The sequence below is a fragment of the Bos mutus genome, chromosome 6 (genome assembly GCF_027580195.1).
Source record: "Bos mutus isolate GX-2022 chromosome 6, NWIPB_WYAK_1.1, whole genome shotgun sequence".
Classification (NCBI taxonomy): Eukaryota; Metazoa; Chordata; class Mammalia; order Artiodactyla; family Bovidae; genus Bos; species Bos mutus.
In genome coordinates, this window is record NC_091622.1 from 12,143,824 (window position 1) to 13,126,666 (window position 982,843).

The 982,843-nt window shown below is 39.1% G+C and overlaps 4 protein-coding genes, 1 non-coding gene and 1 pseudogene across 39 annotated transcripts; 3 read left to right on the forward strand and 3 right to left on the reverse strand.

Moving 5' to 3' along the window:
- The first annotated feature begins 28,954 nt into the window (after positions 1–28,954).
- On the forward strand, positions 28,955–29,511 carry LOC138988265 (popeye domain-containing protein 3 pseudogene; annotated as a pseudogene).
- Positions 29,512–72,787: 43,276 nt separating this feature from the next.
- TRNAS-GGA (transfer RNA serine (anticodon GGA)) lies at positions 72,788–72,859 on the reverse strand. The gene has a single exon. It is a non-coding gene; the product is annotated as a tRNA-Ser (tRNA).
- A 34,090-nt stretch (positions 72,860–106,949) lies between these two features.
- ANK2 (ankyrin 2) lies at positions 106,950–807,714 on the reverse strand. Of its 26 annotated transcripts, none has more exons than XM_070371966.1 (49): positions 691,427–691,566; positions 616,827–616,887; positions 324,233–324,334; positions 297,245–297,343; positions 294,393–294,491; positions 253,666–253,764; positions 248,561–248,746; positions 245,019–245,117; positions 243,607–243,705; positions 236,682–236,780; positions 232,318–232,515; positions 230,069–230,167; positions 229,809–229,907; positions 224,355–224,453; positions 218,529–218,726; positions 214,707–214,805; positions 214,061–214,159; positions 207,817–208,014; positions 203,345–203,443; positions 202,243–202,341; positions 198,541–198,639; positions 197,517–197,615; positions 188,854–188,926; positions 187,574–187,627; positions 178,097–178,241; positions 171,394–171,496; positions 170,581–170,684; positions 166,306–166,341; positions 159,555–159,779; positions 156,573–156,727; positions 153,067–153,278; positions 152,564–152,768; positions 150,152–150,248; positions 147,204–147,432; positions 145,926–146,051; positions 143,638–143,760; positions 141,043–141,075; positions 139,119–139,140; positions 128,331–128,405; positions 125,714–125,845; positions 124,340–124,483; positions 120,654–120,936; positions 118,612–118,903; positions 116,170–116,262; positions 115,600–115,683; positions 115,324–115,488; positions 114,144–114,326; positions 112,655–112,746; positions 106,950–109,228 (listed from the first exon to the last, which is right to left on the reverse strand). In XM_070371966.1, exons 2-49 carry the CDS (start codon positions 616,845–616,847, stop codon positions 109,045–109,047), a joined length of 6,057 nt encoding a protein of 2,018 aa, XP_070228067.1. In that variant the 5' UTR covers positions 616,848–616,887; positions 691,427–691,566; the 3' UTR covers positions 106,950–109,044. The 26 variants fall into 26 exon arrangements, with proteins under 26 accessions (XP_070228067.1, XP_070228084.1, XP_070228063.1 ...); XM_070371983.1 differs by lacking the exons at positions 616,827–616,887; positions 691,427–691,566 and adding exons at positions 129,949–136,197; positions 358,448–358,811; XM_070371962.1 differs by lacking the exons at positions 616,827–616,887; positions 691,427–691,566 and adding an exon at positions 807,264–807,714.
- A 53,239-nt stretch (positions 807,715–860,953) lies between these two features.
- On the reverse strand, positions 860,954–878,470 carry LARP7 (La ribonucleoprotein 7, transcriptional regulator). Of its 4 annotated transcripts, XM_070371993.1 has the most exons (14): positions 878,321–878,454; positions 876,501–876,823; positions 872,609–872,809; positions 872,356–872,456; positions 872,199–872,282; positions 871,904–872,068; positions 871,728–871,821; positions 871,308–871,655; positions 871,086–871,230; positions 869,019–869,167; positions 868,219–868,340; positions 864,770–864,929; positions 864,428–864,519; positions 860,954–861,290 (listed from the first exon to the last, which is right to left on the reverse strand). In XM_070371993.1, the coding sequence occupies exons 3-14, from the start codon at positions 872,805–872,807 to the stop codon at positions 861,210–861,212; spliced, it is 1,740 nt and encodes a 579-aa protein (XP_070228094.1). In that variant the 5' UTR covers positions 872,808–872,809; positions 876,501–876,823; positions 878,321–878,454; the 3' UTR covers positions 860,954–861,209. The 4 variants fall into 4 exon arrangements, with proteins under 4 accessions (XP_070228094.1, XP_070228096.1, XP_070228095.1 ...); XM_070371995.1 differs by lacking the exon at positions 876,501–876,823 and having other exon boundaries at positions 871,308–871,652; positions 878,321–878,470; XM_070371994.1 differs by lacking the exon at positions 876,501–876,823 and having other exon boundaries at positions 868,219–868,337; positions 878,321–878,470.
- A 63-nt stretch (positions 878,471–878,533) lies between these two features.
- ZGRF1 (zinc finger GRF-type containing 1) lies at positions 878,534–935,562 on the forward strand. Of its 7 annotated transcripts, none has more exons than XM_070371984.1 (30): positions 878,534–878,861; positions 881,793–881,878; positions 882,709–882,789; positions 886,974–887,033; positions 888,526–888,711; positions 889,380–891,561; positions 894,878–894,951; positions 897,159–897,209; positions 899,254–899,340; positions 901,009–901,194; positions 902,959–903,061; positions 903,155–903,252; positions 905,606–905,729; positions 907,818–908,476; positions 909,370–909,508; positions 910,023–910,207; positions 910,995–911,191; positions 914,777–914,916; positions 918,325–918,468; positions 920,942–921,056; positions 922,120–922,382; positions 923,671–923,830; positions 927,321–927,398; positions 927,599–927,746; positions 929,325–929,452; positions 931,121–931,244; positions 932,546–932,722; positions 932,858–932,992; positions 933,711–933,972; positions 934,148–935,562. In XM_070371984.1, the coding sequence occupies exons 2-30, from the start codon at positions 881,810–881,812 to the stop codon at positions 934,306–934,308; spliced, it is 6,516 nt and encodes a 2,171-aa protein (XP_070228085.1). In that variant the 5' UTR covers positions 878,534–878,861; positions 881,793–881,809; the 3' UTR covers positions 934,309–935,562. The 7 variants fall into 7 exon arrangements, with proteins under 7 accessions (XP_070228085.1, XP_070228086.1, XP_070228091.1 ...); XM_070371985.1 differs by having other exon boundaries at positions 920,945–921,056; XM_070371990.1 differs by having other exon boundaries at positions 907,818–907,873.
- A 21,476-nt stretch (positions 935,563–957,038) lies between these two features.
- NEUROG2 (neurogenin 2) lies at positions 957,039–958,906 on the forward strand. Its single transcript, XM_070371996.1, has one exon. The coding sequence runs from the start codon at positions 957,093–957,095 to the stop codon at positions 957,903–957,905; it is 813 nt and encodes a 270-aa protein (XP_070228097.1). The 5' UTR covers positions 957,039–957,092; the 3' UTR covers positions 957,906–958,906.
- Positions 958,907–982,843: the final 23,937 nt, after the last annotated feature.

The window sequence follows — 982,843 nt, forward strand, 5'->3', positions numbered from 1 at the left end:
CTTTAAGTTATGTTACTGACTCTCAAATATGTTTCTCCAGCCCAGATCACTCGTACATTCCAAACATGTAGATCCAACTGCCTACCTGAAATCTACATTGGAGATCTACTAGGCAAGAATGTGCAAAGCTGAGCTTTTAATTGTGACAAAACTTGCTCCCTTTATGATCTTTCATATCTCAAGAATTGGCAATTCAGTTCTTCCTTCGATCAGGCCAGAAATCTCAGTGTCTTTATTACGCTAACCATTTGAAATCCCATTATTTTTACCAAGTTACAACCAGAATCTGACTACTTCCGACAACGACTTCTGCTGCCTCCCTTGGGCCAAATCACCATCATATTCTCTATACTATTGGAAAGTAAGAAAGTGAAGGGAAAGGGGACTATACTGTTGGAATAGTCCCCTCCCTGGACTCTCAGGCACTCCTCTTACCTCTCTTCTGTTTACTATTGGTGTGTGTGTGCTCTGTCACTCAGTCATCTGACTCTTTGTGACCCTTTGGACTGTAGCCCGCCAGGCTCCTCTGTCCATGGGGTTTTTCAGGCAAGAATACTGGAGTGGGTTGCCATTTTCTCTTCCAGGGGATCTTCCTGACCTAGGGATCAAACCAGAATCTTGCATCTCCTGCATTGCAGGCAGATTCTTCACCATTCAGCCATCAGGGATTAAGTAGCTTATTAAAACAAGTCAGAGCACGTCACTTCTCTGCACAAAACCCTCCAGTGGTTCCCTTTACCACTCAGAGTGAAACCCAAAGTCCTGCACGTAGCCTTCGAGGCTGGACCCAACACTGCTCCCTATTACCTTCGTCACCACTCTTCTGCGGACGTGCTGGGCTGCTTCCACCTCAGCGCTGCTGCCGAGACCCTTCCTCGGAGATCCAAGCAGCTGTCTCCACTTACTTGTTTGCAAAATTAAGTCACTGTCTCAGTAAAGCCTTCCCTGACAATCTTATCCATAAGACTTCAAACCATCTTATTCAAGACTTCAAACACCTAACTCCTTTACAGGACTTCATATCCTCCTTCCTTGATTTTTTTTCCTTCTTACAATTACTATTTGACATGTTTCCTCATTTTGTTTATTTTATGAGGGTGGAGATTTTTCTCCCTCTTGTTCATGATGTACTCCAAGCTTCTAGAACACAGTGTTTAGAACACAGTGACTAATAACTATAAATAATAAATATTTAAATAATAAACTAAAATATCTTTAGTTGAACAAATAACGGATTGCTCTCATCTTTGCAGTTAGAAAAGCTGAGGCTCCTGGTTCATATGAGTTGTCTGAAAGTAACCAAATTTGGAAAACTCATCAGTGGCCACAAGACTGGAAAAGGTCAGTTTTCATTCCAATCCCAAAGAAAGGCAATGCCAAAGAATGCTCAAACTATCACACAATTGCACTCATCGCACATGCTAGTAAAGTAATGCTCAAAATTCTCCAAGCCAGGCTTCAGCAATATGTGAACCATGAACTTCCAGATGTTCAAGCTGGTTTTAGAAAAGGTAGAGGAACCAGAGAACAAATTGCCAACATCCACTGGATCATCGAAAAAGCAAGAGAGTTCCAGAAAAACATCTACTTCTGCTTTAATGACTATGCCAAAGCCTTTGACTATATGGATCACAATAAACTGTGGAAAATGCTTAAAGAGATGGGAATACCAGACCACCTGATCTGTCTCTTGAGAAACCTATATGCAGGTCAGGAAGCAACAGTTAGAACTGGACATGGAACAACGGACTGGTTCCAAATAGGAAAAGGAGTATATCAAGGCTGTATACTGTCACGCTGCTTATTTAACTTATATGCAGAGTACATCATGAAAAATGCTGGGCTGGAAGAAGCACAAGCTGGAATCAGGATTGCTGGGAGAAATATCAATAACCTCAGATATGCAGATGACACCACCCTTATGGCAGAAAGTGAAGAGGAACTAAAAAGCCTCTTGATGAAAGTGAAAGAGGAGAGTGAAAAAGTTGGCTTAAAGCTCCACATTCAGAAAACTAAGATCATGGCATCTGGTCCCATCACTTCATGGGAAATAGAGGGGGAAACAGTGTCAGACTTTATTTTTGGGGGCTCCAAAATCACTGCAGATGGTGACTGCAGCCATGAAATTAAAAGACGCTTACTCCTTGGAAGGAAAGTTATGACCAACCTAGACAGCATATTCAAAAGCAGAGACATTACTTTGCCAACAAAGGTCTGTCTAGTCAAGGCTATGGTTTTTCCTGTGGTCATGTATGGATGTGAGAGTTGGACTGTGAAGAAAGCTGAGCGCCAAAGAATTGATGCTTTTGAACTGTGGTGTTGGAGAAGACTCTTGAGAGTCCCTTGGACTGCAAGGAGATCCAACCAGTCCATTCTGAAGGAGATCAGCCCTGGGATTTCTTTGGAAGGAATGAGGCTAAAGCTGAAATTCCAGTACTTTGGCCACCTGATGAGACAACTTGACTCACTGGAAAAGACTCTGATGCTGGGAGGGATTGGGGGCGGGAGGAGAAGGGGACGACAGAGGATGAGATGGCTGAATGGCATCACTGACTTGATGGACTTGAGTTTGAGTGAACTCCGGGAGTTGGTGATGGACAGGGAGCCCTGGCGTGCTGCGATTCATGAAGTCATGAAGAGTGGGACACGACTGAGCGACTGAACTGAACTGAACCCCAGGGATTGTAAACTGCCTATATCATAATTACTTAAGGGGAAATAAAGGAAATATTATTATACAGAATAAACTTTCAGCATCAATACACAAATCTGAAACTTGTTTAAGCTGCAAGAAATAGAAAACTGAAGTCCAAATACTTTAACAAGGAAAATACATTATTTCACAGAACAAGAGATGAGTTAGTTCTAGGGTTGATAAACTAGATAAACCACCTGGTAAATTCAGTGACTCAACAATATAAACAAGGATCTAGGTTCTTCCCATTTTTCAGCTTGTCCTTCCAAGAGTATAAACTTTATCATCCAGGTTAAAAGACTTCATCATCCAAAATACTACATGGCATGGTTCCTAGTGTCATAGCCAGACAGGACAGCATCCAGTGGAAGGTAAGATTGCTTCCTTTCCTCTACCCCTAACCCCTTACCCCTCTCCCCAGCAAAGAAACATTTCTTAGGTCACATGCTATATTCCTGTTCAGCTTAGAATGGTAAGGATGTACCCCAAAGCTAGAAGTGGGCTATTCCCCTTAGAACATGCCTGCCAATGCAGGAGACTTAAGAGACGCAGGTTTGATCCCTGAGTCAGGAAGATCCCCTGGAGGAGGGCATGGCAACCCACTCCAGTACTGCCTGGAGATACCCATGGACAGAGGAGCCTGGTGGGCTACAGTCCATGGTGTCGCAAAGCGTCAGCCGTGACTGAAGTGACTTAGCACGCATATGGGTATTCAGGGAAGGGAAGAGACCTGCACAGATTGTATTGGTTTTTTTCAAGAAGTTTAGGAAACAACATTGTCTGATATAATAAGTATACTGGGGAAGTAAAAAAAAAAGTTTGTTTTTATTGTCCTCCTTTATAGCTGCTATGCTATACATGTAACAGGAACGCTGAAAAAATAGTCATTATCTCCTCCAGACTCTGCATCGCACCCACAAATGTATTTTGTGTTCTCTCTCGCATTGTGTTCCTAATGTGCCAGTGAGTTCCATGCTGGGGATTTCTCCCCTCCCTCCCCCTCCCCCCACCCCACACAACAAAACTCCTTGGAACCGGAAAAGTTTAGTCATTTCATTCCACTTGAAGTTCTTCCAAAAACTCCAGTCCCACAAAGGGCCCATTAAGCCAGGATTGCATCCTCCCCTTCCAGATGCCCCTTTGCCCTGCCCTAACTACAATGAAAAGCTTAAAAAAAAAAAAGGAAGTAAAAGGCACTCTGTGCCTGAAACCACATTTAGTAATCAGTTTTCTTCAGTTCTGCTTTTCTCTTTTATTACTTTAAATAAAGTAGGAAAGTGGGGTGTGGTGCCAGGGGAGTGTAACAACTAAGTGAACGCTAGAGATCTCATCCACCATCCACCCACGAGATTCCGCTCACAAAGCGAACAAAAGGACAGACAGTTCATCTCCAGACCCTGTTCCTGCAGGGGCTGAAGCAACAACTTGCTGTTGTGTGGGAAGCAGCGCTCAGCTGACTGGTGCGTGGCCACGCGGTGTTATGTGTACAGTGCCCTGTTTTGTATCACTGTCACACATCCAGGGGACTCGGAGGCATCTTCCACTAAAGATGGGCCTGGGGAGTCACCACAGTCCTTCTTCCAAAAGCCTCAATTCCTCAGACTTGACCTTCCACTCATATTTGCTCTTTGAATATTTTCAGGACCTTTTTCACCCCTAACCAAAAGAATTCGATTCCCTATTACTCAAACTATGAGGGAGGGATTCCCTCCAGGGCACAGGGCTAAGAGGACCAATTTGAAAAGTGATAATCAACCCCATCTCCTACCTTCCTCTCGTTCAGTTTGGAAGAAAACTAGCTCATCCACCTTGAGACCACTCTGCTGAAAGAGGAAACACTGAATACACACAGGCATGAGCTTACAGACGGTCTTCCCCAGTGACTCGGTGATAAAGGACCGGCCTGCCAATGCAGGAGACATGAAGTTTGATCCCTGGGTCAGGAAGATCCCCTGGAGAAGGAAATGGTGACCCCCTCCAATATTCTTCTTGCCTGAAAAACCCCATGAACAGAGGAGCTGGGTGGGCTACAGTCTATAGGCTCCCAAAAGAGTCGGACATGACTTAGTGGCTAAACAACAAAGCTTACAGACATGAAGTGAGAGGGAAATGAAGCCTTTGGGATGGCCAGTAGGCACTGCACTGGCAATTAGACGTGATGAGTGGGAAAGACAAAAAAAGACAAAATGTCCTTACAGGCAGGAGAAAAGCACAGAAGGAAACACTCTGTCACGGCTCAGTGATAAACCTGTCCCAGAGAGGGCCCCTTGCGGGGAAATTGCCACTGTGGGCTTCTGCCTCGTTCTTTATCTGCTCCCCTGCTCTCCAGCTCATGCTAAGGCCACCAGACTCCTTAAAATTCACGCAAGTGAACACATCTTACTTTTGGGAGACGTCAGGAAAGAGGTCTTTCACCACCCAATCTGTTACTCCTCCCCTAAGAGCCATCCCCAGGGTTTCAACCTTGAGGCTGGAGAAGCATTCTCACCTTGGACAGCTGCCCCCTGAACAAGGTTTGAAGGGCATGGGTCTGCTACAACAGATACATTTTTTTAAGTAAATACTACATCACTATAGGATACCCACTGCTTGAATCCACAGATTCAGAACTACAGATATGGAAGAACCAAGTTTATGGGGAAAGCCAATTGTAAATTATACAAGGGTTTTTGACAGCACAGAAATCAGGGTCCTTTTCAGGGTCCTTGATGGCTCAGTGGGTAAAGAATCCGCCTGCAATGCGGGAGACATTGAGCCCTGGGTCGGAAAGATCCCCTGGAAAAGAGAACAGCTACCCGTTCCAGTATTCTTTCCTGGAGAATTCCATGGACAGAGGAGACTGGCGGGCTACAGTTCATGGAGTTGCAGAGAGTCAGACATGACTTAGCAACTAACACTTTAGCTTGAATTCAATGCTAACTAAAGTTCCTGTTTGTGGCCTATCAAACTTGCATTGTACATCTGTTTTAATTATTAAACAAAAAAACACTGACAAGAAACAAAGATTGTGCATGTTTAAAGATTAAATGCCTCTTTCTGGAATGCCAATGCCAGCCTTCCTTTGGGGATAATAACTCTCTTCCCAGGTGCAAGCCCAGACTGACTTGCTATGTACATGCTGGACTGTTCTTTTGAAACCTTGAGAAACCCTGATGTAACACTGACATGTTTAATGTTCTTTGTTTTGACAAGATACAAAACTGCTGAAAACTGCTTCTCAAAAAGTGCTGAGAGCATTTTCTCAGAGTAATCTGGAAAGCAGGCTTCTAGGCTAGTCCTTAGTTTGGCTCAAATAAAACACTTTATAATAAGAATAGAAGATTGTTTATTATTTTCACTGACAAAAGAAAATGCTTTGCTGGCTGCTTCATGATCACCAATGGCCGCTCTCATTCTTAACAGATTTGGTTTCTTTCCTCTTTCCCCTCCCAGCTTACTAGAAACATGATGAGCTCTATTACCCCTAAAGAATATACAGTGGAAGTTACAAACAGATTCAAGGGATGAGATCTGATAGACTGCCTGAAGAACTATGGATGGAGGTTCATGACATTGTTCAGGAGGCAGGGATCAAGATCATCCCCAAGAAAAAGAAATGCAAAAAGGCAAAATGGTTGTCTGAAGAGGCCTTACAAATAGCTGAGAAAAGAAAAGAAGCTAGAGGCAAAGGAGAAAAGGAAAGACATACTCATTTGAATGCAGAGTTCCAAAGAATAGCGAGGAGAGACAAGAAAGCCTTTCTCAGTGATCAGTGCAAAGAAAGAGAGGAAAACAATAGAATGGGAAAGACTAGAGATCTCTTCAGGAAAATTAGACATACCAAGGGAACATTTCATGCAAAGAGGGGCTCAATAAAGGACAGAAACGGTATCGACCTAAAACAGAAGCAGAAGATATTAAGAAGAGGTGGCAAGAATACACAGAAGAACTGTACAAAAAAGATCTTCATGACCCAGATAACCATGATAGTGTGATCACTCACCTAGAGCCAGACATCCTGGAATGCAAAGTCAAGTGGGCCTTAGGAAGCATCACTATGAACAAAGCTAGTGGAGGTGATGGAATTCCGGTTGAGCTATTTCAAATCCTAAAAGATGATGCTGTGAAAGTGCTGCGCTCAATACGCCAGCAAATTTGGAAAACTCAGCAGTGGCCACAGGACTGGAAAAGGTCAGTTTTCTTTCCAATCCCAAAGAAGGGTAATGCCAAAGAATGCTCAAACTACCACACAATTGCACTCATCTCACACGCTGGCAAAATAATGCTCAAAATTCTCCAAGTCAGGCATGTGAACTGTGAACTTCCAGATGTTCAAGCTGGATTTAGAAAAGACAGAAGAACCAGAGATCAAATTGCCAACATCCGCTGGATCATCGAAAAAGCAAGAGTTCCAGAAAAATATCTACTTCTGCTTCATTGACTATGCCAAAGCCTTTACTGTATGGATCACACAAACTTTGGAATATTCTGAAAGAGATGGAAATACCAGACCACCTGCCCTGCCTCCTGAGAAATCTATATGAGGTCAAACAGCAACAGTTAAAACTGGACATGGAACAACAGACTGGTTTCAAATTGGGAAAGGAGTACATCAAGGCTATATAGTCACCCTGCTTATTTAACTTATATGCAGAGTACATCATAAGAAATGCCGGGCTGGATGAAGCACAAGCTGGAATCAAGATTGCCGGGAGAAATATAAATAACCTCAGATATGCAGATGACACCACCCTTATGACAGAAAGTGAAGAAAAACTAAAGAGCCTCTTGATGAAAGTGAAAGAGGAGAGTGAAAAACTTGGCTTAAAGCTCAACATTCAGAAAATCAAGATCACGGCATCTGGTTCCATCAGTTTATGGCAAATAGATGGGGAAACAATGGAAACAGTAACAGACTTTATTTTCTGGGGCTCCAAAATCACTGCAGATGGTAACTTGCAGTCATGCAATTAAAAGATGTTTGTTCCTTGGGTGAAAAGCTAGGACCTACCTAGACAGCATATTAAAAAGCAGAGACATTACTTTCCCAACAAACGTCTGTATAGTCAAAGTTATGGTTTTTCCAGTAGTCACGTATGGATGTGAGAGTTGGACTACAAAGAAAACTGAGCACCGAAGAATTGATGCTTTTGAACTGTGGTGTAGGAGAAGACTCTCGAGAGTCCCTTGGCCTGCAAGGAGATCCATTCTAAAGGAAATCAGTCCTGAATATTCATTGGTAAGACTGATGCTGAAGCTGAAGCTCCAATACTTTGGCCACCTGATGCATAGAACTGACTCACTGGAAAAGACCCTGGTGCTGGGAAAGATTGAAGGCAGGAGAAGGGGATGACAGAGGATGAGATGGTTGGATGGCATTACTGACCGGATGGACACGATTTTGAGCAAGCTCCAGGAGTTGGTGATGGACAGGGAAGCCTGGTGTGCTGCAGTCCACGGGGTCACAAAGAGTCAGACACGACTAAGGGACTGGACTGATAGGACCAGATGCCATGATCTTAGTTTTTCGAATGTGAATTTTAAGCCAGCTTTTTTCTCAGGAGACAGGTAAAGTGGTCTGGTATTCCCATCTCTTCAAGAATTTTCCACAGTTTGTTGTGATCCACAGTCAAAGGCTTTAGCATAGTCAATGAAGGAGAAGTAAATTTTTTTTCTGGAATTCCCTTGCTTTCTTTACGATCCAACAAATGTTGGCAATTTGATCTCTGTTCCTTTGTCTTTTCTAAATCCAGCTTGTACATCTGGGAGTTCTCCGTTCACATACTGCTGAAACCTAGCTTGAAGGATTTTGAGTATTACCTTACTAGAATGTGAAATGAGTGCAACTGTGTGGTAGTTTGAACATTCTTTCACATTATCCTTCTTTAGGATTAGAATGAAAACTGACCTTTTCCAGTCCAATGGCCACTGCTGAGTTTTCCAAATGTACTGACATATTTCACTTACTAGCATACAATATATTTCATTTCAGTATGCTTCTATAAACATTACTTTTAGTGACCTCACACTATTTACCTAAATGGTATCCCACTTATTTAACCATTTCTCTATTGTTGTACGTATGCTTCTTTTCATTTTTACTCTATCAACAATAAGTAATGAACTTCTCATAGCTAACTTTTTGCACAGATCCTTGATTATTTCCTTAGAAAAATTACCAGAGAAAAAAATAGTCATCCATTTAATTTTAGTTTCACAAAGCAGTTATAATTTATATGGCAAAAATCAAATACATTAAATTATATATCCAAGCTCTCTCAGTGGCAAAATTGTATCTAAAATCCAGGTTTCTCATTTCTTGTCTAGTGTATGTTCTACTCTCGAATCATCTAAAGCTCCTTGGTCACCATAGTGGAAGGACAGGTACTGCATAGGTGGGAAATTCCAGAACATTCTTACTAGTCATAGTTTTAGTTTTGAAATACTTGTTCTTTCCACTTAATTACATTCATCTCCATATATTCCTGCATATGGACTTTGCTGTTTAGGTTCTTGTTTGGGTTTTCTGTTTGTTTTTTTTTTCTCTTCCACTTGTCCTTTAAAATTGACACATTTATTTTTCTAATATCATTTAGCTGCTTTTAAGTATTATTAGGCTGGCAAGTACACATAGACAGGCCTAGGAAGTCCTGATGGAATTAATCAGCCTAGATTATCAGTCTGGGAATGACAGATTGGTGAAAGTGACCATAAACACTCAAAAGAACCCATGATCCATTGAAACTTCTTCTTGTTAATTTTGTTCTATTAATTGGAGTTTCTAGAGAAATAGAACCAATAGGATATATGCATATATACAGTTATTACAAAAAATTAGCTTACGTAATTATGGAGACTGATTAAGGCCCACGATCTGCAAGATGGAGACCCAGAAAAGTCAATGGTTTGGTTCAACTCTGAAAGCCAAGGAGTTTGAGACCTAAGAAAAATCATGTTTCCATTCAAGTCAGAAGGCAGGAAAATACCAATTGAAGTCTCAGTGCAAATGCAGTCAGACAACAGGAGTTCTCTCTTACTAGAGGGAGGGTCTGCATTTTTATTCTATTCAGGCCTTCAGTTGATTAGACGAGACCCACCAAGAGGAGGAAGAGCAATCTGCTCTACTCAGTCTACCAAATCAAATGTTCATCTCCTCCAGAAACATCCTCACTAACACACCCAGAATAACAGTAATCAATATCTGGGTACCCCATGGCCCAGTCATGTTGACCTATAAAATTAACCTTCCTATAGTATTAGCAGTAATAGAGGGGAAAAAAAATCTATCTCCTTTCCAGGAAGACCAGATAATTGGACAATTTATACCTAGTATCCAATCTAACAGCCAATCCTTAGAGTAATAAATCCCAAGAAATATAATAGCTATTGTCAATTTTAAGTGTGGAATGAAAAGGATGAATTTATGAAACCTAGAGAATATTTCTCAAACACTTCAGTCTTTGGATACTTTATACACTTAAAAATAACTGACAACCTCACAGATTATTTTTATGTGGGTATGTTTATTGACATTTACCAAATTAGATATAAAAACAAAATGGTTTTCAAACATCATAATATACAAGCACACCATCCATTAAAACAGGACTTCCCTTGTAGCTCACTTGATAAAGAGTCTGCCTGCAATGCAGGAGGACCTGGGTTTGATCCCTGGGTCAGGAAGAACCCCTGGAGAAGGAAATGGCAACCCACTCCAGTATTCTTGCCTGGACGAAGTCCAGGACGGAGGAGCCTGCCATGGGGTCACAACAGTCAGACACGACATAGTGACTAAACCACCACCACCACACCATCCATTAGCCCTTAGAGCAATGTCACCAGATATCACACAGCCTTTAGAAAATTCTATTGCCATCAAGAGAAAATAGAACAGTTAAGACTTTAATAGTATTATGAAAATAGTTTTAACCTTATACAATCCTTGAAAATGTCTCGGCGATCCCACAGATGTTCTTGGGTCTTTAAAAATCAGAAAAAAAGTGTGTAGTAACTAATCAGAAATGAAGGCTTCACAAACAAAGCTATTTGGAATCCACTCTCGCCCAATACATTTATGGTGATGAACACAATCGGTGATTAGACCCTAAACAGAGAATTAATTAATTCTCTGGATGAGAAAAAGTACAGGTCATCATTTATCAATAAGATCAGATGAAAAATATATCTGGATAGAATCAAGGAGGGAGAAAATGCAGCCAAACACAAAACTTGACTAGAGGAATATGATATGTGGAGAATGAGAGGAAGATGGAAAAGAAGTCAAGCATCGGGCTTCCCTGGTCATACAGCGGGTGGGAATCTGCCTGCCAGTTCAGGGGACGTGGGTTTGATCCTTGGTCTGGGAAGATCCACACACCATGGAGAACAAAGCCCATGCACAACTACTGAAGCCAGGCTCTGGAGTCTGCGAGCCACAACTACTGAGCCAGTGCACCTAGAGCCCGTGGTCACAGCAGGAGAAGCCACCGCAGTGAGAGCCCCATGCGCTGCAGCCAAGAGCAGCCCCTGCCCACCACAACTAGAGAAAGCCCCGTGCACAGCAAGGAAGACCTAGCACAACCAAAACATCTACTAATTTTTAAAAAGCCAGTACTGTTCTTACTGTGCATGGGGTTCTCGAGGCAAGAATGCTGAAGTGGTTTGGCATTCCCTTCTCCAGTGGACCATGTTTTGTCAGACCTCTCCATCTTGGGTGGCCCTACACAGCATGGCTCATCATTTCACTGAGTTATGCAAGGCTGTGGTCCAAGTGATTGGTTTGGTTAGTTTGCTGTGATTGTGGTTTTCATTCTGTCTGCCCTCTGATGGATGAAGATAAGAGGCTTGTGTAAGCTTCCTGATGGGAAGGATTGGCTGTGGGGATAACTGGGTCTTGTTCTGGTGGGCAAGGCCATTCTCAGTAAGCCTTTAATTTTCTGCTGATGGGTGGGGCTGTGTTCCCTCCCTGTAGTTTGGCCTGAGGCCAAACTATGGTAGGGGTAATGACAGTAAGAGCAATCTCATTCAAAAGGACTTATGCGAGCAAGTTGGGCCTCCCAGGACTGTTGCAGTCAGGGCCCCTGCCAGGCCCCCGCCCCTGTAGGTCACTGTCCACCCACACCTCTGACAGAGACTCTCAAGCACACACAGGCAAGTCTGGCTCAGTCTCTTATGAGGTCATTGATCCTTTCTCCTGGGTCCTGGTAAACACAGGGTTTTGTTTGTGCCCTCCAAGAGTCTCTGCTTCCCCAGTCCTATGGAAGTTCTGTAGTCAAACCCTGCTGACCTTCAAAGTCAGATTTGTTCGGGATACTCAGTCCCTTTGCCAGATCCCCAGGATGAGAAGTCTATTGTGGGACCTAGAACTTTCACAGCAGTGTGAGAACTTTAGGCTGAGCACTGAACAACCAATGCCTTTGAACTGTGATGTTGGAGAAGACCCTTGAGAGTCCCCTGGACAGAAAGGAGATCAAACCAGTTAATGCTAAAGGAAATCAGCCCTGAATAGTCACTGGAAGGACTATTACTGAAACTGAAGCTTCAATACTTTGGCCACCTGATGCGAAGAACTTACTCATTGGAAAAGACCCTGATGCTGGGAAAGACTGAAGGCAGGAGGAGAAGGGGACGACAGAAGATGCGATGGATGGATGGCATCACTGACTCAATGGACATAAGTTTGAGCAAACTCCAGAAGTGCTGAAGGACAGGGAAGCCTGACATGCTGCAATCCATGGGGTCACAAAGAGTTGAACACAACCAAGTGACTGAACACCAACAAAAAGCCAATATATACTTTGATATGGTTATGCGTCTTTATATTAAAAAAAAAAAAGTCAAGCATTCAAAATTAAGTATGCCAAGATGTAGTCTGGGGACTAGATTTACCTTCTAGCTTGAAACAATTTTAAAAACAGACAAAATGGCTAAAAAACAAACCATGGTTTTCAGACATTGGGTATTAGTTGCCACAGGAAGTGATCTCTGAGAAACAGGAAGAAACAAAGTAAGTCCTATGATTACCCAAGTTCAGTGCCTAGAGAGTTTCCAACCATAATACAAAGTGGGAGTGGGGGCCCAAGACTTACTCAATAGTCTCCTTAAGTTGAGAGAAGAAAACAGGAGAACAGGGTAGCCAAGGCAAGTCCAGTTCACGGGGTCAAGTTCCAAGAAGAGACTGTAGAGTGAATGTGCTGGAAATTTGCAGAGGATACTCCTTGAGTCTTCAGCTGAGTAAGCATTAGCAAGGCTGGGAGAAAATTCCTAAAGGCTAATCATTAGGGGCCACACAGAGCTGGGAATAGTTTGTATTTCAATAGCCAGAGTGAGAAGTCCTTGTGGACTCACCTGTGAATTAGAGTACTCAGGTGTCAATAGAGTATCAAAAGTGTACTTGGCCCTGTAGTGGGAGAAAATTAGCCTAAAGGATCTTCTGATCCCACCTAACAAACAGATCATTAGAAACAAGCCTCAAAAAGAATCAAACTCTTTCCAAGTAACTTAACTGAGTCACAGAAAAAAATTTTAACTATAGGAGTACAAAATACCCAGCAATACATAAGGTAAAATTCACTGTGTCTGGCATACGATAAAAATCACCAGGCATGCAAAGAAGCAGGAAAACACAAACCATGATATGGAGAAAAATCAACAAAAATGATGAGATCGAGAAAGGGCAAAAAATGATAAAATGAGTATAGAAGAGCATTAAAACAGTTACTATATTTCATATGTTCAAGAAAAGAAAGATTTGAGCATGTTAAGTGGAAATATTTAGGAAATATATATAGGAAAAGTTCCAAAAAGAACTTTGAGATACAAAAACAACTATGTTTGGGATTGAAATACAGTGGATGGGATTGTGAGTACATTAAACACTACAAAATAAATGAATTAACAAAGACAAAGTAGTTCAAACTATGCAAAATGAAGCAGAGGAAAAAACTAAAAAACACTGAAAGTGAAAGTCGCTCAGTCATGTCTGAGTCTTTGTGACTCCATTGACTATACAGTCCATGGAATTCTTTAGGCCAGAATACAGGAGTGGGCAGCATTTCCCTTCTCCAGGGGATCTTCCCAACCCAGGAACTGAACCAGTGTCTCCTGCATTGCAGGCAGGTTCTTTACCAACTGGAAAAATCATGAGCAGTTGATTAATGTGCTGTGAGCAACTTCAGGAAGCCTAAAACATGTGTAATTGAAATCTCCATAAAAAGAGATTTATTTCCATAGAAGGAAATAAAAAAAAATTTGAAGAGATTATTTAAGAGATATACAGAAATGGTATGGACCTAACAGAAGCAGAAGATATTAAGAAGAGGTGGCAAGAATACACAGAATTATACAAAAAAGATCTTCATGACCCAGATAACCATGATGATGTGATCACTCACCTAGAACCAGACATTTTGGAATGCAAAGTCAAGTCGGCCTTAGGAAGCATCACTATGAACAAAGCTAGTGGAGGTGATGGAATTCCAGTTGAGCTATTTCAAATCCTAAAAGATGATGCTGTGAACGTGCTACACTCAATACGCCAGCAAATATGGAAAACTCAGCAGTGGCCACAGGATTGGAAAAGGTCAGTTTTGTTTCCAATCCCAAAGAAAGGCAATACCAAAGAATGTTCAAACTACCACACAATTGCACTCATCTCACACACTAGCAAAGTAATACTCAAAATTCTCCAAGCCAGACTTCAACAGTCTATGAACTGTGAACTTCCAGATGTTCAAGCTGGCTTTAGAAAAGGCAGAGGAACCAGAGATTAAATTGCCAACATCTGCTGGATCATAGGAAAAGCAAGAGAGTTCCAGAAAAACATCTACTTCTGCTTCATTGACTATGCCAAAGCCTTTGACTCTGTGGATCACAACAAACTATGGAACATTCTTCAAGAGATAGGAATACCAGACCACCTGACCTGCCTCCTGAGAAATCTGTATGCGGGTCAAGAAGCAACAGTTAGAACCATACATGGAACAACAGACTAGTTCCAAATTGGGAGAGGAGTACATCAAGGCTATATACTGTCACCTTGCTTATTTAACTTACATGCAGAGTACATTATGTGAAATGCCAGGCTGGATGAAGCACAAGCTGCCTTGTAAGAAAAGCTATGACCAACCTAGACAGCATATTAAAAAGCAGAGACATTACTCTGCCAAAAAAGGTCTGCCTAGTCAAAGCTATGGTTTTTCTAGTAGTCATGTATGGATATGAGAGTTGTACTATAAAGAAAGGTGAATGCCAAAAAATTGATGCTTTTGAACTATGGTGTTGGAAAAGACTCGAGAGTCCCTTGGACTGCAAGGAGATCCAACCAGTCAATCCCAGAGGAAATCAGTCCTGAATATTCACTGGAAGGACTGATGCTGAAGGTGAAACTGCAATACTTTGGGCCACATGATGCGAAGAACTGACTTACTGGAAAAGACCCTGATGCTGGGAAAGACTGAAGGCAGGAGGAGAAAGGGGTGACAGAGGATGAGATGGTTGGATGGCATCACCGACTCGATGGACACGAGTCTGAGCAAGCTCCGGAAGTTGGTGACGGACAGGGAAGCCTGGCGTGCTGCAGTCCATGGGGTAACAAGACTCGGACATGACTGAAAGACTGAACTGAACTGAAGAGATTGTTGCCAAAATTCCCCTAATTTGATTTTAAAAATATAACCATATCAGTCTGGATGTGATGTGTATTTCCTTTATGTTTCTTGTGCTCAGGGCTCACGAGCTTCTCAATCTGCAGGTTGTATGACACAGGAGTTCGGGGTGGAGAGAAACGGCAGGAACAAAGTCATTGAAAGGAGAGGTTTCAGTGCCCACAAGGAGGGTTGACTCAGATGGGAGCACTGACAGATCTTTTACATAACAGAACGAAAAGTGGATAACAGTAACTCACTACATACAGGAAAGTAGGTTTTAGATGAGCAGCAGGAAATTCTCTTTGCTTTGTTCCTACCGTTTCAATTTATAGAGGAAGCGAAATCCCCAGTCTAGTGTGAGGATGGAAGAAGGGATATCAGATTTTGAGAGGAACAGAAGGTAGGAAATATTGTTGGGGAAGGGAGGATAAGAAGAGGGCGCACACTACGGAGGTATGGTTGTATTGACAGGAAGTTCTGAGAGCGCACTAGAGTTTACGGTCACAAAATATGAGACGCCAGCACAGTGAAATGTTTTTCTCCTGTTATGTTCATCTGCGTGGGTGCTGGTATTGAGCAAATCAATAATTGGGTTTAGTCAGGCTTATGCAAGGCAATTATCTAAGACTTCAGTTGAGTGGATACATATGTTAAAATCTGAAATATTAATAGAAGCTTTCTAGCAGAACTGAAGAGTTTCAGGTAGATAGAACAACATATGGGGAAACAGTGAAAGACGAAAATGTCAGGATACATTCAGAAATCTATGTGAAGTTTAGAGTTGCTGAAGCAAAAATTAGAAGAGCAGGGAAAGTACCAGGGAATAATACTAGAGAGACTCATAGTTTAGCATTTTCTTCTGGCAGGTAAATCTACTAAAAGTAGCAGATGGCAAATAACATGCACCGTAATGTATGGCAAGAGTAATGGAACTTACTTATACATAATGGATAGAGAGACATTAAGGAGTTGTGATGAACCTCCCAAGAAACAAATGTCCAGGACCAGATAGTTGCACTGCTGCATTCCACCAGACATTTAAGGAAGAATTAATACCAATCCTTCTTAAATTCTTCTAAAAGACAGAAGAGGAGGAAACACTTCCAAACTCACTTTATGAGGCCAGCATCAGGCTGATGCCAAAACCAGATAAGGACATTACAAATAAAGAAAAATACAGGCCAATATCCCCAATGAATGAACACAGATGAAAAAATCCTCAACAAAATACTAGCAATCAAATTCCATAATACATTAAAAGCATCATAAATTACAATTGAGTGGGATTAATTCCAGGGATGCAAGGAAGGTTTAACATAAGAAAATCAATCAACATGACATACCACATTAAAATAATGAAGGATAGAAATTGTACAATCCTTTCAATAGATCAGAAAAAGCATTTAACAAAATTCAACATATATTTGTGATAAAAACTCTCAATACAGTGAATATAGAGGGAATGTACTTCAACATAATAAAGTTTATATATGGCAAGCCCACAGCTAACATCATATCCAATGATGTATGGGTATGGTATGTATGTATTTTTCCTAAACATCAGGAAAAATACAAGGGTGCCCATCCTCACCACTTCTATTCAACATAGTATTCAAAGTCCTATCCAGAGCAATTAGGCAAGAAAAATAAGTCATCCAAATTGAAAATGAAGTGAAACTGTCACTATTTGCAAACAACATGATATTTTACATACAGAAAACCCAAAAGATGCCAACAAAAAAACTGTTAGAATTAATCAACAAATTCAATAACATTTCAGAATACAAAATCAATATACAAAAATCTGTTGTGTTTTTATACACCAAAAATGATGAGACGAAAAATTAAAAACACAACCCCATTTACAGCTGTATTAGGAGAAAATACTCAGGAATAAATTTAACCAGGAAAGAAAAAGATCTGTATGCTGAAAACTAAGATATTGATGAAAGAAACTGAAAACATAAATAAATGGAAAGATATTCCGTACTCAAGAAGTGGAAGAATATTGCTGAAAAGTCCACACTACCCAAAGCAATCTACAGATTCAATGTAATCTCTATCAAAATTCCAATAGCATTTTCCACAAAAATCCTTAAATTGGTATGGAACTATAAAGATTCTGAATGACCAAAGCAAACTTGAGAAAGAAGCGAAGTTGGAAGCATCATGCTTCCTTATTTCAAATTATATTCAAAGCTATGGTAATCAGAACACTATGGTACTGGCATAAAAACAGATACATAAATTCACTGAACAGAAGAGAGCCCAGAAATAAACCCACACTATATGATCAATTAATTTATGACAAAAGAGCCAAAAATACATAATGGCAAAAGGACAATCTCATCAATAAATGGTGTTAGAAAACCAGACAGACACATGCCAAAGAATGAAATAGGCCACTGCTAAGCTAAGTCATTTCAGTCGTGTCTGACTCTGTGCGACCCCATAGACGGTAGCCACCAGGCTCCCCCATCCCTGGGATTCTCCAGGCAAGAACACTGGAGTGGGTTGCCATTTCCTTCTCCAATGCATGAAAGTGAAAAGTGAACGTGAAGTCACTCAGTCGTGTCTGACTCTTAGCGACCCCATGGACTGCAGCCCACCAGGCTCCTCCATCCATGGGATTTTCCAGGCAAAGTACTGGAGTGGGGTGCCATTGCCTTCTCCAGAAATAGGCCACTATCTTACACCAAACACAAAAATTAACTCAAAATGTATTAAACACTTAAGGCCTGAAATCATAAAAACTCGTAAGAAGAAAACAGGTGATAAGCTCCCTGACGTTGGCATTGGCAAGGATTTTTGGATTTGACACCAAAAGCAAAGGCAACAAAAGCAAAAGGAACAGGTGGGACTATATCAACTTCAGAGCAAAGGAAATCAAAGAAAATGAAAAGGCAACCTACCAAATGCAAGACAATAGTTGCAAATCATCTACCTGATAAGGGATTAATATCCAAAATCTATAAAGAACTCATACAACACAATAACAAAAAACAAACAATCCAGTTAAAAAAAATTAGTGGAAGTTCTAAACATATTTCTCCAAAGAAGACATACAGATGGCAAACAGATATACATGAATAGATGCTCAAGATTACTAATCAGTGGAATACACATCAAAACCAAAATGGGGTATCACTTCAGATGTGTTACAATGGCTATTATCAAAAAGACAAGAAATAATAGGCATTAAGAATGGAGAGAAAAGAGAACTCTTGTACACTGCTGGTGGGAATGTAAATTGGTGCAATCATGGAAAACAGTATGGAGATTCCTCAAAAAATTAAAAATAGAACATATGACCTAGTCATTTCACTTCGGGGCATTTACCCAGGGGAAACAGAAACACTAACTCAAAAAGATAGTTACATTCCCATTTTCATGGCAGCTCTATTCACACTAGTCAGTATAAGAAGCAACAAAACGCCCATCAAAGGATAAATGGGTAAAGAAAGCGTGGTGTATATATACAATGTTTATCAGCCATAAAAAAAGAGGAAATCTTGCCATTTGTAACAGGATGGACCTTGAGGGAATCCTGCTAATGATTATATGTAGAATCTTAGCTCATAGAAACTGAGCTCATAGATACAAATAACGGATTGGATGAAGGTGGAGGGAGGTGGTAGGAGAAATGGGTGAGAATCAAAAGGTGCAAACTCCAAGTCATAAAATAAGTCATGGATACAGTAATCAAGACAGTATGGTACCAGTACAAAAACAGACATATAGATCAATGGAGCAAGACAGAAAGCCCGGAGATAAACCCACACGTCTATGGGCACCTGATCTATGACAAACGAGGCAAGAACACACAAGGGAGGAAAGACAGCCTCTTCAGTAGGTGGTGCTGGGGAAACTGGACAGCCACATGTAAAAGAATGACATTAGAGCACTTAGCATCATGCACAAAAATAAACTCAAAATGGACTAAAGACTTCAATGTAAGTCCAGAAAGTATAAAACATTTAGAGGAAAACATGGGCAAAACACTGACATAAATCACAGCAATATCCTCTTTGACCCACCTCCTAGAGTAATGGAAATAAAACAAAAACAAACAAGTGGGACCTAATTAAACTTAAAAGGTTTGGCACAGCAAAGGAAACTATAAACAAGATGAAAAGACAACTCTCAGAATGGGAGAGAATAATAGCAAATGAAACAACTGGCAAAGGATTTTCAAAATATACAAACAGCTCATGCAGCACAATACCAGAAAAACAACCAACCCAATAAAAAGTGGGCAGAAGACCTAAACAGACATTCTTCCAAAAAAGACAGACAGATGGCCAAGAAACACATGAAAAGATGCTCAACATTGCTCATCATTAGAGAAATGCAAATCAAAGCTACAATGAGGTACTACCTCACACCAGTTAGAATGGCCATTATCAAAAAAAACCTACAAGCAATAAATGCCGGAGAGGGTGTGGAGAAAAGGGAACCCTCTTGCACTGTTGGAGGGAATGCAAATTGATACAGCCCCTATGGAGAACAGTATGGAGATTCTTTTAAAAACTGGGAATAAATATAACCCAGTAATCCCACTACTGGGCATATGCTCTGAGAAAACCATGATTGAAAAAGACACACGTACCCAGCACTATTTACAATCACTAGGACACGGACGCAACCTCGATGTCCATCGACGGGTGAATGGATACAGAAGCTGTAGTACATATATACAAGGGACTACTACTCAGTCATTTGAGTCAATTCTCGTGAGATGGATGAACCAGAGCCTGTTATACAGAGTGAAGTAAATCAGAAAGACAGAATATCATATATTAACACGTATGTATGGAATTGAGAAAAATGGTACCGATGAACCCATCTGCAGAGCAGGGGTAGAGAGACAGACACAGAGAACAGACTTTGGACACAGCGCGGGAAGAAGAGGGTGGGACAAGTTGAGAGAGGAGCATTGAAACATATATACTACCACATGTGAAATAGATGGCTAATGGGAATGCGCTGTACAGCACAGGGAGCTCAACACAGTACTCTGTGACAACGTAGAGGGGCAAGGTGGTGTGGGGGGAAGGTTCGAGAGGGAGGGGACATAATATACTCATGGCTGATTCATGTTATTGTGTGGCAGAGGCCAATACAATATTATAAAGCAATTATCCTCCAATTAGAAGTAAAATAAGCCATGGGGATGTAATATACAGCATGGTGTCCATAGTTAATAAAACAGAACTGCATATTTGAGCAGAGAAGGCAATGGCACCCCACTCCAGTACTCTTGCCTGGAAAATCCCATGGACGGAGGCGCCTGGTGGGCTGCAGTCCATGGGGTCTCGAAAAGTCGGACATAACTGAGCAACTTCACTTTCACTTTTCACTTTCATGCATTGGAGAAGGAAATGGCAACCCACTCCAGTGTTCTTGCCTGGAGAATCCCAGGGACGGGGGAGCCTGGAGGGCTGCCGTCTATGGGGTCGCACAGAGTCGGACATGACTGAAGTGACAGCAGCAGCAGCAGCATATTTGAGAGCTGCTAAAAGAATAGTCTTAAAAGTCCTCATTATGAGGAAAAAAAATTATAACTGCATATGATGATGGATGTTAAATAGATATTATGGTCATCATTTTGTAATACATACAAATATCAAATTGCCTTGCTGTTTATCTGACACTAATATAATCATTCATATCGATTATACTTCATATAAATAATTTTGAATCATGTGTATATAGGACACAATGAAGTGAACTGAGAAATTAAAAATGCTTCTGCTTCTATATCCTATATACATTTTCTCCAACTGGTGTGACCTTGTTTGACTCTTCACATTAGGTTTGCTTTGAGAAGTCATTTTCCAAAATTCACCAGTCTAGTAATAAAATGTACTACTTAAAAAAAAAAAAGAAAAAGGAATGATTTGGCTAGTTCTGTATTTTAGAGAGATCACTCTGGTACAATGTGGAGCATATACTGAAGTGGGTCAAGATGAGAGATGTGGATTCTGGGGTAGGCAAAATAATAACCATCTAAACATGCCCATGTCCTAATCCCTAGGACCTGGGAATATGTTATCTTATATGGCAAAAAAGAGACAGATGTGAATAAATTAAGGATCTTGAGATGGGGAGGTAACCCTGGATTACCTGGGTGGACCTAGGATAGTCACAAGAGTCCTTAAAAAGGGAGAAACACAGGCAGAAAAATTAACGAAGATGTGATTACAGAACCAGCTATGAGAGAGAGGGACAGACTTGAAGACCCTATACTTCTGGCTTTGAAAATGGGGGAAGGTATATGAGGCAAGGAACACAAGTGGTCTCTAAGAGCTGAGAAAGGCAAGCAAGCAGATACTGTCAGAGAGCCTCAGAAGGTACACACTGATTTCAGTCCAAGGAGAATTCTGACTCTCATAATTGTAAGAAAATAAATACGAGCTGCTTTAAGCCATACGTTTGTGGGAGTTTCTTACAGATGCAGTAGGAAACTCATACAACTAGGAATTTAAGGCAGTTCCCCCAGGTGAATGATGGAAACTCCTGAGCCCTGGTGATAACAGTACATATGGAGGAAAAAACAATGAATTAACTGGATATTTATTATTTGCAGCCATAGAAAGTTACCCCCTTCATGGATCACAGCCTTGCCATGGCAGAGGGGCTTGCATAACTCGATGAAGCTATGAGCCATGCTGTGCAGGGCCACCCAAGATGGATGGGTCATTGTAAAGAGTTCCAACAAAACGTGATCCACTAGAGGAGGGAATGGCAAACCACTCCAGTGTTCTTGCCGTGAGAACTCCATGAGCAGTATGAAAGGGCAAAAAGATACGACGCTGGAAGATGAGCCCCCTAAGGTCAGTAGGTGGCCAATATGCTACTGGGGAAGAGCAGAGAGCAATTACAAATAGTTCCAGAAAGAATGAAGCGGCTGGGTCAAAGCAGAAACAACTGTGCTGTGTATGTGTCTGGTGGCAAAAGTCAAGTCTGATGCTGTAAAGAACAGCACTGCATAGGAACCTGGAAAGTCAGGGCCATGAATCAAGGTAAATTGGACATGGTCAATCAGGAGATAACAATAATGAACACTGACATCTTAAGAACTGGTGAACTAAAATGGACGGGAAAGGGCAAATTAAATTCAGATGACTATTATATCTACTACTGTGGGCAAGAATCCCTTATAAGAAATGGAGAAGCCCTCATAGTCAACAAAAGAGTCTAAAATGCAGTACTTGGGTACAATCTGAAAAATGACAGGAAGATCTCATTTCATTTCCAAGGCAAACCATTCAACATCACAGTAATCCAACTCTATGCCCCAATCACTGATGCTGAAGTTGACCAGTTCTATGAAGACCTACAACACCTTCCAGAGTTAACACCAAAAAAGATGTCCTTTTCATCATATGTGGAGAAGGCAATGGTACCCTACTCTAGTACTCTTGCCTGGAAAATCCCATGGACAGAGGAGCCCAGTAGGCTGGAGTCCATGGGGTCGCTAAGAGTCGGACAGGACTGAGCGACTTCCCTTTCACTTTTCACTTTCACGCATTGGAGAAGGAAATGGCAACCCACTCCAGTGTTCTTGCCTGGAGAATCCCAGGGACGGGGGAGCCTGGTGGGCTGCCGTCTATGGGGTCGCACAGAGTCGGACACGACTGTAGTAACTTAGCAGTTTCATCATATGGGGTTTGGGGGGAAAAGTAGAAGTCAAGAGATACCTGGACCAACAGCAAGTTTGGCCCTGGAGTACAAAATGAAGGAGGGAAAAGGTTAACACTTTTACCGAGAGTACACCCTGGTCATAGCAAGCACCCTTTTCCAACAGGAAGAGACATCTCTACACATGGAAATGACCAAATGGTCAGTACTGAAATTATATTGATTATATTCTTTGCAACCAAAGATGAAGAAGCTCTATACGGTCAGCAAAAACGGGACCTGGAACTGATTGTGGCTCAGATCGAATTCCTTATTTAAAAATACAGGCTTAAATTGAAGAAAGTAGGGAAAACCACTAGGTCATTCAGGTACGACTTAAATCAAATCCCTTATGATTATACAGTGGAGGTAACAAATAGATTTAAGGGATAAGATCTGGTAGACAGAATGTCTGAAGAACTATGGACAGAGATTCACAACATTGTATAGGAAACAGTGACCAAACCCATCCTCAAGAAAAAGAAATGCAAGCAGGCAAAGTAGTTGCCTGAGGAAGCTTTACAAATATCTGAGAAAAGAAGAGAAGTGAAAGGCAAAAGAGAAAGAGAAAGATATACCCAACTGAAAGCAGAGTTCCAGAGAATAGCAGTAGCCACGTAGGGATGTGAGAATTGGACCATAAAGAAGGCTGAGTGCTGAAGAATTGATGCTTTCTAATTTTGGAGCTGGAGAAGGCTCTTGAGAGTCCCTTGGACAGCAAGGAGATCAAACCACTCAATCCTAAAGGAAATCAACCCTGATAAAGGATAGAAATGGTAAGGAATAATGGTAGCAGAAGAGATTAAGAAGAGGTGGCAAGAATGCACAGAAGAACTATACAAAAAAGGCCTTAATGACCCAGATAATTACGAAGGTGTGGTAACTCACCTAGAGCTTGACATCCTGGAATGTGAAGTCAAGTGGGCCTTAGGAAGCATTACTATGAACAAAGCTAATGGAGGTGGTGGAATTCCAGCTGAGCTATTTCAAATCCTAAAAGATGATGCTGTTAAAGTGCTGCAGTCAATATGCCAGAAAATTTGGAAAATTCAGCAGTGGCCACAGGACTGGAAGAGGTTAGTTTTCGTTCCAATCACAAAGGGCAAGGTCAAAGAATGTTCAAACTACCACACAGTTGCACTCATTTCACATACTAGCAAAGTAATGCTCAAAATATTCAATATAGGCTTCAGCAGTATGTGAACTGAGAACTTCTAGATATATAAGCTGGGTTTCAAAAAAGCAGAGGAACCAGATGAAATTGCTAACATTCACGGTATCACAGAAAAAGCAAGGGAATTTCAGAAAAACACCTTTTCTGCTTCACTGAATGTGCTAAAGCCTTTGACTGTGTGGACTGCAACAAACTGTAGAAAATTCTTCAATAGATTGGAAAATCAGACCACCTTTCTTGCCATCTGAGAAACCTGTATGTGGGTCATGAAGCAACAATTAAAACTGGACACGGCACAAATGAATGGTTCAAAATTGGAAAGAAGTATGGCAGGCTGTATACTGTCACCCTGCTTATTTAACGTTAATGCAGAGTATATCATGCAATATGCCGGGCTGGATGAATCACATGCTGGAATCGAGATTGCCAGGAGAAACATCAACAACCTCAGAAATGTAGATGATACTACCCTGATGGCAGAAAAGTGAAGAGGAACTAAAAATCCTTTTGATGAGGATGAAAGAGGAGAGTAAAAAAGCTGGCTTGAAACTCAACATTCAAAAAAATGAAGATAATAGCATCTTGTCCTATCAAATCATGGAAAATAGAAGGGGAAAAAATTAAAGTAGTGACATATTTTTATTTTCTTGGGCTCCAAAATCACTGCAGACTGTAACTGCAGCCATGAAATTAAAAGATGCTTGCTCCTTGGAAGGAAAGCTATGACACACCTAGACAGCATATTAAAAAGCAGAGACATCACTTTGCCAACAAAGGTCCATATAGTCAAAGCTATGGTTTGTACAGTAGTCATGTACAGATGTGAGAGCTGGAGCATTAAGAAGGCTAACCACCACAGAACTGATGCTTTTGACTACAGTTGTGGAGAAGACTCTTGAAAGTCCCTTGGATAGCAAGGAGATTAAACCAGTCAGTCCTAAAGGAAGTCAACCCTGAACATTCCTTAGATGGACTGATGCTGAAGCTACAATACTTTGGCCATCTGATGCAAAGAGCCCACTCACTGGAAAAGACCCTGATGCTGGGAAAGATTGAGGGCAGGAGGAGAAGGGGACAACAGAGGATGAGATGGTTGGAAGGCATCATCAACTCAGTGGACATGAATATGAACTAACTCCGGCTGATAGTGGAGGACTGGGGAGCCTGGAGTACTACAGTCTACAAGGTCACAAAGAGCCGGACACAACTTAGTGACTGAATAGTAACAGAAAATTAGGATTCTGGTATCCAGATCAGAAAGAAATGTGCCCTAAAAGGGAGAATATGGTAGATAACCAACTCACCACTACAAATTGTTCTCCTTCCTAAGTACAATGCCGTCACTGGAAAGCAGCTGCCTGACCCTGAGGAGGGATTACACATCTCATTCCCCACCTCTCAGGCAGGGAGTGGTCATGTGACTGCGCCTTGCCAACAGAATGTGAACAGAAACGCTGTGTGTCACTTCCAAGGCAAAGACCTGAAACTCCAGGTGTGCACTCTGCACTCGTCCCGTCCTCTGCTGAGTGAGAATCCTGAGGGTCTGGGTGGCGGGTGGGCAGCAGGCGCAGGGCCACAGTGTGTGCGCTCGGTCGCTTTGGTCCCGTTCGCCTCTTTGCAATGTTATGCACTGTAGCCCATCAAGCTCTTCCGTCCGTAAGATTCTCCAGGCAAGAATGCTGAGTGGGTGGCCATTTCCTTCTCCAGAGGATCTTCCCGACCCATTGATCAAACGCACAACTCCTGCAACTCCTGCGTTGACAGGTGGATTGCTTATCACTGAGCCACCTGGGAAGCCCCACAGTATGAATGGAGGTCCTCAATTCTCCACATGAAAGGTGACTTGTTGACACAGAACACTCACATAGGTCCGTGTGAGCAGCAGGAAACACACTTGTGTTTTTCAGATCACTTATTTTGAGACATTTATTTTCACCCTAAAAATTGGTCCTGCAACTAGAGTGCTCTTCTAACAGAATCCTGCAACAAACGCCATCATTCAGGGGATGGCAGAAATTGATGGAGGAAATTGGAAAGATGGAGAGCTATTTATGCAGTGGCAACTGATTTGGAAAGAAACTTGGCTGCCAATAACTAAGTACCTGCCAAACTTGCAGCTCTAAATTAGAATGTTGTGTTAGCTCATTACTGGCTGTTTTTAGCATGCTGTTGGAAGAAAGATGGACTCAGGCAAGAATTGACCAGTTTGCAAGCAAACATGAAAGGAAATACAGAGAATGCAGCTATCCAGGTTTTCTCACAATTGTAAAGTCTGCCTAATTCTAGAACTCAAACACTAATAGGCAACTGAAAAGGTTTTGAACAGCAGAGGTTCTTTATGTTTTCAGGTAAACAACATGAGTTAGTTCTGGAACAAAAATCAGAATAAAGGACATTTCCTTTCCATCTAAGCCTGTTAAGATAGATTTAAGATAGTCATCATTAAGTTAAGAGAAAGATGTGGGGCAAGAAAGCTAGGAAATAAAGCATACCAGAGAATGAGGTCTGGGATAAATGTTTAGACGTACGTTCTCATCTATGAAACTGCCTGGAACAGGAAGCTACTTTAAGTTATGGTGGGAGGAAGTTATACTGTCAAAGAACCCAGAATGCTGAATTAAAATGTTGTTTATGGTACAGCCACTATAGAGAACTGTATGGAGTTTCCTTAAAAAACTAAAAATAGGCCTACCATATGATCCAGCAATCCCACTCCTGGGCATATAACAAGATAAAACCAGAATCTGAAAAGACGCATGCACCCCAGTGTTCACAGGAGCACTATTCATGGTAGCCAAGACACGGAAGCGGCCTAGATGTCCTTTGATAGAGGGATGGATACAGATGCGGTACATACACAATGGACTATTACTCACACGTAAAAAAGAATGAAATAAAGCCATTTGTGGACCTAGAGATTATTCTTCTAGTGAAGTCAGACAGAGAAAAACAAGTATCATTAGATATCACTTACATGTAGAATCTAAAAAAAAAATGATACAAATGAATTTATTTACAAAACAGATTCACAGACTTAGAAAACAAACTTAAGGTTATCAAAAGGGAAAGGTACAGGGGAGGGATAAATTAGGAGGTTGGGATTAACATATACACACAACAATATATGGTTTTTCCAGTGGTCATGTATGGATGTGAGAGTTGGACTGTGAAGAAGGCTGAGCACCGAAGAATTGATGCTTTTGAACTGTGGTGTTGGAGAAGACTCCTGAGAGTCCCTTGGACTGCAAGGAGATCCAACCAGTCCATTCTGAAGGAGATCAGCCCTGGGTGTTCTTTGCAAGGACTGATGGTAAAGCTGAAACTCCAGTACTTTGGCCACCTCATGTGAAGAGTTGACTCATTGGAAAGGACTCTGATGCTGGGAAGGATTAGGGGTGGTAGGAGAAGGGGACAACAGAGGATGAGATGGCTGGATGGCATCACTGACTGGACGGACGTGAGTCTGAGTGAACTCTGGGAGATGGTGGAGGCCTGGCGTACTGCGATTCATGGGATCGCAAAGAGTTGGACACGACTGAGTGACTGAACTGAACTGAACTGATATATAAAATAGATAATTAGCAAAAACCTACTGTATAACACGGGGAACTCTACTCAAAACTCTGTAATAACCTATAGGGAAAAGAATCTTAAAAAGAATAGATACAGTAAGTTATCCATATATGAACCTTCAAGCGATAAACTTTCGAAGACATAAAAGCGCATTCACAAAGTCCAATCACTTAAGTTAGTTCACGTTTCTGGCATTATCTGTAGAAGTTTGGTACTCAGGCAAATTTTGCTGGACTTATGAACAAACTGGACTTACGAACACACTCTTGGAATGGACCTCGTTTGTCTATAGGCGACTTGCTTATGTATACACATAGCTGAATCACTATGTATACATCTGAAACTATCATTACGTAAATCAACTATTCTCCGATATAAAATAAAAATTAAAAAAAATAATAGTTCAGTGCCCATGAAAAAAAATCCTGCTGAATGTTTTAAGCATTATCCTCAAACCCCCAAATTTACACAAACAGCAAGCTGAACAGAGGCAAAGGACATTCTCCAACATTCACTCCATCATGGCTATTTCCACCAGTAGAATTGCTTCCAGAGAGCTGGTTCCATATTCAATCAAGAGACACTTCCCTCACCTCCCACCCACCCCCTGGCCAGCACAGAGGGACTTCACAATGTCACAAACTCAGCATGATTTCAACTCTGCCAGGGAGCAGGGACTGCTGTGTGACTCCCATTTTTCCTCTGAATCGTTGAATGCCCCAGTGTTTTTAGGTCTGTTAAAACAAAACTAAAATTTTCAGATCTTATTGCAGTAAAAGCGGTCATCACTGGTGCCATCCTGCCACGCCGGAATTTGGCTGTAGTCACGGAACACCTGGGCGCAGGGCGAGCACCGGGGCTGGGCGTCCAGGACCTTGCTCCGGTGCATTGCACTCTCAGCTGGGAAACTTAGGTGTGGTGTGCGTGAGGCCAGAGCTCCACATGGGGCCAGGAAAGGCCAGGCAACCACAACATATCTGTGGGCTAGATGAGAGGCCCAGATGAACTTAAGGACACTAGCATGGGACTCTTAGTTTTTCAAGATCTATACACTCCAAACCCTTATTCACCCCAGCTGTAGCGTCTGGGCTTTCCCTGGTTTGGGGAGGACTTAATTCTGATGATGGGAAAGCAAAGGACTTAATTACTTGCTTCAGTATCATTTACTATTGACTGAAAAGTGAACCAGATGGTATTACAGCCATGGAAGAAAATCCAGGTTTACGGAAGAACCTAATGGGTGAACACACCCAGTCGGCACCAGTATTTTATCTGTACTTCCTCTTCCAGCCTCTGGGGACCTCTTTGCCTGACTTCAGAACTATTGCTATGAGCTCAGAAGTGGTTACTCTGGAAAAGGAGCAGTGTTAGGCCATGCACAGGAAAACTTCCAATGACAAACTCCCTGCTTGTCTCAGGAAGTTCCTGGATTTTCCTGAATGGGACTACTGAAACCCAGAGGAAGGCACTTTTCAGGTAACCCTCACAGCAGAAACCTATGGTTGGTATGTGTCTTGGAGGAAAAAGGAATCATACTTGCTCTTGGCTCAGCATCGTTATACCTCCAGACTGTTTTTGGTTTTATTTGGCAGTGACATTGCAGATAAACTCCATTTCTTGAATGACAGGATATATACATACGAAAAAGATACCAATATGATATTTGGTTACCCAACTTCTTTCAAATGTCAAGTCCAGAAATGTCCAAGTTGTCCCAGACAGTACATTTTCAGAATTCCAGATGATACTGTGATAAATGACATCAAAGCTTCAAGCTTTATAATTATAAAAGACTCTCTTCATCATTCCCCAAATGAAATAGCAAAATACAGCAAATTGAACTCACTAATATTTGTATAAATCCAACTCAGAAGAAAGATGCCAGTGCCAGCTGTTTTATTCATCTTAACTTGTGCATTGTGAATAAATGTTACAATTTTTTTTCTGTTAAAAAAAAGATGATTACCTCAATGGAGGTTTTGAGTGTCTCAGGAGGGAGAAGTCGGAAGTGGGATATTGATAGGTTTCAAAGTTTGGGATCAACTGGTTTAGGGCAGGTCATTCAAGGTGAAGAAGTGCCTGAGACAAGGCACAGTGGTGCTAGATCAGTCAGGAGAGGTAAATGTCAGTGAAAGGGCAGATCTCGAAGCACATCCTTGATATGTAAGATGTTACAACATTTGAGCTATTTACCCAGGTGACAAGACCATTATATCTTAACAAAAAATCTGTGGGACTTTCCTAAAGCAAACCATCAAATTACTTCTTGATTTACACCCACGTCTTTCCAGGTTAGAGTCTTCCTGGAACGGACAACAAAACTGTGGCTCACAATGCTTAGTTAAGTCCCACTGACACAAGGTCTCAGTTCTCACTATCCTAGCTAACCAGTACCCTCTCTACCATGATATGGGTGCCAGGGAGTGGCTTTTAATTGAAATGTTGCCAGACCAACAGGAACAGCGTAAAACCTTGTGAAGAAGACATTCCTCATCCAGAGATCTAAGATGTGGGGGATGCCTTGATTGAAAATTCCCTGGGGAGGGAGTAGGGATATTCTGTGTTTAGAAAGAAGTTCGAATGTGGATACTGGCTGCCCAGATGGGTGGAACAAGCAGGAAACACTTAACCTGATCATCACAAATTTTGGGCTTCCCTTCCATGGCCTAGAATCATCACTGTGAAACAGCTGCCCAGCTGGAGGCCACATTTCCCATCTTCCTGCAAGGGTAGGTAAAGCCTTGGGACTGGTCCCAGGAATGTGAATGCCATGAGACTAGAAGTGAGGCAGCTTACTTTCAAAGTGGAAATCTGTGAAACAGATGTGCATTCTCCATGTTCTCCTTCTCCTCTGGTACTGAAGGAAAAGTATTTTTGAACTCTAGAGAAAGGCCAAGTCACAAGGGAAGATGCCTAAATGTCTGAGTCTACATCTGAAAAGCTGCCCACAGACCAGAGGTTCTCACTGTGGTTTGACAGGCAATGTAGATATTAACTTCTCTTGGGTTAAGCCACTGAGATGTGGTAGCATATTTATAATGGTGGTGGTGGTTTAGTCGCTAAGTTGTGTCTGACTCTTGCGACCCCATGTCCTGTAGCTTGCCAGGCTCCTCTGTCCATGGGATTCTCCAGGCAAGAATACTGGAGTGGGTTGCTGTTTCCTTCTCCAATATTTAAAATAGTAGGTAGTATTGTTCTAACTAATGCATGGGGCTAATTATAAAAGATGGAAAATATGTATCAATAGCAACATTTGATACATTCATTTCAAAAGCAGTATAAGCACGTATGTATGGAATAACCATGCCATTGTTGTAACAACCATATAAATAGAAGAAACATGGAAGAATATTGATTAAAATATTAATAAACATGTCTGAATACTGGTATTACTGATAATTCCTGTCACAGTTTATGCTTTTCTGAATTTTCCAAATGCTCTACACTAAGATATTTTTGACATAAGGAAAAAGGGGTTTTTTTAAGATTTTTTGCTATTAATAACTAGATGTGAATATCTCTAAGACATAAACCATTACTACTATGTCCTGGCAAATAGTAGGTTCTCAACAAATATCTACTTAATAATAATAATAATTACCAATGAGGCTCTCACACAGTAACTTTTAGTTTCCCAGGGGTTGGTGACAGAAGTGGAGGGTTATACAGGTGCTTTTTCAGAGTTGTGCTCGAAGATGTTCTTTTTTCAATAAAAAGCAACTTCATGAGTAAGTCATTTTTTAAAATAAGAGTGATTGGAAAGTAATACCAAAATGAACTTTACTCAGGCACAGTTTTAAAAGTGTAAGGCTGACACAGCAGCTTTCCAGACATGCCTGACCTAATACTGCTGTGACTCGCAATCGAGAGCCCTCGCCGGCCGGCGTAAGCAGTTGGTTCCTGAAACCGCCTGGGATCAGGGTGGAGCTGCTGGCAGCGGTGTTTTCTCCCCAGGGGGATGGTGCAGTGCCATCCAGGTCTGCCTGCCTATGAAAACAGGCTTCCATCACCATAGCAGCAAGACTGATCATCTCATTCTGACTAAAGAGGTCTCTGCTCTCAATTTCGGGAGGGTAAAATCAGTACTTCCAGACAAGGGATGAGTCACTGTTTTTGGCCTCATTAACACGGTATAGCCCTTATGTCTGCTAACAACCAGGTATTAAAAAAAAAAGAGAATTCAGTTCAACAAATGAGTAAAATGGGGCAGCCAGGCAGTGAGAATTACGGCAAATAACTCCAAATCTCAACTTTGCATTGGATGAAGGAAAGGTCAACTAAAAAACAAGACAAAACCCACAACTCTAGAAAGCTACATTAACCCTTTAAATACATAATCCAAGCTCTTTAAAGAAGCAGAGGCACCTGGTTGTTAGAAGAAAATGTTGATTTAAACATACACTTATCTCTGAAGGACAAACAAGGTTGTTATCATGAAGGGTTCCCAATTGAATATGCCTCTTCGAAAGGGATTTGGAGTTAGAAGAGAGACTGTGTCTTGCTGCTGCTGAAATGGAGGGTTGAGTGGACAGGAAATGGGAAGCCCAGTAACAGTTTTGTGAGGACAGGAGTCAGTTAGGAACATTCAGAAGCAACTTTGTGGCTTTTGGAACAGTAGGTATGTTGTTAAATAAAAGAAGATACATGAAAGAGACGGAGCTAGACCATAAGACTGTGAAGAAGGCTGAGCACCGAAGAATTGATGCTTTTGAACTGTGGTGTTGGAGAAGACTCGTGAGAGTCCCTTGGACTGCAAGGAGATCCAACCAGTCCATTCTGAAGGAGATCAGTCCTGGGTGTTCTTTGGAAGGACTGATGCTGAAGCTGAAACTCCAATACTTTGGCCACCTCATGCGAAGAGTTGACTCACTGGAAAAGACTCTGATGCTGGGAGGTAGTTGGGGCAGGAGGAGAAGGGGACGACAGAGGATGAGATGGCTGGATGGCATCACTGACTCGATGGACATGAGTCTGAGTGAATTCCGGGAGTTGGTGATGGACAGGGAGGCCTGGCATGCTGCGATTTATGGGGTCGCAAAGAGTCGGACATGACTGAGCGACTGAACTGAACTGAGACCATAAGAAAATGCAACTGTTCAGCTCAAATTTGACTAAATAAGGATATTTGACTAAATATCAAATATTAGTCCAATATCCTTATTTAGTGATCAGACTTTCCCAGGGTTAAATACAGACACACAGCATAGAAAATACAAAGTTCAAACTAGCAATTTTTTCCACTACCCACCCCCTACAAAAATGTATAGGCAACCTTCAGCACAAGCAGTTAATTGAAGCCTCATTTTTTTTTTCTTGCAAAGATGACACTCTAAAATTTTATAATCTCTAATACAGCAACTGTGCCAGTATTATTGTATGGAAGCCTTTCCTAATGATTCTGGTTCCAAAGACACCGTCTTGTGGACTGAGATGGCAGCAGCAAGACTCTTCATTAGGATGAAAGGAGAGGCTAATAACTTGTCAACAGAAGTTATGAAGAGCTAGGAGCATCTTTAAAGAGCTCATGTGAACATGATCTCATTCTCAAAAACATTACAACATAGAACTATTTGGTAAAAGGACAGAAAAGCTAAGCAAAAGGGAGTCTATCCAGGATGGCGCTGAGAGCTGCCATATACACGTGCGAGTGGAGAGCATCTTAGAGGGTCCTCTAAGGTCGAAGACACACTGAATGGGCAACAGTGAGTTAGTTCCCAGCTGCTTGGACAAAAGTTATCTCTGTGTCTCAAAACAAAGCACTGGAAGAAATCCAATAAACAAAATAGACTCAGGCTCCAGAGACCTCTAACAAAATGTGGTTACTGAGGAGATAAAACCCAAATGTGAATTGTAAACTAAACAAGTGCAGGAATAAAGAGCCAGTTTTGACTATATTTAGTCTGAAATGTACTAGTCAATTGGATTTCACATTTCCTAAAGCAGTCTGACTTTGCTTGAGTTGAATAGATATACAATTTCTCACAGAAAAGAGCACAGCAGTTAAAAATAAGACTGCATTTTAACAAGATGGGATTGATGGCAAAATGCTTGTAAAGATGATAAAATCTGTGGTATCTCAGATCTACTAACAGCCCATTGTCCATGTTAAGGGCTATTGGCAACCCCTTACTTCATTTCCTGGGATATCTACCCTGTCTAGGAAATTCAGATAGCTAATTGCTTATCTGAATTATTTAGAGACTCGCATTTAACTTGCCCAATATGCTACTGGTGATGAGATGGTTGGATGGCATCACCGACTCAATGGACATGGGTTTGGGTGGACTCGGGGAGTTGGTGATGGACAGGGAGGCCTGGCGTACTGCAGTTCATGCGGTCGCAAAGAGTCGGACACAACTGAGCAACTGAACTGAACTGAACTGATGTTTATTTACCTTAGATGCAGAGTACATCATGAGAAATGCTGGGCTGGATGAAGCACAAGCTGGAATCAAGACTGCCAGGCGAAATATCAATAACCTCAGATACACAGATGACACCATTCTTATGGCGGAAAATGAAGAACTGAAGAGCCTCTTGACGAAATTGAAAGAGGAGAGTGAAAAAGCTGGCTTGAAACTCAACATTCAAAAAATGAAGATCATGGCATCTGGTCCCATCACTTCATGGCAAATAGATGGGGAAACAATGGAAACAGTGACAGACTATTTTCTTGGGCTCCAAAATCACTGCAGATGGTGACTGCAGCCATGAAATTAAAAGATGCTTTCTCCTTAGAAGAAAGACCAACCTAGACAGCATATTAAAAAGCAGAGACACTACTTTGTCATAAGCAGATGTGAAAGTTGGACTATAAAGAAAGTTGAGCACCGAAGAATTGATGCTTTTGAACTGTGGTGTTGGAGAACTCTTGAGAATCCCCTGGACTGCAAGGAGATCAAACCAGTCAATCCTGAAGAAAATCAGTCCTGAATATTCATTGGGAGACTGATGCTGAAGCTGAAACTCCAGTACTTTGGCCACCTGATGTGAAGAACTGACTCACTTGAAAAGACTGTGATGCTGGGAAAGATTGAAGGCAGGAGGAGAAGGGCACAACAGAGGATGAGATAGTTGGATGGCATCACCAACTCGATGGACATGAGTTTGAGCAAGCTCTGGGAGCTGGTGATGGACAGGGAAACCTGGCATGCTACAGCCCACAGGGTCACAAAGAGTCGGACATGACTGAGCAACTGAACTGAATTGCTTATCAGTGTTTCTCTCTCCCTCACCCACCTTACATAAGATCTTCAGAGGAGAATAGATGTTCCAACTAAATCAAGGATATGGCGTTTGTTTCATAGATAAAGCATGTTCACAAATGCAGGAAGAAATCCCTTTTCATACATGAGATATATTCAATAGCAGGTAAACAGTTAGTTGTCTAAAATCTTCATTTTGTTTCTTAACAAACTGAACTGGAAGCCCTATGTGAAGCAGTACAAGACTCTAAGACAAGTTCAGATAATCTTTACATTTTTATCTCCTGGTAAATATCTAATTAGCATCATCTGGATCAATAGAACTAAGGTTAGGAAGTTTGAGGAGTCAAGCAGTATTGAATTTGTGAAGGACTGTTTCATAGGATCTGCAAATGTTTAACCAAGTCAGTCCATTCTCAGATTTATCCTTTGAATTTTCCAGGGTCTATTTTTGCTTTGTAGTTTTGATGTTCATTTTTATTTACATTGCCATTAGATATGTAAGGATCTCTTTATCTGAAATCTCTCAATTCTACTTTTAACCAAGGATTATAAAATGGCACCATTCAGAATATCTCAGTTTTATGATTTGAAAGCGATCCTGGAATCAATGGACCGGAGATAGGAAGGACTCATGATCTTCATCATCAAGTGATCACTGTCATTATTTCTCAATAACATCCCCATCCAGAATCTGCCAGGTTGGACTGCCAAGAAAATGACAATGAGATGGAGCTGGAGCACAAGATATTTATTTATTAGGAACCAACAGCTATGAAGGAAAGGAGAGGACATAGATCTGGGGATAGGAAGAAGTGAAACTACAATGGACTTGCCAGCAGACCGTGGCCAAGCAGACCAGAAACTCTTGAGCAAACGTGGCCTGTCAAGATGTCACACATTGAACTGAAATGCCTGGTTTTTGTATTCCTTCTCTGGTCAGTTGTTCTATGTGGGCTGCCCTGGGAAGGGCATGGACTTAAGTGAGGGGTTTCTTTGCCAACGAGGCAGACTTTGAAGGAGCTGACAGATTATCAGGTTGTCTGGTAATCACACTTTCCACAAACTGAGTGGCAAATTTTTCTTCAAAAGGCATCTGGACAGTGCTTCTTCACATTTATCAAAGGAAAATTTTGAATTTCCTCTTAACAATGGTCATGACTCATATGTCCACACAAATATTCATAATAGTACCAAAGAGGAAACAACCCAAATGCCCATCAACTGATAAGTGGATAAATACAACATGGTGTATCCATCCAAAGGAATATCACTTGGCAATGAAAAGGAGTTCAGTGCTGATGGATGCTACAACATGGAACCTTGAAAACATAAGCCTAAGTCAAAGAAGCCAGTCACAAAAGACCACAGCAGAGCGGTAAGAACAAGATGGCAGAGTAGAAGGGCGTGTGCTCATGTTCTCCTGCGAGAACACCAAAATCACAGCTAGCTGCTGAACAACGATCAACAGGAGAATGTTGAAATCCACCAAAGAAAGATACCCCATGTCCAAGAGCAAAGGAGAAGCCACAACAAGATGGTAGGAGGGGCAGAATCACATTTAAAATCAAACTTCATACCCACCAGAGGACGAGATGGTTGACTGGCATCACTGATTCAAAGGAGAGTTTGAGAAAACTCTAAGAAATAGTGAAAGACAGTGAAGCCTGGCATGCTGCAGTTCATGGGGTCTCAAACAGTTGCACACAACTGAGCAATTAAACAACAAAATACTCACCAGAGACGCTTGTAGGGCACAAACAAAATCTTGTGCACACAAGGACCCAGGGAAAGGAGAAACTCCCCACCCAAAAAGATGGAGCCAGACCCGCCTGTGAGTATCTGAGGGTCTCCTGTGGAGGCACAGGTCAGCAGGGGGCTGCCACAGTAACAGGGACTCTGGGAGAGGCAGCGGGAGGCATACGTCCTCTTAAAGAAGGTCACCATTAGCCCCACCATAGGGCTGCCAGGTGGGCGATCCACAGACTGAAGAACAATTATACAAAAGGAGTTCTCACACTGTTGTGAAAATTCTAGGCCCCTCAACAGACTTCCCAACCTGGGGATTCAGCAAGGGATGGAGAAACCCAGGGAATCTGACTTTGAAGGTCAGTGGGATTTGATTACAGAACTTCCATGGGCTCGGGGAAACAGAGACTCTTGGAGGGCAGAGACAAAACCTTGTGCGCGCCAGAACCCAGGACAGAGGAGGGGTGACCCCCTGAGAGACTGAGCCAGGCTTGCCTGTGAGCTTTGGGAGTCTCCAGTGGCGGTGTGAGCCAACAGGGGCTGGCCGAAGGGTCAGGGCACAGGCAACAGGAGTCCTGGGAGGTGCAGCATGCTGACAGAAGTCTTTCGCAAGAGGTGGCCTCAGGCCAAAGTACAGGAAGGCAACATAGCCCCACCCACCAGCAGAAAACTGGACTAAAGATTTACTGAGCATGAACTTGCCCACCAGAGCAAGACCCAGTTTTCCCCACAACCAATCCCTCCCATTAGAAAGCCTGCACAAGCCTCTTATCCTCATCCATCAGAGGGCAGACAGAACGAAAACCACAATCACAGCAAACTAACCAGTGATCACATGGATCACAGCTTTGTATACTTAATGAAACTATGAGCCATGTGATATAGGGCCACCCAAGACGGACAGGTCATGATGGAGAGTTCTGACAAAATGTGGTCCACTGGAGAAGGGAATGGCAAACCACTTCAGCATTCTTGCCTTGAGAACCCCATGAAAAGTGTGAAAATTATGACACTGAAAGATGAACTCCCCAGATCGGTAGGTGTCCAACATGCTACTGGAAAAAAGAAGAGAAACAGCTCCAGAAGAAATAAAGAGAGTGAGCCAAAGCAGAAACAAGAGTTGTGGATGTGACTGGTGGTGAAAGTCCAGAATATTAGAATAACATTTAGAATATTTAAATTCTAAATAGAATAGTTTAGAATAATATTACATAGGAACTTGGAATATTAGGTCCATGAATCAAGGTAAATCAGGCATGGTCAAATGGAAGTTGGGAAGAACAAACATCTACCTCTTAGGAAACAGTGAACTCAAATGGATGGGAATGGGCAAATTCAATTCAGATGACCATTATATCTACTACTACGGGCAAGAATCCCTTAGAAGAAATGAAGTAGCCCTCATAGTCAACAAAGCAGTCTGAAATGCAGTGCTTGGGTGCAATCTCAAAAACAACAGAACAATCTCAGTTCATTTCCAAGGCAAACCATTCAACATTGCAGTAATCCAACTCTATGACCCAAACACTAACGCCAAAGAAACTGAAGTTGAACATTTCTGTGAAGACCTACAACACCTTCTAGAACACTGAAGTGGGGAGAAAAAAATTGTCCTTTTCATCAAAGGGACTGGAATGCAAAAGTAGGAAGTCAAGAGATACCTGGAGTATCAAGCAAGTTTGGCCCTGGAGTACAAAATGCTGCTGGGCAAAGGCTAACAGAGTTTTGCCAAGAGAACGCACTAGTCATAGCAAACACCCTCTCCAACAACACAAGAGATGACTCCACATAGATATCACCAGATGACCAACACCAAAATCAGATGATCAATACCAAAATAAGACTGATTATATTCTTTGCAGCCGAAGATGGAGAAGCTCTATACAGTCAGCAAAAATAAGACTGGGAGCAGGTTGTGCTCAGGTCATAAACACCGTATTGCAAAATTCAGACTTAAATTGAAGAAAGTAGGGAAAACACTAGGCCATTCAGGTATGACCTAAATCATATCCCATATCACAGTGGAAGTGACAAATAGATTCAAGGGATTAGATCTGATTGACAGAGTGCCTGAAAATCTATGGACAGAGGTTTGTAATACTGTACAGGAGGTGGTGACCAAAACCATTCCCAAGAAAAAGAAAGCAAACGGTTGTCTGAAGAAGCTTTACAAATAGCTGAGAAAAGAAGAGACGTGAAGGGGAAAGGAGAAGGAGAAAGATATGCCCATCTGAATGCAGAGTTCAAGAGAAAAGGAAGGAGATATAAGGTCTTCTTAAGTTAACAATGTAAAAAAATAGAGGAAAACAATAGAATGAGAAAGACGAGAGATTTCTTCAAGAAAACTGGAGAAACCAAGGGAACACTTTATGCAAAGACAAGCACAATGAAGGAAAGAAATGGCAAGGACCTAACGGAAGCAGAAGAGATTAAGAAGAGATGGGAAGAATACACAGAAGAACTGTACAAAAAAGATCTTAATGACCTATATAATCATGATGCTGTGCTCACTGACCTAGAGCCAGACATTCTGGAGTGCAAAGTCAAGTGGGCCTTAGGAAGCATCACTACAAACAAAGCTAGTGGAGGTGATGGAATTCCAGTTAAGCTATTTCAATTCTTAAAAGATGATCCTGTGAAAGTGCTGCACTCAATATGTCAGCAAATTTGGAAAACTCAGCAGTGGCCACAGGACTGCAAAAGGTTTGCACTCATCTCACACGCTAGCAAAGTAATGCTCAAAATTCTCCAAGCTAGCCTTAAACAGTATGTGAACCAATAATTTCCAGATGTGCAAACTGCATTTATAAGAGGCAGAGGAACCAGAGACTACATTGCCAACATCTGGTGGATCATAGAAAAAGCAAGGGAATTCCAGAAAAACATCTACTTCTGCTTTATTGACTATACAAAAGCCTTGGACTGTGTGTATCACAACAAACTGTGGAAAATTCTGAAGAGATGGGAATAGCAGAGTCCCTGACCGGCCTCCTGAGAAACCTGTGTGCAGGTCAAGAAGCAACATGGAACAATGGACTGGTTCCACACTGGGAAAGGAGGATGTCAAGGCTATATATTGTCACCCTGACTATTTAACATATGCAGAGTACATCATGTGAAATGCCAGGCTGGATGAATCACAAGATGGAATCAAGATTGCCGGGAGGAATATCAATAACCTCAGATATGCAGATGATACCACCCTTATGGCAGAAAGTGAAGAGGAACTAATGAGCCTCTTGATGCAGGTGAAAGAAGAGAGTGAAAAAGCTGACTTACAACTCAACAGTCAAAAAACTAAGATCATGGTATATGGTCCCATCATGGCAAATAGATGGGGAAAAAACAGAAACAGTGACAGACTTTATCTTGGGGGGCTCCAAAATCACTATGGATGGTGACTGCAGCCAAGAAATTAAAAGATGCTTACTCCTTGGTAGAAAAGCTATGAGAAACCTAGATGGCATATTAAAAAGCAGAGACATCACTTTGCTGACAAAGGTCCATCTGGTAAAGCTATGGTTTTTCCAGTAGTCATGTATGGATGTGAGAGCTGGACCATAAATGCTGAGAGCCTAAGCACTGGTGCTTTCAAACCGTGGTGCTAGAGAAGACTTTTGAGAGTCCCTTGGACAACAAGGAGATCAAACCAGTCAATCCAAAGGAAATCACTCCTTAATATTCATTGGAATACAGATGCTGAAGTTCCAATACTTTGGCCACCTGATGTGAAGAGCCAACTCAACGGAAAAGACCCTGATGCCAGGAAAGACTGAAGGCAGGAGGAGAAGGGGGCAACAGAGCATGAGATGGTTGGTCACTGGATCTGAGTTTGAGCAAACTACGCTGGGAGATAGTGAAGGACAGGAAAGTCTGGCATGCTGCAGTCCACAGGTTGCAAAGAGTCTGACACAACTGAGCAAATGAACAGTAACAACAAAAGATCACAAAGGGTATGATTTCTTTTATATAAATATCTGGAATAGGCAAATCTATATAGACGGAAAGCAGATCGGTGGTTGCTTAGGACTTTGGTTGGGAGTGGGGCGAGGAAAATGACTGCTAATATAAATGAAGTTTCTTTTGGGGATGATAAAATATTCTAAACTTCAATGGTTGTGATGCACAACTCTGTAAACACACTAAAACCATCCAATTTAATGTTTAAACCAATGAGTTTTATAGTCTGCTATGTAGATTTCAATGTTTTAACAAGGGTCACCACTAAAGTGTGGTAGGCAAATGTACTTGTTTTTTGTCTGAACATAGTCAATTAATCATCATTACGATCAGCAACGTCATCATCATCATCATGAATATTTATAGGCACTCATCTAAAATGCACTGCATCCATTATCTCATTTCTATATCAACCAACACTTATTTGCTTCCCCACTTTTGAGGAATTGAGGGAAGAGATACTAACAGTTAGGGAGCATGGGATTGACATATACATACTACTGTATTTAAAATAGATAACCAAGGTCCTACCATATATATAGCGCAAGGAACTCTGCACAGTGTTATGTAGCAGTCTGGATGGAACGGGAGTTTGGGGGAGACCTAACACATGCATATGGATGGTATGGCTGAGCTCCTTTGCTGTCCACCTCAATCTATTACAACATTGTTAATCAGCTATGCTCCAATATAAAGGAAAAAGTTAAAAAAAAACAGACTTTAGTGATATATTAGTTATAGACTAGTATATATTAGTTATAGACAAAGAGGGAGCTGTCATGACTTTAGTATTTCTGAAACTCTGTATGAGCTTCCACGTTAAGGCAGGGATACTTCTCAGTTAAATTTTTTTTTGGATTGCTGTTTACGTTGGGTTTGTTGTTGTTGCTGCTGCCATTATTGATTTTGCTCCATCTATTCCATCTTCTTGGTTTATAGACCAGATCTCTTTTGTCTTTCAGTCTGTTATCTCTTTTACCTTATAATAAAAATGTCCTTATGCATTAAAACCAATTACTCACTTTACCACTTTATGTATGATAAAATTTAGGTTTAGACAGAACTGAGTAATTTGTCTAGGACTACGGAGTTAGTGATATCAAAACTATGATTCAATCTCTTTCTGATTCCAGACTTGCTTCATGAGTACATTACCTGTGTTGTAGAAACAGAACAAAACACATGTGTTAATATAGTGGCACCGTTCTAAAATTAACTGTGTATGACGATATGATGATTTCACATTTTACATGCCCCATCCTCCAGGAGGTTTAAGAGAATTTAAATCATATTTTCTAACTATTCATTTTGATTTTATTTGGATAATCAAGTTTTAATCTAGTTCTTTACTTTGGGAAGCAGATTACCACCCAACTAGCATAATAACATAATTATTCACTGAAATCCAAAAATCTGAGGAGAATTAAGGCAGTGGTTCAATGTTTCCAGTTGAAGATATTAAATTTTCTTTGCATGTAGGTATAATAAACTTTACAAGTAGACAAACAGACTTACAAAGGGAAGATATATGTACCAACAGATTGTTGGATTTGTACAAACTTTTAGACTATTTTTTTCTTTAGACAATTTCAAACATTTTGAGGCATGCATGGGAAGATATTTTACACTAAGATTTAATATGCCAGAAAGTAGGACTGAAAATGACTTAATGAATATAGTCTAAAAAAACATGCCCTGACACTCTATTAAAAGCGTTAGGGTTATTTGTGATGTTTCTTCAGTTAAGTGGGATTTTAATTTGCTGTAGATTAGAAAGTGTGAGTCTAGAATCCATCTCTGGTGGATGCTCCTTACCCTGGAACAAAATGGTATCTGAAGAACTGTGCATCTTATCAAGAGGTAGCCATTCCAATATAAACCATAAGGAAGCTTATTTTTAAAATAAAAGAAATTTTGACAAGGTGAATAATGATTTCCTGGATAGAAATAAATTTTAAAACTCAGAGATTCTTAGAGCTATTGTTGCTGCTGCTAAGTCGCTTCAGTTGTGTCCAACTCTGTGCAACCCCATGGACTGCAGCCTACCAAGCTTCTCCGTCCATGGGATTCTCCAGGCAAGAACACTGGAGTGGGTTGCCATTTCCTTCTCCAATGCATGAAAGTGGAAAGTGAAAGTGAAGTTGCTCAGTCGTGTCTGACTCTTAGTGACCCCATGGACTGCAGCCTACCAGGCTCCTCCATCCATGGGATTTTCCGGGCAACAGTACTGGAGTGGGGTGCCATTGCCTTTACGAAGGGAAAAAAAAACAAGACACCAATTACTAATATCATAAATGAAAAAGGAGTCATTACTACCAATCTCATGGATGTCAAAAGAATGATAAAGGGAAACTATAAACATCTCTCTGTGCACAAATTTGATAACAAAGATTAAAATGACTTTTCCCTTTAAAGACACAAACTGCTAAAACTCACAGAAAGAAACAGATCATTTATATAGAGCTGTATGTATTAAAGGAACTGAATCCATAATTCAAAAAGTCACACAAAAAAGTGCCAGACCCATTTCACTGGTGAATTCTACCAAACACTTAAGAAAAATACAAATTCTCCATAGTTTCTTCCAGAAAACAGAAGCAGAGTGCACACATTCTAACACATTCTATGAGGTTAGCATTATCGTAATATCAAAGCCAGAACACTATGAGAACGGAAAACTAGAGACCAATATCCCTCATGAATATAAATATAAACATCCTCAATACAATATTAGCAATGTGAACCCAATGACTCAGTAAAAATTATTTACTATAATCAAATGGTTTATTTCAAATATGCAAGGTTGGTTCAACATTTGAAAATTAATGTGACCCATCATATCAATGTTTTAAAACATAATTAGTTGCATAAAAAGCATTTGACAAAAATCAACTCGCATTTATGACAATAAGTCTCAGCAAAGTAGGAAGAGAAGTGGCTTTCTTGAGAGATGTCAGCAAGATGATGGAGAAGGACATATAAGCCTTTGCTCCCCCTTCAAACCCAACAATGAGACAGCTATTTATGAATGAAAATAACCCTGGGAGGACTCGAGAGTACAATAAGGACCTGCAGTAACACAGTGCGGAAAGAAAAAGAGTAACTGCAAACCAAGATCTCTGGAGAGATCAGCATAACTAAGATTTGTGGAATTCTCAGTTCCTGGAATTTGATTTTAGGAGCAAAACAGAGATGTGGAGACTGTCAGTATCGGCCATGCATCAGGTGCCACCCTGGTTTCCAGTGGCCCTGGTGACAACTGACAGCTGCAGACACCCTCTAGTTTTCACAGCTTAGGGCTCCACGGAGCTCATCAGTGTCAAGCCCAGTGGCCTGCTCCAGCAGCTTTTGCCACTGACTCGACGACAGCCATCACTGCGGTGGATCCCTGGAGAGGGGGACATTGCTGCATGCTCACCCACTCCCAAGAAGAAGCCATTGTTACACCACCTCAGGACCAGGCCTTCTCCAGCCCACAATCCTGCACATGCCCCAGGTCTGAGGCTGCAGCCACTGCGCATGTCGACACTCCAGAGCTCAGCTCTGTGGCTGCTCTGCCCATGCCATAAATCCTGACTCAGCAGCCAGCCAGTCCACGAATGCCTGTGCCTAGGACACCAGAGCATGAGCTCTGCAGCAAGAGCACACACCCCAGCCCTGGAGCTTTGCTGACAGACGGGCATGGAGACTACGCTGCCACACCCTCCCCAGTGTTAGACACGCCACACCCTTCCCTCACACCCCCTGGTAGATAAAGATCGTTCCCTATTAAAGCCAATTCATAAAGTTTGGAAGAGATGACTGTTCCAGCAAATGTGTGAACAAAAGGGCAAGTCTACATGAAACATGAAAAAAATCAAGGGAAATGGTAACACCAAAGGAACAAAATAACTTATAGTAACTGTCTACAAAGAAATGGAGATTGAAGATCTGCTGAACAAAGAATTAAAAATAATCATCTTAAGGAAGCTTAGGAAGCTACAAGAGAGAGGAGAAAAAAAATGAAATAAAATCAGGAAAACAAAACACAAACAAGTTCAACAAAGAGATCAAAATTCCCCCCAAAAATGAATGAGTAAATAAAACATAAGGACTTTGCTGGGGATTATCCAGTGAAACACATTATGCTGCTGCTGCTGCTACTAAGTCACTTCAGTCATGTCCAACTCTGTGCGACCCCATAAACAGCAGCCTACCAGGCTACCCTATCCCTGGGATTCTTCAAGCAAGAACACTGGAGTGGGTTGCCATTTCCTTCTCCAATGCATGAAAGTGAAAAGTGAAAGTGAAGTCGCTCAGTTGTGCCCAACTCTTAGCGACCCCACAGACTGCAGCCCACCAGGATGGGAGTCCATAAAGTAAAAGCAAGAAAGGAACAAAGCTTATTTAAAGAAAGAATAGCTGAAAGTATCTGAAATCTGAGGATATATATTGACATCTATGCACATGATGCTCATAGGTCTTCAAGTTCAATCCAAAGAGGATTTCATTAAGATACATTGTAATAAAACTGTCAAAAATCAAAGAAAAAGAATTTTGAAAGCATCAAGAGAAAGGAAACTTCACATATAAGGAAATCCCATAAAGCTATCACTACATTTTATTAGTGTATTTTTCAGCAGAAACATTGTAGACCGGTATAGAATACGATGATACATTCAAAAATCTAAAAGGAAAACCTGCCAACCAAGAATACTTACCATTATACAGTGGAAGTGATAGAGTCAAAGGATAGATTTGATAGAGAACTATGGACAGGGATTAGGTTTGTAACATTGCACAAGAGGCAGTGATCAAGATCATCCCCCCCAGAAATAAATGCAAAAAGGCAAAATGGTTGTCTGAGGAGGCCTTACAAATAGCTGAGAAAAGAAGAGAAGCTAGAGGCAAAGGAGAAAAGGAAAGATATACCCCATTTAAATGCAGAGCTCCAAAGAATAGCAAGGAGAGATAAGAAAGCTTCTTCAGTGATCAATGCAAAGAAATAGAGGAAAACAATAGAATGAGGAAGACTAGAGATCTCTTCAAGAAAATTAGAGATATCAAGGGAACATTTCATGCAAAGATGGGCACAATAAAGGACAGAAATGGTTAACAGAAGCAGAAGAGATTAAAAAGAGGTGGCAAGAATACACAGAAGAACTATACAAAAAAGATCTTCATGACCCAGATAAACACGATGATGTGATCACTCACCTAGAGCCAGACATCCTGGAATGCAAAGTCAAGCAGGCCTTAGGAAGCATCACTATGAACAAAGCTAATGGAGGTGACGGAATTCCAGTTGAGCTATTTCAAATCCTAAAAGATGATGCTGTGAATGTGCTGCACACAATATGACAGCAAATATGGAAAATTCAGCAGTGGCCAATTCCAGCAGGACTGGAAAAGGTCAGTTTTTATTCCAATCCCAAAGAAGAATAATGCCAAAGAAAGTTCAAACTACTGCACGATTGCACTCGTGTCACTTGCTAGCAAAGTAAAGCTCAAAATCCTCCAAGCTAGCCTTCAATAGTATGTGAACCAATAATTTCCAGATGTACAATCTGGATTTAGAAAAGGCAGAGGAACCAGAGGTCACATTGCCAACATCCGATGAATCATAGCAAAAGCAAGGGAATTCCAGAAAAACACCTACTTCTGCTTCATTGACTACACGAAAGCCTTTGACTACGTGGATCACAACAAACTGTAGAAAACTCTTCAAAAGATGGGAATACCAGACCACCTTACCTGCCTCCTGAGAAACCTGTATGCAGGTCAAAAAGCAACAGCTAGAACTGGACATGGGACAAGAGACTGATTCCAAAATGGGAAAGGAGTATGCAGAGAACACCATGCGAAATGCCAGGCTGGATGAAGCACAAGCTGGAATCAAGATTGCCAGGAGAAAGATCAGTAACTTCACATATGCAGATGACTCCACCCTTATGGCAGAAAGCAAAGAGGAATCAAAGAGCCTCTTGATGACAGTGAAAGAGGAGAGTGACAAAGTTGGCTTAAAACTCAAATTCAAAAAACTAAGATCATGGCATCTGGTCCCATCACTTCATGGCAAATAGATGGGGAAACCATGGAAACAGTGACAGACTTTATATTCTTGGGCTCCAAAATCAAGCCATGAAATTTAAAAAAACTTGTGCCTTGGAAGAAAAGCTATGACCAACCTAGACAGCATATTAAAAAGTAGAGACATTACTTTGCCAACAAAGGTCCGTCTAGTCAAAGCTATGATTTTTCCAGTAGTCATGTATGGATGTGAGAGTTGGACAATAAAGAAGGCTGAGCACCAAAGAATTGAACTGTGGTGTTGGAGAAGTCTCTTCTGAGTTCCTTGGACTGCAAGGAGATCCAATCAGTCAATCCTTAAGGAAATCAGTCCTGAATATTCATTGGAAGAAGCTCCAATACTTTGGCCACCTGATGCAAAAAACTGACAAATTGGAAAAGACCCCGATTCTGGAAAAGATTGAGGGCAGAAGGAGAAGGGGACAATAGAGGATGAGATGGTGGGATGGCATCATCAACTCTATGGCCATGAGTTTTAGCAAACTCCAGGAGTTGGCGATGGACAGGGAGGCCTGGTGTACTGCAGTCCATGGGGTTGCAGAGTCAGATACGACTAAGCAACCGAAGTGACTGTAGAATACTTTACCTTCAAAGGTGTCCTTCCAAAATGAAGGAGACACCTATGGTCAATTAATCTATAACAAAGGAGGCAAGAGTATACAGTGGAGAAAATACAGTCTCTTCGATAAGTGGTGCTGGGAAAACTGGACAGCTACATCTAAACCAATGAAATTAAAATATTCCCTAACACCACACAGATAAATAAACTCAAAATGGATTAAAGACCTTAATGTAAGGCCAGATACTATAAAAGTCTTACAGGAAAACAGAGGCAGAACACTCTTTGACATAAATTGCAAGAATATTTTAACCCACCTCCTGGTATAATGGAAATAAAAATAAACAAATGGGATCTAATTAAACTTAAAAGCTGTTGCACATCAAAAGAAACTGCAAACAAAAAGACAGTCCCCAGAATGAGAGAAAATGTTTGCAAACAAAGCAACTGATAAGGGATTAATCTCCAAAATATGCAAGCCATCATGCAGCTCTCGGAGAACGCAATGGCAAAGCACTCCAGTACTCTTGCCTCGCAAATCCCATGGATGAAGGAGCCTGGTGGGCTGCAGTCCATGGGTCGCTAGGAGTAGGACACTACTGAGCGACTTCACTTTCACTTTTCACTTTCCTGCATTGGAGAAGGAAATGGCAACCCGCTCCTTTGTTCTTGCCTGGAGAATCCCAGGGATGGGGAAGCCTGGTGGGCTGCTGTCTATGGGGTCGCACAGAGTTGGACATGACTGAAGTGACTTAGCAGCAGTAGCATGCAGCTCTAGGTCAAAACAAACAAACAAAGAAACCAATGACTCAAATGAAAAATGGGTGGAGGATCTAAATAGATATTTCTCCAAAGACGACATACAGAGGATTTAAAAGCATCTGAAAAGATGCTCAAAATCTCTATCAGAGAAATGCAAATCAAAACTACAGTGAGGTATCACCTCACAACTGTCAGAATGGCCATCATAAAAAATCTACAAATAAAAGCTGGATAAAGGGAACCCTCCTACACTGTTGGTGGGAATGTAAATGGTACAGCCCATAGGAAGAACTGTATTGAGATTTCTTAAAATACGAAAAATAGAGCTACCATATGACCCAGCAACCCTACTCCTGGGCATATATCCAGAGAAACCCATAAGTCAAAAAGATACATTCAGCCCAATGTTCATAACAGCACTCTTTACAGCAGGCAAGAGAGGGAAGCAACGTAAATACCCATCGACAGAGGAACGGATAAAGAAGATGCAGTACACGTATGCAATGCAATGTTACTCAGCCATACAATTAATTAAATAACGTCATTTGCAGCAACATGAATGGACCTAGATCGTATCGTACTGAGTGAAGTAAGTCAAACAAAGACAAATACATGGTATCACTCACATGGGTAATCTAATTTTAAAAAGGATGCAAATAAACTTATTTACAAACTAAAAACAAACACAGATTTGGGGGGAAAACTATGGTTATCAAAGGGAAAAGATGGGGGGAAGAAAAAACATAAACACAGTATTATATATAAAATAGGTAACCAACAAGGATCTGTGGTGTAGCACAGGGAAGTACTCAATATTCTGTAATAACCTGAGTGGGTAAAGAATCTGAAAAAGAATGAATACATGTATATGTATAACTGAACCATTTTGCTATACAACTGAATCTAACATAGCATTGTAAATCAACTATATCCCTATAAAAATTTTTAAATATTTTAAAAATTATATTTAAAAATGATGGCGATAGAGCTTTCTTTTAGGGAAACAGAATCTGAGGGATTTCATCACCACAAGACGTGCCTTAGAAGAAATGCTAACAGGTGGAGCTTTTCACACTGAAATGAAAAGAGAATAACTAACATGAAACATATGAAAGTATAAAACAATGGTAAAGGTAAATATATAGTCTAATTTAGAATACTGTAATACTGTAATAATGTGTAAATCTCTATTAACTGTAGTATACAGTATTAAAAACAAGAATAAAAGTAAGCGTTCAAAAATAACAGCTACAATAATTAGTTATGAATATACAATATAAAAAGAAATTATGACATAAAAACAGAGAAGGCGATGGCACCCCACTCCAGTACTCTTGCCGGGAAAATCCCATGGACGGAGGAGCCTGGTAGGCTGCAGTCCATGGGGTCGCTGAGGGTCGGACACAACTGAGCAACTTCACTTTCACTTTTCACTTTCCTGCATTGGAGAAGGAAATGACAACCCACTCCAGTGTTCTTGCCTGGAGAATCCCAGGGATGGGGGAGCCTGGACGGCTGCCGTCTATGGGGTCGCACAGAGTTGGACACAACTGAAGCAACTTAGTAGTAGTAGTAGTAGTATGACATAAAAAACATAAAATGTGGGTAGAGGACTAAAAGGGTAGAGTTTTTGTATGCAATAAAGCTATTATTAGCTTAAAATAGTGTTAGAGGGGAATTCCCTGGCAGTTCATAACTCTGGACTTGCACTGTAGGTGGCCCAGTTTGATCCTTGGTTATGGAACTTAGATCTGACAAGCTGCATGGCAGGTCAGACAAAGAAACAAACAAAAAACACTGTTGCAGCTCTAAGGTGTTTTATTCAAGCCTGATGGAAACCACAAAGCAAAAACTTATAATAGATACACAAAAGATAAATCAAAGCATACCACTACAGAAAATCAAACAATAAAGACAGACAGCAAGAGAGGAAGGAACAAGGAAAGCACTCAAAAAACAGCAATCAGTGACACTCCTATATATTAACAAATTAACTGAAAAATAACTTAAACTATCCTATTTACAAGAGTATCAAAAATGTGGAATAAATTTAACCAAGTAGGTGAAAGATCTGTACACTGAAAACTGCAACATATTGATGAAAGAAATTAAAGATACCAATAAATGAAAGAATATCCTGTGTTCATCTGCTGCAAGAATATTATTAAAATGTCCATACTACCCAAAGCAATCCACAGATTTAATGCAGTCCCCATTAAAATTCCAATGGCATTCTTCACAGAAAATCCTAAAATTTTTATGGAATCACAAAAGATCCCTAAAAGGTAAAGTACTCTTGAGCGAGAAAAACAAAGCTGGAGGCATCATATTTTCTGATTTCAAATTCTATTGTAAAGCCAGGGCAATCAAAACAGTATTGTTCTGGCAAAAAGACAGACACAGAGACTAGTAGAATAGAATAGTTCAGAAATAAACCCATGCATATATGATCAACTGGGCTTCCTCATGGTTCATCAGGTAAAGACACTGCTTGCAATACAGGAGATGCAGGTTCGATCCCTGGGTCAGGAAAATCACTCCAGTATTTCTTGACTGAAAAATCCCATAGACAAAGGACCCTGGTAAGTTACAGTCCAAGGGGTCGCAAGGAGTCAGGCACATCATCACAAGCCATCCATCTACCCCTGCTGCTGCTGCTGCTGAGTCGCTTCAGTCATGTCCGACTCTGTGCGACCCCATAGACGGCAGCCGTCCAGGCTCCCCCATCCCTGGGATTCTCCAGGCAAGAACACTGGAGTGGGTTGCCATTTCCTTCTCCAATGCAGGAAAGTGAAAAGTGAAAGTGAAGTCGCTCAGTCATGTCTGACTCTTAGCGACCCCATGGACTGCAGCCCACCAAGCTCCTCCGTCCATGGGATTTTCCCGGCAAGAGTACTGGAGTGGGGTGCCATTGCCTTCTCCGCCATCTATCCATATAGTTAACTAAACTTCTACAAAGGCACCAAAAGTATGCAATGGAGAAAGGATAGCCTTTCCAACAAATGATGTTGAGAAAACAGGTTATCCACATGGTAAAGAGTGAAAGTGGACCCCTATCTCACACCATACACAAAAAACCAATTCAAAATTATTTGAAGATTTGAATATAAGACCTGAAACTGTAAAATCTTCGGAAGAAAACATAGAGCAAATCTCCTTGACACTGGCGGAGGCATTTTTTGACTTTAACATCAAAAGCACAGGTAGCAAAAAATGAAAACAAGTAGGGCTACATCAAAATAAAAAACTTCTACACAGCAAAGGAAACAATTTAAAAAATAGCAAAACCAAAATAAAAGCTAATTTAAAAATACACAAATGAATAGGATAGACATTTTTCCAGAGAAGACATACAAACAATCAACAGTTATATGAAACAGCCATGAAATTTAAAGATGCTTGCTCCTTGGGGGAAAAAAAGCTATGACCAACCTAGACAGCATATTAAAAAGCAGAGACATGCATGTATGGCAAAACCAATACAATATTGTAAAGTGAAAAAAATAATAATAATAAAAAAATAAAATAAAAAGAATCATAAAAAGCTAAAAAATAAAAAGCAGAGACATTACTTTGCTAACAAAGGTCCATCTAGTCAAAGCTATGGTTTTTCCAGTGGTCATGTATGGATGTGAGAGTTGGACTATAAAGAAGGCCGAGTGCTGAAGAATTGATGGTTTTGAACTGTGGTGTTGGAGAAGACTCTTGAGAGTCTCTTGGACTGCAAGGAGATCCAACCAGTCAATGCTAAAGGAAATCAATCCTGAATATTCATTGGAAGAAGCTCCAGTACTCTGGCCACCTGATGCGAAGAACTGACTCATTGCAAAAGACCCTGATGCTGGGAAAGATTGAAGGCAGGAGGAGAAGGGGACAACAGAGGATGCGATGGTTAGATGACATCACCAACTCGATGGACATGAGTTTGACCAAGCTCCGGGAGTTGGTGATGGACAGGGAAGCCTGGTGTGCTGCAGTCCACGGGGTCTCAAGGAGTCGGACATGACTGAGTGACTGAACTGAACTGATATGAAAAGATGCTCAACATCAATAATTATAAGGAAAATTAAATAAAACCCACAATGAGTTACCACCTTATCCTTGTCAGGGCAGCTATTACCAAAATGTCAAAAGATAAGTGTTGGTGAGGATGTAGAAAATAGGACCCCTGTATACTGTTGGTATTTTTATAGCCATTATGGAAAACAGAGTGGATTTTCCTCAAAAAATTAAAAATAAAACCATCATATGATTAAGTAATCCCATTTCTGGATATATATATGCAAAGGCAGTAAAATCATCATCTCAAAGAGATAACTGCACACCCAGTTGATTGAGGCACTCGTCACAGTCACCAAGATATGGAAACAATCTAAGAATACAGCTATGGGTGAATAGATAAAGACTATACACACTCACACAACAGAACATTGTAAAGACCGAAAAAGAAAGAAATATCGCCATGTATGACACAAGAGACAAATACTCCTGATCTCACTTACATGTAGCATCTAAGAAAAAAACCAAATTCGCAGCAGCAGGGTAGAATGGTGGTTACCAGGGTCTGGGGACTAGCAGGAAAGGGGAGATGTGAGTCAGGGGGACAAACTCTCAGTTATAAGTTCTAGAGACCTAATGGACTTAATGATGACTATTCTAATAATAATGCATTGCATACTTTGCCAACAAAGGTTCATATACTCAAAGCTATGGTTTCTCCAATAGTCATGTACAGATATGAAAGCTGGACCATAAAGAAGGCCGAGTGCTGAAGAACTGATGCCTATGAATTGTGGTGCAGGAGAAGACAGAGAGTCCCTTGGACTGCAAGGTCAAACCTTGCAATCCTAAGGGAAATCAACCCTGAATGTTCAGAAAGTTCTAATTCAGGAAGGACTGATGCTGAAGCTCCAATAATTTGGCCAGCTGATGGAAAATTTCACTCACTGGAAAAGACTCTGATGCTGGGAAAGACTGAAGGCAAAAGGAGGAGGCGGTGGCAGAGAATGAGATACTTAGATAGCATCACTGACTCAGTGGACATGAATTTGAGCAAACTTCAGGAGATAGTGGAGGACAGAAGAGCCTGGTGTGCTACAATCAATGGGGTCCCAAAGAGTAAGACATGACTTAATAACTGAACAACAACACTATACATTTGAAATTTGTCAAGAGAGTAAAGACAAAATGTTCTCACCACAAAAAGGGTGCAAGTAACTCTTGGTGAATATGTTAATTACCTTGATGGCGGTAGTCATCTCACAATGTATATGAATATCAAAACGTATAGTACAACCTAACTATACAACTTTTATATATCATAAAAAATTGGGAAAAAGAAAAAGCAATTATCTTTCTCAACTTGGTAAAGAAATCTACAGAATACCAACAGCTAACATCATACTTAGTGGTGAAAAACTGAACACACATCCCCTATGATTAGGAACAAGGCAAAGATGCGCTTCCTCACAACTCCTAGTTGTCATAAAAACTCATACATAAGGAACTCATACAATAACAAAAAGTATACAGATTGGAAAAAGAAAGAAAAAAAATTTTTTTAACAAATGGCAAGACTGCTGATGTCAAAAACCCCAAATAACTGACAAGAAAACTCCTGGAATAAATAAGTGAATACTGGAAGGTTGCAGAATACAATGTTGCTGCTGCTGCTGCTGCTAAGTCGCTTCAGTCGTGTCCGACTCTGTGCGACCCCATAGACAGCAGCCCACCAGGCTCCCCCGTCCCTGGGATTCTCCAGGCAAGAACACTGGAGTGGGTTGCCATTGCCTTCTCCTATACAAGTAATTCATTTGCTTGCCTACCTAGCAGCAATAGACAATGTGAGATGCGAAGTTTAAAAGAATACTATTCATAGTAACGAAAGACTAATAAAATATATGCAAGATCTGTATACAGGAAACTACAAACTCTGATGAAAGAAATCAAGAAAGATATAAATTAACCGAGAGATACTCCATGTTTGTAATAGCTCAGTCGGTAAAGAATCTGCCTGCAGTGCAGGAGACCCAGGTTCCATCCCTGGGTTGGGAAGATCCCCTGGAGAAGGAAATGGAAAAACACTCAAGTACCCTTGCCTAGAAAATCCTAAGGACAGAGGGGCCTGGTGGACTCAAAGAGGGTCACAAAGAGTCGGACATGACTGAGCAACTGACACTTTGACACTTTCATGGATGGGAAGCCTTAATACTGTTACAATGTCATTTCTTCTCGACTTGTTCTATAGCTTCAATGCAACCCAGTCAAAACCCCAGGAGGATAGCTTGTAGATATATACCAAAATGATTCTACATTTTATATGAAAAGGCAAAAAACGCAGAATAGCCAACATAATACTGAAGAAGAACATAGGTGGATGACTTACACTATCCAATTTCAATTCTTATAAAGCTCCAGTAATCAAGTTATCCCTGGAGTAGGAAATGGCAACCCACTCCAGTATTCTTGCCTGGAAAACTCTACAGACAGAGGAGCCTGGCTGACCACGGTCTATGGGCTCACAAAGAGTCGGACATGACTGAGCACGTGTGCATGCACACGCACGCACGCACACACACACACACACACACACAATCAAGTAATCAATAACAGCATGGTATTGGTGAAAGAATAACACACTGATCACTGGACCAGACTAAAGAGCCAAAAAACAGACCCAAACAAATAGAGTCAATGAATCTTTGACAAAGGAGAAAAGACAATCCAATGGAGAATGGATTTTTTTTTTCAACAAAGGATGCTAAATTTGAAGCAAATTGAATGTCGATATGCAAAAACATGAACTTAACATAGACCTTATACTTTTCATAAAAATTAACTCAAAATGCATCATAACCCCCTCCCCCAAACAATGGAAAGCTATAGCACTTCTTCTGTAGTGTCCGAGTTTCCTCTAAAAATACAAAAATTCTAGGAGAAAAAGATATATGTGATTTTGTGTTGGTGACTTTTTTTGTTTTAGATAAAACATGAAAAGACTGTCCATAAAAACTGTCAGCTGAACTTTTGCTTTGTGAAAAACACTGTTAAGAAAATGAGAACACAAGTCAGACTGGAGGAAAAACCTTGCAAAACACATATCTAACAAAGGACTTGGACCCCAAACACACATAAACTCTTAAAAGTCAACAACAGAAAAACACAACCATAATTCAAAAAGACACAGAGACCTCAAAGTTCACTGCAGGAACCTAAACGTCCATCAACAGAGGAACGTTCATTATTGTGATATTATTCAGCAATTAAAAGGAATTAAATTTACAATACTGTAAAGCACTATACTCCAATTTTAATAATATTGCAAGAAATTACAGTTGCTGTGCTAAACAGTCACTTTAAATTAGAGGATAATTTTGTATCCGCTATCATAAAATAAACTGTAAGTGCAAAAAAATAGGCAAGAAACTGTTGGACACCTCAAAGTATGTATACAGATGGCAAATGAGCATATGACTCATTATATATCATTAGGAAATCACAAATTAAAACAGCAAAGTGACAGCACTGCACACTCAATTTGGTTAAAATTTTTTAAAAACTGATACCAATTGGTGATGGGAATGTGAAACAATAGGAATTCTCATTCTTTGCTGGTGGTAATATAAAACCGTAAAACAAATTACAAGACAGTGTGTTCATTTCTCTCAAAGCTAAACGTAGTCTTACCACAGAGTCCAGCAATCACACTCCTATATATTTACCCAGATGGATGAAAATGTATGTCCACTCAAAAATCTATATTAGAAAGTTTATAGCAATATTCATACCCCAAACTACAAGCAACCAAGACATCCTCAAAAGGTAAATGACTGAACAAACTGCTACAGTGTTACAATAGAATGTGTTTTTAGTGGAGGGATTAAAAACAAGGTACTAAATCACAAAAAATTATGTATAATTCTTAGTTCTATATTGCTAAGTGAAAGCTAGTCTGAAAAGGTACATATGTGATTCCAATTATAAGATATTCTGGAAAAGATAAATGTCTAGCAATGGTGCAAAAAATCAATGGTTGGCAAAGGTTTAAGGATGAACTGAACAGGTGAAACATAAGACATTTTTTAAGGTTATGAAGCAATTCTGTATTGATACTGCGCCAGTGAATAAATGACACTGAATCTGTCAAAACTTATGGAATTTTACAGTACAGAATGAATCATAAAGCAAATTTTAAAAATTTATCACATAGGATATCAGGGGATCCACAGATGGACTGCAGAATGTGACTATATAATCTAACCATATTTCAAATGTATCAGTTCAGTTCAGTCGCTCAGTCATGTTCAACTCTTTGCAACCACATGAACCACATCACGCCAGGCCTCCCTGTCCATCACCAACTCCCAGAGTCCACCCAAAGCCACGTCCATTTGGTTGGTGATGCCATCCAACCATCTCATCCTCGGTCATCCCTTTCTCCTCCTGCCTTCAATCTTTCCCAGCATCAGGGTCTTTTCAAATGAGTCAGCTCTTCGCATCAGGTGGCCAAAGTATTAGAGTTTCAGCTTCAACATCAGTCCTTCCAATGAACACCCAGGACTGATCTTTAGGATGGACTGGCTGGATCTCCTTGCAGTCCAAGGGACTATCAAGAGTCTTCTGCAACACCACAGTTCAAAAGCATCAATTCTTCGGTGCTCAGCTTTCTTTATAGTCCAACAACACATCCATACATGACTACTAGAAAAACCATAGCTTTGACTAGACGGACCTTTGTTGGCAAAGTAATGTCTCTGCTTTTTAATATGCTGTCTATGTTGGTCATAACTTTTCTTCCAAGGAGCAAGCTAATTAATTAATATGTATATAAGCTAATTAACTAATATTACTGTATCAATATTGTATCATTAATTCTAACAGATGTACCATACTAATGTAAGATGCTAATGACAACAGAGAAAATTAGATGTGAAGTATACAGAAACTCTTTGTATACTTTTTTTTCCTATAAATCTTAAATAAGGGGTTTTTGTTTGTTTGTTTAGTTACTGTTACAGAGGGGTTATGAAAGTTTACTCTGACAGAAAAAAGTTGACCAAATTACAGAATCCCTGCCCTAATTCTACACACATGTGTATAGAATACCATTACCAGTGGGATAGTCAACCTAAAAAGTATATTTCTTTGAGGCTCAGCTCCTAAAAATTAGAACCAAGTGATTAGTTTAGGAAACATCTGATAAATATGAGACTTTCTCAGCAAAGCACTCACCAGCATACCAGTACAGTTTGTGAATACTAGCATTTGTTCAGAAAAGAAGCCACCGCTTCATCAAATTATGATTTTGGCATTCTACATCAATGTCCAACAAGTACTTCCAAACACGGAGACCGGATAAATGGGGCTCACATTCAATTGTAGCATTTGAGACTTCCTTTTTTTGTTGTGTAAAACAGCCATCCTATCTGAGATTTTAGAGATTCTTACACTATGTCCATGAATCTTGGTTGATTCTGAAACAGTTTCTGCTTATTATCTAATGATAAGAAGCGGGGAGGAAGGTAAGGAGGGAGACGTCACCTGATTATCTTCATGCCTCATTCCAAGCAAACGTGACAAAAGAGGCAATAATTACTCTCCTCTGTCCCTTAAAACCTTGATTTCTTTGCTCCTTTGAGTAAATATGGCATATAGCTAATGACTGACCGAAAGTCTCCCAGCAGAAACCTAATGCCCTTGCCTCCTAAGCCTGGGCTGGATTCAGGAATCACATGCGCACACGAGGACGCCTGGCTGGGTTAACCACCTTGTGTAACAAAGTATATGGAATCGGCTCTGCTGTGTCAAGTGTCTGTTCATATATCCAGCGTGACAGCTTTGTAAGCTAAGAGTTATTTTTTTGGCCAAGTAATTTAACTTCCCCGGGCCTCCATTTCCTCATGTGTGAAGGGGTTGTTTGTGCCAGATTCTAATAGCCATCTCAGTTCTGTCAATCCACATCCAGCCCAAGATTTACTTGAGACTCAGAGCTTTTGTGCTGTTATTTCAGCACATGGTAATTCTATCTTCATTGCTTTTCAGAAAATTTGACTTCAGCTTGAGTTACAAACTTGTCTATCAAGCTTATTGCCCACTCTCCATTTCTAACAGTCCATTTACCAAACCAAAAAATTTAGAAAATTTTTATGTCCCACAGAGCAAAGGTCTACAATTTGATGACATTTTAATTTATTCTTTTTCATTCTAAATATTTTCAAGAAGTATACTCATTTCCCGGGGCTGCCATGATAAACTACCATGATCTGGCTGGCTTAATCAACAAAAATGTATTGTCTCATAGTTTGGAGGCTGGAAGTCACAAATTAAAGTGTTGGAAGTGCTGGTTCTCTCTTTGGTCTGGAAGGAAGACACTGTTCCCTGTCTCTCCTAGTTTCTGGTAGCCTCAGGCATTCTCCAGCGTCTTTAAATTGCTTTCTATCACGTTCTATTTCTGTGCCCAAATTTCCTTTTTATAGACACCAGTCATATTGAATAGAGCTAACCCTAGCGACCTCATCTTAATCTGATCTGCAAAGACCCTATTTTCAAATAAATTCACGTTCACACGTACTGAGGATTAGGACTTCCACATCTTCATTGTTGAAACACACAATTCAAATCATGAAATGAAAGGGAAAAACTGTTAGTCCTAATAACAGGTAAAAATATTTCCTCTTCCAAGTTTGACCTTTATAAAATGATAATGTCATCTGATGTCTAGTTGGCATAATCTTGCTTTCATTTCATATTTATATAACTTTCTTTTTCTTCTCCTTTTCCCCTTCCTCCACTCTTTCTTCCTTTATATATGAAAATCCAAGAACTTGATGTAGACTTTTAAGCTTTCTGTTTTTCCTTTTAATTATCTCATTCATCAAGTTAGCTTCAGCCAATGTGGATCAGATGGCTAGAAAAATGTAGTGCTTAACCCCTGAAAGAGGGAGAGTTAAGTGCAAGTGAGAGAGGAATCAGCATGAAATGAATAGTGGGCAAGGAAAGCGGAGATTATATACTTGCAAGTCCATTAACCTAGGCTTGGCTAGTTTAAAAAATTGCTTGTAAAGCTGCTGATAAAATTTGTACAATTTGGACTTCCCTGGTGGTTTGGTGGTAGAGGATCCACCTGCCAATGCAGGGAACATGGGTTGGATACCTGGTCCGGGAAGATTCCACATGCCAAGAAGCAACGAAGCCCACACACCACAACTACTGAACCCACACTCCAGAGCTTACGCTCCGCAACTACTGAGCCCACATGCTGCAGATATTGAGTCTAGAACCTGCACCCCACAACAAGAGAAGCCCCTGCAATGAGGAGTCCAGGCACTGCAACCAGAGAGGAGCCCCTGCTCGCCCCAACGAGAAAAAGCCTGCACCCAGGAAGGAAGACCCAGCACAGCCATAAAAATATAAATAAAAATGTTTTTTAAAATTTGCACAATTCTTCTTGGTTATAATGGGACACCCCCCTCACCCCCAGCCTATTGTCATGGAATAAATTGGCTCTGGTTTGAAATCTGTACTTATAATAAAGCGCTGTGAAATACACCTTGAACTTACCACTAGCAAGAGAAACATAGTACAAAAGCCAATTAAGCTCACCAGAAAAATCTACTTGAAGTTCCTGGATCTGAGACTGGTAAGCAATTAGCATCTCTGTGCTTAGCACTTATTAGTAAAGAGGATTCTAATGCTGAAAGGCATGTAGTGTATTCAAAATTGTTTGCTCCTCCTCTGAAAGGCATGACAGATACACGGAAGAAGAGTTTGTCTCTGTTCTCACCCATGGTAAACCTTCCTCCCACCACGTATGTATGCAATATGTCTAGAAGTTTCATGCCAAATGCATGGAACTATTTTATGATTCAGAAAATTCAGTAAAGAATGATTTTCAGACTCTTTTCAAGTCCAGCTGAAAGATATTTTTAATAATCTTAAGTCCAAGAAAAACTCTGAAGCATCATTTTGTTTCCTTCATGCATTTTTGCTCAATATAAATTGCTTCAGTGGTTTCTGGAACTGCAGTATAGGAAGTATTATTCTTTTTATCCACATTTATTATCATGGGTTAAATATATTCCCTATATTTCTCTCTCTGTTATCACCTTCTTTGTGTATCTATGCCAAGTTGTACTCTAAGATTGTAAACTGCCGTACCGGTACTCCCTAAGCTGTGGTGTGCATAAAATCACCGAATTTTATTTTTAAAATGCATGTTTGGGCCATTATCCAAATGGATTCTTAGTAAGCAAATGCAAGAGAGACCCAAGAACCTGTACTTGTAACAAGCATCGTCTATGGAGCCGATGCAGCTGGTCCTTGGACCTAACATTAGGAAAAAAACATGAAGGATAGGGACTAATTCCATTTAAGATGATTTATACCATGCCAAGGGCTTCTCTGGGGTTCAGACGATAAAGAATCCACCCGCAATGTGGGAGACCTGGGTTCAGTCCCTGGGCTAGGAAGAATCACCTGGAGGAGGGCATGGCAATCCACTCCAGTATTCTTGCCTGGAGAATCCCACGGACAGAGGAGCCTGGTGGGCTACAGTCTATGGGGCCCCAAAGAGTTTGACGCAACTGAGCGACTGAGCACATACTATGTCAAGAGATGTTTGCTTCTAGGTGCTGACTACTGCTAATTGCCTAAGTATTCCTTATAGCCAACTTGCGTGTACAAAAATGGAGTCTTACACGGTGCACTAGCTACTGAGAAACAGACGAAAGGGCTGATGGATTTTTCCCCTCCCTGGGTAGAAGAGATGGCCACTAATTCCTAGACAAGTTACTCAAACCCCTTCTTTTCTTTGGTCCATACAACCCCTTGGCTACAGTTCTTAAGGATGTCTATTCTCTCTCTGACTGACAACGTATGAATGAAAAAGTGTTTAGAGTTAAAAAGATTGCTCACTTCTCTTTGTTGTTTCTCCATATGTCACCTATCTTTACATTTGTCTGATGTCGGTCGTGCGTGTTTGTGCAGCTCAGTCGTGTCCGACTCTCTGCGACCCCATGGACTGTAGCCTGTTTGGCTCCTCTGTGCATGGATTTTCCAGGCAAGAGTACTGGAGTGGGTTGCCATTTCTTCCTCCAGGGGATCTTCCTAACCCAGGGATTGAATCTGCATCTCCTGAGTCTCCTGCATTGGCAGGCAGATTCTTTGCCACTGAGCCACCTGGATGCATTTATTTTATCAGTTGCAAAAATAATGCACATGAAGGAAAGTACCCGGTAGACAGCGCCATGACACCAGGGGTGAGGTTTCTGTATGAAGACCTCTTAACTCAGTGCCCCACAGCTGCTTCCCCTGACCCTGTACGGTGCAGTGTAGCATCCTCTGCCCCCTCGCTCCTTTCTAGCCCCCTCGATACTGTGTCATTGACAATCTACTTGTCTGAATCCCACTGTCATTTCTCACTGAGGGTAGGAATTACGTCAAGACCATCTGTGTATCCACAACTCTCGGCAAAACGACTGACTTAAAGGAGACGATGAAAAAAACCAATCGTCTAATGAATGAATCAATAAACCAACCTCCTGAAAAAGGAGAGCCAGTTTCTCCCGCAAGCTTCTAGGAAAATTTCTAGTTTTCCCAGCTGTATTAGATCTGTACAGAAACCCATGCTGCTGCCCAACTGGTCCATCACATCTCAGCCCTGCATTGCATCTGCTTCACTAGATTTGTTTTGGAAGGATGGGTTAAGGAAAGATTTAGAAAGACATCTAACTTCAACTCTCAAACATGAGATGTTCAAAGTAAAGGGCAAGCTTAGACCCATGAAGGGGGAATGTGTATGCGTGTGTGCGTGGTAGGTGGGAAGTTAAAGGCATTCTCACAGCTTATAAAATTTCTGAAACTAACCTTTCGCAACTGAATTTACATTTATAAATCTATATACTAGGGATGTGTTCAAGACCTTAATTTTTAAAAACCCTTTCCTCAGAAGAAGTTACAATGAATATCACAGAAAAACAAAGGATCACAAGAGACTACAAGCAACTATATACCAATAAAATGGACAACTAGAAGAAATGGACAAATTGTTAGACAGGTACAATCTTCCAAGAATAAACCAGGAAGAAAGAGAAAATATGAACAGATCAATCATGAGTACTGAAATTGATTAAAAATCTTTTAACAAAAGTTCAGGACCAAATGTCTTCACAGGCAAATTCTATTAAACATTTAGAGAAGAGTTAACACACACCTTTTGAAACTCTTCCCAAAAATTGCAGAGGTAGGAACACTCCAAAGCTGATTCTATGAGGCCACCATTACCCTGATACCAAAACCAGAAAAAAAAATATCACAAAAAAAGAAAATTACAGGCCAATATCACTGGTGAACACAGACACAGAAATCCTCAGCAAAATACTAGCAAAGCAAATCCAACAGCACATTAAAAGGATCATACACCATGATCAAGTGATTTATCCCAGGAATAGAATGATCTTTCAATATCCACAAATCAATCACTGTGATCCGTCTCACCAACAAACTGAAGACTAAAAGCCATATGATCATCTCAATAGATGCAGAAAAAGCTTTTGACAAAATGCAATACATTTATGATTAAAAAGAATCTCCAAAAAGTGGGCACAGAGGGAACCGACATCAACATATAAAGGTCATATAAGACAAACCCACAGCAAATATCATTCTCAATGGTGAAAAATTGAGAGCACGCCCTCTAAGATCAGGAACAAAACAAGAATGTTCACTCTTGACAACATCATTCAACACAATTTTGGAAGTCCTAACCATGGAAATCAGAGAAGAAAAAGAAATCAAAAGAATCCAACTTGGAAAAGAAGAACTAAAATTATCACTGTTTGCAGATGATGGGACACCATACGAGAAAACCCTAAAGATGTTATCAGAAGACTTCTAGAGCTCAGTGAACTTGGTAGAGTGACAGGATATAAAATTAATACACAGGGGCTTCTGGGGTGGTCCAGTGGTTACGACTTTGCCTTCCAGTGCAGGAGTTGCAGTTTTGATTCCTGGTGAGAGAGTTAAATTCTACATGCCTCAAGATGAAAAAAATCAAATCATAAAACAGAAACCATGTTGTAACAAATTCAATAAAGACTTTAAACATGATCCACATGAAAAATCTTTAAAAATTAATACACTGAATTCTCTTGTATTCCTATATACTAACAATGAAAGATCAGAAAATAGAAACCAAGGAACCAATCCCATTTCATCAAAAAGAATAAATACCTAGGAATAAACCTATCTTGGAGAAGGCAGTGGCAACCCACTCCAGTACTCTTATCTAGAAAATCCCATGGATGGAGGACACGACTGAGCAACTTCACTTTCACTTTTCACTTTCATGCATTGGAGAAGGAAATGGCAACCCACTCCAGTGTTCTTGCCTGGAGAATCCCAGCGACAGGGGAGCCTGGTGGGCTGCCATCTATGGGGTCGCACAGAATCAGACACGACTGAAGCCACTTAGCAGCAGCAGCAAACCTACCTTAGGAGGCAAAAGACCTAGCTTAGGAGGCAAAAGTTTCTACTCAAAAAACTGTAAAATATTGATGAAAAAAATCAGAGATGACAGATGGAAAGATATACCATGTTTTTGCCTCAAAGAATCTATATTGTGAAAATGATCATACTATCCAAAGCAACATACTGGTTCAGTGCAATCCGTATCAAATCACCAATGGTATTTTTCATAGAATTAGAACAAAAAATTTCACAATTTTTATAGAAACACAAAACACTACGAATAGTCAAAGCAATCTTAACAAAAACAGAGCTGGAGTAATCAGATTCCCTGACCTCACACTGTACTGAAAAGCTACAGTCATTGAAAAAGTATGGTTCTGGCACAACAACAGAAATACAGATCAATGGGACAGAATAGAAAGCCCAGAGATAAACCCACACACCTACAGTTGCCTAATACAGGGGGCAGGAATATACAATGAAGAAAAGGCAGCCTCTTCATGTAAAAGAATGAAATTAGAATACGCCCTAACACCAATCACAAAAATAAACTCAAAATGCATTTAGGACCTAAATATAAGGCTGGATACTGTAAAATTCTTAGAGGGAAACATAGGCAGAACACTGTGACATAAAATCGAAGCAAGATCTTTTTTGACCCACCTCCTAGAGTAATGAAAATAAAACCAAAAATAAGCAAATGGGACCTAATTAAACTTAAAAGCTTTTTCACATCAAAAGAAATCAAACAAGTCAAAAAGAAAATCCTCAGAATGGGAGAAAATATTTGCAAATGAAGCAAGTGACAAAGGATTAATCTCAAAAATACACAAGTAGATCAAGAAACTCAAAATCAAAAAAAGTCTCAATGAAAAAATGGATGGAAGACCTAAATAGACATTTCTCCAAAGAAGATATGCAGATGGCCAACAAACAATGAAAAGATGCTCAACATTACTAATTATTAGAGAAATGCAAATCAAAGCTACAGTGAGGCATCATCTCACACCTGTCACAATAGCCATCAAAAAAAAAAATCTACAAACAATAAATCCTGGAGAGGGTACAGAGAAACTTACACTGTTGATGGGAATGTAAACTGAATCAGCCACTATCGAGGCTACTACGGAGGTTCCTTAAAAAAGGAAAAACAGAATTACCATATGACCTAGCAATTCTACTACTGGGCATAAACCTGGAGTAAACCATAATTTAAAAAATACATGCACTCCTGTGTTCATTTCAGCACTATGTACAATAGCCAAGACATGGAAGCAACCTAAATGTCCATCAATACAAGAATAAAGATATGATACATATATACAATGGAATATTATTCAGCCATAAAAGGGACAAATTTGTGCAAATTACAGAGATGTAGATGGACCCAGAGACTGTCATACAAAGTGAAGTAAATCAGAAAGAGAAAAACAAATCTAATAATATCCCTTATATGTGGAACCTAGAAAAATAAGACAGATGAATTTACTTACAAAGCAGAAACAGAGACAGAGGCATAGAGAATGGATATATGGATACCAAGTGGGGAAGTGGGGGATGAATTTGGGAAACTGGGATTGACATATGAACACTATTGTGTGTAAAACAGATAACTAACCTATGGTAAGAACCTACTGCATAGCACAGGGACTCTACTCAATACTCTGTAATGGTCTGTATGGGAAAAGAATACTGGAGTGGGTAGCTGTTCCATTTTCCAGGAGATCTTCCCAACCCAGGGATCCAACCTAGGTCTCCGGCACTGCAGGTGGATTCTTTACCAGCTAAGCCACAAGGGAAACTTGAGAATACTGGAGTGGGTAGCCTTCTCCATCAGATCTTCCCAACCCAGGAATTGAACTGGGGTCTCCTGCTTGGCAGGCAAATTGTTTACCAACTGAGCCATCATGGAAGCCCTCTGTAATTGCCTGTATGGGAAAAGAATCTTAAAAAGAATGGTTGTATACACATGTGTAACTGATTCTGTCTGCCGTATACCTGAAAATAACACAATATATTAAATCAACTATACTCCAATAAAAACTAAATTTAAAGTTTAAAAAAATTTGAAGGCTTTTCTTTCCTCCATTTTCAGACAACATTGTGTCCCTTTGTATAATACATTTGTATTTTTTTTACAATATGAATTGGATATAAGTTGGAAAAGGAAATATGGCGATTTGGGAGAGTTTATCATCCACCATCTCCTAAAATGCTCTTCATGCCCCAGGACCCTGGAATGAAATGAAGACAATCCCATTAGTGTCTCAGAGTGGAAAGAATCTACCCACAATGCAGGAGACCTGGGTTTGATCCTTGGGTTGGAAAGATCTCCTGGAGAAGGAAATGGCTACCCACTCCAGTATTCTTGTCTGGAGAATTCCATGGACAGAGGAGCCTGGAGGGCTACAGTCCCTGGGGTCACAAACAGCCAGACACAACTGAGCGACTAACACTTTTACCAAGAAGAGGAAAGGAAAACTTGTCTCCCTAGCATTCTCTTGCCCCATTCCCATCCAACCATAACTCTTGAAGCTGAGCTATGTTATCTACTTTTGATACATCCTAAATAGAAAAATAAATGCTGGCATTTGTAATTGATCCTTTAACTGTAATACTGTTGAGTCAGTAAGACATGTCTGACTCCCATGGACTGTAGCCCACGAAGCTCCTCTGTCCATGGGATTTCCCAGGTAAGAATACCAGAGTGGGTTGCCATTTCCTTCTCCAGGGGATCTTCCCGACCCAGGGATCGAACTCTGGTCTTCTGAATTAGCAGGCAGATTCTTTACCACTGCACCACCTAGCTGTAATAAAGAAATCTGTGGGGTGCAACAGGAAATAGAATGATTTCTTTAAAATCTGCAAGACTGACACCTGGTGGTTTTAATGCTCTGATGCAGAAAAGAAAGAAGAGTAGCCTGAAAAAGAGAAACCCCATAGAATTTCCTCTGGGGATAGATTCCTTCTTGATAACACACAAAGCAAAGCCCCCCACAAAACTCCCCAGCACCCAGGCTTTCTCCTGCTTTCTGGTCACGAGACAAAAACGGCGTAACGATTCAGGGCAGAAACGTCAGCATCAGACACGGCTTAAATGCTGTCTGGCCTCGTGAGATATTTTAGCTACGGGAACCTCAACTCCCTCATCTCTGACAGTGAAAAACACAGTGATAAGCCATGATGGAAAAGAATATTAAAAAGAATACATATGATACATACGTGTGGAACTGAGTCTCTTTGCTGTACAGCAGAAATTAACACAGCATTATAATGTGCTGTGCTTAGCTGCTCAGTCATGTCCAGCTCTTTGCTACCCCATGGACTGTAGCCCACCAGGCTCCTCTGTCCATGGGGATTCTCCAGGCAAGAATATTGGAGTGGATTGCCATGTCCACCTCCAGGGAATCTTCCCAACCCAGGGATCGAACTCAGGTCTCCTGCATTCTAGGCGGATTCTTTACTGTCTGAATCACCAGAGAAGCCCAATTTTTCAAGTAAGAATACTGGAGAGGGTTGCCATTTCCTTCTCCAGGGGATCTCCCCGACCCAGGGATCAAACCCAGGTCGCCTACATTGTAGGCAGACTCTTTACCATCTGAGCCACCAGGGAAGCCCACATATAGATAAAATAAAAATATCTCAGATTGACTGTCCTAAAACCTTACAGATTACTGATAGACTGTATCTCTAAACAGCATGTGTAGATCACATAGAGGTTAATTAGCACAGTAACTAGCTCACTGTAAATGTTCCACAAAATCTGAGAGCGTTGAACTTTGAACTAATGCAGAAGAGCAGACATTTGGAGACTCAGCCCCTGGTCACCCAATTGCTCAATACGTATTATTTTTATAGTTCCCATCTCTCCCACTTCTCCGGGTCTTTGAATGCATCAAGCATTGTCCTTAAAAAAAAAAAAAAAAACAACTATCATTTTAGGTCTTCTATAAAATCGGGCCTATAAAACTGCTGCTTTTCTACCATTTTTGATCTGCAAAAAATAGTTACCTCACCAGTTAAGAGTCATTTTCCATCATTAGAGACTTTCTCAAGTGAATAAACAGTCTGGAAAAATTACTGTCTACAGGCTGAAATCATATTATTATAGTTAGTTCATCCACTGAGCTTAAAGGGGCTCTAAGATACAGGATTTAGCTTACTGAAGCTCTCTCCACTACAAGCTTTGTATTAAAGCCCCTGTGATTATTTCCATTAAAAGGCTCTTCTTTTTTTCACAGTAAGAAATTTACAGGAAATCATATGCTGTGTAGCTGAAGATTTTAGACAATTTTTCTATGTAGAATCCAAAACTGTTTTCTACCATCCATAAAATCAAGAAACAACAAAAACTGTGGTTACTGAAAATAAAAGCCTCCTAGGCAACCATCTCATACAATACAAAAATAATCTAATGCTGGCAGAAATGGTCCCTTGGAAATAATGGCTCATTTGTTTAGAGTTCTACTGTTATTAACTTCTGGTGATTGGGGAGTGAGGAATGGAAAGGATGCCACAGAGGATCGTTAAGAACAACACACCAGATAGAGAGAACCATTTAGATGACAAGCCACATAACGCACTTTGGATTAAAAGCAAACACACACAGAAAAACAAAAATTTAAAACCACTGCTGGAGAGCATGAAGTCCCTGAAAATCCGGGCAGATTCTTAACTTCCTACCAAAGGAAGAGGCCATTACAATTTTATTGTCCCCAAACAGTAAGAAATACCGACTGTGTTTAAAAGGAGCTAGAAAAATAAAAAATAAACATTCTTATCTGGAAGTTGGCACTGTTTAAATGAGAGATTTTAAATGCCTGGTGGCTCATGACCTTTTGTGACCTTGCATGCTCAGATGCTTCAGGGGGCAGAGCCTACAAGGTCAGGCCTGACCACACCGCACAGCCCTATCTGGAACCTTCTTTGCCCTGCCAGAGCGCCTGGATCCCAGTCTTTAGGTTTTTTCTTTTTGTCCTGCACTCTTTGGACCATCACTCAAAATGACAGAACCAGCCTTTGAACTCGAAGACAAAATTAATCATTGTGTCCACACTGAAAAGTTTCCTGAACACATGCTGAGGGCAGAAACTGTACTGACCTTCCAAGAAGGTGAGGGGGTGATGGACCCTCACAAGCCCAGGACAGTGTGGATCCTTCTGCAACACAGGGCAGATATGAAGGGTGCTTACCTTCTCTTCCTGGGACTTTGACAATGTCACCATCGAGCAAAACCAGCTGAAGGCTTAGAGTGCCCTTGCTTTCTTACCATTTCCTTCCCTATAGTTTTTCATATTGGAAAACTGGATAATAAATGCACAGGCAATGAAGGACTCCTGTTGTGGTTATTCAGATATGGGGAGGATGACTAGAATGCTTGCCTCCACACATAAGACAGTTTAGGGATATTCACAGCATTAACAGAAGATTCAGAGATATAGATCATATCAGGCTTGCAAAATGAAATACTCTCAAATTATTAGATTTATTTGACTCATAAATAGAAGGTGGAAAATGAAGTCAGGTTAATTTGCCCTTGAAGAAAGACTTTCACCTGAATTCATTTTCTAACATTTTATTTTACTGTGGTAAAAATCACCGAAGAGCTGACTCATTTGAAAAGACCCTGATGCTGGGAAAGATTGAGGGCAGGAGGAGAAGGGGATGACAGAGGATAAGATGGTTGGATGGCATCACCGACTCAATGGACATGAGTTTGAGTGAACTCCAGGAGTTGGTGATGGACAGGGAGGCCTGGCGTGCTGCGGTTCATGGGGTCGCAAAGAGTTGGACACGACTGAGCGACTGGACTGAAAAATCACCAAAAACAAGACCAGGAGCTGACTGTGGCTCAGATGATGAACTTATTACAAAATTCAGACTTAAATTGAAGAAAGTAGGGAAAACCACTAGGCCATTCAAGTATGACCTAAATTAAATCACTTCTGATTATACAGTAGAAGTGACAAATAGATTCAAGGGATTAGATCTGATTCAAGGGATTAGACCTGAAGAACAATGGACAGAGGTTCGTGACATTGTACAGGAGGCAGTGACCAAAACCATCCCCAAGAAAAAGAAATGCAAGAAGGCAAAATGGTTGTCTGAGGAGGCCTTACAAATAGCTGAGAAAAGAGGAGAAGAGGAAGGCCAAGAAGAAAAGGAAAGATATACCCATCTGAATGTGGAGTTCGAAAGAATAGCAAGGAGAGATAAGAAAGCCTTCTTAAGTGAACAATGCAAAGAAATAGAGGAAAACAATAGAATGGAAAGACTAGAGATCTCTTCAAGAAAATTAGTGATACCAAGGGAACATATCATGCAAAGATAGATACAATAAAGGACAGAGCAGTATAGACCTAACAGAAGCAGAAGATATTAAGAAGAGGTGGCAAGAACACACAGAAGAACTGTACAAAAAAGGTTTTAATGACCCAGACAACCACAGTGGTGTGATCACTCACCTAGCACCAAACATCCTGGAGTGCAAAGTCAAGTGGGCCTTAGGAAGCATCACTACAAACAAAGCTAGTGGAGGTGATGGAATTCCAGTTGAGCTCTTTCAAATCCTGAAAGATGATGCTGTGAAAGTGCTGCACTCAATATGTCAGCAAATTTGGAAAATTCAGCAGTGGCCACAGGACTGGAAAAGGTCAGTTTTCATTCCAATCCCAAAGAAGGGCAATGCCAAAGGATATTCAACGTGCCTGCTAAGTTGCTTCAGTCATGTCCAACTCTTTGTGACCCTATGGACTGTAGCCTGCCAGGTTCCTCTGTCCATGAGGATTCTCCAGGCAAGAACACTGGAGTAGGTTGCCATGCCCTCTTCCAGGGAATCTTCCTGAACCAGGGATCAAACCGGTGTCTCCTGTGCCGTTGCACTGCAGGCGTATTCTTTACCACGAGCCACCAGGGAAGCCTAAGAATGTTCAAATCACAACAGAATTTCGCTAATTTCACGTGCTAGTGAGGTAATCAGAGAAGGCAATGGCACCCCACTCCAGTACTCTTGCCTGGAAAATCCCATGGATGGAGGAGCCTGGAAAGCTGCAGTCTATGGGGTCGCTGAGGGTCAGACACAACTGAGCAACTTCACTTTCACTTTTCCCTTTCATGCATTGGAGAAGGAAATGGCAACCCACTCCAGTGTTCTTGCCTGGAGAATCCCAGGGACAGGGGAGCCTGGTGGGCTGCCATCTATGGGGTCGCACAGAGTTGGACATGACTGAAGTGACTTAGCAGCAGCAGCAGCAGCAAGGTAATGCTCAAAATCCTTCAAGACAGGATTCAACAATACATGAACCAAGAACTTTCAGACATACAAGCTGAATTTAGAAGAGACAGGAACCAGAGTGCCAATTTCTGTTGGCTCATAGAAAAAGCAAGGGGAAAAAAAAAAGAAAAAGCAAGGGAATTCCAGAAAAACATACTCCTGCTTCATTGACTATGCTAAAGCCTTTGACTGTGTGGATCACAACAAACTGGAAAATTCTTAAAGAGACAGGAATATCAGACCACCTTACCTGCCTCCTGAGAAACCTGTATGCAGGTCAAGAAGCAACAGTTAGAACCGGACGTGTAACGATAGACTGGTTCAAAATTGGGAAAGGAGCACATCAATGCTGTATATTGTCACCGTGCTTATTTAACTTATATGCAGAGTACATCATAAGAAATTCTGGACTGAATGAAGCACAAGCTGGAATCAAGATTGCCAGGAGAAATATCAATAACTTCAGATAGTAGATGACACCATGCTTATGGCAGAAAGCAAAGAAGAACTAAAGAACCTCTTGATGAAGGTGAAACAGGAAGTGAAAAAGCTGGCTTAAAATTCAATATACAAAAAACTAAGATCTTGGCATCCAGTCCCATCACTTTATGGCAAATAGGTAAAAATGGAAACAGAGACTTTATTTTTGGGCTAAAAATCACTGCAGATGGTAACTGCAGCCATGAAATTAAAAGATGCTTGCTCCTTGTAAGAAAAGCTATGATGAACTTTGCTGCTGCTGCTGCTGCTGCTGCTGCTGCTAAGTCGCTTCAGTCGTGTCCGATTCTGTGCGACCCCATAGATGGCATATTAAAAAGCAGAGACATCACTTTGCAGACAAAGGTCCATATAGTCAAAGTTATGGTTTTTCCAGTAGTCATGTACAGATGTGAGCTGGATCATAAAGAAGGCTAAGTATCAAAGAATTGATGCTTTTGAGCTGTGGTACTAGAGAAGATTCTTGAGAGTCCCTTGGAGACTCAAGGAGATCAAACCAGTCACTCCTAAAGGAAATCAACCCTAAATATTCATTGGAAGGACTGATGCTGAAGCTCCAATACTTTGGCCACCTGATGGGAAGAGCTGACTCATTTGAAAAGACCCAGATGCTGGGAAAGATTGAAGGCAGGAAGAGAAGAGAATGACAGATGATGAGATGGTTGGATGGCATCACCAAATCGATGGACATGAGTTTGAGCAAACTCCAAGAGACAGTGAACAGGGAAGCCTGGCATGCTGCAGTGCGTGGGGTCACAAAGAGCTGGACATGACTGACTGACTGAAGTGAAGCATACTCAACATGAGATTTACTCTATTATTTTACCTGAATTTATTGATCACTGTCTCATACCTATACTTTTTCTCTTTACAGAGCAGCTTTTCTGTTATTTGTCATAAAAATAATTGCTTCAAAAGGAAATACAGTTGAATCAGTTATTTGATAAAACAGTGGTTTTTTCTGAATTTAACAAAGCCTTGAAATAAAACAGTCAAGTTTGTTTATATAGCCATTTTAGACCAACACTTCTGAAATTTCTTCACAGTATGTTACCTTTCCAAACCAATTAGTTAATTATATAGGTATCTCAGTCTTTTGGGGGCTACTATAACAAATTACCATAAACTAGGTAGCTTATAAACAACAGAAATTCATTTCTCACAGTTCTTGAGGCTGCAGACCTCAAGATCAGGGTGACAGCATGGTGCAGTTCCAGAGAAACCTTCCTCCAGGTTACAATCTGCCAACTTCTATTGTATCCGGAGAGGCAAGTAAAGAGCAAGAGAGCTCTCTAGCCTCTTCTTGTAAGGGGACAAATCCCATTCACGAGGGCTCCACCCTCATCACCTAATTACCTCTTGAAGTGAAGTGAAGTCACTCAGTCGTGTCCGACTCTTTGCGACCCCATGGACTGTACCCCACCAGCCTCCTCCCTCCGTGGGATTCTCCAGGCAACAGTACTGGAGTGGATTGCCATTTCCTTCTCCAGGGGATCTTCCCGACCCAGGGATCGAACCTAGGTCTCCTGCATTCCAGGCAGACGCTTTAACCTCTGAGCCACCAGGGAAGCCCTTAATTACCTCTTAGAGAACCCATTACATTGGGATGTTTCAATGTATGAGTTTGGGGGCTGGGAGGGGGGCACAAACTCACAGTCCACTGCAGTAGGTTTCAGTCATAAACACAGCCAATCCTTATGTAACTACTGTCTCCCTTCGCAACACAAGGACCAAAGGGAATCAACCCGTGTATGTAAACAACCACACTGACTCTTCTCTCTGGCCAGCCCATCTTCCCCTCAAGCTGTAAACCACACTCTTGCATCTTTCAAATCTGTATCTATTTAGGCTGAGCAAGGTCTTCAATGCTGCACAGGCTCTCTCTGTTTTGTCAAGAGGGGGCTACTCTCCATTGCAATGCTCGGGATTCTCCCCGTGGTGGCTTCTCTCTCTCGTTGCTGACTGCAGGCTCTTGAGTGTGTGGCTCCAGAGCACAGGCTCAGCAGCTGTGGTGCAAGGCTTAGCTGTCCCGTGGCATGTAGGATCTCCCTGACCCAGGGACTGAACTGGAGTCCCCTGCATTGTCAGACAGACTCTTTACTACTGGGCCACCAGGGAAATCCTCATATCTTTACTTAAGTGTCACCTTAGTGAAACCTTCCCTGCCCAGTCAATCCAAAATACGGCTATATTCCCAGGATCTAGAAGAATATAGACATATAATATGCAGGAAATAAAGACTGACTGTGTGACGGAAGGAGAGACTTGTTTACTGGAAAATGTGCTTTGCAATCATCCTTGAAGTCGCTTTACTATGAATGGAATCTATAATGGTCCTTAACTTAGAATGATTCCATTTAAGGACTCTTAGACTCTGTGGTGGTATGAAAGCTGTATGTGTTCAGTAGAAATCGTATGTTAAGTTCTGAATCTGGATCTTTCCCAGGCTAGCAATATGTGTTACCACACTGTCTCATGATTCTGGGTGGCAGCTGCAGTTTTCCAGTCAACCACGTGACCACGAGGGTAAACTACCAACATACTGAGTCATTCTGGACGCATGCAAGCATTTTGTGTCTATCAGCACAGTATTCAACAAATAACACAAGATAGTCAACAGTTTATCATAAAATAGGCTTTGTCTTAGAAGATTTTGCCCAACTGCAGGCTAATCTAAGTGTTCTGAGCATGGGTAAACCCAGCTATGATGTATAGGTAGCTTAGGTGTATTCAATGTATTTTTCACTTAGGATACTTTGAACTTACAATGAAGAAGGAATTCATAGGGCCTGGACTCCATCTTAGGCCTGTTCATGCTGATCATGCTCGGCTACCTTTCCAATGGACTCTGAACTCTGGGTTTAGTGCCTATGAAAACAACAACAGAAGGATAAGACCCCCTCCAGACAGGGGAGCCTTGAAGATCATATCTAGGTTACTCATCGCTTAAGAGAAAACATACACTAATCACCCCTTCCTCCAGACAGGCCGTAAATTTTTCTGTATCAATTGGAGTGTAACCTCAGGTTTATTGATTATTGGCTAACTGTTTGATTTTTTGAGCACATGAGTACATAGCACGTGAATGATGGGGTTATTGGGATTGTATTTTCCTTGGTTTATGTTAAGTCTCAAGGAATTTGGAGTGGTGGGTTCAGATACGTCCACGTGGGGTATAAAAGATTTTCACAAATGCTGGTCGGGGTCCTTGGCTAAGAGGAGACTCTGCCTTGGGCCCGCAGGTGTAATAAATTGCACTCCACTATCTGCATTGTCCCTTTTTTTTTTTAATTGAAAAAAATTTTCACAAGAAGAATTTATTGGTCACTGAATAAGAGATGACAGTATATTTTATTTTTTTTTTTTTTTTTTAATATAAATTTATTTATTTTAATTGGAGGTTAATTACTTTCCTGGAACGCGTGGCTACAACAAGAGGTTTATAAGGACATAACCCCATCGTAAGGTGAAGAATATCTGTATATATTCAGGAAAAATATATCATAAAAAATTATTTGCAGGACAAGTCAAACAAACTAAAACAAATAGTGATAATAAATGTGATAATGTAATTTTTAATGTTATAGGAAAGAAGAAAGGGCAAGCTCTGTGGGGGAGAAAAACATACAAATTCTATATTTGAATCTAGAGGCTAATTCTCAAAAGGGCTTTACAGTGCTCAGAACTCTACAACAGTGTGCATGGTCATTATTATACGAATAAACAGATGAGTTCACTGCAGTTTACTGTGGGTATTCAGTTCCTTCATGGGTGACTGAAGAGGCTGCTAAACCTCATGAACTGAAACCAAAGGAAAGATTTCCCTGAGCTGCTGACAGGCTCTACCTGCCAAGAGTCTGATGTTTCTGAGCTGGAGGTGCAGTTGAACAGCAAATGAGACTTCCTGTAGCTAATGAGCCTTTTTGCAGGTGCCCTACACTGAGGAGGCCTCACAAAAGTCCCTCACAGTGTTAGGGATTGCTCAAGGGAACTTTCTGGAGCCTGACTGGGCTTTCCAATGTTGTCATTAGGCACAGCTATTGGCGTGCCCCAGGTGACCCCGGCTGCCTGCTCTGGCCTCACTGTGCCTTCCTTCAGTGCCTGCTAGAGAAATGGTTACAATCTGTTGAGTTGCAGGAGTGAAAGAGCAGAAAAGGATTTAGTGTGAGGCTCGATGGCAGCCCGCAGCGGCCACCTCACCTCTCAGGAGAGCTCCTTCATAAGCTGGATAGACCAGTGAACAGAACTGGCAACAGTTTTGTCTTTTGTTGGGGCGACAAAGGCACATACACGGCGCCGCCCTCCCTCTGCCCACCACTGTCGCTTGCTGTGAACTTTCTTCTCCCCCCTATAGTAGGCCGGGCTGTCTAAAGTCCGTGACACGGGCACACCTTGGAGAGACTGTGGTTTGATTCAGACCACTAAAATAAAGAGAATCCCAATAAAGCAAGTCACACAAAATTTTTTATTTTCCAGTGTATATAAAAGCTATATTTACATCACATCTAAAGAAAACAGGGTATACACTTTCATTAAAAAAATACTTTATTACTAATAAATGCTAACCATCATCTGAACCGTCAGTGAGTCAGATAGTAACAAAGATCACTGATCACCATAACAAACAGAGTAATAAAAAAAAGTGTAAAGCATTACCAAAATGTGAAAGAGACAGGAAGTGAGCAAATGCTATTGGAGAAATGGCTCTGAAAGACTTGTTCAACATAGGATTGCTGCAAAGCTTCGATTTATAAACATGGTATCTGCAAAGCACCATGAATTGAACTGCAGGAAAACTCAGGACGCCTGTACTCTACTGTCACTCTTCTGATGAAGCCTGTCTAGGGAGTGTGGCTTTAATGACTGCGTTATCAACACAGAATAGGAAATTTCAGCTGTTGAAATATTTCATTCCACTCTCACTTTGTGAAGAAAAGATTAATTTCACAGATTAATTCACTTTTTCAAAAAAAAAAACATAGTCACCATACTTTTTTTTTTTCCTAAAATTGAGCATGCCATGGTTTCCTATTAGAGTATGGTGGTTTAGTGGCTAAGTCGTGTCCAACTCTTGCAACCTCATGGACTGTAGCCCGCCCAACTCCCCTGTCCACAGGATTTTCCAGGCAAGAATACTGGAGTGAGTTGCCATTTCTTTCTCCAGGGGATCTTTCTAATTCAGGGATCGAACCAGTGTCTCCTGCGTTGTGGGTAGACTTTTTACCACTAAACCACCAGAGAAGGCCTATTAGAGTATGGAGGGTAAATAATACAAAGGTTCAGCTCTTGGGCTCTGAATCAGGTAGCACTACCCCTTATTAGGTGTGTATGATTTGGCAAAAAAGGATCTACCACTTAAGGTTGTAGTGAGAATTAAATGAAACCATGTACATAAAATAGTTAAGACCATGCTGGACACAGAATTTCTCCATAAACATTTTTCTCCATAAACATTTACTGTTAACTGAAATGGAGCAGGACCCTATGGTCCTTGACCCCCAGGTCCTCAGCCTGCCTTTTGCCTGTGAAAAAAATTTAGCCAAAGAATAAATTTTATTGGAGAAGTGAGAAAATGCAGAAACAAAACAGTCAAAGGAGACCAAATAATAATAATTTAGTCACTAAGTGAGGTCAAGGAGCTTTAGTTCCTTCTCAAGGGCTACAGTCTTCCCTGGTTGGCTTGGGGATTAAAAAAAAAAAATTGCCTGCAATGCAGGAGATGTGGGTTCGATCCCAGGATTAGGAAGACCCTCTAGAGGAGGAAATGGCAACCAAATCCAGTATTTCCTGCCTGGGAAATCCTATGGACAGAGGAGCTGGGTGGGCTACAACCCATGAGGTCACAAAGAATTGTTCACTACTAAAAGAAAACAATAGAATGGGAAAGACGAGAGATCTCTTCAAGAAAATTAGAGATACCATGGGAACATTTCATGCAAAGATGGGCTTGATAAAGGACAGAAATGGTATGGACCTAATAGAAGCAGAAGATATTAAGAAGAGGTGGCAAGAATACACAGAAGAACTGTACAAAAAAGAGCTTCATGACCCAGATAATCACGATGGTGTGATCACTCACCTAGAGCCGACATCCTGGAATGTGAAGTCAAGTGGGCCTTAGGAAGCATCACTACAAACAAAGCTAGTGGAGGTGATGGAATTCCATTTGAGCTATTTCAAATCCTGAAAGATGATGCTGTGAAAGTTCTGCACTCAATATGCCAGCAAATTTGGAAAACTCAGCAGTGGCCACAGGACTGGAAAAGGTCAGTTTTCTTTCCAATCCCAAAGAAAGGCAATGCCAAAGAATGCTCAAACTACCACACAATTGCACTCATCTCACACACTAGTAAAGTAATGCTCAAAATTCTCCAAGCCAGGCTTCAGCAATACATGAACCATGAACTTCCAGATGTTCAAGCTGGTTTTAGAAAAGGAAAACCAGAGATCAAATTGCCAACATCCACTGGATCATGGAAAAAGGAAGAGAGTTCCAGAAAAACATCTATTTCTGGTTTATTGACTATGCCAAAGCCTTTAACTGTGTGGATCACAACAAACTGTGGAAAATTCTGAAAAAGATGGGAATACCAGAACACCTGATCTGCCTCTTGAGAAACCTGTATGCAGGTGAGGAAGCAACAGTTAGAACTGGGCATGGAACAACAGACTGGTTCCAAATAGGAAAAGGAGTACATTGAGGCTGTATATTGTCACTCTGCTTATTTAACTTATATGCAGAGTACATCATGAAAAATGATGGGCTGGAAGAAGCACAAGCTAGAATCTAGATTGCCAGGAGAAATATCAATAACCTCAGGTATGCAGATGACACCACTCTTATGGCAGAAAGTGAAGAGGAACTAAAAAGCCTCTTGATGAAAGTGAAAGAGGAGAGTGAAAAAGTTGGCTTAAAGCTCAACATTCAGAAAACAAAGATCATGGCATCCGGTCCCATTACTTCATGGAAAATAGATGGGGAAACAGTGGAAATAGTGTCAGACTTTATTTTGGGGGGCTCCAAAATCACTACAGATGGTGACTGCAGCCATGAAATTAAAAGACGCTTACTCCTTGGAAGGAAAGTTATGACCAACCTAGATAGCATGTTCAAAAGCAGAGACATTAGTTTGCCAACAAAGGTCCATCTAGTCAAGGCTATGGTTTTTCCAGTGGTCATGTATGAATGTGAGAGTTGGACTGTGAAGAAAGCTGAGCGCCAAAGAATTGATGCTTTTGAACTGTGGTGTTGGAGAAGACTCTTGAGAGTCCCTTGGACTGCAAGGAGATCCAACCAATCAATCCTAAAGGAGATCAGTCCTGAGGGTTCATTGGAAGGACTGATGCTGAAGCTGAAATTCCAATACTTTGGCCACCTCATGCGAAGAGTTGACTCATTGGAAAAGACCCTGATGCTTGGAGGGATTGGGGACAGGAGAAGGGGACCACAGAGGATGAGATGGCTGGATGGCATCACCGACTCGATAGACCTGAGTCTGAGTGAACTCCATGAGTTGGTGATGGACAGGGAGGTCTGGCGTGCTGCAATTCATGGGGTCGCAAAGAGTCAGACATGACTGAATGACTGAACTGAAGTGACTGAGCATACACGCAGCTCAAAGTCTACAAATAAAATTGAGCCACATCCTTTGAGCAGTCTTACAGATACTGAAACCCCCAGCAGGTGGAAGAAGTTAACGACATGATGACCAAACTGTAACCATGACATACGCTGCCATGATTCTGAGACTTGGCCTGAAAGAAATGGGGACAAACTGACTCTGGAATTGAAAATGAATAATACTTAATCAACATGATGCTGGTCAGACCACAGGTGACCAATTTCAAGATGACGCTCAGAGCTGTCTGTGCTCTTTCTGCACGCAGCCCCCCTCTCCCCAACTCTGTCCATAAAAGCTCTTACCCACTGATTGTTAATGGGAAGGAGTTGGCCTCTGGATGGGCCCAACAAGCCCACCACAGGTTGCCAGAATCCAAAATAAAGCACACTTCCCTTTCCACCAGCTTGGCCTCTTTATTGACTTTTGCACAGGGAGTAGCCACACCCCACTTATGATTTTGTTACAATGATTTCTTGCTATAACTTTAAGAAAAACCTAGAGTTCTTTCCTACAGCCTTTTCTTCCTATGCCTCTTTCTCTTGTGTTTTTCTTTCCTGTGTATCTCCTTTACTACTCAACAACAAAAAAACACACTTCACTTCTGACACTTCTAATCACCAAATATCTTGAGGTTTTCCCCACACCACCCATTTCTCCAGCACAGCTGGGTGTCCTACAGTTTAATTCAACTCTGACACTATCTACTCAAGTACAGCATCAGATTCCACAGAGTCGGGGCTCAGTCCCACCAGACTGCTGCCCCTCACTGGGATGCTATTTGCAAACCCAGATGTCACCTGTGCTTCTGACCTACTAACAACAGAGCTTCCAAAGACTCCATCCTTGAATTTAGCTTGCCAAAGCAGCACACAGAATTTACAGAAAGACCTACTTACCTTTACTGGGCCTTCTTACAGGATGTGATCAAGGATACAGGTGAACATCCACATAGAAGACTCATAAGGTAAGGTTCCACAACCTCTCCAGGTACCTTGCACCATGCAGGAAGTTCACCCAGCCCTTTTGGGGGTTTTATGGCGGTGATAGTACGTAGGCATGATTGACGGGTCCATTGGCCAATGATGATTGACGCAACCTCCTGCCTTTCTTTCCTCCCCGGAAGGTAGTGGGTGGGACTGAAAGTTCTAACCTAATTACTTCATTGGCTCCACCTGGCAACCCCCTCAACACTTAAGTGCTTTGCGAAGGTCAGCTCATTAACATAATAAAATACCTTGTATTCTTACCCTTTAGGAAATTCTAATGGTTTTAGGAGCTCTGAGCAAAAAAGGGGACAAAGATATAAAATAGACTTATTTTAAATCACAGTATCACAATGTGAGAAAAAATGCATTAAACTCTTCTTCCCATGAATATGTGATACATTTAGAGCGTTAAATAATATCACTGACGCCTCTTAAGTATATGCATTTAGGAGACCGCGAGGTGTTAAAGGATGATTCATCCACAGTTCTAACTGCATTTCAACTGCAACTGGTCAATTGTTTTCACCAGATTTAAGAAGTAATTATTTTTTTTAATTTTATTTTATTTTTAAACTTTACATAATTGTATTAGTTTTGCCAAATTAAGGAGTAATTAACAGGCTTGTTTACTTCACCATCTCCAGCGCCTCGTCAGCATTTGGTTCAGGTGCTTATTAGCAGTAAAGTAGTTGAGAAGAAATAGTTGAAAAGAGAAGAAACAGACAAAGGAGGAGAAATCTGGTGTCAGGCTGGTCCTGAACAAGCAAAGGCCCTGAGTTGGGGGGCAGGAGCCCCATGCAGTCAAGGGGCTCATGGGATTTACTCTTTGAATTCAGGATCTGCTGGGAGCAGTGGAGGAAATGTGAGCAGCTCTGGGCCCCGTGGGCACTGACACACAGGTCCATGCTGTAACTTTCTACTATTACAAACCTAAGGACAACTACAAAGGTTTAAATGACATTAAGTGAATCTGCCCAGAAAATCCTGGGAATTTTAGCACAGCACCAGCAAGAGGCTCCAGTTTAGGTGATGACTGGTTACAGGACATGGTTTCCTGACTGGTAAAAGATCAGCCTCCCTCATGTCTGCACTCGCTAGAGCAACAGAGCTCCCCGCTCTGGGATTTTGGCTGAGACTGTTGGTCGTCTGCCCAAACCCATCCTCCCTTTTCTTCCAAGGTGACAAGACTCTAATGGGCCAGACTTTTCAGAGCAGCAGGGCACCCACCCTCTTTCCCTTCCACTGCTGTCCGAGTGTACCAGTAAGGCCCAACGTGTGGGTCTCTGAATCACCATATGAAGGAAAGCTATCCAGTCGCATACACACTGAACTGCTGTGTGAACCGGCTGTGAAAAATTCTGTTGTATTTGATCATGTACATTGGGGTTTAGCTGGTCCCAATTCATACACTACCTTCAGTTCCACTGCTGGAAACAGAGTTTGGATTACAGTTTATTCCATTGTCCAACCCCAATAAAAGACAAGTATACTCGGGATATATAAAATAAATGCTTTCTTAGTTATTTTCTCCTTAGTGAGATGAGTGAATCAGAAATTTCCTGAAAAGTGATTATGACATGGATCACAGACAAGGGGACATAAAAAGGCAGGAACACATGTAGGAAGGGAGGAGAGATCAGGACGCCAAGAGAGTAAGTGAGCATGACCTTTAAGTCTTTCCCAACTTTTCGTGGACTCCCTCTAACGATGTGATGGATTGATTAAGACCAAATCCTATCCTCTCTGTGTTTATTGGAGAAATGGCTTTTCTCCCAGCCTTGCGCAGAAAACCCGCTATCTGCTGTTCTCTGGGGCATGTTTAAAGGAGTTCTTCTCTATCGACTGAGCACCCACCATGTGTCAGTTAATGTACATGTAAAGTCCCAAAGAGCTGCTTTCCCCCTGCTGGGATTAACAGACCTCGGATTCTTATGGCTGGGATTTCTACAGGGCAAAGTGGGGCTCACACCTCCTATTCAAGGTCACCGTGGCTGAGGATCCTCTTGGACAATGTGAGACTGATATCTTTCATAAAGGTGCCTGCTTCCAAAGGAAGCTTTGATCTACTGAACTCATTTTGGCTCTGCTGCTAACCAAATACGTATTTCTCATTATAAATCATAGTAACACAGTGTTACACAGAGAAAAAAAAATTAAACTCTTAATATGAATATGTGATAAAGTCAGAGCATTACTTAATATCACAGACATCTCTCAAATATCTGTGCTTATGAGACCAGGAGGAGACAAAGAATGATTATCAACAGTTTTAAGTGCATTTTAGCTGCAACTCATCAACTCTGCTTTCAGCAGTCCTAAGGAGTAATGACCAGGCTTGTGTTTATTTTACCATCTCAATCTCCTTTTTTACCATCTATCATATATATATATATATATATATATACACACACACATATATATATATCATATTATACATCTATATATATCAGATTTTATATATACATACACACATATATATATATAACTGTATAATTGTTCATGTGCTAGTCAGCAGTGAATCAGACAAGGGTCCTCCTGACTCGAACAGCCATTTCCAAACTACTTCAATTTAGTAGAAAAGCATTTATCGAATACATACTGTGTGCTAGGGATTCAGTGTTTGTTGGAAAAGGTCAGTTTTCATTCCAATCTCAAAGAAAGGCAATACCAAAGAATGCTCAAACTACCACACAATTGCACTCATCTCACACTAGTAATGCTCAAAATCCTCCAAGCCAGTCTTCAACAATATGTGAACCATGAACTTCCAGATGTTCAAGCTGGTTTTAGAAAAGGCAAACCAGAGATCAAATTGCCAACATCTGCTGGATCATCGAAAAAGCAAGAAAGTTCCAGAAAAACATATACTTCTGCTTTATTCACTATGCCAAAGCCTTGACTGTGTGGATCACAACAAACTGTAAAGAGATGGGAATACCAGACCACCTGACCTGCCTCCTGAGAAATCTGTATGCATGTCACCAAGCAACAGTTAGAACTGGACATGAACAACAGACTGGTTCCAAATAGGAAAAGGAGTACGTCAAGGCTGTATACTGTCACCCTGCTTATTTAACTTATATGCAGAGTACATCATGAAAAATGCTGGGCTGGAAGAAGCACAAGCTGGAATCGAGATTGCCGGGAGAAATATCAATAACCTCAGATATGCAGATGACACCACCCTTATGGTGGAAAGTGAAGAGGAACTAAAGAGCCTCTTGATGAAAGTGAAAGAGGATAGTGAAAAAGTTGGCTTAAAGTTCAACCTTCAGGAAACGAAGATCATGGCATCTCGTCCCATCACTTCATGGCAAATAGATGGGGAAACAGTGGCAACAATGTCAGACTTTATTTTTTGGGGCTCCAATATCACTGCAGATGGTGACTGCAGCCATGAAGTTAAAAGCCACTTGTGCCTTGGAAGAAAAGTTATGACCAACCTAGACAGCATATTCAAAAGCAGAGACATTACTTTGCCAACAAAGGTCCGTCTAGTGAAGGCTATGGTTTTTCCAGTGGTCATGTATGGATGTGAGAGTTGGACTGTGAAGAAAGCTGAGCGCAGAAGAATTGATGCTTTTGAACTGTGGTGTTGGAGAAGACTCTTGGAAGTCCCTTGGACTGCAAGGAGATCCAACCAATCAATCCTAAAGGAGATCAGTCCTGAGTGTTCATTGGAAGGACTGATGTTGAAGCAGAAACTCCAATACTTTGGCCACCTGATGCAAAGAGCTGACTCATTGGAAAAGCCCCTGATGCTAGGAAAGATTGAAGGCGGGAGGAGAAGGGGACGACAGAGGATGAGATGGTTAGATGGCATCACCGACTCAATGGACATGAATTTGGGTAAACTCCGGGAGTTGGTGATGGACAGGGAGGCCTGGCGTGCTGCGGTTCATGGTGTTGCAGAGTTAGACACAACTGAGCGACTGAACGGAACTGAGAGTGTTGACATTCCTCTTTTTCCTTGCAGATGAAGAACTTTACCCGTATGGAACATCTGTCTGTGTTCTGCGAGACAAGGTCGGCCTCCACTAGTGCAGGAGCTGAGGGCCAGGGAGGATCCGGGCCATTGTGGACACAGAGGCTGCACAGAGAGCCTTCTTCCTTGTCTCCACTCCCAGCCTTCCTCCCTAATCAAGGCATCTGACCTTTCCTCAGCTCTTGGCTCTTGATTCAGATTGGCTCCTAACACAAAACCCTGGATCCACACCAAACCTCAGTTCTCTGCCTAAAATCTTGGACTGTTATTGAGGAATCAAGGCCAGAAACAAATAAAACCTCTATTCATCAGCTTCCATTTGTTGCAAGATTCATAGGCTGTTTCAGGAAGAGTTCAGTTACCAGATCTCTCCCTGATAGGGGAGGACATGAGGCCATAATGATCTGTTTACTCCATTCATTCTTAAGCCAAACAGGAAGCCCGATAAACATTGCTGTTAGCTCTTCCTGAAACTGAACTCTTATTTTAAAACCCTTCATGATTTACCCTCTTCACTTTAATGATCATTAAATCCATTTATTTAATCCAAAGGAAGGAAATATATAAAATCCTAAGTAAGTGCAATTGAAACAAACACCATGGACATTGCATGAGGCAATCCACTGATAAAACCCATTTCATATACAGAGTCCTATGTCTTTAGGAACAGGAAGAAAGAACTCAGACATGTTCAGTTGTAAGCATGATATTTATTACCACATTCCTCCTATTGTTAATGAGGCAAGCTCTATTCCCTGTGAATGAACAGCTTTTGAAGAAAATGATTGTTTTTCCTCTCACCCTGGTTTGGCAGGTCCTGAAAGGTTGCAGGACACATATCCTCCTGCAGGACACATACTGTAACCAAGCAGGACCCTACTGGGCCTTCCCAGGTCAGACCTCACTGCACCCACGTTCTCTCCCTGCTTCTTGTCTGTAGTAAAACTCTACCCTCCTAGGCCTTCCCTGCTTCAGGGCCCCCTGGTGACTCAAGATGGCATTTGCCTACAATGCAGGAGACCTGAGTTTGATCCCTGGGCCAGAAAGGTCCCCTGGAGAAGGAAATAGCACCCCACTCCAGTATTCTTGCCTGCAGAATTCCATGAACAGAGGAGCCTGGTGGGCTACAGTCCATGGGGGTCTCAAAAAGTCAGACATGACTGAGTGACTAACACTTTCATTTTCAGGCCTTTCCTGAGTTCCAAAGAATAAATTTAATCAGAGAAGTGAGAAAATCCAGAAACAAAGGAAAATAGTCAAGAAGACAAAATACTAATAGGTTAGTCACTAAACAAAGTCGAGGACCTTTAGTTCCTCCTCAAGGGCTATAGATAATATTCTGAGTCATATCTTTGAGATCTTTTGCAGATTCTGAAACCCTCACCAGGTAGGAGAAGTTAACTGTATGCTGACCACAAATGCACAGACAGACCCCAGACCAGCTGGAACCAGAAGACTGAAAATGTTGACCCCTGGTCACCTCACCACCAGCCAATCCGAAGAAAGTCCATGACCTCATCACACACCCCACCACCATCTCCCTCACCCTGTCTTAAAAACCCCCCTGAGAGCCTTAGGGGAGTTCAGGCCTTTTAAACATGAGTTGCCTTGACTCCTTGTATGGCTCCCTACAATAAACACCACACTCTCCTTCACCACAGCCCAATGCCAGTAGATTGGCTTTCCTGGGAGGGGTGAGGGGACCCAGGTTTGGATCAGGAATGCTGCCACCACATGAAAAGTAAGTCTCTCCACCCACTCTTTCACACTGGGTGGAAAAATCAATAAGGAAAAGTGGAACAGAGTAAGGAAGCCCAATTTTGGCCCAAACCCCTGCCTGCTCCTACCTTATCTGGCTGCCTAAGTGAAGCTGATCTTCACTCCGCAGCTTTTCCCACCTGGTTGAGAACTCAGAGGAGAGGAGATGTGACTCGCTGCGAGCAGGGGGGTGGATGATCAAGGAAGAATATTCACTTCCTTATACATAAACTCAGATATTTGGTTTATGAAAACTGTTTTCAAAAATTCATTTTGAAAGTGGAAATTCCAATATCCCTTGTGAATGGTTTGTTGAGTTTGTTGTTGGCCAAATCCAAGATCACCTGTGAGTTTCACTGGTGATGACTTGGTGGCTGCCTGTGACACGTGCGGCCAGAATGAGGGGACATTCAGAACCCGCAGTCTGTGTGGAGATGAGCAGGGGTGGGGGTGAAGGTCTGCTGACGTCATGTGTGTGATTCTAGGCTCCTGTTGTGACTGTTCGAAGGAAAAGAGCAATCATGGTTTAATCAGATTTTGTAAATAAATATTTATGAACCATACTCATTTCTAATGCATTATAAAGCCCCAAATTGAATTTTCAACCAAAGGTGAAATCAGCACAATTGTAAAGTCTTTTTAAAGGTGTAATAACTTAACATATATAAATATTTCACAGCTTTGTACACTACTTTGTATTACAAAAGTAAGATTTCTTCAACATAAAGAATGAAACTATAAAGTTTCACAAATAGAAATGAGTCTAATGGCTCATTAAACATATACAAGAGGAAATATTCTTTCCCGGAGGAGTTTTGCCAAATTTGAGTGAATTATATAGAATTAATTTTGCCTTTATTTTCTTACATTTTACAATATTTAATATTTTGTTACTTGTGAAATATATTTTCAAGGCAGAAAAGTTAAAAAGCACAGAAAAGCAGAAAGAAAAAGAATAAGAATTAATTTTTGTACTCACAGATGACTACTGTCCATCTTGCCATTCCTCATGAGTATGTGAGGTATGTGTGTAAGTATAAAAGCCTGTAAGTGTGAGCAGGAGTGTGTACCCATGTGTGTGTGAGTGTGTGTGTCTCAGATGCTAAAGGGTCGTTTTCTGCTGACTCAGAGCCTGGAGCCTTTGTGAGCCCAGAAGGCAGGAACTACAGGCACCTGGCCATCTCTCCATCCCAGGACAGTCTGGGCTTGAGAAACCAGTTTGGCAACCCTAACTCTTGCTTTCTGTAATCTAATTTTTTAAAAAAAAGACCTTTTCAGATTTACTTCTCATCGTTCCCCAAAACTAGCTTCCTCTGTCGTGAAAACTATTCGTTTTCCCCGCAGAGGCCTCACCTGCACCCACCTCCCTGGGGGTGCTTTTACATTCCTCAGGGGCTCCTCTCCACCCACCCAGGATTAGCAGGTAAACATTTTGGCCTTAAGTGTGGGGAGGAAGAGATATGGAATGTATTTGGGGGAAATAGCAGATTGTAGTCAAGTTTAAGTTGGGCTAAGAAAAGCCATAAAGGGACATTGCCAGTGCTGTGGAGAGGAGGGTGGGGAGAGATTGGTTCCAAGACCAACAGCCATGGCAATGGACAGATTACAGTGCTCTTCTGGTAACAAAACAGTGCTCAAATAGCAAGGAATGGGATGCAGTTGCATGGTAATGTGCCTTAGGAAAGCTCCCAAGAAAGTCATTTTCTATAAAGACAAAACTATGAATTGCCAGCCAGATGCAATCAATAACATTTTATTAGACATTTGGGTTTGCCTTTCATTGCACAGGTTTCCTGTGTGATGGAGCAGTTATGATAAATACAGCCTCTGGCATCAGAACACTCACATTCCAGCCCTACCCCACCTGGCTGAGAGACTTTGAGCAAGTTATCTCACTTCTTTATACCCAAACTTTCTCTTTTGCAAAATGGGAGCACTTGGGTAGCAGTAAATGGAAGATTGTGTACCAGCAAAGGGCTTAGAACAGTACCTGGCTCATAAAATGCTATCAGTAACTGTTAGCATTTTTCCCCCCAAAGGAATAGAATCATATCTACATAGACTTTGGCTTAAATCGGGTTTGTTTATTTAATGGGTAAAGTTTAACAAGGTTAAATTCTAATAGTTGCTACAGTCACTAAGTGAATCTAACTGCGAGTTACAATAACGTCCTGTTAGACCTAGCAGAGATTTTATTTCACAGCCCCTCCCCATTTTACTGGTAAAACTGAGACTGGAAAAGTTCCCGAACTTTTCCAGTCGCACAGCTCCTGAGCTGGGAGATTTCCACTCTATTGTGGCAGCCGCCACCTGGCGCAGTCGGGCAAATGACTGATCCTCTGTTGCCCTCTTGTGGCACGTTAGGGAATTTTTCTTAGTTACCATGTGCTTTTGCTTAGTCGCTCAGTCGTGTCCGACTCTTTGCGACCCCATGGACTGTAGCCTGCCAGGCCCCTCTGTCCATGGGGATTCTCCAGGCAAGAACACAGGAGTGGGTTGCCATGCCCTCCTCCAGGGGATCTTCCCAACCTAGGGATCAAACCCAGGTCTCCCTCTTTGCAGGAGGATTCTTTACTGTCTGAGCCACCAAGAAGTCCAAGAATACTGGAGCGGGTAGCCTATCCCTTCTCGAGGGGATCTTCCTAAGCCAGGAATCTAACCGGGGTCTCATGCACTGCAGGCAGATTCTGTACCAGCTGAGCTACCACAGACGCCCTTATGGACACTAATAGATAAGAATCTTGTACTAAGGATAGTGGTGCTAAGTCGCTTCAGTCATGGCCGACTCTTAGTAACCCCGTGGACTGCAGGCCGCCGGGTTCCTCTGTCCATAGAATTTTCCAGGCAAGAATACTACAGTGGGTTGCCATTTTCTGACCCAGGGATCGAACCCGCATCTCTTATGCCTCCTGCCTTGGCAGTCAGGTTCTTTCCCACTAGCGCCACCTGGGAAGCCCAACGATATTACAGTTGACCTTTGAACATGAGAGAGCAGTTGTTAGGGGTGCCAACTTTAGAAGCAGTTGAAAACTCAGGGATATATTGTAGCTGGTCTTCAGTATCTGCAGTTCCAAATCCAAAGTTCTCCACCAAGAATCATGTAGCACTGCAGTGTTCACTAATGAGAAAAATCTGTAGCTAAGTGAACCCGCGTAGTTCAAACCTATGTTGTTCAAGGTTGACCCTATAGCAAGAACTTTTTTGTAGAAAGCTCCACAGGCATGGACCAAAGTCTCTATACATGGTCTCTATAATAAAATGAGAGTTAAAATTACTAGATGTTTTATTATGTTTATAAGTAGTTAAAATTCTTCCACGCACGTAAAAGATTATTCCTCTTTTGTATACAGACTGCCCTCAGCTTACAATGGGGTTAACTTGCTGACAAACCCATCGTTAGTTGAAAATATTGTAAGTCAAAAATGTGTTTAATACACATAAGTAAGTAAATGAAAGTTGCTCAGTCATGTCTGACTCTTTGCAACCCCATGGACTATACAGTCCATGGAATTCTCCAGGCCAGAATACTGGAGTGGGTAGCCTTTCCTTTCTCCAGGGGATCTTCCCAACCCAGGGATCAAACCCTGGTCGCCCACATTGCAGGCAGATTCTTTACCAGCTGAGCCACTAGGGAAGCCTATCTATTTCTACGTGGGCTTAATTCCCTGTACAATGACTGGATCCTCTCTCTAAAACAGCAGGTGGTTTTTAGAAAAAGAAGAAAGAAGTTAAACACAGCCAGAAGCTAGGTTAGTCTCCTGTGCATACAACCTGGGAAAATATTGCCAACAGATTCACCCACTCACACCAACACATATAAATTAAGTTGTACACAGATGTGGGCATACAATTAACATTCCCCTTCCTCTGGACTTTACTTCATGAAAGACATACTTGAAGATAACAGCTACATACTCTTCCAATATGTATCCTATTATGGATATAAAATTTGTCTCCTGTTTTTGTTTTTTTTTTTTAAGTATAGTATTTTCCTTTCCCATGGAGACCATCAATAAATCCCTTAAGGTAACACTGTTGAGTCAAAGGATTTGTACACATTTAATCCTGAAAGGCGTTGCTTTGTAAATTATTTTTCATTTCCACTGGCATATAAGAGCCCCATGTTTCTGCATTTGGAATACTAGGTCTAATTTTAGGCCTTAAGACCTAGGCTAATACTAGGTCTTAATGAAAATTCTGTGCTGTGGTTATTCACTCAGTCATGTCTGACTCTTTGTGACCCCGTGGACCCCACCAGGCCCTCTGTCCATGGGGATTCTCCAGGCAAGAATACTGGAGTAGGTTGCCATGCCCTCCTCCAGGGGATCTTCCCTACCCAGGGATCAAACCTAGGTCTCCTGAATTGCAGGCAGATTCTTTACTATCTGAGCCACCAGGGAAGCCCAATGAACATTCTAAGTGTATCCAACTTGGTTTAAAAATAGCACCTTATTGTTTTAATTTATGATGTCTAATTGTAGGCCAGATGGGGCTTTTTTCTCAGGTAAACAAGTTATTTGAATTTTTTCCTGTGCCTGTGTGAAGTCTCTCCACATTCTTTTCTGTTTTCATGTTAGGTTGTTGATATGTGCAGTGTCTTTATACAATGAGTGAATTCATACTTTCCCATCTATCTTTTAATTTTGCTTATAATGTTTTTCCTGCATAGAAAGTTTAGATATTTATACAGTCAAATGTATGGGTTTTGTTTCACCTAAGCTTCTGAGTTTTTTTCTTGTCTACAAAGATCTTTTTTATTTAAGGTGATTTTTTTCTTTTTTTGCTATCACTTTCTTTTATTATTTTTATGGTTTCTTTTAAAAATTTTTTGGCATTTAAATAATTGAGCTATCTCTAATTTGTTTTTGTGAAGCAAACAAATAGGAATTTAGCTTTTTTCCCTCCCCTAAATAATGAGTCATTTGACCTAACACTATATAGAATAATCTGCTCTTTTCCGGCTGATTTGAAAGGCGACATTGATCATATACAAAATTTCAATTTTGAGGGGGATCAATTTCTCTTTCTGGATTCCCCATGCTATTTCATTGCTCTTGCTGTCACTTGCTACACAAATAATACACTATTTTAGAAGTCGTAGACTATCACCACTTCTAAAAAGAAATATTATTTTAGAATGTATTAAAATACATTTAGCATCTAGTAGGTCTACCTTGCTATAGATATTTCTTTTTTTTAACCCCTAGAATCTTGGTTAATTTCACATGCTTGATTTTTGTCGTACAAACTCAAATTAAAATAAAATTCTACAAGAAATTTTATTGTAATAATATTAGGAAACAAATTAATGGAAAACTGACACTTTACAATATTTTATAATTACATACAAGACAGTTTATATGTATCCAATTATGTAAGTAAAGCCTTTAAAACATTTTTAGTAGGCTCTGTAGATTTCTTGTTAAATTTATAATTAGACATTTTAATCATTTTTGTTGCTATTATAAATTAAATTTACTATTTCTTTCACTTTTATTTTTAATCTGGAGATTTTCTATGTTAAAGAAAGTAATGGACTTTTTTATGTTAATTTTGAAAAAAGTGAGAAAATTGTTGACTAATTTTTCTTTCAGTTTCTCTATGTTTTTCTGGTTTCACAAATATATTATCTGCATAAGTTGGTAATTTTTTTTCTTCTTTTCCAACTTTTATGCTTTTCTTTGTTTTTCATTTGAATTTACATTACTACTACCCAGAATTGATCAAGAAGTAATGGAAATAATGGACTTTTTTGTCTTGTTCACAGTTTTAAAATAGGAATATTCCCAGTGTTCAACATTAAACAAGATGAATTATGGTGTGTCCCCTTTGTGCTCTTAACATATATTTGTTTTTTTAAATCAAAAAAAAAAAAAATCAGCTTGTGCAATGAAATAAAAGTTATTTTCTATGAGGCACAAATTTTGCTTAAAATTGCAGCATCATTTGTAAAGAACATAAGTGAGTTCTTTCTATTTGCATTACATACATAACAAAATTTGCTGCACATTTTTTCTTACGCTTTAAATAACTTAATGAATGTATTAATATTGAAACTTTTACATGTGAGGATTCATAAATATTCCATACATGACATCATCTTACAGAGAGACAAGCTTGGATACAAATGAAAAATGTATGTTTTCAATGAAATTTTGTCATTGGCAGCAACATGGATACACTTGGAGGGTATTATGCTGAGTGAAATAATTCTGACCGAGAAAGACAAAGACTGTATGATATCCCTTGTATGTGGAATCTAAAAAAATACACAGTAGTGAATAAAACAAAATAGAAGCAGATCATAGACATAGAGAACAAACTGTTACGGTGGGGAGAGGGAAGGGAGGAGGGACAAGATGGGATTAAGAGGTACAACTATTAGGTATAAGTCTATAGGTCTTAAGGTCTTAATTAAGCTATAGGTCTTCCCTAGTGGCTCAGAGGTAACGAATCTGCCTGTCAATGCAGGAGACATGGGTTCAATCCCTGATCTGGGAAGATCCCACATGCCACAGAGCAGCCAGGTCTGTGCACCACAACCATTGAGCTTGCACTCTAGAGCCCACGTGCCACAACTACTGAGCCCAGGTGCCACAAGTACTGAGCCAAGTACCCTAGAGCTCATGCTCTGCAACAAGAGAAGCCACTGCAGTGAGAATCCTGCACAGGGCAGCTGGAGAGTAGCCCCCACCTGCCACAACCTGAGAAAAGCCCCACAGCATTGAAGACTGAACACAGCCCAAAATAAATTTAAAAAATATTAAGTTACAAGGATATATTGTACAGATGGAGACTAATGCAATTATTTTATAATAACTAAAATGTAATATAACCTTTAAAATTGTGAATCACTATATTATACACCTGAAATTTATATAGCATTGTACACCAGTTCAGTTCAGTCGCTCAGTCGTGTCTGACTCTTTGCGACCCCATGAATCACAGCACTCCAGGCCTCCCTGTCCATCACCAACTCCCGGAGTTCACTGAGACTCACGTCCATCAAGTCAGTGATGCCATCCAGCCATCTCATCCTCTGTCGTCCCCTTCTCCTCCTGCCCCCTATCCCTCCCGGCATCAGAGTCTTTTCCAATGAGTCAACTCGTCGCATGAGGTGGCCAAAGTACTGGAGTTTCAGCTTTAGCCTCATTCCTTCCAAAGAAATCCCAGGGCTGATCTCCTTCAGAATGGACTGGTTGGATCTCCTTGCAGTCCAAGGGACTCTCAAGAGTCTTCTCCAACACCACAGTTCAAAAGCATCAATTCTTCGGCGCTCAGCCTTCTTCACAGTCCAACTCTCACATCCATACATGACCACTGGAAAAACCATAGCCTTGACTAGACAGACCTTTGTTGGCAAAGTAATGTCTCTGCTTTTGAATATGCTATCTAGGTTGTATGACAGGTCAATTTTTTAAAAATCTCATTAAAAAAAGCCTTGGGGGTTGAGGGGAAGAAAAGAGAAAAAAATGCTTTCACTGGTGATAAAGGAAATTTTTACACTGGGACCCACAGAGTGGAGGCTGCCCCAGTGGTCTGAGCCATGTCGCAAATCTCAGTCAGTCCACACTTCCAGGAAACACCTTACTGTCAAGAAAAGCTAATATACCAATCACAACCCTCAAAGTTAGCTTTGGTTTGCTTGCAAGGGGCTCCTCAGGTGGCTTCATGGTGAAGAATCTGCCTGCTGATGCAGGAGATGTGGGTTCAATCCCTGGGTTGGGAAGATGCCCCTGGAGAAGGGAATGGCTACCAATCACAACCTTTCAACTTGGCTTCAGGTGGCTCACCTGGCTCATTGGAGAATGAAATGGCAACCCACTCCAGTGTTCTTGCCTGGAGAATCCCAGGGACGGGGGAGTCTGGTGGGCTGCCGTCTATGGGGTCGCAGAGAGTCAGACACGACTGAAGCGACTTAGCAGCAGCAGCAGCCTTATCAGGAAATCCTTGACCTCCTTGCCAGTCATGCCCTTTTCCTGATTTGACTCCTGCAATGCTCTGTAAAACTTGCTCTTGACCTCAGAACCCTCAGGAAGAGCACTTCACCACTTGGGGAGCACTGTTGTTATTGTTGCTCAGTTTCTAGGTCATATCTGACTCAGACTGCAGCACGCCAGGCTTCCCTGTCCTTCAGTATCTCCCAGAGTTTGCTCAAACTCAGGTCCATTGAGTCAGCAATGCTATCCAACCATCTCATCCTCTTCTACCCCACTCTCCTTTTGCCTTCAGTCTTTCCCAGCATCAGGGTCTTTCCCAATAAGTCAGTTTTTCCCAGGGGTGGCCCTAGTGGTAAAGAATCTGCCTGCCAATGCAGGAGAGATGAGTTCAATCCCTGGGTCGGGAAGATCCCCTGGAGTAGGAAACTGCAATCCACTCCAGTATTCTTGCCAGGGAATTCATTAACGGAGGAGCCTGGTGAGCTGCAGCCCATGGGACCGCAGAGAGTTGGACATGACTGAGCACATAGAATATGAGCAGTATATTAAGAGCTATTAGTAATGAGCCACTTTTGTCTTGGAATGAAGCCACTTGGTCACAGTTTATTATTTTTAAAAGTATGTGCCAAATTATGTTTGTTATTTTGTGATTTTTTGCATAGTTGCTGCTGCTAAGTTGCTAAGTCACTTCAGTCGTGTCCGACTCTGTGCGACCCCATAGATGAAAGCCCACCAGGCTCTGCTGTCTCTGGGATTCTCCAGGCAAGAACACTGGAGTGGGTTGCCATTTCAGTTACGCCTTAGTAAAACTGGTCTATGAGGTTTATTTGTTGTTGTTATTTTGGATTTTTTTTTGGTTGCATTTTGTCCAAAGATATACATGCTTTGTTTAAAAAAAAATAGTAATGGGAAATTTTCTTTTCTCCCAGGGCCCTGTGGCAGTTAAAACAGTATTGGAATTATCTGTTTACTGAAAACATAGTATAATCCATTGGGGACACCACGATGATCTAAAGCTTTCTTGTGGGGTCAAATCTTTGGCTATTTTCTTGATTTCTTTCATGATTGTTGGGTGTGTTAATCAGTGTTCTCCTGAGAAACAGAACCAATTGGATATATATATAAATAAAAATCAGACAGGAGAGAAGGAGGCAGGGGACAACCTTTAAAAAAATGACACAGCCATGGCAGATACGACATAAACTGGTTAGAACCACCTGGATTCAAGATGGTGAAAAATTCAGCTTCCAGTGGATCTTGAGCCTCACTGTATGCTCATTGTAGCACATTAGTTAGCCTGTAAATGCCACACCCACGGGTGCCATGACAGCTCCCAGGCTGACCATAAAAACCATGAAGTAGGTGGTGGCCCAATCCTTGGAAATCCTCTCTGCTTCCCCAGAATAACTGGAATAATCCTCCCATTTTCTAGCCTATGAAATTACCCAGCCCATTACAACTACCTGCCCCTTTATCCCACGCCGCTCTCGCCTTCTGACTTGGACCTCATTCTATCTATGAATGTCTATTTCTCTGCACAGACCTGCTTTCACTTCACTTGCTCTTGAATTCAGTCTTGCAAAAGCCCCTCACTGGGCGGCCCTCCTGGGGACCCACCTGAGACCTGGTGCTTGACCATCCTCTTGCGTCCGATAGCTCTGCGACAGAACGAGATTTACTGTGAGGAATTGACTTACCCGGTTATGGAGCCTGAGGTCTGCTGTCTGCAAGCTGGAAGCCATTGGAAGCCAGCGGTGGGGCTCCAGTCCAAACCCAAAGGCCCAAGAACCAGAGGGTCCATTGTGTAAGGTATGGCCCAAGCCCCAAAGCCCCAGAGCCAGGAGTACTGACGTCTCAGAGCAGAAGATAAACGCCCCGCTAAAGCAAACTCACCCTTTCTCTGCCTTTCGTTCTGTTCAAGCCTTAATGGAATGGATGATCCTCACCCGTGTGGGTGAGGAAGGGTCTCCTTATCAAATGCCACTTAGTCTACCCATCAAATGCTCTACTACCAACAGCTGCACAGACACCCAGACATCATGTTGTAGCAGCTCTCTGAGCACCCATTAGCACAGGCAAACTGACAGATAAAATGAACCATCCCTTTGGGGTTTACCGTTACTATCTCTTCTGCAATCAATTTTTAAACAAAATCATCTCTTTTATTCAGGTTTCTACATTTACTTTCATAAAATTAGGTACTTTTTTTTTTATCATTATTTCCTCCCTGGGAAATATTTCTTCCTAAAGGGATTGTGTTCCCAGTTGGTGTGTGTGTGTGTGTGTGTGTGTGTGTGTGTGTGTTGGAGGGACTCCCCACACTTAGGGTGCAATCCGCCAACACCAGCTGGATGGGGTCAATTCTGACACTATTCCTACCCAGAGACCCTATCAGACCCCACAGGTTGAGATCCCTGTCTATGAGACTGTTCTCTCCCATACACCCACCCTCTCTGCCCTCACGGCAGACACCAGTCAAAAGCTCAAGTTGTTCCCTCTGCTTCTGACCAACCAGCTATAGAGGCTCCAACAAGCCCCTTGTTCTGTTCGATTAAGTTGCCAGAGTGCCTTACAGAACTCAGATAAACATTTTCCTTTCTAGGCCACTGGTTTATTATAAAAGGACACAACTCGGACACTGCCAACGGATAGAGCAGCATGGGGCGAGGTGTGGGAAGGGACACAGCGCCTCCATGCCCTCTCTTCCTGGTGCCCAGTCTCCCCACATCTGCCAGGGTTCATTCACCCACCAAGAAACTCTCCAAACCCCTTCCTTTGGCTTTTTATGGAGGCTTCACTACACAGCATGAGTGACTAAATCACTGGCTGTTGGTAACTCATTTAACCTCCAGCCGCTCGCTTCTCCCTGGAAATCTTAGGGTGGGACTGACTATTCCACCTCTCTACTCAACCCATGGACAGAGCAGCCTGGTGGGCTACAGTCCATGGGGTTGCAAAAGAGTCAGACATGACTTAGCTCCTAAGCAACAATATTCACGGTTGGTTCCCCTGACAATCAGCCCCCATCCCTAGGTACTTTGCAAAAGTCACCTCATTAATCTAAACTCAGGTGTGGTGGAAAGGGCTTGTTGAGAATAACAAGACATCCATTTCATGTTTATGGCTCTGAAGCCATTTAAAGAACTGCGACCAAATATTATAACAAAAGATGCTCCCATTGCTCTTGTCCTTCAGGAAATTCCCAAGGTTTGGGGAGCTCTGTGCCAGAAACAGATGAAGATCGAACATATTTCTTACTATATATCACAATATCACATTCATCCATTCTCTTTCTTAACACTGCGCATTTCTGCTTTTTCTTTGACTTCTTATTTATGTTAGTGGCAATTCTGTATTATTGTTTCAAAAGACAGCTCGGATATATCTTGTATTTTTACTTTTTTCTATTGTAATATCTCAATATATATAACATGTGGCAAACTCTAGTTTTGCCACAGGCCTAACTAGCTCTTTTCTTCGCCCAGACAATCCACACGTTGTTTTCCTATCTGGCAGTTCAGGGCGGAAGAATTATGTCCCCTGGTTTGAGGCTTTCGGTTTTCCTGTGACCTCTGCTTAGACACATAGTTTCTAATCCATTAAGTTTGTAGATTTTTTTTTGAAGCCAGACTTGAGCATAGTGAAAGAGGAAACGAGGGAACATATGTGGGGAAAGGCAGAAAGAGAATTGGTTGCCGAGGTTGGAGGATGACTTTCAGAAACTGGGAAAGAGCTGCGTGTGTGTCTCTGTTGGACACAGCCAGCGGAGAGCATGGGTGCGGAGGTCCGTGAGGGCTCAAGAGCAAGTGAGCACGAGTAATTTGGGAGGTAGGAATGGGAAAAGCGTTTGTGATGGTTAACTTTTTGTCAACTCGACCGGGTCCTGGGTGGTAGATACCTGGTCAAGCATTGTCCTGAGTGTCTGTGAGAGTCCTTTCGGATGCGATTAACTTTTGAATTGGTCATCAATTTGGGTAAAGCAAACTGCCCTCTCCAGTGTGGGTGGGCCTCACCCACGCAGTTGGAGGCCAGCCCAGAACACAAAGGCTGACTCTGCCTTAAGTAGGAGACACTGTCTGCTGCCTGACTGCCTTGAGGTGGGACATTGGTCTTTTCCTGCCTTCAGACTTGGACTGAGACACCGCCTCTTCGATTTGGAGCCTGTTGGCTCTTGGACTAGAAATACACCATCCTGGATCTCAGCTTGTTGACTGCAGACTGTGAGACTTCTCAGCTTCTAAAGTCATACGTGCCAATTCATTATAATTAGTTTCTATTTGTGCATACATCTTATAGTTTCTGTTTCTCTGTAGAACCCTATTACAGAATTGAAGTAATGAATGCCCATTAACATCTACTCTCTTATCCACCAGAGTCAAGGTCATCAGCTGAGTGTGAAGTAGATGAGAAAGAGAAAGTAGACTTTAAGAGAAAGAGAGAGACTTTGCAGAAGAGCCGAAATGAGGATGGTACTGAACAGGGCTGATTTCCTTATAAATAAGGAACAAGATATTTCTCTAGAAGAAAATTAATTTTTAATTATTTGTCAAATTAGTGGTTCCATATCTACTGCAAGATTATAAACTCAAGGGGTAGAGACTGTGTCCTTTGAAGATGGAGCATGGTTACTGTTGGAGTCATTGCTTGGATTTTTATCCCAACTTTGCTGTTTTTTAACTGCCTGGTCTTGAGTGAATTACCCAGCCTCTCTGCCCCTCAGTTTCCTCAGCCGTATCTACTTCATAGGTTTTGCTAGAGATTAAAGAAGTTTCAAAGCCACTTTCAATGGTGACTGTCAATGGAAAAGCTCATGATTGTCTTGGCCTGCATCTACCGTGAGGACTTAGCACAATGCCTGGAACAGAATAGGGCTTGAATGTAGGAATGAGTGGATGGAGGAAGACGATTATTCTGTGGCTCAGCCCCTCTGCTTGTTGCTAACTCAGCATCATTTCCACTCTACAGTCTTCCTTTCAGGCTGGGGGAAGATCCTCAGAACTCTATTTCCTGGCACCCCCTTTCTAGTCGTGTTGTGTGATAGATTCTGCCAATGATACGTGTTCATCTGATGTCTGAAAGGGAAAGAGAAGGAAAAGTTTATTTGTCAAGGAGCAGCTGGGCTTTGGCAGAAGACAGAGGAAGGGTTTTCTGCACTCACGTCCAGGCCTTCTCTTAAGCAGCCCACACTTGTTGCTGCAAAGAGCTGAACCTGTCAGTGGCTGAAGTTCTGATTTCTGCACCTACGAATTTCTTTAAAGTAGCATCAACTTCACTGCCTTCCAACATTTGTATAAGTAACTAATTCCCTGCATTAAACCCTTTCCTACTAAAAATACCCAATGGACTTTCAGTTCAGTTCAGTCACTCAGTCATGTCCAACTCTTTGCAACCCCATGGACTGCAGCACGCCAGGCCTCCCTGTCTATCACCAACTCCTGGAGCTTGCTCAAACTCATGTCCATTGAGTCAGTGATGCCATCCAACCATCTCATCCTCTGTCGTCCCCTTCTCCTCCCGCCTTCAATCTTTCCCAGCATCAGGGTCTTTTCCAATGAGTCAGCTCTTTGCATCAGGTGGCCAAAATATTGGAGTTTCAGCTTCAGCATCAAGCCTTCCAGTGAATATTCAGGACTGACTTCTTTAAGATGGACCGGTTGGATCTCCTTGCAGTCCAAGGGACTCTCAAGAGTCTTCTCCAACACCACAGTTCAAAAACATCAATTCTTCGGTGCTCAGCTTTCTTCATGGTCCTACTCTCACATCCGTACATGACTACTGGGAAAACCATAGCCTTGACTAGACGGACCTCTGTTGGCAAAGTAATGTTTCTGTTTTTTAATATGCTGTCTAGGTTCGTCATAGCTTTTCTTCCAAGGCACAAGTGTCTTTTAATTTCATGGCTGCAGTCACCATGTGCAGTGATTTTGGAGCCCAAGAATATAAAGTCTGTCACTTTTCCATTGTTTCCCCATCTATTTGCCATGAAGTGATGGGATCGGATGCCATGATCTTAGTTTTCTGAATATTGAGTTTTAAGCCAGCTTTTTCACTCTCCTCTTTCACTTTCATCAAGAGGCTCTTTCATTCTTCTTCAGTTTCTGCCATAAGGGTAGTATCATCTGCATATCTGAGGTTATTGATATTTCTCCCGGCAATCTTGATTCCAGCTTGTGCTTCATCCAGCCAGCTTTTCACATGATGTACTTTGCATATAAGTTAAATAAGCAGGGTAACAATATACAGCCTTGATGTATTCCCAATTTGGAACCAGTCTGTTGTTCCAGGTCCAGTTCTGACTGTTTCTTCTTGACCTGCATATAGATTTCTCAGGAGGCAGGTAAGTGGTCTGGTATTCCCATCTCTTTAAGAATTTTGCATAGTTGGTTGTGATCCACGCAGTCAAAGGCTTTAGGGTAGTCAATAAAGCAGAAGTAGATGTTTGTACTTCTAAAGTAGACTAAACCCAATTGTTGTGATTGGAATTGTATGCCCCCAAAATTCACACTGGATTATAATTAAGCGTTAAGCTCCAGTACTTCAAAATGTAACTGTAATTGGAAACAGGGCCTTTAAAGAGGGGACTTGTTTAGAATGAGGCCACTATAGTTGGCCCAGCTGAAGCTGACTGGTGTGCTGTAAGATGGCATTTGGACACACAGAGAGATGCCAGGCTACCTCCACACAGAAGAAAGAAACTGTGAGGACGCAGTGAGAAGGAAGCAAACAGAGAGAGAAGAGAAGCTAGTCTGCCAACATCTGGACCTGATTCCTGCCCTCCAGAGCTGCCAGAAAACACGTCTGCTTTTCAAGCCCTCTAATATGTCATGTTCTTTTATCACAGTCCTAGGAAACGAACACACCAGTCTAAACAGTAACTGCATCTTTGGAACAACAGATGCTCCAAATTGTCCCTCTGGCGCTTTGAGTGACACAGTATGGTTGGGGAGGTGGTTCTTTAAGGTATCAAACAGTTAGGAGTCACTCAGAAAATGCACACAAGGCCAACTCATGCAGAAGTTGCTGCTACAATGGTGTCATGCCAACCCTGCCTACATCATGGCTTAAAGGAGGTCTGAGCTCAACGCCCGGAAAAAACTGGCAGGATGAGGATTTCATGCTGACGTTATAACTCAGTTGTTTCTGCACAACCACGAAGACAGCTGTTGTGTTCAGACCCGCCTCCGGTCCAGCTCAGGCCCCTGCCAGCACTTCTCTCTACAGCAGCTAAGTTGGACCTAGGAGTTTGAGGGGTTTTATCCAATTCTGCAGTTTTGAAAGTGAAAAAAAAAAAAAAAGGAAAGAAAGAAAACCACCAATAGAGTATGTGTGGGAAGTTTGAAAAAGGATTGGAAACTATAACTGTGCTCTAAGGACCTGATGAGAAACAAAAAGATCCTGAAGAATCCTTCCTCAGAAGGGAAGTAAATCAAAGGCTTAATTGACAAGCATGTCCAGTGAGTCTCTGGGAGGAAGTGGCTAAACTTTATTTTCTAAGCTAGAGGGCTCCCACCTTCAGTTCCAACTCAGAGGCTCACTCCTTCCCACAGAGGTGGAAGGTCACACACATGGGTCCCTGCCTAATGGCCTCCCAGGACACACACGGCATGGTGGCGTTTCTGGATTAAAGGTGACGAGTGGGGCAGGACTTGCTGTCCTTCCCTGCATCTGGTAAGGCCAGAGGATTCTGAGGCAAGTACAGTCAGCCCTCCTTATGTGGGTTCTCCATTTTCGGATTCAACCAACTGTGGATCAGTTTGTAGCCCACTGAGTCCCTGGATGCAGAACCCATGGGTTTGGAGGGCTGGCTCTATCAGGCAATTTTATACAAAAGACTTGAGCATCTGTGGGTTTTGGAGTCCATGGGGAGCTTCTGGAACCATCCCTGGAGGATAATGAGGGATAACTGATTATTATCTCTTATTTTACTCATAAGGGAATTGTATTCAAGTGGATAAACCTATTTATTCACAAAGTCACATGAATATTGACATAGCTAGGCTGATTCCAATCCAGGCTTATTCACGGTCATCTATTTAACCTTTGCTCCACGGAGACATATCAAGGATTTATCAATTGAACATTTCCAATGATTGAAGAGACCTTAATACCACTGTCAAGTCTCATACATAACAGCTGAGCCCAAAGTATATTGATGTGTATTGACATATAAAGTATATTGATCAATATATTGATGTATATTGATCCCATGGAGTAATTCAAAACAAGGGAGTACTTTTTTTCCCAGGAAGTCTGAATATAATAATAAAAAAAGAATAGTTTAAATTGTGTGTAGGAATTGGATGGGAATGCAGGTTTTTCTTAAGGTCTTTAAAATATTTTCTTAAATATTGAGTGAGAAAAAGTTGTATTACATATTTACATAGGTGATTCATTCTAAGATTGTAATTCTAGTTTTAATTAGATCGGAAATAAAAATCATACCTTAACTGAAGGGAGGACAGTGTAGTTTTTCAACAGGGCGTGATGACTGAAGACAGACTTCCCAACCGCCTTTTTTATAGCATAATAAAAACAAGCAGGCCATCTTTACTCTGTGAACCAAGAAATCTTGTAATGATTTTGGTTCTCATTAAATATTTGTTTAGCTCTCTTTACCTGTTTTACTGTGTGCTTATTATCTACTTGCCCACACCCAGAACTTCCATGGTGACATAAATGACAAGGGCAAGTCAAGTTTAAATTCAAGTCTGTTTCAATGTGCATATAGGTGATCTGCATCTATCCATGGTGAATTCAAGTCATTTGTGAGATGTGCATAATCTTCCCTCCATCCAGGGGGTTCCCCTCAACTTCACATTTTAAATATTTTTCTGTAAAATGTGATATGAATCACTGCTCATTTTTTATTTGGGGTTGCACATCACATAATTAAACATGGGAAGACGTTGAACATTCTCTGATGCTTTAATCTCCTAATCAGACTCAAGGAAGTGGAAGCTCAGAGTTCCTGCCCATAGAAAGCACAGCACATGAAATACATGGGATGGTCACACAGCCACTCCCACTCTGGAAAAAATTCTTTTAACGTTGATTCTTTTTTCTTCAAGTATAACTGGTACTTCAATTTTGGAAGATCTTGCAAATCAACCAGGCAGATAAGCCAGATCCAGTGAGCTTTCTATCTCATACCAGGTGAGATTTAAATAGACCTTAGGCTTCTACCTTGCTCCTTCATCTGTAACACGTTTTTTTTGTCATCTCATTCGTGCATGTGTGTGTTCCTGTCTTACTGGATATCTGGCCTGAGGCCTCCAGCACTGGACTCTGCAGGCAGTTGGGCAGAGCTGTGCTTGGTGCCAAAATGAGGACCCTCAGAAGACTTCACCCCAGTTACTGTTCTCTGGGGTCTGAGGCTCTCTGTCAGTCCAGCAGTTTGTACTCAGTGCTCCCCACCACAGGAGCTCAGGGGTCATGAACCAAGATTTCCACAAGCCGCACAGTGTGGCAAACAAAAGGGAGCAGAACGATAAGAAAGAATAAAAACTAAAATTATAAAGCTAACAGATATATTAGGAAAAATAGAAATGAAAAAATAACTGGAATGTAAAACAGAACCACAATAGCAAAAAAAAAAAAAAAAAGGGAGGACCAGAAAAGGCCTTGGGGTGTAGGGAGGGGGCGGGTCTAGGCTCAGGGCCTGGGGTGTGGGGGTGGGACTTAGGACCCTAGCAGGCTCCCCAGGGCCTGAGTGGGTGGGGGAAACACTAGCAGCATTTCCCAGATTTTTCGAATCCTGGAAGGTCTCTCCCCATCCCCATTGATCCCCTCGCAATGAGGGGCCTCTCCAGGTGTGGGGACACCTCTCCTCCCCAAGCCACCCCTCAGGGGTGCAGTCCTATCCCCCACCCCTCCCCACCCCAACATTCTATCTGGCCACTTGGGGGTCCCTCTTGTCCCCTTGTGTGTCAAGGTCCCCCACCAGCATCTGGTAGGTGCCCTAAGTTATGAGGAAATGTGAACTCCATGTCCTCCTACTCCTCCATAATAAAAGCCATATACAACAAACCCAAAGCAAACATCATTTTCAATGGTGAAAAACTGAAAGCATTTCCTCTAATACCAGGAACAAGACAAGGATGTCCAGTCTCACTACTCTTCTCAACACAGTTTTGGAAGTCCTAGCCATGGCAATCACAGAAAAAAGGAAACCAAAGGAATCCAAATCGGAAAAGAAGAAGTAAAACTGTCTCTATTTGCAGATGACATGATACTATAGTAAATAGAAAATCCTAAAGATGCCACCAGAAAATTATTAATACTAAAGCTAATCAGTGAATTTGGTAAAGTTGCAGGATACAAAATTAATGCACAGAAATCTCTTGCATTCCTATATACTAACAATAAAAGATCAGGATGCAAAAGATCTGTACTCAGATAACTGTAAAACAGTGATGAAAGGAATCTAAGATAACAAACATATGGAGAAATGTACCATGTTCTTGGATTGGAAGAATCAATATTGTGAAATGATTATATCACCCAAGGCAATCTAGAAATTCAATGCAATCTCTGTCAAACCACCAATCACATTCTTTACAGAATTAGAACAGAAAATTTTACAATTTGTATGGAAATACAAAAGACCCTGAATAGGCAAAGCAACCTTGAGAGAGTAAAACAGAGGAATCAGGCTCCCTGACTTCAAACTATACTGTAAAACTACAGCAATCAAGACAGTATGGTACCAGCACAAAAGAAGAAATATAGATCAATCGTACAGGATAGAAAGTCTAGACATAAACCCACACATCTATGGCCACCTAATCAATGACACAGGAGGCAAGGATATACAATGGAGAAAAGACAGCCTCTTCAATAAATGGTGCTGGGAAAACTGGACAGCTATGTGTAAAAGAATGAATTGGAATACTACATAACACCACACACACAAATAAACTCAAAATGGATTAAAGATCTAAATGTAAGACCAGACACTATAAAACTCTTAGAGGAAAACATAGGAAAAACACTCTGACATAAACAACAGCAAGATCTTTTTTTAACCTCCTAGGGTAATGAAAATACACACAAAAATAAGCAAGTGGGACCTAATTAAACGTAAAAGCTTTTGTACAGCAAAGGAAACCATAACAAGATGAAAAAAACCCTCAGAATGGGAGAAAATATTTGCAAATGAAGCAATTAACAAACGGTTAATTTCCAAAATATACAAACAGCTCATGCAGCTCAGTATCAAAAAAACAAACAGCCCAATCAAAAAATGGGCAGATCTAAACAGACATCTCTCTGAAGAAGACATACAGATGGCTAAGAGGCACATGAAAATGCTCAATACCACTAATTATTAGAGAAATGCAAATCAAAAGTACAGATACTACCTCAGACCGGTCAGAATGGCCATTATCAAAATATCTACAAATAATAAATTACTGGAGAGGATGTGGAAAAAAGGGAGCCCTCTTGCACTATGTGAAGCTCAAAATTCTCCAAGCTAGGCTTCAACAGTACAAGAACAGAGACCTTCCAGATGTTTAAGCTGGATTTAGAAAAGGCAGAGATGACTCATTAGAAATGACCCTGATGCTGGGAAAGACTGAAGGCAGGAGCAGGGGATGGCAGAGAGTGAGATGGTTGGATGACATCATTGACTTGATAGACATGACTCCGGGAGTTGGTGATGGACAGGGAAGCCTGGCATGCTGTAGTCCATGGGATCACAAAGAGTCAGACTCAGTGACTGAACTGAACTGAATTTGCACTATTAGTGGGAATGTATATTGATAAAGCCACTATGGAAAACAGTATGGAAGTTCCTTTAAAATCTAAAAATAAAACTACCGTAAGACCCAGCAATCCCCGTACTGGGCATATATACTGAGCATATATACTTTTGGGGCATAATCCAAAAAGACACATGTAACCCTAATGTCACTGCAACACTATTCACAATGGCCAGGACATGGAAGCAATCGCAACATCTAACGACAGGTGAGTGGATAAGGAAGACATAGTACATATATACAATGAAATGTTACTCAACCAGAAAAAGGGATGAAAAGGGGTCATTTGTAGAGAAGTGCATGGACCTAGAGTGAAGTTAGTGAGAAAGAGAAAAAGAAACATTGTATATTTATGCATGCATGTGGAAACTATAAAAATGGTACTGCTGTTTGCTGCTGCTAAGTCGCTTCAGTCGTGTCCGACTCTGTGCGACCCAATGGACGGCAGCCCACCAGGCTCCCCCGTCCCTGGGATTCTCCAAGTAAGAACACTGGAGTGGGTTGCCATTTCCCTCTCCAATGCATGAAAGTGAAAAGTGAAAGTGAAGTCGCCCAGTCATATCCGAATCTTCTCGACCCCATGGACTGCAGCCTACCAGGCTCCTCTGTCCATGGGATTTTCCAGGCAAGAGTACTGGAGTGGGGTGCCATTGCCTTCTCCGATAACCCATTTCCAGGGTAGGAATAGAGCCACTGATGCAGAGAATGAACATGTGGACAGGGGGTTAGGGGAAGGGGAGGGTGGGACAAATTGGGAGGCTAGGATTGACATATATACACTACCACGTGTGAGCTAGATAGCTGGCGGGAACCTGCTGTAACACTTAGGAAGCTCGGCTCGGTGCTCTGTGATGACCTAGATGGGTAGGACTAGGGGTGGGGGATGGTGGGAAGCAGGTGCAAGAAGGAAAGGATACATGTATACACAGAGCTGATTCACTTCACCATACAGCAGAAAGTAACAGAACATTGTAAAGCAATTATATGTCAATAAAAAAGCATAAAATAATAAATAAAACTTGACTCAATTCTTAAGCTGTGTCTTTCTGTTGTTTTTGCAGTAAAAATACTATAGCAGCACTAAAGGGTTTCTTCCAAAAACAAAACCAAAGATACTCTCCAAACACAACTGATTTCAGTTTTGCACATCCCTGCCCTGTTCTTTATTTGCATCAATGGATCCATTTCATTTCTAACTCTAAGTCGACGAGAGACGAGTAAAGCCCCAGAGCTAAATGCTGCTCCCAAAGGCAGAAGGCGTTCTCTGAGCACCATGACCGAATAGAAAAGAGGTGAATCATGGCCCCTCTTCTCATCTCTTCCAGGCCCCCAAATTCCCATTTCTCATTTACTTGTGATCCTAAAACTAAAAATAAATCATTGTTTTTCTCCTTTTGCATAACAATAAAAATTCTTTCAGGACAGAATACAGTCTGTTTCTCCCAGTGCTTAACAGCATTGGGCATGAAGCATATTCAGTTCCCAAACAAGAACAAAAGCAAGTGTGTCTTCCTTCAGGCTTCACATCTATTTCATCTCTTTAATATTCATCTGTCATCTCCTGGAATCAAAGGTGAGTGATAAAGAAGAACAAATCACCGTTGCCACATTTAACACTTGTACATTTTATTTAATTAAATCAGCCATTGTACACATTGCAGCTATGTATTGTTAGTGTTGTATTTTTTCCGTTAACTAATACATGCCCTCATAGATATATTCAATTAGTGTTATCACCATGGGAACAAGATGCTGATTCATCAACTGAAAATTCACTTCTTCTCACAGTATTCAAGTTTTTTGATTACACAGCAAAAATCAAAACCAAAAAAGAAAAAAAAAAAGGTGAATAACCATTATGTTGTTACAGACATCATCTGCACTGCAAATAACACAACAGAAGTGCTTTTCTTGAGCTCCAGTGAAGGTTTGGACAACAAGGCCATGGTGCGCTCGAAAAGTTTCACCACTGGCCTCACTCATTTTGGCTGCCAAAGAATGCTTTATTTCCTATCCAATTGCCAAAAAGTGCTATCATTTGAGGCTTAGGAGATTCGGCTTGTGGGAAACCTCCCTCCCAGGAAATTTTCTCTCTTGGCAACGTTACTTGAAATGAAGAAGTACCATTGTTTGTCATCTTTGTTTTTGACATTCGGAACAATGAGTCATTTTTGCACAACAGGAAAAGACCAGATAGAATTGGAAAATGTTCAATCCCTGGAGGATAGACTCTGGTTTTTAAAATTTTTAAATTTCATCTTCATTGAATATACTTTTCTTTAACAAATAACTGATTCAAAATGTATACTGTTTATATGAATATATTTGTGAATATATATATGTTAAAATGCTACACAGCTTCAACCACTAGAGGAATGAGGAATAGGACATGGAAATCACTCAGCTGATCAAAGTCCCTTCTTTGAAACAGACAGACAGGGAAGTGCACAAATGCACTTCAGAGTTTCCAAGGGAGTTCGGATTTCAAATAAATAAACTAAAAATTTTAAACCCAAACCAAATTTTTCAGGATTTCTCAATCTCGTCTGCAAGCTAAAAACAGACCTAGCAGAAAAGTGAAAAGTGCTTGCTGAGGGTAAAAAGAATGAAAACCATCGATGTGATTAGAAGAGGGGTTTGTGATTTGATTCTTAAATGCTACATGCAGGTATTAGAGAAGATATAAACCTGGAGAAAAAAAAAAGAAGAAACCACTTCAACATGGTGAAGGAGTTCAACCATTTGTGTTGGGCAAATCTTGTTTCCGATGAATTATCTACAGTGCAGTGGCCAGGAGAAAGTACCACCAATAAGACAGCGTGGTTTGCTAAAGCAGCAATGAAAACTGGAAAACTACAGTAGTTATAGCTTTTTAAAATACCCTGCCAACATGTCCCAAATCTAAAGGACCTGAAGATGCTAGACAGCTGTGGGATGCTGCTACTGGCAACTCAACACCTCACTGCTTCATCTCGTTGCCTCGGCTCCCCGCCTCCCCGCCCTCGATGACGGCTGGAGAGTCATAAATCATGGCTGGCCAGCACCAGCGCTAAGTGCTTAGTTAGGACAGTTCTTCAAGGTTATGAACCCATCTTTAACTAGGAGCCAGGGCTACTCTGGAAATTCTAAGGACATGGTAGGTCTGAAGTGCTTCTTTTGTGGTAGAACTGTATTATCATTCGATTGTGTTAGCAATATCTTAACGAACTGTGGTTCAGCAATTCCTCTAGAGGCCTTTCACTCCGTGATGCCCAGTGTAGTCATGATAGGCAGTGGTTTTAATTTTAATATAGTGTTCGTCTGAGCGTTAGCTATATACATCGTACACGGGTATCTCTTGGAAGGATTCCTATGTGTCATCATTTGAAGAGGTCCGCAGGTGAAGTTCTCCCGTTGAATGGATTTTCATGGAGCTTGTGCAGAAGCCAAGAAGAACAACGGAGGTGGCCAGGTCCCAGGTCAGCACAGACACAACAGAGCAGTGGATACAGCATCCAGAGTGAGGGATGCTATCTTTGGTCACAAATTAGCTTACAGTTAAAGAGGATGGGGGAAAACTCAAACCAAATGCCGCATGTTTGCTGAAAGTGAAATGTCAGGGTGTCCCATTAATCAGGCCAGTGAGGTCACTCCTCTAATGAAACGGGACGTTGCATATTGAGTGAAGGTGTGGTTTCTGGTGTGAGAATTGGGCAGCCCCTCACTGGGCCTCTTGCTTCGAGTCCTCCTTGCAGAAATGCCGAAGGAGTTGCTGGAGGTCGTGCTGGAGGTCGTCCTGGTCTAGCGCGTCTGGGACATCCTCCAGGTGCTCCAAGTAAATGCGTTTTCCCTGCTGGTCCTTCACCACAGCCCTCTTCTGGGTTCTAGCTTTACTCATTGTTGTCCTGGAGGAAAGCAGACAAGAGAATGTTACGTTCTTTCTTTCCTGCTAAAGGCAGCCACTACCTTTGGTATGAGAGGACCTAAGACATGAAAGTGATACTTACTGTTGACGCCTCTGTCCTGGGCTATTACCAACTACAGCCATCTCTGCGCTTCTTTCTTTTAAACACAGCTCTCCTATTTAAATGACTCATGAAATTTCTAAAACGTATTCTGGAACAAGGAGTATTTTTTTTTTTAATTTTAAGAAATATTTCAAATAAATGAAATGATGTTTTCATATGATTCTCTTAAGAACTAACCATACACTCATGCCTGTTTTGATTAGGGCACTGCTTCATCTCCATGTACTGTTATATTGGTATGATTATTTTCCTGCATCTTTACTGCAAAGTGATCATACTGTGATTTGCTCCCTCTCTGCTTGTAAATACAATTCTTCATTCCACAAATATGTGGTAAACATGTCTTATGGACCAGGTACTATTATTATATAGCAAGTAAGGAAACTGGATCTCAGAGAATTTAAGCAGTGCTCCAAATAAAAAAAAAATAACTCAGTTATTATACAACAGGGCCAAAAATCAAAGGTTTCAGGATTTGAATCTATAACCATGAGGCCATAGGGACCAACTTTATACCAGCATTGGATGTATCAGTTTTTGAAGCTTTACCCAGTATTTTCCTTACCGATTCCTAGTGTCAAGAAGCTGAGGGTTCTGCCCACGGGCTGCCCTAAGCTAATGCTTCTTAATTCCCTAAGCTTAATTCCCTAAGCTTAATTCTTCCTTCTGACATCTCTACACATCTGTTAAGATCACCGTGGTTTTTAAAATGGCTGACTTCAATCAAAACACTTCCGGCTTACCTTTGGACATCTTGTCTCCTTCCTTCTCTTGTGTTCTCTTATCTCCCCTTTCCTTTGAGTCTACCTGAATTATTTTGTATCTGCAAGCAAACTTTCATTTGTTCCTTTTGAGTAAAACATCAAATTTGGCGCCAGTGGTTGAAGTCAGATTGTTTTATAACTATTCAGCATCCATATATATTTTTTTCATCCAAAATGCAAATTTCTGCTATTGCCACCAAGATCTAGTATAAACCTTTAGGGCACTGGCATTGGGGGTTAAGCTTCTATCAGAGGACACTTCTTGGTGCTGTGTGTCCACATATGTCAATGAATGTGTTTATGAATACACTTACATATACAACTCAAACAGTGGAATGAATTATATGCCTATCAGGGAGCAGTGGGTATGATCAAATGTCTTCAGCAACATGTAAGATGAAGTGTTGTGGATCACAAATAGACTTCCATAAACTAAGTAGCTGTGGGACTGGACTGAGATGTCTATATTCCTGGCTTCAAATTCACCAGCTGTCACTGAGAGTTTTGGATGAACTGGTCTCAATCTAACTCCATCTTAAGATCTCATGATGCTAGGGTGTACGTGGTTTATGTGGTCCCATATGCATAACTGAGTAAAAGATGTAAGAGTTCAGAGTATAAAAAGCACTTTATCCTTAATTTATATAGCATTCTTAAAGTTCTGTGAGCAATTACTCTCTCTTAAATTCCTAGCTGGGGCTGTTTTTCACATGTGGTTGGAGGGTGGAATTGTGACAGAACCTTTAATTTCACTGTTCTAATTATTATGTTCTACAGGCTAAAAATAGCCTTGTAGAGTACTATAAATGACAATCTTTCTTTTCTTCTCACTGAAATGAAAAGCACAGCAGTAACTTCAATTTCCATTGTGTCTTCAATGAGAAGCTGAGAACATTTTGTTAATACACACGGCACTGCTAGAAGCCCAGAAAGAAGTGAGGTAATGGTGCCCAAGTTTACACATCGAACAAGCAATGGGGATGAGGGTAGACCAGAAAGCCTCAGAGCTAATCCTTGTTCATATGCACAGATATGAGCTGCTTACTGCTTTTATAATATTTTCTGAATTTATTAAAGTCCCTGGTTTCAGCCTCACTAGGTACATTCAGCTTCATGGGTATCAAATTCATGCTCATGTTATTTACCACTCACATGCAGAATCATGAAACAGCTTGTTAAAGACAAAAACCCATCAAAGGAAAGATTTACCAAGATTGAGCTGAAAGTGAAAGTGAAAGTGAAGTCGCTCAGTCGTGTCCGACTCTTAGTGACCCCATGGGCTGCAGCCTACCAGGCTCCTCTACCCATGGGATTTTCCAGGCAAGAGTACTGGAGTGGGGTGCCATTGCCTTCAGCTAGATTAATTTGTGAGCAATTTAATTTGATTCCTACTCCTTGGAAGGAAAGTTATGACCAACCTAGATAGCATATTCAAAAGCAGAGACATTACTTTGCCAACAAAGGTCTGTCTAGTCAAGGCTATGGTTTTTCCAGTGGTCATGTATGGATGTGAGAGTTGGACTGTGAAGAAAGCTGAGCACCGAAACATTGATGCTTTTGAACTGTGGTGTTGGAGAAGACTCTTGAGAGTCCCTTGGACTGCAAGGAGATCCAACCAGTCCATTCTAAAGGAGATCAGTCCTGGGTGTTCTTTGGAAGGAGTGATGCTAAAGCTGAAACTCCAATACCTTGGCCACCTCATGCAAAGAGTTGACTCATTAGAAAAGACTCTGATTCTGGGAGGGATTGGGGGCAGGAGGAGAAGGGGTCCACAGAAGATGAGATGGCTGGATGGCATCACCGACTCAATGGACATGAGTTTGGGTGAACTCTGGGAGTTGGTGATGGACAGGGAGACCTGGCGTGCTGCAGTTCATGGGGTTGCAAAGAGTCAGACATGACTGAGTGACTGAACTGAACTGAACTCTATTCTACAATGGAATATCCGAGATGGTTGGCCCAATGAAATTGGTGACTTGCTGAAATCTAGGAAGTGACTGTCTAAAAGTCATCTGACTATTATCATGTCTTGCTGCTGCTGCTGCTAAGTCGCTTCAGTCGTGTCTGACTCTTAGTGACCCCATGGACTGCAGCCTACCAGGCTCCTTGTCCATGGGTTTTTCCAGGCAAGAGTACTGGAGTGGGGTGCCATTGCCTTCTCCCATTATCATGTCTTAGTATTTAAAATTTTTTTCTTTGTTTATTTATTTATGGCTGTGCTGGCTCTTCATTTCCGTGGTATGTGGGATCTTCCTGGACCAGGGATTGAACCCAAGTCTCCTGCATTGGCAAGTGGATTCTTCACCACTGAGCCACCAGGGAAGCACCTTAGTATTACTTTTAAAGCATCAGGAGAACACTTCAGGAATGATACAGTGACAGATGTTATCACTTGATGGAAGTCTTAAAATGCAGGGTGAGTCTGTAGCTTCCAAGGGGGTTTTAGGGTAGATGTGTGGATTCTATTTATCTTTTCTTAATATTAGAAAACCTTTAAAAAGTGTTAGTTGGCAAAGCATCACCCCATGCTAACCCAAACCTTCTAATTATTGATCCATCCTCCTTCAGGACTTCATTCTCTACTAAACTGGGGGAGTAGACTTTCATGTGGCTACCTGTGTAACTCAAAGCCTGAAATAAGGAAAAAACAGAACAAGACAAAGTCTATCATAAACCATAGACTTTAACTTAATCTATCACTCTGCTTAATGGATAGTCAATATAAAAATACATGCTTGAAAGGATAAAGAAAAGCAGTTCTTAGGAGCAGACCTAAGGATCAAGTTTTATTTAACAGGTCTGTAAAATTTCTTGCATTCATGAAGGAGACTGGTTCAACTACTCCACAGTTGTCCCTACCTATACTGGTTGAGTTCTAATTTCCTCCTCACCTCACCCTGCTCCTCTCCACAATGCAGACTTTAATGACAAATACAATCAATAACGACCAGAGGCAAAAACAAGGAACAAACAAACAAAGCCCGAAGTGTATAACTCAGGTGATTCTTCTTTTGATAGTTCAAGTTCACCAGGTGTCAAATCTGAAGAACTAAAAGTAGTATGAATAAAGTATGCTCTTAATATCCTAATGCATTCATATATAATCTCAATGCATACTGTGGGTATAAAAGCAGGCATGCACATAAGATTTAACTTCAAAATGTTTCAATAGCAAAGAATGTTTCATAGATGTATTTTGCACACGCCCACCAGCCCTTAGCTGAATCTTTGAGACCAGATGTGTTTCAAATTTCAGGGTTTTTTTCTTTTTGGATTTTAGAAAGGTAATATGAGGTATACACTATATATTCTAATATCTCATTTGGGGTAGGGACAGCATCCTGAAATCACACCCATTAATATATCAATAGTAAAACATGAACATTCATTCTTTTGGAATAAAAAAGACTCCAAGTCATTACAATTCCTTGTCAGTTCACACTAAGTTTTTCTGCCAAACTAGCTTGCTACTAACTTTAAAAATTTGTTTTGGTTTTCAAAATTTGGGGAATTTTTGTATTGTAGTAAGTGTTTATGGATATCAGTGTGCTGTGGACCCATTTCATAATTATTGAAAATCAGAACTTAATTATAAATGCTTGATTTATTTATGGTTATGAACGATATCTGAATCTTCTTTAATGCTTATTATTGGAAATATCTGAGAATATCCATTAGCAAAAATAAGGGGCAATATCTAATTCTTTCCCTTACTAATTGGAAGTACAAGTCAGTTCTGAGACTTTTAGGCAAGAGGTACCATCATGCCCCAACTTTGGAGATTCTGATCCAGAATGAGCTGAAGGGAATCCTGGTCATATGGATTTTTAAAAACTCTTCAGGTGGCTCAAATGAACACAAGTTGAGGAAAACTATTTCACTGTACACATTATTCAAATAGGAACTCTACGCTCTTGAATTATTCTGCATCCTTCCATGAGTACAGGTATGGAATGACACAATGATAAATCATTTTCTTCTCAAACACAAAGCACACACATAAAGACAAAGTGATGATGCTTCTATACCTCTTCAAAGTCATCTTTGGCTGAAGGAAGATCAGTGGCTAAACTAGAATCCCCCAGATGTTTCTCCATCCTCTCACCATGGACCACAGTTGTCTTAACAACTTTGCTGACTCTACGGCCTTCCACTGGTTCAGCCTGAAATTGTGAGGTACTGGACAGAATGCTGGGCTCAGACAAAGTTACCTGATGAATGAAGGACACACAGTATACAGTTTCGATGACCAAGATGTAACAGTGATGAACTTTTCTATGCCAAAACCCACATGCTACAATGGTGTATCTTAAAGACAGCATTTTGTCAACAAGAAGCAGCAAAAGACTACGATCAATTGGTAACATCTATGTAATGACTATACAGACACAGCACCAAATCAGCCACTTAATTCGTTGCTTGGACAGAGGTTGGTCAGGAAGTTTCATGGCTGAGGAACTGGCTGCTCAGTGCAATGCACCCAGTGCCCTGCAGATGAACTCTCTTTTCCCAAGTGTAAATGGGTTGTTCTGACATTATGAAGACAAAATTAACCATCAAAGAAGGAACTTACAGAGACATGAGAAACTGAAAATGTAGATGTTTAGAGAACCTCGTGTGTGTAATAATAAAATTTTGAGGATGTGAATGGATGCAAGATAGTGAGAATGTCCCAAATTACATGTCAAAGAGAGTAAATATGCTTCTGAAAGAGGGAAGTAAAACAGGGAGAAATAAAGCTACAAATCACGGGAGTTTCTGGATCCTGGTTTCAGTGACTCTGAAATGCAAAAGTTTAGAAATCCAGTATTTATCAAAGGTGCCCTAGAGAAGGCTGCGGTGACTGACTGGGCACGGCACCACAGTGCCTTGGCACAAGATTTTTTTCAGAATCTACCACTTGCCAGCTAATAGGATTGCTGTCTTTTAAATTTTGACTTTTGGATGTCTGCTGCTGTCAATTGAATTAATGAGAAAGTGGAAATGAAAAGGACCAAAGACAATGAGTACAGTGGTTACAAATCTCCCTCGTGGTTATTTAAAAATTTTCCAAATCACGAAGACAAAAAAATCAATGTGTAACTAAACACAGACTGCCTTATAAAGGGGAGAAGTGAGGCCAGCAGGAATGAACTATCTCGTCCATCTCTTGTGAGCTCTATTTCACACCTCTCCATAAAGTCAGTTCTGGAGACGTTGTGGGCTCACCTCTGACTGCTCGGTGTCACTCTTCAATACAATGCGCTTTATGACTTTGGAATAACCATCCCCTTCATCAACGCTGATAGAATCCTGTGGTGCTCCCTGCATCGTAATCTCCTCTTTCTCTGTGCCGTCAGACGAGATGAACCGCCTAATGATTTTCCTAGTAACCTAGAAGATATTTTACTCATGTAACTTGTTTTTAAGGGACGGTGCCAGGGTACTGATACACGTTTAGACAGGAAACTTGAATCAATCATGCTAAGATACTTAAGATAATACCTTCTTTACCACGGTGTGTCCATGCTCATCGATGTATTCTTCTTCTGTGACTGTTTCTGGGGGTATGTCAGGCATATCATCTCCCTACACAGTTGAGAGAAAAGGGTCACTTCCGTGTTTGACATCAGTGCTGAAGAACTACTCCCAAGTGCTTATAATGCAAGGAAGGTTAGAAAATTAAAGGAGCTTTGAGAAGCATTGCTGAGATGCCAAATCCTGTCACGTAGTAAGTTTAAAAAAAAAAAAAAAGAGGTAATAACATGCTAGAAAATCTGACCAAAGTTAGCTCAAACTTAAACAAACAAACAAAAATAGATCAGCCAGAGGTGAGGTGGGTGGAGCTGGAGATGCTAAATCTTGCTCTTGCTGTTCGTTCTCTCAGAGGGAGGCTGTGGATGTCATTACTGCTGCATTTCTTTACAAACAGAACTTAGGAGGGTTAAGGATCTGCTTTCTGAAGGCCATGCACTACCTAAGGAGCATGCCAAGCCCTCCACTCCAGATTGGTCACTCTCAAAGGGTTATGGGGACAGAAGTGTCCTGGACGTGCAGTAACGGAACAACTGGTACCTGAATAATCAATCGTCGGCGGACAACCCTGGTTGTTACCATCGCCTCCTCATCTGAGCTGGCCTCCAGCTCACCTAATTCCTCTGTTAGCTCCTGGTGGAAGCATGGAAGCAGGGTTTTTGTTTATCATGCTAAGGAATGTCTCTTCACTACAGGTTTCCGTTTTAGCCCACAGTGGTTTCTGCAAGTTCTATTCGTGGAGGCTTTGGTGGAAAAGCCAGGAGGGATGAAAACAGCACATGCTGGGCTCAGACTTCACCGAGAATATAGCTTTTTGTTTACTGAATTAAAAAAAAAATCTGAAATTCTGAGAGTGGCCTGAGCACCCATCCGTCAAAATACATCAGAAGAAAGAAGCAACTTGCCCATTCTTCTTGGACTTCAACTCCTGATGTAGACACAGATCACGGGCAGAACAAGAAACTCTAGTGAGCTGTTGATTCTTGGGCTCAGGCTTGGAATGACCCACCAAAGGCACAGAAATACTATGCTTGTAGCAGAACTTTCTGCAGGAAGTCAAAATTTCCTGTAGCTATTATCTGGCCAGTAGTGAGTTTCCCTGCCATCAAGGAAGACAGGCTATGAATAGTATTAGACTCCCTGTGCACAGGAGCTGAGGTGCAGAGGCCAATCCAATTTTATGGGTCTGGCCCAAAGCCAAAGCTGGAGCTAAGATCATAACTTTAGATGATAACATATCTCATGGGAGCACATATATGGAATCATTCTTTCCTAATGGAATGCTATTTTTAAAAATTCTATTGAAACATAGAAAAGATTACTCAACTAAATTTTGTCAACATACTTTAAAATATCACTTATATTTCCATATTCTTTCCTGCTGCAGGAAAACATGTAAATTCCAAGCCAAATTATACTTTAAGTACACTTAGGAATCTGCTGCCTAGAAATATGGTCAGGAAGAAAAGTGACTGAAATTGGACCCTTAAGTCAGGGTCATGAGATGAAAAGGGTCAAAATAGGAAGCTTAAGAGAAAGAATTAGAAATTCATCAAGAATAAGTAGAACAGGCCCATATAAATAATGTGGAATATAGGGAAATTTATCAAAATGTATTCATATGCATAGGACAGATTAAATATATGAATTATCCAGATAATTGTTTCAAGTGTACACTTCAGTTAGCCTACAGATTCTTAGACTAAAATTGGCAACTTTTAAGTTCAGACAGCATCTATGAAACATTTTTACTAGAATTCATTTAAGCCAAGAACTTGAGAGATGAATAAAGGCTGTACAAATGCAAACTTGGAATAAACATCCATTCATGGGATGAATTCATTATTTAAAATAGCTGCCAAAATTTGGAGCAGTTCTTATCTGCCTGGATCTCCCCTAATTTTAAACTACGGTTTTAGAAATCTTGCCAGCAGATATCACACTCAGAGTGAACAAAAACAAATGTAGATGTTAAGCCCAAAGACATTTTCCCTCCAGAGTCTTAATTCTTTTATAAAACATTCTTTCTAAAAGATGTATATGCATGCTTTAAAAATAGTCTGACATATAAAATGTTTTTAAATCCAAAAAAGGAAAAATATATCTAATTTAATTTACATTAAGTTTAATTCAGAAAGATGTTCACACTTGTGTGTGTGTGTGTGTGTGTGTGTGTGACTCCTTCAGGGAGCTATTGAAAATGCCGGTTCTTGTCCTTTCCCCTCCCTGGGTTCATTCTGATCCAGGAGTTCAGAGGAGGGAGCGATACGAACCATTCAGACCGTGTTCTGAGAATAAATGGTTCAACTCAGTTTCTTAAGATGGTCTCCACCTGTCTTCACAATATCAAAACCTCACTTAAAAACAAAGAAGAGACAGTGATGCATACTCATGCCGCTATGGGTTTTCTGACTTTTGGAACCAGCCGTCAGTGTAGGTGTAATGTCCTTTTCCTGAGTCATTCTTAAAATAAATAGGAGCTCTCACTTGGAAATAATACTTCCCCTAATTAGAAACATTTGTTTTGGGAGGTAAACCCCACTCAATACCCACAGGTGGTGTGCTTATCACCTGACCGCACAGACGGACTTGCCACGAGGGCAGATTCCAGCACTCTCCCACGGCTGGCCAGCTTACCTGATGCTCGGTAAATTCCCCTCACTAGTCGTCTTTATTTATAAGATAATTCTGAAAGGTAATATCAGGTATATTCTTTCACCCCAATGCTCATTTTTCTTAGCAAAAGGGTTTCCAACTATAAAACTGGGGCTGATGGTCAAAGAGCTAGAATTAGAACCATGTACTACTCTCTAGATTCACGGGTTCTCAGGTTTTTAAAAGGGATTGGCGGGCTTCCCTGGCCCAAGTTAATTAATTTGGCAAGCTGTTCTGTGAAAAAAACAGGTCACTGGAGAAATGGACATGGGAGAGGGTGTGGAGCTTTGTTCCACGTGGGAAAAGAAACAGAGGAGGAGATTTTACCTTTTGAAAAGCAGCCTCTTCATCAAGCCTCTCGAAGGCCTGAGGCTGGTCCTCGGCCGACTCCACGATCACGAGGCTGGTTTTCCGAGGTGAACTCTCCTCCCTGCGTTCGGGGGGCTCCTCAGGTTCCTGCACAACTGGAGAGCCTCCCCGCTCACTCGATGTCGGGGTTTGGAGATACAGCCTCTCCTCCTCGGAAGGGGTGACAATTTCCTCAGGTGTCTTGGTGGGGGAGCCCGATGTTCCCGTGGCCTTGTGAGTCTCTGACATTTCTGTCCCTGGGGTTGTCACGCTGAAACGGAAAAGCCCCAGTATACCATGAGAACACAGGCATTTGTGACCCCGTTGAAGGAAGGGAAGATGAAATCTGTCTTCATGGTCCATGGAAGTCAACATATGTTTCTAAACTTGGCCAAGAAATGAAATGTGAACAAAAATTGTATGTAAAATATAGTTACAGCACATAGATGTAGCATTGACTGGGAAAGATGCGCTTTAAAAAGATAAAAATTATTCTCAAATGTATTACCATTTCCTAATCTCTACAAAGTAGGGTAATAAATGAGATATTAATAAATAAATAATTTCATCTTTCTTTGACAACTCAAGGTAATATTGATGATCTGAGGAGGTTTATATAAGAAAAATCCGTGGACAATAAGGCTTCTGAAGCAAGACCAAAATTTGGCAAAAATTTTAAAAAGCAATATATAAACCCCATGTTAAATATAGTTACCATAATCATAAATAGAGGGAGATTCTTGTTATATCTCTGGAAAATCATTATTACTTGATAAGATCTTTTGGTATTGAAACTTTTTCTATTGATATAGTTTAAGTAACACAATCTTTATAATTGCAATTTCTTTTTTAAAAAATTATTTATTTGGTTACAGCAGGTCTTAGTTGAGGTACGTGGGATCTAGTTTCCTGACCAGAGATTGAACCCAGGTCCTCTACATTGGGAACATGGAGTCTTAGCCACTAGACTACCAGGGAAGTTCCTATCATCCCAATTTCTAAAATAAAAAAAAATGTTCCCCTACTTTATTATAATTTTCTGTCACTCTATAGATGCTAAATGCCCCGAGTGCTTTTCTGATAGTCCCTCTTTGCTTCCCATCTTTTCCTTCTTCCTTCTCGCTTTTCCTGGCCTCTCCTTTATGTTCTCCCCTACAATCTAAAGGCGGGTGGGTGAGAAGGCGGTGCTCTGCGGAAGGCAAGGTCATCTCAATGCCCATTTTCTCCAAATCCAGTGATTTCAGCATAGAGCTCACTCAACAACAAAGAGCCTCCTGACACACTATTCTCACATTTCAGGGCGGGGACACGCTTGCCTTTCTCATGATCTGGTTGGTTTTCTAGACAAGTGTCATTTAAGAAACTTTCTTTTGCTTTTGCTTCCAGGAAGCCCAGAGCTTGAGTTCTAAGCTCACTGCACTCTGCAGCTTCCTTTAGCCAGAAGCTCTCCCGACGACTTCTCTTCATTCCCATTCCAACCTCTAATGGTCTTTCAATCTGTGTGTGTAATTTGTGTGGCATTTCTATATTTATTGTCAGCCACCTCATAGCTTTGTGGTGGTTTCTCCTGCACTGGCCCTGTTCACACTCTGCACCAGTCAGAACACAACCTGCACGCACACAGAGAAGTGAGGTACAGCAGATACACAAGTCATGACCGCACAGTCTACAGTGTCAACAATGCCTTCAGAGACACACCTTTGACCTTTGACCCTGTAAGGTGAATAAAGTGGATATTACTATCATAATCTATAGATATGGAAACGGAATCTCAAAGGGCTTAGGCATTCACCCAAGGTGACCAAATTGGAAATTGGTTCAAGCAGACTTGTGCCATGCAATGCTGTCACATGATGTCTATTAAATATCTTGCTTCTTTTCCTCTAGTTCTGGTATTTGTTATTCGTGGGGTCATTTGAGAACTATCTGAAAACGCTTTACGCTTGGATATGGCTGGCACCCTAGCCACGTTGGCTGGCATCTCTGGACTGATCCAGCACAGCCTTTCTTTTGGAACTCACAAGTATTCTTGCTGTTCAAGAGACGACTCCTCAGGCAGGTCTTGCATTTTCCCTGAGAAATCCTGTTGAACTTGCTCCTTTTGAGTCTGGGGAAGGAGCTCTGTTGCAGAGCCATCACCCTCAGTTTTGGGGATGCCATCCTGAAGAGTGGAGTAACCAACAGAAATGTCTTCCTCTGAGACGATGGGAGGGTGGTCAGAGGCCTCGTCCTCTTTAGAAGCAGCATGCTCCTCTTTCTGCTTGTGCTGGGCAGTGCAAAGCTCCTCTTGGAGTACTGAGAACCCTGGAGGGGAGAATGATTCCAAGTAAGTGTTTAATTGAAGCTAAACTTATTAAGTAGGTATTTATTAAGTAACTACTACATGCTACGCCTGTGATAGGTTCATGGTTACAAAGTTGATAGAGGCACTGTGTCTGCTTTCCATCTAATACTGACCATCTAGGGAAGCATAGGCAAGTAAGAAATATTAAAATGCACATGACTGGGTCACCAGTGCTAGCTGATGAATGCCAAGGACCCAACAGGGTCAAAGAATCAGGAAAGGAAATGCAGAGGGTGAGACAGCTTTAGGAGACCTAAAGATAAGCAGGAATCAACTGCAACAGTCAAGGCATAAATCTACATAGCAAGAAGAGGGTTAATACGAATGGTAATGAAAACACTACTACTCCTACTAATAGCCAACACGTTCTGAATCTTTATACTATACATCAGGTACCATTATGGGTTTCCCAGGTGGTGCTAGTGGTAAAGAACCTGTCTGCCAAAGCAGGAGACATAAGAGACATGGGTTTGAACCCTGCATCTGGAAGACCCCCTGGAGGAGGGCGTGGCATCCCACTCCAGTATTCTTGCTTGGCGAGTCCCATGGACAAAGGAGCCTGCTGGGCTACATACAGTCCATAGGGTCGCAAAGAACCAGACACAACTGAAGCAACTTAGCACAGCACGGGCATATTATAGGTGCTTTGCAAGTATGAACATGTATTAAACAAACACTCTGAGGTTAGTACTCTTTTTATGAAAGGTCTCTTAGGCCGGGCCATGGAATTTCATTATATCAAGGGCAATAAGGAGTCACTGAAAATTTTTTTGGCAGAGATGTGACTGACATTCATCTATCTCTCTATTCACTCAATAGATATAATATGTTGAGTTTTATATCTAATAGGTGTTTAGATGCTGGATACATAGTAGTAAACAGGACAGTAAAAGTTTCTGGCCTCACTGAACTTGCATTTCTGCGGATATAGATTTATAATAACTTTTAGGGGGCACGGAAGCCAGGGGAAAAGTACAGAGTAAAACGGGGCCAGTATTTCAGATAAACTTGTCAGAAAAGGCTCCTTTTAGGAGCTGATACTTGAGCAGAGGCCTGAATAAACAGAGAAAAAGGCACGTGATGATCTGAGGGAAGAACACCTCAGAATGGAGGGGACAAAAAGCACCAGAGCCTAGAAGCCTGAGAAGACGGAGGCGCCCAGGGAGCAAAAGTCAGGTGTCTTGGACTTGGAAAGACGGGGAGAGATAGGAGACAGGACAAGCTATGAGGCTCCTGCTGACAATAATACACGCCACTGTGTGAATTTACAGAATGTAAACTGCACAAAGACACTGAAGGAGACTACCCTGTGACATAGGAGAAAAAAAGAAGAGAGGGTATCATTTTAAGAAGAAGAAGAAGGGATTAGTTTTCTGTCTCAAATGTTACAAGCAGGTAAAGGAAGATGAAGACTGAGTTGCTCAGTGCATTTGGTGATGAGGAGAAACTGGTAATTTTGCAAGATTCTTTGCTGTTGAGTGATGATGACCACACATGGCCTGTATGGATTCTAGAGACAGTTCTATAGAGAACGGGAAGAGAAAAAGTAGAGATGGGAAAGTTAGACTCTCCTTTGGAAGAGACTTCCCATGAAATGGCTGGAGAAACAGAACTTCATACAGGGGGACATGTTGGGTGAAAGAAGATACTTGCTTTGCTTTGCTTTTTAAAGCTGGGATCTATGAAGTACATTGTAATGCTCTAAAGCATGGTCTAGTTGTAGGAAGACAGAGTGGGTCACTGCAGGAGAGAAGCCCACAGCTGGTAAAGGGGATGAAATCCAGTACGAAAGGCGAGATGATGGTTTTAGCAAAGCAAGGCCATTTCATATAGCAGGGAAGGTCGAGTATAAGCACTGAGATGCACTTACGTTGGGAGATTTTGTGGTGAATGGATATGGACATTTGCTTATAGTTATTTTTTTTCTAAGGAATGTCAATTATGATCAGGTTGGAAAAAATGAAAAGAAGAGAAATATTGGAGGCTTGAAAGAAGAAGAGAAAATGCAAAAATACTGATGAGACAGATGAAGGAGAAAGAGTCAGTGAGAATGGAAATGAATGAGGGTAAATTAGGGAAATTTTAATATAAAAAATGAGGTAGGAACAAGGGCTGGAGGTCCAGTGGGTTTGAAGGATGACTGTGTAGAAGCAAAGGAGGATGCAAGTGTAATCCCTCAAGTCAGGACTTGGAAGTAGTACAGTCACTGATGACTCAGTTTGGGTTGCAGGCATAGAAACGGGTTACTAAGGTAGAGTAAAAGACACAAGCATCAGCAGTGCCACCAAGGAGCTGAAGAAAGGGCACTGGGTATCACCCATGCTGACGGTTGCTATGCACTATTTGTGTGCATGCTGAGTCACTTCACTCATGTCCAACTGTGTGACCTCATGAACTGAAGTCCACCCGACTCTCTGGTCATGGGATTCTCCAGGCAAGAATACTAGCGTCAGTTGCCATGCCCTTCTCCAGGGGATCTTCCTGACCTGGGAATCAAACTCGCATCTGCCTGTGTCTTCTGCATTGCAGGCAGATTCTTTACCCACTGAGCCACCTGGGAATGCTGCTGCTGCTGCCGCTGCTAAGTCGCTTCAGTCGTGTCCAACTCTGTGCGACCTCAGAGATGGCAGCCCACCAGGCTCCCCCGTCCCTGGGATTCTCCAGGCAAGAACACTGGAGTGGGTTGCCATTTCCTTCTCCAATGCATGAAAGTGAAAAGTGAAAGTGAAGTCGCTCAGTCATGTCTGACTCCTAGCGACCCCATGGACTGCAGCCTACCAGGCTCCTCTGTCCAGGTCCCCTTCATATTCATATGCTGAAACCCTAGTCCCATTGTGATGATATTTGGACAATGTATCCCTAGGAGGGAATTAGGTCATGAGGGGAGAGCCCTCATGAATATGATTAGTGAGTGCCCTTATAAGAAGAGGTTAGAGAGCTGGCTGTCCTTGATGTGAGGACAGAGCAAGAAGACAGCCACGAACCACCCTGAAGAGGGCCCTCACCAGACCCTGATTATGCTATCACCCAGACCTTGAACTTCCTGAAAACTTCCCTGGTTTTCAGAACCAAGAGAAATAAATTTCTGTTGTTTAAGCTACTCTGGTTTTCTGTTGGAGATCATGGTTTTCTGTTGGAGCAGCCCACAACGACTGAGACAGTGATGAAATATCAAACTATGAGCAGTATTCAGGTACCTAAAACGGGCAAGGAAGTCTCAGGGTAGTGAGGAGAAGAATGTATGACCAAAGAACATAGGCAACCCTCTGAAAAAGGAAGATGGTGGGTCTCACTGCCTGAATTAACCATACACAACAGGCACTCATACACAACAGGCACTCATACACACACAAGCTATCTGACCTTCACTATGATCCAGTGTAATGGTCTGCTCAATCTCTGCATAGCTATGACCGATGCGCTCCTGGAGAGCTTCTGTGCTGGTCTCCATGAGATGCACGATATCCATTCGGTTGATCTTGGTGAGACATTCAACGAGACTGGTATCTGGGATATTAAAGAAAAAACATTGATTGCATCAGAGGGCTAGTCTTTTAAACCCTTTCCTTTGGTTGTCTTAGTGAATTTTTTTGTTGATACATTTTAAGTATAGGAAAAAATTTACTAAAATTTTGTTATCTGTACCAAAAACAGCCAAAGCCCAACTAAGGATCTTTGTAAGCAAACAAACAAGACAAACACACAAAACGGGTGACACGGCATGGTAATAAGCCCTAAAAGCAGAGCTACCAGACGGCGTGGAGAAGGTCCTGTCACATGTGATCCTTTGATAAAAAGCGATTTTCTAGTAAAAGTATATCCCACATATTGTGTGGGATATATTCATACTAGAAAAAGTATTTGTTGACTGCTGCTGCTGCTGCTGCTGCTGAGTTGCTTCAGTCGTGTCCAACTCTGCGTGACCCCATAGACGGCAGCCCACCAGGCTCCCCCGTCCCTGGGATTCTCCAGGCAAGAACACTGGAGTGGGTTGCCATTTCCTTCTCTAGTACATGAAAGTGAAAAGTGAAAGTGAAGTCGCTCAGTTGTGTCCGACTCAGCGACACCATGGACTGCAGCCTACCAGGCTCCTCCGTCCATGGGATTTTCTAGGCAGGAGTAGTGGAATGGGTCACCATTGCCTTCTCCGACTACCTGAAATTTAAATTTAACTGGGTACTCTCTATTTTTATTTTTATTTTCTGGCAATCCTGTCGAGAAAAATGGTAAGAGAAGGAAAGATAAATGTGGGCTGGAAGTCTCTAGGTAAGGTCTTCAAAGAGATATTAAAGGAAATAGCAAATTTAGACTAGCTGAAGGATAAGAAGCAGTTATGGCTACTTCCCATTTTATTTGATGTGGTCAGAATATCCACTTGACATTTTCCCCCTGTTTTAGTTATTTAGGAGTAAAGGAAGCAGGAACTGAATGTAATATACCATCAATAAAACAATGATTAGTAAAGCAAGTGTCTGCTGTCAATATTTAGAAAATTTAAGGATCTTAATAACATTCCTGTTAGCAACCAGGGCTAGGATCACTTTTCACTACTTAATGCTGTTCACAGAAACACAGTACAAGAAGTTTCATGCAACGTGGTTATTTGAGAAATGTTATCACTTCTTCTCATTTGCTTATAGCCGCACTTCAGATTGGTGGCACCTGACATAAAAGGCACTGAATAAGGCTTATTTCCACCTCCACCCTACTGCCTTTTAGTTAGAGCTCCCCACCTACCTGTAGCATGTCTCCCATCCCTTTCTAGCCAGTACTTCAACAGCGCATGACTCTGATCCTGCAGGGAGTTAGGGTTCTCAATTCGAATTTGATGAATTTGCTCTTCAGTGAAGTCCAGTTCTCTTGCTAACTCTAGAAGAGAAAATACTTTGTAAACACATTAACTTCAAAGTTTGAGTCTCAACACCTCGTCTTGTGATTTTGCAAATGATGAGTTCTTTGTACTGCTGTAACAGAGTTCCTTTATGTTTTCCTATTAGAAAAGACTCTCATATGCCTTTGTTCTTCTAGCACTAACCCCAGATATTTTCCTTACAACTGGGTTTGGAGTTGATCACTGTCATAGTGGAAAAAGTAAGTTTGAAACAATGATTATAAAACATGTAAATTCAGGCCCACTCATTTAATTCCAAAATTAGAAGAGACCATTAATACTGGCTTATATTCTTAATCAAGATAATGGAAAATAAATGAGTGAAAACAGTAGAAGAGACCATGTCTCACTTTTAATCATAATTAGGTAATTTTCAAATACTATAAATCCTGTTTCTGAGTACTTGGATAAATGTTGGTTACAGCTGTATTACGGTGGTTGGATAAACTCTTTTCTACAACATTATGTCATATGAATAAAAGGTCTGGGAAGCATTAACTGACCTAGGGAAGAAGCCACAAAGTTCTTATTTAAAGTCTATACCACTAACATTCTACATGGATGCTAATGTATTGAGGGGTGTGTGTGTATAAATGAGGTGTCCTCTTTAGAGGGTAATTTGCTAATATCTTTCTAAATTAAAAATATACATATCCTTTACCCAGCAATTTTCCTTTTAGGGGTATGCCCTACAGTGCGTGCGTGCTCAGTTGTGTCTGACTCTATGCGACTCCATGGACTGTAGCCCGCCAGGCTCCTCTGTCCATGGAATTCTCCAGGTAGAATACTGGAGTGGGTTGCCACTTCTTTTCCAGAGGATCTTCCCGAGCCAGGGATCAAACCCACACTTCTTGCATCTCCTGCATTAGCAGGTGGATTCTTTACCTCTGAGCCACCAGAGAAGCCCATGCCCTACAGACACAGCCACAAATCTACCAGTGCACAAAGATATTTACTGCCACTAACAAGAAACAGCCTAGGCATCCATCAACAAAGGCCACTGATGGAATGGCCTCCTATACAGTGGAATTAAATATTTATTTAAAAGAATTACATAGATATTTCTATGCTGATGGATTATTTATGAGAAATACTGTTAATTACTCAGCTTATTTTTTAAATAATAGGCATAGATGTGAGCACTGCAGATTTTGTCTGAATACATGAGAAAGTGTTAGCAGTTACCCTTGAGGAATGGAGCTCGAAGATAAGATGTAGGTAGTGTGAGGGACTTATTTACATTTTATACCATTCCATATGATTTTAAGGTTTGAATTTTCACCAACTATAACAGATACTGCATTTAACATACATATACATACATACTTAAAAAGCAAAGTAAATAATTCGGAATGCTAGCTATTTAATAAGTCAACTAGGGATATTTTGAGATCCTCCCTTCCTCTAAATTCCTCAATTAAATAAATATGATCAGTATTATTAAATTACTTTAAACTATTTCAGTCATTTATTCTACATTATCAATTATCTTTGTTAAGAGTATTATGACTTCATACCCAATCTTTAAGAAACTTAAAGGAGCTTAATATTAACTTTATAATGTTTCAATTACGTAGTCTTCCAGGTTCCTCTGCCCATGGAATTCTCCAGGCCAGAATACTGGAGTGGGTAGCCATTCCCTTCTGCAGGGTATCTTCCCAACCTAGGGATCGAATCCAGGTCTCCCACAATGCAGGCGGATTCTTTACTGTCTGAGCCACCAGGGAAGCCCTTATACTGTTTCAGTTAAGTAGTCACAAATGACATAAAAGTCAGACCAAAAAAAAAACCAGGAAAAAGCAAAAAATCTTGACAATCTTGCTTTAGTATGTTATATCATAGGAAAGATAAAAGGGTATACCTTTTAAATGCTTATTTGTAAATAAACCACATTGATTTTAGAATTCACTTCACATCAGAAAAATTATTTAACATATAATTTCTAAACTGAAACATGCCTATTTCTCAGAAAATTAGTGAACATCTCATTCATATGTATTTTAACTTTCATTTGAAGTTACGTTTAATACTGTTTACAATGAAAATATCTGAAACAAGGTATCTAAAACAAGAAATTCAAATTGAATTTCAAATTAAATTCTGGTTGAATTTCAAATTAAATTCTATGACAACTGCATCTAACAATGGTTTTGAAACACAGTAATCTCTCCAAAATTTAGATATCCAAAGGAGGGTGGTGGGAGTTGTTTTGTTCTCAACCTAAAGTTCTATTATTCAAAATTCCAGAGACAATAAAAGGCTTGCCCTGGTTCACAAAGTGAGTTAATGCAGACCCCAGATTTTTGAGTTCACAGTTTATCATTCTTTTCACTATTCCATGTGGTCTTCCTCAAGGGGAAAAAAAAAAAGACCTTTTACTTTGTCAATGACACTTGGCTGATGCAAACTATGTCATTCAAACCAAGCAGGTTTTGTTGAAGAAATGGGTCATATGCATTTTACCTGTCCAGCTGAAGCCAAGGTGATCAGCAATATATGCCAGCCTTTCCTCAATCCGTTCCTGCTCATCCTGTTGATCTATAGAAGGTCAAAAACAGAATGGCCAAAAGTTGTCCATGACAGGAGAGGGACCACAGTACTGATCATCCAAAGAAAGACAGTCAATTGTCCAAATATTTGATTACAGCACAAGTTAACTATAACATTTTAAATCATATTAAATTGTGTGTTTGCCTGATTTCTGGAATGGAATGGGGGGGATACATTTAATAAAAATCATGGAAACCATCTGCTTCCATATCTCTTTAATCAAGACTAGCCATTGGACATAATTGCATAAGTTACTGATTTCTAGTAATCTTACGACTTTCCTCTTAAATTGTCTGAGAGGATACTGCCCACCCTAAGATAATCATCTTGCTCATCAAACAGCAGAAAAATCTTAAATGGGATGGAGAAGTGGAGTAATTGGTTAGGACCTCCTATTATTGCCTGTGGCAGTATAAGATCACTTCTGAGTCACATAGCAAAAAATCACATCCAAGATTCAAGAGACCTAGATCACCGGTTGATCGGACCATCCCGGTTTTTTCCGTATGGCCAGAAACAACGTTTGTCTTGGTCCTGGTGACCTTGGAAGAAGGAAGAATAAAATGTACATAGTTGTATGTGTATGTTATATTAGTATGTATATATGCCTTTTGGGCAAAGTTTCTGTCTGCTTACCACTAAGTAAACTCAGATAATGCTCCCACAGACTACAATTTTGCCTTTTATTTTTAACTTCCATTAATCGATGGGCAGCATTTTAGGTCATGGTATCATGACATTTTTTATAATCCAAATTTAAGAATAATAGTCTTTATTGTAGAGATATTGGAAGACCAGAGGCTTCTTCTCAAAGCCATCTATGGTTTCCTTTTTTCATAATTCAAAGGGTCATCATCCCCTCACAGTCAACTTAAATCATGCAAAGTTTGAGTTTTCGTTGTCTGCTGCATCTATTCAGAGTCCATTCTCTATTCATCTGTCGCATAAATGAAAAGCATGCTTTTACCTTATGATTGCTTAAAGTATTTACCATTGGTATCTGAAATCCAACCTTTCTAAATAAAAACAAATCCACAACAATTAGAATTTCATGATATGTGAAATCTTCTTGTGCAAACGGCTTTCTAATGATCACAAAATTGCGAAGTACTAATTATTTCAAAGTACACAAAAGAAGAGAAAGCAATGAATCCTCATAATACAAAATGAAACCAAATAAATCCATGTGCTTAATTTGAGGCTAAAGCCTGGAAAGTCAGAACAACAAAACTCAAAGCTTGCATGGCCTCACGTGCAGCGGCTAGAGGAAAGGCAAGATCCTGGTTGCCTGCCGATCATGTTTATGTTTTCCATAAGCATTCTCATTACTCAATCTTGAGATTGTTTCCACGGACAAGAGTATACAGAGAAAGCCACAAAACACAAAGGGCTTACACAAACATAGTAACCACTACAGAAAGCTTAAAGGAAATGAGACACAAATCACCAACTAAAACAGACATACAAAAAATAAAACTATATCAAATTTATGACATGCGTAGCACAGGGAATCCCAGTGGCTGGCAAATACCTTCAGCATGGTCATGGCCATTTTCATCAGGGATGCGTTCGATCAGAGTCTCAATGGACTCATCCCAAATGGGCCTTGTGTCAAACAGGTCCTCAGGAATTGAGTTCTCGGTCTCAACAGGTGGCAGATTTTCAATTACTGAAACTTCCAGGGCACTACTACTTTCATCATCTGAAACTAAATCTTGCTCCCTTTCTGACTGTGTAAGTCTATCCACTAACTTGGAAGCTTCATCACTAATCTCCTCAAAGAATTCTATGGAGTTCCTGTAAAGATCAAAGAAATGCTCCTTATTGTCTTTTGTGGGGCTTGTGGGCCCCCTGCAGGAAGATGCGGTGCTTTTGCTCTTTACTGGCAATCGGGATGCAAATATCTTTGGTCTTGTGGCCCCTTCCTCTGATTCTAACTCAAGCTCCTCTTCCTCACCTGTGCTTTCTATTTCTGCCTCAGTGTAACTTCTAGTTTCTACTGGACATTTGGTCTTCACGTCCAAACTGGCATCAGATTCAGATTTGCTTCTATCATCTGGTGCGCTGCTTGTCAAGTCCTGTCCCTGGGGACCACCTGTCTTCTTTAGAGGTGAGTCTAGATGTGAAGGCTGCTGCTCCACTCTTTGGGCAGGTGCTTTCACGGGGATTTTAGACTTTGGTTTTGCTTCATCTTCTTTACTTTCCTCATCCAGGCTGGGCAGAAAATCTTCAGAAAGGGAACTCTCATATTCCACCGATGGAGGTATTGAGGTTGAAGTGGGGATAGTCCTTACAGGAATTTTGGATTTGCTCTCAGTAGAAGGCACATTCTCCATGGGTGCAGTAGGGATTTCAATGACTGATTTCTGTTCCTCTGGGGAGGAATCGGGAGAATCATCACCCCGATCTGAATATACAGACCTAGTGACTGTGGAAAAATCTAACTGAACTTGTACAACTTGTTCAGGGAAGTCAGAGCAAGTGGTCTGCTTCGCGCTGGATGGAGGAAGAGAATCACCCATTTGCCTGGTGGGTAGGTCCTCAAGCCCTGTAGAAGTAGCCTCTTTCATGGATGTTTCTGTGGAGGCTGAAATGTCTATTTGGGAGCTAAGTGGGGTATCTGAAGTGTGTATTTCTTCTACCTCCTCACTCAGGTCATCTGGGAGTAACTCTGCTTCATCATCCACTGTTTCTTTTGATTCTGAGAGTGTTAATGACTCAGCTGATGTCTCCACCTGTGGGGCCTCAGCACCTGTACCTCCTTCTTTCATGTCTTGTGAGACAGTCTCTTCCCTGGATTCTTGCCCAATTTGGAAAAAGTGAAAGCTTTCATCGGCATAGGACCTTTTGGTCATATCAATGGCACCACTTCGGGTCATCTCAAACAATTTTCCTTCCTGAAAGAGAAATGGATTTTGCTCACTGGTTGGGGTCCCCTCTTCAGTTGGGGTCCTAGCAGGAGTGGTGTCAGGGGTGGTACCCTGTGACTGTCTGTCTACCATCAAACCAAATATCTTCTGTTCTTCCTCTTTCACTCGAGCCTCAAAGGCTTCGTCATCCTCACGGATTTCACTCCAGGAATCAGAATCCACATCAGTTTTTGTGATGATGACTTTGCTTATTTGTTCACTGACAACTGTTGATGTTTTTGGTACAGGTGGCTCCAAAGATGAGGAGGCTCCATCTGACTGTATTTCCTGCAAGGTACTCTCTTGTTTGGATTCTACTTCCAAGACCTGCTCCTCAAAATTAGCTTCTTTACTTGAAACAGTTTTATCAGAGGAGCTTGTCTCTACTACATCTTCAACAGAGGATGTGATGGTAACAGAATACTCTTCAGAAGAATGAAAACTTGTGTGCCTTGTATCTGTTTGGGTTTTGCTTTCTTCACCAGAGAAAAAAGATTGAGAAGGAACATTTTCATAAGGGCTTATGATTTGAGGATCATAGATTTCCTCAGTCTCTGTTGGGTCTGACACTGGAACATCCAAGGATGATCTATCAGTTTGAGTAGTAATGAGTGAATCTTGAATGGAACAGTCCTCTGGTAAGCTCTCAAAAGCTTGGTCAGGTTTTGTGACCTCCATTTCTGTAGCAGAAGCTGTAGAGACCATGTCTTCATCTAATTCTTTTGCTTCAGATGCTGGACAAAGAGGTAAAGAGGAGAAAGATGGAGAGCCTTCACTGGGGGGATCTGCTTGTGAAGATTCGACTTCGGGAACATCAAGCTCTTCTTCTAGGTCGTTCTCACCAGTGTCTTGGCGGGCTAGTGATTCCTTATGGATAACTAGCTGCTCACTGACATCGTCACCAGGGGAACTGCGGAGACCTGAAGAAACAGGAGCAGCTGAGTCGCTAGGACTCCCAATCTCATACTCAAGGCCATCACAAAGTTTTGATTGATAAGTATCTCCATTCAGATCATCATAAGACACCTCTGGTCCATCAGTGGGAAGAGCATGACTGTCTTCGGGTAAGCGAGATTTATAATCTTTTTCTTCTTCTGATTTATCTGAATCTTCCTGAGCATCTTCATTCATCTTAAAAGTGTACTGCTTGGAAACGATAGGCTGGAATTGTATTTCTTCAGGACTGGAATTTGAGTCTATGCTGGATGGAAGTGGGGAAGGAGGCTGCACTCGAATAACTGGCTCTGCCAAGAGACCTGAGTCAGCACCTTTCTTCAGCTGTGTCAACTCAGGTTCACTTTCTGAGGAGGAAGAAGCCTCCTTGCCCTCTGTTGTTACTACCACAGGAGCGTCACTTTCATCCTCGACACTCTCTGTGTGTTTTGGTTCATCCGTGTCTGCTGAACAGTCGACATCTGCATCAGAGGATGAAGAAGATTCTTCCTGCTTGGGTTCTCTTTTGTAGTCCCTTTTCTGCTTTGCTTCTTGTTCAAGTTCATCAAACGTTTTGACTTTGGTTACCATTTTAAACATTTCCTCTTCCGGTGTGAACCTCTTTTTCTCCCCATTTTCTGAGTCGTCCTCCTCCGCACATTCAGGAATCACAGCTGGTTTTGGTGTGTCTGTGGTTTTGGGCGTGACCTCGTAGCTAACTTCTTCGGAGCTGGGGGTGTCTGGGGAAAGGGGACTCTTCCCCGAGCTCTCCATGAGTGACGTCTGCTCGAGGCTGTCATCCTCGGCACTGCCGTCGGGGTCTCGGAGCAGCCGGGACCGCACAGAGGCCACTTCCGTGAAGAGCTCGGTCTTGGCAACAGCTGAGGGAAGAGGAAAGTGACTTGGGAGGATTCCAGCCTTCATCTTTGGTTCAACGGGGCTGCTTTCAAGAGAGTCACGGCAAGGGGATTCCTTCAGAGGACTTGGTTCCAGAGAATCGGGAGTTTTGTGCGAAGAGTTATCTTCCAGCACAGGGCTGGCCTCCAGGGAGTCTTTGTGGCTCACAGCGAAGGATTCATCAGCCCCAGGGCTGAAAACCTCACTCTCGCGGCTAGGGAGTGCGAGTTCTAACCCTTGAGGACTTCTAATGGCTGCCTGGGGCTTTGATTCAGTCCCTGAGCCTGCCTTTACAGCAGCCTCGGACAACGGTGAGACCTCTGCCTCCCCTGAGGGCTTGGTGGCTGTGGATTCCTGAGCTTCGGTATCAGTTTGTGTTTCGTGGGATGGACTAATGTGTGCACGTGGACCTTCGTCACAGGTCACTTCCTCAGTCAGTCCTTCGGATGTTTCTTTTGCTAATGATACACTTTGACCACCAAGGCTGTCACCTTCCTGTGGGGGGCATATGTCTTTGGAAGGGTCTGGGGTGGCCTCTGTCAGCTGATGCTCAGCAGAGGACTCTACTGCCTCGGTGACTGCAGCGCCTTGCCCTTCAGAACCATCAGCAACATCTTTGGTTGAGGGATGTCCTTTTTCGGAATGACTTTCTGGTGCTGTTTCTAACTTGGTAGTTTCGTGTGTTTCCCCAATCTGCTCCTCACTTTTCTTTGGCGAGAAGGAAAGGCTCTCTGGGCTTGTCTCGGGGGTCTCGGCTAGGCCCTCATGTTTATAGCTTTCCTCTGAACTAATCTGAGGGGTCCCTTCCATCAGGCTGCCACACGGAGAATCTGCCACCCCTTCGGGCTTCAGGCTCTCAGAACTGCCATGTAAAGCGCCACTCTGCAAAGACAGGGCTGGGAGGAACTCATCTTTCATGTAATCTAGTGGAAATGTCGTGTTGAAAGGACTAGTGAGCACTTGGTCTAAGTGAAGCTGTGCCTTCTCAGGCTCCTCAGTCATACGGAACTGCTGGTATTTGTCATTGTCTTCCAGTTCTTGCTTAATGACGTCAGAAAAGTCAGTGGAGGTTTTCCGGTCTGGGCTGATCTGGAGATCCATGTCTCCCTGGTCGTCAGCCAGCTTTTCTTTGGGGACTTCGCTATCTTTATGGCTTTCTTCTTCAGGCACTGGCTGAACAGGTTCGGGTGTTTTGTGGTTGAGAGATTTCTCCTTTTCTCCAGCCCCATCTTCTCTCTTAAACCCTGTGGAGGAAGCACGGACTGCTCTTCTGGGTTCTGAGAATCCCGTGACCAGAAACCTCTGGCCTCGTTTGATTGTCTGACTCTCCGTTTTCTGCGCTTCTCTTGGGGTTACTATCGGCCCCTTTTCTTTTTCTAGCCGACCTCTACCCTTTTCTTGTGGCTGTTTTTGTTTTGCAGATTTGTGCTCAAAAAGTCCGGTCTTGTGTTTCGATGGGTCCTGACCTGACTGGAAAGCTTTCATCAGCTCCCGAACAGACATGGTCTCCTCGATTCTTTCTGTTTTTGAGGTGGGGGAGACAGGTGGTTGTTTGTCTGTTTTCCCAGAAGGTGACACGGGCAGGTGCTTCTCAGTTTTCCCGGAGCTTGAGACAGGAGAATGCTTTTCCATCCTTCCAGCGGGTGACACCGGCAAGCGTTTCTCTGTTCTGCCAGGAGATACCGGCGGATGTTTCTCGGATCTCCCAGAGGGAGATCCAGGGGGGCGTTTATCTGTCTTACCTGAAGGCGAAACAGGAGGGTGTCTTTCTGTTTTTGTAGAAGAGGACATGGGGGAGTGTCTTTCCGTTTTGGTCGAGGGTGAAACGGGTGAGTGTTTCTCAGTTTTGCTTGAGGATGACACAGGGGACTGCTTTTCAGCTTTCGCGGAGGGTGACACGGGCAAGTGTTTCTCGTTCTTACTCGATGGTGATACCGGAGGGTGCCTTTCTGTTTTGGCAGAGGAGGAAAGAGAAGTGTGTCTTTCTGTTCTAGAGGAGGCGGACGCTGGCGCATGCCTCTCTGACTTCAGAGAGGGCGATGCAGTCAAATGTGTCCTTTGTGTTACCTTTTTTGGCACATCCTCTTTGCCTTTGACTCTGACAGGCAACTTGCTTCGACCCTTCTGTTCATCTTCCACTCGTTTCTGAAGGGCCTTCACCTTGTCCTTTATGGAACCAATGGGCGTTTCCTCTATCAAAGGTGACGTAGCTTTTACAGCAGGAAGAGGCTCGGGGGCTGAACCTGTGTCTTCATCTAATGACTCTTCTGAACTCCCTTTTTTAAGTTCTGTTTTTTCTGCACTAGCTTGTGGACTGTCCTCCTTCTGCTTTTGTTTCTCCTTTAATTTCCTTCTCACCGGCTTCTTGATCCCCAGGCTTGGTTTGGGCTGTTTCTGTGTACTCTGTGTCTCCTCTGAGGGTGCATCTTTGCCTTCACTTTCTGAGCGCCTGCTGGGACCCTGAGCCTCAGGCTTCTCCCCTACCATACCTTGCTCCTTCTGGGGCTGCTCTTCGTGAGGAGGCACATAGGAATTCAGATCCTCAGTAAGGTAGTTCACTAGCCCCGTTGAGTCTTTCTCTACTTCTACTTTGGTCTCTCTATCTAGTCTAACTTCTACACATGGGTATTCGGCAATCTCTAAAGATGCTTTTTGCTTAGCCTCCTCTATCTCCTCCTCACTGACAATGACCCATTCCTCCTCCACTAACTCTCTCTCTGGCTGAGACCTCGGCACACTGCCTTCATCTCCTGTGCAGGTTCCGCTTCTCAGGATTTCGTTCACCTTCTCTAAGTCCTCTTTAACTCTTTCAACAATTTCAAAAGGCTCCCCTGGCTCTTCCTCTGCAGCCTTCACCAGCTCCTTCACTTTGATGGAACCTGCCCTATCAGATCCATCTGTGGTCAAGATGGCGGTCATTTTGATCAAATCTTGTTTCATCTCAGAAACTTCAGAGAGCAAGTCCGGACTTGCCAGGACAGGAACTTCATTAACCAGGTGACTTTTCAGGACAGATGTTTCTGTAGATTCTGTCTCATCATCTTTGATGTGAATGGAAAAACATCGAAAGTAAAATGGAAATCAAAAAAGATATTGGCAAATGTAATCAGGACTGAAACGACACAGTGTCTTTTCCTGTCGTGGCGGGAGGGACAACAAAATGGGCTGGGAATGGTGGATCCACAAGGTCTCAGGATACAAAAGCAAAGCAAGGCTAACGGAAAAAAAACTGAAAAGGAAAAATGAGCAGGAAATAACTTGCTTAATTTTCTCACTTGTAGCACATCCACACATATAACAAAGCTTTAACAAATAATCAAGACACACACACACAAAATCACAAAACAAAGAACGAACGCAGTGAAATTACACAGAGATATCTCAAGATTGTTCAGATGTTACAGATCAATGTCGAAAAAAAATGAATATGGGAAAAAAAGGAAAAAAGCATTAGAAATCGCAGATAGTTGATTTCCTCTAGGAGAAAGCCAGTAGTAGCAAACTCAGAATACTTCCTAATGAGGTATATATGTTATTTAATCATAGAAAAATCTGGAACGCAGCATGTTTAGTTCTGCCAATATACAATGACTATATAAAATATATCTGAATCAGCTGCAAACCGGCATTTCATCTAAGGGAAATTCACACCTAACAGTGAAACAAACAGTCTTGTGCTGAGAGGCATGGTCCTTTCCTTGGAGCAACCTCCTTGCTTAGACACGTAATGGACAGACCAAGGAGGGAAAGAAAGGAAAGGAAAGAAAAACAACAAAAACGATTGTGATTAAACTTATATGTGAGTCCAAAGTTAAAATGTGATGCGTGGCAACCCAAATCAGAGACAGTCACACGGGACACACGCACAGTTTATGTAAGCCAAGTTATTTCCATGCAAAGCAAAGGTGGACTAAAACTGGTGGAGAGGCAGCCTTGCCGAGATGCACGGGCGGGAAGATGGTGAGAAATTAGAACACATGTGGAAAACGACTGTGGTGAAGCATAGTTATTTCCCTAAAAGCCCATACACAAGATGCTCAACGCAGTATGCGTGAGGCGTGGGTAGTGGGTGCCTGCATCCATTAAAGCAAGGAGGACAACTCAAACTCGTTTAGAATTTACTCATGAAAAGACCGTAGTTCAAAAAGCCCTTTCAACAGAGCTCTTCTTTGGAGATTACTTCATACCTGGATGAAGATTATTTTATGATTGTTTTTACACTAAAAGAAAGCCAAACATGGGACTTCCCTGGCAGTTCAGTGGTTAAGAGCTTCCACTACAGGGGATAAGCATTTGATCCCTGGTTGGGGAACTAAGATCCCACATGCTGTACAATGTAGCCCCCCACAAAGGGAAGCCAAATGTAAGCCTATATTTGAAAATTTTTAAACAGTCACGATACCTTGATTCATTCAGGAGGATTAATGGCACGATATCAATATAGTAACCTTTTTTTTTTTAAATGATTGAGCCAGATGGATGAATTTTTAATTCCTATAAGCTTATATCCAAGGAATAAAGGGTCATTTAAATAAACATATTAGTACCAAAGAAAAAAGTGGAATAATAAAATCTCTTTATAAAAAGGAATTAATGAAAGCAATAATAATGTAAAAGTTTTTATAAACATAAGCGCCTTCTCTTGAGAGAATCAATATTTGTTGAGATATACTCTGTGAAATGCATATATAAAGATATATTTAACTTATATTAATACAGATTTGTTCAGATATAAAACAATGAAAATATCCAGAATTTTAAATATGCTAGTCCTAAACAAAGATTTATAGTGGTTAGTAATGGTGGTTAATAATGGCAACTAGCTTGTATCTTACATCATGATCTTAACCCTCATATTTAAAAGGGTAAGGAGACTCTTAATTAAAAGTATTTCAAAAACTTAGCAGTAAATTACATTGTGCTAGGACTTCAAGAAAGGGGGGGAAAGTCCAAAGATTACTGCATTGGGCCTAAAGACCATATTAAACATACTTCTAAGTTTTCTCCTTTTGGGAATAGCACTCTGAAATACAGTGAATCAAAATAAATCTTAAGATGAATAAACATTAAAAATCAGATTTTTTTCTAAAGCATTTGGGACATAAGAGTAGGAAAGAATCCTGAAAAACTCAATTTCTTCCACACAAGAACCTAGTCACCAGAAACAAGCCAACAAACTGAAAATTTAACTGAATGTTACAAACCTAAAATGAGCTCTAAGATAGCTCTCTCAATGTCTATAAAAATCAGTTCTTTCTGTACTATATTATGCTTAGGCTTTGCATCATTATTTAAAATTAGCCCTATTATGACATTACGACATACTGTTATGATTAGTAATTTCATCCAGGAGGTTTTCATTTTTGCTTTTCCTGGTTCTTAATTTTTTCAGAACACTTTTACAAAAGTCCATCAGACCTCAGCCCTAGAGAAGTCAGTTACACTTCACCACAGTAAGAGGTGCAAGGGGTGGGGGGGTGGTGTGAGGGGAGCGTTAGCTTTAGCTGAGAACTATTAAGACAGTATCACTTTTGCAGGTGTGGCCTACATAAGTAATGAGCTCTCTACTGATGTCAGGGTCGCTTGATGTAAAAAGTGATACTGTCACATCAGAGCTTAAAAAAAATGAGATGACAATGTTATGCTAACAAATGGACAAAAACGGTAGGGTGAGTTTCTAAACAAGCATAACAGCAAAAGCAGGGTTAACAGGGATCCAAAAGAAAGTGAATGCTTAGATGAATAATCATTGCATTTTACTGATAATTTGCTCACAAATTAGATATATTCATAATTTAACTGGCCAAGCTGCTTCTCTAAAAATATATTAATGATTAATAAGGATAATATAAAAATATAAATATTATAATGGTTAGTAATGGCAACTAGCTTGCATCTTAATTCATGCTTTTCTTTATTGTAGCCAGCTTTCACACAAACTCAGTTTTATTTGAAATCTTACTTTTTTCTGATGTCATATCGATCTGAAAGAAAAGATACATAAATTGAATGGTTACAAATAGTGTTGTGTCCCATATCCCCGATGTACACAATAAACTCTATCATAATTATAAACATGGGAGACACCATAAGTTATAGGAAGGTCAGAGTAATTTGCTACGGTTCTTCCCCAAGAGTGTCTTTGATTCTTATCCTAACTTTGGAAAAAACAAATCTGTTTTCTAGACACTATAGGTAGAAAGTCCTTTCCAACATGTTTCTTTGGGAAGATATGACCTAGAGGTGTTTGATATTAGAAATAGATATTAGGGAAAAGGGCCAGGAAAAAAAAAGTGAAGTAGGTATAAAACAGCGTCAATTTAGTTGAGAAAAAGCAAAGAACATGCCCGAGTGATATGTTCTAAAGAAACTGTTCCATTATTAGTTACAAGACAGAATTCCAAATCCCCAAAATAACACAAACTAGATCTCTTGCACTGAATAGTTCCTGAAAATATTCAATAGAAAATCGTAAGCCTAACAGAAAAATTCATTTGGATATAATAGCAAAGCTGGTTTCATAACTGTGTTGCTCTTTCAACAAAGTATGTAGGTATCATTTGACCAGCCTGGGGATCAAGTCGTCAGCTACAGAAGGGAAACTGAATACGTGAGGCAAAGAGTGACTGCACACTTGGGGGCAGGCATGGCTTCAGTCTTGTAAGTTTATTGTCATCTGGTCATACACGGTAGCACAACGAGGCTATAATCACCCCTCTCATCCTGCTCCTCGGCTGGTATGAATAGAGAAGGGAACTGACGGGTAGTCTCTGAACTGATAAAGGCCTTACATTTTAAGCTGGTGAGCACAAGGGTATTTATTATCTTTTTCTTCATGGTTTTGTATTTCAAATCCATCATAACAACATTAAAAAATAAAATGGTGTATTTGAAAACATTTATGTGAAACAAATAACAATTCCATTTGTCTGTCTTAGAGATATGAAGCAATATGTTAATTAAGTATAAGAACTTTTTCAATAATTTCTTTCATTTCTGTAATGCTTAGGCATTTTCAGATCTTTATTAGGAAAAAAACATACTTTCTTTGACTATCAAAGCAAGTATAATTCAAATGGCTATTTATTCAAGGTAATCTCTCTAAGACTCATTTTTTTCATCTGTCATATAGCACCTATGGTATGACAACATACATCTTTTAGCATGACTGTGAGATCACTGTTGATGGGGTATGTGGAATACTTAATAAAGTGTCTACCTTATAAGAAGTGCTCATTATTAGTAGAGTTCTGCATTATAATATTAATATAGTAAGATGGATGAACTGTATGCTCCTTTTGATTTCAGTGGTTCTCAAACTTTTGTTCTTAAGACGCCCTTTATACTCCTAAAAAAACACTGGGGAGTGTGAAGAACTTTTGCTTATGTTTAACATATATAAATATGTGTCTGTATTACAAATGATAGCTGAGAAAACACAAGAACCCAAGTGTAAACAAGCCCATGTTCCATAGTGTCAGGGTGATAATGTCATCATATGCAATGCAGCCTCTGGAATACTTCTGTGTAGCTTGTGAGGATATGGGGGCTAAAAGGCAAATGATGACTCAGGACTAAGGAAACAGTTTTATCCTCCCGGCATCTCCTGACCAACCTTTGAGAACCACTGAGATTGTGGTTTGATTTTCAGTAATTGGTAGAGAAATCTGTATTATTGCACAGACAGGTAATAATTTATAGGGAAGTTTTAGTGTCCTATGAAATCAGTCCATAACATGAGAAAACAGGCTCAGAGAGGTTAAGTAAAATTGTGACCCTTCAATTACTAAAAACAACTGTATAACCCTTCTCTGTTAATCACGTGCTCTTATCAGTGGTTACAGCAATGACACAGCCATTAACAAGTGACAACACCATATAATTACCTCTTCCTCCTGTTCTTGATCTGACTCTGATTCCTGGCCACCCCAAGACGCCATGCAAGATGGAGAAAGAGAGCAGGAAGAGTAGAGAGCATTTAGAAGAGAAGACAAAACTAAATACCCTGACAGCAAACATCAGCAGGCAAGCATACAGTTAGCATTTGCATATTTTTTCTTACTAACAGTTTACAGAAGACAAGCACAAAAATTAAAGAAGATTGATTTAAATGCAAACATCTGTAGATTCAAAAGACAAAAGAACCAAAATTATAAATATACTAATCTATCAGACAAAAGAACTAATATTATAAATGTACTCATTTCAGATATAGGTTACCAGCAGCCACAGTGTGACATTTCATGGATTGGATGGCATATGTCTACAGAAATGGTGATGATAATATCTCAGCATAATATCTTGATGCTTTTGAACTGTGGTATTGGAGAAGACTCTTGAGACTCCCTTGGACAGCAAGAAGATTCAACCAGTCCATCCTAAAGGAAATCAGTTCTGAATATTCATTGGAAGGACTGATGCTGAAGCTGAAACTCCAATACTTTGGCCACCTGATGCAAAGAACTGGCTCACTGGAAAAGACCCTCACTCTGGGAAAGATTGAAGGCGGGAGAAGGGGATGACAGAGGATGAGATGGTTGGATGGCATCACCGACTCAATGGACATGAGTTTGAGCAAACTCCGGGAGCTGGTGAAGAACAGGGAAGCCTGCTGTGCTGCAGTCCATGGAGTTGCTGAGTCGGACACAACTAAGCAACTGAACTGACTGAACTGAATATCTCAGCCATTACAGGTATTGATTAAACATGTTAAAAGCCACAAATGAACATGCAGTGAAGATATTTTCAATACACAGGCAATACTTAGGAGTTCTCTTGTAATAAAGAGCTACCCTGTTCTAAAATATATCTAAACTCTACCATGTTTGTCAATGTTTTCTTTTTGTTTTAGTTACTAAATGGAGAGCTGTCCTGGACCATCATAGAATTAATAACTGTGCCGGATATATCTTGACTTAGATACAAAAAGGAATAATGAACTAAATGCTTTCTTTTATAGCATACTGAAAGCTCATTTGAATCAGAGACAAAGCTCATTCATCTTTACACATCACTCAGATGGATTGCCCCAGCATTTACGTATTTCTCTGTGGTTCTTATTTGGCATTCTGCTTCAGTGATTCAAAAGTGCTCAGCACTACAACCCCCAAAGTACATTCTTTACCACTGGAATGCTGTTAGATAACAGTTACTTGGATGCATATGTCTACTGCTGTATTCTAATTCTTGTAATTAACATGTAAATTTACACATGCAGATTCTGGTATTTCATTTCATTTTGACCATTAAATAAGAATTTAGTGTTAAATATGATACTACATGGTTTTCTCTATGTGACCGATTTCTAATTTGTAAGAATAATTAATCGTGAAAAATGGTGAATGAAAATAAACATAGAAAATGTTCTGTTTCATGGAGTTAAGATTTAGGATTTTAAATATGTTTCTACCTCTCCTCCTGGGTTTCCCTTGTGATAAAGAATCAGCCTGCAATGAGGGAGACCTGGGTTCGATCCCTGGGTTGGGAAGATCCCCTGGAGGAGGGAAAGGCTACCCACTTCAGTATTCTGGCCTGGAGAATTCCATGGACTGTAGAGTCCATGGGGTTGCAAAGAGTCGGACATGACTGAGCAATGTTCACTTTCACTTTTCACCTCCCCTCCAAGTCTCACCTGCCAGTATCCCACTTCTCAACCTCTAAAATACACTCTGACAACTTGCTATAACCTTCTATAAATTGCCATATGGGAACTTTCCATTAAAAAGGAATACTGGTCAAAGTTTTTCAAAAAACAAAAAAAGCTTTTCCCAACATTTAATCTATTCCCTAGTCTTCTTTGATTTGATCAGAGTAATCAAGGAATTCTGTAGACAGGAGAGGTTTGAATAGAAAGAAAAACTTCTAGTAGATTTGGGTCAAGTATTAATTTTCCTTTCAACAATGTTTCAAATCTATTCCTATAACATGTGAGTATTTTGTATACTAATCATGTTAAAATAGTTGGAAAAAATGAATCTGATACTCCCCAGATAGTACAGGCTACAAAATGAACATATAATTATTTTAGCAACAAGGTAAAATACCCTGAAGTTGCTTTGAATTTCATAATACATAATCCACCTGTGAACTGGCAGTAAACAGAAGCTAACAGACTCATAATGTTTTGGCAGGGCCAAAAGCACTACTAGCATGGTGCCAGGAGGGCGCACAAAAACCATAAGGAAGGCAAAGTGAATAATTTCATGTTCAAAATCAGTCCAAAAGGTTACATCTTACATTGAAATTTTCTCTCTTCCATATCCAATACATATTTATAGAAACTTTTCCATCAAAGTGAATTTAATGCAAAATAAAGTAGAGCTACTTTTTTCCTTACTTAAATGGAACATCACAAATTGGACAGGGTATCAAAAATGACTATTATACATGGTTGCATTCAGTGTCTTTGCCTGTATCTATTCTAAAGGATTTGGAAATCAAATCCTCTACAGCCTGAATTGCACTATAGCAGATTATAATACCTTCGTATAAATTGGCAGGGTGATGTTTAAGTTGCAAATAGCTTGGTGCACCAGGCCTCTTGTAGATTTTGGCTCTTTCATAAATGATAGTCGTCCGCAAGGTTCCTGAGTCGTATCACGTACCTTGAACAAGAAAGACATACATGCTTCGCTCACGTGTGACACATACTGTTTACTTTAGTGAGATGACACTCAAAAGAACCAGAGAAAAGTAAAATTCACTTGCTTTGGAAGTGTTCCTTTTGCCCTTTCCTATTATCATTTAGAACGATTAAAAAAATCATTCAACTTTTTAAAAATTGTGGTAAAGTATACATAACATAAAACTGACCATTTTCACTTATATTCTTGGCATTGTTATGCATACAACTCAGTGGCATGAAGCTCATCATTCGCAAAGTTACGTGATTATCACTACTGTGCAAAATTTCCCATCATCCCAAACAGAAACATTACACCATTAAGCAATAACTCCCCATTCTCCTCTCCCTCCAGCACCTAATAGCCTCTACTTAACTTTCTGTCCCTATAAATTTGCTTGTTCTAGGTACCTTATATAGACAGAGTTATACAATCTTTGTTCATTTGTATCTTTTATTTCAGGTTGCATAATATTATCAAGATTCAGTCACATTGCAATATATACCAGAATTTCATTTTTTTAAAAATTGTGTTAAATTGTACATAAAACATCATTTCAACCATTTTTACATGTATAGTTTACTAGCATTAAGTACATACACATTGTTGTACAATCATCACCACCATGCATCTTCAGAATGTTTTCACCTTCACAGACTGAAACTGTTTCCATAAAAAAATAATTTTCCATTCCTTCCTTCCCCCATATCCTGGTAACCACTATTCTATTTTCTGACTAGTTGATGACTCTAGGTATCTCATACAAGAGGGAACATACAATATTTGTCTTTTGGTGTCTGACTAATTTTACTCATTTTAAGGCTGAATAATACTACAATGTATGCATATATCACATTTTGTATATCCATTCATCTGTCGATGGATATTTGGAATATTTCCACTTTTTGACTATTGGGAATAATGCTGCTATGAACATTGCAAGTAACTGGTTGAGTCTCTGCTTTCAATTTTTGGGGAATTGCTGGATGATATACTATTTCTATGTTTTAAGTTTTTGAGGAACTGTCATACTCTTTTCCACAGTATGGAATGGCTACACCATTTTACACTCCTTCCAGCAAGGCATCAGGGTCCCCATTTCTCCATATCCTCACCAATATTTGCTATTTTGTTTTGTTTTTGATAATAGCCATCCTAATGAGTTACTGAGTAGTATCTCGTAGTGGTATGAATTTGAATTTCTCTGCTGTTAAACATTATTTCATGTGTTTATTGGCCATTTGTACATCTACTTTATAGAAATGTTTAAGTCATTTTCCTATTTTTGTATTTGGTGTTTATAGGATAATTTTTGACCACTAACAATATCAAATATTAGCATAATTACATAGCTGTTTACGGTAAATGGATCCCTTAGAAGAACCTATCTTTAATCAGGAAAACCATTGAACCAGAAATGGCACAATGAAGGCCTTCAGTAGAGATCTTGAGAAAACAGACATTAAAACTTAAATAGAATTATTATTTCCTTTTATTTCATGAATCTCTCCCTCATACTCATTTTTGTTCTCTTCAGAACTGGTATCTAAAATGCAACTTGCATATGTTAAATTATGATAAATTGCATATGTTAAATATGATAAATTCCTAACCTAGATTAACATTCCTAAACAGGGACAACAAATTCATGGTACATTAAAGTGTCTCAACAAATGTTTGTTGAATGAATTTATAAACGTGTATCCAGTCTATTGCTCTATCTGGGATAACTTCTTGATAGATTAACTGGGTCTTTTAAGAGCTTTTACTATAAAAATTTGTCACTAACAACTCTTTTTGGTCTCCACATTTGTGAAGTTCATATATTAAAAAAATTTAAGCACAAATATTTAAAAGAAATAATAGTTAAAAAAAAATAAAGAGAGGCTTCTCTTAACATTTGGAAAAGAATGACCAGTTTTCCTAATTAATCAGTTGGCCATTTGTCCCTCATTCTTAGCCTATAACTAAAAAGGTTGAATTTGAAATTTTAAAAAATAGTTTTTAGGAGTTTAAAATTTTATAGAAATACTGTAAAAAAAATCATTAGAAATGACTGAAAAGCAAATATTCTCTTCTACCAAAAGAAGTCAAAGCCTTACTTGATGCTGAATAAAACACATTCCCAAATTCCATGTATATATTACCTTGACAAAGAGAGGAAGTCTGTTTTCTTTGAAGGCAAAAAAACTGAATATATGATGTTGGCCACTCTTGGTTAATGGCACCAGGTTGCCAAAACAATCAACATAGATGGGTTTTCCTTCTAAGACCTGATGAAAATAGAGAAAAACAAAAAGAATACCATAGCTGAAATTATTACATTACTGGAACATTAAAATTCTTAAAATGTGCATACAATAATCTTTAAAATCCTGACTGACATTTTGTCTTATCTGTGACAAGCTTGGACCAGCACTCCCTCTCACTAGTAATAGGAATCTTCAAATGCATGGGGGCCTTTAATCTTACTGTACTCATTTCTAACACTGTATGATATTATTTTCCCAAATCAATATGTCTTTAAATCATAAATTTATATTTTTGACATCACAATGAATTCGGTTACTTGAATTCAATATCAAAGATCCACACTGATGGAAAATTAAGAAATAAGAAAAAGTAGTATAGCAAGCCCTGGATATTGTATTTTTACGTTTACACAAAGGATACACCTACTGGGCTGTTTCCTTTACTAGTTTTTAAGTTTCCTTAAAATTTGCTTATTTTTAACTGGAGGGTAATTGCTTTATAATGTTGTGTTGGTTTCTGCCGAACATCAGCATGAGTCAGCCACGGGAGTCACATGCCCCTTCCTTCCTGAACCTCCATCCCACCCATCCCACCCCTCCAGGCTGTTTTCTTTATGATTAAAGAATAATAGGGGAAAAAATCCAATAAATAGTCCCTTAAAAAAAAAAAAAAGAACAAGGAAACATAACATGTGAATTGCTATATCCATTTATATACTTATAATTTATTAATAATGCATAATTTTTCCCTTAATAATCTTTAAAAGAGTCCTTTTATCCCTTTTGAATGGGTCCAAATTGGCTAAAAATGGCGCATTTTAGACACTGGCCTTCTAACTGATCAAGATGTTGACTGGTCTGCTTTTGATGGCATTATTTAATTAGATGGGCTTCCCTGGTGGCTCAGCATTAAGAACCCATCTGCCAATGCAGGAAATGCAGATTCAGTCCCTGGGTTGGGAAGATCCCTTAGAAGAGGAAATGCCAACCCACTCCAGTATTCTTGCCTGGGAAATCCCAGGGACAGAGGAGCCTGCTAGGCTACAGTTCATGGGATCGCAAAGAGTTGGACATGACTTAGCGACTGAATAACATTTATTAAATACTATTTTAAATATATTAAAAGAGGTATAAACAACATACTAACATAAATTGGTTTTTAAAACACAGTACCTCCACATCCCTGCTTCTGGCCACCTCAGCAAAGTTTTCTTGTTGTTCCAAGGTTTTATCCACTTTATCATCAGTCATGCAGAAACACCTCAACCTGGCTTCAATGGGGTCATGTGATTTGGCAAACACTACAAATTTGGCCATATATGGTACACAGATAATTTCTCTATACACTTGTGATGCAAAGGTAACAGATTCCTGAATTTGTCGACAATCGATCAGCCAGAACCTATAAAATAAAACAAAGTCAGTTATCTGAAATTTAATTACAGTCATCCCTCAGTATCTACGGCGGATTGGTTCTTAGAACTCCACAGATATCGCGATCCACAGATGCTCAGGTTCATTTTACAAAAAGGCAGAATACAGTCGGCCCTCTGTATCCATGGACTCCACAACTGTGAAAAAGGATAGTCAGTTACATGAAAAACAAATCAGTTCCTTCAGTATCATCAGAGTAATCATTGCATGCCTCTTGGAAAAAGTGAGAAGCAGGAGAGGGAGATAATGAGAGAAAGCAAAAGCAAAGGGAAAGAAAAGACGGGGGAGGGGAAATGGAGGAGGATGGATGAGAAGGAGGGCAAGACAAGGATGTGCCCGGTGTTTCAGGTCAAATGTTAAACACTGTAACTTTTTTCCTTGGAAAGTCTTCAGAGTATTCAGGCTTCTGAAATACATCTTCAGTGTCTAGAATCCTTTTGTGGTGCACCCTGGTATTATACCAATATCTTGCTGGATGAGTTTCTATTTTCTTTGACAGCCCCTGCTGTTCCTCATTTCATTTCCTAAAACTTTTTTCAACAAAATCTACCTAACGTTTCTTCATCTCATCATTCTTTTCCAAAGGACTCACAGTCACCAAGGTTGGATCAACCAAACTACTTTTTAAAAAAAAATCTGCTTTTGCTTCAGAACTCCTAAATACTGCTTAATATAATCCATAGAAGAAATTATTGGCCTTGTGAATAATTTATGATTTCTAGCCTCAGTCAAATCTGTGACATATTTTGGTAATTTTTTTTCCTCAGATATCATTTTATACACTATAGTAATGTTGCTAACCCTTTATGACACCCTTCAGGCCTTCAGAAAGGTTAACTTCACAGAAAAAGCAGTAACCATCAGATGCACATTTTCTCAATTTGCTCTTTATACACGTCAAAGATTTATTCCAGATCCTCTCACTTTGAAACCTTCCTCCATCACTGATCCCTCCTTCCTGACTCATTGCTCATAATCTTTAAACACTTGAAAATTTCCTTATCTTCTTAGCTTTTTCTTCCTTCAAGTTCCTGATCCATCTCTCTTCTTCTACTTTTTAATTGTGATAAAATATAATTTAATTGGCAGCCTCAAATCCAAGAAGTGGGCTGTGTGCACTAATGATAATATAAAATTTGTCATTTTAACCATTCTTGAGTGCGCAATTCACTGGCAGTAGTACATTTAAAATACCATACAACCACAGCCACTCTCCATTTCCAGAAATTTTTCGTCATCCCAAACAGAGACACTATACCCATTAGACAGTAACTTTGAACTTTCCCATTCACCTCAGTCCCTGGTAAACTCTATTAAACTCTGTCTCTATGAACTTGCCTATCCTAGGTACCTCGTTTATGTGGAGACATGCAATATTTGTTCTTTTGGGTCTGGCCTATTTCATTTACTGTAATGCTTTGAAGGCAGCCTAGTTCCTGGTTCTTGGTAGGCCCTCAGTATTACCTCCTTCCTCTTTATACTGATTCAACTATCTTTGATTCACTGCTTCTTCGACTGTCTGAAAGAATTACATTATTCCTATAATAATATAATAACTCCTAATTTCTTTGTCTCTCCTATAAGGCCTGTTGTAAATAATGTTAACCAACATTCCGGCGTTATTTCTGAATTATAGACTCCATTGTCGCCAGCCTGCAATGCCCTTCTGCATCTTGGCTCATGTTACCTTCTTTTCCACTTTTATCTGCCTGTTAGTTAGGTTTCTATCTCATGGACTACCTTCTCTCTGACCACTCTAATGTGAACACCCTTTTTTGAATTCTCTCAGTAACTCTTTTGTACCTTTCCATCCAGAACTTGTCATTTTCTGGCATTAGAGTGGAGATGAGTGAATGGCAGGGCACACAGACAGACACACAGAACCAGAGACTCACAACTGAGCCCTTTGGGTGGCTCCGACTACAAACGGATCACTACACCCAGCTATGGCTGTGCACTGTTATTCATGCATCTATCGTTTTACCCCCCGAATAAGAATGTAAGCTTTAACTACTCTCAACGTCAGCTCTCTCATCTTTAAAATGGACATATTGCCTCTCGCTCTTCTTAAGTCACAAGAGTTTACAGTAACCAAATTAAACAAATAGGAAAACACTTGGCAATCCATTAAAGATCAAGCAAATGAGAACTAGTGAGTTGAGTTGGTTTACACACATGCAATAAAGCTAGACAGCGTAAGCTTTTTAAAGATATGGGACACAAAAAGGATAATGTGTAAACATGCTATGGTGCATAAAAGTCACTGAAAACTCTAAACTGTGTAAGCAAACCATGATATGCTCTGTGGTTTGGTTATCATTCTGTTTGAAAAAAAAAAACAATTCAGGCTATTTTGTTGTCAGCAGGAAATCCATCATTCCTAAGTCCTTCAGGACTGGAAAAATCAGCTGTGGCTGCTAAAGCCAGAGTCTGGGTCATACAGTAATAGCTGGCAATAATTTACTTTCTTTAGATTTTAATCTGAATGGCTGTACTTCATACTTCATTAATGCATTATCACTATTACATTTACTGGGGAGTCTGGTTTAAGACATGAAAGTAAATGCAGACCATTTTTAAAACCAAACCAAAATTAAAATTACTTTTAAAGAATGCATGAAACAAAGTAAAACAAGAGACATTTGGGCACACAATTTCAGTGGTTTTTCTGTGCAGTATAACCATACCTGGCAGACACATTGGTTGTAAAGGAAACACATTCATTGACAAATGTTAATGGCGTAGTTCCTGTAATATCTTCCCACTGAGCAGGGGTGGTTCCACCTGAAATAACATGATTGTTGAAAAAAAAAATTAGGCAGAACTCCAAACTCGGTGTCATAAAATAAAGGCTTCGTGGTTCTGGCTTCTGGCTACGTTCATTCACTCTTCAGGATGACACCCTGGAAACAAAGTGACTGAAAACTACGTGCTAAAAAAATGATACACGGAAAACAGACATTAATACCACATTTCACAGAACTAAACTTAAGGGAGGCCATTTGAATAACTGCTTCAAATTACTAGGTGCTCTTTTCTCTCCCTGCCATCCTAAAGTTTTTTTATTGTAATTGCTAGTTTCTGAAGATAATTTTGAATTGTATTCAGTTGATGATTTTAAAAGATCCTTCGACTAACCAAGGAGCTGAATGCTTTGTTAAAACAAAAATCCAAATATTCCTTCACCTTGATATTTTAGGCACTTATTTTCAAGAAACAAAATTTCCTTTCAATTTGCAATTGAAGGTTGGCAAAAATCTTTGGAAAATATTAAAAGCTCAGGAAATATTGCAAAGCGAAAGAACAAATGACTGAATGCCTCTGAACACTGACACATCACTCTGGAGGGTGATGCTGACTTTCATTTCTACTGAGACATTAAGTTGGCATAAATAAGGACAAAACTGTCTTCAGGCATTGCAGGAGAAATATATGTTTGAGATGAAAACAAATTTTGACTCTAAGGATTGTTAAAGAAGGGAATGAGTTATCAAAGTTCTTTATTCTAGGAGGCCCATAAGATACACATTCTAAACAGATTTATATAATAGAGCGAAACACAAAAATCCAAAAATCTATTACTGTATTTGTAAAAATTAACAAGTAAATTTAAAAAAATAAAAATAAAAACGATAAAGCTTTCCCTAAAAAAAAAAAAAAGAAAGAAAGAAAGAAATTGTTTAGAACAAATCCATCCCAAGACAGAGGCCCAGAATAACTAGACCAGATGGGGTCAAGGCCCAGGTGGTATCTTCATTTGATCATCTAGAAGGGCAGGATGTGCCACGGACATTTTTCAATCTGACTTGTTTTGCATCCAGGCTGCTACATAGCATATTATAGGATGATTAATCATACACATGAATCAAAAAGCATGGGAATGCTATGTAATAAGCAGAAACAAATAACTGGGAGAGGCCCCAAGTGAAGCATGACATTTCTCACTACTCTCATTTTAGGGCATGTATTTTCTTTTATTATTTTTGCTTTGTTTTGGTTTTGAGTGTCTTTTTTGTTTTGTTTTGTTTTGTGGTCATGCCATGTGGCATATAGGACCTTGGTTCCCCCAACCATGGATCAAACCTGAACCCTCTACATTGGAAGCACAGTCTTAACCACTAGACCACCAGGGAAACCCCCATGTATTTTAAAATTATGTCATATTATTAAACTTATGGGGTAAAGTCTCTATGGTTTGCTATCAAGAGTACAGAAAAAAACACTGATAAGAAGGAAGAATGAGAGAGAGGATAAAAGAAGGGTGAACATTCCTGCTAATGAGGAAAAATGAAAAAAAAATAATAATACTGAAGCAGATATGGTTATTATTTCTACTAAAAACAGTATGAATATTTACTGAATGCTAGTACCATTCAGTTTTTGTTAAATAGGGAAATTCTCAATTATGTAGTTTCAGTTACTTGTGTGGATAGTTTTTTAATCTCTCACCATCTGTGGTAGTATTATTGGTCAGAGACAACCAGTGTCCTGGGAATATCTTCCTGGAGTTTGATGGTTAACTGAAAGTTATTACAACTTCCAATTGAGAAGACTAAATATCCTCCTTTTTTCCAAAGTTAGTCAACAGATTAATGATAAAGTCATAACCAATTCCTGGACAGAAAAGTTTGAAATGGTTGATATAATTATTCAAGATATCATTTAGCTTGCCACAGGTATAAGGTGATATCTTCAATGAAGGCCTAAAGCTCGGGTTTAGAGGTACATGGACTTGGGTTTGAATCCCAACTCTGTCAGATATTTACAGTATAATTAATCTCAGGCAAATTATAAAAAAAAACTTCTCTCAGTCTTGGTTTCCTTTCTAGTAAAGGGAGTTAAAGTTTCCTCAGAGGGCTACTTTGGAGATAAAAATGACCATGTGTATGAAGTGCCTAAAAGTCTGGCATCAGGCTTTATTTAGAAAATATTAGCTCACTTCCTATCCCCTTTCACTTCCCTAGTCAGTGTGCTTTTCCTGAATTAATGCATATTAATAAGATGCAGGCATCTTAGGACAAAGGTAATTTAGTATTTACAATCTAAGTTTCTTCTTCCAGAACTTTCTATTATTAACACAATAGTCCTATGTGACTCACCTGTGATGCTGCATAGTAATCTTAAGGTTGGTGCATCTCCTCCAAAACCATTCAACATGACATCACTTGAAGCTTTGGGGACAGGAATGGTCATGGTAATTGGCTTGTGAAATTTTCTTCTTCTAGGTTCCAAAGTGACTATAGGGCTGAAGGTAGCTTTGTTGCCCAGAATCTTCTTAACCAACTCACTGTGCATAGGTTGAGCCTTTAAAAAAATAGCAAAAATATAAAAATAAACAATACATCATTATATTCCATGTCAAATTTCTTAATACATTTTTATTTCATAAATCAGTTTTGTATCTTCAAATATGGCAACTGCAATTTCCTACTGTTACCAAACACTCATATAAAACTTCATGACACTGATGATTTCTAAGGGCAGCTTTTGCTCACCCAGGAATAATTTGATTCTTTAGCCATTTCATTCTCTTTTGAAAAGCTGATTTTGAATCCCGGGAATAAAATCCGTCAGGTTAACCTGCATCTTGACGTGGGCGTACCTGTAGGCCAACACGGATCCGCTTGGTTAGCGCCCCCTCGGGGAACACGGCCTGCACCTGCGGCACCACGGTGCTGCTCAGCACGCCTCCCTCCGGGCCAATCAGGTTGCTGTCCTGCTTGATGCGCGACACCACCGCAAAGTACTGTGGGAAGTCACGGGTGATGATGCGGCAGATCCGCTTCTTTTCGAGGTCTTCCGGGCTATCCAGCACTGAGACAAGAAATGACCCATCTTCAAAGAGCAAGGATTCGCTTTTGAAAGCATTCTAGCAAACTCAGTGGCATAGGTTAACCCTGAACAGATGTGGCAGCAAAAACCTTCTTTTTTAAATAATAGGAAAATTTAAAAAGCAAGGCTATCCTAGCAATACCAGAATCTCTCAAGACCTGTCAGCATTTGGCTGGCACATTTTCTCTCTTTGTGAAAACTAGGACTTTCCAGGGCACTGTGAAACAAAAGCATCCAGTTCTAGACGTGGTATTGCAAGGCTGTCTTTGTAAATAAGGGGGTTTGAGGGCAATGAAACGAACCTGTCCTGTTTTTGGCTCAACGTGACAAAGAGGAAATTGACTATGGGCTCGTTTCTTTGCAAATTTCAAAGTTAGTTCAAAACCAGTTATTTGTGGTTTTAAGAAGTAATATGGTCCTTTTGGTTCTCAGGGGAGTAGTGCGGGAATAAAATCTGTCTTCGAAGGGTAAGACGTGTATTAGTGTGTTATTCCAGTGGCATGGTTGTCTCGGAGATAATCACTGTGGATATTTTAAAAAGATCAGTGATTGCAAATTTAGGGTTTCGATATTCCCCTGAAATCATGAACTTACCAAGCAGATCATCTAACATCAGGAGAATGGGATAATGGACTCTTGATAAATTGCATTAGTGTAGATATGCAGGGCAACACAGTAAATCCAACTAGTTTAAAATTTGAAAATTTGAACTAAGTAGATCACTGAATTTTAAGAGATTATGGAAAGCGATTCATTTTTAGAAAGCATTTTACAATTCTTACAGACGCATGAACAGCAACTGTGTTTTTCTTGACTCTTGAATATAACTAGATAGCAAAAGTCTGAAGTCCCAGGATCTGATCCTTCATGACTGAAGACTGATACATTGGCAATTACTAGCATATACTTATGAAAGAAGAGGTTTTCACAGAACAAACATAACAAACATAAAAATATACAAATTCGATTCTATTTCAAAATGAGCTTTTTACTTATGTAGAAAGTTATAAGAGTGGGTCCCCATCTAAGGACAACATGGCAGTGTTAATGACAGGTAAATATATCAGAGAGAAATATCCTAAACTCGATGCAAAAGAAATGGTTCCCAGGAGCAGAAGCAGCTAAATACAGCACAGAACAAGCTTTATCGGTAAGAACCCGGATCTTTTCATCTTAATTGGAAAATACTGACCCACACGTCCAGAAGGCATAATTTCCTCTTCTGTGGCCTCTCTTCTTACTAACCCTCAGCAGAACAGGAAGAAACATTAAAGCAGCTGCTGTCAGGCTACACCTTACCATCCATGAGCCACACATGAAGCTACAGTTAGTGGTCCTGGAAGACTGATAAAATCTGGCAAACAGCCGCACAATTGTGTGCCCAGGTCGGTGCAAATTTTGGTATGTTCTTGGCACTTGGGGAAAAAAAAAAGTGCCTATTTGTGTGGTCACGAAAAGTGGAACATATCTCTGGTTATCTATCAGGACTGACACCTCATCTCTGTGCGGCCTCAGGAGGCCTAAGAAAGAGCACCTCCCTCTCGTCAAACTAAGGTATTTCAACCTGAGGTTAAATGGCCTAAACTGGGATTTGAGATTTACAGAGATTAAAGCCCTAAGGAAAAATACGTTCCTTAACTATATGTGTAAGTGTGCATATGAAATTCAACCGTAGCTAACTCTCTGTTTAAGTGTAAACTGTGAGTGAATTTAATTTTCCTAACTCCTTAATAGAAAGTTCAAAGTATTATTCTAGTGAGAAGTTGCTATATAGCACAGAGAGCCCAGCCTGGTGCTCTGTGATGCTCTAGGGGGATGGGATGGGGCAGGGGAGGGAGGCATGAGAGAGAGGTAAAGGACTTCTCAGGCGGCACTAGCGGCAAAGAACCTGCCTGCCAATGCAGGAGATGTAAGAGGTGTGGGTTCAATTCCTGGGTCAGGAAGATTTCCTGGAGAATGAAATGGCAACCCACTCCAGTATTCTTGCCTGGAGAATCCCATGGAGAGAATGAGTTTGGTGGGTTACAGTCCACAGAGTTGCAAAGAGTTGACTAAAGCAACTTAGCACACATAGCATGTGCATAATTATGGCTGATCTGCATTGTTGCATGGCAGAAAACAATGCAACACTGTAAAGCTACTTTCCTCCAACTGAAAAATAAGTTGATGAAAGAAAAAATTATATTGTCCTATAACGTAGTAGTTATGGGTATATGTAAGTTTTCCTGGAGAAAAGTTTAGCACTTTTTATCAGTGTCTTAAATATCTAAATGTTCAGATTAGGCATTTTTGAAAATCATGGATATATTATCCAATATCTATTCATTTTGTTATGAAACAGTATCTGCTGCTGCTAAGTCGCTTCAGTCGTGTCCAACTCTGCGACCCCATAGACAGCAGCCCACCAGGTTCTCCCGTCCCTGGGATTCTCCAGGCAAGAACACTGGAGTGGGTTGCCATTTCCTTCTCCTATGCATGAAAGTGAAAAGTGAAAGTGAAGTCACTCAGTTGTATCTGACTCTTAGTGACTCCATGGACTTCAGCCCACCAGGCTCCTCCATCCATGGGATTTTCCAGGCAAGAGTACTGGAGTGGGGTGCCATTGCCTTCTCTGGAAACAGCATCTATTCTATTTCATATTTTAGAAAAGTTTGCATGAAAGATAGAGATGGGCCGTATTTCTTTATTAATCTAAGATATTTACTATTAAAGAATTTCATTTTCCTGAATGCAACAAAAATAAGACTAGGCAAATATACTGTGCACTTCAATGCATCACCATGGTAATATACCAGAACACTCTGTTGTCATTGTTTAGTCACTAAATCATGTCCAACTCTTTTGTAACCCCATGGACTGTAGCCTGCCTGGCTCCTCTGTCCATGGAATTTCCCAGGCAAGAATACTGGAGTGGGTCATTTCCCTCCCCAGGGGACCTTCCCAACCCAGGGATCAAACCCACGTCTCCTGCATTGGCAGATGGATTCTTTACCACTGAGTCACTGGTGCTAAACAAGGGGTCTGGGCAGCTAATGCTCAAAAACCCAGACTTCTTGCTTTGCACCTGCAATAACCTGGTATTATTTCCTTCACCACAACCTCATGTTGTGGTGTAGGCAGGCTTACTGTGTAGCCTGTAGGCAGGCTTTACTGTGCAAGCGCCAGGAGAGAAAATTGGATTAGGTAACACACACACATACCCCCTAGGATATAAACAAATGCATCACTATCATGCCTCCACTTCAGAGTCCTTTTAAAACCTTCAATATGGAGTACCTTCATCCATGCCGTTCAGGATTTCATTCAGCTCCTCCTCCGTGTATTCACAGTAATGCTCTTTCCAGCTGTCCCCGTTCTCACTGCGCAGGACCACCAGTTCCCTCTCTTTTCCTCGCAGGGCAGCGAAATGAGGGATCTCCACGATCACAGGCCTGACACAGCAAGGCAGAACATTCAGTGTGGACAGGAGCTAACCACCAGCAAGACAAGCACCTCAACTCTGTCTGTTGCAAAGTGACCTGGAATTCTTCTCTTTCTGGGGACAGGGACAGAGCGGGGCCATCCTCCGGAGCCCTGCAGCTAGCAGACGGTCCCACAGTAGCTAGCACTCCACCTCGGGGGCGCCAATCCTCGGGGCCATGCTGCTACCTTAAGCCAATGATGTCTCCCTGTGAGTGCATGTGGCATTCTGGAACTTCTCCTTTGATCAACGTAAGGATAACACATTTAACCAAAAGAAATGTACATGCACATCTATGAGGTATGCCAATCTCTTAAAACGTTTTCTACAAGGTGCAGAATGACAAAATGGTTTAAGAGGGAAAATGGCTCATACGCTGTGTAATTTCATGTGCCATAAATGAGATGTCAGAAGAGTCAACTGCTTCGGAACTCGAGAGGCATGCACTCAGGACTCTTTCCGTCTATTTCCTCCATTCAAGGAGACACAGGCATGTGCACACAGCGTGGCCCTATGGGAGCGCCTCAGCAGGCGGCCAGGTGTGTCCAATGCCTATTACATTTCAGGATCCAGAACATGCACTACCCTACTGTGTTTCGGTCACATTCACTCTCAAAATCCAGAGAGGCTTTTGATTTTTTTTTTTTTCAGTCCAGGTTGCTTTGATACAGACTCCGAATTTATCATAACGACATCGTTAACTAGCACATAGTACAACTAGGCAGATCTCATGCTTTAAACGAAAATGAAGGTCACAGCACTTAAGGGAAAAGATATAAAAACATCACTCAAAAATAAAAGTCACATACCACAAGGGTCAGAAATGGTCCACTAAAGATAGGTTGTACAGAATTTAAATCATAGAGAGGGACATGTCATGGGCACAATGACAAAAAGAGAAATCATATTGCAGAAGAAGGAGAAGAATGGGGGCCCGCAGCCATCAATTTGTTTTAAGTCACTCCTACCCAAGGAATTTGGTTCCAGGAGGCCCCAGCTGAAGGATGCGGCTGACCAAACTTTCTCCCTCATTAAGTGGGGGAGGAGCCGTTGGCAGGTGAAGTTTACTGAGTACATCCAAAGCAGCAGTGAAAGAAAGAACATAGGTAAGCTTCAGGTGTTGTGTTCCACAGAACCCCAGCGTCACCAGCTGATGAACAGAGTGAAGTTTGGTTTCACACTGCGTTTGGTTCTGCCCCCTCCATTGGTCACAAAGAGCAAGAACAAGAGACCCAGAGTGTACAATGGAGGCGCGTGGAAGGAGGGCGCTTGGGGTCGGATCTATTCCTGCTTAGGTTCACCGCCAGGGCATGAGCCAAAAAAATAAAATAAAATATGCTCCACAGGAAAGACAAAGCTGTTGGCAATACAATAAAAACTCTGGCTCTGTAATGAGGCCAGAAGTTTTCATGGGTATTTCTCAACAGATCTGACAATTATTAAAAAGCCTACAACTATCTGTGCATGAGGAAGGGGAAAGGAGCTGGCACAGAATATGAAAGGAATCACTGGGGAATTATTCCAACCATAATGGAGTTTTCTGATGCAACCCAGAACTTCACAGGCTCCTTCTAAATCTCTGGTCTGTCTGATAGGAGGACATGGGAGGTAGTTTCCATAACTGGGAAATACATACACACACCTTTTCAGGTGTGAACATAATTTGGAACAACCTGTTAATAGTTTGCTCCAAATTACGAGGCTTTAGAACGTTTCCTGAGTTCTAAAGTAAGAAATCCTCTCCCCAGTATGACACTGGCAAAGCAAAAGAGTTCCTAATTAATAGGATCTTCTCCCAGTTTTTTTAGCACAAAGACTTTATATAATAAGACTTAAATACAACCGATTTGTTTCAAAATATTTTGAAACTTGTCCCCCTCCAAAACTTGGTTTTGTCAGTTTTCAGCAGGTACTACTCATTTCTTGGCATATTGAGATACCAGGTAATATAACAGCAGCAGTACAAATAGAAGAAAAGCTTATTTCTGCTCAAAATTGCTAAAATGAGCATGGTAAAAGTCATTCTGGATTTTTGTCCTCTTAATGAAATCTATGCCAAATAAAAAACTGCCAGGATGATTTTTAAGTCATGGTAGCAATTTTGATAACAGAAAAGACAAATCACATAGATTAAATTTTTGTATGTTCTATAAAGAACACTGCTCTCCAAAGCGAAGATGATGATTCTGTTTGTTGTAACTATACAAGACGTCAAGTTTATGTTCAGAACAGACTAGTGCAGTTGACCCTTGAACAACTAGGCAGGTCCATTTGATTTTTTTCAATGGCAAATAGTTCAGAACCACGTGGTCCATCAGCGGTTGTTGGATCCACAGACGCAGCACCTGGGATGTGGAGGAGCCTCTTACAGGCAGAGCCAATCCTCAGGTGTTTGCAAAGTTTTGACTGTGTGGGGGGCAGTCAGAACCTCTAACCCCTGCGTCCTTCAAGGACCAACTGTATTTTTTCTCTACAACTTTCCCACTTAAATCCAGATTAAAAAATACCTACCATCAACCAAAGTATGATTATTCATAGTGGAAGCCTGGCAGCTACTATCACATCCAAAGAGAAAGAGTAATAGTCAACCTGAATGCTTAACCCATTAATGCCTTAAAATAAGAGGCATTTAAGTGCGGTCAAACATTGAGGCATTAGTTTCAATTCTTAAAAAATTTCACAGGGGCCAATCTTCTTTCAAAAGCTTGACGTACCTGTTTCCACTCCATCCTAGTGATTTCATGTAGAGGACACAAGCTCACCAGTGACTAACTGGGAGGTTTATCAGAAACCCTTACCCAAGGAACTGAGCACCAGAAGGTCCGACTTCAATCAGGCGACTGGCCAGGCCCTCTCCTTCCACCATTGGAGGCATTGTCGCCAGTCTATGGCGTTTGACCAGTCGGCAGGTGACTCGTGTTGGGGCGGTACATTTCCGGGGCGGAATAATGATGCGGAGCCCGTTGTGTCTGCATCCTCGCATAGCACCACCTCGGGCATCCACCATAAAACTAACCAGGAAACTAAAAGTTAAAATGGAAGGTTAGATGGTGTTTTGAAATACCGAAGGCAGATAAACAAGCTTTGTCAAGTTAGCTTTTTTTTCCATAACGCTCTGTTCTTAAAACATTTCTTATTTATATGCATAGTGGCCAAAAACATGCCCTTAAAAAGTAATTTTACTTTATACCAGTGCCTTTATTTCAGTTTGGTTGCTGTTTTAATTTTTGTATTTTTTGATCTGTTACTAAAGAACAGTTCTGCTCCTAATTTGACAATGGTGATATTAAACATGAACTTGTAAATTAAACATACATCCAATTGACTTAGAAAGTGGAATGAAATTACATAAAGAATATGAGTCTCCTTTTGTTATAAATGCAGAGGCATTTGCTTCCTGCTATATGCGTCCTGAAAAATCCATAGTTTGAAATAATATAAAGATAGAGCAGAGAGGAAAGACTAAATTGTAGCTTTTCTAAGTTAACTCAACTTGACTTTTAAAAATTACATCATGTCCAGATCATTTCAGCATAATTCTACAACTTAAAAAAAATTCAAAGGCTTTCTCTCAAGACCAAACCCATGTACATGCATCCTGCTCCAACACTGTCATACCCAGGATGCAGGTTTTTAACTGATTACATTCTAAAAAAGAGGAAAACCAAAATAATCAAATGCTTTTTTTTTTTTTAAATCAAATGCTTTGGAAAGAGCCCATTTACCGATTCAAAGGTGCTTTTTCACTTCTTAAGTAGAAATATCTCTTCTATACCATTTTAATTGATAGGAGAGAAAGAAAACAAGATTATCAATCCCCTCTGCTCTGGGTTTTGAGGGGGAAATCCTGGGCTCATGCTAATGGAAGACATCTGGGCATCGTGATTTTCCCCAAATTATAATAAATTAAACATGGAAAATCACAGCTAGTAATTCAGAAATGTAAAGGCATCTCTTCTTTTGCTTCTTTTTTGCCAACCTAATTGTTCATGAATAAGGGAGTAATGATCCAAGGTGATTTGGCTTGTTTACTTTTTTAACTGTACCAAGAGAAAGGGTTTGTCTCAACTCTGAAGTTGGTTCCTTCAGGATGTTTCTGCAGCTTAGTGTGAGTTTGTCTCACTAGGTTAGTGTAAAACTCAAAGTCTGGGAGGCACTTACTTTGTCAAGGAGGAAAAATTAAACCAGGCAATCTGATGGTCGTGTACATATACACAAAGACACACACAAAAAATGTGCACACCCTACTGTCTTTCCCAATTCTCCTTGCATTTGCAAGAATTTTATACCAAAACAGAAAGAGGAAAGCAACACACAGGTGTCGTAAGATCTGCTGATAGCTTAACCAGCACAGAACTATACCAGATTCATCACACTCAGATATTACATCCATGACAAACATGTAAAACATTTGAAAGGTATTTCATTAAAGTAAGTTATGGGATAGAAACACAATATATTTGTGTTATTTTTAAATAAGTGAAGGAAAAATACCTTAGCATCCTCTTCATAGCAGAACACAGACCTCATTAAGCATGCTATTGAACAGAACCCTGCTGCTAGTAATACAGACGTCTGTGAAGGAGCCCAGAGTGCCTATCTGAAGCAGGTCACGCAGAATGAGACCAGGAGAGGAGGTCTCACACTTCTTTCCCCATGCAGGAGCCAGTCTAGATCTACCGGTTTAAACCCCATCCTCTCAGCTTTTAGTACGGGGCACAAACTGGGGAGTATAAGCAGCAGGTCAGTTCTGAAGTGTGGATGTTTCTGGTCTTTATCAAAATACAGCGAGAAAATGTTGGCTGCTTTTCGTATTACTAGTGTTTAAGCAGGAATTCTTAAATTATTTTCTATTTGCTTTTTAAAATGCACTATCGCTCAAAAAGAATGAAAGAACTGGTAAAACATCTAGATGACTATAAAGGTTTCTTTCCCATTTTATTAATTTCATTTGACTATGATATCCCAGGGACCGGGGAGCCTGGTGGGCTGCCGTCTCTAGGGTCACAAAGAGTGGGACACGACTGAAGCGACTTAGCCGCAACAGCAGCATGATATTTATGTTGATTTTTATAAAAACTAGAAAAAAATGACTGAAGTTTCAACAGGTGCTATTTCAAACTCAATGCTGTATTTCTGACTTTCTCTACTTTCTTTGATTTCTTTTTCATCTTCTGATTACTAGCACCATTGCTGAAGAATAGGGACTCAAAAAAGTAAGGAATTATTATAATACATCTGATTAATATCATCAGTATCCAATACTATCTATTTTTTGAAAGCATCCAGGGTGTTTCCCCATTCATGGTACATGCTATTATACTTTCACTATATTTATTCCAGTAATGGTTTACAGCCTATATATTCCATTTAGAATATCTTGTAGCAGTGCATTCTGTAAGGAGTGAATTGAAGTAGCTATACACTTGGCTGTAACAATGTCTAAGCACCTACATGTTTGATTACTTTCTCTGATTTCTATGTTACTGACTTTCTTTTAAAATCCTCTTTTGTTCTCCTTTACCCCGTAATTTCCATGCTGCTAGGAACTTGGCAAGGATACAGAAAGTAAAGACATAGCCCAGGTGTCTTCCATTGCTGCCGAGGATGCTCACAGTCTAAGCCCCAAATGTCACATGACGATTTCACTTCCTCGGAATCGCTTACTCTCCTGGTCAAGGAGGAAGGAACTAGACCGCACTCAGGTCCATATCAGTGTCACAATGGCAGTGACCTTGTGCTCCGTATTTCTTCCTGTGTCCCAAGTGCCTAGTGCTATGTGAATGGGGCACACAGTAGGCAGTTAATAAGTAACTGCTTAATAGTGAATGAATAGAAGAGTGAAAAGGGTAAGTTGTGAGAAGCTGTATATATTTGTTTCTAATTGAGAAGAAGGCTAAAGTAGAAGGTTATTTATTCTTTGATTCCTGGACAACCAATCCAGTCAGACCTCACTCAAATTACTACACTCAGACATCTCAGTTCATAAAATAGCTTTAGTTGAGAAGGACTGCCTTCAATATTAAATATTCCTCTACAGGCATTTCCCTGCTTGAAAATGAGAGAGTGAATATATTCAATTACCTTGATAGAGGATGAGTAGAAAATGAAAGTAAGCAAAAAACCAAGAGTTTGGATACACCAAAGTAATGATTTTGTTAGAAGTGAAAACTGTATGAAGAAAGACCAAAGACTGGGAAGTAAAAGGACTTAAAGACTGGAGCTGCAGTAGATAAATTTAACTATATATGTCTTGGTGTCATCATAGATCTAGAAAATTATATTTAAGTATCGCACCAGAACAGCAAGCAAATTTGAAAAATTAAAGTGGCAATGTGTCTAATTCAGAGAAAACTTCCAACAAAAACAAGCTTTTGTGTCTTTATGAAATAACTAAAGGAAGTGCACTAGCCTAACAAACAACAACAAGCTCTACTGAGGGAATTATTAGACGAGAGAGGGAGAGAGAGATGAAGGAAGAGAGGGGCAGGCAGGCAGAGAAGAAAGTAAATCAGAAGGATATCAAGAAAGAAACAAAAGGATGGGAAGTCATGAAAGAGCTAAATATTGATAGTCAAAATGAATAAAAATGTTTACAAATTTAGTTAGAAAATACTCTAAGCAAATCAGACTCAAATAGATGCTGCTTAACAGTGAATGATGCGAAGAGTGAAAAGGGTAAGTTGTGAGAAGCTGTATGTATTTATTTCTAATTGAAAAGAAGGACAACCAGGGACCAAACACCAGTCAGACTTCATTAAAGTAAACAACTAATTAAAAAGCTGACTATGCAGAATTATATATAAAAGTCTTTTCTTCAACTAAAAGAGAGTAAAAGAAATAATTATGCAACTTTTTTTTCTAGGTACTGATGAGAAGTCTTTTGATAAAAGTCAACATGCTAATCAGTTAATCCCAATAGTTTATAATATAAAATTGGCTTAGTATTTGAATATTTTCATTAAAAATATCAGGATATCCAAAGGTGTTACTACCTGGATGTGTGTGTGAGTCATTCAGTTATGTCCAACTCTGTGTGCCACGCTCCTTTCTGTCCATGGGATTTCCCACTGGAGTGGGTTGCCGTTTCCTTCTCCAGGGGACCTTCCCAACCCAGGGATCGAACCCACATCACCTGTATTGGCAGGCGGGTTGTTAACCACTGAGCCACCAGCGAAGCTTAGGTAATAGATTAGTGGATAGTTATTTTGTGATGTATAACAATTTCAAAAAGCAGATTGTAAGAGATCATTATTTTTTTTTTTGTATCACAGGAAAAAGTGAAAGGTTAGGGTGAATCATGAGAGAAATTAGTTCACATACCAGATTTGATTAAGTAAATTTGATTTTCTCATATTTTCAGGAGATTAAAAATGGGACAAGATAACCCTAACCCTCACATTGGGAGATGAAAAGAACTAAAGTAAAATGTATTGATAAATGGATTGAAGTTCAGTTTCACTGTTTGTGAGCTGTGACTGAAGCCTCATTTGTCAATGAGGGATAATCCTATCACCACTTAAGGGTAGAGCAAGAATTAAATCATTGTGGGTCAAGCAGATAGAATTCAATAAATGCATATAATTTTATATATTTTGAATGTCTTAAAATTAGCATATTAAAAATTAAACAGAGTAACTAACATTTATTAAATATCTACAATGAACCTAGAACTTTGCTAAAGTAGTTTAATACGGAGTTTTGATTAGTTTATGAACTGTACTAAAGAAGAGGTAAAAAACACTATTATTACAGAGCACAAGATAATTCAACAAGTTTTACATTCTTTCCTGGCTCCAGCTTGGATCTATCACGAGATCTAACCCTGTGTTGAATTACTGCTCTAACCTCGGGCAAGGCATTTAACATCTTTAGGTTTCAGTTTTCTCATCCCCAAAATGAGAGACTTTGATTAAACTCAAACTCTAATGTGGCATTCTGGTATTAAAATTCTAACTAGGTTAGGCGACCTACTGGAATGTTCCATTTCAGAAGTTCTGGAAGCATTTCTATTTGAAAAACAAACTGCTATTCCTCCACGAAATATATACTATTTTTGCTGTATGGCTAAAACAATCAGGAGTAGTTTTGCAGAAAATGTATACACATACTCCACTGAACATTGACTTCAGACTGTACAGACAAAAAAACATCACATAACATACTTGGTTTTAATTGTTTATCTTACTCTTCAAAGGAAATTCAGCAGTCATGCAAAGTAGAAATCCTTATTGAAGTTTTCTAAATTGTGAGATACAGTGTTATCACAATTTAAAAGGAATAAAAGCAAAAGCAATCCACCATTATTATGCAGATGACTTGCCTAGGAATTTGTAGTTGATTAGCTAGACAGATACATGCTTCAGAGGAGGCAGCAGAAAACAGTGATTCTGGTCTTTTGAGGACTATATCCTCCACCCCAAAAGTTATGAATCCTTAGGTTTACGTTTAATTCATCCAGGATCATGGGGGTAAGGATCGGGGGGAGATTACAGCATTCAGAGTTAGTTACTGAGTGAAAATAGGAAAAAAAAATCGGTCATCAGGGTGCTTCAGTGATCTACACATACATAGCAAGAGGGCCTTGAATTAAATCTGATTTCTGGGTTACTGTGAGAAAACCGTATCGTGAGCTCCCTGTCCTCTATAATTTTCTTAATTTCTTCCCAATCTTCCAAATTCCATCAACTGAAAAACTGATGAAAAACAGCTTTGAAATAAAATGCCTCAAACCTGTTAACATCACCAAAAATGTATTTATCACTATGTTCATGTATAGACACAAAATATTTAGTGGGTATTGCAGAAAAAGTAAAAAAATTGATATAAATGTGTAAAAATTGAAAATTGCCTGATTGTAGACAATCTTCAGTATCCTGATCTTGATGGATGACTATATAATAAAAATACTATAACCAGTAGTCTGATAAGAACTTTTAAAAATAACTTTATCAAAATAACATATAATCAAAATAACATAGAATCATAGATATTTTTAGAACACTGGAATCATTCTATAGTATAATTTCCAAAATATCAAAAGTTGCACTTAAAGCACTACTAGCAAGCAAGTGCACTATTAATAAACTTTCAGCCTTTGGTTCCCCTAGACTATAGCTTTAAAAAACTCTGCTAAGTGACACTTAAAATCATAACCTTTACTATAACTTGAAAATAGCTTAACCAATTTGCATAATTGCTGGGAATAACATCTTTCAGCTCTATGTAGCCCTTTTTCTCTCAAAAGAAGCAGAGACACGGAGACTTATGATGAAGACAGCCATGAGGTCTACATTCATTTTAGCATACCCCCACTTATTTCCAACAAAAGAACAAATACCCGCTTTCCCTGTACCATAATGGGGAGTTCAGTAATGGTCATGACGTGGAGGCAATAAATCATTCTCCCTCATGTGCTCCCTCTCTTGCTCTCTCTGGCTAGGTATGGTCACACTAAAGCATCCCGAGGCAAGGTACAGGGAGAAGGACGTGGAGAAAGGGGAAGAGGGGAGGCAACATGTTCAGAGAAGGAATTATGCGGAAGTTCACCTGCTGTTGTCACGATCAAGACATGGAGAGGTGCGGCTGCAACAGAATAGATACTTTAGCACAGAGAAGGAATGGATAAAGTGAAATATAAAGAAGGAAATCAGAAGTGACTTTCAAATGAAATATTTATATACCAATACCGTATTCACTGAAAAAAAAAAAAAAGGATGGAAATACAAATGAGATACAGCTCTCTGAAAAGGCTGAGAGAAGACCCAGATATGGGGGCTATGGAGTAACTCCCAGGTTAGGGAACTGGGATATAAAACCAATGGAGAGGTATTTGTGGCCTTATTCAACACTGGCGTATGTGGGTACTCAAAGTCTAAATATCCGAGAAGCTACACAACATCAAGGGGCAGTTTAATGAAAGATAAAAAGTCTTTCATTTGATAGACATAGTTTTGCCTCCATAGCTTTTCACTCACACTTTTAGTATTTTCAAAATAATGGTAATGCCCTTTGGGCTGCTACATAAGAAATGCAAACAGAAAAGGCGCAATTTAAAAATTGGCTCCAATGACAAACAGCAGCATAAACTATGAGGCAGAGTAGGTAACACTAATTACCTACTATAGGTAACAAAAACTATGTGAACGAAGTCTTGGCGCTTTTCCAAGACTTCCATTCCCTGTCTTCCTCACTGGTCACACTGTTTGACCTCGCTCTAAGTCCTGCCGTTCATTCCTCTTCTACTTGAGGCTGCTCTTCCTCAAAACACTCCGTACCTTTTCAGAGAGTCCACTTGGGTTTTCGGCACCTGATGATTTACAGATAAGTGTATACTCTGGACCAGAAACCTAACTTGACAAAACAGTTGTTTCACTACTTACGAAACAATTTTCTTCACCCCAAAGAATTTACCTTCATGCACCATTAAAAAAAAAAGTGTTTGAAATACATGAACAACTAAATTAACTGCCACAGGTACTTAGATAAATATTGGTGTCGTCAAATGAAAAACATCTTTAATTTCTATGAATTTCAAATATCAACTTCCACTATTTGGGCTAACATCTTTACATTTTTTTTAAAATAGAATATATTTTTTAGAGTAGTTTTAGGTTCACAGCAAAACCATCTTCAACATGTTTTCATGAAAAAGAAGTCCTATAAAAGATTACTTTCCTATTGACTTCTAGTTACTATGTCTTATATACGACGTCATGAACTGACATTTATTTGTTGGCACTTGGCTGACATTAAAAAACTATAACATTAAAGACTTTTGAAATAATACTTAAAATGAGTCACAAAACTAGCTATTGATAGGAATTTGTGGCTTACATCTGTTGATTCATTATGCACTTATGAAATGGGGAAGAAATGTAAAATTTAAGCTCTTGTCAAAGCTTGCACTGGATGTGATCACGGTTAGGATACTGGAAATAATAATCACACTGTGAATCAGTAAGGCAACTTCTTTAAGAACAACAACAAAAATATTACAGTCGGCCTTTCTTTTGCTAGATACTGGCTGTATTTATTGGTCAGAACAGATTTTTTAATCACCGTGACCTATTCTCCTATTGTGATGAACACTAGTCATTGGAAACAGTAGAAATAAAAGAAAATAATGGTGCTTATTGGTAGAAGTTGTGTCTTCCATTAATCTAAAATCTCATCTAATCTAATAGATCATTATCCACAAAACTAGTGACATACGCATATAAAAGCTAACTTTATTATCTCCTCTATCAAAAATTATTTTTTTTCTTACAATTTGGGCAGGCTTTGAAGTGGCTTAGAATTCACCTAATTAATTTAAGATAAACTCAGCTCCTGGTAAATTACATAAAAACTATTACTCAGGAACCTGATGTATAATGAATAAAATTATAAGAAGTCATTTGTATGTGATATATTATGAATACTATGTATATTAATACCACAGTAGCTTTCAAATACCATCACGTTCAGAAATACTGAATTTTTAGTGGTAAGTATCCATTCCACTGGAGTCATCTTTTGCAGTGTTCATTCAAATACTATGGTAGAAACACAACTTTACGATAGATTACCTGATAAAAAATAAGTCAAACACTGCCATTATGAATTATACCACATTGGTTATTCCCATTTAGAGAATTCGGAATACTTTTGTTTCACTAACTGGAAATTTGCTAAAGATGTGTGTGTGGATTGTATAAATACTAATGGCTAAAATCTATTGAGTACTTATTCTTTCTAGGCAAAATGCTAACTACTTAAGAAGCACCTAATCCTTAAGTCCCCCCTACGGAGCCTATAACATAACATTCATCTTATAGATAAATAAACGGAAGCACTTTACACAACTTGCCCAGTGTCACATATTGAATGTCAGGGCCAGGATCTGAATTCTGTTTGGTATGATTCCAAAGCACACTCTTAACCATCATGTTATTGCTCTTTCGTAGACTGTCTTCCAAATTCAAATAACAGCCCTCAGCAAGCTTCTTAAAGGTACTGGCTATGGCTTACTCATCTGTTTTCCTTAGTGCCTGGCACAAACTTTGGTGCGCTGCAGAATTCAACAGTGTGTGAAGACAGAATACTGAAGTAAATGGAAAGGATAAAAAGATATTTGAGGTAACTAGTCATATGTTAATTACCTAAGTCAAACTTATAGTCAAAGCCTTATTAGGCAATGGTGTTCCTTACTAATCGCCTACATAAAACAAATATATTTGACAACTGGTGCCTGTAGAAAATACCAATGGCAAGGCCCCAGCAACAGAGACTGTGATAGAACTGATTTCAGTTGGGGCCTGGGCATCAATATTTTTAAAGCTCCCAAGTGATTCCCATGTACAGCCAGAGTTGAGGATCAGAGTCAGTGACCATGTTTCATAGTAAAAAAAAATAAGGATCTTTAAAATCTTGGTCTGCAATAAGACAATTTTTCTCTGTCACATTTTGCTTAAAGTAATCTTGTCACTTTGTAGGCTGGACATGGACTTCAAATACTAGATTATGGTTTCTAAATTCTGACCTATTATCCATCAACACTCTAGGCCCAAGGTTTTTTTCTTCTTATTATTGTTGAAAAATTTAGTATGTGATGTTATGCTTTTTGAACCACATATAGCTGTCAGATTTTAATTATCTCATTTTATACTTAAAATAAGTAAATTTGAATGAGGTTTAATTGGTTTTTATTCCCCTGAATAACACTTACACTAAGAACTAGCTTTTACTTATTTAACATAGAAGAGTATTATGATTATTCTCAATATCTATGTAACTAATTTTATATCTATGTAACTAGTTTTAAGAGCCTTTAACAGAAGATCAGATTAAGAAGTCCCAAATTTTAAACTACAGTATCTTAGAATGCTTTCCTGAAAGGAGAATATTTTAGAATAATAAAAACAATAAAGGATCCATCACTCAAAATCATTCTGTGGATAATGGATAAGGAGTTTGGGATAATAATTTAAATCAAAATATTACATTTAGTTAGATAAAATACAAGCAGGGTTTAAAAAGTAATTAAAGAAAAACATTTTTAAAGTTTATTCATAATTATGGAATTACTATACAACTTGAAACCATTAAAATGTAAGGAAAAGACCAATTGTAAAGAGTATTACAATTTAAAACCCCTTAAGGAATTTATATTACAAATAATTGAATTCTTCTAACTTAAGAACATCTTTAAGGATATTTAAAATCATTAACTCAAAGTCCTACTTTTTAATAAGCTAATATAAATAGGCAGAATTTCTTAAGTAGTGGCATATATATTACCTGAATGACTTTAAAACGATAATTGAGAACCTAACTGGTTGCACTCAAATCTCCCTTTTTAATATATTCTTACTTCAAGCACCATGTGAACTCCTCTGTCTATCTGTATGACTCAGACTCCTGTAAACATTATTTTAGATGCATTAATATGCAAGGAAAGGCATTTATTAAACTAGTCAATCTTAGTAAGCAGAACTTTCAAAAGCAAATGATCTTGCCCCTCTTTTCAAGGTATCTTAAAGACAAAAATATGAACAATAAGGAGGCCACAGGTATACTCTGGTTAGTTAACAAGCTATTTGACGCAGTTCTATGCGTTATTTTAAAACAATGGTCAGTTCTTCTATGCGGAATTCAACCCTTTTTGCTGGTCTGTTTGTGTAGAGAGACTCCATGGCGGATAAAGCGGATAAAGCATGACCTTTTTAAAAAAGGTCACTTCCCCTGTAAGCTAGCCATCAGCTAAAGCTACTGGACAAAGCTGTTATTTTCACTCATCTCTTTTTACCTCTTGATCTGGATACACAATATTGATTTACTCACCCTGAATGAATAGGGCTGGAAGAAAGAGCCACGTTGTCCAAGTTCTCAGTGCCCCAGCTTAGACGATAAGAATTCCTTTCTGCCTCCTTGGCTAGAGTTGTCACCTAAACACAAAGAACACTGGATTTAATATGAAAGACTTTCTTTCAATTAAATTAAAATATAATGAACTTCAATAATTTGAATCACAGGAAAGTGGTATTACATGGAAAAACATTCATTTAAAAATATGATATGAGACTAAGGCATTTAAAAATATATCTTTATAATGCATTCCAATTTAAATTACATTACTGATGTAGGGTTACACTTGAGTAGTTGTCTATGAAAAACACAGGTTTCATTTACTTCCTTATATATAGTCAAACTGATAAAACCATATCTAAAATTAAGTTCATAACAAATTCTACACCTTTTCTCATAGAAAACAATTTTAAATATTAAGAGATATATTTTAACCTGTACCTTTTATCTTATACTTTAAAATGCATCCAACCTTACATTTTCCTTTAACAGAGATTTCACAAAGAAATTGAGTTTTATATATAATCTTCACAGAAGAATCCAGTATAGCTTAAGACACAAGTAGTATATTATTTTAGAAAAACTCTGCTCATTGAGAAATGCAGCAAACTTTCTTTATGCTTTTGAAAAACTTGTAAATCTCTTATGCTAGGCTTATTGACTGAATTAAGACAGTTTTTTGTTTTTTGTTTTTTTAGATTAAAAAATCTTCTTCCAGACCTAGCCAACATCAGATAACGTTAAAAAGACCTCCAGAAAACAGAAACGCAAAGGCAAAAAGTCACATACCTGGTGACTGGGGATCACAACTGCGTCGTCGATCATGGTACTGTCCCTCAGGTACGAGGCATGGCTCAGGGTGTGAGACCTGTCGGAACTGAAGGATCGAAGGCTGGTAGGTTGGCAGGAGGTCATGGTGATATACCAACAGCAGTAGTAGGGTTGGGAGGATGGAATGATGAGCCGAGCAGGAGAGTGAAAAAAGCGTGCTATTAGCTAACAGTGCAACTTCCAGGGGGACATAAATCGCAACCGTGGAAGAAGGAAACCCAGGTCTCTGTGTTGCCACACCTCTCTGTCCAGCAACTAAACTAACACATCTTTTGACTGGTTCCTACCACTCAATGGCCAGGGCACAAGGGAATCCAGAAGATAAAATTTGATACTCCTAACCTGATTCATTTTCTTCCCAGAAATGTTTTAAACCAGCAACTGTAGCTTACTGCTAGTATAAGAAATTCACACAGAAAGTAATCCCAGGATAGACTGCTTAAATCTGTGTTAAATGTAAATCTCCCTGCAGCTAGAAAAAATATTAGTAGAAGACAGCCCTCGGAGAGAATGAAACGAAAGCACAGGTTTCATTTTCACTCATTTTCCTCTCTCTCCACACCTCTTTCTCCTCCTCTCCAGCTGTGAATGACTGAGTGTCGGTGCACACCCCTGGAAGCAACAGAGCGAGATGAATGGGGGCCAGATGCATGCTTCCTGTGGAAGTGCTGTTTCTCCTGTTTGTCTCTGGTGTTTCCAATAAAGGGATTTCAAAGGACAGCACCATTCCCTGTGCATGTCCTGTGTGTGGTGAGTGAGGCACCAAAGAACGCTGGTCGCTGTGGCAATGAGATGCAAGAGCACAAAAAACCGTTTCTAAGACCAACCCACAACACACGCGCACACACACATCTGCCAGCGTGAAAATGAATTGCCAGCGGACACTGACCAAAACTGAGGCTTGGCTTCACAATGGGATTTAGGCTTTGATAAGCAATGCTTTACATTTTTGGCAAATCTGAATTTCAAAGTTCTGAATTACATACTCATATGTAATGGGTGAGACTCGATATTTGCATAGATGCAATTCGGAGAAGGCAATGGCACCGCACTCCAGTACTCTTGCCTAGAAAATCCCATGGATGGAGGAGCCTGGTGGGCTGCAGTCCATGGGGTTGCTAAGAGTCGGACACGACTGAGTGACTTCACTTTCACTTCTCACTTTCATGCATTGGAGAAGGAAATGGCAACCCACTCCAGTGTTCTTGCCTGGAGAATCCCAGGGATGGGGGAGCCTGGTGGGCTACCATCTATGGGGTTGCACAGAGTCGGACACGACTGAAGCGACTTAGCAGCAATTTCCTTACTTCCTAGTCAATTTGTACAATCAAATGACAAACACATTGGTATCTTAAATAAACTATATTTTATACATGTTAGCCCAAGAATTAAAGATCTGTATTCAGAATACTCTCGCCCAAAGCCCACAAGGGAAAATAAAGAGATAGGCAAACTTTCAGCTTATTTATGGAAGCAAGATTTCATTTACTTTCAGCTAGTAGGTATTCGGCCAGTGAAGCGCTATAGAATTATGGACTAAACATCAATTTAGCAGATCTATTAGTAGAAACTATTTTCTTTTGCAAATATACCTAAGTTTGTAAGCCATATATTGTCATCTTTGAGAGGTGTCAACATCTCCAACTATCTTTGAGGAAATCATCACTTGGTAGATAATTTATAGTAATTTGGGGCCTTCTCCTATTTTGCTGTAGGATCTATGCCCCAAAGTAAATGCTGAATATTAGACGGTAAGTGTAATTGATGTATTAAAATTCATGTATTAAAAAAGTTAAATTATCTGATCCTATGTTTTTACACCTATATAAGTCTGTGTGTTTATAATACAATTAAATCTAAATAGAATTTGTCAATACACTATTTTATGCTCTACAGGCTTTTGGGGAAGATAGAGGCTCCTGACACGGCCATGGCAGGAGGAGCCTGGATGCCAAGCAAACAATTCACAGGGGTTTTAGTTCTGGCACCTGGAAGCAGCTTATACTATAGTTATTTTTACAGCTGTGCAGCTAGATTTTGATGGTGCACTTCATAAATAGGCTACTGTGACAAACCCTGGCCTGACTTTGAAATTGAGGATAGGAAGGGGATTAAACTATTGGGAACAGGGGTCTTTAATCTCAGCAAAAGCTTGTCTCAACTGGTGGACTGAGTATTTTTTTTTCCCCTGCTTTAAACTACAAAGATAGCTAAAGATTCACTTGTATGTGTTTTGTACCAGGCAGCACTAGGTTAACAGCTCTTCAATTCTATTCTCCTTTATTTTCTTTTGAATTGAACCAAGAAGGGAAAAACAGTAGAGAGGTCAACCTCTTGAAATGATATGTTGTCTATGGGCTCATCATCTTCCCCCATCAAGATCTACTGGGTTTAGATGTATTGATTACATAGTCTCTATGCTCAGCTTTGAAATTCATAGATCCAGACGGTGACTTGATACATTTAAAAGTGCTAGATTTATATTAATGAACAGCACAAAAGGACCAACAGGCACTGGAGTACAAGAACAAAAATGCCTGCTAATAACGGCAAGTAGAGACTCCATCACTATGTAACTTTACCCTTAAATGCAGCCATGGAATGGTAGAAACACAGGTCTCAAAGGCAAAATAGATATTTAGCTTGGATGGGAAAAAACTGAATGGATAAAAAAAAAGGCGCCTCAGTTAAGACCCAGTGACGTGGCTGCCACCACTGTCGAAGTGTAAACTTGTAAAAGGGCAGCCAGGTCTCAACTGCCACTCTCAGGGAGGCCCCATATCTGAGTGGGGGTGTGTCTGCTTTAGGAACGAGGTATTTAAGGGCTCCTTTGGGTGTGAATGGAAAGAGGTATTAATGAGGTTTTTAAGAGTTCCTTGGAGCGCGAATTTAAAGCCACATCCTGCAATCACTGTATCAGTAATAACGGTGGATTACTGATATCCATCGACCTAATACCTGGGTCTACTTTTCAACTGGTTTTGAACCAAGAGGAGAAAAGGGATGTTGGTGTTATTTTTTGTCTTTCCTAGAGTCCAAACACCAAAGAAACACAGAGGGAGAAGATAGGAAAGAAAGAGACAATATGATTACAAAAAGGAGATTAGGGTAGGGAGAAAAAGATATTAGGATCTACAGAGAGTGAGGGAAGTTAGAGAGACAGAGTGAAGAGAATGAGTAAGTTAAAACCATATGTCTGAATATCTCTACCCTCTGATTTTATTTTAGCTCTCTCTGTTTACTGCCTTCTAAAATGCTAATTGGTATTTAATCAATGTTTATAGTTCTAATTGCTCTTTTTTCTATGATATCAAAGAATCTACTTAAATGAAATAAAGTGAGAGTATTCCAAGAGTAAGGAAATTCTTCTCTAGTTCAAGTCTCTGGATCAGAAAGTGTTTTTAAAACACTGCAAGTAAATTCAAATATTTTGCAACAGAATTGCCACTTTTAAAAAATTAGGTCAGAGGTGGTGCTGTTCAGTTAAATTTGCAATAAAATATCTATAGAAGTGTAAATTTTTACATGCTGTTCAGCTAAGGGATGAGCCAAAAGTTTTTTTTTATAATCTTAAATTTATACTTTTTCACCATGATACAGCTGCTTTATGGACACATATTAGGTGGTATCAAAGTTTGCAATTTCACTGAAAAGTGCAATAATTACTATCTTAGTAAGCTGCAATATTTATTAGAAATTCAATTAATGGTGCTTTCAAACCTATCATAACAAGTGAATATCCCAAAATTCAATGTGTTTGCTTTAATACATGGGGAAGCTTCTGTGGTTCACTGTTATTTAGCTCTGCACTGACTCTGAATAGCACTTTTTAATTTGTAAGCAATAATAAAATAAAATGGAAACAAAATCCAACTAATCACATCTTGGTTGTGTTCCTATTCAATGTAATCAAAGTTTAGCTGTTTTTATTCCTCTGCATCCATATACATTTCGGGCATCAGAGTAATTTTTTCTATCATGTCCAACTATAAATAGGCTAATTACATTTCTTCTGGAGAAGGAAATGGCAACCCACTCCAGTGTTCTTGCCTCGAGAATCCCATGGACAGAAGAGCCTGGTGGGCAGCAGTGCATGGGGTCACAAAGAGTCGGACATGACTGAGTGACTTCACACAAACACCTTTCTTTTGGGGAAACTGTGCTAATGTTTGATCAACCACAAGGTGGAGCTGTGACAGTTAAAATAAAGTCGGGTGGGGGCGTGTCACAGACTTTCATCCTAGTAAAATATTCCTCCTTCTAGCTCAAATATTAATAGATACTCAATTTAATACATAAAAATCCTAATTTGAGAATAAATCCATAATTCTAGAATATAAGCAATCCTTGCCAAAACACACAAGTGTGCACGCATGCACGCACACACACATACACACAATACACATATATTGAGCAGAGAGCAGGGAAATGTGGATGTATCCAGGAAGGTCATGTTTTCATGATATGCAATTAATACCTACCTGGGTATGGTACTATTGAAAGCACACCAAATAAAGAAATGAGAAGGAAAAAATGATTACCGAAAAAGATAACATATTCAATTGGCTAAGCAAAACTAAAAAAAAAAAAAAAAAAGCAACCATGAAAATGAAATGCAGACTATAATGCCAACTCGGAAAGGATGAATGCATCTGGTGTCTTACAAATGCAAGTGTGGCCCCGGACAACCGATCATGTCTTTTTTGTTTCATATCCCCTGTCTTTACAAGCTGAGAAGTATTCAGTTTAGGTAGAATCCTCAAACCACTGATACTCGTCTTATAGAAAGCACTGTTCTAAATCTTTCTCCATACTAAGTATTTCAATGTCGGCAAAAGGATCAAGTTAAGCACTTATTTGTAACAAGAGAAATCAAGCTGAAAAAAAAAGGATTTTTGGATAACACTAATATGATTATTCACAGACTACTGTGAATTTTTGCAAGGCCATAAATATTTCATTGCAATTTAAAGTCTTTCAAGAATCTCAGATTGTAAGGCTCAAATCAATCAGTGTATCAAAATTCAGAATCTAGAACACTGACCCCTCACAAGCTCCCCTACCCTCACTCTCTGAGCAGCTCCCCCTATATCCTGATCCCAAGGACCCTCTCCATCTAAGTCACTGAAGCCAACGAGCCAGTTGGGTCTTCTTCCTCTTCCTCACGCAGCCCATAAAATCTGTCACCATATCTGGCCAGTTTTGCCTCACTGATATATTCTCAAATTTTTCATTTCTAAAATTCTCTCCAGGATTGCTACCACCCAGGTTAAGAGTTCAAGTCTTGTCCTAGCTCCTCCAGCAACCATTGCAGCAGTATTTTCTCAGATGGTTACTACTGCCAGAGGTGGGTAGCCCTTTGACAAAGCCGCTGAATTCACCCTCTGTCTCACTGTCAGAGAGATCCATCCAAAATGCAGATGAGGCCGCCCCTCCTTCACACTTGCACTCCAGCCGCGCTACACTGTTACACTACTCTGTTTCTCTCATACACCACAAGCCTTTGCTCACCTCACCAAAGCTTCAAATGCCCTCCCCGCCTCTCCTCACCACTATTACTCATCATCCCTTCTCGATCTAGGCTCATCGGCTCCAGGAAGCCTGAGCCTCAGGGATCCAGGTGCACTGTGGTACCACTGGCCTCATCTTTCATGCCATTAGTTATGAATTCAGCAATTATATCTTAATCATCTTTGTACCTCCAGCACCTACCACAAAGCCAGTCCAGAAAGGCACTTATATGCACATTGAATTAAAAAAAAAAAAAAAAAAGATAGGAGGGAGGCATTAGTACTCAAGGAAAAAACCCAAGGTAGGCTTGTTTTTCCTAATTATCCCTTTAAAATGGACTAGGCTTTCAGGTATTTATTTCTTACACTCCACATATGCTGGATATAGCCAAAAATAGAGCCAATATTAAAATTATAAACCTGAGATTACTGACTGGCAAAAGATATTACATTATATAAACAATTACACACAATCTAAATTGGCAGTGATAGATGAGGCACCATGGAATGTTCTTAGTCAGTTTGTCGCAAAAACTAATAAACACCTGAGGTGCTAGTTAGTAATTAACCCCAAAATTGATTGTATGTTTCAGAATAAAATGTAAACCTCCCTGGATCTGGTGATAAAATCTGCTCTCCGTCAAGATTTTGCTCAGATTGCTCTTGGTATCCAGCCTCTTGGGGGATTCTATTCCAATTTTTTTCATAAAACAGTCAGTTCCAGGCAATGTTTCCTTCTCAATTTGTTATTTTTAAATCCTTCTTCACAGTATAGTTTGGTTCACAGAAATGATTCCACTAACAAAAAACCCCAAGGGGATTTGGGAGTACCTGTAACTGCCACTGAGTAAAGACTGCCCATAAGGCAAAACTGTCCTTTTAATTTGCCTAGAGAAAAAGTTGTAGATGATTGAAAGTATCATACTTTAACAGTTTAGAGCTCTTTATTTGTCACGACTCTGCTTCTTACAAAGTTAAACTTTCACTAAATGACTTAATCTCTCTAGGCCTCGGTTGCCTTTAAAACAGACACAAAGTTGTTAGAGAATACCATAAGATAATACACTAACTGCCCAGAGGACAGGATACCTATGAAGTGTCAATGATCCTGTCTACACTATCATCACAAAGGGAGCGCTTTCGGTGAATACCTGTCGGAGCGGCCCCCCTCCAAGCTGTAGCGCAGGTAATTCATCCCGTCCAGGAACTGACTGCTGGGGAGGGAGTCATCACCCAGCTCCTTTAGGTCCTCAGGTCTAAGGTACTCTCCCCCATCACCCGTCATTGTGTCATCACCTTGAAACAGTCAGAGAGAGATGGAGACTTACTTGTTGAATGTAGTATCAACTACAAAATACAATTATAATTGTGAAAAAAATCAGCATAATAGCATTGTCATCACTGAAATACTGCATACTGGAAAAAAAACAGAACACATGCAATTAAAAAGTGCTGAAACTCGGGGGAACAATATTTGACCCATTTTCCTATTACTTAACAAGAAGAAATAATTACCTGAATTGGAAGTCTTTTAATTTTTAGTCAACCTTCTTTACTCATTTTTTATCATAATAGCTGATTTATAGCTTTATATTTAACTTAATAATTAGTACAATATGTACAACTTAGCTTCTGAATGTGGTTTCAATAATTTTATACACAGTAGCCAGCATTAACAGTCTTCATGTAATCAACAACATGCTAAGAAATATCTATGGCTCTAAAACAAAGAAGAAGTGTACTAAATGGAGTTAATACGGCTTATATACAGATATTAGCAAAATACGCACATTAGGAAAAGAACACTAGAACGAAGTGGGCAGATTGTGACATTTTAATAAACAATCAGGGATTTAATTTTAAAAACATTACAGAGCTTAGAAAGGATGCTTTGGGATGGCTTCCCAAAGGTGAAGTACCAGGGAAAAAGTGAGCTAAGTAACGAAGCAGTGGCAGAAAGCGATGACTAAGTGTCGTAGTTGTCATTTGGAAGCACAGATGGCGAGAGCACATTCCCTGCCCATGCACTGGAATAGAATGCTTTCAAAAATACAGATTTCAGGAAATTCAATAAATGATACCTCATTCACACAAATGCTCTCTATACCATTAATGTGCTAGAATGGGGGAATAATTTAGCTAAGAGAAACTATTTTTGAAGATCCTTGAAGGGTACTAATCACACAAAGCCTGAAAACCTATGTAAGGGAAAACTTGAAGGAATGTACTTCATTCTTATAAGTTAAACATTATTTTAATTTCTTCTGTTTAAAATAACTATTTCAAGTCAGCACTAAGTTATTTATAAAGACACAGCATCAAAGAACCATAAAAGCATGTCTTCAGCATTTCATCACTTCCCTGTATACATGATCAGAAGAGCCCATAATCAAAAGATTATTAGCTTTCTAAATTACTTAAAGCCAAAGACAGCTTGAACAAAAGATCTTCCAGTGAATAGAAATGCAATTTATTCACCACTGGAGGTTTTTCTCAGAATCATTATACTTAATATTTGGCAGTTACAAGTCTCATCATTAAAATTACTTTTTATTTTTCCTCAGTGAAATAATTATATTTTTATTTAGTTTTAGTTGAGTGAGGCTACCCAGAATAGTAATTAAAAGTTGAGTCTTTAAAATCAGATAGATCTGGTTTAAAATTCTAATTCTGCTACTTACTGGCCAGTTAATCTTCCCATGAGAGTGATACTAATAATCTATCTCACATGCCGGGGATCTGAATTAAATAATACATAAGGACATATTATAGAGTTCTAGGATATAATATTACTAGGTATTATTTTTGTTAATACAAAATGGTCAAAGTGTTGACACTCTGAAATATAAGCTAAACTTTATTTACGCAAAATAATTTTTGAAAATATATAAAGAAAAATGTAATTGCACTGCTTAAACAGTTCATAAATCTGGTAACTCTAATGAAAACATGAGCAAATTTTTAAAATTAATTTTGTTAAACTGGTTCCCCCTCAAATCTTGTATATAATCTCTTCTTCAAAGTGTTCTCTCACAAAATCAGATGCAGCAACAGCAGCAACCCACAGATAAATAACAATAAGACCAAAGGAGGGAGATCTCTTGTAGTGCAGTGGGCTGAGCAGTGTCCCCCCAAAATTTCATTTTGTCAACTTGGAGCCCCAGGATGTGGTCTTATGTGGAGTCAAGGTCCTTCTAGATGTAAAAGAAGGATTTAGATGAGATCATACACGATAATTTCAAAAGAAGTGTTTTCACAAGAGAGAGAGAAGGACACAAATAGACTCAGAGGAGAGTGCCATGTGAATGCAGATGTTAAAGAGATGTGTCTATAAGCCAAGGAACACCAAGGGCTGCTGACAGGCACCGAGGCTGGAAGAAGTGATCAAGAGTTCTTCCCTACAGCTCTCGGAGGTGAGCATGGTCCTACCATGGACTTCCAGCCTCCAGACCTGTGAGGGAATAAATCTGTGGTGATTTGCTGCAGTAGTCCTAGGAAATTCCAGGGAAGCTGCAAAAGGAATCGCTGAAGAAGGAATGGGAGCTGGTCAACTGCTTGGGGGCAATTGTGATAGGCAGCAGCTGCTGCTTCAAAATTGCTTCAGTCGTGTCTGACTCTGTGCGACCCTACAGACGGCAGCCCACCAGGCCCCGCCGTCCCTGGGATTCTCCAGGCAAGAACACTGGAGTGGGTTGCCATTTCCTTCTCCAATGCATGAAAGTGAAAAGTGAAAGTGAAATCACTCAGTCGTGTCAGACTCTAGCGACCCCATGGACTGCAGCCCACCAGGCTCCTCCGCCCGTGGGATTTTCCAGGCAAGAGTACTGGAGTGGGTTGTGTGATTGGCTGAGATGAGTGTATTTTAAGTGAGAGACTGGTGTGTGAGGGGTCATGGAGGGCAGCAAAAACAGTATGAATATAAGAGTAACACGCATTACTTACTGAGAGAATACTAAGTAGAATGACTTAGCATTAGTCAGTGTTCATGTTGGTGAGCAATGGGAAGAATCTACGAAGAAAGTCGGTCTCTGAACACAGCAATGAGATCAGGAAGCTTGGACATTTTATTACAGGACTTGTGGGACTTTCCACTATTTCTCCCTCTTGTATAACTGGTAAGTCTTTACATAGGAGTATTTTTATGAGTCAAATAAGTTGGGATTCCCCCTTGGTTTATTTCTGGGAGACAAAAAGTTCTAAGACAATTCTAAGACTTGGCTTATTAAAACACAAGTATTGATTGGATATAAGCCTAAATTATTTCAGAAAGAAAATGCAAGTTTTGTTAACCTTTGAGAAAACTAAGTCTTATTTATGAAAAAGTAGAGGGAATGGCTGAATTCACGGTTACATATAAAACAAGCTATACTTCATGGATCCCTTGAGCAAAAGGCCTACAGAACTATTTAAAACCCAAAAGTGCTTGAATGTACTCTCTCATTCTTGCTCTATCCCCCACTCTACTACCCCAACCCTCCTCTAAGCTCCAGCAATCAAATAGTTGAGCTTTGCCTTCTAGCGTCAAATTCCTAATTTCACCCAGACTGAGGCATCCTACCCATCCCCAGAGTCAACAAGCTTTTGCATTTCATCTTGCTTCTCATAATCTGTCAGCTCTCACCAGTCTCTTAGCAACCAAGATGGTTACAGAGAACAAAGACAAGTCACAATGAGCTTCAATTTCTTCTTGAAATTACTCACAAGTGAAAGCATTAGCCGCTCAGTCAGGTCCAACTCCTTGCGACCCCATGGACTGTAGCCCACCAGGTTCCTCTGTCCATGGAATTATCCAGGCAATAATACTGGAGTGGGTTGCCATTCCCTTCTCCAGGGGATCTTCCTGACCCAGGGATCAAACCTGGGTCTCCTTGCATTGCAGGCAAATTCCTTATCACCTGAACCACCAAGGAAGCCCCCAAATTACTCACAATTCCTTAATAAAAAGTAGGGCTGACACTTCAGGTTCTCTGTCTTATTCCTCCCCTTTTTCTTCCCCTCTTGTCATCCCTAAGTGGACAGAAGGTTTACGTGGTGAAGGAAAGAGAAGAGAATGTCACTCAGCCGGACTCACTCCCAGTCTGGAGAAGCAAGGCCTAGTGTCAGCAGTTTTACCTTGTAGAAAATGCAAATGAACTTAGCCTTCCCCTCCTGTGCATGTAGTCATATTAAAAGACAGAAAGAAAGCAACTGGAAGAGGACAGTTTTATCAAATATATCAAACTGAGTGACTGTGGTGATAAGTCAATGCACAAGTGAAAAAGCCCTTATTTCACTGAGTTCATGAGAGAGTGGATGTCCTTTACATTCTCCCACATTTCTGCATTTTGATGATTTTATTACAATGCTATCTGCCTAAGACAGCTGCTACATTAAAAAAATTGCCTCCTAGGCTTTGTATTACCAAATGTGAAGTTCAAGGGTTCAGAGACCCCTATGGTGGCCTTGTGTCTATCCTGATGCTCGATTATGTTTCAGAGTCGCTCAGTCGCGTCCAACTCAACTCTTTGCGACCCCATGTTCTGTAGCCCACCTGGCTCCTCTAGCCACGGAATTCTCCAGGCAAGAATACTGGAGTGGAGGTCCTACAATATAGCACATAGAACTCTGCTCAACATTAGGTGGCAGTCTGGATGGGAGGGGAGTTTGGGAAAGAATGTATATGTATGTGTGTGGCTGGTGGGCTTCCCTGATAGCTCAGTTGGTAAAGGATCTGCCTGCAATGCTGGAGACCTGGGTTCAATCCCTGGGTTGAGAAGATCCCCTGGAGAAGAGAAAGGCTACCCACTCCAGTATTCTGGCCTGGAGAATTCCATGGACTGTTTAGAATTCCATGGTGTTGCAAAGAGTCAGACATGACTGAGCAACTTTGACTTTCACTCTCATGTATGGCTGAGTCCCTTTGCTGCCCACCTGAAATTATTACAACATTGCTAACTGGCTATACTCCAATATGAAATAAAAATTTTAAATAAAATAATAAAAAAGAGAATACTCGAGTGGGTTATGATTCCCTTCTTCAGGGAATCTTCCTGACCCAGGGATCAAACCCAGGTCTCCTGCATTGCAGATAGACTCTTGACCATTTGAGCCACCAGGGAACACTTACGTCTCAGAGAGAAATGGTCCAAGATGCAGAATCCCAACATGCTAGTGTCACTGGCCAGAGGCTAACCCGATGTTGGAATTACCTAGAAAGGTATGTACTTAGGTACTATTCTCGCCATGAAACTCCTCTCTCCCAGGACATGTGTGCATAAACCATGCTATTTGATAGTGTCTGCAGTGTGGGATGGGAAGCAGAAATGTCTATAGAAATTAATGAAAAATAAGTCTGGGGAAAACATGATAGAGCTAATGCTTTAAATGTTATTACAGTGTCCAAAAAAATAAGACAATCATATTCTTGCCTTTCAACATGGTAAGTAAGATGACTTCTACAGTCCAAGGCGAGCCTATCCCGGCCTTTAAACCCTCATCTTCTTTCATCTTCCTAAACTCCTTGTCTGCTAGATCCTTTATCTTCGACCTCTGCTTCTCTGCCAGCCCCTTCTTTCCTCAGAAACATCCATGTTTCTGCCCTCTTTGAAATACAGTAACCTCTTCCTCCAACTCTTAGGCCTTCTTTATTTCATACTCTGAGTCCTTTTCCTTTCACAAACAGAGGCTTTCTGTTTTTACAAATTAATCAGTGGCCAAGAGGTGACTTCTTTGCAAAACTACCCTTCTTAATTTCTCAGATGTAAACCCTCCCTGGTCTTCCCCCTTACATCAGAGTCTTTCTTTCCAGTCTCCACTCTCCTTAAATGTTGATACTTCCCTTCCAAACTTTCTTCCTATTTGATACATAATCATGTATTTTTAAAACGTCAAAGATCACCTATATTTTGCTCACACACTTTCTGCATCCATTCCAAACCTCTCTCACAAACTCAACACGCAGATTCAAATGTTTCCAGGGCTGCCCCACCTCAACTTGCTATAAGCGTCTCAGGTTCAGCACGGTGACCCCCGACTCATCTTTTTCCCCACCTTCCTCTCTATCCATCTGCTTCTCTCTGCAAATTCCCTACGTGAACACACAGTACAACTACTTCCCTACCTGAGCCAAGGCGGGGAAAAGGGATACAGGACTACTTTCAAATAAGATTCTGAATTTAAATACTTAACCCTTATTTGTTAGTTCTACTGGCTTGGAAAGAGTTTATGACAGAGTGGTTATACCCCAGCATTCTCTGTTTTATCAACTTCCTTATTTGTTGTAAAACAAATAAACAAAAAGCAAACCCTTTTTATTTTTTGCATCATAACAAACCTAAAGTGAACTTCCTTTCTGTTTCTTATATTTGAACAACCCCTTCCCTGACATTACATATGTACTTACTTAACAGAATTCTACTTACTTAACAGAATTCTCGGAGAAGGCAATGGCACCCCACTCCAGTAGTCTTGCCTGGAAAATCCCATGGATGGAGGAGCCTGGTAGGCTGCAGTCCATGGGGTTGCTGAGGGTCGGACACGACTGAGCAACTTCACTTTCACTTTTCACTTTCATGCATTGGAGAAGAAAATGGCAACCCACTCCAGTGTTCTTGCCTGGAGAATCCCAGGGACGGGGGAGCCTGGTGGGCTGCCGTCTATGGGGTTGCACAGAGTCGGACACGACTGAAGCGACTTAGCAGCAGCAGCAGCAGCAACAGAATTCTAACTTTCAGATTTTAGGAGTTAATTTGTTTGTCATTGTATTCTTCAATTATTCCAAACATCTTCATGAAAACCCTTTCTACTAATTGTATAGCATTAATGTATTGCTTGCTTTCAAAGTTTCCTGTTTTAATATCCAGAAACTAAAGAGTCCTCAGAGCTAGAACCACAGCCAGTCTGTACAGGGTGCAGATCACAAGAGAATGGGAACAGATACATACGTACAGTGGGAAGGGCCCAGGATTCTTCCTCCTGACAGCTCTTCACACTGCCAGGAAGAAGGAGGTTCTCTGAAATGTTCCTGAGGTCTCTCCCTCTCAAGACCACTTAGCACTTCTGCAGTTAAGTGTGTAAAGAGCTGAAATCTGGGGGCGGTGCCATCCTAGGGTCAAGTGTCCACAGTGGAAGTAGGTCAAAAGGCAAAGAGAGATGCGCCTCTGTATTTCATCCCAACATTCAGCCACTCTGGATTTCTCTTGATTATCAGGACACATCATCCCAGAGAACTAGTGGAGAAGTTTGTACAAACCTCCCGCTCACAAATCCCTGAGTATAAGTGATACGTGGGTCACATTTCCACAAGTAATTTAGTTACACAGGTGTTATAATCCCAGAGCCCCATCATATAATTTACGGCTGGGGAGCTGAGTCAGAAAAGGTAGGAAGCAGCTCACAATCCTATGAAGATGTAAAGGATTACACTGACAGCTTGGTTTTAGTCTGCACAGTAGAATATTCTTAGACTGAGTTCCCATTTCTCTTCTTCTCCCATTTCTCTGCCATCCGACTTATTTTACATCCTGACTGAGCTATTACAGCAGCTTTCCAAGTGGGTTTAGATTCCACATCTACCACTTAGTAGCTCTGTGTCACTGAACAAACTACTGAGTATGTTTAAGCCTTAGCTTCCTCACCCTTAGGTGAGTCTTTCTCACCTGAAAAAAAAAAATGAGGGGAAATCCACAGTTGATCTCATACGGATGCTTTGGGGATGCGATAACGCACCTGGCACTGAGATGCTTACTGCTTTCTCCTCCCTCAGATGTCTGCTTTCCACAGCGAGATCCGTATGTCTTAACGCATCAGCCACACTGGCTAGATTATTTGCCTCTCTGTGTCCCCCTCTTGTACCTTCCTGTCTCAGGACCTTCCATCCTGTTCCTTTTCCACGCCCTAAAACCTGCGCCACCCTCCTACTCAGCTCTCAGCTCTGAGCAAGTCCATGCGACTGTGCTGGGTCCTGCTCGTGATGTTCCCAGGCAGATATGAAAAGCGGATGACATAGTGCCTTCAGTTATGCTTCGTGAGTTTATACATTGCATCTCCATATATGTTCATCTTTGATTCTGCCACGGTACCGGTCATAGAGCTTACACACAATAACATGACTTTCACCATCTGTAGATTGGATTCTTGAATGGAAAATTCTGATTTCTTCACTATTGCAAGTTAGCCTGTTAGGACATCTATACTTGGCTTGAATACTCCTGAGTATTGATACACAGACTATTATTAAAATGGTAGAGTTGTAAAGAAAACAGGGATTAGCTAATACTGTCCAAATACATGCCGCTGTACTTCACCCATATAAATGATGGTAGGTTCCAAGAAAACATTTTAAACTCACAAAAAGTTAAAGGATTGGCAAATGTCAACTAGTCAAACTCTTTTATACTAATTGTACTAAAATGTTACTTCACAATACTTAGCTACATTCTACACAAGAAAATTATTCAACTTGAATTTCTTAGTAGGGAAAAATGCTCTCTGGTGGCACTAATGGTGAAGAATCTGCCTGTGATGCAAGAGATGCAGGAGACTCAGGTTTGATTCCTGGGTCGGGAAGATCCCCTGGAGAAGGGAATGGCAACGCACTCCAGCATTCGTGCCTGGAGAATCTCATGGACGGAGGAGCCTGGTGGGATGCAGTCCATGGGGTCACAAAGAGTCAGACACGACTGAAGCGACTTAGCACGCAGGAAGCCACAGAAAGCTTCCTCTCTCACCATGAAAGATATTCTTGATCATTCACCAATATTCCTTTAAGAGTTCTTATCACTAACAACTTTTAACATGTAACACTTTTAACAAAAGTATATAAGATGCTATAACTAGATCTTATGTTATGCAATGTGTAGGTTCAAGAGGTTGTTTCATACAAATGAAATTTCTAAAACCTCAGTAAATACTTTGGAAGCATTAGCTATTGGAATTCTTTATCAAATATTTTAGAAATAAATAAGTATTTTTAAATTAAATAATCACTACCTAATTTATCTCATTTATAAATTTAGATTTTCATGTAATAGGTTTCCTTAAAGTGGTACCACATGTATTTTGGAGTCTTCTTGATAGAGAAGATATTTTATATTATTCATTTTCCCCTATATGCCAAAGTCTCCCTAAATTTTTAAAGATTACTTTATTCCTAGGTAATTAAAAAAATTAGATTATAATTACTAACCTATTTTTAACTACATCTAAAACGTAGCTTTATCCAAGAATGGTATGACTACATATTCAAGCAGTCTAATGAAGTTAATATGTTCATGCTAATTCAATGTCAACTTATCAAAAATTAATTTTTCTCTAAATTTGTATTCTAAGAAGAAATATTAATTTCTACAAATATTTCTATAGTGTCATTAGATAATGTAATTAGTTAATAGGTCTCAATAATAGTTTCAAATCATTAATATTATAGTATAAGCAATTCATGGCATTAAATTTCCAAGTTAATACAATCCACACACTCAAATACACATGTAAACAATTCCACTCATATTACACGTGCTATATAAAACAAAATCAAAAACAGATGAGTATTAGGCACCCAGATGTAAATATGAAGCAAGTTGCTTCTAGCCAGTTAAGAAAAATTAAAAGCAAAGACAGGCTTTCACTCCAACAATTTCCTCAAAAGGTACCTGAATCACTAAGAACTTCCCCATCAATAAAGTGGTCACCAAACTGTTTAAAAGCTGTTAACATGTAAGTGAAGATAAGAAAGATGATCACACAAAGCAAAATATAGTGTGCAAATACAAATTCAGAAAATTGGCAAGTATTAGGATGGAACACAAAATTATCATAATAAATACCTGGAACCATTATTTTTGGCAACATCTTTTAATTTGACCCAACATTTGTTTGTTCTTATCATAAGTTCTTACAAAAGTTGAGACAACTCAATGTCTGTCACTGATAAGTGAATTAATGAATTGGTTTCAAATGAGGGGCTCTCAATGGAAAGTCTGACCTTATGATTTTATTGTGAAGAACCTAAAGAAATATCTTTAACATTTCTCCATAAAAGCAATTAGCATGGGGCCTACTACTAGGGCCAGTATGGCAATAGTTTTTCAAACACATACACTTGTTATGTGCATACATATGTACACATATTTTTCAAACATGTATGCCTGGCCAATAGCTGTACCACTGAAACTTGGTTATTCACTTTATTCATTCATGAATTTTTTAGATTTTTCTTTTTGTTCAAGAAAAGTCAGCTACTCTAGTGAAGTACAGTAGTGGAAACCTGCTGGCTGGACCTCAAGCATAATGCCTCGTACCCACCCCAGAGTCCCTAGTGCTCCTCATAGAGCTTCTCAGAATTTTGAAATCCACTGGCTTAGATAATTTTTATCAACTTTAAAACTATAGCAGGCACATTTTCCGACTTAAAGAATCAAATCTCAGATTTAATTTGTATGACTTACTGCTGTGCTATTTTTAACCTTCTCTAAGGCTCTTTTCCTCTGGATTTAAAGTCGATTCTGTGTGACTGAACCAATTAGAAAGCAGATATTCTCAACATACCCTCAATAAAACATGCTTTAAGTTCTTTTGCTTTCAGGCATTTTAATAAAAAACATATTTTAGCATAGTTAAAATATACTAACAACAATTGTATTATCAGGTAGATATTTTAACAGATGGTCAATTTCCAGTTTCTTTCCCTTTTCCCAGTCCTGTTATTTACTAAGTCATTAAAGATAATATCAGTTGAAAATACATTAACAGAATCTTCCCTCCCCCTCAAATTGAAAAAGTAAATGTACTGAAGCAAAGGTGAAAAAGTGACTTTAAGTGCTAAGATGTTGTCATCTAAACCCACTGTACCAGCTTAGTCCCTGAAAAAAAAGATGATTTCCTTCATGTAAGATCATGACAGATGTCATAGAAGATTGAATAAAAGTCTTACCCTCTTCATCAGAAACATCAAGAACCTCAGTCATGGTCTCAGGAACATTTAGCTTGTGTTTTTCAGTGATAGTCTGGAAAAAGAAAAATCATTACTGTTCAACTTAAAACAAAGGATTAAAAGAATCACAGAGGAGAACACAGTCAGTAGCATCAGCAAGTGATCAGGCCCTGAGCACGCCATCTTCTCCATGTGGACATTCTGGAAGCTTAGTCTCTTATTCTCCTTTACGGAAGTTCCTTTGTTCTTTCTGAAGATAAATGACCATTTACTCCAGTGAAGTTGTTAAGAGAAAGTTCATCATTTTGAGTTCCCATTTGCAAAACACATTCTTCAGCAATGGCATTAGAAGCCATGTGGAGAAAGCAGATTCGTGTTTTCAGGGCTTCCCTAAAATGGACTAAGTTATGTGTCTAGACAATCTTTAAAAAGCAGCAGTGAACACAGGCAATCTATTACAAACAAAACCATTGGTTAGAAGTTGTAAGCAATGTGACAGACTTGGGCAGAAAATGTGATGCATCTGTTCTGGACCAGAAGATCAACAGTGGACAGTCAATCATCCTTGTAGTCTTTCACTGGGCTACAACTCTGGCTTGCTGCTTAGTGGCTGCCCTCCATAATAGCACCCCAGAGCGGCCAAATTCTCTGCCTTCCAGCCCTGATGGACCAGGTAAGGTTATGAGACCACTCTCTGGAGTCTGGCTGCCTAAGTTCAGATTCTAACTTCATCACTTATCAGCTATGAGGCCTTAGTAAGTCCTCTATTTTTCCATGCCTTAATCCCCTTGTTTATAAAATGGGAACAATAACACTACATCCTAAAACTGTTATGAAGATTGATGAAATAATATATAGAAGAGCTCCAAAATCACTACAGATGGTGACTGCAGCCATGAAATTAAAAGACGCTTACTCCTTGGAAGGAAAGTTATGACCAACCTAGATAGCATATTCAAAAGCAGACACATAACGTTGCCAACAAAGGTTCGTCTAGTCAAGGCTATGGTTTTTCCTGTGGTCATGTATGGATGTGAGAGTTGGACTGTGAAGAAAGCTGAACGCCGAAGAATTGATGCTTTTGAACTGTGGTGTTGGAGAAGACTCTTGAGAGTCCCTTGGACTGCAAGGAGATCCAACCAGTCCATTCTGAAGGAGATCAGCCCTGGGATTTCTTTGGAAGGAATGATGCTAAAGCTGAAACTCCAGTACTTTGGCCACCTCATGCGAAGAGTTGACTCATTGGAAAAGACTCTGATGCTGGGAGGGATTGGCGGCAAGAGGAGAAGGGGACGACAGAGGATGAGATGGCTGGATGGCATCACTGACTTGATGGACGTGAGTCTGGGTGAACTCCGGGAGTTGGTGATGGACAGGGAGGCCTGGCGTGCTGCGATTCATGGGGTCGCAAAGAGTCAGACACGACTGAGCGACTGATCTGATCTGATCTGATCTGAGAACAGTGTTTAGAATATAATAGTGTTCAAGAAATATTAGCTAGCATAACTTATCATAATAATTCGATATTAAATTAGTCTTAAAAACAAAGGTTCTCTGAACTTTTTAGTCATTCAGGCACTCAAGAAACATTTTGAGTGCCTATTCCATGATAGGCACTGTTGAGACACCAGGGATACCAAGGTGATTAAAAATTAAAGATAAAAAGTCAAATCCCACAACTTTAAATATCACTTAGAGATGGCTGAGGCTCTTTTTTTCTGTGTCCCTGTCTCTTGTTTCTGTATTGAAAGTGTATTAAGTACATCAATTGGTAAAGCCATGAGAACATTCAAATACTAATCTCTCAGAATAAAGAGTATAATCTTCAACTAAAGACACTAAAATACAGTCAATAGGTTGTCAAGGTTTTTAAACTTTGCTGCATAGATATTCCAGACTTGTTTGTCTCTAGTATCCCATTACCAGCTTGTTTCTTTCCAAAAGCAGTAAAGAACTTCAAATATATTTATAGGGAAATTCAGTTGATTAATTTGAAAATATATCTATATGTGTGCTGTGCTTAATCTCTTAGTCATGTCTGACTCTTTGCGACCCTAAGGACTGTAGCCCACCAGACTCCTCTGTCCATGGAATTCTCCAGGCAAGAACACTGGTGTGGGTTGCTATGCCCTCCTCTAGGGGATCTTCCCAATCCAGGGACTGAACCCAGGTCTCCCACATTGCAGGTAGATTCTTTACCGTCTGAGCCACCAGGGAAGGCCAATATACAGGTATAATGTCTTTGTATTAAGAGGGAGTGATTAAATCATAACATGATACTGAACAACCTTTCAGTGGTTTCCCATTTTCTTCAGAAAAAACTTAATACATTTGATCCCTAAATAATTCAGATTTGAACTGCCTGGGTCCACTTACATAAGACTATTTGCCAAAAGTAAATACTACATTACTACATGATCCGAGGTTGGCTAAATCCATGGATGTGGGAGGGGGCATGGCTGACTATAAGTTACACTCAGATGAACTGCCTAGGTTGTCAGGGGGTCAGATGAACTGGCTCTGATAATGCCTGGTGATGTAGCCAGAGGCAGGGAGACCACATCGCTCCCCCAACCCTGCATCCGTGTTGGCAGCCACTTTCTCTTACACCTCCGTTTTCCTCCCTTATCCTTTTCTTTACAAGAAATGTTCTTTTTCTCTTTTCTTGGCTCATGTAAGATGTAACTTCCTTGGAGAAACACTCCTTGACCCTCCCCAATGAATGTATTTGTTTAGCCGTGTTTATCTGCTACTACTCCCTCCTACAACATCATGTGAACCACATCACACACACCTGTATATGCCTCATCCGCCTCCTACCTGAGTGTGAGTCATTAAAGACATGGTTTCCACAGAACCAAAAACATAGTAGGGGCTTCTCAAATACATAGAGGAATAAATCAATGACATAAAATTATGCAAAGTACATTTAAAATTCACATAATGACTGCGTAGATTTCCTCTGGGGAAGAAAAGTAAAGGAAGAAATGGAGAAAGCCTTATGTTATCCAGATGAAGGCACACTGAAGACTAGAGTAGTAAGTTCAGCTTTCCAGAATGTTGCTTCTGTTGTTCAAATAGTTCCATAATGTCTTATTCACTGAAAACAAATTAAGCACTATAGGAATGACAAAAGCACCTATCCAAAATTATGGAGACTAACAGGTGGTAAATAAGTATTTGACAAATGAACAAATTTTAAAAATATACCATTTAATTATAATATTAATTTATGAATTTAACACAAAAAGATGATAATCTAAGTTCTATATCAATGATTCTCAACTCTAGCTGCGTATTATAATTATTAGAGAAGTTTAAAACATATTATTGCTTGGGTCTCAACACAGTCAATTAAATCTGTATTGTTTGAGAGCAGAACCAATTACAGGTGTTTAAAAATAGTTCCTCAGGTGGGTCTATTGTGCAACTCAATTTGCAACCTGTTACACTTTCCTGTATTAAGAAAGTGCATAGGTTGCAGAAAAACGACATTTTTTTTGCATTTAGCATATAAGATAGAAGACAATGAGATCCTATTAAATTATGACTGCTGGGGAAACTTTAAAAATAAGTCTTAAGTGTAAATTAAATGATTTAAAAAGTTAAGGGATATCTACTGTATTAAACTATACCAGAAAGTCAGTTTTTGCAGATACGTTCTAGAGTAATTGTCCTTCACTGGAAACAGTTTCACAAGAGGATGTGTCTCAATTTAAAAACTGATGGAAATATACTTTAAATAGGTAACTTATATTGCCCAACATTCTCAGTTTCTATTTCAGATGCTGATAATGTGACTGTATTTTCTTTGAACTCGTGACAGTGGAACTAGCTTTGCATTAGTTTGGTTACTGCATGCTATTAAAATTACTATCTGCAAATATATGTGGCAACAGAAAAAGTAACACACTGATCATATTAGTCATGGATATTTTTTGGCATAGATGTTAAAAATGCCTTCTATTTACAAAGTAGTAAATATAGGATGCATTTTTACATGACATAGTGCCTGACCTTTAAAAAATCATCAGTAAATATTTGTTAAATGGATAATAAGTCTTGTACTCATGACTCACGATAAAAGAAATGAAAAAAAAAAAAACAAAACAAAACCATCCCTTTAAATGAACTGTCCTTTGAAAACTTGATTAGCCAAACATAAATATAGTTTTGTGCAACTCCATCTGAATAGTCCACAGAAAACAAGGATATAATTAAATGATCATAGGCATCTTCTGCTATAGAATCTCAGATTCTATGGTCAAGACTAGAAACAACTTTAAAATTAAAATGAGTAGTGCACAAAGCATAAGCTTAATAGGATGTAGTTAAATCATATATTGTGGCAAAACAACTATGTGATACCTGGCAGACTCAACTTACATCATAATGTAGAAAACAAAACATGAGTCCTTAACATGGTATTTTTATAAATGGGGGCTAATACCTGGTTTGTTTCATGGGAAAGAAGAAGTGTGCTTTACTGCCCTTCATATGGTCCCTCCCCTGGCCAACCATTCCCTTAGTATCACAGACTCTGCAAGTCGCAGCATGCGGAGCGACCCTAGCTAGTGTACCACCTTCCAAGGCCCACACGCAGTCCCCCATCAGTACAAGCTAAACCTTTATACCAATTGTACATGTTAACATAATTCTTGCATATAATTAAGTACTATGTAAGTAATATTTTTCTATTAAAGGTTGGAAAGTCTCAATGAAGGTGAATTACCAAAAGTAACTGCTACTCACATGTGGTTGAGACAATTATAGCACATTGGGAAAAAATATGCTAAAAGTTTAAAAAGGTTCTGCATTCAGACTAGTCTTCTGGGTTAAAAGTTTTAAAAAGTTCTGTACACAGACTATCTCTTTAAGATAACACATCAGATAAATGTATACAGATATTGTAGGATACCACACATGCACCCACAATACACTATGTATTATTGATGTTCTTTGTGCAAGAATAACAACTTTTAGCTTTCTAGTCAGGGACCTGTATTCAAAGAAGAGTTCTTGACTCCACCTTAAAAGGTGTCAAATGATTACATGTATTTATTGCATTGCCATTTCTATGATTCCCACTTTATCTGACTCATGGTATCATATAAGATTTAGAACCAATGTTTAAATGCTAATATAAATATAATGTCATTTTTATTTTAGTAGGTTATTCAGTATGTATGCCCTACATATCAGTGATCATATGCAATATAAAACACAACACTTTAAAACTATGCAAATAACTGATGATTGCTGATCAATCATCTGAGCCACTGCTCCCTAGTGGCTCAGAAGGCAAAGAATCTGCCTGCAATGCAGGAGACCCAGGTTTGATTCCTGGGTCGGGAAGATCCCCTGGAGAAGGGCATGGCAACCCCCTCTAGTATTTTTGCCTGAAGAATCCCATGGACAGAGGAGCCCGGCGAGTTACAGTCCATAGAGTCGCACAGAGTTGGACACAACTGAAGTGACTTAGCACGCACAAGCAATAACAAAAGGATGAGTCATATCTCACAGTTCTTCCAAACTGCATTAGGAGATTGAGCTTGTTGGCTTCTGTGGCCAGAAATGTGTCCCTCCCACTTTGATGTCCATTCCGGCAAACAGACAATGATTGTAATCCCTGGAGAGTGCTCAACGGTCTCATATTCCCTGCTGCGTCTTATGAAGTTAGCAAAGCAAAGGTTAAGGAAACAAACTGCAATCCCAAAATGTCTCACATATTTCTGAAGTAATGACTTTTCCTTTACAAACTGCTACCTTACTCTCCTCTCCACACAATGACTTTATTCATACTTTGGGGTGAAGAACTCTGGAAGGAGGAATAGCTAAGGAGACTTTCCCTGATGACAAAGAACTCACATGGCTGCTCACCTGGCACATGGTACTAAGTGAATGATGTGAGGTTTGTATGTTAGGTGTGTGGCTGTAGCTCAGCTAATACATTCAAATGGTAATAATTATTAAATTTAATTTGGTTTATTTTACATATTATTAAATTGCTTCATGCTATTTGCCTACCATCAGTGAGTAGTCCAAATAATTTTTAGTGAATCTATAGACTTTAGAAAATGATACTGAATATGATCCTCCCATGAAAATCAATAAAGGGCATTATTTATGTAGGTTTTTAAAAGTTGAAAATTCCTATTAAACTACTTTTAGCAAAGCCAAGGTCAATTATATCAGAAAGATTAAGAATATGGATTTTGTAATCTGACAACTTAAATTTGAATCCTACATCTACCCTCAATGTTTGGCATATTTGCAACTTACTAAATAATAATCATAGCTTTAAATATCATCATTATGTGGAAAAAGAAAGACCGAAAATCTCTTCTGAAAAAGAGTATAAAGTCAGAAGACCTACATCACAGGAGGAATGTTTGTATTTTCAATCCTTAGACCCAAATTCCATCTCATAAAACAATAAAACTCATAATTCTAAGAATCCAATTCTAAGAGAAGCAGAAAGTAAAGATAGGACAGTAGCAAAACATGTAACTGGTAAAACCACCCATTTAGAGAAAGGGGGTACTCGTGTGGTTAATGTGGGCGACGATTTCTTATTTGAGTACTGAAAGCAGTTAAAATCTAAAACATTTTATCATGTTTTATATTTATTTGCTGGCTTTTCACATAGAAATTCGATTGCTAAGTATGGTGGTTTTTATTGGAGCAATGCTTTAGCGAGACAGCATAAAGAATAATAGATACAAGAAAAAAAGCTCACGGAGGAGCTTTGAGGAGTTTTCACATCCCCCTAGAGCTACATATGGAGATATGACCTATGTCTGATTTGTGACAAGGTATCTGAGAACTTGTGTGGCAATAGTATTTAAAAGCAATGGCTCCTCTTTCAAAATATAGCTCTGAATGGTTAAAGTATCACTCTAAGTAATATCTATGAGCCTGAGATCGCTTTGAAACATGTAAAATTTACAGTTTTGATATTAAAGAAGATTTTCTTTCAAAACTTAAAACCTCATTTTCCACTCCCCCTATACTGTAAGTTATTGGTCAGGAGGAATAATGTTTTTACCATTGATGACTCTTCAGCACCCAGTATGGAATCCAACACACCTTTTATATCCAATAAACACTAAATGAAAGAAAAGCAGGTCACGATAGCAAAAAGATGCCATCTAGTGGCCATTTGATAAAAAATGTATATACATGATTCCTAGAACATGGAAGAGGTAATAAAGTTGAGAGATGACTAGAACAAATGTGTAGCCAGTCTTGCCACCTAAAGTTTCATTTATCTGTGATGTGCACACTGTTTCAAAGGTTCCAAATAAAGACATATGTAAAGGTCCCTAATATGAAGATTCTCCTGGTATAAGAAACCATACAGTAAGAAAAAGGCATCACGATTCTTCCATATACAGTGACTCAGGACGGTGCTAGATGGTGACAAGACTTGTTTTTCTCCTATATAATTTATGAATGCTATGCTTTAAATCTTTAAAAATATTGTGGTACACTGGCCAAAGATTTTGCTTGGGGAAACAAGCAGTGCCATTTTCTTATCTAGATACTGTCTGCATCTTGCAGTTCATTAATACATCATCCTTCCACACTATTTAAAACTTCACGTCAAACTACTTCAAGGTCTGTCAGCAGGGACTTGCTATCAGCCTGAAGAACAAAATTCTCTTCTCCTCCTTCACATCTATCAAAAGAATCAAGAGTTGTTAAACTATATGCATCACTCCCAGCTTGGAGCATGTATTAGAACCTCATTCAGAATTTTTTACTTGTTGATTCATGATCTCATTGGATCTCATCTCATCTCTAAGGAACAGCTAGTGATCTGCTGTCGCTCTTCTTTTCTACTTTACGATGAGAAATTACAGAGCTGTTGTTCTCGCTCAAAGAGGAACGTTAATAAATAAAAGCAAAGAGAAGAGCACTTTTAGTTGTAAGTCTCCCTCTCAGGAGGCCTCCTTTAAGCTCTGCTCCAACTGAATAGCACAAGAGCATTAGCAACGATTCCATCACGGTCTTCACTATTCCAGAGTTTCTGGCAAAGGCCAGTGATGATCACTGGCCTAAAGAATCAGCACTTATATTCCATATAGTGAAAAAAAAATTAAATATATACTCTGTCATGATGCAGACACGGTTTCTCTCCTAAGCACACTCACTTTTCTTTTTGAATAAAAAAATACTCAGAAATAGGAAGAAAATCAGGATGAACTGTTCTCACTGCGAATGCATCTGAACTAGTCCTGAGCTAAGAAGGGGTCAAGGTCTTCCCAGCGTCAGGAGTGACCTTCAGGCTGAGATAAAAAGTGGAGTGTCCTACCACTTTGCCAGCAGTAGGTGTCACACCCAACTCCAGCAACAGGGCAGACGAGCCAGAGAAAAAGAAGTCAGTCACAGAAAAAGGGCTAAGTGTTATAACATTACATTCACACATTTTATACGGATTTACGTTGACAAAAGGAAGCTGAAATCCCTGTATGAGCTGTGTAAATACGTTTACATCTGCATACTTCAAGGTACACAGGCTCTACAATATGTTCGCCCAAAGTCTCTACAACCTGTTCACACAAAGAAGTTCAAACGCTCAAAACATCTTGTAAATGAAAATGCATGTGGCTTAAAAACCACAACAACGGAGCCCAAGTCGATGGGTTCCCTTTACTTACCGTGGTGGTGGTGGTGACCTCCTCCGTTACAACCTTCAGGGTGTCCACCACCGAGATGTAGCCCAGACGCTTAGCAATCGCCAAGGCAGTGTTGCCATTCTGAAGAGCGAGCGAAAGAGAGAGAAAGGCAAGTGAGAGCGGGGTGGGGGGATGGCGGGGTGAGCCAATGAGCTCACTCGCGGCTCCACATGAGCCAGCATTTTCTTCCAAAACAAGGCACAGCTTAGGAAAATCACTAGTTTTTACCATTACATCTGAATCTTCTTTGTAACTTCTTCAAACTATAGCCCAGGTCACCATGGTAACACAACAAGCTGCATCTGCCTGCTCTAATAAGAAGCACTCGATTGCTTTAACCCTGAGGTTGTCGAGCTAGCGCTCCGAATTCTGTACTGTGCTTAGGAGAGTCACCTTTGAATCCAGAAGGAGGCCTCCGAAGAAAACTATTCAAGAATCAAGTACACTCAGTCCTCATCAGAAGTCAGGCCATCTGCTGCAGGTAAGATGTTACCACAGGGAACGCGGCAACATATTTAGCTACAGCTGTGCAAAAGTTCCCCGTGCAGCAAAAGAACACAAACAAGCAACTGTGGCCCCAGGCCAGGCCACTGGGGATCTCGGTTGGTTTAATTGCACCGCTTAGTTTACATTTCAATGGCTCAACATCCCAAAGAGCTCCGTTGGAGCCAGCGGCCTCGGAAAGCGTACTCCCTTAAGAAGATCGGGCGGGAGGGGTGGACTCCGCTCCCAGCCGAGAGCCAGCTGGAAGCCAAGCCAGTTTCCGCAGCCCGAGCCCGGGGCCCCCTCCCGGGAGGGAAGACTGAGTCAGGACGCTGCGCTCCCTCCCGGGACCAGCGCTCTCAGAAATCACATGCTGATTTCTGGAAATCCTGGGCTTTCCCCCCGAGTGCGGAGGTTTAAGAAGGATGTGGGGGGTTGGGGGACTCAGCTCCGCCAAGCGGCTCCCGGGAAGGGGGATTCTAAGTCAATCAAAGAGAAAGAGGGGCAGCCGGCGCCCCCTTACCGCGGTGGTAGCGTTGGGCTTGGCCCCGTGCTGCAGCAAAACGTTGATGATGTGCGTGTGGCCCTGTTGGGCGGCTTGGTGCAAAGGCGTGTAGCCATTCTGTAGACGACGGCAGCGGCGGCGGACCCAGCAGGGGTGTGCGGGAGAAGGAAGAAAACTAGTTAGCCTTCATTTTGAATTTCTTGGTCTTATTTACACCCAAGTCGGCGCGGAGGCCTGTTTCTCTGGAGCAAGATATCACCAGCAACCCATTTTCTCAGCAGCACAACTCCCTCACACCTTATGGTCCGCTAAACAAAGAGGCTGGCTTCTAAAATTAGCAAGATCAACAAACTCCAAATGGTAACTATTATTATGTTTTCACCAATTAGCATTCACAATGAATATGCTGAGCAAGGAGATATTATAATGAGGAAGAGTATTATCACAGTGACTCCTTCCCTAGGAAAAATGGGAGCATCAACTGTTGAACTCAAACTTAGGAGGATCATACAAACCAGTTTGTTCATTGTGACTTCCTGCGTCACTAACCTCTGGGCTAGCTTTAGGAATTCTAAACTAGTGACAGTAAATTGCAGTCTTCTATCCCCTTCAGAAAATCTTCAGTCAAAGATGTACACACTTAACAAAAGACTTCATTGGGAGCTGAGTGGCCCACTTTCAAATAAAAACTCCTTTAAAAGTAGGTTCTTTTAAACATTCTGGTCTAAACTTTCACTTGGATGAAAGTTCTGCAACTGTGATTCGTGAAAAATTGAGGTTAGTGAGAAGCCAATCTTGCTCAGAACTCTAGTGAGTTCTAGGTGTGGTAAAGATTGGTTGCATGCGGACATCAATTCAAGCAAACTGCACTGGAATCCTTGGAGGCACAGTGAAACGGTAATAGCTGTCGTGTCCTAAGCACCCATTTTATGCCAGATATTGGACCTTATATTTATTCTCTTAATCTTTACTACCATTCTGAAAATGAGGGTGCTTGGTACACAGCAGGTGTCTTATAAATGAGTTCATGAACAAATGAGTGAATGCATGAATACTTGTCTCCCTATTTCAGAGATGATGAAACTGAAAATAACGGGGCTAAGTAATTTGTTCACAGTCATTCTAGGTTCAGATCCGAGGTAGAAGATCATGAAGACAATGACCATCAGATTACTTTTTTATTGTCTCCCTGCCTCACCCCTGATAAAAATGTATCTGTATATGTCACACCCCAGGGTCCTGGGCTCTAAGTTCTGAGTAGCCCATTCATACCTTAAACGTGTAAGAGTATACATCCCCTATTTCCAGTGTCACTACCTCTTCATGACCAACATTTGCTTCTCCCGTCTACATGAAGTGACTATCCCTATGCTGTTAAAAAGAAAACTACGGGCCCAAAATAGAGTCACTTATGCCAGGCAACCCCACCACATTGGGGCTTAATACCTAACCTAACAGAAGCTTCAACCTCCCCAGAAATGTCGTCTTAATCGATCAGTCAGGAATTTTCTGGTCAGCACCAAGGGGATAATCTGCCACGTGGGGCCCCTGCATACAAGGAAGATGAGGTAGTCTGCCACTGAGACCCCTTTTGTCTGCCATACATAGGTTACCTTTTTTTTTTTTTTTTTTTACGACTTCCTTGTTCAGCATTTAAAAACCCTTCCCTTTCTGTCTTCCTTGGGAACTCCTCCCTACTTGCTAGATGGATGCCACCCTTCATGAATCATTCAGTAAGGCCAAGTAGAGCTTTAAAATTTACTTGACTTAAAAGACTTTTAAAAAAGCACCGCACAGGGTGCCACTTGATCCCGTCTGTGCTCTCACTTGGGCCTTTCCATCCATGGGGATGTACCGTATGTGTGAGAGTCTGTCTGAGGATCTCTCAGACTGGAATGTCATCAGCTCAGCCTTGTCTGCTATATATCCCTGTAATGGGATGACTCCAGGAAACCTGGAACTATAAATCAACTTCAGGGACTCTGAAAACATAGCTGTTACAGGCACTCTGCTCTCAAATCAGGCAATCCATGGATATTTCAGGAGCATAAAATAAGTAATATTTCCTTTCTTAAAATTTTTTTTTCCTTTCCATTGTGTTTATAAATACTACACTGAAGTTTTACAAACTTTTCCAAATTTTTATACCAAGTGATGAATGTTTGAAGAGTAAAGGAAATACACATATTTTCATAGCAACAAAACAATTTGTAGTAACTATGGTTACATATGAGATGTGAGGAAGAAAACTAAATTTCTTCTCCAAAAGTGTCATTCTATGTGAAAACATTCTGAAGTGTTTATTAAAAGACTGTCCTTGGAGGTATGGATCAATCCACTCCTCTGAAGATATATGAAAAGATACTTCCAATTGCAAGTAAAATCTACATAGTTCACTTTTTAAAAACCTTGAAAGTTAAACTGAGATTTTTCTCCAGATGTCCATTTGAATGCAGATCAAACCCGAGGGAGACAAATGATGCTATCCAGACCACATGTTTGGCTTCTCAATATTATAACTATTTCAACAAACACCTAAGATAAAAATATAGTAAATATTTTCAAGTTCTGCCAAAATCTCATTGCATTGCTGCATTAGGCCTTACAAGAGAATACCTGGATTCCAAAAGTCTTTCGTGTAGTACTTGTATGTGAACTGACTCAGCCAAAATGGTATTACACATTAATGCCTGAGGGAGACCTCATGTTGGAGCTTTCAAATATGTCTCCAAGTACAGTTTCATGAGAACTCAAGAATTGCTCAGAAACTAGGCAGTCACCATTCTTGCTCAAGTCAGATTAGAAGTTTTGTATCTCAAATGTTAATAGTACAATTTTAAAAATAACTTTAATTCACTTACAAATATACTTATGTATAGACATGCTTTTGTTTATGCTTCAAAGAGGATATGAAAAAGCTAACTTCTGAAATTTGTTGTTTCTAATTAGTATCATCTTGAATGATGACTGAAAAATCCTGAATGTGCTCACAGTAATTTACTTGCGCCTACTCACGTAGCTGAAAATTAGGGATCTGTGATACATAAACGATGCAATTACATACATTTTTGGACTAAAAACATTGGAGCTCCTAGGTTACACTATGCATAGTACCAATATTTTACCCATTTCTCTTCCCTTGAAATAATCTGAATGTACTGAAGTGTGGTGTTATGTTCCCATCATGCTTTGCAGGATAGAACCCTTCAGATTACAGTGTGAAACATACTCAGCTCTACATTATCCTTGAAAACTCCCAGCCCAGGCTTACATATTACTGCCTCACTGAGCACGACCACGTGGTATCCCAAATGTGACAGAGTTCATTAAAATGAAAGGCAGGCAGTCCAGGCGGCCTAATTGTATTTTCTCACTACGGAATGAAGGCTGGGGGAAGGGGGTCAAGGCTCTGAAACAAGGTAAAGGAAATTGGCCTGAACATCAAGATGTTCTTGCTGGCATCTATTGCATCCTGCAGCGAATTGTTAAATCGCTGTCAGCTACTTGAACTTCCTAACAGAAGTAGTTCTGAAGCTGACCTACATGGCTGTCAAAGGTTATTAAAAAGAAAAGTCTCAAACAATTGCACAAAGCTTCATGGCTTATTCAAAATCACTAGAAGCACTAAAAGGAAAATATGTAACTATGGTGAGCTAGTGAAGTGTCCCTATGGCTGAACCAATGGCTTACAGAAAACAGAAATGAGTACAAGTATTTTACCTTGGTTTTTGCATTGACATTTGCTCCCTGCTTCAGAAGGAAGTTGACCATTTTCACGTTTCCATAGTGACAGGCCACAATTAAAGGAGTGTAACCAAGCTATAAAGAATAATAAATAAATTACTACTCCAGTGGTTAAAACTGAAGGGGAGAGGGATTAGGGAGAACTTCAGTTCTGGCAGGATTGGTAGAAATTCTATTTGCTTGTACAGATATTACTTAGCAGATGATATATACATCCTATGGATATAGAGATGGACAGGAGCAGACCCCTGAGCACAGGAACTTAATGCAGCACAGGAGATCCATCACTGGGCAACTTAATCTGACAAAGAGCTAAGAGAAAGACACAAATAATAGGCTCTGAAAACACGGAAGAGAGACTGAGTCTAATAGGATCCAGAGGAGATACACAGAAAACACAGAATTTTTTGTTTTTGCTCACCTATGAGAATAATATGAGTTCGTAGAATTTAATGACATAGAGAGAGAAAAGCTGTTTATAAATCAAGGACATGGAGGCAAGCAGGCACAGGAGAAAGGAAGTCATTTTGCCTAACAGATGTGATGAGGCTGCTGCTGCTGCTGCTGCTAAGTCGCTTCAGTTGTGTCCGACTCTGCGACCCCATAGACGGCAGCCCACCAGGCTCCCCCGTCCCTGGGATTCTCCAGGCAAGAACACTGGAGTGGGTTGCCATTTCCTTCTCCGTTGCATGAAAGTGAAAAGTGAAAGTGAAGTCACTCAGCCATGTCCGACTCTTCTCGACCCCATGGACTGAAGCCCACCAGGCTCCTCCATCCATGGGATTTTCCAGGCAACAATACTGGAGTGGGGTGCCATTGCCTTCTCTGATGTGATGAGGGGGAGAGGGTAAACTTAAGCCTGCAAAGTTGGAATCCTTTGGTATCTTTTGCTATCCATTTTGACTTGATTCCAGTAAAAATGGAGAACCATTAAATATTTGTGAGCAGAGAGAGCCACAGTTGAATCAGAATGGCCATCTGAAGAGGCAGGGACTTGGACTTCGGGTGACATGAATGCAGGCTACTGGGAATCATCCAGGTTAGAACCTGTCCCGATATCAACAGTGATTGGCTTTACCTTTGTGTGCGCATCCTGGTCAGCCCCATGCTTGGTGAGAATATCAGCGACATTCACTTTATCTTCCTGGGCTGCAAGGTGTAAAGATGTGAGTCCACTCTATGGAGAGAATGAAAGCAAAGGGGTACATTTGAAGAAGAAAATACACAGTAGCATCTATAATAGCATGTAGTGAAAAAAATCCTGGAAAATTCAGAACTGCTCCCTAGAAACTGCATCTTTTGATATCTAAAACAAACCCTCCAAGTGAATATAACTTTCCATCAAAGACATGCTCTCTAAGCTAATCAACACTGCCCTCAAATTACATTTTCTGTATTGGATACTTATATTATGATGCAAGACTTTAAAATAACCCAGCTAATAAGCTTCCAAACAATATTCATTTCAAACCCATTCTGATTCTCCTGCTGAATCTATTTATTCACTTGAATAATTGATCAACCAATTACTGCTGCTGCTGCTAAGTCACTTCAGTCGTATCCGACTCTGTGCGACCCCACAGACTGCAGCCCACCAGGCTCTCCGTCCCTGGGATTCTCCAGGCAAGAACACTGGAGTGGGTTGCCATTTCCTTCTCCAATGCATGAAAGTGAAAAGTGAAAGTGAAGTCGCTCAGTCGTGTCTGACTCCTCTCGACGCCATGGACTGCAGCCTACCAGGCCCCTCCGTCCATGGGATCTTCCAGGCAAGAGTACTGGAGTGGGTTGCCATTGCCTTCTCCGCAACCAATTACTACTTCTACTTTATAACTGCAGCAATAATGTATATTTTCATCAATAAAACATCACATCAATGTAAAAAACATCCAGAGTTACAGGAAATGAGTTCAGAATAAATTTCTCCAGCACCCAAAGACAGAATACTATTTTAGGGATTTACCTAAGTGCTAAATAGTGACCCGATCACTCATATATCACACCATATATTTGGCCAGTTATATGTAAATTTCCTGGCATATGTACATCAAGTAATTATTTTAAGTAATTAGGCATGCAAATAAAGTACAGTTAAGAATTAATGAAAGAATAGAGAAAGGAGGGAAAAGTGATTTATTCAGTCAGTGCCACAATCTGACAGCCTCACTACATATGCAAGTATCTCCCATCAAGCAAAACTGAAATTTAAAGGGTATCTTTAAAACCTAAATCACTTGTACGTTTAAAATGTGTTTTTTGAGTACCTCTCATATGCCAGGAAGTGTCCTAGACACTTGAATACATCAGTGAACAAAAGCCTCTGCCCTTTTAGAACTTACATTCCAGCTAACAGGATATTCATACCACATGTTCATCTCCTGCTGTTATTGTTCAAACACCTAGTGTATTTCTCCTCTCCCGGTGCATCTTGCATCTGCATGCTGCGGTATCCTACTTGTCCTCTGAGTTGGCACGCCCACTCCCCGAGTTCATAGCCAATCAAAGCGTCTCAACCATGGCCTGCAGGCCGGCTCTCCTACAGTCTGCTTGGGTTGAGAAATCTAAACCATGTTCTTCATGCTCTCTAGCCATGGTGTTACTTCTATAAACTGACAAGTTCTCTGACCTTTAAAAAATCGAAGTAGTATTTATAGAGAAAAAAAAAAGAAAAAGATTCTCCAACTAGAGAAAGGGCTTTATGTTTAAGAGTCTGAGGCTTTTTAATTCTTAAGAGTTCTGGCTGAGCTCAGCTTTGAGTTTCATAAACCATAAGAATGAGATGGAAGATACACCCTTCTGCATTAAAATGTTATCATTCCTAAACAAATAGTATATAGTCCTAAAGTATAAACATTATGAATACTAGGACAAAGCAGATTTTTCTTCACACTGTTATTCTCTATATTAAAATAGAAAACAAAATTATTTCTCCTTAGAAATAATCAGTCTTTTAAAAATGTTACTGAAGTGATCATTAAATGAAGTAATCATCAGATGTCTCAAAGGCATCTTTAATGGCATTTCAAATGTACATGCTGATTTCTACATTATTTGCAGAATGGATTTTTTACAATATAAGATGGCAAACTAACGACCAGTGTTAAAATCCTCTACAGTTTATTATGGTAAATTTTCATGCCTAAATTATGTAAACCTTCCTAATAAATTAAGGAAACAGAAAATGTTGACAGAGTTCTTTTCAAAAAAAAAATAATCTATTTAAAAAAAAAGTAATCTATTTCCTAAGATGTACTGGCAGACTCTACAATTGGTTGCTTTATTAGATGGGTGATTGGATAAGGAATGAAATATCTATTTCTGTATTATAGTTCTTATTAAGGAATAGTCACTTAGAGCATATTAGTTGATTTTAGTTGACCTTTCTTTTTGGCCACACTGAGTGGCATGAGAGATCTTAGTTCTCAAACCAGGGATTGAACCCATGCGCCCTTCAGTGGAAGCATGGATTCTTAACCACCAGACCACCAGGAAGTCCCTGACTTTAGTTGGTCTTAAATAGATAAAGAATATATGTAGTTTCAAAAAGCAATGGGAAATTTATTATCAGCTTTGCTTATTATCTAAGAAACCTTCACAGTTGCATTTTCCTATATTTATTTCATATAAATTTATTATTATAATTTATAATATAAATAACACCAACCAAAAGGCAAGATTATATTTTTTGATATCATATTGTTATTCAGATATATCTTAACATATTTACTGAAGTTTTACTCCAGTAACAAATACATCATCATTGATCTTTAGGAAATCACCCAATATTGAAATCATGTTATACAGTTAACATAAATACTTTGTGGTTCAAATGGAATATTTTTCTCCATTGCTGAGTGGAGAAAATATTCAAAAATACTCACTATGTATTTGTTGACTGCTAAAATTGTCTCAAAAGAAGTAATATGTTTAAAAGAATACCATCAGGGAGGACATAGCAAACTGATTCTACATATATGTGTGTGCCATTTTTATGAATTAAAAATTACCCCATCAGAAGCACAGTGTGATCAGTTTCATGAAATGTCAATTCTACTCAAATTTTTGCATGATTCGTTAATGGATTTCTTGTGTTTATTTTCAAGTGAAGATTTGTTTTTAATGGACAATAAACATATGACTCATTTGTGTACTGATGTAAAATGAAATATTCTACCACTGGTTTCATGATGAGACTGTCCCCAGGGAGCTCACAGACCACCTGAGTCCCATGATTTTAACAATCACAAGGAAATCCATGCCCCAGACTTTAAGGATTGTCTGGCTGACACATTGAATTTCACCGTAAATCGTCATCATGTTCATTCTTGTTAAAAATGCAAATATCTTTTGGAGGGTTAAGCCTATAATTAGTCTCACCATACTTTAAAAAAGGATCTCTGAGGCCTTTTGATAGAGAAGAGAGAAATGCACGAGGGCAAGGAATGTACTGGAACACTTCTGAGTGATTAAGGCACAGAACAGGACTCTGGAGGTAGTCAAGACAACCTGTCTTTTTCACAGCTCTTTCTAAAGGACATAAGCTACATAACCTATTTACAAATATTACGACCAACTTATAATTGAGTCTCCAAAAGTAATAATTAACTCAACAGTGAGATGTGGAAAGTATCTTATTTGTTTATTTGTGGGAAATTCTAAGAAACTTAACTTTCACTAAACCCACACCATGTGTTAAAAAAAAGCATCAGAAGATGTAAACAATGAGCTAACTTATAAACAGGCTCCAATATTTTTGTTTCTCAGCAGCTGGTTCCAATGGAGTACAAAGAAGTGTTAAAAAAAAAAAGATAAGATACATAAATAGACAGGGTTATAGATATATATGGAGAAAGACTGGCATGTACTTGCAAAAATTTTAATATATTTTTCTGACATGTCCCTGACTTGTTCTATTATAGTTAATACACTTGTCCACAAAGGCTATTCTCTGGAGAGATGCTTTATTAAAAACACTGATTCTCTGACCACCACCATAACCACCCAAGCTAAGCAGAAATCATCATTTTACTGAGTTCCCCGCTACTGATCAACAGGTGCCTCTGATGCTCAGCCCTGCTGAGAATGACTTGGGTGGCAGGCACAGAACAACAGCTTAGAAGCAAGTGTTTGGACTGGGCCCCAGATGAAACAGCCAACTCTCCTCTCTCTCTGGAATCTGGAAGTAGGGCCAGCAGGTTCTATAGCAATCTGGACAGCTGCTTGAGCTGCGGTGATACTAACTCTTGGGAGCAACAGGATAGCCTCTCTGGTCACAGACAGAGAAGCAAAGGGAGCAGGCGCACAGAGAGAGAAAAATGACACCAACTTGCCAGAAAAGTCAAGACACAACCAGACAGCCCTCCAGGCAGAGTCTGTGAGCCTCGCCCCTCACTTCCTTCTGATTTTCCAGCCCCTCGTAAGGCTTGACTCCTTTGCTACCCTTGAATTCTATAAGACATCCCTGTTTCTCTCCAATACATGCCCCCTTTTTGTTTCAAATTGTCTTAGATTGGTTTCTATTTACGTTGAAAGCAAGAGGCCAAACCGGAATACCTTGGTTGACATGTGGATATTGGCTCCCTTATCCAGAAGCAAGGTGACCATATCCGTGTGTCCCTCCTGCGAGGCCAGATGGAGTGGAGTGACTCCTTGCTTTGTCACGATGTTCGTCTCTGCTCCATAGCTCAGGAGTGTGGAAGCTATCTGCATTTGATTCTTCTTGGCAGCAATATGTAAAGGAGTGTAGCCATTCTAAAAAAATAAAAACAAAAAAACACACCTATGTTGTAAGCTTAGCAATCGCCCTGATGTATGCCTAATGGAAATAAGATTCTTTAATCAATAGAAAAGTTAAAAAGTAAGGTTATAAGAAATCCAAATTCTTGCTCATCATAAGTTTCAGTCCAATAACTCCCAAATCTTTGCAAACCATTCTACTATATTCATAAGACAGATATAGACACAAATGCCCCAAAGCTTAGAATCTCCCCATCATAATGCTGCTCCTGAAGAACAAGCCAGATTCCTCGTCTACATCACCGTCCTTTAAATACCTGGAGATGGTTTTCATATCTCCCTTTAGTCTTCTCTTTTTCAGGTTAAATTTCCCATTCCTTCAACTATTCCTGACAGAAGCCCCATTTCTAGAGTTCTCCACTGAGGAGGACCTGCTCTGGACTGACTCTAGTTTGTTAATATACTTTAGATATGATTTTAATAACAGAATAAAACAACATTATTCCCATGATCTTGTTATAACACCCCTACTAATGTGCTTCTAGTTGGAGTGTACTTTTTAATCATTTAACAACTATTTAGTATGTGCCTACCATAGCCAGGCAGTGTGTGTGGTGTGGTGAAAAAGATTTCTGTTGTTATTGTTCACTCGCTAAGTCACATCCAACTCTTTGCAACCCCATGGACTGTAGCACACCAGGCCTCCGTGTCCTTCACCATCTCCAGGAGTTTGCTCAAATTCATGTCCATTGAGTCAGTGATGCTATCTAACCATCTCATCCTCTGCCACCCTCTTCTCCTTTTGCCTTCAATCTTTCCCAGCCTCAGGGTCTTTTCCAGTGAGTTGGCTCTTGGCCTCAAATGGACAAAGTATTGCTGCTTCAGCTTCAGCATCAGTCCTTCCAATGAATATTCAGGGTTGATTTTCTTTAGGATTGACTGGTTTGATATCCTTGCTGTCCAAGAGACTCAGGAGTCTAAGAGTCTTCCACAGTTCCACAATTCAAAAGCATCAATTCTTTAGTGCTCAGCCTTCTTTATGGTCCAACTCTCACATCTGGACATGATTACCGGAAAAACCATAACTTTGACTATATGGACTTTTGTCAGCAAAGTGATGTCTCTGCTTTGTAATACTCTGTCTAGGTTTGTCCAAGTCTTCCTTCTAAGAAGCAAGAGTCTTTTAACTTTAGCTGCAGGCACTGTGAGAAGTGGTTTTGGAGCCCAAGAAAACAAAGTCTGTCTCTGTTTTCACTTTCTTTCTTTTCTCTCCTGGCCATGAAGTGATGGCACCAGATGCCATGATCTTTTAAATGTTGAGTTTCAAGCCAGCTTTTCCACTCTCCTCTTTCACCTTTTCATTAAGAGGCTCTTTAGCTCCTCTTCACTTTCTACCATTAGAGTAGTATCATCTGCATTTCTGAGATTGTTGATATTTCTCCCAGAAATCTTGATTCCAGCTTGTGATTTATGCAGTCTGGCATTTCACATGATGTACTCTGCATATAAGTTAAGCATAGTGATAATATACAGCCTTGTCATACTCCTTTCATAATTTTGAACCAGTCTGTTGTTCCATGTCCAGTTCTAACTGTTGCTTCTTGACCCAAATACAGATTTCTCAGGAGACAGGTAAAGTGACCTGATATTCCCATCTCTTTAAGAACGTCCAGTTTGTCGTGGTCCACACAGTCAAAAGCTTTCACATAGTCAATGAAGCAGAAGTAGATGTTTTTTCTGGAATTCCCATGCTTTCTCCATGATCCAATGGATGTTGGCAATTTGATCTCCGGTTCTTCTGCTTTTCTAAATCCAACTTGTATATCTGGAAGCTCTAAGTTCACATACTCAAAGCCTAGCTTAAGGGATTTTGAGCATTATCTTGCTAGTATGTGAAATGAGGACAACTGTATGGCAGTTTGAACATTTTTTGGCATTGCCCTTCTTTGGGATTGGAATAAAAACTGACCTTTTCCAGTCCTGTGGCCGTGCTGAGTTTTCCAAATTTGCTAACATATTGAGTGCAGCACTTTCACAGCATCATCTTTTAGGATTTGAAATAGCTCAGCTGGAATTCCATCATTTGATGGAATTCCATCAAAGCTGGAACACATTCTAGCTTTGTTCATAGTGATACTTCCTAAGGCCCACTAGACTTCACACTCCAAGATGTCTAGCTCTAGGTGAGTGATCATACCATTGTGGTTATCTGGGTCATTGAGACCTATCTTATATATAGTTCTTCTGTGTATTCTTGCCACCTCTTCTTAATCTCTTCTGCTTCCTTTAGGTCCTTACCGCTTCTGTCCTTTATCATGACCATTCATGCATGGAATGTTTCCATGATATCTCCAGTTTTCTTAAAGAGAAGTCTCATCTTCCTCATTCTATTGTTTTCCTCTATTTCATTGCATTGTTCATTTAAGAAGGCCTTCTTATCTCTCCTTGCTCTTCTCAGAAACTCTCCATTCAGTTAGATATATTTCTCCCATTTTCCTTGCTTTTCACTTCTCTTCTTTCCTCAGCAATTTGTAAAGCCCTCTCAGACAACTATTTTGCCTTCTTGCATTTCCTTTTCTATGGAATGGTTATGGTCATGGCCTCCTGTACAATATTATGGGCCTCAGTCCATAGTTCCTCAGGCACTCTGTCTACTAGATCGAATCTCTTGAATTTACTCATCATCTCTGCTATATATTAATAAGGGGTTTGATTTAGGTTAGATCTGAACGGCCTAGTGGCTTTCCCTACTTTCTTTAATTTAAACAATAAAATCAGCTTATATTAATCTTGTGGTCAATTAAAATCCTCAACCTCCTTTTTGTCTCTAAAAGCTACTCAAAGGTAGAAACATGAGGCTACTACCAGAAACCAGAGGAAGTCAGACTTTGCTTATAACAGCCTAAGTTTAAACCTCACACTTGGTTAAAAGGACAAACAGATTAACAAAACTCTGGGACAAGTGTCAGTCTGGAACCTACACTGTTTCCTTTCCTTTTCTTTGTCAATCCTGGTAGAATTTTTCATGAAAAACATGTGGTGGAAACTAAAAGCGGTGACTTGCCATTAATTGGGAGACACTGAAGGGAAGCACAGCATACTGACGAAGTGCTTCTTATGAGATTCCTGAAGTCTAACTGCAAAGTGTCCCGAAAAATGAAAAGGGGCTTTGAGAATTTAAAAGGCCTTCTGTGTGGTCATGAAATCTGGATCCTCACACAGCCCTACGTTATCCCACTGTCTCCTTCTCTCCAAGTCAAGAGAAGCATTTTTCAGATCCAATGAACATTTCCCTCTGAGCTGCTCGGGAAATTCAGCAGCTCTTCCTGGAAGCCTTCTCACAGGTCCCTTACATTCCACATGATCTAGAACACTGCACTCGAACCATGGGCTCTACTGGATAAAAGGGCACAGAGATTATTGTGGACCCTATCAGTTTACACATTTCTTTCTTTTTTTTGCAGTGGGCTTTCTTTCTTCAGCCCCAACTCTCCCCAGTCCTGTAGCACAGACTACCAAAGCTAAGCAAAGTATCAGTAAACCTACCAAGGTTAGGTAAAATCCGGGACTCATGTAGAGAAGGACAGAGAGGTTTTAAAAAATTTAAAAAAAAACAACATAAGAGATCAAAGAGAATGCTAAGTTGTAGCAATATAAGAGGTCTGACCGTCCAGCAGATACTTAACCTGGTAGTCTGAAGAGCCCTCCTAACTCCATATAGAGTCAAATTTGGGGGAACCAAATAAAAACAACAAACCCAATGAAGACTAAGAAAGGATTCTGGAGTTTGCTAGAAAGAAGCAAAGAGGTTCCAGGATCCCAGGGACTGTGTATGTGTGTGACAGGCGGGGTGGGTGGGGGATGGATGGGGTGGGGTGGGGGGTGGATGGGGTTTGGGGGCGGTTAGGGCGCTGTAGTGAGCAGTGTCGAGAGTGGCAGCAGGGCTGGGGTCCGCCCACTGGCAGGCTCTTGGAGCAGCCTCAGAGGTATATGTGTGTGTGTGTGTGTGTGGCAGGCGGGGTGGGGTGGGGTGGGGGATGGATGGGGTGGGGTGGGGTGAGGTGGGGTGGGGGGATGGATGGGGTTTGGGGGCAGTTAGGGCGCTGTAGTGAGCAGAGTGTCGAGAGTGGAAGCAGGGCTGGGGTCCACCCACTGGCAGGCTCTTGGAGCAGCCTCAGAGCTACAGGAGTCATGCTCCCTGACAAGCTGGGGCAGGCGAGCAGAAGACACTAGAGGAGCCTCTGAAATCCGCCCACTGCAAACCCTGGAGCAGACGCTGCTCTCCCTAGTCTTAGGGACTCTGTATGTTTGCTCCTGAGTAAGGACCACACTTTGTCCGGTGAGAGATCAAGGCTATATTTGTCTCTTTAGAAAAACCATACACAGTATAAGTTAGGTCTTCTCTCCCTGGTAGATTGAGAGTCTCTTGTAGGGGGAGAACATCCATTTTAGTTTTACAACAACCCTTTCTTTATACATATTAAGAGTTCAGATAAAGAGTTGTGTTGGGTATTGACAAAGTCTTTCATATCTTTGTTTAAAATGTTCAGCCTAGAAAGTTAATGGAAAAAACACTGGGATGTTAAATGAGCAGGTATTTTTTATTCCATTGGGATAGTTGCTCAGTCTTCATTCTTTCATTAAAATTTATTGAGAACCTACATAATCGTGTATGAGACACCTCAGAGACATACAAATATGAATACAACATGATTACTGTCCTCAAATAGTTTATAGTCTAGTAAGAAGAAAGACATTTTATGACAATTGCAGAATTGATGACATTATAGAGAAAAGGAGTTATAAATAAGAATAGTATGTGCAATAATAATATACGTCCTGCTCTTTTGATAAACATCACAAGCTATATATTTGTAACAATAAAATATGTATATACATATTTACACATACACATATAGGCACATATGTAGGTATGGGTACAAAGTTTAAGTATGTGTAATAGTTTATCATATATAACATTTTTATATACAAATTATACAAAATAAACTTCTAAATAGAGTATTCCATTTTATTACACATGTAGAATGTATATAGACATGTAAGTATATATGTACATGTTGCTACACCAGAAGAGGGATACGTCTCTCTCTAATGCTTTGGGATACAATAGACCTAGTAGTTAAGAGCTGGCTCTAAAGTCCGACTGTCTGAGATCAAATCCTAGCTCTGTCAATTCTTAGTCATATAACTTTGGACTTGCAAACTAACCTATTTAAATCTCACTTCCTCATCTGTAAAATCGAATTACCCTCCTCTCACAGGATCATTATGAAAGTAAACGAGATATTGCATGTAAAGTCTTTGGCATATAGGTAGTAACAGCTGTGGCTCTACTATGTCATCTAATATAGCATGAATATTTTTCTACCACAATAAATAGTTTCTTTTTAAATAAACTCTGACATGTTTTCAATATATGTCTGCTGAATGAATAAATGCAGCAGACAATAATGACGTTAGGTGTTATGTGACATTCATGTGTACTTTCAGTGTAATAAAGAGGCAGCTCAAATGATAGAAACATCATCCCAAGGTTCAAATCTTAGTTGGAGCTCTTTTATGAGTTGCTGCTACACATACTTCCAAAATGCATTCCTAGACTAGAAATTTAAAAGGATGTATGCTATAGTTAACAAGAATGCAACATTTAAAAACCAAACAGCATTTCATAGAGCACAATGAAAATTCTGAGTCAGAAAAAATGAGCAAATAAAAGGGTGGGTGTACCACATTTGGTTTATACAAGAAAAGAAAAAACCTGAACTTATGTCAAAACTCATACTTCTGAGTCTAAAACACGGAGTCCTGGCAGTAAGAGTCATCTTTCCTGGCTCCTGGGCACATCTCCTTAATATTTGCTGACTTGTAAAAAATTTTTAAAGGTTTTGTGGAATCAAATGGAAGAGGAAAAATGTTAATACCAAAAGCTACTATCAGTACTAGTTGCAGTTATAACAATACCGTATGTTTAAAAACCAGTTCCCATGTGCTGTCAGATCAGTTACATCCTACACCTGTAAGCCCTTTCTGTGGTCCTCACCTTGGCCATGGCGTGAGGGGAAGCACCCTTCTCCAGTAACAGCAGCGCCACCTTCTGGTTGTCATAGTGAGCAGCAACATGGAGCGGGGTAAGGCCATTCTGTAAAGGGTGTGTTTAAGTTTCAGTATTAATAAATTAGCATTAGCTGCTGTAAAGCTGCCAGGATGCATGGAAAATGATACCGATTAAGTTCATGTTAATGCATTAATATAGTCAATAGGAAAAAATCAAAGTAAATATCTCATGATTTTAATGTTAGAAACGTAACTAAAACTGAAAATGAGCAGTTGAGCTTACAATTAACACAGAGCATCTGGATTCCACCATAAAAAAAGTCTAAAATGCCATGTAAGAATTATTACATTAACATTGCAAGGATTCTTTCTAATATAGAGACGTTCTGGACCCTGTTGTTAAATCAACACACGTTTGAGACACAGCCTTTTTAAACACCTTCAGAATCGGTATGTATGTGGATAGGTCACAGATAGACACCTGCATCATGTCTATTTGGCATAGATTCAACAATTACATTGATATTTCTTTCAGAAGACTGAGAAAAATATCTTGAAACAGCGATCCCCCAAGTTTTGAAATTAACCGAGTTAAAGGCTAAGAACGAACATGCATTACTGAAAGCTTTTACCTTCCCCGCAGAATCTGCGGCAGCACGGCGTTGCAAGAGAAGTTTTGCCACATCCAGGCTCCCATACTTGGCAGCTACGTGCAAGGGGGTAAAACCCTTCTGAAAATGGGAAGAACAAAAGTAAAATGTAGCATTTGTCTTTGTGACTGCTAACAAAATCCTTTTAACAAAACCTATTAAGCAAACTATGTTGATTCTCCACTTGGGAAAAATACTGGAAACATTAAATCTGTTAGTCATAAATGAGGACTAGAATAAGGAATGAAATTTAACAAGCAAGAGTTTGGCTTGACAGACTTGACAAAAGAAATCTTATTTTGAGGGCTTCGAGACTGAAATTGGACCTTATAGGCTTGGAATGTGCAAGGGTCAGTAAAATGGCTCTGATCTGTGAGTGGAAAAAAAAAAAAATCCTGTCTTTTTCTTACCTCTAAAATTAACAGGATTAAAACAATAGTGCCTTCTGTCCAGACTCTTTTTTCCTATTCTTTTTATAATACCTGAATTCCAAATTTCTTCATTTAAGGTTTAGGGTATTTTAGCAGTCATGATAAAAAAACAAGTGATTTGTGATTCAGTTGATTGCATTTTCTGCAGAAATAGCAAGATAAATGGTGGACAGAACAAAAAGTGTTCACCTTAAAAACCACCTCTCCTCCTGAATGTTATCCCTTTTCTCAGAAGACCCACACTTTATCTAATACCTTTTGGAAAATACGCTTTACTTCTGGCATTCTATTGAGCTGATTAACACCAGACTAACTGTTGTTTTCCTACACGTTTGTATGTACAGATTCAATGTCTTGTGTGCCTAATCCACGTCACTCTAATTAGCAGTGTGTTACAAATACAGCCAGTTCCTGGACTCAGATCTCTAGGATGGCACAGCTCCTACATCATGATCTCAAATCCATCCTATTGGCCAGACAGTCTAACCACATGCTCTTCTGGCACTGGGGTGGGCGTGGGAGGACTCTAAAGCTGACCAGGGCTTGCAAAACACACACAACAAACATGCCTGGGTTAAGTGGTCTAAGATATGCTCTATCCTCCAGAGCACTTAGGCCCTCAGAATACAGAATACAGAACATCCCTCAAGAAACAACACTGCTTTCTCATGGTATCACTATACAAATTATTTTTAAGATGTCTTTTTTTCTTTTTGCTTTTTTTGAACCTTAGGTACTAGTCAGTCTTTGGAGGAAAGTAAATCTGCTTTTTGCAAGTGTGGGAAGAATATAAGAAATCCATTTAAGCCAACATATGTTATTAATACTCTCCTCCCTACACACAATGACCGGGGTGACCCCCAGGGTGAAGTATAAACCACGTGGTAAAGAAGAAAAAAAATAAACTTTTATCCTTAAAGTCTTGCTGGAATAGTGATCCAGCCCCTTTATAAATTTGGAAACTATTATTAGACAAGACTACATAGAATCTTTACTGTAGAATCACAAAATAGAGGGTGGAAAATCTCTCTTGAGTCACACATTTTCCTTCTTCCCCTATGTTAATCGCATCAGGATTTCACTTGCCCTCTGATATTTATAAACACTCACATAGCTTTAATAACGGAGAAGGCAATGGCACCCCACTCCAGTGCTCTTGCCTGGGAAATCCCATGGATGGAGGAGCCTGGTAGGCTGCAGTCCATGGGGTCGCTAAGAGTCAGATACAACTGAGCGACTTCACTTTCACTTTTCACTTTCATGCATTGGAGAATGAAATGGCAACCCACTCCAGTGTTCTTTCCTGGAGAATCGCAGGGACGGGGGAGCCTGGTGGGCTGCCGTCTACGGGGTCGCACAGAGTCGGACACGACTGAAGTGACTTTAATTCTAAAAATCTTTGAAAGACAAGGGACTATATTTTGTTCCCTATTTCTGTATTTTGCATATCTGAATTTCTTTTTTTTTTTTTTTTATTTCTTTAATTTCAGGTATACACGTGCTCCCCATCCTGAACCCTCCTCCCTCACCTTCGTCTGAGGAGACAATCACCCAACCTTTCTTGGGTTGCTATTGCTGCTATTCTTACTATTATTATGGAGCTGACCCTTGAATAAAATGGGTTTGCACTGTGGGAGTTCACTTATATGCAGATTTTTTTCAATGGCAAATACTATGGTACTGCACAGTCTGCATCTGGCTGAATCAGTGGCACCCCACTCCAGTACTCTTGCCTGGAAAATCCATGGACGGAGGAGCCTAGTGGGCTGCAGTCCATGGGGTCGCTAGGAGTCGGACACGACTGAGCGACTTCACTTTCCCTTTTTACTTTCATGCATTGGAGAAGGACATGGCAACCCACTCCAGTGTTCTTGCCTGGAGAATCCCAGGGACAGAGGAGCCTAATGGGCTGCCGTCTATGGGGTTGCACAGAGTCGGACACCACTGAGCGACTTAGCAAGGCTGCACAATGGATATGGAAGAAACCAGGATACAGAGGAAGTGCGGATGTGAAGACAGACTACAAGTTACATGAATATTTTCAACTGCATGAAGCGTGGGTGCCCTGAACCTCCTCAGTGTTCAAGAATCAAACATGCTTTTTCTTGTTTATGATTTTAAAAAAATTAAAAATACTTTCAACCCTTTAGATTTCAGCATTTGAATAACTAACAGTTTCTTACATCAAAACATGTTTTGCAGTCACAGGCAACCATGTAGGTCACAATGGATAGTGGACTGCTTCTACCGCTAAGAGGACAGAAGCCACCGCAATACTTCAGTTTATACTTGAAAACTTCCTTCTCTCTCAGAGGTTGTATTTATGTCTACTTATTATGAGCAAATTGAAGGTGTCTCTTTATAATCTGAATCACTGTTGGACTTGTCGGAATTATTTTGCCCTGCAAACAATTCAGTTGTTGTAGGCTGTAACACGGCTCATTCTCCTCTTCTGGACTAATTCATTTCTTTTGCTCCAGTAAATTGTGTTCATGTTTCATTCTAAGTCACATTCAAATAGTATATCTCAAACACAATGTGTCAAGTGGAAAAAAATTTGTCTGCCCTAGCATTAAACTTGGAACACAAGTAAAATTCTGTGATACGGATTTTCTTTAGAAAATCTACTTTTCTACTTAAATTAGAATTAGATTAAAATTGTCTAATTTTCTATTAGACAATAGTGACTAATAAAGTGTGATTCTGCAGCCCACTTCTGTTTAACCACTGTGAGCTGGTTAAGCAGAAACCAGAAAAGGCGTGATCACTGACACCAAGGTTGGGAAAATGCAAGATTAAGTAAAGTGAACTTCTAGGTGATACTCTTGACAAACTCTTAACTCGTAACAAATACAGTACTGCTAGTCTAATGAAGTGTTCTTTTCCTCACTAGGAATACTAGCTCAATGTTATTTGGGAATAGTATTTTTTTTTCCTCGTGGCAATATATTACAGATTTTACCATGGAAAGTGAAGAGAATGTAGCCCCTGCTTTATGGAAATCATCTTAATTAAAGTTCTAGGGGGAATTCCCTGGCAATCCAGTGGTTAGGACGCCACATTCCCACCACAGGGAGCCCAGGTTTGATTCCTGGTCAGGGAACTAAGATCCCACAAGCCAGACAGCCTGGCCAAAATAATAATAATAAAGTTCTAGAAATAACACCAGCATTAAATTAGGAGAAGAAAATCCAGCCCTCTTTATTGAAGATACTATACGTAATCTCAAAATCCCCCTTGGTCATCTAGAAAATGAATCTCAAACATTCAAAGAGAAAGAAGTAAGTGGGAGGCTGACAGGAGCTCCGCCCTCCCTGCCTCTGTGACTCAGGGCTGCTCCCGGTCCACGTCGGCATGAAGCCACCCCTCTTACCTTGGTAGCCAAGGAGTGGGCTGCCCCCGCTTCCAGGAGGACCGAGGCCACGTCCACCTGTCCTTCCCTGGCAGAGATATGCAACGGCGTGTACCCATTTGTAGTGGCCGCATCTGGATGAGCCATATGTTGCAGAAGCAGCTGAACAATTTCTGTCTTACCCAGGCGGGAGGCAATATGCAAAGGCGTCTGTTCCTCCTACAACTCAAGTCAAGTAAAAAGTTAGTGCCAGGATACACCGAACTTTACCAATAGTGCATTTTACCCAGATGTTTCATGATGTCTCCTCGGAATCTCTAGGAACCTCTACCCCAAAGGAAATTATTTCAACTCTGACCACAGTTTATATCTTGTTACAGAATGACCTGTTTGGTCACAAACTCTTCCTTAGATTTTTTAAAAGTAGATATTTCCATGAACTTGGTCATCGTTTTCTGTACATGCCAAAATGCTTCTCAATTCATTAAGGCTTCAGCCCTCACTGATGTTTAAATATAAACCAGCTTATGGTTCTGAATAAGAAAGAAATGTAGTCCAGAAGTCCTAAGACCTAGATTCTCATCCAAAAGCTTTCACCAAGAGACAGTATTCTGGGAACCGAATCAAGAGAAAAAGAACAAAGGATGCTGGGAAAACGTTGTTATTATTCCACTTAGCAAGCCAAGGATACACATGCTGGTTATTTTCTTCAAGGAGAGACTGTGGATAAAGATGATATTGTAATCTGATTTAAAAAGATGTCATTCCAGGAAATGTGGCAGATGGGTCTGGGACTTGCATCCACGGCTTCAAAGATCAAATGGAAGTCTGGCGAGAAGATAATGGGGTTAAGAATTTGCCAAGTGCTTTTCATTTAAAAAAGGGAGAGGATATAGCTGGTATAAGAGACAGGAAGGACACATTCAAGGAGGCTCAAGAAAACACCTGACTCTAATGTGTGGTCAGGAAAACGTTTTCAGTGTTCAGAAAACCAGGCCAAACTATTCTCTTATAAAAAGAAAATTGTGGGTAACCTTAGTGAGGAACAGAGGTATATCTCTAATCTGCCCAAGGGCATGTCCTAACAAAGGTGAAGGAGGAGAAGCTGGGCCAGCTTCCAGGGCTAAGAATGAATAGAGAAGATAGAGCGGGGAAGAATTGTTCAAAAAACGCAGTATCTGAAAGTTATAAGAAAAGAAGTATTAAGAGGGAGTGACAAGAAGAGATGGATCCAGGATGGTAAGAACAAAAGAATAAATAGGAATTATGCAGAACTGCGATTTTAGAAAAATTTGCACTTTCTAAACTTTTTTCACGTACTCAACAAGTCCTATGCTTATAACAGACCTCAAAGGAAGGTGTAGGATGTATTAGTCGGTCTTTTCCAGAGGAATTAAATGAGTTCTCCAGGACTGTCCGAGGTCACTCAGTTATTAAAACAGAACGTGAATTCAGGCAATGGATTCTAAAGACATTTCTTTGTCTGTTCATTCTACAGAGACAACATGATGGCCACTAAGAAAACTAATGGGCTTCCCAGCTGGCACCAGTGGTAAAGAACCTGCCTGCCAATACTGCAGACGTAAGAGACGTGGGTTCGATCCCTGGGCGGGGAAGATCTCCTGGAGGAGGGCATGGCAACCCACTCCAGTATTCTTGCCTGGAAAATCCCACAGAGAGAGGATCCTGCTGGGTTACAGTCCAAAGGGTCACAAAGGGTCGGACAAGACTGAGCGACTTAGCACACACGTAAGAAAACCAAGAGGGCAATGGGGGATTCTCAAGAGGAAAGGAAACTGACAACACTTTAAAAGATACAACTTTCTCTGAAATACAGAGGAGATAAGAGAGGAGTGAAGAGAATGGACAACTACCAAAATAAATGGAAAGCAAAAACAGCAGCAACAATCAAAAGACCAAAGAACTTGAGGATAGCAATCATGAACATCTGTTGTTTCTGGGTGTCCTTTCTTGGACTTCCGCCCAGCAGATTTTGACAGAGGTGGGTGTTGCAAGTGACACACTCTAACATGTGTTTTCAGTGAGCAAGGGAGAGAGTTGGGGCAATGATAACCCCTCAATGCATAGCTGGGAATCGACAAACCTTGACTAGTGGTGACTGAGTAACTGGCTAAATTATCAGTGTCTCGGTTCTTAGACCATAGAGCACTAAGGTAGTCGTTTTTTGTTTGTTAAAGTTAAGAAATAAGCTTTCTTGCCTAATTTCTTTAATTTTTGGTACAATCCTATTTGAAAATTGAAAAGGAAAGAACATACAGATTCAATAAGAAATTTTTTCCACCTGAAATCAGAGATTCTAAGACTTCTGAATGTTCAGGTTGTTGTTTTCCTGTTGAATAACAAAAGTTTAATTTGCCACCCCCAGTTAAAGCTAATTCAATCCAAAGCAAAGAACTGGCAAAGCACAGAAGATAATATTAAAGAAAAACTGTATGTATCTTGACCTTTTTGGTCTCCTTCAACTGTCAGTTCAGTCGCTCAGTCGTGTCCAACTCTTTGCGACCCCATGGACTGCAGCACGTCAGAACTCCCAGAGCTTGCTCAAACTCATGTCCATCAAGTTGGTGATGCCATCTAACCATCTCATCCTCTGTTGTCCCCTTCTCTTCCTGCCTTCAATCCTTCCCAGCATCAGGGTCTTTTCCAATGAGTCAGCTCTTCGCATCAGATGGCCAAAGTATTGGAGTTTCAGCTTCAACATCAGTCCTTCCAATGAATATTCAGGTCTGGTCTCCTTTAGAAGGGGCTGGTTGGATCTCCTTGCAGTCCAAGGGACTCTCAAGAGTCTTTTCCAACACCACAGTTCAAAAACAGCAATTCTTCGGCACTCAGCTTTCTTTATAGTCCAAATCTCACATCTATACATGACTACTGGAAAAACCATAGCCTTGACTACACAGACCTTTGTTGGCAAAGTAATGTCTCTGCTTTTTAATATGCTGTCTAGGTTGGTCAAAGCTTTTCTTCCAAGGAGCAAGCCTCTTTTAATTTCATGGCTGCGGTCACCATCGACCATATGAGGGGCAATAATTCTCTCATTATAAAGCATCACTGACTGTAATACAGCCTGATCCAGGCAGACATGAGCTCAGCCTTACCATCACTACTAGCCTGAAAAATCAGGGAGACTTTCTGAGCCCCAACCCCTTTAACCAAAATGACAAAAAAGCAATGGCTGGGACAGGGTTTAAATGTTTGATAAAATTTCCGCTACTAGTTTCTAGCTAACAAGATCCCCAGGAACCATATCTGCTGGCAGGTAACTAAAGTCTCAGTTAAGTTTGAAGTGAGGTTAAATCAGGAGCCCTATGATTGCTCAATCCCTAGAGAAAATGCCAGAGCCCCATATTGTGCCAACAGAACGTGGGCGCTTAAAAGCAAGAGAGCTCTCAGAAGTGCAGGTTGTCACAGCGCCCCCAGTTACGTCCGTGGGGGACACTGGGTGAGAAAGGATCTGGATCTGGGGGTGGGGCAAGCACAGAGTGTGAGCAGGAACCTGGCCACGGTGGCCCCTGCTCTCCAGTCTGTCGAGCAAAATGTGACACATGCTCTTGACTAGTGAATTGAGTATTCTTGCACTTCTTAAGTAAAAGATATTATTGTGATGACATGACATTTCTTTCATTATATATCACTCATAAATATGACTTAGCCCCATGATTATATAACCATGAGGTAATATTTCTAAAACCCGATAGAGAAGAATACATACAACCCAGAGATCTTGACCTTAGAGATCTGTGTGGTAACTGGGTAAAATTTTTACTGTCTCCCCTTTGTAAGAAAGTGAATTTTAGCACAATGGTATTAGGTTAAGAGAGGGAGTTTTCAGAAGTGCCTGCATGTGGGAATTTTACTCAAACTATTAGGTAGTTTCATATTAAAAGAGAGGGCTTCCCTGATAGCTCAGTTGGTAAAGAATCTACCTGCAATGCAGGAGACCCCGGTTCGATTCCTGGGTCAGGAAGATCCACTGGAGAAGGGATAGGCTACCCACTCCAGTATTCTGGCCTGGAGAATTCCATGGACTGTACTGTGCATGGGGTCGCAAAGAGTCGGACACAACTGAGTGACTTTCACTTTCACTTCATTTCATATTAAGAGAGATAAATGTGAAGGCCTTTTATGATTGAGCATGGATTGTAACTTATTTACCAGAACACTACCATAATTTCTGGTAAACTTAGTGAAGTTCATAGTACTCAGAGGGCATTGACTGACCATAATTTTTTTCTAATAGCTGAATTGCCAAGCAAACTTGAAAGGAAGTGAGAATAGACAGAGCACAGAGGATTTTTAGGGCAGTGAAACTACTCTGATTGATGCCTTAAGGATGGATACATGTCATTATACATTTGTCCAAACCCAGAGAATGTACAACACCTAGGGTGAACCCTTGTGTAAACTATGGGCTTGGGGGTATCATGATGTATCAATGTAGCTTCATCATTCATAATCAATGTACCACTCCGGCGGGGAATGCTAATAATCGGGAGATTATGGGGTCAGGTGCCTTTTGGAAATCTATGAACCTTCCTCTCAATTTTGCTGTGAAACTAACACTGCTTTTAAAAAATAGTCTTTAAGGGTGGGCGAGGGGGAGAGGGAGAGGGAACCAAGAAAAATGCCAAGGCAGGGAAGAATAGAGATTGAATAACAAAACACTTAACACATAAGAGCATAAAACAACAATAATGATTACCAAAGAACATAAGTTACACTACTTGTACAGTGGATAGAAAGGTGGATAAAATCTAAAGGCACAACAGTAATGTCAAGGCTGCCCATGTATCACTGCATTCTGCATGAAGGTCTGCAGGAAAAAATGCTGCAACATGCACAGAGTCAGAGAATGTTAAGGAAGTCACAGGAGTTTCAAGGTTTCTAAGGCCAAGCTTACATTTTAATCATAAAGACCCAGAAGTGAAATGACTTGCCTAAAATGACAATTTGTATGACTCCGGTAGAATGCTTTCATTCCAGTACACTAATGTTTCTGAAATGGACTCACAAGGGTGGGATTCATGCTGAAGTGAGCTCTAGCTTAGATATTGAACAAGGAGAGAAAAAGTATTTAAATATTCTATGAGAATCCCAAAGAAGCTAGCGCAAAAGTTAACAGCACAGCGTGGAAAAGGAAACAGAAGATATTGATAAAATATTCAGTGTAAAGGAAGAAGGTGAAAAAAGAAACAGGGAAGTAAAACTTTTTTTTAAAAGAAGAGGGAAAAAATTCAAGTTGTGGGGGAATTAGAAATGGAAGAATCCAATCACACAATCTCCCATATTTTGGAAGAGCAGAAGGACAGAACGTCTAAATATGGAGAATCAGAAAAGAAGAAAAGTAGAACTCATTACAAAAAGGAGGAAAATAAAGCATATGAAGGGGAAACATGAAAACTTTGAACATGATTTGTTTCTCAGTAACTAGTAAGAAATGTCTATGGAAATTTGATCAGCTTTAGTGGTAAGAAATAAATATTATGTAAGTATCTTTATAATATAGATAAAAATATTAAAGCTCATGAAAATGAAGATATTTGTGGAAGTGCTTTCATAGGTTAAAAAAAATCATTAAAATGTTACTCAATGCCCAATTTCTTATATACTGTATATTTTTTCAAACGTTAATGTTTCTAAAATTGGAGTGTATTTTCCATTGTGTATATTCACTGTACCACTTCATTTCTGCCTGAAAAACTGTTACTGAATTGATGCGTTCACCTACAGTCCTTGGCATTTCCACATCAGGAGATGGACAGCAGCATCCCTTGGAGATGGAAGTCATGCGCGTAACAGCAGCAAACCCCAAGCACCAGCACCTACCCTGGCTCTGGCATCGACGAGGGCACCGTTCCTCAGGAGGCATCGGACCACTTCCACCTGCCCTGCACGGGCCGCCATGTGCAGGGCCGTCTCCCCACGCTGCCAGGAAACAGAGATTGCTGAATCTTAAGCAAACCCAGTGCTCTGGATAGCACACAATAAAAATGTGCCTTTTTGTGAAAGATAGCATTATATCCAAAGGTGTAAGAAATCTTGGTAAAGGCACAATTACTTCCTAATTCTTCAGTCTGGAAAAACACAGTTTGGTATCTTCTCCATCTTCATAAGGATAGAACAAATGTATATATAAACATCTGGCTCAGATGGTAAAGTGTCTGCCTACAACGCGGGAGACCCGGGTTCGATCCCTGGGTCAGGAAGATCCCCTGGAGAAGGCAATGGCACCCCACTCCAGTACTCTTGCCTGGAAAATCCCATGGACGGAGGAGCCCGGTAGGCTACAGTCCATGGGGTCGCAAAGAGTCGGACACGACTGAGCGACTTCACTTCACTTCACTTCACTTCACTCCATAAAAAAACTAGTGAACTTACCCAAACATCCAGGATACCCTGAGGTTTGACTTTGTAACCAACATAAACTAATTGTCTTTGGTGACATAAAGTCATCTTTTATCCGGCAAACCTAAAATCTGTCACACTTGCCTATGTGATTACGACTTCATTCTGTTATTACTAATGAGAAACTCTAGATGCTAAAGATCAAGTCAACACAAAAAATTGCAGCACCTGCACCATACGGAAGCCATTCCTTTCCAGAATTCAACATTTACTTCTGAAATAAGCTATTATTTCACATTTGTCTTGGTGTTCTGAGACTAAAGACAGTTCATATGAGAAATCTGATTTGCCCAGGAGGTCCCTGCTTATCATTGATCAGCATGTTTAATTACAGTTATTTGATAGAACCACTCAGAAGTGAGTACAGCAAAGTTAACAATGCCATAGGTTGAGGTGGGCAGCACTGAGCTTCGGGTCTCTCCTTAAGCATCTCCGTGCTGCCTCAAGGCAGACGCACCTATCAGGAAAAGGCAGCTTACCCTGCAGCATGAAGATGATGGTTAGACATAAGAGAACTTTCTCATTAGGAAGCCTGTTAATTACTGCCTCTAAAAGAGAGATTTTTTTTTTTTCCAATCAGCATACTAAATCCACAGTAGTTCTAAAGAAAGCAGGGGTTCATTCTGTTAAACAATTTTACAACTACAAAAGAATAAGATTCTAGAATAAAAGTTATTTTTGTCACCACAACTATACTAGAAAAGAAGGTTGACTTCAACCTGGTAAACCATTCCAAATAGACTAAATTGATTTCAAAGTTGGTTGAGGTAATTGGATACACCTGACAAATCCCGGTGAATAATTTCTTCTGATTCCTTGCACAACAAACAGACTAAGAAGATTTAAGACAAACTTTTTACCAAAGTACAAAGTTTTTACCAAACTTTCGTTTGGTACTTAGCTCACAGTTCATTTTTTGCTAGTGTTCAGTGTTCCACTCCTTATGAAATTATAAGAAATTCATTTCCAATGATCTGAATTTAAAAGCACTGAATTGGATGTCTAACTCTAATGTTCTTTTTGTTGGTGATTCATTTATCCTCTAATGGCCTTATTTTCTGATGCTATCTTTTGACTTTTGTAAATGTATCGGAGTATGTTATCACATCAAATAACATTATCAGAATAGCTGTATTTGTTTTCACCCTTTGGATGTATGGGAAGATTTTTCCTTTTCAGACAACCACAATTTCTAACTTTTCTGTATCACTTAAAACCTGTCCCTAAATAGATGAAGCTAGATCTTCTGATTTAGAGAAAAAAAAAACTCAAATTTTTTATTCAGAGTCCTATAATAATATGGCAATTTTACTAATTTTGGAAGAAATGAAGACAAAAATAAATTTTCTTATAAGAAGTTAAATCAAAGAGGTCTCAGGAGTACCTACTCAATGATGAATTTTATGTTTCCTTTACAAGCCAAACTTTATCAATAAGGAGTTTTCAAAATGTAGTATTTCCAGTATTAGTCTTAGTATTTTCAATATCCTTATTTGTACATAAAATAAATTATTTTTTATAGTGTTTACACATTTGAAATTGATAAGTAAGATATAAACCCTAAAATATTAAACATTATATTCAAAGAAAAGTTACACATATATACACGCAAATCGTCTGTCCACTTTAAAACAATGGCCGTGTTCAATTCTTATTTAATGACTTTTGGATAACTTACTTTTATGGTAAACTATCCTTATTCTTTTAGCTTTATGTTATCCTTGTTTATATATAAGTATAAATAAGAAAATGAAAGATGTTATATATTATATTAATCAGTAACTTCCATTTCTTAGTTAATGGGTACCTCATCTTATTCAATGATCTTGTTTTCCTTATCTTAAGCTAATTAACTTTAAGGATTAGGGGACATTCTTAAATATAATATGCAGTGTGAACTTAAGCCATGAATCCATTGATTAACTATAAGAAGAGAAAAGCTCTGTGTCCCCCACGTTGCAGTCTGGAGAGCCCTGAAAGTGCTGGGGTTTTTACTCCCATGCTTGTCAATGCATACTTTGGATTATGGATGTATCACAACTGTCAGCTCAGCTTTCTAGGTTTTAAAGTACATTTGTGAACTTTCTGGAAAGGGAACTTTGCAGTAATAATATTTGCACATGATTGAGTTGTTGGTACACTTCAAGCTTGGAGTGAATTTTGAGACATATAAACAAGACTGGCAGGAGAATGAGTATGCTCATGTCCAAAGCAGGTACTAAATTTCATGCCCCTCCTCCCAGTCATTAAGACCGACTCTGCTGACAGCTATGTTGACTTCCACTTTGGCTGCATCAGTTGGAAAGCATCAAAGCATAACAGACAGCATTGCATTCAAAAATGCAACATGATTTCAGGCAACACACAAAGGCTCCACGGGCGGGGTACTTTGGGGTCAGGAAATGCCCAACTCTGACACAGCAAGCAGGCAGCCAGTGTTCACATGGTTTCTTAATCAACCGCAAAGAGTTTTGGATCCAGGAACTACAGCCTCACGTTCTGAGAAGACATCAGTTCACAGGCATCCCACTGCTAGAGAAAGTTAGATTCCTCTAAATGTTGGGTTGCCAAAATTACCAAATCAAAATACAGGATGGCCAGTTAAATTTGAATTCCAGACAAAGAATATTAATTTAGCATGTCTTGACTATTGCCTGGGGAATGCATATACTAAAAACTATTACGTGTTGTTTATCTGAAATTCAAATTTAACTGGGAGTACTGTATTTTTTCTGGCAGTCCTATCTCTATGGTATCTGTTCCCTGAAGGACACATCATACAAAACTTAAAATGAACAAACAAAAAGCAACTAGGAAACACGTTCAAGGAGAGGATTATGTTGGCAGATGCCCCTCAAATATTTACTTTGAAGGATCTGAAGGAAAAGAGTATGGATGGACAAATGAGAAAATGAAGAATGAAGAACTTCATAATGACCAACAGGTGGAAGTTAAAGTTTAATACAGCAATTGCCAAATTTGGGAGTATTTAAGAACCTAAAGACGTCAACATTTTTCTTGCTTTAATTGCTATTTTTACTTGAAAATCTATATGTAGCCTACACAGGTTTTTGTGGTTTGTTTTTTTGTGTGTGGAATGGAGCATATCAATATGGAGTAAATCCATAAGCATCAAATAATTTGGAATTGGTCAGTGAAAAAGCAAATTAAGAGTGCCACAGAACCATACAACCATTTCTTGTGGCTTTTCTTGGATTAAGAAAATATTTAGCAAAAATCTCCCCTCAAAAAGATTTTCCAAAAAGTCTCCCCTCAGAAACATTAACACAGGGAGTTTCAATCAAGCATTGCATAGACTATACTTATCTATATTATTATAGCATTACAGCATGATAATGGAATTCACATGGTGTCAACATTGCTCCTGAGATACCGTAGGCATTTCAATGCAGAGAAGGAAAGCACAGTACAGTGAGAAAGGACTCAGAGAACTTCTTTTAAAGGTACTGGATTGTACAGGTCTCAATTTAAAAAAAGAGAGGCAGCCATTTCTGAACACAAAAAAAGATGCTGTTGATTTCTTTTAAAGTCCTAAGAAGTGACCATAAATTAAACTCAAGTTGGCATGTTGTGAAATTTATCTTTAATGGAGAAATTAAAATTTGCATACAGCATTACTTTAGGATCAATAAGGTATAAGTAGGGGAATTATAAATATAGACTATATTTCAATTCTTTAGTGGTTTTATACTCCAATTGTGAATACTATGGAGAGGTATTAAATCATAATTAAAATCTAATGAATTTATTTCATATGGATTTGTCCACACATCAGAATCTTCAGCATGGAAACAGTGTGCAAAACACAAGGAAATGAGAAAGTGAGAGGGAATACGAATAAAAAGTGAAATTGAACATTCTGTTTTACAACCTAAAAGGAATGGGACACCCAAAATTAATAGCCATAGTAAACCAACTGCTTTTGAAAGCATGATTCACTTTAATAATAAACACTAACATGTATTGGGGGAGTTATTTCTGTTGAATACTTTTTAAAGCCTCTCAGTGGTTCAGTGGGTCCTGGTGAGCTTCAAATACTTGACATCACCTTGTACAGAGCAAGTTCTCTTGTGCAAAGGAAAATCTGCATTCAATGATCAAAGTTTAACTGGGCAGACTCCAAGAAAATGAGAGAAATAAGAAATGGGAAATAAGAATCCTAACTGAGATTATGTAGAAAAATTCTGAAATATCCAGCATTTATGGGCAGAACAAAAGTTGTCCGGAGACCAACATGGACTTTAGGATACGTGAAAAAGTTGCAAAGTATAACTACTTTAGCAAACAAAATCAAATCAAAAGGAAAAAATCAGACAGAGTAAGGTTAGAAAATGGAAAATCCATGTGATTTAAAGGGGGGGAATTTGATATTAAGAAAAAAAAATTAAACAAAAAACTCTTGGTCTACCTCTGGTTAATCATTTGATATAACCAATTATGGTACTCAATATTTTAACCAAAATTACCTGGAATATGATTCACTTGAGCCATAAAGTTTTTATTCCAACCAATAATTCATTCACATTCAGAGGACCTCTTAAAATGCATTTTAATAACTGTATTTAAGATGTGTGGCCAATTCATCTGCACCAGGAAGCTGACACAGTCTTGCTCCACAGCTTCCAATGTACTGTGTAAAATATTTCTTACCCTATGGAGGTTGTCCTCACCAACATTCTAGCAATTACTTCAATAAAGTTATCACAGGGGTGCTTCCCAAAGCTCGGCCAGCCACTGAGCTTTGATCACACACACACACACACACACATCTCTACACACACACATCTCTACACACACCCACACACATCCTCTCACTCTCTCTCCTGTGGTTATTCTGACCCAAGCCATACTCACAATGTTAGTGACATCTGGAGAGGCTCCGTTCTGCAGCAGAAGGAGGACAATGTTCAAGTGGCCCATGAAGGCAGCCACATGTATTGGTGTGAGGCCAGACTGCGAAACAAAGCGACAGCAGTTTTACTCCTCTGCACCGGTGGGGGCCTTGGGGCTTCTTCAGATAAATAAAACTCGGAGAGGACAGAAGATGGGTGGAAGGAAGGGGAAGAAGGAGTAAGACAAGGAATGTTTCGTGACAAGCTGAAACATTTTTCTACCTCTGTTATAGCTTGGATTGAAGCCCCATATTTCACCAGCAGTTCCATGACTTTGATGCGGTTTTTCTTGCAGGCAATGTGCAGTGGAGTAAAACCATTCTGTGCAAAAGACAATCAAGTTAGTTGAAAACATGCAGAAACGAGTCTCACACAACTCCATGCTGGCACATTGCAGGCAGTAATGCTACATCGTCACATAATGTTACCATTTCTTCAAATGCTGTAGCTGTTGGAGTTAGACAGCGATGGTGTATTCCTGGAGGCTTGTGTCATGTGTGGGGGGCAGGTATGGCATTGTTGTGTGGTTACAGAGAAAACAAAAGGGACGTGGGCCTATTCTTCTATGGTGGAAAAAACACACATAATTATAGTTTAGTTCTAAAATGGTTTAAAGTATACTAATAGGACAGATTATGAAATGGCTTAAAGATGCTTCAAAGATAAGAATACATTTTTTTTGATGATGGGCTATTTCTTAGAGTGAAAAATCATTACCTGTTTTATTTTGAAAATCTAAGATTTATGACTACCTTTATAATAAATGTTTCAGGTTAGCTACTATTTTTTTTAGGGAATAGGTGTTACAAATTAACAGAAATTATTTGTGTTGATCATTTTTTATAGCCAGAAGGTATACTGTTTATATTAAAAATGTTTTATGAGGAATTGTTGTATATTAGCAGAAATCATTATTTATGTTGATAATATCTTTATAGCCATGTTATATTTCTTATATCTTTAATATAACATTTTTATAACATGCCAATCAAGATACATTTTGTTTTAGAAAGAAAGTAATAAGTGCTGAAATATTTTCAAAAATAGTATGAAGAATTTTTTAAATAACTGTAAGAAGATATCTCTTAAAAGCAAAGAAATGTGGAGAAGTCTTTAAGGTACTTTTTAACTTTTCATACTAGGATAATGTGCAGGAATTGGGGGAAATTACATAAAAATTTGTTAACCCCATGCTTAATCCTTATGTGTTAAGTATTATATTTTTATTTGAACAATGATGACTCTATATAGAATAGCTGTATCCATTCTGCTAGTTAACAATTTTGCATGTCCCAATAGGGACTTTTTATCAGGAAATATTTTTCTACATTAACAGTTCTCGGGAAAGTATATAATTTTCTTTAACTTATGACATTATTATTCACAACATTTTAAAACTAATTTCCCATCTATTAGCTATGTAATAAGCCAGATATAAATAACAACATGTATATGTAGCACTTAAAAGATCTTCAATGATTAGAGTATGATATCTTATAAGCTTATTGGCCACTATCCAATTAAAAATGAGTACTTTTTTCTTTGTAAGAAAACAAACATCCTCATGTAATTGCACATAACCCAAAAAGTATAGTTGTTTCCCAGGCAATAATAAATAAGTTGATTCCAAGGAAAATTTCTCATAAAAGTAAGATCCAATATTTTCTAATTCTAATACATTCTCTTAAATATTGATTGCCTGAAGACTAATTTAACTGACATAAACAAATAGAAAAAAGGATTTGCCTTTAGTTAGAGAATTAGGAAACAAGAGGCATAAATTAATACATGCCTAATACTTCCAATGATTATGGTTAAAATATAAGTGAAGCAAGGAGACTTATTCAATATTAGACTGTGAGGGACACAGAAGGTGCTCTAGGGACAACCATTTGCAGATTTCTCTTGAGCAACTGCTGAAATAGTTCATATAAAATGCTTCCTGAAGTAAAAAGATGACCAGCATCACTTTTCTATTAGTCTATGGTTGAGGAATCAGGTCAATAAGGAACATCTCCAAGTGAATTCTTTACAGCTTACATTTTACATTACCTTACGCAGTCAAATCTGTTCACTTTAAACATTTTTCCCCCAAAGATTATAAAGTTTAGCTTTTTTACAATTTTATTCTGACTCTATATAGAGGTGTATAGAACTTATTTTTATAACTGCCTATTTTGCAACTCCGATTTTCCATTTAAAAATGCTGATCACTCCAGAGGTTTCATATTATCTATGACTTGCTAATTACGGCAATGTTACCTTGGTGTTCTCTTAAATCTATCCCTGCCGTTATTTAATAGCAAACTGTGACAGTATGAAGTAGGCAGGCAACTTGCGGGAGGTGACAAATTTAGAATTAACTGTGTATCTGTAACCGTGCACTGCTGGTGTCTGCAACCACTGATCAATCAGTGTGGGTTCGCTGGTGTCAACCTGTATTCATTTAACGTGGACTGGGCCAGGTTTACCAGGGCTCTGGCGTTCGGGTTGGCTCTCTTGTCCAGAAGAAGTTTGGTTACTCGGTAGTGGCCGCAGTGTGCGGCAACGTGGAGGGCCGTCAAGTAGTCCAAAGTGACGTCATCAACAGGCGCCTTGTGCTGGAGCAGGTGCTTCACACATTCCACGTGGTCCCCCTGTGCAGCCATGTGAAGTGGAGACAGCCCGTTCTGCACATCAAAACCAAACCAGGCCCACATTTTAGTCATACTGAGTAATGTAAGAGAGAGAAAGACATATCATATGGTATCACTTATATGTGGAATCTAGAAAAAGGGCACAGATGAACTTATAAAACAGAAGCAGAATCACAGATGCAGACAACAAACTTAAGGTTATGGCGGGATAAGGGTGGAAGAGGGATAAATTGGGGGATTGAGGTTGATATATACACACTACTAAAAATAAATAGATAATTAATAAGGACCTATTGTGTAGCATAGGCACTCAATACTCTGCAGTGGCCTATATGGGAAAAGAATCTAAAAAACAGTGGATGTATGTATAACTGACTCACTTTGCTGAAATTAACACTCACACCTGAAATTAACATAACATTGTGAATCAACTATACTCCAATAAAATTTTTTTAAAAAAGAAGTTTGAAGGAAAAAGAAAATGTATAGAATAATCCGATGGCAGGGAGTGAGAGTAAACAGACAGGGAAATACAGTGTGTAGTCAGGCAGCATCAGGTCGACTTAGGGATCACAGGGATCATTAGGGATTACAAAGTTAAAGAGAGCCGCATCACTGCAGTTGGATGCTTTCTGCAGCCCCATTCAGCCTCAAAAATGGGAGCTGGATTTATATCAGGGTGAAATGTAGCAGGTGTGTATGAGTATGTCAGGGAGTGGTACAAGTAACCAGGGAATTTCTGGTGCATAGAGGTGAGGGAATAAGGTGAATGAGAGACAGTTCAACACCTGGCTAATGGCACCAGAACAATAAACATTTTTCTGGAGTTGGGCTTCTGGAGAGTATTCACTGAAACAGAGGAGGTGGTTGGACAAAGGGGAGGTTAAACACAGAAATTACAGAGGCTTTACAGTGAGCAAACTGTAGAGGCCAAGTGAAACGATCATCTACTGCCCTCACCAAGATTGTTAAAATCACCAATTAGAACAGGGCTTTTGGGGACTTCCCTGGTGGTCCAGTGGCTAAGACCTGACACTCCCAATGCAAGGGGTCCAGGTTTGATCCCTGGTCAGGGACTAGATCTTGTATCACAACTAAGATCCAGTGCATCCAAATAAATGATGGATACATCTTCTTTTTTTTTTAAAGGCTAAGTTGTGGAGAAGAGTCACAGTTTACTGAGCATTTGAATTTTCAAAGAAAGAGGGAGAGTGACAGCTAGATAGATGAATATTTGCTTGAAGGAGGAATAAAAGATGATACAAAGCTGGGAGATATGGAGAGGGAGGGAAGCTAGTCTGGTATTAGTTGCCTTGGCCCTTTCCAGGCCAGTGGTGTCACCTCACTCCAAGATGGTTAATTCACTTTCTTCTGTTCCTTACCACAAACATAGCTCTACTTTTTGTACTAACTCCTTGTCTATCTTACCCATGTAAATTCCGAGCTTCTTGAAACTACAGATAGCATATTATTTTTCTTGATAGTCCCTTGGTGTCCAGAACACTGCTTGGCACATTGTAGCTACTCACTATGATAGACTGATGATGCATGCATGCATGCTCAGTCATTTCAGTCATGTTTGACTCTTTGCAACACTAAGGACTGTAGCCCACCAGGATTCTCTCTCCATGGGATTCTCCAGGCAAGAATACTGGAGTGGCTTGCTATGCCCTTCTCCAGGGGATCTTCCCGACACAGGTATCAAACCTGCATCTCCTGCATCTCGTGTATTGCAAGTAGATATTTTACCCACTGAGTCTCCTGGGAAGACCAGTTTGATGATACATGAATGATATCTGATTTTTACAAGTAGGCCATTAAAAAATTCCATCAAGGTAATTCCATCATGAAGACATAGTTTTCATTAGTGATTACAATTACAGGCAAATTATGCAAATGAGATTATTTTATTGTTTGTGGAATGGCCTATCTGCCTACCCTTAATTTGATACAGGTCTTTTATTAGTTATAGCATGACCAGTGTGAAATTTTGTTCCTTCCATTTAAATTTCAATCTATTTCCTCAACAAAATTTTCCTTAATTATGCATGCATTGCTAAGTCACTTCAGTGGTGTCGGACTCTGTGTGACCCCATAGACGGCAGCCCACCAGGCTCCCCCATCCCTGGGATTCTCCAGGCAAGAACACTGGAGTGGGTTGCCATTTCCTTCTCCAATGCATGAAAGTGAAAAGAGAAAGTGAAGTCGCTCAGTCGTGTCCGACTCTTAGCGACCCCATGGACTGCAGCCTACCAGGCTCCTCCGTCCATGGGATTTTCTAGGCAAGAGTACTGGAGTGGGGTGCCATTGCCTTCTCCGTATGCATGCATTACCCAGCCCAAAATGTTGCATTTTAAAGACAGATCTCTACAACATTCATAGTATAGATATGAGAATGAAAATGATGCAGATGATTTATTCTTTGTCTTCATATACTTCTGATTTGAAGCCACCCTTTCAGGACCTATGAGGCACATCTCTAAAGACTAAGTTCATTCTATACAAATTTTGAACCTGTGGGCTGGTTTTTGCTCCAATAATTTCAATTAAATATTTAATTATAACATAAATTGAAAAATATGTACTTGTGTTGGCTGCCTTATTTTTCTCAGCTTACCCTAGTTACAGCATTGGTTGATATGAATCATGTTCAGGGGATGGGAGAAATGCAATAGGGAGAAAATAAAAGAAATGTCCCCTGTCTAAATTTCTGCTGTATTTAAGGATCCAAGTGTTGTTACATTTCCCATTAAATAACTCTGTGTGATTATTTTCAAACTGTGTCTCACGCTATCTTCTGGTAACTCAAAGAAAATATCCAATAAATCAGCTCATCACTCTGTTTCTATTTGTATGGATAAGAGTTTTCCTCATGGCTGTGAACATTGATGAAATGAGACCAGAATATACAAGATGTACTATGCCATAGAGAACAATATGCTTGTTTAATGGTTCTCTGTAGCTAGGCTATCCTAACTTTTGCTTTTCACATCACCTATTAATTGCAATTATAATCAACCAACACGAAATTCTTTTTAATAGTACTGTCTAAGAAATAAAGATTGGACAGCTTATCCCATACAATCTTATCTTGTATTGCTACTTGTACTTCTTTAAAACATAATTTTATATGCATTTTACAGCCATCTCAGAGTATCATAAAAATGTAGACTAACAATGTTTAGAGACGTTATCACATATATAATATCCACATTTACATATAATACAGTAATATTCACATTTCTATCTACAGAGAGAACAGCAGGTAAAAATATAGAAATAATTGGAAGTTATACATTTAAAATAAAGTTGACTTAAAACTCAACACTAAGAAAACTAAGATCACAGCATCCAGTCCCATCACTTTATGGCAAATAGATGGGGAAACAGAGGACACAGTGACAGACTTTATTTTGGGGGGGGATTCCAAAATCATTGCAGATGGTGACTGCAGCCATGAAATTAAAAGATGCTTATTCCTTGGAAGAAAAGTTATGACCAACATAGACAGCATACTAAAAAGCAGAGACATTACTTTGCCAACAAAAGTCCGTCTAGTCAAGGCTATGGTTTATCCAGCAGTCGTGTATGGATGTGAGAGTTTGACTATAAAGAAAGCTGAGTGCCAAAGAATTGATGCTTTTGAGCTGTGGTGTTGGAGAAGACTCTTGAGAGTCTCTTGGACTGAAGGACATATAACCAGTCCATCCTAAAGGGAATCAGTCCTGAATATTCATTGGAAGAACTGATGTTGAATGAAACTCCAATACTTTGGTCACCTGATGCGAAGAAGTGACTCATTGGAAAAGACCCTGATGCTGGGAAAGATTGAAGGCAGGAGAGAAGGGGAGGACAGAGGATGAGATGGTTGGATGGCATCACCAACTCAATGGATATGAGTCTGAGTAAACTCCCAGAGTTGGTGATAGACAGGGAGGCCTGGCATGCTGCAGTCCATGGCGTCGCAAAGAGTTGGACATGATTGAGCGAATGAACTGAACTGAACTGACACATTTAATACACCTCAATGCATGTATTTTTAAAATAATTTTTAAAGTTTGATACCTACGACTCATTCCTCAAACACAACAATTGTGGAACCAGAATATGCTCAGCTGATGCTTTGATTTTAAGAATAGATACTATCAAAAAATGTCTTAAAGAGTTTGCTGGACACCATCTTCCTCATAACAACTCACCTTCGTCCTTGCCAGCAAGGGAGCGCCCCGCTCCAGCAGAAGCTCCACCACTTGGTCATGACCGCTTCTTGCAGCACAATGAAGGGGTGTCAACCCATCCTGCCAAAAGAATGAAAGATAGGCCTGAGTTCATTTTAAACAAACAAACCAAGATTGTATCTGTTACCATCTTGAAGAGAGGGTTTCCTAAATTCAGTCCCAGTGACTCAGATCAGTGATAGAATTGCTATCAGTTAAGTGATAGAGAAGAAAACTTAAGAGAGAAAACAACATAGAGAAATCTTGATAGAGAGAAAAAGAAAGGCAAAGACAAAACAGAAAGAGGGAGAGAATAAGAGAAATCCCATGTGTAGAGGTTCAATGTAAAAAAAAAACTGTGGCTGGTCATGAATTTGCATATTGAGGAAGATGGAGAAGCAAAGTGTGCAGCATTTGTTGAACTTCAAAGTCCTACTTGCCTGGAGCCACCCCCAGAGATGATATTTGATGACTCTATTTTCATTCTGGTTATCCTAACACAGCTTCTAAAAATTCTTCTTAATCTAACTTGTCCATCTATCTTCTCTCTTGAATTGTCACTTTTGATAAATTCTTCTGAAATGTTCCATGAGGCTTATAAAAAAAGAAGGTCATTTTTTTTCACCTTCTTCTAAAGGTTTCTGCTTGTATTTTCATCATTTTACAAAATACATTATTATTTTTCAAAGATTAAATTTATTATCAGTAAATAGCGTTAAAATAATGTCAAAATTATGGCACAACTGCATGTTATGCTATTTATAAAGCTTTCTGACCTTGATAATGTCACGGGTAGTTTTTAACTCTAGGGCAATCGTCAATACTTTGGCCACCTGATGCGAAGAACTGACTCACTGGAAAAAGACCCTGATGCTGGGAAAGATTGAAGGCAGGAGGAGAAGGGAATGACAGAGAATGAGATGGTTGGATGTCCATGATGGACATGAGTTTGAGCAAGCTTCAGGAGTTGGTGATGGACAGGGAAGCCTGATGTGCTGCAGTCCATGGGGTTGCAAAGAGTCGGACACAACTAAGCAACTGAATCTCCAAGTACCCTCTGTCTTTTGGGTTTTATTTCTCTTCAGGGTAACATGGCCCAAGAGCAGAATAGATGGAAAATATGATATAAGATATATAACATATATAAAACAAGATATAAGAACAATGGGTAAGAAGCATAACAGAAAATAAAACCCTGAGTACATAAATTTACTAGTGATTTCAGATTTAAAGGGGAAAAAAAAAGGATTGTCTCAGGAAAAGAGGTTGAGAAGGTATGTAGTAGTTGAGAAAATGAGGGATGACAAGCAGTTAAGAGGACTTTAGAAGCTTCTGATTTATCCAGAATTTTAATGGCCTATCTTATTTGTTTCTGCTTCAGTGACCGCTATCTCTGGGTTATGTTTTCCTCCTGATCAATATCACTCATCTGGATTGCAACAGTCTTCCTGATCCAACATTCTGTGATGTCTAAGCTAGCTATCTTCCATTTGCCCTTCCAGATCTGTGCTCTACCCTTCTCCATTGTGGGCTACCCTGCCCCCTGGCTTCTGGCTGGGGTTGGCCAATGGGATACACAGCAAGACATGGAAGCAACTTCCTGAAGGATCTCCTGGGTCTGGCAGTGACTCTTTAACCAAGTGTGCACTCCTACCAAAGCAGCCTTCTGTGTACAGCTCTCTCCTTTGAAGGGCAGGTGACCTCTTCTCACCTTTCAGACCTAGGGTTGGTAATGAGCCCTGCTGGCAACTAGCCCCAGGGATATGTCACCTTCCCTGTTGCCTCCCCTTCAGTCCAGCTACAATGGTGTAAATAAGCCCTTGAATAATCTCTATTCAAATTATCAAATTTGAGTCATTTGATTTTGGCTAGGACCTTAATGATAACTGATCCTTGCTTTGTTAAATCTATTTGGCCAGTCATCTGATTTTGGCTAGGACCTTAATGATAACTATTCCTTGCTTTGTTAAATCTATTTAGCCAGTATTGAGATACTAAGAACCAAAACAGACCCTGCAGTTTTGGGGTATCTGAGAATTAGCATGAAAAGACTGTCTTCTCAGCAAAAATATATATATATATATAAACTACTGCAGTTGGGATGCCAATTTATTTTAAAGTTTGCCAAAAGGAACTTAAAAGAAAAACTGTGTGGGCAAGGTGATTACCATGCTGACGCATTTGTATGGTACCAGTGACTGGTGGTGGACATACTGAGCACTGATTGCTGTATTATAAGTGAAACAGCAATTAGATGCAACTTTATATCTCAAACGTATTCTTGGTGGGGGCTTCATGGAGATCTAGAGTTTGTGAAATCCAACACAGTGAATGAAGATATGACGTGCACAGTCCAGCACGTGGTCTCTGGAACCACTGAGCTCTGGGTGTGAGTGTGTCTTGGATCAACCCACCATGGGTGAATCTGCCTGAGGCTCCGCTTCACGATATGTTGAATGAGGATGGTTTTTCTTACCCAGGTTAACTTACAGCCTTGTTTGAAAGATGAAGGGATGCTATTTTAAATCACTTTTAGAAAAGGCAGAGTATTGCTTTCTAAAGATTATATGAAATATTCATGGCATAATCATTTTGAAACCTCCAAAATGCTCTCAGAATAATAGGAAAATATGGAGAACACTTAAAAAACCCACTAGAATATCAAGGAACACTAAGGGTTAAATAATTGGTTCTACAAATAAATATTACAATTTAGTGATGTAATTTATCTGCCTGTATAAATGATATGTAAATTGTATCAAATTCAAGTTGCCCAACATTATCAATCTGGGAAGATTTTGGATATATTCTAAAAAGTACAGTGTCTCATCCCCTGCCCCAAATCTTTATTGAGATGTTTTGTATTCAAGAATGTTTTAAACTCTTTTTACTCTTAGGAGCTATTACCTATTCATTACCTTTTTTTTTTTATCTTACATTCTTAAGACTGTATTTGAAGATTGCCTTTTCCCCCGCTTCCCTGTGTTCTCTTCCCCCCACCACATTGGAATCATTTCAAATCACACTGCAATGTCTGTAATCCTTAAAGGAACACCATTTATCTGGCTAGTAACCCACAGCATTAGCTTCTTACAACCATTTCTCTTATCTTTTCCTCTCCTCCCTGTCAGCTTAGATTATTCTTCCAGTAACGTATCTTGAAGTCTGTGTGTTAATATAAGCTCTGCTAACTACTAAGCTGTGTGTCCTTGGTTAAGTTATTTAACTCCTCTGAAACTCATTTTTCACACTGGTAGTCTTATTTCTCAATTGAAACCACCATATTTTCTCAACAAGTAAACAATAATACTTGGTAAGTTGTTAGGAAGATGAATTAAGCTGATATTAGCATAGTACTGAACAGGGTGCCTAGAACAGCATGTGCATATGACAACTTATAGCCCCTACTACTACTTTAATTATTACTTCTAATAATGAGTAGCAAGGGTGATCTCTTTCTCTGATGCATTGTTTTTCATTAATCATCCTCACATGTTTTTTGTATACTTTTATTGCTTGCATTGAAATACATATTTCAATATTTTAACCATAATCCTTATAGGAAGTATTTCCACATTAGATAAAAATAAGTTTAAAAATAAAAAAGAATAATGCCTTTAATAAAAGTTAATAATATCATGCTTAACTAGCTATAACATTTTGTTTTAACATGAAAATGAGGTTTTTCAGACACCAGAAAACCAAGGCTCTGGTGAAAATGTCTTAAAGTTTCACATGAGATTCTAGTCAATGATGAGAATGCCTCTGAGATGCAAAATGTCTCAGTGATTGATATAATGCTGGTGAAAGTGGTGAGAGATTGTGGGCATGATTTTTTAAATTGCCCCAAAGCCTTTACATATAATATTACAGAATAATATTTATATTATTAAAAATTCCATCAATAGACACATTATTATAGTACCTAAAAAGATAGTCAAAAACAAATACAACATTTTTTAATTTTAAAATATGTTTTTAAAGGACAAAAGAAAAAAAAAACCATGAATTGGCCTCCTGATTCCAGACATAGTCCTGGATTTTCAGCAGATACCTCTACGTGATTTTACTTTTGGTAAGAAGGATATGGGTCTAATGATTATAGCCAAAACCTAAAGAACATAACAGCTTTTAAAATTCTACTTTAGAAATGAGGAAATATTTTCACTTACAGGAAAAGCTCAGTGCCACCTTCAGTATTGTGACTGATCCCAGGGTACACTGGAATCAGCTCGTGCCAATCGGTGAGAGTCAATTTTCTGCCTAGCTTTTCTCAATTCTGCGTCAGGGATATGACATTGGTAGCTCTCGTTGGCCATGATAGAAGTTTGGAAGTATTTAACCATGCGAATCACCAGAGGAAAGTCTACAAATCAGAGTCTATAGTTTATTTTTTAAAAGAGCTTAATATTAAGCTTTTTTACCAGTACGCTGCTAACCTGCTCCCTTGGGTATTGTTGATATGCATCTCTGAGTACAGGGATCTAGTCTGTCTTTGTTAACAGCTGTATCACTAGGGTTCATAACACCAAGTAGGAAATCAATAATTATTTAAGGAAGGAATGAACAGAAGATCTGCACAATGTGTACAATTAGAAAATCTATTTTCACTTTATAAATACCTGAGTGAAATTCTATTTATTTGCTATATCTAAAAGCTACATTGGATGAAATACAGTCCAAATATTCCCTTTAAGAAGAAAGCAATGCTTACACTGACAGAACTAGCCTAAAAATCCATTTCTCAGTACCCTTTTTATGAAAAAGCAACACTCATTTGCAGTTACACTTTTAAATCATATACGCAAATGTATGAAGGGCAAGCAAATTAGAGCATATTGTAAAGGACAAAGCAAATATTGTGATGATCAATAAAAACAAAATCAATTGCCTCAATAATGAATGAATACACCAGAAAAGCATTAATAAAAGGAACATGTATCCTTAAAACACTGATGAAGATAATTTTTTTTTTTTTGCATTTACAAAGTGCTATCTTTACATTGGTCCTCTCAATTACTAGAGAGTCTCAATAGAGACAGACAGGTGAGTGTAAAGGGACTCATTATGTAAGTAATGGACTTAAAGAAGGAGGTACAGAAACTCTTTCTTTCAAATACAGAGAACAAGTAAGCAAATCATGTGACATTATATGTAATTATTCCAAATTCTGCATACCTACAGCATAGCAAGAGAAAAGGCATGCCCTCAAAGCAAAGGGTAGAAACCACATAAAACCCTGGTGAAAGACACTAGACACCCCAGCAAAGATCTTGACAGAAAAAGCAAACCATTTCAGAGTTCCCACATGATAATACGACCCAGGTGCTCTGGACCAAATGTCGTAGAGAAATGAGATTTAAAAAGCAACATAGTCTAAAGTCATTAAAAACCAAAATGTATAGTCTGGGACTCGTGTAGTTTCTAAAAGCTCAAAGATGATAAGATTTATTAAAATATTTTTTAGTCTTAAGATTTGCAGGGGAATTAGGTTAGATCTTTATTCCTTCGACTATGAGCATGCAAAGTCCCAGGATTAAACAAAGTGACAATAAAATATCACAAGGGACATATTCTATCTACTAACTTATATAGACTTCTTCTACCATACATTTCAGAATTTGACATAATAGGGATGTTTAAAGTTTTGCTTAAGTCTATGATTAATCAAATGTACTCGAGAATTAACACTAAGGTACTAGTTTAATGTTTAAGCAAGTAATTGTACATCATTTCCATAACATGATAAACATTATGAGTAGCTAAGTAATTTATTGGTAGTTCAGCTGGTAAAGAATCCGCAATGCAGGAGACCCTGGTTTGATTTCTGGGCCGGGAAGATCCTCTGGAGAAGGAATAGGCTACCCACTCCAGTATTCTTGGGCTTCCCTGGTGGCTCAGATGGTAAAGAATCCACCTGCAATGTAGGAGACCTGGGTTCGATCCTTGGACTGGGAAGATCCCCTAGAGGAGGGCATGGTAACCCACTCCAGTATTCTTGCTTGCAGAATCCTCATGGACAGAGGAGCCTGGTGGGCTACAGTCCATGGGCTGCAGAGTCAGACACAACTGAGCGACTAACCACAAAGCACTTAAAAAAATACCTAAGAGTTGATTCTCACACAACCCTATGAGGTAGGTAGTATTATTAGCCTAACTAAGTTTAGAGAAGACAAGTAAAAAGTTAATACCACTCAGCTAGTAAGCAGAAGTAGCATTTGAAATCAGGTAGTCTGCATTCAGAGTCTGCACTTTAAACAGTTATGTTCTCCTGATATCTTATTATCTAGTTTTGGGGAGTGCATAAAAACTCAGAGCTATATTTTACTCAAAAAATTTGAAATCAATGAAGGGCACTGCCTCTTGGCATGTTGACATGAGTAAACATGCAGCATAGTAATAACTGTATGCCTTTTTTTCCATAAGCATAACCAGAGATCTCCTGCTCAGATCCCTATAGCATAGCTAGTTAAGAAAAACGACTTAGGAATTGAAAAGTTCAAACCAAAAGATTTTCAACATGTTTCAAAATATTTTTATGTAAAAACCACACTCTCATAGCTTAATGTGTCCTAATGAGTTTGGGCTCTTGATGTTTATGACTAGCCAAATCTCAGATGAGCAAGTTCAACCTTTGATCTTTGTGCCCAGAAAATCAGTAAGCAAGAACTTGAAAAACTGTCTCCTTGAGGAGCTAGCATTCTGCTTCTCTGGGTACTTATGAGCAAATATTAATGTCACTTGACCATGTAAAACCTTTATATAATGTATGAAGTTTAAATCAAATCCAAGAAGGTAATTTCCTTGAAAATGCATTGCTTGTGTTTAGGGACTGTTATTTTAAAGAGCCTGCTAAAAGAATACAAAAAATAATATGGTAGGAAATGGAAAGAACAGAGACACTCACCCTAGTTTTGGCATCAATCTGACCGCCACGATCCAGTAAGAGCTTCACCATGTTTGTGTTTCCCCTTTTGGAGGCCACATGCAGAGGAGTGATTCCATTCTACATCGTGGAGAGACCAAACAAGAGCATGGTGGGTGTGACAGGGCATGGTGGTGATGGCTTTGTGCTGAAGAGCACAAAGGAGATTGTGACCTATTTTGCAACTTTATCCAAGGTTTCTATGCCTTCAGTGCTTTTGATTTTTAAGGAACAAAAAAAGCACACAAACCATATAGCACTATAGAGAATGGAAAACATTATAAAACTGCATAACTAAGTTAATCAATAACTATGACATATGTACTAAATCTACACATCACAGTCAAGAGACAAAGGAAGCAATTTTGCATAATAGAAGCAAAATTTCAGGTCCTACCTAGGATAGAGCCCTAGTCCAAAGTCTTAAAACATTCATGCACTTAGAGATTCTGGGATCCTAAAGTTTGCTATGCTTAAAAATGGAATACACATATGCCAATAAATACCCAATGGAAAAATGATTCTTAAAAACATCTTCTTCAGAATAATTCAGTATGAAAAACTTGAAAATAACGCAATATAGTTTCAGGGCAGAAGACTTCTAAGGACAAAAGCACTGTAAGCATGAATCATATGTATTTCTTTTCTTGGCTATTCTATAATCATCATGATGTCAAGGATATGTACCTGATTTTTGGTATACTATGATTTTGCAAAATCAAGTATTGCATTTACAGTATATTAAGTATACTGAATTTGATATCTGTCATGTAAGTGAATTCTTTCCAAGGAAAGTATACCATTAAACGTATAACACATCGTAATATCTTTAGCTAATAAGACTCCTCATATGACCAAATTCTCAATTTATTTTAAAAAATCTGTGTCAAATTATGTGCCCTATAATCACTGTTAGGATATAGTATAAATGTACTTATATATTTTATACTGAACATTTTAACAGTTTTTTGTTGACTTGAAGTTTTTCATCCATGATTCACGGTGTGACCTTTAAATGTAACTGCTCATATTGATGTCAGAATCAGCATCTTCCTTATAAAAAATGATCTGCATGCATGTGAATTTACACACTATTTTTCACTTGCTGGGTCATAATGACTTCCTACGATTTGAAGAGGAAAAAAAAATGGAAAATCTAATTTCTCCAGCACAGATGGATCCATTAAGAAAAAAATAAATAAAATCTTTATCACTGTTTATTTTTACTTTAGTAAAATGCCAAATTCCCTGGCAGTCCAGTGGTTAGGACTCTATGCTCTCACTGCTGAGGGCTCAGTTTAATCCCTGCTCAGGGAACCAAGATGCTGCAAGCCACACAATGTGGCCAATCAATCAATAAATCAAATTAAAAGAGAAACTATTTTAATCCATACCCTGGCTGTGAAGTCCACAGCAGCTCCCCGGTTTAGAAGGAGAGTTGCCACATTGACGTTTCCATAGTGGGCAGCGATGTGCAAAGGGGTGAATCCACTCTATGGAAAGCAAAGAAAACAGCAGTCAGTAAAGCATTTTACCTCCATGCGTGGTAGTCCCTGGATTAGTGAAGAAAATCACATGGGAACTGTCTACCTAACAAGTGAGCAAAGTAAATCAGGTCATAAATGCTTTAATAAGATTTTCAAGTTTGAGTGGTATTATTTAAATTTAGTGGTAAACAAGTCAACATGAAAAGGTAAACAAATATCCTATATTTCTTGGCAACATTATTTCTAATTACTATAACAATTTATTTATTTATGAGATTGGTTGTCTATATAAAACCATGTTTTCCTGAGTTGATTTAGCTTTAAAGCAAAACAAAATATGATTAAACAACAGTATTTTTTCAGCCATAGAATATAACTATGAATAAAGAATGTTTTCTCCAGAGAAAATTTCACATCTTCTATTTTTAAAATTTGTGTTTTGGTTTGGGTGTTTTTCAAAATGAAAAATAGCATTGGTTGATATTGTATCTTTGGAACTATGAATATATTGTGAGAAATTCAATATATTGTGAGAAATTCTTACAGAAGATATACAATTTCATCCCACATCATTTATACTATCCTGATATTTCTATCCTCTTTAACAACTGAATTTTGTCAGTTATATTGTTCTGAAAAAAAGTTTAAAAAGCAATAGTTAAACAATACAGTAGAATAAATATGAATATAAAACAAAGAAAAATTAAGTGGAATCCCAATTTGAACGTTAATTAAACTAAATTTTATCAGTAAGACTAATATAAAAATAAATAAATCATATGAGCATTAGAGAATGGTTTATTCTTAGAGTGTTTTAAAAATGAGTCTGAAAATCTTAAATAGAGAAAAGCATATTTCCTTTCATTTTTGCTAATGAAAGCATAATTAGAAATTTCTGCCATTTTCACAGCAGAAGCATACTGATTCTTTTCTTATTTACCATATTAAAAAAAAGCATTGTTCCTGCTCTCCATAATTTCCATTGCTTAATAAAAGATAATAGGAACAATAAAGACTGTTCCTGTAAAACTGGGTATCAAATCCTGCAGTTTTGAGGCCATTTTGCATTGCCTTCTTTTGTTTGAAATGAATTTTGATATACACAATATTGTTTTTAAGAAATGTTACTCACATCACAACCATTATTTTCCTATTCACTTGGTGACTTTGCTTTTAAAATAGCCTAAATAAGTATTCAGATACCTTAGGTAACAGAAATTCCTCTGTGCTAGTAGCCAAATTAGCTGCAAATAATTTCCCGACTCTAGTGAAGCAAGATACAAAATAAGAATAGCAACTATCAATCCAAAGCCTACGCTTATAGTCATGATATTTTTATTTTGTGTCTACATGATGCCAAATATTCATGTCAAGATACAAGAAAAAAACCCAGCCTACAACCTGGGGGCTATTTTACAAAATGTCAAACTTTAATATTTTAGGAAATAATTGACTAGATGTTTTTTATTTTTATCTTGATATTTCCTGTCACCCAGTCATATCCTGAACATGTATCTATTATTTGAGTTACAATTTAATTTCAGAAAAACACAGAGATCGCTGATGAATCATTTTCAAATTATTCAAGTATAATAATATTATTTTTCCCATTTTCAGAAATAAACTAATTTATTGCTTGACACAGCCTCATTGAAAATCCACAGTGATGCCTCAGGCTGTGACTCTTGGATTAGCATGAGGTTGGTGTAAGCCCCTCAGGAATCCTTCCCTGATTAACAGGGAGATGCAAGGCTCAGGTCACGATTCTACAGGACTGTGGTTTGATAGGTTTCTCTTTGTTATTCTACTGTCCTTGAAGAAATACTTCTAACTCAGTATGTATCTACTCAAATTGCTGCATAATGATTAGAACCAACACTGCTTTCAAAAATGTAAACAATTACCAAAAATCACTTAAAAGTAAAAAATATTAAAATCAGTAATTAAGATATATCAATTTGTATTATTCCAGTCTTGAGCAATTTCACCAAGCAGTTGGGCATTTTTTAAAAAGTCTCTGACCTAACATTTGGAACAGAAGAAATGATATGAATAATTTAAGTCTATTCACATCTCAATGAATAAACTAGTTAATAAACAGGTATTAGTTTTAGAAATACACTACTAATATTAAGCGCAAATGCCAGGTCCACAACCCAGTGATCATATGAAATGTTAATCTAGACAATTTCCTCAGCAAAGTGAAAATCAGTCTACAGAAACAGTCACTTGCCTTTGAAGGTTAAATTTTATAATACAGGTTAATTTTTATAATACACTTTCAATGGTTTTTGTATTAGTGCCTCTTGATAGCAACAGAGAGAGACCACTACACACACACACACTCACACATACTCTCTCTCTCTCTCCCACACACACACACACACACACTCTAAACCAAATGCTCTTCTTGATTTTGTTTGTGGATGGGACTTATTTAGGTATGTGGAAAATAGATGATTTCATGACAACTATTATCAGATAGCAAGATGATGAAAATATTTTGCTTATGATATGCTCAACATCATTACTGATTATATACAACATGGCAAAAAATTACAAAAAAGGGCAATTGCAAAGAGATAAGAGGATGAAACACTGGCAGAGCAACCTCCTTAAATTACACTTCACTCGATTCTAAATGGAGAATTCTCATTAAGAGAAGGAGGTCACATCTCTTATTGGCAAAAAGTTAATAATAAAGCTCACTTAGTAAAACACATATTATGGAACAGTATTGTTTCATGCTCTACTCTAATGAGCTTTTTAAATAGCTATACTGATTAATAGTGTTTCATAAATATGTTATATTAAAATTTTTGAATTACCTATTTGCCCTAATTATGGGCAAAGTTTCCAAATTAATTTCCTAATAATGAAAGTTCTAATCATTAGTATGAATTAGTGAGCATTTATTCTAATTGGACAAAAAAGACAATAAAAGTTTTAAAAAGATATATTTCGGTATAACCGCAATACTGTACCTCGGTGGTCCTATTCACCATCATCTGAAGCAGTGTTGTGTGGGGAAAAGAGGGAAGATATTACACAGTGCAAAATTAAGGAAACCATCAACCTGCTCTCTGCAATTGGCTACACCATTCCAGCATGCCAAAATGCATTCTATTTAGCAAAGGCAACCATAACACTATACAATACAACTGTATCTTTCTATTTCTGTTCCTGTTATTTTTTATCATAAATAGAATAAATAAGAAGGTTTCTAAAAAGCTTCACCTTTTGGAGAAAATTATCTCATAGGGTTCTTTTTTGTTTTCTTACTGTACCCAGTAGACAGTCCCCTTTATTCTGAAATACCTCTGAAAGTAACATCTCTTTTGATGACCAGAAGTAATTTTGCATTATCACCATGGCCTACTTCTTTATCATCCCCCAGGAGGAAGCCGGCAGCGGAAGAGTTCCTGTCCACAAATACGTGCAGCTTTTACCTTGGACTGTACGTCAGCGTTGTGATCGTTCTGAAGCAGGAGGGCGGCAGATTTGGTGTCATCTTTCCTGGCTGCAATATGCAGGGCTGGCAGCCGCACCTTCCCTTTGGTGTCGTTCTCCAGGAGGATGGCCACCGCCTGGTTGTGTCCCTGCTGGAGTGCCACCGCCAGGGGCGTAAAGCCATCCTGGGGAGACAGAAGGAAAAAATTTCCATAAACTTTGGGAAGCCTGGGATTCAACTCCAAGAGACAGTGCATCTCATTTTCAAATTAAAGATTAAGATTGACAAAAACATTGGAAGGAATAAATATTACTGTGAAGACTGAAGCAAATTATAGTCATTTATTATACTACATACTGGCTTCATCAGATATTTTAAAATATCTATTCTATACATACTTTTAAAAACATCTGCCTTTCCTAATGAAGCATACTGCACACAGGATATGCTCATTATGTCTTGAATCTGAAAATATAAATTAGAAGCCACCCGAAGTGATGCCTGCTTATACAAAGAAAACTGTGGGAAGGGGAGAAATAATGAAAACCAAGTCTGACTGATATGGTAGCCAACACGGGGAAATAAATGACATGATTAACTTTGCAAGCTGCTAAATATCTCTGTACTGATTAGGGAAAACAACAACAGTTAATGGAATGCTCTATTACCAATTAATTTGGGAAAACTGGGGCATAATATGATCTAAAATTCTTTGGCAAATAAGGCTAATTCATTAATTTTGCACTTAGTTGAATTATATATTGTCTTTTGAATATAAAATTGTGCTAAATAATGTAGAAAATCAGCCTTTCACTTTGAAACTTCAAAACCGATTAAAGAAATACCACAGATCATCAAAGCTAGAGGAGTCTTAGCCGTAGATGGATAACCATGCTAGAAAACTGGGAAGCTATATTTTCTCTCTAGAAACATGTATTCAAAAATGGAAAGGTGACAAGTAGGAAAAAAATATACTCTAGGCTCTGTTAATGTGAAAACCTCCCTTAATTCACAAAAGCTAGAAAACAAGTCTCAGAGTTAAAAGTTTCCATTCATAGAGGAGACAAGAGGAATTGGATGGCACATCTAACAAATGCATACCAGAGACAATGGCTGTTTAACCACATCTAACTGCTCCATTTGTTTCCAAATATGATTTTTAAAAAGGTAACTGTAGGACTCCTCTGGTGGCTCAATGTAAAGAATCCTACCTGCCACTGCAGGAGACACGGGTTTGATCCCTGGTCCAGGAAGATCCCACGTGCTGTCAGCAACCAAGCCCGTGCACCAAAACTATTGAGCCTGTGCTCCAGAGCCCAAGAACTGCAGTTATTGAGCCCAGAGGCCACAACTACCGAAGCCCATGTGCCCTAGAGCCCGGGTTCCACAACGAGAGAAGCCGCCACAGTGAGAAACTTGCGCAGCGCAATGAAGGCAGCCCCCGCTTGCCACAGCTAGAGAAAAAGCTTGCGCAGCGCAATGAAGGCAGCCTCCGCTTGCCACAGCTAGAGAAAAAGCTTGCGCCGCAACAAAGGCCCAGCAACCAAAAATACGTTAATTAATCAGCTAATTTTTAAAAAAGGTAACTGTAGACTTTGGAGGGAAAATTATTTTCCTCAAATGTCCATATCATATATGCACTACCACAATAAGGACTGAACTTTTAAAATTAGAATTGAATTTCAAATAAACACACTACTTAATGAAACGGAAGAGTAAAGCATGTAGTGCTGTAAGATGAAAGAGAGTAGCCTAAATTTGGAACTTTGGCACAAATTAAGTCCTCTGTGAAGGAGGAAAGAACAGGCTCATTATCATTTACATATTTAATTTGATTTCCCCCGCAACAGTGGGATAGTTTATATTAAAAGAGTGTGAAGTTTATTTTTTTCTTAGAGACGAGTCATTTGCTGACAGTATAGGGCCTGATTTAAAAATTCCTAGCTTTCAATTTTGGTAACATTCAGGAAGAAGGAAGAAAGCAGAAAATTCTAAAAATGATACTGGATGGACAGATAACTCCCTGCAGAGAATTTAACTTTGAATCTCCACCACATGATTTCATTCTAATCTACACTTCATGGAAGAAGAGTAAATATTTGAAATTATTTTTTTTTCAAGTATCTCCACTAACTCTATGAAAAGGAAACCAATATTAAAATTCAATACACTTCATTTTTCACCATCTATTTACCAATGCCAAGTGCTATAATTATGGGAAATTTCCAAACCTTAAATATTTCTTTTCAAATATGAGTTTCACTGCCATACTGAATGATCTCAAACTATCTGATAAACTGGTCGTAATGTCTTGCTTAGTAATTTTTGCAAATCAGGGCTATTAATGGGTTCAGGGTGTCTTCTTTAGGTATTTTCATACATGCACACATGATCGTTGAAGGTATTTAGCAATACAGCCTAAAATATCACAGAGTAATCAACTATAAAGCCCTGTGAAGATGTCATTTATTCACAGAATGATAACTAAAGCATGCACTCATGCATGTTCAGTTGGGTCTGACTCTTTGCGACCCCATGGACTATAGTCTGCCAGGCTCCTCTGTCCACGGAATGCTCCAGGCAAGAATACCGGAGTGGGGTGCCATCTTTTCCTCCAGGGGATTCCCGAGCTAGGGATCAAACTCCCATCTCCTGCATTGGCAGGTGGACTTTTTACCACTGTGTCACCTGGGAAGCCCAAGAGACTAAAGCGAAACATGCAAAGAGTTCTCCATTAGTGCATTTTCTGATAACCATTAAGGCCAGTGGTGTGGAATAACCAATTAAGTTTCTATATGTCCACTCAGAAAAAATTACAGTTATTTAAATGATTAAGGGGCTTCCCCGGTCGTTCAGCAGTAAAGAATCCACCTGTAATGCAGGAGACTCAAGAGATATGGGATGGATCCCCGGGTCGGGAAGATCCCCTGAAGGACGAAATGGCAACACACTCCAATATTCTCTCCTGGAAAATTCCATGGGCAGAGCAGCCTGGACAGCTATAGTCCATGACATTGCAAAAGTCGGACACAACTGAGGATTCCTAACGCAAATGATTAAAAAATGAAACAACAGGCGTAAATGAGTCTAAACCAGGATTCAAAACCCCATGCGATTGACTTGCAAGAGCCACACTTCTGTGCGGAAATCAAAGACCATTTTCATTTTCTGAGAACCACAGTGTGACATGGACTCAACCAACGCAACATACATAAAAAGGTGTTAGTATTTCTGGAAACAGACTGAGATGGCACAGAGGTCTAGTCTGGAGGAGCCATGAGACAGCTGAGAGTGCTGGCAGGCTGCGTTTCCCTAAACCATACGCTAGAAATAGTAAGTCTGTATGATCGGCAGAATTCTGTAGTGTAAAGATTTCTCTAGGTAAATGATTCTGTTTTCAAGGAAATAAAACACATGCAGATAAGCATCTTTAGCTACAATTCTCAGAGGATGTGATGTAGAGATATAGTCTCCTATTGTTACCCAAGCTGTGCCTGAGGACGTTCACATGCCACGCACTGACAGAACTAGTGTCTCAGAAAGTCATAAAATCAATCATAAAATCATAATTATAAAAATCACACTGTACTCATGTGGTAAGAGGGTAAAATCTGTGTGTGCTGAGTAGAGAACATGGAATCGTTTCACACTGGGTAGTTATATTTTCCATGGCACCCCACTCCAGTACTCCTGCCTGGAAAATCCCATGGATGGAGGAGTGTGGAAGGCTGCAGTCCATGGGGTCGCCGAGGGTCGGACACGACTGATCGACTTCACTTTCACTTTTCACTTTTCTGCATTGGAGAAGGAAATGGCAACCCACTCCAGTGTTCTTGCCTGGAGAATCCCAGGGACGGGGGAGCCTGGTGGGCTGCCGTCTATGGGGTCGCACAGAGTTGGACACGACTTAAGTGACTTAGCAGCAGCAGCAGTTGTATTTTCCAGTCATAAGCAGGAAACATGGTCTCATTAATAGTGATGTCTCGGGATTGTTTTTAGCTAATGAGAATAAGCTGTCAGAAAGTTACTATGAGGCTCCACAAAAAGCTTTCTATCAGAGGGCCTGGACATGAATTCAATGGATTATAATGACCTCTCCGCACAATGCAGGGCAGAATGCAGGTTGTGTTTATTTCATCTGGAGATTTAATTGCCCATAAAGGAGGTCATTTAGACATTAAAAATTAACGAGGCAGTTTCTATTAGTCATCTTTCACTCCAGGCCGGGAGTTTTAAAGTTTTGTCAGTGGAGCCACAGAACAAGAACCAGGGACGTTAAAGCTGATTGAAATTGGTGAGGAGAGGCATGTCCCGATGGAGGTCTCCTCCCTTCCTCTCCTGTGTCACCTGCTCCCAACCTTCCAGGGGCCCCTGAGCATTTTCCCCAAGCTTGAAAACATCCTGACCATCAGGTACAAATCACTATTCCAAACAGTCACTAAATTCACTCCTTAATCTGCCTACGGCAAAAGTCAGAAGGAAAATACAAAGCAGGTTCTGCTTATCGGAGGACACACACAGGGAAAGGAAAGTGATACACTACGTCGGCTCATTCCAAAACCATTTTTATGTCTGCATGCCCTGAATATTTGGAGACTGGATTGATTTTGAACATTCTACTCAGTGGCTGCCATAACCACATTCATACAACCACGTCATAATTTGAACTTCAGAAATACGAACAGCTTTCTGATGTCCTATTCCTCATGAAACTGTACAAATACAAAGAACTATGAATCAGTGCTTATCACTAAGAAAAAGCGCCTTTAAGGAATTGTATTAGATCCTAACAAAGATAAAATATTGATGAAAAGAGATGGGTAGAATTTACTATAATTTGATTTTAGAATGGTATAAAGCTCCAAAAAAGCTACAGAATGGCAAAATTGATGGAAGCGCGATTTCACATAAGAATACATTGATATGAATCCCAAATTATAAACTCATTGAACTGTGCACTGGATTGCTCGTTCATGGCCACTGTTGTACAACAGTGATATAAACATTCCTAAAATAAAGATAATGGAGACCTTTTACAGCTAGATACGAAGAAAATGGACATTAAGTCAAAAACATTCAAGTCTTTAGAGCTGACAGTCTTACCTCAGTAGCGGTGCTCTGATTAGCTCCATTTTCCAGCAAATATTTTACAACATCAATGTGATTCTCTTGGGCAGCCATGTATAAAGGAGTGAAGCCATTCTGAGGACAGACAGTAAAACAGGTATCTTCAATCATTTGACAAGTTTAAACCAGGGAAGAATATAAGACAAGGAAAGAATGAATATTATGAAGAAAAATTTTGAAATGTTGAAACAAATAACGTACCTTCACACTGAAGAAGTCATACCTGCATTTACCATCATAAAATTAGACAAAATCAAAGTTAACCAATTCCCACCTGAGATATTTCAAAGGAGGAGAAATGGAAGAAATATCCCCCTCATTTCCTGCCTTCACTTCAGTATCAGAGATTCATTTCTTATCACTCAACACTGTTTTAAAACTAAAGATATTTAGTATCTAAATATCTATATAATTCTATAATATATAGAATTCTCATTACATATACTATCTATATAAAGTAATGTTAATGTAATATCTCCTGTATTTATCAATTCATAAGCCATTTAAACAGATGATCCTTATCTTGAATATACACATTTTAATACTCTTAAAGGTATAAAATATTACTCATATCAAAATAGGCTGGGAGAAATTATAGATCTGATTGAAAATTTAAAAATCTGTATTTCAATGTTCTGACTGAGGTAGCATGATTTATACTGAACCCTCTTTACTTTTTAAAATCCATTCTGAAATTCTATTATTTGTTAATTCTCATATTCATTTACTCAATTATTTACAAAAATCCAAGCACTGGATGGCCCCAAAGCTGGGCCATTGCTGGGAAATGATGACAAACAAGACAGACATCTGCCCTCCTGGAGAACATTCCACAGCAATATGACAATATCATGTAGTCATAGTTTTTCAAAGCATTTACATTTTATAGATGAGTTTGAAACTAAGTTTAAACTGGCAAATTTTCTTTTCATTAGAACCTTTGCAATATGTAATATTTTATTAAGGTAAAAACTCATAAAGCTTTATTTTTAAAAACACATGAAATAATTCATAAACTATCAAAACTCAACATTCTCTCAAAATTATGTCAGAATCTTAAACACAGTTGGTTCCCTGAGAACTTGAATGCATTAATGAGAATAAGTAGAAATACAGATGAAACTTCAGGGAGTTTCAAAAACTTACAAGGAAAGAAAAATGGCTTTTCTGAAAAATTCTTCCGTATACATTGTATAAGTGTGGAAATGTTATTGAAAATGGTCAGGACACAGCAAAATACAAACACACAAGGGTATGAGTAGAATGGGCTTCCCAGGTGGCTCAGTGGTAAAGACCCATCTGCCAATGCAGGAGACATGGGTTTGATCCCTGGGTGGAAAGATCCCTTGGAGGAGGGCATGGCAACGCACTCCAGTATTTTTGCCTGGGAAATCCCATGGACAGAGGAGCCTGGCAGGCCACACACAGTCCACTGGGTCACAAAGAGTCAGACATGACTGAGCAACTGAGCACGCATGCACAAATACAAGTGGAATAAGAAAAGTTATTTAAAATTTGATTACCAAAGAAAAATTGTAGGTTTCAAATGGTGGTGAAAATTTTAAAACAAAGAAATATTACAAGAGGAATGAACTAACAGTTTTGTAGGATTCAGGAATAACTTGCTAGCTGGAGGGCATATTTTTAAAAAACACAGAAAACAGGTGAAATCTAGTGTATTTTAAGAACTGAAGAGGTGGCGGAAGGATAGAATTAGCAATTCAAAGGAAGGGAAAGCCAGTGAGGATGGTTACAAACAATGAGTGGGTGCAGACTGGGGCTCTTTCACGACAAGTAAAAGGCAGAGATGCAAAAAGAAAAAAAGAACTTGGAACAGAATAAAATAATTTGCTTACATGTTTCCCTCAGAACCTTGTATGTGGATCAGGAGAAAGGTAAATAGACCGTGGCTGCCAGATGGCAGGGGGAAGGAGCCACGGGCCATCCTTAGGCTTCTGTCTTGGGTCGTGGACTTTAAAGGGACCTCCTCTAGCTGAGGAGGGTAAGGGATCCAGAGGGCTAAGGGGACATGCCCTCTCTGATCCTGCAGCTCCCCTGCCCTCAGATCACACATCAGACATGCCGCCACCCAGAGTTCCATCCCATGCAGCCCCAAGCGTGCCTCAGCGCTGCTCAGACTGCTTCCTTGGGATCATCCACTCAAGGGTCCACTGGCATGCACACCCTGCAGGGTTGAAAAATGGTCCTCAATATGTGCACATCCTAATCCCCAGAACGTGGAAATGCTACCTATAATGGTAAAAGGAATCTTGCAGATGTGATTAAGTTAAAGATTTTGAGATGAGGAGAGTAACCTGAATTACCCAGGTGGGCTTGATGTAATCACAGAAGGTTTTTACAAGAGGGAGGCAGTAGGTCAGAAAGGAGAGATTTATTCAGAACACTCAGTAGGAATCAGCAGTGCCAGCACCTTGGCATTAACCCTGTGATTAGGACTGATTTTGGACTTCAGACTTCTAAAATTATAAAAGACTAATAAAAGAATAAGTTGTGGGTTTTTTTTTTTACTACACTTTGACATTTTTCATTGAAGGATGCTTTATAACATTGTGTTGCTTTCCGCCATACATCAACATGAATCAGCCTTAGGTATACTTATATTCCATCCCTCTTGAACCTCCCTCCCTCCTTCCATCCCATCCCACCCCTTTAGGTTGTCGCAGAGCACTGGTTTGGGCTCACTGAGACATACAGCAAATCCCACTGGTCATCTATTTTACATATGGTAATGTATACGTTTTCATGCTATCCTCTCCTTCCTTCCTACTGTGTTCACAAGTTTATTCTCTATGTCTGCAACTCCATTCAGTTCAGTCAGTTCAGTTCAGTGGCTCAGTCATGTCCGACTCTGCAACCCCATGAATTGCAGCACGCCAGGCCTCCCTGTCCATCACCAACTCCCAGAGTTCACTCAAACTCATGTGCATCGAGTCGGTGATGCCATCCAGCCACCTCATCCTCTGTTGTCCCCTTCTCCTCCTGCCCCCAATCCCTCCCAGCATCAGAGTCTTTTCCAATGAGTCAACTCTTCTCATGAGGTGGCTAAAGTATTGGAGTTTCAGCCTCAGCATCAGTCCTTCCAATGAACACCCAGGACCGGTCTCCTTTAGGATGGACTGGTTGGATCTCCTTGCAGTCCAAGAGACTCTCAAGAGTCTTCTCCAACACCACAGTTCAAAAGCATCAATTCTTTGGCGCTCAGCTTTCTTCACAGTCCAACTCTCACATCCATACATGAACACTGGAAAAACCATAGCCTTGACTTGACCTTTGTTGGCAAAGTACTGTCTCTGCTTTTCAATATGCTATCTAGGTTGGTCATAACTTTCCTTCCAAGGACTAAGCCTCTTTTAATTTCATGGCTGCAGTCACCATCTGCAGTGATTTTGGAGCCCCCAAAAATAAAGTCTGACTCTGTTTCCACTGTTTCCCCATCTATTTGCCATGAAGTGATGGGACCAGATGCCATGATCTTAGTTTTCTGAATGTTGAGCTTTAAGCCAACTTTTTCACTCTCCTCTTTCACTTTCATCAAGAGGCTTTCAAGTTCCTCTTCACTTTCTGCCATAAGGGTGGTGTCTTCTGCATATCTGAGGTTACTGATATTTCTCCTGGCAATCTTGATTCCAGCTTATGCTTCTTCTAGCCCAGCATTTCTCATGATGTACTCTGCATATAAGTTAAATAAGCAGGGTGACAATATACAGCCTTGACATACTCCTTTTCCTATTTGGAACCAGTCTATTGTTCTGTGTCCAGTTCTAACTTTGCTTCCTGACCTGCATACAGGTTTCTCAAGAGGCAGGTCAGGTGGTCTGGTATTCCCATCTCTTTCAGAATTTTCTACAGTTTATTGTGATCCACACAGTCAAAGACTTTGGCATAGTCAATAAAGCAGAAATAAATGCTTTTCTGGAACTCTCTTGCATTTTTGATGATCCAGTGGATGTTGGCAATTTGATCTCTGGTTCCTCTGCCTTTTCTAAAAGCAACTCCATTGCTGCCCTGCAAATAGGTTCATCAGCACCATCTTTCTAGATTGCATACACGTGTGTTAATATACAAAGAATGAATTGTGTTAAGTCACTGAATTTGTGATAACTGTTACAGCAGCAACAGGAGTCTAACACACACTACTAGATGTTTTTGTGAGGAAGAGTGCAAGTAACAGATGAACAGAGCCTGAATGTATAAGCTGAGGTGTCTACACCTTTATACATGATGTTCCTGTGGTATGGATGGAGCCTAGGGTGAGGAAGGGGAAGGGGCCAGAGTCCAGAATCAGTCCCAATCCTGCAAAGAATGAACTCCAGGGTTTTTAAGAAGTCTAAATTCGGACCTATCATATTGCTAGAAAGATATATTTATGAATATAGGAGGATGTGTGCATGTTCAGTTTCTTCAGTCATGTCCAACTCTTTGCAACCCTATGAACTGTAGTCTGCCAGGCTCCTCTGTCCATGGGATTCTCCAGGCAAGAATACTGGAGTGGGTTGCCATGCCCTCCTCTGGGGGATCTTCTTGACCCAGGGATTGAACCCATGTCTCCTGCATCTTCTGCATCACAGGCGGATTTTTTACTGCTAAGCCCCTGGGGAAACCCAAGGTAGCAGGATTTGATAATGTATTAGCTTGATACATAACTTTTAATTTAAAAATATGCTATGAGTGGACCTCTTTTGCACTCTTGTCTTGGGCCCTGTAAGCGTTAATGGTAGACTAGAATAATAGACAAGAAAAGGCAAAATCTAAAAACAGAGAAATATCAACGGTGACAGTGTATAGTGTCTAGGGGGGAAAGGCAGTGACAAATGTCCAGGATCTTAGTTAGGGAGCACCCTGATGACCATTTGCTCTTTGTGCCCCAACCTCGGCATGCAAGGGCTTCCAGCAGAGTGCGGGATGCCAATGTGAAGAACAATGAAAATAAAAATGATTTACTGAACACACGCTATATATCATTCACTGTGAGAAATGCTTTGAATATATGGCTTCAAATTACTATGACCACATGTCTCAGTTGTCTGGGATGGTCTAAGTTATGAATAGTATCTTGGAGTAATTATTAAGAGTCTCAGTTCAGGTTTTTATCAGGTGATAAATTAAAAGGCCCAATACTATCTTGAATATTTAAAATTGTGCTGTAACACTGGTATTATTATCCCCATTTGCAATAAGGCAGCTGGGGCTCAAGTATTAGGTAACCTTGCCAAAATCTCACAGGTATTAAGTGAGCTGGAAGCAACAGGCAGGAGGCAGTCCATGGAGAGCCTTCTTCCCTATAAAGGACCTGATCCTCTGGATGTGTGATTCTCAGCCTGGCTGTGTGATAGAATCTCCTGTGAAACTTATACGAAACCCTAGGGACTACCCTGCCTCCCCTGAAGTGGAGTATCCAGATATGAAATCAATACACATGCTTTAAAGAAAAAAAATTGTTTTTAAACTACCTTTAGGCAATGCAGAAAACGACATGGCTTTTGGCAGGGATCACATCTGCATTTTGGACAGGTCACTCTGGTGACCACAGATGCCTTGGTTTGGGATGGCAGGGGACAGAAATTGAAATGTGGGATTAATCAGCTTTTGCAATATTTGAGACAGTGTATGGAAAAGATGAAGGACACATGAGCTAAGACATCATCTTTGCTAAGAAGGAAGGGGAGCTATTTACTGTTACTAAATGTGTGAAGTAGGAAGGCAGTAAAGATTTACTACAGGTGCTAAAGATGTTGGAAATTATCCTTCCTTCACTTACTGATGCTATTTAGTAAGAATTAGTCTACCAGACAATATGAAACACATCTGGGTAACTGGGAAAGGGCATGGCAACACTTTAACACCATTGTCAGTTTTATAGGGAAGCTTTTATCTTCCTACATTGATAGGTCCTCAACACAGGATTAATGGCTCCTGTGTCCATGTATACAAGTACTTTCCAATAAATTATGTCTCCATGTTTTCCTGTAATAGTCTGACTGCATGTAGGCATCAAAATATACATTTGATATTTCCTCCTTGTTGGTATCAAAAAGTCAGAGGGACTTCCCTGGTGGTCCAGTGGTTAAAACTGCACGTTCCCAATACAGGGGGGCCTGGGTTCAATCCCTGGTCAGGGAACTAGATCCCACATGCCACAACTAAAGATCCTGCATGCCGCAACTAAGACCTGGCACAGACAAAGAAATAAATACATATTTTAAAATAAATAAATACAACAAATTAAATATTTGTTGTCAGAGTAGTTCCAAGGTGACCAACAGCAGCCTCTACCAAGTGGTTATTAAATATTTTGAATGCTGTTCCTCTCCATAGCAATTATTAATTATTTGCCATTCATTTATATTTATTCACTAAACAAAACTGTGTTTGGTAACTTCACTGCCAGGCATTGTGCTCAGCTCCAGTGATTCAGAAATGAAAGCTCCCTGTTTATGAGGAGCTCATGGTCCAGAAGCTGAGATGGACAAGTAAGCAAACAACAGTATTACAATTCAGTGAGCACATATCTAGTTAAGTTTCTTTTAAAAAAAATTATGTGTTGGATACAAGGAGAACATAAAGGGACATAGAAGTCAACTGAATAAAAAAATTATATCTGAAGGAAACTCTGGGAGTGACACTTGGAAGACATTGGGAGTGATTTGGCTTGTGGCTCAGAGGTTAAAGCGTCTGCCTGGAATGCGGGAGACCCGGGTTCAATTCCTCGGTTGGGAAGATCCCCTGGAGAAGGAAATGGCAACCCACTTCAGTACTCTTGTTGGAGAATCCCATGGACGGAGAAGCCTGGTAGGTTACAGTCCATGGGGTAGCAGAGAGTCGGACACAACTGAGCAAGATCACTTTCAGTGACTTTTCAAGCTAAAACACACAGAATTTAGGCATAGAAGTAGAGAAGGTTTTCCAAACAGAGGAAAGCCCATGAGAAGAGAAAATCCTGACCATATAGGGATTTCCAGAAAATTCACTGTGACAGGCGAGAACAGGCTGAGACAGGCAGGGATCAGCACCCATTCATCACTCAAAGGCATCTGAATTTTATTCTTAAGTCTTGGGAGTCACTGAAGGGTTTTAGGGCTTCCTAGATGGCGCTAGTAGTAAAGAATCTTCTTGCCAGTGCAAGAGACATTAAGAGACGCATGTTGGATCCCGGGTTGGGAAAATCCTCTGGAGGAGAGCATGGCAAACCGCTCTAGTAATCTTGCCTGGACAATCCCAGACAAAGGAGCCTAGTGGGCTACAGTCCATAATGTCACATAGATGAATGAAGTGACTTTGCATGCACACACAAAGGGTTTTAAGCAGGGGTCTGACATATTCACATTTGCATTTTAAAGAGATTAAGTTGCAGAATGGGGAGGATGAATTAGAAAGTGGTCAGAGAAGAGTCTGGAAGAGTAGAAAGAAGATTTTTGTAATAATTCAGATGAGAAATGAGGATTAGAAATATTTAATATGATTTGGGGATTTTGAACTGTCATTAACTATTTATATGTATTTATATGCCACTTAAAGATTGGAAGTGGTTTCAGTATGCATGATTTATTAGTCATTATAACATTTCTCAGATTTATTGAAAAGTTAAAAGACTTTTCTTCAAATCCAGAAATTATATTTTGGAGAATTCAAACACTTGCAATATTACCAAAAATATTTTTCCTACTTTCGTTAGTGATATAACTATAAACCAGTAATGAGGTTTTAGTCATTGGAGAGAAACTTTTTTGGTAATTGGATTATTTTGGAAAATTGAATTAACATGAGCTAATAATTTTCCTATCAAACGTAGATTTATTGCAGTTTTGGGAACATTTTAATGCAATCAATCTAATGCTATCTATATGTCATTTCAAAGAAATTATACAGCAACAGATAATGTGAGTATGAAAAGTAATGAATGGATTAGAATCAAAGTTTTAGATAAGGACCAAAACTCTAAGAGCTATTATTATCACCAATTTTTAACAAATCTTAACTTTTCAGACTTAATTGTGCCAGAACATATAACCTTATTCTTCTATTACACAAATTAAGATTTATCCGTTGGATGATTTGAAATGGTTGATCATACAAAATCACTTTTATCTTAACGTAAGAGTCAACGTTACCATTCAATTCAATAGGTATTTTTTAATTAGATATAATTGACATATTATATTAGCTTCAGGTGCACAACATAATGATTTAAAGGTTATACATATTCAGAAGTGATTAACAAAGTAAGTCCAGTTATCTTCTCAGATCAAAATAATTTTTACAATAATGAAAAGTTCAAAAAAAAGGTCTTTTTTAACAGCACCAGATTTGTTCTAAAGTTTTTCACTTTAGCACTGGACTAGGTACTTTGAGAGTAACAATTATGAATATAATATTGTTCCTGCCCTCAAGAGCAGAAAATGCAACAGAATTCATTGATTACTACACATATACAGAATCATAGCACAAGACACATTATAATTACCAACAGAGAAACATGAATAAAATGCTCTCAGAGCACTAAAGAGTGAGCAATTAACACTGAAAAATGGTATCATTGGCCTAAGCACACAGATCTGAGAGGAAATCAGGAACTAATGAAATCAAGAGGGTAGATCCAGAGAAAATGAAACATTCTTTGCAGCTTTTTTTTTTCTTGTTTCATTTTCTCTATCTCTCAAGAGATGTGGTTTTTCTGTGAAAAGTCAAGATTCTTACAGGTCTAAAAATTAAAAGGAAAAATTCAAAGATCTCTTAGGCTTCTAACAGAAAACGGCAATTCACATTTAGCATATTACTACCCAGCTAAAGATATGCTTCAGGTAATTTTATAAATCAAGAGTGAGCTAAAAGAGTAGAAAATGATTGTGGAAACTTCAGATGGTGTACAAATTAATTTCTTTATAACTGCTCATTATCATTTTATTAGTTCTTAATTTCAGCACTATGCTGCTAAAATTAAGTATATTTCAATGATTAAAAAAAGGTCCTATTTTTCTAGATGAAAATGTTATATCTAAAAGGAGACTCATCATTTTACAATGAGGAAATTTTAACCTGGAGACTGAGTGAACTTTCAAGTGGACGGGGCAGCGAAAGAGGTTAAGCAGAGACCAGAAGGTTTGCTGTTGTTTAGCTGATAAGTCATATCCAACTCTTTGTGATCCCAAGGACTGTAGCCCATGAGACTACATGGGCTGTGTATGAGACTTCTCAGACAAGAAAACTGGAGTGGGTTGCCGTTCCCTTCTCCAGGGGATCTTCCCAACCCAGGGATCGAACCCACATCTCCTGCATTGGCAGGCAGATTCTTTACCTGTGCATGAGACTTCTCAGACAAGAAAACTGGAGTGGCTTGCCGTTCCCTTCTCCAGGGGATCTTCCCAACCCAGGGATCGAACCCACATCTCCTGCATTGGCAGGCAGATTCTTTACCTCTGAGCCACCTGGGAAGCCTGGAACAGGAGGTCAGTTGGAAATAAATGGCACAGTAGAGGCAAAGATGCTCAGGATCTCTAACCCTTTCCTTCTCATCTTCCAAGCCCTGACACAAGTGTCACCCTCCCTGGGAGGCCTCATCTGTACCCATAACAATGCTTAACAATGGATGAATCAGTAAAGTGGAATAGGACCCAAGATTTTTTTATGTCTGTCCTGGTTTTAAAATATGTCTGCCTATTCTTTTCCCATAAAGTTTATTACAGAATATTGAGCAGAGCTTCTTATGCTGTAAAGTAGGTTCTTATTATCTATTTTATATATAGTGGTATGTATATGAAAATCCTCAAAAAGAATAGACATAGGTATATGCATAACGGAATCACTTTGCTGTACAACTGAAACTAACACAGCACTGTAAATCAATCAAGTATTCTCCAATATAAAATAAAAATTTACCAAAAAAGAGCACTGCATATGTCTAAAAGCTCAAATCTTATGAATATATCACGACAGAATTCTGGAAAAGAACTGTGTTATTGGCAACGGTATCTTGAAAAATAAAAATATAAAGAAAAATTTTAAATTCATACACAAAAATAAAACGTGTCTGCAAATTCTTTGACACTCCTCCCTTCAAAAGGTGGAGCGTAATTCTCTTTCCCTCAAGTGTGGGCCAACTTAGAACTTCGTTTCCAATGCACTGATTATGGTGGAACTGAGATGTTTGAGTCCTGGGGCTACGGTTTAAAGTCCCTATCCTATTACTAGGTCTCTCTCAGGTTGTCTGCTCTGAAGGAAATGAGCTGCCAGGTCGTGTTAACGTTCAGACAGCCTGTGGAGAGACTCACAAGAGAAAGAACTGAAACTTCTCACCAACAGTTAGCACCGACTTGTCAACCATGTGATAGAAAGCTATCTTGGGAGTGAATCCTCCAGCCTCAGGAAAGCCCTGGTCAGCCTCTTCACTACAGCCTCATAAGAGACTCTGAGCCATAATTTCACAGTTAAGCTACTAATGAATTCCTAATGAATAACATGTGTTTATTACTGTTTTAGGCCACCACGTTTTGGGATAATTTGTTGCATAGCAATAACTAACTGACGCAACGTCCAACAAAGCCATATATGATCGGGCCATGGCCCACCTTGCCGACCACGTCTCTTACCACTCTTACGCTAAACTACTCCCTTTCTGTTTACAAAAGAAATTCAGATCCTAATTTTGTTTTGTTTTGTTTTTTCAAATTTTCTAATCATATAACTTTCTTCAAATGCTATCTAACCTAAAAACTTTGAAAATAAAATATTAAATAAACAGGGGTCTTCTGTTTGATGTTGAGAGAGTTACAACTGTTCAACAATGTCTTCCTTATTTGCAGACTACCAGGACAATCGTTTATAAACTGTTGTGTTCCAAGGAGGTACATCAGGGTTCCTCCTAGTAGAATAGTGAGTTTTATGAGTTATCACTGTTTGAAAACACAGAAGACAGAGCAGCATAATTTCATAGTAACGTGTTACTTTTCCTTTAGCATTCTACAATTAAAAATGATACAGTCTTTGCAATAAGAAGAAGAAATGAGTGAGTAGGCAGTTTGCATATATTTGCTTAGATGGAGCAATCTATATTTCAGAGTTTGAAAACTGCAGCTTTAAATATTTATAATACTCTTAATTCCCTGTGTCATTTGCCAGTGGATAAAACATTATATATACTCTCCATATCTACTGGAAAGCTCATCAACAAGTTACACAATCAGTCCTAAAAGTAGAAAATGGTAATGGTTATAAATGGCTCTGGGCTTCCCAAGTGGCGCTAGTGGTAAAGAATCCACCTGCCAGTGCAGGAGTCGTCAGAGTCGGCAGACCTGGGTTCTATCCCTGGGTAGGAAAGATTCCCTGGAGAAGGAAATGACAACCCTGCTGTATTCTTGCTTGGAAAACTCCACAGACAGAGGAGCCTGGCGGGCTCCAGTCTATGGGGACACAAAGAGTCAGACACGACTGAGCACGTAAATAACTCTGGGTTTGAACTCAGCAAAAGTAGAATTTCCTTTTTGATGAAACCTTCAGTCTTTTGCAGGAAGGTCACTATCAACATTTAGCTTTTTCACAGAGCAGAATTATTCCGCAGCCTCAGCTATGACGTGCTCAGAGGCTCTGTCATATACCAGTTAGCACTGGTTAGGAATTACTCCTCTAGTTTCTATTCCAAATACTATGCATCATCTTCTTCTTTTGAATTAGCATTATGAGGGATAAGGTTAGAAAGCATCCCCAAATTATCACATAGTTTAAAGTCAGGATGATTCAAATTATTTGCCTAAATATACCGTAAATGCACAGCTGCAAAGGATGTAAAAAGCCAATGAGTACTAACTGCAGTCACAAAAATAAAGGCTACTTTGTGTACTTCGGGGGTGTGCTTAGGGCAAAAGAACAAAAGATACAATTATACACTTGCTTAGTAGTTAAGAAGGCATTTTATTAATTAAAATGTCATATAAATTTTCTCAGATAATCTAAACATGACAATTCCTTACAAGGGTTAGGATATTATATGTTATTATAACCATCTTTTCTCCAAAGGTCCTCTTTAAAGGATTATAGCTAAACTATTACATGACACTAAACGATTAATACTAAATGTTTCTAGGAAGGTTAAACCTTATGAAGTGTTTGCTATGTCGTCGTGTTTCATCCCCACCCTATGTTATTAAGGTCATTTAAGACATTGGCTGGGGCTTCCTTGCTGGTCAAGTGGTTAAGAATCTGCCTTGCACTGAAAGGGACACGGGTTTGATTCCAAACCAGGGAACTAAGATCCCACACGCCTTGGAGCCACGAAGCCTGAGCAGCATAACTAGAGAGTCTGTGTACTGCAACAAAAGATCCTACCTGATGCAACACAGATAGCACATGCTGCCAAATAAATAAACATTTTTAAAAAGATCATAGTGCACAGTCAGTTCACCCAAGGGCACAGCACAAGCGGTACGATCAGGGTCTGAACCCTGAACGACTCCAAATACAGTGCTCCTTCCTCTCCCCTCAGCTGTCCCCTTCAACCAGAATTCCATTGCCTCAGAGAACAGACTTTTCTCTAGTAATCGGACAACGAGCCTTCTCTTAGACTCTTCACTAGAGGTGACAGCATTAGAAATGATGCTTGATGAAGAATGTCCAAGTGCACTCTTAGGCATAAGAATTCTTCCAGTCTTTATTTCCAGTGACTAAGAAATTTAGGGTAGGGGGTGTGAGGAGAGAGAAGGCTACATACTTTACATTTGCTATTTAACCCTAAGAGCCGAGTGCAGTAAGTCATATATCTCTATATGACTCAAAGAAATTAATATTCACAGGGATTAAGAAGCATGACTAGGGATTTCCCTGGTGGTCCAATGGGTAAGGCTTCACCTTCCAATACAGGGCTTGTGGGTTCAACCCCTGGTTCAGGAGCTAAGGTCCTACATGCCTCATGGCCAAAAAGAAAAAAAAGAAAGAAAAAACAGAAGCAATACTGTAACAAATTGAATACAGACTTTTTAAATAGTCCACATCAAAAAGACTTAAAACAAAAGAAGGGTGCCTACATTTTCACACCACTTACAACATGGAGCTGGGATCTGAACCCACGTATAACTAATTCTAGAGCTCATGTTCTTCCTATTACACTAATCCGCCATGTTTTTAGCAGCAAATTTAACAGACAGTATTATATGATGTCTGGATTTTGCCAGTAATCAGAAACACAACTGAAAATACTGGATTCCTACAACCACTCTTGTCACCTTCTCATGGATAAATTACCATGAAAGTATATGACTTATTTTACATATTTCAAGTTACTCACTCCAGTACACCTTATACATCAACCTGAGCCAATTTCTTTAAAACTATATTCAACACTTTCTTGCACAGTAAGGCTGTCATCTTACTGACCATAATCAAAGACCACAGCTAAGGACAAAGACCTTTTCTGTCCTCACCCACTGTCATATTAAGAACAAACCTTCAATGCGTAATAGAGCGTCATTCCAGACCAGCCTCTCATCAGTGTGTCTACACTCACCAAGCTCAACTGTACCTTCTGCCACTGCTGTAATTAATCTTCCCATGGGGAAAGTCTTCTGTTTCAGTTTCCCCTCTGCAGCCCTTAGCTCCTTCTCAATGCTGGGCTCAGTCCTCTGAGAATTTTTCATTAACAGAATTTAGCCAATTTCAACCGTCCTCTCTATGTGGTTGTGTTAGTCGCTCAGTTGTGTCTGACTTGTGACCTCACGGGCTGTAGCCCACCAGGCTCCTCTGTCCATGGGATTCTCCAGGCAAGAACACTGGAAGAGGGAGCCATTCCCTTCTCCAGGGGGGTCTTCCCAGCCCAGGAATCGAACCCAGGTCTCTTGCATTATAAAGGAATTCTTTACCATCTGAGCTATCAGGGAAGCCCCTCTATAATATAGCCAGTTCCATACAAGTTATACCAAACTGTCTACCATCTTCTGTTATTCACCTTTTCTTGTGTGCTTGCCTGGACTTTGCAGGTAGCCTATACACTTTTTAAAGCAGCTTCCTGCCTCACACTTGTTCAGAATCTTCCACAGCAATGAGAACTCTGCTGAGTACACAGTAAGCACCTAATAAAGAGCTTCTGACTAACAGTTTACCCTCAGTTCCTGACAACTACCAAGAGCTTAGATTTGTGCTTTTCTCCTTTCTCATTTAAAAATTTAAATTTAACAGGTGACATAGCACCAGTTCATTCTACAAAGGAGCTAAGGTAGCTGGTGATGTTCTATTCATTCTCACAGAATTCCAAAATACTGAAAACATTCATCTCCATGTTATACTTTACAAAGGTAAACAGATATCTCATTACATTGTTAAGCCACTACTGAATAATTACACAGTTTATGTTCTTGAATTTGCAAACAAAAAATGAGAAGTCAAATGAATTTTTATTCATTTATTTATTTTTTTCCCTCTTTGAATAGATCTCATACCTGTAACTCTAGACTTTTTTCAACTGTGATACTGCAATCAAGGAATTTCTCTTGTAAAACAGTACAGCTTATTTTTACCAATAAGAGTGGTGATATTATTGAAAAAGTTACAACATCCTTGGGCCTCATTTTCTCACGTGCAACATAACATGGATAAATACACTTGGGTTTTCTCAAGATGAATTTTTAAATAAACATAGAGGAAGCAAATGCATTTTAAGAGAAAGTAAATGGCATTTTAAAATTGAAGAAAGCAAATGAAGTTTTTTTAATGGAATGCCCAGGATATGGCAGTAGGTTGATGCCTACCCAGGATCCTTCTACTTTTTTTTTTTTCAGTTGATTTAAATACATAGTTTTAATGGATGCTACAGTTGAAACCTTCCACTTTTTTTAAAAAGCATTCTGGTTTCCTTTTAGACCATCTAAGAGATACTCTAGATATCTGTGTCTTTCCTGACACAGTTCATGTAATTCCAACAAAATTGAACTTCTCTCCTCATCGTCTAGCTCCAGGAAGAGTATCAGATGACTTAAGACAATCAACACTTTTCATTCTCTTACATATTAGTGTCTCAAGTTTGGCCAAGAGAATTAAGATGGCCCAATCAGTCAGACTCAGGATTCTCTTATGGAAAGCTGGAGCAGAGTTCCCTTATTTTAACCGTGAGCAGGAAAATGCCTGGGTCTAATCTTAGATCCACAAGGAAACCCAGTCTAGAATAAAGCTACAGAAATCACAGCATAGAGAAAGAGTGAATCTGAGCTCTTGGCTATGAATACCTGGCAGGGGAGGCGGGGGAAAACAACAAAAATAATCTAGTACTGGAGTTTGGCATTCATCTATTTCAACATTGAGGGCTTCCCAGGTGTCACAGTGGTAAAGAATCTGCCTGCCAATACAGGAGGTACAAGAGATGCTGGTTGGATTCCTGGATCAGGAAGATCCCTGGAGTAGGAAATGGCACCCCACTCCAGTATTCTTGCCTGGGAAATTCCATGGACAGAGGAACCTGGCGGGCTACAGTCCATGGGATCCCAAAGAGCTGAACGTGACTGAGCAGCAGGCATGGCATGGCTGCATTTGAACGCTGTACTCATGAAAACTAAGAAAGTCCCTTTTTTATTTACCCAAATATGAAGTAAGTTTTTTCTTGTTTGCAATTGAAGGCATCCTAGTTGATACAGACACCTACACTAAAATAAAGCTTACATTGCCATTGGTTTAAACTACAGCATATTCCAGGAAATCCGGAGTATTACAAAGTATATCACAGAAATAGAAATATTAATAAGGATGCAATCTACAAGATGACTATAGCTAACACTACTGTATGGTATACAGGACGCTGTTAAGACAGTAAATCCTGTGAGTTCTCATCACACGGAGAAAAATTTTATTTTCTTTCTTATTCCTTTTATCATGTCTATATGAAAAGGTGGATGTCAGCTGAAACTATGTGGTAACTATTCAAAGTATATGTAAATCAAACCATCACACTATACACCTTAAGCTTACGTGATCAACAAAACTGAAACTTTTTTTTCAATAAAACTGAAAAAATAAAAATATAATTAGACTTTTAAGAATGAGGTTAAACTACAAAAAGGCAAATGGGTCATTTTCAGTAAGGAAATAAATTTGTTCTTCCAAGCCTAGGATTTAAAATATTTCTGTGTGAATGGCAAATACAAACTAAGGTATTCAGTGGTAGGTTTTCTCCCATTACTGTTTTTGCACATATAAATGCTAACTTTTATTTAAACTATTGTTAGAAATGGCAAATTTATGTACTCCTGGATTAAATGCTTTCTCACTAATCACATAAAATTTATATAATAATCTATATAAATGTTTTTATGTTGCATGTGTAGTAAAATGATTTTAATGATAAAAAAACTAAAATTAAATTTGCAGATGTTTTAGTAAAACTAATCTCTATAGAAGTAATAAAATTGCCCAAACATCAAAGATGAAAATTTAACATAAAGTTAATTAATATTTGAATACTGAAATTAAGTGGAATTATCTGATACATAGGCTTTAAGTACACTTTTCTAGACGTTCAAATTGCTGAATAACATGGATTATTAGGTTCAGAACTTTAGTTTGTAATACAATTTACTTGGTATATGTAGCAGGTGCTTTAAAAAATGTGCATTTTGGGGCAGCTTCATAATGACCCAAAACCTTTGAATCAAGAAATGTGTCACCTCCAAAAGCAAAAATATCGACTATTGTACAGGTCCAAGAGATTGAGAAAATTAAGCCAGTAACAATCACTGAAGGGTGCTTTTATTTTCCCTCAGCAGAGTAAAATCCCTAAAACTGAAATAATTATTTTGAGTTAAGCTATGCATGCATGCTAAGTTGCTTCAGTCACATCCGACTTTTGGCAACCCTACAACCCTGTGGACTGTAGCTCAACCAGGCTCCTCTGTCCATGGGTTTCTCCAGCAAAGAATACTAGAGTGGGTTGTTGCCATGCTCTTCTTCAGGGGACCTTCCTCACCCAGGGATCGAATCCACGTCTCTTACTTCTCCTTCATTGGCAGAGAGGGTTATTTACACCTAGTGCCACCTGGGAAGCCCTGGATTAAGCTATGAAAAGTTAAAGCATTAGTCTTAGTCATGTCCAGCCCTTTGCAACCCCATGGACTATAGCCGGCCAGGTTTCTGTGTCCATGGAATTCTCCAGTCAAGGAAAGTGAAGTGGGTAGCCATTCCCTACTCCAGCGTATTCTCCCTACCCAGCGATCAAACCTCAGTCTCCACACTGCAGGCAGATTCTTTACTGTCTGAGCCACCAGGGAAGCCCCAAATTAAGCTATAGTACTAACTTAATTCGGAGAAGGCAATGGCACCCCACTCCAGTAATTTTGCCTAGAAAATCCCATGGGCGGAGGAGCCTGGTAGGCTGTAGTTCATGGGGTCGCTAGAGTCAGATACGACTGAGCAACTTCACTTTCACTTTTCACTTTCATGCATTGGAGAAGGAAATGGCAACCCACTCCAGTGTCCTTGCCTGGAGAATCCCAGGGAGGGGAAGCCTGGTTGGCTGCCGTCTATGGGGTCGCACAGAGTCGGACACGACTGAAGCGACGCAGCAGCAGCAGCACTAACTTAATTGGTTATTGTTTTATTATTTTGAGGTTGATTAAATCTAATAAGGATCAAAGAATTTTGACTCACCAGGTTAAAATACTCAAAATAAGTATAAAGGGAGTAATAAGTACTTCTCTTGCACATTATATAAAAATATTAAATTAATGCTTACTAAATAGTTTTCTTATTTCTACTCAGCTGCCTTTGAGAAAATAAAATGCTGCTCTAAGTCTTTTAAAAATACATCTAACATCAGAACAATATATGATTCATTTAGACCAACAAATGTTAAGCCATATTTCTTATAATCCTGTCAACAGCTGCCACTAAGAAACTTAGTTTTGTTAATAAATATAGAATGCAATCAAGTAGCATTTCTTTATTACCTGAGACACGTATCCAGAAAATTTAAATATTTAATCAAATGACATCATTGCTTCGCTCAGTAATGCCAGTCACTTTTTGCCATTTTTATAATTAAAGTACTTGGAAAGCTAATATAAAAATTAAACCATATAGTTGAGTACATGCAGACACCCAACCCCAGTGGGTTTCAAACATTTTTTTCTTAATTTTCCCAAGTAAAAGTTTCCTTTTCTTTGTTTCCAAAATATTTGCTATAAGTTTTCTCAGTCACTCAATAGTGGTCAGACTTACATTGCAATTCTTACCTCTTATCCAATGTTAACAATTTTATATAAATTGTTATATAAATAACAATTTATATAAATATAAATAACATCTCATAACATCTCATTTTGTTTGATATAAATAACATCTCATTTTATATCATGCTAGACACATTACACCAACAGAAATTAGAACAAAACTCCACAATATAAACAGGTTTGGTAATATTTGAATAACAGAGTAGTAGGGCAATAAAAGCCTTAATACAGAACTCTTCCCTTACTAAGTAGGGGGTTTTATCTGTGTTGATTTACCCTTATCTAAGCTCTCTTAAAAGCTGCCACGGAGTTAGAGCAGACAGTGCTTCCAAGCAGTGTTGAGACCGAGAAAGAAAATAGATCCATTAAAATAACCAGCCCCACGTGATATACTCAATATTTAACAGCTGCTTTACACATGTAGTTCACAACTTGCCTAAGATATAACCTCAAAGAATGAATAATGTAGTGATTCAGAAACTCATGTAGACAACATGCGAAACCATTCAGTCATGTACTCAGACTTGGTGTCCCTTGGAGTGCTATTTATAATTTGAAATATATTCATATTCACAAAGGATTTTAGGTTACATATACACATAGAGTTAACATATATACCTATAGTTAAGATAGGGCTATAAAGGCCTTCAATCAACAAACTTTGGTTGCAGAAATCTAGTGGGGATAAGGAGGGCCCAGAATGAGCTGGGTGTGATCACTGAACACTTGAATTTTGGCAGCCATAGAAATAAGGGAAATGTGAAAGATGGATGGAGTTGCCATATTTTTGAGAAAAGGAAACTTGCTGACTGTCCTCTAGAATCTTGATTTCATACAAGAGACAGAGAAGACACAGAAGCCGGTTGTCTAAGCATGCCTGAGGCTATTCCTTGGGAGAGTGGTCTCAGATGCAAAAATGTCAGGGCAAGAATTGTCACTGAATGGAGAGCAAGTTCTCCAGGGAAATAAACTCTAATTAGCATCTGAGGTGACAAGGCTGATTCATGCTATTCCTGAAAGCTATGAGCGTGACATATCCCTCTTGAGTCAAAGGCTGCCTTACTGCAACTTAGAGGTACCAACAGCAACCCTTCTCTTCAAAAACTGTGTTTGATCTGCTTAAAAAGTTTGAGTGCATGGAATTTTTGATCTCAAAATAGAAAAGCTAAAATTTTTACCAAATTATTTTGAGGGAAGATGTACCCTTCAAGTTCACACATAAGTGGATATAAATATGCCCCATTCATTCCTTCAAAGTGAAAGTGTTAGTCATTCGTCATGTCTTTGCAACTCCATGAACCGCAGCCCATCAGGCTCCTTTATTCTTGCAATTTTCTAGGCAAGAATCCTGGACTGTGTTTCCATGCCCTCCTCCAGGGGATCTTCCTGACGTGGGGATAGACTTCGTGTCTCCTGAATTGCAAGCAGATTCTTTCCTTCTGAGCCACCAGGGAAGTCCAATCCATTCCTTATTCTGCCATTAAAAATCAGATTTTGAACAAAAACATTCTGATGGTCCTTCCTGAATGCAGTGGCTTCAAACCGTACACAGCAACAACCAACCGGCTTTTGGATGTGTTTCTGAAGCATGCCCTCCCACACTTGTCATGGTCTCTGAGATAATAATAATTATTATGTCTTCAAATGATGATGTCTTAACGGATCTAACTGCAAAAGGGTTTTGCAGTTAGTACTACTAGTTTCTGTTCATAAAGTCATCATCATTGCCATTGAACAGACTTCTTATCTTTCTTTTGGCTGCGGCAAGTGAATATTTACTAAATCATGTAAGTACAGAATCAGGTTGTTTTAGACCTAAGCACGTTTACAGGTCTAAAACTAGACTCTGATTTGTCAGTAGACAGTGCTTTTCCTTCCTGGTGTTATAAACTACACTAATTGAGAAAAGCCTGTACTGTGTGAGGTCGCTCATAGCATCCTGTAACTTGAGCTCAAACAGTTTCCAGTTACAAAATCAGAAGGTGACAAAAAATTTGGTAAAATGGTTCAGGAAAATGTATACTGTTTTAATAATTTCCTCAGGAAACTGAAATATGATGACAAATATTAGTCATGTAATAATTTTGCCAAAAATAGCTTGCTCTTTACACGAAGTAATATATTAAGAGGGCAGGACTTGAAATGTACCAAGAAAATGTGGAGACAGTAGCTTAGTTTAACAGTTGAAAAAGAAAAAATAGGATTTTTCTAAGCAAGCTATTTTCTTATCTTTAGCCTTCAAAATGTGTTTTTCACGTGTAACAAGACAAAAAGAACAGCTTTTTCCACTATGAAATCATATTTAAGAAAATTTATTAAACATTGTGGTTTAAAGTGTAAGATGGTGATTGCATCCATGAAATTAAAAGATGCTTACTCCTTGGAAGGAAAGTTATGACCAACCTAGATAGCATATTCAAAAGCAGAGACATTATTTTGCCAACAAAGGTCCGGCTAGTCAAGGCTATGGCTTTTCCAGTGGTCATATATGGAAGTGAGAGTTGGATGGTGAAGAAAGCTGAGTGCCAAAGAATTGATACTTTTGAACTGTGATGTTGGAGAAGACTCTTGAGAGTCCCTTGGACTGCAAGGAGATCCAACCAGTCCATCCTAAAGGAAATCAGTCCTGGGTGTTCTTTGGAAGGACTGATCCTAAAGCTGAAACTCCAGTACTTTGGCCACCTCATGTGAAGAGCTGACTCATTGGAAAAGACTCTGATGCTGGGAGGGATTGGGGGCAGGAGGAGAAGGGGATGACAGAGGATGAGATGGCTGGATGGCATCACTGACTCGATGGACATGAGTTTGAGTGAACTCCAGGAGTTGGTGATGGACAGGGAGGCCTGGCGTGCTGTGATTCATGGGGTCGCAAAGAGTCGGACACGACTGAGCAACTGAACTGAATTGAACTGAACTGAAAGTGTAAGTTATGTTGAAATAATGGAAAAGAGAAAATTAATTATTAGATAAAGATAACACAAGGTATACTATTGTAAAGCAATCATCCTCCAATTAAAAATAAATTTTCAAAAAAATACAAGAGAAAGGTGATACTTTCCAGTTTGGTTGTTTTAACTATGAAAAAGTTGATAAAACAGATTCTTTTCCATGCACTGCCAGCAGCAACAGCAATGCTTGGCATATGGTATGTGTTCAATGAATATAGCCTTTTTTTCTTCCTTGCTGTTTGTAGCAAGTTCCTTTTCTCATCTTTCAACTTCATGCCCTTTGTGTCAACCTACATTATATCAAGGAAAAGTTATATATTAATCACTAAAGATAAAATTTTTGTGAAATCTTTCCTTTGCTTCTCTCCAGATAATATAATGACCTCATAGCTGGAATGGACAATCATCCAAAATAACAGATATTGTCCTAAACTAATCTCCATACCATTTATCTCTCATTTAATAACTTAAGCAGATAATACCAATATATCTAATAATTAGGATAATAGCTAACATATAAATTGCATGTAGGCTTCCCAGATGGCTCAGTGGTAAAGAATCAGCCAGCCAAGCAGGAGACATGGGTTCGGTCCCTGGATTGGGACAATTGCCTGAAGAAGGAAATCGCAACCCACTCCAATATTCTTGTCTGGGAAAACCCATGGACAGAAAGGAGCCTGGTGGACTCAGTCCACAGGGTGGCAAAGAGTTGGACATGACTAGTGGCTAAACTAACAACAGGAGAATATTGCGTTTATTGTATACCAGGTACTTGTTCTAAGCACTTTACGTGCACTAACCCACTGCATCTTTATACTTACCCTGTGCAGTAAATACAATTATCCCTATTTTAAAGTCAAGGATATGGAGTCAATGAGAGTTTCAGTAACAAGCCCAAGGTCATACAAATAGTAAATCACAGAGTAGGGGTTCAGCGTCTCTCCTGGAGTCTACAGCCCCACATACAGTTTTCCGGGGTTAATTAAACATATTCCATTGCCTTATATCTCTTATTCCTGTGCCTGTGGCAACACCCAGGTTCCCCCTCAGTCAGTCTCTCCCATCAGGAAGCTTCCATAAGCCTCTTATCCTCCTCCATCAGACGGCAGACAGACTGAAAACCACAGTCACAGAAAACCAACCAATCTGACCACATGGACCACAGCCTTGGAAAACCAACCAATCTGATCACATGGACGACAGCCTTGTCTAACTCAATGAAACTATGAGCCATGCTGTGCAGGGCCACCCAAGATGGACTGGTCATGTTGGAGAGTTCTGATAAAACATGGTCCACTGGAAAAGGGAATGGCAAACCACTTCAGTATTCTTGCCTTGAAACCCCATGAACAGTATCAAAAGGCAAAAGATAGGACACTGAAGGATGAACTTCCCAGGTCAGGAGGTGCCCAATATGTTACTGGAGATCAGTGGAGAAATAACTCCAGAAAGAATGAAGGGATGGAGCCAAATCAAAAACAACACCCAGTTGTGGATGTGACTGGTGATAGAAGTAAAGTCGGATGCTGTAAAGAGCAATATTGCATAGGAAACTGGAATGTTAGGTCCATGAATCAAGGCAAATTGGAAGTGGTCAAACCGGAGATGGCAAGAGTGAACGTCGACATTTTAGTAATTAGTGAACTAAAATGCACTGGAATGGGGGAATTTAACTCAGATGACCATTATATCTACTAGTGTGGGCAGGAATCCCTTAGAAGAAATGGAGTAGCCCTCATAGTCAACAGAAGACTCCGAAATGCAGTACTTGGATGGAATGTCAAAAATGACAGAATGATCTCTGTTCATTTCCAAGGCAAACCGTTCAATATCACAGTGTTCCAAGTCTATGCCCCAACCAGTAATGCTGAAGAAGCTGAATTTGAATGGTTCTAAGAAGATCTACAAGACCTTCTAGAACTAACACCCAAAAAAGACATCCTTTTCATTATAGGGGACTGGAAGGCAAAAGTAGGAAGTCAAGAACTATCTGGAGTTAACGGGCAAGTTTGGCCTTGGAGTACAGAATGAAACAGGGCAAAGGCTAATAGAGTTTTGCCAAGAGAACGCACTGGTCATAGCAAACACCCTCTTCCAACAACACGAGAGAAGATTCTACACGTGGCCATCAACAGATGGCCAATACCGAAATCAGACTGATTATATTCTTTGTAGCCAAAAGATGAGACCAGGAGCTGACTGTGGCTCAGATCATGAACTCTTTATTGCCAAATTCAGACTTAAATTGAAGAAAGTAAGGGAAACCACTAGACAATTCAGGTATGACCTAAATCAAATCCCATACAATTATACAGTGGAAGTGAAATATAGATGCAAGACTAGAGATCTCTTCAGGAAAATTAGAGATACCAAGGAACATTTCATGCAAAGATGCGCTCAACAAAGGACGAAATGGTATGGACCTAACAGAAGCAGAAGATATTAAGAAGAGGTGGCAAGAATATACAGAAAAACTACGCAAAAAGTATCTTCACAACCCAGATAATCACCATGGTATGATCACTAACCTAGAGCCAGACATCCTGGAATGTGAAGTCAAGTGGGCCTTAGGAAGCATCACTATGAACAAAGCTAGTAGAGGTGATGGAATCCCAGTTGAGCTCTTTCAAATCCTAAAAGATGATGCTGTGAAAGTGCTGCACTCAATATGCCAGCAAATTTGGAAAACTCAGCAGTGGCCACAGGACTGGAAAAAGTCAGTTTCTTTTCATTCCAATACTAAGAAAGGCAATGCCAAAGAGTGTTCAAACTACCACACAATTACACTCATCTCACACACTAGCAACGTAAAACTCAAAATCGCCAAGCCAGGCTTTAACAGTATGTGAACGTGAACTTCCAGATGTTCAAGCTGGATTTAGAAAAGGCAGAGGAACCAGAGATAAAATTGCCAACATCCACTGGATCATCGCAAAAGCAAGAGAGTTCCTGGAAAAGATCTACTGCATTATTGACTATGCCAAAGCCTTTGACTGTGTGGATCACAATAAACTGTGGAAAATTCTGAAAGAGATGGGAATACCAGACCACCTGACCTGCCTCTTGAGAAACCTGTATGCAGGTCAGGAAGCAACAGTTAGAACTGGACATGGAACAACAGACTAGTTCCAAATAGGAAAAGGAGTACGTCAAGGCTGTATATTGTCACCCTGCTTGTTTATCTTATATGCAGAGTATATCATGAGAGACGCTGGGCTGGAAGAAGCACAGATGGAATCAAGGTTGCTAGGAGAAATGTCAATAATCTCAGATATGCAGATGACACTACCCTTATGGCAGAAAGTGAAGAGGAACTAAAGAGTCTCTTGATGAAAGTGAAAGTGGAGAGTGAAAAAGTTGGCTTAAAGCTCAACATTCAAAAAACTAAGATCATGGCATCCGGTCTCATGTCTTCATGGCAGATAGATGGAGAAACAGTGGAAACAGTGTCAGACTTTATTTTGGGGGGCCTAAAAATCACTGCAGATGGTGACTGCAGCCATGACATTAAAAGATGCTTGCTCCTTGGAAGAAAAGCTTTGACCAACCTAGATATCATATTAAAAAGCAGAAACATTACTTTGCCAACAAAGGTCCATCTGGTTAAAGCTATAGTTTTTCCAGTAGTCATGTATGAATGTGAGAGTTGGACTATAAAGAAAACTGAGCACTGAAGAATTGATGCTTTTGAGCTGTGGTGTTGGAGAAGACTCTTGAGAATCCCTTAGACAGCATGGAGATCCAACCAGTCCATCCTAAAGGAAATCAGTCCTGAATATTCATTGGAAGGACTGATGTTGAAGCTGAAACTCTAATACTTTGGCCACCTGACGCAAAGAACTGACTCTTTGGAAAAGACCCTGATGCTGGGAAAGATTGAAGGCAGGAGGAGAGGATGACAGAGGATGAGATGGTTGGAGGCATCACTGACTCAATCACTGACTCATCACTGCTTATGCCATGACACAATAGGGATTGTGTTACCAGCTAGACAGAAGTTTGACACTATTAGAAGGAAGATTTCTGTGCTTACTTCTCTCTGACATGTCTATGATAGCCAGGCAGATTTTTTTTAAATTTAAATTTATTTATTTATTTGGAGGCTAATTACTTTACAATATTGTATTGGTTTTGCCATGCACCAACATGAATCTGCCACAGGTGTACACGTGTTCCGCATCCTGAACCCCCCTCCCACCTCCCTCCCATCCCATCCCTCTGGGTCATCCCAGTGCACCAGCCCCAAGCATCCTGTATCATGCATCGAACCTGGACTGGCGTTTCATTTCACGTATGATATTATACATGTTTCAATGCCATTCTCCCAAATCATCCCACCCTCTCCCTCTCCCACAGACTCCATAAGACTGTTCTATACATCTGTGTCTCTTTTGCTATCGCGCATACAGGGTTATTGTTACCATCTTTCTAAATTCCATATATATGCATTAGTATCATATTCTTATTTCATGGCATTGGCTAGGGCTTGAATGCAATGTTGAATAGTATCACAAATAAGAGTCTTTTGTTTTGTTGCAGACTTTAATGAAAATACTTCAAATATTTTAACATTTAGGCTGACATTTCAGTGGTTTTTGGTATATTCCTTCATAAGCAGCCTAATATTACTAGTTGAATATTTTTTACATTATTAAAATTAGATTTTAATTTCTTAATTTAAATACATGCTTGAAACATCATTTAAAATGATACTACAATGTTAGATACAAAAATATGAGTAGTTAAGGACTAAAACAACCCTTAAAAGTACCACCAATTAATCCTGAAAAGTGCTATCTGCCCAAATAATAAATGTAGTATGGAACTTTAAAGAAAACCAGTCCATATCAATCAAACATTTTGGATGTTTTTTAAAGAATTTAAACTTTCTCTTCAACTTGGGACTTTAGCTACATTGATACCTTATTCTAACTAAGGTATACTAGCACTATATTTTAGATATTTTCAAAAAGATTTTTTATTATTGTACTATAAGCAAAATGTAAACCATCCTTATAAGGTTTATGGTATTCTATTTAGAATTTTCAACATTTGGAATTTGCCTCTGAAAGTGATTTTCAAAATAATTGCATTTTGTTATAACCACATTTTGCTATTTGTACTTCAATGTTCACTGTCCAGAATATCTAAATTGAGAATTCTCATTCTTTAATCCATTAGTATGAAGCTGCGAGGGTCTCTGGGTAATCGATGTTTATAGGCTAAAAGACCTGATCATTCAATTACTTAACCGAGTAAATTACTACTGTATCTATGCTTAGAATAACTATGCAGCCAAATGGCAGTGTTCTGAAGAGCACATGGAAAAAGCCAGTCATGTGAACTACAGATTTCACTGTGAGTAGCAATCTCTTAATCTATGTCAATGAACTGATTTTGTCACATTCTTCACTGTGCTAAGAACAGGCAGCAGTGAGCATGGTGAGTGGCTGTTACTACACAAATGCACTGTCACTGAATCCAGCAATAATGACAGCTAACAGTCATTGAGTCTTACGCCAGGCCTCATTCTAGGTGCTGTACATGACTTAACTAGTTTAATTCTCACAACAACTTCTGTGAGGGAAGTACTATTATTATTATGCCCCTTTTAGAGAGGAAGACTTCCCTGGTGGCTCAGATGGTAAAGCGTCTGCCTACAACCCAGGAGACATGGGTTCAGTCTCTGGGTTGGGAATGGTGAAGGCAATGGCACCCCACTCCAGTACTCTTGTCTGGAAAATCCCATGGACAGAAGAACCTGGTAGGCTACAGTCCATGGGGTCGCAAAGAGTCGGACATGACTGAGCGACTTCACTTTCACTTTAGAGAGGGAGACTCTGAAGCATGGTTACATGAGGAGAAAGTAGAAGAGTTTGATAATCTAGCTTCAGAATTTGTATTCTCATCCACTTTACTATGCTGCCTACCTATGCAATGTCAAAAGTGGTTATAGGAAATTTCAATATCTTAAAAACATGTATTTGCTTTTATGGATTCAAGAGTGGACATAAAAAGTAGAAATAATCTAAGATTTCAGTTATAACACATACGTAGTTATGCTATAGTTAATGCTGTAATATGTTCCAGCGCTAAGTCGCTTCAGTCGTGTCTGACTCTCTGTGACCCTAGGGACTGTAGCCCACCAGGCTTCTCTGTCCATGGGATTCTCCAGGCAAGAACACTGGAGTGGGTTGCCATGCCCTTCTCTGGGAGATCTTCCAGACCCAGGGATCAAACCCACGTCTCTTACGTCTACTTGTATTGGCAAGCAGGTTCTTTACCACTAGCACCACTTGGGAAGCCCCAATGGCGTAATATATTTACATATAAGTTTGTAGTATTTTACACGTGCAGTATATTACTGGGCACTGCTTGTGTGTGTGTGTGTCTGTGTGTGTTAGTCACTCAGTCATATCCAACTCTTTGTGGCCCCATGGACTGTAGCCCACCAGGCTCCTCTGTCCATGGGATTCTCCAGGCAAGAACACTGAAGTGAGTTGCCATTCCCTTCTCCAGGGGATCATCCCAACCCAGGGACTGAACCCAGGCCTCTTGCATATTTGGCGCTGCAAATTTTCGCAAATAAGAAAATAAATGAATACTTAAGACATTAGTTAGAGGACTTCCCTGGTGGTCCAGTGGTGAAGAATCAGACTGTCAATGCAGGGGATATGGGTTCAATCCCTGGTCCTTGAAGATTCCTCATGCTGCAGGGCAACTAAGCCTGCAAGCTGCAACTACGGAAGCCCATGTGCCTAGAACCTGAGCTCTGCAACAGGAGAAGCCACCACAGTAAGAAGCCTCGCACTGCAAAGAAGAATAACCCTCTGCTCACTACAACCAGAGAAAGCTGGTGCGCAGCAATAAAGACCCAGCACGGCCAACAATACGTAAATAAAAAATTTTTAAAGATATGGGTTAGAATAACACTTGAAAAGAATTATGAGGAATTGTACCAAATATGAAAGTTTAAAAAATTAAGACATAATGTAGATGCTAATTTTCACCTTCAATTATGGTTATATAATCAATCAATGTCTGAGATATAAACAAAATCGCTTGATACCATGAGTGTTATCTAAATTCTCAATTTCCTCTCTATAAAATGAAGAAATGGCTGATCTCTGCACAAATAATGCAGCGAGGAATAATACAATATTCTCAATAAATTTCCTTGGGCTTTTCAGAGTTTCAGACACACACACCTAAAAAGTTCTATTAAGGGACAATAAAAATGCAAATACTTATGAAGTATTATAATGTATAAATAGTATAAAGAGAGTTTAACTGCATAGAAAGAAACCAGAAAAATAATTACTTCTGAGGAAGGGCATGGTAGTTGGGAAACAGGAATTAGTGCTTTTTAAGTATACTTTTGCATTGTTTTGACTGTTTACAATAAGAATAAATTCCCATGTTACTTGTTAAGATAAAGAGCTAGACACTCAAATCACATGGAGTATTTAACCGGATATCAGAAGACAAGCGACACCAACATGACTTTGGGTAAGACACTTGGCTCTAGGACCTCACATTCCTATAATTAGTGCTAAAGCTAGGCTGTCTCTAATACTACTCTTTCACGTCTAAACTATAATAATTGGTGAGGGACATAAAGAGAGAATGCTAGGAACTCACAGCCCCCAAATAAAGCAAATACTTAATAGTTCATCCACAGGAGACTTACCCTCAAAATAGAATACTGTCCCCACCCTATTACCTCTACTGTTTTTGCTAAAGCACAAAATACAGTGAATACAGAAGGTCAAAAGCTCTTCAAAACAATTTTATAAAGTAGAAAAAACACCAAAGTATCCATGGAAGGTGTAATACACTGAGTGAGGGAGTGAGTGGCGGTCGCTCGGTCTTGTCCGACTCTTTGTAACCCTGTGGGCTGGTGCCTGCCAGGCTACTCTGTCTATGGAATTCTCCAGGCAAGAAAACTGGAGTGGGTTGCCATTTCCTTCTCTATAGTATACTGAACCTAGCTCCAAACTGCAAAGCTGTTTAATTGCTAATGAGTGACACATTAGAATAAAGGAAAAGATGGGCCATCTCCAAAGTCTTTGCAGTTGGTCCAGTCATCAAATGTCTGAGTTATAAAATGGCACAACTAACAAATTCATGACTGTTAGAATGTTTGTCATTATATACAATACATGGTGTGCACATTGATACAAGAATCACTTGTTAATCAGAACTGAAGTAGGTGTATAAGTTGCAAATCTCTGATCTGTTTAAAAGGCCTTGATATAGTTTCATATTTTTGGTTTTCTCTTGGCTTCTCTTTTTTTGTTGTTGTTTTCAGTGGTTCCCAGGTTTCCTTCAGTAGTTGTTACCTGCTCTACTTTCTTTTACACTATGCTTGACCTGTGAATGCAAACTTAGATTGCGCCCTATGCTTTTATTCCTAAGAATCAATAAATTTAATAAAAAGAGGAAAAGTAATTTAGGGCCTAATGAATCAATAACAACTGAACCATTGCTTCCCACACAGAGTGATATCCTTCCCATGCCCATGAAGCTAACAACAAAAAGAATAAAAATAACAACAATGTACCATGGATTGTGCTCCATACTTCAATCCTCACAATAATCCTAGATTCACGTACTATAGTTACTCCTGTTTTACAGATAAGTAAACCCAGACACAGATATGATAAGGAACTTGCCCAAAATCACAAGGTTAGTCAGTGAGGCAGGATTTGGAATTCCAGATTATCTGACTCCTGAGTTGATGCTCTTAATTACTCTTAAATTGAAGTCTGTTCAACTTTAAATCAAGTGCTCATTACACTGGTCTTAAATGGTTCTCATTCTAATTCTTCAAAACGTGCTATTTTTCACTCACTTTACATTAAGGACCCAGAATCTCCAAGACAATTACTATAACATTTTCCATTTTTTAGCCATATGTCCCAAGTTTTCTTCAACATGAAAAATTTCCTTAAAACCTAGACCCTCCTCCACCTCTCCCTGGCTTCACTGCTGTGGCAGTCTCATTGAAGTCCACTGCTTCAATAACTAATCTGTCAGATGACCCATAAATGTCTTCATTTCATTCCAGAATTCTCTGAACTCCAGACTTGCAGCTCAAGTGTGCCATTAAAATCTCCTCTTGGATGTCTAACTAGCACCTAAAACTCATGTTCTTTACCCACCCCACCCCTGACAACAAAAACACAAACAAAACCTTGTCCTTATCCAGCGTCCTCTATATCAATGGACTGCATCACCACCCATAGCGGCTGACAGACGAGAAAGCCAAAGGTCATCACTGTCACCATCCTCTTCCTCACCTACTGTATGCCACCATGACCGAGTGACGAACGAGGTCCTACATCTCCATCAAAGCAGTTCCCTTTCTCCATCACACAAAGCACCAGCAAGCACTCCACTCTAAGCTAACATCACCTATTGGCTAGAGTCGACCTCTGCAATCATCTCCAAAGAGTCTGCTTTGCATCTGTCCTGTCTCCCTCCCAGTTGTTCTCTGAACTGTAGCAGGTGACCTTTCCAAAATCTAAGTCTTATGTTATCTCCCATCTCCACCTCATACTGGGCTTAGGATAAATAGCTTAAAACAAAATCCTCAACACGGTTCACAGGGTCCCATAGGCTCTGACTTTCTCTCTCAGGCCTCATATATATCTCATTTTCCCCTTAATGTTTTAACCCTCAGATTTATTATAGGCTCATGGATGCAGTATTTCATCTTGCCGTAGCACACACTATCTCCTCTTATCCCTAATAGTAATAGTAACTCCTTTCTTTAAGAGAACAGGTCACTGGAGGAAATCATGCTAAATGAAGTAAGTCAGACAGAGAAAGAGAAATATCACACGGTATCACTTATATGTGCAATCTGAAAAAAAAAACCCAAACTCATATAAAGAGGGTAGAAAAGTAGCTGCCAGGAGCTGGGGGATGAGAGAAACAGAGGTTGGTAAAAGGGTATGAAATTTCAATTATAAGGTGAATAAAGTTTGAGGATCTAAAGTATAACATGGTGGCTATAGCTGATAACACTTGTATAATGTAAATTTGCTAAGAGAATAGAATTTAAATGTTCTTATAAAAGAAAGAAGGGAGGGAAGAAAGAAATAAAGAAGAGGAGGAAGGGAGGCATGAAGGAAGAGAGAAAGAAGGAAAGAGAAGACAGAGAGGAAGGAGGAAGAACTATTTGAGGTGACGGATTGTTAATTAACTTGACAGCTTGGGGGGGAATCCTTTCACAAAGAATATATATAACCAATTATCATGTGGTACACTTCAACTAACTCTCAATTTTATTCATCATTTATACCTTAATAAACATGGGGGAAAAAGAAAATTTGAAAAATTATAAGTTTTAAAAAAAGAGATCAGTCATCATTTCCTCCAATTCCACCACCCTCGTCTCCACCAAATCATCATATCTTTAGCCAACAAATACCTGCTGAGTATGTGAGGAAAGGAGTAAAGGATTACTTCCAACAATTTTCTATTGGCAAGTTTTATTTAGTGTCATATTTTCAAAATTACAATTGTAATTGCATATTTTTTTCCAATTGTAATTACATATTTGACCATTACAATGTCAATTTTTTTTCTGTGATCTTTGCCTTGAAGGATCATTCTTTTGAGGTCTTCCCAATGGCTTCACCTAGCATCTTAGCTGCTGTGGAATGTACACATTGAGCTCTGAGCTCTGAGATCTGAAATAAGAGGCAAACTGCTACAATGCTATTATACCTACTTACTGCCAGAGTAGCTTATCCTCCATATTACCTCAGAATGAGAGAAAAAAAAAAAGGAGTCCTCTATGAAATTCGAACTCCACATTTATTAAGAGAAATATGGAGCTATCTTTGCCATGTTACTCTTCTCCCTACAAGTACTACCTTACTACAAATTTAGTTCCTTTAAAATGCAGTAATAGAGGACTTGGATCGGCTTGTGAAGGAATGAATACATGGACATCTACCAAAGAGTTAGATGTGATGATGCTTAACCACTCGACCATTCAGGTATGACCTAAAACAAATCCCTTATGACTAAACACTGGAAGTGAGAAATAGATTTAAGGGACTAGATCTGATAGACAGAGTGCCTGATGAACTATGGATGGAGGTTTGTGACATAGTACAGGAGACAGAAATCAAGACCATCCCCAAGAAAAACAAATGCAAAAAAGCAAAATGGCTGTCTGAGGAGGCCTTAAAAATATCTGTGAAAAGACTGGAAGCCAAAAGCAAAGGAGAAAAGGGAATGCAAGTTCCAAAGAATAGCAAGGAGAGATAACAAAGACTTCCTCAGCAATCAATGCAAAGAAATAGAGGAAAACAATAGAATGGGAAGGATCAGAGATCTCTTCAAGAACATTAGAGATACCAAGGGAACATTTCATGCAAAGATGGGCTCAATAAAGGACAGAAATGGTAGGGACCTAACAGAAGCAGAAGATATTAAGAAGAGTTAGCAAGAATACACAGAAGAACTGTACAAAAAAGATCTTCATGACCAAGATAATAACGATCGTGTGATCACTCACCTAGAGCCAGACATCCTAAAATGTGAAGTCAAGTGGGCCTTAGAAAGCATCACTATGAACAAAGCTAGTGGGGATGATGGAATTCCAGTTGAGCTATTTCAAATCCTGGAAGATGATGCTGTGAAAGTGCTGCACTCAATATGCCAGCAAACTTGGAAAACTCAGCAGTGGCCACAGGACTGGAAAAGGTCAGTTTTCATTCCAATCCCAAAGAAAGGCAATGCCAAAGAATGCTCAAACTACCACACAATTGCACTCATCTCACACGCTAGTAAAGTAATACTTAAAATTCTCCAAGCCAAGCTTAAGTAATACGTGAACTGTGAACTTCCAAATGTTCAAGCTGGTTTTAGAAAAGAAAGAGGAACCAGAGCTCAAATTGCCAACATCCGCTGGATCATGGAAAAAGCAAGAGAGTTCCAGAAAAACATCTATTTCTGCTTTATTACTTATGCCAAAGCCTTTAACTGTGTGGATCACAATAAACTGTGGAAAATTCTGAAAGAGATGGGAATCACGAGAAACGCTGGGCTAGAGGAAGCACAAGCTGGAATCAAGATTGCCGGGAGAAATATCAATAACCTCAGATACACAGATGACACCACCCTTATGGCAGAAAGTGAACAAGAATCAAAGGGCCTCTTGATGAAAGTGAAAGAGGAGAGTGAAAAAGTTGGCTTAAAACTCAACATTCAGAAAACTAAGATCATGGAATCTGGTCCCATCACTTCAAGGCAAATAGATGGGGAAACAATGGAAACACAGTCAGACTTTATTTTTGGGGGCTCCAAAATCACTGCAGATGGTGACTGAAGCCATGAAATTAAAAGACGCTTACTCCTTGGAAGGAAAGTTATGACCAACCTAGACAGCATATTCAAAAGCAGAGACATTACTTTGCCAACAAAGGTCCATCTGGTCAAGGCTATGGTTTTTCCAGTGGTCATGTATGGATGTGAGAGTTGGACTATAAAGAAAGCTGAGTGCCGAAGAATTGATGCTTTTGAACTGTGGTGTTGGAGAAGACTCTTGAGATCCAAGGAGATCCAACCAGTCCATTCTGAAGGAGATCAGCCCTGGTGTTCATTGGAAGGACTGATGTTGAAGCTGAAATTCCAATACTTTGGCCACCTGATGTGAAGAGCTGACTCATTGGAAAAGACCCTGATGCTGGGAAAGATTGAGGGCAGGCGGAGAAAGGGATGACAGAGGATGAGATGGTTGGATGTCATCATCAACTCGATGGACATGGGTTTGGGTGGACTCTGGGAGTTGGTGATGGAGAGGGAGGCCTGGTGTGCTGTGGTTCATGGGGTTGTAAAGACTCGGACATGACTGAGCGACTGAACTGAACTGAACTGATGCCTTAATTCATTCAAGTTTCAGGAAAAAATGAAAATTAGCACTCAGTCTTTCTACCTCACCTGTCTTCAGAAGGATGAACAGAAAGACAAAATACGTGTATTAATTTTATTTTAAAAATTTTGAATTTGCTTTATTTTACTACAAATGAAAATATTACCATGTCTTTTCAGATATGTGTGCGTATTTAGCAGACTAATAAATTTAATGTTAGAATAGTACTGGGATCTGAGACAATAATTCCATTCAAGGCAATTTTTAAATATATATATGAATCCTCATCATTTCTCCAATCATACTGGAGGGTAGAGACTGGAGAAAGCATATTACCTTCATTTAACTTGGAATGGTAAAGAATGCAGATACTCTTGCAAACCTGTAATCACCCAGTAAACTGATTTTCAGAGTCAAAAAAAAAAAAAAAAAAAAATCTGACTTCAATCTTACCTCCAGGTAAATGCAAGTATGTGTCATCATCTTAACATCAGAGAATTTGTATTACTATAGCAATTTTCCTAATTAAAAAACCAACCCTTATTAAGAATCATATGTATATATTTGGGAAAAAAACTGAAAATGAAATATTTTTTGAAATGTGTGATCATGGATCCCATTTTATACTGTGTGTGTGTGTGACAGAGAGAGAGACAGAATGGAATGTCCCATTCTGAGCTTTTGTTTTGAGAGCCAAGGATGGCTCTGTGGTCATATGGAAGCAATTTGCTGTAGTGGGCATGGCGGCCAACTATGTAGGCTTTCTTCCTCTTTACAGTCCAATCCAAATTATGAGACAAGGAGTGAGCGCCAATGAAGACAAATCTATTGGAAGCCATACCTGAAAAGATACTCATCTTTGCATATAGTGGTGGTTGTTGTTGTTTGTTAACTAAGTCGTGTGCAACTCTTTTGCAATCCCATGCACTATAGCCCCCAGGCTCCTCTGTTCATGGTATTTCCCAGGAAAGAACACTGGAGTGGGTTGCCATTTCCTCCTCTAGGGGGTCTCAACCCAGGGACTGAACCCACATCTCCTGCATTGGCAGGCGGATTTCTTTACCACTGAGCCACCTGGGAAGCATGGTATATGAACCCTTGTAAATCTGGTGGAGTAGTCGATGGATATTTAATCTTGCAACTGGTCATAGTATGTCTGAAAGCTAATAAAATAGTGGTGTAATCATGTTTGTGTTACAAATTGAAAAGTCTTCTTCTAGAATAAAATTTCAAGGATTTAACAAACAAAGAGTAGTGATCATAAAATAGGCAAAAGGATTCAAGGAAAATAGAACTAAATTTAGTAAAATATGGTATCAAGAATAGCCAATCAGAATATCTTATTTGGCACTCACCATTAAAATAAAATAAAAACTACAGTGTTCCTGAAGGCCTCATAAAAAAACTTGAACACAAGAAATTCCAAGAAAAAGTAGAACAACGTAGACTAGATAAGAAAAATGAATCAAAAAAATCACAAACTACATTTCTGAAAGTATAAAATATTCCATTTGTTAAAAGTTGTTTGGTAAAAGAACTCTGTAAAAAATGGATGGCTGAGTGTCACAGTGCTAATGAACTCCTTTGTGTGCTAGTTGTCTAGCTTTTGCGGAATCCTTTCAGTATTCCTTAGCATCTGAGTGACCAGACCAGGAGAGAATGGATGGCATTAAGCCATAGACCTGGCTCTGGTGGGAGGTAAGTAGGTCTTGGACCTCCTTAGAGGAGACAGAAGGTGTAGCGACAGCTCAATGAGAAACAGTGAAGTATCCTAAAGATTTGTGGAAGGAAGGGGGCCATACCATACGGCCGTGCGTCTGTAGCTCCATCACTAATTGAGGATGAGACCTTGGTTTTCCTATTTGTGCCTCAGTTTTCCCCATATCCAAAATAAGGATAATCATTGCTGATTCACATAATTATAAAAAAATGAAATTAAATAACACATGAAAAGACTTTTTACAATTAAGCATCTAAATGCAAGGTATTACAACTGGGCTGCAGTTCTTTGGCATCTGGAATGTCTTCCAAGCCACACTCAGCTCCCTGGATATTCTTCTAATGAAATCACATTTTCCTTTCTCTATGACTGCCAGGGAACTCAAACACTATGGGCTCCACTGAATGAAGGTAAAAGTTAGAGAGCTGCAGCTGACCACAAGTTCTCTCCCCATGCTCCATAATATCCCTCAGTTGTATGGAGGTATCACCTATTCTAGAGCTCAGTTTGCTTTTTTTAAAGCTGTGGTAAAATATAAATAAGATAAGCTAGTTTTCTTTGTAAAATCAAAAACCAAATACACATTTTAAGTCACTTTGTTCTACTATTAGAGCAGTCATTCGGAGAAGGCAATGGCACTCCACTCCAGTATTCTTGCCTGGAAAATCCCATGGACCGAGGAACCTGGTAGGCTGCAGTCCATGAGGTCGCTAGAGTCGGACACGACTGAGCGACTTCACTTTCACTTTTCACTTTCATGCATTGGAGAAGGAAATGGCAACCCACTCCAGTGTTCTTGCCTGGAGAATCCCAGGGACCGGGGAGCCTGGTGGGCTGCAGTCTGTGGGGTCGCACAGCGTCAGACACGATTGAAGTGACTTAGCAGCAGCAGCAGCATTCTTATTTTAATAATTTTATATAGAGAGACTATAATAAAGATCTAAAAACATACACTTATTGAGGAACAAGAGTTGATAGAGAAATGTTTCTCTGTTAACACATGTTGATAGAGGAAATTAAATAGGGGAGATTTCTCAGGCCACATATCTTTGCAGAAATTGCACATGTTCATATTTTGAACATTCTCCAAAGATACAGCATTTATATATTGTTGTATATTTATACAACAAATACTAGTTAAAAATTTTTCACATTAAACCTTTTGCATGGATTCTGCTTCAGGAGAATCAGCTTATTTAGACCTTAATAGGATTTTAGCCAGAAGAAAAAAATTATTCTCTGGGGTCTGTAGTGAAGGTAGAACTGAGGTCTTGATGAGATCTTCACACCACTAAATACAGGAGACCAAAGAACCAAGCCAAGGAGCTACGTCGTCAAGGCGAGGCTTAAAATCGCACCAAGAACTGACTCAGTAGAGACCACACTGCTACCACTGCTGAACAAAGAATCATTTGTTGACTGTTTTTGTATCCATCACATAGTTCTATTTAAAACACTTAAGTTGCTCCTGCTGGAGTTCTGGAATTCTTCTTGAATGAAGGACACCACCTACCAAACGTGGCACGGTGCCATTTGAAGGTAAGCCTCCCACGGATCTCACTGTTTATGTAGAGAATGCATAGGACTCCATAGAGGCATACATCTCCATAACCTAGGAGTCTCTAAATGTTGACTCAGTGATGGTTCCTTGGGGCTTTTCAGAGTTTCCTCCTTTCTCAATTCAACAAAAACCTTAGTGCTCCATTTCCAAATAACTCAGAAGTTTGTCAAAGCCAAACTACAGTGCAGTAACCCATGATGCTATAGTGACAGACGATTCTGCATTCGCCATGCATTTGGTTCTTACAAAGAAGTAGAAGACATAATTTGAGTACAAAATTCAGGATTTACATTATACATCTGGGATTCCTATGCTCTTTTTTTGGTTCTCAAAAGGGAGTGAGTGTCCAACTATCATAAGCACAGTTCCTACTGATTCACCTGACATTCACTGTTGTCACACAAGAAATCTGTACCTTAACAAGCCACCACCGACAAGAGTCATACGTGGAGAAGGGCTCGCATTCCCCTTCAACAATCCTTAAAATGACGCCTTTGGAATTTGCTCACACACATGGCAAAATAATCAATCTGTTTTAATAAATCACAGCATTTTAAGTTCAATTATAAATTATAAAATATTCTAAGTTATAATAATTTTTGTTAATTGGTAGTGATGGCTACCTAAATTTAATATAGCGAATAGTGTTATAGATCTTATCAAATGATTTAGGCATTCAGAAAAACTAAATTTTAATTATGAATTTTTCTTACTCTAAAACTTTCTCACAAAAATATATGAAAATATAGAAATTAGTGTGAAGCTATCTGTCAGTATTCCCTACAATATAAACCTAAATTGAGTTAACTGAATACAGACAAATAAAAATTATTTTAATCTCAAAGATAATACATATTTTCCTTTAAGATCTGTTATAATCTGGCATGGTGTGACTATAAAGAACAGCCTCCTTGACACTGAAAGCAAATCACTGATTAAATGGTTTGTTTTCTTTGAAAAGTCTCCAAAGCATATAATATCTAATAGACAGTAAAATAACTGATATAACTTTTAACAAGTTTTTACCTTACAGCATTTGATACCTGTCAGCTTATATGAAATTACTATGCTTAGTTGACCATTTTGAGGAAAGTAGGCAAGTTCTTTTGACAGATATCCAGTACCAACATATATGTTAACTTTCCATCAAAAGCAACCTCCTATGGGCAAAGGATGGCTTCTGTTTCCATGCTTTTTTTAAGGTCACAGACTACTGATGTATCATATGCAGTTGAATCTGTATTTAGACAATCTTACTGCAATATCCTTACACTCAGTTTTCTCTTACATTCTCTCCAAAGCAGAGTTTCTCAAAGTGCGGTCCCTATATTAGCAACATCAGCATTAGCTGAGAATCCGTAAGAAATGAAAATTCTCAAGTCCCTCATCAGAACTAAATCAGAAGCTCTGAGGTGTGGCCCAGAAACAGGTGTTTTAACAAGTCATGCAAGTGATGCAGGCTAAAGTTTGTGAAACTCTGCTCTAAAGCAAAAAGATACTCTCTAGCTATGAAGAAAAGTTTGTCTGTTTTTTAAAAAAATTTTTTTTAACTTTTTTTGTTGTTGTTGGTTTTATTTTTTTTATTTTTTTTTAACTTTACAAAATTGTATTAGTTTTGCCAAATATTTATTTTTAAATGAAGGATAATTGCTTTACAGTACTGTGTTGGTTTCAATGAAACATCAACATGAATGAAAAGACGTTTTTATCCCTTACTTTGGAGCAGTCAATTTTGTAGTGTCCTATGTCTCTAAGCCCAAGATGCCATTATACTTTATAGAATATACTAGAGTTCTTTACAATGACACCGATTTTTTAAAGAATTTCATTTAACAAAGATTTTAGAATATGGCATATTCTCAATAAGTGTTAAAATGTTGATGCACACTTAAAACATGGATTATAAAGGGAAAAGTGATTATTCAAAACACTGTGAAGTAGAGATAAAAATTGATAATGTTTTGTCTGTTGTAATTTCAACAGATTCTTCCCTACAATTAAGGTCAAAGAAAATAGGGCTGATTTTAAGTTCCACCCACTAGTGTTTTAAGGTCCAGAACTTGTGTCATTTATCCAAGCAGAGCCATGTCTATGTGATGAATGAATGAGCACTATAGGTAATATATATTCCTGTACAAAGGTCTTCAAAGGCAAGCTGAAGAGATTAACCCAAGGAATGGACAGAGAGGAACTGGTTTATTTTGCCAATAGCACCCTGGTGTGGTCTATGTTACTAGAAAGGCTAAAAACTTTAAAAACAGAACAAATGGATTTAATTTCAAAGATATGCACCTCAATTTCTGCATAAATTATAATAGAAACAGAATAAAGCTTTGGGAAAACCAATATTTCTCGACCTTTCAACTAGAAAAAACAGGGATCAAGTTTGTAGTATGGTGCTTTATTATTTCAAAATTGTAATTAGTTTCATTTTAAGATTATCATTCTCTATACCATATAATTAGTATAACATGCACCATAAGGCTGTGGGTCTTGAATTTTTCTATTTCCCTAAGGAGATCTGTAAAGCCCGCATTTGACATGAAACTACCCAAAGGAGTATGACTCCCACTTTAAAACAGATTCTCCACTGGACTATTAATTTTTGATAATTTTTTTAATTTAAGGAAAGAAAATACTTTATAGAGTGACATAACTTGCATGAATAATTCATCTTTCACAGATGTTACTTTCAAGGAAAAACACTATATCACTTTTTAATGCACTTAAAGACAATGATAGACTGTGAACTTGTCAAATTTTGTCAAATTTTCAGTTATATTAACAGGAAGATGATGTACTAAGTGAAATAAGTCAGAAAGAGAAAGACAAATACCATATGATATCAATTATATGTAGGATCTAAAATATGACACAAATGAACGTATCTACAAAACAAATAAAGACTCACAGACAGAGAACAGACTTGTGGTTGCTAAGGAGGGGGAAGGATGGATTGGGAGTCCAGAATTAGCAGATGCAAACTATTTTATCTCTAGATGGATAAACAATGAGGTCCCATTATACAGCATAGGGATCTATATTCACATACTATGATAAACTATGGAAAAGAATGTGAGAAAGAATGTATACATATATATGTAAAACTGAATCACTTTCCTGTATAGTAGAAATTAACATAACAATGTCATACAAAATAAAAAGAAAAGAGAAAAAAGCTAGAAAAAAAGAGGAAGATGATACAAAATGAAAATCAGAAATGGTATGAGTTAGTAAAATAACTTGGCTGAAATAAATCACAGAGTGTTTATAGTAAATTTATGTACCCAATAGCTGGCTAAACATATTAAATCAATTTCACAAGGTTAATTTAAATTTCTTTACATTATAGAAAATCAGAATGTAATACCTGAGACTGTGCATTAATATTGGCTCCTTCCTTGACGAGAACTTTGACAACTTCTGCTTGTCCAGCCAAAGATGCAATGTGAAGAGCAGTATTTCCTTTCTATTTTGAAACAAAATAGAAAATGTTAAGAGGCTTCTAAACCTTGTAGAAATCAAAATGTACAGATAGTTTCAATTTTGCTGGTTATTTCAAGTGGTTAAAACTTGTCATTCTGTTAAGATAGCAGCCCACCTCAGGAAAAAATAATTTTTACCATCAAACATTGGCCATTCTATACAATGTTTTCCTTCTCTATTCTGTACAATCTTGGTTTACTGTGAGGAACATGGAAAGACTGAGATCTTACTGAAGTAAATAATTTGGGACGTATGTGCATATGTGTGTGTGAGTGACAATATTACCATTCATGTTATTTAATCAACAACAAAAAAAGTCCTACCCTAAGATAAAGTTAACTAAAAAAAAAGAGTTTATCTGAATTCATTTCTCTATGTAGAGAAACCTAGGAATTTTAAGTGGTGAAGAAAATGACAATTCACAGTTGTATTTTGAGTCACCAGAGCACATAGGTGTTCAAAATATTTGGGGAATAAAATAATAAATTTTACATGTACTACACGATATTACCAACAATTTCAACCATTAGCTACATCAAAAAGTTACCATTAAGAGTACTAAACAAAAAAAAAAAAAAAAAAAAAGAGTACTAAACAAAAATGAAAAAAATTTTGAAACCATCATGAAAAGAAAATAAAGGCTAAGACATTAAAAAAGGCCTATGACATCATTAAAACAATTATAAAAAATAAAAAACAAATCTGGGGCTTCCCTGGTGGCTCAGTGGTCAAGTATCCACCTGACAATGCAGCAGACACAGATTTGATCCCTGATCCAGGAAGATCCGGAGAAGGCAATGGCACCCCACTCCAGTACTCGTCTGGAAAATCCCATGGACAGGGGAGCCTGGAAGGCTGCAGTCCATGGGGTCGCTGAGGGTCGGACATGACTGAGCGACTTCACTTTCACTTTTCACTTTCATGCATTGGAGAAGGAAATGGCAACCCACTCCAGTGTTCTTGCCTGGAGAATCCCAGGGGCGGGGGAACCTGGTGGGCTGCTGTCTATGGGGTTGCACAGAGTTGGACACGACTGAAGCGACTTAGCAGCGGCAGCAGCAGCAGCAGCAGCCCCTGACATGTAGCAAAGCCCTGTGCACTCTGGAGCCTATGCTCCACATCAAGAGAAGCCACCACAATGAGGAGCCCACACATCGCAACTAGAGAAAAACCCACACAGCAATGCAGGCCCAGCGTAGTCAAAAATAAATAAATAAAATCATTTTAAAAAAATCTGTACATTCAAAGTCATAAATTTTGGGGGAAAAAGGTCATAAATTTTGGAAACTGGTTCTTTTTTCGCCACTAATTCACTGTGGACCTTTACCACTCACATACTATATTGGAGGCTCAGTTGCCTTCCCTTCAAATGAGGAGTTTCAGTGAGACTCGCTTCTGGATCTAAACCTCTACAATTGTTGTAACCTGTGATTAAAAATGAACCTGTATTTTAAAACATCGAGTTTAAAGAAAAGGAAACAAATGATAATAAACAGTTAAGCTAGAAAAAGCAGTTGCTTTAATGAATACATTAATATAGACAACTCAGGGGAACCAAATAATTTGATATAGGTTAAAATTTACATTCTTTAAATATTTAACATTTATTTGACGTCAAGAGAAATGTTAAAGATGTTTATTCTCTCTTTAGACTTAAAAGTAAGCAATTTCTTGCATATGGTGAACTTATATTTTAACTTCTTTGGAATTGCCAAAGAGTTTTTCACTTGGTTGTGTTTTTTTATTTCCAGTGGAATGGCTGTATTTCCAATGGAATGGCTGTATACAGTGGGAGTAGTGTCAGTCCACATTTTGGCAATTACGCATGAGGTATTGGAAATTCAGGTTAAATGGTCATATTTCTAATTTACTCCAGCACTCTTTTTGTTTATTCCTGACTAGGCTAATGACCCAGCTGGGGGTTGGGGTGCCTGCAACCTCTCTCTGCATCACACACAATCAAATTGTCATAATTCAGCCCTAGTCAACAGGCTTGACTCTGATTGGCTATGGGTTTTTTTTTTTTTCCAAATTAAATTTTCACCTTCTAAAGATAAAGATTTGTCACCACTGACGATATTTTATAAAATACTTGTTTCTGAAATGATCCCCCAAAGTTCAAATATATTTACCAAAAACAGCATCAACAAGTAACAGGTACTAGTGTACCGAGCATCTTATAAACTCCTTTAAAAATGAGCCCAATTTCTTTACAAACTCACCTTATAGTGACAAAAATGTAGTTTTACCCTAATAATTCAACCTATGATCAAAAATCTCTTTTCCATTAGAGTATAAAGTATCTGTATATTCTCTTATCAAGTTAAATGAATATATTAAAAGTTATAACAACTTACTGAAAGCATGAAAATTACTTGTTCATTTCCATCAAGCAGTTTACTACATCAATTTATTTTAAAAAATGAATTAGCCTTGGGAAAATAGGTACTTTTGTCTATAGAGGATTATAGTAATCTAGTCTCTATGTGAATCAAACAAGAAAATAAAAGATAAAATATTGAAAACTAAAGATACAGAATTCTTTAGTCTCTGTTAAGTCCCTAAAGGAAACAATTCAAACTCTGCAAGATTTAATGAACAGGGGTTTCAATTTCAGTTCTGCATTGTGAAGAATCTTGGTGTTCCTGCAAACCTCTGAAATACACAGCCAAGGTAAAGAAGTTTTAAATTGTTTCCTCTTTACCATGGGATAAATATGACCAGCACAAACATTACCTTGGTGGCAGAGTCCACAGCAGACCCTCTTCCCAGCAGCTCCTGAACTAGCCCCACGTGGCCTTCCTTGGCAGCCAGGTGAAGCGCGTTGAGTCCATTCTGAAAGGAGAAAGCAACAAGGCTCAGAAGTGGAGTGATGATGAGGCACACCGTTGCTGATCTAAGCAAGTATAAAACCCAGAGGACAGACAGACTCTGATCCTCTCATTTTCTCTCTTTTTGCATTAGCTTGAAGCTGTTAATTTCACAGAGACTAATTTCCAATGGTTTTGATTCAGAGAGGCAAAGAGGTAAATATCATCACTGCCCCTTCCTTCTCTTTCAGGATTAATCCCAAACCAATGCCCACCTCCTGAGGCGCTGCTGGCTCTTCTGAGAGAGGTCTCAGAGCAGCTGTGGAACCCAGAGAAGGGGCCCAGGGTTCCAAGCCATTGGAAGCAGTGTTAGAAGTAGTTCAGGGATGGCCCAGGCAGAAAAGGAGGCCCACATGGGCCTAATGATGGAGCTGCAAGGCCATGAGGTGAGGACCACCTGCTGCAGAGGAAAGAGTAGATGGTGCTCACTGTAGCATGCAGGGGATTAGGGCTGGATGCAGGAGAGGAGCCCTCGAGGGGGCCACAGCTGCTGGTGGCAGAGACAGGGCTTCTCAAGCCACTGGACTGTCCAGGTGACTCCAATAATCGTGGCAAAATGTCCCTGAGTCCACAAAAGGAGGGTCATTCGCCATGGGAGGAACCACTGTGGCTACAACGGCTGCCCGGAACTGGAGAGTCTGTTGAGCCTGCTAGTATGTGTGGGGTGTGATCATTGGGCAGGTCACTGGAACTGCTGGGACCTGCATTGCTTCTCCTCTGGGGACTGTGGGTGAAGCAGGGTATACTTGGGATTCTGGTTGTCAGAGCCCAAGAACTGCCTGCTAAAACAGGGCCATCTCTGCCTACATCTCTTTCAAACATTCCTTGCTGCCCTCGCCTGGCTGTTGGAACCAGGGCCCACGACCAGGGCTCCTTCTGGACCCAGGGATTGTGAGGCTGACCCGCCAGCTGATGTCTTTCCTGTGGCGGCATCCTGAATACGGACCAACCAAAACAGGCTACTGTTGATAACTCTTTGATATTGGCTTTATGTAAGCTAATGTTGATAAAAGAATATGAACTTGAAAAAAAGGAATAAGCAAAAAAATATGAACTTGAGTCTTTTGAAACAATCAAAAAATATTCATTGAGCTGGCTTACTGAGAGCAAAATACTGATTGGGCTTATACACCTGTGAATCCCAAGCAAGATACCACCTGGATCTACACAACTTTTGGAATAATGCTATTTCTATATAATATCATCAGAATGACTAAATATTCCACATAGTTAAAAAATAAGATCTTACCACTACTTTGAAACAACCATGTGTACATTAATCGAAGGACAGAGTTACCTGTTTTGATTAGCACTTTTATTAAGTGCCTATATAAAGTAATATTGTACTATTTTATTTACAATTAAATTTTACAATAAGCTCTATTCCCCATTTCTCTTACTGATTTTATGAGATATTTTGCCCATTGACTGCTTTTCCATGATCATATAAAACTAGTGGATGAAAACCCAGGTAAAACAGTCAATAAAAATTTTATAGAGCCACTGACCATTGTTTACACTTCTGACACATATAGAATATGCATAGATTAACCTATTTCTAAAAGTTGAGAACAGATTCAAGAACAGCTAAATATAACTGAATGTTAAAAGCATTGAAATCCATTAAACTGTTTTGCATCTTAGGACAAATCTGTAATTAATACAAACTTAGCAGTTAATCAACAAGTGTTTGCTAAGTTCCAACCAAGTGATCAGCTCTAGGTGCTAGGTGCTAAAGGAGGACCCATGGCATAGTTTCCAGCCCCAAACAGCCCTGAAATATTTATTATTAAACTACTGAAAATTGCTTCTGCACTAGCATATACTTGTCCATGACTTTTTCAAATCTTTCTCTATTCTACTTTGCAAATCTTACATGTAGAGTTAAAGGTTCTTCAATCTGTTTGAAAAGTATAACTTATATACCTTCCTTAATAACATTAAAATTTAAATATCTGAAAGGAGGCAACTGCAAATAAATATGAGTTCTTAAAAAATATTAAAAGAAAAAGATGGAGGGTAAATGGATACATCAAAAGGCAAATAAAAGGAGAAAGCAAAACTTGGTCCCTAACCTCCATCCCAACCCCACTCTTAATGGGATTCCTGTGTCAGACACTAAACCAGGAGCTCTTTTCAAAAGGAACTAAATGCCCACATATAGAGATACAAATAATTGTGAAATGCTATTTACTGTTTCAAGCTTCCCAAGTGGCTCAGTGGTAAAGAATCCACCTGCCAAGCAGGAGATGCTTGGGTCAGGAATATCCTCTTGAGAAGGTAACAGCAACCCACTCCAGTATTCTTGCCTGGAAGTTCCCATGGACAGAGGAGTTTGGTGGGTTAGAGTCCAAGGGGTCACAAAGAGTCAGACACAACTTAGTAAATAAAACACCACCATTTAGAGTTTTACTCTGCCATTAGCATAAATAACACTGATAAAAGGAATCACCTATAATGGGAAGAAAAAAATCAAACTCAAAATGAAAATGACTGTTTACATATTCCTAATCCACTTCCCACTCGGTAAACTCATCCAGAATCTACCTGCACCTTTCCCATCTCTTTCACGGTGGCTGCTCTAAACTAAGAGTACTCACCGTGTGACACAATTAAGAATGTATTCAGTTTTCATGAAAACAGGGAAAAGTAAAGCATGTGTCATCTTTGTCAGTTTAACTGATTTTACTGTGTCGAAGAATAGATGCTTTTGAGTCGTGATGCTGGAGAAGGCTCTTGAGAGTCCCTTGGACTGCAAGGAGATCAAACCAGTCAATCCTAGAGGAAATCAATCCTGAATATTCATTAGAAGGACTGATGCTCCAATACTTCGGTCACCTGATGTGAAGAGCTGAACATCTGAAAAGACCCTGATGATGGGAAAGACCAAAGGCAGGAGGAGAAGGGGATGACAGAGAGACAAGATGGCATCACTGACTCAATGGACATGAATTTGAGCTCTAGGAGATGGTGAAGGATAGGGAAGCCTGGCGTGCTGCAGTCCATGGGGTCACAAAGAGTTGGACACAACTGAGCGAATGAACAACACTGGGTCTTTGATGTCCAAAGATTTCTGATTTAATAAGTAAATAAACCTATGGATAATCCAAGAGGAATCTTGTTTTGTTAGTGAGTTATTCTCAAATCCTAAAGACTTTCTTTTTAATTCCCAAACGAATATTTAATGAGGATTTACTGAGTCTTTAACTTAAAAATATTTACAATGAGACTTGAAATTTAGTGACTCATTGATAATTTATAGGGAAAAGTGAGAATACGAATGCTGTGAAGATACTACTTTATAAAGCCTGTTTCTTATTCTCCATTTCAACCATAGTGGAAGGCCTATCTAGCACCCCTAGCTGGTAGCTCCCTTTATGGCCACTGGTCCTTCTCCTCTTTCCAGCTCTATCAAATGTTTCTATTGTACAATCCCCAAAGATAGAGAAAGACACTAAATATGACGGTGAGTTACCTGAGAGAAGAAAGAGTTGCAGAAGTCCTTCAAAATCTTACCAAGACCAAGTAGAATGAAAATATTATCAGAGCTGAGAAATAAATACTTAATGAATGAAAGATAAGCTTATGACATAAATATCATTATTATATTCTACACTTTACATATATCACATTATAATATTTTACAGATGAAGATACTAAAACCCTAAGACTCCAAGTGACTTGCCTCAAAGATCCTTACCGTTAAGAAGAGGAAGAGAAAAAACTCAAACTTAGATCTGATTTCCAAACTCACGCTTTTAAAAAAGTTAAAACAATGTAGCTCTACACTAGTGTTTCAAACGGTAGGTTATCATGCACAAGTACATCTAAAATCTATTTAATGGATTGCCAATCAATGTATTTCAAAACATGAAGTAGAACAAAGAAAAACAGAGTACATTGTGGATGGCAAGGGTTGATATTATTTGGGGTTTTTTTGGTGAAGCTTTACATACACATACACATGTACACATGTGGAAAATTCTTAAAGAGATGAGAATACCAGACCACCTTACCTGCCTCCTGAGAAATCTGTATGCAGGTCAAGAAGCAACAGTTAGAACAGGACATGAACAACAGACTGGTTCCAAATTGGGAAAGGAGTATGTCAAGGCTATATATTGTTACCCTGCTTATTTAACTTATATGCAGAGTACATCATGCGAAATGCTGGGCTCGAAGAAGCACAAGCTGGAATCAAGACTGCTGGGAGAAAGATCAATAACCTCAGATATGCAGATGACACCACCCTTGTGGCAGAAAGTGAAGAAGAACTAAAGAGCCTCTTGATGAAAGAGGAGAGTGAAAAAGTTGGCTTAAAGCTCAACATTCAGGAAACTAAGATCATGGCATCTGGTCCCATCACGTCATGGCTAATAGACGGAGAAACAGTGAAAATGGTGGCAGACTTTATTTCTTTGGGCTCCAAAATCACTGCAGATGGTGACTGCAGCTTACTCCTTGGAAGGAAAGTTATGACCAACCTAGACAGCATATTAAAAAGCAGAGACATTACTTTGTCCACAAAGGTCCATCTAGTCAAGGCTACAGTTTTTCCAATAGCCATGTATGGATAAGAGAGTTGGACTATAAAGAAAACTGAGCACTGAAGAATTGATGCTTTTGAACTGTGGTGTTAGAGAAGACTCTTGAGAGTCCCTTGGACTGCAAGGAGATCCAACCAGCTCATCCTCAAGGAAATTAGTTCTGAATATTCATTGGAAGGACTGATGCTGAAACTGAAACTCCAATACTTTGGCCACCTGATGTGAAGAACTGACTCATTGGAAAAGACCCTGATGCTGGGAAAGATTGAAGGAGGGAAGAGAAGGGGACAACAGAGGATGAGATGGTTGGATGGCATCACCAACTCGATGGACTTGAGTTTGAGTAAGCTCTGAGAACTGGTGAAGGACAGGGAAGCCTGGCGTGCTGCAGTCCATGGGGTCGCAAAAAGTCAGACATGACTGAGTGACTGAAATGCACACATGTGCACACATCTGCATTGGGTGTGCATGCGGTGTGCACCAGTGCTTGTGTGTGTATGTGTACACGCACACTGCTCTACATTAGAAGAAAAGTTTGAAGACCCAAAACATGAGAGCATCTTGGGGAAACAAAATGTTGTTTCAGACCAATAAGTAAGTTAAAAAGCTGATACAAAGATCATTCTAAGAGAAAAATGGTTTTTATGATATGTTCATTTGAATTTATGAAATAAAATTTCACAAATTTCATAAAATTTCAAAAATAATTTTCATTTCAGATGAGTGTTGTGATGTAAATAAAATGAATGACATTGGCACAAACAAGATTTCTTTATTTTTAAAATACTGGCAGAATCACAGTTAAATGACATCTACATTTTGAGTTCTAAGAAGGGTTGTGGTATAGTAGACAACACACACATTAGGGAACCCAGTCCTGTCTCTCCATTACTGACAATATAATTTAGTTTCTTCACTAGTATGAAATGGGGACATTTCCACTCTGCTTACTTCAGATAGCTACTTAAAAGAGAATATAAAATAATGTATGTTTCTGTTTGAAATCTATGAAGTAATATGCAAGTGTAGGTTAGATGCAAAAAGTAATAAATTAACACATATTCCTAAGTCTTTCCTTCTGTTTTCTATCACAGAGATTTCGTTGAAGGATGATAAGCTGAACTGAGTATTTTTTCTTTCATGAAATGGACCACAAGCAAATGGCATTCTAAAAGTCAGATGTCCAAATCGAATTTCACTGGGCTAAAATCATGGTGTCGGCAGCACTGTTTTCCTTCCAGAGCTTCTAGGGTAGAACAGTTTCTTTGCCTTTTCTAGCGTCTAGAGGCCACCTGCATTCCTTGGCTGGTGGCCCCTTTCTCCATCTTTAAAGCCCACAGCACAGCATGTGCAAACCAGTTTTGAATGTTTGGGGTCTAACCTATAATGTTTACCTGGGCTGGGAAAATTATTAATTTAAACAGAAATGATTATTTTAAAAAGTGTTTTGAATTCTGTGTGCTTAGACACACACACACACACATACACACACACACACACACGTGTTTAATGCCCTGCTGTCTGTGTGTGTGCGAGCGTGTGTGTGCTTAGGCACTCAGACGTGTTTACCTCTTTGCAGCCCCATGGACTGTACCCCACCAGGCTTCTCTGTCCAAGGGATTTCCCAGACAAGAATACTGGAGTGGGTTGCCATTTTCTGTTTCAGGAGATCATCCCAACCCAGGAGTTGAACCCCTGTCTACAGCATTGGTAGGTGGATTCTTTACCACTTAGCCACCTGGGAAGCCTCATTTTTATTCTTTAGAATTCTAATGAAACCAAAAAAAACAGATGGGAACCTGGTCCCTTAGTAGCCATCCTGTCAATAATTCAAAGAACTGCTATTTTACTTCTCAGTTTTAACTCTCTTAACTTAAATGTCATTTTCACATGGTCTCATTTCTTTGGTTAATTTAATTTTATAAGAAATGATAAATTATTTTAGTATTTGACTTGTGTTAAAGAAAGACATCTGACTTACCATGACACTCAAAGACAGAAAATTACTTGAGCTACTTATTCTAATATCATGGTTTAAAGCAATTTAAACATTAAAAGTCAGCAGCAAATCATTTAAATAATAACTAAAACTTATTCAAATTTATACTCATGTGTTAGGCTTGGCTCTAAGCTTTTAATTGCATTACCTTATTTAACCCTGAATTGAACATTATGAGTTATGAACTACCTGGTGATTCTAGAAACAAGACTCCACTTCTATAATCAAGACAAAAGCAAACTATATGGGCCCTGTTTTATAATTTTATTTCACTTTCTTTAGACCTCAGTTTCTCATCAACTGTTATTTGGTATTTTTTAGAATAAAAATATCTCAGCCTTTGATAATAAGTCAGCAGTTAAGGAGAAAAATGATTTCCTCTAGGCCTCTACACTTACAATGTCTAAATGTGTCAAAATTAGAAACGAATTCCACAGTGAGTTCTAGACTGCTGTATCATGTACATGCCAAACTTAGTTGGTTAAGCAGGTTCAGTGTAGTTGATCCTTTAAGTTATATATAGTAATAAAATTCTTTGGTTCTGAAATGACAAGTAATGAGAGTATAATTTCCAGATGATTTAAAGAAAGTATCCATGAGATGAAGTCTCTTCTTTGTATATTTATCACGTTTAACTTTTCAATCAACTCATCTTGACAGAAAACTTTCAAAACATGGCTCTTTTCCTTCTGACATTGAATTTAGCAAGACTGGAAGCAGGGGAAGGAGTCCACATCAGAATTAATCAGCAATCTCTTTTTTAAAAAATGAAATGAAAAAACTCCCCTAGTAGGACAACCTGAATTGGATATGCATTCAGGGGTAAAGGGTAAAATTGAAGTGAGAGAGGGAAAGAGCAGCAGGATCTCCAAGGGAAGGAAGTAAGGCAGGAGAACAGATTCTTAAAAGGTCCCACACGGTTCATTCCAGTTGCACCGTGTCCTGCTACTGTTAAACCTGGCACAGAGTTTTATATGAATATAGACTAGAGAAGGCTTAAATTCAATAATTAATAACTGAATATCAGTTATTCAACTATTTAAGCTGTTTTGTACATGCATTATATGCCAAGCATCATTCTAGGTACCAAGTCTACATTTCAAGGTACCCATAAAAAAATCTAGTAATGTTATTAGGGAATTAATAATTAATCATCTCTCCCCCCATTTTACAATTTTAATTAAAAATAAGCCAAATTTGGCTTACTGGGCTCTAAAGGATTATGGGAAGAGAGAGGAGGGAACCCTCAGACAACAAGTTAGCTTAGAGCAGTCCTCTAAGAACCGCATCATCATTCTGTTTTACATCATAATAAAATGATTCAAGGCTATAGTTTTTCCAGTGGTTATGTATGGATGTGAGAGTTGGACTGTGAAGAAAGCTGAGCACTGAAGAATTGATGCTTTTGAACTGTGGTGTTGGAGAAGACTCAAGAGTCCCTTGGACTGCAAGGAGATCCAACCAGTCCATTCTGAAGGAGATCAGCCCTGGGTGTTCATTGGAAGGACTGATGATAAAGCTGAAACTCCAATACTTTGGCTACCTCATGCGAAGAGTTGACTCATTGGAAAAGACCCTGATTCTGGGAGGGATTGGTGGCAGGAGGAGAAGGGGACGACAGAGGATGGATGGCTGGATGGCATCACCGACTCAACGGACATGGGTTTGGGTGAACTCCGGGAGTTGGTGATGGACAGGGAGGCCTGGAGTGCTGCGATTCATGGGGTCACAAAGAGTTGGACACGACTGAGCGACTGAACTGAACTGAACTGAAAATGATTCTTGCAATTTGCATTTGGTATCAGTTTCAGATTTGTCTCAGATGCACTCACTGGCTTAGTCAGTTTATCCTTTACACAATCACAAAATTTGTTTCTTTTCACAATTGATTGTATTTTGTGTTTCCTGTTTATCTTCTATGAGAAACAAGGTTTCTCATGAACAACAGTCAAATCCATTCAACCTTGTAAACTCTACACCTAACATAGTACCTGGAACAAGAGGAAGGCCACTGCAGTAATGTTCTTACAATGAATGAGCTAATAAATAGTATGTGCCATGCAGAGGTAAACAAGAGTTTGCTTAATTCACCCAATAACTGTGCATTTTGTCAGTGAATGAGACAGGTGCACAGACAAGTCAGGAACAATTACATCCACCTTTAGCCTTTGGAAATACAATCAAGAAAAGTACACTCTATGAGGCTGAAGTTGGTTAACATTAACATGTATAAGAGCAAATTAGACTCTGAGATAAATATTTAAAGTGGTTTTTCTCAACCTGAAATTCTTGGATGTGCTCTTAAGGATCTCTGAATTCTCTGAGAACTTTTTTAATTTAGCATTTTCATGCAAGTGCCAATCTTAAAGTTAATAGACATATATGCTGGATCATCTGGATAATCACATTTAATTAAATATCATCAGGCAATTTCTTGTTCTCATATTCGTGATTGATTCCATTTAAAGGAACATGAATTTTAATGCAGTATTTCTGAACCTGAAGCATACAGATAGATTCTCAAGGTTCTCAAAATAGTCTCCTTCTCTAAGTAGAAGAAATAGGGCCTCAAGAGATGGTTTGTAAACATAACCTAATGAAACTTGGGTTGTTCCATTTAGAAAGTAAAACAGATGCTTGAGGAGGCAAGATAAGAAGTACTCAGCCATAAAAAGGAACAAATTTGAGTCAGTTGTGAGGTGAATGAACCTAGAGCCTGTTATAGAAGTCAGAGAAAAACAAATATAATAATCCATATATATATGTGGAATCTAGAAAAAGAGTACTGATGAACCTGTTTACAGGGAAGAAATGGAGATGCAGACATAGGGAACAGACTTGTGGACAAAGCAGGGGAAGGAGAGAGGTGGGACTGACAGAGAAAGTAGTAGAGACATCATACACTATCATGTGTAAAAGGAAGCACGTAGGAGGCAGCTGCTACGTAACACAAGGAGCTCAGCCTGATGCTCTGTGATGGCCTAGAGGTGTGGGATGGGAGAGGGGAATGAGGCTCAGGAGGGAGGACCCTGCATATATAATTATGACTGATGGCGGCTGTTGTTCAGCAGAAGCCAACACAACATTGTAAAGCAATTATCCTCCAATTGAAATAAAACAACCTTCATAAGCATTAGAGGCTTTACTATGTCCCAGAGAATTGTAAATTACCTGAAACGAATAATGACAATATTGATCATACTGGAAGGAATACACTTGTTAGAATTTATCCAGAATTTGTCCATCCAGCTACTCTAGCTTGAGTGAAATCAGTAACTGTGGCCAGCCCAACTTTTTTGTTAACTTCTATCCAACTGCAACTGACACAGCCATAATTTGGTCCCCTGAATAAGTGTGTGCAACACAGTGGGTTTTCTCCGATATCGTTTTAGCCTAAAGTAGTCTTGCTTTGAGGAAGAGAACTACATTGTGAACGTTACATATATGAAGTACATAGACAGTGATGAGCATGTACCCGGCATGCAATAAAGTATTACTTAATACCACAGGTGTTATTTCCCATTTCATGACTGGGTAATATGAGATTCAGAATGATTTAGGAGAATGGCTCAATATCCATATTTATTCAATTATTCACTTAGTGAATATTAATTGGAAAGCTATTGTGTGCCAGGCCTTCCAGCAAAGTACACTTTTCACTGAACAACACTGAAGCTTAGATTTTAGCTTATAAATCATCCTTTGTGAGCTGGTTCATATAAGTCAGTAACCATATTTAGATTGCTATGCTTCAAGGACTTCTCTTTTTAAACCCCTTAATTTTCCTGTGCTGTTAATGTTCCAAGTTTTCTGTTTGTGGGTTGTGCATTCATTCCTTTCTGCGTTTTGCTAAATTGTTAGCTCTGGATACAAATGGTTAATAAGAATATAGTGCCTTCTTTAGAGGTATAAAAATCCCACTAAAAGGAGTCATTAAAAAAGGCTATAGAGATCATAGCTAGTTTTTCAGGATGGGGAACACATGTATACCTGTGGCGGATTCATTTTGATATTTGGCAAAACTAATACAATTATGTAAAGTTTAAAAATAAAATAAAATAAAAAAAAAAAAAAAGAAAGACCATTGGGGGGGAAAAAAAAAAGAGAACTTGAACAGCAAATCTCTTAAGCAACTTCTCTTTGGTTGCTTTGGATGAGAAAATATTTTCTCATCTCCCTGATAAATTGCTTCCTTCCATCCCTACTTCTCTCCCCTGCCTCCCTTGGGCACTTTGCTATCTTCCTTCATTCCTTAAGGGAAATATCACATCACACGTTCTCCAATAAACCTCTTTCCCAAGAGCAGTAGCATCCTTCTCTCACCCCAGCAATGGGTTTGTATACATGATCAGGTGCAGGGTTTGATATCAGATTGTCCCCACCACACCCTCTACCCTACACAAAGTACTTGTCTTCTTTGTATCGTTGGTAACTTTTTTTGGTGGTGGTGGTGGCAGTGAAGGGAGTCAGAAGAAGGGAAGAGCCATGGATTACCTTTTCCAAGGTGTGCCCTTATGAGCCCTTATTCATCTGCATTTTAGACTGTTTTATCCTACCCTGAAGACCTTTCATTTCTGAGGGAAGAGGCTGAAGAAAAAACAGTGTGGTACTAAAATCAATCACCTACATCAAGTTATACACCTGTACAGACACAGGTTCATCAACGACAGGTAGCTCCCGATCATGTCCGGTTCAATGGACAACCACATGGAGCTGCTGAATTCTCTTCTGCATGTCTGTTTTCCTCATTTCTAAGAATCCGAAGAAGTTACCATCTGAAAACAAGGTTTCCTTTTCTTTCCTACTCCTTATCCCTAAGAGAAGACTTTGAAGACTAGAGATCCTAGGATTTGGGGTTGCTCCTTTACAATCATCAAAACACACACACACAGAAGGAGAAAGAGAAAATTACGAGAGTAGACAGGCATGGTAAAGGCCTGGAAAATGTCTATAGAAACATGGGAAAAGACTGGAACTAGTGATTAGCAAAGAAAGAGACTGTTAGACTAGGAGTGGGCAAAAGCTCAGCTACTGCAAAAGGGCTGGCTGATTTTTAATGGCACAAGGAAAGAAACCAAGCAGAAAAATGACTAAGCAAGAATGGCATCTAAATACATCTCACTTCACAAACCACCTGTGTTTGGTTGCTGTGTGTATCTGAACAGCTCTATTGAATATATGTTTGGATAAAGATCTTCCCTCTCTTGACCCTCCACAGCCAAAATCAAGGCAGGACTCCAGAGCTCTGTGGGCTCCTGGTTAGACCCCCCACTACCTCACATCTTTTTCCAGACAACTTTCACAATCTCACCATCACTATCTGGTTGGGACCATATAGACTAAATTTAACAAAACTTAGCATACCCTTTATCTTTGTGTATGCCAGTCACCAGGTCAATCCTCTTCCCTCCAAATGCAACCCCCATACGTGTCCCTTTTTCTGATCATCTCTGATCACCTCCCATATTCTGAAACTCTTACACAAGGTCTTCTAGAACACATGCATGTGGTTATTAGCAGTGCCTTAAATCTCTTCTCTAAACATTCCTTTTAACCTTTGTGTTCTAATTGAAACACAAAACCACTGCTTCCCTGAAGTCCACTCAATATTATATTCATCCCCCATGCCCCAGTTAACCACTGGACTTGGTGGAGCTGTGCTGATGCTTCTTGCTCCTCACTGCTCTTCAAAACTATTTTTCCTTCTCCTTTTACATAAATCTCCAGATGCCATCAGCCTGTATCTTTCAGATTCCATCCTCATCTCTTGAAGATTTTAGCTTCTAGTTTATTGCCACTTTTTCCAACAAATATGAAGGTGGTTTTTCCAAAACCACAGTCAGGTTCCTGATTTCTCTATCAATAATGTTTCCTTCTCTCTACCTCATCTACTCTCTCCACAGTCATTCCCAGTAACATAATCTTCCTCCAGGATTTCAACTTCAAGTATTGAATCTGTTCGCTACCATTTACTCTCTTGCCAATATCCTGACCCAAATCCAGCAATCCTTCAGTCCCTGACACCTAGAGTTTGTTCACCTCTTCACTGTGTCCATTTCTTTCCTCACGCAGCCTAAATTCCATGCATAATCTTTATAATTTTATTCATTCCATTGCAGGTATCCACAGTTGGCTTGGCCTTCTCTAGCTATACCACACATGCTTAGCTGAACCACATTCCTGGTGATGGACCTCTCCATCTGACACCACGTCTGAATGCGGCTGCAGAAGAACCCATGCATACAAGCTTGCTCATCATGCTGCCTGGCAATCATACTCTGTTACTGTTTCTCCCATTCCCCTAGGTGATTATTTCACATCTTCTCTCTCCTCAATCTCCAATACTGCCTCTCTCCCATCTCTCCTCTCTGCTGATGACCTTCATTCAGATTTCACTAAAAAAAAAATAGAAGCAATGGAAAAGAACTTCCATTCCACATCCAGCTCCGAGCACCTCATCCAAAGTGCTTCTTGCTTTTTTATCCATAAACCCTTCCCTTTTCCTGAACTATCCCTGTTCTTAGCAAAGGCCAAATCCCCATGTGTATACCAGGCCCCATCCCCTTTTACCCACCTTAGGACAGCATCCAGCATTTCTCTCTTCTCTCTCATGCCTCATTGACTTCTCCCCCTTCTGCTTATTTTTTCCATTAATGAGACAAAAATGCTATAATTTATCTCATATTGTTTTTTAAAAAGCCTCTCTTGATTCTACTTCCTCTTCCAGCTGCCTCCTCCGTTTTCTCCTTCCCTTTATAGAGTCCATGCAGTAGTATCTGGTCTTCCCGTTTCGACTGAATCAACTCCAGTCAGACGTTTACCCCACCAGGCAACCAGGAAAGCTTTAATCAAGTCATTAGCTATCACCACTTTACTAAGGCTCTTGTTCCCTTCTTCAGCTTATTTGAACAGTGTTTTACAGAACATTTTTCTCCACCTGAAAATAAACCTTTCACTTGGTTTCCTGGACACCACAACTCCAGGTTTTCTCCCACTTTTCGGGGCACTTTCCCCCTTTCTCCTTCCCAGCTCCACCTCATCTTCCTGACCTCTAAGAGTTGGAATGTCCCAAGGCTCAGTCCTTGGACCTCTTCAGTTTTCTCACATAATTTTCACATATTGTTTTGGTGACATGGTCCGGTATCATGGCTTTATATAACATCTGTAACACTGAATGCTCCAAAATATGTATCTCTGGTAAAAAGCTCTCCTCCAAACCCAAGACTCATATGCCCAACTACATGCTCAACATTTTGGATATCAAATAGATGAATTGAACTTATATTCACAGCTGAACTTATGATTATTTCCTTAAACCTGCTAAAATCACATTCTTTCCCATTTCAGTTAATGAAGCTTTTAACTTCCACTATCCTTGTGACCCCAACCTTCATCCCCAACTCCTGTTGTTTCCACTCATTCTACTTCGCTGCTTGGCAACCATTCACTTTGCAGGCGGTGCAGTGGTAAAGAATTCACCTGCCAAGGCAGGAAACACGGGAGAGTCTTGGGTTTAATCCCTGGGTTGGGAAGATCCCCTGCAGAAGGAAATGGCAACCCCTCCAGTATTCTTGAGTGGAAAATTCCATAGACAGAGGAACCTGGTAGGCTACAGTCCACGGAGTCACAGAGACTCAGATACGACTTAGCAAATGAGCACATACACACACAACCATTCGGTTACCCTTCATCACTCTCTTCCAGTCTCTGAGATGATTATTTCACAACTTCTCTCTCCTCTCCAGTAACAAATCTTCAACCCTCATTAGTCTCCTTACAGCCCCAATCTTCATCCCCAACATCTCTCTTTGGCTCTCAGACTACATTAAATCCATCAACAACATTTATCAGCTCTATCTTAAAAATATATCCAGACTCCAACCACTTCTCATATCTCTCCTGCCTGATGCCTTAGAACAGAACACCTCATCTCTCACCTAAAGTATTAAAGAAGTGTAACTAAGATCATGGCATCTGGTCCCATCACTTCATGGCAAATAGATGGGGAAACAGTGGAAACAGTGTCAGATTTTATTTTCCGGGGCTCCAAAATCACTGCAGATGGTGATTGCAGCCATGAAATTAAGAGACGCTTACTCCTTGGAAGGAAAGTTATCACCAACCTAGATAGCATATTCAAAAGCAGAGACATTACTTTGCAAACAAAGGTTCATCTAGTCAAGGCCATGGTTTTTCCAGTGGTATTGTATGGATGTAAGAGTTCGACTGTGAAGAAAGCTGAGCACCAAAGAATTGATGCTTTTGAACTGTGGTGTTGGAGAAGACTCCTGAGAGTCCCTTGGACTGCAAGGAGATCCAACCAGTCCATCCTAAAGGAGATCAGTCCTGAGTGTTCACTGGAAGGACTGATGCTAAAGCTGAAACTCCAATACTTTGGCCACCTCATGTGAAGAGTTGACTCATTGGAAAAGACCCTGATTCTGGGAGGGATTGGGGGCAGGAGGAGAAGGGGATGACAGAGGATGAGATGGCTGGATGGTATCACCAACTCTGTGCACATGAGTTTGAATAGACTCCGGGAGTTGGTGATGAACAGGGAGGCCTGGTGTGCTGCGATTCATGGGGTCGCCAAGAGCCGGACACGACTAAGCGACTGAACTGAACTGAACTGAATGTATGCTTCTGTGTAAAGAGTAACATTCCTTCTTCATAAAGTATTCCAAAGCATTTCCTCCTTCTGCCCTTGCTCCCTTTCAGTTTAAGGGCTACTTTTCAACATAAAGTCAGTTTATGCCCTGTCTTTGCTATTCAGTTCAGTTCAGTTCAATCGCTCAGTCGTGTCCGACTCTTTGGGACCCCATGAATCGCAGCACGCCAGGCCTCCCTGTCCATCACCAACTCCCGGAGTTCACTCAGACCCACGTCCATTGAGTCAGTGATGCCATCCAGCCATCTCATCCTCTGTCGTCCCCTTCTCCTTTTGCCCCCAATCCCTCCCAGCATCAGAGTCTTTTCCAATGAGTCAGCTCTTCGCATGAGGTGGCCAAAGTACTGGAGTTTCAGCTTTAGCATCATTCCTTCCAAAGAAATCCCAGGGCTGATCTCCTTCAGAATGGACTGGTTGGATCTCCTTGCAGTCCAAGGGACTCTCAAGAGTCTTCTCCAACACCACAGTTCAAATCAATCCTCTTCTCTCAAATTAAAGCCAAAGTTCCTGAAATAGCCTATATGCTCTTTGGTGCTGCCTCAGATTCTCCCCTGACCTTCTCTTCCCCTCCATCATGCTACTCCAGCTACACTGGTCTTGAACATGCCAGGCACACTCCTTCTTTGGGGCTTTCTCTCTGCCAAGGCTTCTTTTAAAATGCACTGCCTGGGATTGACATATATGCACTATTGATACTATGGATAAAGTAGATAACTAATGAGAACCTACTGTAGAGCTTGGGGAAGTTTACTCTGTGCTCTGTGGTGACCTAAAGCAAACCCCCAAAAGAGGGGATATAAGTACTTAGAGCTGGTTTCCTTTTCTGTACAGCAGAAACTAACACAACACTGTAAAGCAATTACACTTCAATAAAGAGTAAAAAATAAAATAAAATGTACTCCCTCCAAACAAAGCCGAGTTTCCTTGTTCAACTCTTTCAGGTCTTCTAACCATCCTGCCTTCAATAATATGCTGCTCTCCATCCCCCCTCCCTCTCTTTGTCCTGGCTGTATTTTTCTCTCTGTCATCTACTGCCATCTCTCTTCCCACATATTTTACTTTTTCCCTTGGTGACCATCTCTGTCCTCTCAGGCAGACTGTAAGCTCCGTGAGGGCAGGGTTTCGCCTCTCCCTTCATGGCACCAAAATTCTGCCTGCCACATAGGAAACACACAATATGTGCTTGAATAAACAGATAAACAAATGGGAAGCTTGCATTCAGACTGGCAGAAAGACTGCTATGAGGGTAAAATCTGAGATGACCTAGGGAGGAATGAGCGACTGCCTGCTTGGTATGTTTAAAAATCAACATCTTTTAAGTCATAGAAAGCAAGCACTGAAGAATATTCTTAGAATATAAATTGTTCTGTTCAGTCTAAATCACTTAGCAAAGTACTTAAGAAGACAGTCACAGGAATAATCTGCAGGAAGCTACCCTTGGGAGTTTTTAAATGAAAAGTGTGAAAGTGTTAGTTGCTCAGTCTTCTCTGACTCTATGCTACTCCATGGACTGTAGCCCACCAGACTCCTCTGTCCATGGGATTCTCCAGGCAGGAGTACTGGAGCAGGTTGCCATTTCCTTCTCCTGGGGATCTTCCTGACCCAGAGATCGAACTCGGGTCTCCTGCATTGCAGGCAGACTCTTTGTCATCTGAGCCACCAGGGAAAGCTGTTTTAAAGTGAAAGAAGGGTTACATTTCAAACGTTTCGTAAATCTGTGTGGTTATACATACGAAGCTTTTTAGATCTATGGAGAAGTAGCTGAGGAAAAGTCTCTACTGGAATTTCTTTACATTGAATGACTTATCTCTGAAACTAAAAATTCTAAGTGCTCAAATTATTTGGGAGACATCATTCAAATCCAGTGTGAGTCAACACTAGTCAGTATAAAGCAAGAATTAGTATTAATGTATTGAAGAAAATCAGAGAATGATGCAGAATCCAATAACAAAAGAGTTATTATACAAAAGGTTAACAAATAATAACAAAAGTTATTATACAAAAAGTTATATAACAAAAGGTTAACCTGAACCAGAAAAATGCACCACCTTTTGCTTCCTCTAAGTGAGGTGTCACAATTAACTCATAGATATACACCTAGATTATTTGTACAAATATTTGTACCTCATTTAACTTGTTAGAAAACTGTGTGTAGTTCATTTTGATATTCCATTAATTTTATGAATTCAGTTCTCAGCTATTCATTTTTCTTTTTATCTTTATAAAGTCCAAGGCTAAAAATTGTTTTTGGCATTTTAAAAAAGAAGTTCTGACCAGATGGAACCAAATGACATTCATAAAAAAGATTTTTGTTCCAAAAAAGATTTTAGTTTAAAATAATTCACATAAACAGTAACTGTTACCAAATTGCTACTAAATGGGATCTTGCCTATTTGATGACACAGGCTATGATAATACCTTTTATGTTCTGCCTATGAGAACAAGCACTACTTTTACTAAAGCTCAGGTTGAGAATCAATCTAAAAATATTACACTGTAACAAGGATTATAATTTGCTAATATTTTTAAAATGCTTGCATTTGGCAAACATCATATTTAATTATCACAAAAGCCCTATGACTTCAGTGTTACTATGATCACTATGTTATGTTGAGAAAACAGTTGAGTCCTGGAGAAGCTGATTGCCCAGGGTCAGGTAGCTGAGAGGTGGCTAAAATGAGAATTTGGATTTCAGCACCCACATTTTTAATGTGGCCTCCAAAAAGGGTGTGTGGTCTGAGTCCTAACTATGTGAGCTTATGATAAAGTCACTGTGGGTGCGCCGACATTGCCCTCTGCTTTTGAGAAATGAAACGTAGGCTGTAATTGATATTTAGCACTTTATCACTTCAGTGGTAAACATGTCAAGGTCAAAAATCAGAACGCTTTAAGAACTGTTAACCTTTAAGGTAATAATTAGAATTATGTCCAATAAATGATACGTGATATCCTTCATTCTGAAGTCATTGCTGTGGAACCAATAAATTTTGTACATGGTGAAAGTATCTGAACCTTCAGAGGCTTTCATTGATGTATGTGCTGTGCGTAGTTGCTCAGTCATGTTCGACTCTTTGTGACCCCATAGACTGTAGCCGCCAGACACCTCTGTCCATGGGGATTCTCCAGCCAAGAATACTGGACTGGATTGCCATGCCCGCCTCCAGGGAGTCTTCCCAACCCAGGGATCAAACACAGGTCTCCTGCATTACAGGCGGATTCTTTACGGTCTGAGCCACAAAGTGGCTATAAAATCTTATGAAAAGGTCATAGAGGCTATTTTTAATATCTAGATGTTAACTTTGTTTGCAATATTATCTTATGAACAATTACTAAGTAAATATAAAATAAGTACACATGAGTTTCAAAAATAGGGAGCCAAAGCCAAGATTTACTCTCTTTTTCTGAATGTACAAGAGATAAAAAATAAATACATTACCAGCTTCATCTTTTAAGAAAAATGAAAGTTAACAAAATTGTGACTTCTTTGAAAAGAGAAAAATGAAAATTCAGTTCTTTTTTTTTTTAAAGAAATCTATCTTATGCCAAATTTTGCATTTTCCTCATGTCCTTCAAATGAAAGTAGAAGCCAAATGGCATTTTTCAATTAAATATCAAAATTTTCATGGTAGTTATGAGACCAATTTTATAAAGAAAAGGAATTTCATCCATATTTTAGTTTAAGGAATCTAGCACGCCAACACACATGGTATTTTTGGAAAGCTGGTGCAGCCCAGATTGCCTTTCATTGAGAAATACAACAGGGTACAGAAAGTCCTGGTTTCTATGTTACATGTCATAATGCTCCCCAGAAGCTCAGGCTTATGAGCAAGATATGCAATGTTAGCTTTGAGATTTTCTATATTTAGAAATAGCAATACTTTGGCTAACAAGTTGCCTCTTTTGTTCTCCTGGATGTTTGGGAATTATTTCTGTTCTATATTTTATTTGAGTTTTAGTAGTAATCCTGGTGGTGGTGCTCTTTGACTTAAAAGTTCCTTTAACTGCATATTATGCTAATCTGTGGATGAATAAGGTCCCATTTATACCAGCAACATTAGATTAAAAAAGATTTGAGCTTTAAAATAAAGGGCAGCACCATGGCAAATTTGGAAGGGCAGATTCAAACATCTCAGGAAGATTAAAAGCTGAAAGAGAACAGACCTCTGTGACCCTGGGGACATCACTTAACCACTTATGGACTCTTCCTGTATTTGTAAACTCAGGGGAGTGTCTCCCTTACATTTGTCTCTGCCGATTGATGAAGTATCAGGCCACCAACAGAAAGCCTGATATGTAGTAACTAATTAGTTAGCATTTTTCACTTCATTTGCCTAATCTCTACTTGATGTACATTCCTGAATGGTAATAAAAAAGAGCCAACACCAGACAACAATATTTACTTTCAGTTCAGTTCAGTCGCTCAATCGTGTCCGACTCTTTGCGACCCCATGAATTGCAGCCCACCAGGCCTCCCTGTCCATCACCAACTCCCGGAGTTCACTCAAACTCATGTCCATAGAGTCAGTGATGCCATCCAGCCATCTCATCCTCTGTCGTCCCCTTCTCCTCCTGCCCCCAATCCCTCCCAGTATCAAGGTCTTTTGCAATGAGGCAATTCTTCGCATGAGGTGGCCAAAGTACTGGAGTTTCAGCTTTAGCATCATTCCTTCCAAAGAAATCCCAGGGCTGATCTCCTTCAGAATGGACTGGTTGGATCTCCTTGCAGTCCAAGGGACTCTCAAGAGTCTTCTCCAACACCACAGTTCAAAAGCATCAATTCTTCGGCACTCAGCTTTCTTCACAGTCCAACTCTCACATCCATACATGACCACAGGAAAAACCATAGCCTTGACTAGATGGACCTTTGTTGGCAAAGTAATGTCTCTGCTTTTGAATATGCTATCTAGGTTGGTCATAACTTTCCTTCTAAGGAGTAAGCATCTTTTAATTTCATGGCTGCAGTCACCATCTGCAGTGAATTTGGAGCCCCAAAAAATAAAGCCTGACACTGTTTCCCCATCTATTTCCCATGAACTGATGGGACCAGATGCCATGATCTTCGTTTTCTGAATGTTGAGCTTTAAGCCAACTTTTTCACTCTCCTCTTTCATTTTCATCAAGAGGCTTTTTAGTTCCTCTTCACTTCTGCCATAAGGGTGGTGTCATCTGCATATCCGAGGTTATTGATATTTCTCCTGGCAATCCTGATTCCGACTTGTGCTTCTTCCAGCCCAGGATTTCTCATGATGTGCTCTGCATACAAGTTAAATAAGCAGGGTGACAATATACAGCCTTGACATACTCCTTTTTCTCTTTGGAACCAGTCTGTTGTTCCATGTCCAGTTCTAACTGTTGCTTCCTGACCTGCACATAGATTTCTCAAGAGGCAGGTCAGGTGGTCTGGTATTCCCATCTCTTTCAGAATTTTCCACAGTTTGTGGTGATCCACATAGTCAAAGGCTTTGGTATAGTCAATAAAGCAGAAGTAGATGTTTTTCTGGAACTCTCTTGCTTTTTCAATGATCCAGTGGATGTTGGCAATTTGATCTCTGGTTCCTCTGCCTTTTCTAAAACCAGCTTGAACATCTGGAAGTTCACGGTTCACATACTGCTGAAGCCGGCTTGGAGAATTTTGGGCATTACTTTACTAGCATGTGAGATGAGGGCAATTGTGCAGTAGTTTGAGCATTCTTTGGCATTGCCTTTCTTTGGGATTGGAATGAAAACTGACCTTTTCCAGTCCTGTGGCCACTGCTGAGTTTTCCAAATTTGCTGGCATATTGAGTGCAGCACTTTCACAGCATTGTCTTTCAGGATTTGGAATAGCTCAACTGGAATTCTATCACCTCCACTAGCTTTGTTCGTAGTGATGCTTTCTAAGGCCCACTTGACTTCACGTTCCAGGATGTCTGGCTCTAGGTGAGTGATCACACCATCATGATTATCTGGGTCATGAAGATATTTTTTGTACAGTTCTTCTGTGTATTTTTGCTACCTCTTCTTAATATCTTCTGCTTCTGTTAGGTCCATACCTTTTCTGTCCTTTATCAAGCCCATCTTTGCATGAAATGTTCCCTTGGTATCTCTGATTTTCTTGAAGAGATCTCTAGTCTTTCCCATTCTGTTGTCTTCCTCTATTTCTTTGCATTGATTGCTGAGGAAGGCTTTCTTATCTCTCCTTGCTACTCTTTGGAACTCTGCATTACTTTATTACCTGATAAATTCTGGTGACTGAGGAGAATCAACCTCATACTTTGCAAGGAGGTCAACTTCAATTTTACTGGTTCTCGGTGGATAATACACAGTAATTGCAGTTAGAATATGTACACCTTAGAAAGTCCTTTCATATTTCATATTTAATTCACATTGCTGCTCAGTGTGTAAAATTGAATGTATTATTATTTTCTTGTCCTAGAGATTAGAAAAATGTCACTTTCTAACTTGAAATGACTTGATGAAAGTGGAGATAGAACTTAAACTTGAGCATCTGGGATCTAAATTCTGTGTGATTTCATGACATTGTTGCCTTCTCACAAAAACAAATGCTCTTCCCTTTTATAGTCATGTGTTAGTGCACACTGGGCCACAAGAAAAATATTAAGCTACTAAAAACTTTTCTAGGTAACTCAAGAAGTTAGGTTCACAACTCTATAAAGCAGATAAGAAGTGAGCATTTACTGCTGAGAGTTTTTCTTTTAAAAAAACAAAGACCTAAGATCTTTTATATGATTAAGATATTTCTTATATTTTAGGGTAAAGTGGACTTGGTTTGACTGAGGTTAATGTCGTTTTCCTTGGGTTCCTCTTCCGGCATCACTTATGATGATTTTATCTAAATGAACTAATACTTCAAACAGTTTCATGCCTTTTTACTAGCATATAGAATGTTAACGAATTGGTATTAAAATTGGGAGAACATATTTCATGTACTTGAAAAAACTCTAAAATAGCATGTTAAAATATTCAAACAATTTATATTCATTCTCACAGGCAGTTTTGGAAGAAGTTCCTATGTCTATACAGGAATTTGGAGGAAGTTCATACATCTATACAGGAATTTCATATAGTCAAAGCTGTATTTTTTCAATAGTCATGTTTGGATATGAGAGTTGGGCCATAAAGAAGGCTGAGTGCCAGAGAATTGATGCTTTTGAATTGTGGTGCTGGAGAAGACTCTTGAGAATCTCTTAAGCTACAAGGAGATCAAACCAGTCAATCCTAAGGGAAATCAACCTTGAGTATTCATTGGAAGGACTGATACTGAAGCTGAAGCTACAATACTTTGGTCACCTGATATGAAGAGCTGACTCATTGGAAAAGACCCTGATGCTGGGAAAGATTGAGGAAAAAGGAGAAGGGGGCAGCAGAAGATGAGATTGGTAAATAGCATCACCGACCCAATGCACAAGAAATTGAGCAAACTCCAGGAGACGGTAAAGGACAGCAGAGCCTTGCATGCTGTAGCCCATGGGGTCACAGAGTCGGACGTGACTTGGAGACTGAACAGCAACAACAATAGGAATTTGGATGTTCTTTCTCTTTTAATATATGAAAACCCCAAATTATTTGTGCAAAAAAATACTAGAAATATATTAAATGAATTCATAACGAAATATAAGATAAGAAATGGAGGTATAAAATGTGAAGATCTTATATACTAGGATAAAGGCGTTTGGCTTGATTCCATATGTCAGTGCCAAGAACTATGTAAGGTCTGCTGTTTTATCTTACCTATAAGCTACACTGATAAACTGCTACTGCTTCCTGATGCTAGAAGAAGACACGAGTCTCCTAGATGAGAGACAATGGACTTCATGCATGCGCGCTAAGTCACATCACTCATGCCCAACTCTTTGCGACCCTATGGCCTGTAGCCTGCCAGGCTCCTCTATCCATAGGATTACCCAAGCAAGAATCCTGGAGTAGGTTGCCATGTCCTACTGCAGGGGGTCTTCCCGACCCAGGAATTGAACCTGCATCTCCTGAGGCTCCTGCATTACAGGTGGATTCTTCACTGTTGAGACACGAGGGAAGCTCAGTTGACTTCAGAGTTCATAGCAAAGAATCGGCTGCCTGTCAACATGTTGCCTACACCAGTTCCCTATGTCCCCTCCCAATCCCAAGGAAGGGACACAGAGGACCATGGGTACCTGTGCATACCGTGGGTTGAAACTGGAGCCTATTATACAGAGTGAAGTAAGCCAGAAGGAAAAACACCAATACAGTATACTAACGCATATATATGGAATTTAGAAAGATGATAACAATAACCCTGTGTACAAGACAGCAAAAGTGACGCTGATGTATGGAACAGTCTTATGGACTCTGTGGGAGAGGGAGAGGGTGGGAAGATTTGGGAGAATGGCATTGAAACATGTAAAATATCATGTATGAAACGAGATGCCAGTCCAGGTTCAATGCACGATACTGGATGCTTGGGGCTAGTGCACTGGGACGACCCAGAGGGATGGTATGGGGAGGGAGGAAGGAGGAGGGTTCAGGATGGGGAGCACATGTATACCTGTGATGGATTCATTTTGATATTTGGCAAAACTAATACAATTATGTAAAGTTTAAAAATAAAATAAAATTTAAAAAAAAAACAAAAACTCAACATTCAGAAAATGAAAAAAAAAAAAAAAAAGAAGAACTAACCTTCAGGGATTCACAGCTTTTAAACTAAGAATGAAGAAGCCTGCGTTTTCTCTGAAGGAATGAGCTACCTAATCCCTCAAGGTTGCTCACTGCAAACACTACCCTGAGAAATTCCCCAGATAAATAGCATTCAGTGTCTTTCATTCTTGTCACACCCAAAGGAATACATAGGGATGCTCAGGGTTATAGCAGACTGATTCCTAAAAGCAAGCTGCACTCAATATTTTTGATGCCAAGAGATATACTTCCCTAAAGGACAAGAAATATTGCCGTTGGTGACAATACTTCCTATGGTGGAAAGTCTTGGGAGGAGCAAGGAAAACCCTGCACCCTTTGCAAAAGTCTGCAGGTAATTTTTATATAACAACCACACTGATCTAAGCATTGGAAGCCGTAAAAGTCTGAGGGTGGAGGAGTACCATAAAAATGTTTTTATTTTAGAAAGATGACTCAAGACAGCATAGAGATTGACCAAAGTGACAAGATGAAGACAGAACCTAATTAAGCAGGATCTACGGCAACTATGGTGAGTGACCATACTGCGGGTTAATGCACATTTGTGGATGTGGAAAATGAACCAGGAAAGGGGTGCTGGACGGGAGTAGGGGAGAAGACAAGGGTGGAAACCTGTGGGAACTAAGTATCAGTAAGGAAAGTGACTATGTTTTTCAATGAAAAGTGAAACAGCCTTTCACTGTGTGGATCACAACAAACTGTGGAATATTTTTAAAGAAATGGGAATATCAGACCACCTGACCTGCCTCCTGAGAAACACGTATGCAGGATAAGAAGCATCAGTTAGAACCAAACATGGAACAACAGACTGGTTCAAAACTGGGAAAGGAGTATGTCAACGCTGTATATTATCACCCTGCTTATTTAACTTCTTATATGCAGAGTACATCATGCAAAATGCTGGGCTAGAGGAAGCACAAGCTGGAATCAAGATTTCCGGGAGAAATATCAACAACTTCAGATATGCAGAGGATACCACTTTAATGACAGAAAGTGAAGAGGAACTAAAGAACCTCTTGATGAAGGTGAAAGAGGAGAGTGAAAAAGCTGGCTTAAAACTCAACATTCAAAAAAACGAAGATCATGGCATCCAGTCCAATCACTTCATAGCAAATAGATGAGGAAAATGTGGAAATAGTGTCAGATTTATTTTTTTGGGCTCCAAAATCAGTGTGGACGGTGACTGCAGCACGAAATTAAAAGATGCTCCTTGGAAGAATAGCTATGACAAACTTAGTGTACTAAAAAGCAGAGATATCACTTTGCCGACAAAGGTCCATATAGTCAAAGCTATGGTTTTTCCAGTAGTCATGTACGCTTGCGAGAGTTGGACCATAAAGAAGGCTGAATACCAAAGAATTGATACTTTTGAAATGTAGTGCTAGAGAAAACTCTTGAGAGTCTCTTGGACAACAAGGAGATCAAATCAGTCAATCCTAAAGGAAATCAACCCTGAATATTCATTGAAAGGACTAATGCTGAAGCTGAAGCTCCAATACTTTGGCCACCTGATGGGAAGAGCGACTCACTTGAAAAGACCCTGATGCTGGGAAAGACTGAAGGCAGAAGGAGAAGAGGGTAACAGAGGATGAGATGGCATCACCAACTCAATGGACGAGTTTGAGCAAACTTAGGGAGATAGTGATGGACAGAGAAGCCTAGCATTCTGCAATTCATGGGGTCACAAAGAGTCAGACATAACTTAGCAACTGAACAACAAAAAGATAATCAGCAGGTAGGAATTTGGGAGGAGAGCAAGTGTGACTATGAAAATACACCAGATTCAGTTTTTCAGAAGTTGTATTTGAAAGATTTACTAATTTCAGGGGAGTATAAATTGAACGTAACTGGGTATAATACACATCAGGTATATATATCAGGATATATATGACATTCTACAGATGATTTCGAACTAGACAATGAAATTTATCTCCTGCTAGCTTATAATTTGGAGAAGGCAATGGCAACCCACTCCAGTATTCTTGTCTGGAAAATCCCATGGATGGAGGAGCCTGGTGGGCTGCAGTCCATGGGGTCGCTAAGAGTCGTACATGATTGAGCGACTTCACTTTCAATTTTCACTTTCATGCATTGGAGAAGGAAATGGCAACCCACTCCAGTGTTCTTGCCTGGAGAATCTCAGGGATGGTGGAGCCTGGTGGGCTGCCGTGTATGGGGTCGCACAGAGTCGGACACGACTGAAGCGACTTAGCGGCAGCAGCAGCAGCTTATAATTAGCCAGGATTATTCATTTCCCAGTTAGCTCTGTCATGCACACACACACACACACACACACATCACAACATTTAGCACATTATAGTGAATACTGGAGTTCACAAGACACTTTTATTCATGGTATTAAAATCTTATAGAAAACACAAAAATCTCAACATCCCTGGGATCAAATAATATCCAAAATGTATAATAACATCTAAAGTCCTTAGCAAATGGGTGTGATAAATAAATAATCCAAACACCTCATTTAAGCCAACAGTTTCAAACTCTTCTCACTCAAATCCATACTTTAAAAGTAATGGCAGGGTAGGGACGGGTAAGTGGGTACATAATTTTGACTTTATCCTTTTATTTCTCTATCCCAAGTTGTAATAATCAGTTACCCCCTGAATAAAAGGCTTACAGCAGACAAGAATAGAAGCCAGCATCTGGATAATTAGTTGATAATAAATGAGCAGTATTTCAGCTAAGGGCAGCCCAGATCATTTCATAGGCAAAACTGATGTTCAATCATTTTTGATCTATCTATTTTGCTGGTATTATTAGCTCTAGATACAAATGTCTGAGGCTTCAAAAGTTGGTAAGGAGGCAAAAATAAACTTTCATAATTCTGGACTGGTGCTATTTTAGTAAATTTAACAAAAGACAAAAAACCCTGCTGGGCTCTTTGAGTGTACCTATAGGTAACAGGTATGCCTTCAGCGTATAATACAGAGACTGCTGCAGGGCGCTTACCTGGTTGCAGGTATTGATGTCTATGCCCCCCTTCAGATATTCCACGACTTTGTCTAAGTTGCCTGCTCTGGCGGCACGGAGGAAGCTTGCATTGCTGTCAGACTGTGAGAAACAGAAAAGAGCTTCAGTGAATTACTGATCAAGTGAGAACATATCAAAAACAAAGAAACAAGAATGTTTGCACCGCAGATCAGAAAAGCTTTGGCTGCAAAATAATTCAAACCTGAATTTAAAACACTTAATAATAATTAACAGGACAAGTGAGCAACCTCACAACATTTCTAGAGAGCTAAGGACATTAAGGTCAATGGGAATACATTCTGCTCTATTAAAGAGTGTAAAAGAATCATTAAAATAATTTTACTGCTTTATTCCAAATAAAGACATGTGAAGATGAATTTATACTACCCCCAAATCCACTGTTACCCATTCATTTTTGCTTCAGGAAGCTAGGGACTTTATACTGAGCCTAGTATGAAGCCAAAAAGGAATCAAAAACTGAAAAGAAATGAAAGGTACTGGGTTTCCTCTTTCTTCCTTGACTGGTTTTCAGATGCATCTGAGGGAGAATACTGACTATGGGTTGCCTGACAGTCATCTGTCCTTATGATACGGGAAAAACAGAAAGTTGCAAGGATGCTTTGAGGAAAGCAGATAGTGCTAGCTGGCAGGTGCAGACTGGGCCAATGCAAATTTTGTGATCCTAGTGACGTTGGAAAAACAAGATTAAATTTAAACCAGCTGACATAATACCAGATTCAAATCTCTTGGTAAAGATGATCAGTCCGAGTGGAAACTGCCTTCTAAGTCCTCATCCTGAGTCCATTCCTCTCAAAACCTGATCCTGGGAAAATCAGCTGAAAACCCCCACCCCCACCAAGAAATATGTCCAAAGGAGGCTATTTCAGAGACGTAGCCATAGGTACCTTGCCTCTCTGACTTGCTGACAAAGTCCGATTTTCAAACCTTAACACAAGGATGATGATAACTTCATTAGGTTCCAAGATACTGGCATCACTTTATAGATCTTGTGGTATAACATCTGACTAAAGAGGAAATGGGCTTCCCAAGTGGCACTAGTGGTAAAGAACCCACCTGCCAATGCAGGAGACGTAAGAGATGTGGGTTCAATCCCTGGATCAGGAAGACCCCCTGGAGGAGGGCATGGCATCCCAGCCCAGTATTCTTGTTTGGAGAATCCCCACGGACAGAGGAGGCTGGCAGGTTATGCTCCATAGGATTGCAAAGAGTCAGATGCGACTGAAGCAACTTAGCACGCACACACGTGCAAAGAGAAGACAGCAACCTACCTACAATAGGAGAGCCCTATGAAAAGGGGCCTACTAGAAAGGGAGATGCAGGTGGGATGGCTCTTAATCCACCATTCTCCCCAGTAGGCTATACTGCCTGCCTCCTTCTCTCTCGAAAGGACTCTGCAAGGGCCCCTGGCATATTCTTGGACCTATTTACTATGACTGGTGATGAAGTACAGATACAGAAATGGAAGTGTTTCCTCTGGGAGTCTCAAATATGGAATTACTTGCAGACTGTTAGGATGATTTCCACAGGGGAAGACTGAACACCCTAAGACAAAATCACCTCACATTTAAGCCAAATACCACAATGCCATATATATTTACAAATTCGATAGATAATTTATGAGGAGTCGAAAGGTATGACTGCAATCTGCACATCTGGACTGCACGCGCGGAGCCTTCAGAAACGCATCCCGGTGTGACTAACATAGTGCTGCCTTCCCCCGCCCCGCTCTGCTGTGATGCCTCACACTTCATCCTTCCTGAAAGCTCTGCTCATGGCAGGGTGCCCCCAGCATATCTGCAATGCTGCAGGGACTGAATGGGAACTCACTTTGAAATGCCTGTTCTGTGGAAGTATTTGTGATTTGCAGCAAATTCTAAATTCCAGGAAGAGTTTCCTCCTTCAAGTTTCTTGCCCCAGCACTTAAAAGTGAAACATGATAATTCTTTGCATTATGCTCCATCAATATCCCACAAGAAACATTAGTTATTACAAAACAACCATTAAATAACATTAGGTCACAGAAAGTATGACAACATTATTTCCCATATCTAGGTTTTTAAAAATGAATCCACATGCTATATATTACATGGTCTTCCCAGGTAGTACTAGTGGTAAAGAATTCGCCTCGAGATGCGGGTTCGATCCCTGGGTTGGGAAGATCCCCTGGAGGAGGGCATGGCAACCCACTCCAGTATTCTCACCTGGAGAATCCCCATGGACAGAGGAGCCTGGCGGGCTACAAGAGTCCAACATGACTGAAGTGACTTAGTATGCACAAATATCACATACTATATTAAAGATGATGCCTAGAAAGTACTTCCATCCGGTACACAAGGCTTCATAATTATAAGTAATACTTATGAATGTCAAGCACTTTCCAGGTGGCACTGGTGGTAAAGAATCAACTTGCCAACGCAGGAGACGCAGGACACAGGTTCAATCCTTGGGTCTGGAAGATCCCCTGGAGTAAGAAGTGGCATCCCCCTCCAGTGTTCTTGCCTGGAAAATTCCATGGACAGAGGAGTCTGGCGGACTACAGTCCATGGGGCCACAGAGTCAGACGCGACTGAGCACGTGAATGTTTACGGTGGGTCAGGCACAGAGCTAAGAAGTCATATGCATTGTATTGTGATTACAATAATACTAGGAGAAAGCAACTATTATTATGCTCATTTAATAGGTGAGGAAAGAGGTTTAGAAAATTTTCAAGGTCACAGAATTTTTCAGTGGAAGATCCAAGGTTTAACTCCTGTTTCTCAGTGTCAAAGCAAGTCTTATCTGCTGTAATGCCTCATCTGTGCAAGGTATCAAAGCAGATGTTACTGTAGCTACCTAACCTCAGCTATAGGTTTAGTTTGTTTGTGATAACCTCAATATGCCCTTGGTCTACCTATTTGCTCTGTAAATCCTGGCACTTGCTTGATAGAGTGCCTTAGCTAGAGAGAGAATTCTTGGCTGACAGCTCTAGCCTCAAATTTATCAGCCATCTATGCACCGAGAAAAATGAAGAGTTGGCTTGAGACAAACTACTTAGAAACACATTAACTTCGGAATAAGGAAAGAGACAGTAAAGTACACACTACATTAAAAAGCCAGTTGATTGTCTCTCTCTACATGCCTAACATGATCAAACTCACAAACTAAGATCAGGGTTCGCTATCATTCCTGTAAAAAAAAAAGAATGCCATGAACAGAAGTAGAGCCAGAGGGTGCAGCTGACCCTGCAGGAATGAAGAAACACCCAGAGACACCCTGCAGAAGCTTGAGAGGGGTGCTATTGTTGGTCTGAAGGGACTTCAGGTGTCATGGAGGGGTACCTATTAGACCCTCTCAGAACCTTCTGTAGGGGCTGGGCATGACATTGAGGATTGCTTTTGCTGTTACACAATAACAAGTTTTAATAACTAATTTTCTCTTTTCTGAATCAAACTCCTAGAAAGTAAAGACAAGTAAAAGACTTAAGTCCAGTCCTTGGAATTCTAGCAAAAAAAAAAAAAAAAAGTTTCCAGGTTTTTAGACAGGCTAGAGCCAATAGAAAGGAAACACGTGAGCTATCCTGGCAAGGATCTCTTCAGCAGTTGAGTCACAGTAAATTTTGCTATAAGCTGTATTCTTCTAGAACCCCATTAAGGGATTTAGTTTTTCCAAAGTAAGAAAACGCATTGGAAATGCATTTTGCAAATGCAACTAAGTGTGTTATTATAAAATGCTTTCAGATCATGAGTTTCAAGAACAAACTTAAAATGAAACTTCAAAATGTATATGTAGATACTGACATTATTGAAGGTTAAAAGTATAGATTGGTACAGAAGTATATATTTTTCTACTTCCAGATAAACACTTGCAAACCCTGTACTACAAAGAGGTCAATCTGTGATTAAAGCTCTTGACATAAGAGCTTAGGATAAACAGCTTTTAGTCTGGTTACCTTCAATCAACACAGAGATGAAAGAGGATTCCGGGACTCCTGGTGAGAGATGCAGCAATGTTTACCATGCTATATTTCCCTCTGAGTATGACAAAAGTAAGAATTTAAAAATTAAAATTAGGCATTAGTGGTGGGAGAGGCATGCTTTCAAAACAGACTGTTGTCTCTTGGCTTGACCCGGGAGATTTCACGCACAAAAAGCACTAGAAAGAGAGAAGAAGGCAACAACAATCCTTTGAGAGCAAAGTCTGACATACAGACTAACTTTTTATGCTTTGTTGCTGTCTGTCCCTAGAACTCTCAATCCTAAAACCAATTGTACTTATGCCTATATAAAGTCTGACTCTGAACAAGGCATTCAAACGCTGAGCTCCATTTATTTTAATCTGCAACAGATGGATGTCATTAAAACTTGTCCCTTTTACAACCCGAGTGTGGCATCTCAAGCCGAGAAAGAAAAATTTCCTCTTCAATTATTCTCGACACAGTTCTGTACGTTTTTTGATCCAAATGTTAGAAAAACAATACTTTCTCAGCATCCAGCAGAGCGGACATGAAAGGCAAGGAGGAATGTGCGTTCACAGAGCCACATTACGGCCTGAAGGAGTGCTTCCCCGAAAGATCCAGGGGCTCACTCACAGGGGTCCTTGAGTTTGCTCCAAGATTTTGCAAAACGTCTATGCTTACAGTTCAATAACAGCCTAACAAGGAGAATATAAGCATGTTCCAGGTCATCTAGATGGCTACCCTTTTACTTAGTACAGCCATCTATCTTCAGAATGTGACTTTGTGTTTATAATTCAATGCATAACAGGTGAAGGAGAGATGGTATACAAACAGATGCACAATACGCAAAATATTTTGCCTTAGAACAGAGACTCGTCAGAGAATCTGGCCATCACACATGGCAGGATGCACTACAGAACCTGAGCACAGCACTCAGTAGCACATCAGCGTTGGTTTAGTCACTAAGTTGTGTCTGACTCTTGTGACCCCAGGTACTGTAGCCCTTTAGGCTCCTCTGTCCATAGGATTTTCCAGGAAGAATACTGGAGTGGGTTGCCATTTCCTTCTCCAGGGGATCTTCCTGACCCAGGGATTGAACCTGGGTCTCCTGCATTACAGGAAGATTCTTTACTAACTGAGCTACAGACCCAGCATATTAATAGGGACTTCCTTGGCAGTTCAGGGGCTAAGACTCCAAACTTCCTCTGTGGAGGGAGCAGGTTGATCCTTGCTCAGGAAACAAAGATCCCACATGTTGCACAGAATGGCCAAAAAAAAAAAAAAAAACTAATAAATAAAGTTACAAATAATAGGCTCAGATGCTATCTCTGTGTGGTCCAACTTGCCTTGACTATTGGCAGTAAGTATAACAGAAAAGCCAGAGTAAAATGTTTTTCGGTTCCTAATTGCAGTGTTATTGGCTTAGGTACATATTTTTAGCACAATACTAATTCCATCACTAAGTAAATAAAGAGAGTTTTAAATGATTATCAAATAGCATGCCTTTAATATTGGCTTCCCAAGTGGCTCAGATGGTAAAGTGTCTGCCTGCAATGTGGGAGACCTAGGTTGGATCCCGGGGTTGGGAAGATACTCTGGAGAAGGAAATGGCAACCCACTCCAGTACTTTTGCCTGGAAATTCCGAAGAGTTGGATATGACTGAGCGACTTCACTTTCACTTTCAATATTGGCATTGGCAAAGTTCTCTGATAGCTTTATGTTTTTATTCTATAGTAGGAAACAAAAGTTTAAATGTATTAATAATTTTTGTATAACATGCTTCTAAAAATGTATGCTCTGTATTATTTTTATTTAGGGCAAATTCAGAAATACATTATAGAAATACAAGGTTAAATCTTTTTACTATTAAACCAACATCTGTGATTTAGTTTTACACAGTCCTGTCCATTCTATTACATTGGTGCTATTTTTTTTTTTTTGAATAATACTAGTTTTGTACTTCTGTTCATGCTTAATTTGTAAAACTTTCATTTTAGTAATGGTCTAAGAGTTTAAGGAGTTTTATGTAGTTTGATTTTTACATTTAAATTACCACTATAGGGAATTCTGTGGCAGTCCAGTGGTTAGGACTCCAAGCTCTCACAGGCCAAGGGCCCATGTTTAATCCCTGCTCAGAGTGCTAAAATCCTGCAAGCCACATGGTGAGACCCCCCAAAAATGTTTTTCATAAAAAATTAATTATTAGTCTAATAAAAATAACACTAGAGGTTACAAACTATTTTCATACTTCAAAGAGAGGAATATATTATTAATATTTGAGATGCTCACATCCTCTAGCATGAATTAGCCACCAGCCTCAACTAACCCAGCAAGTGACACTGGGTACCTCCCCTCAGTCTGTGGCTTATCCTGTACCCTCCACAAATATTTTCCAACCGATTAACCATAAGAAAGCACATGTTCCTTGTGAAACTTAGGAAATTTGCTTATTTTCTTAGGATACAGTTATTCCTTTTAAAATAAACGGGGTCATTTACCTGCCTACCCTGAGATCTACATTTTTACAGTAATACAAAATAAACAAAATATATTAAAATCACTTGAGGGGAAAAATCTTAATATGAACATAATAAAATAAGGGACATTTCTACAATTCCTTAGGTCTTTTCTTAGGAATATTGGATAAGTTAAAACTATGTCCAGCAAATCACAAGTTGTATGATCTTGAGTCTTTGTGGGTCTCAATTTCCTTACCAAAAAAATAAATGTGCTTTATAGAACTGCTGTAAGAATGAAATATGATTTAAAGTACTTAGCCCAATGACAGGCACAGTAGACACTGACTGAGCTTTTTTAAATTGCAGTTTATCTTGTAAATTATAAAGGCAAAACAACAATGGCAAATCAAAGGATAGATGCATACATATTATCTTCTTTAAATAAGAAGGTGCTGCCGGAAGACCAGAGTATTTGAAAATATCCTGCTGTTAAAGTGTCCTAACTGTATGAACACTGCAAAACCCCACTTAGTTTCAATTCAGCTGACTGTTAATAACAAAAATTGTGATAAAACATAAGTTTGTACACTGCAGCTTGATTAACACTGCATGTTGATTATGCTACATTTTTAGTGTCATTTTAACAGGTCTTTACACTGCAACTAAATGGAAAATGCTGAAGGAGCTCTGATCTTCAGAAAGAATTAACACAACCTCTCGAAAGGTTGTTTTTACTTCAGTGACATATGTTTTAAGAATTTTAGTTCAAATATAGGTGTTTCTATTTTCACTTTTAAAATATTACTTAAGATAATTAATGATTAACACATAAAATTGAGAATTGTATCAAAACAATATCTAACTTTAATTAAACAAATAAATTGCACCTGAATATTTCAAGCAAATACCTATTTGATATGCAAGATCATTTGAAATTACTTTTACATAAAGACAAAGATTTTTTTCTTAACTTCATATGACATTTTGACATTGATTTGCACTAGATAAATTTTTTTATCAATGTTTTCCCTGAGATTATTTATCCATGAGAAGAACTGCCTATAGGATACCATCTTTAAAAAGATGGTGACACTGAAAATTAGTTGTTCCTAACTTACACAATGGTGACAAAATCACTGAAGAGTAAATAGATGAAAAAATTAGTATTCAAAAGCAATATCTTTTTTTTTTTACTGTGGATGCAGTTTTTCTAATGCAGATTATTCATATTATGCAGGGCTTCCCAGGTGGCACTAGAAGTAAAGAATCCAGCAGCAAATGAAGGAGACCAAGAGACCAAGAGATGGATCCCTGAGTCGGGAAAATCCTCTGAAGTAGGAAGTGGCAACCTGCTTCAGAATTCTTGCCTGGAAAAATTCCATGGACAAAGGAGCCTAGAGGGCTACCATCCACAGGGTGGCAGAGTCAGACACAACTGAATGACCTGCTCTTTTACTTTCAAGGTGCCACACAGGCAAGAGAGAAACAATGCAGGTTACTAAGTACACATGGCTATGTACTTGAACTCAAAATATGATGCTAAGTCAACGTCTGGAGCATCTTTTTATTATAGTATTCTAATAGCACTCCTCTGGTCTTCAAAAATATTTAACAAGAATCCAGGAAGACCAGATATGGCTCAGAGATCTTGACTGTTAAGTCTTCTATGATAAATAGAAGTAAGTTGTTAGAGATAAGTTTATACCTTAAAAAAATTTCTGCATCACGTTTTTGAACACTGAGTCAAAATATTAATAATGTAATATCTGTCCTCAATAAATTAAAAATATGGCAAGAACACAAAACTAATAGGAACAAAAACCTTAAATCAAAAATATCATTCTAGTGTACATTTGATTGATAACTATTTTATACTTCAGACTCCCTGTGATTTATATACAGATATATCCATTTAAAAATAATTATTAAACAGAAGAAATATGAATTCCTCAGTTAGTATATCATCAGACAGTAGAAGTCTGACTTGAAAAGTAACTCTGTTTTGCTGACATGAGTTTGGTTTAATAAAAATTACAAATGAGACATACTGAAACCTTCACTAAAACGGGAACTTTTACAAAGAAAAGGTAGAAACTTTCTTAAGTGGTTATAAGTTTCAGTTTTCTACTGAACATTATCGTAAATTTAAAGTTAAAACAACTTCTCCTAAGTCAGGAAAATCAACAGGTTTTGATTATTTGTATTCTACTTATATGTTCTGCCTATGACTCCAAAATGCCTACAGAACTCAGAAATTCTGTCACAAAGTACAACATGTCAATTTTTTTCTGAATTTAAATGGGAAGATAGTAATGGCTCCACCACAATACTTACAAATCTAAGGAAATCAGAAAAAGGGAAATATTTTGCCATAGCTATAAGTCAGACATTAGATTAAACAGTTTCAGGTTCCTCTTAAAATTTAAAATTTTAGAACACTGCAACTGAATGCTTCAGATTGTTTCAAGGGATAAGACACTCTGCGAAAGTGAAAGTATGAAAGTGATTGTCACTCAGGCATGTCTGACTCTCTGCAGACCCCATGAACTGCAGCCCACCAGGCTCCTCTGTCCATGGGGATTCTCTAGGCCAGAATACTGGAGTAGGTAGCCATTCCCTTCTCCAGGGGATCTTCCCAACCCAGGGAAGGAACCCAGGTCTCCTGCACTGTAGGTGGATTCTTTACTGTCTGAGCCACCAGGGAAGCTTTTTGGGAGGTTTCAATTAGACAGATTAAAGGTAGTACTACAGTCAGTGAGCTAAGCACCTTAATAATTGCTTTAAACTGTTTATCTACAGTTAATATTCCTCCCTAAAGAGCATATCATACTTGGGAAAAAACGGCATATGATCAGGCATGTGACCCCCACTTTCAAGCACTGCAGCTTCCTCTTGGTGTAGAGGTACCCCATCACATTATGGCTTCATGCCATACACCACCCCTCACACTACTACCTGAACAGATGGATTTCAAAAGTTCTGCTTTATTAATTTATATTCAGAATGCTAACAATGCAAAGGCCAGAAAAAATATTCTACAAATCTTATATTACTGAATATTAGTTTCTCCATAATATTCGCTAATTTTTTCAATAGCCAAGGTATAATGGAAATCTGCATTTCACATGCTAACACCAAAATTAATGAAAACTCAGATTCCATATACATGCATTAATATTTGATATTTGGCTTTCTCTTTCTGATTTCTGGAAAAACAGTACTGGTGAACCTATTTACTGAGAAGAAATAGAGACAAACATAGAAAATAGTCTGGTGGAAACACTGGAGGAAGGAGAGGGTAGGGCAAATTGAGAAAGTGGCATGGACATGTATATTCTATCATGTGTAAAGTAAATAACAAGTGGGGAACTGCTGCACAACACAGAGGGCCCAGCCTGGCACTCTGACAACCTAGAGGGGTTGAATGGGGGGCGCGGGGGCACTGAATGGGGGGCAGGGGACTTTGAATGGGGAATGGGGGATGTTGAATGGGGGGCGGCGGGTGTGGCCATGCGGGCTGAGGCTTACAAGGGAGGAAATGGAAGTCAGAAGTCACTCAGGCTTGTCTGACTCGTTGCGACCCCATGGACTGTAGCCTACTAGCCTCCTCCATCCATGGAATTTTCCAGGCAAGAGTACTGGAGTGGGTCGCCATTTCCTGCTCCAGGGGATCTTCCGGACCCAGGGATTGAACCCTGGTCTCCTGTACTGCAGGCAGACGCTTTACCATCTGAGCCACCAGGGAAGCCCCTTATGAGGGAGGGGATATATATAAATATTACTGATTTGTGTTGATGTATGGCTGAGATCACTACAACACTGTAAAGCAATTATCCTCCAATTAAAAAAAAAAAATGAAAACCTAGAGTTCCACAATAGAAATTTAATAGCACACACTGCATCTGTATAGGATTGAATTCTAAACAGTTCTCTACTATTGCTTTGGGATCTCCAACCAGTATTAATTGAGAGTAAAACATTAAAAACATATTTTTAAAACAATCTGTATCCCAAGCCTAATATCTTTCCTAATTTTCAATGAGCTGGACGTCTCCGTAAAAATGTTCTGCCACCATCTTAAACTTAAATGAACATGGGCCAAAACATGGAAGAGATTATCAAGCTTTCTGTCATATACACAAATCCCCAAAGGAATTTCCCTTTGCCCAGCACTGGCCATAAGAGTAGGTTTCATAAATGAATAATAACCTACCATAATAACACTCCAGTCAGAACAAAAAAGAGAGCTTTTGATATAATTTGGTAACCATTGTTTATTTACTTCTTTCTTTAAGAAATATTCTCTACACAAAACTCTTCTCATTCCCTGCCTAATCCGTGTGTTAAAATATTACAGAGCCTTTGGGAGGAAAGGTATATTAGAGTTTATCCCACTGCTATACTCAAGGATCAGGATAAATGAACCTGAATTAGGTTTTAGTCTCCCTTGAAAGCCTTTAGAACTGTCGTGATATGACAAAAATAAACCCAACCAAGTGAAAATGTCTTTCATCAATTCTTTATTACGCTGGGCATCCTACAGTGTTAATTTACTACTGCCCCCTTGACGTAGGCACTGAATTTCTATCCCCATTGGTTTGATTATTCATCTTTAGACCATCTGTTCTGAAGCAGACATCACTCAGTCAAAAGCAGCTTCGTGACACAGCACAAATGAGGCACTGACCGCACCCCGTCATACTGCACACACAAAAAGGTTGATTGCTTCTCTAGCACTGAATTATTCAAGGCTGAACAAGAAAATACATTCTTCCAAGGAAGGTTTCACAATGGCTCACCTTCAAATATGACCACTATTTTAAAAGAACTTGCATATATTTTCCAATGCTTACATTGTTAATTTTAGTGTGGCCCTCCTAAAACTCACATGGAAATACAGAAGGGCTTTCTGTTTACAATAGTCCAGTGTACATCTGTAATTGGCAGTCTGATTGATTTTCTAGAAGATTTTCACTTATTTACAGCTTAGCAACCACACACAGTGACAACCTGACTCTACTTGTTTAAAATGTAACTCTGGACTCATTTCCCATTTACAGGAAATCATTTCCCATAAAAGACCAAATTAGGGAAAATGCATCAAAACTGAGTAACTCGATTTTTTAATTGTACTTTTCTGAGTACATATGTTATATAATATTAACATCTACTCCAGAAGAGAATAAGAATTTGAATTCATTACTTTCTAGTATCATTTTTGTCCCAAGACGATATTTTAATTCTATAGGAATAACAGACCTAAGAACTCTATTTGTGCCACTCTTGGCATTTCTGTTTTTTTTAGAAATCTTTCTAATTACTGGGTGTCAGGAATTTCAGCATGGTAATTATGTTGCTTATTGGAAATAATTTGAGTCACTAGTCCCTTTGGTTAAACTGTTCTTAAGTTTGTTGTTATCTATAAAATGGCAAAAGTCAATCCTTCTAATGTGCATATAATTTTTAAGAAGTTGTTTATTCGACCCCTTCTCCAAAGCAAGTGGGTCCCAAAGGAGTATACACAGTTTTCAGGCTCTTTGCACATTTGTGATGATCTACATGGAAAGCAAAATTCCAATTCTCAAAAAGTCTACATTATGCTAAATATAACATACAAAATCATTTTTTACACTCATTTCTTGACTCTCTCTATGCTGGCCCAGTGGTACACAGTTGAAAGTCAACAAAACTTAAAAGTTAAATTAAAAAATACCTAAAGGATACACAATATGTGTACTGTATAAGAAGGAAATCATTTCCCAGTTTGATTCATTTTATTAACTTGATTAAATCACTGAAAAGACATAAATGTGTACATATTAGAAAAATCAAAGCTTCAGTTTGGAAAAAGTGAAAACAAATTAGTCTAAAAACAGATTATTTTGATAATAAAATATACATATAGGATGGATCAACAATAAGGTCCAATTGCAGAGCACAGGGAATTAAAGTCAGTATCCTTTAATAAATCATAATGGAAAGAATAGGAAAAAGAATATATATGTATGTGTGTGAATCACTTTTTTTGTACACCAGAGACTAACAAAATCGTCAATCAAATATGCTTCAATTAAAAAAAAATTAATAGTTAAAAGAATTTAACCAGTTCTTTATAAGAAGTTATTTAGTTGAGAATAAGACAATTTTGAAGTCAAGCAGTGTGTTAAGTGCAAAGAATTAAATACAGAAAAAATAAACATGATCTATCCCCTCAAAGGCTTCCCAGGTAGCTCAGTGGTAAAGAATCTGCCTGCCAAAGCAGGAGACACAAGAGACTTGGGTTCTATCCCTGGGTCAGGAAGATTCCCTGGAGTAGGAAATGGCAACCCACTCCAGTATTCTGTCTGGAAAATTCCATGGGGATAGGACGACTGAGCAACGCAACACACATATATCCCCTCAAAAGATTTTAAGATCTGCATTTAGAAAATATGTTTTAGCTGCGACATAGTCCATGAATTAGATAGAAGTGGGCAAAAATGGATCCATGGATATCCATTTAGAAACAGTAATCCAAGCAATAAATGCTTGTGTGTTTTACAATCTATTTTACATTTGGAACATATAATAGGAATAGCAACACAGTATTTTACAAAGTTCCTGGTGATAAGTTAGGTGGAAAACACAGCAGGCACAGGACTAGCGAGTGAAATGTCATAGTGGTAGGGAAGAACACAGTATGCACAAAACTATGAGTAATGCAGTGTGGTGAATTATAAACTCGGAAATGACAAAGAAGTTAAAATCCTCAACGTAAGGCAGGGCCCAGTCTGTGAATGTTCTTACATGCTGTAATAAGAAGACTGAATATTACCCTTTAGGTGAAAGGGCACGAACTGCTAAGATCAGAATGCTGTCCTCAAAATAATCACTGGAGTAACATATGGAAGGTGAGTTAGAGGTAAAGAGAAAGAAGTCTGTCAGATAATCTGGATACTATTGCAATGGTCCTAGTGAGCAACGTTTCAGGGACAGCAACGTGAAAAAGGAAGTGATGTGTCATACATGCAGGGGAAAGAAGTTATACAACTTGGGGGAATTGAATTTAAGGGTTTATGGAAAAGAAGAAATTAAGGAAACCTTGGAAACATCTAGCTTTGGTACGTAATGAGCAATAATACTAATCAAGATCAGAAAACTGGGGAAACAGCATACCTAAAATTGGAGAGAACACAGTAGTGTGGTTCTGGTCTAATGAAATCTGATGTGCCATCACAGCATGGTATGTGCTAAAAATGCAAGACTCAAAGGTCTGGGAGAGTGTGTGGACTATGGACAGAGGCCACGGTGTAACCTCTGGGAGATGGTCTGGGGTTTTTTGCAGTGATACTGGATTTGTCTTCATTCCTTACCATTTCTCTGTCAACAAGACTCCCAAGAATAGGAAAGCACTTCTTGTGTTGCCTGTGGAAGCAAATACTGCTGACCTATCAACATCTTGCATGAACACCAGGAAGTGCTGATACAATAAAAACTGCAAGGTATACATATACTTCAGTATACACGTATATACATACACCAGTGAGACTAAAACAGAAATCTGTACGGGAGGTTTCTCATGCGCTCAGAATACTAATAGCATGCAGCTGACATTTCCCCATAAGACCAGGGCACAACTGAAGTACCGCTTTATCCACAATGGATGTGACCTGCTGTAACTTTCTAAATTTACCCTTGTGCTATGTACGAACTATAATTGTCTAGAATGGTTCCAGCTATTCAGTTCTAACTCTATGAAGGGTAAAGAGCTTCCTTAACACTGAAATGTAAAAAAGGTATGGAAAGGTGGCTTTAAAAAGAAATGTGTTTAATTAATTATAGTACCTGACACATGGCAGTGGGAAAGGACTAGCAAATCAAGTATTGGTAGCCTGCATTGCCTTTAAAAAAAAATTAGCTTATACTACAAATTCTCTGTTGGAAATCAGTCAATAAAAACCCCTCCAGTTATTAACTGCATTTCACAGAATATCTGAACTTCTTCTGAGGCAGCTTTCAAAACAAATTCTTGACTTGTTGGGGTAAGAGTATTGGCATCAACTCCAAAGAGAATTTTGAAAAGTAAGGGATCTCCTAATTTAAACATAACTAAAAACAAAAGTAGGGTTAATTCATCTCATGAAACTAAGCTTTGGTTCAGATGCTCAAGACCGTTTTTAAAAAACTGAGCTTAAGCCAGGTTTAATGAGAAATGGAGAATTCTCTATTAGTTGTTTTTTATTCTTTGACTTCTACGGTTCAGTTCAGTCACTCAGTCGTGTCCAACTCTTTGTGACCCCATGGACTGCAGCACGCCAGGCCTCCCTGTCCATCACCAACTCCCGGAGTTTACTCAAACTCACGTCCACTGAGTCGGTGATGCCCTCCAACTATCTCATCCTCTGTTGTCCCCTTCTCCTCCTGCCTTTAATTTTCTACAAGAATTTGTATTAAGTGGATCCTGTGGGTTTATTTCCATAGGCTTCGGAAAACTTCTTCACAACACCCTCCCAACCCACCCTTCTCCCCTCAAGTCTGACCAAGTTCCATTACTCTGGGGTTCCATAACACCCTGAGAATCATTCAGTCATTCATAAATGCTTGTTGACTACCAGTCATAAAAACAACACTGCACTAAATGTTGTCAATGGCTATAGCAGGATCCCCCAAAATATGCTGACATATCTATCTCCCCAACTAGCCTGACCCTCCAGGTTAGATGAGGCCATGACTTATTCATCTTAGGTTGTCTCCACTGGCCAGCACAGGATTTAACAGACAGTAGATCAATAAACCTTTGTGGAAATAAGATAAAATAAAGGAAGGAGTTCAACAAAGTGAAACAGGCCAAATAGACACATGAAGCAGCACTGGTCACTATGAATTAAACTAATGAGAAGTTCGGTGAATCAAGTACATTTTCACGACTCACTAAATTTTAAAACTTGGTTTAAAATCGACATGTATACACTATCATGTGTAAAATGGATAGCTAGTGGGAAACTGCCATATAACATATACTATATGACAGCCTGGCAATCTGTGAAAGCCAGAGGGATGGGATGGGGGCAGGGGAGGGAGGCTAAAGAAGGAGAGATTATATATGTCATTCTGACTGATTCTCGTACGGCAGAAACCAACACAACATTGTAAAGCAGTTTTCCTCCAATTAAAAAATAAATTCAAAAATAAAATCCTGATTAGCAACATTTACACTTGTTATATTATTTCACCTTTATAATTCTATTAGATAACCATTTATTGTGGTTATCTAATAGAATTATAAATAGAATCTTGCCTAACTCTTCCTAAGGGTATGTGAATATAGAGTAATGGGGTCAGGATGCCCTCCAACTATAGGACTTCCCCGGTGACTCAGCAGTAAAGAAGCTGCCTGATATTCAGAAGACGCAAGTTCGATCCCTGGGTTGGGAATATCCCCTGGAGGAGGACATGGCAACCCACTCCAGTGTTCTTGCCTGGAGAATCCCATGGACAGAGGAGCCTGGCGGGCTACAGTCCACAGGGTAGCAAAGAGTGCCCTCCATCTGCATCATTATTATCTTACAGTTGAAATCACGGGAAAACTTAACAATGGAATTGGTTAGATAGGCCATGGACTCAACATTCTCTGAGCTTAATTAGTTTAACAGATAACTGCCAACTATGACATTAGTAAAGAAACACAGAAAGAAATGGTATTTTACTGATACTGACTACATAGAACTATTAGGATCCTGTTTCTGAGAAATAATAAACTATAATTTTATTATTATAAAATTGTTATTATTGCTCAAATTGTTCAACAATTTTTAATAAAATTGGTAAAATTGTTATAGTTTTATTATTATAAAATTGCTCTTTTCTGGAGGGGGAGATTTTACATAAAGCAGTCACATAAGCCTCCATTATTGCAAAACTTATCCCAAGAAGAAGGGATTATAGTGTATAACAACACATAGCAACACACTGCACTATCCCCAGTACTTACAATAAGACGAACTTCTAAATGAAAGAGATGATCGGCATGTTTAAATTATTTTGACCAAGATACCAGTGAGAGAGGCTATTTCCTTTTAGAATTATTATGCATATAAAATACACCTCACTTCACTCATAGGGAAACTATATATTTACTTCTACCTCCACATTCTTGTATCTGTAACAAGATATATAAAATTAAACTAACATATATGTGCACAGGTGTACGCGTGGTGTGTGTGTAAGAATTTGTGTGGAGAGTGAAAAAGACAACCTACTGAGTGGGAGAAAATATTTGTAAACAATATGATGGATAAGGGGTTAATATTCAGAATATATAAAGAGCTTATACAACTCAACATCAAAAAACCAAACAATTCAATTAAAAAAAAACCGGGAGTGGGGGGCAAAAGAACACCAAACAATTCAATTTTTTTAAAAAAGGGGAAAAGAACTGAACAGACATTTTTCCAAAGAAGAAATGCAGATGGCTAACAGGCACATGTAAAGACGCTTAACATCACTAACCATCAGGGAAATGCAAATCAAAACCACAATGAAATATCACCTCACGCCTGTCAGAATGGCTATCATCAAAAAGACAGCAAATAACAAACGGTAAAAATGTGGAGAAAGAAAATCTTTGTATACTGTCAGTGAGAAGGTAAATTCATGCAGCCATGGTGGAAAACCGTATAGAGGTCAAAAAACTACAGATAGGACTCCTATGTGACTCAGCAACTCCATCCTGGGTATACACCTGAAACAAACCAAAAATACTAACTCAAAAAGATGCCTGCACCCTGATGTTCATAACAGCATTATTTGCAATTGCCAAGATATGGACGCAACCTAAATGTCCATCAACATATGACTGGGTACAGAAGCTGTGAGATATATACATATATAGAGATACACACTCTATGTAATAATATTCAGCCATAAAGAATGAAATTTTGCCATTTGCAGCAATATGGGTGGACTTGGGGGGTATTATGCTCAGTGAAATAAGTCAGATAGAGAAAGACAAATACCGTATGATATCACTTATATGTGGAATCCAAAATACAACAAACTAGTGAATGTAACGAAAAAGAAGCAAACTCACAGATATAGAGGACAAACTAGCAGTTACCAAGGGGGAGAGGAAAGGAGGAGCATTAAAGGAGCAGAGGAGCGTAGGAGTAGAGGAATAAGAGATGCAAGCCATTATGCACAAAATAAGCTAGAACGATATATAATTTACAGCATAGGGAATATAGCCAACATTTTATAAACTTATTTATAAATGGAGTGTAACCTTTAAAAATTGTGAATCACTATACTTATAATTTCGGAGAAGGCAATGGCACCCCACTCCAGTACTCTTGCTTGGAAAATCCCATGGACGGAGGAGCCTGGTAGGCTGCAGTCCATGGGGTCGCTAAGAGTCGGACACAACTGAGCAACTTCACGTTCACTTTCACTTTCATGCATTGAGAAGGAAATGGCAACCCACTCCAGTGTTCTTGCCTGGAGAATCCCAGGGACAGGGGAGCCTGGTGGGCTGCCGTCTAATGGGGTCGCACAGAGTCAGACACGACTGAGGTGACTTAGCATAGCATAGCATACTTATAATTTATATAATATTGTACATCAACTATACCTCAATAAAAATAAAAAACAAAAGATGTTTAGATTGTGCCACTTCTGATTAGCAATGTTTAATATGGGAACCCAGCACATAATATGAAGCTTGATGAGAATCTGGGTATATATTAAAATCCTGCGGCATCCCAACAAGATACAGTCCTTTACAATCGGAGAAGCTCCACTTCTATTTGGTTTCCTTTTCCTGGCTTTCCCGGTCGTCAGACAGTAAAGAATCTACTTGCAATGCGGGAGACCTGAGTCAGGAAGATGCCCCGGATAAGGCAATGGCTATCCACGCCAGTATTGTTGCCTGGAGAATTCCAAGGACAGAGGAGCCTTGGGGACTACAGTCCAGGGAATCACAAAAAGTCAGACACGATAGCAACTAACACTTTCCCACATGTAAGAAGTGTGGCATATTTGAGCAGTTCAGTTCCCTCTACTAATGACATCTTTTCATAGATTTAACTATTACTTTAACATGAATTATGTAAAGAAATCATTACAAAGATTACCCTGACCTAAAGCCTTTCTCTTCTGGTTATAATTTCACTTAAGAGGATTAATTACACGTGTTTTGATTAGAGTCACCACACTTTTGTTCACTATGTTCTGTTCAAAGATAATTGTCAAAGGCACATTGAATAAGTCAATTGTTTGTGCACATTTATGTAGTTTTAGTGATTTTTTCCTAAATTTAAAAAATATTTTCTTATAGAATATAAACTGACATATACCATATTAGAATTCTATGCAACTTCCTTGGCGATCCAGTAGTTAACACTCTGCGCTTCCACTGCCAGGGGTGCAGGTTCAATCCCTGGTCAGGGAACTAAGATTCCACATGCTACATGGTGCAGCCAAAAAGAAATAAAACAAAAAAAGAATTCTACATGCCCCCTGCTACTGCTAAGTCACTTTAGTCGTGCCCAACTCTGTGCGACCCCACAGACGGCAGCCCACCAGGCTCCCCCGTCCCTGGGATTCTCCAGGCAAGAACACTGGAGTGGGTTGCCATTTCCTTCTCCAATGCATGAAAGTGAAGAGTGAAATTGAAGTCGCTCAGTCGTGTCCAACTCTTAGCGACCCCATGGACTGCAGCCTACCAGGCTCCTCCATCCATGGGATTTCCCAGGCAAGAGTACTGGAGTGGGGTGCCATTACCTTCTCCACATGCCCCCTAGATTTGCTTTTTTATAAGTCATTCCTCTACTCATGAGACTGTGTGACATGCTTTGTGTGGTTACACTCTGGCTATTCAACTCCCTGAAGGAATGAATAATAGTTGGTACTTTTTGTCTTTCTCACACTTACTACTACAATATTAACTGTAGGCTAATCCCACTATATGCAAAAATATTTATGTTCTCAGTTAATAAAACACACAATTGAAGAACCTGAGGTTTAGTTAGATTAAAGCACTCGTCCACGGAGGAGGAAATGGCACCCCACTCTAGTACCCTTGCCTGGAAAATCCCATGGACGGAGGAGCCCAGTATGCTACAGTCCATGGGGTCGCAAAGAGTCAGACACAACTGAGCGACTTCACTCACTTTTTGACTATTCTCCCGCCAAACTTAGGTTTGGCTGTGAAGATAAATATTTTAAGTGATTTTCCCCAGTGTTTTACATGAAAGATTTCCTTTTGATTTATTTTTAATATAATAAAGATACTTTACTTAAAAAAAAGAAAAAGCACTTGTCCATGGATATTTTTAATAAGTGTCAGAGCTGTGATTGGTACCCAGTCAGTCTTATTTCAGAGGCCATGATCATATCACCATAAGATACCACCTCCCAGGCTCTGCCCGAAGGTGCCATATATCTTTCCACTATTGAATGCCAGTGTCTGCTGCTTCCTGTTCTGGGGGCAAATTAATGCAGTCACATTGGGGGCCCCAGTGATCATGTTCTGACTTCCCTTGGCACCCAACTCCCTCTCCTGTGCCAGGGGCAGGGCCTGAAGTTTGAGCATATGGCACTGACACCACTGGAATACCAAGGTTTCTTTTCTTTAATGTTGCTAACTCAAGAGTTGTGATTCTCGGGAACTCAATCACCGTACTTCAAAATATTATTGCATATTATATTCAACAAGTGAATCCAGAGCAACGTCTCCATCACCCTTGTTATTACTACGACGCACAGGGAAAAGGTTTCAAGCTCCAGAGCACAGCAGGCTTCAAAGACAACATTTGTTCCTCTGTTTTCAAAGCAGCATGAAGACTTTTACGAGCTTGTACTGACACATTTTCCTGAGTGGGATTTAAACCTGGACTGCTTCCAAAGTGGATAAAACCTCTCTCAGCTGTTCTTAATTAATCACCATACCTGCTATTTAAATGCTGATTACACCTATACACACTTATAATAGTAAATCTTGTTTTCCCAGGAAAAATTTAGTAAAGTATACCTATAAAAAGTCCTCTCCTCAAAATGAATTGAAAAGTTAAATGTAGAATAGGAAATAATAATTTCTTATGGAACCTAAAGGATACAGAAAAGCATATTCCATCAGAGTTATTTGTCTAAAACTATATAACTTTCTGGGCTTCCAAGGGGGCACTAGTGGTAAAGAACCCACCTGGCAATGCAAGAGACCCAAGAAACTTGGGTTTGATCCCTCTGGGTTAGGAAGATCCCCTGAAGGAGGGCATGGCAACCTGCTCCAGTATTCTTGTCTGGAGAATACTATGAACTGAGGAGCCTGGCGGGCTGCAGCCCATAGGGCTGCACAGAGTCAGACAAGACTGAAGTGACTTAGCATGCACATACAACTCTCTAGGTTCTTTAAGTCCTCTTTTGTTTTTAAAATCTCCTCTCTTAAAAAAAAAAAAAAACCTTGGGGAATCACTATAAAAGCATATACATATTCTCATAGAACATTTTAAAAATGAGTTAAAGGGAACTTCCTGCCAGTCCAGCGGTTAAGACTCTGCGCTTATCCCTGGTCAGGTTAATTAAGATCCCATAAACCTCGAAGCACAACCAAAAATAAATTAAAAAATAAAACATACATTAAAGAAAAACAGCCAGCAGCTCTAGTTCCATTACTCAAACTTAACACTGCTTATTTCTATGTATTTTCTTTTAGAATTCTTCTCATATACATTGTATCTATGCATATACGTAATATTTTTACAAAGTTGGGATAATAATACCTAGGCCTTTTCATTTAAAAACTAACATTACTTGATGTACACGAGCTGTTCAAGCAAATCGGTTGAGTGGATGGTCTATTTTCAAAAGCCTGTAAATTAAAGTAAACCCAATGAATTTAAATAAATAAATAAAAATAAAAACTAACATCACCAAATTGATAATGCCTACACCACTCCCTGGTGGCTCAGAGGTTAAAGCGTCTGCCTGGAGTGAGGAAGACCTGGGTTCGATCCCTGGGTCGGGAAGATCCCCTGGAGAAGGAAATGGCAACCCACTCCAGTACTCTTGCCTGGAGAATCCCATGGAGGGAGGAGCCTGATAGGCCACAGTCCATGGTGTCACAAAGAGTCAGACATGACTGAGCAACTTCACTTGCACTTTCACACCATTCAAAAGTTGTAAGGGAAATTCAAAATCTCATATAGTAGTTTATAGTTGGATTATAACTTTTTTTTTAGCTTTCCCTAGTTATTTGCAGAATAGTGCCTTTGTTTTCACTGCAGTTAAGAAGGCTACAATAGGGACTCCCCGGGCAGCCCAGTGGTGAAGACTCTGTGCTCTCAAGGCAGGGGGCACAGGTTTGGTCCCTGATCAGGGAACTAAGATTCCACATGGAGAAAGAACGCTTGCTGTGACAAAAAGTTACATACCTAAGTCTTTGTCCTGGCCTTGACTATGTCCACTGTTTAAATCCCTAAATATGGAACAGTGCTGTCAATGGGTGCAGATTGTTGATACATATTAAATACTGCTAAACTATCCTTGAGAGAGGCTGAAGCAGATGTCACCATAACTGTTTGTGGAAGAGCCTTTCTCAACTCAGTCACATGCTCAAATCTGCTTTGCTCAATTAATATGTCTATCATTATGGTCTTGTTTTATCTTTTTTACCTTTGAAGAGTTTAAAAACGCAGTCATACATTTAATGCCTATTGCAATTTTTGTCTTCTTTGACTTGCCCATATTTTTGTCCTTTTAGAGTTTCAAATGTCTTTTTTTTTATTATTTTTAAAAACTTCATACGGGCAAGATAATATTTTACCATATTTGTTGCAAATTTTTCCAAGTTTTCTATTTTCTCTTTAATGGAAATTTTAAATTTAAAAGTATTAACTTCTACTTCTAGATTTTTATTCCATTGCTTTTATGTCTTACAACCCTAAAATCAATGAAATACTTCCTTTCATTCTCTTCTAGCTTTAAAAAATTATTTTTGTTTCCATTTAACTTTTAATTATCTGAAATTTGTTTGGGTATGGAGGATAAGTAAACTTTTAATTATCTGAAATTTGTTTGGGTATGGAGTATAAATAATGATCTTACTTGAAATTTCCCAAGTGGGCAATTTTTTCAATTGTTGAAAATCATTGAACCCACTATTAATTTTCTTTAATGTTTCCTTTATACAATTTGCTTTCTTCAAAAAGTCCAATACAATAAGCTTAGAACTATCTTTTCAAGGACAGTACAAATGTAGGGTTTTTAATGCATTTAAAATTAAGAAATTAATCACAAATACATATATGATGCTGCTGCTGCTAAGTCGCTTCAGTCGTGTCCGACTCCATGCGACCCCACAGACAGCAGCCCACCAGGCTCCCCCGTCCCTGGGATTCTCCATGTTATAAAGAAAACCTCATGGCAGCCACAAACCAAAAATCTGTTATAGATACACACACAGAAAAGAAAAAGGAATCCAACATAACACTAAAGATAACCATGAAATCACAAGAGAACAAAAGAAGAAGAAATGTGAAGAACTACCTTTTCCATCTAGTTCTACCACTTACTATGAGTTATATGACCTTGAGCAAAGTACTGAACTCAAATAAGCCTCAGTTTACTTGTTCATAAAATGTATAGGACTATATGGACTAATTTAGGAAATACAAGTAAAATCCCTAAGAAGAGTACATTGGGATAGCAGACACTCAATAAAAGTACATTTTAATATTTGATTAACAGAGCTATCATTAGGAGTAAATGAAAGTTGTATCTATAAATGGTATGTAGACCAGCATTACATAACCCAGCAAACAATAGGAGCTCAATAAATGATAGATGCATTGACATTTCTACACCTTTTTATTTATTTGTTATTCTCCTGCTGTTTTCTACATCTAAGTCAACTGTTTATTATAAGAAAAATAGATCTAGTCCCAATGCCAAATCAAGCGGTTAGCAATAGACCAGAAGGCACCCCAGGATCAATAACTTGGCTAGCGATCTCATGGCTAGGGTCTGACACATGGCTAGAACTGCATGGGTCACACTTTAAATGGAAATGGAAGTTGACCTGTCCATCTGGATTACTGTTTAATTCTTCAAAGAATTCACTAGTGAGTTTATACAAACCAACACCAAAGAAAAGACAGACTCTTTAATCTGTATTTATATATTAATACTATGCTAAAGCTGAAACTACAGTACTTTGGCCACCTCGTGCGAAGAGTTGACTCACTGGAAAAGACTCTGATGCTGGGAGGGATTGGGGGAAGGAGGAGAAGGGGACGACAGAGGATGAGATGGCTGGATGGCATCACTGACTCGATGGGCGTGAGTCTGAGTGAACTCCGGGAGTTGGTGATGGACAGGGAGGCCTGGCGTGCTGCAATTCATGGGGTCACAAAGAGTCGGACACGACTGAGCGACTGAACTAAACTGAACTGAACTGAACTATATCACAAAAGAAAGAAAGAAAAGAGTATGTAGACAATGGAGTTCACTATTTACTTTCTTGGAAAAAAACTGATTTAATACTTAATTTTACAGGTCTTTCAGAAATGCACATATACTTTTTAAAACTAAAAATAAACAGAGTGAATATTGAACACCTCACATTAATTTATTTTACTAAGAAATTTTAATAAGGCCAGAAGAACTGTCAATCATCCCTCATATGCAACATGACATTTTAGCCACAAGTGTGGAATTGAACCAGGAAATTATACTAGACTTCAACTCCAAGAAAGGATCAAATCATTCAGAACAATCTTACTGTTCTAGCTCAACATGGAATGAAACTTCGACTTTTACAAAAAATTGGGGGCACATTTTCATAACAACATCTTACGGTACCTCAGTGTCTAGATTTCTGATGGAAGTCTAGGTTTCTGATGGAAGTTTATAAACTTAAGCGATGAAAGGACTCTATATAGGTATATAGCAATGATTACTTTTTGGAAGTAGAGTTTAAATTTAAGAGTTGTGGTTTAAAGTTTCATTGCAATACAATGCAGACACCTTTACTTTTAAGATAACGCATAGACTACAGGAAGCCCCATTCACTGGCAGAGTAGCCTCAGTTCCCAAGTCCTACGTGGTCCTGGTGTCTTTGTCCGGAAATGGAATTTGGCAATTGTTGAATTAACCTGAAATAGAGGAAACTTAATTTAATGTGAAGGGTTTTTATACTCTTATGCCCTTATGTGCAGTTGTGACATATTCAGCCCCATCTCTTCGGTGAAGTCAACCACTTAGAACATAAAGCAGTGGTTATCATACATTAATGCACTTAACGGGTTACTTAGAGATCATGCTTAATCCTGTTAAATAAATATTCTTGGCTCCCACCTCAGAGATTCTAATTCTGAAGGTCTGAAGTGGAGCTCAGCAATCTACATCAGTTTCAAACACTGCAGGTGATTGTTCTGATGAGAGCAGTCCAAGGAACACACTTTGAGAGGTGAGGACACAAGGGATTAACTAGACCTTTCATTCTATGTATTTATTACACAACCCAAATACACTTTATCCATCTGCAGTCACTTAGGCAGTCAGAATGTATGAGGTAAGAGTGCATAAGAAGCTGAATGACAAGCCATTTCTAAAGAAATGATTATATACTACAGGTACATGGAATATTTTGTGAAACATACACTTTACGAACAGAACTGTTGAAAGAGTTTCACTTTTGAAAAATGAGCTTCTTCTTTTGTAAATCTAAAGAAAAAATTATATGTGACAACCAGTGGTTTTCCAAAAGAAAAAGAACCACAAATCTTCCTATTTACTTCTGTTTTACTAGTTGTCTCAGTATTGACACCTGCTTTCTAACTTATTTCCCTCAGAAGGCTGACAGTCTAGAAAGATATGATTCTAAAGTAGCAAATCTAAAGAGACTTCAACTCTAGTGTTAAGGCCTTATTTCTGCCTGACGTGATCCTTCCCATGATAAAGTAAGAATTCTTCACTAGACAAATGATTAGTCTTAGAGACTTAATTTTAACTACATGATATGTTTATTTAATAGAGGGGTCGCACAGAGTCGGACACGACTGAAGCGACTTAGCAGCAGCAGCAGCAGTATACTAGATATAGAAATTGCTATGGTATCAGGTAAAACATAAGATTATATTTCAAAGCCCCCTTTGAAACTCATTGATAACTGAGGTAGGTAAAGAGTAGAAAAATTCAAATTTTAAAATAAACAATATGTCAGCAACATTTATAATTAATCAAAAACACTGTTTCAGCTCACAATCTCTATTCGACACCTGGCTTTCACATAGCTTTTAGACAGAATTCATTAGCTCAAAGATACCATTGAAATGACTATGATTCTGGCAATCACTGTAACATTTTACCTCAAATAAGCAAATATTAAGGGAAGTTTTACTATAAACACATAAGCTCAAATAAATATGACACGAATGTAAGGTTTGAAAAGTCCAACTTAAAATTTATTATTTTATTTTATAAGATAAAATATATAATTTTATATATTATAAATATTATAATATATATAATAGTTTAACATATAATTTTAATATATTATATTTTATAAATATAATTGTAAATTATAAGTATTTTATAAATATATTGCATTTTAATATAATATAAATTATATATTTTATAATATTGTATATTATTATATATTTAACATTTAATGTATTATAATTTATTTTATACTATATTATAAAATATTATATATTTTATTAAATAAAATATAATTTTATTGCCTTAAAATTTTGGCAATAAAAATGTAATATTATATGCCTCAAATTTCCAAGAGAAACCTTTAAATGAAAATGAAGAAACCAGAAAGCCAGTAGCTATTTCTTACAGCAAATAAATTTTAAGTTTCACCCATTAAAAGGGCATTCAATCCAAAACAGCAACTGAAAGTGGGTAAGAAACAGCAGATGCCTGTGTGGGAAGAAAACAAAACACGGTTGAAAAGACAGCTCTCTCTCAACAGAGTCTTCTCAGCTCCACCATACATGTGACCTTAGAAAGGCCACTGTATATCCCGTAGAACCAATCTTATTAAATATAGCAGAGAGAAGATGTAAAAATTATCACATCATTCAAATTTGGTTTGGATGAACAACACTGTAAGAAAAATATAACAGAAATAGTATTATATATTGATTTTTTATGTTATGAAAATGATTCCTCTTATCACAGTGTAATCTTTCACTGAAGGCATCTATTCCATTTTTGTATAATTTTATATGGAGAATGCATAATAGTTCAAGAAATTATTATAGTAAATATTCTTTATACAATTAATATTTCACAGCGGTAATGTGTGTGCACTTGAAGTAGAATACATTTTTTTTTTGAGCAGAAGGTTATAATTAAAACTTCTTAGTTTCAATTCTTAGTTTTTCCATGTTCTTTAAATATTTTTAGAAATGCTTTTTGTATCTTTATCACTTTTTCCATCTTCACAGCCTCTGGTTTCATCTAGGGGCTTGTCACCTGTAACTACAAAATGCCCACAACCAGATTTGCCACCTTGAGTGACTTCTTAGCTATTAATTAATTCATATTTTCCAAAAACATTTATTGAGCATCTGTTAGGTGCTCGGTGCTTGTTAGGCACTGAAAACAGAGTGAAGCTTCTGATAATGCAAACCACAATCCAACCAGTTCTCCTAAAAAAACCTTTGTCAGGGGTCTTTCAGTAGAACAGAGGCCAAATTCTGAAGCTTGGCTTATGAAGCTCTTGATAGCCTGATGTCATAAATACTAACCACATTTCACAAATTCCACATATGTCCAATAAAAATGAGGTGTTACCTCCAGAGACACTCATACACTGCTTCTCTATCATTCTAATATACAACTGACTCCAAGACGGAGTTTGTGATCTGCTCATAACGCTTCAATGTTTGACTTTTCCATAACCCTCCGAGACTCAGTGGCCATTCTAAGGCATTCCACACACCCCGTGCCTTCTCACCACACTGTGACACAGTACTGGGACTCCTGCTTTGCCCATCCTTGGATCACACTCCTTCAAGTCAAGCTTGCAAGTCTTATTCACCTTAGTAGGCCCAGTGCCTGGCACTTAATAGATGTTCAAAAAATGCTTAGGAAATGTGCCTTCTTCCCAACAGGAACCAAGATTGTACTCTGCTTCCAAGATCTACTGCAGGCTAGCATATCTATACAATGTGTACAATGGAGTACTACCCAGTCATAAAAAAGAATGAAAACTTGCCATTTGCAATAACATGGATGGACTTAAATGGTAATATGCTAAGTGAAATGAGAAAGACAGGTAATGTATGATATCACTTACATGTGGAATCTAAAAAATAAAACAAACTAGTGAATATAACAAAAAAGAAACAGACTCACAGATGTAGAGAACAAACTGGTCAACACCAGTTGCGGGGCATGGGGAGGCAAGTTAGGGCTAGGGGTTTAGAAGGTACAAACTATATATAAAATAAATAAGCTGCAAGGATATATTGTATAGTTTAGGGAATACAGCCAATATCTTATAACACTTATAAGTGGAGTACAACCTTTAAAAATTGTGAATCACTACGCTGTACAGCTGAAACTTACATAATATTATATACCAACTATACTGCAGTAAAAACATTTAAAAATAAAAAGATCTACTACAGGCTACAATGTATCCATTAACAGACTGGATATTCAGAATATTTAACAACTGGTACAGTCCACACATCAAACAATCACAATGGATGCTGGCTATAGCACTGGAGGACAGTGGTCCTGAAGGCCCCTGGCTGGTCCACACATTGATCCTTTGTTTGCTCATGTTAGGGTTGGAAGTAAGCTGGGGGTGGGCTCCAGGTAGGCATTATAGAAGGAACAGCTTGGTGAGCTCACAGAAGCAGCTATTTAGTTAGTCTGCATGGAAACGTTTCAAACTGTAAACAGCTGGTGCAGCTGTTCTGCTCCACACTGGCTGAATCTCAGCCCTGTCTCTGGCCATCCCCCAGACACTGTGGTCTGTGCTGCTCCGCTCCTTCCTTGGCATCTTTTAGGTACTCATTTCACCACCCACACTGCCACCGACTCTTCTACTGAGGGTTCACTGATTTAAGAGTTCACTGATTTCATGTGAATAAGTCCTGCTTCTAAAACTAGATGGAAAATTCCTAGAGGACAGAAGCCATATCTTTCTTCTTTCAATATTTACCTTTAATAAATCATCCAAAAATTACATAACCATGCTCTGTATCATTTTATACTTTTAAAAATGCTTTACCAGAAAGATTTTCATTATACTTGCAGATCTTTTTAGGGTTAATAGCAAAACTATATGAAGAACCTTTCTCATAGCAGTTATAAAAAGACTTCAGAAGGTAACACTCACAATATCAAAGTCTCTTATTTCTGTCTTCTTAGAACTCAAATTTGAAAAGTTTAACTCTCCTGACATTCTGTGTACTTCGTGGATAAGGAATTATCTCTTTCTCTCACCTACACACCACATTCATTCACATTCTTACACATGCCACTCCATCTTAGTAAACAGCACCATCTGGTACCCAGTTGCTTAAACCAATAACTCCTTGTCTTTCTTTTATAAGCCAATACAACCTTTGATAAAAACAAAAAATACTCTGAGAAACTGATCCCTTCGCATTACCACTGATAACACCCTAATTTAATCCTATATCATCATTCGCCTGGCAGGCTACAGTCTATGGGCTTGCAAAAGAGTTGGGCATGACTTAGCTACTAAATGACAACATTGCTCACCTCAGGGGTTTCTGGGCAGCTTAAATCGGCCCCCACTTCTTTCTCCCTTGATAGAATGTACAACCCATTCTCCACCAAGCAAAGACAGACAAAGAGAGAGGCAGAGACAGAGACATAGGGAGGGAACAAGAGTGGGAGGCAGGGACAGAGAGATCTTTTGAAGCATAAAAGAGGTTCTACTATTTCACTAAAACCTTTCAGAGATTTCCCACTGTACTTTGAATGAAATCCAAAGTCCTTTACCAAGACCCACTACAATTAGAAAGAAAGCTAAACGTCTGCCAAGGTAGGCTTGTGTCCGCCTCTCAGACCTTGTTGCCAGCCCCTCTGTTCACAATGCTGCAGCCAGCCTGTCTTTCTGCCCCTTAAATTAACCCAACACACTCCTACCTCTGGGCAGCATGCTCCCCCAACCTCCCTAAGCATGGTTAAAGTCTGTCTCCCCTTACTCTGTCTCATCAACATATTGCCAGCATTCAGATCAATACCTAGCTCAATAAATATTTTCTGACTGACTTACTACCTTTTGATTCAGCACAGAAGAAAAGTACTGAACTGTTTTCACAATAACACCAGAGTTCATTGATCACGGTCTAAAGTCACAGAAAATTTATACAGTGACAAAAAGCCTGAAATAAAGAAGATAAAATTCTTTGGTACAACTGGGGAAATAAATAAATGAAACAAGAAAATAAAAATCTCTGGACAACCTGATAAAACAAGGATATCATAATTCAAAAATCAGGACAGATAATCTAAGTAACATTTGCAATGAAGCATCACATTTATGGTTTTGCTCTTGGGACAAGATAAATTAATAGTAAAGAAACTACAATGAAAAGTACATGATCTTAATGCAAGAAAAATATACAGAACACACAGACCAAAATGCAAATCTATAAGTGATGCCATGACAAAAAACACAAGCCAAGAACAAGAAATAAAGATACATTTCTGATGCTGCTCTAGACTGCACTTTACCAAAGCATGGGAAGCTGTCTCTCTGGAAGCCGGCTCAGCCCCTGCATGGCTTTGCAAACTTATGTCCCTGATAGAGCTCCCCTAAGGACCCAGGACAAATTCTGTAAGGCATCTCTTAGAACTTCTTCTTTAATAAGTGAACCTAGATTAAACATACTAGTCATCTGCGTAAAGGAAAAGGTATCTGAGAAATGATGCTGTTTTCCCTTCTGTGATCAACAGAAACATTTAGAACTATTACTAGAACTTACTCTGAATAAGAATTTGAATTTTGTTCTTGACTCTCTCCTGCCCCACATGCTTCCTCTTTCTGGAACTGTCAAGCTGACTGTGATAATAGCAGATTGTGGAGTCCTTTAAGGACTAATTTAAGAGACAACCACATTTCAGAGTCTTACCTCTCCAGACATTTTTTTCTCGGGGGATTTGGAATAAGGTCTCTGAGGGTAGAGTTCTCTGGCGCCCTTAAAGCTCGCATTAAGGGAGGGGTAGGCTTGGGAATACTCACAATAGAGGGGTTGGAGTCCAGTGTAGTTGGGGGTACGAGTCTGCCCAGAAGGTTTGCCTACTCTTTTTCTCCATGCATTGCAAATACCTCCTTGCTACCAGAGTCCTCACTGCACTAGCAAAACGAAGAGAGGCACTGTAACTAGCTTGAAATGTATTTCCAGATTGCATTCCAAATATTTAGAAAAAGTTTACAGCATACCCAGGAATGTCTACCAGTCTCAAAGCATTCTTCTGAGACTGAATATCACTATATTCTTTGTTTACAAATAGAATGATATTTTATTATTTTTTTAAAGGATAGTATTACAAAATACAAAAAGCAACTAAAATTAATATTTTAGTGGCTGAAAAAACCAGCAATCGAAAATTTTATTTTAAAATTTAGTAATTGTTTTAATACAGCCAGCTATTTGTCTCTTGTCTACAACTGCTTTTTCTCTACAACCTAACACAGTTGAGAAGCAGCAACAGAGACCACATGCCCACAACGCCTATAAAATCCACTCTCTGGCCCTTTACAGAGGGGTTTGTTGAATTTGGCTCTGCAATTTAAGTATTAATTTGTACATGTCATAAAATAACCTATTTTTATCCAGCTGTAGAATTTTTAAATGCTGTGGTGTATGAACTGTTCATCTGTTTTGCTATAATCTTTTAAAGTTGATTTAAAGCTTAGGAAATTATTATATCGCCACAATATTTAGCTTCATTTTCTACTTTTTTGGTATAACTTCTGGGCTTAACTATGTAACAAACTTGGAAATTATCTGATTTTTTTATCTTATAAAAAATGAACAACACAACACTGTAAAGCAATTTTCTTCCAGTTAAAAATTTTTTTTTAATGAATAAGTCTATAAGTGAAATTTCAAATATACACACACAAGAAGAAATTCTTTTTGCTTGCTTACTTCCAACACAATTCCTAGTAACATATTTATTCCTCATTACTATACTTACCCATACAAACAAATGTCAGAATATTCAAAATTCTAAATAAAAACTTAAGGAAAAGAATGAAGTATTAATTTACATAAAGCCCAGCAATTTTAGAATCTTAAATTTATATTTTCCCCATGAGTTTAGTTCTGATTATGAATAAAGTTGGGAAATTTATTTATTTGAAATTTTTGGTCCCCAAACACAACAAACTCTATAAAACTTGTATAAGTTAATTTTCAGAAGAAAAAGAAGTGCTAAGGACCTCTGTTTCTGTTTTTCCCCTTAAAAAAAAATTATAAAAATATAAGATAATAAGACTTGAATCTCCTAACTGAATCATCAATTGTGATAAGCCTGAATGATACAATAAGAAACTAATTAAGATATGTAGTTATCTAGATGGTCTAAGGAGTGAGTGACTTCAGTCTTATAGTACCCATTTAAAAGTAAAGAAAGATGGTAGATTACTTAAATTTGGGGAACTTAAGCTAGAGACAACCACATATTTTGCTTGCTATTATTGGTATTAAGAATTAATCTTTTTTGCCCATGATTAAAGTGATAACATCCTGAGCAGAATATCACTGCATAAGGTAGACACCAGGTGCATTTCACTTCTGCCATTTTTTCCATATCACAGCAATCATTATATGCTCCTGCCTGTAAAATCTTTGACATAAGACTTTATTTAACTATCAGCAGACTACAAGTATATTATTTAATTCACTGAAATTAGATTGTAATTATTTTTTTAAAAATCAACTCAAAGTCTTTTAGGGCTAATATGTATATTAAAAGAGATATGAGGATTTTTAACAAGGGAATGAGGTTGCTATTGATTATTTCTTCTTAAAAAGCTTTTTAAAATCATTTTCTGAACTCAGAAGTTTTAAATGACTTTATTTTAGCCCTTGAATCTCAAAATCACACTAACTCTTCTTGTTCTTCTTAACTCATTAACTCTAACATTTGCTCTTCTTTACCTAAAAGAAACTATCAGTGCATCAGAATACTGTCTCTTCTCTACATTTTAAAAATGGGCTTTTACATTGGACTTTTAAAGTACTTTTAATTTACTTTCATGCTTCACATTTTCCTTATTGGTTTTCAAGAGGTGAAAACACGGAATAGAGTTGTGTAACTTGAAGGAAGTATTAGTTAATATTTTAAAGAATGGCCTAAATGATAAATTAATGGAAAAAAATCCCTAGAAGCTATTTTTTGAACAAGGTAGTCACTGCTTAGAAAATATAAATATATAATGCAACTAAGCAAGCTTGTAGAGGCTACTGAACAGTTACCCAAAAGTTCACAATTTCTAGCCCCTTCAGGCAATAACTACACTCCAAGTGGCTACTCAGAAATTCTGAATGACACTCCTGGTGGATGTGGGAAATTTAAACCTTAAACCATAACCTGCGACAGCGCCGGGTCACAAACCCAAGCTATTTTTAAGGCAATTTTAAAGGCAGGCACCTTCCCTCCGCAGGGGAGCACCTCCCTCCCCACCTTTTTGCTTCATCTCTTGCCTGGGGTGGCGTCTTTCTAATTCCAGAAGCACCATCTTCCTTTGCACTACAGTCCTGACAGACTTCCTTTTCACTGCGAGCTGCAAACGCTGGCCCTGCACGTTATTTTTATTGATAAATTCTTAGTTTCTCTTTCCGTTTCACTGTGGGCTGACAGAATTTCAATGCTACACTATTATGAAATTATCCAGGTCAGAGTAAAAGCCAAAGAGAATAGGGAGTCTCCCTTAAAGTCCTCACTCCTGGAAACATCAGGCACACACTTCAAAGTATTAATACAAAGTATGCTTCTCTGATTCGGAAATCCTCCTTATCTTAGTTTCATGGTTTCACTCTGAAATAAATGCCTTGCAATGCAGGTCAAATTCCTGCATCTGACAGATCAAAGATACACTTTATCCTCCAGCAAAAATGAAAATCAAAATATTTCAGAAAGATTTCTGGCCCTCTCCCCCACCAAAAAAATTCACAATAAGCCTTTGTTACCAGTTTAGGGAACCTACCACGACTGAATTATTAAAGCATGTAAGTCAACTTAAATAAGTGATGGCTCAACTTCTCTAGGACTCTGAACAAAATATTATTATCATAATCAAAACAATATTTAAAGGGCTTTTCACTGACGTCAATTAAATATTAGAAGAAAAAATGCCTTTATAGGCTGAAACTGAGATTTGAAGTTAGCATGTGCTTTTCAAAAATAATCTGTGATCCTAATGAAAAATCAACTATCAATATATAAACAGGCAAAATATATTAACCGGTTGAATGTAAGTGAATCTGTGCAATACTGCTGCGAGTCACTCCATAATAAAATATATATTCAGTTTTGTAAATTTTAAATTAAAGAGATGGCATCCTTGTATACTCCCAAATGTCAGTTCATCGCTAAAGTCAAACATGAACCTTGTGGATCACGAAGAGGAAACAGCAGCAGGCCACAGAACCAGAGGCAGTCAGCTGGTTTGATCACATTGGTTTTATTCTGTCAGCTTCCTTCCAGGAAGTTCAGAGGTTTAACCAATGAGGTCCAATGTTGATTCTTATGCCACCATCCTCCTCTCCTTAGGTCTGTAGCTTAGAACTTACCCGCGGCCCAAGTTCTTTGGTGTCCTCGCCGTTACAGCCATAGTAGTCTGGGGTTCTGTCCAATTCCTGCAAGTGTCCCTGTGCTCTTACGCTCTTATCCGCATGGCAAGCCGGGCAGAGAGCTGCATTCCCCATCTCAGTTCCAGTCTTCCTGCTGTCAGTAGGCCCGTCCTTGCACTCTATGCTCTGTCCAGGGCTCCCAGGGGGACACTAACGTGGACGACTCATCCAGGCGATCCTTGGCTCCTCTGCTCAACTCCCCTACACGCCCCTCACCAGTTCTCCCCATCTGCTGGCTGGCTTGCTGGTGTCAGAGAACTCAAAACCCCAGCAACTGCAGGCTGCCTTCGGTGACCATTTCCAATTCAGGCGCTGCCAGTCTATTTTTACACCTACCAGGCCAGCTATGCATGTCAATGGAGTGAGGGGGGGCGAGGCCAAGGCGGGGCAGGGGAGGGGGCGGTGTTGTTTTATTTTTCACCATGCGAGCAGCCTGCTTTACACATGGACTTAAGTTCCTGCTGTGTACAATATCTCTACATAGAATTCCTGCATTACTCAATGAATGCCTTTGATTTTTCCCCCTCAGTCTTTCCACTCACACAGAACACCAAGGCTGCTAACCTCACTTCACCAACATAACAGGTAAAAATTACTTTTGTAATTGCATAAACCAAGAAGCAGCCTCTTGGCTTAAACAGATTTTTTTTCATAATCATTTACAGAAGACAATTAACCATGCTTGCAGCATTTAAAGTCCACCGGAAAAACATCGATCAAAATGGCTCATTTTACACCAATATGGATGTTTGAAATTTTATAAGTTATCCACAGTTTTTCATTATCTACCAGCATTTCAGGAAGAACAAACATTTTGCTTCATTTATAATTCATTTCGGGTTTCCCTGGCGGTTCAGAAAGTAAAGAATCTGCCTGCAATGCAGGAGACCAGGGCTGGATCCCTGGGTCAGGAAGATCCCTTGTAGTAGGGAATGGCAACCCACTCCTGTATTCTTGCCTGGAGAATTCCATGGACAGAGGAGCATGGCCGGCTACAGTCCACGGGGTCGCAGAGTCAGACTGAGTAAATAACACTTTTTACATAATTTGTTTTTATTTGTACTATTTTGAAAATGTTTCACTCAGCTTTATAATAGATATTCAAGAATGGTTTTCAACACAATACATACTGTCTTTGAAACCATATTACAGATTTTGAAAGAAATTGTTCTCTACTGAGATGAACACAGCAAATACACCATAGGTTTTAAAGCCAGTTATGATTAAAAAAAATCAAGACATTGTTATAGACTATTATCGGAGAAGGCAATGGCACCCCACTCCAGTACTCTTGCCTGGAGGGTCCCATGGACGGAGGAGCCTGGTAGGCTGCAGTCCATGGGGTTGCTGGGAGTCGGACATGACTGAGCGACTTCACTTTCACTTTTCACTTTCATGCATTGGAGAAGGAAATGGCAACCCACTCCAGTGTTCTTGCCTGGACAATCCCAGGGACGGGGGAGCCTGGTGGGCAGCCGTCTATGGGGTCGCAAAGAGTCGGACACGACTGAAGTGACTTAGCATAGCATAGCATAGCATTATGGGTTGATGGAGAAGGAAATGGCAACCCACTCCAGTATTCTTGCTGGAGAGTCCCATGGACAGAGGAGCCTGGCAGGCTACAGTCCATGGGGTCGCAAAGAGTCGGATACGACTGAGTGACTAACACGTATTATGGGTTGAACTTTATTCCCCCCATAGAATTTCCTCTAAAATTTACATATTTAGTTATTTTAGTAGTTCTGTCTTTCCTCAATTGTTATTTGTTTTGTGTATGCATATTTTCTCTTCCAAATAGGTTTTTAAACTATTCACTTGTAGGGAGTTTTGATTTTTGTATCATCCATCCATATGTTACATATTAAACAGTAAATGCTTAAATGTTTTCAACTGAATTGAAAATAATCATTTGTGGAAAACAGGAAGTAGAAGATACTTATGAATTAAACACATTACACTTGATAAATAGAGCTCACCTTTCAATTTGTCATTAAAAAAAAAAACTAAACATGCTTTGTCATTTTTTTCCATTAAAAATGTCAGTCCTGAAATAGTCTATCACTGTATATTGCGGTCCAAAACTCTATGAACTTCAACCTGAGAATGACACTTTTGGATTGCTGACTTTTGTAAGAGCCTCACGCTGCTTTTCTTTTACCAATACTGGTTTTTATTTTTGTTTTGTTTTAACATTTGATTTCTTTCTTTTTTTTTAAATTGGAAGATAATTGCTTTACAATGCTGTCTTAGTTTCTGCTGTACAACAATGTGAATCAGCTATTTGCTTGTGTCGCATGCATGCTCAGTTGTATCGGCCTATTTGCAACCCCATGGGCTGTAGCCCACTAGGCTCCTCTGTCCATGGGAGTCTCCAGGCAAAAATACTGGAGTGGGTTGCCATTTCCTCCTCCAAGGGATCTTCCCAACCCAGGGATCAAATCAGCTTTAAGTATACATATATATGGGCTTCCCTGGTAGCTCAACTGGTAAAGAATCCACCTGCAATGCAGGAGACCCTGCTTTTGATACCTGGGCTGGGAAAATCCCCTGGAGGACGGCATGGCAACCCACTCTAGTATTCTTGCCTGGAGAATCCCCATGAACAGAGGAGCCCTGGCAGACTATGGTCCCTGGGGTCACAACGAGCGGACACGACTGAGTGACTAAACACAGCACAGTATATATGTGTGTATGTGTGTGTATATATATATATACACACTTTTTTCTTTAATTGACTGAACCAACAATATTAGGATGGAGGGGTGGACATTTCTTCATTCATGTTAAAGAGGAACATAAGGTAAACACTTTAAATGTTAAAGGTTTGGATGAAGGTATTAAAAAAGATGGAGTTTCAGTATCAGTTACACGATTGGATTGGTAACTGAGATATATCAAGCAACAGCCTTCCATGTTGCCCGAATTATTCTTAAATAAACTATTTGCATAGTATGGTAGTTTTTCATCAAATGTTCCATATACTTGAACCATGTTCTGTAGGAATAAGGTAAGCTATGATGTTTAACAATGTGGTTACCAATTCTATCAAAAGGATATGTTTGAAATTTCCCTCTCTTTTCTAGAAGGTACTTAAAAGCCTTACAATGCATTACAAACTCTTACAATGGCTGTTTCTTCCTGGATATATATGAAGTATTTTATTCAAAATATAAATCAAGGTTTCACCAGCCATTTATCCCCACCTTTAGAATCAATTAGTTGACTTTCTTTAAACAAGACATTTAATATTCAATTTTTTATATAGAATTATGCAACTTAATAACTGGAAGCAAATCCTAAAAATTCTCTCTAGCCTCCTTGAGCCTTCATTGAGCTGAGATCTGAAAATCAGTACTAAACCATGTTGAAAAAAAAGAAAAACTTAACTACTCCAGATTGGAAAAGATGTTCTTAGGTGCTTGATAAAATACTTTCCCAGTGCTGAAAAGTATTGGACTTCCAGCATGAAGTCTTTCCTGGCATGCTTCTGCCATGTTAATACATTACCTGTTCTACCACCATGGAGCCTTAGATTTTGTTTCTCTTTCAGCCAAGCATGTCTTGCCATTCCTCTGCCAATACAAGTTTATTGTCTTTTGCAAAACTCTTAAAATTCACTTCCTTCTGGAAGTCTTAATTACATCTATGTTAGTCTCTTTTTCTATTTGTTCTATCTTTAATAAAGTTGAGACTACCATTGGCTCTTGTCTTTTTACATAATATTCATCTCTCTCACTGACCTTCTCAGGGGTAAAACCCACACAAGAGTATTAAATGTTTGTTAAGTAAATGAATAAAAGGTAGCCGCAGATAGGAGCACAATTTGTAACTTCAATATTTAACTGGACTACACTGACCTAAACTTGTTCTTTCCTACATTAACAGGGACAGATTTAATCATTATGAACATTTTAAACATGACAAATCTTTAATTTTATTTCCAGATCTGCAATAAACACCCTTTTTAGTCTTTGAAAAAAAATTAACATTGTTTAGGTAAATCTTCCTAGAAAAGAATTTGTAGTGTTTTGTTACAAAAGAAAAAAATATTCCAACAAAGAAGCTGTTACCAACTCTTAGAAGATACTTTTTCTAAATGACTAGAAATCAATCTTCAACCCTTTTCTTACATTTTTATTCCAGGGACATCTTCTCATTCTTTTCCCAGAAGAGAAATGTCATGTTTGTTGACTATAATATCCACGCTGCTATCATTTGAGCAGCCCAAAATATGTCCCATAGTGGTACCAAAATCCCATTGCCAAAGTTCAGTGGCTGAAAAAAATGGGCAAAGGAAAAGTACACAAGACTGGTGCTCCTGTAACTGCTGACACTTTCTATTTTCTGGCTTTTAGAGTCAAAGTATTGACTTGGAAGACATAATAGCTACTAAAACAGAACTTCCAACAAACAGCTTTCACATTCCAAACTTTGCCAGTGGTCTGATGCTGTCAGTCTGATCAAAATGAAACGATGGGAAGTGTCCACGGAAAAAGGCATCACTTCAGAAGTTACGACATTTCCAGTTTCACACCTAGTGCTTAAGTAAGAGTGACTGCCAGACAAGTCTGTTACGAAGTCTTGGGTGGTATGACAATGTGTACACCTAACATGGTGTCATGTAGAAGGCAAGTTAGTACATACTGTGCAGCAACGGCACCCACTCCAGTACTCCTGCCTGGGGAATCCCATGGACGGAGGAGCCTGGTGGGCTGCAGTCCATGGGGTCGCTAAGAGTTGGACACGACTGAGCGACTTCACTTTCCCTTTTCACTTTCATGCATTGGACAAGGAAATGGCAACCCACTCCAGTGTTCTTGCCTGGAGAATCCCAGGGACGGGGGAGCCTGATGGGCTGCTGTCTACGGGGTCGCACAGAGTCGGACACGACTGAAGCAAGTTACCAGCAGCAGCAGCAGTGCAGCACCCATGTCCTGACAGTATGCCCACAGAGTGCTAGGATCTCTGTGGATACAACAAGGAGTATGTTTTCTGCTAGGGGAGAACAATGTCACCACTGTTTCTCAAAAATGTTCCAAAGTCATTAGGGCAAATTACTCAGAAAGCAAATATTTGCATGTTTGGCCACACTAGGAGCAGAATACTTGAACTTGGTGTATGATGTAGAAAGTGAAATTAAAGACACCTGCGATGTGACATATTTGCAATATCTTCATAAATTCCCAGGTACTTTTACTGTTATTATTTCACCTATATTGCTGTGTTTCAAATCCATCAAGAGAGAAGTGATTCAGGACTGAGAACAAAGGCCATCTTCTCAGCTCTAATCTTCTGAAAGTAGCTCCTGCAGTCCCTATGGTGGCAAATCTGAAAATCACCCCCTGTAGTTTTACATTTCACCTCCTAAGTAAGAAGCAATGATTAAAGAATCAGCAGAAAACTAACACCTTGGAGAAGAAATACCTGTCAAGCTTCTACAAGTTAACCTATAGAGTTAGATCACAGCTACAGGGGCATGAAAAGACCTCATAGCTAGCAGTAACTAATCCTAGATTTTGGTTTTACCACTAATATACCTGTGCAGATGTGTGTAACCAATATCAAATCAGGGCTTTCATTTTCTCTTTTCTAACATAAGGGGGTTAGGCTGAATGATTGCTAAATTCCTTCCAGCTCTGAAGCCCTTTACTTCTATGAAACAAGTTAACATTTGAACATACATCTAATACAGAGTGATGAGTGAAGGTGACATCTATTCAGTTCATTAGCGTTAAAAACAAACAAAAAGAATAAGAACTCCTCAGCGTCTTGCATCACGGGCCCTGGCTAGGAGCTGACTATGACGCACAGCATTTCCCTGGGAGACTAACACAGAAGAAAGGACCATAGTGTGCTAAGTTGCTGCCAAGTTGCTTCAGTCGTGTCCGACTCTGTGCGACCCCGTAGACGGCAGCCCACCAGGCTCCCCCAGCCCTGGGATTCTCCAGGCAAGAACACTGGAGTGGGTTGCCATTTCCTTCTCCATATAGTGTGAGATATGGCCAACTCTTTGTTGGGATCTAGGATGTAGACTCTTTTCCTTTTGCCCCACCCTTTCTGAATATGAGCCCCACTGAAAACTTTCAAACATTTTGGAAACTGCACCCTGCCAGTATTCTATATTTCACAATTTGCAATAGAACTTTCACTTGGAATGGTCTCATTCACCAAAATGGGCATGGTAGGATAGCTTTATAGGACTCTGTAGGACATGTTTTTGAAAATCAACTGCAAATGCTAGGAGGGGTTTCATTTTCCCTCAAATATTTTGATTCATTTGTTCTTAAAGGGCAAGTGCTATCATATTCAAAATACTGAAAGAAAAATATTTTGCCAAAATTCTTAAAAGTGGCAAATCAGAAAGAAAATTTCACTCAGAATCGTGGAAATTAATTTTTTCCCTCTCTTCCAAGTAGTAAGGGTTTTTCGGGAATATCTATTACACAGATGAAAAACTGAAGGTAGAATCTCTCTTAATCTGAACTATCATGTACAAAGTGTACTGATCTAACATGATATTTAGTTAACACTTTGATTGTATTTTGAAGGCTACTTAATATGCAAGATTTATTTTCTGCTGAATTTAGAAATCTGCTTAGATTACAAACCATCTCTGTCTTTCTGCTTTTTTCCCCCAATTCAAGACTAATTGTTATGGTCAAATGTATTTATCTGATTAAAGTAGTATTTTGTTACTCCAGTTGTGTGCAAAATTCTCCATGCCCAACCACACGGAACCAAGGACAGGTTCTTCTAACTTTGGAACCACTGACCTGTGGAAATAAAACTGGAACACTGTGCAACAACCAAGGCAGCATGTTATTTTCTCCCTTGTCTGGATGCATTCAATGTCATTTCTTTGACTAGAAGTTAAATATATAATGATTTTCACCAGTCAGAACTGTTATATAATTGATCGATCAGAAAAACCGTTGCATAATTTATAGATCTACACTAGATTCCCTGTAGTAACATGTGGCATAACTTTCCTAACTGAGGTCAGTGCAAAGGCATTTTACTGTTTACGCTGTACATAAATTAATCAAGATGAATATTGCCAAGCTATTCATATGCCCACAAACATCAATTAACCAATTTAATTTTACATTCCTGCCAGTAATTATTTTCATTCCAGACTGCTGGCTCTTCACGTCTAGTGCATAAAGGAGGACATTCTTTAATAAACAGTGCTAACAACTTGAGAAGTTTTCTAAAGGCTACTCCACACAATGCCCACCACAAAGCGGGCATTCAATAAATGTCTTTGACTGACACTCAAGAGACCATGAGGCAAGAAGTGTAGGGTGTGCAAACGTGGTCTAAAGGGCCATTTGACCAGCTCTATGGCCTGTCATATTAAACTGGACTTTGAAACACAACATGAATAAAACAATTTAGCCATTGTGCACTCCTACTTTTTCTGAAGAAAACTATGTGCGAACATAATACTCAGAAAGAGGGTAACAACTAAAGCAGGGGTTCCCAACAAGCATTGTTTATAGAGAGGGCCAAGTGACAAAAATGAAAAAGCAGGTAGAGGGCTCTACTACAATCTGGTTTTAGTTTACTAACACTTCTTGTAAATTTCCACCTATAAACGAGAAAGACAGCTGACAAAGGGAATCTGAAAAGGACTCTGTTAAGGTGATGTAAAAATCAATGAATGGTGTGGAGCACAACTGTGGATCAGTTAATGGGGACAGTCTAGTGTTCAAAGGAACAACATTCTCCAAGGCTGCGGAGAAAGCTGACCAGCTCTGTTCTGTCCATTGTTTGCCACGGTTCTCCAGACCTACCTATCAAAGAGGTCTCTGAACACCACAGTGATTAGACACAGGACTTGAACCTTAGGACAAGGTAAACAGGAGAGCTCTACTAGTAAGAATTTATATTCAATCTCTTCAAATAATGTTCTACTATTAAGCATATAGGAAATCCCACCAGGAAGCTCAAATTAATTATCCATAACTGAGACAAAAAAATAAAAATTTACTTATCCTTTCCGTACTTCTCAATTCTCACTTCACTCAGAATCTGGACAATGTTTTCCTTTGATGGTTCACAGGCATTAAGCTACATGCATTTATAGTCTCAGTTTGTACATTCACCTTGGAGGGTCCAGAGAAATAGCAACTTTTCATAAACTTTGGGGGTTATGCCATCCAATATGATGGTTTAAATGTTTTAATCAATTTGTCATTACTGCAAGAATTCTTCAGCTGTAAAACAGAGTCCAGTTCAATGCAATTACATACTCAGATATTTTAATTTGTTGGTCTCAAATATTTTAAAATAATATTTTCCAAACAAAATAAGGGCAAATGTATACACACACACACACACCATTTGAAACAGACTGTCAGGCTATAGCCAAGTATTGATCAATTAAGAACAAATTCAACTTCAAACTAAGTATCTAACCAAACTGGAGCAGATATGAGTATTTATCAAAATTACAAATAAAACTGAATTATTATGAGTATGGTACCCAATATTCTTATAATATATTAAAACAATGAAACAACTAGTTTCATCCAAGTTTGACTGTAAAATATGGTATCACTAGGCACCCCACTCCAGTACTCTTGCCTGGAAAATCCCATGGACAGAGAAGCCTGGTGGGCTGCAGTCCATGGGGTCGTGAAGAGTCAGACACCACTGAGTGACTTCACTTTCACTTTTCACTTTCATGCATTGGAGAAGGAAATGGCAACCCACTCCAGTGTTCTTGCCTGGAGAATCCCAGGGACGGGGGAGCCTGGTGGGCTGCCGTCTATGGGGTCGCACAGAGTCGGACACGACTGAAGTGACTTAGCGGCAGTTTTCTTTTAAAAGTACTTGTTGAGTGTGCATTTAATCAAGAATTCAGTGAACTACAACTATAAGATGATAGACTAAATTGAATTCATTCCAAGGCTGTGATAAATTAGAGCACCAGAAAGCATCTGATTTCATTGTCCAAATGATAATTAATTGAGAATCTATTTTAAGCTCTCTCTAGAACAAATGTATTCTATGCACCTCAAAGTACAAACAACTTTATTTTCATATATTATTTATACTGCAATATTCTGGTCAGATATAGAAAACAATCTTATGGCAACCAATGGGGGCAGGAATAAATTGGGAGATTGGGATTGATATGTACACATGTGAATGTGAAAGTTGCTCAGTCGAGTTCAACTCTTTGCGACCCTATGGACTGTAGCCTGCCAGGCTCCTCTGTCCATGGGATTCTCCAGGTAAAAATACCAGAGTGGGTTGTCATTTCCTCCTGCAGGGGATCTTCCCAATTCAGGGATGGATCCCAGGTCTCCATCCCAGGTCTCCCCTCACTGCAGGCAAATCCTTTACTGTCCGAGCCACCACGGAAGCACATATACACAGTACTACATATAAAATAGACAACTAATAAAAACCTGTTGCATAGCATAGAGAACTCTACCGGCACTCTATAATGATCTATAGGGGAAAAAAAACTAAAAACAGTGAATACATGTATATGTGTAACTGATTCACTTTGCTGTACAGCAGAAAGTACCACAAAATTGTAAGTCAACTATACTCCAGTAAATTTTTTAAATGAATAAATATCCTGATTAAATGTCAGTCTCCCTGAAAAGTAAAAAAGTTTTTTTTTAAGTTTTAATAATGTCCTGTATCTTTTGAAGGCAGAATAATTTTATAGCCAATCAAAAATCATGAAAATTAAAATATCATAAAATTAATACTGAAAACTCAAGTCTTCATAGTGTCAGTCTAGTCTTATGTCCTCTGAGCTACAATGCTATTGGCCACATGTTGATAAAGAATGAATACTGGACAGAGTGCTGCTAGCTGCCATGCTGATATTTATTCTTACCTGTATAATAATGAGCTACGATCACTGACCTAGAGCCAGACATCCTGGAATGTGAAGTCAAGTGGGCCTTAGGAAGCATCACTACGAACAAAGCTACTGGAGGTGATGGAATTCCAGTTGAGCTATTCCAAATCCTGAAAGATGATGCTGTGAAAGTGCTGCACTCAATATGCCAGCAAATTTGGAAAACTCAGCAGTGGCCACAGGACTGGAAAAGGTCAGTTTTCATTCCAATCCCAAAGAAAGGCAATGCCAAAGAATGCTCAAACTACCACACAATTACACTGACCTCACAAGCTAGTAAAGTAATGCTCAAAATTCTCCAAGACAGGCTTCAGCAATATGTGAACCGTGAACTTCCTGATGTTCAAGCTGGTTTGAGAAAAGGCAGAGGAACCAGAGATCAAATTGCCAACATCTGCTGGATCATGGAAAAATCAAGAGAGTTCCAGAAAAATATCTATTTCTGCTTTATTGATTATGCCACAGCCTTTGACTGTGTGGATCACAATAAACTGTGGAAAATTCTGAAAGAGATGGGAATACCAGATCACCTGATCTGCCTCTTGAGAAATTTGTATGCAGGTCAGGAAGCAACAGTTAGAACTGGACATGGAACAACAGACTGGTTCCAAATAGGAAAAGGAGTACGTCAAGGCTGTATATTGTCACCCTGCTTATTTAACTTATATGCAGAGTACATAATGAGAAACTCTGGACTGGAAGAAACACAAGCTGGAATCAAGATTGTCGGGAGAAATATCAATAACCTCAGATATGCAAGATGACACCACCCTTATGGCAGAAAGTGAAGAGGAACTAAAAAGCCTCTTGATGAAAGTGAAAGTGGAGAGTGGAAAAGTTGGCTTAAAGTTCAACATTCAGAAAACGAAGATCATGGCATCTGGTCCCATCACTTAATGGGAAATAGATGGGGAAACAGTGTCAGACTTTATATTTGTGGGCTCCAAAATCACTGCAGATGGTGACTGCAGCCATGAAATTAAAAGAGGCTTAGTCCTTGGAAGGAAAGTTATGACCAACCTAGATAGCATATTCAAAAGCAGAGACATTACTTTGCCAACAAAGGTTCGTCTAGTCAAGGGTATGGTTTTTCCTGTGGTCATGTATGGATGTGAGAGTTGGACTGTGAAGAAGGCTGAGCACCGAAGAATTGATGCTTTTGAACTGTGGTGTTGGAGAAGACTCTTGAGAGTCCCTTGGACTGCAAGGAGATCCAACCAGTCCATTCTGAAGGAGATCAGCCCTGGGATTTCTTTGGAAGGAATGATGCTAAAGCTGAAACTCCAGTACTTTGGCCACCTCATGTGAAGAGTTGACTCACTGGAAAAGACTCTGATGCTGGGAGGGATTGGGGGCAGGAGGAGAAGGGGACGACAGAGGATGATGGCTGGATGGCATCACTGACTCGATGGACATGAGTCTGGGTGAACTCAGGGAGTTGGTGATGGACAGGGAGGCCTGGTGTGCTGGGATTCATGGGGTCGCAAAGAGTCGGACATGACTGAGTAACTGAACTGAACTGACGGTAAACAGACTTTTATGCTAGTACTAGATCGCACCCCACTCCAACACTCTTGCCTGGAAAATACCATGGACGGAGGAGCCTGGTGGGCTGCCGTCTATGGGTCGCACAGAGTCGGACATGACTGAAGCGACTTCGCAGCAGCAGCAGTATGTCTTTAATCTTTAGAGTTATAACCTATAAATCATGCTATGAGCTCAGCAAATGATATCTTCTCTGCAGAAGATAAGAAAGAAGGAAAGGAAGGAAAGAGGGAACGTAAATATGATATGAAAACAGATCTGTTTCAAAATCTTGAGTATTTTTAAGAGAGGTTATTTTTAAAATCTTTTAAAAAAGGTTCTCCTTTCTAATAGATCTTAAAGGTTAGCATTTAAACATGCTCAGGGCTTTCCCAGGTCATTAAAATTCTCTCCTCTGAGCCACTGTTTCCCCCAAACCCACTCCCGACCCTGTCTTCTCCAGCTCCCTGAGCAGCACCCTTGCACGCCTTGGTGCTCCAGCTGGAAACTGCTGATGTAGTTAACGTTCCCTTTCCCATACACCCAGGCCTGAAGAGGCTACTTTTGTACACCCCTTTGCCACTGTGTGGCTCAGACGGTAAAGTGTCTGTCTACAATGCAGGAGACCGGGGTTCTATCTCTGGGTTGGGAAGATCCCCTGGAGAAGGAAATGGCAATTCACTCCAGTACTCTTGCCTGGAAAATCCCATGGACAGAGGAGCCTGGTAAGCTACAGTCCATGGGGTCGCAAGGACCGAGCGACTTCACTTCACTTGCTACTGTGTTACGTCAGGAATTTATCACTTCCTGGCTGCTTTACTATAACCACTTCCTAAACAGTTTCCTACTTGTAGCCTCGCTCTATTCCAATCCATTCTCTAAACCATAGCTAGAGTGATCTTCCCAAAGCTTAAACCTGTTCAGGACACGTCTCACAATTTTCGTGATAAAAGGGAGAATCTTTAATGTGGTCTGCAGAGTCCTGTAGGATCTGCTCCCCTCCTCCCTTTACCTCAGCCTTTTCTCTTGTAATTTCTTCCAGACTTTTATAAACAACTAGTATTGCATCTGGATCCCCTCCCTCCCTCCCTCCCTCCCTCCCTCCCTCTATATTTGCAAGACTTTTCTTGGAAGCCCTGCCTGGCCAACAGGATTAAGGGCCTACTGCAAACAGAACCATCACAGTGATGGCTACACTGAACTGTAGTCATCTTTTTACACGCCTGTCTCCTTCACAAGAGTATGAGTTCATTATATATTTATTTTTCTATTTGTCTCCAGTGCTTCTGATAAGGCCTCTGATATAGCAGCCACTTGTAATTGATTATTGAATATATAAAAAAATAAAAATCTTCCTTAACACATTTAAAATAAAATTGGTTTTTAAAAACATTTCATTCATCTCATTAATATGTATTCAGCAGTATAAGCCAACTCCAAATATATCATTTATATAAAAAGAGGCAAATGTGTAATATTTCTGATGTACATACAGAAATCCTTCAATAAATCTCTGAGAATTGCAATCCACAGCAAACTATTCAATTACCAGTTATCCTTGGTTTTGTTCATATTATTATTCTGTCAGTTCTCATATGATTGTTTTTTCAGATGTTTAATTTTTGTCATGAAACAGTCTAGGCACTGAACCTACTGGTAATCATTTGCATATGAGCAGGAGTGAAAAGAACAAAAATACAAATGACCACAAAAGTAGCCACAAACCAGAATATGGTTTATTAAGAGAAAAACCATTGATTTTTATCACGGATAGTTCATCCATGCCTAAAACCTATGGAGAGTAATCACTGCTAATGCCAGAAAAATGCAATGACTGTTCTCTAGAGGCCCAAATAGATTACTCTTGCAATGAATGTTTACACACACACACCGCTGTGTGGTTTGGCCACTCTGGGTCTCTAATGTGCTACTTGTGGTAGAAACCTATTTTCATTCCCTTCTTTCCACCTGGGGTGCTGCTCTGTACTCTTGCATTATTGGCTCTTTTATATTGATGATGATAGATTATCAATAAATCCCTGCCTCTACTGTCACATCTAATCCTCTTCATGGCCATCACCTCTATACAGTCAGGACCTCCTCTGACATTGGCTCCAATCTATGAAACCCACTTCCATCTCCTCTCGCCAGTTTTTATTTCTTCACATGTACCCTTATTTCTAACATATCTAACCTTCAGTGAAAAACACTAACATTTGCAAACAACCGATAACACAGAAAATCCATAAGTGTGAAAACACCCCATAGTGATCCGTCTACAGTAAGTACTCATAGAAAAGATTTGCATTTGCAACTTTAGTTCACAAAAAATAATCAGTTAAAGTTCTCAAGTGGAACTCTCTGATATTTGCCACTATTAGCTGCCAGTAATTCTGATATATGCTAATTGCAGTAAATATGTGTCCTGAAGAAAGGAGCACCACAAAAATTCAAAGTCTTGCCTTCTTTCTTATGATAATTCTGAAGCTTAAAATTACAATTTACAATTTCTAAATGCCTATGGCAATAACATTTATTCCTAACTTCATATTTTAATAACTCATAGGATTATATTGCAAGATTCTAATCAGATTTTTGTCAAATTTTAATAAACACATAGGTAATGTTTTATTTGACTAAGAATAAACTTATGACATCGATAAGTGCGAATGTAGCTTTCTAACCACTGACATTTTAAAATGTCAATTTTGCTGTAATGTGTTCTTTCTATTTTAATAACATTTGATTTTAGCTGCTTTGGGGATCAAATGTTAAAAATCATTTCTTAAAAGTTTGCTTCTCTTTGCTCTGGAACCCAAAATAGTTCAGTTTATTATTAGCGCACGCTAAGGTACAGCACGATCGATCTCCCTGTGTTACAGAGACAACATACAGACCCTGGTCCTCGCTGCTCAGCAAAGCCGAAAGGGCACCCGAAGACCTTTACGTGCTATATACCTTTTTGTGTCCAGAGTCAACAATGACTCAGTGATCTTCCTTTTCCAGTTTGTTTTGTATTTTTGTCCTTGGGTTCTCTCTACGGTCCAGTGAAAAAACTAACTTTCAAGAAAATTTAGAACCACCTACATCCACAGTTTGACAAACTGACTTCAACTTAATCAGCTATTTGATACTCACAGCTCTATGAGACCTACCTCATCTGTCTTCCACTCTTACAACATATTCCTCGTAGAGACCTCTAGGCCTTAGACATCTGCTTTGAAGTTATTTTGATTGTTGGAGATGCAAGTCATACTTGAGCACTTAATAATTTTAATCGCTTTGTCCTTCTTTCTATAACCTATTGAAGAACTTGATATAGTGTAAACCACATCATGACTCTTAAGAGGCTGCTCTATCCTGCTTGCTTTCTTTCTGGAAATGTCAGAAATATTTTTATGTGTCTTGGTGTTATATATCCTACATCACAGCTACTTTTCTCTCCAGCATTATAAGTAGAAGTGTGCATACAAGCTGTCGAGAGCTTTCTCTTTCTTCTTCCTTAAACCTCATTTTTCCATTTGACAAAAGGGGGTTATAATCATTTCTATTTCATGGTGTTGTGAGAGTTGAAGTAGTTGCTATATAAATATTTAACATAGTACCTGGCACATTGCATTGTTCAGGAAATGTTAGCTATGATAAATTTTCCTCATCTTTATTTTTCTTTGTTTGAATTGCACTTGTACTTATTTATCTGTTCTACAGTTTGGTGGTACTAATGGTAAAGAATCGACCTGCCAATGCAGAGATGTAACATAAGCAGGTTTGATCCCTGGGTTGGGAAGATGCCCTGGAGGAGGAAATGGCAACCCACTCCAGTATTCTTGCCTGGAGAATCCCATGGACAGAGGAGCCTGGTGGGCTACAGTCCACGGGGTTGCAAAGAGTCAGACACGACTGAGCATCTGAGCACACACACAATATAATTTAAAAGTACTGAAAAATTAGATATTGTGCCATAGTACACACCAGCATGGTTTAGAGAAAAGGCATGAGCTCTAGAATTGGATATCTGGGATGTTTTTGCCCTGAGATTTGGGGGAAGATAAATTAATCTTTCTAAACCTCATTTATGCACCTGAAAAATGAGGCTGAAAATATACTTCATTGTGGGAATCAAATAATATAGTGAATAATTTTTTTTTTTTAAGTACAGAGGCTAGATGGTCTTATTTCTCTCTAGATCCCATTTGCTGCCTCTATTCATCCTCAATTTCAAAGCAAATGGGTCAAACTTCCTCAGGTTTCCACCTAGTGGTAGCTATCAATGAAGTCATTTTCAGGAAAAGTTTCTCCTGCTCTCCTGTCTCATTTACCAACCATTTGGAAGCAAGTCCTTGAACCTTCACCTGTGTCTAAGGACAACCAGTAATGATGTCATTCCCAAAATATAACTTCATTTTCCTCTCCGTTTTTCTCTCCATGTTGTCACTAAAAAGGAGTAACCCTTCCTTCTAAATCTAGTCTGTGTGCCTCTCTCTGGTTGGAGGGTTGTCGTGAAGAAGGTTGTAGGTGATATAGCTTCTAAGGTACACTTACGACACTTTCCTTTCCAATACCAAAGCTTTGTCCCATAATCTATAACGTGGAGTTGCATCATCCTGGCCAAGAAGAGAAGTTTGCTTGACTGCCAAGCAGCTGAAATTCCCCATTGCTATATTCCCCCCGCCCAATACAAACCCCAGTGTTTGCTGCTTTCTACGTTGTGGATGAGGTGACTATGTGACACCACATCTGGCATGGGCCTCCCAGATGGCTCAGTGATAAAGAATATGCCTGTCAATGCAGGAGGCCCATATTCAATCCCTGGGCTGGGGACATCCCCAGAGAAGGAAAAGGCAACCCACTCCAGTACCTTGCCTGGGAAATCCCATGGACACAGGAGTCTGGAGGGCCACAGTCCCTGGGGTCGCAAGAGTCAGACGTGACTTCGTGACTAAACAACAGCAAAGCCTGGCATGCCTGTCTGGGCCCAGACTTTGCAACTCCATGGGTCTAAAGCCAGACCCCAAACGTAAGCCAGACCCCAAACGTTCCCATCCATCTCATGGGCTGTCTCACTGAGACCGTGTCATCAGGTCTCAAGCCAGAGTTGCAAGATAGAAAGTAGTGCTGTGAAATGATTCTATATTTTAAATGTTGATACTTTTTAACTTACAAAATTTGTTTTTAATTTCACATACTTATAAAATCTTTTGTTAAATCTTTTGTTAAATCTTTGTTAAATTCTTTTGTTAAATTCTTTTGTTAAATCTTACTAAAATGATCATTCCTTTAAGTACACTTGAAGTACATACTACAGTAAGACGACAACACTGTAGCTTCAATATATTGGAAACGCAGGAGGAGAAAAAGTAGAGAGAAATAAAATTTTGAGAAATGCAGATGTATAGAATCTAGATCCTATGTGTGTACATATACATCATACCTTAGAGCTCCAAGGAAAGGTTTTCTCGGAAAAGATACTACTTCAAAATAAGCTAGTTAGAAGAAGGAAAAAAAACAAACCTCTAATCAAGTTGCAATAGAATTTATCATTTTGTGACATCTCAGAACAGTGTTCTATTTTTTCTTTTATACGATAATTTCCTAGTCAACTTTACTTCTCTAGTAGGTCACACTGTTGACCTATGTACTCCAAGGAATTACACAATCATTGAAATCAAAGAAGAAAGGGGGATGGGAAGAGCCTTTGAACCGTTAAAGCTTTTATCTTTACAAAAGCTGTATGAAGCTTTTGCATTTAGTCTATCTTTCATTTTTATATCTTGCCTGTGTGTATTTTTACCCCCTGAATCTTCCATGAAAATGAATGTGGTTTCACAAAGAAAAAAACTGCTTCTTCAGAATATGAAGACTCACGACGAATCCCGTTTAATTCTACCATGCTTTTGCATACAGGAATGTTAGAAGGTTTTATACTCGGTTACAATATACTGCTTGTTTCAACAGAAGTATGCCTTTGGTGTTCTGTTCTGCAGGTTGGTCTCCACTTGACAGTCTATAAAATACACTGACAGGCCACAGTTTCTTTGCCAGTCTTTAAAGTCTAAATGAGCTTCACAGTTCCTTGCTTTATTTTTGCACTACAATGATGTGTACACTTTCTCGCAGCTTTCCATTGGAGAAACCCACACATGTCAGAGAGCTTCCCAGGTGGCACTGCTAAGTCACTTCAGTCGTGTCCGACTCTGTATGACCCCATAGACGGCAGCCCACCAGGCTCCCCCATCCCTGGGATTCTCCAGGCAAGAACACTGGAGTGGGTTGCCATTTCCAGGTGGCACTCGTGGTAAAGAACTTGCCTGCAAACGCAGGAGACAACAGAGATGTGGGTTTGATCCCTGGGTTGGGAAGATCTCCTGGAGAAGGGAATGGCAACCCACTCCAGTATTCTTGCCTGGAGAATCCCATGGACGGAGGAGTCTGGTGGGCTACAGTCCATAGGGCCACAAACAGTCAGACATGAGTGAAGCGACTTAGCATGCATGCATGCGTGCTAAGTCAGAGGAGAGAATCCTTCAAAAGTTTTAGAAATCACTGGAACCTTGATCTATCTCACAAAGGATAAAATCATGATTTCAGTAATGCAGCCTACACCTAAACAAGCTACATGTATGGGTCACTGGCATGCAGACACTTCATCACAGAAGCCTGGGTCACATTCATCAAAATAGAGCAGGAAGAGAACAGAAATAGTTACTGACTTTGGCCAGCTAAGCGTGCCCTTATTATGTGTGAACAAGGATCAAGGTTGAGAGGAGAAACAGGGCAAACAGGAGTTATGAGAGAGTGTTGCCAGCCTAATGCAGCAGACTTCATGCACCCCAGAGGAAAGTTTCAAACACTATGCAGACAAGGGAATTTGCACTGAAAACTGGAAATTAACAGTTTACAAAATTATTAATTTATAGTTTTAAACATTAGTGTGGTTTTAAAGATGCAAATTCTGTGCATTAACTTTTAAATATACAAAGGAAGATAAAAAATATTCCTCTAGAAAAATTTTTGTCCCATCCTTCATAATATCCTTAATTTCCTTGAATTGAGAATAGCTTTTCACAAAATGTTAAAATTTCTGGTTCTGTTTGATTCTGTGATAACTGTTTATGCTACAATCCACAAGTTGACCAAATAAACTTTTCTTCCTAGGTTTGCTTCAAAAGACTAAGCTATGACAAATTAGAGTTGCTGACACAAAAATACTACTTAGGTGTTTAGAACTGGTAGGGTATCTACTGTGTCTTAGGCAATGGTGGCACAGTATAGGAAGAAAATCAGCCATTATTACGGACACAGCAAGTTGGTCAAATTCCATGACACCAGGGCATGTGGGACACTGTTTTCATAAATTAAAACTACAAAGTATGTAGGCTTAAAGAAAGAACTTTAGTCCCCCCAGGTAAAGACATTTAGTTATCACTGTATCATGCAGTCACTTACACAGAGAAAAATGCATGGAACGTTAACAGAAGTACTTGTGTGTGCTCTGATCAGAGTACAAGTGCTCTCTACAGGAGGTTGCTGAAAACAGCTCAGCTTACAAGGTCATCATACCCTTGATCACAGCGATGAATTCAGTGTCGAGAGTGAACCAACATTACACATATAAATGAACCAACATTACACATCTAAATATTTTACCAAGCTAGACTGAGGTAGGCAAGCGGATGACTAATGGCAAAGAAATCAGAAAGGAAAAAATTTACTGAGTTTGGCCATTCAGTAGGAAAGTAAATTGAAACTAGAAACGAAGTATACTTTTGGGAGGGGCCAGGGATTGAGTCATAATTTGTGAGGTTACTATCTGTATGTGGAGAGCAGATGCCTGCTTCTGAAAATAATCAGAGAATTGAGTATGGTAAATTAAAGACAAAGTCAATTCTCATGGCCAAGGCAGAAAAAGGACTACTCAAGACATACCTTGTTACCACTGAAACAGCAGGAGCATACTGTATAGGTTCTGCAGATTCACAGTGTGTGTCAACTTACAAAAGAGACAGAGAAGTAGCACAATTATCCCAGGAGTTCAAACTATGTAAAATTATAATTTTGCACACCAATGGGAGGATGAAAAGTGCTCAGCAAATGTTAGTTGCCAATGTAATTTTATCACCAGCAAATAAATATACACATTACCAAAGCAAACTCAAGACCTACCTAGAAGAGATGTTGTTTGATATAAATTATTTTTTTACTCAATCAAAAATCTTTACCACTCAAAGTCTAGTTTGTAGTAGTTATTCACTTAATTATTTTATCCAAGGTACTGCAATATGCTGAAGTATATCTGCATTCATAATGGAAATAGAGAGGAGGATTAATGGGAAATGAATTGTGATAATATTTTTTAATGTAACACAAGAAAGAAGAGAAATTAATAAGTACAATATAAAAGTTTCTGGGTGGCTCTAAGTGGAAAATGTTCAACTTTCTAGCATAATCATCTCAGTTTCTTGATTGACTTTCATAGAATTTTAAAGATCACTGGAGGGACCAAATTGTTTTGTAAACTCTTATGCAACTTACTATAGAATACATAATCCAGAAGGCTCATGTGTGAAGGCTAATTACAGTGATTAAGGAGACATGCATCTCAGTTATCAAGCTTCCTTTGATGGCAAAAAAAGATTTCTCATATTAGCTTACTATAAATTCTTCTTTCAGTGCTGTTTTCTAGTAAAAAAGTCAAAAGTTCTGAAATATTGCCACTTGTGTTAAATGGGTGAGTGTGAGTGTTTTATGTTATATACAAAGTCCTTTCTGTGCTCTGATAAAGTGCTTGTAGTTAAAGGACTGGCATCTGCTCCTGGGTCCTTTGTCATCTGCTTCCTCCCCATTAATGACAACTTGTGCTTTCACAGATGGCTTTCTTCTCCACCACCCACGCCCAGTCTGTGACTCCTGTCCTTTGGAGCCCACATGTTTTGCAGCCCCATGCTTTGTAGGTAACTGCCCTGAGCAAAAGCTTCTCATTTCCTAAGTGACCTCTTCCTCAAAGAGGAAGAGGTTACCTGTTCCAGGTTACCTGTTCTACTTATACTTTATTGGTTTCAGTCATGTTAGGATGTGACATAGTTTAATTAAGCATCTGGCACAGTTTGAGGCAGAAGCCAAAAATAAGGAGGAAGTCTGTACTACTACCCCTAGAAGAATGCAGGAGATGTCTTATTTTCACTGAGTTATACAGCTGAATTATTTGTAAACTGCTGAGGTTCCTTTAAGTGCTTACTATGGGCTCTCTGCGCCATAGCCCCCTCTAGTTCAAAGGCAGCTGTCATTACTACCACTGGATCTTTGTAAAATGATTAACACTATGATGATACTTTCTGTGGGTTTATAAGATGCGGCATTATCAGGATACACAGGCTCTAACAGAAAATAATGGAACCACAATAAACTCCTTCCTGCAAAATGACTCAAATCAGTACCTAAAATACAAAACAAAAAACAACTGCACAACTTCATAAGATTACTTCATTTTCTGTATCTTCTGTCTTAACTGCTTCCAGAATATTTCAAGTGTTACCACAACAGGAACTATTTTCTTCCATTATTTTTTCTGCCAAATAAAAGCTCACAAAAATACACAGTCTATTAAATAAAACTTGCGTCATATACACAAAAATAGACAAATCTCCATTCCAACTTAATGGCCCAAATAACATTTTATTCTTATTATTTGTACCCATCACCCCAAGTGGTATCAGAGCTTCTTGGTTGCAGGAACTGTGTCTGGGACATAGTGTCAGGCCAAAGCAATTCCTATCATATGAAGGAAAACTTGGAAATTCAATGGAACTCCTCAATCACTTACAAAAATAAAGAGAAGCAAAAACAATTGAAAACACTGCAGAATCATACAGGAACAAGAAAGATCGCTAATAGATTTCAGGGCCACATCATTTCATAGGTGAGAAAACTGAAGTCAGGTTAATAGTTTGCCCAGCGTCACAGTTGGCAGATGCAATCATACACAGGTCTCCCGAATTTGTCTTTATGGAGCTTTAGGAGCATCTGGTAATTTTATGTAAATATCACTTATTAAATTAGTAAACAGCTTTCTAGTATGTTTTCTGTTCTTTATAACCCTATGTACCATATCCACCTCCAATCATGCTGAATGTCTTACAAGGACTGGTGGCTAAACTTAGTTTCAAATGCAAAAGTAATATTTGATCCCTATAATTAATAAAAAAATTACAGTAGATTCTTAAGAGTTCATGTTTGTAATGCTAACATAATTTACTTTTTAAAAATTTAATCGATGTTTATTGATTAGATTTTTTAAAATTATATTAGTAACACAAACATGAACTCTAAGATAATCTACGTTAGCTTTTTATTAATACATTGGGATCAAATATTACTTTAGCACTTGAAGCTAAGTTTCATTGTTGCAAAACTTCTATATAACCTGGCTCCTCCCTTTGCCTCCTTGGAGCAGTTCTCTCAGGGTCTCCTGAAACGCTGTCTCCTAGGCTTGAAGTCCTAAGAATACCCACCAAATAACACATTACTCTCAAAAAAATTGATCTAGAGATTAAATAACTCCCTTGAAAAAAGTAGAAATTTGGCAAAACCATCATTATTCACATAAAGATACATAAAGGTCAAAGTAGTTCTGATTTCAACATTTTTTTACAGACAAACTGTGAAAAAGATGAGTTAAAATTGGTAATTAACAGGTCTCTATTTGGGTTGGTGGTGAAGAATTCACCTATTAAAGTATTAAAATGTACTTTTACTGAGTGTCTGCTATCCCAATGTACTCTTCTTAGGGATTTTACTTGTATTTCCTAAATTAGTCCATATAGTCCTATACATTTTATGAACAAGTAAACTGAGGCTTATTTGAGTTCAGTACTTTGCTCAAGGTCATATAACTCATTGGTTTTATCCCTGGCTCAGGAAGATCCCCTGGAGGAGAAAATGGCAACCCATTCCAGTATGCCTTTCAGTCCCATGGACAGAGGAGCCTGGGGGGCTACAGTCCATGAGATCACAAAGAGTTGAACATGACTGAGCCACTGAGCATGCATGCATGCAAAATATATAGAGAGCCAAGAATATACATTAATGTGAAATTATTAATGTGACATGATACTATTTCTCCTAACCAAATAAAGATGAGGTTGATATGTTTATAATAATTTCTGTATCCCTGGTATTTCTCCTTAATAATACATACTTTTTTATTGAGGTGTTCCTCATGATATGAGCAGTATAGTAATGATAAATAGACAGTATAGGGACATCTCTAGAAAAGGGCTAAGTTGGCGTCAACACAGATCTAATGGGAAAAGTTTTGGCAAGGTACTAATGAAGTGAAGGAAAATGGAGGGAGCAATAGTCCAGCTATACATGCTGAAAAGTCCATTTCAGAATTCTGTATAACCTAGTGGGGAATCCCTTTCTGCCTACTCTGGAAGCTCTGGTGAGCGAGGACGAGAGTGAAAGAACAGCTGGTAAAATATTCACGCAAGTAACCAAAAATATAACAAAGAAACAAACAAACAAAACCCTGGCATCATAAAGAGCTTGTTGAGTTAGAACTATTAACAGGAGATATCTGAGGAACTGGGAGAGAGATTTCATCTATGAGCTGCTCATTCCTTCTTTCTTCCCTACATTCATGGATTTTATACTATTTTAAAGATATAGAAAATCTACCAAAGTCAAGGACAAAGAGCAAAAAGTAGATGTTGTCTTGTGTTTAGGAGTTTTAGAACTGCTGATGTCTCTAAAGGTTTGAGGTCTCCAAGGCTGCCAAATTACCAATTAAATCCCCAGGATATTTATTGAAGTTTACTTAAAACAGCACAGTCTATTTAAGGCTTAACTTTTAAATCACACTTTAGTGGTCTTCTTTCAAAAATTCAGCTTGAGTAATTTTTGCTCAACCTGGGGCCTCAATGAGTTTAGTTATATATGTATGTATCAGAAACACACAGCCTCATTCCTGAAGATCATAGCACCAGGACAGACAGTCATACTTCATGCAGGTCATAAAGCCTTTCAACTTATCTGATAAAACTGTTTCCTCTTTCCCATGCTCAAAGGTAACTAGAGGGCAGGGTGGAAGGAAGGCTCAAAAAGGGAGGAGATACATGTATACTTATGGCTGGCTCACGCTGTTTACAACAGAAACTAACACCACATTGTGAAGCAATTTTATCCTATAATTTTTAAAAATTCCCAAAAATTAATTGGTTATTAGATAGACCAATTAGTCTCATTAAACATTCAAAAAATCGCCAGGGTGTCTCATATATACACATGGAACATTTTTTCTCAAATCGCAATGTAGAGTCATACTGATTATTAAAAGCAGGTCTGCTATTGCTTCAAATTCAAAGATGGGGTGGGTAGAGTAAGGGATGATGGGGACATGAAAGTATTTATTGCAGTGGTTTTCAATTCTGGTTGGACTCACCAGGGGAGCTTTAAATGTATATAGATTATGGTCTTCTTTCCTTTTTAGCCTACCCCAGGATCCTGATTTATTATGAATGGAATGGAGCTAAATGACTTTAATGAGATTTTCCACAATATGCATTTAAAAATGACACGTCACCTTTGAAGCAAAAGGGTCATACTCAAACAGCTGATGATTCCACTAGCAATTTCTGCAGAATTCCAAAGTTTGGGAAATGCCTTTTTTTGTACTATTCTTCATTTTAATATACTATATCCTTGTCTCTGATAATAAAGGTAGTCATTCTTTGTGAAGAAATTATTTTGAGAAATACAAACGAAAAGAGTGATATAATGGAAAAACACAAACACAAAAAATCATTAAATATGGCATGAGTCGAATTCTTAACTTCCTTGTATTTTCACTGACTCCTATAATACTTCTACAAAATATTTCAGTATTTTTTATGATGTAAAAATGTATGATAAATAGCATTAGTTTTATCCAAGTGATAAATACAGTAAAATAATAAAATTTTTTAATAAAGGTCACCAATGAAATCTGTTTTCATAAAGATTAAAACATTTATATGAATTCAGATTAGCATAAACAAAAGGGGGTGGCAAATTCCACTGAGGTATGCTTAAAGAATTTAGATTCCAAAAATGAACCCACTCATAGTAGCTGATTTACCTTAAGATTTTTGTCTTTTTAGTCTTCTTAAAAATGTATCTCAAGTCATATACTTGGGATTATTTCTGCCACAATCCCACAAATTTGACAGCTGTAATCCTAAACTAGTAGTTAGTCACCCACTCAAGTGGTTGAAAGAGGTTCTTTATAATTAAAAACTAATAAAAACTTAGATTATGGTGCTATTCAAGAGTACCATTAATAGTGCAAGTCACTTACATAAAAATAATTGTTCTAGCCAGGAAGGGGTTTCTGAACTGAACTAAGAGAGGAGGATAGAAGGAATATAAAAGAAAAAATATAGGTTTTTAAAAAATCATGATTCTGGGAGTTCCCTGGTGATCTAGTGGTTAAGATTTGGTGCTCTCACTGCTGTGGTATGGCTTCAATCCCTGGTGGAGGAACTGATATTCCACAAGCCACGCAGGTGCAGCCAAAACTCAAAAAACAAAATCATGATTCTATAGAAGCTTCTCCATGTAAACAGATATGCCTGAACATATTTATTTAGACTCAATTGACTATTAAGACATAAAAAGAGAGAAAGCTGTCCAGATAAAGCTCAAGACCTCACAATCTACTTTATGTAAATGTGGTTTCTAGAAGTACTGATGTATCACTGAAGGGGTTATACGAAACCATATGAAGACAGTTTGATATAAGTGCTAAAATACATTATTGGAATTTTCCAAACTTGAAGAGTTCCAGAATGTAATACATTATACAGGACCCACATTATTCTGTTGTGATTTGTATGTTTAATCATATTACATTTGGCTTAGTATCCAGAACACTGCATACGTGGTTCTTAACTAAGCGTTGCTCATCTCAGAGGAGGGCTTCCCTTCAGGAGCAGGCCGGGCGTCCGTGCAAAAGGAACCAGCACAGGAGAGCTGACTGGCCTGTCCTCTCTTCCTCCTCTACGACTGAATGCACTCAGACCGCCAGGAAGGCAGGCTCAGCTGGCCATTGTATTTTATGCTTATTTTAAACCCATAACATAATTCAAAAGTTACAGAATACTTTCCTCTCCACACTTGTAAATAAGCATTCCTCAATTTTAACAAAGTATACTAACAAACTAACTTTCAATATTCTTTATGTTTCCATGTTCCCTTACAACTTGGTGATAGGTCCATTAAATATACTCAGTAAGAGTTCTCATTGTCATCAATTTAATAACAAAATGGACAAGAACAATATGGTTGGCACAGTACCCAAAAGTTATCCTAGAAATAAGAAGTCTTATTCTTTCAAAGATAATAATTATATACATTTAAAAGAAAGCAAATAACTGATCAGAACCCTTTTTTATGAGAATCAAGGAAAAGGACTTGAAAAAAAGTTATCCTAGAAATAAGAAGTCTTATTCTTTCAAAGATAATAATTATATACATTTTAAAAGAAAGCAAATAACTGATCAGAACACTTTTTTATGAGAATCAAGGAAAAGGACTTGAAAAAAAGTTTGCTTTTATTTTCTACTTAATCCTACGCAAAATCACCTTTCTGTGCTAGTTAAATAAGTGTAAATACACAAATACATCTGATGTTTTGATAAAACTGTAACAAAGAATGATCATATGTAATCATTTATCACTGACAGCAATTGCTATATTTAAGAAGCAAATGTTGACTTCTACCAATTGATTTTCCAAAAAATCTCATGGAATATTCTGGTGCAATTATAGTAGAAGCATAACCTGAAATTTATTCAGTTTCCTCTAAAATATGTCATTTAACTTATTCTCACAGTAATTAAATTTCTTTCAGTTATATGAAGATTATTCTGGAGGTTAGAAAACTGAGACATTGGCAGATTAAATGATTTACTTATGCTCTAGATTTAGTGTAGGTACAAGACCAAGAAATCATACTACCTTTTTTCCCAGTGAATTTTGGAGCCTGAGGTTCAAATCCCAACTCTGCCATATACTAGTTGGATATGATTAAGCAAGTTCCATAATGCTGACCCTAAGTTTCCTCACTTGTGAAATGGAGAGAATATCTAATGTATCAAACTGCCAATGGGATTAAATAGTACAATGTGTGTACCAGACATAGGACCACCTTGGTACTCAGTAAATATTACCATAATTTTCACACAAAATATGAACTCTGGCATTTTAATAGCATAAATAAAATAGGAATAATTCAAGCATTACAATGCCAAGAACTAGTCATACAAACTGCCTTTCATGCTATATGATTTAAATAAATATTGCAGACAGTATGATGCATTAGAGAACGGTTTGTCCATGCTGAAAAATGGAGAACACATCTATTTATTTGAACTGGTAATCATAAGTTTAAATGACAAAGATAATTTAAACATATGCTTTCCTTTCAAGAATGAAACTGTTTTGTTTAGTGATCCTCTGAAAATTATACATTTTTCCAAATTAAAAAAAAGTACATTTGGAAAAGAATATATGACTGTGGAATGAATATTATACTCAAAATCGCTTTCTAGAACAAAGTCTTAGAAGTCTGTGAGAAAGATTCCTTTTGGAATCCTTCTCAAGTCTAAAGTTCTCAGAGTTTAGTATGAAAACTAGATATCCAGATGTACATAGAAATGACAAGTTAATCAGCAAATAATGAGCTCTCATCTCTGTAAAAAAGCTAGAACATCAATGTACTCTTTTGAACAAATAAATGATAAATTAGCTTGCTTCAAATAATCTTACTCTTGGTCCATTTGCTTGAAGCTTGGTTTTATTCTCGGTCTACCACAGTATGACACATGTACCATATATGTTTGGTACACACTATATTTAAAACAGTCCAAGGCAGAGGAACCAGAGATCAAACTGCCAACATCTGCTGGATCATGGAAAAAGCAAGAGAGTTCCAGAAAAACATCTATTTCTGTTTTATTGACTATGCCACAGCCTTTGACTGTGTGGATCACAATAAACTGTGGAAAATTCTGAAAGAGATGGGAATACCAGACCACCTGACCTGCCTCTTGAGAAACCTATACGCAGGTCAGGAAGCAACAGTTAGAACTGGACATGGAACAACAGACTGGTTGTTCCCATGGTTCCTTTTCCATAGGAAAAGGAGTACATCAAGGCTGTATATTGTCACCCTGCTTATTTAACTTATATGCAGAGTACATCATGAGAAACACTGGACTGGAAGAAACACAAGCTGGAATCAAGATTGCCGGGAGAAATATCAATAACCTCAGACACGCAGATGACACCACCCTTATGGCAGAAAGTGAAGAGGAACTAAAAAGCCTCTTGATGAAGATGAAAGAGGAGAGTGGAAAAGTTGGCTTAAAGCTCAACATTCAGAAAACGAAGATCATGGCATCTGGTCCCATCACTTCATGGGAAATAGATGGGGAAACAGTGGGAACAGTGTCAGACTTTATTTTTGGGGGGCTTCAAAATCCCTGCAGATGGTGACTGCAGCCATGAAATTAAAAGAGGCTTAGTCCTTGGACGGAAAGTTATGACCAACCTAGATAGCATATTCAAAAGCAGAGACATTACTTTGCCAACAAAGGTCTGTCTAGTCAAGGGTATGGTTTTTCCAGTAGTCATGTATGGATGTGAGAGTTGGACTGTGAAGAAAGCTGAGCACCAAAGAATTGATGCTTTTGAACTGTGGTGTTGGAGAAGACTCTTGAGAGTCCCTTGGACTGCAAGGAGATCCAACGAGTCCATTCTAAAGGAGATCAATCCTGCATGTTCTTTGGAAAGAATGACGCTAAAGCTGAAACTCCAGTACTTTGGCCACCTCATGAGAAGAGTTGACTCATTGGAAAAGACTCTGATGCTGGGAGGGATTGTGGGCAGGAGGAGAAGGGGACGACAGAGGATTAGATGGCTGGATGGCATCACCGACTTGATGGACTTGAGTCTGAGTGAACTCCGGGAGTTGGTGACGGACAGGGAGGCCTGGCGTGCTGCGATTCATGGGGTCGCAGAGAGTCAGACATGACTGATCGACTGAACTAAACTGAACTGAACTGAAAGAAGCCTGAACATTTTATTCTAAGATAAATCTTGAATATAGAATATAGAATAAATCTTGAATCTAGAATAAAATAAATTTTATTTTAAGATAAATCTTGCTTGTCATGATGTTGAAACTAGGTTCCTTAGTATACAAATCCAGCATTTACAAAGACGGTACCACTGAGAATCTGGTAGAGGGGTTACAGCCAAGCACGCAAAGTGTTTTAACTTTACAAATAATTAAAATTTATTTGAAATGTTTTATGGAATACAAAATAACAACACAAAAATTCTTTTAATTAACAGCAAGTTTATAAAAGAATATTAAAATGAAATCTAAATATGAGGATGCTTAATTGATTTAATACTCTATAATATTTTACTTCAGTAAAAGTATTTTCAAAATCAGTTTATTTTTTTCAAGATCCACAGTTGGTTTTAACACCACAGGGGAATGTCTCATCTGAATTTTTTTAATAAACTGATTCATCTACAATACACTTTACAAATGGATATGTAAATGGTAAACCCAATCATCTCTACAACTGATGTATTCCCTTATGGTTATAAAATGGCATCAGCAAATAAAGTATAATCATTTTTAGGTTAATTTCTGGAGATGGTGTTCCAGAGTGCTGCTAATAAGCAAACATGCTTTTTTCATTTCTTTTGGAATTACCATTATATATACCTTAAGGAGGGAGAAGGCAATGGCACCCCACTCCAGTACTCTTGCCTGGAAAATCCCATGGATGGAGGAGCCTGGTGGGCTGCACTCCATGGGGTCGCTAAGAGTCGGCACGACTGAGCAACTTCACTTTCACTTTTATGCATTGGAGAAGGAAATGGCAACCCACTCCAGTGTTCTTGCCTGGAGAATCCCAGGGACGGGGCAGCCTGGTGGGCTGCCGTCTATGGGGTAGCACAGAGTTGGACACGACTGAAGCGACTTACCAGTAGCAGTAGCAGCATACCTTAAGGAATAATTATGAGGTAGAGCTTTCTTCTTTTAAATCAAATTTTAGAACTAACTCAATTTGGTTATGTGTGCATGGGGCCAGGGGAGGGGGAGGTGGAACTATATCTAGAAGATAAAGCTGACACAGCTAAAAAACCCAGTCACTCTTAGCAAGCACTTCTTGTGCTGTGTAAATAGCTATGTAATGCCACATGCATCTGCAGTACAAAAGGGAAGAGGACCAACAGATTTGTATACCCCCCCCAAAAAAAAGAGGAACAAAAACAAATAGTAGCTATGCCATTATTTCCCTAACTTAATGATACTATCTTAATACGAAGATCAGATGATCCCATCATATGATCAGTTTCAACCAATGATGTCTCCCTGCCGAGCTGGACTCAAGCTAAAGCAATGCAGCACCCAGGCAACTGAGACTCAACAACTGTTGGCAGTCTTCCATCTTAATGATGTGGCTTTGCAATTTTACTAAAGTATAGAAAAAGACGCTTGAACTAGATACAGAAGCAAGCCAAAGGGAGAACAAGAGAGTGGTATGAGTGGTACTTTAGGTAAGCAAAGTTATTAGGTTACAGTATACGCTAAACAAGCACCCCTGGCCAAAAAATAATAGACTGTGTTTCAGAGAACGAAAGATAAAAAAAGATATAATCACAGGAAATTGCTTTATGGCACAATGTTCCATTTAGACAATTAGAAACAGACTGCAGTAGCTGTCGAAAAGGGAGCCAACTCCCACCAAAATGGCCAATAACATCCTTGATATTATAAAAAAGAATGAACGCATCCTTGAAACAAGGCCATTTAAAGGTCAGGCAGGCAGTATTAAAGTTTTCCCCAGAAGGAAAATAATAATATACGGCAAATGTTATTTGTTTGTATTGCCTCATGACAATCATTTGATCTAACTACTGATGAAATAAGTAGTAACACTGAAATGTAAGGAATCCCTGCACAGTAAGATCTGAACTTAATGTGGGTCCTCAAGTGTCCTTCCAAGAGTGAAGCAAAGATAACAACCCCCAAATGAAAAGGTAGACGCATCTATTACTGAAGAAACAAAAGACATTGAGCACATGGATTATTAAGCCTATGGATCCCCAATGCATCCCTAATCCCATAGCTGTGTTTAACAGCTTGTGTACAAACCACTATTTTTATGCTCTGCTAATGTAATATGTCATTTATCATCTTCCGAAATTATTCACTGACCCACTTTGTTAATTAAAGCACTTATAGAAATCTCCTTGCCTTATAGAAACAGACCACCAGCTAAAGGAATAGTTCAGTTCCATCAAGTTGTAAGATTGTTTCTGTCTTAAAGAAAAAAATATTTTAAAAGATAGAGAAAGACAATGATTCTCTACTTTACTGTAAATGGAATCAACATTTTGTTCCATTTACTTACCCCTGGTCTTTTAACTTAGTGGCTACAGTCAGAAGAGAAAAGCATAAGATCATTAATGAAAACCAAAAAGTGAATTAAAATTATAATTTTAAAAATTCTGAGACACAGCTCACTGCATGAAGACTCTCAGTATAGTTTTACATGGATCAGTGTCAACCTTTAGAAGGGGAGGGGGGCAGAGTAAATAAAACCTGTGGTTTATTCTTAACCAGAGATCTACAGCAGATACATAAAGTCAGAGAGAAGGCACAGGCTAAAGATCCTGTAGTAGAGGTGATGAACAAGAAGAAAATACTTTAACCCTCCAACCAATCGTTCCTGCTTCTATGACAAGTGTTCAGAGTCACTTGGAGGAATAAAAAAAAAAACGCCTAGCTTTGAGACTGAATAAAGATATTAAGGAAAAGCAGAAAAATGAAGTGGAGACTTTTTTTTTTTGTCTTTACTTGGTTAAGCCAAGGAAATTTGCCCTGCTCAGGCATCTCTTCCCAATGCAGCAAATTTAGGCATGAGCTATAGGCTGCAAACTGAGCTTGGAAATGGTGCAGGGGAATGATGGAGGGAAGGGAGGAGGAAGTTGCCAGCTCTGAGGCTGATGGTTCTACACTGAGCCTCACAAGCAAGGGCCTAAAGGGATGCTCCTCATACCTTTCTTTTCCGTTCCATACGTTCCCTGGGGATTTTCCGTTGTTTTTTCCTCTCCCTCTCCAGGTTTTTCTCCTTTTCATCCAGTTCAGCCTCTCGAACTTTTTTAATAGAAGCAGCAGCGTGAGCCATTTTTGCAGAGGAGAGCAGCAGGAGCAGTTGCGGCAGCTCAGTTTCCACTCCCCAGCAATCCAGGTGATATTAGAGCTAGATGGGGAGGAGATTTTCCCCACCAGGGCAATGGCTGGCAGCCAGAACACTCACAAAATAATCCACTCCGCCCCCGAGCTAGGTCGGAATCTTGCTCCAGCCTCCGCAGCATTCATAATTCACAAGGTACCAAGGTCCGCAGCCAAGCCCCTCCAGGAGCGCACACCTGCACACACGCGGGCATAGGTGGGCGCCCACACTTAGAAATGGTCCCACGGGGAAGGCGGAGCACTAGATTCCGAGCTCTTCAGCCGTTGGATGGCCGCAAGGGCAGACAAGCATCCTACTAGTTGAAAAAGCCTTCCTCTTAGACACACATCACCAATTGGAACGGTCTTTGGGGACTCCTCCAGACAGTCTGTGTCTTCCGACTGGAGCCAGGAAGAGGCCACCTCCGTGGAACTGGAAGGGGGTGGGTAGTTGATTGGCGCTTGCAACCACACCTCTATGCAGGGTGAGAAGAAAATGGTGCGGTCTTGCTAAATGACTCGCTGCTGCTGCTGCTGCTGCCGCTACTGCCGTTGCTAGGGCTGCTCTGCTGTAGCACATGACATGAATTCCCCTCTCTTAAATCTCTCAGCCCTTCCCCTCTCCAAGGGTCATTTAAGAGGGAAGAATCAACGCTGCAGTTCGGGGGGAAGACGAGCGCAGTTGGAATCACTTGCCACTGCCAGAGAAACACGGGGGTGAGCCCGTCTGGGAAGGGCTGGGAATACTGTCACGCGTGAGCCCGCATTAGGGAGCTGCGTTAAGCAGGGAATGGAAAGGAGCTGTCAGCGAGTACACAGTATAATCTGGACTCAGCCAGGTTATCCTGGGAGAAAGAGGGGGCCCTCCAAAGAGGGAGAGGAGAGCAGAGGCAGAGAAAGGCAGAGAGAGAGAAGCAGGCCACACCTGAAGTCACTCTCCATCATTCTGAGGCACACAGGTACTCATCATTCATTACCAAAGGCTTTCCTTAAATACAGAATTAACTAACGTGATGAGGTCACGTGGGATTAATATTTCTGGATGTTCCTGCATGTATACCCAAGAAAGAGATGCAATGAAAGGAGAGAAAGGATACAACCTGTTAATTCAAGAAGATGCAGCTCTGTATACTGTTTTAATTGCTTATAGTACCAGTCTTTTTGCTTAGAAGTTTACAATTTTATCTAGGGCCAATAAAATGTCACTCCTTTCTTAATTATTCATCTCTGGACTCTAGAGTCATAACACTGCGTTGAACACAGTGGATTATGGACCCCTCCATCCCTACATATAATCACACGGTTGTCTCATTTTAGAAGAAAATTTTTAACTAGTACTATAATTGCTGACATTTAAACAATAGAATCCTATCCTACTTATATCCTATTATTAGGAAAAAGGTAAAATATTAAAAGTGCTCTTTTACAAAATGGCATATTTTTGTATCCTAATTCTATGACATATCTACCCAGATAAAGGAAAATGTAATGTTTCATTTCCAATACTACATGAAGAGAGTAACTCTTCTGGGAGGGAACATACTAATTTTCTATACTGTGGGTCGTCTCTACGTATTTTACCTATTACAACATAATTTGTAATTTTTCATTTTTACCTAAACTAAGTTGAAAGAAAGGATTAATACAATATCCCATAAGCAAGCAAAATGTCCTTCATGGTAGTTCAGGGAAGTGATCCCCAACCTTTTGGGCATCAGGGACAGGTTTCATGGTAGACAATTTTTCGATAGCCTGGGATGGGGGGGAAGTTTGGGGGATGATTCAACCACATTACATTTATCGTACACTTTATTTCTATTATTATTACATCAGCTCCACCTCAGGTTATTAGGCATTAGATCCTGGAGGTTGGGGACCCCTGATACAGTGAACCCTTCACTTAAATAGGACTCAAAAGTCACTCAAAAAATAGAAATAATTGCCATGGCATGAGGCAGCATTGTATTGGCACCATGAAGATTCACAGGTCGGTTAACTTTCAGCCAGCATGACTAGTTTTTTTATATATGATGAGCATAACTTTCTCTGACTTGACCAGCTGAGAATTCATCTTCTAAAAAAAAAAAAAAAAAAAACCAGCTTAATAACTCCCTCCTCTGGAAAATCTTGTATGTCTTTACAAAGAACCATACATAGATATTTAAGTTCCTTAACCAGGTGAGTTAAGTCAGCCTTCCACTTGATATAAGATAATTCAAACATTTTCTCCTCTGAGGGTCTTTGAGATAATCATCTGTGATGGTATCAAAGCCGTTGTTAGCAATGAAAGTGGTTCAGTGAGAATAAAAGACTGAAGCACAGGGTGATCCTAATGCCATCTGGCATTCTCTTTTCCTCTAAACATTTTTTTAAATGTTTACAACCAACAAGTCTTACTTGATTTGTGAATATCCTTTTAACTTAATAACATGAATCCCAACAAACTGTACTTGAGTCTCCTAAAGCAGATTCTCTTTAGTGAGAATCTTTCTGGGCTTGTCTGGGATGATGCCTGTCCCACACCCCTTTAGAACCTGCTTATACTGGATCACAATATCTTCTCCTCTCTATAAACCTCCCCAGAGGAAAACGAAAAACCACAAGCACAGCTAGAGAGGAAAGTGGGGAGTTCCTGCTGTTAAAAGCATTTGTTTGTTTCATTAGCCTTTAATGAACTCAATAGACCTACTTGTAAAAGTGGACAATATCAGTTTAATTATCTGATTTTCTACAACCAGGAGAATTACACATTTTTAAAACTACAATCTAACAACTTTACAAAAAAAATTTTTAGGCATAGTTAACAAAGTCTTAATCCTCTAGATTCCCTCCATTTTTCTACAAAAAGTATGAGAGCTCTTTTCTTCATTCTGTCACATGAAGAAAAGGTAATGAATCAGATGTTAGTTTGACATTAATCTTTCACAAAGCACCATGATTGCCAGATCTTTAAAAACAATAATTACACTACTTTGATTACATTTTCTCATAATATCTTTGCATGCAACTCAGGGAGCAAAGTCACCGTGATTTTACAGTTGAGGACCCCAGAAGGCCAGTGACTTGCTCCAGATAGCCCTCCCCAGGAATGGAAGGAAGGCTGAGGTTCCGTGTTCTTAAGTCAGCCCACCTCGGGAGAAGGAACCCACCCAGAAAGCCTCACTATGGGCTCTCCTACTCAAATTACAGGAAATCTTGGACTAGTATGAATACACTTAAATAAAATAAACTGATCACACGTTCTTTTTTAGCCCGTGATTTTTCATTCATCTTTTTCCCAATCACAGAAAGTTTTCTTCCCACATAAGAGGGATAGATGCACATAATCCTTTTTGGAGTGTCAGATCGGACATTCCTATCCAGTGATAATGTTGCCTCTCTACTACTGACTTATTTAATAGTAAACTGTTGAGAAAATCATTTTATAAAATCATTCCTTCTTGTATATTTGTGTTGCTCACACCTTCCTATGATTTTCTATTTGAATGGAAAAAAAAAAAAAAAGTCTCAATTTTCTGAACAAAGAGAGCAGCATACACTCACCAGCTGACCTCTGCAGAGACAGGGCACCAGGTTCCAGTCCCAGGAGCTCCGGGCCATTTAAATGATGCATGTACCACAAAAAAAGGAGTCTTCCCATCAAGCCTCTAGCAGAGAGAGAATACTGGCTGAATTCTGAACTTGTAACAAAAGCTGCTTCCTTTTACAAAGCATTTTGGCCATCACTGGGATAAGCTTGTGTCTGCCTTCAAAGTAAGGAATGCACTGTCGTTTACATTTAAACTCGAGAGCCAGCTTAGATAGATTGCCCTTCAGAGAGGACATACTTCACTTTAAAGACAGGAGAGAAAACGGCCATTTGCTGTTCTCAGTCTCTAGCATTCCATTGATCCAGAATCCCAAGAAAATCCTCCGCAGACATCAGGCATCAGTCGGGACGTTGTTCAATAACAACTGAGCTAGCCATATGCAGTTTAATCTCCCTGCCTCTGCCCAGCCTCACCCGGGTGAAGCAGCTATACAATTAAACAGCATATCCTGTCACTCCTCCACAGATGGAAAGCGGATGGTGAGTGGGAAAAGAAGCAAAAGGACTACAAAGACTTAAACCATCACCTAATCAGGAAAAATAAAAGGCTCTGCTAACTTGCACTGTGAACCAAGAGTTCATTCTATTCAAGTTCAAGAGTGTTTATCCATATTTAAAAATGTATGTGTGTTCTCAGACAAATGAATGGTCAGGGTAAGGTAAAGTGGACCGAATGAGTGACTACCTTGACATATCACCGCCCAATTTGTTTTGTTGTTGTTTAGTCACTAAGCTGTGTCTGACTCTTTTGCAACCCTATGGACTATAGTCCACCAGCCTCCTCTGTCCATGGGATTTCCCAGGCAAGAATACTTGAGTGTGTTGCAATTTCCTTCTCCAAGGCATCTTCCTGACCCAGGGATCAAACCCGTGTCTTCTGCATTGGCAGGTGGATTCTGTACCACTGAGCCGCCAGAGAAGCCCCCAATCTGTTTTACTCGAGCCAAACCAAAAGTCAATTTGATAACACAAATTAATAAAGCAGAGCTTGCTAGTAATGTAATAGGTCCTACTTTCTGTAGGGAGATGACTTGGTTAAAATTACAATACCCAAATCGTGTCTTCCTTCCACTTCTGCCTGAGGAATGGAAACAGTTTCCATAGCTCAGGATGGGCCTCCCTGGTGACTCAGCGGTAAAAGAATCTGCTGCCATGAAGGAGACTCGAGATCAATCCCTGGGTCAGGAAGATCCCCTGGAGAAGAAAATGGCAACTCACTCCTGTATTCTTGCCAGAGAATTCCATCGACAGAGGGGCCTGGCTACAGTTCATGGGGTTGCAAAAGAGTCCGACACAACTGAGCGACTCAACAACAAAATCATAACTCAGGATGGAGAAGCAGAAGTGGTCCCAAGGCCCTCACCTTCCAGCCTCTGAAACAAGCTCACAGCACTTCTGAGGTTTCCCAGAAACTTTCCAGCTGGTAACAATGGTAAGGGCATAAGGAGTGAAAAACTTCAAGCCACACAAATTATAGGAGATAAATAGCTAACACTTTGTCAGCACAGGCCTTGGCTCTATGAGGACAGTCAGGGGATCGTGGGCAGCAGCCACATCTGTAACAGTGAGAGGTAAGAGGAAAGCAGAGACAGAAAAGGGAAAATCAAAAAAGCCACAATTCAGAAGAAAAAGAGAGACACAAGCCTATCTCTCCCTGAATTTTGCCAACCCTCATCTCCAATCATTCATTCCCCAAGTGCAAATTTAGATGAACAAAGATGACTGTTCCTCAGCCTCACTGGTGAAGATGGGAGCCTGTGGGCACGGGTTGTATTTGCCCATTGTGAAAAACTTCTGACAGAAAATCCCTTCCACTGAGGCTTCTTATTCAAATTTAGTTTCTTGTGCTCAGTTGGACAGGAAATAAAGAAACAAATTCATTCGGGAATCAGAAAAGCCCCACAACGCTAAAAATCTGTCTTCCTTTTAATCTACACTATAATACCTTAGATTAAAAGCCTAGGAATTAATCTTAAAAAGCGCTTCTAAAATATTTTTCAAATAAAAACTTTCTCCCCATCCTCACCTCATTACTGCACAGCTTGTCTCTGGTGCCATCTTTTCATCAAATACAGTTACTGGAGGCCCATAAGAGCCAGTCAAGGAGCACTGGGGATCTCGTAGTGAAAATGGCAATCTCTGCCCTCATGGAGAAGAAAATCCAGGTGTTACATATTCTCAGACTTCCTTGCAGCATCTCAGTCTCTTTGTATTGTCTAGTTTCTGGAACTATGAATATTCAAATCTTGACTAGAAAGCTCCTTCCCAAGGTTCACGTGCCTTGTTTCAAGTTTGCAACTATTTCTTAGATATCTTCAAATGTCTTCTCGGGACTACACTCTTCTTTTAATTATTTAAACTTTTATTCTGAAAAACATAACGATCATGGGTAAGAAAGACCCACAGTCTATTAGGGATTGAAATACTGGGGTTAAGTTCTAATCCCTCCTGAAATTTTACTGTTATGTTTTTAACAACATAAAACTTCCCTTTGGGGTTTGTAACAGCTTTTTATAAAAACTCAGAATGTGTTTTTCAACCTTTTTACTTTGGTAAAGTAAAGAACACTGAATTGTGGTTAAAATGTAAAAATGCAATCCCAAGCCTGTTAGTCCTAAAGAACCCTGAAGATATTTTTGTGTGCCTGTTATCCATAAAGGAATTTATATTTTAGAAATTTTATTTTTACTCAGGAATTATTACTTGACAGTAGCTTTAGCATCTCAAAGGAAACAACTTATTGGTAAGGGAGAGGAGTCTGATCACTACTTGAAGGCTTATATCTGTACAATGTCAATTACAGAAGTGCCACTGAGATAGTTTGACAGAACACGTTTTAGTTAGACACAAAAACAGATTATTTTCTTGATTGTGACAAAATTATTTTTAATTCTTATTCTTTGTGTGAATCCAAATTAAGCCATGTGTATCCTAAATTTTTGTGAAATAACATATTTGCATATAAATCAGTAAGGCTTAAAAGCCCATGAGTGGGGGGTTTAAATGAATGGGCTATTATTCTGTACTTTTTGTGGACCATGAATTGTAGCCCTCTAACTCATTATTCCTGGCCAGTAAATTATTAGCCAAAAGGTCTCATTGTTTTTCAAAATTAACCATATAAAAAGGGCAAAGTGTAATCTTAGAGTATAAGCAAATAAGATCAAATATCCAATCAGTGATAGACATTTCAGATCTCTGATTTTCCAATCTAATGCATTTATCATTAAAACAGGCACATAAACACTTTCTAGAGTTTCAACAACCACTTTAGTGCCTAGTAGAGTTTCTGTGATACTTCAATAGGTATAAAAGACATAAAATATGTTGTTTCAATAATACAAGCACTTAAAAAAAAAATCCCCTTGTGGCAGAATTGCTGGTACCAGAAAACTGAAGTACCATAAAGTGTTACCATTATATCCATAGGTAGTTAGAAATTTTTATAAAGATCTGGATTATTGTTGCTTCTGGTGCTACTACATATAGTTAGCCATCTCCTCTCTGACTCACTGAGTGTCCATGAACTGTTTCACAAAAAATGTTCTTTTTATTGCAACCTTTGTTTAATTAACCTATAAATAAAATCTGTTGGTAGGCAGTCAATGTTTCTTCCTTTAGGCATGACCAGCACTTTTCATTTTATACTTACTCATGCAAAGTCATAGTCCATGAATAGGGAGCCAAAGTACAAGATTTAACCAAACTTTCTTTGGAAACCACATTTTAGAGGTAAGGCATGGTCAAGTCTTTTCTGTGACCTGGTGAAATCAAATATCACTTTGAAATCAAATCAATCATGGAAATACTAAACACCGACATACACAGTACATGTTTCCAGCTACTGAAACACACTAGCCATGTTGGATGAAATATAAAGAACTTCTTCATAGCAACAAATAACTGACGTGATAACAAGGAATTCCTAGGCAAAACTGAAGGAAAATGGAACCACCGGGAGATAAAATAAGCAGAGAAATTCCTTTTGTTTTCTGAGTGTATTTCCTAGAAAATTTGAACTTTCATTTTGAAAAGTTCATCAGCAAGAGGGCAGAAATCAGGGAACTCTACTCAGTGCTCTGCGGCAAGGAAAGTCAAAAAAGAGGGGATATATTGGATTGGCCAAGAAGTTCAACAAACTTTTTGGCCAACCCAGTATTTATACATACAGCTGATTCACGTTGCTGCTCAGCAGAAACTACCACAACATTGTACAGCAACCACGCTCCAATAAAAAGTAATTTTAAAAAGGAAGGCAGAAATCAAAGAGCAATCAATGTCTATACAAGGTGCAGAATCATTTAAGTACCTCCCCACAACAAAAAGCTACATTCTCAAGCTAAGAATAGAATAATAAATAAGCAGCCCTGTTCAGCAGAGGTTTTATTGCCTGGAGTTTGAACAAAACTCAAACCCTGAACTTGGATCAGGGTGATTTCCAAATGATTTGTGACCACAGAACCTGGGAGAACTAAATACGTATCTTCTCTGAAGAAGTTACCTTCGTCCTTGGCCTCAAATTATCTACATAAATTAATTTTTCAAGTACCTGCCTGCAATCAAAGACAACCAAACATACAGCAAAAACCACAGAGCAGAGAGACAGACCTATAAAGACTTGAACAAAAGGCAACTATGAACAAGGCACAGACACAAAAGAGATAAATTAAAGGAAAAAATAATCAGTTCTGGTTCCCCAAAGTAGCATTACGTAGATTAGAAGTTAAATAATCTGAACTCTTCAAGCACAGTCTTATCTCATTTTTTTCTGTACCCTTCCACCAAACTACACTATTTGCATAAGAACAAATAGCAATAAATGTTAAATAAATGGGCAATATAAGCATCAAATGAATTGTAGAAGCAATATGTACTATAGGACTTTAGAACAATATACTATTTCTTAATAAAAAGTTTTAACAGTGAAGTAATAGATCTTAGTAAAGAATTGCATCCTTAAATATTTGATAATTCAAAAATGGCACCAAAATCTAATAAATACATGTTACTGAAAAAATACAATAGAAATACTTTTCACAAGTTACAAGTTTTATATAAAAAACAAACTTGATAGCTTAGGTAGAAACTTTAGACAATGTTCAACCAAACTTTGTAAAATAGAAACAACTATAGAGAGTTTTTTCGGAGAAGGCAATGGCACACCACTCCAGTACTCTTGCCTGGAAAATCCCATGGATGGAGGAGCCTGGCAGGCTGCAGTCCATGGAGTCTCGAAGAGTCGGACATGACTGAGCGACTTCACTTTCACTTTTCACTTTCACGCATTGGAGAAGGAAATGGCACCCCACTCCAGTGTTCTTGCCTGGAGAATCCCAGGGACGGGGGAGCCTGGTGAGCTGCCGTCTATGAGGTCACACAGAGTCGGACACGATTGGAGTGACTTAGCAGCAGCAGCAGCAGCATAGAGAGTTTTTAATGTTTCAAGTCTGTGATACATTTAGATTTCAGTGTCTTCAGAGAAAGGGAATGAGTTTTCTTCCTCCCCTCATTTCTTAAAAAAAACATAGAGTAGAAGTTCTAACACACCTTTACTTAATAAAATGTCTCTATGCTCTCTATGAATACTGACTAATGCTCACTGTGTATTAAAAGCTTGTAGCTTATTAGCTCTTGAATATTATGTGTATATTTTTCTCCCACCAGTAAAGTTGTATGCTTACCAAAAGCCAGGTATGTTTACTACTAATCTTTTTAATCTCAGTTGTAACTTTATTGCAATTATATAATATAAATTAATAAATCTTTTCTAATGAAATATGGGTGCAAAAGAGTTGTTTCATGAAAATTAACATAAATGCTTTGTAAGAACTTGATGAAGATGAATCCTAACAAATATTACTGTTGAATTATAGGTATAATTATTAAACTTGCTGAAACAAATGTAAAAGATGGGGGAAGTGGCTTTAAAAATCTAGAAATCATACAAGCAGATTGTTTTGAAAATGTCTTTAACTTCTGACTCCAATTAAAAGATATCAAACTGGAAAATAGAGATGAGACAATACCTATGAGTATGTATTGTTAAAAAAGATAAGGTGAAGCCCCAAACAGTGGCAAGTTCGTAAACAAAATATTCTTAGATGAAATGTTATGATCTTACATCAAACCATCGGTAAGAAAAATTCCAATGTATACATTTCAAGTTAAAATAAAATGTTTTAAATATGTATATATCATTGTTTTTGATTCTCCACATTAACCATCTTTTTGTTTTTTTACTAAGGGATTAAATAATAGTTTTGATAATGTTACAAAATAAAGTTTCTTTTGTGTGGTAAAGGGTCTTGAGTTTGGGTTTTGAATTCCAACTTTGGCCTTATAACTTTGGGTATATTATCTAGTCTACAAAGACTTCAATCTTCCTTTTAAAAAATATAAATGGGGATAATGTCTATCAAATAGAATCAAGAGAACTCGTGCACAAATAACATCTGTTCTGAGGGAAAAAAAAGAAAAACATGAATATAAAAGCATGAAAGGGAAGCAAATTCAACTGTAAAACACAAACACAGGAAATAGGACATGAGATAGAATAACCCTTCAAAATAGTGTGTGTAGATAGAAAATGCTGATCACTTTGGATAACCAACATCATTAATAAACTCACACTTCTCAGGACTATATGTATAATGAAAGCCAACACAGTCCTTGTAACACAGAATAAATCTTAAAGTCAATGAACACGTGCTATGGTCTGAATGTTTGTTCCTTAACCCCAAAATTCACAGGTTGAAATCTTAATACCAAATGTAATGACATTATCAGGTGGGCCTTCAGGAGGTTAATTAGGTCATGAGTGAGATCAATGCCCTTATAAAAGATACCCCAGAGAGCTCCCTGCCTGCCTTCCACCATGGGGGAATACAGCAAGAAGCCTGCCACCTGGAAGTGGGCCCTCATCTCATCTGACCGTGTTGGAACCCTGATCTCAGACTTCCAGACTCCAGAACTGTAATAATGCATTCCTGTTGCTTATAAGCTACCCAGTCTGTATTTTGTTATAGTACCTTGAATAGATAACACATGTGCCTCGGAAAGTATTCATTAGCCCCTATAAAAGCACGACTTTTTAGAGTTGTATTGCTTAAATGAGTTAAGTACCAAAGACTTAGACCAGGCCTCAATCAGAATAAAGGGACATCCTACAAAAGCTTCACTCTGATTGGAAAAACAAAGAACAATTACCATCTGGCTACTGGGGAGGCACAGTTCCAAATGGAAGGTTCTGTAACGATTCTTTTGTAAATAGATTTATAACCAAGGCAAAGTAATAAACAGGTAGGAGATAGAATGCTTTTTCACTCTCATAATTAATCGCTAAAATTCAATTTTAGTAAAGAGCAACAACTACACAGTCTATCCGTTTGGCACGCCTATGAAATACTGTGATAAAAATCGGTCAAAATAAATGCCTTTGCCTCCTACTGTACAGCACAGGGAATTCTGTTCAATGTTATGTGGCAGGCTGGATGGGAGGGGAGTTTTGGGGGAGAATGGATACATGAATGGGTACAGCTGAATCCCTCCACTCTTCATCTGAAACTGTTCATCTTGTTCGTCTGAAATTGTTAATCAGATATACTCCACTTTAAAATAAATAGTTTTTAAAAAAAGTCTTTTCCATTCCTAAGATTGGAAATAAAACTGCCATCTTTCCTGAAACAAAACAAACAAACAAACAAACAAGACATACAACCACACAGTAGGAATTATAATTGAAGACAAAACCTGTGTGAGGAACTTTCGTAACTCGCACATTATTCTGCTTATATTTTTTCCTGCAGTGTCAGCATTAGGATTTTCACAGAGGGAAAAATATTTACGACACTACTCAAGAAGAGCTGACTTTGAATTTGGAAGAATATTTTTGGATAAATCAGAGCCGAGAGTTTCGATTATCTTCCTCACCTCACTGGGGTTTCTGCAGAGGCATTCAGGGGCTCTTCTGAAATTAAAGCAGCTCCACGTGTATCTCCTCTATGTGTTGGAAAACTCCATTTTAGGAAAAGGATCTGGTGTTTAAACAGACAAACAAAAACTAGAAAACTGAAATCTAGTGTGCTTGTGCTCAGTCTTGTCTGACTCTGAGATGCCATGGACTGTAGCCCGCCAGTAGCTCCTCCTGACTGTAGCTCCTCTCTCCATGGAATTTTCCAGGCAAGAATACTGGAGTGGGTTGGCATTCCCTTCTCCAGGGTATCTTTCCAACCCAGGGGTCAAACCCACATCTCTTGCATCTTCTGCATTGGCAGGTGGATTCTTTACCACTGAGCCACCTGGGATCAAAACATTCAATTCCTCAAATAATACTTTAGAGCAACTGGATTTAATAGTTTATATCAGAGAAATAAACTATGTAAATTTGTAGTCATGTGTGTAAATAGAAATTGATAGAGTTTGGCAGCCCTCTGCTGGCTGAAAGATATTAAATCCAGTTGCTCTAAAGTATTATTTGAGGAATTAAATGTTTTCATAAGGATTACAGGACTCCTTTAATGCTTACTATATGCATATTTTTGTTTAGTGGATATTTTCTGTTATTGCAGAAGAGAGACAGGAAATATCCTCTCTGCCAAGCCATGTAATGTAACATCTAACTAGAAGAATATAATGGAGATTATTACTAAAATACCTTGCAGTTTTCTTAAAAACAGAAATTGAAAAAAGCAAGTAAAATTTGCAGACAACAAATATATTTGAAGGTTCTCAGTTGTCAAATCCCAAACCAAGATTTCTCTTAATTAAAAATTACCTGTTGATGGAGTCTTAAACTGTCTAGTAATATGCACTGTCAGATCTAATCTTACATACATTTGACTAATAAAATATAATCAGGCCTTTTGCTTAGAGTAAGTAAATTTCTAAACATGATGGTAGAATCACTTTAGAATATTCAACTGTTAGTTTGGATGTGCAATTTCTGAAGCAAGCCAGGTCCTAGAACAATACTATTTTCACAAAACCTGTTTCACAAATCAACTTTCATGCTTATTAAACCCAATTGGAAAATTATTTGTTGTATATTTTGAAGCCTTAATAGTAAGCCTTAAAAATGAATGAGCCTTGAAATAGTCTCTTTAAATCTTGGATTAATTTCTGGTTAATTCATTGGAAGGACTGATGTTGAAGCTGAAACTCCAATACTTTGGCCACCTCATGCAAAGAGTTGACTCATTGGAAAAGACTCTGATGCTGGGAGGGATTGGGGGCAGGAGGAGGAGGGGACGACAGAGGATGAGATGGCTGGATGGCATCACCGACTCGATGGACATGAGTTTGGGTGAATTCCGGGAGTTGGTGATGGACAGGGAGGCCTGGTGTGCTGCAGTTCATGGGGTCGCAAAGAGTAGAACACGACTGGGTGACTGAACTGAACTGAATTTTATTTCACATATCCAATCTTTTCAAAATCCCACCTTCCTGTTGTATCACTGAGGATGGGATATGCCCAGCCTCTGTCATTACTGCTTCCCAAAACTAACTGATAAGGTTTTGCCCAGTCCACAGTCTTCAATGTTCCCATCCTCACAGCAGAGGCCACTTGATGTTCACTTTCAAATTTTTTTCATCTTGTCCCAAGGCAAAAGGGTTTAGGAATTAATTTCCAATTATCTAAAATGCAGGACCAACTCACTTTTATATCTCAGTTTAGATAACTTGGTTTATGCTTTAATGTCAAAATTTAATCTCAACCTGGGGTAGTAAAATTATGACTTCAGAAGTGCTACTGACAGGGATTCCCTGGTGGCTCAGATGGTAAAGAATCCACCTGCAAGCAGGAGACCTGCGTTCCACAGTTGCCTGTCACCAACTGCCCATCATTCTACCAAATACCGGGAACAACCCTCCTCCCAAATTTCCATCTCCATGCCTTACCTATCTGCTGGGACACCCCTGTCACACACATTAGATCCTCTCAGTATGTTTGGATTATCACCTATTTCCTGAGGCCATTTTCTACCACCACCCTAACTACTGAGTACACCAAGTCTCACTGTTTTCTGTTTCTGCTGCTCACTGTTCCTAATGGGACACGGCTGGAGGAGTCCCAAGGTACGGTGCTTACTACCAAAATAATGTTCTTCACCTTCACCCACTATATTTTATTTCATTTATATTCAATCACATGACACTTCACTTGATTTTTTTAACGATCCTCCCTTGTCCTCCAGTTTTTCCTTCATTATATCTGCTTTTCACTCTTCTTCAAAACAACTGTCCAGATTTATGAAGCTCTTTTGTGATATTAAAGTTTTCAATTTTCTTTTTAAGGTGAAAGTCTGCTTTTCCTTTTCTCCTTATTTCCCAACTGAAAAGTCCCATGATGTCTTCATCAAATCATAAATCACTAACTTTTGGGGGGAAAGACTATGACATTTCCCCTGGGGAACAGTAACATGAAGTAGGGGTTACATTCTTAGCTTGATACTGAAACAAGAACCAGACTAGGGGACTGATCACGTGGGCAAAGCGGGTTTACCCTTCAATCTGCTTCTAACGTTAATACTCATCACAGCCCAAGTCTCTTAGAGCCTTGATATTTTAAAAAGCACTGCCCAAGTCAGCATTTTGTCTGTTTTCCAAGGACAAGAATGAGAGGCATGTAGGAGGATAGGGACAAAAATGACAATTCATATTTTTTAACTTCCTAAAATCTTTTACTATAAAACTAGGCTTAAACATCTTCCTCTTATTTTGTAGTTAAATAAACATTCATATGTTTATAAATATTGAATAAACGTTCAATATTTCATGAAAAATTTATGCAATATCCTTAAAAATGACTAATGGATACATCTAATGTATATACTCTATCAACTTAATACAGCTGACTTTTAAAACAGTGGCAATAAAAGCTAATATTCCTAAATGAGAATCAACCATTCAAGGCACAAATTATATCCAGGAATGCATTTCCAGAAATCTTACATGCTCAAAAGTACTAAGCATTACTTTAACTGGATTTTGCTTAGTGTCAAGCAAGATTCTAGATTATTTAAGTCATTTATAGTAAATTCACAATGATGCATATACTGGAGCAACTTTTGATTACTTCCAAAAACTGCTTTTAAAATGTCACTTATATTCTTTTTTATCTCAAAAACGTTTTCTACTTAGAAGAAATCTTCAGTCTTAGATATCACTATGTTTAAAACTACCTTTAACTATATTTAACACTACATTTAATGCTACATTTAAAACATTTGATGTTTTTGTACCACAAATGCTATCAAAGTTGCCATCAATTCCTGGCCAGGTAAGCATTTACTTCTTAGCTTTTAATGCCATGTCTTTTCTTCTATGAATGTTATAAAAAATTAAATAAGTGGAAAAATATGAGAAATTTCAAGTCATCATGACATAAGCCATGTCAAGTATTTATGTTCCAAATTGAGGCCAGTTTCATTTTATGTAATGGGTTCCAGCAAATCACACTGCAAAGAGAGCTCTATTTGTGACTTAACCCATCAGGAGTAGACAAAACAAGGATGTATTCACATGGGTTTGACAAAACAGATAATATTTTATTACTGATTCTTCTAAGTAGATGAAGGTAAGTAAATTAATATAAAAAAGAAGAAAAGTAATTCTATGAAGGACAGTAGAAAATAACTGGACATGTGTTGCATTAACTTTTTCTTTTGCCCTGTTCCATTCTCCCTGCCTGCCCTCTCCATGTGTCATACGTTTCTTTTGGCTCAAAAAAAAAAAAAAAGAGAGAGAGAGAAAAATTAGATAGGGGAGGATAAGTTGGAGTAGAACAGAAAATGCAGTCATTCTCTGGGGACAATACAAAGGTGAAAAGGATAAAGACGAGGATGTCCTAGAAATTCAGTTCAGTCTAGTTATGTGCCTTCAAAATACCTTCCTAAGTTACCAGTGACCCCCATGTTGCCAAATCTAACAGAGGGCTGACAGTCCCCATATTACCTGACTTTCAAACAGTATTTCATATACCTGAATATTCCTTACTCGTTTGGAAAACTCTCTTTCCTCGGTTCTGGCTCTAGAAACTTCTGTTCTTCCCCGCATCATTTTAGCTATGTTTCAGCCTCCTTTGAGGTGTCCTCCTTATCCATTATCTGAACTCACATGTTCAGACCTGTCCTGGGGTCTTACCTCTTCTCATGCTACACATATTCCCCAGCAGCAGCATCTACCCAGCAGCCAGCCAACACCCTGGGAATTGTCCACATTTAATCTATCTTGTACCTGTGCTTTCTCACCTAAATGTATCTTCGACTATATGTTCCTTGCATCCCTTCATTATCACTGCCTCTCACCAAGGCAATCACAATAGCTTCTTATTAACTCCCCACTTTCCCTCCATCCCTCCTCCCTTCCTCTCAGTAAAAAGGTGTCAAAGTATACATTGTATCCTGCTTAGCAAATGCCTAAACAGTTCCAAGGAATTCACACTGAGATTAGCAACAAAGTCTTCATGATCTGGCTGTTCTTTGCTCCTCTCTCCTGACTCTGCTCCAGTGACCTGATCTTACTTCAGTCCCTGTCCCTGTGTGTGACAAGCCTTGTCCCACCTGAGGACATCTACTTCCCTCTGCCTAGAATGGTGTCTTCATTCTTCTCCCCACTTATCTTTTAAACCACAGATTCAGTGTTACTTGCTTATAGTAGGTTCCTCTGATAACTTTCTCAACCAAGCCAAATTAGGTTTTCTTACAAAACTCTCTTATAACAATCTGTATTCTATTTTATAGCATTTATCACAACTTACAATGATCCAGTTAATTAGGTTCCTATTTGGTTAATGTCTTCCCCTCCCCCCCAATGAGATGTAAACTCCATGAAGGCAAGTTCCTGGTGCCACAAAACTAAGAATATTGAAAGGATGTTTGATTTTGTCAAACATTTCTTCTACATCTATTGATATGATCATATAATATTTTTGCTTTAGTCTATTGATGTAATGGATTATTTTAATTGATTTTTCACTACTGAAATAACCTTGTATACCATCGTTTTACTTTGTCAGTATTTTTATTAAAGATTTTCACATCTATTTTCAAGACAGATATTGGTCTGCAGTCTTCCTTTCTTGTCATGTCCTTAATCAGATTCTGGTATCAGGGTAATGCTGGCCTCATAGAATGGTTTAGGGTGTGCTCTCTCTTTATATTTCCTGGAAGAGACTGTAGAGAATTGATATTATTCCCTCCTTAGATGTTTTGTTGACTTCATCAGTGAAATCATCTGGGCCTGATGCTTTCTTATTGAACAAATATTATTGATATAATTTTTTAATAGATATAGGTTTATTCATAGGCCCAGGTGGTACAGTCATAAAGAATCAGCCTGTAAATGCAGGAGACACAGGTTTGATCCCTGGGTCAGGAAGATCCCCTGGAGGAGAAAATGGCAGCCCACTCCAGCATTCTTGCTGGGAAAATCCCAAGGACGGAGGAGCTTGGCAGGCTACAGTACATAGGGTTGCAGAGAGTCAGATACAACTGAGCGTGCACACACAGGCTTATTCATACTATCTATTTTTCCTTATATGAGTTTTGGTAATTACATTTTTCAGTGAGTTGATCAATTTCTTTTTTCAATAAAAAAATGTTTCTTTATTGTCCTTTTAATGTACATGGGGTCAGTAATGATAGTCCCTCTTTCATCTGTGATGTTAGTAATTTACGTCTTCCCTTTTTTTCCCTCTTGGTTAGCCTGGTTAGAAATTTTAAAAATTATTTATTTATTTTTGGCTGTAGGAGGTTTTAATTGTGGCTGGTGGGCTTGATTGTCCATTGGTACGTGGGATTTTTAGTTCCCCAACCAGGGATCAAACCCACATCTGGACAACTAGGGAAGTCCCAAGCATTAGAATTTTATCAATTTTATTGATCTCCTCAAAGAACCAGTTTTTGGTTTGGTTGATTTTCTGTATTGTTTTACTATTTTCAATTTCACTAACTTCTGCTCTAGTTTTTATTATTTCTTTTCTTCTGCTTGCCTGAGGTTTATGTTGCTCTTCCTCCTACAGCTTCCTAGGGTGGCAGCCTAGATTACTGGGTTTTGGATTTTCTTTTCTAAAACTGCATTCAAGGCCATAAATGTCCTTCTAAGCACTGTTCTTGCTGTTTTGTTTTGTTCATCTGGATTTTTAACTTTTTAAAAGAAACTCAACATGTATTACACATATGCATGAGTGTGTGCATGTGTGCTCAGCAATGTTGGGCTCTTTGCAACACCTGTAGCCCACCAGGCTTCTCTGTCCGTGGAATTTTCCAGACAAAAATACTGGACCAGGTTACCATTTTCTTCTCCAAGGGATCTTCTCAACCCAAGGATTGAACCCTTGTCTTTTGCATCTCCTGCATTGGCCAGCAGCTTCTTTACCAGCTGAGCTACCAGGAAAGCCCCTATTACACACATAGGCAAATACAGAAAAGCAATATAAATTCTGAAACATGGATAGAATTTAATGATCACTAAGATATGTAAGACCTGTGTAACATTTTATTCAAATCATACATGTATATATGCTTATGTGTATGTACAAAAGAAAAATGCCTATAGCTTTCTTGGTTTTTTCCTCTGAGCTAATGGCTAATTGAAATTTCAAAATTAGCATTCTAAAAGGTAAAATGATTAGCAGTTCTCAAATATCTGCAGCATATGATGTTACTGAATCTGTCTACATTTCTCTTGATTGTATCTAAAAACTAATTTCCCTTCAAACTGGATCAGCCTTAGGCAAAAATTAGAACATTTTTTCAACCACATAATGCTTCCTGAAATAAATGTGTACCAAAAGCAGATAGCTCTGAGAATGATCTAAACATTAATTGATTCTGATAAATTGATTTTTAACCAATAGGATTTTTTTTTTAAATGACTGCTTGCAACTTTTCAAAGTGTCCTTAATGACAAGGCATGAAAACCCCTTCCAACTGCTAGATATGATGACTACAGTGTAAGCCATTATTCCAGGCTATGAGGAAGAAGACTCATGGTGAGGATAGCTGGGCAAAAAGATTAAAGGACCCTGGATTCCTGGCCCAGTGGAGTACCTCATTAGCCCCAGATTATTTTATGTGAAAGAGAAATAAACTTCTATCTCATTTAGGCCACTATTACTATGAATTTTTAATGGTTCCAGCGATAAATCAATCAGTAAACTAACTAATCCTAATTAATGACGAGATTTACCTGCAATTCAGGAGACTCAAGTTCAGTCTCTGGGTAGGGAAGATCCTCTGGAGAAGGGAAAGGCTACCCACTCCAGTATTCTTGCCTAGAGAATCCCATGGACAGAGGAGCCTGATGGGCTAAAATACAACTGAGCAACTGACACTTTCACTTTTCAGGGAACTTTCAGGTTAAAAACAAAAAACATCTCATTCAATCTCTTCAGCAAGTGGTGCTGGAAAAGTTGGACAACTGCATATAAATTATTGAAGTTAAAACACTCCCTCACACCATATTAAAAAATTAACTCAAAATGGCTTAAAGACTTAAACGTATGACATGACACTGTTAAATTCCTAGAAGAAAACGTAAGCAAAACATCTCTCTCATAAATCACGGCAATACTTTCTTAGATCAGTCTCCCAAAGAAAAGAAATAAAAGCAAAAATGAACAAATGGGACCTAATCAAACATATAAGCTTTTGCATAGCAAAGGAAACTATAAACAAAATGAAAAGACAACCCACAGAATGGGAGAAAATATTTGCAAATGATGTGACTGTCAAGGGATTAGTCTCCAAAATAAATGAGGAGCTTATGCAGCTCAATATAAAAAGAACAAACAACCCAATCAAATAATGGGCAGAAGATTTAAATAGATATTTCTCCAAAGAATACATACAGATGGCCAATAAGCACATGAAAAGATGCTCAACATCACTCATTATTAGAGAAATGCAAATTAACATTACAATATATTATCACCTTACATGAGTCAGAATGGCCATCATCAAACAAAATCCACAAATAATAAATGCAGGAAAGGGTGTGCAGAAAAGGGAACCCTCTTACATTGTTGCAGGGAGTATAAACTGGTGCACTCACTGTGGAAAACAGTACAGCGGTTCCTCAAAAAACTAAAAATAGAATTACCATATGATCCAACAATCCCACTGCTGGGCATACACCTGGAAAAGATGGAAACTCTAATTTGAAAAGATACATGCACCCCAGTGTTCACACCAGTACTGTTTACAAAGGCCACCTACGTGTCCATCAACAAATGAATGGATAAAGAAGATGCGGTACATATATTCAACAGAGTATTAGTCACAAAAAAGAATAAAACATTGCCATTTTCAGCAACATGGATGGACCTAGATATTATCATACTAAGTGAAGTAAGTCAGACAGAAACAGACAAATATCATGTGATATCACTTATATGTGGAATCTTAAAAAAGGTCACAAATGAACTTGTGTATAAAACAGAAACATATTTATAGACATAGAAAGCAAACTTATGGTTACCAAAAAGGAAAAGGGGATAAATTAGGAGATGGGAATTAACAGATATATGCTCCTATATACAAAATAACATGTACCTAATATATAGTTCAAGGAGCTATGTTTAATATCTTGTAATAACCTATAATGGAAATGAAGCTGGAAAAGAATCTGAAAACCTATATTTATATCTGTATCTATATATATATCAGATATCTCTATATGTAAGACACATATAAGATACATTTACAGAGCGAGAAGATATCTGAATCACTTTGCCACACATCTGAAACTAACACAATATTGTAAATAAATATACTGCAACAATTAAAAATAAAATAACTCATTCAAATAGAAAAAGGAGTGATTCACAGAAGATTCATGCAGTAACAAGGTCATCTTCAGGAAACAGGAAGAGCTGGCAGCTGTCACAGAAATTTAACTCCCCGTCAGCTCCTGAGTCCTCTCATATTTGAACTTTACAGAAAGAACCGGAATGAAATTTGTAAGACACTGGGGCACAAGCTACACCGCTTTGGCTGCCATTCCCCGTTTGGCACAGTGGGAAATGCGTTCCAATCAGTTCCTTGGTACCTCAAGGGCACTGAGGCCTCAGTGGAGCCTGGTGATAGAGCAGGGGGCAGTGGAAGGAAAGGAGTGATGTGCTCAGAAATCTTTCAACAGCCAATGAGCTGGCTCACCAGACTTGATGACGGACACTGGTTAGACCACACCAGTGATCCCTCCCTTCCTTAAACACAAGAGTGGCGAATGAGGGCAAGGACAGCAGGCTTCTCAGGAGACTGAGATGGGGATATGGGTCATTAAAGACCAGTGACTATTAAACTGACTTCATTTGTATCCACGGCTGGTGAGGCCTAAAAAAGTTTGGAACCCAGATGCGGTTTCCATCAGCCACTGCCATTGTTTCAGTTAACTAAAACAAAATGCCACATAAATTACAGAAGAAAATAAGTATGAGCAGGAACAGTGAGATATACAGTATGAATGTACTTAGATGAGACACTGAAGCAAGGGATGAAGATTCCAGAGCTGCTGGGCCAGGAAAGCAGGAGAAAAAGGGTGTAGCAGCAGCGGCCTGCAGGAGGCGAGCTGCAAAATCCTGGAAAACACTCAGCAGTGCTGCAGATTTGCTCACAGCTGGTCCTAACCAGCCCAACTGAGAGCTGAGGTTCTCCTTTCAATATGCTGAAGAGATGTATGGCAAAACCAACACACTATTGTAAAGTAATTAGCCTCCAATTAAAATAAATAAATTTAAATTAAAAAAAATATGCTGAAGAATTTGACTTTCTGCATAAGAATCAATACATTTATAATTTTAAAAAGAAATACAATATTTGCTTCACCTCTTCTAATCTAGGCTCTTTCCCTAGTCCGCATCCTTTTATTTATGGTGACAAGAGGTGTCATTTCTGGGGACAATAGAAAAACAGAGAAAAACAATAAGGAGAAAGGACATGCCGAAACAACAGTTTAAGGTCTAAATACTCTTTGTCTTCATGCAAACCTCTCAGTTACCCACACTATCATTTATTTTAAATTCAAATTATTTCAAATTAATAGGGCTCTTGTTATGTGGATCCTTCATTTTCACCTATACCGGCACCATTTCAGAATTCTTAGAGTATCTAGCCAAAATTAAAAGCTGCCAGAGAAAAAGGCAGAAAAGAAAAAACAGGTAATATAATAAAGGTATATCCTGGAGAACTATCAGCATAGCAGAGAGAAGATAGCCAGAGAGAAATAAGTCTTTTAACTGAGAAAAAGAAAATCAGTATAAAACTTTTTCTGTGAAAAAGGCCTCAGCAACAACTGCATTAAAGTGACTCCCAGCATCAGAACACTTTTTCCATGGTGGGGGAATCCCAAGATTAGAGGAAGGCAGTTCTGACCGCCCATTATGGTAGACCTGTTGTTCCCTTTCACCGGCCCTGCTGATTAGCACGTGATGCATGATCTTAGCTGATGTATCGTTGTTCTCTAAATTCATCTGTTGTTTTGAATCTACCAGCAATGCTATTCTGCCAAGATACCACTGGAGGCCAGTCATGCTACAGTCTAAATTGCAGCCACACCCTAAATTAAAAACATATTTGCACCTAAACGATACTTATAAAAACAATGACTAAACACAAATAAATGTACACAATAAACATATACATTTGTATACATTGTAATGTACACAATTAACGTTCACATTTATTTGTGACTGAACACATAATAGTAAGGTGAAGGTGAAGTCACTCAGTCGTGTCCGACTCTTTGCGACCCCACGGACTGTAGCCTACCAGGCTCTTCCATCCATGGGATTTTCCAGCCAAGAGTACTGGAGTGGGGTGCCATTTCCTTCTCCAACATAATAGTAAACATAGTAGTAAAACTTTTTTCTGGAGAAGAGATGGAATTTGGTTTGGATATTTCAATTAAACATCTCAATCAATCCAAATATAACTAAATATATTGATTATCTTGATTGTGGTAATGGCTTTCTGGTTTGCACATATGTCAAAACTTGTCACATTGTACACTACACTAAATATGCACACTAAATATTTATGTCAATTATATTTTTAAAAGCTGTTACTAAAACAGAGGGGCTTCCCAGGTGGCCATGCTAGCCATGCTAGTGGTAAAGAACCCAACTGCCAATGCAAGAAACACAAGAGATGCAAGTTCGATCCCATCCCCTGGAGTAGGAAATGGCTTGGAAAACTATACACGGGCAGAGAAGCCTCACAGGCTACAGTTCATAGACTCATAAAGAGTCGGACATGGCTGAGCACACACACAGTAGAAAATAAGATACACACGCCCACACAAGAGCTATGCACGCCTCTCCATAGCAGTAAAGTTTTTCTGGCCTTCTCAGTATTGAAGTAATAATTTTGAATCCATAACCAAAGTTCCTTCTCCAGATGAATGTCCAAACTTTTAAACTTTAGATAAACATGGTTCCCTTGAAACTGTCTCTTTTCTAATGACACAAAGTCTCTGCCTCAGAGATCTATTGATAAATAAAGTCTTTACTTATTTATGAGTCTGACAATTAAGCAAAACAGTATTCTCATGGTTTTGAAAAAACTACCCTTTTTTAAAAAAATCTCAGAGTACCTCAATGGGATATGACTTGCAGATAAATTAAAATAAGCAGAAAAAATGACCCCATTTAATTTGTATTCACGTTAACAAGCAATTCAGTTTAAATATTTATTCAATGTGCTGGCCACATGTTCACCAGGAAAATTTATCATCACTAATTGAGAAAGAGAACTGAAAGCAGCAAATGAAGAAAGGTCCAAGAAGTTCTATTCATTTATAAAACTTTCATAATACACTCTGGTTCCACATAAACACTGACTGAGTTGATTAGGAATTTGGGAGAGGTTTTTCAGGCAAAGAAGAATTAATGAACTCCAAACCAAAAACAAGTTGTTTTTGGTTATTGTAGAGTTGAAATCTTGCTACAAACTTTATAACCAGAAAAGAGAAGCAATAAACTTCAGAGAGTTTTCCAGTGGAAAACAGACAATTAGGGTGAAGGTTCTGTCTTTCATCCAATGAAGATGTGCTGTGTGTTCGCAGATTCAGCCAATATGCTCACATAGGGCCTAGACAATCAGGTGACAGAAAAAGGAGAGGACAGCCAACTTCTGTTCCAAGCTTTAGTAAATGAGCTGTTGCATTTTCAAATAGCAAAGTATTTCCTATAGAAATAATGGATTTGGGATTAGATATGGATTGCGTGAATGCTCAGTCTCTCAGTTGTGTCCGATTTTTGCGACCCTACGGGCTGCAACACTCCAGGCATTTTCCAGGCAAGAATACTGGAGTGGGTTGCCATTTCCTTCTCTGTAGATATGGGTAATTAGACCATATATGTGTGGTGGAAACAGTAACAATGATTTGAATGATTTTCTGAAACTTCTAAAAGTACCCAATATAGTACCACAAAAGAATAGTCATCTGAACACAAATTCTCATCATTAAGATGATAAGTGGTTTTGCCAGTTCTATAAAATCTGTAAAATAGTCCTATAAGCATTTTATAGCATTTTATGTTCTCAGATAATAGTCATGAAATCCAAAGATGTTAGACTTTAGGTTCAAGGTCAAGAGAATGGGACTAGAATATAGTTTGTCTAATTCCTACCTCAGTGTTCTTTAACTGGAAATTCTTGCTCCTTTTAATTTCAATTTTTAAAAGCATATTTACATTGGTATAACTTGGGAAAACAAATTTGTACTAACTCATAAAATTGAAAACATGCATAAAACATATCTATCTATAGGTATAGGTAACTCTGAAATAAGTGTATTATCTCACTTGCCATGTGGTAAAGGTAATATAATACAGTACATCAGAGAAACAATGAAAAAAATCACTGCATGCATTTTTTTACGACATACAACAACTGAACGATAGTCCATACGCCTTTTAACAATTACATCATTTAATACTCACAATAGGGTGAGGTAGGTATTATTAGTACCTCTGTTTTCCAAGCAACTAAATGGAGATACAGAATAACTTGTCCAGAATCAATGTGGCAAGTGACAAGGCAGGAGGAAACTAAAATATGAGCATAGTAAGTGGCTTACTAAAGATTGTACAACTAATAACCGGTGGAATCCAGTATCTCTAGCCAAGTGCTTTTCAAACTTCAGCAGGTACATGAATCACCCGTTAATGTAAACATAGGTTCTGATTCCCTGGTCTGGGCTGGCATCTGAGATTATGCATTTTTTACAAGGGGATGCCCGTGCTTCTGGCCTATGGTTATACTTTGATTAGCAAGGATTTATACCATTGTTTCTGCCTCTGCGTCAAGTTGCTTCTCACTAATTCTTCCTTATATTTATTAAGCTTAATACTTATTAAACCCTAGTGCCCACAGCCAGGGGTAAGGGCAGTTCTGCACTGGGATAAGTGTGGTATATACCTTTGCTATCGTGTACAGTAAACACTTTGACCACATGGATTTTAATCCTATAGCCAGATGCCATTCTAAACAAATTCAAATCTGTGCTCTGCGTTCAATCACTCAATCATATCTGACTCTGTGGCCCCATGGAGCTTGCCAGGCACCTCTTTCCATGGAACTTTTCAGGCAAGAGTACTGGAGTGGGTTGCAATTTCCTACTCCAGGGCATCTTCCCAACCCAGGGACTGACCCTGTGTCTCTTGCATCTCCTGCACTGGCAGGGGGATTCTGTACCACTAGGACCACCTGGGAAGCCCTAGGTAAATTCAAAAATTCTAACCTTCATTTTCATCTTTGCACATTACCACATTTTAAGAATAACTTTGAGAATATACACTGACTCTATTCAAGCCATCTTAGAGAAGAAAAGTAATGCTTAGAGTAGAAACACATAATTTTATTTTATAAGATTCTACAAATCTTCAGATTGAAGAATCTTGTTGTTATCTGTCATATGGTCCCTACAGGGCTTCCTGGTGGTAAAGAATCTGCCTGCAATGCAGGAGACCCTGATTTGATTCCTGACACAGGAAGATGCCGTGGAGAAGGGAATGGCGACTCACTTCACTGGATTCTTGCCCAGAGAAGCCTATGGACAGTGGACCAGGTGGGTCGCAAAGAGTCAGATACAACTGAGAGACTAACACATGTGCATACATAGTACCTAGGATGAAAATTCTTTAAGTTTCATACAATATGTTCCAGAAGCCACAAACATTGCAGACTCCTGCACATTATTAAAACATCTGGAAACAGGCCTTTATGAAATTCAGCAGAGGCTGGAATGTGTCAGAGAAACCAGGCAAGAGGTGGTAGAAAGAGTGATTAAGAGCAGATTTGGAAATCAGACTGCCAGGAAACACATCCCTTCTCTGTGAATTTAGACAAATTTTATCCCCTCTCTATGCCTCAATTTTTTTAATCTATAAAGTAGGGCTCTCTAATAGGAATAAACGAGTTAATTAATATGGAACTTAAAATACTAGCATGTAATAATCACTCGATAATGTTAGCTACTACTGCCAAAAACTAATTTTGATCATTTTCAAAATTACTCTTGGTGATCCATTCTTTGATTCAGAAAGGAGAACAAGAGAAAATTGTTAATTTTTTCTTTTTAAACAACCTTAAAATTGACCTGAAATTCATAACTAAATTCTGGAAAAAATTAATAATAACAAGCATTTTAAAATAGAGAGATCAAGAAACACATAAAGGCTTGGATCACTTCAGTTCAGTTGCTCAGTCATGTCCGACTCTTTGCGACCCCATGGACTGAAGCATGCCAGGCCTCCTGTCCATCACCAACTCCTGAAGATTACTCAAACTCATGTCCATTGAGTTGGTGATGCCATCCAACCATCTCATCCTCTGTCATCCCCTTTGCCTCCTGCCTTCAATCTTTCCCAGCATCAGGGTCTTTTCAAATGAGTCAGCTTTTCACATCAGGTGGCCAAAGTATTGGAGTTTCAGCTTCAAAATCAGTCCTTCCAATGACGATTCAGGACTAATTTCCTTTAGGATGGACTGGTTGGATCTCCTTGCAGTCCAAGGGACTCTCAAGACTCTTCTTCAACACCACAGTTTGAAAGCATCAATTCTTTGGTGCTCAGCTTTCTTTATAGTCCAACTCTCACATCCATACATGACTACTGGAAAAACCATAGTCTTGACTAGACAGACTTTTGTTGGTAAAGTAATGTTTCTGCTTTTTAATATGTTGTCTAGGTTGGTCATAACTTTCCTTCCAAGGAGCAAACGTCTTTTAATTTCATGGCTGCAGTCACCATCCGCAGTGATTTTGGAGCCCCCAAAAATCAAGTCTGTTACTGTTTTCCCATCTATTTGCCACGAATTGATGGGACTGGATGCCACGATCATAAGTTTTCTAAATGTTGAATTTTAAGTCAACTTTTTCACTTTCATTAGAGGGTTTTCAGTTCTTCTTCACTTTCTGCCATAAGGGTGGTATCATCTGCATATCTGAGGTTACTGATATTTCTCCTGACAATCTTGATTCCAGCTTGTGCTTCTTCCAGCCCAGCATTTCACATGATGTACTCTGCATGTAAGTTAAATAAGCAGGGTGACAATATACAGCCTTGACGTACTCCTTTCCCAGTTTGGAACCAGTCTCTTCCATGTCTGGTTCTAACTGTTGCTTCCTGATCTGCATACAGATTTCTCAAGAGGCAGGTCAGGTGCTCTGGTATTTCCATCTCTTTAAGAATTTTCCACAGTTTGTTATGATCCACACAGTCAAAGGCTTTGGCATAGTCATAAAGGAGAATTGTATGTTTTTCTGGAATTCTCTTGCTTTTTTGATGATCTAACAAATGTTGGCAATTTGATCTCTGGTTCTTCTGCCTTTTCTAAATCCAGCCTGAACATCTGGAAGTTCACAGGTCACATATTGCTGAAGCCTGGCTTGGAGAACTTTGAGCATTATTTTACTAGCGTGTGAGATGAATGTAATTGTGCGGTAGTTTGAGCATTCTTTGGCATTGCCTTTCTTTGGGATTGGAATGAAAACTGACCTTTTCTAATCCTGTGGCCACTGCTGCATTTTCCAAATTTGCTGGCATATTGAGTGCAGCACTTTCACAGCATCAGCTTTTAGGATTTGGAATAGTTCAACTGGAATTCCATCACCTCCACTAGCTTTGTTCGCAGTGATGCTTCCTAAGGCCCACTTAGATCTATACAGCCCTAGTCAGCAAAAACAAGATCAGGAGCTGACTGTGGCTCAGATCATGAACTTCTTATTGCAAAATTCAGACTTAAATTGAAGAAAGTAGGGAAAACCCCTAGACCATTCAGGTATGTTTAAATCAAATCCCTTATGATTATACAGTGGAAGTGACAAATAGATTCAAGGGATTAGATATGATAGATAGAGTGCCTGAAGAACTAGGGACAGAGGTGTGTGACACTGTACAGGAGGCAGGGATCAAGACCATCCCCAAGAAAAGAAATGTAAAAAGGCAAAATGGTTGGCCTTACAAATAGCTGTGAATAGAAGTGAAAGGCAAAGGAAGAAAGAAAAGATATACCCATTTGAATGCAGAGTTACAAAGAATAGCAAGGAGAGATAAGAAAGCCTTCCTCAGCGATCAATGCAAAGAAATAGAGGAAAACAATAGAATGGGAAAGACTAGAGATCTCTTCAAGAAAATTAGAGATACCAAGGGAACATTTCATGCAAAGATGGGCATAATGAAGGACAGAAATGGTATGGATCTAACAGAAGCAGAAGATATTTAGAAGAGGTGGCAAGACTACACAGAAGAACTATACATAAAAAGAGGCTTGGATATCAATCCAGAATATGATGAAAGAATTTGACTACTATTTAGTTTGCCTAGATTCCTGAATTCGGAATTCAAGGTAACTTGAAATTGTATTTTTTTATTTTTTGTAGCTTTAGAAGAGTATTCAGAGAAGTCACAATTTCAGGCTATGTTGGCTTGCATTTCAATATGATGCTAAAGATGACTGATAAGTATTTTTAAAACAGCAGGTGCAATCTGGCGCTGAAGTATTACTGCCAAAATCAGGTTTATGATATGGTTCAGAGACAGACAGAATCTGTACCACTGCAGTTCAGAGCTTGATCTGGAGGTGGATAGACAGAGGTTCTTTTTTTGCATTTGTTTTTGTGCCCGTACACCTGATGGTCTCCACACTTGGTCATGCATCTACCACTGAAACCCCACTGTAGCCTCCAAAGTCTGATTCTCAAACATCACATGGGTGTTTGGATCCTCTCAGCCATAGCCCTCTGCTATCTCAAACTCAAAATGCATCTACAGGCAAACAGGTTATGTAAGCATAAGAAGCAGGAGTGATGGTGACCAAGACTGCATTCCCCCTATCCAAAGAGGGCAATTTCTATTCAGTCTCAAACCATTAAGAGTTTGAGTCTTAATTAAGAGTCATGATTTATTACACACAATGGAAGCTTATCAATTATTTGATGTTTTTATGAAAGTCATATTCAAGGTTAGAATAATAATTAGAAAGAAAGGATGTCATTGAGAAATGTTATATTGGGAGAAACCCTTTGGAGTTAGCAGGCATTTCTGCATTGTTGTTTATTTTTCAGTCACTCAGCTGTGTCCACCTCTCTGCGACCCCAAGGAGTGCAGCACGCCAGGCTTCCTATCCTTCAGTATCTCCCGGAGTTTGCTCAAACTCATGTCCGTTGAGTCGATGATGCCATTCAACCATCTCATCCTCTGTTGCCCTCTTCTCCTCCTTTCGCCAGAACCATTCCATGCTCATAATATGACTCTATAGATTCTTGATATAAAAACAACTGGATCTAACAGTATTAACCATCCAAAGGATGGCAAGACTTGGACTTCACACAGCCTTTACTTATTTCTTGATTCCATGCAAAAAAAAAAAAAACAAACAATAAAAAAAATCATATTTCACTGCATTTCAGGAAACTATTAATGCTCCTGTAAGTCTAGAAGAAAATTCCTATGCCCTATGAACTAGATATTGTTTCACATTTCTTTTTAATCTCGTTTTAATCTATTGAAAATTCCTTTTAACTACAAATCTACCATCTTTTATAAATCATAACATCTTAAATTACAGAGGGCTCTATTTATAAGCTTCCAAGATATCTTGATGCTCAAATCTCCTTGAAATGGTAAAGTAGGACAAACTTAGGAGATACATTCAAGAACCTAAAGCATCATTTTCTAACATTCTTCAGTATTTTGGTAATGATGCAACACAATATCACATATTAAAAATTAAAAACAGAAAAGAATAGCAGCCAATTAAATATGATCATAATATGTTGTAGTCCTTCCCATCAGGAGATGAAACCTTTTTCCACCCCACTGAGTCTGGGCTTCCCCCAGGACTCGCTTTGACTAGTGCGATGTGGTAAAGCGGCACCATGGGACTTTCAGAGCCCAGGTCTCAAGACACCTTGCAACTTTCATTTCTACCTTCTTTTCTGTTGCCTTGAGACCACCATGAAAAAGAACTGATTGAGTCTACTAGAGTATGAGAGAATTTAAACTGCTGTTGTTTTAAACCATTAAGTGTTCCAGTGGTTTGTTATGCTGTAATAATTAACTAGAGCAGAACTAAGGCTCACAACAAACTAATGATGTGTTTAAGCAGAACCGGGACTCACGACAGGCAAGACCGTGGACGTCAGAGCCAGAAAGGCTGGATTCCAAGTCATGATCGAGTCATCCAGTTTTGCTGAGCCTCAGTTTACTCATCTGTAAAATATGGTGCTAACAATGTCTGTGTAACAAATTGTGACACATGAACTAATACAAAAAACCCAAACACAGTTTGGTTGCCTTCCCAACTTAGGTCATTTGTCTTCTGTTTCACTGTCTTTTGGAGACATAAAATGGTCTTCTTTTCTAAATAACATTTTGTAAAAGATTAATATTCTGGGGACTTTGAGCTTTATTACATAAAGCTTATTAAAGAAAGAGCACAATCACGCTTTTAGGTATGTGAGGCCAATTGTGGATGATGACGTGCTCTGAAAATCTCCACTTTAAAATGATGTTTGAAAATTAAGGAAGATGCTAATGTTTTGTTCACAAGGACATACATATTCTAAAATACCAGTGTTATTTGATCATTCCTAGATGAACTGTGACTATCGGCAACCACTAAAGAAAGGCCCCTCTCTCACATAGTCAGAGAGGCGCCCATGAAAAACTCCCAGTGACCTGACTGTACCTCTATGGGGGCTGCCTACCCCTCTGAAGAACCTCAGAGTCCCTGAGCTCAGGTTCTACACAGCCTGTGGTTCCCAAGACATTACTTCACACAGTACTTTCAATTCTAATGAAGAGCGTCAAGGGAGAGTTTGACTCAGCAATTTATCAGCCTTAAACCTACCCAGTGAATAACATTCATGAGTGAATTCTGATTTCTTATAGACAACATAACAGCACTGTTAGAGGACTTCTAGGAGCACTTTAATCTTCAAAAACAGTACAAATGAGGCTGTGCAGGTGCCACCAATGTCAACACCCAGCCAAGGTCAACCCACCCTGTTCTTTGACACCACAGTCAAGGGTGAGACCTTCAACCACATCCCTTTCAAGCTATTTGCAAACAGCGTTCCAAAGACAGCAGAATATTTGCATTCTGATCCCTAGAGAGAGAAGGTTTGGTTGTAAAGGTTGCTGCTTTCACAGAACTACTCTGGGGTTTGCATGCCAAGGTGGTGACTTCTCATGTGGTAATGGCCCTAGTGGCAAGTTCATGTAGGGGGAGAAATCTGATGATGCAGACTTCTTCCTGAAGCATAGCCTGGATCTTGTCCATGGCAAATACTGGGCCAACACAAAAAGTTCCATTTTTCACTTGTACTGTCAAGACAGAGTGGTCGGATGGCACATGTCAGTAAGGCAAAAGAAGGTATATAGTAGAAGTCGCGGAGTACTTTTGGTCAAGGAATGGCAGGACCACCAAGAAGCTCACTAATGTCCACTGTGAGTGATTCTAATAAATTTGACTTGTGCGTTACCTTAGCCACCAGGTCGTCCTCCTGTAGCTCAGGAGAACACCTTTCCACCCTCATTGGCAGGCAATATCGCATAATCATGCTCTCACTGCAGTTCTTCAAGGTCAGTGCTTTCCTGTCTCCATGTAGGTCTAGCTGGATTACAGAATTAGGTTTATGATTACAAAATCAAAGCTAAACAAACAATAAAAAACAACAATACCAATGAAAATATTGCATTGGGAAATTTATGTTCAGAGTCTAGAATTTATCTACAATTCATTTCTAAAAATTCCAGCCAGGATGTAAGACAATAAAGCAAATACATTTTAAATAATGCTAACAGTCATTCAAAACATACGGAATCTCCTGAAAATATTACTTGAGCAAGAAAGAGTTGTTAAAAAATAGATTACTATATTTATGTCCCTAGAACTAACTCAATTTCTGTGAGGAAACCAGAAAATCCATCATTTTTTAAAAGTAATTATTAAGTAAAATAGATACAGCTTTGAAATATTGATTTTTTTCCCCCAAAACTGAAAGTTAAAGCAAACATGGAAATTCTTCTTATTTGCCTGCCCTAAAGAAGTAGAAAAATTCATCTATCTTTGATATTATTAAATCTTGTTAACAGTTTGCCCTACTTTTAAGGAGTGCCCCCCCCAAAAAAAAATCAGAGAAAAACAATGAATTTAATGTAATTGATAAAATGTTAAACTTCCATAGCGTAAAGTAACTCAAATTAAAAAGGAAAAACTTAATGTTACTTAAGTTTTTTTAATGTAACTTAAAGTTACATTAAGTTACTTAATGATACTTAATGTTCAGTTTTCTTTTTTTTTTAACTTGGAACTTTTACAATTTGATTCTAATCTATTCTCCAGCCTCATCTCCCATTACTTTCCAATACACATCTTTGGGGGTTTTGTTTGGCTTTTTCTTAATCTCACTGAACATTTTGTTAAATCTAAAAATGCGCCTTGACTCTGGCATATGCTCCTCTCTTCCATCCTGGAAAGCTCGTCCTCATCTTTCAGGTTCCATTTCGGCATCATTGTCCCCCCAGCGCGCTTAGCTATATTATCCACTGCACTTTGCTCCTGTCTTCACAATGGCACCTAAGACACTGTATGTAATTTATTCGCTTTACATCTATGTGCTATTTGAATATAAGCTCGGTGAAGCTAAGGGCTGTCTTAGTCACTTCTGTATTTCTGTCTCCCAGCATACACATGCCACCTAGAGCAGTAATTAAGTGTGGCCCCTGGTGACCTCTGACTTTACCTCTGACCATTCTCCTTCTTGCTCCGTATGCTTCAGAATTAATGACCCTTCTGCTCCTCATCAAGCATGCCAAGAAAGTTCCCTTTTCAGGAACTACTGTTTCTCTGCCAGGAATGGCGTACCTGAGAGTCACAGAGGCTACTCCCTCTCAGGTCTCCAATCAAATATCACCAACACTTCCTTTCTTTAACTACCTATCACTCTCTAGCCCCTTACTGGGTTTTAGCTTTGGCCCTAGAATTTATTGCCATCTAACATTGTCTGTCTGTTGATTTATGTCTCCACTGTCTACCCTACCCCTCCTTCACTAGAACATAATCACCGTAAGGGGAGGGACACTGCTTCATCCACGGCAGTGTGCTCTGCACTTAGAACAGGGCCTGTCACAGGGGGGCACTTAGTCAACATTTGTTGAATAAATGAATGATCAATGCTTGAGTTAAACTGAATTGCAACTCTAGAAAAATATCAATGAGTACAAAGAATGGAATATAAATATGATTTTAAGATAACATAGTAATTAATCTCTTTTTAAATTTTTCTTTAATTTTACTGTATTGCTTTTTCAATAAAAACAAAATGGTTTTTTAAAAAAGAAGGGAGAATCCTGCAGACATACTATCTTTTATTGACTTTGAAACTCATGTTAAAGGCAGGCAAGATGCCTTCAACATATTATTTTAAGAACATATTATATTACCTTCAACATTATTATGCCTTCAACATATTATATTAAGAAAGTACAGTGGTTCTTAAATGAGTTCCGAGGCAGTTTCTGTGTTTATATTAAATTAGTTCTACTATAATCTTCTGATAAATGATCAACAAATACATTAACACTGGAACAGATTTGGGGACATATATAAGGAAAAACCAATTAGCCAATTGACAGATTTTACAAGGACACGAAGCTAAAAGGAATCTCGCTAGGTCCTCCATTCTGTCCATCTTTCCCTCTCCTGTCTATATTTATGCAGCGCTTCAAGAAAACTGGTCCAGATGTTGAGAAACTCTTTTTTTAAGGAAAAACAGGTCAAGGTTTTACAAAGTCTAGTGACTGAAAGTCCTTCCTTCCTCTCAACCTCTTAGGCTGCATCTAAATCTGGGCTGGTGGGGCTTCTCCACCCCTTTCCTCACAGCCAGCCTCTCTGCTAACAGGGCCTTCAGAGGGTTCAGCAGTGTTTCAGGTCTATTCTCTATAATGAGCTTTCTCTGATCTCCCAAAGAATTTTAATATGCAAAGTCACAATTTGCATCCATTGGTGACTTCTAGGTAGGCAATACATATTGCCACTGGAATTAATAAAAAAAAATCAAAGCCTGCAGAAACAAAAGTGTTACAGAAACCTGTGAGGGACAAGGACTAACAGAATAAAGTTGGGCGTAAGTTACCCACATGGAAACAACTACACATAACAAGTACCTCACAGCAGGCACGAGAAATGATTAATGCAGGCTTAGCCAGAGGTAGCACAGAGACAGTAAAGAGAAGGATACACTACAAAGAAATACACATAGGTCACTATACGTGAGGAAGCACAGAATAAGCTCAAGTTAATTATAAATCTAACCATAATAGGTTTATATTTATGGAATGGATTGCCCTCCCTGGAGAAGGGAATGACAACCCACTCCAGTCTCCTTGTCTAGGAAATTCCATACACAAAGGAGCCTCGCTGGCTACAGTCCATGAGGCCACAAAGAGCTGGCTGGACACAACTGAGCGACTAACACACACACTCAACCATAATACAGGCCTACTACAGTATCCAATGTTTTTAATTGGTTTTATTTCCCAATGTTTATGGAATGACAGAGGATGAGATGGTTGGATGGCATCAGCTACTCGATGGACATGAGTTTGAGTAAACTCTGGGAGTTGGTGATGGACAGGAAGGCTTGGAATGCTGCAGTCCATGGGGTCACAAAGAGTTGGACACGACTGAGTGACTGAACAGAACTGAACTGAACCAATGGCTCTCTATTGAGCCGTGCTTTGAATTCCTTTTCTGAAGCCCAGATGTGGATACTATGTTTTGATATTATTTCAGAATTTTAAGTCAAATAATTATAATGTAACTGAACTTTGTATTTTATATTTTAAAAACACCATGTCTGGTTTGAACTTCTACTCATCCTTCCAGAACCAATTCAAACATCGCCTTCTATAGCACCCATCCCATCCCACCCATTCCATCCCACCCTACTCTGGGGGCTCATAAGGCTCCCTGAATATTCTTCTTTCATCAGCTTTATGGATTGAGAAGTCTCTGCTTACTCTCTGACCCTCATGAGACTGATCTTCTTGAGAAAAGTGACTTAGTCTTTTATATCTGTAACAACAATTTTAGGCAATAAAAGCTCATTAATGTATCAATGAACAAAAAGGTTAAAAGTCAACTATACTAAAAAAAAAAAAAGGCATTTTGAAAAATACAGAAGAGTTCTGGGTTCATTTAGAAATACACTGGAGCTACAGTTTCGATGGCCTTTCTGGATTAAAAGAAAAAGCCTTAAGATCTGTCCACTCCTGGAATTCTACTCTATAAATATTTAAAAGCTAATACACGAGATATGCCTACACCAGCAAAAATGAGTAAGCCCAACAATGCTGATCTGTTATTTCAGTCACCTTGTGATTCTCACATCACCTGCATCAGTGGTCATTTTTATAGATTGTACAAACTGAAAAATTCAGACTAATGGTCTTTTCCAGTGTTCAGACAGATGCAGTCACACAAGTAAAGAAAACAGCATTACAAGATTATACTTCTAAGGCATCTAATACTTACAATCCAAAGGATTTTAATCTAGTCATTTAAACACTGTGAGTCTCCATTTCTTATCCAAACAGGGGACTAATAACACCTTTTCCATGTTTCTCAAAGGCTCATTGATTGTCTCAAGTGATATAAGGACTCAGGAATACTTTGAAAGGTACTCTAAGGACATAGTTATTCTTAATCACAGAAATTTATTTTAGCAGCACAGGATGATTATATGTCATAATCATTACAATACAAAATGATGTGTTGAATATATCTTCTAAATAAAACTATCATCTTGCTTAGCAATTTTATTTAAGCAGCTACAGAAAGAGGGCTTTTATTGCATTACTTAAAAACCACCACCAGAGGGGAAAAAAAGGAAATGACTATTTTAAACTTCTGAAATTTAAGAATATCTCCATAATCATTTAAATGGGATTCTACTTGATGACACAACCCATGTCGTTCTAAAACAATAGTCCTAAATTTATTCAATTATGGATTGATAATTCTTAGTTGCTGTTTTTAAAAATAGCCTTATTTTTAATACCATTACTCTAAAGACAATTCTCAGTTGTTGCTTGAATATAGCAATCATAATCACCTTCAAACCAAAGCAGAGGAAGCCAGCTATTCACTAAAAGTTCATGCTGTCCTTTCACAGAAAAGTATTGTTTTTGGAAAATGGCCACCCACTGAAGACCCTGTCTTCTTGTTCCCTTTACATCCGGTTAGACTATAAGACACGGCTGTTGTTCAGTCAGTAAATCGTGTCTGACTCTTTGCGACCCCACACACTGCAGCATGCCAGGCTTCCCTGTCCCTCACTATCTCCCAGAGTGTGCTCACACTTGCCAGGAGCCAGCGTGAGGAACTCCGCCCGTGGCAAAGTCATGAGGAAAGAGGCTCGACATACACAAAGGCGAGATCAAGCCTCAGGAGTCCCCCTGGAAATTCTCGAGCATCTACCCCCAAAACCAGAGTCTGCCTACTTTGCTGCTTTGTGCTCTCACCTACACCTCTGACTTAATGGGGGTCTGTCCCCCACTACCTCTCTCTGAAAAAAGAGTTAGCTTACAGCTCCAGTTAATAAAGTTCCTGGGTGTGATAGTGTTTCAACCTACAAACTCTTTGGAAATCCTCTAGCCTGCCTGAATAGGTTTTTCCGGCCACATGTGATTGCTCAGAGCCTCCCAACTGTGAGAGGCATGAGATGTGCTAAACTGTCTAAATACAGATTCCTTTGAGCAGTAAAAAGATTGATTAGAAATTGTATTGGTGAAGGGATTTTCACTTGTTGGGCCAATGTTTGCTGCTAAGTCTCCATATCCCTTACCTACTGTGTCCCTGGCAGTGTACTGATTAATATAATTCGTGTAAGTAGTAGCTTTAATGTTTGTAACCCTGGACCCTTGAGTTAATTCTTTTTCTTGTTATAGCCCACCACACCTTTGCCCTATAGGAATGCAACTTTATCTAATACTTTTAGAGGGTGGCGCCTGACTAATCACCTTTAGAGAAAAATAAGATTTCTGAAGAAAGGGTCTTAAAATGTTAACAGGCCTCCAGGCCAGAAGATGATGCAAATCACCTAAACTTTTGCATATGATAAGTTTGCAGGAAGAAAGCCTGGCTTACTGCATGACTCTACCCCTTCCCCCATTATCCTCTATGCATAACTTAAGGTATAAAAACTACTTTGGAAAATAAAGTGCGGGCCTTGTTCACTGAAACTTGGTCTCCCCATGTTGTTCTTTCTCTCACCTTCTGGCTGAATTATTCAGCCTCTTTTCTCCACTGAATTTCCTCACTGAGCTATCCTTATTTAACCACTCTTTATATCTTTAATTAACATTTAAATAAGCTGTTGTTTCCTGATCACCGATGCCGTCTCCCCTTCGAATTCCCAGGATCCACCGGGGCTGGACCCCGGCACACACTCATGTCCATTAAGTCAACGATGCTAAGTGTCTCATCCTCTGTCGCCCCTCCTCTTATTGGAGGAGGGAATGGCAAACCACTCCAGTATTCTTGCCTTGAGAACCCCATGAACAGTAAGACAGATAATGGAACCCAAATAGAAGAAATACACACCCCTTTCAGATGAAGATATCCTGCACAATTCTCCACATTTTCCTTAGTTGGTCAACCCTGAGGGAGACCTCAGAAGCCCAATGTTAGAAGAAGCAGAGTTTATATAAACCTGAGTCTCTAAACAAACGCATATAAAGCCAAGTCCCTGACAACGGCATGCAGAAGATGTAAGAACCTCAACTCCCAATCCACCATCATTGCACTAGACTTTATGTGAACAAAAACTAAGCTTCTTCTGTGCGAAGACATGAAATTTCAGGCTTTTATGTGATAGTGACCATCAACCATAACTCTTATATCACCTAAATTTAGCATAAAATCTTAAATATCCAAGAGAATTTTCAGAAAAAAAATAATATGAATGAATGATTTTTCCAGATACATAAATATTTTCTGTACTAAACTTGCTATTGGCTAGTATCTTTAATCAAATTGAGATTTCTTATTTCCTAATCAATGCTGTCATTATAAATCAACACATCTATGTTATGGCTTTGAAGTTCAATGCCCATATGATTTTGCTTGACTCAGAGGGCCTTATAGATTACACAGAGGGAGGAATACATTGTAATCCCCCTTTCCCACTCCTTATATCCATCATGGACCTGGTTCGTGACTCTGAAAGAAGATGGAGTTGAGAACAAGACGCAAGTCATTTGTGTAATCTAACTGAAGTTACTTCTAATTCCTAGAAGTAACTAGGAAATTATATGGAAATGCACTGTTCTGTCCAGATGAAGCTGAGGGCTTGTGTCAATTACGCCCTCGTAACTCGAGAGGAACTCACACTACTTGCACCCAAGCTACCAAGACATGTTTCCACCTTTGAGATTCAGACAGATTTTGCAGTTTTAAGCAGAATCAGTTTCACAAAGATGGCTCAACATTTACAACAAAATTTACACAATATTTTAAGAAACATAACAATGAACCCTAAATATATTAAATTTAAAGACAGAACTAAGAATAAATTACAGAGACATTCTGTTTTGTAATATTCACAAGACGAAAAGTATATTGAGTCAGAATATGTAAACCATGTTTTCTCTCCCCTCTTGTATAATACTCTCAACTGAAGCAGTTATCCACAGCAGAGGAATACTCTCATCATGTTTCAAATACTAACGCTGAATTGGTTTTGTAAACAGTCCAATGGATAAAATGGAAAGAGTAAATTGTATGCTAAAACTAAACATGTTTCATTAAACTTTAATAATCATGGCATTTCATCATTAATAGTAGTACAATATTATTAAATAAGTTATTAAAATGTTTAACTATTATAAAACCTGAAAATAAAAGTAATCCTACAGAAATAAGAAGCAATACATTCTTGTACTAAATGAAGTTGAATTACTATACACATTTTGCTGCATGTTTAAAAACAAAATGTCGATCATGCAAATCCAAATCCAAGTTGGTATAAAATGTAAAATTTTTGTATATTACAGATTTTCATATATGATTTATTGGGCAAATATTTATCAAGTACTTAGAAGGCACAGCTACTGTACTAATTGCTGGGACCGTAAGGAGGATCAAGTTATGTTACAGGGAGCAAGATGAAAAAGTATAGAACGACTGAGTTTACTCAAGTAGAAAAGATTTTCTCAGAGAAACAGGATTTACCCCGAGACTTGAGAGACTTGACACACTGGCCAATTCTGCCTGTTATTAATAAATAACTTTTCATCATCATTAAAAGCACTTATAAAACTATCTGAAGTCTGAACCAACAATGATCACATGTTCTCCACAAGTGATTTAAATAATTTATTCAACCATCAAAACACCTTGGGCCTGAAGAAGAAGAATAAGGCAAGATTCTGCTATGAACAGTTGACATGACAGCAAAAATCTCCCCAAGAATTGTCAATGATAATAAATTTTTCACACCAAAGAACAGGTCTTTTTTTAAATTCTATTAAATATTTGGCTTCTTATTACTTTATTACTAAACAGTCCTTAATGTCATGCTGCTAAGGAACGATTTAGTGATGAACTCAAAATTCAATGGAAGCCAGCTTTATTAATTAGGAAAAAATGCCCATTTCAGCAGGGCATCATAAACTGATACCCCAGAGTGGAATCACGTTCTTTGAAGGAACTAACGACTATTTAGAAATACACTCCTTTTAAACTTAAAAGCAATCAAAATACATAGGAGATTCCCACTGATATCAGTTTATGCTGAGCTTAAAAATCTAAAGTGGTAAGTGGTACTAGATATACACAGTAAAAATCTTATTAACAGGCCTAACTAAATGAAAAGACAGTCGAGTTAGTGAAATCTCTATATTATAATATTTTTATTATTTTATTTTGTTTTTTACCTTTACAATATTGTATTGGTTTTGCCATACATCAAAATGAATCTGCCACAGGTATACATGTGTTCCCCATCCTGAACCCTCCTCCCTCCTCCTCCCTCCCCATACCATTCCCCCTCCTCCCGCCCCTTTCCCCCCCCCCCGCCCCGCCGCCCAGGGTTGACCCAGTGCACCAGCCCCAAGCATCCAGTATCATACATCGAACCTGGACTGGTGATTCGTTTCATATATGATATTATACATGTTTCAATGCCATTCTCCCAAATCATCCCACCCTCTCCCTCTCCCACAGAGTCCAAAAGACTGTTCTATACATCAGTGTCTCTTTTGCTGTTATAATATTTTTAAAAAGAAATTCAACTTCTTTAAAAAACACAAAATAATAGATTTCTAGGGTCTGATAAGAATGATATATGTTTGTAAGTAATACCTTCGAAGAGCCTGAAAATAGTTTGTTCGTGTATTTTATAGATTAAAATCTTCCCACAGAGTTTTATTCATACTGTCAATGTGTCTCTAATGGATCAATGTGGAGGTTACCACACTGTCCTTACTTGACTGTATCTTTTTTCTCTGTCAGCCTCTCCCTTTTCACCCCTGTTATTTCCTGTTCACAGTATCCCTGGTTTCACTTTCTACCACATCCCCCTTTGCCTTTCTGTCCTAGGGAGACTGATTCCACATACAAAGCTGTAAGAAAGAAAAAAATCAGTGAGTTACTTGCCCACTAACCACCAGGTGATGGCACAAACAGGAAAACTAGTGAACAGACTAAGCCAATTACAGATATAACAGATTTTTTTTTGCCAAGTAGCAGAATTTCTTGCCTTCCATTTGAAGGGCTTTTAAAAGTCTTGCATAAACCTATATTAATTCCAGGCTTGAAAATTTTAACCTGTAAGAGCATAAAATCATGAAATCAGTTTTCCTGTGTAACTTAGTCACTCACAATTATAATCATCTAAAAACTGGTCATGGCTTGGAGATTCCTTAAAAATTAAAAATAGAGTTAGCATATGACCCAACATTCCCACTTCTGGGCACATATCCAGAAAAGACAAACACTTTAACACAAAAAGATACATGCACCTCAATGTTCAGAGCAGCACTATTTATAATAACCAAAACATGGAAGCAACCTAAGTGTCCACCAGAAAAAGAATGGATAAAGAAGATGTAATACCGCTTATACATGGAATCTAAAAAATGATACAAATGAACTTATGTACAAAACAGAAAGGGATTTACAGACACAGAAAACAAACACGGTTACCAAAGGGGGAAGGAAGTGAAGGGAATAAATTAAGAGGTTGCCATTAATAGATATGCATTGCTGCTGCTGCTAAGTAGCTTCAGTCGTGTCCAACTCTGTGCGACCCCATAGACAGCAGCCCACCAGGCTCCCCCGTCCCTGGGATTCTCCAGGCAAGAACACTGGAGTGGGTTGCCATTTCCTTCTCCAGTGCATGAAAGTGAAAAGTGAAATTGAAGTTGCTCAGTTGTGTCCAACCCTCAGCGACCCCATGGAGTGAAGCCTACCAGGCTCCTCCGTCCATGGCATTTTCCAGGCAGGAGTAAAACCATTGGCAAGTTCCTAATTCTTGGAAGTCACAAAGGACCATAGCCAAATTAGCTAGAATTTTATCCACCAGAAGCAAGACATTAGGAATGTCAGGGCGGCAACTGGCTGCTCTCTTCAATGGTTAAAAGTGCCTTCTGCTTTCATCGTTGATTAGGTTTGAATATTCTTTGCTTTAGTTCTTGTGTAGGTTCCATCTGTTTTACCATGAGAATTTTTGGAGCAAGTGAGCTTTCTCTAGGTTTTAATTTTTCATTTTTAGGAAAGAAATGGTTTATATGAAATATTCTGCCACTTTCCATCTGAAACTCCATTTGAAACTCCCCTCTTTGAGTCTCTAATTTGAGAATTAGCAATTTTATTTGGATGTTAAGCTATGAGTTTAAGAAGAAAGCAGCTTACTACTTTGCATTATTTTTACATGAATGACTAATCCTAAAATACTCTCTGGCAGTTGGGCCTTCTAAGTGCTTCAGCCTTCCTTTTTGAACTTTGTCTAGAATATTTCTAGGTAGACATTGCTAGATACTGTGCAGCAGAGGTTTTACAATCAGTCTACCTGGCAGGCTCCAAAGTTTGGTCCATTAACCTTGAGTGCACTGCCGGGTTTTTCATAGCCTCAGTTTCTTCATCTTTAAAATAGCAGGAACAGCAGTATATCACAGGACTGAGGAGAAGGATCAATGAGACAAAGCATGTTTTGCATAATGCCTGGCACGTGAATTGTTCATGTTTTGAATTCAAAACATCCTTACATGTTTTTACCTTTCTTTTCTCTGCTAGACTGTAACTAGACAGAGAATATTGACAGCTACTTGTTAATGTGTCATCCTAGACCCCCAGTCTAGAGACCTGGCAGTCAGCTTTACACCCAGTCTCTACCTCTTGATCTCATCTCCTGAATGTTTCTTGAATTCTTTTTCCCATCCCTGACTCCAATGCCTCACTGAAGAAGTCCCCGTCTGTTGCCTGGATGATAATCACATCCTATATGTATGTCTCCCTGCCTGCATAGCTGCCAAAGTGACTTTTCTATAATTACAAATATTGCCATAATTTCCTCTCCTGATCAAAACTTCATTGCCTAAAGGACAATGTACCTTAGTTTTTAAGAATCTCAAAAAATACGGTGCCTGCTCACCTCTTTGCATACCAGGAAAAAAAAAAAATCACAAAGATCTTATGGAGAGCATCAGGGAAGGTTTAATTAGTCAGGCAGGAGGAGAATCAGAACCGTATACTGTTCTGTAACGAACATCAATAGTATTTCTCCTTTCTCAAATAGGTAGGACTACTGCTTTATAAATTTAGTAATAAAACAGCTAAAGAAAACACAGCAGGACAGGCTCACACCTGGGTATTTTCTATTCTGACAAGAAAGAGGAAAATGTCTATCTACCACAAAATTAATAAACTTTTAGAAGGCAAAGAATTCGGTGCTGATGACTCTATGAGGTTTAAGCTTAATTTTAGGAAAAGAAATCATAATTCATCTGTGCCCAGCCTACGTCTCAGACAGGTTGTAGCTGTAACCACTAAATCAGTAGTAATGTGGTGGTGCACTTGACCTTATTTCCCCAGACATCACGGCTACTGCCGACCAGCGGCATGCAATATGCTGCGAATAATGTCACAAACAATCCTCTGCGACTCTGCCTTCTGTACTGCTGCTCCTACCAATGACATCACAGCCTGTCGGCTCAATATGCTACTGGCATATGGACTCACTTTAAGTGGTGGTAATAAATAGCATCGGGCCATCCAGTTGCACTCCATTTTGAGATCACATTACAAAGCAGCATGAAGTCCTGGGCAAGGCAGGAGGTCTGATGCTATTTTACTGTCTCCTTAGCATCACTATGTACTTGAAAAGGAAAAAAAGTCACGAGAAAAATGTGAACATAATCCTCTAACAACTATTTTAGAAATGTAGGTTACAAACTTCTTTCTTACATGTTTTACAGGAGTTAGAGAAAGCCATGATGAGTCCAGTTTTAAAGATGAATAAATTGACGTTCACTTGAGTTTTCCCAGGTCGTTCCATAAGATGTAGCCATCGTGTATTTTGTCTTCATAGTTTCTGTATTTTTGGATGAGCAGAAGCTGATAAAACTGTACTCAGTAGTGCCTGCCTTTCACGCAGGCATATTCAAGATACGGGAGCAGGGCCCCTCTTGAGAAGCCTGGGCTTGGACTATTGTTCTCTGTAATAGTGTGGATGGCCAGCTGCTGGCTTTGATTCAGTAGCCAGCTGTAAAAAGTGAACAACACTTGCATAGAAGCAAAGCAGAAAGCAGCCTTCCTTGGGGACAGTTTGAACTCAATAAATAGCTCCATTAGTTTAAGGCAGCAGATATGCACAGGGATACAGAATAGAACTCACAAAGACACATTTCTTTCTGCCTTTACTAACTGGATCTAACCTCTTTCAATGGTTACTGGTTAACAGAACTGGACAGATGGTCCTTCAAATTGAAGGGACACTTAAGGTTCCTTTCACTTATCCGCCTGTCATTCAGAGAACCACACTTAACACAATTTCAGATTTTTAACGTTTAAATTTCTTTAAAAATTTTTCCTAATTATGAAAGCCACATAAGCTCACTGAAAAGATTTTGAACTATACAGAAAATTATCAAGAAAGAAATTAAAGTCAATACTCTGGATATGACCATTGCTGTTTTTTGTTTCCACTCAATTTTTTATGTGTATGTTTTTATTTTTGTTCTCAAAATTAACTTTATTAATCCTGTTTTTTCTCTTAACATTATATAAGAGAAGCTTGATTATGTGATGAGATACTTCCTGTTAAATACTGTTGAAAAATATTAAATTTAAATGGCTGATGAAATTATTTGCAGGGCAGCAAAGAAGACACTAGACATAGAGAACAGACTTATGGACATGGGTTACGGGGGAGGAAGGAGAGGGTGAGCTGTATGAAGAGAGTAACGTGGAAACTTACATGACCACATGTAAAATAGATAGCCAGTGGGAATCTGCTGCATGACTCAGAATGCAAACTGGGGCTCTGTAACAAAGTAGAAGGGTGGGGTGGGAAGGGAGGTGGTAAGGAGGTTCAAGAGGGAGGGGACATATGTATACCTATGGCTGACTCATGTTGATTTTTGGCAGAAACCAACACAATTCTGTAAAGAAATTATCCTTCAATAAAAAAATAAATTAATTTAAAACATTTTGCATTTTCTCTCATACGAATATAACATGTTTACCCTTGTTTCTATGGTTCAACAGTACAGTTCACTTTGCTATGGACAAAGAAAGCTGCAATGATCATCCATTTACAGAAATGATTGTTCAGATTTGTTCAAATGATTACTTCCTTAAATTCTGACAGAGGGAATTACTAGCTGAGGAAATATTAAGAGTTTATGACTTTTTGGGCTTCCCAGGTGGTGCTAGTGGTAAAGAACCTACCTGCCAGTGCAGGAGACACAGGAGATGTGGGTTTGATCCCTGGGTTAGGAAGATCCCCTGGAGGAGGAGGATAAGGCAACCCATTCCAATATTCTTGCCTGGAGAATCCCCATGGACAGAGGAGCCTGGCAAGCTACAGCCACAGGGTCGCAAAGAGTTAGATATGACTAAAGTGACTGAGCACACACATACACACACACACACACAGATTTTTTAATACAACTATGACTCTTTGGAAGGAATGATGCTAAAGCTGAAACTCCAGTACTTAGGCCACCTCATGCGAAGAGTTGACTCATTGGAAAAGATTCTGATGCTGGGAGGGATTGGGGGCAAGAGGAGGAGGGGACGACAGAGGATGAGATGGCTGGATGGCATCACTGACTCGATGGACGTGAGTCTGGGTGAACTCTGGGAGTTGGTGATGGACAGGGAGGCCTGGCGTGCTGCGATTCATGGGGTCGCAAAGAGTCGGACACGACTGAGCGACTGATCTGATCTGATCTGATCTGATGACTCTTGTTTTCAAAAAAGCACCAGCAATATATAAGAGGGACTCTTAACCTTCATCACCTTTAAATAATATGTTTTATATTTATGTTTGAATTTGCTAATCCAAAAGCTTGTAGGACTTCCCTGGTGGCGCAGTGGATAAGAATCCTCATGCCAGTGCAGGCAACACGGGTTTGATCCCTGGTCTGGGAAGATTCCACATGTCATGAAGCAACTAAGCCTGTGGGCCACAACCATGGAGCCTGTGTGTTGCAAATACTGAAGCCCACAAACTAGAGCCTGTGCTCCAAAACAAGAAAAGCCACCACAGTGAGAAGTCTGCACATCACAACAAAGAGGAACCCTGCTCACCATGATTAGAGAAAGCCTCGGCAAAGCAGTGAAGACCCAAACAGTCAAAAATTAATAATAAAAATAAACAAATAAACAAAAGTTTGCAAGTATTCCTGAATTGTCTTTTATTTTTAAAGATACTCAGAGAACGGGATTTTACATCCTCCCTTGACAAAATCCCACATGAATGACTGAATACAGACTGAATATAACAAAGTTTAAAATGCTACAAACACTTGTTGTTGTCACTTGATGCAGAATAAAGTTAGGAACAAGAGATAAAGTGAAATGGAACATGGAGGTAATTTAATCATATCTCAAATAAAAGATTTCTTGGTGTCTTAAATATGCATAACAAATATATACTTATCTTTACTTGTCAAAAAGGTATTTCAAATTCGTCAACGTGAGTATTTTAACTCTTGTATCTCCTTCTATGGACATGAATTTGAGCAAAACTCAGGGAGATAGTGGAGGACAGAGGAACCTTGTGTGCTGCAGTTCATGAGATCACAGAGTTGGACACGACATAGCCACTGAACAACAACAACAATCTCCTTCTATATTACAAATTATCTTAGCTTCATTTTACATGGGAATGCAATGAAGTCACTGACTATTCACATTTGCAAAACTTCACTGATAAATTAAGCATGAGAAGTGGCACAAACTCCTCACTTTCCAAGATAAAACTCAATATTGACCCTGCAGATTTACAATAAGATAACTAATTACCTAATATTTCTCAGCCCACAGATGGATAGAAACATCACTTTGCTTTTTTTTTCTCCTACCCTTCCTCCCTTCTACAATGGTAAGTAGGTATGGAAAAAACAAACCAAACCAACAAAACAGTTTTCAGTCTCGGAAAATCAGATGCTAATTGTAGATTTCTTACAAAAAATGTACTGAACTATTTCCTACAAAAATGAAACATGATCAATACTCAAATATAATATATTTTACATTTCAATGCCTAGAATATGAAATTCCACAGTGAATTAAAAAATCATTCCTTAATATCATCTCCTTCAGAAAGTTTGCCTGATTAAGTTGATCAATCTACAGTTTACAAAGCTCAGGTAATAGCCTGACAATTGGGTTTTAGAAATACTGATACTGGAAGGAAGTTATTAATTCCTAAGATTATAATGCCTACAAGCAATGTTTTTTCAAAATATAGTAAATACTCTTAGCACCAACTAAGAACAACAGAATCTCTTGGAATCTCTGTTTCAGTGCAGATACCTGAGCCTTTTCTAAGCTACTAGATCAGAATCTCAGTAAGATTGGAATAATTTTTTTTGAACAACTTCCTCACATATTCTTTTGCACACTAAAGACTGAGAAAGGCAGATGGTTTTTGTACATAAACCAAAATAGCTCTTGTTGCCAAATATCAACCTAAGGATATTCAACCAGATCACCCCATCCAAAACTACTGTACATTTAAATTCGTGTGACTTTGAAGAGGTTTCCCTCTTTAGTTCCCGTCCTAATATCCTAAATGAGGATCTTTCAACTGTAAACCTTGATAATATTTCCTTTTCAAATGGATGTCCTCAAAACTCACCTCTGAAACCCATTCTAATCCAATATTCTGTGCCACTGCCATTCTACGGCACATGGGTTTGGTGGCATGTGGCAGATGGAAAAGAAGAGGGGCCTGTGAAACTTTATCCACGGAAACCTGAATGTCAGAACAGACCTGATATACACAGGGAGACGGCCCAGCATGGGACCTTAAGCATTATTTACCTCTTTAAGAGGAATTAAACAAGTAACTGCAAATAGTAACTCAGAGAGGTTTTGCTAAATGGCAGACTATTTTATGAATGGCTATTTGCCAACGGTGCCTCCAACCAAAAAGAGGCAGTATATCACAAATAGTTATTAAGACATCGCTTTTCTCAAATATGTACTAATCACAGTTAAGGAAATTATCACATGGGACTCTATGGTGTGATAGATAATATGAGAGCTCGTGATCTGAGACCCATACACTTTGAATAGCAACATATGGGCTTCCCTTGTAGCTCAGTTGGTAAAGAATCCGCCTGCAGTACAGAGACCCGGGTTCAATCCCTGGGTTGGGAAGATCCCCTGAAGAAGGAAATGGCAACCCACTCCAGTATCCTTGCCTGGAAAATCTCATGGACACAGGAGCCTAGTGGGCTGCAGTTCATGGGGTCGCAAAGAGTCGGGCACAGCTGAGCAACTAACAGGTACTTACTTAAGTACATTTTTTATTACCATGTTTCACTGAAGTATAATTTACAATGCTGTCTAAAGTGCATTTTTATATCTATGCCTATCATGATATCTATTATATCATGAGACACTTTAACCTTGTGGTTTTAAGAGTAACTCTTAGAGCATGAGAAAAAAGGTTGCTGAAATAGCCCATCATTTAATACACGTACTGGAGCTCTCGCTAGCCCAAAATAATTAATACAAATCCATGGTACTTTTCATAACAACAATCAACTGCGTACTCCTTTTTCATAACCATTCTCAGCATTCTCAGAACTGGGCCCATTCTTTCCGATCTTTGCCTTTGACCCTCTTCCTGGATGCCCAATTCTGCCAATCAAAATTTCACACATGTAAAGTCCATTGAAATATTACCTCCTTCATGAAGTTTTAACTGATGGCCTCAGTAGAATGTAATTCACCCCCCTTCTAAATCCTCATACTTTTCAAACAGACAGGCCATTAAAAACACTGTCCTTTAAACATCTTCTGGAACTTGGCCATGTACCTTTTCACTTCCTTTAGAATAGCTGTTCTTTCTCAAATCCAGTGGCACATTATGTATATGAGGAGACGTATGAAAAATACTGAGGCCAAAAGCCTCACCTAAGACTTCTTAAATCAAAGTATCTGGGGAGTGAGAACCACGCATCAGATTCTAACATGTGGCCACAGTTGAGAATCACTATCTTAGATGGGAGGCTCTCCAAAGGGTCGCACTAGGTCTTAGGCATAAATATTCATAACAGTACACTCAGTTCAACTCAATAAATATTTACTGAGGCCCTTAAATACAGTAGGCATTTAATAAATACACATCAAATTGAACATGTAAATCTTCCATACTTGAATCCTGGGAAGAAAAGGAAAACATATCAATCAAAAAAGTTTTATTATTCACAACACATTCTTTAATGATAGACTGTCAATAACAGAACAAATCCTTCTGTAAAAAAGAAAAAAAAGGTGAAATTGCTGATATATTCCTCCACTCAAATGTTCACTCTGTAAATTAAGATTTTCCATAAAACTGGGTCCAATTTACTTTTCTTTTTCAGACAAGCAGTTTTCTCCTCTCTTCAAGTTGAATAGATATTACAAATCATTAATGGAATTTTCAGCAGCAACCATACTGGAAATAATCAGCTGACATCCAAGGTAGGGTGCACTTTTTGCCACTGTCAAACGAAATTAATCACAAGCTTCCAGCATGCTGAGTAGAAGCGGCTTGGGTGCCATCAGATGAGGTGTTTCTATGGCCTGGCAGCCGCGGGTGACCAGCAGGAGAGCCAAGCTGTTTTCAGAAAACACTGCAATGGGTTTCTGTATCTTGCTTTCTTTTCTTTCTTCTTTTAAATTCCTAAGGGAGACTCTCCTGGCAATGCAGCCAGGAGATTTTCTTATATAGAAACAAGGAAGTAGGGTGTTTGAAAAGCCAGCTGGAGGAAAAAATGCTATTCTCTTTGCTTTCTTCTCCCTCTGCCTTACAGTCTCTATAAAGCACCAGGGGGATCATTTAAACAATCCAGGCTGAGTCCTAGTTTCAACCAGAATTACACAAATGACCCAGGTCTATTGGGTTGCCCTGACTATATTATCCAGATATATCTGTTCAAGTATTCTTCAATATTATTTAGTAGAGATCTAAATTGTATATGTTCAATCAATAATGAGTTAATTTACTCATTATATTAAAAAGAAATTAACTGAGCAACATTTATGTGCCAAGTTGTGCAAAACTGTGCAGGAAACAGGCAGGTCTGTGAACAATACTATTCAACTGTCATAAATTCTATAATAGGGTTTGAATAGAGACACTAGTATTTTTAATTAAGCACCCAGAAATAATCTAAACAAAAGCTTTAGGAGCTGGAAAGGAAGGACAGCAAAAAAAAAATTTTTTTTGAAGTAAAAAGCCTTTAAAGAAAATAGAAATTACAATCAAAGCCATCATGATAATTTCTCAGATTTTGGTTGAGTTGAATAAGGTATTGTTTCGGCCACCTGATGCAAACAGCTGACTCATTACAAAAGACCCTGATGTTGGGAAAGACTGAAGACGGACAGAAAAGGGGGCAACAGAGAATGAGATAGTTGGATGGCATCACCGATTCAATGGATACGAACTCGGACAAACTCTGGGAAATGGTGAAGGACAGGGAAGACTGGCGTGCTAAGTCGGACACAATGTGGCGACTAGACAACACTGCCTAAACAATTACCACAACTTCCCTATACAACTAGTACCTCCAATCCCACTGCCAATACCCCTAAAAAAGATTCTTCTAAATTTCAGACTATCTCATACTTACTTTACTTGGATGTCACCAAGACCAGTCTAGCAAGAAGACTGACGTCTGAACACCTAGATACACTGCCACTTGAACTCGAGCATTCAAAACACAGTTTTCCCCCTAAAAATCCAATTGTCTATGTTGTTTGAGTTTGCTTATTATATGACTCCATACAAATCTACCTCTCATCTCTCCCTGCTGGAGATGCCCTGAACACGGATCTGCTTCAGTTCAATTCAGTTTAGTTGCTCAGTCGTGTCCGATTCTTTGTGACCCCATGGACTGCAGCACACCAGGCTTTCCTGTCCATCGCCAACTCCCAGAGCTTACTCAAACTCATGTCCATTGAGTCAGTGATGCCATCCAGCCATCTCATCCTCTGTCATTGTCTTCTCCTCCTGTCTTCAGTCTTTCCCAGCATGAGTCCTTTCCAATGAGTCAGCTCTTTGCATCAGGTGGCCAACGTATTAGAGTTTCAGCTTCAGTATCAGTCCTTCCAATGAATGTTCAGGACTGATTTCCTTTAGAATGGACTGGCTGGATCTCCTTGAAGTCTAAGGGACTCTCAAGAATCTTCTCCAACACCACAGTTCAAAAGCATCAATTCTTTGGCACTCAGCTTTCTTTATAGTCCAACTCTCATATCCATACATGACTACTGGAAAAATCACAGCTTTGACTAGATGGACCTTTATCAGCAAAGTAATGTCTCTACTTTTTAATATGTTTTCTAGGTTGATCATAACTTTTCTTCCAAGGAGCAAGCATCTTTTAATTTCATGGCTGCAGTCACCATCTGCAGTGATTTTGGAGCCTGAAAAACTAAAGTCTGTCGCTTTTTCCATTGTTTCCCGATCTATATGCCATGAAGTGATGGGACCAGATGCCGTGATCTTCGATTTTTGAACGTTGAGTTTTAAGACAGCTTTTTCACTCTCCTCTTTCACTTTCATCAAGAGGCTCTTCAGTTCCTCTTAACTTTCCGCCATATGGGTGGTGTCATCTGAAGTTGTTGATATTTCTCCCAGCAATCTTGATTCCAGTTTGTGCTTCATCCAGTCCAGCATTTCGCACGATGGTGACAATATACAGCCTTGACATACTCCTGTCCCATTTTAGAACCAGTCTGTTGTTCCATGTCCAGTTCTAACTGTTGCTTCTTGACCTGAATACAGATTTCTCAGGAGGCAGGTAAGGTGGTCTGGTATTCCCATCTCTTTCAGAATTTTCCGCAGTTTGTTGTGATCCACACAGTCAAAGGCTTTAATGTAACCAATAAAGCAGAAGTAGATATTTTCCTGGAATTCTCTTGCTTTTTTGATCATCCAGTGGATGTTGGCAATTTGATTTCTGGTTCCTCTGCCTTTTCTAAATCCAGCTTGAACATTTGGAAGTTCATGGTTCATGTAATTTTGAAGCCTGGCTTGGAGAATTTTGAGCATTACTTCACTAGTGTGTTAGATGAATGCAATTGTGTGATAGTATGAGCATTCTTTGGCATTGCCCTTCTTTGGGATTAGAATTAAAACTGACCTTTTCCAGTCCTGTGGCCAATGCTGAGTCTTCCAAATTTGACGATATATTGAGTGCAGCACTTTCACAGTATCATCTTTTAGGATTTGAAATAGCTTAACTGGAATTCCATCAGCTCTACTAGCTTTGTTCATAGTGATGCTTCCTAAGGCGCACTTGACTTCACATTCCAGGATGTGTGGCTCTAGGTGAGTGATCATACCATCTGTGTCATGAAGATCTTTTTTGTATAGTTCTTCTGTGTATTGTTGCCACCTCTTAATATCTTCTGCTTTTGTTAGGTCCATACCATTTCTGTCCTTTATCAAGCCCATCTTTCCATGAAATGTTCCCTTGATATCTCTAATTTTCTAGTCTTTCCTATTCTATTGTTTTCCTGTATTTCTTTGCATTGATCTTTGAGGAAGGTGTTCTTATTTCTCCTTGCTATTCTTATAATTCTGCATTCAAATGGGTGTATCTTTCCTGCTCCTTTGCCTTTAGCTTCTCTTTTCTCAGCTATTTGTAAGGCCTCCTCAGACAACCATTTTGCCTTTTTGCATCACCTTTTCTTGGGGATGGTCTTGATCACTGCCTCCTGTACAATGTCACAAACCTCCATTCATAGTTCTTCAGGCACTCTGTCTATCAGATCTAATCCCTTGAATCTATTTCTCACTTCCACTGTATAATCATAAGGGATGTGATTTAGGTCATACCTGAGTGGTCTAGTGGTTTTCCCTACTTTCCTCAATTTAAGTATGAATTTGGCAATAAGGAGTTCATGATCTGAGCCACAGTCAGCTCCTGGTTTTGTTTTTGCTGACTGTATAGAGCTTCTCCATCTTTGGCTGCAAAGAATATAATCAATCTGATTTTGGTATTGAACATCTGGTGATGTCCATGTGTAGAGTCTTCTCTTGTGTTGTTGGAAGAGGGTGTTCGCTATGACTAGTGCATTCTCTTGGCAAAACCCTGTTAGCCTTTGCCCTGCTTCATTTTGTACTCCAAGGCCAAATTTGTCTGTTACTCCAGGTATCTCTTGACTTCTTACTTTTGCATTCCAGTCCCCCTATGACGAAAAGGACATCTTTTTTGGGTGTTAGTTCTAGAAGGTCTGATAGGTCTTGAAGACCTATAGAACCATTCAACTTCAGCTTCTTCAGCATTACTGGTTGTGGCATAGACTTGGATCACTGTGATAATGAATGGTTTGCCTTGGAAATGAAGAGGTCATTCTGTCACTTTGAGATTGCACCTAAGTACTGCATTTTGGACTCTTTTGTTGACTATGGGGGCTACTCCATTTCTTCTAAGGGAGTCTTGCGCACAGTTGTAGGTATAATTATCATGTGAAGGAAATGGCACCCCACTCCAGTACTATTGCCTGGAAAATCCCATGGACAGAGGAGCCTGGAAGGCTACAGTCTATGGGGTCGCAGAGTCGGACCCAACTGAGCGACATGACTTTCACTTTGGTCCATTTTAGTCTACTGATCCCTAAAATGTCTATGTTCACTCTTACCATCTCCTGTCTGACCGCTTCTAATTTACTGTGATTCATGGACCAGGTTCTCATGCAATATTGCTCTTTACAGCATCGAACTTTACTTCCAAAACCAGTCAAATCCACACCTGGGCGTTGTTTCCACTTTGGCTCCATCTCTCCATTCTTTCTGGAGTTATTTCTCCACTCTTCTCCAGTAGCATACTGGGCACCTACCTACCTGGGGAGTCCATCTTTCAGTATCATATCTTTTTGCCTTTTCATACTGTTCATGTGGTTCTCAAGGCAAGAATACTGAAGTGGTTTGCCATTCCCTTCTCCAGCGGAACACGTTTTGTCAGAGCTCTTCACCATGACCCGTCTATCTTGGGTGACCCTACACGGCATGGTTCATAGAGGATCTGGTATGAGCACATAAATGTTGTTACAGAAGCTGTGTTTTATTGGCCTTCTTTCCCATACCAAGTAGCCCTTAGGTTATCACGAAGCCAAAGGCCACTCCTACTTACATCAATAGGACAATGGTAAAAGTGTTGGTATGAGTGGAGAGGTTAGTTCATAAATGCCTCCTCAACGTACTTGTCTTTCTGATCTCTGGCTGTATGGAGCAGATTTTATTAAAAAGAGAGAAAGGCAAGGGTGTACCACAGTCTAAGCCTATACCAGATTATAAAGCTATTATGGCAACGAAAGGGCTTCCCTGGTGGCTCAGCAGTAAAGAATTCACCTGCAATGCAGGAGACACAGGTTCAATCCCTGAGTCAAGAAGATGCCCTGGAGGAAGAAATGGCAACCCACTCCAATATTCTTGCCTAGGAAATCCCATGGACAGATGAGCCTGGCAGGCTACAGTCCACAGGGTCTCACAAGAGTCAGATACAACTTAGCAACTAAACAGCAATAGCAACAAAAAGGAAGCAATGAATTCTACCGAGGTATGGGTAGTGAGTAGGGAAGAGTAAGCATGTTAGTCAATCAAGGAATGAGAAAGCTTGGTTAAGGAGAAGGTGGATTTAAGTCTGGGAAGAGTTTTGTTTTTTTTTGGCAACCAAGGTAAGTAGTCCAGGTAAGGTACAGGTGTGAAATACGTGGAGATGTTCACAAAGTGGTACCTGATCCCTCAGTCAGAGTAGGGGATGGCATTGTACATTTCTATACCACTCTTCAAAAATACGTAGCAAGGCCTTCACTGCAATAAACTGTAAATGCTGTTTATTATCTAGCCTTCCATCCTAGCTGCTGACTGACGTTGGAAACCATGCTGTTTTATCTGCCATTCCTTGTCGCTAATCTGAGTGAAAAGACATCAGGCCTAAGCTTCTGTCATCTCCTATTTCATTTAGGCTTGTTTTTAAATAAATGTGAGGTAATTAAGACAAGAACAGTATATATTAGAAGCAGTCATGATTTTAGAACTATGGGATGATTGTCATCTCAATTTAAAGTGAACTTAATTTTATTCTTAAGGCTTTCTCCTGTCTGTTACTTCTTTCTAAATAAACCTAACTAGACATTCTTGCTCAAAATTTCTCTGGGGTGTGATAGTGTCCTTTATCCACCACCATTACAGTCATCAAATCCGGATAGTATGATGGATACTAAGGGTTTACTAAGCAAGTGAAGAGAAGCATTTCAAATGTCCCAAGGGCTTATTGTCTTATATAGAAAAGACCAAGGCAGAATGGGATGCCAATGACACACGCCATAAATTAATTTAATTAGTATTTAAGTGTTTTCAAAAGATTTAGTGCTTTCAATGGCAACAGCAAGTAAAGTCAGGAAAGTCACATAGGGGAATGAGGCCACTGGATTGCCTTTCAAGGAAATGTACAATCTCACTGAGCAGGAATGGTTGCTGCCCAAGAAAATAAGCACTGGTTGACTCCAGAAGTGTAGTGACAGCCTCACAGGGCAAATACTCCGTCTTTCAGACAAATGCAGTGATTTTTCAAATATACCTTGAATTCCCAGGAAATTCAAGTAAGTGCATTTTTGTTGAAATTTAAACTGAGTCACTCGGAGAAGGCAATGGCACCCCATTCCAATACTCTTGCCTAGAAAATCCCATGGATGGAGGAGCTTGGTAAGCTGCAGTCCATAGGGTGGCTAAGAGCTGGACACGACTGAGCGACTTCACTTTCACTTTTCACTTTCATGCATTGGAGAAGGAACTGGCAACCCACTCCAGTGGAGAATCCCGGGAACGGGGGAGCCTGGTGGGCTGCTGTCTATGGGGTCGCACAGAGTCAGACACGACTGAAGTGACTTAGCAGCAGCAGCAGCAAACTGAGTCACTAAATTCACTTGAAATCAGAAGAAAAAATTCAAACATGGGGCAATGCCATTTGTACTGATTATTTCCAGAGTAAAAGATGCCAAGAAATTATGTGTGTGGAAAATCGCCATTACACTTCAAATTAAGGCCCACAGTTTCATGAACTTTAATGATACCAAGACTTTTAAAATGATAAAGTGACAATGTTGGTATTTTAGGACTAGAACTCAGCAGAGGACAAAAGAAAGCTGATCAGCCTTGTCTAGAAGAGAAAACATTCCACAACCAGAGAAATGAATACTAGAGGCTACATTTTTAATTTGGAGAGTATAACACATATTCTCTCTGAGCAGAAATGCATGGAGAGGAGAATTTAGGGACCAGTTCTCCGCAGTGTTCTTCCAGGATGAGGAACAAAATAGACAAATGGTGTAAAGACTGACACGTGGGCTGAACCTCCAGTTGACCGGACATCCAACTGGGCTTGGGATAAAATGGGTTAGATTATTCCGGTCAAGTGTCAACACGGAGGTAGATAATTCATTTAAAGCATGATATAAAGCTGTAAAGCCCCCTCACCTAGAAAACAAGATGAAAGGGAGGAGGAGATTAACATTGTCAAGCAGAAGATAGCACTTTGGCAGCAGCACTACTGGTAGAACAGTCAAACATCCTTGAGGGAGGCCAGAGAAGGGAAAATGAATAGGGACTGTGGTCAAGGTAAAGTGATGAGCTACAGAGACACCTTGGCTATTTAGCATAAGAAGAGCAGTGAGTCACATGTAGTCCCCAAGGTTAAAGAGAAACAATACCCGTTAATGGAAAAGTTCGGCATAAATGATGATGCAATAAAGAGATGAGCAGCTCTTTTCTTGTCCTATTTAATTTCACTCAGTAGCAAAATACTCAGTTTAAGATAATACATACAGTAGTTGTGCCAAAGGCCAAATGAATTAGACTTTTAACAGACTGATGGCGGGACTTTCCTGGTGGTCCAGTGGTTAAGACTCTGTGCTTCCACTGCCTGGAGTGAGGGCTGGATTACCGGCCAGGGAACTAAGATCCCACAGGCGGCACAGTGCAGCAAAAAATTGGGGGTGGGGGAGGGGGCCCGGGGGGGCGGGGCGGAAGGCTGATTGCAGTAGGGAAGTCTCATGAACGTTCATGGATCTTCCTGGATTGCATTATCCCTTCTCTTACTAAGTACCCTTTCTTGTCTCCCCACTTCCCCCACCCCGCCCCGCCCCCAGCTTCTGCTAATCGTTCAGGGCATCTTGTGCTGGAGACCTGGACGTTGGCCTGCTCTAATTTGGCTCATTTGATGGCTTGTGCCAGTAAATACTACAGTTCTGCTCTCCAGGTGGCAAGGTTGTTTAACAACAAATTGCTGGCTAATTAGGGCATAAATGTTCTTTTTTTCACTTCTCCCTGACCTTACTGATTACAAGCCCAGAGACAAAGCTCCCTCCTTGTTCTGCAATGTCCCCTGCAATTCGTCCACATCACCTATGCCTTCCACGACTTCAGTCTTCATTTTTAACTTTCCTCATCTGTTGAGTCTGACAGCCCTTACTTGATTTTATATCTTTTTAGTGTTTCCCTAAATCTAGACTGCTACTTTATTATTTATTTATTATACAATTGCCTATATTTTGGGACTCTCAGCCATGTTATCATTCTCTTGGTAACAAGTATACAATCATATGAGTCATTTGGGATCATTCTCTTGATCCTCTGTGTGTGCTTAGTCACTCCATTGTGTCTGACTCTTTGTGACCCCACGTACTGTAGCCGCCAGGCTCCTCTGTCCATGGGGATTCTCCATGTAAGAAGACTGGAGTGGGTTGCCATGCCCTCCTCCAGGGCATCTTCCCAACCCAGGATCAACCCATGCCTGCCCCATCGCAGGCAGATTCTTTACCATCTGAGCTACCAGGGAAGTCCAAGAACACTGAAGTGGGTAGCTTATCCCTTCTTATCCCAGGAATAGAATCAGGGTCTCCTGTATTGTAGAATTCTTTTATCAGCTGAGCTACCCAGGAACCCCACTGATCCTCATCTGATATCAAACTCTAGTCTGAAATCTGGAAAATACATGCAGATGCTCCTTTAGGCACTTTTCTATTCCATTACTAAAATGGTGTAATTTTATTTGCTTTTCATCATATATCATCAAGTTACAATTGTCCAACACACTTAGGGGATGCCTGTTTGTATAACATTCACAATACAGCAACTGGTGGAAGCAAACAAAGGTAACACAAGTTTAAAGGACTTCCAGGGATCTCTGTTTTGCAAATTATTTTAAAATAACAAGGTAAATATTCTTATAATAGTTTTTGTCATCACTTACATGCAAAATATCCAGTATATACATAACTAATTGCCTCAATTTTGTATATCTTTACAATTCTGTCATTGTATAGCAGAAATTCACTCACAAAAGCAGGAATAGCTTAAAGATTTTTATCTGGTATTCATAGGCAATTATTAGCAGATTTGTTTTTCTGCAAAGATGTAGCTATAAAGTTCAGGTCTTCCCACACTCAGGAGAAAACTGAAGAAAAAATAAAATATCATAGAGATGATTTGAATTTCTTTGGGAATAGTTGCCCAAATGAACTTTTTTTAACTTTTTATAGGAAGTATAGTTGATTAACAATGGTGTGTTAGTTTCAGGTGTACAACAAAGTGATTCAGCTATACATATATGTGTATCTATTCTTTTTAAAATTATTTTCCCACTTAGGTTGTTACATAATATTGAGCAGTAATTGCTATGCTATACTGGTGGCTCAGATGGTAAACAATCTGCCTGCAATGTGGGAGACCTGGGTTCGATCCCTGGATTGGGAAGATCCCCTGGAGAAGGAAATGGCAACCCACTCCAGTATTCTTGCCTGGAGAATCCCATGGACAGAGGAGACTGGCAGGCTATAGTCCATGGGGTCACAAAAAGTCAGACATGACTGAGCGACTAAGTACAGCTATGCTATACGGTAGGTCCTTGTTGGTTATCCATTTTTAAATTTACTTATTTTTAATTGGAGGATAATTGCTTTGCAATGTTATGTTGGTTTCTGCCATACATCAGCATGAATCAGCCATAAGTATATATACACTCTCTCCCTCTTGAACCTCCCCAAATGATCTTTAGTGACTTCTTTAGTTTGGAAATAACTACCTAAATGATCTACTTAATGCTCCAATGATACAGACTCTAACAGCATGCTTAGCAAATCAACTGGCACCACTCAATGGCCCCAAAGACACAATGACTGTGTGATCAATGGACAAGAGAATGAGCTTGATCCACCTAAGCAAGGAACAACACGTGATCAGCTAACTTTTTCACTATAAGCCATGCAGCCTGGGTGGAAAACCAGGTAACCTTAGACTCATGGTTTGGCCTGGCATTCTTAAGTGGGGAAATCATACCTGGAGACAAAGATGAGCATGTGCTCTTTCCCAGCTCTCCTGGGACCTCTCTGTCTCCTCTTATCTCTATCCTGAGAATCTCTTTCTTAGCCTTTCCTGTAACTACAGGTGTCACTCCAAGATTCCATCCTCCATCTATGAATGATTTCATTACTTCTCATGACTTCAATCTCACCATGCTGATGGTTCTTAAAATTATACCTATCCAGATCTTTCCCCCAAGTATCACACTTCAAACGTTTGTTAAAATTTTCCCTCAACATATCCTACAGCAACTACAAGCCCTACTGGTGAAAATTAGGACCCCACACCTTTCCCTCTAAATCTGCTCCTCCTATGCTATTTACTATGTCAGTTGTTAGCAACACCAGCCACCAAATCATCAAAATTGGACACCAAGGAGTCATTTTGACTCTTGCTCTTCCCTTAATCCACCTCACCACTATTCACAATCAGACTCATATATGTTTATCTGTCCCTTCCTCTCCACACCTACCACTATGACATCTTAGTTTATTCCCATATCACATTTCCCAAGCTTTATAGCTTCCTAAATAAATTCTCCCTATATCCTGGAGGAGGAAATGGCCACCCACTCCAGTCTTCTTCCCTGAGAAATCCCATGGACAGATTTACAGGCTGTACCCTGGCAGGCTACAGTCCATGGGGTCTCAAAGAGTCGGACACAACTGAGCATGCTGCTAAGTCACTTCAGTCGTGTCCGACTCTGTGCGACCCCACAGACGGCAGCCCACCAGGCTCTGCCATCCCTGGGATTCTCCAGGCAAGAAGACTGGAGTGGGTTGCCATTTCCTTCTCCAATGCATGAAAGTGAAAGGTGAAAGTGAAGTTGCTCAGTCGTGTCCAACTCTTAGCGATCCCATGGACTGCAGCCTACCAGGCTCCTTTGTCCATGGGATTTTCCAGGCAAGAGTACTGGAGTGGGGTGCCATTGCACGCATGCACAATTTCCAATTCAGTCTCCAGAGTGATGGAAAAACTAAATCTGGTCACATCACCTCATTGCTTAAAGCCTTTTAAAGTCTACACAACATACAGTCCAAGCTCATCACCATGAGGTGCAAGAGCTTTACTTTTGCGCATATCTTCAGCCTCATTTATCACATGCCCTACTTACTTTCCATTTTATAATCTAGCAAAAGAAAACTTACATGATGTTCATTATTGCCAAGTCTTCCTCTAAGCACTTTACATATATTAATTCACTAATTCTCACAGAAACCCTAGTAAGCAAGTTCTATAATTATCTCCATTTCTACAGATGAGGAAAGTAAGACACAGAGAAGCTAAATTGCTCATCCAAACTTACAGACCTCACACACAGCAGAGCACCTGTTCCATTCCAGACTCTGACCTCTGCCCCCTTCTGTGCTTCTTCTCCAGGTGAGCTGGCCTATTTTCACTTCTCCATGACGTGAGTCATGCTCTAACTTCTGTCAGAAATGCTTCTGCTACACCTGTGCCCGGGTCACTCCCACTCACCCTCCAGAGCTCAGCTCAATCACCATCACTTGCAGGCATTTTGCCTGGCCGTTCTGTGCTCTTGTACTAGATTATGCACACTTCCAGCATATCAGTTATCATCTAAGAATCAGCTATTAAGTGAGGGAGACATATTCTTGGGCTTCAAGGAATCAGTATTCTGTATTTTACACCAAATAGTGTACAGAGGCATTCAATAACTGTGTGTTGAGTGAAGGATTAATAGTACCTGGATAAATAAAGAGCACCCCACAAGAGTAACCAAGAGCCTTTCCTAATAAGAATACTACAGCAACAAAAATGTCAACACTCACAGAATGTATCTATCAGCCCCTGCAGAAGGCTTACAAGAACCATAAGGCACATGTGTGTGTGTATGTGTGTGTGTGTGTGTGTGTGTGTGTGTGTGTCTGTGTGTGTTGGGAGGTGGGGGAGGACAATATGAGTCAAAGTAGGAAGAGATTAAAAATTGAAGCTGTGTGTCCTCAGTCCTTGCCCAATGGGGTAGAGATATAAACTCCCATTTTATTTCCTCTACTCAGATATAAAGTGATAGAAGTCTTCTCATCCCCATTATTTTTTAACAGTCTTATTTATAAACTTTGCATAATCCAAAATAAAATATTAAAGCTGCTTGATAGGCTCTTAGAAGTAACATTTTGGCAAGCTCTTCTGGCATGTTTACTGCATCTTGGGTTGTAGTTACAGTAAGTCAATATATGTTGTTTGTTGCTGTTTAGTTGCTAACTCATGTCCAACTCTTGTGACCCTAGAGAATGTAGCCCACCAGGCTCCTCTGTCCATGGGATTTCCCAGGCAAGTATACTGGAGTGGGTTGCCATTTCCTTCTCCAGGGGATCTTCCTGAACCAGGGATCGAATCTGCATCAGCCACATTGGCAGATGGGTTCCTTACCACTGAGTTACCAAGGAAACTCGATACATACTTCTAGATAAAATTTAAAGTCTACACTTAAACACTAGATGCTTAAAAGAACATCAGAGAATGGAATATTAAATAATACTCCACCAACATCTGATATTAACTGTTGACTGGGAATAATACAAGCATTTAGGTGTTATAAAAATCTGTCTTGAATTCTGTGAGCCTGGCAAGGAACAGTGGCAGGACATACTCCACTGGGGATATAGAGAAGTAGAGCGGATGGCTCTACTAAGGAGGGGAAACGTATGCTGAAGCTTGAAGGTAGAGTTGGGACAGAAAAAGATCTTGTAAACTGTGGGTTGTTATAATGTAAAGTGTGAGCAACAGGTCTTATAGTCTAATAATTTAGAATAAATGCAAGAGTAATTGATTTTTAAAAATTGAAGCTACTAATACATAGACTGTTAAGTAAAACCAAGTCCCTTTATAAGATGGATATATGTTAATAGTTCAACAAATCCATATTCAGTTTCCTAATGATGTTTTGATTCCAGCTACCTTTTTAGTTTGTTTTAAAGTTCTAATTTTTAAAGGCCTTAAGGTATTGTAAAATATATACCTGAATCCAGTGGACACAAAAGTAATGACTCCAGGAAAGTAGCCCCCCGTCACATATCCCAGCTGAAAGACTGCACTAGATTGAGAGCACTAGCATAACAAGTTCTCATGAAGCATTTGAATACTAAATATCAAGATTAGCTTTTGCATAATAACCCTCAGATGAAAACTTAGCACATCACTTGGCATTAGAAACATGGCTTGTCCTGTCAGCCGACCTAAGTCTCTTTAGGGGCCTTAGTAAAGTTTTACCTTGCTCAAAATCAAAACTTTTTATTCTTCTCATTACTAGGCTCTGATTGCTATTTAAAATGACCCCAGCAATAGAAAGATCACTGTTCTAGGAGTCGGGAGACGTGACGTCTAGGCCCACGTCTGCCATTAATGACTTATGATTGTGGCCAACATATCTGATTCCTCTGCATCTGAGTTTCCTCATATAAAATAAGACATTTGGATTTAGAAATTTTAAGCTAATTGCAGCTCCATCTTAAGCTACTCGGACCCCTAAAGTTTATACTCTCAAAGAAATTAGTAATATTCACACAGTAAAGTCACTTGGATGCATACACACTAACACACATATTCATACACACAAGAGAGTGAGAGACGCTAAGCATTCATAAATATATTGGTTTTACAACAATAAAAAATGTTACCTTTTATCCTGTGTATTATACACATAGGATAGGTACTATGGATATTTGAGAGGTATTACATTTGTTTAAATTTCAATTCTAAAATTGTTTATTTGTTAGAGCTTCTACAGATACACAGAAAATGAATGGCAATTTATTATTTAAATCATAAATAAAAGATGGCTTACTTCTCAAAGAATCATACAAGGTCATATTGTTCACAATAGTCTGGATATTCTTTAAAAAAAGGGATAACAGGGTCTTCTGGCATGGGAAAAACAAAAGGTGGCTCTGTGCCACAGTGGAGCGTAGAGTCCTCCTGGCTAATCCTGGCTAAATCCTGACTGGCACGCCTGCTGTAATGTATGTACTCACTGAACAATTGGCACCTGCGTATGGGAAACATGATTAAAGCAGGCACAAAATCCTATCACCATGATAAGCCCCAAGGAGTATTGTTGAGGGAGCTTAATCCACACAGAGAGATGATGAGGTAAGTGGAAGGGATCTTTTTTTTTAACTGTTAGATTTGCAGTGAATTGCATTTATGTCATATCAAACTCTAAAGGGTTTCAAATTCATAAAGAATTGAGTCAAAATTTCTCAAAAAATAAGTCATATACATCTTTAATACCTAAAAGCAATATAGTTTAAACTGGACCACGGTGCTAAAAGTTCCAAAAATGACTTTGAACAGAAGGAAAGCCATTTGCACATATCTAGCAGGAAAAAAAAAAAAAATTTTTTTGTGTGTTTTTTTAAAAAATCAATTTCAGTTTAATGTTTTAGGTCAACCCCAAAATAAAACATTGTATTAAAATGAGTTTAGTGGTGAGTTTTCCATAAATAAAGTGCTATTTGAGCCATCAAATGAAATACAGAAGCAGAAACGTATATTTCCCTTTGCAAGCTAAATAAATTCTAATGAATTTAGTTGAAAATTATTATAATGTCTACTCAAAATAGACCAGAGATTTAGTTTTCAGCCTTACTTTTACATTTGCGTTGAGTTTGGTTTCATAATTTTAAAAAGTAAAAATATTTTATTATGAGACAAAATATCATTTTCCATAATTCAATTAATTGATTTTCATATGTACATTAATTTTTAAGAATTTTTAAAATTAAAACACAAAAACAACTACTGCCAGCAAATGAAAATAATCTCTAATAAATATCATAGATGTAGATTACTATTTACCAGTTTATTTGGTCTTCCATCTTCTCCCAACTGAGAAAGTAGCCACATAAAAACAGTCTTTTTATTGTGACAAACGCAATTCTTTTTACAATGAAAAATGACATCTGCACCATTAAACAAATACAAACTTTGACTAGACATATAGTGAAAGTGAACTCAAGAACTACAATATATTTTCTGAGAGAAAATACTGAAATCCCTCTTTCTCCAAATTTATTTTAATAATGACTGTTAAAGATATTATCTTACCTGCAATGTTGGCTGCAGGTATGATTTTACTAAATGATAATCCAGTACTATAACTTAGAAAAGGTAGCAAATTTTACGGTCTCTTTTGCTATTATTTGGCAATATCCAAATATTTGTTATACATATACATATATACATATGAATACATGCTCATATCTATTCTGCTGGATATATTTTTACTAAATATCATATTCAATTTCAAAATTTTGATTCAAGTAGATAACTTGAATTTTGGTCACCTATAATACAGACCAATACAAAAATAAAGAAATACATAAATATATAAAGAAAGCTGAGCACCAAAGAATTGATGCTTTTTTTTTTTTTAATCTTGAAGACTCTATATTTAATTCTAAATATACATGGCTTGAACAAGATTTCCTTTGGGGGATGTAATTTTATTGCCTCATTATTTTTTTTTAATTTTATTTTTAAACTTTACAATATTGTATTGGTTTTGCCATACATCAACATGAATCTGCCACAGGTATACACGTGTTCCCCATCCTGAGCCCTCCCTCCTCCTCCCTCCCCGTACCATCCCTCTGAGTCATCCCAGTGCACCAGCCCCAAGCATCCAGTATCGTGCATCGAACCTGGACTGGTGACTCATTTCATACATGATAGTCTACATGTTTCAATGCCATTCTCCCAAATCTTCCCACCCTCTCCCTCTCCCACAGAGTCCATAAGACTGTTCTATACATCAGTGTCTCTTCTGCTGTCTCGTATACAGGGTTATTGTTACCATCTTTCTAAATTCCATATATATGTGTTAGTATACTGTATTGGTGTTTTTCTTTCTGGCTTACTTGACTCTGTATAATAGCTTTTGAACTGAGTTGCTGGAGAAGACCCTTGAGAGTCCCTTAGACTGCAAGGAGATCCAACTAGTCCATCCTAAAGGAAATCAGTCCTGAATATTCATTGGAAGGACTGATTTTGAAGCTGAAACTCCCAACACTTTGGCCACCTGATATGAAGAACTGACTCATTTGAAAAGACCCTGATGCTGGGAAAGACTGAAGATGGGAGGAGAAGGGGACAACAGAAGATGAGATGGTTGGATGGCATCACCGACTCAACGGACATGAGTTTAAGTGAACTCTGGGAGCTGGTGATGGACAGGGAGGCCTGGCGTGCTTCAGTCCATGGGATCACAACGAGTCACACAACTGAGCGACTGAACTGAACTAAACTGATAATACAGACACATCATTTGTTACCTAAATTGGTATAACCACCTCATTTTCTCAAGGTCATTTTAGGGTCAATAGACATAATCACTTTTCACGGTGGCACTAATCAAATTAGTTCTGTAGAAAGAAAAGGTAAAATATTAAATCTATTTTTAAATATCTCAGCTATACAGCCTTGAAATTAGTGGATAAATAATAGATGAATAAGTACTAGACAACTGCCATTTAGCAGATGCAAGGAATCATTTTCATATTCCAGAACATTCAGTATCTAGAAAAATATAGTCAGCCATATCTGCTTAAGTATCAATCACCCCCATGATGTAATTATTTGCATCAAAAACATTCTAGGAGTTCCATGTTGGATCCCATATTCTCAGTTTATTGAATTCTGTTCACTTTTTCAGCTCATATAGTATTAAATAATCTTTATTCAAAATAAAGTTCCTCTGGAGGTTAAAAAAAGGTACTATGAAAGGGTGATATGCATTCATATAGGAATATACAAAGAGCTTGTAGCCAATAAAGAATATAAAAAATCTAAACTCATTGATCACCTTGAAATGAATTTGAGAAATCACTCCAAACAATAAAAATTCCACAACGCACACTAATGTTACTTTCTTTATTATAAAGTGTTAAGGTGAGATGTACATGATATTTGAATTATAGGCCATCCCATGATAGTTTCCACATGATCCTGGGTTGGAACTTGAGACTGTTCATAGATCCTGACATACACAGATAAAAGTAGTCTAACCCACCATAAGAGGAAGGAAGACTTTTTGGACATTTGGAAATTCAATTTATAACTCCCAAATTAATAATCCAGTTGTAGACAAGAATCTAAAATCTGTATATGGCATAACACTAGCTTTTTAGAATGAAGATAACTCATTACAGAAACTTTTTAGGACAACAGCAATAATAAAGGTATCTCAAACATCCAGGCAAATGTGAGTTAGAGTATGGTTATAACTTCTTTTTCAAATAAAACGTTTCTAAGCCATTTCCAATAGTATCATAGCTGAAACTCAGAATAATAAAAATGTATATGTATGTGTGTATACAATTTTTTCCTAAACTCTTTGACATTGCTGTATAGGCAACCTATTAAAACTTGATCTCCTAATATCCTTTATGAAAAGAAAAATTAATTTCTTTGCAAAGGAAAAAATAATCCCACTCTACTAATTGTCTTCACATGTGGATAAATTATAAGTCAGATGTTACAATAAAAGAAATAATCATCCCTTAATATTATTATCAGAAAGAAGCAATAAGAAAAGGACCTTCACTATCTCAGTGAACTCTGGCCAGTGATTCAGAAAATTGTTCCAAGAGTAGTTCTTTGTCTGACCAAGGTATTCTGTCAAAAGTAAAAGTACCCAAATCACATAGACTTGTTGCTGTTACCTAAGAACTATCTTCACAAATCAGGCATGGAAGCCACTTGGGATTAGGCCATTTGGAAGAGTGTGGAAATGGACCTCCTGTCCTCTCAAAAGGTCCAGGTTACTCCACGGCCAGGAGACAAATGCCTGATTGGCCCCATGTAACAGTGCAATCACTCCTACTGATTCTTTAACAACTGGCAAGAGGTCCCTGCTGTGTAATGAGATTATGGAACACATGATAGATTAGTGACCTTTCAAATTAGGACAAGCAACAGAAACTCACAACAAATTCCTCCTTATATTGGAGAGGCTGTGTTAATGGTGTCAGTCATTTGACTAAAATAGCTGAAGCACAGATGGAAATACCAATGGATAAAGCTTCATTCTTCAGTGTTCCAGGGCTAAGACTAAGAATTCACCTCTGGCTTGGATATTATGAAAGCTTTTGATAATTTTAGTCAACAACTACATAAAAAGCATTTTCCTATTTGGATTTATATTTTTATTTGGAACTATTTTTGAAAAAATCAATCAAAATAGCTTTTTAGATTCATTGGCCAATCGGTGAAGGCATATTGGTAACAATGGGTTTTGCACATAAAAGAAACCTTTATCTCTTTCATTCTTGGGTCCTGTCTTAATTATTTAAACTGTTCTATCAGCATATAAGGGGGTTTTGGAGATGAGCAAAATGGTAGGTTTGACCTGGGGTTACATCTGGGATAGCTACACAGATTCAATCTTGGAAGTTTTCAATCCATTTAGATCAATTTCCTCATCTTTAAGATGAATATTATATGGTCACCCACTCATTGAATAATTGTGAAGAGAAAATTAATCTATGCAGAACTCAGCACAATGGCTAGCACCTAATACTATGATAAGCTCTCAGTACTTTTAATTATTGCTTTTTATTTATTCTTGTAAAATGCTGTTACAATGAGGTGAACTATTTTTCTTAATGAATATTTTTTCTATTACTAAATTGCTCAGTTTATTGGAAAAAGCATAATTTATTCAAACAAGCATAGTTAATTGACTTAGGCAAACATCATAAGTCATAGAGGACTTACTCTTCATGTGGATCCTCTACAAAAGAGAACTTTTTTTATTGAGGAGAAAGATAAGTAATTAGGGAGGAATACTGATACATAAATGTGTCAACAGAATATCCGTTTCTTAAAGTGTATGTGTTGGGTAATGGATTTGGATTTACACATATCTAGCAGTATTCTCCTTCTCTGCCTCCCTTCAACCAACTACTCTTTAAGGTTAAGAATGAAGTCCAAGGTTTGAGACTACAGATAATTGGTCTGTATGGAATATAGTGGCTAGACTAGCTGCTGCTGCTGCGAAGTCGCTTCAGTCGTGTCCGACTCTGTGCAACCCCAGAGACGGCAGCTCACCAGGCTCTGCCGTCCCTGGGATTCTCCAGGCAAGAACACTGGAGTGGGTTGGCTAGACTAGCACTATGCCCTAAATAGCTGAACAATTCAAACCAAAACCCAGTCAATATTAATCCTAAAACCCCAGTGTCATTACTGCTGTTGTTTAGTCGCCCAGTCATGTCTGACTCTTTGCGACCCCATGGACTGCAGCACACCAAGCCTCCCTATCTCCCAGAGTTTGCCCAAGTTCATGTTCATTGCATCAGTGATGCTATTCAGCCATCTCATCCTCCAATGCCCTCTTCTCCTTTTACCCTTGATCTTTCCCAGCACCAGGGACTTTTCCAATGAGTCATCTGTTCACATCAGATGATCAAAATATGCAGCTTCAGCTTCAGCATCAGTCCTTCCAGTGAATATTCAGGGTTGGTCTCCTTTAAGGTTGACTGGTTTGATCTCTTTGCTGTCTAAGGGACTTTCAGGAGTCTTCTCCAGCACCACAGTTTGAAGGTATAAATTCTTTGGTGTTCTGCCTTCTTTATGGTCCAGCTCTCGAAACGGATGAGACCACTGGGAAGACCATAGCCTTATACAGACCTTTGTCGGCAGAGAAATGTCTCTGCTTTTCAACACGCTATCTAGGTTTCTCATCACTTTACCGCCAAGAAGCAGTTGTCTTCTGATTTCAAGGCTGCAGTCACCATCCGCAGTGATTTGGGAACCCAAGAAGGGGAAATCTGTCTCTACTTCTACTATTTGCCATGCAGTAATGGGGGCAGATGCTACAATCTTAGTTTTTTTAATAGTTAGTCTTAAACTGGTTCTTTCACTCTTCTCCTTCACCCTTCTCAGGAGGCTCTTCAATTCCTTTTCACTTTCTGCCATTAGAGTGGGATCATCTGCATATCTGAGGTTGTTGATGTTTCTCCCGCCCGGCATTTCTCATGATGTGCTCAGCATATAGGTTAAATAAACAGGGTGACAGCAGACAGCCCTGTTGTACTCCTTTCTCAATTTTGAACCAATCAGTTGTTCCAATACAGGGTTCTAACTGTTGCTTTTTGACCTGCATACAGGTTTCTCAGGAGACAGGTAAGATGGCCTGGTATTCCCATCGCTCTAAGAACTTTCCACAGTTTGTCATAATCTACACAAAGGCTCAAGCCCAATATATGAACTTATTCAGAGTCTTAGAACAGACTAATGTATTACAAACATTTTATTAATGTTACTCAAATATGGTTTTCAAAATAGTCTAAATTTATTAAAGTAAATGGGTAATTTACATTAAGATTTTTCCTAATTACTACTATAAATTACGGGCTATGAGGAAACTGTTGCCAATTTTGGAATTCTCAAAGTACAGATACAAAACTCTCCAAAAAGAATTTTACATATGTATTTTATTTTATCCCCATCACTTGTTTCATTTTGTTCTGAATGTTGTCCTGGGAAAACCAAATCCCTTTGTTAGAACTAGAGGGTAAACTCTGTAATGTAGATTCTATTCTAACATCAGATTTACTTGTTCAAAATGAACAATTATAGTACCTTGAAACCCACCCCAAAAGAAAAAAATTTGCTGTGCAGATAAACTCTAGTTGCAAATTTATTGTATCCTGCTGAATCTACAAACTCTGATGCATGTTTTCTGATGTGGGTGGAAGAGGCCATGGGACATTCCCTCCATCCTTCTCCTTACCTGTACTACACAGGATAAAGCATCATCAGGGCAGAGCAGCACCTTGACGTTCTACAGAGGATGGGAAGCTGACAATCATACTGAAAGTCATACTAGCTTTCTTCAGGAGATTCAGAAGAAACATCACAACCCTGAATATGACAAACCTGCCTCGACGTTGTCACAGGCACACACCCCAGTACACACTTTGGGACCCAGCAGGGAACAGGCGTGTGGCATACAGCCACATCAAAGTCCTGGGACAGAGGAATAACTCATACACACACACTGTGATGACAGCCCTCTCATCTTCATGCTGAGGCAGAAGAGAACTGATTCCTACAGGCTATTTACAAAGTCTATTCTTTGGCCATCAAGTACAAGCTTTGGAACACAAATAAAGATACATGGTAAATCATGCTAAGCCTCAGGTGCATACACAGTTGTTAACTGTACTGTACTACTACAGTTCATGACAACAACATATGCATACCAAATCCTATGTGGCTCTTGTCTTTTGAATCTGACTAAGAGGGCACTGAAATGATTTACTGTGTCTTACATGGAAAATACTATACAATTGTAGCAGGTGAAACACATCTAACACAGATTTCACAGGATGGGAGTTAATTAAAGCAGATACTCAGACTCATTTTAATAAGCCAATAGGATGGATGGTTCTAACGGTATCTCTAAATTACTGAATATAAAGTATCTGTACTTGTTCTAGTTTTTTTTTCCTTCCTGATTTTCATTTTAGAATACTGGTTTTCAGCTCTGTTGCCACCTCTCTGTGCAATGATTACAATGAGACAATGCTATAAAATAAGAGAGGAGGGCATCTTGGCACCACACCCTCTCAAATCAGGGCAAATATTTAGAACACTTAGGAAAAGGAGTCTTTAGGGATACACATTTTATGAAAAGAGAACTGAAATCCTGACACAGAAAATACCAAACTTCTCATACATAGTTCTCATAATTTTTGCTTTTTTAAAGCTTTCAATAATTTTTTACAAGTTAGAACACCGTCACCTAAACTGCTTCAATTTGCCAGAGATATCTGTTGCTAAAGAGCAGCACGACAATAAATGATTACATTAAAATACTTATATAAAGGTGTCACTTCCTAGAACTTGGTGAAACATTATAGAATGGTCCACGTTTCATTTTTAACTTCTTCAAACTTGCAAAATCCACACAGATCCTAACACTTATTTCTGTCTTCATAATTGTACTTCGAAAATACTCCCTTACTTCTTCTTCTTCAAACCTTAAGTGTTCTTTGAAGTAGCAGTAACTATTACGGTCCTTATTTTATGGATAGAAAGTCCAAGGCAGCTAGCGGTAAAATAATTGGCCATGAGTCACTCCGCCTGCCAGTGAAGATGGACAAAGACCAAGGGCAGAAACCTGTAGACAGACCAGGTAAGCGGGGACAAAGGAAAAAGTCATGAATTTCAAATTCAAAGATCTGAAAATACAACAGGACCTAGCTACGCAGAGAGAACTCAAAAGTATGCCAATACACAAAGCAGGCTAATGCACAACAGCTATAATAATAACCAAATAAGAAAAGACATTTTCAGCTAAGATGCAAAATCTTAGAAATTCCTGGATAAGTGTTCTAGATAGTTACAGTCCTGAGTTAATCATATCAGTATCTCTTAAAGTTAAGGTAGAGACTGATAATTCGGATAATTTATAAAAATGTTCTCCATGTTTATTTATTGGAATTTACTCCTGACTACAGAAATAATGTATAAATATAAATATATATGGGGTAAGGCCTTCATAAATAAGTGACTAGAGATATATAAGAGAGGGACACAGTAAAATTCCCCAAAGAAAATGGATTCCAAAATGCAAACCCAGAACTGACCAAGGCTCAGAGCATCAGGACACAACAGAGAGAGTTCACTCACAAAGTTTGTAGCTGTGAGCTACCATCAATGTCTCAACAGTTTCTTAGTCTTTAATGTAACTTGAAATTATATGGCTGAAGTTGCTCCATCTGATTGCCTGTGTTCCTTCATACTGAAGTATTCGTTGAAATCCAAGGCTTAGGGCTGTTGCTCATCCACTCATATGGCTTAGTGTTTTAAAAAAATCATACTGATCTCTTGCTCTCCTCCAGGCTCTTACAGAATTCATTTTTGGCAATGTACAATATGATAATTATTATAACATAGGTTATACATAATATTCATAATATTTCTCCAAATGGCTTATTTTTCAATAGAAATGTCTGCTCAACCAGATTATAAACTCAAAGGAAGGGTATCAAGCATTGACTTTCAGTTTAGTTAATACCACAGCCGTTATTGCAGGACTATACACCTAGCAAACCATTGAATTAAAGGAGGTTTCCTGTGCATAAGGAAGAAACATCTAAATTAAGCTGAGTTAAACAAGCTGATTCTTAGAAATTGAAGCTCGTTAAGTAAATGTTAGAAATCAAGGTCTTTGTCTTAATGAGCACAAACACAAATTAGTGGGTAGAAGATGATAGTTGTCTATGAGCTACCAGGAGGCAAAAAAAAACAGGTCTGGTAGCTAAGCATAAGCTTACCCTCTAGATTTAGGTATATCATTAACTAGAACATTTCTTACTGTCTCCTTCCCTGGTGGCTCAGTGGTAAAGAATCTGCCTGAAATGCAGGAGACATGGGTTCAATCTTTGGGTCGAGAAGACCTCCTGGAGAAGGAAATGACAACCCCCTCAAGTATTCTTGCCTTGAAAATCCCATGGACAGAGAAGGCTGGTGGGCTACAGTCTATGGGGTCACAAGAGTTAGACATGACTTAATGACTAAACCACCACCACCACCAGCTTTAAAAAATCCACCCTCCCTGAAAGGTTGGAAGACATTAATGGATTTCAAAGAAAAGAAATGCCCTATCATATTTACTTGGTCTCAAGTATATAAAAGATTTTTTTCTATCAAAAAATTGTTTCATTTGGTAGCAATCCCAACTCTGACTTTTCAAAGTCAAAGGAAATTGAGATGGTAAATTTATTTGCTGTGATGAATCTGGTCAGTGCCAACTAAGATAAAAATAGTGATTTTGTTTTTGCTACTACAGAATAGAAGCAGGAAAGAAACACAACTGTAGGCTCATTTATAATTTAGCATGTTCTAACAAATGCAGATTAAAGATCTTAATACTATTTCAATATGCAATCACTTGTCTCTTTAGAAACTTTATCAAGAAGGAAAAAGAAACCTCAAACACTTCGTAAAAGAGTACATGAAGAACGGTCTTCTATAGAACAATTACTGAGAATATCACACTAACAAAGTTCCTCAAAAGAATAATTAGAACTCAAATTATGCAAGTAGGATCAGCTTTTTATGCCAGCTTAATTTAACACGCCTAAACCACATCAAGATACCTGTTTACGCTTTTGTTGTTGTTCCATTCATCTTTGTGGATTTTCAAAGTCCAGTACACTGTCTGTGTAAACTGAAATAAACCTCTACACAAACATGCCACAAGATGTAATGAAAGCAAAATGAATAGAAAGAGAAGTCCTGCTTAGAAGCATATCTCAGAGAGTCAGGAAAAATATCCTCTTTACATATTATTTCCAGGGATTAGAGTGGGCATTTTGGAAACCGTGATCAACTGATGAAAGAGAGGAAGTAACATTGGGGGGGAAAATCTGGAGGATATCTTAGCAGAGGATGAAACTATAGATAGCTTAGAAGCTTTGCTAGAGACACAGGAATAGCTTAGCATAGAATAACTTAGCATCTGGTTTGCATGAGAGAAATGGTTCAAAATATGTCACTTCTTGATTAGTGGGGAAAAGGTCCATCATTTCTCCATCACCATCTCTATATGAAGCTTCTGAGTCTCCAGTTGCTAATCTACAAAACTGGGATAACAGTACTCTGATAGGAGTTACTGTGAAGATTAAATGATATGGTGTTATGTGAAGCATTCCAGGTTCTAGATGTAGAATAAGAATACAATGGGAGAAAAATGCTTTCTCTTCTCTTGTATCATTACTATTGCCATTTAGACTTAAAATAAACAAATGTAATAGCCAAGAAGCAATTTAACATATCTAACTGAAATCAGAGATTCTTCTTTCTAAAGGAACTCAGCTTGCTGACCACATTCTAAAGCAATGGTTCTAAACTCCAGCACACATCGGAGAAGGAAATGGCAACCCACTCCAGTGTTCTTGCCTGGAGAATCCCAGGGACGGGGGAGCCTGGTGGGCTGCCGTCTATGGGGTCGCACAGAGTCGGACACAACTGAAGCGACTTAGCAGCAGCAGCAGCATGAGTAAGTGCCTACTTCAACTGTGAATTAATGATGGCTTAAAATATTACATTTCTGCAAATAAAACTCAACACTGAGAGCTGCTCAAGAGCAGGAATACCTTGTTTTATTCTTGGGATCCCCAGTTCTTAGTATGGCTTCTGATTTAGAGCAAGTGGAGGTTAATAAATGTATAAATGAATTTAAAAAATAAATAAATAAATAAACTCCAGCACACATCAAAAAAAGTGGGACACCTATCAAAACTCACCAAAAATGACTGAGCAGACCTAAAGTGGATCCTAAGGATTTTATTCTTTTAGTAGGCAACCCAGGTAATTCTGGCGGTTGTGGTCAGCAGACAGCACTTTACTCTAAAAAGGACATTTTAGGATTAATTTTCTAGTTATTGCATATGCAATTAGCAGTGGAAAAAAAATAAGTATCATGAAGGTGAGTCCAAAGAGATGGAAACGAGTGACAGATATAGAAAGAAAATCATAGAATATCAAGTTGCAAGGATTTTTCCATCCAGTAAAAATATTTCCATCATCTCTGACAGATGGTCATTTTAAATACCTTCACTGATGGGGAACTGCTGTCTTCCAGCAACACACACTGTTTTGGATTATAAACTAATGTAAAATAAAGGGTAAATCATAAGTTTTTGGAGAATTGTAGAAATGGGGTATTATTCTGGGAGAATTATACATTGAAGCCTTTCTAGTCCTGGTTGAACAAGATCAGGCACTAACTGAAATCAAAACGAATTTGACTGCCAGACAACTGCCAGATCCAACACCCAAACACTGGCTCTGCTACCTGATTCCACTAAAAAAAGTCATACTTGCTGTGGCTGCTATAAAAATAAACCTTCCACTAGATCTGTCACTCATGTTTCAATGGTAGTATTTCAAATGGCAGTATTTCAATCAGACATCTGGCACTACTTTCATCTCTCCATTTAGGCCGTGGCAAGTAAACAGCAATAAAATTATATAAAATCAAAATAATGTTGCAGTCAATGCTCATGCTGCTGCTAAGTCACTTCAGTCGTGTCCGACTCTGTGTGACCCCATAGACAGCAGCCCACCAGGCTCCCCTGTCCCTGGGATTCTCCAGGCAAGAACACTGGAGTGGGTTGCCATTTCCTTCTCCAATGCATGAAAGTGAAAAGTGAAAGTGAAGTCGCTCAGTCGTGTCCAACCCTCAGCGACCCCATGAACTGCAGCCCACCAGGCTCCTCCATCCATGGGATTTTCCAGGCAAGAGTACTGGAGTGGGGTGCCATTGCCTTCTCCTTGCAATGCTCATAAATATTCTCAAATAATAGTCCAGGTCAAAACTGTTTAAATGAATATAAGGTATATACAAAGCCATTTTATCTTACTATTCTGTTAAAAACAACAGTACATATTTATATTTTAACTTCATCTTTATATTCATTTCACCAAACAAGGAAAATAATTATAAAGCCATTTAATTATTTACTTGTTTTAGAAGAACTCACCAAACCTAGTGGCTTCAGATGGCTCTGCCATATGTGATTGATGTCTGGGCATTTCCATTATCATTTATGCAAATTATCTAAGGCTCCTGCAGCCTCTTTCAGGGCAAATCCATTGTCATGTCATTGACACAGAATTGAAATGTGTGGGATGTTGCACACGAATATGGTCTTGGATTCTTTTCATCTAATCTGCCAAAATATTATCTGGGATAAGCAATTTTTAGAGTTGGTTGGGATTTAGAACAGGCTAAACACTCACCCAGATACATGACACAAGTGTCAATGCTTCCTTTTCGTTCAGGATACCAGGTGAGAATTCCAGCATGTCCATATCCTCTTCTCCACTGAACCTCACTAGAACATCAATCCCAAATCTGTGCCTTAGCTAATATTTACTGATATTTGTGTGAAATAATTGGGCCTTAAGGAAATTATTTTGATGGAGCATTAAATGAAAAAGTTTCTATGAATTCTTTGGCAACAACACTATCTGATTTATTTTCTTTGGACACTAAGGAGCAGCCAATAATAAATACATCTGTCTCTCTCAAAAGTATCTTTGTGTACAAGCTTGAGAAAAAGCTATCACTGACATCCAGGAACTGGACTGTTCCTATCAGCTTGACTTTGGTGTTCTGCTGTTGAACATAAATGATTTCACAGAGCATCCCATCATCAGACCAGGCCACTATGTGACCATGATGGAGAGGGACAACAATGACACCACTCTCTTATCATGTCTAAACACAGACAAAACATGAATACTGTCCAAGCCGCAAAATTCCAGACTTCTGAGAGTCTGCCACTTCTTTACTGATTCAGCTTTAGTCTGCTCTCCTAGAGCTCAGATTTACTGGGATACACAATCATAAAACTGCCCCTGCTTCGAGAACACCCAACCCAGAGTGAGTCCTCATTTTCTTGGACCCTCCTCCAGATCACTCATTCAAAGCCCAAATCTAATGCGTCATTTCACACTCAGTTCCCCACTGAACATCCATCCTCAGTGCAATGGGCTGTAATCCCAACACACCTAACCACGCGTGTGCTCCTGGTGGGCTTTGCAGGAGAGCATCGACAAACTCAATGACTGAAGTCAGAACATTCTTAACAAAAGCTAAAAGAATTTCTATCTTCCAGATACTCACTAAAATTCTAATACAAAATAAACTCCTTGAGTTTATTTTCTCACATGGTGGGTTTTATGGCAAAGGACCCTTTAGTTTTGACCCTCAGAAGAGTTACTTTTGTGAGGCGTAGAATAAACCAGTGGATTGTGCTCATCTGTTAAATATTTATTTCAGGAAGAGGCATATTTCCAAAAATTAAGATTCAACATATTAGATCAACACCCAGGCCACAATGAGCCTGGTGGTCCGTAATCCTGGATGCTGTATGGAATCCTATAGAGGATTCAATAGAAACCTCTAGTAGAAAGCAGACAATTGAATTAAAAGTGATATATGGCATTGACTTTGCTCCAGTTCTTGCTTTTTTTCAGATTTCATCCTTATTAGGGATGCTTATCTCTTGATTATTATTTCCTCATCAAAGCACATTCAATGGTCTGTTGAATTTAGCAGGAGAGAGGGATGTCCAGTGTTTTCTGGCTTGGACAATTTAAAAGTTTCTAAATATGAAATTAAAGTTGCCTGCTGGGCAAAAGATGTGAAGCAGGACTCTGAAGACCTAGGGTACATTTCTGTAAATCTCAATAATTTGTATGAAATCAAAAGTTTCCAATTTTAACATATAACTTGTGACATTTTAAAAAATGAGTATGAGCCTTTGCAAAGTACCAATAGTATATTATGCCTCTCTAAAATAATCTTTATAGTCTCTATATATAGACTTTCTTTCTACATGCTTTATTCCAATAAATAATTTCCACTTAAGGGAATAGCAACAACACTAAAAATTACTGTCAACAATATATTAAATACCGCTCAAACAATACTATACACATTATTTTTAACCCTCACAAAATACCAAAAAGTATTCACGATTATTCACATCTTACAAATGAGGACCTGGATCAGAGAAATTAAGCGATGGGCTCCAAACATAACATGAAAGGATAGAATTAAGATTCCAACCCACTTATGTCTGATTTACCAAACTGAAGGATGTTTATGCGTGTGTATGTGTATGTGTATTCTTTTTAGATGAAATTACCTTTAATACTCAAAATTCACTATCTTAACAGCTCATTTAATATATGCCTATTAATGTATGTACAAACACACACATATTCAAAGCTTGCTATCAGCTGCTATCATTTTGACTGCAAGTGTGGAAGAGAATTTATTCTTAAAGTAAATATGTTTGAGAAAATGGAGCTTTAAAAATATTATAGTTATCACATAGGACGATTTTGTCTCCTTTTCCCCCTCAAACACTTTAAGATGGCTTTGGTTGTGTGAATTTAGCATTATCACTCAGAGCTTAAAATCTCCTTGAGATACATTCTCCAACCCTTTAATAGTTCTGAGTATATTGTTTCTAATATAGGCCAGGCCCTTCAGAGAGAAATTAAGAGGATTTTGGAATGATATTGTGAATTCAAGCCAAAATTCCCTTTTTCCTTTTCCCTCTCTCTAGCTCTCTTTCTCTTTTCTAATTGTTTTCTTTTAATGTTGATCAATTAGCTAACACTATAAAAATGACCTCAAGGGTTGGGGTATCCAGAATTCTTAAGTACAAAAGGATATTCTACCAATGTTCCTGCCTGCCCTGAATTATCTTTTTGCTTTTATCAGATTGCATCATTATCTTCATGCAATTATCTAAAAATTATCATAGGTGAGCATGCTTATTTTTATCAAATTACATGGCATTGTACAAATATACTAACCCCTTGTTTGCTTATACAGTGATCTTTTGATATCAGAGGTTTTGAATTTTTGTAGATTATGACACATTTAGTACATCATGGATCTATCACTTCAAACACCATGCAATTTCCACATTATTAAAATAAAAACATATTCATTTCTTCAAGATATCTATTTTTTTTAATCTGCTCATTCAAAACCCTAAACCATCTAGCACTGGAATCCATTTACATTAGAATCACAGATCCGGCCCATATTATTGACTCAGGAAATAAAGGATTTTAGGAGACTATTTAAAAGGCATCTCTTTCAGAGGTGGAGCTCAAAGAGCTCTGTGAGGCTGCAACAGTTTACCAGGAGTCAGGCCATAAAGAAAGAAGTGCTGGCACTGGGTGGGGCCGAATAGTTTGCATCTTTTCCCACTGTTTCTCACTGGTATCATTTCCATGATAATCACAGATGTGGGAATGTATGCCAGGGCAAGAAATCCTACATATTGCTCTGTGTGCCCACCACCCCCTCCCCCATAACATTGTTAGCTGTTTACCTTAATCAATGAAAGAGCTATCACATTAATGTCTGGGAAAACTGCAGAGGAGCTAAGCAAACCAAAGAAATATCATGGTGGGGATCAAATTTCTCCTGTCACAACAGTGTTTTCTCCTTAGGAAGAATACACCTAGCACAGAACCAAAAGGCATCGCTGTCCAGCCATCTCAAGATCACCACGGAGCAAACACATCTGGCCCCAAATCTTCCTTCTGCTCCACACTGCTTAACCCATTCCTTTCTAAAGAACTCACCCATTCTAAAAATAAAATGACTCTCTCTGTACCCAGTTACTACCAGAAGCATCTGTCTGTGGCCACAGTTCTCAGTAATCCATATGCAGAACACACCTTGACTCTGTGCTTCTCTCACCATGCTCCAGTCAACCTATCCATTATGAACCCCAGTTCTTTTCCTATTCTCAAAAAGCAGCAGCTTGCACCTGCCTCTTTAAAATGCAATGCTTGGCACAGTTATAGTCTCTAGTTACTCATAACGCTCCACGGTTTCTACAGCCTCACTAATATTACACACTTACACACACACACACAACCACACCTCTATACGGCAGCAATTTACCTTTTTGGGTTTTTTCCTTCGCTGACTACTGCCATTGAACTTCTCTCCACTGTCGCTTTTCTGAGCTGCATCTTCGTTCATCATTTTGAACAGTTTGGAAAGAAAATAGCTCTGCCATTAAACCCTGCCGCCGGTACAGACCACTAGCGAGTATGCACTTACTGGAGGAAAGCAGGCAGAAGACGAGGGGTGGGGAAGGGGCGCGCACTGGGAGGGTGAGGACGGTGACGTTGCCATGGCAGCAGCTGCCACAACTGTTTATCTGACTGCATTGTTAAATCTGATTCAACCAATTACCATCAGGGACCGGTTACAATGAAGAAAGCCTTCAGAAAAGAAAAAAAACAAAAAACAAAAAAACGCCAGGGACTCGAATGATTGGGGACTCTGCTGGTTGGTTTTTGACACACCCGCAATTCGATCGGCTTTCCACCCACACACAAAACCTGCACTTAATTTTCTTCCTACAGGTACTTCAACACCGAGCAGACACAATGTGTAACCAGAAAACTGTAACATCCTGAATGCATCTCTGAACCTGAAGAGGTACATTTTAGCTGGTGAAGAGGCTACTCGATGAGCAGGGTTAGCCATTAATATTCTAAAGGAAATGTAAGCTACATTTTTAAGATGTTATTCATTTGACTCCAGATGATAATCTTTCAAAACTCAGCTCAAAGATGATTTCTGTTATAAAGCCTTGAGAGCAGGCTCCCCAGCAACCAGGTAACACAGACCACTCCCTCTTCCGAGCCTCCTCCTTCCACTGAACTGTTCTGACATAGCACCTGTAACAGCTTACCCAACTGTTTGCCCAGCTATCTATTTTTGACAGGCCAGGAGCTTCTTATGGCCAGAGATATATATATATATATATTGTGTGTGTGTGTGTAACACAAACATAAGAAAGCTGTAGAGTTGAAACATTTTATAACTGATCTTAAAAGTCTTCTTAACCTAATTCTCTCTACTAACAGATGAACAAAACATAACTCCTGCTCTCCAGGAGTTTATAAAGTTCCAGAATTCTTCTCGATAAGAAAAGAAATCAGCGTTTGTTTTTATAACAAACAACAACAACAAAAAAACCAACTTCACCTATTGGATTGTGGTGGCCATTTGTATATTGAGGTGGTCACAATTTGTTGTACATTGTGGGTACAACCAGAGCCCAACATGTTTTGTACAAACACACACATGCACATACTTAACACTCATCTCTATTCCTAGAAAACAAACTCAAAGGATAACACAAAGAATCCTTAAATGTAAAAATAGAGTAAAGGGTTAAATCAATGAGATATTATATATATACACTTTGAAAACTGAAGGCTCCTATATAAATGTGTTATTGTAATCATATTATTATTACAAATACAGGTACTTTTCAACTCAGAAAAATCTACCTTAAAAATGTTTCCTACAGGAAAATGGCTACCAAAATTGGGAATTCGTCTTTCCAGTAAACACAGAAAGAAAAACACCTTCTCTCCCCACTGCTGTCGGGGTTGCTCACTCCTGAGACCCAGGCCACTTCCTCATCTAATGGCAGCCCCCTCTCACCGCCTCTCACTCTCGCCACCGTCTTTCTGCTTGAGCAAACCCGTCCCACGTGATTCCTCAGATCCCACAGACAGGATAGAGGCAACAGAACGCTTTTTCCTAAATGAAATCCTACAGGAACTTCTACAGAAGCCTCAACAGCCTAACCCCCACTGTTTTCAGAGCCCACACCAAAATCCCTCACGATATCCCCCATTCCTCCACTATCTCCTCAGCCAGCTCCTCACTCATTCCCTCACCTGTTCCCACAGTAACTCCTTTTTTGACCTTTGTTAGGAGCACCCTCCAGAGAAGGCAATGGCACCCCACTCCAGTACTCTTGCCTGGAAAATCCCATGGACGGAGGAGCCTGGTGGGCTGCAGTCCATGGGGTCGCTAAGAGTCGGGCACGACTGAGTGATTTCACTTTCACTTTTCACTTTCACGCATTGGGGAAGGAAATGGCAACCCACTCCAGTGTTCTTGCCTGGAGAATCCCAGGGACGGGGGAGCCTAGTGGGCTGCCATCTATGGGGTCGCACAGAGTCGGACATGACTGAAGCGACTTAGCAGCAGCAGCAGGAGCACCCTCAGCCTGGAAACTGTATTAATTTACTCAATAAATGTTTATTGAATGCCTTTCATGTGCTAGGAATTAACCACTAGGGAGACACTGTCCTAACCTCCAGGGATATAATGGTGAACAAAACAGGCAATGTTTTTGCAATCATGGTGCTTATATTCTAACAGGGAAAACACAGTAAACACAAATAACAGTGGCACGAGCTATGGGGAGGGGGAGTAGGGTACAGAATGATGGGGAACAGATGCAATTTCAGATAAGCTGCTGACAGAACAGTCTCTAGAAACCTGAATGAGGTTAGGGACCAAGCAAAGCAATTATCTGGAGGAAGAATATATTTCCTTATTGCATTAAAAACAAACTTTGCTGCTGCTGCTAAGTTGCTTCAGTCGTGTCCGACTCTGTGCGACCCCATAGATGGCAGCCCACCAGGCTCCCCCGTCCCTGGGATTCTCCAGGCAAGGACACTGGAGTGGGTTGCCATTTCCTTCTCCAATGCATGAAAGGGAAAAGTGAATGTGAAGTGGCTCAGTCGTGTCTGACCCTCAGCGACCCCATGGACTGCAGCCCACCAGGCTCCTCTGCCCATGGGACTTTCCAGGCAAGAGTATTGGAGTGGGGTGCCACTGCCTTCTCCGGGCCCCTATTATATGTCATGTAATGTGTTAGGTTCCATGTGGGATTTATAGATAGATGCTAATCTTGCCCTCAAGGCAAAGAGAAAAGCAGTTCAAAAGTCCTGAAATGGGAATTTCTTGTCAAACACATTAGAAAAACTATGATATTCCAAAAGGGGAAAAGAAGGAAAAAAGAAAACTTTCCCAGAAACTGGATCTATAGGACAGATATATTAATACCCTTTATTCGCATTTGACGCCAGAATGTGCTTTTCAATCAATGGGTTTGGTAGCCCAATTGGGAACCTAATCATTGTTTTTATATCATCTCTGCAATGCAAATCACAAACAGATGTACTTCATATTTCATTACTTTATGAATCACCAACTTCTGATTGTGTTTGAACCACCTCTTGTAACAATGCCTTCTCTCTCAATACACAGTACACAGCTTAGACACACACACGCAGGCCTCTGATTTGGACAGTGCATGCTTCTTTGAAATGCTAAGCCTTTCCATAACATACTGTCTTTACAGAGTGAAAGTAATGTACACATACTAGACCAGCATACCACAGAAGCAAGCACCCATATTCAAAGTGTTGAATAAACATCTCAGCAAGTAGATAAACAGGTGCTAACAGTATTACGTGCACTACAATATTAGAAGGTGAATTTTATACACATAGAGTTTATCAACAATGTGTTATAGTACTGTGAGTGTGTGGGTTTCTCTTTTGAAGCTTTCAATCAATTTCTCTGTGCCTCTCTAGTGGACACTCTTCCCTTGTGGGCATCTGTCCACCTGGACATGAAGCTTCTTGACAGCAAGACTACTGTCTTTGCATTCTACATGGAACCTAAGACATTGGATGGTATGTAATAGGGGCCCACAGCTCATTTTTCAATGCAATAAGGAAACATTTTAAATATTTACCATGAATTTATACTTATGGCTAAACTTCCAGTGGGTAAATTCTTCATATTTTGTGTACTTTCTGACATCTAGGAGATAAGCATAATTTCAAATAAGATTTTTAAAGATATTTGAGGAACTGGAGTTGCAGCACATAAAATAACAGTGATGACAGTACCTTGAGAGTCCCTTGGACTGCAAGGAGGTCCAACCAGTCCATCCTAAAGGAGATCAGTCCTGGGTGTTCATTGGAAGAATGATGCTGAAGCTGAAACTCCAATACTGTGGCTACCTCATGCGAAGAGTTGACTCATTGGAAAAGACTCTGATGCTGGGAGGGATTAAGGGCAGGAGGAGAAGGGGACGCCAGAGGATGAGATGGCTGGATGGCATCACCGACTCGATGGACCTGAGTCTGAGTGAACTCTGGGAGTTGGTGATGGACAGGGAGGCCTGGCGTGCTGTGATTCATGGGGTTGCAAAGAGTTGGACACGACTGAGCGACTGAACTGAACTGAACTGGATAGTACCTTACATTTTAAAGCACTTTATAATTTATATACTTTGTAGCTCCAAAATGGAAGATCCATAAAGACTGAGTTCTTTGCTCACTGATCTATCCTGAGGGCTTATAACAATACTGGCAGATGACAGACATAATTATTTAGTGACTTTATGGGGCTCTCACAACCACACAGGGAAAAAGATTAACATCAATATAGTGCAGGTAAAAAAACTGAGGTAAAAAGCAGTTTGGGTGACTCTCCCCAGATAACAAGGTTAATAAGATACAGAGCTCAATATCTCCTAATTCTAATGTCACTATTCTTTTATTAAATCATGGCTTGCTTCAATGAAGAGCAGCCACTTAATAAAGTACAGTAAGATGGAAAATGCCAAGAGCAGAAACCATAGTCAGATGACAATGATCCAAGTAGAAAAAGGAAATCTTTATTAGTTTTATATTAAGCATATTTTATAAGCATGGAGTTTTAGAGGTAATTATATTAATTTTAATATGCCTACTATGTTTTATTAAACCATTTGAATTAACAATATTACAGAATCTGACACATATACATACTCATACTGACATATTATAGCATTATTTGAGTGGGGAGAATTTCCCTGAAATGTAGGCAATTGTGTCTTAAAGATACGTTATCTTCCAAAAGTTTGTCAGTTAAAGTTGCCTGGTGTTAAAAATCTTTTTTTTGCAGAAACAATACTATCAATAAAGGCTTAGTTCTCCAAAATTCTCAAAAATCTTTCCTACTCACTATTACTTGTAGTAGAGAATCTTAATAACCAGGCAGAGATTGGACAGTGGTTCATCAGAAAATCTCTTTTCCTCCTGGCCAACTAGACCACTGTGCTGGGTTGAACTGTCCCCTCTTCCAAAAAAAAAAAAAAACCGATTTAAGTCCTACCCTCCAGCACCTGTGGATGTGACCTTACTTGGGAACAGAGCCTTTTGTGAATGGAATCATGTAAAGATGAGGTCATGATGGATTGAGTTAGACTTAATCCAATGACTGGTATCCTTATAAAGGGGGAGAGATCTGGGCACAGAGACACATAGCAAGAAGACAGCCATGTGAAACTGAGGCAAAAATAGGAGTAATGTGGCTGCAAGCCAAGGAAGACCAATTGCCAGCAGCCGCCAGAAACTAGGACGAGGTAAGGGAGGATCCTTCTCTAGAGCTTTCGGAAGGAGCCTGGCTCTGACAGCACCTTGATTTCAGACTTCTATCCTCCATAACTGTGAGAGAACAAAGCTTCGTTATCTTAAATTGCTCAGTTTGTGGTCCTTTGTTATGGCAATCCTGGGAAACTAATACAACCATATTTACCGGCCACCCTGGCAAATGCACCCAGGCATATGACTTGTTCTAGCATTATGGAACACAAGTCCGCGTGCCCACTGCACAGTGAGGTCAAACAACACTAACACTAAAACATCAGAGATACAGCAGGGAAAGGTTTATTGCAAGGCCAAGCAAGGAAACAAGTGGATCATGCCTTCAGTTCAGTTCAGTTCAGTCACTCAGTCCCGTCCGACTCTTTGCAACCCCATGAATCGCAGCACACCAGGCCCCCCTGTCCATCACCAACTCCCAGAGTCCACCCAAACCCATGTCCATCGAGTCAGTGATGCCATCCAGCCATCTCATCCTCTGTCGTCCCCTTCTCCTCCTGCCCTCAATCTTTCCCAGCATCAGGGTCTTTTCCAATGAGTCATGCCTTAAAAACCCCAAACTACCCAAAAGCTTTCAGCAAAGCCCTTTTATAGGAAAGGTAAGGGAAGGGTGTGGTTAGTTGTTATAAACTTTTTGGTATCAGATCCTTTGTTTTTGAGGTCAGATCACAGCCAGGTCACGATGCTCTGTTCACCTCCACCAAAACAAATGTTATGCTCTGTACTGACCAGAAAGGGCAAGGTCCTGAGGCTCAACTTTTACCCTCTGAGGTCCAGTCTTCGTTTGAGATGATGGGAGTCCCTGCACAGACCAGTTAACCTGTCTGAAAGCGTTCATTCAGCACCCAGTCTGGGTCCTCCTGCCAGTGCCCAGGCATGACTATAGAGGCAGATCTCAGCTGGTGGCCCCCTCAGGGTCCCCAACGCTTCCCAGTTGTCATCACTGAGGGAGCAAGGTGCCCAGAACTCAGCTGGCCCTCAGTCTTTTCATTTCAACTGGAGAGAATCATTTGTATAGAATTAATAGGAATACCTATTATAACAAATACCAATCAGGTTCATTCCCAGCTCACAACTGCCATTCTTTGAGAATAGCCTAGAGATGGGCCTGAAGTAATGCTATGCAACATCCTTGCAATTGAGACAAGGACCACTTTGTTGTATGGTCGCCCCAGTCAGGCCTGTAGTAACCACTTCATCCTAGGCCTTAATGTTTCAACAAGTATACCTGTCCCCAGGCTGACTATTGCCCCATGTAGGTATCCAAGTGTGATCATGCATGTGTGTTCAGTCGCTCAGTCATGTCAGACTCTTTGCGACCCCATGAACTGTAGCCTGCCAGGCTCCTCTGTCCATGGGATTTTCCAGGCAAGAATACTGGAGTGGGTTGCCATTTACTTCTCCAGGGGATCTTCCCAACTCAGTGATCAAACCTGCATCTCCTGCATTGGCAGGTGGATTCTTTACCACTGAGCCACCTGGGAAGCTCCATCCAACTGTGATACCTGACCCTTTTAGCTTAGGAAGAATATATACTCAGGCTTCCCTGGTGGCTCAGATGGTAAAGAATCTGCCTGTAAAGCAGGAGACCCGGATTCGATCCCTGCTTCTGGAAGATCCCCTGGAGGAGAGCATGCAAACACTCCAGTATTCTTGCCCGGAGAATCCCATGGACAGAGGAGCCTGGTGGGCTACCGTCCATGGGGTTGCAAAGAGTCAGACATGACTGAGCAACCGAACAACACCAACAAAAATTCAAGTTCTGGGAGGAAGTGAGAAGAGGGCAATCCTGCCTAAACAGCAAGAAGAAAGAGACCTCCTTTTCAGTGAAGTTTTATTTTAGGAAAGGCCTCAAAGAAAAATTTTGGAAATCCATTTCATTTAAAAAAGAAAGAACAAGACTCGGGAAGATTAGAAATTGTTCCCAAGGTTTTACAACTAGTTAGTAGCAGAAGGAAGACCAGGATCCTGGACTCATGCCACCTCACTGAGCAGCCTTTACACCATGGTAATCTTCACATGGGCGCACTTAGAAAGCTGATGTCAAATCTTAGCTGTTTTCATTATTTACTGAAGATGTAACAGAAATTAGAGAGAAATTAGTTCACTGAACCACAACTCTCAGGGAATGATTGGAAAGAAAGACCCTTGTTTCTCATGTAAGACCATATGTGTTCAGCCCAGATTGAAGCAGGTTTATTGACTGTTTCATCGAGATGTATCTTGAAGCATCAGCAACAACTGATTAGGGACCTACTTCTTTCCCTTTAAGGATTACCAAAGAGATATTTGATTGCTAAATTTACCATGTCCAGCATAAAAAGGAGCTTTGGGAACCCCGGCAAACAATTTGAGTACCTCACTTCACCTGCAAAGTGAAAGTGAAAGTCACTCAGTTATGTCTGACTCTTTGCAACCCCATGGACTATACAGTCCTTGGAATTCTCTAGGCCAGAATACTGGAGTGGGTAGCCTGTCCCTTCTCCAGGGGATCTTCCCAACGCAGGGATCAAACCCAGGTCTCCCACATTGCAGGCAGATTCTTTACCAGCTGAGCCACAAAGGAAGCCCAAGAATACTGGAGTAGGTAGCCTATCCTTTCTCCCGAAGATCTTCCTGACCCAGGAATCAAACCAGGGTCTTCTGCATTGCAGGTGGATTCTTTACCAACTGAGCTATCAGGGAACCTGAAGAATCTAATTATTAAAATTATTGTGTGTGTGTGTGTGTGTGTGTATGTGTGTGTTCAGTCGTGTCTGACTCTGAGACCCCATGGACTATAGGTCACAAGGCTCCTTTGTCCATGGAATTTTCCAGGCAAGAATATTGGAGTGAGTTTCCTTCTCCGGGGGATCTTTCTAACCCAGGGATCAAACCTGTGTCTCCTGCATCGGCAGGTGGATTCTTTACCACTGAGCCACCTGGGAAGCCTGAAAATTAGCATAGTGATTAATTACAGTCTCATTTTACATCAATATCTGAAACAATACTTTAGATCAAAGGTAGAATTTTATGCGCGAATAACAAAATACAGGTGAGCTCACCATGTACATGTCCCTGTCTAGGTCAGTTTTTTAGGACGCACCGTTATCTGCTTGCTCTACTACAGGGTGACTCTGCTCAGTCTCCAGTGATATGAGTTCTTGAAAATAGCTGTTATAATTGAGTTTCTCTGCAGATGCAAATGGTACATTCGGGCAGGCTGTGTCCTTGACGACATTTTACCAATGCAACTTAACTTTATTACTGTAAACATTTTAAACCTTAACCTAACCCAGCTTGAAAATAAGTTACAACAATTTTTTAAACTACAAAGAGAAATCGTGTGGCCATTGATAAATACCCCGCATTAAAACAATCCAGAGGCTTAAGTCTCATACAAATATAAATCATATTTTAGAAGTTGTGTAACCACAGTGGTAACAAGTGACAAACCACAAAGAATTACAATGTTAGAAGATAATTTAGAGACTACTGTATCCAGCTCCTTGCTTTTAACAAGAAAATTGAAGCCCAACTTTGTATGCTACTTAATAAATGCTGTACCTACAGTTATTAGCACTTTGAATTCAATTTCAAATTTTCTCATTCCTAACCGAGGATTGGTATCTTCCAGTGGGATGTCTCTTTACTAAAATAGACTTCAAGAAGCCCTCCCTCCTCAGCAAACACAGAGGCCCAGTGATGGCCCAGTTATTCAAAGAACAGAGAAAAAATTATATGATTCCTTATACACCAGGCTTAAATGTTTCAGGCATTAGAAGTAGAGAACTAAATGAGACAAAATATTTTCTAATGTTGCAAAATATCCCAGGTTTGGACCAGAGTTTACTATAACATTTACTATAACAGAATCACAGGAGAGGGCAAAGGAGGCATGTTTTTTCCCACAATGTTGCTCTTCTCCAAAGACTCAAAAATGACAGAAAATTAGTGATAATATGAACATTAAAGCTTCAAAGAGACTTTAAACAAATGGCTATAATTTTAAAAGGCAGATGAGAATGAATTACTAATGAATGACCACTACTATTCCATCCATTTAAAATAAAAGGTCAAAGTGAAGAGTTCATTATCTACTAGTGCTCTGACTTGTAACTACCATCCTGTCCAGATTGATGGTATTCCAAATATTTATTGCTGTTGCCAACTACCTCATAAACTAAGTGGCTTAAAACAATAGTTCTATTTGGCTCACAGACTTGTGGGCCTGGGACTCAGGAAGCGCGCAGCTGATGGATTCATTTGTATTCATGCGGTCAAGTGAGGCAGCTAGGGCTGGAGGCTCCACTCCCACAGTGGCATCCTTCCTTGTGCATCTGGTGCTGACTGGTCTCTCTCTCTACCCACATGGCGTTTCATTTTCCAGGTCTCCCCACGAGGCTGTGGCTTCTCACTGCATGGTGGTCTCAAGGCAACTGTATCCTTCTGTGACAGCTGGCTTCTTAGGGGTAGGCTGTGGGAAGTGCCAATTAAGGGTGCTACCGAATTGTACTGGTCAAAGCAGTCATGAGGCCAAGCCAGATTCGGAAGGTAAAGAAGTGGGCTCCACTTCCTGATGAGAAGGGCAGCAAGGTCACCTGACAGAAGAGCACATGGACAGGAGCCGTCTTGGAAAGTGCAGCCTGCCCTAGACGGCTGGCGAGTGAAGCAGGCAATGTGGGACAGGAAGCACAAGGGCTGATTCTGCATACCACAAACACAAGGTCTTTTCCCAAATGAACACACTCTGCTAGCTACAATGCTGTGTTCTGCATTCTTTCATTTATTTTATTACAAAAAAATGTCACCAATATTAATTTCTGGAATGATTAACTCTATACTACTGAGTCAAACTGGACTATGTCCTCTTAAAGCAAAGTCTTTGTTGATCACTGAGGATGAGTCTCACATATGGCACTTTCTGACTGTGACCCACTGTGGCTAATAAATTCATAGGAAGTATTTTGTATATTTGAAGTACAGCTTGTTTTGTCCTTCTTTTTACTCTTTCCTTCCATTCTCTTTGACCTCTCACTCACTCTTGCATCCATTCTATCCTTCCATATAACATCAATGTGACCTCATAACAACCTTAAATTTTACAGTATAAAAAATATGATAATAAAAAAGCTTAAAAAGAAAATGAAAATATGTTATAGTTCCTGTGGTCATGTATGGATGTGAGAGTTGGACTGTAAAGAAGGCTGAGCACCAAAGAATTGATGCTTTTGAACTGTGGTGTTGGAGAAGACTGTTGAGAGTCCCTTGGACTGCAAGGAGATCCAACCAGTCCATTCTAAAAGAGATCAGTCCTGGGTGTTCTTTGGAAGGAATGATGCTAAAGCTGAAACTCCAGTACTTTGGCCACCTCATGCGAAGAGCTGACTCATTGGAAAAGACCCTGATGCTGAGAGGGATTGGGGGCAGGAGGAGAAGGGGACGACAGAGGATGAGATGGCTGGATGGCATCACTGACTCGATGGACGTGAGTCTCAGTGAACTCCGGGAGTTGGTGATGGACGGGTAGGCCTGGCGTGCTGCGATTCATGGGGTCCCAAAGAGTTGGACACGACTGAGTGACTGAACTGAACTGAACTGAACTGAATGTCTAAAGAGAAAGGTATGCACTGCACCCATATTCATTGTTTAAACCCAAAGCAGGGTTTAAACACTATACCAGGCAAATAACTGGAGACAAGATTATTAACTTGTTAACTACACAGTTACTACAGCCCAGAATTTAGTCTGTAGGGCTGATATGTATAAATGCTAGATATTATATTTGTTCAGGGCCCTAACAAATCCTAAGTGTCTAATGGGTTTTCTTTATTATTCAATATTCTTAGTGTTCTATTCTATTTAGGCCTCACATTTGGTGTTTATGGCTTGGTGGCAAAACTAAAACTGGCAATATCTATTTTAATTATTCAATCTGCTTAACTACCAAGAGCAAATTGTGCCTTGGGTCTTGATACTACAGTGATAAGCAGACCTGAAAGAGAGTTTCCAAATTCAGGTAGGAAGAAAAATCTTCCTCAAGGAAGTTTTTTGCAAAACTCAGGAACCAGGGTATAGTCAATCATCCATTTTGGTCACACTGACTATCTATATAAATTATTATATAATATCTACTTGCCAGTTGATCCTGCAAAAATGTCCCAAAATAACTTTTTTCACACAAACATTTAGAATATAACAAGAATAATGTATTCAATGCTCTATATGTTGTAAAGGGTGATAGAAAGTGTTATTTCACAAATGCTACTATCAGTGAATCCCAGGATATTAAGGCCACACTTGGATCTATGACTACTCTATCTAAAATTACCGAAGTCTAACCAAGTAAAAACTGATATACAGCACTTCAAACTTCCTTTCAGTTCAGTTGCTCAGTCATGTCCGACTCTTTGCAACCCCAAGGACTGCAGCATGCCAGGCTTCCCTGTCCATCACCAACTCCCAGAGCTTACTCAAACTTATGTCCATCAACATGATGGACAAATTTCCTTTTTGCCTAGGCAAATTTCCTTTATGCCTAGCCAATTATCAGACTTTTCCAAGGTCCATTGACCTCTCTACCTAGAAACTGTTAAGAAATGTGAAGGGTCTGAGATCCTACTTGCAAGCTAAGAAGTTAGCCTGCTACAAGTTCATGGATGTTGGTAGAAGATATGAAACTCCTGCGCCCAAGATAAAGAACTTTATTACTCATGGCATAGCAAGCAGCATGGACATCGATATACTTGTGTCAATTTTCCTTACTCTCAATTTTCACAGAGGCTCAAATGCATACCTGCACACTCAATGGGTTATACACAGGAGAGGAACTCTAAGTTTCAGGATCCTGAATCTTTTATAGCAGACAATAAGCATATCTGTACTCCACAGGGAGTCATTATCTTTATTATACTGGATAATAAGCAAGTCTGATCTTTGCTCCGCTATCTTCTAGGGCTGTATGCTATACCAACATCTTGGAAAAAATAATCTGAACAAAGAAAACCAGTGCAAAATGTACAGAAGTGTAAGAAACCAACAGAAATTCTCTCTTCAACAGAAAGCTTTTTAAAAAAATACTTTAAAAAAAAAAAAAGATGAGATAAATGCCAAATTGTTCTTTGTGAATGTCTAAGTAGAAATTGAATAAGATTTCCTGCAAATTCTCTACATACATGGCTGTGCATGTATGTAAGTTTTAACAGTTATCTTATTTGTAAACATTTGGAAGATTTTACACATTATTTGTCAGAGAAGGCAATGGCAACCCACTCCAGTACTCTTGCCTGGAAAATCCCATGGACGGAGGAGCCTGGTAGGCTGCAGTCCATGGGGTCGCTGAGGGTCAGACATGACTGAGCCACTTCACTTTCACTTTTAACTTTCATGCATTGGAGAAGGATATGGCAACCCACTCCAGTGTTCTTGCCTGGAGAATCCCAGGGACGGGGGAGCCTGGTGGGCTGCCGTCTATGGGGTCGCACAGAGTCGGACACGACTGAAGCAACTTAGCAGCAGCAGCAGCAGCACACATTATTTGTAGTTTTGCCAATATTACTATAGCACACAGTAAGGAGTAATGGTTTGAAAGTCAGCACATCTGGGTTTTCATCAGCATGCTGTCATCAACTGACAACACGATTCACAGCAAATCATATAATTTACCTGGACCTTAGTTTCCACATCTCTGAATATATGTGCATTCTCTTATGTTTCTCCTAGATAATTCTCTACTTATTTTTTATTGCTACAAGTCCTTGAATCTATGAATCCACATTTTAAAGGACAAAAATATGCCTCAAAGAGAATTTAATTGCAGATTAAATGGCCAGTGATTCAGTATCAAACAGAACGTGGTGTGGCCGTCTTTATTTTCAATTTCCTTTTCTTTCTTCTGATAGAAAACAGAGACGTTGAAAAACACATGAGACTATAGAACCTAACTTTCCTCAAGGTCAACAAATGAAATCAGAAATAACTAGGGAAAACAGAAATGCTGACAGTTATACTACAAATTACGTAGACCTGTATAACAAATTTGGCACTCGTAAGGAAGCTGTGGAGTTTTACCCACCAGTCTGGATAGAAACAAAATGTCTGCTAGGCTAGAGACTTCTGTCACTTTTCCCTTCTCTCTGTTCAGTTTTTCATACCCATTAAGTAAAATCTCTTGTTTCTACTTTGGAAATCTTATGTATTCTTATGTCTTCCCCTCTTTCCTGTCCCCACTGTACCACCACTTTTTTCTCCTACCTGAACTATTTAAATCAACAGAATCTGCTACCTCATTCCCTTCAGGTTTCCTCCTTCTATCTGACCTGCAGACCGCTGTACTTCTGTTGTTCATAAAACATTTTTTCTAGTCTTCATCGTCCTCAGAATAAAGTTCAAATACCCTCAGTTACTACTCACATTCATCCATATATTTCTGTCTTCAAGTGTTTTATTCAATGGTTTATTTTAAAGGAGATAGATATATCACAATACAATGTGTTCAAATTTTTCTTAAGAAAATGTTATCAGATCTTTTAGAATGAGCGTCCATGAACTGCATCAATGAGGTGGGTCTGTGAATAATTCCCAGTTTAAAAAAATACCTATTCTTCTTTTCTTCTTTCTCCCTAAAATCTACCCACTGCAAGTCCCAAACTGATCATGGAGCTTTTCCTAACAGCAAAGGACACTGAATTTTCTTTCTCTCAAGATTACTGTGCTACTTCTGTGTATTAATCACACAAGCTAGTTAACTGTTTGATATATATCTATCTTTTATGCCCAACTAAATGCCTTGCAATGTTGAATTAAAAAAAAAAAAAAACATGGATGAACTTGGAACAACTCCCCATACCACCACTTATCCCTTTATAAATATTTTTTATCCTGAGTGAAAGGCACTTGATATTTTTTATTCCCTCTACAGAGTCAAAACAGTAAGAATAGTAGGAAAGCCTATATATATATATATATATATATATATATATATATATATATAAAGGGGACATGAGAGCCTAATTTATAAAAAGGATTGGGTTCCCAAGTTTGAACACATTTGGTCCCAAAAAATATATGTGACCTGATGGATAACCCACAAAACTCTTTGCATTCCCCCAAATGGTTTTCAATTACATCCAAACTGCTGTTTTAAACATGTCTTCCATAGGAAAATGAATTTCATTTTCCACTAGAGATGCCAAAATGCACTTCCTCAACATGGTAGCCTGAGCAGGGAAATAGGGGGAAATGGAGAGAGGGAGGTCATTAGGTGGGAAAGAATCAAGTCATTTACTCATTCTTTATATTTGTCCAAAAAGGTTGTCAGTACTCCTTCAGCAAACATCATTGTACACCTGCTAAGTGCTGGGGTCTGTTCTCCATTCTAGAGATGCAAAGATAATTAAGAAATGTTTCTTGCCTTCAAGGGTACATACAAAGGTGCTTTCTTCTCAATGAAACTCTCTGTTCCCACCTTCACTATAAATTAGGAAGGTTAAAACCACCTCCAGGAGGTGCCTTTGTATTGGTCACAGTTTCTTTTCATCAGTATTTTCTTTCCAATAATGCTGGTCACACAGCAGACAGTGCACATTTCTTGAATATGCATATCAATTGAATAGACAGCAGATAAATCAAGACTACTTAGTTATTATAAGTTTAACTGAAAAAACTCCATCTGGTTATAAGCTACATAAAAATACAAATAGACAGCAGAGATTCGTCTCTTTTGGCCTATTTAGAGAACATCTGTGACATACTGAAAATTAATCCTGATTTCCCCTCAGTATCATTTCATTCTCAAATTCACCCATCTTTAAGGCGTTCCTGTTCCAACATTCAACCTGGATCTTCCCTTGAATTCAGAGCCTCTTCCTCCAGAAATTTTTTGGTAATTCCACTCCAGTGTTCTTGCCTGGAGAATCCCAGGGACGGGGGAGCCTGGTGGGCTGCTGTCTATGCGGTCACACAGAGTCGGACACGACTGAAGTGACTTAGCAGCAGTAGCAGCAGCAGCAAATTTACTTATTCCATTCTTCCAGCTAATTTGACATGACAGCATACTGACAGAAAAAAACGAAGCAAGCAGGAAAACAGATTGGCCTCAGCAAGCAGGAAAATAGATCTACACACTGGATTCTACCAGGAGGTTCAAGGAGGAAGTCAAGACACACTCTCATTCCTTGGACGACTCAACCAGTCATCCAAGATGTAGTAATGAGACAATGTAGGAGAGAGATTAAGGCTACGACTGCTGGAGACTGTCAACATAGGGGTCAAGTGCTAGTAACACATGGTGGTTAGATTGTCCCTACAATGCTGTCTGTCTTAGACCCTATACACCTAAAACAAATGGAAAATGCCCACTTAATTTGCTTCTCACCATAAAGAGTCACATACTTGGCTGGGCTTCAGGATACTATTAAACGAGAGCAGTCGTGAAGATGACAACTTCCATTTGACCCAACTTGAAATCGAATCCACAAACTTCTTTTTCAAATTGTCAGTAGCTATTACTAGGGAAAGAAATCTCTCCTCTCCAAAAATATAATAAAGGGATATAATAATAATACAAAGTTCACATTTGATGTGGAGTTTTGTTTGACTTTGTTTTTTAAAGTATTTCTCTATTTTCTAAGGTTTAATTCCCTAGAGAGCACTTTTTTTTCCCCCTATCATCCATTATTCACCTTGAGTTTTGGTGTGCTGTAGAGTATAAGCAGGGCTTCCCAGGTGGCACAGCAGTAAAGAATCTGCCTGCCAATGAAGGAGACACCTGAGACAGCAGGTTTGATCCCTGGGTCGGGAAGATTCCCTGGAGGAGGGAATGGCAACCCACTCCAGTATTCTTGCCTGGAAAACTACATGGACGGGGAGCCTGGAGGGGTGTAGTTCATGGGGCCACAAAGCGCTGGACACAACTGAGCATGCACACATGCATGTACGGGATAAGCAGTCAAGACTCAAGAATCTCATTCCTGGACCAACCACTAATTATATTACGATGGTTGGCAAGTCACTTTACCTGAAGCTCAGTGTCTTTATTTCTAAAACAAGAAAGTTAAACTATAGGTATGATTTCCAGGGTTGTTCTACAGGCTTGTAACCCTGGAAGACACTCAATCATTCTCACCTCATGTAATACAAAATTGTGATGTATCCTGCGTCATACTGGTGGCCACATGGCATTCCTTGTGGAATATACATGATTATTTACCATGTTTCTTAAGTCCAGATAATAATTGGTTTTTCAAACACCAGAAAGAGGCTGTTTGATGTTTCTCAAGTGTAATCTAATTTAAATGACCCACGTGGGCAAACAGCAGCATTTGGTTTTCCACCAGGGCGCAGATGCTTCTGGTAATGGAAGCCCCTTCGTAGTATAGTGAATGTCAACTGGACCCTCTTCCAAAACTCAATCTAAAATTTGATTCTTCTGGGAGGAACTCATTGCTTTCCTGGGTAAGAGAAGACTATTTCACCTGCCTGATAGCAGATATTTTCAGAAAAGATATATCTATAAGTGTTTAAGTGAGTGTTCTAACTCAGCTTAGGAACACTATCCTATGAGACAGAAAACACTATGGCTGGCTGTACTAAACTGATTCTTACATCTTTCACTGGTAGCACTGACTTTGGAAAACAGAAGCAGCTACCTTTGAAAACACCTCACAGACATGTTACAGCCTTCCCTGATTGCTAAGTGGAAGATGTGGGAACCATACAAACATCTCTCTATTTCCAGAATCTCAACACCAACATTACCAGATTGGGAAATTAATAATCTATACTCTCAGTGAATCCCTTTGGGAAAACAGTTAAAAGGCAAATACTGTATGTTAACACTTATAGGTGGAATCTGAAAAATAAAACAGAAACAGACTCATAGAGAACAAATTTTTGGATCCCACTGGAGAGAGGGAAGGAGAGAGGAGACAAGACGGGGTAGGGGATTAAGAGATAGAAACTACTATGTGTCAAACAGGTAAGCAACAAGGGTATACTATGCAGCATTTGGAAACACAGCCATGATTTTGTAATAAATTTAAAGGGAGTTTATAAAAATATTGAACCACTATGCTGCACTACACCTAAAACTAACACAATATTGTAAATCGAATTTAATTCAACTAAAAAATAAAACTTACAAATGATCAAAAATGAGTAAGTGTAAAGGCAGGAATGAAGAATAACTGGCAAGAAAAGGACTCAGAGAAAGAAAGATTGATTTGTCATTGCTCTGGAATCCCTCTTATGCCCCACTGGGAAAACGGAGTTCAGTTCCCCAGTGAGAAACCAAATTGGTATCATAGCACATAGCATTCGCAAGGTGACTTCACCTACCTTATTGCCCTTGTCTAACACCAGAACCCTCTATGAAGCGGTTCTCCTCAGTTCTCTCATTTTACGTGGGAGGATACTTGTAGCTCAAAGAGGTTAAGTACTAGCCAAAGCAAACCCCAGTCAGTAGCAGAGAAAGGCTGCAACGCAGGTCCTCCAGTTCACATTTCCACTCTTTCACTGCTTACATTTAACCCATGCCCTTGACTTTCCATACAGTTTGTGCCCCAGGTCTGGGACAAATCCATGGGACAATGGGTTTTCTAAACATAGAAGCCAACTGGAATTATAGAAAAAAAAACAAGAGATGGATTCAAAACATTCCTCATGTGTTTCTCCCCCCCAAACCACAGTTGCATATGTTTTTCAAATAGTGTGTGTAGCCAGGGTAGTACAGTAAATAGAACTGTTAATTAGAGTCAAGATAATGCTTTGATTCATGTGTGAGGGCATTAACATCTCTGCCATGGATATTTGGGATGCTTTGGTTTGAGAAGCTCTTTATTTCTAAAGTACTCTATTGGGCTCATAGAGGGATTACACTTCAATTTGATCACACAGTAATTAAATCAAATGGGACTACCTCAAAACCTGCTATGCTTGAGTAACATGAAGGTTTTGTTTAAGGGAAGAAAAAAAAAAAGACAAGGAAGGAAGAAAGCATAGGGTTTACTGCAGTTCTCACATACCCTTCCATTTGAGATTAAGGATCTCACTGTTTTATTCATCATGTGTTCTACATTTACAAAATAATAGGAGGAAGGATGTTCAGATGGGATTTCCCAATTCTTCTTTAATGAGAGGCTTCTCCTGGCTACCTCCCGCTGAACCCTGCAGTTACATCTGTCCTACTCTGATAACCAAAGAACAAAAGAACAAACCACTGGTCCATTTAAGGATTCATCAGTGATAACACAAGTCACCAAATCAAACCAGAATACCAAAAATTAGAAATAAGTGAGGGGTGGGGGAAACGAAATAATATCTTTATTTTTAATTATATTTCCATGATTGAGTAAACCTCATTTTTAAGTGGCTCCTCTCCCTCAGAAAGAAGTTTAAAGTCAAACCATCCCAGCTTACTAATAAGCAAGAAATCAGCCCATCTGCCCATTATTCTCCAACAGTCCCCAGGGCACCCTCCCTCTCTTTAAATGAATAAACCTAAGGCAAGATGTATGACTACTGCACAGAGAGATGAGTATCTCCCCAAAAAGAGATAAAAGAAAGAGAAATTTTCAGGCAATTAAGAAATTAATTATAAAATGTAAGTTTCTCTAATGCATCTCATAGGACTCTCAAAAATAACATTACATAGCTCTGCCTTTCATTTATTTAAATTAAAACTTATCATTTATTTCAGAGTTTTTGGCAAACTTCAAATTATAGTCTCGGGAATGGTAGACAAGACAATTCAAGTCATCTGCCAAGTATTTTTCAAGTAAGTAAATATCTCACATTTTCAGGAAAAACAACCATTCATTATCTCAGTCAAGATTTCCAGGATGGTAATTTCACTTCTCTCCTTGTCTCCTCTAATAGTTATCAATCTGATAGTCATCAAAATGTCTTTTTGCCTTTACTGAACTTTTCCTTCCATTTCAGTTTAAAAACAAAATAATCAACCTTCCTCTTACTTAAAAAATTCCTTCCTGTACTTAAAAGCATCTATTTAAGTAATTTTTAAGCTCATTTGTTATTTTTTTAATTTTCTGGACTGAACCATCCTGATTTCTTAAATATGTACTCACGTATGACCTTCTTTTTCTTTCTTTTATATCATTGGGGTTACTTTTCAGCAGTCTTCAGTTTTACCTTTTAGTTCTTAAAGTACATTGGCCTTTCACAAATACAGAATTAACAAAAACCACAATCATCATGGGACAGACATTTTAAAATAATGACATTGTATCATTAATATTCAACTTATACCAGATTTTCCCCTGGTCTTTTCCTTCTTTTCTTTTGCTGAGTCAAATTATGTGTTTAAATTACAAAAGCACCATACTTCTCTGTATGTAAAACAACTTGAACTTTACTTGTATCCTTTGGAGTCTTGACTTGCATCAAGTACAAATCTGACAAATATATTCCAGATTCTTTTCTCTAGGTCCTCTCTAAAGATACTAAAGCAAGTGGCCCCAAACTCATTCCAGTTGCTTGATATTCCGTAAGAAAGGAAATGTGCTACCAAGAACTGTGTCGGTTCTTGCTTCAAGGTCAGTCTTCTACACAATAGTCAGCGGCTGGGGACAACTATTTTGTTTAGGAAGCTATCATGCATACTCAGTCACTAAGTCGTGTCCAACTCTTCGCAACCCCATGGACAGTAGCCTGCCAGGCTCCTCTGTCCATGGGCTTCTCCAGGCAAGAATCCTGGAGCAGGCTGCCATTCCCTTCTTCAGGGGACCTTCCCGACACAGTGATTGAACCCACAATTCCTGTGCCTTCTGCATCAGCAGGATTCTTTCTTTATTCCTGAGTCACCTATCAAGTGATGTCAAATATAAGACTTTCCATCCTTTAGATGGTTGGCCCCTCCTTTAAGTTATCTGATTGTTTTTACTACAATATAAAGAATGTACTTTTTATTCTGATCTTATTTTAGTTCCACAGATGAAATACATGCTTTATTTTCCATATTGCCAGTCTATTAGACATTATTTTTAATACATATTTTTATTCTAAATAACAGAATTATTTATTTTCATTGAAAAAATATACTTTAGTAGCAGGTAAATTTTAAAGTAAGCCAGATTTTACACTAAATTTCAAATTTTTGAAATGTTTACACCAATTTCAAATAGAACAATGAGAAAACCATGTAAAACTGTGTGAATATTAATTGATAAGGTATGTGCATTTTATTATTTCTCTCACTTATAAATTTAAGAACAAGTCAACACACATCCCTATAACCCTACCTCTAATCTCTCTCCTTACTCTACTGGGTATTTGGGCTGTCAAGGTAAGGATGTCATTCTGAAGCATGGAGGTACAGAGAGCAAGCACAGGCAAAAATGAGAAGGTGCACAGGTGAGGCCCAACCTGTGGATGTGTCAGTCTGAACAGGAAACTCCAGTTTGCTGGGTCTCAATGGGCCTCACTAATCACTCTGGTCTCTTAAGTGCTAAAGGTCCATTTTTTAAGGGAAAGGTCTGCCATATTTATTTGTAGTACCTTCTGTCAAATACTCAAATCCCCATATATCATAAAAGCCCTTTCTTCACCCAGAGATAAGCCTACGCACCTATGGGCACCTTATCTTTGACAAAGGAAGGAAGAATATACCATGGAGAAAAGAAAGTCTCTTCAATAAGTGGTGCTGGAGGAAAAACTGGACAGCTACTGTACAAGGATGAAATTAGAACACTTCCCAACATCATATATACAAATAAACTCAAAATGTGTTAAAGACCTAAATGTAGGACCAGAAACTATAAAACTCTTAGAGGAAAACATAGGTAAAACACGCTTTGACAGAAATCACAGCAAGATCTTCTATGACCCACCTCCTAGATTAATGACAATAAAAATAAAAAAATTTTAAATGGGACCTAATTAAACTTAAAACCTTTTGCACAGTGAAGGAAACTTTACAAAGGTGAAAAGACAACCCTCAGAACTGGAGAAAATAATTGCAAATGAAACAACTGACAAAGGATTAATCTCCAAAATATACAAGCAGCTCATGCAGCTCAATGCTAGAAAAACAAACAACCCAACCAGAAAGTGGGCGGAAGACCTAAAGAAGCATTTCTCTAATAAAGACACCCAGACGGCTAATAAACACATGAAAAGATGCTCAGCGTCGCTCATTATTAGAGAAATGCGAATCAGAACTATCAATACAATGAGGTTGTCATCTCACCCGGTCAGAATGGCCATCATCAAAAAGTCTACAAACAATAAATGCTGGAGAGGGTGTGGAGAAAAGGGAACCCTCTTCTACTGTTGACGGGAATGTAAACTGATACACCACTATGGAGAACAGTGTGGAGATTCCTTAAAAAACTAGGAATAAAACTACCATATGACGCAACAATCCCATGACTGGGCATATACCCTGAGGAAACCATAATTGAAAAAGAGCCTCTTGATGAGAGTGAAAGAGGAGAGTCAAAAGGCTGGCTTAAAACTCAACATTGAAAAGACTAAGATCATGGCATTTGGTCCCATCACTTCATGGCAAATAGGTGGGGAAACTGTGGAAACAGTGACAGACTCTATTTTCTTGGGCTCCATCACTATGGATGGTGACTGCAGCCATGAAATTAAAAGACGCTTGCTCTTCAGAAGAAAACAAAAAAAAGTCCTTACTTTAGAATAATTTTGTTTTCTTAAAATATTATTTGTCTAGGAATTAATTTCTAGGAATCAATATAATTTACTCTTATTTATATATATTAATAGTGCTTATAGTTTTCCCAGCTACTCTGAATCCAGGTTTTCATTTTAATCATCTACATTCATCCAATTGTGGGACTTCCCTGGTGGTCTAATGGCTAAGACTCCATGTTCCTAATACAGGGGGTCTGAGTTCGATCCCTGGTCGGGGAATAGATCGTACATGTCTCAACTAAGAGTTGGCATGTTGCAAATAAAGATCCATCGTGCCACAGCTAAACCCGGCACAGCCAAATAAATAAATACATATTTTTAAAAAATATGTATTAAACTAATTCAATTGTGTTGATACAAGGTATGATCAAGCTTTCAGAAGCGGAAATGTACTAAAAAAAAAAACAAAACAAAACACTGAGCAACACATCATTCCAAGATACTAATTTATATTAATACAGAGTACTTGAGTTGATTGTTTACTTCAATCTTCTTCCCTAAGGAACTACATATATTGGGTTTACATAAAGCCAAATGCAATGGAAGTAGATGGCCTTTAAAGTTTCTCCTGCAACCTTTGAGTTAGCAAATCATTTTCTCCATCGTGGAAACAATCTCCCAAATAGAATGAGTAGACTCCACAAGCATTGTTCTGATCACTTACTCTAGGTTTCTTATTCTGAAACCAGCCGAAAGCAAACATATTACCTTGGTAGTACAATCTCGAATTCAGAATTAAGCACCTAAGTAAAAACTGAACAAAAAGTCCCTTTAACTTTTGGATTGTGGTAAAAAAAAAAAATCTCCAGCCTTCCTTCAAACCTCTAAACATAATCGATTATTCCTCCTTTGTTCTACTGCAGCCTTTGTACATGTCTGTCTATTCCACTACTTATGTACTGTCCTGCAATTATTTGTAATGTGTTAATGTTACTTCCTGACTACAGAGCAAACACATGAAGATAGTTGCTTTGACTCTATAACTGACTTTAGTATAGGGCCTGGCACACGTAGGTGCTTAATATTTCTGTTTGTTGGATGAATGACAGCTAACAAATGTTCTCTGCATTTTCTGAATTGCTGTGTCTGGCTGGAGTCTGGGACAGTGCCACGCCTTTCCCTCTGTTCAGAACCCTTCCCCCGACACCCTGCTTTTGGCTCCCTCCTGAAATATCAGTAACCTCAGATATGCAGATGACATCACCCTTATGGCAGAAAGGGAAGAGGAACTAAAAAGCCTCTTGATGAAAGTGAAAGTGGAGAGTGAAAAAGTTGGCTTAAAGCTCAACATTCAGAAAACAAAGATCATGGCATCCGGTCCCAGCACTTCATGGGAAATAGATGGGGAAACAGTGGAAACAGTGTCAGACTTTATTTTTCTGGGCTCCAAAATCACTACAGATGGTGACTGCAGCCATGAAATTAAAAGACGCTTACTCCTTGGAAGGAAAGTTATGACCAACCTAGACAGCATATTCAAAAGCAGAGACATTACTTTGCCAACAAAGGTCCGTCTAGTCAAGGCTATGGTTTTTCCTGTGGTCATGTATGGATGTGACAGTTGGACTGTGAAGAAGGCTGAGCGCCAAAGAATTGATGCTTTTGAACTGTGGTGTTGGAGAAGACTCTTGAGAGTCCCTTGGACTGCAAGGAGATCCAACCAGTCCATTCTGAAGGAGATCAGCCCTGGGATTTCTTTGGAAGGAATGATGCTGAAGCTGAAACTCCAGTATTTTGGCCACCTCATGCGAAGAGTTGACTCATTGGAAAAGACATGCTGGGAGGGATTGGGGGCAGGAGGAGAAGGGGACGACAGAGGATGAGATGGCTGGATGGCATCACTGAGTCGATGGAGGTGAGTCTGAGTGAACTCTGGGAGTTGGTGATGGACGGGGAGGCCTGGCGTGCTGCGATTCATGGGGTTGCAAAGAGTCGGACACGACTGAGCAACTGAACTGAACCGATACTCCTCAGGTCTCTGTCACAGGTGACTTCCTCTGAGAAACCCCTGTCCCACTAGATTAGTTGCTTGCTTACTCTGTGTTCTCGTGGTATGGCACCTGCCACTCTATTGCAGTCACTTAATTGACTATGTCCCCTGCTAGATACACATAAATACATTTAAATTCTTTATTATCAGCACTAGGACATAATCCACAAAGGTGCTAAATAAATGCTAGTTGGATGGATAACTATCAGTCACCTTTTTTTTTTTTTTTTTTTAATTTTCTGGTTGCACTAAGGCAGCTTGTGAGATCTTAGTTCCCTAATCAGGGATTGAACTGTGCCCTCAGCAGTGAAAGTGCAAAGTCCTAACCACTGGATTGCCAGGGAATTCCCCAGTCACCTGTTTTAATACCTTTACCAGAAGAGAATAAATACATTTGAAGTAAGTTAATTTTAAATTTGAAACAAATAAATGGATTCGATGGAGGAATGCACATTTTTACACCATCAGATTTATGTTATTTTTAATATCAATAAAACTCTGTCACATTACACAACAACACAATAGTGTATTATAACCAAGGAAATCAATCATTTCATCCAAAGTCACCATTTCAAGATAAATCCACTAGTCTCCCCTCCTGTATACAAGCTTTATTTATGTGTTTTTTTAGGGAATTTCAACAAAAAAGACAGATTTCTATTTCTATGTATTTCCCATATACCATACAACACAAGATTTATGTTTAATTTCTGCAAATAGGCTAACAGGAACTTTAAAATTCGTGAAAACAGCAGTGCGTTGTACTATTCAGTAGAAGGAAAAAAAAAAAGAAATGGCTGTAAGACACCTGAGGATGTGAGTTCTTCCGTAGCTCTTGCTGCTGCTGCTAAGTCGCTTCAGTCGTGTCCGACTCTGTGCGACCCCGTAGACAGCAGCCTACCAGGCTTCCCCATCCCTGGGATTCTCCAGGCAAGAGTACTGGAGTGGGTTGCCATTGCCTTCTCCATCCGTAGCTCTTAGCAATCTGATATTATGCTGGAGTCCAAGGCCAGAGCATGTGGGTCAGCTTAGGTAATAGTGGCCCCAGGAAGGGGACAGACATGGAATTCAGAGGAAGGGCTACACATAGACAGGTAGAGATCCTTCTGCACAGCCTGCAAAAATAACCACAGAAAGCTCTTGGCTCAGCTTGGCGCCACAGTCAATTTTTTAAAGTACAACCCACCTTTAATGAACTAACCCATGGGTCTGGAGACACTATTACATGCTAAAGTGACTTTCAAACATAGGAGAGATAGTTGATTTCTGGCAACCTGTGAGATAGTGAAGGTATTGAACTTCTGAATATACTCCAAATATGCTCAAGTGATGAGTCATAATTTTATTAATTATCTCATGAAGAAGCTAGCAAGAAATTTTATGTTTCAACTATGCACACCAGAGAGGGGTTTAGATAAGTCACCAGGCATGCTAGTCAAAAGAGGTCACTTACTTTCCAATATACCAGTGACAATGAAGAGAGTGTATCACCATCCAACTTCAAGAGAGCACAGGTACTCCCCATTTCCAACACACTGTCTTCCCTGAAACCAATGGATTCTGCAATTCTCCCCTCGTCTCTCTTCTCTTTGTATCCAGACTCCTGAGAAAGTGGCATACTTCTGGAGCTTCCAATTTCTCACCGCTAACTCCAGTAACCTTCTCCAACCTGCTTCCATCCCAGCTCATGCAAAGGGCCACCCTTTTCAAGGTTTCCAATAACCTCTCTCAGCCAAATCAAACTGCTTCTTCCCTGGACTAATCACTTGATTTCTTCACTCCCCAAAACCGGTCAGCACATTTTGTCCACTATTATGAATGAATAACTCACTTCTCCTTGATTCCCCATTGTCCTGTACTTCCAGACACACTCCAGCTATTTGTCATTTTCCTTTGCATCCTGTTAAATCTTTTCTAACCAGATTCTAACATAGGTTCCACAGTTTATCACTTGGGCCCTTTCTTGAAAACGGCTTCCTTCATACCTATCAGTGTTCTTTGTCCACCAAAAGTACCTTTATAGTACCATAAAAATTCAATCCAAGGAAAGTTCTGATTACATATTTTTGTCAGTTGCTGATCCACAGTAGCAATACTTTTTATATAGTTAAAGAATCGATAGTTCGTGCCCTCAAAGAACTTAGCATGGAGCTCTCTAGCACAGAAAGGAATCTTAGCGTGATCTAGTCTTAAGGAAACATATCTCGGCAGCCCTTAGCTGGGTATGCCTTCATTGTGTGACCTCATTGGGTTTAGTTTGGTCTACATAGTTTTGTTTTTGTTAGAGGTCACTTTAAAAAATCAGGAGATTTTGTATCAAAATTCCAATTTCTTAATTCTTTTGAAAACTCAGATCTAGACACATTGAGCTCACAATCCTACATGACAACAATAAGTCGAGCTAAATTGCTGCAGTTCCTTTCAGACAGGGTATTTGCTTTCCACACATCAGGTCCCAAGTGTCAGCTGCCATACATCATAGCACTTGTGTTTGTGGGGCAGTTTCCCTTAAGAAATTTATCTCATCCTTTGTGGCTATTAAATGTCCAAGTGGAAAACGATCAAGAAACAATGAAATGCTTCTTACGCCCATCCAGCTTCATTTGTTTATTTAACATGTTTGTTCCTATTTTAATTTATATTCCTGATCTCCTAATTTTATAAACTAGGACATTAACATACATAAAGATGAAATAACCTACGTACGTTCAACTATGGGCTTCCCTCGTAGCTCAGCCGGTAAAGAGTCTGCCTGCAAGGCAGGAGACCTGGGTTTGATTCCTGGGTCGGGAAGATTCCCTGGAGAAGGAAATGGCAACCTACTCCAGTATTCTTGCCTGGAGCATCCCATGGACCCTGGGAAGCTACAGTCTATGGAGTCGCAGGAGTCGGATACGACTGAGCAACTAAGCACTCAGCACACACACACAAGTTCAACTATGTATCATTGCTCACTATTGAAAGTTACACTGCTATTAGTTATACATCCGTATCTCCACATCTCTGAAAAACTTCTTTTCCCAGAAAATAATTCCTGATCCCTCCATCAGAGTGAGATGCCCCCCCATCCCTCCAACCCCCTAGATCCCCTTAACAATTTGTATTTACAGATTTCACAAAGAGAAAGAAGCACTCATTAACCATTCATAAGAGCCCAAGAAAGAATGAACAGAGCTAATTACAATTACATAAGGAGATAGCTACATTCATTTTGAAAGAATGTGGGTATGATTAAAAAGAAGCTTTAGAAAGTGTCACAGAGATTAATTTTTAGCAATGCTTTGAATAGTAGAAACATTATGTTATCAGGAGTTTGGATATTATCCATAAAGGCTCAAAGAAAAGAAAAATTTACATTTTCTTGAACAAAATGAAGAATACAACTGGAGATGGGCCTGTCAGGTAAAACACGTGTGCAGGAGGTGGCAGCAGTGAAGTGGTATATAAAAATACCCAAGGAGGGACTTCCCGGTGGTCCCGTGGTTAAAACTTTTCCTTCCAGTTTACGGGGTGTGGCTTTGATCCCTGGTCAGAGAGCTGAGATCCCATAGGCCTTCAGGCAAAAAAATAAAATGACAATAAAAAGGAAGTATTATTATAAAAAATTCAACAAAGATTTTTAAATGGTCCACATTAAAAAAAAAAAATCTAAAAACAAAAAAGACACAATAACCAGGGAGCCTCTCCAAGTCCACGTGTACATACACACTTCCTTGCTCTGTCACGATTCTTACATTCCCGGTGTGTGTGTGGCAAGGGATAAAGAGTGGAGGGTTCACAGAGGCAACCACTCTAGACAGGTTGCCTTGTTGGAAAAAAAAATGCAACGTGATTAGAGTGGCATCTGAAGATTGATGCTGGCTATTATGTTTAGGATAAATTGGGGAAGAGAGCAGAAAAAGAGCAAAAGAAAAGAAGTACAAAAGAGTTGGAGGAATATTGAGGGGTACTTTGAACAAGGATGGAGAACACAATAGGAATTAGGAGGGAAAAGATGACTTTCAGAATTTTAGTTTTTGAATAATAATGAAATAACATTCCCAGAGTTATAAATCAATTGTATGCTTTAAAAAAAAAGATACAAAACTAACATAAAATATTAATTTCTAAAAGTTGACACAAAAGTACATATCTACAAATCTACAAAAGTACAAATCTACAAAAGTAGATTAACTATGAACGTTAAGGATAAGGGGTTGCTTGGGTAATCTCTGTACCTTACTTTTAAATTTGACGTGAACCTAGAACTGCTTTTAGAAAATAGTTTGGACCAACACATTATTGTAAAGCAATTATTCTCCAGTTAAATTAAAAAAAATAGTCTGGGGACTTTCCTGGTAGGCCAGTGGTTAAGGCTCCACGCTTTCACTGCTGGAGGCTCAGATTCCATCACTGGCTGGGGAACTAAAGATCCTGAATGCTGCATGGTGTAGTCAAAATAAGTAAATAGTTTCTTTTTCTTTTTTAAAATAAAGAAATTCCTTTTAGTTTGATATGTAAAAGAAAGTACATGCTGGAAAATATTAATCTTTAACATTTTGAATAATACACTCTTCATACTTTTTACTCTTATCACAGGGACTGAAATTTTGTGACTAACAAATATTTAGAACCAATAACAGAAATCGTACGAGCTTCCAGTCTCAAACAATCACTCATACATGGCATTCCCTGTATGTTCTTTGTAAGGCTGGGAAACGGAGGTGTATTTAAATTTGCATTATGTCCTCAGGGTCATTAATCTACAAGCTCTACGTTCCTCACAAAGACACAGAGAATTGTTTGTCCTGGGGACCTTCACAGCGTCTTGCGGGTCACAGGTCAGGTGACTATTGCTGTAGTTACAGAACTTCTGGCACACACACTCTGCAGGAGTATTCCTTAAAGTGTTTTGGATTATTTTCTTTTTTAATTTTACTGTTTGTTTGTTTTTGTAGATAAAAGAAATTTTCTGCATCCTTTTAAGAGTGCTTTCTTCACGTGACAAATTAACAAAATAAATTAGTAGAGAGAAAAAAATTGTAATGGGAGAAAAGAAATCTGGTATCCTAAAATCAAACAACAGACTATCTCACCTGTGTCTCTGAGAGATGGTCTAGTATGTTTGTAATCCTTAAACTAAACTGATGAACATATACTGTTCATTACTAAACCCTGATTCTGCAACGGAAGAAGATGCTCTTTGAGTAAATATACAATTTTAGGCTGTTAAATAAGTTAAAGAATTCCTTTATATGTATCCTTCTCAGTTTCTAGTCTCATTTCCTGGTTTCTAGGCTTGATATATATTCTACTTTAATGGACTAGAACGTATGTAAAGTTACTAAAATAAGAGGCTAAATATGTTAAATTCCATGAAGGAAGGAACTTTGCTGGTTTCCTTCACTGTTTGCCTTTCAAAATTATCTTCTCATGAAGGAACTCACTGATTTTACTCCAATTATCATTAAGCACCTACTTAATACCAGGAACTGATCTAGATGCTGGAGATACAACAATAACAAAACAAAGACCCCAACTCATGAAGCTTGAGTAACAGAGCTAAGAGACAGAAAACAAACAATGAAGATGGAATATGGCCGGTGGTAACACGAAGACAACAGAGGGTGAGGCAGTAAGCGTGTGGTGAGGGTGGCAAGGTCTTAGATGAGGTATTCAGACACAACGGCTCTGAGAAAGTGGCTTTTGCTCAAAGACCTGAATGGAGTGTGGGAACCAGCCACTAGCACATCTTTCTTTACAGGGCATTCCAAGCAGCAGATTAGAATATGCCTGCATGGAGAACGTGGTGAGGACCAAGAAGGTCTAGGTGGACGGAGTGAAGCATAGGAGGCAGAGAGTGATGGGGCTGAGGTAGCCAGGGCCATCCATGGACAGCCTGGCTCCTTTGGGCTAGGGACTGCTTTTAGAACTGCTTTTAGAAAATAGGGTTAGACTGCTGGGTTAGATGCTGGCGTGGAACCTGTGAAATGAGATGGGGGTTTAATGAGAAAGAACAGTGTTTTATGCTGTGACCTCAATTCACTCTATTCTTTGCTTCATATTCTTGGACTGACTCACTCCTAATTTCCTATCCCACCCATACTTTAAGCCATTTTTGAATAATAGACACCACCTGGAGCTATGCACAGATTTTTTAAAAAAATCAATCCAAACATGTATTACTTTTATAAAAATTCAAGTAATGGAAGGAGAAATCATCTCTTTGGCTATAGCTTCATTGTATTGATTATGCTAACCTCTTGAAATTTAGCAACACTGCTCCTGTCAGGACAGAAGAAAGCACAATGATAAAAATTTGGCTAATTTTTCAGGACTCATCATCACTGCATTACCCAATGAAAGGTGCAATGAAATCTCTGCTAAAAATAGGCCACTCCCTGAAACCCCTCAAGGTTAAGTGAAATAGTGTCAGCCACGCTGAGACAAGTAGCAACTATATTTTTACAGTTTTAAATTTTTCTATCATGGCTAGCCCTAAATGAATGATATAACCCTAAAATTCATTTCAAATAGATGGGGAAACAGTGGAAACAGTGACAGACTTTATTTTTGGGGGCTCCAAAATCACTGCAGATGGTGACTGCAGCCATGACATTAAAAGACGCTTACTCCTTGGAAGAAAAGTTATGATCAACCTAGATAGCATATTCAAAAGCAGAGACATCACTTTGCCAACAAAGGTCCATCTAGTCAAGGCTATGGTTTTTCCAGTAGTCATGTATGGATGTGAGAGTTGGACTATAAAGAAAGCTGAGCACAGAAGAATTGATGCTTGGAAAGCCTTTTTACCACAAAACTGAAATTCATATTTCTATTTAAAGTTCCTTTTAAAAAAGTAAAAGAAATGAAGCATCACACTGGGCATTAACAGTTACTTAAATGAGAGTCGTACTCGCTATTTTCAGAATGAAAACAAGGCCTTGTACCTTGTAGGTTACATGACCTGCAATTTTTCCACCCCTGAAAGAAAACCTTCTTTCAGTTCTATGAGTTTCTCTTTAATGAATTCCTTTGAGACTCCTGAACTTCAGAAAATATACTGAAATATACTGAAAAAATACTGAAAGAATTTCTACTTAAAGTTACCTTAAAAAAAGAAAACAAGAACGAAAAATAAGAGGATCCTGGATTCAATCACAAGAGTGAGCTGTCAGTCATTTTTAATAACTTGGTCTCAACTGGGTCATTAGAGAATCATGAAATAAAATTTACAAGTGTTTTCAGTGCTAGTTTTCAGTCAGGCTTGACTGAATCCTATGGGTGACCTAATAATTAATGGAGCATTTTAATAAAAATCTGTGACTTTGAACAAGCTGTCTCACTGAAGATAATATCAGCAACAGGATGAGGAAATTTCTGATATCCCAAATGGCCTTCATTTGGGAAACCAAGAATGGTTTTATAAAAAAATGTTTGGTCTCCATTACAGGCAGAAAACTATTCTGAATGTTTCTAAAGAGCTATTGAAATTCAGTGATGAGTCTGTATCAGGTGGAACAGCAGTGAAGTGTTTTTCCTATTGTGATTGCCTTAGGAAGTGAATTCACATCGTGTGTACGAGAACATTTTTTGAAAATGTAGTTTTAAGGAACAAAAGGACAGGAAAACAGTAGAGAAAACCTGACAGACCTCTGTCTGATACTAAACTGCATCGCAATGTTCTCCTCTTTTGAATAGTAATAATTATCACTTACCTAGTGCTTTATTGTTTACACAGTTTAATCATATTATTTCCCTTGACTTTCTCAAGAGCCCAAAGAGGTAGGTAGTTATACCAGCAACATAAGGGAGCATTTGAAAATGCAAACACTTGCTTCTCTCTTTTCTCTGGGACTCTTCCTTAATCCTTTTAGGCTTTTACCTCCAAAATGCCTCCTTTTTCTGTGAGACCATCCCTGGTGACCCTACCTAAAATTATAAGTCATCCCACATGTTTCACAGCTTTATTTTTCTTTTTTTCTCTTTCTTCTTTGCACTTATCACTCCAACGTATGATATATTTTCTTTTTTAAAAAATCCTTCATTCCCCTTCCCTATTAGAACACAGGCCTATAAGACCCTGCCTTTTTTGTCTGAGTTGGTCATGGCTACATCTCGAGCATCAAGAAGAGGTATCTAACAGGTAACAGGGGCTCAGCACATACTGTTTAAATGAATAGAGTCAGGTTCCTTCTCTGTACTTGTTTCTTTCCCTGTAAAATGTGATAGTTCCTATTATTTAAGGTTGTTAAGGTGACTAAACCTCGTTAAGCCCTATAATGCACTTAGCACAGCACCTAGAATGTAATAAGCATAGAATCAGTAGAAATCATTACTTTCATTTTTCAGGTCATAGAATCAATAGAAATCATTACTTTCATTTTTCAGGTAAGTGAACTGAGATTTGAAGAATTTAAATGACTTTGCTAAATCACACAGCAGGTATTTAGTGGTGTCTGATCAGGATCTGGTTTGACTTCCATTTCAGTATCTTTTTTAAATGTATAGAAATTATTCAGTGCCATAAATGTCACCTTCTGTACAACAGACCTATTGAAAAGCGCTGTGGAATAAAATGCCTAATAAAAATAACTACCATTTATTCAGTGTTTACATGAGCCAGACATTTTCCCTTACATAAATCATTTCTGATAATACTCACTAAAGACTCTATGAGATCAATTCTATTATTATCCTCATGCTATTGATAAAACATAGAGGTACAGTTGAGTAACATGCTCTCTGTATTAAGTAATTTGACAGAGGTCCCACTGTTACAAAGCAGATCTGGGGTCTGCTCTGAGGTCTTTCAACTCCAGAGCCCCTAACTACCCCACCGCATCAACCCCAGCTTGCCATTGCTCCCCACCCTCTCCCTGCAGAGATCTTATACAGGTTCACCCAAAGGGGAATATAGGGTCTTCTGGTTCTGAGTGATCCGTGGGAGAACAGAATAGTCCTGTGCGACCAGAAGCCCCTGAAACATCTTACCCTGAGGATCTGGCAGAATAATGGGAATGCACAAGGAGAAGTGTTGTGCTCAAAGAGTACAGGGCTCTCTGAATTCTTTCTTTGTGTATAAAAGCTTCTATTCACAGGGACTTAAGAGAAAAAAAAATCCCCTTTACTCTCTGTGCTTTGAAGCATTTACATCATTTCTTCTCACATTCCAATAATTCAGCAGAAACAGCTGTTCTGCCATCGTGGGCAAGAACCATAAACTGCATTCCAAAGAATGTGTTCCATTCTGTCATTATTTATTAATTAATGCTATAGCTCCTGCCTTATAGTAAATGAATATGTCAAAAAGAATAAAAAGGGAGAAAAGTTACATATTTTCTCTATTTCCCTAACCCAAAGAAACATCTGATTTTATATCCCTATCTTCTAAATGAACTGCTATGTTATTCTCTCCATTTTTCTAATAAATTCATGAAGAATCCTCCCTTGTCTTTTGCTACAATACAGACCAGAAATATTTTATCATTAAAGCTGTTTCATAAGTAAAAGTGAAAAAGACTTCTTTGTCTCAGGGAGCCAAAAAATACAAAGAAGAAAATTTGAAGACAGTGAAAATGGGAAATGTCTTGCATATAAATTCTTTAAATGATAAACATTCAAAACAGAACAATTCTGCACAGCTAGCACAATCTTATCACTGAAAGCCTAACCAGTTACCCAGATGTTCCGAATCACAGAAGAACCAATATATCACTGATACAACTAACAAGTCTTTGAAGTTTGCTCCTTATCTATACAATTGCATCTATATATTAATTAGGTGATAATACCTTACTAATCTATATTTAGTTCAGAAATAAAATCTATAGCATAAATATATTTAGTTGTATTTAGCAATATATTCACTATTTTTCTGGATTTTTATGGTCATAAAAAATAGTTTGGCTACTTCAGATTTTAAGTTAGTGATCTCTTTCATAAAACAGAAAATTAGAACTTTTCTCCCTAAAACATTATAAAGCTACAAAACCAGATTCTCAGAAGTACTTAAATCTTTTTGAATAGCATTATAATTTTTCATATACAGAAGGTATTTTTGTGTTCAAATTTTTAATATGCATTCATGAAAATACATTTTAATTCCTTTTTAAGATTAATTTTTTTAAAAAGGATCCAAGTACTAATATGAGCAAAAATAGTTGCATTTACTCAGTCATTAAAAACTAAAATGATTTTTTCTGTAATATTTTGTGTGTTTTGTTTCACCTGATTTCTTTCTATTCAAAAAAATCAAAAACATATAACTGAAAATATTTTGCTTGGAAGAACTGACTTTTTATACCTAGGGCAGATTTTAGATACAAAATGTGTGCTCACAACTTTTTTTAAAAGTGTGATTAAAGTATCTGTGTATCTACTTCACTATAAGTATAGTGACAGAGAACTGATGAGAATTTTTAACTAAATATTGTTGAAAAATACAGAATATCTTAACTAAAATATTTAATTTCTTTCAAACCTACCGGCAGTAGGTTAACTACCTTTTCTTAAGCACAGAATCTGTAAGTACAGATATCTTTAAAAATAAATATGTACACACATCTTTGTTACCCTAAATAAAAGTGTTTGAAATCCTATCATAAATGCTCAAGAATAAGAAAGTCACATAGTTCTCCTCAGTTGGTTAATTTGTGAAGTCCAATATTCTAGGACATTCAGCTACACCTTTAATTTATGTGTCTACTTGGATGAAAAGAATAATAGATAATCAGAGGGAACTGCAGAATTAAACAAGAAATTTATATTCTTGCAAGAATCATCAACCCAACTCTGTCCATTTACATCCCAAGGAAATGTGGAAAGTGAAAAGAGCAGTACCACCAGGGACAGCCTGAAGAAGCAGCCTCCAAGCCTTGGGCTCCACTGCTTCTGCGACATGATCAGAGGGGAAACCATGCTGATGCTAGAGCTGGTTTATTTCTTACAGTTTTGCTTTGATTAGCCCTGGCTATGGCCTTAAAAAAAATCATCTCACTCACTACATTTGGCAGAAGCGCTAAAGGAAGCACCCTTTAGACTCTAAATTTAAACTCTAAGTTTCTGGACCGGTGAGCTGTCAAATAGTAAAGAATGGTTTAATTTTTCATCCATTCATACAGACTTTTCTCCTAAGAGAATATGATCCACTCCTATGATGTTGATTTTTAACACAATGGTTCCTTAGAAATTGTGCTACCAAAGCAAAATTATGCACTTTAATTGCAAGCTGATGTTTTGATGGATGGTCAATGATTACTATCCCTCAAAGGATGGCCCTCACCCCAAGATAGACTTAATTTCAAATTTCCTCCAAGTCACAACCACTAGCTTTGCAAAATGGCTTCCTGTCAAGTTGCCCGTGTTTTATATCATTAATTTCAGCCAGCTGCCTCAGGCAGCAGAATACTGGTCTTGTCAGTTTGAACACAGAGACATCGAGAATGACTGACAAATAAAACACTCTTTAAAAACCAAACACGGAACATTTCATCTTGTTATTTTCAAGGGAAGCATCACAGAGAATTGTGACAAATTCCCATTGTTTTCACACCTATGACTTTGAACTTTTCTTCTTTGTATCCATTACATTCACATAAGAAGGAGTGCCTCAGTGGCCCTTTGCCCTCACACCCACCACATCCAATTATGTAGAAAGGGAATGTTTTCTATATCTAATGATCAGGTCTGCTGGGCCATTTGACACTGAAGTAAATGTAGGGAGAAAAAGCTTTTCAGAGCAATTGGTATGGATCTCATTGCATCATATACCATTGGCTCAGAGTGTGTAGTTAATAAGGGCTTCTGTAAAAACTGCATGCTGCAGCTAAAATTCAACCCCATTAGCCAAGTATCTCTAATCCATTTTTAGGTGCACTTAAAACAACTGAAGCATTAAAGGTCCACATGAAAATCCGCATGTTAATGAGAGATGCAAATCCAAGGTTTGGATGGAACCCAAATAATATGAGTTTCTAAAAAATTTATAGTTGCAGCATACTTCATGAAGAGAGACTCCATCAACCAAATTATAGAGTCTTTGGGAAATGTATTGCTGCTGCTGCTGCTGCTGCTGCTAAGTTGCTTCAGTCGTGTCCGACTCTGTGCGACCCCGTAGACGGCAGCCCACCAGGCTCCCCCGTCCCTGGGATTCTCCAGGCAAGAACACTGGAGTGGGTTGCCATTTCCTTCTCCAATGCATGAAAGTGAAAAGTGAAAGTGAAGTCGCTCAGTCGTGTGTGACTCTTAGGGACTCCATGGACTGCAGCCCACCAGGCTCCTCCGTCCATGGGATTTTCCAGGCAAGAGTGCTGGAGTGGGGTGCCATCGCCTTCTCCGGGGAAATGTATTAGGGTTCTGATTTCTGCAATGTTGGTTTAGCTTATCTCTTTTATGATACGCCAAAGTAGAAGTCTCAGTCTTGCAAAATTCTCTCTTTAATGTAAAAGGATCAAAGACTACTATGCTATACATGCAGCACACTAGGCTTCACTTTTTGTTTTTTCTATTTTTTGCACAGTTCATACTGTCAACCATTCAGTTCAGTTCAGTTCAGTCACTCAGTCATGTCTGACTCTTTGCGACCTCATGAATCGCAGCATGCCAGGCCTCCCTGTCCATCAATTTCCAGAGTTCACCTAAACTCATGTCCATCGAGTTGGTGATGCCATCCAGCCATCTCATCCTCTGTCATCCCCTTCTCCTCCCCCCAATCCCTCCCAGCATCAGAGTCTTTTCCAACGAGTCAACTCTTCGCATGAGGTGGCCAAAGTATTGGAATTTCAGCCTCAGCATTGGTCCTTCCAATGAACCCCCAGGACTGGTCTCCTTTAGGATGGACTGGTTGGATCTCCTTGCAGTCCAAGGGACTCTCAAGAGTCTTCTCCAGCACCACAGTTCAAAAGCATCAATTCTTCGGCGCTCAGCTTTCTTCACAGTCCAACTCTCACTTCCATACATGACTACTGGAAAAACCATAGCCTTGACTAGATAGACCTTTGTTGACAAAGTAATATCTCTGCTTTTTAATATGCTATCTAGGTGGGTCATAACAACCATAGTTATTCAAAAAACAGAAAACTGATCAAGTCAGAGTTTCCAAACATCCAAGATACTTCTTGAAAGTACAATGGTTACTGGGAAATTTTAAGTTACACAATGTACTCAAAGAATATGAAAGTTTAATATTTAGCTAAACAAAACAGGAAAATTAACCCTTGCAAAAAGAAAATTCAGTAGCATACGTAGAGGTCAAAAATCAGCCACAAAGTCTTTTGAGATACTTTTACATTAGAAATTAAGAGCTATTTATTTGCTGTTTCAGAAGTGGTCTGCCCCCTTTCTAAGTACATACTTGCTTAGAAATGAAGGGGATGGTAGAGAATGGTAATGGTAATTCTCCTTTGTCTGCTGGAGAGAGGAGTTGGGCTGGGGGTATGGAGATGTGGCCCCCAAGCCCTTCTTGTTGCTGTGAGGTAGGGCAATCAGGGACAAGCCACACGCTTCTGACCCTCAGAGACGGAGCCTCTTCTCATCTCTCCCTCACTACCTCCTATAGCCTCTCTGGCAGAACGTATAGGTGAGCTCTACAGAACTGTTAGGAAAGCAAACTCACTGAAATAGCCCACCCTGGCCAGGCACCATAGTAACCATTTGCGTGAGTTATAACAGGAGATCCCGGTAAGGAACACAGAACTAAAAAGCCAGGAAAAGTTCAAAAGGAGACTGCACATGTCCGACCACCTCCCAGAATCCTTTTCACTGGCATCCATCTTGGCTGAGCAATGTGAGCACCACCAGGAAGGACCTGTGTCAGAACGACTGTCCAAAGACAATACAGAAACCAATCCCGTCACCATAAAACCTGAGACTGCAACCATGCGGCAGAGCAGGTCTCTTGGGTTCCCTTGCTCTACTGCTCTCTGCCCAGGAATCCTTTCCTTTGTCAACACATGTGTCTCCTCGGACAATTCATTTCCAAGTGTTAGACAAGCTCACCCTTTCAAGCCCTGCAAGTGAAGTGAAGTGAAAGTCACTCAGTTGTGTCCGACTCTTTGCGACCCCATGGACTATACAGCCCATGGAATTCTCCAGGGCAGAATACTGGACTGAGTAGCCTTTCCCTTCTCCAGGAGATCGTCCCAACCCAGGGATTGAACCCAGGTCTCCCACATTGCAGGGGGATTCTTTACCAGTTGAGCCACAAGAGAAGCCCTTCAGACCCTGGAAGGAGTCCCCTTTCCTGCAGCAGAACCAGAATCCAGCTTCCTTTCACACTGCTACCTTGGACCTACTTTCTATTGTGTAACTTTTCGTTCCTTTGGGTCTTGACCATTTAAGAAGCAAAAACCCTGTGGCGGAGGAGAAAGGTCCCGGCCACTAGAGGCAGAAGGAGGTGCCACACTACCACTTTAACCCTTCAATAGTATATAGCCTTTGCAGGGCCCAGGTGGCAACCCAGGGAAGAATGGGAGGCCTGGGAAGAGCATCTTGAAGCAAAGAGACATAGGAGCTCTGAAAAATGAAACAGGTGGTTGTCAAAACAGCATGACAATGTTGCCATTTCCGCAAAACTGCCTTGCATCACCATAAGAGCTATGAGTTGCTGAGCAGAGACTTGGTGGATAAAGAACCTACAAGAGCTTATGCTTCCTGGACATTAAGAATGCACATGAAAGATTCTATGGGCTTCCATCTTGCTAAGCCCTCTTGACCATTCTCCAAAAGCCCTTAAAGACTGAAGCCTGCTTGGAAAAAACAAAACAATGTGAGGAAAATCATCATTTTCTCTGATGATTCTCTCAAATGCTTCTACATCTTTTTTTCCCTGAAAAATATTACCTGTGTGTTTTGCAAATACTGACTTTTAAAAGGCCATATCATAATCTCCTTATTAATCATTTGCTTGCCTCCCCTGTTGTACAGGACATTATTCCTCAAATCTTGAGCATAACCTTTTGAATCTATGCTAAATTGTCTTTCGCTCTCTAGGAATATGAGCAAAAATTCATGAAAGTAAAAAACATATGGACCAAAAAATATATGCACAATTGAGAATTTAAAATCTGTCAAGTTTTTACAATACTTGTAAGTTGCTTATGTGAAATGGCATCCTCACTAACAGTAATCGTTAGACCATGTAGTTTGCATGGAAAACGGAACATGATTCAGTATGATCCAACAGCCCATATACTTTACACTATTCATGAAGTAGAAGAAAGAGCAACAAAACTGCAGGCAGCAAAAAAGGAAACTAATAAATTCATATTAATGACCTCATGAACATATTAAATCATGACATTTAATTCAACAACTGAAAATGCAATGGGCAGCACACAGAGGGCTGAGTTCAGTTCAGTTCAGTTCAGTTCAGTCACTCAGTCGTGTCTGACTCTTTGTGACCCCATGAATCGCAGCACGCCAGGCCTCCCTGTCCATCACCAACTCCCGGAGTTCACTCAGACTCACGTCCATCGAGTCGGTGATGCCATCCAGCCATCTCATCCTCTGTCGTCCCCTTCTCCTCCTGCCCCCAATCCCTCCCAGCATCAGAGTCTTTTCCAATGAGTCAACTCTTCACATGAGGTGGCCAAAGTACTGGAGTTTCAGCTTTAGCATCATTCCTTCCAAAGAAATCCCAGGGCTGATCTCCTTCAGAATGGACTGGTTGGATCTCCTTGCAGTCCAAGGGACTCTCAAGAGGGCTGAGTTAGATGCTCTCAAAGTTTGGGCATATGATCAGGAACATAAGAGCCTTTGAAATTTCAATTAGTTACACTATTAAAAAGTGGTCTTAACCATTTACTTAGGGCTCTGAGCTAAGTCTATTCTCATCTCATCCTTAAACTCTATTACAACCTTGAAAATCAGGTATCACTACATCTTCTCAAAGAAAGTAAGAAACTAAGGCTTAAAAGAGGCTAGGGGTTTGCCAGAAGCCATATACTTTTAGATGCCAGAAATTTCTAAAACTTCTTTAAACCTGCTCCATAAACAATAGATAAAATTTTTCATAATCTCTATTTACAGAAATGATATCTCATAAGTTTAATCCATATGACAAGAATGTTGGCTCCTATGTACTAAGAGCACTACGTGAGTGACGCAAATAATAAAAGTTTTTCATATACACTTTTTCATTTAATCTTTACAGTAAGCGTAAGCGAGTATCTTAGTCCTTTCAGGCTGCTATAACAAATACGCAGCCTGGGTAGCTTATAAACAACAGAAATTTACTTTCCATAGTTCTAGGGGCTGAAAGTCTAAGATCAGAGGGCCAGCATTGTCGGGTTCTGGTGAGGGCCCGCTTCTGAGTTGCAGACTGCTGAGTTTTCATTGTACCTTCACAGGGCAGAAGAGGTAAGGGAGCCCTCTGGGGTCTCTTTTAAAGGGCACCAATCCCACTAATGAGAGCTTCACTCTCATCACCTAATCACCTCCCAAACAGCTCGCTTCCTAATATCATCACCTTGGGGATTAGGTTTTCAACATATGAACAGGGACAAGGGAAACACATCCAATCCATAGAAGAAAGTTACTTATTATTTCCATATTAAGAAGAGAAAACTGAGGCTTTGAGCATTAGTGTCTAGAGAGGATGTGGAGAAAAGGGAACCCTCCTCCGTTGTTGGTGGGAACGTATGTTGGTAGAGCCACTACAGAAAACAGTATGGCAGTTCCTCAGAAAATAAAATGCAATTACCATATGATCCAGCAATCCCATTCTTGGATGTACATCCAGGCAAAACTCTAATTCAAAAAGACACATGCAACCCCGTGTTCATAGCAGCACTATTTACAGAGCTAAGACTTGGTAACAACCTAAATGTTCACTGGCAGATGAATGGATAAAGAAGATGTGGTCCATGTACACAATGGAATATTATTCAGCCATAAAAAGTGAAATAATGTCATTTGCAGCAACATGGATGCAACTAGAGATTATCATACAAAGTGAAGTCATAAAGAAAGACAAATACCATGTGATATCACTTATAAGTGGAATCTAAAATATGATACAAATGAACCTTTCTACAAAACAGAAACAGACTCATGGACATAGAGAACAGACTTGTAGTTGCCAAGGAGGATGGGGTTGGCGGGGGACAGAGAGGGAGGTTGGAGTTAGGAGATGCAAATTATTATACATGGAATAGATAAGCACCAAGGTCCCTATTGTATAGCACAGAACTATATTCAATATTCTATGATAAATCATAATGGAAAAAATATAAAAGAGAATGTGTGTGTATATATATGTGTGTGTATGTATATATACACCTGAATCTCTTTGCTGTATAGCAGAAAGTAACACAACATTGAAATCAACTATACTTTAGTAAAATAATATATAAAAATGTCCAAAAACAGCTGAAAGAAGTAGCCAAAGACATGTAGCTACTAAGTGGCTGAGTCAGGATTGGACCCAGTCTCTTGGCCCACAATAGCCATGATGCTAAACCACTTTGAAATGTTGCCTTTCCCTCTTTAAGTAGGTCAGCAAATGAACTGAACTCTCATTTTTCATAACAGAAAGTAAGCTAAATGCATGAAGAACAGCCAGTTAATACTAACTGGCCAGTTTTTATCTAGTACCATTGTGAAGTCTAAGTGCTTTGGTCTTACATGAACTTTTTATTCTTTGATAGTAATAAATCCCCAGAGTTAAAGAAAACCAGATACAGTGAAATTGAAAATATACTTTGAGAAATAGTCATTCTGATTTCATTTTCATCAGAACTTTCTGATTGGTAATTTGGTTCCCTGAGTAGATTTGCACAAAGAAAACAATCTGTGCAGATGATGTGTCTATCTGAAAATGCGGCATCTTATTTTGTGAATGGCTTAATCAATCCATACCCTATGCATGTACTTACTATGAGTGCACCATTAAAAATAGTGTGCCCCTGGATAAATTAACAAAAATACAAAAACTAATGTCTGGACAAGCAAAACTATGAACAAAATTATGGGCCATGAATATCCCCAATAGAATGAATGACTTAGCCTAATACAACCATCCAGTATCCCACAGAGCAAAGAACAGAGGTTTTAGAAGAGGGGTCTTGAAGTACACTCCAGGTTTGAATTCTGGCTCTAATACTTAGTAGTCATGCAACCTTGGAAAGGTGTTCAACTTCACTCTTCCTCAGTGTTCTTATCTGTAAAATAGGAATAATAATAGAACTCTCCTAGGGTTATTATTATTAATAGAAGTGGAATCTTCTTAAGAGTGTCTAGCACATACTTAGTTCTCAAAAAATACTATTAGTAATTTCTCTTAGATTCACAAGCATCTCAATTTTTATTGATTAGCCAGTCATCCTATGAAATCAAAGATATGCTGTTTTATTTTTCATTCATGGTCTCCATGAAATGACAAAGGATGCCACTTACAGTCCATGCCTGACTCAACCCCATACTCAGTCAACCTAAAACCAACTCTCCAGGCTTCAGTGCTCAACCTCTTAAAATATGTACTTATTTTAATTCCATAAATTGAGTAAAATTCTTCATTACAAAGTTGAAATAAAGCAGTTACATAGTCTCTTTCCCTAGTTCAAAAGTTTAGTGACCAAAACAAGAAAAAATGCTGGCTTTGTGTTCTATTAAGATGGTGATTAACCAAATCCTTAAGCCAAATATTTTGAATACCTCTTGAAACAGGACAGCGCAGATATTTAGTAAACATAGAGGATTTCAACTTTATGACTAAGCCCTGACCATTTCAATGTTTCAGTGTACTTGCGAAGGAAAAACAATGTTAAAATCACAAGATAATTCAATGTAGATATCTTTTAAAAACATACTGCCTTAGAAACAAATACACGTTGTACATCTCTTTATTTAGCAGCTATAGATATACACGATTTTTACCATAAGATGCACAAAGCAGTTAGCTCTAGGAGATTTTTAACTATCTGCTTTATTTGATCTAAACTTTCTGTATTTTAGATTAAAAAATATGTAATAAGTATAATTAAAAATTAAAATCATTTTCATTTTGAAAAAGAGAGAAATACAAATATTATTTTTAGAGTCCTCAAGCATTCTGATGTATGACAGAATATGAAATAATAGTTTTCTTTCAAATAATCAATGTGTGAGGATTGATGGATTGACTATTTTGTGAGCCCTTAGAAGAATCAGATGGTACTGACCTTGACTTAAGTAGTATCTGTGAAATCAAGACACTCCAAAAAACAGGTTGCTAAGTTACCACCCTGGTACTGATGACTACATACTCTGAACTAACCATAAACTAGAGTGCATTTTATAGGGGATATCAGTTCCTTTCCAAAGTATGGAGTTCCTGCCTTATGCTAGCTGCTGCTGCTGTTAAGTCACTTCAGTCGTGTCCGACTCTGTGCGACCCCACAGACGGCAGCCCACCGGGCTTCTCCGTCCTGGGATTCTCCAGGCAAGAACACTGGTGGGTTGCCATTTCCTTCTCCAATGCGTGAAAGTGAAAAGTGAAAGTGAAGTCGCTCAGTTGTGTCTGACTCTAGCGACCCCATGGACTGCAGCCTACCAGGCTCCTCCGTCCATGGGATTTTCCAGGCAAGAGTACTGGAGTGGGGTGCCATTGCCTTCTCCGTTATGCTGGCGAGGATCACTTTAAAATACCACTGAGATAAATAATGTCTTTCACTTATGAATTCCAACTGATTGCAGGGAAACTTTAAAGTCCTAGCAACACTGTTGCTATAGCAATGCAACCTGATTAGATATTCTTAGCAACCAGCCACAACTCACACCCACGGAGTCCCTTCATTTATTCCAAGAAGAATAATGTTGACATTCCAATCTCTAAAATATACAGAATTCAGTGACAGACATCTATGGATGAGAGGCCTGTGAGATCCAACGGAATAGCAAGTTAATAAATAATATACCTGGGCCTTGAACACATCCTATATGCATACAATAAGCACATGTAAAAGTGTATTCTACATGGCTAAAAATTGAAGATGTTTCATTTGGCCCTTGGAGTATATGTAAATCAGCAGAACCTTTCAATTTCATACTGTAGTAGCTAAAGTTTACATGCTTCTCAAATAGTATATTTCATACTGAATTAACAGGGATAACAATAAACTTTCATGTTTGTGACCTACAGCAATAATTTGACATTTTGATTCTAAAGCTTTCATCAAAACTTGTATCACACTTGAAAAACCACAGGCACTACTGAGAGTGAGGGTATGGCTAATTATGAGGGTGCACAGCAGAAATACTGCCTTTGTCACACGTGCTTAAGCCAGAGCTGATACAAGGGATGGATTGAGTTACTGCTCTGCAGGAAAGGATCTGTCACATCCTGAGCAGGATAAGATTTTGAAGACCAAATTCTGGAGTCATTTCCAGGCTGATCATAACAGGAAGGTCAAAAGCAGGATCAGATCTAGGAAGGCTCAGAAAAGAAAACAACAGCCCAGAAAGCTACAAACACGGTCTATGATTCTATAACTAAATAAAGGATGCTTTTCTATAAACTGAGATCCTGAATCATTCTGTTTTGATATGGAAAAGAGCCCAATTACATTCTTAGCCTCCCCTGAATGGCTATACTCTGGCAGTTAATAACCCAGTCTCTCCATAAAAACAGTTTCTGTTATAAATAGAGGAGTACAGTGGGAAGGAATTAAGGTGAAAAATAACCAGAAGCTTTTGCTGCTGTTGTCATTGCCTTTGAAAGTTATTAAATTTGAGACATGGATACAATATTCTGAAAATAATGACTCTCAGCTAAGCTACAGAATTAGAAAACCCTTTTGAGAGGTGTCCAATTTTGATATCTATTCTAAAATTTCAATTCTATGTTAATTCTGCATTGAAAATTTTTTGCACATCCCTATATAAAAATTTAATATAAGAAAATTATTGTCGTGCACATATGCATGGTTAGAAGAATGTTCAACCCAGCAGTCAAAAATAACAAATAACTTCACTGCTAACAGTCTAAATATATAAAAACATGGCATTGACTAAATTAATTATGGTGTCTTGTATCATGAAATCCTGCTCCACAGCCCCCTTACCTGTCATCTTGAAACCTAAAAAAATATAAAAAATCAGAAGTTTATATATAACTTAACTGGCAGAAAAACCTGATCTGACCAGGACTCATTTGACACCAAAATCTAACTGGAAGTGAGACTATTCAGAGGCTTTATTTGTCTCACACAGTGTGATTATTCTTATGGTTTACTGCAGAAATACTCATGTGTTTGATTGCAGAGTGCTACCACAGACACTGCTGAAAATGTTTCCTAGTATTAGAATTTAACCATATTAGATTTCAAAAGTTTAAAAATTCCTTAATTCTATACAAAAAAAAAAAATGTAGACAGTGATATACACGGTGTTGTCTCTGCCTGACATACTCTTAAGATTCTTGACTTTTACATGACTTGCTTCTTCTCATCCCTCAGGTCTGGACTTCGTAAGTCTCCTCTCAGTGTTGGTTCTCATCTAAGTCTAAACAAAACCCCTGTAGTTACTCTCAACCACACATGCTGGTTATTCTTCCTTCACAGTTCTTCCTACAACCATTGGTGATCTCATTTGTTTCTTGGCTTGCAAATCTAACGACTGTCTCCCCCTAACTAGCTCTAGGAGGGCACAGACCTTATTTGCCTCACACAATTGGGCTTCCCTGGTGGCTCAGACAGTAAAGAATCCGCCTGCAATATGGGAGACCTGGGTCAGATCCCTGGATCAGGAAGATCCCCTGGAGGAGGGCATGGCTACCCACTCCAGTATTCTTGCCTGAAGAATCCCCATGGACAGAGGAACCTGACAGGCTATATAGTCCATAGGGTCACAAACAGTCGGACATGACTGAAGTGACTTAGCACACACGCACACTTGTCCATGATTAAATTGATTCACATTACACCAACATTCTTCTCTGGTGGCTCAGCTGGTAAAGAATCTGCCTGCAATGCCGGAGACGTGGGTTCGATCCCTGGATTGGGAAGATCTCCTGGAGAAGGGAACGGCTACCCACTCCAATATTCTGGTCTGGAGAATCCCATGGAGTATATAGTCCATGGGGTCGCAAAGAGTTGGACATGACTGAGAGACTTTCACTTACACCAAACACTTCTCTGAAAATACTTACTATTACAAAAAGTACACAACTATCAATTTCTTCAAGTCAGGACCACACAGCACAGCTCCACCAAAATGTGAAACCACACAAAATAAAAATGAAAGATAAAAGTAAGCCTCTCTTAACATACATACAGCTGCTTCACTTTGTTGTGTAGCAGAAACTAGAAACATTGTCAACGACAAAAAAGTAAACCTCTCTAGATGTTGCACATTTTTTCTTCAACTGTTTCAAATTGTCAATTTTTCACCAAGTGTGGATTTATTATGTTATTTGCTCTCCTGCCTAATTCTCAAACCAAAGCACTACCCATACTGTCCCACCAGCATCATGGTGTGTGTGCATGTGTATATGCGATCTTTCCCAACAACAAGGCCTTGAAAACCACAGAATCTACCAAACGCTTTGGGCCAAACACTCTCTTCCTATTGATGAAGAGAGGCTGAGAATTAGAAACACAAACCTACTTCATAAAGGTAAAACATTTTTAAAATCCACAAGGAGGCATTTCTAGAATGGATTCATCATGCTGAGTTACTGTGGATCATTTTACAAAGGACACATACAACCAAATGCTAAAATTTCCATATTCGTTGCCAAGACCCATTTTTATCCTGAGAAGCAGTCCAGCACCGAACAAGAGAAAGCAGCCTGTCCTCTGACCCAGCCACCCACAGCCTTGAGAACTGCAGGGCGCCTGAAAACAGAAAAGCTACATTATATTACAGCCACATTTACACAAAACATTCTCAATATGCTTTTCTTCAACCTCCAAACACGTTTTCAGGAAACCACCTCGAAATATCCCCGTGTTTGCAGACTTTCCGCACACTCTGTTTTGTATTTTTTCCGCACGTTCTGTTTTGTATTTTTTGCACGCTCTGTTTTGTATTTCATACCTTTTTCACATTAATGTACCTGGGACCATTGCTATGAAATTAGAGATACTTCAACTGAAAAGGTATCAAAACAATGAAGAAATACATCCTAAACACATACAGTTTTAAAGTAACTAATGCATATTTAAAACAGCTCCGGATCTTGTGAACACTGTAGTTTCCAGGATACGTTTAAATCAAGAACAGTATGGATATGCTATCATTTTGAGGAATCATTTGACACCACATCCATCTCACTTAGGTCTTTCTCTAATTCTAATAGCAGCTCAAAAAGCAAAACAAAACCAAATCACTCACCAGAACAGAGTTCTCCTTTATCTGCATGTCTGCAATGTTTATAATTAAAATCTCTGGTTCAGGCCTGGTGGAGGAATCAGTTCCCGCCAGCCCTCTGCCTAGACTATTGTGCGCAGGTGTGTTGTACTGTTATTTAAAACATGCTGTTTAGAACACAGAATTCTTTCTCTGAGGCCCCTTAAGTGAGGCAGCTGAAGACCAGCAGCTGCAAGTTTTTTGCTTTATTTCCAAGCGTGTCATTGTTAGCTCTGGTCACTGAGCCCTTTTCCCTAATGAACAGACTGGGTCTGGGGGTTGGGGAGCATCTGGACAGCACTGCTCCTGTTTACCCCAGACGTGGAATACAGAACCCCAGAGCCACACCTGCCAACCGCCAACAAGCGTGCTGTTTAAGTAATGGAGCGTCTGGGATATTAGATAATAAAATTATCCCACTAATGATACAAAATGAAAAATCACCTTTGAGTCAATAATTTTCTGCTGGATGTTCTCCCAATAGTATTTGGATACACTTATGTTTAACTTTTCTACAGAGGACCTCATTTCTTTTAAATTCACATTAAAACACCAAATACCAAAGGCTTATTTCAGGGGAACTCCCCCCTCAACTACAAAATAAGCATGAATTAAACTAAATTCTTTCATCACCTATTCCATTTTTTTGTAAATGATTTTCAAATTTTTAGCCTAAAACTGGCCATAAGCAGAGGTCAAAAATACTCCTTCTGGTATGAGAATTAAATTTCCTGTCTAAAAACTTCAATTTTAACTAAAGCTAAAATAACATTCCTATTGGCATATCAGAACTAAATTCTAAGGCTACACTTGCAAAAACAAATGGATGACAATCATGTGAGGTTTTCCTCTAATTACACATACAAGACTTTTGTACAAAAACCTCCACTTAACTGCCTTTAATAGCCAATAAAGCGTAGCACACAAGGCTTTATGCAGTGTTTATACAGTCCTATGCAAATGGGAAATCCTGAAGTTATAACCTGAGTTTATTTCCATTAAAACTTAGTTCATAAGGAAAAAGAAAAAATTCCATTCAAAAAAATAAATAAAAAAGCTTAAGAAGTGAATGATGCAGATACAATATTATCAGGGTAAAAACTACTCTAAAATGTAAGAATAAAAACTGTATGTGATGGTGGCTCCAAGGAAGAAAATATTTGCTGTTCTTAACCCTAGAAGATTTTAGAGTAGCTGAACTGGAATCCTGAAGCTCATTAGCTGTATTTATACGGTGTGGAGAAATAGCACTCTATAATTTCTGTATGCTGCATTTTCATGCCATATTACTACCATATGACAGTATTGTGCCACATTTATTTTGCAACCCACTTTAATCCTGGCTTTCATTTGAGTTATGCTTGTGTATCTATAACCTTGCCTTTTTATTCACTTCTATCTTTTTGTTTCTGTTTTTAAATCTTAATGTTGTACTTTCAGATACAAATCTGCACCCTGCATGTTCTCTGTTTAGCAACCCAAATCATTAATGTGATGTGATGCTAAATAATATGTTCTTACATCAAAGTCCTTCAGAGCTCTTTCTTTTCTTTGAATAATAGTTTTCTCCTGGGATGGGGAGAATATAACACTCTGAATAAAGTACACGGGAAAAATGCATCTACCCACTTCAGCAGATGGCACTTTGGGTGTCCTGTAATGGAACTATTGATTGTTCACAGTTTCTGAATATAGTTGTCAGGTAGGGCTAAATCTTTAGGGGTTTGTGGGCCAGGGTCAGACTTAGCCACCTGCTTGAAAAGCTTAAAGCTTACTCTACTCCCCAGAGGCCAAGACCAAGGTCAAAATATTTACAACCAACAGCTCCACAAAACAAGTCAAGAAATTCCATGTATTATATATATTTTCCACTTGTATTATAAAATCAAAGCATGGACTCTAAAAGATACAACTCTCTTTAAAAACAGATATTTTAGAAAAGCAATGGATAGTACATGCCAGTGTATGGTGTACCTATAATTTTTAGACCATTTATTTTTCTCAGGCTAAATAAAATGCTAGCATTTCAGTTTCAAAATAGAAGATAGGAAGAGTAACTCTTTTCCTTCTGTAAATTTTCTAATTGCTGCTGCTTCTGCTAAGTCGCTTCAGTCGTGTCCGACTCTGTGCGACCCCAGAGACGGCAGCCCACCAGACTCCCCCGTCCCTGGGATTCTCCAGGCAAGAACACTGGAGTGGGTTGCCATTTCCTTCTCCAATGCATGAAAGTGAAAAGTGAAAGTGAAGTCACCCAGTCGTGTCCAACTTCCAGAGACCCCATGGCCTGCAGCCTACCAGGCTCCTCCATCCATGGGATTTGCCAGGCAAGAGTACTGGAGTGGGTCGCCATCGCCTTCTCCTTTCTAATTGCTAGCAGTCTTTAAAGTATGAGTTTCTGTGGAAATGCATTTGTCAGATTCATGGTGGATTCATGAGAGTCTTACATGTTTGAAGCAAAATATAGGGAGACACACTGCCCTAGCTGGTGGTGGAGAAATGTAGTAGGGAGAAAAGGACAATGCTAGACTAAAACCTTATGAAAGAAAGGTTTTTAAAAATAAAATAAAGTTGTATTTATATTTTAATATAGGAAATACATTAATACAGTTCTAAATATATCTGTGAATTTAATCCCTGCATGTAAAAATACCTAATCAAAGGGCATATTTATTTGTAATGTTGACAAATTTTGCCAACTACCCTGTATAAAAGTTGTACCCACTTACACTCCTACCAACAACCTATGAGAAAAACTGTTTTCCCACATCATCTAGCATAATTATCAGAATTTTCTTCATTTTTGCTAATCAGAAAGATGATACATGATACCCCAATAAGCTTCAATGTGTACCACTCTCATGAGTAAAATCATGCCTCTATTCATAAGTCCAAGACATTTCATTTTCTGTTAACTATCTCATTTCTTTTACCTATTTTTATTGGTTCATTGGACTTTTTCTTATTCATATATGAGGGTCCTTTATACACCAGGGGCTTCCCTGGTGGCTCAGACGGTAAAGCGTCTGCCTGCAATGCAGGAGACCGCGGTTCGATCCCTGGGTGGGGAAAATCCTCTGGAGGAGGAAATGGCAACCCATTCCAGTACTCTTGCCTGGAAAACTCCATGGACAGAGGAGCCTTGTAGGCTGCAGTCCATAGGGTCGCAAAGAGTTGCACACGACTGAGCGACTTCACTTCTTCACTTCTATATATTTGCTAAATAAGTCCTAGGTCCATGACACAAGTTGCAAATGTTTCCCTTATTAAGAGATTATTACTTGAATTGACTATAGTGATCTCTGCATGCATAAATTCTTTATATGTAGTTGAACTTATTTTTCTTTCTTATGGCTTATTGTTTTTATGTCATACTTAGAAAGATTTTTCCCTACTCCAGTTTTATAAAAATACTCTCCTGTGGCTTATTGAAGGATTTATATTATGCTTCCATTCTTTATATTTAAATCTTTAATTCGTTGCCATTTATTGTGGTGTCACATGAGATTATTTTTCCTAACTGATCAGTGGTCCCTACAGATTTGAGATGTCATGTTAATCGTATATTCAGTCCTCATATGTATTCCAGTCTATTTCTTCATCTTCCAGTTGGTTTCATTGACTTGTTTCTTTTCGTATTCCAAAACTATGTTCTATGTTTCATGCTTTTATAGTATTTTCAAATATTTAACATTTTAAATATTTAACATATTTTAAATACCCAGCCTCCAGGTGGCGCTAGTGGTAAAGAACCCATCTGCCAGTGCAGGATACATAAGAGACAGGGGTTCAATCCCTGGGTCTGGAAGATGCCCTGGAGGAGGCAAGGCAACCCACTCCAGTATGCTTGCCTGGAGAATCCCAAGGACAGAGGAGCCTGGAGGGCAGAGTCGGACACGACTGAAGAAACTTAGCACGCACGCACAGCTCTCTTCCCCTGTGTATTGTTCACCTTTTATAGAAGCTTTTAGTCAATTTTTGATTATTTTTTCATTTGAATGTTAGATTCAGCTTGTCTTGCTCAAAAAAGAAATAGAAAAAAAAACCAATAATATTATTTTGGGCATCTTGTTAAATGTATAGATTAACTTGGGAAAAATGTATATGATATAGAATTTTCCTATGTGAAAACATGGTATTGCCTTTCCATTTGTTCATATCTTTCAGACTTCAGGAATAGATATAACTTTTTTTTTTTTTTTCATAAAAGCTCATACATTTCTTGCTTTATTTATTCTAAAGTATTTTATCTTTTCTGTTGCTATTGTAATTGGGAGTACAAAGAATTGCACGATAAGATACCTAAAAAGAGTTTAACTCCAATAATAAAAAATTCAGGTTACTAGAACCACTAAAATATAATGTGATGTGTGCCATTTAAAAAGCCTGTAAAAGCACTCTATGAAAATGGGACCATGGAGAACAGCACACAGAAGAGTCCCAAAAGACCAAATGCATTTCAGATGGAAAAAATCTGTACAGATGCCTGAGAGAAAGAGGTGACTTGATGTACTGTAAATAGTTTCTCAGAGCAAATCTGTCAGAACCTTAGAGAGAGTTAGGAGGAGATGAGGCTGAAAAGGTGGGTAAGAGTCCAATCATAAGGGACCTCTGTGTCCTTGCGAGGTGTTTAAACTTTATAGACATTAAGGGTTATAAACAAAAAAGGTCCAAAGTACCCCAGAAATTAGGAGCTAGCCCAGAAATTAAGAAAATAGGAGAATATTTCAAACTTCAAGATAGGAAATAACAAAGATCTGAAATATGGAGTTCAATGAAAGGATTAAACTGATTCTCAGGAAGTAGAATTTGAATTTTAGGACTTATAAATAATAGAATATGTAAAGTAAGAAGGAGGATTTCAGCTTTCTGCCTTGAGCATGTACCAGGCAAGGACTAGAGAGAGAACTTCAAGACAGTAAATATTTGGAGATAGATGAAACACACTGTCAAAGTCAAGATACTCATTTGGTGGTGGTTTATCTCATTACCATTCACTCGAGTGGTGAGGTCGAGGGGACAAGTGTGACAGCAGAGACCTAGGAAATCCCAGACTTTAAGTGTCAAGGGGAGGAAGGGAATCCTTGTAAGACTGAGCAATAAGCAGAATTGTAAGTGGCATTGGCTCAGTGGTGTCTCAGAATCCAGTGCAGGACCAAACTCACAAAGAGTGAGTGGTCACTAATATCAAAGGTAAATAATATTTGAATAATTTTCACCGAATCAGAAATATAGGCACACTTGAGTGGTTTAGTTTTGGGGGATGGAGTGGGATGGGGAAGGAAAACTCTTAGTTAAATATTTATTAATCTGATACACTCTCAGAATATTCAAGAATATGTCAATCATTTGACTGCAGTCTTGTCTTTAGTAGTTTTGCTTCATAAACTACATTTGCTTTATGTTTTTCTGTATAAATAAAAGTATTTTTATTAAAAGGTTCACACTGTTTTTAAAGAAAAGAAGCAAGAAAAATGCAATGGAAAGGAAGAAAATGTTCAACATTCATCTCATATCTTTACCATCACAGATATGAGATCAAAATTTTGTAGAAATTATTCCTGTGTTTTTTGTAAACACTTAGAAAAAGTGACAAATAATTATGTCTTTACAGTCTTCCTTACAGAGATGATGATTTGGGTAATACGGAGAATAATAAAATCAACACTGTTCGGTCATGAACCTATAACAAGGAGCCATGTGAAGGCATCTGGAGTTTTGAGTCAATTTGTTGGTAGTTGATCTGAACCACTCACACGCTTTCATCAGAAGCTGTGTGCACAAATCTAGTTTTCCTGGCTTACTCAAATTATGACTCTGTCTTTAGCTACCAGATTCGACTTTTCTTCATTTGTTTCTATATCCCTGGAACTTGCCACCCACTTATCAGATTATCGTCCTCCATTAACACACTGGCCAGTGTAGTATGAGAAAAATACTGGGTGGTGTATTAACAACCTTAGATTGCCCTAGCTTTATTATATGTTATTGAGTAAGTCTCTTTAGCTCTCTAGCCCTTATTCATTTCTAAGACCCTCTAGATTTCACGGCCCCAAATCAACTTTCTTACGATGTTTGTCAAGAAAAGCCAGAAAGGATTCAGGGAAGTTTTTTTGATTTATTTGCTTTATTTTAATTCAAATTTATTTATTCAAATAAAATTAAAATTCACAGTGAAACCCCTTGTGATCGGTATTCCAGGGGCTCTTTTCTGTTTCTTTTTTTAATTTTTCTAGGAAGGGGAAGTGGACTGAGGAGTGGAGGGAAGACGGCATATTGCTGGAAATCTCCTACCGCTTTTGCAGCACGCAATTTTAGATATTCCTCAGTGAACAAAAACAGTGAACTGAATATTTCAAAGCTATATATAGACTTTAGATTTTTTAACCCTTTGCCTCCTGAGAGACAGGCCTAGATCATCAGGCTGTGTGGTCTTCAGCAAGTCATTTAACCTCTCTGATCTCCATTTCCTCAAGTGTAAAAGGAAGTCAGACTGGACCTGTCTACTCCACAGTGTGATTTCAAGGACTAAGTTAAATGATACATTTAAAATTGCTTGGTAATCTGTGACATACTAATATAGGGTATTAGTTACTCTTTTGAAATTGTATTCTTTATCACTATTTTATTATTAAAATAGAGCAAAATATTTTCAACCATGACGAATGATCTCGGCATCTATCTGCATCACACAGGAAAATGGCAGAGTACAATGCATGTCAATTTTATTTTAATATTTAAAAAGGCATAATGTGCACGTACAGAGCATTTTGTCTAATAGATGTGCTGCAATAGTTTATATATGTGTGTGCCTTATACATATACAAGAATAGAAACAAGGTTACTCTTGCTAAATTCCTGATTATCTTCCTGATTTCTCCTTTTTTTGATTTGCAATAAAATATATAGGAAAAGGAGCATATATAGAAAGATTTCTCCAAATTAATTTAGACATGTGTTTATTTTCTGCAAGATGAAAATTGGTATTTTTTAATTTAAAAAAATGTGCTGTGATCAAATATGTTTAGTCTATACTGTGGACTCTATGCTTATCTTACAGATTAAAAATACAGCAACTTATGAAAGGTTCCAAGAAATCTTGCAACAGAGGAATCTGTTCAACTTCATTTAACACGGTTTCCCAAATTTATTTAACCATGACACTCATTTTTTTTTTTAACTAACCGCCTATTAATAGCTTATGAACCTCCAGTATTCTGCATAATAAAATGTAGGAAATGCTGAAACCTGTTCCAAATATGAAACAGTCATTATAAAATAAAAGACACCCAGTGTCGACTCTACACTAGGCTTGCTGAGCTCTTTTCTCCTCACTAACATTTCAACCTAAAAGTCATCCTGGAAAACCCTGACAAATGCAAACGAAACATGCCACCACATGACTGAGATCGAACGAAAGGCAGAGGGACACTTCTGGCAAATGGTACAAAGTATTACAGTTGTTAAACACCATCAGTCATTTTGGACACAACACCGCTTCTGAATTATACCCTCAGGGCCTAGGGGGTGAGGGGAAAATTGCACCTAATATGAGGCAGGCGTAATTGCCTTCTGCTTGAAACAGTCAGTCTGCCCTTGGCAAAACAGCCAAATGTACCTTGAAAATGGCAATTATTTATTACCATTGGATTTTCTGAGATTTGTGAAAAACTCAAAGTGTGCCAGACTCTATAAAAATATTAGTCTCAACTAATAGACCTTTTAAAATTTCTTTTAACTTTCGAGAATAAAATATGAGGAATTAAGACCATCATGTTTAGTCAAAAAAAAAAAAAAAAAAAGACCATCATGTTTAGGAGGACCACATGCTCAAAAGATGACCTTGATGTATGTTACAATTTTCCACATGCTATATAATTCAACAAAGTTTTGTGAAAACTGATGCTACAATTAGAAAATAATGGCCAAAATATTTGTGTACATGCATACTGTGAGAATAAAACAAAATGCTACACTCTCCAACAACAAGGGTTCTGTTGAGTGTTTTTAGTGTTTGAGTAGAAATGAGTTCCCAAGGGTGAAAAATCCAAGAGTCACGTGTGGATGTGAAAGTTGGACTGTGAAGAAGGCTGAGCACTGAAAAATTGATGCTTTTGAACTGTGGTGTTGGAGAAGACTCTTGAGAGTCCCTTGGACTGCAAGGAGATCCAACCAGTCCATTCCGAAGGAGATCAGCCCTGGGATTTCTTTGGAAGGAATGATGCTAAAGCTGAAACTCCAGTACTTCGGCCACCTCATGTGAAGAGCTGACTCATTGGAAAAGACCATGATGCTGGGAGGGATTGCGGGCAGGAGGAAAAGGGGATGACAGAGGATGAGATGGTTGGATGGCATCACCGACTCGATGGATGTGAGTTTGAGTGAACGCTGGGAGTTGGTGATGGACAGAGAGGCCTGGCGTGCTGCAATTCATGGGGTCACAAAGAGTCGGACACAACTCAGTGACTGAACTGAACTGAACTGAACTGTGATGGAGAAATCACCTCAGCCTCTGAAGGGTTTCAAGATGAAGACCTGGTTGACACTGTTGAAGCTTGTTGTATTAGCAGTGGTTTCCTGGGGAAAGGAGGAGGGGCGAAATGGAGAGGGGCCTAGGGGAGACAAGCTCCTAGATTTGATTCTGCCAGATTCCACAAAGTGTGATACATGTTCGATTGGAAAATTTTTACTACTCTTACTACCAGAAAACAAACTCCATCATATTCCTGTCACCTACAAATGCGCTTTTCAAGGACGTTTGCCGTCTGCTTCTATGGAGACTGGACCCTGTGCTACTGCAGCTACTGACCTTCAGCGCGCCCTGAAGGGAGTTCAGGGTGGAGACTGAGGCACTCTGTGCGCCAGGGACACTGATGGGACAGGTCTTTAGATGGTTAGATATTCTCAGGAACTGACTTCATGATCCCAATCCTTGCATCTCCTCATATCTAGAAAAGCATTAAATCCCTTCATGGTGACATCAGCTCCTTGCGACCAGCAGAAAACCTCTTGTAAAGTAAGTAACTGATTGCATGGAACTCCCCTTCACCAAAATCTTATATGTTGACCTTCCCCCACTCCCTCTTTGGAGCAGTTGCTCAGAGCTCTCTAAGGTGCTGTCTCCCGGGCTGCAGTCCTCATTTTGTCCCAAATAAAACTTAACTCACAACTCTCACATTGTGCATCTTTTTAGTTGATGCTCTTGACTAGTGAAGATATGCTTAGCACAAAAGCACTAGGAGAAAACCCTAAAATTTATGTGGGTTGAAATGAATGAAATATTATGATACAAATTAAGTGGACAGTGCAATAAAAGAAAATGATCCTATTGCATTCTATGAGCCCAGTCCATGTTTGATGTGTAAAATGAATATATATGCTTTCCCTTTTTAATATAGTTTTATTGAGGTAAAATTTATGTAAAATAACCTGCATGTATTTAAAGTATACAATCAGAAGCTTTAATTTATGTATATACATATAACATATGTTAAGCAATCACCACAGTTAAGATAATGAACATATACATCACTCCCCCAAATTTCCTGATGTCTCTTTATAATAAAATCTGACCCTCTCTATACCCAACCTTGTCCCCAGAAACTCATAAATCTGCTTTCTGTCACTATGGATTAGTTGGCGTTTTCTAGAGTTTTATCGGAGAAGGCAATGGCACCCCACTCTAGTACTCTTGCCTGGAAAATCCCATGGATGGAGGAGCCTGGTAGGCTGCAGTTCATGGGGTCACGAAGAATCGGACATGACTTCACTTTCACTTTCATTTTTCACTTTCATGCATTGGAGAAGGAAATGGCAACCCACTCCAGTGTTCTTGCCTGGAGAATCCTATGGACGGGAGAGCCTGGTGGGCTGCCATCTATGGGGTCACACAGAGTCGGACACAACTGAAGCAACTCAGCAGCAGCAGCAGCAGAGTTTTATATAAATGGAATAATACAGTATGTGTTTGTTTTATGTCTGTTTTTTTTTAACTTAGAAAATTATTTTGAGATAATCTATGTTGTTGTAGATATTAATAGTTTGTTCCTTTTGTTTACCCATTTGCCAGTTGATGGATATTTGGCTTGTTTCAAGTTTGTGGCTATTACAAATAAAGCTGTTGTAAATATTTGCATACTAATCTTTGTATGGATTCATGCTTTCACTTATCTTGGGTAAATATTTAGGAGTGAAATGGCTGGGTATGGTAGGTGTGTGTTTAACTTTTTAAGACACAATCATATTTTTCTCCAGAATGACTGTACCATTTTACATTCCCACCAGCATTGTATGAAAGTTGGAAAGGACATGGAATCCTCACCAATATCCCATGAAAATAGACCATACTATCAAAAATCCAACATATAGATCACAAAGAATTTTTTTAAACTAATGAAGAACTTACTCATAAAATCTTGCAGTCTGAGTCCTGCCAAACTTTATTATTAATAGTAGAGGAAACCCAAAGTAATCTTCGCTAATTCTCTTATGAATTATTGGCCCTAGAATGTAAATTTCAAATTCTGCAAACAATCACATCATTTTTCTTTTTGCTATTAATTGTAATGAATCTACCAGTGAAAGGGATTTTATCTATCTACTTGTTTATTGCAATATGTGACAAAAACATGGAAGAAGAAATTCCTTTCCTCAGTGTCAAAGAGAACTTGTAAAGATGTCTCTGAGATAAAGTCAAAACCATCACTAGAAAATTGGTTACTATCTGTTTTTATTATTGCATTCACTGATCCACTCAGGTCCAAGCATCAGCATGCAGATCTAGCAATGAATTAGATGTTCCAATAAGATGAGAGTCCATCAGACAGAAATATGTTTGTAAGGAATGCAACTGCCACTAGCACGTAAGCTCCATGTACCTGGGGACTGTGTTTCTCTTATCCCTGTGTTCCTAGTACCCACGACAATGCACGCCATATAGAAGGTATACAACCACAAACATGCTGGACATTAGAGAACAAAGAAGTATCTGGGCTTAATCCAAAAATAATACTCAGAGTAGAGTGTCATCTACCCTCTGAGAATAGAGGCTCATACATTAGAGATTCTGCTCATGCCAGCCTTCTCAGGGCCTCAAAGCTCTTGTTTTGGCTTAATACATACCTTATTATAGAAAATTATGAATTCAGTTTGCTAATATATTGTAATTTCCACAATAGCTATTGAGCTATGGAATTCAATGTTAATTCTCAATTTCATCTTGGAAGGATACAGTCATGAATTATACAAAATTAAAAAAAATATATTTCCTTATGATCCATTGGTTTAAAAGCAGGTTTTATTCCCACAGTACAAAACTTGGCACACGATTATACTACCATCAAGCTCGCTGACCTCCCACCATTCCCTTTAAAACTCTTCTCTTCCCAAGACCTCTCATGAATTTCCACCATTTTGGGGAGCTGACAAGACTACACCACGAGGCTGCAGCGTATTTTCTAAAGCTGCTGCTGCTGCTGCTGCTAAGTCGCTTCAGTCGTGTCCGACCCTGTGTGACTCCATAGACGGCAGCCCACCAGGCTCCCCTGTCCCTGGGATTCTCAATTTGCCCGGTTGAGACATATTTTATGAAACTATAGTGAGAACGTACTGTATAAGGCTACTACTGAGTCAGAGGCACTAGGGCTTATTTTTATCCCCAGAATCAATTAGATACAAAAAATATAAAATAGCACCACAAATAGAAAGAAATTTGGTAGGTAAATATTATGTCTAAGAGGAATCAATGAATCAGTAAGACCACATGTTGTATCATATGTTTGTGTCTACAGATTTCATTTTCATCAATATTATAATGTAAATTGTCCTATTTTATGAATTTCTGTTACACTATTAAACTTTTAACTTGGGAAACTGATGACCTCTTTGTGTCTCAGTTTTCCTATTAAAGTTTGAGAAGAACTAGATCTCTAGGCTTACCTCTAGTCATGTGTTGGTTTTTATCTGCTTTAAGAAAAACACAACATGGAGACACATCTACACATAAATGAAAGTAACATTTGTCTACAGAGAGCTGAGCAGAATCATTCTCTTGGCATGTGGCTCACCTAGAAAATCTGCCTCCTCCCATCAGACTAAGACCAAGCTCTTTAACTCTCCCAGGTGGATGAAGAAAGTCACCTCCCATATCAGCAATCAAAGGATGCTGCAGCCCATCAAGCCCTCAGCAACTGAAGTTGCCTCATGTGTACCCTGAGGGGATTCAGATTGGGAAAAAAAAACAAACCAGGAAACAGGATACTGACCCTAGACAGTAAAGGTGCATATCAAAAGAATGATTTCAGAGAGCACAGACTCTTGCAAAATCTTCCCATGCATTGAAAAATGCTAAATTCGTTAACCTGAGATGTCTGGGTTTTCTTTAATTAACAACAATCTTTTGATGTTCAGACCACCAGGGTTTTGTTGCCAAATGCCTATGTATCCTGGCTGCTCCTTAACTCTTCAGAACAGCCCCTCACAGCTGTCTGAGAGGCTGTCTTCCAGGCGTCAAGTCCTCTCAGTACGTCTGCTGAATAAAAAATAATTCTTAGGGCTTCCCTGGTGGTCCAGCGCCTGGGACTCTGTGCTCCCAGTGCAAGGGGCCTGGGTTGGGTCCCTGCAGAGGGAACTAGATCCTCCATGCAGCAACTAAGAGACCCCAAGTGCCGCAACTAAGACCTGGCACAGCCGAATAAATACACAAATAAATAAATATTTTAAAAATAATAATTCTCAAATTTTAGGGTGTGCTTTATTTGCAGTTGACACCCATCAGATTTTTTTAACCATTTGGGTTACCCAGAAAAAGTTGATTAAAAGTTAGAAGTAGAATAAAGACTCTAACCTTTATTTCATCTATATGTTCTCACACACACATACAAGTTAACGTACCTTTTCTATTTACCTATAGGGTTTCTGTCGGAGAAGGCAATGGCACCCCACTCCAGTACTCTTGCCTGGAAAATCCCATGGACAGAGGAGCCTGGAAGGCTGCAGTCCATGGGGTTGCTAAGAGTTGGACACGACTGAGCAACTTCACTTTCACTTTTCACTTTCCTGCATTGGAGAAGGAAATGGCAACCCACTCCAGTGTTCTTGCCTGGAGAATCCCAAGGACAGGAGAGCCTGATGGGCTGCCGTCTGTGGGGTCACACAGAGTCGGACACGACTGAAGCAACTTAGCACAGGGTTTCTGTTAGGTTCTAAAAGCATGAATTAGGTGAAAGGAGACTGTAGATCATAAGGCACTGTATGTATTTTAGCTGTTACTATTTAACAAACATGAACATGACATGGTTTCGGAATGACAACAACAATTTAACAAACAACAAGTAAACAAAGCTAAAATATATCCTAAGTTAATCAGTCATTGTATCTCCAGATAGGATTCTCCAATTTCCATGCCTAAGTCTAGAGACTGGAGGTGACTGCTTGCCCTGTAGCAAATTGTTTCCTCTTGCTTTGAGAGTAAGTATATGCCGGATTTCTTCTCAGTTCAATCCTTCCTTCCACTGATTCCGTAAAGCCTTGCTTCCACATCTCAGAATCTACCCAAGTGGAGGGCTGGAGTAAAACATGGAATAACAAGTCCACGTAAGTAAGAAGTAGATCCCCCAAAGTACTTCAGCCATCATCCTGTAAGCAATGCTCCTAATGTGGTCACCAGAATAACAGGGACAAGCTCTGTTGAGGACACTTGCTTCCTACCACAATGTAAATCGCCAGAGAACAAAGGGTTTTCTCTGTTTTAATGCCGCATCCAGTTGTGGGAATAGAGCCTGGCACACAGAAGTGCACTGAAAGTCATTTAGTTGTGTCCAACTCTTTGCAAACTCAAGGACTGTAGTCTGCTAGGCTCCTCTGTTCATGGAATTCTCCAGGATCTTCCCAACCCAGGAAACAAACCCAGGTCTCCCGCATTGTATGCAGACTCTTTACCGGCTGCTCCACCAGGGAACACCCTGGCACACAGAAGGTGCCCAATAAATGTCTAGTGAACAAATTAACCTGCTTCAAGTATGCTATCTTAGCAACTTCTAAAAGATTCTTTTCTCACATAGCAGTCACATATGTGTAGCTATTATTACTCTGCAGTGCAAAGGACTGATTTCTTTTCACTTGGGCACTGAGAAAGCACCAGAGCATAAATGATATCCTAATTTGGAGCCCATTCCTTCTTTCTTATGCTAGTTCTGCTCTGGTATCTGAGTCACCTTCCCTCTTCTATTTCCTATTCTGTTACACACTAATATTGTCACTTCCTGGAATCTGAAATGATATTATTATCATTCAATTCATTTATCATTCAGTAAATGAAGATCATTCCTGTGTCCTGCCACATTTAGTCAGGCATTCCCTTCCCCAAGACAGGACACCTTCTAACAAAGGCAGGTCCCAAAGCCAACCTCCAATCTGAACCTGAAACAAAGGATAAGCGGCTGCCGCTGTTGTTGTTGAGTCTCCAAGTCTTGTCTGACTCTTTGCGACCCCATGGACTGCAGCATGCCAGGCTTCCCTGTCCCTCACCATCTCCCAGAGTTTGCCCAAGTTCACGTTCATTGAATCGGTGATGCCATCCGACCATCTCGTCTTCTATCGCCCTCTTCTTCCACTAACCTCACCTGGAGAGGTGAGCACATAACCTGCTTACACCCAGCACTGCCCACCAGAGGAGAGGGAGTCTCAGCCGGAAGAGCAGACATCTGCCCTGTATGCCAACCTAGGGTGAACAAGATGGGAAGACGGGACCAGAGAACCATGCAAGATCTTGAAATAATTGGGCAGCTGATTTGTGAAAAACTGAATTAGATATATGCAATCTGTGTTGATATCCATCTAGTGTATCAAAGTGCAAATGAAATTTGAACAGAAAAGGTGAAACATGGCACAGTGTTGTTGTCTACAAGCACTAAATGTTCCCTCTGAACAGCTATACCGACTTTGTCACCCAAAATACTATTACTCTACTATCTATATAGATAGATAGATAGTACACCCATAGTACCATTTAGCAATTTGATATCTCACAAGTCCGAAATACTGGAATGCTTAATAGTGAAACACCTTAAAAGCAAACACTCTGTTACTGTCTTCTGGGAAAATGTCACCTACAGAGAGATACGTTGCTGTCAGTTACACAATATATAGGGCATCTCAGACATGTTGAGGATTTTCCAAGCTGAATGTTACTAGGAAGAGTCTTCTCCAAAGTCAAAGCCGTTTTTTCTATGCATGTGTTTCTTCTTCCACTCTCAGCACTTCCCTGGCTAGAGTAACTTAGGAGAAAAACCCTCTGCTAACCACCTTTCTGAGGTTTTTACAATTTGCTGGTTTTATACTCATGTTGGTTACCAGAATACATGCCCTCATTTAAAACTAGAACTGAAAGCATTTCAAATACTATAACTACATATTCTTTTATAAATGAAGCTTTTAAGCCTTAAAATGCATATGAATGGAATATATAGTCATGACTTGTTCAGTTAGAAAAAATTGGCTATTTATATACAGTAACTGTGTATAGAGCTTCTCCATCTTTGGCTGCAAAGAATATAATCAATCTGATTTTAGTGTTGGCCATCTGGTGATGTCCATGTGTAGAGTCTTCTCTTGTGTTGTTGGAAGAGGGTGTTTGCTATGACCAGTGTGTTCTCTTGGCAGAACTCTTTTAGTCTTTGCCCTGCTTCATTGGAAAAGACTCTGATGCTGGGAGGGATTGGGGGCTGGAGGAGAAGGGGATGACAGAGGATGAGATGGCTGGATGGCATCACCGACTCAATGGACATGAGTTTGAGTGAACTCCAAGAGTTGGTGATGGACAGGGAGGCCTGGTGTGCTGCAACTCATGGGGTCGAAAAGAGGTGGACATGACTAAGCAACTGAACTGAACTGAACTGCTTCATTCTGTACTCCAAGGCCAAATTTGCCTGTTACTCCAGGTGCTTCTTGACTTCCTACTTTTGCATTCCAGTCCCCTATAATGAAAAGGACATCTTTTGGGGGTGTTACTTCTAAAAGGTTTTGTAGGTGTTCATAGAACCGTTCAACTTCAGCTTCTTCAGTGTTACTGGTTGGGGCATAGACTTGGATTGCTGTGATATTGAATGGTTTGCCTTGGAAACGAACAAGTTTATACAGTAAGCAAAAACAAGACTGGGAGCTGACTGTGGCTCATATCATAAATTCCTTATTGCCAAATTCGGACTTAAATTGAAGAAAGTGGGGAAAACCACTAGACCATTCAGGTATGACCTAAATCATACCTCCCTTATGATTATACAGTGGAAGTGAGAAATACATTTAAGGGACTAGATCTGATAGAGTGCCTGATGAACTATGGACAGAAGTTCGTGATACTGTACAGGAGACAGGGAGCAAGACCATCCCCAAGAAAAAGAAATGCAAAGAAGCAAAATAGCTGTCTGAGGAGGCCTTACAAATAGCTGTGAGAAGAAGAGAAGCAAAAAACAAGGAGAAAAGAAAAGATATGCCCATTTGAATGCAGAGTTCCAAAGAATAGCAGGGATATTAAGAAAGCCTTCTTCAGTGATCAGTGCAAAGAAATAGAGGAAAGTAATAGAATGGGACAGACTAGATATCTCTTCAAGAAAATTAGAGATACCAAGGGAATATTTCATGCAAAGATGGGCTCAATAAAGGACAGAAATGATATGGACCTAACAGAAGCAGAAGATATTAAGAGGTGGCAAGAATACACAGAAGAACTGTACAAAAAAGATCTTCATGACCCAGATAATCACGATGATCTGATCACTCACCTAGAGCTAGACATCCTGGAATGTGAAGCCAAGTGGGCCTTAGGAAGCATCACCACAAACAAAGCTACTGGAGGTGATAGAATTCTAGTCGAGCTATTTCAAATCCTAAAAGATGATGCTGTGAAAGTGCTGCACTCTATACGTCAGAAAATGTGGAAAAGTCAGCAGTGGGCACAGGACTGGAAAATGTCAGTTTTCACTCCAATCCCAAAGAAAGGCAATGCCAAAGAATGCTCAAACTACCACACAATTACACTGATCTCACACGCTAGCAAACTAATGCTTAAAATTCTCCAAGCCAGTCTTCAAAAATACTTGAACTGTGCTGGTTTTAGAAAAGGCAAAGGAACCAGAGATCAAATTGCCAACATCTGCTGGATCATTGAAAAGGCAAGAGTTCCAGAAAAACATCTATTTCTGCTTTAATGACTATGCCAAAGCCTTTGACTGTGTGGATCACAATAAACTGGAAAATTCTGAAAGAGATGAGAATACCAGAGCACCTTACCTGACTCCTGAGAAATCTGTATGCAGGTCAGGAAGCAACAATTTGAACTGGACATGGCACAACAGACTGGTCCCAAATAGGAAAAGGAGTACGTCAAGACTGTATATTGTCACCCTGCTTATTTAACTTAGATGCAGAGTACATTATGAGAAAAGCTGGGCTAGATGAAGCACAAGCTGCAATCAAGATTTCTGGGAGAAATATCAATAACCTCAGATATGCGGATGATACCACCTTTATGGCAGAATGTGAAGAACTAAAGAGCCTCTTGATGAAAGTGAAAGAGGAGAGTGAAAAAGTTGGCTTAAAGCTCAACATTCAGAAAACTAAGACCATGGCATCCGGTCCCATCACTTCATGGCAAATAGATGAGGAAACAGTGGTTGACTTTATTTTGGGGGGGCTCCGAAATCACTGCAGATGGTGACTGCAGCCATGACATTAAAAGATGCTTACTCCTTGGAAGGAAAGTTATGACCAACCTAGACAGCATATTCAAAAGCAGAGACATTACTTCACCAACAAAGGTCTGTCTAGTCAAGGCTATGGTTTTTCCAGTGGTCATGTATGGATGTGAGAGTTGGACTGTAAAGAAAGCTGAGCGCTGAAGAATTGATGCTTTTGAACTGTGGTGTTGGAAAAGACTCTTGAGAGTCCCTTGGACTGCAAGGAGATCCAACCAGTCCATTCTAAAGGACATCAGTCCTGGGTGTTCGCTGGAGGGACTGATGTTGAGGGTGAAACTCCAATACTTTGGCCACCTCATGCGAAGAGCTGACTCATTTGAAAAGACCCTGATGCTGAGAAAGATTGAGGGCAGGAGAAGAAGGGGACGGCAGAGGATGAGATGGTTGGATGGCATCATCCACTCAATGGACATGAGTTTGAGTAAACTCCAGGAGTTGGTGATGGACAGGGAGGCCTGGCATGCTGTAGTCCATGGGGCTGCAAAGAGTCAGACACAACTGAGCAACTGAACTGAAACTGATACAGGAATTGTACTTTTTTCTAAATATATTGTAGAACTCATTTACAAACAGAAACCAACTGAGTTTACTGGGATCTTAAACCCTGATTCTATTAACTTGGACCAGAGTATATTTCTTTAATCAGAGCCTAGGGTCCCTAGATCTTCAGTCCCAAATCCTGCCTTCCTAAGGGAGCTGTGAAGCCTAATCAGCATGGCCCTCCAACAACTTGAATAATGAGACTTACAGGTAGACTGCTATATTACTAAAGTAATGTACAGATGTCTTCTGAGGCTAGTAGCTTCAAAGAATTAACATTAAACCAATCAGATCCCTGTGGAAGAGTGAATATCTTTATAAACTTCCAGATGAGAACCATTTTATTAATATAAAAAAAAAAGGACTATTCTTAATAGAAGCTCAGAAAGAGGTTTCTTTCTGTTAAAACCACAACATAGCTTCAGAGGGAAAGCACATCACTTTGAAAGCCTTCGCTAGAAGCCCTTTTGTTCTCACTGCCTATCTTCCACCTTATAAAAATGACTAGAGAGAAAGGGGGAAGAAAACAGGCTTGTGTTAGCATTCTTAGTATACTGGTACAGGTGGGTGTTGTGTGGTAGTCGCAGTTGTAATATGAATTTCTTACCTGTGAGAGTGAAACATGACACGCTTGCAGAAAACACTCAACTGGTAATAGCTGGAGCTCTATCTCAGTAGGACTTCCCAGGTGGTGCTAGTGGTAAAGAACCTGGCTGCCAAATGTAGGAAACATGAGAGAATCGAGCTTGATCCCTGGGTCAGAAAGATCCCCTGGAGGAGAAAAGTCAACCACCCCAGTATTCTACTCTGGAGAATCCCATGGACAGTGGGGCCTGGCGTGCTACGGTCCACTGGGTCGCAGAGTCGGACACAACTGAAGTGACTTGGCACACAGACACACACTCATCTCAGTTGAAGAGGCTTAGGCACAGACAGAATTCAAAAGTAGATTTGGGGATTTCCCTGGTGATCCAGTGGTTAGGGCTCTGCCCTTTTACTGCAAGGGGCATGGGTTCAACCCCCTAATTGGGGAACTAAGATCCTACAAGCCAGATGGCACTGCCAAAAAAAAGTGGGTATTTTGTTGGAGGCCCTTCAGTAATTTAGTAGGTAGGTTAGAAATACAAATATTGCTACCTTGATAACAGCAGATATAGATAAATTTATGTAAAAATTTAATTATAGAATCTAGGTTGTAGGCATATGTACATTCACAATACAATTATTCTATATATTTGAATTTTTCATAATAAAATGTTAGACACTGTTGAGGAAAAACCACACTACAGAGGAGTTAGTTCACTGAGCTTAGTTTATCAGGGGCTACATGCGGCTCGATACATACTGGTAACATAATTGAGCAGCTCGAATCTAAAGGCGGGCTGAATGTTCTCTGCAGGCTGGCGTGCATGAGCTCACTCCTGACTGCTAGGATGAACTTTAATAACAGTCAATAACATTTGCAACAACATGGATGGATCTTGAGGGCATTATGCTAAGTGAAAAAAAAAAAAGCCAGATAAAGACAAATACTGAATGCTATCACTTATATGTGGAATATTAAAAAATAATCAAACACACAGAAAGAGAAAGTAGAAAACTAACTACCAGGGGCTGGGGGGGTGGAGAAAACAAGCAGAGGTTGGTAAAAGGGTGCAATCTTTCATCTGTAAGATGACTAAGTTCTAGGACCTAACATAAAACTATGACTATGAGTTTATAACATTTCATATAATTGAAATTTGCTAAGAGAGTAGAACACAAACAGTCGCAACAACAATAGAAATTTCTTTAAAGGATGAAAAGGGAAATCCTTTTGCAATGTATATTAAAACACATACCAAATCACTATTCATTAATTATATCTCAGTAAAGCTGAAATTTTAAAAAATTAGTCAGTAACCTACTTGGATTAGATGAATTTCTGGGGCTCTACACACCCAGTCATCTTTATTCTTCACATGGAAAGCAGGGATCTAGTAATAAAAACCTGGGCTCTGGATCATAGTTCAGATCTTGATTCTACCGCTTTATACTCATCAATCTTCCTGATCCTCTCCCCATACATCAGAAAAACAAAGACACTAATTTCAATTTTTTAATTTTTTTTTATTTTTTTTCTCTGAAAATATATTTTTTATTGAAGCATTCTTGATTTTCCTCTTTTTTTTTTTAACATTATTGGAGTATAGTTGACTTACAATACTGTGTCAGTTTCAGGTACACAGCAAAGTGATTCAGTTATACATAAACATATATTAATTCTTTTTCAGATTATCTTCTCATTAGGTTATCACAGAATATTGAGTAGAGTTCCCTGTGCTGTACCGTAGGTCCTTGTTGATTATCTATTTTATTTACAGTACTGTGTGTATGCTAATCCTAAGCTCCTGATTTAACCCTCCCCCCAACATTTCCCCTTTGATAACCGTAAGTTTGTTTTTGAAATCTATAAGTCTGCTTTTTTTATAAATAAGTTCATTTGTATTATTATTTTTATAAATAAGTTCATTTGTATTTGTATTTTATCAGAGGCTTCCCTCATAGCTCAGTTGGTAAAGAATCTGACTGCAATGCTGGAGACCTGGGTTCGATTCCTGGGTTGGGAAGATCCCCCTGGAGAAGAAAACGGCAACCCACTCCAGTATTCTGGCCTGGAGAATACTGGACAGAGGAGCCTGGCGGGCAACAGCCCATGGGGTTGCAAGAGTCGGACATGACTCAGCAACTAAACCACCACCATCATTTGTATTATTTTTAATTAGATTCCACATAGTGATATTATATGATACTTGTCTTTGTCTGACTTACTTCATTTAGTATGATCATCTCTAGGTCCATCCACATTGCTGCAAACGGCACTATTTAATTCTTTTTTGTGGCTAATATTCCATTGTATTTATGTACCATATCTTCTTTATCCATTCCTCTGTCAATGGACTTTCCAGTTGCTCCCAAATCTAGGCTATTGTAAATAGTATTGCACTAATTTCAATTCTACACAACTGAGCACAGGGTAGGAGAAGTCTGGTTATGATTTCATATTGACTGAGCTTCGCCCTGGACTAACTGTTAAAATTGCTTTTAGGCAGTAGGATATCAAATTACCATCACTATTTTTTTCAGAATATTAGAAATATAGATAAATTCTTTTAAGCAGACTCTATATTAACTTCCATACATCTACAGAAAAATATCTGGGTTGTTGAATGATGACCCTGAGGTCCCCAAAATTTCTAAAGTGGCTCCTGAATCATGGTGATGAAAGAGACAAAAGGGGAAAACAGCTGTTCATTCTTCCAGAACTCAGTTCTGTCTGTTCCATTTTATCCACTAAAATAGGGAGAAAGAGGAAAAGAAATTGCAGGAGATACATTTATAAAGGAAGTTCAATTTTTTTAGCCCACATTTTACACTCTGATGTTAAAAATCTATGCCCCTCAGATAGAGATTTAATGCACGCAAATGCCAAGGAAACATAATCATCTTTGTCATTATCTGAATAATTATATACATATACATGATCTAGAAAATAAGAAAAATCTAGCATGCTGAATAAAATAAAATATATAATGATGTGAGGAAATAAACACATTATATTGAGAAATGCGTATTCTTTTCTAATTCAGCATGACGGTTTTCCTTCAAGATAATAAAGAGAATTTTGACTTTAAAGATAGCTAAAAATATCACTTAGAATTAATGAGAGAAATGAAAATGATTACTATTACTAGTCTTGCTGGAGTGGCTGAAATGCCGTGTGGGTCTGGAACACTGGTTGCTATGGTGTATACTGTTGCCTTCTCACAAAAGAGGATAAAACAGTTCTGCAATCAATAACAAAGACTGAAAGAAGTAAATTCCACTGCACAGACTGCAAAACAGCTTTTCCATATCTGCTTTTTCCTTCAACTATCAGGAGGAGTAATAGAAGATAACTAAATGATGGTACTTTCTAGAACTGCTAAACTAAAGGTGTGAACAGTGTGTTCTTGGTGGTTCAATTCAAATTTGGCCAGTTTTTATGTCACTGTCTCCCCATCTACAAGACAAGTTCAATTTATGCGAGTCATACAAACTAGATTATTCTGTTTTTCTGATCATTTCACATTGATAGCTGCATATTAGACAAAAATGGCTTTTCGGTGTCTGTCAAAGATGACGATCCTTTTTCAAAATTTAATGCCTGAGATCACTGACCTCTAAGGCAAGACTTTCCTCCAGCTTTATGCTTCTCCCTGTACCTCTCAGTGGCCATACCTCCTCCATTCTCCTCTTTCTCTACCTTTCCCTTTAAAACAGAAAAATGTCTTGAAGTTTCTTCTTTTGATAAATTTTCTTCTCTATCATCTTTTGTTTCAGTGACCTCATCCTTCACCATGTTTTCCAAAATGTCCTCCATGAAGACGCCCACTTCAGTCTAAAAAAACGACAGTTCCCAGTTTTTCCTTTCAACAGGGATGGAAACCAAATGTCCACTGAAGGGTGAATGAGTAAACAATATGTGGTGAACACGTACAATGGAATATTACTCAGCCTTAAAGGGTAAGGAAATTCTCACACACTCCAACATGGATGAACTCTGAAGACATTGCTGCTGCTAAGTCGCTTCAGTCGTGTCCGACGCTGTGCGATCCCATCGACGGCAGCCCACCAGACTCCCCCATCCCTGGGACTCTCCAGGCAAGAACACTGGAGTGGGTTGCCATTTCCTTCTCCAATGCATGAAAGTGCAAAGTGAAAGTGAAGTCAGTCAGTCGTGTCCGACTCTTAGCAACCCCATGGACTATACAGCCCACCAGGCTCCTCCATCCATGGGATTTTCCAGGCAAGAGTACTGGAGTGGGGTGCCATCACCTTCTCCGCTGAAGACATTACAATAACTGAAATAAGCTAGTCACAGAATGACAAACATCATACGACTCCACTTACTTTAGGTATATAGTATAATCCAATTCATAAAGGTATGAGGAAGAAAGGTGGTTGCCAGGGGCTGAGAAAACGGAGGAAAAGTAGTTATTATTTAATGGATATGAGCTTCAGTTTGGGAAGACGCAAAAGTTCTAGAGAGGAATGGTGGTGACTTTCTCACAGAAATGCTAATGTACTTTATGCCAGTGAACTATACACTTAAAAATGCTTAAATGGTAAATTTAAAAATAAAATAAAAAATAGATCAAAACTACCTTGCAAACTCAGAGTGAGAGGAATTTTTAAATGAAAGTAATAGGAAACAAACTTTCAAAAAAGACAAATACTTTTTATCAGAATTTTATGAAAAAATCAACAAATTAATGTTAAGTGCTTAAAGAAGAATGATGACAGACATTAGAAAAAGAATCACATTTAAAAGAAATTCAGAAAAGACATTACAGTCAATGATTCAAGCTCACTTTTCAAATTTCTTTGTTTTAGAGTTAATATAAATCGTTCTTGAAAATGAATTCAAAAGGTACTTTCTAAGAGTTTGTACCTTGTTGATAAAGAAAAATGTACTTTGCTATTGTTAATTTCAACAATATTCTCTAAGGGAGAAAGGTAATTATCCATAACAAATAACTTAAAAGTAACTATTTCCATATCAAAACAGCGTATTTGACATTGTAAATTCATTTCTTTAAAGATTACAATAAACATGAAAGAAAGCTATATGATTACAGTCTGCTGCTGCTAAGTCACTTCAGTTGTGTCTGACTGTGCAACCCCATAGACGGCAGCCCACCAGGCTCCTCCATCCCTGGGATTCTCCAGGCAAGAACACTGGAATGGGTTGCCATTTCCTTCTCCATTGCATGCATGCATGCTAAGTCACTTCAGTCGTGTCCAACTCTATGAGACCCTATGGACAGCAGCCCACCAGGCTCCTCTGTCCACAGGATTCTCCAGGCAAGAATACTGGAGTGGGTTGCCATTTCCTTCTCCAATGATTACAGTCTAATACCTGCTATTTGCTTCTCCTTCCATAAATATCTAATCTTTAAAATAAATTTGGTTCAGTATAAACTTTCTTTTAGCAGAGCAAACCTCTATTTTATTTAAGAAAAGATAAACAAGTGAAAAATAGAATACACAATTCCTGCGCTCTTGTCTTTTAAATTAAATCTAATTCAACAGAGACTTGCAAGAGCATACAATTGGGAAAACCCAGTATGAGACTCTAAGGCTACAAAGATGACTAAGGCTTTCTTTTCCTGTTCTCAAGGAACTAAGTCTGTGGAAAATACCAACATGCATGTAAATTCATCTCTGTGTTGTGAGCAGAGATTCAAAGAAGTAGACTTAACAACAGAGGTAGATTCAAAGTACAGTAGGGACACAAAGAAGTAGTCAACTTGAAGATGGTGATTCTGGAGCTCTCTTAAAGGAAAATGAAAAAAATGAAAATTACAAGTCTCTCTAGTTTCGAATGGGCTTCCCTGGTAATGCAGACGGTAAAGAATCTGCCTGCAATCTGGGAGACCTGCATTTGATCCCTGGGTTGGGAAGATCCCCTGGAGGAGGGCATGGCAACCATTGCAGTATTCTTGCCTGGAGAATCCCCATGGACAGAGGAATATGGCAGGCTATAGGCCATGGGGTTGCAAAGAGTCGGACACGACTGAGCGACTAAGCACAGCACAGCACATAGTTTGGAATGGATGTCTAGAAAAAAGCCAGTATAAACATTAGTATCACCTTACATTTCTAATATCACCTTATGTTTCATTGTAAAATTTATTAAGCAATTCCTCACACACTGCTGGATATAAACAACCCATGGAGGCCTCTGTGTGTGTGTGTGTGTGTGTGTGTGTGTGCGCACTCAGTCATGTCGTGTGTGTGTGTGTGTGTGTGTGTGTGTGTGTGTGCGCACTGTCGTGTCCAACTCTCTGTGACCCCATGGACTGTAGCCCTCCAGACTCCTCTGTCCATGAAATTTTCTGGGAAACAATACTGGAGTGGGTTGTCATTGGCTTCTCCAAGGGATCTTCCCAACTCAGGGATTGAACCCAGGTCTCCTGCATTACAGGCGGATTCTTTACCATCTAAGCCACCATGGAAGCGCTAAAAGCAACCTGGGAAGCCCAGGATTGTTCATGATAAACTCTTTTAATTCCTAAACTGCTTCTTCACTGCACTTACACCAACATAGTCACAAAACAAAGGCATAGGGAAATTGTGGATTGCAGAAACAAGTCTATGAGAAACAAAAAAATGTCAGAAGCAAGTTTTGGTATATCACATTTTCAAATTGAGAAACATCAATTAAAAGTGAAATGGAAACAACCTCTTATCCTTCTGAGGCTTTCTGAATAAAGAAAAAAACAAGAAAGAAAGATTAACACTAGACACAGATTTGACATATTCAAATATACCCACAAATGGTAGCCATTCGCCACGTGTAGAGAATTTTCTGAAAAGTAATTAATTGCTGCTGTAATCTAATAAACTAGTAGTTTAATTGAAATTATCTGATTACCACAATATAGAAGAACTACTGTAAGCCATGCTTCCTAATTACTGTCAACACTAAGAAAAGCATTTGTGTAAAAAAAAAATAAGTAGAGAACACTAAAAGAGAGTTTGCTTCCAATCCTGCTGTATATTATTTATGGAAGGAATAAGCATTAGAGTGGTTGATGATGTTTGCTTTCAATTAATAGGTCACTGTAGATAAAACTGTCATCCCTTCCTTTTGATTTATTTCGTCTAGCTTAATTAAACCCATTTTTTCCTGTATTTAGTCTTTCCCTTCTCCAGGAGATCTTCCCAACACAGGGATCAAACCCAGGTCTCCCTCATTGCAGGTGGATTCTTTACCAGCTGAGCCACCAGGGAAGCCCTTCTGTACTACCAAACAAGGAAAAATTATTTGAAGTTCTGTGTAATGTTTTCCAAAAAAATTTTTTAGGATCCAGTAAGTGTTTTTCCCTTCCAAGTTTATATTGACTTCAATGATATTTGACAGTCTGAAAACTATATTATTTTATTTGAAGCAGCAATGGCAACTTCAAATTTACTCTAGCAAGAAAAAAATTGTAAAAAATAATCATCATGAACTTAGGAAAATTACAATTCCTGGTAAGTGAACATAAACATCAATAAAATATACTAATACAAGCAACTGAATGGAAGTTCCTAACCAGTATATTCCTTTACAAAAAGTCTATGTCAGAGAGATAAATAACCGCATCTAACTTAAATTGTCTGGGAAGGGGGCATTTTTTTGATTTGAAATGAAGAAAAGCAATGTAATACAGCATATGAATAGTACTAGACTGGAAATGGGCAACACTAGTTTCAAGACCAGGCTTACTTCTAACTAAATGTTTTATTTTATCATCTTGAAAGTATAGTTAAAACATCTGAAAATGAAAATATTGGACTAGAGAAACTGAAATCTCCTTCCTATGGTATTTCTTCTCTTCTTTTGATAACCCTGCTTCTTCACTTTTGAGTAAGCACAGGCTCAGTTCAGTCAGTTCAATCGCTCAGTCGTGTCTGACTCTTTGCGACCCCATGAATTGCAGCACGCCAGGCTTCCCTGTCCATCACCAACTCCCGAAGTTCACTCAGACTCACATCCATCGAGTCAGTGATGCCATCCAGCCATCTCATCCTCTGTCGTCCCCTTCTCCTCCTGCCCCCAATCCCTCCCAGCATCAGAGTCTTTTCCAATGAGTCAACTCTTCACATGAGGTGGCCAAAGTACTGGAGTTTCAGCTTTAGCATCATTCCTTCCAAAGAAATCCCAGGGCTGATCTCCTTCAGAATGGACTGGTTGGATCTCCTTGCAGTCCAAGGGACTCTTAAGAGTCTTTTCCAACACCACAGTTCAAAAGCATCAATTCCCTATGCTAACTTCCTTTCTTCTTTTTCTACATTTGCCAAGGCAAGACTGGGGACTAACTTGGAGAGAAGAAACAGACAAGACATTTCCATGGAAAATGTGAGTTCTTTAAAGAACACTAATTAGAGAAATGAAACTAGACCAGTTTGTTAATCTCCCTAAACTTCACTGTGTCCATCTATAACGTGAAATGACAAAATTATCCCAAGGATTAATGAGATAATCCATATGTAGGCCTTGCTGCATAGAAAGCATTTCATAAATTCTGGCTATTATTGCTATTGTTTATTTATAGTAGGGAGGTAGAAGGAGAAATAAGACAAGTCCAGAATCATCTATATCCCCTCTTTCTTCTTTTTATTTTTTTTCCCCTTTCCTCGCAAACATCTACAGTTCCACTTCACTGTGATGATCTATACGAAATGTCAAGTGGTATTTTAATTTAGCAACAAGAGAAAGTAGGCCTTTTGAATTAGCATTTTATGTTTATTTGATCCCTCTAGGCTCTTTATATTGGACGTAGGAAATTAGCAAGGTCCTCTTTTAAAGGAAAATGTTTTCTTGCTAACTCTACATTGCTTTCCAATTTAGGCCCTTGTCATTGTGCTTCCACAAATGACACAATTTCACAGAGCATGGGTGGACTCTAGAGACCGAGAAGGCTCATGAAAACATTCATGAGAGAGGTGTGCCATTTCCCTCAGCACTACGCACTGCACCCAATTTAGAAAGACAAACTCCAAGCAGATGGGTCTCCTGGCCTCTTTCCAATACATGATTCGAATTGTTCTTCAAAGACACCACGAATCAAAAGCTGACTGAGGTTGCAAACAATTTTTATGTCTCAGAGAATCAAGTGACAAGGTCACTGTGAGGCACTGCTATAATCATTGTACCTTTTAATGACTTGCTTTTTCAAGTATTAGAGCTGGTGGCGTAAGTAATTTGAGGCTTTCCTAGATTATAATGAAATATTTCTTACTTTCAGTTATCTATCCAGTCAGATGGACAGTGACTGACCCTTAACAACAGTGCAGTAGCCTGTAAGAAATACACCTCTGATTTTAATCCTGTTCCTCAATAGAGCACAACCTACATCACACAACCCATCATCCGAAGTGTGACAACTGAGACTGAAGGAACAATGGCCAGAAGTGGCCCGCAACTGGATGAGTTAACATTTCAGTCAGTATCTTAAATGACAGCTCAAGGGACATGCTTATTAAGTCTGAAGAGGAAGCCAGGTTTGAAGGAAGGCAGTGGCCAACACCTGAGAAAATACTAATCAGTTCTCTGGGATCATGTCTCATTGGATCCTTATCAAAAGCAACACAACAGAACTAGGCAAAGAGAGTCAGATAGACACAGTGGAGGAAGAAAAATAAGAGAGAAAAGCACTAAGCTGGTTAGAGCTCTGAGGTCAAGACCTAACTCTGCCATCTACAGATAAATATATAATACATATTTATTAACATATTATTATAATTATATAGTATAAATATATATTTTACAACATATATTTATGTCTTGAGTGTATCCCCACTCTGCTTCTCTATAATCTGTCAACTATAAAAATATCCTATACCTATTTGCTAGAGTTTTGTGAAATTCAAACTGCATCTGTTCACTCGATTTTAAAAATAAAAACATGAAAAACGTGCATTCCAGAGAAAATAACCTCAGTTTTCTGTTGTCCTCCTCATATGGGAGTTCTACGGAGGGGATTACATTTATGGAAGACTGCTTGCATTACTTGTGCTAATACTACTGCCGAGGCCACTGCCAGCCACTCATCCTCGCATCCAGGCCCTCCCCTGGCTTAGAGTAACATCTGTGCATGACGACTCTCTACACTCACCACCAGATCCCTTCTCTGCTCTGAACCTCAGTCAATTCAGTCCACCTAACATCCCCACCTGCATATCTAAGAAGCACGGCTAAGCTTACTTTATAATAAGAATAATAATGATAATAGCAGTTAGTTTATTGAACCCTTACCTCATGTCAGGCACTATACAGCATATGTTTTCAATACCACCTTATTGCCTCCTGAGAGAGGCAATGCCTAGGCAGCTTGATAAGAGGAGGAGAAAGGGGTCTGGAATTCTCGAGGAGGAGGAAAGGACAGATGTCTTGTCTTTTTCTCTACATTCCTTAGTCTTAGTTACATAAAACTTTTTTTTTTTTCTTTAAGGGAACTGATGATTATACAACAAACAACTCTGTTTAAACTCTGTACTAAGGATTATATAAGGACAATGTATCCTGCTTGAGGACAGTTTCTCCCTCCTAAAAACCTTCCAGCTAATCCTGTCATCTTAAAATGTATATTATGGGAGTGGGTCTGGTAAGACCTTTCTAGTGTTAGTTCTAATCCCATTATCTTAAAATGTATATTGTGTGCATGGGTCTGGTAAGACCTTTACAACCTTGAAACAGTCTTTTGATTTATTGTAATAACCAATCGAAAAAGTATATAGCTCCCTTTTCTAAGACTAGCAAGGGAGGCACTCTCCGTCCCCCGTCTGATGTCTATATCAGTAGCGTTCTTTGTCCCTTTTTCACTTTAATAAAACTCTGCTACACAGAAGCTCTCGAGTGATCAACACTGGTCCCTTGTCCCGAAGCTAAATCTGCTGCTTCGGAGATCACAAATCCAACATCGTTCACCATAAGCTATCACTCCTTTCCCTTAAATTTCACACTGCTCCTGGCTCAACTGTAAAAAGAGCTCATTGAACCTTGGGTGATTCTTCTACATCTCTTTGAAAAGAACCATTACTAGAGGTAGATCATGTAAGCCATCTTAAAGTCAGATTCTTGAACTATAATTATTGTTCCCACTCCATTCTCACCCTATCTCAGTCCCAGTAAGAATTGCTTTACTTGTGTGGATTTTCACATCATGTTTGAGGCTTCCATCACAGGGTACTAAGAAAACAGCCCTATGACATTTGTTATTGCATTTTCTGGAGAATTGTTTTGAGGACTGAGATGTAAAATTCCAAGTTCCCGTTCCCTGACCCCTAATAAGAGGCTCCTCAGGATAAAATTGTCTTTTTTTTATGAATTGATGTATTCTTTGCAGCCATAAAATCTTCTAACCTTTCATTTCTTCTTTTCTCTTTGGATACCAGAAGACCTACAACTAACTACAAATTTCAAACATATCAATTATATAGGACCTTACAGCTAGTCTATGAACTTATATATAGTCAACCTCCCACCTTTATCTTAATCCTTTACACTAATTTTATGAATTATCTGTCAGAAAAATTATCTGAAACTTGGAAATAGGCAAAAGAAATTACTGCATATGATTTTGTGCAGTACTGGGCTTGACATTCTATTTAGTGACTATTTACAACTGTGTAGAGACAGAAGTTAAAATGTAGATTCTGTCAATAGAATTGCAAATAATTTTTGTCCAGTGGAACTGGAATGTTTTGGTTTATAGCCCTGTTGGACAGTCACCAATTTTGCATATAATTTAGTAATCTAATAAATTGTAATAAATTTACAATAAATTTGGACTGATTTTTAACATTTTACTTGTTCCGTCATCAATTAATATGATGAACGACATCTGCAATATGCATTCATTCTATATTTTCATGAATTAGGGTCTTTCATTTTTAAAATCACTTTAAGATATTTTATGTAATCAAGATTTTAAATCTCCATTTATAGTTTACCATTTTGTTATATGTACTTTTGTAACCTCTGCTGAATCATTTAGCATTTATATGTCAAATATCATTTATATAGAGATAACATATTAAAAGAGATTTATATGGTACCTATATGTACATATATATATATAGTTTGGCAGCACTATCAATTAAAATGATATGATAAAGTCCTGTATCAAAAATAGTATTTAGAATTTGATATTAGCCCTCTTATACTTATCACTAATGGGACTAGTATATTAAAACACTGTTTTATGTTATGAAGTTATGAAGAAACATATGTTATGAAGTTATGAAGAAACATAATACTTATCATCAAACACATAAGAAGGCTGAACTATTGCTATACATATCCACCAAGGACAGAACAAGAGGTTACTGGAGCACAGTACAGGGCAAACATCGGTTTAGATGTAACAATACAATAGTCTATAAGCAAAATTGTTCTAAAATATTTTTTAAAACTAGCAAGAATACACAGAAGAACTGTACAAGACAGATCTTCATGACCTAGATAATCACGATGGTGTGATCACTCACCTAGAGCCAGACATCCTGGAATGTGAAGTCAAGTGGGCCTCAGAAAGCATCACTATGAACAAAGCTAGTGGAGGAGATAGAACTCCAGCTGAGCAATTTCAAATCCTGAAAGACAATGCTGTGAAAGTGCTGCACTCAATATGCCAGCAAATTCGGAAAACTCAGCAGTGGCCACAGGACTGGGAAAGGGCAGTTTTCATTCCAATCCCAAAGAAAGGCAATGCCAAAGAATGCTCAAACTACCACACAATTGCACTCATCTCACACGCTAGTAAAGTAATGCTCAAAATTCTCCAAGCCAGTCTTCAACAATACATGAACCACAAACTTCCAGATATTCAAGCTGGTTTTAGAAAAGGCAGAGGAACCAGAGATCAAATTGCCAACATCCGCTGGATCATCAAAAAAGCAAGAGAGCTCCAGAAAAACATCTATTTCTGCTTTATTGACTATGCCAAAGCCTTTGACTGTGTGGATCACAATAAACTGTGGAAAATTCTGAAAGAGATGGGAATACCTGACCACCTGACCTACCTCTTGAGAAATCTGTATGCTGGTCAGGAAGCAACAGTTAGAACTGGACATGGAACAACAGACTGGTTGCAAATAGGAAAAGGAGTACATCAAGGCTGTATATTGTCACCCTGCTTATTTAACTTAGATGCAGAGTACATTATGAGAAACGCTGGGCTGGAAGAAGCACAAGCTGGAATCAAGATTGCCGGGAGAAACATCAATAACCTCAGATATGCAGATGACACCACCCTTATGGCAGAAAGTGAAGAGGAACTAAAGCCTCTTGATGAAAGTGAAAGAGGAGAGTGAAAAAGTTGGCTTAAAGCTCAATATTCAGAAAACGAAGATCATGACATCTGGTCCCATCACTTCATGGGAAATAGATGGGGAACCAGTGGAAACAGTGTCAGACTTTATTTTGGGGGGCTCCAAAATCACTGTAGATGGTGATTGCAGCCATGAAATTAAAAGACGCTTACTCCTTGGAAGGAAAGTTATGACCAACCTAGACAGCATATTCAAAAGCAAACATATTACTTTGTCAACAAAGGTCCGTCTAGTTAAGGCTATGGTTTTTCCAGTGGTCATGTATGGATATGAGAGTTGGACTGTGAAGAAAGCGGAGTGCAGAAGAATTGATGCTTTTGAACTGTGGTGTTGGAGAAGACTCTTGAGAGTCCCCTGCACTGCAAGGAGATCCAACCAGTTCATCCTAAAGGAGATCAGTCCTGGGTGTTCGTTGGAAGGACTGATGCTAAAGCTGAAACTCCAATACTTTGGCCACCTCATGTGAAGAATTGACTCACTGGAAAAGACCCTGATGCTGGGAGGGACTAGGGTTAGGAGGAGAAGGGGATGACAGAGGATGAGATGGCTGAATGGCATCACCAACTTGATGCACATGAGTTTGGGTGAACTCAAGGAGTTGGTGATGGACAGGGAGGCCTGGCATGCTGCGATTCATGGGGTTGCAAAGAGTCGGACACAACTGAGCAACTGAACTGAACTGAAATGAGGTTTGCTTGAGTTTTTCTCCTGCACACCATGCAGTTCATATTCCGCCTTTTCAAAGCATCTGCCTCAAGCTCACTTTTCTTTTCTTTTTTTTTTTTTTTTTGTATTTGGAGATTATCTTTTTTTTTTTTTTTTACTTTAAAACAAAGTTACTTCTGTTGTGGATATTAGCAACTAAAAATATATGAAATATATATTAATATAGTTATATAATTACATTTATCTTTAAAGTCATATATAAACACATCTTATATAAATATATATCAACAGTTTAACAAAAAGCTGCACAGTCTCTGAAAACTTGAAAAAAAAATATAGCTAGTCCATCTACAGTTGCCCTTATGTAATCAATATTCTCATTAGGTAGACAAATATAAAGTTTAGGTTACTGTGATTTGCCAGCGTGATAAGGAGCAACACCTCCCATATTTTCTAGGACACAAGATATGTATTTTGCTTATCAATATACCAATGTGGATCTTAAGTGAAAGTATCAATGTTACAGATTAAACTGGTTCTTAAAATGAGAATAAAATTTATGCTAGAAGATAGATGCTGAATAAAATATTTGTATACATATACAAGGAGTAATTTAGGCAAACTATAGTATACACTTTGCAGTAGAGTTGCCCTGCCTTACCCAGAGGGACTCTCACAATCTGCCTGAATATCATTTGACTTATTCCTTTAGACCCTTGAAATTATATGGGGCCTAACAAATAGATAACAACAAGGATCTGCTATATAGCACAGGGAACTATACTCAATATTTATAATCTAAGGGAAGAGAACCTAAAAATATATGTATAAGAGAGTCAAGCTCACTTTTCCATTTTTTTTTCCTCCCTACCACTTCATTTCCTTAAGTCTTTCCCTTGAAACATCTAAACGTAGTTTGGAAACAGCATAAACTGTTCAACACGCAAGTCCCGGGCACGGCCAGTAGCATGAGAAGTCAGAAAAGAAGGCTAAGAACTGAAGTGAGAGATTTGAAAATAAGAAGGAAAATTTTGGGAAACGGCAATACCTCTTCTCTGGACGCTTAGGAAATGGTAGCCTCTTCCCCAGGAAAAATGAAATGTTGCATGTCCAGGGCAAAAAATATTCAGGGCATTTTTATGGCCTGAAATCTAAGTGGAGATGCAAGTAGCTCTCACTAGAGTGTTGTGGAGTCAAGAAAAAAGAGCTTCAGTGCCTAAAGTCTGAGAGACCTGATACCACCATTTATTAACCATGTGAGCACCTGCCAAGTTCCTTCATCATGTCCAACTCTTTGAGACCCTATGGACTGTAGCCCTCCAGGTTCCTGTGTCCATGGGATTCTCCAGGCAAGAATACTGGAGTGGGTTGCCACGCCCTCCTCCAGGGGATCTTCCAGACCCAGGGATAGAATCTGCATCGCTTATGTCCCTGCACTGGCAGATGGTTCTTTACCACTAGCACCACCATCATTGGCCCAGACCCTCATTTTCCCATTTGTAAAATCTGGGTGATCACATACATTTTTTTTTTTTTTGATCACATACATTTTGCAATATAAAGGTGAAGATTAGACAACGTATGCAGAACTTACAGTGTAGTTCCTATGTTATTCAAACTACTAGTTAAACAATTTTAATCTGTAATTATTATTAAGGAAGAGAGCCATTCTGAGTTCAGGCTATGGGGATGAATCTGAGGCCAAGACTCACACACACACATAAAACCCAGCTCCTCCAGAGATCTAGGACCAGTTTAAAAAATCAAGAAAGGTCAGTATCAATAAACAAACGAGCACCTAAACAGTAAGTAAAATATTAAACTCTCTAGGATATATCATTTAATGCTTTAACCGTATACTAAGATAATTATATAATAAATGTTTGTGTCCCTTATGGAAAAAGCATGTAATTTCTAACTTGGGATTCCTTCCCATTGTAGTAAAAATTGCTTTGAGTGTTATAACAGTAATTGCTATTGGCAACAGTGGTCAGAATGTAGGAAAAGAGGAAAAACGAAAAAGGAGGTTATTCTATAGGGAATCTCTCTTGGCAGAAATTCTATATCCTTATTCCTCTGTTCTTCATTTTGGGGGCAGGATAAATTTCCTAAAGAGAAGTAGAAGGAAAAACCAAGCCTAGGGCTACATGAGCAATTCCTCAACCAAAGACTCAGGCTTTTCTCTGGGATGGCCATCCCTTTCAGCCAAGAGCATGGCATAGGAGAGCTGAGACAGGAAAAAGCACCAACCAGCCAGTCTGATGAGCCCTGTCAATGGTGAGGTGGCAGATGTCCCAATCAATTGCTCTAACATCGGAGAATAAAATCTGTGACTGCGAGGATCAATGCATCTAACCATGATTTAATAGTACTACTACCTCTTTGAACCCTGTGCAGTGATACAGATTTCAATTTAAGAATTTCACTAACCCACTAATAATTCATGTTAAATTATAATTAATGATTCATAGGAAAGTCCGTCAGACAAATAATCAACTGAAAGAAAGTCCAATGCCTTCAAATTTTACATATTCTATCACTGAATAAATCTCTTTGGAATAAATTTTAAAATGTCAAAATGAATAAAAAATCACTCTAAGAATCATCTAATTTTATCTTCTAACATATGTAATTTACCATCAATTTCTAGGGAAATGTCTGGATGGTAAAGAAAATGGATCAGTTAGATTTTATCTATTTTGAGAGACAATGGATTTGACAGTCTTCCTTGATATGTCCACAAGTATCTGTCTATTCACCTCAAACTGAGAGGGGAAATGATTAAATTTAAAATAAGCAAGCTGCTATGTCTCTCTGCCACCCACATCTAAGGATTTTACATTTAAGAGGTGTCTGAGTATGACTAATAAGCTAAAAATAAAGGATCTAACTAAAATAAAAATCAATATAACATCAAAAACATATTGGCTTGACATAGTTTTTAAGGAGAAATGTGAAACCATTAATCCTTTTGACTTGCTACAACCTTGGTATCATCTTTGTTCATTTTTATTTTTTTACACCTTTAGAAATGTATACATTTCAGTAATCATTTTCACAGATTTTTCTAAAAGGGCAAAAGTCATTTAAAAATGGACAACTTTTATCATCTAAATTACTATTTGGATTATCAAATAAAGGAAAGAGACTTCTGACCCTCCACACTCAGTGGCGGGGAGAGGAAAGGTGGCAAACCCAAGCCCTCAGATGCAAGTCTCAGTTCTGACACAGAATAATGTGGCTTGGGGGGAAACTGTTTCACCTCTTTAAAAATCACGTTCAAAAAAAAAAGATCTGGATTAGTTTAATCTTGATCTTGACTCTTGGTTTTCAGCCCGAGAGAGCCAGGCCATGTGCACAAATATGCAAAGTGCACACTCCTGGAGGGTGGCGATGACATTCATTTATATTTCTTATTTGAAACTCAGTACAATACCATAATATTGCAACATTTTAAAATAATAAAATTATTTCATGAAGAGATCTTATTGTTTTTCATGAAGAGATCTCTTATTTCATGAAGAGATCAACTAAGAATATTTCTAAATTATCTGTAGAGAATATATTTTCTCCTACCACTCAAAGCTGCTCAGTTTGTCTTAAGAACATCCCCAAACAACTATTATGCCAAAAGAACCTGCAGTTCGCTTGACACGCTAACCCCAAGGCTCTCATCAAGCTTTCTTACATTTATTGACAGTGCTTGTTCAGGCTGAAAATGAGAGTCTGCCATTCCAAAAGGAAAGGGTCAGAAGAGTAACACTTTTATTTAATAGGTTTTACAACATTTTATGCATTGTCAATCAAATACCACCAATCAAGATTTTTCAATTATTTACAAAATGATTTCATAATAGATTTTCAAAGTCTTACATAGAATACATTGTTTTCTATATATACCATCTTACACATGGCTATGGTTTTCAGTCATACTCAAGCATAGATACTTTTAATTCTCTAAAAATCAACTATATGTACAAAAATATTCACTGTAGCACTACTTGAAATAGTAAAAAAAAAAAAAAAGGCAACACTGAACATTTTCTGAGCATATTTATAAACATGAAGAAATTCCTATTATATAATTAACTTGAAAGATTAATTTTCAACATGATCACAAATTTGCTTTTTAAAAATATAGGTGTATATATATATATATATATATATATATACATACACATACACACACACACACACACCTATATATATATCATTTTAAAAGGACTAGAAAGAAAGATAAAACATTAACACTAATTTAGGTGGCTAATGTGACTAATGGAGAAGTTAATGGCACCCCACTCCAGTACTCTTGCCTGGAGGATCCCATGGACGGAGGAGCCTGGTGGGCTGCAGTCCATGGGGTCGCTGGGAGTCAGACACGACTGAGCAACTTCACTTTCACGTTTCACTTTCATGCACTGGAGAAGGAAATGGCAACCCACTCCAGTGTTCTTGCCTGGAGAATCCCAGGGATGGCAGAGCCTGGTGGACTGCCGTCTCTGAGGTCGCACAGAGTCGGACACGACTGAGGCGACTTAGCAGCAGCAGCAGCAATGTGACTAATGTGAATAATTTTCTAAATTTTATAATAGTAATTTTTTTATCCCCTGGACTGCAAGGAGATCCAACCAGTCCATCCTAAAGGAAATCAGTCTTGAATATTCATTGGAAGGACTGATGCTGAAGCTGAAACTCGAACATTTGGCCACCTGATGGAAAGAGTTAACTCATTGGAAAAGACCCTGATGTTGGAGAAGACTGTAGGCAGGAGGAGAAGGGAATGACAGAGGATGAGATGGTTGGATGGCATCACCGACGCGATAGACATGAGCTTGAGCAAGCTCCGGGAATTGGTGATGGACAGGGAAGCCTGGCATGCTGCAGATCATGGGGTTGCAGAGTCAGACATGACTGAGTGACTGAACTGAACTAAACTAGATATATATTCCATATTTAGTTTTCCAATTATCTACAGGAAGTATTCTTGTCTGGAAAATCCCATGGACAAAGAGCCTGGCGGGCTGTAGGGTTGCAAAAAGTCATGGCTAAGACAAGACTGAGCAACTAACACTTTAACTTTCATCTACAGGGAACCAAGGTTTGAAGACTAAAGACTAGATTAATGGTTCTTAACTCTGACAGCATATTGTAGGTAGGAAGCTTCCAAAGGAAAGCTTCACAAAAATTCCTAAGCACAGGTCCCACTCCAGACAAATTAAATCAGAAATTTCTGAAGAAGGACTCAAATACCAGTACCTTTTAAAGCCCCTCAAGTCATTATAATGGACACACAAGGTTGAGAACCACTGCATTCTTTTGTTTTCTTGAAAGCTCTTAAGTCTACTCTGTGAATGTGAAAGTGTTAGTCGCTCAGTCGGGTCCAACTCTTGGGACCCCATGGACTGTAGCCCACCAGGCTCCTCTGCCCATGGGATTCTCCATGCAGGAATACTGGAGTGGGTTGCCATTTCTGTCTCCAGGGAGGATCTTTCTGACTCAGGGATCAAACCAGAATCTCTTATGTCTCCTGCTTTGGCAGACAGGTTCTTTACCACTAGCACCACCTGGAAAGCTCCATCAGCATAGGGGAGAAAACTTTTAACAAGAAGTTGACCAAAGACACATGGTTCAGTGGTCTTGAAAATGAAGGCAAATGCAATATGCTTTCATCTTGGGTATAGAAATCATAGTCTGCAAGAAGCAAATTTTATTGTCTAGCTACAGTACCTACAGGTAAGCCAATGCCCAGTCTCTAAGGCATTTAGAACCTACTAAAGAAATAAGCTGATTAAATACAGAATTTTCCTTTCTCCATCCTATGTTCAGAATCTTTATGTTCGTAACTTTGTTTTGATAATTCTGGTGTAAAAACAGATTCTGTTTGGTAGTATCTTTGAGATGGAAAGAAGTAACGATCACTTATATACCTAAAAAAAAAAACATCCTTTAAGTCAGTTCTCCTTTGCCCACCAATGTTGAAAGTAGCACACAGGAGTGTTGCTGCATATGATATACTGATTTTTAGAATCCAGAGAAAGCCCTTGCTTTTCTTCACACAGAATTCATTGCAACTAGATCAGACAAACACTTTCCACGGGCTGTTTGCCCAGGCAAGGAAATAGCTGTTTGTACAGAACTCTTTCCTGTAGTGGAATTTTTGTAAAGGAATTTTATCTGTAACCTATTTGCCTCAATTCTGCCCACTATTATAATAGCAATTACTTAAACAATTTACATAAGCTAAAGAATTTACAATATATCTTAAAAAATAACCATGCTACACAGATTTACATAGAAATTGAGCTTTGCAAATAGCTTACAAATCTGATGATTTGTAAACGCCTCTGATGATAAGGCAATGTAGCAAACTGAGAATAACCTGGAACTTACATCCTAAGGAAAAAAGCAAATTATTATTTTCTGAGGAACCTTGGTTTTTTCAGTAAAATTAGAGTAATGATACCTATCCTCAATATCCTCATGGGGATGTTACAAAGGTTAAGAGGGAAAAAGCACAGAAGGAAACTTGGCAAGCCAATATATAAAATAAATTACTCTTAATACTATAAAAATGGTGCAGTTAAGGAAAATATTGGTAGAGTTAAATTTTATTTTAAGAATTATCACTAATTTATTATTTTAAAGAATATATTTATCAACATAATAGTGTTTGCTTATTTTAAATTGATTTAATTCTGGTCTTGAGCTAAACACAATCTAATTTGGGGCATTATGATTGCATTCAAGATTAGGGCTAGTAATTTCTTCTAAAATAAAAGATGTTTTGAGTTCTGGTTCTTAAAAAAAACAAACAACAAAAAAAGCAGAAAAAAAACAAACGAGTCACTCTCACTTTCTGACTTGAACTATGTTCTATATATGGAATGTGAATCTCTCTAAATAAACTTCCTTTCATTTTGCTTCAGCTCACTCCTGAATTCTTTCCAGCAAGAAGCCAAGGACCCTTACTTGGTGGCATGTCCCAGGGACTCACCTGAGACCTGGGATATGACCATCATCTTATGCCCCATTCTATTGCAATGCCTGGTGTCGATTCTATCTTAATTTTTAACATGGCACTTGCAAGCTGCATTGCAAGCAGTTATAACAGGGAATAGAGATCACATGCTTTTTCTAATGGCTGTAGAGACATATTTAAGAATGAATGAAATAAGGATGTCTCTAAAAATTCCAAAAATAAATAAAATCTTAAAAAATTAGAAAAGAAGGGATTATACTTGGGAACTAGAAAAACCATATCAAAAAATAGAAACTTTTTATGTGTCTATCCTCTGGGATGAGATCTCAGAAGACAAGGCTGTATGGCACCACTGACTCAATGAACATGAATTAGAGCAAACTCTGGGAGATAATGAAGGACAGAGAAGGCTGGCATCCTGCAGTCCATGGGGTCACAAAGAGCCAGACACGACTGAGCAACTGAACAACAAATGTGTCTGGTGTGATGGTCAACTATTTTCTGTCATTTTGAGTCACTTTGGAAATGAGATACCAAAAGATAACAGTATTTTTTAAAATGCAGCATTCACACTGTTCCTTCTCTGATTTGGAATCTACCAGAATCTACACACATTTCATTTACGGTCATCATGTTTAGACAACCTTGCCCTCAGAAAGTGGCTTTTTGACAATACATGTAGGTCCGAAAGCCTAGGGGCACCTCCTGACATTCCTGACACAGATGGGCTTCGTACTATTATAGTAAGGTTTTCTCAAAAGTTTTTCTCTTAGATGATACTATCCGTCCAAGTTGTTAGGCATGGATACACTAAGTCTTTTGTCTTCACCTAGGTTATGTTAAATAAATTCTTAATTATTACCAGTGTTACCACAGGAGATCAACACAATGAAAGGCTCATCATAGTTTCCATTATGCACTTTCTCTGTCTGGTTTCAAGTTATTTCAGCTGTTTAATCTTAAATCAGTCTAAGCCTTGACCTCCAGATTGCAGGAGCATTTGTAATGGCTGACAGTTCTGAGGCAGATATCAAACAGGGGTGTCTCAAACTGGGTTGACATACGGTTCTCCTCGTGTTTTTCTTTTTTTGGCTATCCCAGGCAGCATGCGGGATCTTCGATCCCTGACCCGGTATGAACCCTCGCCCTCTGCGTTGCAAGCACAGAGTAGCGGAGCACCAGGGCAGCACTGGAGCACAGGGAAGCCCCAGGGTACTCCTCATGGACCACACAAGGACTGGTGCCCGGACTTTACAATATTTCTCCAATATTCCTAGAGTTCATCAGCTAGTATTTCTTATTTCCATTCTTTAATCTTACTGCCAGCACTTTCAGTAATGGCAAACAAGAAAACTTGAATGTACATATGTTTCTAAACATCAACAAATTTGAAAGAATTCTGATCATAAAAGGTGGTACTAGAGACTATCTCAAGTAAAATAAGCTAGTATCGCATGTATGTGTCTTATGAAATCTCTGTGAAGTTCCTAAGCCTTTATTTTTCACCTTTGCATCAGTTCATTTAGGCAAACATTGATTAAAGCATTAGAGAATCAAAAATAATTTATTAATATCCCTAAGGAATATCCTCTTATTTGTGGCAGTAGGGAACACTTCATTAACAAAATAATATTTCATATTCTGACACTTTTTTCCCCAGAAAATCTGCTTCTTTAGGGGTTAGGTCTGAATTTCCGCCTCCTTTTCTCCCAATAAGAGAAACTGTTATCACTGGATAGGGACAAACACTTGACTCCGTATATTAAGAGTAAAGTGAAAGTGAATTCGCTCAGTCATATCCGACTCTTAGCAACCCCATAGACTGCAGCCTACCAGGCTCCATATTAAGAGTAATTTATCATTAACTGGGCAGAGACATTATTTTGCCAACAAAGGTTCATCTAGTCAAGGCTATGGTTTTTCCTGTGGTCATGTATGGACTGTGAAGAAGGCTGAGAGCCAAAGAATTGATGCTTTTGAACTGTGGTGTTGGAGAAGACTCTTGAGAGTCCCTTGGACTGCAAGGAGATCCAACCAGTCCATTCTGAAGGAGATCAGCCCTGGGATTTCTTTGGAAGGAATGATGCTAAAGCTGAAACTCCAGTACTTTGGCCACCTCATGCGAAGAGTTGACTCATTGGAAAAGACTCTGATGTTGGGAGGGACTGGGGGGCAAGAGGAGAAGGGGACGACAGAGGATGAGATGGCTGGATGGTATCACTGACTCGACGGACGTGAATCTCAGTGAACTCCGCAAGCTGGTGGTGGACAGGGAGGCCTGGCATGCTGCAGTTCATGGAGTCGCAAAGAGTCGGACACGACTGAGCGCCTGATCTGATCTGATCTGATCATTAACTGTTTTTCAAGTATAATCAACTCAACCTTATGTGGTACATATTAAATCTTCAAGACAAGGGCAATATTGCAGATACACTATATTGAAATTAAGAGGCCACTTTAAAGAAATATGTCATCAACTACATAGTATAGATAGTGTGCACCTTCCTATCCTTAGCCATATTTAACTGACACCCAGAGCACTCAATGTCTTTTATCCACTTGACTCCCTTCTTTCAATTTTAGCTGTTTCACCAAGACCCCAAGAGAAAATGACTTAGACATCATCCTCAATGATTATCTTGGGATGCCTAATATTTGTAAAATGCACTAGTTCTCTTTGAAGGAAGAATAAAAATAAAAATCATTTTAATAAATAAAAATCATTTAATTTTAATAATTATCTTTCCTGCACTAAATACTGCAACTGGTGATTGATAAGTACCTATTAAGTAAATGAATAAATTAATAAATGCCTGTATTGCTGCAACAACAAAAAAAAATTCTTAAGGAAACAAGGGTGACATCCATACAAACTTCCCTAACTAGAGACACAGATCCTTCATTTCCCCTCATCCCTCAAATCCTGCTATTCAAAGATTAGTCCATAAATATTGGCAATTACATATTTGATGTTTTATATGCCCAGCATATTACTGCATATAATATGCTTGTTTTTAGTAAATAACACTCATGACATTACAAACTGGAATTCCATTGTATCAGGCTATATGCGTGCATGTAGTAAATTGGTAATTCCTTATGTAATCCAGTATACGTTAACCTCATTTTCATTTAAAAAGGTTTTTACAATAAGATGTTTTGGGGTTTAAAAGATTTTAGACTAAGAATTAAAAGACTAAGTTTTAGCCTTTTTTGCTACAATGCTGTCACATCTACATATCAAATGGAAATTTAGAATATGTGTCTCTAAGGTTCTGGCCCTTTCACTATTAAAACTTCTTACCTTCAGTATAATCTTAAATGATTATAGGGATGAAAGATGGTTTGTACAAATCATTAGGCCTAGGTTAATCAGATGCCTAGTTCTGAATGAAGAATGCAGCTTCTTATTTTTCATGATCTTTATTATAAAAATAATATGATCTTTTTAATTAAAAAAAAAGAAAATGTTAGGCCACAACCACTATTAACACATCATTTTCTTCCATAGAAAGTTTAAATTTTTGCCTATTTTTAGTGAACTTTATATAATTTGTATCAAAGAAAATGATTACTACTTTTTTTACTTACATTGCCATAAATTTTCATTTTGTTGCCTTGCTTGTGTTAATATAATTGTAATATGAGCATAGTTAATGTGACTTCATATTTCCTGCCAGAGATCTACATTTTTCACAATTATAAACATATTTAGCCATGTAGAGTTTTTTTAAATATATTTAGGGTTATTTCCTCAGAACCAATTCCTAGACGTTGACTTCTTGCTTGTGTACACTTTCATGTTTTTAATACATATTTCAAAATTATTTTCCAAACATATTACCCATCTTATGCTCATGCCAGGAGGCAAACCCTATTTATAATACTTAATCTACACAGAATTTATACCTACAAACAAAAAGCAGAGATTACACTTCAATTCTCTGAACTTTTCCATTTCTAAAACTAGCGCCTTTCTAGTTTATCAAGATCCTTCTTAGAGACTCTACTTATATACTGCTATTCTTTTTGTTTAGAAATAAATGTCAGCTAATGCTCAAATAAAATTAAATCTATTAAGAAATCAATGGAGGTTAAAAACCAGGCATTACTGGTCTAGGTAGCTAGTACAATTTTCTACTGAATGAAGCCCAAAAATCACCACCTGTTTAACAATTTAGAGTTCTTACTAGTGTGCTTATATTTGACTTGTGTGTTAGATATGAGCCATCAGGGCTCCTGGTGCACCATCCCTTCCATTTAAATACTTTATCACATTATTCTCATGGACAATAAATGGCATAACTGGAGTTCAAATAATATTCTGCCTCAGTTCAGGAAATAAGTTAATGGAAGTGCTTTTTGCCATTCTAACTCTGTAGAGGGAACTATGCCTTTTTAGGGTGGATGTATTACTGAATTGATTTATGGAAATATAAGAAGGGATGAAGGGATGGATACATAAATGGATGGAAGCAAGGGAGGAAGAAAGGAAGGAAGGGTGAGGGAGGGAGGAGGTAGAGATGGAGGAAGACAGCAGAGGGAGGTATCAATAGTCAATGGCTAATACAATACCATAAAAATGAACCAAATTATTCACAAAGGAATAGCAATTAGGCAATAAAATCCTGTTTGGGTTTAAAATGTGGACAGAAATTATGGCATTTTTCTTAGTCTATAAAGTATCAAACTATACTGTTCTCTAGTCTTTTTTTTTTGCCTTTCATTTATACAAAAGAAGAAAAGATCTGTGTAACTTCAATCACCTAACTGAAGACTTAAAAAATGGAATACTTGAATAAACTGGATAAGATCTCTGTGGCTACTTCCTATTTATTTTCACGATGTACAAGATGCTTAAAAGTGGACAAACAAACATTTGATAATATCCTTAACAAAATTCAAGGGGTAAGCTCTAGTGCCATCATGCAAAGAACTACCTTCTTGCAGAGTGGAGAGCCAGGGCTTAGACCTGCAGAGAATGCCAAAAGTTTAATTTCCTTAATTGGAATTTACTATCTATCAGAAAGAGTCACATATGAGAAATACTAAGGTCAAAGCTCTGAAATTAAAGCAAACTAAATAGGAAATCAGTCCTTAACATTCATTGGAAGGACTGATGCTGAAGCTGAAACTCCAATACTTTGGCCACCTGATGCAAAGAACTGACTCACTGGAAAAGACCCTGATGCTGGGAAAGATTGAAAGCAGGAGGAGAAGGGGATGACAGAGGATGAGATGGTTGGATGGCATCACCAACTCAGTGGACATGAGTTTGAGTAAACTCCGGGAGTTGGTGATGGACAGGGAGGCCTGGCTTGCTGCAGTCCATGGGGTTGCAAAAAGTTGGACACAACTGAGCAACTGAACTGAACTGAAACAAGTAATCCTCTCAACAGCTAATGGTGGGATTCTCCCTACATCCAGGTGACAAGGCTCAGGAATGGGAGACAGAGCAGCCCTCTGTGTGACCATCTCCCTCACTGGAACCTCAGAAGAGAACTCCAGCCTTTGAGTTTCACATAGAATCAAATACCTGAATTCAGCACGTTCTTTCTGGAATGATGCAAAATAGAAACTGAGAACAATGAAGCTGTATTACTGAGTGGCTAATTGTTTGAAAATATACAATCCCCTAAATAGCAGAATATTAACTTTAGTAAGTTAGCAGAGAGAAACTCATATGCAACAAAAGTCAATGAGCAAACAAAACTCTACAAAGATGTGGTACAACAGAGTATATGTGTTACAAGAAATCAGCTTTAATTAGATATTAAAAAGAACAGCTATGATGTATTTTCCCCCCGGATGTTAAAATATTTAAAGAGAAATTACTACACACATCAAAGCTTGGATAAGAAGACACTCAGATAAGGCTAAAAGTGTCTGAAGAAAGAAAAGGGGTAACAAAGTATGAATACTGTTAAAAATAAAAACAGAAACTATGGTTTAAAAATAGTTCAGTAAGTTTTAGTCAGTATTATTTCTATCACAAACTTGAAAATATTTTTAAAAGCCATCCATCACGATGTCTTTATTTATTTAAAGGAAAGATACTAAAAATTCCTCAGAGGCTCTTAAAACAACCAAAATTTTAGAAAATAAAAAACAATCCTGTTTAAGGAGAAAGGTAGTATTTAATGATATTTCCCTGGAACTATTTTGTAACATTCAAATAAATAGTAAATTATACCTGCCTGAGAAATGAGTCAGATATTAAACTACATTTCCAGTTCTTTATCTGCATAGAGTACAAACAGAGTACAGGTTAGAAATGGGGGGGCAGGAGATTGCTGCATCTCTTGGAATGAGATTCAAGAATCAGCACACCTGGCTGTGAAATTCATGTGTATCACTTCTTTTATAATCTTGCACAAATTGCTCTTCTTCTATGGTCTGATTTCCTTAATTGAAAAATGGAGACTTATTGCTTTGCTGAAGGGATTAAATGAAACACTACCTACAACGTTTAGTGTATCTCCAGTTGTTGGCCAACAATTCCTGTAGCGACACTGTTTCTGCTGTTCCAGTTGTTGTTCAGTCGCCAAGTTGTGCCCGACTCTTTGCCACCCCATGGACTGTGGCACGCCAGGCTTCCCTGTCCCTCAACATCTCCCGGAGTTTGCCCAAGTTCATGTCCGTTGAATTGGTGATGCCATGCGAACATATTATCCTCTGTCGCCGTTTTCTCCTTCTGTCTTCAATCTTTCCCAGCATCAGGGTCATTTCCAAAAAGTCAGAGGTTCAGTCAGGTGGCCAAAGTATTGGAACTTCAGCTTCAGCATCAGTCCTTCCAATGAATATTCAGGACTGATTCCTTTAGGATGGACTGGTTGGATCTCCTTGCAGTCCAAGGGACTCTCAAGAGTCTTCTCCAGCACCACAGTTCAAATGCATTATTCTTCAGCATCAGCCTTCTTTATGGCACAACCCTCACATTCATACATGACTACTGGAAAGACCATAGACTTGAACATATGGATCTTTGTCAGCAAAATGTCTTTGCTTTTTAATACACTGTTTGTATTAAAAACACTGTTTAGGTCTGTAGTATCTTTCCTGCCAAGAAGCGATTGTCTTCCAACATCATGGCTATAGTCACCATCCGCAGTCATTTTAGAGCCCAAGAAGAAGAAATCTGTCACTTCTTCCACCTTTTCCCTTTCTATTTGCCATGAAGTGATGGGACCGGATTTCATGATCTTAGTTTTATTGAGTTTTAAGCCAGCTTTTTCGCTCTTCTCTTTCACCCCTCATCAAGCAGCTTTTTAGTTCCTCTTTGCTTTCTGCCATTAGAATGGTATCATCTGCATATCTGAGGTTGTTGATACTTCTCCCAACAATCTTGATTCCAGCTTGTAACTCATCCAGCCTGGCATTTCGCATGATGTGCTCCATATATAAGTTAAATAAACAGGGTGACAATAAACAGCCTTGTCATACTCCTTTCTCAATTTTGAATCAGCCAGCTGTTCCATAAAAGATTCTAACTACTGCTTCTTGACCCACATACAGGTTTCTCAGGAGACAGGTAAGATGGTCTGGTATTCCCATCTCTTTGAGAGTTTTCCATATTTTGTTATGCTCCACAGAGTCAAAGGCTTTAGCGTAGTCAATGAAACAGAAGTAGATGTTTTTCTGGGATTTCCTCACTTTCTCTATGATCCAGCAAATGCTAGCAATTTGATCTCTAGTTTCTCTGATTTTTCTAAACCCAGCTTGAACATCTGGAAGTTCTTGGTTCACATACTACTATTACAATCTTTATTACTATAACTCTCCTAATCTCTCCTGACCTTGGTCAAGCCACTTAACCTTCTGTATTCCCATTTCCTAACCTATAATATGGGAGTAATGATACCCTCTTAACGGGGTGTTAACAGGATCAAATGAGACAACATGAAGAAACAATTTCAAAAGTAAAAGATTTCATAAAACTATCCCCAAGAGATATTTTATTTTGGGTAACTGTGTCTGCGTGATAATAATTCCACTCGGTAACTGAGAACTTTGCATATATCTTTTACGCTTTTCTCCCCCGTTTTAAATTAATATTTAATTTTTGACTGAGGTGGGTCTTGTTGCTGCATGTGGGCTTTCTCTAGTTGCTGTGAGCAGAGGCTATTCTTCACTGCACTTCACAGCTTGCTCTTTGTGGCGGCTTCTGTCTTGTCGTGGAGCGCAGGCAGGCTCTAGGCACGTGGGCCTCAGCAGTTGTGGATTTTGGGCTCAGTATGGTGACACGTGGGTCTGGTTGCTCCAAGGCATGTGGGATCTTCCTAAACCAGGGATGGAACTGGTGTCTCTTTCATTGCGAGGTGGGATTCTTAACCACCAGACCACCAGGGAAGCACTCCCCACCTTTCTGTTTTAACAAGAAGCTCAAAGATTTAAAAGACACATGTCAAGCAAGAGTCTTCTTAATTAATGCATGTTAAGTAAGTAACTACTCTTCTTCAACATGTACTAATGGCAGATACCAATCAGACAAGCCATAATATGCTGCACAAATACAAATTAGAAACTCAAAGAATGGTTCTCTTTCATGGTTCTGCAGTTTTCCCAGAACAATAAAGATAACTCAGAAAGCAAAGATAAAAGCTATATTCAATGATGTGCTAGGACTGGCTAACACAGGCTTGCAAGAGCCAAGTGTCAATTTTTCAAGAATTTTGCAAGTCAGTTGTAACAATTATTGAGATTATGGTAACTTACAATTAAATACATTATATTAAAACTAAAAAAAACTGCATATTTCAAACTTATCTCTTCCTGTTTATCACATTTACTACATAGTACTATTATACCTGTTTATGTTGAAAATACTGTATAATGGTGTTCCACTGTTCCTAAATTCATGTTTAGAAAGGCCACATTGATTAGATTAAGACTGACCATGTGGGAATATTTACACAGCAGAAATTTATAACTGCTATACAAAAGGGACTTGGTTTAGTGCTAAAGGTGAATTTGAGTTTAATGAACATAATTTGTACAAGAGTGATAAACAGTTATAGAGTAAATCAGATATAATTGGGAAAAGAGTGGATTGGAACACAACTCTATGTGTCAAATCATGGCTGAACTCAACAATGAGCACCCTTCAGAATGGCATCATCAAAAAGTCTACAAATAAATGCTGGAGAGGATGTGGAGAAAAGGAAAACTTCCTACACTGTTGCTGGAAATGTAAATTGGTGTAGCCAATACGCAGAACAGTAGGAAGTTTCCTTTAAAAAATGAAAAATACAACTACCATAAAATCCAGCAATCTCACTCCTGGGCATATATCCGAAAAAACTCTAATTTGAAAAGATATATGCACCTCACCATTCACAGCAGCTCTATTTACAACTGGCGAGACATGAAAACAACCCAAGTCCCCATCAACTGAAAACTGGCACAAGATGTGGTGTATACACAATGGAATATTACTCAGCCACAAAAAAGAATGAGTTATTACCATTTTTAGCAACATGAATGGACCTAGAGAATACTGTACTTTGCAAAATAAGTCAAAGACAAATCTATATGATATCACTTATATGTAGAATCTATTACAAATGAATCTATGTACAAAATAGAAACCGACTCACAGATCTGACAGTCAAATTTGTAGTTACCAAAGAGGACAGGGGCAGGAATAAATTAGGAGCATGGGATTAACAGGCACCAACTACTATATATAAAATAGAGAAGCAACAGAATTTAGTGTATAGCACAGGGAGCTATAGTCAGCATTTTGTAATAACCTATATTGAAAAATAATCTGAGAATTATATATGTGTGTGTGTATATATACATATGTATGTAACAAAATCATTTTGTTGTACACCTGAAACTAACATAATACTGTAAATCAATTATACTTCAAGTTATGGTTGAACTGCAGCCATCGTTTAGCTACAGACACATGATGTCGGCAAAAAAATCAATGAAAGCATTTTGTGATAATCAGTTAGGTATATATAGCTTAAATAAACAGTATTTCCTACTTTATTATCACTTGTACATTGTGTGCTACCTTTACATTAATTGTGTGCATCTTTTATGTGAGCAGAATTTGTTAAAATTTATGAATATATATAGTTTCTTGGAAATTTTGTTGTCAAACATTTACCAGTACACCACTGGTCATTTTTTTTAAAACTGCTTTAAAAATAGAGCTATCTTTGGGAAAGAAAAAAGAAGCTATAACCTCAAATAGTAAAACGGTAAACAACTCCTCATCCACTAGGTGGCAGTAACGAGAATCATGAAAATCACAGAAAAACTAAGAGGAAAAGGAATTTACAAAGAAATTACTTCATCTGTTTTCTTTTCAATTGACTCATTAAATAATACTGAGAAAGAAAATTATGACCATTTTTGAGGCTGCCCGCATACTAGCTAGTTATCAAAATAAGCCACATTCAGTATAAAAATTGAGAAAATGAACAAGGCCATATAAATTAAGTAAAATGGCCCATAAAATGACTAAAGAACTAACTGCTGTCAATATTTTGGTGAAAATCCTTGTATACATTTTACAAAAACAGTATCATATTATGCATACTTTTTTATAATTTTATTTTTCCCCTGCTGTATCACAAACATTGTTTTCTGCCAAGAAATAAGATCTATAAGTCATTTTTAGTGACTGTGTAATATTTGGTTGTTTGGATGTGCTACAACAAATCATTTCCTATTTATTAATGAGCACTTCACTTACTAATAACCCTTCTCTATCATAAGTAATACTTTTATAATCAACCATATGCATATATCTTCATGTATAATTTGTCCAGTAATTTTCTTAGAATAAATTCCAAATGGTGAAATTACTTGACTAAAATGACATATACATTTAAAAATTTGATTCAATCTGCCAAATTTTCCTGCAGAAATATTGTGCTAGTTTATGAGAATACATTATTTCACCCACACTGTGCACCTTCTGTTTTCAACATTTTTCAATTCAATAGGTAAATATTATGTTTCAATTTACCTTCTATTAACTCCTTCATTCATTTATACAATTACTCAACAAACATTTGAGAATCCACCCTGACCAAGCACTGCTGCTAAGTCGCTTCAGTCGTGTCCGACTCTGTGAGACCCCATGGACGGCAGCCCACCAGGTTCCTCCATCCCTGGGATTCTCCAGGCAAGAATGGTAAAAAATAAATAAATAAACAGAGATTCGTTTCCTCATCCTAGAAAGTTTCTATTCAAATAGAGGCAGGCAGGCTGTGACACAGAGTGGAGGGGTATTATAGTGAAGACCTGAAGGAAAAGGATCAAGCCTATAAAATTTGTGAGGAAAAGAAGGAAACATTTAATACAAACCAAATAGCAAGTCGTTTGTGAGACTGAATACATAATCACAGCTATATTTATCTTTATTGAGTTGCCTATTTCTAGCCTTTGTTAATTTTTCTATCATGTTTCTATTTTTCTTAATCTCATATATTGAGAATATTAGCCTATTTTGCAAATTATTTATCTATTGTATAATTAGTCTTTTAAATGGTGCACATCATACAAAAGTCTTTACTTTTGCATATCTCAATTAAGCATCGCTGTCCTTTACAGTTTCTTAACTTTGGCATCAAATTTAGAAAGGCTTTTCCCAGACTAAAATGATAATATCTCTTTTTCTCTACTATATTTATTTTATTATCAACTTTTTCATCATTTTAATCTTTTACCCACCTCAGGTTTATTTTTGTGTCTGGTATTAAAATAGAGATCATACTATTTTTGTTCCAGATGGTCAGCAAGATATACCATACCATGGAAAGAACTTTCTCTAACATGTATGATTAGTATATTCAAAAAATACCGTGGAATATAAGTCTCTGTTTTGGCCCAGAATTTAAGTCGAAGCCCCAGTAGGTCAGCGGTGTCTACAAATATTCTAAAAATAACCAATAAAGATTCATCATCTTCTCAAGAATCAAAAAATACATGAGTCAGCCAGTGAATATATACAACATGGCTAGACACATTAAGGCTGTTTCTCTGAAGACAATTTTAAGAAGAGAATGCTCTGCGATATCTCCCCTCCACCAAGCCTTGTAGGAAAAGGAGGGACCAAGAGCCCACCTGGGAGATGGTTCCAGGTTCTACCCAGCTGAAGATAGACCAGTCTTTTCTTTCACACTAAGACCAATGAAACTAGACTCAAGTAGCTTAAGTCACTAATAGGCGTTGTCAAGAAAGCTGCTACTTGGTGGGACGGAGGGACCCAACGGGAAATGGCGGGGGTTGAATTGCCTGGGACAAAAGCTGAGGGGTGAGAGACACTCAGAAACTCACTGGAGAAATCTCATGGGAGATCCTCAAAGAATTCTATTGACGGTGGCCTCACAAAAGAGGCAGCAGCTGAGTACTTGAAATAAAGAGGACGTTTGATACAAAACGGGAGTGCCACCCATGACATGACTCATTATCCTTTTTCTCCCAACCCGAGAAGATTGAAAGTGAGGATAATATGGGACAAGAGTGAAAGCACAGGCCTTACCCCTCCTTACCCCCTGCCAACACCACGTCCAAGCAAAAGTCAGACCTGAGCAGAAAGCAGACAGAGCCTTTAGACCAGATATCAAAATACAGCTTCGATATACATAGACTAGACTGTTGAAAGGTCTGAAAATAAGATCTTAAAAAGGTCACCTGAAAGTGACCAAAAGCTATCAGATGATTTGAGATGATGTCCAGAGCTAAGGATGACAGAGCCTGAATGAAATGCTAGGGAAAAGTCAAAGCTGTTTCCTGTGTGCAACCCCTTCATTGAATCAAGCCAGATATACATCTATCATATAATTGGATTTCTTGCTGGATTCTATCCTGGCTCATTGATCTGTCTGTCTCTCCCTTTACCAGGGCCCATTTCAATGATGTATTACTGTTGCTTTAAAATTGCCCAAACACAAACAGCAAATATGTTCAACTTTAATCCAAACAGTTAAAATTTTACATCAATTCTCACAAAAATGAACTATAAATAGAAAGTGGACGTGGGATGTGTGTGTGTGTCTATATATATACACACATATATACATATGTATTATCAATATAACATCTATGCTAAACATATACTATCTGCCTGGAAACAATAAGATTACCATCTTCAATTGTACAAATTTCCGAGGCCGTCGCTCTGTGGCTTTGCTCTAGATGCCTGCATGCTTCTCTTGTGTGCTTGCATATTGCATACTAAGTGGCTTCAGTCGTGTCCAACTCTTTGCAACCCTATGGACCATAGCCCACCAGGCTCCTCTGTCCATGGGATTTCCAGGCAAGAATACTGGAGTGGGTTGCCATGCCCTCCTCCAGGGGGTCTTCCTGACCCAGGGATCAAACCTGAGTCTCTTATGTCTCCTGCATTGGCAGGCAGGTTCTTTACCACTAGCACCACTACTCATATCTTGATTTTATGAAAGCAAATTAAATAATTATGCTCATTTTTTGGCATAACTCAGAACAAAGTATAAGCACCATATTTGATAGCAAGATCCCAAAGCAAAGATTTTTATTTAAATTTTGGGCATATGTCATCAGTTAATGAAATAAGTAAAATGCCAACCATAAAAGAACTACACTTCATAAAATCAGCTATTAATTGAAAGGCACCACACTGAGATTAATAATGGGGTTAAATAACTGCTTAGTTATGGTTCCTACTCCCAAAGGGCATATTATGTGTAAGATAATATGGACTTAATTAATGCAGTACCCATTCATAAGAGTGAATCATTCGAGAGAAAACACTGCTCTTTTTGCATCGGTTTCATACCAGTGTTAACTAGGAAAGGGAGTCTAGAAATGTGGGGTGAGCAGAGACTTTGAGAAAAGCTGTAATTCTTCAACTTAAAAGTAGAATTGATCCACTGAAAATAACCACCTATTCAAGTGTATTTCAAAGAAAAGCAGATATTTGAAGCTTAGAACCATGACTTTCCAGCTGTACAACTGTAGAGAAAATTATTTGCTTAAGTTTCAGTCTGCTTACCTATAAAATGGAATCATAATCAACAACTCTCATAGGGTTGTTGTGAGGAGTCAATAAAACAAGCTATATTTGGCATAACTCCAATACTTTGACCATCTGATGCAGAGAACTGACTCATTTGAAAAGACCCTGATGCTGGGAAAGAATGAAGGCGGGAGGAAAAGGGGACGACAGAGGGTGGGATAGTTGGATGGCATCACCGACTCAACAGACATGAGTTTGAGTAAACTCCAGGAGTTGGTGATGGACAGGAAGGCCTGTTATGCTGCAGTCCATGGAGTTGCAAAGAGTCGGACACAACTGAGTGACCGAACTGAACTGAACTGAACCTGGCATTATTTAGCAATTTTAAGAAAAAGCAGATTTTTTTTTACTATTGCAAACACCAAAATTAGTTGGACTGATATTGTTCCTGGTGTATATATATACACGATATAGGGCTTCCCTGATAGCTCAGTGGTGAAGACTGTGTCTGCCAATGCAAGAGATGTGGTTCGATCCCTGGGTTGGGAAGATCCACTAGAGAAGGGAATGGCAACCCACTCTAGTGTTCTTGCCTGGGAAATCCCAGGGACAGAGAAGCCTGGTGCACCACAGTCCTTGAGGTCACAGAATTGGACATGACTTAGCACCTAAACAGCAACAACAATATATATGATGTAGACCTCATTTATTTCTAAGTTAGAAATGGTGAATAATAGATAGCTACATCTGGTCGACTGACAATTTCGCCCTATTTGCCTTTTAATTCTCCCTGAGTGCTTTCTTCCTCACTTGGCTTGCTTTAAGCACCCCTTTAAAGGTCCATTAGCTGACTGTGCCTTAATCAAATTAGAGAGTCCTCAATTTACAAGAACCCTCACAGCCTCTGCTATTTACACCCCTGTTCTCACTTTGGCAGCACTTAGGGCATACCGGTCAGCCTGTTCATTTCCCCAGAGCTCCGACTCCTAAAAGCCCACCTCGCCCTCAGCCCCACCACATCCAATATCAGGAAGCCAGCTCTGCCGGGCAAGGGCTCTTTTCCAGGAAGGGCTCTGGTCTTCACCTTCTGGGAGATCCCTGGCTCCCAGCCTCAGACAAGGCCTTTCTCCCAGGCCCTGGGCAAACAACAATAATAACTGGGCTTCTGTAGCAGGAGTCTAGAAAGTCACTCATTTAAAAACACTTTATTCTGGTAAGATTACGAGCACAACTACTACAGAGTGCCAAGATCGGTCACTCTCCCCCGGGGGGTCAACTGATCCGGCCATACCCACGCTGTGTCCTGACTCCCCAGGGCCCCGGCAGCCAGGTGTCCCATGCCGCTGGGCCTGCTGCAAGCCAGCAGAGTGTGTGGTTGAACACACGTGCTTCGAGGCCAGACAGGCAAAGCTCCGTGCTACTCGGGAGATGTGACTTGACCTCTTCCAGCCTGGGCTCTGTGTCCATAAAATAGGCATCACAGCACCACCATCACTTATTATAAGCATGATAGGATACAGCCTTCTATCTCTCAAACTAGAGTCTGTTGATCTAAATTCTTGAGGCTGGGGCTTGCAGGTGGGAGCGCAGTCCTGTGTCTGCTATTGTACTCATGCTGAATTATTATACCCCTTTCCCAAGGAAACAAACTTTTCCTTAGTGATAATTTGCAATTAATAGTTTCAGAAAACAAAACTTCAGTTTCGTAAATTGGGGTTCCTCAGTCTGTTGTCCACGGAGGCGTTTCCAGGTACACTTCTCAAAGTGACTGCCATGTGGTTACCGATAGGAAATAGTAGCCTTAACTCAGGGATTTATTAAATAACTTTTTGTGATTAGTCACTATGTCTGTTTTTTCCTTAAATCTTGATGCTAAATAGTCATTGGAAATAAACTTTGCTCTTTTCAGTTGAGCTTGGTGCAATTCACCAGTATTTTTGGTTCTCCTCCTTCTGGGCCCAAGGTGGATCTGTCCTTTTCCTGCACTTGGTTTAGCCAAAGTATGAGGAGAAGTAACGCTCCTTTACTCTAAGGAGAAGCCTCTCAGTCAATGCCCATGTCACCTGCTGCCATGGCACACAGTGATATGCAGATGGGAAGCTCTATGAGCCTGTGCCGTGAATGAGGGCAGTGTGAGGCAGAGGCCCCACCAATCCAAGATGCACATGTGATAAAAGCAAGAGATAAATGTTTGCAGCTGTAAATCACTAAGTTTTGTCATCATTTTTCAATATAACTTTGTCCATTTTGACTGGTACACAGCTGGTTCAATACTATGTAATAACTTGTATAAAACCTTGGCTATCAAATCCTTAGTCTGAGAATGTTAGCTTTCACTGTAGCATTGGCCTTTACAATAAGCTGCTTTTTCCTAAAAGGTAATCAGCCACTAGAGGGAGAAATACCTACACTAAATCTTATTCCTCAAAGGTGAGGTTTCGTCCTCACCAGTCCACTGATGTCTTTCCCTCTAATGTCCTCTACAGGCTGCATTTTTACTCTACACTATCTGCCTCAGCCCTCTCTGCTGAAAATAAGCTGTCATTTCCTTTCTTGTTCTACATCGCGCCTTAACCTTGGAATCACTTCCCAACTGCCATGTGCAAGCAACCACCTGGCTCATCAGACCTCAGGAATTCACCCATTTACACCATCAACAATGGAGGAAATGAATATAAAAGAGAAAATTAGAGTTTATAAGGCCCACACTCTTAAAGTTAAGGGTACCTTTTATGTGCTACATCACTCACTAAATGTATTTATTCATAATAATAATTTCCCATTATCCTATCACAAAGAGGTAGAATGTTTACATCTTTGGAAAAATTCCAAATTAGCCCATGATTTTGTTTACCCAAGTTAAAGAAAATACTGTTTGGTAGGTCTATCAACTGCAAAAATCACTGCCTGTTTATTAACTGGAAATGGAAATACTTATACAGTAGTCTGAGGATAAGATTATGGTAGACAAATAGACAAAGCAGCTAATACAATATATCATCATCTTTCAATTAGGAACAGGCTATAACAAACAGATTCATCCAAGCCCAAGCCCTCTCAGAACAATAAGTGAAAGGCTTGTCCAGGATGGAAAGTGGGTTTAAAAGCTGATTTCTATGTAGATAACCCTGATGCATGTTTTCCCTAGTCCTCATTAAATATAAATATTAGTTCAATGGACTGAAAATTCTGCAAACAAAACCTAGACCTATCTAATGAAGGGCTACCAAAATCCATTCTCATTTCATATAAGTAGTCTGAAGTCATCTAAATTACATCGGACATACAAATTAGATTTGAATCCATCAAGCCTGTTACTGAATGCCAACTCTGCCTTCCTAATTAAAAAATATTACCCAAGAACGCCAGAAAATGAATTAAATTATATTCTCTGAGTAATCATCTCTTTCCACCACCCCAATTTCATCTTCCAAATGTTTATAGCAAAATGAGGTAGAGGAGAAGACAGAAAAAAATTATTATAGGCTCCACTTTACTTTTTTGTAAAATGTCATTAATCTTGACATTATTGTGTACACACACACACACACACACACACCCCTTTAATATACAATAAAATTAGAAGAGTATAAAGCTGAAAGGATCTCCAGATGCCTAATGCTGTTACTGTGAAGATGAGAAGACAGAATCCTACGGAAATCAAATCCAGGACTAGAATTCAGATCATATGACTTCTAGTCAAGAGTTACTCCCAACAGGGCACAGTGGTCACAAGTGAAAATAAACAGAACGGAGACTAACAGGAATCTAGTTCTCCCAATAACCTCTACTTTTCTCCAACAGAGGGAGAAGGAAGCGAGGAGACACAGAGAGATACTATGTTTATAATGGGAGAGTTCTCACAGAGGATACACTTTCCTTTCAAGCTGTACATTTGGGACATCAGCATCTAGCATCTAGAATAAGAAGACTTAGCCACCCACTGAGCCCCATCTTTCTGCTTAAAGCTGAACTTGGACTTAAGGGTTTATTATGAGACTTAGGCTTCCAAGGTGGCACTAGTGGTAAAGAATCTGCCTGCCAATGCAGGAGACGCAAGAGAGGCAGGTTCGATTCCTAGGTCGGGAAGATCCCCTGGAGAAGGAAATGGCAACCCACTCCTGTATTCTTGCCTGGAAAATCCCACGAACAGAGAAACCTGGTGGGCTACAGTCTGTGGGCTGGCAAAGAGTCAGACGTGACTGAGCACACAGCGCAATGAATATGAGACTTAAGACTCTGCCATCTCCCTGTACACAGCAGTTTGCTGCTGCTGCTGCTAAGTCACTTCAGTTGTGTCCGACTCTGTGTGACCCCATAGACGGCAGCCCACCAGGCTCCCCCATCCCTGGGATTCTCCAGGCAAGACCACTGGAGTGGGTTGCCATTTTCAGTCTAGAGAAAGAAAAAAAAGATTAAGAGCTGCAAAATGGTTACTATGTTTTGGGCTTCCCTGGTGGCTCAGTGGTAAATAATTTGCCTGCCAATGAAGGAGACACAGGTTCATCCCCTGGCCCAGAAGACCCCACGTGCCATGGTGCAACTAAGCTCATGTGCCACAACTACGGAAGCCCGCAGGCCCTAGAGTCTGCGCTCCACGGCAGGACAGGCCACCGCTGCGGGAAGCCAGCGCACCACAGCTGCAGACCAGCCCCCACCGTAACCAGCTAGAGAAAAGACCGCACAGCAACGAGGACCAGCACAGCCAAGGTTAAATGAATGAATCTTTTTTTTAAATGGCTACCAAGGTTAATTATTTACATGTTTGGGCAAGTAAAATTAGGTTCCATTTTGCCATTTGTCTTGTTGCTAATACTTTGATTACCGTTAATTTTAAAGGCTTCCCTCCCCCAAAAGAGATAGCATGTAAGAAATTAATGGAGAAAATTATTTTCTTAACTTCATCTTATGAATCTGAGGTAATATAAAGAGATAAGCAAATAAAGTTAAAGTTGACATAAATAGAAATGATTGGCTTGGGAAATTATAAGGAAAGACTGTGGTATGTGTACACATGCAAACCCATCTGGAACGCATGCTAGATATGCACACATTCTGTTCTGTTCTAACCAGTTTTATTTTTTCAGTACCAACAGATATTTCAAGAATGTCTTATATTACTGGTGTAATTCCTTAACAGTATTGCTTTAATCACTTTTCTTCATTTTTCTCATGAGAGACAGCTCCCTGTAATAACACTGCTGCCGCTGCTGCTGCTAAGTCGCTTCAGTCGTGTCGGACTCTGTGCGACCCCATATCCTGACCCCACCGCTTGCTCGCTGTGAGTCAGCTTGGTGTTCTCATCTATGAAGTGGGAGTACTATCACTAAATGACAAAGCACAAAGTGCTAAATGGCTATAAATGCCTTTGAACACATCCTTAGCTTTCATTCATTCAACAAATGTTTACTAAGCACAGACTAGGAACTGGAAGAGCATTAGACACGAAGGAAACCAAAATCAGCAAGATCCTCACTGCCCTCTCAGTGAAGTGTACGGCTCACCGACAACAAACCTCAGATACTGAGTTACAGTATCAGTATAGGCTGCAAAGGAGAATGATGAGGGCCTGCCTACCTCACTAAGCTTTGGATGACAACATTAGGGAACTAAAAAAATTCCTAGAAATAGATAATATATATACATTTTTAAGATTTTTCTTGATGTGGACCATTTTTAAAGTCTTTGTTGAATTTGTTGCAATATTGCTTCTGTTTCATGTTTTGGTTTTTTGGCCATGAGGCATGAGGGATCTAAGCTCCCTGAACAGGGATTGAACCACACCCCCTGCATTAGAAGGCGAAGTCTTAACCACTGGAGCGCCAGGGAAGTCCCTAAATAATAAATAACAATCAGAAAATTAATATATTGACTATAGAAAAATTAAAAAGTAAAGTAAGGAAAAAAAGAAAATAAATCTACATAACAATCTATAAAAGACTATTCATAGCAACAAAGATGACAATAATAGATATTTATAGGAGACACTATTCTAAGCATTTTATAACTATTATTTTATTTAATCTTTATAACAACCCCATGAAATAAGTCCTGTCATTGATCTCACTTTTAAACTGAAGAAACTGAGGCACAGAGAAGTCTATCAAAGTTTTGATATATACTTTTTAGTTTTTGTCTGTGCATGTATAAGTGTTTTTCTTTTTAACCAGATGAGATTAACACAGTTGATATTCTTTCCTAATATGCTTTAATATGTTTTACTTACTCAACAAAATAGCATGAACATTTTCCCATATTATTAACTATTCTTAGTTATAATTTTAGTACATATAATTTAGTGCCATATAGTTTTAGTACATATTACGTAAATGAAGAAAACAAATATCTCAGTGTAAGTCGCTCAGTCGTGTCCAACTCTTTGCAACCCCATGGACTGTAGCCTACCAGGCTCCTCCGTCCATGGGATTTTCCAGGCAAGAATACCGGAGTGGGTTGCCATTTCCTCCTCCAGGAGATCTTCCTGACCCAGGGATTGAACCCAGGTCTCCTGCATTATAGGCGGACACTTTACCATCTGAGCCACCAGGGAAGTCCATAAATATCTTAAAGATGCTTTTAATACATTCATGGCAAAGTAGCCAAACTCCTCTGACAGTAGAGTTTCAGTATGTTTTCTCAACCTTTAAAACGCCAAAATATTATCTACAGCAGTATGGTGGGTTGAAAGTATCTGTCCCTTTCACCCGTTGTTCTTAAGTTCTTAATGGGAAATCAAGCATTAAAATTTGTGCTCCAGTTCATAAATAAATCTTACAGCTTGACACAAGAATCCCTGTTTGGCCACGTTTTCACCAAGACAGAGACGGATGGGTCAGGGACAAATCAATGTGCTTTAAGCTCTCTGAACTAAAAATGCTGCTTTCCCATGCAAAAAACAAACCAAAAAAAAAAAAAAAAAAAGTTCAAAGATTCTCAATATATTCCTTTACTTTGGGTTCTTTATTCAAAATACTGAGCGGGCATTGCAGGTATGATTCAGAGGCTGTTGTGTTAAATGAAGTCCCATAATAGTTATCCAACTGACCGTGTGTCAGACAGTCTGAACCCCACTGCATGATATTAAAAGGTACCCAAGTTTTCTGCACAATGCCTCCAGCATTTGGAAGAGTCTTTAAAAGCTCATGACATCACTTCTCATTATCCAAAGACTGAAAGTGATCTGGTGTCAGTAAGTTTTTTTTAAGTAGACATTCCTTGTGTGTGTTCAAATATAGCCAAGTTTTAAAATGTCACTAGTTTCTTTATTTACGTGTCCCTAGGTAGAATGTTTACCACAAATGGTCTACATAATAACTACGTGATTTTTAGTCTTCAGCATAGTTTTAGGTTTACAGGCATATTTAAGAATGACTTGTCAAATGAATACGTATTGTGCGTCTTCACTGGTTTCTTAATAGGAAAATAAAGAAATTAGGCAAAAACCTGGCCAGGTTAAAAGGCAACTAACATTTGATAAGGTAAAATGCCTGTAACTTTGTTTCTCCTACCTGCTGTTATGATTGCACCAAGGCGCTGGAAACATGAAGTGCTTGGTGGGCATTTACAACAACCTGGTCAAACTGTCAAACAACATACAGAGACTCTCTGTAAATAACGTACACGCAAGTGTAAATGTACTGTGACAACTGACTTAAGAAATTGACAAAACTAAAATAAGAACTCCTATTGAAACATGATTCAGGGAATACCTAAAGGAATTTTTTCAGTGGGAAAACACTGCTATTTTTAATAATTAAAAGCATATTATGAAAGTTAAGATGACTAAGTTTTCCATCAAATTTTGTTCTTTATAATAATAGGTTTAAGTTGTCTAGTAGTTTTATAATATGAGGTACAATCTTACAGACAGGTGTATTCACTTGCAAACATATAAGACGACTCAGGAAAGACCACAGTAAAACATCACTGGTGGCTTCCAGGTAAGGGAGCTGGGAAACTGGAGGACAGAGACAGGGAGGGAGAATTTTCACATTTTTTGCACTTTCTGAATTTTGAGTCACTTTAGCGACTACCAAATTTTAAAATAAAATTGTACTTTTAAAGAATGATTTTCCCTGACCTTTTGTTTTTTAAATGGACTCCTTTGTACTTGATTACTTTGCCCATGAGCTTTCCCATTTCCTACTGACTGACTTGCCATTTCCCAAGCAAATTTAATGAACTAGTCATTTCCACAAACCCTATTTTAGTCTTTTTGAAAAATACGCTTCAAGTTTATATATTAGCAAAGTGACTGTGTAAAAGGAGATAGAATTCAAAATTATTAAGTACAAATAAGACTTTCAATCTTGTTTTTATATATGAACTATAGAAAATTTTCCAGCTAAAGGAAATATACAAATAATATTTTTAACATAAAAATGAGAAGTCAACATTCATTTAATGAATACTGAGTTGTGACGTGTGACGGACTGTTCTGGATTTGGGGATACAGTAGTGAACAGAAGGGAAAAATTATTGTGCTTACATTCCAGTGTAATATTCCACTGATGGGTGGTTAAAAGTACACTAGAGATTCAAAAGTAGTAAACAGACTCCGTGATTACATGTCCCCTTGCATTGTTTTCCATTATTTCCACTTTTCCTCTAGGTGCAGAGCTGTCTAGAAAAACTCCACTAGGTGGCACTGTTTTCACTGATCAGAATAAATGTAAATGGTTGTTCACAATATATTCTTTCTGTCTCTCCTTTGGTTTTATTTTTAACCTGCATTTTTTGTGACCAAAACACCATTTAAAAGTATACCATTTGGGGGAAAACAAAAAGTATAGAACAAGAAGACCTATTAGTCTAAGTGTGCTGACACATTCCACCTTCTAACATAAGATATGATCCATCATTTAGTCACACCCCAACGCATATAACAGTGGACAGACTCTTCACCACAAATGGACAGAACCCCTGAAAACTAGCGTGGAATGACGGAAGAGAAGTCAGCAGAAGGTGTCTAGAGTTGTACCTTCAAGTCCTAGCTTTAGCTCACCTTTAACCCACCTTTAGGTGAGCAACCAGGGACAACTCACCTAAGCACCATGAACTTTCCTTACGCATCTAAGGGGGTCTTGTAAAGATCAAATGATTAAAATCTGTGAAAGTGCTATTTTGAACACATTTAGCTATATGGTTCTGGTAATTTGGCTAGGAGAAGATACAGGATTTTTTGAATTATGAACATAATAAATAGCATTTTTAATTAGTGTTTACTATCTACTATCTATCTTCAACTGTTTGAACTGCTTTAAAAATATCAACTCACTTAATATTTTAAATGTAACACTATGAGGTTGATACTATTATTATCCTCATTTACAGCTGAGGAAACTGTGTTACAAAGAGCGAGAATAACTTATCAGAGGTCACTCAGTTATTAAATGGCAGAGCTCATCTCTTCCCAAAGACTCCCCCATTTTTATAAATCAACCATTACAGGAGCTGTTTGAGGAGCCCCTGTACCACTGAAAACATCACAGCCAACAGAACACTTAGGGTATGCTACCGGAATTTCTTCCAGAACATGACAGAGTAATGAATGCTTCATATACAGAAATCAAGCTGTTCAGACCTAAAGATGCCCAGACTGAAAGAGATAAGAACCGTGATCATACAAATAAAGTCTTACTCACGTATCTTGGGTACTTTTATAGCTGCTTCAGCACAGAGCTGCCATCCCAAAGGTAAGAAATGAAAGGTAAGATTTTTAACACCTACTTATCTCAGGGGCCTCATCCTGCAATAGCTTGGGGTAGGGCCTCGGCTCCCAGCCAGTGACTGGGGCCGGGATGCAGCAGTGAAGCGCCAGATCCTAGCCCCTAGATCAGCGGTCAATGACAAGGGCTCTGGGCCTTCAGCTCTGCAAAAAAGAATTTCCAAGAAGACGGAAAGTAATGAAACAAAGCATTTATTAGGAGGAAAAGAGTACTCTATGTGTGGACAGGCACGCTGATGGACCGAAGCAAAGAGAGAGCAGCTGACTCACAACCTCGTGGCAGCTTGAACTACTTTTATGGAGTATTTCTTTCAGGCTTGCTTTGGCCAATCATTCTGGTTTGCCTGGCTCACGGTCCATATTTGGTATATCTCAGGATCTTCCAATGTGTGCATGCATCTCTTAGCGAAGATGGATTTTACCGAAAAGGCGTATGGGTAGAGAACATCCCTTGACATAACTCCCCTTTGACTTCCAATGAGTGTCTTCTGTGCATGTGTGGTCAGAGAGATCTCCCAACTTAGAGAAATGTGTGGTCGGAGTAGGGCCCAGCCTCCCCGCTTTTAACCATCCTGCTATTTTCATTCTGGAATTTCGGTCAATAGGGAATGAATCTCCAGTTGCTTTACGCTGGCTGTGGAGGGGGCATCTGCCTCCTGCCTCACACCACCTCTATTTCATCCAACCCTTCATATACGTGTAAGCTCTTTGAAAACAAATTCAGATTTATTTGTTGATAATTTTTTTTTAAGTTGTTGAAGTAAAAATAATAGTTTGGAACATGACTTCTGTAGAGTATGGACTATTTTAGAGAATTCTGGTTTCCCACTTGCCAGTTAAAAGATTGAGGGAAAGTTATTGACCCGCCACATCTGTAAAACAGGGGCAGTAATAGTATCTCTTCAAGTTGCAAGAGTAAAATCAGTTAATACATGAAAAGGCCTAGAATTGGACCTAGCACATAGTAACAGCTCAGTAAGTGTTAACAATATTCTTTTTGTTCCCACTTCTCAAATCACAGGAACTCTTTGCACTTGGTGGTCAAATCATCTTCCATTTAGTGCTATACAATACAGAAGCTCCTCCATTTACAGACTTTCTATTAACACAATTACAGAGATGACAAAGTAATGCTCTAGAAGAAAAGCATCTCCCACTGAGAGATGGTGAGAGCAGTCACTGATAGACAGAAAACTCTCAAAAGGATGTTTGTTGTCATCCTTGTTATGCTTATTAGTCTCTAAAAATCACAGAACTGAGAAGACAAGGTGGATGATCTCAAAGGCAGGGTTGTGGCTTAAATATCTTTTTCTCTCATGACTGATATTGTTGTAGGTGCTATAGTCCCATAGTGCTCTGCTTAGTCACTCAGTCATATCTGACTCTTTGTGACCCCATGGACTGTAGCCCACCAGGCTCCTCTGTCCATGGAATTCTCCAGGCAAGAATAATGTAGTGGGTTGCCATGTCCTCTTACAGGGGATCTTCCCCACCTAGGTTTTGAACCCAGGTCTCCCAAGTTGCAGGCAGATTCTTTACATTCTGAGCCACTAGGGAAGCCCAAGAATACTGGAATGGGTAGCGCATCCCTTCTCCAGGGGATCTTCCTGACCTAGGCATCGAGCCGGGGTCTCCTGCATTGCAGGCAGATTCTTTACCAGCTGAGCTACCAGGGAAGCCCCATAGTCCCATGGTATGTGCCCCGAAGTATTTATTCAAATAAACAAAAAGTTGCATCATGTTCGCCTTCACAGTTTCACTCTTTTTTCTTTGTTTGTTTTGTTTTTTACTTTCACCTCCAGGAATATAAATCTTTAGTAAAGAAAACATTAAAATGCAATCTGAGACTTCGCTGGTGGTCCAGTGGTTAAGACTCTGAGCTTTCACTGAAGGGGACTTACGTTTGATCCCTGGTCCAGAGAAGTTCTGCATGCTGTGTGGTGAGGCCAAAATAAAAAAGGATGCAATTTGGCTCCTGTCACTTCTCAGCTGGCAATCTCCAATGGCACCCTATATGTCACTAGGAGAAAAGCTAAAGACCTTCCCAGCACCCCAGCTATACCCTTATACACACACACACACACACACACACCTCTGACTGCAGTCTCTACACTATCCCTTGCTTATTACCCCATTCCAACCACGGTGGTCCCCTTGGAATTCCTGGAACAAGCCAAGCACACTCCAGCTAAAGACTTTGCCCTCACTCTTCCCTGCATATGGAATATTCTTTCCTCCAACATTAACACTGTTCTTTTACTTCCTTCAGATTTTCGCTTGTGCTGTCCTGTGCTTTGTTAATCAGTTGCATCCAGCTCTTTGCCACCCCATGGACTGTAGCCCACCAAGCTCCTCTGTCCACGGGGATTCTCCAGGCAGGAATACTGGAGGGGGTTGCCATGCCCTCTTCCTTAAGGAGATCTTCCCAACCCAGGGATTGAATCCAGGTCTCCTGCATGGCAGTCAGATTCTTTTACCATCTGAGCAAGCAGGCAAGCCCAAGAATACTGAAGCAGATAGCCTATCACTTTTCCAGGGATCTTCCCAACCCAGGAATCAAATGGGGGTCTCCTGCACTGCAAGCAGATTCTTTACCAGCTGAGCTATCAGGGAAGCCCCCGTCTTTGCTTAAATGTCTTCTACTCAGAAAGGACTTTCCTGTCCATTTTATATGTCAAAAAAAAACCAACAACTATCCTACATATATAGTTTACATATCTTCCATATAAACTATCCTTCACATATAGCACTTATTACTATCTAACAAATATATTATTATTAGCTTGCTTTCTGTCTTCTTCCAAGAATATAAACTCCATGAGAGCAAGAATCTTTTGCTAATTTTGTTCAGTGCTGTACCTCCAGTACCCAAAATATCACTGGCATGTAGAAAATGCCTAATAGTTATTTATTCTAAGTTTATTTTCCATCATCTTCCTAAAGTATAACTATGTATTTAACAAGATATGAATAAATAAATTCAGTAAATGCTGGGAGAAGGAAGGAGGGGGGTTGACAGTGACCTTTAATGACAGAGAAAATATGGAACCTAATAAAATACCATTGAATTGACTTAAATGCTGGAAAAATAGAGATGTTGACTAAAACCTCAAGTAGAAAGGAATTAGGAGACCAGAGGGAGAAGCAAAGAATGCTGAGAGAGAATAACGACTTAGATAAAATGAAAAATAGAAAGATATGGAGCTACAGGGATCAACAAAACCACAAACAGCTGCAAGTTTCCTCAAGGCTCAAGAGCATCCAACCCCCACCCCCCGCCCCTGCCATTTAAATACAGAAACGCCTTAGCAGGGCTTGCAGGAGGTCTCTAGCTTCCACTGAAAGCTTCAACCACAGAAACAGTCTTATTTTACAAGATAATCAAATTCTATCTGGAGACATTCTCATTAAGTAGACCTTTTAAATCCTGAACCCAAACCTTCCACTTTATACTCCCATAAACTGGTCCCATTCTGCCTTCCAGAACTACACTGATTCTCTTTCCACACATCTCCAAATATTCAAAAGCAACAAACTGGCCCCATCTCCCCCAACCATTCCTCCTCTAGGCTAAAGCTCCACAATGTCTTTGGCCTCTCTAATATGATATCATTTCCAGACAGTCATCCTTTTATCTTAGTCAATCTCCTTTATATGTATCATAATTTTTTAGTTTGCTTCAAAAAAAATTTGCATAAGGATAGGTTAAAGTTAAATGATTGTTTATAACTTGTACCTTATTTATGAAAACACTTTCTACTTTCTTCAGAGTTCTTTACATGAGTTCTATGGTTCAATCCTCACTGTACAATTTTTTTTTTTTTTTTTTTTCAATTTTAAGTTGGAAAAACTGAGAATCAGAAGGGCTCATTAACATATCCAGAGTATGGGTCCAATATCAAACACCTGTCTCTAGTTTTGTTTTTGTTTAACTTTCTATTATGAAAAATTTCAAGACATACAAAAAGCAAAGAGGTTTGTTAAGTGAACACCCATATCTCTTTCCCTACATTTAACAATTATAAGTTATTTTATTCTGTGGTATTTTAAAGCAAATTCTAGGTATATGTATCCTGGCATTCCATCACTAAATTTTTTAATATGCATCTCTAAACTATAAGGATTTCTGCTTACATAACCATGAACTGTATCACACCTAACAAAATTAACAATAACTTCTCAATATCACCTAATTATCCACTCCATATTCTAATTTCTCTTATATCCAAAATGGCTGGATTTTTTGCAATGAATTTTCTTTATGAGTCATATCCTTTAACTGGGGCTTCCCTGGTGGGTCAGAGAGTAAAGAATCCGCCCTCAGTGGAGGACACCAGGGTTCAATCCCTGGATCAGGAAGATCTCCTGGAGAAGGGAATGGCTACAGTATTCTTGCCTGGAGAATCCCATGGACACAGGAGCCTAGCAGCCTACCCCTAACTCCTGATTCATTCCATGGAAATCATACACAAAACGGGAAAAGATATGCTTAAGGAGACAAAGAGGAAAGAGGAAATTGATTAATCAATTAACTGATATTTACATTTTCCTGAGTATAGGAAGAAATAGAATATCAAAGGCTACATGAAGTTAACTCCTTTGATTAAATGAAGGAAAATTATATTAGCACTTTTAATAAAGTTTTTTACTAACATGTCACTTTCCTTTAGCTTTACATTAGGGAAATTTGAATCTTACCTAGCATGAAGCTACTTTGAAAACTAATTGAAAGAGGTTTTGGGTTTCCCTTGTGGCTTAGCTGGTAAAGAATCTGCCTGCAATGTGGGAGACTTGGGTTCAATCTGAGTTGGGAAGATGCCCTGGAGAAGGGAAAGGCTACCCACTCCAGTATTCTGGCCTGGAGAATTCCATAGACCATAAAGTCCACGGGGTTGCAAACAGTCAGACACGACTAAGCGACTTTCACTTTCACACTTTGAAAAGTGAAATTATATGTAGCAATCTGGGAAATATTTTCAGCAAGTTTTCTTTGTCTTTAGTCTTAAAATATTCTACTAAATCTGATTACAAACAACTGAAACTTTGGATTAACACTGAATCTTGTATCCTTTGTAGGCAGAAAGTCACAGCTGCATATATGACTGAGGCTGGCTTGCTAAGACTGTTCAATATTTCAGCCAAATGTTTTACCTTTATCACTTTCATCAGGCTAGGGGCTAAACCTTGCACTTATTAAACAACATATTAACAGTTGTTGATAGATAGCTAGTCAATGGCAGTAGGAACACTATGATATTCTGTTGTCTTTTAAAATACGAATTACACCAAATCTTCATCACCTATATTAAGCAGCAGTTTCCAATTTTTTAGAGTCACTATAAGCCTGAGTGTTTGATTTCATCACAATTCCCAAATATGAGTGAAAATTAATTTTGTCTATAAGAAAAAATATGCAATTCCTATTAAGATAACTAGAGATAGCAGGATTGGGGATATAAATCATTATGGGATGCTGTCTGATAGAATTATCACTTGATTCTCTAATCAAGGTATCAAGACCAACCTGCAGTAACTTCAAGTGAGAGAGGAGCCTTTACGGAACTGGTTAAAGTAGAAATCCTGGAATAGTACATAATATTAGTATGTACTATTAGTATGTATTATGTAGTATTATGTAGTATGTATTATGTAATATTAGTATGTACAACCAAGGTTATCATTAACCTACAAAAAACACAGGGCTTCCTGCACCCCCATTCATTTATGCTGTGAGCCAATGATAACATGGGATTGAGGAGAAGACCAATTTTGCAGGTTCCGGCCTCTCTATTTCCAACCATTAAGACTCTGGTCTCCATGGCTTGGTTCTGCTCAACCACTTTCCCAGAAACGGCCCCAGGCTTTCTCCCTATCACATGCAGAGTCCATAAAGGGTTTAAAAGTCCTTACTATCACCAAGAGGAAAGGATTACAGTACTGTTACAAAACATAACTTTCTGTTTATCTCCACCTAACACCTTGAAACTTCGGTGTCCTGGTCCACATGTGCTCTTCTGACCAAATCCTGGCAGTTATTCTCAATCCTTGCTTAATACAGTTTCCCCACCAAGACATTTTACACTTGTCAAAGGCTACTGCTGCTGCTGCTAAGTCGCTTCAGTCGTGTCCGACTCTGTGCGACCCCATGGACTGCAGCCCACCAGGCTCCCCCGTCCCTGGGATTATCCAGGCAAGAACAGTGGAGTGGGTTGCCATTTCCTTCTCTAATGCATGAAAGTGAAAAGTGAAAGTGAAGTCGCTCAGTCATGTCTGACTCTTAGCAACCCCATGGACTGCAGCCTATCAGGCTCCTCCATCCATGGGATTTTCCAGGCAACAGTACTGGATTGGGGTGCCATTGCCTTCTCCCTGTCAAAGGCAACCCCACCTGCTATTCCTGACTGCTGTCCTTTAACAATTTGAGTCTCAGTCTTACATCTCACTTTTTCCCCCATATACAGTCCAATCTCACCTTCTCTCTCTGCCCCTCATACCCTGGTTGGTATTCATAGGTAGCACCCTAAACAACACCTGAGTATTTTCAATAATCAGGAAAATGACTGTACAAGGTGAGGTCCCATCCTGATAAGAACGTCCACCACCAAATATTCTATTCCTCTACCCCCTCAGTGCCATCTTATTCACCAGCTCCATTTTATAGGTCTGGAAGCAAAAAATGCATTATTCTGCTAGTGGCAAGAGAGTCACTTAGAGATTGCACTTCATGAGTCAGAAACTCCATCACAGTCTCCTCACTAGGTAACAACTCATGGTAAATGGGTATAGGAGAGTCCTTCCAACACCTATATAAGCCTCTACTTTCTGGTAACAAGAGAGAACAGGCCACAACACCAGTCCTCATCCTATAGAAGGATATCACTAGACCTGTGGTCATCAGAGAATCAAGGTTTAATTTGTGGATCAGATGGTTATGGTGAGAGCCTGCATCGGGATGCAAGAACAATGGCTCATTGTTTTTCAAACTCATTTATCTCGACAGTCACCTAGAAAGAGTCATTGAGGTAAAGAAATCAAAGACTGGTAAGGGGAAAATCAGCCTGGGCAGCTGGCTAGTGCCTAGGTTGATCATGATAGAAACAAAAAAAGAAAGATGAATGCACAGGCTGCATAGGAACACAGTTACAGGCTGAATCCAAAGGACAGAATGTGTACTTGTCACAGCAAGGCTACTAAGTCAGCAATGTCCCTTCCACAAAGCTCTCCTCATGTCTTCATTTTTCCCATAGTCCTAAAAACAATTTGCTTTCATCATAGCAAACTGTTTAGAATAGACATACGTCTATAGAATGGTATGATCATCTTTAAATGAAGAGGTATGCTAAGTTGCTTCAGTCGTGTCCAACCCTGTGCAACCCCATAGACGGCAGCCCACCAGGCTCCCCCGTCCCTGGGATTATCCAGGCAAGAACACTGGAGTGGGTTGCCATTTCCTTCTCCAGTGCATGAAAATGAAAAGTGAAAGTGAAGTCACTCAGTCGAGTCTGACTCTTAGCGACCCCATGGACTGCAGCCCACCAGGCTCCTCCATCCATGGGATTTTCCAGGCAAGAGTACTGGAGTGGGGTGCCATTGCCTTCTCTGAAATGAAGAGGTATATAGCAGTACAAATCAGGGATTTCCTAAATACAGAAGTTAACTTTGACCAAAGTATGAGTCAAATAAATGTTGACTGGTAAGCACAAATCAACCTACTTATAAACTTAAATACACATGGTTCCTCATACTATCTTGAACTCAATGAAAACAAAACAAAACTTAAGATTGGGTGGCTTAGACAAGAGAAAATATTTCCTGACAATTCTGGAGGTCAGAAGTCCAAAATCTAGTGTAGTCAAGATTGGTTTTTTCTGAAGCCTCTCTCCTTGGCTTATAGATGGCTATCTTCTCCCTAGATTTTCAAATGGTTTTCACTCTGGATGTGTCTGTGTCCTAATCTCTTCTTACAAAGACAGAAGTCCTATTGGACTAGGACCACTCTAATGATGTCATTTTAATTATCTCTTTAAAGATCTATCTCTAAATATACTCTGGAGTACTGGAGCTTAGCACTTCAACATATGAATTTTGAGACGACACAATTCAGTCCATAACAGTTACTATTCCAAAATATTCTACCTTAGATGTTTTAAGAAAAATGCAATCAGCAGATGAATGGATAAGAAAGCTGTGGTACATATACACAATGGAGTATTACTCAGCCATTAAAAAGAATACATTTGAATCAGTTCTAATGAGGTGGATGAAACTGGAGCCTATTATACAGAGCAAAGTAAGCCAGCAAGAAAAACACCAATACAGTATACTAACCATATATATGGAATTTAGAAAGATGGTAACAATAACCCTGTATACGAGACAGCAAAAGAGACACTGATGTATAGAACAGTCTTTTGGACTCTGGGAGAGGGAGAGGGTGGGATGGTTTGGGAGAATGGCATTGAAACATGTATAATATCATATATGAAACCAGTCGCCAGTCCAGGTTCAATGCACAATACTGGATGCTTGGGGCTGGTGCACTGGGACGACCCAGAGGGATGGTACGGGGAGGGAGGAGGGGGGAGGGTTCAGGATGGGGAACACGTGTATACCTGTGGCGGATTCATGTTGATATATGGCAAAACCAATACAATATTGTAAAGTTAAAAAATAAAAATTAAAAAAAAGAAAAATGCACATTTTTATGATTGATAATGGAAATATTTCATAGTGTCATGTGTGTTTTCTATTGTAAGTGCTAATGACTTGAGAATATACTCTTTTCCTATTTAAAACATTTCCTAATTGCATCAGCTTAGGAAAATAAGACACTTCCTCCTATCAATTATAATTATTGCAAAAGCTAGTTCAAAAAAAAAAAACACAGCAACTGTTTTATTGTGAATTCCAATGTATTATTATTTTCTCTATATTTGCACTGCTTAAAATGCAGCTATACTTATTATTTCAAAACTTAAACATGTTGTCACAGGTGATTCTACAGCAAAATTTTTCCTGATATTTCCAAAAGTGTACATATTAATTTATTTTATTTAAGATAAAAATGAACCAATAAGACAATTAGAAAATCAGAAAATGCTTATACATTTTATAGGCTAATAGCAGAGAAGAGACTTTCTTAATTAAACATGAAAAATATCTATAGAGATAGCCTTATAATGGCTCTGATCATTTGGTATGAGAAAGTTTACTGATCTGGAAAGCAAGAGAGGATCTTTGAATTGTTTCAGAAGCAAAGTCACATCTCCACACAACAGGTCAAAGAAATAATTACAACTTACATATAGCTTTGACATATTTTGCCTATTGCCATAGCAATAGGAAAGTTTCTCCAGTGAATACAATGGAGTTTATGACTATAGCTTAGCAAAAGATGTAAGAATGATTATGATGTAATTAAAAGCTGCAGAATGGTTGATTTTTTTTCTCAATAAATCTGCCAGAATAGATTTTTAGAAAATGAAAAAGCAGATGATTTTGAGAATTTTTTCTGTGTGATATCAGAGACAGACTCATCTCAGCTTATGAAAGAAGCAGTAATGGGCAAGAAAGATATATATCCTATCTCCAACTTCAGTCCCAAGTAGTGATTAAGTGAGAAAACAGCCACCACTTGGAAGAGCGGCAAGTACAGAAATATTTCTGATAGGAAATCCTTTCCAAAGGCAAATCTAAGTCACGCGAGGATTTACAGTTGAGAAAGCATCATTTTTGAAAAGGTAAAATCATAACTATCATTCAAATATTTGATGATCTATGTCAAAGATTTTATGTATCCAATTAATGACAAGATCAGTAAAACTGGTTCAGAGGAGAATCTGAAGAACAGACTTACACATGGATCGCTATGTACACTAAGTGCTGAGATAATTGGCTAGTATATACAAAACTGGTTACTATCCTATTTGACACAAAAACATTGTTTTGGATTATCTTTTATATAAAACAGAAATTAATTATATTCAAACTGGACAAAGTCTATTAGCATTTCTAAGGAAAACAATCATTTGCATTCCTATCAGTTTTCTACAAATTAACTTCTACTGCTACAAAGTTATAAAATGGCCTGGAAAGAGAATTAAATATGCAAAGCCTTACAAAATCAGATAATTCTAGGAAGGTCTGCTTGATAACACCTACCACTTCACTGAACAGACACCCAGAAATCTCTTCTGCCCATTTCAGATCTTTGACAATTTATTCTGACATAGTTGAATCAATCAGCCTGTTCTTTGTCACTGTATTCCTGGCACAGTAGAATCTTAGACAATAGACATAAAAACTATCAATATGCGGGGAGAGCACTCATAAGAGAAAGATCTGTTTTCTATCAGAAAAAATAAGTATATACCTATTTTAAAGAGTAGACTCTGAACTCTTTCAGAGAGTAACAATTTTGAGGACGAGTGGACGTCTTACCTCTTCATATTCTCAATGCTCTGCACATACAGCCCAGTCCTTCCTGACTAGTCTACACTTCAAAATGACTAGGGGAGATTTTCTGTTTTGTTTTGTTTAAATATAGTCACTCTGATCCTACTGAAATCTACTGAATCCAGTTCTCCAGGCATAGAATCCAAGTCTCTGGACTTTTTTAATGATCCTGATGTGTGACCACAGGAAAGACACACTGTTGATTGACAGAAAAGAAAAGGTTCAAAGAAGTTATTTCTGAAATTGTTGTGCGGGAGTCCAGAACACAAACTAACAGCTGACTTTAGTTGCAACTATCCTATCAAAAGCAAAGTATCACTGTATTTCCTTTTCATGATCACTATAAATTTTCCCCTGTAACTATCATAATTATAGTCAACAGTAGATAAATGTGTTGATTACCAGAGAAGCCCAGGAAAGAAACTTATTCCATGCTCTACAGCATTAATTAATTTTATATTCTGTACCAGCTAACTCTTCTGAATAACCTCTCAAAGTTCTTCCAAGTTTATTACACTCAGGTAATAAAACCCTAAAATGTTTCCAGTATACTTGCACCATCAGATTTTATTAATTAAGAATTTCTTTGAGTTACTTACTATCACTATCATTATGTATTAGGAGGACTATGCCAAGTGGGGATTTGCCAGAATTAAGCTATTATTTTCTCCCAACCATGTGCAATTTTTCTTTCAGAACATAATTCATATAAGCAATGGAACCTGCATTAGGCAGATATATTTTCTGTATTAATGAAAAAATGTCATACAATTTACCATGGGAGATAGAAAACAGATGAATGTTATTCTTCTAAGATCATGACTGCTAATCTGAGAGGTGAACTGAAGCAGTTGATCCCAGTTTCAGGTTAACAAAGGTATTTTTGCATTCATTGTTGCTTTTCCCCCCACACATTTCAGAAAAAAACCTAACTTTTAACACATACTATTGATAATGATTATTTCACCACTGTGGCTTGAAATAAGATTTGGAATAAATAAGCTTTAAAAAATGCAGTTTGCAATTTATAAAGATAATGTGTTCATTCTAAGAAAAATTTGAAATTAAAAGGTTAAAGAAAAATGATAAGTATCCAATAAAACCATTATTTACATATATCTTTTGTATGTTTCTATGCATATGAAAAATATAGCTGAGGGCATATTGGATGCATTTCTTTCATCCTGAATTTTAAAGTTAATAAATCATAAGCATTTTTATATCATTAACTTTTCTTTCAAAAGAGACTTTAAGAATGGATGCATAATATTCCATTTCATGGATAAAGATAAACCATAATTTATTTAACAATTTCCTTATTATTAAATATATGATCGTTTTTAATTTGGAGTCATAATAAAATAGCTTTTAAAAAGCTCTTTTCTCAACAAGCATTATCCATATTATGCACTAGGCATCTAAAACTGTCACCCATGGATAAACTACTTGAATTTTCTGGAGATGTTTCAAGAAATCTAAGGAGCTCATAACTTTAAAATATCAGTATATTCTTTTTAATTAATTTAAAAATCATTTTTATAAAAACAGAAACCATTATGAGATATCATCTCACACCTATTAGAATGGACATCATCAGAAAAATAAAAGATAACAAATGCCGGCATGGATGTAGAGAAAATGGAAACCACTGCACACTGTTGTTGAAAACTGGTGCAGCCAGTGCGGAAAACAGTATGAAGGATCCTCAAAAATTATAAACAGAACTACCATTTGATGGGGAGGGAGGTGGGAGGAGGGTTCAGGATGGGGAACACAGGTATACCTGTGGCGGATTCATTTCGATATTTGCAAAACTAATACAATATTGTAAAGTTTAAAAATAAAATAAAAAAATTTAAAAAAAAAAGAACTACCATTTGGTTCAGCGATTCCACTTCTGAGAATACATTCAAAAGAAACAGCAAGACTAAGTCTAAAAGATGCCTGCACGCTTTGTTTACTGCAGCATTATTTTCAACAGCCAAGATACGGAAACATCCTAAGCACCCATCAATGTGAATGAATGAAGAAACTGCAGCACAAATAAATACAATGGAATAACATTCAACCATAAAGAAAATAAGAATTTGCTACAACATGGACCTTGAAGGCATTATGATAAGTGAAATAAATCAGAGAGAGAAAGATAATACTGTATGATCTCACTAATATGTGGAATTAAAAAAAATAAATAACCTCATATAAAAAGAGATCAGACTTCTGGATACCAGACATGTAGGGTATAGTGAGAAAAAATTGGAGGAAGTTGGTCAAAGGTACAAACTTGCAGTTATAAGATGATTAAGCACAAAGATATAATGCACAATGATGATGAGAGCTAACACTGCTATAAGCTAGGCATAGGAAAATTGTTAAGAAAACAAATTATAAAAGATCTTATCATAAGAAGAATTTTCCCCTTTTTTCTTCATTCTCTTTTTATTGTATGTATATGAAGAGATAGAGGTTAGCTGAACCTATTGTGGTAATAATTTTGCATTGTATGTAAGTCAAACCATCATGCTGGATGCCTTAAACTTACACAGTGATGTATGTCAGTTGTTTCTCAATAAACTGGAAAAAAGATTCTTAAAAAATAAATTAACTATAAAGGAAAAACCATTTTTACATATCGTCTCTTAGTTTTTCACACCAAGACTTACAGAAGTACCTTTGAGGTCGTGAAAACAGAGGTGTGACTACAGCGCATCACAACTGGGAGAACCATTATTTTTAAATCTGTGCTAAATTTCAGAGATCATTTCCTTTTGGTTTGAATCAAATTCCAAGAATTTGGGCGTTGCATTGTATTCCTTTCCAAATCCTCATTCCTCTCTACTTCAATATCTAAAGTGCCTTAACAACATAGAAAAAGTGACCAATTCTTTTTTTTTTTACAACTTTACTCAAGAGATGACTTAATATTAATATTTTGGTTCCCATTTTGTTCCAATCTCAACACTTGGCCCTTAGGAGTATTTAAAATAAACATTCTAATTTTAGAGCAGTCATGAACTTTTTTACTTAATAGTTAATTCGTATTTGCAAAACACAGTCTTTTTTATTTTAAAAAATATCTAGTTCATGTTCTTTTTCCCCAACTTCATCTACAACTTGAGCTTGCTATTTGTTAGCACTTTATTGGCCCAACACTCATTTAAAACAAAATGGCAACAATTAGCTTAATAATCAGCTTCCAAAACTATACTATAGAGTTTAATATTTTAGTTAGCAGTTTAAGTACCTACAACATACAACACTCTCTACCAGAGCGACTGCTTTAGTATTTTATTTGGAAAGGGAAAGAAGCAACAACATTAAAGACATTCTTAAAAAGTCTTCATTATTATCTTCTACAGGAATTATTTAAATTATTGGAATATAAATAAATTTCATTTCTCTAATCTCTGCTGATGCTGCTGCTGCTGCTGCTGCTGCTAAGTCGCTCAGTCGTGTCCGACTCTGTGCGACCCCATGGACTGCAGCCCACCAGGCTCCTCCGTCCTTGGGATTTTCCAGGCAAGAGTACTGGAGTGGGGTGCCATCGCCTTCTCCAGTCTCTAGTTTAGTATGAATGTGTTAAGTGGGATTGGCTTTGACTCTAGCACTATTATATGTCAAAATACAAAAATGCCAAAAATAGAATAATAAGTCCAATAGAATATACTGCTTAATGAAAAACCAGATCTCCATTTTGAAACTATTTATACTTATCTGTTGATGAAATTTAAATCTATGTTTTTCTAACAACAAATTGAAGGTATTATTTTCTTTGAAGTTAGAAAAATAATCTTAGAATTATGTAAGTTTTCTTTTTTTAAAAGGAACATTAAAAATGTTATCTTTTATAATACTAGAAAAAAGAGAAACAACCGAAAGTAACTCTGTTCCCTCTGCTTGTGTATCTTGAGTTTTACTAGGCTGATGTCAGTGACAATAATCTTAGACAATCATTTTTAATTACAGCTGTTTTTTCAGAGTTTGGCCATACTTAACTAAAATGCGACACTGATATTGAACTGTCTGAACTGATTAATGTATTCAGTTCAGTTCAGTTCAGTCGCTCAGTTGTGTCCAACTCTTTGCAACCCCATGAATTACAGCACACCAGGCCTCCCTGTCCATCACCAACTCCCGGAGTTCACCCAGACTCATGTCCATCGAGTCAGTGATGCCATCCAGCCATCTCATCCTCTGTCGTCCCCTTCTCCTCCTGCCCCCAATCTCTCCCAGCATCAGAGTCTTTTCCAGTGAGTCAACTCTTTGCATGAGGTGGCCAAAGTACTGGAGTTTCAGCTTTAGCATCATTCCTTCCAAAGAAATCCCAGGGCTGATTTCCTTCAGAATGGACTGGTTGGATCTCCTCACAGTCCAAGGGACTCTCAAGAGTCTTCTCCAACACCACAGTTCAAAAGCCAACATTAAACTTCAAGACCTTTTTGAAACTTTAAGTAATCTCTTTACAAAACCTTTGCTCAAAATAAGTGATTCATCCCACCTCTGAATCTTTCATACCAGACTGAGCAGTTCTTGCTACGATCTCAAGTATTTCCAAGCAAAACACACTTTAATCAATAGGCACTTCGGTGTTGTAAGATAATAGAAAGTGTATATATATATTGGTCTCTCACTGGTTCCTGGCACAGAGAGCCTAAAATCCATGTAAATAACAAGAACTGAAAAAGATAATCTTTCTGTTCATCTTTGATCTTTGGCCCCAGTTTCTGACACTAGTTGGAATTTCCCTGTGAGACAGGAGTGCCTTTTGTTCTAAAAAGGTGAGTCTTAGTGAGATCCCGGATGGGGGCAGATCAGCAGAAACACCAAGCCTTGTTTAAAAGCTTGTTATTTTCAGCTCCACCATCCCCCACTCTCCAGAGAAGGGAGAGGGGCTGAAAATGGGAGTTCATGAAGAATCCTACTACATGATGAAGTTCCAAAAACATCCCCAAAATAGGAGGTTTGGAGAGCTTCCCCTTGGTTGGTGAACAGTGAGATGTCTCCCCTTCCCATAGGGCTTGCTGCGGGGAGCGAGCTCCGCCCCTGGCAAAGGTCATGAGGAAGGAGGCTTGGCATACGCAAAGGCTCCGCCCTTTGCCTCAGGAGTCTCCCTGGAAATTCTCGAGCAATCTACCCCCCAAACCAGAGTCTGCCTACTTTCTGCTTTGTGCTTTCACCTACACCTCTGACTTTACGGGGGAGGCTGTCCCCCACTACCTCTCTGAAAAAAGAGTTAGCTTACAGCTCCAGTTAATAATTCCTGGGTGTGACAGTGTTTCAACCTACAAACTCCCTTGGAAGTCCTCTAGCCTGCCTGAATAGGTTTTTCCGGCCACATGTGATTGCTCAGAGCCTCCAAACTGAGAGGCAGGAGATGTTCTAAACTGTCTAAATACAGATTCCTTTGAGCAGTTAAAAGATTGATTAGAAATTGTACTGGTGAAGGGATTTTCACTTGTTGGGCCAATGTTTGCTGCTAAGTCTCCATATCCCTTACCTGCTGTGTCCCTGGCAGTGTATTGATTAATATAATTGGTGTAAGTAGTAGCTTTAATGTTTGTAACCTGGGACCCTTGAGTTAATTCTTTTTCTTGTTATAGCCCACCACACCTTTGCTCTGTAGGAATGCAACTTTATCTAATGCTTTTTGGAGGCTGGCGCCTGACTTTAGAATAATCACCTTTAGAGAAAAAGGCCTCCGGGCCAGAAGATGATGCAAATCACCTAAACATTTGCATATGATAAGTTTGCAGGAAGAAAGCCTGGCTTACTGCACGACTCTACCCCTTGCCCCATTATTCTCTATGCATAACTTAAGGTATAAAAACTACTTTGGAAAATAAAGTGCGGGCCTTGTTCACCGAAACTTGATCTCACCATGTCGTTCTTTCTCTTACCTTCTGGCTGAATTATTCAGCCTCTTTTCTCCACTGACTTTCCTCACTGAGCTATCCTCATTCTATTACTCTTTATATCCTTAATTAATGTTTAATTAAGCAGTTGTTTCCTGATCCTCGCCGACGCCATCCCCGCTTCGAATTCCCTGGATCCACCGGGGCTGGACCCCGGCAGCTTGCCCTTTGCATTTCTTCCATCATCCAGTCCTACACCTTTATTTAACAATTTAGGAAACTGAGGCCCAAACATGTGGGTCAGGTGTTCAAGGCCACAATATTAAACAGCTCTCCAGCTGGAACTAGCATCCCAGTCTTCCAGCTTCCAGACCAGACTTCTGTTCCCTCTGCTGTGTGTCAGATAATAGTCCCCAGGCAGATGTATACAAGGACAAAAGACCCAGAGCTGAATTGCTGTGCATTAAGCACTATATATAGGAGATCATGCTGTTTGACATTTTACAAGAAACAAGTAATAAATTCTTGTTAGTTGCCATGGTCACAAACATTTAAACACAGGAACAAATAGAAATGTAAAAATGTGGAACTGTATTTAAAGTCACTCTTAAAAAAATAAATAAATAAAGTCACTCTTAAAAAATCTAATAAAAATTAGAGAGAAACGGTATCTCATATTTCTCAAGACACCTTACTTAACTCTGAATCAGAGCATATAATAGTGACTATTAAAAAAAAAGAAACCTAAAGCAGAAAATTTTCTCATAAGAAGGCAATACTTAGAATTATTCATTCAGGCTAATCACCATTAAAAGCACTCTGATAACATGGATGTATTTAAATAAATAAGACTGCCTGAATATTTCTTAACCAGAAATCCCTGAGCTATCCAAGCCAAAGTTTTGATTAAAGTTTGGATGTTAAATGTAAAATTTAACAATTTTATATTTGGCATTTAAAGCAACACTGAACAGAAAGCGAGGGAAGGTACAAGGAAAATTCTTTAACCTTAAGTATGTATGTGTGCAATAAGGCATAGCCAGAATTAAAGCAAGTCAACAAAGTAAACATGATGATTCAATTAAATAAAAAAAGAACAGACCATCTTTGATTATCAAAGACCATCTCTGTATTATCAAAGTCTATACACACTGTATCTATGAAGAAGGTAGCAATAAATGGCTTCTCTGTGCCAGTCTGCACATTATTTATAACCACTGTGGTAAATCTTTCAAAATTCCAAGAGAATATAAAATATTCAAGCTGAAATTACTATTCATAACTGAAAATAATGTATATCTGTAATCAAAACTCATTGATATTGCTTTATTTTGTTCAGATTTTAAAAGCATAGCTCTTAATAAAAAAACAAATCTTCTTTAGTACTACATTCTATATCCTCTGATATGTGTGTAATATCTTTGAAACATTTATCGTTTCTTAGCTAATTGCTTTTCCATAGGGAACACGTTTTGTTTGAGTGGGGGAAGGTGTATGTATACATTGACATTTCCAACTCAAATGTCATGAGATCACGTCTCTCACCTGACACCATCTCAGGAGTTGTTGCCAACACATAATGTATTTTACAAATATTCAAGCAAAGAAAAGTGAGTTGCGTCTCCTCAACATTAGGAATGCAGACTGATTTTGTGTAATATAAAAGGTTTAATCGATATTATTACCATAATCAGAGGTAGCATTGAGTGAGGAACAACATTCTGAGATTAGAGACAGGAGCTATGAATTCTAAACCTAGCATTGCCACTAACTAGCCCAGTGGAAAAGCTTCACTTCTAATGCACTTGAAATAAGATGACTGGACTGAATGATCTATAAGGGTCTTTTCTAGGAGACCTAAAATCCTATAATATTATTATTCAGTTCAGTTCAATTCAGTCGCTCAGTCATGTCCAACTCTGCGACCCCATGAACTGTGTAGCACACCAGGCCTCCCTGTCCATCATCAACTCCCGGAGTTGACTCAAAGTCATGTCCATCGAGTAGGTGATGCCATCCATTCATGTCATCCTCTGTTGTCCCCTTCTCCTCCTGCCCCCAATCCCTCCCAGCATCAGAGTCTTTTCCAATGAGTCAACTCTTCTCATGAGGTGGCCAAAGTATTGGAGTTTTAGCTTTAGCTTCACTCCTTCCAAAGAACATCCAGGGCTGATCGCCTTCAGAATGGACTGGTTGGATCTCCTTGCAGTCCAAGGGACTCTCAAGAGTCTTCTCCAACACCACAGTTCAAAAGCATCAATTCTTCAGCACTCAGCTTTCTTCACAGTCCAACTTTCACATCCATACATGACCACTGGAAAAACCATATCCTTGACTAGACGGACCTTTGTTGGCAAAGTAATGTCTCTGCTTTTTAATATGCTTATTCTACTCTAAAATATAATAAATTTTATTAATATCTGCATGAGAAAATATTATAAGCAGATTGATAGATTCATTAATTAAAACTATTTTTATTTTCTAGACAAAATAATTTTTTCATTAAGATGTTCAATTTTCATTGATGGCAGACATTTTAATGCAATTAAAATTCACTTTTCTCATTTCCCAACTAGAACTTTAGTTTGGCTGCACTTAAATTTTCAAGCATTAGCAAGACACTTAATATGACTAAAGCAAATAAAAGGTTATTTCCTATTACAGAAGTATGAGCAAAATGCTGGCTTATGAGTTTTCTGCTTGCTATTTAGCAAAAATAATGCACTTATTTCATTTGTCTTAGGAAAAATAGACTATTAGAGACTCTATGCATCTCAAATTCTTAGGATTTAGGAAAATTAAAAATAATGTAATATATATCCAAATTAGTTACATTAATTATCCTCTATTGGCTTTCATGAAATAAACTAATTGTTTTATTTCCTCACCTGAAAGTTTGGATTTCAATCAACATTAATGACAATTAATGACTTCTCAAGTTAAGTTTCTATTTAAAATATCATGTTTTTTAAAAGTATAGTTAATACCTATAAAGAAAAACATCTGTGATAAAGAAATGAAATCTGACTAAAGTTAATGGAAGTATAAACTACACTTCCATATAGCTGCTATAAATTTTCACTGTCACCTACAAATTCATTTAATATAAAACATGCTTCTCACATGAAAAAATGCTCAATATCAATAATTATTAGAAAAATGCAAATCAGGTCATGTACATACTGCTATACTAAAAATGAATAAACAACAAATACCTGTTGTATAGCAGATGGAATTCTGCTCAATGTTACGTGCCAGCCTGGATGGAAGCAAGGTTTGGGGGAGAATGGATACATGTATATGCCTGTCTGAGTCCCTTCACTGTTCACCTGGAACTACCACAACACTGTTAATCAGCTGTTACAAAATAAGAAGTTTAAACTTAAAAATTAAAAAAAATTTTTTAATTTTAATTAAAAAAAAACTGCAATGAGGTATCACCTCATACTAGTCAGAATGGCCCTCGTTACAAAATCTACAAATAACAAATAATGAAGAGTGAGAAGAAAAGGGAACCCTCCTACACTACGGGTAGGAATATAAGTTGGTGCAGCAACTATGGAAAACAGTATGGAGGTTCCCCAAAAAAGTAAAAATAGAGTTGCCATATGATCCAGCAATCCCACTTCCGTGCATATACCAGACAAAACTGTAATTTGAAAAGATACATGTACCCCTACTGTCATAGCTGCACTATTTACAATAGCCAAGACATGGGAACAACCTAAATGTCCATCAGCAGATGAATGGAAGATGCTAGTATACCTTCTAGTATCTTCTATGTGTCTAGCACATAAAAAGCATCAATCAGGGCTTCCCTGGTGGCTCAGTGGTAAAGAATTTGCCTGCCAGTGCAGGAGACATGGGCTTGATCCCTGAACGAGGAAGATCCCACATGCTGCGAAGTGACTAGGCCTGTGTACCCCAACTATTGAGCCTGTGAAGTCTGTGTCCTACAAGCCATGCTATGCAACAAAAGCCACAGCAATGGAAAGCCTGTGTGCCACAGTGAAGAGTAGCCCCTGCTCACTGCAACTAGAGAAAGCCCACGCAGCAACAAAGACCCAGTGCAGCCAAAAATAAAAATATTTTGCAAAAAAAAAAAAAAAGCATCAATTATGATGTCTGGCTCATCAACTAAAAAAAATCAGTTCTGGATCATAAAAGACCCAAGTCTACTAGTTGGTAGTTACTTGCAAAAACACCATGGCTTACAATAAATTATATCCCTAAGCCAGGTGTCTCATAGACAACATTTTAAAAATATTCTTTAATGGACAAATGAGACTCCAGTCATTAAAAAGTCTATGTTTGGGGAAAAAAAAAAAAAGCTGCTCATGAAAGAGTCTCAACCTTGTTAGTGAGATGTGCCCTCAGCTCATGCTACAGTCAGGGACTGCCTAATTCTGCCTACAGCAAAGCTGATGAAAACGACCCTCTTTATCAATTAGGTAGTGATTTATCAAACTGACTCCACTTACTAATAAAATAAAGCAACAAACAAAACTATAAATCCTCGGATGTGGACGTGGCAATGAGGGAGAGAGCATTAAAAGCACTTAGTGGAACGGTATGAATAATACCAGGCAGTGTTCAAATTAAAAGGCACCAGTAGATTTAGGCCATAAAGTATGATGGACTTGTCTTTCAGTTAAGCATTACTCAGAATTAAGCAAGAATTTCCCACTAAACTGAGGAGCGCTGACTCTATAAAAAGGCCCTCGGCTTTGCTCAACAAAGCCAATATTTTTCCTTATTCCTTATTCTTCATACAGGAAAAACAGTATTCACTTGGACAACAAATGCCATCATGATGAAGGCAACTATAGAAAATTAGTCTCCAAGGTTAGATGTTTCTGCGATTTCCCTTGGCTATTTCCAAGTAGCTTACCCTCAGTGATACTGGGTACATCAAAACTGGGGAGGCAACTGCATTATCTTGGTTCCTCCTTAAAGGAAAATCTGATGAGGTCACTTTTCTGCTTATGCTCTTTCAGGTACTAGTACAGAATATGAATTCATGCAGAGAAAGAAAATATAGTGAATTATCTCTACTCTCCCCTCCTGGAGCCCAGAGCATTCTTGAACCACAATCTTCCAGGCACTCTAATCCTCTAAGCTTGTCTGAGTCTCCAAGTCCTTCTCAAGACAGCTTCGATAGCAACTTTCAATCAGTTGGAGATGGCCCATGCAATAAACCTATTTATCTCCTGAATACACTGCTAATCAGGAGAATGCTCTGACCAGAGGAGGGTCTGGGCAATGGTGGCCTCACAGGTAAAGCAGAGTCAAAGAAGAAACATGTGGACGGTGCCAGTCCAAGCAAGGAAGTGATGCATGGACCCCAGGTCACCTGCACTCCTACCCTGCTAGCCAGATAACGCTTTTTATGCAGATGGTGTCTTGGGATACCTTGGGCGTCTTAGGCTAATGTCCCTGACAATTAAATTACATAAGTATCTTCCTCTTCCTCTAGTCTCATGCTTATGGAAAAACCTTCTGTAAATATCTGACACCCATATAATTTCATTTGCTTATAGTTAGAATATCAAACTCATGTTGGCACTATCCCAAAGCTGTAACACTATAGTGGAATCCTGTTTTAGATATCACATTCTATGAGTTCAGTTAACATGAAATTCACCCCTAAGAGATTTACTCTTTTTTTTACGCAAAATCTAATTTTATTTTATTTTTAAACTTTACAATATTGTATTGGTTTTGCCAAATATCGAAATGAATCCTCCACAGGATCCTACAAAGTAAGGATTCAATACAAAATCACGATGGATTCACTGAGATCTATGCCATCTTATAATCCATCATAACAACCAAACAGCTGAAGTTTATTGCTAATGCTACCTCTTTCTCACCAGACCCTCAACATGGAAAATAGGCCCCCTGTGATCTAAGCCCATCTTTTTTATAATTTTACCTCCTACAGTTAGTACCAACAGCAGGAGTACCACTCATGGCAGCGTTGGTGGGGGGGCGTAGGATGCATTATATCTAAAGTCATGAAGCAACATCAAAAACAGGAGAATGAGAAATAACATTAGAAGCAGGAGCATCAAAAGCTTATAGAACTGGATGTTAAATGTTATGCGAAGTGAGTTTATATCCAAGAGAGCTGTCAATAAAGAGGTTTTTAGGAGTTCTTTTTTACATGTTGTTTGATGCTGTGCAGAAAGATGGTAGCTGAAAGCAGTTGTATGACTCCTGGACCCTCAACTCAAACCCTGTGCACAGGCCCTGAGGACTCGTTATTCTGAATCCCTTGCTATTCTGGAACTGGCATTTTCTTCATACTCCTGTGCCTTTGCAAACACTTTTCCTTTCCTCTGAAATATCCATTGTCCCTCACTCAAGGCGTCCCTCTTCTCTGCTCCCACAGCATTTATGGGATTGGAATTCAAGTTGTTCGTGTATATCTCCTTTATGATTGTAAGTTCCTTAAAAGCAGAGCCCTGTTTAAGTCATCTTAATTCCACTAAAGTGCTATAACATTACTCTGTATTAATATATAGTAAGGAAATATGTAATTTGATCATTGAATTATTCATTAAAATACACTGAGTGGAAATCCTGATGCAATATAATGGTTGTAGATATTCTCACATATATTCATTTATTCACTTATCTGACAAATGCATATTGAGATTTTAGTTTTTTACCTTTTTAATGTGTCAGACCAGGTGCTAGGAATGGGAGACATGAAAGTGACACAATCCTGACCATTACAGTACTCTCTGTACCGTAAGACTATACGGAGAGTACGGTCTTAGCAGCAAGTTGATACTTATACTCTCATTACCAAATTCCTACAAAATATACATAGACTACATATATTTCATTGAAATACTTGTATACTTAATAGATTAAAGGTAGAAATTTTAATTTATGCGTTGGTTATTCATCAAGTCTTTATATATCAATTTCCTCTGCTTTATAACTATAGTTTTGAGTAGAATTATAATGTGCATCAAAGATGATTTCCATAAGTGACCTCACTTTTCAAGGTTTCCATTACTGAGGTTCCGAGTCCTGCTCAGTGGTAAAAATGCAATAGTACATTTAGTGCATTAACCTTCAGTAACGAAGTCAAAGGCAGATCTTTATTACCTATGTCCATAAACTACTAGATCTTAATATTAGCCCATTTCCCCATCAAATCACATTGGAACACAAAAATTCCACAGATTCATGTGTTTGGTTTATTAATTCAGGAATTGTAACGTTTAGAATCCACAAACCAAAAGTGTCATTTGATCTCTAAAACATATATTGGATAGTTGAACAACTTTTTTATTTTGATGAAAGTCATATATCAGTTTTTCTCAATGCAAAGCTAAATATTAATTAAAAACACTAAAAAGTGTACATGAAAGGAAAAATTTTCCATATGCTAATTTTGATGGCCTGGGTACAAAATTCTGTGCTAATAGCCAAATGCTTGGGCTTCCCTGGTGGCTCAGACAGTAAAGAATCCACCTGCAATGCAGGAGACCTGGGTTCAATCCCTCAGTTGGGAAGATCCCCTGGAATGCCAACCCATTCCAGTATTCTTGCCTGGAGAATCCACATGGACAGAGAAGCCTCTCCAGGTTACAGTCCATGGAGTCTCAAAGAGTCGGACGACTGAGCAACTAAGGATATACACAGGCAAATGTTACATTAAGTTACACTAAGTACACTTAGACTTAGTAATTATACTAAGCAAAGTCATGTGCCCAGAAGCAAAACTGCAAAGCCTACATCATGAAAGCAAGTGCAATACCAAAACCTAACACAAACTGAAAAATAATTTATACTATATTGCTATCAGTTTTTAAAATTCAAAATTATTATTCAAGATGAACTCCATCCTATATTCTGCTTTGACAATTTTAACATTCTTTTAAGCAAAATCTGTTTGGAGTCTAATTTTCCTGTCAAACCTGTTCTTGGCAAAGATTTCTTTAAATCTAGTTTGCCATTTGCCGTTTGTTTATCCCAATATGATTACCAAGCTCCATTATGAGCTCCAAGGCACTGAGAATCCTGAGCTTAAGAAAATGGACAAGACTCCTGCTCTGAAAGAGCTTTCTCTAGAAAACAAACCAGGAAATGGAAAGAGCAATAATAACTAGAGAAGAAATCAAAATCTAATTTTTATAGCTCAATTCAATTCACTAAAAGTCATAGACTTATTATCTTGGGAAAAGACACTAAATTTCATCACATCCTTTAGTCTAGATATAATTTCTTTAACTATTCAGAAGAAACTAGCAGTCACTGAGAAAGCCTCAGAAGCCCCAGTAATTACCATTAACATTAATACAGTGTTGCATTAAGCTTTCCAAAAATAGGATTCACATCTTCAAATTCACATGTTCCTTCATGTATCCTCAACAGATCTCACCTCCAAAAGAAGAAACATTATGTTCTTCCTAGACTACCCTAGACTAACCGTGAGTTAGGGATTTGAATGTTAAAGATAACAGGGGTTGGACTGCTCTGTAAGACCCTTATAAGCTCTAACTTACAGGAAACAACAGGTGCCACTGCCTCTCAATCTGAACACGCATATGCTGGGGTCTTTCCCCCCTCGGCTTACAGAAACAACAGTAAGCAAGTGTGGAATCAGATTATAGTTCATGTTAGAAACAGTATGCCATCACATAACTATGTTAATTCTATCATCGACTGGTTGTAGTAAGTGTTACACAAATGGATATTTCATTATGTTTATGTTCAAGATGTGGATTTGAACCCTAGCTATGCCACAACTGATGTTATCCAAACAAGTTATACAGCCTTGCTAAGCCTTGGTTTCCACTTCTACAAGATGAGTATAAGAATCTACCTCAAAGTAAGACGTGCCTGAGGTCCTTAGCAGCAAGTAAGTACTAAGGATGTCACCTATTACTGCAATAAAACATTTCCATTGAAAAGAACACAGAATAGTATCTGTGAAAAGTTCCCTAATATAAGAAAACATAAATACAGAAAACATATCTTGAAGATGTTATTACATCTAAATTTCATAGCAAAGTGTACCATGTTTATTAAGACTTGGATCTCTTTTCAAACTGCAAACACTACTTCTCTAGAGTTTTCAAGCAGAGCTTTCAAGCTACTAAATAAAAATAGCTACATCTGTAAAAGTCTAACAAGTTTACAGATGAGGACAATACAGATGAAAAGAATAAAGGATATGAGAGTTTTGAAAAATTTAGAGAATTCAAGGTGTTGGAATTAATTACAGATTCGAAAATCTAACTGGGAAAATTCAAGAATATGCACTTTTCCAGAGGTATTATTCAAATTAACCCTTATCAAAAACCCTGTTTTAGGAAAATAATTTAAAAGTACAAGCTAAAATCAATTTTCAGCATTAAAATATTCCATTTAAAAGGGGCAGATCTAGATTTGACGAAGTACTCATATGATACACTGGGAAGTCTCTCTCATTCTCTCATTCCCTCCATTTCACATTTCCCTCCTTTTTACCTTGTTTGTTTTTAGAATGGCAGAGATCATATTCATTTAAAAAATTTTATTAAGAATTATTATATTGAGCAAATCTCTTATTCTCTCAGTATCTTAATTACCTTGCTGAGAAAGTAGGAATGATAATAACTTTACCTATTCACAAGGAAAGGAATTATACTGGTCAAAAGATTTTTACAATGAGCTTCATTTTGCTATAAAATTGTACTGCAAAAAGATGCTGAAGTGCTGATGACTGATTATACAAATATTTTATATTATATAAATATTTGTTATTCAGGCAATATTTCAGTTCAGTTCAGTTCAGTCACTCAGTTGTGTCTGACTCTTTGCAACCCCAGGCCTCCCTGTCCATCACCAACTCCCAGAGTTCACTCAAACTCACATCCATCGAGTCAGTGATGCCATCCAGCCATCTCATCCTCTGTCGTCCCCTTCTCCTCCTGCCCCCAATCCCTCCCAGCATCAGAGTCTTTTCCAATGAGTCAACTCTTCGCATCAGGTGGCCAAAGTACTGGAGTTTCAGCTTTAGCATCATTCCCTCCAAAGAAATCCCAGGGCTGATCTCCTTCAGAATGGACTGGTTGGATCTCCTTGCAGTCCAAAGGACTCTCAAGAGTCTTCTCCAACACCACAGTTCAAAAGCATCAATTCTTCAGCGCTCAGCTTTCTTCACAGTCCAATTCTCACATCCATACATGACTACTGGAAAAACCACAGCCTTGACTAGACAGACCTTTGTTGGCAAAGTAATGTCTCTGCTTTTGAATATGCTATCTAGGTTGGTCATAACTTTCCTTCCAAGGAGTAAGAGTCTTTTAATTTCATGGCTGCAGTAACATCTGCAGTGATTTTGGAGCCCCTAAAAATAAAGTCTGACACTGTTTCCACTGTTTCCCCATCCACTTCCCATGAAGTGATGGGACCAGATGCCATGATCTTCATTTTCTGAATGTTGAGTTTTAAGCCAACTTTTTCACTCTCCTCTTTCAAACTTTCATCAAGAGGCTTTTTAGTTCCTCTTCACTTTCTGCCATAAGGGTGGTGTCATCTGCATATCTGAGGTTATTGATATTTCTCCGCCAATCTTGATTCCGGCTTGTGCTTCTTCCAGCCCAGCGTTTAAAGGGCACTATTCAAGTAATATCAGATAATATGGATAGTTACAATGGTATGAACTAGCAACAGTGGATGCGAACAACTATGTAAAGTACTCTGACTACAAGCTAATATTAGTTCTTTTACTGTTACATAGGTAACCTGGGCCTATGTAGTGCATCTTGTTCCAACCCTATATTGACTTATATCAGAAAAGTGTAGATCTGGAAGAAACCTTTGAGACTTCAATGAATATTCAGTCCGTACATTTTTTCCCCAATATGTTTTCCTAGATGTAGTCATTATCAGACCATATGGAATTTTAATGTAGATGTATAGTAAGTGAAACATGGACCCAAACCAAAACTCTACATATGTTTTGAGGGAAAAAAGCTAAATGCTAATTATTTTCCCAGTCACTAGCAATGGCTAATGATGAATTTTGTCACTCTATCACAGATAATCTTCTCTATCACATGACGTTTTTGTGACTCTCCAGTTTCATTACTTTTAGAGTAACATTTACAAATAGAAACAATTTTATTTCAGTGCTACTCTCTTGACACCATCATAACTCTACACTTATTGCAAAGTTCTTAGCCTAATTATCTCAATAGAATTGCTATATTTTCTACCTGCCAGTGACCTTATTAAACAACAAAAAAGTTAATCCTCTCTTCCTTATTCATCATTCTCTTAATAATCATAAAATATTAAGAGGAAATAATAATAATAATTGTAAGAGCAAAATAAGCAAATCTATTTACTTTTTTAATGGTCACACACACAAAACAAAGTCAGGACTAGTAGTCTTTCCACTATGTTATTCCTATTAAAATATATACATATTTCCTTAAAATATATATATATAGGTATGTGTATATTTGAATACATATGTATTAATAAACACTCATTGAAAGAAGATCCCAACAATACAGAATCTATTTATAAAAATTTCCATGTCCACTGACAGAGTCTTATTTACCAAAGGCAGCCACCATCAACAGTTTGGTGTCCTTCAGATATTTACCGTGGCCAGGCACAGCAATAGATTCAAGCATAGCATTGCAAATCTTTCTTTTCTTTCATTTTTCATTTTTTTTACTTTGGCCATCTTTTCACCTCAGAATACATAAATTTATTCATTTTATTTTAAAAACTCTTCATCCACCATCCATTCTTAAAAATGTATGTTCTCTTTTAATATGCCTATAATTTAACCACATTAAATATTTTGTAATACCCCAGCTGTAACTAAAATTTCTACATAATGTGAAAATCAAGGATTTACATTTCAAATAAGTCAGTCCTCTCTACTGTTTTGTATGATTTAACTCTGTATGATTAAAAAAATAACAGTTAAAATATGTATGTTGAATTTAAACCACTTGTATCAAATTACTTTAAATTGCTATAATTTTTCTGAAAGACCATGACATCACTCATCCCATATATTTTCACACAAACACATATACTATAAAGTATATTCTGTATGTTAATATTTATATATATATATATATATGTAACACATTTTCATTATGCCAACATTTTCTAGAAAATGTTCTTTGGAGTAAACTCATTTCTACTCTTTTATAATGAGAATATTCATTGGAAGGCCTGATGCTGAAGCTGAAGCTCCAATACTTTGGCCACCTGATGCAAAAAGCTGACTCATTGGAAAAGACCCTGATGCTGGGAAAGATTGAGGGCATGAGGAGAAGGGGACAACAGAGGATGAGATGGTTGGATGCCATCACCGATTCAATGCACATGAGTTTGAACAAGCTCCGGGAGAAGGTGATGGACAGGGCAGCCTGGCGAGCTGCAGTCCACGGGGTCACAAAGAGTCAGACATGACTAAGACACTGAACAACAACTCTTTTATAACTTGTTTTTCTGTCATGTAAACAAGATTTGTTTCATACAGATACATACTTAGAGAAATGATGGCATTGGTTTCATAGCAATGAAACTAAAGCAATAAACAGCAAGAAAACAAATGATAATGAAAAAGAATTTTTGGGTAAAACGGCAAAGAGTAAATAAATGTCTTCAAATTAGAAACCATATGGCTTGGGCTTCTGTTAATTATGATAAACTATTTAAAGAACATAAATGAGTATTAAAAATATTTTGATAAAGGTTAAATATAGATTTTTCTTTCAACATTTTTCAAATGTTGCTTCTAAAACCTCTTAGCAATGAATTGTCTTCCAAATATTACCCTCTTTCTAAGGTAAAAAAGACAATAGATAATTAGTTCCTCTGGAAGTTTATGTTTGCCTGATTATTCTGAGTAGAAAAATGCACATTTGCAGATCTGCCAAGTTCAACCCATTTTGCTGGAGAATTCCCAGTGCACTGGATTTTTGCCAAAGAACTAAGCTAGGCTGTTGAAAGTTCTTTTATCCATCTGCAAAATTTCACTCTCCCTCTGCTGGCGGCCACAGACACCCTTTACAGACACTAGGTTTAGACGTGCAATGAAACACACATTTGTTCCCTGTAAGCTTTTCAACAAAGCACACTTCAGTATCCCCTTCTTATAAGTATTTCACTTTAGAGCAGCTCTCACTAACTGGCATTCACCATTCCCTGTGGAGCTGAATAAAGCTTTTCTATGATAGGCTCTTCCTATAAGATTTGCAACTCTTACCATTATCTGAAGAGTTCAGAAGCACTTCTAAAAGCTGTAAGCATTTTACAATGTTTTCTTTGCACCACTGAACAGCTCCAGCTGATGAAAGCAAAATGAAAAGGGCCAGATGCATGCTGAGAAGGGCATGATCTTTGCTGTGAGATCAGTATTTCCAGCTTTAGTCCACTGAAGGGTAAGGTCCTGCTTTCCTCATACACTTTGCCCTTAAGCATGTGGACTCAGACACTAGATCGCTGCGATTCATATCAGTTTGTGATTTAAAAAAAAAGTTCTCCAACTTGTCCAAGACAAACATGCTTACTCTATTGTTTCCTTGTTTGCAAAATTTTAAACACTAGAGAATATGGTTGATTAAAAAAAAATAAATAAATTTTACTGTTGTGCCCCTGATTATGTGACCAATATATTAACTAATAAAGCATTATTAGCACAGCTAGAATAACTTATACAAGTTAAATGAAGGAATTGTAGGGGTGGGGGAGGCAAATTTTGCTTGGCAAAAAGTAACCAATTAGCTCATTAGAGCTTTGTTCATTATACCAGATATCAATCCTTTCTCCATGGTCTGTGTTGCACATAAACTAACCACAGACTTAGGGACTGATTAGTTCCCAAAAACCTTGTCATGGAGTGAACCCATTCTCGCCCCCACCAAAATCTCTTCTTTTCTTTCAGAAAAATCAGTAGTACTTCAGTTTACTGAGTTTTCATATTCCCCTTCTTTCACAGTGAGGACAGAAAAAGGGACTTTATGCCAACTGTAAATAGATTTAACCAAAACCAAAATAAAATAGGATATAGGATAAAACAAAAGGATATTCTTCAGTTGTAAGAACTGTATGTAAAATACATTACAATTGTACGTAATACAAAGATTATATATCTATTAAATTTAGCCAGAGGGGAGAGAGCATCTAGAAAGCTGCCACACTGATTTGATGCTTAGTAACACTTTAAGGGATTAATATGAACAAATCTAATTCTATCATTACGCCTGATTACATACATTCTCTACGAAAAAAGTATTCCAGAAGATACAGAGCTTGAGTTTGAGTTTTCTGAATTAAAGCAAATTATATCATAGTTACTGATCAGAACAAAGTGTCAATATTCCAGCACTGTAGCAAGGTCTCAAATATTACATTTGATTTATACAAAAGATAAGAAATTGGAACCACTTAAGTATAAAAAATTTGGCATCACAGGCAAACAAAAACACACATTATCAATAATCGTATCAATGCAGGGAATTCTATCCCCTAACATCTGAGAAGTTTATCAGTCTTTGCTACTTTCTCCCAGTAACCCTACACATTTTAAACAAGTCTTGAAAAGCCTTTTGAAAACTCAAGATTGTAAAATTTATATCTGGCTCACATGATATAGTTAACTTTTCAATTGCTATTTCCTTTTGCTACTTGCTTCTGTGTAGCCAGAGCAAGATTTCACATACTAGGAGATACAGATCTCAGTGTGTGATTCAAGGATCAACACCTGAATAGAAGATGTCTGGGCACAACCCAGAGCTGAGCTCTTTTTCCTTCCCCAGGAAATGAATCCTGGAATAAAAAGACAAAGCTCTCGCCATCAATGGGCAGACTCTCAAGTCAGGGACACCATGGGGAGTCCTGAGCCACTCAGAGTTCTTCTCATCTGACCTCACTATTGAAAGTTGTTGGTGGCATAAAGCCCCAAGTGACCTGAGCCATGAAGAGACAGTCCTCTAATCACCACAGTATTTAGAGGAAGGATTGTCTGGAGGCAATGAGAAAGACAGTAGATTCCGAGGCTAAAAATCCTCATTGGACTGTCAGAGTCACTTCTCTCTTGGTGAGCTAGTGGAGTTACCTAACTTCCTGAGAAGCACTCTGGTGTGGAGGACAAGCTGTCTTCTTGCTGTGTCTCAACAGTTGAGGACATTGTTTTCACTTCAGTTACTTCTAATCCCAGCTGGCTGTTGAGTCTGACTTCAGTAGGCCATGTGGTGGTGAAAGAAAATGATCTGGATCTCAATTTTGACTCTACTACACTTACTTGTCATTTACTGTGTGAGCTGGACACATTGCTTAACCTCTGGGAGACTCATCAAATACAAAATCAAGTTACAATATTTACCTCGTTCAGGTGCTATAACTATCAAAAATAACTGAAGTACACAATTTGAAATAGTATGTGGCACAGATACTATTTGTTCATATGTTCAATACTGTCGCATATTAGTTTGACTTTATGACTCTATTAGCAAGTTCTGCAAACTCTAATTTAGCTTTCTTTTGACCATTCCCTGTATCTACCTTATCTATGCTCTAGTTCCCAAAAAGTTATTATTGTTTTCTTTAAAACACCCCATTCCATTTCTATGAATACTGTCAGCCCTAGACAAATCACATCCTAACAGAACAACATCTTTGTAACTTATATCACATACTTTCATGGCTGCTCAAGATCAAGGCAGTTAAATCCTCCCTGCCATAGTCCTATGTCCATTTTTTGATGACTACTCCTGAACTTAGTAAAAGGGTCCCCATGTAAGAACTTAAATTAAAAAAACTAAGTGCCTGGCTTTTCAAACTCCAGATTTGCACATTTATAACAATGGTTTTTATGGAGTTTCCTTGGCCAAAATCGGTATCTACTATCACTAAAATTACCAATATAAGATAATTATGCACTAACAAAGTAATAAAGTCAAAGTAAACACTAACCTGCCTGCTGGAGAGAGAAAAATTATCTTAAAGTCACAGTTAGTTTATCTTAAGAACTTTACATTTTGGTGAAATTCAGTATGGCTGTGGACCACCTAGAATTGTAATTTTCAAACAATGTTCCACTTCAAACAATTGCAACTTTTCAAGCAATGGTCAATGGTGATGTCTCAGGGGATTTACACAAAAGTGGATGAAGAAGGAGTGGAAAGAGGTGACCAGAGCAATTGGGTTCAGGTCCCCCATGCCTACTGGAACCAGAATACTTGTCTTTTTATCTTTATTTACACAGATTTTATTTTTCAATGTGGTTTTGCAGCTAAAACAACATTTGACAGTCCCTCAACTAGAGAGCTCTTTTGAGTTTTATAAAAAGCTCTACACTCTCAAGTAAACACTCAAAAGAACCAAAATGGGAAATAGAAATTTAGAGTTTTCTCATTAAATAGATATATTAACATACTCACAATTCAAAGTCAACAAACTGAAATCTTTCATCTTTGGGCCTGTTTAATACTCCCACAGTCAAACTCTACTGTGCAGAGGACCCAGGCCAGAGTAGGAAGAATATGCCTGAGTGGCTTCAGATAGCAGGCTCTCTCCAGTCATGGCACACAAGACAAAAGTTTTGGATTAAAAAAAAAAAAAAATCATCTGGTCAAACAGTGTTCTTAAATTTTGCCATAAAAACACCATCATTAGGAGACACACACCAAAAATGAGTACCTGAGAAAAGACTCAATAACGTCTTTTATCCCTTTTCTCCAAGCTGAATATCTCAGATTTCTGATTTTTAGGAAGAAATACTCAACACATAGTTCACTTATAGACACACATATGTTCATGCAAGTTAAGGGAAAACACCACACTTAGATCAATGTCTTCAAATATGGCTCTACTCCAGTACCCTTGCCTGGAAAATCCCACAGACGGAGGAGCCTGGTGGGCTGCAGTCCATGGGGTCGTTAAGGGTCAGACACGACTGAGCGACTTCACTTTCACTTTTCACTTTCATGCATTGGAGGAGGAAATGGCAACCCACTCCAGTGTTCTTGCCTAGAGAATTCCAGGGATGGCGGAGCCTGGTAGGCTGCCGTCTATGGGATCACACAGAGTCGGACATGACTGAAGCGACTTAGCAGCAGCAGCAGCATTATATATTAGATTTAAATAAATCTTCCTACCACCTAAGGCTTGTCATGATCTACAGTGGTCAGTTGAGAATTGTAATCAGATTGGAAACTTCAGTCCACTGATAAAATTTAGGGAATTTGATTATACTACAAATTTCAGTCATTGATACCAACCCAAAGCAATTTTTCCTCTCCCTTTCTCCACAAACACTACTTCAAACTTTTCTTCTTTCCTCAAATCCCTATTAACTACTCTGGCCAGCCACACCCTATTCATAGAGAAAAGAGAAATCTTTGTTGACACTCCCCTACACTTCCTCTACCAAATCTATCAGCCTATCCGTGTCTGTACTTATTCTACCGCCATTGCCTTAGTTACGTGAGGGGCTCCCTGCCATCAGTTACGGGCCATCCTCCTTCCTGCACTGCTACTGCATCCCTTCCTTCCTTCTCACACCTTAAACCTATCCCCTTCTCTTCACTGTTCCCATTAACATTAACACATGTTTGAAACTCTATCATCCCACCATCCCATTCCAGCTACTGGATATTCTTTACTTTTATTCACAGACAAAATTTTCATAAGAACTATCTTCTTGCCAACTTTATCTCCTTACCTCTCCTTATTCTTGAAACCACTCCAGTATGGCATATGCTCCCACCATTCCACAAAAATTTCCCTTGCCAAAGTCACTAAGGACATTTATGTGGAAAATTCCAGTGGGTTTATTAAAGTCTTCATCTTCCTTGACCTGTCTCATCATTCTCTCCTTTTCTTCAAGTATTGGAACTGGTCCTCTGTTCTTCATCATACTATAATCTCTACTAAATTGGTCTCATTTATTCCCACAGTCTTAGTTACCAACTGTGAGACAATGGTTTCCAAAATCTACCATAGATCTTTGCTCTGAGTTTCTAAGACTCATCTATCTATCCAACTGCCAGCTTAGCATTTATACTTGGAAATATCACTGGTATTTCAAGTGAAGCAAATTGCATCATAATATATTAATATAATAAGACAGGGTAATAGCTGCCTTGTCTAAAAATAGCCCAAGCTAATTAGGGCTCTATTATCATTATTAATAAAGTTGCCTAGTTCTCATTTGACATTCAAAAAACAGCCACAAAGTAGAGAAAATTCTTGCTAATTAAACGATCATCATTGGAAAAGAATAAACTTTTTGATGTAAAGCTATTTCCCTAACTTTTTTTAAACTTAGCTTCAAATTAAGCCTCTTTAGAGCACTTGCCCTGGGTTTTGTAAGGTCCTTCAGCAAAACTAAAAAGTTTTTTAAATTGTGGTTTTATACAGACATTAAGCTGACTTCTCCTCTTTTAGTATTCTCATATATCTTCTAGTCACTGGAATGAATTTTTAATTTAGTATAAAGGGACCATACATGCTTCATTGCATCTAAATGTCACAGGTCTGTGCTAACTGCCAACACTGATGGATTCACACAGCTCATCTAACAGTTCCTAATGCAATCGTTTCCCTTGTAACCAGACATCATGGTTTCTATAATATTTTAAAGATTCCTTCTTGAAAATAAAGAGATTCTTCTAAACAAGGTTCATAACTTCAAAAAGGAATTGGATTTCCCCAAATCATGCATGTGACAGATATTTAAAACTTTTATATTCTATTATTTAAGTGCATTATATCCTTCTTCCTCTATTTTATTAAACATTTTTTTCATGTAAACAGAATCTGGAAAATTCTCCACACTGACGCAATCTATTTGAATTATCCAAAATCAAATTGCCTTACCAGCAAACTTAGAGCAATCAATTTTATGAGCAATTCTGAAGATAATTTTTTGATCACAGAAAATAAACCATAAGCCTTTGCAGAAAAACAGACAATTTTGATGCATAAATCCCAATGTATTCACTTTTTCCATTGTATCTAATTTCTTTCCACCATCTCCCTCATTCTACCAATGAATATGAGATAAAGTGATCGATTTACTTATCCTTCCAATCCTAAATAATACTGACAATAATTTCCCAGACTCAGAAAGAAAAGCCCTATCATATTGCATTTCTCATAATTAAAATGTTTAAATTATTAAAACTATAACATCTTTAAATCTGTTTTGCATTGGCACGCATGCTCAGTTGTGTCCTAGTCTTTGCAACCCCATGGCTAGCTTCCTCTGCTGCTGCTGCTAAGTCGCTTCAGTCGTGTCCAACTCTGTGTGACCCCATAGACGGCAGCCCACCAGGCTCCCCCGTCCCTGGGATTCTCCAGGCAAGAACACTGGAGTGGGTTGCCATTTCCTTCTCCAGTGCATGAAAGTGAAAAGTGAAAGTGAAGTCGCTCAGTCGTGTCCGACTCTTAGCCACCCCATGGACTGCAGCCCACCAGGCTCCTCCGTCCATGGGATTTTCCAGGCAAGAGTACTGGAGTGGGGTGCCATCGCCTTCTCCTTAGCTTCCTCTGTCCATGGAATTTTCCAGGCAAGAATAGTGGAGTGGGTTGCCATTTCCTACTCCAAGGGAGCTTCCTGACTCAGGGATCAAAACTGGGTCTCCTGAATTGGCAGGCAGATTCTTTACCACTGTGTCACCTGGGAGCCCTTTAAATCTGTTCACACACACACACAAAAAATGTTTACCAAAATAGAACTTACACATTTCAACCTGTGTCTTTTTATAGTATTCCTTCTACAGTAATATTAAAAATACCAAAAGTACCTTTTGCAACATGGTTGTCATTTGAAAGGTCAGTTCTTCATGTCCCTGTTCAGTTACTTACCTAAAAGAACAAAAAAGAAAACATAAGTTTGAAATCATTTCAATTTATCTTCAAGAACAGCTTTCACATTTCTAATAAAAAGTTTTGTAGTAGGCATTGATAAACTTGTTAATAAGAAAACTGTCACTCTATTAGAAATACGAAAAGGCAGCCAAAAATATGTAAATCTTTCAAGAGCTCAGAAAAGTAAGCAAAACAAATTTTAAAAATTATGAAAATGTTCATCTAATTATAAAAAACTTTAAGCGACATTAGTAGGTTTGAGATGGTCAAGATAATTGAGAACAAAATTAAATTGTGTTCATACTTCCAAATTGTTTTTATTGGTTCACATTTAGTATGACAAACATTATTTAGCCAATATGCTTCAGCTGATGCTTTAGTCATAGTCTATATGAAAGTCTACATAATCTATATTAAAACTTCTAAGCTATTAAAACATTATAAAAACAATAGGACAATTTTAGGAACAACAAAAATCATTCTTATTCCACTATCTGAAGTCAACAGGTTTACTTATTCATGTTCTTTCTCTTTTAAACCTACAAATAGGTACTCATTCCAACAGGTGTTCATTTAAACAGGCATGAATATGTTCTTCTTTAAATTGAGAACATATAATACACTATAATTACAAAATACTGTATTCATTTTTTACCTGTTATTTACGCCTATAATTATCCTCCATGTTTGTATCTACTGTTCAGACATGTCATTTTAACATCTGCAAGTGTGTGCACTGCAGTGCTGTTTCAACGGTCATTATCTTCTTAATGAAAAATTGTTGTCACATTTCTATAAATTATCATTTAAGTATATGTGAATACACATTTTTTCATCTCTTTTCACTTTGGTCCTAACTTTTGCTCATTTACGTGTCCCTACATCAGGTAGGATATATCCTTCTCCATTATTGTTTCAAAATACACTTTTATATTCATGCCTGTGTCTTTTCTAACTGAAGCGTAGTACCAATTTGTTGAGAGTTTAAGTCCTTAAATTCCAACTAGGCTTATTAGGACTGCATTCAGTGTATAAACAGACTTGATAAGAACTGACACCCTAACAATTATTCACCACGTGATCCACCCCTTATTCAAATCTCCCTTTTCATCTCCCAAAAGAGGTTCAGTATTCTTTGCATAGTCCAGGTACACCCTTTGCTAAGCTCATTCTGAAGTACTTAATACTTTTTCTTGCTATTTTCAAAAGGAACTTCTTTCTCATTACATTTTCTCCTTGATATACATTACTACTGTTATCTCATACACTTTTTGTGTTTATTCTCTTTAGAAAGTTTATTGGCTCATCAAAGTTTTTAACATTTCTCTAATTACATCACAGCTTTTAAAACCATAAGAAAAATTCACAAGTTCTTCCTGAGTATTCCCATTAGAGAAGTTAATATAATTAGACAAAGGTGTTCAGACCAATCTGGAGTTTATGACAGTGAGGACAATTAACATGACTTACTGAGATGCATCTCCAAAGCAGGCTTTGATTTAAGTGGTCCTTCCAGTTATAAACTACATTGCCTCCCACATAATATTCAAATATTTTATACCTTATAAACTATGCTGCCTCCCACATAACATTCAAACATTTTATACCTTTTCATTAGGAGCCTATAAGTGCCAACCTAAATAGTTTTACTGATCAGATTTTTGGATAAAACTTACTACACAATTATGTGGTTTGGCTTTTTTCAGAAAGCTTCTTTAAGTGCATGTGTGCCTTATGGGAGAAAAGGCCAAAGCAAGGGAAGTGTGATTTAATAGGAAGAGCCTGGCTTTGGGATCTTATTGGTCCAGTCTCAAGGTCTGACTTGGCCACTTGCTAACAATAGGCCCTTTGCAAATGGCTTAACTCTGAGCCTGAGTTCTCCTCCTGAAATGAGGTTAGTTGGGGGCTTAGACATAGGAGATAGTATGTGCCTGGCATAAATTTTACACTCAAAAACTGGTGGGTATCATCATCCAATAACCATATCTAGACCTAATCCCAAGCATTTTATATATGTTTACTTATTTAATTTCACAATAGCTATGTGAAATACCTCTTTCCATGAGGAATGAGGTCTGAACAAGTTCATGGTAACAGTCAACACTGATGCATAGAATACATCAATTAACATTGACCCTTAGTCAGTGCTCTCTACTCTGACAATGCTCTCTGTCCTATCTTCTGTTTTCATTACTTTTTCCTACTAATATCTGGGTTTCCATAATAATCTACAGATTTCTTTTTAATTGAAATGATCAAGAATGCATCTTTTCTAATTAATTTTAAAATCCACTGAATAATGTCCATAATGCTGAAACTGTCATTAAAACCACTTATCATCTGACTCAAAATACCTTTTCCAACATTATCATTAATTCCCTTTACTCATCCTACAAACAGACCAAATTCCTGGCCATTCCTCTTTACATACTTAGGAAAGTTTATCCCCTTTTCCTGTCTCCATATTTTATCTCAAGATAATTCATTTTTTAAAAACTTATTACAAAAGAAATAACTGCTTGCGCGGGTTATTTTCTAGGCACCCCGAGCTCCCATCTGTTCCCTTTTCTCTCTACCCTTCCCTCATTCTAGGAGGTTGACCCCACACTGTGTCACACAAGCTCTCCTACCAGCTGACTTCCGTTTCTGTTTGCTCAGTACGATGCTCCAGTAACAGATCCCAAAGCGGAATCGGCGAGATATTAACATATGTATTCTTCATGTTCCCTCCCTGCTTTGACATCCAGCAAGAGCTGCATTTTTCTAGCACCAACAGATTCCATCAGACTCAACAGATTCCATTCTACATTCAAGTAACACAGTTCCCACACTTGAGTCTTTCAGGTCCAACCTGAGGGTGATGGTGGTTGCCCCCACAATACCTCACCACCCATTGATGGTTCCCTTAACCTGACTCAGTTCTTCTTAAAGTATCTCTTCATTAAAATCTCTTCAAGATCCTGGCTGAGGAACTTCCATGGCAGTCCAGTGGTTAAGTCCCCTCCACACTTCCACTGCCAGGGACACAGGTTCAATCCATGGTCAGGGAACTAAGATCCTGCATGCCACAAGGTGTGATCTTAAAAAATAAAAATGAAAAAAGAATCCTGCCTGAATGCTTCCTATGCCTTCTCATTAAAAAAAAAATGGAAGCATAAAAAGTACAAAGAAGAACATTCCATGCACAAAGCATATGAAAGTAATGAGAAAAATGTTCTTGGAAGAACCAGGCTTAACAGGAGACACACTACTCCCAGAATCCCTTTATACACCTACATATAGCTACTTTCATAAATATTGTATTATTATGTAAGATTGCTTTTTGCCTCATGGTCCCTTAGCCATGCCAATATTAATATCTAGAAACTCACTTCATTTGTTTAAATATTTTCTTAGCATTCCAGAAAATATGCATCTACCATATATCTACTTAATCAAAGAAAGACATGCTTTGTATTATATAATATCCAAAATCGGTTTTCAACTTTCTGAGTTTTATATCTTCAAGTTTTTACATTTAAAATTGTCACATGAAAGAAACATGAGGGATGATGTTTACTTGCAGAGTCAGTCTAAAATTCACACAAAAGCATTGACTGAAATTGTTGGCCAAGGAATGTTAAGCTGGATAGGCATCTCCTGTCTCACAGCTAAACTGCAGTGAGAAAAACTGAAATGAGAGATGCCTGTGTCCTGTAGTTTCCTCTTCCCTTATAACTACCATTTATTAAATATCTACAATCTGTCTCTCTATGTTTCATCTATTTATTCTTTGTAACATGTAAGATTGTTGTTCAGTCCTTCAGTCATGTCTGACTCTTTGGCGACCCCATGGACTGCAGCTTGCCAGACTCCTCTGTCCATGAGATTTCCCAGGCAAGAATACTAGAGTGGGTTGCTATTTCCTTCTCCAGAGGATCTTTCTGATGCAAGGATTGAACCTGCGTCTCCCGCATTGGCAGGAGGATTCTTTACCTTTGAACCACCAGGGAAGCCCAACATTTATGACAGGAATTACTAAATCCCTTTCACAGATGAGAGAAGGTTAAATAATATGCCTAGGCTCCGAATGCTGGAGTCAGGAGCTACCCATATGCAAAGTCTTTTGTTACATTTTGCTGTCTCCTTTAAAAAATTTATTTATATTTTACTTGATATCAGGAGATTAGGCAACTTTTTCATGCCAAAGTCTTGTTATATCAGGTTTTGCTAAATGTTCATCACATTATATCACAATATATCATATTTTTATCAAATGTGATTTGGCCTACTGTATCATTAAACCATTAAAATATTATAAAACAAATATAGTAATGTTCTCATTTTATTATCTCTTACTCTTCAAGGCATATTAGAACACTTAACAGTCTTTAACCGACAGTTGAGCTATAAACAGTTAGGAACATATGAAGGACCCAAGTACGAAAGGGTTAGTGATGTTCCAACGACATGGAGCCCATAGACTGGTGTCCCTGGACCAATTGCAGAATCACTGAACAGAATCACTAAAGGCTTTTTTTAAAATCACAGAGCCTTGAGTCTCACTCCAGTATAATTTTTTAAGACTTAACAACTTTTAACAACCTCTGCATGTTATCTTTCTGCATATTAAAGTTTGAGAGAATAAGGCAAGAATTCTTATTCTTAAAGCAAGATCACCTTACTTCAGTGATCGCTGACCACCAGTATGTCAGCACCACCTAGGAACTGAGATGCACAGTACTGGGCCCCGCCCTAGGTCTTCTGAATTAGAATTTGGGAAATGGGCCCAATAATATGTTTTAGCAAGCCTTCCTACTACAGGCTATTCTCGAACCATTATGGAGCCATGGCACTGTCACTCCTCACTTTCCCAGGAGGCTCTTTAAAATTCCCAGTAAGAGCCTTCTCTGATACATACAGTATCAAATGCCCACCATTTCTCTTCCCTGCCCTATTTATTTCATCTACCCTATATCTAGACTAAGGCTTTCCTTGTGGCTCAGTGGCTAAAGAATCCACCTGCAATGAGAGAGACCTGAGTTCAGTCCCTGGGTTGGGAAGATCCCTTGGAGAAGGAAAAGGCTATCCACTCCAGTATTCTGGCCCGGACAATTGTATGGGCTGTATAGTCCCTGGAACACAGTCAGACACGACTGAGTGACATCATAATTCATAATAATGTCTAGATTAAGAGATTAAACAGATGCAGTGTCTGCATTCACACAATCATTTTAGGAGCTGACAAAATCATACAGAGTTATTAGACACTTAAACCAGAACCATCACTTCACACTGCTTTAGAATCATGAACGTAAGCATAGAGATCACACAGTTTGCATAATGCTGTTTAGAAAAAGTCTTCTCTAGTCCACTTTATGGTGAGCAATCCTCTCTGTGCCTTAGCACCAGTTTAGAAAGTACAACATTTAAGCATTCATAAGATGTTTCCATGGAAAAGGCCAATCAAATTAAAAGAAGCAAAACATCGTCTCAGGTGTCAAAAGAAGAAAACAAGTTCACAGAACCCTTGTCCAATTAAAGTTCAAGACAAATAGCCAATAACATCACAGAATAGTAATTGTGGGCTGGGTTGCTTTCCAGCTCTTAATACTCATGCATGTACTCACAGGGACCTGATTCAACATCTCACACAACAGAAAAACCAATGTAGTACACCACACACTGAGCAAAGTGTTCCATCTGACACTTAGAATTGCTTGCACTCAACTACTTTTCATTTTCGTCCCAATTTCAAGAGACTGCCACCAACACAGAGCTTGAAGTCCTTGCATCTAGCTCCCATTGGGCTGTTCTGTCGAGTCTGAATAGTTAGAGCTCCACTGACAAGAACACGCCTGATTTCCTTTTGAAACCGAAAACCAGTGCCTCGGCCTTTGCATACGTGTTTATTCTTCTCCAAGAAAATCAAAAGCAATTTGCGTGCTTTCCCCTTCACTGTGAGCCTGTAACTCTCCTCGCTTAATGAGGCAGTGTCCTGTGCTTAGCTCAGTTTCAAATGCACTTTCTTGGCCTCTTCCAGATATATAGTTCAACTGGATTCTCTTGGCCTCTGACTGTGAATAGCTTCCTGCAGTGAAATATATCACACTCTGATCTCTCTTCTTTCAAGGGAGAGTATTTTGTTTTGAGGTTGGCAAGGAAACAACTTGGAAAACCATTTGCAACAAATAAAATATTAACAAGACAGAATCTCTCAGCATCAGTTTCTCAACATCTCTTTCCTCCCTAAACTTAATAGAAAACCCCATGTAAAGACAAAGACTCACTAATTTAATCTTTTTGACCTCATTTTAATAACTCCTTAAATAGGAAAAATAGCTACAGTTGCTCTCCTTCATGTTCTAGTCATTTTTCACAATGTATGTTCCTGTTCATACTTCATAGTTGTCCATTCACAACTGACTACTAAAAATAATATCTAGACACGTGGATCAATATTTAGATGACTATGTAGGAACCCCAAGGTTAAAGGTGGTAGGTCAGAAACCTGAAAAAATGACTGCCCATAAAATGATATGCAGTATCAACAGTATACTAGGCATTATTTAAGGGCCATTCAGTCTAGCTAGAGATGACATAATTAAGCAAAAATTAATAATAACAATAACTTATAGAATTATTTCTAAAATTATTTCAATAATAATAGAGCCTATAGAATTTTCCAAGTACCAAAAATTACATTGACTACTTTATACACATTATCTAAGTTACTATTCAAAACAACTCCACAAAATCATCTTATATTTTTACTCTAAGACAAGGAAAGAGAAATATGAGAAATAAAAGGACTTGCCTAAGACTGTACTGCTAATAAGTGATTAGACTGAAAATCAAATCCAGGTCTCTGATTTATAAAGCCTAGGTCTTAGCCACAGTTGGTTATAAATGAAGGCAAGGTAAATTAAGTAAGTGACATATTGGTGGGCTTCCCTGGTGGCTCAGCAGTTAAGAATTTACCTGCCAATGCAGGAGAACCTGGTTTGAGCCTGGGTCAGGAAGATCCCCTGGAGAAGGAAATGGCAACCCACTCCAGTATTCTTGCTTGGGAAATCCCATGGACAGAGGAGCTTGGTAGGCTACAGTCCATGGGGTTGCAAAGAGTTGAACACGACGTAGTGAATAAACCACCATCCTCATAGGTGGAGCAGGCATTAAATGGTTTGGTGGTGTGTAATCTTTACTGAGGTGATAAAGCTGAACTTTGAAGTAATTAAGAGGAGAGGACAGAAAAAAGAACTGGAAGGAAGGAGATGGGAGGGAAGAGAAAGACTCAAAGGAAAATGTAACATGTGATATGTTACTCTTGGCCTAAAGTTCCCTTCTGGCTCAGATGGTAAAGAATCCACTTGCAGTGCAGGAGATCCAGGTTCAATCTCTGGGTCAGGAAGATCCCCTGGAGGAGGAAACAGAAACCCACTCCAGTACCCTTGCCTGGAGAATTCCATGGACAGAGGAGCCTTCGAGCTACAGTCCATGAGGTTTCACGACTGGGCCACTAACACACAAGATGCACAGAGGCTTCCCAAGTGGCTCAGTTGTAAAGAATCAGCCTGCCAACACAGGAGACACAGGTTCAATCCCTGGGTCAGGAAGGTTCCCTGGAGAAGGAAAGGGCAACCCACTCCAGCATTCTTGCCTGGGAAATCCCATGGACAGGGGAGCCTGGTAGGCTACAGTTCATGGGACTGCAAAAGAGTCAGACACAACTGAGCAACCAACAACAAGAAAGATACATAGCAAATATCCAAGGCAAATTGAAGAAACTAGTAGAGTTATTACTAGCCGCAGTAGAGCCAACAAAATAGATAAAATTGAAAACCTAAGTTAAGGATGGACTTCAGGGTTTTAAGTGCCCAGCTATGCAGTTTGACCTTCATTGATAGAATATGATGCATCATACTTCAGGTTTTTCAGTAAGGAAATGACATGATCAAAACAGAGTCTTAAAGAGATTCATCTAGTAAGTAGGCAGGCAGCTTGGATAAGGGTTAGAGATAAGTAACTGCAATGAAAATAATGCTCTAAGGACCTGTCAACTGCAAAACACTTCAAAGCTTAATTACATCTTAGTTCCTAAATGCCAAATCTACATCAGTCAAATATTCTGGACTTATTGGTAAACTTGCCTTTCTTCCCTCCAGATCAAGTCCAGAGCCACTTCCAGAGGCTCTGGCCACCAGAATGCAGGTTCCATGAGATAGGGATTGCTATTGCTACTTTAATTGATGAACATCTGTGCTTAACACTGAGTAGGCACTGAGTAAATACTTATTGAAGAAATGCATGCCTGAGTCAGAATGCTCAATCATGTAAAGGGCTAATTCTAGGCGTATTGTTATTAAATGTTTAAGTAGAACAGAGAAAAATCAAAGCAGAAATACACTTTTTATACAGACCATCATTTACCTATCTTTGACATAAATCAATATGCCAGCAAATGTGGAAAGCTCAGCGGTGGCCACAGGACTAGAAAAGGTCAGTTTTCATTCCAATCCCAAAGAAAGGCAACGCCGAAGAATGCTCAAACTACCGCACAACTGCACTCATCTCACATGCTAGCAAAGTAATGCTTAAAAATCTCCAAGCCAGGCTTCAACAATACATGAACCGTGAACTTTCAGACGTTCAAGCTGGATTTAGAAAAGGCAGAGGAAACAGAGATCAAATTGCCAACATCCGCTGGATAATAGAAAAAGTGAGAGAGTTCCAGAAGAACATCTACTTCTGCTTTATTGACTATGCCAAAGCCTTTGTCTGTATGGATCACAACAAACTGTGGAAAATTTTGAAAGAGATGGGAATACTAGACCACCTGACCTGCCTCTTGAGAAACCTGCATGCAGGTCAGGAAGCAACAGTTAGAACTGGACACAGAACAACAGATTGGTTCCAAATAGGAAAAGGAGTATGTCAAGGCTGTATATTGTCACCCTGCTTATTTAATTTATATGCAGAGTACATCATGAGAAATGCTGGGCTGGAAGAAGCACAAGCTGGAATCAAGATTGCCAGGAGAAATATCAATAACCTCAGATATGCAGATGACACCACCCTTATGGCAGATAGTGAAGAGGAACTCAAAAGCCTCTTGATGAAAGTGAGAGATGAGAGTGAAAAATTGGCTTAAAGTTCAACATTCAGAAAACGAAGATCATGGCATCCGGTCCCATCACTTTATGGGAAATAGATGGGAAAACAGTGGAAACAGTGTCAGATTTTATTTTGGGGGGCTCCAAAATCACTGTAGATGGTGACTGCAGCCATGAAATTAAAAGACGCTTACTCCTTGGAAGGAAAGTTATGACCAACCTAGATAGCATATTGAAAAGCAGAGACATTACTTTGCCAACAAAGGTCCGTCTAGTCAAGGCTATGGTTTTTCCAGTGGTCATGTATGGATGTGAGAGTTGGACTGTGAAGAAAGCTGAGCGCCGAAGAATTGATGTTTTTGAACTGTAGTGTTGGAGAAGACTCTTGAGAGTCCCTTGGACTGCAAGGAGATCCAACCAGTCCATTCTGAAGGAGATCAGCCCTGGGATTTCTTTGGAAGAAATGATGCTAAAGCTGAAACTCCAGTACTTTGGCCACCTCGTGCGAAGAGTTGACTCACTGGAAAAGACTCTGATGCTGGGAGGGATTGGGGGCAGGAGGAGAAGGGGATGACAGAGGATGAGGTGGCTGGATGGTATCACTGACTCGATGGACATGAGTCTGAGTGAACCCTGGGAGTTGGTGATGGACAGGGAGATCTGGCATGCTGCGATTCATGGGGTCGCAAAGAGTTGGACACGACTGAGCAACTGAACTGAACTGAACTGAAGAACTATAATTCACAGTCATTTCTTATTAATTGTAACAAATGTACCACACTACTGTATGATGTTAGCAATAGGTGAAACGGGTGAGAGAGTTATACGGAAATTCTCTGTACTATCTGCTCAGTTTTTTTGTAGACATAAAACGACTCTAAAAAAGAAAGTCTGTTAATTTTTAAAATGGTTCACTTTTTCCTTGATGAAATAAATCAAAATATATTCTTACCTTTTAAATTTACATTTCATTTTATGTATGAATACTATATTAGATATTAAATCTGTGTTCTTTTGAGCTACTTGAGAGGAATATGTATCTTTTTTCTCCATTACCCAAAACAGATTTCCCAGTCTCAGAAAGGAAATATGATGGAAACTGTCTCTTATATTGGGCTTCCCAGGAGGCGCTACTGGTAAAGAACCGGCCTGCCAATGCAGGAGATATAAAAGATGTGGGTTCGATCCCTGGGTCAGGAAGATCCACTGGAGGAGGGCATGGCAATCCACTCCAATATTCTTGACTGGAGAATCCCGTGGACAGAGGAGGCTGGCAGGCTACAGTCTATAGGGTCACACAGAGTCGGACGTGACTGAAGTGACTTAGCCTGCATGTACATATCTCTTATATTATTCTTGGAAATAATAAGAATAAAAAACTCTTCCAGAGACAAGAGGCATGACACCTTCTGGAGAGGCATTCTGTTGCTGCCAGCTGAAAGGGAGAGCAGTGGGAATTGCAGTGCAGTGGTGTCAGAAATCCCAAACAGATGTTCAATCCATTGATCAAAAAGATGAGCAGTATGGAAGCTGAGACCATCTGTCGTCTTCCACAAGGAGACAGAGCATCATCAGTGTGTGGAAACTTTTGGCACAAGAAAGACCTTAAGAGATTCTTTGCTCTCATCCCTTCATTTTCACAGATGAGGGAATTTTAATGGCCACCTAATTTCTGATAAGCAGTTCTCTCCAGACTTTTCTGAAGCATGAAGAATAAAGAGCCTGACCTAAGAGGTTAGAGAAAATCAGCCTCTTTTCTTTATCATGTATGCAAATAATTTTTGCTTGAGACAGAAGATTTTTTCCATTTGAACTTCTGTTAACAAGAAGGGGCAAATAGAAACAGTAGCAAAAACAAAGACACAATAAGAGGCACTGGGCAAAGAAAGAGAGGGTTGGCAGATTAAGTCAACAAACTTGAGGCTCAAGGAAAAACCCAGGAGTAGGGATTAACTTCTGTGATGAACTCCAGAAGCCAGAGTCATACTATGTTTTTGGAGGCAGATACAGTTTTTGTTTTGCTTGAGTGAAACCCTGAATAATCACTGCCAAATCCCTAAAGAACTGGCCCCTTCTTCAGTGACCAGTGATCAGAGAAACTCAAGGAGAGGAGACTCTAGCTTTGGCTGCAAAAGAAAGAAGACTTGTCATATCACCATTGGGAAAAAAAAAAAACCAGTGGGAGAGCACACTGGAGAAGGGACACTGAAAAAAGGAATTTGTGACTGAGGAACGATCTTCACCTGGGATACAAGAGGCTGCACTTTCACAGACACCTCTGTATACAGTTCTTTCACGGACACCTCTGTGTACAGTTCCCGTGTGCTCGATCGGCCTCCTCACACTTGGAGGTAATCGGTTTGCTTTCCTCTAAAGGACAGGTTGACTACAAAGTCAGTGATGACCCAGTCAGAAGGAGCTGTCCTTAGAGCAGGAAAGTGGCCAAGGTTGAATACAGGGGGAAGCCCCTAATAGGTCTCAGGTTGATGACAACAGAAGTGACAACTGACAAAGCCCAGCATTCATAGTTTTCATCCAAACCAGCCCCGTAGGCTAGGCTAGCAGCAATAAAAACTTTGGCTGAAAGCTCTTTAACCCCTTTCTCAGCATCTGAGATGCCCTAAATGAGAACTCAACCGCTGCCTTAACCCACCCCAAGAAAAGCACCCAGATACTCATTTATCCTTTCTACAAGGACAGAGAGGTCTCAACAAGCTGAGAAGCTTCGTCCTGAGTTCCTCAATCTTTTTTCTCCCTGCTCTTTATTTTATTCTGGTGAAAACAGTTTGAACCTTCTTTCCAATGCACAGATTTCTCTCTCAGAATGTTACTTGCTTAGACAAAGCAAAGGACTTGGCAACACATGGAATGCAGGAGAAATTCCTGCTTGCACTTGAGACTACAACCCTGGTGAATAAATGGCTTTGCTCTAAACACAAGTTTTTCAAACGATAGTCTGTATCACCCATGGCAAAAGAAATAATTTTTGAAAGTATATTGTCGTTCCTTCCCCTATGGCTGGAAAACAACATACAAACAGGTAAGCTCTCAAAATAACCAGCTGGCATAAATTAAGTCAGTGCTTTACTCCAAGTCCAGCAATTCTGCTGACCCTTCAAAGCATTCTAAAGCAGGTTCCTTTCTCAGCGTGTGGACACTGGCTTGGAACTGAAGCAGTGCAGTGACAAGAAACTCAAAACAAATGCTTCCATTGTGCAGCTCGCTGAGACAAAAATGAGAGTTTGAGTCACAAATACAACACAATCAGAGGCAGTGTAGAGGCTCAATGGGCCAACATGGAAACACAGACGATGTGAACGCTTTCACTTTGACACACACTCTCAGAGTCCAGCAGTCCCCCTGAAATTACTGCCAACCAAGAAAATGACTTTCAAATCACTTGTACTTCTCTTCTGATTCTGGAGCTCACGAATACTCAGGAAGACAGATTTGACTGGATGTTTTGCCCGGTTTGCTGTCTTTGTCAGCACTTCTTAAACATTAGAATCTTGCATTTCTCATTAGTTTGGGGACTCATGATTGCGGGAGGGCGCGGTTAGGCAGAATTTCAAAGTAACAGAACTATATGACGCAGTTGCTTACGAATTAAAAGTGTTCCTTTGGGTTCTTATCATTTGTCTGAAAACTACAGAAGTGCCAGCATCTACAAGCTCTGGCGCTCTATGAGCATAAAACGGTGACCTCGCTTGAGCATTTAAAAAATCTATTTAATTCCCCTGAAGAACAGACAATGGTAACTTTCTGTTACTCTGGGGAGAAGCAGATGGCTTTCTTCACCTTAACGGTCATAAAATTGGTGGGGAAAGTAATGCTGATCTTCACTAATGAAGGAAAATTCCTTTTGCAAATCCTGCTTTGAATGATTATTTTTTTCTGTTAAACTGAAAAGAGGCTTACTTCCTCAAATCTGTGAAAGAGAAGATTCACAGGCTCTACGGTGAGTGTATCAAATTCTCCCTAAGTACTGTACTGATGTCATGCACTACGGCATTAGGCTAATTAGGCATTACGCCTGTTTTCAGTCCCATCTGTATTTTCACTCAGACAAATGGAATATGATAGCAATGAAACTAAGTGGTTCAATGCTTATCACAATAAAAATTTCCATTAGGAAAATATGTTTAAGAGTACTCAGGATACCTGAATTACCCTTAGGTCACTTACCAGAACATTGATGCTTCATTTCTAAGAGGCTCCATTGGAAGTGGCCTCATCAAACTGCTGCACAAAATATGTCTAATGTACCAGATCGTGATGTCACCGGTGGCATAAGTGGTACATTAACCCTGCCAAGCATTTAGTGAATTCTTGAAATTTTATCACTTGTTAGTCATGAAAACTGAGGGGGAAAAAAAAATATTATATACCCAACTTGGCCTTCATCCCATGCAGCCTCATCATATCTTTGAGCTTAGCTGTTCTAAAGCATGTTTCATTAATGTGACTCAAAGAAACCACAGCTAAATCATAAGCATCACAGACTCCCCCTTGTTTCCATCCCTGTGAATTCACAGTGGAATGGCCAAGGGATGGTGGAAACATTGGGGCAGCTACTGAATCCAAGAGAACATCATGCTTCCAGTGAGAAATGACAGGGAGCTGTGAGTAATTGCATTTTCCTGTGTTCTCTACATCTATCTCTTAGGCAATTGTGGAACATTCTATAGCACACCCTGAGAATATAAGTAGCCCCCCAAATTTTATGTCAGTCAATAACAGTTATCTCCTTGAAAAGAAAAGACCAGCAGAAGCTATTTATACAAATGCATGAAAAAAAAAAAAAAAAACAAACGCATAGAGTCCTCCTTCCTCACAGGACTTCCCAGAGATAGAGCCAGTGTTGTATTCACTTCTGTATTACTGGGCCTTACATGCCTGGTATATAGTAGGTGCTCAAGAAATGAAAGAATTAGGCTAAAAAATATAAGCTTACAAGCAGTCAACTAGGACATCTTAAATTGGGACATCACTGAGCTTAGAGACTAGGAATCAACACGACATGGTGGAAACTGCACAGGCTTGTGTTTGTATCCTGATTTTACCACTTCCTGTCTGTATGGTGTTGAATAAATATCTCAACCACTGCAGTGATTTCCTCCAAGACCATTAAAAAGAACATATGCAAAATTTAGAATTTGATAAATGGTAATTATTATGATACTATCACTTTCTGAGGTTATTTATAGCATGCTAAGATATAAGATGCATCATTATTCATATTCACAATAATAATATCTCACACTTGTAGGTATAAAGCACTTTTCTAAGCATCTCGTAACTTTTATCGTGTTAACTCAATCAACTACCAAATAAAGTAGTAGTATCTCCATTTTATATCAGAAAAAACTGATGTTCATATTCCTAAGTATATTTACAAAATTAATTTGAATCGCAGAATATAATACTCTAAAGGAAACAAAAAAGTTAAAAACCTTAAACATTTATCCAAAACGCAGCTGAAATGACTATTTTTTCAATCTATTATCTGTTTTAACGAATAATTTGTAAGAAAAAATACAAATAAGATAATTGAAGCTCAAGTAAATGCATGCAGATTGCATCTTTTCTCACCGTAAAGGCCACTAACGTGGCAACATTTGATAATTGAATATGTGTAGTCAAACTGGTTTTTCAAAGATTGTAATTAAGCTCAAACTATTTAAGCCCCATATCCTATAATCTCAGGGCACTAAGGGATTTTTTTGAGGGAATTTAAAAAGTAAGTATGCTTTAAAGTTTAACCTCAATACATGCTTAGCAAACATATCAGTCACAGCCTCAACTCTGACCACATGAATTCGGAGCACTGCTGTTTCCCAAGACCAGCACACCCAAGGACCGGGGCTCGTAAGCAGGACAATGTCAGCATTCATAGCAAGGCCACATCTTTGTAAAGCACTCTACAGTCACAAAGAGCTTTCAAGTACTTAACTTCAAAATTCTCTGAGTCAGGTAGTTGCTATGATCCTTAAAAATTATAAAGCTGTCATTTGTTGAATTTCTACTCTGAGCAAACATTATATTCATGTATACGCACATGCACGCACACACATACTTCATTCTAATCCTACAACAACCTTATAAAGGAAATATGTTTATCCCTAGCTTTCCAGTGAAGCAGCTGAGTCTGCCTGCCCAAGGGACTTGCTCAAGGTTAATAAAGACAGTCTGATTTCAAGAGCTAAATTTTCCTACCATGCCAGAGCTATTTCTCTTTTCCCAGCATATAATGCCAATAAAATGTTTGTGCAAATGACGTTTATCTAAGAGCCTCTTCCATTTCCACCCCTTCATGACACCTGAAATCTACTGGCCCAGAGAACATGTCTAGAACCCCCACATCCCATCTGGGGCTGCCCCCCAGGAGTTGCACACATTCCTCCCACCCAAACTCCCATCTTCCACTGCCACCATCGAAAACTATCTGCTCATCTCCATTCCTTTCAGTTTCCTTAAAATACAAATTATCCCTATTACACAAATGGATGCTAGCACATTTTATTTATCTGGAATAGTCCATTCATTCATTCATTTAATTAACATTTATTGAGAACTCACTATGTAATACTTTCCAAAAACTAATGTTTAAGTTCTAAGAACCAATGAAGCTGTATTTATCATCTGACAAGTGTTTGGATGGCACTCAAAGTTCTCTATGTATAAAAACAGATAATGCTCACCAAATGTTTTATTCTGTTTTAGTGCTATACAAGTATTACTTCATTTAAAACAATGGCCTTATAAAACAGGTACTAATAATATTATTCCTATTTTATATATGAGAAAATTGAGGCATACTGGTGAGATATTGTCACAAAAATTATTTGGCTAATAAATAGCAGAATCATGGTTCTGCTTGACTAAGTTCTATCGTGAGGGCTGCTCCTCTTAATGAGCCATACCAGCTTTAGAGGTTTTTGTTTGTTTTTATAATTAAAGTTTGTATACATTCTAATTTGCCTGTGATAATTCTGGGATTAGTCCATTTGCCCAGAATAAGTAATAGCACCCCCTTCACTCTCAAAAGTGTCCTTCTTTGAAGAATAAACTATAGTGTCATCCTATTTCCAGGAAAAGAATAATAGTTAACTTGACATGGCTGGAAGAGAAAACAGCACAAGAATATTCTATAACACTCATTAGGATACAAAGGGAATATGGAGAGGAAGGAAAAACAAAAATATAGGTGTCAATAGACCTTGATTCAAGACCAGGTTCTGCTATAGTTAGTTATGTGGCATTGGCCAAGTTGTGTAACCTCTCTGAGTCTCAGCTAATATTCTCTGTAAAACAGAGTTTAAAACACCAGCTCCCGTGGCTATGGTGGAAAGATAAGATTACGCTGGAAAAGTACGTGGAACATGATAAGGTCTCAAAAAAAAAGTACACGTTTAGTTATTCTTTGGAATAGTTTCTCTTACAGTCCATGTGATTTTTCTACTGCAAATGAAAATGAATTCTTAGAAGAATTAAACAGGATTTGGATAGGAATTTAACATTAAGAGCCAAGAGAAATTTATACCATTAATTCCTGCAATAATTTTTATTCTTCAGAGTTACAGTACTGGGAATTAGTTATGAAAATGAATCCATTACATCATGCACTCCTTGAAGGCCACACAATATTCTAAAGCTGGAATGTCCACTCACTGTAGGTGGTCTTACCATGTAGGCTGAGGTAACAAAACCAAACCACACTCTTGGATACATATTTTAATTCTAGAATCTGGGACTTCAAAGATCGAGGAGCCAAATTTCAAGACATCTTGAGGGAATGGGAAAGGAAATCCCAGAGCAGCAAGGTAAAATGAAGTTCTTTGCCTTTCTCCCACTAGGAAAGAGCAAAACTACTCTGCAAGGAATACTGTGTTTGTACCTCCTTGTCCTATGTTCAAAAGAAGAAAAAGAAGTAAGAAAGAATGGAGGGGACCTGAATGTATTAAAAACCACTAAATATAAGTTTAACATTTCTTAAGCCTATTATTCGGAGAAGGCAATGGCACCCCACTCCAGTACTCTTGCCTGGAAAATCCCAAGGACTGAGGAGCCTGGTAGGCTGAAGTCCATGGGGTCACTGAGAGTCGGACACGACTGAGTGACTTCACTTTCACGCATTGGAGAAGGAAATGGCAACCCACTCCAGTGTTCTTGCCTGGAGAATCCCAGGAACAGGGGAGCCTGGTGGGCTGCCGTCTATGGGGTCCCACAGAGTTGGACACGACTGAAGCGACTTAGCAGCAGCAAGCCTATTATTTAGGAAAAAATATTTATTTCATCTTTGAAGTAGTCTGTCTTCACAGCATGGCTTAGCTAGATAGTTGTGAGGCAAGATGCTAAAGAATGACATGTTTTCACCTAACAAACTATAAAGGAAGAAATAAATTCAGAACAACACTAAACTAAGAAAATATCACAGTCCCACCAACCTCTGGAACCCTGAATCCTTGAAGAATGTGGATTTATCCAGCATTGGCGCTCATTATATTGGGGAGTGATTGTGTTTCTCTAAACTCAAATAATTCTTGTCAATTACATAATTCGTGTAACTCCCTATGGATTTAGTAATTCCCTAACAGCTGGGATGTGAAATAAAGGCCATAAACTTAGTTCTTTCCAAGGATAAATTAAAACATAAACTGACTGTGTCATGATATTACTTACTAATAAAGTATCATGGTATACTTTCACTTCTCACATTAATTTTGTAAAGTAGAAATAACTGGTTATTTTTTAAAAGGAAAAAAAGAGAAAAATCAGGAACCCAGCAAAAATAAAAAAGAAAGAAATATAAAAAAAAATAACACATCCCCGAGATCCAACGTGTGATATCTAAAATACAGTTGAGGTAAGTGTTTACACTGTTCTATTCAGTGTAGCGCTACAGAATTATGGGCCCCATTGTACCTAGAAGGAGCAGGATGGAGCACGCATCTATAAACTTGTTCAACAGTCTATACAGTACTCTATTATAAAGCAACATCATGCATCACTCACTCCAAAGAGAAAAGCTAATATATTCCATAAAAGAGAAGACTGACAGTAGCCACAGTGTACAAGAGAATTTACAGTTTATCTTCTTAAATGAGAACTTCGAGAGAAACAGCACTCAAAGAATTCAGGAACTAACTGAAGTCGTTTCTATTTAACAAGTTTAAAAAACTGAGAAACTGTTATTTTAAGGAAACCTTCATAAATTGAGATTCTGCAGAGAAACATGTCATTTATAGGAGAGTTAAGAATTGCAATTCACATTTTTGTAACACCACTCAATATAAGTTAGTAGATAAATTTGTATCAGTCAAAGGGACCAAAGAGAATGTGGAGCTTATGCCCTGATTGGTTTTTTTTTTTTTTTTCGCATTACTACTAACAAGTTTTCCAAAAACCCCACCAGAGTCAATAGGTTCAGTACACTGGGGTCAGCATTCGGAATCATCCTCCTCTTTGTTTGGCTATCCTGACATGATACATGTTGGTACCACAACGACAGCTGACAACAGCTTTTCCTATTTGAAAAGACTTTGCCATTCAACTTGGACCAAAAACATTTGTCATGTTGTAGGCAGTGGATTAGCTATAATCAGACCAGGCCAGTGGCGGTGCCAGTTCTAGGTTGAAAGAATCTGGAGGGACAAAGGCTGGATTTATCTCTTTGAGCATTGTTAGTTTCTTTTTGAGGGGGTGGAAGTGTGAGAGGTTAGAAAACAGACAGGACTCTTTTTCTGTAAAGTTGAAAGAAAATGTCAAAATTAAAATTATTTAGAGCTATTTATTTTGCTAAAATTTTCCCCAAAAGAATGTTTTCATATTGAGTATCTATCTTATTTACATTGTAAAACACAAACATTTGTTTAATCTCAGAATGCAAAAAAAAAACAAAAAAAAAACAAAAAACCTTTCTCATACACTTTTGTTTAAAAAAAGTTTTATTAGTTATCCAAAATATCAACTTTTCCTGACTGTGAACCACTCTCTTTAACTTTCTAAAATTAATTTTTTTATCACCTCTGATGATTAGATGAGTCTACAGGGTTCATTTTAACTTTAAAATATGAGGACATTAAACATTCTATTAACCACTGCCACTATTTATATAACTAGCAATTCCCCATCCACTGATTTTTTTTTTAATTTGTGAGTGGTTATTAAAGAGAGAATAAAATTACCATCAGTATGATATATATATATATAAAGCAAGTAAAATCTACAGCTAAAATCATCTTGTAAAGGAAATGAATACTTAATTTTTATTAAAATGTAGATGTCAGTTGCTGCTAAGTCACTTCAATCATGTCCGACTCTGTGTGACCCCACAGACGGCAGCCCACCAGGCTCCCCTGTCCCTGGGATTCTCCAGGCAAGAACACTGGAGTGGGTTGCCATTTCCTTCTCCAATGCAGGAAAGTGAAAAGTGAAAGTGAAGTCGCTCAGTCATGTCCGACTCTTCGCTACCCCATGGACTGCAGCCCACCAGGCTCCTCCGTCCGTGGGATTTTCCAGGCAAGAGTACTGAAGTGGGGTGCCACTGCCTTCTCCGAGATGTCAGTTAATAATATTGCAATTGTCATTTCAGACAAAAATTATTTGAAAACTCTGAAGATTTTTTCTTGACACACTCAAATGGTTTAAAATAAATTATCATGAAATGCTAAAACGAGCACCATACTTGTGCTGTTAGTCGCTCTTTGACACCATGGACAGTAGCCTGCCAGGCTCCTCTGTCCATGGGATTTTCTAGGCAAGAATACTGTGGTGGATAGCCATTCCTCTCCCCAGGGGATCTTCCTGACTCAGAGATCAAACTTGGGTCTCTCGTATTGCAGGCAGATTCTTTACCACCTGGGCCACCAGGGAAGCCCATATATTTATCAAAGTCTGGCCAAATACCAGTTCAGTTCAGTTCAGTAAATATAAGAAACTTAATAACTATTTATCAAGCATTTACTATCTGCCACAAATTGTTCAAAATACTGGTGATAAAAACAAAGTCTCTGTCTTCAAGGAGCTTACATTCTAGAGGAGAAGACAGAAGTAAATAAATTTATATTCAGTGTTTAGGATAAAAACAATTAGCAATTACCTTTTCAGAAATACAATCCCTGACTTCAACGAAGAAAATAAAACATGCATGTAGATGGTTGCTGTTCAGTAGGTAAGTTGTATCCAACTCTGCAACCCCATGGACTGCAGCATGCCAGGCTCCTCTATCCTCCACTATCTCCCTGAGTCTGCTCAAATTCATGTCCACGTTCGCTATCTAACCATCTCACTCTGCCACCCACTTCTCTTTTTACCTTCAGTCTTTCTCAGCATCAGGGTCTCTTCCAATGAGCTGGCTTTTCGCATCAAGTGGGCAAAGTATTAGAGCTTCTATAACAATCCTTCCAATGAATATTCAGGGTTAATATCCTTTAGGATTGACTAGCTTGATCTCCCTGTTGTCCAAGGGACTCTCAAGAGTCTTCTGCAGCACTACAATTCAAAAGCATCAGTTCTTCAGCACTCAGACTTCTTTATGGTCCAACTCTCACATCAGTACATGACAAGGTAACCATAATATAATATAATCAGATAGCATGGAAGAGACATAAAGCAGTGAGAAGTCAAAAGAGAAATAAATTATTTCAAGTTTAGGGAAGCCTCTTGAAATTTTCCTACCATTTAAATAGAATCTTGAAGGATGTATTAAATATCAACTTTAAAAATGGGAAAAGGCACTACAGATTTTTTGTGGGTTGGCAATAGCTGGGTTGTTTCAGGCCCTCTTTCTCTTGGCTACATTTTTTTCTTGATCATGGATCTTGTTCATCTTTTCCACATAAGTAGTAATATTTTTAATGTCTGATGAACACTGTGGGTGATATATTGTAGGAATTCTGGATTATGTCATCTTCATGTAAAGTATGTTGCACTTTTTTTCTGGAAGGCAGTTAAATTATTCACAACCCTTTTAGTCCCATAAGGATCCATTTTGCACTCTTTGTCAGGGCAACTCTATTTTGAACTTAAACTTGAGTTAGGGATAAGCCATAGCTCTTATCCCTCATTCACACACTCACTGAAGCATGGTCTTTAGGGAATCTCAACTAAATACAAAGTGTCCAATGCGGTGTCTCGATTCTCACTGGACCAGAACTTGAACACCTCCCAGCATAGTACAAGCTCTGTATCACATTCACCTCTCTGCCCTGCAGCAGGCGATTTCTGCTGGGCCTCCTGGAGTCTTGCCTTATACAGATGTAGGCTTGTCTTTGGCCAAGGATGCACAGGAAGTCCCCAAGAAGACTTGTATGACACTTCTTCCCCAGAGTCCTGCCCTACAAAGCCCAGCTGCTTCAGCAGTTTCAAGCTGTCATCTCTGCCTTCTCAGCCCTAGGAGACTGTGCTCCATGTGGCTCCACCTCCTATGTCATGGCAGGAAAGTGTTCCAGAAAGAAATCAGGGCCACCTCATGCCCATCCCTTTAGATATCCAAAATATATTATCTCAGGAAAAAATTAATTCCTTAACTCAATACAGAATAGACATATACCAAAGTAAGCAGAACAGTTTATTGTTATTGTTGTGAGCTTTTTTGTAAACAGCAGACTTGAATATGACTATAGACAAGAAAGGTAGTGGAAAAGATTAAGACAGGCGGGGGTGGGGGGAAGAATATTTGAAACCAAAGACTCAAAAGTGCTTTAAAATTTAGTTAAAGAATAATAAATATTGTATTTTGACAGGAAACATGCCAATCTAATAAGTATTTATCTTTTATGTGCTTCCTACTATGCTGAGGAAAATTAGAGGGAGTATAATACGTGATCTCTGGTCCAAAAAGTTATAACCAAAAGAATCAAAGCTCACAGATCTGAAATAATAAAGGACTGACTCACACTAATCACAGGAAAGAGAACAAAGGTACTGAAAAGAAGCTGAAGGCAAGGGAGACACCTGAGGGAAGCTGGGAACATCACGAGGAAGACTAGAGGAATTACGATAATTCTGGATTGCTGCTGCTGCTGCTGCAAAGTCGCTTCAGTCGTGTCCGACTCTGTGCGACCCCATAGACAGCAGCCCACCAGGCTCCTCTGTCCCTGGGATTCTCCAGGCAAGAACACTGGAGTGGGTTGCCATTTCCTTCTCCAATGCATGGAAATGAAAAGTGAAAGTGAAGTTGCTCAGTCGTGTCAGACTCTTCTCAACCCCACGGACTGCAGCCTACCAGGCTCCTCTGTCCATGGGATCCTCCAGGCAAGAATACTGGAGTGGGGTGCCATTAGGAGACACAAAGAGATTATTCCAGGCAAGAAAAAATATGAGCAAAAAAGTGTAAGCAAATGTAAACACAATGTGTTTCTGTGATGCTGAAACATCCTGACTAGGTCATGAAAAGGCAGTGTTGAGTAATTAGAATGAAGGCTAGATCAGGAGTTGGCAAACGAGCCCAAGGGGTAAATCCAGCCTCCCACATGTTTTTTAACAGACTGCGAGCCAAAAATAGTTTTTATATTTTTAAATGGTTGGGAAAAAAACTGAAGGAGAATATATCATGACATGTTAACATTTTATGAAATTCAAATTTCAGTGCCCATAAGTAAAGTTTTATTGGAGCACAACCATACTAACCAGAGAAGGCAATGGCACCCCACTCCAGTACTCTTGCATGGAAAATCCCATGGATGGAGGAGCCTGGTGGGCTGCAGTCCATGGGGTCGCTGAGAGTCGGATATGACTGAGCGACTTCACTTTCACTTTTCACTTTCCTGCATTGGAGAAGGAAATGGCAACCCACTCCAGTGTTCTTGCCTGGAGAATCCCAGGGACGGGGGAGCCTGGCAGGCTGCCATCTATGGGGTCGCAGAGAGTCAGACATGACTGAAGCGACTTAGCAGCAGCAACCATACTAACTAGATCACATGTTGTCTGGGGCTGCTTTGGGTACGAGTAGAATTGAGTAGTAACCATATAATATACAAAGTCAAAACGATTTATTATCTGGCTCTTCACCAAAAGAGTTGCAACCAACAGTCAAAAAATAATGAAACTCCTAACTATTTAGTCAAAAGAGGCCAGTTTGTTTCATTTTTGTGATAAGACTACTAGAGAGAATTTTAAAGACTACATATTTGGGACTTCCCTGGCAGTGCAGTGATTAAGACTCTGTGCTTCCAACACAAGGGATATGGATTCAATTCCTAGTCAGGGAACATAGATCCCATATGCTGTGTGACATGGCCAAGAAAATAATTAAAAAGTTTTAAAAGGCTACAAATTTATATTCTATCACTGCTTTGGAAACCTTTTATCAGAATTCCAAGTTTTTCTATAATTACCAAAAGTATTGATGAGTCTAAGTCACATTTTTATAGTTACTCAGGGGAATTTATGAAATGAGACCAAATTTGGTTGAACCGTTACAGAATCTTCTTATTTTTAAATCCCTATTGAAAATCACTCACAGTTTAAATTCACTCTCTTACCTCCTTATCAAGAACAAATCAGGTCCAAGTATTGACTGATAAATTGAAAAAGTTAGAATGGAGAAGCAGTTTAAAAGATATACCTATATATATAATAACTTAAATACTTTAACTTAATTAAAAGTCATTTATTCACCACTGTGTAAGGGCAAGAGCCCTTGTTTAATTTCATGACTGCAATATTGAGTTTTAAGTCTTCTTCCTTGCATACACCACCGCCTCAAAGGAGAGTCTACCACTTCAAATTTCAGTTTAAGTGGAGGGAAAGTGTCAAGCCAAATGTGAAACAATCTGAATACAGATCCTTCATGATCAAAGAGGAAATTCTCTCTACTCTTTTAGTTTTCTAGCCCACCTTGACTCACCTTTATTATCTTTCCAAAGCATTCCATTTTTCATAAAAATACTTTTTTCAAATATGTTTCATCTGCTTTTGTAATGTTTGCGTAACTACAATCGCAAATACAAATAGAAACACAAGTGACTGTGAGTACATACAACTCCCAGGTAGACCAGAAAGTGGTCTCTCAGCACACGCATTCAGCACATCACGGCCCCCTTCAACATATTCTCCAGGGGGAAAGAGTATATAAATGAATCCAGCCTGAGGCTCCGTGAGCACCTATGGTACTCTGCTACAAGCTAATAAAGGTTTGCATCCTTTGTACAAGACACTGTTATTTTCATAGAATTTGTCTAGAAATATTTCATATTCTCAGATTTCCTAAAAAACTTAAAATATTTTCTGTTTATATTAAGCAATGAAATCAACAGAATCTAGGAGTTTTTTGCTTTGCTTTGTTTTTTAATCTTTCAATTATTGATGCTTTAGACTTAGTATTCTTGCTTAATTCTAATGTGGATAATTCCATGTTGCCTACATAAATTTTCCCAAAGTTTCAATTAGATATGGTATCCTTTGATTCTGATCCTAAATCAACATTCTTATTGTTTTGAACCATGGTCCAGCTGCCAAATTCCATTTACCAGATCAGGTTTCCAGTCATTCCAATTAGTAAACATCATTCAGAATCTGAAATGAAAAACACATTTTAAACTACAAATGAATATTTCAGCAACTAAAAATTAATATTTTCTTCTTTTCTAACTAAGCTGGCAACCTTGACCCTAACATTGCTTGAAATTACTTTTGTACTTTTTCCCCTGTATGTGGAACTATAAAAACAATTCAAGGGTAAAAAGCTTAGAGGAAAAAATGTCTTTTTTCACAATGATATTCAACTTTCATTAAACAAAAATATATATTAGCTAACTTTGTTCTGCATTTTCCAAGTCTCCTATAAATGTTATCATATTTTCATGATTTAAAAAATAAAGAAAAAAAAATAAAAAAAAGGAAAAAAAGTATACATTAGCTATTTTAAAGTGTGCTATAGAATATATCTGATAACATAATAATTTATGATACAGTAGGTAAATAACACTTAAAATGTATATTTTCATTCTTATAAAGAAGAATGAGAATTCAGTTTATACTAGTTAATAAAACTGTAATTGTAAAAAAAAAGAAAAACTATTTTTGTATGTTAGGCATAGTCATGATTTTTACTTTCTTTTTTAGCTCATCTGTACATCTGATTTGGAGCTATTTCCCAAGAAACAAACCACTGGAGCTATTCTCCAGAGAAACACTGCATTTTACGATATTCCTCTCAGTCTAGGGCTTCGGGTGAAGGTGAAAGGGACTAAGATCCTTCTTAATTCATCAATCCTAATCTAATCCTAATTTATCAGTCTCTTTGAGGAATTTATTGGGAAGTTACCAATCTCTAGTCTAATCACACAGAGAAAAAAGAAAGAGGATCAGAGGATACAGGTAGGGAATGCTCTGATCATATTTGTATGCGATAACTAAATGGAAGCAGCAAGTTTTATTTTCCTACTTCAATCAAAAACTACAAATCTCTCTTCAACCTATAAAGCTAACTTTTCTAAATACAGTTAGGAGCTAGTTTCCTGGATTTGCTGTTAGCATTTCACACTCTGCATAATGGGGTAAACTTGCTATATCTCAGTCAATCTGGCAAACACATCCCTAAAACGCAAGAGCTATCTCATCACAACTGTCAATAGACAGCATTGTTTCCCCACACTGTTAGGTTGCAATGCTCACTAACTTTGTAAACAACCAGTATGTTAACTACAACAAAATAAAATGGGGTATTCTTTACCAGACCTGCACAAGCACTTTCCAGCAGAACTTTCTACAATGATAGAAACATTTAGAATTTCCCCAAAGAAGTATAATTTGTTCAAAATAATTAGGAGAAGAGAGAGATGATGTGAGAAGGGGTTTGGAAGAAACTTTTAAGCATAATGGCTATATTCACTATCTTGATTATGGTGATGGTTTCAGATTTATCTGAAATCTATCAAAGTGCATGTTTTAAATATGTACTGCTGCTGCTGCTGCGGCTGCTAAGTCACTTCAGTCGTGTCCGACTCTGTGCGACCCCATAGACAGCAGCCCACCAGGCTCCCCCATCCCTGGGATTCTCCAGGCAAGATCACTGGAGTGGGTTGCCATTTCAAATATGCACAGTTTATTACATTTTAATTACACCTCTATAAAATTGTGTGTGTGTGTATCCCACTGTGCTAGAAACACATAGGATATACCCCTTCTATTAAAAAATTTATATGTCTAACTTTTCCCTTAACTTTCAATACACACACACACACACACACAGAATTTTATATTTGCTGCCTCTGAGGTATCTTCACCTGGCTGATCAATCGATACTTCAAACTCAATATTTCCCAAACTCATTCCTGTCTTAAGGTTTCTCTTTCTTTCAACAGTTTAAGAGCTGCTTTAGGGTGTGCAACTGGGGTTTCAATTCAAGAAGCTGATCTTTGTTGATCCAAGAATTCTGAAACGTCAGAACACAGATGAAAGTCCAGGGGAACCATCACTAAGTATCTCCTAGCTGGAGACACTGAAGAGGGAAGTGGAACAAGATCACACAGACTGGGTAAGTGCAAGGAATTTGAAACGTAATGGGAAACCACTGGGGGATTTAGGCAGAGATTTAATTTTCAGAGCTCCCTTTGTAGTTGCTATGTTTGTTTATACAGATAATACATTCCCATGGTTCAAGAGTGCAATACCTATAAAAATGTATACAGCAAAAAGCCTTCTGCATGTTTTCCATTGCTATGTAACAAATTACTCTAAAACTTAATGGCTTAGAATAATAAACTATTATTTCACAGTTTCTGTGGGTTAAGGATTGGACAGTGACTTGACTGGGTGGTTCTGTCTCAGGGTCGCTCAGGAAGTTGCATCAAAACACAGGCTAGGACTCCAAGCATCTGAAAGTTTCCTTGGACAGAGGATCTGCATCCAGGAAGGGACACACACATGGCTGCTGTCTGGAGGCCTCAGTTCTTCAACAGATGGACCTCTCTACAGGTGTGGGGCTGTTTGAGGGGCCCACACCAAGGCAGGTGGCTTCCTCTAGAGCTACTCACCCAACAGAACAAGATAGAAGCCATATCTTTTGTATCTTTTATAACCCAGCCTTACAAGTTTTAGCAATGCCCTGTACGTTCCAGGTGACAGCCCTGTTCAGTGTGGGAGGGTATTACACAAGGATGTACATGTTGGGAGGTGGGAATCTTTAGAGATCATTTTAGAAACTGGCTACCATAATCCTATCTATTTTATCTTTTATGCAACTTCCACCTTTTATTTTTCCAAATTTACCTTTCAAGTCCTATTTCAGATCTGACATCTTTCCTGAACTTCTCATATTGGTCAGAAAATATAATCTCTTCTTCAATGAGTCCTCCCTAGTATTTTATGCCCAGAGTGCTATTAAAAATAAGAGTGACTAAAAAAGGAGAAATCATGGAGATAAGAACCAGTTTGGAATAAATAAAACCACACACAAAAAAGAAATACGACCATTTAAAAATTGATACCTGAAAAAAAAAAAAAAAAAGACCCAGTTTGGTTTGGAAAATGCTGAATTTGAAGTATCAATTGATCAACCAGGTGAAGCTATCACAGAGGCAGCAAATATATATTTCTGTGTGTATATGTGTGTGTGTAGTGTGTGTATCTAAAGTTAGGGGAAGAGTTAGACATATAGGTTTTGAAGTTACCAGTTTACATACAGATTTTGAAATCACACACTTCCAGAAAAATCTGGAGTAACTAGGGTGAAGGTATGGAATAAGTGAGAGGACAGTCCACACCATGAGAATCCACTGAGCAAAATCCAAGCACAGTCATTTACTCAAGAAATAATGTGCTATCAACCATAATGCATGAAAGGGAGATGGGACTACATAAAGAAGATTAGGTTAATGCAAAAATTTCAAAATAAGAACTGAAAAACATGCACAGATATTAGCTGGGTGGTAATCTTACATGGTGTTGGAGAAGACTCTTGAGAGTCCCTTGGACTGCAAGGAGATCCAATCAGTCCATCCTAAAGGAGATCAGTCCTGGGTGTTCTCTGGAGGGAACGATGCTAAAGCTGAAACTCCAGTCCTTTGGCCACCTCATGAGAAGAGTTGACTCATTGGAAAAGACTCTGATGCTGGGAGGGATTGGGGGAAGGAGGAGAAGGGGATGACAGAGGATGAGATGGCTGGATGGCATCACTGACTTGATGGATGTGAGTTTCAGTGAACTCTGGGAGATGGTGATGGACAGGGAGGCCTGGCGTGCCGCAATTCATGGGGTCGCAAAGAGTCAGACACAACTGGGCAACTGAACTGAACTGAATCTTACATGGCGTTAAGAAGGCGAGAAAAGATAGTTTGCAGTAGGGTAAGAGGTGAACAGGAATTCAGTGAGTAGAAATAAGGAAAAGAGACCAGATTACAGGGTAGATTTCATGATATGCAACCCACTCAGTTATAGGGGCCCAAGAGCCTATGCTTGATTTAATCCTCTGCTTTTACCATCAAGAAATTCTCAATAATTTGGGGCAAGAGGCCTCGTATTTTCACTTTGTACTGAATTCTGCAAATTCTGTAGCTGGTCCTGTTTAGACCATACTTTGAAGAAGTTTGACTAAGCAAGGAAAGAGAGATGAGGCAGTAGGGGTGAAGTACAGACATCAGACCATTCTCTATCTATTTATTGTGGCTATTCTGGTTATTGTTGATATTTTTATTTTAGGATGAGAAAGATTTACTGGCTTAGGGAAATGAGCCAATGGTGAAAGGAGGTTGAAGGTAAAGAACCAAGAAAAATTGGGCAACAGAGTGAGAGAGAGATGAGAAAGAAAGGAACAATGCAACAGAGCCCAGGTGGACACTTCATACCTGAGACTAGAGGAAAAAAGATGAAAAGAATGAGAAAGTAATGCAGGTTGATCTGAGACTCATTCATCCAGTGAAGGAAAATAAAAGCCACGTACTCCCAGGAAGGCAGAGGAAATTGCTGGGTAAAAAACTTGACAAGAAAAAGAATGTTTAACACCAGAAGGAAATGGAACAAAATGTTCACCAAAAGTAGGTAAAAGGGTTGAATATTAAACTGAGAGTCTAATATTTTAATATTTTACATGGATGAATCAGAAAACAATTATGCTAAGTAGAAGTCAGGTGAAAAAAAAAAGGAGCAGATATTGTTTAATTCCATTTATATAACATTATAATTGCAAATCAATCCATAGTGACAAGCAGCCTGGGAGTAAAGGAGGGGCAGGAAGGGGGGATCCCACAAAGGGGCATGAGGAAACTCTTGGGGTGATGAGTATGACCACCATCTTGATTGTGGTAATGGTTTCACGGCTGTGCACATTTGTCAAAACTTATCCAATTCTATATATTAAATGTAATGCATATAACTCAATAAAGCTATTTTAAAATTTGGGTTAAATAAATAGTTCTGTGTCATTTTTGGCATAACTAGAATGCACCTCTCATCTGTCTGGTGCGACAAATGATCTCTGCTAATGGGGATGAGGTACATCCGTGATCCTAGACACTCCAGTGTGTGCTATCTGATGCCTGTGTTTCTTTCTTTATTTTTTTCTGGCTGTTCTATACCACATGGCTTGGAGGATCTCAAGTTCCCCAACCAGGGATTGAACCTGGACCCTGGCAGTGAAAGCCTGGAATCCTACCTACTAGCTACCAGGGAATCCCTCAGTATATCCATTTCTACACCTGTTTGTTTCTTCCGTTCCTGCAGGAAAGTGGTACATCTCATCTCAAAGTTAAAGCCTCCACCTATGTCCTCCATCCCCCACACACTTTTTTTCTTGCTTTTGAAATAACTTCTATTCTCCCAGGTTTCCTCTTCCTCTTAATTTGCCTCTGTAGATAGTATCAACACAAATAAAACTTGCCTAATTTATCTTAGTAGTTTGAGAGTGCCAGCTGTTTTTCTCCCCACTGATAGGCTGCATAATCTCAAAGTAACCATCACAATGTATGCAAAATTACATCAATTTAAACTGATATGTTTCAAAGCACATAGAAACTCCAAGCAGGATTCCCTATTTTAAAGAAGAGATACTGTGATTATCATTATGATGAATCCCTTTCACCTGTTTCGTGCTCAGTTTATATATATTGGCTTTCTATTTACTTAAACAACAAACATCTGAATAGCAATATTGGCAAAGGATTGACTATAGACATTCATGAGTGCGTGCTGAGTCACTTCAGTCATGTCTGACTCTTTGTGACCCTACGGATCGTAGCCCACCAGGCTCCTCTGTGCATGGGATTCTCCAGGCAAGAATACTGGAAAGGGCTGCCTGGGATGCCCACGCCCTCCTCCAGAGTATCTTAGCGATCCAGGGATGGAAATCACGTCCCAATGTCTCCTGCATTGGCAGGCAAGTTCTTTACCACTAGCGCCACCCAGGAAGCCCATACACATTCATGAAACCACTTTAAACTGTTGGAAAGACATTGAACACTCTACAGAAAAAAAAAATTCCAAATATTCAGGGAGCATTTCACCTTTGCTTTAATGATAAATACCGGGGGAAAAGGTAATTAGAGAGTTGAAACATAATTTCTCAGAAAGGGTTTCATTCGTCTAAGCATCTCTTGCCTAAAATTTTAAAAACAAACTAGTTATCCTGCCTGTCTCCCAGTTTTTCAATCCACACTTCAAACAATCACCCAATAAATATTTATTGAGCTGCTAAGTAGAAGGCACTATTCCATGCCCCAGAAATGCAGGAGATACTGTAATTATTCATTCCTGCTAAAAACTCCCACTGACTTCCTACCGATTACAAAGAAAGTCTATACTTATTGGCAAGGCAATCATCATCTTTCATAATCAGAGTCAAATGTGAGTCTAGGGTCATTTGTCACCAATACTCTAAGTCAGTGGTCATCAGCAATTTTAATCTTAGGACCTGCTCACAATTACGAAAAGTTAGGAAGAACCTCAAAGAACTTTAGTTTATGAGTTATATCTATCAATATTCATCATGTTCAAAATTAAAAACATGAACTCTAAAAATGTTTTTCAAATCATTTTGCACATGGACTATTCTCTAAGATACACCATATATTATGCCATAAAACAAGTCATTAAATTTAAAAGAACTGAAAGTATATGATGAATTTCTCCAACCACAAGAGAATGAAATTAGAAACCTATAACAGTGGAAAATATTAAAAATTTTAAAATATGTAGAAAATAAATAACACACTTCTAGTAACCAATGGGTCAAAGAAGAAATCACAAGGGTTATTAGATAATACTTTGAGATGAATTAACATGAAAACACAACACAACAAAACTTACGGATTGGAATGATAGCAGGGGAAAAATTATAGTTGTAAACATGCATGTTAAAAATATTTCAAGTCAAAAACCTAATGTTTCACTTTAAGAAACTAGAAAAAGAAGAGCAGAGTAAACCAAAGGCAAACAGAAAGAAGGAAAAAATAAAGATTGGAGCATAAATAAGCAAAACAGAGAATAGAAAAAATATCAAAAAAAACAAAAGTTGGTTCTTTGAAAAGATCAACAAACTGACAAACTTTAATTGGATTGACCAAGAAAACAAAAAGGATTCTCAAATTACTAAAATCAGGAATAAAAAAAAGAAGATTAAAAAAAAAAGGAGGATCCAAAATGCCAAAACAGTATTGAAAAAGAACATGGGAGAGGGGACTGCAAGAAGATCCAATCAGTCCATCCTAAAGGAAATCAGTCCTGAATATTCATTGGAAAGACTGATGCTGAAGCTGAAACTCCAATATTTTGGCCACCTGATGCAAAGAACTGACTCACTGGAAAAGACCCTGATGCTGGGAAAGATTGAAGGTGGGAAAGGGGATGACAGAGGATGAGATGGTTGAATGGCATCACCTACACGATGGACGTGAGTTTGAGTAGGCTCCAGGAGTTAGCGATGGACAGGGAAGCCTGGTGTGCCGAAGTCCATGGGGTCGCAAAGTGTCGGACACGACTGAGCGACTGAACTGAACTGAACTGAACTGAGGGGAGTGGGAAAGGGGAGTGACTGCTAACAGGTACAGAGTTTTCAGATATAGAGTTTCTTTTTCGGGTGATGAAAATATTATAATGGAATTAAATAGTGTTATTTGCACAACTCTGTGAATATGCTTTATAAAATACACTGCTTTAAAATGGTGAATTTTATGGTATACATAACTCAATTTTTTAAAAAACAGAATTTATACAAAAAGTGATGCAAAAAAATGAAGAAAAATAGCAGAAATAATTAACACATGTATACCTGTGGTGGATTCATTTTGAAAAATTAAAGTATTAAAAAAAAAAAAAGAGCATTCACCAGAAAAATGTTCCCAAAGATAGACAAGATTTAATCAAAAATATTAATACATTTTTAAACTTTTAAAAGTAATTGCATTTATAAAATAAGAGCACAAACTAAAAATACAAGTACTTAGGGAAAATAAGGAGATATCAATACTTTCAAAGGAGATAAAACATGAGCTGGTAGAAATCAATAAAAAATTAAAAGCCCTCTGGAGTTCCCTAGTGGCCGAGTAGTTAGGATTCCAAACTTTCACTGCCAGGGCCCAGGGTCAGTGAACTGAGTCAGTGAACTGAGATCCCACAAGCTGTGTAAAAGACCTCAAGAAAGGAAATCATTATAAAAGCAGAAAAAGGGGACATTACAGAGAAAACATAAGATTTTTTAGAGTATATTAAAGGAGAACTTAGAAATCCAGTATAGCATAAATCTAGAAAATAGCTAGACCTATAGAAATACAAATAATTTTTTATTGTATGGAAAAGTAATTTGAAGTAATTGCACAAACTTAGATTTATTTATAGTTTATGGCAAGCTTTGATACAAGGAAGTAACTATTCTGACACAGACCAAGACTGATAAACTACCACAAAAGTTTATCAGCAAACAATGTAGAATTGTGAGGGAAAAGGAAAAGACCATAGTTTTCCGCTAGATATAATTGACTTTTGTTGTTTGTTTATAGTAGCTTTATTCATTATCACCACAAAATAGAAGCAACCAAGATGTCTTTTAGTAGGTAGATGGATAATAGACATAAGTTACTTATGAAAAAGTTAAGAATTTAACATTGGGACCACAACATAAAGCTTCCATATCTTTAAAATATAATAATATGGAGAAGGAAATGGCAACCCACTCCAGTATTCTTGCCTGGAGAATCCCAGGGATGGGGGAGCCTGGTGGGCTGCCACCTGTGGGGTCACACAGAGTCGGACACAACTGAAGCAACTTAGCAGCAGCAGCAGGAGGGACGAAAGTGAATATTATGAAAGGGATTGCTAAAGAGATGATTGATAAAATATTTTAAAACCAAAAAAAATAAAATATAATAATAAACATGAAGAAAAACATGTAAAAAGTTTACATCAGTGCTAACATCAAAAATTAACTTAATTTCTGGGTGGCTGGATAATAAACTTTATTATCTTCATTTTGCTTGTGTTTCATTAATATTTTATTAATATCAATTTTTTGTAATAACTAAATGTAAAAAGTATAAAAAAGAACAATGATATACATTGTTTGCTATATAAATATAATTATGTACCTGAAGAGTATTCTGCTTCTTATCATTATTCTTCTGCAGTTTGGGTTTAGTAACTCTGTCTTTTTATTGTCATTATATAACCTCATATAAATTGTTCCCTTAGGTATGTGGACTAAGACCTTAATTAGACCTCTGCCTCAGTAAAGATTTCGACGTTCTTACCAGCAGCTGGATAAGCAGCACTCACTGCATCATGCTGCTTAAGGACTTTTCCTGTCTAGGATTTACAGGAGGTAAGATGACATAAATTATAGTCACAAAGTATGCCCAATAACAAATAATTAAGAATATTTAGTTCTCCAAAGATAATTTTTCCTTGCTGTACGGTATACCATACCCCAATCTAAAAACAATTATGGGTAGTATTTCTTTAGGAAAAACAGCTGACTTTTTTTTTTTTTTTACAGCTGACTTTTTTAAAACAGAATGCTTCATAAAGGTAGCAAAATGATTCACCAAACAATCAAGCAAAATCAAAAGTGTGTGTGTGTGTACATATACATACACACATGAAGTGAAGTGAAATGAAGTCGCTCAGTCGTGTCCGACTCTTTGCAACCCCATGGACTGTAACCTACTAGGCTCCATCCATGAGATTTTCCAGGCAAGAATACTGGAGTGAGTTCCCATTTCCTTCGCCAGAGGATCTTCCCGACCCAGAGATCGAACCCAGGTCTCCCACATTGCAGGCAGACGCTTTACTGTCTGAGCCACCAGGGAAGCCCCCTATATATGTGTGTTATTAGTTAATTAGTAAATTAAATTAGTAAATTAGTAAACTAATTAGTAAATTAGTTAATCTTAATTTCCCACAAAACACTATTCAACAACTGAAATGCACATTGCTATGGAAAAATAACAGAGTAATTCATTTCTTTAAAACTTGGAGCAATGACTTTTTTGGAATGACTACATAAGAAATCTAGTGGACCATCCTCTGCCAATAATAGATGTTTTTAAAACTGCAAGGAAATTTGTGAAACATCCATCTTCAATGTTTCAATTATATACATCAGAAAATAAATCTTAGGTAAATGAAAATATCTATATTTTTAAGGTTATGGTATAAAATGAAATTAGACACCTTGTAGTGCTTTCTATCATTACACCTTTTATGAATTCTAACTGCAGCAAAACTTCATTCAAGTGACTCACTCTGTTCCCCAACGCCACACCACACTGTTTTGCCCTCATCATTCTATAAGTAGTTTAATCATCTATTTTTCATGGGTGAACCTAGCAGTACCTACAGTGAGATTACTGCCACAAAACACATCCTTTTTATGTAACAGAGTAATGTTATACTTGGGCTTCTCTAAGGGCTCAGACAGTAAAGAACCTGCCTGCAACACAGGAGATATGGGTTCAATTCCTGGATCAGGAAGATCCCCTGGAGAAGGCAATGCCTACCCACTCCAATAATCTTGCCCAGAGAATTCCATAGACAGGGGAGCTTGGACAGCTACAGTTCATGAGGTCACAAAGTGTCAGACATGACTGAGCAACTAACACACGTGCGTGCACAAACACACACAATGTTGTACTTATACCCCATTATCTTTCAAAAAGAGATTTTTAAGCATTTTTTAAATGCGGCTTCCCTTATGGCTCAGGCAGAGGAACCAGAGATCAAATTGCCAACATCCACTGGATCATGGAAAAAGCAAGAGAGTTCCAGAAAAACATCTATTTCTGCTTTATTGACTACGCCAAAGGCTTTGACTGTGTGGATCACAATAAACTGTGGAAAATTCTTCAAGAGATGGGAATACCAGACCACCTGACCTGCTTCTTGAGAAACCTATATGCAGGTCAGGAAGCAACAGTTAGAACTGGACATGAAACAACAGACTGGTTCCAAATAGGAAAAGGAGTACGTCAAGGCTGTATATTATCACCCTGCTTATTTAACTTATATGCAGAGTACATCATGAGAAATGCTGGGCTGGATGAAGCACAAGCTGGAATCAAGATTGCCGGGAGAAATTTCAATAACCTCATATATGCAGATGACATCACCCTTATGGCAGAAAGTGAAGAGGAACTAAAGAGCCTCTTGATGAAAGTCAAAGAAGAGAGTGAAAAAATTGGCTTAAAGCTCAACATTCAGAAAACTAAGATCATGGCATCCAATCTGATCACTTCATGGCAAATAGATGGGGAAACAATGGAAACAGTGACACACTTTATTTTGGGGGGCTCCAAAATCACTGCAGATGGTGACTGCAGCCATGAAATTAAAAGATACTTACTCCTTGGAAGGAAAGTTATGACCAACCTAAACAGCATATTAAAAAGCAGAGACACTACTTTGTCCACAAAGGTCCGTCTAGTCAAGGCTATGGTTTTTCCTGTGGTCGTGTATGGGTGTGAGAGTTGGACTATAAAGAAAGCTGAGCACCGAAGAACTGATGCTTTTGAACTGTGGTGTTGGAGAAGATTCTTTAGTCCCTTGGGCTGCAAGGAGATCCAACCAGTCCATCCTACAGGAGATCAGTCCTGAGTTTCACTGGAAGGCCTGATGTTGAAGCTCAAACTCCAAAACTTTGGCCACCTGATGCGAAGAGTTGACTCATTTGAAAAGACCCTGATGCTGGGAAAGATTGAGAGCAGGAGGAGAAGGGGACGACAGAGGATGAGATGGTTTGGATGGCATCACTGACTCAATGGACATGATTTTGGGTAAACTCCGGGAGTTGGTGATGGACAAGCAGGCTTGGCATACTGCAGTCCATGGGGTTGCAAACAGTCGGACATGACTGAGCGACTGAACTGATCTGAATTCCTTTAAAAACCGTATTTCATCATATAGTATTTGACCCTCCTTTGTTTACAACTATTTGATTGTTTTCCTTACAATATAAAAAATAGTCATTACTACATCAAAAATATATAGAGATACCCCAAAGTTAGCTATTTTCCCCAAAATTGTGCAGGAGTGAAAAATTAAAAAAACAAGATTTTCTAACCTTTAAGACAATGCTGAAATCTTGGGCTACTGAATTTATTATACCTTACATAAAATTACAAATTATTTAATTAGGATGTAATACATGATCATTAATATTTTTTAATGATACTATTTGAAAGATAAAAAATCTAAACCATCAATATTTCTACTACCCAAACATAGCCACTCTTCTTCCTAGCCTTTTTTTTATTGAAATATTCTTTATATTTTCATAGTTATACTCACTTTATGTAGAAATTATTGTCTCTCTAAGTCATTTTTTTAAATGAAAAAGCATATTTTGGGAGGGAAGAGGTAGTTTGCTAACCTTTTGTTCCAGGAAAAAGACATAAACATACATTAGAAGAAATTATAAAATGGCAAAACATTTAATAGATTCCAAAATCTCTGCTTTATTACTAAAGGTACACATGATAATTTATGTATAAAAACTGTATTTATAGGAAAATTCAAGTTCTGGAATTGCCTGAATCCTCTAGAGTAAATGGTTTTCATTTAATTTTTTTATTCATAGGAAAAACATTTATCTCATGCCTTATGAATGTTTTCCAAATCAAATATATAAAATAATTGCAAAGAAATAAACTAGTTAATCTAACAATATGATTAGGTCATAAGACTTCACATTTGAGTATTTGATTGACTAATTTCATTGCCATCTACTTTGAGGAGAAATAACCCTTCTTAAAGGAATCAGACTCAAACCAGAGTCCATAAACATTTGCCCCACTAGTTTTGTTTCTGAGCTTTTTTTAATATTCCATAAAAACAACTGGGACTCTGGAATATAGCTGCCCTTGTTAGCATTCCAAAAATTAAAGCTCTGATCTGCTCTGGCCAGGAACACTCTAGAAATAATGAAGTCCAGCTTTCTCATCACCCCACTCCAGTACTCTTGCCTGGAGAATGGACGAAGGAGCCTGGTAGGCTGCAGTCCATGGGGTCGCTAAGAGTCGGACATGACTGAGCAACTTCACTTTCACTTTTCACTTTCATGCATTGGAGAAGGAAATGGCAACCCACTCCAGTGTTCTTGCCTGGAGAATCCCACGGACGGGGGAGCCTGGTGGGCTGCCGTCTATGGGGTTGCACAGAGTCGGACACGACTGAAGCGACTTAGCAGCAGTTTTCTCATGGAAGATTAGCATGTTTAAAAACATAGCTTAGAACTGCTCTCAATGGTCAAACCATATGTATCTCTATGAAATCAAAAAGTAATAATTAGATGTTAAAAAATAATGAAATAAATTTACTCCAAGAGGAGGCATCCTTCCTTACATTTGTGAAGCACCATTGTATTAAGCCTCTTTGTTTCTATTTTGTATATTGAGAGCTCAGCAGTTTAATGACAGTGGTGGAGGGGATGATGCGCCCTAAGTTTTACTGAGAGCTGAGCAAATGCCAGATATTCTCCTTCCATCCTTTCTTTCCTCTTCACAACCACCCCCAGTGAAACTAGGGATTGAAACTGAGCAGGATCTCACGAGGCCTTTCCAGGTACAAAATCCCTTTTGTGCCCCCTGTTCTTTTTCTACGAAAAAAAGGCGGGTGGCTTTAGACTCCTAGGCCTTCCCTGACTTCCAAAGAGCAGGATTAAGCAGTTAATGACTAGGACAACAGTCACAAAACTCCTAACTCCTCCTGAAGGGAGATAGATCTGATAAACATCTTGACTTGTTCTGCAGAAACTGAGACCCCCACCCAGTTGGAGGATGGTGACTGCATTCTGACTACAAACACCTCAGACTGGCTGGAACCAGGAGGCTGAGATTCCAGATACATCACCCCACTACCTCACCACCTACCAATCAGAAGAATGTCCACAAGTTGCTCACCCATCCTATGAACCTCTCCTCTAACACTATGTTTAAAAACCCTTTCCTGAAAGCCAGAGTTTGGACCTTTTGAGCACAAGCTGCCTGTTTTCCTTGCTTGGTCCTGTAATAAATCTCTGCTCCAAACGCAGACATTTCAGTTTGTTGGACCTCACTGTGTACCAGGAACTCAAGCCTGAGTTTGACAACACTAGGAGTATTATTACCTTCACCATTTTAGATGAGGAAAATGAAGCACATAAGCTAAATAACCTGCTCCAGTCACTTAGTAACTTGCCCCAGTCACTCTAGATTTGACTCTGGATTTGAACGCAGGGCTGAGTTCTCAATGCTTTTACAGAAAAAGGAAAAATGTCTTTATGTTCTCCATGTAGCTTTGACTGCTGCTGCTGCTGCTAAGTCGCTTCAGTCGTGTCTGACTCTGTGCAACTCCATAGACAGCAGCCCACCAGGCTCCCCCATCCCTGGGATTCTCCAGGCAAGAACACTCTTTCCTCTTTTTCTCTCAGCACCTTTTTGTTTGCTTGTTTTGAACAAAGAATTATCTCAATGCACATTTATGATACAATGTTGCCACCAAGAAAGAGCTCCATTTTAAAACATCATACTAATACAATATTGTAAAGTAATTAGCCTCCAATTAAAATAAATAAATTTATATTAAAAAAATTAGAAGTCTCATCATGTCCCTTGGAACATAGATCATGTCCCTGAATTTTATTTAATCCTCGTATTAACTCTTACCCCATTTTATACATAAACTCAAGTAACTCACCTCAAAGCAAACAGCTATTTAGTAGCTATTTATGAAGTGGAGATGTTGTACAGCTGAATTTGAAACCCACATATCCTTTCCTTCAGAGTCCATGTGCTTTAAGAGGCTAAAATATGTAGGCTACCGTGCCTGCAGTAAAGAGGATATTTAAGACAACCCTCAGTAAACCAGAGTAACCACATGTTTAGTTTGGGTCTCAATCTAAATCCTTGTTAGTCAAATATGATCAGCCTTTGGGAGAATCCTAAATTCCTCAGAAATAGATTTAAAAGTTCCAAATTTCAAGGAATTCCAACCTAATTAGTAGTCCATATGCAATTTCAACCTTTCCTTTTCCCAAGAAGACATAAATCCAAGAGCTTGAGTGTAGCCCAGCTAATTAGGTCTTTGTCAAACAATAGCCCTTTTCTTTAAATCTGTGGCTTCTCACCCAGATGATAAAAAGCTATTTCAGCTCAAGACTTTTACTTAATTGGTTTGCACCCTCCCAGGGACCTCCTGGGCTCCTCCTGCATATCCCCACATCAGAGTGTAGGGACAGTTCTCTGCCTGCCAGCAAAGCACAGATCTTCTAAGATTTATGCCTGGCTTTCATGTTCAGCCACTGAATTAAATCGAAAGGCTTTGCTCCTATTGCTGCAACTACCTTCTCTAAGGAAAGCACTGCTTTGGACACTTGGGCATGTCAAAGGAAGTTTGTTTACCATTAGAAAAGTCCAGCAGAGTTAACAGTGAAGCAATTCTTTTGTAGCCTTTGGCAGCCCCTATGGCTAAGGACCCCAGATCACAATAGCCCCAGTCACCCAAACTTGGAAGGCAAAACTCACATTGAAAAACTAGCTGTTGTAAAATCTTTTCACTCGAAAATGTTAACTTTTTTAAGGTTCTACTGATACCTATTAAACCCACAAAACTAAAGAAGCTCCTAATTTGGCAACTATTGCCTTATGTTGTAACTATATGGTATATGTAAACTACACAATTTTAGACCCAAAGATACAGTAATTATTTTCTCAAAATGCTTCATTTTTCCAGAAACTTAAGGCCCAGAGGGTTCAAGTGTCTTTTCCATTAGTAGCAGGGTGGGTCCAAAACCCAGATCTTCTCAATTATTTCTTAGTGTTCAAATTAAAACTTAAAAAAAAAAAAAAAAGGAAGAAAAAAACCTCTGTTAAAAACTTGAGTTACAATTAAATAGTAAATCTGACTCCAAGAGACTGTGGGAGGAGAGAGTGACTGGAACAGAAGCACAGTCAATGGCACTAAATCAAATAAATGCTTTATTCTCTGAGTGCTAGGACACTGTAAGAAAGAAACGCCGACACAAATCTTATTTCACTACAGCTCTTCTCCCCACAGAAGGGACCAGATTTGCTGGGATGGGCCACCCAATGGATATATGTGCTCAGTCGTGTCCAGCTCTTTTGTGACCCCACCAGTCTTCTCTGTCCGTGGGAATTCTCCAGGCAAGAATACTAGAGTGGGTAGCCATTCCCTTCTCCAGGGGATCTTCTTGCCCCAGGGATGGAACCCGCATCTCCAGTGACTCCTGTAACGACAGGCAGACTCTTCACCACCAGGCCACCTGGGAAGCCCATACCACCCAGTGGATGTAGAGAACAGTATTCTGTATCCTGTAGAGAGTGGTCACCCCATGATTAGCAGATTAGCTTGCGTATTCCTGCTGTTAGGGAACAAACATCGTGGAAACCAGGGCAAACTTAGTACCAACATTTCATCTGTTTAGGTTTTTTTTTTTTTTTCTTTCAAGCAGTCAAGATCATCAGTTCAGGAGAGTGCTAGCTCTTAGCCATCAAATGCAAGTCAGCCAGGTGAGAGGGAACTCCAGAAAGGGCTTGTGGCCAGGCAGGGTGGTCACAGGTGAGGAGCTATGCAACTGCCACCACGCTGACCCACGAACACACACACTGGATCTGCAGCAGAGACTTTCTGAACAAGACTTCAGGCAGCAGAACAAAAATCCCTGGCTTCCTGCCATATAAGCTGGCAGCAAATAAGAGACAATAGAAGGGATAAACTTAGGCCGAGACAGCTCACTTGAGGGCTGAAGCCCTCCTAGACATGAGGAGGAGGAGCCTGCTGAGGCCAGATAAAACCCAGAGAGACCAACGTCTATCTGGACCCAGCTGCCCCTGTTCTTTCCCAAATCCAGAAAGCAAAAAAGAAGAGTACCAGGAGTGTAAAAGGCATGGTGCTTTAATGTAGATACTGAAACAAATGCTTGTAATTATCTTATATAAAAGTATAATGCTTTGAGGAAATGCTTTGTGCTAAGAAAACCCCTAAGTTCTCTCTTTAGCTTTGCCCAAGAACTATTTAGCCCAGCAATTATACAGCCCTCAGCCCAGACATATTCGTTTGTCATTTTACTTCAAAGACTTCAGGGTAGGCAGTGGGATAATGCAGTTGTACACTGAAGCAACTTAGCACACAAGCATGCAAACTGATTTTAATGCACACTCTGAGGGCAGCTGAATCACATTTCTTAGGGGCAGTTTTCTGCACTGGAGAAACCCTCACCAAGAGTCAAAACTCCCAAGGCTGCTTGGGCAAACCCTTCAAGCATCTCCATCTGAATCTACGCAAAAGGCATCATAAATGAACACAAGGCCTTCGATACAACCTGTTATTGGTGAACTGCGTGGGACTCAGGCAACGGGGATGGGCTGGAAACGTGGGATGGACAGTCCTACCCTGAAGCTAGACAGAGCACCTGTCTAGCCTAGCGGCGCAGAAATTATGAGGTGGCTTTTATGACTAGAACGTCACGTGTTCCTGCATCTGTCACATAACAGAGAATTCTGTCACCTGTGCCAACTACAAGGGTAGGAACCCTGCTGCCACACCATCATAGCACTGCCTCAGACAGAACTCATATGTTGGTGACTGCAGGAAAGCACCGAAGAGTGGAGAACAGCAGCTGCATTTCAGGTTGTGTGACTGCTTCTGTACTTGCCAGCTGTTGAATGTATGTTCACAGAACACAGTCTGGTCTGAACATGCTTTCACTGTATCGCCTCACGTGGTACTGATATTGTAGATGGGAGAGAAGACAACGCTCACTCGCTTCCTCTGCTCGCAGCAACTGCTCTGTGCACAAAAAGAGCCTGAGAACTCTGACTGGCCACACCGCAAGACAGATGCACCGCTGAAACCACCCCCGCCCACCTCTGCTTGTATTTGCTCAAAGTGAAACGGGAAATTTCCCACTTATGTCCCCCTCTAAAACAAAATCCTACAAAAGCTATGAAGTTACATTTACTTCTATAACTCCCAAGTGTGTTAGCAGCATGATGAAACAGTACAGACAAGAATGCCATACACGAGTGACGTGTAATGATGGTGGGTGTACTCGGACTGATCCCACTAATCGCTGACAAGATAAGCATCGTGGGATCTTCAGATGACTGGAGGCGTGGCCTCTGCAGGCTGAGTAAACTGTGAAACTTACAGTAAATAGGCTCCATCACGCCCTTTGCTTTGTGTTTTGTCTTTAGGCCTTGTCAGCTTATATATCAAGGTTTCTTGCTGTTTTTCCACCAGAAAAAAAAAAAAAAAATTATGCAGAGTATTTTGTTGCCAGTGTGGCAATTTACTGAAAATATTTGTGTCTGCATATTAATATACTGTAGAAGTGACTGATTAGCATTTGCAGTACATAATCATGAAGCAATATTCCAGGTCAAAAAAAGGGAAAATTCCAAGGGAGACAATAAGATGGTAAATACTCTCTAAATCATCTTTGTCTTCAAAGACGTTACTCACAGTCATGGTCCCAAACAAAATCCTTAAGCCAAGCTGGTCTTCTTTTCTAATTTTACCTCTGTTTCAATCAATACAAGAACTAAGATGGAGTGTGAAGAATAGAATCCTCCTGAGAAAATAAGGGACCTTGACATCATTCCCCCAAGTTTTGACATTACCACCCCCAAATTTGCTCTTATGATTAGAAACAACTTTAGAGTCAAGCACATCTGAGTTCAAATTTCCCTTCTTTCATTACAGGTACCTAACTTCTCTGAACTATGATTCCTCATCCATCAATCAAAATATATTTAGTAATACTAGCCTGCAATGTTGTTATAAGGACTTAGAAAGATAATATACAAAGAGCATCTGAAAGAATGCCTAGCACATAATCCGTGCTCAATATATGACAGTTTTATTATTTTTCTTATTGACCTTATTTTTGTGAGCAACAATATTATCACTCATTAGGAGCCTGTGTCCATAAAAATGCTTCCTCTTAACAAGAGATCCTAGAATGAAGGAAGCAGTGATACTTATAAATAATTCATGAAATTTCCATAAAATAGTAGTCATCTTCACTGCCTGGAAGTGATAAATAAATTAAAATTCTGATTTTCTTCACCATGTGATAAGAAAGGAGATCAAACTATCCTGTCATAAAATATGACACTTTGGCATAAAAATAGTCTTAAGCTCAAAGCGGTTAAACAACAGCAAATATGGAATGTAGAAAGAGATCTCTGCCCTCACTTTATCTGCCTAAAAGTAGAACATAAGTTTCCCTTTTGGAAGGTGTTCTCCCCTCCCTCTCCCATACCAGGAAATGGAAAACAACCACTATTACTGCAGACAGAAAGACTTTAAGACCAAGACTGATCTGCACAAACAAGCCTTACTAAAGCCTTTATCTTTCATTGTTTTTGCTCTTTAGTTGCTAAGTCATATCTTACTTTTTTTGTGATCACGTGGACTACAGCCCACCAGGCTCCTCTGTCCATGGAACTTCCCAGGCAAGAACACTGGAGTAGGTTGCCATTTCCTTCTCCAGGGGATCTTCCCAACCCAGGATTGAACCATATCTCCTGTGTCTCCTGCACTGACAGGCAGTTTCTTTACCACTGAGCCACCAGGGAAGCCCATTTATATTCCATTATTTCCCACCCACTATATATTTACTCTCCCACAAAATACGGTCCATAGAAACCCAAACCCTTTTTCCCTCACTTCATCAATTCTCCACAATTTATTGCTCTTTGTGAAAATGGTATATGAGGCTAAGTACTCCTTTAAATTGTTGTTTTCTTTCTATAAGGGTCTCTGTGTCCTAAAATTAAAACATTAACACCAAATACAATGTATATGCTTTTTCTCCTGTTAACTGTTTTGTCAGTTTTAGTCAAATTTGAACATCCCAATAACAGAAGGAAGAGGGTTTTCTTTCTCTACAAATTTATATATGGTTTGAAACTAGGAAGCACTCATTTTAATTTTAGAAGAGACAAGTAAACATTAATAAATAGCTTGAAAGAGCACTTAGTGCTATTCCTTTTAAGTTAGATCTTTGCTACAAATCCAAGAACCAGCAGAATCAGCATCACCTGGGAGATTGACAGAAATGCAAAATGAGACCCTACCCCAGACCTATGGAGTCAGAATCTGCATCTTGACAACATCCAGGTGATGCGTATGCACACTGAAGTTTGAGGGACACTGGACCCCTAACTACCCTCTTTGTGGTTATTGTTTAGTTACTAAGTCATGTCCAACTCTTTGCAACCCCATGGACTGTAGCCCACCAGGCTCCTCTGTCCATGGGATTTCCAAGGCAATAATACTGGAGTGGGTATTCAAGAGATCTTCAAGAGATCTTCCCGACCCAGGGATCACATCTGTGCCTCCTGCACTGGCAGGTGGATTCTTCACTGCTGAGTCCCTAGGGAAGCCCCCATATTCCTCTACTTGCATCCTTAATGACACTTGGAGTGGTGGGCATTCTGGTATTCTGTTTCTAATCAGTAGGAGGTGACTAAGTAAGTCACTGCAGCATAGTAACACGTTATCTCTTTTTTAAAACCCAGTTCAAGCCTTGTACAATGTGTACAAGGCTCAGAATATCCATGGTGTCAAATTATAAACAAATATATTCTTGTCAATGGATTTTTTCAAGCTCCCTTGGCCTAACCATGAGCATCTGCCCCTTGTGCTATGGTCTCTGTAGCAGAGAATACAGTTTACATAATATGTTAACGTAATATGTTTACAGTTTACATAGTATGTTTACGTAATATGTTAGCTCAGAAGGTAGACACTGTTGATTTGACATTTCCTGACTTCTTGAAATACAAAAGCTCAGTAAGTGTAAGGAATACCTTCCTTCATTTCTTAGAAAAGTAATTTCATCCACATGTCTATTGGTCACAGTCCTTTTAAAATCTTTTTTTTTTTTTCGCACTGATTGACAAAAGACTCATTACCAAGGGTCTCTCTGGTGTCTCAGTGGTAAAGAATCCACCTGCCAATGCAGGAGACAGAGGTTTGATCCCTGGGTTAGGAAGACTCCCTGGAGAAGGAAACGGCAAACCACTCTAGTATTTTTGCCTGGGAAATCCCATGGACAGAGAAGCTTGGTGAGCCCCACAGTCCATGTGGGTCACAAAAGAGTCAGACGCGACTTAGCAATGTAACACACCAACAACTTATTACCAAACTTTAGTTAGGTTCCTTTGAGCCCTCAATTAAGCCTCAGTCTTGGCCCCATCCTTGTTAGGACTGGATAGATCAGTTTCAGCAAGAATTCTGCTAAGTTAGTGTAGAGAATCTCCCACCCTGTATATCTGATCAAATTCTTCATCTCCCACTCTTGATATCTAGTCACCTCAGCTTGTCTTCAGCAAGAATCCTGTTAAGTCAGTTCAGCAAGAATTCTACCCTTGATGTCTCCTCATCATTACTTTCCATCCACTGACTCCCTCACTCTGTTCATTGGCTTCAAATCCCCAGCTCTCTTTGCTACATTGGAGGTCGAGCCTGATCTCATTCACACTTCTGTTACAATAGTCGTGACATTTTTCATAATAGTCCTAAGTAGTCTTCCTTACCCTTTTAACACCTGTCAAAATACTTTTGTCTTTAACAATAAACTTTTAAAAAATTCTTAATGAGAAGCAGCCAGAGCACAGAAACATTGTCAAGAATTCATACTCAGAGAACTATGGCATACTCATAGAGAATTGTAAAACATTGGGAACAGTTTGAACAGAATTTACAGAAATTGAACAGAAATTTGAACAGAATTTATTAAAAGTATACCTGAGACTATTTAACTCAAAACAAAACAAGTTAAGTTATGCAAGGTTGTGATTTTTACCCAGAATGCTAAATACAGTCTAAGTAAAATCAAACATCTAAACAAAAAATGTGAGGTCCCAATATATTAATGATCTATTTCTGTTTGTATCAACAGTATAAATAGAAATGAGCATGCTGAACAGAGGTCCAATAATCCTGCATTAACTCATCTCTTGGGCAGGTACCCACATCTAGTTTCACTCACACTGCTCAAGTTAAGCCCAGCAATGAGACAACAGGAGACTCTTCTCATGTCCCTCCAAAGGCCATAAAAATGATGACAGGGTGGCTCATTTACAAAGGTCCAGGCACTGTACACAACAATACCCCCATCACATCAAGCATCTCACTAGGGATAATCTTTAAAAGACCTCTAAATACTCTTAAGTCTAAAAATTAGCAAAAAAGGTCAAAGTTGATGAAGTTGTAGGCATCTCCTTGGTTGGGTGCTTCCTTATCCACAAGTGTCTTTCCCAAGGCTGCATTCTATATAACACAAGCCAATGATATGTTCTCAAAAATAAATAAATAAAACAAAAACCAAACAATGGTATCTTGACAAATATACTTGGAAAAGAATGAATGTCCTATCCTCCTTGAAAGGATTTCATATGCTCATTAGCATACCCTGCCCAGTGAACTAGATCCCACATGTTGCAACTAAAGACCCAATGCAATCAAATAAATAAATAAATTTTAAAGATTCTAAACCATATTAGCATTTAAGGTTCTGAAAAGTTCTGAAGGAAAGGAGCTTGTATAACTTTCTTTAATCCATAGTTTTCCCAAATGACAATTGCCATGGAACCACTTTTTAAAATGTTATATTCTGCATTACTCATTGAAAACAGCTGAACTTATAGTGAGGACTTCAACTTCTTGGGGAAAGAAAAGAAGGAGGAGATGAGAAAGAAAGGTATGTTATATAGTCATCATTACTTTCTCATCTCTCAAAAAAATACTAGGGAAATTTTGCTTTTCCTTTGAAGGTGGAGACCTTAGAGGCCGAGTGCTGTCAAGCAGAAGAGGCCCTGCCGGTGACAGGAGGTGAGAACAGGTATGGAGGATAAGAGGCATTCCACGTAGTCCATGGGGCTGGGGTGAGATACCTGTATTTACCAGGGCGAAGAGAGCCCAGCCCAGTGGCAGCAGCTCACAAAAACATCTCATTTATTCAGAAAGACAAAATGCAGTCACTGAGGGCACTAGAAAAAAATAGGAAGACTGGAGGAAGCAGAGATCGGGGAGGGTAATGGAAGCGACCTTTGCACCCACTGTTATTCACCATTTGCTATTACCTTGAAGATGTGGGGCACTTGGTGCTTAAGCTCAGGGACTCTGGAACCAGACTGCCAGAGGCTGAACCCTAGCTCTGTCACTCACCAGATGTGGGATCTTAGATAAGTCGCTAACCTTTCTGTGCCTCTAGTTTTCTCACATATATCTGACATACTTACATGATACACTTATGTCATAGGCTTGTCGTGAAGCTAGTATGTATAATTCAATATGGCAATGGCTTGCACACAGAAAGTACTAAGAAATATTAGTTATTATCATTACAGATATTTTTGCTGCAGCTTGATAAACATTTTGGAGAAAAAACTCTATATTCTACCCAACTGTGCTCTAAAAATATAGTTTATGAGAGGAAAACAAAGAGGAATAGAGGTACGTGTCAAAACGTATGCAACCTGTCATCAGGGCACTACAAAAGCTGTAACTAGTATTGCGCGGACTTCCCAAGTAGGAAAGAACATAGCTGAAATTTGCCCCAGTGGGTGCTTAAACTGCACAGAGACAACTGAGTGGAAATGTGGGCCATCCTTCAGTCTGAGCAGATTGACTGGTGGGTGCCGAGAGGATGCAGATGGGCGCAGGGCTCTGGACCAGAGGTGCTGCCACGGAGGCGATCCCAGGAAGCAGTGTGACCCACCAGAGTCATCAACCGCATGAGGCCAGGGGTGGAAGCAGTGTGACCCACCAGAGTCATCAACCACATGAGGCCAGGGGTGGAAGCAGTGTGACCCACCAGGAGCCATCAACCGCATGAGGCCAGGGGTGGAAGCAGTGTGACCCACCAGAGTCATCAACCGCATGAGGCCAGGGGTGTGTCCATCGGGGAATGCAACCCTCAGTCCAGACAAACGATTTTAATTTTCACAAAATACAGCTGAAAGTATCCCTGCCAACAATGCAATTGACCCATTCCAGGGTCTTCACTGAGAGAAAGAAACTTAAGAAGCTCACTGTTTCCATACATGTAAGCCACATCCGTTCACCCAGTTTTTCCAGCACTGAAGTTAGAAGTTTGCTCTCGTTGCCTGAATCCTTTGTCACTGAGTTAATGTATAATTCATGCAGGAAAGAGAAGTATTATCTACTAGATCCCTGCTTAATCAACTTTCCTATTTTATTTTTTTGGTCGTGCTGTGCAGCTTGCGGGATCTTGGTTCCCAGACCAGGGATTGAACTCTGACCCTCAGCAGTGAAAGTGTGGAGTCCTCATGGCTGGACTGCCAGGAAATTCCCTAAATTTTCCCATTTCAAGATGAGGTAACTGAGAAAAGAACTCATTAACTTGCCCAACATCAGACAGCCATTCAGAAGCCAAGGTTGTGGTCCATACTCAGAGAGTGGACAGCCTATCTTCTTCAGTGTCTTTGTGAGATTAAGAAACTAAACTGCAAAATCAACACTTGTCTCAATCGGAGTTTAAAGTTCAAAAACAGACTGAAAAAAATTTTTTAGGTTTGGCTATATGCCTTCAACCTAACTCTTCAACACCCAATCAGAAACACAAGTAATACAAAACTGTAAGCAATTAAAATTAAGTCAGAGCACCTCGCCTCCATGCTACCCGACTCCTCCCATGCCAAGCCCCTCCCTTCAGCACACAGTCCCCCTCCTTCTTTTCCTCACACCACCCCCAACCTGTGCACACCAAGTCCTAACTGAACCCCCCAGACACAAGTTCGTTATGAATTCATCATCTTGTTTTGCTCCTGAATCCAACTGACTTGGAGAGTCAGTCTCCAAGATTGACTCCAATCTTGGTCAACCATTTCTCACTCTGTTAAGCAAGAACCCTTTGGTACTTTCCTGAAACCTGGAACCACTTCCAGACAGGTAAACTGCTGAACCATGTGGACTTAATCTCGAATTCTTGCAGCAATGGCCCTTATCATCTCTCTGGAGTCTACAACACTCTCCCAACTTATCCCCTGCCTGCCTGCCGCCACCTACAGCGCTTCCACAAAAGCGACCGAGCTGCAACACGAGGTGGCCCGTCCCCACAGCACAGCAGTCTGTCATCCGCCCTGCACTAGCAGCCTCTCCTCTACTGCCTGCCTAATCACACTAAATGGCTTAAAGTTCCTTAAACATGCCAGATTGGTTCTTAACATTTTGCTTCTTCAAGCATGTACCTTATTCTGCCGGAAAGATCTCCTCCTCGCTCCAGACCCCGCCTCCTCCAGTTCTACAATCTACATAATCTCTTCCTAGTAAACCCTCACCCCAAGTTTATATGATTCTATTTAAGAATCATGTTCATTGTTGTGCCTTTACAAACCTGCAATCCCTCCTTCATCCTACAACTTCTGTAAAGTGCCCATTCCTTCTTTCAGTTCTTTCTTGGTCATAGAGAGTCCTAGCTTCAGGAATTCCCTGGTAGTCCAGTGGTCAGAATTCATCACTCTCATTGCTGAGGGATGGGGTTCAATCCCTGGCTGGGGAACTAAGATCCTGCAAGCCACACCAACCAACCAAAAATAATAAATAAATAGTCCTAGCTTAATCCTTATAACACTCTTATTGCCCTTTGTTCCTTACAGGCACATCTCCCTCTACTACACTCTGGGCTCCTTGAGGACAGGAACTGTATCTAAACTATTTCAGTATCTCTGGTGCCTAACATTATTCCTGGTATGTAGTTGGGGATTAATAAGTACTTGTTTACTGAGTGAATGGATGACATTTATGTATGTTTAAGGTATTTATTTCTACACCATCTTGTGGTCATTCCTAGACATGGCACCTGCTCCAAGATCCTGAAATCCTGTGAATTAAGAAACATTCCATATTTCTCCAAGATTTCTTATTCTTAGCTGTCCAAAACACTCATAAAGATGGGAGACTCAACTGATTAGATAACTTGCAATAGTTGTTCTTCTACTATTAAAAGGAACAACTAAAAGTCAAGAACAATAAAAACTTAGGGAATCAATCTCTCAAGTTGTTCTGCATTTATCAGAAAAATCAACTGTGTGGATGTAAGTAAGACAAAAGCAGACACATCACTTTGCGAACAAAGGTCTGACTAGTCAAGGCTATGGTTTTTGCAGTAGTCATATATGGATGTGAGAGTTGGACTATAAAGAAAGCTGAGTGCTGAAGAATTGATGCTGCTGAACTGTGGTGTTGGAGAAGATTCTTGAGAGTCCCTTGGACTGCAAGGAGATCTAACCAGTCCATCCGAAAGGGAATCAGTCCTGAATATTCATTGGAAGGACTGATGCTGAAGCTGAAACTCCAATACTTTGGCCACCTGATGCAAAGAAATGACCCATTTGAAAAGACCCTGATGCTGGGAAAGATTGAAGGCGGGAGGAGAAGAGGACGACAGAGGATGAGATGGTTGGATGGCATCACTGACTCAATGGACATGGGTTTGGGTGGACTCTGGGAGTTGGTGATGGACAAGGAGGCCTGGCATACTGCGGTTCATAGGGTCGAAAAGAGTCAAACAGGACTGAGTGAGTGAACTGAACTGAACTGAACTGAAGACAAATCTCCTTCTTTTAATATTTCCCTTCAGTAAACTAAATTCTAGTAGGTATTTGTAGAGTACTTGTTGGCCTTTCCATCAGATATTTTATGCTATTGTACAGTCAATTCAAACTTATCACTACATATAGCAGAGAGAAACTAGAGTCATTATAAATAAATAACTTACTTTATTTTCCAAGATGAATGGTCTAGAAAGTGGCTTTAAATATTAAGTGTACCCAAATGTTTTCTTTTAAAATCAATGAGCCCAGATGACAATATGTCTTTTCTCCAAATTCCTGCTTAACTCCTTCTGATGCTTTCTTGATTGAGGCCATGTGTTATCTTGAGAGTTTTTTTTTTTTTTCTTCCTGTCAATATTCCATTCTAATACTCTCTCTCAGGATCCAACAAAAAAAAGGGTCTAGAGTCTTGTAATCCAGCAAGGAATGCATTAGAACTTTAAATAAGTGTCCTATTCATTTACAGAAATTCATTTACAGAAATTCATAACTAGAAAACAGAGAAGTTTTTTTTTTTACTTTTCAAAATGTGGAAGACTCACAATTTAGCCTGGAAATTCAATCTCAAATATATCAAGTAACTCATGTTATCCTAACTTTCTCTACTAATCAGTTCCACTGATTTTTTTTGTTGTTGCTGTTTTTAGTCCATACTAGATATGTAGGGTAAGGTTGAGCGGACATAAGCAAAGGAAATCCTCCTGACCTCAAGAAAATTAGTTGAAAAATTAAAACCAAGAATAACAGTAGTATTTTCAGAATTATAAAATATAAATTTTAAGTACCATGGCAGAGATGCCAACTAGAGTACACAGAAAGCTATCTAGGAGAGATGGAAGTTGAATTGAAAATTTAAGAATATTAAGGGTCAAGGGGCTTTTTTCAAAGCATAAATGTCCACTTGGGCAAAGATACAATAGGAATGAGCATGAAATGTCCAAAAGCGTTTCCTTTCTAAAGTGCTGCTGGTAAGCTGCAGTCTGTCACAAAAGAATGTTATGCAATGAAGAACCACTTAAACACCAATGTGCATTTAATACAAAATGCCCCAGATTTGTAAACAGTCTTCTATAAGAAGCAAATAAGAATGCTTACAAATAGGGTAAATTCATTCAAGGGTGCTAAGGGCCTATCATAAGTTAGTGATAGCAATACTGAAGAATGGACAAAGAAAAGAAGCATTTTAAAGAAAAGTAATGATAGAAATCTGTATCCAGGAAAGGAAGCAACAGTTAGAACTGGACATGAAACAGACTGGTTCCAAATAGGAAAAGGAGCATGTCAAGGCTGTATATTGTCACCCTGCTTGTTTAACTTCTATGCAGAGTACATCATGAGAAATGCTGGGCTGGATGAAGCACAAGCTGGAATCAAGATTGCTAGGAGAAATATCAATAACCTCAGATATGCAGATGACACTACCCTTATGGCAGAGAGTGAAGAAGAACTAAAGAGCCTCTTGATGAAAGTGAAAGAGGAGAGTGAAAAAGTTGGCTTAAAACTCAACATTCAGAAAACGAAGATCATGGCATCTGGTCCCATCACTTCATGGGAAATAGATGGAGAAACAGTGGAAACAGCGTCAGACTTTATTTTGGGGGCTCCAAAATCACTGCAGATGGTGACTGCAGCCATGAAATTAAAAGATGCTTGCTCCTTGAAAGAAAAGTTATGACCAACCTAGACAGTATATTAAAAAGCAGAGACATTACTTTGCCAACAAAGGTCTATCTAGTCAAGGCTATGGTTTTTCCAGTGGTCATGTATGGATGTGAGAGTTGGAGTATAAAGAAAGCTGAGTGCCAAAGAATTGATGCTTTTGAACTGTGGTGTTGGAGAAGACTCTTTAGAGTCCCTTGGACTGCAAGGAGATCCAGCCAGTCCATCCTAAAGGAAATCAGTCCTGACTATTCATTGGAAGGACTGATGTCTAAGCTGAAACTCCAATACTTTGGGCACCTGATGTGAAGAACTGATTCATTTGAAAAGACCCTGACGTTGGGAATGACTGAAGGCAGGAGGAAAAGGAGACAACAGGGGATGAGATGGTTGGATGGCATCACTGACTCAATGGACATGAGTTTGAGTAGACTCTGGGAGTTGGTGATGGACAGGGAGGCCTGGTGTGCTGCAGTCCATGGGGTCGCAAAGAGTCGGACGTGACTGAAAGACTGAACTGAACTGAATGATATTATACTTGTGGCAAGTGAGCAAAGTCAAGTTACTTGAGAAGTTCTAATGTAATAAGAGTAGTCAGGAAGGAAAGCTGTCTTTGAGCAGGATGTGATGAACATGGACCTGGGATGAGCCTGAGCCATCAGGAAGGAGATAGGTATGTGGAGGGGAGAAGGAGAAATGTTCCTCCCACTCCCGATGTTTCCTCCATGTGGATGAATGTCCAGTAGTGCAATCCCCCAGCTTCACTCCATCTCCTCATTCACTCCTCCTCACATGAGGCTGATTGAGGAATTTGAGAGTAAAAGCTGGACAAGTCCCACATCTCTCCTTTTTCCACTTATCTTGGGCAGCAATTACCAGGAGGAGGAACATCCTGCTCATCCTCCACCTGTTCAAGTTTTAAAGTGGACTGTCTAGTTTTAGGCCCAGTATGAGGAATTCGATTTCTCCTAAGTATAAGCCACTTTTTCCAGTTGCAACTTTATTAATAGTAAAGATGTTTTTTTGGTTTCATTTGACTTACTCCCAGTCTATCTCTTACCTAGCTCATATCCGGGTGTGGCGGTTGAGTGCTAGTCATTAGTCCCCTAAAACCTCAATAATGTTCTTCAGGCAATGAGACCATACACAGTGATGCTGATTTAAGAAATATCAACATATAGGTTATAGTTAAAGCTGAATTCCCTAGGAGTGAGTATAAAGAAATAAGTGCAGAAGATGGCAGACAGAGAGATGAATAACCAAACACAGGTCACTAATGCATGCTAAAGCATCCAAGCAAAAAGACCAGCACAGGCAAAATCAGAAAATTATGGGGCATCATAAGAAAAGGCGATTAATCCTGACTGACTAAACCATAAAGTCTGTGTAGGGAATGAGAGAAAGGAACAAATGATAGGCTAGAAAAGTAAGTCAGAGCCAGCTTTTAGAAAAATTTAGACATTTCTGGATAGCAATGGGCAAACATTAAGTATTCTAAACAGATCTGTGATGAGACACATGCTTCTTTAAGAAGTATAAGCTAGAGGCAGTGAATCAACTAGCCTGGAAAAGTGAGAGACAACACATGAGGAGACAGAGAAATCCTGAGAGGACTGATCAACCAGATGTGCAGTGGAGTGGAGAGAGAATGGGTACAAGAACTACTACAGAATTGAGGGGTATTAGAGAACTATGAATTACAGGGGACAAGAAAGAATAAAGAGGGGTAACTTCAAGACTTCAGACCCATATAATACAAATACTGATAATGTCATTGAAAGAAATTAAAAAGTCAGATAGAACACCAAAACTACAGGCAAAAAAAGCAAAAATAGATAAGTGAGACTACATTAAACTTGAAATCTCCTGAAGATCAAAATAAACAACCAATAGGATGAAAAAAGCAGCCTACAGAATAGAAGAAAATAACTATAAATCATATATCTGATAAGGGGTTAATATCCAAAGTATGTAAGGAAAAACTCAACAACAATGGCATCCAATTAAAAAAATGGGCAAAGGACTTGAATAGACATTTCTCCAAAGAAGACACTTAACATCACTAATCATTAGGGAAATGCAAATCAAAATGACATGAGATACTACCTCACTCCCATCAGGATGGCCATTACAAAAAAAAAAAGGAAAATAACACAGTTGGTGAAAATGAAGAGAGACTGAAACCACTTGTGCCCATTGGTGGAAGTGCAAAATGGTACAGCCATTACTGAAAAGAACATGGAGGTACAGCCGTTATTGAAAAGAACATGAAAAACAGAATTACCATATTATCTACCTATCCAATTTCTGGGTATTTATCCAAAAGAATTCAAAAGAAAATCTCCAAGATATTTATACACCCATGTTCATCACAGCATTAACACAATAGCCAAGAGATGGAAATAATCCAAATGTTCATTGACAGGTGAATGGATAAATAAAATGTGGCATATATAAATAATAGAATATTATGCAGCCTTAAAAAGGAAGAAATCTTGTCACATGCTACCACATGGATGAACCTCAAGAATATTGTAAGTGAAATAAGCCAGTCATGAAAGGACAAATGCTCCATGATACCACTCATGTGAAGTATCTAGAGAAGTCAAAATCAGAAATAGAAACTAAAAGGGTGGTTGCCAAAGGCAGGGATAAAGCAAAAAGAAGAATTACTGTTAAGTGGGTGTAGAATTTCACTGTTACAAGATGAAAAAGTTCTAGAGATCTGTTGTACAGTATTGTAAGTACACACTACTAAATTATACACTTAAGAATGGTTATGAAGGCTTCACTGCAGCTCAGCTGGTAAGAAATCCACATGCAACACAGGAGACCCTGGTTCAATTCCTCAGGAAGATCCCCTGGAGAAGGGATACTCCAGTATTCTTGGGCTTCCCTGGTAGATCAGTCGGTAAACAATCTGCCTTTAATTAGCTAGACATGGGTTCAATCCCTGGGTTAGGAAAATCCCTTGGAGGAGTGCATGGCAACCCACTCCAGTATTCTTACCTGGAGAATCCCCATGGACAGAGGAGCCTGACAGGCCGCAGTTCATGGGGTCACAAAGAGTTGGACACAACTGAGTGACTAAGCATACACACACAAGAATAGTTATGAAGGTAAATCATGTGTTATATTTTTTTACTACATTTAAAAAAAAGAAATGAAGAATAATTTGTTCATTTGTTTGATAGGGGGAAGCTGATGTTAAGCCTGATTTTGTCACATAAATATATACCCTGGTTCAAGTGCCAAAACGTCCTCTATAAAAATAGCAGATTATATTGTCAACTCTGAATGCTTGAATACATCAATTTGTCTTACATGTCACTTTTTTGGGACTGTGCCCCACTTCAACTCTGGCCTCCAAACAGATGCTCCTGTAAATCCCTTACATGGTTCAATAAACATGGACTATGAAACAACATTCTACCCTACTGATGCCAAAACAAAACACTCCAGAATAAATGCAATTTTGCAGATTGTTTCACAGTCCAGCAGTTGCCATTTCATGTTCAAAATCAGAAGTCTGCTCCTTTTTATTACAAAACAGCATATGCACATCCATCAAACTCCTTTACCATTCCTCATGGGAAGGGTAAGTCGGAGCCAAGAAAACTGATTGACCTTTATTGGTCTACTACAAATCCATTTCATTTCAATTCAATTCAATGCACATCAGCTTAAAAGACACTTGTTTTATATCTGTTTTTCCCTAGCACAAGGATCAAAGGTGAGTGAGTCAAGACTTCTGTCTTCAAAGAGCTCAAAGTCCAACAGGTGAGACAACCATGTACATAAATAAATATAATAATTTAAAGTTCTCTGATAGAAACGTTGTTGTTGTTGTTTAGTTGCTAAGTCATGCCCAAGTCTTTTATGACCCCATGGACTGCAGCCCACTGGCTCTTTCGTCTATGTGATTTCCTAGGAAAGAATACTGGAGAGGGTTGCCATTACTTACTCCAGGGGATCTTCCTGATCCAGGGATCACACCTGACTCTCCAGCATTGGCAAATGGATTCTTTACCACTGAGCCACCAGGGAAGCCCACAGAAGCATTGTCAAATGGTATAGAAACACAGACTGGGGAAACCAACTTCTTCCTGCAGTAATCACACACACACAGAAATACAGAAGTGACGCTTGAGAAGGGGAGGGAAGAAACTGACATTCTAAGGTTCTCTTTGGCCTCGGTACTTTGTGTAGATACTCTTATTTAATCCATTTTTCCAAAGAAGAAATCAAGGCTCAGATGAGCTTCTAGCTCCAAAGCTCATGCTCTCTCAGGTGAGTACTGGCATGGTCAGGCAGGCACCACTGGACTGAAGAAACAGGAGCAAATCAGACCCAGGAGAACCTGACTCATGTTGGAGGAGTGACTGATGCCACGTGACTAGAACAGAGATGATAGATATACTGGCTAAAGGTAAGTTTGAGAAGGTCAGCTAGGGCTGGGTTGTGAGAGACTTCTAATTATCAGCAAGTACTGAATTAAAATCCCGAGGCCAGTAATTTTCAAATGACATTCTAAGGACAATGTCCATTCAGTAATTCTGCATATTTTTATAGGGGGACTTTGGAGTAGTATTTATCTTAAAGGAGTTCCATTTCTAAAAATCATATTTAAAGAAAACCCACAGCAAATGGAGGGTCATTAAGGAATTTTAATCATCCATATGTGTTTTAGAAAGATAAATATGGTGGCTGTGTGGAGAGGACAGACATTTAAGGAAACAACTTTTGGACTGGAGATCAGTCAGAAGGCTTCAGAAATAATACATGATACAGCTTTTTTTAATATTTATTTTTATTTATTTACTTGGCTGGGTGAGGTCTTAGTTGTGGCATGTGGGATCTAGTTCCCCGACCAGGGATCAAACCCAGGCTCCCTGCACTGGGAGTGCAGAGTCCCAGCCACTGGGCCACCAGGGAAGTCCCAAGATAAAGTTTCTTAGGGTCTAGATCGATATAGACAGTGGTAGAAGGATGGATTCAATAATTTAAATATATGGAATTTGGAGGGATTTCCCTGATAGCCTGGTGGTTAAGACACTGCACTTCCACTTCCGGGGAGCAGAGTTCTATCCCTGGTCAGGGAACTAGCATCCCGTATGCAACATGGCCAAAATAAAATATATAGAACCTGGTCACAAATTTGCCATGAGGAATAAAAAAAAAAAAAAAAAAAAAACGGTCATTGGAAAAGACCCTGATACTGGGAGAGATTGAGGGCAGGAGGAGAAGAGGGGGGCAGAGAATGAGATGGTCAGATATCATCACTGACTCAATGGACATGAGTTTGAGCAAACTCCAGGAGATAGTGAATCACAGGGAAGCCTGGCATGCTGCAATTCATGGGGTCTCAAAAAATCAGGCAGGACTTAGTGACTGAACAACAAGGTTTTTACAGTTCAAGCAACATAGTAATGACCACTAACTAAGAATGAGAAAGTTTGCTAGGAGGAGTAGACTTGGAGAAAACAATTAGTTCACATTTGTTTCATTTTGACATGTTGAGTTTGAGATGTCTACAGGACACACAGAAGAAGACATCACATTAAATGAGAAGATTCTTTCACAATGTTTATGTAATCAAATCACCACAACATATACTTTAAATATCTTATTTTATGTTAATTACACCTCAACAAAGTTGAAATTAAAAAAAAAACTAATGAAATATATTTTAAAATGAAGACATCAAAAAGCAGACAGATCTGTGAATGAGGAACATCAGAGAGTGGGGCTAAAGGTATTTTTGTGGGGACCAATAATTCTGCCTTCTCCCCTTCATCCTCCTAGTCATTAAGCTCACTCCCAACCCCTTTAGATACTACAGGGGGTCAGCAGACTACATCCTCATCAATGCAATTTCAGCAGAAACACTGCATAGTTTTCTTTTTTTTTCCTGCCACTTCCTTAGGCCATTCTTGATCTTCATTTCCTGGGGGTTAGAACACAGACATGGTGCTACTGGGCTACTGCAGACGGTACAAATAAAGACAGCACATTAGCAGATGGTGAAGGAACAAGAGAGAAGAAAACTGAGGTCCTGGGTGACCAGATGGAGCAGAATCACCCGTCTACCTCTTTGTTGCAGCAGCACAGCCTCACTCTGACTACTGCAGGGATCATCAGCATATAGTGGAAACCTCAGGATGAATGAGATCACCAGAAAAAGGAGAGAAAACCTAGAGAAATACACAAAAGAATAATCTCTAAAAGGTAAAGAAAGGCACTTTACAAGGCCAAAAAGAAATAGCCACACGGGTAGGAGAAGGTCAAGAGAGAGGAGAATACTCCAGACGGGAAGAAGACTGGTTTAGAAATATAAAATAGGGCACAGGAAAACTAAGATGGAGATTTAAAAGAGGCTAATAAACTTGGGGACTTTTGCTGGCACAAAGTCAGTGAAATTGTAGGGGTCAGCCTATTAGAAGTTAATAGGAAGGAAGGAGATACAGTTGGGCAAGACTACTGTTTCAAAAAGTAAAGAGAAAAGAGTCGGAGAAAATATTTTGAGGGTCAGGATTATAATTTTTTATGTGGCTTAAAACTCCTGAATGTATGGTGACTCAAAGAAATCAGAAACCAAATAAGAAGGCTTATTTACCATCCTAGATCTGTCTGCTTACCCTTGCCAGCACCAACACCACAAGTCAGAAGTAAGGACGGAGGTCAGAGTAAGGTTTTACCCCAACCTCAGAATTTCTAATATTAAGACAACAAGCCAAAAAATTCCCCAAGATTTAACTCTGGGGATGTCACATTTTAAAAAACTCTTTGGTAAATTTTTGTGTGTGCTCAGTCACCTCAGTCATGTCTGACTCTCTGTGACCCCATGAACTGCAGCCTGCCAGGCTCTTCTGTCCATGGGATTCCCCAGTCAAGAATACTGAAGCGGGTTGCCATTTCTTCCTCCAGGGGATCATCCCCACTCAGGGATCAAACCCATATCTCCTGTGGCTCCTACTTGGCAGGCAGATTCTTTACCAATGAGCCACCTGGGAAGCCCTCAGTAAATTTCTGCATGTGGACAAATATCTCCAAACTGACGTTGGTGGTGCCTCTGTTACAAGATGGCAATATAAAATCCACACAAGTACATAAGAAACTGACAGCTAATTTCCCCAAAGACATACTATTGCTATCACATCCCTGCAGTTACAACACTTCTATCCAACTTTCCCATCCCCAGAGAAGGCTCCAGGTGCATGCTCTTCTTTAATTGGTTTCTACTCTCACCTTTCTTTAAGTAATCATTTTCTGGGATAATTGGTATCTATGAATTTTCACTAGAGTCCATTTCCTTCTACTGAAAAGGAGCTTAAATTACAACCTAAAAAGAAATAGATTCTCTATTTAACTGAATTTTCCCTGCTCTTTAACAACTAGTTCTGTTTGCTGCATTCTATAGTTATACATAGAAAAAAAAAAAAAAAAAAAAAAAACAGTAAATAATGCTCATCAATATTTGAGCCCCATCTCCAGACAACGGTTTCTATTAATTGATTATAATTTATTCTAATAATTATATAATACATTTTATAGTCTTACACATTTTTTTCTTTTACCTGCTATTGAAACTTTATATCCACATTAATTGCTAAACACAGATTTTCCAAAAAATGTTTAACAGATATTTTGCAATTCTGTTTTTATCACAGGATTTCATGAACCACTGTTTATCCCTTTCCACAGCTGTACTCTTTATATAAGTTATGGTGAAGATGCTATCAGTATAAACCAAAGGTAATATAATACTCTTTGAAATGCCTTGCTGTGCTTAAAGATAAGCTGAATACATTATTCTTTATACTACACAGTAAACTCCTTCTGATATACCATGAGAAGAATTTCTCTCTGGTCATAGTTGCAATAACTGTTTCATGTGAGCAACTGGCAACATAATTTTCTAGATATAGAAAATCAACTGCTTCCTTCATACACTTCTAGTAAGTTTAACACCAACTCAATGTTCTCCCCTTGCAAATGCATAAGATTTTATGGTATATATTTTTCAGAACAAGGTTCAGTCCTATTCATTTTACTTTCCAACACTTTTCCTTGCCCTAATTATCTTACCTAATTTTAATTTAGCTTTTTCCTTAATCTCTCTATATATGTATCTTTGGGAGTTTCCTCAAATTTTAAGTAGGGAAGGATATAAATGCATGGATCAACTGATGGATAATTGACATACACAGCTGATACTGCTAGGATTTCCATTCTAAATTAATGCATTCATTCATTCATTGAGTCATTCATTTGACAAACACTGGTCCAGTCCATGCTAAGGGAAAAGCATTGAAACAGGTACATGACAGATATATACCCTCAGGAACTTTACTTGGTACAGATAAACTATAATACACAACTAATAATGCATGATTAAAAAGTGACTGGTGTCATAAGAAAGAAACAAAGAAAGTACAATGAAAGTCTTATCTGACAAAGATTGCACTGCCAACCTATGCTAAGGACCATCTTTCCATGAACCCAGAAGGGGAGGCTAAAGGTCTCTTCACACCATTGTTGGAAGCTTTCAGGAGAATCAACATAAGTTACCAGTACCATTCTGGACCCCTTTAGAGGAACTGTCTTCTCAAAATTGGAAAAAGATGAATATAATTTTTCAACAAATTAACAGATTCAAGTAGTCTGGTGATTCCGAAATTGTCAATTTTTCTACACACCTTGAAAAAAATCAAGACCTTATCTCCCTTCTTAAAACAATTTTGTTTGTGTGGTCACAGTCACATAACATTTGTATGCATGTAATACTATTCTAAATATTTATTAACAGAAATACAAGTTATTCTTAATATCAATTTTTGAATTTAAATTATGAAAGTTGGTTGCCTTAAAATCTAAATAAACTAAGTTCCACATAAGTAGAAAATTAAATAGGAAATATGTCATTTAGGAGATATTTAGAGTCAACTGTAATATAGGCTTTTTTTTTTATTTTTTCAGGGCAATATAGTTAAGTTTTAGAATCAAAGACCACATTAAGAACAACAGTTACCGAACATGATACACTGATATCCTCGAGAAGACTACTGATAATTATTCTTTTTAAAAAAATAGAAAAATATTTTATTGTCAAATGTATTTAGAATCATAGACAATAGCAAGAATTCTCAGTACCTTTCCCTTATGCTAATGTATATTAAAGAGGAACGCGCGTGGGAGGAGCATACAATGTATTTCGATCTTATTCAACTCAGAATACTTTTTTTTTTTTGGCTGCATCCTGCCTTTTGCAGGATCTTAGTTCCCCGACCAAGGACTGAAGCTGGGGCCACAACCGTGAAAGTGCGAAGTCCCACTAGGGAACTCCCTCAGAACACTCTTTGATACAGAGCATCTTTAACAGTTCATGGACCCCTAGAGCTCCAGTTTGGTAGATGCTGCTCTAGGGCCCTTTTCACATCACTGCCAGGTGTCCTCAGATAAGTCAAATGGGAGACCTCAGTGGAGCTTCTGGTATTTGGATGAAAACACAAGAGTTGAGGGAGAAGCTCTAATTTAATATGAATTTCTCCCACACAAAAGCTGCTGGCAAAGCTGAGTCGAATTCTATTGAATGTTTTTAATAAGGAGCACATATTATTTTAATGGAAAACAGTTGAAATTAACAAAATAATTTGGGTTTGAATATTCAGTGGGGGCTATCAGAAATTCACCTCTTCACAGTCAGAAGTAACAGAAATAACCACGCCTTTCAGTAAAGGTACAAGGGCTGGCCCAGTGAGGCAGGGGTATTGTTGAGTGCAGGAGTAAGTATTTATGCTGCAAAGCTGTGCCTAAGAATGATTTGGTCAGTTTTGGATAATGGTTTGTGCATGTAATTCTTCCTGCAAGAAGGCCTGGAAGATGTCTACATTACCAGGCTACTGGGCAAAATTTCCAAGAAATGGCAGACCTCTTGCTCCTCATTCTACAGAAAAAAAGAGAGAGTCACCTCTATTCATCAGTTTCCTTCGGATTCCATACAACTCCAGATCTGTTTGTAAGCCAGGTCTCTGACAGCTGGTACAATATGTGAAAGAACGTTAAATAGCTCCTGAAAAAGAACTCAAGTCTAATAACTCTTGATGTCAGAAGCTCAGAGTTCAGAAGTATTTTTTCTTGTTAACATTTTTTAAACTTGTTAATGATTCGTCATGTAACTGAACACACAACATGAAAGCATTTTTTAGAGGTTTTCCTCTGAAGAAGTCCCAGGTACTAAGAATGTGCAAGACAAAATTTCAACTACATATGAATTTTTTAATATCATCCTTCATCCTGGGCGCATAAAATTTTCATTTAAAGAGCAGAGATGGGTCATTATTGTTTAAAGTTGGTCATTGGCATCTCAACTAACTTGTCATGGATTAACTGTAAAGTGACTGAAAAAATAAGCGGCCTCCATTTTCCTGATCTTTTTCCTCTGCTTTATATTTTATTTTTCATTTAAGTAACAAAACCATTCTGTGAGAGTTTGTGATTGCTCCAAATCTCATTAATACACCATTCATCTTAACCAAAACCACTTTTCGATACTTAAAAGTCATTTAAATTTGTCAAAATATTTAGCCTCACCACTTTTTAAAGACTCAGCACATGTTCATGGTATGTTTCTGTCAAAGCAGATAGAGTATCACTAGAATTACCAAAAGTACCTCTTGTTTTCCAGACTGTTACTAAAATATGAGTGTGCCCCTTCAGCAGATTTCATTGAAAACGGCCTGATCAAGCATCAGGGAGCCAACTGTTCTTTTCCAGTCTGCAGTGCTGACTCCGTTATTATCTTCGACATATCATTTCAAATCACTTAACCTTCCTGTACACTGTATATCTAAAAAACCTGGGGCCAGTGAAAGAAAAGCGCTTGTCAGCTATTATGTAGGAACATGGGAGAAAAGAAATGAGGTAATGCTGAGAAAGACCAGTTTTATCCAATAACAGGGACAAAGGAGTACTGCAAAATGTCTCCTTACTTCATGAACATTTGGTGCTTCTGAGAATTGAAAAATAGATCAGAAAGTAAGGAGAGGAGATGCTAGAAGCCAAAGTCCATAGAGGTGAGAGAGAAAAAGTGGCCATGATTTGATAGATGAGGTCTTAGTGAGATAAGAGTTGGACCATAAAGAAGGCTGAGCACCGAAGAATTGATGCTTTCGAACTGTGGTGTTGGAGAAGACTCTTGAGAGTCCCTTGAACAGCAAGGAGATCAACCAGTCAATCCTAAAGGAAATCAACCCTGAATATTCATTGGAAGGACTGATGCTGAAGCTGAAGCTCCAGTGTTTTAGCCATGAGATGCAAAGAGCCAACTCACTGAAAAAGACCCTGATGCTGGGAAAGTTTGAGGCAGGAGAAGGGTAATAGAGAATGAGATGGCTGGATGGCATCATCAACTCAACGGACGTGAGTTTGAGCAAACTCTGAGAGACAGTGAAGGACAGGGAAGCCTGGTATGCTGCAATCCTTGGGGTTGCAAAGAGTCAGACACAACTTAGCAACTGAACAACAACAAAATGCCATATGGTCTTTAAAAGAATAAGCCAACTGTATTTAGATTAATCAAAAAGTTGATATGGGAAACATTTTTGTACACACAAATAAGGAATGGAAGAGCTAGAAAATCATTTTGCCACCTTAATGGAATAACAGACTGCAGCAGCTGCTGCTGCTGCTAAGTCGCTTCAGCCGTGTCCAAGACTGAGGCAGTAATAATCACAGGATGCCAAAAACATTAGATAAAATGTTGAAGGGAAACTTTACAATAGGCAGATCAGACCGACACCACCCAAATCCTCTGCTCAATTTCTGAATCACTCAAAGTGAAAAGTGAGCACTATGAGCCTCCTAAGGTGATGTATCAACACAGCAGAACACAGCAGGCACCACCCAGGAAGGATTCTTGCCAAAAATATTCAATCTGAATACAATCAAGCCCCAAATATGGGGTAGAGGAACAAGTTGAACAACACCTGGAGGGAACAGTCAAATCCAGATGGTGGGGTAAAATAACTTAGGATAAACGACTTAGTTTCTTAAATGAATAAATGGCCTTTTTAAGCAAGAGAATTATTAAAGTTTAAAAGTTTTAATGAATGCCATATGTGGACTTGATTTGGCTTCTAATTTAAACAAAACAACTTTAAAAAGACATTCTTGAGAAAATCAGGGAAATGTAAAAATAGACTGGATTTTATTATAAAATATATTTAAAGATAACAATTTTCTGAGTGTGATAATAGCATTGTAGTGGGTTTTTGTCCAGTATGCCTTAGGAACACACACTAAAGTATTTATAGGTGAAATTACATGGTATCTTCTATTTATTTTAAAACACTCCAGAGAAAAAAGGAGAGCTAGAGATGAAATCAGAGTAGCAAAGGTATTGTTATAGAAATTGTCCAACATACACAATAGCAGAGAAGTAATACAATGAATCTGCATTCATCCAACTTCAACATTTTGTCAATCTTGATTCAAGCTATTCCTCCTATAGCTATCTTTTCTTGTATATTTTAAAGTAAATTTCAAACATCAGACAACATATCATCTCATTTATAAATACATCAGCATGTATCACTAATCAATAAAGAATTTTTCTTTTTAACTTAATAACTAGGCCAGTATCACTGGAACAAAATTAATGATAATCTCAATATTTTCTAACATATATAGTAAAACTGTCAAAATGTTAATATGTATGTTGAAGCTGGATAATAGATACCTGGAGTTCCTTATATATCTTAAATTTGTGTACCTTTGATATTTTTCATGATAAAATATTTGCTTTACTGATATAGAACAATACTCAAGACATATTAAGTGAAAAAAACATAGAAAAGTGTATGTACACTAATATATATGTACACATTGAATACATACATATATATACATAATCATGAAATATAATCAGAAAATACACATAGAACTACAATCAGTAGTTGTCTCTGAAGAGGGCAACTACAGCACATGGAAGAAAGAAGATGTGTTTATCCTTTTGTATCTGTTGAATCTAGGATGCGTGCCAAGTTGCTTCAGTCATGTCTGACTCTTTGCGACCCCATGGACTGCAGCCCGCCAGGCTCCTCTGTCCATGGGATTCTGCAGGAGTGGGTTGCCATGCCCTTCTTCAGGGGATATTTCCGACCCAGGGATCGAACCCATGTCTCCTGTAGCTACCTGCATTGCAGGTGTATTCTTTACCACTGAGCCACAGGGGAAAATTTACGATATTATATTATATACTCAAAAACATAAATCAGAAATTAAAAGGAAAAAGAAGCAATGTATAGACATCTGGTATATCATGTATCATCAAAACTAATCATTAACTGGGATTATCGGCCACAGCTTAAACTAATCTGACTTTGGGATCCTTCCAATTATGTTGGAAAATTGCCCTGATATCTCGAAAATCAGGTATCTCCAGCCATCTGTTTAATCCAATATTGTGTATTGTGTTTTAAAGCTACTATGGTCTAAAAGAATGCCACTTCAGCTTACTATCATCTGTCTTACTTACTACCTCACGTTTGGCTTCTTCTTGTTCAATCCTTTTTATATTTCTGTGTTCCAGCCCTTCTTCAATAGAGCAAATCTTTTCTGTTTATTTTTCGGGTGGTTAAGCTGAAAGCAAGACCACCATTCAGAGGGTGGGATGAATTGAGAGGGTAACACTGACATATATACTCTGCCATGTGTCAAACAGACAGCTAGTAAGACACTGCTGCATAACACAGGGAGCTCGGCTCAGTGCCCTGTGACAGACAGGTGGGAGTGGGTCGGGGGAGGGAGGCTCAAGAGGGAAGGAGTATGCGTATACTTACACTGATTCATCGGAAAAGGCAATGGCAACCCACTCCAGTACTCTTGCCTGGAAAATCCCATTGACGGAGGAGCCTGGTAGGCTGCAGTCCATGGGGTCCCTAAGAGTCGGACACGACTGAGCGACTTCACTTTCACACTGATTCATATTGTTGTACAGCAGAAACTAACAGAATATTGTACAATTATCCTCCAAATGAAAAACTAAAAACTGTCCCACATTCAAATGAGACCTATATACAACCCAGCTGCTACAGATCATTCTGTGTCCTTTCAACCCAGGTAACTGTTGATCAGCTAACATACACCAGGCCAGGGGTCATTAGTTTCTTCCAAATTGAATTTTAAATAATTTAAATAGATTAGTGCCTAAACACAAACATATAGTTGTCTTTTTACAGCAACAATTTAGATTTCACTGAGGCAGCATATTGGGAGATTATATAGCACAAAGACACTTTCGTCTTAAATATTTTTTTTCCAAATTTCTTTTCAATCACTAATGAAAAATGAAGTCAGAGTACATAACAAATAGAAAATCATGGAATGTTATTATTCCCTGTATGAAATTTTAGAGTAATAATTATTTTTATTAGTAACATCTGGGTCACATGTTCTTACAGGATTTAGTTTATTCTGAAATTAAATACTATACAATATTAGGATGTGGCATTTAATATTCTGCAGTATTATTCCAGAAGTCACTTTATAACTGGAAAGAATATGCTTTTCTATATACTGACAGTTTTAGTAAGCATAAAATATACAACATGGAGAACCAATAGGCTTTTCTGGGCAAAACAAAATCATTATGTGACTGTAAAATAGTCCAAAATCTACTCTGCAACTCAGCTTCATTCTTCATTAGGGATGGTTTAATGCTTCTTTTATTATAAATCCAATGATATTGAGTTATGAGGAAAAGTTATAAATGGCAGAGTTGATGTTCCAACACCAAGATGAGGAAAAGATCTAATATGTAAAACTTTCTGGAACCTATTTTGCATTAGCTCTTGGATAGCACATTCAGGCATTCTTGTGTCAAAACAAGACCAGCAGCAATATGTAGGTATCCTGAATGGCTAGCATGAAAGAATTTGTCAGATTGCTTTGCCAAAAACCAAGGCACAAGCAGTTCAGTTGGATTACTTAGATGCTTTTCTGTTTTTCTACAATGTAGTCTCTTAAAATTAAAGTCAAAAGAAATTCTACTTTGAAGTTTCAACCATTAACCTTACACCTTTAAAGAACTGGCCTCTGAGTGGATGGTAATTTTGTGAACAAGCAACATCTTGTCCCAGCCACCGTGCCCAGCTGAAAAGACAAAGGTAAAATGTGACCTCTCTTTAAAGAACTAGATTTCAAAGATACGTGGACAACTGATTACTCAAGTTCAGGGACGTGAAAGATACACAAAAGAAGGAAAACATAACAAATATGATAATGTGCTTTTTCAGATTTTTAGTAATATTGTTCTGTGAAATATTTTTTTAAATTTTTAAACGAATTTTTATTACAGTATAGTTCCTTTACAACGTTCTGTTAGTTTCTATTGTACAGCAAAGTGAATGAGCCACACATACACACGTATTCACGCCCTTGTGGACCTTTTTTGTGTTCAGGCCACCACAGTGAGTTAAGGAGAGTTCCCTGTGCTATACAATGTGTTCTCTTTAGTTATCTATTTTATGCGTATCAATAGTGAATATGTGTCAATCCCAATCTCCCAATTCCTCCCTGTCTTTCCCCCTTCGTGTCCATACATTTGTCCTCTACAACTGTATCTCTGTTTCTGCTTTACAAATAAGATCATCTATACCATTTTTCTGGAGAAGGCGATGGCACCCCACTCCAGTACTCTTGCCTGGAAAATCCCATGGACGGAGGAGCCTGGTGGGCTGCAGTCCATGGGGTGGCTAAGAGTCGGACACAACTGAGCGACTTCACTTTGACTTTTCACTTTCATGCATTGGAGAAGGAAATGGCAACCCACTCCAGTGTTCTTGCCTGGAGAGTCCCAGGGACGGGGAAGCCTGGTGGGCTGCCGTCTATGGGGTCGCACAGAGTCAGACATGACTGAAGCGACTTAGCAGTAGCAGCATATCATTTTTCTAGATTCCACATATATGCGTTCATATATTAATTTTTCTTTTTCTGACTTACCTCACTCTGTATGACAGTCTCTAGGTCCATCCACATCACTACAAATGACCCAATTTCATCCCTTTTATGGCTGAATAATATTCCATTGTATATATGTACCATATTGTCTTTAACCATTCCTATGTTGATGGACATTTAGGTTGCTTCCATGTCCTGGCTATTGTAAATTGTGCTGCAATGAACACTGGGGTGCATGGATCTTTTGAATTAGAGTTGTCTTGCAGTATTAGTGCATTAAATTACATTTTTTTCTTTTTTTTAATTTATTTTTAATTGGAGGATAATTGCTTTACAATGTTGTATTGGTTTTCGCTATACAACAACATGATTAGCTATAAGTATAGATATATTCCCTCCCTCTCAAGCCTCCCTCCCACCCTACCCATCTAGGCCATCACAGAGGACCAAGCTGAGTGCCCTGTGCTATTCAGCTGCGTCCTGCTAGCATCTATTTCACACATGGTAGTGTATGTATGTTAATTGGTCTCTTCTGTCCTTCCCTTGCTGTGTCCATAAGTCCATTCTCTACATCTGCACTGCAAATGGGTTTATCAGTAAATTTTTCTAGATTTCATATATATATATGTTAATATATGATATTCGTTTTTCTCTTTCTGACTTCACACTGGGGTGCATGTATCTTTTTGAATTATGGTTTTCTCTGGACATTAGCATATTAAATTTCATTGATTACTTTAGGAAGTCCTTAATCATCACAGGACTTTATAGTAAAGTCTACCATGTTTTAGATAAAGTTGAAAGAACTACTCTTTTAAAAATAAGATCCTGTAATTCAAAATTTTGTTAAATTATATTTTCATTAGTAACTTGCTATGGGGACTGTCTTCTAGATACTATACTTGCTGCTGCTGCTAAGTCACTTCAGTCGTGTCTGACTCTGTTCGACCCCATAGACGGCAGCCCACCAGGCTCCCTCGTCCCTGGGATTCTCCAGGCAAGAACACTGGAGTGGGTTGCCATTTCCTTCTCCAATGCATGAAAGTGAAAAATGAAAGGGAAGTCGTTCAGCCGTGTCAGACTCTTAGTGACCCCATGGACTGCAGCCCACCAGGCTCCTCCATCCATGGGATTTTCCAGGCAAGAGTACTGGAGTTGGGTGCCATTGCCTTCTCCGAGATACTATACTTAAAGTAAAACTAATAAGCAAGTTAGTATTACTTCTAAGCCTTCCCCATACCTTTTAACCATATCATACCACAATTCATTAATACAATGAAATCTTACCTAAAATAAAGGCAGTCCCTTGTCATCTGTAAATTACACCCCCATCACCAAATCTGTATTATATATAGATAAAAAGGGCTCTGTCATAACCTTTTAGTTTGTGTGCACAACTCGATAGAAATCCATAGGTGAAACAATAAGCATAAGTTATAAGATAGAGAACTTTAGACTTAGAAAGACCTGGTTGGAATCTTGGCTGATGTCATGTGCTTTGATGCAAGTTTACCTTACCATCTGTGAAATGCCCACGATAAATGAAATGTTGGTATAGGGTATACCATATGGGAAGTTCTCAACACGTGGCAATTGCTGTTATTATTATTATTTATGATACTTCCTGAAAATTTGATAAAAAGGCACAAATCAAATGAAGTAAGATTAAAATAAGATATATATATAAGTCAACAAAACCCAATACTGGGTCTTGAATGATGGAATTTTCTCTGAAACTGAGAGGAGTAGGTAGTCTTGTTCTAAATCGGTATACACAGAACTATTTTTCTATGCAGTCTTCTCAAGGGCTGCGTTGCAGTGGTATTTTCAAGTGTAGTATTGTGCAATAGATCTTCATGCCTTCCTTTCTGTGCTCAAGACAAAGGACAAAAATATGCTAAAGACCTATACCAAACCCATAGCCCAAAAGACAATAAACAGTTTTCACAAGGAAGTTCTTCATCTCAACAGTTTCGACAGTTGGGTATATATCAGGTTTAAGAGATTGCTCTAAAAAGAAGCATTAATCAAAACAGACTGAAGCATAGGAGCTTGAATTCATGATTGGAAAAATCAATCTATAACTTCCACTGACCCCAAACTGCAATCTCAGATTTCACATTGAAGCTGGCTGAGTTACTAGCACAGTAAACAGTAGCATCTGGCTCTCATGTGGGATGGTATAGACAATGGGCTGATCCGTAACTTTAGTCTACTTTAGACATTTAGATGGATGGGCTAAGAGCCCAGTGTGTTATAATAACCCTGAAAAGCTTTTGGCTCTGGCTGTGAACACATTAGCATTAACTTAAATCTGTTGCTTTGTTTACAACAAGAGATATTTGCTTGTGTTTTCGGCCTACATGGAACCAGTTACAGGTACCCAAGACCTAAGAGTGAAATTTACAGCCATGACAGCAGCTATTCACTGTATTGAGGCTCCACCAAACATTTTTTTTTTTTAATTTCCTCTTAGTTACATCTTTTAAAAAATAAGTGGTACCTTTATTTGGAGTCTCTCCCCCTTATTAGAAACATTAACGCCTAATTTCCCTTTTCTGTTTTTTTCCCCTCTCCATAACCTGAAGCCTAAACTAAAAATTCAGAGGGTTCCTTGACTATGTCACCATTTAGAAATGTCACACATGCAGCCATTTGTTTCTGAGCTAGAGAGTGCAGGTTCTTAGAACAGTGTTCCAATTATTCTTGTTGAAACCACTCAAAGCTACCAGAACTAATTTCTCCCAATATATCACTATAGTTTAAAGTCTAGAATGAAAAGATGCCCTTACTGGACCTGTAGAAATGGATTATTGCACACTAAGGATATAATCAGAGGGCCTCTGTATTGTAGTCAAGGTTTCTAAAAAATGTAATTAAACTGTACCCAATCTAATTACATGTTTATTGCTTTTACAAATAGCATTAACATATATGAATGTGACATTTATTCATATTTTAGAAAAAAAATTTTCAAACAACTATGTTAATCACACCCTGACTAAAATTAGATTGAATAATGAACAGATGGACATTCTAATACCATAGAAGAACAGTGTAAGACTACATTATTTTTTATATTCATAAGAGGCATTGTGGTGTTCTGTATATCTTATCATTAAATCAATAAGTATGTTTTGAAAATTCTTTTGGGTCTAGCAGTAATCTTAGGAGAGTAAGTCAAGCTGAAATTTTATTTTAAATTAAGCATCTCTTATAAATAGTTTTAAATATGTCACCATAAATAGGGCCTACATAAAGAAAGAACATTAATATGACTCAGAAAACTACCCAAATGGAAAGAAGTTTCTAAATGTTCTTGGCGTATTTGATTTGCCAAAACTGAACAAGAATACTTTTATTAGTTAAGGTAGTCCCCATTCCCAGGAAGGCAAGATTGGAAAACTGATGATCAGGTGTTCGAGATCTCACCACATGACCTGTGAAGACTATATACATGCTACACCCCTAAGGAAAAGAAAATTTCCTCTTTAAGGACTTTCCAATCTATTCCAAGATATTCTAATGAAAGTGAAATTGCAGTGGTTTTACAACTCCAGTAATACCACGCCTAAATTAAAAGAACCTCAAGCTGGGTGGGGGGAACCTCAGGACATAGGAAAACACTCTTTCCTTGTGACACGTACGTGACTGCAGAAGGCAGACTGAGATCTGGGTGCTAGTCCTAATTCTATCACTCACCACATGTATAACTCTGGCCAGTCTTCCCCTCTTAAAATAAGGGGATAAGGTCTGTTCAACTCTAAGTCCCTCCCTGCACGTGCTTTCCCTGAAAAGTAGCAATGTTGGGTGTAGACGGCCTCTCTGCATTAATCATAGCCTGCCAAAAGAGATGAGATTAAGACAAGGGAATGCAAAGACAGTAAATGGAGCGTGTGTAAGATGGAGAAATGGGTAATTTCCTTCCATTTCTTTTCATAGCCGTGTATCAACTTTTGCAGAAAAGAAATTCTAAAACTCCCATATTTGAGCATCTTTATCCTGAGAAGTGGGCAGTGTTCTCTTTCAAAGAGATGAGGGCTCCTTGAGTTTATGTCCAAGGAATCAACACGCCCAAGCATGGACAGCGCTTCATCAGGCTTCCCTTCAGAGAGAGATGGTATTTGGCACACGGCCAAAAAAGGGGGTGTGGTCTCAGGCAGAGAGAGGGCAGTGAAAGCACCTCTGAAGACACGCCTCACACTGTGCTCACCTACTTCACGGGCAGAGTACCAGCTGCATTTCCTCTGCCTTTGTCAGCGTCTCTGAAATAACTAACAAAATTACAAGCAGTGACAAGGCCCTTTCCGGCATAAATCTGGCTTCACTCAACAATATGGAAGGCAGACAAGGTGGGGTGGGGCAGAACAGGGGGAAGCTTCATTTTTCTATGCTTCATTTTATTTGGCTTGTACTCTATTCCACAGAGCTCAAAGGATGAATTGGAACCCTCTCTGCACTGAGTGCTCATATAATTTAGTGGAATAAAATGGCAAGTGAATAATCCATGTTCACAGCACTATGGGTGGGGCAAGCTCTTGTCTGTTGTGTGATGTTCTGTGACTTAAATCATCTCTTGCAAAAGGCTATAAAAAAAGAATAGACCTCATCTCTGCTTACTTTCTTTGCTCCCACCTAACCATCTTTCCCACCCAAAAGTTTCCTCAATGCTTAAATGTTTCTGGAATTGGTCTTTGGCCCCTAAGTCCACAGTTCATGCAGAGACTCACAGAAAAGACTAAAGTTATCCCTCAAAATAAAACAAAGAATAAATATTTTTCAATGCTTAAAGACATAGTCTATTTATTTGCTATTGTCCTTCAAGTGGACATCCTATATACCTTGACCTAAAACTCTGTCAAGTCTTCATAAAAAAATGCTAAGACAAACAATTTGTTCTAAATTTCCCTTGAAAATCCCTTACAACCATACAATTTTCAGTCTCTGAAACATTTAGTGTCATATGCCCAGAAAGAACAGTAAGATGTTACTGAATTTATTCTCCTGTTCTCTAAAAAGGCCACACCTAAACATTGCCAAGGTGAGAATCTCTTCTGATGCTTAAGTGTGGGAATGTGATACATGTTACCAGCAAAAAAATAAAAATAGCCCCGAAAAGCTGGGCTTAGGAATCTGCACTCTCGCAGTTCTCATCACTCTTTAATTGGGCTTTTGAACCAGGCGAGACAATTTGAAAAGGGAGTGAGAACTCCATCATTCTCCCACTGCCGGCACCTGTTCCGCCAGCTGACACCACCTAACATAATTTGACTATTAAAAACAAGGCAATTTATCAACACCAGTAACTCTAAATCTACATGCTCCTCACTGCTGGTTCACCCTGCTTTCTCTCTCAACACTCACCCAAAGCAGAAAAGAAACGGCAACTGCTAAATATTTCTCCAGCACAGACATAGTCAATGTCTTAACATAAGCAGTGATTCTGACCCAGAGAGCCACCACCCTCTCTCCCCGCTCGCTTATCACACAGAGACCACACCAAGTCCACCCAGGGGTCTGCGAATCTGAAATCAGTTCGCTTTAACCACATCCAGCGTATCTACACTACAATCACAAAAACAGAAAATGAAATTCAGAAAACCACATCACGTGGAAAACAAACCGAAATCAGGGCTGGGGGACATTTGCACATTGGCGCTGCCTGTGAACTCCAGGATGGCATAGAAAGCAATGCTGCCCAGCCCAGATTCTGGGAGAGTGTTTTACAAAGGGCTTCCAGGCACCCCCATCAACACCATCGCTTCCTTTCCGCTTCCAAAATGCTCTGAATAAAGCCCCTCTTTAAGCACTTACTGGGAGCAGCAGCTTCTCTCAGCTCTGTGCCCGTGAGTCATGCAGCAGGAGGGGTCCCGGAGCAGAGCAAATCGGAGAGCCCCCAGCTTCCCCGCAGGCTGATGTCTGGGAGACAGTAGCCCAGGAGCCGACTTTCCCATCACAGCCTCAGACTGTAATCCATGTGCTTTCGGCGGGCCAGTCCCAGCTGCCCACAGAGCACCACATGATCTGCTGTGACATCAGATCAGCCAGACGTGACAGCCCATCCGCCAGCCTCTTCCACACTCGTGGGTTGCATCATTTGGGTGCCTTTAGCTCGCCTTTAAGCAGGTGGTACAGAATAAGGAACTGTTGTTTGCTCACAAAATATTTTTTTGGCCTGATTTCTTCTGTTTCTAACAGAAGGAAAAATAAGAAAAGCACTTGGATTTGTTTGCAGCCAGAATTTATCAGCTATATGGGAAGTAACCAGACTTCCACACCTGGTTCTGGGAAGGTGAGAAATGAGCCACTGTCACGATGCCAATACCAGGGGAGTTATCTGCAGATCACTACCACTCCCCAACCTTCCTGTAAATTATCACGCACGTTATACACACACACACACACACACACACACACACATGTATCACAAAATATTGGTGGGGTCTCTGTAGATTTTATAAGCTAGTCACCACTGGTTTTAGTTAACAGAAGATCATCTCAGGGAGGTAACCACTAGACTCAGGGCCAGTTACAATAATTCCACTGTGAGGGAACTCATAATACGGTCCAATAGAAATAGATTTGTAGACCTAGAGAGACAGATAAGTAATAGGTAGAAAGTCAGGATCTTCTATTAATGCTTCTATTTATTCATTCAGTGACAATTTACTGATCACCTACCAGATACCTAGCAACAAAGGTGGAATATTAAATTGCAGGGAGGAGGTGAACATTTGAACAATATGCATAGTTTCAGTATTTTCTTTAATTTGGCACAGGGCTTCTAATTCTATTTCTGTAATAACTGTGGAAATAATAGCTTTATCAAGACTCCTTATGATATGTTCTGCAACTAATACTAAATCTGAATGCTGATAACAAAACCATGTTTTACCCTAATTTTATTATGATAAATGGTAACAAATATAACCTTTAAGAATAACCAAAATTATTATGCTTTTATGAAGCAAAATATTAGCCAAGCTAGGCGGCAATGACCAGAAAATACATTCTTCCCCAATCAAGAGGAAGATTCGCTCTGTCTGCTTTAACTGTATTACTTCCATTACTTTGGTTAATCAACTTCACTTCAGATGTTTATGTGGAAACTGGATCTCTGTAACCAGCTTATAAACCCACTGTATGTCATGCAACTCGGTATTACTTACAGTAACTTAAACATGATAGTTTTTCAATAAGTAGTGAGAATGAATTGGCTCAAAACAGTTTTATTCTTTATGTGGATTATTCCCAATAGAGATCAAATGGAAATTAGTTGCCTCACGGAATCTCATATTGAATTCCATACAACCTGGTAATCTCACGAAAAAATATCACAAGCTTGACGCAAAACAAATAGATGACTTAAATATTACATATATATGACAGATAAATTATAAGGTGAATAATTATATACATTAATAGATTATTAGACAGGAACATATCATGCAAAGATGGGCTCAATAAAGGACAGAAATGGTATGGACCTAACAGAAGCAGAAGATATTAAGAAGAGATGGCAAGAATACACAGAAGAACTGTACAAAAAAGAGCTTCACAACCCAGATAATCACGATGGTGTGATCACTGACCTAGAGCCAGACATCCTGGAAAGTGAAGTCAAGTGGGCCTTAGAAAGCATCACTACGAACAAAGCTAGTGGAGATGATGGAATTCCAGCTGAGCTATTTCAAATCCTGAAAGATGATGCTGTGAAAGCGCTGCACTCAATATGCCAGCAAATTTGGAAAACTCAGCAGTGGCCACAGGACTGGAAAAGGGCAGTTTTCATTCCAATCCCAAAGAAAGGCAATGCCAAAGAATGCTCAAACTACCGTACAATTGCACTCATCTCACATGCTAGTAAAGTAATGCTCAAAATTCTCCAAGCAAGGCTTCAGCAATATGTGAACCGTGAACTTCCAGATGTGCAAGCTGGTTTTAGAAAAGGCAGAGGAACCAGAGATCAAATTGCCAACATCTGCTGGATCATCGAAAAAGCAAGAGAGTTCCAGAAAAACATCTATTTCTGCTTTATTGACTATGCCAAAGCCTTTGACTGCGTAGATCACAATAAACTGTGGAAAATTCTTCAAGAGATGGGAATACCAGACCACCTCACCTGCCTCTTGAGAAATTTGTACGCAGGTCAGGAAGCAACAGTTAGAACTGGACATGAAACAACAGACTGGTTCCAAATAGGAAAAGGAGTACGTCAAGGCTGTATATTGTCACCCTGTTTATTTAACTTATATGCAGAGTACATCATGAGAAATGCTGGACTGGCAGAAACACAAGCTGGAATCAAGATTGCCAGGAGAAATATAACCTCAGATATGCAGATGACACCACCCTTATGGCAGAAAGTGAAGAGGAACTAAAAAGCCTCTTGATGAAAGTGAAAGTGGAGAGTAAAAAAGTTGGCTTAAAGCTCAACATTCAGAAAATGAAGATCATGGCATCCGGTCCCATCACTTCATGGGAAATAGATGGGGAAACAGTGGAAACAGTGTCAGACTTTATTTTTCTGGGCTCCAAAATCACTGCAGATGGTGACTGCAGCCATGAAATTAAAAGACGCTTACTCCTTGGAAGGAAAGTTATGACCAACCTAGATAGCATATTCAAAAGCAGAGACATTACTTTGCCAACAAAGGTTCGTCTAGTCAAGGCTATGGTTTTTCCTGTGGTCATGTATGGATGTGAGAGTTGGACTGTGAAGAAGGCTGAGCGCCGAAGAATTGATGCTTTTGAACTGTGGTGTTGGAGAAGACTCTTGCGAGTCCCTTGGACTGCAAGGAGATCCAACCAGTCCATTCTGAAGGAGATCAGCCCTGGGATTTCTTTGGAAGGAATGATGCTAAAGCTGAAACTCCAGTACTTTGTCCACTTCATACGAAGAGTTGACTCATTGGAAAAGACTCTGATTCTGGGAGGGATTGGGGGCAAGAGGAGAAGAGGACGACAGAGGATGAGATGGCTGGATGGCATCACCGCCTCGATGGACGTGAGTCTGAGTGAACTCTGGGAGTTGGTGATGGACAGGGAGGCCTCACGTGCTGCGATTCATGGGGTCGCAAAGAGTCGGACACGACTGAGCGACTGATCTGATCTGATACTAGATTATTTCCATAACAAAGAGGATGTATAGATATTATCTAAACACTGATATTATAGCTTTAATAAAAGCACAAGAAAAACAACACGATCCACTTTAAAGAACAAAGCTAAAGTGCTTTTGATTATTCTGTAGGAAAGAGCATATTGATTAAAACACAAGAAAATGAAATTGATGTATTATTTTACTTGAGAAGTATCCTTTCGTTTCTTGGCATTTTGCTCACCTTTAACTTTATAAACATAATTAACTTGAACATTTTAAAATAACATTTTCCAGATAAGTGTCTGTACCAATACCTCACTTAGTGATATTTTGCCGTTATCTCTTACTATATGGGCTAAGTAGGAAATCTGGCCTCACAGACAAAATACTCCTTCCAAATCTATAAAGCTAATGAAAGTTTAATATTTAAAAGACTACCACTGCTACTGCTAAAACCCTGGTCCAAACTACATCACCATTTGTCTCCTAGACTATGGCAACTGCCTCCTCTGTCCTCCATAGAGGAACCAGAATGTTCTTCTTAATCAAATTGAATCATTCTGCTACTTAAAACTTTCCAGCAGTTTCCCATCTCATTTAATTCCTTACCATGGCCTCTAAAACCCTTCAATAATAGTGCATAGATGTTTTTCAAGAGCCTTTCTTCTCTAGTAAGTATGATACTGAACATTACTCTCCTTGGCTGAATTATTATTCTTAAGTAATTAACATATTTTCTGTAACTGATTTATTTCACTAGGATAGACTATCAGAAAGTGGAATTATTTAATTGAAGGATATGGCCTTCTTCCAAAGTAATAATGTTTAAGCTAGATACGTAGTTAATTGAGCAGACTATAGCTCCCAACCTCCCTTGCTAGATGAGGCCTTGTAAGCAGAATTCTACATCTCCTGTTTAAAATGGCTTATTCTAGACTTCTTTCTTTTCCCTTCATATGAACTGCAACACATACTTACCTGTGACCTGGCATCAACCACACAGCTTTAACACTTTGGAAATGGCAGAGCAAGAGAAGGGAAGGAAACAGGGCCCCCAAATGACCAGAGAAAGCAGAGCTTTTCTTCCAACCTAGAGCACTTACTATGGACTATTAAGTGGGAGAAAAATAAATTTTTTTAAGATACTTTATTTGGCACCTCTTTGTCACAGCATCTGAGGCTCTATCCTAACTAATACAAGTGGCTGCAATTTTTAATACTGCAACTTAATTCATATTTCCAAGGTACTTAGCAGAAAGCCAAAAATCAAGCGACATTTCCACCAATGTGTACAAGATTATAGTTTTACCATACTTTTATCAACATTGAAGCTTATTTCTTTCAAAGAAATTCTAATGAATTGATAAAGGACAATAACAGTATATGTTCTCTCTTATTATTAGCAAGTTAAAGATGATTTACTGCTCATTAGCATTCCATCTTTTGGGAATTGCTTATTCATGTCATTTTTTATTTTTATTGGAATTTTAGTATTCTCGTCCATTCTGCTAAGCTTCATAGTTTGTCTTTCAATTCTGCTTTTGGGAAATATGCTGAAATGTTTTATTGTCATCAAGTTTGTAATTCTTTTATTACAACTTGTTTCATGAAAAGCATTCCTAATGCCCAGATTTTGAAACCTAAATACTATTACCTAGTAAAAAGTTTTTACGGGGTTGTAGGAGAAGAGGCTGATTTCAGATCTAGGCAGAGAATGCACAAGGTAAACTCAGGACATTCTCTTATGCCAGAAAAGAGGGAAACTACTGAAGAGCACTGGCACTGTGTCAAAGGACACAGGAATCGATTTGCGGAGACTCCCAAAGACCAGCTTCATGAAAACATCTGTCCTGATTACTGTGGCTATCTAAAGAGCCACACCACACTTGACTTAAAACATTAATTCTTTGCTCAAATCTTCAATCTGGGCAAGCCTCAGTGGGGGGTCAGCTAATGTCTACTCTGCTCTGTATCAACTGAGCATCTCAAAAGCTGGAGGCTGAAACCTACAGAGAGCTTACTCACTTGCATCTCTGTTGCCTGGAAGTGAACAGCTAAGGAATGAAACAATTAGGACTTCTCAGTTAACTCTGTATTTCTATGGTGTCTTTTCACAGCCGCTTTTCAATGCACTGCTGAGTTTTCCAAATTTGCTGGCATATTGAGTGCAGCACTTTCACAGCATCATCTTTCAGGATTTGAAATAGCTCGACTGGAATTCCATCACCTCCACCAGCTTTGTTCGTAGTGATGCTTCCTAAGGCCCACTTGACTTCGGACTCCAGGGTGTCTGGCTCTAGGTGAGTAATCACACCATCGTGATTATTTGGTTAATGTACATTAACCAAAACACAATCACAGCATCATGAAGAATACTACAGTTGATTGATGTACTTGAATATGTAAAAATTCTAAAGACACTCAACACAGGAAAAAAATTAACACATTGACTACTAATTCCTTACTCAAAAATTGGTAAAGAGGTGTGGGATGCAGAGGGAGGTGGGAGAGAGGTTCAAGAGGGAGGGAATATAGGTACACCTCTGGCTGATTCATGTTGATGTTTGGCAGAAACCAACAAAATATTGTAAAGCAATTATCCTTTAATTAAAAATAAATTTAATTGTAAGAAACTTGGTAAAGAGAGCAATTTAAGTATTAATTCTTTCTTTTCCATGTGGAACTGTACTTCAGAGTAACAATTAGCTCCAACTGACAAGGGAAAGCTCTTTTTGACAGAATTCCAATTAATAAATGCAAAATGACTGAATGCAAAAAGATTGATAGAATTGGGAAAGTCATCATTTTGCAACTTGTAATGGAAAATGTGGTTAAGGCAAGAATCAGCAATGGATGCTAAAACCATTGAGTATGAAGTTGACAAGGGACTGGATACTAATCTGCTGCCAAGTTATCAACACATAGAATATTTACTTGCCTCAAGGGAAAAGGTGGGAACTTTACAATGGACTGATGTGGCAACTTTGACATTAACCATCAATCCAGTGAAGGAGCTTCCCATTAAAAAAGAAAAACAACTGGGTATTATGCAACTCCTAAAATAACATGACATTCACAGCATCGGTCATGAAGTATTCCTGACAAGAATGTTTTACCTGACTTTATTCATAACTTGAGATCACAATTTTCAGTTTACAGAAAATACAATGGAGAGTTAATGAAAAGTGAAATAAAACCAGAAGGAAACAATCACTGAAGTCCAGAGGGTGGAATTTTACCAGAAGGTGCATTCTACCAAAAAATTGACCCAGTCTCTCGAACAGTTCAGTTCAGTTCAGTCGCTCAGTCATGTCCAACTCTTTGTGACCCCATGGACTGCAGCACGCCAGGGCTCCCTGTCCATCACCAACTCTAGGAATTTACTCAAACTCACACCCATCAAGTCGGTGATGCCATCCAACCATCTCATCCTCTGTTGTCCCTTTCTCCTTCCACCTTCAATCTTTCCCAGGGTCTTATTCAATGAGTCTTATCTGAATCAGGGTCTTATCCAATGAGTCAGTTCTTCGCGTCAGATGGCCAAAGTATTGGAGTTCCAGCTTCAGCATCAGCCTTCCAATGAACACCCAGGACTGATCTCCTTTAGGATGGACTGGTTGGATCTCCTTGCAGTCCAAAGGACTCTCAAAGAGTCTTCTCCAACACCACAGTTCAAAAGCATCAATTCTTCAGCGCTCAGTTTTCTTTATAGTCCAACTTTCACATCCATACATGACCAATGGAAAAACCATAGCCTTGACCAGATGGACCTTTGTTCACAAAGTAATGTCTCTGCTTTTGAATGTCTAGGTTGGTCATAATTTTTCTTCCAAGAAGTAAGCGTCTTTTCATTTCATGGCTGCAGTCACCATCTGCAGTGATTTTGGAGCCCCCCAAAATAAAGTCAGCCACTGTTTCCAGTAAAGTGATGGGACTGGATGCCATGATCTTTGTTTTCTGAATGTTGAGTTTTAAGCCAACTTTTTCACTCTCCTCTTTCACTTTCATCAAGACGCTCTTTAGTTCTTCTTTGCTTTCTGCCATAAGGTTGGTGTCATCTGCAGTTATTGATAATATCTGAGGTTATTGATATTTCTCCTGGCAATCTTGATTCCAGCTTGTGCTTCTTGCAGCCCAGCATTTCTCATAATGTATTCTGAATATAAGTTAAATAAGCAGTGTGACAATATACAGCCTTGATGTACTCCTTTTCCTATTTGGAACCAGTCTGTTGTTCCATGTCCAGTTCTAACTGTGGCTTCCTGACCTGCATAGGGGTTTCTCAAGAGGCAGGTCAGGTGGTCAAGTATCCCCACCTCTTTCAGAATTTTCCACAGTTTATTGTGATCCACACAGTCAAAGGCTTTGGCATAGTCAATAAAGCAGAAATAGACATTTTTCTGGAACTCTCTTGCTTTTTCGATGATCCAGCAGATGTTGGCAATTTGATCTCTGGTTCCTCTGCCTTTTCTAAAACCAACTTGAACATCTGGAAGTTCACGGTTCACGTATTGCTGAAGTCTGGCTTGGAGAATTTTGAGCATTACTTTACTAGCATGTGAGATGAGTGCAATTGTGCAGTAGTTTGAGCATTCTTTGGCATTGCCTTTCTTTGGGATTGGAATGAAAACTGACCTTTTCTAGTCCCGTGGCCACTGCTGAGTTTTCCAAACTTGCTGGCATATTGAGTGCAGCACTTTCACAGCATCATCTTTCAGGATTTGAAATAGCTCAACTGGAATTCCATCACCTCCACTAACTTTGTAGTGATGCTTTCTAAGGCCCACTTGACTTCAGACTCCAGGATGTCTGGCTCTAGGTGAGTGATCACACCATTGTGATTATCTGGGTCATGAAGATCTTTTTTGTACAGTTCCTCTGTGTATTCTTGCCACCTCTGCTTAAAATCTTCCACTTCTGTTAGGTCCATACCATTTCTGTCCTTTGTTGAGCCCATCTTTGCATGAAATGTTCCCTTGGTATCTCTAATTTTCTTGAAGTAATCTCTAGTCTTTCCCATTCTATTGTTTCCCTCTATTTCTTTGCACTGATCACCGAGGAAGGCTTTCTTATCTCTCCTTGCTAGTCTTTGGAACTCTGCATTCAAATGGGTATATCTTTCCTTTTCTCCTATGCTTTTCGCTTCTCTTCTTTTCACAGTTATTTGTAAGGCCTCCTCAGACAGCCATTTTGCTTTTTTACATTTCTTTTTCTTGGGGATGATCTTGATCCCTGTTTCCTGTACAATGTCACAAACCTCTGTCCATAGTTCATCAGGCTCTCTATCAGATCTAGTCCCTTAAATTTATCACTTCCACTGTATGATCATTAGGGATTTGATTTAGGTCATACCTGAATGGTCTAGTTGTTTTCCCTACTTTCTTCAATTTAAGTCTGAATTTGGCAATAAGGAGTTCAAGATCTGCTGCTGCTACTAAGTCGTTTCAGTTGCATCTGACTCTATGCAACCCCACAGATGGCAGCCCACCAGGGTCCCCCATTCCTGGGACTCTCCAGGCAAGAAGAATGGAGTGGTTTGCCATTTCTTTCTCCAATGCATGAAAGTGAAAAGTGAAAGTGAAGTTGCTCAGTCGTGTCTGACTCTTAGCGACCCCATGGACTACAGCCTACCAGGCTCCTCCCAAGGGATTTTCCAGGCAAGAATACTGGAGTGGGTTGCCAGTGCCTTCTCCAGTTTATGATCTGAGCCACAGTCAACTCCCGGTCTTGTTTTTGCTGACTGTATAGAGCTTCTCCATCTTTGGCTGCAAAGAATATAATCAATCTGATTTCGGTGTTGACCATCTGGTGATGTTCATGTGTTGAGTCTTCTCTTGTGTTGTTGGAAGAGGGTGTTTGCTATGACCAGTGCATTCTCTTGGCAAAGCTCTATTAGCCTTTGCCCTGCTTCATTCTGTACTCCAAGGCCAAATCTGAACAAGTATATATAATTTTTAAAAAGAAGGCGTAGAGAAGGGAGGAACTTTCCTGGACTAACAGAGAAATGTGATCTATAATAGCCCAATGGTAACAGCCCTGTGTGTCACTGATTAGATCCTTTTTTGGCAAATTAGCTAATAACAAGCAAAGAAAAAACCACGCCCTTTGGGGACAACTGAGAGAATGTGAATGTGTACTGAATATTAGAAGATATCAGGAAATTTTTATTAATGTTTTATTGTGATAATAATGCTTAGGAAAAACATCTTTAGAGATGAATATATAGAATCTAGGGATAAAGCAATATGCTCTGATTTATTTTCAAATGCTTTAAAAATAAAATTAAGTAAATATGGCTAATGTTAATGATCAATAAACCTATATAGGCGTGTATGGGTATTTGTCATGCTATTCACTCCATTTATTTTCATATTTGATAGGTTTTATTGTAAAACATAGTAACACAGAAAAGTTCTTTCGAAGTCCAAGAGCTTTCTAAATATTCACTTCTAATTTTTATGGCTTGACTTTTTAAAAACTATTTAACAATTTAAATTACCTGGATTGCTTTTTGCAGTATTTTGTCTTTCCTCAATTATAAAACCAGTTGTACTAAAATATTGATTAAATAATCCTTCTCTTTCTCCTCAATTGTTATACTTCTTTTGTCTTTTATTAAAGTGTTGATATATTAGGGCCTATTTCTGAGATAATTATTCCAATAACTTGTCTATACCAGTGTCATATTAATTTAATCATTATAGCTTTATGTAATAATAAAACACTTATCTTACCAATTTTTAAATCCATTATTGCCCATTTGTTTTTTGATACTGTTGTTTATGTTTGCTGTTATTATATTCACTAATTCAGTTATTTTTTTAGATTCCACATGTAAGTGATATCATCCAGTATTTTTCTTTCCCTGTCCATTTGTTTTTGTAGGTAATTTTTGGAATCTGCCCCCAACCTCCCCCAAAATCTCATTTTTGTTTATTTTCTATTGCAGTTTGATTAAAATTGAATTGGAAAGAATTATCATCTCTGTATTACTGACAATTAATAAGTAATCTCATTCAAATTTTAGGAGCTCTAGTTTTTAATTCTTTAGCATATTGAGTTATAATGTGCTTCCTTCAAACTTCACAACCCCACTGTTTCGGTTCTGCTCTCTGGAGTGACATATAATTTATGTACTCCTTCTTCTACATAACTGAAGACAGCAATTAAGTTCCCAGTTTATTCAGCCATTTCCTGTCTGACATGATTTTCCATTTTCTTCATTGTCCTGCTTACCCACTTCCAAATATGCTCCAATTTGTCAGTGTTTCCTCTTGAAATGTGAAACTCAGATCTAAGGACTCAAGACTCCAAATATATGTGGTCTGAGAAACATAAAGAAGTGGGATTATTATTTATCTTATCCTGAACACTCAGCTGTCACTAATGCAGTGTCGATTTGTATCCACTTTTCTTGGCAGTCCTCTACACTACTGGCTCAGAATGAGCCTGCAGTCAACTAAAATCACTAGAACTTTTCCTCTAAATTGTTCTTAAAATATTAATAGATTTTCTTGAACATAAGCAGATGAATGCTGAATCTATTTGTATATATATATCGTTATATGTATCCTTATGAAATTTCATCTTTTCAACAATGGTCCATCATTTCAGCCTAACTATACATCCCTGGTGGCTCAGATGGTAAAGAAGCTGCCTGCAGTGCAGGAGACTTGGGTTCCATCCCTGGGTTGGGAAGATCCCCTGGAGAAGGAAATGGCAACCAACTCCAGTATCACTGCCCAGAAAATCTCATGGACAGAGGAGCCTGGTGAGCTGCAAGTCCATGGGTCACAAAGAGTTGGGCATGACTGAGCAACTAACACTTCAGATCAGATCAATCACTCAGTCGTGTCCGACTCTTTGCGACCCCATGAATCGCAGCACGCCAGGCCTCCCTGTCCATCACCAACTCCCGGAGTTCACTCAGACTCACGTCCATCGAGTCAGTGATGCCATTCAGCCATCTCATCCTCTTACTTACTTACCTATAAATCCTAATTTTACTTTCAAGGAATTAAAACTTAGTCATCTGCAAATGTAATAAACATGCCTAACAAAGAGAAAAGAACCAAGTCCAATGACAAAATAACCAAATACTTCATTCTGGGGGATTACCCAAGGCTGAGTTGAAATAGTGGATCTTTAGCATTTCCTTATCAACTAGGAGATTTATGAAAAAAGGAGCAAGTTTGATCTCACCTGCTCTTTGTAAACCCATACTGATTCCTAATGATCATCTCTTCCCAATCTGAATGCTCACATATTTTCAGTTCATTCTAAATTTTGCTGAGAACCAATGGCAAACCCAATTGTACATCACAATCCAAAGATGATCTTTTCTAAAATTATGAATAAAAATCACCCATCACCCAGTATCTCTGCCATTTTCCAGTTCTCCTAAAAAAATATTGACTGTGAATTGTATTTGCACTTTTTCATTGCTCTAAAATATCATTCCTTAGGTCCTAGAACCATGCACTTATTATGGTACCTGCATGTACTTCCATGAAGGTGTTTGCATACACGTTTGTCTTCTCAACAAGATGTTAAGTCACTTAAGTAATGCTGAGTAATTCAGTTCAATTCAACCTACAGTTAATGAGTAGCAGGCATTGTAACAGCAGCTGTAATAGGAGACAGGCAACAGAGAAAACAACAAACAGAGATGCAAAACAGCACAGTGTGTGCGAGGACTAGAAACAGTTCTGTACTAATAGAGTGAGAGTTATGGAACAGCAGAAAAAGGATGGAAAGAGACTGCAGTTAGAGAGGGCCTCGGAAACCATGCTAAGAAACTTGATCCTTCAGGAGAAAGTAACAAACAGCCCTCCCAAAAGCCAGGTTCCCCTGCAGACTCATTTTGTTTGCCCCACACAATCTTTAAAAAAAAAAAGATACAAAAGTCCACAGAGCCTTCGGGCTATACTTTGTCACAGTCCCTAATTCCCTGGGGTCTTAAACTGCAACCAGGATATTAGCTCTTGGAACACAGGGCCTTCCTCTGAATACTTTATAATGGTCTCCTCAGAGGCTAGGTCAGTGTCTGGGGCATACAAAGCATCAAGATTTTCAACATCCTTTCATGATAAAACCCTCAAGAAATTAGGTATAGATGGAATGTACCTCAACAAAAGAATATATACAAGCCACATCTAACATTATACTCAATATAATATGTATTATATATGTATATATAATACAAGCCCACATTTAACATCATACTCAATAGTGAAAAGTTGAAAACATCTGTAAGGTCAGGAAAAAGACAAAGATGCCCACTTTGGCACTTCTCTTCAGCATAGTACCAGAAGTTTTAGCCAGAGTAATAAGGCAACAGAAACAAAGGCATCCAAATAGAAAAGAAAGAAGTAAAATTGTTTGCAGATGACATGCCCTTATATATAGAAAACACTAAAGACTACATACACACACACACACACACGCACGCAAACTTAGAATTAATAAATAAATTCAGTAAAGTTGCAGGACACAAAATCAATGTACAAAAATCTGTTTGTACACTGTACAAAGTTCTGTTTGTATATACTAACATCCAACTATCAGAAATGACAATTTAAAAAAAGAACAATCCTACTTACAATAGCATCAAAAAAATAAAAAAACTTAGGAATAATTATAACCAAGAAGGTGAAAGACCTGTACACTGAAAACCATAAAACACGAATGAAAGAAATTAAAGACAAAACTCAATGGAAAAATACCCTATACCCATGAATTTGAAGAATTAATACTGTTAAAATATTCATATTTCCAAAGCAATCTACAGATTTAATGCAACACCTATCAAAATTCCAAAGATATTTTTCACAGAAATAGAAAAATTTCCACAATTCATATGGAACAACAAAAGACCCACAGATATATGGAACAGAAATAAATGCATGCACATACAGTCATCCAGTCTTTGACAAGGACACCAAGAATACACAATAGGTAAAAGATAATCTTTTCCAAAAAACAGTGTTGGGAAAACTGGACAGTTACATGTAAAAGAATGAAATTAGACCCTTATCTTACACCATACCCCAAAATTAAATCAAAATGGTTTAAGACTTAAATGTAAGACCTGAATCTTTGAAAGTCCTAGAATAAAACAGGAAAACAACTTCTTAGCAAGGATTTTTTGGATAGGAAACCAAAAGCACAGGCAACAAAAGCAATAATAAATAAGTGGGACTATGTCAAACTAAGAAGCTTCTGTACAGCAAATGAAACAACAAAATGAAAGAGCAACCTATGGAATAAGAGAAAATACTTGCAAATCATATATGCTATAAGAGGTTAATATCCACAATATACAAGGAATACACACAACTTAATAACAAACAAAAATATGATTAAAAAACGGACAGAGAACATGAACAGACATGTTTTCAAAGACATACAAATGGGCAACAGGCACAATTTTAAATGTTTACCACTAGGGAAATGCAAATCAAAACCGCAGTGAAATACCACCTCACGTATGTTAGCATGCCTATTACCAAAAGAACAATAAAAACTGGTAACTAGGTGAGCTGATGTGTTCATTTATCATCTCACACTGTATACATCTAATAAATCACATTGCACAACCTTTAAAAAGGATTATAAATAGGTTAAGGTTATTTTAATTATCACTGATTTTGATTACTTAAGAAATACCCATTTACATACAATTAGTGATACTGATTTCAAATTATTCTTCTTTGGTGACATTTTATTGCACTTTGTTGTCTTGAAGTACTGCCAAAGAGTATATGTCAAAATAGAGAACATAATTTTCTCAATCATTCTTTAAATCAGATTTTAACTATCAATAATTGAAACGTAAAAATAATATCTTAATTCAGACATCTTTCTCAATTAGTTTGTGAGGCTGACATGTATGGAGTCACTTATAAGTATATTTACTATAAGCCTGTATTCTTCTACTGAATATTTCTCATTATAGACATCAATCATTGGAGAATAATTAGAAAGTATTTACTTAATGTTATGATTCTAGACTCAAAACCCTCTTCTGCTACTTTCTATCTAAAGGTAACTCTTTTGTCTCAGTTTCCTCAGTTATAAAATGGAGATTAAAATAATATCTATTGGGACTTTCCTGGTGGTCCAGTGGCCAAGACTCCAGGCTCTCAATTTTGATTCTTAATAAAGTCTTTGCTGCATGCCAGGTAACATACTAAACACATTATATCAACGAACATAATTCTCCCCATGTCCTCTACAAATAGATATGATTTTCTTTTTCAATAGTTATTTTTGTGTATTTGGCCACACTGGATCTTAGTTAGAGCACACAGGATCTTCCATCTTCATTGTGGCATGCGGGATCTTTAGTTGCAGCACATGGGATCTAGTTCCCTGACCAAGATCAGATCCCAAAGTACTCTGGAGAAGAAAATGGCAAGCCACTCCAGTACTCTTGCCTAGAAAATCCATGGACAGAAGAGCCTGGTGTCCAAGGGGTCGCAAAGAGTTGGACACGACTGAGCGACTTAAAAAAAAAAAGATCCCAAAGTAATACAGTATCATTTTTGAGGTGCACAGTGAAAGAACAATTAATGCTTAATGACTGACATGTAAACAAACAAGCAATCTTTCTTCTGACACATTTTGCACATTTTCCTGACCTATTTTCCTATTCATTTTTCTGTCCTCATTCTTACATCTTCATATGTTTTAGACCTATACAAATTTATTTGCCAATTAAACTTCAATAAAGCTGGAATAAGAAAAGACTCAACAATATTGTAAAGTAATTAGCCTCCAATTAAAATTTTTAAAATAAATAAGACAGCTCTATTACAAAAAAAAAATATGTATAACTGATTCACCTTGCTGTACATCTGAAACTAACAAAACATTGTAAATCAACTATGCTCCAAAATTTTTTTTTAAATAAAAGAAAGCAAAGGCTCTCTCAGCTAGTTACTGGCCTGGCCCACTCCATTGGTTCACATCACCTGTTATGAGGATGGGCAACAAACAGCAGGTGCTAGAGATGCCTTCTGGCCTTCTTTCTCCCCGTAAAAATGTAAGAAGCTTAACTGTAAATTTTTTTTTTAACAGAATTTTCTGTTTCTCTCATACCTGCACATCATTCACCATCTTCATGATACAACTAAATCTGAATGTTGGAAGTCTACTTTTCCTACAAACCATGGTCTAAGCCCAGCCCTCCATTCCTTGAGGACTTTACATTCAGGGATGATATGGCCATGTGGTCACACCCTCCCTCAGTGGTAGGCACTTCCAGGCTTCCAACCTGTTCTTCCTTGGCGCTCAGAATCAAATTCTGGATGTCCATTCTCCTGCTTGCTTTCTTGCTATAGTGAGAGGTAAAAAGCAGCAAAGATAGTTGAGGGCTCATGAAATGCTTTGCTTTTAGTAGAACAAGACTACCAGAAGTTATACTTACTGGTCTCTGTGCCTATGTTTCAATTTATATTTGGAAAATATTGGCCACGTCTTCTATTGTAACCAGCATTCTATAGCAAGCACCTTCAATCATACAAGTCTTGTTTTGCTCTCCTGTCACTTATATATAAATGCTTATCATTCTCCACTTCCGTTTCCTTTGGCAAGATATGCTATCTTGAAATTCAGTGCTATTGCCACCACACCCCTTTTTTGCTATATATATTTACATACACTCATAAATATATACATACAAAACAAAACCACCAGAGCTGCTTATTGTGAACAATGTATTGTTTTAAAAACTGTGAGGTTGACTATACACTGATAATTGTGGAAGCTCAGGGATAAATACATGGGGATTCATTCCACTATTCTCTCTACTTTTGAATCTATTTGAAAATTTCAATGATAAAAATATTTTTAAGCTATTTGTAAAATTATTATATTTTCCCCCAAGCATCTATTTTACCAAATGTTGCTAAATAGTAGTACAAACATTAACACATAATTTCTATTTAGGGTTACCAAATAAAATATAAAATGCCTGCCCTGTTAGATTGAAATTTCAAATAAACAACACTTGATTTTCAATATATTTAGGATATTTATTCTCTCAGATTTCTAGAGTTAAAGAACCCTGAAATCAATTTCGCTAAATCAAAATCAAGGTGTTAACAAGGCTGTATTCCTTCCCAAGGCTCTAGGGGAGAATCTGTCCCTTACCACTTCTAGCTTCTAGTGGCTACCAACATCCCATGGCTTGTGGCCACATCTCTCCAATCTGTAAAGCCAACATCTTCAAATCTCTATCTGCTCCACTTACACTGCCTTCTCCCCTGTGTGTGTGTTAAATCTCTCTCTGCCTATCTAAGGATACTTGTAATGCATTTAGGGCCTATCAGGATAATCCTGTACAGTTCCCATCTCAAGATCTTTAACTTAATGACATCTGCAAAGATCCTTTTCCAATTAAGGTAACATTTAAGGGTTTCAGGAATTTGGACCAGATATTTTTAGGGGTCAATAATCAACCGACCAGAGGAGCCATGATAGACTCTATCAGGAAACACTGGAGAAGCAGAGAAGGAGTTGAAAGTTCAACTTGAAAGGAGTTGGAAGAAAAAGAAGATGTCAAGAAAGGCTTCCTAGATGAGTGATGCCAGAGATTATAAATAACTAAAGCAGTAGTGATAATAACAACAGTAATCAGAGCAATCACAAGAGACATTAGCTATAAATCACCACTACAGCCTACCAGTGAGTACCAGCTGAGCATCATTCTTGCTAACAGGTATAATGTTGGAGGATTGCTACAAGAGAATAAAATAAGCATCAGCAACTGAATGACAAAAGTCCTTATACATGGTTCCTGATAACCACTTAGGGAGGCAAGAAGGCAGGAAGACCTGCTCTATGTAATCTGTAGAGTATCCACAAACCACGTATCTTACTTCCAGTCTTTTTATTTTCTTTTTTTTTTTTTGTCTTTTTATTTTCTATGTCTTCTGTAATGCCCTTCAAAACTTCCCTACCCCTTTAACTATTTTTTATCAACTCAATGTACTCTATAATTTTGCTCAATCATTCACTCAATACCTTTCATTAAAATAAAGTGTTCTGCATTTAAAAAAAAAAATTCTAGCAATATAAGCCTCCCAGGTGGCTCAGATGGTAAAGCGTCTGCCTGCAATGTGGGAGACCGAAGTTAGATCCCTGGGTCGGGAAGATCCCCTGGAGAAGGAAATGGCAACCCACTCCAGTACTCTTGCCTGGAAAATTCCATGGACAGAGGAGCCTGGTAAACTACAGTCCATGGGTCGCAAAGAGTTGGACACAACTGAGCAACTTCACTTTCATTTCTCCAAAGGTATATAAAGTAATATATCTCCTCCAACTAATGCTAATGAGCACACATCAACAGATATATCAAGACCTTTCTATCTATGTACAACCATACATATATTTAAGTAAACAGGAAAGCACAATTGTTCAGCTGTTGGCAGAAAGTGATAATCAAAACAATGCTACCTCAGCCCATTATGCTTCCAAGAAGCAGCAAGTTATATGCTCCTGCTTATTATACTCTTTGGATCCAATCCTACAGGAAATAGCTCTAATTCATAAATTATTTCTCCTATAGTGGGATCCTAAAAGAGGACTGGCAAAAGGGGTAAGAATTAAAACATCAACAACAATTTCCCCTAATCTCCCCCTAAACTTTTCACCCCAAAACCCTTCTTGGTTGTTAAACAGGCACCTCAAATATAAATTACCTAAAATTGAATTTACTATCTTCAGAAACCTGATACTCCTATTGTTTTCCAATTTATCCAGTGGCCAAGCCAGAAACCAGAGAGTCACCCTTTTCCCCCACATCATACATCCAAAAAGCCACCAAAGGATTACAATATCCTAGATGAGCGATTTCCTGCTTACTTCTCTGCCTTCATCTCACACCCTCACAATTCTAGTCTCAAACCACCATGTTCATTTTTTTTTTCATTTTTTTAAGAATGTATGCTTACCCACAGTGGAATTTTGTATGTGCTATTTCTTCTAAAAAAAAAAAAAAGAAAGAAATGGAACTTTCTCTCTCCCTGCTTAGCTAAGTCCTATTAAATTGATAGCTCTTAGTTAGCAGTTTTCCGATGAAGTCTCCCCTTAATTCTTCTTGGCTGAGTTAGTGGTCTCTTTTCTGTTCGATCTCAGAAAAGATAGATCTTGTGCTTTCTGTCATTTACTGCTGCTACTGCTGCTGCTAAGTCATTTCAGTCATGTCCGACTCTGTGCCACCCCATAGACAGCAGCCCACCAGGCTCCCCCATCCCTGGGATTCTCCAGACAAGAACACTGCAGTGGGTTGCCTTTTCCTTCTCCAATGCATGAAAGTGAAAAGTGAAAGTGAAGCCACTCAGTGGTGTCCAGCTCTTAGCGACCCCATGGACTGCAGCCCACCAGGCCCCTCAGTCCATGGGATTTTCCAGGCAAGAGTACTGGAGTGGGGTGCCATTGGCCTTCTCCATGTCATTTACTAATTCTTCACAATTATAATTGCCTATTCACTTGTCTTTCACCACCAATACACTACAGGATCACCTTTGTATAATCAGGACCAACTCCGATATTCTTGCCTGGAGAATCCCATGGACAGAGGGGCCTGGCGTGCTGCAGTCCATGGGGTCTCAAAGAGTCACACACAACTGAGCACAGCACAACAATAACAAAGCCTAGTATTGGGGACATAGTAGGATCTCAATAAATACTTATTTGTTGTTCATTGTTCAGTCGCTCAGTCACGTCCAACTCTTTGCAACCCCATGGACTGCAGTACACCAGGCTTCCCTGTCCTTCACCAACTCTCAGAGCTTGCTCAAACTCATGTCTATTGAATCAGAGATGCCATCCAACCATCTCATCCTCTTCACTCAACCTCTCATCCAACCATTGCCAGCTTCTCCTCCTGCCTTCTATCTTTGCCAGCATCAGGGTCTTTTCTAATGAGTCGGCTCTTTGCATCATGGAATTACATAGGTAGAAAGAGGAATGCAAATCCCATTAACAAAGTGTTATACATGTACGTTCAGGGAGGCAGTTCAACACATGACTTGAGCATAATAAACAAAATGGGAGCATAATTGTTACAGCATTTTGTTTACTTGGGCATAAGACAAATAAAACCCACCTTCTCCCCTCCAAAAACAGCCCAGTCTCCTCTGCACAGCAAGAAAATCTGACTGTGACTCAGCTCCAAACACGTGTCCTCCTTATCTTTCTGAATTTGTACAAAAAGCGGAAGTAGTAATAGGATAGTAGAGCTGACTGATTCCACCATGATTCTGCCGTTATCATAGTCCAGTGAACAGTCCTCAGCTTAGCAGGCTCAGAAGCTCGATTTTATTGTTTCATACAAAAGTACAAAGTCACTGAGGTAGACTTTCTTAACAGGGGTTCTTCATCTGAACAAAGAATACAGAAAATTATATGAGAGATTATTTCTCAATTCTTCCAAGGCTGGCAAATAGCTACTCCCAATCTAGATGGAAAGAGAAGTAAATTCATTACATACAATAAGTGCTTTATAGCCTTTAGGGCCTATTTCACTTCCAGTACCCCCAGGGGCTTGAATCCCATGAAGTAAATTATATATATATACATGCATACATATACACTTTATACATATATACATATACATGTGTGTATGTATGTATGTGTGCATACGTGATGAGTCGTGTCCTGCCAGGCTCCTCTGTCCATGGCATTTTCCAGGCAAGAATACTGGAGTGGGTTGACATTTCCTTCTCCAAGGGATCTTCCCAACTCAGGGACGTAACCCTTGTCTCCTGCATCTCCAGCATTGGCAGGCAAATTCTTTACCACTGAGCCACTTGGGAAGCTGGTATATATGTATATATTACATGTATTAATTTGTAAAAGAAAATACATGTGTCACAAAAACTAGAATACAGTATCATTACCAACAATGTAGATTGGAAAATACGGACTCTAGAGCCAAAAGACCTTTCTATTCTTAGTTCTAATCTTGTTAATTTAAGATGTATGTTGTGGGAGTGGGTCTGATGAAAGTATATAAGGCCTTGATAAGACTAGCAAGGGGGGCATTCTCCATCCCTCCTCTGATTATGTCAGAAGCTTTCTCTGTCGCTTTTTACACTTTAATAAAACTCTGCTACACAAAAGCTCTTGAGTGATCAAGTCTGGTTCCTGGTCCCAAAGCTAAATCTACATCATCGGAGATCACAAATCCAACATTGTTAACCACAAGCTATCAGAACCACATTTGTCTTGGCTCACTTTTTACTGAAATATGAACTAATAATTAATGTAGTGCATGGCACACATTCCATTTCATTAATGGATAGATGATTAAGTTGTACTGTAACACATCCTGGATTATTTTCTAATGATATTTCATTTCATATATGAAATGCAAATTCTTGCTCATTCATTTAACAGGCACCCATTACACACATGGAGCCTAGACAGGTTATGCATCATTTCTTTAAAATTAATCTACCACTTCACATTCATCAGGATTACATTATCCAAAAAAAAAGAAAAGAACAAGTGTCGGCAAGGATATAGTGAAACTGGAACTCTTGTGCACTGCTGGTGGGAATGTAAAAGGATATAGTCACTATGGAAAAGTTTGGCGATTCCTCAAAAAATTATAAACATAACTACCATTTAATCCAGTAATTCTACTTCTTGGTATATACTCAAAAGAACTGAAAGCAGAGACTTGAACAGATATTTATACACTCATGTCTTTAAAAGTTTATTCACAATAGTCAAGAAATGGAAGCAACCCCAGTATCCATTGACAGAGGAATGGCTAAACAAAATGTGGGGTGTATGTATCTATCTATCTATATATATATATCCAGGCAAGAGTACTGGAGTGGGGTGCCATTGCCTTCTCCGATATATAGGTAGAATATTACTCAACTACAAAAAGGAAGAAAATTCTGACACAAGCTACAATACAGGTTGAACCTTGAAAACATTGTGGTAAGCAAAATAAGCCAGTCACAAAAGCATAAATCTGTATGAGTCCCCTTGTGAAGTATCTAGAATACTCAAATAAAGATAGAAAGTAGAACAGTGGTGACCAGGGGCTGGGGATAGGGACTTACTGTTTAATGGGTATAGACTTTCAGTTTTGGAAGAATAAAAATGTTCTAGAGGGAATTTCCTGATGGCCCAATGATTAGGAATGGGTACTTTCACTGCTGAGACCCTGGGTTCAATCCCTGGTCAAGGAATTGAGATCCAACAAGCTACATGGCAAAGTCAAAAAAAGAAGATTCTAGAGATGGATATAAGTAATGCTTGCACAACATTACAAATGTATTTAATGTCACTAAACTTGTACACTTACCTTAAAATTGTTAAAATAGTAAAGTTTATACTATATATTTTCCCATATTGTTTTAAAGATTAATCAAAAAAAAAATAAAGATTAATCCAGTTTCCTTTTCTGATCCTGTTAATATTTATCTTACTTTAGCATCTGTAGTCTTGTCTATCTTTCATGAAGAATAACAGTAACCAACCTTACCTGAACACTGGGATTCTATAAGCAACTGGGACAAATCTTGGATCACTTTAGACTGGAATGCAGGCCTTCATCCTCATGTCAAGATTCTAAGTAATATAACCAGAGGTGAGGCTTTGGGGAACTGGAATTAATTGGATTTACACAGCCAGAAAATGGGGCAAGGGTTAGGAAGGGGGCACACTGGAGAATGGGAATCCCAATCCCCTTCCTACACACACAGTGTCCAGAGAAAAGATGGCTTCTGTAGTAACCCAGTGTTCTCTGTCCCCACCTCAGTTATTCTGCAGTTTAGTCTCCAAAGGAATCCAAAGGAAGTAGAATTGGATTTGCAGGGAAACAAGGAGGGAAATAAGACCTGTAGCACGTACCAGATACTGCCACTGGTGCTTGACATTCATTATTTCATTTGATTCTTATAAAGAACATATTATCCTCATTTCATAGATGACCAAATTAAGGCTTAGAGCAATTAGCATTTCCCAAAGTCATTTGCTTGCAAGTCCTAGGACTAGGATTCAAACCTAATTATTTTCTAACTCTTTTAGCCCAGAATCATTTTGTTGTTCTGTCTCACAGTTGACTATGGAGTCAATTTCTGCCAGTGGCTCCCTCTTTAGAAAGAGTTATGTGACCCTGTATGAAAAGGCAAAAAGAAAACAGTATGAAAAGGCAAAAAGACAGGACACTGAAAGATGAACTCCCCAGGTCGGTAGGTGCCCAATATGCTACTGGAGATCACTGGAGAAATAACTTCAGAAAGAATAAAGCGATGGAGCCAAAGCAAAAACAACACCCAGTTGTGGATGGGACTGGTGACAGAAGCAAGGTCCGATGCTGTAAAGAGCAATAGTGCATAGGAACGTGGAATGTTAGGTCCACGAATCAAGGCAAATTGGAAGTGGTCAAACAGTAGATGGCAAGAGTGAACGTCGACATTCTAGGAATCCACGAACTAAAATGGACTGGAATGGGTGAATTTAACTCAGATGACCATTATATCTACTACTGTGAGCAGGAACCCTTAGAAGAAATGGAGTAGCCATCATAGTAACAAAAGAGTCCAAAATGCAGTACCTTCATGCAATCTCAAATACGACAGAATGATCTCTATTCATTTCCAAGGCAAACCATTCAATATCACAGTAATCCAAGTCTATGCACCAACATATAATGCTGAAAAAGCTGAAGTTAAACAGTTCTATAAAGACCTACAAGACCTTTTAGAACTAACACCCAAAAAAAAGATGTCCTTTTCATTATAGGGGACTGGAATGCAAAAGTAGGAAGTCAAGAAACACCTGGAGTAACAGGCAAATTTGGCCTTGGAATACAGAATGAAGCAGGGCAAAGGCTAATAGTGTTATGCCAAGAGAATGCCCTGGTCATGGCAAACACCCTCTTCAAACAACACAAGAGAAGACTCAACACATGGACATCACCAGTAGCCAACACCAAAATCAGATTGATTATATTCTTTGAAGCTAAAGATGGAGAAGCTCTATACAGTCAGCAAAAACAAGACCGGGAGCAGAGTGTGGCTCAGACCATGAACACTTTATTGCCAAATCCAGACTTAAATTGAAGAAAGTGAGGAAAACCACTAAATCACTCAGGTATGACCTAAATCAAATCCCTTATGATTATAGAATGGAAGTGAGAAATAGATTTAAGGGACTAGATCTGATAGACAGAGTGCCTGATGAACTATGGATGCAGCTTTGTGACACTGTACAGGAGACAGGGATCAAGTCCATCCCCATGGAAAAAAGAAGCAAAAAAGCAAAATGGCTATCTGAGGAGGCCTTACAAATAGCTGTGAAAAGAAAGGAAGCAAAAAGCAAAGGAGAAAAGGAAAGATATACCCATTGAATCCAGAGTTCCAAAGAATAGCAAGGAGAGATAAGAAAGCCTTCCTCAGAGATCAATGCAAAGAAATAGAGGAAAACAATAGAATGGGAAAACCTAAAGATCTCTTCAAGAAAATGAGAGATACCAAGGGAACATTTCATGCAAAGATGGGCTCGATAAAGGACAGGAATGGTATGGATCTGACAGAAGCAGAAGATATTAAGAAGAGGTGGCAAGAATACACAAAGGAATTATACAAAAAAGATCTTCACAACCAGATAATCATGATGGTGTGAACACTCACCTAGAGCCAGACATCCTGGAGTCCGAAGTCAAGTGGGCCTTAGAAAGCATCACGATGAACAAAGCTAGTGGAGGTGATGGAATTCCAGTTGAGCTATTTCAAATCCTAAAAGATGATGCTGTGAAAGTGCTGCACTCAATATGCCAGCAAATTTGGAAAACTCAGCAGTGGCCACAGGACTGGAAAAGGGCAGTTTTCATTCCAGTCCCAAAGAAAGGCAATGCCAAAAAATGCTCAAACTACCACACAATTTCACTCATCTCACACGCTAGTAAAGTAATGCCCAAAATTCTCCAAAGCCTTCAGCAATACGTGAACCATGAACTTGCAGATGTTCAAGCTGGTTTTAGAAAAGGGAGAGGAACCAGAGATCAAATTGCCAACATCTGCTGGATCATCGAAAAAGCAAGAGAGCTCCAGAAAAACATCTATTTCTGCTTTATTGACTATGCCAAAGCCTTTGACTGTGTGGATCACAATAAACTGTGGAAAATTCTGAAAGAGCAGGGACTACAGACCACCTGACCTACCTCTTGAGAAACCTGTATGCAGTTCAAGAAGCAACAGCTAGAACTGGACATGGAACAACAGACTGGTTCCAAATCGGGAAAGGAGTACATCGAGGCTGTATATTGTCACCCTGATTATTTAACTTATATGCAAGAGTACATCATGAGAAACTGGGCTGAATGAAGCACAAGCTGGAATCAAGATTGCCGAGAGAAATAATCAATAATCTCAGATACGCAGATGACACCATCCTTACGGCAGAAAGCGAAGAAGAACTAAAGAGCCTCTTGATGAAAGTGAAAGAGGAGAGTGAAAAAGTTGGCTTAAAACTCAACATTCAGAAAACAAATATCATGGCATCCGGTCCCATCACTTCATGGCTAATAGATGAAGAAACAGTGGAAAAGACTTTATTTTGGGGGACTTCAAAATCACTGCAGATGGTGACTGCAGTCATGAAATTAAAAGAAGCTTACTCCTTGGAAGAAAAGTTATGACCACCTAGACAGCATATTAAAAAGCAGAGACATTACTTTGCCAACAAAGGTCCATTTAGTCAAGGCTATGGTTTTTCCAGTAGTCATGTATGAATGTGAGAGTTGGACTATAAAGAAAGCTGAGCACCAAAGTATTGATGCTTTTGAACTGTGGTGTTGGAGAAGACTCTTGAGAGTCCCTTGGATTGCAAGGAGATCCAACCAGTCCATCCTAAAGAAAATCAGTCCTGAATATTCATTGGAAGGACTGATGTTGAAGCGGAAACTCCAATACTTTGGCTGTGTGATGCAAAGGGCTGACTCATTAGAAAAGACCCTGATGCTGGGAAAGATTGAGGACAGGAGGAGAAGGGGACAATAGAGGATGAGATGGTTGGATGGCATCACCAACTCAATGGACATGAGTTTGAGTAAACTCCAGGAGTTGGTGATGGACAGGGAGGTCTAGTGTGCTGCAGCTCATGGGGTTGCAGAGTCGGACATGACTGAGCAATTGAACTGAACTGATGTTACCCTGAAAACAAAAATCTATACCTAAACTTTTATGTTGTCCAGCAAATAAGGCTCTTGGCAGCAAGTTTGTTCTTTGATGAAAGCACTTAAAAATTGATTCCCAACAAGAATAATTAGAGGTAACAGAAGAAAGTGCTTCTTATCTCTGCATTCAGTACCTCCCGTGGCTCAAAAGGAAAACAGCCCTGCCTCATATTGATTTAAGATATTAAACCTGATGCCTGAAAATCACTAGGTTTATATGCAAGCTTGTATACTGCACTCCTCTACAAGCATTTAAGACCGTGTACAGTTAATTACACTTTAATTGCATTTTCTGGAGTATTTGTTAAGGGATTGATTTTATTGGCTACAGATAACCAAAGCGATAAATAAGATAACCATACACTCTGTTTTTATTAATCATTCAACCAATTGAGTGTCTTCCAGTAAATAACCAGTTCCTCTTCCAGACAACAGGGGACTTGTCTATCAAAATACTGCATTAAATATATCAAATTCTTATAAATGAAATCTTATTACACAGCAATTGATTTTATAAGACTTCCAAGTTAGAAATCTACACAAATAAGCTATTAACTGCATGAAAACTTTCCAAAGGATTTTCATGACCTTTTATGGCTTGTCTTAAAATGAAATCCACTTTTGTCACAGAATCACTTCAGAGTCTCTTGTACTGTTTATATGTCTTCCAACACACTGGATTGAAATGGAAATTAACAGTTCATTTCATTATGCCATAAACCCACAAATGAAATGTGATGAAATGCAATGGGGCTGGTGGGAAAGGGGGAGCTGGTAATCTGAGCTTGAGTTTTCTCATTTATTAAAGATAAAAATTGACCAAAATCATCTCTAAGGATACTCCAGTCTTTGATTTTCTATGATTTGGTTATTCAGCATGTGATAAACTAAAACACAAAATAATTCCTATCTACTTTTGAATAATTAATTGCATGATGAGATTAAATTCATTACAAAGGGTTTTAAGGGTAAATCATAATGATAAAAACTACTTTTCTTAAAACTACTTTTCTAAGCCATTATTGTATAACTAAAATGCCTATAATTACATTATTTGAGCAAAATATAAATAATATTCCAGCCTTTCATATCAATAATCTTGATATAAACTAACCTATCTCAACTTTTGGCTCATTTGTGACATTTTAATTTGGGGGGCAAAATAACTTAGAGAATGGTATTAAAAGATAAAAAAATAATTTGAAGATTTTCTTATATGTTTAATACTTTTTGGTTCTTAATTCTAAAAATTGAAGTTCTTTTTAAAGTAAACCACATTTTTGTGGTTTTATTTTATAATTTTAGATCAAAAGGGATGATGAGTTCATGTTATCCCCAGAAAAATCTAGTTTCAAGGTAACAGATGGTAAGTTTAAAAATAATGCACTCTTTTTCAAGCTTTCTATAATAAGCATGTATCAAATATATACTAAAACAAAAACAAAAGAATAGGATGCCATGCAAATAAAATTCACATTCTCCTTTTTTTCAGGACAAAACTTTTCTATTTCTCTCCTTCCTTTTGGCCCATCATTTCTCCATGTTTCTAAAAAGTAACAAATCAACTAAGCAAGGAAGGTAGACAATTGTGATGTGTAGCATCTACATTTTTCTAACATCTTGTAGCAGACTAAATATTTATTAAGCTACAGTTAGGATAAAGTATATATTTTTGTGGGACTTCTCTGGTGGGCCAATGATTGAGAATCCACTCTTCTACTGCAGGCAGCACGGAGTTGATCCCTGGTGAGGAAACTGGTATCCTGCATGTCACCCAGCATGGCCAAAAAATTCAATAAGTAAAAAAAAATTGTGAGACCCAGAGTAAATATCAAAGACCTAAGATGATGACTGTCCTCTTAGTAACCATTCTATAGTCATCAACAACACTGAACAATGCAAACTATCATCCATTTTTCATGCTAAAAGAATCAAGTTGCTTGAATAGAATTTGTATCCTATTGTGTGAAAATTGTGTAAACCTTAATTATGTTGAATTGGTTCATAGTGCTTTTCAAGTATACTATATCCTTCTACTTTTCTGTATACTCATTCTATTAATTTTATACAGCTTGATATTGAAACTCCAACTAAAATCTTAATTTATCTACTTAAAAAATAATTGTGATGTACAATGGAACTATATGTAACTTTGTTTTGTATTTTCCAAGTCTCCTGTAAATGTACCATATTTTGATAATTTAAAAAATAAAGAGAAAAAGAAAGAGTTCAAGTTCCAAGGAGATATGACCTACATAAGAATGTTTTCGAATCATTCAAATGTTTAGTTGTTATTAGGTTCAATTCTGATATCCTAACAGATGTAAAATTTACCTCATTGCCTATTGAATCAGGAATTTTGTTGGAACATGTTGAAGAATAAAATTAAATGAGGTTTATGTTCTCAAAAAGTAGTTATCAGCCTTTCCTGGTGGTCCAGTTGTTGAGAGTCTGCCTGCCAATACAGGGGTCACAGGTTCAACCCCTGGTCCAGGAGGATGCCACATGCCATAGGCAACTGAGCCCGTGCACTGCAAACTGAGCCTGTGCTCTAGAGCCTTCGAGCTGCAACGACTGAGCTCACATGCCGCTACTACTGAAGCCCAGAGGCCCTAGAGCCCATGCTGTGCAACAAGAGAAGCCACCGCAATGAGGAGAAGCCAGTGCACGGCAACTAGGGAGTATGCCCTGCTTGCCACAACTAGGGAAGGTCCGCACACAGCAACCAAGACCCAGTGCAACCAAGACCCAGCGCAACCAACAATACTAATAATAAAATTAATTAATTAATTTCAAAAAGTTATCAACATCCATGAATTATACAACATATTTAAAATGTTATTATAAATTTTTCCTTTAAAGAACCAACAATATAACAAATACATATACATTCCCTTTATTTCTGTTATTTATGAAAATTAAGATATTCTGAAATTCTATCTAGGGAGATTTTAATGTTTTCAATTCTTAAATCTAACTGTGTACAAGCAGCTCTAGAGGTTACAGGTTTTCTTTATTTCTACCTTGGTTTTCCAAAATCTATCATTTTGGCTCCCAAGACTTCCAGAATAAAATAAAATTTTTTTTTTCAAATGTGTGCTCAATATATGCTTGTCTTCAAAAGTTGACAGCTTGACCTTGTTCTTCAGAAAACTGACAGCATCTGGCCAAGACTCTCCTAGTTCAAGGATTTCCTCTAAAACTTCCCTGACAGATGGCAACCAGTTTCTATTTAAATACTCCAAACACAGGCTTCTCCTGTCTTATTTGTGTCCCCTCAAAATTCATTTGCTACAGCCCTAACTCCAATGCGGCTGGATTTGGAGATGGAGCTGCTAAGGAAGTAATTAAGATTAAATGAGGTCAAAGGCGGCCTGATCGGAAAAGAAATCGTGTCCTCACAAGACGAGACACCAGAGCTCATTCTCTCTCCCTCTCCTCCCTCCATGTACTGAGGAAAGACCATGAGAGGACATAGTGAGAAGGCAGCCATCTGCAAACCAGGAAAAGAGATCTCACTAGAAACTCAATCAGCCAGAACCAGACCTAAGAGTTCCAGCCTCCAGCCCTGTGAGAAAACAAATTTCTCTTGTTTAAGCCACCTAGGGCATGGAATTTTGTTTTGGCAGCTGACTAATAACACATCATGCTCCACAAGGTGGTTAATTCCACTCGCCAATAATTCGAAGTGTTGGAAATTTCCTATTTTAAGCAGAAACCTGCTTTCTGCAGCTTCCACTCAATAATCCAAACTTCTGGGGCTCCATGAAACAAATTTAATTCATCTTCACAATTAAAAGAAGCGATCACATGAAGAGTTCCCAGTATTTTAACAATCTTCCGTATCCTTGGGCTCTTAGACATATTCTAATTTACCAAGACTATCTTTAAAATGTGGAAGCTAGAAATACTCTATAAATATGAGTAATACAGAGGCATGATACTTTGATAAATTAGTCCTACATTTTCCTGAGGAAAAGCTACTTTCTAAAAACCACTAAAAACCCTTAAGAAGGCAACAGTCAATGAGACCACCTGTCTACAAAGAAAAACCTTCTAAAAGACCCCCTCACTCTGCTGGAAATCTAGTCAGCTGACTCAGAAATCAACAAGATAGAGTTCGAGATCAACTGGTTGGCGACCTGATACTTCAAGCACATCATTGAGAATAATTATTTCTATTTACCTCAAGGTCCCTGTGGACAAAGAATTTATTCATTCCTTCTCACCAGCAAAATTCATCCATTTTTTATCACCTTTCTTATGTCCAAAATGTCTAAATGAGTTTTCTCTTACTCATTCTCTTTTTTCCATAGGGATAAACTAGGTAGCCCAATGCACATCTTTGTAAACTACCTCTACTATATTGGAGAAGGAAATGGCAACCCACTCCAGTATTCTTGCCTGGAGAATCCCATGGACGGAGGAGCCTGGTGGGCTACAGTCCATGGGATCACAAAGAGTTGGACACGACTGAATGACTAACACTCTACTATATTAGAAGAGCATATAAGCATAGTCCTGTGGTGTCTGGGGAACTTCTCAGTGAATCCCCTGCGGTCACCATCTTCAGTAACTTTCTGGCTTCTTCCAAAGATCAAAGAGAGGGAGATTTCTGTCCTCAGGTCCTGGACCTTTTGGTTTATGTACTCTCCGACCGATTTTTTTTCTTTTTCTCTAACTTATTCTATTGTGCTTTTCTTCTAAATATGTCACATCTGAATTGTAAAAAAAAATGACTTTGAATACCAACTGCTGTGATCCACAACACAGAGATCAAAAGCACAGATTTACTAATGCCTTTACAGCAATGTGGATGGACGTAGAGATTATCATACTAAGTGAAGTAAGTCAGAGAGAAAGACAAATATCATATGGTATTACTTATATATGGACTCAAAAAAACAGTACAAACGAACTTATTTACAAAACAAAAACAGACTCATAGACAGAAAACAAACTTACAGCTACCGAAAGAGAAGCAAGGAAGGGATCAACTGGGAGTATGGGATTAGCAGATACAAACTGCCACATATAAAATAAATAACAAGGATTTCCTATACAGTACAGGGAACCATATTCAATATCTTATAACAAACTATAATGGAAAAAATTTAAAAGAATATAAATATATACATATATATGTATAACCAAACCACTTTGCTGTACACTTGAAATGAACACAATATTATAAATCAACTATTGCAAAGAGTCAGACATGACTTAGCAACTGCATAACAAACAACAACAATACTTTAATTTTTTTTTTTTAAAGCACAGATTTACTAGAGTATAAGGGAGATAGGGAATACAAACCATATATCTGAGTAAATCACTGGTAAGATCTGAAGAATTCATTAATCTATATTGTCCTTATTGTCCTTATAGGCCATATTGCTTCTTCCCACACTCCTAAGCCCAAAATAAATTCAACTACAAATTTAATAAATATAAGTATATTTATTTTTGCATTCTTACAGCCTCTCGAAAAAGTCATTTCTCTCTAGGCCTTTCTCCACTTCCTTGGTCTCCAATCATCATCTTCCTTTTGAGACAAATTAGTCCAATCAGACTACTCCCTCCAGAATTCCTAAGGAGAATGCAGAGAAGATTGAACAGGGGGAAGCAAAGAGAGCAGTCAGCCAGAAAGACACCAGAAAACAAAGTCTAGGTCCTTAGCATTTACCATAAACCCCTTATATCTTAAGGTGTTTACATTCATTATATTCATTAAGATTACCTTAATGAACTTCCTTACAACAACAATAAAAAGCCTAGTGTGATATATTTTAGGAATAGTCAAAACACAGGTCTACCCTAAAGAATGGTTTATCCAGGGGATAGCAAAAGGTAAATTCAGTAGATTAGGGTCTTCACTTGTGAAGATCCTTGAACACTAGCTATATTTTTCCTTCTTTTTTTCCTAATCTTACTTTCATTTTGCCATTGCACAATTGACAAAACTTTAAAAACAAGAGTGCCTATCAGTTGAGACTGAAATAAATTGATTTGCAAGTGTGACTTGAGTACCATAAATAATAATATTTGATTTTATACCTATGTGTAACAGATAACCAAAGGTATTTAAATATCCATCAGTGTGCTGACATAATAAGCAGATACTCTCTAAACCTTTTCTTTTTTCACACACAAAAAAGATGTACATCTCCCAATCTGATCAGGTATAAGGAAAGGACATTCCCTCTCACCACCTCCTTGCAACATCATAATGGAAGTCCTTGCTAATGCAGTAAGGCAAGAAAAGGAAATAAAAGACACACAAGGGCACACTGGGAAAGAAGACACAAAACTGTCTGTTTGCAGAGACATGATCATCTATGTAGAAAGTCCAAAAGGATCAAACAAACAAACTCCTGAAACCAATAAGCAATTATAGCAAGCTTCCATGATACAAGTTAATATATAAAAGCTAATTACTTTCAATATACCAACCATGAACAACTGGAATTTGAAATTAAAAACAATAAAATTTGCATTACATCAAAAATAAAAGAAATACTTAGGTAGTATAAATCTAACAAAACATGTATAAGGTCTATATAAACAATACTCTGATCAATGATCAAGATACTCATCTTCCTGGATAGGAAGACAATACTGTCAAGATGTCGGTTCTTCCCAGCTTGGTCTATTGATCCAATGCAATTCTAAACAGGATCTTAGCAAGTTATTTTATAGATATTGACAAACTGATTCTAAAGTTTGTGTGCAGGGGGAAAAGATCCAGAACAGCCAACATGATATTGAAAGAGAATAACAAAATTGAAGGACTGATCCTACACAACCTCAAGATTTGCAATAAGGTGGCAGTAATCCAGACAGCATAGTATTGGTGAAAGAATACACAAATAGATCAACAGAGCAGAACAGAGTTGACAGAAATAAATTCACATAAATATAACCAACTGATCTTTGACAGAGAGAAAAGGCAAAACAATGGAACAAAGGTAGTCTCTTCGACAAACGGTGCTGGAATACCTGAATATCCATATGTTAAAAAAAAAAAATGAGTCTAGACAAAGTCCTTACACTCTTCATTTTAAAGTTAACCAAAAATGGATCACAGGCCTAGACGTAAAATACAAGAACTATAAAGCTAGGAGATAAATTCCTAGCTGACCTTGGGAACAATAACAACAAAGGCATGATCCATGAAAAAATTAATTGATAAGCTGGACTTCATTAAAATTAAAAACATCTGCTCTGCAAAAGACATTGTCAAGAGAAAAAAATATTTGCAAAGGACATATCTGAAAAAGGACTGTTATCCAAAATATACAAAGAACTCTTAAAACTCAATAATAACAAAACAACCAGATTTTAAAAAGTGCCAAAGCCCTTAACAGACACCTCACCAAAGAAGGTATACAGACAGCAAATAAGCATCTGAAAAGATGGCCCACATTATACATCATCAGTTCAGTTCAGTTCAGTCACTCAGTCATGTCCGACTCTTTGAGACCCCATGGACTGCAGCACATCAGGCCTCCCTGTACATCACCAACTCCCGGAGTTTACTCAAACTCATGTCCATTGAGTCGATGATGCCATCCAGCCATCTCATCCTCTATTGTCCCCCTCTCCTCCTGCCTTCACTCTTTCCCAGCATCAGGGTCTTTTCAAATGAGTCAGTTCTTCACATCAGGTGGCCAAAGTATTGGAGTTTCTACTAATGCATAATAACTGGGTCTGCTTTATAAGTATTTTTAAAGCAAAGCATAAGTGGTAAGAAACTTTAAAGGCATGTGAAAGTGATAGTGTTAGTTGCTCAGTTGTGTCCTACTCTTTGCTACCACATGAACTGTAGCCCATCAGGTTCCTCTGTCCATGGAATACTCCAGGCAAGAATAATGCCATTTCCTTCTCCAGGGGATTTTCCCAACCCAGGGATTGAACCCAGGTCTCCTGCATTGCAAGCAGATTCCTTACCATCTGAGCCACCAGGGAAGCCCTCTAAGATGTTAAAATGTTCTTTCTCGTGTCTAGTTGTATGCTTTTAATTTTTTTTATAATTTAGCCATAATTCTTTAATTGAAACATCTTCTTTGTCTCTCTCTGAAGTGAGGGCAACTGAAGCCTTTTACAAAATAAACTTTCATATTCAGAAAAAAAAAAATAAGCATCTAGTTTTCCAAGATAATTTCAACTCAAAATTCACCTACAATGCAGGAACATTGACCACTAAGGATTGCTAACATGGGAATAAGAGAAAAGCTTGGAAGTAAAAAACAACACCAAGTGCTAACGACTTATTTTCCAGTCATTCCAGCACCTCATCTCTTTCTACAAGTGCGTATAGCAATAGCACAAGGGCAATGGAAGCTTGGCAGAGAAGATTCACCTTGGTGTGCCGAGCAGTCATTACTGAAGCTCAGGCTTCCCCGTATCTTTATAGGTTTTATGTGAGAAAGAGTCACTGCTTCCAAGAGCCTCAACCATTGAGGGTCAACAAAAAGGCTGTTGATAATCCAGACTTCTGCAGAAAGATATATTAGGGATCAAGGAGAGGTGGCAAAAGAAATGTGAAACTGGAGCAATTAAAAAGGATAAATATTTCCACCAACAATCTAAATGTACAAACCCTTCCATCATTTGCATCCACAGCCCCTAGACTCTTGAAGATGAATTTCTCTCAAGAGCAAGCAGCTGTTTCACCAAAGCTACACTGAGGTTATTTCTATATGACAATATATTATTATGTGAAAACTTCCTCCTTCTTCGTATTTCTGGTTCTTTCTCTCTTTTTTATGTTATTGGCTACAGCATCAAACTAAGTAAACATTTTCCAGTTCAGCCACATTATCTGCTTTGTCGATTCACGCACATTCAAAGTTGCACTAGAGATGTGGTGGGGGTGGGAGGGTATGTTTTTCTGTGAGAACAAATGAAATACAGTGTCATGAGAATCAGTGAGAACCATTTGGAATATTTTCAGGGAGGACCAAATAAAACCCAATCAAATATGTTCGAGAAGGAAAAGAAGTTCAATGTGGGATTTTTATCCACTAATTGTAAAGTTTTTAAGTTGCCATTGTTGATACATATTTATCCTTTGAACGTAAATCATACAAGTATGCCAAATACACTTGTAGGGGCAGTGCTTGTCATAACAAAAGACCACAAGCAATCTAAATGTCTATCATTAGGGAGCTAGTTAAATAAATTGGTTTACCCCATACAAAGAATAGATACTATTCAACTAATAAAAAGGAATGCAGTACACCAATATTTCTATGATGTAATGCACACCAAAGAATAAGTGACATTGAAAAATAAGTGAAAATGAGAAGTTTAGCTTTAGTTTATGGATTTTCAATTGTATGTATGCCAGAGTATACCACAGTATATTTATAAAATATATCAACATAAATGTACCTTCTAAACATAAGTTGAGGGTAAAATGCAAATTACAAAAATACTAACAAGGGACTTTCCCAGTGGTCCAGTGGTTAAGACTCTGCCCTTTCAATGCAGAGGGCACAGGTTTGAACCCTAGTCAGGGAACTAAGATCCCACATGCTCTGCAACAGCAGCCAAATGAATAATAATATTTATTAATTACTAATGGTATTATATTTACTAATGGTATTAATACTAATGGTATGATATCATTTATATGAACTTTTAAAACATGAGAGACAATTCCATCTACTGCTAGGGACACACATATATGAAATAAGAGTACAAAGAAATGCATCAGAATGATGTTAGTTACTCACCTGAGTATTAGTGGGGAGGATGTAATTGGGACAAGATACAGGATATGACTGATAACCCATAAGATATGACTGAGCAGGAGCACAATCAGATTAAGCCACATGATATTGCCAATGTTCCATCATTTTTCGCCAACAAAAACAGCAATGTCATATATGGTTCAACCTCACATGTAAGTGGTGTTTGACTACGCTAAATATTTTTTTTTAAGCTGAGAGAAGGATACACATGGGTTCACAAGAACCCATGTCAATCCACCATTATTTAGATCTATGACCCGAAACAAGTTATTTAACCCAATTTCTTCATCTGTAAAATGGGGATAAAAATAAAACATACCTCACAAGAGTACATGAAGATCAAATAATTGAATATGTATTAAGCACTTAAATAGAACCTGGAACATGGGTTAGCACTATTAGATTCAGCTACTGTTTCCAGTGGTTCTGCCTACAATTCAGGTGACGTGGGTTCAATCCCTGGGTCAGTGAAGATCCCCTACAGAAAGAAATGGCAACCCACTCCAGTATTCTTGCCTGGAGAATGCGGGCTACAAAGGAGCCTGGCGGGCTACAGACCATGGGGTCTCAAAGTGTCAGACATGACTTAGCAACTAAACAAGGACGACTGTTATTGAAACACAAGTACATGTGTTGTCAGGTAATGATGCTCTCTACATCTCCACCAGACAAATGTTATTCTCTGTTCTAACAAGAAAGGGAAGGTCCCTAGGTACAACTATCCCCCTACCCACCGAGGTCCAGGTCCTGGCTGAAGAGGCAGATCTCAGTTGGCAGCTCCCTTAGACCATACCCAGCTGTCACCACTGAGGGAACCAGATGCCCAGGACCCAACAGGCCCTCAGACTCCTCAGGCCAACCGATGGCAGGGGCCAGGCCCCACAGACCGTGACCCAGACAGAGGGCTACTGCCATTACTTCACAGAGGTCGGGATCGGGGAGAAGTTCACTGCCACCTCAAGGCCTCAGCCTAATCAGTGGGCAGTCTTGGCAAGGGCTCTGGAGCCCTGCAGGACACAGCCCCCAGCCTGTTCCTGGACCCCCCAGCTCACATGCTGACCTGAGGCCTGCTGAGCTGGAGGGCCCCATGGAGAAACCCAAGATCCACGTCTTACCTCACTCTCTGCCTGAGGACCACGACTCTGCCAACAGTTCGCTGAATGGTCCCACTAAGGGTCATTCATTAACAGTTGGCTGCTTGTGGGAAGGCCCTGGCACCAACCAATGGCTGAGCAGAACCACTAACGGTCACTCACTGACAGTTGGTTGCTTGTGGGAGGGGCCTGGCACCAACCAATGACTGAGCAGGACCACTAACGGTCATTCGTTGACAGTTGGTTGCTTGTGGGAGGGGCACAGTACCAACCAATGGCTGAGTAGGACCAGTAACGATCACTAATGGTCCCACAGTAACCCCTATCTACTAACAGGATGCAGGTGTGGGGGTTCAGCACCCAACAAAGACTATAGTGCTAAGGGCTGTGCTTGGCCATGCTCGGCTGTGCTGTTACACTACTATTATATTCTACAGCTTTTTGTACAGCTGTACGATTTCATGAAAATATTTTTCACTTCTTATTAATGGAAAACTGTCTAAATATAAAAACCAAGGAGACTAGTACAATAAGTCCAAATGTACCAATCACTTTGTTTTAATAATTAGCAAATCATGACCAATATGTTTCATTTCTATCCCCATTCCCAGAAACATACATTAGATTATTTTAAAGGGAATCCTAGATTTCATCCATTAATACTTTATTACATGTCTTTACCAAAAATACCATTATCACACTTTAAGAGTTAAAAATTCCTTAATATTATCAAATATCTACTCATTGCTTCAATTTCCTGGCTTGCCTCATAAGTAAATTTTGTCTTGCAGCATTTATAAGTACACAGCTTGCTGAATTTTTACAAAGTGAACATTCCCATGTAATCAGCCAGTACTTGGAAGAAGAAATAGAATGTTGAATTTTTCTTTTGTGTGTGTGTTTTTTACAATTTTTTTCAAATCAGGATCCAAACTGGGTCACATCTTACAAATGGCTGACAATCTCTTTCACAGTAATTTTACATTTTTAAATTCACATTACAGTGATGAAGGATACGAACCTAATTCTACTTTTGAGACAGTTTAGATGCTTGTCATTATTTCTAAAAGAATATATAAAATACTGTTTGTTACCACTGGCAATGGGAATGGAAGTCAGAAATTTGGCAGTGTAGTTTTTCAAGGCATTACCAACAAACAGCCTTTTTAAAAAGGAAATACCATTGAAAATTCAAAACAGACTCAACTATGGTCATTAAAGAACAGTCAACACCCAGAGTTCCATTCTTCAGCTAACTCAATGTAGAGATTCACTTATGGAATTTAATTGTTTTTTTCAATAATCACAATTATCTACCTGTGCTTCTTGGGTTTCCAGCCCTGAATCAAAATGAAATGAAAGTGTCTTAAGGGTACGCTGTTAATAGAACTTGAAAATCTTTACTCTGAGATATGGTAGCTTTGCAGCCCTTAATGGCATTGTCCTTGACTGGAGATGTACAGCAAATTCATTTCCTGCCAGCCCCTGTGAGGCTAATGGGCCTTCCAACTGCAGAGTTTTCACTGATTTCTAATGACTGGGTGCAGCAGAGGAAGGAGTCTGGGAGCAGGATGCTGTCTTCTGGCAGAGTTCCTGGGAGAAAGAAACCTTGAAAGATGCACTGCAATGAAGACCTTGTTCTGGGAAAACAGAAAGTCAAGCTCTACCATAAATTTTTTATTTTCCTCCATAACTTGACTGTAAGATTACATTCAGGAGAAAGCAAGAAAAGACTGATAAAAATAATTGTGAAAAGGTCTGAAATCAAGATAGATATATTATTTATATAAAACAATCGTGTAGTGTACACCACTCTCTAGGACTTTGAGAAACATGCTGGTGATAAAATCTGAGACTGTCTTTCATACATTCATAAAAGTAAGATAATTATGTGAGTAAATGAGAAGAAAATGAGAAATCTATATACTATTAACTGCATGCTCAATGAGAATAAAGTGACTGATTTTTAAAGAAAATGCAGAATTATAAAAAAATATCACTTACCTACTTCACACTGATATTATAAGATATGTGCAACTATAAAAAATACATCAGAACCTCAGCCAAAAAGTGTTTCCACAGTCCAAGAAGACAGCATTGATATATGGAAGTTGCATATCACACAAACTGAATGACAATGTAGAAAACTTACACAGAAACAGATTTTCATTTCTGACCATGCATGCAGTCTCCAGGCAAGAATACTGGAGTGGGTTGCCATGCCCTCCTCCAGGAGATCTTCCAGGGATCGAACCCATGTCTCTTATGTCTCTTGCATTGGCAGGTGAGTTCTTTACCACTAGCACCACCTGGAAGCCCCTCATTTCTGACCACTTTGATACAAACAGATTTCCCTAGAGGTTCAATCTGATGTAAATAATAGGCAATTTAAGCTAGCTCAGGAAATCAGAAAACAGTGGTAATAATAAAAGGTATAGTCAAAGGAATGGTTTTTCCAGTAGTCATGTATAGATGTGAGAGTTGGACCATAAAGATGACTGAGCACCAAAGAACTGATGTTTTTGAACTATGGTGCTGGAGAAGACTCTTGAAAGAGTTCCTTGGACTGCAAGGAGATCAAACCAGTCAATCCTAAAGGAAATCAACCCTGAATATTCATTGGAAGGACTCATGCTGAAGCTGAAGATCCAATACTTTGGCCACCTGATGCGAAGAGTCAACTCATTGGAAAAGACCTGATGCTGGGAAAGAGTGAAGGCAAAAGGAGGAGGGGGCAGCAGAGGATGAGATGGTTAGATAGCATCACTGACTCAATTGAATCTGAACAAGCTCCGGGAGACAGTGAAGAATAGGGAAGCCTTGCATGCTGCAGTCCATGGAGTTGTAAAGAGTCAGACAAGACTTAGTGACTAAACAACAACAACAACCAAGTGCTGCCTGGAAAAGGTGATGTTTAGAAGTCGGAAGGTATTATGGAATTCAATTTCCCCATTCAAAAAAAAAATAGCAAAGCAACAAATTGCCATTCCTGGCAATGGTGTGTGGAATGTTTATCTGACAGTCAAGTCACTCTCTCATGTCCCCACCCTCCCAAACACACACACGAATAATATAGCCAGGCATTCTTGTTGTAGCCTGCCATCAATTCTCAAAGATTTGGTTCCATGACAGCTCTTGCAAAGGGGTAGTAAGCAAGGAGTTCACCTTTGAGAGGAAGTAGACAAGATGACCCTCTCAAGGCAAGGAACTACATGTTCTATATGTTCATCTTCTCAGTTGTTGGCACCACCAGGTCTCACTGTATCCTCCACAGATGTTTGTTTGACATGGAAGTTGGTTGGAAGTCATAATATTTCAGGATTTGTGTTCAGCCAGACCTTGAAGTAGCAGGGTGCTGATAAAATTTAACTTCTATATATTCATGGAACAATGTATCCTTTTAAAAGAACTTTAATATACATAGCTGATTTCTTCTTTACCACAGTTTTAAAGGAAGCTAGAATAATTATTATCCTGATTAACAAAAGCTGACTAAGACTACATGGAACTTCACTGAAGACACCAAGATAGGTAACAAAAATGGGCCTCCAACTCTGGTATACTATATCCAGTGTGCTCTTCTCCATACCTCATCTGTTGAGCTATCCAGTTACAACCACCACAGAAATGGAAAGCACCAATGACAGCCACCATGATCATCTCTTCAAGGTCTCAGTTACTATCAGCAGGATCCTGGTCCTGTTTGTGGCCAACACAAAGATCAACTGTCTTGACAATCCCAGAATCAGCTGTGGCCCCAAGACCAGCAAAGTCTTAGTTTTTACTACATTCTGATGAGAATTGGGGATTGGGAATATTCATCTGGAAGTAATAAGCAAGATGAGAAGTGACTTGAAGCAGGAAGAACCATGAAAATAGCCCTAGAATAAGAGACTCTCTTAAGTAATATAAGGGGCTTCCCAGGTGGCACTAGTGGTAAAGAACCTGCCTACCAATGCAGGAGATGTAAGAGACGTGGGTTCAATCCCTGGTCAGGAAGGTCCTCTGGAAGCATGGCAACCTACTCCGGCATTTTTGCCTGGGAAATCCCATGGACAGAGGAGCCTGGCAGGCTACAGTTCCTGGGGTCGCAGAGTCAGGCGTGACTGAAGTGACTTAGCACACACATAAACAATATGAAAGGAAAAGAAATATGGATCAATAGCTGAGCCTTAGATAGATGATAGGCAGGTAGGTATATATCTAAGAGATATCAGATACATACATATAAATTATAATTTCGCTAAAGCTGAAATTCCAGCACTTTGGTCACCTCATGCAAAGAGTTGATTCATTGGAAAAGACTGATGCTGGGAGGGATTGGGGGCAGGAGGAGAAGGGGACGACAGAGGATGAGATGGCTGGATGGCATCACTGACTCGATGGACATGAGTCTGGGTGAACTCCGGAGTTGGCGATGGACAGGGAGGCCTGGCGTGCTTCGATTCATGGGGTCGCAAAGAGTCGGACACGACTGAGCGAATGAACTGAACTGAACTGAATCCTGAAATATATATCTTTACAGACATAACATTTGTGAAATAGGGATGTATTTTATTTAACACATATTTAACACAATGGTATTATTTTCCCAACACTAGAGAAGGGAAGAAATATATATGTAATTTCTACTGCCTAATTTCTTTCCTTTAATTCAGAACTGTAGATCAGAGACTAGTGGATTAATAAACTAAATTTGATTATCATTTATAGTCTTCTCATATTTTTGCCTCACTACATTGGATCTCTTGGAGAGCAGAGGCCTCATTCTACTTACCTCTATAATTTCCCATATCTAATATTTGTCAATACACAGAGTTTAATAAATTTTTGCTACTGGGTATTGTTATAAGTCACACATACAATTAGCAAAAAAAAAAAATGTCTCAAACAGGTGATTCATGTCTAACAAAATGAGAGAAATTGAGAAAATTAACACTGTTGCGCATATTTAAGCACTAGACATATCTATTAGACTCAGATGAGATATCACCTAAATATCTAAAGAGCAAAGAGAATGTTGCCAAAAGTTAATTTCTGATTATGATATTTTTGTAGAAATTCTCTATCATACAAAGAAGAATATTAATCTTTACCTCACTATATTTTGATTAGAATAAACTTTAAAAGGGCTTCCCTGATGGCTCAGATGGGTGATGAATCCAAATGCAACGTAGGAGACCCAGGTTCAATCCCTGGATTGGGAAGATCCTCAGGAGAAAGGAATGGCAACCCACTCTAGTATTCTTGCCTGGAGCATCCCATGGACAGAGGAGCCTGGCAAGGTGCAGTCCACAGGGTCACAAAGAATCGGACACAACTGAGTGATCAACACACACAAACTTGAAAAGGATACAACTTGATGCAGTAGTTACATTATGATATAACCATAGAGTAGAATGCAGGGCTGCCAATAAAAAAATGAAGTTTCCAAAAGATACTTAATGACCATATTATAATACTTAGTAAAAGAAAAAAGCATGATATAAAATTTAATTATTTAATTTAAATTTTCTAAATATTGATGGAGTTCAGAACATGCTATCCCCAAAATACGGCTCCTTGACATAATATTTCAAGGCAAATGACAGATATGGAAAGGACTCTCTGACCTCCCCCATTTTCCCTGAAACAAGTCATAAGACCTGCATGTGAGAGGTGCCCTCCTTATACCTGGAAGAAATCTCTGAAAGCACAGGGGCACCAAGACAAAGCCCAGTGAATAGGCCTTATTAAGTTTCCCCCAGTTTACTACCTTTAGCTCAAACTTTTCTGCCCATGACTGTCCATTCTTCATCAAATCTAGTATAAAAACTAATAGTTAAACTCAGGTTTAACTATTTCTTCAGGTCTTCATTTCCTTATGAAGGTTCCCATGTCACATAAAACTAAAATAAATGTGGTTGCTTTCCTCTCGTTAATTTGTCTTCTGTCGGTATAATTTATAAGGCCCCAGCCAGAGAACCTAAAAGTGTAGTAAAAATAAAAAATAAAACAGGCTTCCCTGGTGGCTCAGTGGTAAAGAATCCATCTGCCAACGCAGGAGAGACAGGTTTGATCCCTGACCTGGAAAGATCCCACATGCTGTGCAGCAACCAAGCCCATGCGCCACAATTATCGAGCCTGTGCTCGAGAGCCCAGGAGCTGCAACCACGAAGCCCTCACGCCCTAGGGCCAGTGCTCCACAAGAAAAGCCACTGCAATGACAAGCCCGTACTCCGCTAAGAAGAGCAGCTCCCACTGGACGCAACCAGAGAAAAAGCCCATTAGTAAAGAAGACCCAGAACAGCCAAAAATAAATAAGTAAATAAATAATTTTTTTTTAAATTTTCTTCCCCTACGATATATATGAGACTAGAAAGAAATATACCTAAATCTTCATAGTGGTTATTTCTCAAATATGAAACTACAGATATTTGTTAAACTAATTTCTAAAATTTTTAATATTTTTATCAGCAGGGCTTTTTAGAAATTTGACTTAACAAGCAAGTTCCCCACAACGTGATTCTGCCCATTTGAGTCTTCTACGTGCATACTGCTGGCCAGCTGTAGCTCACCCTTCAGAGCAAAACTGTGTATGGAAACGACTCAACCCAATTACAAGAACACACCACACCAACATTTACAGAGTCATTGTTGCCCGTATTATTTTTATTTTCCTCTAATAAGAAAAATTAAAATCCACTTCAATTTTTAGAAACAACTCGCATGAAATCCCTGATTATAAACTTGATCTGACTTTTTTATCCAGGAATGGGTTAAGCTGCTCAGTTAATGAGGGTACTAGCTCCTGACACTTGCACAAAATGGATGAAGCCCAAACAAAAGCCATTCAGGAGTTAAACAGTGAAAGCGATTTCCCGAGAAAAACCAGACTTCTGGGGTTCAGAGCATCAGTTATCTTTGTGCCCACCCATGGCTCATTTCTCACACCTCCATGAGAGCTTCCTTTTTCTTACAGGTACACGGTAGCTATTTACTTATCCAATAACATTTGCCCTTAAGGGGATGATGGTGACCTTAATTCATTTCTGTCTCTTCTACTACTTAGCCTACTTTGAAAACACTGTGCTGCGCTCTGAATGTTTGCGTCCTCCCAAAATTCGTATTTTGAAATTCTAATACCTAATGGTATATAGCATTAGGAGGCAGAGCCTTTGGAAGGTGATTCGGTCATAAGGGTAGACTCTTCATAAATGGATCAGTGCTCTTATACAAAGGCCCACAGACCTCCCCGGCCCCTGAGGCCACATGAGGATACAATGATAAATTGGCAGCAGGAAAGGAGATCCTCAGCCAACTGTGCTGACATCCTGATCGTGGACTTCCCAACCTCCAGAACTGTGAGAATTAAACTGATTTTGTTGACAAGGTACTTGGTCTGTGGTATTTTGTTACAGCAGTGAACAGACTAAGACTCACTCAATAAACACTAACAGAGTGGAAATACACATTGTATCGATCACCACACAAAGGTTAAAGCAACCCAACCTGTGTCTCTGACACAATCTGAATGCTTGAATGGGTGTCTTCTAGTTTCTCCAGAGCAGGGGCTGTCACAGCTGGGTGATGGTGAAAAAAGAGAGCTGAGGGTGGATTTTGCAGAGTGCCCAGTTTAAGAAGGAAATAAAGGAAGAGGAGCTAGGGAGGGACACTTATACATATGTTCTAGAGTTTTCCTCACATTGTAATAAAAATAGTTGTACATTCAGTATGTACATTTCTTTCCCAAAAAGTAGATTCCCAAAATATTATCTAGACAGAAACAGGGAAAAGCAATATGTGATTATTTTTTTAGTAAAGGACTAAAGAAAGGAGCATAGAGGGAAAGTTTTACTATAACAGTGTTCCAGTATGTTCCTCTTTCTATTATTTTCTTAATGCCAATATAGGTTATCTGATTACAGCAATATATACCAGTTTTATGGGTTTTTAAAAAAACAGTTTTCTGTATTTTTTAAAAAACCTAATACATTGTTTTAAAATTAAAATAAAATACAGATTGTAAGGGCTCATTCTGAAGGTTCTCAGCCGGTAAATCTACAGTAGGAATCTGCACCTTTTTCCAATCTTCCCACAGGATTCTGGTAAACCCCCCGGGCACGTGCTCCCCAAGCCTCCTGGCTCTGGTGGTTAAAAGTGTGGGGCAACTTCTGTTAAAAGTATAACAGAAAGATTTGTCTGATGGTGCAGTGGATGAGAATTCGCCTGCCAGTGCAGAGAACATGGATTCAGTCCCTGGTCCGGGAAGATCCCACATGCCACGGAGCAACTGAGCCCATGCACCACAGCTGCTGAACCCGTGCTCTAGGGCCCGTGACCCACAGCTACTGAAGCCCATGAGCCTAGAGCCCGTCCTCCGCAGGAGAAGCCACTGCCTGAGGAGCTCGAGCACCACAGTGAAGAGCAGCCCAGCTCACCACAGCTAGAGAAAAGCCCGCACAGCAGCCAAGACCCAGCACAGCCAACAGTAAATAATTTAAATAAATAAAGTGTATCTTTATATTTTAAAAAAGTGTTACAGAAGGGGAATTCTCTGGCAGTCCAGTGGTGAGTACTCTGAGTTTTCACTGCCAAGGGCCCAGGTTCACTCCCTGGTCAGGGAACTATGATACCATGAGCTGCCAGGTGTGGCCAAAAAAAAAAAAAAGTGTAACAGAAGAAGAAAGCAACTTCACCAGCAGTTAATAAAATGGACTTGAAGGTGTAACCTGGCGACAAAATCAGTCAAACAAAGGACACCAAACAGACTATACAGCAAAGGTCTTGGCCTCTCCCTCTTGAACACACACTTCTTCCCTGAGGTTATGCTGTACTATTCAGTGAGGCTGCATTTGCCTTCACTGTCTTCTTTGCCCTGCAAAACAGTCTTTTATATTCTTTTAAGCCAGATTTAGGAGAATAAAATACTACCTAGCCAAACGGGGAGGGAAATACAGGAATGATACACCAGAGAGGGGACGGCGCTCCCAACACTGTCACTTCACCTCAGTAGGATCCCCCATACTCACACCTGAGCTCAAGCTATAGGAGTCCTTAATAACTGTGCTGAGGAGTTGGGACGTTATTCTGAAATAAAGACCTTTCAAAGTGCAATTACATGACCATCAGCATCAACCCGGTACTGGGAACCTGTTAGAAAACGCAGTTCTTAGACCTCAACCTAGATCTGCTGCTGCTAAGTCACTTCAGTCGTGTCCGACTCTGTGCAACCCCATAGACGGCAGCCCACCAGGCTCCCCCGTCCCTGGGATTCTCCAGGCAAGAACACTGGAGTGGGTTGCCATTTCCTTCTCCAATGCATGAAAGTGAAAAGAGTCGCTCAGTCGTGTCCGACCCTCAGCGACCCCACGGACCGCAGCCTTTCAGGCTTCTCCGTCCATGGGATTTTCCAGGCAGGAGTACTGGAGTGGGGTGCCATTGCCTTCTCCCAGATCTACTAAATGGGAAATCCTGGGGTAGGACTTAGAAAAGTGCATTTTAAAAAAGTCCTCCAGGTGATCCAGATGTACATGAATCTGAGAACTGCCAGTGTAAAGGAAAAGCAATGGGACTTTCCTGGAGGTCCAGTGGTTAAGACTTCACTTTTCACTGCAGCGGCTGTGGGTTCATCCTTGATAGGGAAACTAAGATCCCACATTCTTCATGGCAAAAAAAAAAAAAAACAGAATACAGAAGCAATATTGTAACAAATTCAATAAAGACTTTAAAAATGGTCCACGTCAAAAAAAAAAAGAAAAGTAGTGATTGCTGGTTTAAATAATGTACTTAAATCTGTTAGGAAGATAACTCTGAGAGTATAAATCAAAGCCCAGGGAAACACAAGAAATCAAACATTTCTATTGTACCTGGAGTGTATCCAGTAACAGGGACTTTACAACAGGTTGATGTCTTGTTTGGACTGAAAGCCAGTTAGGCTGTCTCTGTCCAAACTCCCAGAGAGCCCCTAATGCAGGTCTCCCACCAAGGGTCCCCTCAAGCTGCCCGTGCCTGCGACCTTCTGCTGCCTCTGCTGGGCCAGCGTGTCACTGCCTGCTCATTATCTCATGTCCTTCTCGCACACTGACCTTTGAGCCCCCCAGTCCCTCTCTAACGGCCAGAACGGACTTGCATGGACCTCAGCGGAGCACACTGAGACACTGTAGATTCTGCTGGGCCAGTGCACCTTTGGAATCTTTGCCACAAAGCTCTAGAGCTTCTCAGATCAGCGAGGTAAGTCGGCAACAGGCTCTCTGGAATGGAATCCCTCTCCATCCCTTGTGTCCCAGGGCCATAAACAAAAAGAAGACACTTGCTAACTTCCACCATGATGGTCCTGAGGTCACAGTGCTCCCCAAACACCTCCTCACTCTGTCCTTGTGGTGGAAATATTCCTACATCCCACCTAGCTTTTTTGGCCACAAGAGATTCTAGACTTTCTTTTAGAAATGTGGAGCATGTGGTACCAGCTGCTGCTCCTGTAGAAAATCTGGCAATTTAAGGCTCTGAAAGGCATCACCAGAGGCATGCCCACCAGGAGACACCACAGAGAGACACTGGCATCCCAACCAAGGCCTGTTTTAGTGACCTTCTGTGACCCCAGCGTTAGAGGCCTCCAGAATCTATTTCCAATGCTGATGCATCCAGTTCTCTGCTGATGAGTGTTCTATGGGGAACTGGAATCTTCATGACCATTAGCTACTGTTAAAACTGCTCTCCTCCCATGTAACCAGTGACATTACTGATGAATAAAGCGTGAGTCCTTGGGATGCTTTCTGATACCCTGTCTGTAAGCGAGCAGGACCCTTTGGGCCCTGCCCAGGACGGACCTCTCCTCCATATCCTCTGCTTTAGCTCCTCTTCCAAGTACCCAGATAATGGTATCTCATGCATATTTCCTGAGTTTTTAAAAACCACCACCAGTTGGAATGAATTAACTGTTTGATGATCATGAGCATGTAGCCCCCAGACCCACTGGTGCCTAAGGACTGATCATTTTAACCACCCTGTTACCTCAATATCAACCAACTGGAGAACTATGCACATGTTGATCACATACCCTGTGAACCAACTCCCTTACCTGGCCATCATAATGCTTTGCTAAAACCCTTGGGGGGGTTCAGAGTTTTGGGAGGCATGAGCCACCCATCTCCTTGCCTGGCCCTACAATAAACCTTTCTCTTCTCCAGACTCCAAGATTTTGGTACTGGCTGGCCTCACGGTGTGTCAGGCACACAAACTTGCATTCAGTAACATACCCGAAGTTGGATGAACAAACAGCACAGAATCCGCAGCAGGCTCACCCACGCTGTACGTCTACACTCCCTGAAGCTCCTCTAGGCACAGGCCTAGGAGGCTAAAACATCTCTGGGGCTGTGGGTCAGAACTTCCAGAAAAGGGAAACCAAACTGATGGCAATCTACAGGGTTCTTACAGAAACTGAATCAGTTTTGTTGTGATTTGATACAGAACTTGATAAAATGGGGTAGGGGTGGGGGAACCGTACCAATACTATTAGAATAATTTAGGAGAGTGATGGTTAAGGTCTTAAATCAACTAGTATTAGTGGGCACTGATGAAGACAAAGGAAGAATAAAGAAGACGTGATTAAAACTCTTAAGAGGAAAACACAGGCAGGGCACTTTTTGATATAAATCGCAGCAATACCTTTTTGGAACCACCTTCTAGAGTAATGAAAATAAAAACAAAAGCAAATGGGACCTAATTACACTTACGAGCTTTTGCACAGCAAAGGAAACCCATAAACAAAATGAAAAGATAACCCACAGAATGGAAGAAAATATCTGCAAACAAAGCAACCAACAAGGGATTAATCTCCAAAATATATGAACAGCCCATGTAGCTCCTTATTAAAAGAAAAAAAAAATCAAAAAATGGAAAGATCTAAGTAGGCATTTCTTCAAAGAAGACATGCAGATGGCCAAAAAGCACATGAAAAGATGCTCAGTTTATTAGAGAAATAATACAATGAGATATCACCACACACCGTCAGAATGGCCATCATCACAAAGTCTGAAAGTGAAAAGTGAAAGTGAAGTCGCTCAGTCGTGTCCAAGTCTTTGCGACCCCATGGACTGTGGCCCACCAGGCTCCTCTGTCCATGGGATTCTCCAGGCAAGAATACTGGAGTGGGTTGCCATTTCCTTCTCCAGGATCACAAAGTCTACAAACAGTAAATGCTGGGGAGGGTGTGGAGAAAAGGGAACTTCCTACTCTGTTGGTACAACTACTAGGGAGAACAGTATGGAAGTTCCTTGAAAAACTAAAAGTAGAACCACCATATGACCCAGCAATCCCACTCCTGGGCATATACCTGGAGAAAAGCATAATTAGAAAATAAACACTCCAGTGTTCATTGCAGCACTATTTGTAACTGCCAAGATTTGGAAGGAACCCAACTCTCTATCAACAGAGGAATGTATAAAGAAGATGTGGTATATATAAACACAATGGCATATTACTCAGCCATAAAAAAGAATGAAATAATGTCATTTGCAGCAACGTGGATGAACCTAGAGATTCTCATACCAACTGAAGTAAGTCAAAGACAAATATCACATGATATCACTTATATGCGGAATCTTTTTTTTAAAAAAGGACACAAATGAACTTATTTACAAAACAGAAACAGACTCATAGACTTTGAAGACAGGCTTATGGTTACTAAAGGGGAAACGTGGAAGGGAGGGATAAATTAAGAGTTTGGGTACATTAACATGTACACGCTACTATATATAAGATAGATAATCAATAACAACCAACTGTATAGCACAGGGAACTCTACTCAATATTCTATAATAATCTATATGGAAAAAGAATCTGAAAAAGAACAGATACATGTATATGTATAACTAAATTGCTGTGCTATATGCCTGAAAGTAACACATTGTAAATCAACTATACTCTAATACAAAATAAAATATAAGTTTTAAAAAAAAAGGAGACATGATCAACAAACTGCATGAAAAGTAAGAGAAAGAGAAAAACCAAGGTTAACTCTGAGTTAAACTTAGACAAGTACAGTAAATTGATTCCATTAATGGCCCCAATTAAATGGACTCCAATATCTATAGCCTTTACCCTATACTTAGATCCTGCCTACTCTAACTCCAGGCGGGGCTATGTGACATAGCTTTCACCAACAGGACAATAGCAGGCTCGGAGCAAAAAGTGACTTGAACAAGCTTTAGGAATTTCCACCTTTTTTTGCTCCTCTTTGATCACTAGGAGCATATTCTCCAAGCATGTTCAGGCCAGCCTACAGGGACGTGAGAAACATCTACACGAGAGACACATGAAAAAGAGCCCAGTTATCCAACTAAGGTCATCTTAGACCAGCCTATGGCCAGCTGCACCCCCAAACATGTGAAAGCCTATCCAGGCTCAGCAGAACCATGCAACCAAGGGGCAGCTGACCTCACTTTACATGCTGGAAACCAGCTGAGACCTATAAGCCATAATAGTGAATGTATTTTAATGTTAGACAGCATTGTTGCAGCAACAGGTAACGAGATACTAAGGAACCCAATGGTCCTCTTTTTAGAGAATCTGAAACAGGAGCAGAGTATGCAAGTACAGAAAGATAAATTCAGGTCTAGACATCACGAGTTTGAGATCACTATAAGACGTCCAGGTAAAAACAACTAAAAGTAACATGGAAACAGAAGTCTAGAACCCAGATAAAATTTTGAGCTGGTGACATAATTTGCACTGTCAGCATAAAACTGATCCCAGAGAGAACAAAGAGTAAGTCTTTTTTAAACAGCAAAATAAGAAATTTGGGGAACATCATTTAAAAGGTGGCTTCCCAGGTGGCACTAGTGGTAAGGAACCCATCTGCCAATGCAGGAGACCTAAGAGATGCTGGCTCAATCCCTGGATCAGGAAAATCCCCTGCAGGCAGGCACTCCCGATGAGGGACTTTCCGGTGGCCCAGTGGTTAAGAATCTGCCTGCCAACGCAGGGACATAGGTTCAATCCCTGGGTGCAGGAAGATTGCACATGGGCAACTAAGCCCAGGCACCACGACTAATGAGCCCACGTGCCCTAGACCCTGCGCTCCGCAACAAGAGAAGCCACTGCGCTGAGAAGCCTGCGCACCGCAGCTGGAGAGGAGCACCCGCTCCCATAACTAGAGACAGCCCACATACAACAACGAAGACCCAGAGCCGCCAAAAATAGATAAATAAAAAAGAAGACTGTAAAAGATTTGTTTAAAAAAAAAGACTTCAGTTCTTTTTGGGAATTCCCTGGGAGTATAGTGGTTAGGGAAGATCCCCTGGATGACAGAGCAACCCACTCCAGTATTCTTGCCTGGAGAATCCCATGGACAGAAGAGCCTGGTGGGCTACGGTCCCAGGGATCGAAGAGTTGGACATGACTGAAGAGACTTGGCACGCGCATACAGGAGTTAGGACTCTAGGCTCTCACTGCCAAGGACCTGGGTTCAATCCCTAGTTGGGGAACTAAGATTTCACAAGCTATGCAGCATGGCTGGAAATAAATTAAAAAAAAAAAAAAACCTTCAGTTCTATTTGGAGTATTCCTTTAGTTTCTAGTTTTGTGGTAAGACAGGAATAATGCTTTACATTGTAAGATATCTAAAATACACAAATAATGTTTAACATTTGGTATTATACAATTACATTAAAATTACACTGTATAATTACATTTTAAAAATCTGTGCCCAGTTCAGATAATGATGGTGACTGAGTATCTGATTAGTGTTCTGTACCATGTGATGGGTTTGAGCAATGGAAATGTATGCTGTTTTGCTGTTTGTTTGTTCCTGTTCAGCATCCATCCCCTCTTCTTTTGATAAAAGTGTCTGGTGCTGATGGGCTAACTTCAGTGCCTGCCTTGAGTAAGGAAAAGAATGAATCATGCCTCACCCATCAATGTTACCCATCTCCTCTGGCCACAGTGATTGGTTTAGACACAAGCATGTGTGAGTATCTGTGTTCAGTTGCAAACAACTCTTTTATGGTCCTATGGACTGTAGCCCACCAAGCTCCTCTGTCCATGGATTCTCCAGGCAAGGCTACTAGAGTGGGTTGCCATTTCCTACTCCAGGGGATCTTCCCGCCCCAGAGACTGAACCCGACTGGGTCCCGAGTCTCTTGTGTCTCCTGCACTGGCAGGTGGATTCTTTACCACTGCTCCACCTGAGAAGTCCTTATGTACAAGCTGGTGATGCAAAGGACTCTAGTAAGATTAAAGTGTGGGTTGGAACTGTTAGGAAAAGGAAATCCTTCCTTCTCCTGAACTTCAAGGTAAAGGATATAATCCTTGAGCTGCTGGGCACTCTCTTGAGGAAAGAACCCATGAGAAAGTGAAGCCAATATTCAGAGTAGAAAGTCAAAAGTTAAAGGAAATCAAGTACCACTAATACAACTTAAACCCATGGATCTAGCAATTCTGAAGTTGAGAATCCTGGAATTTTCTATTACATAATGCTGTGAAAACTGGGTTTTTCTCACTTGTAACTAAAGGAATTCTAACAAAATAGTTTCATATAATGTGTGTGTATGTGTGTGTGTGTGTCAAAAGTTTGCTTTAAAAGGACAAATTCCAAAATTTATTCACTCAACAAATATTTATGGAGCACCTACTATGTGCTGGTGTATCAATCAAAAGTAAAAGTAAATTAACCAAGGTCACCCACGTGGTGTTTTCAACATTGACACTATAATAACTTTAGGCAAGGTAATTCTTAGTTGGTCAGGATTACTCCAAGTAGGGAAGAACATTTATCATCCCTGGTCTGTGATCAACATAGATGCTAGTAAGTCCTCACTGTGACACCTGGAATTGTCACACATTTCCAGAAGCTCCCCTAGAGGGCAGTGTGTGTGTTGGTCACTCAGTCGTGTCCCAACTCTTTGCAACTGTGTAGCCCAGAAGGCTCCTCTGTGAGTGGCTTGTCATTCCCTTCTCCAGGGGATCTTCCAGACCCAGGGATCAAACCGGGGTCTATCGCATTGCAGGCAGAGTCTTTACCATCTGAGCCACCAGGGACACAAGGGATTGAGAATTACTGAACTGGGGAGGTGGAGCTGGGGGGTGGATGACCCTGATTCTGACATCATAGAACTAAGAATTTTAAAGCTGTCAGGCATAGCCAATATAAAGGACATGTCAGAAGTACCCATCAGGAAAAAAAATAGTGGGAAAAGTTTGTTCAACAAGTCAGAACAAAACGATACCTACTATTAGAAGGTAAAAGGCAAATAAGGGTTTCAATGAATAAAAAGAGATTTTACAAAATAGCAAATGATTAAGGACAAAAAGAAAAGAAATGTTTGAGGTTACCAGTAGCCAGGAGTAAGATAAACCAAGTTATTAGTGAAATAGAGCTTCAATGTGACAAATTCAAAAGGGAGCCATTCTGCAGAGAATTAGTCCTCCCTCTCAGCAAGACAACGTAGAAGGCAATGGCACCCCACTCCAGTACTCTGGCCTGGAAAATCCCATGGATGGAGGAGCCTGGTAGGCTGCAGTCCATGGGGTCGCTTATAGTCGGACACGACTGAGCGACTTCACTTTCACTTTTCACTTTCATGCATTGGAGAAAGAAATGGCAATCCACTCCAGTGTTCTTGCCTGGAGAATCCCCGGGACGGGGGAGCCTGGTGGGCTGCCATCTATGGGGTCGCACAGAGTCAGACATGACTGAAGCGACTTAGCAGCAGCAGCAGCAGCTCAACAAGACAAAGGTAAAAAAGCAGCTAGGGCAGTGAGAACTATCCTAGGTTAAGAGACCTAAGAAACAAAACAACCTAACACGATACGCTGACCTTGCTTGGGTCCTGATTTTAACAAATAAGAGGTAAAAGACATTTGCGGAACAAGTGGAAAAATTTGAACATAGACTGAATCTTAGATGATATTAAGAAGTTGTCAGTTGTGACTGATGAAGCAAATATGGTAGGATCTTAATAGCTGTTAAAGCTAGTACACTGTGTTAGAGACTCATTTAGCATTTTAATTCTCTCTTTAACTGCTTTTTAATTATCTTGTTAAAATGCTGCTGGATATATAGATTTGCACTAGCCTGTTCTACTTTTCTTTATATTAGAAAATTTTTTCTAATAAAATGTCAATTAAAAAATGAGACCTTTATCAGTGAACTGAAGAAATAATACATATGCATCCTTTCTACAGTTTTCTATAGCCTATCCTACATAGTTTCGATATAATGATGCTATTTAAAGATTAGTATAAACAACTTCTAATTTTTTAATAAACGTTTAACTTAAAAAAATACACTGAAGCGTATGAACTGTGCTATAATATTTTGGTCTCCCCACTCCTTTTTATCTTAAGGCTAAAGAAAATTTAGAGAAACAGCTTAACCTACACACTTAGAACATCATTTCAAGACTACTTGAATCTAAAATATGGGCAAGTTGCTTAATATCTCAACACTCAACTTCTTCATCAGTAAAACAGATATAATAATCATATGTTGATGAGATCAAATGAATTAATATTTGTGAAGTGCTTGGAACAATACCTGGCACATATTAAGCTGTATATAAATTATTTTTTAAAAAGACCATTTCAGTTTAATAAGTGACAGTTTGGAAGAAAAAGGCAAACTCTTCATGATATATCCTAAAATAATGGTTCTAAATTATAACTGAGGACTTCCCTGGTGGCTCAGACGGTAAAGTGTCTGCCTACAATGTGGGAGACAGGGGTTCAATCCCTGGGTCAGGAAGATCTCCTGGAGAAGGAAATGGCAACCCCCTCCAGGCAAGAATTTTCTTGCCTGGAAAATTCCATGGATGGAGGAGTCTGGTAGCCTACAGTCCATTGGGTTGCAAAGAGTCGGATAATTATAACTGTACATTAAATCAAACCAGGTACTGGAGAGTATTTTAAACTTCTTTGTAGGCTCTATTGTAGACAAATTAAATCAGGAAATTTGGGAATAGAAACCGGGCATCAGTAGTTTTTAAAGCTTCTCAGGTCCTGTGAGCAGCCAAGCTGAAAACCACTGACCCAAATTTTACTTTGCATGTGTGAAGGTGGTGGTTTCACATCCTGTCTCAGTGATGCCCTATCAAATTCCTGATACCAGCCAGCAGCTTGGAATTTATACTGGCTTGAGTCAAGAAAGGATTTTTTAATAGCTCCAATCCTATATGTCACCATTTAGCTACTCTTTCTTTTAGGGCCATTCACACTTTACCATCCAGTTCTGGAATCTGAGATAAACTGAGTGGGTATCAATATCTGCATTACTATAAGAAGAAAATGGAATGTGAATATATAAAAGATCTTCATAACTGAAGAAGTTTCTGATCCAGATAAGAATTCAATGTCATGATTTATTATCATCCCATTTTATAGACATGGCTCAAAGACATTAAGGACTTGACCAAGCTTGTTGTTGTTCAGTCACTAAGTTGTATCCAACTCTTTATGACCCCATGGATTGCAGCATGCCAGGCTCCTCAGTACTCCACTAGCTCCAAGAGTTTGCTCAAATTCAAGTCCATTGAGTTGGTGATGTTATTCAACCATCTCACCCTCTGCCTCCCCCTCTTCCTGTTGCCTTCAATCTTTCTCAGCATCAGGATCTTTTCTAATGAGTTCTCTCTTCACATCAGGTGGCCAAGTATTGGAGCTTCAACTTCAGTCCTTCCAGTGAATATTCAAGGGCTGATTTCCCTTAGGATTAGCTGGTTTGCTCTCCTTGCAATCAAAGGGACTCGAAAGAGTCTTTTTCAGCACCACAGTTTGAAAGCATCAATTCTTTGGCGTTCAACCTTCCTTCATGGCCCAACTCTCACATCCATACATGACTCCTGGAAAAACCATAGCTTTGACTATATAGATTTTGTCAGCAAAATGAAGTCTCTGCTTTTGATTGGGTTTTTTGTTTTGGGTTTTTTTTTTCTGCTGCTTTTTAATATGCTGTCTAGGTTTGTCATAGCTTTTTCTTCCAAGGAACAGGCGTCTATTAATTTCATGGCTACAGTCACCATCCACAATGATTTTGGAGCCCAAGAAAAGAAAATCTGTCACTGCTTCCATTCTTCCCCCTTCCATTTGCCATGAAGTGATGGGACCAGATGCCATGATCTTAGTTTTCTGAATGTTGAGTTCCAGACCAGGTTTTTCACTCTCCTCTTTTTCCCTCATCAACATGCTCTTTAGTTTTCTTCACTTTCTGCCATTAGAATGATAGTATCTGCATGTCTGAGGCTGCTGATATTTCTCCTGGCAATCTTGATTCCAGCTTGTGATTGATTCATCCAGTCTGGCATTTCACATGATGTACTCTGCATAGACGTTAAATAAGCAGGATGACAATATACAGCCTTATCATACTCTTTTCCCAATTTGGAACCAGTCTGTTGTTCCATGTCTGGTTCTAACTGGTGCTTCTTGACCTGCATACAGGTTTCTCAGGAGGCAGATAAGGTGGTCTGGGACTCCCATCTCTAAGAATTTTCTTAAATTTGTTTGTTGTGATCCACAGAGTCAAAAGCTTTAGTATAGTCAATGAAGCAGATGTTTTTCTGGAACTCCCTTGCTCTCTCCAAGATCCAGCAAATTCTGGCAATTTGATCTCTGGTTCCTCTGCCTTTCCTAAACCCAGCTTGAACATCTGGAAGGTCTCGGTTCACATACTACTGAAGCCTAGAGTCACAGAGCTCATAAACAATGTAGGCAAATTATAATCACAGGCTTCTGACTCCAGGTTCAATACACTGTAAAAAAGTGAAACCACAGGTTACCCATGACCTGTGTTTGAAGAATAAAACTTTAGCAAGTGTATAAAGAATGCCCTGGAGGAGCACATGGCAACCCACTCCAGTATTCTTGCCTGGAGAATCCCATGGACAGAGGAGTCTGGTGGGCGACAGTCCATGGGGGTCACAAAGAGTCGGATACGACTGAAGTGACTTAGCACATAGCACATAGAATTAATTAGACCAGAGAGTCTAAAGCTACAAATTCTTGAACCCCATTAAAAATCTAGTAAAATGTAATCTCAGGTCCAGAAATCACTCTAGCTGATTCTCATTCTTTGGTAAAAACTGGACTGAACTCACTAGTTTCCTGTAGAATGTAGAGAGAAGAGAAAACAGGGTATTGCTGAGAGTCTCATATATCCTGGGTGGCTTGAGGGGAGCAGAATGTAATAGAAAGCTCTCTAGGTTATCTTGATTGATGATGACCACCTGTGCCAGCCCTACCAAGTTCAAACCATAAGTTAAAAGGGATTTAGTGGGGTCAGGTGGAGAAGGCAATGGCAACCCACTCCAGTGTTCTTGCCTGGAGAATCCCATGGACGGAAGAGCCTGGTGGGCTGCCGTCTATGGGGTCACACAGAGTCGGACACGACTGAAGTGACTTAGCAGCAGCAGCAGCAGCAGTGGAGTCAAGGAGACCAGTTAGAAAACACAAGGAAAAAAATCAATGAGAAATATAAAAAAACACAAAAGTGACTGGATTAGAAGGAGCCATATATTAGGGAATTACAACAGAAAAGAGATCCATGGGACCAAAAGCCACCTGATTGGATATGTAAATAGTTAAAGATAATGTCAATATTTTGTAGCTATATAATGGGAGGATGGTGGAGGTAAAATAATCATGAGATGCAGGGGAATAAATATGACAGTTATGCTAAAGTGTAAGTGATGAGGCTTCTCTGGTGGTCCAATGGCTAAGACAGCGGAGCCTGGCCAACTACAGTCCATAGGGTTGCAAGGAGTCAGACACAAATGAAGCAACTTAGCACTCACACGTGCTTGCTTTTAGTCTAAATCCTGCAGGCACAGAGAGAAACTTCCTCAACTACAATCTAATCCTTTCATGTGCCAGTGAAAAAATGGCCTTTGAGATAAAATCCTAAGCAATTAACATGACCATTAGGGTTGGGCCTCAGCTTCCAGCCTAATGTCTGTTCATGAATTTTAAGCTTCAATTTCAGTATGACCACATTCTTTCTTGGTAGTAGTTAACTCCTCACACCTTAAATTGACTGCTTAACTGAAAACCTCACATGCTGCACTAGAGAGTAAACTCACTGAGAGCAGAGACTGAGTTTCATTCCCAGCGCAGTCCCTAAACACGCGTGCATGCGAGCCCTCACTTCAGTCATGTCCAATTCTGTGCGACCCCGTGATCTGCAGCCCGTCAGGCTCCTCTGTCCATGGGATTCTCCAGGCAAGAATACTGGAGTGGGTTGCCATGCCTCCTCCAGGGGATCTTCCCAAGCCAGGGATCAAACCTGTTTCTCTTACATCTACCTGTACTGGCAGGCAGGTTCTTTACCACAAGGGCCACCTGGGAAGCCCACCTAAGCATGCTGCTGCTGCTGCTAAGTCACGTGTCCGACTCTGTGCGACCTCATAGACGCCAGCCCACCACGCTCCCCAGTCCCTGGGATTCTCCAGGCGAGAACACTGGAGTGGGTTGCCATTTCCTTCAATGCATGAAAGTGAAAAGTGAAAGTGAAGCCACTCAGTCGTGTCCAGCTCTTAGCGACCGCATGGACTGCAGCCCACCAGGCTCCTCCATCCATGGGATTTTCCAGGTAAGAGTACTGGAGTGCAGTGCCATTGCCTCCTCTGCCACGGTAGACGGATGGCTATGGAGTCTTCCTCAAGTTCTCTTTATGTCTTTATGGTTTTTTGTTTGTCTGCTTGCTTGCTTGGGGGTTTCTGTGGTTTTGTATTGGGGTTTGTTTTTTTTTTTTTTGGTTTTGTCTTTTGGGATCTCAGTTCCCCAACCAGAGATTGAATCCAGGCCACAGCAGTGAATACTAACCATTAGACTATCAGGGAACTCACTATGTTTTAAATGTATGTTTCACATCCTATAACCTCTGCCCAAAAAGTAATTACACTTACTTAGTCTTAATTAAATCTTTAAACTCCTTGACCTTATTAAACATTCTTTTAACTTTCAACTCAGGCACCACTACCTCAGTTCTCACTGCCCACTTTGTAATGTCCCAGGACCCAAGGATTGTAACCCATATCAGTATAACGACATAGCACTGAAATCATACAGTATCGTAACGCTGTGTGAATTTCCCACACTAGACCCTAAACTCCTTGTTGCACTTACTGCTTTTAAATGCTTTGTTAAAGACTAATAAAGTGCACAAATCATGATGTAGGGCTTGACAGATTTTCACAAAGTAAACACATCCATATAATAAGCAATCAAGTTAAACAAAACATAAAACATGGCAGAATTCATTTTCCAATATCCAGTGACTAGCACAGTGCCTGTCAACCTCCTTTAAGACATTCACACACACACTGAATGAATGAATGCCTGAATAAGAGGTTTGGAGGAGGACCAGTCAGATTGATGTGCCACAGAAAACAAAGGAAAGAGCTTCAAGAAAGAGGAAAGACTTAACAATGCCAAGAGTAAATGAAGGTTAAAAAGAGAGAGAGAAAGAGAACATGTTAGACACCTGTGACTGCGGATCTTAAAAACAAGTTTTTGATGGACAGCCAGAATGCAAGGACTGGCTGAGTAAGCAGGTGATAAGGGAATAGAGACAGTGGATGTGATTTTGGTGATGAAAGGAAAAGAACATGTTGACAAGATCAGAGAAGGATTTTTAAGTAAAAAAACAAACAAAAAAAAACCCCTGCATAGCACTGGAGTTGACAGCAAGAAGTCTGAAATCCAATTTCTTGATTCACATCTTCACATCACCAAACACTAGACATGTGATTTGAGACCTCCTCACTTCATATTTCATCCAGTTCACTGTTTGTAATACAAGGTTCATAGCATGTACAACATGGGGAATATAGCCAATACTTTATATTGACTATAAATAGAGTGCAAACTTTCAAAACTGTGAATCACTCTACTATACATCTGTAACATGTAACATTGTACATCAACTATACTTTGGTGTTTTAAAAAACTAAAAACAAAAAAAAATTCATAGTAATATCTTTCCCCTACAAGATCATGAGGATTAAATGAGACTGCATAGAAAATACTGATGCAGTAAACACTCAACATTTGTCCTTGAAAAATCTCAATAGGCAGATAGTATTTGAAGAAAGGAAAACAGGTTAGAGGTCAAGAAGATAAAAGAGAGGGACAGTAATTCAATGGACAGAACACGGGACTAGGATCTTGGAGACGTGTAATCTTGTTTTGGCTCTGCCATTATTCAGTGAACACAGTTCACCTAAATATGGCACCTTTGCATACTGAATGTTTTAAGCTAAAGAAGTCTGAGAAATGACAGATGCAGGAAGGACTCTCGGACCTCTGCTGATTCTCCTAAAACAAGTCTCAAGACCCTCTTGCGAGAGCTGCCTTCCCTATACCTGGAGGAAAGGAACGTTGTTATCCCCAAAGACAGGAAGACTCAAGAGATGAACAGGCCTTGCTAAGTTTCGACCAGTTAACTACCCTCTTCTCCTATCATATTTTTCCATGACTGTTCACACTTCATCAAATCTAATTCAAAAACTCTCAGGCCTTAACAATTTCTTCAGGTTTTCATTCCCTTATGAAGGCTCCTGAGTCACATAAAACTTATGCTATATCAACTTAAACACTTTTCTCTTATTAATCTGTTTTTCATCAGTTTATAGGGCTCTAGCCAGAGAACTTGGAGGGCAGTTCAGTTCAGTTCAGTCGCTCAGTCACGTGCAACTCTTTGAGACCCCATGAACCGCAGCACGCCAGGCCTCCCTGTCCATCACCAACTCCTGGAGTCCACCCAAACCCATGTCCATCGAGTCGCTGATGCCATCCAACCATCTCATCCTCTGTTATCCCCTTCTCCTCCTGCCTTCAATCTTTCCCAGCATCAGGGTCTTTTCAAATGACTCAGCTCTTCGAATCAGGTGGCCAAAGTATTGGAGTTTCAGCTTCAACATCAGCGAATATTCAGTGACTGATTTCCTTTAGGATGGACTGGTTGGATCTCCTTGCAGTCCAAGGGACTCTCAAGAGTTTTCTCCAACACACAGTTCAAAAGCATCAATTTTTCCGTGCTCAGCTTTCTTTATAGTCCAATTCTCACATCCATACATGACCACTGGAAAAATCATAGCCTTGACTAGATGGACCTCTGTTGACAAAGTAATGTCTCTGCTTTTTAATATGCTGTCTAGGTTGGTCATAACTTTCCTTCCAAGGAGGAAGCATCTTTTAATTTCATGGCTGCAATCACCATCTGCAGTGATTTTGGAGCCCAAAAAAATAAAGTCTGACACTGTTTCCACTGTTTCCCCATCTATTTCCCATGAAGTGATGGGACCAGATGCCATGATCTTAGTTTTCTTAATGTTGTAGGAAAAAGAACTTTGGAGCTTCCCTGATGGCTCAGTGGTAAGGAATACACCTGCGAATGGAGGAGACACGGGTTCAATCCCTGGTCCAGGAAGATCCCACATGCTGCAGAGCAACTCATATGCCACAAATACAAAGCCTGTGCTCTAGAGCCTGGAAGCCACAACCCCTGAGCCCACACGCCCTAGAGCCTGTGTTCTGCAACAAGAGAAACCACTGCAGTGAGAAGCCCAGCACTGCAACTAGAGAAAAGCCCACACAGTGATGAAGACCCAGTACAAGCAAACATAGAAAAATAATTTTTAAAAAATTTTTAAAGAATTTTTGTTCATCTAGCAAATCATTAAATTACTGAACCACATATGTGAAATGGGATCAGCGTAACCTATCCAGGATAGTAGTGTAAGATCAAATGAGACAATGTGTGTATACAAATGCACATCCACTTTTCATAGATGTATGTTAAGTAGTTTAAGAAGAAAGGAACACAGAAACAGCTGATTGAAAGAGCTGGACTAACCAACCCACTCACTATAAAAGCAATTCAGTTAGAACTAGGTGGAAATGGTCGAGTAGAGGGATCCAAGGAGATCCAACTAAAGGGAGGCTGCATATCAGTGACAAAGGAGAGTCCTGGAACACAAAGTCAGTGCCAGAATCCAAGACATGTAGCCACTGGAGGTATTGCTGCCTCTTCACTATGGTTTTAATTTAGAACTGAAATAGAAATCCTGGGCTCAGACAGGAAGCCAGAGCACAGTCAGGGTGCCTAGTAAAAAGAGAGGCTGGAAAATCTAGGGGGCATAGAGAGTGCCCAAAAAAGGTGATATCCAGTGACAGAAAAGACAAGATATATTGAGAAGCTTTGCCCCAGAAACACTTGCAACTGTCATTGCTTTATTTTAATACTATGACACAAGCAAGGTTCCTCTGGCTTACTTAATAGTCAAGATTCACTGCAACTCCTGAAATTAGCTTCAGCAATTTTATTATGGGTTCTCCATTGATTGGGACTAGGAATTAGTGAGTTAGAGAGAAGAGAGAGTGCAGTGAGGAGACCAGGTTAGAAGATGCAGGGAAATGCATGTGTGGAAGAAAAGTGTGTGGATTCCAAGGGAATGACTTCTTTGAGAGAAAACTTCCTGTTTACCAGAAGGTAGAGCTAGTCAAAGTAATGTCTCTGCTTTCATCAAGAGGCTTTTTAGTTCCTCTTCACTTTCTGCCATAAGGGTTTTTCCAGTGGTCATGTATGGATATGAGAGTAGGACTGTGAAGAAAGCTGAGCACCAAAGAACTGATGTTTTTGAACTGTGGTGTTGGAGAAGACTCTTGCGAGTCCCTTGGACTGCAAGGAGATCCAACCAGTCCATCCTAAAGGAGATCGGTCCTGGGTGTTCATTGGAAGGACTGATGTTGAAGCTGAAACTCCAATTCTTTGGCCACCTCATGCGAAGGGTTGACTCATTGGAAAAGACCCTGATGCTGGGAGAGATTGGAGACAGGAGGAGAAGGGGATGACAGAGGATGAGATGGCTGGATGGCATCACTGACTCGACAGACGTGAGTCTGAGTGAACTCCGGGAGTTGGTGATGGACAGGGAGGCCTGGCGTGCTGCGATTCATGGGGTTGCAAAGAGTCGGACACGACTGAGCGACTGAACTGAAGTGAACTGAACTGAGAGCTAGTCAAAGTGCAGAATGAACCCTTAGATGAGTGAACCCTCCGTTCCAGAAGCTTCTTTGGTTTTTGGTTTCTTGGTGTGTGTGTGTGTGTGTGTGTGTGTTTTTTCCAGAAGCCTCTTTGGAGTCTGACAGTGTTAACTTCTACCAGCAGACTCAAGTGGGGAAAAGCAGTGTTTTTTCATGAAGCCTGGATCTTCAGTCTTGTCTGACTCTTTACGACCCCATTGACCGCAGCCCAACAGCTCCTCTGTCCATGGAATTCTCCAGGCAAGAATACTGGACTGGGTTGCCATGCCCTCCTCCAGGGGATGTTCCTGACCCAGGGATCGAAAGCGTGTCTCTTGCGTCTCCTGCACTGTCACGTGGGTTCTTTACCATTAGAACTACCTGAGAAGCCCCAAATAAAGTGATAACTGATATAAAATGTAGTTTGAAAAGTCTCAAGGACAATTCACAAAGGCAAATGAAAACACCCTAGAGACTCCAACAAAGACCCAAACTAAGCCTTAACAGTTACACAGTGAAGAGCACGGTGCACGGTAAACACTGCTCCTGGATCCAGAGAGGGATGTCCAGTCCCCTTCCCGGGGGAGGCTAATTCTACCTGCCTTTATTGACCTTTCAGGCCTAACCTCCTCTGTGCATTATAGTTTTGAACTCAGAGACTGGCATTTTTAAAATGTCTTAGCAGTTGCCAGAAGCCGGGTTGGAATAACCCTCCTGAACAGCCCTCAAGCTCTGCCTCCTAACAACACTAACAATTACTAGGAATAATAATAACCTTATTTTAAAGTAGTTTTAAAATTAGCAAGTGCTTTACCTACACATTTAAGGCACAAACTAATAAATAATGAGCTATTACAATTTCCACTGTACAGAGGAGAAAACTTAAGCCCAGCAATAGGGTAAATGGCAACAGCCAGGGTTGAAGTTAGTGTCCAAACTCATTCTCCAGACTCTGGAACTTGAGCCCACCATTGGCGTGACAGCAAACACAGGTATTTTAAACATTATGGGCACCATCTTCCCACTGGTATGGAAACTAATCTTCAACAACAAGAAAGATTTTAAGATTTTAAAGCTGCATGATCCTGCCTTGAGTTTTTCAAAAGAAACCTGACCAGTTATCTGATAATCTGTACATGTATAAACTGATTTCTGGGATCAAGGAAAATTCCATTGCATTTGGTTATCTTTTGAATGTCGCAGACTATTACCTCCCAGGGGCAAAATTTCCTAATTATTGAAAATCTATAGATGAAAGAAACTATATAGATTATCCCTCCACTTTGCATGTTCTTCATTTCCTCTTGATGTGACACACGTAGCTTCTCAGATAACTGTGTCAGTTTCAAACTAGGTACCTTAACACCTTTTGAGAATTGCAGCCCACAGATTCTTTCTTTCTTAAATGAATTGAATATTCATCAAGTATTCCAACAGTGTTTCTAGGAGTTATTACTTTACGTTAATCCAAATTAGTTCTTCCTTCTCATTAGTTGAAAGCCTAATTTTCTCCTAATGAAATGTTGAATATGCATAAAATTAACTAAATCAAGTAGTATTGAGCATTTTCAAAACACGAAATTAAGGATTTAATAGTTCATTCCTGCCACTAGAGGGCACCAGATGCTCAGAAGCATGAGCATTAAAAAAAATGCCAGTTTTTCAAGTTGCTAAAAATTCATTTTTAAATTTTCATTCAATTTTGAAGTATTTAAAAAATAGAGTACAGGTTAGAGTGTCAAAATATTTAGAAAAATCTAACTCATTGCTTAGTTTTACCCTTTTTCATTAAATATTTTTAGACTGATTTTTAAAAACTTGATACATTAAAAATTCTTACAAAAGTAAAGAATGATCTTGTATTGTCAAGCTTACTGCAATTTTAAATTAGAAGATATTCTGCTTAACCAAATAAATTACCTCACTTTACTGATGGTGCAGATTTCAGCTTAGTAATTTTCACCTTAGTTAACACATTTACTTGTCTTCTGTTATGTTACAATGATTAATTTAATCAAAAGCTAAGAAAACATTATTTACTTGTATTCCAAAGAAACAGACTAACTCTTGGAGGTCTATATTTTCATTCTTTCAAAAGGTGCACTGATCAAATGGGACAACTTGGATAAAGTCACATCTAAAATGCTGGAACTCTCCCTATACTAATGACATGATTTCTTTTACCTGAAAAGTCCTTCCCCCTAGCCCAACATATTCAAGGACCAGCTCAACGTCCACCTTCCTTTAACACTATATCACCTACAAAAAAAAATTAGTCACTCCTTCCTCTATGCTTCTCTGTACTCCTACAACACTTGGTATTTCCAGTGTAATTAGATGAAGGAAATTTTTCTTAAAAAGTTACTATATGCCATGCATGAGAGGCTTTGTTTTTTCCCTCAGAGTTTCTATCATGGGGTTCAGAACACACTGACCTAAAATACGGCATATCTGCATGTGTGTGCGTGCTCAGTCGAATTCAACTCTCTGTGACCGCATGGACTGCAGCCCGCCAGGCTCCTCTATTCGAGGGATTCTCCAGGCAAGAATACTAAAAAAAATAAAAAATTTTAAAAAAGAATACTGAAGTGGGTAGTCATTCTCACCTCCAAGGGATCTGCCCGACCCAGGGAGCGAACCCGCATCTCCATGTCTCCTGCATTGGCAGACAGATTCTTGACCACTGCATCACCTGAAAAATGGCATCTTGGTATATTTAACATTTTAAGCTGAAGGAATTTGAGAACTTGCAGGTGCAGAAAGACTTCTTGACCTTCCTTTAAAGCATATTATAAAAACCCTCCCTATACTCAAGACAAAAGGGTCATCCCTATCTCCAAAGAGACAGGGACACAGAGATAAATCTGAGTGGACAGGCCTTGCTGAGTTTTCCCAGTTCACTCACTGCACCTGCCTCATACCCTCTGTCCTGTCATTGCACCTTCCCAAAACTTTCTACTCTTCATCAAGTCCAGCATGAAAACACTCAGATTTAATCATCCAGTTTCAATGGGTCTTCATTTCCTTAGAAAGGTACTGATATTATATAAAACTTCCTTTAAGAAACTTGTATGCTTTTCTCTTGTTAATCTGTCTTTTGTCACAGGAGTTGTAGCACAGAACTAAAAAGAATAGAGATAAAAGAGTGACATGACAAAAAAAAATACAAGTACATGCAAAAATAGGTATATGGTAATGGAGGAAGAACAGTGGAAACAGTGGCTAACTTTATTTTTCTGGGCTCCAAAATCACTGCAGATGGTGACTGCAGCTATGAAATTAAAAGACGCTTACTCCTTGGAAGGAAGGTTATGACCAACCTAGATAGCATATTCAAAAGCAGAGACATTACTTTGCCAACAAAGGTCCGTCTAGTCAAGGCTATGGTTTTTCCAGTGGTCATGTATGGATGTGAGAGTTGGACTATAAAGAAAGCTGAGCGCCGAAGAATTGATGCTTTTGAACTGTGGTGTTGGACAAGACTCTTGAGAGTCCCTTGGACTGCAAGGAGATCCAACCAGTCCATCCTAAAGGAGGTCAGCCCTGAGTATTCATTGGAAGGACTGATGTTGAAGCTGAAACTCCAATACTTTGGCCACCTGATGCAAAGAGCTGACTTATTTGAAAAGACCCTGATGCTGGGAAAGATTGAAGGCGGGAGGAGAAGGGGATGACAGAGGATGAGATGGTAGGATGGCATCACCGCCTCAATGGACAGGAGTGTGGGTGAACTCCGGGAGTTGGTGATGGACAGGGAGGCCTGGCATGCTGCGGTTCATGCGGTCTCAAAGGGTCGGAGACGACTGAGCGACTGAACTGAACTGAGTGGAGGAAGCACAGTAGAGGAAGATTAGTAAATATTAAATAAACATTCATTACTGAAAGAAAGGGGGCTTCCCTGGTGGCTGAAACTACCAAGAATTTGCCTGCAATGCAGGTGACTTGGGTTCAATCCCTGGGTTGGGAAGATCCCCTGGAGAACAGAATGGCAACCTTCTCCAGAAAGAAATGTTTCCAAGCACTATCTTTGCACACAGCTTCGAAGAGAATTTATTTTTATTGAGAACCAACTCAGAACACTGTATTAAACATGGTGAAGAAGAAGTATACAAAAGAAACAAATGGCACAGATTCTAACTCAAGATATTTTAAGCATATATACCCCAAACTTCAGCATATTACAAAAGCCATATACATTTAAATGAAGTATTTTTACTGTAAAGAAAATAGATAAATGTTCAAGATAAAACGAAATAATTTATAAAGAAGATATACACAATTAACCCACCTAAAGAACTTTTGGTTTCCTGTATCAGAAAATAAGAGCTCTAATTAAGTCTAGAGGAGAAAATCCTACTTTAAAAAAATGGAATTAGAAAAGTATTTTCCTCCCCACTTCACACAGAATGAACTGCAACTGGGGTGGGGATGGGAATGAGAGAAGGGAACTAAGCAGTCAAACCATGACTTTCTGCCTGGAAGGCAAAGGGGCCCAGGTACCTGCAGGGGCTGGGAGGTATGGTGATGCAGACCTATAAAACTGTCAAAGCTTGGTAACTCTCATATCTCAGCTGCTTTATTTAACAGATGATGAGTTCAAATTAAATGGTCTGTCGGGGTCCTTCCAGCTCCACCAGGCTGTGATTTTTATGGTATCAGTTACTGGAATAGAGGGGTTGAATTTAAAAGACATGGGAAATTCCCTGGTGGTCCAGTGGTTAAGAGTCTGTGCTCTTACTGCCATGAGCCAGGTTCAATCCCTGGTCGGGGAACTAAGATCTGACAATTTGCTGGCATGCCCCCCCCAAAAGAGTAAAAGATATGATAGTCAGGAAAACAACAAGAACTTAACACAAACTGGAGAGGGAGAAGATGAAGGGAAGAAAAAAACATGAAATACATCATGGATGCAGAAGCACTCTGAAAAGCACAAAGTCCTCTACGAGAGATTCTTAGAGCTCGTTGAGATTATTAGACTCTAATACTCTCTAATAATTAAATAAGGTTCCAAGTCTGGGTGCCAGGAAACTGCTGGAGGGATCCCACTGAAGCCAATCAAAAGCCACAGAAGTTAAGAATGAGAGCGAAAAGGGGCTTTCCTTTCACGTGCTAATTTCCTCACCCCCCACCTCTCTACAGTATTGAGATGGAATTTACCACCAATGAACAGACCCGAGGGAATCCGCTTATTCTTATGCAATTTCCACCTTTGTTCTTATTGTCTGAGACCAATTCCTAGGAAGGTAAAAGAAAATTGCAATTCAAGTGTGGTAATTAGAAAGATGTGCTGCCTTGTAAATACTGCTCCGACAGTTTAGTAAATCTGATCCTTAGTATTGTTTTCTGAAAATCATAAATAGAAAAACTAATTTGGAAGAAAATGACATTCAAAACCGATCAGAGAATAAAGTGTATGTAGGCTTACATTTCAAATCCAAATTAGACAATAAAATTTTTTAAATTCTATCTTTCTAACTTTAAAACTTATACACAACCACATACCTACAACACTGCATCTTTGGAAAGACAGGGGCTTCCCTGCTGGTTCAGATGGTAAAGAACCTGCCTGCAATGAGGGAGGCTGGGGTTCGATCCCTGGGTTGGGAAGATCCTTTGGAGAAGGGGATGGCAAAGCACTTCAGTATTCCTGCCTGGAGAATTTTATGGACAGAGGAGCCTGGCAGGCTGCAGTCCATGGGGTCGCAAAGAGTCGGACAGGACCGAGCGAGTAACACTCACTGTCTTTGGAAAGATTATGACAGAGTCCATAATCAGGACATACTACCTCAGAATACAGCCACTTGGCGTATTAAACATTTTAAGCTGAAGGAATCTGAGAAACAGCAGGTGCAGGAAGACCTTTCTGACCTTCCCTGAAGCAGGTCTCAGGTTCCTCGTGTGAGACTTCCCCTCCCTACACTGGAGGAAACAAGGACTCCTATCTTCTAAGAAAAGGGGACACAGAGAGAAACCTGAAAGCGTAGGACTTGCTAAATTTCCCTAGTTTACTCCATTGACCTCATCCCCTTTGTCTTACCATATCCTTCCAGGACCTTCCACCGTTTGTCAAGCAAGCATAAAAATCCTCAGGCTTTGTTGCAGGAAGGGGGATCCCTTCCAGGACCGAAAGGGGGCTCTTGTCTTAAGACTTGGGAATAAACTGTCTGAGGAGAACAGACGTGCTGACAAAGCAAGAGACTTTATTGGGAAGGGGCACCCAGGGGAAGAGCTGTAGGTCACGGAACCCAGGAGGACTGCCCTGCCTCATGGCTAACAGTCTTGGGTTTTATGATGATGGGATTAGTTTCTGGGTTGTCTGAGGGAAGGGAAGGGAAGTTGCTGGGTCACGTCCAACTCTTTTCAACCCCATGGACTGCAGCCTACCGTGGTCCTCCATCCATGGGATTTTCCAGGCAAGAATACTGGAGTGGGTTGCCATTTCCTTCTCCAGCAGATCTTCCCGGCCCAGAGACTGAACCCAGGTCTCTCGCATTGTAGGCAGACGCTTTCCCGTCTGAGCCACCAAGGAAGTCCTCTGGGTTGTCTTAGGCCAATCATTCTGCCTCAGGGTCCTTCCTGGTGGCACACACATTGCTCAACCAAGATGGATGCCAGCGAGGATGATTCTGGGAGGTGGCCGGACACATGGTATCTCCCTTTGATCTTTCTCGAACTCCTCTAGTTGCTGATGGCTTTTTAGTTCCTTGTTCCTTACAAGAATGCCCTGTCGTAAAATAACTTACTCAATGGTTACTATGGTGCCTAGCCAGGATGAGCGGATTAGTCAGGGTGTTTCTCCTAACAGTTTAACTTCTCTTTATATTTGCTTTAAGGGTGCGTGTGTTTGGTAACACTTATATTACATAAAAAGAACTGAAGCTGAAGCTCCAGTACTTTGGCCACCTGATGTGAAGAGCCAACTCATTGGAAAAGACCCCGATGCTGGGAAAGATTCATGTCAATGGACATGAATCTTGGCAAATTCAGAGAGACAGTAAAGGACGGGGAAGCCTGCAGTCCATGGGGTTGCAAAGAGTCAGACGTGACTTAATGACTGAACAACAACAACAAATACTACATAAATTTGTACACTTTCTCCTATTAATCTCTCTTTGTGAGTCTCATGTTCAAAGCCAGACAGGAACCTACAAAGATCAAGGAAAACTTTTTCTTCTCCTATAGTCAACAATACCAAATGATGAAGCCCTTGATATTCCTGTCTTTTACCACATACACCATTTCTCAATCCACAGAATTTACTCCTATATTAGGATGAGACAGCTACAGAAAGAAAAATAAGATTAACTCTACAAGGCAACAGGGAAAATGTTGAAAATTAAGATATTCATGCCTGAGAAACTCTATGACTTCAATTTTATTAACTGTGAATTCCTTATAAAGTAAGTGATGAACTTCTCAGAAGTAATCCACCATATATCAATTCTCTATATTTCAAATTCTTTATCTATAAAACCAGAGAAGATAATAGACACATTTCACAAGGTTGCTGTAAGACTTCAATAAATTAATACATGTAAAATGTTTGGACTTGTGCCTGACACATGGTGTGCCATCAAGTTAGACTCACATTAATACTGCTAATAAGAAATGTCACTGTCACGAACAGACCTCAAGAAAGTGTCAAGCTAAACTGTCAACAACAAAATTGTAACAAGGGAATTGCAGGATGATATAATCACAAATGGAAAAGGTGAAATGAACAGAAGTCAGGGATTGACTTTAAAACACTAAAGCCACAAAAATAAAGGAAAGGAGGAAAGAAAAAAATTGGGTCTAGATGAAGAAAGAGCAAAAGTTATTTTGAGTCAGAGTGATGTTATAGAGAGGATTATTAAACTATTCTCTCTACTACTCTATAGGATTGAACACTTTCATAACAAGAAGACTAATTTTAAAAATCAGAAAAACACCAAGACTTACACAACTCTTTACAATTACTATTATTTATTGTTGAACATATTGAGAGCTTAAAGGGCTTTCATCAACTCAGTTTCATTTTTGTTGGCTTGTTCTTTGGTCCTACTCCCGTTAATAATCTTGGCCGTTAAATCAAGTTCCTAAACAAATCAAAACTGAACTTCAGTGTCAAGTCAAGCTTCTCCTATGCTTTCCTCCTGGGCAATCTGTCCATACAGGAATCTAAGGTTTTTAGAAGAATGATGTGTCTGTGTGATGTGGTGAAGGAAGATACTGTCACCTGGGATTGAGGCCTCAATCTATCAACAACCAGCTGTGTGGTTCACCTCTCAGAACCCAATCTCAGTTCAGCTCAGTTCAGTTCAGTCGCTCAGTCGTGTCTGACTCTTTGCGACCCCATGAACTGCAGCACCCCAGGCCTCCCTGTCCATCACCAACTCCCGGAGTTCACCCAAACTCATGTCCAACAAGTCCGTGATGCCATCTAGCCATCTCATCCTCTGTCATTCCCTTCTCCTCCTGCCCTCAATCTTTCCCAGCAACAGGGTCTCTTCCAATGAGTCATCTCTTTGCATCCAGTGGCCAAAGTACTGGAGTTTCAGCTTCAACACCAGTCCTTCCAGTGAACACCCAGGACTGATCTCCTTTAGGATGGAATGGTTGGATCTCCTTGCCAATCTGCTGCTGCTGCTGCTGCTGCTAAGTCGCTTCAGTAGTGTCCGACTCTGTGCGACCCCATAGATGGCAGCCCACCGGGCTCCCCCGTCCCTGGGATTCTCCAGGCAAGAGTACTGGAGTGGGTTGCCATTGCCTTCTCTACTATTCACTTCTAAATGAGGGATCTGAACTCCATCTCTTAGGTTCCTCCCAGATATAAAATATTTTGATTTCTAATTGCAAGAAGAGTGGCTTCCTTTTAAAAACTAGATGCAGAGGGGAACAAAACAGAAAAGCATATATCAACATGTTAATGATGACCATTTTCAGGTGAAAAATCAGGGAATTTTACTATTGTCTTTTTGCTTATATGCTTTCTTATTTTTGCTTTTCTACATCTATAAGATATCACTAAAACTATTTTAATTACTACATTCAAATATTTTAAGATTCAAAGTATCCTTCCCCTCACCTAACATAATTTCCTATCCTCAAAGAGAACAAATAATATTAGTGTTTTGAAAATTCTACAAACCATGGTCTATTTATAATACTTGGGCATTGCTTTGTAATATGGAGAAAGTGTTTTAAACCAATAACTCAATAAACCACCAATGCTTGCTGTCTATTCTAGCCCCCTTTTCTACTGACCTAACTGGGTCCATGTGTTTTGGCCGTGCTTCTTGGTTTGGGAGATTTTAGTTCCCAGACCAGGGATCAGACCCATGCCTCCTGCAGTGAAGCACACAGTCCTAACCGCTGGACCAACAGGGAATTCCCTGGATCCCATTTTTCACTTGCTGAAGGCTCTAGTATCCAGAAGTCAATCTTGCATTCCTGCTGCCCTCCCAGCAAGGAAGTGAAAGTGTGAAAGCGAAAGTCGCTTAGTCAGGTCCAACTCTTTGCAACCCCATGGACTGTACAGTCCATGGAATTCTCCAGGCCAGAATACTGGAGTGGGTAGCCTATCCCTTCTCCAAGGGATCTTCCCAACCCAGGAATCAAACCGGGGTTTCCTGCATTGCAGGCGGATTCTTAACCAACTGAGCTATAAGGGAAGACCCCAAGCAAGGAAGACCCTTGGTTAAAGGAACTGAGGAATCTTTCTACTCAAAACACATTTTGCACTCACAGTTATTAAGGAATACAGGCTATTTTCTTCCCTTTTCAAAAACTATTCAGAAACTTAGTGACTTACTTTAATAATAATTTCTAATATGGAAGATGATGGTACACAGATAGATAATGTAGAAAACTTATGACCACTAGTTAGGAAATAATCATAAAACCATTACCCTATTTATAAGGATTAGCAAGATTAGCCAAGATTGCAAATCAAGTTAGGGGGGAAACAATGCTAATTAAGTGCCTTCTGAGTAATTACCATTTCACTTGGTATGCTCCCAGTCTTTTTGAATTGCAACTCCTTCACTTTTTTTTTTGGAACTAAACCTAGGCCCTGGGCAGAGAAAGCTCAGAGTCCTAACCGGTGGACCATCAGGGAGTTCCCTGTAACATCTTCACTTTTGTCTTCATCTTCTTGATTTACTATGGCCAGTCCCTTTCCCCATCACACTGCCTCTTCCCTGCCTCCCCAGCCTGTCAGCAGTTGCGAGTAAGAGGCTCCTTACAAATCTTGTACCTTCTCACCCACAGCAAGAACTGAATGTCATTAATTAAGCTATATCAAATAATGTCAAAGATGTATCAGAAAGAAACTTTAAGAGTCTCAGATTGTTTTCCTATAAGCTGTGTACAAATTTCTCTATCTGATAGGGATAGGACACCTATCAATTTCATATTCTTTCTCAGCAATCTATGATTTTATGAAGGCTAGCGCTATATTAAGGTTTCTCCAACAAAACTTAATACAAAGGCAACAGTATACTTTAGCTCAAAATTAAAAGAGATATTTATCTAAAAATTAGAAAAGGCAGACCAGCAGATCTACTTTTTCCTGAAAAAAATCTTAAATGGTGCATTTGATTTGCATATTTTTTGATCTGAGATTTAAGAGTGGATGTTTTACATTTTAAACAAGGTTGGGAACTATAGACAGACCTGAACAGAGCTTGCAGGTTTAGATTATTTAATTTCTTGAAACCAGAAGTATAGTTATTTTTAAGATAAGGCTCTGGTTTCCTCCACTCTTTTCTGTAGCAGTTACATCCCTAAATAATATTGTGGATAAGGTAACAATGGAAGGACCACAGTCTTCTATTGAACAAGTATTTATGAAGGACTTTCCACCTGGCCTTAAAGAATCTAGTCTTGACTTTTTAAACTGTAGAAACCAGGCCCATATTATTTAAAGGGCAGAATCGAAGTCAGATGACATACTGACATGTTGGAATCCATGGACCCAGCCTGGGACCAAATGAGTAAACATCCTCCCGTGAATAGTCAGACTAGATGCTGACAGATTCATGGTCAGATACACTGGAACCATTATCCCAACAGGTTCAAGTCACATCTATAAATCTCAGCTAGCCAAAGAATAGCTCAAAGGAATCAACTTTGAGAAATACTGAAATATTTTCAATAATCTTAAGATTATTAGTTCTCTAATTTAAACTCAATAAATATTTATTCTGTGCCCATATTATAGTGCTTATTGAGTAGTTAAAAGAATGAACAAGGGTCTATACAATTGGTCTACTATCAGACTGAAAATCTTGACAGAGGAAATATCAGCTACTTTTAAGTTGCTGTTGTACCTTAAAGTTTTCATCTTGGATTTTTCCCACTTGTAGATTGTTAGGACACAGCATTTAAGGTAGGAAGTAAAAGGCTTCTCTCCATCCCTCGTCCTCTGTCTCAATTTATTGGGGTGACCACTGTTAGGTTAGAATTATGCATTCAGTATTTCATCCCCTCAATCTCCACTCCTAGTTTCTCTTTACAGAACTCCTCTCTCTCTCTCACTTGTACCACTTTCCTTTTAGCAAGTTGTCCTCAGCAGCTTTAGGGCAGGGACTCAGACACAGTACATAGAGTGGTTAGGAAATAACAACAAAAAGCTAAAACAGGCTTGTAGACCACAGAAATGGTAGACTTTATCAAGTCCACAGATAGTCACCATAAGAAAGTGACTCCAACCAATATCTATCAAAAGGAAACAACGTCTTTTTCAAGTGAATCTAAAATCTGCACTTTTACGTGAAGCCTTTTAACCACTGGATACTAAAAATGTTAGCCATAATTCAGCCCCCAAAACCCATGCAACAGAAAGTGTAACATGGACCCATCTCAGCTCACAAGTTGACAGCCACCTATGCTTTTAATTTACAAGAAGTTTTACATCACTTACAGAAATTTAGAATTGAAAAGGGTTTTAGAAATCATTAAGTGCAAAAACTTTGCAAAAAGGAAACCGGGGCCCAGGGAGGGGCTACGCCTTCAGTGCAGGCGAACCAGTGTAAACTTGGGTTGAATCCCAGTGCCAGGCAGAGCACATGGACGCCCTCAAGAGCTCTCCTCAAGCTGCTCACATGCTCACATAGTTGAGAAAAGAATCCGTGAACATTTGGAAATCAGTTTTATGAAGGTCCAAGCCTTTAGAATGCCATATACCACAATCAGATAACCTGTGAAAGAGAAGAAATACTTAGATTTTAATTTTTAAAATATGGTGGGCCTTCCCAGGTGGCTCAAGGGGTAAAAAATCCATCTGCCAATGCAGGAGACACGGGTTCAATGCCTGATCTGGGAGGATCCCATATGCCACAGAGCAACTAAGCCCATGTGCTGCAACCATTGCGCCTGTGCTCTGGAGCCCGGGAGCCACAGCTGCTGAGACTACGCGCTGCAGCTGCTCCGGTCTGAGTGCCGGGCTCCACAGTAAGAAAAGCCACCGCAATGAGAAACCACAGCTGGAAAAGACCGCACACCCGGGCAGCCTCAGTAGAGCCAAAAATAAACAAATAAAGTTATTTTTTTTAATATAATAAAAATGCACAGTGGCACAGGTAACACAGCCCTGGGAATGAAAAACGCAGAGGTCTAGACCTGGCTCAGCCACTAACCAGCTAGGCAAATCCCTAAACCTATAGAGTGAGACTGGGAGGGGACTTAAGGAGCTGGGAGGTCAGTCATCTTAAGACTTTTTATGACAGACTTCACTGAAATTCAAACATGACATATTATTATGGGTAGGAAATGTGGGCAGAGAAAACTCTGCAGAGCAGTTATGGATTAGACTAGGTCCTAAAGGATGAGAAGGATTAACTAGAAGGGGGAGGGATGGAATTAGAAGCAGGGGGTGGGCATTGAAGGAAACAACTTTAGCAAAACTGTAGGGGCTGGAATGCATCCTGAGATATGCTAAGGTGTGGAGGGAGTTTACACCAGATGGCAGAGATCTTATCTCTAAAGTAGGAAGTAAGGTCTATCTGCATAAGGAATCCAAGGGAGTTGTTAACAACTTTAAGAAGTGGGGCAGATTTTTTAGACCTTATCTTGTGGGGGGATGTGCGGAGGTTTAAAGAAACAGTGTTGAAGCAGAGCTAGGAAGCCTGCTTAATGAAGGCTGGGACATTTTAGGAGTTGCTTGTACCGTGAGAACAGTGAAGGAACATAGTTTGGAGTATGCTCTGGTTGACATTTTTGTTACAATTCTTAGGACTTAGTACCTGAGGATAAATGACAACTGAAGGAACTATAGTTCCTTTGCTACTGCTGCTAAGTCGCTTCAGTCATGTCCGACTCTGTGCGAGTTTCTTTAGGAGACAGAAAAATCAAAGGGGAAAAAAAAAATCAATTCTTTATTCATTCATCAGTCATCTACTGAGTTCTAAACAAAACACTGTTAGGAACCTCACTCTGTAGTCCTGTCCTCTCGAGATTATCGCCATCATTCTCTGCTCTTCGTTATCTGTTTCAACCTCACCAACCCTCCCTGAGTGAAAAGCCTGGATGCATGCAGGCTGAGCACCCCTCTCACACCCAGAACAGAAGGATGAAGCAGAAGAGATGCTTACTCCCTTGGTTGTTAAAATTGGGGGGCATTAGGTGCCTCTTGCTTCCTTCTAGGCCAGGGCTCGGAGAAATAAGCAGCATTTCCTTCCCTCTCTTGTAAGCAAGTTTCCTGGCTGGGTCTGACTTTTTCCTTCAGGGCCCCCACTTCACAGCAATGTGTTCTCAGGAACTTTCCCACAAGCCCTCAGCCTCCTTAAGCCTCTGTAGCAGGTTCTCTTCCCTCCCAGAGTACCTCTGACTCTCAGGCCTCACCTGGGGGCTTCTCCTGAACTCAGTACTGGTCTTGCTTCATCTGCTGATATTTGAAAGACTGTGCTGACAGGTAGTAGAGCTTTGGAGAAATCCAAGCCCATAGATATATACAATAGATACAAATAGTTACATTAGTAGTAAATAGTAATATTAGATAGCAAGCAATGCACCTGGTCAAAATGAAGTGTGCTCTTGCTTGAAGTTATAACTTATCTATACCTGCTGTTGCTGCTGCTAAGTCTCTTCAGTCATGTCCGACTCTGTGTGACCCCACAGACGGCAGCCCACCAGGCTCCCCCGTCCCGGGGATTCTCCAGGCAAGAATACTGGAGTGGGTTGCCATTTCCTTCTCCAATGCATGAAAGTGAAAAGTCAAAGTGAAGTCGCTCAGTTGTGTCCGACTCCTAGCAGCCCCATGGACTGCAGCCTACCAGGCTCCTCCGTCCATGGGATTTTCCAGGCAAGAGTACTGGAGTTGGGTGCCATTGCCTTCTCCGTATCTGTACCTAAATATCTAAAAGTCTGAAGGATGATTTTTTTCTAAAAATGAAGTAGGTATTTCTTACTGAGTGAGCTTCTGTCTGAAGGGCTTCCATTTTCCTTGGCCTCTCCTTGATGTGCTAAATCACAAACACGTTTTTTGCAGGATTTCCCTGGGGCTTTCTATAAACACTGATTCCTTCTATTAATTACCCTTCAGTTAACTGAGCACTGTTCTTCAGTCGCTTAGTCATATCTGACTCTTTGCTACCCCATGCACTGCAGCACGCCAGGTTTTCTTGTCCTGAACCATCTCCCAGAGCTTGCTCAAACTCATGTCCATCGAGTTGGTGATGCCATCCAACCATCTCATCCTCTGACGACCGCTTCTCCTCTTGCCTTCAATCTTTCCCAGCATCAGGGTCTTTTCCAATGAGTCAGCTCTTTGAATCAGGTGGCCAAAGTATTGGAGCTTCAGCATCAGTCCTTCCAGTCAATGTTCAGGGTTAATTTCCTTTAGGATTGACTGGTTTGATCTCCGTGCAGTCCGAGGAACTCTCAAGAGTCTTCTCCAACACCACAGTTCAAAAGCATCAATTCTTCGGTGCTCAGCCTTCTTTATGATCCAACTCTCACATCCGTGCATGACTACTGGAAAAACCATAGCTCTGACTAGATGGACCTTTGTTGGAAAAGTAATGTCTCTGCTTTTTAATATGCTGTCTAGGTTTGCTATAGTTTTTCTTCCAAGGAGCAAGCGTCTTTTAATTTCATGGCTCCAGTTACCATCTGCAGTAATTTTCGAGCTCAAGAAAATAAAGTCTATCACTGTTTTCATTGTTTCCCCATCTATTTGCCATGAAGTGATGGGAGAGGATGCCACGATCTTTGTTTTTTGAATGTTGAGATTTAAGCCAGCTTTTTCACTCTCCTCTTTCACTTTCATCAAGAGGCTCTTTAGTTCTTCTTTGCTTTCTGCCGTAAGGGTGGTGTCATCTGCATATCTGAGGTTATTGATATTTATCCCAGCAATCTTGATTCCACCTTGTGCTTCATCCAGCCTGGCATTTCACATGATGTACTCTGCATATAAGTTAAATAAACAGGGTGACAATATACAGCCTTGACATACTCCTTTCTCAATTTTGAACCAGTCCATTGTTCCATGTCTGATTTTAACTCTTGCTTCTTGACCTGCATACAGGTATCACAGGAGGCAGGTAAAGTGATCTGGTTTTCCCATCTCTTTAGGAATTTTCCAGTTTGTTGTGACCCACACAGTCAAAGGCTTTAGCATAGTCAATGAAGGAGAAGTAGATGTTTTTCTGGAATTCTGAGCATTACCTTTTGAATATCTGTTTTTCTTTAAAACGAAGGGAATGTCCTTACAGATAAATAAAGCCTAAAAATATTCATGCTCTCCAGCATGGAAACAAAGAGGTGCTTATTCACTATTGATCCATTAAAATTCTTCTCTTTCATGAATATCCAAGTAAAAAATGGTGGAAGTAAGAGAATAATGTGTTGGAGGTAACTAGAGTTGAACAATAGTGAAATGAACCCCCTTTATGTTCAATGACAAACCTCTATGCCTAAAAATTTGTTCCTTTATTATCCAGCACCATGTAGAACATCATGGTGCAATCCTAGAAAATATTACTGTGATTGTTTTCAACCCAGTGATTCTATTCAGTAGCAGACCATCTAGCTCACAAGCACTGCAGTGCTGGAACAGATGACTTCAGGAAGCTTTAAAGTAAACAGCCCAGGCTTTCTCATACATTACCTGAAGGAAATATTTTCTCCTAAATTTCAAATTATTTATTTAGGTTTCTAAGCAAATGCTTGCCATTAATATCTATGGATCTAGTTTTATGCCTAAGTGCACAGTCAACCAAGACATGTTCCCACAAGAAATCTGAAATCTTCACATGGACGTTACCCATAATAACATTTTACAGATGGTGATAAATGCTGAAATGTGCAATAGACACAAAAGAATCGATTAAAAGTGACTTAGAATCTTGAATCAATCCAATGCCTTTATTTTAAAAAACCACCTCTACTTTTAATTGTTATTCAGTAAGTCGATTATCTGTAATTTTTGTTTCCAATAATTCCAAGCATTTAAAAAGTATGATTGTGTTTCAAAATGTTCTCCAACTAAGTGGTTTTCAACTGCCTTGCTTCAGGGTACATAAGAATCTTATATTCATTCATTCTCAGAACACCTGCAGGGCAGAATCACATTGGAAGATTCTGCCAACAAGCCAAGAGCAGCAGGTAAGAAAACAAGGGTAAACAGGAATGTGTTTTCTGTGTATGAAATTAACAAACACTCACAGGTTAACCATAAGACAAAGATACAGCCAACTGAAAAAAAAAAGTCAGATTTAAGGAAAGAGTTTATCATTATGAACTCTCTCTCGAGAAACTAGCCCTCTCCAGAAATTAAAGACCCTAAGTCACTCACTTTCTTAAAAATAAGTGCTTCAGGTTTGTTATTAAGACGTTTTCTATCTTTCCAGTGGGAGTTTAGTTGAAGCAAGCCTGAGTTAGATCTTAGCATACTTGGGGACTTTCAATTTTATTTGATGGTGTCTCCACACTTGCTTTACGAAATCCACAAAGACCAATTTAATTGGCAGTCTAAAAATTATTACATGAGAATTAAACATGGGAAACATGTTTGTATAAAAAAGGCAAATGTGGTAATTTAGCTCCAGATTTAATAGGGATTTTTGCCTCAGGTATCCCTTGTAAATTGGAACAGACATTCAGGAACAAGTGAGTGTTCCAGAAGGGCTTTTAGTGTTCCACGTCATACAATATTAATCACTATATTTTCTTGATGTACCAAAGATATTGAATCACTTAGAGGATGCCTTACCAAAAAATGTATGTATGAAAACAGCTTTTACTATATCTCAATAGCAACTGTAGAACTCATTAAGTTCTAGGATGATAGCCAAATCTTCTCATCAATGAGAAAAAAAGAAATATACATATGATGACATCTTTGGGAATCTCTACAATAACTATTAACTCATTGTGCAAGGGTTACTCTTGGGTTAGGGTTATGCTAGATTTAGAAATATTTACCAATTTATGCCATTTATCTCATAATTTCACAAAAACAACGGAATGATCTCTGTTGTTTCCGAGGCAAACCATTCAATATCACCATAATCCAAGTCTATGCCCCGACCAGTAATGCTGAAGAAGCCGAACGGTTCTATGAAGACCTACAAGACCTTTAGAACAAACACACAAAAAGATGTTCTTTTCATTATAGGGGACTGGAATGCAAAAGTAGGAAGTCAAGAAACACCTGAGTAAGAGGTAAATTTGGCCTTGGAGTACAGAATGAAGCAGGGCAAATGCTGATAGAGTTTTGCCAAGAGAACACACTGGTCATAGCAAACATCCTCTTCCAACAACACAAGAGAAGACTCTACACATGGACATCACCAGATGGTCAACACTGAAATCAGATTGATTATATTCTTTGCAGCCAAAAACAGAGACGCTCTATACAGTCAGCAAAAACAAGACCAGGAGCTGACTGTGGCTCAGATCATGAACTCCTTATTGCCAAATTCAGACTTAAATTGAAGAAAGTGGGGAAAACCACTAGACCATTCAGGTATGACCTAAATCAAATCCCTTACAGTGAAACTGAGATAGATTTAAGGGACTAGATCTAATAGACAGAGTGCATGATTAGCTGTGGATGGAGATTCATGACGTTGTACAAGAGACAGGGATCAAGACCATCTCCAAGAAAAAGAAATGCCAAAAAAGCAAAATGGCTGTCTGAGGAGGCCTTATAAATAGCTGTGAAAAGAAGAGAAGCAAAAAGCAAAGGAGAAAAGGAAAGATATACCCATTTGAATCCAGACTTCCAGAGAACAGCAAGGAGAAATAAGAAAGCCTTCCTCAGTGATCAGTGTAAAGAATAGAGGAAAACAAAAGAATGGGAAAGACTAGAGATCTCTTCAAGAAAATCAGAGATGCCAAGGGAACATTTCATGCAAAGATGGGCTCGATAAAGGACAGAAATGGTATGCACCTAACAGAAGCAGAAGATATTAAGAAGATGTGGCAAGAATACAAAGAACTGTATAAAAAAGATCTTCACGACCCAGATAATCATGATGGTGTGATCACTCACTTAGAGCCAGACATCCTGGAACATGAAGTCAAGTGGGCCTTACGAAGCATCACTACGAACAAAGCTAGTGGAGGTGATGGAATTCCAGGTGAGCTATTTCAAATCCTGAAAGATGATGCTGTGAAAGTGCTGCACTCAATATGCCAGCAAATGTGGAAAATGCATCAGTGGCCACAGGACTGGAAAAGGGCAGTTTTCATTCCAATCCCAAAGAAAGGCAATGCCAAAGAATGCTCAAACTACCGCACAATTGCACTCACCTCACACGCTACTAAACTAATGCTCAAAATTCTCCAAGCCAGGCTTCAGCAATATACGAACCGTGAACCTCCAGATGTTCAAGCTGGTTTTAGAAAAGGCAGAGGAACCAGAGATCAAATTGCCAACATCTGCTGGATCACTGAGAAGGTAAAAGATTTCCAGAAAAAGATCTATTTCTGCTTTATTGACTATGCCAAAGCCTTTGACTGTGTGGTTCACAATAAACTGGAAAATTCTGAAAGAGATGGGAATATCAGACCATCTGACATGCCTCTTGAGAAATCTGTATGCAGGTCAGGAAGCAGCAGTTAGAACTGGACATGGAACAATAGACTGGTTCCAAATAGGAAAAGGAGTATGTCAAGGCTGTATATTGTCACCCTGCTTATTTAACTTCTATGCACAGTATATCATGAGAAATACTGGGCTGGACGAAGCACAAGCTGGAATCAAGATTGCTGGGATAAATATCAATAACCTCAGATATGCAGATGACACCACCTTTATGGCAGAAAGTGAAGAGGAACTAAAGAGTCTCTTGATGAAAGTAAAAGAGGAAAGTGAAAAAGTTGGCTTAAAGCTCAACGTTCAGAAAACTAAGATCATGGCATCCAGTCCCATCACTTCATGGGAAATCGATGGGGAAACAGTGGAAACGGTTAGAGACTTTATTTTTTGGGGCTCCAAAAATCACTGCAGATGGTGACTGCAGCCATGAAATTAAAAGCCGCTTGCTCCTTGAAAGAAAAGCTATGAGCAACCTAGACAGCATATTAAAAAGCAGAGACATTACTTTGTCAACAAAGGTCTGTCTAATCAAAGCTATGATTTTTCCAGTATTCATGTATGGATGTGAGAGTTGGACTATTAAAGAAAGCTGAATGCTGAAGAATTGATGCTTTTGAACTGTGGTGTTGGAGAAGACTCTTGAGAGTCCCCTGGACTGCAAGGAGATCCAACCAGTCCATTCTAAAGAAGATCAGTCCTGAGTGTTCATTGGAAGGACTGATTTTGAAGCTGAAACTCCGATACTTTGGCCACCTGATGTGAAGAACTGACTCACTGGAAAAGACCCTGATGCTGGGAAAGATTGAAGACGGGAGGAGATGGGGACGACAGAGGATGAGATGGTTGGATGGCATCACCAACTCAGTGGACAGGAGTGTGGATAAACTCTGGGAATTGGTGATGGACAGGGAGGCCTGGCGTGCTGCAGTCCATGTGGTCGCAAAGGGTCAGACACGACTGAGCAACTGAACAGATTGAACTGAACTGATATCATAATTAATATTTTTCCTTTCCAACACTAGGATACTGAAGGGTTAAAGTCTATTACTGGAGTCAATATTGTTCAGTCTGTCCTGTCACTCTCAATACTTTTCCCACCTTCTTTTAGTTCTCCATATTAAGAAGGCAATTGGTGGTCCATTGGCTAAGGCTCTGAGATCCATCCAAGTTCAAATCCTGATCTGGGATCTAGATTCCAGATGCTGCAAGATCAAAGATCCTGCCTGTGGAAACTAAGACTCAGCACAGTCAAATAAATAAATATTTTAGGACTATATTAAAGGCAGGGAGGGCAGCTGAGGGACTTCCCTGGTGATCCAGTGGCTAAGACTCCATGCTCCCAATGCTGGGGGCCCAGGTTCCTTCCCTAGTTGAGGAACTAGGTCCTACAAGACACAATGAAGACTTCACTTGCTTCAACTAAAGGTCCTGCATGCCTCAACTAAGACCTGGTCCAGCCAAATAAATAAATAAAATTTCAAAATAAATACTGAAAAAGAAGAAGAAGAGGGCAGCTGAATTCCAGTAAACAGAACCAGGAATTAGAGAATCACTATTAAATCACTTCAGAGCCAAGTCAACTTGCTTAAATGTCAGGACTTGACATGTAACTATGAATTTGCAGATAAGTCTACTTTTAAACTTAATGCTTTCCAGTAAAACTCTGCCTCCCCCCAAGCCCTATACCCCAGGAGAACAACCACCTTCCATCTCTCTAACAAAAGGTATTCAGCTAGCCAATTTGCGCTCAAACCACTCATTTTCACATGCAAATATCATTGTACATTACCATTTAGGCCCTTTAAATGTGATTTTTCTATTTAAAGTCCAGTGGTGAGGCTTTAGAGATCCCAGCCTGTGGTCTCTGGATTAAGATTTCATTTCTAATTATCATTTCCTTTTGGTGCTAATGTGTTTGTTCCTTATTAGTGCCGCTCACTGGCCTGGATGTAAACCAGATTAAAAGAAATTCCTTTGATTTTCCTGTTTTCAAAGATACAAAAGAATTTCTCACTTTGAGGATCCCCACAGAGTCCTGGGTGAAGAATGTATCACCTCAGGATGTTGATACCCTTCATTATAACTTTCGTTCTTAGAAATTCCTCAATCTCAAAAGACCTGGTTACTGTTACTCCTTTCTGTGGGGGAATATGCGTCTGATACTGTTAATTGCACTCAATTCCTGAAATAATATAATGCATACTGAAGTTCATTTTAGGAATCTTGGAAATAAGTGAATACAGTTATAGACCTAGCTACTGCTTAAAATTGGATATTTGAATACATTTGTTGAAGTCTCTGCAGAAACATAAAATAACCAAAGTATAGGATCACCAAATAATAGGAATAATTTTTAAAAAACTTTATCAGGCTTTCCCTGCTGGGCATAATTAACATTTAAAATAATAGATGAAAAATAATAATAAATCATTTAAACCAATTCAAAAGTAATAAAAATGAAATTACTAAATTCTTTTAACTTGTCAAAGAGTTGTTCCTATTCTGCAAATCTTCAGATTAAAAATTGAATATAAGTTAACAGTAAAGCATGTGTAAAAGGACCTCATCATCTGCATCTTTCCAATACAAGACAAATGATGATGTTTTTCTTTATCCAGATAATTTTGCACGTTAGAAAGAAGTAGGTGTGTAAAGGCATTTCTGGCCCCTAAGATAACTCTGCTACCTCCACAATACAAAAAACATTTTATTTGGATTCTCCTTTTATTTGCATCATATGTAAGAAATTTCTTAAAAAGCAGCTTCAACTAATGTAAAACACACACAAAAAAGTGCTCTTTACGATTAATTTTTCAATTTTCTTAATTCTTGTACATTTTAATGATTAACAAAACTTGGTCATACATGCTAACATAATTGTCATCACAAATATGTGTAATCATATCTAATACCTGCCAAATTATCCTAGCAACTATACCACTGAAAATTCAGTAGATTTTTTTCAAGGGATAAAGTGAGGAGCAGAGGTTGTTAAGTTTACAGGATAAGATCTATACTGTATTGCCAAAAAAGAAGAAAAAAATGTTATTAGAGTTGCTATGTATGAATTTATATTTGATGCTTATGTTTCAGTACCTGTACAGTAGGTGTACATGGAATTTTTCTTTCTAAATATTAGTCACAGGAAAAAAATTAGAGAACTATATAATGAAAGGAAAAGCAGTGGTAAATATGACCACCTATTTATGAACAGGATAAAGAAAAACTGTGATAAATGGAGTTCAAGAATTCCAATCAACTGCAAAAAAAGTTAGTTGATTACAGGTACCGTATACAAAAAGTCCTCATAATTAAAAAAAGCCCAAAGCACCAACTGGAAAGGACAAAGCCTGTGAGCAAACATTCACCAATAGGACAACAAGCTTAAAAAAATATGTCTAACCTAAAGAAACACAATCTGGAATCAAGATTGCCAGGAGAAATATCAATAACCTCAGATATGCAGATGACACCTCCCTTATGGCAGAAAGTGAAGAGGAACTAAAAAGCCTCTTGATGAAAGTGAAAGTGGAGAGCGAAAAAGTTGGCTTAAAGCTCAACATTCAGAAAACGAAATCATGGCATCCGGTCCCATCACTTCATGGGAAATAGGTGGGGAAACAGTTGAAACAGTGTCAGACTTTATTTTTTGGGGCTCCAAAATCACTGCAGATGGTGACTGCAGCCATGAAATTAAAAGACGCTTACTCCTTGGAAGGAAAGTTATGACCAACCTAGATAGCATATTCAAAAGCAGAGACATTACTTTGCCAACAAAGGTTCGTCTAGTCAAGGCTATGGTTTTTCCAGTGGTCATGTATGGATATGAGAGTTGGACTGTGAAGAAGGCTGAGTGCCGAAGAACTGATGCTTTTGAAGTGTGGTGTTGGAGAAGACTCTTGAGAGTCCCTTGGACTGCAAGGAGATCCAACCAGTCCATTCTGAAGGAGATCAGCCCTGGGATTTCTTTGGAAGGAATGATGCTAAAGCTGAAACTCCAGTACTTTGGCCACCTCATGCGAAGAGTTGACTCATTGGAAAAGACCCTGATGCTGGGAGGGATTGGGGGCAGGAGGAGAAGGGGATGACAGAAGATGAGATGACTGGATGGCATCACCGACTCGATGGATGTGAGTCTCAGTGAACTCCGGGAGTTGGTGATGGACAGGGAGGCCTGGCATGCTGCGATTCATGGGGTCGCAAAGAGTCAGACATGACTGAGCAACTGAACTGAACTGACTGAATGACAAATCAAGAAGTAAGTACATGTTAATCCAATGTATTTTGAAATGTATTTTGACTGTCAGATTGGCAAAGATAAAAAATGAGAGGAAATATTTATCATTGGCAAGCATTCGCTGAAACACGCACTCTCATATTCTTTAAGCAGGAATGTAAATCTGTGCTGCAACTGTATAGGACAATTTGGCAGTACTAAAATTCAAAATACACATAATCTGACCCAGAAATTCAACTTCTAGGATTTAATCCTAAGGAAATATCAAAGGAACATGAAAATTGAAAACAATGCAAATGTCCCCAAAGAGCAGAATTACCCATTAAAGGTAATTCCGCAGCCATTAAGTCAAAGTACTTGTATTATTTTACCTAAAATGTTCAGCAAAAATTTAAACTACAGAAAAATATACATCTACATGTGCTGGTTTAAACAACAGACATGTGAAAGCACTGGAAGACTCATATTAAGGAAGTTATCTTTAGTTTTCTTCATCTTGTATTTTCCATTAATGTATTTCCTTAGTGTTTCAAGTTTTTATAAGCATGTATTATGCTGTAATTTCCCTGGTGGCTCAGATGGTAAAGAGTCTGCCTGCAATGCAGGCGACCTGGGTTCGATCCCTGGGTCAGGAAGGTCCCCTGGAAAAGGAAATGGCAACCCACTCCAGTATTCTTGCCTGGAAAATCCCATGGACAGAGGAGCCTGGTGGGCTATATATAGTCCATGGGGTCACAAAGAGTTGGACACGACTGAGCAACAAACACACAACACATGCTGTAACCGGAAAAATACAATAAAATTCAATATGTACAGTTAAAACAAAATATGTAAATAATAATTTAGTAACTAAACAAAGTGACTCCTACAGGAGTCTACTGTGATGGACTTGTCAGTTACCAACCGTGGACTGCCTGTATTTTCGTGTTTCTGTTCCAAATGGAAAGGAAAGAACCTAGAAACCATTAAAATGGGGAGACTGGGAAAGAAGCCAGTTCCCTAACGACTGCGTTATTGACCAACCAATGCAGTGAGCTGATGTGGGAAAAGATTTGCTTTTACAGCCTAAGGAAGATTAAAGTTCCATACTCTTCATGCAAAAGAGCAGCGTCAACATGTGGGCTTTGACTTGATTTGCTGGCCCCAGCAGATCTCAGATGGACATATGGAATGAAGATGGAGATCTCCAAAATCTGTGTTTTGTTGGAATGGAATTTTCGGATCATCTGGCATTTCATTTAGGGAGAATTTTTCCTCATTTAAGTATTACTTTGTTTTAACAAAGTAAAGCTGTTCATGTTACTTCCCTACTTACAAATCTATTACCAGTAACCATTGTTCAAAGGATAATGCCCAAACAAGATCTTCCTTATCAAGGCAAACAGGAGCTTAACACTGTGGTCCCAACCTACCTTAACTGGCCTTATCTAGCATCTCAGTTCATCCAATTCCACACCCAACCTACACACACACACACACACACACACACACACACACAGAAACAATTTAGTGAAAAGTTTGATAAGGACACAGTAGAAACAGTGTGGACTTCATATTCTCTGTGGAGCATTCCCTGAGTTTGTGTGGTATTTATCCCACTTTATTTTATTTATTTAAGTGTTTATTCTATGCCCTAAATAGTAAATAACTTATTATTCTCTGCCCTAAATAGTAAATAACTTATTCAAGTAAAGTGTAAGGAAAATGGAATCCAATACCAGCTTTAAAGATTCACAAACCAACCATTTCACAGGAAGCATTGATGAAATTCAAATGGAACAAGAAACCAAAAATAAATGTATCACGATAAAATTATATCCGGAGCAAAATATGACTGAGTATTTATCCTAGGCAACTCTACAGAGCTCCACCCTAAGCTGGCGGTGGTGGGGGACAGCCCACACTTGCCACACTTCTCTTCCCTAAGACAGCATGGACAGGGGAGTTCGCTTTGTCCAGGTGACCATGTAATGAAAAGGAAACCCTCTACCTGGGTAAAGCCAAGCATAGAGCCGACAGACCTGTTGGAAAGAAGAGGCCTTACTGGAAAATGCTTTTGGAAGGACAAAAGTCTACTGTTTAGGGAAAAGCTCAGTGGGAGCCGTTAGATCACTGAACGAAGGGAGTCACGCTCATCTTGGTCTCCTGGGTGTTTATGTCCCGGTGAGAAAGGCAAGCTGAATCTCTGAATCTCTGGATACTGAAGCACACAGTAAATGTTTGTTGCTAGGGAGAGAATAGTTGTCATATGTGATAATAATCCTTCAGAGAATATGCTTTTCTCCCTTTGGTAATAACCATTTGTTTCTCCTTTTTCCTCTTTTTCTCCACTCCCTCAAACAGAACCTGGACTACAAATACTGACTCCTAAGCACATTTAAAAGGAGCTGGTTGGTGGTAAGAATTTGGAAAATAAAACAGCCGAACTAGAAAACTGAGCCTGCACACATGAGTTTACTTCTTAAGAATGGTTTTTCCCAAGAAAAGCATTACCATTCATTTGAGAAGTCAGATAACATATATTTTGTGTCTTTTCTGCATCACGCATCATACTAGACACTGGGGATAAAATAAGATACAGTCCAACCCCTTGAGGATGTTACAGATGTTAAAACAAAGAAGTTCATTAAACTGGGACTTCCCTGGAGGTCCAGTGGTTAGGACTCCGCCCTTCCACGGCAGGGGGCTCATGTTCCATCCCAGGGAGGGGACTAGGATCCCACATGCCTTGCAATGTGGCCAAACACAAAGAGCAAAAGAAAAGAAGTGTATTAAACTAGAAGTGGCAACAATGAAAGCTTATAAAGGTAGAGGCCGAGCACAAAGAAAGACTGATCGATTCAACCTGGGAGATTCAGAAAAGGCTCCCCTAAAGGAATGACTCTTAAGATGAGTCTAGAGAAAGGCGCAGACTGCCTGGGTGGCATGGAGGGAGGAAGGCTTGGAATCCAGACAAAGGAATTTGTATGAAAGAAGCAAAATTTGCATGGCCCATTCAGAGATGCGGGGCCCTGCTCTGAAGGGCCAAATCAGGATCTTACAAGCCTTATTAAGAATCTGAACTTTATCTTAAAGGCAATAAAGAATCATTCAATAGTTTCAGGAAGGAAATAACAGGATCAAATTTGAATTTTAAAAACATCTTGCTGGCGGCAAAGTAAAGGATAAAGTAGAGAACATTCGAGGCAGGATAAAAGAGATGAGAACCAGAAAAGTGCAAAAGAGCAAAGAAAGGTACATTAAGAAATGTTACTTCATCATCCTAATTGAGGTGGGGGTGAGGGATATACTGACAAAGATTAAATTTTAATCCATTGTTTTAGTATCAAAATGTTTGTATTGTACACATCTTCCCCCAGCCCTGAAACTCCTACCATGCTTTCCTGACAAATCCAGAAGAAGCATATAGGTTGTTTTTTAGCCCTACAGAGCGTTAATGGTAACTGTGCACTGGCATCTAAAGACCTTCTAGTTCAGGGCAAACTGTGAGTTTCATGGAAATAGGTAGAGGAACCATTCACTGGGAAACTAATCTGACATTGACCTGGGCTTGCTTAGAGCTAGAAAGAATCTCCTAGGATGAACAGGGATGCAATCTATTTAGACAAATTTCCCACATCCTTCTGAAGAAAATATGGTAACACAAGGTCATACTGATGGGATTGAAGATTGGCCTCCTCAAGTATCTATTACTCAGTAAATTAGTCAAAATGTTTATTATAAACAAAATATTTTAGATATAAACTTAGAAAGTATATGTAAGATTATATATATGTATGTATATAAATAATATATGCATATATATATAATATAATTTACCAATATTTATTTAGTTCCAATTGGGTTTCATGGGAGGCGACAAATGAAACATAATCCCTGCCCTTGTAGGATTTACACTTTAAAAAATAAAGGTTTATATATATATATATCCTCATATTTTCTGAATATAAAATATTATGTCATAAAAGGTAAATTTGAAAATGTATTTCACAGCATACCTCTCTCTCTCTCTTTTCCTTTGACCCAGTTTGTGGTAATTTTAGTTCCCGGAACAGGGATGGAACCCCAGTTCTTGCAGTGAGAGCTCAGAGTCCTAACACTGGACTGCCAGGAAATTGCAACATACTTTTGTATAAAGCACTCAAATATTTCAGAAGTTACTTTCATCCTATATCTACACTTCTTTTTAAATGGTTTAGACTCATTTTTAACATTATTAATTCAAGGTGACAATTTGGGTAATACAGGAAGTATTTTAGGCGGAAATTTTAAATTATTGCAACTACTATTTTTTAATCACAAACTTTGCATCCTATTGTTTCCTTCCTTTCCTTCACCCATCATAGGCAATTCATCAGGAAGTCTGCATCTTTATCTCCTAAATACCTTCAATACCATCCACTTTTCTCTATCTCCATTGATACTACTCTAATCCAGGTTATCATTATCTCTTCATGGATTACTACATTATCTTAACTAGTTGTGCTAATACTCTTGTCCCCCTTTCACCTAATCTCCATCAGTAGTGAGTGAATTTTTTAAAAAGTAATTCAGATGATGTCACTCACCTACATATTATCAATTAATGTTCAGCGACTCATAAGCAACTGCTAATGAGCAGTTCTCCAGAAGTTCTTCATCATGACAGTGGACGGAATAACTGTTGCATGTTTTTATCTACTTAATTTTTCCATGGATGCAAAAGACCCCCCTCCCCCACCTTTGCTTCTTGAGTATTATTCTGTCTCACTTCAATTCCTGTCTCATTATTCCACATTAAATGAAGTCTGAAAATGATTCCACTACACAGGATCTCAAAGGTCCTAACCTCCATTCGTTTTGTTTTTATCTGTATAACTCAATGAACAATTATACAGCAACCCAATCTATAAAGTGAGGTGCTGATGGGAGCTTATGGGAGTTCTCTTCTGATGGCTTTTTCTCAGTGAATCCAGAAGCAAGGTGAGAGTGAAGGGGAAGGATGAGGTGTTAGAGGTTTAAGAGAATGGAGATATGAAATTATAACATACAGTGATAAAGTGAATGGTCTAAGGCACCAGTTTGCCAAGTGTGGTGCCCAGACAAGCAGTACTAATAAAACATGGGAAGTTATAAGAAATTACAGATCTCAAGGCCCACCACACTTAGTGAATCGGAAACTTTGGAGGTGAGGTACTCCTGGATGTGTTCTTCTAACTAGCACCTGCCCCAGTGAGAGTAATAATACACTGAAATCTGCATACATGGGATGAGGGAACTGCTGTAACATTTCTGGACAGCATTAAGAGCCCCTGGAGGTTCAGGATTATGAACATAAAAGGAAACCAGGTACTACTGTTGCAGATTTAACGGTGGGGTGCCGGGCTTGATGTAAATGGAGATTTTAATTTAACTCAAGTTTGTGGATTCCTGTTATTGTACCTTTTTTAAAAATTTCAATGTATGTTTTTATCAGTGTTAAAAATAAAACATATTTGAAAAATGAAACCTGGGGACTTCCCTGGTGGGCCAATGGTTGAGACTTTGCCTACCAATGCAGGGGATGCAGGTTCGATTCCTTATGGGGGAACTAAGAGCTCACATGATGGAGCCAAAAACAATAAAAAATAAAACCTGAACCACATGTTTTTCACCTCTAAAGCAGAAACACAGGATGAAGCATAAATCACTAGATTGAATCCAGCGTCCTCATTACACATGTGAGTATACCTCAGTTGATTAAACTGGCCTCCTTTTAATTCTAATTGATAAGAATTCCTACTTTGAATAGGAAATTAGACACTGGTTATGTTCAATAATGACAATGATATTTTTAAGAACTGTTTTTCTGGAAACTTTTTCGTGTACTTGAGTTAAATCAGGGATTCTCTAATATTTTCCTCTGCCAACAAAAGAGAGGCAACAACACAGATTTATCAGAAAGAGTAGAGGGGAGGTAGAAGGAAACTGCTCCTCCTCTCAGAAGGGAATATCAGGAAGTTGGTAATTTGGCGTAAGAGGGTGTGGACAGAAGTAGCTTTTAAACGCTTCCATCCTATGCATATTATTTATTTACTGGGGGGAGGAAGTATAGTTGATTTGCAATATCGTGTTAATTTCAGGTACACGGCAAAGTGATTCCATATACGTATATGTACCCCAGGTATACTTGCCTCTCCATTTCTGGAATCACTTGGGAATTTTACTGATAACCTCAAGGTCAAAGGGTCAATCCCTAGATTCCTGAGTATCAAATGCAGTTCTCTCTGCTTGCTGTTTCTAAGCACAGGCTCATGACTCCAGGTTAGAGAGCAGTAAACCAACAGCGCAATCTGAGCAGTCCCACGACAGAAAGGCACGTCAATCACACACATAATCCTAAAGGAAATCAACCCTGAATATCCATAGGAAGGGCTGATGCTGAAGCTGAAGCTCCAATACTTTGGCCACCTGATGTGAAGAGCTGACTTACTGGGAAAGACCCTGATGCTGGGAAAGACTGAGAGTAGGAGGAGAGGGGACGACAAAGGATGAGATGGTTGGATGGTATCACCGACTCAATGGACATGAGTTTGAGTAAACTCCAGGAGTTGGTGATGAACAGGGAGGCCTGGCGTGCTGCAGTCCATGGGGTCGCAAAGTCAGACACGACTGAGCAACTGAACAACAACAACATCACACACACACTTGCTTCCAGTTTCAGCAATCGGTTTTTACATCTAGGGCTTCCTCCCCTACATTTTACCATGTTAAGTGTTTCCCATCATTTAGTATTCAGACAAAAGAGACTTTTCCTTACCTATTTTAACTCTGCTTCTCTTTTTTCATTGAACTCATACTGAATGTGTTATTCTTACCACAGAATCCAGAATTTTCCTGAACCCGCAGACTAGGTTAATGCTTAATCACTAAGTCATGTCCAACTCTTTGCAACCCTAGGGACTATAGCCCAGTAGGCTCCTCTGTCCATGGGATTCTCCAGGGAAGGATACTGGAGTGGGTTGTCATGCCGTCCTCCAGCGGATCTTCCCGACCCAGGGATCGAACCCATGTCTCCTGTGTCTTCTGCACTGCAGGCGAATTCTTTACAGCTGAGCCACTGAGGAAGCCCCAGACTATGTTAAAATGCCCGCTAAACCCTGCCAACAAATAGCTCTTACAATTCTCAGAGCACCCATCAAATCACAAGTTAATGAAATCATTTGTTTAATTGCCTGATGTATGCTCTATCAAGGCAAGGATCTTGTGCATTTTGTTCAATTGTGTATCCCCAGTGCCTACTACGAGCCCTGGCATAGGATAGATGCTCGGTAAATAACGGTGGAAATAACAAGTGAATATCCCCTTATACACTACGGGTAGTCAAATATGTACATTAGATGAAAAGTGCGACAGTCTGTTAGATTAATGGGCCCCGATAAACTGCCCCGCTGCTGTTCACATCCTGTGCAGTCCCCTCTTCTCAAATCCGACACACTGTACCCAATAAAATACAGCAGAATACACTCTGTGTCGATAAGCAGGCCCAAACCTTAATAAAGCTTAGCAGCATCCTCTTTCGGAGATTTGGAAACTAATCCATGTACATAGGGGCTTCCCTGGTGGATCAGTGGTAAAGAATCTGCATGCCAATGCAGGAGATGTGCATTCGATCTCTGGGTCAGGAAGGTCCCCGGAGAAGGAAAGAAATGGCAACCCACTCCAGTATTTCTTGCCTGGGAAATCTCATAGACAGACAAGCCTGGCAGGCTACAGTCCACGGGGTCACAACAGAGTTGGACATGACTTAGTGACTGAACAACCTCCACCAGGTATTAATTCAACTACCCTGAGACCACTAAGACAGAAGGAAACCCAAATGACCTATATGCTGGGGCCCCATGGAAGAGCGCTGAGAATGCAGCTGACAGCAAGAACTCAATCTCCTCCCCAAGCCAGCACCAACTTCCCAGGTTTGTAAATGGGCCGTCTGAGATGTGGACCATCCAACCCCAGTCAAGCAGTCACGTATTTTCTAGACATAAGAGAGTCTGCTGCTGCTGCTCTGCTGCTAAGTCACTTCAGTCGTGTCCGACTCTGTGCGATCCCATAGACGGCAGCCCACCAAGCTCCGCCGTCCCTGGGATTCTCCAAGCAAGAACACTGGAGTGGGTTGCCATTTCCTTCTTCAATGCATGAAAGTGAAAAGTGAAAGTGAAGTCGCTCAGTCGTGTCCGACTCTTAGTGACCCCATGGACTGCAGCCTACCATGCTCCTCCGTCCATGGGATTCTCCAGGCGAGAATCCTGGAGTGGGGTGCCATCGCCTTCTCCGAAGAGAGTCTGATGTGTTATTAAATCAAGCATTATGAAGTGTCTGCACATTGTAGGCATCACTTAATCCTCACAATGGGTCTGTGCTCCTCACGGTGGTAGTAGTTAGTTGCTAAGTCACGGCCAACTCATTGTGACTCCATGGACTATAGCCCGCCAGGCTCCTCCGTCCATGGGATTCCTCAAGCAAGAATACTGGATGGGTTGCTATTTCCTTCTGCAGGAGATCTTCCTGACCCAGAGATCAAAGCTGGGTCTCCTCCATTGTCGGCAGATTCTTCACTGACTGAGCAACCAGGGAAGCCCCATGCTACACATATTAGTCCCAGTTTACAGATGAGCAAACTGAGGGTTGGAGAGATGAAGTAACCAGTTGAAGGCCACACAGCAAGCAAGATTCAGTGCCAGATTTGAACTCAGCAATACACTTTCAGAGCCCAAGATCTTAAAAACACTACAGTGATTCTCAGAAAAGCACCACCACCACCATCCATTCGTCACAGCCATTTAATTGTGCTTCTTAAACGAAGAAGACAGCGTATCTGTCACACTAACCACTTCCCTTTCTAGTCTCACCAGAGCTCCTCCAGGGCCAATGGTCAAGTGGGAGAATCCACAATATTTCACCTTTAAAAGCGGTTGGCAGAAAGAGAGTTAGCCTTGCCAACATTAGCACCTATGGTAATGATATGACTGTGCAAAGAAAATCTGTCTGACCAAAAATTTTCTCCCCACCTGGCAGATGCCTGAAATGTGCCATCTCAGAGGAGAATTGACAATGCTCTTTACATACATCTCTAAACCCAATTCTCTGGACTCAACTTCATGTGTAAAATTAGAGAATTCTATTTTTTTTTAATTCTACAGTTCTATTTTTTTATTTCTTTAAGATAAATTTAGCAGCAACGTCATTAGGTTAGGTAACTTAGATAATTTGGCTGCTGAAGTCATTAAGCTAGGCAAAGCAGTATAAAATACCATGACTTAGTTGAACGGTACTGGTAATACATGGGATTTATTTCTATTCTGAAACCTACAAGACAAGGAAGAATTTAGCAAACACTTAGTACAAATGACTCCCAGACACATTATCTACATGAAATCTGCCAGCAAAATTAAAACTTGTTGAGGAAAAAAAAATGTTTAAACCCAAGAATAAGAAATGCTACAGAACTAGCCCTCATGGTCTCCCCCAGCATACACAGCATGTAGCTAAAGCTATAGATGGGCTAAATTTGAAAATCTCCATTTATTCATTCCATACAAGTTAATTGAAAGTATTTAATGAAAACATTTCTGTTCCAATCAATATGAACAATCTGAGATGTACATTAAAAGAAGGAAATGTACATGACAGTATCTTTCTGGTAGCTTAAAATCTAGTAGGAAAGAAAAGATACATATGTGAATAATTACAATCAAGAAAAATGTAATATATGAAATACTGTATGATTCTTCTTACATGAGGGGCCTCCCCGACCCTGTGACTAAGTGTAAGTAAAGAATCCACTTTATCAAACAATGCAGGAGAGGAGAGTTTGATACCTGGGTCGGGAAGACGCCCTGGAGGAGGGAATGGCAACCCACCCCAGTAATCTTGCCTGAGAAATCCCACGAACAGAGGACCCTGACTACGTCCACAGGGTTGCAAAGAGTCGGACACGACTGAAGCAACTGAGCGCTACTCGCATGAGGTATCTAGAGTAGCTAAATTCACAGAAACAAAAAGTAGAATGGTGGTTACCAGGGGCTGTTGAAGTGATGCAAAGTGATACTGCTGTTTAATGCGTACAGAAGTTAAGTTTTGCAGGTTGAAAAAGCTGTAGAGATCAGTTGCACAATAATGTAACATATTTAACATTACTGAACTGCACACTTAGAAATGCTTAAGAGAGTCAATTTTATGTCAGAAGTTTTTACCACAATAAAAAAGAAAGGCAACAAAATATAAACACTACGTGAATTGTACAGAAAGTAAGTAGTGCAGGGGTTCAAAGAAATGAGAGATCCATCAGTTTGGTGTGAATGTTACTGTGATAAGGAAAGCCTTCTTGTAGGAAGTAAAACTGGTGTCAGTCTTTGAAGATGACTTGAGCCTTGACAGGTAGAGATAGGGAAGATTGAAGCGATGAGGAAAGTAGAAAAGGCTAGGGTACTGGGAGATCAGAAGAGATGCCACTCTGATCTCGCACTAAGCAAAGAGCACAGAGGAGAAATGCATAAAGAACCACAATCCAGGGAATTTCAGCCTCAAGTTAGTCACAGTTATATTTCCACTGTGCGGTATTTCAGAACTGAGACAACACACAAGACTGCCCTAGGGAAGGAAGTTTTTATTGCTTCAAACTTAGATTGACAAGAACATGTTATGATGTATCATTAGCAACAGCTAATAACAGTAATGATTTAATAAGTATAATGCAATCTAAGACACTTCACAAATAAACAAAAATTAAACCAAACTGGGCGAAATGCCCAGATTACTTCCTACACACACCAACAAAGTACCATACAAACTAAAAATGGAAACAAATGTTTCACAATAATGCTGCTTATATTTTGGATGGTAAAAGAATGGAGGACTTTTTTTTTAATCTTTCCTGTATTACTTTTAATTTGTTTTAAAAATTAGCATGAGAACCTTGTCTAATAGAAAATCATTCCATGAAATAAATTTTCTTTATAATAATGACACTGGAAAATGAAAGTACTCCTTGAAAGATGGGGTCCCTTTGATAAAATAAAAGGACATACTCTCTTGGTCAGATTTCCTCAAAGCCTTCTCAGATCACTCCCCACATCCACGTATCACCAAGCAAAATGAGGATTACAGCCACACGGTGGCAGGTAACTTGTCTTTCATTGATTTTAAATACCCCAACAAGGCCCTTCCCAGCACTCTTAGTAAATAGTTCCTGACAATTAATGACTCTGAACACAAAAGACAGAAGGGACTAAGTCGTCCCTGGGGTGCATTTTGGCCCTGAATTTAACTAGAAAGTGGGAACAGCAGGAATGCTCCCATCACTTATTACACTAAGGAGAATGTTCTATACAATTGTCAAGCCACATCAGTAAGCCAATTTGGGGAGTTAGTTCCCTCACCCAGAAAGCAGAAAACACGGCATCTTCTCATAAGGAGAGACTCTGAGAGGGCTTACAACTGAACACTCACTCCTCACCCCTAAAAAGAAAGCAATGTTGCTAGTTTCTCCCATTTTCTTCCAAATTTTGTGTACATAGACACAAATGTGTATGTTAACACACACATTACCACATCACACTACATCATAAACGTGATCTGTGTCCAATTTTCCAATTTATTTCCACCTCCAATATACTCAACCTCTATTCACAGTATTAATCCTTGTTGAAGTTGACCTGTTCAATTCAGTCAAAGAAAATTTCATTTATTCATTCAACAAATGCCTAATTTGAACTAGACGCTGAGCCTACACCAGTAAACCAAACAAGAGTTTCTGCCATCACAAAGTTCAAAGTCTAACTTGCAAAATCACAATAGGCTATTAGTCTAAAACCTACCTAATTTGTGCAAAAAATATACTTGCATGAAACAACTAGAGAAAAATCACCAGTGGACTCAAATGCTTAATTTGAGTTATGGGCTACACATGGAGTGGACGCCGAGTCTCCAAACATCAGGGTTAAGAGGTAGAACTAGGTAAGCTTTGCTTAAGAAAGAATTTTACTCCGGGAAGATGTTTTAGACATAATAAAATCCAAATTCTTTACTTCTTTTGGTGAGGAATCTGCATCTCAGGAAGAACAGCGAATGCTGTTTAGATGCAGAAGGAGACCCAAGCCCTTTACAATCCAGAGTAGACTCAATATATCGTCTAGTGTCAATGAAGACCCACAGAGATGACCTTTAAGAGTACCTTACAACCTTCATTGTGAGGCTGCAATTTTTTTGTAGAAAGCACTGTAAGGAGAGAACACTTCTTTGGGGGTATTCAGTAGCAGCAATGCAAAGAGTTCAAGGCCATGACCTCTACAGCCTGACTGCTGCACCTAAAATTTCTACTCTGCTACTTATTACCTGAGTGACCATGGGCCACAGACCTTAACGTCCCTTAATCTGTAAAATGGGAATGATAATGGTACTCATTCTATGGAGTCATTTTGAGATTAAAATGAGTTGATACACATACGGTGGTGTATGATGGGAAATGTTTAACAACTGGTTTGTGAGATAAGGTTGCACTGCAGAGATTGCTTATTTCCTTCCATGACTAATTTCAAGTCACCAACATAAAGCCAATCAGCTTACAGAATTTCTCATATTTTACAAATTGGCTCTCTCAAGCTGCCCATGGCATACCACTGCATGTAAAGCATTATAAAAGTGTCTGGCACTTGCTAACCACTATCTATTTATCTATCTATATCTATATTTAAATCTATACACACACACAATATGCAGATATTAGTTACTAAATATACTAATATATATGACAGCATTTTCTCTGATTTTGAATCATTCAAATACCCTATAATATTCAGAATAACTAAATTTATAGTGGTGCTCAGGGAGCCCTACTTCCCAGGAGGCCCCCCAAAACATACCATGTAACTAAAATACTATGTTTACTATGGAAATACAGCTCAACACAGACTCCCCCAAAGTCTCTGCCACTTCTAGTAGGATTCCCACCTTTATTCCCTCCTAGATAGAGCAGAGCCACTGCAAATGCATGATTTCTATTTGAGTGATATTATTTATGATATATGATTTATAACTTCATAACAATTAATCATGTATCCCACATGCTTCACTTACAACGTCTCAGCGAATCCTTACAGCAACCGTGTGAATGGATATTATTCCCAAGTGAAGAAACTGAGGCTCAGAGGGGACTCATAACTTTCCAAAGGGTGTACATCTAGGAAATAACATAACATATATACTTAACCTCGTCTTTTGAGGCTAAACCTTTAGGTTTGCTCCACTATCACAAATCACTTCATACTTATCTGAATTTTTTGTTTGGTTTTCATTTTTTTCAGTTCCATGTAAAAATTTGGGTTAGCTTATATAATGGTATTTTGACAATAACTCACCTTACAACAACTACTATATCCTGAGCCATGTCTGTATTATTTAATTTCATATATAAAATCCATAGTAAGCTCTAGCTAGATATTTATAAACACTGAGAAAACCCACCTTAGTATATAGTGCCCATTGAATGACTCATAATACTGAAATCAGTAAGGCTGATACTTTGATTTTCGTTATTTTTAATTTACATTCACAATAATAGAATTCTTAAGATAAGCTTAATTTGTGACTCTGAAGAAATTCTGGCATGGGGGGTTGAAGGGGTGAGAAAGAATCATACGAATTTGGTCCAGGGACTGTGTGAGCCAATACGAAATGTTTATGTGTTAACCGCAGAGGTGTAGAGGGGGGAAACATATACGATTTCAATCAATACAATCATCTGCTTTCAAAAAAACCAACGCTATGCCTGCAATCACAGAGAAATATAATACCCATATTTTATTCATACAAGGATGCATTTATACATACTCAGTGTCATAACCTGAAACATGATCTGTTCACCCCCACCCCTCTGAGATTTCATTCTACCACTCTCACCTACTTTGCTTGAGCTACACTGCCAAGCTCCCTGTTTCCGAAACACAAACCAGCCCTACCTTTGACCATTCCCATTTAACATCTGCCTAAAATGCTCTTCTCCCAGATGCGTGTCCCCTCCTTCGGATATTCCACACCTCTGCCTGATAGTAATCATTAGGGTGGTCTTCTCTGACCACCAAATGTCCAATAACAGCTCACACCTCCCCAACCTCCCTCGTGCTCCCACAATCATCTCGTTTTGTCTTTTCAATAGCCCTTATCACCACCTGATACTTTATTTTTTTTTAACTGTGGTAAACTACACATAAAATATACCATCTTAACTACTATTTACATTGTTGTGCGACCAATCTCCAAAATTCTTTTCATCTTCCCAAACTGAAACTTTATATCCAATGAACAAGATTCCCACTTCCCCTCCCCAGAGACCCTGGCAAACACCATTCTACTTTCTGTCTCTGTGACTCTGACGACACCCCATGTAAGCAGAATCAGAGGATACCTGTCCTCTTGTGGATGGCTCATTTCACTTAACAGTGTCTTCAAGGATCATCCATATTGCAGCACGTCAGAGTCCTTTCTGCTAAGGCTGAACAATATTCCATTTTATGTACAGTTGGCCCTCCATGTCCAAGGTTCTACATCCATGATTCGCTCAACCACAGATTGCAAAATTCAAAAAAATTTTCCAGAACGTTCTAAAAACCAAACTGTGAATTTGACACATGGCAGGCAACTATTTAAATACATAGCATTTACACTATATTGGGTGTTACCAGTATTCTAGAGATGATATAAAGAATACGGAAGGATGTGCACATTATATGCAAACACTGCACCATTTTACACAGAGGACAGAGCATCCTCGGATTTTGATATCTGAGGGGGTTCTGAAACTGATACCCTATGGATACCAAGAGATGGCTCCATACATAAACATATATATACATGTAGCATGGTGCATGCTAAGTCGCTGCAGTCATGTCCCACTCTTTGCGACCCTATGGACTGCAGCCTGCCAGGCTCCTCTGTCCATGGGATTCTCCGAGCAAGAATACTAGAGAGGGTTGCCATGCTCTCCTCCAGGGGATCTTCCTGACCTAGGCACTGAACCTGAGTCTCTTATGTCCCCTGCATTGGCAGGTAGATTCTTAACCACTAGTCTCACCTGAGAAGCCCTATATAAATATGTGTATAGATTTTTTATTTATCCATTATTCCACTGATGGACACTTGAGTTGCTTTCACTTTTTTGGCTATAACACGACTTTGAATCCAAGTGGGCAGATATCTGTTCAAGTTTCTGCATTCAATTCTTTTGGTTACACACCTAGAAGTGGGATTGCTGGATCATATGATAATTCTATTTTTAACTTTTTGAGGAACTGCCATACTGTTTCCTATGGCAGCTGCAGCATTTCACATTCCCATCAGCAATGCACAGGGTTCGGATTTCTGCACATCCTCACCAACACTATTTTCTGCTTTTTGATAGTACTCATCCTAATGCCAGTGAGATCATATATATTTATTTTTATGTCTTTATTGCTACCTTTTTTACCTATTAGAATATAAACTCTGTGAGAGCAAGGACTTCATTTCTGTCAGTGTTGTATTCCCAAAGCCTATAATACTGCCTGATACACATTAGGCATCCAAAAAATTTGTTGAATGAACTAACGAGAGCCCACCTAAAAAATTTCATTTATCTCAGTATAACTTTGAAGTTGAAAAGATAAGAGAATATTTAATATAAGAATTATTAGATAGACCATCTCTAACAGATTCTCTCAGAAGTTTGAATATAAAATTGAGACTCTTATTACTGTTGATGACAGTTTAAAATTTTAAAGTAGATATAACTTCAGTAATGTAATTCATACATCATATCCAACTGAAGAATAAATTCTTTCAAAACACATTCTCAGCAATTGTCAAGAACCACATTCATTGTTCCTGTGACCATCATCTAAACTGTGTCTTTTGTTGTTAAGTTCTAAAGAAATGCTTTTAGATGACAATGTTTTTGATCACCATGGAAACACCAACCACAAAAGTCCTTATAGCAATAGCTAAACAGAAAAAGAATTTAAAAACAACTTTCCTTCCATTGAGGTAGATATATACATATATATATATGACATAGATGGATAGATATAGATATACAGACATACATATCTATGAGATAGATAGATATATTGATATAAGATAACACCTTTAAATCTAAGGATGGTAAACATCCCGTAAATTAACTGCAGATTTATGAGATTTAAAATTCAATGGAATTCTATTTATGTAGATGTATCAGATTTGTTGGTTGACTACCAAACACATTTCTCTAATTTCTCCCAACCACTTTGGTTGGATGACAATGTACCCAACCAAATGCCATCCTGTTCATTTTTAGGGATTTTTCAAAGGGTAGGCAGGCACATGATCCAGTTCTAACAATGAAATGAAAGGAGGCTTTTGCAGGATGGCTCCTAGGAAAGATTTCCCTCCCTTATAAGAAGGAGGCACAACCAGAGGAAGACCTGGCCACCACCTTCCCCCTACCCTTGCTTTTGGCTTTAGCTATTATACAAAGACATGATGCTTGGAATTGTGACCAAGAGAGATGACATAACACTTGAGGACTGCAAAACAGAGGGCCTAGAGAAGCTTCAATCACTGATCACGTTATTGAACCACTGAACCAACCGTCTTGGGATGGATAACTTCAGGCTCCTACTGAGCTAAATAGTAGATATCTGTATGGCTTAGGGCACGATTAGGTGAAATATCTTAAATGATGTGTATGTATTTGTCTTGTGTGTGTTGTAGGTAAATTCTTCCATTAAACAGCTATGAATGTAGACCATAACTTCATCATTTGCAAAGAAAGAGACAGAGAGAGAGACTGTTAAGCGATTCAAATTTATAAGCTTTGGGAACCAGAAGTAAGGGTGAGTTAAAACAGAGTTGAAACCTAGAGGGATGGAATGGGGGGTGGGGTGGGAAGGAGGCTCAAGAGGGAGGGGATATATGTATACTTATAGCTGATCTTTGGAAGGAATGATGCTAAAGCTGAAACTCCAGTACTTTGGCCACCTCATTCGAAGAGTTGACTCATTGGAAAAGACTCTGATGCTGGGAGGGATTGGGGGCAGGAGGAGAAGGGGATGACAGAAGATGAGATGGCTGGATGGCATCACCGACTCGATAGACGTGAGTCTCAGTGAACTCCGGGAGTCGGTGACGGACAGGGAGGCCTGGCGTGCTGCGATTCATGGGGTCGCAAAAAGTCAGACACGACTGAGCAACTGAACTGAACTGAACTGAACATTGGTGTACAGCAGAAACCAACACAAGATCGTAAAGCAATCATCCTCCAATTAAAAATAAATTTTAAAAGATTTTTAAAAAGAGAGAGAGAGTTGAAGACCAAATAGAAGGTATACTGCCACGACATTCTGTTTGCAGGAACTGTCCCTGCCAGCTTTGAAGCAATTTAGAGTATACAGAATGGGGTACCTAGTTAAAAATCATTCAAACAGTATGTCTGCAGATACAGGAATGGGCGACATAAAAGTTAATGAAACAAGGATTTCCCTGGTGGTCTAGTGGTTAAGGATCCCCCTGCCACTGCAGGGGACACGGGTTTGATCCCTCATCCGGGGAGATTCCACATTCCTGTGAAGCAACTGAGCACCTAACTCTAGAGCCTGTGCTCCGCAATATGAGAAGCTCCACAGGAAGAAGCCCGTGTGCTACAACTAGAGAAAGCCCAGGGGAAGCAATGAAGACCTGGTGCAGCCAAAACAAAGAAACTAAAAATACATTTTTAAGTTAATAAAATGAAACCCTTTATGAGATTGCACTTTTTCTTATGAAATTTTAGGGAAACCAATGAAGTCCAGTAATACTGCATGCGAGATATGCATATTCCCTCTCTGACGCTTTTACCTGTCCTCTAGGAGAAACTCACTTAAATCACTCTAGATGCCATGAGTTTAGATTAGCGTGATCCCAGGTGATTCACTTACTCAAACAATGACACTGCCTTCCTCAGAGCAGCCAAACTCCTAGTCTGCTCCAAGATGATACAGGAATCTCTTACTACCTTCATCACAACAGCAAACTCAGTTTGAAGAGGCCAAGGGAACTCTTCACTTCCGTCCTACCCTTTCCTCAGCATTCCTCTCCTACCACACCTTCCATATACCTAACCTTCAGAGTGGCCTGGGAGCATGGGCTTTTAAACTGAAAAAAAGACAGTAAAAGGAACCCACAAAGTTGGTGCAGGTACAGTAGAGGATTTTTTAAAATATGACATCACCCCATACAAACTTCCCAGAAAAACAACAGGGAGGCAAAACTTCTTAATCATGGACATGTTACATACTTCATCTCCCACAAATAGTCATAGCCAAATGTAAGTCCTTTCCCAGAACATAATGGTTTTTCCATTTGCCAACATAATCTCTAGACAACACATATATGAGTTATTCATTACATAGTAAAGTGCTCTGATACACCTTAATTATTAAAAATACATTATAAAACCAACCTCTAGTTTTTCCCTTCAATCTAGTCCATATATGTGAGACTTTTTTGCGGGGTGGGGAGCAAACAGTGATATCTTTTTAGACATATTAAGTTTGAAGGTCATCTCAAATCCTTAAAGACAATGCTGTGAAAGTGCTGCACTCAATATGCCAGCAAATTTGGAAAACTCAGCAGTGGCCACAGAGTGGAAAAAGTCCGTTTTCACTCCAATCCCAAAGAAAGGCAATGCCAAAGAATGCTCAAACTACCACACAATTGCACTCATCTCACACACTAGCAAAGTAATGGTCAAAATTCTCCAAGCCAGGCTTCAACAGTATGTCAACTATGCACTTCCAGGTGTTCAAGCTGGATTTAGAAAAGGCAGAGGAACCAGAGATCAAATTGCCAACATCTGTTGGATCATCGAAAAAGCAAGAGAATTCCAGAAAAACATGTACTTCTGCTTTATTGACTATGCCAAAGCCTCTGTCTGTGTGGATCACCACAAACTGTGGAAAATTCTTTAAGAGATGGGAATACCAGACCACCTGACCTGCCTCCTGAGAAATCTGTATGCAGGTCAGGAAGCAACAGTTAGAACTGGACATGGAACAACAGTTCATGGGGTCGCAAAGAGTCAGACACAACTGAGTGACTGAAATGAACTGAAGTTTGAAGGATCTGAAGAATAAAAAGGAGAAAGTTTACAGAGGTCAGATGAAAATATTAACTCAAGAGTGGGTGGAAAATAGAGATAGAAGAAAGATCAGAATTTCAGTGGAGGCTATAGGGCTGGATGATTGTTTCTGGCAAGAAATATAAATACACAAAAGAAGAAACTCAAAGATAGAAAGCAGAACTCTGAGAGACACAAATATCTAGATAACAAGGGAAGGAAGAGGAAGTGATGGAGGAGAGTGATAAAGAAGTGCCTGGGGAAACACTAGGCAGAAAACAACAAATCAGTCATGATAATAAATAAAGCTTCTTATGATCTGGCTCCAGACTGACTCACTAGTCTCCTGTGACCTCCCCCAAACACCATGTTCCAGCCATTCAGGACTGCTGATAACTCCCCAAAATTCAATATGCTTGCTACCTTCATGCCTTCGCATCTGCTTTTCCTCTGCCTTGAATTTCCTCCCTATCTTAGTCATGTTATAGACTCTCTACCAACACTTCATGGCAAATAGATGGGGAAAAAATGGAAATAGTAACAGACTTTCTTGGGCTCCAAAATCTCTGCGGGCAGTGACTCCAGCCATGAAATTAAATGACATCTGCTCCTTGGAAGAAAAACTATGACAAACCTAGACAACATATTGAAAAGCAGAGACATCACTTTACCAACAAAGGTCCATCTGGTCAAAGCTATGGTTTTCCCAGTAGTCATGTATGGATGTGAAAGCTGGACCATAAAGAAGGTTGAGCACTGAAGAATTGATGTTTTTTGAATTATGGTGTTGGAGAAGACTCTTGAGAGTCCCATGGACAGCAAGGAGATCACACCAATCAATCCTGGAGGAAACCAGTCCTGAATATTCATTGAAAGGACTGATGCTGAAGCTGAAGCTTCAATACTTTGGGCACCTGACGCGAAGAACTGACTCATTGGAAAAGACCCTGATGCTGGGAAAGATTGAGGGCAGGAGGAGAAGGGATCAACAGAGGCTGAGATGGTGGGATGGCATCATCGACTCAATGGACATGAGTTTGAACAAATTCTGGGAGATAGTGAAGGACAGGGAAGCCTCGAGTGCTACAGTCCACGGGGTCACAAAGAGTCAGACACAACTGAGTGACCGAACAACAACAACTGTTTAGTTTGTTTTTCCGTTAACATGTTTCCCACAGAACTACAGCCTAAGTTCCATGAGTGCTGAATGTTCTCACCTCTGTATTTCCAGTCACTACATAGGCATCTGGCATGAAGAGGTGGTATCACAGGCTCTGTTTAAGGACAAGCATTCTGCTTAACACATGTGAGTATGAATCCCTCACTCTGCCACTTACTTAGTGTGTGATCTTGAGCAAACTATCAATACTAAGCCTCAGTTTAATCGGCATGATTACTGGGATAATTTAAATTGGGATAATTATTGTACCTACCTTATAAAATGGATGGGAGAATTAAATGAGATAATACAGGTAGAGCACTTGTCACAGAGCTTAGCATACACTCAGGCTCAGTTAAGTGTGAACACCATTACTTCAGAGGAGTTAACATAAATATATGAACAGAGCTCTACAGTCGTTTTAGGAAGAGTTTCAGGAAAGAGAGAAAGTTCAACAGACTCAATACTTGTAAGAAGTCTAGAAGGATTATGGCCGTCAGTTCGCTAAATTCTCAACCAAAGCATCCTTCTATCCACAGCAGTTGGGTTTCCTTAACCTCACCATCAGGCTCATCCCTGCTCCAGTCTCTATAACAATGAAGATGAAAAAAACTGGGAAAAACAGAAAAGCACCTCCTGGACATAGTCAAGTCCTAGGATCAGCAAAAGGAGTGTGACTGAAGTCAGGATAATTCTTCTGAAATAGGAAGAAAGCAAGAATACGTAAAAATACGATGCTCAGAAGTAGAGGTGTGTTCTTGATTTTCTTTTATAACTGAAGAAGATGGCTGTAAAAGAGGCATTCACGAATAAAACATTTTGTACTCAGATGAAAGAATTAACTCAGTGATACAACAATCTAAGCTTTTAACAAAAACAGAGATAGGACTTTCTAAGTTGACATACAAGGTCTTTTATCCAAATAGTAGTCTGATTTAGTCAACAGACTCTTACTCTTGTACATTTTAGCTATTTATATTTATAAATTCATGTTTTCTTAAGGCAAACATTCATTCATTGGTATCTAAATAGAATCTATGAGAACTAACAAAGTTATACAAACATTTGATAAACATCATGGATAGCAAATAATACTAAATATACTGATTTACTGATTATTATTTTTTAGCTCAATAGTGCAAATGTATAAAATAAATATTTTTCTTTTTAAACTGGCATTATGAAAGTGATTAGCCCATAAAATTTACATTAAATATATCTTGTACTCTTAAATTTATAAGCTCACACAATTTAAGCAATATCACAAAATCATGCATCTAATATTCTTGCTTGTGTTTATGACTATCAATCATTACATGGGGCAGCAAATTGGTTAAACCAAGTTAAATCCAGTTCCAGAAAAGGTTTATCTGACTTGCCTGATCCCAAAATAAACTAGGGTGAAATACCTTATGATATTAAAACAAAGATGGACATCAAAAGAGAAACACAGTATTCATAAAATCTGTAGGACGATTTCTTTTAGTTTTATAAGCCTATCCTTAGGACAGTCAGAAAAAAGGTCAGATAAATGCAATATATTAGATCACACACTGCAGAAAAATGACGTGATCCTTCTACATTTATTACCATAAGAATTGAATAAAAGTTAATGGATTTGAACAATTGCATTTCCTGGAGTTTGATTTTCAATACTAAGTGGCTGGCAAGCTACCATCTATTATAAAGGCAAAGTGTTGAGATATACTTATATATAAAGATAGTGTACGATTTCACTGCAGGGCATGCGGGTTCAATCCTGTTTGGGCAACCAAGATCCCACATGCCATGCAACATAGCCAAAAAATTAAAAATAAATACTAAACAAATATAGTGTAGAAGATTTGAGGAGATTGGTTACTACTTCAGCCTATGTGAAATAAAGCATTTAAAAGAACAAAACTGTTCTCAGACCTTCTCAGGTAAAATAAAAGAATGTTTCATTTCCATTAAAAGAAAAAAATAAAATCCAGATGAAGCATTTGCCAAGAACTCAGATTTTGATATTTCCTCTAATTTTTTTCAGCTGTGAGATATCATTCTCACTGAGCATGATCACATCTTTGATTTACTGCTGGGCTTCCATTCCCCAAACTTGAGCACATCCCCGCGGACTCTGCTTCTGGTCACGTGTGATATTGGAAGTACCAGCATTCTGCCCAACGGGGTCTGTTTTGAGCTTGAACTCTCATCTATAAATGATCTAGTAATGTAAGCTATAACTTAAAATAACCCTCCCATCACCTGCTGCTACTGCTGCTGCTAAGTTGCTTCAGTCATGTCCTACTCTGTGCGACCCCAGAGACGGCAGCCCACCAGGCTCCCCCGTCCCTGGGATTCTCCAGGCAAGAACACTGGAATGGGTTGCCATTTCCTTCTCCAATGCATGAAAGTGAAAAGTGAAAGTGAAGTCGCTCAGTTGTGTCCGACTCCTAGCGACCCCATGGACTGCAGCACTCCAGGCTCCTCTGTCTGTCCATGGGATTTTCCAGGCAAGAGTACTGGAGTGAGGTGCCATTGCCTTCTCCGACCCATCACCTACAGCTCCCCAAATGGTGATCATGGCCAAATACACGTTCTCAAGACAGAAGACCCTGATTGGAGACCTATCATTAACAGGATAATAGATATATAACCAGAGAAGGCAATGGGTCCTCGTTGCTGCAAGCGGGCTTTCTCTAGTTGGAGCAAGCGGGAGCGCCTCTCCTTGTGATGTATGGGATTCTCATTTCGGTGGCTTCTCTTGTTGCGGCAGAACTCGGGCTCCAGGTGTGTGGGCTTCAGTAGCTTCAGGACACGGGCTCTAGAGCCAGGGCTCAATAGTTGTGGCCCATGGTCTTAGCTGCTGTATGGCATGTGGCATCTTCCCAGACCAGGGATCCAACCTGTGTGTCCTGCATTGGCACGTGGCTTCTTAACCACTGGACTGCCAGGGAAGTCTGGTCATTTAAGTGATTTTAAGAATTACTGGGTCCAGTATTCTTGCCTTGAAAATCCCATGGATAGAGGAGCCTGGTGGGCTACAGTCCATGGTGTCACAAAGACTCAGATAAGACTTAATGACTAAACAACAAAATAACAAAATCTCTTAATCCATAATAAAAATTTAATCTGTAATGAAAAGAAAAAAAGAAAAAGAACTATTGGGAGGCTTCCCTGGAGGTCCAGTGGTTCTCCCAGTGCAGGGGGTACAACTTCAAATCCTGATAGGGAAAGTAAGACCCCAAGTGCCTCACGGCATAACCAAAAAAAAAAAAAAGAACCCTTGAATGACACATTGCAAAAATCAGCTCAAAGTGATTGACAAACAAATGTCAAAATGATAGGGTTTTTTAAAAATAGGAGAAAATCTTTGTGACTCTGGATTAAAGAAAGATTTCTTAGATACAACAAAAGGACCACTCATTAAATAAAAAACTGATAATTGGACTTGATTAAAAAAAAAACTTGCTTGAGAAAAACACTAGAAAGAGAATTAAAAGAGAAGAAATAGACAAAGAGAAAATATCAAGTCATATATCTAACCAAGAACCTGTCTCCAGAATATATAAAAAACTCTCTCAACTCAACAAAAGGAAAACAACAACTCAATTTAAAAGATGGCCAAAATATATGGACACCTCAACAAAGAAAATGTTGGCAAAAGCATTGAACATCATTTGTTATTAGAGAAATACAAATTAAAATCACAATGAAATGCCTCAGTGGATCTATTAGAAAGACTAAAACAAGGCGGGGAAAGGCCTTACCAGAGTTGGAGCAATAGGAACTCTCATTCATCCTTGGAAGGAATGCAAAAGCAGGACAGCCACTTTGGAAAATAGTCTGGCAGTTTCTTATAAAGTCATACATATATTTACTATATGATCCAGCCATCCTACTCCTAGGTATACATCCAAGAGAAGTGAAAAACCTATGTTTACAACCTCTACACAAATATTTAATAGCTACTTGGTTCAAAATTGCCCCAACCTGGAAACAACCCAAATGTCCTTCTTCTAAATGGCTAAACACTCATACAGTGAAATACTACTCAAAAAAAAAGGAACAAAATATTGACAGATGCAAGAAGTTAGATAGCTATTAAGGACATTATGTTGAGTGGAAAAAAAAAAAAAACAGTTTCAAAGGGTAATGTTCTGAATGATTCCATTTATATAGCAGTCTGAGAAAGGCAAAAATATAGGGATACAGGACAGCTTACTGGCTGCCAGAGGCTGAAGGTAGGAGGATTTGTTTGACTACAATGGCATAAGCACAAGGGAATGTTTCCAGGAGCTAGAACTGTACCATCCTTAGATTGTGCTGATAAGATACACAACTCTAAGATTCTGTCAAAATTTATCAAAAGTATAAAAAAGTGAATTTTATTGTATGTAAACTAAAAAAATTAAAGATTGAAACCAATTATATCAATGAATCACTATATTCACTTACTGCTTTTCTCTCTCTCATCCTTTCACCATCTAAAGGAATGAATCCTCTTTTTGTAACTCAAATACTTTACATAACAAGAAAACTCAAAAATATAACTTACTTTGACAAGCATAAACAAAGAATAGAATTAATACTGGAAGAAAGTTAAAAACCTTGAAAATGAAACCCTACTATTTATTTATTCCTGAATAAGAAGACTCTCCATTAATCCAACTCATTCTCAAAATAATTATTATCTCAACTCATACTCAGGAGCAACACGGAAAGAGCAGGAATAACTGAAGAGCGCTCAGAGAAAACCAGGGCTTCCCTGGTGGCTCAGATGGTAAAGAATCTGCCTGCAATGCAGAAGACCTGGGTTTGATCCCTGGGTCAGGAAGATATGCTGGAGAAGGGAATGGCAACCCACTCCAGTATTCTTGCCTGGAGAATTCCATGGACAGAAGGGCCTGGCGGGCTACAGTCCATGGGGGTCACAAAGAGTTGGACACAACTGAGTAACATTTCACATCAGGGAAAACAAGAGCTAAATGAGCACCTTAGTTTCTCCTCTTAGCAACCATGAAACTGGAGAAATGCTGTGTTAAAGAATGCAGAAGCAGAAATGGAATTCAAGTCATTCTCATTTGATGAACTGATATAATGAAAAATATTTCAATTCTGTTGTGAATCCTACAGTTAATCAAGGCAAACTAAAGGAGAATTCCTGAGAACGGTTACACATGGCTCAAAGGAGCAAGAGTACTAAGAAGATCTCCCCCAGTAGTCACAAATTAGAAGAAGAAGACCAAAAAACAATAGTGAGTGTGAAATAAGGCATCAAGTGAGTGAGTGAGTGAGTGAAGTCGCTCAGTCGTGTCCGACTCTTCGCGACCCCGTGGACTGTAGCCCACCAGGCTCCTCCGTCCATGGGATTCTCCAGGCAAGTATACCGGAGTAGAGTGCCATTTCCTTCTCTAGGGGATCTTCCCGACCCAGGGATCGAACCCAGGTCTCCCACATTGCAGACAGACACTTTACCGTCTGAACTGAAGGGTTTAGAGGCCGTCAAATGGACGTGACCTATAAAGGCAATTTTGATGGTTTTACATAGAAATGACCTCTAATGGAAGAGAACACAAATGGGAACTATTTGAGATACATTTCTATGTAAAATATAGTTTGCACATAATTCAGCATTTTAAACGAGCACTCTGCAACCGAGACGAAATATCAATCGTCGCTTGAGGTTAAGGCATCAAGACCAAGTTTTAAATCCCCATGTTGCATAGTTGCAACTCACTAGCTATGACTTTGAGGATGTAGGTTAGTTTCTCTAAACCCACACTTCTCATCTGGAAAATGGGAATAATAATAATATCTCCTTCATAGGACTGTGGGGAAAACTCTGCCTTGCTTAGCATCACACCTGCCCATTGTAAATATTTTATTATTACCATCTGGGATGTCTCTAAGTTTCTACAGCAAAGAACGAACGAACACTGGTTTGCTGCCAGAAATGAAATAACACTGATACCCACAGATCTTGGAGAAGGATTGATCAAGAAACAAGAAAAGGACACTAAATTTTACTGGCACCAATTAAAAAGGATGTCTTATAGCTCTCCAATTCTCAAAGTAATTAATGCTTTGGAAACTCCTATCATAGCTCATCGGGCTTCCCTTGTGCCTCAATTGGTAAAGAATCCACCTGTAGTGTGGGAGACCTGGATTTGATCCCTGGGTTGGGAAGATCCCCTGGAGATCTACCCACGGAAAGGCTACCCACTCCAGTATTCTGGCCTGGAGAATTCCATGGACTATACAGTCCTTGGGGTCACAAAGAGTCAGACTCGACTGGGTGACCTTCACTTTCACTTTTCATTATAGCTCATCAGAAAGATGATAAGGCCCAGAAAGATGTTAGCTAAGTATCTTAACTCAAGATCTTAATCAATACTCATTTAATTAACTGATTTAAATTTTCTGGCAATAGCCATAGAAATCATATGGATCTCTTGAAGTATGTAATATATGTAGACAAACTATTTCAAAACTTAGTTGCAAAGCTATCATTTCTTAATCTTTTCTTTTACATTCAGAAAATGAATAAAGAATAAATACAAAATGAAATCCAGGAAATTTGTAGTTTGGTAGCTAATTTGACTTAAATGTTTTAAAAAACTAGTGAAACTTCTGTACTATAGTTATCTTGTACAGAAAATAAAATATAACCTCTTTCTTAAAAGAGGAAAAAATAAATATCTATTATCTTAGGAGCCTGAGAAGATAGAGCATATTAATAATTAGTTCTTTCCCTTAACACGATAGTTATGGATAGAATGAAGTTGAAGGTCATTTTTCCTTGATCGGCTCATTTTTGGAAACCTCAATTTTAACTGCACTATGCAAAGGCACTGGTCTATTTCAGCTATTTCATGCTACAACAGCATTTTCCAAAAGCTAAAAAAAAATAAAAACTTTGTCTAAAAGATCAAGTTGTAAAAATAATATATACTGTTCAATATGGCATTCTAATAACAGATTAATTAAAAGATAATGAAATATATATCAAATGTATGTAAACATTAATTCAGTCATACAATGACTTTTTAGGTATATACAGGTTTAGAAATTAGACTCACAAGAATGATCAAAACAAAAAGTTGAGAAATACATTTTTAAATAATGTGGAAAGGCCCCCATAGGCAATTTAAATTTCAATTACTTTAATGCTTGTCCTCATTAAAAACACCTATACCTCCTAATGGATAAGATTTTTATCTTTTTCATTTCTTTATCTTTAGGGTATGAAACATTACATTGTACTGAATAACTGTTGGTTGAATAAATGAGTCTTCACACAGCATATTTTCATTGAAATTAGTAGTTAAATATACAAATTTACAAGATACATATATTTACTGAAAGCCTTTCTAAAATATATTTCTAGGGGCTTCCCTGGTGGCTCGGTGGGAAAGAATCCACCTGCCAATTCAGGAGACACAGGTTCAACCCCTAGTCCAGGAAGATCCCACACGCCGCTGGCCAACTACACCCTTCTGCAACAACTATTGAGCCTGTGCTCCACAGCCAGGGAGCCCAAACTACTGAAGCCCACACGCACTAAAGCCCAGCTCCTCAAGAGAAGCCACTGCAACGAGACGCCTGCATACCACACCTATTCAGCAGCCCCTGCTCGCTGCAAATAGGAAAAAAGCCTGCACAGCAATAAAGACCCAGCACAGCCAAAAATAATAACACAAATAAATAAAATTATTAAAAATAAAAAATGTGTCTATTAGATAATGTAAATGATGACCAATAAGTTTATCTGTTGCTAAAACCCATGCTATGTATTTCATTAAAATCCTTCACCTTTGGACTTTTCTGTTCTTTCAATAACACTTTTTTTGTTGATTATGGTTTAAAAAAAGGAAAAGAATTCAGATTTTATTTTAATTCTCATTCAGTCCAGAATTGATTTGGAAAAAGAATTGCTAAAGAACAAGGAGAAACATGTCGGGGAACCACTGACATAGTGAAAATACATTAGGACTGGAAACTAAAATATTTCACTGCTTTGCAGGAAATTTCTGTTTGTTTAATTTCTGATTTGGTCAAAAATCACTTGCAGGAAAGTGGTGATGCTGCAGTCAGATGTCAGTACTTCCATTCCACCTGCCTGAATGAATCAGGTAGACCAAGATGACCAATGATTCCAGCAACCCATTTCCACATCCTATGCAAATTAATGCACCAATCACTAAAAAAGTGCTTCTGTAAGGTCATATAAATGAAAGGCTGAACGGAAGATATCAATTACTTGTATGTTGCAGCATGATGTCATTTACACAGCTTCTAATTAGGAAATCCTCTAAGTAAAGTATCTACTCTGCAGAACAGCAATGACCTTTCATGCAAATTTTTTCTAGTAGCTATTTTCATAATACTATTTCTTAAATCAGCAGAATTATCCTAAATATAGAATGAGACTTCAGAGAGGTTCCTATGAGTATCTACATTCTACTAAAATTAACACATTTTACTTCCTCAATGCTTATATAACCATGTACACATACGTACATACATATTTAGCCAAATAGGAATAAAAATTATTTTTCCTGTAGGATATGATTTTTTTTATATTGCAAATAGTAATTTCGCTTTCATTTTTAGATGTCTAAATATCACAAGTATAGGTGTAATGATGCCAGCTACCACAGTTTTTCAGGGGAAATAAAACAGCTCCAACTGCAATTAAAAATGTATTGTCACAAAATTAGAGTCTTGGATTGTGTACACATTTAAAACCCTAACAATTTCATTGAGACATGGAGGGCCATTTAAAAAAAGTACACATTGATTTTCTTTTAGTCATTGCATTAAAAATGCACATAACGGTTATCCCTAAAATAACATTATCGATACACATTAAAATTCAAATGTGGCAAAGACATTGTTAAGTGTCAACCAAATTTTACTGTCATGTTATAAATTCTAGAGCTGCTGAGTTCTTCAAAATTTCCCCACAGCTTGGAGAAAATCCATTCTGTTTGACATGATCTTCCTGCTCCATTATCCAATTTTATACTATTTCTAAACAGGAGTTCAATTATCTTTGGTAAAGAGGTTGCCTATGGCAGTCAGGGGATCGTACTGTCACAGGGCACACTGACCCTTGTGTTACTACTGCGATAACCTAAAGTGCTAATGCTATATAGCTCCTGACACTGAAATAGTAGCACAGAAAGGAGAAAAAAAGAGCTCTTTTAGATACCGAATCACAGATCACAACCAGATGGAGTACTCTCATGTTTTAATATTACCATATAAACAGAAAACAGGGCTTATTCAGACAGCCAAAGACATGTGCATCACCGCCCGCCCTCCCCTTGCACTGCTGGGGAAAAACTGTGTCTCTGCAGACGTCGGGAGAACAGGAACACATGTTTTCTTTCTAGTACTAAGGTCTAATACAGGGCTGCAATTGTTGGGTGTTGCTCTGTCTGAAAGTTGAGAACTGGTAAGCAACCTCCAGACACGGTTACTTCTCTCCCGAAGGCGGGAGGTGAATGCTGCCAGCCGTCCCTCTCAAGGTCGTCAAGGGGATGGGGGTCCAGGGTAGATGTCCCCCAAGAGGGCACCACGGGCTCCTTTTTCATGGTGTAGCGCCGCAGTGGGTCATGTGATAGCTGGGCGTGTGCCTCTGTGCGCGACGGGGGAATGAGTTTGCGGGGTGTGTTTGAGCCTGCGTATGTATGTATGTGTGCGCAGAAGTTACACGTCTGGTTTTGGAGAAAGCGTTTTTCTAAGAGTGCGTTTGTGTTTCTGTGCATGTTTCTATGCTCCTGTGTGAAGCGAGACTGAGGAAAGCGGATTCCGAGAAAGGTCCTGGGCCAGGCGACGCGGCCAGGTCCGCCAGTGTCCGTCCCACTCGTCAGCCTCTGCACCGGGGGGCGAGGACCTCGTCCTCGGGGGAGGCGAGGACAATGGGGTGCCGGCGCCCCTCCCCGCGCCCCGTGCACCCACCTGACGAATCCGCGGCGGGTTCGGCGGGGTGGAGGCCCCGCCTTCCGGGGCCGGGGAGGTGGGAGAAGCCATCTTCCTGGTGCTCCGGTTTCCTCCTGCTGTCACGCCCGGGTCTCTCGAGTCTCCCGCGGCTTCTCAGCGCCGGGCCTGCAGCCCGCGGCCCCAGACGGCCCGGGAGGCTCCTCCGGCGCGCCCGCGGCCCCGCCCGGCCGCTCCGCCGCAGAGTGCGAGGGGCGGCCGCCCCCGGGGCTGGTCTGGCCCGGCCGGGAGTCCTGGCCGGAGCCTCTCGCCCCCTACCCGCGCCCACCTACCTCCCGGCGGGGAGACTCGGGGCCATGGCGGGCGGGGCCGGGCGCGACCTCGGCCGCGGGGCTGGGTCGGCTGCGGCTGCTTTCCGGCGCCGCTCGCCGCGCGTGTGTCTGGATGTGCGAGCGGCGGGGCTTATTCTAGCGGCGCCGGGAGAAATGCGGCTGCTTCCCTCGCTGCTGCTGCTGCTGCTGCTATCGCCGGGAAAGCGATGAGCTCATGGACAGCTCCCAGAAATATGTCTATATGCACCACTGACTGCCGGCGTTCGGGAGGTGGGTGGGGATAAGGAGGCTCCTCGGCGGGCGCTCCCGCATCACAAGCAGACGTTCCCTCGGGAGGCCCCCGGCCGCTGGGGCGCGTCCGGCTCTTCCCTGCGCGTCGCCACACTCGCTCTGCTCTTTTCCATTCATACCGTGCACACACGTCTTATTCAAAAGTGTTCGCCCCTTTCGCGTTGTGATAGGCACCCACCCCACCGCTAGCCTCCGCAGACACGCATTCTTTGTTCTGCCAATCACTCCCTCTTGATAAGGAGGAATTAATTTCTGGAGTGAACGCAGTGTGAAATGCCACTGCGACTTCAACCTATGTCACATGTGAGCTGGCCGAGTGAAGTGACTTCAGCCGTGTGTTTTTCACGCTTTGGGCGTTTCCAGCTTCCCCAAGATCCAGCTTCTCCCTTCCCACCTTCTTCACTGTGAGAAAGCATCTGCCAGCTACTGTACAGGGTAGGGACGGCCCCCATCCTCACTAAGACAGGTGGCACCCCATCTGCAGCACTGTGAAGACTGAAAGGGCAGGACCAGGTTTTGCAGACCTTCGTCTGTGCCAGGCCTCGTGGCAAGAGAGGTAAATTCCCGCGCAGGGGCCAGCCTTGTGTGCATCACTGTTTCTCAGGAATACATCTGGCACTGTCATTGACTGAGGGCGAACTGCTTTCCAACACCTGATCATTATCTCCCTCAGCTGCCTCGTGGAAGTGGGAATTATGACTCTTTACAGATAAGATGACTCTCAAGAGACTACTTTGTTGCCTCATAATTTTTCCATTGCCACAGACACCCTCCTCTGCCTGCTTTCTCTCTCCCCCAAGCTAGTATTCAATTTCTACACTGCTTTCCAGCAAGATCCTCTATAAAGTTTTAACATCGCCAGTTCCTCTCTTCACATTCTTCCTTGAACCCACTCCAGGCAGGCTTCCTTCCACCTTCTCCACCAAACTTTCTCTTGACAAGCTTCCCAGTGACCCCTATAGCACTATGTCCAATGGTCAATTCTCCGTCCTCATTTGGCTTGTCCTCTAAACAAGAGTGTTTTAAATCACTCCTTCCTTCTTGAAAATGTCTTCCCTTAGCTTCTGGACACCATTCCCTTTTGATCATCTTCTTACCTCACTGGTTGGTTGTCAGTCTCCTTTACTTGTTCTTCCTCATCTTTCAGACCTCTAAGCTTTGAAATGTCAAAAGAGTTTAGTTCTGCCACTCCTTTTCTTCTCTATCTCAGTTGTTAACAACTGTTGTGGATCTCACAGTTTCATTGCTTTGAATAGACTCTATATTCTGATATGTATTTCCAAACGTATGTTTGGAAATTCAAGATGGAGATCTTGAATCTTCCCCATCAAATTCAAACCCCTATTGCCAACTGTCTTCACCTGATTGATATCTAAGAGTTTCAAACTGATCATATGCAAAACTGAGCTGCTTTTTATTTTTAATTGGAAAAAAACTGGGCTCTGTTCTATCTTTCACTGCCAAGTTAACTGCTCTAATATAGCTTTTCCTGCCTTTCAGATGCTCAGGACAAAAACCTCAGAGATATTTTTAATTCCTTATTGTTCTCACAATCCCCACTTGCTCTAACAGCAATTCATACAGAATCCAACTACTTCTGTGTTCCCACCACAATGTGTCTAGTCCAAATCACAGTTATCTTTCATGTGCCTGATAGCAGAAGTCTTAAACAGTCTGCTTCTCCAGCCTTGCTCCTCACATGTGGCTCACACAGAGCACCTAGGAGGGCTCAAAGTCCTGTGTCCCCTTCTCACTCAGAGTAACAACCAAGGCCTTTCCGTCTCCTGATGTAAGATAAGACCTATGTAACCCATCCTCCGTTCCTGCCCACCATCCCCCGAACTTTATTTCCAGCCATCCCCTCACTCAGTCACCATGGCCACACTGACCTTGTTTCATGTTTTGGTTTTCAGCATGCTAAGCCTACTCAGGTCTCAGGTCCTCTGTATCTGGACCACTCCTCCCCTAGATATCAGCATGGATCATTCTCTTACTTCCTTCAAGCCTCTATCTCCTTATCAGTGAGGTCTTCCTGATTACCCGGTTATGGGGTAAATTGTCAGTTCAGTTCAGTTTAGTAGCTCAGTCTTGTCTGACTCTTTGCGACCCCATGGACTGCAGCACACCAGGCTTCCCTGTCCATCACGAACTCCCAGAACTTACTCAAACTCATATCCATTGAGTCACCATCTCATCCTCTGTCATCCCCTTCTCCTGCCCTCAATCTTTCCCAACATCACGGTCTTTTCCAATGAGTCAGTACTTCACATCAGGTGGCCAAAGTATTGGAGTTTCATCTTCAGCATTAGTCCTTCCAATGAATAATCAGGACTGATTTCCTTTAGGATGGACTGGTTGGATCTCCTTGCAGTCCAAGGGACTCTCAAGAGTCTTCTCCAACACCACAGTTCAAAAGCATCGATTCTTAAGCACTCAGCTTTCTTTATAGTCCAACTCTCACATCCATACATGAATACTGGAAAAACCAAAGCTTTGACTAGACAGACCTTTCTTGACAATGTTTCTGGTTTTTAATATGCTGTCTAGGTTGGTCATAACTTTCTTCCAAAGAGCAAGTGTCTTTTAATGTCATGGCTGCAGTCACCATCTGCAGTGATTTTGGAGCCCAAAAAAGTAAAGTCTGTCACTGTTTCCACTGTTTCCCTATCTATTTGCCATGAAGTGATGGGACCAGATGCCATGATCTTAGTTTTCTGAATGTTGAGTTTTAAGCCAACTTTTTCACTCTCCTCTTTCACTTTCATCAAGAGGCTCTTTAGTTCTTCACTTTGTGCCATAAGGGTGGTGGTATCTGCTTATCTGAGGTTATTGATATTTCTTCCAGCAATCTTGATTCCAGCTTGTGCTTCCTCCAGCCCAGCGTTTCTCATGATGTACTCTGCATAGAAGTTAAATAAGCAGGGTGACAATATACAGCCTTGACATACTCCTTTCCCAATTTGGAACCAGTCTGTTGTTCCATGTCAGTTCTAACTGTTGTATGTGCCCACCCCCCAAAATGCAGATATTGAAATCTGAATCCTTATTATATCAGAATGTGACCGTATTTGGAAATAGAGTTATTACAGATGTAATTAATTAAGTTGAGGTCATACTAGAGTAGAGTGGGTACCCAGTCTGATATGACCAGTGTCCTTATTAAAAGGGAAAATTTGGACATAGACATATAGATAGGGAGAACACCTAGAATGTGAACATTAAGGGAGAGATTGAGACGATCTACCTAAAAACCAGCACACTACCAGATTCTAGGAAAGCAGCATGGAACAGAATCGCCTTCATAGCCCTCATTAGGAACCAACCCTGTAGAGCTATATCACAGACTTCCAGCCTCCAGTACTATGAGACAATAGATTTTTAAGCCTCCTGCTTGGTGGTACTTTGTTATAGCCCCCCTAGAAAATTAATATATACTATAAGATAATAACCCTCTACCCTTCTTGTTTCTATTACCTTGCAGAGCATCTCTCCTATACACTTGTCACTGTTCTGACAGAGTTTATGTATTTACTAATTGGTTTATTTACATTCACCTATCACTAGAAGGTAAGCATGAGGACAGGGAAGTGCTTTGTTCACTGTTTTGTTTTGTTTTTTTAATTTATTTATGGCTCTGCTGGATCTTCGTTGCTGTGTGAAAACTTTCTTTAGCTGTAGTGAGCAGGGGCTGCTCTTCATGCAAGTGCGCAGGCTTATAGCAATGGCTTCTTTTGCTACAGAGCACAGGCTTTAGTCACATGGGCTTCCGCAGCTGTGGCCCATGGGCCCTAGAGCTCGTGGACTCAGTAGTGGTGGTGCGCGGGCTTGGTTGCTCCACCATGTGTGGAATCTTCCTGGACCAGGGATCGAACCTGTGTCTCCTGCATTGCCAGGCAGATTCTTAAGCACTGGACCATTGTTAAAAATACCTAGAACCTCCAGCACTTTGTACAGTGCCTGACACATCGATGTTCAATAAATATTCTTTAAATGAATTAAATTTTTTTCAGATTTGTTTGTTTGACTACAGAATAATTATTTGAATTCTAGTTCAAATCTTCAAGGCCAAACTCTATACTACAACTCAAACACTATATTATGGCTTTTCAAATGTGCAGATAAGAATTACATTCATGTTCAAATATGAAGTTACATCATAGAAACTGTTTGTTTGTTTACCCCTTACAAGCATTTACTCCAGTCAACCAATGTGAAAACTTTTAGGATCTCAGTGTAGTGTGCTGGTTAAGATGGTGAACTGAAGTCAGTTACTACCTTGAAATTCTAGTTAATTAATGTTTCTATATTTCCCCATCTGTGAAATGGAAACAATAATAGTACTTACTTTACAGTTACTGTGACTATTAAATGAGATAATGTACATAAACATTATAAACACATAATGTAAAAACTCAATAGTATAGTTACTGCTGCTATTGCTGCTGCTAATAGATAGAGTGCCTGATGAACTATGGAATGAGGTTCCTGACATTGTACAGGAGACAGGGATCAAGACCATCCCCGTGGAAAAGAAATGCAAAAAAGTGAAATGGCTGTCTGGGGAGGCCTTACAAATAGCTGTGAAAAGAAGAGAAGCGAAAAGCAAAGGAGCAAAGGAAAGACATAAGCATCTGAATGCAGAGTTCCAAAGAATAGCAAGAAGAGATAAGAAAGCCTTCTTCAGCGATCAATGCAAAGAAATAGAGGAAAACAACAGAATGGGAAAGACTAGAGATCTCTTCAAGAAAATTAGAGATACCAAGGGAACATTTCATGCAAAGATGGGCTCGATAAAGGACAGAAATGGTATGGACCTAACAGAAGCAGAAGATATTAAGAAAAGATGGCAAGAATACACAGAAGAACTGTACAAAAAAGAGCTTCACAACCCAGATAATCACGATGGTGTGATCACTGACCTAGAGCCAGACATCCTGGAATGTGAAGTCAAGTGGGCCTTAGAAAGCATCACTACGAACAAAGCTAGTGGAGGTGATGGAATTCCAGTTGAGCTATTTCAAATCCTGAAAGATGATGCTGTGAAAGTGTTGCACTCAATATGCCAGCAAATTTGGAAAACTCAGCAGTGGCCACAGGACTGGAAAAGGTCAGTTTTCATTCCAATCCCAAAGAAAGGCAATGCCAAAGAATGCTCAAACTACCACACAATTGCATTCATCTCACACGCTAGTAAAGTAATGCTCAAAATTCTCCAAGCCAGGCTTCAGCAATATGTGAACCGTGAACTTCCTGATGTTCAAGCTGGTTTTAGAAAAGGCAGAGGAACCAGAAATCAAATTGCCAACATCCGCTGGATCATGGAAAAAGCAAGAGAGTTCCAGAAAAACATCTATTTCTGCTTTATTGACTATGCCAAAGCCTTTGACTGTGTTGATCACAATAAACTATGGAAAATTCTGAAAGAGTTGGGAATACCAGACCACCTGATCTGCCTCTTTAGAAATTTGTATGCTGGTCAGGAAGCAACAGTTAGAACTGGACATGAAACAACAGACTGGTTCCAAATAGGAAAAGGAGTACGTCAAGGCTCTATATTGTCACCCTGTTTATTTAACTTATATGCAGAGTACATCATGAGAAACGCTGGACTGGAAGAAACACAAGCTGGAATCAAGATTGCCGGGAAAAATATCAATAATCTCAGATATGCAGATGACACCACCCTTATGGCAGAAAGTGAAGAGGAACTAAAAAGCCTCTTGATGAAGGTGAAAGTGGAGAGTGAAAAAGTTGGCTTAAAGCTCCACATTCAGAAAACGAAGATCATGGCATCTGGTCCCATCACTTCATGGGAAATAGATGGGGAAACAGTGGAAACAGTGTCAGACTTTATTTTTGGGGGCTCCGAAATCACTGCAGATGGTGATTGCAGCCATGAAATTAAAAGATGCTTACTCCTTGGAAGCAAAGTTATGACCAACCTAGATAGCATATTCAAAAGCAGAGACATTACTTTGCCAACAAAGGTTCGTCTAGTCAAAGCTATGCTTTTTCCTGTGGCCATGTATGAATGTGAGAGTTGGACTGTGAAGAAGGCTGAGCACTGAAAAATTGATGCTTTTGAACTGTGGTGTTGGAGAAGACTGTTGAGAGTCCCTTGGACTGCAAGGAGATCCAACCAGTCCATTCTGAAGGAGATCAGCCCTGGGATTTCTTTGGAAGGAATGATGCTAAAGCTGAAACTCCAGTACTTTGGCCACCTGATGCGAAGAATTGACTCATTGGAAAAGTCTCTGATGCTGGAAGAGATTGGGGGCAAGAGGAGAAGAGGACGACAGAGGATGAGATGGCTGGATGGCATCACCAACTCGATGGACGGGAGTGTGGGTGAACTCCGGGAGTTAGTGATGGACAGGAAGGCCTGGCGTGCTGTGATTTATGGGGTCGTGAAGAGTCGGACACAACTGAGCGACTGAACTGAACTGAACCGAAGTCGTTTCAGTTGTGTCCAACTCCGTGTGACCCCATAGACGGCAGCCCACCTGGCTCCCCCGTCCCTGGGATTCTCCAGGCAAGAACACTGGAGTGGGTTGCCATTTCCTTCTCCAATACATGAAAGTGAAGAGTGAAAGTGAAGTCTTTCAGTCGTGTCCGACTCTTAGTTTTTAAATGCTTATTGGTTATAGTTGATTTACAACACTGTGTTAGTTTCTGCTTTACAGCAAAGTGAATCTGTTATACATATATCCACTCCTTTAAAAATATTTTCGCATATAGACAACCACAGAGTATCAAGTAGAGTTCCTAGTAGGTCCTTATTAGTTATCTATTTTATTTATAGTAGTGTGTATATGTCAATCTCAGTTTCCCAATTTCTCCCTCTCTTCTTTACTATTATTACCTATTTATGTAATGATAGCTACCTAAAAAATAGGAGGCTGAGTCATAGGAGGGAAAAATTAGGAGTATAGGATTAATAAATATACACTACTATACAGAAAATAAGGACTTCCTTGGTGGTCCTGACTAAGACTTTAGGCTCTCAGTGCTGAGGGCCTGGGTTGTATCCCTGATCAGCAAACTAGATCCCACATGCACCAACTAAGAGTTTGAATGCTGCAACTAAAAAGATCCCGCGTGCTGCAAGGAAGAAGATCCTGTGTGCTGCAATAAGACCTGGGCAGCCAAATAAATGAATACATTTTTTAAATGAAGACTTAAAAAAATAGAGAAGCAGCAAGGATTTACTGCATAGAACTATATTCAACATCTTGTAATAATATAATGGAAAATAATCTGAAAAAAATGTATATCTGAATCACTTCGCTATACACCTAAAACTAATATGGTATTGTAAATCAGCTATACTTCAGCTTATAAGAAAAGAAAAAATAATAGGAGGCTGAAGATAAAGTTGGTTAAAAAGAAAAATTCTATTTCAGAGAATCGGGGGAAACTTGGTGAGACAAGCAAATGTAATTCAGCTATGACTTCCCGCTCTTCTATGTCATGACTGGGCACAAGGAAATCCAAGCAGAGTCTTCAGTCTCTAGTGGCTTGGGGCATTTAATTCAAATTAACAAAAAAGGAGCATATCAATAAATAATGTTCAGGTTTGAAGTAGATAGATAGGTAAGTAATAGGTACAAAAATAGAGGTAGAGATTGAGATTGATAGATATGGATAGGAAGATTTATAACATAAGCTTGTGACTGGGAAATATTTCCTTTTTACTTTCATAAATCTTGGCATCACTTGTCACCTGCCACAACAGTGAAGAGTATTCTGGGAAAGTGTTTGCTCCAGGGGGTTAACTAATGACATTATTCAGTCCCTAGAATAGGCAATGTTTAAAGCACAACACATCCCTTTTTTCTTATCCATCCCATCTATCCATCCATATAACAAATACTCAAAACCTGCTCCATCCTCTTCATTCCTAACCTGGATAAAGATTCTCATCATCAGCTGAGTGGCTCACACGAGAAACTGCACTGTAACTCTAGGCCTCTCTACATTTCTTCCACTCTATAATCTCTCACCAGACCCTGGGAACTCTCATATGGTAATATCCTGCTTCTTTTTCTCCATATCCATGGCTTCAGTCCAGGCTTTCAGCTATGTCTAGTGTCGTTTCTTAATAATGACACAGCAGAGCTTTTTGTATCCTGAGACATCTTACATAATTCAGCCAGAATTACCTTCCTTAAAAAAGATATTCTCTGATTTCAAAAGCCCCTGATGGCTTTCCATCGCCCTCAGGATAAAATCTATAGTATCCCTTTACTTTGAAGTAAAAGCCCTTCTTAATATTAATATACCTTTTGTGTTGAAGGAGATGTTTTCAAGAATGATAGCTATATTGTTCATTCCCTAATTCATGTCTAACTCTTTGCAACCCCATGGACTGCAGCATACAGGCTTCCTTGTCCTTCACTATCTCCCAGAGCTTGCTCAAACTCATGTCCATTGAGTAGGTGATGCCATCCAACCATCTCGTCCTCTGTCGCCCCCTTCTCTTCTTGCCCTCAGTGTTTCCCAGCATCATGGTCTTTTCTGATGAGTCAGCTCTTTGCATTAGGTGGCCACAGTATTGGAGCTTCAGCTTCAGCATCTGTCCTTCAATGAATATTCAGGGTTGATTTCCTTTAGGACTCACTGGTTTGATCTTGCTGTCCAAGGGACTCTCAAGAGTCTTCTCCAGCACCACATTTCGAAAGCGTCAATTCTTCGGCGTTGTTCCATGTCCAGTTATAACTGTTGCTCCTTGACCCGCATACAGGTTTCTCAGGAATAGGTAAAGTGGTCTGGTATTCACTTCTCTTTAAGAATTTTCCACGGTTTGTGGTGATCCACACAGTCAAAGGCTTTAGTGTAGTAAATGAAGCAGAAGTAGATGTTTTTCTGGAGTTCCCTTGCTTTTTCTACGACCCAACAGATGTTGGCAATTTGATTTCTGGTTCCTCTGCCTTTTCCTAAATCCAGCTTGAACATCTGGAAGTTCTCAGTTCACACCCTGTTGAAGCCTAACTTGAAGCATTTTTGAGCATTACCTTGCTAGCATGTGAAATGAGTGCAATTGTGCGATAGTTTAAATATTCTTTGGCATTGCCTTTCTTTGGGATGGGAATGAAAACTGACCTTTTTCCCATCTTGTGGCCATTGCTGAGTTTTCCAAATTTGTTGATATATTGAGTGCAACACTTTCATAGCATCATCTTTTAGTATTTTAAATAGCCCAGCTGGAATTTCATCACCTCCACTAGCTTTGTTTGTAATGCTTCCTAAGGCACATTTGACTTTATATTCCAGGACGTCTGGCTCTAGGTGAGTGACCACACCATTGTGGTTATCCAGGTCATCAAGACCTTTTTTGTATAGTTTTATGGATAGCTATAATAGAATAAAAAAGAAAAAGATGGATTTTTTCCCCATATGAAAGTGTAATATTTCTTTATGTTAAAGCTCACTTTATTACAATTTGGGTATGAAAATGTGTAATATATTTATATGTATGAAGAGAAAAAAATTTAAAAAGTTAAATAACACCAAGAAAAAGTATTTACACAATTTTTGTGGACAGATGGAGTTAATATCCTTAGTATGTAGGGGAGACAAACACCTTATCAAAAGGAAGGAGGGATTTTAGGAAAATTCACAAAAGAATAGTGACTTCCAATGAACAGATGAAAAAAAAGTTTAGACTCATTAAAAATAAAATAAATTCAAATGCAAAATACTATTTTTACTTATAAACTGTCAGAGAAGAGATTTCAAGTAATGAAAATTTCCCTAGAGCTTCAGAAAGAATATTCAGGCATTGTTGATAGAGATGTAAATTGGTTCAAACACTTTGAAGTGTACTTTGTCACTCCGTACAAAAAAATGCCTTAAAAATGTGCATAACTTTTGAATTGGGAAAATAATCATGAACAAGAGCAAATTCTTTTTTTACTTGCAACACTCTTTATGATACTAAAAACATAAATAAATAAACAATAAAACCTGGAAATCACCTAAATTGAATATATCCATTATATAAACTCCATATATCGGGTTGTATAATGGAATGCTATTCATGCCATTCACATACTATTTACTTTAGGCAACTATTTCCGGTATAGCTGTTGTCCTAATAAAATTGTTTCAAGTTATTAGTTGGTTGGGACTTTTTCTCCCTAGTGCCTGCCTTTCCCAGGCTGCCCACAACTGACCTTTTGAGCCTGTTTCCTTCTGTTCCTCATTGATGTTCTGTTCCTGCCGCTCCTCAGTTTTGTTTTGTTTTTTCCTTTGGCTGAGCCACATGACATGTGGGATTTTAGTTCCCAGACCAGAAATCAAACCCTCGCCCCCTGCCTTGGAAGCTGCAAGTCTGAACGTTTGGACAGGCAGGGACGCTCCACTTCTCAGTTCTTGAAAGCTAGCCTCGCCTGTGACTGAAGCCTCACCTGTGCTGGCTTCTCTCTGGCCAGAATGCCCTCATCTCTCTGCTTCATCTGATAACCTCCATGTACCTGGCAACACCTGCATCAAGAGAAAGCCTTCCTGACTCCCTGAGACACACTAGAGTTTTGTTCTCTGTGTCCCATAAGCACTTTTTCCTGGTTCTGTTTTAATGTTTGCACTCTGGTAATTTGTCCCTCTACACAGTTATCTCCCCAAACAGACTATGAGTGCCTAACAGTTAAGGCTGGATTTTATTTGTTTCTAAATTCCCAGTGCCTAGCATATTTCTTCACATTTAAAAAGTACTTAGTAAAGCTTATGATTTAAAGAACCACAGCTTGAAACAATATTGAATCATAATCTGTAACCAGAGATAGCTGGCTGCATTGAAGTTCCACCAAACTGTGTGTGTGAAAGTATGTGTGTTTGTGAGTGTGTAAGGTAGGTATGTGTCTTTGTATAAATAGTTTTGAGAAACCACTATATCAAATATGAAGCAAAGAAACATAAGCACAGGACTTCCCAGGCAGTCCAGTGGTTCCGACTCTGAATTCCCAGTGCAGGGGCCACGGGTTCTGTTCCTGGTTGGGAACCTAACGCCCTGCATGCTGCACGGCAGTACTTTAAAAAGAAAGAAACATGACCACATAATTCTGAGACTTTACAATTCTCAGAAAACAGCCAACAATTCTCAAAGGTGAATGCTTTGTTTCCTCTAAGAGATTATAACTTCTTACAGACTAATAGAAATTTACACAGAAATTCATGATCTTGTGACTTTCTTAGAGTCACAAAACTCCCCCAATACTATTATATGCATCATAAATACATATATATGTTAATAATATATTTTACAGATGCATTAATTAGCATTTCAAATCAAGCATCTAAAAACACAGGGCCCCCAACCTTTCAAAGGTTTCCAATTAGCTCCTGTTCTCTGTTTCATAATGGAGACTCATTACCATCTTGCCAAAATGCATACATATGTGCAGGTCCAGAAAAATAGAAGTATGTTTTTTGGTGTGACAAACTTGGCTTTGAGTTTGGATTCTGTCTCTTATAATGTGTTACATTAAGCAAGTTCCTGCTCTAAACCTCGTCAGTTGTTTTTTGTGTGTGTGTATGTGTCTAGTTGGGGAAGGAGGTCTAATTGGGGTATAAAACACTTAATTATTGTGTCTGGGAACTAAGTGAGCGTGAAACAACATTAGATATTATTTTTTCATTAATCTGAAGTTCCCATTAGAATTACTCTTTCATTTGCAGGCTTTCATACCTATCACAGATTTGGTCTTCACAACTAGTACATGGGGTAGCAGGAGAGCATGACACTTATGTTACAGTTAAGGAAAACAAGGCCCAGAGAAGTCTCCTTCCATGACCCTAGTCACATGGCTCGTAAGCACTGTTTTCAGAACCCTTGTCAAATACTTTGTCAATTTTACTAGTGTGGAACTTTACTAAAATTCCCAGGTGTTTTCTGATTCTGACTAAAAAGCCTTCTTTTCTTTCCTTTTCTAACTCGGGGGCTTGATTTCCCTCCACCTGCTTTTACTTGTTTGCTCAGATGAGCTGAAGACCATGACTAACATGAAATAAATGCTTCAATGTGTAACCAGACTAGGTCCCATAAAAAGCTGAATCAAGCTCCTAAAAAGTTATGGGTCTGCCACTAATGTGCCATTACTCTACCCATTCGGATGTTTCTCACGGGCCGCACGCCCGAGGATGAAGTACACGTGGTAGCACACTGTGCATAGTAAGTAGGTATGGCACATGAATGCTGAGGATCATTACCTGCAGCACAGCACCTGGCAAGAGCTTTGTGGTTAGCTTGCGGGCATTTTCTCCTCCTCTACTTCCATATATAAGTGGAAAAGAATCTAAGGACCCATCTTATTCATAAGAGAAAATAATTCTAATACAGTATAGTGGATATTCTAGCTGGGATTTGTAGTCTAAAACCCTAGTCCTTGCATTCCACAATATACCCTGTTATTGTTGTTGTTAAGTCCCTAAGTCATGTCTGACTCTCTGTGACCCCATGGACTATATAGCCCGCCAGGTTCCTCTGTCCATGGGATTTCCCAGACAAGAATACTGGAGTGGGTTGCCATTTCCTCCTCTAGGGCATCTTCCCTACACAGAGATCAAACCCACATCTCCTGCACTAGCGGGCTGATTCTTTATCACTGTGCCACCAGGGAAGCCTAGCAAAGGTTAAAAAAGTCTTTCTCCAGCTTCTAGACAAATTTGAGAAGGGTAATAAATCTCTAAAGATAATTGGGCCCATTCCCAAATCAACATACTAAAACAATATTTGCTTTTCAAACCAATATGCATAAGTTCCAAAACAATCTTAAAACTAATTAACTAAAAAGACAGGAGTTTTCATTACACAAAACAAACCAAGAGACTGAAATTCAGATATTCTAGCTTATATAGATCTTTTTTTTTTGTACTTTTATTTTTTTTAATTTATTTTTAATTGAAGGATAATTGCTTTACTTATATAGATCTTGATCCAAGTTTTATTTTCGTATTAAATATAGACTGTTAGCAAACTGACATTGAAGACTACATGTTAGAACTGACCTGCTTGTCTTCAATTTTATTTCCTATCTTTTCTCTACATAAATCTTTGTAGAGCTGAATCACTCATTAAATAAATCCCCACATTTATTTTGGCCTGCTAGCAAAAGTATTATTGGATTTCCCTAAACTTCTGTCACTGCCTCATCCTCTGATAATTTATTACCACTTACTGTCTGTAGCAATTGTATAATTCTTACGTATATATAATACTTATGTATAATGCTTATTGTACAGTATCTATATTTTATTTATATACTCTATTTCCCAGTAGCTATATCATCATCTTGAAGTCAAAGAGTATGTCATATGCTTGATTTTTTTCTCAAAACCCAGCACAAATACTACAAATAGACATGAAATAAAAATGATGATTTTTTTATTATTTGAGGGAGTTGCCAGAAAGAGAGGGAAGAAAACAATAAAAATGCACTTGATTTTACAAAGGAACTTTTTTTAAAAGTGTTATTTTGGGGGCCGCCGGGGCTGGACGTAGCCGGGCCTCTGGGTCGGGACGCTCAGGGGCGGCTCAGATGAGGAGGGGTTCTGGCTCACGAGGGAGTGGACCTAGAAACCCTCCTATTTCAACGTTAGTTTCATGACCTCAGGAACTTTCAGTTGGTTTCTCTTTCAGGAAGCCGGAACTCTTCATTCCTGTCTCTAGGGCAGGCCTTCCTCTGAGACCGCACACCCTCCAGGCCCCTGCAGGACACGCTCGGCCACCATGGATGAACTTGAGGTGGGCATGGGAACTTGGGTCGCGGTCGCCGAGTAGAGGGGAGAAATGAAGAGCCTCCAGCAAGGAGAGTCTACAGGCTGGAGTAGCGTGAACTAAAGACCCCAGAGAGAGGCCTTCAGCCGCTGCCCCCCACCTGCCGGTAGACCTTCGTGAGGGAGACCCACCCACCACCTGCCCCACCCCCGTCAGTTGCGTGATCTTCGCCATCAACTACAGATTAACGACGTTCCAGAAGGATACTACTCCCTTAGCGTGCTCTCCAATCCAACCTGTCTCCACACACTCTTCTTTCTAAGCAAATTGTATTTCAATATGTCAGTTAAAAATCCTTACGTGGGTTCCCAGTGCCTTCAGGATAAAGTCCGAGTTTAAGCATGAGAGTTCCAGAAAAACATCTATTTCTGCTTTATTGACTATGCCAAAGCCTTTGACTGTGTGGATCACAGTAAACTGTGGAAAATTCTGAAAGAGATGGGAATACCAGAACACCTGATCTGCCTCTTGAGAAACCTATATGCAGGTCAGGAAGCAACAGTTAGAACTGGACATGGAACAACAGACTGGTTCCAAATAGGAAAAGGAGTACGTCAAGGCTGTGTATTGTCACCCTGCTTATTTAACTTATATGCAGAGTACATCATGAGAAACACTGGACTGGAAGAAACACAAGCTGGAATCAAGATTGCCGGGAGAAATATCAATAACCTTAGATATGCAGATGTCACCACCCTTATGGCAGAAAGTGAAGAGGAACTAAAAAGCCTCTTGATGAAAGTGAAAGTGGGGCGTGAAAAAGTTGGCTTAAAGCTCAACATTCAGAAAACGAAGATCATGGCAACCAGTCCCACCACTTCATGGGAAATAGATGGGGAAACAATGGAAACAGTGTCAGACTATTTTTCTGGGCTCCAAAATCACTGCAGATGTTGACTGCAGCCATGAAATTAAAAGACGCTTACTCCTTGGAAGGAAAGTTATGACCAACCTAGATAGCATATTCAAAAGCAGAGACATTACTTTGCCAACAAAGGTTCGTCTAGTCAAGGCTATGGTTTTTCCTGTGGTCATGTATGGATGTGAGAGTTGGACTGTGAAGAAGGCTGAGTGCCAAAGAATTGATGCTTTTGAACTGTAGTGTTGGAGAAGACTCTTGAGAGTCCCTTGGACTGCAAGGAGATCCAACCAGTCCATTCTGAAGGAGATCAGCCCTGGGATTTCTTTGGAAGGAATGATGCTAAAGCTGAAACTCCGGTACTTTGGCCACCTCATGCAAAGAGTTGACTCATTGGAAAAGACCCTGATGCTGGGAGGGATTGGGGGCAGGAGGAGAAGGGAACGACAGAGAATGAGATGGCTGGATGGCATCATCGACTCAATGGACGTGGGTTTGGGTAAACTCCTGGAGTTAGTGATGGACAGGGAGGCGTGGCGTGCTCCGATTCATGGGGTCGCAAAGAGTCGGACACGACTGAGCGACTGATCTGATCTGATGGGCCCCATCTCCCTCTCTGAATTAGCATGTCCCCCATCCCAGGAACTTGCCTGCAAAGTCACACCTCTGTGTCCCTGTGTCTTTCCTGTCCCTCCTTTCATCTTGCTCAGCCCTTCGAAGACTGTTTCAGTCTTCAACACCCAGCACAGGTTGGATGTTCTCTGATCCTCCCAGGGCTTCCTTGTGGGCACCTCGCCTGTGCCGCTGTATGCTTTGTCTCCATCTGACACAGCTGACCTTGACTTATTTTCCTTCATCTCCACTGCACAGAAGCAGCATGACTGCACAAGCTCCTGTTGATGCTCTCTGTCCTCATTAAGACTATACTTAATAAGTGAATGATAGACTTATAAACCCATATATTATTTCAACTTCATTAATTAAAAAAATTCTTTTCAAGATTCCACATTGTATTTAGTTGCATTGAGCAGCTCCAGCTGCATGCAACGAATTCTGGTAAATTCTCTTTTCATGTTTATTCTGTTACAAATATTTTCTAATATAATTATATATAAATTATATAATTTATAAATAATTCCTTGTTACAGCTTCTTGGTCTTGTATGTGCTCAGTTGTGTCTGACTATTCGTGGCACCATGGACTGTGGCCCACCAGGCTCTTCTGTCCATGGGATTTCCTAGGGAAGAACACTGGAGTGGATTGCTATTTCCTCCTCCAGGGGATCTTCCCAACCCAGGGATCAAACCCGCATCTCCGCATATTCTGCATTGGCGGGCAAATTCTTTACCACTGTGACACCTGGGAAGCCCATGGCTTCTTAAATACACCCATCATTGAAAAGTGGACATTTAATTTCCAAATACATAGGGTTTTTAAAGTTAAAAAATATATAGTATGTTTCTCATTTTCAAGTCATTTTTGGTTTCATCAAAATAATATGGCGTGTAGAGAGGCAACTTTTGAAGAACACATTGGTTTTTAGTTGACAGCTTATTGATACCATACTACCTAAAGTTATTCCAGATATTTTTGACTCTCATATTTACAAATATATTTCAGTATTTCATAAATGTTATTAAGATTTAGAATAGTTATTAAGCTATAATCTTTTTTGTAAACTGTTAATTAAAAAGGTAAAGGTAATATCTGTTCGTGGTAAACAACATATAAACATTACAGGAGTATATAAAGTGAAAATTAAGAGTCCTCCATTCCCCATTATTCTAGTACCATGTCTCAGCAGCAGGCTATCAAAAACTATCTCTTATTGTCCTTCCTAAATTCTTAGCACACATATTTGCAAAGAGATAATAAGTATAATTTGGGGATTGTGTTATACATCCTATTTCTTTTTCACTGTACAGTATAGCATGTTTCCATATGAGTACATACAAATCTACTTTTAAAAAATTTTAATACCTACAAATAACTTATGTAACAAATTTATAATAATTAAAAAATATGAGCCTATATTGATATAATCAAACTATGGATTCTTCACATTACTTATTAAATTGTAGTTTTTATTGAGATAATTGTAGATTCACTTCCAGTTATGAAATAATATGCCAAGATTCCTTGTACACGTTGTCCAATTACCTGTCACGGTAACATTTTATGAAGTTATAATTTCACAACAAAGATATTGACTTTGATACAATCTACCAATCATATTCAAATTTCCTCAGTATTATTTGTATTCATGTGTGCAGTTGAGCTATTTCAAATCCTGAAAGATGATGCTGTGAAAGTGCTGCACTCAATATACCAGCAAATTTGGAAAACTCAGCAGTGGTCACAGGACTGGAAAAGGTCAGTTTTCATTCCAATCCCAAAGAAAGGCAATGCCAAAGAATGCTCAAACTACCACACAATTGCACTCATCTCACATGCTAGTAAAGTGATGCTCAAAATTCTCCAAGCCAGGCTTCAGCAATATGTGAACCGTGAACTTCCTGATGTTCAAGCTGGTTTTAGAAAAGGCAGAGGAACCAGAAATCAAGGGGACGACAGAGGATGAGATGGCTGGATGGCAACACTGACTCAGTGGACATGGGTTTGGGTAAACTCCGGGAGTTAGTGATGGCAGGGAGGCCTGGCGTGCTGAGATTGATGGGGTCACAAGAGTCGGACATGATTGAGCAACTGAACTGAACTCAACTGTGTGTTTGTGTGTGTGTGTGTGTGTGTGTGTATGCGTGTGTACGAAGGTAGGTATACATTAAGTTCTATACAACTTTATCATTTATGTGACTCATATATCCACCACCAAAGGTAATATATTAAAGAGTTTTAACACCACAAGGATCTTTCACATTGCCCTTTTATAGACACCTCTGTCTGTCCTTAACCCTGGTAAGCACTAATCTGTCCTTTCTATCTAAAAATGTTGTCATTTCAAAAATGTCATATTTAATATAAATGAAATCATGTATTCGTATGTCATCTTTTGAGATTAACTTTTTTGTTGAATTCCCAATTAAGCTGTTGCATCCACCAGTGAGTTTTTCACTCCTTTTTACTGCATAGCGGTATAACTTAGAATCTTCATACTATAAGAAGTGTGCTGTTATCAGATGCCACAGGATCTCCTATCACAACTTATTTTAAGAAATCACATCACAGTGGCTCTAACCATCAGGAATTATGTTATGAGGTTGATATAGGCCATGCCTGTTTTCAGGAGTGTAATGGTAACTTCATGAATATCGTCCTGGATGTGGCTCAGGACAGTCTTTCCAATAGAAAATATGTAATATTCAGAAAACATTTCATTTGTTATGTGCTTTATCATTTTGTCAACATGATTTAATTTGAACTTAAGAGACAGAAACAGTCACCTTGGGTTGGAGGAAACCCAGAAGGCTTCTGATCTTCTTCTCTACTGGGATATCTTCCAGCTCAACCAGGGCAGACTGCCTGGTGCCTGAAGAGCTAAGGTGAAAACCAGCTATCTGAGGAGGGCACCCGGGCAAGCAGTCTTTCATGGACTCACCCTTGTGTTTGGAAAAACTTCCTCTTGAAGAACAGGGAGTATCTTAGTGTACTAAGATAATATCGCCCCTTCAGAGCAGTTAGCAAACTGTGAAGGAAAAGGAAGACTGAGGAAAACTACAAATTTAGGACACATTTAACTTCACAATTGCTGAAACAGCTAACGTGTTTCAGAAAATGTAAAATAGTATGCTCTCAAATAGCACTGTTCTAAAAAAGGAAACTAGAAGAGAAAACAATTGTGCAAATTCATAAGAATTCTTGCATATAATAGAACTTGTTTCCTTAGCGATGTTAATTCTTGGTAAGGGAATGGGGGAATATAAGCATAGGAAATCAAGTTAGACGTAGATTTATAGGTGGGAAAACGTACATTTGACCTTCTATGTATTTTTAATCAATTAAAATGTGATATAAGAATCTGTAAATAGAAGTAGAATATTCATGGGCAACTAGGAAAATCTGAATAGCAAATTTCATTGGTTTGCAGATGGCACATAAATGTGAGCTTGTAGAAATAGATCAGAAAGAACAGGAGAGAAATGGAGAGTAGTTTATGTCTGTGGCAAAGAAAATAACGTCTAGATCCCCAAACTAAACAATTATTTTCCTATTTCTGCAGAAAGTGCTTATATATTAGTTAGTTGTTAAGATAAATATCTCTATTCTTTTCAATTTAACACGCAAGCAAATTTCAGTTTGTGTCCTTGGAATAGATTCCTCACTTTTATGCCTTCTTCTTTTTTTTTTTTTTTTTTACAGTGCAAAAAGGAATATGGAGAATAATAATGAGAGACCTGAATGAGGATGAAACACCCTTTATAGGTCAACTATTCAGGCCCTGTCAGCATCTCTAACTCAGCATGTCCATAGCCACTTCAGCTGCTTCTCCATGTTCCCACAGAGAAAATTGGAAACTCAGAGGTTATCTCTCTCCTTTCTCTCTTCGTCCAGTCATATCCACATCACTTATTAAATTCTCTTCATACCAGTTTCTTTTGTCCCAGTCCACTTCTCTTTCTTCACAGTTGCCACAATCTCATTTCAGGCTCTCACTGCTTTTTTTTTCCTCCTTCCTGTTTTAGCGCAGGAACTTCTTGACTGGCCTGTCCCACTCCAATCCTGTGATCTATCTTAGAATGACCTTTTTAAAGCAAATGTCTAACCAGGGGACACTTCTGCTTCCACCCCTTCAAAGTTTCTGTATCGTACTCAGGAAAAAATCTAAACTCTTGAGTTCAGCGCATGAAGCTCTTCACAGTCTACCCCCAACTACCATTCCTATACCTGCACACGTGTTCCACCGTCTTGCCTTCAGACATCCTGCTCCTTGTCACTCAAATGTTCTTCCAGTCTCTAAAACGCAGCTTAAGATCCCTTTTCTAAGTCCTGCTACTCCTACTCCCATATCAGTCTCGTTAATTTATCTGTCTTACATCCTTATTTTACCTATCTTACTCATTCATTCATTCAACAAACGTCTGAGTGCCTACGTGTGCCAGGTATTATATCGTCATAATGTGATGATGATTTATGTGTCTCTCTTCCCCACTTGAATGCAAACTCTGTGGATTCTGGGTTCAATTTAAATACAGTGTCTAGTGGATGGATGGAGATATTTAAGGATAGCTGACAGTGTTTCTTATAAGCATCAAAAATTTTTTATATTAATCATTTTATGTAGAAAAATTTCTAAGATATATTCTAACCTCCCTGCATTCTAAAAAAAAAATACGGAGACTGCTTGACTCTTCTAGATGACTCCTTATTGCTAGTCTTGGAAGTATTTGAGTTCTCCCTCTACATTTTTCTGTTCCTTCCTTGCTGATACGAAATCACCTGTCACTTGGTACTGTTGTCAATTTGCCGCCTGAGGCAGCTGCTCTTCTAACACCATTCTGATCTGTTACAAGTTCGGAAGCCACATCCTGAAAATTGCTATAACTGAAACAAGCAAATTGCTACAACAAAACACAGACAGATTCAGAACGAGGTCCTGAAGACTCTCTTCTGAGAACGGTCATGAATTCGAGGGTAGCAGTAGTACTCTTGCCTGGCAAATCCTGTGGACGGAGGAGCCTGGTGGGCTGCAGTCCGAGTCGGACACGACTGAGCGACTTCACTTTCACTTTTCACTTTCATGCATTGGAGAAGGAAATGGCAACCCACTCCAGTGTTCTTGCCTGGAGAGTCCCTCGGACGGGGGAGCCTGGTGGGCTGTCGTCTATGGGGTTGCACAGAGTCGGACATGACTGAAGCGACTTAGCAACAGCAACAGATAGGGAAAAGGGCTTCCCTTGTGGCTCAGCTGGTAAAGAATCTGCCTGCAATGTGGGAGACCTGGGTTTAGTCCCTGGGTTGGGAAGATCCCCTGGAGAAGGGAAAGGCTACCCACTCCAGTGTTCTTGCCTGGAGAATCCCAGGGACGGGGGAGCCTGGTGGGCTGCCGTCTCTGGGGTCGCACAGAGTCGGACACAACTGAAGCGACTTAGCAGCAGCAGTAGCAGCAGTCATGACAATTATTTTTGCCTACTAAGATTGCTTTCCTTCATGATTCTTTGAGCTTTAGATAGAAATGGTATTAATGTATGGTATTGTAAAAGACAAATCACAAGATCAACTTAATTAAAAAATCTGACACAATCTGTGTATTCTTCAGTATATGAAAAGAGCATGAGCTTTGGAGACAGATAAATACAGGCCCAAATCTTTGTTCACTTTTTGGGTGACCTTTGGCTATCTCCCTTAATTTCACCTATAAGATCTGTAACCTGAAAAATAGATATAAAATCACCCTTCTTACTGACTTGTTTGCAAATAGAGTAAGATAATAATTTAAATAGTCAACAGTGATGTGCATTTAAAATTTTGCTGAGAGTAACTCTCATGTTAAGTGGACTTACCACAGTAAAATAAAAGAATTTTAAAGAAAATAATTTAAGAGTAGTTGCCTATTTAACATTTCGTCTTGCAAAAATGAGCACCTGCAAATAAGATAGGGGTATACTTCAATAGTAAATAGAAAGTTGAAGTTTCAGCAAAATGATAGATCATTAAAATTTCACTGGGCAAATCCTATAAACCCTTTAAATGTATGCTATCAGTGCCTCCTACAAGCAATCTTGTGACCTTTGCTAGTTTAGGATTATAGCCTTACTCAGGCTCCTGTCAGGAGCTCTCCCTTCTACTCTGAGTGGCTCCTCTTCCCTCACAGACCACCAGGCCATTTTTGGAGAGGGTTTTGTTATTTGGACTCTAAAACTGTGCTGAGCATTCATATCTAATAACTCATTTAATCACACTAGACAGGGTTTTTTTTATGTTATCTTAATTTTTAAGTGAGGTATAATTGACAAATAACATTATATTAGTTTGAGGTATACAATATGATTTCAATATTTGTATTATTGCAAAATGACTACCACAATAAGTCTAGGTACCATCCATCACCATGCATAGTTACAAAATTTCTTTTTCTTGTGATAACTTTTAAGATTTACTCTCTTAGCAACTTTCAAATATGTAATACAGTACTATTAACTATAGTCACCATGGTATACATCACATCCCTATGATCTATTTATTTTAAAACTGGAAGTTTGCACCTTTTGACCTTCTTCATGCATTGTACCCTCCTTCCTACCCTCCAGATTGTACTGTTCTTACACACAGTTTACAGATAGAAAAACTGAGGCAGAAGTTTAAGCCGAGTTGTTCAACATGATAGCCACTAGCTCATGTGGCATGTGAGCATTTAAAATGTAGCTTGTCTGAATTGAGATGTCAGGGTGAAGTACACATAAGATTTCAAACACAAATTAGCACAAATTAAAAGGATGTAAACTATCTCATTAATATTAGTTTACATTGATTGCATGATGAAATAACATTTTGCATATATTGGCATAAGTGAAATACGTTATTAAAGTTGATATCATTTGTTTCTCTTACTTTCTTTAACATGGCTATCAGAAAATTTTAAATTGCTTATGTGTCTCATATTATGTTTCTGTAGGACAACTCTGGTTTAAGCAAATTACCCCAAATGACCCTGGTAGTGTCAGAGGCAGGGTGAGAAACAAGCGGTCTAGAGGACTTCCTGGTGGTCCAGTGGGTGGACCACTGGGCGGTTAAGAAATCCACTTACGATGCAGGGGATGCAGGTTAGATCCCTGCTCGGGGAACTAGGATCCCACACACTGTGAGTAACTGAACCTGGCCTGCCCCAACTACTGAGCCTGCATGAAGCCCAAGATCCTTTGGCTGCAACTAAGACCCAACACAGCCAAATAAATAAATATCAAAAGGAAAAGAAAGACCCAGGTGCTCTGGTCTGGTCTCAGAGCATGAGCTCTGCCCTACTGAATAAAGCACTTACTGAGTCTGGGCACTTAAAGTGAAAGTGAAGTTGCTCAGTCGTGTCCGACTCTTTGTGACCCCATGGACTGTAGCCTACCGGGCTCCTCAGTCCATGGAAATTTTCCAGGCAAGAGTACCGGAGTGGAGTGCCATTTCCTTCTCCAGGGGATCTTCCCGACCCAGGGGATTGAACCCAGGTCTCCAGCATTGCAGGCAGACACTTTACCGTCTGAGCCACCAAGGAAGTTTGGGCATGTAGTGGAAGCACAAATTTAGCAAATGCAGTTTCCTTCTATATTCATTAATAACATGTCCCTTTTCCTGCACCTCTGCTTTCTTCTAAACTACTTAATAGATATTATCCGATTTAATTTCTATAGAAAGCCTACTGCTGCTGCTGCTGCTAAGTTGCTTCAGTCGTGTCCGACTCTGTGTGACCCCATAGATGGCAGCCCACCAGGCTCCCCCGTCCCTGGGATTCTCCAGACAAGAACACTGGAGTGGGTTGCCATGTCCTTCTCCAATACATGAAAGTGAAAAGTGAAAGTGAAGTCGCTCAGTCGTGTCCAACTCTTCGAGACCCCATGGCCTGCAGCCCACCAGGCTCCTCTGCCCATGGGATTTTCCAGGCAAGAGTACAGGAGTGGGGTGCCATAGTTGTCTGCTATTATTATCCCCATACAGACAAGGATATTGCAGTCTAGAGAGGTTAAGTCCCTTGGCCAAGATCACAAAAGCAGTGAGGAGTTAAATTATCTCAGAATACATTCATTAGCAAGGATCATAACATTCAGTGCATCTAAATTGCTTGAGACAACTCTACTGGGCATGCTCTGTGGAATCAGTTCAGTTCAGTTGCTCAGTTGTGTCCAACTCTTTGTGATGCCATGGACTTCAGCACACCAGGCCTCCCTGTCCATCACCAACTCCCCGAGCCTACCCAAACTCATGTGCATTGAGTCGGTGATGCCATCCAACCATCTCATCCTCTGTCGTCCCCTTCTCCCGCCTTCAATCTTTCCCAGCATCAGGGTCTTTTCCAATGAGTCAGTTCTTTGCATGAGGTGGCCAAAGTATTGGAGTTTCAGTTTCAACATCAGTCCTTCCAATGAATAGTCAGGACTGATTTCCTTTAGGATGGATTGGTTGAATCTCCTTGCAGTCCAAAGGACTCTCAAGAGTCTTCTCCAAAAAAAAAAAAAAGAGGCTTCTCCAACACCACAGTTCAAAAGCATCAATTCTTTGGCACTCAGCTTTCTTTGTAATCCAACTCTCACATCCATACATGACTACTGGAAAAACCAAAGCTTTGACTACACGGACATTTATTGGTAAAGTAATGTCTCTGCTCTTTAATCTTCTGGAGAAGGAAATGGCAACCCACTCCAGTACTCTTGCCTGGAAAAATCCCATGGACGGAGGAGCCTGGTAGGCTATAGTCCATGGAGTCACAAAGAGTCAGACACGACTGAACAACTTCACTTCACTTCACTTTAGGTTGGTCATAGCTTTTCTTCCAAGGAGCAAGTGTCTTTTAATTTCATGGCTGCAGTCACCATCTGCAGTGATTTTGGAGCCCAAAAAAATAAAGTCTCTCACCGTTTCCACTGTTTCCCCATTGATTTCCCATGAAGTGATGGGACTGGATGCCATGATCTTAGTTTTCTGAATGTTGTTTTAAGCCAACTTTCTCACTCTCCTCTTTCACTTTCATCAAGAGGCTCTTTAGTTCTTCTTCACTTTCTGCCATGAGGGTGGTGTCATCTGCGTATTTGAGGTTATTGATATTTCCCCCAGCAATGTTGATTCCAGCTTGTGCTTCCTCCAGCCTAGCGTTCCTCATGATGTACTCTGCATAGAAGTTAAATAAGCAGGGTGACAATATACAGCCTTGACGTACTCCTTTTCCTATTTGGAACCAGTCTGTTGTTCCATGTGCAGTTCTAGCTGTTGCTTCTTGACCTGCATCTAAGTTGTTTGAGACAACTGTACAGGGCATGCTCTGTGGAACGAGTAATTCTAGGTATTTGTTAAGACAATCTGCAGTCAGGAGGTTGAAATCAAGTTTCAGATCCCCGTAGTCACATAGAGACAACCTCAGAAAAATATCAATGCTGTCATATTTCTTCTGTCATAAGTTATACATCATTTCCAATATGAATTAATGCTAATCAATATATTTTAAATTTGTAATGCAATCAATCAAAATATTTCCAATTGTATACAAGTTCCTTTGTAGTACCTTGTATGCCAGATAGCTGATGCTGCTGCTGCTGCTGCTGCTAAATCGCTTCAGTCGTGTCTGACTCTGTGCGACCCCATAGACGGCAGCCCACCAGGCTCCTCCGTCCCTGGGATTCTCCAGGAAAGAATACTGGAGTGGGTTGCCATTTCCTTCTCCAATGCATGAAAGTGAAAAGATTTCTAGTACTTGTCATTGTACAGTCAGCTTAACACATTACTTTTTATAGGATATTTTGGAACTTTTCAGCTTTCAAAATTGAAATTAAAGAGCAAATGAAAAAAAAAAGAAAAGAACAAATGAATTTAATATGCCCTTATTACAAATCTTTGAGATAATTCAGAGGGGGGATCATATCAATAATCATTTAACAATTACTAATTGTGTTTTAATTTTCAAAAAATTAATTTTGTGTCTAGTAGTGAAAAAACAACAAGAAAATACCTTGCTTCAACGGAGCTTATGTTCTAGCCAGGGGAATGGTAGGGGCAACAGATATTACAAATGAATATGTAATATGAATATGAATATTCAGGTGGTTAAAGGGCCTATGGAGAAACCCAAAGAAGAATAAAGACACAGAGAATGACAGGAGAGTGGTGGATGGAAATGGGGCTATTTTTAATAGGAGAATCTGGGAAGTTCTTTTTGATGTGCTGACATTTACACAGGGACCTAAATGAAGTGATGAAGCAAGACTTTGCAGTTATTTTGGGGAAGAGAATTCCAGGCAGAGGGGAAGGCAGGTGCAAAGGACCTAAGGAAGGAGCAAAAGGCTAATGTGACCAAAATGGACTGAACACGGGTAGGCGATGAGGTCAGAGAGACGTGAGGTGGGGCAGAGGCAGAGGGCTGGATAGGCCTCAGTAGGGACTGCTAACTTCATTTTGATTGGCACTGAAAGTCTTTGGAGGTTTTCGAGTGGAAGAGTGAGAAATTCTGCGTCATGCTCTCACTGCTTTATGGAGAATAGATTGTATGCAGCAAGAACGAAAGTAGGGCCAGGGGCAGTTAAGAGCTTCCTCCAAACGCCCAGTTCTGGAAGTTTGGCACATTAGACTAGGATGGTACCAGTGCAGGTGATAAGAAAGGTCAGATTTGGGTTATTTTTGGAGCGAAGGCTGACAAAACCTGATTGGATATGAGATATGGGGAAAAGCTGCATTCAGGCAGCTAAACCGGCCTGAATGCATAGGACTTTGTCTTCATTCATTCATTCATTTGCTCATCCTTTCGTAGCGTCTGAACTCTGCCACTTGTCACCTGCGCCCAAGCCAAAACTCATGTTCATACAAAGTAATCCCTCCTCCTCCCGGATTGTTTTTTGAGTGATGTTGCTGTTGTTTTTATAAAGATAATTTTTCCCTTTAAAAAACAAGCTACATCTATAAAAAGATATTTTTTAAAGAAATAGAGGGAAAATTATCCTAGTTACATCTCCCTAAATCTACTACTAATGTTTTGTATATTTGTTTCCTAGTACTTTGCAAGATGCAAGCATATTTTTACATAATGACATTATTGGGCATAATCTATCATCTTATTGCACATTTAGCTTTGCCTTTTGTCTACAGAGTACTCAAAAGTAGCATTTATAATGGTTACTATTTCAATCACTATTCTCCTTGTGGCTTCTTCCAATTCTTCATTATTTATTATAAGCAGCCCTGAAGGAATGTTTCTAATTTTGGATTATAATTTTACACCAAATTTTCAGATTTGGATTGCTGGGTCAAAAATAATGAATAATTTGCCTAATAACATTCATTTAAAATATATCTATTAAATATCTGTATAAATAAGACCAAAGTTAAACTGAACTTGGTGAACATAAACATTTTTTGGAGGCCTAACATCTAAGTTTTCGGTAAAAAATCCCAGAAGAATAATCTTTTTCAAATTTTTTGGTTAATAGGTGAAAAGGCAGTTTTAAACTTCTAGTACTATGGCTTTACCATTTATTTCAAAAGTAACACACTTAAAATGTTTTAGAAATATTGAAAAATAGAAGTAGGAAAAACACTTTACTCATATTACACCCTCAAAGTCACTGATAGAATATTAGTGGACTTCCTTCCAGTCTATTTTTTAATGCTCAGATTATTTTTATTTTTCAAAAACGTATTGAAAAATAATAATATTTTTCCTGGAGAAGGAAATGGCAAGTCATTCCAGTATTCTTGCCTGAGAAATACCGTAGGCAGAGGATCCTGGTGGGCTACAGTCTATGGGATCGCAAAGAGTCAGAAATGACTGAGCGACTGTACATGCTGCAGTGTCATGTCCTGGAATGGAATACAGTCACAGCTTCAGGTTTCCAAGAGACAAAATCATATTGGCTTAATTGAAGAACGTATCCCAGAGAAAGCACAGCATATCAGTTCACAGAATTTAAGAAGGTAGAGGTTGCTAATCCCAATGCCCTGAGAACACTGGTATTTCAGACTTCGTGGCTGGTTCTTTGGAAGGCTGAATTGCTTAATATTTTGATTGTATCTGATGAGTCAGAAATCCAAAACCACATCCATGTTACATAAACATTAAATCCAGAGCAGCCAAAAAAAAAAAAAGACCATTTGTTTTCCTGCTATAAATACAATTTCACATTCCAGTTTATTCATTTAGCATCTTTCCACACAGTTTTCATGCCGCTGCTGCTAAGTCGCTTCAGTCGTGTCCGACTATGTGCGACCCCATAGACGGCAGCCCACCAGGCTCCTCTGTCCCTGGGATTCTCCAGGCAAGAATACTGCAGTGGGTTGCCATTTCCTTCTCCAATGCATGCATGCATGCTAAGTCACTCAGTCGTGTCCGACTCTGTGTGACCCCATAAACGGCAGCCCATCAGGCTCTCCTGTCCTTGGAATTCTCCAGGCAAGAACACTGGAGTGGGTTGCCATTTCCTTCTCCAGTGCATGAAAGTGAAAAGTAAAGTGAAGTCACTCAGTTGTGTCCAACTCTTAGCGACCCCATGGACTGCAGCCCACCAGGCTCCTCTGTCCTTGGAATTTTCCAGGCAAGAGTACTGGAGTGGGTTGCCATTGCCTTCTCCTTCCTTCTCCACACAGTTTTCATAAACATACTTAAATAAAAAACTTTTCTTTCTTTCTTTTTTTTCTTTTTAGCCACAGGGTTTTTGGGATATTAATCTCCTGACCAGAGATTGAATTTGAGGCCCCAGCAGTGAAAGTTTTGAGTCCTAGCCATTGGACCTCCAGGGAATTCCCATCCCAACTGACTTTTTAAATGACTGTCAGTTGGAATGAAATGGAATGGAATTTACGTGGATGTTAATACGATCTGTCTTTGACTATTGCTAACCCACCCATCAGAATTTAAGCAGGTTAATCCATCAAGCTCAGTGATTGTTTCAGCCGTTCCTTCCTCAGCAAGCTATTAGCGTCTACTGAACAGTTTTCCAAAAAAAGAAGGCTTATAGAAGTTTCTATGCTAGACTCTCTACAGTTTCCTTAACTATCCACCTATTATATTTAGTGTCTTTAATTCTATCTTGGTGCTACATCTGTTCTTATGTAGCCTTTCCAATTCATATGTTGTTTTCCACTTTTAAATATATTGGTAAGTCATCATATACACATTTTAAAGTTACATATAATCTTCATCTTCTTTATTAAAAAAGCAATGTTCACTAAAGAATATTATAAAATATACAAGGGGGAAAAAAAGGAATTCAAGAGCTGTAATCCAAGCAACAATGCTAATTCCTGGCATACACTGTTCTACATCTTTTTTTCTTTTTGGCCACGCTATGCAGCATGTGGGTTGTCTGACCAGGGATCAAACCAATGCTCCTTCCAGCGGAAGCACAGATTCTTAATCACTGGACCACCAGGCAAGTCCCCTCCCCCTGCCTTTTTTTTTTTAATGTATGTATATATGCCCCTTGCAGTTCACCTGCAACCATGTTATTGGTCATCAACAATTGAGAATAACCTAACTTTTCATCTTGAAGGGAAAAAAAAAGCTGCCTCCTTGAATGGAAGTTTCATATTGTTGTAAAGTTTTTCTCAAAGGGATGCAGGAAGCCTCACCTGTTCAGTTCAGGGCAGGGAAAAGACAAAGTGAGAGAAGGCTGATGTCAAAGAAAATGGAAAGAATAAGTCAAGGTCGAAGCGGAAGGACAGGCTTCAGAGGCACTGGGTCCTCAGCTGCTGTCGCTTCTCATCTTGCATTTGGCCTCCTGCCGGACACCAGCGCCTGCCCTCCACCCCCCACCCTCCTCCTCTGTCCTGCCCTTGAGAAGACACCCACTAAGAGGTGAGCCTACACTCCCACTCCTGTGCTAGCCGCACGGTGCAAATCCCCATGAGATTCAGGCTGGTACTGAGTTATCCCTTAAGCTCCTAATGATCAGCCTTGTTTTAGGGAACTTCCTTGTGTTTGGGAGACATTCTCACTTCAATAAAAGATCAAAGAAATCTCTTGCCACAGGAATACGCAATTTAAATAGTTTACTCACGTTCAATGTTCCATGAAATAATGAAACTGTATAGAAACTGTATGCTTCATATTTATATTCTACTTTATAAAACATTATCATTTGTGCTGGTAAAACATGGGTTTTGGATGTAATTTAAAATTGAAATCTTACTCCTGACTTTCCTACTTACTAATTGTGGGAACTTCATTAAGCAATTTAATTCTCTAAACTTCAATTTCTTTAGATGAAATGAAGCTAATAGTTCCCAACTGCAAATGTAAGTCTTAAATGAAATGATATATTTTAAATGACTAATAGAGTGCCAGCAGATAGTTTTTTTAATTCTTTATTTCTTATTACAACTATAATCGTGTCTCATGTGTATTTGTTGCAACTGAATTAAATAGATTAGCATATATAAACATGAGTTTAAATCCTTTGCCAGCATAGGCATCTGAGAATGTTTGCAAAGGAGACAGAAATTGCCTTGGTCCTTCAGTGTCGCAAAATGGTGCTTAGCACCGTCACTTACATGTAAGTACCCCAGGTTATGGAGTCTACTTGGGTGCTTGTCAAAGGAAAGAAAGGGACTCAGAATTTCAGAGTGACCAGTAGGACACAGATCTAGGAATTTTCACGTGTGTTGCCTGAGACCCTGGACTACTGAATTGATACAGGAGTTTGCATTAGCAATCAACTCTGCTACTGCTAAGTCTCTTCAGTCGTGTTCGACTCTGTGTGATCCCATAGAGGCAGCCCACCAGGCTCCCCCATCCCTGGGATTCTCCAGGCAAGAACACTGGAGTGGGTTGCCATTTCCTTCTCCAATGCATGAAAGTGAAAAGTGAAAGTGAAGTTGCTCAGTCGTGTCCGACTCCTAGCGACCCCATGGACTGCAGCCTACCAGGCTCCTCCATCCATGGGATTTTCCAGGCAAGAGTACTGGAGTGGGGTGGCATTGCCTTTTCCGAATCAACTCTAGGGACTCTCAATATAAATCTGGCTCAGGCAGAGAATTTAAGAAAGAGAAGAGAAATAATTGTCCTTCGTCATCCTTGAATGAACTTAGGGTCCAAGAGGGGAGAGAATATGAAGCATTAAAAGTTGCTCAGAATAGCAAATGAAGCAACTGACAAACAACTAATCTCAAAAATATACAAGCAACTCCTACAGCTCAATTCCAGAAAAATAAATGACCCAATGAAAAAATGGGCCAAAGAACTAAATAGACATTTCTCCAAAGAAGACATACAGATGGCTAACAAACACATGAAAAGATGCTCAACATCACTCATTATCAGAGAAATGCAAATCAAAACCACTATGAGGTACCATTTCACGCCAGTCAGAATGGCTGTGATCCAAAAGTCTACAAGTAATAAATGCTGGAGAGGATGTGGAGAAAAGGGAACCCTCTTACACTGTTGGTGGGAATGCAAACTAGTACAGCCACTATGGAGAACAGTGTGGAGATTCCTTTAAAAACTAGAAATAGAACTGCCTTATGATCCAGCAATCCCACTGCTGGGCACACACACTGAGGAAACCAGAAGGGAAAGAGACATGTGTACCCCAATGTTCATCGAAGCACTGTTTATAATAGCCAGGACATGGAAGCAACCTAGATGTCCATCAGCAGATGAATGGATAAGAAAGCTGTGGTACATGTACACAATAGAGTATTACTCAGCCATTAAAAAGAATACATTTGAATCAGTTCTAATGAAGTGGATGAAGCTGGAGCCTATTATACGGAGTGAAGTAAGTCAGAAAGAAAAACACCAATACAGTATACTAATGCATATATATGGAATTTAGAAAGATGGTAACAATAACCCTGTATACGAGACAGCAAAAGAGATACTGATGTATAGAACAGTCTTTTGGACTCTGTGGGAGAGGGAGAGGGTGGGAAGATTTGGGAGAATGGCATTGAAACATGTATAATATCATATATGGAACGAGTCGCCAGTCCAGGTTCGATGCACTGGATGCTTGGGGCTGGTGCATTGGGACGACCCAGAGGGATGGTATGGGGAGGGAGGAGGGAGGAGGGTTCAGGATGGGGAACACGTGTATGCTTGTGGTGGATTCATTTCGATATATGGCAGAACCAATACAATATTGTAAAGTTTAAAAAAAAAAAAGTTGCTCAGAATTTTTTTATGATAAATTAGCAATGATTGGTCCCCCTCTAATGATGGGTTAACAGTGAGAATATTATTTCTGGAACAATGTATTTTGAAACTTTTCTCTTTACTTTTTTAATTTTACCTCCTGTCACTAAAAAAAGAGCTTCATGCTCACATTGCCAGCAAAATTCAGGGCAATGCCTGGCTGGTCTTATCTATAGACACGGGAAGAGAGAAAATGAGGTGATTTCAGAAAGATGATACTCTGTGCCTAAAAATATCCTCCTACCCCTGAAATTCTATTTCAGAAGCTCCTTGTAAAATGCCTAGCACAGTGGTAGCACATATGTATTAACTGGTCAACATGTGATGGCTATTTCTATTACCAGATAATATATAAAAAATTGTATATTATGTTTACTTTTTTTTTTTTTTTGATCATGCTGCAAACATGCAGGATCTTAATGCCCTAACCAGGGGTTGACCCCGTGCCTCTTGCAGTGAAATCTCCAAGTCTTAGCCACTAGACTGCCAGGGAATTCCCTATTTTTACCTTTACAGTTTTGTGTCTTGGAAGAGAAGTACTTTAAGATGTTTAAGGTCACATTATTCTGCTCAGAACCCTCCAGTGGCTTCTCATCTGCTCTAGAATGAAAATTAAAAAAATTTTGCAGTAACCTCCTTACCCTCAAGGACCTCTACCACCCGATCTCCAGCTCCATGCTTGGCCTCACATTCTACCGAGCTGTCCCCGATCTACTCCACAGCTGCGGGGCTAGCCTTGTACCTCAATAGCCAAGGCACGCTCCCACCACAGGGCTTTTGCATTTGATCTTCCTGGACTTAAAACCTAGACTCCCCCCCCCAAAAAAAAACCTAGACTCCCCCATCTCATATCCTGCCAGGTCTTCACTCACCTGTCATCTTTTCAATGACACCAACCCTTCCCGGCTTTATTTTTCTCCATAGAATGTGCCATAATCTAAAATAGTGTGTATGTGTTTCTATATTGATTGCTGTCTCCTTCCACTAGTGCATTAAGGTCAACAAGGGCAGATATATATTTTATTGCTGATGCTTAGCCATTGATAGCTACACAGTAAATATTTGCCAAAAGAATAAATGAATGAATCATATATAGTGCCATTTGAAATGCATTATCTAAGAAAATATTTTAGTAAAAGTATAATCTTGAGAGGGGGCATGAGAATCAGATGGGACATCCAAGGAGGTAAAGAGCACGGACCAGAACAGTCTTAGAAATCAAAAGATAAACTCATCTACCTGATCATTTTGCAGAAAGGCAAGCCTCTTTGGTGGGCCAGAAACAATACTGCATTAATCTAGGTGATTGAAGAAAACCTAAACCTCATCTCAGAAATTCCACTGTATTAAAACCCTGTTATGGACTGCCCCGGTGGTCCCATGGCTAAAACTCTATGCTCTCAATGTAGGGGGTCAGGTTCCATCCCTGGTCAGGGAACTAGGTCCCACATGCTGTAATTAAGAGTTTGCATACCACAACTAAAAAAAAAATATCTTCAGGCCTCAACTAAAGATCTTGGATGCTGCAACTAAAAAAAAAAAATCAACAATAAATCAGTCAATCACTCTTTTGTGGTCATTTCTCATTCATGTTAATAGATCTCTCCTTTTCCTCTAAGAGCACTAGAGCCAAAAAAGAAAAATTACTTCAAGGGCCCGGAAGGGAATGACTTAACTAAATATAGCCACATCGTACTGTAAGAAATAAAGACTGTGTAAGTCTGCCAAAATCAGATGCTATCAACAAGGAACACATTCTGTTGTTCCTTTCTTCAACCTTGAGATGGGAAAATTTCAGAAACTAAGATGTGCAATTCTCTATTTTCATATCATAATTAGACATTTAAAATGATCTTGTATTTGGACCATCTTTTCCAAGTGTGAACTGGATATTTAAAGGCAGAGGCTACGTGACTCCAGACAAAAATACACTGTATCATATTGGGAGCCATGTATGCCTCCTCAGCTGCCGCAGGAACATTTGTCATGTGGTGACAGCATTCTTCTCACTTCTGATAGCACGCACACTCTCACACCAGTGCCCAGGGCCTCTTCAAGTCTCTGTGTCTCTGTGAAGTCAGTTTTCAAGAACGCTTTGAGATTAGAACAAGGTAAGAAAGGTGTTAAGCTCCCTCCTACTTTTTCAAGCTATTTCAAAGGTAAGTATAGGATCAGTAGAGACAACATTTCAGTGATACACAGATTGGGGCTGGAGGTGTAGTGAAAACACACACTTCTTCTGCCCTGCACAGGGTCTCAGAGCCTTAGGGTTAAACGCCAGCTTTGGATGCCAAACCAAAGCAGAGTTGTCCAAAACTTGCTCTGGAAAACTTTTAATTATAACTCTCTCTTTCTTGGCATAGGTAAGTTAGGAAGCAGTGATGCAGTGAAAGGCTATTTTAAGGATGGTGTTCTTTTTTTACTTAGACGTCTTAGGGGAAGAGAAATTAAGTATAAATAGAGAGGGAGTATGTTGGAGGCAGACTATAGGTTACCCCAGAAGGGAATATGATGTGGGGCATAAGCAAGTAGAAGAAGCCAGATGATTGCAATAATGTGGCCTATGAGCTAATAATACACTTCCATGTATAATCATGAGACAGTCATGAGAACAGTGGTCCTCAAACTGTGGTCCCTGGACCAGTGGCGTCTCCATCACCTGGGAACTTGCTTCAGCTGTAGAGTGTCAGTCCCACCCCAGACCTACCGAATCAGAAACTCTGTGGGTAGAGCCCAGCAAGTTTACCCAGCCCCTCAAGGAGTCTGCTACACACTAAAGCTTGAGAACCACTGAACTAGTGAATCTGGGCCCTGTGCAGGAGTTCTGCAACGTTAAAGAGCTTCAGGATCATCACCTGGTGATAGATCACAGCCTCTAACGCCATGCTCAGACTAGGCTTTTCATCAGTCCTTGTGGGCTTGTGAAAGAAAGGAAAGGAGGGAAGGGAGGACTATATTCATATATCTCAAAGAAGCAGAACTTAGCAACTTCCATCATTCATCTCTCGTGTCTTGGTTTTTGTTATACTCAAGCAAATTTACAAAGAGATATAAACTACTACACATAACAAATAACAAGGACATATTGTATGGCACAGGGAAATAGAGCATTATTTTACAATGACTTTAAATAGAGTATAATCTGCATAAATATGGACCATATTGTACACCTGAAACTAATAAAATATAACAATTATACCTCAATTTGAAAAAAACAAATTTACAGAAAAATTAATCTCCAACACCATTTAAACTGTATGAAGTGGGTGTGCATAATATTTTACTGAGCTGAAATCAGTGTATATGCATTATCTTTGCAATATGATTTTAATTTTTTATTTATGCTTTTACCTTTATCTATTAAGGATATGAGGCTACCGCTTGTTTTTCACTTGGTACACACTCCCATGTATCAGTTTACCCAATATGTTTTTCATTTTTATACTTTATAATCTTTCTGTGTGTTTTCTTTTCAGTGGCTTAGAAATAGAAAATAACTAACTCTGATTTTTATGACAAACAGTGGCAAGAGCATTTGAATCTCCTGCAGAAAACAGCACTGACTGCTACCATGTGCTAAATTCAATTCAAATAACAAAGAAAAAAAGAGTCAGTCCCAATTCTGTAGAGGCAACAGTCACATGAAGTAATTTAAGGAAATTAATTAGTAAGAAGCACCACGGTACTTAAGTGATTAGAGAATACACAGCAAAGAAGTGATCAGAATGGGAAGGCTCCCTGAAGAAAATTAAGTTTTGGATCAGCATTGAGAGGAAGTGATAGCTATGGACTGGCAGAGAGTAGGATAGTCACTCCAGGTTTACAGAATGGCCTTTCCAAAGGCTCAAAGACAGGAACTAGCAAGTCATATGCTGGGTGCTATTTGCCAATTAACTTGGCTCAAGAAGAAGGTCATGTTAGGGAATAACAAAAGTTGAGGTTGGAGAGTTGACAGTAAGCCCAGAATGCTAAACTGAGAGATATGGTAACTAGTAAACAGGGACTCTTGATAGATTTATAATGAGGCAGTGATGTGGTAAAAACAATTAAAAAAAAGGTTGACATCTGAAATGAATGCTGATGTAGAAGTAAAATCCATAGGTTTATATTGTTGGCAATATAAGTCATTTAGAGCAGGAATTGTTGTGAATAAGACATAATTGTTTGCACTATTATATCGCTCTCCTTTTGTTTCTACACTTAATCTGCTTTATAACTCCCCTACTCCCCCAGCATCACTATGTAAAATAATTCTCACGTAAGTCAGATATGACTTAGCAACCAAACAACAACAAACTTGGGCTGGAAAAAAATCTCTAACACACCAAATTTCTATCATGCAGAAGTAGCTCAGGTTTTCAGAACCAACGCTAACACTGTATTTCTGCACTACATTTCTGAGCCTCTGCTTGCCTTCAGCTGTGAAGGCTGTACCACTTTACCTTAGTCAATCCGGTGAAGTCACTGCTTGCTACATCCTCTGTGTACAATGTCAGTTTCATTTAAGACTTGAGTTTCACCATCTTTAACTGGAGCAGCAACAAAGCTGGAAAAAGCTCTTAAAAATCTTGATATTTTAGAAATGTCAAAGATATTAAATAGGAGGAAAATGTGATGCTATCCAGTCCAGTACTAATCCTGAGCTTTATTTTTCTTTTTGATAGTCTACATGCATACCTGGAAAATCCCATGGACGGAGGAGCCTGGTAGGCTGCAGTCTATGGGGTTGCTAGGAGTCAGACACGACTGAGCGACTTCACTTTCACTTTTCTCTTTCATGCTTTGGAGAAGGAAATGGCACCCCACTCCAGTACTCTTGCCTGGAAAATCCCATGGACAGAGGAGCCTGGTGGGCTGCAGTCCATGGGGTCGGGAAGAGTCGGACACAACTGAGCGACTTCACTTTCACTTCATTTTCATGCATTGGAGAAGGAAATGGCACCCCACTCCAGTACTCTTGCCTGGAAAATCCCATGGACAGAGGAGCCTGGTGGGCTGCAGTCCATGGGGTCGGGAAGAGTCGGACACAACTGAGCGACTTCACTTTCACTTCATTTTCATGCATTGGAGAAGGAAATGGCAACCCACTCCAGTGTTCTTGCCTGGAGAATCCCAGGGACAGGGGAGCCTGGTGGTCTCTGGGATCGCACAGAGTCGGACACAACTGAAGTGACTTAGCAGCAGCAGCATGCAAAAGAAGGCATCTGTAAGTGAGCTCTAGTTGTTCACTCTGGGGTCCGTCTATATCAAGGATACCATGGTGAATTTAAATCAAGAGCAGATTTGACGAATAATAAATCAGTGTAGGAATTTTGCCAAGACTTCACAACCTGGAGGTGATGATTTCAAAGAGAAACTTTCCCAAACCAGTTTAGGACTCTAAGAGCTAGGGAGAACAAAGTATTGAAAAAGCAGAACTCATGGTCTTCTTTCAACACATGCTAAGGGTCAGCACTAACTTTTGGCCAAAAGTATATAGAAATGAGATTTTGTTTTGGGAAAGCAAGCCTCTGGGATGGTGAGAAAAGAAATGTAAGGATTTCCTACTTGATATAAACCAAAGAAAATCACTGGGTAGCTTCCTGGCCAGCAGACGCCCATCATTCTTGTATTTTCTTCTCTCTTTTCACTATTTCAGTTCCTCATGGGTGCCTGTGGGCCCATCAAATATGATGGAGTCATAAAATATGTATGTTGACCTTGAAAAGCAAACCATACATGCTCAGAAAGGAGAAAGGGAGAAAAAGAGAGAAGAAAAGGAAAGAGGGGGAGAGGATTGAGAGTGTGACAATTTGATTAGTATGGAAAAGTCTCCTTAATTGGGAACTGGGAACGTGCTCTTCCCTGACTTCTTTTTCCACAATTCTGAGTGTGATTATGAAGCTACACTTCAGCGTGCTTTAGCATTTACAGATTCGTTTGTCACACGACACGACCCTCATATTCGTTAGTGTTCACCTGTAGGAAGAGGGACCGCTTCAAAGAGTGGTAGAAAATGGGCTCGTTGAGCTTAAAGAACAAGCTTTTGCAGTACATTTGGGGGATTTTTTTTTACCGCAGGATACACTTGACTATTCGTGGTATTTCTATTATTATTTTTTAATCTCTTTTATTATTTTTTATTATTTCTTATTTTTCTTTTATTATGTTGATATACATTCTTCTATACCTAATTTGTTGAGAAATTTATTGTGAAAGGATGTTGAATTTTGGTAAATTCTTTTTCTGCGTATGTTGAGGTGACCAGCATCTCTTTTTTGATGCTTCCTATGTTCCAGGTGCAGATCTAGGCACTGGAGACACCTCATTTGAAATCCCAGCTCTGCCATTTACTTGCTGTGTGGCCTTGGACAAGTTTCTCAATTTCTCTGACCCTCAGTTTCCTCAAAGGTAAAATATATCTCCTAGGACTGTTCAGTCATTCAGTCGTGTCAGACTCTTTGTGACCCCATGAATCGCAGCACGCCAGGCCTCCCTGTCCATCACCAACTCCCAGAGTTCACTCAGACTCATGTCTATTGAGTCGGTGATGCCATCCAGCCATCTCATCCTCTGTCGTCCCCTTCTCCTCCTGCCCCCAATCCCTCCCAGCATCAGGGTCTTTTCCAATGAGTCAACTCTTCGCATGAGGTAGCCAAAGTATTGAGTTTCAGCTTCAGCATCAGTCCTTCCAATGAAACCCAGGACTAATCTCCTTCAGAATGGACTGGTTGGAACTCCTTGCAGTCCAAGGGACTCTCAAGAGTCTTCTCCAACACCACAGTTCAAAAGCATCAATTCTTTGGTGTTCAGCTTTCTTCACAGTCCAACTCTCACATCCATACATGACCACTGGAAAAACCATAGCCTTGACTAGATGGACCTTTGTTGGCAAAGTAATGTCTCTGCTTTTTAATATGCTACCTAGGTTGGTCATAACTTTCCTTCCAAGGAGTAATCGTCTTTTAATTTCATGGCTGCAGTCACTAGGAGCGAATAAATGCACAGTGCTTGTAACTGTGCCTGGCACAGTAACCAGCTGTGAGTATTCTTTTACTGTTAATTCACACAGACATGTGTAATATAAAAGATGAAAATCAATACCCCATCCCACTCTGCATACATAACCAGTATTAATAGTCTGGCTAGTATATGTCCTATTTTTATATGCATATATCATGAATTGCAGCAAGAGTCGGACATGACTGAGCGACTGAACTGAACTGAACTGATAAAATTTACACCTAAATTAGGTGTGTTAATTCTATTACATGAGTGGGATCATTCTGCTCTTGAACTTGTTTGTTCACTTACCTATGTTTATTTCATTTATTCAGAAAGAAATGGATATTCACAATATATCACATAGAGTTAAATACAGGGACTTCCCTGGCGGTCCAGTGGTTAGGACTCCATCCATGCTTCCAATGCAGGGGGTGCAGGTTCAATTCCTGGCGGGGGAACTAAGATGCCACAATTAAGTGGCCAAATTTTTTTTTATTTAAACAAAATTAAATACACTATACATAAATTAAGTCCCTTCCTACACACCTGGGCTTTCCTGGTGACTCAGACTGTAAAGAGTCTGTCTGCAATGCAGGAGACCCAGGTTCAATCCCTGGGTTGGGAATATCCTCTGGAGAAGGGAATGGCAACCCACTCCAGTATTCTTGCTTGGAAAATCCCACAGACAAGAGGAGTCTGGCAGGCTCAAGTCCATGGGTCACAAAGAGTCAGACACGACTGAGTGACTAACACTTCACTTTCCACACACTCATAATAAAATATGGATAGGATAGTGACTTCCAGGCTGCCTTGAACCAAGCTGGATATTTTCTGGTTAGAGAAGATAAACGTGTAGTAGAGAATAGGGGCCTTTGGTAAGCTGGTAAATCTGTTTATTCATCGTCATTGAGGTCAGCCTTTCTTCTTTAAAAGTAATCTAATAAATCTTGATATATGATATATTAAATCTGAGACTAATGCCAGATCCATCCAAACCAAAATAAGTCCATAGAAACAGAGAACAGTCCTTAGGGCTGGTATTAGGTAGGATCAGTGAGGAATGCAAGTGAATAGCATAATGTGATTAGCAGCTTCTTCTTGTTCAGTTGCTAAGTTGTGTCGGACTCTTTGTAACCCCATGAACTGCAGCATGCCAGGCTTCTGTGTCCTTCACTATCTCCCAGAATTTTTTCAAACACATGTCCATTGAGTTGGTGATGCCATCCAACCATCTCATTCTCTGTCGCCCCCTTCTCCTCCTGTCCTCAATCTTTCCCAGCATCAGAGTCTTTTACAAGATGCTTCTTTGCATCAGGTGACCAAAGTATTGGAGCTTCAGCTTCAGCATTAGTCCTTCCAATGAATATTTAGGGTTGATTTTCTTTAGGATTGACAGGTTTGATCTCCTTGCAGTCCAAAGGACTCTCAAGTCTTCTCCAGCACCATAATTCAGAAGCATCAGTTCTTCGGCACTCAACCTTCTTTATGGTCCAACTCTCATACTCACACGACTACTGAAAAAACATAGCTTTGACTAGATGGACCTTTGTTGGCAAAGTGATGTCTTTGCTTTTTAATACTCTGCATAGGTTTGTTATACCTTTCCTTCCAAGGAGCAAGCATCTTTTAATTTTGTGGTTGCAGTCACCATCCCCAGTGATTTTGGAGCACAATAAAATAAAACATGTCACTGTTTCCATTTTTCCAATCTGTTTGCCATGAAGTGATGGGACCAGATGCCATGATCTTAGTTTTCTGAATGTTGAGTTTTAAGCCAGCTTTTTCACTTTTCTCTTTTATTCTCACCAAGAGGCTCTTTAGCTCCTCTTCGCTTTCTGCCATTAGAGTGGTATCATCTGCATATCTCAGACAGCTGATTCTTAGAAAAGTGTTTTAATCAGATAACTAAAACACTGAACACAAAATTGGGAAGAAACAGCGTATCCAAGGATTCATTCAGGCATCGACAGTGAGCAACTGGAGCTCAGAAACAGCAGGCATATTCAGAGGTTAAAAAAAAAAATTATAGTGTCTTAGAAATTTCTCATTAGGTGTTCCTTTCTTCCAGTTTCTCTTATTTCACTTTGAAGATGGAAGGTTAGATCCTTTAAAGTGGCAGGAGAGAGACATACCCAGATTACTTTAGAATATGACACAGATGTCAACTCACCAGCCATTCCAGTCAAGCCTGTGATGAAAGCAGTCCTGTTGGAGAACCTCCCAGGAGCTCAGCTTGTTCCTCAGCGACCTACACCCGAGAGTGAAGATACCTCGGGGCCTGCTGGCACACTGACTGGAGTCACTGGATTCCCCCAGGCCAGCACACACATGTGCCTTTGCTCTGGTCTAGTCAGTCATGGTCACAGTAGCAAGTAGGTTCTTGACATGCATAGCATAAACCACATTAACTTTACAGGAGAGGCAAAGAAAGGCTGTTAGAAATATTTAGCAGGCCCTTACTGAGGATTTCATGGCCCAGTCTCCTCTATACTCCACTCCTTACCTGCCATGAACATATCTAGGAATTTATCCTAAGCACACATGAATACTTAGAATAATAAAAAAACAGAAAACTGAATGTCAAGCAATAGTGGGTTGATTCATAAACTTTGGGAGATAACGTAATGGCATACCAAATAGCTATTAAAAATAAGGATGCTATTTTAAGAGATTTGATGAATGATTACCATATGCCAAGCATGTGCCGAAAGGTAGGTAATATTACTATCTCTACTTTGCAGATTAAAAACCTGACTCGAAGAAATTTGTTGACAGAAAAACCTTTATGGTATACTACTCAGTAAACATAGAAAGTTATGAAACAGTGTGATATGATATATAGAATTTTGATGAATTTTTTTTTTCTTATATATTTTCTATTTTTTCCTCAGAATTTGTATTATTTATGTATCTGAGATATAATAGCAGGGTAACATTTTTTTAATCAAAAATTTAAAGTTAATTTTCAGTACTTGAGATAATTTAAAAATAAATATATTTCCATTCCTTTAGTATTCCTTCCTTACCCTTAATAAAAAAAATTTTTTTTTAATCTAGAGAAGGGGCAAATAAAGTTGGTTTCCTTAGTAATAGCACCAAAAGCTTCCAAACATTCTTTTTGTTCTTCCCATTACTTTCTTTTAAAACTGTTTGGATTTCCTGAGTAATAGATATGCATACTAATTATCGGTCCAATTTTATTCCAGGGTTTTTCAAAATGATGACTGTGAAAATGGCCTGATTCAAAGTTTAAACCAACAATTTTAACAGCTTAAACAAACAATTAAGTGGGTCACCATCTCCTCCTAGAATCTGCAGAGCCTTTCCAACACTAGTTTAAGTTCAAGGGCCAATGTCTTATTGCACAAATGTCAGGAAGGGTTCTCATTTTAAATGTAAGGATTGTGTTTAGAGGATTCTTCAACTTTCTATTCATATTAAAAAAATTAAATACAAGTAATGCATTTAAAAAAATATGCAAACAGGACAGAAAGACATAATATTCTTTGTCTTTACTTCGGTTCTTCTTCACTGAAGGGATTGCTATTACCAAGTTTCCTGTGTATTATTTTAAAGTGTGTTTAATACATTTAACAGCACATGTATGATATATGCTTTTTTAAAGGAGACATTCTCTTTTTAATATGTTTGCCCAGATGGGCTCACACTATGATACTGGTTTGTGACATCTTTTTTCTGCTTCAGTTTAAATGCAACAGAGTATTCAATTGTATAAATGTGGTAGTTTAGCCACCAAGTTATGTCTAACTCTTATGACCCCATGGACTGTAGCCTGCCAAGCTCCTCTGTCCATGGAATTTCCCAGGCAACAATACTGGAATGGGTTGCCATTTCCTTCTCCAGAGGAATCTTCCTGACCCAGGGATTGAACCTATGTCTCCTGCATTGCCAGCAGATTCTTTACCAGTGAGCCACCAGGAAAGCCCTGTGTAAATGTACCACTATGTAAACAATTAGTCTCTTTCTGATGATTTAGGATTTTTCTTTTAGAAGTAATTCTGGAATGAGCAAAACAGTGATCAAAAAAGAACATCTAAATGTTTGATTCTATTTACATAAAGCACAAAATCAGGTGAAATTAATCTATGCTGAGTCCTCACTTGGTGAAGGGAGTGGGAGAGGTTTCTAGGGTACTTATCTGTTTTTTGATTTGGGTGCTGGTTATCCTGGTTATTTGGAGAAGGCGATGGCACCCCACTCTAGTACTTTTGCCTGGAAAATCCCATGGACGGAGTAGCCGGTAGGCTGCAGTCCATGGGGTTGCTCAGAGTCGCTCAGTGAGCGACTTCACTTTCACTTTTCACCTTCATGCATTGGAGAAGGAAATGGCAACCCACTCCATTATTCTTGCCTGGAGAATCCCAGGGACAGGGGAGCCTGGTGGGCTGCTGTCTATAGGGTCGCACAGAGTCGGACACGACTGAAGCGACTTAGCAGCAGCAGCAGCAGTATCCTGGTTATTTGAGTACAAATGTATCCCTTTTGTAAAATTTCACTGATGTTTACTAAGCTTTAAAGTACGTTTTCAGTATACAAGTTGTACTTTAATAAGAAATTGAAGAGAGTTGTTAGTGCAATTGCTGTTTGTAAGACTTAAACGCTGGTCCTTCTGGCAGCACACTGAATACGTGGGTTACTTTCATTGAGTTTTAGTTCTGTACTTTTGCATGTTTAAATGACTAAATATATGTTACAAATAAATGAATGATATATGTGACCTTATACCCTCTTCTCCAGACTACTGCTCTAGCATCACAGCCTCAATTAGCACAGCTATGTGGGGGAACCCAAATCCCTGTGTTTGGCCTCTTGCTATTATCTGATCATGGTTCCTATTCGTCCAATAACCTGTAAAACATCACCACTTAGAATTCCACCCCCAAATTAGCACATATTAAGAAGCTAAGAATCATGCCTCTACCTTACCAGTCTACCTCTTGAAAATCAATTCTCCTTTTAACCCCTTTTTATTCTTTTTTAAAAATCAACTGCTGTGTTCTGCTACCCAGCCTAGAATCCCAGGCTTTGGCTCTTCCACTTCCATCAACATTTATTAAGTCTGATGAATCAATACAGATTCTCAGCTCTTCCTTGGACCCAGGCCTTGCATTCTTCATACCCTTTCCATTTTCACTTAACTCCACTTTCTCATGACTGAGATATTCTAGTGGGTTTCTAATCTTGTTTCACTGGTATCTGATTTTCCTTCTTCACTTCAAAGAGTTACATACTGATGTTGGTTTTATTGGACTGATATTGCATGATATCTTTCCCTTGCTTTTCCATGGGGATGGTCTTGATCCCTGTCTTCTGTACAATGTCACGAACCTCATTCCATAGCTCATCAGGTCTATCAGATCTAGTCCCTTAAATCTACTTCTCACTTCCACTGTATAATCATAAGGGATTTCATTTAGGTCGTACCTGAATGGTCTAGTGGTTTTCCCTACTTTCTTCAATTTCAGTCTGAATTTGGCAATAAGGAGTTCATGATCTGAGCCACAGTCAGCTCCTGGTCTTGTTTTTTGCTTCTCCATCTTTGGCTGCAAAGAATATAATCAATCTGATATCGGTGTTGACCATCTGGTGATGTTCATGTGTAGAGTCTTCTCTTGTGTTGTTGGAAGAGGGTGTTTGCTAGTCGTTTTTGAGATTGCATCCAAGTACTGCATTTCGGACTCTTGTTGACTATGATGGCTACTCCATTTCTTCTAAGGGATTCTTGACCACAGTAGTACATATAATGGTCATCTGAGTTAAATTCATCCATTCCAGTCCACTTTAGTTCACTGACTCCTAGAATGTCGATGTTCACTCTTGCCATCTCCTGTTTGACCACTTCCAATTTGCCTTGATTCATGGACCTAACATTCCAGGTTCCTATGCAATATTGCTCTTACAGCATGGGACCTTGCTTCTATCACCAGTCACATCCACAACTGGGTATTATTTTTGCTTTGGCTCCATCCCTTCATTCTTTATAGAGTTATTTCTCCACTGATCTCCTGTAGCATATTGGGCACCTACCGACTTGGGGAGTTCCTCTTTCAGTATCCTATCATTTTGCCTTTTTATACTGTTCATGGGGTTCTCAAGGCAAGAATACTAAAGTGGTTTGCCATTCCCTTTTCCAGTGGACCACGTTCTGTCAGACTTCTCCACCATGAACCGTCCGTCTTGGGTCGCCCCACATGGCATGGCTTAGTTTCATTGAGTTAGACAAGGCTGTGGTCCGTGTGATCAGATTGGCTAGTTTTCTGTGATTATGCAAAAAAGCAAAATGGCTGTCTGAGGAGGCATTAAAAATAGCTGTGAAAAGGAGAGAAGCAAAAAGCAAAAGAGAAAAGGCAAGATATAAGCATCTGAATGTAGAGTTCCAAAGAATAGCAAGGAGAGATAAGAAAGACTTCCTCAGCGATCAATGCAAAGAAATAGAGGAAAACAACAGAATGGGAAAGACTAGAGATCTCTTCAAGAAAATTAGAGATACCAAGGGAACATTTTATGCAAAGATGGGCTCGATAAAGGACAGAAATGGTATGGACCTAACAGAATCAGAAGATATTGAGAAGAGGTGGCAAGAATACACAGAAGAACTATACAAAAAAGATCTTCACAATCCAGATAATCACAATGGTGTGATCACTCACCTAGAGACAGACATCCTGGAATGTGAAGTCAAGAGGGCCTTAGAAACCATCACTGCAAACAAAGCTAGTGGAGGTGATGGAATTCCAGTTGAGCTATTTCAAATCCTGAAAGACGATGCTATGAAAGTGCTGCACTCAATATGCCAGCAAATTTGGAAAACTCAGCAGTGGCCACAGGACTGGAAAAGGTCAGTTTTCATTCCAATCCCAAAGAAAGGCAATGCCAAAGAATGCTCAAACTACAGCACAATTGCACTCATCTTACATTCTAGTAAAGTGATGCTCAAAATTCTCCAAGCCAGGCTTCAGCAGTACGTGAACTGTGAACTTCCAGATGTTCAAGCTGGTTTTAGAAAAGGCAGGGGAAGCAGAGATCAAACTGCCAACATCTGCTGGATCATTGAAAAAGGAAGAGATTTCCAGAAACACATGTACTTTTGCTTTATTGACTATGCCAAAGCCTTTGACTGTGTGGATCACAATAAACTGTGGAAAATTCTGAAAGAGATGGGAATACCAGTCCACCTGACCTGCCTCTTGAGAAACCAATATGCAGGTCAGAAAGCAACAGTTACTGGACATGGAACAAGAGACTGATTCCAAAGGAAAAGGAGTTTGTCAAGGCTGTATATTGTCACCCTGCTTATTTAACTTATATGCAGAAACACTGGGCTGGAAGAAGCACAAGCAGAAACACAAGCTGGAATCAAGGTTGCTGGGAGAAATATCAATAACCTCGGATATGCAGATGACACCACCCTTATGGCAGAAAGTGAAGAGGAACTCAAAAGCCTCTTGATGAAAGTGAAAGAGGAGAGTGAAAAAGTTAGCTTAAAGCTCAACATTCAGAAAACGAAGATCATGGCATCCGGTCCCATCACTTCATGGGAAATAGATGGGGAAACAGTGGAAACAGTGTCAGACTTTATTTTTGGGGGCTCCAAAATCACTGCAGATGGTGACTGCAGCCATGAAATTAAAAGACGCTTACTCCTTGGAAGGAAAGTTATGACCAACCTAGATAACATATTCAAAAGCAGAGATATTACTTTGCCAACAAAGGTCCAACCAGTCAAGGCTATGGTTTTTCCAGTTGTCATGTATGGATGTGAGGGTTGGACTGTGAAGAAAGCTGAGCGCTGAAGAATGGATGCTTTTGAACTGTGGTGCTGGAGAAGACTCTTGCGAGTCCCTTGGACTGCAAGGAGATCCAACCAGTCCATCCTAAAGGAGACCAGTCCTAGGTGTTCATTGGAAGGACTGATGCTAAAGCTGAAACTCCAGTACTTTGGCCACCTCATGCAAAGAGTTGACTCATTGGAAAAGACTCTGATGCTGGGAGGGATTGGGGGCAGGAGGAGAAGGGGACGGCAGAGGATGAGATGGCTGGATGGCATCACTGACTTGATGGACGTGAGTCTGAGTGAACTCCGGGAGTTGGTGATGGACAGGGAGGCCTGGCGTGCTGCGATTCATGGGGTTGCAAAGAGTCAACACGACTGAGCGACTGACCTGAACTGAACTGAACTTCCCTTGCTTAAAATCTTCAGTTGCCTTTATGGCAAACCTCTGAGTCTGACATTCAAAAAATTTCTATAGACTGATCCTTATCAACCTATCCTTTTAGCTTTTCCTTCTTTCTTTTTACTTATCTTTTCAGCGGCTGAGATCCTTTGATATGTTCCAAACATGCCAGACAAGTTCCAAATTTATTATTTTTACATTTGCCGTCCTCTCAATTTCTGGAGCAAATGGCCTCCACCACTGGGTATTGCAGAAGCGTGGAGAATTCTGACTCAACTTAAGCAAAAGGTAGAGAACCCTCAATTGACTGAGATTAAAATCCTCCATGGGATGTGGGGCTTGAAACCGAGTTGAATTATATAGGAAAATAAAGTTACATTTCTAGGACACTTTAGTTTGTGGGCTGACTTCTACTGCAACAGAAACAATGGATTTTGTAGTATTTTAGGTAAAGATGTACATTATTATTTTCTATACTCATTTGGTTCAGAATGTAATTTATCAACTGAACAATGAATTCATGAGTTAACCCCCAAGATGTTTAATTGCTAACGATCCATCCTAATTTTGTCCATATCCCTTTATACTAAAATAAGGATTAGGCAGGTGTATGTTTGAAAGGTTACTTCATAAGTAATTCCACGAATTGCTCTAAGTACAGGAAAATAAACTCCTTAAATCATGACAATTTTTATTTACTCATACCACTAGAGACTCATGGAAATACAAATCTAAATCTATTCCAGGCAAAAGATTAACAAAGCAAGGGGCTTATTAAATGGATTCAAGACATAAAATAGCCTTTTCTTTGCCTGGCCATAAGCTATGTCTATTGCAGGGATATAAGCACGCTGATATTGGTATTGTCATTCTTTCAAATAACTGCTCATCGGTATAATTATTATTGTGTATACTACTGTAGATTCCAGTTGCATGGTGATAAAGTTCTATCCATTCACAATACAGCATATTACCCCTTTAACCCTATCCCTGATCACACTGGGTAATACTAATCTTTTTTGTCAATCTAATCAATCTATAAAAGGGCAGAACACTTTATTTTCATTTTCTAGATTACTAATGAATTTATGGGTCTGTTCATTAAGTTTATTGGCCATTTATATTTCGTTCAGTTCAGTCGCTCAGTTGTGTCCGACTCTTTTACGACCCCATGGATGGCAGCATGCCAGGCCTCCCTGCCCATCATCAACTCCCAGAGCCTTCCCAAACTCATGTCCACTGAGTCTGTGATGCCATCCAACAATCTCATCCTCTGTCATCCCCTTCTCCTCCTGTCTTCAATCTTTCCCAGCATCAGGGTCTTCTCCAATCAGTCAGTTTTTGCATTGGATGGCCAAAGTACTGGAGTTTCAGCTTTAGCATCAGTCCTTCCAATGAATATTCAGGACTGATTTCCTTTAGATTGACTGGTAGGATCTCCTTGCTGTCCAAGGGACTCTCAAGAGTCTTCTCCACCACCACAGTTTAAAAGCATCAATTCTTCGGTGCTTAGCTTTCTGTAGAGTCCAACTCTCACATCCATGCATGACTACTGGGAAAACCATTCACTAGATGGACCTTTGTTGGCAAAGTAATGTCTGCCTTTTAATACGCTGCCTAGGTTGGTCATAGATTTTCTTCCAAGGAGCAAGCGTCTTTTAATTTCATGGCTACAGTCATCATCTGCAATGATTTTGGAGCCCCCAAAAATAAAGTCTGCCACTGTTTCCATTGTTTCCCCATCTATTTGCCATGAAGTGATGGGCCAGGATGACATGATCTTAGTTGTCTGAGTGTTGAGTTTTAAGCCAACTTTTTCACTCTTCTCTTTCACTTTCATTAAGAGGCTCTTTAGTTCTTTACTTTCTGCCATAAGGGTGGTGTTATCTGCATATCTGAGATTATTGATATTTCCCCCAGCAATGTTGATTCTAGCTTGTGCTTCATTCAGCCTGGCATTTCTCATGATATACTCTGCATATAAGTTAAATAAGCAGGGTGACAATATACAGCCTTCATGTACTCCTTTCCCAATTTGGAACCAGTCTGTTGTTCCATGTCCACTTCTAACTGTTGCTTCTTAATCTTGACATGCATACAGATTTCTTAGGAGGCAGGTCAGGTGGTCTGGTATTCCCATCTCTTTTAAGAATTTTCCAGTTTGTTGCGATCTACACAAAGGCTTTGGCGTAGTCAATTGTTTTTGTGGAACTCTCTTGCTTTTTCGATGATCCAACAGATGTTGGTAATTTGATCTCTGGTTCCTCTGCCATTTATATTAATACTTGCTAATCCTTACTCACTTTTCTATTGGTCTTTCCTCGTTGGTTTATAGTATTAAAAAATAAAACACTTTTCTTAAGACCAAGCCCTGTTTAGTCAAGACAAATCTAAAAACTTCTGCTAACATAAATTATATTCCATACCTTTGGAGCGGAGTGAAGCTTTAAGTACTGCTACAGAAAAGAATCATGAAAAACTAACAGTGTCCTTTAGTAGTTGCAAATCTCAGGAAGACGGACCACATTTAGAGATTCTTAATTCCTGACCCTGAAGTCTCTACTTAGATGATGATATGGTCTATATTACAAATCCTGACTCTTGCTTTGGATTACCTCAGACCTATCTGTGATGACTTAAAAGAATGTTCAGTTTTCGTTTTGTTTCCTTCAACAGTGGAAGAATATTCTCAAATACAAAGTATAAAAAGCTGAACATTCTTGTGCACTGGGCTGCCATGAACAGTGGGCAGATTGTGCATTGCACAAATCCAAGAACACCATTCACATTGTAACCTATGCAAATACTGCCATCAGTGTAAGACTTGTGCCTCTCTAGGAATAAGGCAGCCTTGTTGGCGTAGTAACATTAAGAAGGTCAACAGACAAGTGTGGACTAAGTACAAGTGACAATGTTGACTCTTTCTTAGTGTAACTCTTTCCTAGCTTTTCATTCCAGTTGCTTTTCTCTATTATGAACTTTCTGAGGCATTTTTTAAAATGTGTGATTTAAAAACAAGGACCTACCCGTATAGCATAGTGAACTGTATTCAGTATCTTGTTAATAACTTATAATGGAAAGGGATCTGGAAAATATATATACATATATCACTTTGCTATATACCTGAAACTAACACAACATTGTAAATTAACTGTACTTCAATTTTTAAAAACGCTTAAAAAAATAAGGAAATTCAGGGGAAAAATTTTTAAATGAATAGTATAACTTTGCCACAGAAGCTCTCTTAAATCCAGAGAGAGGTAAGGAACCAAGATAGCACAGAAGTATGTCTTAAAAAACACAAACCAAGGATGTGGTTATTAGCATGTGGAATTCTCTAAAATCAGATAGGAAGTCTGCTGAGTTTTTGAGAAATTACTACTGCCTAATAAATTTATGAACCTAAAAGTATGATTTATTTTTTAAAGAATAGTATTGCTTTTTTTTGAAGATGATATTTATTTAAGGTTGTGATTGGCTGTGAAGAACAGACTCAACTCATGCTAACTCAAGATTTCTGCTTACAACTCTATCTTCTGGGTATCAAAATCAAGAAATGAAGTACAGACAGGACTCACAGGTTTCAGAAGGAGAAATCAAGTTCTGTTAACAGCAGATTAAAAGATAAGGCTCTAGGAATTCCCTGAGGGGCCAGTGGTTGACTCTGCTTTCATTGCCATGAGGCCATGTTCGATCCCTGGTCAGGGATCCCACAAGCCATGTGGTGGGGCCAAGAAAAAAAAGAAAACAAAGATATAGCTCTGTAAAAATATAAAATATCTATAAAATAAAAGTGCCATAAACCAAATCGAAAGGCAAGAGATTGAATGGGAGAAGATATTTATGAGAACACAATAACTGTTGCTGGCAGTGAAAGTCTATACAGCATTTTGGGACTATTTCAGTCACGTTATATAAAATAGATTTCTCCCAGCAATCTTTATTCCAGAAATCCATCATGAAGACATACACATGTCAACAAAGGTGGGGGATACAATGTTCATTGCAGCATTGCTTTCAGTAGTAAAACAGAGCAGACAACTACAAGTCCAGTAGAAGCACAGTTAAATTGCAGTACATCTCTACTACGGGATGCAAAGCACTGGTTAAAAAGGAAATAAGGAAGGAAGAAAAGAAGTTGGCAAGAGGTTGGGAGAAAGGGAGGTATCCTAATCATTAAATGTGTGATCTTCAGAATAAGAGAAACTGCGTTTAAGTCCTAGACTAGCTATCTATTACGACCTTTGGCAAGTGCTTCAGCTTCTTCATTTTTAAAGTGGTGATACCACTGGCACCTGCTTCACTGAGGTAACACAGCAAACAACCTACCGATGACAACAGCCAATACGGTTTTCTTTGTGAAAGTGATACGGAGCTACTGCAAGGTGCTTAAATCAGTACTGCAGTTAAGGGAAGCAAACCCCACTGACACGCACAGATAGGCGTGTAGCACACTTGAAAAAAAAGGAACATGAACACCGAGAATCAGCAACTTGAAAGAGAAAATATCTTTTATGCAACTAAATCAATCTCTGATCCTGGGGAACATCCTGCAGCACATATTCAACTCACATTTATTAATCAGCTACTATGTGCTAAGTGTTGGATAAAGAAGGGAATATACTTACCTGAAGGATCAAAGGTTATATATCTTGGAAGATCATGCAGAATTAGGACTCTGCTTTCAGGAACCTATCCCGTATCATCTAGACTAATTGTCCTGTTACTTATATTGTACTGCCAGTTTATATTGTTGACTTGCCAGTTTTCCTCAAGGCTGTAAATTCCCTAAAAGCAGGGCACCTTACCTTTTCTTCATGTCTCTCAAATCTACAGTGTGAGTGTCTGATATGTTAGTTAGTGTTAATGTTAGTCGCTCAGTCATGTCCAACTCTTTGCGATCCCATGGACTGTAGCCTACCAGGCTCCTCAGTTCATGGGATTTTCCAGGCAAGCATACTGGAGTGGGTTGCTATTTCTTTCTCCAGGGAATCTTCCGTCTCCTGCACTGTAGGCAGATGCTTTACCATCTGAGCCACCAGGGAAGCCGGGGTCGAATAAGTATTCCTTTAGTTAAGTGAACTGAAGAATAAATGCAAGAATGAATGAATGAAATTTTCTCCCCCTCCATCTTTTTCTGTTTGTCCCTAGGACTTATCTAACATTGTGTAATTTTTACTTATTTTTATTTATCGTCTCTATCTACTGCTGGAATATAAGCACCATGAGAGAGGGATCTTTGATTTACTTCACTAATGCCTCCCAAGTGCTACAATAGTGTCTTAATTAGGCTTTCCTGGTGGCTCAGACGGTAAAGTGTCTGCCTACAATGTGGGAGAGCCAGGTTTGATCCCTGGGTAGGGAAGATCCTCTGGAGAAGGAAATGGCAACCCACTCCAGTACACTTGCCTGGAAAATCCCGTGGATGGAGAAGCCTGGTAGACTACAGTCTATGGGGGTCGCAAAGAGTCGGACACGGACTGAGTGACTTGACTTTCTATCTTGTTTTAAAGGCTGCCAAGGGGAGAATTTCTGAAAGTTTACTTGATAACCTCTCCAAAGTCACCTATGACAGCCCTCCTTGAAATTAACTGAATTCTTGAGACATACTCCTACTATTGATTATTCTAGATCAACCGGAGCATATGTAGTCATAATCCTTATAAGAGGGTTTAGCAACAATTTACTGATCATTCTTTTTCTTCATGAGTGTGTATGCTAGCTTTTCTTCGTGGGGAGAGAAAAACTAGTGAGTCAGTGGCAACCTGCCAGCATGCCTATTTTTGGTAGTAAGCTGCTGCTACCCCAACCTGATGCAGCCAATTTACTTAAATCTCTGGCCCATAGGAGTGAACAGATTCTTGATTCTTTGCCTCCCACAATGCATCCAAGGGATATCCAAGTTAATCCCCCACTGCTGGACAAAGCTGATGGGACTAGAAATGGGTCTGTAGACCAAGGAAATGAATCCCAAGGTTATCCAGAGTACTTTCCTGATATCCTGATGAGAGATTAAGATGCCAGTCATGTACATCCCTGGACATTCAGTTCTAGGAAGGCCTTCAACACTCCCTTCTGTGATTTTCCTGAATAAAATGATACACTTCAATTATACCAAAGGCTGGTTCCCAGAAGATATTTTTTTCTGTGTTTACAGCATCTGGTACATTTTATTTTGTCTAATCAAAATAAAATGTTTACTTCATTTATGAAAACAAACTTAGTATGTTTAAAACATTTAAATTGCAAACAGTTCATATAGTCAGTTCAATGGAAGCTCGGACAGGCAAAGTACAATAAACAGAATGAAATACCACACACATGTCTCTGTATAAATCAACATGAAAGGATATCTAAGATATTTCAAATGGAAAAAGCAAGTTACAAAATAAAAAGCACAATGAGCATTCTCTGTTAAACATTTCCCCCAAGCTATTTATTTAGATAGTATTATTTTTGCATATATGTTGTTTTCGTAATATAAAAACATCAAACTTAATGATAATTTCAAACACATTTATTTTCTAAATCACCAGGTTTATTTGTGTCATATAATTTCAACAAATGCAACGTTTACAGAAAAACTGTGGTAAACAATGTAACTGTGTCCAGGAAAAGTATTTACAAGTCAAAGAACAAGTATTTAATTAAATGTAGGTTTTAGAAAAACATTATGCATTATCACCATAAAAAAAAGATATTCCTAAGAACAGCTCTAGTATCCAGTGAAATCTGAAGAGGTACACAAAAAATTTTTTTCAGTCATATTCAGAAAATCTTATGTGTTGACTTGCTTGTTGAGTCTTTTCGAGTCTAATCTTTTCAGCTTTGGTGATTAACTACAGAGAAAAAAATCAGAAATTAGAAGGAACTGGATACCTAAAAACAGAAAGATAATTATGACTAGAAAAAATCTCACAACTATTACCTTGAATAAAATTTTTTAAAAAGGGGAAGAGGAAAACAAATGAGATAATTAAGCTCAGGTCAAATCAGTTACAGAGAGAACTACTAAATTAGAGCTTATTAAATATAGTAGATATTAAATTTTTGAATTATCTAAGATCCTTGCATTTTAGTTCTAGACTACCAAAATTTTTTCAATTAAAAATAACCAATAATTTGGTTATTAATTAATTAATAAATAACCATAATTCCACCAACATGGACCTACTATTCAGTATAGGGAATGCTCCTCAGTATTCTGTAATAACCTAAATGGGAAAAGGATCTGAAAAAGAACACATGTATATACGTAGTAACTGAATCACTCTGCTATACACCTGAAACTAATACAACACTGTTAATCACCAATGTGCCAATATAAAAGTAAAAAATTTTTTTTGACATTTTAGGAGGGTTGAGGACCAATCTTTGTTTCATCATATCCCTTTGGGTTTGAGTATTAAGACACTTTGCTTAGAAATTTGAGAAATATTCTAAATAAGGATCTGCTATTAAAAGTACTTATTATTACACCCTTACATAAATAATCAAAAATTTTAAAGAAGGCAAATGAAATTATGCAGAATGAAGAAGACCATTTAAAAATGCCCAAAAGCTTTCTTGATAGAAAAACTAAAGTAGCATATTTAGCTTTGGAGGAAATGAAAATCTTATTCTCTTATAAACATAGATTCTAATTACTATTCATTAAAATAGTTTTTTTAAACTGGTGATAAGTGGTCATCAGCAGGAAGTCACCATTATTTATTTTTCATTTTTTTTATTGTGGTAAATTTTTAGGAAGTCACTTTCAGATTAAACTAAACGCAAACTGATCAGTGGAGTCAAAATTTAAGTGTTTAAAACTCACAACCATATACTTTTTGCAAATTTTATGAATTCTATCTTTATCTGTTTAATAGCTGACCTGTCAGTACTTTATAAAGCAAAGATGATTTTGATGAAAACAACAAAAAATTCAAATGTGCTCTACAAGCTAAAGAAAAATGAGAAAAGCCTCACTGTGTCTCCAATACCTGTTATCTAATTTTACTAAAATGCTCAACGTGATAGGGTACACTAGAAAAATTTGATTGAGGTAGAATGAATGAGACCCCTTAGGGCATGTCTTTCCTTCATCTTACTGATCTTTTGTTACAGGTCTTAATTTATCTGCACTTGATTTTTATATGTCAAAATATCATACATAGAAAACAAAGTATTTCTTTATCACTTGTCTTTTAATTCTATACAAACTGAACAGAACTTAGAAAAGTGTCCCCAGTAGCCCTCTCCTCCATAAAGTGAAAAAGAAGAACCAGGATTTTCTATATAAGTATTTTTCTTTCACTCAAGTATACTACTGTGGAAACAGTAAAATGGCATGTCAGTGAGGTATTTACACTATACTTTTGGCTGTTAATTTTTTCTAAACACTTATTTTCTATTACTAATATGCTTGCTTGCTTCCTGTACCCCAGCTACACTGGCCTCCTAGTCTGATAATCTCCCTTCAAGACCTCTGTACTCTCAGTTGCCTCAAAGAGTAAAGTGGAGCACCTAAATTCTCCTGGCTTGTCTGCTCACTTCCCTAAAGTCTGCTCTACGGTCACCTTTGTAGAGAACTTTCCAAGGAACCTCATCTGATGTACCCCATTATACTTTTGAGTTTTCTGCACAGCACTGATCATCATCTGACCTATATTAACTCTAAGCCTCATGAAAGAAGGAGACCTTGTTACTCATGGCTAGACACTCAGTTCTTACACAAACCAATACCAAAAATGTTAATTAAATGAATTAACAAAGTAGTAAACTAATAACCTCCTCTCCTCTGAGAAGCTAGGTTGTGTGGAACCTTTTTTCATTTTATGAAATGAGCAAACTAGTACTTTCATTGCTTTAGTTACAATTCTATACTTTCAGATGACTGCTCACCATACAAATCATGCTAATGATAAAAGCCTGATCCTGTTAATCAATACATGAGAACTCTTCAATTCAATGATAGAACTACTCACTGGTTTCAACCCAATTTATAAAATTCTCTGTCAATGTTTATTTCCTTGTCTCAAATTTAATTTATACAGATGGAGTCTTTCTTAAAAACAAAACTGCTTTTTTCTAGTTTTAAAAATACACACAATTCAAATGATATTTTACACCAATTAGAAGGAGAAATATTACTTAACAAAGTGATTTCAATTGTGAGTTCTGGATTAATGATTTTAACATTTAAGTTAATCAAAGCTTAAGTAGGCTTTGAAATTAACACCTCATAGACCTGAAAGAGTCCTTAAAGAGGAAGGAGGCCTCTCTATCTCAACAAATTCAGTCTGCATTCATGGAAAGAGAATTAACAAAGATCAGTAGAAAACCTCCTCCCAAGTCATTTTAAATTCCAATGAATCCTAGGAGATGCAAGACTAATGAAAAAAACTTGATTTTCCAATTAAAAAAAAAAAAAGAATTTTATACATAGGAACAATTAACAAACCCAGAACACAGGAAGTATGATCTTTCATAAAATAATGCACATACATCTTTTTGGATTTTATTGATTTTTACAGTATACAATTAGAAATTGATAATATTAATTATTTTGTGCCCTATTTTGCTCTAAGCACTTTAAGATGTACTTTTACACGTATAACATTTTTAAAAAGAATAAACAGCTTACTATCAATAATAAACATATGATAAATTCTTAAGTGTCATTTAAAGTAAAATTATTAAGAGACTTGCTTTAAATTATTTTTTTTTTTTCTATAAACTATTTAATGAACTAATTTAAGCTTGTTTATTTCCCTTGTCAGCTATTCTAGAGAAAAAGGAATAAAGCTTACCATCACTATTGGGAATAATATGCACAGTTTCTGAATCTTATCTGTGGAGACTCATATCTTTAAAAACTACACTCTAAATACACACTGTGCTTTTTACCATTAAGACAATCTTTAAATAATCATTTACCACCAAGTTATGAAAGAAAACAGCCAGAAACTGAAATTACAAAGTATGAACTGATTACCTTCTCAGTGCCTCTTTTCTTTTCACGAGGTTGGTTAAGTTTGGCCTGCCTATCTACCAAAATCTTCTGCCAATACCTCTGTTCATGATCACCTTTAAGAAAACAAACACACACAAACATGCTTATCACTGAACAGAAGGATACAGATGAAGAAACACATCCACAGCTTTGTATTTTCAGTAGAACCGGAACAGTTGTCCGAGTTATTTAATGCCTTTTACGTATATTAGTGTAGAGAAACCTCCCCCTAGTTTTTCATCTGCCAAACTCGGAAATTATAAAACAATCACCCCAAAATAAGCATTGTTAAAAAAAAAAAGAGAAGGTTCTATAAAGTTTTACCAGAAAGAATCTCTAGTTGCCAGCAGTGTTTCTTTTTAATTTCCGAATGTGCAGTTACTACTGCTTGAGCATCCTCAGGAGTTTTAAATCTAGCATGGCATTCTGTATCTCCTTCCAGCAAATCAACATAAACAACTTCTGAGATTGCTGCCAAAGTATCCTGCATTAGAATTTAGAAGGGCTTAAAATAAATAATAAAAACATTTCATTATAATTCTAAAATTATTCCAGTATAGGACCTATTGTAAAATTGAGCCATGTATCATTTCAAATGAGGAGTAACTATTTCATTTCAGTTAGCTTCCAAGATATATACAAATGGAGAATTCCTTGGCAGTCTAGTGGTTAGGACTCTTCACTCGCACTTCTAAGGGTACAGGTTCAACTTCTGGTCTGGGAGCTAAGATCCCATAAGCTAATAAGATGCCCAAAACAGACCCCAAACCAAAAACCAAACCACCACCTAAAAAAAGACCTCAAACAAAAACAAAAAAACAAATGCTCTTAGAAATAGACTTGGACAAAGTTGAGTACCAATTTAACATCAACTCTAACAACTTTCTTTCATTCAACAGTATCTTTAAAATCATGCTAGATGGGAATATGGCATAAGGCAAAAAAGATCTATAATACAGAATGTACAGACACTTTCCTCTAACACTCAAATTTAGAAGAAGGGTTCCATGTCTGGGTGTAAAGAGTAAAATAAAAAACAAAACTGAAATGGCATTAAGGAAGAAGTTGTGTTTCCACTTACCTGTATAAAATCACTTAGGACTTAAAATATATGCAAACTTTTTATAACCACTTGTGAAAAATGTTTCAAGGAGCACAGAAAGAAGCTTGGTTCTCAAGTTGTCTATGGGAATACAGATAGGGCCAGAGTTTTTACTCTGATAAAACATCTAAGCAACCTCTTCGAGTCACGTAGCAATGAGAAGTTTTACCTATAAGGCCTGCTGTGAAGGCAAATTAACAAGATTCCTGCATTCCCAAGTCATTTTTTTTTTTTCACAGCAGGTTCTACAGTGTAAGCAAGGTAATTATGCAGGAATGTTACACTAATTCTTAATTCATCAACTTCCATTCATAAAGCTAAAGTAACTGAAGGTTCCCAACTGAAAAGAAAAAAAAAAAAAAAGCCCTACCTACCTCAACTCCTTCAGTTTAAACCCAAAATTTCAAGGTGCAACTAATTTAGATTATTTATTAAAAGAAATATTTATTTGGCCACGCCTCTTGGCTCGTGGGATCTTAGTTCCCCAACCAGGGACTGAACCCAAGTCTTTCACAGTGAGAGCTTGGAATCCTAACTACTGGACCACCAGAGAATTCCCTAGATTACATTTTGATGTTGAATTTTAAAATTCTGAATTACAGAAAGAACTCAGCAATACCTGGAAAGGTTACTTCATAAGAAAAGTGCCTTAGTTAATAATAAAAAATAAGTAGTAAAAATCCATGCTTATATATTAATACAAGCCAGGTACTAAGTCTTAATTTATCCCAACAGTTAAAACACTGCCTATCACAAAATAGACACTTTATAGGCAAATTCAATTTAAAAACTGAAAACTGGAGAGAAATATACTTGCCAATTCTTCCCATTTCTCTATCTAGTTAATGAGTTTTTAAACACAAAGAAGGAAATATAAGGTATTAAGTGATGAAATTTGAATGTGTTTATTGGTAGTAATGAGAGTTTTGTAACTGATATATTTACTAAATATCCATTATAATGTCAGGCTAATCTCCAGATTTAAAACCCTTCTTAGAATGACAAATTAACCTGGCAATCACATGGGAAACTCAGAGACAGCAGTAAGAATCATAGCTCAGTTTTTGTTCCAGCAAAATGTAAGTAATTAATAACTTGCTTAATGCACTTATTTTATGATTTTGGTGATCAAAAATGAATTTGTAATTGACATAATTACCATTTAGATAATAAAATCTCTCTGATAAATATAATTAAACCTATTCCAGTTATTCAAAATAACAAACTTTGAGTAATTTTTCTTTTAAAACTTGGGCCATCTGACTAACCACAGCAGCATTTACACTTCAATGTTTTAATCCTTCTTATTGCAAAGCCTATTTTGCTACCAAATTTTGAAGTTCAAGCTAGTATATCAATTTGGGATTGACCAAATTCCTAATCAATACTATAGTGAGAGTCTAGATTTACGTCTTAGTGACAGCTACAGGATTTTAAGGAATAGGGTTTCAGATAAACAGTGCTTACGGATGGTTACAATGAGCAACTTTAATGGTAACAGAAGTTAAAAAATGTTGACTGGTAACTGTCTATGGAAAACCAAAACAACATACCACATGGTGCTGACCTCAGCGTATTTATAAATATACTTGCTAGTTACAGAACACATTACATAGTTTAAAAAGAAAGTGTTTCACTTAAACGGATGACAAAATTTAAAAGTAAATAGGGTACTCCACCTAAAAAGAGTATGTGAATAACAAATATTGCCATGCTAGTACAAAATGCTGTAGAGGATAAACTCTATAAAGTGAAAAAAGACAAGAACAGCAGGGATAGGAATTTAAAGTGTAAACTATAAATTTTTGGAGATTTTCAAAATACTTTACACTTTCCTGTAATTGTTTCAAAAATTTTAAAATAATCGATGTGGACTGAAAATACCAAAAAAATTTTTTGGAATAAAATTTTTAAAGGCTCTTCTTGCCAAAAACAACAACCCTGCATTTTTTTCAGGAGAAAATTTCAATTCTCAAGAGGATTCATTAACAGACAAAAATAAACTAAGTCTACGGTAAGTGAAAAATATGCACACTATCCCTTTTATTTCAAAATAGTTCTGATTTTTTTTTTAAGTCACAAAATCTTTCAGGAATCTATTGAAAACTAAAAGCTCTAATGAAAACAAATCACAAATTCTCTAGTTTGCTCCAAATAAGACAACAGCAAATAGTTACAGTTTTATTTTAGAAACAATCACAAACCAACTTTAGTGTTAGTTCAATCTTTATGAAAGTTTTATCCCTAAGTATTGCCCCAAAATCTAGTTTCTGTGGATTTTTCTGAAAAACAGAAAAGGTCCCCTGAGAAAACGAATATTGGGAAAGCATTTTACTTAATCTCCTCTTTTGCTATAATAACTACAGTAGGGTTTCATCTGTTTCCTATACACAATCATTGGGCCACCAATAAAAATAGCACAAATTGCTGTTTTCCTATAAAAGGATTAAACTAAATTCACTATAAATTTGATTCAGTGAGGAATTTCAGGTATCAGAATTTGCTTCAAGTCAGACTTAAAGGGTTATTATGGAATCAACCCAATGAGCAGTTTACCACAAGAGAACAAATCCTAATTTGATTTGCCTCATTTTCCATATTCAAAACACTTTCACATGGGGGTTTTTAAGAAGAAAGAGAAACAACTATCATGGGGATTCAAAAGCATTACCCTGACTTGTTTCCTGCCAGGTAAAGGCTCGGTGCTAACGATCTTCACAATCACACCACTCACAAACTGCGGTCCTGCTGAATTAACTTTCTCCTGAGGACCACACTCTTCACTGTTTGCTGCTGATGCAAAAAGAAAAAGACCAGGAAAATACCTCTTACTTTAATAATTTAACGCTTATAGGCCTGCTCTAGAGTATCAATAATGGTCTCCCAGCTTTATTTAAGTAATTTAAACTTACTCATAAGGCCATTATGTTGTAAGTTATACTATTTATTACAGATTACCATAAAGTAAAATACAGAAACTCTTATTATTGTAAATGCAAACTTCTACCCTTAGAACAACACGTTAAAAATCTTAAAAATGTCCCCTTTCACTGAACCAATAAATTGTTTTACTCATAAAGAAATAAACAGGCATAGGTATACCATTACAATTCAAATGTGGAAATTTATATTTTCAACTTATGGGAATTTAAAATATAAATATCAAAGATCATCTTTGTTTCTACAAATGTGATGAACTACAGACTAGGCACTCATCACTAATTTTGATTACTAATGAAAACTGTATAGAGAAAATTTACGTGATTAAAAAAGATTCAGTTTAAAATGAGCCCTTCAAATATTTTTAGGTTAAGGATAAATCATATCTGGACACTTGAGAAATCAGTAATTGCTCTAATAACAACCACTATATAATTGAGTTTCAAAAACTAAAATTTATCTTACAATAACTCAGTGCGTTTTAGCATAAGTACAATATAATGCTACAAAAACTATCATATTGATGCTTACTTTTTTCATTTTTCATTCCGGAATTAGTAGGTACTCCATTTGTTTCCATTTCTGATTGTGATTTTATTTGGGATATTGTTTTTTTTAAAGAAGCCATGCTGGCTTTTTGCAGTGCTAAATACTCTTTCTTCAAATCCAACCATTCTGTTCTGTAGTGAAAATAATTGTACTTTTAAACAGTGACAACAGATCATTAAATAAAAAGTAAGTCTCAAAATATAGACATTCAGTGACTTTTAACTACTCCTTCTCCCAAACTTTCTTTAAACACAGTTAAATTATCTCCTGAGTTCTAAGTCTATCTGGCAAACAAGAAAAGGGGAGTTCCCTCCGTCCCAACATTCAGATTAAATGTTTTATATTTGCTGATTCAATTCTTTAGTATTTTTCAAATATGTGAGTGACAAAAATAAAAGCACTGAGTTAACTAACTAGTAACATTTACTAGAAAAGTCAGTTAACTCTGGGTGAAAAATTAAAATTTTAAGATTTGTTAAACTGCTTCCAATTTGAAAGGTAACATTCCTCAGTATTTACAGGAGTCAAAGGAATTTCTAAGAAGAAAAAAAAACACCCCATGGAAGCAATTTATTTATTTACATACATTTAACGTGTAGAGGTTTCTTCAAACAGCTAGAGCTCCTCCAGATAGAAACACAATGCCTCTCCTGGCTCTGCAGGAGCACTCATTGTTACCCTAATCTGTGCCATCAAACAAGCAGATAGGGGATTTTTTTTTTTTTTTAAAGAGGAGAATATCTGTGGTAATGGTTTTAGCTGTTAACATTGACATCTGTATACTTCAAAAAAAAAAAAAAAAAAATCCAGACCCACCCAGGACCATACATTCCCTGAGAGCTGATACATTAGAATAACAAAGGGCTCTTGTAATGATTCTCTGAGATAAAAAGGGAAAAGGAATTCAGGAGTTAAGAATAGTATAAATAGAAGTACCCAAAGTCCATGCCTTTTAACCCTCCAAGAGGAAAACTGGAATCTTTGGAAACTGTAATCCAGGAAAGTTAAGAAAGAAACTCTTGTAAAAGGTATGCCGTTTTCTTTCTTCTACTTATCTTCCACCTCTTGAGAAGATGGACTCCCTTTAACTTTAACATGGTAGTACTTTCTGTGACTTTTGAAATAGTAAGTGCTTCCATGTTTTAGTAGAAGTGAATCCAAATTATGCCCCTGGATACAAGATGGCAACTTTTATAATTTATCGAAGCTAAAAGGGGATCCCCTCTGCTTTAACATGGGGGTACCTGCTGTGTAAAGCAAAAGTAAGTGCTTCCATGTTTCAGTGGAGGTGTCTCCAAGTCAATACTTTAAAAGGATTTACGATCTGGTATTTTACAGAACAAACTGTTGAAACTGGCTATTAATGAAGCTCTGAAAGTAATGGAAATGTAGCATTGCTTAATTTCAAATAAAAGATAAAAAGTAAGTAGTCCTTTTAACGATGACATTGTTACCATTTTTTATCATTGTTATATCATTTTTTATCATTGTTATATCATTTTTTTTATCATTTTATATCATTGTTACCATTTTGCTTAATGTAAGTTTGTCAGGCATTTATTCTGTTCCCAGACTATTTTCTAAATGTACTTTTCAGGTTAAAGAAAATTCACGATTTTTCCCAAGACTGGGCTCCCCACCACTTAAACGTGGATGTACTTGCTTTATAGCTAAAAAAGTAAGTGCTTCCATGTTTTAGTGATGGTAAGTCTTCTTTTTTCATTTTATCTTCAAGAAAATGCAAAGAGTACTTACTTACACTGCTGGTCTTTGGCATATTCAAGATGTATTTTTAAAGCTATTAAGGAATACCCTCTACTTTAACATGGAGGCACTTGCTGTGACTTCATAAAAAAATAAGTGCTTCCATGTTTTAGTGCGGTGGTTCCTTTTTAAACCTCAACATTGTGCAACTTCTGTGCAGATCATGGCTTCAGGCCATTACTGTTGCTAATATGCAACTCTGTTCAATTCAAATTGGAATTGCACTTTAGCAATGGTGATGGAGTGTGTCATTTGCCAACAATATAATTTGTACCGGTGACTTACTTTGATAGTACTCGTAATGGAATAACCTCTTCTCCCATTTTATGCCTCTCTTTATGTTTTTTCTTATGCTTTCTTTTTGCTTTCAGTAGGGATCCGTCTTTTATATCTCCAGTATCCTTTTCCTCTTCCGTAGAGACTTCTAATTCTAAATTAACAGAAATAAAGACATGAGTTAAGAAGAAACCCCTCCTTATCTAATCCTAAACATAAAGTCAGAAATACCTTTGTTTTCTTTACAAACTTCTGGAGCTTCTTTTTTAACGTCTTTCTGTGACACTTTCTTAACTTTCACTTTGGGAGTGAGGCAGTCTGCATCTTCAGAGCCGCTTCTTTTCCTCTTCCCTGCTTTGACTAAAGGTAAGCTGGATACTTCAGTTTTTTCTCGTTTTTTCTTTTTCTTTGTGGGTTGCTTTTGGGGTTCAGTAACCTCTACTTCAGAGCTCTCAGATGTGGTCCTTGATCTTTTCTTACAGACACTTTCCTTGCTCGCGTCCATATTTGACTCCTTGGTCTGGATATTGTCGTCTTTCTTTGTTCGGCCTTTCTTCTTTTTTTTCTTTTTCTTTTCTTCTGTAACAATGTTATTTTATTTACTTATTTTACTTCATCTACGTGTAAATAAAGTATTTAATAATAACTCACCAGTTACACTGAGCGCAGGAATGGGCTTGTTTTTCACGGTCTTGGGAAATACACCAGGTTTTCTTGGTGCTTCCTCTGGCGGGTTATTAAGAAACTGAAATGAAATAAGCAAAATTTTGTTACTGTTTAAGACACTTAGTAATTTTCTTTCTCTTTCTTTTAGGTTGTGGACCTACCTCAATAGCTTTTGCAGCTTGTTCTTTTGTTTCAAATTCCACGAAGGCAAATCCCTTTGGGTCCCCAGTAGATTTATAATGTGGTATACTTATATAAACAACATTGCCACATTTCCCGAAGACTCTCTCAATCCAGCTGTGGTTAACATTTTTGGGAAGTAATTCCTATGATAAAATAGTAATAATAAATTGTTAAAAACCTTAACTGAAAATAAAGCTTTACTTAAATTCACTACTACTACAATGTTTCTGTTGGGTGACAACAGTTCTGAGCTTTTCCAGAAAAACTGCTTACCACATACACTGTCCGCTCATCCTCATCCTTTGGCCTTTCACCCAGTGGCTTTTTCCTCCTAATTCTGGTGCCTTCTAAATCCAGCTTTAAAACAGTACATAAAGTCAGTATTAATTAACAGTATCATGTGACACATAATATATGTAACAATTCTTACCTCTACAACAGCAGAACTTTTTAGTGCTCTGGCTATTAACTTTCCATCAGTGGTCAATTTTTTCATTTTGTTGAATGACACAAGAAGTGATATATCAACATCTAATGAAAACATAAATTTAAAAAAGTTTCAAAAACATTTTTAACTGTTTAATGTTTTATACACAGTGGATATTGTACATTATATGCAGCATATATAGATTAGAAGTAGATACAGCTCTTACAACTTGTATAATACACTGAAGGAAACTTACATCCATCTCTAGATTTTTCTATCTGCTCTCGAAGAAATCTATCCTTGTGGAGATTTGCATCTCCAAACCAGAAGTCCACTTGCTTCACAATATCTGCAAGCACCTGTTTAACTCTAGACCGTTTCTTTTTTTCTACTTCTTTTTTCTTTTCTATGCTTTCTTCCATTGCCTTTTCTTTATTTCCACTTTCAGCTTCCATTTCTGTCAAATAGGAAGAAAAGGTAAATATTTTAAGTATTAGTGACATAAAAAATACTTAATTTAGCCTTTATCTGAAGGGAAATGGGCTCAAATATCTCTACCAGAGAACAAACTTCGGATATTTTCACTATTAGCTGTGGAAACTTTGATTTTGCCTGTTTATCTCCTATGTTAACAGCGTTTTTTCATACATTCGAGTATAAATAAGGAATGACAGAATGAAGTGTTCATTTCACAACCTCCAAAGAGAGAAAAACACTTGATTTTTAAAACTGTTCTTTGCTTGCTGAATTGTCAGTGAGATCTCTTATAATCAAGACTGCTAAGTTCTAGACAGACAACTATCTCTTTGCCCTCTTTTCTATTGCCCTTTTTAAAACCTTACTGTTTATGCTAGAATGTAAAAATGATGTTATATCTTTGTTTTGCTCACCGGTACATTCCCATTTCCTGGTATACAGTAATTCAAAAATCTGTTGGATGGTGTCATCTTAGTTGATACACTAAACTTACACACACACTAAAAATGAGTTAGCAAAGACCTAACAGGAGGCCTGGGGTGATACTAAGACAAATGGGAAGTTTCCTCTGTCTTCTCTGGTGCACTGGGGTGGGAGATGCTGTTAGTTGGTATGCAGGCCTTGAGGCTGTGACCAGCATGACAATAGATTGGTGGGCTAAAGCTTTTGGGTATCAAGGTGACCAAAACACCATACTAGTCTTAGATAAGGGTACGGGAAAGCAGTGGATTTGGGTTAATTGCTGTATTTGGGGAAGACTGGGACTACATATCCAGAAGAGATGAAGATTCTGCCCCTACGCTTATCTTCTGTCTTATATCCTTTAAAGCTCAGTAAACAGTTATTAGATTAAAGCCTATTTGTGTCTCCTGAGTCTGTCAGCTATAATCTGAAAGTGCAGCAGTGATGCTGCAGATAGAAACAGATTTTGTTTCAAAGTGACATCCAGGAGGAGGGTACGAAGCCATTAATGCATTTCACTTCAAACCGCCAACTCAATGTGCATTCTCATCAAAGGAAGAGTATTTTGGCATTTTTAAAACAGGCTTCTGTTGGTCGGGTAAGCACTAATTTCTAAAACATAAGTAAGTTATTTAGATGATGCTAGCCTAACTCATAAAATGGAAGTACATACCAAAATTAACCATTAGAAAAACAATCAGGTGCTGCATAACCATTTATTTCTCACCTCACTCTCACTTCAACCCATCCTGTCAGGCTTTCCTTTCCATCATTCTAATGAAACTGAATACTAGGGTCTCCACTGTCTACCAGACCTCTCAGGAGCATTTGCAGTTGCTAACGCCCTCGCTGAAAACATTTTCTTCATTTGGCTTCCAGGAGTTGTCTTCTCCATTTCCTTTTCCTTCTCCGGACCCTCCGACTCTGTCTGCTCTACCTTTCCATGATGCTCAGGACTGCATTTAGTCCTGGGCTCCCTGATCTACACAGATGCCCTTTCAGAGGGTCTCTGGCTTTAAGCTCCATTGCTCTATATGTTGATGTTTAACAAACCTATCTGCCCCACTCCCGACTTATCCCATTATCTCCCCATTCCAACAGGCAAATACCCACCTGACCTCTTCACTTATTTATCTGAAGCATATCTCAAGCTTAAATTGAACTCTCAAATTTTAGTAAACCATGTTTTTTGCCTAGTTTTTCCCATCTCAGAAAATACCAGTAAAAATTGCTGAGAGGGCAAAAACACTGAAATCCTTCTTAATTCCTCCCTCACACCCCACAGCCAATTTATCAGCATTTCTGTTGGCTCTAGCTTTTCAAAATTCATATGAATTCTCATTTCTTCCATCACAACCACCTGTTCCAAGCTATCACGGGTGTCTTGCCTGCAGTTCAAACACATCCTCACATTTACTTGCTTCTACTCCTCTTCCATTATCAATTCTCCAGACAGCAGCCAGAATGATCATTTAAATATATAAGTAAAATGTCAATTTCTTGAACAAAATCCTCCAAAGGTTTCTTATCCCAGTCAGAATAAAATAAAAAATCCTTATTGTGGCCTATAGGTCCTATTAGATCTGGCCTAGGGATTTCACTCTAACTTCATCACTTGCAACTTCTTTCAGGGTGCTCATTACAACCTCAACACACCATGGTTCCATTCCTTGAACAGTCTAATGCATTCTCACTTCACGGCTTTTTGTCCTGCTGTTCCCCAGCTTTCCTGTCACACCTGCAGGGATTACTTCCTTGTTCACCCAGGCCTCTGCAAATGTCACTTTTTCAAAGAGGCTTTCTCTTTCACCAAATCTAAAATATCCCTTCCCTGCCAACCATAACCTTACTCTCTCCCTCACTCACCACTTTCTATACTTATATCCTCTTATTCCTACCTGGAATTATAATTTTATTGCCTACCTGCTTCATTATAATATAAACACTACGAAGGCAGAGACTTCAGCTTGATCACAACCTTGGCATTTATTGAATAGTTAAGTAACATAACTAACAGTATCTAATAAACTGTCAAGTATTGAGCATTTCAAGTTATTTTGTAAGGGGGTAGAATTATGAACAAAATACAAATGTAGGCTATGATTGTCACTACAGAATTCACTATTAACTCTTCTGAAAAATCTATAAAGGGCAGATTACCACTTCTCCATTTGTTTTCATAGTCAAAGCCACCATCTAAGGAGATGGTGGACAGAACTACATAAACACAGAAAGCCACAAATCTCCAAGAAATCAGACTTTTCCCAGCATTCTCTTCTCAGCCCTGATACTCTCCTTCCTTCCTCATATATATATATATATATTTTTTTTTTTTTTTTTTTGGTGGCCTGGAGAATTAAGTTCAGAAAATCTTGCCCCATGTGAATAACACTCATCTGCAATTTTTAATCTTAAAAATCTGTAGAGAATCAAATATATCTTCATTTTTGAGTACGGATATGGATTAAACAGGAAATAAGCTATGGTACAAGTTCTCTTCCCTACCTACAAATTGGTTTCAGAAGATCAGGAAGTTACATGATAGTCATAGTTTACTTTCTCAATGTCCTATGATAACAAATAGGTCATTCCAAACATTCCAAATCAAAGTTGTTATCTTTCTTAGCAATGTCTGTTCTGCTGTTCTCACCACCCTCATTTTATTTAAGGATGACATATTCTACTTAGTTAACCAGTCGAGCTATTTACTAGCTGTATGAATTTTGGGCAAGTTAACTCAACTTTCTACGATCTACAAAGTAGAATAAAATTTATACTGACATAATTGGAGAAGGCAATGGCAACCCACTCCAGTACTCTTGCCTGGAAAATCCCATGGACGGAGGAGCCTGGTGGGCTGCAGTCCAGAACTGTAACTGGCTGCACCAGTTACAGAAGCTGTGTAACTTGTCTAAACACAGGTCTAATTTTGTGACTCTGATGTTAAAACTTTCAACAATAATAATTCTTTAGCATCTTTTGGTAACACAACATGTATTTTTAAAAAATTAAATGAATCAACTAGTTTCATAGGCTTTAAACAAAGAATAACAGTTACTGTGTAACACCAGTTACTTTACACACCTTGTTTTAAATCCTCATAATCCCTCTAGGTTGTTTCTCTTAACTTCTTTTTACAAAGGCTCAAAGGTTAAGTGACCTGGCTAAAGCTAGCTAGGTAAGTAAGCTCAGGTATGTTTAACTCTTACCCTGTTTACGTTTTAGTAGAACCTCTTGCAACCTCTTACCATGTAGTCTATGTTTTGACTCAGAAATCCTTTTTTTAAATTGTTAAAAAATTTTTTTACAACGTTGTGTTGGTTTCTGCTGTACAACAAAGCGAATCAGCCATTTGTGTGTTCGTGCTAAGTCGCTTCAGCAGTGTCTGAGTCTTTGTGATCCTATGGACTGCAGCCATCCAGGCTCCTCTCTGTCCAAGGAATTCTCCAGGCAAGAATACTGGAGAGGGTGGCCATGCCCTCCTCCAGGGGATCTTCCTGACTCAGGGATCTAACATTGCATCTTACACCACCTGCAATGGGAGGCAAGATTTTTTTAACAGTAGCGCCACCATCAGTCATAAATATACATATATCCCCTCATTCTTGAGCCTCCCTCCCCTTTCTCCATCCCACTCCTCTAGGTCATCACAGAGCACCAGACTGGGCTCCCTATGTCATACAGCAACTTCTCACCAGCTATCCATTTTACCATGCTACTTTCTCCATTCATTCACTCTCTCCCTCCCCACCCCCACTGTGTCCACAAGTCCATTCTCAACATCCTGGCTCAGAAATTCTTAACCTGAAATCCATGGAATTTAGGGTGGATTTCAAAAATTATTGTGAATCCCAAGAAATTTTCAAAGGTAAATTTTAAAGAAAAGGTGAAATCATGACTTTTCTACATTTATAAAATGAACACGTCAATCATTTTATTTAAGTAATTAACCAGGGAACTAATTAAGTCCTAAAAACCAGTTCAAAGGTGAACTCAAAACCTAGACAAGCATAAATACAAGCAAGCAAAAATATTGAAATGAACTTGTTAACAGATGTAACACTAATCAGGGCAATAACTCTGACTTATTTCAATTATAACTTACATAATTGTAACATAGCTCAGTGACAATGAAAAGCAGAGGTAAGCTGGAAAAGTAAGCCAGACACCTTTTATTTTGGCCATTTTAACCTCTTTCACAATTTTTCTTTAAAAGGTTATAGAAAATGTTTAGACATGTATATGCATTTTCCTGGGAGGCTCATTCATATCTTTTAAATCACATTTTAAAAGGAAATGGTATGTCAAAAAGGTTAAGAACTATAGTTCTAGTCACAGCTGACTATCCAGCAGTGCCCACTTTCTTGTCTCTGCCTCTGCTTTAAATGAGTCTTCTCGTCTTCCTTGTCTTATCAACTCTTACTCAGTTTTCAAGGCCCAGGTTAAACGGCATCTTACTCTTTCTAGCTTTCTGCTAGCACATTTTCCCTAAACAATCGCCTCATCTGTTTCCCTTTAGGTATGTCTATTAACGCACTCAATAATACACTGTATTTTTTTCTTCCTTCCATAACTGGATTTTCAGCTCTCTGATAGAGACAAAAGTTCTGAAAAAGGAAATGACTTAATTTTATTTTTTGACTTAATTTTAAAATACAAGTCCACATTCGCTATCTGTTGGCCACCAAAACTCGAATCTGCGAAGAAAAGCAATTCCCCTTTTACCTACTGCCCCTTTAGGTACCCATCCTTCCTCGCGGAAGACGTCAAACGCGGGACTGCCCCAACCTTTCAAAACCGGACGACAGGCGCCCCCAATCACTAGAAAACTGGAACTGCAAGGGCTGCCGGAGAACTCTTGCGCGTGCGCACAGAGAACTAGGACACTAGGGCAATCGAACTGATGGGTGGGTGGGAGGGGGCGGGATGAGAAGGACCAGAGACGACAGAAAGGACTGCATAGAAAAACACTGAGAGTAATTGAGACCTCACCCAACCTGGGCTACCCTAGAGTCCACTTAGAACTTACTCTGTCCAATTCCCAAAACACAGGGCCAGAGACTGCGTTCTTCAGGTCTTCGCGTCCCCCGAACCTTATAGTCGTGGTTATTTTAGCGTCACATGAGCGACACTTCTTCCGAACGCCTTGGAAAAGATGGGCCCAGAGGCTGTGCGACCGTCATTTACGTCACAGGCGTAGGCTCGCTCAGCGTGGGGGCGGGACATCGGAGAACGCAGTCGCCACAGAGGCTCGCAGCCAAAGAGGAATTTGATTGGCAGTTTGAAAACGGCCGTTCAGGTCCGGAGCCGTGGTGGGCGGGCTAAATAGTGGGGTTTGATCCGGTGCGGTCGCGAATTGATGATGTCACGACTTTTCGCGGGAGAAGTTCGAAAGTGGGTGTTGTGCAATGAGCAAGTTAAAAGAGCTGTTTCTACTCGGGAGTTTCTGGGGAGTGAGGGTAGATAGGCTGGAGTTTTGAGCTCCAGGTGCTGTCACTGATTTTGATGCGACGGGCGAAGGAGTTTGCTCCGCCAGACGGGGTCCGGTAAGGAAGCTGTGTGGAGACAAGGTTGGTTCACGGCTTGCCCCAGCAGCTTGTAAATAATTCGTGCTTCGTCTTTACCACCTTCCCCCAACTCCTGCTGTGCAGTTCCGGTATCCGTGTGAGAACCCGGGATGGTTTTGCTGTTTATTTTTAGGACTGACAAAGGGTCTCTTCTTCATTGTCATCTGGTTACCCAAGATAGTGATAATTAGAACGTTGGCAAATGAAATGTGAGCATCTTTTGGTTGTCTGAACTGGACGGTTTCTTAAAAGCCTCTTGGGCTCGTGATTCTTAAATTTTTAAATCTGTGAACCATTTAGGGATTCGAGAGATCCTGCTTGTTCCAAAAGAAAAGGACCAAAAACGTCTCATCGTACTTAGTAAGAACAGCTCATATTTTAGTGATATGAATTTTATACATAAATCTAAAAAACAGCACACTAATGTATGTGTGAAGATATGTATGTAATTCTGTACTAAATTATCACAAAACATCTAATCTCTCCTCTTTTTTTGAAGTGTAATCCTTTGAAGTAATCTACCACTTACAAGAATTTGGACCTTCTCAATACCTTTTACATTGCAAATCCCTCAAGTAGTAATTCTAATTTAGGAAAACAATGGGGGAATTTATTTTGCAATTGGTAAACAGCATATAAGTAATCCTAAAGAAGTAAATACTGGATTTCTAACCTGTAAATTGTGATGGTAATAACAACTTTTCAGGATTATGAGACTGATAAATATTTTATGTAAAGAACCCAGTCCCATTCTTGCCTGATACAGTAGGTTTTACATAGTCACATAATGTAGTTTTTGTGAATGGGAACACCAGAATTTAGACTACTTAGTTTTGAATTCTGAATCTGCCATTTATTTACTTCATGATCTTAGGCAAATTACATACTTATTATGTACCTCACTTCCTATTTTTGTAAAATGAGTGTAAAAAATAGCATCTGTACTATAAGGTGTAAATATTTAAAGCATTTTAACAGTGTCTATCATATAATTTGCACTGAATAAATAATAGCTGTTATTAAAGCGATCTAATGTTAACTGCTACATGCCAAGCATTGTGTTGACACTATGTAGTCTTATCTACATATATAGGAAGTCTAACCCATTCACTGGCTAGAAGCAAGTTGCTGTAAAAGCAGCAGTGAGCGATGTGTTTCTTTGGACCTCTGTTACCTTCTTGGCATTCACTAGGCATCTAGCAATCCTGTAAGCTGGAGGGGAGGGATTAGGATATGGAGTTACATTTCTGAAAGGCAGTGCATCTGTAGGTCTGGTCCTGTGCTGTGAACTATGTCATGGGACAAGTATTCATATCTCATTTGTGTACCGTTTGCCCTGCCCTTTCTCCATTTGGCAGCCAGAGCAATCTTTGTAAAACCCAAGTCAGATCATGTAATCTTATTCTTAAAATTCTGCCTTGGCCTCCTACTGTCTTTTTAAAAAGTCCAAACAACTTAGCATAAAATAGAATGCCCTTCGCATCCTGTTATTGCTCACTTTTTCAGTCTTATCTCTCACAACTCACTATCTTACACTTGATTATAAACTGAAGTTCCTTGGTTATGCCTTGCTAAGTCTTCCACAGGTCTTTTGTACATGTTATTCTTATTTGGAAATACCCTCCTTGGAATTTTTCCTTAGTTAATGATTATTTCGGTTTACAGTATATGCATTATGTCTTTCAGGAAACCTTGTTTGATGCCCTAGACTGAGTTGGGTGCCCCTCCAGTGCTTTTCCTTCCATATTTTTTGTAATTACTGTTTATTACCCTGCTATACTGAAAATTCCTTGAGACTAGGAGCAGTATTTTGTTCATTTTAGTATCTTGGCCTAGTGCTATGTACACATAGTACATAGCACACAGTAAGTACTAAATATATGTGATTTATAAATACCATGTAGGTGGCCTATTTTTATACGTTTTGTATGTATGAAGGATGACTTTAATCCAGAATTGCAAATCATTGCTTTATTGGATACCTGTAGGTTTCAAACTTGAGTGTGTATCACTGTCACCTCCAGTGCTTTTTAAATTACAGGTACTGGACCCCAGTGCCAGCCTTTATGATTTAATAGGTCAAGACTCAAGAATTTGAATTTCTAACTAGCTCCCAGGTGTTGCTAATGCTATTGGCCCAGAGATCTAAGGCCGTGCTTAAAAATAATAATACTTTCTTTGGCATCTCTATTTACTTCTTCAGTTCATCATCAGTGATTTTAGATTACCAGATTTGCCCACAATAACAATTTTATCCAATAGCATGGGATAAGTATAATTTAAACTCATTGCAATTATATTGAAAAAGTTTTTCCTTGGAGATGTATTATAATGTATATTTGGTTTTAGATACTATGTTCCATTGACTTTGAAAATGTAAAAGGAAAAATTTGAAATGCAAGGGGGCCATCTTGTGGTGATCATAGTAATTCAGAGAATTTTAGAAATTGAAGCTCTTTCTCAGAGAAACCCAGCTTCTGGGGCAGGGGAAAATCAATTTTCTGATACATATTATGGCACCTGGAAAAACGTCTGCAGCCTACTCATTATTTTATATATTTTACCTAGATTTCTCTTTACTTGGGAAATTCTTTTTCCACAGTGTGGTGTCACTATTCTGTTGGGTCCTCAGTGGCAGGTAATTTGATTACATCCTTGGGTTGGTTTTTTTTTTTTTTTTTTTTCTTTTGGCTTACCCTGGGAGCTTGTGGGATCTTAGTTCCCTGACCAGTGAGTCATACCAGCCCTTTGCAGTGAAAGCACAGAGTGCAAGCCACTGGACTGCCAGGGAATTCCCTACATGTGTGTTTCCCTTGGTGATTACATGGTCTCAACACTTAAACACCTCTCTCTGGTCCAGAGTTTGTGGGGAAAGATTGTAGTTGATACTTATTCTGTTCATCAGGGTTGAATATTTGTCGTTTTTCATTTTAGGTGCTATAAATAGTTGAATGACTACTGATTATTTTCTGGACCTGACTGTAATATCAGAAGAAATAATGGAAAGCCAAGAATTTATTGTAAGTCTTACTTGTGTTCACTGTTTCCTTTTTCCTTCCTTCTTTGCATGTTTCACAAATGTTTTGCCAGATTTAGCTAAAAAACCTAAAACAAATTTTTTAAAAACCCCAAACCTGGGACTTTCCTGGTGATCCAGTGGCTAAGACTCCTTGCTCCCAAGGCAAGGAGTCCAGGTTCGATCCCTAGTCAGGGAAACAGATCCCACGTGTTGCAGTTAAGAGTTCACATGCCACAGTTAGGGATTCTGCATGCCATGGTGAGGATAGAAGATCCCACGTGCTGCAACTAAGACCTAGTGCAACCAAAGAAAAACAAAAAACAAAAACCCAAACCTAAAATAGGACACTCTGTTAAATTTGAACTTCAGATAAACAGTGAATAATTTTTTAGTATAAGTATGCATCTCTTAAATATTGCCCTGTATTCTGTCTGGCAACCCTGTATTTTGCCTAGAGTTCACATTGGTTATGCAAAGTTCTTTGGAACAAATTCTTTGGAAGCTTGGAACCAGGAAATAATTTCTTTCTCTCGAAAGACTGGCATGTCTATTCTATCTGGATTAATGGTTCTTAACCTGTTTGGTGTCAGGACCCTTTTATACTCTCACCTCTCCTTTCTCCCCTCCATTGTCTTTAACGACCAGGTTTCTTTCTTTGTTTTTTTTTTAAATTCATGTTTCATTGTTATGTATCTATGTTTTTATTTTGATAAATAAAAGATCCTTGTGATGTTTTACATATTTTTTGTATAAAGGAAGGGTATAAAAATATATAACATTTAATACGTGTAAGTAGAAACCATTTCTTTGCTTTATACTTTTGGAAATAAGGTACTATATACTCATCAAAAGACGAAGAAGTCAAAAGTATGGCAAGATGGAATTCTGAAGATCACTCACTTAGGAAACAAAGTAAGTGCAAAACAGTGGACTAAGGAGTCTAAAAGTTGGGTTCTTTTTATTGAATATTAAGAAAAGTCTGTAGATAAAACCTTACATATGTCCATAAGCTGATATGATGCGAAAACAGAAGTTGTCAAATGATTCCTATATCACAGTGATTAATTTGTGGATTATAAAAGCTCAGTTAATACTATTTAATTTCCTTTGATTTTTTAAAAAATCAGATTTTCATGAAACATTTTAGGAATTTTGACACTTTTTTTCTTTGCAGTAGTAAGAGTTTATACCAAAAAAACTACTATAAAATATATTTATACCACAATAATGCTCACAGTATAATGGTACATATAGAGTTGACATATTTTAGAAAAGCTACCAATTTCTGAAATTATGTGTAGGGTTCTTTTCTTCTGTTTTTGGATTTTCTTCATTATTTTCTGATATCCTATCAAGTTTTGAGAGAACTATTTACTAGGATAAATCTTTGACCCTACTAGATATAGTGATCCTTCTATGGGTTTCTTTTCCCACCCTGATTATCATTATCTTCATCTGTCAAATTTAAATGTTCGACTCTTACCCATTCTCAGGACCTTATTTAATACCCTTGTCTCCTCATTCATCATATCACCTCTTCTTCATTTGACTTCTGTGACACCACACTCTCCTAATGTTGCTTACTGTCCACTTCTAAGTATTTTCTGCTGGCTAATTGTCTTCCCATGATTAAAATTTTTACTCAGGACTCAGGCCTTCATGCTTTTGTAGAGATGTATAAAGATACATAAATTATCTCTTCCTCTATGGAGGAAAGGGAGATTTATTAGAAGGAATTGTGTAATGTGATTGTGGAGGCTGACAAGTTCCAACATTTGTAGTTGGCAAGCTGGAGTCCCATGAGAACTAATAATGTGGTTTTAGTGTTTATGCCAACAGGCCTGACACCCAGGAAGAGCCATTATTTCAGTTTGAGTTATAAGTTAGCAAAAAACTGATGTCTCAGGTCAAAGACAGGCAAGAGCTTTTCTCTTACTTGGGCTTTTTGTTCTGATTAGGCTTTCTACTGAAGGGATGAGGGACAGCAATCTAGTCATTTATTTTATTGAGGTATATTTTTGACATGTCATTATTTTAGTTTCAAGTGTACAACTTAAAGATTTGTGTATACATTGCAGAATGATCACAGTAAGTCTATTTCCCATCCATCACCATCCATAGTTAGAAAAATTCTTTTTCTTTTCCTTGTGATGAGGACTTTTAAATTTTACTCTCAGCAAATAAACAATTGTTGTTTTTTAGTTGCTGAGTTGTGTCTCTTTGTGATCCCATGGACTATAGCCCGCCAGGCTCCTCTGTCTATGGGATTTTCCAGGCAAGAATACTGGAGTGGGTTGCCATTTCCTTCTCTAGGGGATCTTCTCAACCCATGGATTGAACCTGCATCTATTGTATATTTTGGACTTCCCAGGTGGCACAGTGGCAAAGAACCCATCTGCCGATGCAGGAGATGTGGGTTCTATTGTTTATCTTAATATTACCAAATTTAAAGAAAGAACTTTATTACAGATGGGTTGATAACATATTGGACACATTGGCAAGATTGTATCCTCCTGAGTGAAGCCAGCAGTTAAAGATCTCCATATTCCCTCCTTATTCTGCTTATACATATTTATCACTCTGAAATTATCAGTAAAAGAAACTTTTTAATATAGAAAGACTACTTGTAAGAAAACAAACCTCTTAACCAGGTACCAGGCACATTTAAAGCATGCAGTGAATAGTAACTATTGTTACAGATTTTTGTCTTCAAGGGACTTTTATCTAATTTTTATCTAAGAGCCTAATAATTAAAATATGTACAATGATACGCTTAAGGTTCTATGAGATGATAAATGAGAGATATCAAAATTTGACTCTGTTAAAAAAAAAAAATTGACTCTGGTTAAAAGAAATCTTTCTGGATAAAGAGTATTCTTTTAAGTATTTATTTCGTTTTGTAAACAAAGTTGATAGGTTTGAGGGAAGGAAGCTGAGCATGGTGTCATGGCTGTAACAGTGTGGAGGTGTAGCACAGAGTGAAACACTTCTGGGAACTAGAAACAGTTAACTGTGTCTGGAATAAGGATCCATGCTGGAAAACTGTAGAAGATACAGCTAAAGACGTGGGCAGGAGGCGTATTATAAAGGACTTTGTGTGCTCAGCCTGAGGTGCCACTGAAGAATTAGGAGCAGAAGAATGACGTAATCATGTTCCTATTTTTAGAAAGATCCCTTTGGCAGCTATGTCTAACATACCTTTTAAGTGACATAGGATGAAAGATTGGATTTAGAAAGACTATTAATAAAGAGGTTGTAGAGTAATATAGACAAAATATAATGGGGCTCTGACCATGCAGGCGTTGCATTGACAATGGAGAGAAATGATAATAGAAATTGTGAAAATATAGAATCTGAAGGTCTTGGATATGAAGGAGAGGAGAATCCAGAATGACTTTTAGGTTTCTGTATTATGCTCGTGGTACTGAGTGAGACAGGATCTCTGAAAAAGAAAAGCACATTTAGAGGGAGCAATGAAGATTTTGAGTTTCATTTTGAAACTCTGTTTCATAGACTAGGCTAAAGCTTTTGACTGTATGGATCATAACAAACTGTGGAAAGCTCTTAAAGAGATGGGAATGCAGACCATCTTACCTGTCTCCTGAGAAACCTGTTCGCGGGTCAAGAGGCAACAGGTAGAACCCGGTATGGGACAACTGATTGATTCAAGATTGAGAAAGGAGTACGACAGGGCTGTTTGCTGTCACCCTGTTTATTTAATCTACATGCTGAGCACATCATGAGAAATGCTGGGCTGGATGAGTTACAAGTTGGAATTAAGACAGGCTGGAGAAACAGCAACAACCTCAGATATGTGGATGATACCATTCTAATGGCAGAAAGCAAAGAGGAACTAAAGAGCCTCTTGATGATGAGGGTGAAGGAGGAGAATGAAAGACCTGGCTTAAAACTATTAAAAAAACTAAGATCATAGCATCGGGCCTCATTGCTGCATGGCAAATACAAGGGGAAAAGGTGGAAATAGTGACAGATTTTCTCTTCTTGGGCTTCAAAATCACTGCAGATGGTGACTGCAGCCATGAAATCAGAAGATGATTGCTTTTCAGCAGGAAAGCTATGACAAACCTAGACAACATGGAAAAGCAGAGACATTACTCTGCTGACAAAGGTCCTTATAGTCAAGGCTATGGTCTTCCCAGTGGCCACGTACAATTGTACGGTTGTGAGAGCTGGACCGTAAAGAAGACAGAGCACCAAAGAATTAATGCTTTCAAACTGTGGTGCTGGAGAAGACTCCTGAAAGTACCCTGGACAGCAAGGAGGTCAAATCAGTTAGTCTTAAGGGAAATCAACCCTGAATACTCGTTGGAAGGGCTTATGCTAAAGCTCCAGTATTTTGGTCACCTGATGCAAACAGTTGACTCATTGGAAAAGTCCCTGATGCTGGGAAGATTGAGAGCAGCAGCAGAAGAGGGCGTCAGAGGATGAGATGGCTGGATGGCATCACTGATGCAACGGACATGAACTTGGCAAACTTCGAGAGATGGTGAGGGACAGGGAGGCCTGGCTTGCTGCAGTCCATGGGGTCGCAAAGAGTCAGATATGACTGAGCAACTGAACAGCGAGCAGCATGGCTAGAGAGCTAGAGAGACACAGAAGGCCAGAAAATGATCATCACCTTAGTTTCCTTTTTCTCCTATATCCTGCACATTCAGTAGGTTTTACTTTGTATGCCTCAAACAATTGTCTTATCCCATTGCTGAGGACTTATTTCAAGTTCTAATCATCTCCTTGATCCTTCATATCACACCATTAGAATAAGTTCTTTATTGATAACTGTTTCCTGATTTGCTTCCTGTAATTTATTCCAACTCTGTTTTCTCCCCAGTTTCATTCTAAGATTCTCCTGGTAGGGATTAATTTCTTGAATTTATGAGTATGCCTTTGCTCTCTTACACACACTGAATGGATGATTAGTAAACATTTGAGATAGATGCACTTTCTAATCCAAGTTTACAAAGTGGGTAATCCTTTGAAGACATGATTTTATTTGCTTTGAAGATATTTAAGAAAAGTAGAATTATGTTGTGTCCTTTTTTAAAAACATTGTTAATATTTGTTTTGTTTTAATATAGGCAATTTTATATGATGACAAAGGAGGATGTTTGGAGAGTTTATTTCTTAAGTGCCTTGAGGTATTTTAATATATCTTGTTTTTAAGCTATTGTTAAAAAAATCTTTTACTTCCTTTGTGAATATTGTTCAATAGTAATGGTACTAATGTTAGTAATAGTAATAGTAATGGTAGTAATAGTACTGTTAAATAGTAATGGTACTATTGTTAAATAGTAATGGTACTAATATTAGTAATTATAGATAATATTTATTGAACATTTATTATTAGCTAGACTCTGCTAAAGGCTTTTAGATATTGTTTCATTTGATCTTTATACAGCCCTGTGATTTGTATAGACTAAGAGTATAGTACTGAAAGATTAAATAATTAACCCACGTTTATAGAGTTAACAGTGATAAGGCTAGGATTTGAACTAAGAAAGTTATTCTAATTCTATTATATGTTTTGATAAGCAGAGAACTACAGTGGGATATATATTGTGAAATTGTTCTTATTTAAAATATTTTCTCAAATATTCATGTTTTTTCTCTGGAGAAGGAAGAAAAGGGAACCAAAAGCATATTTTAATATAAAGAATAAGGACAGAAGAAGTTGTTTGTTCTGGATTTATTTCCCACTTTCACATACTTCCTAGCTAACCTAACTTCTCTATGTTCACCCTCTCTACTATAAAATGAGGACCATGGACGTATTCTACTTGATTGGCCAGAAAATTAGAAATAGCTTAGGTAAAGTGCCTCACTGTTTAGTACAGTGATTCTCAAAGTGCTAAAATGTATATTTTTATTATCATTGTGTTGATTTTGGCCATGGTACTTAATCTGTTTTAAAATTTTATGACAAAAATGGTGGTGGAATTCTAATATTTATCAAAAGAGAGTCTAGGAGGAGCATTATTTAGTAGATACTTAATTGATGGTAACAATGGTTATTGTTATTTCATTTAAAGTTATTACATGAGTAAAGATTGAGTACCTTGTCTGTGATAATACACAGATTTTGCATATTACCAACAGGTTAATAATCTTTTTATGTTGCAGTCTGAAATGGTAATAGTACTGTATTCTGTTTATTAAAGTGATTAGAAATGCCATTTTGGAATATAATTGTTTAAGTAATAGTTTATAATAATTTGTGATAATTTTATGTATCTAATTTAATTAATGTATAAAAATATATAAAACTGATTATTTAATATCTCTAATTTAAGAATTACATTTAATTTTATGAATTCTAAGTGAAATCCTTGAGATGAAGCACAGTTTTCTTGTTTGTCTTTGTATCGCAGCATGTAGCAAAAGGGCTCATATAATCCTTAATATGTATTGTTGAATAAACAAATTAGTGAATTTATTTTGTTGTATTACTTTTTTGTGTGCTTGTGGCTAGTTAACTAGTGCATAGTAATAAATAATTTAGTTATTGATTCATTTGGCAACTATTTATTGAATATCCATTGTGTCTTTGCCAGTGCCAGAAGCTTATTGCAACACATATATAATCAAATAATTAGACATATATGATTTTGATGTTTATTCTTCAAAATTTAGGTTAAACCTGGAGATGATTTAGAAAGTGATCGGTACTTAATCACAGTTGAGGAGGTTAAAGTTGCTGGAAGCACAGCTGTCAAGCAGGATGTCATTAAAGAAGCACCAGCATTAAATTCAAAGAGGTTTATGTCTTCTGGCCGATCCCTTGGGTGTCAGCCTGCTGGTTTAAAAAGGAAGTTCACTGTAAGTTTCTCTGTTGAAAATAATAAATCAGTATATATTTATAAAATCATTTCAAGAAGTAGTGAATTGCAAAGCTATTGTTCTTTATGATTAAAACAGTACTTCATAGTATAGGCTATGGTAGAAAAGACTTCCCTGGTGGCTCAGACAGTAAAGCGTCTGCCTACAATGTGGGAGACCTGGGTTCGATCCCTGGGTTGGGAAGATCCTCTGGAGAAGGAAATGGCAACCCACTCCAGTACTTTTGCCTGAAAAATCCCACAGATGGAGGAGTGTGATAGGCTACAGTCCATGAGGTCGCAAAGAGTCAGACACGACTGAGCGACTTCACTTTACTTTCACTATGGTAGAAAGGAAGTAAACTCTAATCTTAATACAAATGAGTGTTTGCATTTTAGCATAGCAAAATTTATCTTTTTTTTTTTTTTTTTGGCTATGCTGGGTCTTAGTTGTGGCATGTGGGATCTAGTTCCAGACCAGGGATCAAACCCAGGCCCCCTGCATTGGTATCGCAGAGTCTTAGCCACTGGACCTCCTTGGAAGTTCCCCAAAATTTATATCTTAATTATTACTTTATCTTGTAAAACATGCACATTCTTTTTTAGCCAGTTCATTTTACATTTTCTTTGTCGTCTATAGAACAGCTAATAATTGTTTAATATTTTTAGGGTTTTCAAGGACCACGTCAAGTGCCAAAGAAAATGGTTATTACAGAAAATAGTGACCCAGCTGCTTCACTTGAGTCTGAGAAACCTGGTCCTGCCTTTCTTTCTCCATTGTACAGCACACCTCCTTTGTTTCCTACAATTGGCAAGAAAGATGCAAGTAATATGCCAACAGACTCTGAGAACATTGTCACTTATAAGAACAGAGAACGAAATGGCATACCTTTTTCTTCAGTTATCTCTACTCCATCCTTCAAGATTAACCCAGAAGTGCTATGTGAAGAAAATTATGTTTGTTCTCCTGTCAGTTCTGTAAATAAGCATTCAGATTCTTTACTGACTGATGAGTCCATGAAAAGAGACAGTTTGGTATCTCACAGTTTAGGAGTTTCACAAAACATTAGAAGCAAAGCCCAGATATTAGCTCTTCTGAAGTCCACATCCACAAGTACGTCTAAGGAGTTAAATTCTGAGATTATAGGCCATTTCCCTCAGATACAACCACAAGGAAGTTTAGAAATTCCTGCTGAACCAGATTGCTTACCTGAACAGGAAGAGTATGCTGAAGTGAAGAGCACAGAAAGTTTACACAACCAGCATCAATCAGAAAATACCATGAGAAATAAAAGCCGGTGGGCCGTGTATTTATCCTCACGGAGTTCACCTGTACATTCTTCTACAGTAGATGGAAAAGATATAGAAAAGAAACCCAAGACCCAAGAAGGTCATTTAAACTTGAAAGACCTTTCGATGCAAAACAGGATCCAGTTCTTGGAAACATGTGCTGAAAAGGGAAAAAGGTATAATGAAGATAAGTCAATAGATGATAATGATCAATCCTGGGATCAAGAAGGAAAACTAGAAATTCCTTCATTCTGTGAAAACAGTAGCTTACCAATTAATTGTAACATTGTAGTAAATGATGGCTTATTATTAGATTCTGACATTCAAAAAAATAATAAAAGATCTGTTGATCAAAATGACCAGATAGGCAAAAAAGGATCAATTCTTCTTAGAGAAAAAGCACAGGAGATAAATATAAATGGAACACCAGAAAAGAAGTATGAACATCTACAAATTGAATCTTCACTAAGTAACAATTCTGGGATCTCTGATGATATATTTTCTAAAAGTAGTACTAACAATGAAAGCCTTAGTAGTATTCATGAACCCATGAGTGATATATCACAGCCATTTGTGGAAGTCACATTTAATCTAAACAATTTTGAAACCAGTGACACTGAAGAGGAATCACAGGAAAGCAGCAAAACTTGCCAGGATTCAGAGGATTCAACTTTGGTTAATAGCAGCAATTCAAGATGTGAGAATATAAGCTGTAAAGAAGTTGGCAGTGAACATCTGCCTCTCTTAACGTCTACTGGGGGCAAACTTTCAGAGACATTTCCCATGAAAGAGATTCTGCCTTCACAGTTTTGTGATAAAACTTGTGTAGGTTATGACACAGAAACTTGGAAAGCTGGAAACACTGGAAAAGAAAGAAAGGAGGTGTGTAGTGACACATTAAGCAATTTTGACTCATCTTTAGAGTGGACTGATGATAGATATGTAGAAAATGATGAAGGCGCTAATAAATCCATTAGTGCTTCCTTCCCAAGTAAATCTGAAAGGATGAACACAAATTTACATATTCCTCATCTTTTAAACATAGCCACTGATCAGAAACCTGAAAACAACCTATTTTCAGAACAGGCTCAGACTGTTCTGGGAAGTGACTTAGACAAAACAACCAATCAGGTTTTACCGTTAACCTCTAGCAGTGGCAACAGTATCCAGATATTAAATGCCAAACAGATTCACTCCAAAGAATGTACTGCACTTGATAAATCACAGACCCAAGGTTCCAATTCTTTGTGTTACCCTTTGGGAAAAACACATATTTCCAAAGACACAGAATCACGTATTTCTGAAGCTGAAGAGGTGGGAAGGAGTCGAGGTTTATCCCAGGACCATATTGATGTAGAAACTTCTGGAGAAAACAAACAATATGGGAATAATCTTAGAAATTCTTCAGAAATTTCTGGATTAGTAAATAGCATTTCTCTCTTAAAATCATTGACTGAACACAGTACGGCTTTGGAAGGCTTGGAAGTATTGAAAAAGAAAAATACCTCCTTGAAACAACAAGGAACTCTGCAGACATATGAGCCAGATAGCAGTCCTGAAGGTTAGAATGGCAGGTCTCATCCTCGTTTTATTTGTTTACAGCTGTGTAATATTTAATGTGTGGTTGAACCATCATTCATGCAACCAGTCTCCAGTATTTTGTTATTGCAAATAATGTGACAATGGTAACCTTTTATGTCTGTATAACTCTGTGGGTGTTTTGCATGTTATTGCAGGTGTGTCTCCAGGGCAGATTCCTTCCTAACAGGTTTGTTGAGTAAATGTGTGTCTACTAGATGCTTCTAAATTCCCTCAAAGGAATCATACCGTCTCTCACTCCCACTAATAATGTATCAGAGTGCCAGTTTCAGCATAGTATTGCCAATAGAGTATGTTGCCAAGCTTTTGAATTTTTACCAGTCTAATAGATGAGAAATGAGAGTATAAATTTGTATTTCTATTACTACAAATGAAATTGAGCTTTTCATGTACTTAAACATCATTTGTCTTTTTTCTCAAACTGTCTATTCTACCTTTTTATCCAGTCTTTTCATGGTTGTTGGTCTTTTTATTCTCTTTTACTTGGAAGAATTCTTTAAAGATTAGAAATATCAGCCCTTTATGATATATGTTGCAAATATTTTCTTTTAGTATGTTATTGATTGATTGGCTTTTTGACTTGGATTATGGTATTTGCCAACAGCATATTTTTTAAAGAAAAATAACATAGGACATAATTAATATTATGTACATATGAACGAATGAACAATGTACTTTATAATATTCAAAAGTTAAAACTGAACTCTTATTTGATTATCTCAAGGAATCCCTGAGAAAAATAGTAATAAATTATTGTATCTAGAAAATTTTTTTTAATGTAGTTAAATTTGATGGTTATTATTATAGTTTATTTTCTAAAAAATTAAAAATAAAAAACTTGAAAAATAAATGTGGGTAGATGTAGTTATGCAATATCAGATAAGGATATAAATTTCTAATATAAGATTTAGGAATTACAGATTTTAGTTTTGGGAAATTTTTTATTTTTTCTCATCAAGTTGGAGAAGAGGATTTTAGTTAATTCTCATTATTCGTGTGATATATGTGCTATACAGTTACCAAACAGTAAGTTAGTGAACAGTAGGCCATTGCTTCTAGGAGAAATGAAGGGTAGGAGAAATGCAGGGTTAGTTTCCTTCAAACCTCTGGTCAGAACATATTCATCAGCTAATCAGTATAAAACCTTGGTTTTTTATTTATTTTATCAAAGGATAATTGCTTTACAGAATTTTGCTGTTTTCTGTCAAACCTCAACATGACTCAGCCATAGGTATACACATATCTCCTCCCTCTTGAACCTCCCTCCCATCTCCCTCCCCATCCCACCCCTCTAGGTTGATACAGAGCCCCTGCTTGAGTTTCATGAGACATACAGCAAATTCCCGTTGGCTATCTATTTTACATACGGTCATGTAAGTTTCCATGTCACTCTCTCCATACATCTCACGCTCTCCTTCACTTTCCCCAGGTCCATAAGTCTGTTCTTTGTCTGTTTCTCCACTGCTGCCCTGTAAATTTTTCAGAACCATCTTTCTAGATTCCGTATATGTGCGTTAGAATACAATATTTATCTTTCTCTTTCTGACTCACTTCACTCTGTGTAAGAAGTTCTAGGTTCACCCACCTTATCAGAACTGACTCAAATGCGTTCCTTTTTATGGCTGAATAATATTCCATTGTGTATATGTACCACAGCTTCTTTATCCATTCATCTGTCAATGGGCATCTAGGTTGCTTCCATGTTCCAGCTATTGTAAATAGTGCCTCAGTGGACAGTGGGATACATGTGTCTTTTTCAACCCTGGTTTCCTCAGGGTATATGCCTAGGAGTGGGATTGCTGGGTCATACGGTGGTAAAACCTTGTTTTATGTGTGTTTCCATTTAAAGATGCCTTACTTAATATATACTGGTGATTGATTAACATTGAAGTTACGACCAACAGCACTCTAACTCATGCCTGAATGAAACTTATCACTTGTTTTCTACATGAGGGATACCATAGCCTTCTTGCACTTAGGAACGCTAGGCAGCAGTAACTTAGGAAACATTTTAAATAGCAGAGTCACCAATAAAAAGCCCTCAACTAGGAAGAATGTACTAAAGAGATCACAAAAGGGACAGGTGGAGCAGGAGAGCTGAAATTACCAGGCGGAGTGTCTCCTTGTTCTACCTCAGCTGGGAATGTGCTCATCAAGAAACTCATTTTTCCATAGTTCTGCATGTCTGCAAATGACCTCAGAAATATAGCTTTGATTTGGGGGTTACAAATAAATTTTAGTAAGTAAGTGGGATCTGTGAATAATAAGGATCGACTGTATTTTCTGACATAGATGTTTCTCTAAAAAATGACTAAGTTGGTTTTCTTGAGACAGAGGAGATGAAATTTCTTACTAGAATTTAACAAATGACTTCATGGATTTTAATTCAGAATTAGAGAAGAATCAGTTTTACCACCATTTTAGGATGTGTGAAAATGTTTAAAAAAAAAACACAAAACACATTTTCTCCAATATGTTAAAGTTTTTGTGAGATAATGGGATATAGTTTAGAAATGTTAATTTAGAAGTTTATTCTTGAGTGAAGGCAGTGAAGGAAAAAATAATTTTCATGCAGTGCCTTTTAAAAATTATCCTTATAAATAAGCTCAAGTTCTAAAATTTTTGTTTCATTTAAATATAGTCTGAATGTTTACAGGAAAATAATGAAACCAAAAATAATAATTGGTAAAAAATGAAGTTTACACTGGATATAGCTATGTTTGTTTGTTTTAACCAGAAGTAATCACTTAAAAATTATAGTCTTATTGGTGACTTTAGAAGAAACTGAGATTATTGAATTTCTTTTAAGGGAAAAAAAAAATCCCGTTTTAAACAGATAACTGATAAGGTGTTTTGACTTAGCTACCCTGTCCTCTTTTCCATTCTGCAGCCTTACCAGCTTTTCTGTCTGAGTCTTGACACTTCTTTTGCCTGAAAACCTTTATTCCTGCATAGCCGGTCTTCTTATCCTCAGGTTTCAGCATTTCTTCCCATGAGAGATCTCTCCAGATCATCCTGCTAAAACCACTCTAGCATATTGCCCTGTGTTATGAAATCCTTTGTATCACAAGCTGAATTTACTTACCTTCTGTGTCCCTCTGTTGTCAAGGGATCTTGTTTGTTTTGTTCACTGCTGTTTCCCCAGTGTCTGGCATACTGTAATTTCAAAATAATGGTTACATTCCTTGTTTCACTCAGTTTTAGAAATAAGTTTTAAAAAATTTTAGAGCACTACTGTATGTTTGACGAATAAGACCGTTGGATTTTGTCCATTATAGTTGGGAAACCATTGACTACAATAGTTTCACAAGCTATACCAAAGTCTCCTCATCTGAACCAGGATCCTCATCAGGTACATTTTTTTCTGTCAGTATATTTATTATTTTCATATAGAATGCTCTAGAATTTGTAATAATATTATAGAAATACCAAGGGTTTGAAGCTATCTTGGTTCACCACCTCCCCTGTATCTCAGTGATTTTATGCATCGCTTGGCCAAAGGAAATACCTAGCAGTTCCATTTATTCAGTTCAGATCAGATCAGTCGCTTAGTCGTGTCCCACTCGTTGCGACCCCATGAATTGCGGCACGCCAGGCCTCCCTGTCCATCACCATCTCCTGGAGTTCAGTCAAACTCAAGTCCATCCAGTCGGTGATGCCATCCAGCCATCTCATCCTCTGTCGTCCCCTTTTCTTCCTGACCCCAGTCCCTCCCAGCATCAGAGTCTTTTCCAGTGAGTCAACTCTTCGCATGAGGTGGCCAAAGTACTGGAGTTTCAGCTTTAGCATCAGTCCTTCCAAAGAACACCCAGGACTGAATTCCTTTAGAATGGACTGGTTGGATCTCCTTGCAGTCCAAGGGACTCTCAACACCACAGTTCAAAAGCATCAATTCTTCAGCGCTCAGCTTTCTTCACAGTCCAACTCTCAGATCCATGAGAGTCACATACATGACTACTGGAAAAACCATAGCCTTGACTAGTTAGTAGTATTGAAAACTTACCATGCCCGATTAATTTGGCAAGCATTTTGGTTTTTCTTTCCAGTTTTATGGAGATATAATTAACAGTATAACATTGTATTAGTTTAAGATATATAACATAATGACTTGATATATGCATATATGATTGTGAAATGATTACAATAAGCATTTTATTTTTAAACATTTACTAATGGAATGCATGTGCTTGCTGGACACTGTCCAGTTTCTCAAACCTTGAAATAGATTGAGTTTCTAGGTCCACACTGATTTTTGCATGGTAATTGATTTTTATCATAGCAGTTTCCTAAAACCCAGCTTCACAAAGATAAGGTATCACTGACAGAAATGACAGGAGATTTGATGTTGAAACTGAGCTACCTTGAATTAGTAGTTTGTTCAGTTTCTGACAGATGTCTAATGACACGTGTTTCCCTCAAATTTAAATCATCTTATGGAGCCCCCATTGAGTACACTGAGGCACCCCAAAGTACCTTGTTACACCAGTTTGGGAACCATGGAAATAATGTAAAAAATAATAATACTAATTAGGGTGAACTGAAATTCTAGAATAATGTAAATTAGTGTTTCCCAGTGAAGATGCTTTTAGCACGTTTGAAGAAACAGTTCTTTTATTGTTTCATTTACCCCCAGTTTGTATCATATTTTGTTTTTCATGTTACTGTTTTTTAAAAAATAATATCAATTTTTTCCTCATTTTTTTAAATACAGAAAAAGGTAAAAAAAAATAAAACTTACCAAACCACCGAATGGTAAAGAACCTTTGTGCCAGTGCAAGAGATGTAACAGACATAGGTTTGATCCCCTGGTTCAGGAAGATCCCTTGGAGGAGGAAATGGCAAACCACTCCAGTGTTCTTGCCTGGAAAATCCCTTGGACAGAGGAGCCTGGCAGGCTACAGTCTGTAGGGTCTCAAGAGTCAGACATGACTGAAGCGACTTAGCATGTATTATCACCTGGAGATAATTACTGTTAACAGTTCCAGCTTTTTTTGGCATATTAAAAAATGTGGGTAGATTAATGGGTACAAATAGTTTTATGTCCTTTCTAAATAGTTTTATATCCTTTCTGCTTAATATCATATTTTTTCTCACATTATTAAAAACTCTTAAATGTACCTTTTAAAGGTTACTTATCATTCCATCCTGTGGATATCCTATGCTTTGGACAAGCAGTTCCCTATTTTGGACATTTAGATTATTTCTAGCATTTTGCTTTTGTAAATAAAACTTTAGTAGATAATTTTGCATGTAAATGATTATTTACATTTTAAAGTGTTTCCTTAGATTTGATTCTCAGAAGTGGAACTGATAATTTGAAAGGCCAAGAACAATTTCTTAGATGTTGATAAAAGTCAGATTGAAATATTTTAATGTTTTACAATATGAATATTTGTTCACTTTATATTTACCAGTACTAAGATCTTTTAAAATTCTTCCTAAGTGAAATAGTATTTAATCAACACTTACCTTTTATTTCTTTGATTGCTAGTAATGGTGTCCTTTATTTTTTCTAACTTACTATTACCTTTTGGCTTATATTAATATTCTATTCCTAAGATGATAAAAGAAAATGAAGCTGAACCAAGTGAATCACGTCAGTCTTTGCAGGTGAGTTAACTTTTAAAATGTAATACAATCAGATATTGTATCTGTATATATAGGTATGGCATGTAATTATATGTTTGTGTTTTATATTGCCAGTTTTCAAATTTATTTGTAATTAGTTACCCTTTTCTACTCATTTAGATGAGCCTACTGGCTTGTATAAGTGCCCTGTGTAGCCAATAGGATTTGGTTAAATAACAAATCTTTTATCATAAAGCTAATTTTGCAGACTTGCAAGCATTACCTAATCCAAGAATTGCCATTGACAGTTACAGCTGCATCTGCAGGCTGTGTTCCTTAAAACAGCACAAAACACAATTCATTGTGGTGACTCAGTCATTTTTCACCCTTATGTTAGTATTACAAGCTCAAATGTGTAACATAACAGCAGCTTCCTAATTTAACTTACAAATGATCACATTCTTACTGTTCTTTTTTTCACTTAAAAAAATATGGTTTAAACTTTTTCAGTGATAATTATCACAAAGTATAAATTTCAAATTAACACTGTCACTGTTTTTCCCTTCAGGATGAGTTGCCATTTAAAATAAATGTCATATATTTTTAAAGCAAAATATTTTATAATCTCACAGTAATGAAAAAGATCTTAGAATCTTTTGCAAAATAAAAGTAATTTAAATCTCTTTAGTATTAATATTGAAGTACATTTTTGTTTCTATAATAGCTTTCTTGCTACAACTCTGAAACAAACTCTTCATATATAGTAGTGATAGAAGGAACTTTCAAAATTTAAAGTTAGGGTGCTCTTTGAGGATATACTTAATGCCACTTCACTTTGGAGAAGGCAATGGCACCCCACTCCAGTACTCTTGCCTGGAAAATCCTATGGATGGAGGAGCCTGGAAGGCTGCAGTCCATGGGGTCTCTAAGAGTCGGATACGACTGAGCGACTTCACTTTCACGTTTCACTTTCATGCATTGGAGAAGGAAATGGCAACCCACTCCAGTGTTCTTGCCTGGAGAATCCCAGGGACGGGGGAGCCTGGTGGGCTGCCGTCTATGGGGTCGCACAGAGTCGGACACGACTGAAGCGACTTAGCAGCGGCACCTTCACTTTAGTTCTGTACGTGTAATTAGTCACACATAGCAAAGGAGCTAGAAGCTATTATACTATGCTAATTAATTTTAAAAATTCACTCTTGTTAAAAATGCTAGTTCTAAAATATGAGTTGATTGTTTTTAAGAGCTACTTGATTGGCAGTTGTGCTTACAGAGTTATAAAAGGAAAGTGACCATTGTGTGAACAAATACAGTTTACCTATTTTAGTGACAACTCTTTTCTTCGTAATTATTAAACATAAAATTTCTCCTACAGTTGAGTTCACTTGTTAAGTCTCAAAGTCTCTTAAGTCTATAATTCACATTAGAAATTATGGATATTTTAGTTACTTGAACTGAAAATGACTAGTTGCTGTTGTCTATATCTTGTGTTTTATAGTTGCTAGAAAATGATTCATTTTTTAAATAAAGTGTTACACTATTTATGATTTTCCTCTTTTAATTTCACACTAATTTTTGAATTAAATAATCTGCATTAACATAAATTTTAGTATGGGATTTATAACATACTGTTTTAGAAGATTTCAATTAAAGTTTAGAATTAGAATTTTCTAATATGCTCAGGTTTTAAATTAACTAGTATAGGTTCGATGCACGATGCTGGATGCTTGGGGCTGATGCACTGGGACGGCCCAGAGGGACGGTATGGGGAGGGAGGAGGGAGGAGGGTTCGGGATGGGGAACACATGTATACCTGTGGCGGATTCATTTTGATATTTGGCAAAACTAATGCAATTATGTAAAGTTTAAAAATAAAATAAAATTAGAAAAAAAAAAATAAATTAACTAGTATAGTCCTTTCTTTGCTAGAGCACTCCTTTGCCAGGGGTAGTTTATTTTGTGTATGTATAGAGAGACGTGAGATGGAGATGACGTGTACTTTAAGTTTGGGAATATTTTCCCACCAAACTCATAAACCACCTATAAAATTATTTTAGCTAACACACTAATTGATATTTTATCCTAGTTCATTCCCTTGGGCACTGAAGAAGAGACTGCTTTTCTAGCTGTTATTCCTAAACAAATGGAGAGAGAAACCTGTAAAGACCCCAAGGTAAAATTTGTGAATTGATTTTTTAACCCACTGTTTTCCTGCTGTTTTTTATACAACTTTGAGTTCGTAGACAGGTTAGTGAGCAAAATGAATTAACCTGATTTTAAGAACAAGAAAAACTAATGACTGTTACCCCTTTTTTGGTCTTGAGCCATCTATCTGTTACTGATTAATGCATTATAGGATACCCTGGGGATTGGACACGATATATATATATAAAGTACAGTTAATGAATGTTCAGTGCAGAACAAAGTGAAGATGTCCATGGCTTTTCATTTACTATAGTTTACTTCACCACTCTTACTTCAGGCTAAATGGGTAGAAGTATATATAACCAAAGCTCTAAGTAGTACTACCCACTCTGCAGCAAAAATTGATAGAGATAACAGGATATATATGGGTGGGTTTTGTAAATGATGATTCTGTTCTTAAAACTCAGCATACCTCTGGAAAAGATAGACATAGCAGCAAAGAAAGCAAGGCATTTATTTGTTTATAGAGAATTTGTATTCCCCATCAAACAATGTAGAAAATACAGTCTTTAAAGATTTAGACTTTTTTTTATTGATATGTGTTATATTTTAAAATTCAGAGTGTTTTCAACAAAACTCCTGTTCCAAAGTTATTTTAGTTCCTTTAAAATGTGTGGTTTAAAATCTTAATTTTTAAGTAAGAATGTTCAGATTATATATTATTGTCACTTTGTTAATTTATCAGTTAGAAATAAACTCATTCTTTACATACTTTCCTTCAGCTCTACACACTATTTTTCCATCTTGTGGGTAGACTTTGTCACCTTGTGTAGAGTAAAAATCCTAGAACCCTCAAGGGGGCAGCAGAGAAAGCCATTTGCAGTGTGAAAGCGGACCAGGTCTCTGAGTGGGTGAGAGCACCCCTCTGAGGTACATGTCCGTCTCGGTACTCTTAGACCTCCTTTGTCCTCAGAGCTACAGGAGCTGATTATCTGGGAGGCTGAGAGCCCAGCATCTCCCTTGCTAATAGCCTGATGGTTTACAAAACCTTTAAACAAAGGAAATGCTTCCTCCGTTCCTTCTCTTTCTTCCCTTAACACATTCCAAGCATGGTGTTAAATGCATATGATACCTTGATGAAGCAGAAGAGTTTCTGCCCTCAAGGAGCTTGCAGTTCAGTTAGTAGACAGAAAAGAAGACCCTTCCTTGTAGTGTAATATGATGTCTATAGGGGCTTCCCCAGTGGCTCAGCAGTAAAGAATCCGCCTGCAGTGCAGCCGCCACAGGAGACACGGGTTCAAACCCTGGGTCAGGAGGATCCCCTGGAGGAGGGCATGGCAGCCCAGTCCAGTATTCTGGCCTGGAGAATCTCATGGACAGAGGAGACTGGTGAGCCACAGTCCATAGGGTCATAAAGAGTTAGACACTGAAGCAGCTTAGCATGCACTCACGCACATCATGTCTGTAATGCCAAGCTGTGGGGAAGTTCCTGGTGGTTCAGTAGCTAGGACTCTGTGCTTTCACTGCCTAGGGCTTAGGTTTGATCCTAAGTTGGGGAACTAAGATCCCATGAGCTGTGTGTCATGGCCAAAAAAAAAAGTAATACTTAATAGAAAACTGAATTATGCATTGTTTTCTTTGTACATATGCACTTTAAATATATTTCTCACTACTCGTTTTTAATAATTCACTGTAGCCTGTTGAGTTTCAAGGGCACCAAGTGAAAGGCTCCGCTTCTAGCGCTGTGATGGTCAGAGGACACAGCTCACAGGTTGAATGCAGTCAGCTTTCGGATAGCACTGTGTACGGAAGCTGCACGACAAACACTTGTTTTTTGACACCAGAGTTGCCTAGCACTCGTATGCAGATGGGCTTCTTGCAGGTAAAATGATTCTTATAGTCGCACCTTGCCAAATCATTTTCTTTATGTCAATACTAAATTTTGCAAAGAAAGCATATTTACATCCTTGTACAGCTGTAAGTTAAAAAACAGTTTAGTAAATTCACATGAAGCATCATAAATCAAACTAAGACAAAACTGTTTGAAAGATTTACTGCCTTTTTTGGGATCAGGAACTTAAAGGATTACTTTTCACTTCAGAGAATATTAGAAATTCATGACAAGAGCAAATAGGCGGATTATAATAGAAAATATATTTTATAACAGCTACTAGATTTGTTTTCCTTCTAATATCCACCCCTCTCCGCCACTAAGTAGATGCCAAGAACCTCTCATTGCTTCCAAATAGAAGAGGTTATTGAGAAAAGGATGTATGCATGTATTTGAAACAGTATCTGTTAAAGAGATTTAAAATTTTTCCATTTTTTATTAAAGCATAAAACACATACAAAATAAATGCACAGACCGTAAGTACACAGCTCAGTAATTACCACAGGGTGAAGACAGCCATGTAACCTCCACCCTTAAGAAACAGAGCATTACCATGGGAATTGGGGTTTATCAGTTTGTTTATTTCTTATTGGGATCTCTTGTAGTAGGTACTTTGGTTTGACTTTCTTCCATATTGCTAAGCCTATACTGTTTCCCTGTCCTTTTAATATACTGTAATTCAGGGATACCATTATTTCTTAGTTTCATGAAAGGTAAGAGGTGTTTCTATTTCTCATTTCTTGGTTTTTTTTTAAAGAGGAGAATTGAGAAGTACTCCATACTGAAAAAGAAATTTACGTCCATTTGTTTTATTTTTAAATATTTTCACATACATCAGTATGGTCGTGTTTTATATCCCAAGTTTATAAAAAATGTTCTAAGGCAAAATGACTGGACTTACCAACAGAGATAAGAACTTTGAGAAGTGTGACAGATTGCTTGCACACAGCCGTATCTGAACTTTAGAAATTATCTTGTATTTCATAAAATCCCAAGATATTATAATTAACTGTAAGAAGCACCATTGTAATATCTGATACTAAGAAATTAACACTAGTCAATTAACATTACACAGTGCTTTTTCACTGCCTTTTTAAAAAATGTGGTAAAAAACACATACTATAAAATTTACAATCTTCACCATTTTATGTGCACACTTTGGTAATGGGAAGTACATTAACAGTGCCATGAAATAGATCTTCAGAACTTTGTTCACCTTCACTTGGATTTTTAATGTTATATTTAGTGAAAGACTCTTAGATTTATTTGAACATAGAGTTTTATTGTATATCACACTGCTTTGTTTTCTTGTCTTTCCATGAATATAATACTTTTTGTTTGATGCTAAACCCTAGTTTGATCTTCTTGAGGACATATAAACAATAGAACTACTTTAATATGTCTAATATTAATAATGCACAAATTCATATTTGTGATCATTATTTGACCAGTATGACTCTTTGCATATAGTTGCACTGCACAGGCAGAGATAACTATGTCACAGCTGTTGTCTGTGCTATAGAGATGTAGAAATGTCATTATTTTTAAGGTGTATCCCTATCTCAAAGATGTTAAGAGATAAGAAATATGAGCCATAAGAATTGATGAAATATAATATATTCTACTTTCCCTGAATGGAATTGGCTTCATAACATCTCTTTGTTTTTCTGTGTCTCAAGTTATAAACTATATAGGTAAAGTTATGGATGTATACACACTTTTTTCTAAACTGATAAATGGATCTCTATTTTCTAGTTCCCAAACGAAGAAAACTTTACAAAAGGAGATACTAGCTTTACTATTGAAGACAATTTACAAGTGAGAGCTGAGTTTAATAAGGACTTGACTAAAAATGATTGTAAGTATATTATAAATAAAATATAATATTAAAAAGTTATTTGACGTTGAACAAACTAGTGTATAAATATTCATGCTTTTTCCCCCCCGACAGCAATTTTAGATTTCCCTCCTAAAGATTCAGACCATTTATATAATTATTTGGATTATAATTTTAAATCAACAGAGAGGACTTCGTGGGAAAAAAATAAGGTATAATGTGAACAAAGTTGTTTTTCTTTTTGCTTTGTTTTTGTGGCCACACCCTGCAGCTTGTGGGATTTTGGTTCCATAATTAGACATGAACCTGGCCCTGATAGTAAAGCGTTGAGTCGTAACCACTGGACTGCCAGGGAATCCCCTAAACAGTTTTAATAGTTGTGAGTAAAAAAATTTGGTGAATCTTAGAAACAGCAAGTGAGATTGAAGAGCTGGGTGGGTTCAAGAATGTGAACAAAGGCCATAGTAGCTGGATTGTGGAAAGTCACAGGCAAAGCAGTAATCAAATGAAATTGGGAAAGTGAGCAGGACCAGATGCACGAAATCTTGCAGGTCAGATTAAGAGGTTTAATATTGGTCTACGTTCCATTGTGAAATTACTGAAGGGCTTCGGCAGAAAACTCATTACATTTACATTTTTAAAAGGTGTTGCTGGCTGCTGTGTGGAAGATGGATTTGATGGACACTGTGGTGGAAGCAAGGAAACCAGTTAAAATGAGCTGTAGATGACAGTGACTTGAAGAGACTGGCAGTGAAAGTATAGAGGAGTTGGTAATTAGATTTAAGATAAATTTTGGAGTCAGAAGCATGGATGTTGCTAGGTTGGATGTAGAGAGCAGAGTGAAGGAAGGGGAGGAGAAAGCCTCCTGGATTTCTGACTTAACAAAGTGGACTGAAGTGGGCTTTTCTGAGTGGAGTCAGCTGCAGATCTCTGTTAGTCTGCTAGGGCTGCTCTAACGGAGGATGAGTGACTTAAACAACAGAAATTTATTTTGTCACAGTTCTGGAGGGTAGAAGTCCAAGATCATGTTTCTGATGAGAACTCTATTCCTGGCATACGAACGGCTACCTTCTCACTATGTCCTCATGTATACTTCCTTGGTATGTGCACATGGATAAAGAGAGTGCAAGAGAGTGAGAATTCTCTTCTTATAAGGACACTAATTCTGGTGGATCAGGGTACCACTCTTACGGCCTCATTTAGCCTTTGTTACCTCTTAAAGGCCCCGTCTCCAAACACAGTCACACTGGGAGACAGGGAAGAAAGCAATAATAAAAGGTGTTGCGTCGTACTGGGGACCCACTAAGAGGCCTGTAAAACAAAACTCAGGATTGTCCTCCCTGAAGAATAAGAAAAGAAAGGTATTCACATACCAGTTCCCATCTGTCTTTGGCTGAAGGTTACTCCTGGTCATATTAACCACCTGGCACGTTTGGCCTGCTGTACCTGCTGTCCCAGCCACTGTCCTCAGACAGAAAGATGCAGATGCTTGAGATAGGAAGCCTGGGACAGGTAGGGGAGCAATTCTCCAATTGTAGATGACCTCAGAGATAGGCCAGGGAGACATGGCAGGATAGCAACAGCGTCTGCTACAGTGGTTAATGGTGGGAATCTTAGGAACTTTTCAGTGGGCTATGCTTCCTGCCATGCAGAGGAGTCTGGTCTACTGGGAGAGCACAGAAGCGGACTTTCAGAGAAAGAGACAGAGTTAGTGGCAGCAGAAGCCCTGATTCCAGCTGGTTTTGAGGCCCTGGGCCCAGCTCTGTTCAATTCATACTAGATTTTTTTTTCATTGGAGGATAATTGCTTTACAATGTTGTGTCGGTTTCTGCCACATATCAAGATGAATCAGCCATAGGTATAGATATGTCCTCTCTCTCTTGAACCTCCCTGTCACCTCCCACTCCATCCCTCCCCTCTAGGTTATCACAGAGCACTGCAACCCATATTAGATTTTTAAGGTGATTAATTTCTAGAAGTAGCAACACAATTAAATCCTATTAGAAGGAGAATAACATAGAGAATGATATGACTGTTCAGATATGGAATATATTAAAGAAGAGTTTATTCCATTTAGAAGCAGTATTTTGAAGTTTTAGATCAACTGTAGATATACCCTAGACCTAAGGACATAAAGAAAAAGCTGTTCAGGCCTTGGGTTTGCAAGAAGTGTTGTCTTCCCAGCTCCAGACATGAGATCTGCTTAAGCCTGTGTCCCTAAGACTGGAACCTGATCTTCACAACCAAATCCTCATAACTCATATCAATCCAAATCAGAATCTGACCCATTTCAAATAAATCCAACAGGTTTATGTTCTGTATTTCACTTTCCAATATCCTTGTTTATTTTAGTGCATTTATTCTGTCCTGCCCCTTTTGGAAGGAACTTTGCCCCCCTATAGCTCTACACAATGTGCTTGAAAGCATTGTTTTTTTTTTTATTTTATTTTATTTTTTTTGAAAGCATTGTTTTTATAATACAGTTACTAGAATTTGTTCAGACTGTAGGGGAAAAATGCAATAAGAGGATTTTGGTCTGTAGTTTTGTCTCTTCTTTCTGGATAGGTGACGTCACCAGAACAGAAGATCTCAACGTTAAGCCCTGTTTCTACTTTATCTTTTAACTCGAGAGATGATGACTTCATGCTAGAATTCTCTGAGGAGTCCCTGAAAGGGCAAACTTTACCTGGTAATGTTCACTTTCTCAGCGTAGATAATTGCTCCCGTATGGTTCTAATCTATCTATCCATGTAAAATGAGATTTTTCATTTGAGAGATTGCTGCTGCTGCTAAGTCGCTTTAGTCGTGTCCGACTCTGTGCGACCCCATAGACAGCAGCCCACCAGGCTCCCCCATCCCTGGGATTCTCCAAGCAAGAACACTGGAGTGGGTTGCCATTTCCTTCTCCAATGCATGAAAGTGAAAAGTGAAAGTGAAGTCGCTCAGTCGTGTCCGACTCTTAGCGACCCCATGAACTGCAGCCCACCAGGCTCCTCTGTCCATGGGATTTTCCAGGCAAGAGTACTGGAGTGGCGTGCCATCGCCTTCTCTGTGAGAGATTGCTACTAAACTAAAAATAATCTTGAAACCAGACTCAGTGTCCTATACCCTCACACCTTCCCACACTCTGCTTTGACTTTTTCTGTTGAGGATGGCTCTTACTTCCAAATCCAGTACTCCCTTCTAGCTCTCTGGTACCTTCTTTATCCTCTCATCTTCTCATCTCAGACCTCTACCATTGCCAACACTTCTCACAGCTGTAACTCCAGAACCTGGCCCCTCTGTAGCCCCTCCCCCCCGACCGGGGAACAGGTTCATTGTGAATGTCAATCATGGTTGACCTTCTCATAACCTCTCAGCTTCCCCTCTTTTGCTTTGGGATCCTGGCATTATCAGGGAGCTCTTCAACTGCTGTGACCTCAACTGCATTCTCAGGCTTCTGTGTCTTCATACGTTACACCTCTTCTTCCCTATGAGTAATTTCCTGCTTCTTGATAAGATAATACATTTATAGGATCTCTTCCACTAACTTCTGTTCCTTAATCTCATCAATGTATCTTCCCTTGATTCTGAAGTTAGGCTGAGTGACGAGTAAAGTTGTAGGTAATCTTTTGGTCGTGGGTGGATGATATAAAAATAAAAGCTTAAAGTGTCTGGAGAATTGGGTTGGAGAAGGTTTAGTGGGTGTGGGTGGTAGAGGAAGCAAGGTAGGAAAGAGTCAGTATGGGAAGAGTGAGCATCTGAGACAAGTGAAGCGACAGTGACAGACAGATGGTCGACACAGTGCTGCCATGACTTACTATTTAATCAGGTGTTAACTTTTCTGTCAATGTCGCTTAGTCAGTTTGTTAGGAGTACATCATAACACTTTACAAAAGAATGCCATTGACTTACCTGCTGTCCTGCTACCTTCCCAAGTGACCACCAGGGTTTATTTCCAACGAAACAGAAACTCTGTCAAGAAGGAACATTATTATAAAACAGGAAACCATAGCATTTTAGGTAAAAACTTTAAGCTGATATAGTTCTCCTGCAGTATTACTATTTATTCAGCAAATATTACTGCTTTTAATATTTTCAGGAATATATCAACTACTAGTGATGCTGAAAGGAATTCTAAAACTCAGCCAAAATCTGCCATAACATGTGTTTAACACAGTTGAACTCTTATCACATAACAATGTATCAAAATAAAGCTAAAAGTCTTCTTTACCCTGAAGGTCAACATATTAATCCATGAGTGTAATAAATATATGAGAGGTTATAACACATTAGTAAATAAACCTTGAACTTCAGTCTCTGGAGAAGGAATATAAAATTGAGAAAAAAACCTAAGTTTGGTTTCTTGTCTTAACTCTGCCAATTGGTAGTTATGTTACCTCTAGGCCTTGGTTGGCAACCTCATCTGTAAAGTGAGAATGATGAATCCCTTCTTGGTTGTAAAGTACTTGAAAGGTTCAGTGTTATATAAATATAATGCAGTATTTGGGGGGGTAGGTGTGGTGGTGGTGAGTGGAAATTATTAGCTAAGAAAGAAAAGAAAAAGAGAAGGATTTCAAGTTTATCAACCTTAAAAAAAGTTTCAGAGTCTAAAATTAAATTTGAAATCTTTATTTTTTTGAGACTAAAAAATTAAAATTTTTTAAAAGGAAATGTGATTTTCTTTTTCTGGCACGAGGCATGTTGCTACTTTTTGCTTTTTTGTATGAATACCCACCGTTTTCTAAAGATTGAGTGATATCTGTAATACATTTTTAATCAGCTCTCTCTTTTTCAGTAATGAAAAAATCAAGTTCTCTGGAGAATAAGAACCTTCAGAGGCTTTCCTTTGAAGTAAGTAGAACCCGAGCTCCACTTGTTGCTTTGCCGCCTGCCAGTGGGCCACCTGACTCAGATTCTTGTTCACGTATGATGGACTGTGACAGGCAGAAGGCTTCTGGTCCTCCCATATTCAGCCTGCGTGAAGAGTCAGCAGTTCCTTCTTTCAGCTTTGGGCCCAAGGACCAAAGCGAAGCTTCTTTCTCTAACGAATCTAGGGAAGTGACTCCAAGTGAGGTTTCCCTTCTTGATAATACATCTACTCAAAGCAAGTGGCTGAAATATCAAAATACACGCCAGTGCAACTTGACTACTCCAGACAGAGTTGATGAGAAAGTAACAGACGGCTTCTTTGCTGAGGCTGTTTCTGCGATGCATTTTAGTAACACAGGTGAAAGAGAGAATGATGCTGTGAATGGAAGTTCTTTAGACTCTGTGTATTTACAAATGATGAAACACATGCTTCAACAGCAGCAGCAGGATTTTAGCAGTCAAGATTCGGTTTGCAGAAAGAAGGCATTTTCTTTGAATATAAACGAGGCTTCTAAGACTGAGGAAGTTCAGAATATGTTAGGAGAGTATGCCTGCTACAACTGCAGTGTAACAGGAGATTTACAGGTGAGGAAATGTCCCAGTGTTTTCTTGGTGCATCTTTTCCAGTACTTATCTGAATTTCAGCAAAAGAATTACCAAAGTCATACAGGTGAAATGATTTTAGTCTTGAAGCCAGTGGCTTTGGGATTTTTTTTTTTTTAAGAGTTTTCCAGAACTTTTGCTACAGTCACATTTTTTAAAAAAATTCTTTTTATTTACTGAATTTATTTGGCTGCACCAGGTCTTAGATGTGGCCTATGGGATCTTAGTTCCCCAATCAGGAATCACACCCAGGGTCCCTGCAGTGGGAGCATGGAGTCTTAGCCACTGGACCACCAGGAAAGTCCCAGTCACATCTTCTTTGACTTAAGACCTTTCTAGAGGTTGTAAACACTAAATTACGTATTTGAAAGTGTCTGGTGCAGTATCTGGACATAAAAGGTACTTAAATTATAGTTCTGTTTCCACCATCACTTCCACTACTACTACTACTATTGTTTTCATTTTTACAATCAGCTCAGTTTTGATTATTTTCATTTCACTATGAGCTCAGTTTTGCTGACCAGATCATTATTAGGGTAAAGGTACATCCTACTTACATTGGTTATGAACAATTCTTACTGTAATTGTGACCAGAAGTAGAGATACATAATGATTCACTCACATCAGTTAAATTTTTCCTACAAAAATATTTAAAAACTTATTAAGGGGCCGACAAGAGAAGTTAGTCTTATTTATCATTAAAAGTGCCATGTCATAGCCTTTCCTGCTATACTCAATTTCCCATTTAAAATTAGAAAATGATTTCATGCATTCTGGAAATCAAAAGAAAAATATAATATTATCTATAGAATTTGCTTATTAGTAAACAGTATTTTTCTGGAATTATTGTAATAACTTGAATTATTGCATTTCAGGAGGTAAAAGACTCTGAGCTATGCTTCCCAAGTGGGCAGAAAGTAAAATCTGCATGTATTCCCCAAAGGCAGATTCACATACCAGCTGTTTTTCAGTCTCCTGCTCATTATAAGCAGGTTTTTACATCTTGTCTCACAGGTATGAGACAAGATTTTTTTTTATTTTATTATGATTGATTGCTGCTTAATGTCAATAGTATAACTGTGAGAAAGTGTAGCATCTTATATTATGAATTTTTATATTAAATTTCTACTTGACATTTGCTATTTTCTGTATATTTAATCCAGGTTTTGACAGTAACTTATATTTTAATTTCATATCAAAATTGAGTTTAAGAGTGGGAAATGACAGCATTATCTTGTTCAATATGTAGTGTAAACATTTTTTTAAAACTAAAAGTGTTACAGGTAGTTTTGATAAATCAAGTAGGAAATTTTAAGTATGGTGTATGATTAGTTTTGATTGTTTTTTTTATACAAGAGTAATACTCGTCTTTTTAAAAATGGATGTTAGTGTTATGTTACAGTTTACTCTGTCAAAGGCTATTTTCAGATTTATCTAATAGTACATATCTGATACAAACGTGAAATTATTTTGTATTTAATTTTCATCTGTATATATTTTTAAATTACCTTAACAATTTTTTTTGTAGAACATTTAAATATATTGCTATTTGGATTGGCACAAAGGTTGCACAAAGCTCTTTCAAAAGTTGACATATCATTTTACACATTATCAAATGGAGACAAACTGAAAAATGTAGAAAATAATGTGCCATCCTGCCATCATCAGCAGCCTGCAAAACTGGTCATGGTTAAAAAGGAAGGTCCAAATAAGGTATTTTTCCCTCTTCCCCTCCTTTTGTTAGACTTACTTGTTTATAAAAGTCTTGGTACCTGTTGCTTTACAAAAAGTTTAAAGTGTTAAGTCTTGACTAGGAGTCTTCTGCTTGAGGCATTAGTAACTAACATATAGTAAACACTCAGTACATTTTTCCTGAAAGATGATCTGCATTCGAGGATACAAAAATATGAGTTAAGATCAGCTTTCAGATTGCTTGGGAACTTGCTGCATAGTAGCAGATGGAGAAAAAGATGTAAAAGGAAATTTTATATAATACTGGAATTTATAAAAATAGGAGGGATGCGCAAATTACAGGAAGGGCACTAAGAAGGGAATATGTCCCCACCTGAGGGCTTAGAGAATGCAGAGATGAGCCTGAAGAAAGTAGGGCTGAGACTGGCCTCTAGTACGAGTAACAAAGCTGATACGGCTGGAGGAGTAGAGAAGCACACTGACTTAATTCATATTGCTGATGACATTATTATGGAAGAAGTTAAGTTAGTGAAATGTGTGTAATGTTGACTGATGGTTTGTACTCGTGACTGTACTTTCACTCATAATACAGCTTTCCTCCACTGCTTGCATATTCCACTTTGTTAGTTGAGTATGTAAATTTGGATTTAAATTTAGTTGCAAAAGCAAGAATTCATAAGTAATATTGGAGAAGTCTCCAAGCAGCCTTTAGAAAAGTCTTGACAAACATGGTACTAAAACAGTAAAATAAGTACATAAATAAAAACATGATTTTTCTCACTAAGTTTCAATATCTTTGTCCCCTCAGGGTCGTCTCTTTTATACCTGTGATGGACCCAAAGGTGACCAATGTAAATTTTTTAAGTGGTTTGAAGAAATGACCCCAGGATATTTAACACAGGAAAAATCTCTACCTAGCATGGTTTTAAGTGATATAAAAAGTATTGGCTTCTACTTAAGAAGTCAAAAGATACCCCTCTATGAGGAATGCCAACTTTTCGTGAGGTATGTTTTATGATGCTAAGTAACTGCCTCTAATTGTATCAAAATAGCAACCTCACAGAATTATCACCAGTTTTCAAAGAGTTTGAGTTAGGAAAAATATCTAAAAGATACCTCAGTTTTTATAACTGTAAAATGGGAATAATTCTCTAAAGCTGTTTATGGTCCTCTCTAAATATTGAGCAGATATTTGGGGTGGCTCAGTGGTAAAGAATTTGCCTGCAAATGCAGGAGATGCAGGACATTCCTGATCCCTGTGTCAGGAAGATCCCCTGGAGAAAGAAATGGTAACCCACTCCAGTATTCTTACCTGGAAAATCCCATGGACAGAGGAGCCTGGTGGGTTACAGTCCATAGGGTCGCAAAGAGTCAGACACCACTTAGCAACTAAACCACATTAAACAAGCATTGAACAGTGTCAGCAATATGAAGATTACTGGCAGGAATGCCATTTTTCTAACCACTTTTACATTAATCATAATCCTAAGGAAAACTCTGTGGAACAAATCCCAAGAATAATTTTTATCAGTGCAGGATAATACATAGGAGAAGGCAATGGCACCCCACTCCAGTACTCTTGCCTGGAAAATCCCATGGATGGAGGAGCCTTGTAGGCTGCAGTCCATGGGGTCGCAAAGAGTCAGACATGACTGAGCGACTTCACTTTCACTTTTCATTTCCTGCATTGGAGAAGGAAATGGCAACCCACTCCAGTGTTCTTGCCTGGAGAATCCCAGGGATAGGGGAGCCTGGTGGCTGCCGTCTATGGGGTCACACAGAGTCGGACACGACTGAAGTGACTTAGCAGCAGCAGATAATACATAGTGATCATTCACAAACCTCAACTACATAGTTTATAGTATCATAGAATGCTACTTTTTGGAAACAGTCATTGTAAAAGTTGAATTACCCAAAAAGTGAAATAATGAGCATTTGGACGATAATTTAATAATAACAGATTTATTGGGAGCTTGTATATGTCAGGTACTCTTCTAAACACTCTGAAATATTATTTCATTTAATTGTCATAATTTATAAGCTATGGAAATATAGTCTATTACTCCATTTTACAGTTATAGAAACTGAAGTAGTCTATCTTTTAGATACTATTCCTGTCTCTTTTAAAAGTAATGATGTTTCTGTGAGGCTTGTCTTTGACACAATATATTTTTATTGTGTATATATACGAGATCTAACCAGTCCATCCTAAAGGAGATCAGTCCTGGGTGCTCTTTGGAAGGAATGATGCTAAAGCTGAAACTCCAGTACTTTGGCCACCTCATGTGCAGAGTTGACTCATTGGAAAAGACTATGATGCTGAGAGGGATTGGGGGCAGGAAGAGAAGGGGACGACAGAGGATGAGATGGCTGGATGGCATCACTGACTCGATGGACGTGAGTTTGAGTGAACTCTGGGAGTTGGTGATGGACAGGGAGGCCTGGCGTGCTGCAATTCATGGGGTCGCAAAGATTCGGACAAGACTGAGCAACTGAACTGAACTGAACTGATATATATGTATGAAAGTGGGTTTCCCAGGTGGCTCAGTGGTAAAGAACTCACCTGCCAATGCATGAGTAGAAAGAGATGGGTTTGATCCCTTGGTCAGGAAGATCCCCTGGAGAAGAAAATGGCAACCCACTCCAGTATTTTTGCCTGGGAATCTCATGGACAGAGGAGGCTGTTTGGCTACAGTCCAGTTCAGTTCAGTCACTCAGTCATGTTGGACTCTGCGACCCCATGGACTGCAGCACACCAGGCTTCCCTGTCCATTACCAACTCCCAGAGCTTGCTCAAACTCATGTCCATCAAGTTGGAGATGCCATCCAACCATCTCATCCTCTGTTGTCTCCTTCTCCTCCTGCTTTCAATCTTTCCCAGCATCACAGTCTTTTCAAATGAGTCGGTTCTTCGCATCAGGTGGCCAAAGAATTGGAATCTCAGCTTCAGTATCAGTCCTTCCAATGAATATTCAGGACTGATTTCCTTTAGGATGTACTGGTTTGATCTCCTTGCTGTCCAAGGGACTCTCAAGAGTCTTCTCCAACACCACAGTTCAAAAGCATCAATTCTTTGGTGCTCAGCTTTCTTTATAGTCCAACTCTCATATCCATACATGAATACTGGAAAAACCATAGCTTTGACTAGACAGACCTTTGTTGGCAAATTAATGTCTCTGCTTTTTAATATGCTGTCTAGGTTGGTCACAGATTTTCTTCCAAGGAGCAAGCATCTTTTAATTTCATGGCTGCAGTCACCATCTGCAGTGATTTTGGAGCCCAAGGAAATAAAGTCTGCCACTGTTTCCATTGTTTCCCCATCTATTTGCCATGAAGTGATGGGACTGTATGCCATGATCTTTGTTTTCTGAGTGTTAAGTTTTAAGCCAGCTTTTAAACTCTCCTCTTTCACTTTCATCAAGAGGCTCTTTAGTTCTTCGCTTTCTGCTGTAAGGGTAATGTCATCTGCATGTCTGGGGTTATTGATATTTCTCCCAGCAATCTTGATTCCAGCTTGTGCTTCATCCAGCCCAGCATTTCTCACAATGCACTCTGCATATAAGTTAAATAAGCAGAGTGACAATAAACAACCTTGACGTACTCCTTTCCAGATTTGGAACCAGCCTGCTATTCCATGTCCAGTTCTAACTTGCTTCTTGACCTGCATACAGATTTCTCAGGAGGAAGATAAGGTCGTCTGGTATTCCCATCTCTTTAAGAATCTTCCACAGTTTATTGTGATCCACACAGTCAAAGGCTTTGGCATAGTCAATAAAGCAGAAGTAGATGTTTTTCTGGAACTCTCTTGCTTTTTTGATGATCCAACGGATATTGTCTATTTGATCTCTGGTTCCTCTACCTTTTCTAAATCCAGCTTGAACATCTGGAATTACAGGGTTAAAGTCCATGGGGGCTACAGTCCATGGGGTCACAAGAGAGTTGGACATGACTTAGTGACTAATCAGAACAACAATATATAAAAGCATATAAACATACACACTCTTTGGTTCTTTCCTTTTCATACTCTGTTTTAAAGAAAATTTTTAAAAAACGTTTGTACTTTCAAACTTCCAGTTACAAAATAAATAAGTCCTGCAGATGTATACATCATGGTGACTGTGGTTAATATTATTTTACTGTATATTTGAAAGTTGATAAGAGTAAGAGTTCTCATTACAATAAAAAAATTTTATACATGCAATGAGTTCTTCAGTGCTTTTTAAAAAAATTCAATATATTTATTTATTTGGTATGCCTTGCAGCATGTGGGATCTTAGTTCCCCAGCCAGGGATCAAACCCAGGTCCTCTGCAGTGAATGCTTGTCATCCTAATCAATGGGCCACCAGGGAATTCCCCTTAATTTATTTAAAAATAAACAAAAACACTTCATTTTTTTTTTTTCAGAAGAAAAAAACTTTGTGACTGTGTGGTGATGGTTGTTAACTTGACTTACTATGGTGATAATTTCGTAGTATACACATAAATCATGATGTTGTACACCTGGAATAATATAGTATATGTTAATTATCTCAAAAAAAACTTCATACTTTAATATTCAAATTCAGGTTTGGCTCTTACTCATTTTGCAGGAAAGGATTTGATTTTCAAAGAAAACGGTTTGGTAAACTAAAGAAGTTTACTACTGTAGATCCTGAATTTTATAATGAACCTAAGAGCAAACTTTATCTTAAACTGAGTCGGAAAGAAAGTTCATCTGCTTACAGCAAAGGTGGGTTGATGTGATGATGCTGTGACTGAATCTAGCCTTGTATCGTAGTTTTATGTGTGGTGTGCTGTGTGCTCAGGTTGCTCAGTCGTGTCTGACTGTTTTATGACCCCGTGGACTGTAGCCTGCCAGGCTCCTCTGTCCATTGAATTTTCCAGGCAAGAACACTGGAGTGGGTTGCCATTTCCTCCTCCAGGGGATCTTCCTGACCCAGAGATCGAACCTGAGTCTCCTGTGTCCCCTTTATTGGCAGACAGATTCTTTACCACTGAGCCACCTGGAAGCCCCATCTCAGTTACATACAGCTCTGTATGTAAATTCTTTGTATTAAAGAGATTTTTAAAAGTACAGTTGCACAGTATATATCGTGAATTATTGTGTAATGAATTAAACCATTTCTTTTGAAAATAGCATATTTTATTCTCCCCCTCACCCCTAGAAAATATATTTAAAATTTTATTTTTTAAAAAACCTTATTATAGGCTGCCAAAAACTGTTTAATTTTGTTTAAAAAGTCACATGAGCTCTTGGCATTGTATGAACTGAATTTAATATCAAAAATAAGCTGAAAATGTAGAGTTTTTTGATACTTCTGTCACTGCTGCACAATATGACAACACTGGACCCCAGCTTTTGTATATTTGGAGATAAAATTCTTAGTAAATTATTTTTCTAAGGACCTTATGTACACTAATTTGGGTTAATTATTATGTTGGTTTCATGACCTACTCTTGTGATTTATCCTCACCTAGCTTGCTTTAGTTATTTGATTAGTTATTTTAAATGATAAAAGTGAATCAACAAAGCAAAGCTAAATCTAGTACCAATTATAGCTACCTATAGTTCATACAGAGAAACCCCAGTAACTTACCTAGTTGTTTCTCCTAAGGCAGTTAGCATTTCATCCCTGTGTTCATCAACATCTTGCTTTCCTTTGTATATGTTTATACAAATGAATTCCTTAGAAAGCATATTTTAAGTTTTAAGGTTTTTAAAATGTTACTCAAGTGATATAGTTCTGTAAGTAATCTTATAGAATTTATCTTTTTTACTTACTAGTATAATATATTGCTGCAGTATATAGATATTATTGATGTTGATCTAAAATCTAGTCTAGATTACTTGTGTATATAGTATTTTATTTTGTGACAGTGCCACAGTTCATTCATTCATTCTTCCATCGATGATCATTTGGTTTCTAAGTTTTGCCATTGTGAACAGTGTGCCATAAATATTCTTATGCTATCCTGTAGATGTGCAAGAGTTTCCTTTAGATATAATCCTAGGAATGAAAATGCTGTTACAGGAAATGAAAATGCCACACAAACCTGTAGGCTCTAGTGCCCAACTGATTTCTAAAGCGGTTACATCAATTTACGCTCCTATCTGGTGGCTCAGCAGACTCAAATGAGCATAAAATGATCTCATTGTGGTTTTAGTTTACATTTCTCTGCTTGCCAGTGATGTTGAATAGCTCTTCATGTGTTTATTAGTTACATATTTCTTCTTACCCATTTTATTATTGTGTTGTTTATAATCTTACAGTTCTTATATATTTTTCATGTAATCTTTTGTTGATATATAAATATATATATAGTGACTAACTTCTTTCATGTATAAAACAGTAATAATAATACTACCTATCTGACATTTAAAATGTCTGCTGACCCAGAACGTGACATAGGTTATTGTGTTTTACTTAAAAAACAAAATTCCCATACATACATGACCTGCTGATGGACTCTGATCTATTTACCTATCCTAGGTTCTTAGCAGTTATGTGGGTTGCTGCCCCATTTCTCATGCTCAAAGCCCTCTCTGTAGCCTTAGTTTTTTCCCCAGAGTTTAACCTCAGGATGGATTCTGGAGTCAACTGCTCCAAGAGTGATAGGATTATTCCATCATCTATTAAATAATGTCCCAGTTGGCCTTCTGTACCCGTAATTCCTTGATTGGTAAGCTTGGAGTTAACCTAGCAATCTGTTGGGGGAAATTCTTTGTGTGTGTGTTTTCAGAATTCCTTTCTATCTGTGCAGGATTAGTGGTTTCCCAGCTTTGTAAGATTTTATCATCCTTTTTGTCCCGTTCCCTTTGTGACTTCCTAAAGCATCTCTGAAATAAGTCTGGCTTTCCCTGCCCCACTGCTGGCTGTTTGCCAGTACTGTACTGGATTTGGATTTCATATTTCTTCTGTCATTTCAATAGGATTTAGGGAGAAAGAGGTTTTTTTTCTGTCAACTACTTTGAATTGGAGATCTTTTAAAAAATTGTCAATATTAAATAAAAATGTATTTGCAAATAGGAAATTGCTTAAGTATATGTTACCTCAATTGGCAGGTATTTTTAAATAAATTAGGTATAAATTATACTATAGGTCAGCTTTTCCTCAGTTTCCTAAACATATTTCCTTAAAAAAAATAGTTCTGTGGGGGTATTGAATGTGAGTTAATATAAAAATTTTAAAAATTGGTTTCACATTAAACAAATAACCTTAATTCAAGATTTTTCAGTTTTAATATGTGATTTACATTGGACTTACAAAGTAGGAATGTAGTTTTCTTTAAACAGTAATTTTCCCCTTCATATTTATAGTGATTAAGTTATAAAAGAGTGAGTGAAGTTGCTCAGTCGTGTCCTACTCTTTGCAACCCCATGGGCTGTAGCCTATCACGCTCCTCCATCCATGGGATTTTCCAGGCAAGAGTACTGGTGGGGTGCCATGTCCTTCTCTAGAGGATCTTCCCGACCCAAGAATTGAATGTGGGTCTCCCGCATTGTAGGCAGATGCTTTACCATCTGAGCCACCAGGGAAATCACTAAGTTATAAAAGTATAGTAGCAAAGACAGCTATTACTATTATAAGTAAGTTTTAGAACAAATGCAGTTGACTCTTTGTAGGTGTAAATTCAAACTGATGGTAGAAATAATGCAGGGGCAGTCTGGAAAGTAGCCTACTAGCCATGAGTGCTCAGTGTGCTGTGGAGAAGAAAGGAGAACATTCATTAATCTGGAGCATCTCTTAACTGGAACTTGTATTCTGTGCACAGATTGCCAGATTTATTTGAGCATGGAAACCATTAAAGGGCAGAGCATGTTTTTAGGCTAATATTCTCCCTTGGGAAAATCAAATGTAGCTATAAAACTGTTTTATAAGAGAAAAATGAGTTAGATGTTGTTTTTATTTATAGTGTTTTTTTTAAAAATAATTACGAAGTAACTTTAAAAGCATAAAATTGAGTTAAAATCATGGAAATGAAATGTTATGAGTTCTGCTCTCTGGGTGGAATCATGTCAATTATGATAACCATATTTGTTTTTTGAAAAACAGTGTAGAACTAAGCACCAATGAAAATCCGAGGTAGCTTTGGATTGAGCGTTGTTCTGAGACCTGTAGAATGTTTGTCTTTTCAGATGATCTTTGGGTGGTTTCGAAAACCCTCGACTTTGAATTGGACACTTTCATTGCATGTAGTACTTTCTTTGGACCATCATCTATCAATGAGGTAGAGCTTCTACCTTTGAAAGGTTATTTCCCTTCGAACTGGCCCACTAACAGTAAGTATTACTATGACCATATTACTTTATATTAAAAAAGAATGAAAGACATGTGATGCACTGTAAGCAAGCCTGCTAACTTTGTGTGGGATTATTTGATTAAAGCCAACAAAAAGGGAGAAGGAAATGGCAGCCCACTCCGGTATTCTTGCCTGGAAAAGTCCATGGACAGAAAACCCTGGTGGGCTGCAGTCCATGGGGTTGCATGACTGAGCACACATGCATGAGGTGGGTGGAAGCAGATGGATTGGTAGCAATAACAAAGCCAACAAAAAACATCCGCCTCTACTTCCTATTGGGCTTCCCTGATAGCTCAGTTGGTAAAGAATCCACCTGCAATGCAGGGGACCCCAGTTCAGTTCCTAGGTTGGGAAGATCCACTGGAAAAGAGAAAGGCTACCCACTCCAGTGTTCTGGCCTAGAGAATTCCATGGATCATACAGAGTCAGACAGCGGGGAGTCGCAAAGAATCAGACACGACTGGGCTACTTTCACTTTCACTACTTCCTATTACTGTATATGATGTTCCTAAAAATGTGTATTTGGAGAAGGCAATGGCACCCCACTCCAGTACTTTTGCCTGGAGAATCCCATGGATGGAGGAGCCTGGTAGGCTGCAGTCCATGGGGTCGCTAAGAGTTGGACACGACTGAGCGACTTCACTTTGACTTTTCACTTTCCTGCATTGGAGAAGGAAATGGCAACCCACTCCAGCGTTCTTGCCTGGAGAATCCCAGGGACAGGGGAGCCTGGTGGGCTGCCGTCTATGGGGTCACACAGAGTCGGACACAACTGAAGTGACTTAGTAGTAGTAGTAAAAATGTGTATACAACAAAATATTTCTATAGCTCAAGTCCCAGAGCACTAACTAACAGTACAGTAAAATCTTGACCTCTCACTTAAGTGTTCTGTTATAGTTGAATTTTACATGGTATATACTTGATTTCTAAAAATATAAATAAGAATTTTCTTAATTTCTTACAAGTTCTGGTTCTTGATTTATTTAATTCTCTTGGTTTGTTGTAGTAGTATATATTTAATAAACCATTTTTATATTGAGAAGGTCTTGTAGATTTTACAGGAGATTTTGTGAGCAGTTGGATACAATGATTTTCATTTTGAGGCTATCTTATCATCTGCCTTTAGAAATTCTTTTTTTTTCTTTTTGGCCATATTGTATGGCATGCAGGATCTTAGTTCCCTAACCAGGAGTCAACCTGTGCCCCCTGTATTGGGAGCATGGAATCTTAATATGTAGATTGCCAAGGAGGTCCCAAGAAATTCTTAATAACACAGTAGGGTATGCTGCTGCTGCTGCTGCTGCTGCTAAGTCGCTTCAGTCATGTCCAGCTCTGTGCAACCCCATAGACGGTAGCCCCCCAGGCTCCCCTGTCCCTGGGATTCTTCAGGCAAGAACACTGGAGTGGGTTGCCATTTCCTTTTCCAATGCATGAAAGTGAAAAGTGAAAGTGAAGTCGCTCAGTTGAATCCGACTCTTAGCGACCCCACAGACAGCAGCCCACCAGGCTCCTCCGTCCATGGGATTTTCCAGGCAAGAGTACTGGAGTGGGGTGCCATTGCCTTCTCCAAATAGGGTATGAGCCTTATTTATTTATTTTAAAATTATTATTAGTTTTTAATAAAGAAAGCTTTAGTAAGCTCAAAGTGAAAGTGAAGGTCACTCAGTTGTGTCTGATTCTTTGCGACCCCATGGCCTATATAGTCCATGGAATTCTTGAGGCCAGAATACTGGAGTGGGTAGCCTTTCCCTTCTCCGGGGATCTTCTCAGCCTGGTAAGCTGAATCCCTATCCAATTCTATGAATCTGTTACTTCTCTATACATTTTGATCTCTGGAATAATTTCTGATGGTTGAATTTGATCCATAACTAATTAAGACATGGCATTTAATGACCCACTTCACCTATTTCATAGACTTTTTAAACTTGATTTTTTTTCCCTTTAGAACTGAATAAACCTAGTCAATCAGCTTGAGTTCAGTAAGAGCCTAATTAAATAAACATTTGTCATTTTTCAAATGCATATTTTCAAATTTGTTGCAGTTGTTTCCTCACCAATAAACAGCATTCTAATTTTCTGCTTTCCTTATTTTTCTATAAAATAACTGAGGGAAAAAATGTTCAAATTACACACACACTACTATGCAATACAATGTGGTATGCTGATTAAATGGAACTGCCAGCTGCTAAGCAGTGTCACCATGCCCTAACTCAAAACAGTTGTCCTTGTTTCATTATGAAAGTCCAAAGTTGATATATTATGCAGTTTATAAAGGATGAATGAGCAGGTAGTATACTGGTTTAATGGATAAAAGGACCTCTGCATATACTTAAGGGTTTATTTTATGTTGTGACTAATCCATATAACTCTGAGTTATATGGACATTTAATAGTTTTTTTTCTAATGGTCCATTTGTTTACATTAAATGTTCATTTTTTGTATTCTGTCTACAGCAGTGGTCCACGCCTTATTGGTTTGTAATGCCAGCACAGAGCTGACCACTTTAAAAAATATTCGGGACTACTTTAATCCAGCTACTCTACCTCTAACACAGTACCTCTTAACAATGTAAGTCATTATTTACCTTTGGGTCATTGGTGTTCAAAAATGGTGACTAATCATGAAAATGAAAATGGAGTAAAAGTACATTACACAAATTTTTGCCAATGAAGTGTTAATTTTCTTTGGGGGATTATGGGGTTCCTCTTCATTAGTAATTAAAAAGAGAAAGGGGAGGTTCACATCATTTCCCAACAGTTCCTCTATTTATTTATTTATTGTGGCTGGGGCTAACAAGGATACTGCAGATATTTTTCCTTTTTTACGGAATAATTTATTAAGGATCTTTTGAGTGTTTTTACTTTTTTATTTATCTGTACTTTTATGTTGCAAATTATTAAACATTTAAAATTATGTAACATTTTACAGCTTTAATATAGTATGGTATTGATACTGATCTTATTCTTGACATAACCTATATCTTCATTTTTAATTTGTCAACTACCTTGTCCCTTTCTTTAAAAAACTGGAAGTGACATGTTGAATTCACTGTAAAGTGATAGAAAAAGTCTACATTCTAATTTGGATTGTTATGATCTAACTTGTGGTATTTCATTTTTTTCACCATAATGAAGTCCTAGGTAAAAAAGTAAATATTCTTATCCATTATGTCATTTATCTACTTTGAAATGAATTCAGTCTTAATAGAAATAAAACCAGTTTATTTCCATTTTACCTTAAATGGAAGCTATATTAATTGTCTAAGTTGATTTTGTTTAACAGAACATGGGCTTTAAAGTCAGCTTATACACTTATTAACTGTGTGCTTTTGGGGGAATAAAAGGTTAATATTTCTATATCTCTATATGGGATAATTAAGTACTTAGTATTGTGAAGATTACATCAAGTAATATAAAATGCTTAGCATGATGCCAGCATATAGTAGGTTTTCAACAAACGTTCTGTTTTCATCCACCTTCCTCCAAACTGGGGTATATGTTCATTTATGTCTCCAAAAAAATATTCTCTGTGATGCTTATTAAGTGAAGGCTAAGTTACAAATAGGTCTACTTACCTGTTTCAAAAGCCTTTTATTTTAAAAAAAATCTTTTTCACGCTGCCTTTTTACCAGGTCTTCATCAACTACAACGAGCAACAAAAGAGTCAATAAGAGAAAGTTTATCCCACCAGCCTTCTCAAATATCAACACAAAATTTGAACTACTCAGTATAGAAGCAACATTGAAGTTGGCTAGTGAGTTAATTCAGGTGCACAAGTTAAACAAGGATCAAGCCGCAGCTCTAATTCAGATAGCTCAAATGATGGCATCACGCCAGAGTGTCGAAGAAGCGAAGGAACTGGCAATTCATACCCTCCCTATCACGATCATACACGGTAAGAAGCAGGGAAGAAAACAGTTCTAGTAAATACATTGTTATATAAGCTTGTGTCACTCAATCTGCACCTTTGTAATTTCCTAGTCAAACAAGATTCCAGAATAACTCAAATAGATTATTTCAAACCTGAATCCCCTTTAGTATCTTTCTCTCTAGATTAAGTGATTTTCTCTTAACTGTCCTCCCTCTCTCTTACTGTTTCTTTCCCCCTATTTAGATCAGTCACTGAGATGTCGCTTCTAGTTTCCTATTTTTCATATTGATATTTCATTTTCATTTCATATTTTCTGTCCTCTCCCACCCATTTGTACCCACTCAGTCCAGGCCTTTAACATACCTCCATATCGCCTAGTTAGTGAGAGTGTGGGCTCTCTTAGCTTTAATTCCCTCCTCTGTAAAATAAGGTTTGATAATAGCATCTGTCTCATAGGTTTGAGGGATCAAATGTTAAATAGATAAAGAGCTCAGAATGGTACCTGGTTCATGGGAGGCACTTAGTAAAGTTAGCATGTATGCGTTACCATGATCTCACACAGCTTTCTAATTGATCTACCTTTACTTTTTCCTTTTTTCATATTTTCACTCAAGTTGTTGTTCAGTCGCTAAGTTGTATCCAACTCTTTGCAACCCCATCAACTGCAACAAGCCAGGCTTCACTCAAGTAGTTTTTCTTAAAAAAAAAATAATAATAATCTGATTAAGTCAGTTCCATTGCTTAAAATTCTTCATTGATTTCCATTGGCCTTTAAGATATAATTCAAACTTTTAGCCTTAGCACGCAAAACTCTGATTTATCCCCCTGTCTTCTTTGTCAGACCACCTCCTCTCTTGCCTTTTTGCTACAGGCCATACAGAAATATTTACCGGCTTCATGCTTTGTCACATCTCTGCCTGGGATGATCCTTTCCTTAAGAGTTGGGATATCTTACCCTGGAAGACTTAGTTCTCCTATTCTTTTTATTTTCAGGAAGCATTCCCATCTCCACCAAAGGAAAGAGAGATGTTCTTTCTCTGATGCCAATAGTGTTACTTAACCATATTGTTTTATCATTTTTCTTTACTTGTCTGTCTTCCTAAGTTGACTGTGGTCTCGTTAAATGTGAAAGTCTTTTGATTATCTATGCATGTACTCCTTGTGCTAATTAAACACATGGTGGGCATGCAGTATTTTTAAATAAATTAATTAAATGAAGGAGAGAGGGAGATGGATGGATATTTCTTGTGCTTTTCAGAAATTTATTTACGATATTGCCTTTACTTTTCTTCCTCCCCTTTAAAATAATTAGGCGTTTTCGGAGCAGGAAAGAGTTACTTGCTGGCTGTGGTGATTTTGTTTTTTGTGCAACTATTTGAAAAATGTGAAGCTCTTACAGTTGGAAATGCAAGACCGTGGAAACTTCTGATTTCTTCTTCTACTAATGTAGCTGTTGACAGAGTGCTTCTTGGGTAGGTAGGACAGGAGTATTTAAGTGCCTGATGTTTTAGGTGGTTGTTGAGAGGCGGTCTACCATGGGCCCTGAATGTCCATGCACATTTGTGCTGGGCATGCCGGACAGGCAAGGCCTTTGTCTCTGACTCAAGAACCGGAGTCCATGAAACAGGAAGAAGCTTACTTAATAGTTTGTAAGCAGGATAAAATACATACGAAACCTGACAGTTTTGACACAGGATGGGATACTCATGTAAAAATCTAGCTAAGGACATATATTGTTGGGGGAGGCAATCCACCATGCATGCCCTGACCACTCTAACCCAACACATTTTTCCCAGTTGTGTTTGCAGTAAGCAACCTTCACTGATGATGTAATATCTCCCTCCAGGACCAAGAGCAGAGTTGCTGATTTCTTGTTAAAAAATAGTGGATGTCCAAGCTCAGTGTTCTTTCCTACAGCTCAGTCCACGCAGTGCAGGTGTCCATCTAATTCTCTGTGTCTCCTCATTCAACTTGGGGACCACAGGAAACCACTGTAGATACATTAGTGCCTATGCTGCTTCCTATGCCAAGAATAAAAGTCCTTTGTCTCTGACCCAGGAGCTTAGGGTGACTACTTTAAAGTAGGCTAAAATTGCAGAACCAAGTTACAGGTTATTCTCTCGTCTACCTGCCCATATGAACACATAATACTAAAATAGCTGAACAGTTTGATTAAATTATGTTTTGGTTTCAATAAGAGGGATCCACCTCTAGTTTTACCTTTATCCCATCCTTGTGCCAGAATCATCAGGTTTTTGTATGTGATTTTTTTCCTTGTTGCTGTTGTTTAGTTACTAAGTTGTATCCAGCTCTTTATGACCTCATGGACTGTAGCCCACCAGGCTCCTCTGTCCATGGGATTTTCCAGGCAAGAATACTGGAGTGGGTTGCCATTTCCTTCTCCAGGGGATCTTCCCGATCCATTGTTCTAGGGATTTAACCCAGGGATTAAACCCATGTCTCCTGCATTGGCAGGTAGATTCTTTACTACTGAGCCACCAGGGAAGCCTGATCTTTTTTCCTACTTACAAACTAAAAGGTTAGCCTCTTGCTGTTTCATGGAAGCAATAGTGCAGTCTGTTACACAGGGTAAAATTTTTGTGTAAGATTTTATTAAAAATGCAAAGACAGTATTACATAATGTTTTACCAGTATTCCAATGTTTAATGATCTGAATTTCAACATAAATGATAAAGCTTGATTAGGGGAAATAATCCATTATTTATAAGTATAGCCTTTTTAAAAATTAACTTTTATAATTGCATTAGGTAATGGGTATAGTAGAAAATATGCAGACCTCAATGGCACCCCACTCCAGTACTCTTGCCTGGAGAATCCCATGGACGAAGGAGCCTGGTAGGCTGAAGTCCATGGGGTTGTGAAGAGTCGGACACAACTGAGCGACTTCACTTTCACTTTTCACTTTCCTGCATTGGAGAAGGAAATGGCAACCCACTCCAGTGTTCTTGCCTGGAGAATCCCAGGGACGGGGGAGCCTGGTGGGCTGCTGTCTATGGCGTCACACAGAGTTGGACATGACTGAAGTGACTTAGCAGCAGCAGCAACATTTTTTTATATTTCTTTACAGACTTTCAATACATTCACACACATTCATTTTGTTTTCCAAACTTAGTTTTCAACAGTATATACTGTTTGTTTTGTGTCCTGCTTTTTTTTTACTCAAAGATTATTTCTTTATGGTATTAAATCTTAGAAACCAAAATTTTCATAGCTCTATTATATGTCATGATTTTTGATCTATAAACAATTTTTGTACTATAAACAATTTTTGATCAGTAAGGTCTTTACAAGCTTTTGCTATTATAAATAATATTGTAACCAAGATCCTTAAACATAAATCTTTGTCTCCATTTTTGATTCTTTTCTGAGGACAAACCTAGGCCTAGAACAAAAGATATGAACATTTTAAAGCTTCTTGACAGATTGCCCTCTAGGCAAGTTCTACCTGTGTGTACTATTCTAAGTAATCTAAGACAGTGGCTGAGGACATTTTTTGACTCAGGATAATGAACAGTTACTTGGGGACAAACTGGAAAGAACTTTAGATTGCTTAGCTTGAGATAAAAATTTAACTCTGTTTAGTAGAGAAAAATCAAGAAGCTAGAAGATTGAGGACTGACTATGAAAGGTAACAAAAAACACAGAAGAGATTCTTTGATGCTTAAGCCTCTGATGAGGGCCTGAGGACTGTGGACTGCAGTTAGGATCTGTATTTATCCCAACTGCATGTACGCTGGACCCAGACATTTCTTCACACTAAACTGACATTTAGCTATGTACTTGGGTAACGCATTTCAACTGCAATGGACAGAATAGGATGAAGAATTTCTTGAGAAGAAATAAAATATTTTTTGCTCCATGATGAGGATACTACAGTGTTCTCATAGAATTAACACACTTATATTGAAAAAAATATATAAACTAGTTTTTCAGACTGAAAAATAGCTATTATCCAAGATAAAAACTAAAAAAGTGCAAAACCTGAAGTCTGTTCATGTATTGCTTGACATTAAACAAATTGCTTCAAGATTATCTAGGAAAACGATGTTTGAAGAGCCATAGTTTCTTTCGTTTTCCAGTTCTTTATCCCCCATTTGAGGTGATAGATGTTTCAGGAGTCCGGATGTTCAGTGAGTCCCTCCTCCGTTCCTCACATAAAGCAGGAGCTGTAAGATACGTAAGAAGGAAGGGAGCTGAGGGCTGCAGCTGCACAAAGCCCTACTAGGGGGTCATGGATGTGGAAGAACAGTCACCCGTATCTTTTGGAGGTAGACAGACTTGCCCAGGTTTGATTCATGATTGCCTCACTTATTAGCCACGTGGCCTGACTTAGCAAAATACCTGACTTAGAGCTCTGAGTTTCAGTTCCTCATCTCTAAGATGAGATATCGTGCAGAGCTGTAAGGAGTATTAAATTATCAAGGCAACGTATATAAAGAGGCTAACACTCTTCCCACTAAATCTTGATGCTAACTATATGGTAGCTCTTGCTTTCCATGATGTCTTTAGGGCAGTTTTGTCTTTTTTGTTTATTTTTGTGGGGTTTTTTTTGGCCATGCCATGCAGCTTGTGGGATCTTCTATAATTCCTCAACCAGGGATGGAACTGGGCCACAGCAGTGAGAGCACAGAGTCTTGATCAGTAGATTGTCAGGGAGTCCCTAGGGCAATTTTATTTGTGATAAATTCTAACATCAGTATTTTATGAACATTTCATGAGCCCTCAACATAAGATAATACATATTTTTAAAATTCTCTGAAACACATTTTATAAAGTTTTTCAGCTACATTGCCTTTGAGTTTAGGCATTTCACATTAAACTACGTAACTATAAAATATATTGTTACACAAAGTTATTTTAATAATGTGTATATTATATGAAAGTTTGTTTTAGATTCTGTTTTCTAAATAGTCAATCTGTTTCACCCTGTTTTCTTTAAAGGCTTCTTAGTCTTGGATTTGAAAAGTTTGTCAGAGTTGGGAGTGTCAGAAAGATTGCCAAGCCAGTTTTACCTTACAGGTAAGAATGCCAAATTCCAAAAGTCACAGAATGTGCACAGAAGTATAATTTTACATAACTCTTACCTTAAGTTTGGTTTTTGAAGAAGACTAGAGAAAGCCTTTTTCTTGGTGTTAATTTAGGAACTCTTGTGTTTTGCTTTTTTGTGATACTACTAAAATAGAATAAAAGGGTATTCTTTTATGTCATTGTTCTTTAAGTTTGTATGCTGGCTCAGAAAATGAAAATGAGCAATTAAAGGAACTGCATGCACTCATGAAGGAAGACTTGACTCCTGTGGAAAGAGTCTACGTGAGGAAAAGTATTGAGCAGCATAAACTGGGGACCAATAAAACCCTGCTGAAACAGGTGAGAGGAAACAGCGTCAGTTGTTTATTTCTTTAATTTATGTATACGATTTATATTATTTTTATTCCTATTGAGAGGAATATTATTCCTATTTTATTCCCCTTAAGTAAATTAAAAAAAAACCAACTATGATAGCTTAGATTCAACTAAAGTGTGCCTGTCTATGCAATCCATGTTTTATTTTATTGACGCTGGGCAAAATATCCAAGTGAATTTTACCTTTGATGCTTTCCTAGAAAACCAAGCCCTTTGGGGTCTGTTTAAAATCTGTCCAAGAACCTGGGAGGCTCAGACCATGGATCCCAGGTGTTGGGAGCCCACATTGGACACACAGGGTCTCTGGCTTAGCAAGTAGCATCATCGCCTTTGTCAAGTTCTGACTCAAGACAGGGTGTCAGCTTTGAGGAAAGAAGTCTTCAGTAGCTTTCTCCTATAAACAAAGCATGGGAGAAGAAAAGGAGGTTGTCCACTTGTTGGACAGTGTGGACATGGGTCACTTTCTGCAAGAGATTTGGGACAGTCAACGTGCTTGGCACCGTTTCAGTGAGCTACTGCTGAAATACCATTGCTTAACAAACAAAATCTCAGTAACTAAAGACAACAAATTTAATGATTCAGTGATTCTACAGGTCAGTTGGTGTAGGTCAAACCTCTCATTCTGAGAACAGTTGTCTGTGGCATGATGGCCCTCTCCTGACAGATGGCAGAAGTGCAGGAGGGCAGGCTGGATCATATAGATACATGTAAAGCTTTTGTTCATAGCATGTCTGCTAAGATTCCTTTTGCTGTAACAGGTCTTATGACCAAGCCCAGCATCAGTGGGGCTGGGAAATATACTTCACCTACTTCTCTTGGGGGGAAGCACTGCAAAGCCATACAGTAAAGGGTGTGGATGAGTAATAAATACTCTCACGGTGAAGGAGAGAAAATTGGAAACAATAATGTCTACAATAAGTTTTGGTTCCAGGAGTCCTCAAAATGCTTCAGACTAGCTTTTTATTATCACAAGTATGAACTTAACTTCCCTCCTTTTTCCCCAACCAAATCCAGAAGGGCTTAGTTTGACTACACTCAGGTAGTGCGAATTAGTCATTTATGTGAACCACTTGGGCTTCTTTGGTGGCTCAGATGGTAAAGAATCTGCCTGCAATGCAGGAGACCAGGGTTCGATCCCTGACTTGGGAAGATCCCCTACAGAAGAGAATGGCAACCCACTCCAGTATTCTTGCCTGGAGAATTCCATGGACAGAAGAGCCTGGTGGGCTGCAGTCCATGGGGTTGCAAAGAGTCGGACACGACCGAGTGACTAGCACACACACACTTATTTTACATCCTTATCCAATATACTGATATGTTACTATAATCTATTGCTCATTGGTGTCACTTGTTCATAAATAAAATTTTTTTAAGAGGAATTCCTTATGTGGGAATAATGAAAATGTAGATGTCAAGTGGCCTATTTTCTGATTGGTGGTGATTAAATTAGGACTAGCTCATTTATGGTTTTAGCCTACAAGTTCTTTGGGAGGTATATTCTTTTGTTTAATAGTTGTTAATAACATTCTCATTACAATGAAGGTTCGAGTAGTTGGAGTTACCTGTGCAGCCTGCCCATTCCCGTGCATGAATGATCTCAAATTCCCTGTGGTTGTCCTGGATGAGTGTAGTCAAATGACAGAACCGGCTTCTCTCCTTCCCATTGCAAGGTAACCTAAAAGGTTCTTTTCCAAAGACTCTCGGATGTTACAGTTATTTCAAACATTTCCTCAAACTCTTACCAAACTTTTGTGACAATTCCTAGCAATTCAAGTACTAAACTGATTCTTTAAAAGAATGTGAAAGGAAATTTGAGGGGGGGAGGAGTTCGTATATCAAAATTTGGTTAGATGACAGTTTAGACACCTGAGTCACATAATTCATAAAAGCCTTGAAAGTTCTAGTGCTAGATTCTGTTGGAACATTGCAGATCTCTTAACCAGATTAAAGGTGCCTCTTTAGTCACAGTTTAAGAACCTAACTCTACTGAAGAATGTTCTTTAGTTCTTACCTTGATATAATTCCAGTGTTTAGGTTCGAAAATCGTTTTTAGATTATGAAAGTAGATAACATATATAAAGAAAAATAAGTTGAAAATGAAAAATTATCTACTAAAATGTAGGAAACTATGAAATCTTCTGAGCTGTCTCAGCCCATTGAAACACTGCTTTTAAAGCGTCTCTTTCTGAGGAATCCTAAAGGCAGAGGAGGGTGTGCTCAACTAGACCAGACTAATGGGCTCGAGTCCTAGGCCCTGTTCTGTCCCCCTTTGTTGTTTTGCGTTTTCCTTCTTTATAGTAAATGTTTAATCTTCTGATTTCCAGTTTACAAGTGTTGAAAATACACAAGAAAGATTTTACTTCACCAGTACTTTCATGTTAATATATTTTGATGCAATATATATGGCAATAAATCTCTACACATCATAACCAAAAGTATGGGGTTTCTTCCCTTAAAAAAAATGGGGATGTAACATTAACAAACACTTTTAAAATAAAGCACACAATTATTTTGGTGAATTTACAGATCTTTTTCCCCAGGTGTAAAGGTTGAGGGAGGAGGGCATCAACTGTCATGCTCTGGCTGAGACTTGGGAGGTTCCTGCATCAGGGGGCTTTCAGGGTTTAAACTGGGACAGTCCTGGGCACCAGGACCAGTTGGTCACCCTAATCAGGAGCCAGGGATGGAGAGAGTAAGGCCCTGTGTAGAGGGTAGAGGAGCAATATTTGTGGAGCATCTACTGTATACTAAACACATTACATGCTTAAATCCTTACAACAGCCATGCAAGGTATTATTATATCAAGGTTACTGATAAAAATACTGACACTGTAGAGATTAAATAACTTGCTGTGTCCATAGAATATAATAGAGCTAAAACTTGCATATAGGTTTTTCTACAAAACTTGGATTTTCCCCCACTATATATTACTGCTATTTAAAAAGACATTTAACCCATGAGAACCTAATAGGCTTCATCTCTAAAACAAAAGTTTAAGCTAAATGACTTCTAAGAAAGTTTTTAAGTCTTAAGTTTATAGATTCTAAAAATCATTATTCTCAAAGTGTGTTGTGTGAAATACTGATTCCTTGCCAAGGCAGGGGACACTTAATAGGTTTTATGTGGAGACAAGTAAAGTTATGTAGAGGATTCTTTACTTACTGCATAACTTTTTAAAGCCTTTGAATACACCTAGTAGCACTATTAAGCCTTGTATGTTCTCAGTACATTTCATGGTATTCAGATTCTTTGAAATACATTTTAGAAAATAGTGCAGTAAATTTTGTTAATGCATATTTTTCTCGTTGCTTAGATTAATTTGTAGAATTTTGTTTTAGGTTTGAGTGTGAAAAGCTGATACTTGTTGGAGATCCCAAACAGCTTCCTCCTACTATTCAGGGTTCTGATGCAGCTCATGAAAATGGACTGGAACAAACTCTTTTTGACCGACTCTGCTTAATGGTACTACTTCTAAATTCATACAGTTGTCATTTATTGATTATAAATGATAGAACATAAAATATATTTAGGGCAAGACCAGGTCCTTGCCCTAAAATTATTTTAATTGGAGTCGTTTAGAAAGTACTCATCTTAAAGATAAGGAGAACACTAATAATCTAACAATAAAATGAATCTTTCCCCTGTGAATTTTAGTAGTGGGTAGTAAGTATATTGATTTTGCTATAAAATAAAAAGTCTATAACGTTTCTCTTATCCATGTCCACTGTTGTAGAGCTCCAGTGCAACTGCTGGGTCTGATGCTATTTCTATGTCCAACTTTTGAGAAACTGCAAACTGTTTTTCATAGCAGCTGTACCATTGTACATTCCCAACAGCAATGTGCAGGAGTTCTAATTCCACCACATCTTTACCATAATGTTATTTTTCATTTTTAAAAAATTAATGGCTATCTTAATAGGTGTGAAGCGGTATCTCATTGTGTTTTCTCTAATGTATAATGATGTTGTGCATCTTTCATGCACTTATCTTTGGAAAAATGCCTGTTCAAGCCCTTTGCCTATTTTTGAATTGGGTTGTTTTTGTTGTTCAGTTGTAGGGGTTCTTTATGTATTTTGGATATTAATTCCTTATCAGATAAATGATTTGTAAATATTTTCTTCCATTTGATAGGTTGTCTGTTCATAAATTTATGCCCTAAAAGAGTTTTGGGAATTGATTTTTTTCTCACATATTTTTCCCCTTTGTCCATGTGATCACTAACCCTGCATTTTATTACATATTATTATCAGAGTACCTTGTAACTTTTCAAAATGTTCAAACAATATTATAGAACATTTTGCAAATAAAGACCAGGAGAGCCCTGAAATAGATGGGAATTAGTTTATGACATGTTAAAAATTGGAAACTTGTTTGAAGATTCAGAGTGAAAATAGCTTGTACCCAAGGAGGAAAGTTAATGGGTTATCACCAACAATTTCTGATTTGTTTTTAAAGAATTCTTTTCAATTTAGTGTTAGGCCAACTCCACATAGGTTCTGAAGGTATAATGTTAGATACCAAATTTATTAGTCTAAGATTTGTTTGTTTTATAATTTTAATATAAAAAGTTTACTATGAAAATATTTTTATTAAATTTTTTAAAGTTCTTTTCATTTATAGTCCATTTTATCATGGTTGTAATTTATTTACTAAGGGCACAATATGGCAGTAATTTTAAACTTTAAAATATTATTGTGGATTTTTTTCCCCTAAGGAAAAGAAAATGTTTTAATTCCTTATTTTTCTGTACTTAAATTTCTTAGGGCCACAAGCCAATTCTGTTGAGAACTCAGTACCGTTGTCACCCCACAATCAGCGCTATTGCTAATGATCTGTTTTATGAAGGAAATCTCATGAATGGCATTTCCGAAACAGAGAGGAGCCCTTTACTGGAATGGCTCCCAACTCTGTGTTTCTATAACGTAAAAGGACTGGAACAGGTAAATAACATTAATGTTGATAAGAGTCAACACAGTTTAGTTTCCTGTTTTAATTGTATTGTTGTCTGTATGATTTTCTTGGACTTTCTGTATCATTTCTGGGAAATATAATCTAGGTTCTGTTTCTTATTCCAGATTGAAAGAGGTAACAGCTTTCATAATGTGGCAGAAGCTGCTTTTACACTCAAGTTGATTCAATCACTGATTGCGAGTGGCATAGCGGGCTCCATGATTGGGGTGATAACATTATACAAATCCCAGATGTACAAGGTCCGTACTACATATGATGATACTTATCATTATTAAATATTATAATTTCATATTATATTATTTGGTATTACATTCATCGTGCTTTGGGTTGTATTGGTTTGGTGCTAGAAAAGCTTTTAGGACTTTAAGGTATTAAAAAGCAGCATTTAGATTTTTGTCTACTGTGGCTTTTTTCTATATAATTAGATGTAAACCTAACAAGGTTTAATTAAATTCCGTTTACAGCTGTTGGGGCAAAAATGCAAATAAACAAATTAGAGGGAAGGAAATACGGTGTATGCTTTGTGTTTTGGGACAGATGGGATTGAATCTGTTTTCCAAAATGTTCTTTCAGTATTGTTATATTTTATCAGTAAATCAAAGATAGATCCCAGATATTAATCTACTCACAGCCAGTTACTTCTAACTAGTTTTAATTTATATTAATTTACTTTTGGGATTTTTCATGTTTCATTATTAGTTTATCAACTCTAAATTAGCATATCCAGATGAGTTCCCAGCAATAGATAAATCACCACTTTGATTTTGCTTTGCAACTTATATTATCATCTAGTTATTTATCATTTCAGAAACTAACTTAAGTCTCTGTGAGTAATAACAAAATGAAAATTGCCCACTATTAGTTAAATGATAAAGGCTGTCAGGGGCAGGTGGAGAGGTGTAGGTTCTTCATGAAGACACTCTGCACTGTGTGATTCTTGCCATCTTTCCTCTGTAGCTCTGTCATCTACTCAGTGCGATGGACTTCGACCATCCCAACTTGAAAGCTGTGCAGGTGTCCACAGTAGATGCTTTTCAGGGAGCTGAAAAGGAGATCATTATTCTGTCCTGTGTAAGGACCAGACAAGTAGGATTTATTGATTCAGAAAAAAGAATGAATGTTGCATTGACCAGAGGAAGGAGGCATTTGTTGATTGTAGGAAATTTAGCCTGTCTGAGGAAAAATCGACTATGGGGGCGTGTGATCCAACACTGTGAAGGTAAAACAAAAATGTATTTAATTCAAGCATTTTGAATTAAAACTGACTTTTGTGTTAGTGCCTGGGGTGTTTTGGGTAGGAACTACTCTGAATTTGCCACTGTGGGTGATGAATGAAATGATGAAATGGACACCACTGTAAAATATGGTTGTCTCATGTTTTGTATCTTTTTAAGGGAGGGAAGGTGGATTGCAACATGCAAGCCAGTATGAACCACAACTGGACCATCTCCTTAAAGATTATCTTGAAAAACAAGCAGAAGAAAAACAGAAGAAAAAGGCTGAAAAAGATAAATTGACAGATAAAAAATCTTATTCACAAAAAGACATGGTATAGTTTGTAAAGTTCAAATTCATTTTACACTGTACATTTGTATATTTTTACTACTCCCTAACCCTTGTAATTGGGGGGAAAAAAGATTTAAATATAAGTAAAATCTGCTCTTCATAAAAAGTGTAATTACTTAAGATAGGCAAATGTTGAAGGAACTATAAAATCTCACCAATAAAAATTCTTTCTGAAAATTACGGCTCTGTTTCTAAAGAAATGAATTTTTCAAGGAGCAGGAAAAAGCTTTTTTGGGGATGTTACTTCAAAAATAAGTGATTATCTCAAAAACTCATCTTTTAAAATGCATCTACACAGTTATACCAATATACTCCTTTCTGAACTACAATGCTATCAGAATCTTAAAAAAAAGAAATATAATGCCCTATCATTCTGTAAGTAAAAACATATTCACAATAAAACTTCCTTTAAAAAAATATTTATTTGGTTGTGCTGGGTCTTAGTTGCGGCATGTGGGATCTAGTTACCTGACCATGGATCGAACCTGGGTGGCATGCCCAGATTGGGAATGCAGAGTTTTAGCCACTGGACCATGAGGGACATTCCTTCACAGTAAAACTTTTAAGAAGTACAAAAGAAAGAAAAAAAAAAGTATCTAAAAGTTCATTCCTAGAGATCAGATCAGATCAAATCAGATCAGTCGCTCAGTTGTGTCCGACTCTTTTCGATCCCATGAATCGCAGGCCTCCCTGTCCCTCACCAACTCCCGGAGTTCACTGAGACTCACGTCCATCGAGTCAGTGATGCCATCCAGCCATCTCATCCTCTGTCGTTCCCTTCTCCTCTTGCCCCCAATCCCTCCCAGCATCAGAGTCTTTTCCAATGAGTCAGCTCTTCGCATGAGGTGGCCAAAGTACTGGAGTTTCAGCTTCAGCATCATTCCCTCCAAAGAAATCCCAGGGCTGATCTCCTTCAGAATGGACTGGTTAGATCTCCTTGCAGTCCAAGGGACTCTCAAGAGTCTTCTCCAACACCACAGTTCAAAAGCATCAATTCTTCGGTGCTCAGCCTTCTTCACAGTCCAACTCTCACATCCATACATGATCCATCCATAGCCTTGACTTGACGAACCTTTGTTGGCAAAGTAATGTCTCTGCTTTTGAATATGCTATCTAGGTTGGTCATAACTTTCCTTCCAAGGAGTAAGTGTCTTTTATTCATGGCTGCAGTCACCATCTGCAGTGATTTTGGATAGTGGTGCTCAAAACTGGCCATGACTCTGCAATAGTAGGTGCTCAATAACGATCTGTTGGATGAACAAAGAATGAATGAAAGACTCCCTTTGGCTCATTTCCTTCTGGTCTTTTTTCTATGCATTTGTTTGCACAGTAGTTACTGGTATATATTATAATGGATTTTAACCATTATAAAAAGAATACATTCCCCTTATAGAAAATTTGAAAAATTCAGAAGAATATACAATGAAAAATAAAAAGCATCTAGAGATTCCCTACCCAGAGATAATAATTGCTAATATATTGCTTCAGTCTTTTTTCTATGCTTATATTCTATATTTATGTATGTAAATAAGTTAAACCATTTGTATGATTTTTAGCCATTATTAACAAAGGAACATTTACTTATCCTTCATGGAAAAATAGCAAGGGCTTGATTATAATTAATAATCAATGAAGTATTTGTCTTTACCAATTACAAACTCATGGCTCAAGTCACTCTATTTACTTTAAAGATGCAGGACTTCCATGGTGGTCCAATGGTTGAGAATCCGCCTTCCAGTGCAGGGGACATGGGTTCAATCCCTGGTCATGGAAGTAAGATGCCACATTGCACAGGGCAGCTAAGCCCGCACTATGCACCTAGAGAGCCTGCCAGCTCTAGAGCCTGTGTGCTGCAGTAGGAATACATTGCCACAATAGGCATAATATGCCACAATATAGATCCAGCACAGCAAAAAAAGATGCAGAAAACTGCTTACTGGAATTATTTCACTATGAAAAATGACCCAGTCCACCTCTATGAAACTCTTTTGTTTGGGAGAAAATGAATCTAACAAACAAAAGTTGTAATTCTCCAAGCCTTGTCCACAAAGTGTCAATGTTTACAACAGCAGGTGCTCTTTAGATGTAAATGAAAGCTGTAACTTGAGTTCCAGATGATACACAACTGGATAGGAGACACCCCAGAAATCACCCATCGCCTGCTGCAGACCCCTGTGAGCTCCGCATGTCTTCAGTAGGTTAACTCGGACAGAGACCCGGGCCTGGAGATGGTGTGTGAGATGCCACCTGCAGGCTAGTCAGCTGAGTGCCCCAGTTGAGCTCTGCATCACCATCTTGAAAACAGGAGTGGAGAGAAGCCTTTAGCAATCTGTCATTACCCTAAACAGGCCTCACTGAGCCAGAAGTTACTATGCTACCCTGGAATTGTGTGTCTTACGACCGGAAGAAAAGGAGTAACCTTAATGGACCTGTTTACTCCCAGGCTCTCTTGAGAATTCAAACTTGAGCACCACATGATGTCAATTATATGAACAACAAAGGAGCCACATTTTCATGATGTGAAAAGATGGCAGAACAGAAGGACTTTGAGCTCTTCTCTCATGAGCACACCAAAATCACACTGACTGCTGAACAACCGTCAATAAAAAGACTGGAACCTAGCAACAAAAAAAAAGATTCTACATCCAAAGACATAATGAAGAAACTCAACAAGATTTTATTTGATATAATCAAATCCCAAACACTCCAGGTGGGCAAGCTGCAAACTGAAGAACAATTACATTACACAAGTTCTTCCACAGGAGTGAGGGTTCTGAGTCCCACATCAGGCCTGGGGGTCTGGCATCAAGAGGAGGAGTCTAGAGCATTTGGTTTTGACGTCTAGCAGGGCTTGAGTGCAGGAGCTCCACTCTTGGAGGGCACACACAGTCTCACGTGCACCAGGACCCTAGGCAAAATAGTGACTTCAGAGGAGTCTGGGCTAGATTACCTGCTGGTCTTAGAGGTTCTCCTGGGGTGCTGTGGTGCCGCTGTGGTGCACTGTGGAGCTCACCAGTGACAGAGGTACTGGGGAGCATCCACTGATGTGAACTGTCCTGGAGGCTGCCATTTGGGGACCAAGACCTGGCCCCACCCAACAGCCTGTAGGCTCCAGTGCTGGGACATCTTAGGCCAAACACACAGGGTAGGAATACAGCCACATCCATCAGCAGTCAAGCTGCCTAACGATTTCCTGAGCCTATAGCCACCTCTAGACACATCCCCTGACATGGCCCTGTGCCCCAGAGGGCCAAGACCCAGCTCTACTCATCAGTGGACAGGCACCAGCCCCTCCCATCAGGAAGCCTGCACAAGCCTCCAGACCAGCCTCACCCACCAGTGGGGAGAAACCAAAAGTAAGAAAACTAAGATCCTGCAGCCTGTGGAACTAAATCTGCAGATGCAGATCAGAACCTACCCTGGGACCAGCTGGTGCCTGGCCCTTGCTAGGACGCGTAGGACATCCCCCCCAGACGACCACTTATCCAAGGTTGAGAATCATAATTAACCTTCCACATACAAAAAATACAGATATAAACTGGGACGAAATGAGACGGCAAAGGAGTATCTTCCAAATGAAGGAACAATACAAAACCCCAGAACAACTAAGTGACATGGAGATAAGCAGTTACCTGAGAGGGTTCAGAGTAATAATCATGAAGATGTTCCAAGAACTGGGAAAAAGAATGGATGCACAGAGCAAGAAGCTACAGAAAGTTTTTAACAAAGTCAGAAAATATAAAGAACAACCAGAGTTGAAGAATACAATAACTGAAATGAGAATCACACTAGAATAAACAATAGCAGAATATATGAGGCAGATGCCCTGGAACAGAATAAAAAGAATGAAAAGAAATTGCGACAGTTTAAGAGACCTCTGGGACAACATCCTGCACTCTGAAAACTCTAAGATGCTGATGGAAAAATCAAAGATGATACAAACAGATGGAAAGATAAACTGTGTTCTTGGATTAGAAGAATTAATATTGTCAAAATGACTATACTACCCAAAGCAATCTACAAATTCAGTGCAACTCCTATCAAATTACCAGTGGCATTTTTCACAGAATATTTTTTAAAAATTTGTACGGAAACACAAAAGACCCTAAATAGTCAAAGCAATCTTAAGAAAGAAAAACAGCTAGGGGAATCAGGCTCCCTGACTATAGACTATACTACAGAGCTACAGGAATCAAAACAATGTCGTACTGGCACAAAAACAGATATATTGATCAATGGAACAGGGTAAAAATCCCAGAGAGAAAACCCATGCTCTTATGGTCAATTAACCTATGACAAAGGCAAGAATACAGAATGGAGAAAAAAGAGTCTCTTCAGTGAGTGGTGCTGGGAAAACTCAACAGCTACATGTAAAAGAATGAAATTAGAACATTCTCTAACATCACATACTCAAAGTAAATTAAAGACCTAAATGTAAAACTGGATACTATAAAATTCTTAGAGGAAAACACAGGCAGAAAACTCTTTGACATAAATCGTGGCAATGTCTTTTTGGATCCACCAGCTAGAGCAATGGAAATTAAAACAGACAAATGAGAAGAAATAAACTTAAGAGCTTTTTTGCACAGCAAAGTAAAACATGAACAAAATAAAAAGACAACTTACAGAATGGGAAAAAATATTTGCAGACAATACTACTGACAAGGGATTAATCTCTGAAATATACAAATAACTCATATAGCTCAATACTAAAAATACAAACAACCTAATCAAAAAATGGGCAGAAGATCTAAATAGATTCAGTTCAGTTCAGTTCAGTCGCTCAGTCGTGACTCTTTGCGACCCCATGAATTGCAGCACGCCAGGCCTCCCCATCCATCACCAACTCCCGGAGTTCACTGAGACTCATGTCCATCGAGTCAGTGATGCCATCCAGCCATGTCATCCTCTGTCGTCCCCTTCTCCTCCTGCCCCCAATCCCTCCCAGCATCAGGTTATTTCTCCAAAAAAGACATACAGATGGCCAACAGACACTTGAAAAAATGTTCAACATCACTTATTATTAGAAAAATGCAGATCTAAACCACAATGGGCTATCACTGTACTCCAGTCGGGATGGCTATCATCAGAAAGTCTACAAATAATTAATGCTGGAGACACTGTGGAGAAAAAGGACATCATACAAGGTTGGTGGGAATGAATATTGGTACAACCACTAGGGAGAACACTATGGAGTTTCCTGAAAAAAACTAAAAATAGAGTTACCACATGATCCTGCAACCCCACTCCTGGCCAAATATCCAGAGAGAGCCATGGTTCGAAGGATACATGCACCCCAGGATTCACTGCAGTACTATTTAAAACCAAGACATGGAAGCCACCTAAGTCCCTGTTGACAGATGAATGGATGAAGAAGATGTGTTATATAATGAATACTACTCAGCCATAAAAAATAATAAGAATGTTCTCTAAATTTTTATTTACAAAAAAGTCTGTTTGTGCATCATAGAATGAAACAATCCAATTTCTAGACTGAAATCCACTCATCAATTGCCTTTGCTTTATACAGGCATTTGGGTATATATGTTAGGTTTTTTCCAAGATTCTTTTACAAACACCACATTGATCCCTAGGGAGGAGAACAAGTAGTCTCCCCACTTTATAAATGATAAAGCCAACAGAGAAATTGAAGTGATCCATCTAATTGACCATAAGTAGTACAAGACAGGGCTAGAACCCAGACTAATCCAACTGAGGCTTTTCTACTACACGGTACTGCCTGAGTGGTAAGTCATTCACTTTATCAAACTGTGAAAGACACTGAAACCAAAGATTCTACAATCCTCTTTGATTAAACCAGACTGATTTCCTGTTAATTTAACTTGGTTAATTTATATGCAACACTTTACTAGTAATTTGTTTGAACAATCTATACCTTCCTTGTTAAATAAACTTTGCTAGAAAAATGGGATTGTTGAATTTTCTTTGAAGTTCTTGAAGGTCTACATTTGCTACTAGAAGATCTGTTTGGATACAATGGAAGAAAACTGATTTATCAACAAAGAGGTAGTAATGTGGCTGAGCTGGTAATTTTTATTATCAAAAGCTAATGAAAAACAAATAATTATGATTCATATTCTGCTCCACTCTGCAGCAAACCCCTATCCTTAGAAACATATGTTTCAATATTTGAGTTACTTGTGAAAAATCAGAAGTTAAAATCTGAGATTATGAAGCCCAGCTTAAAACTTCAAGATAAAACATAACTATTGGTATAGTTCTTTAATATTTGAACAAAAAGAATGTTTGATTTGGAGATGCCAAAGCAAACCCCACATGCTTCATGCTCTTCTTGACTACGGTTTAATTTAAAGACAGCTGTGAAATAGCTTTATACTAATTTGATTTTTTTATATTAAATAAGAATGAAATGGAAATTGGTGATTTGCTCGACAGATATTGGACCCTGAAAATTAAATAATTGCTCTAAAAGCATTAGCTCAACACTGATTTGAAATGCCTGCTTTGTAATTAGTCTTGAGTGAAATGTATGTTTAGTTCAAGTTGTGTTTTTTGGTTTATATTAGTATGATTTGATTATAAAGTAAAGGAAAAATACAATCCAAATATCACTGCAAGCCTTTGAATTCCTTTCATCCTAAAACACCAGTTAGGTTGATTTTTAAAAAACTCTTCTATTAGTCTCATAATTATTGATATTCTTTACTATTTTACTTTCTAACTGAGCAAATCTGATCTTGATAATGTAGTAAATGAAGGTCTGTATATGTGTGTGTGTATGAAAAATTAAGAAGTAGTCAACTCACAGGTTAAAGAATTAGTGGAGAAGACTTCCTAAGTGAGTTTTAAGGTACCAACTGCTTATTAAAACAAAATCTTCAAGTCCATTGATTTTATTGGCTGAATGAAGATGGATTTGTAGATTCTTAGAACAGAACAGATTCTTTGGCTCCACTGAAGTCAGTGCATTCACTAAGCATCTACTTTGTGGCTGGTCTGTGTTACATGGAGAGGAGTCTGGTTCATTCTGGAACAGACATGTGGAACTTGTTTTATTTGTGAGCCCAGGCATGAAGAATAGGTGAATCAGTTACATATCACTCTACCCCTATATGGGGCAAGCTCAGTTCAGTTCAGTTCAGTCCAGTCGCTCAGTCGTGTCCGACTCTTTTTGACCCCATGAATTGCAGCACGCCAGGCCTCCCTGTCCATTACCAACTCCCGGAGTTCACTGAGACTCACGCCCATCGAGTCAGTGATGCCATCCAGCCATCTCATCCTCTGTCGTCCCCTTCTCCTCCTGCCCCCAATCCCTCCCAGCATCAGACTCTTTTCCAATGAGTCAACTCTTCGCATGAGGTGGCCAAAGTACTGGAGTTTCAGCTTTAGCATCATTCCTTCCAAAGAACACCCAGGGCTGATCTCCTTCAGAATGGACTGGTTGGATCTCCTTGCAGTCCAAGGGACTCTCAAGAGTCTTCTCCAACACCACAGTTGAAAAGCATCAATTCTTCGGCACTCAGCTTTCTTCACAGTCCAACTCTAACATCCATACATGACCACTGGAAAAACCATAGCCTTGACTAGATGGACCTTTGTGGGCAAAGTAATGTCTCTGCTTTTCAGTATGCTATCTAGGTTGGTCATAACTTTCCTTCCAAGGAGTAAGCGTCTTTTAATTTCATGGCTGCAGTCACCATCTGCAGTGATTTTGGAGCCCCAAAAAAGAAAGTCTGACATGGGGCAAGCTACAGCTCTCCTAATAGAGAAACTGGGTGGAATCCTGGAAGTAAGAAAATTGGGCTTTTGGGGGGCCTAATTTTGGAATATATACTTCTAAATAAACCAAGAACCAACAAGGCCATGATGTATTGGGAGCTCAGGTTCCCAGTATCCTCAGGTTTCTTATGATAGAGTCAGTATCAGGCTTTCACACTTAAGATTTTGAGGTTGAGGCCAGACACTGAGGACCAAGTAAGGCAGTGTGGAGTAAGAAGAGGGATGGCTATACGTGGTGAGGAAGACACATATGTGGTTGACAAATTGTGAGGCGTGAAAAAATTCTAGGTCTTTCAACACAATTGTGTGCGTCCAAATGACATCTCCTACTGGTCTTTGACTTCTTTTAACTATCATGGGCCCTATCGAGTGTTTTGAATGGATAATGATAATCTGGACCCACGTGGTGACATCACATGAGTCCGGGTATCAGGCAAAGTGTAATTACTGAGTCTAGATATTGTATGTGACTTGCTTTTATGTGCTGGCATACTCTATAAGCAAGCTGACTAAATATAAAGAGTCAAGGACAAAATTGATGACATACTGCAAAGAAACTACACATATAACTTTAGTGCCAATGGCTCTTCAGAATGCTATTTTGCATTTATAATTTGGGATCAGCATTATCACAGGAGATGCTAAGTGTTTAGACAATATAATCAAGTGATCTGCTTTTCTCTTCTTTGATTGCCTTCTTATTGAGCATTTTCCCCTATATTTTAAAACAAACCAAACAGGACATGTTTCTCTTGCCGTCTTCTCTGGGTCATTTATGTGCCTAAGCATATATAACTTGAAGCAGACCTTCATATGTTAAATATGACAACCTCATTTTGTGTTGTTTGTATTCATTATAGCACATCTATTGCCTTTTCCTTGTTTTTTAGTTTTATTTATATATTTTTGATAATAACATATGTGTGGGGTCAAAATTCAAGAGGAACTGAAGGGAAGAGAATGAAAAGTCTCCCTCCATCCTGTGTCCCCAGCTACCTAGCTGCCATCTCCAGAGTCAACTGATACCATATTTCCTTCAAGAGACAGTTAACTAACATGGGAGTCCATACATATAAGTGGTCTCCCCCTTTACATGGTAGCCTACCATGCTGCAGTCCACGGGGTCGCCAAGAGTCGGACACGACTGGGCAACTGAACAGCAAGAAACGACAACTACCACACATCCTCCGGTACCTGGCCTTTTTCACTAAACAGCATATCTTACAGTTCATTCCATGTTGTCTATACTCTTTAAAAATTGCCTGAGATTTGTCATCACCTAAATTACTTCAACATGTCGCTGACCACAACCTCACCCTCCCTTCACCTCCACATACTTGCCAGCTCCACCAACATCTCTCATCTCCTGACTCCTTACCATTCTCCCAGCCTCCTTTTATCTTTTCCTGTCTGTCAAGACACCATTGTGTTTAATCATTCTCAACAGTCCTGATGCCTTGCCGCTTTGCTGCAGGTTCTTCCAGGGATTAGTCCAAACATCCTCTTCCATTTTCTTACACCTGGGCAGCTGGGTGCTGGAGAGAAAATTATACTAACATGCAGATGTTGCCACAATACATTTATGATAACTGAGCTCACAGGTCCCATAGGCCCAGAAGTTATATGTCCCTAATAAGTGCTTCAGCTCATTGTTTCCAGTCACTCCTCCCACCAAAATGATTCTTCTAACATGCAAAAATCCTATGAATTCAATCAATCTCTCCCCCACATGCTGCTGCTGCTGCTGTTAAGTCGCTTCAGTCGTGTCCGACTCTGTGCGACCCCATAGATGGCAGCCCATGAGGCCCTCCCCGTCCCTGGGATTCTCCAGGCAAGAACACTGGAGTGGGTTGCCATTTCCTTCTCCAATGCATGAAAGTGAAAAGTGAAAGTGAAGACACTCATTCGAATCCGACTCTTAGCGACCCCATGGACTACAGCCCACCAGGCTCCTCCGTCCACGGGATATCCTCCCTACATGAGATAACCACTAATCTACTCTGTCACCATAGATCAGTTCTGCCTGCCTTAAAACTTCATGTAAATTGAACCAGTGTCTACTCTTTTGAGTCTTTTCACTCAGCATGTTTTCAGGTGTATCCATGTTATTACATGGATCAGCAGTTCATTCCTTTTAATTTGAGCATATTCTGTTGTATGAATTTTGTTGTGGTTGTTTTAAATCTGTTGGCCAGTTCTTCACTTCTGAGATAATTTCATCTTCTCTAGTTTCTCTGTTCTCTCTGAAATTCCTATTAGTCAGATGATGGACTCCTGGAATGATAAGTATCTTATCCTTACTGCTGTTTATATCTTTGATATCTTTTTTGCTTTTAGATTAAAAAGACTTTATTGGTGCTGCAGTCCATGGGGTTGCAAAGAGTCGGACACGACTGAGCGACTGAACAATAGGCTGAGTGTAGGTCTGCTTCCTTTACAAGAGGTAGTTCCTGTTTCCCCAGTTTTCATGAGGTATCAGCCACACGTATTAGCCTTTAGGAAAGTACTCCAGAAAATGTTGCCTCCTTTGGCTACTTACTGCAACCTAACAATATAGGGTGAAGAAAAAACTACAAAAGAAATCATTCCTTTAGAAGACAGTTCTGGACTTCCTGGTAGTCCAGTGGTTAAGAATCTGCCTGCCAATGCACGGTACACAGGTTTGATCCCGGGTCTGGGAATGTGCTCTATTCCACGTGCCATGGAGCAACCAAGCCTGTGCACCACAGCTACTGAATCCAAGCTCTAGAGCCTTCGAGCCATAACTACTGAAGCCCATGCACCTAAAGCCTGTGCTCCACAAAGAGAGAAGCCACTGCAATGAGAAGCCATGCACTGCAACAAAGAATAAGCCCCGCTTGTTGCAACTGGAGAAAGCCCAAGTGCAGCAAAGAAGACCCAATGCAGCCAATCAGTAAAAAACACACTAATTCTCTTTGAAAAAAAGTTTTGCCAAGAGCACTGTTACTGATCTGCACGGCCTTGGCATAGCCATGCAGTACATACCATCTGATCCATATTAATTAATAAAGAGGAGGAAATGAAAAAAGTGAGAGTCCTCATGCCTTGTTGACCTTAGTTTTGACTTAGCTGTCCTACAATGATTAAATTCACTCTCTGTTCTATAGGTACAGGTTTATTTCTTCTTAAATACTGAATTAGAAATTTCCAGCTGCCAGCAAATTGTGATTGAGATCACATCAAGGGATTCCTTCCTGTCCAAGTGCGTGGGACCGAGGAATGTATTACTGACTTCTGATTAGACTGTCTGCATATGTTTTCATTATTATTTTAAAATTCTGTATGACATATTTTTATTTCATCCCTATTTTGTGAGGAAAAGAAAAACACTTGGGATAAGAGGAAAGGAAAAGGCTGTTATTTTAATACCATGATACTTCATAATTAGCTTATTTCAAACAAAGGGATTGTTTTCAAGCATCAACACAGGGAAAAGTGAGCACTGTTGATGCCAATTTCATGAGACTGAGGATGAAAGTAAGGTTCAGAACAGAATCCAAAATACCATGTGATTCTTTGAGAGTGGCCAGCAACTTAAGGAACAATGCACTTAGCCCCAGAACAATGTCCTTGGGCCTCCATGACTCGTTTTCTGAGAAATAGTGTTGGTCTCAAATCCAGTACAACTCAAATAATTGGTATAAGAGCAGTGGTCACTAGGTTCACAGAAATATTAAAGCTGTACTTCCCTCTAATTTTTAGTGACACAGATTCTCTACTGGGAAATTTTTTAAAAGGGAAAAGCTATATTCGAGTTAAGGCAGTAACAAGAGTTCAAGTGTGGGTTAATATTGACATAAAGTTTCAGTTTCTATTTCTAGACTGTTTCATTTTTTTCAGAATTTCTTAGTAAACATTTACCATGAAAATATCTCTTGATTTTTCTGCACAATATTACATTGTGAGATTATTCTTTCTTTTCCTTCAAGAGAAAATGAACTCTCAAATGCTCCAAAATAAAAACCCAGGAGAAAAAGAGAATTTGCTGAGAAGAATGCCAAGAATTATCCTCTTGCAAATCCTTTCCTTTCTCTTATTCTGAGTCCTGCTGTCTCATGCACTGACAATAATACAACATAGTTTCAGTGTGGTGATTGCTGCTTTAAAAATGCAGAGTTAAACAGAAACCCACAATAGCCTCCCTTGGGGTAAAGATGGTTTCTGTCAACAGAGAAAGCCTAAGACCTAAAAGCATAGGTAAGCAAAATTCAGAATTAAACATTTTCCGGATCCTGATTAATTTTATTTTATTTATTTATTTTTTAAAATCATTTATTTATTTTAATTTGGCTGCACTGGGTCTTAGTTGCTGCATGTGGGATCTAGCTCCTTGTCCAGGGATCGAACCCAGGCCCCCTGCATTGGGAGCGCAGAGTCTTAGCCACTGGACCACCAGGGAAGTCCCTGATTAATTTTAAAATAGAAGCTTTAGAAGCCATATATTCAAGCACAGAATAACAGAGGAGGCAAGTTTTTAATCACCTCTGAGGACTGGTCAAGAAACACATTTAAGAAAGATTAAACACAAGTAATTTCCTGTTAGCAAATATTATTAAACGAGAATTATTACTTTGAGACATTGGTAAAAAATCTTTCTTTAGAAATTCATCAAGTCCCTGGGATCTCATCTCTCTGGGAAAATTAGACGTGATTTACCCAGAAAAGCATTGAGAAGCTTTTCTTTCTCTGTGAAACCCCAGGAACTGTGAGTAAACAAAAATTAAATTTTGAGACAGCAATATGGAAACACATACATTACCATATGTAAAGTAGATATCCAGTGGGAATTTACCATGTGACACAGGGAGCTCAACCCAAGTGCGTTGTGATGGCCTAGAGGCTAGGATGGGATGGAGATAGGAGGGAGGCTGAAGGAGGTGGTGATTTCATGATGTAGGGCAGAAATCAGCACAATATTATAAAGCAATTATCTTCAAAAAAAATTTTTAATTAGCACTGAATGTTTCTCTTCCATACATTTCCATCATAGTTCAAGAACAAGTTTTAAATGTTTGTGGGGAAAAAAAAGTTACAATATCCTGTGTTTGTGCTCAGTCCTGTCCTACTCTTGGCAACCTGATGGACTGTAGCCTGCCAGGGTCCTCTGTCCATGGAATTTTCCAGGCAAGAATACTGGAGGGGTTGCCATTTCCTGCTCCGTGGGATCTTCCTGACCTGGGATCAAACTTGAATCTCTTGCATCTCTTGCACTGGCAAGCAGATTCTTTACCAGGGAAGCCTTTTCCAGGATTCTTTACCTGGGCAGCCCTACAATATCCCATGTTAACCCAAAGGGTCCAACTCCTAGGGCCTTAACTATAACTGTGAGCAAGTTCTATGATATAACTCACCTTACTTCAGACATCTCTGATCTGAAATTTACTCCCAATCTTTAATAATAAGAGTAGAAAAGACAGAGGCACTTTGCAGAAGGCCAGTGTTGTTGTTGTTTTTTAATAACAATTTCTGATTATAAATGTTCCAAAATTTACTCAGAAAACACAAAAAGAGAAAATTTAAATTACCAATAACAAAAAGATAGCCACTATGAATACTTTTTTGTCCAGGATGTATGTGTTTGTATTTCCCTACAATCAGAGACATATATCATATACAGATTGGGGTCACACTAAGCATTATATAGAAAGTTTTAAAAATTAAACATCCAGGCTTCTCTGGGGACTCAGTGGTAAAGAATCTGTCTGTCAATGCAGGAGACATGGGTTCAATCCCTGGTCCGGGAAGATCCCACGAGCTGCAGAGTAACTAAGCCTGTAAGCTGCAGCTACTGAGCCTGTGCTCTAGAGCCCTGGAGCCACAACTACTGAAGCCCTGCAACCTAGGGCCTACGCTCAGCAACAAGAAAAGCCACCACCAGAAGTCCTGGCACAACTAGGGAGCAGCCCCAGCTCGCAGCACCAAGAGAAAAGCCTGCACAGCAAGGAGGATTCAGCACAGCCAAAAAATAAAATAAATAAAAATTAAGTATCAATCAAAAATATGATCTTAAAGTCTGCATAATATTTTGGTATTGTGGCAGTATTGTATTTATTATGAGTCAATCTCTACTCTTGGCAGATGAACAGCTTAAAACATTCACAGGTACACTTGGCAAAGTGCAATTTTGCCTGACAAAGTTAAGGACAAGCCAACTGAAGCAGGAAAGCAATGAAGCAGAGGGGAAACAGGAATGTGGGTGTCTGGATCCAGGGGATGAGGCCTAAGGCGACTGCACTTGGTGCCTCTCGCACTCCTTTCCCAACATTTTACACACCCGACATCTAGCTAAAATGGGCACTGAACACCAATTCGGAAGAGAATAAAAAATACCAGGGGAGCGACAAGCAGTCTGGAGAATGAATCTGGAAATGGCTGTAGGTGGGAGGAGAGATACTGATCCGTATAGATACAGTATATTCCCAGCAAGCGCGTAAGAGGTCCTTTTATTAGTCTGGAGTCCAGGGCTTTCCCCCAAAGTACTTAGTCTTGGCCTCACTTCTAGCTGCTAAACAGCTAAATCCTCACAAGAAAGTCTTGGGACCCAGGCCCGCTCGTCTCAAACTTGGCAGCCATCAGAACTACCGGGGGCGGTGTCTTACGCGTCTGTTTATTTCTACTCGGAGAAGCCCACCATCGACAATTTTGAGCCTGAAGGTTAGAAGTGGCCGAGCCTACGCGCTCGTAACCGGAGCCACAGGTGAAGGCCCCAGAGCGCATCCCAAGAGGAATGCGAAACGTCGCCCAGCCCCACGCCGTGTAGGCTCCTCCGCGGACCCCGCCAGAGGGCACCAGGACCTCGCCGCGCGCGCAGCGGCCCCGCACCTGCGGCCAGACCTGCAGACGTTCAGGTGCCACCCCGCAGGCCGCCGTGGGGTGTAGGGGGCGCCGCCTCCAAACCCAGCCGCTTTCCGGCTCCCTCGGCCAGCGCCTGAGACGCTGTTTTGTGTTTTGTTTTAAAAGCCTTCCCCTCCCCGGTACTGCTTGAAGGCGTAAATGAGAGAGAGTGGGAGGGGTGAGAGGGGGAAATGGAGAAAAGAGGCGCGGGAGGACTGAATGCCTTCTTTAAATTACTGCTGACACCTCGGTTCCAGGCCCCTAAAATCTCAATCAACAATCCATTAGAACTCAACAGGAGTAAAACGAAATCCTCGTTTAAGTGTATTTATCCGATCTCCTTTCTCTCTTTCAAATGCTAAATCCATTTCAGCATATGCCCCCTTCTTTCTCTAGCCTTTCTCTCAAGACTGGCAGCCCATACCACTCTTGTAAATATGAAAGATGCTAATCATATGACATATCACGTCTCCGTCGGAGCCGGAATAAAGCCTTCAGATTTGGGATCATTGCCTCCAGACAACAGCTTCATCAGCCGGAAAGTTGGTTTTTTTCTCCTTTCCTTCAACTCTCAATCCCTTCTTTGTCTGGAGTAAAATGCAGCCGACTCGAGCCACCCAGGCCATATGGTTCACTCTGTATTTTCTTAGTTGAATTCTGAATTGTTTCTGTGACTTGCGAAAGTTTTTTTGGAAGTGCGTATAAAGACATAGAAGAGCTACTTGTGCAGGGAGCGCTACCGGGCGCGCCGCGGCCGCCCCCTCCCGGCCTGGAGCCCGGGCGGTTGGCTGCGCGGAAAGTGATGCCGGCCACTGCACGGTCGCGCGGCTAAGACCCGCGGGCCACAGCTGCCGGTTCGTTTGCTATGCGGCCTCCGCGCCTCGCGGAGGGAATGAAATTTGGGGGGAAAGAAAAGATGAATTAATCAGGTGCTAGGGTCGACCCCAAATGGTTTGTGTCCTAAAGTATCGTTTTGGATCCGTGAAAATAAAACATAGCCCGGCTCTCTTCCGACACTGTATTACATTACAGTCTTATTGTCTACCTAACACGGTTTTCTGACATGTGTTAACTTTTTCATTTTTTGTCTACCGATTTGAATGTAAGCTCTTTGGGGGTAGGAATGGTGTCTGTTTTGTGCAGGGGTTGTTCCCAGGGCTTGGTGCAGTGCTCGGCACACACTGGTTGCCCGTGTATGTATAAAGGAGGGATGACTGAATGAGTGCGTTAAGTAGCAAGATGATGTTGCCCAAAGGAACACATTAAAGAACTTTCTCTGCTTAAGATTCGAATTTATTCATCCCAACCTGGCTCTTTTAATTTATATTATCAACAAACAATAATTTCCAGAAGAGAATTCAGTGTTTGGGGAGGTTACGTTTTTCCTTAGTTGGGAGAAGAGAGGGAAAATCAGCTTTCAGATCTTTTTTCCATTGCTTTGAATGAGTTTTGTGTTTTTCAGGTTTGGGACTGTCCCTGCGAGAGAGCAGGCTGCCAAATTTCCTTTCTCTCTAACTCCTTACACAAACCCCAAAGAGTTCTTTCACCAAATCATTAAATTCTACAGAGGTGGTCAAGCTCGCACTGCTTTTCATGAAACGGAGAAAGAAAAGGGTCCTTGAAGTTTAGAAGATGCCCAAGGAAAACTCCTTGAATGACATCAAAAGAATGAGTTTCCATAGCTGTTGAAGCACGAGGGCCATGTATCCGCACAAAGAGGGACCGGGGCACCGGGACGGGCTCACAGCTCTGTCCCAGGACAATTGGGTCACTGAAATAGGGAATTAATTACCATTGGAGAGTGGGCAGCCCATTCACCACTGGCTGAGTTTTATTAAACGCCAATATAAATAACAAAACAACTCTTGTGGCTGCACTATTCCTACACGCCAAAGGAAGGATTATGCCGGGGATTAACATCTTAAAGTCTATGAGACTTTCTGACTCAAGGCTCGGAGCTGGTAATCGTGTTTGTCTCCTGGTTCAGCGATTAGTGATCTCTTTCTTGCACTTTCCCCTGGATAGCCAATGTCCCTTTTTGCAGGCACAGAGGGGTGAGGGGGGCTTCTCTCCCTAGTGGGCCCCCAGCCCCCAATTCAAGCGCCGGCTGTTCTTTTCCCCTTACCTGAGGAAAACAATCAGAAAGCTGGCGGAGACTGGTCAAATTTCCTACAGTGACTTCTTTCCTTCGTGGGAAAGAAGAGGAGTGCTCGGGCAGCGGGTCGCCTACCGAGTGCAGAGAAGCCTGCCGGGTTCTGCCTCTCCGGAGCTGGTGGGAAGAGGGTAGAGAGGGCGCAAAAGGAAGGGAGCCTTTCAGCACCTGCCGGGTGGATTTCAACACCATCAAGAAGACCTCCTGCGTCAAGCTGGAGTCCCTGAATGGTTGGCTTGGGGCGCCAAAGCACATTATACAGGTTTAGGACAAGGGAATAAGGGTCCCGAGAGAGAGGGGTTACGACCTTCTCTGCCTTGCACCTCCTCTTGTAGATTCCCCCGGCCGATCCCCAAATACGGAAGAGGGTGGGGCTGGCCCACTGAAGCTGCCGCGCACCATCCTAGCTCTGACCTCTGCAGGACTAGAGTGACAAACCCTCCCCCACAGGACCCGAGGGAGAGATCCAGGATGAGACAGAATTCCGCACAGGGGTCCAGTAAGAAGGCGGGGAGGGAGGGGGTGATGAGTTTACACTATTAGTGTTCTTGACCTCCTTGCCTCCACAGAAGGGGACCCCCCAAAAATCCGAGCCCACTCTGCCTCCCAACGCTTCACCATCTGCTCATCACTAGTAATGAACTCTGGCCTAGCAAAGAGCCCTCCGCAGGGAAGGGCGGGGGGATGCAGAGGGGGCTAATCATTTCCACTCGGTCTTCAACCACTCTGGAAATCGGAGTGTTTCTAGTCCCCAGCAAATAACTAAAGCTATTCAAGATTGGCTAACTTTTTCTTTCCATCTTTCCGCCTTTTGGAGAGCTAACCGGGTGGATTAGGATTTAGGCTACAAAGCCATCCTTGGCAGACATCATGTAGTCCTTTTTAGCAGAGCAGAGCCCCTCCCTTTCCTTGAAGGCAGGACGGTTTACTGTGAACTGGAGGACGGGCTGGTTGGGGAGGCAACTTTTGCTCTTGTGCTTTCTGGGAAAAGGACCTTTCTTCACACCCATCCCCGCCCCCCCCCCCCCAACATTCACCTGCAGCAGCAAAAGTATGGTGGGGTGACCATTTGTCCTCTTCGGCCACTTGTGAGGTCGAAGTGTGGATGGGATGTGTGGATGGGCCCCACAGCAACACCTACCCTAAACTTTAGAGCTCTTGGGTCGTCTCAAAGTTCAAGCTTCTTAAAAACAACAAAGACTTTCTAAAGGTCTCCACCCCCCTCCCTGCTCCCCTTACTTCACTTTTCTCTCCCTACACAACCTCGGGCCTCCTTTCTTTTTAAGGCTTGGGGATGAGTTTAAATCATTGGGCTCCCATTTCTTGATTACTGCCTGCTTTGAGCTTTTGTTCTCTTAAAGTAGGGATTGCACACAGAAAGAGGGGCTGAAGATGAACAGTTTGACCCTTTAGGACAGTTCACGCAATGGACAGGAGCGGCCCTCGGTCACCAAATTCACTGACGCTATTCACGCGCTCCCCTCCCCCTTCGCATAACATTTCAGCCTCGTTTCATCTGGACAATCTTTTAGACCACACAAGTGCCTCTTGAATTTATTTAAGTTAAAAGAGTGCTAGAAGCATCCAGCTAAGGATATCTGGCACTGGCTTCGTCTTTGCAAATCTGAGTACAAATCGAAATTGCTTTCTTTCAGCAAAACCAAGCAAAATGTGGAACAAATAAAATATTGCGGATGAGTGTGAATGGCTGGCTTCTGAATTGCACTAGTGTGTTAATAGTTCTTGATGTTCTTCTCTTTTAAAAAACAACACTCTTCATAGTAGGAAATATTTCCCGAAATATTATGAACAGTGATGCTTTTCTTGAAGGCTACTAAGCAAAAACAGAACCAAAATTCTTAAAATTCCAAGATAATGTTATTGTTTAGTCACTCAGTCGTTTCTAACTCTTTGCAGCCCCGTGGACTGTAGCCCATCAGACTCCTCTGTCCATGGGATTTCTCAGGCAAGAATACTGGAGTGAGCTGCCATTTCCTTTGCCAGGGGATCTTGCGGCCCCAGGGATTGAACCCAGGTCTCCTGCATTTCAGGCGGATTTTTTTTAAACTACTGAGCCACCAGGGAAGCTGGAAGATAATATAGGGGGTGATTAAAAAAAAAACAAACTTGTACTTTTGCACAGTAATCTAACACAAACCACTCACTGCATATAGCCGACAAATTCCTTACTTTAAAAAGTTACATAAACTCCATGGTATCTTTATAGCCACATAGATTAGAGATTGATTTCTGTCATTTGAATATGTACACAAGCTTATGTTTCTTTTGCATACTTTTTCCTTTTGGAAAGAATCTCCTTTCCTGGAAATTTCCAGAATCAGAAATGTGCGATTTACCCTAATAATATTTTACTGTTACTAAATATCTGCACAGGATACTCTTAAATATTCATTATTAACTTCTTACAGACAGTATAGAAAGTTTGGGTTTTGACAAAGAAAAGCATGTACCCTTTCAGCGCATCATAAAAACATAAAATCTTGAAAGAACATAAAAACTGAGGGGTCAGACACCCAAACAGTCTTAAAAATCATCTAAAGAAACCCATTGTGTGTTTCACTAGCAATAAACATTAAAACCAGCTTGATCTTGGAGTTTGTTTGGAGTTATACAAAATTCATCCGGTTTTCCTTTAAGCCTCCACTTAATTAGATTCCGATTCTGTTTTCCCCCTAATATATTTTATCATCAAATCAACCCAGCACTTCCTAGCCAGACCAAAAATTTAAAGACCTATCTAAAGTATGTTTCTACTGATACTAAAGTAAACTTTCCTTTGTTTCTACTACATTAACCTTGTCTTTCTTTGCAGGCCACTCCTGCCAGGAGATGTAGGTATGTAAAAGCTGACACTCCATAATATCTCCCATCATTCCAGTATTTGTTTTTAGCAGCCTTTGATCATTTCCTCAGAACCTAGCTTTCTCGTCCTATTTCTTTCAAAATTAATACAAAAATCCTGCATCCACTCCCATGTGTTCCTTCCATTTTTGACTAGACAAGACATAACAGAGTTTTCTTTTAGGGGGACTGTAAAGAATATTTACTTATTTGGCCTCAGTGATCATATCCTATAAAATAATGCTAATGTGTGCATCAACGATGGTAAGCATTTTTGGTATCTTTCACTATTGATGCATTTTTTTCTTGAACAAACTCTTTTATGAAGTTCTTCTTCTGCGGGTTCATGATACAGAGAGAGACACCCAAAGAAGGGTGAGACAGAGGTGAGACAGGCAGATGTTGTGTTCTGAAAAGACTAAACATTTCCCTTCTTTCTTGTTTAATATCTGCACTTCTGCCATATGAAATTAAGCTGTTCTAAAAGAACTGAGCAGGAAACTAGGGAAATAATGCTATTATGTTTAGGGAATTTGTTTTTAAAGTGGGTGGGGGGAAGAGATGCAAAGCACAAGTATCAACCAGCAAGGTGAAAATTGTGGCAATTTTCAAATATTTCAAGACAAAGAAGTCTGAGGTTGGATAGCTGCAGCGGGTAGCAGTCCCTTTCATGAGATTCTAATTTTCATTTTCTTTACTTTATGCCTTCCAAGCCTGCTCATTATCTCCCTGAAGAAAACATTAAACAAATTAAAACCATGCCCGAACACTTTCATCGTCCCTTTCTCTGAAATACAGCTTGTTTCCAATTCCCACAATCCGAATGAGACCGAGACCAGAGACAACATTCTTTTTCTCTCACCACTTCTCAAATCTTAACATTCCTATTGAGCCTTGCTGAAACTTAATCTGCAAAAGAAACTCCTCTGCAATCTACTGGAGTCCAGATGCATTCCCGCTACCCATGCACCATCTAACACTCGGCCCAGCACACACTTCTGGGTGATGTGGTTCTAAGAAGTCAGCCACTTCGACAAGAGGGTGGGCGTGAGGAGGAGGAGGAGGGAGGGAGGGATGGCTGTTGAGCAATTCAGAACAAGTTCCCTCCGAGGTCCAGTAGCCCTCCAGCTCTTTTTTCCTATTGAAAAGCCGGGAGAATCAGGAGGACGGGCCCCATGTCCCTACAACGCCCCCCAACGCGGAGCAGAGGTCATGGAAATGTCAACGCAGCCCATTCGCTCTGCCGAGCTACAAGTCGGCCGCTCCTCCCGCTGCCACCTAGGCAGGAAGCCCTTTGCGGTCCCGCCCCACCATAAACACGGGTTAGCCCGAACGCGCCCCACCCTTCGCCGAAAACCAAAAACCTGTATGGTGCTGTGTGTCACACGTAAAATGAGGAGGCCCCTTTTAGCTCTAATAAGTGAGTGTTTTTAGTTTCACCTCCTCTAAAAGTCCATCAACTGCTCCCTACTCTATCACCCTGTCAGGAGACGCCTCTATAAATCCTCCAACGTCCTCTCTCTTCACCCTTCCACGTCAGTCTTTCTGGAACCTAAACATGCTTGCCCGCCAAGTGACCACAGCTCGCCATCCATACCCTATGCCTCCTTTAACCAAACGAAAGCGTTTTGAAATACTTTACTATTTGAGACCATTCCTAAGAAGCTTTGCCAAGAGACGTCCGGCTGCAGCAGAGGGCTTACTACTTTTCCTGGGATTCTGACCCCTATTAACTAATTTCTAGGATCCCGACGTCCGGGAGCTCAGAGGCCAGACAGCGCCGGGTGCCTTGAGGTGCGTGCGCGTGCGCGTCGGGACGGGGGTGGGGTGCGGCCGCGAGGACTGGGACCCGGGCGGTCGCCTTGGTCTCCCCACCCGCCCCCAGCGCCCCGGCCCCTAATGAGCCGCTGAAAGGGAGCGGGCTCCTGTGCGCGTGGCTCGCAGGCCTCCCGGAGTCCGGGGCGCCCTGATTGGCCAGCTGCGCCTCGCGACCTCCATTCATTAATAAATTAGCGGCACGCTCCAGCCGAGCGCGAGCCACCAATCACAATGGGCAGCGACGGCGACAACAGCCGCAGCTTGAGCCGATGCCGCCGCTCCAGCAGTCCGACCGCAGCCTCGAGCTCCAACGGGAGCTTTAGAACCGTGTTATGCTGATTAGATAAAGGGGGGAAAGAGAGGCGGGGGGCGATGGAAAGAGGAGGATGGATGGATGGCAGGGCCAGGGGAGGGGGGGAAGTGGGTGAAGAAAGAAAGAAATGAATGATGATAATGCAATGAAAAGAGTAAGCCGGGTAGGGAAAAGCGGGGGAGAAGGGGGGCCAGCACAGGGGAGGGGAGGAGAAAGCGGCGGCCGAGGGTTGGAGGGTGGGGTGGGGGCCCCGGGGGCAGATCTGATTGTTTTCTTGGTGGTATATAAGGGGTTTTAAGGAGAGTCGTGTGCCAGACACGCAGCCACTGAACCACAAGCAGCTTCGCTTTAACTGGAGTGCCTGGGAGTCGCGTGCCAGGAGTCGCGCGTCCAGGGACTGACTGACAAGACAGACACGCACCACCACCACAACACACGAGACCCGGGCGGGTCGCCGAGGCCGCCGGGGCTCTTGGCAAAGTCGCCGGTCAGAGAGGTCCCCCGCGGAGCCGCGCCGCAGCAGCGCCAGGCCCGGTGCCTCCAAGCCGGCAGAAGGAGCAGCGCTGAGCTCCCGGCTGCGCGGAGAATCGCAGCACGCGCCAAAGAGCGACGCCGAGGCACATTTAGAGAGAGAACCAAGTGAGTACCCGCGCTGCGGCTTCCAACTTAGGGGCGTTTCCCGCACGGCGTCCCACCACATCCGAACGCCCTTCGCCCGCGACGAATCTTTTGTCGCGGGGTCGCAGTCCCTTCCCGGGAGAGAACACAGCTGTCAGGGCGTGTCAGAGTTCGGAACCCAGTTGGCTGGCGACAGGGTCACAACAAGGGGCGCCCGCGAACTGGGAGAGCACAAGGCAGGGTTTCCTCCCCAATTTACTTTCCTCCTTGGCGCGATTCCGAGCGGGTCTTCTCGGGCGCGCAGCAGTAAGTCCCTATAACACTGACAGCTTACCTCTGCCGCTATATTCACACCCCATTTGGTTCTTTCTCCCTCTCTGCTCTCTTCTCCAGGATGTTCGTCAAATCCGAGACCTTGGAGTTAAAGGAGGAAGAGGACGTGCTGGTGCTGCTTGGCTCGGCCTCCCCCGCCTCAGCGGCTCTGACCCCTGTATCTTCCAGCGCTGACGAGGAGGAAGAGGAGGAGCTGGGCGCGGCGGGCGGAGCGCGTCGGCAGCTTGGGGCAGAGGCCGGGCCCACGGCTCTGGGCGGCTCGCCGGGAGGAGCCGAGGGCTGCCGGCCGGCGCGGCGGCTGGGTGTGGTTCATGAGTGCAAGCGGCGCCCTTCGAGGGCAAGGGCTGTTTCTCGCGGCGCCAAGACGGCCGAGACCGTGCAGCGCATCAAGAAGACCCGTAGACTGAAGGCCAACAACCGCGAGCGCAACCGCATGCACAATCTGAACGCGGCGCTGGACGCGCTGCGTGAGGTGCTCCCCACATTCCCAGAGGACGCCAAGCTCACCAAGATCGAGACCCTGCGTTTCGCCCACAACTACATATGGGCGCTCACCGAGACCCTGCGCCTGGCTGACCACTGTGGCGGCGGCAGCCTGCCCGGGGCGCTCTTCTCGGAGGCAGTCATACTGAGTCCGGGAGGCACTAGCGCCGCCTTGAGCAACAGCGGAGACAGCCCTTCGCCCGCCTCCACGTGGAGCTGCACAAACAGCCCCGCGGAGTCTTCCTCGGCGTCCTCCAACTCCACCTCCCCCTACAGCTGCACTTTATCTCCCGCCAGCCCGGAGGGTTCAGACATGGACTATTGGCAGCCCCCACCTCCAGACAAGCACCGCTACGCACCTCACCTCCCCATAGTCAGGGACTGTATCTAGAACTGCCATCTCTGCTACCCACGCCAGGCCTTAGTGGGTACCCTTTCCTGCCCCCGATCAAGCCCTCCTCCCATCCCCCGCTTTCCATGCCCGGGAAACCGTCTCACTACTCAGAGCATGTGTAGCCGTTCTGATTACTCGGTTATTGGTTGCATTCCTTGGCTAAGTAAGGGCTTCCTTAGTTCAGCCGGGCTCTCTAATTTATTGGCGTGATGGAGCTTATTGTCGAAGAGGATTGTAGAGTTGGGGGCCGGGAGGAGGGAGGCACTTAAGGTAAAAAGATGCTGGGAAGAGATAAAGGTGACACGTCTAAAGAGTTTGTAGAGCGGACTGACGCTCCTGCCCTCTCGGTGCGATTCATGTGAATCTCCCAGGGGGAACGCAACCGGTTCCTGTGATCTCTTCACCTTTGCTTCTACATAGAGATGTTAATGTCGAGTAGAAAGAAATGTATCTTAGCATCTGAATGATTTTACCGGTAATAATATTATCCACAGATTTGCAATGGCTGGCATCTGCTTTATTCCCAGTGCTGCCTGCGGGCTGTGGGAATTTCACCTGTCAAACCAAACTTTCCCTCTCTGATGTGCACTTTGTTCTGTTTCCCAGATTCGTCACAATGCCTATTGTCCCGCTCTTCTCTTTCCTTTTTCTTCTCCATTTTGCCATCTGTCTCTTATGATTTATAAGGGGGAAAAAGTTGTTTTGTTAGAGGGCCAGGTTAGAAGTCATTGTATAATTTGTAGGCTTTGTAATGATTGAATGCAAGCGTGGAAATTTAGGCTGAACTCTCTATCAAAAGGAAAAATGTGGAGGAAAACGGAAAAATCAGGAGGGAGGATTGCTTCATGAATTATTTATCTCGACCTTTTAGGGGAGAAGAAACTCCCCCATTCTTTCAAGAGATTAAAAATAAATCAACACACTGAAAACCTAAGCAGACACGGAGCATTATCAGGATCAGCCACACACGTGTTTCCTTCTATTTATTATAAAGAAAAATTTCATGGGAAAAGTATGTATTTTTTGTATATTCTACAGAGTTTATTCTAGTATGTATTTACGTCTTGAAAGAACAAGAAAATTGTTCTTGTGATTAAACTATAAATAAAGTATCTAATTTTCATAATTTTTGTGTGTTTATTACTTTCCTGTTTAGGTGGCTTTTAGAATAAGTTGCATTTTTTTTCTTAACTCCCTATATCTGAGTAGAGTACTTGTTTGTTTTTGTTTTGTCAATGTTTGTGTGTAGAATTCATTGACACATAAGGTCTAAGCAATCACAGGAAGCTGAATTATATTCAAGACACTAACAATGACATAAAAGTGTAACTCTCCATACAAATAAAAGCTTGTTTTTTAAGAAATCAATTTCTGAGCAAACAAGATTAGTTAAAAAAAAGTTTGGGGAATTTAAAGTATAATTAAGTAATGATGAGCACCAAAGTTCAGAAACTTTGCTTTTAAAAAATAGTGGAGTTGAACTATCTTGACGGAGTGTGTAGAAATTTGGTTCTTACACTTCACTTCTTTGAGCTTCAGTTATTGTCTGTAAACAAAAGGGACTGGATAGTGATCTCTAACATCTGTGACGTAACTGAGTGTTTATAAATTCATTATTGGAAGCTGATTTCATGTTAGCCAATTCAGTCTTTGTTAAAGCAGTTTACATAGACAAAACATCTTCAGAGAGAAAGCAAAAATGGTTTCCTAATCACCAGGATACATAACTCTGTAACTTGCAGCTCAGTCTCCAAAGCAGAAATCAATGCTCTTTGACTGGCCTTGGGTCAAAGATGATCAAGTGAAGGCTGACCACTTTAGAGGAGGGTGGCCAAGACTTCACAAGCCAAAAAAAAAAAAAACATGCCAGCAAAGAAATGTTGGTTGTTCATAGTTCCTTCCACCCTCATGAATTTCATATCTGCTTCCGGTTTAAGCAAATCCTCCTCTACTCTGCATATACCAATGATCATTCTAAAATGTCCTAACTACTCCTCCTCTCTGTTCATGTAGAAATATTGTGTTTAATAACTGAATAGCTATTTTTAATAAAAGGAAGAACCAACCCAGGATTTGTTTGGTTTTCATCTTTGGATGTAAGGGAGACTTGTTGGAAAACCCCTTCTAGTTTAAAGATTTTATTATTCTTAACCACTCTTGATTATCTAATAAGGAGAAAGAGATATTTCTCCTACACCTTTATGTTTCTAGTGTTTAAAAAGCCAAGCAATTGTAGTATGAGAATTCTAAAACACAGTTTTAATGCCAAATCACTGTTCTTTTAGTGATGATGGTGGTTATTGTGAGAGCAGACCTCTTTTGGAAACATGCCAAGAAACAGGTTCCTGACAGGTCTGGGGAGGCAACTCTTCAGGTGCAGGTACTCAGGAAAACCCAACTGGAGGGGGAAGGGGGGATGGGAATCCTATAACTAGGTGGTGACCCTAATGGCTTATTCGGAGAGGCATGGATCGAGAGAGGGTTCAATACTCATAGTTTTGATGAATGGTAATACAGCTAATGACTTAACCTGTGACCCAGTTGAATCTAGCAGTCACCTCTGCACAGCTACTCCAGGGCCAGAGTCTCGTTCAGCCAGAGTTTGCAGGTCCTCTTACACATCAGAAGCACCTCATATATGGTAGGAATTTCGTCTACCACCTGTGATCTACACTCAGGCTTTTCCTTCTCTATCTACAACACACCTTATTTCACACTGCTGCTGTTACTTGGTCGCTTCAGTTGTGTCCGACTCTGTGCGACCCCATGGACTGTACCCCACCAGGCTCCTCCATCTATGCGATTCTCCAGGGAAGAGTGCTGGAGTGGGTTGCCATTCCCTTCTCCAGTGGATCTTCCCAACCCAGGGATCGAACCCGGGTCTCCTGCATTGTAGGCAGATTCTTTACCACTGAGCCACCAGGGAAGCCCTATTTTACACTAAATAGGTGCAATTATTCTTTATGGCGTCTAATCACTTGTAGCGATTAAGAACGTTCTTTCTGCCTCACTTCGCACTAGGAGTTTTCCTTGCCAACCCACCGCAAGCTCCACAGCCTGTGGGTTGAGGCCCAGTCGTCCTCTTCCCTCCCCTGTAAGAATGAGAATTACAGGTCTCAGCTTCAGCAGAAGGGAATATAGTCGCTCCTCGATTTAATCCATTCCTTCCTCCCTCATTGTGCCTGCCTGTGACCAGCTTGGTTTGTCTGCACCAAGTAGGTTCCTGGGCAAGCTAAGCCAAGCCATTCTATTTCTGGAGCCCTCTGCCGAGAGCCGCTTCAAGCAAGACCATGGAAATGTTCTGATGACAGTCCCACACCGCTACAGTTGCCAGATCTTCCCAGCGCCAGCGACGCGCGGCGGCGGAGCGTTTACCTAAGCGCGGAGAAGTGTGAGGGTTGGTCCTGCCCCGGGTGGATCGTCGCTTTGGCGCCGTCAGGCTTCAGGCATTGATTGTATTTACTTGTTCTGAAGTGCCCAGGACTTAAGGTTGATTTTCCTTCACCAGATTTAAAATACATTCATCTGTGGGCGAACAAGGAGGAAAAGAAGAAACAGAGGGCTGCCAGGCGAAGCGGGAACCAGAGGAGTACCCGGGCGGCCCTGGGCAGGAGCCGGGTGGGCGCCCTTTCGGGAAGAGAGCCCCGAGGGCCCAGTGGAGGTGAGGGCGTCGGAAGGCCCCGGGCGGCCTTGGCCGGGAAGGAGCAAGGGTCCCGTTACCCGCAGAGGATATCTAGGCCCAAGGCCCGCTTCTGCCGCGCCCGCCCTCCGGTCTGGGTCGGCTGGGCTCCCGGCTGCGCCAAGGTCGGGTCTGCTGGAGAGACTGGAAGTTGCGGTTCGCTGCCGCCCACCGCGTGCGCCCCCTGCATCGCACAGCCTTGGGCCTGTTGTGACTTCTGGGCATCGACACCTGGAACCCGTTAAAAGCGCCTCCTCCTCACGCCCGGCCTCGGTCTTTCCCCACCCTCAGGCTCTCCGGGCCCAGGCGAGCTTTGAATGTATTAATTAAATAAAGCAGGCAGCCCTTGAATCGCTCCAATGCAGGGCGCTCCCGGGAGCGTGAAAGTCCTGGCCTCCGAATCCGCCAAAGAAAATGTGTGAAAAGAGAATTAGTGAAATTAGGTTAGACCAATAAAACGTGAGGGCGCCAGCATCCCCCCCTTCCCTCTCCCCCAGCCTGGGGCTAGAAGGGCTATCTAGTCTGATCTATTGTTTCCCGCCCTGGCAGGGGGTTCATTGTTTGATAAATAATTCCCCCTCCATTTTATTCTTAAAAAAAAAAAAAATGGGTATTTGCATAATCACTGCTTTGATGTGGCCAGAAATCGGAGGCTTGGTCTCCCCAAGTCTGCTATTGGTAGCGAGGCAACCAAGCTCGGTCCAGATCTTTTACTTCACTGACAGTGTGTGGCAGACTGTCAGAAACGGCACTGTTCAGCTGCTGCCTCCTTTTTAAAAAGGATCCACTTTAATGATTAAACCTAAGGAATGTCCAAAAGGAGGGGGGCAAGGGGGAAGGACGAGGGTTCTCACCCCACCTCCACCTCCCTCTGTCCTTCAGGGTTCATTGTTCCCAGCAGTTTCTTTTCCAAATCCCTGGGGTGGGGGTGGGGGTTGCCTCTCCCTTGGGGCTTCTCCACGTGGCTCGCCGTGGGCACCCGCAGGGGTCCACCCCGGGCCGAGGAGGGGCGAGGTCCGCTAGAGCGGTCCTCCTCGCCCCTCACCCGTTTTTCTTTCCCCAGTTTGGTTTACCCAGCACTGTACTCTCGCGCTCGCTTCGCCTGGCGGCCCACCTCTGTTTCTTCTTTTCCTTCTTGTTCACCCACAGATGAATGAATGGATGGGGTTTGTCTTCTGCAGGATGCCGAAGTGAGCTGCTCTTTGGTTCTCGAGTGGAAACGGAGTGGGGAGGGTCCCTAGGAACGCAACTTGGGGGCAGTTTCAGATGGTTCCCGACAGGCGAGAGGAGCAAAGAAATTCACTCATCCGGAAAGCAGATCGAGAAAGCCAGTGTGGCCGGAGCTGCGATTTCCCTGCAAGGTGGCGGGAGTCGGAAGATGGAGTTGGGAAAGAGTCCTGATGGTGTGTGTGCGCTACAATAAATGACTTCTCTGTCTGTCTCTCTCTCTCTGCCAGGGTCGCGGGAGGAGGGGAGGCGATGCGAGTGTTCCTGTTTGCGTTCGCTTGCGCCAGCTTCTCCAGCCCCTCAAGCACAAATGGGGAAAAGTCAGCTCGGATTATTGACTAGAAACACTACGTTAGAAGCCGGGGCTGCCCCAGCAACTGGACAGGTGCCAGCTCTGATCTCCAGGCTGGGTAGGTCTCACCTGTGGCAGAAACGCACAGCCTCCCCCGCCCTGAGTCCAGGATTTCGGGAGGGCGGGAGTGGGGAGACTCCCGAGGGGAAGAAGGATCCCCGAAGCACCTGCGCCACCGGATCCCACTACCTGTGCGTCTTCCGAGTCCCCGCATCCTCCGAGCTGGACCCCGGGCCATTTTTCAAGTGTCTCACCAGCTTTTGGACGCAGAGCCTCAACGGTTGCTTAGCTCATTATAAATTCTCTTCTTTATACTTTTCAAGGCTGTAGCCATATAAACAATCGGTTTTCTTTGTATCATATAAAATAAAAGATTCAAGATTTTTCCCCAGCGGCAGTATACTTGTAATTTTGTTTGGACTTTGAGAGCCGCTCTGTAGACACTATAGGGTATACTGAATTCCAGAGATGTAAGAAATCGAGAGGCAAAAAGCTAAAATTATTTCAAAGGACACATCTCTAAGAGACACTGTTGGACTGTAGCTGGTCTTTGAAAGATTTAATAACAAGTGTATCTCTTCTCTGATCTTGTTGAATTGTAGAACAGACCCTGACACCAGCAATTTTCTTCACTTTTCCTGCCTTTCTAATGATTCCATCACTACTTTCTCTTTTTTCTTCAGGACCTGCAGGCATACTTGGAGACATTAAACCATGAAGCAAAGAACCAAAACCTTTCACCAATTTTATTTGATCTAGAAACAATTAAGTAAAAGTGCTGAAGTCCATGTTATATGGGGAACAGGAAACTTCAAAATAAGCAGAGAAAGCTGGGGGCTGGTTTCCATGGTAGCAGCTTGCAGTAAAGCCTAATTCCTTGTGACAAAGAGGTCATCTTCCTTTTCAAATGTGTTTATGATCCCTTTGTGCATTGTATTTTGGCATAAAGGCTTCTATGCCCTGTCAGGGCTCCGCAGGCAGCTCTATGACTCTCAAGGGGGTTTATTGCCTCCTTGGTATAAGAATAGCAGAAAGAAGCCAAACTAGTGCCAGTGTGACAAAAGATAACCTCACGGGCTTGCTGTTGCTTTCTTTCTGTTAACACATAAATCTTGCTATGCACTGAAATAATTTAAAAATGAGAGATTCTGGGATAACTTTGATTTTGTGTTTTTTCAACCTTTTACATAAATTGAAACACTACATGCAAACATGTACAAGAAGATTGATTCAGTGTGAGGATATAATTATTTTTTGCCTCACTTTCCAGATAATTTTGAAAAAGAATTCAAATGAGATAAAACCTGGAATATACCTTTGAAGATGTATGGAGAAAGTCTAACCATAAACTTCAGAGGGCTATTGCATTAATACATTAATACTTCTTTCATTTCACAGTACCTAGAACATGATCAAAAAGAAGACAGAATCAAATCTATCTGAACTAGTATCTTCCTTAACTCAAAACTGCCATGGCAGCAGCTTGAAATAGACAAATAAGAAAACTTGAATTTTGCTATTAGAGCAGTAAAGCCACTGAAAAGTTTTGAGTTCAAACCCAGTGTTTCTTCTGAATTAGAAGGAAGTCAAACCTTACTAACAGAGCTCTTGATAGCTTTGCAAAAGAAGTTCCTGTCACTTTCAGGAGACCTAGGAGAGTCCAACTGACATCTTCAGTCTGGTAAGAATCAGAAAGGCTGTAGTGAAAACTGAATTTTATTTCTCAGTGAGCAAATAATTCAGTTCTACTAGAATAAAACTTCTGGAATCTTAGACTATTCTGCTCGCTTACATTCAGGAGAGTTGTCGAGACTTCCTAGAGTTTTTTTCAGAGCAACATGGTTCTAAGCTACAGAAGATGAAACTGAACTGACAAAGGCACTGGCCAGAGACCTTTACAGAGACCTTTACATTATTCTGAATCTCTCAGATATTAATGTCTTTCATGATAACAACATGTATAAGATGGTAATGGTGATACTGCATTACAAAGCAGGCTGGAGCAAATCCCTATGGTGACAACTACCTGGTTCTTAGCTCTCCAGATAATTGCTAATTCTTTTTTTAAAAATTTATTTATTTTAATTGGAGGCTAATTACTTTACAATATTGTATTGGTTTTGCCATACATTGACATGAATCTGCCATGGGTGTACATGTGTTCCCCATCTTGAACCCCGCTCCCACCTCCCTCCCCATCTCATCCCTCTGGGTCATCCCAGTGCACAGCCTGGAGCATCCTGTATCATGCATTGAACGTGGACTGGCGATTTGTTTCACATATGATAATATATATGTTTCAATGCCATTCTCCCAAATCATTCCACCCTTGCCCTCTCCCACAGAGTCCAAAAGACTGTTCTATACATCTGTGTCTCTTTTGCTTTCTCACATACAGGGTTAATCATTACCATCTTTCTAAATTCCATATATATGGTTAGTATACTGTATTGGTGTTTTTCTTTCTGGCTTACTTCACTCTGTATAATAGGCTCCAGTTTCATCCACCTCATTAGAACTGATTCAAATGTATTCTTTTTAATGGCTGAGTAATACTCCATTATGTATATGTACCACAGCTTTCTTATCCATTCATCTGCTGATGGACATCTGATAATTGCTAATTCTATCTCTTTCCACCAAAAAGACAACAAAGTTCAATTTTCTTCAGTGGTGCTCTTTTCTAGTCAGTCAGTTTAGTCGCTCAGTTGTGTCTGACTCTTTGCAACCCCATGGACTGCCACACACCAGGCTTCCCTGTCCATCACCAACTCCTGGAGCTTGCTCAAACCCATGTCCATTGAGTCCGTGATGCCATCCAACCATCTCATCCTCTGTCGTCCCCTTCTCCTCCCACCTTCAATCTTTCCCAGCATCAGGATATTTTCCAATGAGTCAACTCTTCGCATCAGGTGGCCAAAGTGTTGGAGTTTCAGCTTCAGTATCAGTCCTTCCAATGAATATTCAGGACTGATCTTCTTTAGGATGGACTGATTGGACCTCCTTGCAGTCCAAAGGACTTTCAAGAGTCTTCTCCAACACCACAGTTCAAAAGCATCAATTCTGCTCAGCTTTCTTTATGGTCCAACTCTCACATCCATACATGACTACTGGAAAAATCTTTGCTTTGACTAGATGGACCTTTATCAGCAAAGTAATGTCTTTGCTTTTTATTTTTATTTTTGTCTCTGCTTTTTAATACTGTCTAGGTTGGTCATAGCTTTTCTTCCAAGGAGCAAGCATCTTTTAATGTCATGGCTGCAGTCACCATCTGCCCCAGCAAAATAAGGGATGTTACAAGATCTTTTGTAAGAGAATAGGAGAGTATTCATAGATGTTAGACTTCACTTTTTGATATTCATGACACACTTTAGAATTTTGATAGCATACTTGAAGGGATTGGGAGTCTTCAAAAAACATAACAAAGCAGCTATGATTATACCAAACAGTATCTTCACCATGTCTCATGGAATCTGTAACAGTCACAACCATCAGCCACTGCCCTTCAGCACTGTATCACTGTTTGAAAAGAATTATTTCTTGTCTTAATAGTGCCTCCTATATACACTTGGCAATATTCCTACACATTTCATTGGTGCCATCTTTATTCTACTCTGGAATTCTTAAAGCCTGTGATTTCATTTCATTTCATCTGGACAAAATCCTGCTGCTGGATACTGTGGGGGACATTTCTAGTCTGTATCAATGTCTGATGTTCTAACCCTACTGGGCATGCTCAGGCCCCTTACAATAGACAAGACTCCATCTGTGGTCTCTATCTTCCTCTTGTCTTGAGTGGGTTAGGCCAAAATTTCAAAGCTGGTTGGACTTCTAGGGGATCATATAAAGAGTATATGAAGTGTCCACCTCAACTCACAGTGGATGTTACTTGAGGGAGAAAAACTTTTGAGTTAAAAGCCATGAAGATTGGAAGGTTGTTATTGCATCATAACAGCCCACTTTGATTAACATGGATATAGTTTATTTGAAGACTTTATAACTTATTTGTAGCAAAGAAAAAAAAAGTTTGAAAGCTTGGTGGCTCACCTCTGAATGGGGCTTCCCCAATGGCTCAGTGGTAAAGAATCTGCCTGCAGTGCAAGAGTCACAGGAGATGCAGTTTCAATCCTGGGTTGGGAAGATTCCCTTGGGGATGGCATGGCAACCCACTCCAGTATTCTTTCCTGGACAGAGGAAATGGACAGAGGAGCCTGGCGGGCTACTGTTCATAGGGTTACAGAGTTTGAAGATTCTGTTATAAAAGATAATTTTAGTTTTGGACATGCAAGAAAGCTTTATGCCTCAAAGTCTATAGCCATTCTAAAACTTCCCTGGTGGCTTAGAGGTTAAAGTGTCTGCCTGCAATGTGGGAGACCTGGGTTCGATCCCTGGGTCTGGAAGATTCCGCTGGAGAAGGAAATGGCAACCCACTCCAGTATTCTTGCCTGGAGAATCCCATGGACGGAGGAGCCTGGTGGGCTACAGTCTACGGGGTCTCAAAGAGTCAGACACAACTGAGTGACTTCAGTTATCACTTCAGTTATCATTTTTAACTGTACAGTTAGTTTAAAGTATATTCAGTGTTTTCAACCAATCTCCAGAACATTTTCATCTTACAAAACTGTAACTCTACACACAGCAAACAACAATTCCCCATTTCCCCTCCCCTCCAACCTCTGGCAACCAATATTCTTCCTTCTGTTCCTTTGAATTTGACTACTTTACATACCTTATGTAATAAAAGCTATTTTATTTTTAAAGCATCTAGTGTCACTGTCCTCATTTTCTCTATTTTATTTTAATAAACTAATTTTATTTCTCCATACTGCTGATGTAGAAGTAAGTATGTATAAAGTCCTTTTATTCACCACACCTAGCCTTTCTGTTATCTTGTGGGAAATAACAGTATGGAGCTGTAGTCTCCTTTACGTAGTGTTACTGATTGCCTGAAGGCGGTTTTCTGGGAGGGCATCCATTATTTGAAGCCATCTATCCTTGAGAGAGTCCTGCACATAATTATGTATTTGCTACATCCTATCCAGAATGTGCTCTTGCATGCTTAGTCGTGTCCAACTCTTTGCGACGCTATGGACTGTAGCCCGCCAGGCCCCACTGTCCATAGGATTCTCCAGGCAAGAATACTGGAGTGGGTTGCCATTTCCTTCTCCAAGTGGAAATCAATCCTGAATATTCATTGGAAGGACTGATGCTAAAGCTGAAGCTCCAATATTTTGGCCAGCTGATGCTAAGCGCCGACTCATTGGAAAAGACCCTGATACTGGGAAAGATAGAAGGCAAAAGGTGAAGAGGGCAGCAGAGGATTAGGTTAGATGGCATCACCAACTCAATGGACATGAGTTTGAGGCAAGCAGACATCCTGGAATGTGAAGTCAAGTGGGCCTAAGAAAGCATCACTATGAACAAAGCTAGTGGAGGTGATGGAATTCCAGTTGAGCTATTTCAAATCCTGAAAGATGATGCTGTGAAAGTGCTGCACTCAATATGCCAGCAAATTTGGAAAACTCAGCAATGGCCACAGGACTGGAAAAGGTCAGTTTTCATTCCAATCCCAAAGAAAGGCAATGCCAAAGAATGCTCAAACTACTGCACAATTGCACTCATCTCACATGCTAGTAAAGTAACACTCAAAATTCTCCAAGCCAGGCTTCAGCAATATGTGAACCGTGAACTTCCTGATGTTCAAGCTGATTTTAGAAAAGGCAGAGGAACCAGAGACCAAATTGCCAACAATGGCTGGATCATAGAAAAAGCAAGAGAGTTCCAGAAAAACATCTATTTCTGCTTTATTGACTATGCCAAAGCCTTTAATTGTGTGGATCACAATAAACTGTGGAAAATTGTGAAAGAGATGGGAATACCAGACCACCTGATCTGCCTCTTGAGAAGTCTGTATGCAGGTCAGGAAGCAACAATTAGAACTGGACATGGAACAACAGATTGGTTCCAAATAGGAAAAGGAGTTCGTTAAGGCTGTATATTGTCACCCTGTTTATTTAACTTATATGCAGAGTACATCATGAGAAACGCTGGACTGGAAGAAACACAAACTGGAATCAATATCAATATTGATTGATATCAATCAATATTGATATTGAGGTTATCAATATCAATAACCTCAGATATGCAGATGACACCACCCTTATGGCAGAAAGTGAAGAGGAACTAAAAAGCCTCTTGATGAAAGTGAAAGTGGAGAGTGAAAAAGTTGGCTTAAAGCTCAACATTCAGAAAACGAAGATCATGGCATCCGGTACCACCACTTCATGGGAAATAGATGGGGAGACAGTGGAAACAGTGTCAAACTTTATTTTTCTGGGCTCCAAAATCACTACAGATGGTGACTGGAGCCATGAAATTAAAAGACGCTTACTCCTTGGAAGGAAAGTTATGACCAACCTAGATAGCATATTCAAAAGCAGAGACATTACTTTGCCAACAAAGGTCCGTCTAGTCAAGGCTATGGTTTTTCCTGTGGTCATGTATGGATGTGAGAGTTGGACTGTGAAGAAGGCTGAGCACCGAAGAATTGATGCTTTTGAACTGTGGTGTTGGAGAAGACTCTTGAGAGTCCGTTGGACTACAAGGAGATCCAACCAGTCCATTCTAAAGGAGATCAGCCCTGGAATTTCTTTGGAAGGAATGATGCTAAAGCTGAAACTCCAGTACTTTGGCCACCTCATGCGAAGACTTGACTCATTGGAAAAGATTTTGATGCTGGGAGGGATTAGGGGCAGGAGGAGAAGGGGAGGGCAGAGGATGAGATGGCTGGATGGCATCACTGACTCGATGGACGTGAGTCTGGGTGAACTCCGGGAGTTGGTGATGGACAGGAAGGCCTGGCGTGCTGCAATTCATGGGGTCGCAAAGAGTCGGACACGACTGAGCTACTGATCTGATCTGATCTGATAGGAGATAGTGAAGGACAGGGAAGCCTGGTGTGCTGCAGTCCATGGGGTCACAAAGAGTCAGACATGACTTAATGACTGAACAACAACAAAATTCTGAATGTGATTGGCATGGTACCATAGGCTCTGGAGGCTAGATGGAAGAGTAAATTGATTCCTGGGACACTTAGCTAGAACTCAAATAACAAATGAAATGTTATTTGATCCTGTTATATCCAAGCCTATAAGGGGACTATATCGATAAATTACAGATTTAGCTGAAGTACCAAAATCAGCTTATTAACTTTTTCAAGTATGTTATGAGGCTTCTCATTTTAGGGAAGCCAGAGCACTGAATTGAGTCAATAGGCTGAATTTTTGATAAGGATCTTTTTTGTTACTGATTGGCTATGTGACCAGGGGTAAGTCTCTCAGCCTGATAAAACTAGATATTTCTAGTCTCTTCTAGTTCTGACTTTCAAAGTTTTTTTTTTTTTTTTTAAATAAAATACTGTAGGTGTGTTTTTAGAAATACTTTGGACAAACCTCAACAGTTTTATGTTGATATGTATATTTTCAGAAAATATCTTCAGAAGAACTGCTGTGTTGATTTGTTAAAAATAGATGAAGAAAGCAAATTTTAAGTTGCTTTTCATAACTGTGTCTTTAAAAAAGGGAAATGGAGGCTGGAGCAAGGCAACTGAAATGTCCCTCAAGCTAGGCTAATATTTAACACTGAAATCTAAGACTTGCCATGCACTTTGAATACAGTCTTGTTTTTAGTCAGCATTTGCATTGAACAGAAAAAGTCAATCATTTTATGTAGGGAAGAAAAGCAAACCTTTAAAAAAGATTATCTTTCAAACTGTCTCCAAGTAGAAGATGACTATTTCTTTTATTCAGAGATTCATATTTCTTCATCTGCCTCATTTTTCTCTCATCTTTAAAGGTATATCTTGATTTGGGCATCACAGATCTACAAACACATCACACAAGTAATTTAAAATGGTTCTTCTTGGGGGAAAAATAGATTAAGTCTCAGCTCCCCATGAATGCTCTTGCTCTTTCCTTTTTAATAAAGAAGAGTTAGACTGGACCAGTGCCGATGGCATATTTACCTTCATGAGCTAAAAAAAAAAAAAGAAAAAAGTTAATTACTGCTCGGAGCAAGTTAGTCTGGCTGTCCTGAGCTGTCTTTTATTAGTTGTCCCCTTCATTAATTTCCCTCACTGGATTTGCTGCTAATAGCTGCCTGGTCCCAGTCAGCTCAAAGCCGCATCTGTGCCATTGAGCAGAAAAGTAGGATCCTGGCCAAAGGGGGGTGGAGATGGCATGAGGGAGACGCTATTTACAAATCAACTCTTATTAACATGATGGTCTGGTTTGCTGAAGAGGAGGGGGAGGGTGGGCCTCAGAGCAGAGAGCTGTAGAGCAGAGGAGAGGTAGTTAAAACTGGAGGAACCAGCCCCAAGCATGGCAGTTTGGATTTTTGCTTGATTCCTTATGAACTAGTGTTATCCTCCTTGTTTTCCAAAGGCTGGATGCAGTATACTACTCTGTCACTGAATTTCATGAAAAGTAATAAAAGTATGTATCTTTTAGTAAGGAGATCTGATTTTAACCTTATCATGCAGAGACTTGGAGAGATCCAAGTCAACATATGATTTTTTCCTTTATAAGTTTATAGCTTATTTTTAGATATTAATTCAATGAAAGACAATGTATTGAATACATATAACGATTCTTAAAATTCTTGTCCAGTTACGTACATTGCTTTGGAAAGGTTCAGCCATCTTTATTTTTCTCACACCTATCACTAACAAGAATACTACCTTACTAACTTATTTTGTTTACCTTGTCTGCCCTCACTGGAACATCTATGAGTGTGTGTGTGTGTGTGTGTGTGTGTGTGTGTGTGCTGTGTATGCATGTTTATGCTTCATTCAACACTATCGCCAGCATCTGTAACAGTGCCTCCCACATAGTAGGAGCTCAGTAAGTATTTGTTGAGTTAATGCTGATGAAGGAAGGAAGTTTTTTTTTTATAGACAAAGAACAATGAGTTCCAAATTCTTATTTATATGCATACTCAGTTATGACACATCTCAAAAGTTCTCCCCTCCTTTGTTTGAGAAGAAGAAAGTAGGGAGTTAGAATGTTAACCCTCCCCTCAGCCCCTGTCATAGACAGATGTGGTCATTATTAACAGGTCTTCCTGAGCTATCCTTTTTTTTTTTTTTTTAATGCAACAGTTCACCTTTTCCAGCCATGCCTAGAATCTTCTGAAGCCTTGAAGAACATTGAGAAGACCTTAGAAATGAGATAGTGGACTAGGTGGGAGTTAGCCATTCTGGATATATTCTCTATAAACACAGTTGTTTGAACAGGTTGAGGTGACCATAAGGCCTTTCTATGTATGTTGCAATATGCTTGTATTACACTTATAATTCACATGGCTCTATCACAGTAAGATAAAAAACTAAATTTGAATACTCTGAGTATCACATACCCAGGCTTGGGGATCAGTTAGCTTGGGTTCAAATCCCGTTTCTAATACTCATTAGCTGTGTGGTCACCTTAATTGTAGCTTTGGTTCCCTGTTTCTAAGTAGAGCTAAGTGAGCTAGTACACAGAGTGTGGTTAGGACATAGGAAGTCCCAACAAATGGCTGCTGTTTTGTTATTGTTTGGAAATGTGTACTAAATATGAAACCAAGGGTAGTCACCAGTTATCCTTTAAACTATAAATTGCTTAATAAATAATGGCCTACAACTTACCTTCTGTGATGAATCTTCCCTTTGAGTATTTTTGCAAAAACTTGCGTGTCCTCCAAGTGTCAGGTCGCCTGAACAATGTTTGCTCAAGATGTTCTTTCATGAACTTGGAGTCAGCTCTGTCTAGTTTGAGCTGGTTTTGACTGGCTGAGACCACTGACCCGCCAGCTGGGCATGCTCAAGTGTCCCCTTGGTGACCGCGTGACGTCAGAAGCCCCAAAACTCCACCCTCACATTGTGCTAACCGCACCATTTTCCTCCCATGAAGAGGTTTGCAACTGAGTTGTACCTTGGGAATCTACATGGAAGGACCCCTATCTCAGGTTTTCCTTGTTTTTGATCACCTTTCTCCATGGTCCCCATGCCTCAGCTTTATCCCATAGATATCCCCAGCCTCTTGCCGGGGGGAGGCAGGTTTGAGACTTGGCCTCCTTGGTCCTCACTTGGCTGACTCCTGAATAAACCTTATCTCTGCTTCAAAACTCCATGTCTCAGCACTTGGCATGCTGAACTTTGGGGCAAAGTCCAGAAATAAATATACATGGTATTTTAAGTATAAAAATCCAGATTAGTAAGAATCTAGAATAATCATAACTACCATTGACTTGAGTGACATTATTTATAGTTAATAACTATAATTAATATACTTCTTTGGTGAATGATATAAAGCATTTCATCCTTTGATAATATTATACATCATGGAACAAGAGAGGAGCATATATAGTGTGGTTTTGGAGGGGTTGTTTCAATAATTGAAAAGCATATCCCCTTGAACCTGAAATTCTAATTTTAGGAAGTTACCCACAGAAATTCTCTTTTTGTCTCTTATTGTCTCTCTTTCTTTACATACACATGTACACACACATGCTCAGATGTTTATTATAGTGTTACTTGTAAAAAAAAGCTTGGAATCAAGTTAAATGTTCGTCAATAGGGCATGAGTTAAACAAGGCACGCCACGGTCACATGGTGTGATACTATCTACCATGCTAAGAATGGAATAACGCTAAGTGAATTGACCCGCAGTTGACCACAAGCTTATCCTCCATTACTAACACAGCCAATGTGCTTTCCAGGAAACATGGATGTTTCTTTAGTCTCCAAATGGGGCTGATCACTAGAATCCCTTGTGTTATATGTTATAAATTTCCAGCTCCTTTCCCAGACTTATTATAGGATGAGACTTATTGAGGCTAGAGCCCAGAATCCTTTTTTTTTTTTTTAAACTTGAATGATTCTGACACAACCAGTTTGGCACTAGTTCTAGGATGGCTGTTCAGAAACTGTGGAGTGAAATAGTGCAGATAAATAGGAAGGATTATTTCTAGACGGCCTTGATTAAAATGCACATATATAATTTGGAAGGGCTCTTTTGCAAAGTGAGGGGGAGCTGTATTAAGGTAATGCTTCCGATTTACATTCTTTCCGGTTTCTCACAGATGGGCTTTCTGACAGGACCTGTGAATCAGTTAGCAGCATGAAGCGGTTTGCAGCATCCCTTTGATGAACTCTGAGCCCTGGCTGGTGCACTTTCAACTTCTCCCACCACTCACGCTTGCAGATCACCTTAGTACTCACGGGGTGAGGTGAGAAAGAAGTGGGCTTCTTGGGTAGCATCCTGTCTGGCTGGAGAACCCAGGTGCTCACACGTGCTCTCAGTTTTCCTGGCGAAGGAAATCATGGCTGTGGGGGTCGTTCTTGGCACTGCGCCTTAGTAGAAGAGTGACGTGGGCAAAGTCAAACTGTTCCTCTTACCTCCTCAGTGGTTTATTTTTGGATTCTTCAGTTTCAATGACATGCTGGGGTTTCTCTGCCAGACTTCTTGGCTCTAACAAAGATGTTCTTACCTGTGGATGATTACAAAAGTAGATGTGCTGTTCGGGGAAGAAGGTAGAGAAGTCCTATTCTGCCATTCTGCTGATATCACTTCAATTATGTTTCTCTGTGCTAGACTGAAATAAGAAAATAATACTATGTACAGCATCAAAGACTATGTATAGCATCAAAATATAAACTACTTAGGAAAAACTTAATAAAACATGGGCAAAATGTACATGCTGAAAACTAGAAAGCATTTATGAGAAACATTAAAGAAGACTTAAATACATGGAGAGATGTATGGTACTCATGGATCAGAATATTTCACACGGGTTAAAATGCCAATTTCCCCCTATTGTGGTCAGTCTGCAGATGCACAATTGATCTCTGCCCCATCCACAATCTGGATGTCAAGACTGATGATGCCACACATGTACCAAAAGGGTGTGAGATTATTATTCACATAAGGAAGTTTTCTGGGAAGAACAAGGCAGCCTCCCAAAGGAGGGCAAAATGGCTTGAAAGAGTGGGCTTTGGGTTTTATGGTGTTTAGAGGATAAGGCTTGTGTGAGAGCTCTTTCCATGGGTTGGGGTTTCATGCTTTTAACTTCCTGCCGGTGCCACAGGAGACAGCACCTGAGCTTTCTGGTCTGCTTGTCCAGATGTGGGACAGAGAGGTAAGGCAGAGGGGTGGGGCTTCATAGTTGTCAATCAGCAAACATCAAAATTAGAGTCAGACACTTCATTAGAGTCCCAATTCGATTTATAAATCCAATACTAACCCAATTAAAAGTCCTCTTTATCCCTGATAATTTTTTTTTCTGAAGTCTATTTTGCTTGATTTTGGTTTTATGATGTACCCTTAATCTCAGTGATGCTTAGCTGCTCTGGCTAAAGGACAAACCACAGTCTTTAATTCAAGAAACTTGAAAAATACCCTTCTTAATGCACTTTAAAACACCTGGTTTCTGAGCCAAAACCAATAAATTAGGTCTTCTTTATTGCTTATTTTTATAATAATTCAGTTCTTTATTTGAAACATATAATGTAATAATACATATAAGGACAGCGTTTATAATAATCATCTTAAAAATTAGATAACCAACAAATGTGACCACATAATAGTAGAATACTCCTAGAGATAATGAGGCCTTATCACTAGGATCCAAGAACAAGTGATAATCAATTTCTCCAGAGTCAAATGATTGGCAGATGCATCAAATAATGATAAAAATAAACATTTTAATAAAACACTGGGAACTATTTTTTTTAACCAATTTTAATTCATGTATCCAAAATAGCTTAATTTTAAACACTAAAATCAAAATCATGGAAAATAAGAGGGGACTAAATCTCCCTAAGTGATGGAGCACTCATCCTTTTTTTTTTTTTACCCAGACAAAAAACAAAAACAAATAACAAACAAATAAAGAAAAAAAACCCCCATCCACCCAGGAGCTAATCCATTTTCCACACTCATTATCATTCAGATGAGTCTTTTGTAAGACAAAGATGGCGGCATAGCTTTTTTCAATGTCTGAGAACGCCTTTCTTATTTGGATTTTACAAATAAAGAGGACCCTCTGGATCTAATTAACAGATTTTTCACCTGCCATCATTCATTCATTCAATTCACAAACATTTATGGAACACGTGCTATGTTCATGGCACAACTTTAAATACTGTATTACACCAGGAGTTATGCCCCAATGGGTCAATCATAAAACTACACTCTTAATTAATCTTGTGATTTTTAATGATTTAAGTCTTTCATTCAACAGGGCCTTATTAACGACCAAGTGCTAGGCTAGGCACTGGTGCTGACAAAATGAACTCACAGTCTCTGCTTTCACGCGCTCATAATCTAATGGGGGAGGCAGATACATAAACAAGTAATTACTGTGCGATTGAGGTCCCACCATGAAAGGTTTGTGATGATGTAACGGAGACTCTGCAAGTGTGTGCAAGTGTGTATTTGTGTGTATGTGTAACTAGAGGGAAGTAGGAGAAGAGTCAGAGAAGGTCTCCTGGACGAGGTGACACTTGAGCTGAGTCTTGAAGGGCAAGTAAGAGTTTCCCAGCAGAGGCAGAGGTGGATACTGCAGGCATAGGAAAGAGCCTCAGGAAACAGTTGTAGGAAGGCACGTCGTACCTGGGGAATTGCAGTCAGGTGAGGCTGGGAGGATGTGGGGCTACTGGGAGGTGAGGTCGAAGAGAGATGGAACAAGAGGATCATGTTGAGTATTATTTAGGCTGAATCGTATGAACTTGCCAATATAAGATGATTTTGACTTAAAAAACAAGTAATTTGATACAGATGAAATATATTTCAAGGTAACATGATAATGGTAAATAAACATTAGTATTATAGAAAAAAACCAAAGAAACTTTTTGGCCAAAACCCAATAAATAACTACATGAATGGAACCTACTACTGTTTCCATTGTTATTTACATTTCCCACTTCTTCATACCCTGATTAGAACTGACTTTTCCTAAATACTTGTAACCGATGTTACCAACAGTGGGATAATTTCCAAAATATATAAACAGCTCATACAACTCAGAAGGAAAAACCTAAATAACCCAATAAAAAAACAGGCAGAAGACCTAAATAGACATTTCTCCAAAGAAGACATGTAAGTGGCCAATCAGATCAGATCAGATCAGTCGCTCAGTCGTGTCCGACTCTTTGCGACCCCATGAATCGGAGCGCGCCACGCCTCCCTGTCCATCACCAGTTCCCGGAGTTCACTGAGACTCATGTCCATCGAGTCAGTGATGCCATCCAGCCATCTCATCCTCTGTCGTCCCCTTCTCCTCTTGCCCCCAATCCCTCCCAGCATCAGTCTTTTCCAATGAGTCAACTCTTTGCATGAGGTGGCCAAAGTACTGGAGTTTCAGCTTTAGCATCATTCCTTCCAAAGAAATCCCAGGGCTGATCTCCTTCAGAATGGACTGGTTGGATCTCCTTGCAGTCCAAGGGACTCTCATGAGTCTTCTATTTCCCATGAAGTGATGGGACCAGATGCCATGATCTTCGTTTTCTGAATGTTGAGCTTTAAGCCAACTTTTTCACTCTCCACTTTCACTTTCATCTAGAGGCTTTTTAGTTCCTCTTCACTTTCTGCCATAAGGGTGGTGTCATCTGCATATCTGAGGTTATTGATATTTCTCCCGGCAATCTTGATTCCAGCTTGTGTTTCTTCCAGTCCAGCGTTTCTCATGATGTACTCTGCATATAAGTTAAATAACCAGGGTGACAATATACAGTCTTGACGTACTCCTTTTCCTATCTGGAACCAGTCTGTTGTTCCATGTCCAGTTCTAACTGTTGCTTCCTGACCTGCATACAGATTTCTCAAGAGGCAGATCGGGTGGTCTGGTATTCCCATAGCTTTCAGAATTTTCCACAGTTGATTGTGATCCACACAGTCAAAGGCTTTGGCATAGTCAATAAAGCAGAAATAGATGTTTGAAAAGATGTTCAACATCACTAATTATCAGAGAAATGCAAATTAAAGCTGCAATGAAGTAGCACACCAGTCAGAACGGTCAATACTGAGAGTCTACAGATAACAAATGCTGGAGAGGGTGTGATGAGAAGTGAATCTTCCCTCCCACATTGTTGGTGGGAACGTAAATCGGTACAGGGACTATGGGGAACAGTACGGAGGCACTTTAAAAAATTAAAAATAGTTTTATTAATACCATATGATCCACTCCTGGGCATATATCCAGAAAAAGCTCTAATTCACAAAATACATGCACGCCAGAATTCATAGCAATATTATTTACAGTAGTCAAGACCTGGGAGTAACCTAAATGTCCATTGACAGTTGAATGGATAAAGAAGATTTGGTACATATACATTGTCAACGAAATATTACTCATCAAAGAATCAAACAGTGTCATTTGCAGCAACATGGATGGACCTAGAGATTATCACACTAAGTGATTAGATCAGAAAGACAAATATGATATCACTTATCTGTGGACTCAAAAAAATGATAGAAATCAACTTATTTACAAAACAGAAACAGACTCACAGACATAGAAAATAAATTTATGGTTATCAAAGGGGAAAGGGTGGGGGGAGGATAAATTAGGAGTTTGGGATTAATGAATATGCATTCTTGCACCTCATATAGCTAAACAACAAGGTCCTACTATATAGCACAGGGAACTATATTCAATGACCTGTAATAAACCATAATGGAAAAGAAAGTACGGAATCACTTTGCTGTACACGGGAAACTAACACAACGATGGAAATCAACTCTATTCAATTAAAAAAAAAATTGAAAAAGAAATGACTTCTTAAAAGCAAGACTATTCCCTGAGTCTGGGGAGAATCCAGGATGACATGTAGCTAAGGGGTCTTGGCCACTAAAGTTAGTGAAAGTGGGGCTGGGAAAATGAAATCAGCAGGACTGCAAAGGGAAAAGAGTTTAGATAATAATGATCACACAATTCTACCCTTTGCTGAACACCAAAATATGCCAGCCACTGGACTAAGTCCTTCACATGTGTTACCTCCAATCCTCTTCACACTCCAAGGTGTCTCTTTTTTCACCCATTTCTCTGTCCATAGCATTTTCCAGGCAAGAGTACTGGCGTGGGTTGCCATTTCCTTCTCCAGGGGATCTTCCTGACCCAGGGATCAAACCCAGGTCTCCTGCATTGCAGGCAGATGCTCTACCCTCTGAGCCACCAGGGAAGCCCTTCACATAAGGGAACTCAAAGGGTTCTTCTAGTAAGTGGCAGAGCCGGGGTATATACCTATTATTTTATGCTTCCCTTCAAGGAGACATAATGGGAGTGACTGCAGGTAGAATTAGAAGTGACCATCTGACCACCAGCTGGTGTTTAAAAGTTATTTCCCAGAAGTAGAAAGACCAGAAGATGTGTGTAGCCCCATGCATCAGTTCAATACCAGAAGTTCTTGATTTTTAATTTTCATGTTTTGGTTTTAGAGAGGTAGGAAGGGAGAAAGAGGAGAGGGTGCAGGAGACTTGGTAACATGCGAAGAAAAGTGAAGACAGGATGCTCTTTCCAACCTCCCTGGCAAGCAAGGAGCTGGCTCTATAACTTAACTCTGTTTACTATTCGAGGACAGAGCACAACCCGCTTGGTGAAGTCTTTCCCAACAACAGCTAAACAGCGGGCGAAGAAACTGTGTGGACATCGTATACTGAAAACACTTTTCTTGATTTATTCCCTATAATATGTGCATAGGAAGGACTTTATAGTCACAAAAATGCAACATCAAAATCTGAAACATGTTACTGAGGGAGTGTGCTTAGCCAGGAAACTTTAGCCAATGCTCTCGTCACTTCGGGATGGTGGGCCAGCTGAGCTGCTGCCGTTCTCTGCAGCCCTGTTATCCTGAAGCCACCCAGCGCCCTCACACACACAGTGGGAACAGTGCCCTGGGCGCCCATGTGGCCCACAGTCGCAGGGGCTCATCTCTTACCCAAGGGGCCTGTTCTAGAAACCATCTTCTGGGTGTGTCTTTTCATTTGTTTCTTCTGCCCCACATGCTGAGAGTGATGACAAGGGTCATTTCTACTTGATATTGTGAACAGTGCACTTAAAGTGACCTTTTCAACTGAGAAGCAGCTATTCAGAGTCTGGATTTTTAAACAGATTTCTCCAAAAAAAGTGGGTGTATTTCCTGAAAGCTCATACTTTTGAATTTAGACTTAGGTGTCTGTGGCTCTCTGAGTCTTAGTTATTTTCATAAGGAACATGATGTTGTTAAGTGTCTGAAAAAGAAAATAACTCTAGCATTATTTTGCAGAGGCAAAAGGGAATATCGATTTTTAGTAGGATGAAATATATAATTAGTCTTGCCAATGGAAAACACTACAATAAATACACAAACCAGTGGGCAGAGTCTCTTCTCTCTTTTAGCAATTGCCCGAGTAAGCTGTACCAAACTATAAAATGCTTCCTGAAGAAAATATTTTCTTGATGACTGGATTGATTTTTAAAATTTATAAAACATTAAATTTTCTTGAATACTTTTTTCAATTCACCATTTTGGCATTTGAGATATATTCTGGTAGGTGTTCTGAGCAAGGCATTTTGGGCACATTTTCAAAAATCACCAAGGGAGTAAAACAGCTGACATATATCAAGTGACCAAAGCACTTAGTTCATCTCAATCTTTTAATTTTTAAGTTACTGACAAAAATCTGGCATCTCTTGACATATGGGGCGATTTGAAGCTCTCAGTTTCCCAGTCATCAGTTGCTATGTTAGCCACTTGACAACAATAGCAGCATGTTACTGGTCTGTATAGAAAGGGTCTAAAACAATAGGCTTCTTTTTGATTGCTTGCATTTTTCCCTTCCCTCTGGTAACAGAGAGTTAAATGTAATAAGAGCTGATACCTAGCAACGCAGAGTTTTAGAGATGCCAAATTTAATTCGACTTCATATGTGACTATGTTGTCTCAAGATACTTAGGAATAATTTTCGCTTGTCGAGTGAGTGTCCTTGCTCAGCTCAGACAAGGCAAAGGATGAGCTGCCAGGATGGAGTGGCAAGAAGAGGCAGGAGGGGATGAGCTCGTGTCTCTTTGCGGTAGGTTGTCGAGGTCATGCTGCACTGTGGAGCTCTCACTAATATCCAGCTCAATCTCAGATCATCTTCTTTGGTGCTTGTCTGAAAGTCCTAGGACTTTGATAATTTAAATTGCCTCTGTCAGTACAATTTATGGCTTTGAGTCCTTGTACAAGGCATGTTTCAACGGCCCCGGGCTCCATTGCATTTAACCTTTATCTACACCCACTGAAGGATCTTGCCGACTCGTCCACAGTGGGGCAAAGGGGCAAAGCCTGCCTGTGTGCTAGTCTGGCCTGGCCTGGCTCCTGCACTAACATGCCCTGAAGGCTGGGGAAGGATACAGCTGGCCAGAGGCTCCGTCCCTCGTATCCCGTCCTCTTTGCTGCAGGTGCCTCAGTGACTGCTGTCCAGCCCAAGGGAATGCTGCCCACGATCCAGGTGCTCAGCCCGGAGAGAATGTTCCCTATTGAAAACATGTTGGGAACACGGCCCTTCAAAGCCAGGCTCTGTGGGTCCTTCTGTTATTTGGAAAAGACCATGTCAAATGTCTAACAAAAGTGTTTAAATAGTCCCTCTCCTCTTTGGTGATTTGTGTAGGAAAAGAAGGTTAAATCGGGTGTTTGTCTTTGGCGGAGAAAACATATATTCTCTAGCACGATCATCTGTTCTTGCAGAACATGTATAGAACATATAGATGGTTACTAAGTAAGTAATGTTTGAAAATCTAGTTAAAAGTTACAAAATGGGGCATTCTTTGATTTGAAACCCTTTTGACTAGGAAAATGGTCTGTACCATTTAAGAAAATCTGGTGTGGCAAAGTATAGGCAAAATGTCAAAACAGACATTTCTAACAACAGTGTTGCCCAAAATTCATGAGGACCTAAAAATAAACAGAATTCTTTCTCATGTGTCATTTTCAGTGTAAGGCCTAAATGGCAGAACACAAACTAAACTTTAATATTATTTTAAGTTAATAAATTTAATTAGAGAGAAATGAATTTTTCTTATGATGACTTTAATTAATGTACTTACTTAATCTCAGACAGTTTGATACTTACTCTAGTTTTCTTCCTTTTGAAAATTACTTTTAAAAACAAATATAACCGTTATAGATTCAAATATTTAAAAATCTGCTTTCTGTAATACAATAAATACTGGCCTTAGCGTGGTGAACCAAAGGCTGCAATCCCAGCCTTCCATTGTGAACTCACTTCTGTGTGAGATTCAGTAAAAATTTTATCACTGTGTAGATCACACAATGGAAAAACACTGTTAATAACTGGATACTGTAGCTACAGGATTGTAACCTACTCTTAGGAAGCTAACTGCCCCAGGGCCAGCGGCTGCTCATTTATTTCACTGTATTTAAATCAATTGCTAAGGCAGTCAGACAATAAATTGTGTATCTATTTCTGGTAATAAAATTGGCACCTCAAACAGCAGAGGCTTGTACAAAGATTTAATAGCTCCCCTGTTCAGGATGGATTCTTCTTTGTACCATCTTTTGCAGGGAGGTTGCCTACATGTGAAGTAACATTCTTGTTTCTATCTTCTTGCTAAATTTTGTTTTACCACTGTACAATTGAGCCCAACTTTTTCAGTTTCTGT

Excerpts from the sequence above, each read along its gene's own strand:
- NEUROG2 (XM_070371996.1), top strand. The coding sequence starts at position 957,093 with ATGTTCGTCAAATCCGAGACCTTGGAGTTAAAGGAGGAAGAGGACGTG.
- ANK2 (XM_070371983.1), bottom strand. The coding sequence starts at position 358,582 with ATGGGGAATGCAGCTCTCTGCCCGGCTTGCCATGCGGATAAGAGCGTA. Across the intron at positions 248,747-253,665 it reads ATCAGAGCACCGCTACTGAG|GATGGCTTTACGCCCCTGGC; the intron begins GTAAGACTGTCA and ends CTGTCTCCCCAG. Across the intron at positions 141,076-143,637 it reads CCCTGCCAATTTATACGAAG|GAATCAGAGTCAGATCAAGA; the intron begins GTATTATAATCT and ends TGGGGTGGCCAG.
- ZGRF1 (XM_070371984.1), top strand. The coding sequence starts at position 881,810 with ATGACTACTGATTATTTTCTGGACCTGACTGTAATATCAGAAGAAATA. Across the intron at positions 888,712-889,379 it reads GTTTAAAAAGGAAGTTCACT|GGTTTTCAAGGACCACGTCA; the intron begins GTAAGTTTCTCT and ends TAATATTTTTAG. Across the intron at positions 894,952-897,158 it reads TGAACCAGGATCCTCATCAG|ATGATAAAAGAAAATGAAGC; the intron begins GTACATTTTTTT and ends TCTATTCCTAAG.
- LARP7 (XM_070371992.1), bottom strand. The coding sequence starts at position 872,807 with ATGGAAGCTGAAAGTGGAAATAAAGAAAAGGCAATGGAAGAAAGCATA. Across the intron at positions 872,283-872,355 it reads AAAGTTCTGCTGTTGTAGAG|CTGGATTTAGAAGGCACCAG; the intron begins GTAAGAATTGTT and ends ACTGTTTTAAAG. Across the intron at positions 864,930-868,218 it reads CTGGCAGGAAACAAGTCAGG|GATACTTTGGCAGCAATCTC; the intron begins GTAATGCTTTTG and ends ATTCTAATGCAG.